General features: G+C 38.7%; 6 protein-coding genes across 8 annotated transcripts; 4 read left to right on the top strand and 2 right to left on the bottom strand.

Annotated features, from left to right (window-relative positions):
• Positions 1-9,158: 9,158 nt before the first annotated feature.
• On the top strand, positions 9,159-27,015 carry LOC134533792 (elongation factor 1-beta'-like). Its single transcript, XM_063371451.1, has 4 exons — positions 9,159-9,416; positions 12,377-12,620; positions 21,681-21,870; positions 26,775-27,015. Exons 1-4 carry the CDS (start codon positions 9,337-9,339, stop codon positions 26,927-26,929), a joined length of 669 nt encoding a protein of 222 aa, XP_063227521.1. The 5' UTR covers positions 9,159-9,336; the 3' UTR covers positions 26,930-27,015.
• Positions 27,016-44,580: 17,565 nt separating this feature from the next.
• Positions 44,581-57,731, bottom strand: LOC134533791 (pre-mRNA-splicing factor RBM22). The gene is made up of 6 exons (XM_063371450.1): positions 57,634-57,731; positions 53,887-53,940; positions 51,298-51,561; positions 48,801-49,030; positions 45,738-45,881; positions 44,581-45,350 (listed from the first exon to the last, which is right to left on the bottom strand). The coding sequence occupies exons 1-6, from the start codon at positions 57,685-57,687 to the stop codon at positions 44,756-44,758; spliced, it is 1,341 nt and encodes a 446-aa protein (XP_063227520.1). The 5' UTR covers positions 57,688-57,731; the 3' UTR covers positions 44,581-44,755.
• A 22,207-nt stretch (positions 57,732-79,938) lies between these two features.
• LOC134534436 (urokinase-type plasminogen activator-like) lies at positions 79,939-126,571 on the top strand. 2 transcript variants are annotated; one of them, XM_063372903.1, is made up of 7 exons: positions 79,939-80,401; positions 111,431-111,562; positions 113,653-113,828; positions 115,392-115,614; positions 119,382-119,543; positions 122,636-122,836; positions 125,913-126,571. In XM_063372903.1, the coding sequence occupies exons 1-7, from the start codon at positions 80,317-80,319 to the stop codon at positions 126,041-126,043; spliced, it is 1,110 nt and encodes a 369-aa protein (XP_063228973.1). In that variant the 5' UTR covers positions 79,939-80,316; the 3' UTR covers positions 126,044-126,571. The 2 variants fall into 2 exon arrangements, with proteins under 2 accessions (XP_063228973.1, XP_063228972.1); XM_063372902.1 differs by having other exon boundaries at positions 111,428-111,562.
• A 12,536-nt stretch (positions 126,572-139,107) lies between these two features.
• LOC134533790 (NADH-ubiquinone oxidoreductase 75 kDa subunit, mitochondrial) lies at positions 139,108-182,679 on the top strand. Of its 2 annotated transcripts, none has more exons than XM_063371448.1 (14): positions 139,108-139,213; positions 144,009-144,157; positions 147,290-147,397; positions 148,535-148,758; positions 158,396-158,537; positions 159,501-159,722; positions 161,367-161,576; positions 164,317-164,446; positions 165,894-166,045; positions 166,924-167,109; positions 167,811-168,003; positions 169,169-169,344; positions 176,239-176,373; positions 182,210-182,679. In XM_063371448.1, exons 2-14 carry the CDS (start codon positions 144,014-144,016, stop codon positions 182,357-182,359), a joined length of 2,172 nt encoding a protein of 723 aa, XP_063227518.1. In that variant the 5' UTR covers positions 139,108-139,213; positions 144,009-144,013; the 3' UTR covers positions 182,360-182,679. The 2 variants fall into 2 exon arrangements, with proteins under 2 accessions (XP_063227518.1, XP_063227519.1); XM_063371449.1 differs by lacking the exon at positions 139,108-139,213 and adding an exon at positions 142,209-142,303.
• Positions 182,680-193,581: 10,902 nt separating this feature from the next.
• LOC134533789 (uncharacterized) lies at positions 193,582-829,384 on the bottom strand. The gene is made up of 12 exons (XM_063371447.1): positions 829,031-829,384; positions 814,949-814,994; positions 222,670-222,771; positions 218,833-218,961; positions 217,748-217,898; positions 214,608-214,783; positions 208,998-209,256; positions 204,782-205,505; positions 202,105-204,148; positions 200,690-200,840; positions 199,417-199,507; positions 193,582-196,141 (listed from the first exon to the last, which is right to left on the bottom strand). The coding sequence occupies exons 1-12, from the start codon at positions 829,085-829,087 to the stop codon at positions 195,992-195,994; spliced, it is 4,080 nt and encodes a 1,359-aa protein (XP_063227517.1). The 5' UTR covers positions 829,088-829,384; the 3' UTR covers positions 193,582-195,991.
• A 95,848-nt stretch (positions 829,385-925,232) lies between these two features.
• Positions 925,233-980,452, top strand: LOC134534528 (serine/arginine repetitive matrix protein 1-like). The gene is made up of 5 exons (XM_063373011.1): positions 925,233-925,349; positions 927,788-927,834; positions 948,743-948,936; positions 949,033-950,530; positions 980,284-980,452. Exons 1-5 carry the CDS (start codon positions 925,233-925,235, stop codon positions 980,450-980,452), a joined length of 2,025 nt encoding a protein of 674 aa, XP_063229081.1.
• The last annotated feature ends 4,307 nt before the right edge of the window (positions 980,453-984,759 follow it).

The raw sequence follows: 984,759 nt of genomic DNA, 5'->3' as shown, positions 1-984,759 counted from the left end.
AATGTTTTGACCGTGAAAATTTCATTATAGTGGATTTAGAAATGTTGAGGACAAGTTTATTTTTTTGGAACCATTTATTGAGTTCACTTATCACTGTATTTGTTATGTTTATAAAATCTGTTTTTTCAGTTCCTGATATTATTACACTTGTATCATCAGCAAACATAGTTGTTTCACCTTTAATTAATCTTACTGTTTGTGGAAGGTCATTGATAAATAATATAAATAATATTGGCCCCAATATCGAGCCTTGAGGTACACCAATGGTTACTGGATTTTTTTGCGAAATGTATTCTATTAATCTTCCATTGTTATTTCTATGAGTAATTGCTGTAACTTGATAACGGTTATGTAAATATGATTGAAATATTTTAAGTGGTACTCCTCTTACCCCATATGATTCTAATTTTGTAATTAACAACTTATGATCTACACAATCAAAAGCCTTAGAGAGATCAGCAAAAATACCTAAGACATGGTTTTGTTTATCGAAAGAGTCAACTACTTTGTTACCCTTGTGTTTATTTATGTTTTGGGCTGGCATTCTTCTAGTGAATACAGCTCAATGGAGGAAGCTGATAAATTTCTTGTTCAGCTTATCCAAAATGTTCCCTGCCTGTACGATAAGTACAACAAAGATTTAAAAAATAATCATGACTTATTCCTTAAATTTCATTTTTTGACGTTGGTGATGGCCGGCGTCCTTGCGTTTCTTTTATAAACGACTGTGAATTTCTTGCGGTTGTCGCGTCCTGCGTTCTTGCGTTTCTACGTTCTTGCGTTTACTATAAACCCGGCCTAAGGCTTTGTTTTTTTCTTCTTATTTTCACACAATTCCTTTTCAGATAATGTATTTCCTCGCAAAAGCATCGTTTACACTTTTTATAAAACAATTGATTATGACATTAAAATATTTGTTTTACGATGAATGTGAGAGAACCTGGAATAAAGAAAACAAAAAAGCAAAAGTCATGCACATGTAAATTGTATGGAATATCTAGCATATCAGTGGTTATAATAAGGTATGATCGGGGAAAATAAACTTCTTGCTACCTATTTAGGTACAGCTGGATAAAATTTTACAAGCATATTCGTCTCTTGTATATTATTTGCCTTTTTCATTTACAATGAAAGTGAATCTTGTAAAACTGGTTCTAGCTCTGGTACGTACCATTGTAATAATGCATTTATATAAATATTATTTTAAAGTAACGAGGTATTAATACATATTTAATATTTATGGTAGCTTATTAAGATGGTGCAATTGTAAGTTCTAATTTAAGGATTATATTGTTTATTTACATTGTGTCAAATGCTATGTACTTCTACATATTTATGTCATACTGAAATTATGTATTTTTTCATCTCCCTTTAATTTTCAATATTATATAATGTCCTGACGCCGCCGTCAGTGCTCCCTCTGAGAGCACAGGCCGTTATGTGTCCTCAACACCTGATCAGTGCCGCGCCCCGAACGCGCCCATGCGCGCAACGTAGTGCAGTGCCCCGAACGGCGTGACGTCAGTCACGGCCTCCTACGTGTGCAAAGCGCCCGGCCGGGTGTGGCACTGCGCAAGGGTATTGTTTCTCATGCATTTTATAATATAAACAAAAACTAAGAAATCTAAACCATTCAATAATTAATGTTAATTAAATGATCATATGTTAAAAGGGTATAATTCACAAAACTGGCCGAAGTCATCTTCCCGCGCTCCGCAGTTTTCCCGCGGAATTTCCCCCCTCCCTGGCCCCGGCGGCCAGGGAGGTTAGTCAGTCGCCATCCAGCACTCGCCCGGGCCGGCAGCCCACGCACGGGGAGCCTTCAATTTTCGCGCCAACACCATAAAACTGCAATAGGTAAATATAGTCCAAACGTTTTATATCAGCTCCCCGGTCGGCCCAAATCGGCCGTTAGCAACCACGCGCGGTCTTTTAATAATATGTGTATCCCCTCAGGGATTTTTATAGTTTACGTAAGCAATTAGGTGACCTGTCGTGGCACCTGCGCCTCACGCTTTAACGTCCCACCACGGGACATAGTTCTTTGCCCACGCAGGGCGGCACTGCGCCGAACGCGACCAGAACTTTCGGACGAGTATTCACCTGGGACGTGCCACGGCCACGTGTGTGATATCGCTCCAGATTCCACCGTGTCCGTGCCCAGCTTAACGTGGCCCAGCCACCCCGCGGACTATCCGCGCATGCCTATTCTCCTGTGCGGGACTAATCGCAGTAATTCAGTGTAACGTGTTTTAATAAGTAAATCATTCTCCTGTGCGGACTAACCACAGTAATCTAGTGTCATGTATTTCCTTAATTAATTTGCGGGACCGATCGTCCACACACGTCACGCCACATCCGTGTACTCTCGCAGAGACCCTAGCAGGTTCAGGTGCGCGGAGCTTAGGTCGACGGTGAAGCGGCCAGTCACGTGAACGTGTGACCTGTAGAGTGTGCTACGTAATAAATCACCAAAAGAACTCGTGTGTTTCATTAATAAGGCGTCCTGGGAGGCCATAACAGCCCGGGGAGTCCTTTGTCGCCGCATCCCTGCCTACCGCCACGAGGCCAGGAACCCCCCATTGAGATTCAAAATTAACCTACCAGCTTAAATTTACGTAAATTCAGTTTAGGCAACGGGGACAGCGTCAGTCCATGTTATTTAATTTCATAATATCGTGTTCAAATCTCTGTTAACTGTACATATAATTATTATATACGTATTATACACTATATGAACGACTGTACTCATTATATTGCACATATTCATAAAAAAACTTTTAACCAATAGGCTGTTGAACGATAGAAAATCAATATTATTTAGTGGCTAAAAAATTTGGATAATTTAATTAATTCATTAGATAATTCCCTAAATGAACGATGATTAGCAATAGAATGCTTTGAAAATTTTTACTTAAATTTTCCTTGAAAATATGCTGTTCATTGTTAACTATTTTTTACATCGAAAGCAACTAACTTTTCAGCAAATAAATTTACATCTGCATGGCCGCAAAGAATACGAGGGTCAACACATTTTTTTTTCAAAAGAATCTGTTGATTAGTCTAGGTGCAATGACGAGTTGAATTTAATACATTTTATGCTTGGAATGCATGGCCGTGGGTGCTGTTATCACGCCGAGCCGCTAGGTAGCAGCACTGACGCTCTTCGCCCGCGCGGCTGTGCTATTAGTATAGAGCTGTCCTGTATTCTCCCTCTACAGTATTTGCTTGCACAAATACAATATTTACATGAAACATTTACATGCACTAGGTTTGTTTGACTCGAGGTCTCCTTTTGACCTGTCAAGTGTCAACTCTCGGGGCGCCCTTTTCCGGAAGATGGTCGTTCTTCTCGCGGGGGCAAGTTGCGCTCAGGTCACTCAGGTCATGCTCTCGATGCTCCACCTCTCGAGGAAGAGTTGCGAAGGCAAGTCGTCTGATGGTGGTTTTGGCATGACTTTGACGATGGAGTCAATATGTTATCAAGCTACATTTGGTGATGACAGTAATATTTTAATAGATGGCGACATTGAAGCAGAAAAAACATTTCAATATAACTTATGTGCCGTGTATTAAGTATTTAGGCACGTTTTATTTAAAAATTTTGTAATCTAAAATATTTTGGAAATATTATTTTTTTTTCTCTCATCTTATTTTCTTTACGGCCAGGCCCTCAGCCTCTGTTCTCAGAGGCGAGCTGATTTTCTTTCCCAGCCTCATGCTAGGCTAGCATTCTGGCTAATATTTCCCCCGCCTTCAGTCACGCCTCAAGCCTGTAATATCATTTCTCTTCGTGACCCTAACTGCAAAGGCAAGCCTGTAGCTTGCAGGCGACCAGTTCGCAGAGACGAGCTGAGATTCGCCTTTTTCATCACGTCGTAGTGTTATATTCGCCCCTCTGTAGCCACGACGGGGCGTAGTTTCCCATCAGCGTTGCATTTTACCCCCACCTCCCCCCCTTCTCAGTTCCAAGTAAGACCAATGACCGGTCGTAACACCCTGGACACCGGTGACCGTTTCCAAGGTCTCTTCGCAAAACGAGTGCGCCAAAACTGATCACAAGCGCTTCCTAGCGCCCAAGTCGCGAACTTCTCCGCTTGCCTACCCTCTAGGGCGCCAGAGAGCAGCACCTGCTTTGCCTTGAGTTATATGGACGCCCGGCGCGAGTCGATTCTTTTTAACTCAGCCGCCTCCGACAGAGTTCTCTACGGTCGCCCAGTGTGGCCAACTTCAAGACTCCTGCTAGAGTTTTTTCTCCGCCCGCGTTCGGGCAAGTTCGGTATTTTTCGGCGGGCCAGACACCCCCCCCTTTCACCTGTTAGATCCGGGGGGCACTTTTTAATTACGAGACGCCATTTACCGCGAGACAGATCAACTCGCGTCGCGGCTGCAGACAGTCCTCCATCGAGTATCGGCGAATCGGGTAGATTTCATCCGACCGTTAACGAATATGTAGTCGCCTTGTATAAGGGATGCTATCCCTCAAGTCCATTTTAGTAGATTAGTCTGTCTGCATAGTTTAGTTATTTGCCTTAGAAATTTTTCTCTTTGAAATTTATTATTATGAAGAAATCATCCGCGTCCTGCCGCGCAATTCGCGAGCTCCCGAGCCTGGCTGACTCCACGACTGCAGCGTGCTGGGCAACTCCCCTGTTTTGGTGAGTGATAATTCGCGAACCCTCCTTTTTCCCTTTAAATTTTTTTTCCGGGCATTTTCTGCCCCATAGACTGCCTGTATACCAGTTCTAATCAGTTTTGATTTGGACTGTTGCAGACAGGGTTCGATGACCGGGAGAGATTGATGCTCTCATCTCGTGTCCTCCCCCCCCTTCCCTGTTCCGTAGGAAGAAACATTAGAAGAAACTTTTCTACCACCCGAAGTGATTGTTTGAAGACCCCGGGGTGGTAATGTAATTTCAACATTTCCCCTTTACCTAGCGACGAACTATCTCAGCCGGATGACCAACCCACCAGCGACCAGTGTTTTTCTCAAGAAAATGTAAAACGAATAGAACTAATTATCAATGTGTAATCATCGGATCCATCCACTCATAATGCAAATGTTTATATTTCAAACTAAGAATGTAAATTAGTTTAAGTAAGCGCTGGCCAGCCCCAATTTCGTGTTCCTTTTGTTAATCTTGGAAAATTGCTAAATCTTTTGTATGTATGTTAAAATAATTGAAACATGATATTCATCAGGGCAAATAAAACAGGGAAACTATAGATCAAGTTAATCGTGTAGTTTTTATTTTATTGATTATAACGATCCCCCAACTTCCCCTTTGCTTGTTACAGGAAGTTCCTAAATTGTGTTTGTTCCCACCTCGTGTCGCCTCTGGTAAATCATTTCATTAAACGTATTTTTTTTCCCAGCTTGTTTCCAAGGCTCTTATAATTAATTCCAAATAATTCTATTTTGAGGCACGAGGGGTGTTACAACTTGGTAGCAGAGCGTGGTTACCTTGGTCTATAGGCATACCTGAAAAATATAAGCATACCTAAACTAAAATTAAAAGTACAAAAAATTTTTTTTAATTAATTTTTGATAATAATAATTTTGTAATAATATTGTAAACTGATCGCTGGTACACCCCCTAGTTATAATGAGTTAAATTTTTAAAATTTATATTGAGTTTTAAATTCCCGTGCGGACTTAGGTAGCGCGTAGCGCGCAAGACGTCTTCCAGCCAGCCAGCTGACATTCCCCCCCCCCCCCCCGATCGCGCGTCCATGGACGTGACAGGCACAAGGTCACAGACACCCCTCCCCCCCTTTTTCTCCTCGCCCGACGGCCGAGGGCAGTGGCGTCTGTTGACAGCTGTAATCTTGCCACGCGTGCGTGATAGCACGTCGCCTACCAACCCCCCCCCCCCTTGTTCACGCTGGTCCCAGAGGTCGCTTACCTCTGAGAGCGACGCCGACAGGCGTGCCAACTCATTCGTCTGCCGGCAGAAATAGTTAACTTTCTGTATTCTGGGCACACTTATTTGGCGTCCTTTATTTAACAATCACAATATTTGAAATCGTTTCCTAGTACAGGTTAGCTTATGCATACCGCAGGCAGTTTAAAGTCAAAAAGCAATATTTATATTTTTTACCTTCATCAAGCTCTCTCATAATTTGTAGTCCAATATATGGTAAATCAATAGCAGCTTCATCTTCAGATGAATCTTCATTTCCAAACAAATTTCTCACGATGTCTGCTATATTTTCCGCCATCATTGTTTTACAACAAATAGCGTTTTCTTCGTGTATTAAAAGTTACCGACTCTTTTTGCCCTCAGGTCAACTTGCTCCCAACTCTTTCAACTCCCGGGGAGCACAAGAGACCTCGAGTCAAAAAAACCTACTGTCGCGCTTAACAACTTAACGTAAGCATGCGCAGACACACGGCTTATTTTCTTATGTGTAAAATGCACGCCATAATGAAGTGAATCCGCAATGCATTAATGAACAACGTTATGTACGTAGGATCATAGAATAAAGAATGTTATGTACCTAGCTCGGCCATAACCTAGAATTCGTTTTCACCGTACTCCCTATGGGAGTAAAGCCCGATCGCCACCCCGAAAGTAGCAACCTCCACTGGCTGAACGCACCCTTTCAAGTGCAAAAATACTGTGACATGCCAATAGCATATCCCTGTGTTTTGTGTGACCACCCCATAAAGTCAATCCTCAAATATTCACATGAACATTCAGTTATTTAATAGTGCCAAATTATTCCCCCAAAAAAATATGTGATAACATGAACATCTATGTGTCTTAAATAATGTCTAAGTGTACTATTTTTTAATGTACCTGTTAATTCTGTTTGCGGCCATGGGCCTTTATTAAATACCTAGTGTCACTCAAGTTACCTACCAATTTATAATTTAATTATGTTTCTACAAACGAATTAAATATAAAATCACCAAACAATATTGAATTAGTTAATTCACAGCTACACAACTTGGGACTCGAACACAAGAACCCGGGCGACGGCACCATGTCCAGAGTCTAAGGACAGCGTAATTGAGGTACGCAGTTTTCCGGCTTCCACAACCAAGTAATCGTTATCGTCGAAGACTCTTAGTAACGTGTGTTGAGTTCTTACTCGTTAATTTACGTCTCTTAACTTTCTTCGTATGTAAATGTGTAACTTGTAACGTGCAATCTAACCGAGTAATAACTGATTAATAAGTGACTGTAACGTGTATGTTTCCATCTTACCGGGTCTACGTACTTTTCGGGACTTTAATATTTGCCACAAGTTAGATTGCAAATAACATTAGAACATTCATTTGTATGTGCCGTTTTCCATGTTAACGTAAATGCCTGCATAAGCTGTTGCAGCACAGTAGCTCCGCGACTATCCACCGCATCTTTCATGTTGATAATCGGCCACTGTATAAGTCCGTGCATACCACTTTGCAACCTATCCTGGTCGCGCGCACCGTTTACGCATTGAGACTCGCGTGCCGCAGCGGTCAGACAACAGACGTGGCCAGTACTGGGACCAATGAGTGTAACGGTTCTGAATAAAGTGCAGTGTCATGTCAACCAGTTTATTATTTATTTATAAGGCGTCCTGGGTGGCCTGAACAGCCCGGGTAGGTTTCGAACTACGACGTGCTCCTGCCTGCAGCCACAAGGCCGAACCCCCGTTAAAACCCCTGAGATCACTTTTCAAACTAATAACTACTTAAAAAACTTAGACAGGCAGCGGGAGTGGCGTCAAGCGTGATCCTAAATTCTATTCTACACTTACGTGAGGTTGTAGCTGGCAGGCGTATGCGCGGTGATCTTAACGAAAACGAGTTGGCTGGAGTCGGCCAGTGCCGTAAATTGCGTGATCCACAAAATACGCGCAGCACGGAATTAAAAAGGTTTGTTTATTAAATCAAGTGCGGAGTGAACGATCGGTGGAACAAAATTGAAGGCTGCTCGCGGACACATGTCTTGACCCGGCATGTAGTGGTTGGAGACTGCCAAACATGGCCGCCTCGCAAGGTAGGGAAACTTTCATCTGCTTTGTGTGTCGGCGCCAAAACTTATATCAACTTAATTTGCTCTATTATAAGCTAAAATAATGTTCCAGGTGCTCATTTAAAGGGTAGCACCTGGTAATTGGGTGCTTAAATCTTAACAACTGTTTTATAGTATTTAATTATTTGAATTGTGGCATCAAGTTGGCGACTAAATTTATTAACATATTGGCTCACTGTGAACTGTTTTAGTTGGATTTCTCCTAATCTGACTCGATCATTGTCACGGGCACTTTAATTAAGGCCAGTGCCGCGATGACTGGTAATGAGGTCAATTTACACATTCACAAATGATTTGCTGAAACAAAAACATTGCATAACATTTATTTTCACCACAAAGTATACACACAAATATAATACGAGTTGGAGCCAATTTAAACTATAGACTAAAAAAGTTGTGTTCTAAATTGAGTGACAAGAATTTTTTAATTACTAAAAAAACATATGAATTGGTAAACATTTTCGTAAATATTTGTATTGTAGTATTTTTACCCACAAGAAATAAAGTTGTCATTTGCATTACACAATAATATTTTTCCCTGCTTAAAACGTCCTCCCTACCCCCATGAAAGTCATAGAATTTTCTGTTTCTCGGGCGTAATTTTATAGTTCATTGTTTTTATTACTTATATATTCATACATATTACTTCCACATAGATCAAATAGACACACAGATAAATAACAGAGAATGTTTTATTTTCTATGTGACATACAGCTTACGTCAAAGGTATTTTTCCTTTTTAAATCTCATATCGTGATCAAATATCTGCATGTTTATGTTACACCCATTCCTTACCCGGGACTCTAACCCGGGACTCCTTGTACTTAAAGCCGGTGAGCATCCAAGTACACTATGGAGGTCGGTGAGAAAATTGTGTTTTAAACAGTAAACGAAAGATTATAATGGAGAAACAACATACTTTCATGAGAAACTCTGTTTTTCTCATTGTGATTGGCCTTCTACTAGTTAAGTCAACACTAAAAACGTGTCCACACTTCCATAGAGATTTTTCGTCCGTCTGATTGTTCATTCCGATAGACCCTATAGTAGTTTCAATAATAGACATTTATCTCACTGTCGGAATGAAACTTGTGGATTATTCCGTTAGTGGCCCCAATTGCGACCGCTACACGCTACATGGCTTTCGCGGTGAACGGTGGCTGTCGCCGCGACAAAAATATTCCCCTTCTCCAAGCAGACGTTTCTACATTTTAATTCTTTGCTTGTTTGCTTTCTTTCCGCCATAGCATTTGCTTGTGTGCGGTAGATATCAGCTGTCAGCTAAGATAAAATATTGAAATTCACCATGGCTATTGATGATCTTAAAACTGAAGCAGGCGTAAAATCCCTGGATACTTATCTTGCCGACCGTAGTTTTGTGTCTGGGTAAGTAGTTAATGCATTTGACGTGGAAAGTTTTGAACACGTGTTCGATTTATAACCCTAATATTTTTTTTTTTTATATTTATCTAAAGCTTTAAGTGTATATATCGTAAATTTTCATTGGTTCAGTTTATTAAAAGAATTGCCTAGAATGATCATGTACATCAATCTTGTCATTTAAAAGGAAAAACCTGGGTGGGGGGAGGAAGGTCAGCACGGATAAGCGAAAATCACGGATAATCGAAATGAAATGTATTTAGGTTATACAATACAGTCAAAATTTCGTAAGAAATATATGTAAAAGTATTACTGACACTAATTTGTTATTTTTAAAAATATTATGTAGAATTAAATTAGTTGTATTGAGACAGAAGACACAGTTTCAATGAAAAACATGAATTATATTCACAATTTTATTTGCACAGGTACGTTGCAATTTACTTCTTTATTGTCCGTTCCCCAATGAATTATATTTTGTGGGCTTAATTTCTCCTTTCCACCCAAAAAATTTAGTTTTTAATAGATAACCCAATTAACCAAATGCCCACGAATAATCTAGATTTTACTGTAGTACCATAAATAGATTTCAACCGAAACATACTTGGGTTTTTTATAATAATTTTAAAGTAGTTTTTAGTTTATTTATTGGAATAAAGTTATTAAGGCCCAGGCATAGCTGTTGGTGATACGGCTTTTGATTGACGAAGGTGCCTGTTACAACTGCAGACCTGCAGCTGATGAGTTGGGCTGGGGAGGGCAGATCTGTGCTGATGAGTTGGGATCATTTTAATTCGGTCATAATGCTGACAACCTGCAATAGACATCTTGTTCGCAATTGGCAGTTATGAATGACTGAACCAGGGTAGTGGTATGTGTGCATTTGCCGTAACAGGCAGGAAGTCCTGTATTTTTGTTAATTTACTGTTGTGTGTCACGAAGGTAAATATGTAGTTGGGCGGTATTTGCGAAAAAAAATGTTAAAAATCCGAAAATACTTTTTTACTATGCTCTTTAATTCCTCTTTTCATTAAACCCGGCGGAGATAAGAAATTCCAAATACTTAGGAGATATTGCCGTTCTCATTTTGCAATGCAAACCTGTGCAATCATTCGTCCGCAGAAAATTTTTTTATTTTGCCGTGTGTTCGTGAATGCCTAATTAATTAAAATGGTCAATTAGGTCAGGTCAGTTACATTATAAATACTTTCAAACTAAGCGGACATTAAAAATAATATGAATTAATTTTAATGGTTGTTTAGTTTTAAAGTATAAACTGACCTGACCTAACAAACCGGGACAAAATATTAACAGTAGGAATTCACGTATTTTTTTTTTTACTTATTACTTGCGCAACAAAATTCAAATAACAAATAAAACATTAAAATTTGAAACGTTAAAAACTCACCTTAAGTTAGAGTCGGGTACAATTCCTTTGCCATTAGTAGAAAATGATTTAGTCGTTCACCTACCTCACGAAAAAAATAAAAAAATCCTACTCGTAAACAAGAAACAATGGTGAATGCCGCATGAATGCACAGGTATTGTGATGAAAATTAAAAATTTCGATATCTCCTAAAGAATTTGGAATTTCTTATCTCCGCCGGGTTTAATGAAAAGAGGAAGATAAAGAGCATAGAATAAAAGTATTTTTGGAATTTAAAATTTGTTTTTAACAAATATTGCCCAACTTTGAAAATTAAAAAATTTGATATCTCCTAAAGTATTTGAAATTTCTTATCTCCACCCGGTTTAATGAAAAGAGATAGGGTAAATATGTATTGTACGGATTAGCGCCAAAAAAAATCGTACAAATATGAAATAACTTTCATTATATGCTATCTTACGTCCTCTTTTCAGAACCGCCTGCGGAGATAAAAAATTCCAATTACTTTAGGAGATATCAAATTTTTTAATCTTCATTTTTTGGCGATTTTTTTAAAAAAAAATTTTTAAAAATCCGAAAATGCCTCCGATTACACCCGAACAATTCACCTTCGGCCAACCTCGGGTTTATTTATTAATATTTATATTTCTCTGTTTATTTTAATGTAGCTATACTAACCTAACTAACCATCCAAAGGGTTTTAAAGTGTTTTAATGTAGCTAACCTATCCGACCACTTTTAATATTTCAATTCATTTTTCCTGCGCAAAAATAAATAAATCCCGAGGTTGGCCGAAGGTGAATATTCGGGTGTAATCGGGAATGGCAGAACTTTATGTGGATCTTAGGACTCTCACGTGAACGAATACATCATGTAAAAAGAAACTTACGTGAGTTTATTCTGTTCAATATATTTTGTATTTAACTAACAATCATTATTCTTTGTAATATCACCAGTATTTGTTATGTTCAAGATCTTTCGACATACTAAATTAAAACAGCAATCATCACAGGATCAAGGGATAAACTTGGATAAGTGATACGGAACTTTTACCATTTAGTATTTTGAAACATTGGCCAAACAAAAATATCAAAATACAAACATGTTAGGTCTTGTGAAAATATGTTATTTGTATTCAACAAACGATCATAATCGTTATAGTGCAAGTTTTTGTTGTGTCCAGGATCTTTCTATGTAGTAAGATAAAAATATAAGTATTATGTACCATAGGATCGTACCATGAGGGTCGAAGGGTATATTTATTGGAACTTTTATTGTTAAGCTAAATTATTCTTTTGCTTCTCTACATTTGTAATGGAGCAGTCATAATGTATGTTTACTTTTATTTTTTTTCCTGTGATTGTCGTGTTTGTAGTTGGTTTTTATCAGGTTTTTAGGACTGTATATTGAATATTTATTGACCAATGTTATCAACAGACATTCATCAATGATTCGCAGATAGAGATAGTACATTGCCATCTCTCCTGGAGGATATTACATGCCTTGTTGTGCTACAGTTATGCTACGCTAGAAATGCTGTGCCTCAGTGCAGTAGTGGTGACAGTTTGGGGCGGTCCAGCTTCCAGGCGAGCCAGGCAGACGTGGGTGTGTTCGAGGCGCTGGCCAAGCCCCCGTCGAAGGACACGCCCCACGCGCTGCGGTGGTACAACCACATCAAGTCGTACGGCGGTGAGCGCGGGAAGCTGCCCGGGGAGAAGAAGGTGCCCGACCTGTTCAGCGTGGCTGCAGTGGGGAACGGCAGTGCCCCGGCCGCCAAGCAGGAAGAGGACGACGACGTGGACCTGTTCGGCTCGGACGAAGAGGTGAGCTTCGAGCCTGCGGCCCTGTTTCCCCTGGTGGTGGTGTTGTGCGCGCATAGGATTATGAGAATACTCTCTCTAATAGTCTGATATCTGGTGTGTTTTGTTGAACTAAGGTAGCAAATTAAGACTTTCGACAGATGTGCCAAGTCAAAAAGTTAATAGTTTTTTTAAGTTACATTTTTTACGCACATCAAGGGTGAACTTTTAAGTATGCAACAAAATGTGTGCATACCATGCGATATAAATTTAACAACATGAGGTCCAATGCCTATGTGCATTTTGTCCCATTGTGTTCAAATGCGAGATATACCATCTAGCATGTAAAGAAAGTCCTCAACTTGCAAACAAATTCGGATTTAACGTACGTTTGTAAACATGTCCGCATCGTAGTTAATACATGCACAATTTATCTGTTAACACATGTTACCAACTAATCTAAATAAGTATTTCGAGTATTAAAGATTAATTTAGTTGACTTCCTTTTGAGGTTATAAATAGTACATAAAATGTGTTTTGGTTTGTAATTTTTTTTAAAGTGGGTAGTAAATATGACTCACAAACATAAAAAGAAGTGGGTGGAAATGGGATCATCAGTAAAAATTGCTGGATAAAGTAAATTATATAAAGAACGTTAGAAATTATAATGCAATCTGAAAGTGTAAAAACACATGTAGCCATCAGACATGTGTATAGTTTGTCATTCAACAGTATGCTCCATTGTGAAGGACAAGGATGGAAGGTAATATTGTAATGTCGAGGCTTTCTGTAAATTAAATATGTAATAATATTCAGAAAATACTGTTTTCGAAGACTAAAGACTTTTCCTTATTTACCCTGAAAACAGCATTTCTAAATTCCCACTGATTTAGTGTTCGGAAAAGTTTTTCTTCTTTAGAAATTAATTATTTAATTTACGAAAAAGCAGCGATGTAAGAATTTTACCGGACAAAAAAAATGTTAAAATTAATGAACAATGACAACATGTCTGCTGCTCCGCGACGCGAAAACTATAGGCAAGGACCTATCTCATGGTAATGCTTTACATTATAACCATATTGCTACAAAATGTAACTAAAAAGAATTATTATTTTTCATACAGGATTTCATACCTGCCAACTTTTACGGATTGTCCGTAAAATTTACGGATAGAGGCGTTGTTTTACGGAGCCCTGATTTTTTTTTTTACGGATTTCGAAACTTTTTAATAAATTTAGAAATTCGATGAACGGGTAATTTCGAGTTTGTAACGACGAGGCTATGTATGAGAGTTGAGAGAGACAACAAGCGTTGACGTAGATGCCAAACAAAGAAGTATCTTTGTTCTTGACATTGTCGTTCTCATTGGCTCTTTCTAACGAATCAAAAATTAAGTTACTGGTCCGTTTGGAAAACAAACGCCACTCAGGCTCTAGTTTCCAAACATGGTGGAACGTAGGAAGCTGTAAGAAATGGTGTAGAAGTATTGCGAAAAGTTTTAATTGTTCTGTTCTTTTATATTTCCTGTATACCTTACACCAATACGAAAATGGACGAGTAATTAAATATATTTTACTAGTTTCGCAGTGTTTTCCATCATATACATTTTTATGTTAATAAGTAGCCTGTGTTTCTTTGAAGACTTTTGTTCTTAATTTTTGTGTGTCTTTTTATGAGTGTTTTTAACGTGTTTTAAAGATGAGCAAACTAAAGAAGTACTTCCAAACATACAAGGATTCTTACAGTGAGGAATTTCCGTGTATACAAAGATCACAGAAGGGTGAAAAATTTGTGTTCTGTTTAGTGTGTGTGATTTTAATATAGCGCATGGTGGTAAACATGACGTAAGCACACACGTTAACTGTCCCAAACACGTTGGGAATGTGAAGAGTCGGGAAGAGAACAAGAAAATTAGCAGTTTTTTCAACACTAAAAACACAAATTCGGACGTTACGAAAGCGGAATGCCTTTTTGTTTCCTTTTTAGTGGAGCATAACATCCCACTCAGTGCTGCAGATCATGCTGGTGGATTGTTCAAAAATATGTTCACAGACTCAAATATTGCAATTCACGTGTGCCCGCATGAAAACAACTTGTATTTTGAATGAAATGGCAAGTAATACATTGTCTGAAGTTGTGCATCTACAGACAGGGCCTTTCTCTGTTGCAACAGACGGGAGTAACGACACAAACAAAAAATTGTACCCTATTGTTGTCACATTTTATGACAGCAAACAGGGTAAAATTGTGAGTACAGTTCTCTCCATACCTAACCTGGAAGGCGATTCTACAGGGCGGAATATAGGTCAGTTAATCTTGTCGCAGCTAGAATCGAATGGAGTACCACTGAATCATTGTGTAGCATTTTGTGCCGATAATGCACCTGTGATGGTTGGGAAGAAGAATGGTGTTGCTGCATTTTTAAAAGAAAGGCATGAGGAAATAGTGGTTATTGGCTGTGCATGTCATTTATTAAACTTGGCAGCAGAAAAGGCAGCTTCAAGTTTGCCAGTGAATGTGGATGAAATATTAGTAGACATTTTTTATTATATGGAAAAAATTGCTAAACGAAAAGAACGACTAGCTAGATTTCAAGATCTTCACTGCAATACATCGAAAAGGTACTGAAACATGTTGTAACACGGTGGTTATCTCTCGCAAGAAGTTTGACAAGACTTGTTAGTCAGTGGGAACCATTACTCAGTTTTTTCAAAGAAGAAATGTTGGTAACACAGAAACCATCCCAGTCTGTGAGTATGACATCATACAAAATCCCATTAAGTGTAAAGAAAAAAAGTAGTTCTAGCACAGAAAAAGGAAACCAGATACAAGGGAAAAGAGAATTAGCTCCTGAATCTGCTTCTAGCAGCAAGAAAATTGCACTGACTGATAAGAAGTTTGACAAGCCAGTTCTTAAAAACCAGAATTCTTGTGCAAATAGGGAAGAAAAATTGTTTCTGTTTCTGTCTTTGAATTTGAACAAAGCTTTTTTGCCTTTCTACTTCATGTTATGCCATATTTTCAGAAAGTAAATGTAATTATTCAAGCAGCATCGCCAAATATACATATTTTAAGAGAACTGTTAATGAATTTGCTGAGAGACATTCTTGTACATTTCGTTAAACCTAGTGTACTGAAGGGCAGTCCATTACTTGAAGTACAGTACCATTTACTACATAACCAAAAAGATGATGAGTTAATGATAGGAAGTCACACAACAATTTTAATAAATGTGCTCCTAAGCAAAGAGAAACATGTGTTCTACAGCTCAGTAAGGAAATATTTCATTACTGCATGTGATTACATGATTAATAAGTTTCCTTTTAAGAGTGAAGTTATAAAACATGCAGAAGTGGCACGATTAAAGGGAATTGAAAATGCACAATTTTCCTCAGTGTGTTACTTTGTGAAATTGTTCCCCATTATCTTGCCTGTGAAAAAAGAGGAAACTATTGATTTGGCAATAGATGAACTCCATAAACAATTTGCAAATGTGCAGATTGATATTTCGGCTGTTGTGGATAAAGATGTGTCGATTGATGTGAAATGGGCAGAGTTATCACATACACAAGGAGTTGAAGGGGTTTGTAAATATGACAGAATATCAAGGGTAATGCTGTCCATTTTAAGTATACCACACAGCAATGCGGAATGCGAACATATCTTTAGCTTGGTAAAAAAAAAAAAAAAACAGAACAGAATTTAGATCATCTATGTCGAGAGAAACACTCCAGTCAATCTGTTCTCAAATGCAAGAGGTCTGGACCGTGTTATCAACAAAACTTCAGCAGTGTTTTCCTGCAAGCAGCAAAGAAGGCCACTTCATCATCATTACAAATGAAGCAGAACACTACAGATTAATTTTTTTTTCCACATAAAATTCATAAATCATTCATCCGTCAGTCCAACATTTTTTTTTTTTTTTAAGGTAAGACCACCTTCGTGTTTGGTTTATTGTTCTCAGTGTAAGTTTTTGTGTAGTTGTTAACATTGTTGTGCTAAACTGCTAATTTTTAAAAAAAATATATTGCATACAGCAGCACTAGAAATATATACTTTAGAGTATTTCTGCATAAGATTTTGTAAGTCGAATATAAGGTTATGGGAAAGTCGAGAAATTGATATTGGTTACCAGTACTTAGTAATTGCCGCACGTGATTTATGCCAAATTTTATAAATTCTAAAATTTTTACTGATGGGAGTTTCAAAAAGTTGGCAGGTATGGGATTTGTTTATACTTTTTTTTTTAACTAGCAAATTCTTAGGGGTAACATGTTTAAATGCTCGGTGGGCTCATAATTATGGTTTGGTGTGTGGATTAGTTAAATAATAATTCGTAAAAAATAATTTACCTTGTGTAACTAAAGCGTGAAAAGCATCAAATATTTAGTTAACTCGGCTAAAGAATACTCAAAATACTATTTAACAATACTGATTTAAACAAATAATTAAAATATTATTACATGCGTGCTAGGAGGCAAGGCTGCGACGCGTGCCAAGTACCTGAGCGGGCCTTCTAGCGAGTCTTGCTGCTGCCCCGCACGGGCTCTGACGTCACGGATACCACGCGTGCCCGGCCGGATTGCAAGGGTCTGGCTAACCATCCCCCTCCGCTCCCCGCGCACGTACCACTTCGGATTACTGTCACAGACACTGGGAATTCTGTGGGTTTCCCGAGGCCGCCACATGGCTTGTACGAATAAACACAGCCTTTCTGGACTTTTCGGACATTGGGTCGGCCCGGGATGACGCGACATGTCACAGCCGCTCTCGTCCCTTCCAGAAGGACGCCAAGGGGATATAAGCGACAACGCCGGCCTCCGCGGGAGTTCCGAGGGTTCAGAGAGTTTAGTGAGTGAAGGCAAATGTGACATCTGCAAAGAGGGTGAGAGAGCCCCTGGAGAGCGGTGCAAAGAGGAGTGACTGGACCGGGAGAGTGCCTAGTTCCAGTGAGGAGTGCGAACTGTTGAACTTGACAGACATTGAGTGACTTGCGAATAAACATTTTTTTTTTTTAGTGCAAGTGGGGATCAGACATTTTGAAGTACAGTTATTTATTAGTTTTGTTTACATTAGTAATTAATAAATCTCAATTGGGCTATCCCTTATGAACTCTGTTCCCCCACATTATACTCATAACAATATGTACTTTTAGGAACACCATTTTGATGCGAATGTGGCCCGTGGTGCGGTGCTCAACAATGAGCTCAAACTCCATTGCTCTCTGCCCAAATACTCCCTAACTAGATGCCAACAAGTTATGTGGTGTCAGGCGCTGGCTGGGCCCTACCACTGCGACCCACCTATCCGTGCAGCATTGTAGGGTTCAACCTGAGCTTGCACGCCACCACGTGGAACCCGCTCAAGGGAACAGAGTCTTACAAGTTCTCTGCACCGTCCGCAACCTATTCACCGTCCTTTGAACGACAGAAATAGTTTTACAACATTGTTTCACGAAAACATTGCATTAAAATTCTGCCTTGAAATTTTACTCTCATCTCACCCAAAGAAGTTTCACTTAAAAAATTTCCTTGCCCCGTTCAGTGATTCGGGGCTAAGTGAACAGATGGTTTGAATATTTAAGCACCTCATAGAAGAGGGAGCCACCAATACTCCACAGTTCGAAGCAAGCAAAGGTTGGTTCGACCTTGTTTTCACAATATTAAACTGACCGGTGAATGTGCTAGCACTTATAATGATGCTGCACAAGAGTTTGTTAAAACTTTTTCCAACATTGTTGAAGGTGGAGAATATTCTCATCAAATTTTCAATGTTGACGAGAAAGAATTTAATTATTTTGGGGGAGAGTGTCTGGACGGGCCGACCTGGCAAGGGAAGAGAAAGTTGCACCAGGACATAAGGCAGCTAAGGATAGGCTCACGCTTCTTCTTGGTGGCAATGCAGCTGGAGACGTCAAACTCAAACCATTATTAGTCTACCATTCAGAAAACTCGATGGCATTCAAGGGTAAAGGTACGAGAAAGCTGCCGATTCTAAAGCTTGGAGTCACTGAATCACTTTTTTAGGACTGGTTTACTCACTACTATGTCCTGTCGGTTAATAAGTATTGTGCCTTTGAAAATATAACATTAAAAGCATTGCTTATTTTAGACAATGCTCCTAGACACGCCCATGCACTGCAAAATGTGTGTCCAGAAATAAAAGTGGTTTGTTTTTGCCGCTAAATACAAGTTGATTTCAGCCTATTGATCAAACTGTGATTGCAACCTTCAAACAAGATTACATGAAGGAGACAATCAATCAAAGCTATCAATGTGACTGAAGAGGATATACCTAGCTTGAAAGAATTCTGGAAAGGGAACATCATCTGGAATGCAATTACATAATAATTATGCAGAAGCTTGGGCTGAAGTCAAGCCATCGGTAATGAATGGTTGTTGGTCAAAGCTGTGTCCTTATTTGGGGCCCAGGTTTTGAGGAGACACCAGAAATTGCCATGGAAGAGGTCATTCAGATAATGAACCATCTAGATCTGGAAGTCACCACTGAAGATGTGAATTAATTAACTGCATCACATGCTGAACCAATGACAAAAGAAGAGCTGATAGCAATGCAAAAGAAAAATTTGCGTGGAACCAGTCGACACCACAGAAAAAGTTCCAACAAAAACGCTGACGACACAAAATTGAATGAATCTTTAACCTATCTTCAGAATTGTATTAACATCTTGGAAGAAAGTGATCCAAATGAAGAAAGAAGTCCCAAAGTTTGTAGAGCTGTTGTAACAGACACACATTGCTACAGACTTTTGTTGGAAGAAGAGAAAAAAAAAACCTAGTGTTCAACTTTAACTTAAACATTTTTGTTTCGTAAGCTGATAACAAAGTTTTTAGGGAAAATGATTCTCTTTGATTGTACTGGATTTTGTAAAATTTTTGTTCTTGCTGAAAAAAGAACCGCTCTAATTAAATGTAATTATACTACATATTAGACTTGCATAAACATTTCCTGGAACACAATATATATGAAAGTAGAAGACTGCCTGTAATTTTCACCAAGTGGAAAAAAATTATTTTCATACAATTTAAAAAACAGATTCTGATAAACAGATTACGATATGTATTTTTAATATTAATCTAATAGATATATCTTAATAGTGCCTATTTATTTTATTTTTGAAACCAATGAACACAGTTTTTGCAATAAAGGTTTTTTTCCCCAGGTTTACTTATAATGTTTTAAGCTGAAAAAATTGTGTTGGAATATAAATAAATAAACTTTGCTAGTTATCTTTATAATTCAGTGAGTTCTACATATCTCTTGGTAAAATTATCGCATCGTGGCTTTTCCATAAATATAATAATGAAATTCCGAAAATACTTTTTTTAAACACTAAACAAAGTTCCTATATGGTAGATTGGGTTACAATTTGGTGGATGGTATAGCTAGAGTAAAAATACTCTAAAATATTTTAATGGTTTCGTAGGAATTACCAATTTAAGATGAAGCTATCCTGACCTAACCAACCATTCACACAATTTTACAGTATTTTTAATGTACCTAACCTAATCAACCGTCAACAATTCTATAAAGTATTTTAAATGTAGCTCGCCAATCCTCTAATTTATCCGTCACTGAAGTCCATGAAAGACGAAATGGAAATGTTTTATGGACGTTTTTATACTATGATATGTGCTGCGAAGTGCTTGTGCGAGCTGCGAACTTTGGTGACCTTGATAGACTTATGAACTGTTTGGGCCTCGGGATGAACTGGTGTAAACTGGTTGCTACACTGTGTGGTAATTCCTAAGCAACCATTAAAAATATTGTAGAGTATTTTCAATGGAGCTATACTAACCAAACCAACCATCCACAATGCTTTGAAGTATTTTTAATGTTGTTAACCTACCTAATTGACAATTGTTACGATTTGACTAAAGTTCTCCAAAACATACATACACAGACCACACGGGAAAACAGCAAATTGCGGTGCTGGTGTTAATGCACAGGTATTGTAATGTGAGGTATAAACTGTGATTTTCAGAAACCAGTAGGTATTATCAACACTGTTTTCTGGTTCAATTAAAGATCATCTGTAGTACTTTAAAACACTGTTTTCAGAATTTTATTACTTTATTTACAGAAAAATCATGACGTAAGAATATTACCCATGCTTTAGTTTTTTTTTCTAAATAAAGATTGCAATCCAAAGGTCTTGCACATTATGTTAACTCTGGCTTGCGATTCGTAATAATAAATGCCCATTTATGTATTTGGAATTATCTTTTGTTGTAATTGTTTACTGTAGGGGAGTTACTCTAAAGAAAAGTTAAAACTGTTGAACTGAACTTAAGAGACTCTCAGACTCTGTGGTCATGTTTGAAAAAGTCATACTGCTTGCCACTGTTTTGAAGTTAGCCACAGCGAACTATCTTTTACTAAAATTGTGAACTACCTAATAAAGTGTTATCCAGTATTTGGTTAACCTGGATACATTGTATGTATTCATGAGCCACACCTTTCCTAGAGCACACACTTTTATACGTGTCTGTCTTGTACTAACAATACTTTTGCAGTTCACTGCAAAGTGTAGTGGTAATGATACATAACATAAATATAGCAGAAGCAGCACACCGGACAGGAAATACTTGCAATATAAATAAAATTATGGAAAAAAATTTACATGGTTGGTTGCTATTTCTATGCAATTTTGTTTACGTTTAGCATACAATCATGACTAGCCAGGATCAGAAATTGAAGATTTCAAGTCAGTTTTGGGTCAAGTGTTTTAAAGGAACGGAACCCGGAACCAAATATTCCGGGTACCGCGCAGGCATAATTTTTTCCCTCCAAAACAGAGTTAATTTAATATTTTATGTTTGTTACATGACAGTGTCGACGTATGGGAATAATTTTTCAATACATAGCAAGCTGTTGTAAAGTGGAAAGAAGGGCTTCATGAAAGTGGGAAGGTATTTTAAACTTCACTCAAACAGAGATGTTAACCTGTGTTAGCCGTCGTTTGGATAACTGACCTCACTAGTGTAGATAATGAAGTATTATTACAATGATGCAGTGTGATAAATTATGATTTGTAATGATGTTTGATAATTTTAATTTTAGGATGAGGAGGCAGCTAAAATCAGAGAGGAAAGGTTAAAGGCGTACTCTGAGAAGAAATCCAAGAAGCCAGCGCTGATAGCCAAGTCGAGCATCGTCCTGGACGTGAAGCCCTGGGATGATGAGACTGACATGAAGGAGATGGAGACTAAAGTCAGGACTATACAGATGGATGGCTTGCTGTGGGGAGCGTGTAAGTACAGTCTCACGCTGTATTGTGTCCATTCCAAGGTGGCGGCATTGTTGCAGAAAATACACTATTCATGCCAAGTTGGCAAATTTTTCACATTATATGCAGCTAATATGTTTTTTTTTTTGCACAGCTGGCTGTCAGTTATGGACAAACAATGGAAATATGTATACATACTAGGGATGGGTCGGTACTGGTTCTCGGTTCCTACGGTTCTCAGCATTTTAACTGGCACCGAGAACCGCAGCTAAAATGTCGGTGCCAGTACCGGTACCGGCAGTATAGCAAAACCCTTTACGAAAATAGTCCTTCACTACAACTTAACTGCAGCATGAAATGGCTCAACTCACGTTCAATTCACATATGAACTATTTTTTTGGACTTCTGTGGAATAATATTAATCTCTAACTATAAAATAAATTACACGTGAAAATATTTAATGTTCTCGTCACATCTGTAAACAAAGTACGTTACAATCAAAACATAACAGTTGAAGGTGCCATAGATGTCTGTAGTTCATAGATGTGTGCAACTCTATAAAGTGCCTCAGCAGAGATGTGAGAACAGAAAGACGCGATGTTTTTTTCAATTGGTTTTTAAAAATGGGTAGTTAATTGAGTCGTTGACACGTAAGTAAGGGTGACTGATGTATAAAGAACAATTAAAAGTGCAAAATTACACAGAATATTTGTTTAATATAATTAATAATGATTGATTTAAAATTTTCCGTGATAATTTTCGGCATTCTAAAATTTTATGCTTTTTGTGCAATGCTTTAGAGTGTAAGTTCACTGCATCTGCAGCCATATAGCGTAATGGCTAGTAACTTTCTCTTTTAGGTAAACGGGATTGCTTTGAAGGGGAAGTTTTTTTTTTTTTAGTAAAGTGGTGTATGGATGTGTAGATGTATTTTACTATTGGCTGGTCAAACGAAATGCGTGTTGACACTTCTAAAGTATAATTATTCTGGCCAAATAAAGCAAATTGTGTAAGAAATGGCATCAGAAGTGTGGCAGTAATTTACTGTTGACTGTGCAAACACTGAATTCAATGTAGGCAATAAGTTTGATGGACAATTTAATAGTTTAATTCTTTGAGAGTTCACCATCATTGTATTTACACTAGAGTCCCGTTATAGCGAGGTGTCACGGTTCCGGGTTTGATCCTCGCTATAACCGTGTCCTCGCTATAACCGAATTGGACAAATTTTGGCCCCCAAAAAATAAAAATTAACCGAAAATAGCATAAAAATTGTGTTTAAACCTGTATAATTGGAAAATAACAGGTTATAATAACGAAATCTTAATTTCTGTGAGCAGATGTGTGAATTCTCTTTAAAACGATACCCCATAAGTACGGATGCGATCACCGATTGCGTCAAAATAACCAGAATACCCTACCACGCCACGTAAGTATAGCATCTCAGCCCGCGGCCGACGCAGCCAGGGGGGTGACAGTAGATAGGACAAACTGAATCCTTAAAAATGAGATCATACCATGTTTCACCAACATCGGAAAAAAAAATTACAAGTTTTGATCTCTTTAGTTTGTTACATATCCAGTTATTATAATTATATACGGCCATCTTTGTATTGTCTCGTGGTAATAATGGGATTTGAAAGTAAAAGTATATATTTTTTAAATGTCACTGAAAACTAGATGCTGCGTGGCATTTTGCCGAAAACGAAAATTAGAGCACGTTGGCCTGTCGTTCTCCATATTACCTGCTAGGGCTGCTACTGTAGTTTTTGGAGTTGAAAATTAAAAAAAAAATTAAAAATGGAATGGAAAATCAATATAATAAACAGAAATAAAATTAATTACTAAACGATCATCAGTTTCAATCTGGCTGTATAATTCATTTGGACTTTACTAGTGCAGAAAAATATTATATAAGTATATACACTTGTTATACCTACTACAAGATAGATTGGTGGTCTTGTGGGTAAAGGCGTCATTGCTCAAAACTAACTATTGAGAGTTCGAATCTACCTAAGATTAGAGCTTTTTTTTTCTATTGCGGAAATAGTTTAACGTCCTATTATAAGGACTAACATAAAGCAATTTTACAATATCAGTAGCCTTTATCGAAAAAATATAAAATATGACGACTACAAAGGTGCCAACTATCACACGCTAAACCTTTCTCAGGTTGAATCTGGCTGTCATTTTTTCGTTGTCAAGTTGCAAAGAAATGGTATGATCGCAAGGGTTTTGTTTACAAATTTAAGCAAACGATCATTACTATGGGAGTGGCGCCTCTCCCTTTACTTTATGGACGCAGCATTGTCCTGCTATCTATTGTCGACGCGGGCTGTCTGCTGGCGGCCATGTTGGTTCGGGATGTAACAGGTGGTGCTAGTGTAGCGCGACGATTTAATTCCTTACAAAATAGCAGGAGTGCGGCTGCGGCAACGCACGTACGCCTCAAACGAAATAGTCGCTGGAAAACTATACTTTTTCATTTAAAGAAACCTGTCAACTTTTTTAGAAAATAAATTTGGGATTAAACTCAAACCATCACCACCCCTTTCCCGGACAAATACCCCAACAACTGACCGAAACAAAAGTTACAAGAAAACTGTCCTAGCGATACGTAAATAAATACGGTAGTGCCTACTAGAGGTGTAAAAGTAACGAAAAAATGTGTACCCGTATGTATTCGTTACTATAACAATTAGTACTCGTTACTATCGTTACGTTACTCGTTACTTCTGATACCGCATAATTTGCTGTTATGTTGCAGCAACGAATCCAGTCGTATTGCGTACGCGTACAGTATGACGTCGCGTAAATAATAATAAATAGAATATAAACAATTAATAGTTTTTGTTAACCAAGAAACAATTAAATCTCATTAGAGCGGCTTTTTAATATTATCTCTTTTAAGATAACAACAAAAAAAACGTGAAAATATACGCGATTATAAAAACAAAAACATACATATTTCTAATTTGTAAAAAATACTTTCTTACGTTGTTTCTGTTCCAATATCAAACTTTGTCTACACACGGTACAGATAACTAACGGAAGTTTGATAAAAGAAAGAAAGGACGGGATTCTATTTTTAAAGCCACGCACTTAGGTGGCGACTGCACGGCTGAAGAATGTGACAGGCGTCAACGGCAAGATGTCTAGTGGCGAACGAGAGGGGTGGAGATAAAGCAGACAAATAACAAAAGCGCGCTTCAAGCTCTCGCGCCGTAAATTCCTCAAAAATACCTCGTTATAGCCGTGTTCTCGCTATTACCGTGCTCGCTATAACGAGATTCTACTGTATTTCCATTATTGTAACATTTTCTTTTTATTCCTATGTTTTAAAGGAGGGTGTATGTAGATTTCATAAGGTAATTACTAGATTGATATAGTAAATTTTAGTTTTATTAAGTGTTCTCTATATTATTTTGAATTAATTTTTTTATTAATACATATTACATTTTTAATAGGTTGGTGTGTTTACTGTAGCTTGAAACGGTGCTTTTTTTGTAGCCAAAACAATAAATAGTTTATTACTTAAAACACCTCATAAATAATGTGTGAATAATATTTATTTTATTGTTTAAGTCAGAACCGAGAACCGATTTTTAAGAACCGGTACCGAACCGATAACCGGGAAAAAACAGGAATTGACCCATCACTAATACATACATATATGTATGCATATGTAAACTGTACATGATTAGGCTGCTTGATATTGTTATGAACTGTGGGAAATGTTTGAAAGGAAAGCCCTACTTATTATTAAAATGTATTTTTATTTGCTATATTAAAATTTACATGAATTTCTTGCAAAACTATAATACTCAATTGGCTAAATGCAGGTGCCTCTTGTCCATGGTGTCTACAAACATCTGTCCCCCACTACTCACACATGCACCGTGTCACTAACTCCGCCTCGTTGATGACACTTCAGGCTTCCTCTTCACCCCCAAAGTCGTCGCTCAACACCAGAGCACTCGCCTGCTCGCTGTTATAGCTAACCACAACTCGCTGGTATCACTACGAACAACTCCGGTATCACTACCTCACCTGGACTCTCTCAGACTTGGCCAGGGCTTCAAACACCCTCCCCGAAGCAAACAGAAATATCTGGAAAACATGCAGATTACATTGCATCATGAGGGTGTGGGCTGATTTCTTTTAAAATGTGCCTATTGGCATCATCAGTGAGCCAGTGATGCATGAGCTATATACAAGAGGTTAGGAGCGTGACGCCACGTCGCCTCTTACGCGTGCGCTAGGTGCGAAGGGGTGGTGACCTAACTCGCTGCATACACTTGGGAAGGGAGTGTGTTTTCCTAGAGGGCCGCGACCTGATAGGCCGTATGCTTCGTAGAACTGCCCCGTTTGTCCCGAACAGGTATCACGCTTCTTTCACCTTATTCCATTTTAAACTGTCCAAATATCCCACCTTTAATCGTCCTCTTTACATTCTCTCTTTCCTGTTAAGTTGTTTTGATGCTTAATAGGGGCCTTTCCATGTTGCTCAAAGTTTAGACTATCATGCATGGTGTGTTTTACAGCCAAACATAATCTCCCCCTCTTTCATCACTAGACATTTCATGGTTTCAATCAATTTTTTTTTTTCACAAAGAGAATTTCTTAAGTTTAAAGTTAATATTCTGTACCTATTTTTTTTTATGTCTGTATAACTAACAGATACAGTAAAATTATCTTAAGAAAATTATAAAAAAAATCAGCGCTTATCTTTTAAATATATACAATTAATTATACCCTTTTAAGCAAATGTGTCAAAATTTCTAAGTTCAACTTCTTAACAAGGATTTACTGTGTTGACACCATCTAGGTTTCATTGTAGATACTAATGTTAACATGATACCTTGCCAGCACGCTGATACAGTACAACAGGTGTTAGACAAGTTGTGCATTATGCGGTATTTTTTCAGCCAAACTGGTTCCTGTCGGCTATGGGATAAACAAGCTGCAGATAATGTGCGTGGTTGAAGATGAGAAAGTATCCGTCGACCTCCTCGTTGAAGAAATACAAAACTTTGAAGATTTCGTACAGTCTGTGGACATAGCTGCTTTCAATAAAATTTGAATGAGCAAAATGTGTGTTTATGGTTGTTACTTTTGTGTAAGAATGGTTACTGAAAGGCAATGTAATTAAATAATTTGACTTTTCTACAGGAATTTTTTTAATGCTACATTTATTATTTAGCCAACCAACCCTACTGTCTACACGACCTGGCGACATTGCTAATATGGTTAAGGGGGTGGTTCAGATTAATCACAGATTTCATAGTAACTTAACTGGTGATAAAATATTTTGTATTAAGAGTACATATTTAAATGAAAGGTATTTTACTTTAATATTTCAGTAGTATAACATACTGGAACAGTTCAAAATATTAAATTATTAATCATGGTACTTTTGAGACCCACAAACATATTTTACTAGCTGCCCGACCTGGCTTCGCACGGCTATACTAATGGAAAAAAATTAAGCCACATCTCCCACTTACAGTAATGGCAAATAAAAAAAATTCAGTGAAAATTTATTACAATGCTGTATAATGTACCGGAGAGAAAATGAATAGCACCGATGGTTTCCCGACTCGTGCACGCAACGTACAACTGATGTACCCGTACTTCGCTACGGCAGTTTACAGGCAGATCACTCTTACGCCGCTCATTATACATGCCCCTCCTTGTGGGTACGCCACTGCCGCGCGATTCCCGTTGCCATGGAGACGCAGAAGGCATGAACAATGCAAAATCCTGTTCTCATGCAGACAAAGTACCCACTGTTGCCTGGTTTTAACCACCCATGGGATCTAATTTTCGGAAAATGTCATCCTGCGTAACATAAGGAACATTACTGCGAAGTTTCAAGTCTGTAAAATATATATACTTGAAAAAAAAAAGGGCAATATAAAACAAATTAAACAGAGGAAAAAAAAACAATAGTTTAGGTGTGAGATTTAAAGTGATAAAAAGTATTTAAATACTAATTGAACACTCATGAGGGTAGTGAATGCTTCGTTGTTAATATCACACGGGTGTTTTTTACTTGTATGGGAAAATTAAGAATGATAAGGCATCTAGTGCGTGGCAACAATGTTAATAGGCAATAGGAAATAAACTTTAGCGCCTGTGGCATTGTCAACACACACTTCGTACGTGTACTGCATGTTGTATCTAACCCCCTCCAATGCATTTGATTCTAAATTGGACTTTTAGTAAGGATCCCTAATGTTATTGATAATATAATATAGCCTATACCCTTCCTCGATAAATGTACTATCCAACACTGAAAGAATTTTTCAAATCGGACCAGTGGTTCCTGAGATTAGCGCGTTCATACAAACAAACACTTCAGCTTTATAATATTAGTATAGATTTCTTGTCACTTACTATAGTGCAATTATAATGCAATGTTTTGGAATTAAATTTTTTAAAAATATTTTATACTTAACTTTTTTTAATCATGTAGGAATAGGAAGTGGGCCTTTTACTAAATTCAATTTTTTTTATTAAGTTTTTCCTTAGAAAAATCAGGAGTATCACACCTTGTTGAGAAAAAGGTATATCTAGTAGTTAATTTATATTTCTTTAAGCCTATAAATGTACACCAACAGGGTGTACCTAGCGTGTTGTCAGCAACCATCTCATCTCACGGTGAAGCAGCGCAGACAGCGGGTGGACTATCTCTCGTGTGTTTTTCTTTACTCTGTTGCGATGATGCTAGTACTAGAAATGTTTTAATGGGCCTACTAGATACAGGAAAAAGTACAGCATATTGATGCATTAAAAAGAAAGGTAAATTAATTTCAGCAGTTTATTCAGGCAAATACCTATCTGTTAACTAAACCAAAATTATTTAGAAACTTTATTACTATTTATAATTATGTTGGGCATTATTACTAATAATTCTGAAAATGCAATCTAAATTCATTATGTTAGGAAATGATTTTTTTTTTAAATTCCTGGTTAAATATTTTGATTTATAGTAAAATAAATTCCTCAATCATGATCTTATCTACACATTTTATACATTGACAGGCCTGTGTATTTAAGCATGAAAAAAAAATCTTGCGAGCTTTGCAGTACAAATGGAGAATACTTTCATCATGCAAATGTAACCAAAAAAAGGTAGTTATGTTATTCAATTGCTTGAAGTAGAGCATGGGGCAATTATGAAACTAGAACACAAATATACAACTTAAAAAGAAAATAGTACTCAGAAATTAATCTTAGATATGTTAGTGAAATTCTTACTCAATAGCTGTAAACACTGGTGCAAATTTTATTTCCCAAAAAATATTTTGTAAGGTGGCAATGTTATGTTTTGTAGATTTGGATGCTATTCAATACACAAAATATGCAAATCATTGATATTGACATTTTCAAGTACAAATATGTCAATACTAAAATATATAAATTAAAAATAATACCAAATATAAGTGTACAACTAAAATGTGTGTTTGCTAATCTATAGCTATTTCTCAAGGTTAATTCATCTTAGTGTATATCATATTTAGCTTCAATCTCTAGATGTAGCATGGTTAACACAAAACAGCAGTAACACATTTCCTAACGAATATTAGACATAGCTATATAGCATACCTTGTGAGTTTGTCTTATACCAACGTTCACTGTTGAGGTTGTCATTTATCCTACTAATATTATAAACACGAAAGTAAGTATGGATGTTTGTTACTCTTTCACGTAAAAACTACTGAATGGATTTTAATGGAATTTGGCCTACAGCTAGCTTATAACCTGGATTGACATATATACCCCATATTAATATGAAATTACATCCCTAAGGGAGTGAAAAAGTGATAATTTCATTTTATAACAGAAAAAATCATAGGTCATAGACATACAAATAGTGAGCGAGTGTCATTTCTCATACACATAGTAAGGTCTGGCAAATTAATATTTTTTTTCCTTGGTGAGACCAGTCTGCTTAGTGGAGCTCGCAGTGGCTAGCAAAATGAAGGCACTAATAACAGTTTTGTTCTTAACTTCGTCAATAGATAGAGTTGCCTTGAATTTTAAACGCACCATCGTTTGATGCGTTTGTCATGTCTTTAATTTTCGTTTGTTTGTGCCGTATGCTGTAACGCCCCTCGTGCCTCAAAGTTGAATTATTTTAAATTAATTAAAAAGAGCCTTGGAAACTTGCTGGGTAAGAAAAATAAGAAAATTAAGTAATTGACCAGAGGTGGCACGAGGTGGAGAACAAGATAATTTGGATCTCCCTGACACAAGCAACTTGGGAGGAGTATGGATCTTTTAAGGGAAGAAGGTATATCTTAATAAATTAACACTACACAAGTAGCTTGGTCTATAGGTTCCCTGGTTTATTATTAAGGAATTTTGTGTTCGTATTATTCAAACCTGACAATAAAAATCTTAGTAAATAACAAAGTTAAAGGGGGCGCCCCAGGAGTAATTAAAACAGTACATGTTACACCTTAGCAAAAATTATTACATAGTTAAAATTTAAAAATTGCACCAAATTTGAATGTCCCAACAATTACATCGCTGATTAGTTTTGTTGATTCTACATATTCTTGAGGAAAGCACTGTTCGCTGGTAGGCTATTCATTTGATTTATGTAGTTCGTAGCTAGAAAGTGGGGGGGGGGGGGGGATGTTGATTTCACATTACCACCCGGGTCTTCAACAAATAACGTCGGGTCGCGGAAACCTCTCTTCTAACGTGACCCGCAGTGGAGGTGCAGGACCACGAGCTGGGAGCGATTTCTCTCTCCAGCACTTCGACCCTGTCTGAAACCCAAATCAAATTCAAAACGAATTAGACTTGCTTCCAGACAGTCCTATACCGTCGGCGCAAAAGGCCAACAAACGGGAAAGGGGGGGGGAAAAGAAAAAAAATTACTCACCAACCAGGGTGTAGAGTTCGGAGCTCACTAGGTGTCTCGCGCCGACATCAGGATGCCGCGGACCGAGAAATCAGGATGCGCGGACGAAACCGGAATTTTTAGAATTAAATAAGAAGAAATAAAAATTTAACTACGCATGACTTTTCTAAAAACTACCTCTGCCTGGCTACTGTACAAACGGGATCACATCCCTTAAGCAAACTGACTACATTCTCGTGCACGCGAAAATCACCGTTCCCGCAAAAAGCCTCAGCGCAGAGGACGTAGGTGAGACGAGGTCAGTAGCCGAGGTCAGAGGGCTGAGTCCCCGCAATCGGCCAAAACCCCTAATTAAATCGGGCGGTAAGGCCCCGGGTCAAAGGAGGGGGTAGGTTCGGTTCTAAGCCGAAAATTTCCGAAGGAGTCCGAGGCGGTCGTGGCAACAACACGACATGCGCGCTCTCTACCGGACCGAAACGAAAACAAATAACAATCGACTTCTCCGGGCCGCGAGAGGAAAGCATAGTGCCTTATGGCATCGCGACGCTGCCTTCTAGCGGCGTAAGGGGGAACTACTTGAGGTGGTGAGCAGACTTGCCACCAGGTGTCATGAGGGTAAGCTCTGCACGCTGGCGACCAGGCCCGCGGTTACTTTTTTTTTGCCGCTAGATGTCAGGGATGTGTCTGTCGGACCCGGGAGAAGGTTTTTGCATCAGGTCATCGTCCCGTCCGGTCACTGCTCTTAGCTTAATTTCTCAGAACTAAAGTGAGGAGGAGAGAGAGGGAGGGGGGGGGCAGAAATAGCCACTAAGGTGGGAACGCAGCTCCACTGGAGACTGCTTCGTGACGCGACATGCTTTTCTCAGCAGGCCTCTACAAGGTAGCAGCTTGCAGCCCAGGAGCTGCTCAAAGCAGTTTTGGTCATGCAGGGAATTAAAATTACAAACTCGGGACGTGACTGCAGGCGAGAGAAATTTCAACCGGGCTGACCATGTCCACATTAGACAGCACAATATCAGATTGGCCCCCTGGGAAGGGGCTTCGGTCCACTGGCACAAAGTTTCAATCGGTGGCGTACACCGGCCTAACAAAAAGTAAATCACCCCCATTAACCACCAGATAAATTTAAAAAAATGGAAACCCCAAAAAATTTTAAAATTATAGAATAAATTAAAAAAAGTGACGAAATGCCTAATTTCCGGCACATACTCCCCCGCTTGAATGCGGAGCATATAGGGAAAATAAAACAAACACTTACACTGCTCATTAAAACTAGTACCAGGTTCGCCTGTATCCTACTACTTATATTCTAACACCTTTGAGACGCGTCCGCCTCTCAGGCACAACATATCGATAACCCTTAAACAATATTATTAACTAAGAGCTTATTAACTAAGTGGCCACTTAAAACTAATACAACGTAAAGCTAGCATTCTTATTTCTAGTACCATGGATTTTTAAGACCTCGAGGATTTCTGGCATGCCTAATATTAGAGAGTCCCCTATGTTAGGGCAAATAAATTAAACACATCTACTTTAAGTCAGCCTGTGTTTTCTTTAGATGGGAGATGTGCGCTCTGGTCACGAATTCTCCTGAACTGGGGTCAGCTAGGCTAACCGTCACTGGCGTTAAAAATCGCTGTATTTGAAAAGGACCTCTCCAGCGGTACGCCAGCTTGGCGGAAAACTTATCCACTGCCTTGCTGAGTGGGTGTGCCTTACAAAACACAAAATCGCCTACCCTATAAGGGTTAGGAGATTTGTTTTCGTTGTATTTCTTTTTTCTGCTCTCATGAGCCAGGTTGAGATTTTTACGAGCTCGTCTCCAAATCTCCCTGATGTCTCTCGGATCATCGGGCAATAGGTCATTCAAAGACCAAAGATTTGAAAGAGGGGTATTAGGTCGGTAAGTGAACATGAGTTCGAAAGGAGTACTTTTGTGTCCTTCATGATGTGCATAATTAAAGGCCATTTGCAGCCACACCAAATTCGAATCCCATTTATCCTGCTCCTGCGCATGGTAAGCTATTAGAGCAGACCGGAGATTGCGGTTGAATCTCTCAGCATGCGAGGGCTGTGGATAATAAGGCGAGGTTGTGACGTGCAGAATGCCATGTGAGAAGCACATGTTCTTAAAAATCCTAGCCGTGAACTGGGTTGCATTATCTGACACTACTATAGACGGGACTCCCGACGTCTTGAAGATCTGATTACGTAGCGCAGATACAGTGTTTTCTGCGGTGGCTTTTCGCATGGGGATGAGCCAGACAAATTTTGTGAAGGCGTCAATACACACCAGCAGCATAGTGTTTCCTGTCTTTGAGCGCGGGAAAGGCCCGACAAAGTCGATAAACATCTTTTGCATGGGGCGCTCAGCCACATCTGAAGTTAAATAACCGAAACGAGTGTTCTGCGCTGGCTTACTCAGCGCACAGATTTTGCATAGTTTCACCTGCTCGGTGATGTCCTTGTGCATGCCGTCCCACACGAAATGACGTCGGATACCCTGAATGGTCTTATATATACCGAGGTGTGCGCCCACCGGCGAGGTGTGATAATAATGGAATATCATATTACGTAGATTTTGCGGGAGCACGATTTTGTATGTTTTTGATTGGGGGGTGCGTTTTTGCAACAGCCCCTTAGACATCCTAAAGTATTTTGGCGCCGTTCCTGAACTAAAACGTTTAATAATACTGGAAATGTGTGGGTCAGCTTCCTGCTGGCTCTGTAAATCCTGAAATGCCAACGGAAAGTCTGTCAATAGGGCTTGACATAAGAGTGGTGTTCCTTCGGGCGGAGTCTGAGTTGGGTTTTCGAACATGCGAGACAGTGTGTCCGCTACTATATTCTGTGTGCCCCGAATATGTTGGATTTTGAACTTCAAAGAGGAAATTTTTGCAATCCATCGCCCGAGTTTCCCTAATTGTTTCGGGTGTGCCAAAAGCCAGGCTAATGCCTGATTATCTGTCTCTAACAGGAATTCCCTGTGTTCTATAAATTGGCGGAATTTGTCAATGCCAAATACCACGGCGAGGCATTCTAATTCGTAGATCGAGGAGGCTTTCCTCTCGGCGTGGGTAAGTGTCCGCGACGCAAACGCAATGGGCTGTCTACAGCCTTCGACTTCCTGTGACAGTACTGCGCCTATAGCCACACTGGACGCATCAGTCTGTAAAATGAAAGGTTTGGTGAAGTCTGCCATGCGGAGTACAGGCGGGGAAGAAATCGCCTGTTTCAGGAAATTAAAAGCTTTTTCTTGTTCCGGACCCCATGTGAAAGGTGTGTTTTTCTTACGCAACGTATTTAGTGGTGCTGCGTGCTCAGCGAAATTAGGAATATATTTTGAGTAAAAATTTGCCATACCAATAAAACGTGAAATACCCTTAGGGTTTGTGGGAGGCGGAAAATCACGAATAGCTTGAGTACGTGAAGGATCAATGGTGACTCCCTTGCTAGAAACCAGGTGTCCTAGAAAAGACAGTTCTTGGACTGCAAACTTAACCTTTTTTGTGTTGACAGTTAACCCCGCTTTACGAAATCTACTTAGGACTTCCTCTAAATGTTTGATGTGTTCTTCAAATGTTTCTGAATATACGACGACATCGTCTAGGTAGTTGTACACTGTTTTGAATTTTAGATCTCCTAGTATCTGATCCAGGAGTCGAGTTAGTACTTGGGCTCCCGTGGCAAGTCCGAAAGGTACTACTGTGTATTGGTACAAGTTCCAAGGGACACAGAAGGCTGTGATGGGTTTTGAATCCGCAGTAAGGGGAATTTGGTGGTAGGCAGAATTTAGATCAAACACACTAAAATATTTGGCTTTACTGAACCAATGAAAAGCAGTGTTTAGGTCTGGCAAAGGTATGTTTTGTATGACTATTTTCTCATTAACTTTTCTGTAATCAATTACACATCGTTGTTGATCCTTGCCCTTAGGCACCAGGAAAGCTGGGGAACTGTAGGCGGAGGTCGAGGGTTCGATTACCCCTTTTTCCAAAAGCTCCTGAACATGATTGCGCATCGTCTGCATCTTAGGGCCTAAAAATTGATAAGGGTGAGATCTCACTGGTATTTTATCCGCTAACTCAATTTGGTACTCGACTAATTTTGTGCGACCTAATTTACTAGTCAAGACATCTGGAAAAGTTCTGCATAATTTATCAATGGCGGCCCGCTGCTGTGTATTAAGGTGCTCATGTGAAGTGGTGTTACCCTGATCCAAGATGGCTGCCGTTGGCTCGGCCGGAGCTGAAACTATTTGTTCAGGGGTCCCACAAGGAATAGGATTACCCATGTTGAATTTGAAAACGAAATTCTTCGCCTGAAGATTAATGATTAGACCTGTCTTGGCGATGAAATCAGACCCGTAGATTAGGTCTGTGGCAAGTTGATCAGACACCAAAAATGGAAAATTCCATGAATATAAATCAATCTTCACCTTGATCACAACTGCTAACGTAATATTTAATGGCTGCTCTGAAGCTGTGAAACATTGTAACTTAGTGGTCTCAGTCTTTAGAATTAATTTGCTCTGTTTTAACTTGTTAAATAACTGCCCAGAAATCAGGCTGCGCGCTGATCCTGTATCAATTAGTCCCGATACAGTGTGTTCGCCAATCGTTGTTACTGCATACGGAATTACTGTAGGAATATTGCCAAAAATTTGGTGGCACTTTCTCTTGCCCTTATTTGTAGGATCAACACACGTTTTACATGAATACGTGTGCGTTGAATTACCATTTCCCTTATTTTTGTTATTTCTCCTGCTATTGTGCTTTCTTTGTTGATGTTTGTGACCTCGTTTGTTACTTTTATTCCTGGACTCCTTGTTGTTAGGATTATTGTTTTTGTGTAATGGTGTTTCTTGTGTACCTACTGCTATTATTTGACGCAAGTTGAACTTCCCACTTATAAGAAAAATTTTTAACACTAGAATTTTTCGGTGACCCTAAATAAGGTTGTTCGGGCCACCGCGTTATGCGTTTTTTGGAGTGTCGCCATTTTGTTTGTTGTTTTTGTGGTAACACTGGGCCAGGGAATGCCCGTCTCTTTTACAGAAAGTACAATGTGCATTTTGTTGATATCTCCCTTGTGGCCTTGAAGAGAAAAATGTATTGCCCTGATGTTTCTGTGCTGCATTCTTATGTTGCGAATTACTGCGCTCCGTTCCCGCGCTGCTACCTTGTTGACTAGCGAATGTGGCTTGTTTATTTCGCTGAAAATCAGCGTATTCTATGTTTGTGGCGTGTACGCAAAGTTTGTCAAGCTCAGCATAATTTTGGGGGCGTGCCTGGAACACTGAGCGCGAGCGCTCCGCTGGGTTCAAACCGTTTAGAATCGTACTCACGACCTCTCTCTCGGAAACCTTTAGCCTGAGTACCTGGTTGGCTTCGCGTATGTCAGCCACGTAATTTGGCAAGGCTTCATTACGCTGCTGCAGGCGGTTAAACCACTCCAACCGAATGTTTGTGAGTAGCCTACTCGGTATACAAAAATTTAACACGTCTTCATGAAACTCGTCGAAAGTGAGGTCATTCTCAATACCTGCCATGATCCTCTCACTTAGGGGAGCTTGGGTGTACGGGTAAACAATTTCAAAAATTTGTTTGTCGGGAATACCTCCCTTTTGCCGTAGCTTTAACAAGACTCGAAGGAAATCAATCAGTTTGTGTGCGTCCAGACCCGACGCCTCTGGCAAATCCTTGAGTAACCTTTCTACAGGATGGGTGATTTTTCCGTAGAAACTGTTGCCAGTTTCTGGGGCTGTCGTGCTCCGCAATACTGAGTCGTGGGGCTGAGCCGCGGCTCCTGCCGGCCAAGGTGAAGGCTGGTTTTGTGGCACCGGATGCGACTGAATCTGTTCCCGAGTCGCACCCGAGGGGCTGATTTGTGGTGGAGTGAGCTGGGGCGTAGTGAGTGGCGGCTGCAGAATACCAGCACTCGGAAGTGGGGTGGTTTGCCATGAAGGAAACTGTGGCTGAAATTGAGCATAAGGATTAAAATAGCCCTGAGCGATCGGATACGGGAAAAACATGTTTGGTGGGTATGGTTGCGTCATGTGGTGTGCCATGGTTGGTAATCCCTGTAAAAATGTCACGCTAGTGACGGGGTGGGTTGTCACATGACTCGTTGTAATGTTTGTCGCCGCTGTCGTCGACTGCACAAGCGGCTCTGAATGAGTGGTAGATACGTGTATCGGTTGGTTTGGAAGCGACGTTAGTGGCTGTGAGTCAGGGGCTGCGTCTGGTAATCTGCTCGTTTCCGTCTCCTGTCTGTTAACCGTCGCCCGTACTTCTGATTGTCGCGTGTCGGGTTGCTCTACTCCCAGGGGCAAGCTAGGAGCGTCCCCTTCCGGGAAGGCGGGACAATCGATGCCTAAAGCCTGTGCCCCAGCCACATAATGCTGACTGCGTCGTGTGTCTTCCAAAACGGCTGCTCTCGCCGCCAATTTTGAATGGAAACCTGCCGTCTGTTGCAAACATCGTTCTACCTCTTTTATATAAATTCCATGGAGAAGGTCTGCCGAAAGCTGTTTCAGGTTTTGCAAACGTCGGGTAACATGTTTTAGCCTGACTATATGTCGCTCGACATTGGGTAAATTTTCCTCCACATCTAGATAACTTACGAAAGCCGATATATCATAAAACTTGGCGCAAGCCAGGTTGAATTCTTCAGTTACATCTAAATCCAAATTCGATACACTAGTGGGCACGCCATCATGAAGGGCGGCCCTGAGCCTCTTCCTGAGGACTTGGACATTGCCACTGGAGGGCAAATTGCGTAGCTGTAACTCATAGGTCAGCTCATCTGACAGCAATAACTCCGGCTTAAACATACTGCTCGGACGTAAATTACTGCTAATTAAAACAAAAATTTAACACACATGTACGATTCAAACGTACACCATAAATACTCCTCTCTTAACAACTATCTTAATTTTAAATACCTCCTAAGGCTTCCTATATTAATATAAACTACCAACTAACCCCAATGCGCGGGGAGTAAGTCACACTTTCAAGGTGGGGGGGTATGTGCCCAAACTTATTTGCGTAAAGAGTCGCCGTACTACTCAGACAACTGCGCGAGCTTCCCCTGTCAGTTTGACTTGCCAACCTGTATACTCAACAGGGGGACTGACCTGCCGCTCGCAAGGTCGTCTCCCACGATGGACAAGGAAGAGGGGTGTGCGGGAGGAACAGGGCTGTGTCGTCGCCCTCAGATAACGGGCGTGTCGCTGGCTCAAGCGGGGTGATGGGGGGGGGGGGGGGGGGGGGACGCCAGCTGAGGCGAGAGATAAGACACGTCTCGCTGCCGGCCTGCTAGCGGACCGGACGCCGCGACTTCTTGCGCTGCGCGCAGACTAAGTCCGCACGGGACTTTAAAACTCAATCATAACTTTAAAATAGAAAAGCAATATAACTACCGGGTGTACCAGCGATCAGTTCACAATGTTATTATTACAAAATTGCTATCACAAAAATTAATTAATTTAATTTTTAAATTTTTTTTTTATATTTTATTTTAGGTATGCCTACTTTATTTAGGTATGCCTATAGACCAAACCATGCTCTGCTACCAATTGTAACGCCCCTCGTGCCTCAAAGTTGAATTATTTTAAATTAATTAAAAAGAGCCTTGGAAACTTGCTGGGTAAGAAAAATAAGAAAATTAAGTAATTGACCAGAGGTGGCACAAGGTGGAGAACAAGATAATTTGGATCTCCCTGACACAAGCAACTTGGGAGGAGTATGGATCTTTTAAGGGAAGAAGGTATATCTTAATACATTAACACTACACAAGTAGCTTGGTCTATAGGTTCCCTGGTTTATTATTAAGGAATTTTGTGTTCGTATTATTCAAACCTGACAATAAAAATCTTAGTAAATAACAAAGTTAAAGGGGGCGCCCCAGGAGTAATTAAAACAGTACATGTTACACCTTAGCAAAAATTATTACATAATTAAAATTTAAAAATTGCACCAAATTTGAATGTCCCAACAATTACATCGCTGATTAGTTTTGTTGATTCTACATATTCTTGAGGAAAGCACTGTTCGCTGGTAGGCTATTCATTTGATTTATGTAGTTCGTAGCTAGAAAGTGGGGGGGGATGTTGATTTCACATTACCACCCGGGTCTTCAACAAATAACGTCGGGTCGCGGAAACCTCTCTTCTAACGTGACCCGCAGTGGAGGTGCAGGACCACGAGCTGGGAGCGATTTCTCTCTCCAGCACTTCGACCCTGTCTGAAACCCAAATCAAATTCAAAACGAATTAGACTTGCTTCCAGACAGTCCTATACCGTCGGCGCAAAAGGCCAACAAACGGGAAAGGGGGGGGGAAAAGAAAAAAAATTACTCACCAACCAGGGTGTAGAGTTCGGAGCTCACTAGGTGTCTCGCGCCGACATCAGGATGCCGCGGACCGAGAAATCAGGATGCGCGGACGAAACCGGAATTTTTAGAATTAAATAAGAAGAAATAAAAATTTAACTACGCATGACTTTTCTAAAAACTACCTCTGCCTGGCTACTGTACAAACGGAATCACATCCCTTAAGCAAACTGACTACATTCTCGTGCACGCGAAAATCACCGTTCCCGCAAAAAGCCTCTTAGCGCAGAGGACGTAGGTGAGACGAGGTCAGTAGCCGAGGTCAGAGGGCTGAGTCCCCGCAATCGGCCAAAACCCCTAATTAAATCGGGCGGTAAGGCCCCGGGTCAAAGGAGGGGGTAGGTTCGGTTCTAAGCCGAAAATTTCCGGAGGAGTCCGAGGCGGTCGTGGCAACAACACGACATGCGCGCTCTCTACCGGACCGAAACGAAAACAAATAACAATCGACTTCTCCGGGCCGCGAGAGGAAAGCATAGTGCCTTATGGCATCGCGACGCTGCCTTCTAGCGGCGTAAGGGGGAACTACTTGAGGTGGTGAGCAGACTTGCCACCAGGTGTCATGAGGGTAAGCTCTGCACGCTGGCGACCAGGCCCGCGGTTACTTTTTTTTTGCCGCTAGATGTCAGGGATGTGTCTGTCGGACCCGGGAGAAGGTTTTTGCATCAGGTCATCGTCCCGTCCGGTCACTGCTCTTAGCTTAATTTCTCAGAACTAAAGTGAGGAGGAGAGAGAGGGAGGGGGGGGCAGAAATAGCCACTAAGGTGGGAACGCAGCTCCACTGGAGACTGCTTCGTGACGCGACATGCTTTTCTCAGCAGGCCTCTACAAGGTAGCAGCTTGCAGCCCAGGAGCTGCTCAAAGCAGTTTTGGTCATGCAGGGAATTAAAATTACAAACTCGGGACGTGACTGCAGGCGAGAGAAATTTCAACCGGGCTGACCATGTCCACATTAGACAGCACAATATCAGATTGGCCCCCTGGGAAGGGGCTTCGGTCCACTGGCACAAAGTTTCAATCGGTGGCGTACACCGGCCTAACAAAAAGTAAATCACCCCCATTAACCACCAGATAAATTTAAAAAAATGGAAACCCCAAAAAATTTTAAAATTATAGAATAAATTAAAAAAAGTGACGAAATGCCTAATTTCCGGCACAATGCGTTCCTATACCATTCATCCGATTGCGATGAAATTTTGGTGATTTGTTATGCGCATGCCCATGAAGGTTACTGAGACGGTATAACTATTTTTCAATAGTTGGAGCACGAATCGTGTCAAAAAATGTGTTTATTTCATTTTATATAGCGGCACTTCGTCTGTTTTTGTTGTATAAGTGTGCACGCATGACAATTTATTTAAATATAAAAGAGAGACAGAGAGAGAGTGATATATACATATATATATATATATATATATATATATATATAGTGAGATAGATACAGAGATAAGTTGAGATATAGTGAGGTATAGAGAATGAAATGGGTTAGATAAAGAGATATACCTATAGATGTATAGTGATATATAGAAGATATAGAGATAAAGGGAAGTATATATGTACGTAGATATAAAGAGATAAATAGTGATAGAGAGATACATAGATGTAGATAGAGATAAATATATATAGAGAGATGGATAGATGATTTGTATATGTGGAACTACTTCAAACATATTACAAAACAAAACTGAATGAGGTATTGCAATGCAGGCCGAGCATGAGCTAGATAATGGAATCTTTTCCATATTAGTAATCTCTTATTTTTCAGGTTTTTTCTATACTGCTTTATAAAGTATAAATTACATACAGACCAGGTAAATAACTATAAACTGGCAGAACAACGTCTGTCGGGATCTGAAAGTGATATAAATTAATTTTCACACTTGACATTCAAATTAAGAAGACAATTACTAACTACACCCTGTGTTCAGCCCGGGCAACGCCGGGTATTGCAGCTAGTACAATATAAATACGTACCCTTTTTTGATGTTTTAATGGGACTTTTTAATCAAAAACATAAACAATGAGCAATGTTTTAAACATGAAACAAGTATACAAAGTTGTTTTTTTTTACACCACTGTCTAGTTAAACAGTAACAGAAAAATTGCGTGGACGATTCAAAATACATACAGCACATTTATCGTTTCAAACTTGAAAACAAAATATTTGTATTCATTACGTCACACGCACCAGAAGTGGGAAAAAAAATAAACGTCAACAACCAAGGACTAAAACATCACCAAATCATGGACACTCAATTTAGATGGGCATTAAAAGCAGTTTCAACAGCTTATAAATCAATAGTCGCTATTGATCTAACACCATGTGATACAGTAACAGCTTACTTGCAGTATATATGTACCTACGATGAAGCAAATGTACTAAAAAATGTATACAAATTATTTAAGATTAGCAAAAATTGTTCTTATAATATTGCTGAACTAAAATAAAATTTACTTGGGGAACATTAACAACAAAAAATTGAAAGTTACTTGAGTTTAAATATGTAAATATGAAATCATTCAATCAACAATTTGGAAATACAGTATTAAAAAAAATGTATTTCATAAAATAGGTTGCAATGGATTTCATGGTATTTTGCAGTTCGCGAAAATTTTCTGGATCAACATGCAAAGTAGCAGGTTGAAGAAAATTAGGCGAATAGGAACTGAAATGAAAGTTTGGTTGGTTGGTTAAGTTAAGTTAGATGAGGTGAAGTTAGGTTAACTGCATAATTAAAAAACAATTATTTCATATTTTAATTTTCCATAAGTTATTACACGAAGAGAAATTTTTTTTTTAGTACAATTATATTTTTCATTCTTACTACCGTATTTACTTGCATATAGGTCGCCATCGCATATAGGTCACATCCATAATTTGAGGTCTTGAATTTGGTATTTAAAATTCCCCCCATATAGGTCGCACCGGTAATTTAATAACGCGAACGGCCGGCGCGCCGTGCACGAAAGAGTTAACGGGTACTGTAAAACTCCGCTACTACGAGAGCTGATAATGGCGTGATAAATTGTTGTAACAACAAGTACTCGTAATAACCGAATATGGAAAATTGAAGTCAAGTTAGATTCCTGACTTCTTAAAATGTCTTAATTGTAGACTATAACTCAAAAACAGTGCTTTGTATTGAAAAAATGCACAGAATAAAAGTTGTAGTAAATTTAATTACAAATAAAAAAAGGCCTGTTATGATTTTTTAAATCTACAGCCGTTTTCGTTATGGGTTCTGATAAATACTCACGCTAAGTGAATTCACGTAACGCGAGTTCGGCTATGCTAGCCGGCTGGTGGTTATTTTCGTACTAAACGTGGCGAAGGAACTTGTGTGGATCAGGTAGAAAATATTCGGCTATAAACGAAAGATATAAGAACAATGCTATCCTGAAATGCTGTGACATGTTTTTGGAGTAGATAATCACAGCGACAGAACGACAGGATGCGCTCCCGCCCTTGCCATCAGCGATGTTTATTTTGACAGCTCAAGCAATTATCTTTTCCATGACCCTTCACAGCGTAAAAAAAAAAAAAAAGAAAAAAACACGTTCGGATGCAGATGGAAAAGTAACTATGCAGTAAAATATATATTTACGGCCCTGCTAAATTTTTCTATTCAATAAAATTTGAGGTATTAGTGATTTTTCAGCAGAAACTGCTGTGTGACTAATAAATTGTATCATAATAACTTAAACTTATAAAGTATTTATTAACGGCGAAGGACAGTCGTATAAGCCCATAAAAATATTTATTTGACCGAGAATGGATTATACAACCTGGCTTTTGCCACACGCGGTGTGGGAGGGGAGGAGGATGCTGACAAATTTCTCACGCAGAAGATTGAAATAAGGGAGGGAATGTGTTGAAATGTTAGTTGGAATAGGGGGGAAGGGTGTTTTTACATGGTTTGTGGCTCTGGGAGGGATGAGCCTTGAAGAATTAGCAGGGGATGGGAGAGGTAAGCGTCACGTCACGTATGACGTCAGCCCCCGCTACCGCTAGCCTGGCCGGACGAGTTTCTTACGCTCTCGCAGAAGCTACCACAGTGGCTTTTCGTGCGGGCGGGTAAGATAACATGACAGCTGAGACGGCTTTTCGTGCGAGTGGACGCGCCGAGCTTGGCTAGGCACTGCCGCGTGGACAGTCTAGAGGGGTGGTATCTATTTTTAGCCGTCTTTTGTATGCCTGCCTGCTTACAGTACAGCTCTCGCCAAGATAAACGTGAACACATAGCGCCCAACAAAGTGTAACAGACTTGTTTTTCAGCCGATTTTACTCAAATTTTCGACTTTCTCTGCTCAAATTTTTCACTGTTTCTCAAAAAACGGTTGTATAAACGGAATTGACGCATCAGAGGGGGGTCGCATCGGCGGGATTCTACTGTATTGATAAAAATTCCTCAAAAATTTTAAAAAATTTTTCTTCACATATAGATCGCACTTCATTTTTTCCCCATCACTTTTGGTAAAATTGCCGCGACCTATATGCGAGTAAATACGGTATTCGTATTTGTGAATAATTTGATGTTCAAATTCGTATTCGATTCGAACTAAAAAACCTATATTCGCACAGGCCTAGTTATGGCAAACACGTTTATTTTTCAGTAATATCGGACAATAATTAACAAGCATATTGTGAATCTGCAAAAACAACTAAATATAGGCAAAATCGGCTTCTGCCAATCCGTATTGGCACAGCTCTAGTACCAGTAGTGGATTGTGTTTATCGTTCTCGTTAATTTGCTGAGAACCGGCGTAACCGAGAACCACGACCGATACATCACTAACTCAAAAACATGATTATCATGTCATTGGTGTTTCTTTTTATGGAAGTGAAATATTTTTATGACAAAATTTGAGAAATTTTTATGACCAAGTAAACCAATTTTATTTGTCATACAATTGGGTGTCCAGTGATCGCTTGACTTGCAAATGACCATCCCAGTTCACCGGGCATGTGATGCATACTTTAAATGTCACTAACAACTTCTCTTGTTCCTACACTGGTCCAGTAGAGATGACAAGGCTTGTTTCTCCTTGCCGGTTGATCCCTCCATTGTCACACACAAGGTAACGGAAGCAGAGCGGTGCACACTGCAAATCTTGGGACTGCTGATATTTTACATTGCCGGCCTGAGGAGAGGGTATTTTGATACATCCCATCTTGAAACTCTACACAACAGAGGCCTTCGTAACCACACTTCAAATACTGGCCGCTGAAAAACTTAAGTATCCCATGGTGAAATCAAATACTGACTTCACCCCGGTTATCACTCTGCAATTAAAGGTAACACATTTACATAGAAAAAAATGGGTATGAAAACTGTTTTAGTGTGAGAACAACGTTTTATGAACTACCTGTCTAACAATCTAAAGTGCTTTATCAAATGATAAAAAAAGTGCAACATAAAATGCTAGTAGGAATTTTTACAATAAAATAATCAATTACACAATGAAGGATTCATTCTTTTTTATTTAACACATTCATCAACTTGAAACCTAGGAGAAACAAGTTCTCTTATATTTCCATCATCAAAATACAACCAATCCTCAATTTTTTTCCTTGCTTGTACTTCACGAGTGGCAATAGGACACTATAATGATGAGAAAGAGAGAGCGACGAGATGGCTACAGGTCCTCGCCCGGCCAGGTCTTGCCCTTGGCCGGAGCAGTGCCCAAGCGGGCGGGGTCCTGCGACGGGTAGTGTATCGTGGGCAGCTGCGGCAGGGCGGGCGCCGTGCCGGGCGGGAACAGGGGCTGGGGGGGGCGCAGGGCAGGCCGCAGGTGCGGCGGGAAGAAGAAGGGGGGTGGGCCCGGGGGCCGTATGCCCGGCGGGGGCGGGATGAGCATGGGCGGAGGCATGACGGGCGGCGGGGGGATGGCCACCGGCATGGGAACGGGCGGGGCTTCGTTCTCGCCTCCCAGATTGAAGAAGTTGTTGTGCAGCTCGACAGGTGGCAGGGGCAGGGTCCCGGGAAGGCCGGGCACCGGCTCCAACTCCTCCGCCCCGGAGCCGGCGCCCTCAGCAGTCACCGCAGTGCCCTGCTTGGCCTGGGAGCGCCCCCAGCGGATGGTGAGGCGTCGCCCACCCAGGATCAGCTTGTTGAAGGTGCAGTCGGCCGCCTGCTCCGCCGCGGTGCGGTGCGTGAACTGCACGAAGGCGCACTGCTGGCGCGGCACCAGCGTGATGGAACGGATCTCCCCGTACTGGTAGAAGTGGTCCCTGCAACAGTCCGTCCCCCACCACTCAGCACAGCACAGCACAGCACAGCACAGCTCTCGCCCTCACACTTACCGCCATACGTACACACAGACTTAGTATTCACAGAAAATTTTTAAAAAATTTTGGGAACTTCTAATAAAAGTTAACATTAAAACTCAACAGCTGTTAACTCTTAATCACTATGATTTTGATTAATGATCGAAGTTAATGTATGTATGTTTTGTGGTTGGGGGAAGCAATGCAAATAGCTACCACGAACCGTGGTAACTCCTTCACAAAATCAATGACTGGAGAAAATTTTAGTTACAAAGTAAGCAGAGTAGCTAATATTGATAAGAGAAATGGGACCAGTTGATGTGGCACACAGAAGCAGACCCACGAACCCACCTGAGCTCCTTCTCGCCCAGCTTGTCGCCCAGGTTGCCGACGTACAGGGTGGTGATGGCCTTGTCCTCGGGGGGATCCAGCTTGGGCATGGCGGATGCTCGGCGCATCAGCTTCTCCGCCACGGGGTCGTTGATGCCGTAGTACCTGCGGGGCAGGGCGACACTCACACCTCCAGGTCTACTGCACTTGCTAGGACCCAGCCACTGTCTACATGTTTTAACGACTTTATCACATACAAATTACTGTGGTGCTCTTACTACAAGACTGAAGGTTTGCTTACCAGTCACCAAATGACTGATCTTGTTAGAGATCTCAACTATGTTGGAAACTTGGAAATCTTTTTGCTTTTTCATTTTGTTATGGACATTGATTTAGGTATTACAAGTGTATTTGAAAAAAATTAATTTGAATCGTTTGTATGTGCTAGTTAAAACATACGCCCCTTGAAGTAACGCTGTTCGATATGAACAGTTTTGGAGTAACACCACCTGTAAATTACAGAATGACTTGAAGTAGTGCTGTCATAGATTTCAAGAAGTGTTGTTTTCTTTTACATGGATTTTTATTTCCGTGCACGCAGAAAGGCAACAGCAATTGTGTAGCATTAAATACAATGCAACAAATTGATAATGTGACGAATCAACAAATAACATTCTACAAATTCCTAAGCGGCTATTCGCTTCATTCATTGCATATTTATCTCTTATGACGGCCCTAGTGTTCCGCCAATGTTTACCGTATTGGTTCGAAAATAGGCCGACCTTTTTTTGCCAGTTTTGTCAACCTTGAAAGAGTCTGCCTATAATGCGACACTAGCCAAAATAGTATACATTTCAAGGAGAATCACTTATAGGCATAAAAATGTTATCAGATATACAATTCATTGACCTAAAATTATGCCGTACTTACGTGGAATTAGTAATTTTTCCAACTTAGAAATTTAGTAAACACACTTAACCCCAATAACGTATCATATTTTAAGTTAAGTAGACAGATGTGGTCACTTGTCACACATAGCTTTTAAAAGCTCAGTCTGGTTATTTTTGAACTGTATTTAACAGGCTGCCGTAATTTTATTTGCTTGTAAAATAGGTATTTACAGTAAACAATTAGTAAAAACAGCAATTTTGCCATAAGGTTATTTACCGTAGTAGGCTTTATTTACTCTTCCATCACAGGAAAATCAAAATAGGTAAATGGCACCAGTGTTGGCAACTTGTAGTTGCGACACGAATAAACAAATACCGGTACATACCAACAGTAACAAGAACAATAAAACCTATTTGCACTATTGGCTGTTTTATGGTTGATTCATACACGTTTTACATGAAACCATTTTGGTTTTTTTTACGTCAAAATTAAACGTACCGGTAAATGTTTTTACATCACAATTTCTATTAACTTAGAAAATGTACCCATTGCCGTATAAAATTTTGGCACCACTACAAAAGAATGTGAAGATAAACGGAAACAGAGGCCTATGCCTATGTAAATATGAACACTCAAATATTTTGGTAAGTAAGAATAACACATTTTGTCAGTTCAATAAATACTAACTTAGTTGAAGTGTTACTGTGGTAATATGGTGCTGATAATCATTTTAGTTAGTTAAAATTTATTTTTCCCTGATTTTGAGTGTGCTGTAGAAGGGGTCGGCCTATTTTCGGACCAATATGGTATATCACGCCATTCCATATGTCAGCAGCATCTCTGGAGAGAAAAGCCAGAAGCTTTCAGGGTTAGTTTACCTTGAGTCACTAGGATGCACTATTGGCGAATCATGACACCACACATTCAGTAAACAACAGTGTCAGGAATTATGTTAACAAATTAAATAATCTTTCTAATAATAAAAAAAATTTTAAGTTTAAGATTATTAAAATCTTAATAGAATGGAAATATACATTATATAGTAATAACATTATTGGTATTCTGTTACTCAGAAATGTTATACCCAAGCCCTTTTAAAAAAACATCAAAACAATGCAGTGCGTGAATTTTTTGAATTTAATTTGAAGTTGTTTAAACTCAATTTGAATAAAAAGTATTTGTAACTCATGTAATTGATTGTTAAAAAACAGCTGCATGTCCAAAATGGCTGAAATTTCAAAGACTACATTCCAAAGTATAAACAAACACATTCCCCAATTTTTGTAGACAAGTGTTGCCATCTTCATGTTGAGGTCAGAAACTTTTCAGACAAACCTCGTATACTTGATTAACAGACAAAAACTTATAAACAGGTTTCTTATAAAGTCTGTACCAAAAAGGCTCATTTTATCCTGCCGATGATTAAAAAAAAAATTCTTACTAAGCAAGTGTCTGTTTAACTACAAAATGTTTTATAACTGTAAAAAAATCAGACGTGTCCATAATCAAACATTTATGATAGAGTAATAAAGTCACTATCAGTGGTCAATCAATAGGTCCTAATATTCCCCCAGTTGGTTAACACATGCTAAATAGCTTCTATAGTCTCATTTTCAGACAAATTTTGAATTAGCAAAAATCCAACATTTTAACATGGTAGATGATTGATAGGGACAAGATTATATGGCGAGTGCGATTAAAACCGAAACATCAAAAAACATTTCAATACATCATATAATAACAAAATGCCAGTTAAATAATGAAATACACAGCATTTAATTAAAACTGATTTGAAATCACAAAAAAGTGATTCTTTTAATGCTTGAAATTCAAGGAATGTCATTGCCGTAAGAAGTTTGTACCAAAGTATAAGAGATAACACAAATTAATTTAATTTGTTTGGTTGTGCACTTATAATATCACTTTTAAACTAAAAATGCTCGCAATTTTTGGTCCTGAATGTATCTTTTTTAGACACACGTCTTATTACATATTATAATAATCATAAAAATTCAGAATGTCAATAATACATTATTTTTTTTGGATAAAGTATATCAACGAGAATTAACATAATCTTCTGTTAAAAAAACCAAAGTTGACTAATTATAAAACTATAAAATGTAGTCTCTAGTGATTGACATAATTGACCAGAGAGCAAGCGGTAACGAGGAAACGGCAGCCGGCCACACTCACCTGTCCTTGATGTTCTGGTCGGCGAGCGGGTCGTCGGGGTCGGTGGGCTTCTCGTGCCGGTAGGGGCACTCCTCCCCGCGCTTGCACTCGCCCTTCACCCAGAAGGAGCAGATGTGCGGGCGGTTGCGCTTGTAGTAGGGGCTGGTGCGGGCCAGCTTCATGAGCAGGTCGCTCGCCGCCTGGGACTTGCCCACCGCCCCCGCCGGCGTCGTCGCGTCTATCTTCCCCAGCTGCGGGCAGCACCACACCGCTGCAGTCCGTCTCACGCTCCGATCACAGCACACGAGCACAGTCATTGCCACAGTTACGCTACCTGGCTTCTTAACAAAACCAATTATATTTCACATTTAACAAGTTTGGATTTTTTTGTATACCATTTATTGTTTTAATCTAACAATCCAAGACCTTAAAATAGTGTTTTTTGACATTATTACTAGTTATATAATTGCGAAAGGAAAAATTATCAATTTTAAACACTAGTTATTAATTCACAGGAGAAAAATTCTGTATAAGTCGGCCCTTATTAATACGTAATATGGTCACACAGAAAATTTTTAACACTAAAAAAATAAAATAATTTGATGGCAAAAATGGTTGGAACCAAGATGGCGTCTTTCAGTAATTTTTTTCATAAAAATAAGAAAAGTTTATTGACATATGATGCTCTTGATGAAATACAAAATGAAAATGTATTTTCAAAATTATTATTTTAAATTTTCCTTCTACAAATAATTTTTTGTACACTTTAAAAGTTGTTTTAATATATTATAAAGCCGTGTCTAAAACTTTTGTGCTCTGGGTATATCTGGCAACAGAGCACATAAACAAGGACAATGCTAAAAGCAGAAAATGTGCATTGGTAAGAGAGAGAGAGAGTATATGTCCAATAAAATGAACACTGCATCTAAGGATGAGATATGCTATACAATATAGGGATCACATGAAGTGTTTACCTGCATGATCCCCTTCATCACATTGTGTCCATACCTTTACTACCACACAACTCTGGACCATTCTAGGAATGTCACAAATATAAATAAATAAATAAATAATGATTCTATCCTTTGTCTCTCACATCCAGGAGCCTTATGAATAAAGCTATACTGATCAGACAATGGAATAGTTTAGTGCATCAAGTTGCCACGCACTTTCACCCATAATGACCTGACAGAGGACATGAAAAAAGTTTAAAACAAGACAAACATAATATATTCAATCCTTGTAAACTATAACTGAACATAACACCAAACAGTAATAATTACGGTCTGAATTACAGCCCCCCCCCCCCTCCACCCAAAAAAAAAATCAAATTAATGGTCATGTACAGATAAAGTAGAAAAATAATACTTATTTTTAACACATTACTTAAACTGTCCTCAACAAATGATGACCAAGCTGATTATAAAGTGAAAATTCAAATTTTTATGACTTAAAATCCTAATCCCATTATTGTTGGTTATTTTTAATAGTAAATTCCCTTTATTTGGACCAGTAAGTTCTAGACCACCCCCGTGCCAGACTTGTGATTCTGCTGGATTATCGAACATTGATATACATAGTTTTAACAGGAATACCAAAGAAAATTAAAATTACAGTACAAAAATATTTTTAAAAAAGTTACAATATGCTGCTCTATTACATAAAATAAATATTCAAGAATAATAATATTTAAAATAGTGTCTGATATATTGTTTCACAGTGGTAGGTATAAATGAGTAACTGACGAGATTACACCTATGGTGATTTGCGATAAAACTGAACAAAATACCTAAAGCATGAAATACAACATATAAAAAGGAAATCCAAGTTAATACTCCATAAAGCACTGAAATAATAACTAAAAACATTAATGTGATCAGCAATTTGACAAATTTAACTCAAATTAACAAAAAAAAGTTTTTTTTATACTAAGGTAAATTCATTAAATGCAATTTTATTTAGCATGAATTTTATCCCTAAATGGATTGGAAACAAAAAAATCATTGTATGATCTTTGCATCTCTCATTTTTAAAAGTAACATGTTTTATATTAACGATGTTGGCACATTTTTCCAACACACAAAATTTTGCAGATGTACTTTTATTTTTCTGAGTAGTTCTGTTTTACAAAAGCTGATTAGTAGAGACCTGCAAAATTCGCGGTTTCGATGGCCTTCAGGATAGACTGCACATACCACTGTACACTCGGGGAAAATAAGGCAAGTTCATTGGCTGCCGACTTGTAAGTCATCTCAGCTGGTTTGTCTGTGATTCGATCCTTCTTTGGTTGAGGGTTTATAACTGGTTGAGATTCGTCCAGATGAACAGTAAGCCAATAGCAAAATTATCGACGCAGTATATGTGTTTGAATTCTAGCCTATCACCGAATGAATCCGCAAATTTTGCAGGTGTCTACTGATTATTAATGATTTTACAGTATGAAGAACATCATGTGTCAGCCACTATCTTCACGAATAAAGACAATGAAGAGGATACAAGTGAGGGAGGAACGACGAACCTCCTTGTCCATGTTCTGGATGTAGTACTCCTTGTTGACCTCGGAGCGCGGCAGGTCGTCGCGGATGCGCAGCGCCGCATCTCGCACTTGGATGGGCAGCCCGTACTCCAGGTCCAGCAGACACGTCTGGCACACATTCTTCAGCCGGCTGCACGTCTGGCACACCTCCGTCTTCTTGAAGCGCATGCGCGCCCCGGGGCACCACCGGAACACCGTGAAGGGCCGCGAGCAGATCTTGCACTCCTTGCCGTAGCGCTCCTTTGTCTGCGGCATCCCCACGCCCTGCTCTCAGCTTTCACGTACACCAGTAGCAAGCAAGCCCAGCCAAGCCACGTGTGCGCAGGGGTCGACAATCCTTCCCAAGGCCCGAATTGCATCATTTTGTTTTATTATTTGGGTGTATTAAATGTTCATTTAAATACTCAAATTAACGTGTCAATTTTTCTTTCATAAAAAGTTGTACAAATCCATTAATGTTCACTACTTCAGACTAGGCATTCGTAAATATTCCAAGGCCGAGATTGGATACGCATACTTTCCATGTAAGACAGCCCCTCCCGCCCCTGATCCAAGCAAGTTGTGGAATTCTAATTAAAAATTATCATCCGAATTAACTTGCAATCTTAAAATTTTCCCAACATACCATATGTTTCCGAACATTTCAGGAATACTCCGAAACTTTAATGTAAATTTACGTGATGCAGTTTACCACGTGCTACCTTTACTGGACTGGTGATAGTAACTATCAATGGCAATGTTATTTCTTTAATCTGTGACGTAAGTAGAAGCGTGTTCACGAGGTGAGTACAGCCTCATATGTAAACGTCAAAGCATCGCAGGTCAGCTCTCCGCAGTTCTCATCAGCGATGATGCAGCCAGGGCCTTCGAGAGAAATTAAGGGCCCGGGAGCAAATAGTTTTGTCAGGCTCTCCCCCTATTACTTAATAGTTAATACACAACTTATCAAACCCCTCACTATTAAAAAAATGAAAATACTGCAAACCGTTAAGAGATTATAATGCTTTTATAAATAAGAAAACGCTAAGTCATTTTTAACAGTATGTATTTAAAGAAATTTTGATGCTATTTCTCTCAATAAAACATCATTTTCATATCTTTATACTTTTTAAAAAAAAATATAAAGAAAAAAAAAAATCTTTTTAAAACTTAACAATTTACGTAATACTACACAATTAAAAATACAATATACCTAGTTATCACGGAACAACTTAAAAATTATCAATCATTTAAAATTAGTTTTTCACGCTTTCATATTGGCAAAAAATTTCAGTAATAGATACAAAATTCAATGTCCACGCAAGTCTTGATTCAAAGCAATGATCAGTAAGTCTGTTGACCCATTGTTGATCTCTGGCAAATCTTTATTCTGCTAAGCACATTGAAAGATCTTTTTGCTTGAGCAACGGAAACAGGAAGTATGCAGAATATATGTGCAGTGAAACGCTAACATTCAGAAATAAATTAGTAATATTGAGTTCTGTTAATTTGTTGAGAAATTTTAGAGGCTGCAGAGTATACATGAACTTTTTGTCTAATGAATCTTGAAAACAATAAGAATTTCGAACAAATTATTTGCCTCCTTACTTTGTTTTTTAACTGCGATACATTACAAAAACTCAAAATTAAATAAGTTTGTCTTATCTTTGTTAGCGTTTTCTTGTTTTTGAAGCATTTATTTTCGCTTTTGAGCACCTGATTTACATTGTATTACATAATTTCCTTGGAAAAATTAGCATAACATTGCATTTTATGTGACCTAACATTTTTAAATAAATAGATAAAAAAAAAAGTGGCACATATTGATGTGCTTAACCAACCTGCTCTTATATTTCTAACTTCGAACACAATTAAACTCAATGTATAGGCCTACTTAATATGTCACGTAACAAATACTTTTTAAGCTGCCCTATTTATTATCTACATGTTCAGTAATACAAACCACAGTTTTTTTGCGTGAGATTTCGGATTTTTATACTTACAGGTCATTTATGAGTGTGTGAAAAAGAGAGCAAGACAGTTTAACAGAGAGCAAACAAATGTTAATGAAACAGCATTAAGTAACCAGCCAACTACTGTCTGCAATAATTTGGTGCAGAAAGTATATAAATGAAAGCGTGTTTCAATACTTGTAGAAGTTAAGATGAAAATAATTAAAGGTGTGCTTTTTGAGGTCAAATTTAGTTATCTAGACATACAAAAAAAGTATTCATTATTTTATGAACCAATAGTAATTACTTCATAAACAAAGGCATGTCCAGGTGATGGGGGCAAGGGGGAAAGCTGCCCCTCCCTTTCCCAGTTGGGAAAAAATGAAAACAAGGAGCAAGAAACTGTATTTTGAGATAATGTGTAACTAGTCTTCACAAACTATGCTTAAAAAATATTATTTTGAATAAATTATGTTCTTTTCTGTTAATGTTAGTTTTTGACTAGAACAATTGATGCTCCACTCCCATTTAAGAGAATAAATTTTTAAGAAAAAATCCACCCCTTCCCTAGTCCATTACATTTTGATTTAAATATGCCCTTGTTTCTGAACACTCCTCAGTTTTACTAGACTACACTTACCATGCGAATATACGGGTTGTCTCCCAAGCATGTCTGGCACAAAATGGGAAATTCCTGAAAGTTAAAACAAAAGTTACCAGACAATGTCTTTATAACTATGTACGAAAAACAAAATAAATCCATCAACATTTAAAGGCAAGTAGGTGCCTAAATTTTAAAATAGAGCTGCATGTACAGTAGGTTAAGTCCGCACAGAATACATGATAATGAGATCCAAGTCACAAAAATAATTTTATTCCGGTAAAAAAAATTAACCTTTACGGTTTAGAAACCTCATACAAAGATAAAAACTGAAAGTGAACAAAAATTAAAAACCCCACAAAATGGCACTCAGGAGTAATACCACTTTAACCCCATTACATAGTACTAACTTTCACGTATTACATAATGTGTAGGCATTCAACGTTTTAACCAAGAAACTTTACGGGATTGCAGAGGTTACTTTGTGCACTAAAGGGGGAAAAAAAAGGGTAAGTGGTTGCATCTAGCAATGAGGAATGTTTGCAAAGTTGTCACTGTGAGTAATGCATAATCAACAGCACCTACAGGTATGACCTCTGGCTGAGTCAGACTGATTAATTAGTAATTTTGTAAATTGTGATTTAATAGGCTTCAATTTAAATAGATTCATCATTACTTGTTTCACATGTGTAACAACGCTCCAGTGGTATCAGATTATTAACCATCTCCTGATGGATTAAAAAATTTTCAGTAAAAATTAACGATGATTATAGGAAAAAATAATCTTTAAAATGCTTCAGATCAAGTTACAATTAAAATTAAGGTTCAAAATAAGTAATACCACACAAATGATTTATTGAAAGACTAAAATAATATACAGGGCCTTTGAGAAAAACTAACGGCCTGGGGAAAATAATTTTGTTTGGACCCCTTCCTTAGTGTCACTTTTCAAATACCAAAATTAAAAATAAAATAAAAATTCTTCATTTTTTTAGGAAGGTACTACACTTATAATGTTTGTCCTACTATCAAGGTAAATGCAGGCATAAAAAAAATCTTGAAACACAGTCTGAGATTTTGCTCCCTCTGTAACCATTCACACCTTCGCGATTGCTTGCCCAACCAACATGGTGATTACAAATTTTATACTCTGTAATTTTGTAAGTTTCCTTACAAACAAAATACTAAAATAAATTAATAAGACAAATCTTCACATTCCTCATTGTGGAGTACAGAAATCTATTTCCTCCTGTTTTAATCACAAATCTGCAACACTTCACCTCCTGGAGTGTAAGCTGAGCAAAGTAAACAACAATTGCTCATTACTTAAGATAAGTGATGAAACTACTGCAGCTAGAGAGGAAGATCTTTCATACTTGCTCCAGGAAGTATACCTTGTGGAGCTGATTTTCAATTGAAAACTCAGAGTAATTTGGAAGTTATAATCATATTTTGCAGGATAGTTAATCAAAATCAGTAACACTCAAAACCACCATTTTCATTTTATCAAAACTGCCAAAATCACCTATTTTTTTCTGTATGGAATAGGGTCGCTTGACCAACTCGAAAAAGGCATCTGTAGGTAAGTCGTCACAAGAAATCCATCATCATCCTGCAAAGGGTCACTCTACCTCCAATGCACAATCCAAATCACAATTGAATCAAATGACCCACAAATCACATCATCAACAGTACAATACCTACTAACTAACTAGGAGCTAGTACACCAGCTCACGATACCATAGTGGCAATGCACTTTGTAATCAAACACAGACTGTGTGCAGCACATATTTTGAGTATGTTTCTGAAATTATTTTCAGTTCTTTGAAGAGTGCACTTACATCCTGAATGCACTAACAGGCATACATGATAATAGTGGTGCATCTGTCACTCCACTCATGGGGATCTTCACTTTGGTCTCTAATTTGCTCGAGAATCATATGCTAGCATTTCCTGCAGTTCCCAAATGCAAAGTTAGCATTAGACTTGTGTTGTTTTTTTATTGGGTGTTACTTAACAGGTTACATGCAGTTATTGAAAAAAGAACTACTTGGAAACCAAACAAGTGCTCATAAATTGAGTCATGACGAGGTGTTGGGATCAAATGCACATGAGCGTGATGCATGAGCAATTACGACAATCAAGGAGCCCTGACTTTGTGTAATTTACTACAAAGGCAGGTAAATATTTACTTGGGCAGTATTTCCGAAAAAAAATGTTAAAAATCCGAAAATACCTTTATTTTATGCTCTTCAACTTCCTCTTTTCATTAAAATCGGCGGAGATTAGAAATTCCAAATACTTTAGGAGATATCGAATTTTTAAATTTCTTCATATGTAGTTGAGTGGTATTTGCGATAAAAAATGTTAAAAATCCGAAAATACCTTTATTATATGCTCTTCAAATTCCTCTTTTCATTAAAAGCGGCGGAGATTAGAAATTCCAAGTACTTTAGGAGATATCGAATTTTTAAATTTCAGCACGAAACCAGCGCATTCCTGTGGCGTGCGTGCACCCTTGTTTCTTGTTTACGTACGAGTATCTATTTTTTTTATTGGATAATGATGTCACGTGATTGTTCGTGATAGGCCAGAATTCAAATGAACTAATACGTGATTATTTAGTTCAATTATTGTTTAAAACTGTGTTTAATTACCGCCTCCAACTTAGGTGAGTTTTTAACGTTTCTAATTTTAAAGTCTTACTTGTTATTTTGATATTGTGGCGCAAGTAATAAGTAACAAAAAAATTTACGTGAGTTGTTACTGTACATCCTTTGTTACGGGTTTGTTAGGTAAGGTCAGTTACATTATAAATAATTTAAAACTAAAGAATAATTAAAATTAATTCACATTATTTTTATAATCACCTTAGTTTGAAAGTATTTATAATGTAACTGACCTGACCTAATCGACCATTTTAGTTTACTGTTCACCCTCTGTCCGGGTTTGTTTGGTCAGGTCAGTTACATTATAAATATTTTAAAACTAAACAGCCATTAAAATTAATTCACAAAATAATTTTTAATGTCGGCTTAGTTTGAAAGTATTAATAATGTAACTGACCTGACCTAATCAACCATTTTATTAATTACGCATTCACGATTCACGTATTCACGAACACACGGCAAAATAACAAAAATGGCGCTGCTCGAATGGTTCCACAGGTCTTGTATTGCAAAATTAAAAAATTCCATATCTCCTAAAGTATTTGGAATTTCTTATCTCCGCTGCTTTTAATGAAAAGAGGAAGTTGAAGAGCATATGATAAAGGTATTTTCGGATTTTTAACATTTATTTTCGCAAATACCGCTCAACTACATATGATGAAATTTAAAAATTCGATATCTCCTAAAGTATTTGGAATTTCTTACCTCCGCCACTTTTAATGAAAAGAGGAAGTTGAAGAGCATAAAATAACGGCATTTTCGGTGTTTTTAACATTTTTTTTTCGGAAATACCGCCCAAGTAAATATTTACCCAAAAGCAATATGTTTTTCTAGAAAACCCACATTATCCAAAATTACTTCCAAATGTACGACAGGTCAAAAGTATATAACCTGAGTACTATTTATATTTAAAATACAACTTCAGACCACCAACAAACTACATCCTGTATTTGTTTCAACTGGAAAAAAAAAACTAACTGAATGTGAAATATTATTTAATCATTTGATGTAAGTCAACATTTGAGCTACTTTAAAAAGGTTTGGATGTCAATACGATTTTAAAAGCTAAAGTGTCATTCATCAATACAGGTAAAATATAAAATAAATTGTTACTGACTGCATCTTCCCAATTTTGTCTGTTGTAAGTATTTGTAGTCTTGGAGGTCGCCATTACAAGTACGTCAACTCGTCAACACAAAAGTGTCAAAGATTGTAAGAGAGAAAAAAAACTGATTAAATAAGGGTACAGACTGCACGCACAAGATACGCTATACAAATTTTATCTGTTTAAAATTAAGAGTGAAATATAGAAAATGAAATACGCCGTCTTTATTTCAACAGTTTTTAGGGCATGATAATTTTCTAAATTTTAATTTTCTGAATAAGCTTTGTTAAAGCATAATATATAATTTAACTGAATGAGAATTTGATAGTTACTAGCAAATAGTTTATCTTAGGAAGCCATATTGTGTTTAAATATTAAAAAAATATTAATGTTTACGACAGTAATAATACTGTAAATATACACTATTATATTATACACTATAAAATTATAAACACTTGTTATACATAAAAATTTATCCGGTTGTGGTGTAATTTAGTGAAGGGCTTAATAAATATACAGTGGTTTATAGCGAAATATGTTTTAAATCATACTAGGAACTAGGGAGTTACTGTGTATATATAAAATACGCGACGGGAGTGCGCATTAGGCGGAGTTAAAAGGGCGAAGGTCGGTGGCAAGCACGTGGCAATTAGGTTAGGGATGGGAGGTAAAGTGAAATGTAGGGGGTGTGGGAAAGCGTGGAGAAGGAAGGAGAACGGTGTTCAGTGTGATCGATATGACGAGTGGTATCATGTAGAATGTGGAGGGATCACAGTGGGCTTAGAAAGTCTCAAAGACAAGGAGTGGGAATGTGAACTGTGTAGGGGAAATTATGAGGAGGGGCTAATTGAAGGACAAAAACATTGTCCTGGCAAGGATTTTGAATTAGTGAAGGGGACAGACAGAGGTTCACTAGGGGGAAAGGAGGAAGAAAATATAAAGGGAACGAATGACATGCTTGAAGGAGAGGAGGTAACCATACAGGGGAAGGAGGTAGTGAGTGTAGGAGGAGTGATGAGAGACAACTGGGAGGGTATACAGGAATGGATAAAGGAGCTAATAATTGGAACTATAGTGGAGGGAGGAAAGGGAACACGGCAGGAGTGGAGTACCTGGAAGGGAGACATAGAGAGGGAACTAGTTGGGAGAGAGAAAAACCTGGAAGGGCTAATAAAAGGTACCAAAAGGGAAGTGGACACCATAAGGGCGGGGAGGCAAAACTGGGAGGAGAGAATGGAGGATGAAGTGGTTAGACTAAGACATAAGGTGAAAACTCTGGAGGGGAACATGGGTGACCTCCAGCAGGAAGTGTTAAGGGCAAGAATAGGAGAGAAGCATGAAGCAGGGAAAGCAGACAGGATGCAGGAGGGGCAGGGACTGGAGGTAAATGCAAGAGGTGAAAAAAGGACGGCATTGGGGCAAACTAGGAGTAAGGAGGATGAATTGAGGAAGGAAGTGTGGATGTTAAGGGGGGAACTGGAGGAGGGGAGAAAAGAAATTGACAGACTACGCAAGCAAAACGGGAAGGTTAGGGATCTGGAGGAAGAGGTCAGCAACTTGCGGAAGCAAAAGGTAGCGCTAGAGGGTCAGATACAAAAGTGGAAAGATACAATCGAGGGGGAAGGTAGGGATGACTGGGTAAGCAAAATGGAGGGGACGAAATGCAAGAATGACGGAACCAAAAAGGGAGAAGAGAAATCATGGGCTGAGGTAGCCAGAGAGGACACAGGCAGGCTAAAGGAAGATAAGTCAAATAAAGGGGATGGGAATGAGGGGACTATGGAAGGCAGGGGAATCGGAAGCGTAAAGGTGGCATTATTCGGGGATTCGATGCTCAGATATGTAAACATACCGGGGGCGTATAAGGCAGGGAGGAGTGGTGAGAGGTTGGAGGATGTAAGAGATAGAGTTAAGGCTAGCCAGCTTGACGGAATAAGGAAGGTGATTGTGCATGTGGGCACAAACGACCTTGTTAGAGGGGGAGGACCAGGAAAGTTTGAGGAGGACATGAAGGGAATGCTTTGTGAGTTAAAAAGGAAAGTGAGGGGAGACATCCTGGTGAGTGGAGTGCTGCCTAGGAGGGGTGTGCCTATCCACAAGCTCAGGGCTGCGGAAGCCATCATGCTGAAGCAGTGTCAGGAGTGGGGAGCAAACTACATCAGCGCAAGGAGTCGACTTCAGATGAGACACATGGCAAGGGATCAAATCCATCTGAATAGGGAAGGAGTGGGAATCCTGACGCATGTGATGATATACGGTTTAAGAGCGGGTAACATGGGGCAGGGAAACGGGGTAGGGGGGAGGTCAAGGGTAGGGTGCAGCTAGTAGGAAGGAATGAAGTGAGAAAGGTGGGGGGGGGGAGGGGGGAGGCAGGGGAAATAATCAAGAAGGGATGGAGAGAGGGAGGGAAAGACAAAAGCAGGATGGGGAGGGGAGAGTGCATATTGAAACAGGAGAAGAGGGTAGGAAAAAAAGGGAGAGAGTAAATATAATGGTTGTTAACTGCAGGAGTATCCTAAACAAAGTGGACAAGTTCTGGACAGTGGTTGAGCTCTATGGGGCAGATGTAGTGGTGGCAGTAGAGACATGGTTGGATGAGGATGCTGCAGACAACGAAATAAGGAGAGGGAGTTACGTAGTTTTCAGAAGGGATAGAAACAGGAGAGGGGGTGGGATAATGGTTCTTGTTCGGGGGGAGTTAGATGCAGAAGTAAAGTGGATGGGAGAAAAGGAAGAAATACTTCACTTGGAGATCTCAGGGAAGAAGAGGAAAATGCAGCTGTTTGCGGTGTACAGGCCGCCGGGTGATGGGGGTACAGAGGTGGAGGCGGTACTCGAAAGGCTTGATATGCTGAAGGAGGACAGCATGGTAGTTGTAGCAGGTGACCTCAACCTTCCAGGGGTCAAATGGCAGTGTGGTAAGGAACTGGTGGGGCCACTGGGACAACGGAGGGCAACTAAACTGGTGAACATGGGGTTACAACAGGTGGTGGTAGAGGAAACTAGGATGGGTGGGGGAGCTGGCGGTTCAATATTGGATGTAGTGCTGGTAAGACCCGAGGAGCTAGCCACTCACTCTAAAGTGGTGGATGGGATAAGCGATCACAATATTCCCATTGTGGAGATTTGTCTGGACAAGAAGGTCATCAAAGGCAGCAGCAGGCAAATATGGTTGTATGGGAGGGCAGTACAGACAAGGGTGGAGGAGTTCCTGAAAGAGAGTGACGTCCCTCGGCTTCAGGTCCCCGTTTTCCCGTTGAAATAAATGTCCTGTTATGCCCGTACTGCCCTCGTCGGAGAGGTGTGGGTCCAGGCCAACGTGGCCGGGACCAGGAAAGGCGGGACCTGGAGGGAGAGTGAAGTGATTGCGAGGAATGTTGGTAGGTTGTCGCAAGCAGAACACGGCATTAACGAATTTCACGAGCCGTCTTTTATTAACGCTTATAAAGTCCTGCCGCAGCCTGGCGGAACCGTCGCGGAACAAGTGCCCTACCACGGCGACACGGACTCCCTGATGACGGGGCGGTTCTCAAATACGTTTCGGCGCGAATCGTAAAGTTTATTAATGCTAGGCTGACCCAGTGAGAAAGGGCCCGAAGACGGAACGCTGTACATACGCGGCCCGTTACGTAATGTTCCGTGGACGGCGAAAAGTTCAGAGACTCGTAGCACCACGTTCGCGTTGTAGAAACTGCCCGCTAGACACGTCTCCCGATGACTCGTAAGTTAACAATGCTAAGCTGATTCGCGGTGGCAGCTCAGCTGCCGTGACCGACTGCGGACTGAGCGAACGTTCAATCCCGAGCGCAACGTGCGCGGCTCGCGGAGCAACGAACACGTCTGTCTCCGCTCGAGACCAGGACGCGACTGCCTCTCCCCGCTCGCCCGCGGGCCGGCGCCCGCGGGTGGCGGGGAGGGAGGGGAAAATCGGCCGGCGTGGGAGAGAGCTCCGTCCCGCGGCGCGCCAGGCTGCAATTACATACTACGGCGAAACACTTCAGAAAAAGTTATTGAATTATTTACAAAGACATACACGAGACATTAATTACACAGCGAACTTGCACAATGAATAATAAATAAAATAAGTTAATTACACACATTCAAATCCCTTAATCGTTTACAAATATATACACACTGAAATAAAAGATAAAGTCACATAGAAAAAACACTCGTTGGCATGCTAGGGCGCACGCGGGTGCGTCCCTGGCCGTCGCACACACTGGGGTTCACTGGGGGGGAAAACAGGCCCCCTCAGGCCCGCGTCGGTGGCCAGGTACGGCCTCTGTATCTGGGAGGGTACGACGACTGTCGTCATATGCCCCCCCTCTCCCGAGGCCGTCCTGGCCCCCGACGCCGACCTAGACCGGCAGCCGCGTCCGCGTCCGGCCACTTGTCTGGTCGTCGGAGCTCGTCACGTCATTCCGTCCGGGTCGGGCAAACTGGGGCAGGAGCTGCATCACGCTGCAGCGTAACCCCCCGTCGGTCGTTTGTCTTACATCGCGGGGTTTGCGCTGACTCCCCCACTCGTAGTCCCGGAGGTAGTGGGGGGCCGTCTTCTCACGCGTGGACCGGCGCAACGCCGGTCCCCTCCCCGCGTGAGCGGTCATCCTCGGCTCCCCGGAAGGCAAGTCCAGGACCACCTGCTGGGCCCTGTCGACATCGCCCTCCCCACTGAGGAGCCGGACCGTTACCCCGTCTGTCACGTCCTTGCTCACGTCCGTCCCCGTCACCCGCCGTTCCCAGGAGTGGACGTACCTCCGTCCACGTCTCTGGGTAGGCTCCGGCAACGTCACCACTGGTTCACTCAGGTCGACCAGGTCGCCCTGAGCAGTGTTGTCATGTGTTACGTCCTCGATGAACGGTCCATCAGTGTCGTTGGCGTAGGCGCTGACGTCATCAGGCGGGAGCACCCGGTCCACAAAGCGCTCCAGCTCTGCCATGCTTGCGCCACGCGGACCCCTTCCGCCCCTTCTGACGGGCGTCCGTTCCCCGCCCCCTCTTGCCAGTTGCCAACCACCGTTCCCCTTTTGCTGTCCCCCCGTAGGAGGCTGAGTCGGTGTCGTCGTGGGGGCCCGTCCATGTGTCGTGCCCCAGGTGTCGTCGTCCCTGTCAACGTTCCTGCCAACCCCCCGCAGTGACTTGGGGTGGGCGTGTCCTCGTCGACGTCCCTGATCCGGCTCCGGTGGCGTCACCACGGGGTCACCGAGGTCGACCAGGACTCCTACTGCGACGTTGTCATCGGTCCTGTCCCGTGTGTCGTCGTCCCTGTCAACGTTCCTGCCCACCCCCCGCAGTGACCTGGGGTGGGCGTGTCCTCGTCGACGTCCCTGATCCGGCTCCGGTGGCGTCACCACGGGGTCACCGAGGTCGACCAGGACTCCTACTGCGACGTTGTCATCGGTCCTGTCCCGTGTGTCGTCGTCCCTGTCAACGTTCCTGCCCACCCCCCGCAGTGACCTGGGGTGGGCGTGTTCCCGTCGACGTCCCTGATCCGGCTCCGGTGGCGTCACCACGGGGTCACCGAGGTCGACCAGGACCCCTACTGCGACGTTGTCATCGGTCCTGTCCCGTGTGTCGTCGTCCCTGTCAACGTTCCTGCCCACCCCCCGCAGTGACCTGGGGTGGGCGTGTCCCCGTCGACGTCCCTGATCCGGCTCCGGTGGCGTCACCACGGGGTCATCGAGGTCGACCAGGACTCCTACTGCGACGTTGTCATCGGTCCCGTCCCGTGTGTCGTCGTCCCTGTCAACGTTCCTGCCAACCCCCCGCAGTGACCTGGGGTGGGCGTGTCCCCGTCGACGTCCCAGGTCCGGCTCCGGCGGTACCACCACAGGGGCGCCGAGGTCGGCCAGTACACCTTCGGTGACGTCATCCTCGGCCTCGTCACCGTCCACTGGTCCGCTGTCGTCGTGGTCGTACTCGTCGTGCGGGTCGCCTATCAGTCGAATGTCGTCCCTGTGCACCTTAGTTGTCCGTCCGTCGGCGCGACGCACGAGGTACGAGGTGGTGCCCAGTCTGTCTACGATCTCCTGTGGCCCCGCCCACTTAGGAGCCAGACTGGCGCAAAAGCCCCGCTCGCCAGCCGACAGGTGATGACACTTAACAAACACCTGCTGGCCAGGCTCTAGTCGTGCTGGGGGCTGGTGCGTCTGCGGCGTACGTCTAGTCAGGTAGTCAGCTTGGCGACGTCGGGCGTCTTCGCGCAGATCGTCCGTGGTCATGTTGTGCAAGTCGGGGGTTGCGCGCGCTTCCCCGGGCAGGGCGAGGTTCCGGCCCTGCACCAGTTCAGCGGGGGAATGGCCCGTGACCGCGTTCGTCCGACGGCGCAGGCAAAACAGCAGCGTCGGCAGGTGCAGGTCCCACTTGGTGTGGTCCTCGTCCAACCGGATGCGCAGCTGAGTTTTAATGTCCTGATTCCGCCTTTCGGTCGGATTCGCGCGCGGATGGTAGGTGGGCGTCGTGTGATGCTCCACCCCCCAACCCGCGCAGGACACTCGCCAGCTTCTCCCCGTGAACTGCACCCCGTTGTCCGTCAGCAGGACCGCGGGGTACCCGTATCGCGGGAAGAACTCGCGCTCGAGCAGGGCAATCACGGTGCCGGCCTTCACGTTTGGTACTGCGAACGCCTCCGCCCAGCGGGTGAAGACATCCGTGACCACAACAATGAATCGCCGACCACGGGACGTGCGAGGATACGGCCCCATAATATCCACCGCCACAGTGTGGAAGGGATTCCGGGGCCGTCGTGGGACCTGCTGCTCCTTGCCGTCGGGTCGCCTGGACTTCCGCTCCTGGCAACGCAGGCAGGCCCGCACGTAGCGTCTTACTTCTGCCGCGTCGCCAGGCCAGCGGAACGTCCGTCTGACCTCACGCAGCGTCTGCTCCGCGCCCGGGTGTCCCGCCAGGGGGTGGTCATGCAGGTAGCTCAGGACCCAGCGCCTGGCCTCGGGCGGCACGTGGGTCCGCCACCCGCTCGACCTGTGAGCCCCCCTGGTCTGGAGCACCCCGTTCAGGCTCCGGCAGCCCGGTATCACCCCCTCCCCACACTCTGTCAGTCGGGTCCGGGTGTCGGGGTCCCGGAGTTGCGCCGCGTGGACCCACGCCAGCAGGTCAGTCATAGTCTCGGGTCGCGCGTCAGGTGCAGGAGCAGTGGGGCTTGTCAGCGCGTACAACGCGCACGGTCGCGGCACCGAGTCCTCTACCCCGCGCTCACGCTCAGGGAGGAGCACTTCCTCCCAGCCCTGGTCGTCGTGGAACTCATTCTCAGGGTCCGGATTCCGGGACAACTCGTCGGCCAACTGATTTTCACGTCCAGGAATGTGCTCGACCGTGAACGAGAATTCCTGGATCAGCATGGCCCACCGAGTGAACTTAGACTTCCGGCCCTGAGCGGAGTCCAACCAGCGGAGGCATTGGCTGTCGGTTCTCAGCGTGAATGAGCGGCCCTCGACGTGGTGACGGTACCTCTGTAGGGCCCAGACCACCGCAAGGCACTCTTGCTCATTCACGTGATACTTCCGCTCAGCCTGCCCAAACTTGGCGCTGGCGTACTCGATCACGCGCCTCTCGCCCCGGTCATCCATCTGGTACAACACCGCCCCCATCCCCTCCTGACTCGCATCCGTCTGGATGAAGATGGGGCGGCTGGGCACCAGGCGTGAGAGCGTGTGACAGTTCCTGAACCGGCGCTTCACCTGTCGCAAGGCCTCGTCCGCGGCGGGGGTCCACCGGAACTTAGTCTTCGGCGACAGTAGGTCCGTCATCGGGGCCGTCACCGTGGCGAAGTCGGGGACGAAGGACCGCAGCCAGTTGAGCAGCCCCAGCAGCTTCTGGAGCTGCTTCCTGGTCTTCGGTGCCCCCTTTCCCTCTATTAGCTCCAACTGCTCAGGTCGGGGGCGGCACCCCTCCGCCGTCACTATGTGCCCTAGGAACTCTATTTCCGTGGCCCCAATGTGGCATTTCTTTGGGGCGCACGTCAGTCCGTGTCTGGCCATACGTTCTAGCACCAATGCCAGATGGTGCGCGTGTTCCTCCCACGTCCTGGACCAGATGATAACGTCGTCCAGATAGGCACTGGCGAACTCACCAATGTACCCATCCAGAACACGTACCATCAGGGCCTGGAACGTGGCAGGGGCGTCCATGAGACCAAACGGCATGGCGCAGAACTGGTAACGTCGACCGTCTGGTGCCGTAAATGCCGTCTTAGGGCGGTCCTCCAGACATACCGGCACCTGCCAGTAGCCTGATTTTAAGTCTAGTGTCGTGAAAATAGTGGCGTCCCCCAGTCCTGCCAGTGCGTCTGTGATATTGATCTGCGGGGGCGGGGCGGGAATGGTCAGTTTGTTTATCGCCTTGAAGTTTACGCAAAAGCGTAGACTTCCGTCTTTCTTGGTGGCCAGCACCACCCGTGAGTTATACGGGGAGGTGCTGGGTTCCACTACCCCGTCACGTAACATCTCGTCAATTTGAGTCTGTATGGCCTCCCGTTCCCGGATGCCAAATCCGTATACCTTCTCAAAGGGAGGGCGGTGCGGTACCATCGGTATCCGGTGCTCCGTCACGTTTGTCCGTCGTAGCCGGTCCGCGGCCGCAAATACCTGTGCCTGAGAGGTGAGGACATGGTTGATGACATCGACGTACTCCTCTGGAACACCGTGCTGAAGGTCTTCTAGGCGAATGACTGACTGAGGGGGACTGGGGGGAACCTGGTGCACGCCGTACACCGTCCAGCGCCCCTGGGTGCCGAAGTGCATCCGGCCAGCTCGTACTTCCACGGTGGCGTCGACCTCGTGCAGCCATGGGACCCCCAGAATCAGCCCCTCGCGGAGCTCGGGGACCACCCAGGCCTCGACGTGGCTAACGTGACCAACGATGCTCATTGTTACCTGAGTGATGCCCCCTGCTGCAACGACGGCATCCCTGGTGGCCAGCTGCACCAGCTCCCTCCGCGGTGTCACTGCCTCCGCTCCCACCAGGTGGGCCGCGATGTAGGTTCGGCTGGCGGCGGTGTCCACCAGGGCCAGCATCTCCCGCCCGTTAGCGCGGACAGGAATTCGCAGCAGCTCCGGCTCCTCGGGGCCGACCTGCCCCAGCTGTGCAGTCGTCTGTCCCCCACCGCCCCCGGCCACCTGGCCGTCCGGGCGTGGGGAACTCGCGGCGAGGTCCGCGGCTCGCTCCGGCGCCGACGTGTTGACGTTCCGGTGGTCCACCTCGTCGACGACAGGTCGACGAGGCGGCTGGTCCGGCCCTGGTATAACCGGCCTCAGGGCCGCGGCGGTGGCGCCGGCAGTCAGCTGTCCCTGCACGGAGATGGCCGGCGGGATGCCTGCGCTGATGCTCTGGTTGTCCGCCCCGTCGACGGCGTATCGACGAGGCGGCTGGTCCGGCCCTGGTATACCCGGCCTCAGGGCCGCGGTGGTGGCGCCGGCAGTCAGCTGTCCCTGCCCGGAGATGGTCGGCGGGATGCCTGCGCTGATGCTCTGATTGTCCACCCCGTCGACGGCGTGTCGACGAGGCGGCTGGTCCGGCCCTGGTACACCCGGCCTCAGGGCCGCGGTGGTGGCGCCGGCAGTCAGCTGTCCCTGCCCGGAGATGGCCGGCGGGACGCCTGCGCTGATGCTCTGATTGTCCACCCCGTCGACGGCGTGTCGACGAGGCGGCTGGTCCGGCCCTGGTATAACCGGCCTCAGGGCCGCGGTGGTGGCGCCGGCAGTCAGCTGTCCCTGCACGGAGATGGCCGGCGGGATGCCTACGCTGACGCTCTGGTTGTCCACCCCGTCGACGGCGTGTCGACGAGGCGGCTGGTCCGGCCCTGGTATACCCGGCCTCAGGGCCGCGGTGGTGGCGCCGGCAGTCAGCTGTCCCCGCAGTTGCCTCGGCATGGGGACAGCTGATGAGGAGTAGTCCCGTTGTCCCCTGCTTCCCGGCGGCATACAGGACGTTAGTGCGGTAGGCGCCGGTGGTGGTCGACGTGTTCTGTCAGTTACTGGGACTGCCGGTGGCTGGCGGGCCGGGGAGCGGCACCCAGTTGTCCCTCCGCCCCCGGTCCTGCGTTTCCCGCCTGCGACGTGTTGCCTTCGCGCGCCTCCTCCCACGCGGCTCTGGTGGGGCAGAGGCGATGCCAATGGTACGCGTCCGGGCAAAAACGGCATCGCGGCGGACGTTCGTCCCTCTCTCTCGTATCTGTCCGCTCGTGACGTCCTCCTCCTGTCGCAGCTGGTTCCGGGCGTTCCCTGGTGCCACCGCGGTCTGTTGTCCTGCGCGGTCCCGCGCCGCCGGCGTAGCTCACCACGGTCAAGTCACTGTCCGTGACCTCTGTGACGGTGACCCCTCGCGGCCCCGAGCGAGCACGGGGAGCTCTCGCGCCCCTGAGTGCCGTCCTCCACTGCGACATGTCACGTTCGATCACGCGGGCGAGGGCCACGAACTCCTCCGTGTCACGACCAGCAGCCGTCCTCATGAAGGGGCGAAACTCTGGCAGCAATTGTTCGACAATGGTTGGCAACGCCGCACTCACGTCCCCCCTTGTCCCCAATCGGCGGAACATGCGTAACTTCTCGTAAATGAACTGCTCTGCACTCTCGTCCTCCTCCTGGTTTCGGCAATAAAATGTCCGCAAACACATTGCCCGCGCCTGATCGTTATCAAACCTAGTTTTGACTTGGCGTACAAAATGTCCCCACTCGGTATCAAAACTCCCGGCCATTGACCACCAGTTCCTTGCCTCGCCGCGGAGCTGTCCCGCCACTCGCGGCGTCCACTCCGCCCGTCGCACTTCGTACAGTTTTAGGAGGTGTTCACACTCCCGCAAAAACTCCCGCGGGTCCTCGTTGTCTCTCCCCGCAAACTCTGGCAACTCAAACTGCGTGCTCACGTACCGCACTACCGGCCCATCTGCGTCCGCGTGCCTGTCCCCCTGTTCCCGTTTACTGTCCTCAACTGTGCTGTCCGTGCTGTTTGCGCCCTCGGCCGCGCCGCCGGACCCGCAAACCTCGTTTTTTACGTCCATTTTCGCGGAGTCTCCCTCCTCACACAAGTCCGTTTCGAAACTGATTAGATCGTATCTTTCTTGTCCCGCCTGTTTCCACGCCATCCTGTCCTCCTGTGCTACTGATCCGCGGATCGTGAACACAATCTCCCCCAGTAATACAATACGATCCTCCCCAGCGCGTTATCTTCAGTCCGGGATACCGCTGCACCGCCGTCTTGTATTTCTGTCCCCCACGACGCGCTATCTCTCGCCGAAACGTCTCGTGTTCGCGCCGTTCCCGCGCTGCGTTATCTCCCGCCGGCGCGCCGGCGCGACGTCTCGAATTCGAGCCGCTCCCACGCCGCGCAGCCGCACCTGCTTCCGTTCTGTCCTGCACCTGCGCGCTTGCGTGCGCTTGCGTGCGCTTGCGTGCGCTTGCGTATGCTTACGGCCACACTAGTTGGGCGCCAAATGACGTCCCTCGGCTTCAGGTCCCCGTTTTCCCGTTGAAATAAATGTCCTGTTATGCCCGTACTGCCCTCGTCGGAGAGGTGTGGGTCCAGGCCAACGTGGCCAGGACCAGGAAAGGCGGGACCTGGAGGGAGAGTGAAGTGATTGCGAGGAATGTTGGTAGGTTGTCGCAAGCAGAACACGGCATTAACGAATTTCACGAGCCGTCTTTTATTAACGCTTATAAAGTCCTGCCGCAGCCTGGCGGAACCGTCGCGGAACAAGTGCCCTACCACGGCGACACGGACTCCCTGATGACGGGGCGGTTCTCAAATACGTTTCGGCGCGAATCGTAAAGTTTATTAATGCTAGGCTGACCCAGTGAGAAAGGGCCCGAAGACGGAACGCTGTACATACGCGGCCCGTTACGTAATGTTCCGTGGACGGCGAAAAGTTCAGAGACTCGTAGCACCACGTTCGCGTTGTAGAAACTGCCCGCTAGACACGTCTCCCGATGACTCGTAAGTTAACAATGCTAAGCTGATTCGCGGTGGCAGCTCAGCTGCCGTGACCGACTGCGGACTGAGCGAACGTTCAATCCCGAGCGCAACGTGCGCGGCTCGCGGAGCAACGAACACGTCTGTCTCCGCTCGAGACCAGGACGCGACTGCCTCTCCCCGCTCGCCCGCGGGCCGGCGCCCGCGGGTGGCGGGGAGGGAGGGGAAAATCGGCCGGCGTGGGAGAGAGCTCCGTCCCGCGGCGCGCCAGGCTGCAATTACATACTACGGCGAAACACTTCAGAAAAAGTTATTGAATTATTTACAAAGACATACACGAGACATTAATTACACAGCGAACTTGCACAATGAATAATAAATAAAATAAGTTAATTACACACATTCAAATCCCTTAATCGTTTACAAATATATACACACTGAAATAAAAGATAAAGTCACATAGAAAAAACACTCGTTGGCATGCTAGGGCGCACGCGGGTGCGTCCCTGGCCGTCGCACACACTGGGGTTCACTGGGGGGGAAAACAGGCCCCCTCAGGCCCGCGTCGGTGGCCAGGTACGGCCTCTGTATCTGGGAGGGTACGACGACTGTCGTCAAGAGATTCGACCAATGGAGCATAGGCATCGATGTGCAGGAACTGTGGAAGGATTTCAAAAAGGTGGTGGGAGATGCTCAAGAGCAATACGTACCTAAAAAGAGGATTAATGTGGGGGGGGGGGGGGGGGAACCACCTTATTATGGAAGGGAAATTCGGAAACTCAAGAGGAAGGGTAGACTGTTATATGCGCTGGGGAAAAAGGAAGGAAAGAAGTTTGTAACAGAGGAGCTGAAAGAAATAGGAAAGCAACTAAATAGAGAGATAAAGAAGGCGAAGGAGGCCTATCTCGGGGACCTGATGGTACAGGGGACAAAAGGCAACTGGCAAAAGCTATACGGGTTTGTTAGAAGCACGAAGGGCACAGGGACAGGGGTACCAATTTTGAGGAATCAGGAAGGTGAAATTGCAGCGGGATCCAAGGAAAAGGCAAACTTGTTGGCCATGCAGTACATGTCAGTGTTCGAGAAGGGAAAACAGTGGGAAAGGAAACATGCTGAGCATAGTACAGGGCGACACGAGAAACGGCTTGAGATCAGGAAGGAAGAAATTGAGAAAGTAGTGAAAAGGTTAGACAGCAGGAAAGCCATAGGTAAGGATGGCATAGGGAATGGGATGATAAAGCTGGGGGGGCAAGCCATGGTGAAGTACCTGGAGCTGCTATTCAGTAGATCGATGCAGGAGGGCAAGTTGCCGCAAGAATGGAAGGAGGCGGTGGTGGTACCGATATACAAAAAGGGGGGGTAGCAAAGAGGACCCAGCCAGCTATAGACCTGTTAGTATCACGTCGGCGGTGGGCAAGGTGATGGAGAGGTTAGTGCACAGGCATGTGGTAGGGGAGCTGGATGGTAGAAAGTGGATTGACAGGAGACAGCATGGATTTCGAAGGGGATATTCGTGTGAGACTCAGCTGGCTGGACTGTTGGAGGAGCTGGTGGAGGGGGTAGATAATGGTCTACAGATTGATGCCTGCTTCATCGATTTTGAAAAAGCATTCGATAAAGTTCCTCACGAAAAAATGATGAAAAAAGTGGAGGGAGCTATAAGTGACAGGAGGGTGGTGGGTTGGATTAGTGACTTCATAAGTAACCGGACACAGAGGGTACATGTGGAGGAGGAGTTATCGGAGGAAGGAAGGGTTACATCAGGGGTGCCGCAGGGCAGTGTGCTTGGCCCACTTCTCTTTACCATAATGATGAACGATATCGGAGAGAAGATACAAGGGCATATTAGGCTTTTTGCATACGACTGCGTGGTTTACATGAATGCGGAGAGAAATGGGTTGCAGGAGGATCTGGAAAGGCTGGAAGAATGGGTGGAAAATAATGGTATGAAAATAAATGTGGGAAAGACGAAAGTGGTCAGGTTTACCAGGAAGAGGAAGATTGTCAGGAGGGAATATCGCTGGAGGGGAGACGTGATAAGTGAGGCCGACAGCTATAAATATCTAGGGGTGGTGCTGCAGGGTAACCTGGGGTGGGGGGAGCATGTAGACAAGTTAGTGAAGAAGAGCCGACAGGCCCTGGGCATGCTGGGACGAGTGCTCAGGGGGGAAGCAGCAGCATACGTGACAAGACCTATAAAACTATGGTCCGCCCCATGCTGGAGTATGCCGCAGCAGTGTGGGACCCATACACGGCAGTACTTGAGAGGGAGCTGGAGGGGGTGTAGAGGAGAGCAGCTAGATGGGTGAAGGGCAAGTGGAGGAGAACGGACAGAGAAGGGAAGGGGGAGTGCAGTACCACAGAGATGATGGTAGGAATGAGATGGGTGAGCTTAAAGGATAGAAGACAGAAGGAGAGATTGGTCAAGATGTACCAGGTGCTGAGTGGAGTGGGAGGATGGGGAGAGCTGGGGGGCAAAGTCAAAATGGGAATGCCTAGAAGTAGAAAGGAAAATACTAGGAAGGTTTTCAAAGAGAGGAAGAGAACAGAAAGGGGAAAAAATGCGATGGTCGTGAGGACAGTAGGGGAATGGAATAGGCTGGAGGAGGAGTGTGTGGCGGCTGGGAGTGTGGACCAGTTCAGAAGGAGAGTGAGGGGGAAGTAGGGAGAATGCTTGCCACCGGGCACTTTGTACCCAATTGCAGCTAATTAAATTAAATAGACTAATACGCCGCCTTTCGTTTCCAATAAAACACTATATAACTCTAAATAATTCTAAAGCATTTGGTTACTATCGCTCATCCTTAAGACTCTTTTATTATGTGCTTATTCCCAATAATACTATGGAATACATGATGTGCTGCTTCCCTTCGCAGCGTTCGTAATGTAGCCATTGCCTTCATGCCTTGCTCTGTTTCCATCGCTGCTTGTAAAACAAAGTCATGACACCTTCGCTTATGACTGATTAAAATACCTCGGTATTGTGGCTGCACTCACTCCAAGACTCGTTTCGAGTCTTTTTTTAATGGTTATTCCTGGTGCAGTCATTTGTAAATATGCAACAGATAATTAATGGATTCTATCAGTCATTTCATCTCTGTCTGTGGTTCACCGTACAATTTGTCTAGCCATATTTTCATGCTAGCTACATCCAAGTATCAGCCTTCGAAACTCGTCCCGTGCGACATTATAGTGCCATACAGAGTTCCACCACTCTAGAATCACCTAACAGCTGTTCACCTACATTTAATGCCCAGTCCTCAGTTGGTACATCATACTGTGCTAATTTTCTTGTTACCAAATGAATGAATGAATGAATGCCATATTATAGCAAGAAGAAAGTCTGAAGTATTTGAAACTCAGATAGAATGTTTGTATGTGTGTCAACAACCACTGTGACATTCATAACTGGCTGGTTGCTCATCTCATGGTATGGTGTGCTTGGATTGTTAGTTACCTCGAATAGTAGTCGGGTCAACATAAGGTACCTACTACCTATGTGTAATTGGTTTCGCAGCACGAGCATTTGTCATCATAAGTGATTGAAATGTAATTCCTGTGACATCGGCTGCCATTTTTTTTCTCCCGCACACACGAGTCGCAGTAGAAAACACCTTCCAGATGTGTGAGCCACTCCAACGCTTCCATACACTTATTATGTCGCACATGTCTACACATGCTACACATCGCTGTTTGTTTACCAATCCCATCGCACACTTTGCTGTTACACATATCACCCATTATTGTCTCGTCCCATTGGTTTTCCATCATATTCGTATTATCTCTCACCTTTGTTTCTGTACACTCACACATTGGTGCGTTTAGATGGAAAGACGTAAGTAGATCTGTTGTTCGCTATAGTCGGCATTGTTGACAGATTTCAATGTTCCATAGGTCCATGTTGCATTTGGGCGCATTCCTGAGGATGTCGATCCATAGTGTTTGTGCCATGTGCCGTTGGATTCAGCACCCATTAACGTAATACTGCCCATCACTTCTCATCAAATTCTTGAAATGGATTTTCTGAGTGTGCCACTACAATGACATTAAATTACCAATAAAAATTTCCAACATGGCCACATTGCTTATCCCTCTCTATTGGTATCACGGGGTCCTGCCGGGTTGTGATGTTATCAGTGGCATAGCCAGGATTTGTGTATGGGGGGTGTTAAGAAGTATGGCCCCCCCCGTATTAAAGCGGGTGGTCCGGGGGTCCTCCCCCGGGAAAATTTGGATTTTAAGGTGTAAAATAGTGCTATTTTAGCAGTTTTCAGTACTTAAATTTAAATATTGTAATGGTAAAAATTTTATTAATTTTAATATGAAATTTGTTTGAGTGATGAATAAGAAATTAATTAAAGATTTGTTGCTAAAGGGGGGGGGGGGTTGAACCCCTAACCCCCCCCCTCCTGGCTACACCCCTGGATGTTATGGTGGGTGATATGGTAGAGGGTGCCAACCAGCCTCAAATTGTGAGTCCTGTGGACTAGTTCACAGGCAGAGAGGGAAATTTTTCTGGGATGTGATGTCGCCACATGGCAGACAGGAATGAATTGTGTTTAAATGGAAATACCACAGCTGTTACAGCAAACAGGGGTGCTGATTAACTGCTGAAAGGTCGAATATTTACTGAATCATTACAACACTAATTCTGGTATGATTGTTTTTTTTTTTACTAAGCACAGCACTGTACACTGCGTAACCATTTCATGGCCTCTCATATGTCGGAACCATGGTTTCACATGAAACTTATCGTAGTTACGCTCACATCGCAGTTATTAACAGTTGAAATGTAAAGTTGTGTTTTGAGGGTCTGTTTATCTTAGAACAAATGTTGGTTGTACAGGTGTTTATGACATGTAGTCCTAAATAGTCAATGGTCTTACACGCCCAGCAATGCGGTGATGACATGTACTATGTTCGACTTGTTGGACATTACATTACAATTACATGAAATGCAACGACTGTTTTCACAACAGTACAGGACACATATAAACAAACCCTACAATGCGCGAACACTGAACACTAAAGAACCACTTGATCTGTGGATAATATTTACTTATGAAGCATAATTAACCTGGTAGAACTGGGCCTTAAAATAATGATGGATCGCTTGGACAAACAAGGAGCAGGCCCCGAAAGTCCACGGACCTTGATTGAATGAAAAGAAAACGAGTTCATTGAGGTTGTGAAACTGACAGATGTGGGACTAGCCACGGAGCCGATTGATGATGGTGAACTTATGCAGTGATGGATACAATGGCGAAATGGTGAGAGGCTTCGCGGTGCACGGACACAACTTGTCCTGATGGCAGCCGATGACGGACTGACGAGACTTTGGACCTCCACAGGCCACCATCATGGCCTCGTTCCCGCGGAAATGTGCCATTTGCAAAGAGATACTTCATGCAATCACTCGGGAAATATCGTGCGAATTAATAAGTTGGTTAAATCTTATTACAAACTCATTGAAAACATTGTCTATTAATTACTGATTTCCTGAAATAACAATCAATATACACAACACAACATTGAATCGATTGCCGCGTGACCAGTAATCGACATAACGATTGTGTCGGTCATTTGACTCGTGGCACACATCGAACCATGATGCGCCGAAATCGCGTTCCAGTCGTACACTACACAAACACACACAGGGTTGAAGGAATGGCAATGGGACATAATGGGTTGTGAGAGCTGTGTAAGCACTGACAGTTGTCGTCACCACAGTCGCGTGCAAAAGTAGCGATTTTTTTTTGCGTGCTGTAATCTACCTTCTTACTTCCTTGGATTTTTATTGCATGCTGTTTAAGATCGCTGTAGATTCATGCCACACTAGTTCGGCGCCATTTAACATGTCCATGCCCACTCTGGTGCTTTGATAGCAGTGTGGAGGGATCTCACCTCAGGGTTCAGTTATTGCAATGGTTGGTTCTATCAGAAATAGTTTCAGAAAAAGTTTTTGATAATATTTGTAGTGTTTACAAACAATTTGAACGGATTTGATAGTGTGCCTACTAACGGAGTTATGGAATATTTTGGCATTCAACCCCTGTTTATTCCACCCCTTGCAGTAATGGTAGGTCGTATAAAAATTATTTCAGAAGATAGTTGTGGATAATAATTCGTGGTTTTGCAATAAATTATAACGCATTTGATAGATTTCATGGTACAAAAATTATGAATTTATTTTTAATTCTACCTCTGTTTCTTTCAGCCCCCTGCAGTAATAGCTAATCTTATAAAAAAATTGTTTCAGATAAAAGCGTATATATGTATGTGTATATATATGATAAACTTTTAAGTTGACGATGGTTTTGGGGTCTATGGATAATGAAGCGAAAAACTATGTATATAAAACATTTCCGGAAGTTCCACTATGGTAACGGCTACAATAGGTAGTATTTCTTTGAAATCTACCTAAAATAAAAGAATATTTTCGAACATTCTTGGTTTACAATTTAAAGAATTATGTATTAACGGAGTGGTGTATTGATTACAATGGCAAAATTTATTCTTGGAGTAAATTTCCAAATGTTTAATTACTATGGTAGCAATGTAATCAGTATGGCTGTAAATCAAAATCTTCTGTGTGCTTTACTTTTCTTGTGTATTTTTTGAAACAGGAACTAAGATAATGATTTTCAGCACTCAAACTTTGTGACCATGCATTTAATTTTTGAAACAAAAGATAAAGCATGGCCAAGTGGGTCCGGACTCCTCCCTTCCGGAATTCAAAATTAAAAAAAAAAAATCGACTGAGACGTAATAAGAAAATTACACTAACTTAGCTACATAAGGTTACAGAGAGATCATTTCGGAAGGATTATTGCAATCCTCAGTAAGCTACAATAATATATTTCCTCCCCATTACAGTCCTTTACATTATTCATACACAGAAGCGGCAGGAATCGTTTCCAAGTAGTCTTTTTGCATACGGTTTACAAACGTGTTACTGTAAGCTGCTATATGTATTTATTACAAACTCGATATATGTGTTTTATATATGTAATAAAATTAATAAATATGTTTTATGACTTGTTTTAACGAAATCATTTAACAATATTTACTCAAAAGAAAAGCATTAATAAGATTAAATAATAACCAAAATGTAAATTGGTTCAGTTTTATTTTCTCAAGCAAAATCATTACTTAAAATTATATATGTAACGTAAGAGTTTTGAAAATCTACTATATACATAGAGTTTAGTGTGACAATCAATTATCTTTTAAATATCAATTATAAAGAAAACTTTCTCATAAAAAATGTTAAAATGTTTAGGCCCATTTTACAATGGCACGGAAACGGAGACGGATCAAGTAAACGGAGACGTGTTTCCCGGAACATTTCACTATCGCGTCTCTGCTGCTTCAGTAATGCGCGAAAACGTAAAAATGGCAACCAATAAGATTGCATTTCAAGGTTACGAAATATTAATTAATCAAGAATATATTATGCTTCAAGACCATAGCACGGGGAATTTACATTTATAATAAAAATAAACCATAACGTCAACTTGGAACACTAGATATGCTCGTTTTCAAATTATTTTTTACGTATTTAGAACATATACAAACATTGCTACCGCCGCAGCCAAATACTCGGCTTCTATTGGTTGCACGGAGCAACGTAAACGGAAGAGCTCAGCGCTGCCGAGCTAATCCGTACGCGTCAGTCTCCATCTGCGTGGTATTGTAGAAACTATGTTGCATGTGATCCGTCTCCATTTCCGTGTCAATTTAAAACGGGCTTTATACTGGACCATCCCCTTCACAAAATCCTGGCTACGGCCCTATTGCATGCAAGTGTATGTTAATTTTTTTTTTTTTTAAATATTTTGAATTTTATTTTCCCATATGTTTTAATTCCTTCAACATGGCCTACAATATTGCTGCCAATATGTCTGCTGGTGTTTATTGTGCAGGAAGTAAGTATCACCATTTTGTTTTTAGTGCACCCGTCAGGTATCGACCCAAAAACCTCGAATGCTAATGATATAAGTGCTTTTATATTCTGTTTTTTTTTTTACTTTTCTTGAAAAAATTATTGTATTTTACATTTTATATATTTTTACTCTAATTATTTGAAGTGAAATTTAAGATACTGCCACTAAGATGCAAAAAAGAACAAAAAACATTTTTTGTTAATATTCTGGAATTGTTTGCAATTTTTCAATATTTTAATTTTTAAATGTCTTGATTAAGGCTTCGGTTTTCTAAGCATTTGTGAAGAGAGCTCTAATAACTGCAAGGAGAATGTTAGTCGATCGATGAATATTTTCAATGTTATTTTTTTTTTAATAAATCTTTTCTCAAAGAGGGGAAATTAAAAATTAAAAGAAAAGGAATTTTGAAAAACATTTAAGTCGTGTCTGGTCAAAAAGGGGAGTTTTTTTTAAGGACAATGTCATTGAAATGGAGGCAGTATGACAAGAACCCAAAATGATAGCCAAAATCCTGAAACCTGTATTAGAACACGTGTTACGGTAAATAGCAATATGTCTTTATTACAAACTCGATATATATGTTTAATGTATTTACTAATATTTATATATGTTTCTTTATGACTTGTTTTAAAGAAATCATAAAATAAAATATAAATTGTTTTAGTTTTCTTTTCTCAAGCATAATCATTACTTAAAATAATATTTGTAAATGTTGGAGTCCTATCGTGACATGGATGGTTATAGTGATAAGCACTTATTCAAAACATTACTATCACTGTGAGTGGCCTGGCTAAAATGGTCAAAGACTAAACCTTAATCATATGATTATTTTATGTTTTAGCCTTCGAATAATTAATGATGGTGTAGTTGGTAGTGTGTAATTACAACAAATATTAACATACATCAATAATAGCAGAATATTGGCCAAAATTAAATGCATAAATAAATATTTTCACCTTTAGAAATTATATCATGATATTTATTCTTTAAAAGGGCTAATGATAGAAATTCTTCCAATAGCTTGAAAGGAACGCGCTAGGGAGAAGCCTGAAAACGCCATCATGAAGTAGATATTGTGGAAAAAAAAAGTTTACAACACATCAAAAAAGAATTAGATTTAAACTTTATTGTAACAAAAATAAACATGTTGCCATCCATATGCCATTTTGACTTCAATTATTAACACGTCAACGACTGTACTCACCCACTCCCTAATTTCTTACAACCATAACATTTTCCTTTTTCAATTTCGACAGTCACATTGCATATCGTCGAGTGAATTATTCCTTACGGCATATGACCGTCTGACATCTGACATGTAATCACATTAAGGGTGTGCTAGGAGTTTACTTTCTTATATCGTGTGTTCATATGTTACCATAGTTCTTCTATTTTATTTCTTAACTATAGTTACCTCAGTTGTTTTTTTCTTCCCTTCAATCCACTTTGGTGCATGTTTATGTACAATTATTCACTCGGCTATACTTATTTATTTGTATATTTTTCTTTCATATAATCATAATAGTCGTGTGACTGAAGGAAAACTATTTGATAATTTTTGATAAATTACAAAAAACATTGAGAAAACTGATTTTTATTTACAAACAGAAGCCTAAACAAAATTGCATAACTTATAATTTGAAAAATAACAAACTTTCATACAAACTTCCATTCCCTATTTAACCCCCTTAGGGGATGAAGTTTCAAAAATTATTTCTTAGTGCTCACCTACGTTATATAAGAAACTCCAATTTAAAATTTCATGCTTCTAGACCCACTGGTATTATTAAGTAGGTATATAAAGTAAGTCCATAAAATAATGTCCCAATTTCAATGGTATATTATAATAGTTTAATTTAGACTACTTACAACAAATCATACATAAAATTGAAGGTAAAAAAATCTAGTTTTTCTTACAAATGTTCAATATGTAGGCACGGCACATATACAACCTAAAGTCCAATTCTTCACACACTTTGGTTAACAAGTCCGGAGTAATGGAATCAATAGCCTCTTAATTCTGTGTTTGAACTCTTGGCAAATCTTTAGGTAGCGGCGGAACGTAGACGCGATCATTCATAAAGCCACAAAAAAGAAAAAAAAATCGCATGACGTTACGTTAGGTGAACGTGGAGACCAACGCAGAAACAGCTTTGTCGTCTCGAACATTACGACCAATCCAACGGTCAGGAACTCCGACGTTCAACCACTCTCGTACAGAGAGATGCCAATGAGGAGTGGCTCCGTCCTGTTGCCAGGTTCACCCTCTACTGATTACGTTCAGGAGTCGCCATTTTGCGTAGGTGGCGCTACAAGCGAGAAAACAACGAAGCAGTACTCGCGCATGCGCTTGTCTGAAAACTGTTTGAGTTACTCTTTAGTTGTGGCCTTGAACCAACGGGAAGCCTACAACTCACGTAGTTTCGGTTCCCTGCAAGAATTTCCGAAGATTTCCGACGTTTTGCGTTTTGGTATTAACGCCACTTCAGCCGCTCAATCAGAAGTTTCCAATGAAAACAAGCATGTTGTGACTAACCTAACCTAACCCTTCGATTTTTTTTTTTTTTAAATTTAAATTTTTGAGAGAAATCCGAAGTTGCACGAACGTGGTAGGGAACCGAAACTACGTGAGTTGTAGGCTTCCCTTGTACCAACACACTGCAAACGCCTACAGTTGATGCTATTAGATTTTATTACTGGGGCATTCTTATTGAAATTGGGGAACGACGGGAGTGCGCGCAGACGACGTGACGCGCGGGGTTGCGACACCGGCCGCGACGCAGGCGCACGGGGCTGACGTAACGAGAGGCGTTGCGGCACTGGAGCCCACATGCTGCGTGGCGGCGGGTCACGCCTATCGCGACCCGACACGACGGCCCTGCCATCTATCAGCCCCGGGGGCGATCCATGGACAGGTATGCACCGGTCTAGTCGGCCGCGCGCCCGAGGGGGCCCAACTGCGCACCAGCTCCCTGGTTCGGGGAAACCAGGAGACATGTTTCATCAGCTTCCACGGTGCTCGGGCCCGCGTCGTCTGCAGGCTCAGCCAAAACATTCAGTCATTTCTCACAGTAGGCCGAGCCTTTTCAACAACCACCGCGCTGTGCATCACACAGAGACGAACATTTACATCGGTAAATAAATTCATGTAAGTGTAGTTGTGATGTTGATATTCGCCGTTTTTCAATTTTAATAATTGAACTCAAAATGGGAATGACAAACATCACCCTCCCCCCGTCCCAATTACCCATCTGAATAGCAATTGCTATTTTCCATAAGGAAATATAACTCTAATTCCTTACTGATATGCTGTTAACATTTTTGTTAAACAATACTCATTTCATGATTTTTTTTTTACGATTCTTCCAAGTGAAATCCTTTCATGCTATTCAACCAACTTCAAGCGTTAGTTAGCCTTTATGCAGCTACGGTTTTTCTAGCTAACAAAGAGTTAACTAGAGTCACCCCTACTTTGGAAAATACACCCAATTCATAGACTTATGCCTTCATGGTTTTTACACTATTAAAATGTTTAAAACATAGAAAAACAAATCATCAGAAACGTTTCCGTACATTTACTCACATAGTAAGTAATGTTCTTGTCTTTGCAATGCGCAGTTAGGTTTAAGTTTGAAAGCAATATTGTGAAAAATGGCTGTATCGCACGTAGTGATATTTAACATGTAAAACCGCATCCGGCTCCGTGCACACGAGATTTAAAAGCGCGAGGGCGCTAAGGGCGACACTTGCTCGAGTAAAACACGCCTCTACGCCTCTATGCTTATACGCGTCAGGCACCGAACTTGCGTGCAGTACTAGCGTCGGTCACGTACCTCTATAGGAGTTAAAGAGGCGACCATATCATTTTATGGAGGCGTATTAAAGAAACGTAACTGCGCTACTTAAATGTCTGCGTGCCGAATTACAATGGTTCTTAAACTATTCTGATGTGTAACATTTTAGCTCTCGGTACACGGCATTCACTAGGAGAAATTTCGTGAATGGAAAGGAAGTTGCATGGAACGGGAATGTGTAACTACGATTGTGCCATCTGTGTAGAATGGCGTGAACCAAAGTTCACCAAGCCAAAGGGAAACTCAATAATATTAATTGTTTTAATGTATTTTAACAAAATTGATAGTATTTCAATAATATTCCTTGACGAAAATCAGGTTGAAAGCCGGTTTTTTTTCCAAGTAATTTTCGCTTTTATTGGAGCCGATTCATTATAGATACCAGAGCTCTCCTCTTTGCTGATATAAAAAAAATATATATATACTACCATTAGAACACCACGTGATTTCATATTGATGCAAAAATATATTAATAATGTAACTTGATGGTGCCAAACTAATGGAATGAAACTAAATGTAAATAAGATTAAAGCTATAAACACTTATAAGACTTGCAGAGAAAATGTTTGCAACATGAGAACACAAGAATTTGCTTGTTACCGAGGTTAGATATCACACACATCTCTGGCGATCACTGAAAGACTCCCTCACATTTTTTTATTATTATTCGGACACCTTCGGTAAATGTGGAGTGGTTTGATAAGGGGCGCGTTTATACCTGGCGCTCTGCACGTCTGGCAGCCTGGCCAGGTGGCGACTTTACCTGTTGGCGGAGCAGCACACTTCTCTTGTGCTCAGTTGTAGGGGCGACCTCCGCACGCCGGCTGCCTGGGTTCGATGCCCGTGTGAGGAACCTACTTGCTTGAATAAGCGCGCGGTCACACGGGACTCTGAACTACTTCAAGTAAACATGTACACAGCATGAATATTTTTCGTTCAAGGCCATTTCTAATTAAACATGAACAGGTTGGCAAAGCACAGTATGTCCATAAAAGAATGTCCCATTTATAAATTTTAACAGTATCAACTGCAAGCGTTGTAGAGTGTTGGTGCAAGGTTACAATTAGAGAGTAACTCAAAACAGTTTTAGATAAGCACATGTGCGAGTACAGCTTTGTTGTTTTCTCGCTTGCAGTGCGAAGAATGGCTCTTTCCCCAATTAGTAGAGGGTGAACATGCAAACTATATTTGGCAACATGATGGAGCCCCTCCCCATCGAAATCTCTTTGTCCTAGAGTGGTTCAACGATGAAGATCCTGACTATTGGATTGGTCGTAGTGGTCGAGACGACAGAGCTCTTTTCTGCTGGCCTCCACGTTCACCTGACATAACGCATGCGATTTTTTTTGGGGCTTAATAAAGGATCTTCTCTGCGTTCCGCCGCTACCTACCTGTTAACCAAAGTGTGGAACGAAATTGTACTTAAGGTTGGATGTGTGCCGTATAATTAAAGGTGCCAATACTGTACATTTGTAAGATAACCTAGGTTAGTTTACCTTCAATTTAATGTATCATCTGTTGTAAGGAGTCTAAATTAAACTATTATAATATACCATTGAAACAGGGACATTATTTTATGGACATTTTATTATAGACATTCTGTAGTTTGGAACGACATCTCCTCTACATAAGCCCCAGATTATATGTTGAATGTTGAGAGTATATCCAGTCCATTTTAAAAATAAAAAAAATCCCCGCAAGATAGAGAATGTTCTTGGCAAAAGATCGTGTAATATTTTACTGACTGCAACAAAAAAAATCGCTTTCGGCACAGCTTACAGACGTAGGTAGATTTCAAAGTACCTATTTATTCTGGAATTTTTTTTGGAAACTTCTATAAACTTCTGGAACATTTTAAGAAATTAATTTACATAACGTATTTATGTTCTCTAATATTACAAAATGATCAATGAAATTTTGGTCTGTTTGCCAGCAATGAAAATAGTACAAATATTTTTAACTCAATGTATTCAGCATTGAATAGCTTAGAAAGAATTTCATATTATATGCCAACTAAGATAAACATTTAATTAGTTTGATATTTGAACACTAGTTTTCATTCCTTGCACTAATAACGAGGTCGAATAAAAATTTGCGTTGCACCAAGTTTTAAGATAATATTAAGATGGCTTAAAATAAATTCGAACGAATTTGAAACTAAACAAGTTATGATTATTTTTTTTAGTTTTAACTATTGTTTTGACGGTTATAATTTGTTTCATCAAAAATTATTTCAGCCAAAGTTTTAGATGAAATTGAAATAATTACAAAACAAATTTTAACAGATTTGATATTATATCATCTAAAAAATCATAGCTATTTTTTACTTTCAAACCTTGTTATCTTGCAGGAATGGTTGGTTAGATAAAAATTTCTTTTAACAATACTTTTAGAATATATTTAGAAAGTTAAGCAAAAATAAAAATGGATTCGATAGTGTACAAGGTAAGGACGTTTTATTTATTTATTTTAATCCAACCCCATATTTATTTAACCCCATGTTTGTATTATCAAACATTCTTTCAGACAAAAGTTTTAGATTAAAATTGTAAGATTTAAAAAAAATCTAACGGACCTGATACACTACTTACTAAGGGAGCTATGATTTTTTTGTCAATAATCCTTTCTATTCGACCCATGAAGTCATGGTAGGGAGTATAAAAAATTATTTAATACAAAAGTTGAAGAAAATAATTCAAGGTTTTACAATAAATTAGAACGAATTTTTACATGGTACGGAAATTATGAATTTTTTAAAATTCTACCCTTCTTTTTTCTACCGTCTGCGGCAATGGCTCATATTATCTCTGATTGTTTCAGACAAAAGTTTTAGATAAAAAAGATATTATTTACAAATTTCCGAACGAATTAGATGTGCCTACAAAATCAGTTATGATTATTTTTTGCCCTTCATCCCTCGTTTATTCTAGACCTTGCAGTGGTGGTTGGTTGTATAAAAAATCATCTCAGACGAAAGTTGTAGATAATAATGAAATGATTTAACAGTGTACATGGTACGTAAATTATGAATTTTTTTAAATGTTACCATTCTTTTTCCAACCCTCTGCAACAATGGTTTGTCTTATCAAAAATTGTTGCAGACAAAATTTTTATATAACAATCATATGATTTACAAACCATTTGAAGTGATGTGATAGTGTACATACTAAGGGAGTTATGCTTTTTTTTAAATTCTACCCCTTATTTTTTCAATACCTTGCAGCAATGATTCGTCTAATCAAAAAATTGTTTCAGATAACAGTTTTAGATTAAAATTGTAAAATTAATACATAATTTGTACAAATTTGATGCGCCTACGAAGGGAGTTATGATTGATTTATTTTGTCCTCCAACCCTTGTTTTTTCAACCTCTTGCAATTATGATTGGTCGTATAAAAACATTTTGAGACAAAATATTTTGGTATTACTCCTAAAAGTTATAATACGTTCAAACGGATGTGATATTTTCCATATTATGAAAGTTACAGCGAATTTTCTGTTTTTCAAATAAACCTTCCCCATTATTACCCCTTACGTCTGATATTGCCCATTAACGAACTCGATATAGATTTTCCACTATTATATTTTATATATCAGTTTGGAAGTGATTTGTGAAAAATTGTGACATTTATCGTGTCAACCAAAATTGTGATATATATGTACTTTTGATCTTAGCTGTATTAAGGAATAATGGACATCTGATTTTAACTGTCAGATTGTAACTGTCTGTTCGAACTTTGTGATTCCTGCAGCTTCGGTCGAAACTGTATTATAGTGCTTCGTAATATTATTATCCATGGTGTAATTGGTTATGTACCTACTTGAAATACCAGACACACGGCTATGATTGAAACTAAAAATTGCAATATTTCAGCTCTTAACCTAGAATCTGTACAAAAATCATAATCCGATGACATTTAACTTTAATATATAAATACTAGTTCATGTAATGCTAATATCATCTAATCTAAGTCACCATAAAATGGCTTTACAGCAAGAAAATATATTCATGAATTGTAAATACATATGTAGACGCATCCATTTTTTTTCTGTGTGTTTGATAATTCATATTTTTTTGTCCATCCTTGTGGTTTCTCTATGACCTTGTGAAAACCAGTAATGACGCAAGGGCGTATCCAGTAAGGGCACCGGAGACAGGCGCCCACCTTGAAACACGTCTTAATATAGAAAACACAGGAGCAAAGTACTTCGAAATAATTATGTTGCAGCATTAAAACAGTTTTTTTTACAAAGTGGCTTATGTCAATACATGCAACAAAATAATATAGAACCCAATACCGGACACTAGTGGATAAACATGGAAACCATGGACACTAGCGGTACCTTGCGATATTTGTATAGAACTTTGTTTAGTAAACTGGAAGGGGATTACCAATATTATAGATCTCAATACCGGACTCTCTCCTAAAATCATGGAAACCACTGCGTTCAGCTATCCCTAGTGAAAGTTTTTACGTACTCAGAATTGGAGTTTTTATGGTTATGAATTTCGGTAAATATTTAAACAATTAGAGTATATTTGTGTACACGTATACAAAGAATTATTTTAACGGGTTCCATGTGTATAGTTAATACACCAATAACTGCACAATAAAGAATAATGTGCCATACTTAGGCTTGTTTTCAAATGTTTGCTTTCTCGCAGCGCGTACCACCATGTTAAATCGGCATTTAAATAGTTGAGATATACTGATAATAATCGATCAGATGCACGGAAAGACAAGCAAAAATATGTACTTTTTATACGGTTGTAATAATTACCGAGTTAGAAATAATACGAAATCGTTTTATTCATTCCCAAAAAAAAAAAAATGAAACGTAATTATTTGCTTGTAAACCTATTTCACCCTATATACTTTTCCCTTGAAAAAGTATCAAAGAATTTGAAATGCCTGTTGTTAATTTATTGGAGCTATACACAACGATTTGAAAAGAAAAAAAAAAAACATTTGTGTGAATAACCTCCAGTTGTACAGTAAATGAGGGTGCACCTCTGGATCCGCCACTTCGAATGGGGCACATCCATGAAAATGTTTTAAATTATGTAAAGATAAAAGTATTTTGCTCAGAAAGGATCCGTCCTTACTGCATGGTTGGGTCGACAGGGTTATTGATGGGGCGACTCTCTGGTGTGACGGGCCTCGTGTTTCCTAACTTCACCTACAAACGTGGAAACTGTGCCAGGGGCGGTGTGGCTTGTGGGAGGAGGGGAGGGGGATATTTGCTCGGAACCACGCTTTAGCAACCGGTACGCACCGGTGCACGGGCGACAGATAAGCCAGCCAATCCTGCACGAGTTTTCACTTTCAGCCAGGGTTGTACGCGCTTGTCCGTGGAGTGGGGGGGGGGGGGGGAGAAGCACAACTGTGTCACCGTTGCATTATTCGGGCCGCGGCGATAAGAACAGTGTTTGTAAACATTCCCCTCTTCCCCTTCTCTTCCCCCACAACGAGCCGAGCGCTGGGGGAGATCACGTGTTCTGCTCTGGAGGGTTGTTGCGGGTTGCCAGCCCACTCAGGGGAGCGCGCGTGTCCCCCATTCGACCTTCAATCCTCTGCGGAATTAAATCAAATGTCCTCACCGACATTCTCACGGATTCGAAAAAAAAAATTTCGGGATGTCTCCTCAGTTGAAGACATGCATGACTAAATTCTCAATACGAACATCTCATGCTATTGCTACAGTCTGTCTCATGCTTAGATTGCATTACAAAGGAATTTGAACTCACTGTTGTCATATTCATAAGGTTCTTATTTTGCATTCTATAAATAGAATTATAATAATTTTTAAAATATTTTTCATGATTTTTCTAATACCGTAAAATACTGTCTTTTGACAGTATTTTTAACACGCTTTTATTTGCTTCACTTATAACTATGTAATCAAATCTAGTAAGTCGATTTCAACCTACTTCTAATTGTCGTATCGATTTGAAACTTTGCAAGTATATGTGATCCTTATGACAAGTGTGGGGTGCTTGATATCAGTTGTCTTAAAATTTTTATCACTAATGTCTGTTTGTTATCTTTGAAAGATTTGTGCAATGGGAGTCATGACTTGATGTAGGCTTTTAGACATACGCCATTGCTATGCTCATGTATGTCTGTAGAATAAAACTGCTAGTAGTTTTCTTCTACAGACATACATGATCATAGCAAGGGCGTACATCAAGTCACTAATGTCTATTTGTTAGGATAGGGTTAATTTGAAAATGAAAGACAAGAGCAACTCACGATTTTTTTCATTAAAATTAATTGTTTTGTTTATTACTTGATTCTTATTATTAGCTTATTAAAAAAATTTCATTATACAGAGTTGTAGTTAATTCTGTCACTGTTGAACAAATTTCTTAAAATTAAAGATAATATTTTTTTTACTTTTAAGTTCATACAACAATTAAAGCGTATTTTTTTAATGTTTTAATATAATTTTATTACAGTTGTATACCCTCTGAAAAAATAATATATCAATTCTAAACATTCATTATTACTTCACAGGAGAAACTATTTTGTTGCTGTCGGTCACTATAAATAACACAGCATTCCACTAATTATGTGCTATGATCAAACAGAGCCAAAATTTTTATAATTAAAAAAAATATTATAATGACAGTTTACAACAAGATGTCTTCTTTAAGTTATGTTTTCGTAGAAGTAATAATTTAATTCTATCAGACGATGGTTTTACGAAATACAAAAAGACAATGCATTAAAACAATTCTTATTCCAAATTTTCCTTTAAAAAATTAAGTATATATTACAAGATTTGCATTACATTATAAATTAATGTCAAAACTTTTGGACATCATCGTTGTAATTTTCGTAACCCCCGCCATATTGAATATCCATATTTTTATGCAAGAAAATCAAGAAAAATTTGAAATTAATAAAAAAATAATTAAATTTTAATAAAACATTCCGTCATTTTGAAAACTGTTCACCATCTTGAAATTTCGTAAATATTATCCAAAAATAGGAAATAATTAATTTAATAAAATATGTAATTAATTCAATTTTAATTTTAAAAAAAGGCTCTTACTTATGGAGTACTCGGTTAAAACCCAGTGAGGGCACAAAAATGGCGGCAGATCCTTCCTCCACAGAAGCCACAGCAGACTGACCTCCCACCACTAATGCCACGGTATAGCTCTATTGCTGGTTTACACTGTATGCCATAGAGAAACAAATATGTGTGAGACAGATGAAACTCGCCTTAGTTTATTTAATACTCCTCGTCGCCTCTTCTGAAGGCTTCATGCACGGTGGTGACGGCAGCGTTGCCAGTCCTCGAACGCCCCTCAGCAACAGGAGACTGGCGGCGTACGCACGCAATGGCGTGTGTCAACGAAAATGTTTATAATCTGTAAGGCCATGCGTAAACTCGTGGATTCCAGGTTGCTATTATGGGGTCTGCCACCAACGCGTTTCCGGTTTTAATTTTCGAGACCCAGGCCACGTTGTCGCTTGTGGAAGACGAGGCGTACGTTTCCGACGACCGTTTTGATCCTCTAGGGACACTTCAGTCTTACTTCATGTCTTCGTTCTTCCGTCGTGTCTTCACGTTCAGTATAAGAAGGTTTACATTCTTCCTAGGCCGCAGCACTGCAAGATAATTTATTTGTAAAGACGCGGTATAATTGCTCGTAAGGAAATGACAGACAGATAAATGTTAATGCCTTTTCTTAGTTATCAAATAAAGTGTCAATCAAAGGTATTGATTTGTCATCTATTTTTATTGGGGAATACTGTCACGGCCTTGTTGCGTATGGATATAAAGCTTCAAATAATAGTTTTCACACAATAAATATTTTCCCAGAATGAACAAATTAATTAATATTTTATGACGACTACTATAATGACCAAGAAAGTAGTAAATTCATTAATGCGATTGGAAGTTACATTTCGACACCTCACTTGGTTAGTATGTTTCCAAACGAAAAATAGAGACGCTTTTTCAGAAGAATTTAAGAGATTTCCTGTATTTTGTTTTTACATTTCACGAACTATACTTCAAATTTCCATTACTTATGTATCATGATGATGAGTCCATGAATAATTGGTATTTCCTTCAGTGTATCCAAAATATTTTTTACAAAAATTCGTGAAGAGTTCTGTCTAATTTGTTTCAGTTCAAAATGTGATGCATTATTTAGGCGCTTGGCTACACACATCTTGCACTAGTGTATTGCCGGTTGCAAGTATTAAGGGCGCATCATAGAGTTATCTAAGCTTTCCCACGACCATCAACAATCATATAAGATATATTGTTTTGTAAATTCAGGAATAACTTCACACTGGTGGCTTGGGTAAAAGAAATTTCTGCCAATAAAAGTAAAACAGTATAAACTTTTTTTAAAATTTTTCCTCGTAATACTTTCGTGTCATATTGAAACTTCCTCGCAGTTAAATATTATTACTGTAAGAAGATTCTGCTATATCTGGCAGGATCACTGCTGAAATGTTGTTCCCTTCATTTACTTAAGGTCACAAGAGTTAATCTAATTGAAGTGAAGGACCTCCCAAAACCAGTCGGGTTACCTTTGTAGATAATTATTATAAAGAAATAAAAATACGAAGATCATATCGTGCTTAAGGGCAAAAGTTTCAACCATTTGTATATCATATATATAATACAATTTCACCCATTTAAATGCATTATTATCACAAAACAGTATTTCAAGTCACAATCTCAAAATAATAGTTAGGAACGTAAATTAATTTATTGTAACATTGCCTATTTTGGCAAAAAAAATACATATATTTACTTATTTTGAAATATATATAAATTTAACTATCATACATTTTACTGTACAAAAATACCCTGATACACACTTATATTACCTTCTGCGTTTTATTTCACAAAAGTTAAAAATATTAATACAATTATTAATTACTAATGCTTGTAGAAATAAATTCAATAATTAAAAACAAATAAAATCAAAAAAATAAATTAATGAAATTTAACAAGTATTCAATAATCAAAGAGTTTAAATAATTGTACAAAATTGACGGTAGAAATATTTAAAACTTGAAATACTCGTGAATATTATTTCACTTAAATACCTAACTATTGAAGTTAATGTCTAGCTTTGAATCTCATTTATAAAGGCTACGATAAAGAATTAAATCATGGTTCGTAGACACTGTACGTTGCAAATTAATGACCAAAGGTCATATATTAAGTACCCATCACCACAAACATTTTAATAACCTTATGCCATCCCACGAAGTAGTTTGACATTCAAAGGACGTCATCTCCCTACTTCAAAGTCTTACTTAAAAATTCTGACTGCCAAATGAACCAATGTAATTAAAATTTTGTCAAATAATCCCAGCGTGAATTGCACTTGAACATACTTTTATGCGTATACGCCTAAATTACTCGTTACAGTCAAACATACAATAGATGATACAATGTCACAAAATTTAAATTGACTGTCACTAGATCCAAACCATCGCAGAATTCATGCCATTCCAATTCAGAAATTGTAGCAGAATCTTACAAATATATTTCTTAAAACTAGCCATATGATTTTTTTTAATAACTGGTTGATTATGAACTCTTGTTAAATATTTCTAATTCATAACATCTAAATAATATTACTGGGAATTTTACCAATAAAATTTAATAAGAATATATAATATATTCGTCTTCAGTGATTTTTTATTTGCGTTTCTGGGGTTCCGTCTGAGAGAATAGTTCTTTCTATCATCTGAAAAAAAGTGGAATTTAATCAGTTATAGCTCGGTTGTTCATGCATTTCGATATTTCCCACGTGTTATGCCAGTGCTTAATGCGGAAAAGGTACCTGGAGTACTGCCCAGTTTCTGAAAAATGCCTCAAAATCTAGTTCAGGCTTTCTCCCTTTAGCAACATCGAATGGGTTTGCACTCGTTGTGTAAACCGAATAGAACAGGTATAAAACGAGTTTAGACTTTTGGGCTCCGTGACAAGATATACAGTATTGTAAAGGGGGAAAAAAATTGGTTCCTCCTAGACTTGTATTGTTAAAATTCGAGACCCAAAGAATGAGAAATTAAGGTATTTCCGAGGATTGTGAAACTTGTTTAAATTATTTTATTTATGTTAGTGTTTGTTAATACATTTTTATGGCAATGAAATTCAACTATATGATGAAATAATAGTTTTAAAGTAGACGTGTATTGGAAAAATCCGAGACAAATAATGAAAAATTAAGGTATTCCCGAGGATTGTGCTGAAACTTGTTTAATTTATTATAATTATGTCGAGTGTTTCTAAATATGGTTGTGATAATGAAATTCAAGTACATGATGAAATAATGGTTTTAAAGTAGCTGTAATGTATCAGTTAATTTGTGTAGTTTTTTTACAAGAAAAAAAAATGTATATTGCCTCTTCCGGTACGTATCAGTAACACCGATTGGTCTAGCGAAATTTTCGCGTGTTTGTTGACACCGTAGATGTTGGCAAGCGTGTACTCGTTATTTGACTCGTTGTCTTCACGGAATAACTGGGCACGATAGGATGGCTCATAAGCATGCAACTCCTGATGTCCTGGAACCGACGCTGGCGAATGTGGGGCCGGTAATTAACGCAACGTGCGTGCGCCAACTAACAGCTCGTTGCTCGTACATCTTGAGCAATGCCGCGCGGTTGGAACAGAACCACCGCCTAGTGAGCCCCGTGCGCAGAATGCTGCCGAGACCTCGCGTTGCGGACGGGTCCGCCGTGCGCGCACGCATCTGAAGATCTCAGCGCATCCACGTGTGGCGAGTGATGCAACGTGGCAGTCTACTTACTCGGGCGAACAAGCTTCAGTTTGTAAGTGAGACTGAAATGTGTAAATTTTTTTTTGATCATCAGCTTGCCACCAGTAGCTGACCATCATCGCGAAGGGCAGGGGATAGGGAATGCGTATGTCAAAGAACTGCACCAGAGTTCCTCTTGAGTAGCGGTGGAAAACCACGAAGGTGTAAGTCCATGGAATAAGTGTCTTATCTTAGGTCGAAGTCAGATAGAAATCAGTTGGGAAAACAGACCGTAGCTGCATAAAGGCTAATACTAGTTCGTTTAATATATTTAAAGGAACTCACTAGTAAGAATCGTTAAAACATTGCATAATTAAGTTCTCTCAACTTAAATTAATAACATGTCAAAGATTGCACAAGTCTCCAACGAGAAAACTCATCCTGGTGCAGGTGACCAGCATCGAAAGCACAACCTTCCAAATCCGAGCCAAGAATGCAAGTCGAAGAAGTGAGCTTCATACCATAGAACAAGGAGTGAGATATAGAAGTGCGATTCTTACAAAAAAAATGAAACTATGTTAGGCGCGACATTTGACGCTATCTGTTGGGTGGGCCCACAACTACTAACAAAAAAAACCTCGGGCGGGAGGTTCAAATCCAAAGTGTTAGCTTTATAATGATAATTAAACTACTTTACGACTAATTGCTTAGTAGAAGAGTTTCCAACTGTGCAATAAAAATAGTACTTTAGGAAATATGCTTATTCCACCTTGATTAGTCCAGATATTTAATAATAAAAAGCATGTTCTATATAAATGAGTAGGAGATGCAGATATTTTGTGTTTGCACACCACAAAATATGTGGCTACCAAATTAAAGTAATTAATTTTAAATTGTTTGATTGCATGTTACTAGCTGATGCATTACTTCTCACAATCAATTTAGCTATGCTAGTAATATATCATGAAACTACTATTTAGCTGTGGGCCCTAAAACTAGGTTTCATTCTCGGCAATTGTAGTTTCTCCCCCCATGCTCCAGACAATTTGGTCTATCACTCGGTGCTTGTGAATAAACGAATCATGTTGGGGCTAGGTATCTGCACATAATAGTCTGTTACCCCGACGCAGGAGTACGAACTGCTTAGCAACCACCACAGTCACCTCCACGTGCGTGTGGTTGCCCTTGGACGTGTTCCTGAACTGCCCGTTGGAAGCTAACCGAACATGGAGAAAAAACAGTTTTCGGGAGACAAGAGGTTGTGTTTGTTGAACAGTGGTCGGATTAAATTAGTTTCCATTTAGTACTTTCGATATTCTCCCTGTTGCTTGAGATATTGAATAGTAGACATAAATAAGACCAATTGTATCATAGTAAAGTGGGACGTTATGGCACGTCTTGTAAACGTCACCCCAATCCCAAGTAAGTCTCTGCCACTCATGTAAACTAACCTTGTGAAGCAAAAATTCGCCCTATTTTCTTGAGAACTAGATCCATCTCAGTTTTGATTCTTCTGATAACATGATGAGCTTACTGGATCCTTTCCTACCCAGTCTAGGAAACATGCCCTTTCCACCTTGATGAGTTCAGCAACTTATTCATTGCATTTTTATAAACATGCTTGTTGTTTATCTTTAAGAATAGCTTACCTGGGCTGCTGATCAATGTGCAGAGCTTTAGAAGAACATTCACGATCAAAAATAATGCATGATATATGTATGGAATGTGTTTTCGAAATTTTTTTTTCATAAATAGGTCATATGTCTAAACTGCATAATTTTGATGGTAGAAACGGCAATAACAGATGATTTCAAAATTCATTTTAGGTTTGAAAATGAAATGCACCTAATAGACTTGTTTACACAGTATTTATTTTATATTTATTTTTAGGCCATAAAATGCTGTGTCACACATGAAGGTCACACAGTAGCTTAATGTATGCACGTCTAAAATACTGAAACTGACTTAAAAAAATTCATCCCATTAAGAGGGTAGTTTCCTTAAAACCTTTTCTTCTGTAATTTTGCGTTTTAGTGCATTATTTAAATTAAATTAATTATATAACAATGGGTGAATATTTATTAATTAATTTTAACGCTTAATTTAATGCTTCATAATTAATTTGTTTAAATGCATATATATATAAAAGTTGGCGTGAACTGAGAGCATGTTTCGTGTCATATGATTTTCCGGACGTTGGGAGTATTTAGTCTATAATTGGATGAATGAATTTCTAAAGATTTAGAGTTCCACGACAATGACTTCAGACGAACGGGTAATTCTAGGCTGCCAGGGAAAAAAAATGTAAGAGTGAAGTTTTAATTTGCACTTATTTTGACTATAGGGATTAAAAATTATGACTTAAAATTTTCAATTTAAACCCAACATTTTGTCATGAAAACTGTTTACTGCTGACCACATGAGCAGTCTCTTTCTGTTAGCAGACCGGATGATATAAACGAATTTGGTTTTACCAAATTGTGACCTGCTCTTTTTCCTTAGCATTATATAATTAAAATATGGACATAAAATAGATACACGCTATCATGTTATGCTATCGATAAAATACAAATTTAACCTTAAAGTTGTTTTCTTCAAACCTTTAAATAAACACATATTGACGTGATGGAACCATTTACAAACATTCAGCTCTGGTCATATTATAAATTAAATTCAAATCATCAGAAGTGATGAAGCACCACTTCTGCAATGTTCCGGGCGGAGAAACATGGCGATGACGTCACACATGCCGTCTCCTGACAATTCTTAGCTCCATGGCTATACACGACGAGTATTAAACTACGCAAGCCTAAATAGTTTTCGGGAAACAGGAAAACACTACACCAAAAAAAAAAAAGAAGGTCTCGAGGTTTCGGACTCGCATGGCCTATAAGCCTGACTTGGACATGGCTTGTTTGAAAGGTAAGCCAAGTATCGAAAACCTTGAGAAAGGCTCAATTTCGGGTCCGCGTCAAGGGCGTCGCCAGCCGATGGCCTGGGGGGGGGGGTTTGTGGGAAAAGTATGTCTTTTTTTTGCATTTGGCTACATTTTTTTGAATCTCTAGGGCAGTAGGGGGGGGGGGCAACTGCCCCCCCTACCCCCCCCCCTTCCTGACGACGCCCTTGATCCGCGTTCTATATTTTCAGTGAAAACTTCGGGATAAAATCATAACAAGTGTTTCGTATTAGTATGTAATTTAATGATCTTTAGTTATTTTGTAACAATCACGCGCGTGCGCCTACATTTGTACGATGACGCCCAAGGCGAAACAAATACTGCGCCGACAAACACGTATACATATGTTGTGGGCCCGACCACATCGGTCTCGTGGTTATGAGCGATTCAAACCTGGCGGTATTCTGTGACACAAGAAAGTTGGAGCACGTGTACCCCACGACGGCCACTGGGAGCGGGGGGGGGGAGGGGGGGGGGGGAAGGAGGGTCGCCAATGGCGGGTAACGAGGCCAGCGGGCGCGCGCTATAAGAGGCGGCGGCGGCGCCGGCGGCGGCAGTGCCAGGGTGACGGGTGCGCGTGCTCGCGTCCGGCGACTGCAGAACCTCCCGCGGGCCCCGCCGCCCCCGGCCGCCCCCCGCAGCCGCCCCCCCCGCCAACCGCTGCAGCCAGGAGTCGCGAGGAGCACACGTGAGTAGCGGCGCGTCCTCCCAGTGCGATGCAAGTCCCTCGAGTGCTTCCAACAGTCTCTGCCGCGGGATTTACCTGAACTCTTAGCCATGTTCAGTCTTCTGTGAAAACAAGACACGGGAACAGCGCAGACATTATTAAGTGCTTTCCGTGTACAGACACCACTAGGATGTCTTGAGCGATTTCCAAAATCGCGTGGTTTCTTCAGCAGCTTCCGCACACCGTGTGTGTGTGTTTGTGTGTGCCAAGATAGGCAGGGGCCTTGAAAATGGGTTGGACGCGATGTGGATAGCATCATTTTTATCATTCACGTTCGAAATATCTGTGACGTCGGCGGGACAAGATTCCGGCCAGGAAGTTTTTTCTTACTTTTTACACCGCCGTAGCTGGTGAAAAATTATTGAAATGAGCCTCAGAAATTTTGTTTTCCGATCATGGTAAAACTGTTAAATTGGTAATGTAAAAATTTTCCTTGTAATTTTGAGGTTTGTTTTATTATTTTTTTCTGACTAAATATGTGTATACATTATTAAGTTAGTTTTTTTCCTTCCAAAAAGCTCCATTAAAAAACATCTTGTAGGCATAGATAGATGGCTGTCGTATATGTAGTGGTAATAGCAAAAAATTATATATATATATATATATATATATATATATATATATATCCAGTTGTTGGTTTCTGTTTGCCGCGCGGTTTAAAAAACGTATATACATAAAATTGCAATAATTATCTGTCGTGTCGCATCCTTTGCATCGCTTCTGTCGCGCTTTTGGGATGCCAGCGTGTAGGCTACGTCTCGTAGGGCAGCGAGGTCTTTATATATGGCAGGTAACACACGACAATGACCAGGGGGTACTGAGAGGGGAATAGGTGATGCCCTTCAGTAAGGAGCTATTCGACGGCCCTCTGGATAGATTCGCGATTTGAGGGGGGGGGGGAGGGAGGGGTTACATGGGAATCCGAAATCCAGATTGCCGGGACTGGATACGAGTGCAGCGTATTACCACTGCGATACTTGACTCCACACGCGCTGGGAAGAGTAAGGACCGGTTCATAAACTCATCAAGAGCGCACGAACGCAAGGTGCAAAATATTCAGCAAACCACATTTTAGAGTACCGGTTTATAAACTACGTTTGGCGCAGTAACGAAACGTAAATATTGTTCAATTTCCAAACTTTCTTGTTTTTTGCGTTTCCGAAGGCCATGCTGGAAGAGAAGTGCTCCGAAAACTGTTAAAGACGCGCAGAAGTGTAGCGCATACAAGCCCACGATGTTCTGTGTATTATGTACACAAAGTTTTTCACATGTTTACACTTTCACACAGTGAAAGAAGATTACAGTTGTATCAAATTATTAACAATATATTTTGTTTTCGTGATAAATATGTATTATCAAAGGACCCTGAGGTAGAAATTTTTTTTTGCTGTCTTACAATTTTCAGTCTTGCGACTCGCGTGCTTCATAAACGACTATGATGTTCTTCCATTGGGTGCGTGTTGGGTTGTTGCGAAGTTGCGTTATGAACACAGCCTAAAGCCAGTCGCTCCGCATGACGTCAGGAGCTGATGGTAAAGTCGCGCGGAGCGGATCTGTCCGACCAGAGCTGGCGAACTTGAACTTCCGAGGTCAGGCAGGTCGGACAGCGCCATCTGCATCTGGCGTCATGAACAACATTCACCGAAGAGAAGCACAATGACAAAACAACTGTAAAATCACGTGAAAATAATTATTTCTACACAAACATTTTTATGAAAGGTTTTTATCAATTATGTCATGGGCTCCATTTTGTTGAATTTGTTTGCTGTTAAGTTGTTTTGAAACGGAAAACGAAGTACCCAAAAATGTAAATAAAAATTATGATTTTGTGTAGGCATGAAAATAACAGGTTTTATCCAAATATATGTTGGGATACTCGTCTCTTCACTCGCTGTTCCTTCGACCCTGAACGCGGTACAAGAGGTTGGCCTTGATATAGCGTATCTCCCCTTGGATTGAAGAGTGCATTAAAATGGGCATCTTTCCAATTCACGATTTCTGCCATTAGCGCTATCCTTGTTTCAGTGTGCTCTGTTGCCAGATTTACCCAAAGAGCAAAAACGTTTTAGACACAACTTTGTAGTGGAATAAAAAAGTTTCCAGATGTATCAAAAACACTTTATTTTGCAAAGCAAAATTTCTAACGAGAATTTTGCAATTTATTTTGCGTTGTTTTTCAACATAAGTATCACCAGATATCAATAATTTACCTATATCTGAGTCATAAATTTTAAAGAAACCATATTTTTTTCAATTGTATTCGTCAACAATTTTTGATATCATCAACAATGAAAATTTTCTGCACTTTTTGAGCATAGCCTATAATTTTCTGGATTGCCTTGTTTTAAATAGTGACCGACCACTATAAGAATTTTCTCCTGTGAAATAATAATTTGTGTTTAGCATAGATTTTTTTCCAGAGTGACTTCAACAGTGATGATACTCCTGATAGTAAATAATGAATGATCACAAAAATTAACAAATGGCAAAATTAAAATATATGAAAATTTATTATAGCAGAAAAATAGTCGAAAAAAATAAATTTAGCATGCTGGGTTACATCAGCCTGGCAACAGTGGTCACCACTTACTCTGTAGTGCAAACTAAGCGTGGGACAGACTATAGCACACATCACTTTCGCAGCCTTGTCTTTCTCGACGCCTCTCATCTCGTTTAGTCGCCATTGTTGTCGGGCCGCCTCTCTCTTATGCAAAATTCTGACGTTCTTGACCTCTTTCCGAGCCACTGCGAGTCTTGTCTTCTACGTGTGACATCACAGCACTTTCCACATAGTTAGTTCTAATGATGTTAGCTTCCAAACCACATGCCTCGAAAATTGTGGACCTAACATTGATAAAAGTAGATGTGGAAGGATTGAAGCTACAGTAGCGTGAGGCACTCTTAAAAAAAAATAGACTTAGAAACCACATGTAGATAAGTCAATCTGTTAACATAAAACTTGAAGTTGGCAGATGAATAAAGCTCTGATATTTCTGTTAACATATCAACTTATCAATAGGTATCAGGTTTCTGTGTCCAAATATTTTCTTTTATGAAAAAGCGACTTACGCTTTAACCCCTCCCCAGCACATTTTACACCACCACCCGACCTATTGTATCGGAAACACTCCAAATAAAAAAATTCATTTTTAAAATTTTTGAAAATTAGGGTCATTTACCCCTCAGGTGGGTATAAGGTTGAACCCCGGGCACATTTTCCACCATAACCCAACCTCGGAAACACTGTAAATCGAATATATATATATTTAAAATTGTTGAAATTTAAGGGCCTTAGGTCCCCAACCCCCTTCCCTGGGCACATTTTTCACCACAGCCTGACCTTTTGGATCGGAAAAACTCCAAATATATAAGTATTAATTTTTAAAATTTTCGAAATTTTGGGTCTTTAACCCTACCCCCCCCCCCCCCCACCAGGGACACAGTTGGCTCCGGAGGAAATTACCACTACGCCCTGACCTCATGGATACACAAAAAGCATGGTTATTACCCATAGCTCGAAATGAGTGTTTTTTTTTAAATCGTATTACCACCCACTCCCCCTTAAATCTAAGGGCTTAAGTTATCAAAATATTGTATTGTCAGAGGTTCTTTATATGTATGCAAAATGTCAACACATTCGGATGTCCTAAAGTGGGTAAAAATTGAATGAAAGGTTTTTATTACATAATTCATTCATACATACAGGTCAAGCTAAATAAAAGCGTCGTAAAAACAGGCATATGGCCTTAACTGACCTCATACAAAAATGTCGTATAATAAATAAATAACCAAATAATGTAGGTAACAGCATTAAGTTACTTACTATGAAATCAAGAAAAAAACCTGGCTGTGCTTTATTTTGTTTTCTCGAGTTACCACACTCGCTAAACACAAAGGCGCAGTGAAATCTTAAAGGTTGACTTTGCAGTCATCATCCCCCCATTCCTCTTTCACTAATGAAAAGTCCCGTGTGACTCCCACTAACTATAAGGATTAACATAGACCCTGTTTATTTTGATTTACATATATTTACATAAATTTACAATCAAAAATCCCCCCCCCCCCAAGTTCCACAGCAGTCTGAGCATCATATTCTGTATCTTTATCGTGCTTGTGTGTGAAATAATAATATTTGAGTCGACAAGCTTTAGAATGACCGTGAGCTAGTCGGAACTATCTATTACTCTAATTTTCCGAATTACGTTCAATTACCAATCATCCTGGAATAAGGCTTCCACCATTAGCTGCAGTTGATCGATTTCCGAGTAGCTATTACACTACGTGGTAAAATGAACTTCAAAACAATTTTCATTAATTTATGTTTATTTAAAGCGTTGGGTTTTAACCCGGAAAGTTTTATTCAAGTAGTTTTTTCGAGTTCTCTTTATGGGTGGAGTCACAAAATAGCGAGAAATAGTAATGAATATATACTAATTATATTTTGAATAATACATCAGTCTGAAGGTTAAAAAGATAATAGTGCCAAGTTAGTTTAAAATAGTTGGTAGGTGCCAAGCAATGTGACGAGATTGCTTGCCATCATTGCGAATGTATTTCCACCGCCGCAAAAAGACCGGGTAATATTGTATTAGGCCAGCTTGTATGGCGTAAGGTTGGCGTGCGTGTGTGTTTTCTAAGGAAACAAAATGGCGTTACATTAACACCAGTCGCACACACATTCACCCTCAGATTCATGCATTAGGTAAGCCGCGTAGTGATAATGCAAAGTAGGTGTTGAAAAGATGCTTCATCGCCTGTGTTTGAAGGTAGCTAAGTTCTTCTATTGCCTTGTCGCCTGGTCCAGTTCGGTGTACAAAAACAATCTTGTCTCACTTAAAAAATTTTGTTTGGCCAACGACTTTGTTTTGGTGCAGCAAGTTAAGTATTTCCTTCGCAGCAGAGAAACACTTGTTTGCGTCGAAGAAACCTCTTCCCCAGTGGGAAAGCGGAGTTGTTTGGAATGCGGTGTTTGTAAACACGCCGCTGTTATTTGCACAACGAGTCCTGTCGTGTGTGTTTGGTTTGGGGGGAAGGTGGGAAGGGAGAAGGAATGGTGGGGGGGAAACAGGAATGTCGCCAGGCTCGAGCGGGACCCCGCGACTTTCAAGGAACCCGCTGCGCTCCAGTGAAAGGGCGTCTCTCTCCCGCCTGCTCGGAGAACCTGTTGCGGAGGACTTCCTCCAGTCCGCGATGCACCGGGTGCTCCCCTCCTCACCCCTCAACCCCCCTCCCCCAGGTCACCAGCCAAGCGCGAAGGCATCGTTGTGATCTGCAGACGAGCGGCAAAGCATGGATTTGGGAATCCATAGGAGGCGGGATTCTGCGACGCAGTTGAAGTCACTTTCGACCCCAACATCGCAATTTTTTTCAACACTCACAACTTTCCGGAAATTGTGCTTGATAACGCCTGATGATGGCTCAGCAAGTACGAATCAGGATTTTCGTCGTTAAGACACATTCACTTACATAAAATGCTGTCCTTTGATGAACCTGTTTTCACAGTGCAAACACTACACTCAGACCAATTTTCTGGTGCGGACCATCAGCTGGTCAAAAAAGCTGCTTCGCGCAGTGTCCAGGCAGACCAAAAGAACCAGACAAGAACATTTGGAGACAGGAGAAATGAGAAAATTTAAGGGTGTGCTTTGGAACATCCTGCGGTAAAAAATCATTCCATTACTTCTTTTTGAAGTTATACTTCTTTAGGCGCGTTATGAAAAAATTAGGAGAGTGAAATTTTAAGATGCGCGCGCATCACTGTAACACAAAATTAACAGGTTGAAGCTGCGCGCGCACCATGTAACGACATTTTCAAAGGAAGATGGCGGACCCACGTGTGTGAACATAAACCCACATTAGGGGACATACCAAACGTATTGGTGTGCCAAATAAAACTTTATGATAGTGAAATTACCATGGAATTTCTTTTGGTAAACTAAAATAGTAATTTTATTATTTTATTGTAATTAATTTAATGATGCCAAAGAAGTATAACTTCTCACGCGCGTACATACGTACACGCACCCATTTTTTTTTGCACGCCCGTATGACGAAAAACCCAAATTCAAAGCACACAAGCACACAATGGACATTCACGGCTTCGTATCACGAAGCTGTGCCCTAAAGTAGCTATGAAAAAGCACTAAATTGATCAAGATGATCGCGAGGGTGTTTCCGCTGTGCCACTCCAGTGCCAAAGGTCATGACCAAACCATTTATGTATTTGATCCAGGTCAAGTTTGTCCATTTGCCGCATGCGGGTTTCCAAATGAAGAGCGTAACTGTCATTCGGCATAGGGGAGAAAATAATCACCGATTGTTTCACTGCCACTGTGGACTACAAGAGCGTTTCATGTCTGAAAATTACTCTGAAAACATACGTTTTAACCATTTTCACTAACCTAAATATACAGTTTAAAAACAAGATCCTCAAAACAGATATACTCATCCGCCCTCAACGTATTCTTAAATGCTTTTCGTTAAACAGACACCAATGGGATATCTTGAGCAGTTTTTCAAATCACGTGGTTTCTCCCTGAAGATCTGCGGACCGCACGTATGCCCAGAAAGACGGGGCCCTTAGTGCCGACTCGCACAGTCGGGTAATGCAGTGATAATTAACTTTGCCTCGAGTTACAGGGACTGAGTGACAGGGAAGTTCGAGGAGGGATCGGTCCTCTGGCTGTCCCAGCAGTGACCTGGAGATCAGGACGGGCGGACGGGCGGACGGGCCTCCAGCCTCGGTGTCCGGGTGTCACGTGACACCGGCGCGCCGGGGAGAGTGAAAGCCGCGGGCCACCCGAACCGCGCGGCCCGGAAGGTCCCACCCGGCCGCCGCTTGAGTGGTCTCTCTTCGGGGAAGCGCTCCCGCGGACACCGCCTTGCCCAAGTTTGGGGCCTGGTCGGCGGCTTTCCACCCCTGCCGCTCGAGTGTTCTGCAGACGAGGCGGCGCCGCGCGCGGATTCCCCCCCGTCGGAGGTCAGGCACGGAGAGAGTCGCTCTGGCCTTCCGCTGAGGTTCCTGGTGCACAGCTGCAAGGCAAGAGACAGGCCCCCTACCCATCATCTGGACTGAGGCCGTGCCTTTACCGTCTACGAAGCCCGTTCTACAGTGACACGGAAAACATAGTTTATACAACAGCACGGACCCTGCGGATATTCTCTGGAATGCTGAGATATTACGTTTACGTTGTTCCGTTGTTCCGTTGTTCCGATTACGTGGCTGCGATGGTTCTAAATACTTTAACAATTGTTCCGACTGCAAGAATATTTAGTGTTATATTATTATTTAGAAGGTTTATTCTTATTATATATTTATATAATAAATTCTGCCCGTGCTATAATCTCGAAGCTATTTTTTTTTTCCATTAGTGAAAATAATTTTCGTAACCTTATAATGCAATCTCATGTTTTGCAATTTGTTACGTTTCCGTACATTGAAGAAGCAGCAGACGCGACAGTGAAATGTTCCTGGAGATCCGTCTCCTTTTACGTGCCTTTGTAAAGAGCCTTATGAACAGAGGGGCCTTACCAGAGAGTCTGGGGAGTATGGAATATCCCCCAGAGAAAAAGAATGGGTTCGGTGGCCCTTCCTCGAAAAAAAATGACAAATAAATCATTTAAAGCAGCGTGTTTAAGCCAATCTAGAACTTAATTTTGACGAATCGTGTTACTGATTCATCTCTAAAAAATTTTGATTCAAAAGGTGCGTAGATATTAAAAGAGGTGAGGTTGGACCGCAAACTAAATAAAAAAAATACACGTCTATTTATGACAAAAGTTTAAAATTTTTGCATCTCACGAATAGGCTGACTTTTGGAGGAGTAAATGTGTCATTTTTAAATAAGGGCGACGCGTTAATGTAATCCACGTCTACCAGCCTGCCACATCCGCTCATGGTTTGGGGGGGGGGGGGGGTGGAAGTAACGTACGTTACCGACGACCTGCGTGCTAGCCTCCGGAACGAAAACAACCTGGGCGACACCCAGCACCACGTCCGTAACAACACAACACCGCGTGCACTTTCACCCGTAAGCGTAGTCAATGTCACACTTCACGCGGGGAGGGTGTGTGTGTGTGTGGTGACACGGCATTGTTACTCTTGAGTTGCGTTGTTTTCTTTGACTACTTGTCATTAGTTATTTCCAATTAAATTAAATTACGACAGTTTTATTGTTGGTATCAGGCATCACATTATTTTACAAAGGAAGTTTTCTTTCAATAAATCACTTTGAATATTTGTATCTAAATTAAAATCAGTTTAAAATATATATATTTTTTTTGTATTTGGCCAATATTTTTGCAATATGATGGCAAATATAATTCAGTCTGTAAATACATCCTACAAACAAACCTAACCTTATTGAGCGTATTCTATATTAGTATTAGTAATATTATATTATAATGTTATTAAGAAAAAAAAAGGTTTCCTAATGACGAGATTTGAACAAAATCCCCTGTCATCAAGCGCTTGCGCTACTAAGCCTAATGGGAATTAAGAAGGAAAATATGTATTATAATCAATGTAACGCCAGTTTTCTGACGTATTTTAAAACGTAAAATTATTTTACTATGACTATTTTAGTTTAACAAATATAATCCAGGGTAGTTTCACTACTAAAAAGTTACAGGCTGGGTTTAAAAACTTTCCTGGAAACTCAAGATCACAAGGAGCGCAACACGCAAAAAAAAAAAAAAAATGCAAGAAAACTACGGCAGCTTATAAAACACGCCAAGTTGCTTGACATCGCCAACTCTACAAATCGAAACTCCAAAACTAAGGAAAAAAATGTTATTAATACGGCTTCTTTTCAAAAATATTGTTCCTTTCACTTAAACGCACGACTTTTTTTTAGTACTTGTTTGATTTTAAAAGCGTCATTTGCTAGAAACTGTGCAATAATAAAAATGTGTGAAAAAGTGACGAATGTGTTAAAACGAAAATCGTAGCCTACCATAAACGTAACGGGTGCAGCCTTAAAAAGTTTTCGGAACACTTCACTTCACATAAAAGATGGCGGAAATGCAAGACGAAACGCAAGTGCAGATTGTGTTGCGTGTTTCAGTCTTGCGTAATTTGCAAACGGATGTTTAAAATTTTGTTACAAAACTTTTTGCGTCTTGTGTATCTTGCATGCTTGTGTTTCTTGCGTAGTTTACAGACCCGGCCTAAGAGATGATCGGAGTCCTGCGTAACCTTGCACGTAAACAAGGTCGACCTACAAGCTTTCACCAAACGCATTTTGGCTTTTATAACATAATATTTTTTTTATAGTTTGATATCGAAAGTTGGTTTCGCTTAAGGCAGATATCACGCATTAAAAGATTTTCAAATACAAAGACAGTTACAGAGTATATTGACAGTATTATTACAGTTGTAATTATTCCGAAGAAAAAAAAAGAATGCAATACTTAACGTGTCAATAACTTTTCAGTAGTAACTCTTTATATCAGCCAGTCACTATTTTTTATAGTAAATTTATTTATAACTTCTTTTTTACACATTGAGTACAATTCACTAAATTAAACTGGAAAATTTTGCACTCACAAAAGCAAGGAAGGAAGACCTTCGTACAGGTCAACCAGCGACTGCCCGAAGCTGGGAGTTTCGTACCACGAAGGTTGCTGCAGGGTTGCCAGAGCGCGCGGCTAACTCATCTGCTTCCCGCGCGGAGCTTGAAGGTCACGGCGCTGCGATCGCGAGTCCTCTCAGCCACGCGAGCGATGCTCACTGCACGTGCATGCACATTTGCACTAACGAAAGTGGCTGGTTTCAGCATTCCCTGCCACTTGTTTTCGAACGTCACGTATATATACGTAAATGTACTGACTCTGGCCTACGAGTGACGCACCGAACATCAGCGTTACGGGAAAAACAACACCCTACCTCCCTTCATTATCGTATGATTTCTTAACTCGGGTGATGTAACCGCCGCCCTGTATGCTCGAGTCGATCGTTCATCAATCACCGCCTGTTCGACGGCGATGCTCCACATACATCACTCCTCCGGACCGGTTCCGGGACAGACGTCGACGGCTCTGTGGGGGGAGGGGAGCGCAACAGCACGCAGGCGCGTTGCGTCGTCGCTCGCGCGACGGTGTCACTTTCCCTCGCCGGGCCGCCTCGTCCCACTTGGACCAGAGCGGCCAAGAGCGGCCAGCCGCCATGCGACACCGCGGGGCAGTTCGCGTGACCGCGCAACTTCACGGTCGGAACGAGAAACACCACTCCGTCGCCTCCCTCACCCATATAACCTTTATTTTCAGTGCGATAAACATGCCCTTCCTGAAACAAGTGGCAATATATTTTTTAAAAAATGATTTTACGTACTTATTATGTTAACTGAAAAAAAAATCAACCTTCAATTTTTTTAATATGAAGCTCAGCATGTCCATAAAAGAATGTCCCAGTTATAAAATGTAATAGTATCAACTGTAAGCGCTGTAGAATGTTGGTTCAAGGTCAGAATTAAAGAGTAACTCAAACAGTTTTAGATAAGCGCTTGCGCGAATACTTATTTGTTGTTTTCTCGCTTGCAGAACGAAAGAATGGCTCTTTCCCTAATTAGTAGAGGGTTAACCTGTAAACTTTATTTGGCAACAGGATGGAGCCCCTCCCCATTGGAATCTTTTGTACGAGAGTGGTTGAACGTCGAAGTCCCTGACCGTTGGATTGGTCTTTAACGGTCGAGACGACAAAGCTCTTTATCGCTGACCTCCATGTGCACCTGACATAACGCCATGCGATATTTTTTTTCCTTTGTGGTTTTATAAATGATCGTGTCTACGTTCCGCCGCTACCTAATGATTTGCCGAATTGAGACATAAAATTTAAAAGGCTAATGCTTCCATTACTCCGGACGTGTTAAATAGCGTGGAAAAAATTTAACTTTAATTTGGATATGTGCCGTATAGTTAAAGGTGCACATTTTGAACATTTGTAAAAAAAAATATGTTTCTTTACCTTCAATTTGATGCAAGGGGTGTTGTAAATGGCCTAAATTAAACTGTTATAATATACCATTGAAATAAATTAATCTTTCGTAATCGCGTAGTTCAAAATCATTGGTTGCCGTTTATTAGGGTTCCGTGCATTGGAGAAACGACAGCAATATAGTGAAACGTAAATATCTCGCGGGACCGGATCCGTTTCCGTTTTAACGTCTCCGTTTTATTGTAGAACGATCCTTGGGCTTGCTGAAACTGAGGGCCTCTTGCACCGTCGTGACTTGAGGCAAAGGAGAACTCATTTGATCAACTTCAAGCTGTCGCTTAAGGTGGGCCGCACGCTGAATGTAAATATTGATTTCAGCAGACAAATTTCATGAAATTAGTTTTATGTTTATCGAACATCAGTCAAACTAAAAAAAAAATTGTTTCAACTATGTCATCTTAGAAAGAAGAGGAAGTTATAATTATGTATTGGTGGCTGCGAAGTAAATAAAGGGAAAAAAATACTGTGTTCGTTCTCTTATTCGTGTAGGATTTATGTAATTACAAAGGGATTTATTGCTGATTAGGAGAAATACCATAGTTTTTACTGAATGTCTCAAATCTAGAATAACAATCTCCTCTCGGCATCGTCTTCAAATATAGAAAGAACTAAATACACATCAGCTCTATTTATACTTATGAAAACATTATCAATGATTCCTGCTGGTACTTGAAATTTCAATACAAAATCTGAGGAAAAATATGTTTCATGAAATTACTTGCTATTGTAAAGTTTAAGTTCCATGAAACGCGGTGTGCATATATTTAGATTTTTGCATGAAATGGTTTCATGAAATTAAAGTTTCAGATTTCACTAAATTTGTTTCTTTAAAAAAATATATATGCGCTAGGTTGTGTCGGGACTCGGCAGCCAGTTTATAACGTAATTATGTCATGTAAATTGGAAGTACATAACTAGGCCGTATTATGTCTTTCTTCCTCTCCTTGCAGATTCCGTTTAGTGTGGCACCAGTGAGTGGCGCCTTTTAGGAATCATCACAATCTGTCGTTTATTTTGGTAGTTGTTTCTTGTAATTTCGTTGGTATAAGTTCACCGCCTTGAAATTGTGATTTTTCTAAATATTCTTCTTAATTTAGTTTCAAGTTTTTGTATCGGAAACTTTGTGAAAACCTTTCGAACGTCGTTTAATCAATTTCAGTATTAACTGCACAATGTGAATTTCATTTGATTCCATTTGGTTGAAGAGTGTCTCCAATATCTGCTCTCAGGCCTAAATGAGTCAAACCGGATCTAACGTTCGAAAAACTGGCCTTTTTCGCGTAGTGACCTGTAAATATACAAAAACTGCTTAAAACGGCACATGCGTAAACCCTCAGTTGATATTCCATTAATTTGGAAACCTATCCTATTTTCGTTACACTCCACTTCTTTAAACTGTAATCCCGCTTTATACATAAGACATATTAAAGTCAGAAAGATATTTCAGTGAGCCTTAATCGACCGAGAAAGCTGGCCCAACGACTCCATCGAGAACTTGAGATTTTTTTTTTTTAACCCAACTTATTCTAAAGTGTATTGGTCTAAGGTTAGGGAAGACTCTAAGGCCGGTATTCCAAGACACAAAAAAAAAATGGGTTTAGGTGTTGAATATGCTACACCTGTACCTTAATCGTATTCCTAATGCACCATAGAACAGGGCCAGTCCCTTTTTTTAGGGAATGGATTTTGGTATCCTATCCGTTGACGATCTGTTGCCCAAAATTCCGCGCATGCTCAGAGCTCACTTTTTCGTTGATTTCGTCGAGATTGCGGACACGCGTCTGACCCCATTAACTCGGCCCCATTAACTCGTGAATATTCAATTTCGAGAATATCGAAGGACGTACCAATCGTGTTGGTGTGCCAAATGAAACTTTATAATAGCGAAAATATCCTGGAATACTCTTTGTACACTTTAATGGTCGTAACAAGAAATAATCGCAATCTATAAAGTAATTGAGAAAATTAAAAATATAGCTCCATTTTTTTTGTGGGATGGTGCAGCTATCTCAAGGATTTTTTTCCCGAAAACAAAAATTGTATCGATGGATGCGAAACGTCCGCTAGAATGCGCTGGAACTAGTAGTTTCTAGCTTCGCGCAAGGGCACCGTTTATTAAAACGGTCACCGATCTTGTTTCCTTTGCTGGGATTCGGTTTGGACACGTCACGGAAATACGGTCCGCGAGTTAGGTCACGTTTGTGTTCCAACAAGGCGGTGCTTATTCTCTGCCTCACCCGAACGTCTTGGAATACCAGGGCGCCGGCTGGCGCGCAGGTTGCACACCCCTGGGTCCCAGAGAGGACAGCCGAGACTTGTCACTTTCTCGGTGGCGAGGCGGTGACGACGATGTTTGCCGTGGCCCGCGCCGGCACTCGGCACCCCAGCGCGGGCCCGCCGACCCACATAGCAGTCGCGACTCTCGGCCAACCGTCCTCTTTCGCTCTCAGATGTTTGTCCGCGGCACGTTTGACAATGGAGTTGGAGGGGCGGAACTGGACGGGAAATGGTTATAACCTCAAACATGTTTTAAATCACGTATCTCGAACTTTTCAATCTTAATCTAAATTTTGAAAATTGAAAAAAAAAAAAAATCTCAAAGTTCTGGATGGAATTTTTAAACTCGTCGTGATATTTTTGCATTTATTATTTATTTAATGTATAAATTTAACTACCAATAATATTTGTTACATAATGAAGTAAATTTTGTTACTTTTTTAAAAAAGTTATACAGATAGTAATTTTCATTTTACACATCAAATTCTTTCGCACACGACATTCATATATTTATTTTATTTTAGTTATTTCACTTTTATAATCTCTTTAATCACCGTATTTGCGTTAGCGTTTTTGTTTTCCTACGTCATTTTTGAAATCGAATTGTTGTCTAGATACTCCTTCGAGGATACAAATTGTATAAAATAGCTCATTCCTGTACTAAAATACTAATGGGACTGCATTCAGGTCAGAGATGAGAAAAATTATAATTAAAATACTTAAGAAGTGAATGTTCACTCAAATTAAAGTAACTATAAAAAAATTAACAAAGTCTGTTATAAACACACTACGGCAGGCCTTTTCTTGACAATAGTTTTATATTCGCGCACGCGCCGTCAATCTGCTCGCTACGAAGTTGGAGCAGTCGTTCGACGTTGTCGCTTGTCGAGACTGAGACAAAGTTATTTGAAGTAGATTTGGGCCCACCCTTTATATAGTAGCTTTCATAATATATTACTATCATATCTATATTGATTATGAAAATTAATGCAGAAACTATTATCAGGTACTCGAACCAGTAAAATTTTATTAACTTTATTTTGGTAGCCACATATTTTGTGGTGTGACATACCAGAATTTTTTCATCTCCTTTTAATTTATATAGGACAAGTTTTTTTTATTAAAAAACCACATTAAGTGTTCATCGCACAGTTTAAATCACTGTTACTAAGCATTTAGTCGGCAAGTAGTTAAATTAACATGACAAACTTAATACTTTGTATTTGAACCTCCTGTCAGTTAATTTTTGCTATAGTAGTTACGGGCCCACCCAACACATGTCGCGCAAAACACGGTTTCAGTTTCCACTGTAAGAGTCGCACACATTTGTCTACCTCCATGTTCTATGGTTGCCTCGTGTCTGATCGTGATAGTTTTTGTGGCGTCGTGCAACGTCTGATCCTGCGTGCAGTGCTTTTATGTAAACACATGGAAGTGAACTACTGTAGTGGTGTTGTGCACCATTCTGTGTGCGCCTGGCCTAAAAATGGGCGCACAATTGAGAAGAAGAAAAAAAAAAACATTAACAGCAACAGTAGGTCATGCGCACAAGATTTGACCGCCATGTTTTCGACCCTACTCATTAAAAATAGCACATGGGACGGTCATGTGCACAAAAGGGAAATGAATATATTTTATTTTTGTCACGAACGCATGGCGCAACAACAAATGAGAGTAGAGTAGGAAGCCATTTAGGTAGGACTAGAGAACAATTAATATTTATCAATCATACATCAAGATATTACAATTCTCAGGTGTACTTCCTGCTATTATCTACCTATCAGTCATAGGCAAAAATTTTAAGTAAAAAAATGTGTGGTGGTCAGAGTAGTTAGTTAAAAATGTTACATAATCCTTATTTATATGTTGCAACAACTGTGCTCACAAATTGAATCAGATGTCACGTGATAATCATTTGGTAGTTAATATAGTTGCTTAATGACACTTCCACACAGATGTCGGATACGTCGCGAAAATTCATTTGATTGAAGTTGACAGAAAGATTTCAATCGTGAAACCGACTTCGCACAAGTCGCGTGCACAGTCGAGCGCGTGGCCTGCTGGGAAGCCTACAACTCACGTAGTTTCGGTTCCCTGCAAGAATTTCCGAAGATTTCCGAAGTTTTGCGTTTTGGTATTAACGCCACTTCAGCCGCTAAATCAGAAGTTTCCAATGAAAACAAGCATGTTGTGAGTGACCTAACCAAACCTAACCCTTCGATTTTTTTATTTTTTAAATTTCAATTTTTGAGAGAGATCCGAAGTTGCACGAACGTGGTAGGGAACCGAAACTACGTGAGTTGTAGGCTTCCCGTGGCCTGCTATGCACTCGCTATGCCCGCTGTGAGTGGCGCGAGCTGAGGAGCGTGTCTGTGTCTGTCCAGCAGCCAGCCGCACAGCCGCACAGCCGCACAGCAGCCGCAGCGCCATGAAGGAGTGGGCGGTGATCTCCGTGCTCGTGCTCCAGTCCGTGCACGGGATACTCTGCGGGCCCGCGCACCGCGAGGAGCACAACTCCAGTGAGTGCGACCAGACACGCCAGCGTGCTTGCCGACGGGAAGCCTAACATGTACATCAAGTCCTGTCCCTGCCCGAACACGCCCGAATACTCACCTTCGGCCAACCTCGGGTTTATTTCCTATATATTTATTTATATTTCTCTGTTTATTTTAATGTAGCTATACTAACCTAACTAACCGTCCATAATGTTTAAAATTTGTTTTAATGTAGCTAACCTAACCGACCACTTTTAATATTTGAATTCATTTTTCCTGCGCAAAAATAATACAAATCCCGAAGTTGGCCGAAGGTGAATATTCGGGCTTGTTCGGGCAGGGACAGAACTTGATGTACATCTTAGGTTTCCCGCTTGCCAACACCTCCATTCACCCCGGTCTTTGTCGGAAACACTCTCATCTTCGCAATAAGCATTAGCGGGTTGAGGACCCCGCCCAGTCATTGCTGGCGACGTTCGCTAGTTCTTCTAGCAAGGTATAACCTCTGAATTGCCGCCAACTGGTAATGATAACATTGTATGGCGGAGAAATCAAGATAAAGGTGTAATGAGAGTCCCTTGAGTGCTTTCAAGAACCTTTACCGGGAGTGTCATTCATAAAAATTATCTTGAAAAAAAACGCGTTTTAGCCATTTTCACTCGTCGAAAGGTACCGGAACCCAGAATTACTCATTCACTCTCAGCTTATTCTTAATTATTTTTCTTTTTCGTAAACAGACGCCAATCTGATACATTGAGCAGTTTTAAAATATCAATTTTTTTTTTTACTGAAGCTCTGTACATAGTATATCAGCCCTAGCAGGCGGGGTCCTTAAACCGTAAAAACAAATTTTCAGCATATTAATTGAAGAAAAAAAATTAAGTTGTATCACAAACTGTTTACAATAATTTTAAAATGCAAGTTGGCGAAGCCTTATTTCTCCTGAAGCGGTTGGCACAGAAGTGGCGCAGTCACTGAATCATCCTGGTTGTGCATCGACAACCCGCCTTGACAGCCTTATCTGCCCCGCCCAACTCTTCTCGTCTGGACCTCACCCCTTATCCAACTAGTGACTTCGCTTGCTTTAATAAGTGTTGATTGATCCCCGCATGGCTTAGCCTTAAGTGTCCATGCAGGTTTTACCTGGTCCACAGTAGTGACCTCTCCCGCGAGGTTTAACACTGCATGTTCAAGATACGCAGGCCTTAATCCTGAGACACGCCTAGGTCCTCACCCAGCCTGGACCGTCCTCCATCCACCCGTAGGTCACTTTTTTTCCCGTCCGTCAACGCCTCGCATTTAGAACGTGACCTCATCCGTCCGTCGAAACAATTATCCGAAACCAGTGCTGCCAAACAACAATCCGTGTTTTTTATTTTTCTCTCTCTCAGAGATTCATATCGATGATTGTTTGCAATTTATGTCGTGTTCCTGTGCGTGTTCGATTAAAAAATTCCTTTGAAAATTTCAATGAATTGTTTGGACGTGAGATTTAACAACCATTTGGACGAGAGAGAAAAAAACACACACACGCACCAGCTCCACAGGCCTGCATTCTTGTGACAATTGTTGACTGGTGCAACCAGAAACCGTAGACAAAATTAATCCATCGGTCCGTTGAAAGTTGTCGCTTGCCCAGCTGGGGCGACTGAAATGTTTCCCCTTGGAAGGGCAGCCCTTCAGGATTTTTCTGACAGTGGTTAGTTTGTAAAGCGACTGGAAGGGCAGCCCTTCAAGTATCTTAAAATGTGTCTATTTCCGTAATTTTATAATCCTGAATTGTTGCCCCTTGGAAGGGCAGCCCATCAGGATGTATTTAACAGTATGGTGTTTTTGAAAGGTTGTCTGGATTGTTGCCCCTTGGAAGGGCAGCCCATCAGGATTTTTCTGACAGTGGTGTTTTTGAAAGGTTGTCTGGATTGTTGCCCCTTGGATGGGCAGCCCTTCAGGATTTTTCTGCCAGTGGTTAGTTTGTAAAGTGACCTAACCTAACCTGACCTAACCTGACCTGACCTGACCACTGTCATAAAATCCTGAAGGGGCAACAATTCAGCTCCCCCGCCCAGCTGGTGACAGGAGGGTTGGGGTGGGGACTGACGGCGCACGGCGCGCAGCCCGCAGGTACCGGAGCGGAGGCTTCCCCAAGTTCCCGACGCTGGCGGACGACCTCGGCGAGCCGGCGGCGGCGTGCGGGACCCGCGCCGTGGAGCACCAGCCGCCCCGCGCCGGCGCGCCCGCCCCCAAGGTCGTGGGCGGCGTCGCGGCGCGCTACGGCGCCTACCCCTGGACCGTGAGTGCGCCCTCCCGCACTGGCTGTCCGTCAGACAGTGTGCCCCTCACGTTGTAACTGTTACAACTAATCACACATTAACTTGAAGGTAAACTAGTCTAGTTTTTACTTACAAATGTCCAATATACCGCACACATCCAACCAAGGGCGTCGCCGGGGGGGGGGTAATTGGGGGACAGTTGCCCCCCCTATAGCCCTAGAGATTCAAAAAAATGTAGCCAAATGAAAAAAAAAATTACACAACCTGCCCCCCATCCCCCAGGCCATCGGCTGGCGACGCCCTTGCATCCAACCTAACGTTCTTTTCTTCTTCCCAGAACCTTGATTAACACATCCGGAGCAATGGAAGCAACAGCCCCTTCAAATTCTGTGTCTCAACTCTGGCAAATCGTCGGGTAGCGACGGAACGTATCTACGCACGATCTTTCATAAAGCCCCAAAGGGGGAAAAATAATAATAACATCGCATAGTGTTACGTCATGCGAACGTTCATGGTCAGCTTTTGTCTCGTCAGGACCAATCCATTGGTCATCAGGGACTTCGCAAGTTCATACCATTCTCGGAGCTCCATCCCTGAAATTACAGATTCACCACCCTTGACGTCAGAGGGTTACGTGGACCAATCGGCGATCAGTGTCCGTCAGACACAATTTGGAATATTGCGATTGAGGCGTTTAGTGCTAAAAGGACATGCATGTGCCAGTTATTTATAAGTTATTTAAGTTACTTTGGCACTATGCTCCTGGGTAATTCAAATTGTGCATATTAGAATTTATTTTTGCAGTTATAAAAGTAAAATTTTTAGTAGATTAGGTATGTTTCATAAAAAAAATCTCGCAAAAATTATTATTATTTTCTGTAAGGGTAGTTTCTCTTCACGTCTAAGTGATCGTAACTTAAATGAAAGTTCGGTTGTGTTAGGTTGGTGGCATTTAAAATAATACTCTAAAAACCGCGAATATGTATGATATCTCGCATAATAGTGTTTTTTTTTAAATTCCGACTACGAACGTCGTAATTCAGGTATGTCGGAACCACGGTCATGTAGATAGGTCTGGCAACTTACCTTCATTAGTAGAGCTCGCGGATGTCTTCGAACTAACGGCGCTAGCACCTAGCAGTAGTTCAGCCCATTGTTAACATTGCGTGCAGGGCCGGCGCGTCCATACAGGCGAACCAGGAAACCGCCTAGGGCGCCAAGTAGCTGGGGGCGGCGCAGCACGACACATAACAGCTCATATAATATTTTTAACGATTATTGAAACTAGATGAAACTGGATTTTTGTAACAGTTTGGGATGTTTATATTGATATAAGTAATTATTTAAAATCCACGGTGACCTGTTTATGATTTTTAATAAGTAAAAAAGTAAAAAAAAAAACACAAGCCGGCCTACATTTGATTGTTGACAAAATCTTAGGCTTACGTGATGTATTTTGAGGCAAGGAAAATTTTTTTTGGGGTGTCAGGCCCGGGGGGGGGGGGGGTGGCATTAAGGTTTTTCGCCTAGGGCGCCAATTTACCTTGCACCGGCCCTGATTGCGTGTGATGTGCGGTGCGCAGGCGGAGATCCAGGTGTACCGCGCGGCGAGCCGCCAGCACACGCACCAGTGCGGCGGCGCGCTGATCGGGGCGCGCCTGGTGGTGACGGCGGCGCACTGCGTGCAGGGCGAGTCGCCCGACAGACTGCGCGTGGTGCTGGGCGAGCACCGCCTGGGCGCCTGGGACCCGCACGAGCAGGTCTTCAAGGTCGACAAGGTCGTCTCGCACCCCAGCTTCAGGAAAGGTACCCGCGCGCTTGCCCCCTCACGGGCATCAGTTAGGAGCATTTTTCTGGGGAAGCCTGAGATGCACATAAAGTTCTGCCATTCCCGATTACACCCGAACAATTCACCTTCGGCCAACCTCGGGTTTATTTATTCATGTTTATATTTCTCTTCTGTCTTGGTTTCATAGTTTTTTAGGGGCTGACTGGCGGCGGAGTGAGTGGTCAGTGCAACCACTCACCACCAGGGACGCTTGCGTCCCTGGTCACTAAATCCAGTACCGGACAATTAGCAAAGCGGACCACGAGTCCAAGTGCCCAACCCCCGCATGGTAGACTTTTTTCTACTCTGTCCAACACTTCATCCAGACCATCCTCTGTCTCCTGTAAATTCCTACACGTAATGCATGCCAATTTGCATCCCGCATGAATGTGCTCAGGGTTTTCCCTGTGTCTATGCAGGTTTTACCTGGGCCCACCCTATCTCTAGTTATAGTCTAGATTTAAGAGTGAGGGGAGTTAGTCATGGCGCCAATCGCTGCCATGGCTGGCCAATCCCCTCCTAGCACATGATGCATGCGACCCTCTCCCTGCATGGCTAATCCCAGCATGACTAGGCGTATAGGCTTCGGCCTGAGACGCACCTAGGTCCCTCCCTAACCCGTACCCCTCCAAAAAAACACTTAGTTTTAGTTAGGTTAGGAAAAAAAAATTATATTTCTCTGTTTATTTTAATGTAGTTATACTAACCTAACTAACCGCCCGTTGTGTTTTAAAGTGTTTTAATGTAGCTAACCTAACCGACCACTTTTAATATTTGAATTCATTTTTCCTGCGCAAAAATAAAACAAATCCCGAAGTTGGCCGAAGGTGAATTGTTCGGGTGTAATCGGGAATGGCAGAACTTTATGTGCATCTTAGGTCTCCCAGCTGGATACCAGGGATTCTAGGTTCGGATCCCTGGCGGTTAATTGTTGGAGATTTGTTATGTATCGTCTAATTTGGTCTTTGATAGGTATGGCTAAGACAATAGAAACTGTCAAATTAAACAAACTATATCATATAAAAATCAAAAGGAGAATGTTTGGCTCGTGGTGACGCCAGTTAAAAATGATAGAAACATGTAATAAGAATAATAATGTGGTTAGAGTCAATATCTGATCAGTCAAAGACTCTGGGTTTTATTTTCGTGCGGTTTTTTGTGTTTTCTTTTCACCTTCATACATAATGCGGAAAGCATATTGCATAGTATGCCCTAATAATGTATTGACGATCACCCCATGAAGACCTGGGGATATCGTTTTTTAAAACAATTCTTAAATAGATTTTTATTTCGTTTTTAACGTTTATCCGGAAGTCTGTTTGGTGGGATGGCTCACAAACGAAACACTTAAGCACATATATGCCGTTCGTACTCTGTATATGTGTGTAGAATAACTTACACAGATGTTGGAGCAATGTAGGTCGGCTACTTAGAGCTGTTGTGTAAGAACAGTAGCAATGATTAGAATTATTCGCATTTCTGCTGAATTGAGGTCAATTGAGAGAGTGTGAAACAATTTGTTGTCTATGAACAGTTGATGCATCCTTTACTGATGCAGCCTTCCTGAAACAAAAGGATACGTGACTTTAAAGGCTACAATGTATGATAAACGAGTCGTGAAAGGATTTCCAAAATATTTTGACGCTAACACGAACTGGTGTGTCATCGGCAATCATTAGTTTTCGTTTGAAAAAAATCATAAAAATTTAAATGTTTACTTGTTTTAGTTAATCGTTTGACAGTAGCACATACACATGAAAGGGTATGGACAAAAGTTGTTTGGCTAAACAACGGACTATCGTTATTTTTTACTAAAATATACCTCCACAAAACTTTCAAAAGACCACAAGGATCATTAAAAGGAATTAAGCGACCAGTTATTTCACGAAAGACTGCATAGGTAATACTATAAGGATCCTGGTTGATTTTCGGGAGGCTAATATAATTTAAGATGTACTCTTCACGTATCCTTTAGGCTAAGGTGTCATTTAAGAAGGTATTCTCAAACATTCATTGTTTTGCTGAAGAGCTTTACGGTGTGGTCAGTGGCGGACGCAAGTTGGTGGTTAGGGTGAGATATAAACCAAACCCCTCCCCCCCCCCCTGAAGTCACGAAAAAAAAGCGAGATATCGGTAATTTTGGGATATGCAAGATGAACTGATGCAACACCTGGAATCACAAACCACAAAGGGAGTGAAGCATGTTGAGGATGATAACGTAACTGTTGTTGACGTAAATGTTTTTGAAAACAAAAATAAAATTACTATACACATAGGCCTATGTATGTTCCTCGGAGGCATATGACACTCGACCAATTTTGGGCAAAATGTACTTTTAACCATAAACTAAACCACCGTTTGACGTTCTTCCAAGTGGCGTACAACAAAAAGATTATCCATATGGAAAAAAAAAATTCACATATTATGGAGAGAAAATGGTCGAGTAAATGAGTGAGGTGCTATTTAAAACTCTTTTAAAGTGTAAATATCCCAGGCTTTCGCGGCCATCGTCTGAAGTGGCTTGGCTTCTGTGTTGTAGCCGCGTCCTTGGCGAATATATATCACCGACGGTTTCGGTTTGACGTTGCAGTCGCCATCATTAGGGAGCAGTTACCAACAGCCTTCCTGATGATGGCGAGGCTGAAACGTTGACCCAAAAGTCGGTGTAATCTTCGCCTTCGAAGCGGCTACAACCCAACTGCTCTCGTGTGAGCAGTGTGAGGTAGTGTGAGGTAGTGTGAGGTAGCGTGAGGTAGCGTGAGGTAGCGTGAGGTAGCGTGAGGTAGCGTGAGGTAGCGTGAGGTAGCGTGAGGTAGCGTGAGGTAGCGTGTGGTAGCGTGAGGTAGCGTGAGGTAGCGTGAGGTAGCGTGAGGTAGCGTGAGGTAGCGTGAGGTAGCGTGAGGTAGCGTGAGGTAGCGTGAGGTAGCGTGAGGTAGCGTGAGGTAGCGTGAGGTAGCGTGAGGTAGCGTGAGGTAGCGTGAGGTAGCGTGAGGTAGCGTGAGGTAGCGTGAGGTAGCGTGAGGTAGCGTGACGTAGCGTGACGTAGCGTGAGGTAGCGTGAGGTAGCGTTAGGTAGCGTGAGGTAGCGTGAGGTAGCGTGAGGTAGCGTGAGGTAGCGTGAGGTAGCGTGAGGTAGCGTGAGGTAGCGTGACGTAGCGTGAGGTAGCGTGAGGTAGCGTGAGGTAGCGTGAGGTAGCGTGAGGTAGCGTGAGGTATCGTGAGGTAGCGTGAGGTAGCGTGAGGTAGTGTGACGTAGTGTGAGGTAGCGTGACGTAGCGTGAGGTAGCGTGAGGTAGCGTGAGGTAGCGTGAGGTAGCGTGAGGTAGCGTGAGGTAGCGTGAGGTAGCGTGAGGTAGCGTGAGGTAGCGTGAGGTAGCGTGAGGTAGCGTGAGGTAGCGTGAGGTAGCGTGAGGTAGTGTGAGGTAGTGTGAGGTAGTGTGAGGTAGTGTGAGGTAGCGTGAGGTAGCGTGAGGTAGTGTGAGGTAGTGTGAGGTAGCGTGAGGTAGCGTGAGGTAGTGTGAGGTAGCGTGAGGTAGCGTGATGTAGTGTGAGGTAGCGTGAGGTAGCGTGAGGTAGCGTGAGGTAGCGTGAGGTAGCGTGAGGTAGCGTGAGGTAGTGTGAGGTAGCGTGAGGTAGTGTGACGTAGTGTGAGGTAGTGTGAGGTAGTGTGAGGTAGTGTGAGGTAGCGTGAGGTAGTGTGACGTAGTGTGAGGTAGACGGTGAGGGAGCTGTGGCGTGTCGACAGCGGGCACGTACAGCCACGACATCGCCGTGGCACGGCTGAAGGCTGCCGGCGGCCGCGGCGCGCAGTTCGGGCCCAAGGTGCGCCCCATCTGCCTGCCGGAGCGAGGCGCCGCGGGCCCGGACGGCATGTGGTGCGTCGTCACCGGCTGGGGCGCGCAGAACCGTGAGTGCTGCCTCCGCCCCCACACACTCTAGTGTATTGTTTCTATCTGTTTGGCGTGACAAAGTCTAATAAATCGATGAACTCCGGCTGCACGCACGAAAAAGTGTCCCGTTACGCACATTGTCCCGTTACGCTGTGTCCCGTTACGCTCATTGTACGCTTGCGCCGCATCTATCTCTCTTACACTCCATTGGAACAACCATCGATTTGACTTTTTCGAGGCACATTAAACTTGAAACACTCCCGTTCGTTTCCTACTTTTCCTATCACCGTCCCATCCTTAACAGAATAACACAGATTGGAAGAAGTTAAATAGCAACATTGTATAAAAGTCTCTTCGTTAAAGTAATAAACATATTTGAATTAATGAGTGCAAATAAAAGTAAATTTATCAATTAAATTGAAAATTTCATTTCACTCCTTCTTTGTATCCATACAAAATAATGATAATTCAATAACTATGATTCAATTTTATTCATAGAAGTATGCAATCATTTCATCAATGTTTTGTTATGACGTTGTCACGTTAAAATATCGTCCGTAAACCGACTTTACAGACAACCAATTTTTTTTATCTTACTGTATATTTATTGCACCTGTGAAAGTATTAAATGGTTTCGCTTATTTTGAAATTCGATTAGTAAAATATTTATGAATAATTTGATGTTTGACTTGAAGTTCGATTCGAATTAAAAAAAAAAAAAAAAAAAAAAAAAACAGGAGTGGTTAGGTGCGTTATGTAAAATAAATTCTATATGTTTTTTGCACGTCAAGTTGATATGTGAATGCATAGAAAGCACAGAATTTCGTGGAAGGAAATTGTTGGGAAATAATAATACCACGGTACACACGATCACAGTGTGGGCTGACAACGACGAGACAGTTGTAACAAGAACAGAAACCTTGGACAACACTGCTACAAACAAACGAACCCGGCAATGTTACAAAACAAATATTATGGACACCACAGCCTACTGTTTTGTCTGCGCCGTGAATGTTTTCCCCGACACATACCTTCCATGGGATTTCTATGCATTCAACAATGACACCATCTGATGTAGGCTTGTTTCTACTGTATGTTTTGTGTATTCATCTTTCCTGCCCATACTTGTGGTCTCACTATAGCATACATAAAATAATTGTTCTGTATTGTACGAATCATTCAGAGAGAAAAAAAAGGCGAGGGAGTCTTTCAGTGATGTGTGACATCTAACGTCGGCAACGAGTCTTCAAGGCTTGTAACTCGTGTGAGCGACGTAAACAAGTTGTGCTCATAAGAGCAAACAATGTAATCAAATGTTCCACCCTGTGACTTGTGGAGGGTCATGGAAAAAGCAAGCAGTGATGATTCGATTATTGTTGAGATAGATGAAGACTTTTCGACAACCCAGTCCCTGGAAATATTTTAATACAGCACTTATAAAATTATTGAATGCATTGTTAAAAAAAAAGGTTTTTGTAACGTATTGTAAAAGCAACATGGCAATGCATGACGCTGTTCAAGACTGCTGTTAGCAGAACTAACGATAAACAGCTGTGTCTTCTCTGTCTCTCTATTTCTCCCTCTTTTTTCATTCGTCGTGGAAATGTTTGCGCTTGCTGACGCGCTGCAGTACAGGCGCCAGCTGTAGACCGCACTGAAAGCTTCTCCCTGCTTCCTGTTACACATTTCCGTCGCAGTCGCTAAATGACTCCCACCAGATGCCGTTATGCCGAGAGCTAAGATGATGCACATCAAGACTGTTCAGTATGTCTGGAAGGCTAGAGAGAGAGAGAGACAGATTGTTCCGACCTACGGCCGGAATTCTCACGGTCCCCTCCCACATGTGGGCCCTATCAGGGTAGGGTGGGAGAAAATTTGAATTCGTTTATACATTCCAGAGCAATAAATTTAAACAGGACTGCTAGGGATCACTCCCTCTTGTTTGATAGGGAAGGTATTAGAGCTTCGGCAATGACCAGAGACCAGGGCCTTCAACCCAGCATAGTAACCGCCTCAGCCCCTTCACCGCACTCAGATAACCAGACAGTTGGCTGTGTCCTGAGCCCTAAGACTTCATGAGCACTGCTGGCGCCTACCCCGATCTCCCACAACACACTGGGACCCCTCAAAACACCCAGTGAACCCGTGGTCCGGTGGAGGCCTATCCAACCTCTGCTAGCTGTCCAGGCTAGTACCGGAGCTGTGTCGTTGCTCACAAAGTCGACTCCGCTAGAGAGAGACACTGTTTTCCGGCCCGAAGGTCGGCTCACCCGCCACCTCCCCTCCTATGTCTGCGCCCTCTCAGGGTAGAACAGGAGTCGTCTTACAGATATATTTAATCCAGAGCCCAACATCTGAACTAGACTTGGAAACAGGTCCACTCCACTCTATCCGACTAGGGGACCGCCAACTGCCTACGGCAAGTCAGTGGACAGAGTTTCACAGGAAGTTAGCCTTAGGTTTACGCCACCCGGCAGACACAACCCCAACCAGTACGTACTGACTTCGGAAACTGGTGACCACCAAGGTCTGCCACCAGACAGGCTTCAACCAACAAACTGTGTCACCGAACTGGGAACGCTAGAGAGAGAGAGAGAGAGAGAGAGTGATAGAGAGGTGTTGTGTTTGAGCCGGGAGAGGGGTGGAGGTGTTGTGTTTGAGCCGGGAGAGGGGTGGAGGTGTCTTGTGTGAGCCGGGAGAGGGGTGGAGGTGTTGTGTTTGAGCCGGGAGAGGGGTGGAGGTGTCGTGTGTGAGCCGGGAGAGGGGTGGAGGTGTTGTGTTTGAGCCGGGAGTGGGGTGGAGGTGTCTTGTGTGAGCCGGGAGAGGGGTGGAGGTGTTGTGTTTGAGCCGGGAGAGGGGTGGAGGTGTCGTGTGTGAGCCGGGAGAGGGGTGGAGGTGTTGTGTTTGAGCCGGGAGAGGGGTGGAGGTGTCGTGTGTGAGCCGGGAGAGGGGTTGAGATGTTGTGTTTGAGCCGGGAGAGGGGTTCAGGTGTTGTGTTTGAGCCGGGAGAGGGGTTGAGATGTTGTGTTTGAGCCGGGAGAGGGGTGGAGGTGTCGTGTTTGAGCCGGAAGAGGGGAAGAAGGGCGCTGACTGGCTCGATGCCCGGCAGCCGAGGACGTGCAGACGCAGTCGGAGGAGCTGCACGCGGCGGCGGTGTCGCTGCTGAACCTGGACGTGTGCCGCGACGACGCCGTGTACGGCGGCCGCCGCCAGAGCATCCTGGACAGCATGCTGTGCGCCGGCGTGCTGGAGGGCGGCGTGGACGCGTGCGGCGGCGACTCGGGCGGCCCGCTCGCCTGCGAGATGCGCGGTGCGTGCGCGCTCACTGCACGTACCAATATGGCGGCCGTTTGTTTACACCTACCTGTATTGTCAACCTTTATCATTTCTACTATGAAGATTCGGTTTGATCTTTAAAACATATTAACCAGTGATATTTTTGGATCTAATTGTTTTCCGAACAACTAACTACAGCAGACTAGAGCAGCTGACACGAATATAAACACACGTCCGCCATATTGGTATGTGAAAATCAGAACAAAATGGAGGGGGGGGGGACGGCTTCACATCTGACAGCTAATGCTCCATCTGTATAATTTCTTAATCTCTGCACACCACAGTCTAAAGCTGGGTGAAAAATAGAAAATAATAACAGTAATAGTAAGTCGTGAGCACAAGATTTAACCACCATGTTTTCGAACCTACTTATTCACAAGAGCTCATAGGACGTTCGTGTGCATAGACGGAAAATTAATATAATTTGTTTCTGTTACGGACACGTGGCACAACAACCAATGAGAAAAGCCGTAGGAAGCCGTTTTGGCGGGCTAGAGAACAGTTTATAGTTATATTGTGGCATGAAATTGTGAGATATTACAATGCTCAGTAGAAGTTCCTGCTTTAACAATTAATTACTACTATCTATACATGCTAATATTATAAAGCTGAAGAGTTTGTTCGTTTGTTTTTTATAACGCGCTTATCTCAGGAACCACTGGTCCGATTTGAAAAATTCTTTCAGTGTTGGATACTATATTTATCGAGGAAGGCTATAGGCTATATTATATTATCAATAACATTAGGGATCCTTACTAAAAGTCCAATTTAGAATCAAATGCGTTGTAGGGGGTTAGATACAACATGCAGTACACGTACGAAGTGTGTGTTAACAATGCCGCAGGCGCTAGAAGTTTATTTCCTATTGCCTATTAACATTGTTGCCACGCACTAGATGCCTTATCATTCTTTATTTTCCCATACAAGTAAAAAACACCCGTGTGATATTACAACGAAGCAATCAGTACCCTCATAAGAGTTCAATTAGTATTTAAATACTTTTTATCACTTTAAATAGCAAACCTAAACTATTGTTTTTTTCCTCTCTCTGTGTTTAATTTGCTTTTTATTGCCCTTTTTTCACGTATATATATTTTACAGACTCGAAACTTCACAGTAATGTTCCTTATGTTACGCAGGATGACATTTTCCGAAAATTAGATCCCATGGGTGGTTAAAACCAGGCAACAGTGGGTACTTTGTCTGCATGAGAACAGGATTTGGCATTGTTCATGCCTTCTGCGTCTCCATGGCAACGGGCATCGCGCGGCAGTGGCGTACCCACAAGGAGGGGCATGTATAATGAGCGGCGCAAGAGTGATCTGCCTGTAGACTGCCGTAGCGAAGTACGGGTACATCAGTTGTACGTTGCGTGCACGAGTTGGGAAACCATCGGTGCTATTCATTTTCTCTCCGGTACATTATACAGCATTGTAATAAATTTTCACTGAATTTTTTTATTTACCATTATTGTAAATGGGAGATATGGCTTAATTTTTTTTCATTAGTATAGCCGTGCGAAGCCGGGTCGGGCAGCTAATTACTTATAAACCACTAACAAAAATTGAAATAAAACAATCCCTTTCGGCACAGCCTACATGCGTAGGTATTTTGTATTGAAATATTATGGTAACTTCTATAAACACCTGGAACCTTTTAAGAACTTAATGTAGCCTACATGACATCCTATATGTTCGTCAATATTCAAAAATGTTCGATTTAAAATTTTCTCATATTCCATTCAGCGAAAATATTTTGAATGTTTTTAACTTAATGCATCCAGCATTGAATGTCTTAACGTATTTTATATTGTGCCTACCAAGGTAGTTATGCAATCACATTTAATCTTCAAACACTTCATACCTTGCACTAATACGTGGTCATATAATCTTTTTTTGGACAAAGGTTTAAGGACACATTAAGATGTTTATTAATAAATTCCGATGAAATTGATACTAAGAAATTTTATTTCTTTTGAAATTTAAAACCCTGTTTTGACGGTAATACGTAGTTCGTTTCATCAAAAATTGTTTCAGCCAAAAAGGTTTTAGATAAAGTTTAGGTGTTTTACAATAAATTATAATGGATTCGATAGTACATATTGTTGCGATTTAATAATAATGTGGGGTGAGAACTGGGTTCGTAAGCCCAATTAAGTAAGGGATAGCCCAATTAAGTTTTATTACACAGTTTTATTTTTTACTAATATTTACATCATTAATAAATAATCTTACGTAAAAATGCCTAATTAACAACTACTCGCACTTAAAAGAAAAGTTTATTCCCAAGTCACTCGTGTATGTCAAGTTCCACAGTCCGCACTTCTCACTGGGCCGAACTCACCGCGCAACTCTGTCGCTGATCTCTCGCCGAACTCCGTCCGTTATATCACAAATTTTTTGTTAGGTCCAGGATCTTTCGACGTACCAAATAATTGAAACAAAAAGTGTTCATTTACAACATTATCAATGCATACTGGATCATGCCATCAGGATCAAGGGATAAACTTAGATACGTGATACGGAACTTTTACCTTCTCGTCAATAGCGAGTTCAGTAGAGACAGCAAACGCACAAATACTCAGAACAGGGATTTTGTTGAGGGGATTGGCCGTGGACTGTAGAGAGAAACAGCCCAGCATTTTTCCTGGAGTGATTTAATAGGAAATCGTGAAATTGAAGTAATTATTCGAACCCTGGTCTTCTGGAACGAGAGTCAGTGTCCAAATTCTGCGTCACCTCGCTCCGTATTGAGGCTGAATAATTGATTGAGTCAGTGCGAAGGAACTCGCAGAAACGTCGATATGAATGCACGTATTGACAGGAGCACACATGACCCAGGGGAGTTCAAAATCACTGGAAATCAGTATAAATCTCTGCAACACCATTGGGCTTCTATCAGAAAAAAGGGAAGGTTTTAAGAATTAATTATAATTTGAAGACAAAATCATTTGACTTAAACGAATATTTAATTTTCGATTGAAGTTTCCTTTCACGCAAGCTATTTTATATTTTTAATTTGTTTAGCAATAATTTTATTTTTCTTTCCAGGGAAGTTTATGCTGATGGGGCTGGTCTCCTGGGGGGATGGCTGTGCCAAGAAGAACCGTCCAGGAGTGTACACGAGGATATCCTACTACGTAGACTGGATAAACGAAGTCAGCAAACAGCTGGCAAACTGAATGCAGTGGATACAGTGCTGCGAATGTAGTCAGTGACAACCAAGACTTGGCTGATGTGATATGTTCCCTCCGAAAATTATTTCTAGTCTTAAATTTGTGCCAATGTGACTGTGTAGCACGTAGGTATTTTCGCAATAATCTACATGCACTACTAATCAAAATACAACATATAGTATGACATGTAAATATCTAATCTGCACATTTATAACATGCAAGTCAAATTGTTTTACACTACCGAGTTTTTTTAAATAATATTTACGGTGTGACTGTTGCTGTGAGAATTTAAGTGATTCAATTATTTGTTTCGTACTGACCCAAAAATATTTATTTTTATGTCTTAATTGTATATTTAGGTATATATACTTCTCTAATCAGCGAATTTTAAATAGCTGATAGCACAAATAAGTTACCTATGGGAGTTATACAGTACATGCAAAATTACCTATTTGTACTGTGTTATGTAAGATAAAATATACCAAAGATATAATACTGCAGTTGTAAAATTAAAAAAAATATATGTATATATGCTGTGACTTCAATATGTATAGTGCACTACAGTTTACTGTATCTCATATATGTATATTGCGTTATGTAAAATAAACTTTTTACGTAAAATACTCATTTTGAATCCTTTTAAATAGTTTACTTTCAAAGAGAAAAACTAAGAGGCAAGTGAAAAAAAAACTGTTTTTGCCAGGTACAATAAAATTTGCAAATACTGGATATTAGAGAGCTTTGCATGCCTACTGACTGGAGAAAGAACTTAAGTTCATTATATTAAAATATAACATGTTTGCTCATGGCCACAAGTATTGGCATTATGTCACTGTTTGGTGCCAAAGTAATATGGAGTGTATTTTTTTTAGGTGCTCTCTCTCTCTCTCTCTCTCTCTCTCTCTCTCTCTCTCTCTCTATATATATATATATATATATGGAGAGATGGATAGATTATTTGTATATGTGGAACTACTTCAAACATATTACAAAACAAAACTGAATGAGGCATTGCAATGCAGACCGAGCATTAGCTAGATAATGGAATCTTTTCAATATTAGTAATCTCTTACTTTTCAGCTTTTTTCTATATTGCTTTATAAAGTCTAAATTACATACAGACCAGGTAAATAACTATAAACTGACAGAACAACGTCTGTCGGGATCTGAAAGTGATATAAATTAATTTTCACACTTGACATTCAAATTAAGAAGACAATTACTAACTACACCCTGTGTTCAGCCTGGGCAACGCCGGGTATTGCAGCTAGTTTTTAATAAAGTAAACCTAACCAAATGTGAAAATAGATAATTACCTTTAAAGTATTTTACTTATCGCAATGCCCTAATACCATAATGATTATAAAAATGTCGGTGACTTAATACATAATACATTTTCATATATTTTTAATTTTACGTGTGCGTCACTCTCGTAAGGAATTATTCCAGCGAACAGTCCGCTGCTTGTGGACTGCCTCGCCACTCGCCAAGCAGCAGTAGATTCCCGTGGGCAGAGGTGAAGAGGAAAAAAAAAAGGGTGGAGGGACTTGCAAGATATCAGTGAAGGCGGGTAAATATTTTGAATGATGCAAGGTTATCTGTTACAACACCTGCAACGTCAACTGTGTAAGAAGCCACGTCGCCTACAGCCACTTGAGTAGGCCCACATGTCAGTGTGTTAGTGTCACTAGTAATGTTGATATGTTTATTTAACACATGCGTTCACATTAAAAATTTATTCTATTTTTGAAGTGAAACTTCTTTGGACGCGATGAGAGTAAAAATTTAAGGGCAAATTTTAATACAATTTCGTGAAACATTGTTGTGAAACGTTTCTGGCTCGAAAATAACAGAGCATGAGTAATTGCACAAATATAAAGAGAGCACTGTGCCATATGCGTTGCTGGGCTTGTTTTCGTTCTCTTTGTGCGATAAATCGTCCGCTGAAAAAAAAGAGAGCGATAGATGAACGAAAGAATAAGAGTGATAGTGTGTGCATGCGCTTGTTTCAGAAAATAGATATATGTATCCTATGCAATCAGCCGTGAGTACCTTGAATTTTATATGTGCTACTAGCGCGCTCACGTTCCTCCTTGTTCAACCAGCTGCGTAGAGAGCGCTACCTTTGAATATATATATACTGTATAGAAGTCGCCAGCCCAGGTTAAAATTTCTAATACGGTTTTGAGGTAGTTGGTTAATTCACCGCCGCAATCGCCACCATCTCTAGGGCATCGACTGGTGGTGGTCCCTAGCGGACAAGTGTCGAACTCTTCCAACACCCCTTCCCCCTCCCGTTGAACGAACTTGAGCTGCAGTGAATGATAGCTGGGGGGTGCGGGGAATGACAGCGGGCGACAAAGCTGTGCTCTAACGTGTAAATAACAACTAAGACGATACAGGGCGTTACGGCAGCGCACTGCAGCGGTGAAGTTCCCAAGCTGCTCATCATACGCTTCTGAAAAACGTAGAGTAAATCCTATCCACTCGCGACTTCTATACAGTATATATATTCAAAGGCGCTACTGAGACAGTTCCTGCATTTCCCACATAGATAGTGCTACCTGTTATGAATGTCATATTTCGTTCAGAGTGGCCAAATTGTTTGAAGAAACAGTAGCGCGCACAGATTATTTCTTTATGGGGAGATTATTTCAACAGAGAGTATTTAAACATTGTTAATTAATCATTATTGACTGATCAATAATTATTGATACCCTGAGCAGTTATTTTGAAGTGAGTAATAATTTTGTTAATTCGTATTTATTTGGAAAATTGTCTTATTCCCTTCTCTCTCTGCCGTTTTACCCCTTGCGATATACTTACGAGTCGAGGTTTGAATTGCCAAAGAAGTTTCACTTCTATCACGTGTTCTGCGTTACAGGCGCTCCCCCGAAAAGGAAACTGCTGTATGGACCACTGTCGCCGAGTCACCCGGCACCAGGCCACAAGTGGCCGCTGATTGCGCGCAGAGATCCAGCAGCCACGGGACACGCGGCCATGTGGCGAGGTCGTTGGCTCGGATAATTACCTCGAGGAAACAACTTATTATTTCACCCCAACGACTAAAACTACCAACCAAAAGATTTAGCACGGATGCTTATTATTGTAGGCGGTACCGTTATATTTTGAACTGCAAGGTAGCGAGGCTTAATCTTCCTCAGGAGACTCGGGCTCACATGTAATGTCGAATTCCCCCCCCCCCTTTTTTTCCGTCACTATTTTATTTAATGGTTCTTACTACAAATTTAACTGGATACAGTCCTTGCATTTGTTGTTCTGCCACAAATATTTCCAAACAGATATCCGCCTAGTGTAATGTCATGGGTGGAAAACGAAAGACGCGCAAGTCTTCGTGATTGTCATCAATTGCACGATTTTTTAGAGACATGGTATTACACTAAGAGAATATATGTTGGAAATAAGAATTTGTAGCTCAACAAAAAATGCAAGGGATGTAGCGAATATATGTATATATTTTTTAGATATAACCATGAAAAATATTAATGAAAAAAAAAACGAATAGATCACCTATGCTCATTTTAACGGAAGTCAACTTTTTCTGTTGACCTACCGAATTTTCGCAAGTATCCTAACAGAATCGCCGACGCAGCCTTTCGTGAAAAAAAAAAAAAAAAAAAAGTGTGGCTCGGATCTTTCCATGCATTCGTGGCCTTAGAGGGAGGGGTTTGTGGCGTTATTTGAAGCCCTGTTACACAGTCAAACATTTGTCTTCAATATATCTGACAATAGAGTTGACGGGGTAGCAATGGAGGGGAAATTACTTCCAATTTTCTCCATCAAATAAATTGGAACAGATAATTTCAAATATTTTATTTTTGAAATCATATCACACTATGAAAGTTTATTTTCGGTCTAAGCTATCCAAAACTTTTTAATTGTAATGTTAATTTTGAAATTAATTAATAATCACAGTTCTTGATGGAATTATTGAACTTGTTATGCTATTTGTTCATTTTAAAATTTTTTAACATAATAAAATTTATTTACCGTGATTTTTTAAGTTCTAGCAGTTTAATTTAATTTTATAGATAAAATATTTTCGCTTCCAATATTCATAATAACACTATTTTAGTCATTTTACTTTTTTAACATCTTCAATCGCACATGTGTTCCTCGTCATTTTAAAGAATCATAACGGAAACTGATGTCATTTCCTTTTCCGTGGACTCAGTTTTGATTGACCAATTGCATCCAACATCTCACATATTTTAAAACTCTTCCTATATGTAAAATATTTGTCACGGCTAGTTTCTCGCTGAATGCAGCTTTGAAATTAATTAATCCTTTGGTCGTATAGGGCTATAGGCTGCATAGGTAAATATCACAACTTTAGGTATTTTTCGGATATAGCAATTCTACTGGCGTAGACCAAGCATGGCACAAAAAACTTTTAGCAATTATTTGTTTTAAACACATTCACAATTACGTTATGTGCACTAAAAATATCTCTACTTTCACAAACGATTCATTTGGAAACCAGTTTTCAAGAAAGTTATTGTAACTTTGTACAACAGACTGCTTGGGTTATTTTCGCACATATGAAATGTTTTTCGAGATAATACTGAGTATTTCCTACGAAAATTGGCGCACAATTTTATATTTTAATTGATGTTTCATTCAAGCATTTTTTTCTAAAACATGAAAAAATAATAGAATATTTTAAAAAATAATAATTTATTGTTTTTTATCATGTTTATAATGTGCGTAGTTAATACTGTAAATCTGTTCAGGGAAAAAATTCACAAATAACTTTAACTATTCAGGGACTGGTTAAGAATCCGAACCCAGTATTACTGCGAACACTATTTTTTTTTTTAGTGCTACAGTTGTTTTCGTGCAAATATACAAATTTACAAACATCTATAATTTTACATGAATATTTATGTTACAGGTTTACAGTGTTAATATGTAGGCTATAGTATAAAAAAAAACACGCAAAGCGCAACACCGCTTCGAAACTCTTCCAGTCGTCGCTTGTTGCTGACGCTGGCCCTTCCCTGCATCAACTCCCGCCTCCCGCACACCACGTGACGGGGACGGGAACTGTAAACCGCAGTTGGCGGCTCAGCTCTTTGATGACTCGGCGGTCAGGAAGCAGTAAACGGAACTTGCTCATGAAAGTGTATTAATTTTTCTCATTTTATTGATATATTTTCTCTGTTTCATGGACATGGAAGGTATTTGTATAAATGCAATGGTAATAATTAAAAATGAGTCGTAAAGTTCCACCCGAGAAACTGAAAATTCTACTACTTATATTTTTTAAAAAAATACATGTTTTAAACAGGGAAAAATACTATTGTGCAATGCAAATGACAATTTTATTTCTTGTTGGAAAAAGTACTACAAAAACACAAATATTTAAGAAAATCTTTATAGATTTATGTGTGTTTTTTTAAGTATTAACAATTATTATTCCTTTAAAACACACCTTTTTGAGTCTTAAGTTTCTGCTTAATTAGCTCCAACTCACATCATACTGTTGTGAATACTTTGAGGTGAATATAAATTTTATACAGTGTTTCTTGGTTCAGCAAATCATTTATGAATGTGTTCAAAAGATTTTTATAAGCACAGCATGTTATTACAAATTAATAACTTTTATGGACAATTTCTTGGCAGTTATTTCGGGGAGAAAATTTTTAAATTGTTTAAAATAGGGACTTTTTGGAAACAATTTATGTATTTATAAAAAAATCTTTCAACGCAAATATTTTCTGTCATTATTTATTTAAAATTACTTGTGTGGGTTTTTAACTGTGTATGTTGTTTTGAACGAAGCAGTAATGTTGGATATGTTTGTAAGATAGGAAGGGTTAAAAAGCATAACCTTAATTTCACAATCAATTGTAATTGAGTGAAATTCATATACAAATGGACTCATTTCGATTGCATTTCAATCCCGGAATATGTGTACTCTTTTTACGAATAAATGTACATAGCCAATATAAACCCGCCTATCAGTTATGATCGAATCAAAACATGACACATTTTCCCAATATTTAGTGAGAAAAGGAATTACATTATTCGGAAACTATGTTATAGTTGATGCCAACAGTTGGTGCTCCTCTGTCGCATAGGCCTTTATGCCACATCGACACCCACCCCTTTAGCATGTGCCTACAATGAACACATCGGTGGTGTGAGTTAGTGCAGCGAAGGGAACGACCCCGAGGTCGCTGGGTTGATAGCCACCCGCGCGGTTATCAATGAGTGTTGATGTATTCATCAGTAGTTGTAGTGTATGTACTTATCCACTGGACATTGATACCAAACAATGTTATTTATTAATTTAATCACTAATTGTTAATTGTTAATCAAAGTAACTTCATCACTTGTCTTTCCTACATAAAATAATATTGTTAACTGTACGACTGCGCTGAATCTCCGCCCGAGTCGTTCCTGCGCTCTGTGTACTTCGCGCGGGAAATGTTTCCCTTGCTGGCTCGGAGATTCCGATACCTCTCGAGTCGCCACTCGCTCGGCACAGGAGTCGGGCGCGTCCGCGCACCACAGGGTCTACAACTTCTTGCCATCTCTGACTGTAACCTCCATAGTGTAAGTTTCTTAATCCTTTTGCATCGGTCCCATGATAGGCCCCGCTTTTGGTGCGGTTTGAAGGAACCTGCTGCATAATGTAATTATTTTGTTCTGAACAACACATTTTCGAGTTTTACATTTCCTACCTTTGTAGTTGATGAGCCGTGTTCGCACATCTATCCTCTGGTAGGAGGTACTATTCGTGAACTTTCCAAAATCGCCCACACTGGGCCATCTAAGGATAAACATGTTAACATTCTGCATAATTTTCGAACTAGTTCACTAACCATGTAAATCTGCGGTAGGTCTCATTCATTCATGTGAGAAATGTGCTTGCGGGGCCCTCCACCCATGAAGCCTCTCATGAGAAACATTATCACAATTCCGAGGTGTAACATAAGTGAACTCAACTCATCTTTTCAGGAGATGTGTCAAGCTGCCAACCTCCACGCCTAGCTGCGCCATGCATAAACTCTCTACCAGCTGTGTGTGAAATATTAATGTCTTTGTGTAATGTGTAATGTTCAGGACTCTTTCGTTCATAAAGTGTTTGCAGTGCCCTATGTCACGGATGTAACGTGTCAGTAAGACATCATCTTTGTATCATAACCCGCGGACCTTCACACAACATAACAATTGAACACTCATTATCACTGCAGCACCCCTACTTTAGTCAGTACCATAACACTTGCATATCGTAAGTATGCAAAGACCTGCTCCGGCACTGACACAATACAGTCTGAGTGTTGTGGTAGCACTATGTAAAGTGTTACCACTTTTGTAATAAACAACATCGTTTTGGTGTTACTTTCTTTCCTAGCAATCAATGCTGCATCCAGTTTGTTAGTTATATGTAGTGTTGCGGAGATGCACTACATGCGTGGACATTTACATTAAGTCAATGCAGGATGCCGAGCGCATCTGTCCTATCAATTTGTAGACGAAGGCTAGAGAGCCCATAAATAAACATTCACCGATTAACACTTAACTCTGTGTTGTCACATTAATGTGCCGTCGTCCGGGGTCTCGGGCTCGAGTCCCGGTGTGGCTCCTAGTGGGAAAAGGCGGTTCTTGATCTGTGTTGTCCGGGTGGGCGCCAGACTAGCTCGTTTCTAGTCGTGAATTTGGGGTCGTGGATGTATGTGCCCCTGCGTGGCCCACTAGGGCCGGCGGCGGTGTTGCGTGAGATAATTTTAAATAAGAGACGTGGAGTTGAGGTGGTGGTGTCGTACCTTTTATTCAGAGGAGCGAGTCGTACACAATACAACACTCTACAGAGGTCCCCGGGGGGTTTTTACTTGTTATTCCGTGGCGCCGTATTGTTTGTGTTCCGCGTTACGTGGCCTCGGATGCTGTTATGTCTCAGACGTCTCACTGGGTATGTAGGTAACGTAATTTCGTAACACAAAGGCGGGACACAAAATACACTGAATTAAGGGGGCGCGTACAGGTTACGTGGCACTCGTTACTCGGGTAACGTAAGTTAGCAATACAAAATACGGGATACAAAAATACACTGAATTAAGGGGGTGCGCACAAGTTACGTGGCACTCGTTATTCGGGTAACGTACGTTAGCAATACAAAACACGGGATACAAAATTACACTGGATTAAGGGGGCGCGCACAAGTTACGTGGCACTCGTTACTCGGGTAACGTAAGTTAGCAGTACAAAATACGGGATACAACAATACACTGAATTAAGGGGCGGGCGATTGGAGACGGCCAATCCCGTATGCAAATGTCTCGGCGCGGGTGTTGTGCCCACTGTGGTGAAACACGCACCGCAATTAAGTTTGTCCAAGTTCCCTTGCAGGTTTGTGGTCAGCGCCGTGCGCGTGACCTTAAACAAAGTTCTGTACGTTGCGGGAGACGGCCCGTGCCGTATTCTGAAGAGCAGCCCCACTGACCAAGTGTGGTGCGGGGTGTCCTTAAGTTGATGCGGCCGGATTAGGTCCTGGACCGTAAAAAGGGACCGGGTACTCACGGAGAGGTTAAGTAATAAAAGGGGTTTGGTTAATTAGTGACTATATTTACCGGACGTTACTTTCAATGTAGACAAAGGATGTTGCCTCTCCGTGGGACGTAGGTCCGCCCCGGTCCACGAGCTGCGCTGAACTGCCGAACTGGCATGGCGTCTGAGGGAGGCTCGGCCTCTCTCGCGCCAGGCGTGACCTCATTACGCTAGACTCCAAACGGGTGTGTCTGGAAGAGATTTTATTGTCGCTAAAATCCTAATTTAATGTTTTAGGAGGAATGGGTACGGTTCTTCTCTTGTCTACTCAGGTTTCCGCGGCTTTGTCTTTGATTGCTGTTCGGGTCGCCTGACTCGGGTGGGCCATGGCCAGGGGTGTGTTCCGTTAGCGGGAGCGTATACTGGCGGGTGCAGGTCGGGCTCTGGGGTGGTCGTCGGCCAGACGACGTCAAATGTTACCGTAACAAGAATGTCGCATCGCACTCCGGCCTTCGAAGTAACCAGGCCATGCACTGAGCAGCACATGTAAAAGTGAATCTGTTCAATAAAAACAATCTTACCAGTATGCTAAGCATCTGATTTCGTAACGGACTAGACCACCATTTAGCATAGCATCCCTGGTGACTAAAACAGCTATTGGTTATTCTGTTGAACCAACACTTGCTGCCCGCTGGCCACGTGGCTAAGTTACACCCTGAAAAAGTAGTCTCGAATGTTCTGTGAACTAACACACAGGCATAATTGGTAGTTGGCGTCTACGGCAACCAAAATCAATTCTATCATCATTTCAGCAGCAAAAGGTGGGAGGTCGACAATATTAAATAGAGCACAGGTATTAGTTAGCAGTGATGTCAAAGAACATGCTCCAAAAGTGGTGGATGGTACTGGGATTCGGGCTTCTCATATTACAAAAGCTAGTACCACATGACGTCGTACCGACCGGAGGCCATTAAGCCCTGCCTCGACCCGCCAGTATTGGCTTCCACTTGTGAAACGCACCCCTCGCAAACTCAACCCGGGTCCAACGCGGAGTAGATACGCAAGTACTCCCAGTGTATAAATTTTGTCACGTAACTGTACCTGATGCAAACAACCAATAATAATTCACAGAGTAAGCTCATCAAGCCATCCCCTTAAATTAACACGTGTTAAGAAATGTGCGTCATAGAGCACGAGTGTTAGCCCCCTCTGGGTACAGTGTTTAATGAATGCCCTTAATTCTCATCGCGACCTAGAGCCTTAATTTAAGAAAGAAACAAGGTGCTGAAGCAATATCCAGAACAAACCCACAAACATAAACATAACCAGTGGTTTTTACCAACTAGTCAGTAGTCTTTAAGTTGACTCATCTTTTTAAATAATATTTGTCCAATTTCTTAAACTAAAGCTTTAATCAATATTTAATAATACATCTAATGTCAGCATTAATATCTAAACAAGGGTCATGTACAATTAACAAGTAGGTTTTCAATTACAAGCTGAATAACGGTAATCTCTTTTCTTCACTCGTGGTTTGGCGCGTGGAGGAACTGTTTCCCCCTGCGCGACAACTCCCTCCGGGAGTCCAGATCAGCTTGCGGCCTGGGGTGAATGTGTTCGTGTGTTCATTCCGTGGGGATCCTTCAATTTAGTAACTCACCGATTCTTCACTCTGGTAAATATAGTCATGAACCAAATCCTTTGTAAAGTCAATTCCCCACACGACCCCGGGTTGGTTTTTACGGTGCAGGGCTTAACCTGGCCGTCGTAATTTCTGCCTTAAGGCCACGGGCCACAGGGCCGCCTTAAGGTCAGTCACTTTACGGACCTGGCCGACTCCAGGACAACCAACGAACTCCCCCCTCTAATGGACTGCCATAGGGAGAGACAATCATAATTAATCAAGAGTAGTGTTGTGTAATATCGTGTATCAATTATGTCAAAATTATCAACCAAGAGTATTGTCCTGCAATATCGTGTAAACAAATATGTTCGTTAATAAATACATGTACTTACCAACATTTTCAGTTCCAGTGAGTGTATTACATCTGTAGTTAGGCACCAGCCACCTTATGCTGAACAGGGAGTGTCACCATTGTCTACTAGCAGTTAATACCACCCTTAAGATACAGCCACCGAGTCTAGGGAAGCATGCTGGGGCCGATCGACCCACCTCATTGGTTAGACATACGAGCTAACCTGGCGCCCTCCCGGAAAAAACACACCATAAAGCACCACCAGCTCCTTAGACTCGCCGCGGGACTCGAACCCGAAACCCTGGCCAATGGCATGCATCATTATTATTTTCACCAGCTCAGTTACAATTACTTATAAATACTTATTAATAGTTAATACTTAAACTAGACACATTACTCAACAATACTCTTAATATTCATTATTTTTTTATTAACAACACAGAAAACACTTTTAATCTTGATTTAATACAAGGTTTTCATATACTGGTATACTACATTAGTGATATTAATAACAGCACATTCAGCAATGGCAAAACTACGCCTTGAATAAGTTTTTTTCCAGTGCGAGAACCTTTAAAATTACATACTTTAATTTTGTTCAATTTTGACGCCAACCGCCGGTGCTCCCTCTGGTCCGCAAAGGTCGTTATGCCACAACAACACTTGCTCCTAAGTGCGTCGAACACGCCCGAGCGTGATGACCACGGAGTGTGTGATAGTGCGCCGCGACGAACACCAAAGCGACGTCAGCGCCCGGCCGGGCTTGGCAATGTGCCTAATTAATTATATAATTATTCTGTCTAATTAAAACAACTAAATTAATAACAATTTAAAAGAAGATTCATGTAAGGGAAATTATGTCTAATTGTCTTATAAGCATATATTGTGTAACTTGTCTTTAAGTCCAAAACTGGCTGGGTCGGTTTTCCCGCGTTCCACGTGGTTAGGCGCGAGGACGCAGGGCGGTCTCGCGCTCAGTTACCGTCGGGAGCTCGAAGGGATCGGGCGCTCCGCGAACGTCGGGCCATCAACTTTCGCGCTTCATCTCCATATCAGCAATAGTGTAAGTCTTTTAAAATCCTTTAACTTGCTCGGCGCCGACCCCACCTCAGTCGCACGATATTTCGTGCGACTCGTAACTTATTAATTTTTATCCCGACAGGGAATTTTCTCATATTCTACATAATTCCATGTCCAGTTTAAGGACAGCGTATAGTGCTACGCAGTTTTCGGCTTCGTAGCCAGTTATTTGTTATTACCGTAGGCTCTTTGTAACGAGTGTTGAATGGTACTGACTAACTTTCGCCTTTTAATTTTCACCATTCTAAACTTGTAATTTGTAACGTGTGTTTTAACTGAATAACTTTCAATTCCAAGAAACTTTAGCGTGTACGTCTCCCGCTGGCGTATCTACGTAATTTTAAAGACATTAATATTTCGTCGCAGGCTAGACTGCAAACATTCCTGAACATAGGAATTTCTCTGCGTGTTTACGTGTCAGCCTAAGTTGTTGCAACACCAGTTCCGTGACTATCTGCCAAATCTTTCATAGGGACGAGTGCCCACCGTTTCAGCTTGTCGATATTACTTTGCAACCTATCCGGGTCGCGCGCGCCGTTTACGTTCAGAGATACGCGTGTCACAGCGGTCCGACAACGGACGTGGCCAGTACCGGGACCAATAAATGTATCAATAATGAATAAAGTGCAGTGTCCTGTAACTCGTTTACCAGTCATTTACTAGGCGTCCTTGGTGGCCTGAACAGCCCAGGTAGGTTCCGAACCACGACGCGCTCCTGCCTGCAGCCACGAGGCCGAACCCCCGTTAAAACCCCTGAGATCCTTTCCAATGCTAATATTTAATTAAAAACTTAAACAGGCAGTGGAAGTGGCGTCAATTTAATAAAATAAATCCTTAATTTAACACTGCAGAGCTTATGTCACTTGAGCTGATAGGGTTGCCAGAATAACGTCAACAAAGGTGGCCCACATCAGTTCTTTTTGTATTCGTAAATCGTAAATGGTGTCCAGCCCTACCTGTTTAAATTATTTTCACAAAAAATTTCAGCCACATTGATACAGAGTATCAAGTTTAGAAAACACTTGATATTATACTTATAGAGTAAGGAATCAGGGAATACTGAAATGTACTTGAGTTTTCCTCACCATCGCCTTGTTGTTACGCCCAAAAGATTGCGTAAATGGTGCTTAACTACATATGACGATGGTTAGTAAGTACGAATTAGAATATCCTTCTTAATAAACTTCAATTCCATAAATTCCATCTTTTAAACCTGTTTCCACAATGTAAACATTACATTTCAGTCCAAGTTTTAAGTGTGCAAACAACATGGTGCTGCCCATGAGCTGATAAAAAACTGCTTCACTCCTTATTATTTATTTTTTTGAGTTAGGGATTAACATTTAAGTATATAAACGTGGCCGATGACCCCAGGTAATATTTATCTGCTGATAATAGATAAAGGTTAGCTGTCTACAAAGACAAAATTTCAGTAGTAAAGAAGTACGCCACTAAAACCAAAAGCGCTGACGTAACACTATCTGGTTATAAATTTTATTTTTATTCCTCTCTTCAATATTTGGTTTGGGGATTTCTATGGGTCGTCTGTAATTATCCATAATGTTGGAATGTTGAGTTATTTTTTGCTGCTCTGTTGAATTAAGTATGTAGTTGTAATATTACTTCAATTTTGTAATGATATGCACAAAATAATTCTGTTTTTTATATGGTTCGAAATGCTGTATTTAACTAATTAATATTTGTGTTTTGTGTGTTTTTTTTTTAGGTTAGGGACACAGTTGGCTGTATTAAAACCATACCACATTTTATTAATGTATTTGCCATCTGAATAGCTATTAAATATCGCATAGTTTGGATGTGAGCAAATTAAGCACACAGCTATGACCTTACGACCCCATAAACTTCACTTGTCCTAGTGGTGTACTTCGCAATTCGGACGGTGTTAATTTTTGGTTCATATCTAGTTAAATTTTTAAAATAAAACATTGATATCGGGAATCTTTAAAGCTAATAATAACTTAGGAAATTCCTACATGCAAATAACATATTAAACTACACTTAATTACTTCTGTTTCTATCTTTGCTGCGAAGGTTACGGTCGTTTTGTGTGCAGGTATTGAAACTTTGAAATATACCTTTTAAAATATTATAATTAAAGGGTTTGATCCACAATAACCTACATAATGCCCTTCTGATGTCACTTCCAGGGAGTATAAGTAGATTCAGGTAGTCTATACACATCCTTTCATATGCTAACAACCTTGGTGTATACCTAAGTGTGAACACATTCTTTGAATTCCTTGCTCACTGGCAGTTATTTTTTAAAGGTTACAGAAGTTTTCAGATAATAATAAACACACTGTAATAATATATTATTTTTAATACATGCTTATACTTAAGCTAAATAGTAACATGAAAATATCTATTGTGCTTTAAGACTATAAATTGTTAGGTTGCAGCTTTTTTACCCTGAAATATAGTTTCAAAATTCCTACTTGTTTCTGAAAAATAACTGTTTCTAAGTTACATTTGGTAGCCTGTGCAGTGACTCGGCTGCCACCATACTGTTTACGTGATACTAGCCAGTGATTCAGTTGTTGTAATGTTAGGCTTTATTAGTGTAGCTGAGACTATTTTCCACAAAAGGTATTTCTGATCCTTTTGTCACTGCCCTACTGTTTACTTGATAACAACCGCGGTAATTTTCTTATATCTTGCCATTTTCCATAAGTAAAATAATAAAATTCTGAAAATGGTGTTTTTCAGTACTACAGGCGTTTCTTGTTTTACCCTGAAAACATTGTTTATAATTTCCTATTGGTGTATGAGAAATCACATTTAATTGTTTAATTACATTACAAAGCCTGTGCATTGATGTGGCTGCCGCCATTTTGTGATTTTATTGCGTTGAAAGTCGAATGGTTCTCCATATATAAGAAAGTGTATATTTTGGATTTGGATTTTTTAATGCAGTGGAAGGTAAAAAAAATAAGAGTTCCTATAGTGCATCTAAACCGAAACATCAACCTTTAACAGGGAATTTTTTTTAGCAGTATGGGGGTGCAAAGCACCGACTTGTTACATGTGATAGCACTTAACCTGGCCTAAAAAAAATATGCATTTGATACACATAATGACAATTCCTTTTTTAAATCAGGTTAGGTGCTATTGCACATAAAAAGTTGCTTCATGCTTCCATACTGCTAACAAAAATCCCTGTTACGGGTTGATTGGGTTTGGATGCACAGTAGAGACTCAAGTTTTTTTTTTTTAAATTTTTAGATACTTTCCACCACATCATAAAATTCCTAATCCTTACCCTTGAAATATAAAAAAATTAACACGCCACGTGACCATGTCGATGATGACTTACATTAATTTACTTACTCCCTATCCAAACCTTCCTATAGAAGTTTTCACTTCAAAAACCTGAGAGAACACTATATAATTTTAAAAATATAACTATTATAAATACTTTCACATTTCACACAATAGTCAAAATTCACCTAGGATTGTCCTGGAAAACAAGTACGCTACTAATTTTTTAAGAATGGAAAAAATCCTCTCTAATTTTTTTTTTTAGTCTGCAATAGATACTCATTTATCAGAATAACTATATTATTATGAATTTAGTAGTTGTTTGGGAGTTGAAGATGAAATAATTTGTGTGTAATAGAAAGCTTACCTTAATTTGACAGTTGCTTGTGCTCCCAAATTCATTCGACTCTTTGCGAGTTAAATGTCTTACTTTTAATGCAAGACCAACACAAATACATCCCAAGACATATATTGAAAATATTTTCTCATAATTGTTTACATTGTAACTATTTATTTGGGTAAATCTGTATTGTACGGATTAGCGCCAAAAAAAATCGTACAAATATGAAATAACTTTCATTATATGCTATCTTACGTCCTCTTTTCAGAACCGCCTGCGGAGATTAAAAATTCCAATTACTTTTGGAGATATCGAATTTTTTAATATTCATTTTTCGGCGATTTTTTTTAAAAAAAAATTAAAAATCCGAAAATACCTTTATTCTGTGCTCTTTTACTTCCTCTTTTCATTAAACCCGGCGGAGATCAGAAATTCCAAATACTTTAGGAGATATGGAATTTTTTAATTTTCGTGATGTGCACTGATGCGTCGTTTGAGCGGGAAGCCTACGATTCACACATCCTTCTGGACATACCCGAATACTCACGTTGGCTAGCCTTCTTTTCTTAAAATTAGCAAGAAGTAATTAAAAATACTTTAAAACACTGTGGATGGTTGGTTATATTAGGTAAGTATAGCTACATTAAAAAAACTGTAAAATCATTTTATGGTTGCTTAGCAAATAACTTTTTAATATGTAGCTATCCAGCGCTAGGAAACCGTTTACATGATTTCACAGTATTTTTAATGTAGCTATCCTAACCAAATCAACCATCCACAATGTTTTGAAGTATTTATAATGTAGCTAACATAACCTAATTGACCATTAGTTTTCATGAGTTGCATATTTATTTACAATAAACAAAAAAAAAACCCGAAGATGCACGATCGGGCGTTGGCCTCTCGTCTGTTGAAAGAAGGCTTGCCAACGTGAGTATTCGGGTATGTAAAGAAGGATGAGTGAATCGTAGGCTTCCCGCGTTTCCACCATTGTTGCTTGTTTACAAGTATGATTTTTTTTTTTTTTTTTTCGCGACGTAGTTGAACGACTACATCACGTAAAAAGAAAATTACGTGAGTTCCTACTGTTCATCCTTTTTCCCGGTTTGTTAGGTCAGGTCAGCTACATTATAAATACTTTAAAAGTAAACAACCATTAAAATTAATTTTATTATTTTTAATGTCCGTTCAGTTTCAAAGTATTTATACTGTAGCTGACCTGACCTAATCTACCTTTGTCCCGTTTTGTTAGATCAGGTCAGTTACATTATAAATACTTAAAACTATACAAGTCAAATTAATTAATATTATTTTTAATTTCCGTTTATTTTGAAGTATTTATCATGTAACTAACCTTACCTAATGGAAAATTTCTGTTATTTAGGCATTCACGCACACACGGCAAAATATAAAATGGCGTCTGTTGAATGATTACATAGGGCTTGTATTGCAAAATAAGAACGGCGATATCTCCAAAAGTAATTGGAATTTTTTATCTCCGCAGGCGGTTTTGAAAAGAGGACGTAAAAGAGCATATAATGAAAGTTATTTCATATTTGTACGATTTTTTTTGGCGCTAATCCGTACAATACAGATTTACCTTTATTTGTATTGTTTTTACAAATTGTCATTGCAGATGCTACTTAAACTTAGTTATTCAAACATTGGTAAGTTTTCAGGGGGTTGAAATAATCTCCTTAAAACCAAATTGTTTTCCCCCTCAGGAAGAATTTTTTTTTTTGTTGGTAGTCTTACAAGAAATAGTAGGTAATTATAATATGTGTTTACTTCATCTGTTGTACGAAATTCGCAGATTTATAAACTTAGATTGTAAAATCACCATAAATTGACATATGGGGTTTTGCATCTGCAGCAATGAACCAACATTTATTAATATTAAACCTTGTGTATCTTTTGATAGGCATCGTCGTTGCAAGCCCAGCCTGTAGAAATGCTAACAAAAAAAAAAAGCAGGATTAGCAGAATGAAAGGTAGCCTATACAAGATTCATTTTCATATCTCCTGTTCCAATACCAAATCTTATCATGCACACAGCAATTTTTCTATATTACCTATACCAGGAAACTGTGCAGTGTGATTTAAAACCGTAGGTTGGACAAGCCATTGCAGGTTTACACTAAACATCACAGAGAAAACCTGAAGCATGGTCAAAGAAAGATTAATACACAAACACACAGAAAAAATAAAAAAAATAAACTGATGTCAAGTTTTCAATGCATAGACAGTGTAGATAATTCCGTGGAAGGAATTAGAACAATATCACAGCTCAAACAAACAAACTGGGCTGACAGTGATGAGACAGTTGCAACAAGAACAGTAAATACAGACAAACAATAGCCTTGGTCAACACACTAAAGAACAAAGGAACCCAATAATGATAATCTCTACAACACAACAAGAATACAGTTACGCATAGGCGAACCCAGCGATGAAATTAACATATATTCTGACAACATGACGATGACAGTAGGTACAGACAAACACAGCAGGCTTCCTATGACAAGGAAACTAAGATCTGTTCCCTTCATGAGGTATAAACAGACTGATGAACAGAACTTTCCTCCTGATTCAGTGATAGAGATCGTAATTTTTTTATAGCCACGTTTCAAATGCTGTGCACCGAAAAGTCAAGTTTGAAAAAATGTGTCCGTGGTTACTCCCCCGAAACAAAAATCCTGTTCATATCCCTTTGAACGTGTGTAATCTGTGTAGCTTGTGCAAGGCTCAGGCCGTCCTGTCACGGAGGCAACGGTTCCAGGGATCATGTTGCGAGCGCCTCTGATGCGGGCGGTGAGCCCCGGCCTGTCCGTGCTGAGCAGGGCCGTTGCGACCGGCGGACCCGAGAAGCTGGAAGTGTTCGTGGATGACAAGCGGGTGCTCGTGGACCCTGGCACCACGGTCCTCCAGGTGAGATCTCAAGTTGTCGAGCATCCTGTACGTCATCCCCACCCAGTGCGTCACGTACACCCTTAAGACCGGGAACGCCAGCCGGGGGGTCCTTGCGAATCGCGGAGCAGGAAGTCGTATCGAGCGCACGCAGCAGCCAGTGCTATCAGTGTGTTCCAAACTCGCCTTCCGGCGGCACGCACTTTGGACCTTCCTGATGCCTTACTGTTTTGACAAAATGAGTAGGGGTGTGCAAGCATTCAAAAAATGATTGAAATTAGTAAATAATTTTATATTTGATTCATCATTTCAAATAAGATATATTTTTTCTTATTTTGTGTTACCAATTTACCAAGTGATACACATTCACAAAAAAATTTAAATGAAAGAAGCTAACTTAACATAAATGAAGCTAAGAAGATCTAGTGAGAAATATGAATATTTTTCTGCAACACTTTTTTTATTTATATATAATAAATAATCTGTGATAACAGTCAAAAATTATTAAAAATTCAGGTAGGTATATAAAATACAGTTAATTTTTTTTTTTTAAAAGTAAAGTAGGTCATTATTGCAACTGTTTTACTGTGATCTAAAATTTACTTTATTTGATCAATATTTAATATATACCATTCTTATGTATGCACTGTTTCATGTAATGTGTTTTGTATTATATTGTATTTTAATAAGGTACATAAGTTATTTCCAGAACTTGTATTTTAATATTTATGTTAAAATTAATGTATGTGTTTAAATATATACACAAAACACTCACACACATTCTAAATCTCTGAGCACTTGACTCCATTTGGGATGTACAGAACTAAATAAATAAACATTCTTGCTGAACTTCATTAGTTAAAATTTGAAATTCACTTGATGGTAGAAACTCTGCCAAGATGTTTCTGGTAGTTGTCCTTTAGTTTAGGTAGAGATGTTAATGCTGAGAAATCAGTATACAGTTGAACCAGTAGTCATTCGACACATTGAATGCAAGTTTAGTTGCAGCTTCCACCATTACACAAACTTCTTTTCAAAGGTCAATATTTGTGCACTGGTAATTAATAATAAAAAATATGCTGCTTCAGGTCCACGGGTCTCAAAAATCACAAAAATAGGACTTGCCTCAAAAGTTATGAAAAAGTTAGTCCCAAAAAAAAAAATTAATCCTGCTGGAAGTTCAAGAGACTTCAATTCCCAGCAGTCTTTTGCTAACTTGCAGGTTTGTTTTCTTGATGCGTCACTTCATTTTATAGTCATATATTAAATATAAATATTTGGTGACTGCCCGCTTTGATCATACGTAAATTATCTGTTAAAATGTATTAGTGTATGTTTCAAATGCTGCTTTGGAATATAGGGTGGTGATGGTGATTATCTATGTAGAAGTGAATATCATGCACTCTTTCTGGTGATGCACTTTTGATTGGTGAACTGAATATTTTACGTTCAATTGGTGACCGACAAGAGCTGGAAGTGATACAAACCCTTTAAATTTTGTGAAGTTCCTGGGGCTTCTGTAGAGATCTTTGACTGGAAAATCTACCTCTGCATTTCCTTCATCCTAATCAGTAAAGCCTCATGTAAGTGTAATTTTGTAAACTTGCATTCACTGTGTCCAATGAACACTGGTCCCAAATGTGTACTGATTCCATAGCATTACCATCTCTACCTGAGCTAAAAGGAAAGCTACCAGAAGCATCTAACTGCAGTTTTTTATTCTACTCTCATGATTTCCTAGACAGTAGTTTCGGCGGTTAATCCAAGCAAGTGAGCATTATTCTGGTGTTACCTGAGCTTAAGTTCTGATTTTGTACAAATATTTCCTTTAAATGAGGCAAATTTTCATTCCCAAAATAACCACTGGATCAGTGTATATGCGCACTCACAAACTGTCTAATACCAATCAGTCATAAATGACTTCTGCACCGAAATAAGCAAGTGTGCCAAGAGAACTTTTACTTGAAGTTTCTCTTGGCACAGATTTTATTATATTTTGTAGACTCTACATTCATGTTTTTTTTTAAATTCAAATCATATTTTAAATTGAATAGAAAATTAATCACAAATATAATATACTTATAAAATTAAATTGAAACATACAATAAAAATTTTTTTTTACACAAGACGGGTGTACAAGAAAAATTGATGAAAAATACAGTAAAAATGAAAAAGAGGTAAATATATATGGAACCATTATTGAATGGTGTCGAATGCAAGCAAAAAGAAAACCTGGGAATGCATATTTTTAAACAGGAAAATTTTAAGTGACGGAATTGTTTTGTTGATCCGATGTAAAAATGAAGTATTTTATTACCAAGTTTTAATCATAATAATATATTACTTGTTATATATAAAAAGGATGCATCTATAATGTTGCAAAAAGAATCCAAATTTATTAGGTATTTAGATTTATACATTATAATTTTTTTAATTAATTAATTTTTTGTGAATGAGTTTCACTTATCTATTGGTACAGAATAATCAAAATAAATATTTAATTTGAGATGTCGAATCAAATTTCAAATAATTCACGAATATTAAATATTTTGCAAATACTCTCATACCCTTATATGTTGATTGTCTTAGCATGGCATTAAAGTATTTTTCTTGTATTAAATTTTGGACTGTGATTTAAAAAACAAGACTTGTAAGTGTAACATGCTAATTCTTAATTCATCTTGGTGGTTGTACAAGTCAAGATAGCATATTGATGTATTTTATGTGCTTCAGTTGTGAAGGGAGGGGGGGGGGTTATATTTTAAATATAGGCTAATTCAGCATAATTAACAAAAAAGTGTTTAAAATATTTGAGTGTGTTTTAATGGGCCAAGTGCGTCATGGAAGTGTTCCGAACGTGAGTAGGTACAGTTTCCTCAAGCCTAGCATAACAGATGTGCTTCAGCATAGTGGTGTGAGATCTCAATGAAGGCAGTATGTTATTTCGGGTGATGCAAGGTAAGATGTTACAACACTGGGAACTACAAAACACACAGGAAGTGATGCATGTTGAGAATGGTAATGTAACTGTAAACCCCTTGTTGGTGGAAGTTTTTTCAATACAAAAATTATAATTGAACTTTTCATCTCAAATCTCCTCCTGGAAAAAATTTTTCCTGTATCCACCATTGCAGCAGTGTGTGCTGTTGACAGGCTGCAGCCATGGTCGGCGTGGAGATCCCGAGGTTCTGCTACCACGAGCGGCTCTCGGTCGCCGGCAACTGCCGGATGTGCTTGGTGGAGGTCGAGAAGTCTCCGAAGGTGAAGTGGCATTAGACTGGAGCGCACTCTTGTCTCTAAGGGCGTTGTATCTGTCAGTCCAGACAGTCTGGGGAAACCTGGGGAAGACAGGAATTTGTAATTGGACAGAGTGGGAGGGAGTAACTTTGAAAATCCTCATAAAGCAAGTCTTGAGGGCCCTGCCTACCTAAGCACACATGCAGTGTGCAGAGGATATTTTGTGAACCCCTAGTGCCTAGGGTTATTCGTTACTTTACTGAGGGTTTTTTTTCATTACCTTTCGAAAAAATATGATTTAGAAACTACTCGAGATATCCAATTGCAGTCTGTTTACAAAAAAAAGCATTTAAGAATAAGCTAAGGGCGGATGAGTAGTTCTGTTTCTGTATTTTGTTTTTAAACTTTATTTTTAGAAGAGCGAAAATGGAAAATACAGGTGTTTACAGATTAGTTTTCAGTCATGAAACACCCATTATCATATTTTTAATAGCATTCTAGGGACTTGCATTACACTTTTATCTTAATTTCTCTGCCGTAGAATGTCATGGTTACTGCTCAAATCTCATAGTTAACCTATTTCCCCAGCTTTCTCCATAGAGGTGATACCATGCTAGAAGCACCAGCGAACGTTGCACATATCATCCTTCCTCACTAACACAAATACACCTGTGAATAGGCGAGCCTCTTAACTTGTAAATTTTAATCCTTAATAGATACAATGTCTGCTAAATAATTTTATTTAGAACTCTAGCTTCTTAAACAATATCCATGGATGTCCATAAAAAAATTTGGATTATGAGAAAAATAGTTGGATACGTGTTGTATTAAGTGTAAATAAACTAAAAGTTGTACTATAGATGAAGACACAAACATTATAACAATTTAAAGGACCTAAAGAAATGTGTGTTTGTTTGAGTACTTATGTTTCTCTCAAGAGCACTTCCACAGTCATTTTGTTTGCTGGGTGTATGTATTAATAGGTGGAATGGTGAGGTAAGTAGGAACGACATGAGCGAGTGTATGTTTGCTGGGTGTGTGTATTGGTAGGTGGAATGGTGAGGTAAGTAGGAACGACATGAGCGAGTGTGTATGTTTGCTGGGTGTGTGTATTGGTAGGTGGAATGGTAAGTAGGAACGACATCAGCGTGTGTATTTCAGCCGGTGGCGGCCTGCGCCATGCCGGTGATGAAGGGTTGGCGCATAAAAACGGACTCGGAGATGACGCGCAAGGCGAGGGAGGGAGTGATGGAGTTCCTGCTCGTGAACCACCCCCTGGACTGTCCGATCTGCGACCAGGGCGGGGAGTGCGACCTTCAGGACCAGAGCATGGCTTTCGGCAGCGACCGCAGCCGCTTCACCGACATCAACTATTCTGGCAAAAGGTGCGTTTGCTTCTGGACAGCATTCCGTTCAGTGGTGTTAAATACAGACCATTTTTCCTGAATACACAACTTGAAATTAGGTTTCATAAACAACAACCTTGAATGACTTACCTCAGTATCAAGCTCACAATGAATACATATGTACCTGTGGCAATGAGCTGTTGCTATGTTACATTTTTTTTTATTTTAATGCTTTTACACTTAAGTTAATTATTAAATGCCAAAAATAAACTTTTAATACTTGTTTTAAAGTCCTTTTGAATATTTCTTGTACCATATTGTTTTTACTAGTCAGATTAAATTTTTAACCAATAACTCTTAAGTACATTTAAAAAGTAATTAAAAATCATAAGCTTTGTTTATAAAATCAAGTTTGTAAAGTGCACTAAAATATAATAATCCCTACTTTTCACGATAGTGTAATTAATCATTTTTGTAAGTCATCAATTTTAGATTGTGTCCTGTGCTCATGTTCCCTTTGGTGGCAGTTTTTTTAAATTTAACACTGTTATAATTCTTACATTATTTACGTAAATATGTTTCCATGTATGATTTGTTTTGTTTTGTTTATTAATGAGAAAAATTTAATGATTGAACTACTATAGCCACAATTTATTGCGAATTTCTGGGTAGCAAAATAAACTAGACATACATACATCTGCTACGCATTAAGAGTGGTATATACCCCTTTTTAAAACCAGTTATACATGCGTCCACTACTAGCCTATTTTCTCGAGAATTATGATAGCTACAGCTTTCAGATTATTAATCTGACGAGAAAAGTAATGCAGTTTTTCCAATATAGTTTTATATTTTGGAAATCGTGACGCAAAATATATTTAAAAAAATTGTAAAAACAAGAAATTCGTTGACGAATTTCTAGTTATTCGATGAGAAAAATGAAAATTTGAATCTATATTGGAAAAGATTATATTTTTCTGAATAAAATGGTATATTAAAAGTATAAGGTCACAGCATTAAATATCTGTGTATTTGGTTAGGAAAACTGGCTAATTTGGCATTTTTAGTGTCTGCCTTGTGCTGCTCGACGGGAAAGTTGACGCCAAGCTCCGGGAAGACGAGCAGGGTGGGGATGACACTGACACGCCTCAACGTCGCCCGCGGTAGGGGAAGTGCTGATCTGTAACGGTGATAAACCTCCTCCTCCCTTCTTCCTCCTCCCGCTACACAGCAACACCATTTCTCTAAAGGATTCATAGTCCAGGCATTTTATGAGAAAAAGGGGTCGATTTATGGACAAATTGCGAGAAAAGGTTTTACTATATCAAAATTTGCAGACAAATTTGTAGAATAACATATCCAAAATCCACCGAAATCCACTTTATTTTGGTAACGTTTTTCCCGGGATTTGTCCCGGAAAAATGCGGAATAAATTAATAACTGTAAAACGGTGCGTTCTACGAAGAAAGGTATAGACACTAAAATTAAAGAGAGCCAAATTTACCATAACATATCAAAATTTTACAAACATTCATTAATAACTACTGTTTTGTTTTCTGGAATTCGTCACGGAAAAACCTAAAATATTGAAATAAATTGAAAATGGCGCATTTTACAGCATGTTTCAGGACAAAGTTAAAGTAAACAACGATTTTCATAGTATATTGCAAATTCACAAAAATCAACACAAAATAGGTTTTTGGTTTTCCAGAAAATTTCCTGAAAAAAAAAAGGACAAAACGAAAACGTATCGTACGTCAAAGAAATTCGTGACTAAAATTAAAGACTTTTTTGTATTAAATATAATTTCATTTCAACAAAATCTGCTCATATATATAAATATATATTTACATATGTATATAGTTTTTTTTGTGACTCGTCCTGGAAAATCTTTAAAAATTCAATAAAACGAAAACGGAACATCGTATTGAAAAAGTTTCGGTGGGACAAACAGAAGCACACAAGATTTCCTATACCAGATCCTAAATTCACTGAAATCTGGTATATAGATTTTATTTTGTGATCGGCCACGGAAAAAGTATTGAATATGTAGGCAAAATAACAGAAAGCATTGTATCCCATGTAAAATTGTCGGATCCGAACTATATTTAATTTCCATAATATACAAGTATTTTAAAGTCACTTAAATTATATTCCTTTTTCAGTTAGTGATGTGTTAAAACGTTTTTGAAATCTACCAAAAAAAAATCAGACTCATTTCAACTGCTTATTGTTTGAAAGAAAAATTTGACACGTCCATTCTCACAAAACATATCATACAATTAAATTTACACAAGATTTCCAGTGACCTGTATCGAGAAGAAATAGAAAAATATACACACATTGGGATGCACTCTGTAACACACAATACTGAATAAATATGCATTAGGTAACATACATAAGTACTTTAATTTAAAATATAGGTTACCTAAACAAACATCAGCGTGATTTTATATTTCTATTAATGTTAAACTGATCCAAAAATTCGGAAAATAACCTGCATATCAGCTCGAAATGTTATTTAATAGAATCATCCTGTTTAAGAGCGTTATATACCCATTTTTAAAACCAGTTATACATGCGTCCACTACTAGCCTATTTTCTCGAGAATTATGATAGCTACAGCTTCCAGATTATTAATCTGACGAGAAAAGTAATGCAGTTTTTCCAATATAGTTTTATATTTTGGAAATCGTGACGCAAAATATATTTAAAAAAATGGTAAAAACAAGCAATTTGTTGATAATTTTCTAGTTATTCGATGAGAAAAATGAAAATTTGAATCTATATTGGAAAAGATTATATTTTTCTGAACAAAATGGTATATTACAAGTATAAGGTCACAGCATTAAATATCATTGTATTTGGTTAGGAAAACAGGCTAATTTGCATGGATATGTAGGAACACCCTACCTAAAAAGCCGTCACAGTAATTGCAGTCCTCGGGAGGTAATTCGCGCCGGTTTTTACAGGTTGATCCATGACAGTTTCCACAAGCCGAAGAACATGGGATGCCGTGTTTCCTACAACTGCAGTTGGATGCACCGCAACCATCTTCGTTGCAAGTGCACCTGATTACCTTCAAAAGGCATTCCATAACTGTTGGCTTGTCTGTCGAAATTGGCAAATTGTCTCCATCCCCATTCTTCTGGATTCATCTTAATTCCCTTCCATTCTTGTATCTGATAGAAAACCCTTAAGAAATGGAAACGAGCTGAAGCACTAGTTGGAGGTAACTGTTCTGGTTGTACACATTTAGAACTAGTAGCTGCATTCTCACTTAACACTTTACAACGCAAAGTGTCGAAAGTGTCACTTCTTGACCCATTGTACAGGCGTACTACAGCTGTTCTGCCGATTTTACAGTGTCTTCTTTTGACACACTGGGAATGCTATCTGAAAATACTTTCGCAAGTTGCCTGAAGGCACTGTCATTCTGGAGAAGATCCAATATTTTCCCCTTTATACCATAGATGTGTGATGTCGTGTCACATCCCATGAATGCATGACAGAAAAGAATATTACTACAAATTTCATCACCGAGCTTCAGCTTTAGCTCCTTAATGTGATATGTTTTCTTCTGCCTTTGTTCACTTTTTAAACACAAACAGTTATGTGATTGTGAGCCAAAATATTAGAGTAAAAGGACAAGTAAATCTGTGTCTGTTCCTATAACTATTGTCAATTGTTCTTTTGCACATTTAAAGCTTCTTGGACAATGTAAATATCTGCATCACCTGGTGCTTCGACAACAGGACATTTTCTTCGCGTACATGTATTGCTAATAACCTTAAAAATTGTCCTTTATTTCGCTCGTTCAAAAAAAAAACATATCTTTACGGAGTGATAGCTGCATTTCTCCTGTGAATTCAACTACAGGTGATGCATTACCTCTTGCTCTTCTAATATGTGCTGTGTCTTTAGTACTGTGAGTTTTCCCATATCCATCAAATACAGTAGTTGCTAATCCATAATTTTTCAAGATGAAACTCACGTACAGCTGAGCGATCTCGTTGTATGTTGCAGTATGGGACCAAGGTAACTGATGAAGTAAATATCCTCCGTCAATGACATATTTAATTTAATTTTATATATTTTATCGTTTGCAGAGTTATAACACATGGATACATAAAATCACTCAGTACAAGGGAATGGGAATTCAATCGTATAAATAGTAACTACATATACCAGGACAATAGTACATAAATTTTAAGCACATTTTGATAAAGGTCAATTATATAATGCAATTTTGTTGCCCTTAATTTAATTCACGATTTATTTTGAAGTACGGTGCACGGTTTCCGTTTTTTTTTCTTTCGATAAATTTTTTCCGGGACATTTCCTGGAAAACAAAAAAAAAACAATTAAATGTTGATCTGTGTTAAATTCTCATATATTATGAAAAACATTGTTTACTTTATCTTTTTCCTAACCCATTATACTGTAAAGTGCACAATTTTCGATTTATTTCATTTTTAATATTTTTTCCGGGACTAATCCCGGAAAACGAAGCAGAATTTATAAGATGATTTTCTTGAACTTTGGATATGTTATGGAAAAGATAATGTTCTTTAATTTTTGTCTCTACAGGTTTTGTCGTCAGATGCACCGTTTTTGAGTTATTATTTTATTTCGCGTTTTTCCGGAACAAAACCCGGAAAAAAGTTACCAAAAGAAAGTGGATTTCGGTGGATTTTGGATATGTTATTCTACGAATTTTTCTGTGAATTTTGATGTAAAAAAAACTTTTCTTGCAATTTGTCCATGTTTTTTTCATATCTTTCCTGGACTATCATGGCGAGTAGCTTGAAAAGAATCTTCACTCGGTAGCAACCTACATTGTACAAGATTTTTAAGTCTGTTGATTCGTTCAATGGTTCGTTAATGCTGTTTGTGAGCTTTCGCATAATATAAAAAAGACGCAATTATCTGTTAGTCGGTACGCATGAAAAAAAAGCAAGACAAACGAATCGGTAAGTTAGGGCGACTTTATTTAAGTGCGAAACGGAAGAAAAGAAGAGCAACAGCTCTGATGGAGTACCAGAAACAAAGGTAAGATATAGCGATACCGATATTAATTTTTCTTTTATTAATGTAAAAGAACACCGGAGAATTCCAAACCCGGCTAAAAACTATTTTAAGAAACATATGTTACAAATTAGTTTGTACAATGCATTAAATTTTTTAGAAAAATCCGAAGAGTTGAAGAATATGGTGCAGCACAGTAACTGATCCCCAAACGGCTAACTTGACGGCTCATTTTTCTTTACCAAGATAAAGCAACGCAGAGAATGAAAATATGGTTCTGAATCCTGATGAGGAGTAAGTAGCCAGTGCTTTATACTACACAAACTGCGAACTGTATTTAACGATAACATTTAGAATTAGCATTTTATTACGTTCGGAGTCTAATGAAAGGCTTAAATTTTTCATATAAATAATTTTCAGTCCAGTAATTAACTTCTATGGATTTGTTTTAGGAAAATAATATATATACGCCTAGTGTTACGGACAGATTAAAGAAAAGTTAGATACTCGTTATTACTTTTGTATGTAAGTCATTGGAAGTTATTATGGCTTGACGACCATACATACGTCATCGATTATCAATTTCAATTAGTAATTTTAAAAAGTGAACTAATAGGGCATTAATCCAGTCCTAGAAAAGTCCATGTGATGTGAAAAATACTAGTGCTATTATAAAACAAGCCGAAAGATAATTAAATAAATCAGTATGGGCGAAGTTATGAGGGTGGGGGAATAATTGCGAGAATGGAAGGCAAGCTATTGATGACTCACTGTGTTCGGTTCCAAAAGACAGTTTCTTCATCCCCCACCTCATTTCCCTTGTTTGAGCGTGTCTCAGTTTACAAATGCGTTCGACTATCAACAAATTATTGTTACTTGTGGTAGCCGCTTGGCTGGAAAAATGCCAGGAATCCTTACTGCTGTATGTTGTAATATTCAACTGCGTCATTGGGTGATTTTCCATGTTTCCTTATAAAAAATATTGAGTGCGAAAAATTTTCCCCTTGTAGGCTTTCTAGTAAAGGACGATATACAATATGGCTCTCCTGCAAACAAAACATTCAGTAAATATATGATGACATAAATTATTATTGTTCCACGTAGGCATTTCTTGTTTTTGAATGTTACTTGTTTCTATGCAAGTTTGTACGTGCATGCATGTGTATGCCCGTATCTCGTGCTGTACTTACATTCTGGAATTAGACTTGTCATATTAGTGTACAATAAAACTCTCTTACATCATATCCCACACTTACTGATTAGTTTGCGAACAGTGGTAGTGTTTATAGGCAGGATTATAGAATTAACTGAATATGTCACTACCTTTAAAGAGAAATTCATCAACATTTTGAGCGGAACACACAACTATAAAATTGTACTCAAATATTAGAGCCAAAATAGGAAATTTCGTTACTTTTGGAATTTTGATACTCGACATGTCACAAATATATTTTGTTTTAATCTTTGCAGGACAGTCACCAAATCGTACGCCAAACTTCAGCCACCAATCCAACTGCTGGAAACGGAAGCCGGTGTTTTTCATTGGTCCACGGAAGTGTCTGACACCATCATCATAGAAAACAACATCGTTGAAAACTTAATAAAATGACGTATGAAATGAGCAGTATTCAACAGGAAAGAGAGGTATTTAGAACAAACATTTATCGCTGATTTAGAATTTTTGTAATAAAACGTTTGAACCTATTTGAAGCCAACAACAACCTGCTAGAACCTAGTAAGAGCCATAATATACTCTCATGACATACTTAATGTTCCATCAGTACAACATGGCAGGCAGTCCGAAGAAATAGTTATCAAACAGCTAGAAGACCAGGAAAAAATTAATATAAGTAAAGCTGGTCTTTTTATTGACCAAGAACACCCATTTCTTGCCGCAACATCCGATGTCCTTGTTGGCGAAGGCCGTCTCGTAGAAATTAAGTGTCCTGCTTCGGCATATGGAATGGACATAAATGAAGCCATGCGAGAAGGCAAAATAAAGTATTTGAAATATTCTGAAGAAAGTCCTACTGTCATTTCATTTAAAAAAGATCATGAATATTTCTATCAAGTCCAGAATCAGCTTCACATAACCAGAAGGGATATTTGCTAGTTAGGCATCTGTACTTCGAGCCAAAAGAAATTAAAAGTACCTATTGGAAATTTTCAGAGACGACACATTCTGGAAAGAAAAAATGGAGCCAAAACTCGTTTTATTTTACACACTATGCGTTCTTCCGGAATTAGTTGATCCTAGACACACAAGAAATATGGAAATTCGGGATCCACCGCACATAACAGAGGCTATCAGAAGCCATAAGATAAAATGCATGGGAAAACGAAGATAGTCCGAAACAAAACCGAATATTACACCCTGATTACATTAAACGTGAACATTTTTCAAGCTTTTGCAGAACTTTCAAGAAAATGTTGGTCTTGGATAATCATTCAAACTAATTTTTATAGTGACCTGTTTGATTTATCAATCTAAGTCGCCTGCTCACTTAGCTTCATAAACTGTCACCTTTCATACTGGAAATTATTCTTGCTCATTGTTTCCATGAACCTTCATTTTTAGTATGCCAGCACCTACATGTGCATAAGAAAGTATAGGCCGTGTGGTCACGTTCAGTGCCTACCTATAGAATCATTACCGTAATTATTTTGGACATGTAAAAAAATAAAATGTCTTACCTATAATGTAAGTTTTAAAGCTGAGTTAATCTTTCCAGAATGGTTAAATGCTCAAGTGAGCAATGGTGCTTCAAAATTATAGAAGACATTGCTTGTTTAGCTGAATAAATACTGAGGTGGTCGTAACTGTTACTTAGTTTGAAGGAAATAATTCATTTGGCAGCCAATTGAGAAATTTGTAAAATTTGTAAATGAGAAACAAGAGAATTTCCTAAAAAGAGTGTTCGGTATGCATAAACTTCTTGTCTTGTAAGTCCTAACAAAAAGGAGAAACGAAATAAATTTCGTTAAATAATGTATAATAGCGACCATAAAAATATTTTGCTTCAGTGGTAAGCAAAATTAAATTCTGTGTTTTGTTGTTTTAAAAGTGTGTGTGCATTAAATCAAATAGTATAAATGCCTGTCTAGTTAAAAATATAAAGCTTATGTACATTTTTTGTGCGTCACAGGTAAAACCAATTTGTGTGTATTTCTACTAAACTTGTTTAAATAATCTGTTGTCGTTTACTGTATCGGATTTGTAAAATTATTTCTATTTAAGCATTTGTTTCTCTTAAGTACCTCTCTAAAGGCCATCTACATACTTTTAAGATTGTTGGACTTTTCTGCAAACAGTTTTGAAAAAAAATTTGTGATGTAAAAATATTTGTGTTTGAAATGTCTATTATACCGTACAGTTTTTTTTTAATTTGTCTTTCTTGGAAGTAAATCGTGCGCACGTTGGTTTAATTTATAGTGCTCTTTTTAAATTTCTTTGTCTTTTATAACATAATGAACATTGTCTATTGGTGTGAAACAAAATGTATGAATTACATGTGAAATAAATACATGTTTTTTAATGTGTAATTATGTAACGATTTCTTGTATAGTGCCTTTTTCTACCACGTCCAAATAAAATATATGCTACCTGCATGATAACTCATTGCCATGACACAAGTGAAACAATTATAAAGGAGATTTTTCCATCTTATAAAGTCACGAACACTTTTTTTTTTAAATAATACATAAGATGTATGTATTTCGAAACGCTTTTACAACTATCATTGACAGATGCGAGTTATAAAAAATACATAACATCGATTCGGGAAATATATTTAACTTCGGCAAGATTTGTTTGCAGAATAAGGTAAGTTAATGTTTCTTGGAGGATATGTAACGTTTAATATCCACGTGACTTCGAAAATTACGATGTAATGTCACTTTTCCCATTTCATGTAAAAGTTTGTGTTTTTAGCAAAAACAAAGTAATGCATTTTATCTTTTTTTTTTACTTATGAACTACTAAACACGCGTAAAAAATATGCTACCATTACGATAAACATACTTTTCGCGTTATTTGACATTTGAGTTGAATGAAACGTGTGTAGCCACTGTTAGCTCGCGCGGCGCTCCGCTCCTACGGGGAAGGCAGGCAGGCAGGTAGCAATGCTGTCGAGACATCCCGACCCGTACCGCGCCGTCATGAGGAGGGAATGACCACGGAGTGAGGGAGGGTAAACCGAGTCTATCCCCTCCACCGACATCATTTCGCCAGGACGCGCTCCTAGTAGGCCACTCCTCCAAGGCTAAACTCCGCCCAGGCTAGAGGTATTTTGTGCTGCTCGCGCCGGATTCTGAGTAGCCGCTTCCCTATATACCACTCTTAATGATTGAACTTCAGTGCCCTTGACATGACCTTGATGACCTAGAGTCAGTTATAAACAAGGAGAAAATGTTGTTACATAATGGGCCAATTGCATGTAACCAGCTCGTGTCCTTGTTATCGACCTCTGAGCGTTCTAGCTAGTTGCATTTAGCCTGGAGTGTAATTAATTATACAAAATAATTGTGGCTCTAGCCATAGCATTCTGAATAGTGTAAATTTTGTTTGTGTTGGTTGAAAGCATGTTGTGGAGAGCCAATTGGGAATGAGAAAACGTGTGTGTGTGTGTGTGTGTTTTGCGTGCGGCAGAGCGGTGGAGGACAAAGATGTGGGGCCGCTGATCAAGACGGTGATGACGCGATGCATCCACTGCACTCGCTGCATCAGGTTTGCCTCGGAAGTGGCGGGAGTGGACGACCTTGGCACCACGGGGCGTGGCGCTGACATGCAGGTGTGTCGCCTGTCTGTGCGGTGTTAGGCTACAGCGAAACCACCTTTCTAATAATTTCCAATTCGTTTAGTTTATTGGAATTTTGTGCTGAAATACAAGTTATATCATGGAATTAAGTAGCGTCTAACCAAAACTTAGTATAAATCATAAAAAAAAAAGTTTTCTTTTAATGTTTGAGATTCAAGCAATGTCATTTCCGGACAAAAAAAATTGAACCAAAGTGAATGAATCAGAAAAATTAATTTCATTTGGTTTATTGTGCATCTTTTATTGAATCACTTTTAAACCACGAGTGCTTGCTAATTTATTTTTATTGTTTGGAATGTATCTTTTTTAAATTAAAAAGTGTCGAAATGTCTTAGTAGGCTGATTTCTTTAACCCAAATGTGAATGCTTAGTGAAATATATAAGTACAGATTTAAACAATGTTCTATAAATATTACAAAATAATTTACTCAAAAAATTGAAAAATGTTTGAACATAATGACAAACTGTTTTTCAAGCACAAGACAATTTTACTTTATTTGCTGGCTAACTTAAAAAAAAAAACCCTGCGGAATCATGTCATCATCATTGAGTTTTCAAAGATGGTGGTAAAATGATAAATTCAAAATAACCGTAGTATATATAATATAATTCCAGTTATGCTGAAAATAATGTAAATTAGGTAATTGATCACAGTACTTTTTAACATTGATGTATAACATAAAGAAAAGAATGTTACATAATTCCTTCAAAATGTGTCAAAAGCATAATGAATAGCTGTTTTCAATCTAAAATGCCAAAATTAGCATTATTATTAGTATTTTAGCAATTTATATTTTCTTCGGGCCTCTTGTTAATGCTTCATTTGCTAAGCAGGGGAATCAATTAGTGTTGGAGTATTTGTGGTATTGATCTGATGCTTTGTGAGTGTGTTTTGATCCTGTGTGCTGATGTGTGTGTGTGTGTGTGTGTGACCAGGTGGGGACCTACGTGGAGAAGATGTTCCTCTCCGAGCTGTCGGGCAACGTGATAGACCTGTGTCCCGTCGGGGCTCTCACGTCCAAACCGTACGCCTTCACCGCCCGCCCGTGGGAGACGCGCAAGACGGACAGCATCGACGTCCTGGACGCAGTGGGCAGCAACATCGTGGTCACCACTCGCACCGGCGAGGTCCTGCGGATCCTGCCCCGGGTCAACGAGGTACGTGCCGTTATCTTTATCTCCACGTAATGCTAGGCTTTTGGGAATACTGTTTTTTTTGTTTAATTAATATTGTATTTTTAATGAAATATATAATATTTTTTCAAATATAATTTCAACATGCAGTAAAACACTTTTTTCACACTTCATAGGAGTACAAGAAAAAATGATCCAAAATACATTTAAATTAAAAGGAGAACCATACGTTTTGTATTAATCTTGTTATATAAATAAATATAACTATTATTCCTACATTAAATATTAAGGAAAATATATATAAAAATCAGAATGTTTTATATATTATTTACCATTATGGAACCATAATAGAGAGGTGTAAATGTAAAATAAAATAAAAATAAAAGAAACTGGTAATGCAGTTACCTATTTACTCATTTACTTATTTTAAAGGAAGGTAAAGTGATGTGAATGTCTTAGTCATTTGGGACAAGATTATAAATATAGTGAATTACGATGAAAACAAAATAACATTGAAAATGATGTTAAAACACAGCATAATGTATGTCGCTACACCAAATATTGCTGAAATACAAGTTATATCATGGAATTAAGTAGCATTTAACCAAAACTTAATATAAATCATAAAAAAAAAGTTTTCTTTTAATGTTGGAAATTCAAGCAATGTCATTTCCGGACAAAAAATTGAACCAAAGTGAATGAATCAGAAAAATTAATTTAATTTGTTTTATTGTGCATCTCTTATTGAATCACTTTTAAACCACAAGTGCTCGTTAATTTATTTTTATTGTTTGGAATGTATCTGTTTTAAATCAATTTATTACAAATTATTTTATTATAAAAATTAAGAATATAAATTTTGGTTTCTTTTTTGGCGGGGTAAGTAATACAAAACAGTTTAAAAAAAACAATAACACAGAAATCTTCTGTTTTAAAAACAAAATTGGACTAAATATAAAACCATAAAATCTTGTGTCTATTTAATTAGTCATTGTCATATTGAAGAAATAAAGATGCCATCTAATTTTTGTTGTGAATGGAAAATTTGTGGTTAACTGAGTAACGAGAACCTAGATACAATTTTTAAGAATCATAAATGAACCGAGAAAAAAGTAGAACACACAAATCAATAGTAGAAACAATGTGATTTAGCTTCTGATTTAATACTGGTACCTACTTGCCAATTAGTGCATATGAAGTGTGAGCTCAACACTAGTAATAAAAGTGTTGAGTATTGCAGGTTTTAAAGAGGGATTTAAGGGGTCAATTCAGTGGTAGTTATGAGAGGAGTGATAGGAGTGTTCCCCCCTCCCCTTTCTTCCTGTACACATTTGGATCTAAATACTAGTCTAAAAAATGCAAGAGATAAAAAGAAATAATTTACTTCATAACTTTGATGGGTATATTTTTGCAAAATATTCCCATCAAAGTTATGAATATTTTATGGAAAATTACTACAAATAGGAAGAAAAATGCAAAATATTTTTATTAATTAACATCAATAACAAATTTTTATGGATGAGATAAATGAGTTAATATAGCCTGTTAATATCTTATTATTTTTCAAAAATTTAGGATTTTCCATTTAACTGGGACGTATACCTTACCACCCAAAAGCCTCCATCATTCCCTAGATTCCAAACAGGGTGTGCCCCTGTGTATGTTCAGGAGATAAACGAGGAGTGGCTGTCCGACAAGTCGAGGTTTGCGTGCGACGGCCTGAAGCGGCAGCGCCTCGTCACGCCCATGGTGAAGAACAACCGCGGGGAGCTGGTGGCCGTCGACTGGGAGGACGCCCTCGTGACGGTGGCCAAGGTGCTCAAGTCCGTGCCCGGGGACAGCATCGCGGCCGTGGCGGGCGGCCTGGCCGATGCGGAGGTGCGTCAGCTCCCCTCATAGTTGCCCTATGCACGACGAGAAGACTGCGTGCCGGTTCAGAGCCTTCCGCTTGGAGGAGATACCAGCTTGTGCAGATATTCTTTCATCAATTTTCTGAATCATTCAAGTTTAAGGATTGAAATTTTTATTCCTCTATGGCTAGTCTTAATGACAGGTTTGGTAGTTCCAACTAGTTGACACGGTACAGTGCCACTGAATTAACAAAGTATCAAGCTTCCTTAAAAAAGTTGCTCATGTCACTATAAACCTGTGGTTTGTATGTACTTCAATTTTGAGTTTGAGCTGAATACTTAGTCAGTGCTCTAACTTGTCACAGGCTGTTAAACAGGTAAATTTTGAGTTTTTCTAAAAATAATGGTTTTGAAACTTATGTAAAATAATTTTTAATGGTGTAATTAAGTTATTCCCTTTCTGGTTGTCTCCCAACCATGAAAACCAGGAAAACTGGCAAGAATTTAATGTGATGGATAACTGACCAGGAAAATACTGTGAATTTCCAGATAAAACTGGGAATGTTTTGTTAATTCTTTCCTCTTTAAGAAGGTTGCGCCATGTTTTTTTGTTTTTTTTGTTTGACAGTGAACATCTTTGTGAGCTAACACATATTGCTGGAATCGTACTAGCATGTCAGTGTGATTTTTAGGATGCGATAGAACAGAAAAATACGTAGATTCATGCCCGCCCCTTCTACTTAACCATTTTAAGTTCTGCCAGCGATATTTATGACAGTTCAGGCAATTATCTTACCCTGTGGGTTCAAAAAAATAAAGGTTGCTTCAGAGTAAAAAAAAAAATTCGCTCCTTTCACCCAGCGCAGCACACACGGCACGCTGGCTGCCGGCCAACCTCCCCTGTATTCCCCTTCATCATCCTTCTAACTGTTCCACAACAAAGCGATGTTCCACCAAGAACACAGCTGAAAAAAAAAAGACTGCATACAAGCATATACGCCTATGCTAAAATGGGCTGCAGGGAGGTGAATTCCATGTAAGCTAAGAGAAAAAAATAGAGATTCAGACCAGCTATTATTTTTTGTATGACACTTACTTCAAAATATTTTGGCTAAAGGCTCTACAGTAGCCAAATTAGAATTAATTTGAACACAGAGTATCATTTCATCAAGAGCATTAAGGGCCCCTCCTACCTGGGCTTACATATGGTGTGCAGAGATTCAGGAGAAACAACACAATTTGAAAACTACTAGAGATATCTGAGTGTGGTCTGTTTATGAAAAGCATTTAAGAGTTCGCTGAGGAACGATAAGTGGTTTGGTTTCCAGATTAAGTTTTTAAACTGTATTTTTAAGAGAGTTAAAATGGCTAAAAGGAGTGTTTTCAGAGTAATTTTTAGGTATAAAATAACTGGTAAAGATTCTTAAAAGCACTTGAGAGACTTGCATCACACCTTTTTCTTCATTTCTCCGCCATATAATGTTACGGTCACCGCTCAAATTTCATAGTTGTCCTATGCACGATGAGAAGACTGCATGCTAATTCAGAGCCTTGAGCTTAGAGGCAATACGCGCTAGACGCAGCAATGAGCGTCACACTTATCATCCTGCCTCACTGACACAGATACACCCCTGATGAGGTGAGACCCGTAAGAGACTCAGAATACAAAAGAATTTATGTTTCAGGTACAGTATGTAACAGATAAAGGACTACAAAAATTTTTTAATACATTAAATATTCAACAAGAGATTATACAACAGTACGTGTACTTTCCAGGTAGTAAGTTACATTTGACTGTACCTTATGTGATCATAAACTTCCAAGAATTAATGAGTAAGAAAAAAATGTGCAAACAAATACACACTCAGTCAGTGAGGGGTAGACGAAAGCTAATCATTATCCCAAAAAAAAGTTATGGAGAAACACTATAGAGACAAGTCAAGTAGTCGCGCAAAGCGATGCACAAAGGCTGATCATGGCAAAAAATATAAGAGCTTACACAGATCAAATTAACATCCAAATCAAACACACTTTAACCAAAACCATAATTTGGAAGTTGGTGGTGTTCAGAAGAGGAATTAAGACAGGAAGTTAAGAATTATCACAAATTAGACTGTATGGTTTTACTAACACATAACCCAATGTTAACCGCATATATAAATTACATTGTTGCCATGCCACACTTTGACACGCCCACTGCGACACCCAAAGAATTAAAACTTATTAAATTAATTAAATGATGGACTATTAGGGATTACACCCCTTTTAAGCATTTTGGGCACATAGACCCGATGAAAACTCAGGTGAGTGGAGGACGAGTAACAAGGAGTGAACGAGTGAAATGAGAGAAGGTCGGGATGGAGGGAAATGCAAGATCATCGATCAGCCCCAAGGAACCAGAAAAATTTCTTCTAATGTTCATAGCGCCAGTACACTATTATCAACTATATACTTTTTTTTAACTGTGCATGTTAAAGGTACAATTTTTGTTCTAGTGTAATACAACTTGCCATTACTGCAAGTAATGATACAGTTGCACATCTGAAAATTTAAATTATGTTAATGATTACTACCCAATTTGATTCAAACTTAAATACATGTGTAGTTACTCAGACTTGACTCGACTTCAAAAACCTGTAATTGCAGGTTTACTAAAAAAACACCAAAAACTATATGTTGGTGTCGCACAACCTTTTACACACATACATAATCTAATTACATGTTTGAACGTTAATATTGTGTTTAGTTATTTGTTTTTGTGTTTCCAGTCATTGATAGCACTGAAGGATCTAATGAACAGATTAGGTTCAGAAGCTGTTTGCACGGAACAAACGTTTCCTCTTGAGGGATCTGGATCAGATCTGCGTTCAAACTACCTTCTCAACAACAGAATAGCAGGTGAGAATTTAGTCTGAAATTTTAATGAATAATATTAAGTTATATTTCATTAGGCAAGTTATGAAAAAAATGGTGAGAGTTAATTTTTACGGTGTGCGGTGCGCAACAAAATTTTCACAGGATGAAAAAAATAACTACATACAAATAAAAATTATATCTGTGCTTTTAAATCTTATATTTTAGTGATTTATATTGAATATTAGTGATAGAAATTGTGTTTCTAAACTTTTTCAAGTGGATTTATATTTGTGAGGTTATGGTCCCACATTACCTATAATTTATTTGATTTAAAAATTATTACATTACTATTAAAGAAATGATTAAAATTGATAAATTTGAATACATTTCAGCATATTTATTGATTTTAATTATTAATTAAAATTTATTTTGATTTTTTTTACAAAATTGTGATTAATTTTATACATATGTGTATATTAATATTGAATACTGAGAATTTATTAAAATTTTTTATGTGATTGAATTTTATATTTTACCAACCTTGTTTATGATATAACTCCAGCCCTTTTATTATATTATTTCCATCAATTATAAGCATGCAAAGTTAAAGTTATTTTTTATTATACCAAGTAAGTATAACTTCTAATGTGCGTACATATGTATACGCAACAATTTTTTTAAAATTATTATTGGTAATTACAGTGGTATACATTTGATTTTCAATTGTTTAAGAATACTGCAGATCAATTTGCATGTAGGTATGTTAATTTCCAGTTCTTGTAAAGACATGGACAATATATATGTATATATACATAAATTATTATGTATATATAAATCTTGACAGAATCTTCCTTTTATTGCTATCAATAAGAAATTTTCTCAGCTGATAAACAAAACCCTAAAGCAGGTAAAGGAATAATGTGAATCCGGAAAAGTCTTATACGCTTGTGATATAAATTACGGAAATGTATTGAATTATGGGATGTGAGGTGGTACTGTAATCAGCATAAATGTTTGAAATGTTTTATTTGTGTAGTTAGAGACATATTGTATTAGGGATTTTTTCGTTTTCATTTGTATACCTTATTTTATTTGCTACTCATACTTTTTGGCCACGTGAACAGATGCAACGGGAAAATTCTCATTGAAGTAATGCTGTTGCGTCAGAATCAGGAGTAAGGGGTGCATTTTTCTGACATTTAAAATGTAATGATTTGTAACATAAAATTTAAAAATAAATGGTCTTAAAACTTGTCTTTTATTGTAACAAAATTGGTTTAACAATAGCCATCGTCAACAATAAAAATGTGCATTTTGCTTATTAACTTTATGTAAACATAATAATATCATTATTATATGTAGATGCTTCAGTTTTTGAGGTTTTGTAATTTGTAACACAATTCTTTCTCAGAAAGTGTGAGCCTTTGGTGTGTCCTGGATGGTGGATGTTTTGCCAAAGTATGTGGGTGACGCCTGCACGTGCTTGCAGGCGTGGAGGAAGCAGACCTTGTCCTGCTCATCGGGACGAACCCACGTTTCGAGGCTCCTCTGTTCAACTCCCGCATCCGCAAGTCCTACCTGCACAACGAGCTCGACGTGGCTTTGATTGGGCCGCCTGTGGATCTGACGTACGAATACGAGGTGAAGGCCAGTGACACGTGATGAGTGGAATACAGAGTTTCAATTGGAATCACTGAAACTGATTTTTTTTTTTGAGGTTATGTTCCATAAAAGTAGGAATTTGTATTGTTCGATGGATGTGTGGGCTATCATTTCAGTAGGCTTTCAGTAGAGAAAAGCTTATAGGGTGAATTGCAATAAAACTGAAATAACACCAAAAAGTATGTGAAAACACAACATAACATCAAAATGCAAGTTAATACACCATTTACTAATCCGGCACCAATTAAACACTCATGTTGAGATTTTTCAGGAAGAATTCTGGCTCGTGACCTTGGCTGCCAGGTTGCGTTGTTGTCCTGCCTGCTCTTATAGTTTACCCAGAGTTTATCGTTACTGTCTGTTTTCATTTCACTTCATTTGTTTCCGCTCTTCTAGAGTTAACATTTTTCATTTTACTAGAATGTTTTCGTGATGATTTTTGAAGGGATCTGAATCACTGATGTAACGGAATATCTGAGACTTTTTAAACATTTAATATTCATGTGTATTGTTTGGAACAGCTTATTACAAATTGGTATAAATACAATTGCTCCGTATATTAATTTTTCCTTGATATTCCGTTTAAACTAAAATTTCATTCAATAATCCAGCAAAATCGCTGTACTGACATGGTAGTGATCTCAAACTTGCCGAATTAAAACCCTTTCACTGTATTTTGCTTTTTTTTTTTAAAAAGATTTGTTTCATATTTTTTTCAAATTAGTAGGTGGAACTAAATAATGTTACTGTATTATTAACAGATACTGATGTTCGTGGTGTTGAAGCTAGCGTGGATGTGGGTAAGGGCAGCACAGATGCAGGGATAGTGTTATTGACGTGGTGTTGGGACTGTGCAGCACCTAGGGGACAGCGCGGAAGTGCTACGGCAGCTGGCGGCGGGGGACCACGTGTTCGCGCAGCGTCTCGCCGCGGCCAGGCGGCCGCTGGTCGTGCTGGGCTCCGCGCAGCTCAGTCGTCCCGACGGGTCGGCCATACTGGCGCTCGCCCAGCAGGTGGCCCAGTCCCTGGCCCTCAAGAGCGGGGTAGGTATTCCCTGTACTATGGTGCCCAGGTCGAAAGGAAAGTTTGTGTCTTGATGTGATAGATCATTAATTCAAGAAATTTGTAGGAGAAAATCAACACGCATACTGCAATGCCCATTCCAAAATATCAGGTTTTCACCCCGTGAAGAATAAAACCCAGTCACCATGAAGGGAGGTGTGTGGTCTGACCTCCCAACCTCAGTGGCTCCTGTGGATGTGTAGGGTTGACTGATTCTGAAAGATTTATAACTTGCTGTGGTTACAGTTTTTCTTGCTACAGTAAAACTTGTCAATAATAGACAACCATTGGGAAAGGAAAATTATTTTCTATAGCGAAATAAATTGTTATAAGTAACCTTACGTAAAAATAATTTAATATATATGATTTTCATAACACTGTAATGTAAAAAAAAATTACAGTATTTTATTGCATAATCATCATACATTTTATGCTGCAATCAAGTTTGTCAAGTATGGGTGCGATTTTTATACGAGTAAAGTGTTTTGGTTGAGGTTAATTTTGCATGGAAATTACGCCCAATTGCTCAGTGTCGCCATGGTGGAACAAACATGGCACCAAACAGCAATGTAGTTTCACCGCTGTCTTCTTGACCGTGAGCTACCCACGTGACTTACCCCAGCAGCTGAAGTGTGTGTGTGTGAGAGCTGGTGATGGTTGGCTGACCGGGCGCTCGTTTCAGGCCCCGCAGGGCTGGAAGGTGCTGAACGTCCTCCAGAGCGTGGCGTCGCAGGTCGCGGCGCTGGACCTGGGCTACAAGAGCAGCGTGGCGGAGATCAGGGCCAAGCCCCCGAGGGTCCTGTACCTGCTGGGGGCAGACGAGCAGGTCCTCTCGAGGAGCGATCTGGCCCCGGACACCTTCGTCATCTACCAAGGTGCTTCGCTTTGCTTCACTAGTCTTCGTAGTGTCCTGGTGCAGCGGAAAGTCTTTCATTCAATAAATATTCTACGTTCACGGATAATCTGATACCAGGGGTAGGCCCGCGGTGAAACACATGTGACACGTCCAAGGTGAAACTCAAATCACATACATTCATCAACACATACAAATATGAAAGTTAGAAATCCACAGACAAATGGTAATCTCAGTTCAGTTTGTAATATGCTAGTGTGCTGCTTTAAAAACGTGTGGAGTTTTAAGGGTGTTGCTGTCACTGGGTTTGTAATTGATTTAGTCAAGAAAGATATTTTTTCCCATTTATTGCAGTAAAGGATGGTGATATAAAAATATGTATATATTTTTACTTTATTTGTACTACTGTTAAATATTATAGAAAATTATTAGTAAAACAATATTTAACAAAAATAAAAATAGTTAAAGTGATCTTAAAAACTTTTATTTTTATTGTAGATTAAAGATTATATTATTACAACTTGTTTTAAATACCATTTTACTGTGTATTAAATTTTCTTTGCTATTCCCATCAATACTATATTGACAATCAACAATCTGGAAAAATCACTAATCCATAGGGGTGAATCTGGTGAATTGCTGTAAAAATGAAATAACACCGAAAAGCTTACCAGTGCACCATATAACACAGAAATGCAAGTTATACCGTGAATAAAGTAGCATTTAACCAAAACTTTAATTTAAAAAAAAGTTATCTTCTAATGTTAGAAATTCAAGTAATATTGCTATTTATGGACAAAAAAAATTGTACCAATGTGCATGGATAGGTAATTTATTTAATTATTTTTTTATTTTGCATCTCTTATTGAATCTTATTAAACCACAAATGCTCACTAATTTATTTTTATTGTTCTGAATGTATTTGTTTATATCAATCTATTACAAATTATTTTTCCATAGAAATGCAGAATATAAATTTTACCATTATTTTAGTGGATTATCACAAATAAAAATAAAACCGTAGAACCTTGTCTCTGCTAATCGGTCTTTGCCATTAACCTGCATGTACAAAATAAAAAACCTTTTACTCTACTGAACTGCTAATAAACGTATATTAACTACCTATAATGAGACTCCACTGTACTGTATTTAAGAAAAATTTCTGTTCTGGATTGTTTCATCGGCAGGTCACCACGGAGATGCAGGGGCAGCCATGGCAGACGCTGTCCTGCCCGGTGCAGCGTACACGGAGAAGCAGGCATCGTACGTGAACACGGAGGGTCGTGCTCAGCAGACTGTAGTGGCCGTCACTCCTCCGGGACTTGCCCGCGAGGACTGGAAAATCATCCGTGCACTGTCCGAGGTGAGGAGACGCCCACCATCCTTATCTTCGTGCATTGGCGTGCAGTATATTTGTTGATGGTGTTTTAAGTAATGGATGTTAGTAGTTGTTAGTCTCTTGACACCACTGTTCTCTGTACTTTAGAGGTATTATGTATGGCTGTGCCATACTTTCAACACTCAATTCATTGTACAGTTTTAAACATACACTGTGAAATTCTGTATTTACTTTATGTTCCATTATTTAGGTGCTCCTGCAATTTACAAAGTTTTCTTAAGCTACAAAATATTTTACATATAAACTTATAAACCAATGTTAAACATTACAGTAGAACCCCGATTATCCGTGTTAATGAAGGGGACGAGTGAGTCGGATAATTGAAAATCGCGGTTAGCCGAGTCATGCTTGCCTCAAAGGTCATTAGCCCACAGACAGCCATCTGTGGACATTCGGAGATTACATATAAATAACGACCCTAATCTCGGGAACCGTGAGGGGTCGTATCTATTCTCCATTCACTCTTAGCTGAGTTTTGAAATAAAAAACACCGTCGTATCACTGCGCCGCGTCAGCTAGTGATAGGCAGAATTTATCTTGCGTGCCAAGCACTAGTTGCAACACACACAAACTTCAGTACAGTTGGTGCTAATAAAATAACGGAGAAGTAATATAACAGGAAAATGGTGCCGTTACCTTTCACGACACAAAAGGAAACAATGTTTATTTTTTGAATAATCGATAAAATAGCACCGTAACGTAAGAACAATATGATAACGATTTGGTACTCACCTAATCACTATCTGGCAGTGGTGCTATCCCTTCCAGACTTGAATCAGACCTACCACCACTATCTTCGTCACTACTGTCGTCACTGTCACCGAGAGGAATGATTTACTGGCCCCAACAGCGTGACACATTCACAGTGAGGAGTTTAAGTGGAGCGGTTTGCAATTGAAAACAAAGGAATTCGGTACAAACTTTTACAAAAGTTATCTGAAGAACATTATAAAACTAGATGTTTAGAACTTTGAACACATTTTAAGCATTTTAAGGAAAATATGTTAAGTCTTCTACAGTTTTTTTAAAGAAGTCTGTTACTTTTTTCTGTCGCGACTTGTTTATTTTTCGTTTTATGTTTAATCTTACTTTTCTTAATGTAAGAATATCTGAGAACTCACTATCTTCTTCCTGTTCCATAAACTGTAAAAGTGTTTCTGTTGACTCTAACGCAGTTTGCAGATTCACACGTTTTGCTGGAGTCAAATCTTCCCCGTCGCCCTCATCACTTGAACTGACATCGGCGGCCGCGCATGTGTTCGAATTGACAATGTCGTCATCACTTTTAATTTCATACCCAGGAAGCAAGACGTCAGTTTGTAGCCATTTCTCTATGTTTTCTTCATCAACATGAGCAAATTGCTCATTGTTTTTTATAGTCGATTGAAGCGACTCAGCAAAGTTTTCCGTCTCAATGTCTTCTTTTTCAAAACTGTGGAAGTTATCAACTGAACCTTCAATGCCACAATACAACTTCCTCCAAGATCTGACTATGTTTACTTTCGAGACCATTCCCCACGCCTTAACAACAAGATAAATTGCTTCCTTTAAGTTCATTTTTTCCAAAACTGAACCATTGCCTTATCTTCCTCCAGCAGTAAGTTTAAGAGTTCTCGTCGGTAATGCCTCTTTAATGTTACAATAACACCTTGATCCATTGGCTGAATGAGCGCAGTCACATTTGGAGGCAAATAGGATACAAAAATATTCCCATCTGCTGATTTCAACTCGTTTTCATTTGGATGAGATGGTGCATTATCTAAGAAAAGCACTGCTTTGACCGGCAAACCTCTTGACTTCAAAAATTCAGAAACATGTGGTACGAATTTGGAATGGAACCACAGTTTAAAAATTTCTCGAGTCATCCAAGCAGATTTATTGTGATAGTAATCAGCTGGAAAATATTTGATTTCCGTGCCCTTAAATGATCGTGGCTGTTTTGCTTTCCCGACACACACTAATTTTAGTTTATCTTCTCCACTAGCATTAGCACAACACATGATTGTGATTCTCTCTTTACTCGATTTGTGGCCAGGCGCAGACTTTTCTGCTGATGCTGCAAGTGTTTTACTTGGTAAGCACTTCCAGTTCAAACCAGTCTCGTCTCCATTATACACTTGGTCTGGAACTAAGTTGTGTCTGTCAATAATACGCTGGAACTCCTTTTTAAATACGGTTGCCCCTCCCCTTCGGTATCGCCGCTAAGTTTTTCACCTTCCAAGGACAATTCTCTTATTCCATGACGATCTTTAAATCTTGCCAACCAACCTCGCGATGCACTGAATTCTTCTGTCAGGCCTAGTTTTTTTTTTTAAATTTGAGCCTGCTGTGATAAAATTACGCCACTTAGTGGTACACCCTCTGACCTTTTCTGTTGAAACCATTCAAACAAACAAGCGTCCAAGCTGCTAAATGTGGATTCTTTCATCGTCTTTCGTTTATTTAATCCGCTTGAAGTGTCAGCCTGTGAAGCAAACTGAAGGATTTTTTCGCTATTTTTTATGATGTCGCGCACTGTTGTGTTACAGACATCAAACTCAGTCGCAAGTTTTGCAATCGTTTCTCCACTCTGAAATCTTTCTATAATTTTTGTTTTGCTGTCGATTGACAGTACCACTCGCTTTCTTTTCTGTTCATTTGATGACATGATGAAATGTTACGCTCAACACTTCCGCACAACACTACGGTATAATCCGTCAGAATGCAGATCACTGTTACAATTAGGGATGGGACGAATTCACATTTTGGTCGAATCCGAATCCTTGTTCGAATCCTCAGTGTTTGTCATCGAATCTCGAATCCCATCCCACACTAAACTTCACATGTTATTAAAAAAATCACACATTTATTTTAAAAAAATACATAGGCCTATGTATTAAAAAAAAGCACATGTGTATTTATAAAAATTATAAAATAAGTGCATAGTGTATACGCCTGATATAAAATAGAGACAAATAACCTCAAAAACCACACATGTAAGTTTTCATCTGTCTAATTCTCTGTTAAATTAATCCTTCCTATGTTTTCAATAAAATATGTTTGTATAACAGACACTATTTAAAAAAAGTTACGTTTTTTTCTGCAATGTTATATCATTGAAGGTTGGAAATGATCGAGTAGTTATGCTAATTGACAAAATACAGCGTAGTTTATCTATGTTTGCGCTATTTCCGTTACCTTTACAATATAGTTTAGGTATACAATTTTCTACAGCTGGATGAACCTCAGTTCTCTGGTTTTGAACCGAACCATAGCAAAAAAATTTCGAACCGTGCCGAACCGAACCTCATACATAAATAATTGTTTTGAATTAAAATGAACCGACCACCAGCATTTTGGTCTTTAACTGAATGGTGAGAAAGAAAGGTTCTCCAGCCATATGTAAAATTAAAACATTATATAGCTTAGCTTTATTAAAACACTGCAAAACATTTTATAAGTAAAGTTTATACAAAAAATAATGAAGGAAAGAAAACAGTTTAGAGAAATTCATATACTTTTAATTCATAAAGAAGTTCCATCTAAATTTCCAAAAGACTATCTTCCTTTTTCAGTGTACACCAACCTTCATTTAAAAAAATATATTATTTTAAAGATGACGAACATTCAGCATAAGGCCACATAACATATTTTTGTGGTAGACATAACCTAACATTTTTAATAAGTAAAACTTTTTAATAGGACATAAAAAAAAGTCGAATGTGAATTAAGTTACCTATCTACCTACATTACAAAACCCGCTGACTGCAGTTGCTGTTTTCTTGGAAGAATGCTGCTCGTCAGAAGAAACTTAGACATTTTTTGGGGTGGTTCTGGGTCATCTGGATCGTCATTATCTTTTCTCCATTTGGAAAACTTAAACGACGTAAGCCTGCTCATCGCAAATCACCTCAAGAACAATTATATTGTAAACGTAACGTAAGAAGTGTGGTTATAGAAATTTGCGTCGGAAAAAAGAAAACACAAGAAATAATGATGGCTGCCGCGACTACGCTAGTCAACTTAGTACCGAACTGTAAAATTTACTGGACCAGTACTTTTAATAAACAAGATTAAATTAATATTTTCAGTACCTGACTGTTATAACCAAAAAGGCCAAAGAAAATAAATACATCCCAGTAATTTAAAATACGTACCTAATTTACGTAATCATTTTCTACCGCATTTGTCTTGTGTTAACTTGATCACGTTAGTTTTACCGAAATACGAGTGTTCTCGTACATGCGCTTTAGTTTAACGTATGGGGTACGTAATCTTTGGTGATTTATACAACACTTCTCGTACACGCACTATAGTTAAAGGTATAATATACAATACCTTTGGCATTTGTACTATAGTTTATATTACGTAGTACGAGAAATGCATACAAAATTCTCTAAAGTAAACAAAAAACAAAGCGCGCCTATATGAAAAAATGCTATGCGAGTTATGCGACGATTAATAATTTTTATTTTTATTTTGTCTGCGCTTGAAACTGTTGAGGCGACGATTATGCGATAAAAGTCGGAATATTACAAGTAATGGAATTTTGTTGTGTTGTTTTGTGAATGGTCTCAAATGGGGGTTAGAAAATTATAAAAACGTATGTTTTTTTTTAAACCAACGTTCGGTTTTTCGAAAATATTTTAAGAGGTTTCGAACCGAACCGAACGTAAGGGTTCGGTTCGGTTCGAAATTTTCGAACTTCGGCCAGCACTACAATTTTCAATTACTACCTAAAACTCTTAAAAACCCACTTCGAATCCCACCTCGTATCCTACCTCGGATCCTACGAATCCTCGAATCCATAGGATTCGGTATATTCGACGAATCCAAGATTCGAAAATCCCATCCCTAGTTACAATACATAAAATTATCACCACCTTCACGCAACAACGTACACTAATGGACTGTCTCCATGCGCCGGGTAATCTCTGTGGCACGGCGCCGTGCTGCGCGCGGAAGTGTACAGTCCGGTCATGCGGACATGGAATCGCGCACCGGTGTATAATCTATTCACGTAACACGGAACACAAAAATAGTATTTACATACGTATGTATCGACTAGTATTTTTTTTAACTTTCTTTGTATATAAACTTGACTAAGTCAAAAGTACTTTGCCCAACATACATTTTGCAAAGTATTTTAACATTTACATACATATTGAGTCATTGGTTATATGTAACTAAAAAATTGGACTTGATGGACATAAATCGCGGTTAATCCGCGAATCGGATGATCGAGTCGCGGATAATCGGGGTTCTACTGTACTTAAAATTACACTGCTCAGAAAACGTGTATCACCCTACTTAGGTTTCAAAACCTTGGAAATCATTACCATTTAAGAATGCATGTTCTGCAGTACTTCATAACAAGCAAAATTCAGAAAGAAAGTATTTTAATGTCTCTACTGTACATTTTTTCTAATACAGCACCTAGCACTACACTGCTCTTTGCATATCATTACGGGTGATGCATCTTGTATCTTCATATGTCTGATTATCTGTTCAAAGTGTGTGATGTGACATTTGAAAGTGGTTAAAAATTGTCATATTTGCAATGGAGGAAATCATATTTGACCAAAAAATGATGGAAGAAAAGGAAAAAAGTAATACCTAGTTAACTTCTCTCCGGGTTGTTTACAGTTTTCTACTGTCACTGAAACAAAACACATTTATTTATCTGAGAAGTGCATGTCAGCATCACCATCTACAGAGACAAACTGTTATTATGTTTAGTCCTGCAGTACAATCAGCACTGTGTGACAAGTGAAATTAAAGGTTCATAAGTCTTTTAAAATTGACGGCAAGGGTGACAACATGCAGTCTTAAACCTTCCCTTTCCTCATCCTCTTGCGCTAGCCTTCCCAGATGAAAAGATAATTTATTTATTTATTTATTTATTTAAAATGCCAGCTTGAAGTGTCAGAATGTAAACAAAATAGTTCTTTGTGCCAAGACTCCGACTTTTTTTTGTGTCCTTTTCCACTAGGAGCCAGGGATGATCATTCAACTAAAAGTATAACTTTGGAAAAATAATATTGGCTTAGAATACTTTCAAACTTATCTTAAAAATAAACTACCATGATTTAAATAAAGTTGTATAATACTACTACATAATTAACTTTAGGTATTTCCTACTACTTTTGCAGCCCTACATCACTTGTTATAATGGAACTAACAAATTATTTGTTGTTAGGAAACTTTTTTATCAGAGACATGTTAGTAAAGTAGAGTGCTGATAAATGATATTATATAAACACAGCATTTATTAGGACATTATAGTACGTATATCTTTGGTGAGACTGCAAAATATGTGGATGTGAACCTAGAACTGAGATTTGAGAGCTTAGAACTGATCTTTGAGAACCGGAACTGAACTGAGATCCGGGAAGAAAGTGAACCGACACATCACTAAATACTGATCGCAAGTCTTTAGTTGGCATTTGTCTCACAGCATTCGTGTGCTGTGAATTCTCTAACAGACATGTAGGTGCTCATCTACAAAGATTCCAGATTCAACATTGCACATTTCATATAAATGCCACGTACAAACCGTCTGATGTACTATTTATTAATTATTACCATTTTTGATGTGGTAAACATAACTACAAAAAATAGTTTTAACGCATAAACAAAACCAGACGTGATGATGAAGATGATGTTACCGCTGGCCAAAAATAAATGTTGTGGATTCTGATTATTGTTTTTGCTCTGAATATCAAACATGAGTACATAAAATGTATTTCTTTCTTATTGAGGTTATTATGATGACTTTAGTTCAAATAGTTGAATTATATTTTGGTCCATTCATTTTGTTGAATGCTGAATCACAATAACCATAAAAAATGTGTGAAATTGCTATTTTGCATTTTTCAGATTGTTGGCAAAAGTTTGCCGTACGACACGTTGCAAGAGATCAGAGATCGGCTGGCTGAGGTGTCACCAAGTATCACTCGGTACGGAGATGTTGAAGAAGCCAATTACTTCAAGCAAGCTATGGAACTCTCCAAGGTGAGCGATTCAAGTAGTAGGGTATGGATTTGCAGATTTTGATTAATGCTTTTTAAAGAAAGATAATGTAAGGCTTGGATAAATTGTTAGTGTCAGAGTTAACCATTTTCAACAATTTTTATTTTTATTTGTTGAAAAATAGAGAAAATTATTCAATTTTGTAACGGCTATTTCAGATTTTTAATAACAAAAAAGTTTTTTTTTGATAAAAATATTTTTCATTATATTACATTTTCTGCAAGTTATTGCAGATTATACTATTTAAGAGGTCCATGCAAAGTATATGTGCATTAGGTTAACTTGGAAATAATTGTATGTGTAGGATTTGTGGAGTTTGTGGGATTGAGATCAGTAGAATTTCTATTTCCTGACACATTAATATCTATATTTTTGATTTTGCACAAAAACTTAAAATTATTTTGCACAATGAGCCAGGAACATTCAGCATGATTTTAAATAAAAATAAAAGCAGTAACGTCTTATTTTGTGTTTGTTACATTATGAAATGAGCATAAAGGTTGGTGTTGTAATGTTGAGCTGAGCACAAGCTAGTGTACTTACTCAACTCTGTCTCCTTGTGGCGGCAGACAAATTTAAATATGTAGAGATATTTAAACTTCAGTAATGAAGTGCAATATACTTAAATGACTTTGCTAAATCTTTTGCTTTGTCTGAAAACCCTCTTTAAAAAACCTTTTAGCCTTAAGGATCCTTGGAATGTTCATCTTAAATTAGGCCTGTGTGAATTGAGAGCTGTGCTGATACAGATCGGCAGAAGCCGATTTTGCCAATATTTAGTTGAATCTGCGTTTCTGCCAATTCACAATATGCTTGTTAATTTTCGGCCGATCTTACTGAAAAATTAAAGCGTCTGCCATAACCTAAAAATCCACGATGGACCCTTTTCTCTTTTCGTAGTACTACATACTTTGAACTTGCATTATTTCTCAGCTACGTGTGCCAGCTGTGCATATCAAACTTAAACATCCTGTGTTTTAATAAAGTTCTGGAATTTAATATATTGTAAATAAATATATCACCATAACTGTAAAGTTAGATAGGAACATAAACTGATTTATTTAGAGCATGGCTGCTACTACAAACAACGGAAATACGTACCAACTGCATGAACTGCTAAATAAATGTTAGTAATATCAGATGGGGACATATTTAATTAATTTAAGTCAAGTTTTTAGATGGATTTAAAAAAAATAATGCAATAATATAAGGCTTTACATAACATAATTACTTTTATTGATTCTGTACAAAGTAACCACATGAAACACATTTCCGTATAAATGCTTGGTATAATGGATTTTCGTCGCTGCATGCGTTAATGTGGTATTAGAATTTCCATTCTTAAATTGTAAACATGTACAAAGAAAGTCTCACAATCATGCACATTTTAAATTCACTTTTAAACTTTGTATTTTATAAATGGATATATTTCGTAGTTACCTATTATTAAATTGTTTTATATAATTACGTATTAAATAATTAAATTTTTCAGACTCCATTTGTAAATTCATGTGTTATTAAGCAACTACCTAACAGGTCGGCAACAAAGAAATGAAATAAGCTAAAAACACGAGTAAAAAAAAGAGAGGTTATTTTCAGTTTATAAACTGAAAATAAAGAATGTTTTTTGACTGCAGTTGCAGGTATCAGATTTAGAGAAGTTCATGCAAATAAATTATTTCTGTACAACAGAAATTATTTCTGCTGCAAAGTAAATGTGTGTACCGGCTGCTAGTTTTCCATCCGAGAGACTTTTAGCACACATGGAATTTTTTTATGGCACTAAAATACATTCTTTGAAAAATTAAAAATGTTTTCTTAATAAAAATCTAGGAATTCTATAATCAGTGCTAGTTTAGTTAAATGTTTTCTGTAGTTAGCCAATGTATGGCTATGTAAGTTGTGTTGAATAATGTTTAATGACACAACTAGGCAAGCACTCACATGATTTTGTCTCTATATTACTGCATGTTTAAAAAAAGAAATCCCATTTACTTCATCTTATTTTTAATAAATTTTTGCTTACTAACTAAAATCATGTACATGTGCATTGCATGCTTTTCTATTAATGAGACATATTGGGTAATTTAGTAAATTTATAAAAAATGTTTTAACCAAAATATGTTTTCCCCCCATAGGGTTCGGAATTGGTGAATCGTCAACAGTTGAATTGGCACATTGGCATATCGACAAAATTTTAAGAATCGGTACAGCTGTAAATATTAGTTTTTTTTTATTCTAAGCACTATCAAATCAAATGTTTTCAATATTAGCAAAGTCAAATTGATTTGCTAATATTGTTCTTGGTGAAGCTGTATTAAACTTATTTTATAAAATACGGGATTGAAGTCAAAAATATTATTGTTTGATGTTAGGCCATATATTTAATAACATTCAATAAAAATTATAAAATATCCATGCATATTATTAATACACAAAAAAAAAATTTCATTTGTGAATTATAGGCTGCCAAAGTTTTAAATTTTTTCAACAACTGCGAAGCTTCACATCAGACGCAAAGTTTGCATCACAACCGAAGTTTGAAATAAAACGAATAGCAACTTGGCGAAGCCAAGTCGAATATAAAAAAGAGATTCAATTGATTCGCGTATTCGAAGCTTCGCACAGGCCTACCTTAAAAAAAGTAAACCATTTTTGTTGGCCTTCCAAATAGTTCCAAGGATCCTTTCAGAATCGCTAATGCAGCCTTTCCTGAAAGTAAAAGTTACTCACTTTCTTTTGTGTAACCGTGTGTCTTTTGATGGGTTGCTGGTGTTATTTTACAATAGTATAACAATAATTTTTGTTTAGCCAACCAACTGTGCTGTCAGCAAACATATATGTTTATTTGTTACTGTCAAATTACTAACTTGAATTTGAAAAAAAATTACATATGTCGGAAAAGTGTGAGGAAAAATGTGTGAAAATGTAAATGCAACCAATTGACTGCTGAAAAGTTATTTCTTTCTTCAAGATGATGTTTTGGATGCATTCCATTGCTGATTATACTGTATGTCATCTACATATAGAAATCAGGATGTGTGTATGTATTAGGGATGGGTCGGTACCGGTTCTCAGCATTTTAACCGGCCCCGAGAACCGCAGATAAAATGTCGGTACCGGTACTGGCAGTATAGCAAAACCCTTTACGAAAATAGTCCTTCACAACAACTTAACTGCAGCATGAAATGGCTTAACTCACGTTCAATTCACTTATGAATTATTGTTTTGGACTTCTGTGGAATAATAGGTATTCATCTCTAACTATAAAATAAATTACCTGTGAAAATATTTAATGTTCTCTCCACATCTGTAAACAAAGTACGTTATACAATCAGAACATAACAGTTGAAGGTGCCATAGATATAATATAATAGGTGCTTATTCATGGAAGAGCAGCTGTTATATTATATAATTTTAATTTTGTAATGCTTTTAATACTGTTCTTGTACCTGTTTATGTGTTTGTATTTATTTTATTTGTAATTTTTTTTTGACATATTCTATACCATTGTATGGTCTATTGAATGAAATAAAAAATCAAATCAAATGTATGTAGTTCATAGATGTGTGCAACTCTATAACATGCCTCAGCAAAGATGTGAGAACAGAAAGATGCCATGTTTTTATTTCATAGGTAGTTAATTGAGTCGTTGACATGTAAGTAAGGGTGACTGGTTTATAAAGAACAATTAAAAGTGCAAAATTCCACAGAATATTTGTTTATTAGTATTAATGATTGATTTAAAATTTTCCATAATTTTTGGCATTCTAAAATTTTATGCTTTTTGTGCAGTGCTTTGGACTGAGTAAGTTCACTGCATCTGCAGCGATCTAGCGTGATGGATAGTAACTTTCTCTTTTAGGTAAACGGGATTGCTTTGAAGGGGGAAGTTTTTTTTTTTTTTTTTAAAAATGGTGTATGCATGTGTAGATGTATTTTACTATTGGCTGGTCAAACGAAATGCTTGTTGACACTTCTAAAGTATAATTATTCTGGCCAAATAGAGCAAATTGTGTAAGAAATGGCATCAAAAGTGTGGCAGTAATTTACTGTTGACTGTGCAAACAAACTGCATTCAATGTAGGCAATAAATTTGATGGACAATTTATATATTTTAATTCTTTGAAAGTTCACCATCATTCTATTTATTTCCATTATTGTAACTTTTTTTATTCCTATGTTTTAAAGGAGGGTGCATGTAGATTTCTTGAGGTAATTACTAGATTGATATAGTAAATTTTAGTTTTATTAAGTGTTCTCTATATTATTTTGAATTAATTTTTTTATTAATACATATTACATTTTTAATAGGTTGGTGTGTTTACTGTAGCTTGAAACAGTGCTTTTTTTGTAGCCAAAACAATAAATAGTTATTACTTAAAACACCTCATAACTAATGTGTGAATAATATTTATTTTATTGTTTAAGTCAGAACCGAGAACCGAGAACCGAGAACCGATTTTTAAGAACCGGTACCGAACCGAGAACAGGGAAAAAACAGGAATTGACCCATCACTAGTATGTGTATGTGTATGTATGTGTGTGTATGTACGTATGGATGTATGGATGGATGTATTGATGGAGGGCGTGGGATGGGTGGATGGAGAGAGGGAGGGATGGGTGGAGGGAGGGAGGGATGGATGGAGGGATGGAGGGAGGGATGGATGCATGCATGGAGGGAGGGATGGATGGATGCATGGAGGGAGGGATGGATGGATGCATGGAGGGATGGGAGGATGGAGGGATGGATGAATCCATGCATGAATGCATGCATGCATACATGGATGGATGAATGCATGCATGACATAAACTCCAACACCATTTGACCAATCGCCAGGAAAGTTGGCATATGGAGTGTTTTTTCCTGGAAAAGTTGTTTTTTGTAACTCGCCTCTAGATGGCGCTGCAGTGCATCATTTTCTAAACTGTTCAACCGATCGCCATGGGTAAACAGAAAATCATAGGTCATCGATGTACAAATAGCAATTGTACGTATGTCATTTATATATGTCCACCACATAGTGATCTAGTGCTATCCACTTTACTCACGGACAATGTATCACCTTGTATTCAGTTTGGTTAACGCCTGGTACTGTAGCTAGTAACTTATAAGGTTATAAGTATAAGGAACCTCAATAGCATACAATAAAGATAAAAATAAATAGGCAAACATAGAGAAAAAATTCAAAATGGTGATGTAAAAAATTATTACAGTACAGACGTTTCAGGAACTGAGATCTGTTTCCGTTGAGAGGGTGGACGAAAACAGATCTCATTTCCTGAAATGTTACAACCGTAACTGTAATGTTTACAAGTTGTCTTAGGAATTCTATTGTGTTCATCTGCACTGTCATAATTATTTGACTTATTCCTTATACTGAATTTTCTGCGCTATTTTTTTTAATTTTGGCTTGGTTTTGTGTGCGTTTTCATGTTTATATTTATCTTTTTTTTTTGTCCGTTATTGAGGTTTCTTATGACATACAGTATAATCAACAATGGTGTATGTCCAAAACCACATCTTAAATTAGGTAATCTTCCTCATTGCACAAACCATTTGATGAAAGTAATTCTTGGTTGTATTAGCATTGAAAGAATTTTAATTTCTTATCGTTGCTAGTTTTGACTGCAGTCGTTAAATGAAAAAAAAAAATTTTTTATTAAGGCTGCGCCATTGAAAGACAAATCCTTACCATTTGGAAACAGCTCTAGAATTAGTATAAAGCAATGCCGAGAGAAACTAATAAAACTAGCGGTCAATTCAAAATTCTTAATTGGCATATGAGGTAACCAAGTGCGTATGTCCGTGTTGCAGCTGGTAAAGCAGCCAATCAGCAGCAGTCCCTTGGACGTGAAACAGAAGCAGCTCGAGGACTTCTTCATGACGGACACCATCAGCAGAGCCTCCCCCACCATGGCCAAGTGCATACAAGCCGTGCTCAAGCAGAAACAGTCCAAGTACTAGGACTCTTTCCTTTCAGGTTTGGTAACGCTTAGTATTATGTGAACGTGTTCAAATTATTTATTCCGGTCACAAGGTGATACTGCAGAAGATGCGTCGTTCCAATAGCTGTGCGCCTAGTATTACTTTTGTGTGCATCTTGCTAAATTTTTTTTTGTACGTGTGTGGTTTTGAATGTAAATAATGTAAATTATATGTCACGTTTGTAAAGACATTACTTGAAACTAAAGAGAATCATGTATTTTCAAAATTCAATCTTAAGCACACAAGCTGCAATCTTTTTGTATAAATCAGTGGACCTATATTAAATATTATTAAGACCAGATGTTGTAAAATTAATTACCTATATCTGTAATGGTTGAGTTCCTAAAATAAGCCTATTCCAATTTCTGTTTTGATTTTCATAATTTTATACCATTTTGACTGAATTCTGATAGATTATACTCTTTTCGTAGGTCTCTTCAAACTATTACTCATTTATGTACAAAAACCTGTTTGTTGTTTTACAAATAATGTTCAATTTTTCACAATAATATGCAGTTTCCAAAATAGGTTAACTAGTGCCTGTCAGTACTGTTTATGTTCAATTAACTCAAATTATATCTATTTACTTAAAGTAAAAGATTAACACACACAAATGTAACAAGCTATGGTACATAGATTTTATCTACTTCTATACTGTGCATTTGGGTTTAAACGCTTGCAATTATTGTAATGGCCCTTGCAGTCAAAAAATATAGTTTTCGGAAAAACTTCGGTTACCAAACTTTAGCTGTACAGTTTGAAAACATAGTGTGAATTTATTGTAAATTTGAGTTTTGACTCAACTATTCAAATGAAGTGAAATAATTGAAAGCATTACTACCATAAAATAATTCTTATGAAACCATGATCAATGGAAACATTTTCATTCACTTTTTGGAAATATACATTACGAGTGGGGGGAAACCGGGTTTGTAAAGGATAGCCCAATTAGTACAGTTTGTTTTTATTACCGATGTCTACACTATAAGTTTAGTTACTACACTCAAGATCTGTGTCTACAAATTAGTCTTACACTGATCATTGAAACATTAACACTTTCCACGGGAGCTTGGCTCGTTCTTGTCAGATTCTGTCCACTCACTTCTCACGTTCACCTGTGCCATGCCGCAGCGCATATTTTTTTGACGTGACGTCTAATAAATCGATGAACGCCGGCTGCACGCACGAAAAAGTGTCCCACTACGGATGTCCCACTACGGATGTGTTCTGTTTGCTCATTGTACGCATGCGTGGCATCTCTCTTCCACTCGATTGGAACAACCATCGATTTGACTTTTCAATCATATTTTCGTCGTTTGCATTATTAATATTATGTAATTTAACGATTGTCCACCGATTTTAAGCACAATCGGTACGGTTATTTAGAAGTAATGTTAAATATTCAAATATGTTTTAACCAACAATGGTGTTGTACAGTTACACATAATAATTCAAAATATTCCCGGGATCTTTTGCACAATGTTTTAAAAACTATTGTAACACATTATAAATAAGTTTGGTGTATTTGGGATGCGTATTTGTTATAAAATCGTGTTATAAAAACAAAATAATATTATTCCCATACCGTGAGCAAAATTTTTATAAATATTTATATACCATCTGAACAATAATATTTCAAACATGACTTTGTGGTCTGGCAGTCAGCACCGCTAACTTCCAATCCAAGAGTTGTCGGTTCGAATCCCTTCAGCTGCGGAAATTTTTTTTTGCACTTGAAAAATTAAATACGGCACACGCAACATTTCAAAAGTAATAAATATATTTGAATTAATGAATGAATGCAAATAAAAGTAAATTTATTAATTAAACTGTACATTTCATTTCACTCCTTTGTATCGTTACAACATAGTGATAATTCAATAAAAATGCTTCAATGTTATTCATAAAAGTATGCAGAGGTAAATTTATCATACAAAAGATAGAAAAATTAAAAAAAAAATTTTCTTCCTCAAAGAATATAATATTTTTAATGCCCAACTGGTTTGGTTGCAAAAACCTATTACGGCTCAGTCTCAGGCCGAATATGATATTTCCTTTTCTTCTGGATCAATCATTTCATCAATGTTTTGTTATGACGTCACGTTAAACTATTGTCCGTAAACCGACTTTACAGACAACCAATTTTTTTTGCTTACATTTTAAAGTATTTAAGAATCCTAACCTTTTTTGAATATTCGAAATTTGATTAAAATACAATTAATAAACTAACAATAAAATTACGTACTCACTGTTTAAATACAACAAAGAAAAACTGCATGTTTTATTTTTTTCGAACAATTCTGCCATTTGGAACATGTAAAATCTCTGAAATATTAAATTCTTAAGGCGATTGGTGCATGGAAAATATTACGACAAAACTAATTTAACTGTACATACAGTAAGTCCTCTATTTACGTCGTACCGATTTACGTCGTTTCGGATTAACGTCGCTAATGTTTGAGTACTCAATTTCAATTTAAGTTGTCGCCGATTTACAATAACGTCGTTTACAATGACCGTAAATCTTTATTTTAACCAAAAAACCGTATATAATTCGTTTATAATTCTTTGTTTCCTTCGGTAGTTAATTTATGCTATGTAGCGTAAGCTACACGTTCACCGCCTTATCTTATCATACATCATGAGGGATGCTTCCTGCTCTCCGCTGCTCTCCGCGCGGTGATGCAATACTACCAGCCCGCCCGCTCGGCCACCCACGTATCTCGCACGTAGAAGTGTTATCTACTTCCCGCAACGACACAGCATTTTCTCCTACCCCTTTTCGTCCAACTCCTTGGCACTTCAGTAGAGGTGTAAAAGTAACTAAAAAATGTGTACCCGTATGTATTCGTTACTATAACAATTAGTACTCGTTACTTTCGTATCGTTACGCGTTACTTCTGATACCGCATAACATGCTATGTTATGTAACAGCAACGAATCGAGTCGTATTTCGTACGCGTACAGTATGACGTCGCGTAAATAATAATAAATCAAATATAAACAATTAAAAGTATTTGATAATTAACAGCTTTTGTTAACCAAGAAACAATAAAATCTCATTAGAGCAGCTTTATTATAATATCTCTTTTAAGAAAGAACAAAAAAACGTGAAAATACGCGATAACAAAAAACAAAAACATACATATTTATAATTTGTAAAAAATACTTTCTTACGTTGTTTCTGTTCCAATCTCAAACTTTGTCTACACACACAATACCTTTAATAAACAGTAAAAAACTTGGACGACGAATTTCCAAATTATACTTTTCTTAATAAACAAACATCGTTCTTTGTAACGAATAAGCGCGCGCATGCGTAAAACATATGAAAAATGCGAGTAACGAAATGCATTCGTGTGTAACGTTTCGTTACTCGTTACTAGATGCCGCACCTGTTACTCAGTAACGAATACATACGGTTTGCTACAGCTCTACACTTCAGTCGCTATGATATCATTGAGTTGGCCGGAGTTTTAAACGTGCCGTTGTTAACTTTATCGTGATTAAATGCGTTTGTAGTCGGCCTACAGTATCAGCTCACTGCAATTTATGATTTTTTCTTCATAAGATGTCTTCCAAACGACTATATATCTGTTTTTATATTTCAATCAATAAAGGTAATAAAGCAGCTGGTTAAATAACCATTCTATAAAGCTGAGAAGTACTAGTTGGACTTGTTTCCCACGCTGTCGGTTGTCATTTGCTGATAAAATTGCCCGTTGTCACGTCTGTATGCCAGCGCTTCCGGCCGACCTTGGGCCGTGGCCGGCCGGTGGCATGAAACATGGCTCATTTTGCGTCGTTTCTATTTACGTCGCGGTTTTCAGGAACGTAACCCTGACGTAAACCGAGGACTTACTGTATTTATTTTTGATGCTTCTTTTTAAGACATAATATACCTAGGATATTTTTAATAAACTTTTTTTTACTGAGTTATGTCATTTTAAATGCATTTATTTTTATTCCAAGCCAGAATTATTTAGAAAACACATAATTATGTTAAACTTAAGTAAAGTTCAAGAAACGAGTGTACGAATAGGTTTCTGCACCTATAAAAGTAAGAGAAAAAAAATTCATCGCCAAAATTACAGTTTAATATTGACAATTTCCATTGATCACTGCTGGACTACTTCAGGAGCGATTTAAAGAATAAATTTAAATGAAAATGAAAACATAATTGGCAGAACACTATTGAGTTATGTATATATTTTCATATCCTTTTGTTTTTGATACGATCCGACTTAAAACATGCCCTCTGGAGTGACAGTTCTAGTCCTGCGTGTAAAACTCTCGCCGCCGGGAAGAATGTCCCCGCGACGTGGCGCTGAGGGCGGCGCTTGTCGGAACCAGGTAGTCCGGCGGAGCTCCGGCCGGCTGGCCCTGCCTGCGGGAGGGGAGGGGGAAGAATGGGGTGTAGAGGGAGGACGAGAGAGGAGGCCGAGGAAACGAAGGGTCTGTCAAGGTCGCGCTTCATAGTGGAGTCTATCTTCGCTCAAGCAAGGAAATTGTCTCTGTACAGAAAAAATCGTACAGCGAAATTCTTTTTAGCGGTTATGTTTTGACTTGAAGTTGAATATTGTCACGGTGATTATTCTTTGTGGTAGTTGTTTACACATATGAATAAATTTTTACCCTCCAGATTAATATGTTTTGACAGCATAGAACATCAGTTGTGTATTCCGGTTAGTTAGAGTATACTATATGCACACTAGAATGACAGATCTAAATTTAACCAAATAAATAGATTTTATATTTATTAAAATTTATTTAGAACATCAAATCAACACTAGGCACTAGGCTATTCCAGTTATATGAAATAAAAAAAAATTGGAAATGTTAGCTAGCGATGCCAGAATGTCGGGCACACTAATTACAAATGTCTTTTTGTAATATTACATTGCACAGAACACTGAAACCCTAATACTTCAAGTGTTTGTTTACAGTTTTATTATTCTGTGCTACGTTATTTAAATTTATATGTTTAATTTATTTTCGGTTTTGAACTATATTTCTGACATTGTTACAGACGTTTGGGCTTTTCTCTATGTAATTATTAAGTAATTGCGGCTTTTGGAATTACGTTTTTAACGGCCAGAAATTGCCCGAGGTTTCGGCGGAACTTTCAAAAAGTGCCTCGAGCATATTGTTGTAAAAGTTACGCTACTAAAAAGAAGCTTGGTTTTGGCCATTTAGGTGCGTGCAGCTCCGCGTCAGGACGTTCCTGATGCGGGCGTACCATAAGTTATGTTACGTGTGCGGTAATAATAGTACATATGTATAAAAAGGTTATCATCAGACTGCAGATTGTATGTTAAGTTGCGAACGGGAATACGCGATTTTAAAGTTATTAACGTCAGAAGATATCATTAGTCCAGGTATGGCCATATTGTTACATATTACTCTATCACTAACGCTGTACTGACGCCCTGCAACTTTTTAACATTGCCGAATGATATTATGACTTTGTTTATGTTGCTGGGATAAACTAAAACCAGCCGCTATTAAATATTATATTTACTAAATTAATTAGCCTCTCAGTATTATTAATGGCACGATCATATGAACATACAATGCACAACTATCTTAGTGGTCTTGAGTCTATAGGTCTTATGTTTTATCGGACAATTGATTTAATTTATGAGTTAGTGAATTTTTCGAACCGTAAATCCATTTTTTAACTCTACGTGAAACATTTACATTTGCGAAGTCATGTCCATGTACCTGGCAAGGATAGTTAAAAAAAATCTGAGTGATATTTTGGTCAAATGGAATTACTGTATTGAGGGATACGTGTTATTTGTTTATTCGTGTGTAAGTAATAAATCATTCTTAAAATCAGTTAATTATTTTGTCTTCCTATTTCGTATTCTAATTGAGATAAATATCAGATAAGCATGTGTTACTTGTATCACGACATCTAGGTATTATTTATCAGTAATTAATATTTTATTTTATTTTTTTGTTAACTAATGTGCATAGGGCAGTGCACTAGACATCACTACCTGTGTGTAGTGTTGCGTTACACTTTTTAACGCATTAGAGTTCACATAAAATGATAAATCCAAAATTTCGTTTAAAAGTATAAATATCAGCGATCAATTTAATTAATGTCCAGTATAACTCAGTCATTAAAACACTCGGAAATATGTATAGGACCTGTTAACCTAAATATTTGTTAACAGTTAAACTGAACTAAGATGTGTTAAGAGTGGTTTTTTTTTCTCCGTATATTAGAGGTATGGGACATCAAAATACGCATCTGTCGCCCATTGACTTTAAATACAGAATTATAAACTACATATTGTGAAAACATTCTGCAGCAGTTTTTGCTGAACGGAAAAACACGGATGAGAAGACAGACGAAATGTGTTTGGCAAGTGATTTTTCGTCAAATGAAATGGAACAGGGCAGTGCTTATCAGAATGAAAGTACAAAACTACTTTTGTGCAAGGAAATGTATTTTACAAAGACATTTCAAGAGAAATCACCTTTAAATGAAATAGATCTTGCTGACATGGAAGAAATAGACTTAGATGCCAGGCCCCTTTCAAGTGACGAAATTTCTCTTGAAGGGCTGAAATATATTTCTGGCTATATAGCTCACCGTTTCAGAAATAAATATCCGGACCTTGGCACTACGGATTTCAATTCAGAGGACGATAGCTGGATGCATGTACAATCAAAGGGTAACTTAAAATGTCCCACTAATGAATTTTTTGAATTAATAAAGATCGCTGAAATGTGTTTTGATAATGTTCATGGCAACAATTTGTGCAAAAAAGAGCGGATTTTTGAATCACTGACTAAAATTATTTGCGGAACTACTGAAAATAAATATCCAGAAGAAGTTATATACTGTTTTGTCAGGACAAGAACGTGTATGCGTATCAAGTATTTGAACATGAAATATTTTAACGAACAAGACCAAAAATGCAAAGAAAGAAATAATATGAGGAAAACTACTCTCTAAGATTTTTCAGTGTGATAGTGTCCACTTTCCTTCACCATAATATGTATGTTCATAATTTATTTACAATGTTTTTTAACTACTATAGTTAAGAAAAACATTTATTGTGAATATTGCAGCAATTATGTAGGGCTTAAGGTATTTATTGTATTCCAAATATTGAGTATGTCATTTTTATTGCCTTTATTAAAAATAATATATACGTTAACAATTAGGAGTGTGCGAATATTCAAAATTGCAAATATTCGTGCAAATCAAATATTTGATTCGATTCACATTTGAAACCAAATTAGGTATTTGAAAATTTAAAATATTCGAAAGTTTTCGAATGTATTAAAATATTATTTTTATTTGACAAAACGTGTGATACAATAATATGTTGAACCTCGAGAAATCATTTTCCGAGACAAAAAAAACTGTAAGCGGACCTTTACTTACATCAAATTTTAGGTTAGGTAAATGGGCATACTGAGAACAGTTAAAGCCAATGTAGCGTGAAAATTATCATAAATGCTTACGATTTTACTGCAAAATTTACGTGATGTGTAGCATAATTAATTTATTATATCCAGTTGTCCTTAGCACAATATTTGTGCAAGCCATGTTTGTGCCATATAAAAGTGTAAAACTATTTAAAACAATGCCAGCACATCAGATTTCAATAATAACCTTTAAAAACTAATGCACACATCTCTTTGGTCACCATTCTATTAATTTTACTAATACAAATCTCTAGAGAATTTTTTTTAACAATAGAAAAGTAAACACAGCGGCCATCATGGCTACAGCAAAAAAGAAAACGTATCCGTTTGTGGTTATGGCCAGCAGAACGGCCCATGGCCAGAGAATTGTGTTGCTAAAATTGCTCCAGCCCAATCGCTTTTTAAAATACTGAAAATGTTATGAAAATAATTAGATAAAATTAAAAAGACAAGAAAACCAAATTCATTAAAAATTATTTTGCATTTTGCCTTGACACGCTTGATTCCAAAAGTCTCTGAGAACGGAATATTGACCATGCTTACAAGCAGTTGTAATAAACAACTCTTTGATATATTGATTGATAATCGCTTGACTATTTATTGCGGAGAATAAAACTGATACATCGAAGATCTGTTTACTTTCATAAACATATTTTGCCGTTTTTAATTTTCAGAAGAAGAAGTGAAGTTCAGAACGTTGTTTTTCTGCTTCTGGGAACATTGTCACTTCCAAGAGGCAATGCCTGGATCCAGAACATGTAAAGGAATTGGTCTTTTTGCACTGCAATTTACGTAATGTTGATGGCAAGGTGTAGGCTTGGCTTTTGATGAAGACATTTCTATATCACTGATTGAGTTTTATTACTAATCTATTAGAAGAGACATAAAAATGTGCATGTTACTTGAGTAATAAAAATGTATATAAAGCTAAAGAACATTACTCTTTTAAACAACAATTTATAATATGCCAAATTTTGACTAATTATTCAGATTTATACCTAGTACTTAATTAGAAAATATTCGCAAATTATTCGCTATTCGCAAATATTTGCAATTATTTGATTTACATTTGATTTGCATTGAAAAGTCACATTCGCACAGCCCCATTAACAATGTAACAAAATTGCGATATTTTTGTATTGCTATTGCAATTTCGTTTCTTGTAAACATTATTGTAGACTTTTTCATATTGAAATTAAACTTGCTATAGGGTTGTTTGTATTTTAATTTTACAGTTATAAGATTTTTTATATGTTGTTTACTGTTTACAAACATTTGAAAAATATTTCCTTAACCATATTTCCATTTCCATGGCCATTAGCTTTTCGGGTAACTCTTCTACATGGATGATAAGATGGTGCAACATCTAAAACATATCACACCACCTTTACATAACTATTAAACTAAGAGGTGTTTTCTTTACATAATATTAAAGCACAATGTTTCCTTGTGGCATAGGTGATTTAGAATTTCCATTTATCTAGAAAATTGCGCTTTCAGAATGTTTAACACACAGTGTTTCGGAAGGTTTTTGAAGAAAAAAATTGACTACCCGTTTTATTTTTTTGCAGCTGAATTCGGGCATGTGCATGAAATATAATTAATCCGTAGGAAGCGCAATGGTTTAAAGTATTGATCTTGAAGATTTGAAAAGATTTATTGAAATAGTGTGAGAGAACGAGCGAGTTGAGTGAGAAGATGTGCGGGAGTGGCAGAGGTTAGCTCTCAGCCACATGTGCGCAGTTACGGACAAAAAAATAATCCATTCCGCCTCCCCATGGCGAAGGATGAGTGAAAGAGAAACCTGCTAAACCTTCCCCTCCTCCGGGCACGATAGAACCGTATCGGCTGTGTGTTAGAGGGAGAGCGAGATACAAACTTCGAGGTTCTGATGTTACCGCTAGATGGCAGGCCGCAGAGCGACCACCAGCAACACCCTTTCCGTCTGAAGGCCATCTCGCCACTGACGAGCTGGAACTAAGCTCCTGACCTCCCTACATAGTAACGGTCACCCATATAGGCATCTAGACTCTTTAGTGATCATGATACAAAATTCATTGTTTTCGGGCCTGTGACCGTTTTTTACCGTGCACCAATCGCCTTTAAAGGTAGTGCTATCTATGCAGAAAATGCAGGTACTGTCTCAACAGCACACACTACACTGCTGGTTGAACAAGGAGGACTGCAAGTGTACTGGTAGCAAATATAAAATTCAAGACATTATAGTACATCTATTTTCTCGGTTAGTTTTTATTTGGCGGGGATAAGGAGAACAGACACTAGCCCAGCAATTACCGTATTTACTCGCATATAGGTCGCCATCGCAAATAGGTCGCACCCATAATTTGAGGTCTTGAATTTGGTATTTAAGATTTCCCCCATTTAGGTCGCACCGATAATTCATAACCGCGCCGTGCACGGAGAAAGGTCATTGTACCCGATCAGCTGCTGTTACGGCGCGCCTGCTCACTCTTTGTTCACTGAGCTGCGCATGCGTAGTATAACTCACTCAACGCTCCGCCCAGACTCGTGACGTTCCATCAGCAGCCAGCCAATAGATGCGAGCTTAGCGGAAAAAATATAAGCTCCACCTCCCGTGTACCAGTTTTATCCAGTTCTAATACCAGTTTATTGGTATACGCACCAGTTTTCTCGCTGCCGTGACATGTTCAAGTTTACGTTAATCTTGATGTCTTGATACCAATAATTAATTAATTACGATCCCCAGAAATAAATTGTTAGTTTAAAAAATATGCGTCAACTGTACAATACTTCCGAAATTATAAAATACGTATAAAACCGTTACCAAGACTCCGCTCATTTTATCTTGTAAAGTTTGTCTCGTACCAGTATTTCGGCTAAGTTGTGACATAAATACAGTATCAGAAATTAACAATCAGCCACGTTCATACATTCGTGAGTTTACGTTTTTCCCTGGTGCGTTTTAGATTGTCTCCTGCCATAATTACTCGGATTTTACACGCCTAGGCTTAAATTATTACATGTTTAGAAATAAAAGCAACATTTCATGTTATAAAATATGTATATTTTGCGATTTAAAATGTTCATTGCTGACTATAAAAGTTAACGTTTTTCACGATGTTTTTAGTGTTTTTAGGCCTAATAGCTAATCTTATTTACTCTTAAAGTACCCACTGTATTTTCTGGTTGTTTATGGTTGTTACATGACGTAAATAGCGGGATGGATTTGACTTTTGAGTCGTAATTTGCGTGAAAGTTTTGTATTGGACTAAATGGGAACTAAACGGGACCTGAAGAATATAGTGCAAATAACGGGAAAACGTAAATAACGGTAACCTAAATTAGGGGTTTCGCTGTATGTGTACATTGTAAATAAATTTGCCTATACCTATATAAACTTCTTTTTCACATTTTAAAGCAAAATATTGCAAAAAAATTCCTCAAAAATTTAAAAAAAATTTTTTCTTCACATATAGGTCGCACTTCATTTTTTCCCCACCAAATCTGTTAAAATTGCCGCGACCTATATGCGAGTAAATACGGTATATCTCTTGGGTGGCCAAGAACCAATTTTCTGTCATATTCACATCAAAATATTTTCACAACGTTCCACGAAAATGTTGAATTAAAATTTAACCTTGAAATTTAACTTTCATTGTGCTCAAAGAAGTTTTACTTCAAAAATCTTTTAAATGCAGTAAGACAGTTTGTGATCTTTCTTTATCATTGTTCTGCAGTGTCAAGGTGGCTGTAAATAAACAAATTCATTGGCATTATGATTTATTTTGTAGACTGGATAGCAATGGAGAAAAATCTGCATTGGCTTTATCCTCGCAAATATTACACAATTTTCAGTTTCACAAAGAAAAACTTCATGTACATCTTTACAAAGTTTTACATATTTTGCACTTCGAGAGAAACAGCCGACTCTACAAAATGCTGCTTTTAATACTAACATCAATAATAATAATAATGACAGGTAAATGTCAGACTGCTATTATATCATACACACAAGTTCTTGACAGGGAAGGGTATACATTATAATGCAAACAATATATTTTCATATGAGGAACTCTAATTCACTGTAAATTACATGACTAAATGTTATTCTCACACCTCACTATCACTTATTCTTACATGATTATATTGTGTATATTAGTTGCAAATACAACAAAAAAATAATCACCCTTATGCATACAACAAAATCCACCATCAAAACAACGTGACTAGCACAAATATCGGTTATGCAAACCTATCACATATAAATTAAAATACATAGCCACCAGAACAAGAGTAATTTACAATATATTGTTAGAAAATATTTACTATATTCTCAACCCAAGTACACACACATAAATATAATATTGTTCTAAAACTGATACATAGGCAATGTGCACTGAAATTTCCAGAAATTGCAGGGAAAAGTATATCCAAAATTTTAAGAATTTTTACATATACATAATAAGAAATTATTACTACAGTTCTCTAATTACAAAGCAACAAATTTCTACTGTATATAGACAAAAAATATTAATTTATGCCAAATAATTTAACACTTCATGTTCATAAACAGTATAAGCTCTATCAGAGAATGTCTCCATAATTGTGTCTCATTGTGAGCAATCTTTAGTACCTTACTTCATTATACATTACAAAATTCACTAAATCACAAATCCCTATGAAATTGTACCTAATATCACTATCAGTCATTTATACACAATTTCAGAAACAAACACTACCAGATTTATTTTTTAAAAATTTAAATTAAATTACTCTCTTTACCATTCTGATAAAATATACACATTTCTAAAAAAGTTTCCTGTAAAAGATTATGAGCAATTCAAAACTTATTTCATTTACAATAACCTTAAGTTTCATATACATTTAGCAATGTCAGTCTGGTGAACAAAATTCCATTCAGAGGTTCTTTGTTCACTTCAATCAAGTAGGCCTACAAAATATTTCATTTTACATTTTAAAGGATGGATATTTTACCTGCATTGGAATGTCTTTGTTACGTACACATTACAACATTGAAAATTATTTAAGCCACCCAAAGAAAAATTTGTATCTATTTGTTATCTAATATGAAGATGGATATGTTGATTCAAAATGCATTTTTTAGATCCAAAATATCACTTGACCAGTTAAGGTTTTAAATTGTTCCTAAAATATTTTTAGGACAAATAATGACCCTGGCAATTTTGTGTGTTAAGAGAAAAAGATAAACATTTTCTACTACATAAAGGTAATTGCCATATAAAATTTTATTTCACTTTGATGCACTCACTTTAATAATGAATGTAACATTTAAATACAAGATCATGTATTAAAATTTAAAGAGATTTATTTCAGCAGATTTATTATTAATGTATGCTCACATACATTTATCAGGAAAATTTATGACCTATGGCTTGTGAAAATATGGAACAAAATAATTTGTTCCTTTTTTTTTTTACAAGCCCACTCTCATAGAACAGTCCATAAATCAAATTATGTAACTGATAAAAAACATTATTTGGCAAAAGTTTGTATATACTTTTAAACTGTGTTTACGAGTTAGCTCACACATTCATTTCAGGTTACTTTTATATAGGTACTTATTTTTTTGAAGTGAATAAGTTGGATTGAGAAAAGAAGAATAAATAGTGTTTTTCACATAATGTACATAAATAGTTGATCACAATTTCTAATTAGAAAGTATTTCTGCATAAAGTTTTATTTTATTGTTTTGGCAGGGTTCACTGGCAGTGAAATATATATTTTAAAAAGATTTGAAATCCATTTGAAATTTTTTTGATGATGTTGATGCAGTTAGAATTTCAAAAGATTGTATGAAATACAATCCTGTGTATTCTTTATAACTTCTATTACAGTCACTGACACTGAGTAAATTGATGTATTATAGCTGTGCAAGAAAAAAAAAAGCATGGATAACTTGTGCCTGGAAATATTGACATGTTTGGCAAGTTATATTTTCAATGATTGTGTAATGATGAATTATTACAGTTTTGTCTTTTTAAGTTAAAAATTAATTATTTCCAGGGGACCATTGTTCACAGAACATGAACAGTCTGTTATTCGTTGGTTTTTGCTTCTCGTCGAGACGTCTCCAGCAAATGCACATCAGCAGTTTGAGTGGACAGAGAGCGTGGTAATATCGTGGGCGTGAGCCACTCAGTCAGCACCCAGCGGCTGTCCCTCCCTCTCCTGGCCGGGAGAGCCGCTCATGTAGCCGGGTGACGGGGACTCGCACTTCTCCAGTAGCGGGGTTATGTTGGCGTACTGGGACAGACTGCGCAGCTGGCTCGACGCCCGCTCGCCGGTCTGGACAACACAACACTTCCATGCCAAGGAGCGCTTCAGCTTGATGCATCGATACACACTCGGGTATTAGATAACTTCAAACAGCTAAAAAAGATCTGAGAAATCCCACCATGGTGGAATTAGCCAATATCCATAGTGCAGTTGGATGCGTGCCTGCTTTTGGTGTAGGGGGTTCGGGGTTGAGCCCTAGATAAGGCTTGTGTGTATGGAATACCCACCGAGACAAGCAGGGAGTCCGGTGGTCCTTCCCCGAAAAATTATAAACCAAAATGCTGTAAAACACATTTTTAGTCTCTCTGAGTGTGTGTTTGAAATTTGAAATTACATATTATGAAATACCACATCTTATGATTATGTCCTAATATGGGATTAAAGAGAATGCTACTCTAATTTTGCATTTTCAGTGGCCATAAAATGAGATATCCATATTCATAAGTAATTTTAAGCTGTTTGATGAGTGGAATTAGATCCTTCCCTAACTATGCCCTTGGCACACAAGACTAGCCTTGACTTAGAGAATCAAAATAGTATAATTATGATGTATGAGTTATGGAGAATTGCATCAATGCTCTTCCTGAATACCTCCTTAAAGGATCCTTTAACTTGAAAGATCCTCGAAAAGTGAATCTCGAAAGGATCTCAGCCATTTGTATTGGCCTTCCGAGTCACTCACATACTTTCCTTTATCCTTGTGACCTTTGAGTGGTTAGTGGTGCAATCATTTATTAAATGAGTAATGGCAGTCTGTTGCTTAGCCAGTCAATTTGAATGTTTAGCTACTACTGTCTAATTATTAACATAAACATGCAAAAATGGAACAAATTACTGCTGGGAATATATTTATTTTTTCAACACACCAAATTGTGTTAGTGATGACCGAATTTAGATATATACTACTTTCACTGATAGTTTCTTACATTCATAACAGAACTTGAAATTACAGTATCATTTGGTTAAGTTTTAATATGTAAAGGACATTTCCTTACTACAGTCAAACCTCATTATTACAAACCTGAAGGGACCATAATTTTAGCACTTTGTAATAACGAGGGTTTGTATTAACCAAACTATTGGGATATCATGACAAAAAAAATTGATTGAACTTTAAATGCTTACATTTACAACCATAAAGAAAATTATATACACTGTTGGTAGTATAAGCTGGCTTCACTAAATGCATAACAATTGGTAAACACTGAAGAAAACAAACACAATGCAACACTTACAGAATAAATCATAATACAAACTTCAATTTCAGTTTTCATTCTCTCTCCATTGTCTACTTCTTCGATAATTTTAACTTTAACTTGCAATGCAAGGTCGTTGCGTTTACGTTTCGCAGTCATATTACAAAACAACTCATACCCAAAATTGAGGTTAAGACACGTGCGTGAACAATGGAAAATATCCGAACTTTTTTTCCATAGATTGTTTAAACTTCTACGTGTGTACACTTCCGACGACTAATATTAATAAGGTATAGAGTACTTTTCTTTTTCGTTTTCCGTTTACAACATGGCGTCTTTTCTAGTTTAGTTAGTAACATCGCCACTAGAGTTGAACTTTTCATCTTGTTTTTCGACCATTTGCGCTATAGGATACATACCGTATTTACTCGCATATAGATATAGGTCGCCATCGCAGATAGGTCGCACCCATAATTTGAGGTCTTGAATTTGGTATTTAAGATTCCCCCCATATAGGTCGCACCGGTAATTCATTACACATACGCATTGCACCACAGTAAAAAAAATTAAAAAAAAGGGCCGCAAATTGATGGAAATTTACCGTCAATAGCGCGCCGTGCGCGGAGAAAGGTTATTGTACTCGATCAGCTGCTGTTACGGCGCGCCGGCTGGCTCTCTTTGTTCACTGAGCTGCGCATGCGCAGTATAACTCACTCAATGCTCCGCCCAGACTCGTGACCTTCCATTAGCAGCCAGCCAATAGATGCGAGCTTAGCGGAAAAAAATATAAGCTCCACCTCCCGTGTACCAGTTTTGTCCAGTTCTAATACCAGTTTATTGGTATACGCACCAGTTTCGTCGCTGCCGTGACATGTTCAAGTTTACGTCCATCTAGATGTCTTGATACCAATAATTAATTAATTACGATCCCCAGAAATAAATTGTTAGTTTAAAAAATATGCGTCAACTGTACAATACTTCCGAAATTATAAAATACGTATAAAACAGTTACCAAGATTCCGCTCATTTTATCTTGTAAAGTTTGTCTCGTACCAGTATTTCGGCTAAGTTGTGACATAAATACAGTATCAGAAATTAACAATCAGCCACGTTTATACATTCGTGAGTTTACGTTTTTCCCTCGTGCATTTTAGATTGTCTCCTGCTATAATTACTCTGACTTTTACACGCCTAAGCTTAAATTATTACATGTTTAGAAATAAAAACAACTTTTCATGTCATAAAATATGTATATTTTGCGATTTAAAATGTTCATTGCCGACTATAAATGTTACGTTTTTCACGATGTTTTTAGGCCTACTAGCTAATCTTATCTACTCTTAAAGTACCCACGGTATTTTCTGGTTTTTTATGGTTGTTACGTGACATAAATAGCAGGATGGATTCGATTTTTGAGACGTAATTTGCGTGAAAGTATTGTATTGGACTAAATGGGAACTAAACGGGACCTGAAGAATATAGTGCAAATAACGGGAAAACGTAAATAACGGTAACGTAAATAAGGGGTTTCGCTGTGTGTGTAAATTGTAAAATAAATTTGCCTATACCTATATAAACTTCTTTTTCGCATTTTAAAGCAAAATATTGCAAAAAAAAATTTGTCAAAAAATTTTTAAATTTTTTCCTCACATATAGGTCGCACTTCATTTTTTCCCCATCAAATCTGGTAAAATTGCCGCGACCTATATGCGAGTAAATATGGTACATATATCTTTGGAGAAACGTTTGTTTACATGACGGTTATGAAGACGTTATTTATTTTAGACTTCGGCAGTGAAATTTGTATTAACCGTTTACTTATACACGTTAACAGCTACTTGAGGGATCAAAACAACTTCGTAATTCATATTAACCGTATTTCATATTAAAAGTACTGAATAATATAGGAAAGCATACTTTATTTTCTGGGACTGTGAAAGTACTTTGCATAAACGGGAATTTCGTACTAAGCGGATTCGTATTAATGAGGTTTGACTGTACATAGAAACAGCTTGCAATAATCTCCCAGTTAATGAGCTCCCCCCCCCCCCCCCTTTTTTTTTAATGATACAAGAGATTGTTGCATACCTTCACATCAGACTCCAGCACTGATCTGTCTATCAACTGGTACTCCTTCCCTGACCGCGGCCTCAGAGTGGTTGTGGCAGGGCGACCCAACCTGCAAAACACCATTTGCACTTAAGAAACAAATACAAAATGAGAATACTTTTTTTTTTTTTTTTTTTAATTTTTAAAGGACAATAAGAAATGTTAGAAAATACAGTATACTAGATAAGCTGATACTCTTTGGGCATTAATTAGATCACCCCATCATGATTGAAATTAATATACATGAAATGTATTTAAAAAATATTATAATATTAAAATGTAAATTCCTTTTTTTTTTATTTGTTGATGAAATATCTCTTATTTAGAGACTTTCCATTTTAATTTTGCATTTACAGCTAATTAAATCTTGCAGATCATACAAAAGTCAGCTAAAAATACCAGTAGTAGTAAATAACCTAACCTCATTATATTCTTATTTTTATAAAATTATCTCTAGCACCTACCTGAGTTTGAACTTAACACCACCAGATGGCACATTCATTTTTTTTAGTACCACTATCATTTGTTAAACTAGACTTATATGTATACTGATTTGGATGCATCCACAAACTAACATTATAAAAATTTACAAGAAAATCAGTGGTGACCTCTTGGTTGCCATGCTGCAGTGCAAATAAAAAACTATTAGCCTGATGGATTATTTTAAAAATCACATTCACAGAATAGGATGTACGTAACTTAATACAGCTACTTAGCTTATAATTTAATTTAATCCAATTTTCTCAAATTTATTATATTTTTGTTCATATTATATTTTGAACATAAAATTAAGGATACTAACTTTGTATTGATTTTATAAATACTTTTTGTTTTATATTATGCAGTCTTTACAGTAGCCATTATTATTTAGTGTTTTATAATTTATTATTTTCGGATTTTGATTATTTTTAGTTTGATTTTTATTTGAATTATTTGATTGATTTTATACTATTTTTAATAATAATATAATGAGTACATATTGATTAATTTAATGTTATTTTATTCAAAAGTATTTAATAAGAACCGGGCGATGATTTTTTGCTCGTCCGTTTACCAAAAATTTTTATTTGACAGTGCAAAATTCATTTCTGGGCCAACCAAAAAAAAAGGTTGTGGGTGTGACGAGTATTACATGATTAATTCAAATACTTAATATATTTAAATTTTTACCGAGAAGTTCACTTATTTCAAGTATCTGTGGCTGCCAGTTGTAACCGATTGGTACACGGACCAGTGTTCCACACAATGGTACCTGAGGCTGTCGCCAGGCGTGTCGGAAGAGCTGTGCGAGGACAGCGACAGTGTCTCGATGTAGTCAGACATGTCGGAGGTGCCACTGCTGGTGCTGCGAGAGTCGATGTACGGCACTATCACGGCGCCGTCGGCTCCCGGGCTCGCGAAGCCTGTGGGCAGCAAGGCCTCGGGTAGGGATCGCAGGAGTGGTGTCAGAACAACCCAGTGAACGTTAAAGCACTACCATCGGGGGTGGACCCCAACATCATATCTGAGGTAGGTGAGATGGCCATAGGGTTTTGGGTGGGGGGAGTCTAAATTTTTAAAAATAATATCCCTTTTTAAGGGTATTTTAATGTATTTCTCAAATTTTTGATACTCTTTATCAAAAATATGGTTTAATCTTTTTTTTAGACTACTTAAGTTTAAAAAAAATAGCACATAGTTCAATTTTTTATTTTACAGTGCTGCTGTACTAACTTCAAAGATCTGGTGCAGTCTGGAGTAGATTAATTTTTGTTATCTTTCCAGTTTATTTCATTTCTAGGAGTTTTTTTTTTTTGGAGGAAGGCAATATCACCAATAGTCCCTCTCCCATAGGACTGTAACTGAATACTAGTCAGCACATTCAATCATACAGTATCTATTTATACATAATACACATACTATCTATAAAAACCATGAAACAATACTGGAGCAATTATATTGACCACCATTGGTTATCATCCATCTTCACATCTAAATTATTGTGCCATTTTCTATAATTCTTATTATAATTTACAATGAACAGCATTGGAACAAAATTAAAATGTTTTAACTGAAATAAATTATTAAGTAGAGTTACTTAACTTGCATTCAGTAAATTCAGCAATGTAAGCTGCAACTTACAGATTATGTAACGAAATAGTTACATAACAGGGATGTCACATTGATTGCAAGTGTGGACAACATATCTGTTACCTAGCATTAATACTTCTGTGTCTTCACACAGCTGCTCACTTATCTTGTTTTGGTTTTCCAGCATCTTATTTGCACACTAAATTAATACTGTATCATTTCTGCACTAGAGAAATAATTATAATTAGAGGTCATCAGCAAGATAAGCCATTGCCCTATTTGGCCAGGCCAACAGGCCTTCCAGGACGCATATCTGATTTGCAAGGCACACTATCATTTAATTCATTTCAAAAATGCTTAACTGAAAGGATACAGAGAACTGAGATACTTTAATTACTTGGAAATAATATTGCAAGTCATTTGATTACATTACAATTACAACTTTTACTTTCTATGTAATAATAATTTGGGTAGTGCAAATGAATAATAATTTGTAATTTAAAACAAAGCATTTTCAGGAAATGTCATATGGTTGAGTGTAAGAAGAGGCTCTCTTTAACTTGACCATAACAAAATTACTTAAATAAAGTCTGCTACCTTTTGATCCTTTAGTAGGGCATATTGGAACCTCTGCTTCTGCGGAAGAAGACTTTGCGGGGATCTTGATCTTCTGGAACTGGAAGCTGAGCTCTCGCAGAGGGTCTACCGACTTGGATCTCCTCGGGAGAGAGGCATGCAGACAGTTACCTAGGGAGTTAGAGTTCCGCGAGACAGCGTGATAGTGTCTTCTCGCAGACATGGCAGTGGTCAAGGGCAACTCAAACTCTACAAAATCAGCACCCCTGTGCCTGAGGGAATCTGTTGAAACACCAGAGTCATTGGAACTAGACGAATCTCTATTGTTTCCAGACTTGCAAGGAACACTAGATGATCGTCGGATGTGGATTGCAGACTGTGTTTTGAAACCGTGCTGTTGTTGAACGTCTCCATCTACACAGTCACTGCTTAAAGTCCTATCTGTAGCACTCGACACTAGGTCTTCTGGAGGATTAACAACTTCTTGAGGACACGTATCTTCAACAATCAATTTTTTATCCGACTGCTGGACTACAACTGGGTGAATACAGTGGGATTTTTCTACACTCTTTGATTCCGTGATTATTTTGGTATCAGGTTCATCTGAGGTAATGACATGCCCCAAGTCTTGAGAAATGTTATTCGTCTCATGGCTCGAAGCAACACTATCCTCAGTTACACTCGCATTCTCAACATCTTCAAAATCGTCTAGATAACGTGAAGAATCTGCCGAACTAGATCTTTTCCTACTCATCAAATATTCCCTCCTGCTTTCTTCACTGGATTCAAACAGCATTCTTCGCATGTAGGGACTGTTGGCAGAGTGATTCATCATCATCGCCGAACCAGGAATTCTAGGAAACTCTGAATTGCTTCTCTTCCGGCTTCTGTCACCAGATGGCACAGTCAAGCTGGGAGAACTTGCAGATTTTTCTGTTGTCAGGCTTTTAGACATAATCTTAAGCACCTCCGCTTTGTTGCCCGCATTGGTGATTGGCGACATGGGCAGGTACCCAGGGAAGTTTCCACTGTGGGCTTTAGCAGGATCAGCCTCTCTCGCTTTGTCTGCACCAATATTCTTTCCAGGCTCCATCATGAGGTAGTCATCTTGTTTGGTGTTGACGACATCAGCAGCCTGAGATGTGCTACCTTGATTAGCATCAGGTTCGGGAGGCTGTTCGTTGGGGAAGTAGTGGCAGGCATGGCCACATTTGTTGCAGAATTTAACTCCATTACACAGAGTGTATGTTACAGAGCCCTCTACGTCCTCTGCTGTACCTTCTGGCAAATTTTCCAGTTCATTAACATGTTCTTGATCTCTTGGTATAATGCCTGCCCTACTGAGTACATCCCTAGAGTTCTCATAATATTCTAGAGACTGAGCAAATTCTATATTCTCGTAGTTCAGTCCGTAAGTTTCACTGCCCATGTCAGGTGGTATGTTGTCTGCATCGTTCACCCTGGTTTCTGGACACTGATCATCACCACAAGGTGCAACATTAACGTAGTTTGTGGTGTCTACCGACGTCTCGGTTTTCAGTTGCGATTCACAACCAGCACCAGCAGCAAGAGAACAATTCTTTTCATGCTCCAACTGTTGTCTTCGGTTGGTCTTCTTGGACTTGTCTATGGTTGCGTAAATGGCTATCTCCCCCTTGGAGTTCATGACAGGCATCTTGCCCTCTCCGCTCAGCTTGACCTTTTGAATCGGCACTCCGGTGTTCTCCATGCCGTTACCCCGACGGCAGTACGGGATCATCATGAAGTTCTCTGCCCAACACATCACCCTCCGACACGGGCAGTCCGCGGCAGAACTCGTCCTCTCCTCTGCATCGACTATCACCCTGGCAGTGTCTAGCACCATCGTCTTTTTGGAATACTTGACCACACAGCCACATGGTTTCTTCATCATCACTGTGGTGGGCGGAGTGTCGTAGTTTCCATACGGAGAGTTCGCAGCCATGTCGCAACCAGATGCAACCAGACATTCCTTAAGGCTCTTAGGTGTATCGTAATATTCTTCATTCGTCTGCGGCATCATCCTACTCTGTTCTTTGTTGTGATCCTGTAAGGAAAAAAAAAAGCTCGTTGACAAAATGACTTTTCAACTACCTACCATGTTTTAAGACAAAACTGTATCTCCGTTACTTATTTTTTGTGCCAATGTAAACAAAAACAATTTTATGATGTTTCTGAAAGCATGTGAAGTAAAATTAGCTAAGTATTGAACTCATATTCACAGAAAACCCCAAGTATTTTTTTTCCCCGCTCCTGCAATTCTGATTTTGGTATCCCATAGTTCCAAAAATTCTGTGATGGTATGACAAGTCGGACATACTACAATTGATTAAGTTTAGTTACAAAAATTGCACATAAATAAAAAAATCTTCCACATGTATAACGGTGTATTGTACATTTGTTGTGTATTGTTACATTTATTTCCAGGTGTTAACAGTTTCTAAAAACCACTTCTGAAAATTTAAAAATAAAACAATTTTTCAAACCTTAGAATTAATTCATCATTATCATTATTGCACAAGACAGATGTATTCTTTCATCATTTTATAGTATTGTGATTTATTTAATTTTTTCCTTAAAAAAAAAAAAACTTTATTTGAATTGCTTATAATATTTAGTGTGTTTGATAAAATTTAAGACTCAGCTGTAAAAGTGTCTGGGTTGGCAGCAATGAACTCACCCGGCCGAGGACAGCCTTGGGCACGTCGTAGTTCTCGTAGGGGCCGACCCCGAAGCCCGGCTCGGGCAGTGGCTGTGGTGGGGGCGGGCGGTGGCACGCGCACAGGGGCGGCCAGCGGCCGGGCAGGGGCGGCGCCGGGGGCAGCGGCATGGGCGGCTTCTTGGCGCGCTTCTTGGTGGGGGAGTCGTGGGAGAGCGAGGGCGGCTTGGGCGGGCGCGCGGGCGGGCAGCAGCGGCACACCACGGGCAGCGAGGTGGGGTGTGGCCTCGCGCTCTTGGGCGGCACCACGGGCACCACGGGCGGCGCGGGGCGCGGCCGGTCGTACCAGCAGGGCTCGGGCTGCGGCTCCGACTGCCCGCCGCTGCCGTGCGAGGACAGCGACGCGCGGTCGCCGGCGGCCCGGGCCGGGTGGCCGCAGCTCGGCGGCAGGCCCTCCATGGTCCAGGCGGGGCTGAAGGGCGTGTTGGGGGTGTTGGTGTTGGTGGCGGTGGACGAGCGCGACATGGAGGGCGCGCCCAGCTTGCCGATGCAGCTGGCGCAGCGCTCGAGGGAGGCGGGGCCGGGTCGGCGCTCGCAGTCGCCCCAGCCGTGGTCGTGGTGGTAGTGGGCGTCGGCCATGTCGCTCACCGAGGACGTGTCGCCGCAGCCGTAGTTGCTGTCCAGGTCGGTGTGCTGGTGCCCCGACGACTCTGCCGACGACCAGAAGGGCGAGCCGCTGTGCACCCTGCGCACACGGGCACGGCTCCTGGTCACGCGGTGTCAGGGATGTTGCTGTACAGTGCAGTTAGGTGTTTTTCTTTCAAGAAAATGATTTAAAGTCGGTATTACCTATAAGTGGTTCAACATTAAAATATTTCTATATAGCTTTTTTACATAATTTGGTTCCGAAGTATATATTATATACTTCGGAACTGAATCTTTGTTTATGGCTACTTACAAGTCGTCAATCGTCTTCCAAAATATTAAAAATACTCCATACCCCTGGGTGTAGCACCCATAATCCCCCACCACCACCCTTTAAAAAACTATCGTATGGACGCCCTTGCAACGTTCAAAGCATAATTTAATGTCTGTTTTGTTATAGAAATATCCGGGGAATCATAATGGATAGAAGCTTGTTGTTTGATAAATTTATGTATGAATATTTAAGAGAATTCATGCGTAAGAAACTATTATAGGAAAGTAGTTTTCAGCAGAGTTCCTGATGAAAAGAATTCGCTATATGGTCATTGCATTAGATGAGCAATTTTTAATTATTTCAAGTGACCCTAGTTTAATATTAGGGAACCTTAAAATAAAGAAATACATGGTACCACCAAAATTGTGCTTCTGGGTATTTTAACTGATTATTTAATAAAAAAAAATACAAATCAAAATATGAAAATGGGACATATCAACTCAACCATAGATGACATTCTCCAAACTACAAGAAAGCATAAAATTAAAATATGAGAAACAAAACACTTTTTTCTTTTATCAAGGCGACCCAAATTCGAAAATCCCAGTGTGATATTCCAAAAAGAGAAACATGCACTCTTCCGTGGGATGGTGTATCTTCGAGATGTTCGCTGTTTCCTCCACCAAGAGCAGGCCACGTAAGTAGGCAGCTCCAACTCAAAAGTAATAAGCTCCTCCTAATGTTGACTCACATGGGCCGAAGAACTACCGCGCGGGGATTTGATGTAAAAGTCCGGACCGATTACAGTAAAACCATGTTTAATATAAATCACAACACCAAAAGTACATAATGTAGCGAATTCAGATGACTTTAAGCGCAAACAAAATAGGACAGTCCAATCTGGCTGAATCCTGCACTGAAACTGCAGAAAAAGGATTATATTTTCTTATTCGATAGTATGAGCCTAAACCAAGCGCATGCGCGGTCACGTGATCAACCCCCTTGCAAGCGCTCTGCGCATGCGCAGTCACAAGGTTAACCCCCTCCAAGCGCCTGCTTGCCCTGTCCGTAACGGTCACTCAGGCTTCTAGATATAATGTGCCTACTGTAACACTATGTGACGTCTTCAGCGAAGAGTTAAGCGGTTCGAGACTTTGACTGTGCTTTATGGTAAGCCAAAGATCAGCTGTCGGTAAATTTTAGTATTGTGTAGTAAGGGCCCTGGAGGGAACATCTTTCAAGCACTTATGGAAATATGTGACGACTATGCTGCCATCTGTGGCGGATCGATGGAACTAAAGTTCATAGAGAGAACGGGAAACATTATAGTATTAACTTTTCATGAGTTTTATTTTCACTACATTGTAGCGAATTCTAGCGGCAAGTGCGGAAACTACGTGTGATTGGTATTAATAAATGTAGTTGAAAACACAAAATTTTGCATATTTATCACGCTCAGCATTATTTTAAAGAATTCCACGTTTAATTTTTTTGTTAGAGTTTCGCTCGTTTCCAATGTCAGATGTTACACATCACTGGTGAGTATTGAAAAACTACCAGTTACTCAAAGAAGTACCAATGGAACTATTTTAAAACTATCGCTGCAAAAGTAACAAGTGATGTCTTTTTTTTTCTTTTACAAACACTGACAAACACGCAAAGATTTTTATCAACACTTTTGACATAGTAGCAGAAGGATACGTAGATGAGTGGTACTACTTTAAAGTAGGTACTGTGAAATATGAGATGAATTTGTCTTCACGTGTACACAGTATTTTTTTTTGTAAAGGGAACAGAACAATTCTTGACAAATTACAGCTATCTTTAAATTTGTACATTTTTACATGAAAACAACTGCATCATTAACGAATAGTGTTCGCAGTAATACTGGGTTTGGATTCTCACCCGAGCATTTATGCTTTGTGTTGTCCCAGTACCGCCAATGGATATAGTTATTTTTAAACAGTTCCCTGAATAGTTTACCAGTATTCACTGCACACATTAATAAGTGTAATAAAACAAAATAAAGACAATTATTGAATATTCTATTATTTTTTCAGTGTTTTAAAAATATATGCTTGAATGCAAGAACAATTAAAATATAAAATTATGCGCAAAATTTTGTAATAAATACTCTGTATTATCTCGCAAAACGTATTTAATATACGCAAAAATAACCATGGACATGTGTTGAACATAGTTAAAGTATCTTTCATCCAGTATTACAAACCATTTCTTGACAACTGGTTTACAAAGGGCTGGGGCAACTGCAACTACTACTAGAGTCTTTGTCATTTGTGACTGTTATAAACTTGTATAGTATAATTTTAAACTCGTAATCCATTTTTTCTCTGTCTTCAATAGTGTTGATGCAGAATTATTTTTTCTTCTGTTAAGTTCAAACATTTCCATAGGCATTAAGTAATTCATGTGTCACAAGCATAATAAAACAAAATAAAGACAAACTAGTCGACCCGTGTGGAATTTCGCAGTGCGCACCAAATCGTTTTGTGTGGCATTCTATTCTTGAAAAATTTGGGAGAAATGACATTTTGAAGAAGAATAGAAAAAAAGTAAACAGTAATTTCAAAAGTAATTACTTATAAGAAAAGTCTGACATGCCAGAAGTATGGTTAAGTGTTTTTTTTGGTGGAATTTTTTGGTTAGGTTGAAGTATACTGAAACCGTCTCTAACTGCTAAACAATAACAATAATATTGTAACCGAGTTGTTCTCAGTGCAATAGCATGAACAGAAATATGTCTACCAACAGACCATACTGAATTATGAGTTATGTTTGTGATACAAAATATCAACAGTAATTTCAAAAGTACTTATAAGAAAAGTCTGACATGCCTGAATGGTGGAATTTCTTGGTTAAGTTGAAGGATCCTCCAAGATTTCTTTATCCTAAGTTCTGTTTCAATTTAAAAAAGAAATATGTAAACGATGTTTCAAGTGAATATACGATTGGATATAATCGAATCCGATTCTATATCTATATCTATCGAAAAATTGACGCATCCATTAAATAACCTCTTCTTAGATGATTGTAAATCTGAAATTTAAGAGAAGCGGTCAATTTTTAGACAGTGTGTGTCCATTTTTAGTCATTAGGCCAGCACAATAAGCTTTAAAATGAGGTGTAAATCATGGAACTTGATAAAGGAATATGCAAGATCTCGCGGACGGACAGAATAAAACCAGGCTAGAGAAATAATTATAAGATTAGTGAATGTTCTATTATCTTTCCAATGGCTTTTTTCGGCGTATAATGACGTAAGAAAAGGGTAGATCAGACTGGGCAGACTGGGAGTACCTGCACGGGCAGAGCAGGTCCTCGGAGCTGAGGCGGCGCGAGGACTCCAGCATGCTGTCCGTCATGGAGCAGCAGCAGCCCGCCTCCTCGGCGTAGAGGCTGCGCGTGAGGTCTCCGGGCGCCTGGCGCAGGTGCTGCTGCTGTTGCTGCTGCTGCTGCTGCTGCTGCTGCTGCTGCTGCTGCAGCGATTCCGCGCAGCTCAGGTCCGAGATGCGCACCTCCGCGCGCGAGTGCAGCTGCTTGCGCGGGCTGTCCATGGCTGCACGACACCAACAACAACACATCAGCCGCCTTGCGTCTCACCCGCATCTTTTTGCTTCGGGCTCTGGGAAGGAGCGCACGCAGAATGTTTAATCTGTGTGTGTGTTGGGGGGGGGGGGGGGGGGAGGGAATGTTTATATACTAACCCCTCTCACAATCCTGCGTACGCCTTTGGCTCCGGCCAAGTCATTTCAGACAGACATGCCAACATTCAGGATGATTCAGGAAGCTCATTCCTTACATGATTGAGAGCACAGTATGTCATAAATGTGGGTTCTCAATGAAAAATTAGAAAAAAATTACGAATACAATAATAACCAATTCAGTGGTTAATACAATGTCAGACTTAAGCTGGACTCACGATGATACATCAGCCATTCGTCCATCCGTCAACGAGCCGAGCGATTCACAATCATCCGCACGTCCGTCAAATACTTTTTTAATTTTATTTTAATGCTGCCAACAGACCGAAAATCTTAAATGATGGTGAAAATTTATCTTGTATCGATATAGGATTGATGATCATGAAAGTTAAACACTAAATAAATATTTTTTTCGCTCTGATATTTATTAAAATATTTCCAGTTAAAAATATGTTCAAACGTATGTTAATAGCATTTAATAAAATCAACTAAACAAATAACGTTACTTAAAAACCTTACAAGACCGTGAAGGTCGCCGGCTATAGGTATCTTGCTAACATTTTGGAGGTTACCTCATACGTCCGTCCGTCGAAAGTTAAAGCTTGGTGAGGTATTTTTCGGACGGACGGGTGGAATTTTCCGGGCCATCTGATTGGCGGCAGGCCACGTGATTGACGGGCGTACGTACGGACGGACGGACGAGACGGATGATTGAGAGTCCAGCTTTAGTTGTCTACAGTTGAGCATCACAATTGCATACAAACGATGTTAAAACATAATTTGGGGATCAGACAAAAAATCATTGGATAATTAATACCAGATCCTCGCCGGATTGTTTTGTGTTCCGCACTCCCTCCAGATGAGAACACGTCATTTGTCACATTCCGCTCTGAATCGCGATGTTCCTCCGCCCAGTTTCCTACGGGTTGTGCGGTGCTCCCTTGTAAGTGGGACGCAAACGTGGTATACATGAAGACTATCACGGACAGATAATTATGTTTGCAAGGCATGTTGCAGTGGCGTCGCATCGCTGCTTGCTGCTGTGACACACAACCTTTTCTGATTCCCTGATCATTGTGACCAGTGTACTTCCGTCTACCTCCACGCACCTTGTCACACATGTCGCTCACGTGACTGCACATGGTTGTATGCGATTACTGTAGCGGCAAGCTTGGTGGGTGTCTGTGCATTCCTCTGACGAGCAATGTCCTTCATCCGTCCTCATTCACAATAGCCGTATCTCCAACTTGTCGATATTGAACATACGATACACATTATTCTATACGACGTACTTTGGTCAAGATGAGAAATAATCGATAATCGTATCAGCCATTTGAAAGAAACAGAGATTTTTAAAAAAAAAATGCAAAAGCCTGCTGCAAACGACTCTTTCAGTCAAGACTCATAAAACAATACTGTGAGTTTGATTGATATCTCGGCATAAAGACGCTAAATTAGGGATGGATCTTAAAGGTTTGACAGTAATGAGCAATATTATTAGATCATTATAAACTCCAGTAAAACAGAAAGGAGCAGAATTGAAATACTGTGAATTATAAATTTTCAGTTACATGTTGAAGATTCGGGTACATGTTTAATGATACAACCATTACTATATCACATATACAAATTGCTAAATATTTTATAGGAAGTTTAGGTGTAGTTCATTGTTAATTTTTGTAAATGGCATGCAATTAAAATTGTGAAATATTAGTATGGAAAAGTTTTTGCAGTATGTCAAGTGATCTGAGCAGGTGGCGAGGGACACAGAAGAGGAGAAAGAGAGCTAAGAGAGAGAGAGCCATTAACAGGAAAAGAGACAGTAAAGAGGATAGGTTAAGAACTGCACGAGAAGGCTCTAGGCGAAGGGCCCTCCAAGATTACGGCGGAGCCAGACTCGCTGCTCATGAATCATGAGTCACGCCGGAAGCCATGCGCCATCCAAGATTCAGCGCGCACGGCCGCTGAGGACGAAATAAAGGAAACTTTATTTCGAGCACATTAATGTCTGCGACCTTTATTCACGCCCAATAGAAAACTATGCAAATACTTGGTACTGTCAAATTACTTAACTAGGTTACTCAAAAATTCCCTGCTCCCACGGTGAACATTGAACCCACGCTCTTCTTGACTACGAGATGGCTATTTGCTTTGTCATCTTTAGAAACAGAGCTTCAAAGTACTTTCACTATCATTTCTCCACATGTTGAATCCAACCTTGTGAAACTGTTGAATTACCAGACACACAACATTTAAAAATTATTCTAATTAAGCTCTAATATACGTTAACGAAACGGATTCGGTAGCTAACCACTTTGAACTTCTTATTTTTATTGAGATGCGATGTCGAGTACAGTGGCGTAGCCAGGATTTGTGTATGGGGGGTGTTAAGAAGCATGGCACCCCCCTCTGTATTAAAGCGGGGGGTCCGGGGGCCCTCCCCCGGGAAAATTTGGATTTTAAGGTGTCAAATAGTGCTATTTTAGCAGTTTTCGATACTTAAATTTAAATATTGTAATGGTAAAATTTTTATTAATTTTAATATGAAATTTGTTTGAGTGATGAATAAGAAATTAATTAAATATTTGGTGCTAAGGGGGGGGTTTGAACCCCTAAAACCCCCCCCTGGCTACGCCCCTGGTCGAGTAACTTCTTTTCAAAAATTTTCTGTCTGCCGACAATTTATGACCATGGAATCCGAATTAAATTACGTGTGATTTTAGGTCGCGAACTGTTTTTCAAAGTTCAGAAGGTTCTACCTAAGTAAGGATAAAGTTTTGGCATTCATTGTATGTAAATAACTTTATTATGCATTTTTTATCTTGGATTTTTTTTAATTTGGAAATTTATACATTTATATATTTTATTAATTGTTTTCTCGGAGTGCTTTGTATTTATAGTTGCACACACATGGTGTATGGGGTTTGCTCAGGATGCTTCAAAAATCGTATCAACTTGCAAACTTTACTTCTGTTAACATCGACATCCTATGTTCACCCCATCGACTCATCATCATAGACTACTCGTCATAGAATCATCATACTCTCATCATCATAGACTCATCATTCTATACTAATCATCATAGACTCATCATTATATACTCATCAGACTCATCATAGACTCTGAACTGTAGTCGATTTTCACTATAATTTATAGATTCTAACTTAAAAGTAAAAATAAAGGAGGGAATATAGTGATTTATTCCAGTTCGGTTACTCTCTCAAACTGGGGATAAGTTTTACAACTGAATGTAGATCGAGATTAACAGCCTAAAATGTATTAAGATCTCGTGAAAATATTCATTTATTTTTGTAGTATATGCTACAAGTATGTTTCCGCAAAGAGGGGATTAAAAATTTTGGGGGTGCAGAGGAGGGTTTTTGTAAATTTTAGCTAGAATATTTTTTATTTATGTTTTTTGTGTTTTTATGGAAGTTGCGGGTTTATAGTTAAAGATTGTATGCAAATAATTTAATTAAAATTATATGTGTATAAAAACGTTATTGGTTACCTAGGTTATAGGTATTGTGGTTAACCTTGTGTATCTAGTTTTCAAGATGACTAATAATTTGTAATTAAATTCAATTTAAGTTTTAAGTGGTTTTCATGAGCATGGGGAGGGAAATAAAGGCTTACACATGCATTACATGCACGGGCTTCTCTGAATTATCGTCAGAATTCTCCGTATCTTTCTGACTTTTTCATAATTAAATTGAGTTCCAGGCACAAATTTTATTGTGATACATGCTTTTATAGTTGTGTTCTATGCACCTTCTAACGGATGTAGGTCTACCACTTATTTGAACCCCCATGTTTAATAAGTTAATTTAACTTTTTCCAAAGATTTTTTTTGCATAACGCAATCAACGGAACGTATAGTGTGCTAACGTTGTTCATTTAAGGGACCCGTCTAGTCAGGGGTGTATCTGTGTTAGTAAGGTGGGATGATAAGTGCGACGCTCGCTGGTGCTTCTAGCGCGGTATCTCCTAAGGACTGGCGCAGTCTTCTCGCCGTGCTTTGGACAAAAATGAAATTTGAGCGGTAACCACAACTTCAGATGGCAGGGAAATGAAGATAAAGGTGCTTTCAAGAGTCATTACCGGGCATTTTATTTCCAATAATCATTCTGAAAACACGCGTTACAGCGTTTTTCACTCTCCAAAATATACAATTTAAAAACGAAATACGGAAAAAGAACTATACATCCGCCCTTAGCATATTGTTACATGATTTTCGTAAACAGACCCCAGTGGGATACGTTGTGCAGTTTCATAATCGCGTGTGATGTTTCCTGTGAAGCTCTGCAAACCGTATGTGTGCCCGGGTAGGCACCCGAATCTGCATGATCTACACTTCTATTCTGGTCCACGATGGTGACGAATACAACCGGAGTAATTACAATAGCCCGTCGCCTCCTACGTCACGTGACCTGCAGCCAATCAGAGGGCCCGAAAAGTTACATTCGTAGTTCAGTCGCACCAGCTTGGCAAACTCATACTTTCGACATGCGAACGGATGAAATTATAACCTCAAAATGTTTGCAAGGTTTTGCCAGTCAAATCATATAAAGTTAGAATGTTTTTTAAAGTTTCATTAATTGTTTAATTCTTTTTTTAAAATTAAGTTTGAAAACGTTTTAAAAGGGTAATTTTTAAAGCAAAGAAACGCTATATAGTGTCACATAAGTGTATTTAATTACCCACAATAACTCGAGAAATATTTTAATACTTAAAGCTGGACTCACAACGATCCGTCGTCCGCCAGAAAACAGGCCGAGCGATTCACGAAGATCTGAACGTCCCGTCACAATATTTTTCTACTTGGGTGCAGTTTTGACGATCATGTACGATACGAAATTATGAATGATTAAACAAACTTTAAATATTTATTTGAATACAGTTTTTTTCGTGTTACAGTGCATTATTAATAACTTTCATTTGCGTGTCTAAAGACAATTGTTTTTTGTGTCAAATATCAAACTTGAAACGTGTTCATGGGAAAGTTCTAAACACAATACTGAAGCAGCTTAGCTTTGAGGTTATGTTTTCATCCGGCCGTCCGGTGGAAAATCAGGAGTTCGGCAGGCTTGTGACGTACGGACAGATACCTAGCGTGTGGAGCGTGTGGAGCGTGTGGAGCGTGTGGAGCGTGTTGAGTGTAGTTGAGAAGGGAGCAGGTAGGAGGAGGATAGGGGTAAGCTCTCACCGGACGTCTTGCGGACGACGGGCTTGCGGCGCGCGGCCAGCCTGCCCTGCGCCGCCAGCTGGAAGGTGTGCGTGATCTCCTCGCCCTGGTCCGTCACGCACACGTGCAGACCCTCGCCGCGGCCGCAGCGCGAGCCGCCCTCGAAGCAGAACCGACCTTCCACCACGCCGTAGCGCCTGCAACACAGCAGCCCCCATCAGCCCGTCCGTAGGGGCCGGCATTTTCCGCGGAAAAAGATCTGAAATCCTATTAGAATGCAACAATGTATACCCGCACCTGTGGTTTCTTCCTTGTGATTGGCGTCCGTCTGCGAGAGAAATCGTTGCCTTATTCGACTGAGCCATTCAGGACGCGTTTGCTTTCGCATTTAATTACTGTGATTGGTGTAGTTATAATCGATATGTATGTGGCAGAAACTCACCCAATGACGAAACACAAAACGATGCTACAGTGTTTTAACTTACAGCTAGTCTCGAAATCTTTTCGCGATATCTGCATGCCCCTACCCATCCCCCTTCAACCAACAGTCGCTCACCCCCAGCTTACAACCAGGTGGCCCGCGGCTCCTAAAGTGAAACTTCTTTGCTGAGGGAGCTACAATTTTCTAGCGTTACGAAAATTTCCGATCGCAGTCGGGGAATAGTTATGTACGTGGTGGGGGAACCGGTAGAGGAGGAGAGTGCGTCAGCGGCGACGCCATTCCAACGTATGCACCAGCGGTCGAATGGGAAGTCAGCAAGGGAGAAGTACAAATAAGAAGTTATTCTACCAAATATATATTGTTGACACAATAACCGTCGCAATATTTTCACAAATCACTTCCAAGCTGATACATAAAATATAGTATTGGAAAATCTCGGTCGAGTTAGTTAATGGACAATATCCGAACAAAGGAGTAGAAATGGCAAAGGTTTTTGGAAAAACAGATCACTGCAACTCCCATAGTATCGAAAATATCACATATTTTTGAAAGTATTTTAGCTCCTAGGAATAATACCAACATCGTTTGTCTGGATAAGTTTTCGATACGACCAACCATAACTACAAGGGGTTGAAAAAACTAGGGTCGGAGGAAAAAAAAATCATAACTCCCTTCATTGGCACAAGATCGAATTCGTGCAAATGCTGTATTAATATTATAATTTTATCCAAAACTTCTAAAACAAATTTGGCAAGACAAACCATTGCTGCAAGGAATTTTATTTTAAAAAGGGCGGAAATTAAAAAAAAAATCATAAAATCGGTACCTTTAACGCTATTAAATCCATTCCTTTTTATTATAAAACCAAAAAATATTATCTACAACTTTCGTTAGATTTTTTTTATATGACCAACCATTACTGCAAGGGGCGGAAAATATCAGGGGTTGAAATACAAAAACATTCTTAACTCCCTTAATATGTACACTATTAAACCCGTTCGAGTTATTTGTAAACGGTACAAATATTATCCGAAAGCTTGCAAGCTAAAACTAATCCTCTTACAGTTAACAACTCTGCACTTATACATACCTTACCCGGGATTCGAACCCAGAATCTACGGACCCAAGTTGACACTTCAACCCCGGAGGTCAACTAATTGGGTAATTAAAATTAAGAAGAAAGGTCATAAGTGCAAATTTGGTTAATTTTTTTATCTATCTTAAGTTTAAGCACCTTGCTCTATTTTCTATGAAAATCCTTCGTGCCAACACTTCCAGAAGTAGCATATAGAACTTATCAGGGATAAAAGAGCATGGTACATATTTCTTGCATAAATTATGAAAAAAAATATTTCACCAACTTGCACTTACAACCTTTGATGGTTAAAGTATCTAACTAATCATCTGAAACACTAAGAAAAAATGTTGAACATTTTATTGAACATTTATTGTTTTGCTTTGACCTGGATAAGGCTTGCGTGAAAGGGCTCTACAACGTACATTGCCGTCTCGGTGCTCATAAACATGAGTGATGCAGGTATGTTGGGATCGAACCCACGACCCTCGCCACATGAGCGTCGCTACTTAGCGATCAAGGCCACTGGAAACTTAACTTACGACTTACGACAGAACAAAACATATGGTACTTGCTTATTTAGATGAAGCCTTTAGTTAAATATATTTCACAACAAAAAATAGTAGAATTTACAATTCGTCTTATGTAGCGTTAAAATAAATAATTTTGCAACCAGCGAGCTAGAGGAGTGGAGAGGAGCCACGAAAACTCACCTGCTCAAAGAAAACGTCCGCTATGTTTCCCAGTGCGAAAACATTCCGAGTTTTATCCCTCCGGAAATTGAATCTGGATTGTCTTTGAGCGACGTGAGTGATACGACCACTCAGGTCCGCAGTATGGGGCCACTTGCATATTACAGTTTTTTTTACGTATTTATTTTTAGATTAATTTTAAGGTTAAGTATACAAAAACTAGGCGGCCCCCCCCCCAGGATACGAATAATATTGCCACTGTTTTTTTTCTGAACTAAAAACAATAACTGCAAATAATTTATTAGCATCTGTAACAATTTGATCCTTTTTTTTATTTACAAGTTTACAAAAGAAATATCTGATGTCGATCTGTAGAAATTAAATTAAAAAAAAAAAACACTGGTAAAATATTTCACATGCCTTGATGAGCAATTTCCGAAAAAGTGTGATGGTATTCGGGCTTTGATAATGATAATGCTTAATTGATGATAGTAATCCTTTGCCATGTGTCGAAGTGATTGTTAAGATCCTTGAAGCAATTAATAAACTGCTGAGGAGCAATCTGATTTGAGAGTCGGTTTGTGAAGACCTTGGAATGACTCGGATCACCGCGGGCTCTAGAGACTTGCGTCGCTCCCTCCCTCCCTCCCTCCCTCCCTCCCGGGGGGCAGAGATGAAGGAGTACACGTCGTTTTGCCTAAAGTCATTTAGCCTAAAATGTTCTTTAGGCAAAATGACTTTAGGCCAAACAACTTTAGGCAAATAGACTTTTAGGCAAATAGACTTTTAGGCAAAACGACTTTAGGCAAAACGACTTTAGGCGAAACGACTTTAGGCAAAACGACTAGGCGAAACGACTTTAGGCAAATAGACTTTAGGCAAATAGACTTTAGGCAAAAGGAATTTGAGGCGAAAGGAAGGTGGGGAAACACGATTGCGCCCCCAGACGCACCTGAGCTGGCCGATCTCCCAGAAGCCGACGAGTCGGGGCGGCACGCCCACCGTGACGCAGAAGCGCTGGTCGCGCACGTGCAGCCTGGCCGGGCCAGAGGCCAGCTTCGCCCTGGGCGGCGCCGACGACACCTGGATCAGGAACTGCTGGTCTGCAACCACATTACAACACACACATTCCCTTCAACGTTAATTACAGGCGTTATCAGTTCAGAATTTATGGAATGCTGGTTTAAAAGGAGTGATGTTTAGGAGTTTAATTGAAAAAAAAAAAACAATTATACTTTGGAAAAATATTTTAAAATGTTGAATTATCTCGGTAGCAACGAAGTAAGCTCGGATACCATGTGCACAAAGCTTCCATGGATCCTGACGGCTTGATCCTGTGGCATATGATGGTCTCTGTTTTAATTCAGTACGTCGGAAGATCCTGTACTTAAAATATTGTCATATAATAATGAATTATGATAGAAAGTTGAATATAAAATATGTTTTAAATCTAAAATCATAATTCTTTCTTATTTGGCAATTTATTTCATGTGCAAGATTTTCCGACGTGCTGAACTAAAACAGCGAGCATTTTTTTTTTTTTTAATTTTTGTCGCCAGATACATTTATCAATCTATATTTGATACTGCTATAAACATATTTATTTTGTGTGTGTGTGAAAATTGCGCGTGTATTACTTACTATATTATTTTTTTTCATTAACTGATAATATAATCATTTTTGAAATATTTATCCATAAATAATCTGTAACTAGTAGCAGAAGTACTAAAATCCGACATGGCAGGTGAGTCCGAACCTTAATGATGTTTCACTTATTCAAAAATAAAAACTTAACTATGCTGAATTTTACTGGAATTTACCCAGGTAACATTTAATAGCGCAAGCACCTACCATAAGCCGTAAAAGATTCGGAAAGTTTAACTAAACAAAGTTTGCACAGTGCACGCTAAATTGCGCAGGAAAAAAAAATCTATTCAATATACAAAATGAGAATTGAGACGAAAATAAAATCAACGTTACTTTCACTGTGTTACCAGCACGAAACACTTTTTCTGTACCGGAAAGCATGCCGCCTACCTTCCCCCAGGTTGTTGGAGATCTTCACTTGCCACTGGATCAGCCTCTCCCTGCTGTCGAACGCCAGGATGACCGTCACGTCTTGGCAGATTATGGCAATGGTGTTGGACTCCTTGTCCAGCGTGAACCCTGCGACAGTTACTCTGTCGAGTAAGGAACATACGCAGACAATCTACTTGTCTAAACAGCGAACTATTAGACCTCCCTTTTGCGTTCAAAGGTATATGCCTATTATCTTATATCACATTATAAAACTAGTTGATGCACCCGTGCTTCGCTATGGCAGTCGTCAGGCAGAAAGAACTTTCTCGCACTGCTCACCACTAGGGCAAAGATTGTGTGGTGAATTGCGATAAAATCGAAATAACACCGAAAAGCATATAACACAGAATTGCAAGTTAATACACCATGAAGCACTTTAATGACTAATTTAACTGAACAATAAAAAAAAACAATTTTTTATAGTATATCAAATTCGAGCAATGTAACATGTTTAGCATAAATGTTGTACCAATTTGATGTACTAAATAGCTTGATTTTTTTAAACTTGTTCTGATCTTTTAACTGTCATTATTAACTTACTCATTTTTACATTAAGGCATTGGTACATTTTTTTCCAAATACACAATTACTTGCAGATTTAGTTTTATTGTTCAGAATAGTTACATATGCTTATTTCAAATTATTATATCGTAAAAGAGCATCATGTGTCAGTTGCAATAAAACGGGTTTGGTGTATTAAGTATTAGAAACATTAGTGTGTCATATTTGTGTGATAATATGAAATAGTTATGAATAACCAGAGTTCATAAAAACTAAAAACAATGACAGCTAAATTTCATGTTTTAAAAAAGAAATCAGCCTAAAAATCAAACCCTAAAATATTGTCCGCGACAACCGTGTGTTGCGTTCGAGGTGATCTGACAACAGCACTATTGAGAAAAACACGCGGTTTGATAGCCGTCGACAAATAACAAATAAAAATAAACGATTAGGCATAGTATATATGATACTTGCCATTACACACGAACCAATAACACGACAGCTATAAGTTTAAAATTCAACATTAATTCGGAAAAATCACTGCGCGTTAACAGATTAAAAAAATATTTAGTAAATAAAATTAATAAAAATATATTAGTAATATCCAGTCCAACCATTAATCGAAAACAAAAGACCGGCCTGCATTTCAGAGTTAATGGCGTGCCCGCGAATTTCGTAGCACTGGCGTCATAGATGTGTCAAACGCGATAAAATAGAATTTTTTTTATTCGATTCACGATATTTTGATTCCGGCATATTTTTTAACAGTACGAATAGTCAAAGTTACCCGATAAATAATAATTTTTTTCCCATAAACCATGCAATTCCCCCCCCCCCCCAAAAAAAAATTATAGCATATATATTTTATTCTGAATAGTTGTCAACAGCAGAGTTATTCATGATTGCGTAACAAAAGTTTGAAGAAACACTAACTAAAAAAGTTGGTGCAGGATAAGGATATTTTTTAATGCCTATAACACAAAAACTACGTATTTTTTAAATTTTTTATTCGGAATCGTAATTAATTGACACATCAACATTTTCTCGGCTTGATTGTGTTCTGTGAGACCCTATATGTAACTATATTTTCACTAAGTGTTCTGAATTAAGAGGTAAAAAGTCCCGCAAGTGTTTATCTTAATGATTATATTGCGTGAACTTTTACAGCTCTAAAATAACGTTTCAGTACATATTTGTAGAGAAAATTTGTGACCCAAAATCAAATGCAGGAGAGGTATTGGAATACATATGTATAATCATATATCCCTTTATTTATAGTACTAACAAAGAAATTAAATAATGACCTCGGCTTGTGAGACCGAGTCTTAAGGTGGCGTTTCACACGTTATGTTGATTTATTTTCATTTTGTCGTCATTGCTATCAGTTCAGAACTATTTCTGTGAATTTAACACTATATACCTCTCTGCAGTTGTTGCTTTCCCACAAATATTTTCAAGAGATATTTTACTGAGCGCGATATAACTTCTGTAAAACGTCGTGCAAGTAATAATTACGAACACTTGCTTGAGTTTTTACACCTATTAGCATTCATTAATATCTGTTGTAGGAATTATATGAGTGACAGAACGACAAAAGCCAGAGAGGTGTGGTGTAAAATTTGCAAAAATAGCCCTTAAATGTCAAAAGTGATGAGAAAATGAAAAGAAAAAAGTGAGCGAGTCTTTCAGTACTCGTCAGTGATAAGCAAATATCTAACCTCACTAACGAGCAAATTCATGTGTTCTCATGTTGCAGAAACACTTATAATACGAAACTTGGACACGAAATTTAAGACATAATTCTTTAAAATAATGCCGAGCGTGATAAATATACACGTAAACTGTGTTTCCAACTACATTTCTGGACGCGAATCGCACGTACATTCCACAGCACCCGCATCTAGAATTCGCTGCCGGAGCAGCTACGTCGACTATCGAATCATTCGATTTGCAGAGTGAAATTTTAAACTATATCATGAAACGGCTCCGATTGAAGAGAAAAAGACTTGAAAAAAAAATACTAAAACCCCCGGCTTTGAACCTGATTTTCGACAAAGAATTTTATTAAAATACTGCCAGAATTTTTTAAAATTCACTAAACAGTTAATTGTTTAAAGTTTGTGAATTTTGGTTCACGCCATCCAACACACAGACCGTAGCACCGTGGTTACTCATTTCCGTTCCATGCGACTTCCGTCGCATCCAGGAAATGACTCCCACCAAAAGCCGTACACCGAGAGCTATAAAGACTATCAAGGCGGCTGTACACTCGCGGCATAAGTCTCGCCGAGACGTCTCCGCCTCTCGCACACCCAGCGATCCTGCGCCAGGTTTCAGAGAATTCTTCACTCTCATTAAATGTCCTCGATAAGTCGCCACGAGTGATTCTTTTTTTCTTCTTTTTTTTTTCAAATCAGGAACAAAAATTCCGGCTTGCTCACTGATGCGAACCCATGCCTCATATAATTTATTTTCATCCTTATGGAATCTGTGGCTAGGATCCCATAATACGGGCTCCGCTTGATAAGATTTCAAGGAAATTAAATTCTGCCTCATTTGACCGCGACATTATCACAGGGGTATAACAGAGCACTAAGCAGAGACGGGAGCACGAATAGGAATTGAGAGAGTGCTGGGGAGCTCTCGGTCGGGGGAGGCGAGACAGGACGAGACAGGTCGAGACAGGACGAGACAGGACGAGACAGGACGAGACAGGTCGAGACAGGTCGAGACAGGTCGAGACAGGTCGAGACAGGACGAGACAGCTCGAGACAGGTCGAGACAGGTCGAGACAGGTCGAGACAGGTCGAGACAGGACGAGACAGGTCGAGACAGGTCGAGACAGGACGAGACAGGTCGAGACAGGTCGAGACAGGTCGAGACAGGTCGAGACAGGTCGAGACAGGTCGAGACAGGTCGAGACAGGACGAGACAGGTCGAGACAGGTCGAGACAGGTCGAGACAGGACGATACAGGTCGATACAGGTCGAGACAGGTCGAGACAGGTCGAGACAGGTCGAGACAGGACGAGACAGGTCGAGACAGGTCGAGACAGGACGAGACAGGTCGAGACAGGTCGAGACAGGTCGAGACAGGACGAGACAGGTCGAGACAGGTCGAGACAGGTCGAGACAGGTCGAGACAGGTCGAGACAGGACGAGACAGGTCGAGACAGGTCGAGACAGGACGCGACAGGTCGAGACAGGTCGAGACAGGTCGAGACAGGTCGAGAGCGTACAGCCGCCTTCAAAGGTTGCGTGCGAGATGCAGCGACCCCGGCGGAGGGCGACTCACCCGACTCCACGCCCAGGAAGTGCTGCAGCGAGAGGGACGCCTTGGTCTGGCCCTGCTTGTAGCGGTCCTTGCTGTCCCGGTACAGCTGCAGGTGCAGGCAGTCTGCAACAGTCACCGCGCGAGCATTGTCAGCGTCTCTCCGGCACCGTCATTCCTCGTAGAATATCAAACTGGCATTTTAAATTTTATCTATCATTTTACAAAACAAAAGACGAGGAACAATGCGTTTAGTCTTGGGAGTACTTATGGAGTGTGTGGAACAAACACCAGTTCGGTCAACGTAGATACGGTTTATATTTTTTAAGAAGTCCGAGCAATCGTGATAACGTGAAGTTATTACTGTAAAATCATTTTCTGGAAGTGGTTCGTGTCAATATTTTGAAACGCCATTAACTTCTTTGCAGTGCACAGGTAAGATAAAGAGCTAGGAGTTAATAACAGTTGCCGAACGTTGCTTGTGAGCAACGCCACGTGGTTGTCCGGTGTCCGTGAACAGACGTCACGTGTTTTTTTGTAAGAGGCAGTTGGGGAAATGGGTACCGCTGGTGCTACTTTTGAGAATCGTCGAATTCGGAACAAATAACGAGATACAGACATACCATAACCACAAAAGCAACAGATTCTTGGCTGCGACGAATGTTTTGAACGACAAGCAAATAATCAGTAACTGCAAAGTTACACAACAGCAATCAAAAATTTATTTTGAAAAAATACGTGGGAAGTAAAAGCACTGTAATTAAAATCGTGTGACAGCCTTTAAGATGGTGAAATATATAGCTATAAACTATTTTTTGTGTTATAATCGATAGTTGGATTGTAACCACGAATTGATGTAAAACCTTACAAAAAGGGAAAAAAATGTATTAGGAATAATCAAATGTTTCTTCAATGTTTTTGATATTTTAATCTTGTATTAATCAAATTTTAACTAAAAAAATTGGTTGTCTGTAAAGTCGGTTTACGGACGATAGTTTAACGTGACAACGTCATAACAAAATATTGATGAAATGATTGATCCAGAAGAAAATGAAATATCATATTCGGCCTGAGACTGAGCCGTAATAGGTTTTTGCAACCAAACCGGTTGGGCATTAAAAATATTATATTCTTTGAGGAAGAATTTTTTTTTTAATTTTTCTATCTTTTGTATGATAAAATCTACCTTTGCATACTTTTATGAATAACATTGAATCATTTTTATTGAATTATCACTATGTTGTATGGATACAAAGGAGTGAAATGAAATGTACAGTTTAATTAATAAATTTACTTTTATTTGCATTCATTCATTAATTCAAATATATTTATTACTTTTGAAATGTTGCGTGTGCCGTATTTAATTTTTCAAGTGCAAAAAAAAATTTCCGCAGCTGAAGGGATTCGAACCGACAACCCTTGGATTGGAAGTTAGCGGTGCTGACCGCCAGACCACGAAGTCATGTTTGAAATATTCTTGTTTCAGATGCTATATACATATTTATAAAATTTTGCTCACGGTATGGGAATAATATTATTTCGTTTTTATAACACGATTTTATAACAAATACGCATCCCAAATACACCAAACTTATTTATAACGTGTGACAATATTTTTTAAAACATTGTGCAAAAGATCCCGGGTGCAATTTGAATTATTATGTGTAACTGTACACCACAATTTTGGTTCAAAACGTATTTGAATATTCAACATTACTTTTAAATAACCGTACCGATTGTGCTGAAAATCGGTGGACAATCGTTCAATTACATAATATTAATAATTCAAACGACGAAAATATGATTGAAAAGTCAAATCGATGGTTGTTCCAATCGAGTGGAAGAGAGATGCCACGCATGCGTAAAATGAGCAAACAGGACACATCCTTAGTGGGACATCCGTAGTGGGGCACTTTTTCGTGCGTGCAGCCGGAGTTCATCGATTTATTAGACGTTGTCACGTCAAAAATTCTGCATTTGTTTTTTATAGAATTGGACATTATTTTTACATTGGATAAGAGTTTAGCCGCCAAGAAAGCCATGAGTGATTCTGATAAATTAAATATTCTGTTGATCATTCAAGTAGGTAACAAAGTTCACTGCTAGGTTAGTGTAGTCAGTTCCAATTCAGTCACTGAAATATTAGCAAGTTTACGTAGCAGAAAACATGTTAAATTTAGAAAATATTGTGTAGGAGAAAAGCATAGTTCCCGGCATTTCTTGCGTCCAGAAAAAAAATGGAAACATGCTTATCTCACCAAAATAAGGATCACGGACTCACTGAGTAAAAAAAAAAATTTTTTTTTTCATGAAACGCACTTATTGTTCATGTGTTGCGTATGTTATTAATTCGCTGTCAGTCCAAAATAATTGTTTTTCTGTGTTTTGTAAGTGTGAACACAAATATTCCACGTCAAAATTGTAAGAAAAGCATGAAATAGGCGCGAAGGAGCAGTGAGCGTTCATTGTTTCATGTGTCACGCTGTTCCCCTCTAAAGCAATGCTTCTATCATGCGCCCTTCCCAATCCTTTATTTTCATTTTTCACATGAACGCTGGACTATGGAAAACGTCACAACTGGGAGCTTCCTTTCAACTGTTCAGACACTTGGTGCGTGTGTGTCGTGAGGCTGAGAGAGAGATAGAGAGAGAGATAGATAGATAGATAGATAGAGAGATATGCCCCTAAAATGTTGGCTGAAAATGCTGGATTTTCCATGAATAATAAATGTCGCCCAGAACGTTTCTGACATCACGAAACCTCTGATATTCATGACTCTTCTTCTTATGTACAGTTTTGTTTTGTTTGCGTTTTGCGTTGCACGGTGACAAGACTTTCAAAATGGCAGCGGGTTCCGAACCACACGGAGCTCAATTTGGATCATGCCCGGGCGTTGGGATCGAAAAAAAGGACTTACGCCACACGAACCGCCGAGGACTCACTTATGTACATCAGTTTGTGTAAGCAGCATGATACTTGCACAACGATAAGCCTGTAAGAAGTTTCAACATTGGTCTCTATGAGCCTAAAATAAATTTTGCAAGTTTCTTTTGAGTTGATGAACTCTTGAAAACTTTCTTTCGTCTTAATAGTTCTTCAAAATTCCTATGTGGTTGTATTAGTTTTTCCTAGTTAACAAAAAATTATTTGTTAAAATAATGTATTAAAAAGTCTATAATCCACAATTTTCATAAAAAAACACATTTTAACTAAACAGTTTTTTTTTTTACAAACTGATCTTTATTACTACCCGCCAAGAACTTTGGTCTTGTTGACAAGGTCTCTTGGGACGGATGCATTACAATTAAACACAATTCCGGGAAACAGTTGAAAAATAATTCGGCCAAGACAAACGGTAAGAAACTATCCCAAAATTAGCTCGAAGTGATACCGGAATATCGTGGGAAAAGTGAAAAAAGATTGGCAGAATCAAGATGACGAAAGTTTCCTAATATATGGTCTGAGTATGTATTAGGAAATTAATTCAACGAAATTATCTGAAAAATCCAGAAGCAGCTATACACAACATTGGTAACCTGAACTTCAGGTGGTGAGACTATTTACTTAGAATGTATATCTTTTTGACTTTTGCAAGGAAGATCCTTGGAAACTTAGTTGCCAACGATAACACTTTTAGAACTTCAAGGCAGAGCTTTGTATGATTATAAATTTCTACCCCTCTGGTCGGATATTGTACATTAACGAACTCAACCAAGATTACCCACTACTAGATTTTATGTATCAGTTTGGAAGTAATTTGTAAAACATTTACGGCAGTTATCGTATCCACAAAATTGTTTTATATATAGATTGAGTTGACGATGGTTTTGGGGTCTATGGACTATGAATCGAAAAACTATAACATTTTTCGGAAATCGCACCATGGTAACGGCTACAATAGGTAGTATTTCTTTGAAATCTACCTTTAAAAAAAAAAACACGCAAGCGAATTTTTCAGTACTCGCCAGAGATGTGTAACATCTAACCTCGATAACGAGCAGATTAATGTGTTCTCATGTTGCAAATACACTTACGATAAGAAACTCGGACACGAAATTTAACGTAGAGTTATTAAAAAAAATGTCAAGTGTGATAAATATATTCACATATTGTTTTTTCAAATACACTTCTGGAAGCGAATCAGACGCAGTTTCCACTCCCACCGCTAGAATTCACTGCCGCAGCAGCTACGTCGACTATAGAATCATTCGATTTGCAGAGCGAAATTTTAAACTATATAATGAAACGGGACCGATAAAAGCAATAAGACTGGAAGAAATACTATACCCCGACATTGGACCTCATTATCGACAAGGAATCTATACTAATATTATAAAGCTGAAGAGTTTGTTTGTTTGTTTGAACGCGCTAATCTCAGGAACCACTGGTCCGATTTGAAAAAATCTTTCAGTGTTGGATAGTAAATTTATCGAGAAAGGCTATAGGCTATATTATATTATCAATAACATTAGGGATCCTTACTAAAAGTCCAATTTAGAATCAAATGCGTTGGAGGGGGTTAGATACAACATGCAGTACACATACGAAGTGTGTGTGGACAATGCCGCAGGCGCTAGAAGTTTATTTCCTATTGCCTATTAACATTTTTGCCACGCACTAGATGTCTTATCATTCTTAATTTTCCCATACAAGTAAAAAACACCCGTGTGATATTAACAACGAAGCAATCAGTACCATCATAAGAGTTCAATTAGTATTTAAATACTTTTTATCACTTTAAATCGCAAACATAAACTATTGTTTTTTTCCCCTCTCTCTGTGTTAAATTTGTTTTTTTCTTTTACTAGAATTATTTTTATTATTTTTAATTAATTTTCATTTTTCGGACCATAATAATTTTCCTCTCCCGTTACAATTCTGATAAGGACTTTGCGTGTGTGTGTGTGTGTGTGTGTATATATATATACATATATATAAGCGAAATACCACTCACTGACTCACTCATCACGAGATCTCTAAAACTATACACCCGATTGACTTGAAATGTAGTATAGTTACTCATTTTGTGATGTAGACGCTCACTAAGAACGGATTCTGCGGAAATCCGATCCCAAGGGGAGTTTCGGGGGCGTAATATATCAAAATTTCCAGTTTTTGGTAGGAAATCACCATGGCAACGGCTGTTGCTTTGTTGATGCTTAATTCGTCTCTATGGCAACGACTATTTCATTGTTAGTGCAGTCCTCATCACCGTTGAAATTTTGCGGGTACTTTAAATATCAAAAATTGCCCTTTTTTTCAAGTATAACTTATATATTTTACAGACTTGAAACTTCACAGTAAAAAATTAGATCCCATGGGTGGTTAAAACCAGGCAACAGTGGGTACTTTGTCTGCATGAGAACAGGATTTTGCATTGTTCATGCCTTCTGCGTCTCCATGGCAACGGGCACGCGCGGCAGTGGCGTACCCACAAGGAGGGGCATGTATAATGAGCGGCGCAAGAGTGATCTGCCTGTAGACTGCCGTAGCGAAGTACGGATACATCAGTTGTACGTTGCGTGCACGAGTCGGGAAACCATCGGTGCTATTCATTTTCTCTCCGGTACATTATACAGCATTGTAATAAATTTTCACTGAATTTTTTTTTATTTACCATTACTGTAAATGGGAGATGTGGTTTATTTTTTTCCCATTAGTATAGCCGTGCGAAGCCGGGTCGGGCAGCTAGTTTTATTAATATACTGCCTATCTTGTTAAAATGCATAAAACAGTTAATACTATAAAGTTCCTCTTTGGCTTTTTGAACTTTGGTTCGCGCCATCCGCCACAGATGGCACCACCGTGGTTACACAATTACCGTTCCATACGTATTCCGTTCCATTCACGAAAATACTCCTACCAAATGCCGTACACCGAGAGCTAAATTGTTTTCTCAGAAAAAAAAAGTTTTGGTACCTAGGAGGGAAATGTGGGCAGAGTGTCGTTCTCAATTTGACGTCAATATTATTAACATGGCAAAGTTTGCAAACACTCACTCCCTAAATAATTACTCTCATGGTGCCAACTATGCACTCTTTCAGATCAACGACAGCTGCGGAAGAATAGGCCGCGACTGGAGAGTACTGAATTCCGAGTCCGAATCTTTCAGCTGGACTCGGCAGTCATCGCTTATGTCAGAGACATTCCAGATTTACTTCGGTGGTGCATGCATGCAACATTCCTACTGCATAGCATGTTTCCGGGACAGGGGTTTAAATTTGACAGAGGGGAGTATTTTCGTAGATTTATGTTTATATTTACGTTATTATTATTATTTTACTTGTTTAGGCGACTACTCGCTGTGTTTCAAGTTGTAAGATTTCAGTTAAAAGTCCGTGTGCAAACAATGCAAATAAAATCGAGTGTATGTGTATAAAGAAACACGGAACTTTTACTTTTTTTCTCTCGGTTGTGGATATCGCTGTGGTTCGCTGTGGTTCACAAGATGAATAATTTGGTAATTAATTTCAGTTAAAGTGCTACGTAGCTGGTGTGAGAAAAGGGGGGAGGGCGACTTCGTGGTTACTCACAGGAGACCGGCGGGGCCGCCGAGAGAGAGAGAGAGAGAGAGAGAGAGAGAGAGAGAGAGAGAGAGAAAGAGAGAGGGAGAGAGAGAGAGAGAGGGAGAGAGGGACAGGAGCCCGCGGTTCATCACGGCCGCCGCGTGCAAACATTTGCCCGCCAGCGCCGGGGCGAGGCGACCCTTGTTCCCAGCCACTCGCCTAATTGACAGCGATGCGACCAAGTGTACGCTGTGGCCGGTGCCCGTGCCTGCCGCAATTGTACACGTCACAGTTATGCAACTTGTTTATGATTATTTTTCCCCCTTCTTTATCCTTCACCACATTACATTTAAATTGTAGGATCATACTCAACTTTGACAGAACATTTTTCATTCCCGTGTCATAACTGTAATTCAAATCGAAAACTAATCAACAGTCATGTTATATATCAACGGTATTGACTGATATGTTAGCCTACGCCCATACAATTTTCCGTGTTCTATAAGACATAATTTAAACATAAACTTTATCGATATCAATATTTAGTTTTTTAATAATATTTATTTTGTACTAATTTAATTTGTAACTTCTAAACCTGTAACTTAAGGGTTAAACTCGATGAAATATTTGTAAATAAAAAAATAATTAATATGTATTATGAATTTTTACAACGACAAAACTAGAAATTTAATTATTTCAAACGACGTATACCTTAGACTGCTACCCTTAAGTAACTAACTACCTTTGGCTTAATACGTTTTCCAAACTTACCATTACTTTCCTTCATGCCACGGTGTACGGAATCTCAACTGTATCTACTAAGGGCTCGGTATCAGATCCCGAGTTAGTTATTTCAATTTCCATTCGTTAATTTTGTTTTAGGAATTTCACTGTGAAATTTGTTCCAGTAGCTCTATTGCGCTTGCACTGTCGGTACTAGATATTTACTAGAAGTTATTTTTAAGTTATAAAACCTCACGTACGTGAATCTGAAAGTTTTTAGGTGATACTTAGCACACACGCGTTGAGACAGCGTGAGGGCGAACGCAAAGAGCGCTGCAGGAACAGTACTGACGGGAGCTACTGCGCGCCAAGCACAGGCGCACACGGACGAGGCCATTTCGACTTGCGCCGCCCCACCGAACCACACCGACCCTATTTAAACTATTGCATTAATAGTACAATTTATTATAACAAAAAAACTACATAAATATGACTAGGAAATAAATTGAAATATAACAAACATCACTAATAATACAAATATCCGCCTGAGTTGAAGGGTGAAGGGCGAGCGAGAGTCGAGGGCGATAAGCTCGACTTTCACGCGAGTTCCCAACGCGCCCTCGTCCTTGCGGTCGCGGGTGGAACGAAGGCGACGGGAGCTCTCCACGCGGCGACCCCAGTAGGTCCACGCCACGCCACTGTAAGTCGCGGAGATAAGAGCGCACGCCATGTTTGTGCGACGGCGCTGATAAGTTCGCCCCCCCCCCCTTCCTCGCGGAGCAATTACTAATGTCGAGAATAATTGCGAAAACAGCAGCAATTACTCGAGGCGGATGAAGGTTACCCGCACGGGCGCGCGGCACTGCGTGACCGAGCCGTCAGCAATCACGCCGCGCACGCATCAAGGCAACGGCAGTAAATCTGACCCGTGATATGTCGGCGCTAACCATGTTTGCGCTGGGGGATGTGGTGGTTTCGGGGCAGCACACAGTCGTTCCACCGACAAGCTGTAGGTCGAAAATTCGTTTCACCGAGAGTCATTCAACCTACAAGCAATAGACAAGTCATTCAACCTACAAGCAATAGACAAGTCATTCAACCTACAAGCAATAGACAGTCATTCAACCTACAAGCAATAGACAGTCATTTAACCGAAAAGTCATTTAACCGAAAAGTTATTTGATCGACATTCGTTTAACCAACAGTCGTTTGACCGTAAACCCGAACATTTATCTCGCTGGGAAAATGTCTTAACTCTAACGACATGCACTAGACCAAAAAAACATCTTACGGGAAGTAATTCTGCCAAAAAGTCATTTTACCGGAGTCTATTTATGTTTGAACGTGTTTGTCTGTGCTGTCGTAGTCGTGTTATCCATAATACATGTTTAGGTACATCTCTGGATTCATCTGTTTGACATCAGCTGATTTAGGTTTGTTCTCTGCGTGTTTATGTTTTCATTTTTATTTCTTGATTTGCGTTCTTGAAAATTTTCCATGAAAAACAGTGGAAAACTGCAATGTCGTATGTCCAAGAATTCTTTTATCACACTAATATTTTTCTTACAACAATTTCAGCCATGCTTCGCTACGACATTCTACAGACAGAACAAACTCGCACTGCGCAGTCAGTATACACGGGTACCTCACTGCAGCTCCTCACAAAAAAAAAAAAAAACAAGTATGATTTCGAAAATAAAATGGAATCATTAGACCTAAGATAACCTGAAGAAAAATTGGATTCAACCCGTTTTCTAAGGGCCTTAAGTTCGCATTTATTTGACAACTAACACCCAGATGCAATACCCGGCGTTGCCCGGGCAAGGATATAGCATGATCTTAGATTTTTACTGTGGATGGCCGATAGTTTGTTGATAATCAAACAGAGCCAATTTCAGCGGAAATTGTAATCTTTTAATAATTAAGGGGAATGGAAAGGTAAAATATCTTGGGAATGGTGGAATCGAATATCAAGGATAAAATATGAACTACTCATCATATTTCTTTGCGGTTTGTTTTGCCAACTAGATAATTTAATTACAGAGGGTTGTGTGTACAGAAGTGGCCACAATAATGCATAGTTTTTTAGAAAAAAATTAAATAACTTTATGCAGAAATAAGGGGTATTAGCCACAAAATTATAAATTATACCAAAATATAATTTTTGAATGGTGTAATACAATATTATCTAGAGCTCTATAATACAGAATTTTATGTAATTGCTCAACAAGCGTGTCCTTCCTTACCTAAATGTTGCATGGCAGGTTTTAATTGGTTAAAATTCCTTTAAAATTCAGCGATCAAGTGTTTTTCACTTTGATTATAATAGAGTTCTAGATAATATTATATTACACAATATAAAAATTACATTTTGGTATAATTTTTAATTTTGTGGATAATACCCCTTATTTCTGCATAAAGTTATTTAATTTTTTTTCTAAAAAACTATGCATTATTGTGGCCACTGCTGTACACACAACCCTCCGTAATTAAATTATCTAGTTGGCAAAACAAACCGCAAATGAATATGATGAGTAGTTCAGATTTTATCCTTGATCTTCGATTCCAGGATTCCCAAAATATTGTACCTTTCCATTCCCCTTAAGGGCATTTCGTTTTTTTTTTGTATTAAGAGTATTCGCTGTGCGAATACTGTTTTCCCTTTTTTTTTTCTTTGCTTGTTAATATTCTCGTTTCGATTATGTTATTCTGCAGACGTTTAATAAAGAGTCTTGTGCCATTACAGAATTCCAGCGAACACGGATTCCGAAGCAAAATGATAGACTAGTCATTCTTCCGACTGTGGCAGTGCAACGGCATTCCTGGCACATTTGACGAATTCAAAAATTCACTAGAACGCATCCACAATGCAATAGCTGTTACCAATAGACGAATTTATCAACAATGCAATATACGTTATTAGACGAAGAATGCATCAACAATGCAATAGACGCTGCCATGGAGATTATCGGGGAAACGTAATAGAAAATTAAATTTAAAAAAATTAACACTAAAACAAACACGCACAGCCAATTTCACCAAACTATTGGAATCACTGGTAGACCAATGGATATGCATCACCGCAACCACGAGTGGAAGGCGGCAAATGTTTACGGAGAAATGGGAGAATAAAAAAAATTATCTTATTTATGTGTGTATATGTATATATGCATATATACATATAAGCTGAAGTACCCGGCGTTGCCCGGACCAAACCACCCTTGGGAGCTGATTTTTAGGAAAATCTCGGTGTCAGTAGACGGCTATTTAAAATAAGGAACATCACTACCAAGTTCCAAGTCTGATTTACAACATAGGTACTTGAAAACCAAAAATTTTGATATTTAACGCCCCCACAACCCCCTCCCCTTTGCGATATGATTTTCGTAGAATGCGTTCCTAGCAAAATGAATATTCATGCAAAATTTGAAGTCTATATGTCTGATAGTTCCAGAAAATTCACGTCGAGTGTGTGAGTGGTTTTTTGCTTATTTGTATAAATTTATAGATTAATAAATAAAATGAAATGAGTTTCAGAGGGTGAGTCTTGAAAAAAAATACTATAAAATTCCCCCCCCCCCTGGTTGTTCACAGTAACAAGCTCGTTTATCTTCAACTCCGACCAAACGTACACATCTATTTCTTATTCACAGCAGCGCGTGGCCATAAAAATTAATTGTACGCGTCTGCAGGCGCCTTTGTGCATGGAGCGAGGCGCAGAGCGTGCCAAGATCTCCACAAGTTGACCGCCCCTCCGCCAGGGGCGCTGCGGGTCGGCGATGCAAATTGAAAACGCCTTATCAGTGTTGTGGAATTAGCCGGCGGGCTGCTCGTATTAATCAGCCCCCTCGCAGACCTCGAACCCCCACCCCCTAACCCCACGTCTGCCCCTTGCCCCTCCCTAGCTGCACGGCTGACCAATCAGGACCCGCGCCCTGCGGCTAGGCTTCGTCGAGCGGAAAGGGGGACACCGCCGCACCAGCGGTTGCATCCATAGAGTACGTACGGATGTAGAACGATTACTGTAGTCTCCGCATTGCTCCGAACACCATCTTTGGCTTAATATTTGCCATTAGAACAGTGAAAATCAACAGGCTTGGGCGGTACTCCGTGCTGCATTCGTCTACAATCGGTACTTACACACAAGCGTTTATATATATATATATATATATATATATATATATATATATATATATATATATATATATATATATATATATCCTACGTTAAGTAGTAATTTGACGCAAATAATGTTTAAATTCACAGTATTATACTTATAACAAACAGTTACTCCGTTGAATTTTTGACGTATAAACACATTTATGACAGTTTCACTGAAAATTTTGTTGTTCAATTGTTAGGACAAGAATATTTATACTATATTGCTAATAGAATCAACCCACTAGCGTCTCATCGTTAGTGCCTTCTAATAGGCATTTTCTCCTTCATTCCAAACCGCTATTTTCTGCTATTAGCACTGTCTTCGTTGCCGGATATAGAGTACAAACGTTATATATAAGTAGCTACGTTATAGTGTAATAATATTTTTAATGTATCTGAAACATTGAATTTCGCAAAGGAAAATTTGGAATGAGATTTTGGAAATAAATTTTCTTGTATTTCATCAAGATATAATAAGTCTGATATTAAATTTTTACTTCTTATGTTTTCAACGGTTTTCGTCAACAAATTTGTATTTATGTTACTTAATATTAAAATTGGTTGGCTATGTTTGAGAATAGCACATAGTTAAATGGAATTTCTGGTTATTGATAATGGCTGTGGTGTGACCAGCAGCACCACACCCGTAGCCAGTTTAGAGACTCCTGCTGGCGTACGAGCGGCATCCCTGATGGATAGGCAACCCGCGCAGTTAGCAACGGCGGAATGCCAAGGAGTTATGCAACCAGCCACAACAACATCTTCACATGTAAATATTTTTGAATAAGACTTTCTGATTGGTTGTGACGCCATTGCGGCACTGCCGTCCGCGGGCCAGCTGTATAAACAGGGCCGCGGTAGCAACCGACACACGTCACCAACTCCGAGTCAACTGCATGAAAGAAGTGGGACAAGACACCCGAACGAGAGAACACAGAACCAGACTTATCAAAGCGAGGTCTACACGGAAGCGGAAGACGCATCGGGAGATTTATGCAGACGTTACCACGGCTTTCGTGTTCCCCGCCGGAGGAGTCCGGGCACCGTCCGGGCCTTAATCGGCTGTAAGCCCGCCGGACCGAGGTACGGCGGATCGGAGGATCATCCGAGGAGACGAGGTCGATCCAGTGGAGTGGCTCCGAAACACGGCTGGTCGGCTAGCTGCTGGCGAACAGTCTATTCCCAATATAGACACCGAAGTTGGTAGTAGTACGGGAAGTATCCATGAAAGTGAAAGGGTCGGAGGAACGAGAGACGTTAAAAGGATAAAGTACTGTCGTAAGACGTAACGCCAGAGCATGGTGACCGTCAGCGGGCTGCGTAGTGTAGCTGTCTTGACGGGGAAGAAATCGCGGCACAAGACTGAGCGGCGCTCGGAAACGCCCTTTTGACGTCAGAAAGTGCAACGAGGTGCCACAAGCGTTAACTTGGCCTCGGACGACGAGTCCTGCACGAACGCCAGGAGACGGAAGATCCAAGCCCTGTGGCGACAGAGCGGACTTCGGCGGCGAGCACGTGTCACGCAGCGGCTGCACCTGGGGGGAGGCGGCACCAGCTCGCGCCGAAGAGGGACGCCGGCCAACGAGTGGACTGCGCCCGCCCAGCTGCGCTCTGGGGCTGCGGGGACAACTCGCGGCCTCTGGACAACGAACCGCTGAAGTCCCTGCTGACGGTGAACATCGCGGAACATCGCGACACCGGGGGTCCGCTTCACGAGCAGCCACCTCAGCTTGAACCAGGGACGACGACGTCATCAGCGATGGCGTAGCCCCGGGAAGGACTGCTACGGCAGCGCAAGTCACGTGACGACGAGTACCTTCCCGCAAGCACCAGCAGGGTTTTACGTAAACGAGTCCCAGAAGAGAAGTTTAATTTACAGGTGAAAGAAAATAACTGAAAGTATTATTATTCTTCATACTAACAAGCGGGTAACATCTGGTCACAGCAGGTGCAACTTAACTCTGTAATGCAAAATAAGATAGAGACCGCTATAGTTAGTACCGCGCATTATTTACTTTTCCTTCTTTCATATCACATTTCGTTAGTATCCGACTTCGACAGCTGATCAGTTTGAACCTTGGAGGGAATATAAGTCGTCGTAAGGACATTCGAAAATCGCCATCAACGACTTATGTTTCCTGGCAATCCAAATGCTGACATTCACAAATTATATTACTGAAATATGTTATTCGTTTTTTATAACACATGTATGATATTAAGAACTTCATAAAATTTGGCATTAATTCACGTTTATACATCAAAATAATGTTTTTTTACAATCAAAATTAATGTAATTTTTTAACAACCCTGGCTTGCTGAGTAACATTACGGATTTATTTCTTGTAAATAGAATATTTATTGGTTTGTCGATAACCGGTATGTAAAAAAAAAGAGGATAATTTTAATATTTTAAAATTATTTAATTGCTCATGAGAAGGAAAAGTTAAAAAAATATATCACGTGACATGCCTATAGGATATTCATGCCTTTGTTATTGGATAGAACTGTCAGGTCTGCAAGACAATGGCTGTTGTGAGCGGGGAACGAGCAAACTGGCGGAGTAACAGAACAAATGACTGCAAGCGGGAGAGCAGAGGTTCGACCACCATTATTTCATTTCAAATGTCCGTGATTTTTTTTTTAGCATAGGTCACTCCTGAAACAATTTCTCAACTATTTGTTGTCTGTTGTGGTGGTGTCTGTTAGTAATGAGACGTTAAAATAATTAAGAACTAAATTATTGTACGCAGGAAAATAATAATAAAAAAAGTTATATTAGGGTTCCATGGAAGGTGCCATGAGCTACCAAGATAGAAAAATGATATAAATCGAACCACGTAGCACGTGCTGGCAATCCACAAGGTTCCAACACACACACAACACATATACACAGCACAAACAACAACACACACACAGTTGCGGACATCAGGCTCCGCTACCCACGTCGATCCCCATGACGTCACGCCGAAATGTTCTCGCTGATTAGGTCTAGTAGGTCAGGCCGTCGAAGAGGGAAGGGGTGTAGGGAAATGATCGGGCTAGGGGCTTGGAGGGTGAGGCAGACTGCATGTCAGATCAATACTGGATCACAACCCTCCTCCCCCTTCCAGAAACCAAACCGGGGAAAGTAGTCCGATCAGAACGAGGGAAGAGAAGTAAAAAAAAAATCTGGTGATAATCAACGTTTCAATTATGTACCATGTGCCTTCCAGTAGTTCCGCCTTCTTTTTTTTCCGATTTTTTTTCTCCCCCTTTCGTTCTCTTAGTTTGTTTCTTTCCAATATTCCGAGCTTCAACCCATCCCCCATTCTTTGTCATATCAAACCCCTATTTATATTAAGGAAAGCCCAAAGGTTAGCTATATATGAGATGTAAACGCGGTGAGAATGAAGGGGAAATAATAATAAAAAATCTTTTTCCCCGTGGGCAAATTGAGTTGCAGCCAATCTTATCTCCGACCCTTTGTTTCGCCGTGATTTCATCGATTAAGTAAACAAAGCTAGTAATTGACTCCGTCAAAATGAAAAAAAAAGTCTTCGAAAACGGAACGACGTAATGGAGAGAGGGAGAGAGAGACATTGTAGGTATTCAAGCAATGACAATAAATGTACGTAAGTATGTCTTAAGGTGTTTAGATAAGTTCAAATATTAACCAATAGAGAAAAATTGCAAAATATTTTGGTAAATATTATTATTCTTTAATCGTTATTACCATATCGTTTAAGGTTAGAAGTTAAGGGTAGTTAGGAAACAATCACCCATAGCCTAAAGTAAGGGACCATTTGCCTGTAGTGAATTCGAGTAAACACTGACCACTAAAAAAAGGATAGATGGCCCGAGATGTGAACTCAGGCGCTCTTGAATGTAAGTATATAGAAGTGCCCAAAATGTTTTATTTGGAATGCAAAGATTCTCTCCCAAGAGAATTCAGTGGAACTTCAGATAAATCAATAAGCCAAAAACTTACAAAAATATAATATATATATTAATACAATAAGAACTCAAAGGTATTTATACCTTTTTAACAAAAACTGCGCAGTTAATCCATATACATTTCGTATCATTTTAAAGATTATTTTTATTATTGAAATAAAAATAGTTTGAATTAAAATAGTTTATTATTGAATTATTTTTGTGAATGTTTATATTATTATTAAATATTTGATGTTTGTGTATTTGATCAGAGTATCGCGCAAAAACACTAGACCGCTTTTGATGAAACGTTTTGTGTTTAAATACCTATGATTAGAGTTAAAAACTAGTGTATATTTTCTCCCACTAGGATGATGGGACCACATTTTTTTTTACAACCAAATGCAACCAATATAAGGTCTTCCAATACCCACTTCTACCAATACTACTATGTACCAATTATCATAACATAAATTTATTCTACCACAATTAATAACTATTACACAATTGATAATTTATAATACATGTGATAAAGAAAATAATCACCGCGCGATTATCTGCACGGGGGGACACATAAGATAAGTGTTTGATTATATACATTTTTGAAGATATAAAACCTAACGCTTAAACATGTTAGTCACAACATATAAAATATATTTAAAACGAGCAGTTTATTAGTTTTTTAAAAAAATTCTGTGAGATCACAAAATTATTAACTATGCTTGAAACGTAGAAATATTTTTCTTTTCGTCAACGAAACACAATCATTGTTACCAAATCTTAAAACAGTGAAAGTAACAAGCGATGAGTAATCAGCACCGACTGCATTTCACGTTCGCCGAGCGCCACTCGTCCTTGAAACTGCCGCGTTCCCCAGGCGGGAGGCTGGAACCAACATGGCCGGCCGAGGTCGTGGAGGGGGGGGGGGGGCGGGGGAGTAAAGGGTAGGCACCATCCAGGATGAAGGATTCATGATGGACGCCCAGCGCCTTTTCCCGGCATCGCTGACGCAAAAGCGGTTCGCCGTTCAATTATTCACGCTAATTGAAAAACTCCAATCCCGGGACCCACCAGTCCCTGCGCGCCCCTGCTGGAGCGAGAGAGAAACTGAAAACGAGAGGATTGGGTGGTTTGATGGGAAGGGGCCGTGGTTGAAGGAGCTGCTATTGCTCATGTTGCGACCAGCCGCCCGAGTGCCAGCGCTGCTATTCCTGGAAGGGCGCATTATCCACCGCTAACAGCCTCCTATCGCCGGACTGCCCGTCACACGCAAAGGCCAGGCCACAATCAACACAAGCTCTTCACGAGCCCATATTCACACGAGCCCGGTATTCGTACCGAGTAGAGTTCACTCTAGGTTTGACTCTCGCTTAATACTACGTTACTGCTAAAACCGTGATATGTTTCCGGCCATATCAGAAGCTCTGCAGAATAATTTTTTTATAGCTTTACTATGTACGCTCGATTGATTTAAGCTATGGACACGACTGTCCGATTTTCGAAGGAGAAAAATTATTTCTTGCATTCAGGTTCTTTTTTTCCTGTGCTATAACGGATTTTATTCTTAAATTAATAATTTTTTTCCTAATAATTACACACTAAAAATATCAAAATACATTTTACGAAGACTAAAACAACCAAATAAACCAAGGAATTAAGTTAAACTTATGTCCGCTGTGTTGATTGCGTCAGGGTCTTAAGGATAAAAAGAAGGTGGGGAGGGGAAGAGTTTCCGACGTCGGGAAGAAAATAAAACTAACCTGCATACAGCAGGTGCGGGCTATCTGAAACCCTATGGTGACATTTAAATTAATTCTTGAACAAGTACAGCAAATACTAGATTAGGTTGATGTTTTCTGCGTAACCGCTATGAAACTTCAAGCAACTTATAAATAAATATCTTCAAATTTAAAGATTACACCTTGCCCTAATGGAGGGTAGTTACTGAAGTCCAAATTACCGCGCCTTCTGTACTGGAAAGTAAATGATGTTTCTCTCAACCACCCCGAACAAAAGTTCATCCAACCAGCAGCTTTCTGGCGAGTTTCAGCAATAATCCCTGACTTTTTGTTTTCCTCGCTCAATTTTGTGTTCAATCAAATTGCCTTATATCTAAGTTATGAAAATATTTGAAGAGAAGTGGAGCCGTGTACATTGTCCCGGTTATTGCATACGATATTGATTACGCATTTGGGATGAAATTAAACTCTCAAAAAATGTTAATTTTAACGTTTATGAAAGACGAAACCAGGGTAAAGCCTCATTTTGATGTCATAAATTATGAAAGGTAATGAAAATAAATATCATGCAATGAACTTTAATATTAGTGGTGACGGGAAATATGAGCAGAGCTTTTGGAAAATTTTGGAACTAGTACCAGCGACGCCAGGGAATCAACAAAGTCGAGTTGCTCTTAGGACTAGTATCGATACTGTGGCGGGAATTCAGGAAGTGTTATCTTCTTAACGAGATACGCCGGGGATTTCGAATAAATAAAACTTTCCAACAACATGAGGTTGTGTAGTTTTCATCTTTCGTCTAGTCTTAGCCCTGAAAGTTGTAAAAAGCAACTCGGTTATTGAGGTATGTCACCAACGTAAATACTCGTGAAGTGGCCGTTAATTTAGACCAAACAAACAGAAATCCACTAGAAGATGAAAAATTTGAGTATGAAATTTTATTTAAATCAGTTAAGGGAGAGAAAATACTAATATGAAGACACAAACACACACACACACTAGAAAGAACATAAAAGTTTCTTCATAGGTCTTGTTTTACCAGCAGATAATTGGCTAGAAATTTTTTTCTATCACTACGATGAATAGGTATATAAGATAAGCCAATTAATCATGATGCGCACGAGGGTAAAGTAAATAATTTCTAATTATTATTCCCAACGTAGCTAATTAGAACATGCGTATTTGATTTACGCTCACAACATATATAAAAATATTTTTTTAATTGCCCTTCGTGAGACTAACGTCCGCACTGGAAGGCGCGAGAGTTCTACATAACGCATCTGAAACGGAGAACTTGTAGTTTATTCCTCGGTGTATTGATTTTTGAAAGGGGGAGGGGGAAGACACACGCATAGAATGGCCAAGGGCCAGTTTTTAACATATTTTAATTCATTCACCCGCCCGCACACTTGGTCCACAACTGGCTGGCGTGCCAAGGGGCCCGGGTTCGATTCCCGGCCGGGGAGGGACTGGTTGTTGGTGATGTCCCGTTTCATCCGGCGGAAGGCAATGGTAAACCATTGCGGAATCATCCTGCCTCGGCAAGCATAGCAACGTCACAACTGTCATCACCGTGTCGTTGCCTTTGCTATCGACACCCAGTAATGGGTAAAACGAACCATCATTTCATACACCTATGTGTAACATTATCAATATAATTAATAACATTGCTTGACCTTGATTTCATTTAATATGCACCTGTGAAGTAATATTCTTGAAAATAATTTTATAGTTGAATAATATTCGGCACGTCGTTCCAAATTTTTCTGTTTGAGTAAGTAAACGATATTTACTATGCGCTTTAAGTGTTTTTGCGCCTGATTAAATGGTCGCGCGTGTGTCCGTTTCAATAACTTATTAAATAGGCATTAAGGCTATATTTAATTTTGGCTATCTGCCTAGTTAGTTGGAGCAGCCACCTTATTTTCCACATTCAGCCAAATACAACGTTGGAAATATTTAAAGGTATGCTGTCTTCAATTCACGTTTCATCCATATCGTAGGCATGTGTTCTGACAATGAATTATTTACTGAACCAACATCCCTGCGAAATAGCAGGAAAAAAATTATTTTCGCCCTCATTGCATATAACACTGTCTGCCAACATCTCATTTGTTCTTTTTTGACGTGACAACGTCTAGTAAATCGATGAACGCCGGCTGCACGCACGAAAAAGGATGACTCATTGTCCCGGTACGCTTTGTCCCGTTACGCTCATTGTACGCTTGCGCCGCAACTATCTCTCTTCCACTCGATTGGAAAAACCATCGATTCGACTTTTTCGAGGCACATTAAACTTGAAACACTCCCATTCGTTGCCTACTTTTCCTATCATCGTCCTATCCTTAACAGAATAACACAGACTGGAAGAAGTTAAATAGCAAACATGTATAAAAGTTATAGTTTTAAATAATCTGTTCGTTAAAATAATAAACATATTTGAATTAATGAGTCCAAATAAAAGTAAATTTATCAATTAAATTGTAGATTTAATTTCACTCCTTTGTATCCATAAAAATAGTGATAATTCAATAAAAATGATTCAACTTTATTCATAAAAGTATGCAATCATATTCTTCAATGTTTTGTTATGACGTCACGTTAAACTATCGTCCGTAAACCGACTTTACAGACAACCACTTTTTCCCCCCCTTCGAAGCATTAACTTGCTATAATGTACCATATGTACCAACAATTTAAGCACCTGACTGGCGAAGGACGCGGATCACTTGAATAAGTATTCGCGGCGGCGAGAGGTTCGGTTCGACAGAAAACTGCTGTCACCTGTTTGTTGCGCGCATCGTGCGAGTGATGTGCTCGTTCGATCCCTAGTGTAACCCACCGTGCATGCTGCGTGGCTGCGTGGCATTGCCGCCACTGCATGGTCCCGGTGACCGACTCCACACCCAACCTCGCACACGCTATGTAATTAGCACGGAATATCTGGCAAGAGTTCTTCCACGGGCTGCCGGATTAGCGGGCGGATTCGATTACATTCGACTATTCACTGCGGCCGACTGTTTCAAACAAGTAATTTTACACTCAACTACTGTGCCGGAAATTAGGCATTTCGACACGATTTGTTTTAAATTAAATTTTAAACTTTGTAGTCTGGTGTACTCCCCTAAGTTAAACTTTGTGCCAGTAGTCTGAAGCACCTTTCCCAGAGACGTATGTGATATTTTGCAGATCTAATCCTTTGTTGGCAGCTCGCTTAAAATTTCCCTCGCTTACAGGCACGTCCCAGTTCTGTAACGTTACTTCACTTCATGACTAAAACCACCTACAGCAGCTCTGGACGAGCTGTTACCATTTCTCAGAGGCAAGCTGACCATAGCCTTTACTGTCACGAATACGTATTAGGTTCACTCCCCTGGAAGCACGTGATGGACGCTTGTTCCCAGCGTCGTTGCGTTTCCCCCCCCCCCCCCTTCTTGAGTTCTAAGAATTCGCCTAATACCAATGACCGGTCATACACCCCAGCAGACAGCGACCGTCTCCAAGGACGCCTCGCATAAAAATTGTGTGTGCCAAGATGGACCACCCCACGACACCTAGCGGCAAATTCGCGAACCTCCCAGCCAACTTATCCAGTAGGCCGCCAGAGTGTAGCACTAGACTGCGCCCTTTAACCCTTGGTTTAAGCAGACGCCTTGGGCGAGTCGATTCTTTTTATTTCAGACACCTCTCAACAGGTAGCGCTAAAGTCGGCCAGTGCTACCAACTTCGAGACTTCAGTCAGAGTTTTTTTATGACGCCCTCTCGGGGAACTTCGGGACCTTTCGGTCCGGACTCCCAGCCCCCTCCCCTCCACTTTTGATTCAAGATTTACCTTTAATTATGAGACGCGGTTCTCCGCGGAACACTTCGCGCCGCGACTGCAGACGGTCCGTTTGACTATCGGCGAGTCGACGAGACACTGCAAGACTTCCGTCCGGCCGCAACCGACTATGTAGTTGCCTAAATAAGGGATGCTATCCCTATAATCTTTTCAAGTAGTTTAGTCCGTCTGCATAGCACAAAATGTAATAGTTACTTTTCTTTTAATTTTTTTTTGAAATGAAGAAATCAACCGCGCCCAGCCGCGTAATCGCGGGATCCAGTTCCTGGCGGGAGACGCATCAGTAAACAGAAGCCAACTCCCCTGTCTGGTGAGTGACGATTCGCGACTTTCCCCAACCTCCCCTTAACTTTTCCGGGCGTTTTCTGCCCCGTATACTGTCTGTGTACAAGTTCTGATCAGTTTTGATTCGGACTGTTCCAGACAGGGTCCGAGAGCCGGACGCCGACTTTGCATTTTCATCTCCCTTCCTCAACAGCACACAGGCGCCCTGGCATCATGTACCCGCGTGATCTCCGGGAGACGAAGCCCCGACCTCCGGCGCTACTGTATCTTTTGACCCTTTTCTGAACTTTCTTTAAATTACGTCGTCAGATGCAGTTAATTAGATAAACATAATTTCTGGACTTTAAGTTTATCCTGGGATCGTTTAAACATATTTGTATTTTTTTATTGGTTTATGTATTTTTAGGAAATGAAACTTTTAATAATTCCATGTACGGCCGGCCAATAATTTTTTTTCTGGACATACCTGAGAGCTGTTTAAGAATGTAATTAATATTGTACGTTAATATTTTCTTGTATCTGTTATAAGTTTCCTCAGTATGGAGTAATTTTATTTCAGACGGAATCACATCTTGTTTTTGTTCTTTTCTAATAAACTGGTGAAACCTAAAGATCCACACAGCAAGGCAAAGATGTTAATCAGACCGTGGTTTGCTGCTACAAGAATGATAGCAGTTAGCATGGTTTGAACCTTGCTACACTACGTGATAATCAGGCTTATTTTTTTGCACAAACACACATCTCCGACACTAATGCTAGGAAATGTACATGTGCAAATAATAAATGGATATTCGAAAAAAAAATCGGTACAGTTAAAAAGTTTATCACAAGCTCAAGACTGAAGATTTAAAAAATAGTTCTATTTCTATATAGTTGTAGTGTGTTAAAGATTCTAAGACGTAATTAGTAGCATAAGTATATGTAACTAACGTACTGCATGTTTTTATAAGCGCAGCATTATTACACTTAAGAGACAATGAAAGTAAAATATATTTAATCCTGAAAACTAATACTTCTGGAAAAAAAAAATATGTTACGTAAGGCAACGAGATTATCGCTCTGATTAATGCGAATGTTTATATGATGGGTCAAGACGTGAAATCTATCGACATTCTTCTCGCGTTAGTATAATATCGTTTCATGAATTAAACTATTCACCAATAAACCGACGAATGAATGAATTAATTAATTCGAGTTTAACTTCTCTCTGGCACACAGGTAATTGAAGACGAGGAGACGGGTGAATGGTGAGATGGATCAGTGACTCGGTGATACTCTCAACCCCCCCCCCCCCCCAATATTCGGAGAAACCACGCTACACGAAGACTGCACGATCGAACAGGGCATATGCGTCCCTCCCACGCGCATGCGAGAACAGCTGCGGAAGGTTACGTGCAGTGGCAGACGCGGGAGGGGGGGGGGAGGAAATTAAGGGTGCATATACCGCTCCCCCTTAGAAGTTAGGCAACCATTTTGCAAAATATCAGTGACGACAGTACGTTATTTTGGGCGATGCGAAGACGCTTTGACTATGGTTACTTCTGTATGCCCATAGGTCAGTTTTGTGTAAATAGTAATGCAAATTTTTATTTTTAAAAATATAATTGTTTAAATTTGTTTTCTAATTCCCGAACAAAAAAATAAATAAATAAATTCCTGTCGCTGGCCACTGGTCACGTAGGACTATTTGGAGTACGTCGAATAACTAAGACGTATTTTTGTGCGTGCATGTCCAGCGGCAGTCGTAACACATTCTCCCCGGGATCGTCGAGGATTTAAAAAAAAAATTATTGGTTGCCTGTAAAGTTCTGTTTACGGACGATAGTTTAACGTGACAACGTCATAACAAAACATTGATGAAATGATTACATACTTTATGAATAAAAGTGAATCATTTTTATTTTAATAATAAAAGAATAAATACTTGAAATTATACTAGTAATCAGATTTTTAAAATGCAAGAATAATTAACCTTTATTGCCAAAATTGTTGTTGTAATAAGCAACGAAAACCACATTAACTTTTCATTTCACTTTATAAACAGTCGAATGGAAAACAGATAGATGCGGCGCAAGCGTACAATGAGCGTAACGGGACACAGCGTAACGGAACAATGTGCGTAACGGGACACTTTTTCGTGCGTGCAGCCGGCGTTCATTGATTTATTAGACGTTGTCACGTCAAAAAAACAACAAAGAACTAGAGACTAGAACGCAGCGCGCAAGCGAGCAGACCGCTCCTCTCATCCCCCCCCCCCCCCCTTCGCCAAGGGAAGGGGGAACCCCCAAGTGGACTAACACCACGCCATTTCACGAGGATGCGCGCACGAAGACTAAACCACGTATTTTCCCTCCGCACGAACGTCACGGATATTGCAAAAGAAAAAAAAAGCTTGCATGGCTGAGGTGTGTAGGAGGAAGAAGCGAATACGCGCGGAGGAATACAATTTTCCACGAATCTGGCTGGCGTTGGCGGACGGAACAATGGAGTAGCGCGCTCGCAGTTCCTCTGCTTCCCCCACCAGCTCATTCATGGAATATGGTGACCTCGCGCAATGCACACTTCCCTAGGCACATGCAGGTACAGGACAATCGAGAGAAACGAAGGGTCGGGGGGCCAATAATTTTGTCGGGCACCCTCCCTATTATTTGATGCATAAAACTTTCAAACAACACAGTAAAAAAAAAAATCATCCAAAGACTGCAAACTTAAACCGTTGCCATAACTGTAAACGTGATCTCTGCATACCAACTACCTTGCAAAGTTTCCTATAAATTATATCAACAACAGACTTCTAATTTTCGTCACATCAGAGAAAAACAAAGCAATAGAAAAATTAGAACTCAATTCCCCTACCCCCCTTGCCGACCCTCTCAACAGCTCTGACGATTGTCCGAACGTTTATGGAGATACGTTATGAAAACAGAACTGTACAAGTTCAGTTTTATGCGTTACCCTACCAAGGAAACGCAGGAAATTAACTACCTGTTAATAACACGATGGAATTAAAAAAAAAATTCTGTAATATTAGAAGTTGCTAAAAATAATCATCAGCTCGTATCACATCCCTGGCGATACAATTTGTAACAAAACACAGTATGCAATTCTTACTTATAAAAAAACTGTAAGACATGATAAATAAAAATGGAAGAATTAAACACGGAGGGAAAGCCAAGATGCAGATGCTTACGGTCAACAAATAGCTGGGAAATGAGGTGGGGGAGTGGGAAGGAAGATGGAAGATTATTTTCACAACCATGGTCGTTGAACCGGGATTAGTTCCAGAGACGGGTTTAGTCGGGGGAAACTCCGGTCCAAGCGGACAGGAAGTCACGTGGGCGAGCCTTGAGCAAGCAAGCCGGAAGCGCCCCCCCCCCTCCTCAACCCAGATGTACCTCCGCGGATTCCCATCACGCTGTGTACACTTTCGGGGTCCAGAGTAAATGATGAATCAATACCGGGCGCCCCAGCATCCCTTCCTCCCGTCGCCCTCCTCCCGCAATCCCGCGGTCCCTGCTAACCCTCGCACGACCAAAACGCGCCATCATTTTCCGTCGCGCTGCACTTCAAAGCGCAGCCCACATCGGTCCGTGTGAGCTCGACCACGCCCTCCCCTAGTCGCCCCCTTCCCCTCTTTACCCCCCCTCCCCCGCGTGAGTCACCCGTGGTCGCGCTCAAGTTTTACGCCAGCGGCTGTACCCGGCGAGGGCAAATAGACCGTGCCTCGCACGCGGCCATTTGCGAACTGCTTCTCTGAACAGAGTTGTTTCCCTGCTCTCATGCACTTTTTACAATGCTCTAAATAACTATGCTCGATGATAACTTTGAGATTGCATTAACATCACGTATTCACATTACCTAAAAAAAAATATTGAAAAATTAATTTTTAAAATGTCTTTTAGAATCTGTTCCGATTTTAACAATGTATGTGATTACATCTCTAATTGCCTTACTGTCCATGACACGTGATTCTTAATCAATCATAATAAACCTCTGTACATCCGTTACAAACATTGCCATTCTGATAAAGTTATATTAAAGTAAACTTCTTATTTCCCCCATAATTTAAAAACAATATATATTTTTAAGTGTTTCCTTTTTCCTTATTCAGTTAACATGATCAACTACAATGGATATTCCTGGAAGAGCACTTGCTGATGTATGTTTAATTATCTGCGTACGTAGGGAGCAGGTATATGGTCGGTCACAGGCGGGGAAAGCTTTCTCGGAGTTTAGCTGAGAGCCGCAAGAATTTGTGACTCCAAAATTCGAATCAAAATAAGAGGGAAGCTCGAATCTTATACATCATTGCCGAAAGCGACAGACCTACAAATATTTCCATTTCCTTTGATGGTAATTTTTTTTAAATAACTGAATAAATTATTAAGTTTTCGAACCAACTGATATGCTCTTACAAAATTATTCACCAAAATTAATACTGTTAAGGTTTTAGTTACTTAAATAGTGCTAACACTAAAACGGAAATATTAACAAATAATTCCAAACCTGATAAAATTAGCAGAAAAAAGTCCACATTTCCACAGGCAATAACGAAGAAGTGATTCATTTTTTATACCAACACTGAGTGGAAATGTATGAATCACGATGTCAAGATATTCTTTTTTTGACTGATTTGTTTGCGTATATGTCAACATATCCTAGGGAATTTCTTTAAGTAGTGATTACGTGTGAAAGAATGTATTATGTGCAATTACATAAAACGAGGAATTAAACCTTATGTTCGATGTTTTTTATTTTGCCAGAACCCAAAATATTAATTGAAATAATATTTTACACTATCTTTTTATCACTTTGTTGATCTGGAATATAAACAGTTCTAAGATGTTTCCTGAAAAGTAGAAATGTATATCTGACGCAAAACAAACCATTGTGATGTCGTGCCAAAGAAAGTTAACACAACGAAGCCAGCCACACAATGACGCGAGGTTGCAGCACTATCCCATTACAGCTGCAGACATTTTCCACGGCTCGACGTGTTTAGGAGTAGGGGAAGGGGGTTGCGATTAAATGCCTTCCTCCTCTCTTCCCCCGACCAGCCCTCCGGCCTCATCTTCCCTCGTGAAGAGTGCTCCAGGGGCTTCGTGGAGATTTGCCAACTTCAGATGTGCGGTCTGAGTTGGTGCTGTGGGGGGGAGGATAGGGAGGGAGCGGGCGCTGATCGCATCTCGACCAACTGTTCGAGAGGAGGAAGTCGATAGGTCGATAGCTCGTGGTTCAGGAGCCTGCAAACAAAAGGAAGGGGACGTAGGAAAAGAAAAAGAAGACTAAAGGACGAGCTGGCGGAATTACAAGGAGGGAAAGAGACGCTACTTTCTTCCGACCGTCTGAAGAAATAAAAAAAAAAGCCCGCCTGCGCGCACCACAGACTCACGGTAAAGGATGAAAGAAATCATTTCCCGAATTCCGGGGTTGCGCGGGGGCTAGGGAGTCCTGGAGGAACTCGAATTCCACCACGTGATCTATGAAAAGCGTGGCAAACCCCCCCCCCCCCCCATGAGCAGTGTATAGGTTCAGCATTCAACTATTATGGGCGATGAAATACGAGTGTGTTTCAACGTAAAGCTTCCCCCCCCCCTCCCCACACATGATCAGTCAGGACTGTCAGTTTGAACTTATCAGTCGAAACTGCCGTGTGTGAGCAAGAACGGTGGACTGACCAGACAAAACTGATGGCTTCCCATCAAATCTGACTGCGGACTCGAGATCTCTCAGTCCCAACTGCCGTGTGTGGGAACAGCTTCTCTTATTTCCAATCAGTCCATCAGTCCATCAGCTGAGTGTTACCGCAGACATTTTTTTTCTCTATTTGTTTAATTTGCTATTTTCCCTCCCCCTTTTTTTCTAACTAAAGTGCACTGCAATTGGCACATCCAAAGTTTCTTCCATATTCTGCGATGATGGAACGATTCATCCACGCAACAGCAACCACAAAACTGATCGTGTGTTCGGTCCAAACGGTCAGTTAGGACTGAGCAGTCCGAACTGGGAGCTCGACTGATCGTGTGTGGGGCCTTAAGGGTTACTGCTGCGGGAATCCCGAAGTCCAAATGAAATATTCCGCTTGTCGTTCGCTCTGGAAACCATCGCTGCAACTCACTTTGCGAGAGCTTATTTTTATGTGTAACATCTTAACTTTCGGTATATGACATTTGTTAGGAGTAATTTCGTGAATGGCCCGGAAGTCACATGGAACGGAAATGTGTAACCAAGGTGCTTCCATCTGTGGCGGATCGCGCAAACCAAAATTCACAAAGCCAAAGACAAGCGTTTTAGTTTTAACTGTTTAGTGAATTTAAACAAGATAGGTAGTACTTCAATAAAATTCCTTGTCGAATATCAGGTCCAAAGCCAAGGTTTAGTAATTTTTTCAAATCTTTTTCACTTTTATCAGGGGCGTTTCATTATATAGTTAAACATTTCGGCCTGCTAGTAGCTGCTCCGGCAGCGAATTCTAGCGGCGGGTGCGGACACTGCGTGCGATTCGAGTCCAGAAATGCAGTTGGAAAACCTTATTGACAGTATATTTATCATGTTCCACATTATTTTTTAAAAAAAATCTACGTTAATTTTCGTGTCCCGAGTTTCGTATTATGAGTGAATTTGCAACATGAGAACAAATGAATTTGCTCGTTATCGAGGTTAGATGTTTACACATTACTATCGAGCACTGAAGGAGTCGCTCACGTGTATTTTTGTTCTTGCACGAAAGTCGATGTCGATGTATTCGTGGCATGCCCATACAGTCACAACCTCCTCGACGTCCTAGTCCCAGCACGGCGGAGCACAGAAGCGTTACCGGTACACACAATGCGTCGCTTGTTTCCAATGATTGTCTCCATGGAACAGACCTGACTCTTTATTCAGGATGCTTCGCTTTACTTCGAGATAAGGTTATTATGTTATTATTTTTTTTATAATTTCTTGTAATTTTGTATTAAATTTTCTTTTCATATATTCTTACTAAATTAAAAATACCACACGTAGTATAAATATACTATAGTACTCATGATTTCCTGAATATCTAACTGTAATATTGTAAATGGTATGGGAAAAAAAATTAGGTTAACATTTTCACCGCGGTCTTTTTTCCTGAATTAAAGAAGAAAATATCTAAAGCTGATACACTGTCCCTCATCCATGTTTCATTACGATGATATTCTCTCTCTCTCTCTCTATCTATCTATCCATCCCTCCCCCCAACAATTTTCCCTTCCCGACAGGATTTAGAATCCCATTACAACCAGTTGTTTTCTCTTCCAAAACAGAAAAAAAAAATTACTCAAATCTGTTGTGTGATAACGAGTTTCAAATAAAAATGTGCGCTTCGCTTTACGAGCTAACGAGAGCTCTAGCGCTTTACCTTCATCCATACGAACAGGTGATTTCATTCTCACGCCGCTGAGTGATAACATCGTCCCTAATGGCGTGAGCGAGGAAGGAGAAGGAAGTGGGTGGTGGTGGCAGAAAAAGAAGGTGGTGAAACTGCAAATGGAATAAAAAAGAGAAGTTCGAACTGTTAATCACTTACGTACATTTTAAGCGATGTTATCAGAATTTTAGCAAAGTTATTATTGTACATTAATCTGACCATGGGCTAGGACCACGGTGAGGTAGTAGCGACTCGCAGGTCAGGAGTGCTCGCACCTCGACGAGGAGTTCCTGGGTTCGAGTCCCGTCGGAGACTCGTTGCTAAGACCTCCCGTTCCGTCGAGGCTACGCTACCTCATCTCCCGGCATTCACTTCGTAGGTCTGTGCCTCAAGCGAGGTTCTCGTACCGGGTGAGTTTGTTATGCCTCCGACACTAGTTTCCACCCGGGGCAATAACTCATCTTAGCGTCCATTTTTTTTCCAAACCAACCAAACCAAAACCTTTCCCGTCCAACACCTCATATCGCCACCACATATTAATTACACTATTCCAAATATTTTTGATTCAACTCTGCTGGCAAATAAATAGATTTATTTTCAGTCATTTCATTATTAATGAATCTTACATTGGATAGTATGCGTAAAATACCAGTTTATAAATATTTGAAGATATACATGCATATGTATCTTTCAATATTAGTAATTTAGTTCATCTGCCCTCCAACATTTTTTTTTGTTCCAACACTAAGTACGATATTACTATAATAAAATTACTCTGCTAGTTTAGCGACCCCCATCTCCTAAATGCAGCACCCGAGCAAAAGCCCCGTCTGCCCCCCTCTGGTTTCGTTCCTACCCCCTCCCCTTTTAATAAGCTACAGAAATACACGTCTCAACTTACGAGCAGATTCAGAGACTGATGTCAACTGCCACAAAAATGTTATGAATTCCTAACATATCTGTGCCGTGAATTAATGTCGTAACGTATTACATTCATATTAATATTGTGATAGAGACAATCCATTTGCGATCCATAGCGGCCAAAACATGCAAAATCAGAATTTTTTGTTCAAACTCCCTAGTGGCCAATATTTAAAAACGTATTTGTTTTCTAAGTGACCATTAAAAAAAAAAAATTCCTGCTCGAAGCAAGTTCTGAAACACAAGCAGATACAACAACGCTGATACGCTATAAAACGATTCGCTTGAAAAACTTCGCGGGGAGATATTGGAGAAGGAGTTGATGTAGAGAGAGCGGAGAGGAGAAGTGCGAATGCGAAAAGGAAGCAGAATAACGATCGCTTGTAAATATGGAAGGTGTTGGAATACGCAAGATAGAGGAAGTAACAAAAAAAACTTTTTTTCTGGCATCGCGGTTGGAAGAAAATAAAATAAAGGGGGTCGGAGAGTGGGAACGGATAAAAAGAAGGGAGGGGGGAAGTAGGCGAGGGAAAGAAGAAAGTAAAGAAATCGAAAGAGATTAAGTAAGTGTGCGGAGGGTTGCGGGTGAAAATACAGGGACAGGGATTCAGATTGGTGCGAAGGGGGTGTTGGCTAGGGGTGAGGGAGGATTTAAAGAATGTAGGGGGGAGAAGAGAAAGAAATTGAGGTCTAGGGGAAGACTGCAGACGGGGTAACCTGGAGATAAGGCTCAGGGACCAACATACGTTGGGCGCACAGCGAAGGACTTGAAGTAGGGTCCGGATCTTGGTAAGGGGGGAGGGATGCAGAGGGGAGGGGACGAAACATTGTCCCCGCAGCTGCATCCTCCAGTCGCTGCAGGGTGCACAGCAAACATGTGATGAAAAATTCCCCGACTTTTCCAGGACTGGAAAAAATTTTCCCTGACCATTAATGTTCGTTCGTTGCCAAATAATTACCAAAAAGTTCATATTCAAAATCGCTAGTCGTGGGAATATCACATTACACTATTGACACAGGCAAATATCAATTATTTCATCGCACTACTAACGATAGCGCTGAAGTAAACGTCCGTGGTCAAAGTGCTGATATAATAAAAAAGGAAAGAGAAAACTTTTTTTTAACCCTTCACAGAGAAAAAGGTTTGTTTGAATCAAACAAATATTTGTTTATATATGGTGAAACAAAGATTTACTTGGTGGAACAAAATATTTTGTTAGTTTAACCAAACTCGGTAAGTAACAAAAATAATTTGTTACGCCTAACCAAATATACATTTGAGCTGACAAAGTCATTTTGATGGGTTAACAGAATCTTTCCTACTACAAAATATTTGTTTGAATTAACAAAATATATTTATTTCGCCGTATTTTGTTGAGGCAAACAAACCTTTCTCTCAGTATGGATACAGGTTAGAAAGGATCTCTGCTATGACTTTAATTTTTTAGTAATCTCGTTATTAAAAAAAATCCCCGACTACCTACAAATTCCCATACTTCACCCTGTTGCTGAAAATATCGACTTTTCCCTGATTTCCCTGTGTTAGTCACCCTGTGATGGTGGCCAGGGCTGGCTCAGGCAACGGGACACAGTCTGCTTTCGCGCGGCGCTGGGATATGTTACCGGACTCTAGCAGCCGCCACCGCTCCAGATGGAAGAATGGAACAACTATGGATCGACGTGCCGCAGACAGAGAGCCCGGGTTCGAATCCAGGTACGGCCATCCTGAGATCAAATACACTAGAGACTCACACCTTAAGGCTCCAAGACTTGTGTGTGAAAACTTGGTGGTGTTGTCCGATTGGTATTCCCATTGTGAAGAGGGTATCTGTTTAACGCACGCGGTACCAGTATTATGACAACGAAAATAACTTTTCTCTCAAAAAAAACTTTTTTAATCAGTAAACAGATTAACAGGAAGAAATGAACCTACAGTTCTTCAAATTTCTTAAAAATATATTAATCCTATTTGACAACAGATATAATATATAATTTTGAAAATTTTTCTATAAATTTATTTTGTTGTCACGTCTCTTGTGCCCCTTGTCACTCTCTCGCCTGTGGTGTTGGTGTCGCATGTGATGACGAGCTCGTGTAACATACACCTGTTGCCTCGTTATCATGCATTCGTTTTACGTTTCAACAGAAACGACAGTACATCAAAGATTGTTTCTATTCAGTAACAACTGGATATCTGCTATCACAAATATCATAATACTTCGTTCAGCCTCTTGGATATCAGTTTATTATCTTATTTTATAAATATATACAAAATCATTGCATTTGTTCGCGTAATAATTATAAGCGCAAGTTCATTGGAATTATATGTTCTTTTGTAAGACTGACTGTTTTTTAAAATCTTATTTCATTAAATGAACTTAAAAATTTTATTTAAAAAAAAGTATTGATAATTTTCGCGAGCTCAAGACAAAAATCCATACAAATAAATACATAAACTCGTAATCCCAAAGTTGCGAATGGTTAGAATTTATTCAAAACACCAACGTTTGAAATGTAAGAAAGAAAAGCTACGTATCGCTAAATAATCAGTTCTTTTATGTTCCGAATAAATAATTAGCTCGCTCACAGGAGCATAAATAAAATCTTCCCCTAATTGGCTGAATATTTTTTAACCATCAAGGCAATTTAAAAAAATCGTCTGAACTTCTCAACTAATGATCCCGTGTGCTCAGTTTCAAAACGACAACTACGAAAAGCATCCGTTAAAATTAATTCCTAATTCCAAGAATTTCAGCCGTTAATGAACAGACGAACACGAGCACTTTATCCAACGAAATTCGTTGTAGCATTCACGAATTATTACCTTTTATTTTAGAAGGAATGATTTCTTAATAAAAAAAATAGGGTAAATATATTTGTAAGGAAATGAAAAATAGTAAGTATCCTATACATATATATATATATATATACACACACACACTCATCACTGACTTAATGATCGCGTAACGCTGTAAGCTACGAAATTTTTATTGCTCTTTGCTAACCTGTACCTCCTAGCATTTCGGCCGATTCCGTGGCGCAAAGATAATATTTCGACTACATCTTGGTGTTGGGCCCTTTAAGGTCCCTACACACGCCCCGACACGACAGCCAAAACGTCGGGGCAACCGCCGTCGTACACGACGGTTGGATCGCGTGTAGAGTTGTGTCTGTCGGGACCCAACGGTCGGGCGAACCATCCAACCTGCAACCGCCCCACCCCTTTCTCAAGACAGATTGTAACATGTGTATTGTTGCAAGTCAAGTGAAAGTACACATTGAATCAATTAACAGCAAGGAAGATTACTGAATCGCCAGAGACAATGCGCAATTTAGTTTTTCCAAGAGATTCTTCATTAAAAACATTTTTTTGTAAATATTTTTATCATTATATATGTATAAGAAATATTTCTAATTTTCATAATATAAAAATATATTAAAATAATTTGAATTTCTGATAAATATTTCGTGTGTTAGATTCCTTTGCAAAAGCTTTCTGGGTATCCAAGATGCCAAAGTCTGCAGTGACCCGAAAAAAAATCCCAGGAAATATATTAAAGAACCTCGGACGAGGGCTTGCACCAATCATGCACCTAGTTATTTGCAGACATTTTAATTACAACCGGGCGAGATCTCTCAGCTCCACGCGGACACGGGCGTGACGCTAGAGTAGCAGCAGTCTGTGTGAATGGCGACATTGGAACAAGAGCGTGACGCGGATGTTGATTTAACTTCCGAGCACTTTCTTCGCGTTCTTTTTTTTTTCTTTCGCTTCCTCCACGACCCCTGGCTCTCTCCTTCGCGGACCGAAGGGAGTATCGTCGCCGGGGCACGGAGGCAGAGAGAGAGAGAGAGAGAGAGAGAGAGAGAGAGAGGAGGGAAGGCGAAGCAGCGTAACAAATTAGACGGCAGACGTAATGAAACAGCGCAGGGAGGGCGCGGCTCGCAGTTTCATTTCCAGATGAAAGGAGCGACGGGCCGGGACATTGTCGCGAGCAGCGAGGCGCGGAGTGGAGGCAGGGCGTCGCGCCTTCTTCGCCGCTTCTTCCCGATCCCGGGGTCTCCCTTGCAAACACGCTACGTCATCGGGCTGCAGTGCTTGTGTGTGGATGTGTGTCCAGTTACGTGTCGGTAATGACGAATGTGTGTCGAAGTGTGTGTCTACGAGTGTTATTCTTTAGCAATTGTGGAGCCAATTCTTAATTTAAACTGCAATCTATGTAGACGTGCTATTTGCAACGAAAATACTGACTTGTATTAAGTTGACAGAAGTTCGGTGGGAACAATATCTCCTGTGTTGCAGGATCAACCGGAAGTTTGCCGTCGCCCGTATCCAAAAGTTGTTTTGCAAATGTTTTTGCAGATCTCCAAATAAATGCACACGCATATTGGTCGCAGTTTAATTTACTTCAGGTGTCTACAGACAGTCGAATGGTTGTGGCCCTGTGTCAGATCGTCTGCTGGTGTTGATCTTGGAATGGAGGGAAAAGTTTGATGGAAATCATAGCTCCACCCATTGGACGTTGATTCCTTCGGAAATCTCGCAGGGTACTATCAAGTGCTTCAAGTCCTTTCTTAAGGACCATGATACATTCATTACAAATAATGAGTTGGCATGTTTTCAATACAGTTGCCATCACATGTTTTTCCAGTGTTGCAAAGAGGATGTGCAGCTAGATTTAAATTCAATGGCAGCTTGAGAGCAGCATGCATCGTGCATTCTCCATCGAGTAGCGCTGCTGCAATCCCCGGTGATGCCACAGCCAGAGCAATCTCTTGCTTTATTCGAGTTTCTGCGGGTCTCAAATTGAGTAGAAATGTTTTTTTTACTGTGCCTTCTGGTGCATCAAGAAAAAGAAGTCAACCCTTTCTGCCCCCTTACATGCTCCATAATCGAGTCGCACGCGAGTCGTTATCAGCGCTGTTAGTTCGCTAGCCGCCGCGAGCTTCACTAAGTGGACGGGTCTCGCCAACCAACTTGCCAGGTCATACTATATGATCGTGTGGCGGTAGCCGATAGTTTCCATCTCATTATTTTATACATCAATCTTAAAGTAATTTATTCATAACTATGGCAGTTATTGTGTCCGAATATGTGATGCATACACACATTCAAACTTTCGAGTAGACGAAGGAAGGAACATGCAATGGACACCTAGTTAACAATTTCCCGCAAGCCGCACCATGGTAACGACTGCAAAAGGTAGTCTTTCTTAAAAATCTAATCAATAACTACACGCCATTTCAAACGAGATGTTTCGAAGGCCAGCTGTGTTTCAGCAGTCGTGCGGATGCAGATCCGGCTTTTACTAGACCTTCGGGTGCGGCACGCCCTGCAGGGAAAGAATCGCATTTCAAGGTTGGCTTACCTGCAAGGGAGGGAGGGTCTACCGGACGGCGCGGTCCCACAGGACCAGGAGCCAGGCCAGGACCGGACAAGCCCTGCATGCCACGTTGCCTTCGGCCCTGGCAATCTCGTCCTGCCTCTTCGAACCGCATGAGACTTGTTTCGGTCGTCGGCATTTGGGGGTGGACGAGGGGGGAGGAGGAGTTAGGCTGGGACACCCTCACTCATTTCCTCCTACAACTGGACAATGGAACCTTTGAATATATATATATATATATATATATATATATATATATATATATATATATATATACTGTATAGAAGTCGCCAGCCCAGGTTAACATTTCTAATACGGTTTGAGGTAGTTGGTTAATTCACCGCCGCAATCGCCACCATCTCTAGGGCATGGACTTGTGGTGGTCCCTAGCGGACAAGTGTCGAACTCTTCAAACACCCCTTCCCCCTCCCGCTGAACGACCTTGAGCTGCAGTGAATGATTTGTGGGGGGTGGGGGGTGCGGGGAATGACAGCGGGCGACATGACTGCGCTCTAACGTGTAAATAACAACTAAGACAATACAGGGCGTTCGGCAGCGCACTGCAGCGGTGAAGTTCCCAAGCTGCTCATAATACGCTTTTGAAAGACGTAGAGTAAATCCTATCCACTCGCGACTTCTATACAGTATATATATTCAAAGATGGAACAGTCTCCTCGCCTGACATTTGAATGCGATTGCCTGCTCCCTTCTGAGCGTGTACATAACGTGATATGCCCCCCCCCCTCCCCGCAGGGGGGACCGCCGTGGTGTCGAGGATGACGCTCGGTGAACAGGAGGACGTTAGGAAGGCGGCGTAGCCCACCTCGCCATTCTCGCGCATGGAACACGGCGAGGCCTCCCTCGCACTGCGGGCGAGTCCGCGTCTGTGTCTAGTCATGGTATATAATTATTAACATTCTACAAAAAAAATTAATTTAGTCCTGCGAATTATTTAAACCCATAATTAATTATCTATGCATCCACATAAATTACATTATTTTTAAAAACGTTCCACTCACAGTAAAAATAAAATCATGTTCACTTTTCGAGCAAACGTATTTATAACTAATTTTAACATGTCTTAAGACTCAAGTCTCATACACCATATTGTTTTTTGCTCAATTATTTATTACTTGCGCGACATTTTAGTGAATAATTTTGATATTTGTGAAAGAACTACAAATTAGAAAAATGTATGTCAAAATTTACAGAAATAGCCACAAAATAAAATAATGACGAGAAAATTAAAAAAAAAAAATAATTTCGTGTGAGAACGAGCCTTAAGCTTGTGTATTATTGTGATAACTTGTTACCGTATAATGAATGCACACCGTAAATTAGCCAAATGATTAACATAATAAATTATAACTGAATAAATAAATATCGAAATCCACCTGTAGACATTAGGCAAGAACAAACCAGCTATTTTGTCGTTTAAGCCAGCCATTTATGCTGCTACAAGCAATACATATCTAACGTAACCAAAATATTTTTTTTTGTAGCAAAGACCTATTATACTCAAGAAATCTTAATGCTATCTTCACACGTGAAACTGAATTATTTTTAGAGTAAATGTCTCTTTATAGAAATTAGTGAATTTAGTTATAATCTTGGCGAAGCTGCCAAAATCACATTTACTGTGAAAAAAAAAAGCTTGGTGAGTTATATTGGAACCGAAGTAGTTTCTGTTTGATGGAGCAAAGGACGCGGTAAGGGGGAGAGATTAGAAACCAACATACGCCATCTTGGTTTCAACAAGTTTTAGGCCATGATTTTTTTTATAGTTTAATATTGGATACTTTTTATTCGTAAAAACATAGTTTATAATTGAAGGAAAAGCCAGAAGTTGAAATAGAATTGCTGTTAACATATAAATTCCCTGTGAACTCACTGGCGTTTATAATTGAACTAATTTTTGGTAATAACTACAACTGTCAAGAGACGATATTTTATCCCCTCAGAAAATTTCTTAGTGAGAGATATCTGCCTAAACGAAGGCAAATATTCAACTCTAACAAAAAAAAAACTGTTACGGCCTTTAAAACTTAAAACACTATGACATCATACTGTGTATATCGCTCCCCATTAAGCAGGCTTAGGCATCGCCATCTTGCAATTTAGAATACTTTGAAACCACTTGCAATACATCTGCCATTATATTTTTTTTTGACATGGCATAGGACTTATATTTGGCTACTTTTTGAAGTCAACACTTGCGAACTGGTTGTGAATTGTCATGATAGTTGCATGTCGTCCGCTTAGAAATAATTTATTTCCTCGCGGCGCTTACTGACTAGAGCCTGTTAGTAAATAGGCTATGTGGTTGCAACAAGGTACAGAAGGTCCGGGAGATACGATGTTTGCCTTGACATGCCAAAAATAGGGAACTATGGTAAAATGACGGGGGAAAAAAAAAAAATCCAAGATTGCGAGACCCAATCCTGATCAACTTTAAGGCCAGTCGAGGCCACGTGTGCCAGCTATAGAAATAACAAATTCCAAAAAGCCTTGTCATCGAAATTATTACAATGACATTCATTATTTTATTTACGGTTGGGAGGGGGAGGTGAAGTTGTGAAAGTAGGGTTTCAAATGCAATCACGCAACCTGCGTTGCGCGGTCATCTGTCAGCGCACAGAGGGAATAATGAAAAACGTGGCGAGGCAGTGTCGGATCCAGTTCCCGAAAAGGCAGAATAGAGGAGGGGAAAGGGGAGGGGGGGGGGTTCCACTGTGCCAAACTGACCCACGCTGACGTGACAATTAGCGACGACAGGTCGGGGGCTTCCCGGGAACTCCCCTGCACCACCGGGGGGGGGGGGGGGGGGGAGGGGGTTGCACGCACGCCCGGCGCGGAAGAGCGTGGCGGCCGGGCGGGCGATATTTAATTAGCGGCCTGATTGGATTCTGATGTAACCGACGGGCCCCGGCCATTACCGGGCAGTTAGCGGCCCGAAAAGTAGCAAAGGGAGCGGCGGAGGGTGTCGTGGTGTAACATCTGCACCGGGGGTTTCGGTGAAAGGGGTGTGCTGGGGGGGGGGGGGGGCGGAGTGGGCACGACTTGCATCGCTGTATGCTGGGGCGCGAGAGCTTTCAGAGAAGTAGTGAATGCAGTGATGAGCACCCTCCCTTCTTTTGTTCAGTACATCGCGGAACACACGTCGGACCTGAAACAACGCCCACCCAGACATATTATTCACCTGGATCATCCTCTCTTGTCCCGTACTTACGGTGGGGTTTCACACGCATGCTTTTTTGTCGTTAATTTCTATAATTGTGAGGTTAATTATGTAAAATTAAAAATATATCTTTCTAGCATGCGTCGTTGTGCCACGTATATTTTTAATGGATGTTCACCAACTGTAGTAAAATTTCGCGTTCGTTATGACAAATGACGAACACTTGCACGACATTTTAAAACCCATTATGTTACAATTAATATACATCCGTGAAAAAAATACTTGTAACAGACAAAATATACAAGATAGGTGTAGTTTTTAAATTTACAGAAATAGCTCTTTAACTAATAGCAATGACAAGAAAACGAGCTTAGTGAGAAAATGGGCCTGCTTAATGCATGCCATACTGCGTCCCGCATGGCTGAGCCCAGAGTTTTACCTGGGACCAACTTAACAAGTTTTAGTCTGGAATTAAGACCGTGGAATCAATCACTGCCTCGGCTGGCCAATCCCTTATTGAATCACCCGAAGCATGCTTACTTTCCCGCTTGGTTGAAGACCCACATGACAGGGCGTTTAGGCTTAGACTTCAGACAAACTTTGAGTTTTCCCTAACCCTAGCCCCTCCCAACCAAATACACTTAGAATAAGATAGGTTAGGAATAAAATGGCCGTGATGCTTAGGGCGCTACTCTCGTGGGGTCAACGCTTCTATCGCATCTCCCATCACGACTCATGAAAGCCGAGACTGTGTGCATACCTTTGATAATTTGGCAATATCGTCCGCTCGACCATTTCTGCGCATTAAACTGTGACGTAACAACTGACTTTGATGTTGGGATCACTGAACCAAGATGGCCGCCACGTGAATAAAATAAGTTTGTGACCAATCGCGTTCGACACATCTGTGACGTGAGCGCGACAATATTCGCTGGCGCGACTGACTTTCCGATTGAAAGGTTTTTTATATTTCCATCGCGTCACGGGCGCAACGTTACCGGAAAACCACCGACATAATTTTGCTTTCAAATGATGGTCAAACTGGTGCATTGGTAATGCAATAATTATTTGCGAATTAAAAAAAAATGTTTACTGAATTCGTATGTTAAATACTTTAATAAATTCACGTACAATGATTTTTTTCTGAATAAATACTTTGCTTCAACAAACCTGTTTTTAAAACTAATCTATTAAACGCAATTTTGAAACATTTAATAAATACTTGTTGGCTTCTGTGCATCATGCGGTTAAACCCTGGTTGATCACAAGATTTGCTTTAAGCAGATATTAAGGTAACCTAATATCAGCGCCGCTAAATGTCAATACAGCACAATTAAAAAAAATCAAAAAATTAGGGAGCCATTAACAATACCCATTAAATTTCATATTTGAGTTTCATTTTGGAAGTGTATTTTTTTTTAAATAATGTATTCAGATCCTTTTTTTCCCCAGACATTTTAATCGGTTTTTAAGGTAGTAAGAAAATTTCGGTACGCAGTATTGTTAAGTGGTACATGAACGTGCCTATTTTAACGACAGGTTCACGGGATTCACTTCATCTCACCGACGGGAAGCCAGCGCGCAAGTGCAGTGCCTTGCACGTAGAGGCGATAATTTTTTTTCCTAGCCTAAGTTAATTTTAAGTGTGTAGGGGAGGGTCCAGGTTAGGGGAGGACCTAAGTGTGTCTCAGGCCGAAGCCTATACACTCTACCATGCGGGTTTTTAACCATGCAGGACAAGGGCGCGTGCATCGTGTGCTTATTGGGGTTTACTGGCCAGCCATGGCTGCGATTGGCGCCATGACTGACGCCCCATTGGTCGCCTAGCTTAAAGCTAGCTAATGTGACCCAGGTAAAACCTGCATAGACACAGGGAAAACCCTGGGCCGGTTCATGCGGGGATAAAATAACATGCATTACGCAAGCAGGTAACTACTGGACAAGAGGAAGAAGGGTCCAGGTAAGAAGAGTTGGAGGGGCTGAAAAATCAACCTTGGTGGAGTTGGGTGCTTGGGCCTTGCGGCCCGCATTTAAGTTGGGAGCTCCAGGGTTATTATTAGCCAGGGGCGCATGCGCCCCCAGGGGCGGGCGACTTCACGTCAGCCCAGCCACAGCTGCCCAGGCAGCCACAGTTAAGACAGAAGTGGGCAGACGAGCCAGTAAACCGGCTCGAACTGCTGGCTCTCGGAGCGAAAGGCAGCCTGACGTTTCGCCATCTTCATCTTCCTTCTTCAGGTCAACAGCAGTACTTTTCAAGCCAGGGTGGGGGGAGGGAACCAACCTCGCCACCTAAAATCCCCGAGATGGTTAAAGGTCGCGCCGCTCGAGGCTACTGCTGCCACAGCCACAGCAGCCCCAGCTGAAGGTTCCTGATGTCTTCCTTCAGAGTTCCGATGCATTTCAATTCCGTTGCGCGCGCAGCAGTTCACAGCTCCGCAAGTTCCAGCCCGCAGTTCGTCTACACTTCGCATTTTTGCAGCACATCGAGCTCCCCTGCGGTGCCTTCGCCGACGAAGCTGCTTCCTGCCACGCGCCGAGCTGCATTCAGGCTACCTTTCACCCCGACAGCCGTAATAACGACTCCACAGGCCGGCCATTGGTCCGCGGACTGCTATTGGTTATTCGCAGTCACCCCAGCGAGATTGCAACTCTCGGGCTGGGCTCCCGTATCCGCCACCCGCGGGACGCGGTCGGTAGCAGTTGGCGCTGCTAGGCCGCCCCCAGCACGCACACAAAACCAACACGCGCTGCCAGCCTTCGGTTATCCAATAGGTCGCAGGGAACTCCCAGCCAACAGCCCGCGAGAGAGATGCGCACGCCCCGGGAGAAGACCACCGACCGTAGAGGCGAGAAGGCAGTGCAAAGCGCGAGACACTGACGACCTACCAAGGCGCCACGCTGCAACCCGGCTAGCGACCGTGGTCCCCGGGGCAGTATACCTTTCAGGCGCTCCTAGCGATGTGCCTCGACGATTTGCAGGGTACTTGCTCTCGTCCGTGGTAATGACATGCTAGTTGCAATATTATTGAACGCTTTAAGACAAAAACGCGCCTAAATAAGCTGTGACCTTATGAATATTATAGCTTAGCTGGTGATCCACCCGGCTTCACACGGATGCGCTCAACTAATGAGGCGTCATTTACACTTATTAAGTATGTATTCATAAGCATCAAGTTCTCGTTAACTGTCCGGTGTTTACAAATATTATATACATACTAACACGTACTGCCCATAACTAAAGAATTTTATTCAAAATAAAAATGGTTATTATGAGTCACAACTAGAAGATATACATATGATAACGACTTTTCTGTAGGCCCTTTTAAGAACACACAATTCTGTAGCACATTAATTTGATGTATTAGTCATGCATAAGACAGCGTGAGTTATGTGAGCGCCCTAAAAGCGTCCTTTTTAAGACTTTATTACAAAAAATTGAGATTTCACTTCTACATATAAATTTCATATGAATGTTATGAGCACATAAACCTTCCGGGAGAAAATTCTCTAAATGATGAAAACCGCATCAAAATCTGTTTTGTACTATTTGAAGATATTGAAGGTAAAAGTTGTGATACATGACCACAAGGAAGCTGTCCCCGAGGGGCGAAAATATTTAGGATTCCCAGGGGGTTGAACCCCTGGGGGGGGGGGGGGTCCTGTCCTCCCACGGAATAACCTTTATCATTCCCGAATCACAGCTCCGATTTTGCATAAGCAAGCGAGCCCCCACAGTGAAGGGCTTTTAAATTCCATGGGGGGGGGGGGGGGGCGGAGTGCCTGAACCACCCCCCTCTTTTCCACGCAATTCTACAAGGGATTTACGCCCATTATCTCGGCTTTTCTCGCCATGTTGAGAATTTGAATTTTCATGCATTTTTTTATCTACGAATATTTTTTGAGGTGTTCCGCTGTACATTGTGTTTAAAAGCATATAGTTCGACACACATGTTAGTTGTTTTCTTCGATCTACAAAAAGTCAGGCGTACACCCATAATTTAAAAAAAAAAAATTCTGACTAACTGCGTTATGGTCACTCGCTCTAAGTTCAGATTATGGTTCCTCATCTGGCTGGGACACAAAAAAAACCGCTTCTATAATCTAGTTTTAAAAATATTTATTCATAAAAATTTTCAGCATACGACATGTAATTTTCATACATAAAAATGAGAGGGAAAACTGCTGTTCCTGACATCACTTAAATTTTTTCAATGTTAGCACATTTTCATGAAATCCGTAATTTGAGAAGAAAAAAGAAAACAAAATTACCCCTTTTATTGTCTGTAATAAATACATCTTCACAAATTTTATATGAATCAGTATCATCCGTAATATCTGCAAAAAATTATTTCCCTGTGGAATGTGTTTCGTCAGATATTGTTGATTAACAACAAAAAAAAAAAAGCAATTTACCGCATTTCACCTTTTTTCATCCCCTTTAATCAGTCTTTTTAAAACAGACTACGCTTCGAAAATTAATTTTTGGCAGAAATTCCAGTAGCATTTTTACACAAAACCCACTAAGAATTCCATCTAAGCAATATGAAATGTTTGAAAGGAAAACAATATTTCAGATTTGCTTTTTTTTTCTACATCACCTGAATAAAACAAAAAAAGTGATATTATTATTGTGTATACAACCAATATTTTCCTTTAACTTTAGTATAAACTTTCACTTCTGGCCAATCCATTTTGGCCAAGACAAATGCTTTCATTCGTGCCCAATCCCAGCCTGTCTGGAAATTAAAAAAAAAAAAAAAAAATACCACGGGTTTTGTGTAGAGTGGCAAAACTTTTGAAAACATCAATAAATCGGTCTTAGATATATCGCATAAATTATATCGATATCAATAAAATATATGCCTGAAAATATTGATATTTTTCATATATCGGTCTAGTATAATATTCAAACTTTTACCCATGCTTTACTTATTATTAAATTACGATATATGTTATATTAAGTTATTGACATAGGTTATATAAAGTAATACAAATGTAATTACCTAATAAAAGTAACTTTTTCTAGCAAAAGTGATTACAACATAATTTTATTGTTATATACTTCTGAAGATGTCAAGCGTAAAAGAGTATGAATAATTTGATTTTTCCAAAGCCTTCGGGAAACCATTCTATTATTTTTTCTACCAAATTTATTTACAGATAATTTTAATAAAATTGATTTTTACTTGAAAAATACTTTATTTAAATCAGGTACTATTAGAACAGAATATCGCTATATATATTATCGGCACAAAAATATCGATATTTAAAACCTAAAATATCGATGTATTAGACGTATCGATATATCGTTGCCATCCCTAGTTTCGTGGGTTTGAGCTGGTCGCTAAATCGGCTAAGACGGCTACCGGAAGACGGTTTGAGAGAATGACTATGCACGAATTGAACCAAACCGACTCTCAGTACTTACGCCCTCCAAACCAACATTTATAATAATAATAATAACCGCGCAAACATCACGGAGGAGGGCGAGGCTAGAAGCGGAGATTGGAAACTGGTCCCTCTGATGTGGAAACAATCTCGAACTAAGCTCTCGACAATGAACTATGGCCGCGCGCAGTCCGCCGGAAAAAAAGGGGCTGGGGGGTTTACAGGCATCCGGGATTGCCAAACTTCCCCCCGCCCTTCGTCAACCAACCCACCTACTTCCCTACCTGTTTTTTTCCACTTGTTTGGTTCGCCAGATGAAAGAGATGAGGCGCATCTACCACCATCTTTTCCAACCACGAAAATAAAAGAGTCATTTTAATTGAACGCAAATAATTCCCTTGCAGTGACAACCCAGACGATGAATTGGGATCGACTTTCCAGCAGGGAATTGGTAATGGCTCGCCGGGACTTCTTGCGCGCAAAACCGGCGTACGTGCTAGTTTCGTCGAGACGATCACATAGATCACTGACATCCAGACTAAACGCCAGTACTCAAACAAGTGTCATTATATAAAAACTATGGAAAATAATAAGTTTTTTTGATTAAGTCAAGCATAACCATACACACATAAGAGACAGAATAGAAGAAAATCATAATTCTCCTACTAAATCGTGCTAAATTGTGTTTTGATGTTCATGATGAGTATTTATTTATTGATTATTAATGAAAATATATAAAATACTAATTTTTTAGTTTTAATTTTTCTTGTAGCTAATTTACACACTGTAACTTTAAAGACCATACAAGCTCACTACGATCGGAGGGGAAATGGTTAACCCCGTCATGAATCAATGGTAAAACGGAATCCAAATGCTTATTAGATAAGTGGACGCTAAACCCAGTATACCTACTTGAACAAGCCATTACAAGCACATGTATAAAACATAGTTATAAGCTTAAAATGAATAACAATTTTTTTTGTTTATCAATGTATCTTAATCTTGGGAATATTCGGGATCTTTTCGAAACATTTCATATACAAAATTATTTGTGCGTTAGAGTATTACCAAGTAGGCTTATATGTATACTGTGTACATACAAATTTAATTTAATCCAACAATTTTAATACGAGTCCAAAATTATATTCGCTCTGTCTATGGAATTTGGAATCCTAACAAAAGAAAAATCAATTGATATCAATTTTGGGCACTTCATGAGATATATACTGTTGCTATTGACTTCAAAAATTAAGAAAGAAAAAAACAATAATGTTAAAATCTCGAAATACTTAATGCGTCCAATAAGACCGTAATTTTAAACAAAACTTTGAAATGTACGACTAAATCGTTAACTTTAAATACTTAAACATAATGCATGCCGTGGGATGTTCAAAGATATACAGGATGAGTAAATTCTAGCCACTAAACTTCGGGTGCAGGTATATTAAGAAAAAATTATATGAAACTTATAATATGACTAATGGTTAAGTGCTTCTTAATGATGCTATACATTTTAGAATATGATGTCAATAAATTTTATAGATATAATATAGAAATTATCTAATATGTAAAACAAATCGTCTGCATAAGATTTAACTAATCAAGGCTCTACAAACACCGCAAAACCTTTCACTATCGTAAAATGATTTCTTTGAAATAATATTCCTCTTACATTTATGGACGTGGGAAGTTTTTAGGTCGAATTCAGACTCAGCCTGTATTTTCTGGAACCGCAAGCATGAAAATATTAATGGTTGATTCCTAAAGTGTTCAGATAACACTTCGAATTTTCTGCGGTAATTTTTATCAGTTTAAAGGCCTAAATATAGAATTACGTAGAAACAAATACAATAATACGTAGCCGATGAACTGTTCACTGTTAATTCTCGCAAGACAAGATAAATTTGGCAAATATACTGTAATATACCTGTACGCGCTGATGCGTGTTAACGGACCACGGGACGTATTCAGCACCGGACGCGCCAAGTTGAATTTAAACATTAAATATTTTGGCGTTGTACAACCTAGCCAATATTTCATCATGACGACAAAATATTGTCGTAGCCCTGACAAAATAGTTCATTCATTACTGACGAAAACAGTTTCGTGGTCACCTATATCCACAGTGCCTATATTGACGAAATATTTTGTGGCGGCAACAATTTTTTTTTTCCAGGGAATGGCTGAACTAACTAAATAGGCCTAGTTTGTTTCCTGTAAATTTTCTCAAATTTGATAGTTCACTTGTAAAAGAACATATTCTTTTTACTTATACTGACAACCACATGCCGTTGTTAACAAACACTGTTGACGTATAAACATTGACAGAATCGTAAGAAAATCATTGGTACTACTTTCGAGAAATGTCGAATTTCAGGCACGCTACGTGACACGGAACCACAGCAAAGCCCTGCGGCGCATGCACCGCTCTTGCCCGGTGCGCGAAAAACTGCCATCCGAGCAGAGAAATTAATCAGCGGAGAATTGCGGCCTGTTATTGCAATAATATTCATCCGCGTGGGTACCGGTCCCGGTAATGAAAATAACACCGGCCTTGTTTCCGGCCTGGCGGGGACCAATCCGAGCGGAGGTTCCCATAATTAATCACGGCAGCTGGCGGCGTCTTGAGAGATTAGCGCGGGGCGGGTCGTCGACGGCGCGATTCATTCGCGGAATTCCTCATCCCCCCCCCTTTCCATCCCTTCACCCCTTCCTCATCCCTTCACCCCTTCCCCTCTCCGTCATCCTCGCTACCGTCGTGACGCAAGTCTCCGCGCGGAGAGAGCTGAATGTACAGTCCTCGCTGTCAAATTACCACTACACGATATTAATTCATTAGCAAAGGTTGGTACCAGATTTCATAAAATACACGTCGTGTTCAAATAACACAATCCTTCCTGCCCGTACAAATCTTCCACCGGACTTTACTCTTGCCGTGTATTCATCCCACCTGCTCTCCATACTACACCAACTAGTTGTTTGAAAACTTACTGCAACGCGATGATGAATCCTGGACATTTCCAATGCAGAAAAAAAAATGTTTTTTTGCCTTCGCTGGCTTAATTTTTTTTTGTTAATCGGGTTATTTGTTTTGTTAAATGATAATTTCCTTCAATTTTGCGAAATTCTCAATGATTTTTTTTATCTCTTGACTACAGCTGAAATTCGCTTGTTTCCTGTGTTTCATGTTCAATATGTATAAGTACTATACATACATATTTATGCATTTATATAGATTATTCAGTTTTAATTTCCTGCTACACATAAATTCTCTAAAATGGTGCCTGTCCGTAATTCCTTAACAAAATATCAAAACATGCAGAAATGAAAATACTATTCATATTTTTCCCACCCAGCAATGAACAACATTTTCTGGTGAAAAAATTCGGGGTTGGTGGAGGGATGCTTTGCTGTCCATTGTCCCCTTACATTCACTCAAGTTCGCCAATGGAAAATAAATTCCTAGCTCACCAATAAAAGGCTACATCCATCAGGACATTATATTCGTTACCAATAAACTTTTACACCCGATATTTAAATACGTTTTACTATTAATTAAATAATCCGCTAGAAAACGGGTTGTTAGTACAATCACGAATGTTTACCGAGTGTTTCAGAGTACTTTATTACGTCGTGTGCGTCCACGTTCATTACATTATCAAATGACCTCACAGCCGGCGAAACGCTACGTCCAAATGCTGGTATATCAGCTACGACTGCGTTAACTGTTTTAACGTGCTGTATTTGATGGCTACTACTTCCCGTGAGGGCTGCATCACCACCGACATGGGTCCCCTAGATACGCCATTTCAACGCGACTTGGAGGTGTTTGAGGAAGAGCTACAGTGAGAGGCTGAGGATACCCATCCCAGAATCACTGCTAACCCCTCCCCTTCCCAATCCTTTAAAGCCATTCAGTGGTTGACTAACAGATCCCCATCGTAAGAGTATCACGAGGCGCTTAACCAAGTCTACCTCATCTGTGGGACTCCTCAGACAACCCAGAGAGCCGGTGATCTGGCCCAAGTGCATCCAACCTCCACTAACTGTCCAGGCTAGCAGGCTGCTACTTCTGCCACATCTTCTCGGGCAAGGGAGGCCTCGATCGCCGGGAGATGCAACTTTGTCTCGGGGTAGAAAAAATATCTGAGTGCCAGATCCCTAGGAGAGGCCTCAATCACCGGGAGATTAACCTTTTCTCGGGGTATAAACATTTCCATAGTCTCAGACCCCTTGCTGGGTCTACGAATGCCGAAATCTTTCATAAATATGTCTGGTATAAAATTTCAGCACCGGGGCTGTTTCGCCGCTAGCCGCGTCCGCCCATCAACAGGGCGGGATCCCTCTGGACGCTCCAACACAACAGCAACTTTAGTGCTCACCAGTCACTTACAGCTAATTAGTAAAAAAAAAAAAAAAAAGGGTGCTCGTTTACAATTACCCACGAACCAATTACACAGCCGGCCGTTTTAAGGGAAATGAGCGAAATCAATTATTCACAAACACTGCCCGCGAGGGAAATTATCAGATGCGCGCACAGCGACCGTGCTCGCCGAAGCGAATATTTCCTCCTATCGCGCGCCGACTGATTTCGATGGGGGGGAGGAAAAAAACCTCATGGAATGTGACCCGCGGCGTCGAACAATCAAAAAGGACAAGCGCTGTCGCGGGAAATCATAGGGAAGCGGGCATGGAGCTGCCAAACCTCTGACCTCCAATCACCTTCCCCGAGTGTTTTCCGCGCTCCAGCCAGTCTGCGGTCAGCGTTCAGTGGCGTGGATTCACAATACTCACCCGCGTGTGGACACACGCCGGTGTGATGGTTTGTTCCCGTTTAAAAATATATATATATATATATATATATATATATTCGTGGAATCGTGTACAGATAGCGTGTATAGCACTGCGATCACAAGGGATAATTATTACATCTCCAAGCAGTACCAGACAATGCAATCTCGTCCCGTTTGATCCGAAAGGGGGGGGGGAAGAGGAATACAGCGCATTATGATTAATTTAACTGAGTATGTAGGTCACAATGTAGCCTACATTCTAGTCGACAACATTCTTTAAACTATGAAAATAAGGATTATATTTAAAATGACGCCATACTGGCTGACGTAATATCTGCCTTGGTATTACTGGCAAGAGTTCAGTCTGACGGTGTCTTGTGTGGAAGAAGAATCCGTCATCATTTTTAATCGATTGCCCTCGCCGGGTTTTCAACTAAAGACTCCATGATTTTTTTATTAAAATTTAATTAATTAATTTTGTAATGATTTTGAGAATTTTGTTTCATTAAAATCGCATAATAATTATGGATTTTTCAAGATTCCGGCCGTAACGAAAATTGCAACTTTCGTAGTTTGAGTGCTTGGTTCCAAAATGATTAAATTCAAGATGAATTTCGAAGTCAGAGTTCGAGGTCATGGTCAAGGGCAAATTTCAAGTTTAAAGTTCATTTTTATGTTTAAGATCAAATTTTAAGTAAAAGGTCAAAAGGGCATGTCAAAGCTCAAGGTCAAATATTGTCAATGTCAAGGCCTAATATCAAGTTCAATGTTCAAAGTTAAAAGGTCAAGGTAAAAACAAATTTCAGGTCCAAGTTCGAATGTCAAGGTCAAAGGTCGAATTTCGAGTTATATGTCAAAGTTCAAGTTCAAGATGAGTCAAAGGTAAATGTCAATGTCCAGGTTAAATGTGACCCGTAAAATGAATAAAATCTGAGTTAAATAATATTTTTATTTTTTATAATTTTTTCCATTAAGATTTAATTGTATTAATTTTTTTTTTCAAATTTTTTACCATTAAAATAAGATAACATTTGCGGATTTTCAAGATGGCTGCCATAACGAAAATTGCAATATAATAGATTGGGTTTTAAATGGCCGAAAGTTCGAAAATTCAAAATGGTGTATATTCTAATAACCAAGTTGGCGGATGCAAAATGTTGTAAAAAAAAATGGCGGATACAAAATAGCCTCCGGGGTCAATATCAAAGGTTAATGTCAAATGTCAAGGTCAAGGTCGTCAAAATCCAAGATGGCGGCCGTCACCAGTGTCACCACAGTCACTGGCCGTGAAGCCAGTTCAAGGAGCCCCTTTATATCCTACTACTTATGAATTTATAACTGGTTTCTGATAGATTTGTTCTCTATACACAATTTAAAATGAATAGTATTCTAAATAGAACTTTCAACCCCAGAGTCCCTAACTACTTCATGAATTCTAGCTTGAGTCCGTGTCCTGGCAAATTATGGCGTGCCGCTCACCCAGGAGCCAAGAAGTTTTGACTAGTTACGAATTACATTTTATAAAGTTAACAAAATTATATTCGAGTAAGTAATTTTTACAAAAATAAAGCATATTAATCACCCTAGTTCCAGTTGGTTCTACTCTAAATTGAAAAGTTCAAAATGGTTTTTAGTCAAATTCTGACTGAAGGCAAGAAAGTGTCGCACTTAGTCGAAACGTCTTTCAATGAGTTTCTTTAGCTTCAGAAACATTATTCCAGAAAATATAATTCGCAATAAAAAGCTTTTTGATACACAATCAGAAATGCAATTCATCAATTTAAAAATTAACAAAAAAAACAATGTATTTAATTAACCAGGTAATTTTATGGTGATAAAATTATTTCCTATACTATCATAATATATCATACTCTCAATTTTTTTTAAAAAAACCTTAGAGTATTTCAGGATCACAACCCATCTTCTACGGTCCTACCTCGAACGATTAATTGTCGGATCATCATCTGCAACACACACTGCAGCGTAACACGCGGATTCTCAGGGGGTGGGTGGAGGAGGGAATTAATTAGTTGGTGGATTATTCCCACGGCTTCAATGTAGTGTACGGTGCTTCTGAAGACTTCCATGCATCCTGGTATACCTAATAGGAATAATTACGGTACACAATTCAAACTAATGGCACACCTGAAATACTTAAAGGAAAGAAAGGGAACCTCCAGTTCCATGTTAGGAGTTCGGTGAGAACGAAGGTTCCTAACGAAGATAGAAGGCTGAAATCACTAGAGAAGTGATGAATACAGATGATATAGAGATTTAACTCGTTCTCATCGTGTGTCACCATCTGTTCAGCGGCCCTCAACTACTGGGACAATCTGTAGCAATCTCCAGAGAGGAAAATTTTGGTCAGGCTCGGATAGTCACACCATCGACACGTGAAACGTTATCAAATGCCCGCTACAACGGCACAGAGATATTCGACCGAACGTTTTGCTAAAACAAAAGTCACGAAACCACGTTCATATTCCTGGAGAAAATTTTAAATTACCTATACAAAGGATTAAAAAAAATTGCGGCCACTTAAAATGGCATTTTGGCTTACCATTCGTCCTTGCTCATGAAAAGTTTAAAGGTTCACAAAGCTTGCAGGCATACTTCGGGCAGTGACGCCTCACAAGACGGCATTCGGCTATAGGCAGCGAGCTTTATTAAACCGATTGCAGTGCGTATACAGTATTTACGGCACTCGGGACGAAGCCGACCTGATATCGCAAGACGCCGGGAAGAGGCACCCGCATAAAGGCGCGTTAGGCCACAATGGAGGCGGTTTGAAGAGTCCAATCATGGCCCTCGGGGCAAATCCGCCCTTCCGATGGAATTATTTCCAGCTCCTTCGCTCCTCTTCCTCAAAAGAACCCCCTAAGTGTGGTTTGTTGACTTTGGATCGACGCTTCCCTATTTTTTTTTTCCATCCCTTCATTCTCTTTTCCCGTCGATTATCCATTCCCTTGCCTATCGCCCCTTCGCGGCGCCTCAGCCATTTATTTACCGAGCTGGAGCCCTGGACAAATCCAGGGCGAGGGTGTAGCGGGGGTGGAGAGAGGAGGGAGTTGTTGCCGTGATAGACAAGTCACGGTGGACGCAGCTGTTGCCAACTGTTCCCAATACATCTCGCTGGGTGGCGGCCCAGGCCGGCAACCTGATAGTTCTAACGACTCGGGGCTCTCCAGGAGAGAACACAACCACTGCGTAAAAAAAAAAATGAAGCAAAGAAAAACCCTCTCCACTTTTACGGCCAGCCAGAAAAGTGATTTCCCCACTCCCCTCCCCCTTCAACACCTCGTTCCCGCCACCCATCCAATATACAGCGCCGCTCCGCGGGCGTCTCCTAAAAGACGGGGGAAAACCGTCGGCGGCTGTGTACACACGCCATCCGCGGGCGAGACGTGAAACCCCCGCTTGCCGCAGTCATTTGTCGTCCTGGCGGCAAAACAACGGAAGGTAGGTCTAGCTTCTGCTTTCTTCGTGAAACACGAGACACGGCGTCGTGGCTTCCGCGGGGAGAAAAAAAGGACAAAAAAAGAAGTGCGAGGCACGATAAAAAAAAGCGGCAAAGAGGGCTAATATAGAACAAACAACTACATGGGTCAAAATTTCTTGTGGGAAGTTGAAAATCTCTTCGTTTTGAGTATAATATTTCAATTTTTTTTATTACTATTAAAAGAATGTTTAGTCAGATTAAATGACAGCTTCTAGTCATTGGAGATGTTAAGTCAAACCTCGTGTGCGGATTCATTTGAAAAAAAATATATAAAATACTCTAACTTGTGGTCTGATGTGCTTCCTAAGGGTGGTATACAATTTTGAAGTTACAGATAAACCACTTTATTAATGAAAACAGATAAATTATTTAAGATTTGAATACCAAGCGTTTGAATACTTTCTTAGAAAATCACCGCAAAAACTTTTCGCTGTCATAAAACGATTTCTTTGAAATAACTGGGGGAAACAACACTTCAGAAAAATGTATGGAAAATTAAGGTATTATTCCCACAGATTCAATGAAATAATTTTACGACGGCGAAAAGTTTCGCGGTGGTTGTACAATTTTGTTTGATCAAAAAATCTTCATATTAGTTTTTCATCTTAAATACGTTATTATGCGCAAATAAAATTTAGTTCAAGTCTAACTTCTAAGGCTAAGGTAGCAATTAAGCCCTTAATTAATGCGTACATGTATATAAATGTTAGGCAACGTATTTTTTTTTTTTTTCGTGATGAACTTGCAGCTGAAGTTTGTTGGTTGAATTCTGACCCACCATAATGCAGCTTGTATCATACTCGGAATTACAATATTTTCCCGGAAATAGCATTTAAAAATAGTTAATTATTTAATATTGCACCATCCTCGTGAATAAATCCGCATTCATAACAATAAAACCGCGACACCGAAATATTCAATTGAAAAAAGTAATTTGAGTTAAAAAATAAATAAAACTACAAAATCTCGTCTCTATACATTAGGTAGTGAAACTATTAAACATTTCAGTCACACTTTGTCAATTGCTTAGATATACCTAATTTTTATATTTTTATGTTAACTAAACTATTTTGGGATTTTTCGTGGTAGTAATCATATGCTATAATTATAATATTAATGTAGATATAATTATTTCATGATTGATAAAAGTTAAATAAAATTTATTTATTCCGTAACCATAAAGTATGATGTCCACTAGAATGTAGGTACACCTAAATCCACACATTCAAGGTTTGATAAACCCCAATGTATCATTGGTATATAAATTGCCCCTTTCAGTGAACGAATAGACTGAAGGAATTTAAAAAATATATATGTTTGTTCATGCATCGGTATCGATAGCGAGACGAGACGAGACGAGACGACACAGACCAAACATATTGGCGAATGTATCAGGCCCCGGGTATTCTGCAAGGAACCATCCCAGAATTTCGCTTGTAGTAAATTTTGTAAAACAGAATTCAGGATGAGCGGACCCGGGACTCGAACCCGGTTCCTCTTGATTGTGAGTGGAGCACTACACCCCTGCGCCGCCTCGCTCCATTCCCAGGTAATTAGGGATGCGTGAAAACTCAAGAGGCGGCATCATGTCATGATAAAACGTGTATATAAAGGCAATGGTTCTGGAGACCAAAAAAAAAAACTATTTTCGGAACCACACTTTTTTTTAGGAGTAGTGGTTGTCAGTTAACGTTTGCCCGAACCTTTCGAAAACAAGTTTTACGGCACTATGAACTATGTAGGCTACAAAGTAATAAATCCATAGTTTTAAGGTGATTTCCTGATACGCAAACACCCTCGACGTTCTCAAAATGTTTTTATACTAATGAGCATGTTGCATGTAATTGAAAATACGAATGGAATCTAGAAATGCATATGAATGGACAAATATTATTATTTTTGCAAATATAATTTCTAACATTATACAACTGACTTTTAAGGCTTAATAATATAAGTAGTTTCACTTCCTAATGGTATTTTTAGATCCAACTATTTATTTATAAATATTTCGGTGGGTGTCATCAGTTTTATTTTAATGAATACTTCTTATTCTCAAATAAGGTGCAATACTTATAAAATAAAATAATAAACATTTGTTAATTATTTTATTGTAAACAATATTGTCCTTTTTCGTATTTTTTAAAAATAAAATATTGTTTGTACGGATATCCATGCTAAATTATATAGATAAAAAAATTTAATAAATCTGCGTTTATTTGTGCATTTCAAGCACATGCCAGAAAATATTAAGTTAACGTAATGTGATAAAAAATTATTTTCACAATTCACTTTGTACTTAAATTTAAATCATATTTCTTCCAAAACAAAATACATTCGTCGAGTTCGGATGTAAAATAATACAATTTTGGGTGATCTTATAAAAGTTTCATTTCGCTGAATTTCTTGCATTTCTGTGATACGCAACGAACCGACTCCCGAGTTACCATCGCAGTTCACCACGAGACCTTGTCCCTAGTAACGGAAGGAGTCCTGGGCACCAGCGCCCTTGGCAGGTTGTCGGACTCTGCCTGCGAGCTGCGGGAAGGCGGCGTTCAGCCCGTCAGGAGCGGCGCGCGTCCCGTTAAATTGCGCGTTAAGCCGTACTGTGCCGGCAGTAATTAGGTTCATTACGAGCACGAGCAAGGAGGAGGGAGGCCTTCTTTGCTCGCTGCCACGGCTAATTAATGAATGCGAAATTCACCCCCCCACTTCCACCCCTTCTCGACGCGTTCCGCTCCTCAGTTCATCTAAACAGAAAACCGCCTTCCCCCCTTCATCACACGACAAGGCGACCTAACTGCTATGGCTTCGTTAATAATGTTACGCTGAAAAAAAAATTTACAGGATGTTTTAAAAAAAACGTTAATCGGTGATAGAACGCAACTAGAAAAGCACAAGTCACCTTATAATGTTTGGGAATCCAACCGGTGAGGACATATGACCAGTTGCACCATTAGAGTTCAAGCGTGATATACCGTCAGAAACCGGGTGATATACCGTCAGAAACCGGGTGATATACCGTCAGAAACTGGGTGATATATCGGCGGAAACCGGGTGATACACAGTCAGAAACCGGGTGATTTGTGGGACCACAGTTTCCACTATCGTACTTTGAGCGCGGAGCGAAGATCACTGGGAACTGCGATACAAACCCGTCGCTCGGGGCGGTTCACGGACAATGTGGACACTGCGCGAGCAGACATGTCCGGAATTTTTACGGACTCTGTGAAGGTTCATTTGATCACACGTAAATATTACAAAACTTCTGATCAATCATAAGACAAGTTCAAAACTGCTACTTATTTTAATGTGAAATACCCTATTTGGAAGGAATTGATTTTTAAATGCTTTAATAAGGCTTATCATCTCGTCATATGCTTTCTATATCAAATATAGGCTTTTTAAGTCAAAACCCATTTATATTTCAGACGGCTTTGATTTATATTAACTTTTAAACAACAATATGGGTTTTCGGTCGTTATCAAAATTTATTCAGCGACAGCATTAAACATTGGCTAGCCGCGTCACAATCTATTGTAGCGACTCACAGTTCCAGCCCACCAATAGAAATGCACCTAACATTATTTCCGAACTGCTGCTGCCTGTTGGCGTAAATTTGAAATGTTTGAACTTCAGTTCTCGCGAAAGACGATGGTGTTGACGCAACGTTTTGAGGAATGATCTAAAGAACATTTCTGATTCAGTCCAGTCGCCAAGGACGACTTACTAGAGCAGGGGCAAGCTGGGCCCAGGCCCCCCGCGCCGGCCATCTTTTATGATCCTCAAATGTTTAGTTTTTCTGTGAAAAACAAGGACATCAATGGGAAAACGAAATTTTTTTAATTTTATTAGCATCTAATTAAACTTGCTGACCAATACAATTCGATTTCAATTGAGTTTTCACGATTCAATATAATAAAAACCTTTGAAAGACTTTAATGTCTCATATTCTAACGACGCGATTTCATCAAAATTGATCGTTAGCATTAATAAAAATTACCCGAATACAATTTTTCTGGAAAGATCATCACCCTTTCTTGAGATAAATTTCAAAAATGGTACAATTTTAAGTTCCAGTTTGGCTTACAAACAGGTTTTCGAAAGTTTGTATTGAAAATCCACTGGAATGAAGCATCTAGATAGAAAATTTAACTTAAACACAAAGAATCGCACTGAAACGAACACAAAATGAACAATAAAAAAAACGAATTAACGAACGAAGAAGGAATTAGGGCGTAGCGTCTCCTTTACATCGGATACGGCGAGTGACAACGTGTCGATAACGGAGAGTTGAAGGACTGCCAGGGAGAACGATGCAACCCAACTGTTCACGGAAACGTCAGCCTAGGTCCGACCTCCCCCGAGGATCAAACCCGGTGATTGTGCTTTATTGCGTATCCAGTTGTATTTTAAAATAAAATATTAAAATAAGAAAAGGAATTGTTTGTGTGTGTGATGAGAAGCTGTAGATAAACAAAAATATATTTTATTTTGAAAATATGCATCAAACGTTGAGTAACTTTGTTCACAGGTGTAATTGTTCAGTGAAACATATCCAATTGTATTTTGACGTAAAATGTTAAAATAAAGTAAGCAGTTGAGTGTGATTTTAAACTGTGCTATTGTTAAATATATATTTTATTTTGAAAAAAAAAATGAATTATATAACTTTGATATAAACTGGATGCGCAATAGGGAACAATTACCTCGAACTTGGATCACCTCTACGGGAAGCGAGATGCATGACCACCAACCACCGCGGCCCCGACAATCATGGAAATGACTTGAGGACGTTGGGACAATTGTTTGCACACTATTTGAAAAATAACTTAAAACAATAGTGTTCTTATAACAAAAATGTAAACGTTTCTCTACGCACAAAGTAGAAAGTCCTAAACGAGCGATGTTTACTAGCCACTGATGCGTGCGCAGTTTTTAATTAAAATAATGGTCATGTTTCAAATTTCAATAATACTAATTAAGAGTATTAGTATTTCTTAGCAACTGTTTAGCTTCTTTAAAATTAATTAAATAAGATCAAAATTTTTTTTTCACTCCTAAACTAAGTGCAGTCTGAAGAAAAGTTACATTTGAAACGAACTTTTAAAGGTAGTTTTGGTGTAGCTGTTGTAAATAAGTGCACACCATAGGTTTAGGGTATGTTCATTTTTTTACATAGTAAATTAGTAGTAATGAAATATCCTAACAGTTTAATGAAGCACCCAAACTATAAAGAGTAATTCTTGCTAAGACGTGATTATGTTACTGCCAGAAACATTTGTTTTTTGTTTATAATGACCTCCATATTAGGCAGAGAAATTATCTGGTCGTTGCCTGACATCTATCTGGTTTAGTTTGGTTACACTTTCGCAGGCACATACTCCATCCGGGCTCTTCCAATATTTTTGTTATTCCCAAAAAGATTATAATTTTAATGATATTTGTTTTTCCATGATATACGTCTCCATGGTATACATACAGATATGGAGTAATATTTGTTTACTTTTGAAGTGGCGTATTTTAATATTTAAAATGTAAAATGAAAGATTTTTCCTACAGTTAAGATCCTAGATCTTAATCAATTGATCGATCGATCTACCTCCGCTCAAAGCATCTATTGTGAAAATTTTTGTCTGAAACGTTAAAGAAATTATCGAAAAAGCAAATGGAAATAAAATGTATAGAATACCTTTTCGTTAAATAGCAATGGATACATTTGGTAGAAAGTGGGTACCTAGACAAAAACAACTTCATAGTTCAACACAATCGAAACAAAGAAATAACTTATTTGATACTGTAGTAAACTATTAAAGTCACACGATCACTTTATTTATTTATTTTTATTTTGTTGGGCTTTTTTTTGCCGTTAGCGCCACACTGATCTACGCCATAACAGAGAATCTTACCCATAACTCCTTGCACCGAAGTTAGCGTTTCAACCAACTGTGCGTTTATGCTATTTATTGAAATAAATCAATTTCGTGTGCAACCAAATCTCAATAAAAGCTATAATATAAAATAGTGTACAAAAAAAGAATCAACAAGTGAAATACGTTCTCACAAGACAGAAATACAACACAAACTATAAAATCAGGACCAAAAAAACGGTTGAACAATACACACACACACACAAAACTCAGCCAAGTCAAAATGGCTGCACAGCTTCCTACCTACCCTAACATAAAATACTTTTTTTTGTGAGAAAAGTAATAAAACCGCGAATAAATCTTTGGTCCCTTCCCCCATCACCCAGCCACCCCTGCGACTCTAAAGCACACGCGAAAGAGGGGTAAGAGGGTGGGTACAACATCCCACTCTCCCTTCCCTTGTATGCAGTCCCCCCTCTCGCAGGGACGATGGAAGATGGCTCGGTATCCGGTTAAACGTATGGATAATGCGACACGACCCTTCTAGGAAAGGATCGACCCGGTGGCTCTCGAAAATACATTAAGAGCCCCATGTAACCGCCAGCCAAAGAATGTGCACACACTTGGTAGAAAAAAAATATATATATTTGGAAAGAAAAGAAAGACTCTGCTGAAATTTGTCAGTAGTTTCATTACGATCATTATAAAAAAATGACCATCACTACTGTGATAAGTCCTAGGTTATCTTGGGCAGTTCATTCGAGTTTTAACAATTTCGATAAACACAGCAACATGATATGTCACTGATTCATGGGCTTATGGCAGCTGCATTTTTTTAAAATAAATCATAATATAAATTTACGTAGGTTTAAGGTAAATGCTACGCACAAGTTTGCACAATTTACTGTTTTTTTTTTTTACTTATAACTGATTCAAAGCCAAGCCGCTCAGCAAGAAAGGACTTAATTTTCGCCCAGCTTGTTTCCTTCGCCTAATGCCAAAACATCTGTAATTTATAAAAAAAATATAATAATAACTCCCAGAAAAGGCTACACCATGACAACAGGACCACTATTTTTCCTTCCGGGCAATAAAAAATAACTAAATTTTTTCTTCACCAATTATACTACTTCACGTCAGAGTTATAAGCACAATTAGCGATACGCGACCTGAAAACCTATTAAAAAATTCCAGAAATATAATTCGCAAAAGGTAGGTATTACGTTTCGTATTCGAGAGCGGAAATTTCACGACTCCACGGATCTCTTAGTGTTTCCACTCGCACGAGGGCTCTGCAGTTATCAAAATATAACTTTTCCCCATTGTTAATTTTTGGCCCCAATACATTTAGTGATACAACACTATTAACTATATATATTAATAAAAGTCCATATATTATATATATATATATATCAGGACTTGGGAGGCATAAGACAATATCTAACAAAAACCAATTCTTTCAAGAGATCAGTTTAAGCAATTTCAAAAAGTTATTCACTTATTTACTCAAATACCTTTAACCCAAAACATCTCAATTTTAACATATAGCAGATCTTTAGTGTTGTATCCCTTAGAAAGAACGTTTAACGGTGGTTAAATTTGTGGTTAAAAATGCATTTTCCCCAAAAAACTGGACAAAGTGTCTTAGGCTTCCGAGGTACAGATATATAAAATTTTAATACATATTAGATAATACACACGGCTAAATAAAGAGAGCTAAAAGACGAGTGGAACAATAAAAAAAACCTCAAAAATTAAAATCACTGGGGAAAAAAATCAACCTCTTAGCCAAGTGAAGCTGTAATTTTAGAAAATGGTGGCCTGTTTGTGCGTGACGCGATCGTGCAGCACAGGACCTGGAGGAGACAGGAGCTCCGGGACCTCTGCTGGCCGCAGACTGTGCTCGAGGACCGCGCCGAGATGCTGGGCCTCGCCTCGGTGGACACGTCCAGCGAGGACCCGACCAGACGAGGACTGCAGCTCCAGTTCTAGTGGCCCTCCTGCTGCACACGTCCCCGGGCTCCGGCAAGGATAACAAGACGGCGCAGAGGGAAGGGAAGAAAGGAGGAAGGGAGGGTGCACTCAGTCACTCAGTCCAGGGATCGCTATCGACTTCTCGGCTCCCGCAGAAGAGTTCTCTTCGGCGGGGAGAGACAGGACGAGGAAGAGGAGCATAATTGGCACATTCCTCTTCCTTCGGACGGCCGCTCGTCGTCCGGATCAGGGCCCTGCCGATTTCAAAGGAACGCCCTTAATTGTCAGGATGACGTGCCGAAGTTACCCTCGTCAGCCATCCCTGTGATGTCTCCTCCCTTTATCCCTGCCCCCCGCGAGACAACCAACGTCTTCCTCCCCACGGAATCGCGCAAGAAATGGCGCCCGGCAGGAAATGGCGTCATGGTTATTTTCCACCGCCGCCTCCCTCCCTCCAACCATCCATCCTACTGTCACGACAGTACAAGTTCCCTTCCCCCGGATGACAGGCTTCGTCGGCGATTTATGATTTGTCGAATGTGCCCGACACTTCGTCGAATAGTCAGCTCTGGGGATTACAGGCGGTGACAGTGGAACCCTCGCGTTTCACCACGGGCGTATCTGCGGTTAGGTTGACGGGGCTAGTCACAAATCAGTCGGATACCTTTGTCATCGCCTGCCAGGGACGTGACTAGACTAGTTTCCTCTCGGGGCAAGAACTCATCTTGGCGCACCTTTTTTCCTTCTCTTCAAACCGAACAAATCCGATTAACACCTCATATCGCCACCACACATTAATTCCACTATTCCAAACATTTTTTTGATTCAACTTATGGTAAATATTCATTTTTAATACATCGCATGTTGGGTACTACGCGAAAAATACCAGTTTGTAAATATTTTACAATATTCATGTATGCATCTTTCAAAACAAATAATTAAATTCATCTGCCCTGCACAATTTTTTTTTAAATATTTTAACTCTACGATATACAAGTAAGTAAAAATTACTCTGCCAGTTTAGCGACCCCCCCCCCCCCCTCCAGAATGTGGCGCTCGGGACAAGCCCGTCTGCTCCTCCACTCCCCTCTGGTTACGTCCTTGTCGCCTGCGCAACAAGGCTGCGCGCGGTTGAAAGGCACGAGCGAACAGAGCAATGGCAGGAGACTGTCCACTGCCTTCTGGTGTTACTAGTAGCACACTGTCGGCAGAGGAGGCATGTGTATCAAGATTTCATTAGTCTGCAAGTCTACCCCAATAGGCCTCTCCAGCATTAGGCAAGGATGATAATATATTGAAGTATCTGTGAACTTAAAATAAGAAATACATATTCTGTGGGCGGTCTTTAATCCGTCATTATTTCGTTCGACACATTATGTAATCCGGACGTTTGAATTCCCCTTTGAAATTAAAAATATATAGCGTTAAAATAAAGTGAACATATTTCTGCCAGCTAACGACGATTAACTGTACTCTCGCAACTTTCAATCAATTTATATTTAATCAATTCAAAAACTACCGTTTGTAACAGGCCTGGCTTTCCACGCGAGAAGCAGTCCACCGCGCGAGGAACGCTTTCAAAATGCTTTTCCGCACACACGAAGTCGGTCGCGTGCAGATCAGTTTGAATTTATTTCCTATTCCTGAGAAGTTTTCAGTTTGAAATATGTCCAACACAGTTGAGTGGGATAACGTTTCTTAATTATTTTAGCTGTTTAATCGAAGAGGTACGGCAATAACTGCGTTAATGCGGACTAGGGCTCGCCATCTTGCAATTTCAAGCATTTTGATACCGCTTGAAATAAAGCTTACGTGATAATTTTACTTTTTATGTGACATGGCATAGAACTTAGCTTTGGCTATTTGTTGAAGTCAACACTTGTGATCTGGTTTGGTTACAAGATAGTTGCAAATCGCCCGCGTGAAATAATAAGTTATTTCCTCGCGGCGCTTACAGACTTGTGGTCGCAACAAGGCATATAATGTCTGGGAGATACGATTTATGCCTTTACATGTTAAAAAATTGGGATGAATGGTTAAAATTAGAATTACAGCCAAAAAAAAATTAAAAATTCAATATGTCAGGACATAATCCCTTAATGGGAAAGTTTCGAATAGACGGCTGTAAGACGCCGTCATCTAGGACGCGCGAAGTCTACGGCATGGCATGTTACTGAGCATGGTCTATAGGGGATGATACGCGCAGACCTTCGCCCTGGGGCTGTGTTCAGTCTACGGCAGTAAGCTCTTGGCATGTTACTGAGCACATGGTCGATAAGGGGTGATACGCGCAGACCTTCGCCCTGGGGCCGTGTTCAGTCTACGGCAGTAAGCTCTTGGCATGTTACTGAGCATGGTCGATAAGGGGCGATACGCGCAGACCTTCGCCCTGGGGCCGTGTTCAGTCTACGGCAGTAAGCTCTTGGCATGTTACTGAGCATGGTCGATAAGGGGTGATACGCGCAGACCTTCGCCCTGGGGCCGTGTTCAGTCTACGGCAGTAAGCTCTTGGCATGTTACTGAGCATGGTCGATAAGGGGTGATACGCGCAGACCTTCGCCCTGGGGTTGTCTCCACTCCGCCGAGACGCGGGCACGAAGCCGTGGATGAGGGACGAGCGCGGAGCCAGGGCACAAAAGGGCAAGCAAAAGAAAAAGGGGGGGGGGAAAGGGAGAAGGGAGAGGAAGGGGCAAGGCGCATTTCTTTATTGCTGTTTACCCTCCCGCCTCGTCGCTTACTGCTCTTTTGTCTTCACTTTCATTTAGCAGTCTTAGCAGAGGAGGAGTAGGAGAAGGGGGTGGGAAATGGGAGCCTAATGGCGAACACGAGACGAACATCCGCTTTGTCCTCGCCGAGCGAGCGGCGACTCGCGAGAGCAAGAAGTGGGGACTACGGGAACCGGGACTGTGCAAGCAGAGGTCGGGGGGTGGGGGGGAAGCCCCGACAAAAACACTCTCCCTCCGCAAGGAAACACACGCAGCCACGAGCCAGCGCCGTAGTCTCCTACAACTATACGAGCCTCCAGACACACCATTCAACCAGATCCAATAAACACAATTTGAAGTTTGAAAAACTCCATGTTGACCCTAAACGCTGCCGAACTAAATTCCTGTCAAACTCCAGCGAAATACTACAATATTTGTTACAGGAAAAAAAAAAAAGTTTGCAAGTCTTTCAGTACTCGCCAGTGATCGTATCACAAACATAGTTTGTATTAACACAACACTTATTATATTATATTATACTCTACCTACATTATTATTTTACAACGTTTTTGTAACGTATTATGAAAGCCACATGTCACTGCGTCGCGCTGTTCAAGACTGCTGTTAGCGGAACGAACGGTAAACAGCTGTCTCTTCTGTTTCTCTCTCTCTCTTCAAGCGCCGTGGAAATGTTTGCGCTCGCTGACGTGTTGCAGAACAAGCAACAACTGCAGGCCGCGCCGAAAAATTGAATGGCCCGCTCTTCTCCCTAAGTACTTCCTGTTACAGATTTCCGTCGCATTCACGAAATTACTCCCACCAAAATACCGTATTCCGAGAGCTAAAATTTTACACACCAAAGATTTCAACAAATATTTGTTTGACTGTTCAAGGATTAGGAATACCCGCCATATTTTTTTTGTTCACCCCATATTTATAGAATAGATTTACTTCGGTACTTAGCTCTTAAAGAGTTCACCTGAATTAAATAACTATTTCTTCTCTGTGATAAGTCAGAAAACGATTGATTACATTAAAACTGTAACCACTAAAAATGCTAAAATATAGACTAGTTGTAACTTAACTAAGAAGTTAATTTTTTTCCTCCTGACTTTATTCAGCTGTGGTCGAACGATCGTGGATTCAACTCGATTCTTGGTTCGATGTATGTTCCACTGGGAATGTTTTGCACGAACGGAACTTTTCGATTATCGATCTTGGATTAGTACATTTTTGTTTTAAATATTGATTTAGATTAAAAATATGAAAAATGCTTTCACATTAGCCCTTATTTTAATGTTCTGTACACAATTATTTTAAAAATTAATTTCTCAACACTTCTAATGATAGTCTACTGTTAAAATAAATAGTCTCATGTTATGTGAGCGTTATCTTTTTGTGAATTTTTGTCTATCTGTAAAATTAAATTCCTGCATATTTGTAAAAAAGTGACCAACCTTAATATTCTAAAACATATATATGCTATCATAAACAAAAATTGTATTTACTAGTCCGTAGTAAATACTGCGTGTTCCAGGGCCGACAAAAGTTAAATATATGCATTTGTATTTTAACTAATCTATATTTTCTCTTCGTTTTTTATATCACTGACCTAGGAATTTTATTTGATTAGCATGAAATTGTTTTCACGCATAACTTCAACAAGAAATAATAGGAAGTTAAACGAATTTAAATATTTAATTATAAAAAATCAATATTTACACATAACCTCTTACCAAAACTGTAGCTCGTAAGAAAATTTTTAAGATAAACGATAGAGTTTTCTTGAATAAGAATTTTTAGTTACCAGTATATTCAAAATTTATTAAAATAGCGTATAGATGGCACAGACTCTAATAATTGTTAACTATTATATTTGTTTGTGAGAAAACACTTCTTAAATTTTCCATGGAGTCTTGGAGCCACCAAAATCGAGGCTCCAAACATAACCGAAGTTGATCTTAGTTCGAGAGTTGATCTCAAATGGTTCACCAGTTATGTGTGTATATATCACTTCACACCGGTAGATAAAAAAAATAACACAGAAAGTTTCATTTTAAAAATTACTTTAAAAACCTTAAATCTAACTTCATGTCAAGTTTCCAAACTATCTATTAATTGGCTCGCATATTCAAAGTACAGAGTGTCCAAAAAATAATGCCCCAGTTTCAATGGTATATTATAAAAGTTTAAACTGGACTACTTACAACAAATCATACATCAAATTGAAGGTAAACTAAGCTAGTTTATCTTACAAACGTTCAAATATGAGCACCACACGGCACGCATTCAACCTTAAGTCCAGTTCTTCCCACACTTTGGTTAACACGTCCGGATTAATGGAAGAAATAGCCTCTTCAATTCTGTGCCTCGACTCTCGCAAATCATTAGGTTTCGCGGAACGTAAACACAATCCTTTATAAAGCTCAAAGAAAAAAAAATTGCATGGCGTTATGTCAGGTTAACGTGGAGGCCAGCGAAAAATAGCTCTGTCGTCTCGACCATTATGACAAATACAACGGTCGGGGACTTCACCCTGCATTTCGTTTGAAGTTTAATTTTCTAACTGAACTTACATATTTACTATTGGCAAATTTCAGAACCCACGCTTTACGATCAGGAGTCGTGATTTTGCATAGGTGGCGCTGCAAGCGAGAAAACAACAAAGCAGTATTCTCGCATGCGCTTATCTGAAACTGTTTGGGTTACTCTTTAATTTTAACCTTGAACCAAAACTCTACAACGATTACAGCCGATAATATTAAAATTTATAACTGGGACAATCTGTTATGAATATATTGTATACATCGCTGTTATTCGCGATGTTTCCCGGGTGTACTGTCATTAAACAGTCTGGATATAGACGGTATTTCACGCAGGGGGATGGGAAACATGGCGTCTTTTGCCATGAAGTTTTATTACACTGTAAAAAAACTTTTAATCCACAATACGCCGTTTTACTTCGGTTTTAGTTACTAATATTGTTTATACCTTATGTAACCTTAAATGTTCGTCTGGAGTAACACAGAAATTTTGTATTTAATTTTAGTTTTCGAGTTCTTTATATAATAATAGTTTAGTTTGTCAAGTACTGATTTGCCTCAGTACATATGTTAAAATTAAAATAAAAATTGCAACGAATTATTATAACCTAAGCGATCTTCCAACTGCGCATCCCATGAAGCGTGAATCTGTCATGTCTCCAGACCAACGGCGAAAGCGGTGATTAATTACTTTTCCGTTTTTTGGAAGGTGAACCAATTGAAAATATATGCCACCAATAAAGGAAGCACGGATTGACATAATTTCGTTGGCTGGGAGTGGTGCCACCCCGTCATGTAGCGCGTACATTACTCACAGCTTTCACCATTTTTTTTGGAGATTTTAAGACTCACCCTGAACAGACAAATAAACCGTTATTTCGGTGACTACAAAACGCGTTACAGCGCGCGTCCGTATCGTCGCTACTCAATGGTTCGCTCGCGCTTGAAGCGTAGAGATCATCGCCTTCGCTAGAGTGACAAAGAGCGGTGGGAAAATAAAAGGAAACAATCTTACGCCACGATTATTCATTCGACGCGAGAACCAGAAATGTTAGATCCGTCACAACCACGGTAACAATTGCGCGGAGTCAGCGCCGCGGCTCCCGGGGGAGAAATCAATGACGGCGCGCGTCGAACGGCAAATTGGCACGCAGCTTTTCCCACTCACGTGACATGTAAGAGTAAGTGAGTACGATAGTAAGAGAGAGTACGATAGTAAGAAAGAGTATAATAGTAAGAGAGCGTACGATAAAAAGAGAGTATGAGTGAGAGAATAAGAGTAATAGAGGGTAGGAGTAAGAGAGAGAGAGAGAGGAGAGAGTGTGTAAGAGTAAGAGAGAAATTAAGATAGTAAAATACAGTAAGAGAGTAAGAGTACTAGACAGTGAGAGAGGAAGAGATTAAAAGAGAGAGAGTAAGAGTAACAGAGACTAAGAAAGTAAGATAGAGTAGCTAAACAGTAAAAGAGCGTAAAAAAAAAGAGAGAGCTCTGTGGAACTGTGGCAGCTCCGAGGATAAGTTACACGATAAAAAAACTTACATTCTATGAATTTAATATTCACAAAACATATCGTGTGATTATGTACCTCCGAAAATTGCAATTACAGCATCATAATTTAATGCAAACTACTATACGCATAGTACTTTTGTCAGTGCTTTCCTTCTTGTTGGCGCTACCGCGCTAATATATACTTTGAAGTACAGAGAGGATTGAGTAGTCTATCCTAGAGGTAATTGAAACTGCGTATATTTACAGTCCCTACTCATGAGCTTGTTCATTAACAGCCTGGATTTATGCGCAGCAATTTCTGATTATATATAATACGAGAGTATTCTTAGTACTTACTTCCTTTAAATAATGTTGAGGGATTGCATTCACCTTAAGTGGTTTCCTGTAAAGATGTGGTTTTTCGAACACTCCACGGCGGGATTCCGCGGACTCGCTCGTGTTGACCGGGGTGCTCGAAGCTGAAGGCGGCAGCAGCGGCCGCTAATGGCTGATGGATGGACTCGCGGCCCGTATCTGGAGGCTGACGCCATCAATAACGCGGTCGGCGCTCCCGAGAGACCGCCTCGACGCCAAACCGTCAGCGCGTCCACACACGCACACGCGCGCACACTGGCAGAGTTGCATGACCGCCATTACCGCCTCGCGTGCGTCATCCGTCTGTCACGCAGCTCTCGTCGCGAGGCCGGTCATTAGACTGATGGGTATGTATGGACAGTCGCTGGCAGGTGCCCTGTTTGACGCGGGGATGAACTGCAAGTCAGGCAAAGTCGCTTGGTATGGGTCCTTTTTTTCCTCCCCAGGGTTGATGCTCACACGTTTTTAACACATCTGGGCCGTGTCCGAATCAGCCTGAAGTATATACTCGCGCGTAATTGTTTCCGAAAGTGACTCGACGAGGGCTGACCGAACTGGAAGTAAAGCATGTAGATATGCGAGTAAACTAATCTCTGTACTTCCCACGTACTTTCAGATGAAGTAACGACAACTTTGACAGAAAAAGGACTAGTAAAATCTTTTTAACTTTATTGACCACGGTAAATATATTTAAATGAAAGAATTAATATATTATAATTGTATAAATGTTTTAACTATTTCACACATATATAACGAACGATAGTGACTTACGAAACAAAGGAAATAAACTTAAATATACTGCCATAAATTCGCGTGTTTGTAATTGAGTGACAGCTGACAATTATTGCTAGGGTTAAATGTATTTAATGAAAAAATAAAATATATATTACCAACCCGTTTACGTAGCTTATGTCAAATGTAGAGGCCAAAACAAAAGTAACACACGTCCGAACATATTTGGTACACCACAGGGGCAAGTAAGGTACGCGAGGTCAATGTGCTCAACTGTGTACTTGAAGTTCGCCACGGCCCTAATTAATTGTTAACTGTTTAGTTTTAGTATGCCAGTGAATAATGTTTTATTGCATATTAGTATAAGAATATGCTCAAATTGGACCATGTTTAACGTGCTAGGCTTGCTGGTTTCATCCATAAAACCGTACATAGTCACTTACGTAAACATTAGGAGACATACCAAAAGTATTGGTGTGCCAAATGAAACTTTTTGATAGTTAAGACTACCCTGGAATATATTTGGTAAACCAGAATGGCCATTGTAAAAAGTAATCACACGTAATTACCGACATTAAAATTATTATATTACATATTCTCCTTCTGAATTCCCAATAGGTTTAGTAACAGCAGTAGAGTGTGCGCTCAGTAAACTCAAGTGGCGTGGTTCAAATCCCATAATATGTATTTTTTAAATTTTTAATAAAAATATTACAATAATAATGTTGATTTAGCTCAATAAGGTTAACATTGGTTTGTAGGAAGCATTTAAAAACTGATTTCAGCCCTTTAAGCAAAAATAAATATACAAACATCTACTTCAGATTAATATTTTAGTAATGCCATATAAGTATATAACTTTTAACGTATGCGGAACATTTATAGCATAAACTTTTTAGTGAACTTCAACAAGATGGGCAGTATTTTAATAAAATTTCTGGTCGAAAATCAGTTCCAAAGCAGGGGTTTTATCGGAGCAGTTTCTAATCGTTTCTGGTTGTTGCGTGCTGCTAAATTCTATCTGCATTTGATGGCGGCAAGCAACGTTTACAATTCAGTCAGCGAATTATAGCGGCGGACGCAGAAAGTGTATCTGATATTCTCAAAAAGAATTTATGGTATTTGAAAAGTGATTATTTTATTTATTTCTTTATTTGTCTGGCTTAGCATTATTTTAAAGAAAACTATGTTTCGTATTATAAGTTTAATTGCAACATGAACAACACGAGATTACTCGTTACAGTCAGATGTTTACACATCACTGGCGAGTACTAAATAAAACTAGATCACTTTTTTTTTACTTTAGTTTAACATTAAAAGAAATTATTATCGTGACCAAGCCTCAGGGAGCCCACCAAATCAGGAGTGTGTGTTAGTGAGCCGGGATGATATGCGCGACGCACGCTGGTGCTTCTAGAGTGGTGTCGCCCTTAAGCACAAGGCTGTGGACTGGCGCGTAGTCTTCTCGTCGTGCATAGGGCTACTATGAGATATTCTAGAGGTAACCATAACATAATATACAGGGGAAATTAAGGTGAAGGTGTAATTCAAGTCCCTTACGCGCTTTCAATAATCTGTACCGGGTGTTTCGTGACTAAACATTACTCTGAAATCACGTTATTTATCCATTTTAACTCTTAGTTCAAAACGAAATCAGAAAGTAGAACTATTCATCTAACCTTAATTTATACCTAAATGTTTTTTCGCAAAAAGTCATCACTCGATGTCTTGAGCAGTTTTCAATTTTTTTTTTTTCAAATCCTCTGCTCATCGAATGAACCTTCAAAACTCCGCTGTGGTGTTTTATTTGTACGTAATACTAATATTTACATTACTGATTAAATCACCACCACACTTAATGTATGTTCACAAATTACTCGCACTTACAAATGTACGTTCATTAAGAATCAATCAAGTCCGCAGATCTGTCCACATCTGTGAAGCTTCTCGCTGGAGCTGGACTCAACAGCCCCTTACCCAGCACCTGTCCATCACACACGGTCTCGCGCCACTCAGTCGCACTCGCACGGCGCCATCGCTCCGCATTGCGCCGCTCGCCCTCCTCGCCGAACTCGCTCTTTGCTCCACTCGCCTGCTGGAACTCCCGTGGAGGCCCCGGCGTCACCGCTCTTATACCCTTGCCGGTCTTTCTGGAACCGACTGGAGTGGCTGTGAAGTGTCGCGTCATTCCAGGGCCGACCCGACGCTCGAAGCATCCAGAACAACATCGCGTCATCCATGTCACTCCACGCGGTGACACGTGGGAATTCCCAGGAAATTAAAAGATATGAAACAGCGCCGAGAAAGGAATATGCGGGGGAAGGGCCGCTATAATCTCCGAAGGTATGCGCGTGTGACGTCAGTGGCCGTGCGGGGCCGCCAGGAGCCCGGATACCATAGTCCAGTCATTATAGTAAGTTCACCTCGGAATTCGAGATACCCAGCTGTAAGTCTCTAAATACTTGTATATTGACACCCTAAAAGTTGTCTCAAAACCTACATATGGTAGGGTGTACGCAACTATTAAATTTCAAGGTCAAAGGTCACAAAAATCGTTTTTTTGCGCTTTTTTTTGTAAATATCTCATTTGCTATGGTTTTTTTTGCTATTTGTATTTATTATCAATATTGTAGAATACAAAATTCTCTACAAATTTTGTTCAAAAATATTTTTCATACGGTGAACCGTTTTCGAGATAGAGGGCGGAGAGCGCGCGGTCACAGCATTACTTCAGGTCAACCGGTGCCTCCGGTCGAAAACGCGCCATATATAGTTGATGAACTATCGATAAATCAATCTATTATAAATATTTGTCAATTTTATTAACTATTATATTATATTTTATCATTTTTTTCCTAACCTATCCACTTTTTATTCAGTATTAATTTATTTAACAACACTTACCTGCCCATGTAATTGCAGAATTGTTAAAGAAAATATAGGAATTATATTTGAATTTTAACCTAATTAATATTAATAACTTCTTACATTATGAAAAAAAACAAATAAATTATGAATTAATCTTTTTACTAAAAAATATCATTCAAACCATTTATTTTTATTAAAAGTAAAAAAAATGGAATAAAGGGTACAAAAACTACAATTTATAATTTTAATCATCTTCTTCCTCTTCATCGTCGTTTTCCGGCTGCTGGTAAATTTCAAACTGGTCTTCATTATCGTCTTCAACGACATTTGTCTCAAGTTCTTCCATGATTTCGGGGTCAAAAGTTCCATCTTCGTTAATGTCGCTCTGATATGGTAGAGCATTGAGACAAGCTTGCCCATTACATTGGCCACAAGCTAAAGAGCATTGCAAGCCCGCTTTCCTGCATCCGCATCGCGAACCACAACCACTTTTGCAGTTGCAGAAAATTGTATTTAGCAAATCTTCTGGAGCAGGTGGTAAAATTGTCATGATAAGCTCCAGAAAATCGTTTCGCATTGCCCAACCCCATACCTGGGGTTCCAAATCATAGCCTAACCAAGTTTGAACTTAATATACACGTTTGACGTAGTGGAAGGATTTTAAAATTTACAGATTTGAAAGAAGATGAACTTAATTATTTTCTATTTAAAATGTCATTAGTGTAAATGGGAATATAATTATATTATGATTTAAGTTTTTCCCTTAAGAGGCCGTGTCAGTAAATGTTTATTTCCAATATTCTGCTCTAGAAGTTCTCTCTTTTAACAGTGAGATTTAGTGGCTTTTTCAACCGAAGGAACTGTAGCCGCAGCGCGTGATAAAGCTACTATATATACCCTTATCACAGGATTAGTGGGAAGGTTGACAGCTCGAGTTTACTCGACGAAAAATGTATCTGGTTCCTCGACAATCTGAGAGGATGACAATCTGACCGGCGGCTCACTAGGAAATTGCGGATGCAGGGATTCAGAATCAAGAAACCTCACTTATACAACTATGGTATGAGTCGAATCTAAAAATTTTAATACTTTAAACGTATCGGAATACAATTAATCTTCAAACATGTGGTAATTATTCTTTATCTGGATGTAATAGTCCGTGATAAATAATGTTAGTTGACATTAAAAAGTATACGAAATTCATCATGTAACGTTTTAAAAGGATAATAACATAAATGCATATGCTTAGATATTGCATATGCATCACACACAATCTAAATACAATCTCACTTAAGTCAGACTACCTAATTTTTTACAATGCACCATCATACAGTTTAACAGAGGTAGGTGAACCTCTTATCGACGTTGTTTCAAAGAATTTAAATTTACAAATATTATACTATTTATCTTAATACGATATGTAGCCTACCTTTATGAATACGAACTTACAAAAAAATTATTGAATTTATCACATTACACTTTAACATTACACAAGACTAAAACACTAACAAAACTTAATTTTATACATTGCTGTAGCATATTAGAAGACGAAATAACTCACAAGACTAACATTAAGAGGGCTGCATTACAAATTTACTTTACAGAGAAGAAAATATCCTTTCAAGATATTTCATTACCTCATTCATTACATAATACTGCCGTTGATGTGATCGTAGATATAAAGTATTTAAAAAATATATTCCATTATGTTTATGTAAATATTTTGAAAACGTTATTGCTTAAAGATGCTCATTATTTAAATAATAACGAATCTTTTACTTTTATGTACTGAACAAACAAAATACTTATAAGTTAATAAGAATAAGCTTAGTTGAGTAACATCTTCAATTTGTATTGAATTCAATGTACATATCGAAAATCATGTACAATGAATGCAACAGATTGAATTCAATAAATATTTGATCTTGTGAAACGGCCATAATATTGATGTAGATTAGGGACCGGAAAAATTCGCGGTTTCGACGGCCTTCAGGATAGACTGCACATTCCCCTGTACACTCGGGCAAATAATGGCAGTTCATTTGCTGCTGACTTGTTAGTCGTCTCAGCTTGTTTGTCTGTGATTCGATCCTTCTTTGGTTGGTGTTTTATAATTGGTTGAGATTCGTCCAGATGAACAGTAAGCCAATAGCAAAATCATCTAAAAGGTATATGTATTTGACTTCTAGCCTATCGCCGAATGAATCCGCGAATTTTTCCGGTCTCTATTAATTATAGATGCTCACATGCATCGTGAGAGTCCGTATAAAGCCTATTACAATTCTATAAGTATACATTAAAATGCTTTTAAAATATACATGTGTAATATAATTAAAACTTGTTTAAGTAAGATCATCACAAAAAAAATGAAAATCCTTCAACAGTAAGTGATGTTTTATAAGATTTTAACAAAACACACTTACAATAAGAGAATACTAATCATACCACATAATTCAACACAAAATATACATTCCAGTAGGCGCTACGTAAAAACAACTTCTATTTTTATGCTGATAACTCTGCATTGTTTTATATATATCATTATTTCTAACTTTTAATATTCTCTACACATTAACTGAAATTACTTATTTACAGAGTCTTAGCTAATGTTGGTCTGTACCACATACAGTTCGTACGATATCTCTACGCAAAACACATACAGTTCATTATTAGTAATATCAATTATATTTCATGAACATAATGAAATTAGTATAGGCCCTAGGTTGTTCACTGTTAATTGAGTACTTCTGAAGTATTTTCATTGTGAGTTAACATACATACCAAATGCCATTCTTCCATTAAAGTTACAAAGAAGACAACAAGATAATATAAATATGTATGTAGTACCATATTTTAAACCCCTATTAAATGAATAATAACTCAATCTCTATTCTGGACTATTTAGTAATAATTTTTATTAATGTTATTTATAACTTAAATAAAATGACAACTAACAAATTAGTAAAAAAATATAATTACGTGCGATATAGTGTGACATTTGTACTTGGACGGCAAACGAATATAATAAAATGTCTATGACAATGTTAACTTTACTCATTATTATGGAAAGAAACAAAATGGGCAGATAAGCTTATTCTACGCTGACATTTAAAAATGCTCAATTTAAAATGAACATTCCAAGAAAATTTATTTTATATCACCACAAAAAATCAAACTGCGGCGTCATTTTCCCGATGACAAACAAAAAAGTTGTATGGTCGCGAATAATACATTCGTATGGCGTCACATCAGCGGAATATTCCCTTGGCATAAATGTGTGAATTCTGTGGCACTAATGGAGAAGTAAACCTTCGCTCGAACACAAAAACAAATGAACGAACAGCTTTTTTTTTTTGATAAGATGTGTAATCGGAGACCCCTGGGGTGGTTGAAGAGTGTCAGGTCGGTCGCCAGACCAGATAGTAAAAGCTCAGGGGCTGAGGATAGAAAAGGCATATCTCCAAATTATTAAGTATAAATGTTGTCATGTAATAGTTAAAGACTTGATTACACCCAGGTTTATAAACCCATCATGATCATGAAGACACTGATCGGAAGGTAATGTGCAATACATTTCAATGGCGTTTTCAGTTTTTGCTAAATAATTATAAATATAAGCAAAATTTCAATGTATCTGGACAAATCAAAATATTGATAATATTATTTTCATCACAGAAATAATATATGATATGATAAATAAATTTGAAAAAAGCGGTTATGTTAAATGTATTGTATACTTTCAGTAGGCAAAATTTCCGGCCCCTACCTCTTATAGACTTTGAGAAAAACTGCCTTTTAAAATAACATTAATATAGATAGGAGCGCAAATTTGTGACACGGCCTCTTAATTATTTTTTAATTTTAGGAAACGGTTATCAGTATTATTGAATAGATATAGAATTAATGCATGAAGAAAATGATAAAATATAATATAATAGTTAATAAAAATTGACAAATATTTATAATAGATTGATTTATCGATAGTTCATCAACTATATATGGCGCGTTTTCGACCGGAGGCACCGGTTGACCTGAAGTAATGCTGTGACCGCGCGCTCTCCGCCCTCTATCTCGAAAACGGTTCACCGTATGAAAAATATTTTTGAACAAAATTTGTAGAGAATTTTGTATTCTACAATATTGATAATAAATACAAATAGCAAAAAAAACCATAGGAAATGAGATATTTACAAAAAAAAGCGCAAAAAACCGATTTTTGTGACCTTTGACCTTGAAATTTAATAGTTGCGTACACCCTACCATATGTAGGTTTTGAGATAACTTTTAGGGTGTCAATATACAAGTATTTACAGACTTACAGCTGGGTATCTCGAATTCCGAGATTCTTACCTAATTTAAGCTTAAATGACTGGACTACCAGGCGCGCGTCGCGTCCTTAGCCAACTGATTGCATGTATTAACTTGTATTACATGTTTATAAACATTAACATAACATTATATTTTAAGTGGTGCACTGCAATGAAAGGTCTTTCATACTGCATTGTATGGGTCAGCACATTCTTTAATACGGCAATAATCGAGCCCACTGACGTTTAGATGTTTATTTTTTTTTATTTTCAGGTGCTTTATGACTTTGACCTCGGCCGCCAGTCGCATTACTGCGCTTCCGGCGATTTTATTTCGCTCAGAGGTTGTTGTCACAGTAGGATTTCAATTCGGAACCGTGTTTCCTGTTGTTATAACTGGTTATCTTTCACATTTGGTATTCCCGTTAAAGCTATGTTGACAGTCGAAAATTTTAAAATAAAATAAAAGTGAGCGAGTGTTTTAGTTATCGCTAGAGATGTATAACCTCTTAACTCGGTAACGAGTTGAAATTCATGTGTTCTCATGTTGCAAATACGAAAATCGGACACGAAATTTTAGAATTCTTCACAATAACGCCGAACGTGATGAATATACGCAAATTGTGTTTTCAACTACGTACATTTCTTAACGCTAATCACACGGAGTTTGCGCACCCGCCGCTAGAATTCGCTGCCGGAGCAGCTACGTCGACTATCGATTAGCAGACCGAAATTTTAAACTGATACTGTATAATACAAACGACTCCGATAGAAAACGAAAAAGATTTGAAGAAAAAAAAAATACTAAACCCGGCTTTGGAATTGCTTTTGGACAATAAATTTTATTAAATACTTACTGCCCATGATGTTAAAATTCATTAAACAGTTAATACTATAAATATTTTCTCTTTGTATTTGGGAACTTCAGTTCACGCCACAGATGGCAGCACCGTGGTTACACATTTCCTGTTCCACGCGACTTCCGTCGCATTCACGAGATGACTCCCTCCAAATGCCGTACTCCCGAGAGCGAAGATGTTGCACATAAAAAAATCAACATGGCAGGTCTGTGGTCCGGAACGTTCCGGACCAAGGACCTTCCCTCCAACCAGGCACAAATCTGCGCGGGCTGGCTCGGCGGCAGACACCACACACACACACACACACACACACACACACACACAACCAGGCCCGCCGGCCACCACGGGTTGGGGGGGGGGGTCCTCGGCGCCGGATCAGGTAATTAGAGAGGGCGCTCGGCCAGACGGGCGCCAGGACGCCCCCCCACCCCCTCCCAGCCCATAACTCAAGCTCTCGCGCCAAACTGGGAGTGACGGCCCCCAGCCTCCCATCCCGCTAATTTATAAATGTGAAAGTTCGAATGTCAGGACGTTTTGTCACTCAATTACTTCTTTACTGTTGCTTCTACTTGGATCAATTTCGGAACAACAGTAGCCGGGAATATTAGAATTAAAATATGCGGTGCATTACATCCCGTAAAAAACAAAAAAAAAGTTTGTTATGGAAAAAAAACAAACATTAAAATCACCTTACGAAGATAACGCTAGGTGACACGGGCCGTAATAGCATTAAACAATAGAATCAGCTTAATGACTACATTTCGGTCCTATTACTATTCGGTTTAAATTTTACAAATAATAAAAGTTAAGTGATTTATTTTTAATGCCGATATGTGGTGATAACACTGTAGATATTACTTATTTCCATAAAGATTAAGATAGATAAATTGTACATATGTATATAAGTTTTGACTATAAACGTTAATTTCTTATCTTTACCCCGCTGGGATAGCAAGAAGTTACTTCTAGTCAGTCACCAAAACGCGATTAGTATACAAAAATTTAATAAAGTTCTTGACTGGCATTTAGAAACACGATAACATTCGTAGGCCTGCACCATTTATCCGAAATAATATGCAAATGTTATAGAGTGTAAAATCCGAATGTAATGCCCAGAAACACAAGTAATGACCTCCAATAAAGTGGGAGAGACTAAATAAGGAGACACAAGAATATACTGAAGTCATCTTGAACTAAATATTTTTTTCCGCAACACCCAATCTCACAGTTTATCGTTTTCAAATTAATTTCATGCGAAAATATGGGGATTTTACGGAATACTTGAAATTAATCTATAAGCGTAAAGAAGAAAAAATTGTAACCGAGATTAACGTTTTTTTTAAAATCTGTGGTTAATTTTAAGACAACACGGTGTCCACGCCTAACTTCAACAAATGTAAAAATAAGACGATAAAATAAAATAAAATGCAGCACCTCCTTGTAAGAACTCAAGCAAGTGATAAAACTAAAGAAAGATCAAGTCACGCGTAAAGCGTGAAATATTTTCCGAAGGAATTCTTTTCTTTCCCCCCAAGCTTCTTCGAGACGTGAGGGCAGAACTTGGCCGACTGAAACAATGCCCGAACGACTGTGGAACGACTGGGGAAGTGCGGGAAACAGCCCTCCTAGGAGGGCCCATTAGTCCAGAGATGAGCACCACGCGGCGGATTGAGAACTTCACTCATTAAATATTTCTGCATTGATTAGAAGTTTCGGCCCCGAGGCAACTTTCCGCATGCTGAGTTGTTTCGCGGTCCGGGAAACTTCTGAGGGTTGGAGAAACGAGAACTCTGCGGGCAAGTCAGCCGTCTGGTGCTTGCAACAAATAAAAATTTGTAGACGGTCAGTGATTTTTTTTTCCTTCACGCTTCGCGGTACAAGCAGGCCCTAGTTAACAAATTGGCAGGCTAACGATGTAAAAGCTTGAATACAGGACTTTGTAGGTTTCTTTCAGGTATGTCGAAAACTAGTAGCCAATTTCAGAAATCTCGCATCCCTTAACCAGTCTACATCCCTTGTTTCGTAATATGTGTGCAGTTTTTACTAACAAGAAAATCACCAACCCATTTTACTCGGATTCGGATACACGAATATTCCATTTCGATTCATTCATACTAATACAAAACAAAAGCTGCATCCTAATACTAGCCTCATGGATCCCTTAGCTAAGGGATCCACTTAAAGTGCACCGTAATGGACGCGGCCAACTTTGCATTGCTTCCGAATTCTTGCAAGGGATTAATCGGCATCCTTTCATGCACCCACTAAACTCAAAATTTCTAGGGATACTCGGATACACGATGCGTCCCTACATTAATTAGCCTTGGAGCCGTGTTTTATTTTGTTTAAATATAATACTAGGAAGTCCAGCATGCGTTGCAATGCTTTAATTATTTTTTTTGGAATTTGTTTGATGTAGGTACATATATACAAAACATCTCTCCACCCCTCTATTTAATTCTCTCTCTCTATCGCTATCTTGTATAGACCTATATATATATATGTATATATACATATACCTCTATCTCTATATATACTTAAAACCCTCTCTCTACATCTCCCATCATCTCTTTCCTCTATATGCATATATATATTCATCTCAGTCTCTATACCTATATATACATCTCTATTTTATATTTAATTCAATTCAGTCACACTACAAGAACTGCCGCTAAATTATATGAAATACACACATATGTTGAAACGATTTGCGTGCCACCTATTGTAAAATGGTTGTACTATTTCAGAAACCTTCGCGGGAATGCCATAAAAACTCACAAACGTTTCGTCGCAATCGGATGAATGGTACCTATAGGAACGCAAACGGATTAAACAAATGAACATTCATTTTTATAGGTATAATTAGCCTTTATACAGCTATGATTGGTTGTACTATCTAATTGCTAAAAAGACGACTTCAATTTCAGAACAGACACCCAAGCCATAGATTAACACCTCCATGGATACGACTTGCGCGCCATCATTATTATTCGGACCATAGAAAAGAGCAACAGTCATAAAATATTTACTGGTAGTTATCCGAAATGACTCACGCGCCACCTGTTGTACGTTATTTCACCTAGACATTAACCTTTCTCGTTGTGTTTCAAAGGTTAAGTGTGCAAAATTTCATAGAGATTGGATGAACAATGCATTAAAATATTAAATGGCGAAATATCATCAAGAAAGATTCGATTTTGCTGTAAGGGTTGGTGATATCTAAATCTCACCTAGCCGGTGATCTTCCTCGTGTTTCAAAAAGGTCAAGTGAGCAAAGTTTCGTCGCAATCAGATGAATGGTTTAGGAATGCATAAGGGACAAACAAACAAACATTTACACACACGTGCGACGAGGAAGGACTGAGGGACTGAGGGACCGCTGCAGTGACCTCGAACCGAATGGACGCGGGCGAGTGGACCGGTGCTGTCGGCTCGATGGGGACCGTACCATCCACGAGACCATCGGCACCGCAAACTGAAGCAAGCCCATCTGCTCTTATTAGGATTCCTACTGATGGAACAAGACTTGTAGCCTACCGTCCGCGTCAGTCGCCGTTTGGTGAATTACTGAACTTTGATAAGTTGGCATTTTCACTCTTTCAGAATTTGTGGTCAAAAACCTTTTGCTCGTCCGGCCACGTCAATTAATCCATCCAAAGGTATGATTTGGAATAAATGGTAAAATAACAATTTTACCGCAAGCTATCCCTCAAAATACGAATCGTGAACATCTGGTTCAATTTGATATTAACACATTCTTTGAAATACCATCGTGAGGACAGAACTGTGGCCTTGGAAGGTAACAGCAATTAATTATACGCAATATTTTCTGAACTTTAGCGCTCTATTTACGACGCTACTATCTTGATAATTTTACGTGCCGCATCACGAATTTATGAACAACGCCTTACCCCTATTAAGTAATTTGTTCAAGATTAGCGATGCTGGAGAGTGACGTCAATGACTTTTCTGTCCGCCTTAAATTTTGACATTTTGTTTGAGGTCTATGAAACCGACGGCGTTTTGTAAACAATATTATATATTGGTTCAGTTTAATTGCTGTACCTTGATTGTATGATTATCAAACGCTGCAAGACTGATAACATTTTTTATTTACCTTTTTTAGTAATTTTAGTTTTTATATATTTTGGGTTCCAATATTTAAGTTGTAAAGGTTAAAGGAATTCTGCTGGCTGCCTTTTAGTTTAAAGTTAAATTTTAATGTTATATGTTTAGCGTATATTTTAAGAGTAAATTATTTTCAATTACTTATAAAATATTTATACTGTGAGGCCAAAATAATCAGGTTACCGCCTTGCTTCTTGTTAATGACTTTAGTGTTACTTGTAACTGCGTGTTTATCATTAAATAAGTTCATAACTTTATAAAATTCGTGTTTATTTTTGATAGTCACAAGCCCAAATTAATGCTCCCTAACGATGCTCTGACACTGCTAATGTTTTCTTCATGCGTCGTTTTCAGGCATTGGAGTACTTAGTAAATTAATGTATAATTATATATATAATTTTCCACTCCAGCGAGAGCACAACGGACTTGTACACCTTTTCTGGCCAAGTTGGTGGGCTAGTAGGGGTGTGACACCAACTGTGTTTGTTGTAAACAATTTTATGTTGTGTTGTCCGTGTTCGTAAACAAAACATCATGCTTTGCTCTGCAGGTTACAGTTTGTACATTTGTACCAATGGTACTACTACTGAGAACTGGCGAATTAGAGATAAGTTACATGAAACAGACTATATCGGTAGATATTAGCTAAAATTCTCATGTTAAAAAAAAACTAAGATATATTTGAAACATCGCTGCGATAAAATCTAGCAAATTTACTGGGTGTTAGGCCTCACCATCTTGCAATTTCAAATATTATGTATGATCCCCTTTGCAATAAAACTTCCATTTTAAATTGTTTGGTTTGAAATGTGTATAGGGCTTAGCTTTGGCTACTTGTTGAAATCAACTCCTGTAACTGGTGTTATTATCACGATAGTTACAGTCGCTCATGATCAGTCATTCCTCGCAGCGCTAACAACAATTTACCTGTATGGTAAATATGTGGTAGCAACAAGTTGTAGAAGGTCTGGGAGAAATGATTTATGCCTAGACATGCCAAGAAGTTGGGATGGGTATTTAAAAATTAGAATTATGGCAAAAAAAAAAAAACTACATGGCGGGGCTAAATCTTCTAAATGAAACGAACGACTTTCGCGTCTTCCATTGAGATGAGAAACGGCTACACAAATGTTATCGTCCGATTACTCGGCAGAAGGGGGATGAATATTCTACCTTACCGGGGTGATGTTAGAGAGAGATAGAGAGAGAGAGAGAGAGAGAGAGAGAGATAGAGAAAAAATAGGATAAAAAGAGGAGGGGGGAGGAGCAGAGAGCTGCCGTCAGACACAACAATAAAATGTCTGGGCGTCGCTAACAGTCTCCGTTATTCAAAATTAAGACGACAGGCTCCCCCCCCCCCTTTTCCACCGAGAAGTAGTGAGGAGTTGAGAGGTTTCTTGAGACACGTTTTTAGAAAAGGAGGGGGGAAGAAATGGGAGCAGATTCTCCAATGGAAGCTGCAGTACGCGCCAGCGAATATCGGGCAGAGGTCGAGGATAATCCCAGCGTTCAAGCAGTTTCATTTTATTTACAAAAGTTAGTCTATAAAACATCAGGTAAAAATTACTTCGTCAGCAAGTTTTTTTCCGAACCACTTTTGCGACAAGTTTAAATGTCGGTTAATTTTTATTGTTTTTATTTTTTTAAGACTTCCGTTATTTAATGTTAGGTAATATTATTTTCAAACGACTGTATTTACAACCCTCAGGTACGAATTAGAAGTAAAAAGCTATAATCACACAAGTTTTAATATCTCTTAAACAACAAGAATGCGAAAATACATTTAGGTAACAACATATAAGCAGTTTTAATATTTTGTTATAACATTGTCGCTACTGGCAACATATTTCGAATGAGAAAGTAATACACGCCAAAATTATGTAAAATACTATCGATAAGACGATAAAATAAATTAAAAATATCCAATAACATGTCAGAGCCGTGTACCATAAGCGTACTAAGTATGAAAAGTGATAAAATTGTCATTTACTTTCAGAACGTGCTCATTACTAAACGAAATAATAAATTATCACTTTATACATATTTATTTTGTAATTATATATTTATATATTTTTACTTTTGTAGCAATTTACATTAATATGATTACTTATTCATTGATAATTTATTTAAAATATTTATTTTGAGAAATTTACATATTATATATAAGTATAATATTACTATTAATATATCGAAACTATAATATATTACATACTTTACCACAAAAAAATATAATTTATATATTAAAGTCTTATAATAATATATATTTATTTTTATATATTATATATTAAATACATAATAACATAATATTAATTATTTATATAATAAGGTTATATAATATAATTAAAATAACATTAACGCTAAAGGATTTTAGTTCAAAATGTGTTATTTAACCCCAGGCACTGCATTTACACGACCATGAGTTTTTTTGTTGTTAAAAGTGAATGCTCAGGATCTGTTTCCTTTGTAGCTGGGTCGTTCGAAGCGCGATCAAACAGCGCGGGGCTCGGATGTTTGTGGATATTTCGCACATACAAAAGAGTTTAAGGGGGGGGGGGAACAGAGGTTAATAATTAATAATTTATCGACCGGCAGCGGCGCGCGCCGCGCCAAGACGAGCGAAACAAAAACAAAACAAAAAACACACTCGCGCGCGCCAGCGGCGAACCTCGCTGAATGGAAGCCGAACCGGATGAAAGCATGCAAGAGGGGGATCGGCGCCTGGTGGGAAGGGGGGGGGGAAGGTTGTGCAACGTTATTGGCGCCGTGTGCACGCGTTGTTTATCGGCGGGAAGCAGCCCCGGCCACAAAAGGTTCGCACTAATGAGTAATTTGCGCAATCAACACTGCAATGCATCACCGAAAGCAGGAAAAAGGGTGAAAGAGGTTGGAAAATGTTTTTTTTTTTTCACGAAACAGGAGGGGAAGAGTACGGGGGCTGGAATACACGAAGGTTAACATTTAATAAATCTGGCCCGTTAACACGTGAATAACGGAACAGCGAACATGATTTAAACGCTGTATACCCGTCGGAGTAACCTCAGTTCCACAGGACTCCTCGAGTAATCTGGGTAACTTGGAGTAGCGCACACAAGGTGCGAATAATTATAATAAAAGCGAGTCTTTCAGTACTCGCCAGAGATGTGTAACATTTAACCACCGTAACGAATCAATTCATGTGTCCTCGTGTTGCAAATACACTTATAATACGAAACTCGGACACGAAATTTAACGTATAATTCTTTAGAATAATGCCAGGCGTAATAAAAAATACGAACCTTAATTTATTGACGCGAATCACACGTAGTTTCCACACCCACCGCAAGAATTCGCTGCCGGAGCCGCTAACAAGAACTATTGGGACATTCCATTTGCAGACAGAAATGTTTAACTATATAATGAAACGGTTCCGATAAAAGCGAAAAATACCCGGCTTTGAGGTCTGGTTTTCGACAAGGAATTTTATTAAAATACTGCCAATGTTTTTTTTTTTAATTCACTTAACAGATAATACTATAGAGATTCTCTTTGGCTTTGCGAACTTTGGTTCGCGCCATCCACCACAGATGGCAGCACCGTGGTTACACATCGCCGTTCCATGAGAATTCCGTTCCATTCAGAAAATTACTCCTACTAAATACTGTATGCCGAGAGCTAAGATGATAAAAAAATTTACCAACAGAAAATAATAATCCTCCCTTAAAATGAATACGAAGAACCGACCACTGTGACAAGCACTTGCAAGTCCTCGAAAAACCTAAGCACGACGTGGTCAATTCTGGTAGCAGTCATTAGACCGAAAGTCATTTGACCAAAATATCAGACGAACGACTGTCCGCCAAATGACCTTTCGGTTGAGTGACTTTCGGCAATATGCCTCCGGTATAGTCGGTCAACTGCCTGTTGCCAGAGTTACGACTTTTTCCCAGCGAGATAACATTTCGGAATGTCGGTCATTAGTCTGTCCGTATAATTACTGAAGGCAAAATTAATGGCTGTATACTGTCTTCCGGTCAAACGGTTTTAGGACTACTGCTTTGGCATTTATTTCTAGTGTTCAAATAAAACCTATACTCTAAAAAAATAATAAAATAAAACATGTTGAAAAAACTTACGATATAATAAATCTAAATACCCCTTCTTGCGAGTAAAAAAACTGTAGTAAAAGCAATATTAAACAATTTTGTATTTAAATAAAAGTAACTTAATTACCAAGATTATTTATAAAAATAAAATGTCATAGACAATTTGGAACATAATACTATTGAAATACAATAAACCCGATACATACGTGCCGAATGATTTTAGTCACTGTGATAAACACCACCCTAATTACTCGAAGAGATGCCACAAGTAACTTCCATTAAGCAAGATTTCCCTAACAGTTGGAAATCACCGGTTGCTTATTTCCATACTATTCATGAAGGTAAGACGGAAAACAGAAATATAACGTATGATATGTAATTTGTCTCAAATTTAACAGTTCTCGAAATAAGTACCAACGATACCCATTTCTCCAACTGTCACTTGCAAAGCATGACGTGTCACGAACACTGAAAACCACATGCAGTTGTTTACAAACACTTTTGGCAGAACATCAGTAGCAGGAGGATACACACACTAGTAGTAATACATTTAGAACTTTCAAATGAGACACGTTACATGACACACAATATATCCATCTTTAAACAGGGAAGGGAGAATTTTTACCTATAAAAACAGTAGAAACAAGCTGAAACAACAAGCTGATCTTTTATTCCGCAAGTAGTTTAAGTTATCAGTCCCCGGGTCATCATGACGCAATTCTTATGTTGCACCAAGAATATTTAAGAAATTTTTTTATGCGCGTCCCAAAACGACAGGCAATATGCATGAAAGACAGACAACATACACGAACGTCAAACAACATACACGAACGATAGACAAAATATTTGAATGACACGAAAAACACATGAACGATACACAAAATCCTTACCGAGATGGTTCAAACCTGAAATATTAACTCTCTAAAGGAGTTAGTTCCGTATCTAACAACGCTTACATAATATAACTGCTCACTCCATAGGCCATGATTTCGGAACATGCGTAATTTGCTATCATACCCGTAAGAGTTCAAAAACCTTAAATCCTTAAATCACACAATTTCCTAACATACAGAAAAAAGTACGTAAAACAATTTCGTAGCCACGGCGTGAAATTTCCGTCGGTGTAAAGGTGGTTTCCACATATTCCTCCATAAAACTTCTACTGAATCAATTAAGTCGATAGTTCAAATATAAATCACGATTACCATAAAAATGCATTAACTATTAGGTATTTAAAAGAGACATCAAGTAAATAAAATCATAATAGTTTTTACAGGAAGTATCACACATACAAAACTGTTGCACTCTTAACTGAATGTTAAACGTCATACGTAGTTGAATCGTAGTAATTAAAGACTGTGAAATATCTGTTTTTTCTTATTAAAACGTTATATATTGTGCTTTTTGTTAGCACTCCACTTCAAAATTTTAATTGAATCATGCAAAAGGGTAATAAAATAAAACCGCAATAAAGATGCTTTATTCGTGGAGATCTGGGCCCATTAAGAATAATATTAACTCTATTATAATTATGGCACATTAAGTGGCAATAAACTTCTCTTACCAATATTCTAAAAAAAGAATACCACTTTTGATGCAAGAATTAAAAATACTAAAACACATTAAAACTACGTCATGAATTCGAGATTAATCCATTTGAATTTCACAACAAAGATTTTAATGCAAAATCTCAATCAACAGAGTTTTAATATCCAAAAAAAATCCTAAAATTCAGTGCTAAAACTCCCTGTTGGTTTAAAACACCACTAACTCAATTTTTTTTAATAATTAAATTATTCTGCCGAGACTTTCCGCAACGATTTCTGTAGCCCCTGCCGATTTGGCACGTATTTCAGTTCAACTTCGCGTGAAGGGAAAATTTCATTATAAAAATGATATAATTACAACACAGGACCCTACAATTCTATTGCCCCAAACGTGCAGATGTATTTTTTATATTCCTTCAGTTTTAGTTTTTCTTCTTTTGACACCTTGCATCAAATTACGAATAAATGAATAGACAGGTAAAAAAAAACTTACAGTAACAAGATAGCACGTGGGCAGTAAATTAATGATTAGTTTTAGACTATGAAATATTTCTAAAAACAACTATGCATACAGTATACATTTATATTACAATAACAGTGCCTGAACAACATTGTAGTCCCTCAAAAGATCAAGATTAAAACAGGTGTTGGATTTAAAAAATATTTTGATCGGAGGGGAACTATTGTGGACAAAAGATGGATGTAAACATTTAGGATACTTCCATTTCTTAAAATGAATATGTCTAATAGCAACCGTGCATAACTTGTATGAAAATCACAACGTCTACTTTAAATATCAGATTAGGTCAAAGTTTCAAAAATATTACGTATCTAACGATAGAGGGCATTAATTTTTAATGGTTTTGACATTTAAATCTTTCTTTTCATTATTAATTCATATTCCATGCCCAAAGTTTTTATCTTCAGGCGTGACATACATAGGTGGAAATAAAATGTGTTTCTTGCGAGATTTTAATTCGACGAGAGTATATGCCCTTTTGCGCATACAGATGAATTGGACCAACTTCAAAGAGTATTGTATCGTACTCTCCTACAGTTAATTTTTCTAAAGACTGGTCAGAACATTAATAAAGGAAACTTTGAGACATCACGACATTGTTCGAAGCATATGGCTTTTCTCTAACAATAACACATACACACATAAACGGATACGGGCTCTAAGGAATTCTACCACCCAACAAACAAAAATCTGTAGCAAATAAAAAAAATAGTTTATTCCACCGCCATCTGTATTCATTTGCTGTTGTCGGTCATGTTGTATGGAATCTTCGCAGCCACCTTGGTTCAAAAATTCGCTGTTAGGCAGCGTTTCTGTACCTGGATTGGCTTAAGTGAGAATTGGGAGAGTTGAAAAAGCAACAATTCTTAACTTTTGGAATAAACATCTTGAAGGTCAACCAAAACCACCGAAACCTTAAAAATTCAGGGTTTAGGGGGAAAAGAACATTTTATATTAATTTTTGAACTAAATACTAAAAATGAAGTGTTTGACGGCGAAGGTTACATACAAACGGTTGATCCAAATCAGTAAACCCCACGATTCCATGCTTTCAGTACATGCTAGGACTGACATGAAAATTTGCGTCTACATTAATAAAAACCATAAAATAAGAAATAAGTAGGGACATTTTAGTAGAAAAAAAGCTCTTTATAAACGATATAAAATTGTTACATTATGAATTAATTTACCTAATGGAATGGGAGATATATCCCTAAGAATACGCGTAGTTCTGAGCCTGTATTTCGTTTTTAACTGTACTTTTTTTGACAATAAATGTATGCATTCCCCGTTCCAGTTTTTTTTTTTACGTTCCGCATGTTTAAACCTGCCGACTGAGTGGCCAAACTTTCACAAAATAAATAAATACAAACATAGCATTCTTTTTGGATAATTAGCTGGCAAGGTTGCATTTTCGACGTTTTTGTGCAAGTATGGATAAGAAGAATTTTTTTTTTAAACTATGTATTTTTAAGTATTCTAATTATCTCAAATGCATCATAATATAATAATAAATTGATATTTTCTTCCACAGCAGCACAATGTGATCGTCCCGTTAGCGTGGCGTTGTGCGCACTCCCCGTGCGAGCGCGACAAAGGAGGCTGGCGACCGGGCGCTTGGCACACGGCCCGCGGGGCCACGTCAGGGCAGGGGTGGGGCAAGGGGCGTTAACGACCGCAGTATTTTCATATCTGGCAGCGGCCGACCGGAACCCTGCGTCCCGGGGTCGCGGCGACGCGGGAGCGCCCGCGAAAACAAGCACAGCCTCTCTCTCTCTCTCTCTCTCTCTCTCTCTCTCTCTCTCTCTCTCTCTCTCTCTCGTCTGCTCCTCCGGGAGAAGTCACGACACCTGCAGGTCCAGCAGAGACCTTACCTGGGCGCGCGCAACTTCAGAAGAAAACACGTGATTTGAAAACTGCTCAAAACATCCGAGTGGGGTTCGTTTACGAAAAGGCATGTCAGGACACGATGAGTAGCTCTGCTTCTGTTTTTCGTTTTTTAAACTGTATTTTTTTTTCCGGACATTGGAAAGGGCTGAAGCACGTTTTCAGAATATTTTTTTTAGACATTAAGAAGGTATGTCCATTCATTACCAGGTCATTATTTTTTAATTACGTTCTACACGTTAAACTTGCTGACTTTATGGGAGGCTGAACTCTCACGAAAAACACACACACACACACACACACACATATATACATAAATATCATACGTTTTGCATAATTAGATGTAAAAATTGCATTTGGAAGTTTTTGTGCAGAAAGGATAAAGAAAACGAAGAAATATAAAAGTGGAACTTATTACGTTAAAATACAATTTTACTGTCTACGTGTAATACAACTAAATTTCTTTTAAAATATATTTAATTTAATTCAGCCATTTAAAATCATACTAAATCCAAGAATTTTAAAATGCTAGGTAAAATTAAATTTTCTTTTCCTGAAATAAATTTAAGGCATAACTACACAACAGCGACTATAATTACCTTTAAACCCAATAATTGTCAATTATTTATTCAATTTGGTTTTCCTTATCCATATTGCAAAAAAAAGTTAAAAATTCAACTTTGCCATATAATTATGCAAATTGTATGCTGATGTATATTTTTTTCATTTTGTTGAATTTCGGCTACTTAAATGTCTGCAAGTTTAACCGCGTTAAACGTAAATTTACAATAATTAACTATAACTGGAAGCACACCCTTAAACGCCTGGTATAGATTCTTGAAAGCACCCAAGGGCCATGCATTACACCTTTATCTTTATTTCTAGGTTATGGTTACCGCTCAAATCCCGTACTTGTCCTATGCACGACGAGAAGACTGCGCGCCGGTCCACAGACCTGCGCTCAGAGAAGATACCGCGCTGGAAGCACCAGCGAACGACTCACATGTCGCCTCACTAACACAGATGAGTCCTACCTACTTTTGCGAGCCAAACGAATATTATGTGTGTTAAATATTATGTGTATTAAATTGAAGTTTATATTTATAAAATTTCATTCCTCCAATCCCTCATCCTGGAGCAAAACCCTAACATACTAACAAAAAAAAAAGGCAAAAAAAACAGCATTTTAACGGGTTCGTAAATATTTTAGTGGGCTCCCAACCGAGCACTTGTGTTGCGAGTGAGACTTAGAAATTGTGAGTCATGCCAAGGATTAGGGCCTATCCAACGACCCTCATCGGTGATTGCGACCATCAAGAACAACTTATTATTACTTATTTTTTATTTGTTTGAAAAGAAGATATATTTCAACACTTTAAACGTGAAACTGTTAACTGCAACTGTTTTTTTTGAGACATTTAACTTTTTTTTTTTAATTTTGACGTTATGTTTACAGAGTTGGAGGAAAAGGTTAGGGGGTGTATGGGTAATTATGCCATCTAGCCCAGCTGTTCCCAAAATATGTTCCCTGGAACCCTGGGGTTCCGTGGTAGGGTCACAGGGGATCCGTGAGTCAGGACCAATGCCATATAAAACAGGCACAGTTATTGTCAAATAACTTTCACTGAAGGAGTTGGAGTTCCGCCAAAAGAAAAGTAGATCATGGAGTTCCCTGGCCGAAGAAAAAAAAATGGAAACTTCTGCTCTTGATAACAAGATAATATCATTTATAATGACTTACAACGCTAATTGTTGCTAACGTGTTGTTAAAAATCAATGACATTTATGATTCTTCTTAGCGAATTCTTTTTGCGGTATGAAATAAACGTCTCGTCTGTAATAAATAGCTATGGTTTGTTTTGCTAACCAATCGATAGCTAGAGTGACAACTAATCACCTCCAAGCAAGTACCCGACAGTAACAGTAAAGTTCCACTAAAATACCTGTCACACTGTCAATTTTTTGACTGCAACAATATTTGACAATAGAACTGTAGGGCTAATATTGGTTGGAAAATGGGTTCCAACTTTCTTCATAAAACAAATTTGGACAGATAACATCATATGTTTTAAATCATGTCAAACTAACAAGGATTATTTTTAGTCTGACCCATCTCAAACTTTATAATTATAATCTCATTTTGAAATTTAAAAATACATCACAGTAGTAGATTTAATTTTTGAACCTGTTTTGCTAATTTTTCATTTTTCAATTATTTAAACACATACAAATTTAACTCTGGGTAATAATTGTTCAGTGATTTTCTTTTATTTATAGACACATTGTTTGCTTTTTTCACATTTTTTTTCCGCATACGACATTCATATTAAAATAATTTAGTTGTATCGCTTTTAGTGGCTTATATTTTCTTTGCCATTTCAAAGGTTCGTTTTGACGGAAACGTGTGCCATTTCTGTTTTCGCTGGGCACGATTTTGACGGACAGATTGCATCCCAACATATTTCAGAACGCGTCCTTTATGCAAAATATTTTATGTAAACTCAAGTCATCATCTAACTTGTCAAACAAACATGGCTGTGCTAGTGATGTCTTTGGTGACGTCATAACCCCCCAACGCTATTCTGTGCAACATGTCCGGTGGTGGAAGCGCCTTAAGAGGCCCGCCTCGTCAGGGGTGTATGTGTGTTAGTGAGGCGGGATGATAAGTGCGACGCTCGCTCGTGCTTCTAGCGCGGTATCGCCTCAAAGCGCAAGGCTCTGAACTGGCGCGTAGTCTTTTCGTCGTCACAGGATAACTGTGAAATTTGAGCGGTGACCGTAACATTATATGGCTGATAAAAGAAAGTTAAAGGTGTAATGCAAGTCCCTTAAGTGCTTTCAAGAATCTGTACCGGTTGTTTTACGCCTAAAAATTACTCTGAAAACATGCGTTTAAGCCATTTTAACTCTTCTAGAAATACTGTTTAAAAACTTAATCAAAAATCAGCGAACCCTTAAATGCTTTTCGTAATCAGACCCCACTCGGATATCAGGAGTAGTTTTGAAATCGCGTTGTTTTTCCTGAAGCTCTGCACACCGTGTGTGTGTCCGAGTAGGCGGGCCCCTTAAGGGACGGAAGGACGCAGCGCCGGCGCGACCCGCCAATAGCAGACGGGTTTATCGCAGGCACGCGGCGCTCGCACGTCGAATAAACGGGAGCGCGCCCTCCCGGGAGAGCTTAGGAGGGACTGCCGCACAGCGGGGCGGTTAAGTCTCCGGAGGAGAAATTTATCTCGCCAGGTGTCTTATCTTAATCCCCACCCCCGACCCTTAACACCCCCCCACACCCTCCGCCACAACCCTACACCTACTTCGTGGTCCACAACGTCCTTCCTCCGTGGTCGTGCTAAAAAGGAACCCCGCCTGGCGGCGGACGAGATCGAGCGAGTGATGGGACCGTCCTTCCCTGAGGTAGGTCACTCACACTCGACTTTATGACTACCAGAGTTACCGCGCTCTCACTTACCCCTGAGTTCTCCTTGTTTCCCACGTCAAACAACCCCTTCACCACCCCTTATTTTTTTTCGCCGTCTCATCAATCTATCTTGCACGATAACAAACATTTATTAAACTACAAAAACTTATCGAAACACATTTCAACCACACCTTACATGTCAAACTGGCAAAAAAATTTTTTTTCCCCGTACTATTTCCTAGTTTGCACTGCCATATTTCCATCAACACTATGCAACCAACGCTGACAGTCTGTAATATATAAAAACCATGATAATTTAAGGAAATTTGAAACAATACATTACTGATTGTGAACGGAAATCGACATTTATTGATCGTTCTCTTACGAAACAGATGAATTTTGTGATTAAAATATAGACTGTTTTTAAGATTTTAAAGGAACACACTAGTATTGAAAAATTAATACTCCAATTTGGCAACAAACATTTGGTCAACATTTTGGCACATGAAGTTGAAATATTACATTTCCTTACAAGGAAACATTTTACCAAGTCGATGGAGTTAGATTTCGTAACGCACGTTACAAAAAAATTTCGTAATAAGAACCCCCAAAATGTGTTTGAAAATAAAGTATTAATCATTAAGTATTATTATTGCATGACAAAATGGTTTACCAAAATATATCATTAGGACTATATTAAAAAATTGATAATAAAAAATTATATGTCTTCCGCAATTTTGGAGGCTTAATTCTCCATAATCTAATTTGTGGCAAAATAAAATTTTTTACATAATTCTTAACTTTTTTTTTAACCCATCATATACTTTGCAACAGCAAGTCTCACACAAACTAACCGTGCGCATTTGCGATAAATGAACTTTTTATTTTAATATTAACTCTTGTTGTATTATTTGCTTCTGTCCAGATTAGGGAAAGCGGCATTGAATTAATATTGGAACTACAGCTACTATAACGTGTACAGCGGGTTTATTTTCTGCTGGCTGGGGCAATCAATGTTCAGCATCGATTCATGCAACTTAGCTCCCCGTTTGGTTGGTGCCACACACAGCGCCAGTCCTGCTCATCAAAAGTGGGCCATTAGTAAAATGAGATCGTGCTCTGGCTCCACGCGCCTGCCATCAAGTGGCCATGAACGGAGCTGTGCGAGTGTCGGCGACGTCTTGCGTGTCATCGCTCCACGCACCGAAGCCATCCTGCTGGAACGCACTGCTGCGCGCACAACGAACGCATGCGCAGGCGGACGGCCTGACGGAGGGAGGTGTTGAGCCGATCGACACACGGCCCGTGGACCGAAGGTGGCTGCCGCGCCACGAACTCTCAATTTCCCCCGATCTTACGCCACCCCGACCTCCTTTTTTTCACCTCCCACCAACCCACATCCCACACAAACCCAAAAGCGCATCGTCCTCTCACGGCTGCCGGAATTACGATGGCACACCTCCCCCCCTTTACCCCCTCCCCCTTCCTGCAAACCGTACTGCCCGGACGTGCTGTCAATAAATCACCGCGGACAATATTCAAGGGAATCGCTTTTTGGGGCAGAGGGGAAGGCAATGGCCTCCCAAGGTGTCGGTTATTCCACCTCCTCTCCTTCCCTTTTCCACCGTGGTTAAAAAATTAATCGACGTTCGGAAAGTTCGGCAGTAAAGCGTCGCGAGGGTAGGTATTTCCCCCCTTCCCCCCTGGCGTAACGATGTCCGCGCAGTAGCAGTTTCTCACCGGAACCTCCGGGGGACAACTTCCGGTCGACCGCGCGCCGTGAAGCCCGCTCGCCCCCTGGCTCAGGGGTTGAGAAGGGGGGGGGGGGGCGAAGTTACAGCCCTGCAGACCGAAAATGGTGCCCGATCGAAGATGCCGTCGAATACATTCGCTCGAGACGTCAAGAAAACAAGTTTACGGAATACATTTATTTCAGAATGATATCATGCATCGTTAATCCACTCGGCAGAGATTAACGGTATCGAACAGGTGTATTCTGTTGAAGATCAGGTGAGACTTCCGACAGATGTTGCAGGGAAGATTCTTATTTAGACAGCTGAATATTATCGAGATATAAAAAATAATTACTGATACATGATTAGCTAGTATGAAGCTACACGAAGCTGTGTGTTTTTTGCTTGCAACGTCTCAATATTCGGCTGTTAATTTAAAGATGTTTATTGCATTAATAAGTCTTACCTGATAATTTTTGTCGGTTAACCCCAAGCACAAAAAAAAAACACACTTGGGCCGCACTTTCCATGGGGCACCTGCGAATCCTACAGATTAGCGTCTTTGTACCCAACTGTGCGACCATAGCGATTTCTTACGTCTCCCCCACCCCCAATACCGAAATAACGGCCAGGACTACAATGGTTCTATTTTCATCTAAAGACGTCTTCAAATGCGATCCACAGAGCCGGTAATTTCCCGCGGACGAGGGAGGGCGAGGGAGGATGAGGGAGGTCGAGGGAGGGTCGCCAGTCTTCCCGCCGGGCACTCGCGTCCCCAAGTCGATTTGCCATCGAGTATTTTCCGCCTCATTTCGCCCTGCCAAGGTACTGCGATCGATTGATCGATCAATCACTCGTGAATTTCGTAAAACGCTGTAATGGTCGTAGGGGGCCTCACAATATTTCAACCAACATGAAGCCTAACCTAAGCCTGTGAAATAAAAGTAAAACGCATCCTTCCGACCACTGAAAAACAGGTACGTCGCCACCACAAAACATGTCTGTCAATATACCGTATACACCCTACCAACTATTTTGTGCCAACTACTTTAGTCTCCACAAAACCATTTACTCCTGACAGCAAAAAATTGACAATCAGCAACTTAGTGTTTTGATGTTACTACAATATATCATAATTTTTGTTTGTAACTTTTTTGCGTGTATGAAGATAAATACTGTTTTTATCAGTGTAAGTTGCTCACACATTTAGTATTGTCGTGAGGTTTTGAGCTAAAATTTCAAAAATATTATATAGATAAATTGTAATTCCTGTCTTGTAGGTCACAGAACCTACAAAAAAAAAACTAACATTTTTTGGTTAGAAAAGTTGTTTTATTAATTTATAAGTCTTGTTTGTATTGTCATTTTCTATAGTAGATAATGTACATCTCCAAGTTAACATTTTTTAAAAAGATAAATACAAACCACTGCTTAGAAACTAATTATATAATAACACAAAATATGAACATAGACGTCCAACATGTGCACGAAAATTGAAATCTTGCGGGTACTTAGGAGCATATGCGCAGCACCTAGGAGCAAAGAATAAATGTGAATATTGTTACGAGGACTCTAGCGACGATGCTGGCCAGCCAGCCCACACGTATGTCTCTGGGTGAGGCGCGATGCAGGAAGCGCCCATCTGTCCATTACAGCTACACGCCTAATCCGATTAGTAGCGGCGCCTCGCTACCTATTACCCTTTTTTTTATCCAATCCCTCAGAGTTATCCCATTGAGCTCCGTGAATTCTCTGCGGCTCTCGAAGGTTCGGCACGTTCCCAAAGTCTCGTCTGCAAGAAGTCGCGTAACTAGATCGCTACTGTTGTCGGACTTTCGAGTGTTAAGTCGGGGATTCTAATGTCGCGACACTTCGTAGGGCTAAGAGAACATTCCAGGGCAGGACATGTCAGGAATATAAACGGAGAGACTGACCTGCGAAGGCAGTGAAGTGAAGAGGGTGAGTGACTACTTGGTGAGCGAATGTAGACGAGAGACGGGCTTCGTGAGTGGAGTGGTGCGTCGGGGACCGAAGCAGGCCGGACTGTGTTGTGTGCGCGGCGGACAAACGAGTAGTGCGAGGCAGTGTGCTGGGACAGATGTGCGCGGTAAGAGACGAGCAGTAGAGAGAGCCACTGTGGAGCCGAGGTCCAGCGGGGAGAAGAAAATGTGGAACGTTTTGAAGGAGTTATTAATTTGAGGACAAACATTTAAATTGTAATAATTTAACGAATATTAGGTATTAAATAAAACTGATTTAGTTTAATTACCCTATACTTTCCGGGCCTGTTTTTCCACTCTTAAGAATATGTGTAAATATATACATCAGTATCTCGCTGGTTTTAACAGAAGTTAACAGCTTGATGGTGTGTTTCTGGCAATAATTAAAAACTGATTCGAGAAAAGTGATGGTTTGTTCCAAACTCCGGTACGAATATGATTTGTTACGTATGAGTTCGGCGTAATGCGCTGAAGTTTCCGATGTCATGTAATTTTGATTTTCGTTTTTACTAACGCGTGACGAATATTTAAACCTTAACGAATACACGTACTCATTTCAGTGAATTAGAGAAATGCACGAAAGAAAAAAAAAGCTTGAAACGTAGCCGATTACTCTCCGAGTCTACATCTAGATCGATATCTCGACGTTGCACGTCGACATCGTATACAGGGAAGGATATACACACGAACATTTTTAACCCTTTTAATTTTCTTTTAAATATAAGAACAGAAAAGCATTAGAGTAGGCGTATTCGATTTCAAATATAGTCGCGTGAGCAATAATCCACAAAACGTGAATAACAAGCATTCAAGTAGATCATTATCGTTTTAGAATGCCAGCATCGATCACTCGGAGCCGGCATAGAAATCGACATCTCAATGTAGCTTAGAGTCTGTGGCGACCAAGCCATGGTCCGCAGGTTAACTTTTATCCCGCCAAGTCAGGGATGCATCTGTACAAGTGATGCTTTTTAGTCATTCCCATTCCCCTAAAAAACACAGTTTAAGAACAAATTCCGAAACAGAACTACTCATCTTCTGAGCTCAGTGTATTCTCAAATGCTCTTTGTAAACAGACCCCACTCGGATATCGAGCAGTTTTCAAATCACGCTGTTTCTTCTGAAGCTCTGCACATCGTGTGTGTGTGCCCAGGTAGGCGGAGCCCTTATGCAGAGACCCGCAAAATTAATAGGAAGTCACTAAAACATTTATCGGAAAGCTAAAATCTTTAAGGAGATAGCATCTACTGGAAAAATTACAATTCTTAAAATATACTTTTCAACTGCTTTAGACAAGATTTGTGATCTCACCGATGTAATACTTCGTTAACTTACCTTTACTTATTTTCTATCATAAATAAAAATATATCATTAAGTCAAGGGGAAAAAGGAGATGGTGTTTCGTGTTGGTACTAAAGAGACCACCTATAAGATTCCAAAAGGCCCACTATTTTTTTTCATGGAGACATTAATAAATCTTATTAGAATGGCTGTCTGTTAAAAGTAAAAGTGATTCTGCTTAACAATTATTTAACCAAAACAAACCTTCCCTGTATAAAGTATGATACTAGAAGTCTGTCTAATAGCGTAAAATGAACTCGCTAAGGAACAATCGTAAAAATGCCATTTTGAGGTGAAAGCGGTTTAAAAAAATAGTTGAACAATACTTCAGTCAATAATTGGCGCAAAAATACATAAATAAAAATTTTTTGTCATCCATATGGGAAACGAAGGCGAGCGAAGAGTCAACCTTAGTTTAACTTCGACGATTATTAACATGACAAATATTGCATACATCAACCCCCTAAATTCTTACTCCTGTGGGATTTTTTTCCTTCGTAACTGGCTCTTAGCTATAAAAAGATTGGCCACCTCTGCTACAGACAAACAGCTGCTGAAGTTATACGGTATAACTTATACCGTATAATGTTAATAATACCAGTTACATAAAGAATATTCCGTGTATATATATATATATATATATATATATATATGGAAGTAAGTATTTACGATAAACACGTGTGTGTATATATATACACACACACTCACGTGTGTATCGTATATACTTACTGCCGACACGCTTTCACTATGATTTTCCACTGCCCAGTGATGATAAAAAAAATAGTTTAAGTCATTTGTCAAATGACGGTGGTCCAAAAAGTCGTTAGTCCTAATTTCATGGACAAACGAAGGAAATGGACTTTTTGGGGTAAACGATTTTAGAATAAAAGAAAAAAATGCACTTCTTGGGGTAAACAATTTGAGGGCAAACGACAGAGATGCACTTTCATGGAGGGCAAATGATTGTAGGAAAAAAAGACGGTAATGCAGTTTTTGGGACAAACTATTTGAGGCCAAACGACGTGCCCTGCCTCGGAGCTGCTGGGGCCGCAGCCACCCGCCGCTATCGGCACCGGGCCGGCGCGAGACGACGTCTGGCGACTGCCCCATGTGCGGGGAGGGGGGGGGGGGCAGGACGGGCGGAAATTAAGACATAAATACTGCGAGGCCGGACTGGACATGGCGCGATACTTCAGGGCGTGGTCGCCCGAGGGCAAGGCTCTGGCCCTCGCACAGTCGCACACCAACACTGTTACCAACATTACACAACAATCATCCGCGCGCTACATTCACTATGCACTCCCGTGCAACACCCTCAACTATTTCTTCCCACGAACAAGCAACTACTTATGTTTTACAAATAAATAGCTAATCATCTTTGCTAAAGATAATTTTTTTTAAATAATTTACAAATAGTCATATTTATTTTTTTGCTTAACTTTAAGAGTTATAAATATCGGTTTATTTTGTTTAAAAAACTTATATTATTTAATAAGTTCGGAGATATTTTTAAATTACTGTATTTACAACCCTCAGGTACGATTAATTTAGAATATGAAATTTGAAAAAATTCAATCACACAGTTTTAATATCACTTTACATAAAACAAGAATGCGCCCGAAATTTGTTATGATAAGCGTTTTGTGTGAAATTTCAATGTGTGTCATAACTCAAGCGACAGCATTCCACTGTTTATCTTAATTTATTTCTGCAGCTTCACAAGTTTATAGCAACTTACCACCTGGAAGGCACTCTCACATCCATCAATGAGGACGTATACGAACCTGAAAGCAAAATAAACATACTAAGTATAAATAACTTCGAGAGAACTTTAGTTTCTAAAGTTACTACATGTAAATATAATTTGCATGCCAACTAGTATACAAATTTTAAATCTGACATTTTTATGAAAATAGGTTTTTAAATAAAAATTTGTAATTTTTATAGATATTTAGTATATATATTTAAAAGAAAGTACTTTAACCACATAATTATTCTGTTTTTAACATGCCATACAATAAAAAACAAGCACAAGTGACTACGGCTGAAGGCAGATAAATTACCTTCCGTCGAGACAAAGATTGCAGTTACATTCATTGAAAACTTCTAGAGCCAATCTGACGTTTGGTTATAATGTCCGTTATAAAAATATGTACATTAATTAAAGCTCTCATTTGGAAGATTGTCAAAATATTAAAAATAAAATTGTTCAGTATGATTTTAAAATAAATTGTTCTGGAGAAGGTATAAAAAGAAAGATTATTTTATTTAACTAAATGTATTGAGTGCTGAAACGTGCTATTATAATTGCAGCGTTATAAAAATATCTTGCCAGCCAGTTTTCAAAGGAGTGATGTATTTACACTACCTGGAGTCAATCTTTACGCTCTTGGTTCCTAAGTTCCCCAGGGTTAAGCTACAGAAAGATAACCTGTATCAGAAACTTAGGACAGGTACCAGCATGCTGAGAGTTAATACACGATAAAATTGTTGGCAATGTTATCAAGGAATCCACTATTTCACCAAAAAAAATATTGTCTAAATGATTACGAACTTATCGGCAAATTTATTTTTACTCAAGAATACAACACACATGAGAAGTTTTCACTGCTTGGTTTCGGAATGTTCAAGTTGAACTCGTGAGCACGAGTGCAAGTCTCGTCGACAGTTGGGTTCTTGGGGACAAATCAGGATGGCCGGGATGGGATTCGAACTAAAGGTCCTCAGCAGTGCGAGCCCAATGCGTTAACAACTGTGCCGGCTCGCTTTGCAACGCCGGCTGTACGCCATCCAGCCTGCGTGCATCACGTGTGTTCATTCCGCACGTAAATCACAACCAACACAGATCCATTAAAGTTAGCGAGACACTTTAAACACTTAAAAGCTGCCACATGTGCGCAATGAAGATACCGCCACTCGCTACTCATTCTTTGTAATCTGTTCACCACCTCCATCTGATGCCTGAGCGGCTATAAGAGGGGAGTGTCTAACGACCAGCTGAACCTTCTTTCAATCTGATTCGGGGCTTCACACACGCAATAATGGCTTACGAGGGGAGAAAGCCCAGAATGAGTGTTGGAGAGGGGGGAGGAGGGTTGTCACAACAATATATCGATATATCGGAAATATATAGGTATATTTCAGGTTCAAAACATCGATAATTTGTTGGTATATATAATTTAGTGCCTATATTTTTATATCGATATTTTGTTTCGATAATATCAAATTTGTAATAAAAATATCTTTTTAAGTAAAAGAAACAATTTTATGAAAACTATTTGTAACTAAATTTGGCATAGAAAAATATTAAAATGGTGGACGGAAGGCTTCGGAAAGAACAAATTATTTAAATGGAGAGTGGGAGGGGGGAGGGGGGGAAAGAAAATATTGGTGTTCACAGTGGAAATTTCATAGATTAGGAAGCTGAAGCATTGGATTGCATTGACAGGTCGACTGTAGGGTAAAATAAAATACAACTAAGTAATTTTTCAATTTTTTACTATTCAATATTTTCTTTTCTACGTGTTTGTTGGCTTTTTCGCTTATCTCCAGAAGTCTATAAAAATAATAATCCATAAAAAAACTTTCTAATTAAAAAAAAAATTGGAGGGAAAACAACTAAAGGGAAGGTATTTATGATTAATAGAAAGCAGAAAATAAATTAGTTTTATTCACTTGTGCTAGTAAGAACAAAATTTGTATTTGGTAATTTCTTTATATTTGCTTAGATATATCAAGAACTCAAAATAACATATACTTAATTCATTATTTTATAATAAGTAAAGCATGGGTAAAAGGTTGTATATTATAATAGTACGATATATCGAAATTATAGATATTTTCAGGCCGATATTGTATCGGTATCGATGTAATTCAAGTGATGTACCTATTGAAATACCGACATATCGATGTTTTGGAAAGTTTTTTAACTCTAAATAAGAGACATAAACACCCCTGGATACTCATACACATTTCCAGTGCCCGCAGTCAAACCCAGGAATCCCTACTAGCTTCACCGCCTCGACCGAGAACGATAGTGCCAACTTGCGCACGTAATTCGCTGGCAATCTACAAACAAAGCGCTCCAACTAATAGTTGTTACGTTTGCACGGTCGTTTAGAGCATCTGCGTCCGCTAATTTCTCGGCTTAATGTCGCCATGCAGCCACCGAATTACACTTATGTTCTGTCTGCGACCACCAAAGTTCTCGTTGGCTTAAGTCTGCTAAATGTGTGGCATTCATAGCCAACACAGTTTATTTCTAAAGCTATACCGCCAACATAAAATGTGATTTGTATGCAAAGTTATGTGAAGTAATGACCACATAAATTGGTAAAGGAAAAATGCAAGACTTGACTCTTAAGTTGATTTGATGTTGGTAGAACATTCTAGCGTCTATATTTTCTTCCGAAATGATTCAAAACCATCACTGAGGTTAAAAAATTAAGAAGATCCTTATGTCAATGAAATGAGAATGGAAATGATGGAAATACTGGTTAAAGTTACATTAATAACCACTTGAATTCACATACAGTAAAAATAAGTGTTTTTCTGCTAACACGAATTTCATTGGAAAGTCTCGAAAAGCCCAACAATTAGGATAACTTCAATGAACAGAGTTGTCGATTGGTTGCCACACAAGCGATGCAGGCTTTTCGTTTCTCGTCGGGGTCGAATCCGGGGAAATGTGACAAACGTTGCTGGGTGTCACTGTGATTATATTTTAGCAAAATTCCTTCTTCCCTATCAATGCATGACAGTGCTTCACCAACCCTCAGTTTCACCCAAAACCCGTCGCAAACTGCCTTGAAGTCGATGTGACACGAAAATTAAATTTATTAATTCAGTCTTACGTGTTTTTATATGGTGCAGCTTCTGACACTAGTCACTGGCATCTGTTATTGCTTCCATAGAGCGAATTATTGGCGAATACAGTAGTCAGAAACGAGAAACAAGAAATAAAAACTGTCTCGCAAATTGCAGCTCAATAGTCACCATCTGCTTCATCAGCTACCGTTCTGACACAGCACTTCTATAGCTACTGATAGCCAACCAGAGGCGATAATCTGTAGGATTTTCATGGGGGAGCCCGCGGAATTACTTTTATCTCATTACAGTCTCACAGTTATGATTTTGCAATCGCAAGCGCCCTACCCCCCCCCCCCCCCCGAAACAACTAGGGATCTACGCCCATTCATCCAACTAGCCGCTATACTTAGGCGGAAAAGATCAAAATGTTTAAACTTGACCGCAGTGACGCTAGCGAATAAAAGAAGCTGCATCTTTTGCAGTGTAACGTAAACATTCTCTGGCAATATAAGAAGCTTACACAAAATTAACAGAGCAGAGCCGTGTAAATCATACTCAAAGGACCCGCCTACCCGGGCACACATTCGGTGTGTGGAAATTAAAAAAATTAAACGAAATTTAAAAAAAAAACTGCTCAAAATATGCAAATGGAGCTTGTTTACGAAAATATTTAAAATGCGCTGAGGGCGAATGAGTAGTCCTGTGACAGAATTTTTTTTTGTTTTGTTTAGAAGACTGAAGATGACTAAAACACGTGTTTTCAGAAAAATCTTTAGGCATGAAACATCCGATAGATTTTTTTGAAAACACTCGAGGGACTTGCATTGCATCTTTATTTTCAATTCTCCGCCATATAATATTGTGGTTATAGCTTAAATTTCATAGCTGTCCTACGCACGACGAGAAGACTGCGCGCCATTCCACAGCCTTGCGCTTAAGAGGCGTCACCGCGCTAGAAGGACCAGCGAACGTCGCACATATTACCCCGCCTGACTAACACAGACACACCTCTGACTAGGCGGGCCCCTTGAAGTCAGTGCTGAACGTAGTGGCTATGTTGCGAGAGCACCCGCGCATCTAGTCCTCGAACACGCACAATGGCCCCAGCAAATAATCTCCTTAAAAAAGTAGCCGTCAACGAGTCAAGTTGACAGGAAGGTAGTGGGAATGGTAAGTTACTAGCTACAGTCGGCACACTGTAATCCGGCATTCTTCGGTTAAACACATTTTGTAATGCGGTGTCGATGAAGCCGTCGCATTCCCATTTTTTGGTGTATTTTTAACGGTAACGCTTTTTTTTATCTTTTCCCTTACCATAGAGAAGCTAATTACAATTTACGATAACTTTTAAACTATACTACATACTCTGACGGCGAAATCGCTAATCCGATACGGCCGTAGTCCCGAACGTGACGGATTAAGTCGGGGTTGTGTATGTGTTACTGAGGCAGGATGATAAGTGCGACGCTTGGTGGTGCTTCCAGCGCTGTATCGTCTCCAAACGCGCAGTCCTCTCGTAGAACATAGGATATCTGACATTCGAGCGATAACCTTTACATAATTTGGCGGATAAATAACGATAAAGGTTTAATGCTTTCAACAATCTGTACCGGAGTTTCACGTCTAAAAATTATCCTGAAAAACACACGTTTTAGCCCTTTCCACTCTCCTAAAAATACAGTTGTTGGACGAAATACAGCGTATTCTTGCATGCTTTTCGTAAACAGAGCCCACTATGGTAAACGGGAGCAGTTTTAATTTCGCGTGTTTTTTTTTTGTGAAGCTCTGCGCACAGTGTGTGTGCCCGGGTAGTTCACAGACACGGGTCATGGCTACCCATCCCAACATGGTCACCACCATTCGCCCCCAGCAGAGGTGCCCACGTGGAGGCAGAGGATTGCCACTTGGTGCGGAGAGGCTATATACCCTATTCCCATACTTGCACCCATTCCACGAACCTGTTGGATCATGTCTCGGATACTAGAGCCGGCAACAGCTCCACAAGGGACAATCACCTTCCCCGCAGGGTCAGGCCCACTCCCGCCTAAGGTAAACGGGACCAGTTTTCATTTCGCGTGGTTTCTTGAGAAGCACTGCCCGGGTAGTTCACAGACACTGGTCATGGCGCAAGGCTGAACGGGCAAGTGTCGAGGGAGAACTGTGAGTGGTCGCGGGGGTCGGTGGAGGGGGAGGGGGAGGGGGAGGGGGGTAGGTGTGTGTTTCCAGTCGGAGGGGGGGATCAGCTGCGCAGACCAAAGTGATCGCCATCTCAGTAATCGGATTACTCGTCAATGACAGCGGGCGTGCGTCACGCTGCCCGGGGGCTTGGCGGACCGCGAGGGAGCACCAGGGGCGTCGTCGGCGTCGCTTGCACGCGACACCTCCGCGTTCCCGGAGCGACAACCCAGCGGGGAGTGCAGGGAGTAGGGTTACGAAAAAAATATAAACCAACAAATTTAAACTAGAACAGGTGTGTTCTACTGACTCCATATCAACATCAAAACTATCAGAGAACATGTCCACGTCCATTACCAAAACAATTGTCTGCATTTCCCCGTCGCTTCTCGCGAGGTAGATGGCTGAGGCTAGCTCGAGCGCAAATTTAGTGCCTCGTTCGGGGACTCGTTTTGCTACACTGGCTCATTTCTCTCGGCTACTTTTTGCCTCATTCGATACCTACGACACTTCTCTGCATTTTTAATTGCTTCTGCTCGGTAGGTTTTGCTTGTTTTTCTCTTCTTTCCTCCAACATACCTAACCAGTTTTCACCTAAGCATTTTGGCGATTAAAGGCTCCGAAACCAAATTTAGTTACCTGATAGTTATTCCATTCAACTAGCACCACTCAGTGCTCACCTCATGAGCAACTTTAAAGTTTAAATCACGCAAATCGGTCGGTGTTACAGCTCTCACTGACTTAAATTCCAAACTCCCCACCAACGATCATTACGCCATCACTGCAAATGCTAACCGGGTGAGTCAAACGTAACGACCACGAAAAACGTCTGCTCTACTAAGATATAATCATTTAAACTCTGTAGCTTTAATAGTTTAAGAGTTGAATCGTCAGACGAAGTGACACACAACCCGAGATTAAAAACATTCACATTCCTGTCTGAAATTCATGTCAACAAAAATGAGATTATGTTAAAAATATTAAATTATTTGTTTTTGATGAATTAATAAGGCAAGACACATTAAAGAGAACAAAATTTAATAGTAACTAAACGATAAATCACCGCAACATACGATATACTCAAATGAGAGAATTTAAATGTGTATATACAGTTTCGTCAATCGCAATTTCTATGAACACTAACGTGTAACATTTTGCATGCTACCAATCTACCGGCCAAGGTTTTATTGCACTTTCAGCAATGTCATTGGCACAAATGGGGCCTAACAATTAAATTTTAGGTTGATTATAACTGTTATTGCCACACGTTAAAAATTAAGTAATTACATAGTGGTTGCAGACGATGAGACATCACGATTAGGTTCACATTCATACAAATTATATCAAATAACGTTTTGAGCGTCATACGGAAACAGCGTGGAGCCACAAGTCAATTTTAAAACACTGCGAGGTTTAATTATTATTTAATTATTTTAAAAAGTTAAAGGAAGGCAGGAAAGAGTATTTGCTATGATTTAAAATATTTGGACAAGCTTTTGTGTCTGATAACGCCTATAAAAACTACGAGTTATGACGTTGTTGGTGACATTATTTTTTTAATAGTTATTTTAACATCTGTGCAGAGTTGTTTGTCGGTAAGGACGCATTCTGGCTGAAATGCTGTCTGTTGGCGAAAGTAGTGTGTAAAATTTATAAATAATAATACAAATACTACACCCAATATGTAACAAATACATATGAAAACTATGCATATTTTTACTACTTTCTAACTCAAATTTTGTATCGAGTCTGGCAACGTGCAATGTAAGTAAAATGATACACCATTTGAATGATAAATGCAGATATACGTGAATGTATGATGCTTTTGTGGGACCCGCTATTACCTTGTTGAAATTCGCCAGGGACAGAAAAAAATGGTATCCATTACCTTTTTTTCAATAACATTTATTCGATTGAGTTATGTATCACTGCAGTTGATTAAAAACCGGCCGCAACGGTCCTGTGTGAGCCTAATTTATGAACTAATTGGGCCAAGCCAGGCCCGAGCCATGGGTCACAATCACCAACAAAGCCCAGCACAGTGGAACTGAAAACTGAACAGACACGTGCAATACACGGAGAATGCTGTGCTAACAAACACGTCCTTTAAGGCCCGTCTATTAACAGTCCAATACAAAGCAGTAGTTACAGAAGCTGGAGACCAATCTTTTGCTGCTGAACATAAAGTTTTTACTTAAATAAATTTGGAGACAGTGACAGAAATAATTCGTTAGTTGCGGGAAACAGAGGAATTAAATTATCATTAAAGATAATCATACGTAAAGTAACCTTGTCAGTGAAATATTTGATTAACTGACAGTGCCATAATTTATAAACTCAAGAAGTAAACAATTAAATTTTTGTAAAACAATTATAACTGTTACGTATAGGTATATCTACTACATGAAGAAAGCAAAAAAAAAGGATCTCACAACACCAGTTTGTCTATTTTAATTATCCAGAGATTTCGTAAATGATTGACTTCAATTAACTTAGGTTCATATTATGTTCCAGACGTCGATTATGAATTAATTTAAAATATAACACACTATTAAATTCATGAGAAGAACTCTTTTTCATGTTTTGGGCAGCGATCAATAAATAACATCATACAGCCGGAATATCTATAGAAAACTACGATGAGACCAGGATTCTTAAGTATTTCTTTTTACCAGCCATCAAGTACGAAAACCCTCTGAAATACAACGTTCAGTTTTAGAAAAAAACTAAAACACATGAAGGAATACATTTATATCGTATGCTATGAACGCAAACCAATCAATTTGTTTTTTAAACTTAAGGATTCATTTACAGGAATACGTAAAAGTATTACGATGATAAAACAAAATGCTTAATTGCATAATAAAATAAAGCATTTGTTTCAATTTTACATCTGAAGTTTACTAACATACCCTTACATGTTTTGAAAATAAATTAAGACAAATGTTATCGCGTGTGGTTAGTTATTGTGACATTTCGCGTCGTGCGTGTTATTTTCCTGTAGAGCGGAAATCATCGCATGTTCACTGGCAGGTTGTTGCAGGGAACGAAGCGCAAGGGCGCAAGGAAGATGGCCAAGGGTGGTCTCAGCCCACCAGAAGGGTTGAAGGCAACATTCTCCACGCCGAGATTAGCACCCCTTCTTGGCTCCCTGCAAACCCACTCGGGCGCGCGGAAGGAAAGGGGTTAATCCGGGTGTCGGGCGATAAAATACACCCCCAAGTGACCCCCCCCCCCTTTCGCAAAAACCCGTCGACCAGAAAACTCTCCCCCTCCTTCCTCATCCCCAGAAGCCCGGGAGAGCGGTTTTAATTAAGTAGAGTATGTCCAAATGCAGACGGGCCGAGCTGCCTCCCTGGCGCCGGGCTGCGCTCACAGCCGCGTACCGACTGCCTGTGCTCAGCGCGACTCGTTAACAGCCTGTGACGCGCAGATGAGTGTGGTGCCCCCCCCCCCCTCCCACAACAAACACACTAATACCCTTCAACACTTACGAAGGGGAGAAAATATTGTTACACGTGGAAAATTCAGGGTTCGGAAAGATAGCCCGATTAATTAATTGCAGTTTTATTTATTACATAATAAATACACTTATTTAAATTCACAACAACTTAAATGCATTCCCACAAATAAATCACACTTACTTAAGTCCGCTATACACACTATCTCCACTGGAGATCGGCTCGACAGCTCGGTCTCAAACACTCTTTAATTCGCACGGCTCACTCGTCCCCCCGCACACACAACGTCAACCCGGATGGTCCTGTATCCGAGGCTCCGTCTCTCGTCACCCGCTATCGCTCGCCAAAGGGTCGCTCGCTCTCTTCACCTCACTGCCTTCGCAGGCCGCTCCGAGGATTCGCCACCAGCCTGCCAAAACTATGCTAAATCGAAACACTTCTAGATTCTTTCTGTAACCTATTCGTCATGCAAGAAAATAACTTTACCATCAAATCAATTCTGCAAAGTTAAAAATGAGAAATAATTGTTCGCGCATGCCATCTCAAGCCTATAACAGCGACCAAGTATGCTATTACGAAGAGCGGTAATGGTTGCGACGATTTATTTTGGCTTTAGAGTCACACTGTTATGCACTCGGGGGATATCGGCATAAACCCGTTAGAGTGAGCTCATATGCTCCTATACATCTTCGACTCTGATATAAGGGAAGGTGTACTATGGAAAAAAAAATAATGAGAAATAAATTTTGGAGATTTTTTTGTTACGCACCATGCTACCTATAGGCATTTGATACATGCTCTACGGTTATGCTTTTACCCCTTATTAAAGGCACCTGAGCCCTACGTTGGAATTTTCATAACACGGGTGAATTTCTTCAGGGACAAATACCATCTACCGCCTCTGTTACGATATTTTTCCCTATCTAAAACTAGGCATATTTGTTTGGGAAGGGCCTGGGTTAGGGAAGACTCCAAGTGTTTCCCAGGACGCAGCCTTTACACTTAATCATGCTGGGTGTCAGCCATGCAGAAAGGGTAGCATGCATCGTGTGCTTTGTTCGAGGATTGGCTAGCCTTGGCAGTATTCGATGCCATGACTAACTCCCCTATCTTAAACTCTAGAGTTACTACTAGTTAAGTTGGAGCTGAGCAAAACATACATACACAGGGAAAACCCGGGCCTCGCTCTGCCCTAAGGACTTAAATTCTAGCCATGTAACTACAGATATGAGTGTGACAATTACTGAAAACCGTCAACTAAATAAGCTTTATTCACCTTGGCCCAAAATTACAGTCCCCATTCGCTGATTATTTTATCTCCCGATATGCATATTGCGAACTTCCTTTTCAATGCTCTACGGCGGCCAGTGTTAACACGTTCAGGCGAACGCCATTTGTGTGCGGGAAATTGTTGGTTCCGATTGTGCGCTGGCAATAAAACAGAACTCAACAGAATAAACAAGTTAATCCTCTCGTGGGTTACGCGAATTGCCGATGTCACAATGCCTGGGATTTATTAATGCATGACCGCGGCTAGTACCTTAATTAATGACGGGTAAACTCTGCAACAATCAAGCCGATGTTAGCGCCTGACTCCTTTTTGCTACAAATAAATAAAGAACTGTACAAAATTAGAGTTGTTTAAGATTTTTGATATAAATATTTCCAAAATATGTTTACAATTGTTTGCTGTTTAACATTATGCCTACGGTGAAATAGACAAAATTTAAACCATAAAAACCTTCTGTATTGAGTATTATGAATTTTATCACTGGCTTAATATCGAGAAATACCTTTACAAGTCTTTCTCATTTATGCACTGTACAAAATGATACACCAGAACAACAAATCTGCATAGTAATGCTACATTCATAACTATAAAATAATGCTAAAATAAGTCCAGGAAACTATATGAAGGAATGAATGAAAAAATGTCCCTGAACTACATTCAAACGCAAACGAATCGCATGTTGACTGCAACAGATAACTTGAAGTCAAGCAAAAAAAAGAGCAATTATCAAAGAAATAAGTAATAACATTTTAATAGTTTACTTTGGCACCATTAACTTTTTATGCGGCAACTTTCCAGTTCCTTGTAAATAAAATTTTTCTTTTACTGAATGTGGGAAGTCATCAAAACCTACCACAAAAAAAATTCTAAACCAAATGAAGAAATTTTACATCGAGGCGAAATATGCCTACTATATATATATATATATATATATATATATATATATATACATACACACACACACCCACACACACACACACAGATCCGACGGAAAGCAGAAAAAAAGGCGGAGTAGCAACTAAAATCTCAGTCTTCCAAGAAAGGGGCATCATTCTGTAGAAATGCTGGTAAAGTGAACTTATGAACAGTGAACAGAATGACGCCCCTTTCTTGGAAGACAGATTTTAGTTGCTACTCCGCCTTTCCTTCTGCTTTCCGTCGGATCTGTGTTGCCGACTGCTGTTCTATCGAGCATGGAAAACAATTCTTACGGATCCATCGTTCCAAAAAGCCGACGTCACTTCGAAGAACTCAATATTTCTTGGCTTCTTTGTTTTGAAGAAGGGGCAGGGTGGAAAGGGGAGGGGTTAGGGTTGTGTGAAGACGCTTCATTCATGGGCGCTTCTTGGAATAAGAATACCAATTAAATGTAATCGTGGCCGTGGAAAAGTGTATTGGAGCATGACCACAAGATCGGCGATGCAGATAACGATTTTAATAGAGGTTGTAAGCCAATTTATAACATTTATATAAAAAGTAAAGGCGGTCATAATCACGGAGTGTGACGTGAATAGTGTGCAAATAGGAAGTCTTTGAGAACACTAAATTGATTGACGACGCACGGTACATGTCACCCATTTTTCTGATATATTTTGATGTTAAACTGGAGTTGTGAGAAACAGTACCGCAACATGCTAAACGGAAAAAAGTAGTCACATTAGTCATTAATTACAGCCTGGTGTGTGTGCATAAAAATGACTTAAATGGAGCAGCGAAAAATTATCCATGATAAAATTTATAAACAGCATCATTTGACACGCATTATTCATGGTGTTCATTAAAACCTTTCACACACTAAGGAAAACAAGGATTAACAAAACTGAGATAAATAAATAATTTTCATTTGCTTTAACGATTCTACAGTGCAGTTTCGACCAAGCCTGGTTAAAAAAAAAAAAAAAAAAAAATTATATCAAAGGCAGGGAGAAAAAAAAATCTGAACGCTCATCAAGAGAAACCACAGAGTTATTTGAATAGGCCATTCGCGCACTTTCATATTCTTAAAGAATTGCTGTGATTCGTGTGCCAACAATAGAACGTGTGTGAAAGAAACTCAAACAACCACGAAAGATAGGCGATGCTTAAAATTTTTTCACACACAGCTAATCTCGAAATCTTTCCCCGAAACATAGGTGTCACTAGTCGTCAAAATCAATTATGGAATCCTTAACGAACAATAAACTGTATTAAACAAGCCTTGGTAATGAATGACGTTGGTGATAACGTCCAACGTATACTCAATTTAAACATAAAAAACTCTTGAAACGTGCGGAAACTCAGTAGCACTTAATGAGAGCATAGCATCCTCTTATTAAACTTCCAATTATGCCTTTATGCTGGCACGCTGTTTCATTCGCCTTCTCATCTCCACATCTCCAGTAGAAGGAAACACCCCCCCCCCCCAGCATTTCGATTTCTTAACCCCCTCCCCCCCCCTCCTTCTTACTTTCACGTTCACTAAATACGTCCTAGCATCTTTAAAATTTCGAAATTAAATTCCGGCGCGGGGGCGAACTTTCCAAGGCAGTGCAAACAAACTCCCGCCGAGAAGCGAGGGAAATAAACAAAATTAAAACTGAGCGCCAGGGGTCGGATCGCTGCTGACGTGATTCGCACCCCTCTCTGGCCCACCCCCTTCAACAACACACCCTTCCTCCCCCTACCCGCGCTTCCCAACAAGACGCCAACAAGACGTCACGCTGACAGTCTGAAGTCTGGCAAATGAAACGAGGATACGGACGCGAGATGATCTCCCGGGCACGTCACACCGCGTGGAGGTTAGGAAGACGGGATGAGGGTATTCACGAGCAAGCCAGGGTTTGGAACCTTGCGAGGAGACGCTGACCCGGGGTTGTCGTGCGAGGGGGAGGGGGGTTGGGGTGGGTTGAGGTTGGAGGAGAGGGTGAGTCTGCTGGTTCGACAGGGGGAAGATCCCGCGTGAAGAAGGTCTGAGGAGGGTGAGGAACCGGGTTCGCAAAGTGTGCTCCGAGTGTCAGCTTTCAAACAGCTCATTAAAGTTTCAGGGCTGCCTCCGAGGACGGGTTCGCGGGTGCCGGAGTGCCAAAGAGGGGGGAGGGGAAAGGGTCCAGCGCAGCAGCACAAGAGGACGCGGGAGCAGGGAAGATGCAGGAAGACGACTGAGAGCGCGGGAGCGCGGGTAATCGCGCCCGGGAGTGCGCGCTAAGTGGCTGGGAGAGGCGCCCCGGGTTCCGCGGAATAATAAATAAGTCACGCGTGTGAAGGGGTTGCTGGGTCTTGGGGAGGGAAGCGTCGGGGTTGCCGCGGCTTCGGCGAGGAGCGGTGTTCGCCCGCGCTGAGCCGCCGCCCGAGTGGCGTCTCCTCGTGCCAGCAGCCTCGCTGACGCATCGACCAACCTGCGATCGGAATATCTGCAGCCGGCGCACTGGAAACCCTTCACAACTACCGGGCAGGGGGGCAGTAAGGGGAAAAGGGAGACAGACAATTCTTTAAAAGTAACACCACCATTACTTTATCAACTACATAAAAAAACATCGTTAAGAATAATAGCGGTAAATCACTAAAAGTACCGATCGCAAATATACCACAGATCTTTGTGGTGAATTTACTAAAACTAAAATTACGTAGCTGCGTCGAAGGCGAAGATATCACCGACGTTTCGGTCAACATTGCATTCGCCATCATCACGAGTTAATACTTACTGCTGATGCTCCCTGATGATATATTCGCCTCCGACGCGGCTACAACCCAGAAGCCACACAACTCCAGTCAATGCCCACGAAAACCAAAGATCTAAATTTACTTGTTTGAGGCTTATTTATTGGTTTACTAACAAAACTGTTAAACACTTGTTAAGTCTACATCAAACACACACGTGCTTGTTTACCCTGTTTATACTAACAATTAATTATGTGCTGTTGTTAATGGCAATTAACCTTTTTTGTGTTATTAGTGGTTCGCGGGCAGGGAGTTCGGAACAGGGGGGGGGGGGGCAGCAGGGGCGAGTCGCCCCCGTGCTGTTATGCATGGGGGGGGGGGCGAGAGTAGCATTTCGCCCCCCTCCTTTTCCCAGAATAAATGTTTGGTCCTAGTACCTAGTATTTTTCTCAACCAGTAGTTACAAACGTTGCATTGGTGATCATATTGATTAGAAAATCAAATTTATGATTGTCAATATACTGTAAAATGATTGCAAATTCCTAGATGGCATTTTATTTAAATTGTACTACATCTACTGTCAGAGTAGTATTTAATACATACTACGTAATCAAATTCTTGGAATGGTATATTTAATATTTTGGCTCGGAAACTCATTAAATAGCACAATTATGCATCATCTAAAATTCCCAATTTTTCCGGCAACGAACATTTTGAGAATATTAAATACTCATCTATATTATTAGTTACAATTTTTATAATAAGTCCACTATATAACTTAATTTTTGTCTACTTGTGATATTAAACTGTGGCTCTATCATATACCTATTATGGTACTTAACTGATAAACTTTATTGTTGGCTGATTACTAATTCTTCCGTAACTAATATTTTCATTTAATGTTAAGTGATGAATGTCAAATGCTCTTATTTTAGTATTGTTTAATTGTTTTAATACTAAGTTTTTTTATAATTACAAACCATAGATCCGAAGTAATATTTTTTTAAATTACATCTACCTATCTATTTACTAGATTTGTTTTGTTGGTACATTTCATTCTTAATATATTTGGGCAAACTCTTTTCCTTTTTTAATGCATAACAGCGCAGTGCAGTAAATCAAATCGATCGTATGTGGCTGGACTTTTCATCCTCCAATGTTACTCATTGAGGCTAAATTGGACGGGACAATCGATGGAAGACAGCAATCATTATTATCCTAGTCACAAATGAAAGATCCATACAGGTATTATTTTCTACACTGTAATTTCATAACTTAAATTTGTTTTTCAGTTTTGCTCTTCACTTTGGCTGGCTCATTTATTAATTAAATTTTGACTGTAAATCACGCAGCTAGAACTTTTACTAACTCAGGAACAATGCTGATTATTCTTGTAATGTCAGAACACATTAAAAATGTCATAAAACTTTATGACTTAGATATTTTAAATTCCAATACTAAAAATGGTGAATTTCGTAACCGCGAATTACTTATCAGCGACTACTTTACTGAGTCAAACCTCGAATTTCAATATTTCACGCTACTCTTCGAAAAAGAAATTGTCAAACTAAATCACCGAAAAAAAACACTGCTTTTCGAGTATGCCTACTATAACTAACGCACCGTTGACGAAAAACTTTTTAACTTATTTAAAGTTGTCCAATTACATTTCACACACAAAGTTAACTGAAAACCATATTTGTTTTGGGCAACTCTCCAATTCATGAGAATTTTTTTTTCACTTTCCTGGCACCAGTGTGAAAAACTATCTACGACAAGCGAGAAAATTTGGCCTTCCGCGCTCGCACTGATTATCATCGACGACTACGTAGCGAAGTAGTAAATTAGACACATTTACACGTATTTTAAACCCAGAACAGAATTCAATAGTGCTAGATTAAATTCCAGTCACAAACATTGTAGGCGTGAGCTGGGGAAATGGAATTGATAAGGGGCGAGGGAAGGAAAATGGTTGAATTAAGGGGAAGGGGCAAGGATCATTAAGCTCACAATATTTAAAGTGATCGGGAACAGCGCCAAAGACTTGAAATAATGCTGTTGTCTCGGATGTTGTTCCAACTAACTTCACCGCTCGTTTCTTATTCTTCCGTTTCAAAAACCGGAAACAATGTTTGAGGAAAATACCTCAGAATACAACCAACCTAGCCAAAACCAGTTTATATATATATATATATATATATATATATATATATATATATATATATATAAAGTGATTTGAGAGTTCATATCGCGAAATAAATGCCGAAAGGTTTACGTTAACCTGTTTATCATTAAATTTTTGAGGAATAACATAACAAACGTAAAATAAAGCTCGAGATTAAGGCTGTCTTAGATATAAGGTAAGTAATTTTTTTAACAAATAAAATAATAAGCGTCTCATGTACTTTTCAAGGGATTTAACTTAAATTGGTAACTAATATATAGCTTGCTTGTCATTTAAAATAGGTTAATTTTAGTAAGAATGAACGTTTAATGATTTAAAAGTATTATAATTTTATTTAAAAATAATTATTTGCAGCTAAGGAACATAACTGTGAGCAAGTTTTCTTATAATAGAGAGCCAATAAATAAACCAATTCTTGACTTCTACGGTTATTTTAGTACACACTTACTTCCTCTGATGAAGATACGCGTATAAACAAAACAGGAACGGAAACAAATACCTTGAGCAGCAACGTGGCACAGTACGAAAGCAGGCTGTAGTTAAAAAAAACGCATTGAAGTAGGCCACGCAGTAAAACATTTTGGTACACGGAAGTTATTTGATTATACTTGTCACAATATAATTTTTTATTTAAATGCTACAAGGTAAATGATATACACGTAACAAATAACAGTATCTCCGTGTTGTCAAATGTTTAGTTTCAAAAATGCTCCTTCAGATGATGCAATATATAAGTCGATTAAGTGGGGGAATTTGTGGTGTTTTTTTTTAAATTAAATCCTACAGTAAAAAAAATTGTTGAAAATTGAAAAAAGTTAGTACCTACGCACTTGTTTTCATTTTCGAATTAGGTTTTAAGTTATATTAGTTTTTTACTCTAGCTTTTTGGATTTAATAAATAAAAACAATTTACCACCCAATTTCCCTTTGGTTAGGGGGGGGGGGGGAGATGGAATTGGAGGAAACCCATATAATCATAACGAGCTTATATTAAAATTAATTGGAAAATAAAAGTTTTTAAAAATTAAAATATGTCTTCAATGGTTTTTAATTATAAATATTTTTATTAGAAACTATTAAATACATATTTTTCGCATACAGTTGAAAAAATATATTTATTTAGGTATTGTGTTACGGTTCTAATATGCATTTAAAACAAAAGCAATTCCTAAAAAATAAAAATAAGCACACGTTACCCCTATTTTTTTTCCTTGCCTATCTGTATTCCACAGGAACGTATCGTAAAATTTGACAATGAAACTACTCTTAGATTGACAAGGAAACACGAGTGCAAGCAAGTGTCCAAGTCAGAGTCAGAGTGGCAGTGCCCGCCCCCGGGGGAGGGAGCGGCTCGCATGACGGATGTGCCCGGGGGGCGCGGGGGGAGGGAGCGTGCAGTGCGCGATACGGCCGCAGCTGGCCCCGCCGAGATAATGCGCACGCCTGTGGGTCCGCTGCTGCGCGGTCGAGCGCACTCGCTGGGCGAACCCAGAGGACTAGAGGACGAGACAGAGAAAACAGAGAGGGAAATAATGAGCAAATAATATTGAGAAAAGAAATTGAGAAAATGCAAAATAATAAAAAGAGAAAAAAAGACAAAATAAAGTATTGGAAGAAATATAGAAGGAAAAAGAGATAAACGAAAAGAAATGAAAGGGAACAAGAAATAAAAAGATGAGAACACGGAGAAAGAAACAGAACCAGAAGAAATAAAAGAGAGAAAAGAGAAACAGAATGAAGAAAGAGGGAACGAGATAAAGAAAAAAAGATATGAGTATAAACAAAGATATAAAGAGAAAGAAAGAGTATAAACAAAAAATAAAGAGAAAGAGAAGGTTATAAAGAGAGGAAAGGAGAAGAAATGTCTAACTATGTCTATATACATATAGACACACAGGGCCATGCATACTTCGCGAAAAGATTCCAAGACTAAAATAAAGTTAAAAACACTGTAACTTCTGCTGTGTTTATTGATTGGGTGAGTTTATTTCAGGTGCATGTCGATTGTTACCACACCAATCACAGTAATTCGGTGCGGAAGGAAACGCGCCCGAGTGGTCCGGTAACGCTTGTCTCGCAAACGGCCGCAAATCACAAGGAAGAAACCACTGGTGTGGGTATATCGTGTTGCAGTATAGTAGACTTATTTTTTTTTTCCCGCGAAAAATGCCTGCTCCTAGAGAGAGCGAGCGAGTGTGAGCGAGAGAGCGAAAGAGAGCAAAAGTGAGCGAGAGAGAGCCAGAGAGTAAGAGAGAGAGCGAGAGAGAGCGAGAGAGAGCGAGAGGGAGAGAGGGAGAGCGAGAAGCAGCCGCCGACTTGCAATAGGATGCAATTATAAGGCCATGACATCGAGCGTGAAATGCTGCAGTCCTGAGGGACCAACATGGTTCCACAATGCTCCCCCGGAGACGCTCCATTGTTCACGGCTCGTGGCCACACGACCTCGTCACAGCCGACCACGAGGCGGTGCGCTTGTGACATATGACTCACAGGAGGAGTGGGGCCGACCGCCTCGCGCAAAGGGCGTCACGCCCTCGCGACAGAATGACGTGAGAATCAAATGGCCGGAAGGTGAGAGAATGCACGTCACGTATGGAACCTTGGGTGGGGGGGAGGGATGGGGGTGGTGAGGGGGGAGGAAGCGGGACCGAACACCGGACACGGCATTCCTGGTTTCGGTATCTCATGATATCTCCGAGATCAGGCAGATTCTGGGCTCAACCCTCAGTGTAGGCCATTGTCGATCCCTTTCCCAGTGTCCCCGTGCAGTAGTGTTTGTCCGTCTCACAACCTCTTAAACTGTACCCAAAACAAAAAAATGTAAATGTTCGATAGTTAAAAAAAAGCTTAAAACTCAGGAAGTTCTTAACCGATTGCCTAAAATTATGACAACATTACATTCGAATGCGTGCGTGTTTTTATATACCTATGTCACACCTGTGAAAGAAAAAAAATAGATACAAATGTAAATAGGTAAAAACATAGATTACTAATATGTCCATTGTTATAGAATACTTGCTGCCCGACCCGGCTTCCAACTGCTATACAAATGGAAAAAAATTAAGCCACATCTCCCATTTACAGTAATGGTAAATAAAAAAAAATTCAGTGAAAATTTATTACAATGCTGTATAATGTACCGGAGAGAAAATAAATAGCACCGATGGTTTCCCGACTCGTGCACGCAACGTACAACTGATGTACCCGTACTTCGCTACGGCAGTCTACAGGCAGATCACTCTTGCGCCGCTCATTATACATGCCCCTCCTTGTGGGTACGCCACTGCCGCGCGATGCCCGTTGCCATGGAGACGCAGAAGGCATGAACAATGCAAAATCCTGTTCTCATGCAGACAAAGTACCCACTGTTGCCTGGTTTTAACCACCCATGGGATCTAATTTTCGGAAAATGTCAACCTGTGTAACATAAGGAACATTAATGTGAAGTTTTACGTCTGTAAAATATATATACTTGAAATAAAAGGCAATAAAAAAACAAATTAAACACAGAGAGAGGAAAAAAAACAATAGTTTAGGTTTGCGATTTAAAGTGATAAAAAGTATTTAAATACTAATTTAATTTTTATGAGGGTACTGTTTGCTTCGTTGTTAATATCACACTTTTACTTGTATGGGAAAATTAAGAATGATAAGGCATCTAGTGCGTGGCAACAATGTTAATAGGCAATAGGAAATAAACTTCTAGCGCCTGCGGCATTGTCAACACACACTTCGTATGTGTACTGCATGTTGAATCTAACCCCCTCCAACGCATTTGATTCTAAATTGGACTTTTAGTAAGGATCCCTAATGTTATTGATAATAGAATATAGCCTATAGCCTTCCTCGATAAATGTACTATCCAACACTGAAAGAATTTTTCAAATCGGACCAGTGGTTCCTGAGATTAGCGCGTTCAAACAAACAAACTCTTCAGCTTTATAATATTAGTATAGAAGTATAGATATAAATATATATGTATATATAGGAGACAGATTTACGTGGAGACACACACACACATATATATAGACATGTACATAAGAGATAAGACAGAGAATTAGAGATATAATGGTTTGTATTTGTATGTGTGTACCTACTTCAAACAAATTACAAAAAAAAAGAAGAGGAATGGAAACGCATGCCGGGCATTAGCTAGTAAATAATAAAGATCTTATTTAAAGGTTTGTAACAGATAATCATGTTACTGGTTTAGTCATATTCACAGGTGGAGCCTCAGCAACAATGGGCTAGTTACAGTGGTGGATACAGAATTTTTTTCAGGGGCGGTGGATTTGAAAAATCAAATTATAGGCTATTGTGTATTCAAAAAACTTAGGTCAACAACAAGGGGGCTTGGACTGTTACAGTATCAAATTTGTGAGTCAGCTCACTATGCATCATCATAAATAACATACCCCCTCCACTGAAATATCGCAAATTTTTTCATAACTTGGGAAGGGGGGGAGGAGTAAATTACCCCCAATCACCCCCTCATTGCATCCGCCAATGTTAGGTTTACTAATTAATCGTTTGCGGAAATAAAGTCTGTTTGGGTTAAGCAAATTGTCACTAGTTCAACGAGTGATGTTTAAACTGAGTGACTTGAAACTCGCTTACTCGCTCACGCAATAGTTTCTTGCAGGAGGATGAATTTATTTAACCGTGGTGTTGGAGTGGTTTTTTTATTATTTTTAATGACGATTCAAATGTCACCAGGATTTCATCACTCTTATTTCAGACATATTTATCACTGTCTCGTCGATCTATGTGGCAATACAACATAAATATATTACAATACACATTACTATCAAAACACGTATAAACAAACATAAATAACATGCGACTATAAAATGTTTTCCTGTGCGAAGACAGTTAGAACTGTTATAACTTTAACCAAAAGTACGTAAGAAACACAAGTAGTCTCAAAGGAAAAATATTTTGCTTTTGTTTGATCAGACTTTGAAACGATACATATTTATGATCAGCTGAAGGACTATTTATTTTACTGTCCTTTAAATTAAAACGAGTTTTTTTTTTAATTTGCATGCCTTAAGTATAAGTAGTGTTACAAAAATTCAGATATGGATCAACCGAATACGAATTTATAGTTGAAAATACATATCGCTTTCAGTAGTATGAAAATTTTCTGGTATTATATTGTAAATAACATGAGGTAAATATTCCTGTGTTTTCTAGGTTTTTAAGACACCTTTTCTATACCACCAGGTTTTTCCCCCATCTGTTTTCCAGATACTAATTTCTGGGGAACCCTAGTTAAACGTAGATACATTCGAACAAAATAGCACTTCACCTATTTGCTGATACTCCAACGACCAATAATTACACAGAAATGCAATTGAGTAATACGTTAAGTAAACCTGTATTCAATGTTACTCGCATGAGCAAAGCAAAGGATGAGTAAATGTGTTTAGCGTGATTACCTTACGCTTGATTTTTTTTTGTAAATAGCAAATTCGTGGGCCACGCATACAAATATTTCGTGCAGAATTCACCTACCAGCAATGTTGTCACGTGTTCGAAAACGTCTGACTGACTGGTACAACTCCAACAGCGAATTCAGAGATCACACTATAGGTTTCACCCGATCACACTGGAATAAACAAACTTGATAAGCAGTGTAAAACAGTTACAGAAAATACGCAAGGAAGGATAGAATATAAACCTTAGTATAATGGTTGATGGGGGGGGGGGGGTGATATATATCCTCCCTCTCGGATGTTGGAAGGAAATTTTCATAATATCTGTGAAGGCAGTATGTTTTTGGTTTATCAAGAGGAGCTTCTAAAACACCTGCTATTTCAACTGTGTAAGAAGCTGCGTTGTCTGTGGCTACTACTGTAGGTCCATATGGGTAAGTTCTTTTTTAGTACAAGTGTTCAATATGTTTTTTCATATTGCTCCTCTCTGAAAAATTTCCTGTATCCGCCACTGAGTGGTGAGATTTCTCCGATAAAAATTATTCTCATGAACGTTAACACATTTTTTTTAGCACGTGATAAATTAATTTTTTTTCTGTACAAAATTCGAAATGAATTTGGTAGCGATAATCTCCGGTTCATACAAAGATCACAAGTTTTTGAGTACATAACACAAATATGTGATACTTTTTTGGTATGATAGTAGGCTTTATATTGGACAGTGAATATATATATATATTCCTGAAAACATTAGAAAATATTTATTGCTGTGGCCCAGCGCCATTATTTTAGTTTAATTAGACGACACCATCACCACGCATGCTATTTGATTTTCAGAAGAAAAAATGTTGCTTTTTTAAATTGGTAATTAAACCTGCAAAAACAAACAAGAGACCTTTTTCAGTAGCGATGAAAAAAGGCTGCTCTCATCTATAAGCAACTCTGAGTGCGACCAGCATGTAAACACTGTAGAACCAGCAGACACAGCTCACCCAAGGCCCGGTTTGTAAATACACGCTTGTGAGCGTGACACCTCTCGCAGTGCATCCAGTAAAAAACATAAAATCCATAATTAAATTCAATTAACTTTTTCCATGGTACACTCACTACGAGTAATGGACTGTCATCCAAACGCCTTTATTTTTTTCCGCCGCACTTAAAATACCTTTTGTTAGCGCCCCCCCCCCCCCCTCTTTTTTTTCTGATGGCCAAATGGCTCGGTGATGTCCTGTATGTGCTTGGTGTAAGGGGTTAAAGTGAAGGGTGGGGGAGTGAAAAGAAGAGGGAGGAGTAGCACGTGAGTCGGAGGCCACATGACGCCCTAATAGTAGGCGCTATTTAATCCGGCAATCTTCAGTTCGGAACATTTTGTAATCCGGCACAAATCGAGCCTCACAACGTGATATCAGGGTCTTTTTTTTTAGTAAACATGTGTATTTTTTCTTGCCATAACAAAACATTAAATTAAAAAAATATATATCATAGTGTTGTGCATATTAAGTTGTTTAAGTTGGTATTTCTATGAAAACTTTATTGGCGTTTTATAATCCGGCAAAACTCACTAATCACGGCCCTGGTTTCGCACGTGAAATATTAGAGTGTTTTCACAATCTGCTGTAAGGCTGGATTCTCAGAAGGAATAACTAATAAACACGCGTTTCGTAGCTGTAGTTATAGACCTAATATTATGAAAAATGAGTTAATAGGCTATATAAATTATCACGTTAAAATAAAGAAGATTGACAGCATTAATTACGTAAATTTTGAGACTTGACCTCAAACCGACAACCTCGTACGAAACTTCAAGAACCTGATAAATACGCCAGACAGAAGAGCACGTGAACATGCGTCATGCGTTATGGGCTGTAGAGATTTGTTTCCCCCACGTTTAAACTGATCCACTAAAAATAAGTCTCAAGTAAAACCTGCAGCTAAAATAAATCGCCAGGCCATATATATACACACATATACACACATGTACACACATAGACACATATACACTACCGACAATTAAAAGGTTGGCACGCAATTAAAATGATTAAACACGTTCATCTCCTTAAACGCATTATCCCTGAACACCACAGAGTTCTGGCGGTGGTTGACAAAAAATTGCGCGATTTAATTTTGGGGGAACTTTTGACAGGATTCAGGACTTGTTCGCCAACCACAGATGTTGCTCTCGCGTGGAGGAGTTGTCGAATGTCAGCCGGGTCAGGAGGGGGGCGTGGGAAGAACGACTGGTTCACGGAAATCCCGCGGAACCCGTGAATGCAAAAAAAAAAAAAAATCCCCGGAGACATTTGTGAATTGTTGTGCCGGCACCTTTCCCGAGGCACTCGGGGTGATTGGGTCGCGGAGCGCGTCTCGGAAGACGGATTAGGGCGAGAGGAAGAGTCCGTTATAGGAGGGCGGGGGAGGAGAGATGTCGAGAGAGAGAGAGAGAGAGAGAGAGAGAGTGTGTGTGTGTGTGTTAAAAACTAGTGCGGTGCTTCGCTCGGGTGTTTGAATAAGGGCCATAAAACGCAAACCCCCCCCCCCCCCAGACACCCCTGCAAAGCCAGACAGTCGCCAAAGAAGGGAGTGCTTCCAGTGTGCACACAGCGTCATTCCTTATTTTAGTCACGACTCATCTACTTCGTTCTCAACGGTAGTATAAAAAGGTAAACACAAATAGATGCTGCGATGCTGTTTCTAACGCAAATTTAGAGCCACGATGAAATGCCCGAGATGATGTTGAATTAGATAGTATTTAATCTCCATTCAAGAAAGTGACCAGTCATTTAAAGTAAAATATATACATACTTTAACGTTACTTCAATTTTTAATAAGCTAAAACGTTCTTTATACATTTAGTAACAATAAAAAATTGCTGTTTTTAACAGATTTTTAAATTCATAGTATAAACTTTTTTATTTTTGCCCAGTGAAATTGTGTTTGTTAAAGTGTTTTATTTCAGTACCAATTGACCTCAACTTCAACATAAATAAAAGAGATTTGGAGCCACGCATACAAAATACTAACTTGGGGTAAATTTGAAGTAATTTTTTAGAATTTGTGGTAAAACTATTTTAAAATTACATAATAATGCGCCGATTTCAAAGATCATATTTCTTTACCCTGGAACAAAAAATGCCTAAACGCATTTTAACTAAAGGTCACCCTTCTGGTTAAGTCTAGTCGTATATGACATATTTTTGGACAAGTTTTGGATAATATTTATAAGGTATACTATAAATGTTAGGGGATTTGATACTTTGTCTAAGGGAGTCACGCCATTTTTATCCTTAAACCCCCTTTGTTTCCACCCTTTGAGATAATAGTTCGTATTATAAAAATACATTCCAAAAATAATTGGTTGTAATAGTTTCCATATTAAGAGAGTTGTAGTGATTTTTCAGTTTTTTCTTCTTCAAAAAATAGTCCATTTTTAGCCTATTGGTCTGATTTTTCCCATAAGCGAATTAGACCGAGATTTTCTATACACGGCTATATTTCTTATTCTTCAGCAAGTCATTTGTGCAAAAATATGACAGTCATTGTGGCCGAAAATTATATTTATCATATGTGCATTAACATATACAAACAATTATTAGTTTACGATGATTTTTGGGATCTACAGTCCATAAAATGAAAAACCAAGTAGAAATTTCATGGAAGTCACACCATGGTCTGCATAAGGTAGTTTATTCGAAATCCTCAAAGAAGATCCATGAAGACCTCCTGGCATCCAGAACCCGGATTAAAAACCACCCTATTTAGCTCTTGTACATAATTATCTCCTTCCTCGCCTGTCATTAACATGCCCCGAAATCCTTAAATTAAAAAGGTTAAACGAATCAAACCACCCCTTCAGTAATTCCAACCTCATCTGAAAGTAATTTCAACCGAACTACACGCTTGGCTCGGTAAGGCGAAGCCAGAATGGAACTCTAAAGTGCAGTCAACTGAACCTCACAGCGCCTCAAGAGTCTTGGGTGAGCGTGCGCACTAAGGCATCTCACTCGTATTACCTGCACAGGTCGATTACCAAGCCATTCGGAGTCAGTTTTTTTTATCTTTGAAAACCCATAATAACCTAAGAAACAAATGGAGAATAGAAACCAGTAAACAAAATCTTAGATTCATTATGACAAATTATTATTAATTATACGTCCGATATATATTTACGCTCATTACTGACTCAGTGACTCTGTAACGCCATGTATGTATACCTTGGAGACAGGAATATCATGAAGCACAAATATTAGCCTACTTCATAGAGATGTGTATAAAATAAAAAAATGGAAATGTAATAGAAAAAATGTATTTCACAGCTTCATTAGTGAAACATGCCTTAGATACTAAATTAAAGTGTATATTCCATCATATTTCAACGGGCGCCTTAGTTTCCTTACGAATAACTATGCTTATAATTACTAACAAGGTTTATATCTTAGAAAGTTTAGATCTAAATAAAAAAGGTAAAATTTTTTTTCATTTTTTATTTTTATTTTTTTAAATATAAGTTTGCCTCACGGGGAAACTTTTGATATTTTGAATTATGTACTTATTCACTTTCGAAAATCTTTGTTAAGTTCATAATTCTATTTTTAAAAAAAAACATTGATAATTTTTGTCTTTTATTTTTATAATAGATGTTTGTATACCCGAAAGTTTTTTGGAAGATTTGCTTTTCTGAAGTTACGCCCTTTTGATTTTTTTATATTATTTTCTTCTATTGTGCTCACATAATTTTTTTGCCGCTAAAATCATCGGTAAATAGCACAGTGGCAGTTTAGATATAGTTTTTGTCATCTATTTTTTAGCATTATATATATATGTTTGTATATTATATAGGTATCAGAAATAATATCATTTTCACAATATAAAAAAAAATTGAAATTTTAATGAAAATTTCGTGTATATTAATTACACTCATGCCACTTATACTCTAAAAAAAAACCCAGTTTAAAAAGTAAATACGGAAACTTAAAATATTATTTAAATGCCTTTCGCGGACAGACACCATTCACATATCTAGATCAGTTTAAAAAATCGAGTGCGTTCTTCTCCGCTGTTAAAAAAAAATTTCACGTTAAATTTACGAAGAAAGCTGCTTAGAAAATTATCCAGGGATCTCAATGAATTTATCGTTATCTTCGTAAATTTATAGGTATACTAAGTTCACTTCCTTCAAACATGAACCCAACTAGAATAATCTTGGTATACAAGCAAAATATTCAAAAACTCAAATTATTTAATCCAAAAGTGTGCTTACTGTGTTTGAACCGGCAAACAGGACTCGAAAGAAGAATTTGTACGAAGTTCCCGGTAGCTGAAGTCACGAAGAGCTCTTGTATTATCTGAAGGCGAATTGTTCGTTGAGATGTCGGTGGACTCGCTGTAACCTCCGGCAGTGTGAAGCTCTGCACGCCAGAGGCGCTCCAGGAGGGGATGGGGGGGGGGGGCGGCAAGACGGTGACCCCCCCCCCCCCCTCTGGGTGACTGCTCGCGGCGAGGAGGGAGGGCGGTCGGGCGTGAGATGTAAGGCGACACGAGGCTCCGCCAAGTTAGATGGGGCAAGGAGGTTCCTCCTGAGCTCGCGCGCGGCTCGCCCGGTAACGAGTTACGAGTTACGAGTTTCGCGCAAGTTGCAACCGAAAAGAAATTGCCCGCCCCTAGGACTGGATGGAAACCGCGCGGCATTCTGCATGCGCCCTCAGGCAGCGGCTGGGCTGGATCCCAAATGAATACGCGCGAACGGAGCGAAAGATCGCGCGAAATCGCTTGAAAGCTTGCAAACGTCAAACTACAGAGAGAAAAAAAAAAAACGGGAATTACAATCGCCCGTGGCTTTCGCCCGACATCTTAGCGCCCGTCCGCCAGCACGACATCCATCTGTCTGTCCGTCCGTTCGACAAACATCTGTCCGTCAAACATACGTCCGTCCGTCTGACATAGGTCCGTCCGTCCGACATACTTTCGTCTGTCAGGTCATTTAGTTGATTAAGAGTTCGCAAGCACACATTGACGTAAAATTTTTAATCTAGTAAGCAAGTGACATTTAATTAACTACTAATTAATGATAGTACTATTATTTCGAACCCTGTTCCCCAGCACTGCGTGACAGGCAGGATTGCGAGCTGTGAAGTCACACAGTCATCGGCCTCCAGGGCCAGCGATCTGGGAACGCGACGCCACGCTCGGGTTGCGGTAAGAGGCGGCCACAAGCACAGAAAAGAGCCACTGGAGGTGGGGGTAGGGGGGTGGAATGCTGGAGAAATAAGGGGCCCTCTGGATGAAGAGGGGGAGGGGGGGTAAACTGTTGGCAGCAATCCAGTCGGCGCATGGCGGGGAAGATTTGCGACCGGGTCTTCGGGAATAGATTGCGGTGCGGAAAAATCCACGGGAGGGATTCTCTTAGTCGAGTAGGAGAGGGACGGGTGGGTGTGGAGGGTAGTTTGTTATTCCTCGCCACCCCAACCCCCTTCCCCCCCCCCCTCTGCCTAAAACCAAGCCCAGTCTTGAAAGAAAAGAAAATTTTCTTGCGCAAACATCGCTGAAAGCGACGTCCAAATGCCTCGCGCCGCGCCCTTTGTTCTGCCGACAACAAAACCGCAATTGTTCTCTCCTGCGCCTGCGCAGACACGCGCAGTTATTCAAGAAGTTCCGTTCCGTTCCGTGCGGTCCTGCGAATATTTTTTGCTCTATCTATATAAAAAAAATTTTTTTACCACACCAGGCAGCTTTCGTGATTTTTCGAGCCGCGAAAAATCGTTACCTGTTACATTCATAGTTTGTATTATTAAGTTGGTTTTATATTTCACAAACAGTTTTTGGAACTATTCCAGAGGAAAATTTCAATTGAAAAACACAGTGAAGAACTGTTATGTACTGGTGTTTACTGTGATGAAGCCGAATCGCTTTAAAAACTACAATCTGACCAAAATAAAAATATTTACTGAATGAGGACAAGGTGGGTTTGGTTTACAATACGAAGACATTACTTCGAAATACAAATTGTCCACAAAAGAATATTCCAGTTATAAATTTTAATAGTATCTACTGTAGGCGTTGTAGTGTGTTGGTTCAAGGTCACAAAGAGTAACTCGGAACAGTTTTAGATAAGCGCGTGTGAGATTACTGCTTTGTTGTTTTCTCGCTTGCAGCGCCAAAATGGCGACTCCTGAGTAAAGCGTTTTGTGTACTGCAATTTGCCAAGAGTAAATCTGTAATTTCAGTTCAACTTCCTTTAATTTCATAGTTTAATTGTGATCCCTAATGTGGAAAAATACATCCGCCGATGATTTAGCCAATTCGTGACCACAGAGCTCTTTTTCGCTAGCTTCCACGTTCACCTAACATAACGCCATGCGATTTTTTTTCCTTTGGGGCTTTATAAAAGATCGTGTTTACGTTCCGCCACTACCTAATGATTTACCAGAACTGAACTCCGGATGTGTTAAAGTGTAGAAAGTATTGAACTTAAGGTTGGATGTGTGCCGTATAACTAAAGGTGCACATATTGGGCATTTGTTAGAAAAACAAGGTTATTTAACCTTCAATTGTATGTATGATTTGTTGCAAAAAGTCTAGATTTAATGGTTATAACATCTCATTAAAACTTTAACATTCTGTTATTGACATTACGCATATTAAAATTGGGCTTTTCATGCACACCTTTCAATAGGTTTAAAACTTAATAGAAATAATTTCTGTATGTTGCGAAACATTTAATTTTCAAGATGGTGAAAGACGAAGTAAATCATATTTTTAGCCTGAGAACCAACTCTGGTTATATTGATTACCAGACATGATGTAAATTTAAATACGATGTCACTGAATGGCTAATGTAGCGAAGGTGCGCAAAAGGAAAGGGAAGAACAAGCTGGAAAGTAACTTGAAAAGCTGATTGCGAACGAGCGAGCGAGCGCAACAGCGCGGGGCACCAACTCATCACAGAGAGCCTTTCTGAACGAAGAGCCCGCTCGTAAAACACGAGCTCAGCGAAATATTTCATCGCGCGCCACGCTTGATTTATTACACACCGCGAGCACGGACTGGCTTTCAGATGCTAATACTCCTCGGCACACGCGAGGGTGCCTTCAGGTGGGACCGCGGCATCGCTCCTCTTTGATCACGAGACTGACCTGCGCCCGCCGTGAGGAACCACCACGACCTGCCAGTTCCTCGAGGCACCTGCAGGGTTCTTGCAGGGCCTTAAAGGGCCCACGAGGGTGCCTTCAGGTGGGACCGTGGCATCGCTCCTCTTTGATCACGAGACTGACCTGCGCCCGCCGTGAGGAACCACCACGACCTGCCAGTTCCTCGAGGCACCTGCAGGGTTCTTGCAGGGCCTTAAAGGGCCCACGAGGGTGCCTTCAGGTGGGACCGCGGCATCGCTCCTCTTTGATCACGAGACTGACCTGCGCCCGCCGTGAGGAACCACCACGACCTGCCAGTTCCTCGAGGCACCTGCAGGGTTCTTGCAGGGCCTTAAAGGGCCCACGAGGGTGCCTTCAGGTGGGACCGCGGCATCGCTCCTCTTTGATCACGAGACTGACCTGCGCCCGCCGTGAGGAACCACCACGACCTGCCAGTTCCTCGAGGCACCTGCAGGGTTCTTGCAAGGCCTTAAAGGGCCCACGAGGGTGCCTTCAAAATTTCCATTGAATTGTTTCATAAGTACAATGTAAATGAAAATACAGGTAAAACACTGAAACATAATTATAGTAACTTTAAATTATTATTTTTTTCGATATTACTTATAAAAATATTTTTTTTAATGTATAGGAGTAATTTTGTGAATGTAACAGAAGTCGCGTAGAATGGACGGTGCTGCTATCTGTGGCGGATGGTACGAACCCAAGTTCACAAACCCAAAGTGAAAGTTTAAAGTATTTACTGTTTAATGGATTTTAACTGGACGGGCAGTATATTAATACAATTCTTTGTCGAAAATCAAGTCCAAAACCGGGGTTAGGAATTTTTTTTTTCCACGTCTTTTCCGTTTTTATCGGACTCGTTTCATTATATAGTCTAAAATATCGATCTCCCAATCAAATGATTCAGTAGTCGACGTATGTAGGTGCTACGACAGCGAATTCTAGCGGCGGGTAATACGGAAACTACTTGTGATTCGCGTCCCGAATTTCCGTATATGTATCACGCTCGGTATTATTTTTAAAGAATTTCTACGTTTAATTTTGAGTGAGAGTTTTCATATTATAATTGTCTTCGCAACTCGAGGACACGTTGAGTTTTCTCGTTACCGAAGCCGTGTGTTAACACTTCTATGGCGAGTATGAAAGACTCGCTCGCATTTTTTTTTACCACAATAATATTAATTTTTAAGTGAATGACAGTCACGTTTTGGTTGAAAACCGACCTTTGGCCGAATACGACTTGGATAAATAAATAAATAAATTAATTAATTAATTAACCTCGATATCCGGAAGAAGGACGCGGAAACAACTTGCACGGACCAGCAGCAGCGAGCAGCGAGACACACACGAACTAACATTATAAGCGGGGGCGAAGCCGCGCGGGTGGAGGGGAGAGCCAGCAAACAGCACACGCGTGGTCGGGGCGAACTGCGGCGCGCGGCCAATCATGGTTAACTGACGGAGACTGATCGACGACGGCGCATGCGCGCGATATTCTGGTAATCACTCGCGACATCCCACCGGGACGAACACGCGCTCCAAGCGCGTATCGGCGAATCTGCGAGGGAGTGGACGCGCGCCGACAGTTACCTGACTTAGAATCCGTCGCCCTGACACTGGATGTATTAAATAACTGAATGAGCTTCTTTTTTTCTCAGTTATGGGCTGAAATTAAAGAGAGTGAAATGGAAATTGAGTTATCAATTCAGGGTGTCCACACAAATCTGTAAAAAATATTTCCTCAACAGAACCTTGCATACGCCATGGGTGATGGCAAACTGTATCACATCCCCCCCCCCCCACACACACCGGTATGACCATCACTGGGGATTTTCCATGACTTTCCCAGGATTTCAAGTAAATTACTTAACTTTCCTTGACCTTTCCCTGACTCTCCAGAATGTTGAAATCCTGTATTTGTTACTAATTTCATTTCTTATTTGGAATAAATTTTACTGAGTTCCTACAAATATTATACGTTCGTTGCAACAACACTAAAACGCAAATTTTTGTGTTACACTTGGTTACCACTTTAAAACAAAACTAGCAAAATAACTCATCTGTTCACACTACAGCCCGCTTAAAGAAGACGGTCAGTCACCAGTGTTCCACACCTGGCCTACGCCCGTCTGAAAAACAACACGCCCAGAACAGCTCGCTTAGCAGTCAGCCTGCAGGGGCTGCTTCTCGCACGACACGCCTGTTTAACGGGCTGCGCGCCCTTCGTGGGGCTACAGCACGGGCCTGCACGAGGCGTACATCGGGCGAGACTGTGTTCGACTCGTCGTACCCGGTGCGGTGTTGCCAACTTTTTCTCTACAACCAGAACATTCCGAGAGTTCATTGGAGGTCGGGCGTGGAGTCTAGCGTGGAAACAAGATGCCTTTTTAACTTACTAAACATAGGTATAATATTCGTAAAGTACATGATTGTCATATAAAAGTGCTTATGGTTAGAAGGATTTATGTTTCATATTGTCTCTCTTACTTAAAACTCGATTTTTGTTTGTATTTATGATTCATGAATTATGTCAGGTTTTCTAAAACATATCTTGTTTCAATTATGATTAAGCGGTCATAAAAGTCGATGATTTGTTCAAATGTTTAAAGTAAAATTTAAGGTTTGCCAATTTTGTTGGATAAACTGAATACATAAAATAATGTTAACCGAGAGTGACAGGTTTTGTAAATAAAACATTTTGAAAACTATAATTTATGATATACTATGGCAGTTTTATTTATTGGAAAAACTTGAATATATCGCAGTCAAGTTCTACACAAATAAGAGGAAATTTATAGCCTCATTTATCAACTCTAGGACGTTTATGACGTGTTTTTCCATCATCGTCGACTGTTGTCCCGGGAAGGAGAGGTTTCACGATGGAGGGGGAGGGGGAGGGGGAAGTCGGTTGGTGTCAGTGGATTGGGGGCTAGAGGGTTCTCTCGAGTTCTGGTGAAGGCCCTTTGTCGCGAAGAGAAGACACAAATATTACCCAAAACATTTTAGAACCAAAACATATGTTTTTTTTAGGTGATCATAACTCATTACATGTTCTTTGAAAACTATTTTGATGGAGTAGCTTGGCAACAAGTTACAGACATAGGCCATTACAAAGCATTCGACTATTGCAGAATAATTAGACTGACCAAGAAATTGTAAAAGTATAGGTACTTGCATGCATGTATTTTTTTTATAAATACAATACATATTTTTGTTTGGTATATAATGTCTCAATTTAAATAAGGTTATTCTGTATTGCATGCATTTTAAATTTTATAATGCATAAATATTTAATGATGTTCATACATATATCCTTCACTGTAGGTTTAGCTGAGGAAAAATTACAAATTGATCGACAACTACGTCCGTAAATTTGAGAGTGAAGTAATAAGTGTGTTACTGGATGTGCACAGTACAAACATAATTTCTTTTACTCAGAAATGCGAGTCTATTTGATCATCACTACGCCCCTACTCGTCGACTGAACGCTATGGATCGCGTGAGGTGAACTGTTTCGACCACATACATGCTTGCTGCGAAAGAACATGTTTTTTTTCAGGCTGCGGCATACATACCGCGGCATATTCGTTTAGTCCAAGTCATTTACCCGTTACACAATACGACAGCACAAAACCAAAAGTCGTGTTAACACGTGAAAAAAATAGAGGCTGACCTAAACTGTAGGAGAAGTACACACCTTGGCTACTATACTTGTCTCTACGCAACTTTTCTGATTGCCGATCGACACTCAACTTTGGCTGTCGTGAAAATACAGGCCCGTAATAACGAAATTTATAACCAGTCCCGCTTGTTACTTAAATTTGAAAATCTTTTATAGGTTACATTGATCATTCTTGAGGTCAAAGGTACACAAAAAAATGTAACTAATTTTACCGTGGTGATTAATATGGATTAAAAAGTGTTGAAATTAATATTTAATAATATTAAAACAAAATTATGTAAATCTGTGTCACAAGGTAGCTTCGTAGTCGCAAACTAGGTCCTCGTAAATCAAGAATGTATAATTGCTTCTGTAAGTCATGTCACAGCGGGCGCAGGTCTATAACGTCCCGCAGATGGGTTGGTCCGCACGCGATCTCGCCACGGTCGTAAACAGGCCGCATGCATCCGAGGAGCGGGTCGGACGGGCACGGATGAAATTCAACGTTTTCAATCCGGCGCTCCCCCCCCCCCCCCCGAAGTAAAAAAAAATACGGAGAAGGCGGTATTTATTGGCGTGACTCTGGGAGGGTTCACCGAAAATAAATCCTGGAACCGCATACATAAACCTGCTGCTAAAAGACCCCGGAGCTCTCGGGAAGAAGAGTCCTGACTCACTGAAGATGAAACTGTTGGAAATTTACAGTAAATTTGCGTAATTTTCGAAAATTCATAAAAGCGAAACGTTCTTTGTAATTTCAAGTAACTACGCCGCATTTCGACTTCCGAGTCGTGTGTTTCGTTCCAAAAAAAAAAAGCTAACACACACTTGGACATAACAAGATTGTCCTTACTGTAGACTTAAAACAGTTTTATAATATTTGTTATTATACCAATAATATTATATTAACTCACGTTCAGATTAACTGAACTCAGAGGAAGTTAACCGCAAATTTACGAAGGGATGGCGAGTGATCTGGCGTATCGCTTGATTCTACGATTGGCACTTAATGCATGCGCATGACTAAAAAAAAATAGAGAAAACCTCAATAAAAGTAGTATGAAATCACCAGGTAAATCAGTTAAGACTCTCAAGTTAACAGCATGCACAAGCATGTATATGACTATAGAGTCCATTCTATAGATCACTTAATTCCCAGATTTTACCCTTCTCTACCTATACGTTAGTCGAATTCAGATACAGGATGTCTATAAATTACTAGGGACCTAATTTAATAACTTTTTCAGGACATTATAATTAAATTTTCTTTAATCTTTTAATATCACGGGGTGTATACTTATATATAACTTAGTAAATGTAATATTAAACAGATCTAGTAATCGTATGAATGAATAGTTTCTTAAATTAAAAAGCTAAAACATTTCAGAGATAATTTCCGCATGATTTAAGTAGATATTCTCTAACTATTTATATTTTATGTGCGGCAATCTTGTTAGCACCTAAAAAAAATTACGCAATTTAACAAAAGGCCGCTGAAAAAAATTACCTCAAGCACTGTGATTGTTTATTTCAGGACTTAACGTGACATTCCTGACCAGTCCTCCAGTTCCCTTACTTTTCCGTGACTTTCGAGACCTTAGAAATAATGAAGATTCGTGTGATTTGCCCACTATGAATTACAAAGGATAAAAAAAAATTAAGTTACCGAAGCCGTGCTATTAATTTCACTCGAGGCCGGCTGGGAAGTAAATGCGTAACACGTAACTCCGACCAGCACTGCAACAGACTGACACATTATGTTCTTCAATCGCATCACCCTCGGCCGAGTAAGAGGAAATAATTTGGCTTCCGCCCGAAATACTGGTAGGCACCTAAATTATTCAGCGCATTTTATACAGTACGAAAGCCCGCAACGTCTATGAATGGTAAAAATTCAATTTTAAAAAAAAATCTGCTTCACCATGCTAAATTTATGTGACACTAATTGCTTTCTTGAAAATAAAATTACCAGAGAACAAAACCATCTACCAGGACTTAAAATATATATAAATATATGCATGGTGATTTCGCTCTGAAAAGAAGGAATCTCGGCACCAATTAAGAATTTTAAATAAAAAGCGCAACCAACAGCAGTTTTCTTCGCGGCCGTTTTCTTTCTGCACGAACTGATACAACCGCGAGACGAAACCTGGCTCCCGCATCCAACAACAATAAGGGAACGAGGTAATTAGCATATCCTTGGGACGACGACAAAAAACACTTGGGGAAGGGGGTAAAAAATAATTTTAACGTTCCGAGAGTCTAGTTTTCTCGCAATATCTCATTGCGAGACAGTGGGCGGCGCTGAAACACTCTTAGGTCGCCTCGACAAGTTGCCGCCAGATAAATTGCTAAATGTTGAAAAGTTGGCGAGATTAAAATTAAGGGAAAGAAGTTAAATGAGAAAAAAAAAACTGTGAACCTGCTCTGATTGCGAAGTACAAGCAACTAGAAATTCATCCTCTCTCCAACTTTTTTTTTTTCAAACCACTTCTTCGCTTTTCTCCGAACCTTCGTTTGTATCCGTAATTCTTTGAGAAGAGAGAGAAACAGAAAGACGCCATCTTGGTTTCAACACGTTTATATAATTTAATTTTACAAATTTGGTTTCGTAAAATAATAGTATATACTTGTTTACGGGTGTATGTCTCGTTCCATGTCATTATTTTATGTTTACGTTAGACACGGTTAAATTTTCCGACTTTTTGAATAGCTGAACTTTAACAAAATGAAAAAAATAATCGCATACATATGGATAAGGAGACTGAGATGAAATATATAAAACTGAAACTTTTATATTTAAAGTCAATTTTACTGGGTACTATGTTATAGGGCTTAATTATTTTTCAAAAACAATTATTTAATTTTACCTATACACCTGTACTTTTAAAATCCTTATAATATTTATGATTTTAAAATGCTAAATATATTTAAATAACTTTTTTTCTGTTAGAAATGTAAATAAACCATACCATGCAGAAGTCACCGGAATTGCCTTTTAAGCCCAAATATTTGCAATTATTTATTCCATTTGATTCTCCTTATCCATAATGCCAATAAATGTTAAAAATTCAACTTTGCCAGCTATTTATTATACAAGAAGCATGCGATATATATATGTTTTTCTTTTTGTGCAAGTTTAGCCTATCAAAAAGTTCAGTTTTAAGTGTTTAAAATTTAAAAATAATTGATAATTGATTGCCTGAAGTTAATAGTGACCGGCTGCTACAACCAGCTTCCTCTGAGAAAACGTTAGCATTTAGTATTTAACTCATTTCTGGGAAGAGTTTTGCGTCGCAGGAACGGGATGAAGTCTGGACAACGATCGAAGGTACGCCAGTGTTAGAATTTAAAAAACTGTACCACCAAACGGCAGGAAAAGGGTTAGTAAAACCATTTTCGGTTTTGCATAGTTTCCCGCCGTTGCTCCGCAAGCAAGTATCGGGATGTTTACTCACCATTATACCATTACCGACCACTTTATGCCAGTTCACCTGAATTATTATCGGAAGAATAAAGTGAACGATTGAATGAACTGAGTGTTGGTAGCCTCTGCTCAGTTTCTCGTATATTTTATCAAGTTTTTCCTTCAGTTGTATCAGTTCCCCGGATAGGTGATACAAGGTTGTTAACTTTTTCTGTTACCATTTTACGAAGATAGCAGTAAAAAAAAAATGATCATCTCTGGAAAGTAAAAATTTTTAACAGCGTAGATGAAGAGTTAAAAGTAATTGAGCAAGAGGTTAAAAATTTTTACTATCCAGAGATCTTCGTTCTTTCTACTGCTATCTTCATAAATTTACGGACAAAGTTCAATTACTTTGGACGTGAATCCAAAAGAATATTCCTGATATATTAACAAAACATTAAAAAATCTGTCAAGTCATCAGCAAGAACGCTCTTTCTTATCTTGTCCACGTGTGTTGTTTACCTTTGTTTAGAACGAAACACAGGTACAACTCTGAAGTCGAAGAACGGCAGTTACTAAGAAGAACTCTTAGTTTATTCGAGTTAAATTCTTCGTTGAAAAGTCCGTACATCTACTGTAATTTGTAACGGCGTAGAACATCGTACGTGGCAGGGTTTTTTTTAAAATCTACCAACTGTAAGTAGTATTTTCCAAATCCCACAACTCAGGAAGGGATTTGTAATTTTAAATATATGAAAAGAGGCTCTCCCTTTAAAATACAGCCGTCTCGAAATGTCTCACGCAACTGACGGGAATGAACAATCACCTGAACAAACTGTCAGTTGACCTGGAATAACTGAGGTCACCGGGCTCAGGCCAATTATCGGAGGTTTCGCCTGACAGAACTGCGCAGTCAGTGCAGCTGATCGTTCAGACATTACCTACGTCACACATGGTAAACATGACAGGTAAACTGAGCGTGTAGGGGGCACGTAAGTTGGCAGCAGTGGTTTGTCTCCGTCGACAAGGATAGCTAAAATAACAAAATAAATAAATAAAATGCAAAATTTCCTATAAAAGTATATAAGTATTCCCTCTTTCAGTCTGACGCCAACAGCGAGCAGCAACAGTCGTTTACTGTTCCTAGATTGACTTTAAAATGTGTGATCCCGCCAAGTGTGATACGCTTTTTGAATGAGAAAAAAAAGTCCGCCATATCGAAATTTACAGACAGATAATCGGATTCATGGTAATTTGATGAAAATTGTGCAGCATGCTTAATGGCAGGCGAACTGATAATCACGATGAAAAAAATCTCGGGACGACTTTCAGTTGTGATTGACCAACTCAAATCAAGGATCGAGGGAAAAATTTTCACACGATAGACATTTCACTATAGATGGACTGAAAGAGGACGTTAATGACTGGTTCAACAACTTGACGGTACCTGAGAACGCAGAAGGCATAGAAAAGCTGGTGTATATGTTATGACAAATGTTTAAATTTGTCTGGCGACTAAGTAGAAAAAAATAGCTAAAGAATCAAGTACGTTGTACAATAGGTTTTGTTTCGTTATGTTAAAATAAAAATATCTTGGGGAAACAAACTCTTTTATAACTTTTAGTATGATCCTGTAAAAGTTTTTTTTGGATACCTTATGAATTTTCCATTAAATCCAAGTCATGCACAACGAAGAGAGTAAAGTTGTATTTAAAGGTGTAAGTAAACAGAAACACAAACAACGACCGCCAGTTAATGTCGGTCGGAACGGTTACGGAATACTCGACAGCGCTGAACGACCAGAGCGAGGAAAGGCGGAGTTTGTCCGAGCCAAGCCGGAAGCGGAAATGCGGCAACCTGGGAGGGGGGGGGGTGAGACCCCCCGCCGGAGCAATACAATTTTACGATTGTCGAACACCGGCGGCAGAATGGACACCGCGCGTCGACACAGGGCTAGGCTCAACTTGCGGCTAACAACCGTCCCAGGGAACCAGCCATTCCTGTCCGCCGGGTAATGTCTTTACGACATTCTACGAATAAAAGTTCACAAAGGAACATCTTTGGACCCGAAGAAGGGGAAGCATGCATCCCATCGCACACTTCATCAGACTGCAATGACCATGACCATCTTACCGATTCCTACAAAGCCGGCGACAAAAAAGAAAAATGGAGTTTTTTATTTCCCCAGACTGTCATTCGCTTTTAAGTCAATTCCATTCTACAAAGTTAGTTAAAAAATCTGAGAAATTCATGAATGCTCTTTTCTACAGATTGCCGATAATCGTCAAATAATCACACATAATGTTAAAAAAAAAATCTGGTATTCTGTTCGAATATTCATCTAAGAGCAAAACCATTGTGGACCTCTAAATTATTTTTAACCAGACGTGTATCTTTCTTTATCATAATACACGAGAAAAAAATAATAGCTACACAAAAATATAATTCGTAAAAAAATATATAGGACAGCTAGTTAACTGACATGGAGATGAATTCTAAGATAAATATTTATCAATTTTATTGCTATTTACGAAGAACTTAAACCTTTTGGCGGTGAACTTAACATCTGCAATAAACTTCAATTGCAATAAAAATAAAATATTCTACCCATACTGTCACCATTTTTCAGATAAAAATATTAATTTAAATATATAAAGGAGTTATAGGTCATTCAGGCATGATAAACGAAACAGAAAACATGTTAAAGAACGAATAATGTAGAGGGGAAACATTGCATAACATGGAATATGGCTACACGTACAGATAAGAGGACCAAAATATCCGCAGTAACCTTATCAACATGTAAATAAACCTCTTATCCGAATCACGACGCAGCCTTAGCGTACATGTAGGTATTTTATGATAAAATTATTTCAAATTAAAGCACAAAAATCCTGGGAGAAGATTCTATGTTAGGCTTCATGATGTTCATATGAATTCTGTGACATGTAACATGTAATTGGACAGTTGTCAAAAGTACCTAGTAACAGTGTAACCCACTTACCAGCTGGTACTTGCAAAGCGACATAAGAGGGGCTCCACAACGTAGTGGTATATGTTATGAATTTTCAGCCTGGTATTAGCTACATATTTCACCTCTAAAACGTTCAAATTTTTATTTGGTATGGAAAACTAAATATTGTAAAATTCAGATCCTCATAGGATTGTACAAGAACATTAATAATCACATTAAATCGTTCACCAAAACTGGTGACAGATCAACAGCGGCAGAAGGTGCTTCTGGTAACTGTCTTATTCGAGACAAGTCACGTGACATAGACTATGCCATGTGGTACAGTGTTGAGGCTCTTGCGTTTTGTTTACAACACGCCTCTGTTCGAAGAGAACACACAAATTAAGAGGAAAATACTGCAATTTAGGATTTTTTAAGTTTTCATTTGCAAGTCTGAGTTGTTGATCAAAATATAGATTGACAGGGAAAACATTTATACCTTGTTACAGTACGACATTTACAAACAGCTTCTAGCCTGTAACCGATAGAAGCGAAGACCTGAATTTTCAGGATGGTGATCACAAGAGCCTAACTTTACCCATCTGTAGTTATATAATGAATTTCGCCCATTAAAAATACATTCACGGAAGACTTAAGAGTACGGTTGCCCGGCACAGCTAAACTAGTTTAAGGGAATACGTTTAGACAGCCATATTGACTGTCAAGAAAGACCGTGTCAGATTACACGGGAATCGATCGCAATGTTTATGTTTTATATTTCGGTGTTTATTAAGAAGGGTCTTCATACCACACAATCTACACTGTCATTCATTTACACCAAAAAAATAAGTATATATGTTTTTTTTAACTGTTGATTTTTCTACTGCACGACTCGAGTTCGAGCATATTATTAGCTATTGCTTGTTGACGTTAATCCAGCCAATCACAGTCTAGAACTTGCAATACCTGTTTGGTTTGATTGAGAAGATTCCCCGATCGGAAACCGATTAGTTAAGCGGATTGCGATGAAGAAGTTCAAAGTGAGGTGTAGACGTGGTCTCGGGCGCACACCAGAGACTCTGGTTGTTCCGTGGCGAGTTTTCAAGCAAAGTGGCTTCTGGTGGGCCACACAGCGCGTCCACTTACACCATCATCCACAGGTGCGCAATGCCCTGCCCTGCGCCTCTGTCCAGCACTGGCACCGACAGTCACGGCCGTCGAAAGGTATGGTCAGGATTGGAGGGTAGAAGGGGTGGGGGGGATAAATCCCTTGCGCCCGTTGATCACAGGCGATTTTACCCTGATGCCACGAAAATTTACACGTATATTGCCAATATAATTAATTGGAAACCTTAAGAAGTCATGCGGCATGATCAGATTACTTTTTTACATTTGTGGACCTGGTGAAGTTTTACGTTATTTTTTTTTTTTTTAATCGCGAGGTTACAAAAGTTTTTCGTAAGGTAGGTAATGGGGAGGGGTTCCGAAAAAATCGTCTGCCAACAAGGCCCGTATTCTACCTCGACGGCCCTAATACGAACACCCGCACATGACAAGATGCGTGTTCGTGCTTCACCTTCGTGCGGGAAACCGAGACGTTCTTTATCCCGGCGAGCGCTCGTGCAAGGAGGGGGAGGGAGGAGTGAAAGAACTCCCTCCGAGGGTCGCAACGCGGGTGTCGCCGGGCAGGATGATGATGGACGACCTCCGAGGTGATGTACTACAGCTGTCTCTCCGCTGCGGGGGCACTCCGGAGACGGGCGGGTTGACGGGGAGAGACTGGGGCATATCGCGCCGCCTCCCACTCGTGGGGCCATTATGGTTGTTGTTCTCCTGCCCGCGCGGGCATCACGACAAGGGAGGGGAGGGAGAGAACACACAAGACGCTACTCCTTACCGGCGCTAACAAGAAGTTGCGAAAGATGGGATAGGGTCGAAGGGGTTTCTTGCTCCGGGTATATTTTCTTCCTCTTCCACGCTTGCCTAATTTACTGCCTGGTGTTCCGGCACTTTTCCCTTTTTTTTTATTTTCCTCCGGGTGGCGGGGAAGGGGTGAGAGGAACTCTTCAGGGCCGGTGAGTGATGCGGCTCGCCCTCGGCCCACAATGCCCCTCCGCCCGGCAGCGGCGCCGGCGGGCGGCGTCGGTCCCGCGGCGTCGTTTGTCTTCCGCCCATCGCCACTCCTCCAGTTAGGCCCGCCTTCAGCTCCAGGCGCGGTCGGCCAGTAGCGACATACTCCCTCCCCCCGCCGCTAATGACTCCGCTCACAGAGTCCACGACGCTTTTATACGGCGCGAAGACGGCTTTGCTCTTTCACGAACTGATTTGGTCATTTTCACGCCGGGTGAATTGATTAAGTTAAGTGATTACGATTTCCTGCAAACACGTGCAAGATAATTTCACGGCACATTCAAAAACATGCTGTAAGGAGGCCCGCCTAGTCAGCGGTGTATTTGTGTCAGTGCCGACAAGTGCGGCGCTCGCCGGTGTTTCTAGCGCGCTGTCGCCTCTATAAGCTCAAGGCGCGCGCAGTCTTTACATCGTGCATAGGGCAAATGTGCGATGTGAGCCTTTTGGCTGGTTATTGTGGTGTATCAATGATTGGTACCATTAAGCATATACGTCACGTTTGTCCATGGGAAAAGGAAATCGAGTGTCAGGCTCAACCTTACGAGTGTCACCAGTCGCTGGTTCAAGCAATCATACCTAGCACAGCTAAAATTTATGATTACCTGATTGGTTTGTATCGGAGCCCGCTATGATCTTAATTAAGATGGTCGCCTGTCTAGGTCGTAAAAACGGCATGCTAAGCTCTAGGTGTCAACGCACCATTTACTAACCGCTCAAGATTTCTTGAAAGTGTCTGATTACGAATAGCATTTAAGAGCCATTACACTTTCCTATACAAGTTTCGTTTCGTAGTTTTTTCGACTTAAACGTATTTTTTTTTTTTAAACTTTGATAAAGGCGAAATCGGATATTTTCACAGACGTTTTTAGGTATGAAAATTTTTAAATGTAGTATTGTAAAAATTATATGTAAGTGTAAGAAGTTATACCTTCCATAGGGTGGTTTCCTCACCACCACCCCTAGTTTTTCTTTGTCAACCCAGCTCCCACAGGTATCATCAGCCCTTTCCGTCCGTCACCGTCGCTATCGAGAGAATTGAAAAGCTCCGGTCTTCACCACAATCTGTGAAGTGCTTCTGAATGCTTCATTTACAGACATTGTTGTGTGTTATTCTAGATTTCTCATTCTATAATTCCGCTTTGATTTGCCGATGCACTGTGAATTTCTATAAATTAAGCAGAAATGAAGCGCACAGTGTAGGTATTTGCAGACCGCAGATCTAGATGTGATCTAACACGCGATCGCGCGCACATAACACTGTGGGTACGTAACCACATGTTAGGCTGAATAATTACCAACAATGCATCATCAATGCGTCGTTGCTAAAAACATGAAAAAATATAAAACCTCATAAATGTATTATACTACATTAATCTCTTTAAGAACATGTTAATCATTTAAAAAAACTGTATGCCAGTGATACTCTTATTAAAACATATATATATATATATATTACATTCAAAAAACTTTTAATTTAAAGTTTAAGAATTTTACTTTTTTTTTGAGACTGCAGAATGTTTGTCAAGCAACTCATTCTCTTAAATGGAGACCTATCCAATTATGTATGCACATCTTTAAAAAATTTACTAACTGACAAACTTTTTATTTACTTTTATGTCCACAAATCTTTTCAAAAGACGCGCGATACTCCTCAAACTATAATTGGCACTTAGGAAGCAGGGCTTTAATATGGAATAAATCCGAGGGGGAAAAAATGGCACAAAGTCAAGAGCAACTTTGAGAGGTCGCGACGACGTGAATACAGCTGGAATAATTCCGCTCCACACTCTAGTAAATGAACTGGCCTTTCAGTTCCCGGCCGTATCATCCCTGAATTGAAATACTCAGGCAGACTTCTCCAGAAATATTTATGAGCCCAGATACGTCCCTGGGAGGTCGGAGGGCGGCGGAGACAGCAGACCAGGCGATTGTGGGCCGGGGCTCAGGAGAAACGTTAGACAGAAAGAAGAAGAAGAAAAAAGATAAATAAAAATATGGAACGGAGAGGAAGAAATGATGGAAGGAAAAGGGAGTAGAACTATTTGATGAGTAAAGTCAACATGTCTCGGGAGCTGGGGAGATCAAACATCTGGCTGCGGAGGAATCTTAAAACATTGGTCTGCGGGCGCTCCTGGTCGCGCGCGGCCTGCTGGGAAATCACGAGGATGGGGAGGGGGGAGGGGGGAGGAGGAGGGGAGGGGGAGCCAGGTCAGATAAGAGGGATTGACATGACGAGCCAGGAAAATGTTCGGGGGGGGGGGCGGCGGCTTGAGGGGGGAGGGGCAGTTTGGAGAAAGAGCTCGTGGACCGGGAAATTGGTGCTGACGGTCGAGAAGGGGAAAAAAAATGGTCCCAGTGACAGGAAACGAAGGGTAAATTCAGGGCGATAGGCGTCCTACTTGCCAGCGGCAAGTCGAGAAATGGCCTCATTTTTTAACTGATAAAAATGTTCTCTACAAACTTACAGATGCAATGGGAACGCCGGAAGAGGCCCATTGAAAAAGGTTAGCATAAATTACTTTTTTTTACCCTTGGTATATCAGCGGTTCCAGTATTATGAATGGCCGAGCTGCTTTTCACAAATTATTTACTTTAACACATTAGTTAAGTAGCAAGATATATGCGGTTTAATTGTTCTTGGCATTTTTTCTCACTTTTCAAGATTTAAGAGACCAAATTATTACAATTCACAATTTTGTTATTTCTAAGGTTTAAAAGCACAACTTAAAGAGACTTTAAAAAAAAGTCTCACTTTTATAAACTGCTAAAACAAACAAAAAACGTAGGAGTCATAAGCAAGGACCCCAAAATCATACCTGTCTCTAAGCAATCCAAAGCTTATTTTATAGTTATATATAGTATACAAGTATATATACACACACACACACTGAACAAAACGCTTCCCTGACTAGCACATCGTAATATAAAGAACAGCACTGCCGAGTTTCAAGTCTGTAGGAATATGGGTACTTGAAAAACGTGTAATTTTTATTATACGAGTAATTAGTTTCATATATTAATATATGAAATATGAAAGTAAAACAATATGCTGTTTTTAAAATCCTGGAGCTCGCAACATGTTCTCGCACGAAGCTCTTATGATCAACGAATGAAGAAAATATTAAAAAAAAAAAAATTTAAAATACATACTGTAAGAAGATTTACAGTTGATGATGTAGAAAAATGAATATACGCGCCAAATTTGAAGTCTATAGGCCTTATAGTTCCGAAGAATTCGTGATAAGTGAGTCAGTGAGTTGTATTTCGTTTATATATTTATGTATTGTTTTACTTTCATATTTCATATCTTAATTAATTTGACGCATCACTGATTAGGGTGAAACTTCGAAACGCCACGTCGTCATTTTATACAATAATATCAATATCTGCACGTGATCAACGGAATTCTCGGATCCAAATGTGCAGTGAAAACGTTTTTGATCTTTAATCGTCGCGCTTACATGGCGAGGGTCATGGGTTTGAACCCAGAACCCAAGCATAATTCATATTCATGAGCATCCACGTGGTTTGGAGCCCAATTAAATCTATACTTAACCGCGTGACGTAAAACTCTATCAAATAAAAATTTAAGATCACGGAAACTCAAATATTTGGCTGTTACGAGAGATTTTTGGATCTATCATAATTTTTTTTCCATTCAAACAAATTATATTTCATAAAAATTTATTTAGTTCCGGGCACTAAATCTTTCTCTCGGCGCAAGCTCAAAAAAAATGTAAATTATTTACTCTCCGTTAATTAATATCGTATCCGATAAAAGCTGACATGGAGAGACAAATTCCAATAATAACGGATTTAACGAATTTGAAACGGCGATAATTCGTATTGTATTGTCCCGGAAAGCAGTCAATAGGTGTTATTTGCATTTGTCACGTCGCGCTGATTATTTTAAATTCATTTTTCACTGTTATGTGGGGAAAAAATATTAACCAGTTGCGGTTATTCAGAATTGTTTTATATAAATCGTAATTTCGAAATTCCACACGTACACGAGAGTAATTACACCATCCGCAACCATTCAGTAAATTCGTAGAGGAATCCGCATTATATCCTGTCGCAAATGCATTCTATAATTTTGATATACGTCCCTCAGAATTGATGCGAGAGGAAGTATTTGAGGGTGGCAAAATGTGTCAGCGTGTTTATTTTATTTTAAGGCTTACCTTTATTTTACTCAGTAATAGCCTTGCCTACCACTTATCATGCAATTGTTAGTATGAAAATATAATGTTAAAAGAATATTTTGAAAATATGATAAATAAAAACTATTACAACTAATATTAAAAACATTTATACGATTTTCGTACGATACGAAATAAATAAACAAATTACTAGCAAGTAAAATACACATTGGTAACATATATGTCAAACATAATTTTATGTACTGTAGTTACAGTAAAAGAATTACCGTTTGCAGCTAGCTGTCCTATGTTGAGGGAATAGTAAAAATAATTTCTCTGAGAAAGTTTTGTGTATACAACTTTGACAATAGAGGAACGGGACTGTGTAGCTTATGTTCTCTTTACTTGCAAAAGGCATTGGAATTGTCTTCACACGATATGCCCTAGCCTGTAACGCTAGCTTTATCCAGTAATCCTCGATTCTCAGATAAAACGAAACTGGGTTAGCGAATTTACTCAAGAACAAGATGTGATTAAAACCTCCCCTATACTTACCCCACCCCACACTATTTTACAGATGATCATAGCGAGCTTGAAGTGTGTTAGTAAATGACAGATAAATGATTATTTCTTTTCCAGTTTTTAACGATGAATTTTACCTAATCGAGCAGCACTTGTAACAACAAAGCAACACAAGCACTACATAACCCCCTCGACTCCTCCACACAATTGGTTATGTGTTCAAAAATAAGTTCGATCACTGACAGCTGCAACATATCTTTTGTCATCGAATAACGATATGTGATATTTCACTCCTTTAGCAGTATTTTATTTAAAATATACATCACACTGATATAGGATTATTGAGTAATTTATTAATAAACTAGCAACCTGCACCGGCTTCGCACGAATGAGATCTACTAATGTGACGTCATTTAGATTGAATAAGTAAGCAAGCGGACAAAAATTTAGTCGCAAATGGATCGTTAAGCCTGTGCAGATGCAGCGAACGAGTCCCGTGCTCAACCGCACGCACACTGTCTCTACGTGAGCACCAAGAGGGGACGCACCACAACGCCGAAATGCCAAATTTACCACAAGGACGACAGCTAAAAAACTGCTGTGTACCACAACGCCGAAATACACTAACGCCGAAAAATGTCATTGCAGGACTGCCACAAAGGTTAGGTTAGGTTAACTAGGTTAGGTTAGACTAGGTTAGGTTAGATAAGGTTAGGTTAGACTAGGTTAGGTTAGATTAGGTTAGGTTAGACTAGGTTAGGTTAGACTAGGTTAGGATATGATAGGCTAGGTTAAGTTAGGTTAGGTTAGGTTAGGTTATATTACGCTAGGTTAGGTTAGGTTAGGTAAGGTTAGATTTGATTGTGGTATTTCGGCGTTAAGGTACATTTAAGAAACACACACAAATTCATTCAGTTGTTATTTCGGCGTTGTGGTACACAGCAGTTTTCTAGCTGTCGGCGTTGTGGTCAATTTTGACATTCGGCGTTATGGTATTTCGGCGTTGTGGTAACGACCCGCACAAGGCAGTGGCGATCAAGCGGACACATGGGTGGATGTAAGGACGTGACAGAGTGGAAAAGAAAAGAGCAACCATGTTTGGCCGTACCCATGGCCACACGGTGAGTGAAGTTGCTGGATCTGTTGGTGTTTCGCAGCGTTTCAACATGTCTACAAGCAGTGGTGGCCTACATGTGGCCACGGAACACGACGTCAGAAATGTGGTCGCAAAAATATCCTGACATGACAAAGAGACCGGAGACGAGTTTCACGGCTTGTGAATCAAAATCTCTTCCAAAACCGACACGAATTGCTGCATTCAGTGAGAGAAGGTTCGTCCCAACCCTGTTAGCGAGAGAACATTGCGACGGGAACTGCTTGTAATGAACATTTTGAGTCTGTGATGTTTTGGGGGCGTTTTCCGTTATCATGGATTGGGCCCGCTCACTGAGGTGACACTAACATGCACTAGCATGTTTATTTAAATATTCTGGATGATCAGATGTTGCATTTCAGTCAACATCTGCATGATGAGTATCCTATATCCAGATTTTTCAAGGTGACAACAAGCAAGTTCATCGGGCTGGACGCATATGTGACTGGTTTTATGAACACTCCCCCACCCTATTACATCTCGATTGGCCTGCAAAATCACCCGACTTGAACCCCACTGACATCTGTGGGACATGTTGGAACCACGGGTAGAATGCCGACATCAGCACTCCCGCAAGTTGGTGTAATTGCGCGATCAAATCCTCGGCGAGTGGCTTAACCTGGATGCGACGTACCGTACCAGCACAATCTGGCAGACTCACTTCCTAACCGAATCCCGGAGGTTATCTAGTCCAGAGGCGTAAACAAACGGCGTTAAATGATGCTTCTAATGATTTCTCCAGGGGTGACTAATTTTTTGTCCGGTGAGCTTACTTATAAGTACATACTCGTAACTGTCCGGTGTTTTCGATGATTATATACATATTAACGCGTACCTATATCTAAAAAAAAATCTTTGTGAACAATGTTGACAAACATTTCTTTAAGAGACAAAACAAACTAATTAATAACAATTAAAACAATTGACATACCATAAATTATTAACGAAAGAAAAACACCAAAGTGTGCTGGAAGCACAAAACTTAATCTGAAATCTACTTATTTAATTCATGGATAAATAAAAAAAAACACGTAGGATCCGCTGATAGAAGCTAAATTCTACTTATCTACCTAATTTCAATCATAAATTAGGAAGGTATAACAGAAAAACAGAAAATAAATAATTATGTTCCTATTAAATAATCTCGCACTTAAAAGCACGGTTTGATGGCTCACATGTGATCTTGTGTAACGGTCAATTGATCTAAATTAAATGTCTAAGGTAAATAACAAATTGGTTAAGGATTAATACTATGTTTCAGAAAAAGCTTCGCAAACAACTCATTTTAAAAGATAAAAATGGTTACATAATATAGACATATGCTATCGCGGAACTTTCTGTAGACCATTTTAAGACCTACAATAATGTAATACATTAATTTGAAGTGTCAAGTCACGTATAAGTCAGCATAAGCAGCATATACGCCCCAAAAGCGTCGTTTTACGGCTTGATTACCCAACATCGAGCTTCCTCTACTAATCTTTAAATTTTATATGAATGTATTTTGCACATAAACCTTCCGGAAGAAATTCTCTAAATGATTGTGTAAACCGCATAAAAATCCATTGCGTAATTTAGAAAAAGGAAACAGACAGATGCGGTTAGTTACTTTGTTGTATAGTATTTAATAATAAAAAAAATTCACAGGTCATGGAACATTAATGTAGTATAAAGTACTGCTAGTAGAACACTGTATTTGGTTCACATATTTAATTACAAAATTTTTTGCTAGTCTTATTACATTTTAAAATAATGTTGGAGCCAAAATTACCTAAGGCAGAATATTTAATTTTCGGTATATTTTAAATGGTTTTAAGCACTTTAAGGAATTACTCTTCCTTAAAATTGCAAAAATGTGAGTGAAAATCTGTGCGTAACCTTAAACCTTTCCAGAGGAGCGGAAAAAAAATATTAAGTTTTAATCTCGAATGGCCATCAGCATTACGGAGAAGGTAAAGGTCGAGCTACGATGAGACAGGAAACACTGTTGCCACGAGACTAATGCTTGCGGTGGCATTTCGGAAACTGCAGCGCATTAGTGACGTGGCGGTGGCGAGCAACCCTCAGGGAAAGGTTCAATGACGTCACGCGGTATTCAGGTCAGCAACGATGGGCTCTCGATGACATTTCGCCAGTTGGGTTCACGGAGATGGATCAAGCATGAAGAAAAAAAATGAAATATAGGTGTCTGAAGTTATTGCAGTAAATTCTATTCGTGCACATTGTACATATCAAAACTACAAATTTAAACGCAGTATTTAAAGAGCTATCTAAATAAATATGTGAACGTACTAAACATTGCCTATTAATAGAAACACATAAAATAACTCAAAGGACTGCACTTAATTTTTGAATGGCGTAAAGCACTGAATACAACATTAGTTCCGTTCAGTAAAAAAATTTACAAATGGCTGTATTTCTAAGGAAAAAAAAAATTACGTACAGCAATACATTCGCGAATTAAATGGACATAAAATGACACTCGGTAATTAAACGAGACTATTTAAATAAAAGAACTAAGTACTGTGAATACCTACGCCCCATTAAAAATAATAAGGGCATAATGTAGTGCAAATACTTCTCAGATAATTTATACAATTTTGGCACAACGAAAGTAGTGTAGAATAAGGGCTCCTGCGCCAGACTTCAGGCTGGGGGTGCCGGTGCCTGTGCCGGTATTCAGTCTGTGGAGCCCGACGTTACGGCGGCCATCTTGGATGACCTTGACATTTGACATTTACCTTAAACATGTGTCAAAATTCGCCCAAAATGTCCTGTTTTTCTTTTTTGGAAAAATTCCTCTAAAAAATCTCAAAACATTTGAAAAATAAAACAAGTTCTCTATTTCGAGGGAAAAATTCCGATTCGAGGGAAAATTTCCCGTCTTATTCGTCGAAAATTCAAAAATTCGGAATTCGAAAAACCTCAAAAGACCTTTGCCTTATAAGAACACAAATTCCTAAAAATGGCCCTAATTTTATGCAAACTTTGCTATTTTTTGAACTATCTACTGTATTGACTCTATAAATGCAGGTCTCCATATTCTGTCAATTCGTTCGGATTCTCTTATTTTTATATTATCTTCATTAATGCACGATGCTACCTTTTCTATCCTCATTACTTTACACTGCCCGACACAGCATTTTCCCCGATAGTTGTATTGAGAAAAGGAACCTAGAATTCGAATCTGTATATCATACGCATAAGACACTGTGTAACATAAACAATTTTTTTTCACGAGTGCAGTTTAAAGAATTTTAAATAGTACCTTACTTATTTACTCAACCATGTTCTACCCACATACGTGAATATTCGACATATCGTAGGTATTAAGTGCGACATACCACTATAAGTAACGTCAAACGATAGTCAATTATATGGTAAAAATTAAATTTTGCCCGAAAGTGGACATAGTGTCTATCACCGGTTGAAGAGTTAACACATGACAGTTGCGCATGCGCCCGTACATCGCTGCTGAAAAGATACCGCGCAGCTAACGGAACAAGGCTATCGAAATACGACTCCGCCGACTGCTCGCACAGCTCTAATTTGATTCGCTGCTCTTCTTGCAGCAGCGCGGGAAAAGAGGAGGGATTTAAAAAAAACACCGCGTTGCTGAGTTACCGTTAGGGTCGCCCCACGTGCAAGTTTAATTGCAGCATCGCGAGGGGACAGCGCCGTGACGGATTGGACAACTCGCCGTGGAACTTCAAATATGAACGCCGAGAGAAACCGCCATCTTTCCACGGTACAGGGCTTTCCAAAACTACGGTACACTGGCATAAAATAAAAATTAACATGCAAGTTCAACATTCGCTAGTTCTTATTAGACGCTAAAAGCACATTTTAAAAACAAATAAAATTTAAAAAAATAAAATAAAAAATACAGTATGGTTTATTGAATTAGACTTTCAAAGTTGAGCCGCATCACTAGTGGCAGACTGTACCGACGTTTTTATCTGCATTGCAAAATTTATCTTCAGGATTGAGTGGAGATGCGTGTTGCAATGTAGAATCGAAACGTTGGTACAATCTAGTAGTTGGACGCGGCTAAGTTTTGAAAGCCAAGAGAGTTTATCAGACAATAGCCGCGAAGGCCTGCCAAATTCTTGGACTTATGTGTGTCTGTATGTATGTGTGTATATATACACACTAATATATAAACAGAGTAATTTGTTTGTATGCCCGAAGTAAACACTAAAACTAATTAACATGTTTCTAGAATTATTTAACTGTTATAAAGCTACATTAATCCGGATAGACATAGGTTTTATTTTAAATACATACACTAAAAATTAATAAAATACTTCAAGATATCAGTAAACAAATACAACACTTATATGTACAAGGGATTTTGTTAAATAACGTCCGTTGGGTCACTAAAAAATTTAACTCGTGAAAAAAAGGTTTCTATTTAGAGTTTTAGTTAACTACATGGTCTTCATTTTTCCACATAATAGCCATTCAGTTTTAAGCCCTTTTCTGAACGATGCACTAGTTTATTTATCCTCTATGCATAAAGTTCGCCGCTGGGAAAACCTATATATATATTTGTTTTTTTAAACAAGCGCATGCGCCACACACACTACACTGTTTTATTCTTTCGTTCAGCTATCTCTTTCGGTTATATATTTTTTGCTGTGGAAAAATCATCGCTCAAAGAGAAGAACGAAAACGAACCCAGCTACGTATATAGAATAGTGCTATATATACATATACATATATATATCTTTGGCCAAGTACTTTTTACCCTTACTTTTCGTTCAGAAACTTTTCACAACAATATCTCACGAAAACGTTGCATTAAAATTCCGTTTTGAAATTTTACTCTCATCGCCCCCAAAGAAGTTTCACTTCAAATTAGTGATACTATTTTTTTCCGTGCAAATATGTTGAAAAAAAATTATATTACCGACAGTATTATTTAAAAGACAGTTTCACTGTTCATATACACAGCAGTAAAAAAAACGGTTACTTTTGCCTACCATGAGAGCGAAGTAATGGTACACGGCACACAACTCTATGTAAATGATAGCACGAGTGCCACACAGCGATGTCGCGCGTGCCATTGTAACGGCACGCCTGACAAACAACCTCCCCCCCCCCACCGGGCCAGGCGCGCCCTCGGCCAAGCTGCGGAACATGAAATATGAACACCCGAGAGGCGCGCGGCGCTGGGAGAAATGAGATCTCGACCCGCCGTGCGACGGGTTGCCGCCACCGCCAGGGGCTGCCGGGGACAAACGGAATGCATAACACCCAGGCGCCGCCGGGTGCCCTCGTACACAGGGGTGGTCTCGGGGAAGAGGAAGGGGACACGGGGGTGCATGCCTCTGCATTGATTCTCTGTGTGCCTTGTTTTTTTTATCCTTTCGGGACAGAGGCAAGGCGTGGCTTAAAAATACAAACAGCAGCGACCAGCAGCGAAAAAAAAATATTTTTTTACAACAACTGAATTTTCTGAATGCTCATGTTACTTTACGAACGTTTCTTACGATGCTTGAGTTAATTAAGTATTTAAATTAAATTGAACATTACACGCGTAGAACGAAATTTGCGTCAACTTAGCATAGAACAAAGTTTTTCAGTTCTTAAAATTTAATCAATCTAGCAATTAAACAAATGAAATTGCATGTTAAATGAATTTAATAGAAATTACTAATTATGTCTAGTATAAACAAATAACATTATTACTCATTTTGACTTATTTATAGAAGCAAAAAATAATAAAAGGTGTTTCATTTTTAAAAGATTTTTTGGCTTAGTTTCCAGCTTTAATGAGGTCGCTTGTCTGAGCACACGAGCTCTGAAAAAGGCTCTGAAGGCTACACTGGCCCGCGCATCACACACATATTTGTTTAGTATTATCGCTGGGCTCGCCTTGCGTCGCTGTGTTGTCGTCTAGAATATATGTTTTGTATCATTGTTACGTCCATCTGTCGCTCTGTTGTCCAAGATTGTTGTTTGCATTTTTCTTTCTTGTTACTACCGTCTCTGCGTCTGTGCTATGATTTTTTTTTCACCGCTAATTCCTTTCACAGAATTCTCTCTGTTTGTTGATTTTGTGTTTTAACATTTGACATCGGCTGATTTCGGCTAGTTTTCTGTGTTTTTGTGTATATATATTTTTCTTGTTCATTCTTGAGGTTTCTCTATGACATACAGTTAAAACCAGCAATTCCGTATGTCCCTGAAAATCTTTTAAATCGAGCTTCCCCATTGCAAGAATAATTCAAAGAACAAATAATTTACATATTAAAATAATACATTTGTCTTTGTAATTTTTTAATATGAAGTTTAAAATGAAGTAATTATAACAGCACCTGTCGAATACCGAAGACAGCGACCAGCTATAGCCTTTCCCTACATGGTCATAATCCAATTAATGATGGCGCAATTAAAGATGGCGTCAAGAGGTTGCCGGGTCTTCGACCATGAACCATGCTCTCGGACATGCATTTGTTTAGTACTTATTGTGTCAAAGATATTAACTCGTTATGGGACTCTAATATTATGAACGCTGATATATATTTGAATTAATTTTTGAAACTAAAGGTTACAATTCAGTAGTAGTATGTATAGTGTATAACAATTTCAAAATATTTTAGTTGCTTTATATATAACTTCCAACGTGTGTTCACGCGCAATATTTGTTTTTTGTCTGCTCGGGCGTAAACAATAAAAGGGGGGGGGGGAAGATGGAGGGATGTTTTCGCCCCTCCTAAAATCCTAAAATATTTTCGTAGCAAGGTATTAAAAATAATTGTGCCATAGTTATTATGAGATCATAAAGGATACACAACAAGAATGAATTCAAAGTATTCTTAAGGTTTAACATATCAGCTCTCGGTAGACAGCATTTGGTAGGAGTAATATCGTGAATGGAACGGTAGTCACGTGGAACAGAAATGTGTAACCACGGTGCTGCCATATGTGGCGGATGGCGCGAATCAAAGTTTAAAAAGCCAAAGTGAAATTTCATGGTATTAAGTATTTAATGAATTTTAACAAGATGGACATTATTTTAATAATATTCGTGGTCGAAAATAAGTTCCAAGGTTAGAGTTTACTATTTTTTTCAAGACGTTTTCGCCATTAACGTAGTTGAAAATTCCGGTCTGATAATCACATGATCCAACAGTCGACGTAGCTGCTCCGGCAATGTACTCCAGCGGCGGATGCGGAAACTACGTGTGATTCGCGTCATGAAAATGCAGTTGAAAAAAAAATTGGTTATATATTTACCACTACTTTAAAGAATTCTACGTTAAAATTCGGTGTCTTGAGTTTCGAATTATTAAATGTATTTGCAATATGAGAATGCATGAATTTGCTCTTTTACCGAGGTTAGATGTTACACATCTCTGGCGAGTACTGAAGGACTCGCTCACATTCAGGGCCGGCGCGTCCATGCAGGCGAACAAGACAACCGCCCAGGGCGCCAAGTAGCTGGGGGCGGCGCAGCACGACACATAACAGCTCATATTATATGTTTAACGATTATTAAAACAAGATTAAAATGGATTTTTGTAACAGTTTGGAATGTTTATATTGATATAAGTAGTTATTTAAAGTACACGGTGACCTGTTTATGATTTGTAATAAGTAAAAAAAAAACACAAGCCTGCTTACATTTGATTGTTGATAAAATATTAGGCTTACGTGATGTATTTTGAGGCAAGGAAATTTTTTTGGGGGTGTCCGGCTGGGGTGGGGGGGGGGGGGCATTAAGGTTTTTCGCCTAGGGCGCCAATTTACCTTGCACCGGCCCTGCTCACATTACGCATTACATGGATTTTACGACCAAGTACGCATTACATGGATTTTACGACCAAGCGAGCACTTGCTCCAGGACTGCCTCGCGTGTGTGTGACTGACCGAGCTGAGAATGTGGGAGAAGGGGGAGAGCGCGGGTTGCCGGAGGGTCGTCGAGACGACACCCGGGGGTCGCCACACGGAGACAAGGGCTCCGCGCAAGGGATGCTGCGAACTAACCGTCAGGCCGAACCCGCTTATCGCTCGGGCGAAAGGGGTAGGTGCGCGCTGTGGATGAGTTGCGAGCTCACCCTATTTCCCCATCCCTCTTCGTCCCCTTCGGCCGGGGAACAACCCACCCGACAACAAGAGGGGTTTTTCTTTTGTCCCGGAATTGATTACGTCGGCGGCGGAACACGAGTTGGAGGGAAGACCAGCAGCACGGAGAGTATCTCCGAGGAGAGAGAAAAAAAGAGAACACGGGAGGGTGGGGTTGCGTGTCGCACGAGTGGCGTGGCGGGGGCCGGTGATCAATGATTCACAAGATGGACCCGCCACAGGAGCGCTTGTCGAACTGTTCCTCGTGACAGCCGACAACTCCCGCGGTCGCAGTTACTAGTCCGTTACTGTCCCATGGGCGCCGCAAGGATATATATTTGGGGGGGGGGGGACTTCAATTGATTTAGTGTTGAGGAATATCCATCCCCTGGAAGAAAGCGGGGGCCTCCCCCGGGAAAATTTGAGGTTTGAAGGTGCAAAAAGGTTGTTTTTAGGCATTTTTCTTTCCTAAATATTCTAATTATAGTTGGTTGCAATATATAATTTATTTGTTATAAAAAATATTTTCAGAGAAAAAATTTGTAAAAACACCGTTAACATATCTGTATTCGGTATCGGACCTGATTTTGATTTTACACAAAGATCGAATTAAAAAGTGCTCACATTACCACGATTGGCCTAAATGCACCATGCGCAAAAAATGGGTTGTATCACAGAAATAATATTTTTAATACAACTACGAAACTAAATATATTATTGGAGGGGACGAAATTGAAGACTTTTATTATTGGGGGGGACGTGTCCCCCCCGTCCCTCCCGGTTGCGACGCCCATGGCTGTCTCTTCCCTAGTTGAAGTCGTCATCGTCGGCCAGCCAAACCACAACTGCATAAAGCCAATGCCAGAAGTTCGTTTAATGGTTTGAAAGGATCTCGATCTGAAGATGCGTAAAAATGTCATTTATCTCGAAGCGGGTGTTACTAAACAAAGATGTTGACAACAAATCAGCAAGGAATCAGCGTCAAACTTTATTATAATAAAAATAAGGTTCACTATACATATTGGAAATACAGGAGGGGGAAGACTTTCTTATTTGGACTTCAATTATAACCTTATTTTATACAATCATATTTGTTAGCTATACCAAAACATTCGAGTTATTAATTTATTCTTCTAAAAAAGTTAACGTAAAAACATTTTTGTTTTTGCAAATTCGAAATATTACCCTGTTATAAAATGGTATTAGTTCTTAGATATATTCTTTTATTGGCTATCAATTTCCTATTATTTATTAAAAAGGGATGCTTTTTTATAATCAATGATATTTATTTAGAACCTACAAATTAAGATTGTAACCACCAAAAAACATCTGGGAGAGGAATACATAATATTTAATGGCCACAACCGTTTAGCAAGATGTTAGGTCAAATATTTTTCAATAGATAGGTATTTAGTAATAGTTTTAAATTGTGTTTCATCTCGAAGACATAGCCAGTTGTCATGTAACTGAAGAGATAACCAATTTTTATTAAGTATTTTGCTGTATTTTTTTCTTGCATTCACAAAGTTTTACATAAAATATTAATTCAAAATCCGTTGATCAAAATATGTGACTATGAGTATATAAAATAGAACTAAACCCAATATAAGTAACAAAGATTTCACAGGGGCTTAAATTTTACAAGAACTTCAATAACTGAAAAAAACAAAACATTTTACACACATATGCAAAATTTTGTAGTCACTTGTACGAAATCCAACCACCTGGGAACTTCATAATAGAATAAGATCTCATTCATACGCAGAGTAAAAGTAAATGAGATATATATGCAGATGTTAACTAGAATATATTAATCCCCACGAATGCGTTGACAAAGTAACCCAGTAGTTTCCTGATTATGTAACAGTGTGGTAGGAGAGATTCCGTTGAAACAACCTCAGTAGATGTTGGAGGGAATGTGTGGTCTGCAATGGAGTAGTGATTAACACGAGGGTAGGACTAAAATGAGGCACAATTCGTATCCTAATTTATTGTGATTAAATTATCTCATTACGTCATCTACTAACAACGAAAACAGTTTACATATGCACTACTATTGCGAGAATATCCCTGCGTAGAAGACAGTTACCCTTCATGATCAGAAGAGAATAAACAACAATGTGAAATATTACTTACATATTTCGAGGCAAAAAAAATTAAAAAGTACGAAAACATCCATCTAGTCTGAATGAGCAGGAATGGGTAAAGCAATCACACCCACAAAGAATCATCACATTTTTAGCACACATTAGCCAGCATTAATAACAACGTTCAGTAACACTGCACACCACGGGTTTTCTACACGGAGGGGACGAACATAATTTTACTAAAGTTGTTTCTCGCAACTGTGCTACATAGCCGAATAAAATACCGTTATGAGTGTTGAAACACGTCAGTTTGGTGGAGGCTACAAAAGAAAAGTGAATCTCTACTCCGAGGGGCGGATACAGGATTTGTTTCTGAGGGGGAGGGGAGTTCTGAAAATAAATTAAACAAAACTTAAAAATGCGTATTTTTTTTTAAAAAAAACTTACGTTACTATTCACACTAACATAAGTCATATGGGCTTTGTAGTAGACATAGGCGACACTGATTCTCACACAGCTGAAATTGAAGGTGTTTTTAACAGCTTAGCTTGCATCACACAAAATAACATACTGTCTTCACTGATATTTTGTAAATATTTTCATGAATTCGGAGGCGGGGCGGGGGTATATCCTCTCCCATCCCTCTCCCTCCTTCGTCCTTCACTTTACTCCACTTTGCTCGACCTGGACGATCCAAGAACAAGCGGAGAGAGTAATCGACCCGGGAGCCACGTGTCCTTGTCTACGAGCTCCCCTCGCGGTCTGACCTGCAGGGGACAGCTTCCCTTGTTAGCGAGCTGCTCCTGGCGCTATCGCGACGCTGTTGGGACCTGTGTTAGTTCCTCGCACTAACACGGCGCGGGGGGACGCAGGGAGGGGGAAGATGCGTGTGGATGAAATATCGGACGGGGATTGTTCGGAAGGAGGGGTGGTTGGGGAATGAGACCAGCGCCACCCGGAAGTTACCCCGGAAAAACAGGGAGGAAAACCTCGCGGGGCAATCAATCCTGTGGGAACTGGGAGGCGGTTAAGGAGAGCAGGGAGGGGTGGGGTGTGGGTGGGAGAAGTTTCCAGCGGGGACCTGAAAGGAAGAGCTAAGCCCGCGCCACTGCTGCCAACGCACAAACAGGAAGTTTCCCCCTCTGCCTCGCGGAAGACATGCGAGTCTCGGTGACAGAACCTCGCTGAAAGAGATCTCATGCGCACGTATAAAGAAAGCCACGGCGAGGTTTGATTGAAAAATGACCAAAAGTAGGCAAACAAACTACACAACCGAGGGAACGGTTAGCTTGCGAAGATTGATCAATCAATCGTAATGCCTTCCAATGCCACGAGTTTTACAAATACATAAAATTATGATTACAAATGTATCAAAAACAGTTAACTGTATTTTCTAGCACGATAATTGAGCCTAGTTTGAAACCAACTATAGATTGACGCCACACACACAAACACACTCACACACATTAACTCACACTCACACACACACATTTATTTATTACGAAGTGACTCGTTTGGGTAAAGGTTTGTATATTTAATATAATAGTCATGTCTCTTTTGGACCTAAAAAAAAAGTCCGGTCAATTTAAAAGATAACTAGGATATTCTCGATGTTCTTCGTGTACTAAAAAATTGTCAAAATAATTTTGTGGAATCTTCTGGACTGTGAGTTATTATTATAATGTTTATTGTTTAACGCGTTTTTCTCGAGGTATTTACCTAAACTATTGTTACGAACGTCAGCAGAGTTGCGGCCCGCAGGTGCAGCGCTAGCTGACTGACAGGTGGCCACTGCAACATGAGACATGCTGCGCGCACCTGGGTCGCCCTTGCCACCCCCCCCCCTCCTTGCCAACGTTCCCCGCGCGGCGCTGATTGACATCCGAAACTGACAGCTGCGGAGTTACGCGAGCCGCCGACACGTGTTTTCGAGAGATTTCTGCCGTCGTGTCGGCGCGGAATGACGCGACAGGCCCCAGCCGCGCTCGTGAGTTCTAGAAATGGCATCTGTGATATATAAAAGGAGGACGCCGGCCTCAGAGTCAGTCAGAGTTCAGTCGGGAGTTCTCCTGCGACGGAGTTTCCGGGCGATAGAGCGGCGAAGTCCCTGGACGAAGAGTTCAGTTCCGGGCGATAGCGTCGCGGGCGCGGCGGAGTTCCGAGCGAAGTTCCGAGTGAGGCGTCGAGCGGATCCTTGGCGAAGGCAAGTACGTCGGCGGCGGCGAAGTGCGGCGACGGAGTCCCGCGGCGGAGGTCCACGAGGGGTGCTGCGGCGAGAGTTGCGCCAGAGGTGCGGCCCAGCGAGGTGTGCGGTGTGTGAAAACGAGTGACTGGGGAAGCAACATTTTTTAAGTACAACTGATTAATTGGCATTTTTAGATTATTTGCTAGTAATGTAATTAGTGGCAATAAATAAAACTGCGTGTGTAGTAAAATCTATTAATTGGGCTATCATTTACGAACCCGCGGTAAATCGTAACACTATATATACGAAGTCAAAAGATTTAAGAACCAAAACTGTCCATAACGCAGATTTCGAGATTAAATAACTCTCTGAACTAGTATAGCGTGCTGATATAGGTACGTAGGCCTATATGCTATTGTAGCACGATTATTACACACACAGAAACACAAACAAAGCTATTTGAAAGGGATTTTACTACATTAAATGAGACTTTTTTTATAAAATGTGTGTACAATCTTGGACTAGTTAATCCAACACCAAAATAAGAAGATTTAAATAAGACACCTTATTTCATCTCCAATATAAAAGGCTTAAGGAGGTCTAAATTATACGGAAAATTATGAACTGTACTTCAGGAAAAGTCACAAGATTTGTAAATGATTTTATCAAATCAAAATCTTGGATAAAATGAACATATCAAATGTAATACTTAACCCCTCATTGTTAAAAAAATATATATGGACTGGTACCTTATTAAAAAGTTACCAATTAACAAAACAATTTGTTAATGCAAATCTCTTTACCACGAATTTATTAGCTTCACTTGTACGAATGAATAAATTGACTATGTAATAATATCTTCCCATTCAATTTTTACCCACTTTTCGACATCCGAATGTGTGGAAATTTTGCATACATATAAAGAACCACTGACACTACAATATTTTGATAACTTAAGACTTTAGCCATAAAAGGTTTGAGGGGGAGGGGGGTGGTTTGCCAGAGAATGAAAACACCACTAATTTCGAGCTATCGGTAATAACCAGGGATTTTGTGTATTAATGAGTTCGGGGCATTGTGTGATATTTCCCCGGGGTTGACATTTAACATAGTGGTGGGGAGGGGGCGGGTTAATATACATACAATTTCGATAATTTTAAACTCAAGGTTTTTTTTTAATTTGAAATGTTTCCGAACCAAAAGGTTGGGTTATGGTGGACAAAGTGTTAGAGTAAAATAAGGGGAGGCCATGTAATGCCCCTGAATTTCGATAATTTCAAAAAATATATTCTTTTTTATTTTTAGTGTTTCCGAAGTCGTGTTATGGTGAAAAATGTGCCCGGGGTTCGTTAAGGACAATATGGGTACTATATCAGAAATAATCTGGCCACTCTTCCAACGTGATCAAGAGTATGATACGGACTTTCCATCAGACCGTGGTGATTTCGGCACTGATGGTGTACATATAATTGAACCATTAGCCATTCAATTTCCAGCGAAATACACCTGTGCTACTGCTGAAAGGCGAATGTTGCCATTAATAATGTGTTAGGCGTCTACCGTGTTGGGAATCTGCCGTGCCAAAAATGCAAGGCTGCACTGTAGATTATGTAGTTGTTTATTTGGGATCGCGGCTCTTTGCTGCAGAACAGGCTTCCAGATGTTAGTCGCATAAGTCACTGGATGGTCTCCAAGTATAAGAACTTGTTTTCTCTAAGATAAGAATTGTTCCCTGTAAGGTTGACGAATTAGCTGAAATGACTAGATTACGTGAACATCAATGACTAATTTTAAGTTCATTGTAACAAATAAATACTTGGATCACTCATATTTAGTGTATTTAATTTGTTTCAAATACTCATATTCCATATTTTTGTTTTATTTTGAGACTAAAAATAATAAAATAAACTTATAGTTAAAAAACTAAAAAATACCGTTTTTATCATTGAATCACCTAAAAATTAAAAACATTAAATGTAAATTTAAATTTTTGTACAACAGCCAAATAATGCACCATAACTCTGTATTACTAAAAGCGCGGGGTGCTCTCTTCTTTCATTTTCGTAGTGATTTTATCCTAAAATTAGTGATAGAAAATTTAAGACTAATGATATCAAGCATCCCCCGGGCCCCCCTGAAATTAATAAGCCCCTCACTAATGGGGGGGGGGGGAGGGGGGCTGTCTGCACTGTGACTGCGTGACTGTGAAATATGTCTGATCTCAAAACTAATTTTTATGGAAAACTTTCTGTATATTTTAAGGTTTTATTTTCTTATTGCATGCATTTAGGCCACAACATGGACAGTGTATAGCATACGGGCACCGCATACAGATATGACGCGTTGGTTAACCCTGTATTCGAACATTAGTGATAGAAAATCTGTTACAAATCATATTGTTATTACGGATAGAAAATCTTAGACAAATGATTTTTTAGTTAAACAGAGTTGTGGTGCATTATTTGGCTGTTGGACAAAAAACTTAAATTTAAATATTATTTTTTATTTCATTCAACGATAAAAGAGTATTTTAAACTATACTTTTATTGTTGTTGATCTAAATGTAACTCATATGACATGTGCAACACTGCATAAATAACAGCTGAGAGCATTTTAGTAAAAAGCATTTTGTTCACTTGCGATGAAGATGGTTTTGAGTAGGCGATTAAAGTATCTAAAATGACAGTAGTTCATATGTTATAGTTTTTTAATTAATTTCTTTAATGCCTATACCAACAATGCTGATTGTCAGTACTCCGAACGTAATAAACACTTACCTTGAATTAAAATATATTTTTAATTAGTACCCTGAGAGTCATAAACTGACATAAAACACACACATAAACACACATATAATTACAAGATAGGGGTATATAATTTAATACATCAATTTTATTGAGACTCTTAACTTAATACATTTACAAACGTGTGATACTAGCTCACGTTAATTTCATTCTATCTTACAAAATATAATGTTTATCCTCCCCCTCACTACCATTTTTACATGCTTATAACAGTCTGGTCACAATCTCATTATTTTTTTGGTCAAGAATAACGCTCCGCGATTACACACATCTTTCTTTAACATCTTGTGAGTCTTCCCTAAGTTAACTTTTATCTGACAAAGGCCCTCTTCATACATTACTCATCTGGTATGGATCCGCTTAATTAAATGACTTTTCTTTCTGTGGTAAGATTTACAGAAGGCATCTACTTCTCAAAAAATTCCTTTCGCTCAGTTTTAGATTGAAATAACTAAGTCCTCGGGATTTACGATTAAAGTAAAGTGTATCAGATATTTGCTTTATGGAAAATTTCCAAGAAAATGAGCTTTTGCCCAAGGTCCACAGTGCCACAGTCTCTCTCTCTCTTATCTCTCCTTTCTCCATTCCATCTTCATCTTCTTTTTTCTCGCTCGCTCGCTCTCTCTTTCTGGTTCCCTTTCTTAGCACTCCCCAGGGATGGATTAAATATTCGGCAATACGTTCAGCAGAAAACTCAAGAGCTCAAAGACTCGAGACAAGTCAAGAGCAGCCTCAACTTCGCTTGGAATCCATCTATTATAAACACCGAGCCCATTTTCGAGACTTATTGGCGTCAGTCGTGCTAATATAATATTCTCCTCTGTGCCAGAGGTCAAGTTTACGAAAAAGCTAGAACACATTCCGAAGTTATTTGTTTCAAATGTCTGAGGCACCCATATATACGTGGAAACCTATTCTTTAAACCGCTTATATAAAATTTAACTAGGCACCTACTAAACCAGAAAAATAAAATATTTGTAATCACTAAAACCCGTCTGGCTGATTTAAAAATATAGGTAACTTAGAATTTATGAAAACACAAAATCTAAGGATGTAAGATTTTTTGATGTGAAATAATTTTTTAATCTTCGATTTGGTTTAATCTAAGACAACACACAGTATTATTCAAAACCCTAGGCTTATCAAATATAGCCTAATATCAGTGTTTTGAACACCACTTGTACCAATGCAACGGAGTTTTAAACGTTGTTTTACTTTTATTAAATGCAACAACTTTTTGAAACAAATAGTTGAACCCAAACTCAAGGCCGCAGTATTCTCAACAGTTGCCTGCCACGGTTATTAAGGCAACCGTGCTTTCAGAAGTCGCCGGCTGCAGCAGGCAACTGTTAGAGCGGTAAATAAAAGTTTGAGAGAAGTACTCTTCATATTCCTGAGTGCTAGTAGCAAAAAAATTATAGTTATACATATATAAATTTTGAAGGAAAAAAAAACAGCTTTAATCGTTGAACAACCTAAAAATAAAATAATACTTAAATATAAGTTTTTTGTCCAAAAAGCCAAATAATGCACCACAATTCAGTACGACTAAAAACGTAAGTGCTTGAAATCATTTGTCTAAAATTTTCTATCAGTAATAACAATATGATTTGTAACAGATTTTATATCACTAACTTTAGGATATAGTCATTACGTAAATGAAAGAAAAGAGCACCCCACGCTTTTCGTTATACAGAGTTGTGGTGCATTTTTTGGCTCTTGTACAAAAAATTTAAATTTACATTAATTTTTTTTTAATTTTTAGGTTATCCAAACGATTAAAGCGTTTTTTTCCGCTTTTTTAACTATAAGTTTATTTTATTCTTTTTAGTCCCAAAATAAAACAAAAATATTGAATATGAGAAATAGAAACAAATTAAAAATAGTAAATGAGTGATCAAAGTATTTAATGTTACAATGAACTTAAAATTAGTCATAAATGTTCACGTAATATAGTCATTTCAGGTAATGCGTCAACATTACGTGGAATTTTTTCTTGAAATCTTAGAGAAATTAAGTTCTATTTGGAAATTAGAGCAATTAAGGTATATTTGGAGACCATTCAGTGACTTATGCGACTAACATCTGCAAACCTGTCTGGCAGCAAAGAGATGCGATCCCAAATAAACAACTACATAATCTACAATGCAGCCTTGCATGTTATGCACGTAAATGCCCCACACAGTATAAATGGCAACATTCGTCTTTCAGCAGTACCAATTAATCATATGTACAGCATCTGTGTCGAAATGAACACGGACTGATGAAATGTCCGTATCATACACTTGATCACGCCGGAAGAATGGCCAGATATTTTTAGATACAGTACCCATAATACCATTAACGAACTCTGCACATTTTCCACCATAACCCGACCTCGGAAACACTAAATCGAAAGAATTTATACCTGAAATTTTCGAAATTGAAGGCATTACGCCTCCCCCCCCCCCTTTTTTTTTTTCCAAAACACATTTTTCACCATAACCGAACCATTTGGATCGGAAACACTCCAAATAGAAGAAAAAAACCATTTGAGTTTTAATTTTTTTTTAAGTTAGGGTCTTTAACCTTTCCGCTCCCTAGGGTAACATTCGACCCGGGGCCAATACTTACCATGCCTGATCCCATGGATACACAAGAAGCCTGGTTATCACCCATAGCTCGAAATTAGTGGTTTTTTTACCCTCTGAACCACAAATTACCCCCCCTCCTATTTTCCTTAACACTAAGGTCTAAGTTAGCAAAATAGTGTATTGTCAGCGATTTTTTTATATGTATGCAAAATTCGGACGTCGAAAAGTGGGTATAAATATAAAGGAGGGATTTTATGATACATTCAATTCTTACATATGTACAAGTGAAGCTAATAAAAGCGTGGTAATTAAGAACAAACCTTCAGAAAACTTTATTTGGAAGGACACTGTTTTATTTATTGTATTCAAAACACTGTTTTGTTTTACTTTCTAGTTCAGGGTGTCTAAGCTCTTACTTTAGACCATTTCCCCAAGCTTCCCTGTTTTCCCTGTTTTCCTTGTCTAATTCATCAAATTTTCAAGATAAAATACCTATTAACGTACAAATATTTATTGAAACAAATTTCAGTCATACCTAACATGTAAAACGGCCATAAATGTTTTCCCACGTAAAACATAGTTTAAACTTTCATCATTACCATCAATGCTATTTAACCAACGCAAATCTGCCAGCAAAATAAAACTGCTATGTGTATTTCATCAAACTTTTAAATGACACATCTGCGCGTGATTAGGTAAATGAAAATGACAATTTGTCGTGTTGCGAATCACAAAAATTGATATAGAGTTAATTCAGTGATAGGTCTCTTACAAAACAAATAGGTTCTTAACTAGGCCCCTACACATGAATATGTGATTTAAACACTGACTGGTTTTAAAGGAACACAGTAGTATTAATATTTAATACTTCAGTCTGGTTACTAACATTTTGTTAATCTCCCTGTTTTATTTTTTTTGAAGGTTTTAAAGACAACTTTTAAATTCCTTTTTTTCCCCCAGAATCTCCCTGTCTGCGGGAACACTGCTAGTTAGCCTACTTACTTGACTGGATGGTATTGGCGAGAGCAGTTCTTCCTGTAAGTGACTAGTATCTACTTAAAACTAACACTGACTGTCACACAATGCACAGCTTAAACCGGTGGGTCTAGAAGCATGAAAATTTGCCTGGAAGTTCCTTGTATAACGTAGGTGATCGTTAAGATATGATTTTTTGAAAATTTAACTTTTTTAAGGGGGTTAAATATGGGATGGAAGTTTGTCATTTTTGAAGTTATAAATATGTAAGTTGTTATTTAGGCATCTCTTAATGAATTAAAGTCAGTTGTATCAGCGTTTTTGATACTTCATAAAACCCCATCGGGCAAACAAGAAAGCAAATTCAGTGTCGTCCACATACTTCGTCTACTTTGCATCCCAGATTCACGTACAAAGCAAGGGCTTGATCTCTGAACGGACGTTAGAGAGGCACGATAGCGGAGGATATATATATATATGTATATATATATATATATATATATATATATATATATATATATACATATATATATGACCGAGTCACAATTTTATTTGGAGTCCTTTCTCCCGCACCCCTTTACTCTACCCCCCTCCCCCCGGCTGCGGCTTAGATAAATTTGTTTTAGCATCGCCACACTTGCAAAGGAAAAAAAATATTTATTTATATTCACACGAGCTTTCGCGGATGACACAGAAGGACGGTTGAGCAGGGAGGGGGGGGGGAAGGGGAAAAGGGTGAGCCCTGGGGTGTAATATTCACGGATTACCTTAGTTTATCGCAATATGCAAATGGACCGCACGGGAGACAACTGCATACATCCGACGCAGAGAGAGAGAGAACAGCAGCGCGCTACATCATACATAATCGTTAGCGTGCAAAATCTGGGCCAGCGAGACAGCTCGGAACGTGCGGGGAGGCTAACGACCACAGTGTACAGCAGGCATGGAAAAAGGGAAAGGGGGGGGGAAGCGTAACGTTGCGGGATGACAGTAGTCAATCTGATGAAATCAATCACAACAGGCAGAAACATCTATTTGCTCGCAATTCGTTGGGGGAAAGAGGAGGGATGTTGGAGAAGGGGAGGGGGGTAGAAATGGAGCTTCCGGCCGGCGCGCGTAGGGCAGAAAATAAACAGCAAAAATCGCTTCATTGTCTTGCAGTTATCTGAATTTCCGACCCAGAGTTTAGTATTCATGGAAAATATAAATCTTCCATTGATGCGCGTTTTCATCGCACTTCCGGAAACACTACGCAATTTCATTTTTTTTCGCCCTCTCTACCTTCTATATTTTCAATTCTGACGCGGGCCACTGTGTGGGATCCCGGAGGTGCGATACACCCCCCAAACCCCCCGCTCGTTTGTTTCCAAAAAAAAAAAAAAAACTCGCGCTAAAACTGTCAGGTTTACTGACGACATGCTGGTGGGTGGGAAGTATCAGACGAGAAGAAATACGAGCCCCCCAATCGCTGTTCCCTACTTAACCCCTCACCGCGCGCTAGAAGCGGGTCGGGACAAACTGGGCTTTGAACAGGAGTTCCGCCGCTTCGTCAAAGCCACCCCGCAGGGATTTATTACCCTGCGAATGGCTGGCTTCCCTCGCCTGACCCGGCAACAAGCCATCACGTGCTTAAGCGAGACCCCTAAACCACATTAGAAATAACCGTGCTTTATTTCTTTATCGAAATCAAGCCGACCCATCCAGCACATGTTTACGACGCATCCTCCAGACTAACAGGTGTTCGTAACAACACTAGTCTTTTTTAATCTACAACGTGCACTTAATCGTGTCGCTCATTTTATGTCCAACAGTGTGCAAACATTATAGCTTGTCTCATTTTATGTCCCACAGTGTACAAATCAACACGGAAAAAAAAAAGAGTTGATTTCCTCCATTTTTTCTGCTGGAAACAGTTGATGATGATAATGACGACATTTTTGTAAATGAAGATGAATGGTACTTCAACAATGTTTTCACGGGTATAATATGTGTGTTTTAAGAAAGATTATTCGTAAGGAAAAAAAAAAAGATTTCAGTACTTAAAATATAAATATCCTCTACAACTTTGATTTTTGACTGCACATAACTCCGTTCATAAACGCTTATGGGAAAACGTGTGAATATGTTTTTCGTCTATTGGCCTTGAAAGTGATCGCCTGCCAGGCACCGCCACTGTTGTTGCGGAACAGCCTGTATAGCTGCCGCCAGTATCTGCGACGTTGATTCTTCCCTCCTGCCTTTCTGAACAGTTGAAGGCAAAACCCTTATCATCCAGAGTAGAGGCGCCCATTATTTTCGGCCTATCTCCCCGGGCTGTCACGCTTGAACGCTCTATCTGCGGCGGAACGTCTTGTTTATCCAACTCGCCGACCGTGAAATGACTCCTCCTTGTGGTAGCTTAATTGTTTGCACCGCGCGGTGCCTCCATTGCTTTGTTCTCGCGCCCTGGAGGGGAGATGTTTTTAGTACGTTGTTTAGCTTCGTCTCTTCCCCCTCCCCCCTCTTTCCACCAACGTCATCGCCACCAGACCAAGGGTTCTTCGTCTCCCTCTCTCCCAACTTCGAAACGGGTTCAATTGGCAACAACGTCGAGCGCCGGAGGCGCTGTTGCCCAACTTGCAATAAGGCAGCTTCGACAAGCCTGGAAGTGTGATTACCATGCAAATAACGGCAACACAGCTGTCGCATAAGGCATCGTGACTGAAGGATAAACATACTTGAGAGACGTAATTTGCGAACACGTGTATCTAGGGATCTATTTACTTGCAAATATGTAATTCGTTGTCCAGAACAAAATACTACCCATGTGTGGATTTCAATGAATATTATATACTTCGTGTATTTTATATATATTTATAACACAATAGAATTTTCGTCAAAAAAAATCAGACGGAATTTATACGAATTGATTACGAATTGATTACAAATTTTGGTTTAGTTATCTGAAAAGAAAATAATTAAACTTAATAATCTGTAAATTTAATCACCTGAAACCAAAAAGCTGTTGTGAACACAATAATTTAAAATTAAATTTTATAAGAAAAATCAAATTTCTTTAAGCACTAATTATTTCTCTATATAATGAAAATGGTTAGACTAAATCTATCACAAACTCTCATAATCATCATCTTAAACACCTGAGGGAAACTAACGCCCCAACTGAGAGAACTCAACTCATATGTGGCTAAAGCGCTCGTGCGTTAGGTTAACACTTTAAAGCTCAAATAAAACAAAGAAGGAATCGGTAAGTTTCCGCCCTCTAAAAGATGTTTATGGTGGGTGTAAAACTACCCTTAACCTTTTCAGGCTATTCATAAACCAAAGTGCCCAGTTTATATCTCAATGACTCATGGATTAATTAAACTTTGAATGTGTGGGTCATGGTGTAGCCTACATTCTAGTCGACATTATTTAGGGCTATGAAAAAGTTATATTAAGTAGTATGTTATAATATAAATCTTATAATTTAATATGTATTATAATTATAGTTTAAGATCATTACTATATGAAATATTAAAAAAAAAATAGTTCAGTTAAAATACAAAAGAATATCTTAGAAAATGACAAAGTGTGACTTAAATTAATCAGCAAAAACTACTACATTATATTAAAACAAAATATATTAATAATTACAACACAAAAAATAATTAAAACTTATATGGCTTTCGAATTACAAATCAAGCTTTGCGAACAAACGTACAAACTAAACTGAACCCGCACATCTTGGGAACTACGAATGGTAGTTTAAGCTACTCACGAGACACTCCCGCGCGGGACAAGCCCTGAAACTTACCTGGTGACGAACTGGCTGCCACAAGCTGACTGAAAGGGCCCCAAACATGGCGTCGGACTGAGCCGACTTGAACTGAACTCTTACATGACAATGGTCAGCACATCCTCCATGACGTTGTCTAGAATGACCTTCTCAAACTCACCGAATCCAACCTTTAAAAAAAACCTACAACTCGTTCTTCCAGTTCCGCCTAACCTAAATACGACTTACACTGTTTTGCTCCTACTCTATCTCTTAGTTCTACGTCCGACTCACACGGGGCGGAGAAGTCGAACACAAGACTCTTAGCACGTGGGAAACCTGGTGAACGTTGCCTTAGTTCATTCATTACGTCTGTGTTACATTATCATATCATCACTGGTAATATTGAAGGACAGCCACTTTTCGTAAAAATAAATCAGTGTTACTCACTAGCATGTTTTACAATCATTCTCTAAGAGGGCTTTAAGATACTTCAAGTAATTTACCAGTTATTTACCATATTAACGAGCGGTGAAGTTAGGTTACATATTAAAAATACTGTGAAGTTGTGAGAATGGCGGTTTGGTTAGGTTAGCTACATTAAAATAATTTTAATTGGTGTGAAAAGTTGGTTAGGTTAGCCACATTAAAAATACTGTGAAATCGTTTGAACTATTTGGTTGCGAATTAATTTAACCCAACCAACCGACCTAACTATTTTATAGTAATTTTATGTAGCTAACCGACCGTTCAAAAATTTAAACGCATATCTAGTGTAGGTAATTAACCTAACTAACAGTTTGCACGATTTTAAAGTTTTTAAAATGTTATTTGCCTAATCTATTGTTTACACAATTAAAAAGTATTTTTTGAGGTAGTTAAGCTAACCTAACCTAACCAACCATTCTCACGATTTTACGTTATTTGTAATTTACTAATCTTTAAGATGGTTAATTACTGGTTACCTATTTAAATTATTACAGCGCGCTCAAAGATAATGATTTCAAAACATGCCAGGAAGCAAAATAAAGCACGTTGAATTTTTTTTTAATATTATAATTCTTACGGAAAAGAGGCTCTCCCTCAGAATTACCTCATCACTCTTCATCGTCTCTAACGACGGCTCATGTCGAGGCGTGAAGCCCCAGTTCATTTTATTTTGATTTGAACAAAACCTAAACGCGGGGGATGCGTCCTCACATGTCGCAGGCGGAAGCCGTTGGAGATCGGGGAGGCTGCGGACTCGGCCGATGGAAATGAAATTACGCCGTGGCTCTCGCCGCGCCGGCCCGCCGGGAGGAGATAAGACGCCGGTGCACTCAGAGGGGAGAGGAGTTGGGGGGGGGGGGGGGTAGGGGCTTCTCCCCGGCCGCTGAAAGGCACGGGGCTTTCCGAGCGAGTCCGCGCGCAAGTTGGCGACGCTTTGTATGCCGGCCAGGACAGAGGGGGAGGTATCGATGAACCGGGGGGGCTTGTCAAAGCGGAAGGAAGGACCGGAGCACGAAGAGAGGGGGGCGGGACGCGAGAACTGGAGAAAGGAAGGATGAGCCGTGGCCAGAAAGTGGACGGGAAATCGTCCCTGAAGGGCATACAACTGGGGAAGTTGTCGGGAGGAGGGGAGGAGAGCTACACTTTCAAGTCTTCTCACTTTGGGGTAGCGAGCTGGGCTATCGCCTCTGGGGCAAGCGTCGTAGACACAAAAGGACACCCCAAGGAGCCCGACATTCTGGAATTACACTACACCGGGTTCATGTAAACGGCTTATAACATTTTAAAGTTTAAATAAATAGACGCTTTAATGAACTGATGGTAACTAAGTCTGCAGCAAAAAGTTTTTTTTCTTCAAAAAATATAACTACAAATGTTAGTTAAATATTGAATTTAATATAATATATCAGTTTCACAAAATAACTATCGAAAAGTTATGTGCGTGATTAGTAATATTAACATTATTTTCCCAAGGATCGAAGCCCAGGCGTGTGTGCATGTACCTATATCTTGTCTCATCCTTACATTGCAGTGCGCATTTGAATGGGATTTTACTCTCTTACTAATACACAATTTCTGCCATTAGCGCTGTCCTTGTTTCGGTGTGCTCTGTTGCTAGAAACGCGCCATTGAGCAGAAACTATTTCGACACAGACTTTTGTGTGGAGCCACGCGTGACGCAAGTGAAACTTCTTGCTTATTAGGTTTTGATGGAGATGAATTATCTTTTTATTGAACAAAAGAAAATTCTGAATAGTAACGATGCAGGTATGATCTCAAATAAAAAAAAGATAACACTAATAACACTAATAAAAAATACTGATTTACAAAAGTAATTAAATTAATAATACATACATGAAAGAACAAAATTTTCGTTCGAATGTCCCGTGGCAAGGCGCACAACAAAAATCACAAACCCCTGCAGCATGGCGGGGTTCAACCTGAGCCGCACGCCACCACGTGGAGCCCGCTCAAGGCTGCTCTAGCGATCACCGCCCGCGCCAACGGCCCCGGAGTGGGGATAGCGCTACGTCCACCCCGAAGAAACAACCGCGCATACGCAAGTGCGTAAGAGCACGAAGGCGCAAATGCAAGATGTGCAAAAGAGTGCAAAATGTGCAAACGAGTGCAAAATATGCAAAAGAGTGCAAAATGAGCAAACGGGCGTGCAGGTTTGCGCAAAAGTGTGTGCAAGTTTGTGCAAGTGCAGGTTTGTGCAAACGTGTGTGCAGGTTTGTGCAAAAGTGTGTTTAGGTGTCTGCAATGTGGCGTGCGGTCTCCTCTGACGGTTCCCCCACCACGTACCTAGCAACGTCCCCTCAAGCGATCGGAATTTTCGTAACTCTCGAAAATTGTTAGCCCCTCAGTAAAAAATTTCACTAAAAAAAAGTGTATCAGAAACATTTTATTTTTCAAGGAAAATTTAAATGATGGTTTTTGAAATACTTTTTATTGCATATCATTAAGAATTTCTAAAGAGACGTAACTCAAAGCCTCCATCTTGATTTAAATTATTGTGAGAGAGAAAATGAGTACATGATTTTAGGTATATTTAAAAATGATTTATTAAGAATAGCAAATAATTTAATGGAATGACTTGTTATTAATAGTTACCGACTGCTACAAATCGTTTCTTCTGTGAAATAATCATTGTTTTTAGTATTGAATTATTTTTCTTTCACAATGACTACAACTGTCATAATACTGCCGATATACGGTAATTCATGGTCTCAGGATAGTCAACAAACAGTAAAATAGAAATAATAAAATTATTTATAATAATTCGGTGGTAAACATGACACATATTTGGATACATGAAAAATTCGCGGGTTCATTACGTGCTATTCTAAAATTAAAATAATTATAACTTAGTGCTGCTTCTGCCATCGTTCCACTGTTAATCTGGAGGACTGAGGGCCAATTAGAGACCCTCACTCGTAGAAGTGTCGAATCACAGACCACCCAGTCGAGACGACTCACAAGTCAGCAGCCAATGAACAGTTGGCATTTGCCCGAGTGTGTAAAGGATATTGGAGTCTATCCTAAAGGTGATTGAACACGCGAATTTTTCCGGTCTCTACACATATGTAATGTGAAGAAGCCGAGCTGCACCGATCCGGCAACCGACTCCGCACTGCAACCAAGCGCGAGGCGGCCTGCGGATTGGTCGAGGGGACTTGACTGGGCGGGCGGCAGAGGGCCTCGGGGAAGGGCGGGGTAGGCGGGGAAGGGCGGGGAAGGGCGGGGAAGGGCCGAGAGAGCCGGGCACAATGAGCCCTCCAGCTTCCCGACAGGGGCGGAAGCGCTGACGCGTAGGGCCCAAGTGTCGCCGCACTTCTTGCGACGTGTAGGTGCTTTGGAGAGGGGGTAGACGTATGAAGAGTTACTTCAACCCCTTTCCCTTCTTCCCAAGCCCACCAACCATGCACCTTGCACCCTCGACGCCTGAAAAGGAAGGGGGGTGGGGGAGTAAGTATCTGAGGTCTATCCCACAAAACTGAAAGTCTACAAGCACGATGCCTGTGAGTTATAGGCTACAACAGTTTCACGAATGAACTGCGCAAAACGTAGGTGCCTAAACTAAGGATACGTGGCAAATAATAAAACAAAATTAACTAGTGGCTCGGAAATACCCAACCTATTCGGCTGGACAAACGTTAACTGTAATTTTACGACAGCCAATGACGGACTAGTAGTTTTTTAGAGTGTAACAATTGTAGCAATAAAAAAATATATAACTACCGATCGCACTAACTGTACACCGATCGTATATTTTAATTGGACTTTTAATTTAGTTCTATAGCCTGTAGGTTTGTTTGCCTGTAACTTGTTCTTTTGTAGAACCGAGTTGTGGAAGAAACCCTCACGCGGTTTTCTTGGCACCGTCGCGCACTGACGCAAGGCCTGTGCGATGTTCCCACGCAAAATTTACAATTTAAATATCGAAATACAATGTGAAAAAGAAATCCGGGACAAGGTCACGCATTTCGCATGGGTATATTCCGGACGTTGCATCGAATATAACCTCAAAGCAAAAAAAAAAAAAAACTTTTGAATTCTGAAAATAACAACAAATGTTTTGTTACAAATCAGCCGTACTTCGAAGCGAAACAAGTGACAAAAATTCCGCTGAAATCAGCAGAGATCAGTAGCGCAATTGAAAAGACTAGGAAGCTTTACGGAATAGAGAACATGATAAAGGCACAAGTATTTATAAGGTCAGTAAAATAAGATAAAAAATACCAAGGGCTTTACCGAATCCAACCAATTTATTGGCGATTTGAAATAGATCTGCAAGGTAGACATTTTCCTGTTACGACCACCAATCTTCAGTCTATATTAGCCCGAACCTGTATAATTTTGCTTATATAACACGGTCGCTTTGGAAAAATGTCACCTGCATTATGGTGGAACATCATCAGCACAAGTATGACAAACTCGACCATAGTTTTACGATAGCTCCAACTGTGTTCAAATAGTTAAAGCAGCACGTGAATTTATTATATCGCGAAATGAATCCGCGAATTTTTCCGGGCTCCAGTTATACATGCGCAGTGTTTTAAACTTGCAATTCACTGAATTTTAGCAAAGCAATTTGTTGGTCCTATATTATGTAATTTTGATTTTGGTACAATAGTTCACATGATTGAAATAAATATACTTAAGTGCAACAATTTATGCCCATAAAACATGATTTTTGTTTTGGTAAGTTAATTTGTCATTAAATACTCGCAAGGTTCCAAGAATTTTTCCAAAAAAAAAACTGCAGCAGCACGCATTATGTGATTTTTGACGAATAAAGAAGACGAGAACATAGACCCTACGAATGGAGTGACGCTCCCTTATGACTTAAAAAGATTATTTACAAACATTAATATATATATTATATATTCGTAGCGACTTAGCAATAAGTACGTTTCACGTGATTTTAGTGAATAATACATTGCGTTGAAGTAGACGTTTTGCAATTTTGTAAATATTCGACACTTGAATTTTTATTACTTTCATTCCTTCGTTTCGTTATACCTTTCAAAGTTAATTTTTTTTCAACATTTTCAATATTATTAGTATGTGACGGTATGTACAAATTTTAATTTGTAGTTGCAGTGCGGCTCCTTCATAATCCCTAAGTGCTCTTTTTCCAAGGGTTACCAATTTCATTTACGTTTCGCGTGAACCTTTGCTATTATTGGTGCATAATCGTGAGGGCTTTATGTAGGTGAAACGCTAAATTGTGCTGTGTACGGATGTCCCAATCACTAAAATAATTGGTTTGACATATTTAATTCAAGTCACTCCTACAATAAAGAGAAAAGACAATAAAGAGAAAGGAAAAAGTGCTTATGGAGTGCACGAAGATGAACAAACCATAGTTCTGAAACAAGTTGAAGTGGTAGAAACAATTCCAGCGGCTAGTTGCAAATCCAAAATAACTTTTGAAAATTGTATTCTTACGAACAATAATTCCCATAAATTGTTTTTAAAAGAAAAATAGGGTCAATTACTTTATTGCGTGTAATATTAAATAAGATATTCTGGAAAACGTTTTTATTAGAGGCATAAATCACACATATGGTCATCCCACGCCGTTGGATTTTAAGTACCGTCTGAGATCGCATGTACTAGAAAAACATTTATCCACGAATATTGCAATGAATAAAATCACAGATGAGTAACGAGAAGGGAGAAACATGAACTGAATTTGATTCACATAGACAGATAATGCTTTCAAGTAAAAATTTTATGAATGCAGTAAAACTCTCTGAAAATATTATGGAAATTCATAGCGATTTTTTTAAGTTGAGAAACAAAAACCTTCAAGAAAGTTAAAGGCAAAGTTTTAAACAGACGCATAGAATTTCCTTCAGAAGTCATTTAATATTTTGTAAAAAATCGTTAATACTCACGTATTAAAGAAACAAACAAAGAATTGGGCAACCATAACCGCCACGAAGCATCTAATGGAGTTGTGAACCAACTGCAACCACTCTTACAAATCAAATTTGACAATATGTACTCAACTAGTGCAGACGATCTGTAAATTCTTTAGAAATCGCTGTATTTTACATATTTGCACAGCTACATCTTCAGTTGATTTTATTCGTAATTATTGCTCAATTATACGTATTATAACACAGTAAATATAGTTGATTTCCTAATAAATAAACGGTCATTTTTATAAACTTTAAGATACACTCACTTGAATATATTTCATACAGTTTATTTTGGAACGAAAAAAAAATCGCTTTGATGTGACCAATCCGGCCGGATCCGACCGGATTGCAATCCATATAGTGAAGCAAAGTAACGAAATTGCAGAACTGAAGACACTCCAAGATCCTCCCGAGAACCTGCCAGGAGGGGCAGCGGTTAGCAGACTAGTGCATTAAAATGCTATCCCTACTCGTCCCGCCGAACCACCCCCAGGGAAAACACCCCCGTCCCTGTCCCGCACCCCTCGGGCACAAACTAACGACAGCAATGGAACTAAACGGCCATTTCTATGCGCGACGCGGATCGCGGCCCTTGCAAATCATGCGGAGCTCTGGACCAGCCGAAGGGCCGTGCTCCAGTGAATACCTAATGGCGGGGGTTAAGACATCCGGAGGGGCCATCCTGCCCACCTTAGTTCCCCCTCCTTCCTCACGCTCCAAGCGACGGGAGCACCAACTTGCAGTAAGCAAGCTCGGAGGGTTCTCCATCCCTGTGAAGAGCTGACGTGGTGAGTGACGACACAGCTCCGGGCACTAGCCTGGAGAGCTAGGAGAGCTTGGATAGGCCTCCGCCGGACCACGGGTTTCCTGGGTGATTGAGAAGTCCCACGGGACAGACGCCAGCAGTACTGTGATCTTAAGGTCAAGGACACGGTCAACTGATTAGCTGAGTGAACGGTGACGATTGGAAGGAGTGTATCTCCTCCTAGATGTGGGTGAGGCATCATACACGTCCTCTTCTGTTCTGGTTGAGACTGGGACTGGAGGACCTGGGGATGTGCAGCCAACCTGCGATGGACGTTAAGGGCCAGTATGATGGGTTGGTGCTGGCTGGATGTGTGGTCAGCTGAAGGTCCACCGCCCTTACCCACACAGGCACTCGACGTCAAGAAAGTTTGTCTCCAGGGCCCAACTGGTGCCGCCAGCCTCTTAAAAAGCTCTGGACTGTTGGAAAAACAGTTGTTGCCCAGACACGATCACAAAAAAAAGCTCTATGTTGGCAATACCCGTACATCCGTCTAGAAGCTAAACAGGATCTTTTGCAGCCACGTGCAGCAGCTCTGGAACGAGCTGGACCAGGCGACAAGGCATCTTAGTAATATAGGCTGAAGAAACATCTCTGGAACACCTACTCAGCATCCTCCTGTAAGAATGTGTGTGTGTAAATGTATGGGACAATGGTATTAATGTTAAAATATGTTGGAAACTATTATATACTATGTTACACTAAATATTGACAACTACGTTATACTATTTTATACCGTATATTGACAACTATGTTATACTATATATTGGCAACTAATGACTCTTAACATCTAATTACATTTCAGCAGGTGTGTGTACCAATTTAAAGTAAAAATTAGTTTTCCGTTTATCTTTTATCTTTTTTTATTTAGTTTACATTCAAGTTGGTTTTATATCAAGTATTATTATGCTATGCTTTATTATTTTATTTTTAATATGCAATGTTAATGTAGAGAAATATAAAATTTTAATGTGGTTAAGTGTAAGAAAATGCGTATCGCCTTAACTTCACCACCAATAAAGTTGATAAATAAATAATTAATTGAAAAATACATGAAAGTTTTAACCATCAACGAACATGATCAGCACTTTCCAAATTCTTCTAGACGTTTATTTACCTTATATATTTTTTTTAAAAAATCCATATTTTTTTCAATGATCTAACGATATTTTCTCAAAAGTAACAAGAACACTTTAATTATGCCTATAAACAAAAACTGACAAATTTCGTTAAATAGGTATAAACCCCAAATGGATCACACAATAAGACACTTACCAAATGAAGTCATATGTTTCAATTCAATGTGAGGCCATGAAGTGACGTAGACAAATTTAGGCTAGTAATGTAGAGCCATATTTTTTACGTCTTACACAAGACAAGTTAAGGTTATGTTGCAACTAGTCACGAACAATATATTTCCCCGACGATAACAGAATAAGGACACCTTGTGTTTTTTTTCTGTAAAAAATGACTAGTAGTTAACTGCATGTTGAACAACAAGAGATAGCTCCACGACAGGTTTTAACTAATTGCGTGACACAGCGCCTTCGAGAAAAATTAAGAGCCAGGGGACAAATAATATTTCATGCCCTCCTCTTTATTTCCCAATGTAAAACTTTTAAATGCCATTGTTTAAAAACATTGAAAACTGTAAACTTAATCTTCGCGTACCGCATAAATTAGTTGTATGATCTGCAATATTAGCAATAAACTTATAATTTTGGTCCTAACAACTTAAACTCATGTATTAAAAATGAAGTCAAAACCCAGCCAGCCACAGACAACCCCTACCCCCCCCCCTTTTTTTATTCCCCGCCCAACGGGTCGAAAGCAATGTACATAATACTCAGAAATTCATACTATAAGTTTTTTTTTAGTTTAAAAAAAAACGTGAGCAAGTATTTCAGTGCTCGCCAGATGTGCAACATCTAACCTCGGTAACGAGCAAATTCATGTTCTCATGTTGCAAATATTCTTATAATACGAAAATGGGATACGGAATTTAACGTAGATTTATTTTTCAAAAAATAATGCCGAGCGTGATAAATATACGAACATTGTGTTTTCAACTGCATTTCTGGTCGCAAATCACACGTAGTTTCCACATCCGCCGCTAGAATTCGCTGTCAGAGCAGCTGCGTGGACTATAGAATAATTATATTTGCATAGCAAAATTTTAATAAACTATTTAATGAAACTGCTCCGTGAAAATAAAAAATAATACTTGAAAAAATTGCTTAACTCCGGCTCTGGACCTGATTTTCAACAAGGATCAGTTAATACTTTATAGTGTCCCTTTGGCGTTGTGAACTTTGGTAAATCTTTACGGGTTTTTCGCATGCGTGATTTTCACGATTGACAATAAAATTACATATTAATACGAAACACTCGTTATGATTTTATTCCGACGTTTTCAAGGAAAATCTACGGCGCGGACCCAAAAGGCGCCTTTCTTAATTTTTTTTTCAATGTTTGAAAATAGTCTTAAGTGATATTTTACATTAACCTGACTAGTCTACTTATGTTTTACTAAATATAAACGCTAACACCAGAATCCACGTATCGGATAACATGGCTAAAACTACAACGGAAATGAGAAAATCAGAAAAGTTATAAACAATTTTTTAACTTGATTGACTGTAACCACTTATGCCGATAGACAATTTATTTTTAGCTAACCAAGCAAGATGTAAAACATGCATCCTTGCTTTATTCCGAACCCAAACCCGGAAACACTCTCTTTGGTTCCGCCAAGAACATGCGCAACAGAATTACAATTTTTTTTTTTAAAAAAAGGGGAGAGGGTTCTGGAAATACTTTACGCACTATTTGCTTACAAATTCTATAATTTTGTTATTGGAAATTATAAAGGTTTTTTACTATTGCGGCGGGTGGGGGGAGGGGGGGGGGTGATATCTCAAACTACCCCCTTGATATCCGCGGGGATGTCGACTTGCCAACGATTATCTCGTCTGCCATGTGAAAATGGAACGCCAAAATTACACCCTCGACATTAGCCCATAACTTGTACATACACGTGTTCCGACACTTCTCCACGTTGACCGTTCTTCAGGTCTCTGATGAATGGGTTCCCCCAGAGCATTACAACACAGCTAAAAAGTTTCGCCTTTGATTAACGAAGCACTTGTAGTTACTATTTAAGCAGGGGTCTTGATTAATTGACACGACACACTAGTAAAATTTGCGGTTTCACTAATCTTATACATATATTATTTCTTTCTCTAGTCTGTTTTTTTCTGTCAGTCCGCAAGATATTCCTTATTCATTTATCAAATTCCATGATTTACCTCTCATTTTATCATGCCGGCTAATGACAAAAATAGGCCCACGGTCTTAAAATGTACCGTTTCTCTTAAATTTGAGATTTAAAAACATCTAAGAAGCGAGCCTTTAATGTATGCGTCGATTTTTCTATAGATATCGAATAGGGTTCGATAAATATCGAGTCAGATATAAACTTGAATAGTCAGTGTTTACATATTTATTTTTTAAATTGCACTTCCGTCGTAATAAACAGAACTTACGATAAAGAAATATTACAGGATCCTTCAACTTAACCAAATAATTCTACCAAAAAACCACTTAACCAAAACTTCTGGCCCGTAAGACACTTCTAATAAGTACTTTTGAAATTACTGTTGGGATATTTTGTATCACAAACATAACCTCTTACATTAACTTCTCATAGCATCAGCTAGTATTGAAGATACGTACAACCAAAAAATGAACGATAATCACATCATTACTTCTAACATTTTATTTAAAGAGGTTTTGTTAACGCGTATATTGTTGGTATGTTTGAAAATAATACATCTGTAAAAAAAAATGTGCAACAGCTATTTGTACTGATGTGTTCAATTACATGTATTTTTTGTACCAACGCCTGTTTACGTTTTTTCTATTCTTCTTCAAAATGTAATTTCTCCCAAATTTTTAAAGAATGGAATGCCACACAAAACGAATTGGTGCGCACTGCGGAATTCCGCACGGGTCGACTAGTTGTAAATACAAATGGACACGAAAAATCTTACGTTCCTGGAGTTGTCCAGGTTTGTTGTCTGTCTACATTTACTGTTCTTGTACTCTACTTACTCTTACCGTACTGTTCTTGTACTCTACTTACTCTTACCGTACTGTTCTTGTACTCTACTTACTCTTACCGTACTGTTCTTGTTGAAAATTTATCGTCGTTGTTAGCCCACTGTGTTCGTCTATGGTGTAAATTTCTTCACGACTACATTTCTTCCACGGAGTTCTTGTGCTGTCTGATATTTAAAGTTTGAAAATACTTGCCTGTGCTGTCGTCGTTGTGTTGTCCATATAATACCCATTTGGGTTCATCGTCGTGTACAATCAGTTCGAAAACAGCTGATTTAGGCATGTTCTCTGTAGGTTTATATTTTCATTTTTATTTCTCACTTTGCATTCTTTTCTTCATCACAAACATTGCAAAACTGCAATAGCGTATTTCCAAAAAAACTTTTTAAAATCAACATCAGCTGAAAAGAGTGCTTAGCTATTATATATTGACGGATTCGTTATTTGGAAAAAAAAAGTTTCGAAGAAAAATACTACAGGAAATAAAGTAAAATAAAAATACAACACTGATAACCTTCTTAAGTTTACTAGAATTTTTTTCCTTAAAATTTATCCTGTGTCCACTCCCCAACATAGTGTACTTTTAACACGTAATTATGTAAATAAAATTACATTATGTATTGATTCTGGAATCTTAGTTTGTGAAACAACCATTTAAAGGGTTAAAGCGCCATAGTTATTTTTTTTTCATTTCTTGTAATTTATTATATTTATCGACTCTTGGGACCTACATTCGGATTCGAGGGGTACATCGAAATACTCTTCGGGAATTTTAATTCGAGATCCCAATTCTAGAAAATTTGACATCTGACCCATCACTAGTTTAAACACATTCATTTCGCCAATGCTCCGGACGGGAAATGGGGGGGGGGGGGAATGTTTGTTTTCATATCAGCGAGGTTACGCAATTTCCAGTCGCAATGATCTCTGGTTTTCATGGCTACATAAATCAGCGCGGCCGGAAGACCGCCCGGGCGCCTGGGCGGGTTTATCCAAGCCTGTAGTCGAATCACACACTCCGCCGGCAGACCAATTACCGCAAGCCCTGCGTCAAACACTCGTCCTCCTGCGTTCGTTTCGCGCTAATTCGCTGGCCTGCACTGCAAACACCCTCCCCCTCCCACTCCCCCATTCACCCTCAACCGCTGTGCGGCGTCAGCGTCAATCAGCCGGTCGCAGACGGCCGCTGTTGGTTTTACGGATGACGTCACGCGACCAAGCAACACTTGCGCAAGCCGCTTTGTTCCTGAACCCTGCGTTAGCCTTGCTAATATCACCCAGCTCCTTGCCCCCTCCCCCCGCCGCTATTTCACTTGCGTAGAGTATCCAGTTCACTGCGGCGCTGCTTCTATTAAAGGCCCCGCCTGCCTACAGTGCCACGCGAATTGATAACTGCTTGAAATATACGATAATGTACGTTTACAAAAAGCATTTAAGAATAAGCTAAGGGTTGATGCGTATTTATGTTTTCGTATTTGAGGAGTGTGTAAAAGTCTAAAACAAATGTTTTCAGAGTAATTTTTACACATGAAACGCCCCGCACACAATCGACTTGCCTTACACCTATACCTATCTTCATTTATCCGCCACCTAATTTTGTTTACCTTTTAAATTTCATAGATGGACTATGCACGATGAGAAGACTGCGCGCCAGTTCAGAGAGACGATACCGCGCTAGAAGCACCAGCGAGCGTCGCACTTATCATCCCGCCTCTCTAACAAGTACAACCATGATTATGCGGGCTTAAGCGGACTATAAATATTTGCCTACCTACCGCATTTTTTTTCTTCAGGCCCGTTAAGAAAAACTAAGGGTACGGGGGCAAAAAAAATATTTCACGGACCCCCTACCTATTACGTAATGTATAGTTTGTGAAAATCCACAGAATTAAAACAAACTAAAGACGTGACTGAAGAGACAGGCAACAGACAGCAGTGGAAAGCCAGTGTAACAACTGCTACAGGTAAGGACAGCTGCATAGCCAGTCACACGTGTATCAGCGACGCGCGGCGCTTGTTGGCGGATGTGACGTGGCACCGACTCCTAACGCAAGGCTACCGCCGCGAAGTGTTACGTCGTGCGTCGAGAACTAGCACGTAACATTTTATGACGTAGAAATAAATACACGTGTGCCATGGCGGTATATAAGGCTGTGCTGATCACCCAAGTTTCATTTCTTAAAAAAAAAAAAAAAAAAAAATTTAAGATTACTCGTTTTGGCCATTACAACCCTAAAAAAAATCCAAAGATGAAATTCAATATTTATAACTAAATACAGTCTATGCCAAGTTACACGTCTCAAATTTGACAGTTCGATGGTAATACCAATGGTCTTCGTATCCTCGTACTTTCCATAATGTTTGTAAACAACTTCAAGTCGTTGTGTCTGTACGTAAACAAACATCGCATGTCGCTTTGCAAGTGGCAGTTGGGAAAATGGCTGCCACTGGTACTAATTTTGAGTTTGGGACACGTTGCATAGCACAGACTATATTTGTCATTCCAGACTGGACATTTGTACTTAGCAGTTTTAAAACAGAACCTGTTGTGTCCTCAGTCCAGTGCGTCACACTCGTGTGTGGTGGAGTCACACCTAGCTTCCCTGCGTGAATATCTGTGAGCCCAAAGTCGGCACCATCTAGTTCCTAGTACACTGTGATCTTGGATATCCCGTCGCCTTCAAGAAGGCTGTTTCCCAAATCATTTGGCCTCTAAAACATGTCTGCTCATTGGCTTAGCTCCCCGGCCCGGGGGGGGGGGGGAGAGGTCATCACCCATGGAATTAAGAAGCCCCTTACAGAGGGACGTCGCTTGCGCTTGCAAAAGCGTGACTGTGAAGCGGGGGTTGATAAAACGTAAACTTCAAAACTGTATTTTATTAAAAACTTTCGGTATATTTTAAAGTTAACTTGCTTATTGCATGCATATAAGCCACAATATGGGCCAGTATTCAACATACAAGCACCCCATCCAGAGATGACTTGTATCTGTTCAAAACCACGCGCAAAACTGCTTTATCGAGGTCAGATATTTTCACATCACATTTTATATAATGTATTGAGAATCTCAAAAATTCAAAATTTATAGATTTTATCCTGAAATAATTGAGAGAACGAGATCGTGTTGTATCCGGATTAGAATAAATAAAATAAGCCGTTTGTCTGTAGTGTTTTGTCATAAAACTATTTTTTAATTGCTCAAAATTATAAAACATTTTTTCCCAAAACCCTGAAAAACAATAAAGAAATTAATTATATGTATATTTAAGTTATAAACTAATCCAAAAGAAATAAGAAGTTTCACGATAAACATTTGATATGAATGTTTATATATGGTACAGTAAATACTAAGGCTAAAATATAAATTCGCCTTTTTTAGGTTTTAAAAAGCAATTTAAAGATTAGTATATTGTTCAAACTATTTATGAACAGCATTTACGTTATGGATTAACTTGAAATCTCTAGAAAAAAAATTGGTTGTCTGAAAAGTCATAACAAAACATTGATGAAATGATTGCATACTCTTATGAATAAAATTGAATCATCTTTATTGAACTATCACTATTTTGTATGGATACAAAGGAGTGAAATGAAATCTACAATTTAATTGATAAATTTAATTTAATTTGCACTCAATAATTCAAATATGTTTATTACTTTAACGAACAGATTATTTTAACTATAACTTTTATACATGTTTGCTATTTAACTTCTTCCAATCTGTGTTATTGTGTTAAGGGGCCTCCCTAGTAAAAATGTTTAGCGCGGTGGGCCACTGGCCACGTGCTACGGCCAGTGGTTGGGCGGGGCGATATACCTGAGACTGTCGCCTGCGCCGAGGTGGAGGGGGGAGAGGGCGTTTCAGCGAGGGGGGGGCGGAATAATGGGAGGGTTGTCATTGTGTGGAGTCCATTTGCTACTTATACCTGCGTTATCTGCGAACAAGATCGTGGCAAGAAAGATGACTGTTTTTCCCTTTCGCTACATTCAACCAAAAGATAATGTTCTCATATTGCCTTGCTTGCTTCCTGACAGTGTTTATTAACTTGAAACATTAAATTAGTGTTGCGATCCAGTCCATATCCATGAAATGCAAACAATCGTCAATTCTGTTTAAAACAGGTATTTTTATTTTAATTAACGTTCTACATAATTAAGAGATTTACATACATTACAAAAAATGCTGTCACCAACAATCGATGTGTTAGCTTGTGTTTTCAGGGGGGAAAAAATGCAAAAATTATATCATTAAAAAAATTTCCAACATTATACTTTCGAACTGACATTTGTGTGATGAATGGTTTTGCACGAACAGTTATTCTTTCATTCATAAAAGTATTCCGCACCGCGACGAGAAATCACGTCCTACTAATAATTGAGTAATAAAACTGGGAATAAAATGATGAAAATAATATTAATTATTTTTAATCTTAGACACAAATCAACTTTTTAAATCGCAATAACGACAAATAAATTTTTAACTTACTTCCTGAATAAAAAGTGCATGTCAAACTTACTTTTAAATTCTGTAAAGAAAAAAAATGTCAGGAACAAACAAGTGTTCCCACCAACGACACATCGTCAACTTTGTATTCTAGGGTTCACGTCGTATTTAGTTACACTAAATATTACTGCATATTATTATTTTCTGGCTCTTATTACACGTTTAGCATTTTATTTTATTTTTGCATATTTTTTTAATGACTTTAACGTTGCATAATATGATGAATAAGTATACACGAATGAACTGGAATCACGTTTCGAGTTACATACAGACTGTTCACTACGAGCAGTGTTAATTTCTTAGCTGTTGCAACAGCGGCCTACAGGTGGATTCAGACTGCAGGCTTAGTCAGTCACGCTGAATCCACCTGAGTTCAGATTTTATCGAAGACAAGTGCGGGTGGTATGGAAGAACTCAGTGTGCACTGACTGTTGTGCTCAAGGTGTCAGTGAAATGTATAGCTGGAATCACGGGCGAAAATTTGTAGGATTCCCATGAGGCCCACGGGATAACGTGAAGATTTTGCAAATGCAAGCGGGGCCCCCTCAGACGGACTTTTTTATTTCAGGGAGGTTCGGGCCACCCTGAGATTCTCCCCTCCTCCCGGAATCTACGCATGCAGCTGGAATTAATTTTTAGCCAAGTACGTCATTTGGTGCTGTATTTAGGCTGTCAAAGAAGATACGAAATATGGCTGCTTTGATAATTGACGATAACTCCTTTTTATTGTGGAATAGTACTTACCCATCTACAAATAAATCCCTAAATATACCACCACTACTGTTGGGGATTTTCTATACAAACTATCAAAATAATTTTGGTTTCGTCACTGTCACTAGCTATTATTGTATCATACGAAAACATGTATGTTTTGTGAATTAATTTACGGTATTCATCTCTGTCAAAAAATATATATTTTTCGATAATAGAGTGTAAGCAAGGTAGAATACAATGGCTAATTTTAAAATAAAAATGGAATAAAGTATTTTTTGCTTGCAGTAGTTCAAATTTTTGAATTAATTTAGTTGTTTGTTTAAAAAACCCTTCTAAAATCAAAGAAACTACCTACTTCCTTAATAGATAAATAGTGCTTTAAGATCACACGCTTTCATAAATATTTAAACGCCAACATTTAAAATGTAGATTTCACATAATGATAAAATCTTATCTATTTTCATGGTCACGCCTAATGGAAATAATACACAACAATTCGTCATATATGTTTTTTATGCTTTTAATAACTACTCTACACATGAGCAAATTTCAATATACATAAAACTGAGGAACTCTGCATTACATTTTTAATCTGTGTACGACACTAACAGAAATTGAAGCATAAAACAACATTTTAATTTTTTAATTAATAAGTATTTCATCAACGTGAGCTTTGCTTTCATCTCAATGAAGCCACTCTACATAGAGGAAGTGCACATGTATTCAGTCTTAACATTAGACCCTCCGGATCACAGAGTAAACGAATGAATGGAATTCATAACATTACGCAGGGTTTTATGACATATTTTCCCTTCTACTCAATCGCAACATCTCACTTAGCGCGTAAAATGGTTTCAGTAAACATAACATAAAAAATATTCCCCCCATGTACAGTAGAGGAAACTAAAATGTTTGGAACACTGTAAACTAATTGTATTGTCATTTCTGTAGTCGCTCGAAGTGGCAAACTATGTATCTTTGTTCAATAAAACGAAATATTAAAACAAACAAACAATAACATTACGTTCAGACAATTCGTTACGTGAAGTGAATGTAATAAAATACACAAGACAGTTACACACACCATTACCAAAACACAATCCCATAAAAATCAAAATATTACATGTCGACTTAAAATTATTATTATTCACCATGATAATTTCTTGCGGGTAGCCAGTAACAAAGGGACACAATTTTTATTCATTTAATTAACTTTGACAAAACTTGTAAAACCTGGCATGAGCAAAGTAAGCTGATTCACAATTTTATTTTGCGTCAAAATATTAAACATCAACTAGTAATGAATTAAGAGTATGCTTCGCTTGGTAGAACACCGAATATAGTCATCTCCAGGTATTAAACTGAATTTTGAAAGAGGGACTCAAGTTTCTGAAGAAGTTGTTAACTTTCCTGATGATCCATCGACAGTTCGTAAACGGTCTCATCGTCGGGATGTCGAGCTTGGGACCTTTTTCCTCACCATAGTCCCGTGGTCTGTTCTACCATTCGCACAGCTATCCCAACCTATACAAATAGCCGAGTGATACTACTCCCGTTGCTTCTATCATGGAGCTCGCCCGCAGTCGTACTTCCCTATCCAGCCTGCGTAATACACGCGTCCTACCTGCTAGCCGCCAAGAACGCGTCCATTTGTGAAAAAGCCTCACCCGCCAACAATACTAACTCATTAATTATAATATGCAAAACATAAAAACATTACATATGCGATAAAACAAAATTTGCTGCTGTCATAAGCCGAAGAAAAAGAATCAATTTGAAATATAACACAGACAGATAAATCTAAAATGGAGTTATCGATAGTAATGTTTTAATAAACAGAATAATATATGTCGTATTACACTAAATGCGTGTTCTTACTGACAACCGAATTTAAAAATAAATTAAATTACTTTTTTTGTTTTTAAACCATAACCGCATAGAAGAAACAATACTTTTGATACAATTTTTTGCATAACTATACGACAGGACTAAAAGTACATTGTACGTAATAAGTATTTGCTTATAGGAATTAATGCTGCAGAATATACGAATAGATTCAAATGCATAGAATTTAATATATTGTCAAATTTATTTGGAAATATGCATGTAACAAAAGATTGAATTTGAAATGAATTATCTGTTTTTAACTACAAATATAATTTTATCATATCTCACTTTCATTCAAACTTAAGAGTGTCATTTTCAACAACAAAATAGCCACAACTACACTTAAAAATATTTTAACTTGATACTTATATTGTATAACTTTTGATGAAATTAAATGTTAAGAGGTTCATTTAAGTTTGTAAGGAAACATAAATACAACGTTCAAAATAAATAACAAAAATTTTGTGTAGTTAGGAGCTCCGCGTCATGCAAATAAAGGAAAGTTAAACTTTTCAGTATACGGCTGCAATAATTATAGAGGAAAATGTTATTTATTCTTTACTTTTAATTCCCGTTTGGAGAAAATAAATCGAAAAGTACTATACCAAAAGTATAAAGTTGAAGTTCAATATCGCTTGTCAAGTAAGTTCAAGAACAAAATTAAAAAAAAGAAAATTTGTTTTCTTGAATCTACTTTTTTCAGAAAAGTATACATACATACAATATTATTATATTATAAAAATAAATTTTTTTAGTCCTTAAGTATAAATTACTGAAATATTTTTTAGTTAATTAATTTTTTCATGCGAAGAAATATTTAATTGTTAAAATCACGAGAACATAATTTATTATATTTATGTATTCCAAAAGCTTATGTTAAAGATCGACTATATGCTATTCAATTTGCCCAAAATTTTACTGAAATAGGAGAGCATTACAAAAACACAATTTAACTAATGTAGGTATTATAACAATAAGTTATGTTCATAAACTATATTAATGGGAAACAAATATTTATCATTTAATTATATGCAACTATTTTCCTTTGAGGTAAAAATTGAGGTATATTTAATGTAATAAGTAAATCATCTCATAAAATTTACTGAAACTAATATTCTTCATTGTCCGTCATATTATGATTCCAAACAGTTTAAATCAACTGAAACATGAAATAAAATAGTAAGGTTAACCATGAAGTGTGGAAGAAATTAGAGATTACTTTGTAAAATGTTTTAAAAATTTCTCATGAAATATTGTGATTATTATGTTCGTACATAATGTAAAAAAAAATTCAATACATGAAATTCAACACATACTTTGTATTGCAAGTTATTAAACATATATTTTAAAAACACATGTGCGTATCTAAGTCGAATTGTTATGTAATACATGAACATTACCGATACAACTTCCCTTACAAATAACTTTCACCCAAAGATAAGGCCGCGGACAAATTAGGTATACACACTGGTCGCACGAGGAGCTGAAATAAGTAATATAAGAAAGCAGGCCGGAGTAATTCTTTTCAAGCCAAAGCTAAAAGTAATGGATGTTGTTTGTCTAAAGCAGGCAGTGAAATGACATACAAGTTTACAGAATAGCCATATAAGATCTTTGACGCTTCTAATCCCGTCAGTGGACTGTACGCGAAGAACCAACTGCATCATGGCCCGCCGCCAGTTTTATACTTACGTATGAATACACTTGTAAACGTTGGTTTGTATACTTATGTATGTTGCCGACATCGATAGGTATTCTTTGGCAGCTCCATTTGGATTCATTCGAACACGTTTGCGCTAAACACGACATATTTTTACATGAGAGTGACATCGCGCACTGAAAAAAGTTGCAGGTCTGTAACGCAACAGTGATACAAATATTACATAGTTCGAACATTTTCTGGAGCACGACATTCACTTTGGGTAATGCTAAGCTACTTGATAGGTACCCTTTACCCGCTTTAAAAGTGATAACTTAAAAAAAAAGTGTACATGAAAGCAGACTCAGCCATATGTTTATTGCTGTTGTATTTGTCATAAACCTACCCTACGTTCAATACGGCCTGTAAGTAAAACCATGTTTTTTTTACTTGTGTACAAGCTGTGGTTGTAAAGCGAATTTATATTCTTAGTTAACTAACGTCTATATTTGGAATAAGGCTACCTTAATTTTTTTCTAGATTGCTATATTGTTATATATAAGTATTACTTAAACGGAAATATCTGGTAATAAAAATAAATGAAAAAAGCATGAAAGGTTAAGGATTATTTTTTTTCAACAACAAATAATTTATGGTTCAACTGCTTTGTGTACTATATAAAAACATAACAAGCTTTCAAAATTTCAAAATTTCTTTGATTATCCGTTATAGTTATGTTTGGTTTTAACTCATAAATATTTAAGTTGATTGCCAACGTCACGAATGTACAATAATTTATTTCAAACCGCTCCGGGTTGCAGGTAAAGTAACAGGCGTGCAATTTGATCAGAAACGCGTTCTACTTATTCAGGCCCTTTAATTGGGCGTGACGGACCATGTGCCAAATATGTAACAATTATAAGTAGGTGAAGTATAAAAAAATAAAGAACTTGAATGCAAAATAATGCATATAACAAAAATAATTTGCAAGGTTCTTTCGTGGATGTTGTAATGTGTGGGCAATATTTACTTAATTTTGGTTTTTGGATAAATTAATTGTGGTTTAAATTTTTTTAATAATTTTGTATAATTGCTGTAAAAAATTTATTTCCTGCCCTTATTAATTAATTGAGCTGTAGAAATAAGTTTATCTGAAAATTTACGTCATCTTTATTAAACATTGCCACTAATTATACTTTTTAACTTCAAAATGGTTTTTGAATTTTGTAATTAATAACGTACCATCCATAACTACATATGTGAGCGATCGGTCACTGACCTCATCTTCAATCCTCCTCGTGATTCCTGCGCCAGGAGGAACATTTACATAATTCTGACTAGCTTATTTAATATAGAACTTCCCTAGTTTTTATTTTTTTATATATCATCCCATGAACATTTTTAAAACAGTGCAGGCAATCAGATATCTATCTAACCATAAAGCATAGTTAGCATTTAGTTTTCAAAATACGATTTTTCTTTTAATTTAAAATACATTTTATATAAAACCTACATTTTTAAGTATCAAAACTTTTGTAAATAATTAATTTTGTTAATACCAGTATAAAATTTTTCCCCGGCATTGTAAGATGTGTAAAATTATTTTGGAAAACTAAAATAATTTAAAAAAATATTGGGTGGTATAATAATTGTTTCTTGAATTTTTATTAAAAATAAAAGGAAAAACAATGAAGTGTATTTTCATGTTAAAAATTAAATATAAATTTTGTCGAATTAGCTAGCGAGACTGTAAAGCCACCAATAAATAGTTTGTAGGACAACTTTCAATGTGTTGATTGATTAGTTTCAATACTTTATTTCGTAATACATGATCTAGTATGGTAAGCTTTAGGATATTTGTAGTTTAAACAAAAGCAATGTTTTAGAGATACACGAATAGAGTCACAGAGTAAGTCGAGCACATGGTACTGTGGCGAGGCACATTAAAAGCAATTCTGAGAATTTCTTTCGGTCACGGGATTATCTTTTACCGGTGCCGGTTGTGGGTTGTCTCCCTCTCACGCACGCACGCACACACAGGTAGCCTGCCTCCCCTCCGGCCACGTGTTCCTCCACCCGGCTACCTGAGCTGTGTGGCCTGCGAGCTGGCTTCGCCGAGCGGCAGCACGAGACGGTGGAAAACTTTCAGGATTTGCGGAAATTGTGGAAAAGATATCTCGGAATTCAAAGCGATGACTATATGTTTTAAATACATGAATTTCTTCAGAAAAAAATTATCTTTTTTTCTAGACTTGTACTTTTTTTCTGTCATTCTCCTAAGCAGTATAAAATGGCCCCAAAGTTGGACAAGTTGGTGATTTTTTATTTCATATTTTGATAGAAAAAAACAAAAATGTAAAATTATACAGACAATTCGTGTATTATCTTCTCGTGGGTGAAAAATTTTCAGATTCGTAGTGTCGATTAATAAAGTCCCATCATTATTTTAAAAACATAGTGTTCCGCTAACTTCTGATGCTACTAGGGAGGCCCCTTAAGGATACGACGATGATAGGAAAAGTAGGAAACGAATGGGAGTGTTTCAAGTTTAATGTGCCTCGAAAAAGTCAAATCGATGGTTGTTCCAATCGAGTGGAAGAGATAGATGCGGCGCAAGCGTACAATAAGCGTAACGGGACACAGCGTAACGGGACAATGTGCGTAACGGGTCACTTTTTCGTGCGTGCAGCCGGCGTTCATCGATTTATTAGACGTTGTCACGTCAAAAAAATAACAAGTAATTATAGAAGCAAAATAATGTAGGATACCACCCCTTAAGCCTATACGACATGAAAGGCCCTGCGCCAGGGTTGACGGCTCTTCAAAGGAAGTCGTCTAATATTAGATTGAAAATGTTCCGGTGCCGGAGGAAGTGGCGCGGCGGTGTCGTGGTCGCGTCCACCTCACGCCTCGTTCCGGGAAAAAAAGGGCTGGCGCGGGACACCAAAGGCGCGGGGCAGAACAAAGGAAACACACGTCGGCTGGGTTCTCCCCCCTTTCACAAGGCACGCGACCGCACGGGGACTGCGACGGGTGAAATACCGCGAACGACCGGGAAGCCTTCTTTTCACAGACGAGAGAGCCAAAACCCGAAGTTCCCCGAAGTTCATGTTTTTTTTTCCCGTATCTTTAATGTAGCTATCCTAACCAAATCAACCGTCCACAATGTTTTAAAGTATTTATAATGTAGCTAACCTAACCTAATTGACCATTAGTATCCTTTTATCAACACCGCAATATTTATTTACAATGAACAAAAAATCCCGAAGATGCACGATCGGGCGTTTGGCTCTCTCGTCTGTGAAAAGAAGGCTTCCCCGAACGACCCCCCTCCCCCCACCAATCCAAAAAGGTAGATGACGACCGCGTGGATAGTCCAGGCGAGCGCTCACACCTGCAGGTCATGTTCCACCCCGCGGAAATACGCCGAAAGTTCCAAGCTTCGTAGAAGGTAGGATGGATTTTTTTACGAAGCAACGGTATTTGCAAGAATGGGCTGTGTTCCGTAACTCACACAAAAAGGCACGAACGCCGCAGGCCCGCTGATGCGATTGTTCTTCGAAAAGAACAACGGACTGCCTGCCTTGAGGTTCCACACAGGACACTTGACACCCACTGTGTCGGACCTGCAGTAGGTATTCACTCCATTACGTATACTTTTTACATGCTTTATATTAGCTTCACCTGTATGTTTGTCTGTCCGTCTGTAACTCTGTCTGTCTGTCTGTAACTCTTTCGACTAAGAGTGAGTGACTCATCACAGTAAAATGTCCCACCCATTTCATTACGTTCGTTAGCCGAGCGGTCTAAGGCGCGCAACTTCTATGACGTCAGCTTTCGTATTCAGCGATCGTGGGTTCTACTCCCGGCCACGCGTAAAAAAAAAAATGTTTTCTTTTTTTTTTTCCGGTAAATTCTAAGAATATATACATACATCTAACTGTAAATGATTCGGAGAGACTTTACCATTTCTTTGTGACGTTGCAACTCCAAATAGTTATCTCAGATGGTAATAGGTAGTGTCGGTAACTCATTTCCCTATGATAATTATACACAAATATAGTTTAAAAAACTAAAAAAACATGCTTTTAAAGAATATCAAACTAAAAAGTTAAAAATAAATATAGTTTAAAAAACTAAAGAAACATGCTTTTAAAGATTATCAAACTAAAAGTAAAAAATAATTTTAAAATTTAATTTATGACAATAGTATATAAGCAATACTAGTATAAATGAGAAAAAAGCATGGGGCGCTTAATATACAAAAAATATGGCACAAAGCCGCCTCAAGCTTTTTTCTCATTTATACTAGTATTGCTTATATACTATTGTCATAAATTAAATTTTAAAATTATTTTTTACTTTTTAGTTTGATAATCTTTAAAAGCATGTTTCTTTAGTTTTTTAAACTATATTTATTTTTATTTCCTTGAGAGTTACGTGGAAGTGTGTTTGCTGGTTAATATCAGTTCGCTACGCAACTTGCAACTGTAAGTCTGCATACGACGAATTGTTAACTACTAACCTAAACAAAAGTGTGTCATTTCAGCCACACGTTTTGTATTTTAAGAACTCTGTGCACAAGGGCTTATCCAGGGGATCGCGAAGGGGGTTATGCCTTCCCTCCTTTTGAAGTGGGCAAAAATTAAATCAAAAAGCAGGAGGCTTACGTTAGAAAAAATTGTAACTAATCCTCAAACCTTATTTAAAAAAAAGATACATATTATATTTTTCCTCCTGTTATTGTATATTACTGTATGACACCAAGGACTTTTAAAAGAGTTGCATTCCAAAAAATGCCACCCTCCTTTCTGCTTAGAGGTTGATACACCCTTGTCAGTGTCCAGATCTTTTGCAGGTATTCCAGAAAACGTCGATGCAGGAGATTGGCCGGAATTGGAATGGGATCGATTGTTACGGAATACTAAATGTGAAATATGTGGCAAATTCAAAGCTGCAAAATTAATTCCTTACATTTCTATGTTCCACAGACAACCCCCTCCCTCCTATATTACTACAGAATTTGACACTTCCTGCTCATGTTCGTTAGCAGCCCAACAGATCAAACATTACAGACGTTTATAATAAATATGTTTTGTATTGAATTCTTTATAGATGCAGGTATTGTGGATCCAACTCCAAAACGTTACTTAATTCCCTTTATAAAATGCAGTTAGTAGATACTATGCGACTTTAAAAGTCACCGGTGAAAAATTGAAACTTGTGTGTTAGTGAGGCGGGATGATAAGCGCGACGTTCGCTGGTATTTCTAGCGCGGTATAACCTCTAAGCGCAAGGCTCTGAACTGACGCGCAGTCTTCTCGTCGTACACATGATAACTGTGAAATTTGAGGAGCGGTGACCGTAGCATTATATGGCCTAGAAAAGACGATAAAGGTGTAATGCAGGTCCCTTAAGTGCTTTCAAGAATCTGTACTGGTTTTTTTACGCCTAAAAATTACTCTGAAAATTTGCGTTTTAGCCATTTTAACTCTTCTAAAAATACAGTTTAAAAAATTAATCCGAAATCGAAATTACTTTTCGGCCCTCAGCGAACTCTTAAATGCTTTTCGTAAACATACCACACTCGGATCTCTTGAGTAGTTTTGAAATCGCGTTGCTTTTCCTGAAGCTCTGCACACCGTATGTGTGTGTCCGGGTAGACGGAGCCCTTAAGAAATGCTTGTAAACGATTTGGAAACTCTCGAACCGAAAAGATTCGGGATAGCACGAACAGTCGAAAGTCGCGAGTGCATTAACAATTCCTAGGGGCGGGAAACAAACCGATTTGGGAGGGGGGGGGGGAGATTAAAATTCAACACCGCTCCCCGAAACACATTCCCGCCAACTGCGACGGAACATTCGCGTTCCAACATTTAAAAAAAACGCGGCAATAAAACTTTTGGCAATTATATCCGTGACCAAACACTCGTTGACTTCACCAGTACATGAATAATTTATAACTGGATCGCGACGGGCATAGAAAGTGCTGTCGAGCCGAGAAGAGAAGGTTAATGTTTGTTTCTTTGCTTTACTTCGGAGTAAATCAAGCGAAGCGATTAATTTGTGTCTGTTCAGAACGCGTAAACTGCGCAGATAACACAGTGCATAGCTACATGAATCAATACACTAGATTACAACCAGACTTACGACTATCAGTGCCATCATGTTTTCATGGAACAATCTCAGTACCAGGGGCATACCCATCATACCCATCTATCATTCCCACCAACAAGAGGAAAGATTTTGAAAGCAAACTCCGGGCGAAAAAAATCTACGTACGCTTCTGCTACGAACGACAAGGAGTTAACTTTTATTATGCCGACTCTGTCTTGTCCAGTAGCGTCTTCCCGCCAGATTTCCCATAGACGGTTTCAAACAACACACGAATTAAAAATGAAAAAAAAAATTGTCGTTCTGGACGTAGCAATAGCTCTGAAGCATGAATCATCCCCTGCTAAAAATTCATCGTCGGAAAGAATAAAAGCCTGCGATGAAATGGGGGAAGGGACACACAAAAAAAATACACAGTCACACACACACACATTCGTATTCTAATCACCGCAAAAAAAAAAAACGCGTCGGCGGTCTAGGCGGAGATAGGAGAGGAAACAAAGGGGTTGAAGTGATGGGGGAGGGGGGAGGGGTGACAAGCCCCGTCTTCCGCACAAGCCATCCGCTTGTCCGCGGCTCCGGGAAAACAAATAGCTCCAGGTTTGCAATTAGCGGTGCGGGCGGAGACCGCGCTGGGCATTTATATGCATATGAGTGAAATGTTTCGAGGGGGGGGGGAGTGGAGGGAGTGAGATAGGGAGATAGGGAGATAGGGGACAGGGGAAGAGGGTCAAGAGAGCGCTGAATCACACGAGTCGCGCGGTGGGAAGATCGCTAGCACAGGGATACGCGCAAAACACACAACACACATATCCCCTCCCCCCCCATCATCCATTCCACCCTCCTCCACCAGCAGATGTAGTCAGAGGAGGACTTTAGGAATACCTCCAACACTGTTCTCAGGATAAAATGGCTCATTTTAGGCACTTATGTAGTTGTTTTGCAGCCACTTGCAATTGACTAAATCCACAAAGATATTCAAACGTTTTCATGCTGCTCACCCAAACTATTGTTTCTTTTATTTTTAATAGAAGTATCTAATTACAGAACAAAAAGCCATCAGACACGCAAAGCAAAATATATGCTAAGTTGTTCTGCAATAAATGATAAGATAGTGAAGATTTAACGGTTTTTAGTATTGCTATGTAGTTTGCTTTTAAGTTAAAAAGTTTGAACTCCAACTATCATGAATGTTTCATGTATTAAATATCATCTTTAAAGTACGCATTTCACAAATTCGGGCAACAACGTCAATGTTCTAGGTTTTTTACCTATCTTTACATTGGTTTCCCTGTGAAGTATGAATTATCTGTAATGGCGTAGGGGAGACCGGGGTAAGTTGGCGAACGGGGTAAGATGACGAATCGTATGTAACTAATCCAGAAACACAGATAGACGGTTGGCGCACCTGTGACCTTGTGTGTCACCATCTGCACCTACTAGGCAGGTGCAGCGGAATTTTCCAGTCAGTTTGAATGTGGCAGTTTTGAGAGGCAGTCTGTTTCGTGAGCCATTGTTGTAATATTGAAGGTACGTATGTTAAGCTATTACGAGAAAAGAGTCCATTTGTTTTAAATGTTTATATATGTAAAATGAAATGCTGACTTTTGGGAGTATGTTAGTGTATAGATTGTTGAAGAAAATTTGTTCATGTTGTTCGTGATTTTGGTAAAGCAAAAATACGGCTGCTGGGGCAAGATGACGAATTCGTCATCTTGCCCCTGCAATCGTCAACTTGCCATAGGTAATGACAGTGTGAGCATCATTTTGTATTATATGTGTTATTCAAACCAATGATGTACAGATATGACGAACATTTAAGTAAAATAAAAATAATAATGAAATTATAAAATATTATAAATAGTTCCTGTGTTAATAGTCGTAACAATTTTGTTTGATTTTTTGTAGATGCCTAGGCATATTATAAGCGGAAAACGGAAAGGAGGCGTTGGAGTGACGAAGAGATAGATAGAAGAAGCAGAATGAAGAGAAGAAAAATGAAAGAAAAACTAAGAAAACTGAAAAACAAAGCTCTGATCATTCTGTAGCAAAACCATAAAGCCTAAATAGCGTTTCTTGCCCTGCATGTGAAGAAGTTTACGTGGAACCTCCAAATGAAGACTGGATTCAGTGTTCCACATGTTCTGAGTGGTGGCACGAAAACTTTTCCAATTATGAAGTCAAGGAATTATATCAAAGTCGTTCAAATATGTTACAATATATCTTCTTTACATCCTGCACGTTGTTTAGTGTAGGATATCTATAAAACTATTGTTTACTTTGTCCATAAATATATATATTTTGGTTTCGTCATCTTACCCCAATAGGTTCGTCAACTTACCCCACTCCTGGGGCAAGATGACGAATGTGCTAACTAATTGGTTTCTTGTCAATAACTTCGGAACTACACAAAGTAATACAACCTTTTTACATATTTAGGTAGAAATTAGTATGTACTTCGTATTGGTACCAAATTAGATATTATATATGCTTATTTATCTGTTAAAGGCCATTTCAAAGCTTAACATCGTCAACTTGCCCCGGTCTCCCCTACGTCCAATATCATTGCTCACCAAATTTGTGGGTAGTAAATATTCCAATAAACGACCACATGGTTCGCTCCACTTATCATCTTACCAACTTGGTAATTTTTTTTTACCAATTTATTCAAGATAAATAACCGTAAGTCTATGCAATACGCTAAGGTTTGGCGTCTTCGATGGAGCAAGAAACGGGTAATTGAAAAAAAGCCACCAGCTGAGGAGTCAACATAGAGGCCATGTCGGCGATGGCATGCGTTAATGACCATGATGGTGGTTTATTATTGGAGGGGGGGGGGGGGTTGTTTGTGTACGTGAGCACCACGAGAAAAACGACAAGTTTTCCCACTTGCAGAATATTCGGGCTTGGCTTGGATCACCTTGGTGCACTGTATTTTTTTTTGTAAATGGAACGAAAATATTAATGTAAAATTACAGATATTTAAAAATTTGTACGTTTACATGAAAAAAAACTGTGCGCACATTATTAAGCATAATAAAAATAACATAATGCCCAAATTTTGAATATTCGATTATCTTTTCAAATGTTTTAAGAAAAATTATGCTTGAATAAAACACCAATTAAAATATACAATTATGTGCAAAATTTTCGTAGGAAAACAAACTATCAATTGGAAACTGGTGTTTTTGAAGGAATCTTTTGTAAGAGTACAGTATTTTATTTTTTTTTCCCCCAGCGGGACAGGACAGTCGTCCAGCCAATCAGACATCTCTGCCTCGGGCAGGTCAATGGACGGGGATACGCGCACGTGACTGGAAGCTCGTGTCACCGCAAGTTCATTGCCCTGCTCTCGAGACTGCAGGCGCTCGTGAATCAAGTCTCCCGTGGGAACGACTTGTTAACCACAGGGTCAGCTTCAGACTTCGGCGGCGCCGTAGCCAGCAACCTGAAACCTAACGTCTCCTGAATACAGACGTGGGACGGATCTCAACTGAAAAGGTAAACACGTGTACGTCTAGTTTCGCAAAAAAAATATATATATGTATGTATATATATATAATTTTCCGGGATGGGGGGGGGGGGGGAGGCGGGGTCATACCTGCGCTACGTCGAATTTGCATCACAAAGGAACACCGCAGAGGAAGCTCGAACGCGAATGCCATGAATATAAAGGTTCTAGGATACGTGAAACGTGTGTCGAAGCAGAGTCTTTTCATCCCGGCGAAGCCATCGCCGTTCTCGTTCGGAATAACGCGCTGCAAATTTCGTCGATGATATTTCCGCTCCACGGGGGGGAAAAATTTTTTTCTACGAGGAAAGTTTTGGTTAGGAGGCTAACTACTCTTTTTTTTTTTTTTTTTTTTTTTTTCGTAAGCATTTCCACGGTCGATGTAATATTTCTTTTGAGATCACCTGACATTACTTAACACATTATTCACACGATTATTGTGGCCACGCAAAACATATATAGTAGCTTGCCTCTAATAAGCGCGAAAGCGAGTTTTTTCACTCGCCTCGTCGGACTCGTAGTTGCGAGGCACTCCAGCGCTCGCCCGATGACTCATGTCGTGGAGCAGCGAGCTGGAGAAGCGGCGAACACTCTGCCCGTTATTGGCGGTCTTATGAGACCTAAATAAGATCTTGAATCGTGGCCGTAAAACAACGAAGATAGTGGTAAATTTACGAAGATCCCTGGATAATTTTAAACCGGCGTTCTTCGTAAATTTAAGGTGAAAAATTTTTTTTAAGAGTTTACGATGTCCGGTCGCACCCGGACGGGAACTCGAGTTTCTTCCGAATTACGTTGCGCCAACTCACCGTTTAATTTGATACATGTTGCTCTCGCAGACACCCTACTTTGCTGCCATCTCGCGCGACTTAAAATGAAAACTCTTGAGCTGGCGCCTACACGGTGGCGTCTTGTCTCCTCAGGAGATGCATCTCGGATTCCGCGCCGCGTGAAGTATGATCAGTGCTCCCGAGGAGGGGGGGGGTTCCCCCTCCCCCCCCTCCAACCCTGGATAATGGCTCCATCAATCCGTGTTCCGCGCCTCCCTTCGGCCGTGTTACTGCCCGGATGTGCCGGCATTGCCCGCGAGGAGCGCGTCCATCGACGGAGCTTCCCGGCGGCGACGGTGGCGCCTCGGCGTGCACCACAGGAACTAGGGCTTCTCTCGCAGTAGCGTGCTCGTGGTGTAGAAGTAACATTTCGATTACATCCTCTGCAATAACATTTTATAAACTAAACTGAATTCTTATTATTTTATAATTTTAAACATGTACTTTAATAAATCATAAGTAAAATATATATATTTTTTTAATTTTTAATGTTTTGTAAAAAAAAACTCTATCCATAACATTATGATATTTATTCAAACACAAACATAAATTTCAGCACTTTTTTTTTTCCACATCGAACAAACAATTTTCAATCTTGAGTTTTCATTTGAATTTTCCCTCTCTCCCCAACCAAACATTTCTATGCTGAAGGTAAAAATTAAAACCTCTTATATTATTTTTTCGTGAAATATATCACGAATAAAAATTCTTGTGTTCCAGTAAGATATAAAGATTATTAACATGTGCACATACATTAATTTACTCAGAGCTAAATGAAAACCGAATAAACTTAAAAAACAAATTAGGTGTAATTTTTTGTAGTAACCTAGTATTACACTTTAAATTTTAAAACTAATAAAATTATGGTCTGTAAACCTTAAAAGTACCTCCTGGAAACCTAAACTAAAATGTTTGTTTACGGAATGTAACAAAGATCCTTGAAATAAATACATATTTCGAACATGCAATTTTCTTTCAAATGGCTCACTTGGACGAGTTACAGTTAAGGCGAAATATGATTTTTGAAATTTACATGCATAATAATATTTTATAGTACAAAATATTTTGGTGTGGTATTGTTTTTAAGTACAGGCTCAAAGTTGGTATTGACCCCCATTCCCATAATTCCCCCCCCCCCCCCCCCCATGATCACCAGTGTTTAAATAACCGTGTAAGGCGTCTAAGGCAAAGGTCACAGAATTGTTCAATATTCATTTTATTAAACTAGAGAGGAAACGAAAGGGTTCAAACACTTACCATGTACTCATACAGACGTGGCCACCCTCTGATTTTAAGAGCCTCGTAATTAAAGCAATCGTTTCTCAATGGTAAATTACCTACTTCAACTCACAACCACGCATCAAAATCCACGCCTTACCATGACAGTTTTGTTAAAAAAATTCTTTTTTTGAGAAATAACAGGCCAATTTGCAGGCGCTTTACATAAAAATAATACGCGTGCTTTCACACGGAGCCATTACGAAGCCACGCGGCAAATTCCCCGCGAGTGATTGATCACAGCGGGGCTGAAGGGCACACGCTGCCAATAAACCCTTCAGATTCGCATGTCAGTCAAGCAACTTAAACTCCTTTGTCGATAAATTTTATTATGGAAACTTTTAGATGAACACTTTATTTCTGCAGCCACTGTATTACATCGCCCTGTGTTTCAAGAGACGGAAGGCCACAAACACAATTCAATGGCTGGTTGCACCTTTCAATTTTCTTCGACAATCACTTAAAATAATTTAATTATCATAACCAAATTTTAACCAAACCAAACAGTAAAATTCGTGTTCACGCCAAGTATATTAACAAATTTCAACAAATTGACCAATGTCTGGTTAGAACACACAACTTGAAAGTTTTAATAGTTTACAGCTACACCAACAATTTCTCACACTTATTGGTTAATTTTTTTACAAATATTTTAAAATAATTTTGCAAACAAACTTTATTTTTAAGTTATAATCAAAAATTTAAATCACAGAATATATGTATAGTCCAATATATCACAAAGATTTTATGATTATCAAACGGTCTTGCAGTAAACATAAAACGGTTCGCTGGTAACTACAAAAAAAATCCCTACGCATTATTTTAATGATCATAAAACCAATTCTGCAACGGCAACACTTTTAAACGCATAATGTTGCACTACAAAAAATATTTTAGAGCCTTTCAACGCAACTAGAAACGAATTTTACAGTCTGCGGTACAAATGAAAGTATGTGAAAGTATCTCCGCTATCTAAAACATCAATAGTACTTTAATAAATCGGTTCGTTATGTTCAATTATATTAAACAAAATTTATGTATACATAGTTCCAGGGCAATCGTTCCATGGTGGATTCAACCAAATTTCCGTACAAAAAGCCGCAAAGATACTTACCCGTTTTCCCCACGCTGTATATTTTTTTTATAGAACTTCAACGTCTCGGTCGGCAGTGACGTCACTGAAAATACGGGACTCGCCTTCACAAAGCAGAGATGTATTGGCGTAAAGTCTTTGCTTTTGTACATTTTCTCGGAGTGACTTGGCGTCTAACTAGGATGGGCGGACCGAGTTCCAAACCTGGGCACCCCAGAACACGAGTCCAGCGCCTCCCCACTGCACCTAGTGTCCATAGTGACCCAGCCACTTCTGTTTCTTTTTCAGTACCAAGGTAGATTGCAAAACATTTTTTTTTTAAACTTTGCATTTACGAATAACACTGATAACCGAATTATCCAGGGTCTTAGTTAAACTCCAGAGATGTTGCATTTGTAAATTTACAAGTTTTGACGATACTTTGAACACAAACTTAAAAGAAACATACATAAGTATTATTAAAAAAAAATTAAAATTTGTTAAATCCAAATGAAAAAAAAAACAACATTCTGCTCGCTTGACGTGCCTGTTTACGCTGTTTACTACAGAAAATAACTATGAAGTCGAAATATGGCGTAGTTTATTCTAAGATAGTGTAATTTGGAATTACGAAGAAACATTTATTTATTTTAGTTGCTTTTTTTCATTGAGAAATACGAAAATTTGCTGTATTTTCCACGAGTTCCCTGAAAAATCACAACTTTCCTGGGTTTCCATTAAATGGATACCCTGTTTAATTTGATAGTATAATCTGAAAGATTTTTGTCCGACCAAGCGAAGTTGCGCAGCAAAGCAATCCTTTATTAATGATCTAATTGTACCGCCACCTTGGATTTTACAAAAGAATATTAGCCACGGCTTGCAGTACACCTTCCGTGTTACTTGTCTCAGCTCGATCGGGCAATAACACTAAGCCTTTAGCACCTGTTCAAATTAAACTTCCGTTCACTTTTTTGATAATCAGATCGCGTGGAATTAACAGTTATTCAGTCTGTGGCGTGAACATCCGCGTGTAAAATGGTATAGAAGCTCGGGAAGATGAAATTCATGCTATCGAGAAAACAAATTTAGAATCAATAACACAATATGAAGTTATAACAATTTTTGACGTGACGTCTAATAAATCGATGAACGCCGGCTGCAAGCACGAAAAAGTGTCCCATTACGCACACTGTCCCGTTACGCACATTGTTCAGTTACGCTGTGTCCCGTTACGCTCATTGTACGCTTGCGCCGCATCTATCTCTCTTCCACTCGATTGGAACAACCATCGATTTGACTTTTTCGAGGCACATTAAACTTGAAACACTCCCATTCGTTTCCTACTTTTCCTATCATCGTCCTATCCTTAACAGAATAACACAGATTGGAAGAAGTTAAATAGCAAACATGTATAAAAGTTATAGTTAAAATAATCTCTTCGTTAAAGTAATAAACATATTTGAATTAATGAGTGCAAATAAAAGTAAATTTATCAATTAAATTGTAGATTTAATTTCACTCCTTCTTTGTATCCATACAAAATAGTGATAATTAAATAAAAATGATTCATTTTTATTCATAAAAGTATGCAATAATTTCATCAATGTTTTTTTATGACGTTACGTTTAACTATTGTTCTTAAACAGACTTTACAGACAACCAATTTTTTTATTATAATTTAAGAGTTTATTCCCAAAACATTATTACGATAGATCTTTTGCATTTATTGTTTGTTCGCAAACTTGACTTTTCACTTATATTAGACAAAGGATTGAAGAAACAACGAGATGCAAAAAAAAACTACGTGCAGGAACAGCTGTAGAGCTGAAGAAATGACAAGAGAATGAAATGAACAATCGTGGCGCGTGATCTACCCGCCTCTGGACGCGCCCCGGGCCTGGAATGTTCCGCGAACCCGGCGGAGAAGAGCCGTGTGGACCACGTCAAGGGCATTCTCGGCGCCGGTAGGCCGCGCGGGGTCAGAGGTCGCCCCGGCGACTGATGTGGCCGGACCTTCCCCCTGACCCCTCCCCCACTATCTCTCCCCCCCCCCCCCCCCACCCATGCAGGAGCGCAGGCTGTACCAGTCCTTCCAGCCAAGACGCTGGCGTCAGCCCGGGCCGGCCTCGGTGGGAAGGTCTTTCATCCGGCACACGTCGATAATTGTTGCCTGATTATAGAACGTAAATCTTGTTATTAACGGAAATAACCAAATACATTTCAATTTGTTTTTAACTAAGGAATGAAAACAAAAATTAAAAATGACCGATGCGTGTATGTTTTCTTCGAAAATTCATTACGGAAATGTACCCTGTCACCCGCTGTAAGACTGTAGTGAAATGAAAAACCAACAGTAACGATAAACTCCGCGCAAACTGGAGACGCCGGCTGCTTAGGAACCAGATCTACCGGTCAATCCACCCGATCAATATGTAACTTATTTTTGATTTTGTTTCTTGCATACCACTTGACATGCTTTACAGATATGAAATTTTGTATTAAATTAATATCATCATAATATAACCTCACCCCCCCCCCCCCTTCCCCAATTCAATTTCGGTCCAATTTTGAAAAGTTACACGACTCTTCACGTACTTAATTTGTGCTCATTTTTATATATTATTTTGCTAGATTGAAATACACTATTTTTATACATAAATTGTAATAGTTAAGTAGGAGGTTGTCGTTGGTTAAATATTGTTATTGAATACCTTAACTTCCACTTAACTTCGGAGATAATAGATATATTTATACCTAATCATAAAAGCATTCTTACCCTCTTTTCACTAATAGAGTGGATAGTCAAAATTATAATTATTTTTATACATTAAAACTCGCCTATTAGTTTTTGCGTATTACAGGAATAATTAGACCAAAAAACATGCAGATTAAGGAGTGGTTTCATTTTTTTTCTCTACAATTCTGTACAAAATCCTCTTAACCTTTCATAAACAAACCATTAAAGAATAATGTTATGCTTTAAGAAAACGACTGAAAAATATTAATCACCGTCCGGCATTGCAAATGATCGGACGTAGATCTAGCTATACATCATATTGTGTACACGCCGGTTAATTAATAACGAACAACTAAAAGAGTAGTATTTCTTAACGTTTCATTTAAAATGAAATATTTAAAATTCGCGAGGACCCTCGGTGGCTATGACCGGGCTTACACTTGTGCAGGAGGTCTAGGGTTCCGTCCCAAAACCCGGATAAACTCATAATTACTAGCACCGACTGAATACCCAAGTTATCTGGAGCCAGCTATAATACTGTAAACCTGTCGCTTTTAGCAGCCGTGGATAACCGTCCGACTCCAACGCTACACCATTAAGCTTTAATTTGGTTGCACTAAGTTACCTGAGTGAATGTAACGTAAAATTAAGGTTGTTAGTAGTATTTCCTAGCATTTACACGGAGTGATATTATAAACCACGTTAAACTTCAATCGTGAATTCTGTACACAAATTCAAGCCCATTTCCTTCGAAATGAACATGTATTGTCTTAGCAGTGCATCAACTCACTCCTAGTAAGTTAAAAATTAATTCTCGCTGCTACTTAGTATCCAACAGAACTACACTTAAAAACGTAGAACGACACGCTTAAAGTAATATGTTTCCAAAAAAATATGTATATATAATTAATTTTTATGAACTACTGGTAAACGGTCATTTTGTTAGGGTACACTAAATTATTTAAAATGAATCCTTGCTAGTTATTAGTGCGGCTTAAACTAACACAATAGCCTTCTTCAACGAACAGCTCAGGGGAAGGTATACAACCCTCCATACTTGGATGCGTGGCGGGTTAAACCGAGAAACTACACCCTGAGACAGATCATTAAATTTGCAACAGATGGCAAAGACCCCTAGGTCTCGGGTACAGGAGCAACACAGCAATAAGGACCACAACAATACGCACAGCCAGAGCTCCATCATCCCTACGATTAATAGTGGTTTTCTTTCCCGTCGCGTTGGATGAATTGCTTTAGGGACCACCACAATTCTATTCACGCGAAAATCCAAAAGAGTTTCTGCCATAGGTACATATAAAAATAAATAAAGGAATACATAATAAGCCGAATTAATCATAACACATCGTTATGAAATTCCAAACAACTGCAAAGCTGCCAACTTCCCTGTATAAACCATTAGTAATAACTTTTATGTATACAATTGAAACACGCGTAAAACAATACTATAAAGTTTATCCCAAAATACCGACACACACTCCTATGCAGTAAAAAGTTAACCCATGCATTAAATAACTTTTAATATTCGTAGGTTAGCCAAACCCATTATCAAATAAGCTAATAAACTTTTTCGGGTTTATATTTTTTTATTTAAATACTTTACTTATTATTAAATGAGTTACATGAGCAAAATTAATCAAACATAACTTTGTTTTACACACTAATTTGGACGTGTAATTAACTTTATTTGTTTGCTATTAAATTAATAACTCTTAACTCAGAAAGTTGTCATCTAAAAACAGTAATAATCACGGAAAATCGTTAATACTTGGCAACTCTGAAGTAATACGTACGGCAGAACGCACCCTGGAAGGAAGCAAAATATGTATAGTCTACAGGGGCGTCGGATGGGGACGACGGGCAAACACCCACCTCCCCCCTTCCTACTTTGTCAACCCGAATATTTTGAGTAAAAAACCCCGTGAAATTTGATGTAGAAAACATGAAATTTAATTTAAAAATCATTAAATTTTATTGATATTTAAAATTTAAAAGTTGAAATTGCTGTAAAACAAAACTAAAAATGTGATGAAAAACGGTAAATAGGTATAATTGAATTTTTAAAAAAAAATTGTCGTAAAAGCACGGAATTTCTTGCGAGTTATTATTTTGTGGGTCCGTATCGGCATATACAGTCACTACTCCCAGATTCCGACGGCGCCCTTCGGTAGACGCCACGACTGCAGTGGGAGGAGGCGTCGTGTAATGGCCAGGCGTCGCGGCGCGCCGTCTGGCGGCAGAGGGCGTCGTTAGCGGCTGTCTGCCCGGGTGGAGTGGTGTGACGCGCGCGTGAAAGCCACGGTATATATCGAGAGCCGTCAGCTCATGCACACCTAAAGGTATTTTTTTTAGGTTAGATATTTTTTTTGTGTGCACAAGTTAATACAAATATGCCAGAAAAAAATACAATTCCAAAAAAACAATCAATTTTATTTTCTTCTTCAACAATATTATTTTTTATTTTCCAAAACCAAAACAGACTGTGAATTGATTGCAATCAGTCAAAAACATGCACACGTAAAAGAAAACTAAATTTATAAAATGCTCATATATATATGTTATAACGTTAGTATTTATTCATTGTCATAGAAGACAAATTGAAGAATCAAAAAATCCTTTTATACGACAGATTTTTTTTCAAACGTGTATAGGTTGTCTGCTGAGCAATAAGCCACTATTTTTTTAAGCAATTAGTTTTAAAGAAGAGAATATTGGAGATAATGCGATATTCCTAAATAAATCTACTGAAATTCGGAATAAACAACACTGTTTTAACATTACTTTGTATATAGCTGTTCACAAAAATAAAAATAAAGAAATGTTGACAGCATTACGGATGAAAGGTAGATACTTATGTAAACAGGAATTCATGCAAAAATGACTGTTGCAAATGCATTTGTTTTCTAAAATATTTTTTTGTTTGAATATGTACAATTTTGAGCGCTGAGTATAATCTTCCACCAAAACGAGTTTGTAAGACATTCGGTAATGGCTGATGATATTAAAATCGTGGGAGTTATAAAACGAATTTTTTTAATGTTGTCACAAAGGACTTGGTTAATTTTCCAAAACCGATTTTTTTACAACGTAAGATAGTAAAAATTCTGTCTTGACTACAGTAAAATTTTGGGATTTTTATTAGGAACCAAATGTCATCGTAGAAAGTGGAAATCTGAGGATTTCGACTTCCTTTACATATTTCACCAGTTCGCCCCGACGCACAGAATTCGTTACGACGGACGAGGAATCAAAAGCGATGTCGGGAGGAGTTTAACGAGCCAGAAGAACAAGCCCCCCTAGTCGTAAAGGAGAAGTTAAACAGTGGCCAAAGAGATCATTATACCGCTTCCGGGCGCTTCCAAGGACGGACTCGTTTGTTCCGCGTCGAAAAACTCCATTTCGAATCTGCAGCGGACAGCTCGACTCCGTCAACAAAAGCCTCGAAGAGGGAAGGCACAGGAAAAAAAAAAGATTGGGTTGCGGGGGGGGGGGGGATCTTCCCTGTAAGATCTTCTCCCCCTTCCCGTTAAACAGTCCGGTTCCTTTGCTTTCAAACCCCACAAATATACCGCGATAAAGTCGCGCCCACGAGAAAGAGAGGACATAACAAGGGACATGTGCAGATAACAAAGGGGGTTCTTTTATTTAAAATAATTGGTTCGTCAGAGCAGGTCTTATTAAAGTTCGTAGTTGATGTAGATAAGTCGTCACAAAAACTGGAGAACATTTGAAAAAATGGCGGGGGAAAAAATCTTACGTACAGTTCGTATTTAGTTTCAAAAGGACAATGGTTCAATATCATATGATTTAAGACATATAAAAAAGTTTAAAGGCGTTCAAGTCTTAATTTTGTATGAAAGATTTTTAAATTATACTTGTTCACTTCGAATAGAATCGATACCCGTGGATGTAGAACATCACATTTATTGCTCAATGACAATTAAGTTAACAAAAAAAAGCGACAGTAAACTATACCACTCGTGTCTAAGAAAGATCATAGTCCATCCTAGCTTTAGTTAGGGTAAAATATGATTAAAAGTAACACGCTACCAACACATTTAATCCAGGCAGAACTCACGCCAACATAAATTAACATCCATAACTTAATTAATGATAGGTTTATACTGGAGTTAGCAGGGTGGGAAATGATGAAAGCAATTCTTCAAAGGAACAAATGTGCATGTGTGTTTGCACTTCTAGCAACAATGAGATTTGTCACTTTGAATTAAAAAAATAGTAAAATTATTACAATTTAACACAGTGAATGATTTTTAATATTCAAAAGCGCTCTAATTTTAATTTAAAAACTTAAACATTGTACGCAAGATCGCATTACGTGTCCGTGGTAAATCAAGGATGTCATTTTTAATTGTGCATTAATGTCACTGTATTAGCTTAAGCTACATTAAAGTTAGTTAAACGATTTTAAATCAATTTTGTCAGATAATTACGATGACTTTATAAGGTTGCTGAAGCTCTAGTGCTTGCCCTGTGTCGAAATCTTGATTAAAAAACGCAACAACAAAATTATATACATACATATGGACAACGGAGCCGAAGACATAACACATTTTTAATATTTTTATGAGAGAAAGTTTTTAGTTTGTTTTGTTTTTATTTTAAAGTTTATTCACGTAAGTTTGGAATATATTTGCGAAATTTAACACATTATCATCCTCAGTATTCTTTGTTAGACGAAATATATAATTCTCAAGATAATAGTTTGATCTTTTGATTGTGCCGACTCTTAGTACAGAGAAGTAGAAAACACAAAGGAAATAATAGGTTTTTAAAAGTAGGGTGAAGTGGCGAGCTTAGAAGCCATAAACAAACTAAAAGATCTAAGTAAGATTCGCCCGGTGATACAACACGACGTGTTAGAAGAGACTCGCGGACGTATAGTGTGCTCGTCTAGGTGGCTGCCGCCCTTCCAGGACAATGGCCAATCACGAGCCTTGTAGGCGCTCCTCGGGGCCAATTACAGGACCGCTAGCGCCGCTGGGAGAGACTCTACCGGCACGGCGACGCGGCGTCACGACACGCACGCAGCTAGAGACCTGAAAAATTCGCGGGTTCATTTCGTGTTGTGCTAAAATGCAAATAATTGTACCTTAGTGCTGCTTCTGTCATTGGTTCACTATTAATCTGGAGGACTGAGAGCCAATTAAGAGACCCTCACTCATAGAAGTGTCGAATCACAGGCCACCCTGTCGAGACGACTCACAAGTCAGCAGCCAATGAACAGTTGGCATTTGCCCGAGTGTGTAGAGGATATTGGAGTCTATCCTGGAGGTCATTGAACTCGCGAATTTTTCCGGTCTCTACACGCAGCGAACGGGCGAGCAGGCCTCGCCTGGAGTCAGCGCCGTCACGTGGCCGGCCGCCGCTGCGGGGGGAGGGGGAGGGACAGCAACGAGGATTGTCAACTGTTACTGCCCTAGTGTAGCTAGAGAGAGCTTTTCATTAATTTGTTCTGAAACAATTTGTTACTAGGCGAACCATTGCTGCAAAGAGTTGTAAAAAAAATAAGGGGTAGAATTAAAAGAAAAAATAATAACTCCCTTAGTATGAATACTATCAAAAACCGTTAAGATTGTTTGCAAATCTTATCATTTTTACCTAAAATTTTTGTCCAGGGTTTTGAAATAAATAAATGGGTAGACTTAAAAAAGAAATCATTATTTACGTATTATGTACACTGATGCATCCGTTATGTTTTATTGTAATACCTTAAATTATTATATGGAAGCTGTTTAGGGTGGGCGAATGACATTACAATAAACTCAGAGGGACACAAAGGAGAAACATTAAAAAAAAAGGACTTACCTCTCACAAGAGGAAGTAGAAAATGGATCGTATTTGAATAAATAAAAGAAAGGAAGAGGTTTGCTAAAAGCTTACTCTTTTTATTGTTAATTATAATTGTTCGTTATTTTCTTTTGATGGTTTCAAGAATTACCAAATCACACAAATCAAAATAATTGGCCGTCAAAACTTATCGATTACAAATAGATTACTAATTGTACCTCAAAAACAAATTTAACATTCTCCTTTGACCAAACAAAACATGTCATAATAATGTTTTCACAAAAAAAAACTAACATGAATAATTAAACTAGAAAGTTGAAACATATGTTAGCCCAACCAGTGCGGGACTATATAATTATAATGTAGGTAAATATTTTAGGTTGAACAATATCTGACATCGTTGACTGTTCACTGGCGGTGACTAAAAGCGAGAAGAGGTGACGGCTCCGAGGTTAGCCGGCTGGAGAGACGCGTGGAATTCATGTCCATATAAGCAGCCAAAATGTAAATTTAGTTGAATTTGGCGATGTACTGGAGCCGAAGAAAAACTCGAACACGAAGACCATCTCTAGGACCAATTCTTGGACCCCACTGGAACCAAAAACGGGAGGTCTAGTGGTCAAGAATATAAATAAGGGATCGAGAAATCAGGACAAAGTTAAGTAGAGAGCCAACTATGGGCAAAAGGCGTAGAGTTATGGGAAAAATAAAAAATAAGTAAAATAATAAATAAAAATGAAAACATAAACCCACAGAATAAAAACCTAAACAAGTTTGTTTCGTCGTTCTTAGGCAGCTGTGTTCGTCTGTGCTGTTAATTATTATTTTTCATGACTATTCTTTGAACGGAATTCTTGTGCTAAGTTATGTTTGAATGTGTTCGTCTGTGCTGTCATCGTTATGTTGTCCATAAAACCTGTTTTGGTTCATCGCTGTGTTCTATCTGTTTGCCATCAGCTGTTTTAGGCTTGTTTTCGGTGGGTTTACGTTATTTTTATTTCTTATTTTGCATTTATGAATTTTTTTCCACGTCACAATGCAAAACTGAAATTGCGTAAGACTAATTTTTTTTATTAAATCAGATGGATACTCTAATTCATAAGTCATTAGACGCGGTCAGGTACCATTTACGCAATGTTTTAGGCGTGAAAATACGGTGATGTCGAGATAAAAACGAGCGACGTACTACGTCACAGCATGCAGTCTCCCGACAATTCCTACTCCATGGGCCTAGGGCATGCCAGCAACAACTCGCAATGGCATCAGCGTGAGAGCATCTCCAACCCCGTCTTCAGCTCGGCTACACTCGTTTTGATGGGTTATCGCATTTTCACGTCACTCTTAACATTTTTACGGATGTGTAATAAGCACTTCAAAATACTTCTTGCAGTTATTTTTTTTATGGCTCAGGTTATCTTCTATGTGGGGTGTCAGCGCCACATAAACTATTTTTTCTTCTTTCCCTTCATATTAGTATAAAAAGGTTAACTATTAACTTATAAGTCAACTGTTTTGCTTGATTATGTGCAAATAAAAATCTAATTAGTTTCAGGAATAAAATTTTGATTTGGTGAATATTTCATCAATTTATTATGTGAAGTATTCATAAATAAAGGTGCTTGCAAGCATTAATGTGAAACTATTACGAATATATTTGAACTTCAGTTAACGAGTCAGGTACGTAAATAATATCACTAGATTAATCCATTTTCTTAGTTTATCTTTGAGTGATTCAGAATTTAAGTATAAAATAAATATTTCTATCTGCCTTTCAATTACGATATAAGCTTTTTTCTGTGCTTAAAAAAAAGAATCATGTTGTAGATCTCTTGGAAGTTTCACAAAAAAAAACTTTACTAATTATCATTATCACGCCCGTTTGTACATTAAAAATGTCTACAGTTGTCTGTAAAACGTCCGTCAAATATCGAGGATTAAAAATTTAGTTCGATTCACTGCGTTATGGAAACTTGTAGTGAGATGTTAGTTTTCTAAAGTCTTCACATCTGGGTTCCCAACATGGCGAGAAACGTTAAGTCAAATACTGAAAATTAAAAATTTCATTCCATACATTACGTCATGGAAACGTGTAATGAGATGTTATAGTTTTTTTAAGTTTCCACACCTGGATTCCCAACACACCGAGCCTCGCACTCGGCGTGCTGGCAAGGGAGGGTGCAAGCACACTCCCCGGGAAGTTGAGAAGTGGAGAGCCTCATCATTACGGAACACTCTGGATTGTCATCCTGCAGCTGCCTCTTCCGCCGCGACATTTCTTTCATTACGCGCGGCCGCGACAAAACTGAACAGCCTAGCTGCGTCTAGCAAGTCACGCCCGGGAGATGCGCGGGCGCGCCTCATTAGCACCAACCTGCCCCCCCTAAACGTCACATCAATCACCCTCGCGGTGCAGATGACGCACAACGGGCGAGGAGAGGAGGTCAAGCACTTCTGTACAGGCGACTCGTCGACGGCGAACGCAGTCGCACTCTCTCTCTCTCCCCTCTCTCTCTCTCACTCTCACTCACTCTCTCTCTTTCTCTCTCCCCCGTCGCGCTTGTTAACGTAATGAAACGCAGCTCCCGTCGATGCACGCGCGACCCGGCGTCACAAGGCTTGCCAACTTCAAGCCGACGATAACGGAAAACATTCTCCCGCTTTACTCTTCCAGGGCCCAGCAACCGTTGAAAGACAAATTGTGATGGCAGTTTCTGGCATTCAAGGCCTTGGTTAATGAGCATCGTAAATGACTTTACACTAACAATTATTTAGGGACAAAAATACAGAAAATATATATATTTTAATAAATATCAATTAAGTAAAAACGAAACAGAATAAAAATATTTAGTAAAAAAGTCAGACAAATATGCTGATTAGCATCGATTTTTAGATTGGAAAGGAGTAAACAAATAAAATGATTACGTTGAAACTACCATTACACAAAAATTAAGACTTTCACAGTCTGCCACGAGCTTCATTCGTTTTCTTCCTGCTAGTGTGAGGCTCAGCAAAAATATTAACTTGAAGCGGAGGTTCATGAGTTTCTCATGTAATGGTGGCATGTACAGTTCGTTTTCCACCGTTTTGTTTGTCGAACTTCAACTCCAAGCCCCAATAATATGATCCAAGGTCATTCACGCATTTGGCCCAATGCATTTCGTGCAGTGTGTTTCCTTGGACCTCAAAATGGTGCAATATTATCAGGCAAAAAGGTTGGCTTTTAAAGCGGTAACGCAGTCAAAACAGCGACTGGATATGCACACATAAAAGAACCCGCCAGTTTTTTTTTAATCCCAGACCGAGATTATTTCAAACATTAATGCTTTGTTTGTACCACGAACGAATTCTTATACCCTTTCTTTTATCTCGGCATATTCCCGGCAATATTTTGTATAGAGTGCAGATCGCCGACAGAGGGGAAAAAAATAATAACTCAAATGACGTAGTTTCTATGCAATCGCAATTAACCTTCCAATTTCTCATGTGCCTCACGCACGAGATCTCTGGTTTTGAATATTAAAAAAAAAAACCTCCTCTCATAAAAACAACTCGCAAAAAAAAATTACCTCGCTAAAGAATTTTTGCCGGCATGAATCACGAAGCAAAAGGGGGAAACTGCCTTTTTTTTTTCCTCTGGCCTCAAAGCAGATAAAGCCAACAAGAGTTTGAATTCACACCGGCGAACTGTTCTCCGTAGGCGCTCGTCCACCGACTGGGCTATTGTCGCTCGCCGCCGACCGCAAGTCCATTCAAACAACGTCGCTGTTTACAGCAAGTGCTCAGCGAGTTAAACTGAATCCACGGAGACAGCTCGTGTGCGTCACTTGCAAAGAACATTCAGTTACGTTTCTAGACAAGTCACGGTAGTTACCAACTTAAAAAAAAATTGGGTAAATATTTTTATTTAATTTATTTATCTTTATTATTTTATGGAGCGAAGTTATGGCGATGCTGTCTTGTCTTACACTCAACCACATAAATCTTTACATAGATGGTAAATGTAAGTTAAGATTAATATTTTTTTAAAAAAAACTGAAAAGTACAATAAAATACAAAATAAATTAACGAATAACTAGCAAATAAACGATTTAACGGATACGATATTAAAACTAAAATATTAAAGAACGTTTAAAAGTTGACCTAATTATTTAAAATTATTTTGAGAGTCATTTATAAAAGTTAACCAAGACATAAGCCATATTAAAAAAACATATTCACTAAATGAATACTAATGTTTTTTTTGGAAAATGTAAAATGCATAGTTTCAGGGTCCGACATGCTGGCAAAAAGAGCATACGTATATCGGTGCCGCGGGTGTGTATTTTTGTTTGTTTGACGTGTGCTGCTGCTTTCTGGTGTGCGACAAATACTCAACATTTTAAAAAAAAATGTATATATGATGTAATAATGAAGAAATGTAGCTAGTACGAGGCAAATATATTTGTGCCTATTTAAAATTCAAGTATATACTGGATGCCATTTACTCCATAAAAAAAATTATACTTACGTCGTTGTGAAAAGTGTGTCGAAATGGTAACAGACGCACTCGGTAGAGTATAAACAAGTCGTGCGGATAATGTGAAATGATTAAACACGCGTTTATTTCATCGAGAAAATACAATAAGTAAATTTTTTTTCGAGCTTTCGCCATTTTGTAACGACCGTCCACAGAGTGTCGGGGACGTCACTGTTCGTGTTCTGGAAGGGAAACAAGTTACAGTGCTTCTCGAATCAGACTCCTCATCGACGCATGTATTCAAAGACCTGTTTGGTTTAAGTGACAGGAAATCAGAAAATGAAGGAGGGTTGGAGAACGGTAAGTGGGAAATCTTGTTCGCTAGAATAACGAGGGGGAATGAAAATAAACCACGAGCGATCACTGAAGCTGTGATGGGAGAGGTGTCCCCCCCAAGGTATCAAATTGAGAAACTGTTATGTTCATAACAACGCCGTACGCGTGTATTTTACAAACAAACAAACTGTTCGCGTGTAGACAATTTTTAAGTGCTTTAAATTTGAGATTAGTAGTGAGAGACTGTTCATTTTATCTCCGGATTAAACCGCTTTAAATACCGGTCCGTCATTCCTGGTTTCCGTTTCCCCGTTGTTTTACCGAAATAACTCCTGCTGCTGCGATGGGTTACTTGTAGCGTTACGGTCGATTCATGTGATGATGTCTCTGATTTGTGTGTGCTTGCTTTGTGTTTTCCGTTTCTAATGACAAATCATGGCACAAACATCCACAAACCTCGTACTGGCAATGCACAATCATTAAAACCAAAAACACCCGAAATATGGAAATACACAAGCGCCTTCAAAAGACGGCCTTGGAGTAATGAGCTCGGACTCCCGAAGTTTAGCCACGTGTTTTAGCCACGTGTAGTAGACACATACTTTCTCTAGTATACATGATTTTGCAATACAAAATGTCATGTTTACAGCATCCAGGGCCTCAATTTTACGGATCACAGCCTGCAGTTAGTCGTGAGGTCTTGTCCGACAGTCAAACTGTCAGATTTTTTTTACACCCGCAGAGTCCTGCGTAGTTAGATTCGCTTCTGTGTTACTGCGTTTCCGTTTTCTATTTTATGTTTATGTTTCAATTATTTACTGACATCCATTTTAGGCATTTATTAATATTTTCTTCGTCATTATCTGTGTTGTCTGGGAATTTAAAGGACCATTGACGATTCCCATGAGTCTCATTTGGTCCCGTTTTTAATTCGTATATTTTTCCACGTATCTTTATCGCGCTCGGCATTATTTTAAATAATTCTGCGTTACGTATCGTGCCTGAGTTTTGTATTATAAGTTTATTTGCAACATTAGAACATATTAATTAGCTCGTTACCGAGGTTAGATGTTACACATGTATTAGATTAGTGAAAGACTCGCTCAAATTTTTTTATATAACGATTATACGTCTCAAGGTTTCACAGACAAGACTTCAACGGTTTTAGTGGGCTCCGAACAAACTTGACACCGACTCAGTGCTTGTAAACTGGAGTCACGCCGGGTTTCAAGACCCGGTGCGTTTCAATAGCGATACGCATCTGCTACGCACAATGATATATGACCTACTCCTAGCCGAGGAATGCAGCAGCTGTACACGCAATTGCTGCCGCCTCTTAGATCAAACAAGGGGAAGGGGGAAAAGGAGGGAAAGACGTGGTGAAGAGGGGGAGAGGAAGACGGACATGGAAGCAAGCTAAGAGCCCAGTCACGCTGTCAAATGTTTTGTCTTCAACACTAACGTTTGAGGGGGGATATTAGAAGAAAAACGGCTTTCAATTTCTCCATCAAATGAAGTTGGATAGATAACCTCAAAAAAAGGTTTTTAATCCATTCATGCTATCAAAGTTTGTTAGTGGACTGAGTAAGTTCAAGCTTTCCAAAGTTAATCCACCATAGCCCACCATAGTGCTGGATCAAAATTTTTAATTCATGATTTCAATTGTATTTTTCATAACTTTTAAAACATACGTAATTTTAATTCATATAAACATTCAGTGCACGGTAAAATATTTTTTTTTTGCTATGTCTAAAAATTTGAAGATCAAGAGCATGATTTGCTTTTTACAGATTAATTTATTTACTTAAGTTTTAGTTTTTTTTACCTATATAAAATCTTTAATCTCCCATGTGCTCCTTGCCACTATGCGGATTTACTGAGAAATATACGCACACGTCCAACATATTTTAGAACCCGCTTTTTAAAGAAAAACTTTGACGTAAACTAATGTCAGCCAATTTGTCAAAACAAACATGGCTGAGAAAGTGATGCTTTCAGTTTTTTTTTTCATAACCCCGCTGAACTATTTGACGAGCTTCGGTGGAAGGTGTAGCAAGCAGAAGTTTGACAGCCTGTCAGGGCCTCGGGGGATTAGCAGGCGGGGAGTGAGGAGGGAGGGAGCCGCGAACTCGCAGAAGGTACGACGCGAGAGGAACAGACGTCACCGGAGCGCCCGTAACTCGCAATCGTCGCAAAATGATGTCTGCGGGCGGCGTGCCTCAGGCATGATCTACCGCCCGTCCGCCGGGAGCAGGTGGGAGGAGGGTTAAGTCGATATTTGGTACCATGAGGACACGAAAACTGGGTTGGAAGGCAGAGTAAATCTAGTACCAGGAGGCGCGTCCATCTGCAAGAAGAACAATAAAAATACCCACTGCAGTAGTGGTTCAGCAAAATTAAAAAAAAAAAAAACAATACCTTGACTTTTCCCTTACTTGTGGAGGTCTTTCGTGAATTTTATTTTCCGAACACCTGCAATATTTCCACAGAAACTAAACGATATAAAATTTTGCGCTACTTCCTAGGACTACGTTAGTAGTTACAGTGGCGATCCTCTGAGAGGGGCTATCTCTCCCCACCTTCCTAACTCATCAATAACCCCTCCTAGATGTCGAGATAACTGAAGGATATTTACTCCACTTAGCACCTGGCCTTTGAATGCGGTATAAACTTTTATGAGAATATATATTATTTTAGTTTTTTTTTTGTAATTCTGTACTGTATGCAATTAAAAAAAAAACTTAGTAGAACTCTCAAAATCTGATAGAAAATAGTTTTAAAGACTTTTCAAGATGTCATAAATGCCTTAAAATAGCAGTTTAATGAACTATTATATATATAAATTTCAAACTCCCCATTAAATGTGACGGTATTCCATATACTCTAAACTCTTAGGTCTTTCGCCCTCTCCAAAATTCGAGGCAGGGTCCACCAATGCTTAGTCACAACGGATTCTTCGATGTCATGACCAAGTTGTTTACACATTAACACAATTCCCAGAAGCAAAACGTAATGTTTCTTACACCACCATCCAAAGCACTATCAGAGATTACATACATCTTCATCAATACTTGCATAACTCCAACAAACAAATATCAAACTCACATACAATGTGCATGACACAGGTAATGGATTAGCAATACAAAATAAGCCCATGTCTTGCAGTTTCAGTTAAATTTCCTGACCTGACTTATATTTAAATGACTTGATTCCTGATTATTCCTAGCGTTTTCTAATTTTTTTCTTGATGCTGGTCACACGGTGAAGAACAGTTTGGAATTTGGGAACAGTAATTTCAACCCGGATTTCACGGTACTAACAGTTTCCTGCGATCTGTTGAAAGTGTAGCGTTTGGTGCCGCCCGGTTTCAATTACCAAACCACGTGTTGCACGTACTCCCGGCTCGTGCATTTCGTATCGGCGTTTATCTCCCATGCACGTAGAACATAGAATTTAACAGTTCCGCGGTAGGCAATTCAACACCAACAAAATATTTCAACAACTCGTATCAGAAGGAGCTTTTAATTGTAATTATGATCAATTTCGTGACATTTTACAGCTCGTAAACAACGTTTGGTAAAAAAAAAAATCCAGGAGCGAAAAATTTGAGACGAAACCACAAATGCAACAGACAGAACTATAGTAATTAGTAGGGGCATGCAGATTTCGCGAAAATATTTTGAGACTAGCTGAAAGTTAAAACACTGTAGCATCGCCTGTGTTTCGTGATTGGGTGAGTTTCTCCCAGATACATATCGATTGTAACAACACCAATCACAGTAATTCAGTGCGAAAGCAAACGCGTCCTGAGTGGCCCGGTCAAATTAGGCAACGACTTCGCTCGCAGACGGCCGCCAATCGCGAGGAATAAACCACAGGTTCGAGTATACATTGTTGCAGTCTATTAAGCGTTCATATCTTTTCGCGAAAAACGCCTGCCCCTAGTAATTAGTCTACCGGAACCAAAGAGAAAAAAAGTAAAAATGCAATAACCCAAGTAGCTTGTAAGACAGGAGTACCCGGTGGAAATGAACTGCAAGCCACGTCATCTTCAGGAGTCCGCACCTCCCCTGCGCCCCGGGAGACAGATCGCCAAGAAGGGGGAGCAAGGAAGGAGTTCCATTCTCCTCGTATATTATAGATAACGGTTTATTTCAAGTACAGATTACACGCCGTCTTCCTCCCTCGGTCCGCGGAGGGGAGGGGGGGCCGCCTCTTCGAGCCCTCGGCGGGAAACAAGACCAGCGTCGCTGCGGCACGGGCCTAGGGGCGGTTCGACGGTGAAGAACTTGCGGCAGGGCGTCTCCGCGATCTGCATATCTCGCAACCACGTCGGGGGAAAAATAAATATTTATATAATTGCCTCTGTTCCATGAAGTAAGCTGTTGGAAGTCGGGATTGCACTTTTAATGCTAAACTAAATATGTACCATCAGAACTCGTTATGGAATTTCATGTTTTAAAGCACAAAAATACATCTGCCACCGTTTCTCTCCCAGATCATAACTACTCAGCCCAAAACAAAACAAAAAACAAAACCCTAACGCCAAAGGCCACTTGTCTTTCAAAACAAACAACTGAATGACAACACTGTGCGACTCAACAGCCTCCTTAATTTTATTTTTTTGCAACATGTTCCGGTAAGGTGTTGTCTGTTCGCAGAGATGATAAAAAAAAATATCTAAATTTTAAACACAATCCGATTTTCGATCTGAAACTTCTTTACAACTGGCTGGTTAGGTCGATATCAGAGCGTAAGGAAAAAAAAAACGAAAACTGCGACGCTCAAGAGTGGGACGCTCGATGTGGAAAAATGGGAGGAGTGGAGAAAAAAAACTAAAGAAGTCGAGTGTCAGAAAACTGTAAGACGCTTTTGCATATTATTTACTTTATTAAAGCGTATGTATGCATTATATTTCAGCAATAAAAATTACTTGCCAAAAACACAGGTGGCATTTATACCTTGCGTACTTGTGAACTTGAAAACTGTGCACTTGCTCACTCGCATACTTCTGCACTCTTATACTAGCACATATTTTATACACTCGTATACCTCTACACTTGCCTTTACGTTTGTATACCTGCACACACATGTGTTTCATATATGTGTGCTCTACAAATTTCCTCTTCCTCTAGCTGTGAAGTTTCACTTGAAACGCGCGTGGTGACCATTCGCCCATGTTTGTCCTCTCTAAGCGTGCTTCTTTAAAAGACAATCACCATGATCCACACAACCCCAAACAGCACAATTGGTGAGGTTATGATGGCTTTAAAAGAAAAATCAATGAATGGGTTTCACAATACTAACAAAAATATCAACACCAATCCTCTTTCTTGAAAAAAAAAAAAAAAAAAAAAACAAACAAAGGAAACAGGAGTCCGAGATGGTGAAAAATTGTCTCAGAATTTGCACGATTAAACGCGTAAATTATGCCAGCCTTTCTTAGGTCCCAGTCATTTCATTCATACAATAAGATAAACTAGTCGACCCATGCGTAATTCCGCAGTGCGCACCAAATCGTTTTGTGTGGCATTCCATTATTTAAAAATTAGGGAGGAATGATATTTTTAAGAATAGAAAAAAGTAAACGGGTGTTGGTACAAAAGAAGACATGTAATTGAACACATCAGTACAAATAGCTGTTACACATTTTTTTTACAGAACCTCTTTAAATACAATGTTGGAAGTGATGATGTGATCATCGTTCACTTTTTGGTTGTACGTATCTTCAATACTAACTGATACTAAGAGGTTATGTTTGTAGGTTATGTTTGTGATACAAAATATCAACAGTAATTTCAAAAGTACTTACTTATAAGAAAAGTCTGACATGCTAGAAGTTTTGGCTGATTGGTTTTTTGGTGGAATGTTTTGATTAAGTTGAAGGATCGTTTAAGATTTCTCTATCATCAGTTCTGTTTATAATGACGGAAGTGCAATTTAAAAAATAAATATGTAAACGCTTATGTTTAAAATGGATATCCGATTCGATATCTATCGAAAATTCAAAGCATCCATTAAACGATCTTTTCTTAGATGATTTTAAATCTAAAATTTAAGACAAGCGGTATATATTTAGACCGTGGGTCTATTTTTCGTCAGTAGCCGGCACGATAAGCTTTAAAATTAGGGGTAATCATGGAATTTGATCAATTAATAAGGAAGATCTCGCGGGCCGATAGAAAAAACAGACTAGAGAAATAATATAATAGATTCCAAAACAATATACCAACAAAAAAAGCGATCAAGCGCGGAAAGTGAATCAATTCAACCGTTATAGATCAAAACACAAGTGTTCCGCTAAGAGGGCGGTAAATTAATAGGCAAATTTTTTATATTTACTTAACTTGTGGCTTATGATTGCTCCATTGTATTATATATGCATATTTTTTAACGTTTTATTCCTAATTGACAAAACATGTGAGAGTAAAATAACCAAAAATGTAGAAATAAAGTGGTAATCATGGGACACGAAACTGTGAAATACATATATCCACTAGGGCAAGACCTAAAACGTCAGCTACGAAAGTTATCCTTAATGAGAATAATTTCTAAGAATTTTTGTTAGTTTTTGTGTCACAGATGTCATCATTATTAAAATCAAAATCGTTGGTGTGGGATGAAATCAATGTGAATTAGTATTCAAATTTTGCCAAATTCAATGGTGTTTTAATAAACGTGACGTGCTGCTCAACAGGCTCAAAAAATTTTGAAAGACTAAATAAAACAAAATTCATTTGCAGCAACAAAGCTGTATTCAGGTACACAATGCCAGATGAACCATCGCCAAACGAAATTCAATTACGACGAAAGAAAAGATAAATACAGATTTAAAATAAAAATATAGCAATTTCTGATTACAAATCCGGAAATATTTTTTACGTTGTGTTAAAAAAGTCCTAAAAAAATTTATGTAAAAAATGAATACAACGAGAATCTGCGTAGAAGCTTGCGCAGTGAGAATACTATCAAAATTAGCATATTGGTGATTCAGTGAATCTATCCTCTGTGCGATTTTAGCCCAAGTTCTGAATAAAACAAATTCTGTGAAAACTTAAACCGTCGATTGGATTGCGATATTTAAGGGGTAGTGATTGGAATTTAAATACGCTATATTGGTTCCAGCAATTGTTATGCCATTAATATTGTTTTTTTACTATTAGTAATGAAACTTTTCCTTCGTTAAGGCAGGCGTCACATATCGAAGGCCAAAACATAATGTGTAATGACATTATTACAAGAAATAGTCATTCCCAAAATTTAATTATCCATATTTATAATAATCCATAATTATCCATAGTTAATAATTACCCATAATTAATCATCAAAATTACTCCAAATGGGAAACTATTTGTAGCCGCTCACTGAAAGAAAAATTTGTTTATCTCAATAAAATATTTGATTGTATATGGCGAAATAAATATATTATGTTGATTCAAACTAATATTTTGTAGTACGGACGATTTTGTTGACCCAGCAAAATGATTTTGTCAACTCAACTGTATCAACATTTTGTTGGGTTTAACAAATTCCATTTTTACTCAACAAAATCCGTAAGGCCAACAAAATATTTTGTTGCAGTAAGTAAATATTTGTTTCGTCATATATAAACAAATGTTTACACTGTGTAAATACACTTTCTTAAACCTCAATTTATCTTATTACTATTGTGAACGGGGTTAGTGGAGAATATGACTTCATCATTTGCTAGTGACAGAATTATCATTACATTATTTTTATAAAAGTATATTCTAGTATTAAAATTCTCCATTCAACAATTTTGTTAAACACAGCACAAACCAATGACGATGATTGAGAATATGTTCAAAAGTTGATTTTTTATGACTTTATAAATATATCACGTTGATTAAAACTATTACACTCAATTCTCATATATCATTTATTTCCTCAGATTAACACAACAAAATTGGTTGTCTGTAAAGTCGGTTTACGGACGATAGTTTAACATGCGTGACGTCATAACAAAACATTGATGAAATGATTGCATACTTTTATGAATAAAATTGAATCATTTTTATTTTAATAATAAAAGAATAAATACTTGAAATTATATTAGTAATCAGATTTTTAAAATATAATAATTAACCTTTATTGCCGAAATTATTGTTGTAATAAGCAATGAAAACCACATTAACTTTTCACTTCACTTTATAAACAGTCGACGAAACAGTTCAGGTGTAGATGACTTGTAATTAATTTTAAAAACAGGTGTTTATCTATAAAGTTTAAATATAATTATGAACAAGTTTTCATATAAATAAACTGTAATCAAATATCTATCATAAATTATATGAATCACCATAATTTTTTAGTCAATTGTAACATAACCTATTATTACTGCACTCGCCGACAGCGTAACGGAACACAGCGTAACGGAACAATGCGCGTAATGGGACACAGCGTAACGGAACAATGTGCGTAACGGGACACTTTTTCGTGCGTGCAGCCGGCGTTCATCGATTTATTAGACGTTGTCACGTCAAAAACTAAAACAGTTGGTTTCAAACACAAACACTTGTAGACGCGACCTTCTACAAAGCCCCAAAGGAAAAAAAAAATTGCATGGCATTATATCAGGTGAACGTGGAGGCCAGCGAAAAAGAGCTCTGTCGTCTCGACCATTACGGTCAATCCACTGGCCAGGGACATCGACGATAAACCACTCTCGTACAATAAGATTCCTAATAAAGTGTACAGGTTCACCCTCTACTAATTGGGGAAAGACTCATTATTTCGTGCTGCAAGCGAGAAAACAACAAAGCAGTATTCGCGCATGATTTTATGTAAAACTATTAGAGTAACTCTTTACATGTGACCATGAACCAACACTCTTAAACGCTTACAGTTTATACTATCAAATTTTGTAACTAGGACATACTGTATTCTAACCATAAATTTTCATCTACACAATAAATTATATCTGTGTTGATACGGAAGTAAAGCGTTTTAAACAATTACTACAAGGAATAAAATCGTGGCCGCGTTAGTAAACAGAAAAATCATTTACCCGACAGTCATTAGACAGACAAGCACTACACCGAAAGTTATTTAAATTCAGTTGACCAATAGTCATATATGATCGACAGTAGTTTCTTCTACATTTCGGTCAAGTGACTTTCAGTCCACTCATAATGTGCGTTATTTGCCGTTATATTTTTTTGGTGTAAATTTCAGAATTTTTTTTTACGAAATAACATGGTTTGGACAGACAATAGTATTCAGCTCAATACATATTAACACATACTACTGATGATTTTTATTTTCATTATCCACAATGAAATCATAATTAACAACAGCATTAACATTTAAGTACTAAATTTAAAATTTCAGAAACAGGTGAATTATTAACAGCTTCCAGAATTCGCCATGATCCCTCCCAAAGAGAATATATAATATATTTGTTTTGTTTATTTCAAACGAACAAATCCATAATTCGTTCCTCTGAACTTTTTTTTCTTTTCGGCAAAATGAAAAAAAAAACATGACAAGCTTCCAGTGTTTTTTCTCTCCAAAATTAAAAAAAAAAGTAACGCAGGGTAAGACGGGACCTTGTTGGTATGACGATCATCGGAAAACACTCGTCTGCCTGCTGGAGCACAGCCCATCAGTGTAATAACGCACCTCTCTCTCTCTCTCTCTCTCACTCTTTCTTTCTCGCAGCTTTCCTCTTTACTAACGACACGCGGTGTCTCGTTATCCAAGGAGCTAACGACGTGCTCCACTATCAATCAAACCGGCGCCGAGTTCGATTCCTGATAGCAGCTGATTCCCACAAGAGTGGAGTGCGGAGTGTGTGGGCGAAGAGAGAAAAGAGAAAGGTGATCGATATACACTCCCAATTGGAATCAAAACTATGTCAGATATTTCAACTTAAAGTGAAGGGTAAACCTCAAATACAAAATGCGGATAACCGACGCCGAAATCTTCACTAGGAATGGCGATGACCTACATAACGAAGAGTAGGCCTCTCTTTAGCAAAATATTTAAATAAAAACATTTAACTATCGTAAATTATATCCAATGTATAAAAAGTAAACACCTTGAGTTAGAACAAAACATAAGTGACCCCAGATGTAATTTGAAACCAAATGGTGTGTGTCAAACAAAACAGTGCCTTAGAGCAGAGTCCCCAGTAGAAAATAACTCAAAAAATTCAAAACTTACCTCAAACAGTAATTTGTATAATATATTACACGTAAACATCCAGTCAGTAAGAAATAAAACATTGGACTTGGAAACTGTTCTACATACTGACTTAAATCACTACAGTGTAATTTGCCTTACAGAACATTGGTTAAATGATCAAGAGCAGTCATTAAATATTATAGATGGCTACCAAACAGTCTCAATTTTTTGTAGAAAAAATGGCTATGGAGGAAGTTGTATTCTAGTTGATAGTTCAAAAAGCAGTAACTTTCAGGAGTGCACAAACATAAAGAATTTAAGTGTTGAAAATGAAATTGAATGCAGTGCAGTAAAAATAAATACAAATTTATACCATTTTACAATTGTATCAATATATAGGCCACCAAATGGTCAAATAAAACTCTTCTTACAGCAGCTCGAACTAATTTTGACATTGACACTTAAAACCTCTAATGACAAAGTTTTGCTGTGTGGGGACTTAAATGTTGACTATTTAACTAACTCTAAAATTAAACATGAGTTCATTGATATGATGGAAACATTTAATATACAAAATTGTATAAATGGCCCAACTAGAATAACAGAAAATACTGTATCACAAATTGACTACATGCTGACAAATCTAGAGATGTATGATGCCAAAAATATAAATCTAGGATTGTCTGATCATATGGCACAAACTATCACATTACATTTTAAAATGGAAATACGTAAAACCAACATTAGCTATAGACTCTTTAGTGATGAAAATATTTCTCAAATGAACAGTCTCTTATTGAAGGAAAATTGGGAAGATATATATCTCACAAATGACACAAATAAAATATTTAATTCTTTCTTAAACATCTATTGTAGAAACTTTGAAGCAGCTTTCCCTTTGAACCATAAAACACTAAAAAACCCGTATAATTTAAAAAAAGATAAAAATTGGATAACTAAAGGTATTAAAATATCTTGTGCAAAAATTAAAGAACTACACTGAATTTATAAAAAAGGGAACACTACTAAAGATTTTGAAATTTTTTATAAAAATTACAAAATTATATACAAAAAAGTATTGAAACGTGCCAAACAAAACTACAACAATCATAAAATAGAAACTAGTAACAATAAATGTAAAACAATGTGGAAAATTATCGGAAATGCAAATGGGAAAATAATAAAACAACGAACAGACAAAATCTCTTTAAACATAGAAGGAAAAAATGTACATGACTACCAAGCTGCGAATTTCATAAATAATTACTTTATAAACATCTGTAATAATGAGACACCATTAGATACAAAGCTAAATAAAAATTCTACTTTGCAAACGTGCGAACTTCCTCATACCTCCAGTTCATTATTTTTAGCACCGGTTACAAAAATGGAACTCATAAAAGTACTCAAGAGCATAAAAAACAAGCATACACAGGACATATATGGTATATCAAGTTTTATAATGAAAAAATGTTTTGACCCTATAGCACAACATTTTCTTTACTTAATAAATACAGTAATAGCATCTGGAATATTTCCAGACAACATGAAAACAACTAAAGTAATCCCCCTACATAAAAAAGGTGACAAAACAAAAATAGAAAATTATAGGCCAATAAGCATATTACCCTCATTTTCAAAAATAATAGAAAAAATTATTTCAAATAGAATTATACAGTTTTTAAACAAACATAATTTATTATGTGAAGAACAATTTGGATTCCAAAAAAATTAATCCACTACTACAGCGACTTACCACCTTCTTAAACACATCCTAGAGTATCTGGATAAAGGTAGTGAAGTATTTGGCATTTTTTGTGATTTATCAAAAGCATTTGATTCTGTACATCATTGAAATTTAATAAGAAAAATGGAAAATTATGGTATAAGAGGTATTGCCATTAAACTACTCTCATCATACTTAAAAAATCGAAAGCAAAGGGTTCACCTAAAAGAAGGTACTATGGAAGTAACATCATATTGGGATACAATTAAAACTGGAGTTCCACAAGGAAGTATACTTGGGCCGCTACTCTTTCTTCTGTACATAAATGACCTTCCTTCTCAAAAAATAAATGGGAAGATGATACTCTTTGCTGATGATACAAATATTGTTATAACAGCCCCGAATAACACCGAATTAAATGCGTTAGCCGTAAACACTCTAGATAACATGGAATCTTGGTTTAAAGAAAACAGACTAAAACTAAATCTGAATAAAACAAACTTCCTACACTTCAAGAGAAACACAGTGTTCAATCCCACACACACTTCTTACACTTATAACGGTCAACTAATAGAGGGAAAAAATTCAACAAAATTTTTAGGTTTTGAAATAGACACCCACCTAAACTGGCACTCGCATATACACAACACTGTTAAAAGACTAACCCGTGCTTGTTATGGTCTTAGGGTGATTCGAATGTTATTGTCTAAAGACTATGTAAGATCTGCATATTTTGCAAATTTTCATTCCATTATGAGTTACGGCATGGAACTTTGGGGACACACAGCAGAAGGAAACAGAATATTTAAGCTTCAGAAAAAAGCAATTCGACTAATTTCATTTTCGAAACCATCATCATCCTGTAGACAACTATTTCAAGATCTCAAAATTATACCTTTTTACTGTCAATATTTTATCCAGCTAATGATTTTAATGAAAGATAACATACATCTACACAAAACAAATAGTGACATACACCCGTATCAAACAAGAACTACACTCAACCTCAGAATACCATCTCACTCCACCAGCCAATATGCCAAAAACTGTAATTATGTGGGAATCTGCTTATATAATAGTCTACCTCGGCATGTTAAAAATATTAATAATAAAAAATTGTTTGCAATAGAGTTAAAAAAAATAGCTGAAAAACAGTTTTTTTACTCTTTCAAAGATGTAGAAGACTTTATAAAAATAAAAAATAATAGCAAAGATTTTATAGGGTAAATTCAATCCCACTTGTAATTTATGTTAACTTATAAGTAAAATGTAATTGTATATTATTATTTTTTTTTAATGTGAAATTGTATATTTTTGTGTTTTTGTTTTTTGTGAAATTATATATTTTGTGCTTTTGTTTTTTGTGAAATTGTATTTTTTTTTGTGAAACTTTATATGTATATATATATATTTTTTTTTCCTATATGTACTTGACATGTATCATACCCCAGAAATGGGGTCAAAGGATATGAAAATAAATAAATAAATAAATAAATAAAAAATAAACAATAAACGTTTTAAATATAGAATGTCAAGCATTTGCCCAGTTTAAATAATTATTGTCGACACGCTGTTTTTCACTATGATTTTTTTTGCTGTTAACTGATATTAAAAAAAAAAATATTTTGTCTTGAAGACGTTTGTACTAATTTTATGACAAAAGATTTTAGGGCAAACGACGGAAATGCACTTTTAGGACAAGGAAAAAACTATGTTTTCCCCTCCCGTACCGTGAGGGGAATTCACTCGCGGAGATTCTCCGGACGAAGGCGTACAACACATCGCACAAGCTGTTGGCATTCCCGGACCAGACACTGGCTCCTCTCAAGGTCTACGGCTAGACTTCACTGTATGTCCGCGACTGCCGTCCGCCGCGCGCGCCTTGCAACGGGAGAAGAACAGAGTGAATGGTTCTGAAGTCCCAAAATGGAACATGTCCTTTAATAAAGGGAAATATGGTCATCCTTATCGCCAAGTTTTAGTGTTCTGCATTTTCGGTGCAAGATGTTCATAAAATAAATTAAATGTTTGAAAAATACGTGTAAAACTAATGGTGTTTTGGAGGTTGCTTGGCTTTTGGGTTTTGGTCGCTTCGAAGGAGCAGTGTTCACCGACGTTTCTGTTGAAATGCAATCGCCATCTTAAGGCCAGCAACTCCGACTATGGCCGGGAAAGCCTACGATACTTATTATCGCTAAGTTCGTTAACAATTAACTGCTTACCCACTTGGCTTGAAAATATACAATTATATTAGTACATAAGTTATCTTTAAATACCAAATTTTTAAGTACCAAAATTACTACACGTAACAAATTTAACTTGTAATTTTTCATTCTATTTATATACTACATACAAAAAAAACATTAAACATCGTTATTACCTCTGCATTTTCGAACTTTTTATGAATTGATAACACTAACATATGATGTGAATTTAAAAAAAATTCCGCGCGATGTTTAAGTTAAGGGAATGGTTTTTAAAATTATTTTGCATCCTAATCTTGTTTTCCTGATGTATATTCAAGTTGAATCAATAAAATAAATAAATTTGATAATTTATCACTTCAATGTGTGAATTTAATGGTTTTAAGAACTTTTGAAGTAAGGTCATAGGAATGAAATCTTGTGAAAACAGCCTTTGTCACTAAACTCTTGTTTATAAGCTTTATGAAATAAAACATTTTTTATTTTCTGATTTGTGAATCATTGGCTTTAAATTAAACAAATGAAATAACACATAAATTAAAAAAATAAAGATTTAAAATCAAAACTGTATGGCATACGATTACTTGCTCAATGTTTATGTTAAGATTTAATGAATTGGCCTTTAAAATGTCTAAAAACAAAATATTAAAACAATTATTAAGTTGAAATTATCTATAAACAATTACCCGTCCTTATATTAATGCTTATTTAAAATCACGAGCGAAAACATGAATTTATTTAAGTGCTATAATTTAAGTTCGGTCTCATTCGCCATGAAGGTCTATTCATTTGCCCGCTATTACTATCATTTAAAGGGAGTTTCTGTAAGTTTATCACGATGGCTGTCTTGTATTTTACAATTTGTCTTAAATTTTATCAACAGGTTATTGACTAAATAACATAACTGTGGTAAAACGCCACGCCAGTCTCGATAATTATTATCACTTGCGCAACCATTCGAAGTTCGAAGATAAAGTTAAATAAACATCTGGTAAAAATTCTGAAAAAAAAAAAAAAACACATTCGAGAGACCTTTGCTAGTATACTTACAGATAAAATTACTTAGTTAACAGTAATGACAAGAAAATGAAATAAAAAAATGCGCGTGTGAGATCGGTCGTTTTAAGTTGTCCAAGCCGTTTGCCGGCCCACCAAGTCCGTGTCCTCTCGCAACATGCGAGACGTCCCTACACCCAAGTCATCGTTAACATTCGATTCATGAACACATCGATATAAGTCGATTGCAAGATGAATCGACATATGTATCGATAGGCTACGATAGTCGCTCGGGAAAGATCGAATCATTCTATTTTCTCTCCTCTTTTGTGAATCGAGCTCAAGCTTAATTTTACAAAAGGAAACGTTAGGTACAAAAAAAAAAAGAGCACGCGTAACTCAGTAAAAATGATAGAAGTGAAACTTATCGACTCTTAAGTATATCGTAAGATTAAAACGGCAGAAAGAGAGAAAAAACCAATATATATTTATATTTTTTTTTAAATAACAGCACTTTTTCGATTTTATTTCTTTTTCAAGTAATTATTAGAAATTTTATCAGTCCTTTTCGCTTAAGAAAAAATTCACAACAATGTTTCACGAAAACGTTGCGCTAAAATTCGGCCTTGAAATTTTACTCTCATCGCACACAAATACGTTTCACTTCAAAAATATAATTGTTGTCGCAATTAAAAAAAAGAAACTAAAAAATAATAGGTAGGTAGTGTTAAAATATTTTCGGCGACGTCTTGCATAAAATATCGAGAAGGAAGGGCGGTCGACAGGCAACTGAAAACGCGGTCCCTGGACGCAACTCGCGCGAGCACGTTGGCAGCCCTGACGGCGGCCCAGGGGCTGGCGACGTCGATCAGCCGCCTATCGGGGATCACTGCAGCGGGGAGCGGCCCGTGTGCACAGCCCGGTGATCACCGTAATGGCACCTGCGCGTCTATTCTCCGGAGACAATTGGCGCACAACCACCCGTGGAAACACCCTCCCTCCCTCAAACCCTCCTCCGACATACTAATATTTGGCCAGCGAGCCGTCGGCGCTTTCTGACGCGACACGTGGCCGGCGAGCTACGAGTGGCTTTGTCGACGCTACGGGAAGGCACAGTATGCGTAGAACCTGAAAAAAAACCATTGGTGCCTGTACTTATGTACGCACATTACTAGTTATCCTTAATTGACGTTATAAAAATCCAAATTTTTGTTACATACAAATAATATAAATAAAACTATAAAAGGACTACAATGGTGATATAAATACGATTAATAAAATATAAATTCAATATAATTAAAATTTTAAATAAATACTAAATATTCATTAATATAAACACATGTATAAATTATTAAATTTGGTAAAATTATAGATAATATTTTATTAATAATTGGTCGTATCAAAAACTTATTCAGTCAAAAGATTTCGCTATTACTCCTAAGAGTTATAATACGTTCTAACATGTGTTATTTTCTATATTACGGGAGTTACAATTTTTCTGTTTTTCAAAAAAAATGTCTCCATTTCTACCCCTTTAGACGGATATTGTCCATTAAAAACCCGATCAAGATTTTCGACTAGTAGGTTTATGGATCAGTTTGAAAGTGATTTGTGAAAAATTGCGTCAACTATCGTGTCCACAAAAAAGTGTTTATATATAAATACAATTTTGAGTTGACGATGGTTTTGAGGTCTATGAACCATGACCATGAAACGAAAAACTATATAAACATTTTCCGAAATGCGCACTTTGGTAACGACTACAATAGGTAGTACTCCTTTGAAATCTTCCTTAAAAATAGCGAATGCAATATTTAACAAAATATAAACAGATAGGTCGAATATCACGGTATGTGCGATACACAGCGTATCTACGGAATATCGCAAATTGTGATTTTACTATGTATTGACGACCACATTATTTGTAATATTGACATAGCGATATTTGCTCATTTCAGTTTCTTATCAAAGTAGGTTAGATGGATGAGGAGTGTTCTCGATATTTGCAAAGTCTCAAACGATCTTGATGTCGACGAGACGTTTGACCCTATTCATTATTCAATGACTTATTCATTATAGTATTCATTCAATATTAGCGTTAATTATACCATCGATATTCGTATTAACAAAATTTGGTGTGATAAACAAGTTTCTGCTACGCCATTTTCGGTGAAATAAATATTTTAATTGTTAATTTTCGCAATGCCAATTCGGAATGAATTCTGAATAACGTTATTTCCGATACCATCATTTACAATATCGTTAATAACGATACAAATATTAGCAATACAAAGATGTCAATTTCGATTTTTATCTATGTCGTTATGCCTTTTATTTATCACAACAATATAAAAAAAGGAAGATGTTGATTTTTTTTCTCGCCATTACTATAAGCCAAGGGCTAATTGTGTCTTGCATTTGTTGTTTTCACTCACTTGCGCCAATGTATTACACGGAGTAAACATCCGTTGCAAATATTTGTAATATAAAAACAAATGAAAGACTGTTTAAGTTTTAAACAGAAACAGTCTTTAACTAACAGTAAGTGACGATAAATTAAAAAAAAAGAAAGAAATCTAAATGGCGTGTGAAATGCAGCCTTAAAAGAAGTTTGTTAAAATAAAAATTCAGAAAAAAGTATATTTCTTATGAACCACAGCTTTCGGTGTTTGCCACGAGCAGACCGAGAGCAAAGACTGTGTGAATCATTGCTGTTCGTAAACAAGGGGCGGTCCCCTCGGTATCGCCGGACCGGAATGACAAGTACGAGGGATATTAATGAAGATGGGGGGAGGGGGAAATGAGAGAAACCCGAGGGGTGGGAACGGGGGAACAAGTCTGCGCCTAATCCCAAATACGACACCAAAAAAGGGCGCTGTGTGCACATCGGGACACTCCAGCCGCCCTCGGGAAGGAAAAGGGTTGAAAAGACGTGGTCATTAACACACCAGAACCGAGAGAGGTACATTGCCTTCCAAGGATATTATAACGCAAGGCACAGACTTCGTTGAATATTTTACTGAATGTCAGGTTAACATGAGCAGGTTATTCCCACCCCTTTTCGCATTTCGCGTATGTGTTGCTGCATAAATTCACAGCTACACTAGATAGCCCCACACTTTCTCTAGATTATTAGGCTCTTATGAACAGTTACGTTATGAATCCAAATTATAATCTCAATACATGCCTACATCAGAGATAAGTTTTCATTTTAGAGAAAACTTGCTTAAAAATCACTGTTTGAAGACAAAAAATTACATCACAATCATTTCTATGAAAGCACGTTACCAACAAACTGCGACCAGTGAACGAGAAAGTGCACATTTCATGAAACCTGAACACCCACTCCACAGTAAAAACATAACCAAACTAGTTGATAAATGAGAAGATCGTACATGCCGTGCTTGCAAGATAAACGGTGTGGCAAAACTTATTTTGAATACAAAAGTGACAGCGAGTTAATTAGACAACGTTGCGGAACTACACACGATCGTCCCAACGTTACTCCGGAAAGCCACGGGAAACGGAACTGAGGCTGGCCACGGGCCAGGACTCGAACCCGGGTCTTCTGGAGTGCGAGTCAAGTGTCATACCAACGCGCAACCTCTCTTTATTGAACATTTAAAACAAAAATAAAAATTAGTCGCGAAGTATTATTTATTGTCTTAAGATACACAGTAGGTACTGCATATTATTACAGCTTCACTCTTGCGACGTCACGTCTCTTCCCACACGTCGTATCCTCCTGGAGCACCGGCAAACAAACCCCTTCCCCCTCTTTGCACCTCCTATCCGACGACTATTAAGCTGGGTTCCACTCGGAAGGCGCGTTCAAGGGCGAGCAGTGGGCAAACACAGGGGGGACGAGCTGACCCAAACACGATCCCCCCCCCCCCCTCACTACTCCTTCCCGGGCCTACATACACCAGTCTTTTGGGTTCTTCTCATCGCCGTCTCCCGGCGGGTCGCCGCTTTATTGCTGTTTGCACGCCTCCCCTCGCGGGAGCTTATCCCATGCCCCGATGACCACGCGACATGCTCGGCACACTTCACGGTCGGCGCGCTTATGAGGACCGCGATGCGTGGACCTGGCGCACGACATTCGCACCCCCCCCCCCCCTCCTTGGGCCAAAAAACCCAAATTTTCGCTTTACCAAACTTTAGGCCGAGGCCTCAAAAGTAAATTTAAATATGATACTTAGCAGCCCTACTATCCTTTAAAACAAAACTATGCAGACACAGTTTTTTTTTAAATTCAACAGTGGAGGTTAGAGGCAACGGTGTGATGATGGCTGTGATGGTATCGCGGTGACATGCCCAGGACTGCTTCACTAAGCAACTGTTCCGAGTCGACATGCTGCCTCCTCCGACACCACCTTCAGGGTTCCCCGCACTCCCACTTTCAACAGGCTTCCTCGACTCCATGTTTCCCCATGTCACACCCAGCATTTCATTCCTTTTGCATCTGTCCATCAGGCAAGATAACCCATCAGCTCAACTACCAATCATAAACACATTTCAAAAAATCGGTTGTATGTAAAGTCGGTTTACGGACGATAGTTTAACGTGACGACGTCATAACAAAACATTGATGAAATGATTGCATACTTTTATGAATAAAATTGAATCGTTTTTATTGAATTATCACTATTTTGTATGGATACAAAGACGGAGTGAAATGAAATCTACAATTTAATTGATAAATTTACTTTTATTTGCACTCATTAATTAAAATATGTTTATTACTTTAACGAACAGATTATTTTAACTATAACTTTTATACATTTTTGCTATTTAACTTCTTCCAATCTGTGTTATTCTGTTAAGGATAGGACGATGATAGGAAAAGTAGGAAACGAATGGGAGTGTTTCAAGTTTAATGTGCCTCGAAAAAGTCAAATCAATGGTTGTTCCAATCGAGAGGAAGAGAGATAGATGCGGCGCAAGCGTACAATGAGCGTAACGGGACAATGAGCGTAACGGGACAATGGGCGTAACGGGACACTTTTTCGTGCGTGCAGCCGGCGTTCATCGATTTATTAGACGTTGTCACGTCAAAAAGGATGCATAACACGCATACAAAATGTTTTCTTGCACGATACACAGTTTGAACGGTCACAAATCTCATCGACACTATACTTAACCAAAACTGCCAGTTTGAAAAATAATACGAATACATCTGTTATTTCAAGTTTTGAAAATAATGCATTTCTGGTTGAGACTGGGAGAATTCGCAGATTATTTTAGTGATGGGCTAGAATTTAAACAATTTTACCATATGTGCTGTTTTTGTTATGAGAGACCTTCAACCAGGGAAGTACGAAACGTCTCGTAAGTTAGCAGCCGATGAACAATTGACATTTCTCCGACTATGCAGAGGAGTTGAGTACCTATCTTAAAGGTAAATGAAAATGCGAATTTTCTGTCATTAATGATTGATTGTTATCATGGAAAAAATATTTAGATATTTGATTGTGCTTCAAATTAATACACAGTTGTTTGTAAGTTACAAAGTAGCCATGTGTAAATCATCAACAGTAATTTATTAGTAGTAAATTATTAGCAGAACACATAATTTAGATTAAAATACATTCTGTTAAGCTATTAAGATACTAAGTGGTCAGAATAATAACTAATACAATTTTGTAGTAAGATATTGTCAATTTACAAGTGTTTTCCGGATTTTCCAGGTTGCAGAAATTTCCCTGTCTGCGGAGACCCTCTCCCCTCCTACGTTCGGCTCGCTCCATCATCGTTTTCCGACAGAAGTCAGTCGGACATAAGACTGCCAGTAACTGAACTGGAGTTAGGTGAATGTACAGGATGCCCACCATGAACTGAACTCATGTAGGTCTTTTTTTTAGCGTTAATGGTTACATTTTTTTTTCAGCAAAGAAATACATTTTCGTGAACAATTTTTGGTGCACTACAAATTTTTTATATGTAGTTATATTATAAAGCGCGAATGCATGTTTGTTTATAAGGGGTAAACTCGAAAACTGCTGTGCAGTTTTCCAAAACACATTTAGCTGTTATTAAGATTCATTATTCCTAATAGACATTGGCTATGTTTAAATTTAAAGAAGCTGTGGTTCGATAAGATAGGGAAGCAACACAACATAAAGATATAAATACATACGGAGCACAGTGTATGAGATTCGTGACAAATTTTGAACCTAATTGGTTAACGACGAATAACATGCTACACATGCGAAACATACACAGCTATAGTATCCCAATAAAACAATAGTTTTAAATGTTTTGGGAAATAACTTTGCTATATGAATGTAGTGAAATACTAACATTTAATTGAACTAATTTTATTTTTATTTTTCCTTTGATATAGAAAGAAAAGTTTATAAAACCATTAAACACGAAACATTTTACGACTGTCGACTTACAAAAATCACAAGATAAAGAAACAGAAAGAACGTTTTTATGGCTAGTTTACAATCGAGTACTTCAGATTTAGTCTTATCGTTGAAATATGACTACGCATACAAGCGTAATGGTTTATGAGTGTACAATTTAAAACCTTTACACTTGTGCACACATAGTAAAGCCAAAATCTTACTGTTTATTCCTAACATAGGCTTATTTAGTAGCAAACATTTTTCCAAACCGCAAGATTCTCACATTCGCCACTTTTCGGTTATTCTGTTTCCTGTTCACGTTTGCCACAGGTAGCTATTGAGATTACGCAACTGTCAGAAGCAAGCTGAAAAAATGTTACGTGCTAGGAATGCTTTATGGTCGAAGGGTGACAAAGGTTAAACATGCACAGCCCCCCTGGAAGAAGATGGAAAAAAAACAACGTATTTCCGCAGGTAAAAGAGTCGAGAGCTGCCGCCCAGGTATAAAGGGCAATAAGCTTCTAATTACGAGCGCGAATCGAAGTCTCGGGAAGAATCACGGCTTTCGAATCGCGGGTAATTCAAATAACGTGTTTTCTCTGGCGACAGAGACGGTTAATGGACCGACGGCAGCCGGCTCGACGGTCGAAATTGCGCCCATTGTAGTGCGGAATGCTTAGTTTGTAGAGGTGGTGGGGGAGGGGGAGTAAGGGGGGGAAGGGAAGCTCCTTGGCAAACGGGGCGACGGTAAATAATGAGAACTCGCGAGAGGCAGCGAGGGAACGGGAGAAGTGTGAAGAATCGATTGAATGTGAAATTAGTTCCTCCATCCACTTCCGCCTGCCCCCCTCCCCTTCCTCCCTAGAAAAACCAACCCTCCTGCAGTCAGCCCCCGCTGTTCTGTTGTTCGTTTCGCGCGCGCGTGCTCGAATTTCGGGGGTTGTTGGAGAAGGGGTAAGAGGAACCCAAGGGCGGGGGACAGGGAGTAGGGGGGGGGGGGGAAAGGAATAGGGAAATACCTCATCACCTTCACCCCGACCCCGAACAACCCCCAGGGGGTGAGATGCAGCGTGATTAAAAGCTACCCCCGCGGAAGAGAGCCCGGCGCAGCGTCCCAGGGTGACTGCAAACAAAACCCACGACTAGAACAGCTCGACTCTTCCCCCGAGTCCTGCAGGTCTCTCACCCACTTCCCTGCCCAGAACATACTGTAATATGCAATACTGACAGTATTTATTTGTAACATTTCAGTTAGTTCTACTTCCTAGGATAAATAAATATTAGAAGAAAAAAACATTTGAGCAAATCTTTCAGTACTGGCCAGAGATGTCTGAAATCTAACTTACGTAACGAGCAAATCCACGTGTTGTAATGTTGCAAATACACTCATAATACGAAATTTGGTCACGAAATTTAACATAGAATTCTTTAAAATAATGCCGAGCGTGATAAATATATGAAATTTGTGTTTCAAACTGCATTTATGGAAGTGAAATCACAGGTAGTTTCCGCACCCGCCGCTAGAATTCGTTCCCCGAGCACCCGAGCAGCTGAGTCGACTATCGAATCAATCGATTTGCGAAACAGTTCAGATATAAGCGAAAGAAATCTTGAAAAAATATTTAACCGGAGCTTTGAACCTGATTTTAAACAAGGAATTTTATTAAAATTCTTTAAAGTAATTGAAGTCCATTCAACAGTTAATATTACAAAGTTTCCCTTTGGCTTTGTGAACCCTAGTTGGTACCAACCGCCACAGATGGCAGCACCGAGGTTACACATTACCGTTACACGCAACTTCGCATTTTGTTATTTACTACAGTCGCAATAAAACTGATGGAGAAAACAAAGCGGCTCCAAACGTGCAATGGTAAAAATTCTCTCCTTAAATGTACGAAAAACGCTGGTTACAAATCCCCGAAGGATTTTCGTAAATTTACTTTACCTTCTCCAAGTTACGGACACTGAGATCACGTTATCTGTGCATGAATCCAAAATAATATTATTTGGTAAATAAACAATTTTTTTTTTCTTTCAAAAAACTGATTAGTAACACGTCCGCGTGTTAGTTTTATCTTTGTTCGGAACTAAACATGCCACTTTTGAATTAAAAACATAGGCGTAGTTTCTAAGAAGATTACGTTATTTGAAATAACGAATAAACTATTTCGTTTATTTGAGGTTAATTGTTGTTGACTGTAATTTCCAAAGGTGTGCCTGGACCAGGCAAGAACTAGGACGGTAACGCTCTCGTCGGTGCGGGTCGCTGCAGCCGAGGGTATGAGGAGCTGGGACTCGCAGCACCTGGAGGGCGGGTGGAGGGGAGGGGCGGCCCGGGACAAGATGGCGAGCCCCAGCGCCGCGCGGACACGAGTCCTCCGAGGCGAGAAGCCTAAGATGTACATCAAGTTCTGTCCCTGCCCGAACACGCCCGAATATTCACCTTCGGCCAACCTCGGGATTTGTTTTATTTTTGCGCAGGAAAAGTGAATTCAAATATTAAAAGTGGTCGGTTAGGTTAGCTACATTAAAACAATTTAAAACACTATGGACGGTTAGTTAGGTTAGTATAGCTACATTAAAATAAACAGAGAAATAATATAAATATATATCAATAAACCCGAGGTTGGCCGAAGGTGAATATTCGGGCGTGTTCGGGCAGGGACAGAACTTGATGTACATCTTAGGCTTCCCCTCCAAGGCCCTCGAGGCCACATAACAAGGAGGGAGATGTACAAGTGCGACTCTTACAGCGGAAATGAAACCATGTGTCGCGCGGCATGTGACGCTATCTGTTGGGCGGGCCCATAACTACTACCAAAAAAAATAATCGGGATAGAGGTTCTAGCACAAAATTTTATGTAAGTAAAGTTAATTTATATACTCGACGACTAATTACTTAGTAAAGGTAATTTCAACTGTGCGAAGAACACTTAAGGCTGTTTTTTTTTAATTTAAAAAAAACGTCATGTTACGTAGAATTGAGTAGGAAATGCAAACATTTCTGGTTTGCCACACCACAAAATATGTAGCTACCAAAATGGAGTGACTAAATTTTAACTGGTTTGTTTGCCTGATAAATAGCTTATGCATTACTTCTCACAATCAATGTATCTATGTCAGCAATACATTATGAAAGCCACCATCTAGCGGACGGGCCCGAAACTGCTTCAAATAACTAGGTCTCAGTTTCGGCAGTTACAGTGTCTCCCCCATGCTCGAGGCCCTGCTCGCGCCAGCGTATTTCGGCAGCGCACGTGGAGCGTCAGCCAATCAGGGAAGCGCGTGACGTCACCCAAGCCGCGCCTGAGCCCGACGCTACGCACGCGCGCACTGACGTCGGCGTCGGACAGAAGACGAACGCTCGACCCGCGGTTTTAAATAATTTTGTTATAAAACATATAATTAATTATTATGCATTTTAGAAATAGCTTTTACCCGTAGTAAACAATGGCAAGCCTCGAACTAAATAATTGTACCGAGATATTTGTACTGACAAACTTGTTAGAGGAGATTCGCGGTTGCTATGAACACATCTCGCTAAGCTACGGTACCGTTGTTTGCCGCGACTCGTGACCACGACTCAAGTGACGAAATAATTACAAAAATTACTTGCAGACAAATGTTACGGTATCTTTTGCTACTATATAAATACAGGTAGGCTACTAATCAGATTGACACGAAACTTTAAAATAATGCACAGAATATTATCTGAAGCTTCTACAAATGTTCATAGTTCACATTGAGTCCTAGAATTTTAACGTTTCATAGAAGAAGTGGATGTTTCTCTTTTACATGTATCCCTACAACGGTGCGCGTTAGAACATTCAAATATTAGGCTACATTCCCGGCACAGGCAATTCGCCACCACCATTCTGACGTGAAATATTTCCATCTCTTGTTACAGTAATGGGTCCGTCCAACATTCTTGCGTGACAAAATACCGTCAGAGACTAGTAATGCGTCAGCAATGGTTGAGCCCACAACAGAAAAAATCATGCCTTTACTTGTTTGTCGCGCAGTATTTTTTTTTGCCTGTGACGTAATATTACCAACGATGGGCGCACGCACGTGATTTTTTACAAATTCGGTATGATGCCCATGACGAATCCTGCCCCATACAACACTCGGCAACACAAACCTCGATATGACTCACTAGACACTTGAATTCATTGCGTTGTGAGGTAGCTACCACCATGCGATAAACTTATGATTTATTCTATAACCATTATAGTTCTCTGCGCAACAACTGAATTATATAGATTGATAATTAAATTTTATATTAATACAAAATGCTAGTTCTGACGTTTCTCAAAAAATCTACGGCGCGGTCCCGAACAGCGCCTTTCCCTGGCGTTTTTATATTGAACTTCCCGCTTATTCGTAGACTGTGTCATTTTAATTTTAACAAAACTTAAGGGCCCCGCCCATCCGGGAACACGTACAAAGTGCAGGGAGCTTCAGAGAAAAACAACGCGATTTGAAAACTGCTGAAGATATGCAGAAGTGTGTTTACGAAAAGCATTCAAGAACAAGCGTAGGGCGGATGAGTATAAAAGTCCTTCATTTTTAAACTGAATTTTTAGAAGAGTTCCCGAATAATTTTCAAGCATGAAACACTCATTAAGAGATTCTTAAAAGCACTCAAGGGAGTTGAATTACACCTTTATCTTTATTTGTACGTCATATGTTACGGTTACCGCTCAGATCTCAACGACGAGAAGACTGCGCGCCAGTTCAGAGCCTTGCGCTTAGATGCGATACCGCGCTGGAATCACCAGCGAGCGTCGCACTATCATCCCCCCTCTGACTAGGCGGACCCCTTTAGGAGGAAGTATGCGAAACGAATTACTCCATCTTCCTCTCAATCGTTTTTAAGCCATAAAAAATATTTCTACCTATTGATTTTCCGAATTTGGCTTCTTTAAATCACAGTTTTGAGCTTAGTGGAATTTCTGAAGTTAAAATTAACTGGCTATATAGATAGTTTACCCTGTGAAACATTGGTGTTAAGAATTGAATTTTCAGTAATGACAGTAATTGTAATATTTCTGTTAATATATATTATGGTAGGGTGTTAACAAATCTCTTAGTGTAATTTCGCTGCATAAATGAAGCCAACTTTTGAAAATCAAACGATACATAGTTTTTACGGCATAAAAATCCCTGAAATCCGTTCGTATCTTCACCCATTAATTACGCCTCCAATTTTAAGCTGTTCGGATAACTGAAGGGACAGGGATGTGCAACTGACAAAAATGCATACAAGTCTCACGCGCGATTTCAACCAGGAACATCTAGAACCGAAACTGGCGCTACTACTTATCGCTTCGCAGCGCTTCGCAGAAATCGGCAATGGATGTCATTACAGAAGCAACTGCAAAGCATCGAGAATCACGCATATTGCGGGAATAAACAGCCGTGACTTATAGCAAGGATAAAAAAGCGTACGCAGAAATAATTTCATTTGGGAAGAAAGGAGAGGAAAAAAAAGAGGGTGGGGGGAAGTTAGAACCACTTTGACCGCTGTTTGCTTTCAAATTCTTTACTTTTGTTGGTGTGAATGATAGATGTTTTAGTAGTTCGCTGGGTTGGTGAAGGGGGGCGTTTTATTTACACTTATCCCCCCGTCTCTGGCAAGGTTTTATTTCCAAAATATCCCTGAATCAATTTCGAAAAAAAAATTTGAAAAACGCATAAGAATGGCCGGATTAGTACTGGAAATAAAGAACTCCGGAAAAGTGCTCCGTCTGGTCCGGTCGCAGCTCTATCCGGCTTCGCTTCTCGTGACACGGCTGACAAATAAATTAATCAACTTAGCGTGTCAGTTCTCAATGTTCTCCTTCCCTATCCAGGCAGATTCTTAAGCACAAACATTACTAGAACTTGTATAATGTATAGAATTCATAATATTAAAAAGTCAAAAATTATTTTTAATTGTTTAATAGAGCCATAGCTACGTGCTCCGAGCCATTTATCCGAGGAGGAAAAAAAATATATTATGACATACACGTAGCTTACTATTAATATTTTTTACCAAATCCCTTGAGAACATCTTATTGGATAAGTTAATAAATGCGATAAAACAAATCTTCATATTGCTGTAGTATTTTTTTAATAATTAATCAAAGAAAGATTCTAAGTCGCAGATCCTTACAAAAATGTGAGCTATGTGTAATTAAATCATGATAGTATAAATATAAAATTTAATAGAAATATGTTTTTTTTTCACAGAAAATAATAAATATTTTTCTCCAAAATGATTCACCGATATTAAAAGCAACGACAGATGTGTAAGTAACTGAAATACTATAGTCATAAATGTTGATATATGAATCTCACAAAAAACTTAGGAGTTAGTAGGTGAATTATCAAGTTTTTATAAGTTGCGTGTTTTCGAGTTAGTGATTCTACTAAATTGTTTGTGCTCGTTGCTCAACGTAAAACCACAAACTCAAAGTTTATACCTTGATCCTGAGGACACGATCGTGTGTGTATATATATATATATATATATGCACGATCGTGTGTATATATATGTATGCACGATCGTGTGTATATATATATGTATGCACGATCGTGTGTGTATATATATATGTATGCACGATCGTGTATATATATAGATTATGCTTGCTGTTTTAATTTAGTACGTCGTAAGATCCTGGCTAAACAAAATCTTGAATATTACAATACAAACAAATGTGTCAAATTTTTTAGAATTTTTTTATTTAGATCACAATTAATTGATCTATTAATTTTTGACCAAATATCACAATTTACCACAGTATCAATGTGTCTACAATCATGCCATCAGGTAAGTAACTTCAATGTACATATTAATTAGAAATATCGGTCCAACTTTTCTATCCAAATAACCTGTTGACAATTGTTCATGTCCCGTGAACGAAGTGACACGTGGCAGCTTGTTACAAATACGAGTCGTATCTTAAATTAACTGCGGAAAAAAAAGTCCTGTTATTTTTATGCCTAAGAATTTAGTATATTTACATTAATTTGACAGCGTTTCCGTTTCAGTAGAATGTTCCTCTTGTTGGAACTTTTCCATGAGAATGTTCTTACCTAGCGGGGATAACTTGAAATCACGTGCAACGCCGTTCCTTCGGTAAAAGGGACGTGATAACGCGTTTTAAAACGAGCAATCTGAAATTCAGCATCAGGATTACAGCTGCTCCGCTATTAATTGACTCCTCCTAAGCCCCCGGCTGCATTAAACACAGACAACTTGGCATTTCCGCCTGCAAAACGTCTATTTCTATTCCTAATTGTTTCCGCTCCTGGGTACCACTCCACCTTCCCCCTCTCCACCCCCCCCCCTCCTTTTACTTTTCCTAATTACCGCTGCCGGAAGATGAATAGGAAGAGAGGAACGGCGGAGGGAGAGGAGGAATGCCTGATAGAGTTTGCAGGAGCAAGGATGCTGCAGAAGAGAATTATTCGTCGGTTTCCTAATCCCTGGACCACGTGAACCATTATCATTATTCCTCGCAAAGGGGGGAAAAAAATTACCGGATTTGGCCCCGGGCATTTGTAATTTACTGGCCGAGAATTAAAAAAGGGTACAGTAGTTCCGACGCTTTTACTTTCGTCGGATATTAAGTCGTTAAAAAAATAAAATAATAAAAGTTTTTTTTAGTGTGTTCAATGAGTACACGTTGGTACAGCGCAGCCATTCAGGAAAGCCTCACGACTTTAAAAGCCGCTCTTGGCCACGAGGATGTTCAGAACATCGAAGTACCTTAGCGAGAGATGATACTAAAGGAAGATTGCCGAGTCTGGTTACGTGAAATCGAAGGAAAAAAACTATGCAGGTTTATGAAACGGAGCAATAATTTACTTTGCCTCAAGTCACGAATCTGCAAGACGGCCTAAAAATATTACTCAGGAACGTGCGCACCTTTCCCCTACCACGACTCCGGGAGGCGTTGTCTGCTTCGTGACGTCACGCAACATTCATAAGGCAACACAACTCCAGGTTAGGCTCGTTCTACAGTGACACGGAAACGGAGACGGATCACGTGAACGAAGAAGGATCTTACGGAACAGAATTTCTACAATACCATGCAGACGGAGACGACCCATAGGGATTAGCTCGACAATGCTTTACGTTGCTCCGTGCGACAATTAGAAGCCGAGTATCTGACTGCGGTGGTATCCATATTTGTTTATCCTCTAAATATGTTAAAAATGGTCTCAAGTAGCTACAAGAATGTCTAGTGTTCTATAATTATGTTGGAGGTTTATATTCATTAGATATATAAATGATGCCCGTGCTATAATCTCGAAACATTTTTTTTAATTAATTAATATTTCGAAACTTTGAAAAGCACTCACATTGGTTGTCATTTGTTACGTGTCTGTGCATTGTGGAAGCAGTGAAGGCAATAGTGAGATGTTCCGGGAGATACGTCTCCGTTTACGTAATCTGCCTCAGTTTCCGTGCCATCGTACACCGGGCCTAACAGGCTGTCCGGCTACAAGCTCGAATTAATCCGCGTCGTGCGAACAAAATTCCACGCATATCAGTCCTACAGCTGCAATAATAATAATAATACATGGATGTACTATTTATATTCACGTTCTTACCATGTGAAGAAGAACTGGTTAGTAGTGGGTCGTACAAAGTATAAAACTGGAGCTCAACATAAAGAGAGTAAAGTATGATGATGCCCGTGTAAATTTCTAAATATTTCTCTTAAAATCACTTTTTTTGCTCTCAGAAACAATTTTTCTGGCAGCTGCGAATGCTGCACGGACCAACCAGTTTGCCCGCACACCAAGACATACGATCTGAAGTGATCCACCATCTGACGTCTCCACAACTTCGCCGTTACTCTTGTGAAGTGCGCGTCCGTGCACTGGACGCAACTGCGATATGCTTTCTTGAGAGAAAAAAACAAGCTTCACACTCGTCCAGCGACTTCTGCTGCATAAGTAACTGATATATATGTATATGTATATACATACATATACATACATACATATACATACATATACACACATATATACACACACACATATATATGCACACACACATATATATACACACACATATATATACACACACATAAACACACACACACATATAAACACACACACATATATACACACACACATATATACACACACATATATATACACACACACATATATACACACACACATATAAACACACACACATATATACACACACACATATATACACACACATACATACACACACATACATACACACATACATACACACACATACACACCTACATACACACACACCTACACACACACATACATACACACACACATACATACACACACACATATATACATACACACACACCTCCAATATTATAGCATTTATGATTTCATTTGGAATTTTCTCAATAGTAATTACATTAATGCAATCACAAGTTTCCATAGTATACTATTATAATTTTATTTTTCTCAATCCTGAGTAACCCTATTATGGAGAAAATTACAAATTTAATAGTTTAGTAGTGCAGGGTCCGTCATAAACTGATATATCAATTGTTTCCGACAAACTGTATACTGTATTTTCACACTTCTCTGCTACAAAACAAATAAAGAGAAAATAGCCTACGCAATAACCCATAACAACCATACAAGTAAAAAAAAAAAAAAAAAAAAAATCATGTAACCAGAACTTGTCACTTTTCCATCGTTAGTAAAAGGTGACATGTGAAAATAGGTACATTCCAGACACACGGAGTAAATGTACAGTATAATGACTAAGTCTAAATAATTGAAAACTAAGGGCGCGGTTATACGGGAGTCTGAACTACTTCAGGTGAACATGTTCAGCTCTTGAGTGCGGTTACACACAGTCTGAACATGTTTCGTTCGAGGCCATTTCCCATTTAACTTAAACAGGTTGGCAAAGTAGTTCAGATCGACATATCTTCTACATTAGCATCTGATTGGCTGTTTAGAATATAAACAGTCCTATGCATAAATTCAAGATGGGAAGTGTTCCTGGCACTAGTTCGAGTAATATTTTACCGAATGCAACAAAAGAAATCAACAGGTAATTATAATTCTTTTTTAATTGATCCTGACCTTTTTTTTTTAAACTGAGAAAGGTACTCTCGCTCAAAAAATAATAAATAATTAAAAAAAAAAATTCTGTGCATGTTATTTGAATTTCCGATTTGTAAAAAAATATTGAGCAATATGAAAACACATCCCATTTCTGCTGATAATACTGTATAAACAAGTGAGAAAATCCCGCGTTTTCTGGATACAAAATAGAGAAGATCAACAACACAGTCATTCGTTTTAGAGCTGAACACACTTTTCAGCAAGTACCGTGTAACCGTACACTTTCGCGTTTGTAAACGTGTTTACTTAAACATGTTCACCTGAAGTAGTTCAGGGTCCCGTGTAACCGCGCCCTAAGTCATCGACCGAATCATCAATATGTGCTTCCACTCTGCGGCCGGGTCGTCGTAAAATGTCTCCACCTTCTTCTGTCCTTCCACCATTCCTCCTCCTTCTCTCTGTCCCATTATTCTCTTCTCTCCTGCACTCCTTTAACAACCCGCTCTTCCCACATCCTCCTTGTTCTTCCTTTGGCCTTCTGTCTGTGTACTTCCAACTTCATCATTTTCCTAGGCAGCCTCTCTTTTCCCCATTCTCTAGACATGGCCATTCCATCTCATTCTTGCCTTTTCCATGATCTCATTCAATGAAAACTAAAGCAGGAAATACAATAGTACGTTGCGTCCGTCCGTCATTCGTTAGCCGCCGAGCAATCCACAACACTCGGTTCCTACATACCTACTGCCAACTTGGAGAAAACTTATATTTTGGATTATAATTCTTTTGTATAGTTAGATTAGTTTGACAATCATGTAAGCTATTATCTTATAACTCATTAAACTCAATATTTTTTTTTTCACTTTGACATTTATTTCAACATTTCCAGAGTTGCCATGCGTAATTTATTACACTTGTTTGAATCTGACAGTTTATGTTTCAAAACACAATCTTTAAAAATGTTCATAATTAACTTAAAAGCAATTATGTAAGCATCTTACCAAAAAACTAACTTTAAAAACTTTTTAATTTAATAAATATTTGACATGAAAAACCTTGCAGACATTTGGAGGTAATAATATCGAATTTTCGGCTGATAACATTGGCTGCAGATCACGTGATTGACGGACTGATAGACGGATAAAGGCGACGGAATATTGTAATTCCAGCTGATGTCTACATACCTAAAATAAGATCCGGTGGACATCCCCACCGCTAAACAATTTAAATATGGGGGGTCATACATTCGCATGAGACGATGTCCGAGTAACATTCGTGTGCGACCCCAGCCAAGATAAATGACGCCCTATAGATCCAGAGAGTAGTATAAAAAAGGCAGTTATGGGCCAGGCTTGTAACCTGAGTAGCTGAGGAGCCTCCAGCAGGGTCACCATCTTGTTTTGGTCTGCTGGTAGCCGCCATCTTAATTCCGAAGCCAGTGTCACCGATGATTTTTATTTTGTGCAAAATTATTTATAGAAGGGACACCAAAATGTTGAGGTTTGAAAACTTACGCCTTTAACCACTCGGATAACAGGCCAGAGAATAAAGAAGTATCTAAGGAATATATGAAATGCTTTCAAAGTATGTCTTTAAGCCAATGGTAGTAGTGGTGACGTATGGTAGGGAGTACTAAGTTTAAATTTCAAAAATAGTTTCCTAGAGGACGCCATCTTTAGTCCTAACCATTGCTGGTAGAAAACGCCATCTTTAATTCAAGGCATTGCTGCCACAGGGCGCCACATTTAAATTTCGAAAATTGGTTGCCAGAGAGTGCCACCGTTGGCCATCTTTTAATTCCAGCTCAGGTTCCCAGAGGGTCGTAATCCGGACTGTTTGCAGAGAGATCTCCAGGGACCGCCACGCCCGATGGTAATCACGGTACAGGGTCCCGGCGGCGGCCACAGATCGCGAGGGCTGAAAGGGCGGGAGTTACGTCCGGACGTAAAGTACAAGACGCGAGGTCGCGTCAGCGCATCAACGAGCTCTTCCGGGCGGCGGTAACCTCCACCCCCCCTTTTCCCGACGGCGAGGCAAACATCCCCCCCCCCCCCACAGCCCCCGCGCCAACAGCCACGGACGCCTAATGGATTGGAACCTCGCCTGTGAAGGCATCCGGCGCGGCGGTCGATACAAATCGGGGAAACCACGTTTCGGAGGTCACAGACGAAACACGACACTTCTCTCAGTTCGTATTGCGAAGTCTGGTAAGAGAACTCCGTGTGATATCTTTTGCACGGTAATCATATGTTCTGGGATGTTGAATGTTATAGTCTGTACATGTAACTTGTTCAAAATCTGACAATTCTAAAAAAAAAAATTAGCAAACAACAGCGAACCCATGATTTCCTTTAAAAAAAAAGGGGGGGTGGGAGAGATAGAACCACTTTACCTGCTGTTTGCTTCCAAATTATGTACGTATTTTGATAGTAGGAATGATACGTACATATTTTAGATTTTCAGGGGGAGGGGGACGCCCCTGGTAAAAATTACCCACGAATCACTTGTGCCTCTATTGTTCTGTCAACAGTGTTTGTAAACAACTTCGTGTGGCGTTCTTTGCTTTTTAAAACAGGTCAAATGTTAGGGAATTGGTACCACAAATTTATTTTGACAACTATCAAAATTTTTTAGAAAATGTACATGAGTTTTACCTGACTTATAGCGTCTCCAGTCACCTCGCTGACGACGAGACTTTAAAATTGGAAATTAATAAATCCATAAAGCGGTGCCCGCACGAGCGAATGTAACGATGCTGGGGCCAGGCTTGCGCGCGCGGTCAGTACGCGCGAGCAGACGCAGCTGCGAGGCGGCAGGCAGGTGTCCCGTGCCGGCGGGAGAGGGAGGGGGGGCGCTAGGAGGCGCGCGCGACCGGAACATTGGGACCCCCGCCTGCCTGGGCGCGGAGCCTCCCGTTACCGCAGCGGCGTCTGTTTACGAAAAGTATTCAAGAATACGCTGAGCGCGGATTAGTGGTTCTGTTTCCCGATTTCGTATTTTTACAAGGGTGAAAATGGCTACACCGCGTGTTTTCAAAGTTACACACGCGTGTTTTCAAAGTTGACCACGTGCCACTCAATCTACAATCCATATGTCCTTTCTAACGTCGACTCTTATGAATGAAATTTGTCAGGTCCTAAAATGACACACGTAACCACACAAAAATTAACGAGCAATTCTTTAGTAATTTACTTACTGAAATTCTGAACGCTGGAGGCAACTTCAGCATCATGACCGTTACTAAGTCTGGCCTAAAGTGGTTTGCAGACTATTACTAAGATAAGTCCCATCAACGGCATGTTTCTAGGGATAACCCGCAACCAAATTCATAAAATAAAAAAAAAAACAATTGTTATTCGGCGCTTTACGTAACACATCTAAAGATTCTGTTGGGACATAATCTTCGCTCAGATCACCCAAGCCTCAGTCAGGACACTTCGGAACAGCCGCTGTTCGTCCTTCGACAGAAACGCAACTGTATCTGTAGCTTGATTTCGGGAGAGGGACTTTCCTCCAACTCCTCTCCAGCATGCCACGTTACATTTACTACCACCGTGAAATATGCTACCCGTCTGTACTGAGGTGGTGCTGTGGTAAAACGTTTAACTACTATTTGTTGAGGACCAGCTTCCGAAATCAGGTCCTTCCATCCCGATTTCAGTTTTCAATTTATCCCCGAAATCAAATCCAAAAATAAATGCTCTAGCACTGTTCCTTGAAATAGGCTATCGACGATTCATTCCCCAATCACCCTGATTTGTATAGTGTCTCTATCTAATAATTTCACTGTCGACAATATTCAAACACTTAAACAAATATATACACCTATCTGATGAGGAGGCAATGGTGATCACAAATCTAGGAACTATTTACATCCAAAACTCCAGGTATTTTTAAACGATAGATGATTTGTGCACGAGCATCAAGTTTGCCTTACGAAAGCAAAAATGTGACCCTGTGACGACTAAAGTGATACCGCGCTCGTAATATATAAAACTATAAAGGGGGAGAGGAGAATTAAAATTTTTAAAACACTAATAAAACATTTTTGTCATGAATTTAATCCAAGGCCTATATTAGTATGTTTTCAGCATGAATGGGGAGCAATAAAATATTGAAATTCAAGTCCGGCATTCAGAAAAGAGAATGTCTATGGGGAAAAAAAAAAGTAAAGCTACGCCTAACAAGATGGGAGAAGGTTATTCATACAACAGCCTGCAGCCTGCAAACCTATATTCTCCCCTATCTTTCAGCTTCAGTCGGAACACCTCCATCAAAAGGACATCCACTGTGATTTTATTAATTTATTCACAGTGAAATTGCAGGCCTTGGACCGTCATGAAGGCTCGGCTCTCAGGTATATCGCCCACGAGTCGACTCGAATCGCCCGCAGCTGACGGCCCCGTGACCGTCGACCAATCCCACAACCGTTGCCTTTTAGGTGCAAGGTCATTGCACAAGCGCATCCGAAAACAGCTGCCTGGAAACTGCTATCTATACGAAGTTCCCCTTCACGGGAAAAAAATGAAACAGCGGAACCGATTTACTCTCTATAGTTTTCAAACTATGTCTGGTTCACGTTTACCAATATATTTTTTTGGGAAATCTGGTTAATAAATTTTTCACAATCATTCTAAGAACTTTCACGGCAGTGCCTGTACCTCTAAATTCCCAGCTGAATCCTACCCTATCAGCCCTTAGTGCAGCCTTAATTGCTCTTTAATAATAAAAAAATATTGTAATTAGCTTTCACTAATGTAAATTATTAACTTTCATACAAGATTTCTTATGAGTAAATGTATTTTGAATGTGGAATTTTTATAGTATATTCCTTTGTGTTTATTTTTTATTTGTTATTTTATTTTGACTGTATTCACTTTTCAATGTGCTGTGTATAATTAATTGCTTGGAAATACGCGTCCACGCCTCACATTTGATTTAATTTTTCCTTATTTCTTTTTCAATATATGTGTTATGTATTTATTTGTTTTATACTATTTTGATTACAGCCTATTTTTGATTGTGTATGTTGGCCAGGGCTTAATAAATGTATAATTAATAATGCATTAACATGAACTCTGGCCTAGTGACTTTTAAGCCTTCGGCCATCAGTAAAATAGTAACCGCAGTCGAATGAAACATAAAGGTGAACAACTTTTTATGGCGTTGGAATATTTCATTACACTATTAAAAAAATATTATTTTACATGACCATTTTTGTTTCATTCGATTAAAACAATCTCGGTCTCACACGCCACGTAGGAATTTTTCTTCTTGATTGTTTGAGGGCTTCTCCTGTGGATTCATTCCACTATATATTTGGTATTTATTTCATGCTTCGTCTCACCTTTTCGAACAGATATTTAGTAATATCATCTAATAGCGGTGAAAAAGAAAATGGCCATACTTATGAATGTACACGTGACCTATTACAGCTCGATAATATTAGGCTAAGTACAGACCGCGTTGAAACAATATTTTTGACCCAAAAACGAATATCAGATAGCTATAAGAATAAATTTACAGGTAAAAATCGTCAGTGATATCAATTACTGAAAAAGTACACAACTCGACATGTGTGAGACCGAATTCTAAGTGATACATCATGATATGTTCCAGTGGATTCTGTTCTAGAAAAGCAAGCTTCCAGAGATTAGTGCGAATTGTTCCAGTGGATCCTATTCTAGAAAAGCAAGCTTCCAGAGATTAGTGCGAATTGTTCCAGTGGATCCTGTTCTAGAAAAGCAAACTTCCAGAGATAAGTGCGAATTGTTCCAGTGGATCCTATTCTAGAAAAGCAAGCTTCCAGAGATTAGTGCGAATTGTTCCAGTGGATCCTGTTCTAGAAAAAAAGCTTACAGAGATTAGTGCGAATTGTTCCAGTGGATCCTGTTCTAGAAAAGGAAGCTTCCTGAGATTGGTGCGAATTTTTCCAGTGGATCCTGTTCTAGAAAAGGAAGCTTCCTGAGATTGGTGCGAATTGTTCCAGTGGATCCTATTCTAGAAAAGCAAGCTTCCAGAGATTAGTGCGAATTGTTCCAGTAGATCCTGTTCTAGAAAAGCAAGCTTCCAGAGATTAGTGCGAATTGTTCCAGTGGATCCTGTTCTAGAAACGCAAGCTTCCAGAGATTAGTGCGAATTGTTCCAGTGGATCCTATTCTAGAAAAGCAAGCTTCCAGAGATTAGTGCGAATTGTTCCAGTGGATCCTGTTATAGAAAAGCAAGCTTCCAGAGATTAATGCGAATTTTTCCAGTGGATCCTGTTCTAGAAAAGCAAGCTTTCAGAGTGCGAATTGTTCCAGTGGATCCTGTTCTAGAAAAGGAAGCTTCCTGAGATTGGTGCGAATTGTTCCAGTGGATCCTATTCTAGAAAAGCAAGCTTCCAGGGATTAGTGCGAATTGTTCCAGTGGATTCTGTTCTAGAAAAGCAAGCTTCCAGAGATTAATGCGAATTGTTCCAGTGGATCCTATTCTAGAAAAGCAAGAGTGATAGCTTCAAGAGATTAGGGCGAATGCAACAAGTCTTTCTCCGTTGAGTGTCAAGGCACTAAACCAAAGGTCGGCAGACCGCGGCTTCTTCGCAGGATCTTACGGCTCTAAAACTCAATGCGCTGCTACAGGACACAAACATAATCAAATGGCCCAACCACAGCGCATGTTCTCAACCCGCGCGCCCGCACCAACAATCGCAACGCCCGCTACCGCACTCGCCCAGGGGCTTTTTTATTTTTATAAATTATTAAAATAATTTAGGTTGCCTTTTTTTATCAGGAGAGCTCTACTAATGGCTATCAATTATTTTTTACATTTACGTGGTCTTTTTTCCTAAGTATCCTTTAATTTTAAGACTACGTTGAATTTGTGAATAAAATATTTTCATTTATTCTCTTTCTTACTATTGTCTTAAAATTCCATGAAGATGCGCTCTCTAAAAATTGAAGGATCTGTTTACTAGAAAGTTTGCCGAGCCCTGCTCTTGACTATCATCGATAAAGGTCACTAGCTACAGACCAGCCAACGAATCTATCCCGTCAACTAGAAAATAGCCGATGGATACTTAACATAGGGCGGTATTCCTTCAAAGAAATTGGTTGTCTGTTGCTCTTATCCGTGTTCTCAATTTCAAATGGAAAGCATCGCTCGGTCTGTATGTTGTTGTCAACAAGACTTAGTGACATAGTGAGTGTTTTACCGCAGTCCTATTAAATTGAGCGGGTACGTTTATTAATTGAGCGTATTTTTATTACTTTATGAATATTTTGATGTAGTTGATTGGATTATTGTTTGCTGAAGAAAACATGATATGGAACAAAAGAGCTAGTGATAGAGCTAATCGAAATGCTGAAAGCTGCCTCCGCATTGTGGGACAGTAAATGCAAGGAATATCTAGATAAGAAAACTCTCAAAAATGATGACATGCCTAAATATTGCCTCGCAATTAAAACAAATGTCGATGAAATATCCAGGAAAATTAAGTCCCTACGAACTCAATTTAGCGTACGTAATTTGTATGATAAATTTCTTCCATCAAATTAATTTTTTTCTTCAGGAAATTAAATTATGATGTACGGAAAAAAAACTACTCAAATTATTATTCGAACCGTTTTGAAAAACATGTCATGAAAATTTTTTTTGAACTCTTAGTTATTGTTTGACTAAAGTTCTAAGTTCAAAAGTAAATCACACATTAAGTTTTCGCCGTAGCTTGTCGCATTTTCTAGCAAACTGTCTCAGCCGCAATTTTTTTTTTTTTTTTTTTTCGTTTTTGGACGTGGGCAGCTAATGTGACGAAAGCAGCAGTCGTTACTTCCATATTTACTTCAAAACTGAGTTTGGTTTGGATACGAAACTGCTTTTGGTTTTAGACGCACAATACTGTTGAAAACATGTATCCAGGTGCTGGTTTATGTGCCTAACAAATATGTTGGCAGCACCCGACGACGTGTTGCCAACATTATGTTGGCCGGACTGTACTGACCTTCAGGTCTCTCGGACTCACTTCTCGCCTGCGCTTGCTTCAGCAGTTCTTCGGCCGGTGTTGCACAGTGCATTTCTTCCGCTACGGCTACAACTTCCGCGGCATTTTTTTCTTGCTGAATATTCTTACGACTGATCTTTTCCAGAGTGCAAAATGCTGGTCTCCTAAGAATGCACTAAGTACATTTATCAAAATCGAGCATGTGAACAACTGATCTAGAAGAAATCGCCGAATATAAACTGGCATCCACTCCGGTTCATTCCCATGGTGTTAACACCGGCCTCAAGAGGGCCCACCTAGTCAGCGGTGTATTTGTGTTAGCATGAGGCCGGATGATAAGGGCGAAGCTCGTCGGAGCTTCCAGTGCGGTGTCGCCTCTAAGCGCAAGGCTGTGGACTGGCGCGCAGTCTTCGCGTCGTGACTAAGGGCAAGCACATATTAGATTTTTAGTGGGAAACGTGAAATAATATGTTGGCAAAAATTAAAGAATGAAGGTATGGTGAAAGTCCCTCGAGTACTTTCAAGCGTTTCGGCGTTTACATGCCTGTATCACTCTTAAAACACTCGTGTTTGAGCCATTTCCACTCTTCTAAAAACACAGTTTAGAAACGAAATACTGAGACAGAACCACTCGTCTGACCTCAGCGTAACATTAAATGCTTTTCGTAAACAGACCCCATTCGGCTAAGTTGAACAGTTTTCAAATCACGTGGTTTTCCTCTCGATCTCTGCACCGGATAGGCGGGGCCCATAATCCGCGCCGAAGAGGGTGGTTCCTGCAAGCTCGTTGAATAAGTGCGGGAGTGATCTCTCCAATGTCAAGGATGACTTCACCAGGTCGCTCTGCACTGAAAAAAAAACTTTTTATGTCAAAAGATTCCTTTGGAAAACCAGATGCCAACAAATAGTCTGTAATACTACAAGAAATATATTGTAACTTTATTCAACACATCGATATGGTTATTTTGCATTTATGAAAGAGGTTTTTTTTTGTAAATATATTACCGAGTATTTCTTATGAACATTGGCGCATGATTTTGTATTTCAGTCAATTCACTCAAGCAAGATTTGTTTTTTTAAATCTTGGAAAAATATAATCGAATATTCAACCATTTGAACTTGTTGTATCGTGCTTATTGTTTGCGAATTTAACACTGGAAAGCTATTTGGGGAACGGTTTACAAATAACTTGAACTCTCGGAGATGCTGGGACAACACAAAGCATTAATTCCCAGGTAAGAATCCGAACCCAGTATTACTGTGAACACTATTTTGTAGTGATACTGTTGTTTTTATGTAAATATCCCAATTTACAAATATCTTGTCATTTGGCATGAATATTTCTTTTCCTTTACAAAGAAAAAACGATCACGTGTCACTTGGTATACGTGATAAAAGTGAAACTTCCATGGCCATTCAAACCTTGACTCGCAAGTATTTCGCAAGGGTAAAGCGGCATATATATACATACATATAAAATATAATTTTCTGAATCTTCGTTATGTTGCCCTCTGCCCAAATACTCCCTTACTAGATGCCAGCAAGTTAGAGGGCATCAGGCGCAGGCGGGTCCCTACCGCTCGACCCGCCTGTCTCTGCAGCATAGCCACCACGTGGAGCCTGCTGAAGTGAACGAGGCCTGGGAATTCTCTGCACCGTCCAAAACCTATTCGCCTCTAAAACATATTTACAGTGCTTGGGAGCCCAAGTTCCCGCCCATTTGCATAGTAGTCTTTCTACTCTGTCCAACTCTTCTTCCAGAACCATCCTTCTGTTTCCTGTAACCAACCTGCTTGTAATTAATGCATGAAATTTTGCATCCCGCATGTCAGTTTCCAGGGTTTTCCCTGTGTCTATGCGGGTTTTACCTGGGCCCAACGTATCTAGTTTTAACGTAGAATAGTCAGTGAGGGAAGTTAGTCATGGCTAAAACGTTGCCATGGCTGGCCAATCCCCTCCTAGCACATGATGCATGCTCCCTCTCCCACATGGCTTAAACCCTGCATGATTAGAGCGTATAGGCTTCGGCCTGAGACGCACTTAGAGTCTATCCCTAACCCAGACCCCTCCCAAATACACTTAGTTTTAATTTAGGTTAGGAAAAAAAATTGTGCCTGGGAGCGCGGCCAACCTACAGCTCAGTCCGACGACCATCAACGCCACAATCCTCCTCCACACGTTTCAATGGGCGTAGCCCCGCCTGACAGCGCCGCGTGCAACCTCGTGCAGCCCGCTCATTACGTCACGCACTGTTCCGGGTCTGCCCAATCAGCAACCACCCACTCTCCCTCCCTGCCTCCCGCTCAACCCCCGTGGCCATCACAATCCTTACAACACCTGCCTCCACCCTCGCCCTGCCCGGGCTCTATACAAAACTCCAGTGGCAATCAGGCCTCCGACACCACTTTCTTGCCCGCCGCCTGGCCCTCACTAATGACCAATCAATTGCTCCTGGCCAACAATGGGTCGTTTTGAAAACTAAATAGAGGTTCCTCGTTACATTTTTTTTACAGTCCATTGTGCATTGTCAAAACTGTTTCAATACAGCACTCGTATGCTCTTAATAGCCATGCTTCGTGAATAGAACGTTTACGTTGTATACTGCCTTAAGAGTTAGCAGCGTTATTATAAATGTTAAAAAAAAAATTATATCGATGTTTTCGGACAACGCCCTAAAGTACAAACTAAAAAATTACCAAAGAATGACATTATTACTTTCCTATAATATTCTCCATGCAGCGCCTAATCTAAATAACTTTCTCAAATTGCAAATGGTTATGATTTTTCTTTTACTTGTATATCTAATTTTATCGATAAATAAATTGCACCACCACAAGTCGCTGATATAGCTTTGTGACATGTAACCATTTCCAAATCTGACAGTTCTCCAAAGCACTAACCAATTCTCAATGTATCCTTCTCTCACTGTAGTTCTGTCGTATTTGCGAACAACTGCATGTGGTTGTCAAGTGTTTGTAAACAAACATCGTGTGTTGTTTTGCATGGACAGTTGGGAAATTATTTCCACTCCTACCACTTATGAGAAATGTCGAATTAGAGACAAGTAGTAATTCACAGGCCTTATATATAGTTTTATTAAATTTCAACACTGACTGACGGATTCGCAACGCAAAGCTTAAACCGGGCTGTTAGTAATATAGATGTTTTCAACTTTTTTTTTGGTGATAAATATTGTCGCAAACGGTCGGACGAATTCAGGCTCACCTCGCAGTAGGCTGCTGCATATGTGACTTTGAAAACTTCTAACTATTGCAAATATTGAAAGGAAAAAATTCTAGAAATATCATCCACCACCGAAAAAAAAGAGGGTGTACGACACGACCTGCGGGGGGGAAAAATTAAAAATTCCACTCGCCTTTTAAGTTGTGAGAAAGAATTTCAATTTCATCTGGGAGCAGCCTCTCGCAGCGCTCGGCCGCGGTGAAAAGGGCTGAGGAGGAGAAGGAGAGCAGACAGTAATTTCAACATGTCAGGAAGCGAACCCCATCAGCGAAAAGTTTGACGGCTTGCAAAAGAGGGTCTTGGACAAGAAGGGGTGATGGGGGTTAAGAGGGGGGGGTAGTTTAAAAGCTGGCAACTCCTCAGGGGACTGTGCCTGAAATGCTAGCAGGGTTGTAAAGGGGAGTGGGGGATGCACCCCGCTCCAATCTTGGTATGGAACCCCCGCGCGCCATGCGAGTCCGCCTCACTTGGAGCACAAGGCTCTCAGCAGTCCAAGAGGTGAGTTGCAAAGTGCCAAGTGCCAAGTGCCAAGTGCCAAGTGCCAAGATGGAGCCAGCCCTTCCATTTCAACTGAAATAACGCTCGTCGGGGGGATCACATTGTCAGCCAACACCAAGCACAACATTTTAATAGACGAGATAGTGGGTATAGTGATGACCGATATGACAAAATGGTGATGACAGTCATGGTCATATTTTAAGCACACTCTTAATAGCCAAGTGTAAACCAACATTTCATCTTGACATGTATTTTTGAAAATCAAATCATTACCGCACGTTAAGAAAATCTCATTTTTCCCGTACCTCAATTTTTTGTCCTATTTTTTTTTTGCATGTCAACTTCCTCCCACCCCTTAAAAAAAACTGGCGCTCTGGGCAAATGCCCGGTTGGCCCGTTTGTAAATCGGTGCCTGAATTCATTGCATTCGTGTGATGGCCGGCAGAGTAGGACTTCTTTAATGACGAGCCCATTTAAGGTTTACGTATTGATGAATTGTACCAGCATTAACTATAAGTGGGAATCGTATACACTTCTGAGGTAAAACCATCAACAGTGCAGGCAGCAAGAACTGAACCCACGACTTCCCGAAGCGAGCCTGACGAGCTACTGCATAAACAAGCAAGGTCGGTCATGATTCTGCACATTGAAGTGACCTCTAATGAGCGAACAGCGACTGTGTGAAGCCAGAAACCTACAAAATAAACAACGTTAACCTAGCAAGAAGCTGTACTTTCAGAGTAAAAAAAAAATTACTGATTAGTTATAGATTTGTTTGATTAGAGGAAACCACTTCACAACTTAGCATGAATACTGTGATGACCAAAAATTAGATGTTTATCTAAGAGTGTACTAAATTTTTCATGAGTGTTCCTCACCAACCCACAAACATCCTGCTCACAACAGACCACCACATTTAGGAAATAGGAGTGAATTAACTAATCTACTGTTGTAGATTCTCCCCTCCGTTCCAGTTATTAATGCGTCTATTTTCAGACGTCAGCATAGGAAATAGTAGGACTTTCTCCAGAGCTGAGAATAATAAATGTGTATCCTATAGTCTAAAACGGTATAAATAAAATATACGCATTGTGTTAGTTACCCAAATAATCCCTGACAGCTACTTGAATACCCTCTAATAATTATTTATAAATAAAAAAAAATGGGTTTGTATTTGAAGTTATACTTACTTGGCGTAATAGAAAAACAACTTTAGTTTGAATGCAAATTTTTAGTAAAAATAGAACTGGAGGGCTATTATAAATACGGTTGGTAAAGTATAAATTCAATATAATTAAAAAATTAAATAAATACTCAGTATTCAATTTTTAATGTAATTATTGTATAAAATAAATATTTAATACAGTAATATAATCGAGATAAATTTTAATTAATAAATGAAAATCAATAAAAATGCTGAATATCGTTTTAATTTATTATACATTCGGGAACATAAACTCACGCACTTGAAAATTTTTAAACATAATTTCTATCACTAATATTCACAATAAATACATATTTTAATCATATGGACCAGTACTCAATATCAATCACTAATGTATAAGATTTAAAAGCACATATATAATTGTTATTTGTACGTAGCCTTATTTTAATCATTTGAAAATTTCGTTTCATGTTGCGCGTGCATGGTAAAAATACATTCTCATCATATTGTTCCTAACGCGACTAAAGAAATATAACTTCAAAATTGAGATATTTTTTGGCTGAATTCTTAAAATGTTCATAGCGATCTTTCTATTCCAGTGACAGGGCGATAACAGTTTTGAAACTCTACTACAGCGGAAATATTCAATTCATGTGGCAAAGTTTGGATACAAACACTCAATTAAGACCGTTCGGGGAGAAGAGATTTACAGTCTCAATGTGTAATTTATCTATATTAAATACCCTAAACTTGGTCTCTGTAAAAAAAACACTATGAATATTGATATATACACCCAATGCGAAAAAAAATACGTCGGGGTATCATATATTTAAGTTCTTCCGCTGCACGTTTAGCCTTGCTTCAAATAATTTAATCCTTCCTTTTATTTGAAAGAACCATTACAATTTATTTTAAAGATCCTCACAGTTCACTATCAACATAATTAATCAAGTATATTTTCACTTCACAACGGACGTTGATTGGTTTTACTGGTATGCACTTCAATGTATTAATCAAGTGTTCTAACACTAACTTTGTGCAAAATATTGTGAACTCAAAACCACAAGATTCAGCATGTGGCGTTAGGAAATCCGAAGCATGTTGCACAGTTTAACAACATTAAATAATAAAAGCTTTATAAATTTAAAAACTAGTTAGAAAATGCAATACCAAGCAAGCCATGTTCCGCTGATATAAAACATTAATAATAATAATAATAATGGCTAGATTATTTTATTTAGTACTGCAATTTATTTTTCTCGCAATTCGTTTCGTACAGTTGAATTTTTTTTTTGAAAGTCAACGGTATTGAAATATGAAAATAGATGGGTTTCTGTTTTTTTTTTTTTTGTAATAGCATTAAAACGTTAGCGTTCCGGTGGATAATTTCCAAGAGCGTTGGGAATTGACATCGCGGCCCCCCTCACCCCTTTTCACCCCTTACAACGAATCGCTAGTGTTTCAACACTCAATTCCATTTCCTGTTATCCACCGTTTCACGAACCGCGGCCTGGGATTTCATCGTCCGAACGACTGGAAACTGTTAAAGCGGTCATTAAAACCCCCTCCCCCCCCCCCTCCCGCTGACCCCTTCCCCTTCCCTAACCCCCACAGACATCCCCCCCCCCCCTTTTGGGGCGGCAGTGACCGGTCGACGCGAACACGCCGCGAAACTGACGAAAATGTAATCACAAAACGTCCACGTGCAGAACCACAATCTCACCACGGAATGAGGGGGACTTTTTTTTTTTACACTAACTTACAAAGCTAGATGCTACTGTCAGTAAAAATTAGTAACGGGTATATTCAGCTTTTTTTTCAAATCCGAATCTCGAATTCAGTTCTTAAATGAATGCCTCGAATCCGAATTTAGATACCAAAGAGTTCGGTGTCAAATATATTATGAGCAAAAACAAGCAAATTTAAATTTTTAAAGAAAAAAAAATTAACCCATGAATTTTAGATTTTTAAACTACACTTCATGATGCTAGCGGTTTTAATTTAGTACCTCGAAAGACCCTAGACCACGGGTCGGCAACCTGCGGCTCGCGAGCCACATGCGGCTCTTTGGATGTGAAGCTGCGGCTCTTTAGTTCCGAACCAGAAATACTGCATCACCAGGTCATTTATACAGAAAATACTTTTTTATTATAAACCAGTAGTAATACTGTTTTTTTTTTCAACGCTTGTTATATTTTACTAAACAATATGTCATCAAGCAGTTAAATTATCATTTTTAGCTATCCATCCACCCGAGGTTTTCGTTTTACTAGTAATTACGGGCTGTGCTGTTAGTAAGTGTTTAATTGTTTTATTTTTATACTAATATAATAAGTAATTATCTAATAAGACCATATATATTATCTAATTTGTTGTGAAAAAACACTACTTATATATGAATAAATTTTTCTTATGAATAAATAGATTAGTTTTTTTTATCAAAAAACTTTATTTATGCAAGTACTATTTATTGTTGGCAAGACAATGTTTTGTGGCTCTTTAAAAACTTTCAAATTTTGTAAATTGTAATTTTTGGCTCTTCCGACTCAAAAGGTTGCCGACCCCTGCCCTAGACGTAACAAAAACTCGAATATCACTATACAAAAAAATTATGCCAGGTCTTGTCGAAAAATTTTCTTTCGTATTTAACTTACTATCATAATTAATTGTATAGGTATCACAAGTTTTTGCTGTCCAGGATCTTTCGACGTACTAAATTAAAACAACAAGCATGATATAGCACAAGATCAAAATATATAGAAGAAGCATGCCATCAGGATCAAGAGAACTTGGATATGTTATACGAAACTTTTACTCGACTCTTTTCGTTTTGTGTCAAAAATTCTCTGAAGAACTAAAAAACAAAATGTTGTAGTTGGTGGCAAATACGAATATTTATTTGATAACTTATGTGGCTCTTGTCAACCACAAACGTGCTCGGACATGAGTACATTTAAGCAGCAATCTATTCGCAATGGTAAGACCGCCATTATATGACGGACTCGCTTCGTACCACCTAGGTATTACGTGGTGCTAACCAAGGCCGTTGATAGGCTCGCCAAGTCAAGGTGTGAGGCGGGATGGTAAGTGCGACGCTCGCTGGTGCATTCTCTCCTGAGGACTGGCGCGCAGTCTTCTAGTCGTGCATAGAACAGCTATGATATTTGGGCGGTGACCGTAACATAATGTGGCGGAGAAATTAAGAGATAAAGGTGTCGTGCATGTTCCGTAAGTTCTTTCAGGTATCTGTAACGGTTGTTTTATGCCTAAAAATTACTATGAAAACATACCTTTTAGTCATTTAAACTCTTCCGAAAATACAGTTTAAAACCTTAATCAGGAAACAAAACTACTTACTGGTAGGGGCAGGCATTTTTCGCGAATAAATCTGAACGCCTATTAGACTGCAACAAGTTATACTCACACCAGCGGTTTCTTCCTTGTGATTGGCGGACGTCTGCGAGGGAAGTCGTGTCCTTATTTGACCTGAGCCACTCAGGACATGTTTGCTTCCGCAATGACTCACAGTGATTGGTGTTGAAACAATCGATACTGACCTGAAAGAAACTCCCCCAATCACGAGACACAGACGATGCTACAGTGTTTTGACTTTCAGCTAGTCTCGGAATCTTTTCGCCAAATATGCATGCCCCTACTCATCGGCCCTCAGCGAATTCTTGAATGATTTTCGTGAACAGACTCCGCTCGGATGTATTGAGTAGTTTTCAAATCGCGTGGTTTTTTCCGGAAGCTCTGCGCACCGTGTGGGGATCAAAGGAAAAAGCGAGCAAGCAGAAAAAAAACCAGCCGATCGCGACAACTTCCGCTGAGTTCCCCACTTGCAGTCGCCTGGTGAGAGGCGAGTGGACTAACCTCTCGTCCACAGTAGCTTGCCAGGAGGTGCATACCTGGACTCTCTCTTTGCAGACGGCAGTGTCTTGTTTCAGTGAGGAGTATGTGCCGCGTCTGCCTCTGTCACTTTTCACCACCTAATATCCGTTTAAACGTTTGTATTTATATGATTTTCGAATCATTACACACAACATATTTGTACTGCAAGAAAATTGGATGCATAAATCATTCTATCTGTAAGAAATTCGTTAACTCAAAAATCATTTATACGTACACGTAAGGTTTTAATGTGTAATATCATATCTCTCGGCATATGCGGCATTTGGTGGGACATATTAAGTAAATGGAACGGTAGTTGCATGGAACGGAAATGTGTAACAACTGTGCTGCCATCTGTGGCCGATGGCGCGAAACAAATTTCACGAAGCCAAAGAGGAAACTTTTAGTGTTTAGTGAATTGTTTGTTTAAACTGTGTAGTGGATTTTAACAAGATGGGTAGTAATTTAATAAAATTCCTTGTCGAAAATCAGGTCGCTAGCTGAGGTTCAGTATTTTTTCCAAGTCTTTATCGATTTTACCGGAGCTTTTTTCATTATATAGTCGGAGTAGCTGTTCCGGCAGTGAATTCTAGCAGTGGGTGCGGAAAATACGTGTGATTAGAGTCAAGACATTTAGCTGAGAAACAATTTGCGTATATTTATCTCTTGGCATATTTTTTTTTTAAATTTCATGTTAAATTTGGTGTCCCGAGTTTCGTATTAAAAGTGTATTTGGAACATGAAAACACACGAATTCGCTCGTTAGTGAGGATGGATGTTACACATCTCTGGCGAGTTCTCAAAGACTGTCAGGTGTTTTTTTTTTTAAATTTTTTTATTCAGCCTATGGCTTGAGCTGAGTGAAATTCTTTTTTTTTTTGCCGGGAGGACGGCAGACGTGAACGGCGGCAGGGGTGGGGGTGATTCAGGGGTACGGGGAAGGGGTGGAGGGGGCATGGGGTCGGCCCGACGTCGGGAAGGCGTGGGTACTGGCTGCTCCGGGTCCCACGTGTGCGGCGGGATCACAGAGGCGTGCGCGCCAGATTTCACAGCCGCCCTTCCGCTAACCTTCCCCCACCCTTCAAACCCCTTGCCCGCGCTCCAGCATAAAGGTCCCGGCGCTTCTCGGGTTGCCTGGTGGAACTCGCACCGGGGGGTGGAGGGGGAGAAGGGCTTCGCATTTTCAGCACCGACGCCTTCCCCAGTGTCGTAAAACTTTGTTTGGAGTAACCCCCCAGTCACGTGACAAGCACACGGCGCGTGACGGCGGCAGTGTTTACCCGCCCCACGTGCACACATGGACGAGCCGATCACCATCGTTGCAAAACAACGTGCGGGTGAGATATATCACAGCGATACTCTACACAACACCGTAAGAGTACCTACCTGTACGTAAGTCACGTTAAACATAATTATCAGAAGCCACCATACTCGTCGTAGTTGACGGATTTTGATACCGACCTGGTAACAAAACCTGTTATATCGTGAAGAAATAATAACTGAAGACGCCATTTTGTTTTCAACGATTTTAATGCCATGAAGATTTTTTATCGTTTAAACTTGAGTATATTAATTCGTTAAAACAAATATTCCACATTAATATGTTTTATAAAGTCCATAACATGGTGTCAACACTATTAATCAAGTTGTAGTAATTTCCGATGATTAGTTTGATACCAAATGCCTATCGACTTCACAGGCAAAAACTTCTTATATCAGCAAGTTACAAATACCTTCAGGTATTCCATTGACTTATATAAATACAATGGTTTTACGAAGTGAAATTTTGACAATCTTACCACACAAAAATTTTATTCCCTGAAAAGATTGTAATAAAAAATGGCGTCAGTTCCTATATATCCCCCTTAAATGTATTCAAGAGAGAAGAGTGTCAATTTTCAATGTTGCGATGTCGGTATAAAATAGCTGCCCCCGTGACGTAATCATTACGAATTTAAATGCTGCTGACAACTATCCCATATGAAACTTAACTTAAGAAATACACATTAAAAAATACTTCTGTCTCTTGCCAACCAGTATTTATATTATGAACGTTTCAAGCCTTTAAGCTAGGGAACTATAAATATTAATGATGACATCAGGAGGCAGCTATCCTGATGAGGCGACTGAAATGTCGACTGAATGGTTGGGGAACTCTTCAGTTTTGACGCAGCTCAAAACCACCATAGAAAAACATTGAGAGCGAATATTTCAGTATTTGCTAGAGATAGTTAACATCAACCTCTATAAAGAGAAAATTCATGTGATCTAATGTTGCAATAGACTTATAATACGAAACTCTAATACTAAATTTAACGTATAATTCTTAAATATAGGCTAAATATATGGAAAATGCGTTTTAAGCTAAGTTTTTTGATGCGAATCACACGTAGTTTTCACACCCGCCGCTAGGATTCGCTGCCGGAGCAGCTACGAAGTCTATCGAATCATTCAATTTGCAGAGCGAATTTTTAAACTATATAATGAAACGGCTCCGATAATAGCGAAAAAGACTCGAAACAATACTAAACGCTGACTTTGGGCTTGATTTTCGACAGTGAATTTAATTAAAATAATGCCCATCTTGTTAAAATTAATTAAATAGTTAATACTATAAAATTTCCCTTCTGGCTTTGTGAACTTTGGTTCAAGCCATCCGCCACATACGGCAGCACAGCACCGTTGTTATACATTTACGTTCCATGGGACTTCCGTCACATTCACAAAATTACTCCCACCAAATCCCGTATACCGAGAGATAAAGTGTTACACATAAAAAACCTCAGACAAAGGCCGCGAAAGCCAGAGATCCTTATTATTTTTACTAAAGTTTCTAGTGTTAACAAAATGAATTAAATTCTAAAAGCTAACGACTTCACAGAGGGAAACTATTCGTAGCAGCCAGTCGAAATTAACTTCAGGCATTAATTAAACTATGTGTTATGCTTTGACGAAGTCAAATTAAAAAAAATAAAATAAGACACAAAATTGTTACGGCCTGAAAACTGTTGAAACCAAGATGGCGTCTTTTGGAGGCTCATATCTCTCTCCCTTAATAACGAGCTCCCCTGGCTCTGAAGCGCGGGAGATATTAAAACAAGAGCGCGCGTCAGGCCTCATCCGCGCTGGGGTGTCACGTCCTTGAAGAACTGTCGTCTCCTCCCTCACGTTTTGCCGCGGGAAGGGTGGGGGGGAGGGGGTTATCCCTTCGTGACTGAAAATAGGGTCGCGAGAGAGGAGGGGATCGCCTTTAATTAGCGCTGATCCCAGGCTTTGCGCAAATACGTGCAGCGGGGAAGATACAGAGGGCTGCGGCAAGAGGGCTGCAGGGCAGAGGAGAGGCGGGGCGGAGGGGATATAAATAAGAAAGTGGGAATGGAGCAAGAGGAGACAGAAGGTTGGTTCACGATGTAAAACGGGGAGGGCGTTAAACATTGTGACATTGCTGCTCGTGTTCGTGTCGTGCGAGAACATGTCATAATGTGAACACGTGTGAAAAAAAACTACGCAAATAATATTTCTTGAAGAACTTATAGCGCCTTTAGCAAATAGGAAGTTATCAAATATGAACCCAAGAAGTTTTCGAATAACGAAAGTATAGGTTAAGAATGAAACTAAGGATTAGGATTAATAATTGTTACAGATAAACGAAAATAAAAATAACATGCAACTATAAACTTATTCAGTCAACTAACTATATGGGACCAGTAACATAAGATGCAATATTAAGAAAATTAACACACTTCGTTTCAACCCTTTCTCACACACTAATCATTTCCAAACCTAAATCTGACTGTTTATTATTTTAACTGGACTATTTTTTCCAAAAAAATATAATTATAATAATATGACATGTATCAACACTATTATAGTATGAGAAATAACTAGAGTAATATATACTATCACAGGAGTAAAGGATTTTGTCAACTAGCATGTGGAATTTCAAAGTCTGTATTAACTCAATTTATTATTGGGATTCATATCGTACACTACAGTGATCGAATAGACTCGAAGGATTAAGGACAATGCACTCGTTCTCGTGCAGACGTTCTTAACTCAGTGAACTAGTAACGTGAACTAGTGATGTGTCGTTCGTGAACGATTCGTTCAAAACGAACGAATCTATGAGCGAACGAAATCATGAGATTCATTCGCGATGTAAAGAATCGGTTCTTTGAGAGTCGATTCCTTGAAAGCTGAACACGAGTCAAAAGAACGAGACGAGAACCGGCCAAGCGGCCAATCTGATTCTTTCCTTGGATTCGTTCGTGAAATGAATCATGACGTCAGGAGTCAGAGTAATCAGTAATCGCTGCGTGAGTGTGCGTATACACCAGAGCAAACGATACTTGATAAAAGAAAATAGGGTAACATGAAAAGTATCTACACTTGACTATGTCCACGATTAGGTAGTACCAGTTTTGGGTTAATAACTTCACATCGCTTGTACTGGCTTTCTAGAGTGGTGCTAAAACCAAGTTGTTATAACTATCACAAAAAGAAAAATAACGCGTGAAAAAAAAAATTATTTAAGTGTTTTTTTATTTTTGAACAAAAAATAGTAAAACCGACATCTGCTAACAGTCAGTATACAGGTGGACGTCTGGAGTTTCAGCTATCCGAGCCGAGCAGATAATGATAACCAGCCAGGCGCAAAGACGCCAAAGGGTACGCGAGTTATGATTCTTGATAAGAGCCAAATGCCGTAGAAGAACGAAAAGAACGAATATTTGGAACGAATCATTACAAGGAACTGATCCACATGAATCGTTTCGGTAAAAAGAAGCTTTCTGCCCATCACAAGCGTGAACTAACCGTACGGCAGACTGTCGGCTCTATATCGTGTTCTCCTCGTGCGCGACAAGGTCTGAAATGGAATGAAGAAGGGGGAAAGGGGTTCCAGGGAGCGGGGAAGTACCCCTAGATCAAGGGCTTCCCCTGACACACAAGCCGCCCGCAGCGCAGGGAACACCACAGAGAACTAAGGAAGCAGAGGCCCGCATGTCAACAGACGATACACCAGACAACCCGGAACTGTTCCAAGACCGCGGTGGCAAATAATTTTTGATCTGCAACACCTTACCTCTCGGTATACGGCATTTGGTAGGAGTAATTTCCTGAATGAAACGTTAATGTTTAACCACGGTGCTGCCATCTGTGGCGGAAGGCGCGAACCAAAAGTTCACAAAGCCAAAAGGAAACTGTTCAATGAATTTTATCACGATGGGCAGTATTTTAATAAAATTCCTCGTCGAAAATCAGGTCCAGAGCAGAGGTTTCGTTTATTTTTTCACGTATTTTTCTGTTTTATCGGAGCCGTTTCATTTTATAGTTTAAAATTTCTGTCTACGAATGGAAATGATTCGATAGTCGGACGTAGCTGCTCCGGCAGCGAATTCTACCGGCAGGTGCGGATGTGATTCGCGTCCATAAATGCGGATGAAAAATCTATTTTCGTACATTTATCAAGTGCGACATTAATTTTAAAGAATTATACTTTAAATTTCGTGGCCGAGTTTCTTATTCTACGTGTATTTTCAACATGAGAACACACCAATCTGCTCGGTACCGAGGTTACATGTTAAGTATCTCTGATGAGTACTGAAAGACTCGCTCACTTTTCTTAAATTATTTATTCACACTAGTTGATGCACCAAGGCTTCTCTACGGTAGTCTGCAGGCGAAACATTTTCGCTCTGCTCATTACACATGCCCCTCCTCACGGGTACGTCATTGCTGCGCCAAGAAAGAAAAAGAGAAAAAGAAAATGACTCAAATATTGAAATCAACTAATGGAAGAAAAAAAAATCGCTGGAACTAAGATAAACTAGAAGTATAAACCAAAAATTTAGTCTTGACTTCCAAAATTTTCAAAACCTTTAAATTCCCATTAATTTAACTAAACCACCGTGTCAGGATTGTAAAGATGGTAACTGAAAGAACACGAAAGTGAATAAAATAACAAGCAACCACCGTCACCTTTACCTCAACCGCCATCGTTGCAATTTTCGTTACGGCTGCCATCTTTGAAATCTGTATTTTCGAAGATATAAAATCGAGGAAAAGTTTTGAAATTAATAAAATATATCTAATAAAGTTGTAAATAAAAAATTTCCGCTATATTGTACACTAGAACGTTGCATTTTCCGTTTCGGCTGTCATCTTGAAAATAAGTCAATTTTAAGCTAGAATATGGGGAAACAGTGCACTTTTGGGCATTTTGTTTTTAGTAAAAAATAGTATTTAAAAATGTAAAGCTAGGCAACAAGGTTATCACTTAATAATTTAGGTGCCTTAAGAAATTTTGAAGTCTGTTTGAACAACAATTAAATCTACATAATTTCGAGACAGAAAAAATTTTTGAATAGGAGAGATTTGAACTCACCAAATCTTCAGATTTGGGTCACAAATCTATAGCCTAACCCATTCAGCCAATTCTACCTTACATTTGTAGAACGAGAAAACGGTTGTATAACAAATCGCATAAATTGGAATAGGTAGTCAATACATATTTGTAAAAGTATTTAGATTTACTTTAAGAATAATGTAAGTAGTGCATAAAAAGTGAATGAGTGAATATCCAGCTTATAAGTAAATGTTGCCACTACGCTTCCAATAGCAAACACCTGAAATCTTACGATAATCGTCATTTTACGATCGAGAACTTCTTTCCGAGTAACTTAGAATAAATCCCTTGTTAAGTTCTGTAAGTTGAATAGTTAACTTTAAGCTGGAAGAAATTTTAAATCACTGCCGTCATTTCAGTGTTTTTAAAAATGGATCGAAATAAACCGCACTGAAGAAAACAAAAATAATCACGGTGATTAAACGGTTGAATAAATAACCTGTGCAATTATTCTGCAATTAAGTTGCTGATAACTAAAATAAATATTATGGGCATAGTTTCAAGTCAATAATTTTTAATATTTTATTTGCATGCTTATTCCGTAGGAAAGTGGACGAATGAGTTACTCCTGAAACAAAGTTTTAATAACCTATACATATACAGGGTGAGACTGAATCGACCGTCAAACTTCGGCTGCAGGTTCATTACGAAAACACATGTACGACTTACTGGTTGAAGTGCTACCAAAGCCTGGCTTACGATTTAAAGCTGGAGCGGAGCCACTGATTTATTTCCAATAATATGGAAGTATTAAGATGGAGCACTAAGTGTCTGAAAAATACTAACGTTAAACAAAGTTCTACAAACTTCGCAAAAACTTGTGGCTGTTGTAAACTTATTTCACTCAAATAATTAGAGGTAACGCTCTTATTTCCCATAAATGTTTGTGAGAAGAAAGTATAATGTTTTTTTTTTTTTTTTTTTTTAAATTTATGTGTTCTTTGAAAACCCGTCATAGGCGTGAACATAACTAATAATCAGTGAAGCTCTAGCATACTGGGTGTTGAGCGTGTTGCATATCTGCCAGGCGCTGCATTTATTTGTTCTAAACCTGATATTGACATTTATAGAAAACGGTGGGGTTAATGGTAATAACGCAGCTATCTTTCTTTTCGTTTTGTTTAAATGAGCATTAATAATACGCTGAAGACTTCATTTTAAAACATTTACTATTATTTGTAATAATTTCGTTTTATGTGCACCAATATTTTAAAGACTTATCATCAGCCTTGGAAAGTAATTCATACCATATGTTATAAATATGTTTCCAGCTTATTATTTACGTAATGAACCTAAGCCAATGCTTGTCGGTTGAATTCATGCTCACTCACACTATCAGGATTGTAACGAAGTCAATGTTTCTGTGCTGCATCTTGTGTGGGCGTGGCCATGTACAGAGGATATAGTTCGTTGGGCTAATTCCGGCCGTCCGTAGCGTAAGCCACTCAGTATGGCACTTCTGACGGCCGTGACCAGTTTAAATTGAACGAAGTCGCCTATAAGTAGGGACAATTGCTATTAGATTTAAGTGTTTATCATAATATATTTGGAATCGTTCAAGATATCAGAAAAAAATATCTTAAAGAAACCTGGGGTTACTATCCAAAAATTGTTTGAATTTCAGGGCAATAGCATTAGCGGTTTTTTTAGTTAAATCATTACGAACTCACAAATATTTTTAACGTTTGATTTGGTTCAGATTCTAATTTTTTTTAGCGGGGAAAAATATTCTATATGTAATCATTCTAGAATCACAGGCAGCACATATTTCGATTTTATTTTATTTGTATCGGTGTATTAATTTGTCTCACTCCGGTACTGGTGTGCTGTTGCACCTATGCGTGCCTGCTACGCCCGGTACCCAATTCCCGTGTAGTACCAAGATATAAGCTATAGCAAAAACCCTAACGAATGTCGTACCCAACATAAATGTACAAGTAGAGACGTCAGGGCGAAGGAAAGTTGTGTGCTTTCACGGCTGGAAGAGCGGGAATCGGACATGATGAATAAGGAGAGAGGAATAAGGCTCGACGAGGAAGACGACGGTAAACAGCGAGATACGTGAATAATGAAGCATGGACCGTGTGTGTGTGGAGCGGACTAAAGGAGGCTGAATGGGGTAACGACGACGGGAGAATCTGCTCGCGAGGGCGGGAAGGAACAGACCTGGATCCGAGACGGAAGGCTGGACGACAGCGAATGAAAGAGAGATCCTTGACAATCCGGAGCAGCTTATTGGCTTTGACTGCCTCGGTTCAACGTCTAACGTCGGAAAATGTCTTGACAGTCGAAAGTAATATTCAAGAACGAGATGCTTCTTATAGTATGTTTTGTACTACGTCAACAAGGATTTCATTTCTTGCTATAAAAAAAATTTCGTTTCTAGAAATGCATTCAAATGTTTTTGTATGGTAAAGAACGGAAATGGCACACACATAATAAAAATGTAGATAAATGTCGATAAGTTAAGGTAGCCAATATTTTTTCTAGTTTCTTTTATAATTGCATAGGTGGTGGTGACTACAAACGTATCATATCCCATCCAATTGCCTTCGTGATTAATGCAACGGAAAGCCAGTCTAAATGCTCACATCTCAAAACGGCTTAAGGACTTAACTATTGCACAGTCTTCTCGTCATGCATCGATGAGCTATGAGGGGTAACCATAATACAGTTATGTCAATAAAATAATGTCCCAGTTTCAATGGTATATCAAAACAGTTTAATTTCGCTATTTAAACAAATAATACATCAAAATGAAAATAATATACCCTAGTTTTTCTTACAAATGTACAATATGTGAACAGTCATTTATAATCATACATCCAACCTAAAGTTAAATTCTTCCCACACTTTGGTTAACATGTCCGGAATAATGGAAATCTTCAATTTTGTGTCCCAACTCTGGCAAAATATTAGGTATCGGAGGAACAACAAAACAATCTTTTATAAAGCCCCAAAGGAAAAAAATCGCATGGCTTTGTGTCAGGTGAACTTAGAGGCCAGCGAAAAAAAGAGCTTTGTCGACTCAATCACTATGACCAATCCAACGGTCTGGGACTTTGAAGTTCAACCATTTTCGTACAAAGAGATTAGAATGGGGAGGGCTGAAATTACAGATTCACTCTAAACAAATTTCAGAACACAAAACGCTTTGCGCTCAGGAGTCGCCATTTTGCGTAGGTGGCGCTGCAAGCGAGAAAACAACAAAGCAGTACTCGCGCATGTGCTTATCTAAAACGGTTTGAATTACTCTTTAATTGTGACCTTGAACCAAGATTTTACAACTCTTACAGTTGATATTATTAAAATTTATAACTAGGATATTATATAGTTAACAACATGTATTATATGGCGGAAAAATTAATATAAAGGTGTAATGCAAGTCCTTTGAGTGCTTTCAAGTATCTGTCATGATTATTCAAAACTAAATATTATTCATAAAACCCAAATATTAGCCAATTTCATTCTTCTAAAAGGAAGTTTTAAACACGAAATAAGGAAACAGAACTACCCTCAGCGTATTTTTAAATGTTTTTCTTAAAAGACCTACTCAGCTATCTTGAGCAGTTTTCAATCACATGTTTTTTTCTCAAGCTCTACTAACTGTATGTGTGCTCAGGTAGACGGGGGCCTTTAGTATTCATTGTAACGAATTTTATTAACACACAGTTAAAACGAGGTAATTGTTCTCTTAATATTAAACTGTTGGAAAACTACCATAAATCAAATACGTTTAATAGATTTTATCAGTCATGTGACTGATTTGCAGTAGTTAAAAAGGTTTCATTTATATAAGTAGTAGGCAAGATAGATTGCACGCAATACTGAATTTTAAGTAAACTCGGGAAAGATACCGGTAGGGTAAATTATAAGCCAGCATCTCAGCATTTGCCTGTAGTTAATTTCAAGGAACAATGAGAAACTGAGATTGTAATGGCTGCCCATGTTCTCGAACCCGCAGAGTACAATATTTCGCCATTGTTTCACCCCACGCCGATGTTGTCAAAATCACTTCATGAGCATAGGTCCGGGGAAGAGTTCCCCTGAAATTTAACACATTCAGCAAATGGTGATATATGGTGGGGTCTTATCAATTTGTTTTATGCACTTTTTTCAGAAAATAGATTTTTACCTTAATGAAAACTGTATATAAGTAGTATGTGAATGTATGTCCGAGATCTGGGTTCTGGGTGTGGTGCCGGTGCTGGTGTCCGCCATCTTGGATTTGTGACGTCACGGCGGCAAAAATTCCTCAAAATTCCTCAAAAATGCCTCAAAATGACTCGAAATTTCCCGTTTTAAGAAAAAATTTCCCGTTTTCGAGGGAAAAATTCCCGTTTCGAGGGAAAATTTCCCGTTTTATTCCTCAAAAATCCCAACGGCTAGAAATGTCCTGATAGAGGCTTAAGCATCCTTAACTCAAGCCTCAGTTAAGCCTCTATCAGGATGTGACCTTGACCTTTGACCTTGACCCCGGCGGCCATCTTGGATCCGCCATTTTGGATGACGTCATTTCGTTTTCTAGAAAATTCCGGCATTGTGTTATCCGCCATATTGGACGATGACGTCACCGTTGCAATTTTCGTTACGCCCGCCATCTTTAACTTTTTTATTTATTATCCGATTTTAATGAAATTTTTTTTAAAATTTATAAAAAAATTCATTTAATAAAAATTTAATAAAATATTAATAAAAAATTACTTTTTCGACACGGAGTTTGGAGTCCGCGGTTCGAACCCGGTGAGGCCAAAAAAAATTAAAAATGGCGACCGATCCTCCTCCCGTGGTGACTTTTGGCAGACTGACTCCCACCACATTTCTTAAAGCATATATATATCGTCACCTAGTATGACGTCATGTCCGCCATCTTGTCTTCGATGCTGGAAGCCATCATCATCATTGTATCGTCGACGAGAGTGCGCTGACACCATGTTAGTTTAGTTCGTATCCGCTAGAGTGCAGTAATCATTTATTATTACTGTGACACCCGCCATCTTGAAATATGGCCGCCATCTTGAAAATCCGTAATTATTTAGCTAGAAATTCGGGAAAAATTCCAAAATTCATTAAATAAATCACTCATTAACTTACATATTGATTCGATCCGCTCCAGTCCTTGGTTCGATCCCTGAATGATGCAAAACATTTAATTTTATATAAAAAATAATAATTTCAATAAACCATGTACAAATTCTTAAAGAGACTTTAAATCCTCTACTACCATCATCCTATCAGACACAAAGACCACCATATTGGAAATTCGTAATTGTAATGCTAGAGATTCGGGAAAAAGTTCAAAATTCATTAAATAAATTTGTAATCTATATACTGATTGATTAGATCGACTAAGGTCCTTGGTTCGATCCCTGGCCGATACAAAACAACTTTAATTTTAAAAAAGTACCAGAAAAGTGTAAGGTTCGAAAAATAAAACACCTCAAAGTCTTTTACAAACATAATATTTATTACACAATTTCTATCCTACTACAGAATCACTTGCGAAAGCCAACAACAATCTTATAAACATTTAGCCCTGCATAGACGTGCAACGACTACTTCTTAGCTCCAAATGGCTCCCAAAGCTCCAACAGCCTCCAAATGCTTAACACAGCTCCAAATGGCTCCAAATGCTCCAAACGGCTCCAAATGCTCCAAATGTCTCCAGCAGCTCCAAATGCTTGACAGCTCCAAATGCTTCAAAAGGCTCCAAATGCTCCAACAGCTCCAAAAAAAAGGCTCCAAATGCTCCAATAGCCTCCAAATGCTTAACACAGCTCCAAATGGCTCCAAATGCTCCAAACGGCCTCCAAATGCTTGACAGCCTCCAAATGCTTAACACAGCTCTAAATGGCTCCAAATGCTCCAAACGGCCTCCAAATGCTTGACAGCTCCAAATGTCTCCAGCAGCTCCAAATGCTCCAACAGCTCCAAAAAAAGGCTCCAAATGCTCCAACAGCCTCCAAATGCTTAACACAGCTCCAAATGGCTCCAAATGCTTGACAGCTCCAAATGCATAACACAGCTCCAAATGGCTCCAAATGCTCCAAACGGCCTCCAAATGCTTGACAGCTCCAAATGTCTCCAGCAGCTCCAAATGCTCCAACAGCTCCAAAAAAAGGCTGCAAAAGCTCCAACAGCCTCCAAATGCTTAACACAGTTTCAAATGGCTCCAAATGCTCCAAACGGCCTCCAAATGCTTGACAGCTCCAAATGTTTCCAGCAGCTCCAAATGCTCCAAATGCTTGACAGCTCCAAATGCTTCAAAAGGCTCCAAATGCTCCAAATGCTCCAAACGGCCTCCAAATGGCTCGAACAGCTCCAACAGCCTCCAAATGCTTGACAGCTCCAAATGTTTCCAGCAGCTCCAAATGCTCCAAATGGCTCCAACAGCCTCCAAATGCTTAACACAGCTCTAAATGGCTCCAACAGCTCCAAAAGACTCCAAATGCTTCAAAAGGCTCCAATTGCTCCAAGAGCTCCATCTTCAATTGGTTCCAACTGATTCCTATTACTTTTATCGAACTTGGCATGATTACTAACATGTCTTTATCAGTATACATTTTGACTGGCAGTGGTAACGTTTTTTTACACCTTTAAGTTATAAGTTTTATTTAGAAATCAGATTTTGATAAATGATAGCTTCCATCTGGAAAGAAAATATATTTATTTATCTTCAAGTTTATACACATACATTTAATTTAATCCATTATTGTATGTAGCCAGCTTCCCTCAGTTCTTTGAGTATGAAGGATATTTCTTTAATGTTCGAATAGTTTCCTGCACAAAGCGATCCATGTAGTAGTCGTAGCCTGTTAACCAATATGTTAGGATCTTCCCATGAGGTATAATCAATCTCTTCTGCTGCCTTCATCATCCTTGCATGTTTATAATAAATATTATCTCTGGTGTTTATCGTTTTAACACCAACCACAAGGTCACTTTCGTCATCTTGCCAGTGATTATCACAAGCTTGATCAGGATAATTTATTTTATTACGCCGTTTCCATCGTTTTGGTCTCAAACCACCATCACAGTCTTCGCTCTTGCATGCTTTTGGTGCTTCAGTACAGTACTCAATCATGTCAGCCTCAGATGTGTCACCACAATCTTCAATCATGCCAGCTTCTGATGTGTCACCACAGTCTTCAATCATGTCAGCACCACAAACTTGATCAGGATAATTTATTTTATTACGTCGTTTCCATCGTTTTGGTCTCAGACTGCCATCACAGTCTTCGATCTTGCCTGCTTTAGGTGTTTCAGTACAGTACTCAATCATGTCAGCCTCAGATGTGTCACCACAATCTTCAATCATGCCAGCCTCAGATGATTCATCAAAGTCTTCGACCTTGTAAGCTTCAGGTGGTTCTCCATCTTTCACATTTTCATGGAGACGACTAGATATTGGAGTAAATATATTTTCATTTCTAATGTGGTTACAACTTCCTTCGTTTGTTTTAAATTTTAAATTATTATCTTGATCTAGATCAGTAATTTTAGCATTAGCTTTTTCGCCTTCGTTCCTCTTCCGCGATGTTGTAGCCCAGTCTTCGTTATCTTTATTCATCTTAATTGTACAGGTCTTGTAATGTCTATCCAAGTAATATCTTCTACCAAAGGATTTCTGACACTGACTGCAATGAAATGGTTTTTGACAAGGACCCAAATTACACTCGCTTCTCTCATGTCGTTTAGCATTCTTTCTCAAGGTAAACACCTTGCTACAGTATCTACAGTGATGACGTTTTGATACAGCAACAAATCCAGTTTCAGGATTCATATTAGTTATTGAGACTAATGCCAGATGCAAACTAAGAGTTTTAAATTAGATATATTACTTAAATAGAATTTTTTAATTATTTCATCAGCGAGAATTAATTTATCTCATTCAAAGGTACTTGTTGCAAGTAGTTCTGCTTTTCAACAACAGATGTCGCCACATGTTACTTGCAGGTAAATAATATTTAGTTCTTTTATGCGGGATGCGGGATGCTCACTAACGATCGCAAAAGAAGGATGGCTTCGCTAGACTCCAAGGAGAAGGAAGTTCGTCCATCCTGTTAGTGCTTCTTAGATTTCTCAGAGATTATTTGACTGAGTAATGATATTTTTTTTAAATTTATCACCTGATAAAAATATTACAAGTGGTGATTTATTGACAGAATTTCACTAATTAAATGTAACTCTGAATAGAAATGACATGACTCATTAAGTAAAAAATTCTTCATGCAGAGATAGATTTCTCACAAATAATCAGGAGCACTCGGATAAAACCATCAGATGTCTAGCCAGGAATAATCAGAAACACTTGGAGAAAGCCATCAATAAATAATATCAAGAATAATCAGAAGCACTCTGAGAAAACCATAAGATGTCTAGTCAGGTATAATCGGAAGCACACGGAGAAAACCACCATAATATTGTCAATATTATGGTGATTTTCTCCGTGTGCTTCCGATTATTATTGACAATATTATGGTGGTTTTCTCCGTGTGCTTCCGATTATACCTGACTAGACATCTTATGGTTTTCTCAGAGTGCTTCTGATTATTCTTGATATTATTTATTGATGGCTTTCTCCAAGTGTTTCTGATTATTCCTGGCTAGACATCTGATGGTTTTCTCCGAGTGCTCCTGATTATTTGTGAGAAATCTATCTCTGCATGAAGAATTTTTTACTTAATGAGTCATGTCATTTCTATTCAGAGTTACATTTAATTAGTGAAATTCTGTCAATAAATCACCACTTGTAATATTTTTATCAGGTGATAAATTTAAAAAAAATATCATTACTCAGTCAAATAATCTCTGAGAAATCTAAGAAGCACTAACAGGATGGACGAACTTCCTTCTCCTTGGAGTCTAGCGAAGCCATCCTTCTTTTGCGATCGTTAGTGAGCATCCCGCATCCCGCATAAAAGAACTAAATATTATTTACCTGCAAGTAACATGTGGCGACATCTGTTGTTGAAAAGCAGAACTACTTGCAACAAGTACCTTTGAATGAGATAAATTAATTCTCGCTGATGAAATAATTAAAAAATTCTATTTAAGTAATATATCTAATTTAAAACTCTTAGTTTGCATCTGGCATTAGTCTCAATAACTAATATGAATCCTGAAACTGGATTTGTTGCTGTATCAAAACGTCATCACTGTAGATACTGTAGCAAGGTGTTTACCTTGAGAAAGAATGCTAAACGACATGAGAGAAGCGAGTGTAATTTGGGTCCTTGTCAAAAACCATTTCATTGCAGTCAGTGTCAGAAATCCTTTGGTAGAAGATATTACTTGGATAGACATTACAAGACCTGTACAATTAAGATGAATAAAGATAACGAAGACTGGGCTACAACATCGCGGAAGAGGAACGAAGGCGAAAAAGCTAATGCTAAAATTACTGATCTAGATCAAGATAATAATTTAAAATTTAAAACAAACGAAGGAAGTTGTAACCACATTAGAAATGAAAATATATTTACTCCAATATCTAGTCGTCTCCATGAAAATGTGAAAGATGGAGAACCACCTGAAGCTTACAAGGTCGAAGACTTTGATGAATCATCTGAGGCTGGCATGATTGAAGATTGTGGTGACACATCTGAGGCTGACATGATTGAGTACTGTACTGAAACACCTAAAGCAGGCAAGATCGAAGACTGTGATGGCAGTCTGAGACCAAAACGATGGAAACGACGTAATAAAATAAATTATCCTGATCAAGTTTGTGGTGCTGACATGATTGAAGACTGTGGTGACACATCAGAAGCTGGCATGATTGAAGATTGTGGTGACACATCTGAGGCTGACATGATTGAGTACTGTACTGAAGCACCAAAAGCATGCAAGAGCGAAGACTGTGATGGTGGTTTGAGACCAAAACGATGGAAACGGCGTAATAAAATAAATTATCCTGATCAAGCTTGTGATAATCACTGGCAAGATGACGAAAGTGACCTTGTGGTTGGTGTTAAAACGATAAACACCAGAGATAATATTTATTATAAACATGCAAGGATGATGAAGGCAGCAGAAGAGATTGATTATACCTCATGGGAAGATCCTAACATATTGGTTAACAGGCTACGACTACTACATGGATCGCTTTGTGCAGGAAACTATTCGAACATTAAAGAAATATCCTTCATACTCAAAGAACTGAGGGAAGCTGGCTACATACAATAATGGATTAAATTAAATGTATGTGTATAAACTTGAAGATAAATAAATATATTTTCTTTCCAGATGGAAGCTATCATTTATCAAAATCTGATTTCTAAATAAAACTTATAACTTAAAGGTGTAAAAAAACGTTACCACTGCCAGTCAAAATGTATACTGATAAAGACATGTTAGTAATCATGCCAAGTTCGATAAAAGTAATAGGAATCAGTTGGAACCAATTGAAGATGGAGCTCTTGGAGCAATTGGAGCCTTTTGAAGCATTTGGAGTCTTTTGGAGCTGTTGGAGCCATTTAGAGCTGTGTTAAGCATTTGGAGGCTGTTGGAGCCATTTGGAGCATTTGGAGCTGCTGGAAACATTTGGAGCTGTCAAGCATTTGGAGGCTGTTGGAGCTGTTCGAGCCATTTGGAGGCCGTTTGGAGCATTTGGAGCATTTGGAGCCTTTTGAAGCATTTGGAGCTGTCAAGCATTTGGAGCATTTGGAGCTGCTGGAAACATTTGGAGCTGTCAAGCATTTGGAGGCCGTTTGGAGCATTTGGAGCCATTTGGAACTGTGTTAAGCATTTGGAGGCTGTTGGAGCTTTTGGAGCCTTTTTTTGGAGCTGTTGGAGCATTTGGAGCTGCTGGAGACATTTGGAGCTGTCAAGCATTTGGAGGCCGTTTGGAGCATTTGGAGCCATTTGGAGCTGTGTTATGCATTTGGAGCTGTCAAGCATTTGGAGCCATTTGGAGCTGTGTTAAGCATTTGGAGGCTGTTGGAGCATTTGGAGCCTTTTTTTGGAGCTGTTGGAGCATTTGGAGCTGCTGGAGACATTTGGAGCTGTCAAGCATTTGGAGGCCGTTTGGAGCATTTGGAGCCATTTAGAGCTGTGTTAAGCATTTGGAGGCTGTCAAGCATTTGGAGGCCGTTTGGAGCGTTTGGAGCCGTTTGGAGCGTTTGGAGCCATTTGGAGCTGTGTTAAGCATTTGGAGGCTATTGGAGCATTTGGAGCCTTTTTTTGGAGCTGTTGGAGCATTTGGAGCCTTTTGAAGCATTTGGAGCTGTCAAGCATTTGGAGCTGCTGGAGACATTTGGAGCATTTGGAGCCGTTTGGAGCATTTGGAGCCATTTGGAGCTGTGTTAAGCATTTGGAGGCTGTTGGAGCTTTGGGAGCCATTTGGAGCTAAGAAGTAGTCGTTGCACGTCTATGCAGGGCTAAATGTTTATAAGATTGTTGTTGGCTTTCGCAAGTGATTCTGTAGTAGGATAGAAATTGTGTAATAAATATTATGTTTGTAAAAGACTTTGAGGTGTTTTATTTTTCGAACCTTACACTTTTCTGGTACTTTTTTAAAATTAAAGTTGTTTTGTATCGGCCAGGGATCGAACCAAGGACCTTAGTCGATCTAATCAATCAGTATATAGATTACAAATTTATTTAATGAATGTTGAACTTTTTCCCGAATCTCTAGCATTACAATTACGAATTTCCAATATGGTGGTCTTGGTGTCTGATAGGATGATGGTAGTAGAGGATTTAAAGTCTCTTTAAGAATTTTGAACATGGTTTATTGAAATTATTATTTTTTATATAAAATTAAATGTTTTGCATCATTCAGGGATCGAACCAAGGACTGGAGCGGATCGAATCAATATGTAAGTTAATGAGTGATTTATTTAATGAATTTTGGAATTTTTCCCGAATTTCTAGCTAAATAATTACGGATTTTCAAGATGGCGGCCATATTTCAAGATGGCGGGTGTCACAGTAATAATAAATGATTACTGCACTCTAGCGGATACGAACTAAACTAACATGGTGTCAGCGCACTCTCGTCGACGATACAATGATGATGATGGCTTCCAGCATCGAAGACAAGATGGCGGACATGACGTCATACTAGGTGACGATATATATATGCTTTAAGAAAAGTGGTGGGAGTCAGTCTGCCGAAAGTCACCACGGGAGGAGGATCGGTCGCCATTTTTAATTTTTTTTTGGCCTCACCGGGTTCGAACCGCGGACTCCAAACTCCGTGTCGAAAAAGTAATTTTTTATTAATATTTTATTAAATTTTTATTAAATGAATTTTTTTATAAATTTTAAAAAAAATTTCATTAAAATCGGATAATAAATAAAAAAGTTAAAGATGGCGGGCGTAACGAAAATTGCAACGGTGACGTCATCGTCCAATATGGCGGATAACACAATGCCGGAATTTTCTAGAAAACGAAATGACGTCATCCAAAATGGCGGATCCAAGATGGCCGCCGGGGTCAAGGTCAAAGGTCAAGGTCACATCCTGATAGAGGCTTAACTGAGGCTTGAGTTAAGGATGCTTAAGCCTCTATCAGGACATTTCTAGCCGTTGGGATTTTTGAGGAATAAAACGGGAAATTTTCCCTCGAAACGGGAATTTTTCCCTCGAAAACGGGAAATTTTTTCTTAAAACGGGAAATTTTGAGTCATTTTGAGGCATTTTTGAGGAATTTTGAGGAATTTTTGCCGCCGTGACGTCACAAATCCAAGATGGCGGACACCAGCACCGGCACCACACCCAGAACCCAGATCTCGGACATACATTCACATACTACTTATATACGTTAGCAAATAGTTAAAATTCGATTTGTGAAATGATTGCACTTAGAAGTTTTTTATACTACACTCTTTACAGACATTTTAAATTAATTCCCGAAACCATATTCTTTTCTGCTCTATTTATTACTTTTAAAAATCATAAAGTATACCAAGCACGCTGTCCAGATTACTTGTGTCTGTTACTTTCACATGCGAAACCCTTGGGCCGCAGATTATGCCTCCCCCCTTTTCCCCCCCTCTCCTTTCCACCGTATTGCTAAACCTACAGATTTACACCCCTGACCAGCATGATGTACCGTATTGATGTAATGTACATTTTTAAGCGATTCCCATTCGACTGCCACTCCACACATAATGACTGTGGTTTTATTCTCGCTCGCCAATATTGTTTGCGGCCCCCGATCCCTTTAACGACCTATTTATACCTGCAATTAAATTGCCTTCTCTCTGCGCGATTGTCATGTTCTCGCGCTTTCATCAACATGCAAGGGAATTCGCAGGTCAATTTACTGTCATCCGTTAATGCAATTTTTTTGAACCCGATGTGCCTTTTTGGATCCGCCGTAATATCCATCTCTTCACACGCAAGCGTAACTTTATTTCCTCAACAAACTTACTAACGCACTCGTTGGCAAATAAATACATCCACATTATATTACGAAAAGTACTCCAAACTGTTGTACCGACATAGCCATCAAATTTACGGACATTGTAATTTTTATAAATTTGACCAACCATTTAGTAATGGTTCGTTTTCGGGAAAGTGCTTTACGCTCTTAGAGACTCAAAACTCTCATTAAAAGCTTATAAACAACTCTTTTTTCGTTTGGCCAAGCTGTAAAGCTAATTCACCGTATTACATAAAACTAATTTCCAAAAAAAAAAAAAAAAATTATATATATATAAGCCCAAGTAAAATTAGATGTTATAGTTATCATAACCGCTCAGAAACAAAGTTTTCTAATAACGAATACTTAATTTATGATCGTGCTGTCAATACGAACATAAATGTTCAGTTAAAAAACTTTGAAGAGTTCTGCAACAATGTGGTGCACTGGGGCCGATTTGTGAAAACCTTGTGTACCTTAAGTCTGAATCCCACATGCCATGTTGGTTAGTTTATGTTCACTACTATTATTTTACTGTCAATTTCTGCAAATTTATTACGATAACTCTAATGCATTTGTTGTTTGTTTTGCAAATTCCAACATGTAACGCGTCCGGACACGCAACAACGTATCGTAGTGCCACGCCATCCTGTTGTCATATTTGGATGCCATACCGTAACTGCAACATCGTGACACAGTGACGTGGCAGCGTGACATCGCTTGTCGGCTTCCCAACGTCACAGAAAGGGTGAGTTGCGCTGTTGCGTTGCGCATTCTCCTGGCGAGTCCGAACGGGACTGCGTGACAGTGCCTCAGTTTCCAACATGGGGTGGGCTGAAGAACGTACGCTGCAGTTTATCGAAGTTTATCGCAGTAAAGAACTGGTGTGGGACTCAAAACATCCTAGCTATTATAATACATTTTTAAAAAATCTAGGGATGAACTTGTGGGAAATTTTCAAACTACAGCATGAATGCAAAAAAAAAAGTTAATTTTTGTCAACGTTCAGAAGGAAAAAAAAAGAAAAGAATGTTGTCTGTAAAGTCGGTTTACGGACGATAATTTTACGTGATAACGTCATAATAAAACATTGATGAAAAATTGCAAACGTTTTAATTTTAAAATATTATTTACAGTTTTTTTGCAAATTTAATTTAAATAATTTGTTTAAATATAATCACGAACAATTAGTAGCCCACCTTAACCTGTTTGATATTATGAGAGATGATCTCGCACGGTGGTTGGCCGGTTCTTGCACGCTCGGCTCAGGCGGAACGTGACAGTTTTTCGTGCGTGCAGCCGGCGTTCATCGATTTATGAGACGTTATCACGTCAATAAGAAAAAAAATGAAAAATACCTGAGTTACAGGATCAGGTAATTTTATATAATACATAAATAATAATTATCACTAAATATAAATAACTCTACACCTACGTATATCACTCCTGTACACGAACACGTATTCACATGAACTGAATTATGGTGTTGCAAACATCTGTTAAGCGTTGATGTCCCGTTGCACGTACGACGTATGTGTCACAAGGGTATCCTTTTGCGATGCGTACCACGATGTTGAGTTGCGTGTCGGTGTCACGTTACGATCCGTTGTTGCACGTCTGGACCTACCTTCACCAAACATTACCTGCGAGCTGTAAAACGCCACGCAAGATATCACTGTTATGAACACTCGCGTAACTTTTCACAGCTCACGTTCAAGTTCATTATGTCTGCACTACTCTGCTTTGCGTGCGAAGTCCTACGCGAAGGACATAACCGCTCGCACTGAACCGAAAGTAAAACACGGAGGTAGGTATCATAAAAGTATTGAATGTTCGCAACGTACCTTCGTCTAGACGTCGCTGACGAAACAGTGCTTGTAAATATACTACCTTCAGGATTCACACTGCAACACGTACCTGAAACAAAAGTAAAACGTAGTGGTAAGCTTTCCAAAAATCACTAAAGTAATAATTTTATTTTACTTCGGAAAATGGGCTAAATATATCATGTACTTTACACACTCCTACTTTCTAGCTATTTTAAAACTTGAAAGACATATCATAGACATTGTAAAACATACTTCCTTAGATTGTGCAATTATTTTTCTATATTTAACAATCAGAAACTCTGTTTTATGATTTTACAAACTGAAAAAATTACATAAAATACAGAAGAGTAACAATCGCTGCCTAAAATGAAAAGTTACCAGCTTTACAAGTCATTTTCATCCTCTCTTAAAACCTTTTCTAAACTTTAATGGCATGTGAGACATGTGAAATACTACGCATGATAAACTTTCACAAATTATCGTGGTTATTTAATAATAAATGACCTAATGGGTATTGCTATGGTTTTCATTATTTTTGTATTCGTTTCTAAACAGTGCTTTAATTATTTTCTTGCATAGAACATAATGTTTCACAGGTGATATAATAGTCAGCAGTTTGAAACAAACACAAAAATGAACTGTAGCTTGCACCAGGAAAGGTCACGCATTAAAAAAAATTGGCCAATTGTGAGTCAACATTTTATCAAGTACATTTTATTATCAGTTGGATACGCAGAAGTTTTTCAAACAATCTGTATATTTATTTTACAAGTTGCGAAACGAAAGCTTTTAAATACCCACCCCAAAGATATATTTCTACAAAATACGCGTATGATAACTTATAATACCATCACTTTCGTATTTTCCTCAAAGTTTTACCATCGTTATATATTACATCGCTGCTTTGCATGTTACACAATAAAACAAAACGAGGCTGATATTATATATATATATATATATATGAAGCGGTTATTCTTGTTTTATTTAAATCACTATCAATGCGGCAAATTTAAATGCCCAAAATGAACGAATATGTTTTGAACAGTAAGTGAAGTAGAATTTCCACGTTCCGCTCGGTCGCAAATAAGTCAATGTACCTTACTTCTAGCACTGTGGTCATGGGTTTGAATCCGCCTGAGTCATTCGTGTTTTCAGAGTTCAAAAGTTTGTATTCCCTTCTCTTCTTGGCCTCCCCTAATAAAATACATATATGTAATTAATTTTTTACTTAAATTTCCAACTGGATATAATTTTATTTGCTTATTTTATGAAGCAACTACTGATATTAGTATCTGCATTGATGTTAGTGCCTTAGAGCTTTCAGTTTTTAATCATGAGCTACTTCTGAAGGAGGGGGGGGGGGGGGGAAATAACATTCACCATATTCGACCTCAACACATTATTATATATTGAACCACAAAATTACAGACAGTTTGTGTAACACATATTAAATATCAAGCCATGCGTTTTCAAATGTTGAGAATTAATTGCTCGTTACGTTCGCATCGCGACAAACAGTCGCACAAAGCGGTAATGCGCTCGTCAAAGTTTTAATATGTCAGTGAATTGAAAACGCCCACGGTAGAAAGTTTTTTTGTAATTGCGCGTGTGTTTGGTTAAGACTAGAACATAAACCGGATCACATGAATGCGTAATAATATTTAGTAACAAACGTAAATTTAATTCCACCTGTAAATGACACGCCTGAATGAGTATGATATAGAGTTATGTCACATCCTGATGTATCCTTTTCATCCCGCCCGCAGTATACGCCTAGGTTTTTAATATTTTTACAACTAATGAGTTCTCATCTAAGAAAATTTCCAGTCTAAGTGATAATAACACCTTTCTGAAATCAAATTGTTCACCACTCTTCCTTAAAACGTAAATAAGTGTTGATTAAAAATTAAAATAGCGCTAAGAATGGTATATGCATATAGTCCTGAGAAACTATTAGTTACAAATGTCTGAGGTGCGGAAGTTAAATTTCAGTATGGTATACACATACGACAGACACCTTCGCTCACTTATCTGTGCTACTGTACAGCCGTGATCACCATGCCTACACGCGCATGTATGGTGGCTAAAACAAATAGGTTATTGTTCCACTTCAACTGAAATTGATATGAAAATGAACACATTTCAAAGCGACGTGGAACCCATTTATTACCATTTTGTACGATTTTGAAATGAACCCTAAAACTAGAGTGCAATAAAGGACGACTACAGTACTTGTGCAATTAAGTTATCGCAGCCGTTGTCCTATTTGTGGCCCTGTACACGCGTTCACGGAAATTCGGGTGTATCTCAGTATTTATTATTTATATTCAGACTTCACTTCCAGCCTTCCGACGTAACTACAGCGACACAGGTAGCAGCTTTCTGTTTACTCTAGAGCGCAGACCTGTTCCAAGACCTCTTACAATTCTTGAAAAACAATTTTTTTAGACAATTATTCGTATTACTGCAACAATTTTATTTTTGAAGACACTAACTGTAATTTTTGTAAAGTGAGACTATAAATTAATATATCAAATTCTGTAATTTTGTAACCTAATCTCGTGAGTTTCTCTCGACGGCGTCGGGCGCGGGCTGGGACCGCTCAAGCTCAGAGATGTGCCGGACGTCGCTCCTTGGCAAGGGGGAGGGGGGACACTCATGCATATTCACAGTAGTTCACTTTCGCCGCGTGCTCGCGACCCACAAACAAATGAAAACCACCAATTTATTCATGATTTTTTTTAAAAGACCGGCGAGATTGGAGCCTACCACCTGGTAATGACTCTGGCCGCAGTTGGATATTACGATTTGGGGTGTGGTGGGAGGGGGGAGGGGTGAAATAACAACCATTCTTCGTCATCACTACAAATAACAAAATTTACTTTTCACTAAAATAATAATACGCACGGTATCAGCTGGGTTGCAGATACTTTTCTGTAATTATTATTGTGGCGTGCTTGGCAACCACTCGAAAATAAATTACTTACCTACTTTTTAGTTTGACTAAAGGCGTTCCATATTTTGCGATTTCGCACGAGACTGACTTCGGCCGTGTGCCTTCTCGTTTTTTTTTTTTTCGAATGCGGAAATAAAATTTCGGCTGCAAAATGTAAAGATATGATGGTTGGTGGATTCAAAAACACCACTAGTTAACTATATTTTTATCGTGCAAATAATACTACACGACACAGTGATTAACATTGACGTGGTTACTGAATGTTAACTAATTTCAATACTACAAAACTGAATGTCTATACCAAGATTGCTTGCAAAAAAAGATGGCTTTTAACATATTAAATAAATGCTTTATGTATCGAAGTTGAATACCATTTTCAACTATTTCCAACTATCCCAATAACAAATAAAAATCATTCACAGGAAAAACTCTTACAATTTTTTAACGAAGTTTAATTTCTGCGAGAGTAGGCTCCATAATCTATCTCGAAAAAAAAAAAAAAGCTTTTTTACATAGATTAAACGCTAATTTTACCGACACCCGATTTTTCAACTAATGTTTTCAGATATCAATTCAATTCATAGAATCCACACAAGTAGTGTGTGATTGCCGAGGTCGAGCAGAGTTCGGGATAAGATGCGATATGAAAGTCAAGAGACCACCATCTTGGATAGTGACGTCACGGCCGCCATATTGAATTACCTTGACTATCCTACGACCTTGACACCGGCCGCCATGTTGGATCCCGCCATTTTTGTTTTCTAGAACATTACGCTGTCTTGGAATTTGCCATATTGTGTTCTAGAACTTTACCCCATATTCGATTTCCCCATATTGTTTTCTAGAAATTTCCGCAATTTTGAATTGTTAAGTCCGTCATATTTAAAATCCATAATTACCAACCAAAAAAATTCAGAAAAATTAAAATTTCTAAAAAATAATTTGATAATAATTTTAATAAAAAACGAACTTACCATCATGGCCTTAAATGTGTTGGGTTCGATCCCAGAAAGAGTAATTAAATATATTTTAATTACTCCTCCATGTGGAATAGCAGCATATTGACCCCCACCACTAATGCCAAGAAATATATTATTTCCGCCATTATGTCATTATGCCATCTTTGATCCACCCTATTGGATCCCTTCTTGTTTTCGTATGCTAGAGTATGTTGCCTGTCACATTACCAGTTTATTAATAACCAGTTTATTAATTACCCGCTAGAACGTAATAACCTCAATCAACAAACTATTGTAGCATCAACATCTTCGCAGTTATGTTGAAAATTTGTAAATATCAACCAAAAAATCGGTAAAGAATACATAAATTAACAATTAATTTGTTTATGTCTTGAATGATAAATCGATTCCAGTCCATCGTTCTATTCCAGGCATATAGATTTAATTAAATTGACAAATTAAAAAAACACTGCTATACTTCTGACACAAGTAAACAAAGTCTACTTTTGCGTGTCTTCCCATGGAAAATTACCCTTGAATTAAGCCGTGTTTCTCGCACGCGATGTAATAGGAAACAAGCATGGAATTGGCTCTTGCTTCGCTAGAAGGCACCACATCTGCATTGTCATTAAATGGAAAGTACTCCAGACCTTCCACTGATCGTAAAATCGTAGCTAAACGCTGATACTTTGGACCATTTGTTTCCTCCGACATCAAGATCATTCAAGATGGCGACTGGGGTCAAAGTCAAGGGTCAAAGTCGAGGTAATCCAAGATGGCAGGCATGACATCACAATCCAAGATGGCAGTAGGTCATTGATCTGTACCTCGCAACTTATTCTGCACCAAACTCGGCTATTACACACTACTCACGCATTCCTATGTTGTAAATATTGAATATAGTCGTTCGCCTTTAAAAGAGTAGAAACAGCCGTTGTAGGCTCCGTTTTCTATTTTCATTTAGTTACTTCCATCAAATGTTCTTTTAAAGTCGTACTTCATTTACTATTCCAAAAGCCTCGTTTTGAAAGTCCCCTTTCCCCCTTTTCGCAATATTCTCAACCGCCATCGTTACAAATCCTCTTACTCAAACGAAACTTTTAATGAACCTTCAACATCCATAAAAGCTTCCAAACGAGAGTAAAAAAAAAGAAGAGGAACCCCGTGTATGGGGAAAAAGAAGGGTGACGAGGGGACGCACGTTAATTTCGCGAGCCGCGGCAAGACAAACTGACGCAGGTAGCCAGCCTCAATGGAGAACGCGGCACCCGCCCCTCCCGTGCCTGTTCCTCCGAGGCTCGACAAACGAAACTAATTTGTAAAGCCTACTGTCCGCTCTCTCGAGGGCATGTGTAGTGAGGCCAGGTTCCCAGGCGCTTGGACTCCACCACACCATCGGTTACACTCTCGGCGAGTCTGCACCGTGTGTTTTCTCGACGTGAACGTCCTCAAGGAGCGATTACACAGGCAGCATTACTTGTCCTAGTAGCTTTCCTGTTTACTCCACCAGTATAATCGATCCTGTCACTAGCCCTAATTGCTATCTCGTAGAATAAACGGAATAGCAACTAAGGGGCGGGGGGGGGGGGTGAGAAAAGTCGCACTACTACCACCCTCGTTTCGACATTTGGGAAAGTAACTGGCAGAGGAATAAAGCTAGTAGTTGGAAGAGTCGAGTAGGGTAGCACAAGTGGATAGTAGCTCGCCCACTCTCCTTCCCCCACCCCTGTATTTTTCGCTATAGGTACTGCTCACCAGCCTGCGAACTTTACGTGCGCGAACGGTGAGGTCTGGTAGAGGAAAGCTGGCGAGCTAGTTCATAAACAATGGTGCTCAGTTTACTCAAGATCAAGTAGTCAAACGAGTAGAAACTATTGAATTATAGAATTGTAACGCGAAAATGAATTTTAGTAAAGCATTAAAAATATACATTACATTGTACAAGGGCATGAGACAGGCAGCATATAAGGATATTATTTTATCTTTTCTATGCTCTTCTAAAGATTCCCATACCTCTTGCAACAACATTTTTGCACAATTATTTTCCAAAATATTCTTAAGAGCACAAAGAAGAACATGATTGTGGATTGTATGCTGGAAGCCACTTCTGGACTGAACCATTACATTTTGGAATTTTGTGTGTGGGCAGCTGCTCTACCACGTTCAGCATAGTAGAGTAGTCAGGAGAGCTCACATGCCCTAGTTGCTAGTCCGTGTACTCTGTGTAATCGATCCATTTATAGCCAGTAGGGCAATGGCCAGTTGCACCAGTCTGTTTTCGATCCGATATTTGAGAATATACACGTATGTATTCTAATACTAATAATTCAGTTCATCTGCGTGCCAATTTTTTTGTGTTCTATCGCTACGATAGTCAAATAAATATCTGCAGTAAAAATTACTTTGCCATTTTAGCGCCTCCTCTCCCCTCCCCCAAAAGCTGTGCCTGAGGTACAAGCCCCGTCCGTATGCCCCCCCCCCCCCTTTCTCGTGGTTGCATTCCTGGTGGGCTGTGAAGATTTAAAGTTTTACAATCGATTGTGAGGCGGCGAGAAAATGGTTGATGTGGCGGCCACAAGCTAGCAGCATATGTGTTGGCTGCTTCATCTCCGTTACGTTTAAATAACGATTGTAAAAAATACTGGAATTTAAATTTTTATTAAAAAACGAAACAGTCTAATATATGAGTACGTTTTGTTTCAAAAATTTATTTATAATGGAAATAATTCAGGCAGAATAAAGAGCCTTAATTAAACATCAAACTAAAAAACGCACATTTTAAAGACATAAAATATAAGTATGTCTCTCAAGAAGTGGTTGCTACACTAGAAAAAGGACCAGCGATAGCATCTGGATAGCATCCGGAATTTTTCAACTAATTTTAAAATATTTACGACTGAGAAAAATAACAACCTCATAACGTTGGTAAAATTTCCGGGCATGTCTGCCGGCACTGTTTGGATCCGAGATCATCTTTATGAACTGCCAGAACTGTCGGTTCATGAAAGACGGGAAATTTTTGATTTTTAACGTCCCCGCAACCCCCCTTGGGAGCTGATTTTCGTATAATCGTTTCTTAGCGGATGTCTCTAAGTAGCAAAAGGAATATGCATGCCAAATTTAAACTCTGTATGATTTATTGTTGAGGAAAATTCGTGATAAGTCGGTCAGTGAGTGGTGTTTCACTTCATAGAAACTTTACATCTTTTCACACATGCAGGTATGAAATTTCAAAAACTTCTTCCTTTGTGCACTCCTAGGGTCAATCCTCCAAATTTGAAAACTCAGATCCACTGGTTTAGGCTATGCGTTGTCTGTCAGTTGGTGTTAAAATTTTATTAAGTAAATTGTTACAATTCAACTCTAATGGTGCAACTGACTAAGTTGAGGCGATGACAATTTCAGAGAATCATTACTAGCAACTGAATTTTCAGGTTCAGATAAATGTTAAAAAATAACTTACACATAAATTTATATTTTATTATACTAAAGCTATACTAATCACTAATTAATTTATATTTTAGCTAACACGTTACTTGTTTTAAAAATCAGATGGCAACAGCAACAGTAGCACCGCTAGTGAGCTGACGTGGAACTACAAGCAGTCCGTGATGTCACTCCTACCACACGTGTTTGCCACGCACTTCCACGACTTGGTGAAAAGAGACAAACACATATATAAAGCTAAACGAACGACAAGTAACATGTTGAATATACTGAATTACGCACTATTCTATAGAACCGACTTTTATGAATTTATAGAACAGTCATCGCTCTCATATATAAAATAACATGGTAATTCAACCCTGCAAAGAAACTACAGTTCCGTAAGGAAGAGTCATTAAATCCCTTTTACATACTATCTTACCACGAAACGGGTCGCAACAGCTACCGTGTGGGGGAAAATGTTTCATTTAGATATGTAGCCTCTGCCATGTTTAAAATTTCAAGAAACATTTCAGTTTGCATTATTATTATATTTTATAATAAGGTATACAAATCTAAAATATTTCGTTTTTGATTTCTAGTTTTCTGTGAATATACAGTAAGTATCAATATTTTCATTCCTATAAGGATAATTATAAACGGAGCTGGGCGCTTTAGAATAGTTTTTGATGAAACGACATGTAGCCTACAATAGATAGTAAATTATATAAATAAGCTTTTGCATTTTTAATAAATTGATATGGAAAAGCTAACCTTATCACAGATTTTGGCGTATCATAAATGACCTCGGCTGACTAACCTAGCCTAGGCTGACCCATACTAATCTATGAGCTACATTCATGCGAACAGACTCATGATTCAACGAACACAAAATTGAAATACTAATTATTGATGATGATATTAAGAAAAGATTGACATTAATAATTATTTTTAACACAATTTATAGCTACTTGACAAAGTAATGTTGGTATGAAATTTAAAACATTACTATAAACATGTGGAATGCAATTTTTATGCCATATTAATAATTGTATACAAGTTTGTGTTATTACTACGCGAGAAAATTCTTCATTTGCAGACGATTTCTAATTCAAGTCGAAAATGGTATTCTTTGTGGATAAAATATTATGTCTGAAGCGATGTTGGAGACAACAGAGATTGGTAAAGAATGTGAGTGCTATCTCAAGTCTCCGCTACAATCTAACCCACGGCCAATCACCTTCCCTCGGCAAGCATAAGCCACGCGAAGGCGGCGAGTGTGTGCGGCGTCGGACGCTCGACCCAACAAATTAACCCCGATTACGTCGACGTGACACGGCGAGGTGGGAGTTCGGGGCGGTGTGGTTAGGACGAGAGGTGAAGGGGAGGAATGTGCTGAGCCATTCGACACCGCCTGCCCTCCCCTCTCGTGGCTGATCCTCCACCAGGCGCACCGTCGTCGCGGCGAAGGGTCGGGCAGTTCGACACCGGAACGAGGTCGTCCTCCCGAAAGCCCCTCGTGAGGTCGCGGCAGGCAAGGTGTGCACACCCCGAACTGCCGGGTCGGCAGGACCTCGGCCCAACGGCGGCGCTATCGAGCACACGAGGCAAGCGCGGCCATAACACGGGTCGAGCACACGGGATAAGCACCCAGGGCAAGTCAAGTCAACTCTCCCGTCTTCTGTGCTATCCCAATTCACGGCAAGGCAACCAACTGTCCACGCGCAGAATTTCAAAACGGGATGTTTTCGCTACTGAAGTGGCTCCCAGCATGCAATGCGCAAATCCAGTTCGTCGTCATCCTCTAATAAAATGTTTGATAAATTACACACAAAGATTGTTACAATAGATACGAGAATATTTAGAAAAGCATATAATGAAGAAAATAATACTCTTATAAGCTGCCTGTTCCATGTCCAGGCTTCTGTAATGCATATTTTAAATTGTACACATTTCTTAGGTTGTTTTCTATCTAAATAATATGTAGGCCTACTGTCTACATGAGATATATACTTAATATGTATATAATATATTCTCATCGCACTAAAAGATGCTTTTTCAAAACGTGCCAGACAACACCGGCTAAACAGCTACTCTAGGATACGAACCAGGCACCTGTCCGAAGGTCCGTGCCTCGCGGCACAGTTTCCCACGTTGACTATTGCAACGAATTTTGCGCAACATTTGTTGGCCATCGGGGAGTTTATTTCCCATGGCCATGCTCTTTGACGAGAGGGGGGCTGTATTTGCCTATAGTAATTACGTTTCGCAACGTTGCCCTCTCTCGTTTTGTTTGATGCGGCCATTCTGTCGGAGCGGCGTCAACTTTTACCCGCGTCATAAACCCCCCTCTCCCCCTCTTTTTCATAATCCTCAGCGCAGTGCAGAATGACAGGCGCGCGAGTAATCATGCTGCGGGTCGTGTTTGCAAATGATCGGTTGCTAGGCGCGACCGGCGGCATCGCACCTGTCCACGTCACTCGGCTCGGGAAGAGCGGAGACAAATGATAGCGGAGACAAAAAAACACGGGTCATTTCTGTGGTCGAGTGCGTCACATTCGAGAGGCAGGAACTCTCCGCAGTCATGATGTCTGATGTCAGTTATTTGTGCAACATTTTTGAAGTGGAGCTGCTTTACAGCCGGTCTAGACGGTGACGTCATTGAAGGATAACGAAAATGCAACGCTCAGAGGGCAACGAAAAGTGCAAAGATTAGGATAAAGCATTCGATGCCACGTTTTTATTATATCATATTCTATTATTTATACACCTGCATACTTGCGCCATCGCTTACTTGCGCCATTTCGTAGTTGGGCCATTGAATAGGAATTTTTGCGCATGTTTACTTGTATATTCGCAGACTTGCACACATTATTATACTTCTGTCTGTTAAGTTGAACTATGAACTCTCTTGGCGGCCACGTACCCATGTTTTCCCCCTTAGCCTAAAGTCTTCCGACAAGGGGACTCGGTGGCTGTGTGGTCGGATCATTCGCCCCCCCCCCCACCAGAGGCGAGGTCAAGTCCGGAGTGGGAAACGTGACGTACGTTACCGTGAACCAGTAGGGTTTACTTAGAGTACTCTTTTTTCCCCCCTCTCCCATTCATAACATTGATGTTCCATTCTCATTTCATCCCCCCTCAAACCCCACCGCAACCGACTGAATCCATGAATGGATAATTAATGGTTAAGGGCCCCGCCTACCCGGCCACACACACGGTGCGCAGAGCTTCAGGAAAAACAACGCGATTTCAAAACTACTCAAGATACCCGAGTGGTGTATGTTTACGAAAAGCATTCAAGAATTAGCTGAGGGCCGAAAAGTACTTTTGATGTAGGATTAAAATTTAAACTGTATTTTTAGACAAGTTAAAATGGCTGTAAGGCGTGTTTTCAGAGTAAATTTTTAGGCGTGAAACAGCCCGTACAGATTCTTGAAAGCACTCAAGGGACTTGCATCACACCCATTTCTCCGCAAAATAATGTTACTGTCAACGTTCAAATTTCAAAGTTTTCCTATAAACGACGAAAAGACTGCGCGCCAGTTCAGAGCTTTGCGCTTAGAGGCTATACCGCGCTAAAGTACCAACGAGCGTCGCGTTCATCACCCCGCTTCACTAACACACACACACACACCTGAGCAGACGCCTACCCCGGGCACACATACTGTGTGCAGGGCTTCAGGAAAAACTACGCGGATATTCCGAGTGTTTTCTGTGTACGAAAATCATTTAAGAATACGCCGAGAGCGGATGAGTAGTTCAGTTTCTGTATTTCGTTTGTTAACTGTGTTTTCAGAATCATTTTTAGGCAAAAAAACTTGGTACGGATTCTTAAAACCCTCAAAGGACTTGTATTACACTTTTATCTTCGTTTCTCCACCATATAATGTTATGGTTACCACTCAAATGTTGCCTGACGAGGAGACTGCACGCCAGTCCACAGCCGTGCGCTTAGAGGCTATACCAAGCTATAAACACCAGCGAGCGTCGCACTTATCATCTAAATATACCCATGACTAGGCAGGCCCCTAAACATCTCGTCGACAGCGAGGCCATTGGAGTCGGAAGCGCAAGGAGATCGGGGGATGCTGGAGAAGAAACCGATCTTGGCCTGCAATAGAAATGTATCCCAGCAGTTGCTTCGATTCACTTCGGGGTACATACCTCGAACTTGCTGGTCTACTACAATGTTTTATCAAGAGATATTCACTCAGTTTAATATCATAGGTGTAAAAAGTCGTGCAAGTGATGATAATTATTACAAAGACTTGTTCTCCTATTTACACCCATGATATTACACTAAGTAAATATCTGTTGAAAATATTTGTGGCAGAACGACAAATTCAAGGGAGGTAGAGAGTTCACATTTTAGAAATCACCCTTAAATGATATTAACAATGAAAAAAAAAACAAAAAAAAAACAACAACATAGTGTGTGAGATCTTTCCTTAGAAAGGCTATATGAATTTTCTACTCTGTATTGGTAGGGCGATTAAACAAGTGAAATAAGAGTCAACGGTTAAAGCTATAGTGCTGGAACACCTAGGTGGTTTCACAGCTAGTTGTCATAATACGTATTGTGCCATGTTTGTTCTCTGAAGTTCACGAATCGAAGACGGGTAGGCGAGGTTGATGTGTCGCGCAGTTTTTGCTGACTGAATATATATTTTTAATGGAAGACTGCTAGCCACGTGGTCACCAAAGTCGTTGATGATCCGATTGGAATGGGTGGAAGTCGGGAGGAGGCCGCTCGAGTTCGGACGATATCGGCACGTGGTCAGGTTCCTTCCCCCAACCCCCCCCCCCCCACCACGCAGAACTCGTCTTCACACAATACTCGCGGCTATAAATACCCGTGACACTCGTGGCCCGCGAGTATTTTGGATCGTCCTTCTTTTGACCCGGTGCCAGCGAGCAGCTCGCCTCTTGATCCGCCGTTGATCGTCTGCGCGGGTGCTGCGGAGTCTTCGGAAGCAGAGGGCGAGGAAGGAGGTGGAAGGGGTGGATGGAAGAGTGCTGGGGAAAAAAAAATACAACATATTCACTAAATTTAACCGGAAAACTCTCGGCCAGAAGGCACGTTATTCATTGGTTCATCCGGTTGATAAAGCCGAGCCGAGCGTATTTTTACTCTGCGACCTAACCGGCGCGTGGATGCTCTTGAAATACGACGACTCTTGAAATGCCGTGGGTGGTAGCATACGCTGAGCATCACCCAGGCCCTTTTCGATCTGCCTTCCGGTCTCCTCACGATCCCAAAAAGTTCCTTTTTTTTTAAATGTTGTTTTGCGGTACTTCCGGGCAATTTTGTATTAGCCACGGTCTTCAACTACGCCCTTGCAGCGTTACTCCTTGCAAACATTGGAGATCCATAATACTGACTTGGAATATACATGGTGCAAACGTTTTATGACGTGGCTTTTATTTAAGTGGGAGATACAATAACAGGAAGACGCCATGTTGGTTTGAAAATATTTTTGTGCCATAATTAATTGTATCCTTTCTGACGTCACAAGCCATGCACTCTAGACGTTCTAGCACGCACGTGGACACCGCTACGCCGCGTGCGTGTGTTCGCTCGGCAGTGCTTAGCGCGAGTCATCGCAGTGCTCGCCGCTGCACTTTATCAATCCTGTACCCTATGTCCGGACTCCCAACTTCACTTAGCGCGGGCCATCGCACATCGCGCACAAGTTCACCAAAGCATGTTTACGTCTTTCCACAGCAAACACCGCCGCATAATGCCAGCGAAGTTCCCTAGCAAAGTTCTGCCTGCATACCAAAAATAACTGAGTGTATTTAAGCTCACAAATACACTTAACATAAAAACTATACAAAAGTAAACTACAAAAATTACTAAAATTTAAAATGCTTTAATCATTTTAAAAAAGGTAAATTAAAAAAGTATTTTTTCTTATTCAGGCCAGGGGACTGGCCACATAATATATACGAAATTTACAATTCAATTTCTCTTAATATTGTGCAAATGAAAATTATATCATATTATATATATGGAATAATAAATATTTTTTGACCAAAAATTATACATATCATCTGCTCTATTAACCTATAATTTTCGCAGCACGAAATTAGGTCACCACAAAAGGAAAACTATTATATAAAAATTCATAAAGCCGTAACTGCCAAAAAAGCAAATCTGCCCGATAAAACTTTCGGGCATATAACATGAAAAACCAAAATAAGTCCTAAGAACGGTTTTTTTTAATGAAATTATAAACTTCAATGATACCTATTATATTAAAAAAATATATATATTTTTTCGAAAGGGCATACGTTCTAGATTCAAAATATCATCAAAAGATACCCAGTGACGCAAACTCAGACATCCAAAAAGGGAAAAAAATTTCACCGTTCAGTTGTTGCGATATATGCCTTTTTTTTTTAGTAATTATAAGCATAGTTATTCGTAAGGAGCCACTTTAATATTTAAGGAGTGTTCCATTTATGTAGCTGCATTTCAAAAGTTACTATGTTGATTTCACGTCCATTTTCTATTTTATACACATCTCTATGGAGTAGGCTAATATTTGTGCTTCATGGTACGCTTTTCTACCAAGGTATACATACATCATTGGCGTTACACAGTCGAGTGAGTCAGTCATGCGCGTAACTATATATAGGATTTTATATGAATATTTACGAAAATAAAAAAATACAGTGCACTAGAGGATTGCACGAGACCCAACATGTTTGCAAAAAAAAAAAACCATGAAAGTATTTACGAGAGAAAGAAAGAAGATCCTTCAGAACCGCCGGCGAGCGGAGATGCAGCCAGCACTGCTGCCTAATGGTTTAATGATTTCCAAGAAGCGAGCCCGCACCGCGCCGGCCGGCAGATAAACAAGTCGTCAGCAGCGCCGATAAAGCGGCTAACGACATGGCGCTGTGCTCATTGGAGTGGGGGAGGGGAAAAGGAGAGTAGCAGGAAGGTCAGAAACACAGCGTTATCAGCTACGCGCCCACCAGCGAAAAGCCGGCCCGGCCATACGGTCGAAAATAAATACATAGTGCTACCGCGCCACTCACACACCTTAACCCTTTCAGTCCTACTTTGTCATCTCCTAAGATACAATTTTAATTTATTTTATTCTAGCTAAACTATTTTTTTATATTTTATGCAGAAATATTCTTAAGCTCTAATAATAATAATACACATTAATATATAATTTTAAATAACTTAACTTAATTTCTTTTTCATAGCCTTTAAGAATGATATCGACTAGAATGTAGACCACACCATGACCCACATATTCAAAGTTTAATTAATCCATGTATCATTGAGATATAAATTGTCCACTTCTGTTGACGAATAGTCTGAAAGGGTTAACGACTAGATTTACGAGAGAGCGAGAGAGAGAAAAAGAGAAAGAGAGCGAGAGAGAGAAAGAGAGCGAGAGAGAAAGAGAGCGAGAGAGTGATAGAGTGAGAGAGAGTGATAGAGTGAGAGAGAGTGATAGAGTGAGAGAGCGAGAGAGAGTGAGAGTGAGAGAGAGCTAGAGAGAGAGTGAGAGAGCATGTGTGCAACTGGAAAAAAAAAGGTCGTACACCGAAAACCTGAATACGAGTATTTTCAATCACAACAATAAGTTATAAAAATACATGCACACTTTTGAAATTTGGTTGCACCTATTATTAAATCAGATAAACACAAAATATTGAATTTTCACATAAAATATTTTGCACTTTTGAGTGACTATACAACTATTATTAGCGAAAAATGTCGTAAATAAATCAGTGTTATAGGATAACTTTGATACAGTAATAAACTGAAAAACTTTAAATTTTATATATATATATATATATATATATATATAAAAAATCGAGACCTCTGTCGCTTCTCCCTTAGTAAGCATACGTTTCTGGCTTGAGGACTACATGTTTCCTTCTTCCACTCACGCCTCGCAGCAAAAAAAAAATGCAATTTCTGCTCGCACATTCAGCGCGTTCTGCGGGAAACAATTACGTCAGATTTAAAAATTCATTAGCACACTTTTTACACCTGCGCGGCAATTATTCTGGGGCAACGTTGCAGCGATGGGGTTTTGATTAAATTTTATGTGACCAGCAATACTTGAGTATTCGCAGCGGAGGAGGCTATGACCAATTCATTCATTGAATGAGAAAGGCTAGATATTACCCTAGTAACCGTGTGTATAAATTATTATTCATACATTCCAGAGAAAGAATGTGATTTGGTCTGGCGTGTTTATAATCAGAGAGTAGTTTCTTCGTTGCAGTATACAACATTCTGCTGTTGTACGATAGCTCACGCTAACAAAAACCGCAACTCTCAAGACACATTTAAATTGTTTTAGCCATCAGCTTATCGGTATCTATCCACCACTACATTAAAGTGTGGTCTCACAAGTCATGTTATTTTTTTTGTGTCATTACTTTTAGTGAAAGGCTTGTTATCTAAATTTAAAATACTACCTTTCTTGATTTTTTGTTGTTACAAATATTTTAAACAGATACTTACTACGTATGGTATAATTGATGTAAAAAAGTCGTGGAAGTGATAACACTTACAAACACATGGGAGGATTTTTACACCCAGGTTTTACACTTAGTAAATCTCTGTTGAATAATTTGTGACAGAACAAGAAACGCAAGAGGTATAGTATTAAATTCGCTGAAATAGCCTTAGCTAATAACAATGACGAAAAAAAAATCTAAGGCCGGTTTGCTTGAAAATTCGACAAAATTTAAAAAAGAAATAAAAAGAAATTGATCAGACTTCTTTCAAAGCATCTTACTGCTGTAGATTTTGTTATTTTCAGGCCTTGATGACAAATGTCTACCTTTCAAATTGGCTCCACAAAAAAACAAATCCGCAGTTACTTTTACGGAGCGAGTATTGGTAGTCTAATACTCAAGATATTCTTACTTACGGTGGTCGACTGGATAAGTCGCCAAACGGCGGGCAGACCATTTTTGGCGCGCCATTTACAAACCGCTCCAGACTTATTACAAGTGTGATTACGAATAGAATTTAAGGGCCATTGCACTTGTCTACAAGTTTCGTTCCACGGTTTCATCTGTAACAAACTAGTTAAATTTAACGATTTTTTTTACAGTTTAAACAACATTGAAAGCGTGCTTTTTAGTTTTTAAAATATAATCTTATTAGAAGTCACCACACGCCACTCTCTTATAATTATGTTCTATACCACCCTAACGTATGTACCACTAATTTTTAAACATCCCGTATTTAGACAAATTGTCAAATGAATTTTTTTATAACATGCTCTAAATCTAAAGGTTTAAACGTTTCACGTCCGAGGTATGCAATCGGCGGGTCACAAAAACGGAAAGCCTAAGATGTCCATCAAGTTCCGTCCCTGCCTGATTACACCCGAACAATTCACCTTCGACCAACCTCGGGTTTATTTATTTATATATATATATATATATATATATATATATATTTATATTTCTCTGTTTATTTTAATGTAGCTATACTAACCTAACTAACCGTCCATAGTGTTTTAAAGTGTTTTAATGTAGCTAACCTAACCGACCACTTTTAATATTTGAATTCATTTTTTCCTGCGCAAAAATAAAAAAAAAATCCCGAAGTTGTGCCGAAGGTGAATTGTTCGGGTGTAATCGGGAATGGCAGAACTTGATGTGCATCTTAGGTCTCCCCACAAAAACCACCCTGCCGCGCCAAAGATGTGCACAACGCAAATGTGTTCGGTGCGTGTTTACACGGACGAAACCCTCAACCTCAAGTCTCCGGCGGTGCTGGCAGCCAGCTGTGGAGGAGCGCAGATGCGCCCCGGCTGCAGTCAGACACGCGCAGGATGGCTCGTCTCTCTCCGGCGAGTGGCTACAGCCGAGACAGTCCTGTTGGGAACACTTCCCCGCGATACCACAAAAAAAAAATTGGTTGTCTGTAAAGTCGGTTTACGGACGATAGTTTAACGTGAAAACGTCATAAAAACCATTGATCATATTAATGCATACTTTTATGAATAAAATTGAATCATTTTTATTGAATTATCACTTTTTTTTATGGATACAAAGAAGTAGTGAAATGAAATCTACAATTTAATTGATCAATTTACTTCTTATTTGCACTCATTAATCTAATATATAAAATTCTCGTGTCACAGTTTTCGTTGCCATACTCCTCCGAAACGGCTTGACCGATTTTGATGAAATTTTTTGTGCTTATCCGGTATCTATGAGAATCGGCCAACATCTATTTTTCATCCCCCTAAATGTTAGGGGTAGTCCACCCCTAATTTAATTTTTTTATTTTTTAGACAAAATTTTTAATTTCTATTTTTGGTAGGAAATCACCATGGCAACGGCTGTTGCTTTGTTGATGCTTCATTCGTTTCTATGGCAACGACTATTTCATTGATAGTGCAGTCCTCATCACCGTTGAAATTTTGCGGGTACTTTAAATATCAAAAACCACTTAACCGATTATAATAAAATTCGCACACCATGTGCAGTTCGATCCAACTTGAGAGATAGGATAGTTTTTATTTCGATTAATGGTGCTAATCTGATAATTTTAGAGTTTTCTAATGTGATGTATGTATGAGTTGGCAGAAAATCACCACGGCAACGGCTGTAGCATTGTGAATGCTTCATTCGTCTCCATGGCAACGACTATTTCATTGTTAGTGTAGTCCTCATCACTCATTAAATACAGACCACCAATTATTCAAATTAAGAAGACAATTACTAACTACATCTGATTTCTAAAAAGGTCCAGTGAACTCTTTACCAAGTCAACCGATTTCGATGAAAATTGGCATTTATGTGTAATTGTTTCCAACTTGAGAGATAGGGTAGTTTTTATTTCGATTAATAGTCTTAATAATTTATAATTAATAATAAACTGATTATCAATGTTGATTGGTGTTTAAGCCCGGGAAACAGTGGGTACTTCGTCTCCATGACAACGTTACGTGCTCGAGAGTCGGGAAACCATCGGTGCTATTCGTTTTTTCTTCGGTACATTACAAAGCATTGTATTAAGTTTTTGTCAAAATTAATTAATTTTCATTTTATTTCATTTATTATAACTGTAAATAGGAGATTTGGTCTCATTTCCCCCCCCCCCCCCCCCATAAATACAACCGTGCGAAGCCGGGTCGGGCAGCTAGTTGAAATATATATTTATTACTTCAACGAAGAGATTATTTTAACTATAACTTTTATACATGTTTGCTATTTAACTTCTTCCAATCTGTGTTATTCTGTTAAGGATAGGAGGATGATAGGAAAAGTAGGAAACGAATGGGAGTGTTTCAAGTTTAATGTGCCTCGAAAAAGTCAAATCGATGGTTGTTCCAATCGAGTGGAAGATAGATAGATGCGGCGCAAGCGTACAATTAGCATAACGGGACACAGCGTAACGGGACAATGTGCGTAACGGGACAATTTTTCGTGCGTGCAGCCGGCGTTCATCGATTTATTAGACGTTGTCACGTCAAAAACTTCCACTTTCAATCCTGTGTTCAACGGTTTTCGCCGTAGGACCAAACACAACCAATATCTTCATGTTCTGTTCTTTGAATGATTACTGCGATGGCGGAGATCGATTTTAATGATTATTTCGGACATACGCCAGGGCTAAGTTTGCACTGTTAGAGGAAGACCGAAGAATACACATAACAAACAGAAAACCAGCTGCCTATACAATTACATACATTTTAAATGTTTCATTACATCGGCTGATGCTCGTTTCTGTGTGTTTGTCATTCATCTTTAATTATTGTCCGTTCGAGTTATCTCTATTGTCTTTCAGTGCAAACTATCAACGACGTATGTCCAAAGTAACGGTTTAGATAAATTATCATATTCGTTCAAAATCGTAGCTAAGACATTATTTTGATGTCAATACAATACTAGCTATACTTCACAATATCTATACAAGTTGACTTTTTTTTTTAAATCTAGATCAGGTGTTCCCAGAGTTTTAGCAACTGCATACCATTTGGCATTTTCAGAAACGTTGGTGTACCACTAGGTACTAGAACTACTTAATCTTTTAGTTTTAGATATTAATATATAAACTATTGTTTTTTTTAATTTAAGAAAAAATAAAATGTATTGAATAATGAAAGTTTTATTTATAAAACATAAATTGAAAACAAACAATTATAGACATTAATTCAAATCGACCAACATCACAAAAAAAAAAACAATTTCAAACAATTATTTCAAATAGAGTTCAAAACATTAAGATTCATTAAAATCACGTTATTTTAGTGGAAAATCTGTTGCTGTTTGTCAATTATCAAGCTATCAATATCAGGGTCAATGGAACTTATCTTGACAGCATTTGATTGCCTACATATGAGGGCGATGAGACATCGCGGAGGTAAGCGGCGATGTTGAGCGCCGAGCTCTAACTCTGTGCTCGTCATATGGATCGCACGACGGGTTCGGATCGTACCACTGACTCACTACACTGGTGTGATACCCAGATGATTGACACATGAGTACGCAATACTTCCATGTTCGGTTAAGGAAATTGTATACTAGGTTTTTATGGCCATTCAATTTAACATAATATCACTTCTTAAATGTTTTCAGAACGCTGAAAAGTTAATTTTTTTTTGCATGCGTATACTTTATTTAAATTCCAGGCAAAAATAATAAAACATTTTGTCCAATAATCGCACAAAATACTATACACTAGAGAGAAAAAAAAACTGTTCTGTCTTCTTAGTTGCTCGCCGGATTTACAAATCGAGCAGTGCTACTACCATTTCCATGGTATCAAAGGAAGGCTACGCATTCCGACGAAGGTGACGTCACTACACGCACGAGGGGGGGGGGGGAGGGGGTTGAAAATAACCGCTTCCTGTTCGCCGCACGTCGACGAGTTGTGTTCCCAGGTGGCCAGGACTCGGCGCGAGCGACGCGCGATAATACCGGCGCGACCATCTGTCGCGACACGTTCCCCCTTTTCACCCCTCTTGCGACGCCCCTGAAAGACAGCCGCCCCATTTACAACACTTTCCCTCCACCCCAACCCAATCCCTTCGCTTCTTCCGGTTATAGTGTCGAGTTTCCGCGCCACCCCTGGCGAACTCCCTGCGCCCTGCTTCAGTTCTACCTGCACGACACCGCGAGACACCCCAAGAACTTACGTGGCACTCTCCTGGGCCATATACGAGCTCATCAGGTGACAAACACCGCGCATACTAACAGATGAACTGAAGCACTCCTCTGGTTCTCCCGGAGACGAGCGAACTCCCTCGAGAGACAACTCGCACAGAACGACGTAGACCCACCTTCGGAAACAGCCCGCGGTTTGATGGGTAACACCTTTGAATATATATACTGTATAGAAGTCGTCAGCCCAGGTTAAAATTTCTAATACGGTTTGAGGTTGTTGGTTAATTCACCGCCGCAATCGCCACCATCTCTAGGGCATCGACTTGTGGTGGTCCCTAGCGGACAAGTGTCGAACTCTTCAAACACCCCTTCCCCCTCCCACTGAACGACCTTGGGCTGCCGTGAATGATGGGTGGGGGGTGCGGGGAATGACAGCGGGCGACAGGGCTGCGCTCTAACGTGTAAATAACAACTAAGACGATACAGGGCGTTACGGCAGCGCACTGCAGCGGTGAAGTTCCCAAGCTGCTCTCATACGCTTCTGAAAAAAGTAGAGTAAATCCTATCCACTCGCGACTTCTATACAGTATATATATTCAAAGGTAACACTAGGAAACCATCTGACCGAATCCACGTGCCACTCCGGAGAGAAGGTGAAATGCGGCAGCAGCCAGTGACGTGAAAACGTGACACCCGCTTCGATCACGCACACGGTTTTTTTGAAGTCCAGCCGGGTGCCAGACAAAAATGTTAACTTCGCAGGCCTCTAGCAATCAGCATCGAGCATTGAAACATTATATACCAGCTGAAACATTACATTCAAAAACTGATTTAAAACCAATGATTTAATCGCAAATCTCAAATTTGCAAACAGTAATATGAAAGGATATTTACAGATCGTCAGGGATGTGCAACATCTAACCTCGGTAACGAGCAAATACATGTGTTATGTTGCAAACACACATAATACGAAACTCGGACACGAAATTTAACGTAGAGTTATTTAAAATAATGCCGTGCGTGATAGATATATACGAAAATTTAGTTTGCAACTACATTTAAAAGCGAGTCATGCGTAGTTTCCGCACCCGCCGCTAGAATTCGTTGCCCGAGCGGTAACATCGATTATTGAAGCATTTCATTAGGAGATAAAAAAAACTTAAATTATATAATGAAACGGCTCCAATAGAAACGAAAAACCCTTGAAAAAAATACTAAACGTTAGCTTTGGACCTGATTTTCGAAAAGTAATTTTATTAGAATAGTTACCATCTTGTTATTATTCTTCACACAGTTAAAACTATAAAGTTTCCCTTTGGATTTGTGAACTTTGTTTCGCGCCATCCTCTACAGATGGCATCACCGTGGTTACTAATTTCCGTTCCATGCGACTTTCGTTCCATTCACAAAATTACTCGTACCAAATGCCGTATCCCGAGAGCTAAGATGTTACACAACACATACAAGTATCACAAATTCCGGAAAACACTTATTTTATCGTACGTGGGTTGGATTTAACCATGCTGAAATAGGGAAAAAACATTTTTTTCCTACTCAATGCACCGTCCGTAAAGGCGTTGACTAGTTATTCTTACTAAGATTATAAATGCGCAAGTGTGTTTGTTGGTTTGTCCTTTCACGCAGCAACAGATCGACATGATTTTTGGTATAGGGACAGTTTATGGGACGGAGAGTGACATACGCTACTGTTTATCCCGGAAAAATGCACGGTTCATGTGGGTTGATTTGGAGCGTAATTACGTAATAGATAAAATATCGGTCGTGGGTTAGTGCGCCTGCAAACAGTAGAATTCGGAGACCTTACAAAGCAGTACTTTAATGTCAGGGGTATACGTTTTACCCTCTTAATAAGATAATTTTTTAATTGATAATATCTCAAACTATTGGCGCGCCTGCAAAAAAAATAATTTGGGGACCTTACAAACAAGTCCGTGATGCGGATAGACGATGCCTAGTTCTGTCAGGGGCAAGTGTTAAACCTGATTTTTTTTCAATCTTAAATATAAAAAATTAATATGTTCATTAGTTTTTTTTCCTTTTTCAATGAGTTCGCGCATTTTTCACCCAAATTAGTTTAAACTTTGCACACTTGACTTTCGAAAAACGAAGGTCCCTTCTTAAAACACGACTTCAAAACTACTTAACGAAATTTTGTTCACTTTGCATTTTAAAAAGGGGTAAAATTATCGTCTATAATTTATTTCTAAAAAGAGGCGGATCATTTTATACATTAAATAAAGAGAACACTTCCATCACCTTTTCTCACCCCCTGAAACAGACAATTTTACTTTCTGATGAAATTTAGCAAACCCTCTTCAAGTATTTTAGAAAAAAAGGGAATGATGATGAACCACCCACATCCCCCGTTCCCACACTTTAAGGCAGAAATTTGGTTCTTCCTGACGAAAATTTGTACATGACTTTCAAAATAAGAAGAAAACTTTTCAACTACAAGAGATTTCGTTTTTTATCCCTTAAATAATAATGTTGGTACATGTAAATAAAATTGCGCACAATTAATGTTAAAAACAAGAGAAAATTTACTGCTTATCTGATTTCAAAATAGCCACCCATCTCTTCCTGACCATAATAGGTTTCAGAAACAAATTCGTTCCCCTTTCCCATCCCTTAACAGTATATTCGTATTTCTCAATGAAATTTTGCACACTTTGCGTTTGTCCGGCTAAAAAAAATTCTCCTATTCCCCTGTCCAAACTATATTTCGATAAACCACCCCTAATTCTCCTTACTACTTCTAAAGCAGTGTTATGGGATATATTTTTACAAACTCGACGTTCAAGTTGAGGAAAAATTAAATGTCTATATTTAATTAAATTTACCCCCATAAAATTATCTATATGAGATTTCAATAAACCATCCCCATATACCTTACCTACCACTTAAAGTATAGTAATGGTACAACTTGATAGCACCATGCATCTACTGTCTACATCAGAATTTCATAAGAAAAAATGTATTAGATTCATGATAGTTCTCAAAATTACTTCACCCCCTCCCCCCCACTTTTAAAGAGAATCATTTACACAATGATGAAATTTTTCTCACTTGATGTTAAAAATGAAAATTCAATTACTGTTAAACCTATCCTTCCTAGCTACATGAAGTTTATAAGTAACTACCCCCATTTCACTTTAATACCATTTAAAGGAGATTTTTGGCCCTTCTAGTTGTAACTTTGCACAACTTGAAGGTCAAACTAAAAAGACAATTACTGTCTAAGTCCGATTTAAAAAAATCCTCTTCACCCCGTGTTCAGCCCAAACAACGCCGGGTATTTCAGCTAGTATTTATATAGTCACTCTACTTTGAACAAAATACTCGAACTACTACACGTTACTTATAAAGAAAGGCGTTAGAGAACACTATGTGTATGTGTACCTACATACATGTATGCACTTACACATTTATAGCTTTCGCATGTGTGCGTGCTTTACAAACCTTGCTTCCGTTGAATCTAGCCTAACTAAATTATATACTGGAAAAATTTAACAACATTATGCCGAAATATTATTTATTGATGAAAATGATTTAAAATCTATCGTATTTTATTTTAGTAAGCCTAAGGGAACACAAAAAATATTAATCACAGTGTTAATATTCGTTAATTCCGCGCTTGAACGGCAGAGACCTAAGACATTAAAAATAAAACCCAGACCTAAGCCATTAAAAATAAAACCCATGGTGTGTAGTAAAATAAACTTTTTCAGACAGAAAATGTGCTGCTCCAGATTTTTTTACAGCCGAAACAGCAACAATCAAGGACAAAAAAGTGCTGTATAGTCATAACATTCTACTCATAGTAAATTATCCCAAATAGAGTATTTCGCTTACTATTACTGCGGAAGGGCACTTAAAATTGTTTTAACATATTTATACGAACAATTATTTGAACCTAGAGAAAGATACGTGAATTTTGTTAGTCAAATGATTCAATAAATTCCACTTAAATATATGGTCATATTATACGTCAGGATATATTTAGCTTGGAGAAAGGTGCAATTTACTTTACAAGATTATCATGCCGTTCAAAAACATTTATTTATATATTAAAAATATTAAAAAAGTTGTCTCCGCACAAAACAATCACTTGTCACAGAGATAATGCACAATAAACAGATCGTTCGAACCTGGAATTGATATATATTTCTAAAGAATTATGTTTATAGATCAAACCTAGCCATGATATTAATTAAATTTCTGTAGCGGGCAAAGGAGATATAATTTTCGAAGAATCAAAACTCAATAGCTATTACCTGTTCTCCTGCCTGTCTCCACCTCGTTCACGTCAGACGGGATGGCTACAAACCACGCTGCATTGCGACTGCGCATGCGCGGCGACAGCCCGCACGCACAACCCGCCAGGCCCAGGCAGTTAATAAAAATTCCACGAGATGGCAGACGTGAAGAATGTACAGCTGCCTGCTTGGATAATAAACGTTCCCGCGGCTATTCTTGGGGGAATATGAAAATACGCGCTGCGCAAAGGGAATAACAAATGTTTGAAACGAGAAAAGGCCATGTAAAAAGGGGGAAGGCTGCAAAAATTCAAAGAGATGTTATTAAAACAACGAACAAGCTGCGTAGTTTCCACGGTGAGCAGAAATTGAAACATTAGAATCAAGTCTTTGCAAGCGTATTATAGTTATTATAATGTCTCAAGCCCGACCCTATTATTTTTTCTTCTTCTCAATTTGCTCCTTTTACCGGGCCTCCAAAACAAACCTCTCACTTAGGCCTGTCTACAATGACACACGTAAACGGAGACGGATCTCGTGGAATGGACTGTGGAAAGCATGCGTACACGGACCGTACGGATTATTTCGGCTTCGTGTGACCAATAGAAGCGGTGTATTTGGCCGCGATGGCAGCTATGTTTGCTTACGTTTTAAATACTTTAAATATTGTTAAAAGTACAAGTATAAGAAATATTCTCCCATCATTATGTGATTTTTTTATTATGTGTGGAAATTACTACCGTATTATCTCGTTTCTCAAAATTTTCAATTAGATTAAATCTTCGTAACCATGAAATTCAGTCTCATTGGTTACCATTTGTTAGGTCTCTGTGCACTGTGAAAGCGGCAGACGGACAGTGAAACGTAAATATCTGGAATTTCCGCGATCCGCTTAGGTTTTAACGCTTCCGCGCCATTGTGGAACAAGCCTTAGGCGGCGAAGGCGGAGTCCACAACGCGACTACATTATTTGTGCAGCGAGATCTTGCGGAAGGAATAAATACCTACGGGGCGCACACAAAACCAGCTACGAAGGCTCGGTCGATCATATTATACTTATTGTTTTGTTAGCCGCGTGCCGGGATAGGGGGAAAAAATCATCTCTTTCCACATCGCACGTCTGCTGAATCGCAGCCCGAGGACAGGAGCGGTCCAACACGACAGAGGATGAGGGTCCGCGATTGGGGAGTGAAAAGGGGGGGGGGAAAGCAGGGACGAATTGGGGTGTTCCCTTTTTTTTTATTACTCCTCGTCCCGAGAGAGGGACGCCGAAGTGACGAGGAGGAAACGACGACAACCCCTTTTGTCGGCCATCAAGGTGGGCGTCCATTGTGTCGAAGGACGGCTTTGGAATCCCGCGACAAGGATCAACACGGCTACGCTCCGAGGCCCTCATTGGATTATCCGTGTGTGTCCGGGGTAGGAGAAAGGGCGGGTGAGAAACTAGCAGGAGGAAGAGAATTACAAATAGAATGAAGAAGGTGTTTGCATCACGCCGGGGAGAGTTTTCACCATCCCTAGCAGCCCAGAGAACACGTCTAACCATCCAAAACGGCGCAGGGAAAAAGAAAAAGGATTAACCCGCAAAAGTTCATCCGCGTATTTTACCAACCTGGCACCATACCATCGCGCACTCTAAGTTAAACAAACTGCCGAATAAAAATAGTTTTAAAAAAATGATTGCGGCTTACGGATTGTGTGAGGCGTGCGTGAGATATGTAGACAAACACGTTAGCAAATATTTTTTAAATAAAATGCTTTTCCACGGCATGTACTATTCAGGGTTCGTGATGTAACACACAAACGAGCTTCATGGGAGCATACCTCGCATACCTTTGGGGATTAGGGCGGCCAGGCCTCGCCACCCCTCCTCGGCGCTGAGGGGCCTGGGAATCCCGCGGGACAGAGGCAACCGCGTGGAGGGGGCGTGAGTGGCGCGCCGCTGGTCTGGACACGTCACAACCTCTCCAGTCGGTTCCAGAAAGACTGCCCACGGGTATAAAAGCGGCGACGCCGGCCTACGCGGGAGTTCCAACAGGCGAGCTGAGTGACGTGCGAGTGCAACGGGCGGCGCAGACGCGGAGCGACGGGACCGCGCGAGTGCGACCGAGTGGCGCGAGACTGTGTGTGTGGACAGGCGCGTGGTAAGGGGCGGACCACTGTGGAGCCTAGCTCCAGCGAGGAGTGTTAACTGTGGACTGGACAGATACTTAGTGATTTGTGAACAGACATGAAGGGTAGTAATTTAAATAGTAATGTAAACATTAGTAGCAAATAAAACTGTATAAAATTAATTGGGCTATCCTTAGGAACCCTTTTCCCCCCACTTGTAACACTATGAAGCCCGGAAGTAAATTATGGAACCTTCCTGCTCCACTGGAGAATCGAACCCACTAACTCCCACATTTTCACCTCGATTAATTTCGGATATTAATACTTATAATTGGTATTATTGGTAATAAAAGTGCAATTTCGATGTCAAAAATTAGAAAAATAAATTCAATTAAAAATAATTTAAAATTATAATGGGATTCGAGGAAATGACTAGGGTCTAATCCTAATTCAATAATGTTAACTTTTGTCTCGGTCTATAATATATTATTTGATAAAGTTACATTAATTATTATAATATTTGCAATAAATAGTGCTGTTATTTCTACAATAATTGTTTAATTTATTATTTACTCTGATTTTTTTTTAAATTTTGCCACAGGGCGAAATACCTCGTGGGTTTGAGTGTTAAGGTATTCATGGTCACGCATCGATTATTAGTAATTAGCAAACTCAACTGATCGTTTGGTACTATGTAGCAGTAAATGTTTTCATGTGCAGAACGTTTGCAGCCACTCTTTTATGGTAAGTAGCTTAAGAGACGATGTTTTAGCTGTAGGTACGTATCACAACATGTAGCTAACCCTGATATAAACAAATCACACAAAAAATAACGTGTTGATACACTGTTAGAAACAGAACTGAACTCAAAAGAAGAATTCATCGTAATTTATAATAACAGAATCTTCGTAGAAACTCCGCCGTATTTAGACTCCCATGTTGTGTGTTTCATTCTAAATAAAAGTACAACAAATGGACAAAAGAAGAGCGTTCTTACTGTAGACTTAACAAGTTTAATAATGTTTTGTTATTTACCAAAATTATTCTTTTCGTTTAATATTAAAAGTAATAACTCAGTGTCCGTAAGTTTACGAAGATCCCTTGACAATTTGTACCAGCGTCCTTCGTAAATTTTAAGTAATTTTTTTACACTGTACTTAACTCCCGCATCGTCATCTATCCCGAGTGTTTTTACAAGCATAGTTTAATTAATTCCGTCGTTGTCACACCTCGGGCCGACACGATGGATGTGAGGGCGGGTCTCACCCGTGTCTCATAAATCCGGCCAATTAGCGTCGAGGGAATCCCTCAAGCCTTATCGGAGGTCCGTTATCGCTGCAGCGCTCATTGCCCTCTACCCTCATCGGGGATGTCAGGTACTGTGGAGCGAGGCGCGGCTGCGGCTGGGCGTCAGTGCTGCCAACTATCGTGCTGGCGCCGAACCACACAAATAACTTCGATCACGGTACTTTTAAAAGTTTTCGAAAAAATAAATATATACCACAGAGGGAATAGTTTCAATTCAAAATATAAACACAGAGTTAGAAATCACATAAATTCACGGACTTTCCAACGAAGAATTTAACTCGAATAAACGAAGAGTTCTAAGTAATTTCAAATTACTGTATCTTCCAAGGAAATTGCAGTGTATTTCAACTGTCCAATAGGTAGCCAAATTAATGGAACACAGATTTATTTGTATACTAATATTCGCATCATTATAAGTTACAATCACGCTTTCATTAAGTCCACGATTTACTCCCCCCACTGGAGCTCGGCTCGACAGTGGATCTCTCTACTGCTCGTCTCTTGCCGCTGACCTCTGTCCCAACAGACTGCCTCGCACTGCCCATTAGTCCGCCGCGCACACAACACAGTCCCGGACACTCCGGCCCCCGACGCACCAATCTTCGCACAACCAGCCCGTCGCTCGTCGCCCGCTATCGCTCACCAAGGGAGGTCTCACTCACCCTCTTCACTTCACTGTCCTCGCAGGTCGACCTCGCCGATTACATGCCCGTCATATCCCGTTATGTGATAAGTCTCGCAGTCCTCCTAATTGCTAAGTGTCGCTTCGTAAAGGTTGAATCAAAATCAGGAGCCTCGAGAACAATGGCGTCCTACTTAAAATGTCCCGAACATTTAACTGTGGGGGAGAGGGAGTGAGAGAGAGAGAGAGAGAGAGAGGCGAGCGCTGATACATCACCATGAAGCGGTGTGACGAGCGCTTCCTGAGCATGGAGGTTTCCCCGGGATCTCCGCTGGCCGGTGCGACGGGGCCGCTTCATGTGGGAATATACTGTGGCCAATGAACACTGAACGATAACATACTCCACGTATGAAAACTAGTGTTGTCAATAGACGAAAATACACATTATGTTCCGTTTTTTGAAATATTCCTCAGGCGGGCCGCACTGAACCACGTCGCAGGCCCCGCCAGTTCGTCGTTCCCGAGCTAGACCTATTCTTCCGCAAACACCCTTCCTCGGCGAGTCTCCGCGTCATCCTCGCGCGCAGGAGGATCTCGGAGGAGAACGGGAAGGAAGTTCGTTGACGACTGCCGACATCGCGTGTCGATAACGTCTAATTCCCTTCTCCGACAGTCTTCACGACAACCCCCCTCCCCCCCTCTACCTTCAGCCCTGCTCCTAGCGAACCCGGAGCACCGCTCCGACCACAATCCCCGCCAACAGCTCTTCATTCTGGCGGCCCGCGCCCGCCCGGGGAAGCCCGTCGCTCCTCCAATTTGTCAAATTGACCTTGGAAATTCCCGACGCCAGCCGGGGGGGAAATGGCGTCCCTCAAACTCGCCTCCCGCGCCTCTCCCATCACCCCTACCCTCTTCCATCTCACCTGGCTAAGCCTCCCTTCGCAGCCCCTTACGCGCTCGACGCGAGACAGAAGACCCTCATTAATTTACGTCGTGATGAGAACCCACAACCCCCACCCCCACCCCCCAATTACTCCTCTCACAACCGCCAAACACCCCATCCCCTCTTTTCCTCTGTCTCTTTCTCGTCCTTAAATCAGCCACCGAGAGAACCTTGCAAGCGAACATCTGAGAAAATCGTTAATGTGACGGGCTGACAAGAAGTTTTGATTCAACTCTCAAACTTTTAAAAAAATGTGTCTAGAAAGACACTCGAAACATTATGGATACCTTCTCCAAAAATAATTGCAGGTTCTGAAAGACGTGTATTTTCATGGGGAGTGTAAAATCCTGGTCTCTGCAAAGAGTAACTGTAAAATTATTACTCTCTAGTTTTAAGGCGATGGCCCAAGCATAAGCATTTTATGTAACATTGTTTACTACAGTTTAAAATTTATTTAGCAGTTGTAACTAATTAAATAGACTTTAAAATAAAAGGCTAATGGATGAAGATATCAAAAACAAGTCAGAAAAAAGTTTTATGTGTACAACCAATTGAAAATTATAATACATACTAACAGAAGGCAGTAAAAACAAAATATGTAAAACAAGCATTTTAAACTGAAGAAAACATGTTAAAAAAATTAAAGTTTTAACATTTGTTACCGAAACTGATAAAAATTAATTATGATAATAGTTGAAGCAGAGATAAGATATATATTTATCATCAACCACGCCAGATATAGTGTGGGAATGGTTCATTAATCATAATTATCAGTTTAATGTTATTCTCTTAATTCAGAAAACGAAAGTTACCTGTGTAACATAATATTAAGTCCTTTTTTTTTTTACTTAAAACTGCTAAATATTTTTTCAACTCAGCATTTCAATCTCTGGGCCACCAAATCGTGAAGAAACACTTATCACTTGACTGTCTGAAAGTTTCTATACACTCAGGACGATTTCTCTCTATGAGCGTGCTCGGAATTCAAATCATTTTACTTAGCATTTACGTGAAAAATGTTCAAGTTTAGCATCGTTATTAACAAAACAGTTACCATTTTCATTTCATTGCTATCAAATCATATTTTTAACAATTTAGCAGCACAGCCAAAAGTATAAAGTGTATATTCATGATCAATACTTTCCAAGTTAAAAGTTTATGTTGCTAGTTACGTCAATAGTTCATGACCACTAAAATTTCTGTTAGAGAAATACATGCAGGCCTAAGTAGATATAAACCTGTCAAAATTTTTGAAACTATAAATAAATTTTACACCAAGAAACGCTATGCATATTTGCTTTGTATGGATAAAATATTGCAACTAATACTTTAAAATTTAATATATATATATATATATGTATGTATGTATGTATGTTTTAAATTTGTTACACAAAAGAGTTTCTGCGATAGCTGTAAAAATCCGAATGTTTTTGATGGTAATGACAGACGATCACACTACATTGGGGCTTATTCACTATTTGTTTAAAGTTACCTACCTCGTAAGTTAAAGTCAGCAGCTTAAGTTTTAAGTGATATACTAGTAATAAACTAACATTAAATTACAAATTTTGCATCTCATGTTTGACAAAAGTCGTTCGTATTACTCTGAATAGAAAGAAATTATTAGCAAGAAATTGCAAAATACACTTAACACCTAAAAATTTATGAACTGTAAGAAACATTTTGAATTCATGCATAAATATTACAGGTTTTCCTCATAACTTAGTGACCTGCGATGGTTGACATACAGTGTGTGGAAATGAAAGTAGTTTTAATAGAGCTAAAAAAATATATATATTAAAAAAAATTATCAACGAACCTGGAACACGAAATGTGTCCGAAAAAATAGAAAACAATGTGTGAATTATTTATAGCTACCCGAATATATAATATTTTAAACCCTTGTATGTTTTCATTCAAACGTCACATACGTGACTAGTAGGCCACTGTGCTGTGTTGCCAAGTCTCCTCCCTCCCCCTCCTTAAAGGTGGACAACCTGCACAGCACGCTTCCTCCCGCGGCCAGCAGGGGGGACGCACCGTTACGTCGGCCGGCGGCGGCAATTACGCAACTTCTTCAGTTAGCTAGACCCGCGCCGCGATAATTGCCTTCGTTAGAAGAGCGACCGTACAGGAGGGGGGAGCGGCTAGTCGCGGCAAGACCGCAGGAAACCTACGTTTTACTTCACTGGAACCAGATCATTCCCCGGAACTTATCCGAAGTACGGCGATCGCCAATGCAACTTTGCGTTACGAACTTAAAAACAAAAAAAAAAAAAACCTTTAGCTGAACCTACAGACATAGGTAGATTTAAAGTACCCATTTCTTCTGGAAGTATTTTGTAAACTTCTATAAAATTCTGGAAAATTTTAAAAACCTAAAGTACATAACATATGTTCATATATTCCAATATTTTCATATACTCCAATATTACAAAAAGATCGATTAAATATTTGCTACTTTTCCGTGCAGCGAAAATATTAAGACTATTTTCAACTCGAGGATCTACCACAGAATAACTTAGAAAGAATTTCATAATATATGCCGAACAAGGTAATTATATTATTTTAAACTTCAAACACTATTTTACATACCTTGCACTAATAACGTGGTCGTGCGTGTAAAAATTTGCTTTGCACCCAAGTTTAAGATATTAAGATTGTTTAAAATAAATTCGAAGGAATGTAATACAAAGAAATTGAGCAATTTTTTTTAAATTTTAACCCCTTTTGTTTCAGCCAAAGTTTTCGATGAAGTTTAGGATTTATAAAATAAACTATAACGGATTTTAAGGTAAATACATTTTTAAAAAAGTTTTTTTTTTACTTTCAAATCTTATTTCCACCCCTTGCAGTACCTAATAGTTGTATGGGAGTTACAGCGATTTTTCTGTTTTTAAAAAAACCTTCCCCATGTCTACCCCTTTGGCAGGAAAATGCCCATTAACAAACTCGGCCGAGATTTTCCACTACTAGATTGTGTGTATCAGTTTAGAAGTGATTGTGAAAAACTGCGACAGTTATCGTGTCCACAAAATTGTCATATATATATATATATATATATATATATATATATATATATAATATATAAAATTCTCGTGTCACAGTTTTCGTTGCCATACTCCTCCGAAACGGCTTGACCGATTTTGATGAACTTTTTTGTGCTTATCCGGTATCTATGAGAATCGGCCAACATCTATTTTTCATCCCCCTAAATGTTAGGGTTAGTCCACCCCTAAATTTTTTTTTATTTCCAGTTTTTGGTAGGAAATGACCATGGCAACGGCTGTTGCTTTGTTGATGCTTCATTCGTCTCTATGGCAACGGCTATTTCATTGTTAGTGCAGTCCTCATCACCGTTGAAATTTTGCAAGTACTTTAAATATCAAAAATTGCCCTTTTTTTTCAAGTATATATATTTTACAGACTTGAAACTTCACAGTAATGTTCCTTATGTTACGCAGGATGACATTTTCTGAAAATTAGATACCATAGCATAGGTGGTTAAAACCGGTCAACAGTGGGTACTTTGTCTGCATGAGAACAGGATTTTGCATTTTTGATACCTTCTGCGTCTCCATGGCAACGGGCATCACGTGGCAGTGGCGTACACACAAGGAGGGGCATGTATAATGAGCGGCGCAAGAGTGATCTGCCTGTAGACTGCCGTAGCGAAGTACGGGTACATCAGTTGTACGTTGCGTGCACGAGTCGGGAAACCATCGGTGCTATTCATTTTCTCTCCGGTACATTATACAGCATTGTAATAAATTTTCACTGAATTTTTTTTATTTACCATTACTGTAAATGGGAGATGTGGTTTATTTTTTTCACCATTAGTATAGCCGTGCGAAGCTGGGTCGGGCAGCTAGTATATATATATATATATATATATATATATATATATATATATATATATATAAAAACTCAGTTGACGATGGTTTTGGGATCTATGAACCATGAAACGAAAAATTAAAAACAAATTTTCCAATCGTCGCACCATGGTAATGGCTAGTGAAATCTGCCTAAAAAAAATTATCTGAAGATTCATGCCTTTTCACGACTTTAGAGCATTTTAAATGTCGCTAACTGCTAAACAAAACTATCATTCAAGTCAAAATCGCTTGGACGAGAAAAAAAAACCGTTCAAATATTTGCATGAATTATAATACTTTAAAAACAATTTTAAGTAACTGACATAAACCAGTCAAACCTTTTTACAAGAATGTAGATTATTCGGGCTTCTGACTCGGGGTCAATGAAAAGTTTGTTACACTAAGGCCCGTAGCCGTGTAGCGACCGCGCCATGACTTAGCAGGAATGTCAGATTACGTTCCGATTAGTTACTGAATTAAAGAAATTGAATCGACGCAAACATTTCGATGCATCAGCTGACTCGTTTTATTTATGTAGATTTTTATTTGTATGCGATCATCAACACAAGATTAAATGAAATATAAATATATGGTGGAGTAAACTTTAAATCATACATTTTTTAATTCTTTCTATTTTGTTTGTGGGATGTTAATTTAACCTATGTATTGAATCAGATTAATCAAATCCAATGTTTTCGATTATAGTTCCGATTGGAAGTGGCTAGCTTCGATCTGAACGAATCCAACAGAAAAAAATCGAGGAATAAAATTTGATGTCTTGAATCTGACGACTCAAAACAAAGGTTTCTTTTAGGATCTGCTTTTTTTTCCCGATGGGAATCTATTAAAATGTGTCTAAAGAATAAAAGCGACCAAGTAAGCCGGAGCAAGGGTAAAACATCGGACCGGCATTCTGGAGTACAACAGGGTACAGAATCCCGGTTACCCGGTATCGCTCCAGGCAAATGCAGGTCATGGGCGATTCCTTCTCTTGAACTGTGTAGCTACGGGTATGCGATATCTAGCGACCTCGGTGGCAACGAGGCAAAGCCCACATAACAAGCATCGACCTTCATCGTTACCTAGCACGGTAATATTATCACATGTATTTTATTTAATTGGACGTATCCCATTGCCCCATTTTACAAGCGCGAGCGGGGCCACACAGTGAGAGGCTTCTTAATTCCATGGAGGGGGGGGGAGGCGGACCCCTCTTCGATAAATTTGAGAAATTGTCGCAAATAGCCTGGTGCAAATAACTTAAGAAAACATCGAACGGTTATCTGAAACGTCAGTTAAAGGGCTCAAATTTGGCAAACGTCTTGTGGTGGAACCGGGAAGGTAGTATCGTCATCGAGCCGGAGTTACGCCCGGGGTTTCCCCGGAGCTCGTCCAAGCACCGTCGTTAACCGCCCCCGTCTGTCGTCGCCAACCGCCGCCGCGGGGAAGGATCGATGCGGCCGAAGAAGCGGCGCTGCCAGAACAAGAGCGCGTCACCCGCGCGTCTGACGCCACGTTCCCTGGCTGCTGGGCCTTGAGAAGGACTCTCACACGCCACGGCGACTTTTTGACGTGACGTCTAATAAATCTATGAACGCCGGCTGCACGCACGAAAAAGGATGACTCATTGTCCCGTTACGCACATTGTCCCGTTACGCACATCGTCCCGTTACGCACATTGTCCCGTTACGCTCATTGTGCGCTTGCGCCGCATCTATCTCTCTTCCACTCGATTGGAACAACCATCGATTTGACTTTTTCGAGGCACATTAAACTTGAAACACTCCCATTCGTTTCCTACTTTTCCTATCATCGTCCTATCCTTAACAGAATAACACAGATTGGAAGAAGTTAAATAGCAAACACGTATAAACGTTATAGTTAAAATAATCTCTTCGTTAAGGGCGTATGTCCTGTTCCAGGTCATGATTTTAGATTTATATTAATCACTGATCAACTTTTAGACATTTTCAATCGTTTAACTTTCATGAAATGAAAAATATATATAGTTGCATACTTTTCGCATAATTAGCTGCCAAAGTTACATTTTTAACCTTTTTGGGTTGTACAAATAAGGAGAATTTAATTTATTGCAGAACTGAAACTTTTTAGGATTAACTGCTATGCCACTGGCTACTTCAAGAAATGGTTTGCATTTCTTTCAGAAAATATTAATTAATTTTACCTGACATTTCAAAATTCTCAAAATTTGTATGATCTTGACAGCCAAGAAACATGAAATGAGTTTTTGTGATAGAAATGCAAACCATTTCTTGAAGTAGCCATTGGCATTGCAGTTAATCCTAAAAAGTTTCAGTTCTGCAATAAATTAAATTATCGTTATTTGTACAACCCAAAAAGGTTAAAAATGTAACTTTGGCAGCTAATTATGCAAAAAGTATGCAACTATATATATTTTTCATTTCGTGAAAGTTAAACGATTGAAAATGTCTAAAAGTTGATCAGTGATTAATATAAATCTAAAATCATGACCTGGAACGGGTCATACACCCTTAAAGTAATAAACATATTTGAATTTATGAGAGCAAATAAAAGTAAATTTATCAATTAAATTGTAGATTTCATTTCACTCCTTTGTATCCATACAAAATAGTGATAATTCAATAAAAATTATTCAATTTTTTTTCATAAAAGTATGCAATCATTTCATTATGTTTTTTTATGACGTCACGTTAAACTATCGTCCGTAAACCGACTTTACAGACAACCAATTTTTTTTACATTCTTGTCATAACTGTAAATTTAACCCAATACCTCTCTTGCATTTCTTGTTCGGTTACAATTTTTTTCAACGGATATTTACCAAGTGTGATATAATGGATGTCAAAAGTGGCACAAGTGATAATTAACAACACTTGCATGGCTTTTTACACACACCATTACACTTGGTAAATATGTATTTAAAATATTTTTGGCAGAACAACAAATGCAAGAGAGGTATGGGTTTAATATTAACGACGAGAAAATGAAACAAAAATCAACATGGCGTATGAAACCCTGCCTTACAGACTCTCAATGACCTAACCGCGTCACGTGTCACCCGTCCGTCCGTTTAACAGCCGACAGATTCACTACACTTGCGGGCCCCCGCTTTCCAAAAGGGGCGGCGGTACCCATCCCCACCCACTAGGGCAGAGTCTTTTCATCACAATGGTGGAACTTCACTGATTTGCAAATAAAATTAAATACCTTTATGCCAATTTATTTTGACGCTATCCTTCGGCGTATGAGCAGCAGTTTTTTAAACATTTTACTAAACTTAAGGCAGAACGTCGAAGGGAAATTGCGGTCATCCAAACAAAAAAAAAACTCTCAGCATAGTTTCACAAAAACTTTAATTAATTGCTTAGGTTTCATCAAACATACAACTCGTTTTACAAAGGGGCTGAGCTGGTGTAATTGTATATAGCTACATATACTTAACAAAACTATATCCCAAAAAAATAATATACTACTCTTATAAAAATACCTTTTTCTTACGACTATTTATCTTACGCGCGTAAGGAATAACTACTACTAAAAAGCTTAATTACTATACAATTTTCTCTTAAAAATTGCAAAACGGCTGATTAATATAAGGACACCTTCTTCTACCAGTAACTAAAATGTTGTGCAAAACCAAAGTTTAATGTCACGCGCGTCTCTTGTTTATACACTTAAAATGCAGTTTGCAAAACCTACGATCGTGATACGAATTAAAAATTTATATACGCCATTTCCGCCAAGCGACATTTTAAGTTGTTCGACTTTTGCGAAGACATAAGAGTACTTCACGCCGGTATCAGTACTTTTCGCGACGTGCCAAAACGTTTATCACCACGATGCAAACTAAAAGTTGGATGGCTTAAAAGTCTTCAGCGGGGGCCAGACCTAACAAGTCGTCGCAACTCAGTTTGGACGCACGCCGCGGACCTCCGCCCAGTGTTCCACGGCAGCTCGCACGGCACACGACGAGGGCGCCACAGTCGTCACTGAGACCTTTGAATATAATATACTGTATAGAAGTCGCGAGTGGATAGGATTTACTCTACGTTTTTCAGAAGCGTATGATGAGCAGCTTGGGAACTTCACCGCTGCAGTGCGCTGCCGTAACGCCCTGTATCGTCTTAGGTTGTTATTTACACGTTAGAGCGCAGCACTGTCGCCCACTGTCATTCCCCGCACCCCTCATCCATCATTCACTGCAGCTCAAGGTCGTTCAACAGGAGGGGGAAGGGGTGTCTGAAGAGTTGGACACTTGTCCGCTAGGGACCACCACAAGTCGATGGTGGCGATTGCGGCGGTGAATTAACCAACTACCTCAAAACCGTATTAGAATTTTTAACCTGGGCTGGCGACTTCTATACAGTATATATATTCAAAGCTGAGACAGCTGACGCCCCGCCCACCCCCAGGGCCCCGCTGCACTCTCGCGCGCATCTCGTAGCGAACAGCTGATTCGAAGTGACGCCAGTGGCACACACTAGCGCTGCACCTCGGAACTCTGTCAAAACCAGTTCGAGGTAAACATAAATTTGAAACGAAAAAAAAAAAAATCACGCTCCACTGTTTAAAACTAAGAAAAATACATGTTAAGAAAAATTAACAATTAAAAGCTCAGGATTACCAACTTTATAAAAAATTATCCTAACTTTAAAAGTAAAAACCGAATCAAACCAAAATTTAAACAGAAAACTTATGTAAAAACTTATAATAAATCTTTAAATAAAAATAAATTAAACTCAAGGTAAAATTATGCTCTTTAATATTTGTAAAAAAACAAAATTAAGAATCAGTGTGCACTGGTGCCCAGGGTGACAAATTACACAGTGCCCATTTTACAGCCAGGCCCGAATGTTTCGTTGCATGGTCACGAGGCAGCTCTTGCCAAATCGACAAGGAACGGAGGATGTTGCTGAGGAGGGGGGGGGGGGCGTCGAATTAGCAGAGGCCTACACTTTATGGTTAGTAAGAAAGCGATGGTTTGGCGAAGGGGGAAAAAAAAAACAAAAGCAGCTAAGTGCCGAGAAGTCTGAATATTTTGCAATTCCACCAGCCGAACTAGGTGTTGGGGGGGGGGGGGGGGAAGCGCCTTGCGTTTTCCCTTCCAGGGTAAACATTATGCGAACGATCCTAATAGATTATCGTCATAAGGGGTGGGAGGATAAGCAAGGGAGAGATAAAAAATAAAGGAATTTACTCCCATTTTCGGGATTTTTTTTCCTCTCTTGCTCTTTTCTCTCAGCCAGCGCCATCTCCGAGCCATTAGCCCCGCGCGCAATTCCTCGAGGTCGGTTCTCGGCGGATTGGCACGCGGCCAAGTGAGAGTGAGTGAGAGAGAGAGAGACTACACCGTGGCGTTGCGGGGCGAGAGCCAAGATTTCGTGTGCGCCGCCTTCTTCCTCATGGTCCATGGCAATCCGCAGAATCTTTTGCTGCTCGTAAATATACACCTTCCACCCTTACCCTCCCTTATTTTTTTTCCCCTTTCTTCCCCAGTTGGGGGTTGGAGCATGGAGGGAATGAAAGTTTTCACTTTCGAGTTACGGAAAAGAAAAGAGAATGAATCGCCGGCGGTCGACAGAAGGGTGGCGGGGGGAGAGAGGGATAGAAAGAGGTTTGTGGAAGAGGCACAAGAGAAGGTCAAAAAGTAGAACTGTAACGGATTCAGCCAACATTAGACCGCAGAAATATGAGGCGTGACGCGCCTGGACCAAGCTGGTTAATTCATCATGCGAGTTCTCGTCACACTCCGACACACTTCCTGGGAAGGGCGGGGAAACACAACTTCGCTCTCCTCGCTCGCCATTGGATGAATGAATCCTTGAGGGAACAGGTCTTAAATTTTTTTTTGTTCCTGGCTCGGGAAAACCTCATTCCTGAAAATCAATACAACACACAGAATAAATTCCACAATTTTTTTCAATCTTTTTTTATCAACAAAATATGAGAGAATATTTTTAAATCTTAAGTTTTTTTTGTAATCAAGAAGACTAGCTATATAAATAAACGAATACATCTTCAAAATAATCAGTACCTGATTCCACTGCCAATAAATACCAGCCGAGAGTAAGGGTATTGTTTATTATTAGCAAATAATCCCATCTACAAAACATGGGAAATATTAAAGGCAAAATCTCAGCAGTGTATTCAAAAGCCCTACGTTTTGCCCTGAAACGGGAATCCCGCAGATGCCGCGCCACAACGAAACCCAACAACTTTATTGGGTTCTGTTTCTGCCGAGATTCCAAGTCCCGGGCTTGTGGCCTCGCTGGAGAACTTTCTGCGGTTACTCTCTGTACAGAGGCAGAGGCGCACAGCTCTAGCCAAAGACCTATCTTTCCTAGCAGCAACACGAGCACAATCCGTTGTGATTGTGCTTCAGCGCAATCCTCAACACTGCGTACATGTTAAAACTAAACAATGCTTGGCATGCACTCATGTGAACAACAATCGCAAGAGCAGTGGTTCCTTGTCTTGTCTTTAAGCCATCAATTAAAAACAAAAAGACAAAGTTTATAAAAGTTCAATTTTACTTGGTTATTTTAAAAAAACTTATGAGATAAAAAACTTACAGTACGCGCATTAGAAATTATACTTCCTTAGCGTGATAAAAAACTAACTTTAAGTTTGCATGAAAATAATGAATAGAAATAAAATAGTAAAATGACTGGAGTGATATTACAAACACACTTGGTAAAGTATAAATTCAATAAAAATAAAGATTTTAAATTAATAATCAGATTTTAAATTAATACTCAGTATTAAATATTAATATAAACAGGTATAAAATAATCTATTTAATTTAGTAAAATACACGAAAATTTGTTTTTAATTAATTATGAAAATCATTGTTTTAAATATTTATTCGAATTTATTAATTCAAATATTACATAATAATGTAATAATTCATAACGAAAATAAATTATTCACACGAGAACATAACCTCACTAACAAATTAACCTCAAATGAAATTTTTTTTTATAAACATAATGTCTATCACTAATTTTCAAAAATAAATATTTTTCAATTATATGGACCATACTAAAAATCAATCATTAAAGTATACGATTTAAAAGCAAATATATAATTTTTATTTGTATGTGGCCTTTTTTTCATTCTGTCAATTTTTGTTTCATGCTACGCGCGCATCGTAAAATTTCTCTCTCGTTTTCCTAACACACCAAAAGATGTATAACTTCAAAAATATTTTTATCCATTGATACAATTAATTGTATCTCAAATTAAAAAAAAACACAGCATGGAGAATGTCTTATCACACACAATGATCTACCCTAGTAGTGAATCTGAGACGGAACATCCGAATGTAACATGCGTGTACATTCGACTCCTGCGACCCAACGACAATATGTAGCGTCGCTATGTAAATGGGTCTGGATTAATACCTTTAATCGCCGGTTATACCAACGTTATAAAGAGCGTAACTTCAAGCATAGAACAGTTAACACTTAAATTAACGACGGTTCTCAAATCGAAAAAAAGTCTCAGTTCTCAGATTTTGGGCTTTTTTTTCTTAATAAGTTTTATAATACTCACTCTGCATTGCGTTATTAGGTACTGTGACTACAAAATTTCCAAAAATATATTATTCTGACTGTTAACGAAATTCTGAATAACCCAACTATTGCTAACATTTCAAAATAAAATCAAACATTGTATACTTTTGGAAAAATATTTCTTTGCAGTCTTACGCAGCAAATATTAAATCAAATAACTTAAACTAATTATTAATGGAAAAAGAAATAGTTTTTTGAAAACATGTAAAGTTATTTTCAAAAACGTTTATTTAAGCAAGATTTAGAAATTAATAATTGCATTTTTTTTTTTTAGTTCTGGGACATTCTTTAGTGTCGCAAGTGCGTGCATTCGCATTAAAAATACCACGCGCCATTGTTGCTGGTACACAGTCGCGCGATTTCTTATCGCTCGTGTGTGCCTAGCCTCAGTGCCACATACAAACACTTTCTTCCGATAAGAATAAAACAAAGTTTTATGGCCCTTAGTACAGATACATATCCTACCAACCAATCCTTACAAAGTTAAACTGGTGAAGCGAAACCTGGAAAGATTGATTTATTTACATATTTTAAAATATTTTTGTTTCACTAGAACGCTCTTGATGAATGTTAAATGACTTATTTTGCTCTGGTTTCATTAAAAAATGACATAATATTTTTTTACATACAAAATTAATTATCTGAAATAACATTTTCTACACGCCATTAAAATCACAAATTATAATTGTAATGAAAATGATTGTGTAAATAAGCCAGTTTTCAACCAAACGTGATTCTATACTATGTAGATATTACACTCAAAAACGTTGGTTCTCCATCACGAAACCAGAGTCAAAATTCCTTAAAAGATTGCTAATAATTTTATTTTTAAAATTATCATTGACAAATATCAATATAAACAAAATTTCAAATAAGTCTCATTTCATAAAAAAAATTCAGGCTATCAGCCCTAGAGAGTATATTTTTTTTTTACTAACAGTTTTAACTACATTGTAGTTATACATCTCATTTAACGGAAGGTTTCCTTTCAAACACACATGTTTAAAATATTTTTATATACCAAAGTGGTAAGTCCTCTGATACAGCGTTTTATAGATATAACAATTATTAGTTTGTGTGTATATTTGGTCCTTTATCTATGGCAGGTTATTCAAAATAATTTCTTTGCAAAATTTGTTAAATGAATTTTAATTTTTTAGGGTTATTACTCCATCACTTGGTAGGATAAAATTTTTTTAACTTATGTAAGCTGTTTATAACCTCTTGTATTCAAAATGTAATAGTCTGTGTTTGACTTAATTGTCATTTTCTCATGTAATGTGTCATTTTATTTGTAGTGCCTGCCAGGCAAGGTTTGAAAAGACTGTTTGTCTAGCATTTTAATAAATTAATTAATGAAATGAACATGTTATACCTGTAATTGTAATTACAATATTTTCTCTTGCTATATGAATTATTATACCTCGAAAAATAATAGGGATAAAATATATGAGAATCAAAATTATTTAAATTCTTCCCCTGAAGAATTGTAGCATGGTAATATGATAGTATACATACTTTTGTTTCTTGTTACAACTGTTATGATTTTCGTTTGAGTTTGACGACCTTTAATACAGGCGTATAAATACACGTATTTGTTGAAAACCCGCTCTAGGACGATCTGTGCTTGGATTAATAAATGAATTTTAAAAAAAATTATTTAATGAGTATTTATTTAATATTCAAAGTAATTATTGATAACTATTTTACGAGAGTTATGAGTAGAGACCCGAAAAATTCGCAGGTCCATTTCGTGTTATGCTAAAATTCAAATAATTATACCTTAGTGCTGCTTCTGTCATTTGTTCACTGTTAATTTGGAGGACTGAGGGCCAATTAGAGACCCTCACTCATAGAAGTGTCGAATCACAGGCCACCCAGTCGAGACGACTCACAAGTCAGCAGCCAATAAACAGTTGGCATTTGCCCGAGTGTGTAGAGGATATTGGAGTCTATCCTGGAGGTCACTGAACCCGTGGAATTTTCCGGGTCTCTAGTAGTTATGAGTTAACCAACCACAGTTACTAAAAACGACGCGTGGCAAGAGAGCAGTGACACACATTCCCGTTATCAACAAGTCAGTTGTCGAGGGGGGGGGGAGGACATTCCGATAAAAAAACAGCCACCGCTTATCTCTATAGATACGCTTCATTCCTTCTTGGCTTCACGCGCATACATTAGTATTTACAAGAAATATTCGTAGATAAGAAGGTCAGAGGACAAGAAAATATCTTCCCGAAGTCGTCTTTGGAAAAAAAAAGTGTTTGCATTCCAGTTGAGGGTAAAGTCAGGGATTACGTTTTATTACATTTATTCCAAGCATGCGTAACTATCATGTGGCACATGACAACTAAAATAAGCCTTTTGCTCGCAACATAACTCAAATAATAACAGTTATATTCACCGGATAGGATGTACAGTTTCACTAACAGAGAGGTCAGGACGAAGAGCCGGTATTACAGTATATTCGTGGAAGAAATTGTTCGTGAAATTGCCTTTTTTTAAATGAGTTTCCATCAATAATGTGAACATTCAACCATCTTGCATAAAAAAAATCACGCTTGTTTTTTTTTACATTAAATGAATGATTAACCCTTTTTTGGAGAAGTTTGAAATTTTGAGAAACAATTAGTGAAATAAAAATAAATATACATTTTTGGCTACATTTAACGCATTTAGATGACTGTTTAAAATTAACAGAAGGCTTAGAACAACATGGAAGTTGGGTGTGAGCCATTAATGTAATAGTGTTTTTCGCCACGATACTCACCACTATAGGGGGAAAAATTAACAAGACAAAAACAGTCAAATACTATCACATACAGCTATGAACATTACATCGCTATCAAATACTGCCATAGACTGATTCATGCAGAAACAGTTTAAACTTTTTCTGACAAAATGTCACAAGTTTATAAACGATTTCATATTAAGAGTGTACAGCTATTAATTTTTTTTTAAATACAAGATGGATTTTATAAGCATTCTAGCGTTTGCCTTACGTGGTCTCGGGAAACATCGGGACACGTCGTTAAACATCGGGAAACCGACCTAGGCCCAACTTAGTATAGCTTTAAGCTAGATATAGGATAGCGAAGAAAAGTCATGGCGCCAACTACTGCCATGGCACATGATGCATGCAACCCTCTACCTCCGTGGCTAATCCCTAGCATGACTAGGAGTATAGAAGCTTAGGCCTTAGACGCATTGAAGTCAGGTCCCTCCCTAACCCGAAACACTCCTACGAATACACTTAGTTTTTGTAGTTAGGTTAGGAAAATAAAATTATTGGCCGGACACGGGATACCACCCCGGGACCTCTGTAATGCCGGTTCAGTGTCTTAGCACAGCGCCGCCTCGCTAAGAAATGGCTTAAGTACATATACGTACATTTTTGTTTGTTTGTGATGTTCGCCAAGTATTAGTTTGAATTTTATCATGGTTTCTGTAAAGGTTAAATAATGAAAACTGAGTGTTATATATATATATACACACACACACACACACACACACATTTTTCCATCCTAAAAACGGAATTTAATTTAAAGCAAGCAGATTTCAAAGGTGGTATTAATTATTTTTAGGACTTGTTTTCTCCAGACCGTTCGAGTTCTGTCCCACGACATGCCAGCGCACAAGCGGGCACCGCCAACAAGACCGCAGACTGCTTCTCTGCTGCGGCGGCGCTACCCAAGGAAGACCCCCCCGCGACGCTTCGACGGCACCCGCGAATTTCAATAACCCCCGAAACGAGGCGACGGTGGAAGGCATGAGCAAATAAAAGAAAAATCACGTCGTCGCGCGAACAAGTTAAGTCCTTCCGCGCCGGGGCAGGAGTGGAGGGGGGAAGGAGCGCGCGCGAGCGGAACATGAAACGCGGACTAATTAGGGCAAGTCCCGGTTAGTCAGAAGAAGCAGTAATTTGGTTGGCCGTAGGACGTGCCAAATTGCACATCCCCCCCCCCCCCTCCTCCTTGCCCAACACACACACCCCAATCGTTCCTTTTGGTCTTTTAAGAGTGAGCAAGAGATAAATTGGGATGGGGATGGGAGGTACCGGTCGCGGGTAGAAGGGGGTGCACGAAAAGGGATGGACGCCGAACAAGAAGGGGAAAGGAAAGGGTGAAGAGGATCGCAGGATTGCCCTTGCCAGTAGTAGCGATACCCGAGGATTTCGCTTGCACGTTCTCTGCAAGGGTCTTACATTGATGAGGTGGTGGTTGTGGTGGTTGTGGTTGGGGTGGTGTTAAAATTGGAGGGAGAGAACCAGAAACTAGGGGTCGCAGGGGTAGAGAGGGGTCAAAATAATAACCTTACGTGCCCTCGTGAGGGCAGGAAATTTGTGCCGGGGAATAGGGGGACTTGTGTGGGGGGGGGGGGGAGTTTGGACGAAGAGCGGGAGAAAAAGAGAGATGTGCGTGCAATGTTCACTCCAACTGGCAGAGAGAGTGGAAAGAACGACGGGTGAAACGAAATGGTACCGTAGAATCATACATTATGTTATTTCACACACGGATGAGGCTCTCAAACACAAGAGGCGGGTGGCTCCGTGGCAATGAATTACTATTCAAGACCTTAAAGTGTATTACAGTTCGCGAACATCCGTTCCTGATTACCGAAACTGAATAATATTCGCATATATTCACCCTTTGCGTAGGGCAAATGCACTGGAGCACCCGCTTCAAAGAAACCGTGCACATACACATACACACATGACTACTGAGTACGATCATACCACGAGTGAGTGATTTTTTTCCGAGCTGTAAATGTTCGCAAGCAAAATCAAACGTGATCTTGTTGCAAATCTCACTAAGTCAGACTGGAGGCAAAGCGGTGTTGGCCACACTGGCGAATAACATATTCATTGATGGCCACGCCCCAAGGACCATGGAAAACTACGTAGTCCCTGGAAAATGTCATAGTTCAAATTAAATGCTAACATCTTTTTTTTTTTTAAATCTGGAAACTTTAACTCACAAAATAAATGTATACCCCATAGAACTGTGTGGACAGTGGCATGTGACAGAAACTAGTAATTTTCTTAGTAATTTTCTTAATCAAAATTAATTGAGAAATAACTTATTTTGTCACAGGCATGTGAATACTAGTTCGATCGAAATAAAAATAAAACCGTAAATGTAAAGAGGCAAAAGTTTCCTCACCTGAAGTTTACTCCACGACTATAGACTAGCTACATGATCGGACCAAATATCAAGCCCCGAAAGACGTAAACTGATGTTACGTACTTTTCATGACATTAAATGTTTAAATAGCCACACAACTGCTTCAGCAACTACTTTTAACATTCTGAGCATTTGAAATAATTGTACATACATGAGTGTGGATTCCGGTCATGCCGGAATGTAACCGGAACCACGCACTTTCGAGATGTCAGAACAAAAAGCACACATTCGTGACATGGGCTTTAATCCAGAATAAACTTGCCGCGGATTCGAAAAAGAATTTGAGATTAGGTTTAACGCCACCCAACGGGCTCCGAACCAAGGAAATATGGACAGCGGCGAACATCTCCGGTCCTCAATAGAAGAGCGAAGCCCTAGCGTGCACGACGTCCGAGAAGGCTCAGTTTCACTGATGCGGTGCTTAAAAAAAAAAAAAAAGCGCAGACGAGAGCAGAGTAAAATAAATTCTCTGTGAATGTGCTAGAAGTATTATATATATATATATATATATATATATAAAATTAAAAGTGTTCTGGGGAGATTTCCCCCCCCCTTAAGGTGGGGACTCACTCGCCATGTTGATTACTACTAGCCAAGGGCAACACCAGAGGGGGGGAGGGGGGAAGTTGCCCCCCCTCCTAGAGCCCTAGAGATTCAAAAAATTTAACCAAATGCAAAAAAAAAATACATACTAATACAACTTCCCCCCCCCCCTAGGCCATCGGCTGACAACGCCCTTGCTACTAGCTAAGGGCTATTTCTGTACATTTAACGCAACAACTAATTTACATTTCTTGTTCTGGTACAAGGCGCACCAAGTGATAGCAACTAAAAACACTTGCGCGCCTTGCTACACCCATTCATTGTATGACACTTAGGAAAAAGCTGTGATAAATATTAGTAAAAGAAATCAACACGGCCAGTGTGACCCCGCCTAAAAAAGAGAGTTTTTAAATCATTCGTCATGAAGATATCAACACACACATCGCGATAGAAAATTTAAGATCCTTCTCTCTGTTTTTTTGAAATATCTAAATATATATTTTGTACAATCTTAACGTCATTTATGATTAATTTAAAACACTTAGTTTAAAGAAGACAACACAATCACAGAAGACTCATATACAACATAACTCGGGTCAAATTCTTTATGCACCGCACATACATTTAAGGGGGAGGGGGGATAGACCGTTACCAACCTCTCCAAAAACACCCGCAAGAATCATTTCAGGAGTGGACCAGCAAGGACTCACCACGTGTCACGTGCCACGGACCGCGTGCGTGCTTTCGTCGCGTGCACGTGTCTGCGTGCGAAGGATGGAAGGGGGGAAAAGAAGAAGAAAACTGCGCTCTCTTGACGAACATTTTAAACTTTTCTATGGTGTGTAATTACTGCTGAAAATTACTGTACATGGGGTATTCCCATTGGCGTAGCTGTGTTCATAAAGTTGAGGGGGACAAATAATGATTTTGATGTCATGAAAACCCATTCCCCTCCACCGGAAAATTTTGATTTTAAAAGTGCATTAAGCAGTTTTTCTATCGAACCATTGGATACATCGATGTTAAAATTATTATTGTTTCCTTAAGATAAAATTTGAGAGTGAAGAAATTACAAATAAAGTTGGGCAGAATAATACTATAAAATAAAAATATCACGGTCTAGAAAGTTGGGGGGGACAGTCCCCTCCACCCAAAAAGTTCAGAGGGACACGTCCCCCCCTGTCCCCCCCCGGTTCCTTAGCCCTGGGTATTCCAACGATCGGTCCTGGGTGGCCGTAAACGCTAGAGAGTGGCGACGATCTTGGGTTCGAGCTAGGGTTCAGAACCGGGAATTCCCGGTACTTTTGATACAGTAAACGAACCGGGATTTTAAAATCGATTCCCGATTTTTTTTCCGGTACATTCGGGAATCGACATCAACAACTAATCCTATTCTTTATAGATGTTTATTCTAACTTTTCTCCTCTTGATACAAACCTCGAGGGGTACGCAAAAAAAAATTTTCTTTGCCAAGTTCTTCGTTCTGTATAATATTATTAACCACTACTTTCTTTTAAATTCTTTTAAATTTGGTTTAAGGGCTTAGTTCCATTATACATATAATTTATATTTTATAAATAGATTATATGGCTATATATGATTAAATGCGATTATTGTATATATATATATATCAACAACATATATTTGCTCATATAAATTTATGTTAATCAAATCCATTTTAGTGCCGGTCCACATATAATCCATTTTAAACAACACATTTGTACTTACTCCGGTGATTCGATTACCATGCATTGGAAGAACCACCTAGAGAACTATTCTGGATGTTATGTTTATCATTATATAGGATCTCTTCTTATTTCTTTCTGCTGTATTGGGTACTTCCTTGTATCCTGAACAGATTCGTAATCTAAAAAAAATTACAGGAACTTGTGGGCAATCCAGCTTTTCCTCTCAAATATTTTATCCACATCATAAATGCAATTTTTTTTTGTCCCTTCTATCATCAGGTTGACATCGACAGCATAAAATTTCGTTTTCGTTACTTTCATTGGATACTCTCTGGCGAGACGATGGCTTGCGGGCGGGTGAGGGGGGTAAGGCGCCCCAGTCGCCAGTCTGTGTCCGGACTGCTACATATGTGTGCTGCTGCCTGGGCTTGTGACGCCAGTATTCTTTCAACAAACGATATATTTTTTTAAATGTTTGTTATGAAAAGACTAAAAGTTATTATATGTTAGTAATTCTGTGATTTTTCATGGTGAAAACGATTACTTGTTTAATTTCCCCCCCCCCCCCCAACAAAAGATAAAGATTGAGAGTAAGGCTCAGAATAAAATGATTTTTCACGTTGGTAGATACTTTTGGCAATAAAAAAATTGTAACAAAAAAGTTTTTTATTACTTTTGGTCACTAAAACTTGTTTAATCGTTCAGAACTAACTATCACTACTTCAATCACCGACTGCTAAACAATTAATAAAAGAAAATATCTACTTAGTACCGAAAATATCGGGAATTCTCGGTTCCGTTGAAAACTAGTACCGAAATTCCCGGTTCTGAAATTCTGTTAAGGTTCCGAATACCCTTGTTTCTAGCCGAACAACCCGGCATTACTCAAGTTTATGAACACAGAGTTGGTACCCGTGTGGCTCAAAGCCACGATAGTAAAAAAACCTATAAATCAAACAAAAAATCCAATGATTGTTTTTTTTTGTAATATTGTAATATTTACAGAATATTTTCATACCACTGGTAATGGCTCCACAGTTTCATTATTAGGTCTGCAAGGCTCGGTCTTACACGCCGTGTTAATATTTTTATTTTAATGGTCATGACTAGAGACCTGCAAAATTCGCGGATTCATTTCGTGATATGCTACAATTCAAATAATTATACCTTAGCGCTGCTTTTGCAATTGGTTCACTGTTAATCTGGAGTAATGAGGGCCAATTAGAGACCCTCACTCATGGAAGTGTCGAATCACAGGCCACCCAGTCGAGACGACTCACAAGTCAGCAGCCAATGAACAGATGGCATTTGCCCGTGTGTGTAGAGTGTAGTAGAGTCTATCCTGGAGGTTATTGAATCCGCGAATTTTGCAGGTCTCTAGTCATGACATTATAAGGTTGTTTATAAAATTTTAACTCGATACTACCGATGCATAAGTCGTTTTGCCACAAATACTTTCAACATAATATTTTACACCCACGATATTCACTTAGGAGAATATATTATATTCTCTTAAGTGAAATATCGTGGGTGTAAAATTTCGCGCAGGTGATAATTACGAAGACATGCGCGCAACTTTTTTACCCCCAAGTTTGACAAATATTAGTTTCAGAACAACAAATGCAACAATAAGTTTCAGAACAGTCCTTAAATAAAAGTAATGACAAGGAAATGAAGAAATCAAAACAATGCTAACACTTGTTAGTTTTTTACTCCATTTGCTTATTTTCTAAGTTGTTGGAAAACACCAGAGGAATATCTTCACATAGTTATAAGAGTAAGGACCCGGGGGAGGGGGGGGGGTGTTTGCGAGAACATTAGTAAGTTCTCATCTAGCGCACGTGTTTGTACGAAATTCTTTGACGCCCACGCCAAATACCGAGAGAAGTTTGAAGAAGGTTGGCAAACAAGAGCATATGTTTTAAACGCCGGTATCAATTTCACGTTCCCAGTGTTAATTGCTCGCACTGCTCATGTGTGTCTTGTTCGTTGATGAGCACTGCAGCAATTTGAGCCCACGCGATGTTCTTCGTTGAAGTACATAACCTGGGTGATGAGTGCGACAATCACTCAATGCAACTGAAGTATCTTGCTAGAGAACAGTGGAAACGCCAAGTTAAAATTTTTAATCGCTTTGCGTTAAATGTTGCAATAAGTAATCTACAAATTCGAGACAAGACTCAACTGAAGTAACAATAGCGTTCGAATTTCAAAATACACGGCCGATATAGGTTCCTGGCGCTCGAAGTAAACCGCTAACATAAATTCTGCAGACTAACATCGCAAATCCGGCAGTCCCGCACGTGATGCAAAAACCGTGGGAATATTCAATAATGCAACTAAGAGGCAAAAAAAAGTGCATTCATTACATGTATGTATGTAAACCATTCGCAGTCACTAAAGTTAAACGTTTGATAAAATTTCATCTTGAACATAAAATAGTTGTGCTTGTAGGTATAATCAGCTCTTTTCAAACTACAAACAGTTTTTTTTTTCCAGAAGATTTTATATTTAATATTTACACAGCTGTTTAAATCAAATATATATTCAAGAGCAAATTAAAAATGTTCACAATGTGATTACAAAAATCAGATCTGAAATACGTTGAGATTTAAATCAGAATGCTCGGTGGCCATGATAGCCACGGAGCGACGCTCGTGTGTGGCAACAACTACCAAGCGGTTCGGAACTAGCTATAGTGTTGGAGAGCCCGTCTCCTTAAGAAAACCACTATTAAACTAATGTTTGTGTTCGGTTGCCGCTAGCAACCGTATACGATATGCAGCCCAGCGGAGAGGTGTAGGAGTATTTGGCTATAAGCGCCCAGCCTACCTGGGCGCACATACGGTGTACAGAGCTTCAGAAAAAAAAACTTTTTGAAAACTGTATGAAAAATCCGAGGGCGGTTGATTAGTTCTGTTTAAGTATTTCGTTTTTTTTATTATATATGGCTATGACAAGAGTTTTCAGAATGATTTGTAGGCATGAAACATCAAGTACGTACGCACGACGAGAAGACTGCGGGCCAGACCACATACCGCGCTAGAAGCACCAGCCAAGAGTAGCACTTTATCATCCCGCCTTACCACTTTAGGGTTAGCGGGTTTTTTCCTACATTATTTTGCTTCAAATATTTCGTGAATTTGCATTAAATTTTATTTAAAATAATGATTCAACAATACTGAATTGTTTATAAAAGGTTTTTTTTCTACAAATATTTATTTAAAGTTTTTCATGTACTTAAAGGCAAATTGTTATGCCAGTCCTAGTGTGCACTGAAAGCATGAAACATGTAGTAGCCTATACAGTGTTGGATTACCCGTTCGTATGTACCGTTCGTCTTGAAACAGTTTGTTTTTAGTATATTATTAAGTCAAAAATATTGGGTTTTCCCAAACTGTAGATACAGGAGTTTTCCAGAGTTTTCAGAACAATTAAATTGTATTTATTTAAGAATTCGCAAATTTTTTAAAGGTCTCAATATAGGCCTATTATAGCGTTCTTGTGAATAAGTCGCTTAAATTAGTATTTTGAATTTATTTTAACAAGCATAATACTCATTTTATCACGATATATGCCGTATTGTAAAAAATAACATACTAAATCGGCCTTGGTAAACGAAACACTACCTCAATATTGAAAACAATAAATAAAGGTCTCAAAAAAATCACGCAAATTTTTAACAAGATAGTCACATCAATAGGTTACTATTGACAACAGTCAAGTGGTAAACACAAGAATGTCGTTATGCGACATCTTAAAAAAGTAACTTTTCCAACTGTTGTGTTTACGAGGTAACAACTTTTCGCTTGTAAAAATAAAATGTGTATGTTCGCTATGCTGCATATTCCAAACTATTGCATATTTTCTAACATTTTATCAGAGAACATTTCCCCCTATATGTGTAGTGTATTTTAAGCTAGGCCTATTTCCCACCCTCGTAGGCTAGGTTTACTACCTGTTGTTTCGCATATCGCCACAAATTAAATAAAATTTTAAGTTTCGCCAGAATCCATTGTATGGTAGTATGGTAAAAAAAACTTTGAAAGAATGTTTCACGTACAGTTCAACATTTTGTGTGTTCATCTTGATTTAAATTAAACGACGGATGTGAAGTGTCTGTGATGTTTGCTAAGAAGAAACTCTAGATAACACAAAAATAAATAAACTTGAGCAACGAAACGTAATTAATACTAACACAATAAAGTTACAATAATTTAAACTATAATTTGTTTAACTTATATTCAGGCATTTCATTATCTACACCTACTTTTTTTTATGGCTCTGCATGATGCTAAATAACAATTTTATCCTAATATTCGCCCCGTACGTCTGTTAGGGTGCAAAATAATGTTCAAAAAACATGCAAGGCTCATAAAATTACTAATAACGTATCTCACTATAATATTCTTTAAGAAATATCTCTTGTTTTAAAAGGTTTCTACAAGAAGGGGGGGGGGGGGAAGTTTCGTTACGTACGTTTTGTATCATCCAAGTCGAAAAAGATAAATGGGTGACTAAAATAACCCGATGATGTTTAAGCAGATCGTCTATTAATTTCTCACGTCAAGTATTAAGAGGTTTCCGATGTTCTTTCTGTTATATTAATGTCGGAAGTAACTACAGACCATTGAAAACAAAATAAATTTGGCAACACAATTAACAATATGGGTAAACAATCTCGTCATATTAGAAAATTACTATTTTCTACAGTTTGTTAAGAATGCTTAATATTTATTTATTTATTTATTATTTCTGATCTGATACGTGACAAGTAAAATAGTGTGGCAAAAAATTATAAAACTTAATTTGCACTGAAAATCAGTATGCATATATATGTATATATAAGCATATACATCTATAAAAAAAGTCAATTCTTTTAAATACTGGACATAAACGTGGAAAAAGTACAATTCGATAAAGCATCGTGTTAAAGGTTATGAATGTCCATAGTCTATTTTTACTTCGGTATGTTTCTATTAGCTGGAAAAAGAAAGCAGTTACACAACAAACAAACAAAAAAATTTGATGTCTGTAAAAAAGTAGGTTTACGGACGATAGTTTAACGTGACGTCATAACAAAACATTGATGAAATGATTGCATACTTTATGAATAGAACTGAATCATTTTTATTTTAATAATAAAAGAATACATACTTGAAATTATACTAGTAATCAGATTTTTTAAATGCAAGAATAATTAAATTTTATTGCCGAAATTGTTGTTGTTATAAACAATGAAAACCACATTAACTTTTCACTTCAGTTTATAAACAGTCGAGTGGAAGAGAAATAGATGCGGCGCAAGCGTACAATGAACGTAACGGGACACATCGTAACGGAATAATGTGCGTAACGGGACACTTTTTCGTGCGTGCAGCAGGCGTTCATCGATTTATTAGACGTTGTCACGTCAAAATGATATAAACCTTTGGATATTATGTAATTCCGAGGCGTGTTTGACGCGGCGCCGTAGCGCTGTAACGGTGGGATCCATGCTCGCATTTCCACGCGGCCGTCATAGCCGTCACGCGGCGGGTAAAATGACCATGCTGAACTTCATGGTCATGTCAGCTATTTCCGGTTTCTGGCAATTACTATCATCCCCGGTTTACACACAAGCTCATTCATTCCTTCGTTTGTGCAAGGGTTCAAAATGCGTTTCGTGCAAAACAGACTTGTTTTCGTCTATAGCTGGCTGACACATCAGTACGTCAACAATGACATTATTATCTTAGGACGTATGGCATGTGCATACATTGCTACATATTGGCCAGCTTCCTAGAAGTTCTGTAATGTTCCTTCCCGGTCGAATAATTCCAAATACAACCAATTAAATATATGTTGGGAATAATATACCTACTATAGTAGGTAGTATATACATACCATCTCAATACCACAGTGACGTAATAAATTTACTAAGTATAGCTTCGGATATCTGCCAATTGGTCGTTCTGCCAGTGGTGATATCTGCCTGGCACACCCACCAGTAATCACGTTCATACAACATAACACGTGTAAAACATATGCGATCAAGATCACGCCAAATACTAGACTTTAAAAAATAACACTCTTTATTTACTGTACAGAAACTAGCAAACAAATCCATTCATATTTTAATATATGTACTTTTACAAAACATTTAATGTTAAAAATTATGAAATAAGATTCAGGATTGCTATTTGTTAATTACTTTACAAAAAGGTTTAACTTCCTGTTATAGGAGCCAGATTTACTGTACGAAACCGCTGGTACACACAACGTTTCAGGAGTGTCATTTATTTTCTCAGTTAACGTAATAAATAAATAGTATGACGTAATTACGTAACTGGGTGACAAAATCAGTAATAACTATGATAAACCCGTAAAGCTCAGCAGCATGCATTCTGCCCAGACACAAGATGAAAACTAAGTGCATGAGTATTTATGGTCGGGAACATTACTGTCGGCGAAACGTGCAGTGAAATCAACGCTAGCCACGCCGGTACGTGGGCTGCAGACAGTCACGAAACGGGGCCAATGCAGTTAATGTTCTGAAAGCCTCTTGCCTCGCGGACAGCGTCTGTCGCAAGAAGCAGGCCAGCTGTGCTCACGGGAGTTTACGAGTTACGGAGGGTTTACGATTGAAACCTTTAAGAATTATTAAATCAACCTGTTCCGACGATCAGCACACTGCGATTTTCCAGTTTATGATTGAATTAGCGGTCGTTAAGAGGCCGTGTCACAAATTTGCGCTCCTATCTATATCAATGTTATTTTAAAAGGCAGTTTTTCTCAAAGTCTATAAGAGGTAGGGGCCAGAAATTTTGCCTACTGAAAGTATACAATACATTTAACATAACGGCTTTTTTCAAATTTAGTTATCATATCATATATTATTTCTGTGATGAAAAAAATATAATCAATATTTTGATTTGTCCAGATACAGTGGAATTTTGCTTATATTTATAATTATTTAGCAAAAACTGAAAAAGCCATTGAAATGTATTGTACATTACCTTCCGATCAGTGTCTTCATGATCATGATGGGTTTAAAAACCTGGTTGTAATCAAGTCTTTAACTATTTCATGACAACATTTATACTTAATAATTTGGAGATAGGCCTTTTCTATCCTAAGCCCCTGAGCTTTCACTATCTGGTCTGGCGACCGACCTGACACTCTTCAACCACCACAAGGGTCTCCGATTGCACATCCGATAAAAAAAAAGCTGTTCGTTCATTTGTTTTTGTGTCACAGACTTCACACATTTATGCCAAGGGAATATTCCGCTGATGTGACGCCATACGAATGTATTATTCGCGACCATACAACTTTTTTGTTTGTCATCGGGAAGAAATGTTCATTTTGAATTGAGCATTTTTAAATGTCAGCGTAGAATATGCTTATCTGCCCATTTTGTTTCTTTCCATAATAATGAGTAAAGTTAACATTGTCATAGACATTTTATTATATTCGTTTGCCGTCCAAGTAAAACTGTCACTATATCGCACGTAATTATATATTTTACTAATTTGTTAGTTGTCATTTTATTTAAGTTACAAATAACAGTAATCAAAAACTATTACTTAATAGTCCAGAAAAGAGATTGAGTTATTATTCATTTAATAGGGGTTTAAAATATGGTACTACATACATATTATATATATTATACATATTATATATATTATACATATATTATCTTGTTGTCTTCTTTGTAACTTTACTGGAAGAATGGCATTTGGTATGTATGTTAACTCACAATGAAAATACTTCAGAAGTACTCAACAGTGAACAACCTAGGCCCTATACTAATTTCATTATGTTCATGGAAATATAATTAAAATTACAAATAATGAACTGTATGTGTTTCACGTAGAGATATCGTACGAACTGTATGTGGTACAGACCAACATTTGCTAAGGCTCTGAAAATACTTAATTTCAGTTAAAGTGTGGAGAATATTAAAAGTTAGAAATAATGATATATATAAAACAATGCAAATTTATCAGCATAAAAATAGAAGTTATTTTTACGTAGCGCCTATTGGAATGAATATTTTGTGTTGAATTATGTGGCATGATTAATATTCTCTTATGGTATGTGTGTTTTGTTAAAATCTTATAAAACATAACTTACTGTTGAAGGATTTTTATTTTTTTTGTTATGATATTATTTAAACAAGTTTTAATTATATTACACATGTCTATTTTAAAATCATTTTAATGTATACTTATAGAATTGTAATAGGCTTTATAAGGACTCTCAAAATGCATGTGAGTATCTATAATTATCTTCATCACCATTATGGCCGTTTCACAAGATCAAATATTTATTGAATTCAATCAGTTGCATTCATTGTACATGATTTTCAATTTGTACATTGAATTCAATACAAATTGAAGATGTTATTCAACTAAGCTTATTAACTTATAAGTATTTTGTTTGTCCAGTACATAAAAGTAAAAGATTCTTTATTATTTAAATAATGAGCATCTATAAGCAATAACGTTTTCTAAATATTTACATAAACATAATGAAATCTAATTTTTCAATACTTTATATCTACGATCACATCAACGGCAGTATTATGTAATCAATGAGGTAATGAAATATCTTTAAAAGATATTTTCTCCTCTGTAAAGTAAATTTGTGATACAGCCCTCTTAATGTTAGTCTAGTGAGTTATTTCGTCTTCTAATATGCTACAACAATATATAAAACTAAGTTTTGTTAGTGTTTTAGTCTTTTGTAATGTTAAAGTGTAATGTAATCAATTCATTTTTTTTGTAAATTCTTATTCATAAAGATACATATCATAATAAGATAAATAGTAATATTTGTAAATTTAGATTCTTTGAAACAACATCGATAAGAGGTTCTCCTACCTCTGTTAAACTGTATGATGGTGCATTGTAAAAAAATTAGGTAGTCTGACTTAAGTGAGATTGTATTTAGATTGTGTGTAATGCATATGCAATATCTAAGCATAAGAATTTATGTTATTATCCTTTTAAAACGTTACACTATGAATTTCGTATATTTTTTAATGTCAACTACCATTATTTTTCACGGAATATTACATCCAGATAAAGAATGATTACCACATGTTTGAAGATTAATTGTATTCCGATACATTTAAAGTATTAAAATTTTTAGATACGACTCATACTACAGTTGTAAATGTGAGTTTTCTTGATTCTGAATCCCTGCATCCGCAATTTCCTAGTGAGCCGCCGGTCAGATTGTCATCCTCTCAGATTGTCGAGGAACCAGATACATTTTTCGTCGAGTAATCTGGCGGTATAGTAGCTTTATCACGCGCTGCGGTTACAGTTACTTCGGTTGAATAAGCCACTAAATCTCACTGTTAAAAGAGAGAACTTCTAGACCAGAATATTGGAAATAAAAATTTACTGACACGGCCTCTTAATTCCTGCCAATGGATTCAACATGTTCGACAATCAGCACACTGCGATTTTACAGTTTATGATTGAATTAGCGGTCGTTAATTCCTGCCAATGGATACAGGCGGGACTACAGCCATGTTTATATTTGTAGGTATCGTCTGAATTTTGACGCGCATTTCAGTAAGGAATCGTTGCCGATAATTTCTTTAATGCAGTATTTTTTTATCCATGGCGACATCGGGATTGTGCCTACTTGGAATTCATAGGGCCGGTAATTTTTCGCGAAAAGATTTTCAGACGAGCCATGTGTTAAAAAAAATTGTAGCATTGTCTGTGTTTCGTGGGTGGCTGGGTATATTTCAGGCACATGACTACTGTCAGAACACCAGTCACATCCAACCAGTGCGGAAGCAAACGCGTCCTCAATGGCTCGGACAAACAGGGCAATGGCTTCTCTTGCAGACGGTCGCCAATTACAACGGAACAACCGCTAGCGCAGGCCGATCAGATTTTTTTTTTTTTCGCGAAAAATACACGCCTCTAACCAAAGATCGAACCTTAAAAGTGGATCATTTACCCTCGTAACCTAGAATTCATACAAAAATAAGCATTAAAAATATTTAACCTTAATATAAACGCTATTTCAAGTTATTCTAATATCTATTCCGAGCAAACATAAAATGACAGTACAATTAAAAAAATGAATTTATGAATTATAAATACATTTTTATAGAACCTTATAACAAAAATTAACAAGAAACATACGAAAAATGCTATTCCGAAAATCAAATAAAAAATATTCCTATAATTTTTTTTTAATTTTTCGTGCAATTTTCTTCTATTTTGATTGTTTCTTGACGTGATGGTCCTATTCCTTTTCGTACTATATCATAACCTGCTTTCCTCAATGAAACATTATTTCGTGTCAACAACACAATCTACTGTGCTGATTTGTGCTTCCCGTGAATCTTAAGTGAGAAATATACAATACAACCATTTCTGTTAATTCTCAAGTCAACAGCTGCTGTGCACACGACCCGTCACGACACCCACATGACAATCGTAAACCACTACATTTGTACACAGGTAAGTCTTATCTCAAGCACACGAATAATTCTCAACTCTTAATTTTGAATCGGTGAGCACACCTTCAGCCGACATCTTGGTCCAGACGCGCACTCGCAGCCACGGAGCAGGGAAACTGTCGGGGGACGGCGCGCCGCCGCGTGGCTGAAGACTATTCTTACGGCTGAGCGCGCACAGGATCAGACAAGACACGGCGCCAGTGGCGTAGCCAGGATTTGTGTATGGGGGGTGTTAAGAAGCATGCCCCCCCCCCCCCCCCCGGGGAAAATTTGGATTTTTAAGGTGTAAAATAGTGCTATTTTAGCAGTTTTCGGTACTTAAATTTAAATATTGTAATGGTATAAATTTTATTAATTTTAATATGAAATTTGTTTGAGTGATGAATAAGAAATTTTAATAAATTTTTGGTGCTAAGGGGAGGGGGGGGGGGTTTGCACGGCGCGACACCACATCATCTTCTCACGACAGCTTAACACCGTATTTTCGAAACATTATTTCTTCACACATCCTTGAAATTAAATAGTTCTCGCGATACTCCTTCAAAAAATGGTCACAGAAAACATGTCTTCCCTGAACCAAACATACTAGTCGACCTGCATCCAGCTCGATACTTGCGCGGAAAACTGGATTAAAAAACTTTTCACGTGAATATTTGCTCACATTAAATTAACAGTAGAGATAAAACAGTCTTTAACTAGTCGGCTACAAACTCTTTGTTGGCAATTTTTCTTTACTATCGCGCACGCGCAAGAACACTGCAAGCCGTCGGACAAGTCTGCTCGTTGGTGCAGTCGTCCGATGTAATGCTGTCTGTCGCCTCGTGTCTGGTCGCGGCAGTTTCGTGGCGTCGCGCCGCGTCTGATGCTGCGTTCAGCCCCGTGTATTCACACACACGCATACAGAATGTCTCGTCGTGTAGTGTCGTGTCTCATTCCGTGTGCGCCCGTCACCATGACGCAACACCCTGAACATTCCATAGCTGGCAATTTTGGGGTATCGCTGGAGTTGTACCAATTTGAGATAATTCCAAAAAAATATTTAGGAAAGAAATTGAACACAATAAAAAAACAAGGTGTTTAAAATATAGGATTCATAACTAAACATTTTACTAAAAATTAAAAATAAAAATGGTTACGAATCATAAAATATTTCAAAAAAGGTTTTGTTGTGAATTAAATACGTTATACACCGGTCAGTTATCGTGTCAATTTCTTTCGTAAAAAATGTTCTACATCTTTGCCACCCACCGGTAGGTTACACTTAGCTTCTCAGTAGGTCTATTCTAAAACATCCTGAAACATTTGCGGGTTTCTCATGAGAAACCAATGTGTTAAAGAAGATATTTTCAACACCGATTCCCATCCACGCACAGGTACTGCTACCAAACTCTCTTACTATCAGTGAGAGACCAAGGGCTATCCTACCACCATAACCGCGAAAGGAGGGCAGTGAATAGTTGTCGAGAAAAGTGAGTGTTTACGAACACACACTTGACTTTTATATATGTATTTTGATAAGAATTCTAGTCGTTTAACACAGTCACTTCCATAATACACAGTCGTTTAAAGCTGCTGCCACAGTGCAAACACTATAGAGCATCCCACTCTTAGATTGCAGTGTGGAAGTAAATGGGCGCATTCTCTCTCTCTCTAACACACGCCGATTGCCGTTAGCACTGTCCTTGTTTCTTCGTGCGTTGTTGCCAAATATCAAACGAAATTTAAAATTTTAATTTTTAGACCAAGCTTTTTTTCATATTGTATAGAATCAAAATACGCATCAGGCAATGCTTATTTTGAATACTTAACAATATTTTAAGTGTCCGAAAAAATTAAAAAAACATAACTTATTCGCTGCGAACTGTTTTGAATTATTCCGATATGTTTCACATCAAAAAAAGAAAACCTACATGTGTATTTCATTCAGATTTTTTTTATTAGTAAATTAATGCCTTAGGACGCCACCGAACAAATGTTAAGACAAAAACTGTACAGGTTACACTTAAATAATTTTTTTAATATATTGAAATGCATTTTCTCACAAACTGAAACATCAAAAAGTTGACTCGCGGAAAAATTTTTTTCTATTAAAGATAGATGGGGGACGAAAGCGAGAAAAATGTTCACAATGAATTGAATTAGTTTTTAAAAGCAGCGCCATCTCAATTGCTTCTATAGTTTCCGTGGAAATAGCTGTTAAAGATGTGTCTTATCAGTACAAGAGCGCGCGCTGTCGTCGTAAGAGGAAACAGGGTCGTGTGTTTAGATAAGTGGGGTTCTGTCCTACAAGCAATTTCAAATACATGGCTTCCTTAGTACATAATATTTAAAATGTATGAAATAAATACGAAGGAATTCAATAGCGATCATGGTACAAAATTTTGAATTACTTTTCTATCCTTCTCAACACCAAGCATCTTATTAAACATTGTTTTAGACAAAGTTTTGGAAAATAACTATGATATTATTACAAACAATTTAAACAGATTTGATAAGGTGTCTACTAAGGCAGTTACGTTTTTTTGTCCGGTGAAAATTTTTTTCGAACCCATGCAGTTATGGCTGGTCGTATCAAAAATGTATTTAGAAAACATTTGTCGGCATTAGGTAATCCGAGTTATCATACGTTAAAACGGATTCGATATTATTCATATTATGGGAGTTGTTGCGATTTTCCTGTTTTTCAAAAAATCTTCCCCATTTCGAACCAATTGTTCGGATATTTCCCATAACTTACTCGACCGAGAATTTCCATTACTGTATTTTATTTATCATTTTGGACATGACTTGTCCAAAAATACGGCATTTATCGGGCCCATGAAAATGTGATATATATATATATATATATATATATATATATATATATGGGATTTTTAGAACAGAAAAGCAAACTATAAGAAATTTTCGTCTACAATAGGTAGTTTTTATTTGAAATTTACATAAAAGTGGTATTATTACAATTTTATATGTGTAATAGTATAAAATATTATAAATTACGATATGATTTCTTAAAATGCTTCTTGTTCGATCCAAATTACATAGACACGCATCTCCTGAAATTCGTAATGTGTTAGAGATTTGGCAACAGCGCGCGCCATAAGCCGTGTACTGCAATCTAAGAGTGGGACGGGCTATACACTTGGGCCAACGATTTGGTGTACCGCAAACATGCCGCACACCATCGGCCGGACTAAAGGCCTCGCTGCTTTACCTCAGCTAGAAGCGGAATGAGGGTGCACCACGCAATTTTCATTCGTCGATGGTCGATGAACATATTCTCTGCCGCGACAAAACGTCTATGTTAGAGCTTCAGCAGATTTCATCGTAAAGGATTCTGGGTTTGAATACAAGTTAAGACATGTGTGTGTGTGTGTCTGTGTTCAATTTTCTCCAGCCGATCCAATGCGATTTTAAGTTTAACGTAAACTTATGACTAAAGTGTATTGTGTTCGGTTCAAGACGCGGGCTGTACCGAAAATATGTAGAAATAATTTCTGACTGTGGCTTAATTTCAGTCTGTGGCTTAATTTCAGTCTGTGGCTTAATTTCAGTCTGTGGCTTAATTTCAGTCTGTGGAATAATTTCTATCTGTGGTATTAACATGAGGGGAAAGCTGATGAAAAAATTTATTTATCTGTTAATTTTTTTTTTACTTTGTAATCATAACCGGTAGACTAGTAACTCTGCTTACATAAGATTAGAGTATGAGAATTAAGGACGAAACACTAAAATCAGTGGCGGACATGTGGAGTGGGGTGAATATATATAATATATACCTATCCCCCCCAACCCAAAGTTATGGAAAAAAATTGCAACTAATAAGTGAAGACACCTGCAATTTCAACTGTGTGAGGATCCGCATCGCCTACGGTTGCTTCTGTAGGCCCGTGTGTCAGTGTGCTAGTGTCGATAGTAATTAAGGTTTTTTTAAATAAATTTGTTAAAATTTTATTTATTTTTTTTTCTATTTTTTCAACCCCCTTCCTAAAAAAAACCTGTCACCGCCCCTACAAAAAATAAATTTTGCTGAATCACTAATGAGGACCCCAACTGAACGGTATTCACTGTTAAGACTTCTTCTCCCTATTCCTATTCTGTCAAGAGAGAAGCACAGCTTGCGAACCGCCGCAGACGAGCAGAATCTGCGCGAGAATTCTCAGGTCCGCACGAATATTTATACTTCTCCTAAAAGTTGAAATGACTTTAGACTCCCCTTTCTTTAAAAAAATAAAGGGACGTTGCTTGGAATGTAATGGGGTTTCTTTGAATACTAGACCGCCACTCGGAAGCGAGGGATGAGGAAAAAAAGTAAGTAATTCCCCTTGAAAACACATTTTAAGGAACACTAAGGCGAAGGGCTTGCAGCGAAAATAAAGAGTCCTCGCAAAGCAACTACCGAAGGGCTTGGGAATGAATGCAACTCCGACCTTGCGGCCCAAGGCGACTCGCTTTTCCGTTGGCAAAACGCACTGGGCGAAGGAAACTTAATATATATACATATATATAGAATTTTCCTAGCGTAAGTGAACTTTTGGCGTATTTCCGTGGGGAGGGGGGGGGGGGTTAATTACTCGGAATAAATCGCTCGCGGCCGGCGTTTTAACTGGATGCTAGAGGGGAGCAAGGATTTTGCAACGAAGGACCAGCGAGAAAAATCAAGTATTTCATGTTATGTTTTAATTTTAAATTAGTATACCATGTGACGAGAAACAATCGTAATAGAATTATTCTAAATAGGTCCTGAAAAGTTTAACCGTCCAAGTGTTCACAAGCAGGATAATGTGGCGAACGTTTCCGTCAGCCGAGTGTGTTTTGACGCGGATAAATCGGGATGCAAGTTTGAGAATTGGAGTGCAACAGAAAAATGATGGATTTTAAAAACGACATAAAATATAAAGCGTGCTAGTATACTCGAATTGCTCATGCACAGAATGAGTCTGAATTCGACCGAAAACTTCGTCTGCAAGTTCATGGCGACAAAATAAGTTGAAAACCTGTATGCGCCTTGGCTTGCGCAAGGCTTGGAGCTGAAAAACAATGCTGTTTCCAATGCTGTAGTCGATGCTGCCTTAAATCAAGGGTCCATTTAATTTCAAGGCTGCATGTACTGATAAATTAGCCATTAAAATATATATTTAAATTTACAACGGTATCACCATACGAGGTGAAGTAAAAGTAAGGACTTTTTTTTCATCCCAATAAGTTCTCGCCGGACGCATAACTTTTTTTTTTTGCACATGTTGCTTCACTACCCCGCGCGAACCAATAAGCGTCCTCGGCTAGTATTTAAGTATTAAATAAGCATGTATTTGCACCAGGGACAGCTCTAGGGCAGGGCAACAACCCCGGGACCCAGCGCCGTCCCTCTTATGGCCATAGCGCCTCCGATTTAAAATGTTTTTTTCATTGAATTGTAAGGAACCAGCATTGAAATGAGCTCCGCGGGTAAACCGCCTTACCGCGAGCCAACCTTTAGCTTCCATTTAATATACGCTATTGAAGCTGGAATCTCTGTTCCTGGTTTGCACCAGACTTGCCGCACTTGGATACTCAAATGTTCTCGGAGCCAGCACAGTTATTAACATTTTTCACAGTAGGTACATAATGAAAGCTCCTGTTGCGATGCTCTTCGCTTGTTGTAGATCCCTATTCAATACATAATGTAAACGTAATTTATAAGGATTTTAATACTAAACTCAAAATTTAAGATCAATTAGCAAAACATCGTCGAAATTTAAGTTCAAGGTTGCTTTTAAAAATTGCAATAAAGATTTTTCTTTTTAATACTCCGGGGATGCTAAGATCTCCCCCTCCTTTAACCCACGCGGTAAGGCCCTTCTCCAAAATATTAGGGTCCCCGAAAATGTAATTTAACCATAGCCACGTAAAGTCTAGGGCAGCTACTTATTCGTACCACTACCAGTGTTGCCAACTTACAGGCACACCATCAGTAATTACATGTATGCATACAAAAAACACACACTGAAAACAAACTTGATAAAGTTCAAGCCAAGTACTAGACTCAACAAAATAATTAACCTTCACTGCTATACAGAAAAGAGATAAACAATATATTAAAGAGTTTAGAACATAACACATGTTTGCATACAACTTAATATTTTAAAAATCTGTTTCACAAGTTTAAGGATTTATATTAACTTGAGTTACTTTACAAAAGGTTTTACTTTTTATTACAGGAGCTACCTGAGCTAGCGATTTTTATCGTACGATAATTCATAACGTGGTTTTTATGTTTCTCTGCTTCCGTAATAAAATAAAAAACACGCCGTGGTTTCGTAACTGGACTTCTGAATCAGTAACAATTACGGATAATCCGCAATAACTGGCAGCACTGCACTAATCCCCTTTCACAGAGCACGCGTCTATTTCGGCGTGTTCGGGCAACTCTTGGCTGCTGTTTGTTCCGCGCGAACACAATATTCCGAATTCAACCTGCATTGCGTCTCCCGTGACGTTGCCGTGCCAACTCCAGAACCACAGCGGGAATTTTTTTTTTCATTTTCCCTTCCCTCCCCCCCCCCCCTTTCTCCTAGAGCTTTCCTGTTCCATCTGAGAATAAAGGCCGCATCAGCTGATCGATGCGGCAACCAATCACAACACGCGAAAGTTTACGCTTCGCTGGGCGCAGAAACCGGTCGAACGGATTCCGACATCCAGGAGCGCAGATTGCGAGTCGGCCTCGATCAGAAATGGCGTCTGCGATCAAAAAAAAAAAAAAAAAAAAAAAAAAAAAAAAAAAAAAACAAAGCCTTCAATGTGCCAGATTTTTTTTTTTTTTCACCCAGAGAAAAGCAGCGAGAGTGCGTCAACACACAATTCTGGTTAGATTCACCTGATTGTGGATTAGTTTCGTAGCACATTTCAACCTCTGTTCAATTTGCTGAGGCTGCCATGTGAGAATAACACAATTTGTACCAAAAATATATATTTTCCTGCTTATCTAGATAATAATACCTATCAGCTATCAGAATAGTGTAGTTTTAGCACTGAAAAAAAAAATACCCATAGTCCAAATATAAGGAAATTAATCCTGAGAGTTCGGCTGATAGATATTTTTTTAATTATGCGGCACAACACAAGATATGCATATTTTTGTTGTATGTCTTTCAAAAAAATAATTTTTCTGCATTATTATAGCCTACTAGTATATAGTACTCTTTCCCCGCTTTTTTTTCTTGCATATACATCGAAAATATTTAGGGCGCATTTCAAAACATTTGAACATATTAATCCGCTCTAAAATTTAATGGCAACTCCTGAAGTGGTATACAATATATGATTTAAAAACAAATATAGCATTAAAAAATATAAGCTACCTATGTTTTAACATATGTAAGCCCTACTGCAGTATCCTACAGTGTTTTCGAGTTGTCAGTAAAACACTAAAGGCATGGATTTTTTTTTCTTAACTTAACGCTCAAAAAAAATAAAATAATAATGCCTTCCGCCGCTGTCCGTGCAAGAAGATGACGCAGTTTGTTTACCATGGGGACTGAAGAGGTCACGTCTCGGAAGCCCTCCGCGACGCGAAGGCGACATCTGTGGGGACAGCACGGCATGGCGGGAAAGTCGGCCCATCGATTGACTTCCCCCCCCCCCCAATTGGGGGCCCCTGACCCCGGATGTGGGGCTCCCTCGTGCGCTCATTCCGCACGACGGGCCCCGCGTTCGTCACGACCCGCGCGCTACCGTCTCATTATGATAATGACGGCGCTGAAGGGTGCGTCGGGAGGGCGAAGGGGTGGGGGTGGGGGTGGGGGTGGGGTGGGCAAATTGCTTTGCGATACGCTGGGACACTCGGCGGACGGTCCCAAGTCGCGATGCAACTTGCCTTCCCGTTTCGGCTGCACCAACCTGTGTGACGAATTTCTGGCCGGATGGAATTTTTTTTTTAACAGACCTGTACGCAAAACGCGGTCACTTCGTTTATTGATGTAAGTCGATTTTTTTTGAGAGGCTTAACGGATAGTAGCCTACATAATTTTTATTTTTATTTTTTTTTCTACATGATTTTAAATAAGTATACATACACATTTATTTGTTAAAAAATATATTTTTTTTTCTATTAAAGAAGTCCATATAAACCTGAGTTATTCGGATTTATTGATATACCTATTCGTGATACATTATAAATGAATAAATTTAAGAAGAAGGGTACATACGAATTGTTAAACCAAAAATGTATATCAGATAATTTAAGGCTTCCATCACATTCTAGGACTGACGAAAAAATTTGCGTTTAGTTTCGCAAAATAAAAAAAAATTAAGGACTTGGTAGAAAAAAAAAAGAATTTTATCAACAATCAATTACATGTGATTATATTTAGAAATTAGTTAAAATCGGGTGCGAAAACACGAATGGTTATAAGCACTCCCGTTAAGGTAAACGAGAGTCCTCACAGATGGAAGTGGGTTCCGAACCATCCGGTTCCGACTCTGCGCTGATTCGTCCGAGTCACGCCGGAGGTTGGGATCGAACCCGCGTCCATCGCCAGCAGAGAGACGCGCTAGGGCTGAGCGCACACAGAACCAGACAAGCCGCGACGCGACCACACACGATGCCTCACAAAAACTCAACACCGCATTTACGTTACACATTCCTTCCCAAATTCTTGTCGTGAGACTCCTTCAGATATGGAGTACAGTAATTCAGTACCAATATGGAAAACAATGCAGCATTGATGGAAGTGTATAATTTTATTCACAAGGATTTGTGAAAATGTCAGTATAACAAGGAAAAAAAGGTTTCCTAGTTAAATACTTATTAAATAACAACGTTAAAGCATTATTATAATATTAAGTGGGTCTTAATGGTCTTGTTTTGTTCTTAATAGCATTAGGCTATATTTATACTGAAAGCTACTAAATTGTGTTCTAGCATTATTATTTCACTATATAAGTTGTAAAAATTCAGATGTCAATTAACAGTAGTTATCTCAAAAGAAAATAATCATTAAATGATGCTGGCAACGAAAATATACCAACAAACAACAAAACTCGTGTTTTGATGAAGTAGAAAAAAATATATATTTTTTTGGCCATCGTGACTGTAAATGGAATTTCGAGACGGACAGGGTTTATGAGAACGAAGAAACGTAACACGCTGACATTTAGGCGATAACAGAGTCGGCTTATCGCGCGACCTTTAGCACGCGATACTTCGCGGAAATCGCGCTACGAGGAACTGACGCAACGCACGGTACAGCGACAAAGCTTAGTCGAATCATTGAATATATATAACTTATAGAAGTCGCGAGGGGATAGGATTTATTATTCCAATTTTCGGATCCAAAACTGTGGTAGTTGTTAGCTCCGCCGCTAGACAGCTCTTCTTTCCACAAGAGGGTACTCGTAGTTACCAGCTTCCATGCCAGAGCGCTGTAGCGTCGCTTTTTCAAGGTCATGCGCGTAATTCTCTGTCTCACTCTATCGAGAGGCGGTGCCTTTTGTTGAAATCCGAGCGCTTAGATACGGGCGGGCGCAACTGAATTGGAGGAGTAATGCCACCGAAAAAAAAAAAGGTGCGGTTAAAAGATGCCAACATCAAAATTTAAGTTTTAATTATGAGAAAACTACAGAAATTTCTTAAACGTAATAACGTAAAAAAAAATACTGACATTCGTAGTTCAGAATTTATAAAATGTTGTGTTAACGGAGTGGCGCATTGAGTAAAATGGCAAAACATAATTTGGAATAATTCTTGACAACGTTGAATGATTTTGGTAGCTATGAAACAACTATGGCTGCGATGACTTTTCAAACGCGTGCACGTAATCTTATTAGTAACTGAAACTAATGGTATGATGTTATACTTTGTGGCTATGCAGTTTATATTTTTTTTTAACATAAGATGAAGCATTTTTACATAATGTTTTGGTTGTTTCGTAATTCAAAATAAATAATCTTAAACGTTATATGGTGAATATTCCCAGTAACGAATGACCACTAAAAAAATCAATTTTGCCAACATAGATCTGAAAAGTTAACGATTTACTATGTTAAGTTGTTTATAAATAACGCAAATTTCCCGGATCTCCAAAGAAAATAAGAGTTTTTGTTATAGCATTGAGTTGCCACTCTTTATATTCCTTGCTTTGAGGTTAGATACACAAGTTATGCTCGTAAAAACGATGCGCAAGTATTTTGAATACAAATATATTTTCTTTTAATAACCGAAAGGTAAATATTATTTCCATGAAATATAATACAGTTATTTAAACACAGACAACATATAAGAGCTATTTTTTGTTTATTATTCCATCTGGCGTGATAAATATTATATTTTAAAAACAGTTTGTGGATTTTTAATATAAAATAAATATTTATTTATGACATCAATTTAAGTTGTTCAAAAAATTCACTTTGGTATGAATTCAACCAAATTCATGTTATTCAGGGCAGAAAATTAGAAACTACCAAAAAAGATTATCTACATTGCTGTTTTGTGTAAATCTGTGCACGGACTTAGTAAGTGATATATTTATAATTCCTCATTTTAGCAACCCATTTTAACACAAGAGAAAAAGGATTTTATACTAAAAATTATTATGTTAAACCATTAATTAGCAGGAAACATGTATGAATAATCTATTTAAATTTGCATTTATTGAACAGTGAATATTATTTTGCAATAATAAATATATTTTATCATCGTATATTACGGGTGAAAAGTTTGTATTTCCATCTAATCAGAAGAATTATGACACAGTTAATTAAATTGCTTTACAAGTTTTTATTCACATGAAAATCATTAAAAATTGGTTGGGAAGTTATATAAATATATAAAACAAATCATTATACATACAATTTTATTATCTTAGTGGATTTAAATTAATGGTGTCCCAGTGACTACTGCGAAGAAAAAAATATTGCGAAAGGTTTCCTCCTAATTGAAATTTGTCAAAAAAATCTATCTCTCATTTTTGGTGACATTTCTGACAAGTGGTACGATGAAATTTGAGACTGGCAAATGAATGTTGTGAAGCAATAAACAAAATATCACATTCGTGAACTACAAATGTATAGTTTTTATTTTATAGTAAAAGTATATCTAATAACCCGTGGCTTTGCTCACGTAATTTCCGGGTATTGCTGATATTCTACCATTTTAAGAAAAGTATGTATTAAATTCCAAAGATTTTTGAAGAATTATACACAAAGAACTGTCAAGTATAGAACATATTTAATAAATAAAAATATTTTTACTACTTATTTTTAATTGGTTTAGCGTAAGCCTATTTTAACTTTTATTTAAAATTAAGTACCTACCTTATTTTCTATCTCCCGGTTTAGTGACTTTGAGAATGTATTTTTCCTTGATGAAATCTTAACTCTTTTCCATCTGACGAAAAAGCCAATTAAAATATAAAATTAGACTCGCGCACTTATTGTATGTTAAGACTGCCATCGTTTTAAATTACTGTAATTTTTTTAGTTATAGTCATGCTTAGGATAATAACATAATATGCCTTATTACGCATAAATTTCAGTATTCATGAAACCAATACATTTTTATTTTAAATGTAGAGCAGTTACCAAATTTCTTATCTCGCATATTGATTTTTTGGTATGGCTAGTATTACTTAAACTAAATTTTTGAATTTTCACTGATGTACTCTTTTCCCTTTTCTATGTGATTGAGAAAATATAGCAATATACGTAAACCAATTAAACCAAAATCATCCTGAATTTTTATTACCGAAAAAAGTTAAATACAAAAAATTTTAATATGCGTATTTTATTATTGAATTTATATATATCTTGCCAATACTGATTTAGTAGGTTCCATTTTTTTTTATTTTTTAAAATAATATCTACCCCTTTTACTACTTAATAGATAACGTTGAATAAGAGAAGGTTGTTTAAGGTATGTTGATTTTCCTTGCCAATATCTAAAAGTAAATTTGTACAAACGCGAAATACAGTTTAAATAAGTATTTTACTTTTAAAATAAAACCATATTTTGAACGGAACACTGACTATTGGCCCAATACAAAGTTTTAATAGCTAATTTTCACTTCACTCGGGTACAGAATCCCATCATTCAGTGATTTCCGTGGCTAGCTTCTTTTGGGATTTCATCATTCTCAAACGACGGTAAAGGAAGCTCCTCTTCAAGGTCGCCTAACGATGCTGATAAGACCTGCCGGGTAATTTGAATCGTTGGTCTTGGATTTTCGAAGGGTGGTGAGTGGGGAGGGGGGATTGGGGGGTGAAGGATGATGTCACGACTGGGCTGGTTAACCAAGTTCAGCCAAATACCACCAGGGGCGTATACGGCCGATACCCAGCGATGAAAGCGATCGCAGCGGCGGAGCTTGGAACTACAACAATTCTTCTGAGAAACCGGACAGAAAATTTAACCTGGGCTCGCGACTTCTATACATTATATATATTCAATGGTCGAATGTTATCGCACTAAAAAAATCTAAGTGTAAATGCAATGCTTCCAAAGGTTTCACTATCAGGAATAGATCGTTTCAGACCAGATATAATGTCCAAAATAAAATGTAACTACGAATCTCTACACATTTATTGAACAAGCTAACCATTTTTCTTCTGAAATGCCATTTTATGGATGACCGCTTCTGTTACGTCCATATCATCAGAAAAGTTACTGAGTTTAGATTGGCTCGCAACACAATTACTGGATCATACAAGAATACGTATCTCGTCAACACACTGGTGTGACAGTGTAATGATAATCAATTTATTACGAGGGTCAGAAAAAGTAAAGAACGCGTTTTGACCTGAGGATCCGCGCAGCTAGCTAGCTAGCTAGCTCTCTCTCTCTCTCTCTCTCTCTCTCTCTCTCTCTCTCTCTCTCTCTCTCTCTCTCTCTCTCTCTCTCTCCCCCCTCCACCAAGGGGCCGAAGGCATCCTGGAACTGCAAAATCCTTCGCGCCAATATGACGCTAACAGCTAGTCGCAACAGTCGTTTACTGTTCATAGTGTGACTTTGAAATAAATGACAAAAATAAATATCCCGATGATTGTGAGGTTCGTAGCGTAATACGCTTTTTGAATGCGAAAAAAGAAGTCCGCCCTATCGACATTAACAGACAGATAACCGAGGTTTATGGTAATGTGATGACAAATTGGTGCATCGTGTTTGATGGCGGCCAACGAATCTTCATGATAAAGAACGCGGGTGCCGATCTTAAGTTGTGACTGACGAACTCATCAAAGATCGAGGGAAAACTTTCATCACGATAGAAGTTTCATTATAGATGGACTTGGTTCATTATTTTCAGAAATTTCAAGCACAGTTCAACAAGTTGGCGGTAACTGAGTATGCCGAGAGCATAGAAAACCTTGTGATACGCTATGAGAAAAAATTTGCTTGGCGACTACGTGGAAAAATAGATAAGGTATTATATGTGTTGTAAAATAAGTTTTGTTTAACTATCTTAAATAAAAATATCTAAAAAAAACAAAAGTTCTTTATTTTTAGGATGGCCCTCGTATATTTAAGGATATGTACAATGTTTTCAGTTAATCAGCTTTAAACAAGAATTAAATTAAAATATGTTCTATTTTCCAGGGAAAAAAACCTAGAGCAACAAACAACATTTGCTTTTGTGTCAAATATTGTACAGAAGAAACATTCTGTCCCTTCACTGACTTATGAAGCTGAAAAGTAGAAGTTGGAGAAATGAAGGTGTCAGACATGGAGTGATGTTGAAAGCGACACCGTGAAAGTGTTCAGTATTAAATGGTACAGTGAGAGGCATGGATAGGAGAAACCAGCGAAGTAGCAACCGGGGAAGAAATACATGTGAAAAACTGAGACCCCAGGGAGCGAAAGGCAGAAAGAAAATCATAGAAATTAGTCGAAATCATGATTCCATTTGAAATAATACTGTACCGCAATTGGCCGTCTTATGCAGGTAAAAAAAAGAAATCTCATTCGGCACAGTCTACAGGCATAGGTATAGTTCGAAGTACCTGTTTCTTCTGGAAATATTTTGGACCCTTCTATAAACTTATGGAACTTAATGTACATAAAATATTTATGTCCTCTAATATTACAGAATTTTTGATTAAATATTTTCTCATTTTCCATGCAGCAAAAATTTTTGACTATTTTTAACTATGTATCCACCATGGAATAACTTAGAAAGAATTTCATATTATATGCCAAATAAGGTAATTATTTGTTTTAACTTTAAAACACTATATTACATCCCTTCCACTAATAACGTGGTCGTGCAAAAGTTTGCTTTGCACCAAGGTTTAAGGTAATATGAAGATGGTTTGAAATAAATTCGAATGAATTTGATACTAAGACACTTTTATTTATTTATTTTTTTTTTATTTGAAACCTGGTTTTTAAGGTAGTAATTCGGGGTTTTCTTCATTTTCAGTGCGAGTGTTACTTGTTTGCCTCTATGACAGGTATACGTATTTTGAATGTGGTATTCAATTTTTACATTCTGAACTAACGGCCAGCAATTTCATCAAAAATTGGTACAGCCAAAGTTTTAGATGAATTTAAGGATTCATTCTATAAATTATAACGGATTTGATAGTAAATCTTATAAAAAAGTAATGATCACTTTTTCCTTTCAAACTTTGTTATTTCCACTCCTTGCAGTAATGGTTGGTTGGATAAAAATTTATTTAAACAATAGTTTTAGTCAGTATTTAGAAAGATAAACAAAAATAAGAGAGGATTCGGTAGTTTACAAGGTTGGGAAGTTTTATTTATTATCTAATCCAACCCCAGGTTTTTTCAACCCCTTGCAATAATGGTTTGTTTTATCAAAAAATGTTACTCAAAAAGTTGTAGATAGAAATTATAAGATCTACAATCAACTTGAACAGATTTGATAGTGTGCCTAATCAGGGAGTTAGAATTATTGCACTAATAGGAAGCTACATTATACCTGAGTACTATAGGCTATTTTTTTATTCTGATAAATATGCGTTTTCCGTAAGAAGTCACAATAACTGTAATCGAGTCAGAAAAAACAATCCGCCCTATGCTCTGTACGTACTGCGATCTGAAGAGTTGGGAGGGAGAGAGTTCGTCCGCCCACGCGACGCGAACACCCCGAGTGCAGTTTAGAGGGGTGGGCAGGACGCGGCCGACCTCGAAGCGTGGCCAATCGGACGGCCATATGCGGGTTGTTCCCCCCCGCCCTTCCACCTTTTATCAAACATACTGAGCCCTTTGTCTCTCCGCGGAACCCGTACATGCACCAACTGCCGCTGGGGCGAAAATTGGCGGCCCCCTCGACCCCCCGCGACATCGCCGCGGACCCCGACGACGGGTGCGGAAGAGGAGGAGGCGGGTGGAAGGTGTGGTGGAAGGGACCGCTGCCATTGTTTCCCGCAGCGGGCGTCACATCTGCGCACCCCGGGCAACTATCGCCCGCCTCATTACCTCCGCGCAGCCTCGCCGCGGACAGCCCCTGGGGTCGCCGGTGCTGGACGACACCGCGCATCCGGGCCCGATCCATCACCGCAGCCATCACTCCATCCACTCCATTCACTTCGCGTGCAGCACGAGAGCAACCTCCCTGCCTCCGTCGCGACTGGGGGAACTTCGCAGTACCTACTCCTTCAACGATACCCACCCCGTGGTGGTTCATTTATCCCCCGATCGAGGACTCGCTACAACAACCCACGGGTACATTTAACATACCAAAGCTTTCTAAAATCAGCAGCTATCTCATTGGCTCTCGCTTAATGCTCAAGGAAACTGCTTTATATGAGATACGACGTTTATCATTCCACACAAAAGCAAACTGGAACAGAACAATCGTTTAATTCGGCGGTTACGGCACATTGGCCGACTGGCTAGAAACACGCCAAGGCTCCAAGGTCGATAACCTGAACGGGTAAGGAATATATATTTCAAAATTAAAACACCTGCTCACACGGGACAGTTAACGAAAAACTTACAATACTTCGGAACGCACATTCATTCAATTTAGCCAGATAGGTACTGACAAGACGACATTGTTTCGTGAGACTTCATAGCCAACTTCAGTCAACAGTGACTCAGTATTTATGGAATGAATACTGTACTAGTATAGAATGCAGTAGAATATTGTATTAGTATGTAGTTAACCTAATGTTTGGTTATGTCTTCAAAGTAGTGTTTCGTTTCGTTTGTCGTTAAACAGAAAAGATATGATATTTACTGTGAATGAATAAATTAATAGCCTATACTACTTATAGATAATTATTCTACAATATGTTTCTTTGAACATACCTAATTATGAAATTAACCCTACATTTTTCTTTATTATCCATGCTGGAATCACAATAGTGCAACGTACGCGACGCGATGAACGCGATAGGCGCGACGGACGCGACGCGAATAAAATAATTTTCCAACTAATCACGTTACGTCTACGCTACAAAATTAGGGGGCGCGACAGACTTTTCGCAGGCGTGGGGTAACTGAAATGCATGTAACAATGGTTTTAGAAAGATGCATTGATACTTATATTCGTATTGTATGTAAAGTTTTGTTAACCAAATGAAAATAACTTTAAGACTGAATTATAACTCTTCAGATGATATTTCAATCATGTGCCATTTATTATTCAGGTCGAAATTGCTATCAAATCGATTTTACTGCAATTTTGGTTAACTTGCAAAAAACTTTTACAAGAGATGAAATTGAATAATACTGGTTAGTAAGGTTAGTAAGGTGTGTCCAAATAAGATTATGTTCTTCGAATGAACTTTAAATTGGGATTAAGCTTATTTCCCCCAAACATATCGTTTAAAAAGTTATAGACATTGATGTCTGTCGTATGTGTGTGGCATATTTTAATGCAAGAAATATATTTTAATGTATAATCGTTTATTTTTGTTTGTCACTCGGGTAAAAACATATTGTTCAAAAAGCAATATTCGCGCCCAAATGTGATCCCATTATATATACTTAATGTGCCTAAATACTACCAGAACACATTCACCCACACTTAATTTGCCTCATTACTACCAAAACACATTCACCATCAACACACAGCTTCACCATCATCGACATACAATTTGACAGCATTAACATTTATCGACTGTAAATATTATGGGATAATAATTCGATAAAATTATAACTTAACAAAGAATCAGTACCTACATATACATTATTTTTATACAGAGTGAATGTTTTCTTAATCGTATCATAGATAAAATCATTTTAACAATTATTAACATCAAATAATAATTAATAATAATGTAAGCTGGCTATGTTTGCTTCATATGTACTAAAATATTATTAATATCCGCATCCGTGCAGGGAAAATTATGGAAGCCACTTTCTCATATAAAAGGAAGATATTATAATCACCCATATTATCAACAGGAACAAAGACAAAGAAATAAAAATCCACGAAGTGTCCGGCAATCACATAACCATCGATAGAAACAATGTTTAAGAGAATGATGTTATATTACGATAAGCGCCTTCGGAATTCTTCCTAGTGATTAGTTGAAGTTTTTTTTCTTTCTTCATCGCAGTTTTCCTTATGGCGTCCCTATCTCACGCAGGCACATCACGCCAATGCTCCGTCGCAGCACTTTTCAGCTGACATTTCAACAGGAAGTATATGGGGCCACGTTCATTAGGGTTGACTCAGTTTAATTACATTTATTTGAATCGTTGAGAAAAAGAGAAATGAAGGTAGATTGATAGAAAAACAAAATGTGTAAAATCAAACCTCGGTAAAGAACAAATTCGTGTGTTCTCAAGTTGCAAATGCACTTGCCTCAAATAAGAAACTCAGACACGAATTTTTAACGTAGAATTCTTTTAAATAATGCCAAGCTAGATAAATATACGCAAATTGTTTTTTTAACTACATTTCTGGACGCGAATCACACGTAGTTACCGCATCCGCCGCTAGAATTCGACGCCGCGCCGGAGCAGCTACGTCGACTATTGAATCATTCGAACTGCAGAGCAAAAGGTTAAATTATATAATAAAACTGCTTCAATAAGAGCGAAAAAGACTTAAAAAAAAATACTAAACCCCAGCTTTGGACCCAATTTTCGATAAGATATTTTATAAAAAAATACTGCCCATCTTGTTAAAATAAATCAAACAGTTAATACTATAAACATCTTTTTGTCTTAATGAACTTTGGTTTGCGCCACCCGCCACAGATGGCAGCACCATGGTTGTTACACATTTCCGTTCCATAACTTCCATTGCATTAACGAAATCACTCCCACCCAATGCCGTATACAGAGAGCTATGATGTTAGACATCAATAACAAGCGCACACAAATAGGATAATTAACTTTCTGATTTTATTGCGATACACTGCTCTACATCTTAAATTGACGAGCATAGATTCTAAAAAAAAAAAAAATAATAATCTTTACCAATGACTAAAAAAAGAAGTTTATTCTTTAATTTCATCACAGGCGCGTGTGAATGTGAACCTGAAGTGCCGGTTATCTCTTGTTAAATCTTTTTGAGCGGCGTCCTCAAAATACTTTTTTTTCCTCTCCTTCTTCGAAGAAGCATTGTGTAAGTAATAGCCTCTCGACACGGCAAATAAGGACGCGGTGAAATTGATTAGGTTAGAATGGAGGAGGTAGGAGTCTATGCCAAATCCCCCCCGCGACGGACAAGGCAGAAGAGCAAGCACGGGGGAGGGGAAACGGGAGTGAAGGAGGACGAGGAGCAGGGAGATAGCAGAGGCCGGAGATGATGAAAGAATCTCGAATAATGACTGCGGCCGATGGAAAGAGACGTGACCCGTAAGTGGAGTGGTGGGGAGTAGAGTGGGGAGGTAGGGACTAGAATCGACTGCGGAGACATGTTCAGGATGAGGGAGAAAGAAGCAGCGATTTTGCTGATGTGTCCCTGAACAGAAAAGGGTATCTTCAAATTCAACCCACTTATATCTATGAACAAGCTGAATAAAAACTTTACTTTTCTGATGCAAGCGATTGCATTAGGGTTTTTTTAGGGGAAGTAATTTTACCGCGAAACAGTCCAACTATCACTAGATTACCAAATGATTTAAGTTTTTTATAATTACATTTATAGAAATTACAGTAAACTTAGAAGTTTTTTAACGGATAATGCATCTAAAACTAAAATAATGTTTTTCGTAGTTCCAATTAACTCGACCTTCGCAGAGTAGAAAACTACGCCGGATTTCGAAATCAAAGCACTGTGATGTTATAAATAATGTAAACATACATGTAGATAATGTGTGTTTTTAACCTCAGACCCAAATAAAGATGTGTAATAAGTTTAACGTATCTTAGTATCTGTCTGTGGCATCGTATTTTCGAAAAGAACCGATTTTGATAAAGTATTTTTTCTGAAAGGTGACTTGATCGACTGTGTTCTTAGCTATGATTCAAGAAAATCTGTCCAGCCGTTTGAAGATCAGCTCTTTTCTAGTTGATGAAGGGATGTAAGCAACTTCCACACGTCTGATCGATTTGAAATTTGGTATCCTGTTACTTCAACGATTTTGCAAGAATATGGTAACCTAGACCTGATGCAGTATGGTACAGACTACAAAAACAAAACATAAATGTAAAATACGATCATGGTTTTTAATGCATTTTAATTACTAATTGTGGCTTCAAGTGAGAATTGCAAAGTCAGGGGTAGTTAACAATTTTAATTTTAAGTTTTAAAAAGGTTTCGTTTATACTCCAAAACGATGATTGTGAGCTTATGCCCTAAGTACATTCAGCATCCGTATAAGATATCTGTTAAAGTAACGAGGATTTCTAGAAAAATTTTACCTCGTTTTCCTCCAGTAACTTATAGTATTATTTTTGGCGGCTCTTCGCAACACAAGTCATTGAAATATTCAAAATAATTTTACCAAATAATGACGTATATATAGATTTTAGTATTGTGTGTGTAAGTGTAACTATTGTTTCACGTGAGGGCTTAAATGATTCATGTGTCAAGAATCACTGACTGATTAAGTTTAAGGTAGTCAATTCCCATAAGATATAAAAAAAGTTAAGATTTGTTTTATGATTAATCGTCCACGCATTCATACACTTTAGTTGTTCATTTAACAGCATGGTTGTTTAACTTTTTAGTAGAGACCGTAGCAGGGCGAACGCCCTTGCGGTGCTCAACGACACCGTCACCATTAAGGCCTTTGCTTTCCTTGATGTCAGGCCCTTGCCAGTTTGTGACTTCTCTAAACTATTGCTTTCGCTAAAATTGTATTTGTTTTGTTTACAGATCTGATTCCGTAATAGAGGCAAGCCTTAACTGAAGCCTGAAATTCTAGTTGCAAATAGTTGCGATCATGTTTTACTGGATTGGAAATTGTACAATAGATTGTGTGTTATCGCACGTATGCAATCACTGTTGCTCTTTAGCCTAAATTGTCTTGGGTCCTACTTTAAACGGAAAGGTAACAGGGGGTAAGGCACTTGGACTCGTGGTATTTTGTGAGGGAAGTCTACAACTCACGTAGTTTCGGTTCCCTGCAAGAATTTACGAATATTTACGAAGTTTTGCGTTTTGGTATCAACGCCACTTCAGCCGCTAAATCATAAGTTTCCAATAAAAACAAGCATGTTGTGACTGACCTGACCTAACCTAACCTAACCTAACCTAACCTAACCTAACCTAACCCTTCGATTTCTGACGTGACGTCTAATAAATCGATGAACGCCGGCTGCACGCACGAAAAAGTGTCCCACTACGGATGTCCCACTACGGATGTGTACTGTTTGCTAATTGTACGCATGCGTGGCATCTCTCTTCATGCTCATTGTACGCATGCGTGGAATCTCTATTCCACTCGATTGGAATAACAATCAATTTGACTTTTCAATCATATTTTCGTCGTTTGAATTATTAAGATTATGTAATTTAACGATCGTCCACCGATTTTCAGCACAAACGGTAGGGTTATTTAAAAGTAATGTTGAAAATTCAAATACGTTTTGAACCAACAATAGTGTTTTACAGTTACACATAATAATTCAAATTACACCCAGGATCTTATGCACAACGTTTTAAAAAATATTGTAACAAATTATAAATAAGTTTGGTGTATTTGGGATGCATATTTGTTATCAAATCGTGTTATAAAAACTAAATTATATTACTCCCCTATCGTGAACAAAATTTTTATAAATATATATAACATCTGAAACTACATTTCTTTAAATATGGCCTCGTGGGCTTGCGGTTAGCGTAGCTAACTCTTAAATCAAAGGTTGTCGGTTTGAATCTCAGCAGCTCCGAAAGTTCTTGTATTTGTAAAAATAAAAACTGCGCACGCAACATTTCAAAAGTAATAAATATATTTGAATTAATGAATGCAAATAAAAGTAAATTTATTAATTAAAATGCACATTTCATTTCACTCCTTTGTATCCATACAAAACAGTGATAATTCAATAAAAATGATTAAATTTTATTCATAAAAGTATGCAGAGGTAGATTTTATTATAGAAAAGATAGAAACATTAAAAAAAAATTCTTCCTCAAATAATATAATATTTTTAATGCCTAACTGGTTTGGTTGCAAAAACCTGATTACGGCTCAGTCTCAGGCCGTATATAATATTTCCTTTTCTTCTGGATCAATCATTTCATTAATGTTTTGTTATGACGTTGTCACGTTAAACTATCGTCCGTAAACCGACTTTATAGACAACCAATTTTTTTTTAAATTTCAATTTTTGAGAGAAATCCGAAGTTGCACGAACGTGGTAGGGAACCGAAACTACGTGAGTTGTAGGCTTCCCATTTTGTGACCAGGGACGCCAGCGCCCCTGGTGGAGAGTGTCTACTCTGGCCACTCACCGCGCCGCCAGCCAGCACATATTCCAACCATGTCACCATAGTACAAGAAAACAGTAGGTAGAACACGATGATTTTCTTCAGGCGTAAACCGAATGAAGACCCAGCCATCGGATGGGTCATTCCCCAGTCAGTTTGGCCTGAAAGGCCGATCGGAAGGCCTAACTGTGCGTGTTAAGGGTGGGCGTCACTGATCACCATCAGGAGTGGCCAAGCACTGTCTCCGCCAAGGTTTCGGTTTGTGGCAACACGGCGCTGGCGAGGTAGAAAATGACTTGCAACTACACCATAGAGTGCCATCTCATTAAAATCACCAACTCCGGTGGCTGCAGGGGAAACCTGTCAATGGCCCACGCGGACGGGAAACGCTCGACGGAAAAATGTCGGGAATTTGCACATCCGCCGCCGACGCCGCGTTATTCCGTCCCCGGCAAGTTTTCAATTAACGCAACTCTTTGCGCGGAGGGACAGCCCCGGGGAATCCTTAATTGCGCGTCTCCTTCCGCCGGCGGAAGAAACTGTAAAGAAGCGGGATGTGCCGGGAGGGTGAGGAGGGGGAGGAGGAGACGGTGCAAATTAGCATTACCCACGGACCAGAAGTTCCGAACGAACGCGAAAGCAGCGGGCAGCGGGGGAGCGGTCGGTAGGGAAGGGGGGAAAAAAAAGATGCGTCGGGAAAACTTCCGCTCGACGGGAGACGCTGAAATGAAAGATCTCGCCTGCGATGAAGCAAGCCTCTTCCCCGGGCCCCCGCGAAGAGTAATTTGCCGAGGGAGAAGGTCCGATTATAAAAAAACTCGACGTTCGCGGCGTCGGGACAAAGACCCTCGACGACGAGCCGGGAATTAACAATAAAGATGGGGCAGAGGACCGAGGTCTTGTAGAAAGCTTTGTCGTTGGTCGCTGAGGGTCGGTTGGGTTTAAGGGTGAAAAGGGAGGGTGGAAAATGGGGTAAATGCCTTTCCGTTCCAAATAAAAGCCTTATTCCGACATCAGAATTCAGTGTTCCGTTACCAGCTATGTAAACATGCACACGAAATATGTTCAAGTAGATAAAATTTCCACACATTTCAGTCCTTTCCAATTATTTATTTCGTTACAATTAATGCATTTTATTATTGAAATTCGTTTCTATTAAAGTACACTTATTTCGTTATAAATGGGTTCTTTTGATTTGTTTAATGTTTTTTACTTCATTTTATTTATTTACGTAACACACGTTTTTAAAGATTCCGTTAATACTCTTCGCGAACTCATCTGAGAATATTTCGATGATTTGTAACCAGCTTCCTTCATGGATTTAAAGCAAAAAAAAAAAAAATACATAGGCTGTGTCGAGACACAGCCGCAAGTTTTGATGTGAGACATCTTAGCTCCCAGTACACGGCATTTGGTATGAGTAGGAGTAAGTTTCGTGAATGTGACGTGTGACCACGGCGCTGCAATCTGTGGCGGATGGCGCGGAGCACCAAAGTTCACAAACCCAAGTGGAAACTTTGAATTATTGACTGTTTAGTGAATTTTAACAAGATGGGCATCATCTCAATCAAATTCCTTATCGAAAATCAGGTCCACAGCCGAGGATTATAATTTTTTCAATTATTTTTCGCTTATTGAAGTAGTTTCATTACGTAGTTTTAAAATGTGTTCTCTTAATGAAATGCTTCAACAGTCGACGAAGCCGTTCTGGAAACGATGTCTAGAGTTGGGTCTGAAACTACGTGTGGTTCACGTCAAGAAATGTAGTTGAAAACACAATTTGCGAATCTTCTATCTATATAAAAATGAAACCCGTTTTCCTTGGTCACGGCATCACGCGTGAACGGCTGGACCGATTTCACTAATTTTTTTTTGTTGTGTTTGCTATGGTCAGGAGAAGGTTCTTATGAAAGAAAAATTTAAGAAAATTGTGCGGAAAACTAGAAAATTTAAGAATAATGAATTCCTATTTCCCTTGGTCACGCCATCACGCGTAAATGACTGAACCGATTTCACTAATTCTTTTTTTGTTGTGTTTGTTATTGTCACGAGAAGGTTCTTATGAAAGAAAAAATTTAACGGAAAATTAGAAAATTTAAGAATACTGAACCACCATATATAAAATTATTTCCAAACTAACCCAACACTTTGTACAATATACATATTTTTAAAGTAACCTTATGACGTTTGACATAGAATTGACAGAATGTTTGCTGCAAATATCTTCAAAGAGGATGTAAAGAAACTGTATCGTTTAGGAAATATTTATCAACATTAACGTTTTACTACATATTGTACCGGTACATTCGGTACAGAGCTGCTGGCGCAGGCTATTCTGGCTGTGTACATTCTGCCTAGGCCATTGTCATGCCATAATTCGTTATTACTGTGTTGCAGTTTAAAAATAGAAAAACAAATCAATACATTATGTAAACATTTTCTATGTTTGTTTTTGTGTGATATACTTGCTTATAAAGAAGAATACAACCGTTTTCTTTAATTTACAGTTGAATTTTCATTTTTGAACTTTTTTAATGTAAATTTATGTCGTTTGACATATAATTGTTTTAAAGACTAAGAAGATTTTTGTTTGCTAATAAGTGTTTGTTAATCATGGTAAGTTCACAGCTTCATATTGATTTTTAGAACTTTTTGGTGACTACACAATACTATAATTTGGTATGCATGGTTATACAGAAAATGTATGAGAGCTTTTTATTTTCAGTTGGATTTTCGTTTTTAACAATGCCACCAACCAGACGTACAAGCTTAGGCAGCAGAACTCGAAATACGGCAAGTCAAAGAAATATACGAGCAAATCAAAGTGATGAGCAACGCGAAGCGCGAAATGAACTTGAACGGAATCGATATCAAGATAGGAATGTTGTGTTTAATCCCCACAGAGCTGCATTCAGTTATAATGTGGCAATTGATTACAGTTCAGAGCAAATTGTTGCTATTGGACTAATGAATATTGTGTGTCCACATTGCAAGGCATTGAAATTTAAAAATGAAGCCCCTGGATTGTGTTGCGCCAGCGGCCAAGTCAAATTCACGCCATTTGTACCGCCACCTAAGATACCTAAGATAGGTCAGCTATACAAAATAAAGTAGTGCATCATTGCTACGCTAAGGCGGTACGAAGTTCGCCGGGTCAGCTAGTATATATATAAAATTAAATGTCAATCCACGTTTCGTATTATAAATTTATTTGCGACATAAGAAGAAACAAAAATGTTCGTTACAGAGGTTAAATGTTACACATCTCTGGCGAGTGCTGAGAGAATCGCTCATTTTTTACGTGACATCGTCTAATAAATCGATGAACGCCGTCTGCACGCACGAAAAAGTGTCCCGTTACGCTGTGTCCCGTTACGCTCATTGTACGCTTGCGCCGCATCTATCTTTCTTCCACTCGACTGTTTATAAAGTGAAGTGAAAAGTTAATGTGGTTTTCATTGTTTATTACAACAACAATTTCGGCAATAAAAGTTAATTATTCTTGCATTTTAAAAATCTGATTACTAGTATAATTTGAAGTATTTATTCTTTCATTATTAAAATTAAAATGATTCAATTTTATTCATAAAGTATGCAATCCTTTCATCAATGTTTTGCTATGACTTTGTCTCGTTAAACTATCGTCCGTAAACCGACTTTACAGACAACCAATTTTTTTTAACGTGAATACATCGTGTTAATGGGAAGTTAAAAAAAGTCGTTTCAATTTAAATGTGCAATCGTGATAGGCCGGGCGACGTCCGCCATCATAGCTTTTTTTTTTTCCTGCAGTGTCTGACCTTGCGGCACATCATCACAAGCTGTTCTTTTTTCTAATATACATAAACAGTTGATTCGAACTACTGTCTTTTTTTTTTTACTTCATATTTAGTTACACGACGCATTCACGTTAAAAACTGGCATACCGATTTATATGACGTATTCAAATCAAAAAACGTATCAGTACGACGACCGACGCAGCTCGCCTTTACAGGGTCGGGCGCGCTAATGCTTCGAAGATAACTACAGAGAGTCCTCTCTCTCTTATCCGAGCACGACACGAAATAACATTCACATTATTGATACTATAGAGTCGGTAGTTCCATTGAAAACTGCAGAAAGCACTTCTAAGATTGTGCCAACAGGGGCTTCAAGTCTTGACGTTTACGTGCCCAGCTAGCCGAAAAAAAAAAAAAAATTATTTTTTAGAGTATAACACCAGAAGTGCAATGTTAATTAAATCTTGGTTAACCATGGTAGTTATAGTTCGTAAAAATATATTTGTTTATTGTTATTATTCATGCTTGTTTATTGAGATTGAAATAAAATATATAGGCTTTTAGGTGCTTGACACACACTAGATGAAAACAGGCCCTTCTGGCAAACTGTATGAACACGCGTATATAAATAAAATCAATAATTTAATGGATCAGTGAGGAAACGTACTGCCGGGGATAACCTAAACGAGAATCGAACCCGGGTCACCTATACGTCACTCGAGTGACGTTACAACCCGACCAAAGCGGCCCCGCCAGTTTGTTTGGTTTTCAAACAAATAAGAACGAACGTCACAATATCTGCTTGTTTTCCGTACGTGCATAGTTGTTATACACTACCACTCCGTGGATTATTTTATTCCAAGAGATTAGCCTTTAAATTAACGTTGGCATCATTGACTACAGACACGACTACAGGGGAAGCCTTAATTTCACAGACGAGAGAGCCACACCCGAAGTTCCCCGAAGTTCATGCTCGCTTTTTTTCCCGTTCTATCTCATTGATTAAACCGGTATGGCATTAAACTTTGCGTTCGATTAGGATAGGTTAGCTCCATTATAAATACTTTTAAACATTGTGGATGGTTGGTTATATTAGGTAAGTATAGCTACATTAAAAATACTGTAAAATCATTTTATGGTCGCTTAGCAAATAACTTTTTAATATGTAGCTATCCAGGGCTAGGAAACCGTTTACATGATTTCACAGTATCTTTAATGTAGATATCCTAACCAAATCAACCGTCTACAATGTTTTAAAGTATTTATAATGTAGCTAACCTAACCTTTTACAATGAACAAAAAAAAAAAAAAAACGTAGATGCACGATCGGGAGTTTGGCTCTCTCGTCTATGAAAAGAAGGCTTCCCCGACTACCGACCGATTCACGCATTCAGAACACGAGGCTAACACTGCCTTTCAATCTGCACTGTTAAAACAAGACATAGTAAACACTGACACAGGCATTTCTTTACGAATAATATTGTTACCAGAGGGTAATACAGGTCCGGAAGGTATATCCCAAAATAACTAATTAGAATTTATTAGTTAGTATTTAAACATTTTCCTGAATTATAGAAATCTTAATTACTGTCCACAAAATTGATCTCGGTTTTAAGTCCACTATTTACTCTATCCGTTGGAGCTCAGCTCGACAGTGGCTCTCCCTTACCGCACACCTCTAACCCAACACACTGCTTCGCACTACTCACTCGCCGCAACACATTTCCAGATGCTTCGACATTCGTACACGAAGCCCGTCGCTCGTCGTCCGATATCGCGTGACAAAAGGTACGATCGCCCTCTTCGCTTCACTGCAGGTCGCAGGTCGACCTCGCCTTTCCCTTAAGGAAAGGTCTCGTAGCGTTCCTTCAAGTTCCCCTAAGAAAATGTATCGTAGCGTTACCTCAGGTTTCCCTAAGTAAAGGTCTCGTAGCACATTCCCACAGGTGCCCCTAAGGAAAGGTCTCTTAGCGTTCCCTTATGTTCCCCTAATGTCTCTCAGTGTTTCGAAGTGTTGAGCTGTCAATGGACCTAACTTCACACTGAAAGCTGCAAACGCATACATTATTTTGGCATGTGGAATGGTAATAACCACTTGAGGTCACTTAGATGTATCACAAATACACTTTATTATAATTGTTTTATTTTCATTTTGGTGTCACTCCCTCTTTTCAATCTCACTTTCCTCCTCCTCCATGATCTTCGGGTGAGTTTGCCCGTCAAAGAGATTGGAACAACCCTACACAACTCGGTAATACTTGCTCTGGGGACATTCAGAAACCTCCAGACTGCCGGCGGCCTGAACTGGGGGGAGAAGGGGGAGTGATTGTCAGAACGTGACCCGCTAATGGAAGAACCTTCTAGTTGTAAGGGGAGGGACGCGCCCTACCTGTGTCGCGCCCGCTCCAGGATGAGTGAGTTGGGGGTTTTCCCTGGGAATCCCACCAGGCCGGCGCGACGGTCTGCATGGCCGGCCCTCGTCTCTAGCAACCTCGTAACAATACTTCAACTAATCGATAAAAGTTATTGAATTTAAAACATTAATTATATACATAACATTTTTAATTCACCAGTAATACAACATTAAAAACTAAACTAATGGAACGTTGGACACACAAAGCGGTACGAGCTTTCATAACCTCGACAACGACACACTATTCGACAATTCTGTTGGAAAATCAGCAGTTTTGACTACGACTAAAAAAAAAAAAAGTCCACTACGCAGCTTGGGCACACGTATCCATAATTTTTCTACGGTTTATATCCCGAAAAATAGTCAGCTATTCTTTAGCATGACGTTTTGGAACAAGTCACGTCGTTGTCCAAGTCAGCAGCTCCAAAACCATCGTTCTTCCGCAGGCTCAGAGCCGCGCGTCGGGAGAACGAAGCGAAGAACAGTTTGCGATCTTGGACTGGTGTGCCAAACATGACGACAAGGCATCCAACCATTAAACCTGACGCTTATCTTTGCCAACTCCCCCCCCCCCCCCCGCCAATTCCCACAATTGCAAACCTGCATTCTGATTCAAATAAGTACGAACAGTTATTATAAACACATCACCACTAAAATATGTTTGTTTATAAAATATGGCTTTTTTTCTCATCATCATGGTAGGCCTAGTAACTGATTGCGCGTATAATTTTCCATTCTGAACATTAAGTCCCACCCTCCCCTGCCTGCTCAACCAATGTTCAGCTGCCTACGGCCGTGATTCTCCAACCCCTTCGTTCTTAGTACACCATTCCATTAGCGGGCGGGCGGGCGGGCGAAGCCTCGGCTTGCGTCCTCTGTAGGAGTCCCGCGGCGTCGTGGAGCGAGCCGCGCCGAGGGGGCGTGTTTTTAATAACGCTGCGACAGGGTGTTCGCGGGGGGCAAGAGGGGCTCCTCCATCCATCTTGTCGCGTCATCACCTGAGCGGGCCGCGACAACAGCGGCCCGGCGCTCTCCCCGCCAGGACGGCAACATAACAAAAACAAATTAAAATAAAAAAATTATCTTGCTACAGTCGGCCAAATTTCAAGTAGTACATTCGAACAACTTCGTCAGGAAGCGACGAAGACGAGACCTTCGTCGATAGAGACCTGGAGAGTGTACCGGAATGCATACCGTCACATGGGCGAAATGGGGTTGAAGTGATTTACAAGAATATATTTTTGATAGACCTGTTTCTGGGGGTCTGAAGGTTATGGAATTCCTCCCCCCTCCCCAAATATTGTTAAAAATATGATGCCTGTAAACTCATTTTTAGACCATCTGGTAATCCTTCGGTGTTTTTTTTTTTTAAACTTAAAATTATTAGATAAAATTGTTCGCTTATGAAAGGTAGATTCGTAAATTGTGTAGCACTCATGATTTCATGTCCTTATACGTGTTTAAAGATACGGCTGTTCTCATTTCGCATAGTCAATGGCCAAAAATTAGGACACACTTGAGTCATTTTAAGCCGGTTAATGAGTTCGTTATTTTTTAAAAAACATTGCGGTACTAGAGGGGGGGGGTGCCATGTCACCACCCTGTCCCTCCCTGTCTGTGACTTTGTATCGTTACACTCTTGAACCCGCGTTCTCATTGTACAACGAGTAGTTTGGACACGCCCAGAAGACTGAGAAACCAATATCAAACAATCTAAAATTACCTAGTAACGTGAAATCCGGCCGGAAGGTAATCTGTAGCATTAGCATTAGCATTAGCATTAGCATTAGCATTAGCATTAGCATTAGCATTAGCATTAGCAGCAGCAGCAGCCAACTGACAAGAGACACTTACTTATTTGTGTGCAGCTGTTATGTTCCCGGTACCAGAAGAAAATAACGATAATTTTACTTATATGGCGACCGGAAAACATTTGGCGGATTCACTCCTAAACTGGCTGTAAATAAAAAAAAATAGCTTTGTGCTGATCCCAACTAGTACACAGTTCATCTGTAGGACTGGACCAAAGCGAAATCCGCACCCAGAGAAATCAGAGCTACCTCAGTTAAAGCGTCTCACTCGTCAGAAGCAAACGAATACGTGAAATTTGCCAGATTATGCATAAAGGTCTTTGATGGAACCTTTTAATTAGATATTGGAATCTTTTTCATGTAATACTTCTAAATAACAAATATTTGATTATATTATAAGTGAACCTGTTGTATCGTATATCGCCTCGTGTAACTATAAACATTGAGGTTTTAAAGTCTAGGTAGTAAAATATAAATGAGTCGTGCACAGTTAAAATATATTATTTATTGTGTATGATGTAGCTAGTCAGATTTTAAGCTAATAATTGCTATTAGTAGGGGAATCGGTTTTGTAAGGATAGCTCAATTAATTTTATACAGGTTTATTTGCTACTAATATTTACACTGCTATGTAAATCACCAAATTTAATGTATGTTAACAAATCACTTACTATCTGCCCAGCCCACAGTTCGCACCACTCACTGGAGCTAGGGTCGACAGTGGTTCGCTCCTTGCCTCACGCCGGTCCGCACACACAGTCTCGCGCCACTCGGTCGCACTCTCACTGTCCCGTCGCTCCAAGTCGCGCTGCTCACCGAACTCGCACATCACTCAACTCGCCTGTTGGATCTCCCGCGGAGGCCGGCGTCGCCGCTTTTATACCCGTTAGACGTTCTTCTGGAACGAACTGGAGTGTTTGTGACGTGTCGCTCGAAGCATACAGAATATCGGCGCTTATTCACGCCACTCCATGCGGCGGCCTCAGTAAGCCCACGGGATTCCCAGGCCACTCAGGGATATACGCCAGCGCCGAGGAAGGATGGAGCGGCGGGCAGGGGGGATGGCGAGGTCGGGCCGCTCTAATCCCGGAGGTATGCGCGCGTGACGTCAGTGACCGCCCTACAGGCGCCCGGGTACCTGGTTGTCGTTACAACCATTCGTAACAATATGTATAGACAGAATACGTTTAGACTGTGGGATGATCTGAAATCTAGATTTTTATTTTGAAAGTTTAAAATAAGCTAACATAAACAGTTTAACTATAAAAAAAATTCAAAAGCATACCGTAAGATATTTGAGGCCATTTCACAAACATGTGTATAACTATATTTGGAAATATGACTTAAAAACTGTCAAAATGTTGAAAAAAAAATATTTTCCCTTCTCTTACTATTATAATTTAATAATCGTATTTCGAATTAGTATTCGAGAATATTTTCATTAGAATTCGATTTGGACTATAAAAATTATATTCACACAGGTCTACTATAGATAAATTTCGTACAATTTTTCAGTTCATAATGATTGTCCAACTCTTCCTGCCATTTAGAACGGACACACTAGACACTACCCGAGATGGGTGAGTTATAGTGGAAGGAACCACAAATAATCAGAAGGCAATTTTTCTGTAGATATCTTCGATGTTCATACAAACTTAGAACACTATTTCTTCAACCTCAAGATGGCTACTACCTACAAGCCTAGTAAATGCATTAAAATTTTCCGGTAATCTTTCTTTTGTTTTTGTACTATTGCTCAACAAACACATTTTAGTGGACAAGTGGACAAAGGTGAAAAAAAACTTTTTAAATGACGTCAATATGCTATTAATGACCAAATATTTTTTTATTGCGTGTTCAATTAGTTTTATTTTCAGGGGGAAAACTGTTCGGGAATAACAAAATAATCATGCCTACGTTTGCAGTTGGATTCCTTAAATTACCTACATAATGGCCAGTCCTTGGAATCATTTAATTTTACCCCACACATTTTCTAGTACGCTGTTTGATTTTTGAAATTGTTCGGTTTGTAGCGAACTAAGAAGGCCTATGAAAATTGGCAGAAGAAACACCATTGTCAGAAGGGGAAAAAAAGGCTTTCAAAAGTGCTCAGTTCGCCGTGAACAGAACACAGAACAATGAAGTCATCAAAAAACTGTTCCCGAGGTGGGTTAATTAGGTGTAAGAGGAAGGAAATTAATAAACTTGCGGGAAAATTCCCAGTCTCCTAACGTCCAGCGCAAAAATAAAGTATTATAAAAAAGACCGGGAGATAATGAGCTTCTGTCTGCGATTATGAGCTCGGAGTTTTTTTAAAGTTATTAAATGGGCGTGGCACGACGTAGCCAAGGAAACTGCTGGATCGCTCACTCTTAGCCGAGACCCCCGGAGAACGGTGAAGGATGAGGGTGGGGGAGGGAAAGGGGCGGAAGAGAAGTAGGGGGTGTAGAAGTGAAGGAGGGGAAAGAGAGAGAGGGAAAGACAAAGTCTCGTGAGTGCTAAAACGAGGCGTTTCACGGTAATTGGGTACAATGTATCAGACAAGACGCGGGCCCCATCCCTCCTTGCACACTCCCTAACCATGACCCGAGATCCGTTACTGCACTCATGCACTTCGTGCGCACACACTGGTGTTCCGTAACTCGAGCAATGGCATGCATTTACTACCGGCTAACCTCGTACATCACACCAGGCCCTGCCGCATTCGAGCAGTCGCGTCTGTCTGATGTGTCTGGCCGAGTTGTTTGATACGTTTACTGTAACAGCTCCAAATTCACTTTGTCCGATGCATCTGGTTCACATCGTAAACATAAAATAAGCATTGTAGATTATTATACACATTTATCCTGGCTTTACTTGAAAGATTTATAGAAAACGGAGTACAACTGAAATGTGTAATAATGTATTTGGATAGACTTCTTGTAAATTTTAGTTAAGAGTTTAACATGTATTATGACCAAACCTGTCATATTCATGCCTACTCACATCTACAAATTTTATTTACATTTTCGGACACGTGGGTTACAGTTTCAAAGCAACTTAACGGGAAAAAAAATGGTGCTCAATACCAAATAATAAAAATCCTAAATTAAAATTGTTTGTTAGGAAATTATCATTTTTGCATTATCTTTTACTTTGTCAACGTCATTCTCAGATGCAGATGGCGCTCTCCGACCTGTCTGACCTCGGAAGTTCAAGTTAGCCAGCTCTGGTCTGACAGATCCGCCCCAGGCGACTGCGACTGTACTATCTACACCTGAACCAATGCCGTATGCGTTTCTGCACAATCAGCTCTGCATCGGGTATAGACGCGACTGCGCTAACTTGGTAGGCCGTTTATCCACACACGTGGTCTGGAGCACGAGCCAATCACGCGCTGACGTCACGATACGCTAACTTATGGAGGTGAACGAGGCGCTTTTTATGTGAGCGAGTTGATAAATAGCGGGAAACGGCAGTGTTCCATTTTGGGTTGAGCTGGGGAGAGGGTGGGGAGAGAGGGGCGAGAAGGGAGAGAGCGAGAGAGAAAGGGAGAGGAGAAAACAGAGCTGCTACTCTGCCGAAGAACCGAGGCACACTAATCATAGCGTACGCCGTCTCTGGCCATCAACTCGAGGTATGGTTGGGAATTCGCACGGTTGTGGAGGTGGTAGGTGGGGAGGGGGCAGAGTAAAGAGGTGTGTGTGTGTGTGTGTGTGTGTGATTACGACTGCGATCCGCAGGCGCCACGGCGCTCTCTAGCGGGCGTCGCGGGGAGTTACACGCAGAGGGCTGAAACTGAGCAGGCGCCCCTGGGCAAGCTAGCTGCATTAGCGCAATCCTCCCACCCCTCCTTCCTTAAAACATTGCCGCGGCGCTGGGTTCATGCGGGGCCATTACGCACGCACCGCTACGGCACCCTTCCCCTGAGCAATCCCCCTCGCCGTGCTTGCCACGGCAGTCTGCATACAAATGTCTCATTCCACCTCTATCTTCCGAACCCTTCCTTTTGCAGAAACGTTCCGCCCGTTATCTCTTCTTCAGGGACGAGATGAAATACCGAGGCGCAGCACGCCGCCCCGCAAGCAGCGGCACAGTACCTGCCGCGCGGCGCACCTGGGGCACCGCGCGCAGCCGGGCACGGAGAATGCGACAACCTCCGACAACCTGCGACAACCTGCGACAACCCCCGACAACCTCCAACAACCTGCGACAACCTTCGACAACCTGCGACAACCCCCGACAACCTCCGACAACCCCCGACAACCTGCGACAACCCCCGAAAACCTCCAACAACCTGCGAACAACCTGCGACTCGCGTGAGAAATATGTGGTCGGGAGAAGGATTTTAATTTACACTGGCAACATACGGAACACACACTGAACTCAATTAAGAGCTTTCGACAAAAAACAAACATACTACCGAAAATTCAATATTGCCTTTTTGGCCCACCCTGTGGTGATATCTGATATGCATACTTAGAACCATCCATTTGTTTAAGCAAAAATAACCATTGCCCTTAGTATTGGTAAATCTTATTGTTTATATGTTGTCTATACTACGCATGTTGTCAACCCGATTCTTTAACACTTACCTATCTTGTTTGGTTGGATTTAAAATTATTTCCTGTATCAATAATATATTAATAAAGAAATATTATTTTAATTTCACACGCTAGAACAATTTGTTTTGTCAGAAGCAATACTTTAGTCTAGAACCAAAACAGGTTTTAAGCCTAATTTTATAACTATATTTGCATATTAATGAAAATCAAACATCAAAGAGGAGTAAAAAGTGTTATTTATATTAAAGTATGAGTCTTACATCATTTAGGTACCTATGAGAAAAGGAAAAAAAAATTCCTCCTGAAAGTTTTTATTTTCGTACTATGGTTGTTTTTTTGCCAAAAAGCTTTTCAATTTTAAATCGGCGATCAATCTACAGAGATCACCGGACACACAGCACAGCTGAAGCTGTTTCCACTGGGCTTTCAAACCCGAGTTTTCAAATCTTATCCCCCCCCCCCCCCACTATTCAGGAACTGCTCTCAGCTCAGCAGGGATACGTGCCCCGAATGCGAGCCCGCCTTGCACGCGCAACTCGAACCCCAACTGCTGCATCTCGCACACGGAGGCAGCGGGCGGCAATCCTCGGCCTGGGGCAATCCGCGGGCTCGCGGTTCGACGCCGAGACTCGCCACTGCAGCCGCAGTTGGGCTTAAAACTATCTTGGCTCTGGCCTAAAGTATTGTTTCTGCCGAAAAATATTCTTATAGTGTGCAAAAACTAAATAATTTTATTTATTGATAAATTATTGATGCAGGAAATCATTTTAAAATCAAGTAAACAACATAAGTAGTATAGGAATGTATTTTCTGGGACAGGCTCCAGGGTGAGCTGACAGAGGTGCCGACCACCATCTTGGATTATGACGTCACAGCGGCCATCTTGGATGACCGTGACCTTGATCTTTGACCTTCACGGTCATCCAAGATGGCCGCAGTGACGTCATAATCCAAGATGGTGGTCGGCACCTCTGTCACCTCACCCTGGAGCCTGTCCCAGAAAATACATTCCTATAGGTACTACTAACATAGATGTGTGTTAAACAGGTTGATAACATGCATAGGATAGAGAACATATGAACAAAAATACAAAAAACATTTTACGAATACTACGGACATTGGTTATTTTTGCTTAAAATACTGTTGACAATGGTTTTTTAGTTGAAAATTTTTGAAAAATGATCGTATTGGCTGAACGCAGCATATTATAGAGCCTCAAATCGTACAGACATGATGGACCGAAAAAAAAAAACTTAATTTTTTGGGACTATGTTTGTTTTTGCCAAAAGCTCTTCAATTCAGTTCCAAGTGTGTTCGTATGTGAATGCAACACAGTTCGCAGCACGCCCTTTCGCGATGTTGTCTAGTCTATACACAATCACTAACGGGGATTAGGCCTCGCCATCTTGCAATTTCAAATATTGTGATACCGCTTGCGATAAACCTTCCGTGTTTTTTTTTGTTTGACAAGACCTAGGCCTTAGCTTTGGCTTCACGTTGAAGTCAACACTTGTGAAACGGTGTGATTATCATGACAGCTGTACTCGCACACGAAAGATATTAAGTAATTTCCTCGCGGCACTTACAGACTAGAGCCTGTTAGCAAATAAGTGCTTGCCAAAAGTTATAGACAGTCTTAGATATATAATTTGTGCCTTGAATTGTCAAAAAATTATAATACATAGTTAATTAAATAACAAAACAATATAAAAATCAAATATTGTGGGGCCCAATCCCCCTATAAGGGGGTAGAAAAAGCTGGTTTAAGACTCCATGACAATATGATTCCCAAAAGAAAATTGACTTTAGGAAAACTTTTTTTTTATTTCGAAGAAATCCGATTGGTATGGGAGGGTCACTTTAAAAGTGAAGATTGTTTTGACCTGAGAAGCCACTCAGTTCTCCCTCTACCGCCACCCCCGCGTCAGGACTTTCCCATTTCTTCGCGCTAACAGCGACCCGCCACGGTCGCTTACAGTGTTTATAGCGTGACTTTGAAATGTGCGACAAAATCAAATATCCCGCGAATTGTGAGGTTCGTAGCGTAATACGCTTTTTGAATGCGAAACAAAGCCCGCCCTATCGACATTTACAGACAAGACAATCAAGGTTGATGGTAATGTGTAGAGACCTGAAAAATTCGCGGATTCAGTGACCTCCAGGATAGACTCTTCTACTCTCTACACAGTCGGGCAAATTCCACCTGTTCATTGGCTGCTGACTTGTGAGTCGTCTCGACTGAGTGTCTGTGATTCGACACTTCTTTGAGCAAGGGTCTCTAATTGGCCCTCATTACTCCAGATTAACAGTGAACCAGTGGTAGAAGCAGCACTAAGGTATAATTATTTGAATTGTAGCATATCACGAAATGAATCTGCGAATTTTGCAGGTCTCTAGTAATGTGATGTCAAAAGCTTTGGTTAAATTGGTGCATCTTGTTTAATAGCAGGCAACGAGGAAGTGAAAAGGGAGAATGACCCCTCGGTGAGCGGAAGGTATACGACGAGCTAGGGGCTTCGTGTGCGGAGACTGGTGCATCGGGGGCCGGAGTGTCCGGGACGGTGTTGTGTGCGCGGCGGACGTGTGGGTAGTGCGAGGCAGTGTGCTGGGACAGATGTCAGCGGTAAGAGACGAGAGAGATCCACTGTCGAGCAGAGCTCCAGTGGGTTCTCCACCTTATGAAGGAGCGATGAATTTGTAAATGGACAATTTAATTGTTTTCACTTAATAGCGTAAATATTAGGTAATAAAAAAACAGTATTTAATTAATTGTGCTATAATTTTCCAACCTGTTTTCTCACTCGTAACAGTATAACTACTATAATATCGTATATAAAAATTCACCATTTAAATTTTATAGCCATAAAACATTATCTTGAATAGAATGTATGGTACCTTGAATCACACATTCAAGATTTGCTAAAATTAATGTTTTATAGAGATATAAATTTTCCACTTGAGAGGACAAATGGACTCAAAAGATAAACTATATTATTTCTGTAATGTGTCAGGTTATGTTTTGACGTGACAACGTCTAATAAATCGATGAACGCCGGCTGCACGCACGAAAAAGGATGACTCATTGTCCCGTTACGCACATTGTCCCAATACGCTTTGTCCCGTTACGCTAATTGTACGCTTGCGCCGCATCTATCTCTCTTCCTCTCGATTGAAACAACCATCTATTTGACTTTTTCGAGGCACATTACACTTGAAAACACTCCCATTCATTTCCTACTTTTCCTATCATCGTCCTATCCTTAACAGAATAACACAGATTGGAAGAAGTTAAATAGCAAACATGTATAAAAGTTAGAGTTCAAATAATCTCTTCGTTAAAGTAATAAACATATTTGAATTAATGAGTGCATTAAAAGTAAATTGATCAGTTAAATTGTAGATTTCATTTCACTCCTCCTTTGTATCCATACAAAATAGTGATAATTCAATAAAAATGATTCAATTTTATTCATAAAAGTATGCAATAATTTCATCAATGTTTTGTTATGACGTCACGTTAAACTATCGTCCGTAAACCGACTTTACAGAGAACCAATTTTTTTTAATATTAAAAAGAGGTAATCCCGGGGCTGAAGTCAAATGAAGTTGACGAGGAGGAGAGAAGGATTTGCAGATACGAACGGCTGCCACGATGAGGAAGGTGGAAAAGCGTCGAGGATTTAGGGTCGTGTCGGGGGTTTTAAAAAGGTGAAGGAAAGGGCTCCTGAAACAATGGGGCCAGGGCCCGAAGGCTTACTCGCCCCAGGCAACACCCGCTGGCTCACCGAGGCGTGGAAGGAGGGGAGGAGAGAGAGAGAGGAGCGAGGTGGAAGCTTCTGAAGAGCCTGCCGGCTTCTGCCCGCGGCTCCGCAAATCCCCGCGGCCAATCGCTTTACTTCCATGCGCGCGAGGCGCAGTGCCTGCCCCTCTCCGCCCTCACAACACAGGGGCAGAACTGCGCCCGACGACCCCTGGAGGAACAAGATGCCGAGGAGAACAGTTGACCCTCCAACAGGACTCCTCCACATTTCCACGCCTCTTAAGTCATTTTTCTCGGACAAAAACGTATATAATATCTAGCCTAGTAGTACAAAGAAAGTTTGAGTTTGTTTGTAACGAGTATTCCTCGAATATTCCTCCAATATTCTTCCATCTACCAATATTCTACCATCATTATACATGGCAATAAAATTTTTGAACGTTATTCTAGCACGTAATGATGAATTTAAATATTTATTAACCACCACATTAAGTTACATAGATAAAATGCTATTGACGTGATAACGTCTAATAAATCGATGAACGCCGGCTGCACGCACGAAAAAGCATGACTCATTGTCACGTTCCGCCTGAGCCGAGCGTGCAAGCGAGAGCGCGGAACAAGCGATAGAGAGGCACGATCGGCCTAAGCGTTCGGCTTGTGACGCATCTAACTGTAAATAATATTTGAAAATTAAAAATTTTTCATCTATGTTTTTCTTATGACGTTATCACGTAAAATTATCGTCCATAAACAGACTTTACAGACAACCCCCTTTTTTTATGTTACTTCTCCAGTTAATGTCAATAATTTTAACAAAACCCTTGACAAAACAAAAGTTACAATGATAAGCACCGGAGCGGGGGAGCTGAATTGTTGCCCCTTGGAAGGGCAGCCCATCAGGATTTTTCTGGCAGTAGTGTTTTTGAAAGTTTGTCTGAATTTATTGTGCCCCTTGGATGGGCAGCCCTTCAGGATTTTTCTGACAGTGGTTAGTTTGTAAAGCGACTGGAAGGGCAGCCCTTCCAGTATCTTAAAATGTGTCTATTTCCGTAATTTTATAATCCTGAATTGTTGCCCCTTGGAAGGGCAGCCCATCAGGATTTTTCTGACAGTGGCATTTCAGTCGCCCCACCGGAGCGGAGCCTGGGAAACTGCCCGGCTCGCCCTGCCTGGGGCCGCCCCTACTCCGCCGACAGGGTGACAATGCACAAGCAGTTCACGATCAGACACTCTCAAGGAGTCCCGCACCTTACGACTAGATCCGGGCCGAGAGGATTAATTGGCGGGATGGAGGATGAAATGTCCAAGACCCCTTGAAATTTAAACTCGGTTTCAGCATTTCCGGTAAAGAAAAAAAAATACGTGAGCGAATATTTCAGCATTTGCCAAAGATGTGTAATATCCAACCTCCGTAACGACAAATTTCACGTGTTCTCATGTTGCAAATTTAATTATAATTCGAAACTCCGACACGACATTTAAAGTAGAATTCTTTAAAATAATGCTGAGCGTGATAAATATTTACGCAAATTGTGTTTTCAACTACTACATTTCTTGAAGCGAATCAAAGGTAGACTCCGCACCCGCCGCTAGAATTAATTGCCGAAGCTTCTATGCCGACTTTTGATTCATTTGATTCGTGTACCGAAATATTAAACTATTTAATAAAACGGCTTCGATAAAAGGAAAAAAAAGACTAACAAATATTTAACCTCTGGTTTGAACTTGATTTTCGACAAGGAATTTTATTAAAATACTACCCGTCTTGTTAAAATTCACCAAAATGTTAATACTATAAAGTTTCCCTTTGGCTTTTTGAACTTTGATTCGCGCCATCCGCTACAGATGGCAACTCCGTAGTTACACATTTCCGTTCCATACGACTTCCGTTCCATTCAAGAAATTACTCCTACCAAATGCCGTATCAATCGAGAGAGCCAAGATGTTACACATCAATAAAGCGTCCAAAAGTTGGCATTCATCACTTATTTTATTTACACAGAGCGTTTCAAAATTCGTGGTGCATACGTAAGGGGATGACAGTACGGAACTATATAAAAACAAATGACCCTCAAAGTGTGAAGCGCTTGAGAGCGCCTCTCAATGCGCCGTAGCAAAGCTACCCGCATTCGACAAGTCCCGGGTCGGATGTAGCAGCTCTTGAACGAAAGAAATTCGAGAAAACACGTTTAGCATTCAAGACAAATTCAGTACTTCTGGAAGCCCGGTGAATATAAAGTAGAGTATCAGGCTTCACCTTTACAATAATTTTAAATTGAATTGAATTTACAGTATTTCTACCAGAGATAAAACTAATTACGGCTTAGAAAAAAACATACACTAGAGGTGTGAAATAAATTTACATTAAAAATATTACAATGTAGATTTTAACTTTTTTATGATTCGGCTAAATTATTTTAAAGAAACATACATACTTTCGATTTTTATTATTGAAATTATGGTGAACGTGTTCAAAACTTATGAGAAAAAATGTTACTAAATAATAATTTGGATCTGAGTCCTTCGAAATCAGGTTATAAAAGATTAAGGTCTATATGCGGTATATTAGCACAATTAGGTCTACTAATAAGCAGGATTAAACGTATAAAGTTTCATTGCCTGAATCTAATTTAATAACTTCATATTTCTAAAACTGAAGTGAAACAATATTTTTATTTTTTAATTTTGCTCTCGGCCATGTGATACCCTTAAAACAAATGTGCTTGAACTCTCAGTAAGCTATAGCTGAAAACAAACTCAAAGTATCTCAAAAATTTACAGTACGATAATTGAATTGTAGTGTGTGTGTGTGTGTGTGTGTGTGTGTGTGTGTGTAATATATATATATATACTTATTGCTACTTATACTTACAATGTACTCAGAGTTGGGAACTCGAAAACTGGACGTATTGGCGCTTACCTGAAACAAATGATAGAAACTAATTATGTACAATTTTTGATAAACAATTCACTTTAAAATGAAAATTTATTTGTCACACAAATATGTTATGTAAAATAGTGTAAGCTACTGTATTACTGGGTTGAGTCGTGAGTCTCCATACAATTTTTCTGCTTGGTGACCAATTACGTAGAACGTACGTTCAATGAAACGCACAGAACACAGCTAACAACACCGTAGCAAAACTTATCGAGATATTCAAAGGGGCAGGTTCCGTCACCGATGGAAGCAGATCTGGATGAAATTATCACAACACTGTCATGTGTCTGAAAGACACTGTCACGTGTTTGTCAAAATTGGTTAGAGCGACTGTCATATGTCAATATGAAAAGGAGACATGTGGAACGTATTTTGTAAGTTGTATGAATAAAATAAATATTTATCACTGCTTTCACCATCTGCAAGGAGAGTTATTACTCATCCTGTATTTGTGTTTTACTCAATACAGTTATGTACAGCTCGAAACCCTTGCGCACAAAGAACCATTGTTCACAAGCCATCGTGTCTTGGGTGTAGATACCTCAATGAAAGAAAAAATATAATTAATGAGTGGGCGTAATTGCTTCAGTGCTGATTTGTTTCTAAAACAAAGTTTAAAGAAGTCATAAACAAAAAAAAGTAATACTCTTGAGGTTTGTTAGAATCTGTAAGGTGAAACAGAGTGAGTTGGTGCCAATTACGTTTTAATCACAAAAGTTGCAATTTTATACGCAACTCGCTAATTTCATTCCTATTCTATATGAGAAATTCCTTACAGCTAAAATATATAAATTATACATGTTTTCAAAAGCAGTGCTTTGCGTCATTTCTTCTTGGTGGCTTAGGTAATATGACGCAATAAGTGGGATAAATAACACACATTAATGAGTACATAAAACGCGTTTTTTTTTTGTGTTTACAATCCGAAAAAATTAAGTTGTTTATATTTTTCTATAAAATAATATAGTTCATGAAGATCTAGAGCAATTTAAATAGTTACCTACTTAAATAAAAATATTTAGGCCTGTAATAAGCTCATTTTCATAGAGTAGTTTATGAAAATAAACAATATTATCGGTTCGTTAAGTTTTTATCACTATAAACGATATTTTGACCATATTGTAACACTCGTTTACTTTCGTATCTTTAGAGTTTTCTTCCTTACTTCATTTCTATCACAACATTTGCAGTTCCTCTTGATGACCTTATGTGTATCGTGCAACCAAACTTTCCGAACTTACATCACTCAATCCAGTCCGTCATATTAGTGACAAGATTCTATATGACGTTTTGTGTAATCCAAAAGCTGATCACCAGCTTAACTTTTGTTCGTCACAGCTATAAAAAAGTGTGTTTTCCAATTTTCTGTTATGTCTCATCTCATTTTTATCTTTTTGATGAGCTCCATGCCTTTTCACTGGACTGATTAAAAAAAAAAATTGTTTTGCTGTATTCTCTGATGATAGGCAAGTGTGGGGGCTATTCTCCGTTCACTCTTACCTGAGTTTTGGAATAAACAAAGCCTCTTGTAAACAAACATTTTCATTGGTTGCCGGCCGCCGCGCACATTATTCGTGCGCAAGAAATAGTCCTTGGTTACGTACCATTTGTAAGTATTTTTACACTGCCTTTTTTATAACAATTGTTGTTATATAGCATACAGCGTTTCACCATTAATATCCAATACAGTTTAATGTGTCAGAAAGTATTTACTTACAATTATGTTAGCAGACGCCGTGTGTACGGTATACAGTCGATGCCCGGCGCAACAGTTCTATTTCGGATTCGCGCGCGCACGGTTTGTTATGGCTGACGCCGGACCGAGTTTTGTAAAGCACAGAACGGGAAAGCCTTTGAAAAGTGCAGAGAAAACTATTGTGTTGAATGTTTTTTAAATATTTTCAGACAAATATCCGGATTGTTGTGTGAACGATATCGCGAGTTTAACTGCGGAATTTACGGGTGTTTCGAAGAGCAGTGTGCTTCGTGCAAGGAAAGAATTACAGGACACTGGGACATTAACATCTCCCGGGAAGAAAAGGAAACGTGAGTATCCTGTTATAAAAACTTGTGATGATTTTGTGAAGACGGCTATTAGTCGTAAAGTGCAAAGTTCTTTTCTTCGCAAATGAACCACCTACGCTGAACAAAGTGCTACGGTGCTTCCTGTTATATTACTTCTACGTTATTTTACTAGCACCGACTGTACTGAAGTGTGTGTGTTGCATCTAGTGCTTGGCGCGCAAGATGAATAATTCAGCCTATCACTTGCCGACGCGGCGCAGTGATACGACGGTGTTTGTTTATTTCAAAACTCAGCTAAGAGTAAACGGAGAATAGAAGCACATCCGATACTGATAAGGAATCATTATGCTCCACATAAATCTACAGTATGTGGTAGCTACTGCAGAGATAGCTGATAATTGTTCCTTGAAACACCATCTATAAAAATGGTCTGATATAATTTTTTTTTGTAAAATGATTAGAAAAAAGTTATATCGACAAATAGATTGTTTTCTCAAATTTTTATGTATTTTCGCTTATAACTTTTTTAATTATCGTTCTACGACTAAATGTTACTGGAAAAAAGTTGTACATAATTTTATTTGCAACAAAAAATGTAATCTTGTTTGTGAGACTTCCAAGATGGCGGACGTAGGACAAGGGTTGCAACCCCACAAACTTGGATTTAACTTTACAATACCCCCCTCCCCTTCATAAATAAAAAAATAAAATTGCTACCTCTGACAAACACACGCTAAGCCCAAAAAAATGTAACATTTCAATGGACTAAAAGTCTACATTTATGCATCTCAAAGTCTACATGTATGCATCTCAGTTGCGATTCCTGGACAAAATATTTGAAGAAAGAGAAACAGAGGACTCTTTCTGACAAATTATTGATGGTAATGGTGGTGTGTGTTGCGGATGTAACTGTTGTAAATGATAATAATCCTAAATGGTTCTGTTCTAAGCATACTACGTGCTGCTGCAACACCTAAAAAACCTGCACCTTTCAAAAAACCTGCATAAAAAATACGGAAAATGGATGCTGTTGAAATAGAAATTGTTGCAGCCCTGAAGGAAACACCAAATCGGCAACTTTAATATTGTATAGAGGATTACTCCCTTCTCTTGAAGATTTCAATGAATTTGACAAACTTAATTTTCAAATGGAGGTGCTGAAAGTCGTTAAGAAAATCAGGCTGCGGAAGTATCCTAATCCTTAGGTAAACATCTGATACACTATACTTATGACTCTCCATGTATTATTCCACCGACGCCCTCGTAATCTGGTAGTCCACGGATGGTCCCTAATACCAGCCAAATCCACAGCCCATTGTCTCGGCCTACCAGAAGCGGCTGTTCAATTCTACGAGGACGCACACAACCTTGACCTGACCTGTCTCCACAGTTCTTCTTCCAATGAGAGATCATAATATGCGTTTTAAAATTTGTAAAACATAATTTACCTTCACATTTCCTTGAAAATGCGAGGTAAAACTATTAATTATTTGTAAACATATGTATTTCAATTATTTTTATTAAAATATGGATTTAAAAAGGCTTCTTAAAAAATTGTGTTGATTGTGTTGTCTTACCTCAAAGTTAAGGCCAACATCTGAATCGGTTGAATATATTCCCTCATGAATGTAACTTGGCGTTGAAGACGGTCCTTTGGCTTCACGTGTAATTCATCAAATGATTTCGTTGACATACTGAAGTAATACAAAAATTTATCGTCATGCTCTCTCAGCTTCGGGAAAATGGTGTAGAATGTTCCATATTCCTGCCTTAAAGTGATGAGAGGGTGCTCCCAATGAATTCTAGTATTCCTCCTCCGTTTTTTTGTTAAATTTTTCTATAGAGAAACAACATGGAAACAGCTTGCCTTCTCTCCGTAATCACTACTGAGTGTACGAATGAGAACAAAACCTAATATGATCCGTATGAGAACCGTTTATGTGTGAAAAGGTTTCATTCGTTTACGGTTGCATCCGAAAACGAACCGAACCGAACCGAACCGAACCGAACCGAACCGAACCGAACCGAACCGAACCGAATGGAACCAAATATGTGTGGAACATGCCTAATAAGTACTGCAATGTTGGGATACAACCGTAACCTAACTCGCAGATCATTTTTCAGAACGTGTCCAAACCGAATCCCAGTAAGATAACAGATCGGCAGCCGTTTTAATAAACTGCTTGAGGCTAGAAACAGTTGCACATCGCCGAACGAGCACAATATACTTTGTTTGCATTCACATGAGAATAATGGAAAGCAAAAAAAAAAATGTATATATAGTGTCAGGTATAAACCTTGTTAAGACCTTTTTTAATTCTTATCAACATTTGATAATAGAATTTTTGTAACAGAGAAATATTTAATGGCACAGAGGATACAAAATGAGTTATTTATACTTACACATTCAAACATAAATACTATCACTTCTACTGTGTTTGTTTTATTTATAAATTAAGTAAATCTAATGGCCATATGCTAAACTTCATGAAATAACCAACGGACCGAGCTTTGAATTAAAAGTTGTATAGCAATTAATCAAACAAATAACAATATATAATATGTTTTACAAGAATAATATAGTTATTTATGTGATAATACATTTTTTTTTTTAATTATTTCTCCGGTGCCGAATTTTTTTACTGCTATCCCTATTTTAACTTCTGTTTGCCTTGCACTTTACTATTATGTTACAGAGACATGACAGTAATAAAGTAGAAATATCGGGTGTTCAAGTCTATTGTTATAATTTATTGAGTATTTTTAATGTAATCATTTCTTGTTATGGGAGTTCAAACGTATTTCCAGGGGAGTTCAAACGTATTTCCAGGACAGTTCCGCTATCACAAAGTTTCATTTGACACACCGTTACGCTTGGTGAATTTATACGAGTCAATGGCGCCCGACGCGGATCCGCCACCTGGGCGCAGTCACCGAAGAAGTGAGCTCTACGCATGCGCAGCAATTTTGGCGACAGATAGGTCACATATAAGGTCACCGAAATCCGTTCCCAAAAATCAAGATACTGGCCGTAATATATGTGATGGTTTGGGAGCGATAGTGTGCACTGGGAATACGGCTAAAGTACAGGTGTGGCATATTCAAAACCTAAACCCTTATTTCTGCGAGTTGGAATGTCGGCCTTGGGGTCGGGACAACCTCTGAGGTCCGGTAACGGGGAGGGTTTCCGCACACATCGTTCACGCTGCGGTCGTCGGAACAAGGGCGGGCGGTTAAAAAAAAATCCCTCCCCGGCTCGGCGCGGCGGTAATTTATCGCTCAAGTTCCGAGGGGAGCTGAGTAAGCAGAGCTCACTTGGCGTCAAGAGGCAGGAGAGAGCTGGCGGAGTGGTGGGGGGGAAGCCAGGCGCCCGCGAAGCGTTTCAAACGGCGTCACGGTAGAGGTGGTTCGACCGCCTGAATTTTGCAACAAGGGAGGGAGGGTTGGGGTGGGAGTATGTTGGAGGACGAGCGGGGGGAGGGGCGACTTCTTCCCCAGAGGTCGCCCGCACGGGAAAATTGCGTGCAGGGCCGTGTAAGGCCCTAGCTTTCGGGTCTGCAGGCCCCGGCGAATAAATACCTCCAGCCGTCGGGGGCAAAGGGGTTTGGCGGGCGGGAGAAGGAAAAGGACGGTGTACTGAAGGGAGGGAGAGAAATATTGACAAATGTAATTTGGGGAGAGCTTGACCAGAGGCCCCTCGTCGGCTTTCAAAGCGAACACGAGGGTCGGCAAGTCGGGGCGGGGAAGGGAGGGAGGGTCTCTCCCCCCCCCCCCCAACCCTACACCAACCCCTTGCGGCCAGGGAACCAGGGCAGAACAAAGTTTTAGCGCCGAGAGCCAGACCAGCTCTCGATTCCCTTTGTCACGTGACAATGATGGCGGTAATGAACGTGTCTCGTTACGCGCGCGCTTTCGGTGCAGTCGCCTCGTTACCTCCCTCTCCCCCTCCCCCTCATCAAGGGCGTCGCGGCCCGGCGGGCCTACAAAAGACGCCCGACGTCCAGCCTCCCCCGAGACCCGTAGGGCAAGGGCTTACAAGCTTCCCCCCTCCCCACCCCCGGCTACTTGCCAGCGCGCGCCCTTAGCAGAGCAAGGTTTGTTAAGTTTTCATCACAGGGGGAAAAGCCATCAACACGGTGTCGGGGAATGGCTACGGCTCTTGGCCTCGCCGATCACAAAGCACGAGACACGGCGACTCAGTCCGCTCTGCCGGCGATCATGCACTTCGGGTGGTTTATATTCAACTGCACCTGCATACCGCACAGTACTATGTCTGAACTGCTTTGGTTTGATGGAGAGTGAATATATGTTTTTATAAGTTTTTTTTTTGTTTGTCACAGCATAGTTTTTTTTGAAACAGTAAGGCTGGGTTTGAAAATTTAAAAAAAAAAAAAAAGAGTGTGTACATGGTAGGCCATGCACACGACATTTGCGAAATCTGTCCACAATTGGAATATTGCTGTTAATTTTAACCAATGAAATATCTTTATGCAATCGATATCTGTTGGTACTGTCAGAAAAAAATATCTATATTTACTATGAAATGATTATTCCGTGATAGCTGATCAGCATTTAGTGAACACAGTTTTTCAACATATGAATTAATTGGGCTTATGAAAAAAAATTAGTTAATAACAATATGTTTTTAATTTATATTTATTGATAGAGTTTTTTTTCTAAGTAATTGAATTACTTTATTTTTAAAACAGAAATTACCAGAGCATTGCAATGTCTCGACATTTATTTCCCACACTATGATTGATAAATGTAAACAGATCTGAAGTGCCGCCAAATTGAACCCTACTCTTCTCTATTGACTGTTGCGGCTTGCACCCGTAACAGAAGTAAATTATATTTATTTTACTTATGTGCTCACCATCTTCCTATGCGCTGTTGTGCATCAGTAGGTTCTAAAACATGGCGGTCAAATCTATTAAGTAACATATAATAGTGTCTTGTATAAAATTAAAAAAAAAAAAAAATAGTGACTATCAATAGTGAAAGAACAAATTGCCGCACAGGTAAGTTTAAAAAAAATAGAATTGTAGGTTCTAATTTTGTGGTTTAAATTACAATTTCCGTGAGTTTACTTTTTTTTTTAATTTTTTTACTACGTAATTCAGATTATGAACACGCTCAAAGCAACCGTGTCCCCCCCCCCCCCCCCCCTTTTCCCTTTTCCACACACCCGCAGGAATACGGCGTTCGCTTCCCGAGATGGTCATTTAGCGCGCGGGGGAACAAAAGCTTTACAGAGCAGTGAAAACTCAGCCTTACAACCTTTTATCTTTTTTTTTATGAGCCCGCGTTTGTATTCGCGACAATGACTCCGACCTGAATACCCTTGCTGATGGGTCGAGGGGGGAGGGAGGGGTATCAGGTGATACAGAAGAGAAGGTGTGGCAAAAAGAATTTTTATGGAGAGGGGAGGGAAGGAAGAGACAGCCGGTGAAAAAAAAAAAAGTCCCGTTGCGCCTCGGAGGCGCGCGCGATCATTTTCACGCCCGCGACCCCATAACGCGCGATTAAACCCTTTGCGGCCGGGTGCCCGAGGGCGCAAAGCCGCGTGCAGGCGCGAGATTCCGGGGCAGATACGGGCAGCAGGAACAGGTGAGGGTGGTGTTTCCGTGGCTCGGGACAGACTATGACCAGGGTTCCTCAGTGAAAACCTGGCGTTGTCACGTCAGTCCGACACATTAGCAGACGTCACGGGAGTGGATTCCTGATTGGCCCGGGGGGGGGGGGGACAAGAAACCGCTCACAGAATAGGGTCTGCCTACACTTGCACAATCGCGACTTTGAAACGGTGTCTGATAAACGTAAACGTCAAAAGACCATGTTTTATGGAAAACGTTCTGCATTTTTTTTTTTATTTTTAAGTTTTCAGCTTATTGCATGTATTTAGGCCAACATATGGGCAGTATACAACACAGTATCCAGATATGACATGTCGGTTAACAAACTCCCCCCCCCCCCCACCACCCGCGAAACCAAAAGATTTGCGTTCCTGGCAGACGGTATGTTCAGTATGAACCATGGAGGTATTAGTATAATGTTACTACTTCCTACCTCCACGGTATGGACAATGTATCTGTTTAATACATAATATAATGTACTGCTATGAATATAATTACGTAATCCCAATCATCTGTACATCGTTAAAGCAATTAAAACTACGTAATTATCACTCTAGTGCCAAAGTAAACAGCTTCAATTTCAACTGCACAGATTCTTTTGCCCGTTCTGTGTCGACGAATTCACAACAGTTAAAATATTCCTTCACAGATTTTAGAATCGTGACTGTTAGAATATGCCTCGTGGGATAAGAAAACAATGAAAATTCAAAAGTAAGTATGCAAGGCTTTTCCTTTCCTGTGCCATTATTTGGCCAGTGTACCACTATTCCTGGGACGCTGACGACCAAACATCCCTGGAGTAACTTAATGTGTCACTGTGAGCCGGCGAGCATGTGTAGGTGGCGAAAGGTAATTCAAGAATAACAGAAGATGTGAAAGGAAAGGGGCGAATGAACGGTTGGAGTTCGGAATTTTTAAATTTAAATTTCAACGTTTATTCAATTCGTGTCATAATGTGGATTACTTGCTGGGCATAAAAGTCGTTCTCGTTGTCTTCCAGCGGCTGGTGGGTTCAATGCGGATGGAATAATTACTCACCTGAGCCGCAAAACGTGCATTGCGATTACAAACAAAGATATCACTGGGTCAAACATATGCGTGACAGAACCGAAATCGTTAATATTTCAACCAATGTAAATTTATTTTTGATGCTTAAAAAAAACCGAAAAGCATCAACGGATGTAAACACCGTGGTAAATCACTCCCTCCATTTATAAAATGAATACTGCTCCCCTTTCAAAACTGTGCACATTGTTGGGCGCAAGAACTGGGGTCATGCCATGATCACGCGCCAACTACCCCACAGCCGTAATCGAACTGTCTGATGGAATGTGGAGGCCATTGCGCAGCAATGCACACTAACTAAGCCCCCATCCCCAGCCTACACCCTTCCTTGGGCCACACGATGAATCATAATACACGGTTTCGTAACATTTGTAGCAGGGTTGAAGTACTAACCATAATATGACAAAGCATTTCCCCATACGTATTAATCATAAACATGTATAAAAATAAAACTTCTTATACCTTACGAAACATCTGCAATTTTTTTTTAAATATTTGTAACGTTAAAATAATTGTTCGCTTTCAAATTTAACAACGAAGTCAAAACGTTTAACATAAATATTTTTATTTTGAAGACGTACTTCCACTTTTGTCTGGCCATTAAAAACCAATTTATCAACTCGAAATAAAATGATTAAAAAACATGTATGTTTCACTATATTAACAACGTGTAGTCACACTAAATATCAGCGACAAGCATAAAAAAAGAGGTATTTTTGATGAAACATATTTTTATTACATGATTTAATTTTATATGACGATAGTAAAACACCAAGCTGTACAAGAAAAGGGTGACCTCAGAACCTGTACGCGGGGTGTAAAAACGTGCTCCTCTCCAACAGCCCGGGACTTGGGCCTTCACCACGGGCTACAAGGCATCCTGTGAAAGGTACAATTAACCCCCCCCCCCCCCCAAACACCCACGTAAGCCCCGCCTGGGCGCGCACACCGACGAACCACGACAGCGCCGCGGGGCGCCGGACGCGAAAATCACTGCCACCGCGCGATTAACCCGTCACACGCGAATTTCCAAACCGAACACACGAGAATAAGGGAATAGGGAGGGAGGGGAGGGGGGTTGCCGTGCCCACCTACCCATGTTTACTTCGCCGCTTGAATCATCGCCGAAACGCCCGGGCTATTCACGGGCTTATAATGCGCCGCACTAATCCTTCCACCGCTCCAATCAATGATACGCCCTCCTCCCCAACCCCCTCCCGCCAACAAAACCTGTTTCAAAGCTCCGCTTCCCCGTACACAACACCCGACACGCCAAGTTTTGATCGGTCGACACGGCGCCTCCCTTCGGAACAACGTCCGCACGATGCACACAGGCTGTGTCCGAATACACAGGGATGCGTCCATAGCGCACACGCCCCTACATCCCTTTAGCAAATGCACCCCCGCTGTAAAGGACGCATTTATAAGCGATGGATGGTATCCGAATACTTTTGCTGCTAGCGCCACCTGTTGACAGTTGGTCGTACTAATGTGCACGTAGCTATTTTGAGTCGTGATATCCACGAATGTTCAGCAAGACGTAAATAACAAAGACCAACTTTAATGTAAAGTGAATGTTATAAATGTTAGCTATAAAATTTTTTTTATAACGTATGGAAAAAAATACTTATAATTAGGGAATTTTTATCAACGTACTTATTTGTCTCTATTTGAGTTATCACCTACTCTTATTCCGTTTAAAACAAATCCTATGCCAAAAATCTCAAGGAACATATAGACAAACAAAATAAAATACTATTCCGAAGCTAATGGATGTAGGGGTGCATCAGTAGAGGCGAGTATTGCATGCTTAGAATTATCGATTTTTAGTGTACGCACGTAGGGATGCATCGGCATCCCTTGTGAGTGTTTGGAAGCAACGCAAAGATGGCCGCGTCCAGTACGATACACTTTTAGTGGAACCCTTTGCTGAGGGATCCACTATGCCAGTATTCGGATGTAGCCACAGTTTTGTGTCACGTTAACTCGTCCCAAATTTTGACAGTTCTCGACAACAGCATCATCGCACTGCGTATCCTCCTGCCACCGTTGTTCTGTCAACAGTGATCGTAAAGAACTCTTATGTTTTTTGTCGGTGTTCGTACACAAACACCTCATGCTTCTCTGAAAGTGACCGTTGGGAAGCAGGCGCCACTGGTACTTCTTTTTTTCAAAAGTGTCCAATTGGAGACAAGTTATCAGAACTGACGAGAATAACTAAGAGCCCGGGGGCAAATAATTCGGTCCCGCCCCTAATCTACAACTTTAAAAACCCCACAAATTAAAAAATATTAAAGATGGCATCCATTGCATAACTTGTAAATTTTCCAAATAAGTATATTATTTATTAACTTATTAACTCACGCATTAAAAAATCTCAAAACTTAATCGGGCTCTTTTTGGTGCCCAGACCCAGAGTTATAGATCAACACCCCCCCCCCCCCCCTTCAACTATTGACGATCCAGGAAATTAGACATCGAACAGTCTATTACTACGGAACACCGACGGACCTGCTGGCTCTGGAAAAGGTCCCAGATACATAGACTGTCTGTAATACTGAGAAATGCCTGTAACATTAATAACATTAACTAGTGAGAAAAGAGTGATCATGGCGAAAGGGTTAAAGAGGAAAAAATTGATAGACGTGATCGAGTATATGCCACTTTGGCACGTTTTCCCTTCTATTTTTATATAAATTTAAGTTCGTATGAAATAAACAATAAATGTTTCTTTTAGCTAACACCGCATATGATGTAACTATCCTCAATAAACTCACAATCCATTCATGACGATACGAAAAAAACACTTCTCTTCAAAAACATTTTTTTTGCAGAGTAAACATATTAATTTTAACACATGTAATATCACCCCCAGGATGATAACTTACTATTTACTATACCTAAGAAAAGTTGATCAATACTTTTTTCCTTTAATTTGAAAGTAAATGAAAAATATTCATTTAATGAATTTCAAAAACACCTTCCCGTAAGATCCCTTTCTGAATTCTGTTTGTATCCCGGAGTCACTCCAGCCAAATTCCGGAAAAGTTCCTTACCATAATCCGATGCCGATTCCTTCTCCAAAATCTCCGAACTGAGTTTAGTTTTTTCCTTCACTGTCAGAGAGAAGTTAAGCTAAATAGATTTAGCATAGAAGAAAAATCCTGCACACTTAAGCCCGTCTTGCTATTTTGTAACTGTTAATTATATCATATGGTACCTATTCCATTACAAAATACTTAAAAAGCATTATTTTATACTTAATTTCGTAACGATTCATAAGGTCAAGGTAGAATATTTCGTAAATTGTTAAATTTTAGACCAGAATACTCTCCCGCCAATTATTATTTTTCAAATATCACATCTATTAAATGGTCCCATATAAATCCTTGAGTTCTTAATTTTAAAAATGAAATAATTTATAATCACATTTTTAAAGAAATAAAGAAAAAAAATATTCGTGACTCGGATGGATTGAGTTCTAAATCTATCTATCTTTGAGGCAGTTTTGAGAAACATTACAAACACACTCTACAGTTTAACATAGTGTGGCATAGCTGGTGCTAGCCACTGTTTGTGCACTTTGTGCGCTCGATCGCGCCTCGTGGGTTGAGGTAGTTCTTCCTGCAGGCGTTCAAGCGCAGGAGGTTCTGGTGGTTGTTGCGCTGGGCCGCCACTCAGGTAGCGCCAGTGGTCGAAGGCGGTTCTTTGAGCGGGTGTAGTTGGTGCTCTGGTTGTGCAAATCTTCGTAATTATCATCACTTGCACGACGTTTTACATCCATAATATTACACTAAGTGAATATCTGTTGATGATAATATGACAAAATAGCCAATGCAAGGGTGGCATCGAGATAAAATTTTAGTATTAGTCTTTGACAAAAATTATGGAAAAAAAAGTGAAATTTACATAACGTGCTTTAAATACGAATGTAAAAGAAAAAAAAGAACTATAATAACACCATATTAAATTCCTTAACAATATATATGTTTTAATAATGTAATAGTAATAATTCATTTAATTAATTTATACGGCACAGATTGCGTTAACGGAGTCGGGTCGCTTTGACCATTTCGTATACGAAAAAAAAGGTTTGTGGTTGTAACTTCTAACAGTGCCCGGATCGCCACTGGCAGGACGTCTGGTATATCTTCGGCTTGCATCGAGTCCTCAGCGGCGGCACGAGGCTGCCCTTCTCGGAGAACTTAGCGACGGAAGTTCCTTCCCCCTTCTTGCACTCGAGCGCGGAGTGGAATACGAGAAGTACATATCCTGCGGCCGATCGTCGAGTTGGGTTTGGGGTAGGGGGTGGGTGGTGGGGGTGGGATGGTGGTGGTTATAGGCTGCTAAGGCAAGTCGTCGGCGGAGCAGTTCGCAATCCTCTTAGAGCGGCGTCGGGAACATATTGGTGGGCCCCGGCAGGTCCGCGAGGCAAACAGGGGCGAGAGAGCCGTCGAGGATTACCTACCAGCAAGCCGAACCTTCTCTCTCTCTTTCTCTCTCTCTCTATTCGGAAAGGCTGTAGCGAACATGGCGCGCGAATCGCTATTTTACAACTCCACCGCAGCACACTTCCACCGTCTCCTTACCTACTTTATCCACTCCTGCTCCTCTCTTCCTTCCAACCCCCCGCCAGCCTTCGCGCGCATTTGAACCTGCCGCGCTCCCTGTTGCTCCAGGACATTAGAGCGCGATGCTGTTTAACTTCGGCGACCTCGAGCCAGCCAACATTGCCGGTGCGCGACTGATTGAAAACTTCGGTCGCCCCTGCTAACGAGCACACCCAAGCCCCGCTGTGAAAACAAGGGACAATGTGATTTGTATGAACTGTGTGTTTTTAGAAGAATAAATATTGTTTCCACTTTCCAGAATATTATGTAAAAAAAAAAAATACCACCAAGCATTAAAATATAATAACTTTTAAGTTCTTGATTTATCTGCAACGAAAAAAAAAACTAAATATCAAATCAGCAGAATTAAAAAAAAAAAATAAAAATTGGTGAAATTTTGACGAATTTTCAGCACGATATAATCTTGTTCACCAGTACTCTACCTACCCAGATTACACTCTGAAAACCGCAAGAATTAAAACAAATGGATAGCGTTCGGGCAATTCATACTAAATATTTTATAACTTAATATGATTCGGTTGTGGCAGTAATCTTAATATTTTGATACATTTTAAATAAAAATGTATTGTAATTTTTGGAGCGGATTTTCGACGAGTTGAAATGCAGACAAAATTCTCAGCGTCGCGCATTTTTACACCAGACAAAGAGTTTAAGTTCATAAATCTAGTTGCAAAGCCATCTTGAGAGCCTTAATAGCGAAGAAACTTTCCCCACAGAACACAATCCCGAACGTCTTTTTCTATTATATTGTTCCACAACATTACACGCAAGAAATATGACAATGGCTGTTCTTGAAAAATAGCTCTCCGTTTCTCACACTCGGGCGACTTTTCTCTACAGACGACGACGTTGGCAAAGGAGCAGAAAAAAAATATCTACCCAGAAATAACAACTGTAGAATCGTTTTTTTTTCCCTTCAAAAAGTTGGCAGTTGTTCGGGAGATACAGTTGAAGCTCTTTGGTCTCTCACCGGTAATACGCGAGGAAACAAAAATTGATAGTGCGTTGCGAAAAAATAAAAAAAAAGTTGAGGGTTTGGTGGTCTATGGCAGGCCACTGATTATTCATTCCGGGAGGCCCCTAGTTCGAATACCAGCCAATCATGATTTCGCTTCTCTATCGTTTCCCTGAATCACTCCTGGCAAATGATGGGATGGTGCATTTCTATTTATCATGGGTCTGATTTGTGTCGCTTTGTATTCCGTTCTCTAATGAACTCGCTGTAAAAACGACAAGCCTAATCGAAGAAAAAAAACTTTTAATTTAATTTTGATGGGTTTTTAACGAGATAAATGAGCGGTTAGTGTAAAAAAGGTTATCCGAAATAGAGGGGAAAGGAAGCGTGTAATATACAGAAAAACAAGTTAAATAAGGTACTGCTATAACTGTGCTGCCTACTTTCCGTTCAGTCAGTTCTCTTTTCACTTCATTCAATCGCACTTTTTCTATCATATTTCATTTGGGAAGGGTGACTAATTTTAACAGTGGTAGGAAATTAACAGGAAAAATAGTTACTTTTAAGATAAGACTAAGAGTAAATAACAACATATAATACATATTAATACATCATACATTTTGTTACGGCTCCATTAGCATCTCATAAACTTCTATCGTCTCTAATGACACCTATGTCAATATGACGAGCTCAGTCGCAATCATTTCATAAGCTATGTTGAATTTCAGGGTTTGCACTAACTGCAGATTTTTAATTAAGTATTTCGTAAGAAGCCTATTAGTATTTGTCACCCAGCCGTGAAAACCCAGAAAATTAATTTCTAGTGAATGATCACGATGCAAGTAATCATTAATAAAAAAACAAATACGTCTTATTTTTTTCTAAAAACATGAAAAATGTTAGATTCCTACGTTCTTCGGAAGAATAACTTTTTATTCATTTACGAACGATATAAAATTAAAAGAGTTTTAAAGCCAATAACACATACAAACTCACTCGTTCGTTGCTGCTAAACGAAAGAGTGCTATATGTATTTATGTACAAAAATCTCGTAATTTTTTCAAGGATTTTGACAAGGGCTGGTATCATGCTAGACCCCAAATAATAATAATTACAATACATATTTTATATGGACGTTTTTACTACTGCACAAGTTGAAATAAACATTGCTTCCTAATGACTTAAAAAAAATTGTTTGCATTATTATATAGTTTAAAGTTTATAAAATAAAATTTATGATGTAATGTTTTACTCCGCATAAGCTCGCAGATGTAGTCAATTTGGTTTTTTCCTTGATGATTATCACAAATATTGCTATATATTACGAAATAAAAACTATGTCAAAATGAATAAAATTAAGCAATACCTATATCCATTTGGAAGAACGTAGCTACATTACCGTAAAATAATTTTTATAATTGGTCCAGTGGTTTAGACCAACATACAAACCCACACCATAACTTTATAATATTAATATACATGACAATTTTTGATACTACTCACTTAAAGGGGCATTACCCTAAGTTAATTTGCTTCTAATATCCTATGTTTTAGACAAAAAATTTAATATGCTCATTAAATCCATATTTAATTGTTTATAAAAGATTTTTTCCCTCACAAAAATTAATATTTAATATTTTAATGAACTTTAAGGGTAATTTTTATGTTACTTCTTACATGTAGGGGAGACCGGGGATGGTTGTAACACGAGGTAGGTTGTAACAGACGACATAGTTCGTTCAGGTCTCAACAGAGCACAGATGTCTCTACATCAACCGACGTGCCTGTTCATGAGTCAGTTTATATGTGACTGTCAACGCCCTACGCCGGAGAATACGTTCGCCACATCAAATTATTTGCTTTTTTTAAAGGTAAGTGAATTACATCCTTCATCGAACTTACGTTCCTGTCTCTTGTGTAATGCAGCAATGATGATGTTTAAAATACGTTGTCGGATAACGTAATTGTGCTTTACAAATACCTGGCTCTATCTTCCAAATGTTTTGAAAAGTTCTGTTCACACAGGGTTTTTTCGGTAATGGTGTCATGTGGGGCAGGTTGTAACAATGAATTATCTTTGTTACAACCTGCCCCGGCCCTCTGGTGTAACAATGCAACACACATGATGTTTTTTCGTTGTTTAAAGTTAATTTTAATACATTGTAGTGAGTATTTTTTTCAAACAGCATATTGTAAATAAATGTGTGGGAATAAATCAGTTATATTCTATGTCTAAAATGTTTGAATGATTTTTTTTCTATTTGTAAATGAGAAATCCCAAGAGGAAAACTGATCGCGGCAAGGCCACGATTGAAACACTTACACAGGCTGCCCAAGCTAATGTGTCTTTGTTGCCTAATCCAGAGATGAACATTTCAGTTGACGGGTATTCTAGGCCAACGGCCACTTCACCTAGGTCTACTTCAGTTATTGTTTCTTCTTTGCCGTCAACACCAGTAAATCAGTCTACATAATCTGGTTCTGAAGTGATAACATCAAAACGTAAATTTTCTCCTGAAATAGTGCTACCATTTCCTAAATCGGGAACAAGGGAAACAACAAGGAATAGGATTGAGCGTAAGAGTGCTGTGTTAACAGATACTCCTGAGAAGAAAGCTATCGAAAATTAATACAAGAAAAGAAAAATTTCCAAGAACGAACACATAAAAAAGAAGAAGAAAGTTACTGCAAGAGCACACTTGAAAAAAATAATAACGAAGGATATTCATATAACTTCATCTGAAGAGGAAGATTATGACGAAGCTTGTTTGTGTTTAGTCTGCATAGAACCATTTTCAAAAAGCAAACCTGGGGAGGAGTGGGTACACTGTTTGGACTGCAAGCAATGGTCTCATTTTCAATGTGCGAAGAAGTCCAAGCGGTATATATGTCTCAACTGCATGTTAGATGGAATATCCGAGTAAGAAGTGCCTAGTAAAATTTTTGCAGAAGCATTATTATTTAATTTCTTTTTTTTTTGTTTTCATTGTAATATTTTATTTAGCTATATTTGTATTTTCTTTGATTTATTTAAAATGAATCCCATGAGTTTATAATTGAAATATACTTAGTATATTATTAATATATATGCATCAGACAGAGAAAGTGTTTATCTGACGAACTATGTAAATATTAAAATTCTGTTTTATAGGGTAGGCCTATATTTGAAATGTTTTTGTTAAATACGGATTTTTTAAATGTATTTTAAGCAAATATTTCCTTGATGTGTGTTTTGAACATTATCCTTTTGTTTAGATACTATCCATGTTACTTTTCATGTAGTCTACAGCCTTTATTGATTAAAATTTATTGTCTTAATGTGTTGTTACAACCAACCCCAAGTACTGTTACAATCAACCCCGCCGTGGGGATGGTTGTAACATTCTGCCTCCACATAGTTTTCACAAATTTTTGTAAGTTGTATCACTTAAGATACTTTTTTATCTGATATCAATCGTAAATAACATTACCGGCTTTCTATTTCAATGACATGTTTGACTAAAACTCAAAAAGCTTTGTAGTTATTTGTCATAAAAGTTGAAATGTTACAACCATCCCCGGTCTCCCCTACAGAAAAAATGAAATTATGTGGTGAACAGCTTTTGATAAATCCGTCCTATGTAGCATTAGTCTTATGATTAATTTTTTAATACATCATACATTAAATGATAAAAATTAGTTTTTTTTAAAAACAAACTATAGAAACGTTAAGTTTTTCAGGGCTTTTGGTAAAACCTAATTTTCATTGTTTAATGAATGATATACTAAAAAAAATAAGACTAGCGTTACATAAGTCATGCTTTCATTACGTGCTTGGAATGACATAAAATTTTGCCTTTAAGGTTATAAGAAAAGTTTACTCAATGACTTATATAGTTGGAAAAAAGCCTTTTGTAAGCAATTGAAAGTGTTCATATTTTGAAATTTTTTAAAAAAATAATGTGACAAAAAAAAAAGAAACGTTAGCAGCAAAATAACTTGCAATGCCACCCCGCCAACTCCCCCGATACGTGGCCAGTAACGTCGAGCGCGCGCCCCCCGGGGAGGGGGGGGGGCAGACAGGCAGCCGCAGGTCGCACCGGGCAGCAGGGGCTGTCGCAATAAAGTGGCCGGACGGCGACCATCAATAATTCAGGCGCCTTCGCGCAGCTCAAGGGGCCGACCCGCCTAGCACGACTCGAACAACCACCGTCTCGGCGCCGAGCAAGCCTCGAACAGTAGTCCCGTCTCGACGCCGAGCAAGCCCCGAACAGTCCCGTCTCGGCGCCGAGCAAGCCCCGAACAGTCCCGTCTCGGCGCCGAACAAGCCTCGAACAGCCCCGTCTCGGCGCCGAGCAAGCCCCGAACAGTCCCGTCTCGGCGCCGAGCAAGCCCCGAACAGTCCCGTCTCGGCGCCGAACAAGCCTCGAACAGCCCCGTCTCGGCGCCGAGCAAGCCCCGAACAGTCCCGTCTCGGCGCCGAGCAAGCCCCGAACAGTCCCGTCTCGGCGCCGAACAAGCCTCGAACAGCCCCGTCTCGGCGCCGAGCAAGCCCCGAACAGTCCCGTCTCGGCGCCGAGCAAGCCCCGAACAGTCCCGTCTCGGCGCCGAACAAGCCTCGAACAGCCCCGTCTCGGCGCCGAGCAAGCCCCGAACAGTCCCGTCTCGGCGCCGAGCAAGCCCCGAACAGTCCCGTCTCGGCGCCGAGCAAGCCCCGAACAGCCCCGTCTCGGCGCCGAGCAAGCCTCGAACAGCCCCGTCTCGGCGCCGAGCAAGCCTCGAACAGCCCCGTCTCGGCGCCGAGCAAGCCCCGAACAGTCCCGTCTCGGCGCCGAGCAAGCCCCGAACAGTCCCGACTCGGCGCCGAGCAAGCCCCGAACAGTCCCGTCTCGGCGCCGAGCAAGCCTCGAACAGTCCCGTCCCGGCGACACGCGGCCGAGACCTGGCTGAAGGTCGAACTGTGCCAGCGCTGGACCGCCTTACGAATAACGGAGGCTCACACACAACACATTTAAACATTCAGCACGCCGATTCGTGCCTCATAAACTTCCCCCATCGATTTCCTTCCATTTACAACATCTTAAGAGATTCGGTACATACTACATAAAACACAAGCATAAGCATCAAGTAAAATCACAGCCATTGTATATACTCGGAATGAATCTCGATTCAAACAACAAACTTCAGCTGCCGACACAGTACGATAAAATAAGTTGAAAGAAAATATATTTATACAAATTTAAACTTAAATACACACGCACACACGTACACTCGCGCTTTATAGTCTGAAGTGCTAGCCAAGGCTGGAAAACGCCCTTGAAATTAAACCTAAACCTAGTTCGTTCCAAATATCATGGATACACTGTGGCCGGCTTGCATAGTCTAGACTTGAGGCAAAGTAAAGTATTTCTCCGTTAGATTAACCTGCGAAGTTTTTTTGCTTAGATTTTACTTATCTGACTCTGCAAGCGGCCGTAATGCGTCGGATCATTGAGCTTGCAGCTTAAGAGATCGTTGACCGCGAGGAGGCGAACACCTACAAAAAAAATTGCTTGTCTGTAAAGTCGGTTTACGAACGATACCTTAACGTGACAACGTCATAACAAAACATTGATGAAATGATTGCATACTGTTATGAATAAAATTGAATCATTTTTATTGAATTATCACTATTTTGTATGGATACAAAGAAGGAGTGAAAAGATCTACAACAATTGAATTGCACTCATTAATTCAAATATGTTTATTACTTTAACGAAGAGATTATTTTAACTATAACTTTTATACATGTTTGCTACTTAACTTCTTCCAATCTGTGTTATTCTGTTAAGGATAGGACGATGATAGGAAAAGTAGGAAACGGAATGGGAGTGTTTCAAGTTTAATGTGCCTCGAAAAAGTCAAATCGATGGTTGTTCCAATCGAGTGGAAGAGAGATAGATGCGGCGCAAGCGTACAATGAGCGTAACGGGACAATGTGCGTAACGGGACACTTTTTTAGTGCGTGCAGCCGGCGTTCATCGATTTAATAGACGTTGACACGTCAAAAACATAATGCAATAAGGGAAGTTGGGAAATTAATCCGGCCGCGTCCATTTCTTTCTGCGGGGGAACTCGATCGTAACCCGCCTGGAAACCTGCGGAGCGCGAGAACAAACCCGAGACCGGAGACCAGGCGCCTTCTCGTTAGCCCGCCGTCGCGCTCGTCAGCGGAGCAAGAGCAGCATTCCGCGGGACCGCGGCGAGATGGATGTCGACGCCTCGCCTCGTCCGCGGCGACGGGCTTTGTCTGCTCCTCTCTCGAGCTGGCGGAGCAGCGAAGAGACGGAACAGGGTGGAAACCCTTCCCCTCCCCATATCCACCCCTCCACCCTTCCCGAGGGAACGAGGCAGCGAGAACCGCACGCAGGGCCAAAGGGGGAGAAAAGCCCCAGAACAGAATGGCGGAAAGGAAGCAGCGCAGGGGTCGGTTTAGCGGGAAGTGGATGTAGAGAAAGAGGCGGGAGGGCAAGAGAAAGGTAAATATATTGCACGGAAACACGAGCACAGAGGAGGACCGTCGAGATAAGAATTCCGGGACACAGAGGACGCGAGCGGCGGTAAACCCCCCACCCCCTCCCCGCACCATCCCCCTCCACAAAAAACCTTACACAAAACTCGCTGTCCTGTTCGCATCGCGTGCTCGCAACCACACCACCTTAACTCCACTCCCCCCTCTTCCCCGAACTTTACCGAAACCACGAGCCCTTTATACACTTTTTTTTTTAGTACGGACATAAAACACAAAAATTAACTGCGGAATTAAAACGCCACAAGCCGACCCCTTTCAAAAAGTAGTGAGGGGGGGGGGGGGAAAGGGGGTAAAACACGTTGGCTCTGGAATGACGTCAGGGAAAGGAATCCATTTCGAGATCAGCGTCCAGACGGCAGACGGACGCCGACACAAAAAAAAAAGGACGTAGCGCGGGGCGGCGCCGGAATGCGAGTGAACGAGAGTCGCGATAAAAAAAATCGCTGAGTATACGTCAAGTTCCCGAACTGCGTTTGCTTTTGCAAATTACCATGGCCAAGTTGCTCGTAAAAATTAAGTTACGTTCTACTTCTATCATTGTACCATGGTCAAGTTGCTCGTAAAAATGAAGTTACGTTCTACTTCTATCATTGTACCATGGTCAAGTTGCTCGTAAAAATGAAGTTACGTTCTACTTCTATCATTGTACCATGGTCAAGTTGCTCGTAAAAATGAAGTTACGTTCTACTTCTTTCAGTGAGTAGTTTGAAAGTTTAACAAAATGAATGTTTTTTTTTATTCCAACATGCAGTTTGTATATTTTGGTGATCAAAAGTGAACCATTTCCACGAATATAGAAATAGTCTTATCTCATGAACGAGTACTTTTTTTCGACCGGTTCGTGTGAGGCATTAAGCTGTCATTAGACACAAATTATCCTATGAGATAAATTACTTAATTTTTCCAGAGAACGAAGAGAACTAACTTTGAAATTATTTTTCTTCTCAGAAACGATATAATACTATTTAGCTGTGAAATTAAAACATCGGTAAAGCTACCTGTCAGTACACTCCGTGTGGTCCATTATTACGCCAACAAGATATTGACGCTTTGAAAAAGAAAGTATATTGGTCACACAAAAAAAAAACAATTTGGCCAATAGAGAAACCGCAAAATATTTTGTGGTGAAAGTAAAATTATTTTATAGGCTCAAAAATTTATTAGCAACGACACAATTTTGTTTTCACTAATTAGCCACTGCGTAAACGCTACAATTTATTTTATCACAATGGCTGGTAGGGTATGTCAGTTACAAAATGTTTTTTTTTCTCAGTGTAGTGTTATTTGCTGACTGCAAAATATCACGCAAATGATCAAAATATTTTTAAAAATCCGTGACTTTTCACAGCAAATAGATAATACTAAGTACATTTTTGGTAACAAAACTTGTAACGAAACAAAAAATGAAAATATAACTGGCATGATAAAATTACAGGAATAACACTGAAACAACAGTAACGAAGGAAAAAACAAACATAATAATAATAACCGAGCCTTAAGAGATTTATCATAAGAAATTTTTTCTGCTCTGCCTTTACGGTAGTCTTCGTGGAAGGGAGGAAGGTTAAGAATATCAGTGGGCAGCAAGACAGGAGGATTAGGAAGGTTTCGACAGTCTTAAAGACTACGGTAAAATGTAAAGATTCCTCTCCTCTTCTTTTATATTCCGTGAACCAGAATGTAGTTTTCAGAAAAAATGAGTTACATTGAATATATACATATACATATATAAATAAATAAACACACCCACATGGATGTTGGTATGTATGACGTAGATAAACTCGGACACCTTTGACCGGTCGCCACGAAAGTTGGCATATCAAAGTGTTTTTTTCATGGAAAAAATTTTATAAGTACTATTCATTTTTTGTAACTCACCGCTAGATGGCGCTGCAGCGCATTCTACTTCTGAACCTTTGAACCGATCGCCACGGGAAGCCTTCTTTTCACAGACGAGAGAGCCAAACGCCCGATCGTTAGGGACCGGAAAAATTCGCGGATTCGACGACCTCTAGGATAGCCTCCATTATCCTCTGCATTTCTCAAGTAAACACGCGTGTTCATTGGGTACTAAATTGTGAGGCGTCTACACTGGGTAGCTTGTGATTCGACGCTTCTTTGGTCGATAGTTTCTCATTGGCCCAGAGAGCTCCAGTTAAACTGCGAGCCAATAGCAGAACCAGCAGAATTGTGCACATGTTTGAATTTCAGCCTATCACGAAATGAATCCGCGAATTTTTCAGGTCTCTACCGATCGTGCATCTTCGGTTTTTTTTGGTTCATTGTAAATAAATATGGCTGTGTTGATAGGAGGATACTAATGGTCAATTAGGTTAGGTTAGCTACATTATCAATACATTAAAACATTGTGGACGGTTGATTTGGTTAGGATAACTACATTAAAGATACGGGAAAAAACATGAACTTCGGGGAACTTCGGGTTTTGGCTCTCTCGTCTGTGAAAAGAAGGCTTCCCGATCGCCACGGGTAAACAGAAAAACATAAGTTATAGACATACAAACAGTAATTGTGTGTGTAATTTCTCTATGTCCACCACACTGTTATATAGCGCTATCCATTTTGCTTTAGCTCGCGGACGATATATCACCCTGTTTTCAGCCCGGACAACGCCGGGTACTGCAGCTAGTACATATATATTTGTCAATTCGCTACCGCTAATCAATAATGTCGCAAGGTGGCTATCGAAATAGGTAATAAAATATCTCAGAATAGCGTCATGCCATAACTGCTCTACTGCCTAAACACATTATTATATAGTAGTCTACATATAATTTATATTTTAGTTCATATTTCTCATTTATGTAAAAATCTTTATGTCCGTCTTGCAAAACTGCCGAATCGCTGTAGATATTGAACTTTCACGATTGAGGACAAAAATTTGTCAATCTATTTGAGCTCTATTATAAAATGTTGTCTTCTTTTATCATTTTTTCTTTCCCATCTTTTCCATTTTTTTCTCTTCCATCAAATTATGTATATTCAATGCATTTGCAAACCCTCTGTAGTAGAAACAGGAAGAAATATGCTCTTGCAGATATACTTTATAATGGCCTACACAGTTTTCAAAGTCAAAACTTCAAATAAATTGATACAAATACTATTTTATTGTATCTCATCATCGATAGAGTCTACATGCCTTTACTTTTACGTTATGCAACTCTTCCAGCTTTTTTATAGCTTCTTTTCCGTGGTCTCTACCCCATATCAAAGCATATGTGTCAAACTCACCATGAAGTAAGAGTATAAAACAATTTCTGGCACGATGTGTGTACCTTACGTCTGCACACAGTGCCGAAATTTAAAGCTGTCAATATTTGCCTACGTGTCAGCTTCCATGGGCTACTGGGCTACTGGGCTACTGTCTGTAAGACTGTTCCACTTTGCAAGCCTTCGCGCTCTTTTAATGTTGTTGGTAATGATTTAAGTAATGTTTGTTTCTACAGCTCAAAATCGTCGCTAGTCAAATTTGTTTCCCGAAATTGAGGGCTACAGTCATTTTCTGCAGGAAGCTTGGAGGACTTGCAACAAAAAGATCATTTGCGCACGTACATTTTGGGCCTGCTCTTGCTTTTCAAAGATATCTTACTTTCATTTTTTTGTGCAATTGCCTGGAATGCATTTTTACATTTTTCTGTGCAGTTTGTAAAGTGGCGTTTTTGTGTTTTATGCCACTACAGTGGCATGGCTTCTGACAAGATAGCTTCTTTGTAGGAATAAAATAACACTCTTCCCTCTCACAAATTTAACAATATTGTTGTTAAATTTTTGTCGACTTATTTAATAGTCTTCTTGAATTTTTATAAATGCAATGTGTCTCAACTTCCTCGACCATGGACACAATTTCACTATTTATTAAGTCTGGTATCAAATATTTTTCCTTTTTTCTTGTGTAGAAAATATGTTTGGCTCCGAGAATGATCCCCAAAAATACGGGTGGAGCATTCAAAGCATCTGCTTTGAAGTTGTGCAACTGCTCGTATTCACTTAATGTTTTCTTGGCTTTTCCAGAGCCGAGCTGAGGAGATTATCGACGTTCGCATCCTCACAATATTGGCAGCTAACTTTTCCCGAAACGTTATGAGACCTAATTTTCCATTTGGTTTTGGTTTCCTTCAACCACACGATATCTGCATTATATATAGCCTACTCAAGATACCCATTAATTTTGTTCGGTGATTTTATTACTAATCTCTAACAAATATCCAGCGAATTCTAAACACATCTATGTTCATTCGGCAGTCGGTCAAATTACTCGCTCGTTGACAGCACCTTAAAAATAATTTTAACGAACGGGTTTTCAAAGGATAAAATAGATTATGTAGCCTTCTTAGGCTTACAAATCCACAAGCCGTTGGATATGTTAGAAACCCACTCGCATTACATTACATTAATCTATCAACACTTAATCAGTAAGATTGCTAGAAATATTTTATTTTTCAATTTCGAGAAACTGGCAATACTTTTTTTATGAGGATAATTGATTACGCACGTACAAGCTTGAAAACCAATTTGGTCGCACTTTAACGTCAGAGAAAGGTAAGGAACTTCGAAAGTCTTAAGTTCGGCCATTCGGTTATGGTACTTTCGGCCACTAGAATTTTTTTTCTCTTCAAGAATGAGGAATTTACCGTCTCGGGTTCAGGGTTGTCCTTCGCTTCACACAGCATAAGGCAGGGACAAACAACCGCTGGCATCATCCCGACCATAGGACGTTCGTACTAAATCTATTTCCTCTATGCACACTGCGTATTACCTACTACGAAACGCGTTATAATTAACTGGTGTCATGTGCCTCGTAGTTGGTATACAAGCGTCGAACTGAACAAACGTAATATAAAACTTTAAACACCTACAGCAAACACAGCCTTTCAAAGAGTCCACTTCAGCTGCCACCAATAAATTTTCAACATCTCAGCAAGATGTTAAAACATGAAAGTACTTAACCTGCTGCGCTGTCCTGAAAGCGTAGGCTGTCAAGCGATCTCGGCAGGGATCCTTTCCAAAGGATTCTTTTTTTAAATGTTTTAAAAAGATTTTCCGTCGACCTCCGATTCCAAGGGAGAGATGGTGGTATATAAAAAAAATAAACATGTGCTTCCCGAGTGCTAGCGCGCAGGCGAGATAAGGCGACGAACCGCCTCTCTCCCCATGGCAACATTTTTCATTTCCGCAAGATAAATGGTCCCTCGCGAAAATGCTCGCTCAAGAATCTCTCTCCTCTGCCACGTTAGATTCTAGGTAGTTATTACACCGGCCACCTTGCCGAAGTCTCGTCTCGATGCGGGTGGTTTGCTCGTGGCTTCCCCCCCCCCCCCCTAATAACTACCCCATTATTCCCTTTTTCACAATGGCATTTCTCTATTAGTTAGTTTTGAGAAGGAGCCATTCGTTTGAAAAAAAAATGTAGGGGGGGGGGGAGGAGGAGGACGAGATAGAAACCGTACCTTTTTTTTTAAAGTGGAAATTCTTTGTTGAGGGGGTAACAATTTTCGAACATTACGAAAATTCCGATCGCAGGAGGGAAAATAGTTATTTAAGTTGGGGGTGGGAAGAGGAGGGGAATAGTTAGGTACGTGGGAAACGATAGAGGAGACGGCAGGGAAAGGTAGAAATGACGCAGCGCTCTTGCGCACTTCCGCACTTCCGCACTTCCGCACTTCCGCAATTTCATTTACGCGGTTGTTTCTTGGGGGTGGACGTAGCGCTATCCCCACTCCGGGGCCGTTGGCGCGGTCGGTGATCGCTGGAGCAGCCTTGAGCGGGCTCCACGTGGCGGTGTGCGGCTCAGGTTGAACCCCGCCATGCTGCAGGGATAGTAGGGACCCGCCTGCGCCTGACGACACCCCGACTGTAGGGAGTATTTGAGCAGAGGGCATCACAACGGGGTTTGTGATTATTGTTGTGCGCCGTGCCACGGGACATTATACGATAGAAAATATTATTTAATGTATATTAATTTAATTACTTGTGTAAATTAGTATTGTTAAACAGTGTTATGCGAGTATGGTTTTAGTTGTGTAACTGAATATTCCTGCTGGTATAATGCTTTTCACGCTTTATTTTGACATTGGTAATATATATTTGTCACGAATTATTATTTGACTAACTAAATCACACACTGTGTTATAGTTACAAGCCCACGTGTGTAAATATGTTAAGTTCAACAAAAAATCGTGAATATTTCTCGATCGGCGTGTAGCTGTGGGCGACTGTGGCTCAACAAAGTAGCATTGCGCTAGGTCTTATTCGCATGCCATGTTGTCACTTCACATGCCAGATACCTACCTCAGACTAAATAAGTCCATTTGGACAATTATTTAAGCTGCATAAACTGCCTAAATATCGGCAAGCTTTAAGCTTAAAAATTATTTAAAATGAAATTTTGTTTTAAATGTAGGCCTACAATAAAAAAAATTAGTACTTTTCTAATTCAAAATATCTACAATTTATTTATTCACATGGAAAAGTTTTACTACTTTTGAGATCAACACGCGTCATTATTGTCAATTATTATTTCTTGGTCTATTAAAAAAATATTAGTTATTTATCTCTATCTATAACTAATAAGCAACAAGTTGCACTTCTGTAGCGCGTCGACTCCACGCAAACAATTTTTGTTATTGTAATTGGAACAAATATATTCATTTAAAATTACAGATATTTGTACATTTACATGAAAAATGTATCACTACAAAATTGTGTTCGCAGTAAAACTGGGTTCGGATTCTTACCTGGGGCATTTATGGTTTTATATTGTCCCAATACTTAATAGTTAAAAAGTTATTTGTAAACCGTTCCCTGAATAGTTCTTCATAACTAACTATGCACATTCATAAGCATTCGTTAACATTTGACTAGACATGCTGTGGTAAAAACAAATTTCCGAGAGAAGGAAGAAAAAAAAGAAAAAGCGGAGTGGAATCACGGAAGGTATAAACGCGTGCAAGTGGTGGTAGACAGCCGCCATTTGAAGTCTCCACAACTTGTCGACCCCACGGCCCCGGCGGGTGGAGCGAAGGGTGTAGGGCAAACACTCTCCCACGGCTATCGGTAGGCACGTGACAGCCCGTGCTGCGCGATCAAAGCCCGCCGCTGTGTTTGATGTTCGATACACTCTGCCCCATCGTTTTAGGAGCTCGTCAGCCTCAAGTCCCCCTTTTTTTTTATTTTTCAAAAACTACATACAACGTTTCATCTATCGAACAAGGGTAAGAAGGGAACAAATCCACCACAGAGTCAACTCCAGAGAAGATTTTTTTTTTAACCATGTTACTTAACAAAGTACCTAGATAAAACTGTTTGTGATTTCCGTACCACACGTTAGGAAACACAAAATGTTGTTGCTCACTGGACAAGTACTTGCGGATGTAACAGGCTTTAAGCTCGTAAACGGGATACAGAATATGTACTCCTGCTCCAAATGAAACGAAAAAAGCCAACACCCAGAAGTTTTTTGAATAAACCACGGCGGTATTTTTTTATTTATTTGATGAATCATAGCAAAATGAGCTTTGGATAAATTACTTTTAAACTTCTTTACAATGTGTGACGATTATGTTGCGCATTTAAAAAGGAAAAAATGGCGGTGATGGATTTGAAATGCATACGAAAGCTTTAACTTTTACAATGATCAGTAAAATTAAAACATGGCAAAAACTAAATTGGTTATATTGAGTTACGTTTATAACAATTAATTCTTGGATAACCATCTAAAGTGCTAAAACTTAAGACTCTGCTTCGCTTACCATGCTGAATGTTTAGTTTTTTGCTACTTACGAATTTACATTAAGCTTTATGTTAAGAAATGAGATTACTAATATTTTTTGCTCGTGATATCCAACTTTAAAAACACAGGAAACTAATAAAGTGTTACTTGTGGTAATACAGGTCCGGAAAGTATGGCCCAAATCAATTAATTAGAATTAGGCTATATTTATAGAATATAAATTTAAATACTTCCTAAATTACAACAAACTGAATGACTGACCACAAACTAATCACACTTTAAAAAGTTCACAATTACTATTATTTCCCCCAACTGAAGTTGGGTTCGACAGGGACTCTCTCTACTGTTCGTTCTTGTCACGCACCTCTGTCTCAACACACTGCGGTGCACTTCACACTCGCCAACACCATCCCAAATGCAAACGATGCCAGTTTCTCGTCGCCCGCTATCGCTCGCCACGGGACTCACTTCCACTCTTCACTAGCCTTTTGTATTGCTCAGAGGACTAGTCATTAGCCTCTCGCTCTCTCTCTCTCTCTCTCTCTCTCTCTCTCTCCGCAGGTCGGCCCCGCCTTGTTCTGCCGGCGTTACCCATGGAAAGGTCTCGTAGTCCTCTGAAGTGTCACGTCATCAACGTCATCCGACTTAGCACTGGAAACTTTCAAGATACACCACTCTACGCGACGGTTCTCTCTCAGAAGAACATGCAGAACCCTCCAGAGAGACAATAAGTCGCCAGAAAGAGGCCCGCTGACGGCTATGTATACTCCTTGTAATAGTAGTTTATTTCAGGTCCACGCCTGCTCATACGGCACACGATCACAGCCTTTCAGTGCGGAAGCAAACGCGCCAAATAAGGCAATGGATCCTCTTGCAGATGGCCGCTAATTACATGGAGAAATATCACTGGCTTGGGCGTACCTCATTGCAGTTCATTAAAGGTTCGGATTTTTTTTTTTTTTGCAAAAAATACCTGCCCTCTACCTGAAGTAGGTAGAATAATAGCGACTGGAGGATAACCTCTCCATCATTGGTACTACGTTTGAAAACTGTCACATTTTGAGACAAGTTGCGTGATACAGACTATACCCAGTACTCTTCGTAAATCCACGGTGAAAGTTTTACGGTGCGGTGGTACATCATCGTGGACTACCACAGGTCTTTATTTTCTGTCGACCGCTTCCTGGGGATTTGTGCAGTGACCTCTGCGGTGTGACGACCCCTCCCGCCTGTCCAGTTGAGCTCGCGGCAAGGCAGGGTAGACCCCGGGGCAACCTGCCTTTCCTTTCCTCCCTTCCCCCCCCTCTCCAGACCCACAGCGCCACGGGCTCTTTCCACTTGCGACCATCTGGAAGCGACGGTCGACGGCAGAGTCCTCGTCCGTCCCAGGCGGCCAGATACGAATTTCATGAGTTAGCTGCAATAACAGCACGGTTGAGTGTGCGGAAGAGAAAAATGGTGGGGGGGGAGGGGTCTTTTTTTTTTTTGGCCGAGAACTGGAGAAGAGGAATGACCGAGGAAGGAAGAGGGGATTCGTAGCAAGTGAGCCGTGGTGCCTTGTCGCTGTATTACCCCATTCCGCCTTTTCTTTCACTGTCAACCAACTTTCTTCGCATTGCGTGAGTCAACCCACACTTCTGCCACTCAAAGCCGACAACTGACACGCAGCAAGGGAGGTTTTCTCGCCGCCCCGAAAAACAAACACCTCCAAACCTCCCACAAGTGTTTAACGTCGCAAAACCGAGGAGACTGCAAATATTTGAAAGAAACTCAAAAAGGTAAATTTATTCGAAATAAAAACCATCGTACATGTACTTACACAGAAATCATCCCCTCGAGTCTACACAGCGGTCTATGGATCTGTATCCCCTTCTCCCTTGCGATCACATTTCTTGCGGACAGTGGCGTATCCAAGGAGAGGAGCCTGATGTGTTTATGGCACCCTACCCCCGTCACCATACTTCCCAATACGTTCCTTACTGCAACGTACATTCCGTCGTTGTTACTCACTGGAAGTTCATTTTCTGGGTTGCACCCACAGCTGTGTAACACATACAAAATTGCGTCTCTAATAACATTTTCTTTCACATCTTAGGAAAACTATGAAAACTAAAATTTTAAAAAATCAAACTTGTGATTGAAGCCAAGATTAAGTGTTTACTCTCACATGTCAAGTAAGTAACTATTTTTTAAAGGGCTACTGATGTATATCCATCACTATGGTTGTATTGTACTTTACGTTTTGTCTTGAATTTTGCTAACATGTATTTCCTGAGTGTTAGCATTGAATATATATAATTTATAGAAGTCGCGAGCCCAGGTTAAATTTTCTGTCCGGTTTCTCAGAAGAATTGTTGTAGTTCCAAGCTCCGCCGCTGCGATCGCTTTCATCGCTGGGTATCGGCCGTATACGCCCCTGGTGGTATTTGGCAGAACTTGGTTAACCAGCCCAGTCGTGACATCATCCTTCACCACCCCCCCCCCCCCCAGCCCCCCTCCGAAAATCCAAGACCAACGATTCAAATTACCCGGCAGGTCTTATCAGCATCGTTAGGCGACATTGAAGAGGAGCTTCCTTTACCGTCGTTTGAGAATGATGAAATCCCAAAAGAAGCTAGCCACGGAAATCACTGAATGATGGGATTCTGTACCCGAGTGAAGTGAAAATTAGCTATTAAAACTTTGTATTGGGCCAATAGTCAGTGTTCCGTTCAAAATGTGGTTTTATTTTAAAAGTAAAATACTTATTTAAACTATATTTCGCGTTTGTACAAATTTACTTTTAGATATTGGCAAGGAAAATCAACATACCTTAAACAACCTTCTTTTATTCAACGTTATCTATTAAGTAGTAAAAGGGGTAGATATTATTTTAAAAAATAAAACAAATGGAACCCACTAAATCAGTATTGGCAAGATATATATAAATTCAATAATAAAATACGCATATTAAATTTTATTGTATTTAACTTTTTTCGTTAATAAAAATTCAGGATGATTTTGGTTTAATTGGTTTACGTATATTGCTATATTTTCTAAATCACATAGAAAAGGGAAAAGAGTACATCAGTGAAAATTCAAAAATTTAGTTTAAGTAATACTAGCCATACCAAAAAATCAATATGCGAGATAAAAAATTTGGTAACCGCTCTACATTTCAAATAAAAAATGCATTGGTTTCATGAATACTGAAATATATGCGTAATAAGGCATATTATGTTATTATCCTAAGCATGACTATAACTAAAAAAATTACAGTAATTTAAAACGATGGCAGTCTTAACATACAATAAGTGCGCGAGTCTTAGTTTATATTTTAATTGGCTTCTTCGTCAGATGGAAAAGAGTTAAGATTTCATCAAGGAAAAATATATTATCAAAGTCACTAAACCGGGAGATAGAAGATAAGGTAGGTACTTCATTTTAAATAAAAGTTAAAATAGGCTTACGCTAAACCAATTAAAAATAAGTCGTAAAAATATTTTTATTTATTAAATATGTTCTATACTTGACAGTTCTTTGTGTATAATTCTTCAAAAATCTTTGGAATTTAATACATACTTTTCTTAAAATGGTAGAATATCAGCAATACCCGGAAATTACGTGAGCAAAGCCACGGGTTATTAGATACACTTTTACTATAAAATAAAAACAACTATACATTTGTAGTTCACGAATGTGATATTTTGTTTATTGCTTCACAACATTCATTTGCCAGTCTCAAATTTCATCGTACCACTTGTCAGAAATGTCACCAAAAATGAGAGATAGATTTTTTTTGACGAATTTCAATTACGAGGAAACCTTTCGCAAGATTTTTTTCTTCGCAGTAGTCACTGGGACACCATTAATTTAAATCCACTAAGATAATAAAATTGTATGTATAATGATTTGTTTTTGTATATTTATATAACTTCCCAACCAATTTTTAATGATTTTCATGTGAATAAAAACTTGTAAAGCAATTTAATTAACTGTGTCATAATTCTTCTGATTAGATGGAAATACAAACTTTTCATCCGTAATATACGATGATAAAATATATTTATTATTGCAAAATAGTATTCACTGTTCAAATGCAAATTTAAATAGATTATTCATACATGTTTCCTGCTAATTAATGGTTTAACATAATAATTTTTAGTATAAAATCCTTTTTCTCTTGTGTTAAAATGGGTTGCTAAAATGAGGAATTATAAATATATCACTTACTAAGTCCGTGCACAGATTTACACAAAACAGCAATGTGGATAATCTTTTTTGGTAGTTTATAATTTTCTGCCCTGAATAACATGAATTTGGTTGAATTCATACCAAAGTGAATTTTTTTGAACAACTTAAATTGATGTCATTAATAAATATTTATTTTATATTAAAAATCTACAAACTGTTTTTAAAATATAATATTTATCACGCCAGATGGAATAATAAATAAAAATAGCTCTTATATGTAGTCTATGTTTAAATAATTGTATTATATTTCATGGAAATAATATTTACCTTTCGGTTATTAAAAGAAAATATATTTGTATTCAAAATACTTGCGCATCGTTTTTACGAGCATAACTTGTGTATCTAACCTCAAAGCAAGGAATATAAAGAGTGGCAACTCAATGCTATAACAAAAACTCTTATTTTCTTTGGAGATCCGGGAAATGTGCGTTATTTATAAGCAACTTAACATAGTAAATCGTTAACTTTTCAGATCTATGTTGGCAAAATTGATTCGTTTAGTGGTCATTCCTTACTGGGAATATTCACCATATAACGTTTAAGATTATTTATTTTGAATTACGAAACAACCAAAACATTATGTAAAAATGCTTCATCTTATGTTAAAAGAAAATATAAACTGCATAGCCACAAAGTATGACATCATACCATTAGTTTCAGTTACTAATAACATTACGTGCACGCGTTTGAACAGTCATCGCAGCCATAGTTGTTTCATAGCTACCAAAATCATTCAACGTTGTCAAGAATTATTCCAAATTATGTTTTGCCATTTTACTCAATGCGCCACTCCGTTAACACAACATTTTATAAATTCTGAACTACGAATACAACTACCACAGTTTTGGATCCGAAAATTGGAATAATAAATCCTATCCCCTCGCGACTTCTATAAGTTATATATATTCAATGGTGTTAGGTAATGATGGTAAAAACGTGAGCTAGTCTTTCAGTACTAGTCAGTGATAAGCAAATATCTAACCTCGGTAACGAGCAAATGCATGTGTTCTCATGTTGCAAATACACTTATAATACGAAACTCAAAGACACAAAATTTTACGTAGAATTCTTTAATATAATGCCGAGCGTGATAAACATATTCGCAAATTGTGTTTCCGACTACATTACTTGACGCAAATAACGTATGATTTCCACACCTATTGACTATCGAATAGATACATTTGCATAGCAAAATTTTAAACTACATAATTAAACGGCTCCAATAAAAGCGAAAAAAGACTTGAAATTTTTTTTAGCTAAACCCCGGCTCTGAACCCGATTTCTGACAAGGAATTTCCTTAAAATACTTGTTAAAACTCACTGAATAGTTAATACTGTAAGTTTTTCTTTGGCAGCTCTGAAGTTACACATTTCCGTACCATGCGACACCGTTTCATTTGCGAAATGAATCACTGCAACCAGATGGCCGTACACCGGGCGCTAAGACGTCACACAGCAGAAGTCGCGCAATGCCTGGCGGCAACCAGACAAACAAAAGCCAAGTCCACAGGAACAGCACTTAAAACATCAGTTACGACGGTAAAACGGCGCGCAAGGGGGCGGGGCTATTAATCGCGCGGGCTTCAGGGCCGGCGAGATGAATGCGAGCGCGGCGTCCGACTGAATACATCACATCCATAACCGAAAGAGCAGTCGCCTCGCTTCGCGCAGGAAGCCGGACCGGCATTGTTCGCGGCGCAAATAAATTACTCTAGTCCCCCGGAAACGCCGCCCTTGACGCGCGCGTGACGCGAACGCCCACGCTCCCTCCCCCCCCCCCCCCCCCCACCTACAACCACCACTCAACTGCTTCCATCGCGCTGAGTTATCCCCGCCCGCGTTTATGGCCTGTGAATCCGACGGCAATAACTGGATCTATCCAATATGTCCGATCCTTAATGGCCGGCATGCAGTTCACAATTTCGAACCTCGATCGTTGTTTCAATGTTTTAAATGCCACAGAAGACATGTGATTCAGTCAATGAATCTGAAATTAAAATATTTAACGATTTTTTTTTTAATTTTATTAGGGCTTAACGTATTATCAACAGCAAGGGCATTCATTACACAAGATAATATTTTTGTCATGTTTATTTGCCTCAAATTTGACAGTTGTCAAAAGTAGTACCGATGTAAAACTCTATGCGAATCCTATTTCCACTGTTGTTCTGTCAACAGTGTTTCTAAAAAAAGTATCATAGTTAGATGGCACGACTATAACGATAGAGGTTGAAACTGTACTTGTCCTTCCAAAACAAGAACAGTAACGTCCTCGACACTCTGTGGACTGTCTTAAACAATTGGCAAAAATTAGAAAAATATCTACTTGTAACTAGCGCAGAAAACCAACTCGACCCAAACACCGCCCACTATCCAAGTGCCGGGCTTATTAACAATATTAGCAGAGATATTAAAAGCAGAATTACATGTGAACGCAACGTGTTCACCAAACAAGACCTTAAGTAATAAAATTACTGAAAGAATTATAAGTACTAAAATAATTTACACAGTAAAGTAACATACCTTATATCTGTTTAGAAAGTTTACAAAACATTGACAAACGGCCTGAGCAGTTTCTTGGCTATAGAAATACTTTGTATGCAAAATTATGCCACGCATACTATTATAACAATTATTGGCCATACAAAAGTTCACTACTGCAGTCTATAAAGTTTGTATTGGGAGGCGAGCTGTTTATACTCAACATTACTACAGTTCCTAAAAAAGAAGTCTCGCATTAATTTGTAGAAAGCAACCACGCAGATATTTGTCCGGACGAGTGTCTTCAGCACAAACAGTGACGCGCACTATGGCACAGTTAAATGGAAGCGGTTGCCCGTACACCACGGCGTAACGCCTTTTGCCACGTCTTTAAGCAGAAACTTGTTTTGAACATTTTTGCATCTATACTTAATACGTGAATGGAAGAAATCGTCGACATGACGAATCAAAAAAGGGCCTGATGATGTAGGCATCTAAACTTATCACTGACGGTATTCGGCTAAGCTATTGCAAAACCCATTGCCAGTGATTTCAAGGCAGCCTGCTACAAAATAAGTGCTATCTCTAAAGCAGGCGAGAACCAAAAAAAAAATTACGTCTCTGTCAAAACCACACATAGCGATATCAAAGTTAAATTCACTCGCAATGCACTAGCTGGGAAAAAAGTAGCAATCCAGTATTGGGTCTTACTGGCCAAAGCTTTCTAGATGTTCTTTTTAACTTGTTTCACGTTGCTAGGGTTCCGCGGTGCTGTACAGTGCACCGCCCGCTAAGTGGCCATCCTTACGAGCCGCCAGGCCACACCATGCGTCCGCTATGCGCCGCAGCCAGTCTATCTCTCTATCTCTCTATTTCTCCATCTCTCCATCTCTCCATCTCTCCATCTCTCCATCTCTCCATCTCTCCATCTCTCCATCTCTCCATCTCTCCATCTCTCCATCTCTCCATCTCTCCATCTCTCCATCTCTCCATCTCTCCATCTCTCCATCTCTCCATCTCTCCATCTCTCTATTTCTCTTTCTCTTTCTCTCTCTCTCTCTCTCTCTCTCTCTCTCTCTCTCTCTCGTGTCACGTCTCACTCAGTCCGCACCGGCCGACCACAAGCAACACTTGTCACGCGTGACGTCACTCGCCTCGACGCTCGCGCTCCCAAGCGGCAGTTGCACGAAACAACGAACTCGCACACGTTAAATATATAACTTAAACGTAAGGTAAAAATAAACTAATATATTAACTAATGGATTTAAATAAAATTTCAGAAAACAAACATATTACAAAAACTGCAATAAAGAAAGAGTTAACGGGGGAATAAACTTGCGTGTGAACTTAACAGCCAAAAATAAATAGCACCAAAAATGGCCGCATGGCCACAACGTCAAATAAATTAATAAAGGCTTCTAGAATGGCATCATCCCAGAGTTTAACTGGAATGATTCAACTGAAAATCCGAAATTTAGATGATGATTTGACCGAGATCAGTGGCAGTGAAGGATTCAGTTGCGGCCTTCTTACAAAGCGATTCGTATTGCAGTCCACTTGAAATCGTTCTGGGTATTGTAAATTAACTAGTCACATTGGTGGCTGGGATCGCGACCCAGCAATAAAAACCAACATGGTGACGTTTGCTCGGAAACAACGAAAGGAACGTGGACTGCAACGCAGAGTCCATCCGACTCCACACGAGGATTCCACCAGATATGCTAACTCCGGCAACATAGTTACGAGCAAAGTCAATCCAGGGAGAATGAGTCGTTCTTCGGCACATTGATCTTAAAAGTAGCCGCGCGGAAAGACATGTTTTAATATTACTTCACGCGTTGACGAAATTTCTTTAATGCGAGTCAATTGAACTAGAAATCAGAATGAACGTTTCTGTGGTCCAATTTGATGGCGCCAAAGAAATCTGCAGCATGCAAAAAAATAACACGAGAGTGAGTATTTCAGTGTTCGTCAGAGATGTGTAACACCTATCCTCGGTGAAGAGCAAATTCACGTGTTCTAATGTTGCAAATACTCTCATAATACGAAACTCGGTCACGAAATTTAATGTAAAATTCTTTAAAATAACGCAGAGCCTGACAAATATGTACGTATTTTGGTTTTCAGATAAATTTCTGGACGTGAATCACGCGTATTTTCCACGCTTGCCGCTAGAATTCGTTGCCGGAGCAGCTATGTCGACTTTTGAATCATTTGATTGGGAGACCAAAATTTTAATCTATATAATGTTTAGACCTGATTTTCAACAAGGATATTTTTTTTAAAAAATACTGCCTATCTTCTTAACATTCTTTAAAGCGTTAACACAATAATGTTTTCCCTTTGGCTTTGTGAACTTTGGTTCGCGCCATTCGCCACAGATGGCAGCACCGTGGTTACACATTTCCGTTCCTCGACTTTAATCACGGTCACGAAATCACTCCTACCAGATGCCGTATACCGAGAGCTAAAATGTCGCACATCCAAAATAAAGGTGCTCGCAAGACCCGAGTCGGTGAAGATGAGAACTGGCGCCAAGAGGGGGAAACCGTGCCAAAATGCGATGTGGTAAGCAAATGCAATGCCAAGGAGACCACGCGCCAATGCCAGAGCCCGGCCAAATCCAAGTGCTGAAAGCGAAGAAACGGCAGGGTTAAAAATCATCCACGCGTGCATGGACGACGAAAACACAACTTCTTGTAATTACATAAAATTTGGCGTAAGTCTTATCGACATCCGGGTCATTACAAACTAAAGATTGGGAATTTCTATCTGGGCACAATGTAAAACCAGTTTTCATCGCATATATATTTACCAGTGTGTTACTAGTATTTACAAGTGTGAATGTTGCAACACCACCTCAAGCGCAAGATCTTCACAAATCAAATTCAGCATTTCGTATTCCACAAAAAAAAAAAAAAAAAAACCGCTCCCAGCTTAATACGAAGGAAAATAAATTGAATTCCCATCCCCCTGCTGAAAAAGACCTTGCGGTCACAGAATATTATATTTGAGATCCCTCCTTTAAGATCTATTGATCCAAAAGGTATCAGTTACGTGGGTTGATTGCATTCTACCAGCTATACCTATACATTACCCAGGATGCGCAAGGTCTACGTTCCCAACATGGTTTGATCGAGTGATCACTTGTTCAATGTCTACATTGATGCCATAAAATTTAAAAAAAAAAAAAAAAACAGATGTCTTAGTGTAACAGTCAACTCGAAAAAAAAAATTGGATGTAGCAGTGACATGGACACGGCCGTGTTTTGTACGTGAATACGTGTACGTAGCAGGTAATATTTTCTATACAATTTATAAAATAAACTATATTTTATTTTAACACCCTATATATTCACTGCAACTATTTTACACTAATGTTTTATATATGCAATCGATATATTTTGACGAGATCTGACCATTGAAACCCAAACGAACGTCGTAGCTTCTCCGAGACAAAAGTTATACTAAATGGAAATCTCGAAACGCAGCAAAATGACCTCAAAATGGTGGCGCTTCCCCCTCCACCGCGCGCGATGCGTCACAGTCCTCACTTAGCGTAACGAATTATTTGATCCTTTAGCTAACCAGTGGTGTAATTAAATTTTGTATGGAGATGATAGACAATTAGCTGCAACACCAAACTGTATCCCCCGATTTTGTTATCATTCGTTTTTTGAATTGCCTCCCAGTATGGAAGCAATTTTAAAGACGTATTCACGTCAGAAAAGAAGTCCGGAGACTGCAGTGCTCGATTTTTTCCATTTTAAATCTACACACGAATTCGTGTTTCCCTTACAGAAAATCTAACGCTCTTTCGGTTTTATTGTAGCCTAAGTATATATGCAATTATTATAGTTTTGATACAGCATAGTATGAAAAGTCTGATGAACTCAAAATGTGAAATTTTTCCTGAACGATAGGGTTTAACATCTTTCTAAGTATTTTTTTTGCTTTTGTAATGTACAACTGATTCCCAGAGTTCAGCAAACTGTATATGCAATGCATGGTCACCTTTGGATCACCTTGAATATATATATTTGCAGTAGAACTATTTGGCATTCAAAGCCACTGCTCGTGAAAAAAAAACGTACCCTACAGGAAAATTACAATTTCAAATTTTTATACAGCATTTAAAAAAATAACTACAGGAGTCTGCTGCAATAATCTTCTTTTGTTTACCTCAGATGACTGACTAACTATTAACCAAAGTCAGCTTGGACGACCTTGAACCTGAATGTCATGTTCTGTTCTATGGAATTGTTTTGTTATTTTTAAAATTACAATTTTGAATTAATGTAATATTTACATGCGCCCATCCTGTACAATATCTTAGACTTTTTAAAAATTTAATAAACTAATTACGTCATATAATATTGGGTTCTTGGTACACTGCACAAGTAAAATTTCTACGCATACCAGAGCTGTTTCCGAAACATTCCAAGCAAAGCCCAAAGAAACCTCTCAAGTAAGAACCACGCTTAGTTATTTACGTTTCGTACTATTTTATTAGTAGGTCATCAATTGCAATGTAAATGTTAGTTACGTAAAACTGTTTCCTTGGTTTGTTTATTTGTTTATTTTTATCTCTAACAAAAATTTGTAACGTACCTGCATTCACACGTTTTCTCAGAATAATTTTTCTCTGATTAAATTTGTAAATATATGTTAACAGATAGGTAGTATTTTACTTCAAACTTATTCATTGGTTCGTTCTGACAATATGTTAAGTAGCTACTAACTTTGGTTGGTACTTAGCTACACCAAAACCAACGTGGCACTGCGAGGATTCAGATCGGAGCGAACTACTAAGTTCGAATTTTTCTTATGAAAAACTAACAAAAAAACAATCAGTTAAGCGTTTCTTGCCGGACGGCACTGAACGAAAGCTCTGCGCGCCATCGCCGGTGCTTGAATGTTTGCCTCCCTCCCCTTCTCCGCAATGCACACACAAACACACACACGCCTAAAACACTCCGTCCAGCGGCTCTAATGACCGGAGTTGGTATTCCGGACCGCACGAGTGGCGCGGGCTGGTTGTGTTTCTCTCCGGGGTCGCTACTGGCCTTCCCCCCTCCCCCCGCAAAGTCCGCGGCGAAGGTGGCCAACAGCTAGAACAAGGCCTCCACTCGCCGCGAGGCTGTTGCATATTGAAGGAGACCGCGCGCGGCCTGCTAACATTGCTCATTTACAACCAGCGCCGTTCCCACGGACAACCCCCCCCCCCCCCCCTCATCACCTTCACCGTACCCCCTTCCAACCCTTTACCCCTTCCCTTTCCCACACGCACCACTCCCGCGCCTCCTACCCCCCCTTGGAACTCGGCACAATTTAGCGCCAATTAGCGGAGCGCGGCCAATAATCACGGCCGTCGCGTCCAGCGTTCAGCGAACTGCTTTCAAGGTCGTTCGACGACGGTTAAGTATTTATTGCCTGTCTGGAGTACACATGCGGTGTGCAGAGCTTCAGGGGAAAAAAATATATATATGTGAGCGAGTCTTTCAGTAATTGCCATGTGTAAATTCATGTGTTCTCATGTTGCAAATAAACTTGTGGCATGCGTTTACTTGCGTTATTGCGTTTCTTGCGTAGTTTTTAAACCCCCGGCCCTAGAAAAACCACATGGAAAAGCGTTGCTGTTCAATGCCGAGCGTGATAAATATTCGTTTTTCAAGTAGGTACGTACTTTCTCCACCCGCCACTAGAATTCGCTGCCTGTATCGTAAACGTTGATTGCCACCGTCATGCGTAGATGGCAGCACGAAACAGAAGAATATTTTAAACAATTACAAACTGCTCCTAGAAAGGCGAAAAAGACTTTAAAAACATCTTAAATCCCGACTTTTTATCTGATGTTCGTCAATAAATATTATTAAAATACTGCCCGTGTTGTTAGCATTCACAAACAGTTAATCTACAAAGTTTCTGCATATGTTAGATGACTATAAATTATATCAAAACATTAAAGTATAGTTGTACTATTATAAAGTTTTATTTTTAATACCTATGCGAATAAATGGACATCCATTTCCATATAAACGAAATTCATTTTATTTTAAGTAAAAATAAAGGATATTATAGGTCTGACTAGTATTTAATAATCAATATAGTGGACAGAGTTCTGCATTTAATAATATTATATCAATAAAATGTATTCATATATATGTTTAAAGAAAAGTTTTTATAATTCAGTAATGTGTCATAAAGAAAAAAATATATATATATTTTTTTTCCAGTTACGAGGTTTGAACCACGTCAAAAATCATGCCGAGCTTATCAACACATTTCAATTTCAATTAAAAAGTCTTTATTTCATCACATTAGGTACATTACCTACATTGGGAAAGTGGCACTACAGCACACAGTGCTCTTTTGTTACTCAAAACTTTTATTATTTTAGTTCTTTTAATGATTTATATGAAAAATTTAAGTTATATTTGTACAACGCCAAATGTAAGTATAGCTTCTAACGCGCGTACATAAGAACGTTTTTATTATTGAATTATATGCCTTCGTTAAACGATTGTCAAAAACAATACCTGGCTTTTTATTTATATTATTATGATTGTGTTTTAGAAAAATGAATAATAAAAGATGATTAATTTATTGAGTAAGCTATTTCTAGCAGCCAATTACGATTAACTTCAGGCATTCCATTAATTTATACACTATGATTTAACAAGAAAAAATGTGTAAATCAAAGTACAGAAATAATTATAACCCGATAACGGTTGAAAACATAACAAAAAAAAATATTTTGATATTATTCTTAATAAGTTAGCCAAACGGTAGGTATCTGATAAAAAATTTAAAAAAAATTCCAACAAATTATCTAAGCTAGTTATTTATGATGGCCAATGACTATCAATCAAACCTGTTTAAATGAAACTCAAAAATTTTATTTGGGCCGGTGGCCTAAGTGACGCGCTTTACATGACTTCAACTAACAGGAAGCTAGTGAGTGGGTTCTGTTCCCTGCAGGAGCAGAAAAATTTTAACTACTTCCGTCTAGTTGCCATTTACCACGAACGTTTAGTCGAAGACGTTCAAAAGCCTTCATAAATAAGAAAATTTTAATTCCCAAAAAATTGCATTATAAATGCTCAATATCAACCATTTTATACATTTTTGTTTTTATATATGTACATATAATATTAAAAAGAACTAATGATTCACTCGCAAACAGCCGTACGAATATTGTAGTTTATGTTTCCGAATAATGTCCGAAAAATATATCCAGTCACTAACATCTTGCGAACTCCTTCTATTTTCACTCATACATCTGTTTCAAGCATATGTCACTTCTCATCTGGCGATTTTGTACCCAACGAAATTGTCTGTTATCAATCAAACTTATAAAGTCTCTACTAGAGGAAAAAAAAAACCTTGGCGTTCTCCAACTTTTATTCCCAAGACTTACGTTACTTGGCAGGATGACAATCACGCGAACTGTTTTTCAACGAAGTTGTCCACGAAGTTCCCCATTTAATTTTTTTACGACTTACAGATCTTAATTTGCGGGCATCCTTTCAAAAGGAACAATTTGCGAACGATAACACTTCACAGGGATCTAATTTTTGTGCACACAAAAGGCTTCAGCCGCTGCCACTTTCTAGACTGTCGACATGAAATTAATTAGCTTGCAGGAATTGTACACTTAAACAAACACCGTTAACGATTCGTTTGATTCCAAATAAAAACAGAAGAGCTGAAAATAAAAAAAAATAAAATCCGGAAACAAAAAAAACTGAAATAAAGGCGAGCGTGGAAATCTAGATCAAGGAATTCCTAAATTTTGCCTCTCGACGCGGTAATAAAAAAAAGCTATCAAATAAAAAGAAAGAGCCTTTTGACACTAATTAAACAGGCGAAACCGAAATCTCCAATACAATTGATTTCAATTCACGCTTACTGATCCCTAGAACGAATGCAAAAACAGTAGGAAACTAGTACCAGTCAAAAACCGATAATTCACAAAAATGTAGAGCGGTATTCAGTACTTTTTTTCGACAACAAAACATGTACAGTATGTTTTTTTACACGAACTTATGTTAATGATACAATTTCTTTTTTTTTACAAAAATAATTAAAAGCAGTTTTAAATTAGCAAGATCGTTTTCGGAGAACCTACATTAGATTGCTACGAAGTCAATAGAACTATTGTTTTGTTTTGCGGTATTTATACGGGGAAAAAAAGTACACATAGACCCCACAACTGATAGCAAACAGTTTGTTTGGAATAACGACACAAATATTTCGGGAGGTGATTTACGTGAAATTCAAGAGAGTATATTTCAGTCACTCACAGCCTAGCTCACTTCACAAAGGAGACTATCGCCCTAAAAACTAATTTTGGAAACGTATATGTAATGTATAATAAAAAAATGTATATTTTTAATCAAACCACGAGTAGTTATTCACCCTACTGACACTTATTTAATAATACATCTCTTCATTAAAATAATAGTGGGGTTGCATTCTCTTATTGCATATAACCTTTTTTACCTTCCATTGTTATGGATAATTGATGCAGTTTAATTGAAATTTACTAGAAAAAATGTGCTCTTCTTGTTGAAACTGCTTATATGATGTGCCGTTTCTACGAACCACACATGCAGATGTTTCAGCGGCAATGATACAGCCCCTGAAAATTGGGCAATATTGGACAATAATACAGTTTCTAAAATACATTTTTAAGTGCAGATGTCACTCTTAGGAATTGAAATGGACTAGTCTCAGCAAGGAAATTCGTTACTGAACGAATTCCATCCACTATTTCTTGGATTTTCGGTTGAGCCGTGTCGTAGAAGTGAATATGTGCCAAACGTTTCGGCACGCCTTGTCTCAAGCCATCTTCAAGTGCGGTGAACAACTCAAAGACCCGGGTGTCCTGACACAGTTGGTATTCATATAGGGTCACCCAGAGCTAGTCTGTGATTGGACCATGTAGGCGGACATGGTAGAAAGAGTATCATCAAGGACGCGTCTGCTCAGCGGGTGTTTGATTCATCCAATAGCCGGGTATCAGCAACAATCTTCTCCCCATAAAGACACACAAATCTTGATCGTAGGCATGATCTGGCCACTAAAACCCGCATTCAAGATAATAATTGTTTTGACCGAACAACCATTTTAAACAACATACGAAAAATCTTAATTTAAAAAAAAAATTAAGAACGTGACCGAAACGAATCCCTCGGATGCCAACATGAATGCGGTGGTATACGTCTTACAAGGGGTTGAATTCGACGATAATTTAATATGCTGCAGACGTTGCAAAGAGGGGGGAAGGAGGAGGGGTGTAGAAAAAAAAAGAGCGACGGGGGTCCGCAAGAGTGTGAAGCCGTGTTCGCAGCGACTCGCCCCGCCCCTGAGGGACCCGCCCGTCCGCCCGTCCGCCCGTCCGCCCGCCAGTTAGGCCGGCCGCACACCGGATACGGCGCGGCACGGCACGGCGCGGCGTTTTGCCGTAAGGCGCCGCATGCGATGTGGTTTGTATTGCTATCAATGGAGGTGCCGCACACTGCATCGTGCACGGCATGGCGCGGCGAGGCGGCGCCGCAAGGCGCCTTGTACTGCCTTGTCAAGTTTCGTCTTTCGGGCAAGAGGCTTGATGCAAAGCGTTCTGCGCATGCGCGAGAATCGTAGTTGAGAGGCAGTGGTAGTGGCGTGTAGCAGTTGTTTGTCTGTCAAACGAAAATGGCAAGCCAGGAGGATGATGTTGATGCAGTTACTAGTGTTGATGTTGACAGGTTGTTGTTTTATGTACAAAACAACCCACCAATTTACAATACATCGTTAAAGGAACACCATAATGTGGACGTCATCTCAAAAATTTGGAACGACATTGGCAAAGAGCTGAGTGTACCAGGTAAATGTTGTTATACGCCTGTCTTTAGTACTATCTGTTGTGCGAGTATTTTAATAGTAAGATAGTTCAACAACGAAATAAGCTAAGAATTTTCCCTGTAAGTTTTAAGCTAGGCCTAATATTAGCACTTGTTATTGTTGCATAGGCCAAAAATGGCTACAAGAAACTTCTGTCTGTCTGTCTGTCTGTCTGTCTCTTTGTCCTACGATAACGGCTAAACGCGTTGACCGATTTTTATATTTTGTTGCATGTATGTTCCTTATACCTAAGCGGATCGATGTAGATATAAGACTTTTACTTTCTCTCGTCCGTTTTAAGATAGCGGCCAGTTTTATGACGTCACTACAAGAAAACATCACCTTAAAATCACTGAAACAATTAAAAATAACCCACTTCCCGATATCGTAGAAACTTGAAATTTGAAATGTGGGTTCTCCTCTATATTTGGACTGGAAAAAAAAAATCACAAAATTGAACATTTTTATAGTGCGGGCTGTTATATGGGGCTGAAAATACCCTTGCATCCTTAAGATTACATGTTAATTTTGATACTACTGTGAGTTTTAGGTTCCTCAATAAATAAAGCGGCAAAATTTTACCAAACTGAGCGCTCACACTTGTAAACCCTAACACTTATTTACGACATAAAACAATATCTTTTTTTAGTGACCCTAGTTTTCAAAAAACCAATATGGCGGCAAAAAAAAACAATATTTGTTGTTTGTTGACCGATTTTGATGAAACTATGTTTCACGCTGTATTTTTGGTCGCTAAAACGAATATGATGTAATTTCTTTTGAAATTTCAAAATTCAATCTGCCAAAATCCAAAATAACGGCCGAAAATCGATTGTGGCTACCGAAATTCAAAATTTAAGTATGTTTATTGACCGATATTGATGAAACTTACTGCATATTGTAAGACATTAAGAATAAAATAACAGCAACATTAATTCATTCAGAAATAGTCATACTTTATTTAACACATCTTCTATACATAATACAGTCAATAACAAATCATGTTGTTTATACAAAAGCCATTTGGTCTTGCCATGGTACTGAACCTTCAGTGTTGAAGTATTCTTTAAAGTTCTCTCTGATGTTGTAAGCAGCTTTAGCTGCTCTTGCCCTCGAAGTCTCTTGTTTATTGTCACACTCAACTTCAATGTTCATCATTTCGTCATACACCTGACTCATAGTACCCTCTTTTACTCTAATTACATTGTGGAGAACGCAACACGCTAACACAATGATTTTTGTCTTATCTGGATGAGTTAACATAGCCAATTCGAAAACACGAAATTTCTTCGCCATCATACCGAAAGCACATTCAACAATTCTACGTGCTCTAGATTGTCTATAGTTGTATATCCTTCGTTCTCGTGTCAAAGAATTCTTGTTGAAGGGGGTCATCATGTGTCTGCTGAGGGCATAGGCTTCATCCGCAACAAAGACATAGGGAAAATCAGTTGTCTTTGTCTTAAATAAAGTTTTGGGCTTTGGTAAGTTCAGTTTTTTATCGTTAAACAAACGACCAAATGTTGAAGAATTAAATACACCTCCATCACTGTGTTTTCCAGCTTCTCCAACATCGACTGCTACAAATTTACCTTCCGCGTCAACAATAGCTTGTAGAATAATAGAGTGGTATGATTTGTAATTAAAGAATAATGAGCCACTATTCCATGGGGCTTCAATGCGTACGTGCTTGCCATCAATAGCACCGCAACAATTTGGAAAATTCCATAGCTCTTCAAACCTCACTGATATTTCCTTCCACTTCTCTGGTGATGGATCAGTCATTAGGAACATTGGAGACATTACGGACCAAATGGCAGTACATGTTTCTGCTACAATCTTTCCTGCAGTAGTAGCGCCAACTCGATGGTTGAAATGCATATACTGGAACCGATCACCGGTTGCAAGAAATCTGTAAAAAAGGACAAGATAATAGAGTTGCTTACAATTTTTCCCACAATTAAATATTACAAATAATATTGTTAAGATGTGGAATTGATTTGTTTCAGTATGGAAAATAAGTTTACCACTTTTATTTTATTTAGTGCTCTTTCGTAACTTCTGGTTTCTTTTTAGGTAACACATGCAAGAAAAAGTGGACCAATCTACGTGGCTCATACGTTAGATACGTAAAGGAGTTGAAAAAGACACCCAGTGGTTCCAAGCAACAAAAGAAAAAGTGGCACTTATTTGATGCTATGAGCTTCCTCCAACCTTGGATTGGTACTACGCGGAAAATGACAGGTAGTTTAGATGACTTTTTGCAAAATAACACCGATGTGACCCAAGACATATTAAACGAATCACAAGAACAGGGAGAGGTTGAAGACGATCCTCAACCACTTATTGAAAAGCAAAACAACTTTAACCCCTCAAAAAAACAAAGAAGAACTACAGCAGATATAGTGGCTGCACCAATGGTGGAATACCTAAAAACTGTCACAGAAAAACGTAAAGCTGGAGAGGAAAATTCTGATAGTGCAATGTTAACATTTTTTAAAAGTTTAGTGTCCGAAGCCGAAACGCTTTCTCCAAAAAGACAACGCCTCTTCAAATCATCGGTCATGGCAAAATTGCATAGCCTGTTGGAGGATCAAGATAGTGAGCAGAGTCGCTACACTCCGTCCCCTGCTTCAGTGGCTTCGTCCTCAAGCTCAACGTTGAACCATCAGTTCTTTCCTCTGATTAACCAGTTGCATGGCGTAAACTATAATGATGGTACAACTCACGGTGAACAATATCATCAATTTCCATGATTGACCACAAATATTTTGTATTGTTTTCTCAATAAAAATAGCATTTGTAACGTTTGAAACCTGGCATTTTACTACCCGAGGTTGTCACAGGTTATTTTATACATTTTAAGTAATTATTTGTTTTTTAGGGGATACTACATGAACGAATTATAGTTAACAAATTGAATAATGTGCAGTTAATAAAAATAATCTTACCTTAATGTGATCAGTAGTCGTTCTTCTGGAGTTATGCTCAGCCTATAGTTGGTGTTTTGTTTTTGGATGGATGGAGAAATTAATCCAAGAATGAAATCAAACGTTGCCGGTTTCATACGACAATAATTATAAAACTTTTCCGGATCTGCTCTTAGCTCAGCAATAAACAGTTTTATGTTACGTCTTTCATTGATAGGATGCACCCAGATTTGTCTCTTGGGGGAATCATCTATTGACTTTAGGAAGTACCACAACGCTATTACAGTCGCCTCTTCTTCTTCTGCGTTCATTTTCACGTGTCACAGACTGAAAACTGATTTCACGAAATATGTATCAATCTATCAAACACACAAGTTCACTTGTCTGAATTCTTCAATCCACTGAGCGTCTGCTCAAATTGCTTTCCCGCGCCGTGCCGCGCCGCGTGCTGCTCTTAACCATCGGGCGCGGCGCGGCAAGGCAAAACGTCTCGCCGCGCCGTGCCGTGCCGCGCCGTATCCGGTGTGCGGCCGGCCTTACGCGTCTGATCCGCGGGTCCAGCAGCCTCCCGGACACTCCAGCAGCCTCCCGGACACTCCAGCGCCGGCGTGACGGACGCGGTCTCGCTCGCTCCTCGACGAACATTGCTTCTCAAGTCTTCCGCCTGGTGCGTGGAGGGCAGGTGCTCCTGCGTTCGTCAGAGGCAAATCAAACAGCATCGAACCACATAAAATATTAGTCCTATCAATTATATTCCTAAGTTAAATAATTATCTCATAAACAAGGGGGGGGGGGACGTGAGCGAGTCTTTCAGAACTCGTCAGAGATGTGTAACATCTAACCTCGGTAACGAGCAAATTCACGTGTTCTCATGTTGCAAATACACTTATAATACGGAACTCGCACACGAAATTTAACGTAGACTTAATTAAAACAAGTACGTAAGTGAGCACGCCACTGCCCTTCCTCGAGAGTACGCTACTGTCCTTTCTTGCGAGTACGCCGTGCCATGATTCATGACTTTAATGCTCCGAATAAAAATTAAAAAAACTAATTCTGCATGCAAATAATTAATAGAAATAAAATTATATAAAGAACTGGGGTAATGTTATAAATACGGTTGGTAAAGTCTACATTTAATCGAATTAGAATTTTAAATGAAATAAACAATTATAATATTAGGATAAATACACGTACAAAAATAATTATTAAATTTAGTTAAATAATCGAGATAAATTTTAATTATTAATGAAAATCAATAAACTCATTGCAATGTAATAAGTTTTAAATTGTAATGCAAATAAATAATACTTAAAGGAACATAACCTCATTTATAAAACACAATTTTAACACAATTTATATCACCAATATTCACAATAAATAAATGATTTAAATTAAATGGACCAGTATTCAATATATTTCACTAAAATAGGTATTCGATTTAAAAGCACACTAATTTTTATTTGTACGTAGCCTTTTTGATATCTTATCAATTATTCGTTGCATGCTGCACGCGCATCGTATAAATTCAATGTCATTATTTTTTCATAACGCGCCCAAAGAAGAATACTTTAAAATAATTTAGTAATTTGAATTTAATATTTAATTCCTTGTGTAATATTAGTTAGTTGTAAGGCGCTTAAGTTACCCGTGGAAAAATAATGAATATTAAAAAACTAATTTAATATACACGAAATATTTATTAAAAATTCAATTTATTTTAATATATTTTATATATTGCAAGCGCAATAATTATCTCTGGTGATTCAATAATCTTCGTTGCCAAACACGTAATCATTCACACACAATAATACAAATCAACTAACACACATAATCATGCATTTAAGATACTCAACTTACCGATGATGTGCAGGAAAATGGTTTACCCAACACCAATATAAGTCAAAATATTATCTTTGCACCACGGACTCGGCAGCAATGCTAGGTCGAATGATTTAGCAAAAAGCAATAAAAATGATGTAGCCTACTGCGTTACGCGATCATTATTAAGTCAGTGATGAGCGTAACTATATATAGGATGTACAGTGAATTCTGGATCCCACCACCGAACGTGCCTGCAGGTTTCTCACGGAAAATAAATTGGAACATATATACTACCTATTTTTTAAAGTGCTTTCCAATCCTGGTGTGCGTTTTTGAAGTCGGGGCTCATTGCGATATATAGAGAAATTATTCAAGATAAAACACTAAGTGTCCGGATAGTGTACGAGTGAACAAAGTTCTACGGCCACCACCAAACTTGTCGCTATGTGAAATTATTCCTAATTGGGACAGCTGGCGGTGCTTCATGCGCGCATGCGCGGGTGGAGGTATGCTGCGCTTCTTTTAACAATTTCGTCCACATGCTTCGTGTGGCTTCGTCAACATGATCCAGGTGTAGTAAACGCCAAAACGTGACGCGCATAAAAATCAAGCAGACATCTCATAACCATTCCTCCAAACCAAAAAGAACAAACACCAAATCGTTTCAAGTTACCAATTACCGAAACCAATTAACGTCTGACACAGTCCCGCTCGTAAAACCAATATCTACTGGAAGGTATAGCAGGTTTGGCAAAACATGATCTTGAAATTACATAGACAGCTTGAATTTTCTTTTAAAATAAACAGGAAAAAAGGTTCGTGGTGGAATTCAGATGTGCAAACAATCTATTATCCTCGGAATTAAAATGTGTTGCAAAAATTAATTCAACGTTTTAAATATTTTAACATAAAAGTACTCTTGTGTAATTTTTCAATTAAATAATTTTTATAATTGATTAACGCATTTAAATTTTTCTGCGTGATCTTACAGCATAGACAAACACCAACTACAAATAAAGTAGGTGAAGGTAGATTTAAAAGTAGAGTTTTATGTAACACCGTTGGAACGCCCAAATAATGGGCTCTGAACCATTTTAACACTAACTCTACTCATAAATATGAGTCAGGCCTTGGGGTTGGGATATAACCCCACGACCTCACCTCACAAAAGAAAATGAAACCATTTCAATAAAATAAGAACAAAACTATCTTAACTATCTCGTACGCATGTCGAGAAGAATAATTAATTTTTTTTTAAATATTCAAACAGTTTTTTTTGGAGTCACAGGTCAAGCTGGAGGTTCCTTAAGGCTCAGTCTCGCACGCCGAGTTCATTTCATTTTCTTGACATTTCTATTAAGATACTATCCGATGAATTACTTCCTAAAACTCTCCAGCAAATTAACATCAAGTCTCAAATTTCCTCAACAGATAATAAATTACTTTATACTATCTAATAGCGGTAATAAGCCACGAAAGTATTCATAAATGTCTTAACAGGAAAATAACGTTTAGCAAATACTATATGATGAAAAAATTCTTGATCCAACAACAAAATCAGGAGAATGTTGGAAATAAATTAACAGGAAAATGCCCTAATTAATAGTACATAATCACAATTAAATAAAAAAACAATCCCTGAGTGTGAGACCTAGCCTTAAGGCAGTATAGTTTTGAATTTTCCCCACGATTTAAGGTTAATTGAACATATAAAAATTTTAACTATCAATAATTAATATTTTTGATGGTTTGTAAATAGTTTATTAAACTCAGTAAGGTTTTTCATAGTTCGAAAAATCTTCAAAATCCTGGCATTCTATAATCATGTATCTATTGTTTGTACGTAGACTGTCATAAAAAGCCTCAGATTTAGGATATCACTCATAAGTTTCTAAGATATGGTTAAAGGTATTATGCCATTCATCCTATAATTAAAATTTCACGACAAGGCTACACGTAAAAGGTTAGTTCAAAACAGTAGACCATGCTGTTACAAGCTATCTGTTCACGCAGGATTTAAATATACATAAACTTTTGAAGTTCTCAAAAAAGCAATTTTCGACTTGATAAATCAATTTCAAACATGTAATTTATTAAACGACCCCCACTTAAATCTATGTGCTAAACCGTGTAGTGCAAAGAACTAAAAATCAATGAAACAACAACAGTGTTCGGGGAAAACGGTCGCGCAAAAAGCGAAACGCCCAATACGTTGCCAGGAGGAGTGGGAGAATGCAAGAGGAACAGAAAGGGGAGAGGGGGGGGGGGAGACAGGAGATAATGAATGGGGCCGTTACAGGAAGCTGAACGACTGCTGGGATCGTGTTCCTTTTGTCACCCGAGCCACGTCTCCTCCGCGCATGCGCGTAACACGAGCCCCTAACCCCCCTCCCTTCACCCACTCCACCGGTGGGCCGGGCAGGATTGTTACATGTACCATAGTCGTGGTACTGTGTGCCATTATTTAGCATTGTGTACAGTGACCGACACTGGTACCATAAATAAGTACCACTATTTCACTAGTGAGAAAATAAACAGAACTCCAACACTTGCAAACCATGAGTGTGGTAAACGTTACAAATGCACATGTGCGCGATAACACAGAAGTTGTTTCATCCATCAGACTAACTGCATATACAGACCGAGACATTTCGCTCGGTGTGAAGACGTTTGTTCACATGCCGTGGGTGCATCATACTTCGAGTTTACCAAGGAATCATTATGCACCCGAAGCATACGGCGAGATGTCGGCCGGTCTAGGGTAACAATGCACTATAATTGAAGTTATACTTCTAATGCGACTTCCAACAAGGTTGCGTTAAACGTTTAACGCTACCATGGAGAATAACGCTACGATGGAGAATTATTTGCATGCAATTAAAAACTATTTTTTAATGATGCCAAAGAAGTATAACTTCTCACACGCACCCATTTTATTTCTAAGAACTTTGTTATTTGGTAAAAAGCACCGAGCCCTCTAGAAATGTGTTGGAAGGTGGCCTGAGTAACTTATTATCAACCGCTTGCCCTGTTGAGTCGCGTTGCAAGATGATTTTAAATCCCAAGTTAAAAAATAAGTTAAGTTTAAAATTATGTTTATCCATTCCTTCCTTCTATGGTTACAGTGTTGACAGATAGCCGAGTGCGCGGTGAGAGTAGTCACCCACCACAGGAGAATAAAATAATGCGTACCTTTAAGAAAATGCTCCCCCATTTTGTTTTGTTAACCCAACCCTCTCAGTATTAGCCCAGCCGGCCAGTAGTCCAGTCATTTTAGGCAATTTAAACCCCAATCTACGGAAAAATTCCTAGTGAGCTGAATTTTTTTATACACCTTTATTACGGCGTTGTAATGATGATGTGAAAAATCGGCATTGATATCTTGCCGGCTAAAAAAGTTATAAAGGTCAAAAGGTCACGAAAATCAGTTTTTCGCAAATATCTCGCGACCTATTGCTCGGAGGTGAATAGAGGTCATTATAATTGTTTGTCGTGAAATTATCACAAAAATTGACTCTTGCATTTTTCTGTAAAATTAACCGTTCTCGGACCTTTATAACGTTTTTAGCCGGCACGATATCAATGTCGATTTTTCACACCTTCATTACAACGCCGTAATATAAGTGTACCTATACAAAAATTAAGCTCACTAGGAATTTTTCCGCAGATAAAACCTAAAATGACTGGACTACAGGGGCACCCATGGGCAAGGATACGGCATACGCCGTATACGCGAATCGGGAAAGGTGTTAGAGCTTCAGCTATGACCAGAGGTTGAGGCAACCCATCCCAGCATAGTAACCACCTCGGCCCCCCGCAACGCTCAGCTAACCAGACAGTTGGCTGTGTCCTTAGTCCTTAGACCTCATCAGCACTGCTGGTGCCTACCCCCATCCACCGCATCACACAGGGACCCAGGGCCGGTGCAAGGTAAATTGGCGCCCTAGGCGAAAAACCTTAATGCCCCCCCCCCCCCCACAAGGCCGGACACCACAAAGAAAAATTTTCCTTGCCTCAAAATACATCACGTAAGCCTAGATTTTGTCAACAATCAAATGTAAGCAGGCTTGTGTTTATTTTTATTAAATTTTACTTATTACAATTCATAAACAGGTCACCGTGGACTTTAAATAATTACTTATGTCAATTTAAACATTTCAAACTGTTACAAAAATCCATTTTCATCTATTTTCAATAATCGTTAAACATATTATATCAGCTGTTATGTGTCGTGCTGCGCCGCCCCCAGCTACTTGGCGCCCTAGGCGGTTGCCTAGTTCGCCTTTATGGACGCGCCGACCCTGTTCAGTCACCCAGTGGACCCGTGGTCCGGTGGAGGTCTATCCAAAACTCTCCTAGCTGTCCAGACTAGTATCTGGAACTTAGCTGTGCCAAGGAGCTGGAGGGCCTCGGAGTTGCCTCATACAGCATCAGGCAGCGAATGCTTTGTGCCTCCAGTTCCTCCCTTCTTCTCGCTTGTCACGTGACACAGTGACGTAACAGGGCGGTACCCAGTTGTCCGTTGCAAGTACGGAACAAACTCTACAACATTAAATATTATTTATTTAATAATTAACCTTTAAAAACAATTTTTTAACTATCGAAAAAATATTTGTTGCCTTTAACTAAAACTTGTAGTTATAAGAGCAAGTTACGCCTATGTAGGCCAATATATTTACTGTTAAGGTAATTAAATATTAAGAAAATGTAAGGTCTTTAAAAACAGTACACATAATCACGTACATGGTAATGAATATGATTTTATTTCGTATTTAAAAATAACACTTTTTGGTTAACAATAAACGAACGTGTATATGTAAGTGCTATGTTGGATTCCGACGAGCTATGCCTTCCGAAATTTTAAACGAGTCATAAAATTGTATAAATAGCTCGTATAAAGAGGTATGAAAAGGTGGAGTTTCAAAGTTTCCAACTGGTATCGTGTTGCGTGCGTAACAGCTTTTTAAATAGTTCGTTTTTTTTGTTTGTTTTTTTCTCCGCAGGGTAAATTAGATGTTTAAAACTGTTACGTACCTTCCTTAATTTTATCTCACGCCTTTTCATGCCAAAGTGTTATCTCGGCAAAGAATTAGGGTACAAAGCTACGAATAATATAATAATTGCTGTATTAAAAGTACGTAAACTATCTAGGTGTGGTCCGTAGAGCGGGAAAAAAAACTCGTATTCAAAATTTAATTTTTAGTTCAAGTAACAAAAAGGTCTCAAACACATTTTGGTTTTAATTCAGAAAATGGTTTTCAGTAAAATATACAACGAAGAATTTCCACTCCTCCCCCCACTACGGTTTTTTAAGCAGATGAAGTGTCATTATTCCCAAAGGTATGTACAGGAGGTGGCCACGTCTGCATGATTAAAAGGTAACCGCGTGAAGGCTTTTTTTTTTTCAGCTCATGATTTGCGCCATGTTGTTAGACGACCAAACTATTAGTTTGAAGTAGAGTGTTTGCATTGCCACAGTTTCAAATGACTGTATTTTATAGAAGGGACTGTGTTCAACGCCGGAGATTCTAATTCACACTTACTGACCCATCATCAGACGTTGTTAAGCATCATTTCTGCCATGGAGTTACGAATTGCCAGGAGACGGCATGATGTGATGTAGTTGAAGTCACTTTTTAAGCCATATTATCCCACACAAAACATTGCTTAAATGGTGCTTCACCACATCTGATGGTGCTAAGTAAAAAAATTGAATATCCGCCGCTAAAAACAGTTACTTTCATAAAACTGTTTCTAAATTGCAAACACTAAACTTCAGCCAATGTTTTGGGCGTCTAACCAATATGGCACAACAATTAGCTGAAGGGGAAAAAACGGCTTCACATACTTACCACGCAGTCATGGTAATCGTGGCCATCCATTGATTTTTCGAGTGACATGTCGATGCCGAGGTGAAAAATAATAATCATTTGACGTCCAACTACGTCAGAGCATTTCAAATCAAGGTTTAGATACGCGTTTGTTCGAACTCTGTGCTGGTTGCCGCTGGCTTCTCGTGACCCGGCCAATCTCCCTGCCCTTCCCTCTCCCCCTTCCTACGACCAGCATGCCTCGCAGGTCACGTGCAGCCGCGTGCCTCAGATCTGCGCGACAGGACAGACGCGGTCGCGCGTGGACTGCGGTAACGCGTAGTCGCGAAGGGAGGAGGGAAGGAGGGAAGGAGGAGGATGAGAGGAGGGAGGGAGGGAATGGGAAACGAGAGAACGTCACGAAGTCACGTAGCTCATGACGCGGGCGGCGGCTTCAGGTGGCGGGCGCGTTGACGTTCGTGCAAGAGCCGACCGGCTCCGGGATTGTTACCAACCGTATGTATTCCGACAATGGAAACGTGCAGCGTGTTAGCTCTCGGTGTACGGCATTTGATAGGAATAATTTCGCGAAAGAAACGGAAAATGCGTAACCACGGTGCTTCCAACTGTAGCTGATGGCGTGATCCAAAGTTCACAAAGCCAAAGGGAAAAACACACATTATAAATATAAAACTGTTTAAATGAATTTTAACAAAATAGTGAGTATTTTAGTAAAATTCCTTGTCGCAAATCAGGCCTAAAGCCGGATTTGGTATTTTTTTTCAAGACTTTTTGTCTTCATCGGATCCGTTTCAGTATATAGTTTAAAATTTCTGTCTGCTAATCAAATGATTCAATAGTCGACGTAGCTGCTCCGGCAACTAATTCTAGCGGCGGGCGTGGAAAATACGCGTGATTCGCGTCCATAAATGCAGTTGAAAACATAATTTTCGTATATATTTAGCACGCTCGGCATTATTTTCAAAGAATTGTACGTTAAATTTAGTGTCCGATTTTTGTATTGTAGGTTTATTGGCAACATGAAAAACATGAGAGAACATGAATTAGCTCGTAACGGAGGTTAGAATTTACACATCTCTTGCGAGTACTGACAGACTAGCTAACTTTTTTTAAATGAAACTTATTTACACTGGTAAAGTAAGTCGAGGCGATGCCGTCAAAGCGTAACGGTAAGTGCGTAACGTAAAATCATAGGTGACGAAACCGTATGCAAAACAGTATCAAATTACCACATGGCAGCAGCTTCGCGGAGCAAGAGAGGCATTGAAAAATAAATAAAGACTGTGATTCGACTCGGTTCTTGGACACTACAGCATGAAAAAATTTTAAAAAGGTTTTTTGACGAGGAATTAAAAAAAAAATTCGCAAATAGTTGCATTCAGTAAAAGTAGTTACCATTACATTTATCTTAATATTGATATTTTTGTTTAATATTATCCCGCATGGATCGCAGTGCAATTGTTCGCCATGACATTTCACAGAAATCAACACACGAGCACAACCTATATAGATTACGAGAGACGGAAGTGTTTTTTGACTTATTGATAATAAGACTCTAAATGAGCACTTCGACATATAATTAAGCAAATGATTAATATTTTAAAAAAACTTTTGATTTAAGCTCGATTCTCGTCAACTGAGACACGGAAGAAGAAAAAAAGGCTTGGCCATTCCAAATTCGATCAGACGAGGAATTCAATTAAAATACTCTCACACTTGGAAAAATTCGATAAACGTTTGTCGTGAACAAGTTTCGCTCGCCGTGGTAAACGTGATTGCCGCGTCCGTTCACTTGTTGAAGCACAGTTGGGCAAACAATAGTCGACATACTGTAAAAAAAAATTAATAACTTAAGAATATTACGTTGTGCGCCGATGTAAATACAAACACGCATCCTATAGACACCAAACTTTAAAGGAAAGCGTATAAGTTTCGCATTTAACGCGCGTAGCGGCCATCCACTCACATGTTTTTTTTTAAATGTATTTTAATTTTAGCCGACAACGATGTTATTAGAATGACATGAAAACACAGGTCAGGAAATTTGAATCAGCCAGTCTCCTTGATCCTGTACATGTACCTTGACCTTGATCAAGGAAACACCAGTTTTTTCCTAGTGATTTCGGCAAACTATACATTTTGTTTTTAATTGGAAACGATATTTGTATTTCTAATAATGATTTGTCACCATCCTATAGACGATTACAAAACATTCATCCGCGCTTAAAAACCCAGCTTAGGCAAAGAAGCAAACGGAGTTGGAAAGGAAATACAAAAATAACAACCCTTCCCGAAACCCAAGGCTACTTTTAATTACATGTTTTTTTTTTTCTTTCGTTCGTCACACAGCTATTAATGAGACCACCTCTTTTTTCTCCCCTTACCAGTGGGGTAGGTCCTGATTTTGGCATTGCTGGTTTTGCAAAAGGTATTTTTCGAGATAAAATTTTTAATGACTACCCTCCGTATTTTTATCCTTCTCAAAAAAAAATACCACCGACAACTTCGTGAACACGCGCTCACTAGAAAACATTTGAAAAAAAAAAATAATTCGCAACTTCTACCTATGTGTATTTTAATTAATCACTCGCCGAAGAAGGTTGGTATCAGATTCGCTAAGAGTTGCATGATGGTTACCGTTTTATCACAACGTTTGCGACTGTATATTCAAGCAAACTTACGTGCGAACTCAGCCTAGCTAAAGACAAAAGTTTGTGACTACAAACATAATATGAAAATAAAATATAAATGATTTATTTAATATAAAATATGATATAATCTATAATATACTATATAATATTTATTATAAAATGTATTATGCGTCAGTGTTTTTTTACTACTAGAGTCTAGAGGCAGAACTCTCTCGCGCTGCTCATTATAAACACCCTTACTCAAGGGTACGTCACTGCCGCCCAACGGACAAAAAAAAATTGAAAATCAACTCATTAAACAAACAAAAAATCGATAAACCAAGAAACCCGAAAGAAATATTGCATCCGAAAGTTCTCTAGCTTCAATACCCGGCTTTGCCTGGATGAGATGTATTATGATCTTCCGCAGCAAAATGATCGGTGAGCTAACCTTCAGTTCGAGGCAGTGAAAAACGGTATTCTTGGCACACTTGACGGATTCAAGAATTCGCTAGGAGGCATCAACAATGTAATAGCCGGTGCTAGGAGAAGAATGCATCAACAACGCGATAGCCGTTTCCATGGAGACTAAGGTAGCAATAAACGATGCAACAGCCATTGACATTGAGATTATCGGAAAATATTGATAAACAAAAATTAAAACAAAGTCACACAGACACAATTTCAAACAAACCCTTTTAGAATCGAAGGTATGCATACCACCACAATCGCGGGTGGAAAGCAGAAGAGTGGTTGTGGAGAAAACCAAGAATTAACAAAAATTCATTTTCCCATATATATATATATATATATATATATATATATATATATATATATATATATATATATATATATATATATAAGTAAAATAATAGTATTACTGCAATTGTTTTCGGACGTCAGCGGGAAATAAAAAATACACAAAAAAGAGTGCGTTTACACGTATTCCTCACTTAGCACAAATTGTGAGAATTCATGTGTTAATTTTACTGCCCCAGTCTTGAATAGCACGTATGCATGTTTCAGTTTGCACGAAATCGCCACAGAAAAAAAAAGTCGGGCATGATGCCACGAAGTCAGCTTCAACTCTGTAAGCAACAGATGTACCGTGGCATACAGTTACTATTATGAATTTGGTAGGGGGAGGGGGGGGAGATGCACGCTCAGGTCTGACTAAGCTATCGACTGTTGTACAAACATCAGCTACGGCAAGTTCAGTTGCGGCTATTGAGTGTGAAGGACCAAATGTTTTTACGTCCGCATGTTTGAGCGGGGCCGTACCGTTGTCGCCAAGATGAACTTCAGTCTAGCCAGTGGCAGGGAACTACTCGAGAGCGTAATGCATAGTGTTCAAGTATTTGAGACGAAACTAGAAGTACTGTGGCGTGCAGGATGTCATGAAGGCCACACTTGTAATGTTGGCACTTTAGTTTGAAGAAATATACTGTGCGCACAACCGTACGTATCTTAACTATCAAAGGTTTATATAAGTCTGATGCTGTTGGTTGTACTAGCGGGATTATATTTGGCATTAGCTACCGGAACAGAAATTAATAGATGATTCACATAGGTAAAGGTTGTTAAATGGTGAAAAGAAAAAAAAATCACGGACTTACTGGATTGGTGTATTAACAAGTGGTGATACACAAAAAAAACACAAACTTTTTGAAGTACATAACCACCTATATCCCGTTACGCGGTGTCGTATTTGTCATACGAAGGATGCAATTGTAGGCTTTTAAAAATAAATGGTGTGACGTATTTATTGTCGAGTGTTTTTCTACGCAAATTGGCAACACTGCTCCAACTTGACGGATCGAATGTGAACATTACCCCCTCCCTCTTTATCACGCGCAACAAAAAAAGGCCACAAGAACCAGTCCCAGCAAGAGCACAACAGGTGGCAACTGTAACAAAGAAAACATCGGGTCGTTAACCGCGCCTTTTGCACTCGCCTCAAGTCTCGCATCCCTGAGCTGCACTGTACTTTGGAAACCAGTCGCCGAGATATAGTTTGTAATACTACAAGAAAGATATTGTAACTTTGTACAACACATTGCTACGGTTATTTTTTTGCATTTATTAAATACGTTTTCCGAGATGATACTGAGTGTTTCCAACTAAAATTGGCGCATGATTTTATATTTTTGGTTGATGTTTCATTCAAGCATACAATTTTTTTTAATCATGGAAAGGATAATCGAATATTCAAAATTTTGGACTATTTTGTTGTATCGTGCTTATTATGTGAGCAGTTAATACTGGAAAGCTATTCAGGAAACGGTTTACAAATAAATTCTTATTGGAGGTACTGGGACAAATTATCAAAGCATAAATACCTACCCGGGTAAGAATAAGAGCCCAGTATAAATGCGAACAATATTTTGTATTGATACGGATTTTTTCATGTAAATGTACTAATTCACAATTATGTGTAAGTTTACATGAATATTTCTGTTCCATGTAAAAAAAAAACACTGTGTGGATAAACAGGCGTCTTTCGAGGAAAAAAAACGCTTCATCATGGCCATGTTTGTTTATTTCCAAACACCGCACCGTGTGTGTTGGTGTGTGTGTGTGTGTGTGTGTTTGTGTGTACAGCGGGATTGAGGATGTAATAAAAGCATGACAGGAAAATATATGCCTTGTCTTTAGCACGCTATGAATTTTTTTTAACACTGTTTCACCTAAGTGCGCCTTGACACGAAAGTGTGAATGCGTACATACATATTTATATACGTATATTTAAACATAATTGCACTTTTATATATACACACACAATCCTATGTACGATCACTCACTCACATGTTCAAATTATTATTGACTTTGAAAAGAGCTAGCAACTTAAATTTTTTTTAGCCTAAAACAGATTACCTATAACCGATAGAAAAATTACAAAATATGTATTTATTTTAAAACTTTTTAACAATGAAAAGTATATAAAAAATGGCGACGAAATTTTCTTAAAAGACGGCCCTGACCTTTTATGAGAGGGTCAACTCTGAACAATCAAAACATGCGTTGCATCAGCGTATCGGATTTGGCGAGGTCTATAATTTGGTGCTATAGGTTTTTGTAGTTTCTCTATATGTCGTAACTTTGAGCTTACAAACCATATTGACTCTAAAGTAATAAACCAAACAAATAAAAGTCACGATCAATTATCAAAATTAATTATCCGAAATTGACTCAATTTTATTACCACCAAAAATAGCATGATGTTGAGAAACCATCCTTAAAGCAAAGCTACATTAACCATATAACGGATATTTTCACTGCTCTCAATGCGCGTTATTTGATAGATGTGAAACTTCAAAAACATCTTCAGAAACATTGCAATATCAAATGAAGATAAATACGTGGGTGCTCAGTGTACTGCGATTATAAACTTATAAAACAGATTCAGTGTCTCTAAAACTGGATGTTTCAATTACATCAATATCTTCATCAGTGAATAAAATATATTGTAACGTATAGCGCTTGAATCCAAGTCATACTCGATCAAATATTTTTAGCAAAAATAAATTTCCAGATTTTCCTAAGTAATTTTTTAGTTCGCAAATGGCAAAATTAGTATTCAGTGTTCTTCCGTTGCTATTGTATAAGTACTTTATCTTTTCAAATTGTCGACAAATATAGAAAATAATCAGTGATAGTTGACAAGAGTAACCAGATTGCATTTTGTGTAAACATACGTCGATATGATGTACAATGATAGTCAGGGGCATGTATTTTTCGCGAAAAGGTTCCAATACTAGCTGAGGGTTGGTAAACTGTCGCTTCATCTGTGTTTCGTGGTTGAGCGAGTTTCTTCTTTCAGGTAAATGTTTACCAATGGCAGAACCAGGATTTTTTTTTGTTAGAAGGAAGGAGGGTGTATTTTGAAAATAAATAGAAACAAATTTAGAATTTAACCACGTGTATTTAAAAAAAACAACTAACATATGGGCCTATAGCAGTAGCCGTGTGAGACGTGGATTCTCACATAGTAACATACTGTCTTCAATGATATTTTGCAAATTTTTTCATAACTTCGGGTGGGGATATCCCTTCTATGCCACCTCCCCTCACGGAAACCTACGGTGTTTACTATTAGTACACGAAACACAGGCTCTATTCAGCAGGGAAGCAAGGCAACTGCTTCTCTTGCAGACAAGTCACCAAAAACAGAGAAGGCACACGTGTGCCCTATGAGAATGGACATCACTAAGTTCACGAGTGTCTCTCAGACGGGCGGCGCGGGAAGCCTTCTTTTCACAGACGAGAGAGCCAATAACCCAAAGTTCCCCGAAGTTCATGTTTTTTCTTCCGTATCTTTAATGTAGCTATCCTAACCAAATCAACCGTCCATAATGTTTTAAAGTATTTATAATGAAGCTAACCTAACCTAATTGAACATTAGTATCCTTTTATCAACACCGCCATATTTATTTACAATGAACCAAAAAAAACAGAAGATGCACGATCGGGTGTTTGGCTCTCTCGTCTGTGAAAAGAAGGCTTCCCGGACGGCGCGGCCTGCGACCGTGCGAGCAGGACGTTGGACCACGGACTTGCGGAAGCGGCAACACCGCGCGACACACGGCAGGTGTCCACACTCGGGGGCTGGCACGCGGTTCGACCGGTGAGTGGCATCGTGTTTGCTTCGTGCCACGTACGCGACGTCAAACGGCTCTTGCCTGTCTGTTTGTGTTCGTGTCGGCGGTGAAGCTGGCTGATGATGCACCCGATAGCACTGAGCGCGCGCACACACACGGCGGATGCGGGATCCCTGCCGCCAGACACTGGAGATCACAAGCAGAGATGCTCATTTTCCCCTCCTGCAAGGCTGCCGTTACGTATCAAGGGGCCCGCCTCGTCAGGGGTGTATTTGTGTGAGTGCGACGCTCGCTGCTGCCTAGGACAACTATCATATTTGACTGGTGACCATTACATTATATTGCGACGAAATGAAGACAAAGGTGTAATACAATCACTTTGAGTGCTTTCAAGAATCTGTACCGGGTGTTTCACGCCTAAACATAATTCTGAAAACACGCGTTATAGTCATTTTCACTCGAACGAAAATTCGTTTTGAAACGAAATACAGAAACAGAACTATTAATCCGCCACCTCCGTATTCTTAAATGCTTTTCGTAAACAGACACCACTCTGATATCTTGAACAGTTTTTTTTCTTGAGCAGTTTTTTTTAATATGAAGATCAGAATGATTTTCCAGAGTTGAGACAGAATTGAAGAGGCTGTTGCTTCCATTACGTGTTAACCAAAGTGTGGGAAGAATCGAACTTTTGGTTGGATGTGTGCCGTATGACTTAAGGTGCACATATTTAACATCTGTAAGAAAAAAATAGGTTATTTTACCTTCAGTTTGATGTATGATTTGTTGTAAATAGTCTAAATTAAACTGTTACATTACCACTGAAACTGGGACATTCTCTTATGAACATCCTGTACTTTGACATAAAGAAACCTCAATAACGGACTGTTCTTGCTGCAACTGTGTCTTCATTGTCAGCCCTCTGTGTTCGTCTGTGTTGTAATACTCTTGCCGGCTAATTCCTTCCACGAGATTCTCTATGCGGCGGTTTTTGCCTTCAACTTTCGACATCGGCTGATTTTGCCACTTGTTTTCTGAGTGTTTGTGTATTCATTTTGTTTTTGTCCGCTAATTAAGTTTCTCTATGCCATACTGAGTAACCAGCAATGCCGTTATGCACAAAAAAAAATATTTAATCAATCTTCTCCATTGCAAAGGAATAATTCAAAGAAAGTATCGGGGATTTTCACTTCGCATCTTGCGCTCACGGTCGACATACCGTCTTCCTTGCTGTATGTGTCCGTTGGACAGTAACGCTAGGTTCACAAATGAAGGGGGAAAAAATAAAGTAACATAAACAGGCTGTTCGCACAAGATTTGACCGCCGTGTTTTCGAACCTACTGATTCACAACAGCGCCAAGACGTTGGACCCATAGCAGAGAACAATTGATATATTTTAGTACTGTTACTGACTTATGGTGCAACAGCCAACAAGAGTAGAGTAATATGTCATTTTGGCGGGACTTTAGAACTGTTTTATCATACTGTGGCAAGAAATATTCGAGATATTAAATTTCTAACGTCAGAATTATTAAATTTGTTTAATGACCCGAACTATTTTTTTTTTAAAACTGTGTTCAAAAACTACTAGTCAGATATCACGGGATTCTCACTCCGTAGGTGGTAAATATAGTTATTTATTTACTAACAAATGTCAGATACATGCATCGCGAAATTTCACTGGCTGAAACAGTTAGAGTTCAATTAACTGTGAACCTATTTCGCAGAGGTAGCGTGCAAAGTCATGTACATAGCCTGCTAGGTCCCTATGGGCAGGGGAATGGAGAAGGGTGAAGGGTTGAAGGGAGGGGGGGGCAAAAGGCGCGGGAAAGCGCCCCGCGCGGTCAGGTGCTGCGAGTGGCGACATCTGGCATCGGTCCCCCCTGCCCCTCCCGCTACTAGCGACCAAATGGGGTGTGGGAGGGAGTGTGGGGGGGGGGGGTGGATGGCTGAGGGCTGTGACGGCGCGGGGGCACAGCTGTGCGCACAGACATTCACTCACCGCGGAGCAGGACGGGAGGAGGGGGCCCTCAAGTGGAGGGGGGGTTCGGTTCCCCGCGGCGACGCGCTGATGAATGGACCCCCGCCGAGACGCACGCACAGGCGTCGAGAGCGCGTCGTGGCGACTAACTACACAGAAAAGCCCTGTGTGTGATTTCCCACCGCCCGAACCTCACATCGTGACACGCCGAAAATATTTCAAGCCACGTTCGTACGCATGTATAACTGGACGAGAACTAATTTTTATCGTTGCGAGTTTAATCACCCGGCATTTGCTACAAAATGTATCAGCTGTACGTTAAGTCACGTCCTAACCTACAATGTTCGATCTGCTTTTTTTTTTCTCTCACTCAAATTCGAAAATAGGACCATACTGGTAAACATTTATAAGCCTTGCTCAGATCCGTAAACACAGAAGAATTAATTTTTCGTAGACCAGAAGGCAATTAGTCACGCAAAAGTTTAAATAAGGAATATTCGTCAAGACCACCCTCTAACAGCAAATTGTGTGTGATGTGCACCAGGCGACACAATTTGTCATTTTAATTCTTATAAAGCGTAATTCATATACGCATATAATTTTTGTGGCTCGTGTGTTTGATCGGGAAGTTCTGCTGTGAGTGTCTCAAGTTTTATTTTGTCGCAAATGAATCAATTTAAACCTCATAAAATTTTTTAGATCTTCTTCACCTCTGGTTTTCCTCATTCTTGGAAGAAATACTCCTGCATCATCGTCCTCATTATCAGGAGGCCGTGGCTTACGCCAGTCTACACGGAGTAATTTTCCCGCTCGTCATTTTGCTTGAGCAGCAGCAGAACACCGTTCGTAATTACCACGAGCGTTTAATGTTTACGATCGACGTCGGCAAAGCCTTTTGCGCAAGACTCGAAACTTTAATAATCCAGCCCTCCCTCCGGGGGAAACCCGCTGACGAGATGCCCCGCTCCTTCCCCGCCGTCACTGCTGCCAACCTGCGAAGGAGAAGTCTGGCTGCGAATCACCTGCAGACGGACCCCTCGCCCGGTGACTGGCTGGTTTGCTGATCGCCTTGGACGAAGCTAACGGATCACCATTTCAATGTCACGCAAGTCGTTTGAACACGAAAACCGTAACGACAGCTTTACTTGTGGTTGACAATGTTATCAACAGCAATTTTTGGTCTTGAGGTACAAATATTTGTAATAACTTTCTTTGAAATACTACAGCTCAACGTATAGAGTGAAAAACCCAATAGTCTTTTTTTTATAGTTCTGCATATTTCTTTTAATATTCTGGCGAAACAAAAGTTTGTACAGGACTTTTAAACATACGCGACGGTAAATAATGTGGAGTGATTAAGACCTAATTATTTATCCCAATACAAACATTACCAGATTTACAAAAGATAATTATATGAATATTTTAGTTCAAATTATAAATGTATACAAATTTGGTTATGTTTAACATTGCGTTGATAATTTGTTTGCAGTTTCTAAAATTTACAGGTAAAAAGGAAGAAAGGAAAGTTGAGAGAAAAAGAAAATGACGACGAGGTATGAATGAATGAATGAATGAATTGAAGCTTTATTTCTCGTCGACATCGAGGTCATTAAAGACGACGAGGGGTGATGAAATGAGAACGGAGTGGGAAAACCGGGAGCATCGCGAGAAAACCCACCAGCTCACGGCCACGTACACCGCGTCTCCGGGATTGGGCGCGCCGCCGGAGAGTCGAACACGGATGGCTTTAGTGGGAGGCGAGGCGGATAAAAACAACAGCCGGACGCAGGTTGTAAATACTCGGTAAGTATTCCCTACGTACGTTAGTTAATAACACTATGAAATGAAACGAACTCGTTTCCGTCAGCGATAAGAAGAGGTCCTCCTTGCCCGTCGGAGTTTTCAGGGCCAGGCGTACTCCGACAAAAGGCGCGCCGTTTACTTCATCATCATCATCATATTATTATTATTATTCTCGCCTCCTCCACGCCCACTTCGCAAATACGAACATGGCCTCTTTCACCCGCAATGTTAGATTTGTTAGTTTCTTGCTGGTTCCAGATCTACAGTCTGTTCGGAAATCGCGGAGCGAAGAATTTTAAAGGGTGGCAAGGAACACCCAAAGCAAGCAAATTTTTTACTAAATGACATGTCCGTCCAAAAGCGCAACCTTGAAAAGTTAAAGGCTCGTACAGTAGCGCGCAAATTTGAATTCAGGGAACTACTCAACCGGTTGAGAAAACGCGCGATCCCAGCGCAATGACTTGAAACGTTCCGAGTGAGTCAAGCGGACTAACCAACCTCGCATGTGGCCTGCTCTTCCCGCGGGGAGTTTTGAAAGTCACGGCGCTGCGATCGCGCGTCCTCTGAGCCAACGGAGAGCTGCCCTGATGCGCGCGAAATTTAAATTTTGTGCGCCACTGTTCGTACCTGTAACATTACCGAGTTTCGTCTCCGGACAGGCATTTTTTGATTTATATATATATATATATATACTTATATATAGCTTGTTTTGGCATTCGCTGCCACCTATTAAATGTTTTTTTTTTCCCCGAAATTTGCAAAACACTCTGTCGGCCATATGCAGAAATGTTTCGGAAATGGGACGAAGTAAGGCACTGGGTCTACTGGCCACGTGTGGGAACACTTGGACACGAACATCTGGCTAATCACCGCGACTCAATTCGTCAAACAAGTTTTTTTTTGTTAAGATAACATGCTTGATATCGTTTACAAATAGTTTTAAAAGCCTACAAAGTTATCAACGCAACAGTGTATGCAATATTAATTAAACAACAGAACATACAGCCTACATAAACATTATAAAAAAGTTATAAAAATTCTCCATGTTAATGTGTGGAAGTAATAATAAATGACGAATGGTAAAAACAGTTCCTATTAATCCATTAATTTTCTCCTTCATTTGTTGAGAAAAAAATTTTAATTGATTGAAAATTTAGTACATTGCCACGCCCAAATTTTTGTTACTTTCTCATTCGTTACACAGATGTAGAACTTCCATTAAGGCAAATGAAGAAAATTAAAAATGACCTTTACGAACAGTAGATAACTGAAAGTAGCTTACCAACACCGTTGAAACACAGGAAAAAAAAGTCTGAACTTTTACATAATATTCCTTTGGAAACCAGTTGCCAAGAAATAGTTTGTAATACTACAAGAAAGATACTGTAACTTTTTACAACACACGGCTATCGTTATTTTCATATATGAAATACTTTTTTTCGAGATAATACTGAGAAGTTCTTACGAAAATTGGCGCATAATTATATATATTAATTGACGGTTATTAAATCATAATTGTTTATAAACCATGAAAAACATAATGTAATAATCAATATGACTATTTTGGTTTTATTATTCTTGTTAATGTTTGCAGTTAATACTGGAAAGCTATTCAGGGAACGGTTACAGTGAAAACTAATTTGTAGCGATAAGGTTGTTTTCATGTAAACGTGCGAATTGGCAAATATCTGCGATTTCACGTGAACATTTCTGTTCCATTTACAAAAAAAAAAAAAAAAGTGCAGAAGAACAGTACCAGAAGGCCAGCCTACTACATAGTTTGGATAACAGTAGTGCAGAAGAACAGTACCAGAAGGCCAGCCTACTACATAGTTTGGATAACAGTAGTGCAGAAGAACAGTACCAGAAGGCCAGCCTACTACATAGTTTGGATAACAGTAGTGTAGAAGAACAGTACCAGAAGGCCAGCCTACTACATAGTTTGGATAACAGTAGTGCAGAAGAACAGTACCAGAAGGCCAGCCTACTACATAGTTTGGATAACAGTAGTGCAGAAGAACAGTACCAGAAGGCCAGCCTACTACATAGTTTGGATAACAGTAGTGCAGAAGAACAGTACCAGAAGGCCAGCCTACTACATAGTTTGGATAACAGTAGTGCAGAAGAACAGTACCAGAAGGCCAGCCTACTACATAGTTTGGATAACAGTAGTGCAGAAGAACAGTACCAGAAGGCCAGCCTACTACATAGTTTGGATAACAGTAGTGCAGAAGAACAGTACCAGAAGGCCAGCCTACTACATAGTTTGGATAACAGTAGTGCAGAAGAACAGTACCAGAAGGCCAGCCTACTACATAGTTAGGATAACAGTAGTGCAGAAGACAAAGAACAGTACCAGAAGGCCAGCCTACTACATAGTTTGGATAACAGTAGTGCAGAAGAACAGTACCAGAAGGCCAGCCTACTACATAGTTTGGATAACAGTAGTGCAGAAGAACAGTACCATAAGGCCAGCCTACTACATAGTTTGGATAACAGTAGTGTAGAAGAACAGTACCAGAAGGCCAGCCTACTACATAGTTTGGATAACAGTAGTGCAGAAGAACAGTACCAGAAGGCCAGCCTACTACATAGTTTAGATAACAGTAGTGCAGAAGAACAGTACCAGAAGGCCAGCCTACTACATAGTTTGGATAACAGTAGTGCAGAAGAACAGTACCAGAAGGCCAGCCTACTACATAGTTTGGATAACAGTAGTGCAGAAGAACAGTAGTGCAGAAGAACAGTACCAGAAGGCCAGCCTACTACATAGTTTGGATAACAGTAGTGCAGAAGAACAGTACCAGAAGGCCAGCCTACTACATAGTTAGGATAACAGTAGTGCAGAAGACAAAGAACAGTACCAGAAGGCCAGCCTACTACATAGTTTGGATAACAGTAGTGCAGAAGAACAGTACCAGAAGGCCAGCCTACTACATAGTTTGGATAACAGTAGTGCAGAAGAACAGTACCAGAAGGCCAGCCTACTACATAGTTTGGATAACAGTAGTGCAGAAGAACAGTACCAGAAGGCCAGCCTACTACATAGTTTGGATAACAGTAGTGCAGAAGAACAGTACCAGAAGGCCAGCCTACTACATAGTTTGGATAACAGTAGTGCAGAAGAACAGTACCAGAAGGCCAGCCTACTACATAGTTTGGATAACAGTAGTGCAGAAGAACAGTACCAGAAGGCCAGCCTACTACATAGTTTGGATAACAGTAGTGCAGAAGAACAGTACCAGAAGGCCAGCCTACTACATAGTTAGGATAACAGTAGTGCAGAAGACAAAGAACAGTACCAGAAGGCCAGCCTACTACATAGTTTCGATAACAGTAGTGCAGAAGAACAGTACCAGAAGGCCAGCCTACTACATAGTTTGGATAACAGTAGTGCAGAAGAACAGTACCAGAAGGCCAGCCTACTACATAGTTTGGATAACAGTAGTGCAGAAGAACAGTACCAGAAGGCCAGCCTACTACATAGTTTGGATAACAGTAGTGCAGAAGAACAGTACCAGAAGGCCAGCCTACTACATAGTTAGGATAACAGTAGTGCAGAAGACAAAGAACAGTACCAGAAGGCCAGCCTACTACATAGTTTGGATAACAGTAGTGCAGAAGAACAGTACCAGAAGGCCAGCCTACTACATAGTTTGGATAACAGTAGTGCAGAAGAACAGTACCAGAAGGCCAGCCTACTACATTGTTAGGATAACAGTAGTGCAGAAGACAAAGAACAGTACCAGAAGGCCAGCCTACTACATAGTTTGGATAACAGTAGTGCAGAAGAACAGTACCAGAAGGCCAGCCTACTACATAGTTTGGATAACAGTAGTGCAGAAGAACAGTACCAGAAGGCCAGCCTACTACATAGTTTGGATAACAGTAGTGCAGAAGAACAGTACCAGAAGGCCAGCCTACTACATAGTTAGGATAACAGTAGTGCAGAAGACAAAGAACAGTACCAGAAGGCCAGCCTACTACATAGTTTGGATAACAGTAGTGTAGAAGAACAGTACCAGAAGGCCAGCCTACTACATAGTTTGGATAACAGTAGTGTAGAAGAACAGTACCAGAAGGCCAGCCTACTACATAGTTTGGATAACAGTAGTGCAGAAGAACAGTACCAGAAGGCCAGCCTCCTACATAGTTTGGATAACAGTAGTGCAGAAGAACAGTACCAGAAGGCCAGCCTACTACATAGTTTGGATAACAGTAGTGCAGAAGAACAGTACCAGAAGGCCAGCCTACTACATAGTTTGGATAACAGTAGTGCAGAAGAACAGTACCAGAAGGCCAGCCTACTACATAGTTTGGATAACAGTAGTGCAGAAGAACAGTACCAGAAGGCCAGCCTACTACATAGTTTGGATAACTGTAGTGCAGAAGAACAGTACCAGAAGGCCAGCCTACTACATAGTTTGGATAACAGTAGTGCAGAAGAACAGTACCAGAAGGCCAGCCTACTACATAGTTTGGATAACAGTAGTGCAGAAGAACAGTACCAGAAGGCCAGCCTACTACATAGTTTGGATAACAGTAGTGCAGAAGAACAGTACCAGAAGGCCAGCCTACTACATAGTTTGGATAACAGTAGTGCAGAAGAACAGTACCAGAAGGCCAGCCTACTACATAGTTAGGATAACAGTAGTGCAGAAGACAAAGAACAGTACCAGAAGGCCAGCCTACTACATAGTTTGGATAACAGTAGTGCAGAAGAACAGTACCAGAAGGCCAGCCTACTACATAGTTTGGATAACAGTAGTGCAGAAGAACAGTACCAGAAGGCCAGCCTACTACATAGTTTGGATAACAGTAGTGTAGAAGAACAGTACCAGAAGGCCAGCCTACTACATAGTTTGGATAACAGTAGTGCAGAAGAACAGTACCAGAAGGCCAGCCTACTACATAGTTTGGATAACAGTAGTGCAGAAGAACAGTACCAGAAGGCCAGCCTACTACATAGTTTGGATAACAGTAGTGCAGAAGAACAGTACCAGAAGGCCAGCCTACTACATAGTTTGGATAACAGTAGTGCAGAAGAACAGTACCAGAAGGCCCGCCTACTACATAGTTTGGATAACAGTAGTGCAGAAGAACAGTACCAGAAGGCCAGCCTACTACATAGTTTGGATAACAGTAGTGCAGAAGAACAGTACCAGAAGGCCAGCCTACTACATAGTTTGGATAACAGTAGTGCAGAAGAACAGTACCAGAAGGCCAGCCTACTACATAGTTAGGATAACAGTAGTGCAGAAGACAAAGAACAGTACCAGAAGGCCAGCCTACTACATAGTTTGGATAACAGTAGTGCAGAAGAACAGTACCAGAAGGCCAGCCTACTACATAGTTTGGATAACAGTAGTGCAGAAGAACAGTACCAGAAGGCCAGCCTACTACATAGTTTGGATAACAGTAGTGTAGAAGAACAGTACCAGAAGGCCAGCCTACTACATAGTTTGGATAACAGTAGTGCAGAAGAACAGTACCAGAAGGCCAGCCTACTACATAGTTTGGATAACAGTAGTGCAGAAGAACAGTACCAGAAGGCCAGCCTACTACATAGTTTGGATAACAGTAGTGCAGAAGAACAGTACCAGAAGGCCAGCCTACTACATAGTTTGGATAACAGTAGTGCAGAAGAACAGTACCAGAAGGCCAGCCTACTACATAGTTTGGATAACAGTAGTGCAGAAGAACAGTACCAGAAGGCCAGCCTACTACATAGTTTGGATAACAGTAGTGCAGAAGAACAGTACCAGAAGGCCAGCCTACTACATAGTTTGGATAACAGTAGTGCAGAAGAACAGTACCAGAAGGCCAGCCTACTACATAGTTAGGATAACAGTAGTGCAGAAGACAAAGAACAGTACCAGAAGGCCAGCCTACTACATAGTTTGGATAACAGTAGTGCAGAAGAACAGTACCAGAAGGCCAGCCTACTACATAGTTTGGATAACAGTAGTGCAGAAGAACAGTACCAGAAGGCCAGCCTACTGCATAGTTTGGATAACAGTAGTGCAGAAGAACAGTACCAGAAGGCCAGCCTACTACATAGTTTGGATAACAGTAGTGCAGAAGAACAGTACCAGAAGGCCAGCCTACTACATAGTTAGGATAACAGTAGTGCAGAAGACAAAGAACAGTACCAGAAGGCCAGCCTACTACATAGTTTGGATAACAGTAGTGCAGAAGAACAGTACCAGAAGGCCAGCCTACTACATAGTTTGGATAACAGTAGTGCAGAAGAACAGTACCAGAAGGCCAGCCTACTACATAGTTAGGATAACAGTAGTGCAGAAGACAAAGAACAGTACCAGAAGGCCAGCCTACTACATAGTTTGGATAACAGTAGTGCAGAAGAACAGTACCAGAAGGCCAGCCTACTACATAGTTTGGATAACAGTAGTGCAGAAGAACAGTACCAGAAGGCCAGCCTACTACATAGTTTGGATAACAGTAGTGTAGAAGAACAGTACCAGAAGGCCAGCCTACTACATAGTTTGGATAACAGTAGTGCAGAAGAACAGTACCAGAAGGCCAGCCTACTACATAGTTTGGATAACAGTAGTGCAGAAGAACAGTACCAGAAGGCCAGCCTACTACATAGTTTGGATAACAGTAGTGCAGAAGAACAGTACCAGAAGGCCAGCCTACTACATAGTTTGGATAACAGTAGTGCAGAAGAACAGTACCAGAAGGCCCGCCTACTACATAGTTTGGATAACAGTAGTGCAGAAGAACAGTACCAGAAGGCCAGCCTACTACATAGTTTGGATAACAGTAGTGCAGAAGAACAGTACCAGAAGGCCAGCCTACTACATAGTTTGGATAACAGTAGTGCAGAAGAACAGTACCAGAAGGCCAGCCTACTACATAGTTAGGATAACAGTAGTGCAGAAGACAAAGAACAGTACCAGAAGGCCAGCCTACTACATAGTTTGGATAACAGTAGTGCAGAAGAACAGTACCAGAAGGCCAGCCTACTACATAGTTTGGATAACAGTAGTGCAGAAGAACAGTACCAGAAGGCCAGCCTACTACATAGTTTGGATAACAGTAGTGCAGAAGAACAGTAGTGCAGAAGAACAGTACCAGAAGGCCAGCCTACTACATAGTTTGGATAACAGTAGTGCAGAAGAACAGTACCAGAAGGCCAGCCTACTACATAGTTAGGATAACAGTAGTGCAGAAGAACAGTACCAGAAGGCCAGCCTACTACATAGTTTGGATAACAGTAGTGCAGAAGAACAGTACCAGAAGGCCAGCCTACTAGTTTGGATAACCGTCTGGGCGGAGACAAGTTGAGGCGGTTGCCTCGGGACTCCCGGGCCAGAGATGCGCACGGGGTCCGGCCTGCCCCCCCCCCCCCTTCTCCTACGCGGGTCCCTCCCCCGGGACTGTGGACAGTCACCCGGGAGGGAGCTCATCAATAATACGTCGATGCACCGTCGGCTGGGGATTGATACTCGGGGCCATTAGAGGCCACTGCCCGCCCTAACACACACACACATGGTCTGCACAGCTCCAGAAAAAAAAAATAAAGCACGAGATTTGAAAACCGCTCGTCATATCCGAGCGGTGTCTTTTAACGAAAAGCGTTAGGGCGGATGAGTAATATCTATTCCCGGATCTCGTTTTCAAACCGTATTTTTTTATTATTATCATCTAAATTATTTGCTAAATTTTTTTATCATAAACGAAGTATTAAAGAAGTTATGCGCTATTTAGCATTCCAAAACGCTTGTTCCGACCAGTTGTAAATAAAACACTTTAAGTAAATGAAATTTTCGGACAGTGAATTTTAATTTAAAAGTCGTGTATTTTATAACCCAGTACGAAATTGCAATGAATTTGCATTACAGTGGACAATAGTATAATACATTATACTCACTTTTGAAATTCTATGACTTTTATGAAAACACAACTGCATCTGACAAATGAATTAATCGTCTTCGCTGATTCCACATCATCAAGATCTGTCTGACGTGGGTTTAAAACTTCTCTTCCTCGACTGTCTAACACGCGTGCTTTCAGAATAATTTTTATACATACAAAACCCAGTGCAGATTATTGAAAGCCCCAAAGGACTTGCATTACACCCTTATCTCCATTTATCCTCCTTTTTGATGTTGTGGTAACCGCTCAAAACCCCGTAGTTGGCCTGTCCACGGCTTGCGCTCAGGGGCGATTAGAAAGCTCCTGTTATTCAACCCCGACGACCCTCGCTCTTCCGGGGAGGCGACTCTCGCTCTTCCGGGGAGGCGACTTCCGAGACGCAGTCGGTAGTAGAAGCGGCGACTTCCGTAGGTTGTCCCCTAGTTTTAACCGCGGGAAAGGCGTGGTTGTATACAGGTTAGGTGATTTTATTTCACGTATTATCGACAGCGCGTGTCATTAAGAGATGGACGCATGTATTATTGCTAGTTACTGTCCGGACCAAACGTTGTGATAGCTGGGAGCGCGGGGGTGAAGAGGCAAGGCGGTGGAGGGGCAGGCGATGCGCGCGCAGGTCGGTACGTGTATCGTTCAGCATGAAAACATTGCTAGGTGACCAACTCGCAGTGCGTGTTACGAGCCGTACGGAAATGGACGAACGTGGACGTGGACGCTGCCGACGGCCTCATAAAGTTATTCATAGTCGAGAAAGAGACATTATTGCTAAAGTAGTGAGCAATGACTTCAATGCCTTAAGAGGGAGGTTATCAATACATTGTTTATTTATACTATACCTTTATATTTTTGTTTGAAATTGTATTTGTTCTGTAGACATTCATACTTACTATTTTGCTATTGTGAATGATATTGTATCTTTCATAATTTTGTATAGTGGCATTTTATAGTCTAATTTTGCATTTTGCAGTATTATGCATTGAACCAAAACCGGCGACCAGGTCAGTTTGATTTTTAAATTCCTGAGATTTATGTTTTATTGTTTCATGTAATTTAAAGAGTTAATTACCCGTACAGGGTGATTTTATTTAATTTTCTTTCTACAGCATGCGACACTTTTACCAAGAGAGTATTATATTTTCATGTAATTGATTTCTTTAAAGTTATACTTGTGACGAGGTATAATAAAAATACGTTTTTTTCCCCTGCAGTAAACTTCATTTGCTAAATTTATTTGCGCGTAACATATTTATTTCATTACACATTCCTTGATACCGACTCAGATCTATATTTAACCTTGTTTTTCAGCTAACAACATTTGGAGAGAGATGGTTATTGGATAAAATATCTGTCGAGGTGAAATTCAGACTACTGGTAACGTGTGCATTGCATTCATATGGGTTGATTACATTGTCGTTTTTGGGTTGCTAATATCAGTCACACCATCGGTTTTACATTTATCGTTATATAGTAAAAAAAAATTATATGGGCCTAAGGTGTCATGATAAGGACAAGTGAAACCCAAAGCGTTGTGGCCTGGGGAGCAATGACAAAGCGATACACGCAAATGTTTTTGTAACAGAGACAACACGTCCTAGCCGTGCCGGGCCGTGCCGAATGTGCGCCGCGTGTGACCGGGCCGTGCCGACATTACGCGCCTACAGCACTAGGGAGTCCAGCTACCACAACGTTTGGTCCGAACAGTACACACACAGACTTTTACCCGGAGGGAATGCGGGGAAACCGACATCGTGATGGCCAGACCGAAGTTCCTATCCAGTGTCAACCTTCCCCGCCAATGAAATATCAACATTGTTAAAAACAAGGGGGGTGGGGGCCATGTAAATACGAGACGTGCTGACATTATATATATACTTAGGTGTGTGTGCGTGTGTATGTGTGTGATTGGTTCCCATTTCATCTAAATTTGTAAAGAATTTTTTTTTTCATTTTAACTTCAAAAGAGGAAAAAAAATAATAATAGTGGAGGATAGGGAAAAATTCGCCAGTTGAAACTATTCAAGTCATAAAGTTTCATTACTTCTATCTACGTGTGATAAGAGTCGCAAATTGGTAATTTTAGGTACGATTGAATTAAAAGATTCAAAGAGTGCTACACGATAGATTACTCAGTACCTACGCAGGGGAAAAAATGTGAGCGAGAATATTTAGTATTAACCAGAGATGTCATATAAAACGCAGTGTTGTTAAGTAACGAATTACAAGTAATCGGATTACTTGTAACGATTACTTTTCAAGTAATTTATACTTGTAACGAGTTACATTTAAAAAATGTAATGCGTACTTGTAATCGGAATACATAACATTAATTGTAATCGATACATTAAGGTAATCGATACTTTATATTTACTTGCCGTTACTTTTATTCTCGGAATGTATAATGAATACAATTAAGAACAAGAAGAACATACATTTTTGTATTAGTAAAGTTTATAATTTTATGCTTGTAGTGCTACGATCGTATGCACAATATCTATGATCAAAAATGACAAAGCACAGAAGTGGCTTGTCAGGTTCTAGATACGTTTGCCTTCTTGTCTTCACTTAGTTTACTTTTGTTGTGTTCAATACTCGCAAACGGGTAGCCTACGATGTACATTCTTTATTGCACAGACCCGAACAAGCCCGAATATCTACCTTCGGCCAACGTCGGCATTAAAATGATTTGACAGTATTTTTAATGTAGCTATACTAACCTAACATAACCAACCATCCACAATTTTGTAAAGTAATAAACAAAAAAAACCGACGAAGTTGGCCGAAGGTAGATATTCGGGCTTGTTCGGGTCTGTGCAATACAGAATGTTCATCATAGGCTCTTCCTCGCAAACGCATCGCAATCATGGATGGTATAGGTAACCGAAGTGATACTGCGACAAATTCAAATGCTGGAACAGTCGTTATTATGTAGATAGAATTTTTCCTTTTAGTTACCTTGATAAATATTTTGTATTATCTGGGAAGCAGAGGAAAGAGAAGTGTAAGTTATGTTTGGGAAATAAAATACTCAGATCAGCATGGAGCACTGCTTCAAATTTAAGGAAACACATCACAATAAGCAAACTATATAATGAATTTTATTAATGATATGTATTAACACTGTTTTTTACAACATTTACTGACATTAGCTACTGTATTTCCACGATTGTAATTGTTTTGTAAGGTCAATTCCAAAATTTAAAGAGTGTTACTTTTATTACAGGTAGCTACTTGTATGAAGTATTTTGATGTTATTCAAGAAAGTTTGTTCTCAAATATTATTCATTTAATTAAAGATAATAAATCTAATCATTACATGACATCACTTTTTAAACAAAACATATATGTATGTATATTAATGTAACAGTGTGTAAAATAATTGAATCGTAAGTCAGTTTTAAAATGGCAGCGGAGAGTAATTGTAATTGTAACTTTACTGATTACTTCTATGTAAAGTAATTTGTACTTGTAATTAGTTACATTGTCACCACAGTAATTGTAATTGAGCCCAATTACTTTTTCCGAGAACTTTTAACAACACTGTATTATAAGCTAGGTAAAGAGCAAATTCATGTGTTCTGAAGTTGCAAAATTTGCAATGATTACACATGAAAAAGTGTACTTATAAAACATATGTCTTTGGAAACCAGCTGCCAAAAAATATGTTGTTTTAAAAAATATATTGTGGTTATTTTTTCAATTTATTAAATACGTTTTTGGAAATAATACCGAATATTTCTGGTCGCAATTACGAAAAATGGCCCATAATTGTAATTTTTTAAACCATATAAAAATATAACTGTGTATTCAACAACTGGAATTTGATGATTTTTTCTACGCTTAATTACGCGCGTAGTTAATACTTATTCAGGGAACAATTCACAGATAACATTAAATAATATACGTACTTTTACAAGCCAAAACATAAATGCCAAGTATCACTGCGAACCATTTTTTTTTGTAGCTGAACAGTTGCTTTCATGTAAATGTAATAACTTAAAAATATATATATATATAATGTTACAGGATTATTTCAGTTCAGTTTACAGAACGGGGTAAACCAGCAAATCGTAGAAGCGTAGCGCCATTCGTAACAGTTGTCCAACGATTTTACTCATTCATGTTGGATAGGAAAACTTAAGGTACTGAAATTTCAACGAGAACCTACGAAAAACGCTATCGAAGTCGTATTAAGTATAAAAAAAGTATTTTCCTCGTAGCGGAGGGCCTGTTCTCGCAACGGGAAAGGACACACAAGCGATAACGAGGCGGTAAAGTGATTGCTAAACACATCGCGGTTTACACGCGCGCGCGTGGTTATCCCCAGCCACAATCCCGCACAGCCATCCCGGATTCTACCCCTCCCCCTTTTCCACCTCCCCTCCTCTTCCCCTCCTCTAAACTCCGCGCAAAGCCAACGCTTCTCTTCCGAGCGGAACAAGCTCGCTCGTTGCCACTTTCTAATTGCCGCAAATCGCAGCTTACGCGCGCTTGCAACTGTCGCTCTTTCTCTCTCTTTCGCTCTGCGTGTTCCTCTCCTCCTCTTCTCCTCTCCTCCTCTTCCCCTCTCCCCCCAAACTGTAATGATCATCCGAACCAACCCGCTCGGTGTTAATGAACGCAGCGAATTTACAGAGAACCTGACTTTCCTCTCAAATAAATAAATACATAGGCCTAAATAAATATATATATTTTTTTCATACCTAGCCTCTCTTAAGTGAATATGAAGGTGCGCAAATCCCCCGTTTTCTCCCCTCCACAACTCCTACAGGTAACACTACTATGAATGACTGCAAAAAGTGGTCGGTACTTCAAATCTAAGGCCACGACACCGAATCCGCTTGGAAATATGTACTTTTACGTCCGAATTTAAAAAAAAAAATTAGCCAAAAATCCGTAAAAATTTTCAGTTTTTGCGAAAAAATATTTTGAAAAAATTTTCCCTATTTTTAGGGGGAAATTCCCGTTTTAGGGAAAATTTACCGTTTTATTCCTTAAAAATTTTAAAAATTTAAAATTCGAAAAACCTCAAAAAAAACTTTTGCCTTAGAAAGGACCAAAAGTCCGCAAATCGGCTTAAAGTCTACCCCATAAGCCGCCAAGGTCACGTACTTGACCTTGACCATAAACTTGCAATTCTTTAACGTTTGACCAAAAATTCCAAAAAAAAAATTTTATATATATAAAACTTTACTTCAAAATGTATTTATTTATCCAAGTTACAGTTCGTTCAACCGCCAATTTTCATCAAATATGTGCATTATATACTTAAAATGTTTATTAAAACTTATTGTGTTAAATATATGAAAAAATTAAAATTAATATATTTACATAAACTGGTTAAAATGCATTTAACTAATACTGAACAATTAACGTAACATTCATAAAAATAATTTTTGTTTGGTTATTTTGGTTTCTTCAAGTAAACTTCTTGATAAACTTAAATTTGTAAGTGGTTCTACAATAGCTGGCTTAGTGCGTAAAGGTTTTCTTGTATACCAACCATTTGTGTGCTGGGACTCGAAAATTGTTCTTTGTGCCTGATTAAATAATCGCGGTAGTGTTTCAATGTCAACTCACTGAATAGGTATTCAGGCTCTTTATGAATTTTAACTCTAGTTACCTGCCTACTTAGTTGGAGCCTTGGATCAGTCTTCTGTTTTCCAATTCTCGTCATTAGAACGTTGCAAATATTTTGTGACTCGCAGTGTAAAGTTTTTATTTTATTTCTATACTGGCTATATGTTTCTATTAACAAAGCCTGCCAAAATATTTAAAGGAAATAGGACAATTTTTTCCATAGATTTTGATTTTAGGTTTGTTTGATGGCAAAATATGTTGAAAATTTTGCAGATTTTTATCAAGTTAAATAGTATTCTGTTTACACTGTCCCCTAACTATTCAGCGACCAGAATATAATTGTTTTTCTAGAGCAATAAGTGAGGTGGCTTCTAGAACTGACTCGGTTATTTACTAATGGGGAGGTTGAATGACTATCAATGTTGGGGAATTTGCTGTGATTGACATTTTGTTTTGTTGCGCCACATGAAAAGTATCTTAATACCTTCATTAATTTTCTCAACTTAGATACTAAGTCATTTGGTTGGAAAAACCTAAGTTGTGGGTTAACTGTATACTGATGACACTTCAGGTATTCTAGTTGCAGTGGTAAGTCCTGCACAAAAAAAAAATACAATTTTCAGAAATCCAGTTGTAGTATAGGCCCTACTACATGGAAGATTTATTTTTCTCAATTTATTACCTTCCTGTTTATATTATTAGTATATTTCCTTATTAGTACCACACCCTCGCTTTTTTTGGTTCAAGCAAAGAACAGGATTTTTTTTTTAAAACGCATAACTTGTTTGTAAAACGACGAATTATGAAATTAAATGATTATCTTGCTCTATTTTTTTTATCAGGAAGGAATATTTTTATATGAAAATTAAATAAGGCCTCTAAAAGTATTTGCATTTTCATTGTATTCAACATTCAAACTAGATAACTGCCAGGACAATTTTGATGGATCACGTAATTGTATTCAAACCTTTGGCTGGTGTCACAATGTGTGCTTCTTCTGCTGCTGCGACTACAACTCCCGCAGTGTTTAACTGCTAAACATTCTTTCAGTCGCTTTTCATAGCCTGCAAAACGTAATTTTTTTTTAAAAAAATGCATCATGAAAAATTATTAAAATAGGTCATGTCTAGTGGCAGACACATGTTTGTGTAGTGGGGGGAAGGGGATTCTTTAAAAAAAAAGTTTATTAAAAAAGCTTACATTACTATTGACACTAACACACCGACACATGAGCGTACAACAGTAGCCGTGGGTTACGTGGATTCTCACACAATAATCTACTGTCTTCGATGATTTTTTTTTCTGCAAATTTGTTCATAACTTTAGAGGGGAGGAGATAGGTATATCCCCTCGTGTCCGTCCCTGATGTAAGCAACTGATATAGAAGAAATAAATAACCTAGTAGAAACATGCAACCGCTCCGGCGACACCAACCTTTCCCCCGTGCGATCTTGACGTGAGGCGTCATCCTCGCGAATTTATATTCGCGCGGTTCTCGCCCGCGTATTTTGTTCCCGCGCGCTGATGGGTTTTCTTCCAGTCGGCGGAATGATTTGTTGTGTCAGCTGCACGGGGGCCGGGTGCGGGGGGAGGGGAGAGGGGGGAGGGGCGCTACTCTCGCCACGGGTGACGGCCGACGGCCCGGGAGCGAGAGAGATGGACGTATTCCTGGCGCGGCAGTTGACCTGCCGGCGGACAGGTCACCGCTGACGTCCAGTGTCCAGTGCTCGCGGGGAGTAGTCGCCACTGCAGTCGGGGCCGGCGTCCGTCCATTCTTCACCCTCCTGCTCGCCCCCCTCCTCCCTCAACCCAACCACCGCGCTCCTGACGGCCCTACAACCCCGGCACTCGTGTGAGGATTTAATTTAGGCCGGCCCTACCACCCCCTTTCCGCACCCTCCAATCCTCCTCCGCTGTCCACCGCAGGGGTCGCCGACGGACATTTACTGCCCGGCTGTCGGCAGAGTAACGACCCTCCCACGCACGCACGCACGCAGGCACGCACACGCACGCACAAACTGAATTACAACAACTCGAGACGTCCAACCGAGCGGACAAGCAGCTGGGTTCCCTCTCCCTCCCTCTCTCTCTTTTTTTGGTCTGCTGTCGATTCCATTGCGATGCGACACAATGGAACATTAATTGAAAAGATACTAGATAAGGCGACAAGATCTCAAATCTTACTTCCCCGGGCAAATGTAGGCATAAAGAACGAACATTATTAATTTGTTTTTTGACGAATAAGATATTTCTAGCGTCTGTTTATTTTATTTTTCTAAATATAGAAACACGTTTTCATAAAATCATGCAATTGGATTTGTTAAAACATTAAGTGGTCAATGATCTCGGCACATTTTGAAAATAGTAATAGTCCATTACATATAGGCCTGGTTCGTTATTCACTGCAACTCTCGAACGCTTGAAGTTTACTTCAAGATGTCGCGAATAACACGAAGAAATCTAACTCGCAACAGCTCGACCTACGCTAGGTTATTCGCAACTCACTGTAATTATTTTGGTACATGGGACATAAATATTAATTTAAAATTACAGTTATTTGTACATTTACATGAAAACAACTATATTACTACAAAATAGTTAATTCAGTAATCCTGGGTTTGGAATCTAATCCAAGCTTTTATGCTTTGTGCTATCCCAGTACCTACATTTAGCTAAAGTTATTTGTAAACAGTTCGTTCCCTGAATAGCTTTCAAGTATTAACTGCGCACATTATTAACAAGTATAGTAATACACAATTAAGTCCAATATAATAAAATATTCTATTCCATGGCTTTAAGAAATTATTCTTGAATGAAACATCAAATATAAAATTATGCACTAATTTTCTTAATAAATACTCAGTTTTATATCGAAAATACGTAATTCGTATACGCAAAAATAACCATAGCCATGTGCTGTGCAAAGTTACAATATCTTTTTGTATTACATACTATTTCTTGGGAACTTGTTTCCAAATGAATATTTGTAAAAGCACAGCAGTTTTTTTCTTTGCGTGCAATGCTTCCAGAAATCAATAACACCGCACATATGACAAAATATGCATATTTAGTTTTCTTTTTTTTGACTGAGGGGTATGGTCGTCAAGGACAGAATGCATTCAGCGCCGAGTCAAAAACCAAGCCAGTCCGCTACGACAGAGAGCAATGAATACGTGCTACTAGACATGACAATTTTCATTTTTGAAGTGAATCGCTCTACAGCCGATAGGGTAAGTTGAGGGGATAAGCCATTAGTACTAAAATAAATACAGGTGAAAAGACAAACTGAGTCTTAAAAATGTAGACTACTATTAATTTTAAAAAAAACAACATATCTGAACATGAATATAAATTATATGCAACGTATTTTGGCTGTCATAAACCCATTATTACATTCTAAGATTCAACTAGTGAATAAAGATCTATTTAAAAATAACAATTTTTTTTTTTTTTAAATATCTGTGTGCCCTACAAATTTCCTACCCTGCTGTCGAAGCTTCTATACAGATAGTCAAATCGCGAACTTTACATGAATAAAAGCAATTCGGGTTTAACGTTTCGACGACATCAAGGTCCTTCCTTAAACACGATGAAGGGTGAAGTGACGCGAACTGACGTGCGAAGGAATGCAGAAAAAAGGGAGGGGGAGAGTATGCAGCACCCTGAGAAGAAATAAAAATATAGTATTGACTCCACCAGGAACTGAACCCAGAGCGCCTTAGTTACCCCGAAAATTATGAGAGATAGCCCTTGTTTTAACAAACATTTCATAAACGTTTCTGTGAGAATTATTTGATAATTTTCTAGGTACAAAACTGTTGATAATAAGTGACTTTCATGTTGTTAAATCATTAAAAAAGCTACTCAAATATTTATTACTATAAACTAACATACTTACTGTCTCGGCGCTACAACAAGCAACAAGTGCGGGTTTGATCTCCTTACCTGTGGGAAAAACAAAGAGAGGAACATTATTAGAAATGTTAACAGATTAAGTCATACAATTATTTATCCAAGCAAAGTCGGAGGGTAAGAAACAAACATAATTGTAAATCATAATCTAAAAAAATGACCATACTTACTACGCGGTTGCTTATTGCTTAACGATTCACAATTTAGGTAACTTAACATGGAGTACTAGTAACCCAACAGTGGCAAACTCTGTTCACAGTGAATAAATTTCTGGCAGGATAAGATGTTCGTAAACATTTTATACACCAAACTGTCAATTTACAATACATAGTCAAAAAAGGATCGATAAGTAACAAAAATGTATAGCATGGACTGTTGGCAGTCCCATATAGTGATAAGTAACAGGTGTTATTCCATAAAAAAAAACTCGTGGTAGAGCTACATTCAAGTTTACTTTTCACTGGTTAAAAAATATCAAGGGGATTTTCGTAATATATGTATATATGTGTATATATATAAGCAGGTAAGTCAATCTGTAAAATTCTTAAAAAGGTGGGGTTTTTTTTTTGGGGGGGGGGGGGATTTTGAAAGTGGGAGGGAGGCCTAACCTGAGAGTTTTGCGCGTGGAGTTAAAAGACACAAGTCATCTCTGGATAGGGTTCTGATATGGTCTGTACTTCCCATATTTTGGCCTATATGGACGCAATAAGCAGAAAACATAAAAATATAAAGTTTTCCATGAAATATAGTTTTGACGTTTACGTTTATCAACCTCGCTTCACAGTCACGTTTTTACAAGCGCAAGAGGGACCCTTCAGTGAGAGGCTTCTTAAAACCAGCGGGAGCCCAAAACCCCTGCCCCCCTCCCCCCAGTTCAGGCCTATCTACAAAAAAAGTTCCCCCACAAGCCTGTTTTCAACGAAGCACAAGAACTCGAAGTAGGAATCAATTTTTTTTTTATTTACGAAGGCTATCCTATTTATGGAACTATGGTGAATTATTTGGGTTGTTTTGTATTCTTTGTTTAGAAGTCCGTAAATGTATCTGATATTTGTAACAACGTACAAAACGAGCAGCTGATACGAAGTCCCCACGACATGTACAGTGTAACACGTAATTTTAAGTGCAATCAATATTTTGCTTCATGGGAAATAAATCTTCAGGGGCAGGTAGCTTACAACAGGTAGACCGATTCTGAGAAGACGCCCCCTAAAAAAAGAGTTTTTTTTAAGTATCTACCCATTACCTCAATCTATTTAAAGATAAGAAGAGAACATCATAAAAGAAAGCGTCAGCCAAAATTTGTTACTTCTAGTATTTCTTTTATATATTTAAAAAATAATTTTTCTACAATTTTAGGCGGTTTTAGTCTTGTACAAATCAGTACCAGAGGAAAATGTTGATTGTATATCTTGCTTTAAAAAAAAAAACCTTTCTGGTGGGGGGAACTAGAAAAATGTACTAGAGTCTCGAGTATCAAAGCTCAGAAAATCACGAGGGTGATATTGTTTGAAGTAACAGTTTTTCAGAATATTAGTAACGGTGGTGCCTTCTGAAGAAACGAAGGTGAAATTACCTTAATAATTCATTATTTAAATACCATCGGCATTCGTAAGTACCCGTATGGCTATGTGTAAGACAACTAAACTTTTTTTCCCGTTGCAAAATCCTGTAAAAATTCAAATATTAAAAAAAAGGGGGTCAAGTAATCTATATTTCACTACATACTCGTGATATTCGTAAAGAGAGAAAGAGGACAAATTTAAAAACAGCGACTGCAAAACCATTACATCGGTTATGTTTGATAGGTATTTCAAAAAAACTTTGGAAACATATTCCAATGAAGTTTTACCTCGATTAAAAATTAAATGGAATAAGTATAATTTTTTTATAAAAGCAATTGTTTTATATTTGATATATTTCCCGCAAAGATTAATGTTACATCGACCTTTGATCGTCGGGAACCTGTATGTAGTTGATACATGAGTCTGTCGAATCGTGCTGCGGTTTCCTGGTTTCCATTCAAACGCATTAATCTTTCCACTTAAAGAGTACGTCTAACGGAGGATGTTTTCCTGTACTGTGCATATTTTCAAGGGGAACTACTTGAAATCTTTCTCAACATTCTCGAGCTCGTGGCGAAGAATATTCTGCACGCTACAAAGAGTAAGTTATGGTTAGAGCAAGCTTTTTTTTTTTCCTTCAGCAAGGCGGCACAGAGCCTTCGGCATTCTTTGGAATAAAAAAAAAATCTCATGTCTGTGGATCGTTTATGATTCAAAGCGTCGCTGGAACCGAACGTAAACCAGTTTCAGCCCTCCCTGAGCGGGTGGACTCGCCTACGAGGTTAAGATGTTAAGAGGGTTGGAACCAGAACGAAGGCGTGTCCCCTTCCCCCCTTCCCCCCTTCCCCCGGGCAGACCTTCCTCTCCCCCCTCCCGGCACCTTATTCTCTTTTGCAGAGGCGGCTTTGTAGTTGGTTCCAAGGAAGAAACCGCCAAACGAACGGATGTGTGACCGGAATAATTACCCCGGGGCAAAGACGCGCGCAGACTTCAAAAGCAGTCGCAGAAATTTCGTCAAAGACAAAAACCAGCGCAGGAAAAGGGATGAGAAATGAGGAGGAAGGGGGGGGGGAGGACCTTTAGCAGTCGGGCGGACGCGAGTACAGGCTGTTTCGGAATCAAGAAGGAAACATGTCACTGCGGACTGAAACATTAACGAAATTGCAAATGTTTATTTAAGATTCGTCTTAATAACGGTATAGAACGTGCATGAAATGTCATTGTTTTCCTGAGAGCTGCTGTACTGAAAATAAATAGGTTGTAAAAAAGGCCGATTCCAAAATTTAAAAAAAAAACATGCAGTACCAATGTGTTTTTCGGATAGTAAAACCAGGAACATTCCCGAAGCCGCACACTTTTGATTACACTGTTTGAATAGCTTACTTAACTCCCCTTCATAACATTTGATATTTGAAATACAATATTTACTGCAAATAGGTAAGATAACAACACTGTAAAAATGCAAGGAGGGGGGAGAGAACAATTCATTAGCGTTAGAAAGTACAGCTTTTTGTAACACAGATCGGAAGGTGCTACAATTTACCCGACGTTGCAGAGAAAAATGTTAATACAAAACACACAAAGCTAAAAACCAAAGATGTTATTAATTTCACACTGAAAAATTTTACTTCTTTACAAGATTTAACATTACAAATATTCATATAATAGTTTCTCTAACGAATTAAACGTAAATGTATAACAAAATATTTTTGTTAACTATTTTATATGTAAAATAGCTTCACACTGCGTCTTCGCTAGCGCAAATGATGCTGGTATTGTTACATTGTTCTACAGTAAATGATGCTGGTATTGTTACATTGTTCAAATAATTATTATTTTTGGTCTATATAAGATTTCATTTCACAACAAAACCAGACAGGGGTAGTATTTATTACGTGGTTGTATGCGCTTATTCACTTTAAACGTAGATTAACTAAACTTGTCAATCTTTCATTTCCCGCTTTACTGCATTCGGAGATAAATTTAACCTTGACAAAATCAACAATATCTATATTACACAACACAAATTAAATTTGACTAAGTCGTTGAAACAAATTTTTTTTTTTTATATAAGTAACAATGCCAAATTGTTCCACTTTTCCGATTCAGTATATTTGGGGATATGAATTAACCTTTTCAACCCCTTTAGCGGTGGAATTCGATACATTAAAAAAATTTAATAAGCAACATTTACGCAGGGCCAATATTTATTATGTCCATCAAGTTTTTACCTTCCGCTTCAGTATATTTGAAGAGGATATTTTTCTTTATTATACTAAATCCAAAACACTTTTCATTCCCCTAGCAGAGAAATTAACAAAAAAAAAATAAAAAAAGTTTTATGAATATTATTTAAGTCAAAAATTTTACCTCCCGTTTTAAAAGAAACAATTTTTTTTTTGTAAAATCAATTTAAACCCCTTTCATTCCGAAAGTATGAAATAACAGAAAATTAATGAGTTTATATTTATTCACATTTTTTTTTATTCACACCAAATTTTTTTACTCCCACTTGATTAAATTTAAAGACTTTTTATTTTTAAATCATGAAACTAAACTTAACTTTTCACATCCTTGGGAATTTCATGACGAAATTACTAGTTTTATTTGAAACTAGATGAAGTACCCGTCGTTGCCCGGGCTAAACACTAAACACCCCTTGGGAGATAATTTTCGGGAAACCCCGTTCTCAGTTGATGGCTATGTTATATAATGAACGTCACTGGCTAGTTTCAAGTCTATAGTACACAACTTGAAGAACGGGAAATGATATAATGTTTGAAAACGTGAAACGCACCTACAACCCGCCTTGGTGGCTGATTTTTTTTGTGGAAAATCCCGTTCTCAATTATGGCCGAGGCCGAGTTTCAATGTCTGTAGGACATATTCTTGAAATACGGGAGGTTTTTATATTTAAAGTCCCCGAACACTCCTTTCGTAGCTGATTTATATCTGAAAGTAAATAAAGTATTAAAAAGTATTTATCGTCGCCAGAAGACGCAAAAGGCATCCACAATGCAAAAGCCGTTGGCATCATGAAGAAAGCACCAACAATTAAAAATAGATTTGAAAAAAAGGAAAAATTTTGGATCTTTAGCGCCCCTGCAACCCCCAATGTGATCTGATTTTCGTAATAAAATTTTCAAATCTCAAGGTCCGCCAGTTTAGGCTGTGCCTTGTCAGTCAGTGTTAAGAATTGTTTTAAGTAGATAATTTCATGCACATCCGCCACTTCTCGTCTACCCTGGTTGTCATAAAAAAACTTTCAAGAATGGACTACAAAGATACGGGGAAAAATATAAACATACGGAGAAAAATCCACTATCAGCCAATGTTAAATGTTACATGCCTAGACAGCACAGTGGAAGGAAATTAGTGGGAAAAAAATTACATCACAGACCAACCAAGACGAAACAAAGACAAAGACAGTTGCAAAAAAAAACCAAAACAGTAAATACAGAAAAACAACAACCTTGAACATCACAGCAACACACAGACGAACCCAAAGATGAAACCAAACAGATAATCTGGAGAACACAACGATAACCGCACGGATGAGCACAGAACCTACACATATTAGTGTTTAGACAAAGACCTTACAAATTAAAAACTTTTCATTTAAATCCGATCTGGAGTTATCGCGTGTTGCAATGTACAGCCCGATTACCCGGAAAGATTTTACTATTGGTAAGCCTTCATATTAACTGTCTGAATTTTTAAAAATAAATACTTTGTATTTAATTTAATAAAATATTAGTTTGACACCCAAGTAGTTCTATAATTAAAATTAATTATAAAAATAAATACTGACAGCAAAAGCTTGAAATAACACACACACGCATACACGTGCGTGCGTGCGTATATGAAACACATGCTTAATGTCAAACCATTAATTGATGGAAATATTTAAACATTTTCTTCTAATCCCTTTCAACATACAAACTTTTTTTTTTTCAAATTCACAACACTAAAACGTAGTAAAATCGTTAATTCACCATTATATAATGACCCATGCATTTTTAACGCCTTAACGTGTCGAAAGTAAAAAAAAAAAACCTCCATTAAAATTATTTATAAATTACGCAAAATGCAAAAATGCAATGCAAGAATCAGCCAACTTACAACTTCTACCTTTTATATTCTTCACGTTAAGTAATGCGAAAAAATTTTAATATGCAGTCGTAAAATGCACAGAAGGCTACGATTTTGTTTCTATCGAAAAGCATACCGTTTTCACTTATCGAACTATTGCATTGTGAAAGCAAAATGACGCATTTATATCAAATTATTAATAATTTGACTTGTTTTCGTGAAAATAAAAATCGATTAGAAAGAAAACCAAAAAATATTTTGCTACAGTTTTAAAGTTTAAAGTTGTAAAGTTGGTGACGTTTTGCGACTTACTGTGTTTGATAAACACAGTTTTGCGGTTTGTTGCGTGTTGCGTCTTTTAAGCTCTTGCGTTTCTTGCAAGTTTTAATGTCACGGGTAGTGCTAGAAGAAGTAAAACTAGGTTTAACCTGGTTAACTTTAACCAACGACCTTGGATAATGCAAAGTCCGAATAATCACTCAAATATATTTGAATCTGGCTATTACCCGTGTACATCTAGGACTACCCAACGCTTGCTTGGTGATGTTAGATGTTGCGTCATTTTTTAGTACATTAGGTTAGGTTAGTTAAAGTATCAATGAAATAAAGTTATCAATTATTTGTTTCTTCTTACATTGTCTAGTCAGTGTTGGGTAGACCTAGGTGTACACATGAAAACACCGAATTCAAATTTATTTCAGTTATAATTCGAACTTCACTCAACAAGCTTATAAAGCTAAGTTAACACGGGTAAACATTCATTTACTTCTTCTAGAATTACCCGTAACATATACACCGAGTAGCAGTCAGTAGACCGGAAGTCATTTGACCGAAATGTCGGTCTAGTGCCCGTCTGTAGGGTTCCTGTCGGTCAGGTGCCCTAGTTATAAATATTTAGGTTTTCGGTCTTTAGTAGGTAGGGACGTACGCAAAGAAGAGGGTGAGGGATGAGGGGAAGTAAGTTCTATCCCCTCCACTGCGTACGCTCCTGCAGGTCAGTGACTTCGGCAGAATTATTTTCGGTCTAGTGCCTGTCGGTCAAACGACCTTCAGCCCACTGCAGTGCCACCAATGATCCGGGGCGACCGGGCGGACGCAGCGCGACAACTGCGCCAACTGCGTCAGCACGAGCGCCAATATTTGCCGGCGCGCCCCGGCCTCAAATATTTGAGATGTCCGCGACGTCGCGCGCGCAAACAGACCAGTTTGAAAAAAAAAAAAAAAAAAGCCACTCTTTCGGTCCGGCGCGGCGGGAGAACGGACCGACGCGAAGAGAGACTGCGGCGTAGACACAGGAAGAGAAGAAGAGAGAAGAGGATGATGGAGGGGGAGGGGGATCGCCCGCCCGTATTGACATTTGGCAACACCGCGGGGACCAGGCATACGGGCTGCCGTCGCGCTCTCGTTACGGCCGGTCAGCATGCCCGCAGGAAAGACAACTTCGCGGAGTCCCGTTACTCACACGAGCGCGCACGACCGCGAATATCGTTCCGTTACTCTACTCGAGAGCGAATCCCGTGGGAATGGAGCAAGGTGTGGTAGCTAACTTTTGACATCCCTTTCCGTAGATTTCAAAGAAACACTATCTAGTGTAGACGTTACCATGGTGCGACTTCCGGAAAAAATTTATATAGTTTTTCGTTTCATGGTCCAAACACCCCAAAACCATAGTCAACTCAAAAGTTACCATGTATGTGTGTATGTATATATATATAAATATGTATATATACATATATGTATATATAAATATATGTATATATATAAATATGTATATAAAATTTTCAATTTTGTGGACACGATAACTGTCGCAATTTTTCAGAAATTACATCCAAATTCATACCTAAAATCTAGTAATGGAAAATCTATGTAGAGTTCGTTAATGGCCAATATCCGAACACAAGGGTAGAATCGGAGAAGGTTTTTGAAAAAAAACAAAAAAAAAAACAGAAAAATATTAACTCTCATAATATGGAAAATATCACATCCGTTTGATAGTATTATAACTTGTAGAAGTAATACCAAAATATTTTGTCTGACTAAGTTTATGATAAGACCAACCATAACTGCAAGGGGTAAAAAAAACAAGAGTTGAAGTGAAAAAAAAATCATTCCCTTCGTACGTACAAAATATAATTCGAGCTGATTAAATATTAATATTATAATTTTTATCTAAAAAATTTGTCTGAAACAATTTTTGATAAGATAAGGCATTATTGCAATGGGTTGAAAAACTTGGGGTTGGAATGAGAAAATAATTATAACCTCCCAGAATTTTTTACCCAAACATTACTGCAAGGGGGGAAATAACAAGGTTTCAAAGAAAAAAAATAAACATTACTTTTTTAATAGATATACTATCATATCCGTCATAATTTATTGTATGGATCCTACACTTCATCTAAAGCTTTGGCTGAAACAATTTTTGATAAACCGAATTATTACCGTAAAAAAATTCAAAACTTTACTTAATATCAATTTCGTTTGAATTTATTTTAAACCATCTTATTATCTTAAAACTTGGGGCAATTCAATTTTTTATGCGACGTTTTTAGTGCAAGGGGTGAAAAAAAGTGCTTGAAGGTAAAAAAATAAAATATTTCGTAATATTTTCGCTGCGTGGAAAATGAAAAAATACTTAATCTTTCATTTTTTTTATATCGGAGAACCTAAATAGGTTATGTACATTAAGTTCTTAAAAATTTCCAAATGTTTATAGAAATTTCCAAAATATTTTCAGAATAAACTGGTACCTCAAATCTATCTACACCTGCCAAGGCTGTACCGAATGGGATTTTTTTTACCGAACTATAAAAAAAGTTAGAAACAATTTATTAATAGTTTGGTTGTTGGTAGTTAAAAAAATATATTTTATTATTTAATTCTGTTCTACTCATGGCACCACGGACCCTCTATCTCTATAAAAATAGGTTTGGTTCTGGAAAATTTTCTCCTTCCCCCTTTCCAATACGTTTTGAGCAGTAAACCCCACCTGACTTCATTCATTTGTTTTTATAGTTTAAGAAATAGCTACAGAATAAATGAGTTTTTTTGTAGGTTTATTTTTAAAAATCAAATGATTTACTGTTTTTTTCAAATTGTATTATTTACTTATTGTAGTAGCAACATTTACTTTTTTCTTTATCATTTTAGGAATTCTGTACTTGTTATGTATACAATCGCTACACACCTCCAACCCATTTCATTTTATTATGAGCCAACAGCACATATGAATATGGTATGAACCTGGTCAATAATACGTAAGTATATTTACACTTTAGGTACTGTTGAGAAAACATAGGAACATAAAACTAACTTATAAGGCCTATTAACTACAAAACACCACAATCTTGATATCTTAAAACAAAGATCTGGGTGCCAGGTTTGCATACTTAGCATTTTAAAATAAAACTAATGCAAAAATTGTTGTAATTAAAAACAATGTTAAAGAGGTAAATAGAATTTTGTTGCAATTATACAATGAGTTGAAGTAGGCCCTAATAGAATTACAACATGTTTAATTGAAAATCTTTCACGCAATAATCAGCTGTATAAAAGCACTCATGAAGAGTACACTTGGACTTTATATCGCTATGCTAACATAAACATCGCCAGACGTCCGCCCCGCATGACGTCTCGAGCTTCGAACCGAGCAGAACGACATAGCGCCCGCATTCTCCAAGCCCTTGCTCCAGCTACCGAACTCTTGGTGCAACCCCTTCGCCCCTACAACCCCTTTCTTACTTTCGCACATTAACATGGATAAAAATATTCCATAAAAAAACGTCGAGTAAAACCTTCAAGAACAGTGTCGGAGGAGTAGCTGGTGACAGGTCAAAACTAAACTCTTCTTGCCCACAAAAAAATACGATAGACGGGTAAATATTAATTCATACTCCTGTCTAAAGCAGGAGTGTCTTTATCTCTGCCTAAAACCCGGGCAACGCTGGGTACTTCTGCTAAAACGAATGTATTTTTTTTTAAATGTTTTCAGTGCTGAGACTGAAACCGTTCTGGCGTTAATTTGTAGAGACGAAGGTCGAAACGGAACCGAGCCATGATGCACGGCGAAATCCGGCCGCGTGTCACGACAATCAGTGGCGTAGCCAGTATTTGTGTATGGGGGGTGTTAAGAAGCATGCCCCCCCCCCCCCCCCCGTATTAAAGCGGGGGTCCGGGGGTCCTCCCCCGGGAAAATTTGGATTTTAAGTTGTAAAATAGTGCTATTTTAGCAGTTATCGGTACTTAAATTTAAATATTGTAATGGTAAAAATGTTATTAATTTAATATGAAATTTGTTTGAGTGATGAATAAGAAATTAATTAAAGATTTGGTGCTAAGGGGGGGGGGTTGAACCCCCCCCCCCCCTGGATACGCCACTGACGACAATGTTGGAAAATGGCGGACACCCGTACGGGGACCGCGCTAGAACAAACGTCCAGGCAGCGTCTTGAAGGCTGGGAATACCGACGTAAGCTGATATAAAAGGATATCTTCCAAAGAAAGGCATAGACAACCACGGGAGGATCCACAAAGCACAAGCTTAGACTTGGGGGGAGGGGACACACTATTAAGTAACTAAGTGAATCGACAATTCGTATATTATTTAACGTTACAATCTAAACCACTTTTCGTTTTTTTTTAAACATTTTATGAGGTTTTGGTTTAAGTATTTAAAACATTTACACATAATTTTACAAAACATCATATTTGGGACGGGAAGATATTTCCTTTACTCCTAACCCCACCCCCTTCGATCTGTCTTTGTAGACAATATATAAGGGCACGTAAGACATCGCAAGAATCTAAGTGAGGCATTATTATGGCCTAGAAAAGAATGGTTTTATTACTAGGAATGAGTAAAATTTTTCTAACCGTGGTTAAGCATTGAAATAGGCCAGTCTGGCGTAAACGGAATTGGCGAGTTAATCGCGGCTCTAATAATGGGATCACCGGTTAGCCAATTACAAACACCTGTAAAAACATCTGTCCGACATGCGACCCGGCGAGAAGGTTTAGTGTGGCAGCAGCCAATGAAAACATGACGTTCGTGTATTTCATTTTGGCACCAGAAAATCAAGCGAACTTTGCAGGGCTCTGCTGATAAAAGTATTTTGCGTAGGGATACCAACACTGGCCCACGATTTCACAACAGAACTGCCCATTTCAAATAATGTGAATAAAAAAATTGCCATAAGAGTTTTTTTTAATAAATGATACTCCAATGAACACACTTGTTATTAAAATTAGCGTATGACAAGTGTCTGTTCAAAAGAGGTGTTAAGAAAAAGTAGTCTGAAACAGCCATTGTTTTAAAGAACTATGTTGAATACAAGGTGCTTTGCTGTTTTTTTTATCGTTAATATAACAAATAACTTTAAAAAATAATTAAAATATGAACAGCATCTGCAGATTTGAGTTACCTACATATTTATCCTCTGCATAGTTCAAAAAATGGCAAATTTAAATCTGCAAAATTTTTGACATAACACCACCATGTTCATGAGCCCTTAAAGGTAAAATAGTAACAAATGTAATGTAACAAATTTAAATGCTCTAGTAACCAATCTCGGACAAATTATGTTCTACGATGTTTTATTATCTAAACGAAACACAGCTGTGCTCGCCTCTACACATGCTTTAGACAGTTCTATTGGCGAAAAAATCTGTTTCAGTGTTGTGTCTCAGTCATCAGTCAACATCCACCGAGGTCTTCGTTATAAAAATGCCACAACAATTAAACAACGCAAAATTACGTGTAACGTAAACCCTAGGTCCATAATTTCTAGCGTAACGCCATTTATGCGAGCATTTTTTTTTGTTTACGGGACTGCAAACCCCCACAAAAATAATATTTTAGAGTCGGCAAGTCGCGGGGCGCGGCGCAGGACAAAAGACGCGCGCGTGAATAAGGGCCCAGGAGTTACAGCAGTTTCCTCTCGCGTCCGCGCGGCTAGAGGGAGGGGGGGGGGGGGTGCGGTTGTCGCCGGAGGGGGGGGGGGAGGTCCTTGTAAACCCGGCGTGGCGCTCTGCTCGTGTAACAATGCACTGGCGGTGTTCCACCGCGCCGACAATGAGCTTCACGCGGAAGAGGAACGAACATAAAGGGGGGGGGGGGGCGAAGGAGGAGGGGGGAAAACGACACAGGGTAACAAGAGGCAGGTGGAACTTGTTGAGTGGGGTGTACGTCTCCCCATCCACTCCTACCAACCTTTGGACTAGCCATGTCCCTCAGACAGCGGTGGCCCATTATGACACCGGAACCAGGAACCCTGTTTCCGGCGTCGTCAGTCCCTGGAGCTCTCTCCTCCTCCTCCTTCCTTTCCTCATTCGCTCTTTTTTTTTCCTTTTCCCTCCACGGGCACAATCGCTTGGTTTATGACGCAATAAGAGAACATCGTAAAGATAGCATCGAAAGATCTTTTTTTCCCCCCTTCTCCAACCACCTACACCCCAGTATACACGGCGGGTAAAAAAAAAAAAAAAAAAAAAAAAAAAGAACGAAATGCTTTTCGATTTAGGGGGATTTTTTTTCCTTTTTCTCTGACTAAATGTCCAATCGTGGAAAGAGGGGGGAAGAGGATATCGATTTACCGAAATCGAATCTACGGTTGAGATGGATAAATGATAATAGAACTATTTCTAACCTGCCAAATAGATTTAATACTACATATGTAACATATTTTCTGTGGTAGGAGTACCAGTGGCCAAATAAAATTTAAATATAGTAGTTTATTTTTGACTCAGTTAAGCTCTGCTTGTGTTTGGAGCATATTTTTTTTTTATCGTTCTTGGTTATCTGAAAAATACAATTCAGGGTGTTCAGCAAAACCCATTAAAAAACAACACCTATTACCTGACTTCATCAAGTCTTTTATAAAACATTAAATATTTCCATCACACTTCGCCAATACAAATTTTAGCGCTACTACTGATGTCACGGCGTACTTAGTATTCTACTACGTCATGAAAAATTGTTTTAAAAAGTAACCAAAAACCTGGAACTTATGTTCACAGTGAGACAACGTAACAAATAATTTAGCCTCATGCGTCAAATATATACAACCCTGCTCGAAAATACTTGACATACCATTCAAGGGCGTAGTCAGGCAGGGACCATGCCCCGTTCTGAAGAATCTCATCAACCAGCTTAAAATAACGAATATTTGGCTCCATTCATGGCCATTGAATATTTTTTTAATAGTAAATAGACTAATCTTTGAACACGTATTAGAACACAATCATAAGCAGTAGTATGTAGTATAAGGATCTACCCTTCATAAGTTTTAAGTTTTATTCAAAAATTTCACATTTGGAAGAAAAAAAAACATTAGAAGTTCATCAGATAGGCAAAAATGCGTTTTAGATGATAAATTTTGAAAACATTTCTGCGGGAGGAACACCGGACCAACCACTTTTCTGCAAACCGAAAATGGGACGGAGGATGATGGAGTGGGGGGGGGGGGGGGGGGAAATTCCATGCAACTCCCCTCAGACCCACAAAACAGGCCTATCAACAATTTTTTCTTGTTATAGCTTCATTTTGCCCCCCCCCCCCCTTTTCACCCACAAATACTGGCTACGCTCATGACCCCATTGCATTGCAACATAGCGAAGACTGAACCCACATAACCAATGATAAGCCCTGGCAACCCGGGTTTTTCTTGTTTGACCTGATGCTGGGAAACCGGCAAATGACCCTCAATTCCGCGTGTCCATCGCTGACCCCGTTCAGAAGTCAAATTTACACTGCAAAATAGATACTCATAAATTTGCGCCATAAGTCTGGGTTGGGAGAGGAAAGGAAGAGGAAGCCGTACGTATAGTAAGTTACTAATGAAATAGTCTGGTATAATTTAATTTGCTCACTGTCTTTTGGATGCATTTTATAACCGATTCAAGAAAATATAGCATCATTCGTCAAAAGAGAGAAATAAATAAAAATAAATGTAACAATTTAAGTTCTAAAAAAAATATTATAACAACGGTGAAGTCATAATTAATATACGAACCATATATGCATTTTTATATATTATTTTGTACCAAAAATTATTATAGTCAAAAATTAGGTTAATGAAATTTGACAAGTAATATTTGGCATATCGAAAACTTAGAAAAAAATACAAATTATGTTTTTTTTATGTATAAGTAAATTTATTACTTCTGTAATCTTGCATGAAAAACAAACGAATCCTCTTAAAAAAATTCATTGTATAGTTGTGCATGGCAAAGTGCGACCGCAAAGATTTAGACGAGGAAACAATCTTTGATTCATGAAATGTTGACTACCACTGCGCTAAGCTACCCTCGCGACCGACTAGCGAGAATCCAACTGAGGCACGCAAGAGGTTCGGGAAAGCTCTTCCAATTATAAAATGTAATTTAATTTTTACTCACACGCTGCATGGCCGTGAGACCAACATGAACCTCAGAACGCGCAAGCTGGTGCGAATTTTTACTGCGGAAACACTTCCTAATCGTCCAACCTCCAATACCTCTGGTGCGAATGAGCTTCATATGTTAAGTCATGAAATTTTTTTCTGGTTTAGTACGAAACAACACTGAGTAAACAGTGTTAAGGCCACCACAAAACCCTTTCAGTGAATCTTTAAATTTTATCGCTAGTCACTTCTTCAGTCTCATTTCATTCAACACTATTCAATACGCGACCTCTACGCGCGCGAATAGAAAAATTCACAAATTATAAAAGATGGAAAGTTATTGTTTTTTAATATTCACATTAAATCTTTCCTGTAAACGATAATTTTATGGTCTTACGTTTTAAAAATAGTGCGTTTATTTGCATATTTACACAGACAGTACATTCAATATAAGGTTGAGTTCATCAAAATATTCTAAATCGTGTCAGATATCACAGTAAAAAACACACACACACATAAATATATAATGTTGGAGTTACTATATAAAAATTGATTCAACTTACAATTTTTTGTCAGACAAAAATATATTTAATGCCAAGTTTGGTTTAGGTATCCATTTCATTAACAGGGCAATAAATTATTAACATGTAATAGTTTAAAACCCACATACAAACACTATCTTACTTATTTACCAGCAGCCTAGCCACTCAAGCAGCAGCCTAGCTACTGAAGAAAGTATGGCACACTCCACATTAAAATCCATAACTACTGCTGGAAGCACTGTATTCGCCGCCAGTAGGACCTGTGGCATCTCAAACTGGCCAGGACAGCTTGGCCAGATGGAGTTGTGGGCTTTCTCCCAGTCAATTTATCCTTCGACGAATTCCAGCGAATCGATAATGTTAGGTCGTTCGCCCCCTCCCCCCTTCCCCGCACTTTCCAATACCTGACTGCCACTATAGAAAACTTCTTTCGTCTGCAAACGCTCCCCCTCTTCCCCTTTTCCTGCACTCACAAGTTGTAAACCAATTGTATAAACTTTGTTTGTTCCACGTAGTAACTTTCACCCCTGTGGGAAGGTGGCGAGAATTGAAGAATCGATGTGCAAACGTAATATTCCACGCTTCTTGAAACACGCTGGTTCCAATACGTCACACTGCACTGCGACCGAAAATCCAAAAAACTGAGTGAAACTAGCTTAATTTTTTTTTAACTTCCATAGCAATTCCGTTCAAACAAATCTTTAAAATTAGATATAAGTCGGCCAAATAAAAAAAAAATCACAAGTTTAATGGGATGTTGGTACCTCATGCCACTATATCGAGTGTAGAGATGCATGTATGTATATATATGTATGTGTATAAATAAACTGCTACTGTGGACCAAATGCTTATTAATTATTGCAATGAATGTTTATTCGTCATTTTTTTTACGGATCTAAGTATTGGCTAACATTTGAAATTCAAAAATAAATATGATTCTAAAAATTAATTGTATTAATACCCACGAGAATTATTGTTCAATTTGTTTTTCAACAGATTACATATTTTACGTAATAAATAAATGAAATATATATTATCAATAGCACTAATTACGCGCGTAATTACTGCTACCGCTCAAAAGTGGAAAAGCAGGAACTGGTCCTTTGCTCCAACGCATTGATCCAGAAGCACAAATTTTCTTTGATACTTTTCGATGCGGCTGCAATTAAACAGGAATTATCGCCGACTGAAGGGAAACAGAGCCAGCGAGCATCACGCATTACGACTTTTCCACGGTGCTAGCCTCAAGGGAATGGGAGACTGTTTCACAGTTCGTCAGCCACGTGGCTCCATTTGTTACGTGCATTTTTAAGTGCCAGTTATTTGTGATTTGCTATAGGACATTTTTGAATACAATTGCTTATTATTAATGTAAATATGAGTAATTAATAAAACTGTGAAAAAAACTTGGTAATTGGGCTATCAAGTTCTCTACACATTATAGATAGTAACAATACATTTATCTATTCATCTATTTCATAGAACAAATGCACAGAGATCTTTAGAATTGTTGCTACCGAAAATGTTATTCTGTCTGAAAAATAAAAAATAAAAAATATATTATCAAATAAAATAATGTCCAATCTTTTGGATGGATAATAATTTAACTGATGAAGAGATTTCTTTAATTTTTAAGAAAAATTTTATGTACTGTGTAACAAAATTCTTTTTTTTTCCTTTTTTATATATAGATTTGATCTGAAACAAAATTATACTTTATCTTGTAATTAATTTTTTTTACGTTAAGCTTCATAAAAACTAATGTAAGATTTCTTTACGTGACTAGATGCACTCACACGCAAGCTTGCTTTTGCGAGTGCTAAATTTTCCTGTTCAATTTAGTTAATTATTGTAGTCAAAGTGTAAAAAAAATATCATTTACAGAACTGACCATTTAAAAAAAAAACAGCAATGACGATAAAATGAAATAACCAATACGGCGCGTGGAACAGTGGCTTGATGGGATAGTGCAGTTGAGCAACAGTAAAAATTCAATCCCAAACCGATGCATATCCATTCATCCGCACTTTCTGGGCGAGAGAAACGTCACACGGTATTATTTACAGGCTATCGTTGCCACGATCGTGTTATTTTTTTTTATTTTCATTCCACGAACGCCAACGTACGAGCGAAAAGTCGCACGGACGTGTCGAGTCCGCCAAGGCGGCAACTTTCCGCGGCGCCGGCGATATTTCACAGTCCGAGGGGGGAATTCGCCGACTCGTAAAGACGACCGACCGGCCGTTTGCACTTTCATGGCCGATAACTTTCGAAAATCGAGGCGATGGGAAGTTATGTCTAGGAACTAACTCCCCATCTCTCCCCTTCCATTCCAATCTTAGCAGAAAACGTGGCCGTTTTTTGTCGGGATGTCTGATGTCCTAGGGGTGACGAACTGTCAGGACACGGCTTGCTGTGACGCAATCGAAGTCACTTTAAATACCTTCATCATCATCATCATACTGAAACATCCAAAACAACACTGCGGGTTTTTTTTATACAAATTTGACAACAATAGGTATTCACTAAATTAAACAAAAAATTTAGCACTCACAAAAGCAAGCTTGTGTGAAAGTGCATCTAGTTTAGGAGTATTACAGTAAATCGTAATGGATTTGATAGTACATTTATGTATTATAAAAAGAGATAACTTTTTTTTCTACCCTCGTTTCCACCTCTTGCAGTAATTATTTTTTTTACATATAACTTACTTCAGATAAAAGTTTTCAACAGTATTTTAAAAAGATAAACAAAAATAAACGTTATTCCGATAGCGTACATGGTAGGAATGTTATATTTATTTTCTTATTTAAAACCCAGTTTTTTTCAACCCCTTGCAGTAATGGTTCGTCTAATCACAAATTGTTTCAGACAAAAGTTTAATAAAAATTTTAAGATTTACAAAATATTAGAACGAATTTGATAGTGCGCCTACGAAGTGAGTTATGAAATTTTTTTTTTGTCATTCAACCCCTGATTTTTTCTACCCCTTGCAGTAGTGGTTGGTAGTATAAAAAATTATTTCAAACGAAAGTTGTAGCTAATTTTAAGTTTTGACAATAAAAGAGAACGGATTTAACAGTGTACATGGTACGTAAATTATGATTTTTCTTTGAAATTCTACCCGTATATATTTTTTTATCCCCATACAACATAGGTTCGTCTTATCAAAAATTGTTTCCGACAAAAGTTTCCGATAAAAATTATAAGATTACTACATAATTCGATGTTGCGCCTACAAAGGAAGTTATGATTTTTTTTTTGTTCTGCAATCCTTGTTTTTAAAACCACTTGCAGTCATGCATGATCGTATAAAAAACTTTTTCCGACTAAAGATTTTGGTATTACTCCTACAAGTTATAATATGTTCAAAAGGATGTGATATTTTTCATATTATGGGAGTTACAGCGATTTTTCTCTTTTTAGAACCTTCCTTATTTTTACCCATTAATGAACTCGACCTAGATTTTCCACAAATTAGATTTTATGAATCAGTTTGGAAGATATTTGTGAAAAATACGGTAGTTATCGTGTTCCGTGTTCACAAAATTGTATATATATATATATATATATATATATATATATATATATATATATATACTTATATATATATATCACAGATAGACACACAAACATATAAACTTTTGAGTTGACGATTGTTTTAGGGTCTATGGACCGTGAAACAAAAATCTATATTACATTTTTTTCGAAAGTCGCGAAAAAAAAATACAAGGCAATTAAATATGATAATTTGTAAAATAAAATTAACTTGCCCTTATATAATCATATCGCTTAAACGGATGTGTTTTTAAGTTCAAAATCGATGTTTCAGTCTCGTAAAATAGTTTTTTAGTTGTTTGGTCTTGTGTGATTTTTGTATTTCGATTGTTTGGAATTTGCATTACTGTACTGTTTTTTCTAAAGGGAACGATGAGTGCCTTATATTATATCAATTAATATTTTACGTCTATTTTAATTAAAGGAGGTAACTTGACGTCCTTAAAAAATACAGGTGCATGGCAGCCAAGAGCGCTGGAAAAGGAACTTCACTAATAAGAGGGTTAGAAAATTTTTAGGGCTCACAAATATTAGTAACACATGCAATAATGCGCTATAAATATATTTTTATTCGTTATTGCCCATATCTTCATAATAACTGAATATGAATACACAAGTATATTCACAAATTAATTGAATTTAATATTATTTTTAAAAAGAATCACGTACGGCCCTATTAAACATCTATGTCTGAGCTCAAATTAAAAAAAAAAATATTTCAATATTTTATTTTTATTTTGCAAATGAGTGCAGAGGAGTCTGTTTTTCTTGACCGTGAACGATGGTGGTTGTTTACAACGTAACGAAACAATGCAGCAGTGTGAGAGTCGCTTCAGTAGCGCTTGTCCGAGTGAGTGGAGCGCTCAATATTCGGAGATGTGCTGCGGTGTGCGGGGTGTGCGGGGTGTGCGGGGTGTGCGCGTGTGTGCCCTTTCCTGAGCGATGCACTTTTCGTCACGCATTGATAAAGTAGTCGCCTCAACTCTACCGCATTCTACCGTACTGTTCTGCATGTACTGTTCTGTACTGCATTATCATTAGATTCCCGGAAATTTCGCGGATTCCTCTGGCCTCAGGATAGAATTCAAAGTTATAGGTGTGCTCGACCCATGTTTACTTTCCCATTGGTTGATTTCTTAGCGAGAACATTTTTATCCTTGTTATTTAGCACTACCTGATTCGCTTTCTTCTCTCCTAGCTGGACATCGTTGGCTCACGTTCGTAGAGGGGCGTGTCCAGATAACTGCGGTCCAATCATGAACACAGTGTGACAGTGTGGAGGTTTGCATTCTAGCTTGCGAATAAATGAATGCGCGAAAATTCCGTGGCTCTAATTATCTTCTGTACTGCATTCTAATGTACTGCATGCTACTGAACTACTTTCTACTGCACTGCATTGTATTGTATTGTACTGTACTACATTTTACTGTAGTGTATTTTTTTGTACTGTACTGTACTGCACTGCACTGTGGTGAGGTCGAACGATGACCTTGGCCGGTGGTGCCCGGGTATGGACTCGTCTCCCAGACGAGGCAAGGGGAAACACGGCCAGCATGGGAAATGTGCTTTTCACTCTGGCCATTTTGAAACAGGAAGAAAACTGCCGGCATAGAAAACTATCTGCAGGTAATTCTACCAGCTTTTATTTGTTATACACTCAGTGTGCAGCAGTTTTCGCTCCCAGAGTTATAAGGAAGTAGTGTCTAGAATACGTCTGTGGGTAGCGCTAGCAACCCCAGTAGTTACCCAGTAGTTATGCTGACTAGATGTGGCTGAAACTCAAGAAATGGAATCAACAGATCGCTTACGGCAAGAAACAAATGTTTTCGTAAACGTAACGTATAATAAGAAGCACTGGAAGCTTGTAAATATTGTGTATAATATTAATTGGATTGCATATTTTTATTAAGGTAAATTGTACGCCCCCCTCCCCCCCTAACAATCCAAACTGACGGCAGCAGGTTGCTGCTGCCGGTAGCCAGTTGCAGGGCGCGTCGCGACCTGGCGAGTCACGCCCCGCAGTGTTGCCACACTTCCTCTAGCTAATGAAGTATTGAACTGAATTCGGAAATGGCCTGATTTAGCTGCGGCAGGTTTGTCCCACAAAATGTAAATGGGTGAGTTTCTATACACATTATTTTTCAAATGTCACCTGCCGATGAATATACGCCTATACACATATATTATGATATATAAACATTGATGTGTACGATAAGCACGACACTTGCTTGTTAGAGGCGGATATTTCCACCCCTTATTTATGAAAAATAATTAAAAGTATCAGTGAAGGTAGTGTGTGTTATTTTCGCTGAAGAGAGGTGAGCACCAACTCCCGTTATTTCATCTGTGCGCGATGCCGTGTCACCTACGGCTAGTACGTCGGTATGTTAAGTGTCAATGTATTTTAAGTTATTTTTAAATACGCAAATTCGAATTTTAAAAATGTATTCTACTTTTTTATAAAAAAAAATCCTGCAGGCCTATCCGCAACTCGTGCTCATCCTTCATTCAAATTGCAACTTAAAGAATTATCGGTATTGTAAAGTTTTGTATCAAACAGTTGGTTCGATATTCCAATATCGTATCTCGTTTGTGAAAATTCACAAAAAGTGAATTTTCAATAATAAAACACAAAAAAAAAAAGGTAACTGTTCCAGCTTTTGATAGTGCGAGAAAAAAAAAATTTTAACTCCTTTATTTACTTCGTGAATATGCCGCGATATGGCAACACTGCGCTGCGTCGCGCGGGATCCAGCGCCACAGGATATCCGGTGGCGGCGGCAGGTGCAGCCTGTAGGCCCTGCTTGCCGCCTCTCTACACGTGCAGAGTCCACAGTCGAGAAGGCTACCTGCCCCAGAGGTGGACGCAACATATTAGTGAAGACGGTATGCTATTTTGGGGCGATGACTACAGTGTACACAGAGAAAAAGATTTGTTTGAATCAAATATTTGTTTATATATGGGGAAACAAATATTTACTTGGTGGAACAAAATATTTCGTTAGTTTAATCAATCTCGGTAAGTAGGTAACAAAAATTTTTTTTACACCTAACCAAATATACATTTGAGTTGACAAAATCATTTTGTTGGGTGAACAGAATCTTTCCTACTACAAAATATTTGTTTGAATTAACAAAATATATTTATTTCGCCATATATAAACAAATATTTTCTTGAGGCAAACAAACCTTTCTCTCAGTGTATTCCGGGTAAATTTTGAACGTGTCATTTACGTCTTCCCTTGTTCCATCTGTTGACATGCCAGAACCAAATCATTGGCGTACCTATACGTGAATTTTATTCGACGAAGGTTTTTTTTTAAAGTTACAGTCACTGTGGTTATCATTTGGTTAAAAAAAAAAAAGTAGCTGTAACCGGCTAATTTTAGAAATTGGCTTCATATCCATCACAAAGCGATAATTATTTTTAGAAGAAAAAAAATTGTTGACAGCAAACCAGAAAGGAATTAGCGTTAAACTTCATTATAACAAAAAAAAAGTTGTGCTCTGGAGGTGGGGGAAAAGGAGGGAGGGGGCGGACAAGACTGCACACACAGTAGCTGCTAGCGTCTTGAAGCGGCCGAGTGATCCGTGAATTTCCTCCCGGCCCGGAGGTGAGGGGCATTCATTGACGCGAGCGCTGCGACAAGGGTGTGATAGCGACAAGGGCGATAGTGGTAATAGTTTTCCCACGGGGCGTAGCGGGAAGCGCGCCTCGCTGCCCCACAGTGGACTATTCAGGCCGCGCGCGACGTCTGTGTGCCGTCAGGTCGCGCGTGTGTGCACGCCTGCAGGCTTCCCTCCCACACCGCGGGCTGCCGTCCGCAACTAGCGAACACACACCACTCGGAAACCCACAGAGCTATTCCTGGTGCAAGTTAAGAGACAGGAAATTTCCTGGTTTCATTCCGCGATGGTCGAGAATCCAAAATGTATAAAAATTTTTTCTGCCGTATTGATCACACCACAGTTTGTCTGAAAGTCTCCGAAGCCAATGAATGACCCTCGACGAAAGAAGTATCGAAATCACAAGCTTTCCGACAAATGAGCAGGTTTTTATTTTAGAATGTCTAAAACTAAATATTTAAAATACCTGTTGTGTTTTACTGTAGTGCATCGTACTGAATTTTAAATAATAGCAGAGATGCAGCAGTGATAACACAATTTATCTAAATTCACGAGTTTTTTTCCCCTGGTAAAAGGTTTAAAATAATAGATGAAAACGTACACGCATACATTTACGCAGAGGCTAATTATTTTCACCATTAGAACTGTAGAAGAAATATGAAACAAATGGTGAATCCGTTCGTTTGTTTATTGTTGGTATTTCAGCAAATTCGTGTTCTCTCCCCCCCCCCCCCCTCAATTTTCGAAAATATAATTAATGCCGAAACGCGGGCTACTATGATTGTAATAACAGCTGCATAGTCCGTGAAATTTGAGTTCAATAAAATGATATATCTTAAAGAGCAAAAAAATAAAAAAAATAAAACAAACGTTAAATATGTATGAGCTGCAAATTGAGACGATATGTCGAAGGAAAATGTAATTATGAAAATCAGTTTGTAAGTTTAAAAAAAAGTGAAATTACGAGGACAATGTCATGGCACTTACAAATATTTAATTTTTCTTTAAAGGCAGTTTACTCTTTCAGATTTAATAATGGTGCATGTGGAGGGAAGCCAGTTAAAAGCGGAGCACGGTCGCAGCTTTCCACGGGATTCGAACCCGTTCGACCCGCGCGAACGCGACCCTGTAAGCCGTCGACGTGGTTGTTTTGACAGCTGACGTCTGGGATCCTGCAGGCCGCGCCACGGGACTGCACCCACCGGCTCCGAGTAACTACGGATAAAAGAGCGCCTGTGGACTCCCTATGTTTGGCTTGTCTGCGCTTCCACGCCTGCGGGATTATCTCTTCCTGCTTCCCCCACCTCCTGACTCCAGCACACAACGTAAACGACTCCTCTGCCAGCCCAACTTAAACGTCCCTCAAATAACACTTTTAAATCTCTGCTCTGAATGGGCGGCGACTGGCGGGGGAAATTAGCTCGGCAGGTTGACGCCCGGGTAAATGTGCTTCCACCCCTCTGTTGGGTTGGCCAGACTGCTGGGTCAGGTGCGGGGGGGAGCGCTATGTTTGATCGTCACGGCCGCGATGGAGGAAAGAGCCTTTATGCGATGAAGAGAAAAAAAAAGGGGGGGGGGATAATATACAGCTGCGTGTCATGGTTTTAAGCATGTTGGTTGAACCGCGTATTCGGGAATGTTTGTCGAGTTGATGGCGTGCCACAAAATCGATCGAGCCGTGGATATATAGCCTATATATTTTTTGCTGATTGTGTAAACTGTAATTTTTTTGTACATGGAAAATAAATATTAATGTAAAATTGCAGAGATTTGTATATTTGTAAATTTGCATGAAAAAAAAATCACTGCCAAAAATGGTTCGCAGTAATACTGGGTTCGGGTTCTTACCCGGGTATTTATGCTTTGTGTTGTCCCAGTAGCTCCCTCCAATGGTTAAAGTCATTCGTAAAACGGTTTCATGAATAGCATTCCAATATTAACTGCGCACGTTAATAAGCATAATATGTATATTAAAGTCCAATTATTAAATATTCGATAATCTTTTCCATATTAAAAAAAGCTCTAATGAAACATCAAATAAAATATAAAAGTGTTACGATTTATCTCGAAAACGTATTTTTATGTGGAAAAAAACTATAGCCACGTGTTGTAGATATTTACAATACATAACTCGTTTAGTTAAAAACTTTTTCTTGGCAAACTGGTTTCCAAAGGAACCTTGCGGAAAATTCCAGAATTTCCTTTTCTGTGTGTAAAGCTTGCGTCGAGTTAGATGAAAAAAAAGTAAACCGAATTGAGTGGCTATCAATCCAAAACTTGTAAACGTATTTTTTTTTTTAAACTTCCTTTTACTGATCCGCCGCCAGTCCGACTAGGTTTCTAGCAGACTATGAACAAGATAATTAATTCCCGTTCACGAGCAGTGCTTTATTTTATGTTTTCGATTAAAAATAAAGTGTTTCGATAAACCGGAATCGTCGATGTTTCTCCTCATCTTATCCGTAAAGCGTTTCTACAACTGTTTCCACGGCTTATTTAATGATTCTAAAGAAAACTTATTTGAAGCTACTCCCTCGTCAGTATTCAGAATCAGAATTCCAAACGAAGGAGCTCCTGCTTCTAAGGGCTGCGCGGAGGGCCATAAACCGAGTATATAAAGTGCAAACAATGGGAACATTCCTATCTGTGGTAACACATCACTGTTCCTTTATCTGTTTTTTTTTTTTGTCCAGACTTTGTTGTTTTAGGACAGCACCACCACGACACCAAAATTCAGGAATAACCTGTATATACTACAGCGTTTGCAATTTATATGTTTCCGGAATTAAGTTGGTTATGCAGTATGTGCTAGATTAACGAAACATCTGGAAAGAAAAAAAGTATTTACAATAATAATAGCATATGAAAAAAACCAAAAATATTTTTTTTTTTATGTGAATAGGCTACAGCGCCCATTTTTAAGTGTTAAAAAGCACAATTCGCAAGTTTGTTGTTCCTGTTGTAAAATAACACCTACTTCAGAACACTGATGAAAACCAGGCAGTTTTGAGTTTTTTTTAAAGTGAAGTTTAATATATATATAATTATCTAAAACTGCTTTCGCGAAGAAACTAACGATTATTAACGCGTGAGAGTAAAGCTTGGTTGGCCTAACCATATACCATAGACCTTAAACCGTCCTTAAAAGATTTTTAAATTTAAAACTAGGTGAAATAAAACAATATAATTTAATTCCTTGTCCTGTATCATGTTAGGCCAGCTAAATTTATGAACACAGTGGCGATAAATTGCAACAAAATACGCTACAAATAGACCGCCGGACAGATCTTTACTAACAACTAAAGACCCGGAACCTGCGACCTGCAAGCTAGACGCGATGTTGCTGTGCTTTGTCAAGTCCTAATCACTTGGGGCAGGCACTTTTCGCGAAAAAAATCTGAACGTCCGCTAGAAGGGAAACCTAAAATGTACATCAAGCTCTGTCCCTGCCCGAATATTCACCTTCGGCCAAACTCGGGATTTGTTTTATTTTTGCGCAGGAAAAATGAATTCAAATATTAAAAGTGGTCGGTTAGGTTACGGTTAGTTAGGTTAGTACAGCTACATTAAAATAAACAGAGAAATATAAATATATATAAATAAACCCGAGGTTGGCCTAAGGTGAATATTCGGGCGTGTTCGGGCAGGGACAGAACTTGATGTACATCTTAGGCTTCCCCCGCTAGACAGCAATATGTTACGCCTGCGCCAGCCAGTGTTTTCTTCCTTTCTAACTAGCGGTCGTCTGCATGAGCAGACATAACCTAAATTGACTGAGCTTCTGCAGTGGATTACTGCGATTGGTTTTCTAACAGTATCGATTGAGATACTGAGAGGAGATTTCTGTCTTGAAGAGACTTGAACGTGATTACACCATTCAGTTGCTGTTGGCTTGTTATTGGCTTTAACTACCTTGGCAGCGTATCAGAACAACTGTGGACCAATTTAATATAGTGCAAAAACATTAAAGTGTTTGCAGTTCAACTTATCGTTACATGAACCCGCAACATTTCCGGTCTCTACTAACTAAACATGCAAAAAGTGTGCACAATAACCTACCGATAAGATGTAGGTATCACGGCAATTATATTTTAGAAAAAAAAACTTTTAAATTAACCGATAGCAAACATTCACTTTGATATTAAAATATAAAAAAGTTTATCTCACCTGCTCAGGAGTCAGCGCCGAGTTGCTTGTTCGTTATAATTCTAGTCGACAGTATAACACAAAGTTGATTGTTGCTTGTACCCTGGAGGTAACAATTTTGAGTGTTTTTATAACCTGTTACAAAATAAATTTATGGATATAAATTCGTACAGTTTGGTTCTCTTAAATGTAACATTTTTGACAGCCCCGTTTATGTAAGACTTCCTTTTCATAGTGTGTGCCTTTCTGCTGTGTGTTAAAGAAATCATGGCTGTATGCTGAAAATATTGTTCGTATGTTAAATTTACATGGAACGTTTGGAAGCAATTATTGAGCCGATCACTATTTTAATTTGTATAAAACCAAACTAACTGCTTTCGTAAGCAAAAAAAAAACCGTTGCTCTTGTAATAAGTCAAGACATACTAAATTTATTAGCTAGCTGCCATTATAATTGCGTGTAGGGTATATCATACTTTTCGAAAGTTGTTGATTTTAATAATTTTCAGGTTAGCGTGAATTCACTGTAATTAAGTCAAAGTGCCGAACAATTCTTTGTTGGTGTCTGTGATTATCTTAAATCTATACTACTCTTCAAAAAATGGTATCGTATCCACCAGTGCATGCATAATATGAACGATTTCAAGATTTGTGGTTTTGTTTAAGTTAGTTTTGTGTTACAATAATGTGTCATTTCATTTACTGTTTGCAGTAAACTTTTGATCGCATAATTAGACAAAAAATTAAGTGAAGTATAAAGATTTTTTTTACCAATGCCCACTGGGTTCGTCTGTGCTGTGATATTGATCTAATTCCTTCAAAGGAATTTTCTGTGCTGTCCATACATTATTTATCGTTATAGAGATCGGCTGATTCCAGCTTGATTTTCTGTGTTTGTGTTTGCGTATTCATTTGTTTTGTCAGTTATTCGCGTTTTCTCTATTGAAAGCAGTGTTAACTATCAATGGTGTATGTCGAAAATTATGTTTTAAATAAGGTTGTATAATGTTTTTGCCCCGTGTTTTTTTTTTACAACAGTTAAGATTGGAGAATAATAGTTTTTGATAAAGTTAGCTCACCCGTGTCGTCTTAACGAAAACCTCAATACATAATTATTCGATTTCGCAACGCGATCGTGGCAACAGTGGAACGCAGGCTCGCTTGTTTCTGACGCAGCGCCCAAGCGAACGTTTTAGCGTTCTCTTGGTATTGCATTGCCGGATCCACCCAAGTTTTGTTAATTACGTCCAGCACAATTTAGGAAGCTCGGTCAAAAAATAAAAATACCCACTCCTCCCCATGTGACCTCACCACGGGTTTCGGCCTCGTTCGGAATATCGCAAATATCGGAATGATCGGGGGGGGGGGGGAAGGATGGGGAGGTTATTAGCCCGCGGCTGAATATGAAAACCGCGTAGCAAGATATTTCATATAATTGTAATTAGCTTGCGCTGGTAACTTGTCAGCCGCGGAATTAATTAAACTGCGGAGCGCCTGCGGCCACTGTGCGTCAACTGGAACTGTTAGTGTAGTGTAACTATGTATTTATTACCGCCACGAAGCAGCGCGGCTCTCAAGAAAAGTTCCGCCCACTACCCCCACAAGTTGGGCCACTGAAATGAGTCGCTGTGTTACGGCGCTGTGTGGCGAACACGTGTCGTGGGCATGTAAGTAGAGGCGAACACGTGTCGTGGGCATGTAAGTAGAGGCGAACAAGTGTCGTGGGCATGTAAGTAGATGCGAACAAGTGTCGTGGGCACGCGAGTAGAGGCGAACAAGTATCGTGGGCACGCGAGTAGAGGCGAACAAGCGTCGTGGGCACGTGAGTAGATGCGAACAAGTGTCGTGGGCACGCGAGTAGAGGCGAACAAGTATCGTGGGCACGCGAGTAGAGGCGAACAAGTATCGTGGGCACGCGAGTAGAGGCGAACAAGCGTCGTGGGCACGCGAGTAGAGGCGAACAAGTGTCGTGGGCACGTGAGTAGATGCGAACAAGTGTCGTGGGCACGCGAGTAGAGGCGAACAAGTATCGTGGGCACGCGAGTATAGGCGAACAAGCGTCGTGGGCACGCGAGTAGAGGCGAACAAGTGTCGTGGGCACGCGAGTAGAGGCGAACAAGTGTCGTGGGCACGCGAGTAGAGGCGAACAAGTATCGTGGGCACGCGAGTAGAGGCGAACAAGCGTCGTGGGCACGCGAGTAGAGGCGAACAAGTGTCGTGGGCACGCGAGTAGAGGCGAACAAGTATCGTGGGCACGCGAGTAGAGGCGAACAAGCGTCGTGGGCACGCGAGTAGAGGCGAACAAGTGTCGTGGGCACGCGAGTAGAGGCGAACAAGTATCGTGGGCACGCGAGTAGAGGCGAACAAGCGTCGTGGGCACGCGAGTAGAGGCGAACAAGTGTCGTGGGCACGCGAGTAGAGGCGAACAAGTATCGTGGGCACGCGAGTAGAGGCGAACAAGCGTCGTGGGCACGCGAGTAGAGGCGAACAAGTATCGTGGGCACGCGAGTAGAGGCGAACAAGCGTCGTGGGCACGCGAGTAGAGGCGAACAAGTGTCGTGGGCACGCGAGTAGAGGCGAACAAGTATCGTGGGCACGCGAGTAGAGGCGAACAAGCGTCGTGGGCACGTGAGTAGCTCTAAACCGCGAACCTCAGAGATGACTGGTGGCCCTGCTGTTAGCAGTGTCGCGGCGGTGGAAACGCGTCGCTTCGCAGCTTGCCGGAGGAAGGCGACCGTGAGTTGTCGAGAGGTCAGGTTTCAAAAGAAAAGTTTAGGTGGTTGAACCTTGCCGCATTTCGTGCCAAGGACGTCACGCCAGGTGGCACCCAATTCCTCCTCCCCGGCTCGCCGCGTCGAGACGAGAGGGGAAGGGTAAACAACAATACAGTGCTGTTCAGCATCCAGCCAAGAAGATCAGGGTTCGACACCCGGCGGCGGGGTAGAATCTGTATTCTTCGCGAGTGGGAAATGTGGCGGACGTTACCGTGTGCCGGTGGATATTTTTGGTGCAGTCTAGCCCCTCCCCACCACCCACCTTAACACTTATTCTGTAAATGCTCCGTTATGATTCTGGAATTTTCATGCTCAAAATTTTTATTTTAGAACATTTCCTGCACGCATTTCATAATTGTTTTTGTTAGTTATATGCTAAATATAATAATAGAATAAGATCAACAAGAATTCATTAGATTGTGTTTGACTTATTGTAAAATCTTATGTGTTTACAAAGATGTGCAACTTCCAAAGTTTCTTTTTTTTTGTTGAGATATTTCTTCCTAAATATGAAGAATAAGCACCAGATAAAGATAAACACCACTGAGCATGGGTCGGAGCTTTACAATCTACTTGTGAAACTTCTCGAGAACACTGTATAGGTTAAATGATGATTTGTATGCATACACCTAACTGGGTTCAGGAGGCCTACTGAAAGAAACACATTCCAGTGCCGATAAACACAAAAAACTAGCATTTTTTTAATATCAAGTCGAAAACAAGTTTTTCAGATGTGTTTTAAAGCTGCTACACTTCAACCTTCGATTTCCTACAGTTTATATGAGTTAGTGATGATCGCTGGTTTACCAAATATTATCACTGATTTTTCACTAAATTCTAATACATTAAGCGCAGATTCCCAATGAACTCCACTTATTTACAAGCCATTCACAGCTCACAGTAAATGTCATTTATTTACCTTTCCAATTCCCCCCCCCCCATCACCAAATTTAGATGTGACATGTGTTGTGAGGAAACAGATTTAAGCAATTTGATCGTATGACTACTTACTGGAAGACTGCTTCAAGCACAATCCTAGATAGTGCAGTAAATTACCGAACGTATTAATGAAAGACGCACCTGCTTCGTCCTTCCAAATACCTGAATTTTCTTTGGATTCCAGCTTTCGGGCACTGTATTCAGTTGTTAGCAGTTACGTGGAAGGAACAAGAGCGTTTGCCGCGGAATCAAGCGATAACATTCCGGTGGGTTGATGTTTATAGTAGTGTTCAAAATCAATGCTCGTAAATTTACGATGAATAGTTTCTAACCGGTGTTTATCGTTACATTAAACAAATCGTCTCGACATCGATGCAACTCTATTGCAAGATGGCTCGATGGAAATGAAGATGCATGTTACGTTCGCTAGAGCAAGTACGAATCATTTATGTTCTCTCTTTTTGGGTCCCGTGAGTGATCTTAACTTCATGCTGGAAACGTTACGCACAGGAAAAAAATCCGTTTGATGTCCTACTTAAGAAATTGAGATAAATTTTCTTCATAGTTTCGATAACTTCGTAATGTTTTAATACATTTCAACATAGCGATGTTGCGCCAAATCTGACAAACGCGAAAATGACGATCGATTAGTAACGCTCAAATTTTATGGTAACGATAAACTAAAATTACCCCTTGATGATTATTGTAATCTTACAGGGGAAAATGTTTAGGTAAAGCGTGTACATTGAAATAAATTACAATAAACCAACGGATAAGAGTAATTCGCCTAAAATAAACGAAGTTGTTATAGTTTGCAGTTTCAGATAACGCTAGCTTCGTATAAACTTCAACAGCATTTTGACAGGGTAAAAATAAGGTAAAAAAATCCTTGTGAAAGAAATAACTGTTTTTGTAAACCAAGATTATTTTTGTGGGTTCATGTTTAAAGTTAAGTAGCTGTAAATTTGCGAAGATACATTTATGAATATCCCTGAAAAAATCTGCATTTAACTATCGCTCTTCGTAAATTCAAGGTGAGCAATTGTAATAGTGTAGTTTCCCGGAACGCGGTACGGACTTCGTACTGAACTCTACAGGCCATGACGGAACAGAAAGGTCCAGCCCGATGGCAGGGGTCGCCTCCGGAGCTCGTGACCTCTCGGCGAGCCGATAACGGGCGAGAGCGGAGTTCCTCGTGTCCGTGAACGGGTCATCGCTCGCCCTCTGTCCAGCCGAAGGTGACTCGTGTCCGTGAACGGGTCATCACTCTCCCTCCGTCTAGCCGACGGTGACTCGTGTACGTGAACGGGTCATCGCTCTCCTTGCGTTCCGCCGACGGTGACCCGTGTCCGTGAACGGGTCATCTCTCTTCCTACGTCCCGCCGAAAGTGACTCGTGTCTCTCGGGCCGCTTCAATTGCACTGTCGGCTGAACAGTCTCGCGCATAGGCACAACGCGGCGACCATGATAGGCCAGGCACTGCTGAAAACACAACTTTCAAATGTCTGGAGGTTTCCATGAAGCTTCCGTTAGAATTGTCTTAAAACAACTAAAACAACTAAAACGTTTATGTGCATGTATTATGTATACCACGTTTTACGAACACTGATATATAAAATTAGTAACTCTACCAAGAGGGAAGAATGGGAATGATTTTAAAAACTAAACTGGAAAATAACTATAACTCCCTGGATAAGACATGTATTACCCGTTTACCGTTAAACTCCTTATAGTAGTATCAAACACTTTCATTTTAGAAATATTTTGATAACACCAAACCAATAGTCTAAAAATGAAAGAAAAAAGGCCGAAAGACTAATAAAAAACAAACTTGTTTCTTAGACACAATACCTTCAAAGGTATTGTTATTCTTGTAAATATTATTTTCAGTTGAAACCTCTACCCTTTCATATTTAATTTCGGAAAACATGAACTTTGATTTAGTTTAGAAAATATTATTACGGCATTTTTACGTTCATCATGAGGCCCGTTCTACAATGGCACGGAAACGGAGACGGATCACATAAACGGAAACTGATCTCCCAGAACATTTCACTATCGCGTCTCCTGCTACCACAATGCACGGAAAAGTAACAAAATGAAACCAATGAGATTGCATTGAAAGGTTACGAAACATTAATTTAATTTAAAAGAAATTATGCTTCGAGACCATGACACGAACTACAAGGTAATAATAGAACGCTAGATATCCTTTTCCTTGAAAGAATTTGTAACGTATTTAGAACATAAACAAACATGGCTACCCCCCGCAGACAAGAAATCGGCCTCTATTGGTCGCACGGAGCAACGTAAGCGGAATAGCTCAGCGCTGCCAAGCTAATCCGTACGGATCCGTCTCCGCCTGCGTGCGATTGTAGAAACTCTCTTCCGTGAGATGTTTCAGTGTAATTGTAGAACGGGCCTTACAGCCAGGGGGGTGGCCACACCTGCATTATTCCACGGTGCGTGAATTCCTTCGGCTAATTGTTGTGCCATATTGTTTATACGCCCAAAAAATTGGCTGAAGTGTAGTGTTTGCAGCGTGGAAACAGTTTTAAAATGATTGTTTTTAACGACGGAGATTCTAATCCGTACTTACTAATCATCACTAGTCTGGGTCGGGCACAGTTTCCGCAACATCTTGGGCAGAACCATGTGGCAATGGCGAAGTGTTAAAAAGTGACTTCACCTACGCCACAGAAAGCCGTCTGCTGACAATTCCCAACTTCGAGCTTACAGCTATAGACGTATGTTAACACAGCTGCTCCCAAAACTTCCTCCCTCCCCCCCCCCCCTTCCTTACACGCAACATGCGAGGGCAATCGACGGGTGGCAGGTGACTGACTGACTGACTGCGCAGTTCTGAACGCACCCGGCAGGTGGGTTGGACGGAAAAAAACACGCGACGTCAGCTTGACGTAAGGGAACCGGTTCACTGGCCTCGCGAGCAACGAAATGGCCGCGTGACTCCCTCGCAAACAAAGGTCGTTCAATGACTGTTCCTCCGAGACGACCAGCTTCGACCGAAAACTGTCGTCCACGCGCGCCATTCGAAGGCGACGGTTCGGAAAAGGTTAAAAAAAAAAAAAAAACCTTTCGCCACAGCCTACAGGAGTAGGTAGATTTCGAAGTTCATATTTCTTATGGAAACATTTTGGAAACTTCTATAAAATTCTGAAACATTTAAAGAACGTAATGTACACACATATATATGTTCTCCAATATTACAAAATGAGCGATTAAATATATTTCCCAATTCTTCATGCAGAGAAAATATCACGAATATTTTTAACTCAATTGATTAACTTAGAACGAATCTGATATCATATGCCAACAAAGGTAATTATTTAATTTTTTTGACCTTCAAACACTATTTTTCATTCCTTGCACTAATAACGAGGTCGTATAAAAATTTTCTTTGCACCAAGGTTTGAGATAATATTAAGATAGTTTAAAATAAATTCAAACGAAATTGATACTAAGAAAGTTTCGATTTTTTTTTAAATTTTAACCCATGTTTTTACGGTAATAATTTGTTTCATCAAATAATGTTTCAGTCAAAGTGTTGGATGAAGTACAGGATTCATACAATAAATTGTAACGGATATGATAGTATATTTATTTAAAAAAAGTAATGATTATATTTACTTTACCCCTCGCAGTAATTGTTAGGCAAACAAGTGTTTTAGTCATTATTTAGACAGTTAAACAAAACAAAAAAGAATTAATTCGATAGTGTTCCGGGTAGGAAAGTTTAAATTTATTTTCTCGTTCCAACAACAGGTTTTTTTTCAATCGCCCGCCGGTGCTATTAAGTCTTTTTTTTTTTTACTTTTTGTTTGGCTCCTAAGGGTCGTAGCGTGATGTTAAATATCCTATAACCTTCCTCTAGAATTGGGCTATCAAATGAAAAAAGAATTTTATATATATATATATATATATATATATATATATATATATATATATATATATATATATATATATATATACTAGCTGCAGTACCCGGCTTTGCCCGGGCTGAACACCGGGTGATATATTGTCCGCGAGTTACAGCAAAATGGATAGTGGTGGACATTAAGAAAAGACACACAATTACTGTTTGTGTATCTGTGACCTATGGTTATCTGTTTACCCATGGCGATCGGTTGAAAGGTTTAGAAGTTGATGCGCTACAGCGCCATCTAGCGGCGAGTTACAAAAAAAATGGTTAGCATAAATACCTTCTCTATGATAAAAACACTTCGATGTGCCAACTTTCATGGCGATCGGTCAAACGGTGTGAGATATATATATTATTATATTTCGAAATTTTGGGGCTTTCACTTTTGAGGAGGTAGGGGTGGGGGGGGGGGGGGGTTGGATGTTCAGGACCTCGTGTGGTTTGGAACACTCCATCTCGAAAGGATATTTGAAGTTCCTGAAATTGTCGAAATTTTGGGGCTTTGTTCCCAGAGGGGGACGGGGGGTTCGAGGACCCTGAATGGCTCGAAAACCCTTAAAATCGAAAGAGATAGATTTTTAAAAATTTTTAAACTTTCGAAATTTTGGGGCTTTAAACACCTGGGGGGGGGGGGGGGTTATGTTGAGGACCCCGAATGGCTCGGAAACACTCCAAATCGAAAGAGATATAAAGGAATATAAGAATGTAGGCATTTACTGTACTCCTATCTACCATAATAACAATATTGACAAATCGAAAGCTTATTACCTACCTATGAATAATTATCTAAATAAATTAATAAATAACTGTATGTTTAAGAATTTACGTACATACATAATATTAAACTTCAAACTATACACACCAAAAAAAACTAAGGATGTTTGTGAAACGTTTTTTTATTTGTCATAATGTTTAAAACATTTGTAGGATTTGTTTATATGTAAAACTATGGTGGCAATATTCCGCTTATCCAAAGGAGTATAGGAATCAATAGAGATATCACTCCCTGTACACACCACAAATCTTTGAATTAAGTTAAAAAAAAAAAAAAAGTCCAAAATGAAACAAAAAGTATAAACAACCACTAATTAGACAAAAAAATTATACAACTGGAATGAAAATGTTAACATCCGCCTGAAATTTAATAGAAGTAGGTAGGTAAGAATCTTTATATATATATTTCTTGTGTGCGTGTGTATGTCACTGAACTCCTCCTAGACGGCTAGACCGATTTTGATGAAATTTTGTGTGTGAGTTCACGGGGATTCGAGGATGGTTTAGATTCATAATTGGATATTTTATCTCGATTCTGAGTTAAGAAAAACTAAAAAAAAAACACGCTTTAAAAGCAAAAATTGCAACGCATTATTAAAAGCCATTAAGTTTTGCTATTGTAAGGAACTAAGTAGAGAGTAAGAAAAAAATAAAGATCCTGACAGTTTATAGCGTCGCCATATTTGTTTCAATTTTCAATACTCTTTTTGTATATTACAATTTAAATTGCAGAAAAAAAATCATGTTTCATAGCCACACAAATAGTGAGGATGGTTTAGATTCACAATTGGATATTTTATCTCGATTCTGAATTAATTAAAACTAAAAAAAACACGCTTTAAAAGCAAAAATTGCAACGCATTATTAGAAGCCATTAAGTTTTGCTATTGTAAGGAACTAAGTAGAGAGTAAGAAAAAAATAAAGATCCTGACAGTTTATAGTGTCGCCATATTTGTTTCAATTTTCAATACCCTTTTTGTATATTACAATTTAAATTCCAGAAAAAAATCATGTTTCATAGCCACACAAATAGTGAGTGTGTGTCATTTCTCTATGTCCACGAGGTCTCGCCACATCAATTTTCTCCTTGGAGCGAACCCGTCCGCTTAATTAAATAAACAGCTTTTATCGTTGAATGATTTCATGATTTATTTAATGAAAATATGCTCTCATAAAAAAATTAGTTAGATAGACATTCAATAGGTGTCTTTCTCTCACACTCTCTCTCTCTCTGAAATGTATTTAGCTTGCTCGCGGGCCAGTAATGCAGACAATCTTTACATTCTAGCTCGAGACGGAAAAAACAGTAAATGTGGTTTACAAAGACATTTTATGAAGTGTCTTCCCGTCATTAAATTTGAAAGTAGAAACATATTTACTCAAAATTTAGGTAGTAACATATTTTTATTGCAAAGACTGAAATAGAGGTGAGAAAAATTATCATTTGTGAACATAAGAAAACTACTACAACTGTATCAACTGTTATGTTATAATGTTTAAATTTCTAAATGGTGCAAGATAATACAAAATTCCATGCGGAAAAAGTCGTGGGCAGCAGATACGTATAGTTATAGGTGTGGGGCTATGCATGCTGATTTTTCATATACTGCATGGATGCGAACATGTAAGAATAATCTATCTATCTTACTATAATAAAACAGTATTTTTTCTGTCTGTCTGTTTGTACGCGATTTTGATGAAATTTTGTGTGTGAGTTCACGGGGATTCGAGGATGGTTTAGATTCACAATTGGATATTTTATCTCGATTCTGAGTTAAGAAAAACTAAAAATACACGCTTTAAAAGCAAAAAAATTAAGCATTGTTGATAATTAGCCTCCATGGCAACGGGCTTTTGCATTGTTGTTGCCTTCTGCGTAACCATGGGAAAGGTTTTAGGTAACGGCAGTGGCGTGCCCAAGAGGAGGGGTATGTATAATGAGAAGATACAAAATGTCCAGCGTAGAAATACTTACCGCCATATCCATATCTCACAAAAAGTACATTTGGGCAGGACAATGTCTGTCGGGTCCGCTAGAAAGATATATAGAGAGATAGAGATATAAATAGAAAGATAGAGAGAGTTATAGATATATACATAGAGAGATAGAGAATTAGAGAGATAAAGAGAGATGCTTAGTGTACGTTTAAAAAATTACAAAAAAAAATTGATTGAGGCATTGCAATGCATGCCGGGCATTATCTAGTATATATATAAGAAATTAAATGAAATTAAAACATACATAAATAAAATTATCTCACACTCAACCAAACATAATGTTTAATATGAAATAAAGGATGATGGCAATTACACGTAACTATTCTAATTAATAAAAAAAAATCAACTTTTCTGGAATAAAAAAAATTCAAATTTTTCAACAATATATTACATAATTGATAAATATTTCTGGTCTTCGGTCTCAGCAGCCCTAAGACTCTTGACGCTCAGCAGATAAATTATAAACATTAAACCAAACTCCTTGCAAATAAGTAGGTACTGTAAAAAAAATAACAATATTGACAAATAGAAAATATTAGTAGGCCCTAGCAACCTATGAATAAATGTCGAAGAAATTTATAAGTTTAAGAATTTATGTAGGGTACCTACATAATATTAACCTTGAAACTATCCACACAATAAAAACCTAAGAATGTTAGAGAAATTAATTTTTTTTATTTGTCATAATACCTAAAATACGCGTGTTTCCAAAATGAAACAAAGTATAAATAATGACCAATTTGACCAAAAAAAAAATTGTACAACTCGAATGACATTGAAAACATACACGTGAAAATTAAAAGAATTATGAGTGCCCTAGGTAGGGAGAAGAAATATATATATAGTAGAAATTAAATAAAAAAAAATGGGTGCGTGTATTTAGGTACGCGCATGAGAAGTTATACTTCTTTGGCATCATTAAAAATAGTTTTTAATTGCATGCAAAAATATTGCGTGGAGTCCCTCCACGTGGAAGAAGTGAAACTTCGTAATGTGGAAATGAAAACAGGAAGGGGTAGAAATTGATTTTTAGTGAAATCATATTGTATCAAATCAAACTAAAAAAAATAAAGGAAATAAATTTGTAACGATTCATAGATTGGTCTTCAGAGAGAGAGAGACACCTATTGAATGTCTACAAAACTAACTTTTTTATGAGAGCAGATTTTCATGAAATAAATCATGAAATCATTCAACGATAAAAGCTGTTTATTTAATTAAGCGGACGGGTTCGCCCCAAGGAGAAAATTGACGCGGCGAGACCTCGTGGACATAGAGAAATGACACACACTCACTATTTATGTGTCTATGAAACATAATTTTTTTCTGCAATTTAAATTGTAATATAAAAAAAACGGTATTGAAAATTGAAACAAATATGGCGACACTACAAACTATCAAGATCTTTATTTTTTTCTTTCTCTCTACTTAGTTCCTTACAATAGCAAAACGTAACGTAATGGCTTGAAAGCTATTGCTCGGCAGACATAGAGGAATGACACTAACAGTTTGTACCTATATCTATGACACACATTACATAAAATTAAGATATATTTTTTTAACCCGTTTAAAATTTAGTTTTTTTTAGACAAAAGATAGCCTATGACCATCCCCAGGATATAATCTATCTCATTGCCAAATTTCATTACGATCCGTTCAGCCGTTCAGCCAGGAAAAGGTAACAAACAGACAGACAGACAGACAGAGTTACTTTCGCATTTATAATATTAGTAAGGATGCAAGTATGCGAGCACTAAATTATTCTACTGCTCATATGTGCAAGTGTAAGCAAGTGAATGTGTGAAAGCGTGAACGTAAGCAAATATGCAAGTGTGCAAGTGTCCAATTATGCTGCGTCATTTCAACCACTCCCCAGACCCACTACGTAACTACCCAGTACCTAACCTAACTATTCCCCTCCCGCGATCTGAATTTTTAGTAACGCTTCGAAAATTGTAGCTTTCACTTAAAAAAAAAAAAAAAAAACGTAGATATCCCTCGGTGCGGTCACGTCCTCGGCATTCTTATAGCCGTTTTGGCGTCTCCCGCGGAAATCACCGCGGCGAAGACGAGGGGAGATTGTGCGTGGCCAATGCCGCAGCTCTCGGCGACGCCGTCCCACGCCCTCCAGGGAACGCCCTTCGCCCTCGGGGTCCCCAGACCCACACTGGCGAGACTCCGAGCTTCCACTGCGTCAGTCCTCGGCTCTTGTCGGGCAGCCGTTCACTATTACACAGGCGCATTGTGGGTTCCAAGAAATGAATATAGTAACTCAAATACCGGCTTGTGGGCGAGTGCTAAACATGTACTCCTGTGTCTACGTGCAGCATTATTACAAAACCACACAAAAAAATCATATTTCTTCAATTTAAATACTGAAAGTTTTAAATTACGATTTACTGATAAAAAGTAGATTCAAAATATATTATATATTAAGTTACGATTAAAATAATAAAATCTATATAAGACGCAACAGCGTACCTACATTGAGGTAAAAAATGAAAAAAAAAATAATAATTTCATTTAATGCAGTTTTTTGGACACACGCCATTGCAGTAAACGATCAAAGAACGTACCTATGAAAAATCATACATTTACAATATTTGCAAATAGTAGTGGGGGAAAAATCTCTCAACGCTTTGGTAGGTCATAACCAAAGATTTCGTTCTCGGACGCAAGCTGACTTACCTACATTTAAAAGATTTACGGCTGGAAAACTTAAAGTGTTTGGGTGTGCAAGGTCATTATGAAAATATGTTTGTATTTATGAGGTGATCATAACGAGCTATATATATATCTTTGGTAAATTTTGACTCATGCTAAAAAAAAAACGGCGTCGTTCATTCAATTCACTGAAAGTACAGGTTAACAAATATAAGGATAAAACAGTTCGAGTCTTGCGACGATAGTTATGGCTACTGCAACAAATCAAACTAAAACATAATATATACAACATTTGAATGCCATCAATGTTAAGTAACGTTACTTATATATTTATATAATAGTCATTTAAGTCTTTACATTTCAAAATATCTTGGAGCGTTCACACTGTGCGATATCTCTTACACGTGTAAGAGTTTTTAATTTGGTTGTATATACCTACTATTTATATCTCCCGCATCGCAACTTCTGCAATCCCCCGCACAGCCGTCACACGTTGACCACGCAAAACGAGTCCACTTGAAAGGTTAAGTGACGGAAATTGCTCTATTGAGATCGGTGAAAGTCTGCTCGACTGTTCCAGAGTCTTGGTTTCCACATGATATCGCCAGTGACTTTCATTGGCGCTTTCAACACAGTTGAAGAACTCTTACAAAGCACCCCGACCACAGGAGCCGATTAAGAACCCCGCCTACCCGGGCACACACACGATGTGCAGATCTTTAGAAAAATAAACACACGATTTGAAAACTGATCAAGATATCCGAGTGGGGTCTGTTTACAAAAACAAAATAAGAATACGCCGACGGCAGGTGAGCTGTTTTGTTTCCCTATTTCGTTTTTAACATGCTTTAATCAGCTTCACTTGTAATTATGTAATCAAATCATGTAGGCGATTTGAACTTCCAATTGTCGTATCGATTTGAAACTTTGCTAGTATATGTAATACCGATGACAATACAATAATTTCATGATTTTGACCCGAAGAGAGAAAGTGGGAAGGGGGGCTCAGGGGCATAAAACCACTACTTTCGTGCTTTTAGTATATCCATGAGTCTTGGGGTATGGTGGAAAATTTGCCTGAACTGGTCTTCACCAGGTTTCTCTACACGCTCGGCCCACGATAGAAGCCGATCATCTCAAAATTAACCAAGACAGACGATCGTATTAGGAATGATAATATACAAGAATGAATTATCGCATACTATTAATCTTCACTTGTACCTTGACTCCTATAATGAAATTATCGCTCATTCCAATGGTAAAGGTTTGTATGGATCACCGTGCACAAAACACCGAGTGTTGGCAGATCAAGCAGTAGTCTGTTTAAGTAGCACAATTAAACCCTTGATACAAGGTAAATTAATGTCAATCCGGTAGGCTCTAATAATAGAATTTCCGATCAGCCGAAAAACATTAGTATCTATTAAAGTTGAGAATCAGAAAATTTTAGCAAAACAAACTGTGATAATCTCTCCTCAAAATATAACGTAAAAAATTTGTGAAATGGACTTATCTTAATTTATGCAGCAGCGGACTCAGAAGGTTTAGGGGGGGGGGGGGAGGAAGTTATGTGACGGGAATTTGGGTAAATATTGGCAAAATATAAGTGATGACAGTGTGTTATTTTGGGTAATGCAAGGTGAGCGTCAGAGTGTTAGTGTCAATAGTAATGCAAGTTTTTAAATACTCATTAAAATCTATTTTTCTTCCTATTTTTTACCCTACCAAAAAAATATTTGTATCCACCACTGACATTTAAGAGTAGGTATGCATTATATCGGATAGGTAATTAATATTTTGAGTGGCATAGCGTACAAGATTTGTTTGGCAAATACCGCACCTGAAAGTGGCTGATACCAGATTACAATCCACCTCCCTGTAGCATCAGCCCTTTACCTTGCGAGGAAGATTCTTTCCTTAGCGGCATTATGAGCTCTTCTTAAAAACACCATAAAGAATGTCTTTCTTCGAGCCGCTCGAGTCCACCTTTACACTTACCGTCCGCGCCACAGGATTTTTTTCTTATCTTATGCAAAGAAAAGGAGTGCTACGGCAAACAGAGAGAGAATTTTTTTTCCCCTTTTCAAGAAGATTCCGAGAGTCATTACCTCACTTTTTACGACATAATTTACGAAAAGGAGAGGCCTGTGTTTGCGAAAGGAAAGAACTCGCAAGCTGCCAACGGTGTTGTGCCTAATCTCTCGTGAACTTCAAAAAAAGGTTTCCAAGGGACGAAGTTCCCTGAGTAATAACAGAGGTCGTAAGAAATTTAAGAAATTTGACCAAGAAGAAACACACACTCGTAAATTGCCGAAGACGTTTGTTCCTTTCAGAAAATAACACACGTAGTGTGAGATGCAGATGATCTCATGCCATTTACAGGAAGCGAAAATTGTAAGCAGTGGAGTTTAAAGAGCTAAAAAAAATTTGCTTTGGAAATTAAGATTCAATTTTTAGCACTATATATTTTTTAAAAAAAAACTACAAAAACTTACTTTGTAGCTACGCAATTTTTAAAAAAATATATATATTGGTCTGCTAAAGCAACTGTGGCTGTCTGAAATTCTTTTTGAGTCTATTATAATTTTTTTTATGAAGAATATGAAAGTTATTGGGGAAAAGAAATTTCCAGTACAATAAAAGGTAATTGTTTTACCCTGGGCTTTCTTTATCACCGTTAGAACTCGCAAAATGGACGGCTTCGGGCGGCATGTAACAGAACCACAGAATCCGAAGGAAGTTTGTACAATTAAAAGCAGGCGAAACTTAAACGCGGTTGGGTGTTTTTTTTTTTTTTTTTTACTTGCGGGTGACTTTAGGCGCCTCCCTCAGATCCGGCGAAAACTTTAATGAGTAACCGACTTTGATGTTATCTGCGCCGATAATCATGCAAGCATCTTCCACGCCGAAATTAAGTAATTAGTGGGTGATGGTAAGGGGGGGGGGGGAAGTGCGCGGAAGCGTTGTCTCGTGCAGATTTTCGGTATGTATCGATTATCGAAGTTGCTGTTCCGCGGGCGGCCACAGGGATTTGCCGGGGTTGATCGAGTGAGTCTTTTTGGGGAGGGGGGGAGGGGGGGGAGTGGTAGAGGGGATGGTGGGGGGGGGGGGGGTGATATCTGACAGGGGAGGGAGACTGCGCGAGACGCAAGCTCAACTGTTGCGAATAGTTGTGTGCCCCTCCCTCCTACAAATCATCCCCAACCGAACATCAACTATAACGGTGGGGTGAGCTGTGGCTTACGAGAATGTGAGAACAGCCCACAGCCATTATCAACCATTATTAACACTGCGACGAACATCCTGACGCCGAACTGAAACAGTTATTTATTTTTAATTGTTATTTCGCCACAATAACTAGAAAAAAAATACTTATGCACACTTTGGCATGAATATAACTTTAAAGTCAATATCAAATTTTAAGTATACACCCCAATAAATAAATAAATAAATAAAGCGTCAATAAGGACAACTGCTTGACGTTATACTCAAAGACTCAAAATACGATTTGACTATTCAATTCGACACACAGCAAGATATTAAATAGCGTCGTATTCTTTTTCCGTTGAAATGCAGAAACATCCAGCGCGGACTATTGAAAAATGTTTAAAATCAATCAGCAAACAGCACGAATTTCATATTTCTGCTGCTGCAAAAAAAAATAAAAAATAAAGAGTAAACATGTGCTGCATTACGTTGTTACGTTGTAACACAAATGTTGTTTTTCTCAGGACCTGTTTTCAAAATATTCAAAATAAACTTTTCGCTACGACTTTTTTTCTTGTAGGAAACTAAATGTTTACCAGCCTGTGATGATCCCCGCTGGCACTGTCAGGATACACAGTCTAACAAATCATCCAGTCTTACGACTCGAACTTACTGCGGCGAGGTTGCGTTACTTTTTAACACCCCCAGTTCCCGCGGCGAGATTTATGGATTGCTTCACTCCGCTGAAAGAATTGTAACCGGTGGTGTTTACTTGGATACTTTCCAGATCCAGACAACGGACAGTATCGTGGGGGGTTGAAAGGAAATAATTTGATTTACGAGCAGAAATTCGCACCGCTGCACAGAATGAACCTCACTTCTTGAGTTCGAGTTATACACAGGAAAGATGTGTGGAGTCAAGGATGTTCAGTCAAATAAAGATTCGGGATAAGTTTAAACAAATTCTAATAATCGCCCAATTTCTGGTAAGCACTATAAATATATATTTAAACCACGACGAATTAATGTATACATGATTTCCCAGAACTCAAAGTAAAGATAGGTCAATTAATTATATATCTGGAAAAAAAATTAAATTTAAATAAGTCTCGTAATTCTTTGGTTAAAGGCTTTTTTTAATTTTAAAACCCACGCCCTTCACGAAATTATTAGATACTGTGACTACACATTTTGTTACGCAAACATGAATAACCCTACAATTGATAAAAAAAATTAAACATGCTATAATAACGGGAAAAAATCTTAGCACGACTTATGTTACAAAAACTTTTAATCAGGTAACAGTATATTCATACTGTGGAGGAAAAAAAATACATTGCTAAATAAGCAACTTGTTATTATAAATTTTGGCTTGCAATGTTTCTGTATAAAAAAAACTATTTTTGAAGTTTTATATAGCAATAACATCTAAGAACATCTTCAGCTCACTCGTAAAATTCAACTTAACTGTTTTGTAAAGTGTGTTTTTGACAGTGAAAAATTGTTTGCTCTTTAAATATCATCCTCAGATGTCATATCATCCTCAGATGTCAATCAATTTTCACTAAAATATTGTTCAAGGTGTTACAAGAACAAACCACGGAGTTTTCCTCGCACAATACGTGACGGTGAAACACTGTTAATGAGGTAGACTAGAAACACGACGATCCACGAACCAGCTGCGGCAAAACGCGTTGAGTTACGGTTTCGTTCATTCCAGTACAGTTTGCGTTTACCTGTCGTCGGTGCACTAATCACGTCGTTGCCACGTGGCCGCAGAACACATCACGTCAAAACAAACGAGCATGCCACTGCGCAGCCAAGGGGAGAACGCAACCCTCACTATCCGCGATAATCTCCTGTTTGTTCTCCACGCGTGTACCACGAAAACAACCCACTTGACTATGCGGACTAATTCGGTTGAATTCAATATCGCTCCAAAAATATTTTTTTAAAACCAAGTTTGTAAAAAAAAAGCCCAATAGGGATTATTAAAAAAAAACAACTAACAATGGAAGCATTCATTTGCAATGATTCGGCGGTATTCTATACCCTGCCAAATAAAATATGTCTTTGTAGAAATCAATATTGTAAATGACCAGCGGTACACTTTTCAGTAAAACAAATATACAAAAGTAAAAGTTTCCTAAATGACGAAAGAAATTGTAAATATTAGTTATTAAAATCTCACTCGTTCGACAATGAGAACTTTTTTTTTGTCGGTTGGAAACGAACTGCGCAGTCCACAGCTAATTAACAGTCGGAATTAATGAGACGGCATCCGGTAACACGGGTTTCCCTATCCCTCGTTTTACATTGCTAATTTTTACACAACTGCAACACAGGACGTCCAATGCCACGGGCCTGCGAACAACGATTACAGGGAAGCTAATTTGGGTGCTGGCAGTACTACGCGAAAAAAAATGTGACTGCGCAAAACTGACATTTTTTCTGAACAAAACAAATTAGGATAACGTTTGACAAGGCTTCGTACATTACGCAATCAGTTACTGCATGTTCGAGGTCTCCAAGTGTGGGGAGGGGATAATAAAGGCGACATTTTCACGAGAATTAGAGGACTTCTCGTCTCTACACCAATACATCGACGTGAAGTAAGGTCGGAAACGGGCCTCTACTGGACTTGTAACAGTCATTTCATGACAACATTGAAGAAAATAATTCTGCATGTCTCTATATACTATGTCATTGAATAAACTGCAGCTGAATATTCACACATTAAATAAATTTAATCTACTTCAATGATAAAACAAAACACATCAGAAGTGGAACAGGAAACTATAAAAAATGATGTTCATATCCAAAAACCATCACCATTCTCAAATAGTGAGCAGTTATTTTTAAATGAAACGTGTTATAAAATACTTTTCACATAATTCAGCAGCAAGATTCACAAGCCCCCTTTAACTCAGCATTTCGATTAGAAAGTTAAGATTTTCTGTTGTTTGCGAACTAGGTAATACGCCAATTTTATAAATCGTCAAAATTGGTTGGACACGTGGTACTTCAGGGCACATTGCTACCAAATATAAAATACGTGCTGAATACGATACTTACGATTTCCGTCTTCCTGCTAGCACATTTAACACATCGTTGACCACTTAAATAACAGTGTCGAAGACGTTTGAACATTGATAATGAAAGTGCCAACCATTTTACAGGAGCTGTAGAGAATCAGTGCGACAGCGCTCTATATTGTGTTGCAGTTAGTAAACCTGCGAGTAGCCATGTGAGATGTGCTCTCGTGTTGCAAATAAATTAAATACTTACAATACGGAACTCGGATGAGAAATTTCACGTAGAATTCCTTAAAATAATTCCGAGCGTGATAAACATACGCAGATAGTGTTTTCAACTACATTTCTGGATGTGAATCTCACACCCGCTCCTAGAATTTGCTGTAGAAGCAACTACTAAAAATTATCGAATAATTTGGTTAGCAGAACGAAATATTAAACTATATAATGAAACAGCTACAATTGAGAGCGAAAAAAAAAAAACACTGTAAGAACTACTATACCCCGGTTTTTGATCTTAATTTCAATGGTGAATTTTATTGAAATACTGTCTATTTTGATAAAACTAATCAAACAGTTTATCTTTGGCTTTGTGAACTTTGGTTCGCGCCATCCGCCACAGATGGCAGCACCGTGGTTGCTACTCGTCTTCCGTCGCATTCACCAAATTACTCCCGCTGAATGCCGTATTATATACCTACCCTGAGAGCCGAGATGCAACACACCAGAAGTACGTGGTGGAAAGATAGGTACATGTATAGTTCAGCGGCGAAGAGGCAATTCTCCCAGCGGCCGAAGGTTCATCTCCGTCATCTCCCGACGGCCCCATCAGAGCGTCGCAGACACTAGAGCAGGATGCCGAAGTGTTACGAGTAAGGCGGGAGTAAGGGTGGTAAGGACGAGGAGGGAAAGGAACTCCCCTGAGAGGCAGATATCAAAGGGCACCCACCCCCTCCTCGCTTACCAAAACCAAGCATTAGCGCGCCGCGGTCACTTCAAACAGCTGGGGCGACGTCCGGGGCAAGAGGGTTCGCCCGATCGTTCGAAGCCCCGTCCCTCGCGCAGACTGCGTAGGTGGCCTCATCTAACCCCCCCTCTCTCTCTCTCTCTCTCTCTCTCCCCCCCCCCCCCCCCACCTTCAACACTTGTTCCATCAGCCTCGTGCAGTGTCCAGCACGCACGCACTCACGGCATAAACACGCAATGTCTGGTTCTGTTGCTGGGCATAACGCACGGCTTTTTTTTACCGACTTCTCCGAACCGCTTGTGGCTGGGATAACGAACGAACACCTTTGTTTCGATTGGAGCTCTCCTCCCAAACGAACAATGTTTATACATAAAAAATATATAGAACCTAGTAAAAAAATGTTAAGATTGTGCAGAATAACCGAAGGAAACTTCACTCATCCAACTGCTGATTCGAGTGATTCGTAAAAAAAAATAAAAGTTATTAATTTAAGATTTACACGGAGAAAAACAATTAGAACTTTTTTCCACCTTTTTTTTCTTTGATATTCTGAAAATAATTTCATTTTTTTTTCTATTTACGTCAAAGACTTAAATAATCCACACCAATAAATGCCAATGTAAATTCGTATCTATAAATTGTGATGGTTAAATTTAAAATACTATAAGTTAAACATACATTTTTTTTCAGCGTGATTTCTTTCAAATTCGTATCACTGTTTGGCAAACTTTTCTTAAGAAATACAGGAAATTTATAGAAACGACGATGTGAGCAGGTTAGGAGTCCTACCAAAAAGCAGTACAGTTTTTTTACACGTTCAAACGGAAAATTTAACTGCTCAGAGTCGTTCAAAAATCCTCCTCTGCAGACTGCTTCACGTAAATATACATCTGATAAGTTTCCATATGATCAATAAAAATTTACCTCTCAATAAGTTGATACTATCTGTTACAAATTATTTATTTATGATCGTGAAAAAAAACACAGTAAAAACCAACTATGTATATTTGATTTTGTTAGTTACAGCCTTAATGAATGTACTGAGACAAATGCACGAAAAATAAAATAAAATTCTATTGTAGAAACATCTGGGACCTCACACCTCACAAAATGCTAACGTCTACATCTGATATTTAAAATAGGAAAATGCAATAAAACATAAGCTGTTGGCTTTCTTTTTACTTCTGGTAGTTTTGAAAGTCAAAACACGTACGGAACGGATCATCAAAATTCACAGTACTGGCACATTCCCCAGCTGAGATGCCCGCCGCTGTCTGTCGGAGAAGAGTTAAATGTGTTAGTAATTTTTACTGCCCGCACTTCCGCAACACGGTGTTGGGGAGAGTGGATCTGGGGGGGGGGGGGAGGTAGCGGAGAGTAACTTCCGAAAGAGCTGGGCCTGCCCGCCAGCCTCTTCAGTCCATTTGCATGAATAACGAACGAATAAAAATTAACGGGAGTGTCTATTAGCGCTCGTTCTTAACGCACTTGGGATTCTAGCACGGCGCCACCTCTCCTTCGGCGTCGCGGAGTGAAATTAACGTCGCCATTTTTTTTTTTTTTTTTCAAAATTTTATTTAATATATTTTCCGGAAGTATGGCCAGTGGACAGTCCACGCGCGAATGCGGTAGGCGACTGGAGAGGAACATAGGTACGAGTTAGGAACGGTGAGAAAGAGTTAATTTAGTTGCCGGCACGACTTCATACACTGTAAAAAAAATGTAATTTTTACAAGTAAAATCCCTGGAAACACATTTGCCAACGGTATCAATTGCCAACTGTACAAAGCTCTGTTTTGCAGTTTTACAATTGACTTCGTTGGCAACTGGGTTTCCAGAGATTTTCCTTGCAAAAGTACAACAAATTTAACGGTGTATTACTCACTTGTTCGAAACTCTTGGAAGTAAAAAAATAAAACAGACGCAGCCTATATCGTTGCAGGATCGATCAGTAAAGTACGTTTACAGTAGCACAAAAGAGGCAAGATGTTCCTTAAATTCGTAGACAATGAAAATATTGTGAAGAAACATACAATTGACGAACAAGGGGTATTTTAAGGCACTCGCGTGCCAAGTATAACAGGAAAAACCTTTATTATGGCATAAAATTATATTGGCAGTTTAGCTAATTATGTCACAATCCAGTGCAGTGCAAATGTTTTTCATATGAACTATAAACTGCAGGCAAACCTCTCCCTCATTAGATACATAGGATAATGCTGTAATATTAAGAATATTTCTACTTTTTATACTAACAGAAGCCGAACGCTGCATATAAGGGGCATATAATAAAACAAATCTTCCACACCCAAGTTAAACATAATAAATAATTTTTTCTCTCTCAGATATCGGCCACTAACTAATCTGACACTACAAACAACACAGCATATAACCAAAGGAATTTTAGTTTTGGACCGCACGATACCAGACTATGTTAGGTTACATAATAACACGGGCCTAAAATCTAGGTCTACATGATACACACGAATTCTAAAATAAATATTGTGTATTAATACATCTTGTCATGATAGTCATGAAAACTGTAAGAATTGTAAAAAGTGGTTTTTAGATACAAAATGATCCGTTCGTTAATTTTGCCCAGCTAAGTGTGTCAGATTAGTATATTTTAACTATCACAATAACCCTCTTTGGCTCCTGAAATAGCATGCATTTACATAAACGTCCATATGTTAAAATACACACAAATATTGTTATTTTAAAGTGGTGGATATTAATACAAATATTATGTCTGCACCATATTTGACTTACTAGTTACTATTAAGAGCTAACTATTCTATTTAAACTCACATGGACATAAAAATAAAGAAAATTATTTTCTATTTTACACATTTATATGTTTACGAGATCACCCGAAACATTCTCTCTCAAAACGTTACACATTATTTAATCTTTACGTAACCTAAATATAAGTTTCAATACATATAACAGATACGTGTGAAACAGTAGATGTTTAATGAACGTGAATTAAATGAATAAATACAAAAACCCGTAAGTGTAACAATAACTGAAATGCACCATTATTTATTCTTGGATACTACGTGTTAAGAGTCTAATTAGGCAGATCTAGAAACAATTATTTAACGAGTCACTTCATTAACCAATTATACTTCAGCTTCAAATGTGAAAGGCCCTTTGATGTTGGTGTAAACATAACACGTAATAATTTTAGGATAATTATTCATTTCCTACATCAAAACCGACAATATTCGGAAAATTGTTCTATGGTAAAATTAGTTTTGAAACATCATCATCTTAGACCCTTAAAGTATTACATTTTTATTTTTGTATCTATTTCCATATAATTACTTCTGATAGAAGGATTAAGATATAAAAATGTAACTAAAAATATGTGATTACATTATCACTTTCAATAGTGTTTCTACGCTGAAAAAAAAGGCGACTAACGCAAAACTCTCAGTTTCAGGTAATGAAACGATTCGCAAGTATACTTAAGGCTGCAGAATATTTGTAATGATTACTTTGGCCGAGCAGTCAAAAACAAGGTACAGTGCCAGTCTTTCCCGATTTCCTTTCCAAGGCTTCCCCTCTGCGCGCTGCATATGTGCTGCAAGAGCGTTAGCCCGTTTTAGCCACGAAAACTCGCTAGCAAGGGACGATGCGGAGGTTTATGCAAGGCTGGAAGAGGAAGGGGGAACAAGACTGCCGGAACCCGGAATTGAATTAAGTGCCCGGAGCCGCGGGGACGTCGCGCGCTCCGGGGACGGTTGTTAGCATGCGGCGCTGTGCAGGGGCGCGGACAATGGCGGCCGTGACGTCACAATACAGCAGCTGGGGCCCTAGGGAACTTCCTGCCTCTGTCGCGCGGGTTCGTTCCTCCGCCGCAGCACCAGCGCTGCCTTCCGACGGTCGAGGGCATTGCAACTGTCCAGTCCGAGCTAAGCCTGCGAGAAACGCAGAGGATGAAGCACCGCCAACGAGGAATACAGAGAATGAAGCATCGCCAGCGAGGAATACATAGAATGAAGCATCGCCAGCGAGGAATACATAGAATGAAGCATCGCCAGCGAGGAATACATAGAATGAAGCATCGCCAGCGAGGAATACATAGAATGAAGCACCGCCAACGAGGAATACAGAGGATGAAGCACCGCCAGCTAAGAATACATAGAATGAAGCACCGCCAGCGAGGAATACATAGAATGAAGCATCGCCAGCGAGGAATACATAGAATGAATCACCGCCAACGAGGAATACAGAGGATGAAGCACCGCCAGTGAAGAATACATAGAATGAAGCATCGCCAACGAGGAATACAGAGGATGACGCACCGCCAACGAGGAATACAGATGATGATTCACCATCAAAGAGGAATACATGGGAAGACGCACTGCCAACGAGGAATACAGGGGAAGACGCACTGTCAACGAGGAATACAGGGGAAGACGCACTGCCAACGAGGAATACAGAGCATGAAGCACTGCCAACGAGGAATACAGAGGCTGAAGCACAGCTAACGAGAAATGCAGAGGATGAAGTACCACCAACGAGGAATACAGATGCAATACGTGAGGCAATTACTATCTGACTAATATCCTTATTGGACCCTAGCAGCCACTTCCCGTTTGGTTTAACTACTGGAGGGTTAATTTCACGGTGTGGTAACTCCACATTGGCGCAATATAAATAGGCACAATCAAAAATGATTTTTAAAAACATTGTAAGAACAATTATTTCCTTTCAAAAAAAGCATATTTTCTGAACAAAGGGGTAGCATGAGCATAAAGTGTAGCGCCGGTACATTGTAAATGTGATTTAGATTAACATGATCATTTACTATACTGGGACCAGAACTGGTAGTCTAAATACAAAATCGTAATTTTTTTAGGCAATCCTCCATTATCTGTTTTTTTTTTTAATAGTGTTCTCGCTTGAACAGCATTCTTCGGAGAACAATTACAAGGTAGTGCTGAAAAAATCTACATATTTAAATTTGCATATTTGGTTTTGTGTTAAACGCTACATCATTTAAAGTGACAGCTATTTATTTACAGAAGCAAAAATTACTTATGGTAAATTAAGACAAAATTATGTTATGGCAAGACTGCGCACGTATATAAAGTGCGGTTTTTGCCTGTTTATATTTAGTTGATAGAGCCCAGCACTCTTAAAATAATGTTAATTTGGCTTGATGTGCATTGTTGAGCCATGCAAGTGTGAAATAGCTCTCACGCACCAAGTTGGTTAGGTCTTGTTCTAATCAAAACTATTAACTAAGAGATTTCCCTATGTATCTAACACATGTAGCGCTCTTGCAGTGCATGCTTTGTCGTACGCTTCTCACCAGATAACAAACAAACGTTAATTTACCGATACTAGAGAGTACCTATTAGGTTACATAAATATGTGTTGAGGAAATTCGAGACGAAAAATAAAATGCAAGAGCGGTATCGTGGTAAATTTACAGGGAAATACCTTAAACAATAAAACGAAAATAAAATATTCAAGTAGGTGCGTGAGACAGACCAAGTGTTAAGATAGTGCAAACCTCACGGCTACATCCATAGTACGGTCCAAATGCATTAAATTAAAGTAGGGCAAATAGTAGGCCCACAGTAAGCCAGTATTTTGGACACATTAACTAGAGGAAGTTGTAAATAGATAAGCAGTTCCTGACCCAAATAATCATTCCACGTTCTATGATGATAAGCTATAGAGAACGACGGTGATTAAGTATTACCAGCCCAATGCATCTTAATTCAAAATATTTTTTTTTTCAGTTCATATTGCTTACGACTGAAGAGGTTTGGCCATGTATTAATTTTCAAAATACCTTTAAATGAAATTTAGTTTATTTATTTAATATGTGTGTTGTTTATTCGAAAATTTTATGCATACTTTTCATTTCAAACTAAGCCAAATATTTCACAGATGAAAATAATGGAATCGTTACCAACTCTAGGCATTATTCTGAATTATGTGCTTTGGCTTTAATCATTAATCATAAATAGGCCTAACTGCCAAGAGCAAAAAGTGATAATTCTTTGTTTACCAACATATAAGACATAAAAAAAGTGTTGTTTTAATTTTTCTTGAGCCATTTTAGAAAACACATTAAAACTTTAAAAGGTGATTTTTCAGCCAAATTCGTTTTCAAAACTTGACAAATCCAGCCGATGGGTGAGAAATATTTTCCGTTTGGAAGTGGAATTACATTTTTATCTAGTGCTGAAATTATTATAAAAAATAAAGGTAAAGCCAACATGAGCACAAAGAAAAACAATGAGGAACAAACATTTGTCAAATGGTTTGATTTGTTGTTTTTCTAATGTGGTTGTGGAGAATCCCGAAAAAAGTGCAGAACTTAAATGTAGAAAGTTTAATTTTTTACTTAGCTTCATTATACTTACAAGATATTTCCCAATGCTATTTTTAAGTATTTACCGTGGGGCAATTTTGTCAATTCGTTTGGCCATGACCGAAAAATTATTAGCAATACGAGTCGACATATTAATTTGGGTTTATAATTTACGCAAGAATGCCACAAGGGCCAGACGCAAAAAGTCACAGTAAAACAAGTTTTCAAATACCCGTTTATAAATAACGGAAGACGCAAACACGCAACACAAGTATTGCCCGATGTTCAACTTCCTGCGATTCGGCTTAAAGTAAAGTGTTTCGAAAAATGTTATGGATGGAGACGTAATGTATATAAAATGCTAAGGTTTTTTTTTTTATCAAACGCATCAAGTTTTCATTTAATAAATATCGCAAAGTGAAAAAACAAAGAACAATTACGATAAAATAATTAAAATTTTCACATGTTTTCATGAAAAGTAAATATAATTAAAATATGCCCTAAGAATAATTTTTTCTACAGTTTTGGAAGTTTCAAGTTGTAGTGTTGGCGATAGTCTTGTAACTTACGTGTTTAGTAAACTACAGTAATTTACTTGCATTATTTTAAGGCATGCACACCGAGCCACGCAGTGAAACATGTTTTATTTTTTTAACTCCTAGTTTTAAGCTGTTTTACCTTTCTTCTTCTCTAGTTTTAGGTGCTGTCTGACAGCGGAGTGAGTGGTCAGTGACGTCACTCACGTCCCTGGTCACACAATCCATCCCTGGATAAAATATGAAGCGAACCACGACTCTAAGTTCCCCAACCCCAACTCTTTGCATGGTAGACTCTTTTATACTCTCTTCCCCAGACCATCTTCTGTCTGCTGTATTCTCCTACGCAATAAATGAATGCCCTTGCACCTCGCATGACTATGCCCAGGGTTTCCCCTGTGTCTATGCAGGTTTTACCTGCCCAACCTGTCTAGTTACAATCTAGAACTCTAGAGATAAGAGTGAGGGGAGTTAGTTATAAAATCAATTGGCTGTCATGGCTGGCCAATCCCGTTCTAATACACGATGCATGCGACCATCTCCCTGCATGGCTAATCCCAGCATGACTAGGCGTATAAGCTTCGGTCCCTCCCTTACCCCGAATCACTCACAAATATACTTAGCTTTCAGTTAGGTTAGAAAGAAAAACAAGTGAGGCATCTTTCAGTACTCGTCAGATGTGCAACATCTTACCTTAGTAACAAGCAATTTCATATCTTCTCATGTTGCAAACACACTTATAAAACGAAGCTCTGACACGAAATTTAAGGTAGAATTTTTTAAAATATTGTCGAGCGTGATAAATATAATCAAACTGTGTTTTCAATTACATTTCCGGACGCGAATCGCACCTAGTTTCCGCACCCGCCGCTAGAATTCGTTCGTGGAGAAACCCCGGCTTTGGAACTAATTTTCGATATGGTATTTTAATTAAATTCCACTCTTCTTGTTAAAATCCATTAAAAAGTTAATACTCTAAAGTTTACATTTGGATTTGTGAACTCTGGTTCGCGCCATCGGCCAACAGATGGCAGCACCGTGTTGTTAGACATTGCCGTTCTTTGACTTCGTGAAATAACTCCCTACAAAATGCCGTACAACAAGAGCCAAGATGTTACACATGACAGTTGCACGAGCCGCATGTTGCGTTCCTGGAGGGAGTTCACAAAGCGCCTCTCCACCGGGGCTAGTTACGTCACAGCCTCGCAATGCCGCGAGGCCGACTGCCTCGCCGGCCCGCCCCAGGCGCGGCGACTCGCGATGACGCCACGAGCTCCGAATACTCCCCGCGCGACCGCGCGCTGCGTTCCAGGTGTGTGTCTCCGTGCACGCAAGCCTGCTCTGTGCGCGCTTCTACAGCGCGAGCTGAACACATCGCTCCCGACACCCTTCCATCTCCAGGCACACGAAGATAACCACAGTTCGAGCGAGAATCCATCAGACGAACTTCCGCTGCCGATCCATCACGGCGCTTTTCCAAGACTCAAAAAATAAAAGTTTACGTGTTGAACACATGCTACATTTGTACCCTAACCATGTTCCAAGTTTCACAAAACCGTTCCCAAATGCTTAGATAGGACACGGCCAGTTAACTTTTTTTTTTTTTTTTTATTTTTTTTTTTTTTAGGGAACGGAATTTGGCGTCCTATTCGTCGTGACATATCTGTTTCCCAAACTTCCGATAATGCGCAGAGCTAACCTTTTTCTGCGATTTCCTACAGTTGACGAATGAAACTTTAGGGTAGCGAAACTATCCTGGAATAAATTTTGTACACTTTAATGGTCATAGTAAGAAATTATCGCAACTTGAAAAGTACTTGAGAAAATTATAAATACGGTTCGATTTTTGTGCGATGGTGCTGCTATCTCGAGAATTTTTTTTGCCGTAAAAATGGTATTGATGGATGCAAAACGTCCAATAGAATGCGGTGGAATCAGTTACTAGCCTCGCGCAGGGAACAGTTTTATTACAACGGTTGTTGCTCTTTTGTTTCCTTACTGGGATTCATTTTGGACAAGTTCTGCAAATACGGACCACAAGTTAGGTTACGGTTGTATCCCAACAAGGCAATGCTTATTCGCTACCTCACCCGAACTTTTTAGAATAGTCTAAACTGCTTCCCAAGTCTAGTATTACTTATAGTACACCTTTCAGATTTATTGCACATTTTTTTAAGTTGTAACACTATTTATTTGGATTATATTTCTTTGAAGTTCGTAGATTTCGTAAAATCATTTCATTGAATTAATATGGAGTTACAAAGAAGATGAAGTTTGAACTTAAGATTGATATTAAATTCGAATCAATATCTGCGAGCAATTGAGTTTATTTTTATTTTTAGGGCTTCCATAAAATATCCGCCACGACACGTGTTTACCTTAACATTTATTAAATTAATTACTGAATAAGCTTTGATTCCAAAACACAAGATAAAGTATTCTGGCTCACTGCAAAATAAATAATTATTTACATGGACACACAGTTATACGGACGTTTGTCAGGCAGTATAGAAGATAATATGTTCGCAACATGTCTAATGCAAACGTGAGCCATGCCAGACTATTATAATAACTCGTCACGTCTTTTTGTTCTCGGGTGTCCGGTATGTAATATCCATCTTTGCATACAGTTATTTAAAACTTTACCCGGAGTGCTCATTCTAAAGCTACACAACGCCCTCATTAGCATCTATCGAGGACAATTATCGTTACTGGTGTTTTTTCTCTAGGCAAAAACACAACACTGGCGTTCCTCGCAGCAATTCCTCGTGTACTTTTTTGCTAGCAGGTCGACCGCAAAAAGGTGCAAATGGCGCCGCTCCTATCTTATCGGCAAAGCCGGCACGCCATCGCAACCTGCTCGTTTCGCGTTTTGAAAGTAACTGGTTGCGCGAGGCACTATCGCGAGGTTGCTCGTCGCAAGAGTCGAGGGCTGTCCAAGTCAGAAAGGTGCAAAGCCGGGAAACCGTCGTTTCCACGTAACCCGTAACACTTAAACCATTTACTTGTACGTTAACTATTTATTTCGAGAATTGCACAACGATGCTCTGTGTCAGCAGTAAAAACTTCTGTAAGAGTGAAAACAATTGTCACTGCAATAGCTAAGAACTTTATTAAAATTTCGTTTCATGTTTGACAAGTATATTTGAATTATGCTTCAACTCTAAACTATGGCGAGCGTGAGTTATTTGAACACTTAAGTCAAGGAAATGGCCGTAACTAGTGAATTAGTGAATTATAAAACCATTTTTTTTATCACTGCATAAAAGTACACGTGAAACAATTTGCTTAGTTTAATGTCTGAAACACAGAGACAATTTAATTTCTGTCGTGTAGTCAAAATGATTACAATTGTAATAAGAAATTTCCACGTGTGACGAAAAAAAAATCTAGCATTAGATATGTTTGAAAGTGGAATATTTACGAATTTTAATTTAGGTTACTTACAATTTAAGCTCTAAAATGGCACTTTCGAAAATTTCTACTGCATACACACTCTTTTAACGTTACATATTTAAATCAATGGTTGAAAAGTAACATAAATTTCATCATATTTTCATAACAGAGATCACTAACTTCGGAGGGATAAAATAAACTAAAACGATAACGTGTTTGGTCCATGGTAAATAAAAAAAATATGTGAGCGAATCTTTCAGTACACACCAGTGATGTGTAAACGTCAAACGTTGGTAACGCGCATTTCATGTGTTTTCGTGTTGCAAATACCTAAACTTATAATATACGAAACTCTGACAAAAAATTTAATATAATATTTTTTTTTAAATAATGCAGAGCGTCAAAAATATATTGATAAATAAAATATTCGCTTTTCAAATAACAAAATTACTGGACGCGAATAACACAAGTATTTTCGGCGCCCGCCACTATAATTCTTGCCTGAATCGTGCCGCCACCACCACGCGCAGATAGCAGCACGAAGCCACAGGAAATTCAAACTATTAAAAATTACTCCAATAAAAACGAAAAAAAAAAAAAAAAACATTGAAAAATCATAATCCCCTGGTTTCTACGTGATTTTCATGATTTTCAACAAATAATTTGATCAAAATACTGTCCATCCTGTTAAAATTCACTGTACAATTAATACTATAAAGTTTCCGCACACGTTAGAAGTTCTACTTCCATATTGCTAGTAAAATATTAACCTAAAACATTTTTAAACACACATATAACATTTAGGTATGTGTATGTATATTTGTTTTTGGTTAAACGACTAAAATCAGTCAGCAAATACTTCCCACAGACAAACCTTAACCTTACTGAGCTAATTCAATAATATTATATTACATTATGTTATTAAAAAGGTTTTTCCAATGACGAGATTTGAACCACATTTCTTTAGGTCAACAAGTGCGCACTACCGCTGTGCTACTAAGCATAATTGTAATTAAGAAGGAGAGTATTATAATCATTGCAATGCCGGATTTCTTACGTATTTTAGATCTTATTACATTCAACTGGGACTATTTTAGTTTCTTAACTATATTCCAGGACAGTTTAATTTGGCACACCAATAGGTTTGGTATATCCCCTAATATTAAAGAAAGTGACTATATAGGGGTTTCCCAAGTGACTATATAGGGGTTTATGTTGCTACACGTGGGTTCGCCATCTTGTTCACACATTTACGTTCATCGACATCAGCTCCATCTCCACGAAATTACTCATACTAAATGCCGTATACCGAAAGCTAAGACGTACAGAAAATTTAAAAAAAAATCGAACAACAAACAATCGTATTCGTGTAAGCGCAAATAAAGTCAGCGGGGTAGTAAAAGAAGCGATCGTTTCGCGAGAGGAAACTTTGTCGCCACATTGAACGTGGGAGAGACGAAACTGATCGACCTGGCGCTCCTTCCCCGTGTCTTCCGAAAACTGTGTCGAGCACGCTCGGATTGCGTTAGCGGCTTTCCGGGCAAGTTTCCGTTCAAAGGCGCAATTCCGAGCAGCGGCACACGACGAAAGCCCATCGGGAGGGGAGGGGAGGGAGGGGGGAACACGCAGCCACCTGCGACCCACCGCAGAGGAGGAGGACTACGACGGGGGAGGAGCCAGTTGCGCCTTCTGGCGCGAGAGGGCATTGACGAGCCCAACTTCCACACTAATTGCCGCGCGCAGGCCCGGATATTAATAAACCCATTACACGACCCCTCTGTACCCGCCCTCGCCTAACCACACGAACTGCAACCCACAGTGCTACAGTCTGCCTCGCGCTCAGATTTGCTCTACAGGGTAAACGGCACCCTCTGTAGCCACATTCACACTACTCGCCTGGTTAAACTTTTAGAGTCTTTATTTTGTTAACATCGTTGACCGTCAGTAAATAATTTTAATATATTTCTAATTTTACCATTTGTTGTTTTTTCTAAGACCATAAAATAGTATCTATCAACAGTATATAGCTGCCACGATGAAAAAAAATTCAATTCTAAAAACCAATTATTATATCATAGGAATAACTAATTGTAGCAGCATGTCGCTATTAAAATACGATACCCCTTTAATTATGTGCTACAGTCAAACAGAGCCAACATTTTTAATATTAAGTGATATAACAAATTTGTAAACAAAAATATTTTAACCCAAGATGGTGGCTTTAATTATGTCTCCTCAGAAATAAAAAAATAATAATGCTCTTGATGAAATACAACAGAAAAATGTGTTTTCAAAATTCTTATTACAAAATTGTACTTTACACAATATAATTGTTTCAGATACATATTAAAATGTTTTCTATAATTTTCAAAGTTGTGTCTAAAACGATTATACTTTTTGGAGTATATGTGGCAACAGAGCGCACCGAAAAAATGGACAGCGCTAAGGGCACAAATCGTGCACTCGAAAGAGAAAGTAAATATACCCATCTAAATGCGCACTGCAGTCTAAGCATCAGTCATGCCATAGTCACCATTAGGGCGACCAGAGCTAGTTTCGCCCACCGCCATAAAGCTACGGTCACACAGGGCGCTATGCTCGTTATGCTCGTTATGTTCGCTATGCCGGCGACGTCGCCAGGTGTTTGGTTCTCAGCTATTTTTCTAAAACGTCGCTGACTTCGCGCATGCGCAGATAAACAAAAGACCCGTTTTGGCGGGGAATTGTGTTGTACTTCTGTGTTTGCTATAAATTAATATCATGACGATGAAAAAGTTCATTTAGAAGTACGAAAATATCCATGTTTATGGAATAAATCGATAGAAGAATATAGAAAGAAATCTATGCGAGATAATGCCTGGGATTTGATTTCATAGGAGGTCACTATGAAAATAATAATTATTGGTATGAATTCCCATTGTTCTTAATTTTACTTTTATTTTCTTGACGATTAATCGATAAAGAATTACATCATCGCGAAATCATTGTTTACTGGCATCAAGCAAATAGTCAATCGTTCTTATGCAAAAATTATTTCCCTGTAATTTAGTTTTTTCTTCACAATTTTATTCTTGATGAGAAATAAAATGCTTTCAAACTTGTATTTATTCTGAATAATCCATAAATTTCGCTTGGTTCCCACGCACCTGCTTAATCAAATGATGAAATTTTCCAAATTATATTTTTTTAATTGACTTCATGAAAACCATTTCTTTTTTTTTTACGATTACGTACTGCGAGAGCCAGCAGAAGAATATTATCATCGTCGGAATCATCATTCGAATCCCACGGCATGCGTCTCTCCGACACCGCGAGCTAGACTATCCTGTCTGGCCACCTGGCGCGGCGAACATAGCGTAGCTTTCTGTGTCCTATCTCTGGAGAGATCGCGACATTACTGGGTCCTCTGTTGTGTTCAGCGACAGCTGATTTCATATCAAAGAAGAGAGTCGGGTGTTTAAATAACTTGCAACAAAAACTGTCAGTACAGAAGAGAAAAAAACAACAAACCCTTGTACAACACAGCGGAGCAGAGACGAACAAAACGATGATACTGTATCTTTCTCGTAGCAAGGAGGTGTAGTTAGAACATCGAAAAACTAATGCTCTTGTTTTAAATATGTTATTTTTATTATTGTTCACGAACTCTCCTTCCCCGTGAAATACCCCCTACCCCCTACCCCCTACCCCCCCCCCCCCCCCCCCGTTTTCCGTTTTAGAGTTGAACACGTTAGACCTTGGCACTGTGAATTATTGTACGTTCATTTAAAATAATCTGATTTTTTTTAAAATCCCTTTGTGGTTTCATGTGGCAGAACATCAGCCAAATGAGCCCCAAAACCAAAAGTTCCATCTCGAAGCTAACCAGCGTTTTCAACCCCACGGTCAGTAAAACGGGGCCTGGCAAGCACCGGCGAAAATAAAGCAAATTTGAAGGTATTGATGAGGATGGTGATTGAGGAAGGGAGGGAGGGTCATTTCAACCCTCTCACCACCGCCTCTCAATTTCGCCCTCGGGCAAGTACATCATAAACACTGCATGCCACGCACGAACAGCTAACACGCACGCGTGCATACGCACACACACAAACACACACACACACACGCTGGTCAGGGAATCAATTCATGGTCCGATATTCGCAGCGCGCAAAGCACACAGAAAGTCCTCTTTCCTCCACGCCCAATTACGCGGTCAATTTTTTTTTATTCCGTCCGCTGTGCAGCGCTAGTGTACACGTCATGAGTGAGATGGCGGCCGAGCCTGAGCGAGGGCAAAAACCAAAAGAGACTAAAATAAATAAATTAAATAAACCCACTTTCCAAGTATGTTTGGCTTGTGTAGACGCAAGTAATCGTTAAGGCCGAAACCAGCACGCGCAAAAAATGCCCAGTTACCTCTAAGATAATGGCAGTGAGCGGGCGTGCAGACCTTTTGGGCAGGTATTCCAAGACGTAAAAATGGACGTAGTTATGCAAAAAGGAACCAACCCACATGAAACCTATTCTGAGTATTTTGAAGTTAAAGTTAATTATAAATTGTAATTGTCGTATTGATAACATAATGTGGGTATAATTTTAATGGTCTAGTATAAATACTGATATAATAATAGCAACGACGGTACGATAAACCTAGTACTATTTAAATTTTATTTTCAAATAAAATATAACAAAATAGTGGGTTGGTTCCTTTTTGCATAACTACGTCCAAATAAGAGTTTAGGTGTTGAATATGCTACACCTGTACGCTAACCGTATTCCAATAAGGGCCAGTCCCTTATTTTTGGGGAACGGATGTTGGTGTCCTGTAGGCTACGTTGCAGATATGTTGCCCAAATTCCACGCATGAGTTACATTCACCTTTTTCGTTGATTTCGTCGATTTCGTCGAAATGGCGGACTCGCGTCTGGCGGTATTAACTCGTATATAGTCATTTTATGTGATCGAAGGATGTAACAAGCGTTGTGGTGAAACTGTATAATAGCGAAACTATCTTGGAATACATTTTATACACTTACATGGTTACAACAACAAATAATAGCCACTCAAGAGTATTTCAGAAAATTAGAAAAAGGTTCTATTTTTGTGCGATGGTGCTACTATCTCAAGTATTTCTGCAGTACCAAATGTATCGATGATTGCAAAACGTCCACGAGAATGCGTTGAATTCAGTTTCGATCCTCGCGTAGGGCACCGTTTATTAAAACGTTTGCCGATTTTTCCTTAATGGGATTTGGTTTGGACACGTTCTGGAATACGGCCCGCGAGTTGGGTTACGGTTGTATCCCAAACAGGCAGTGCTTATTTGCTACCTTACCCGAAGGTCTTTGAATACCGGCCTTAGTCACACTGAATCCAACTTAGAGACTCTTTTTCCTGGTAACAAAGTTCCTATTTAGCCAGTCTCATCCATCTAGACTCTTTATCAGTCCTTCAAGGAGGATTCATCGATACACTTTTGCGAGTTCATCTTCGAGACTAATTGCAAGTGGCGACCTTAACATTATTAACCTTATTTTCCATCCATTACAACAAAAAAGGTTCAACATAAATTCAGACACACCAAAATTAAGGCAATCTAATTCATGCTTCGATATTTGTTACGTTATTTATATACGATCTGTATTGCCTGATTCATTAGAGGTTCATTCGAAACTTTTCAACAAACACTTTTTATTCAATTTTTCAATACCAGTAAAATACAAAATGTAGATTTTACGAGTCTTGTTTACCTAATTCATCCTACAAAACGGCGTTCAAAAAATTGTCACTTCTCTTCACACGCATACTTGCATACTTGCGTACTTCCAATTTTGGTTCGGAATAGGGCCTTGTGGAGTCACTTTTGACGGGGGACAAGAAAAAATAATTGTGTGTACTGCAGGAGAACTCTGATAGAGCCGCAGCAAGGGCGAGAACATCTGGAAGGAGGGAGGGAGAGAGAGAGGGAGGGAGGAAGGCCTAAAGCCACCACCCCCTACCCCTTCTCGCACACACACACTTCTTGCACCGCGACTCATTTGCATCGGAGAAGGCCGGGAGTGAATGTTGTTGAAGGGTGGAGAAGGGGCAGGCGAAGGGAGGGGAGACACGGAGAGGCCCTAACGACTGCGGCGGGTCGCCATAATGAAGCGTATTTCGGGCTCGTCGCCGTAACTTTATTACCGCTGGGACCGCCGCGGGGCGTCGTGGACCTCCGGGGGGAGTGGAGGGGGTAATAACGAGACTCGGCCGCAAATCACAGCCGCAGAGACCACGGAACAGGTGAGTGCACGTTGGGGGGGGGGGGGGGGAGTAGCCCCTTTGAAGCGACGCGAGTCTCCTATTGGTTCGCCAACATCCTGGAAGCAGGACCCAGCGTCTAATTAGCCAAGACGTGCGTTCTGAGAGGTCCTGCAATTTTATTTTTTTTTAACTAGCAACGGCTTGATCGGTGTCTCTCCATTGTGGTAGCGTTTTAACTAATCAAAATAACGTCATCGATATATTTGCCATGGATAATCGAACATATAAGTAGAGCCATGGGCGTAGATGCCGGATGACCAGGGAAACCAGCCCACTCTTCCCTGGGAATCATACAGATTTTTGCCCATGAGTAGAACCACGATGATCGCGGATTCCTTGTATAGCAAAGAAGCACATCTGCACATCTGCTCCACGTTGATCATTTCTTCGGAAATTTAAGGCGCAGGATTTTTTTTTTGAACACCGTGGGCGAGTGGGCGCGGTATGCAAACGGCCCACAAAGAAGCCCTGCGGCGCGCAAGAAGCGGCGATAAGCAACACGTCCGGGGCTGCCGTTGGGCGCGGGGCTGAGGGTTGCAAACACCACGAGGACGACCGCGCGGCAAAACAAACCCTCCGCGTGCCGGCGATCGGGGCCCATTGTTCCCTCCCCTCCCACCATCACACCCACCCACCGAACAGATGTTCTTGCGGTCGGGCGCCCGTCCTGAGCACGCCTTGCACAGAAGGAAGCGCAGAGGTCGCCCCCGGCTGTTGCCGCGACTCTGTCCGCTCCGGCGCGGTCGAAGAAACAGGTTCTCCGGAGCGACGAGGGCGCAAGTGCAGTGGTACCACCCCCAGGCGCGCGAGCAGACGTGTCGCGCAGCCCTTCCGTCGCAGGGCTAGTCGTACTGAACTTACATGCAGTTATATACGTCAAGTTCTCTGAGAAAAGAAGAGTGGAAACAAACAATTTTTTTAATAGAACCAACACAACGAAGTAAAAAATTGGGCGTTTTAATTACAAACATTGCATTGAATATTATTCGTCATTATGAATAAAACCCCGATTAATTTAAATACAAAATTAGTTTCCCTACAATTTTTTTTTGCATATATCAAAATTTGAGATAGTCACACATGTAATCATTAACGTAATTTTTTTTCTGAAAAATACTTCATATTTATCACAAGAAAACAGGCATCGAGTACTGCACAATTTTTTTTAATTAATCTATTTAAAATGTTGGCTTTCTTGGTGTACGGTATTATCTAACAAAGTTTTTTTTTAACCAAAATAACTAAAATTAGAAATAAACAAATTCGAGACAGCGGTTTATTTACTTGATAAATTGTTTCAGTATCCCTAAAAAAAAAACACCATATTATTCAAGTCATACATACATTGTGTAAGTAAACAACCTCGGCATATTGATTTACAAACCGAGACAGCTACTGGATGTAATGGAGAATAAAACCTCAGTAAGAGATTTGTTTAAAATTTAGTTGAAATCTCACTTTTCAAAAACATATTTTACGCATTGACACACTGCGGCGACTTCTGACTGCCGTGAATGTTGTTAGAAGACTACGTATCGCACATAAACATATCAGCATCATACTTATCATCTATTGAATTAATATTGTTGGGTGGGAAAACAGGTCCGGAATAATAGCACAATTAATTAAATGCAGTTATACTTATTAGTCTATATTTCCACTATTGATTAAGTCATAATTATTTGACTGTCCACAAAGTAATCTCACTTTAGATAAGTCCACTATTCCCTCTCTCTACTGTTTTGTCTCTTACCTCGTACTACTCACTCCGCACTTCACAATCCCCGATGCACCGACCTCCGCACACGAAGTCCCTCTCGTCACCCCGTTATCACTCGCCAAAGGGGTCACTCACCCACTTCCCTCCACTGCCCTCACAGGTCAAACTTCTCGTTTAAATACCCTTCAGCCCCGCTCCAGGAAGGTCTCCTAGCCCTTCCTAGTGTCGCGTCAGCGAAGCTGCGAGAACAATGGCGTCCTAGTTACGCCACTTCACGCTACCTGCATCGCGCCTCTCCCGCAGGATGGCGCGCGGGCCGGCCGGCCAGTCAGGTCGCTAGTGTCCTCGTAACAATATCTTTCCTTAAATTAAAGCCATGGGCGTCGCAAGGATATATTTTTTGGGGGGGACTTCAGTTGATTTAGTTGTTTGAGGAATATCCATCCCCTGGAAAAATAAGCGGGGTTTGAAGGTGCAAAAAGGTGGTATTTAGGAATTTTTCTTTTCTAAATATTCTAATTATAGTTGGTTGCATATATAATTTATTTTTTATAAAAAATATCTTCAGAGAACAAATTTGTAAAAACACAGTTAACATATCTGCTGGTGCTATATCCACACAAAATCATTAATTTAAACAACAGGAGAAACTGCGAAACTGCGAAACTAAATATATTATTGGAGGGGACGAAATTGAAGACTTATTATTGGGGGGGACGTGTCCCCCTTGTCCCCCCGGTTGCGACGCCCATGATTAAAGCAACTCTGTTCAGCAATTAGTTAGCAAAACAAACCATTGATGCAAAAATATATAATACTAAAAATTTGTATACTAGCTTGAAAGAAACTTTCTAGGAATAATCGTAAAGAAGGAAACCATCGAGTATTGTTTAACAAAACACATTATCTAGGAATGGACTTCAATTTTCATTAAAACCAATAATGTTTTGCTATCCAGATGGGAAAGAGGTGTGGGTTTTCATTTTTACTTTCATTATTAACATAACAAAAATTTCGCACAACTCTCTATTTCATTATCTTCACGAACTGAGGTAATTTGGCAATGTGATAAATAAAAATGGGGCGCTGGAGCAATAAAATCTGAATGTAGGGCCTACATGTCAACCCAAATGATTAAAACTATAATTTTTAGTTTCATTAACAAAACTGTATTAAAATCCTGACATTTAGCGGTCGTAATACACGGAGCAAATATATTATATTGAAAAGCCAATGTAACCCATTTTCTCTTAACGTTTTTTTCTTTAGCTATGCTCATGGTTATTAAATACAATAATTGTTCATCTGCTACCACCAAAGGTTTGAGTGTTGGATTTTGTAACAGGCTGTACGTCGGACGTGTTAATGTTTACAGTAGAGGGACAGCTGTGCAGTCACACGTCACGGCCCGAGCTATCATTCTCCGCCCCTCTTGACAAGCCGTTTTCCCATCACCTTGACAACGGATGATAAGCTGGCGAGTGTTGGAACACCTGTTCAAACTAGTCGTTCCACTGCGAGGTCGCGAAGCTTATTAAGATGCTGGTATTGTAATTCACACATCTACGTGCTAGGTTCGAGAGCACAATAAAAATAAAACCCTAGGATACTGCCCTGATGATGGCGAATGCAATGTCGACCGAAACTGGTGAAACCTTTGCCATCGACGAGGCTAAAAAAAAAACACCCACTAGCCAAGAAACTTCAGACAATGGCCGCTTAAGTCTAGGGTTCTATATGAACAAACTCTAGTATTTATGCTACAACAATATACGACTCATTTCGCATACACTACCTTCCGTAACAAGATTGTAACCTTTTAGTTAATACACGCACGTGTACCTATACACTGCCGTAAAGTATTGCCAAACATGTGAGTAAAAAAAAAGATGTTATGAAAGGTGTTAGTTAACAATCTTAACCCTTGTTTATCACTACATTAGTTTTTTTAGTTGCGTATTTGGATGGTGTTATGCAAAAATGAGTTAACCAACAAAAGGAAAAAAAGTTATTGAAATAATTGTGTAGGTAAAATGACAATTTTAATTGAGCTAAATTTGTTTAACCAACATTCCTTGCTACTATGCCATCTTGCGACCAAACATTCAACGCACTGTCACAATACCGGTTATTGTGTGTTCAACTTTGAGCTCAATTTACTCAGTTGAAAATGTTTGTGCGTTGAACCATTTTTACATAACCGTCCATTTATCGTGGAAAAAAAAATAGAAAAATTGCGAACATTGTGATATTTTCGAACCACAAAATTGAGTTACGTAGTCATTAACAGTAAAATTTTTGTATTTTGTGCCACGCCTGTTCTCGCTGGTGTAGAGGTAAAGCGCAACAGGGTTTTTATCTTCGTGGTTGTCGAGTTCGGATCTCACCTCGGGTCACTGGAGTGATTTGGACGAGTTTGTGAACCGTCTGTCGCCCGCTTGGCTCGTCGGCACAAAGCGGGGACGTAACGGTTTTCTTAAAAAAAAAGAAAAAGTGAAAAATACTACCCTTTTAAGAGGCACTACCTTTCCCGCGTTGTGCCAAGATTTTGCAACAGAACGCAAATATTAAACACACAAAAATTTTACGTAATTTAAGATACGACGTCGTGGCAACTGTCGAATGAAATCGGCAAGCACTGAATAACGGTTGTATGTAGTCAAGTAGCGAAAAATGACAACTACTTTGTAATATTCACATTTAATATATTTTTTTCCAAACCGTGAACTAAAGAATTCATGTCCGGTAGGAAATCTTTATAAAAAAATTATTTTACATGTTTGTTATATTTTTTTTTCTTTCAATTTTTACTATTATGATTGTCAAATTAACTATTTTAAAAATAAAACTATAAAATTAAGCTATAAAAAGTATAAAACCACAAAAAAATCATCTGATTAGTTAAAAATACAAAATATATTTATTTCTTTTTCTAATAAATCTATTTTATATAGAAAAATATTTTTAACCAAACAGATGGATTTTATTATGTTTTTCATGGTTTCATTCGTAATTATTTAAATAATCCCGTTTTACTTATCAAGTAGACGCTTGTGAGAGACTTCTGCACATGCAAATTTTTTTTATTGTTTTCGCGTATAATGGTGACAATGGGAAAACAAAAAAAAATGTTACCAAATGTTTCATTTTCATAACGACAATCTCGGTGTCGATGAGAACATGATAAAGGTGTAAACGATTGTTCATCATGGCGCTTTAGACATCTAGTCACTTCACTCCCAAATTCTATTTTTAAACACGATTCGCAGCGCTAAAAAAAAATATTCACATCATCTTGGTTTCAAACTTATCTTAATTTCAGTCTCCTTCCCTCTTAGTGCTGGGACGTAACTCGTGTAATAGTCAGGGTCGCCGAGAGGGGAATAATGAGTGGGCTCGGAAGGGGGGGGGGGGGGGGCAAAGAAGCAAAATCCGCGGGGCCCAGGCACCATTTGAACTAGGTTGAGTTTTCGAGATTTTTATTTTATTATTTTAATGCAAAAGTTTACTCTGAGAGCAGGACAAAAATTACAATTATATTACTAAAATAATTCATCGGAAAACTTTTAACAGAAGGAAAAAAAACTGCACATTTACAAAAGATTCATTCGGAAACCAGTTGTCAATAAATAGTTTGATACAGTACAAGAAAGATATTTCAACTTTGTACAACACATGACTATGGTTATTTTTGCATATATGAAATTTTTTTATCGAGATAATACCGAGTAATTTTTTACGAATTATAGAATTATATAAATAATATATATATAACTAATTATATTTAAATATATTTTTCTTTCAAGCAAAATTTATTTTAAAAAACCAAGGAAAAGATAAACAGATATTTAACAACTGGACTTTATTTTGTTTTGTTATGCGTATTAATGTGCGCAATCAGAACTGGAAAGCTGTTCTCAAAACAGTTTACAAATTACTTAACTATTGGAGGTACCGGGACAACACAAAGCATAAATGCCCGGGTAAGAATTCGAACCCTTATAATAATGCGAACAATATGTTGTAATGATAAAGTTGTTTTCATGTAAATGTACAAATTTACAAGAATATTTAAGTTGATATGAGTATTTGTTAAATTTACAACAAAAAAAATTATGTCATTGTACAAGCTATACAACACGCAGTTTAACATTCGCAGGTATGGCCACAAAATCTTTTAAAGTCGTTAAATAATATTTTTTTTTAATTCTGAGTGTTTTAAAAATATTACTTTAAGTAATGGTAAAAAAAAGGGGGGGGGGGGGGGTCGTGGTCGGCAGTGTAATGCGTGACGCGTGAAACCGTGAGAGACGGGAGACCTAGAATGCACATTACGTTCTGCCATTCCCGATTACACCCGAACAATTCACCTTCGGCCAACTTCGGGATATTTGTTTTATTTTTGCGCAGGAAAAATTAATTCAAATATTAAAAGTGGTCGGTTAGGTTAGCTTACATTAAAAACACTTTGAAACACTATGGACGGTTTGTTAGGTTAGTATAGCTACGTAAAAATAAACAGAGAAATATAAGTATATATAAATAAACCCGAGGTTGGCCGAAGGTGAATTGTTCGGGTGTAATCGGGCAGGGACAGAACTTGATGGACATCTTAGGCTTCCCGGGAGAGGCGGGCTTGGCTGTGGTTGCTGTGGTTGCTGTGTTGGGTGGGGGGGAAGGGGGGGGGGGGTAATTTCGCAAGCAGTCGAGAAACGGGCGGTCGCCTGGCTTCCTGTTCGCGAGCCAGGCGGCTTGAGGCGGGGTCCAGCGGGAAGCCTTAAGATTCACACCATTCCATTCCAAGGCCGCCGTTTGCGCAAGTCCGGGTTTTTTGTTCTCTCTCTCTCTCTTTCTCTATTTACAAAAAAAAAAAAAAGTCCAGGATTTGAACTTCAAATTCCATTTATTGAATACTTGGTTAATAGTTTTACGATTTTTAGTTAAAATTGGCTAGGAAACTCATATTTATTTATAATTAAAAAGAAAAATTCTGTGTAAATTAAAAAAAAATTGGGATATCATGAGAATGGTCGGCTACGTTAGGTTAACTACATTAAAAATTGTTTAAAAGAGTGGACAGTTTGTTAGGTTAGGATTTCTACATTAAAGATACTGCCAAATAATTTTAACGGTTGGTTAGGAACTACCAATTTCAGATGTAGCAACTTAACGTAACCAATTGCCCTTTTTATTTTATAGTATTTTCACTGTAGCTAACTTAAACTAATCAACCGTCCATACTGTTTTAAACTGTTTTTAATGTAACCTGGGAATTCTATAATTTCTCTCTGTATATTATTCGCGTGTTTTTACCATAAAGTATGTGTTACCATGCACCAGAAAGTGCCGTAACCACGATTTTGTGGAGGAGGGGGTCAAGTGTAAAAATTAACACATTTTAGTACCTTTTTTTTACTGATATTTAATTTAAAAGAAAATTGTCACATTAAAATCTGCGAAACAATAAAATTTTAGAAGTCCGGCGTTTATACACTTAAATTTTAACAATTGATTATGACAGAAAAAAACAGAACTAAAAATTTGTTATTTTGATTTTTATTTAATTAATGTCAATACTTTTATTTAATTGTTAGATGTTTTCGTTAAAAAAAGTCAAATACATATTTATTAATGTTAAGTAATGCACGAAACACATGTCAAGTTTGTACTAAATACATGCTTACATATCTAACACGTGTGCAAACTGACTTCTTGCAAACACATAATCCATGCCGTTTCAGTGTATGAGCCATGTTGTGCTAGACGTGGGAGGAAATTCATTTATTGCAGCCCACTATAAGAGTTACAATAAACCTCACAAATTAAGCTCTCTGCAAGCTAATCCATAGCTGAGTTGCTGTTATTTGCTTATTCTGTCTTCACAAGTTTTTGACGTGACAACGTCTAATAAATCGATGAACGCCGGCTGCACGCATGAAAAAGTGTCCCGTTACGCACATTGTTCCGTTACGCTGTGTCCCGTTTGGCTCATTGTACGCTTGCATCTATCTCTCTTCCACTCGACTTTTTATAAAGTGAAGTGAAAAGTTAATGTGGTTTTCATTGCTTATTACAACAACAATTTCGGCAATAAAGGTTAATTATTCTTGCATTTTAAAAATCTGATTACAAGTATAATTTCAAGTATTTATTCTTTTATTATTAAAATAAAAATGATTCAATTTTATTCATAAAAGTATGCAATCATTTCATCAATGTTTTTTTATGACGTTGTCACGTTAAACTATCGTTCGTAAACCGACTTTACAGACAACCAATTTTTTTTTTAATTTATGAAAAAGGGAGGCGGCCCCTGCACGAGCAGCGGCGAGCTCGGGAACTGTTCGAGCCGCGGACTGGACTGGTGTGAATCTCAGGCTTCCAAGGAGCGGATCCCCAAGGACACGGCCGGCAACCTTTGCGGCGTGAAAGCGATCCCCGGCCGGGTCCTGCAGCGAGCGCATCGTGAGATCGTGAGCGCATGTCTTATTTTAGGTGCCTAGTGCGAATCATCGCTCTATACCGCTTAAGGTGGGGTCTCACAAGCCACGTTCATAAATGTTTTTTTTTTCAATTTCTCATCATTACTAACAATTTTAACGGCTACTTCTGTAAATTTAAACAACGCCGCTCTTACATTTGCTTTTCCGCTGCAAGTATGTTCAAATTATATTTACGAAGTGCCTGATGACGGGAACAGATGCCAGTTCCCGAAACGTTGCAACTGTTTTGTCGTAGGAGACCTTCTGTGTTCGTCTGTGCTTATGTCGTAGTGTTGTCCATAACACCTGTGTAAGTTCATCGTTGGGTTTATCTTTTTGACATCAGCTGATTTAGTCTTGTTCTATAAAGGTTTATGTTTTAATTTTTAATTGTTGATTCAAAACTGCAATGGCGTATGTCCATGAAATTGTATTAAATCAAAATTCCCCATTGCGTGAACCACTTAAAGAACGTATAATGGATGTAAAACTTCGCGCTAGTGTTAGAAAATGTTATCACTTGCGTGACTGTTTGCTGCAATTATATAACACAAAATAAATATCTCTTGAAAATATTTATGGCACAACAACCAATGATTGTGAGGTTTAGTGATGAAATTACAAAAATAGGTTTTATATATTAGGAAAACTAATAAATTTATTTAAAAAAAACACATGAAGTGTACGACCCAACCTTCTGGCTGGTTCCCACACGCCAAGATTTTTAATTTCGTTTTATTGTCATCACCCTCTTGAATTTGTTCTTCGGTCACAACACATTTCCCCACCAGATATTTACTGAACGTTATTTTCTGGCTACAATGGGTCAAGCAAGTATCGTAAGTATTAACACTTGCGTGTCGTTCTAACACTATACTTCTATATTTATTAAATATATTTTGAGAAAATTTGAAACAAAACATAAAATGCAAGAAAACTAACATAATATTTTTGTATAGGAAAATATCTATAAAAAAATAGCATTCACAATAAAATGACATGACCAACATGGCTTGTGAGATCACACCTTAAAGCGTAATGTGTATTAACGATGTACATTGTTTTTTTTTTTTTTGTAAATGGAACCGAAATATTCATGTTTAATTTACTGATATTTGTAAATTTTTACAGGTACATGAAAATAACTGTATCACTACAAAATAGTGTTCGCAGTAATTTTGTGTTCGGATTCTTAACCGGGCATTTATGCATTGTGATGTTCCAGTACCTCCGATAGTTCAAGATGTTTGTAAACTGACCCTTGAATAGCTTTCAAGTATTAAATGTGCACATTAATAAGTATAATAAATCAAAATAAAATTTAATTATTGAATATTCGATTATATTTTCCATGGTTTAAAAAATTCCTGGTTAAATGAAACATAAATTAAAATACAAAATAATGTGCCAAATGTCGTAAGAATTACTTAGTATTATCTAGAAAAATATACTTCATATACGCAAAAATTACCATAGCCGGTTTTTTTTACAAGGTTACAATATATTTCTTGTAGTATTACAAACTACTTCTTGGCAACTGGTTTCTAATGGATCTTTTGTAAAAGTACAGAATTTTTTTCTGTAATTAACAAATGACTTAAGTAGTAGTATATTTGAAAACAAATTCAGCCTGTGAAATTAAACATTAATAAGTTTTTGCTCCCCTCTACAATATAAAAATGCATTTAAGGTAATACAGGCACACAAACGTTGTTTCAACCGTATGAGTTTAAACCCCTCCGAGGGTTAAAAAGTTGTTTCCTTACGTCCTAAACACAATTTTGCCATCGTCCCGCTATCTTATCACGAAGATAAGAATTGTTTACAGTCGATAGTGCCACGATATCGATTCTTGGACACAGCACGACTCTGTATCACACTGACAAAAGCTAAACGAATAATCGGAGTGCATTCAGGTCACTGCGGAAAGAGAATCGAAACGAATTAATCCCTTGAAAAAAATCAGAAAGTAGTTTTAAATATTTTTTACGAACATACGATGGTTTCTCTGTATGGCATTAAAAAACCTCAATAACGGAAAATAATAAGTTGTTTCAAGAATGGGTAAAAACCAAAATCTTTTCAATCCCAAGACTGATGTTTATTTGTCGGCCGATCAGTCTGTCCAACACGATCTGCCCTACCAAGCGGAAGTTGCTGCTTCTGACCTGACTTTCTAGTTTGAAATACCGACCGCAATGTTCCCACGCTCTCACTTTTGCCAATTCCCCCCGGGTTTTACCTCTTTCCCTTGTCCCAACTAAAATTATATATCCCACAAGGTAACCACATACTTTACAATACACATTATTATCAAAACACATTTCGTCATCATTAATAACAATCTGATTTAACTATATAAATTTTTCCTTCACAATACACAGTTTCCACTTTCATCACTTACATCAGCATTTCGTAACCAACACTGCCAGTTCTAAAAATAAAACAAATTATATTTACCTACACAAAAAACCATTTTATGTCCTTTCACCAAAAGATTCTTTTGGAAACCAGTTGTCAAGAAATAGTTTGAAATACTTCAAGAAAGATATTGAACCTTCTACAACACATGTATATGGTTATTTTTGCATTAATATAATATATTTTTCGAGATAATACTAAGATTTCTGACGAAATTTTTATATTTTAATTGAGGTTTCATTCAGGCATATATTTTTAAACCATGGAAAAGATAATCGAATATCCAAAAAATGGGACTTTATTTTATTTTATTCAGATTATTAATGTGCGCAAAAAATACTGAAAAGCTAAACAGGGAACGGTTTACAAATATTTTTAACTATTGAAGGTACTGGAAAAACACAAAACATAAATGCCCGGGTAAGAATCCGAACCAAGTATTACTGCGAATACTATTTTGTACTGGCACAGTTGTTTTATGAAAATGTACCAATTTGAAAATATCTGTAATTTGATAAAAATATTTCTGTTCCATTTGCAAAAAGAAAGTGTACTTTTAATTATTCTTGCAATGGGAAAGATTAATTCTTATTTTTTTTGCACAAACAATAGTTTGTTTACATTTTGTCAAGAATGGACAAAAATATGAATACACAAGCGCACAGAAAACAAGCCGAAAGCATTCTATGTCAAAAGCTAATATTATAGACAAAATAGAGAAGCACTTTGAAGTAGTAAGTCGGAAAAACGATAGGAATTTGCTGATTTTGGCTTGTTTTCTGTGTGTTTGTCGTTTGTGTATTCATCTCTTTGACCGTCCTTGAAGTTTTTTTTTATGAGACAGATAGTAAGCCAGCAACGGCGTAAGTTAAAAAAAAATCGTTTTAAATCGTCGACAGCGATGTTTGGCCAGACTTTGAAACGATACATTGCTTGTGATCAACCAAAAAAGACTGTATATATTTGATTGTACTGCATACAGTTGTTTGTATGTCTTACGTTCGATCAAAGTTAGTAAAACTCAGATACGAATTATTAAGGCACACTAATAAATGATTAAAACACATACCAGTTTTGAGAGATTAAGAAATCATAGTATGAAAAATTACTGAGAATGTTTTGTAACTATATGATTTCGGGAATTTTCCCGAGTTTGCCGAGTTTTCAAAACACGTTTCTCAATCCCTGGAGTGTTCCCCCGTTTCCCAGATTTTCCCCTGTCGACAAAAAACCTACCGATCGCTTCCTCCTAGTTAGTACCGGCAGCACGTCGACACGCGCCCATGTGCGAAGATTGGCAATAGCCGCGACGAAGAAGATAGCGAGCCAACATCGCGATGGAAGAGCCTACGTTTCACCGACCTGCGATCAGTCCCTGACACATTCAGATTCGCCGCTCGCTAGTGCAAATTCACGGTCGGAATAAAAAAAAATCAATTTTGAATTATTTCAAGTTTTCACGGTTTTATAATATTTTTAATGTCGCTGACCTAACATGACCAAATTTTTTCCTTTAGTTACCATCACCTAAAATAATGAAAATCTATCTTCCCAGTAAAAAAAAAAAGTGAGCGAGTATTTTAGTGCTCGCCAGTGTTGTGTTACATCTAACCTCGGAAATGAGCAAATTCACGTGTTCTCATGTTGAATATACTCTTATAATACGAAACTCGGACACGAAATTAAATGTAGAATTCTTTAAAATAGTGCCAATCGTGATAAATAAGTACGCAAATTGTGTTCTCAACTACATTTCTTGACGCGAATCACACTTAGATTTAGTTACGTCAACTATCGAATTATTGAATTTGCAGAGCTCCGACAAAAGCGAAAAAGACTTGAAAACAAAATACTAAACCCTGGCTTTGGCCTGATTTTTGTCAAGGAATTTTATTAAAATATTGCTCATCTTGATAAAAAAAATCCATTAAACAGTTAACACTATAACGTTTCCCTTTGGCTTTGTGAACTCTTGATTCGCGCCATCCACCACATATGGCAGCACCATTGTTGCACATTTCCTTTTTCCAAGCGACTTCCGTTCCACTAAACGCCGTAAACAGAGAGCTAAGATGTTAACATAAAAAATAAAATAAAATAAAACGAAATCTTACTAGAATTTCTTTATGTGAAAACACCTAACCTACATCACTATGTTAATACACACAAACACATCATATATACCTATATATTAAATTTAAAAGATGCATGCACACGGAATATTCGAATGTCTGACTCGGAGCCTGTGAGACTCAGGTCTACCCGCTAGGCGAGGCGGGAGAGCAAAGAAGGTAAAATTTTGCGGGTCTCCGAAAGCTGGCGCCTGCTTTCTTCTGACGAACGGGAGACCCATCAGCCCCTCCCTCCCGTCGGCAAGCAGACTTGGCATGGTTGGCATGGTTGGCATGGTTGGCATGGTTGGCATGGTTGGCATGGTGGGTTTGGTTGGCGGCCGAGACTTTGCGACAAGAAGGTGTGGCCTCGCACGCAGCGATGCGTGAAGCCGCTGTTCGTCCAGATGACGGCCCGCACCATGTTCGCAAGACAAGCAAAAAAAAAAGTTTGCATTGCGAAAATAAAATTTAAATGAATGTAATTTATTTACTAGCTTAAGTGCCTGGCGTTGCCCAGGCGAAACACATAATAATATAAGGAGCACCACTACCTAGTTTCAAGTAAGTTAGGACACACACTTGAAAAACGGTAAATTTCGATTTCAATGTCCCATTGATCGCACAATCTCGGAGTATCAAGGGTCCGTATGAAGCAAAACCAAGACGCCAATCTTCAGATTCATTTTGTGGGAAGCCAATTACAATGATGACAAAATACAATTAGTATTTTTTATTATGTAACTCACGTCACTCACGGGATACAATTCCCCCCCTTTAAAAAAAGAAAAGAAAAAAACAATTTTGTTTAGTTCTTTTCGAAAATTTAAGCCAGTCTCTCTTCCACGTAGAGTTTCACACCAAAATATAACATAAGGAATATAAAGTAGGAAAAGATAAGAAAACACGAAAATACAGATAATTATCGAAATAACAAAGTATTTGAATCACCGAACATCATTAACTTACTACAAGAAGATACACATATTCACTAGCTAAAATTCTCAAAACATGTGTTCAACCAAAAACAAAATAAGCTAAAACGCATCCTTACACCAAACTTATAAAACTAACCAAAAAACGTACGACAAATTGCTTCAGATTTAACTCACTCTCCTCTTCAGGCTGCTCTCATTTACAGCGTTTACCTGTTCCAGTTTCCTTTGAAAACAATATTTACGCAAATGCTCTTTTTCGACGAAAAATGCCAACGTACGGTTTTCAACCCCTTTCCATACAGTCAGCTACTACATTCCCCTGTAACCCAATCTGGGAAGGATATTTTTGTGAACAAATTTGTGAACCGTGTCAAGGCATACCTTGCATTGATACATTTTTTCCATTCTAGAAAAGGTGGCAACCCCGACACTAAGTTCACCTTCATTAACTCCAATCGGAATTTTTGAGCCAAAATGTAAACACAACCATCCCTAATACTGTATTTTGTAGAAAAATTTCCGTGCTTTCTTCCGCTTTTTGAAATCTAAGGAAGTGTTTCTGAATGAAACACTGCCTAAGGCGTCGCAGACACAGGTTTGCCCACGGAGGTAAAAATACATCTACATCTGAGGAGATACAGCTACCACCTACATCGATGCAAAATTACACCTTTTTTTTTACAGTGCTAAATTAACCCAGTGTAATTCTGGAATAATTGGCGACACTGGACGATGCCTTTTGCAACCTCACGTTTAATCTCTGAGTGTGTTTTTATGACAGAGACTGTGTTTAACGACAGATATTCTTATTATTACTTATTAACCAACATCAGGCTTGGTTAAGTAAATTTCCACAATGTTCTGGATGTTGCAATATGGCGATGGCAAAGTAAAATGTGACTTCAAATTATGTCACAGCATGCCACCCATATCGTAACTCCAGGCGGTTTGAAACACTGGCTTTGTGGGATTGGAGAACGTTCTAAAATATTGTAGTCACCTTAATGTATTCTGCAGCAATATAAAATTCTTCAAATCGCTAGAACATTAAACGTTAACATGTTTCCTCAAAACTTCAACACCATAAATTAATTTATTTACAATTATTAAAGATTAAAGCTTTTTTTTTTAACTTTTAGAAATTATAACCAGGAAAATATAAGACTAAGCACAGATATTGTTAAACGAACAGGCGTAGGTAGGCATCAGTTTATGCATTTTTAATATAAAAAAATATTGGGGAAGATTTGAGAATTTTTCGATATTTCAAAAGATAATTCCTGGAGTTACATTCTAATGTTTCAAATATAGATACATACATATATGTAAATCAGAAAGAGAGTAGTTGATGCAACGGGTTTACAGAGATTGAAAAAACCTTCCTGCTTGGACGTAGTATGTGTACAACGGTCTTGCTAAAGAAAACATATGAAACACGTAAAAAAAATAAAGTCTCCATTGTAAATCATCGACAAAACGCAGTAATAAACGAAAAAAAAATCCTCTTGCGGGGGTCCGCAGCGAAACGAAATAGCCCGAAAATTACGATTTGAAAGCGATGGATTTACGCGTAGGAAGCAATCGACATCTGCAACGAATGCTGGGCGATATTCTTTTATTTATTTTTTTTTCCAGGCAGGAGAGGAAAAAAAAAATCTATCGACTGGTATTTGCATTCAAACTGTGCGCAGTTGCCATTTGCGGACTGCTGACGTCACACGTGCGGTGTAGCGGACGGCATGGGGGGAGGGGGGGGGGGGACGAACGGTCGAAGAAAATTGTCGACGTGAAATACGCCGTCCACCAAGGCACCCTCTCCCCCTTCCCAACGCCCTTCCGGTCCAGTGATGCCTCTTCCGATCTCCGCGGCGTTTTTACGGACGACTGGACCGCATCTTCGGATACCTTCCGCTCCGAGCACGGAAAGTTATAACACGTCGACCGATACACCCGCGGGCTCTCGCCGTCGTGTTGCGCTGGCCGGCGACTGCGAAAATCTGATATCCTACAGTTCATAGGGATGGAAGTCACAACCACAACCCGAACAGTTCGCAAGTTTACCAAACTAAAAAGTTAGGTTAGGTTGGGTGAGTGTAATGAATATTTTTTTTTTTCCCAGCAGGGTAGATTAGGTTAGGTGGTTATCGTAACAAAAATGAAAGGTTCGTTAGGTCAGGTTACGGTTGTTAAAAAAAACACTACGACCGTAAAATATATGAATCCTTGCAATGTATTTTTCATTAGCGATCGTTCAACTTCGGAGAACTTCGGAACTGTTCGGGTGTGGCTCTCATCCCTGTGAACTGTAGGCTTCCCTCGAAAATGTAAGGGCGCTTTCCAAAATAATCCAGCACTCACGCTCGGGGAATTCATGTTTCGGTACTAGTGTTTTATTGACGAAACTAGTGTGGGTCCTCAAGCTGAATGAAATACAGACCGTCCGAAGAAGAATTGTCAGGAACACAACATCACGATCATTTTTCATGAACTTCTACATTGTGAAAGTAAGAACAATCTCAGCTCAGCACTACCCATCCGAGATTCGGAAAATTAAATTTTTGACTTTGGAAAACCCGACTTGACTGCGAATCCACCCTTTGGATCATCAATTAGTAGGGCATGCATGAATTCTTCGCATAAAGATTTTCAGACCAGCCGTGCGTTAAAACTGTGTTTAAGTGGTTGGCTGGGTTTATTTAAGGTACCTGTATACTGTCAGCACGGCAATCATAGCTATCCATACCGAAAGCAAACGCGTCCTGAATTGCCCTGCCAAATACGGCAATGACTTATTTTGCAGACAGCCGCCGATTACAAGAAAACCATCACCAGCGCAGGCATACATTTTTGAAATCTTATGAGCAATCAGATATTTTCGCGAAAAATACATGACCCTAAATATTAGTACAATAGAGATGGCAAAATTTTACTGTTAGGCTTCAATACGCTTTGTTGTGTGTTTGCAATATTTTAGTTAGGGACCGAAAAAATTCAATGACCTCCAATATGGACAACAAAGCTATACGTATAGGCTACTCTGGAAAATTTCACCCACTTATTGGGTGCTTTCCTGTGAGAACGATCCAACATAGCAGCCCGTGATTCTTCCAGACGAGTTGCGATCCAATAGCAGAATGAAAACTGAGTTTTAACTATTTGTATTTTAGCCTATCGCGAAATGAATCCGCGAAATTATCCTATCTCAAGTTTTAATACCTTACTGCTTCTGTCCGGTGGAAGAAGCTTATATGGTTCTTGAACGGACCAGTGAAAACGCAGTTGTTGCACTGCAGAATATTGTCGAAATAACTACGCCCTATCAAAATATTTCTTCCGGCCATTATAGTATGAAGATGTTACTGCTTTTTTTTTGTAGACAATCCTGAAACTACAATACTTTCACCATGAAAAAAAAATCATTTTGAAAACAGTATTATTCATGAAATGTCATAATATGCATAAAAAACTTATTTTAGAGCAAAAATAAATTGCCATTACTAATGAAAAATGAGTAGAGAGAAAGTACTATTCCGGTCGATGCAAACTCCATTAACAAGCCAATGGCGTGTTTAATGAAGTTTATTTGCAAAAGACAAAAGTAAAAAAGAAATCGTACGAATCTTTTAATTGTGTATGTTGGAGTGCACGCTGATTAAATCACAATACCTTTGTTAACACCTCGGAAATTGGGGGGATTGTATTCTGGTCGTTTGTGCTCCAAATGATGTGACAGTATCGTAACAGTCACAAATGGGGCAAATATTAGAACGTTGTAGCAGCAGACGAACAATCATATTTATTTACTGATCCCACATATGGGTTAAAAATTTCTGTATTAAATAATATATATGATTTTGGCACCAGAATTTGTAGTAAATACGCAGAATTATAACGTTTGATAAAATAAAACAATTTTCAGTAACTTATATTAATGTAATCCTTATGAAAATTAGATACATTCTCTTTTTATAATCACTACCCGTTTCCATTAAACAAATTAAATCTCTTTATATTTTTATTTTCACTATTAAAACACTTTCCTTGGATTAAAAATTATAAGACAAACATTGTAGGCCTACCTACACAAATCTTTCCAAATAAAACAAGCATTATACTTATTTTCAAACAAACTGTGTGTTTTCACAGCAATGTAAATAATTCATTACATAAAGAATACATGAAAAATATCCTGACACACTGATATGATTTTAACTAATTTTTCCTGTAAAATAAAAAATGTTTAGAACTGAAAGCTTTTAAAAGTAAATGATAATGCTAACATTTTAAAAAAATGTACACAACATTAACTGTCGCAACAGCCTAATCGCCGATATATAAAAAGACGTTAACAGTTTAACACGAAGAGTGACAAACTATTGATAATATCACTTTTAAGTATCCTAAAATTCAGAAACGTCTGTAAAATAAATTAATAAATCTCATAGAGATTGCTGGCAAAGACTCCGGTGAGCAGTTTCCCTTTACTAGGCACGTTTTTTTAAAAGCTTGCTTTCCGGTTTTGAAGTACATGTTGTACAATTGCTGCTCCTTCATAAAAGATTGTAAAACTTTACTTAAAACTTGCCTCCAGACATCGTTTGGTACTGGCCAAGTCAGAACTATCGATTGTTTTTGTTTAGTGAAGCTAGCAGTATATTTAAAAAAAAATTAAGGGTCGAATGATTTCATAAAACATATACAGAATGAGTCTGAATTAGACCGACTAATTTTGGTTAGATAGAGTAAGATGAAAACATCTATACTACTCATGATCTAAAACGCGTCCCAAAGCTGGAATATGTTTTTTTTTTAATTTGGGGCTGAACTTTTTTTTAAATAATATAGAAAGTATTTAAGATATCACACTGAACGTCCAGATTCTGTTTAACTGAATGAAGTTATACAACTCCGCCAATTTTTTCGCAGTAGCAATATTATTTCATAAAAATAATCGTGGGTTACTCCTCTATTTTTCACTTTTTTTTTTTTTGCATGTTACTACCCCAATTATTTCATGAAATAATTTTGCTACTGCGACAAAATTGGCGGGGTTGTATAACTTCAATTAAACATAATCTAGACGCTCAGTGTTAAATATTTTCGCTATTATTTGCAATATAAATGTGTTCAGCCCCAACTTCAAAGACGATTATCAGGCTTGAGAAGCACTTTAGACCATAAGTCTAAACTTTCAACTTATTTTTTCATGTTGAACCTGCGACCGAGATTTGTCAGTCGATTTCAGACTTATGCAGTATAGCATATAAAACGTTATCTAAAGACACAGGTTTAAGATCACTTGCAAAGCGCCTATTATCAACTTTCGTGTTGTGGCTATATATTCCGGCTGTTACGTATATACGACGGCCTACATAGTAATTTTTAATTACTTGTTTCTTACAACTGATGAACATAATTCCCTCTGCACTAAACATGTTTTTACTATCTGCCGGTGTATTAAAAATAACGTTTCTAGTATTATGCACATTCTTCAGTGATTAAAAATGGCCAAAAAAATTAAAAATATTGGGATGGTTCCTTATCATATGTCACATACGATTTCGTCCCTAAATTCCTTATACTACGATGATGAGTGAATACTCCTCTCATGAATTATCCTCGCATCTTGCAATTATATGCCTCATAAGTATGCATACTTACTCAAACATGCATATTGAGCTGATTTTTATGAAACTAATGTCCAACACCAGAGTTGAGCAAGAGACCGAGTCATATTTTATTTCACTAAAACAAATACTTCAGCTCTATCGAGCCCATTCCACTTCAATATCCATCGGGGCGCACGCGACCGACCGTGTCGCGTGACCGACCGTAGCCGAGAAACTTCGTCTCGAGGCAGGGGTGCCAACTCACGCCGAGGGAAACTTCATCACGCAGAGTGAGAGGTGGAGCGCCGCATTGTTCGTCGAGATTAATCGAGGATAGTCACCCTCCCCCTTCCCCATAACCCTCCTTCAACCCTCTCGTCGCGACTAAGACGTGCCCCCCTTTCAACCAACCCCCCACCCTCACTTGCCACAATGGACCGAGCCGTTCGGATTGATGTCTCGCGGAGACAATCGAAACTGCGATTGCGACGTGGCGATAAATCCCGCCGCGACAACTTCGCCAACCCCTTACCCGCGGACCCTCTTGCCCCAAAACCCGGCCGCCCCGCGCGGCGGTTCGCGGTCCATTATTCAAATCGGGATCGGGTGCACCGCCCCCCCGCGGCCAACGAGTTCTCCAAGAGCTCGACCCGGCAGGGGGAGGGGGGGGGGGTCGGAGACGAGGAAGACTGTTTCTGCTCGAGCCGCTAATTGATTCGTAATGGGCCGGCGGGCCAGCTGAAGCGTGGCCCTCGGCCACATTTCACCCCTCCTCCCCTCCACCCAGACGGCCGACCCCATAGAAACCTTCCCCCCTCCACCGGTAAGCGGACTCGCTCGAAGACCGGTCCGACAAAAGCTGTTCGCTCCCGTGCCGCGGCAAGCCCGAACACTGCCTGTCACTGCACTATTCATGCGGGTTAATTTAATCACGATCATGCGAGTCCATAAACCTTTTTTTGAACCACCTTGAGTAAAGGATTACAGTGACCTAAAATAAAAATTGGGAGGTGAACCTACTTTAAATAAACATTCACAGGTGCTACGGCTGGGGGATCGAGAATGTCACCGACATAGGGAAGAGGTGTTGACTCCTGCATAAGGCTCGATAGCACACGCATTACTATTACTTAATGGATTTTCCTGCTAATCACGATGTCATGCATTTTTTTCCTGGGTTAAAATTGTTTTCTTTATTAAATTATTTTTTGGAGTAATAAGATCAAGCAAATGATCAGATTAAAAAAAAACCCTGAGTGACTATTTCTGTAAGGTAGTACTAAAAAGTATTTCCTGATGAAATTTAAGACAAAAATATAGGACCGCTCTCGTGATAAATTTACAGATTAAACCTTAGACAAAAATAAGTATTTCGAGAAAACAAATCAACCATCAGAGCGTGTAGTATTTGCGACGAAAACTGAAATGTTAGCAGTGAACCAGTAGTATCTTACTGGCGCCGACGAAGGCTGCATAGCACGTCAAAGTCGTGTGCTGAAAAAATTAACCGCTCCTCGAAGGAGGGGGTCGTAATATACAAAACGCATCTTGATAGTAGTATTGCAACCAAATACATGATCCATCTTGAGGGTAGTAATGCTGGCGAATACATCGATCTTGAGGATAGTTATTTTGGCGAATACACCGATCGAAATTAGAAGGAAGTAATACAAGAGAATAAATCGCATTTCGGAAGCAGTGACAGAAGGAGAATAAATCGCGTCTCAAATGCAAGGCAAAATTCATAGCTTCTTGAAATATGTTACAGCCGGGAGTGCTTCGAGTTGAAGATGTCTACGAGAGAGTTATATCGCTCTTTTCCATCACGACTTTTGTCGTTGAGTCTGTAATGCGCTGTACGAGACTCGTTCAAGGTTTGACGAAGTAGTAAAAAGGCTTTCACTTTTGTGTTCGTGCTGTGTTGGTCGTGATGTTGAAAGTAGGTTACCAATCACCAAGAGGATGAATAATTCTTGTTTAGGTTTTTAATAGATAAATTGGATAACCTGAAAAGGAAATAACGATGCAGTAGCTTAAGGCAACAGAAATGAATATTTCGTAAACTTTTAAAATAAAGAAAAATCTGTGCTAAATAAAATGTAAGACTAGGTGTTTGTTATAAAATTTCAAGATATAACATATGTAGGTACTAGTCAGCTTCACTCTCTAAATTAATAACTTTTTCTATGTAAACTTTGATATGGCATGTGATGCGAATTTAAGTAAAAGAAAAATCGTCTTTATACACTTATGAACGAAGTAGAGCGAATTTAATGTTGCCTCCAAAAATACCAGTGGATAAATTACTGCATAAAGTTCATATAAATGTAGAACAGATAGCTACATACTTTTTGGTCTTTACCTACGTGTTCAAAATGAATTGGCTTTGGGAGATAACTGCTAGCACAATTAGATTCAAAGTCGATTGTATCACCCGAAGCCGTTCATTGCCATTATAACAGTTTAGTAATATAAAGCCGAGCACACCTATCACATCAAACAGTGTTCACAGAAAATAAAAAAAGCAAAATCACGTGTATGATGTATGTTGTGTGATGTGGTTCGGAATCACAAAGAAAGCATTAAAAAACCGGGAAATGTTTTTTCCTTTTCGGCAGTACTTTCCGATTGAAGCCATTACTTTCTCATAAAGTTTTAAAATATACTTATATGTAAGTCAGAAACATCAAAAAAGTAGAGAATTAAAAGGGTTGCTAAATGACTGAAGGATTGAATGGATTTGTTAGAAATGCATTGCCTATGAGACTGCCAGATGAACTAAATAAAACATAAGCAATTTGGCATCATGGATTATGCAAAAAAAAAAGCTGTTTCGTTTTATATATATACATGAAAACATACAGCTTACTTTAAACATCTACCCGCGCATGTAAAACCGAGTCGAAAGGGATGTTTAGTTGAATTGGCAACGTGTGATGTCTTTCCTTTTACTTTTTTTTTCAGCAGATGTATGTCTGTACTTAATTTAGAGTAATTTTTATGATGTTTGCAATGTTTAAATAAGCTCTTAAGTTTGTTTTCCAGCATATAATAATTTTATTAATTCTTTGTTTTGTTAATTGATTGTTTTGAATAACTATTTCAATGGTAGGTAGGTAATTTTTAGTTGTGGTTGAGTGTAAGAGAAGGTGTATTGCTAGCTACAAAATCATCAAATAAAATAAATGTACAATACCTTACTTCTGGTTTTAGCTGATCAAGGAGTCGCAAAAAAAAAGACTTAGCTCCGCCTCTACAGAACAGAACAGAACACGGGAGCATTGATAGAAATGATAGAAATTCTGACTGTCAAAAGGGATTTCAGAAAAAAGAAACTCTGAGCATCACGTCTTAAAATGCAAAATGCCCAATAAAACCAACAAAAAAAAATCCTTCCTCCCTCCTAGAAGTTGCAAAAACAAATAACTGAACACATGTCCTACATCTGATACAACAACATACTACTAATCCAAGCAGCAACGCCTCGGCATAGACAAAAAAGAAACTGAGCAAGAATTCACTGGCTCGTATGCACTATAAACAATAGCGCGATGTTTGCAACTTATTTCTGGGGGACACTATAGGAGGTCGCGCATCTTTGAGGTTGTTAACCCTGGTTTCAGTATTTTCACCCGGTCCCGTTACTCTAAACCCCAGGGGGATGGTCAACTTGCTAGACCTTCTCCTCAACCCCCATTCCCAATCCCCCTTACACTCTACGGGTCTACCAACATCCTCTCCCAAAACAGAGGCGGCGGGTGACCGACTCTTCTGTTTCCAAGCGCACAACGAATGGTCGTAAATCTCCTCGAAAGCCGAGAAGGACTGGAAAAGAAAAACAAACCCTTTCCGATCCTCAAGGACGCTTCTAGAGCAAGCACACCCTGTCCTTTCAACATCCCGAGTAACATCGTAGCGTGTCTTCAACTTTTATAAAATATTGGTTGACTTTCGTCTTCTTTTATGACTTCATAAATATATTTATCAAGTGCCTATCCTCCGATTGCCCAGGGTGGCGGAAGGCAGCTACGCCCTTTATTTTTTTACAGCAAAATTTTATCAGAGCAATTATCGCTGGATAATAACATAAATGCATACGCACAGGTACATACAAACCCACAAACATGCATGCATATCTGACCAGCTCATAGTTTCTGCTACCGTGCTACTCTTTGAAGTTATGATCCGAAAAATTCCGTCTACACACAAAAAAAAATCCTGCTAAACGTATGTTGGCTCAGTAATATCAACGCTATATAATTTCTCCAGTGCCCCCACTTGAAACCCTCGCAGCCGATGAAAATGCTAAAAAGGGAGAAATCAGGGCAATAGGATAGGGGAGGAGAGTTCAAGGTTTTTATTTATTTATTTATATACAAAATACTGAACCCTGGAACCGTTATCCTATTGTCCGTCAAGTACTCTCCATTCCCAGTGCCACCCAAACCAGTCTACAGCTGGAGGTTAAAAAAAAATAAATAAATTCCAGCTGGAGGGGAAAAAAAGCAAAGCGAACACAGAACTGCTGCTGGATATATACGTCTGCATACACACATAGGCCGGTACCTTGGAATTCTCCAAGTGCCAGTCGAGGGTGACACCAGAAGAAATGTAGTCACCAAAAGCATTTGCCGTACAATATTTAGCCTACGTTAAATCGCGAAAAAACAAAGATTCATACCATCTAGGTCTCAAAGGTCAAAAATAAATTAATGCACATGAAACAAAACCAAAGTGTTAAAAAAATTCAACCCTCTGAATGTTTGTTTCACAAACTAAGTTTCTGAAATCAATACATAATGTAATATTATTTATATCCTTGCATGTGAAATTACAATATCTTGGGGAAAGGAAACAGGATATGCATGAATAAGAAAAAAATGACATAGTAAACTTCAGAGGTTATCATAGTGGAAATTTTAAAATTTCACCTTTTTTCTTTTAATATTTTTTCTTAGAATATTTGTCCTCGATCATCGAATCTTTCGAATAATAAAGATTTGATGGTATTTGATGATTTGAGGATTTGACTGATTCACTACTAGCTAAAACCCAACTTCTGCAAAATCACTAAGTTCATGCTTATTTTACTATGTGGACGTATAAAAATCATGATGTTAAAAATATAAAAAATATAAATAAAAAAAACGTTAAAACATTGAAAACTGTACGTCGGTAAGACTCGGTTTAATAAACCGAAGTTAAAGCTGAAAACGTTTTTTGTTTGTTTATGTTGTTAAGAATTCTGAGCACGCACAGGTGCTGCCATTGTGGACAATCATTTTAAACGCACTCTTGCCGCCAGCTAAAATATCACCAGCCCTGCTTCATGCATAAAAAAAATTGACGGTGGGGTGAGTGGTGGGATTGGGAGTTGTAAAGAGTGGTTGGGGGGGAGGGGGAGGAAATGGGGATAAGCGGGCGACAGAAGGGAGCTAAATTTCAAATTTACATAATACATAAACTGCCATTTAAATAACAAAAAAAAAAAAACGCACGAAATGCTAGCAGTCTTTCAGCTTTGTGGAGGATCCGACGAGGACGAAAGTGTAGAACAAACAAGAGGCTCGTACTAAATTTGTTTCGTAATCGTGTTGACACACGGGAAGTTAAACACAGTTGGGCTGTAAGAAAGGTTCTCTATTATCTACACCGCTCTCGTTGCAGCATGATCACTTTATTACCACCCCTTAGTGTTCGTATAAAAGAGTACAACAAAGGATCTTTTTACGCGCATCCCAACTTTCCCGTTTTATAATTAAATTAATAAAAAAAATTGTAAAAACGTTTAAAGATGGGGTTTCGTCAAATGTTTTAATAGAGGGGGAGTAAAAATCAATGAGGAATGCAGCTGTAACTTATTTGTCATTAATTAATTACATAATTTAATATCTACTTAATGATTATGTGTTTATCGCACTTAAAAGCTTCATATACTTTTAAACTTTTTTTATTACAAGTTTTTTTAAGAAATTAAAAAAATGTGTATGTTTTAAGTGAATAAAATGCGCAACTCAATACTATAGTATCTATAACAAAATTAATTACAGCATTTCAAGTAGATTTAAAATAAACACGTAAATATTGCAGTCTTGCCATAGTGTGACTTCCGAATAATGTATACTTTGTTTTTAGTTTCAGTGTCTCTATAACAATATTTACACAAAGTTTATACTTACATAAATATACATTATATGTATATATTAATATTTATGGACTTAATAAATGTTGTCAAATAACTTGCAGAATGATACAAAAAATATAGCGATGGGAAATCTCGCACACACGGACCAAGGAGTTAGAAATAGGAAAATGTGTTTATACTGCATACTCGCAACTACCGTTAATATAAAATAACTGCATCCACTATGTTTATATGCTACTTCTCAAGAGTAGTACAAGTTAATTTTGTTCGAAAGGTTGTTTTAACACTGCTAGATGCATTGAACAGAAAACATTAAAATTTTGGCAACATGGAATATGCTAAAATAATATATCGGTCCTTTTGGGAAATCCAAGTACCTATGTAAAGGTTGATTTGTACAATAAGTTATCAAAATATTACAGAATTCTACAGGAAATTCACTAAATGTTAATAAATATATATAAGGTATATTTCAGGGTTACGAAGTTAATGCACTTTATTTATAGTTGTAAATTTTTAACTTAATTTGCATTCCATTCAAACGTAGTTCATTTTGTTACAAGTTTTTTTTCTAGAGATGTATAAAATGATAAAAAAAAATTGTTTCAAATGGGAAAAAATAGGTATAACTGCATTACGAACAAGACGTTTAAGATCCATTGGAGTATCGGTCAAATTGTTATTGGTTCCACGCAGCTATAACCTGAGTCTTGGCCTAGAAGGAGAATGGCATTATGCGAACATGATTGCAAAGTACTGACTTAGTTAAATTTTCTGTTTTAAATTCTCTTCCAAACGCTTCTGAGGCGGTGAAAGTAATATATAAACACTTGTGTGTGTAAACAATTTGTCACGGAGTTCACCCGAGGTATAATTTGAAGATAAGTTCGGACACACAACGTACCATAAATTTCTCCAGGGAGGTAATCCTGTCCAAAGAAGACGGCATGGCACGTTTACTGTGCCGCAAAATTGGTACCTTACGCTCACTAGCTAACATAAAACCTGCGTAAACATCCGAGTGCACCGTAAAAACATTCAATAGGTGGCAGAATACCATCGAGTAACTATTCTCCACTAAACATATCGTGTGTAAAAGGCCTATTAAGTGTTCATTCATAGCTAAAACATGCTTTAAATCTTGATCTCAGGCTTTAGCGGCCAAAGCATCAAATACTTATTTTGTTTTTGGGGTGAGACCACGTCCGTGGTAATGATGATCCCGACGTTCTGGCATTCATTTTTTGCAGCCATCTTCAGGGGCGATAAAGAACTGAAGGCCTTGTATCCTGGCAGAATAGTAATATTAACAGACGAGCTGGTCCCTGTGTGCAGCCATGATTAGAGGAAAGCTTGGCGAATCAGGATGAGTTGCTCAGTTCATCCAGTGGCCTGGAATCAGCAACTATTTTCCCTCTATGCAAAGACGTCGGGTAAACTCATGAGCCAAGAAGTAGTAAGTTCATGCTTAATTACGACCTCAAAATTTAATACCTGTAGAAAGCCATAAACAGCGTCGCTTGGATTAAATCCAATTAATATTTTAATTATTCATTAATATCATATTTTTTTACAAGTTAAAAAAAAATAATTTAAAGGTTTTAAGTCATTCCTTCAGTATAACTAATCATGCATAAAAAGCAAAAAATAAATCTTTAAATTAATTGGCGGTTTTTTTAATATTCAGAACTAAGCAAATCTAATAAAAAGGTATTTTTTTTAACTTTAACTAATGGCTGAATCATTCAAAATAAATGTATGTCCCGAATTTCTTAAGTGATTTTGATCAAGGAGATGGTAGCACAACTTGCGGTCAAACATTCTAGCGCGATTACTTAACAACTAATTAATACATTTTTAAGTTAAATCATGCATGTTTCCGTTAAAACCTTACAATCGTACGTTATCATGTTTCGTTTTAGTGGCTCGACTGTATGTAGCAATTAAAAAAAAAGTTGTAGAATTTTACCACACACAGAAACCCGCTGAATAACTTTGCAAAGGGATTAAGATTAAAAGAAGCTCCAAGCTAATGGACTACTGAATTGAGGCTGGTAAATTACAAGCGTTGAAATAACCTGCAAAACCGTCGACTGACCACTTACCACAAATAAATATGATGCTGTAGAGTCACACACCCAAATAATATGCGATCGTGTATCTTAGTTTGTTTTTTATGTTAAAGAATTAAAACGTTGGGTAAAAATTCGTACAACCGTAAATGAAGAATCAAACTAAAAAAAAAAAACAAAAACAGATAAGATTTCCACACGTCTGGGCAATAGTTACAAAATTAAAAGTTTGGTTGGGTTATGTAATAAATATTTTAAAGAAACATTTAAAAGTTAATTAATATTCATAATGCTTTTTTTAAATTCCTTCCGCGTGGTGGCGGCGGCGAAATTCGGTTGTGTTCGGAAATGATCGGGCAACATCTTAATTTCAGCGGAGTATTAGGCTGGTTCGCACAGTCGTTACTCGAGGCAAATTAAAGTATTTCTCAGTTTTTAAACCTGCAGAGATTTTGCTTAGATTTCACTTACCTGACCCAGCAAGCGGCCGGTGTCTCAATACAGTTGATCCGGATCGTTTGCCAGTTTCTACTCGGTGAGTTCTAGATCAGTTGCTTTAATGTTAAAATTTGATAAATTTACTTACTGTAATATCAAGAGACCTGCATTGTACACTTTAAAAAAGCTTTCGAAAAAATATTCAGTAAAAAAAAAATTGTCCGCGAGTCTTTCAGTGCTTCTCAGAGATGTGTAACATCTAATCTTGATGACGGTAAAATTCATGTGTTCTTGATTTGCAAATACACTACCAATACGAAACTCAAGACAAAAAATTTAACATAAAATCATTAAAAATAATGCTTGTCGCAAATCCTAGTTATTTTCCGCACCCGCCGCTAGGAATTCGATTTGCAGAGCTAAATGTTTAACTATATAACGAAACCGCTCCGATAAAAACGAAAAAAAAAAAAACTTCAAAAAACTACTCAACCTCTGCTCTGGACCTGAATTTTATTAAAATTCATTGAACAGTTAATGCTATAAAGTTTTCCTTTGGCTTTGTGAATTTTGGTATTCGCCATCCGCCACAGATGGCAGCACCCTGGTTCCATGCGGCTCCCGTTGCGTTCGCGAAGTTACTGCTACCGAATGCTGTATACCGAGAGTCAAGACGTTACACGTCAAATATGCCGCGGAAGTCCACACAGCAGCGACAGGCACGCAAACTGTGACTCTAGCCTGAGGCTTCCCGATGCTGCAAAGGGGTCGGTAGGTACCCAAGAGAAATAAATATAGTTTAAAAAACTAAAGAAACATGCTTTTAAAGATTATCAAACTAAAAAGTAAAAAATAATTTTAAAATTTAATTTATGACAATAGTATATAAGCTATACTAGTATAAATGAGAAAAAAGCTTGAGGCGCTTTGTGCCATATTTTTTGTATATTAAGCGCCCCATGCTTTTTTCTCATTTATAATAGTATTGCTTATATACTATTGTCATAAATTAAATTTTAAAATTATTTTTTACTTTTTAGGTTGATAATCTTTAAAAGCATGTTTCTTTAGTTTTTTAAACTATATTTATTTTTAACTTTTTAGTTTGATATTCTTTAAAAGCATGTTTTTTTAGTTTTTTAAACTAAATGTATCATTAGCATAGGGAAATGAGTTACCGACACTACCTATTACCATATGAGATAACTATTTGGAGTTGCAACGTCACAAAGAAATGGTAAAGTCTCTCCGAATCATTTACAGTTAGATGTATGGATATAATCTTAGAATTTACCGGCAAAAAAAGAACTTTTTTTTTTCGGCGTGGCCGGGAGTAGAACCCACGATCGCTGAATCCGAAAGCTGACGTCACAGAAGTCGCGCGCCTTAGACCGCTCGGCTAACGAACGTAATGAAATAGGTGGGACATTTTACAGTGATGAGCCACTCACTCTTAGTCGAAAGAGTTACAGACGGACAGACAAACAAACATTCAGGTGAAGCTAATATAAAGCATGTAAAAAGACCGGCGATTGACGCAAGTAATAGGCGCGACGCGCACTGCGTCTGTCGCAGGCTCCAAGCGGACGCTTGCACGTTTCCGGTCAACTTCCCCCCCGAGCGGAAGTGACCTTAGCGGGCACAGCATTAGACGATATCTAGCGCGTACGGTCCCAATTATCAAAGGATTTGAGGGAAGGTGAGATATGCAAGCAGGCACACTAAACATTGTATTGCTAATGGAGCTTATTTATTACAGTGAATTGAGTACTGTGTGCTAGTTTGAGCTAAGCAAAACATATCGAGATGACAGATAATTAATACCCATAACTATTTGAAAAAAATATATATATCGTTAGATCGTTTTCTTCAAAGAACTTAATGATTTAACCTTGTACTAACTCTCCCGGACAATAGGAACATAAGCTATTCAGAGTTTATCTTTAAACAGCTAAAATGACTGTACCAAAAATGAAGCTACGTTCTCTCTCCACCCCGTTCTATGTTGGGGAGGTAGCACGAAAAAGATATTACGGGCTTACGCATCGTTATGCACCGGGAGTATAAGAAACCCTTACCTTGACTTACTTGTTCTTCGTAATTTACATTTCTAGCTATTTTCTGGGAGTTCTTTGCCAGATAATAGAAAAGCTGTTCTCTCAAACGGAAGTGGGGAGTTTTTTCCCTTTTCCTATTTTCCTTATTTATTTTCTCTCGTAGAAAAAATTTGGTAATTTGTTAAATAATGGAGTTTACTTAAAAAAATTTCAGTTGGCAGTAACAACATTGAAACTTAAACCAACAAAAAATAACGTAGTTCTTATTTTAACGTCTCCAGTCATTTTATTAAACAAGCAAAGTGTAGTTCCCAACTTTTTGGAACATGCTACAAAAAAATGAGGCGTAGTAATGTGGCAACCTTGTGCCTGTGACACTGCAGTCAGCCAGCCGAGCGACCCCCGGGACGAGGAGTCTCTATAGTCTCACGCTGAGATTGCAGAACATGGCTGATGGCACGCGCTGTTGCCAGATCTCTAAAACTTTAAGAAGCAGTTCAGGGTGATGTACTTCTTTCCAATTCTGAGTTTCGTTAAAGCATTTTAAGACTCCATTGCAGTAACTTATACCGTTTAACGTGACATGTATTTATTCGGATTAAGTACTGTATTTAACTAAATAAACGATAATGTTCATAACAAATATCCAACAGACGAACAGAGTGAGATTAAATGCCTATGTATGGAAATTAACTTTGCGGATTATTAAAGCGAAACTTCTTTAAAGCCGGCAGGAGTAACTACAAGCAATTACGTCATCAGAGTACAAAATAAAAATGCGTAACGAAAAAAAGTAACGCTCAGGGTGATAAAGTAGAAAATATGACAATTATAGGCCTCTTAGCAGGGTTTTCTGCGCCGCGTTGGTTACAATTATGAACATATAAGGTGTACTTTATATGGTATCAAATAATTTTAAGGAAAATAAAACAAGATGTCAGAAATAGTGCTCGATGGCGTGATTGCATTACAGAACACTTGCATATCTGGGCACTTTGATACTTGCACATATCCTTATAGACTCGCATATCTGTACACTCGCCCGTACTCTTGTATTCTTTAAATCACTTGCTTCAGCATAATTTCATTTCTTGGGGAAAAGAGGGATGGAACCTATTTTTTCCGATGTTTTCTTTCAAATGATTTACATTTGTTGGTGGGAATGACAGATGTTTTAGGATTTGGGAGGTTAGGATATAACCCCCAAATTCCTCCAATTACCCCCCCCCCCTCCACACCCTTTCCCAAGCGTACGCCCTTGCACACTTGTGCAAGTGTTTGAAATATTTGTTTACCATATACAATTCCTTTTTCTCTCAAATTGTGAAGTTTCAGTTCTAAAGTGGGATAGCCTACAGTTCACAGGGATAAAAACAGCAAACACAACCCGAAAAGTTGCGACTTTTACCGAGGTAAAAGGTTAGGTTAGGTTCATTCAGTGTAATAAATAATAGTTCTTAATGCGATGCTTTTTTTTTTCATAAGTGATCGGTAAACTTCGGAAAACATCGGAACTATTCGGCTGAAAAAAAAAATATTTGGAACACCTAATTACCGTGATCACTCCGCGGCTTACCCAATCTACTGCTTGAATCTGTGTGTGAATTTGTAACTGATCCTAATGTAATACTAATTAATCATCTTGTTTTGGCAACGCCGGGATTTTTTAAGTGTTAATTACTTTCCAGCATGCATACATATGTCTACGCTTAATTTTCAGTTGCCCGTAACTTAGCTTTTTGGTTTGATTTTGTAACGGTTACCTCTTATCTTTGAACAATTAGTTGAAGTTTATTTCTGCTTTCTATATTATTATGTATTTTATCATAAGTTATATAAAATGTGGATGAGTGTAAGAAAAGACGTATCGGTTTAATTTGGCCACCAATGAATAATATGACAATAAATATATAAATAAATAAATAAATAAATAAATAAATAAATCCCTGTGAACTGAAGGCGTCATTGTAAAGCACGTGACGACCACGCACTCATTGTTTGAATTTGTTATTCCGGTGGGAAATTCACTGAAGTTCGACAATCCAGGCAGGAATCGCTGATCCGGCGGAACCGCGAAGATGCAGGGGTCGCTGAAAGGCTCGCGTGGTCTAACGACTCCAAGCGCAACCTCTCCCCCCGCGGGGGAATAAAAATATATTTTCTTCATTTCCGGGCCCCCTGGGGGCTCACGTATCGTTCGCGCGACTCGAAGGGGACGTCTGGAGCCCGAAGTGGAGGAAAGTGGCCGGAGGGAGGCCTCCCCTGGACGGGGCTAATTTCCGGCCCGCCCCCAACCTGCGCCAAACAGCTCGAAGACGTCTCGCTCATTTGTATTACGGTACATATTTATGAGCATGCGGAAGGAAACCTCTGGGATTGAATTTGTTTTTTTTTTTCGGGGAAGGGAGGGGGGGGGGAGGGTGGCGGTGAACATGCGACTACTTTGCAAAAATTTACTTATATCCGCCAATGAATTTCCTTTTTTACTATTATTTAATGGTGTTGTATAGGAAAAACCGTATTTTTTTGCGAAGATAAAATAAAAGTAGCATGGCCTGTGTGTCGTGATAGGTCGAGCCTCTCTCTCAAGTACGTGTCTACGGTCAGCACACCGATCACTGTAATTCAGCGCGGAAGCAAATGCGTCCTTCAACGGCCCGATCGAATAAGGCAAAAGCTTCTCATGCTGACGGCCGCCATTCACAAGGAGTCTAATAGACGTTCTGATTTTTTTTTTTCGCGAAAAATTTTATGCATCTATGTCTTAGAGCAAGACATGCCATTACACCAAATGTACTTAGCTAACCATTGGGCCTTGTGTAATATTTAAGAACAATGGTTGTATACTTTGAATATATATATATTATATATTTGAATCATCACATCAAGTTGACTCGGTAGCCTTCCAACGACAGAAAATATCGACAGCAGCTACGTTAGCTCGGGTAGGCAATGAAAGATAACCGTTTTATCTCTGAATCAGAAATCGTTTAACAGTTTAAAGATAATGAATAAAATAAAGACATATTTGCGGACCTTTACTGGAGAGACCGGAAAAATTTCTCAGGTTCATTTCGTGATAAGGTAAAATTAAAATACTTACACCATTGTGTACTGTTGTGCTGGGTCTGGTACTGGCTCACAGTTCACGCGAAGTACTGTGGACCAGTGAGAAACCCCAGGCCAAAGAAATGATGTCGGATCGGAGACTAGCCTGTGTGACATTTCACAGGTCACCAACCAATGAAAAGGTGACATTTGCCCATGAATGCAGAGTATTGTGGAGTCTATACTGGAGGTCACTGAACAAGCGGAATTTTTCCGATCCTTAACTTACTAATTTTTCATTAATTACATAACAAAGTTAGATAACAGCGAAGTCCGTCATGCCACTTGTCTGAAATTTTGACAGTTCTTATTACCAGTGGCCCAAGTATCCTTCCGCAGCTGTGGTTGTCAACAGTGTGACCAACTAACTTTACGTGGTTGCCAAGTATTCGTATTCAAACATAATGCGATGCATTGCCAGTGACTTCTGAGAAACGGGTATCACTGGTAACCGTGGATATTTTTGAGAGATGTTACCCGAGACAGACTATACGTCTGACAACCCAGGGCGCGTGGCAATAAAGAACCGGTAACTGATGGAGGCAGGGGCTTGACCTTCCCCCATCCCCTCCCCGAAGTTTCCTTCGGTCGGAGGAGCAGCAGGAGAAGAGGGGGGGGGGGGAAGAATGGATGCGCTGTCCGCGCGGTAATGGATTCCGCGAGGCGGGTCCCGGCCGCCGGCACTCCGCGGACACGATGCCACGGCTGAAGGTCATCGCCCCACTGGTTCCGCTCAGCTCTCGCTGGCATCGCAGCGGTGCGGTGGACAAGACGAGAATTAATAAATCATTTTTCTAGCCAATCACGCTCGTGAAACATGTGATGTCGGCGCGACAAAATTCGCGAACTGTCCGACGAGGGACAGAATTTTGTTTCTCGATTAAGGTTATGGCGCATTGGTAATACTAACATTATGCGAGTGCACGTATAAAGTTTAGTTTGCCAAAATTCAGTTGTGAAAATATTTTAATAAGTTCACGTGGTGATTTTTATCGCATAAATAAGCATAATAAACCAAATTAAGTAAAAATATTTAATATCTTATATTTTCAATGGATTAAAAAATAAGCTTGGTTGAAACATCAGTTAAAATACTAAATAAAGTGCCAATTTTCGTAATGAATAGTTAGTATTATCTCGATAAACGTACTTCAAATATGCAAGAATAACCAATAGCCATATATTGCCCAAGTTACAACATATTCCTTGTAGTATTGCAAACTATTTCTTGGGAACTCGTTTCCAAAGAAATAAAAAAAAATTCTGCGTAATAAACAATAACTTTACAACTTTAATACGTATTTGCAGTCTTGATTTTTACCAACAGGTTAAAGTGTAGCACTACAAGAGAGGGGGAAAAACTATTAAACACAAATGACACCACACGTGTATAATAATTAGTCAAGTCCACGAATATTTCCCTCAACAAGTGCCTAAAACTACATCCTATGCCATGTCCAGCCGTAACATGTAATATAATGAGGCAGTACCTCAAGTTGTGGCATGACATGGGGAAAAACCAAAATGGTGAGACCTAGTCTTCCTGAAAACGTTAACTGTCCGCCGAACTTCTGTGTCAACTCTCGTACGCACAATCGCTATATTCTGGTGGGAAGACTTGTCGCTTCGAGGAGCAACGAACCCTGGCCGACTGGAGCAAGCAGCGAAGTATCGGATAAACGAGCGATACCTATCAAAATAAACAACCCTACACTTATATTCTTATATAAAAAATTTACAAGTGCTAGCTTTCATGGAAACGGCCGTACCAAATCACGTTTTAATTTACACAATAGCTGTTTTGGAGAGCTACAATGGATCTTCCGAGGTCCGAACCGTGAGAAAAATATTATAAGTATATTTAGAGTATACATAAACGAAACAATATATTTTTTTTAAAGAAGTGTGTATAACATGAATACATATAGATCTTATAACAACATACATTACACCACATATAGGCCTATTTCAATATGTTAATTTTCAATGAAACTTGTAAAAAAACCTGTTAATTTTAAATGCAGTTATAAACATTTTTTATGCACATGACTGAGCTTGGTCATACTGACATTAAACAATAAAATGTGATACTACCGTACTTTTTTTCAACTATGTTACAATGATTAATTACTATACTTAATTTTTAAAAAAAATCCCAGGCTAAATTCTGTTTACTATTGTGCTTCTGCGGCGTCAGAACTCGAAACCAGGCAGATAAATTACACAGAGCGTAAGAAACATTTGCACAATCGTTTCATCAAAATGAGTGATAAAAAAAAAGTACGGAGTGAGAACTGAGAACTGGAGAGAAGGCTTTGGGACGACGTGCAACAAAAATTTCATTTACGCAGAGTTAATGAAGTGTTGGGTGAGTGATTTACAACATCGCGGAACGTGGAATAGATGGAAGTCTCGGGACGCACAGCTAGGAATCTGGCGACATCAAAAGGAGAAATTTATTCCCTCCCCCCCCCCCTCCCTCCCGCGGAACCGCCCACGTCGATCAGAAACGCGGCGACGTCTCGCTTCCGCCATTCGTGCCGCGGCTATAAATAGCCGGGAGACGAGGCATACCCGCGCACAGCCTCTTCGCTTCCTCCACAGCCGCGAGCGCAGAGCGAGGTTATTGCGCGACAGCCAACACAACAACAACCACAACAAATACCACAACAAGGATGAACTAAGACGCAGATCATGGGGAAAATACTTATTTAAACCATAAGATACCTATAGGTGAGTGTTAAATTTTCTGGTAACCTATTAACCAGATAAAGCAGGTTATTTTTTCATCAGATCATGGTCTGCGCCGGACGTCCAAAATATTGGCCGACGTGTGGCGTTTGAATTGTGAAAACAGAAACACTTCAGTTTCAAGGATCTAACCTATATGACGCAAGTCATGAACCGACTAAAATTAAGACTTTATCCAGTTACCCCCCCCCCCCCCCACCCCCAAAACGTATGAAAACACGTAGATCATAATAGAAGAACTATTACACATGCATTTTCTCATTACTGAAGTAGATGTTACACATCGCTGGTGAGAACTGGAAGACTAGATCACATTTTGTTTTTTAGTTACGATGTTGTGATTATTATAAAAATAAAATTTGGTTATGATTTGGTATAAAAAATTTCAGACACAGGCCTATCTGCATTAAAACAAAAATCGCCCCATTGGGACTTAGGCTTGTCTAGCTCCGAGTTACAAGAAAAATTCCGACTGGCACACGGTATGTACTGCTGTACGAGCTGTCACTGTCGACAACACAACAAGGAACGAACACGATGTTTCTAAAATACACGTCAAAACTGTGGGTGCACGTGCAGTAGGTGTAGAGGAGGCAGCGACGTCAATACGCGCGGTGTGTGTATCCTGCATACGACCGTCGACATAGCATTCCAGCTACCGTGTGTCTCTAAAACTGGTTTACAGTATGCATTTCAACGGGCATTTTACACACACACACTTTCCAACTCACGATTTCTACCGATACCACTGTTCTTTATTTCAGGGTGTTATCTTTCCAGATACAAACCATAGAGCTAAAAAGAATTAGACACTACTTTATAATGCAATTAACATTACTTAAAATTGTATCTGAACCGTTGTTTTATGTTGAGAAAAAATTTGAATCGTAATTTTGTCAATATTTTTAGATGTATTTTGATCGAGAGTATCAACCGTTTTTATTAAATTCTGTACGTTTTAAGAAGACATACGCCATCTTGGTTTCAACCGTTTTTGTTAACAATTTTTTTTTAAAAAATCATTTAATATTAAAAATGTTTGTTCTGCTTGGGCATAGCACATAATTTAACGGGATGCGTTATTAATAGTTCCCGACTGCTGCAAAATCGTTTCTCCTGTGAAACAATAATTGTTCTTTAGCATTTAATTACTTTCAGAATGGCTAAATCTTCAATAATGATTTTAATATACACCATTTTATGGTCTTTAGAAATATAAAATTCAGTAAAATTAAAACTAATTACTATTAATGGTGGTGTACAAAATAATTATTTACTATTAACAATAATCGCGGGTTGTATAAATCTGGTAAAACTAAGTGCTATTACTCTGTGCTGAAAACTTAGTGAGACACTGTATACAAGGGATCCAGTGTTATCTACTTACCCATGGTAACGGCTTTAGTGATAAACAAAATAATTACCGGAACCATATTCATTGCTTCCTCTACATGAACTGCTTATACATACGCCTACAGTTTTACGTGCTTATTTTGGACTGTTACAGTATAGGAAAGCATTTAGTGGAAAAGAGAAAAAAAAAGAGTGAGTCTTTCAGTAACGGCCAGATATGTGAAACTTTGGTTCGCGCCATCCGCCACAGATGGCAGCACCGTGGTTACTCATTTCCGTTCCCTGCGACTTCCGTTCCATTCACGAAATTACTCCTAACAACTGCAGTATACCATGAGTTACGACGTTAAACATCAAAAACACTTGGAATGAACCAGCGGGGAATAAATCACAGCAATAGCCAGTCCCTGTTCTTTCAACATTCATGGCAACCGAGAGCCCATCCGAGGAGTGGATAGTCGACCTCAACTTATTTCAAAACATTTTAGAAATCGACATACGACAGCCTTTGCTTCCAGCAAAGGCACGAGATTAATCTGAACACAGCCGGCGCTACGCCAGTTCCAAAAGGCCACGCGCATCAGGACAAGCAGTCAAGGGTGTATGTGTCAGCGAGGCGGGATGGTGTGTGCGACGTTCGCTGGTGTCGCCTCTGCATATGCCAACTATGAGATATGACATATGAGCGGTAACCATACCGTTATAAAGCCGAGAAATGAATATATTAGTGCAATGCATAGCTCTGGAGTGCTTTCAAGAACATCTATCGGAATTTTCATGCCTAAAATTCTGAAAACACGCGTTTTTAACTATTCTCACTTTCCTAAAATAAGGAAACAAAATCACTAATTTACCCTGATCGAATTCTTAAAAAAAAAAATCTTATCGTAAACAAAACACCGCTCGTATAGCTTGAGCAGCATTTAAATCGCGTGGTATTATCTGAAGAACTGCACACCGTATTGTTATGACCACTGACAGGACCGCGACACGCGCCAGGTTCGGAGCTGGCTGGCGGCCCTGCACTGCCTCTGGCGTCATGCGCTATGTCACGTGCCGTCCACTGGCGTAAGGCATGCCACGCGTGCATGGCCGGATTACGAGATTCCTCGCTACCCCCCTCACTCCTCCGCTCCCAGCGCATCGTCCTTCCTCGGGCTATTATCACGTTTCTGGGAATTCCGGGCTAACAGAACCCGCCGCGCAGTGGCACGAATAAACACCACCTTTCTTGATGTTTCGGGCGTCGGGTCGGCCCAGTATGACGCGACTCGTCACAGCTGCTCTCGTCGGTTCGAGAAGGGCGCCACAAGTACTTAAGCAGCGACGCTGGCCTCCGCGGGAGTTCCGAGCGAGTTGAGCGAGTTGAGCGAGTTGAGCGAGTTGAGCGAGTTCTGGGAGTTCGGAGAGTTCCGCGAGTGAAGGGAAGTGCGACATCGGCGAAAAGGGCGAGAGACCCCTTCGAGAGTGGCGCGACGCGGAGCGACGGGATCGAGAGAGTGAGTCTGTGTGTGTGGACAGGTGCGTGGTAAGGGGCGAACCACTGTTGAGCCTAGCTCCAGTAGGGAGTGCGAACTGTGGAACTTGACAATGAGTGACATGCGAATAAACATTTTTAAGTGCCAGTGACTGGTGATCGGACATTTTTAAGTACAATTATTTATAAGTAATGTAAATATTAGTAATCAAAACTGTAATAACATTTTAATTGGGCTTTCCCTTACGAGCCCAGTCTCCCTACATATACTCTTAACAGTATAAATGCCCAGATAGGCCGGGATAATCCATGTTTGAATAAAAGTTTTTTTTTGTTTAAACTATATTTTATAAAGATTAATTTATCGGCATTACAAAGCATAGTTTAATCAAACGTAAAATTTCCAATCTTATTTCAGTTTTATTTTTTGAAACTGTATTATTTCACGCGGGCGATCGCATACAACGTAAATTGTGGCTTCAAACAAGTGTACCTGTGATTTGTCGAGCCAAAAAAAAATAATAATAATAATTTTGAATTGTAATTCAAGATAGCGAGGTACGATCCCCCTTAACGAGTTCTCGACTGAAGTAAAATGAAGCGGATCGTTGAAGCGCTGGAAAGACGTGGACTGCAATGCAGCAGCGAGTGTCCGAGTGCAGCGGCGCATGACGGCGTGTAGTGGACCTTCAAGCCCCGAGGACATCGCCCCAGACTGCACCCTGCCCCCCACTCCCTACCCAAGGTCCTCGCTATTCCCTACGAACTACCAGCGCCGACAGCGCGCAGTGGGGCAAATTGAAGATTTTGTTCGACAAAACATCTGTCCTCGGATAATGAATTTATTATAAGCCTATCACTAAAAGAGCAAATAAAAAAACAGAATCAGAATTCAATATGCATAATTTTTTTTAAATTTAATGATTATATGTGTCGATTATAGGAGTAATAAAGAGTTAGAATTTAAGTATAACTCTGTTTAGTTAAAAAAAATTAACATTTATGTTAAGAACAAATACATTCGCTGTCATTACATATTCTTAAGTCATCAAATAATTTTATACCAATCTCCATCATAAACATCACAACCACTATCACCACCATCAACACCACCACCACCATCACTACCACCACCGCCATTATCAATACCATCCATCATCACCATCACCACAGTTATCATAACAATCATCACCATCACCACTGCCACTTAAAACAGAAAAGTTGTAGACAGAAGGAGTTTCAAGACAGGAAAGAAAAATTGGCTTCATCCTTTTGTGGTTTCTTGGCAAGAGAGCTCTAATCGATATTACGGGGATACCAGCAGAGAAGTTGAGAACTCCAGTTGAAGCAGAAGTTATAGTTTCTTAAGTTTTCCTTATTTTGCTGCACCCACAGCTATTCTCAAAATCATTCGTTGGGTAAAGTGTGTAGGTAAAAAAATATACATTGTATACATTGAGGTATGTTTTTTTAACTCTTCATCTTTATAGGCCGTCCATTCTAAAGAGATTAAATACAATTTGAAGTTCTGTTTTTACTTATCGGCTCAAACACACAGTGGGGTTTAAATTTTTATATATTAATTCAAGTCATATAATATACATATATATATATATAAATAGCCTATATATACAAATAGTGCATTTCAAATGTGTAAACGATCCTATTTTTTATTTCAATTGTTTTAATATGTTCTTTATGTAAGACACACTTTGCTAAGGCATTTATCTCTTCTTCCTATGACTTTTTGACAGTTTCACTACCAAATAAAAATTCTTTCAGAACTTTAATTTTCGGTATTGTGAGCGATGCAGCATTTCCAATATTTCTGCACATTTGGCCAACCAGCTTTTCATGAATGAAATTCAAAGAAATTGGCGCTTTTTAAAGAACTCGCGTAGTAGTCCGGGCGATACATATAGCATGCGATTTACAAAATTAAAACAAAAGAAAAAAGGCACGAAAGCAATTCGTTGAGATGTAAGAAAAGGATTTTAAAAATACATCTTAAATAATTAATACAAAAGAACAATTCATTTCATGACTTTGAAAATGTTAAATAGAACCAACAACTATAAAGGTTTTTAAATGTTAAAGACTTTTATTTGAAGTGTTTGATTCACGACAGACGCTTATACGCGGCAACAGAATGCAATGGCAACGCTGTGCAAAAATTCACTTCACCCAATTTAACATGAGTGCTTTTGGCTGCCGCAGGTTTCTCTATCCGCAAAGTTTTGTCCAGCTACTTGTTAGAAGCAGTAATAAATTATTCTTCGGTTCTGTTGTGTTATTCCCCTTTTTTTCCCTAACACCCAAACATATTCTCGTGACGGAACGCCGGGTAACTTTATTCTTGCCGCTCGTGCTAAGTTTATTTTCAACATGATCACACATATGTAAGTGTCGAAGACTCCAGACATCGCTTTTCTTCGCCTCGGGAAGATTGTATCATCTCACATTTAACGACCGACAGTACAGATACATGTTTTTGTGAGATAAATCAGCCGTTGTCAAAAACAGTTCAATGGATGACAGAAGATATGAGCAGTTTCACCATCGTATTTGTTATAATCTAAGATACCAATATTATGATAGTAAAAATAACATTTTCTCTTACCAAAACCTTGTTTTATTGCCTTACAACTATATATATATATGCCTATATAGCCTATATATAATTGGATGTTGGTATGTATGTACGGCGTTGATAAACTCCGACCGCCATGAAAGTTGGCACATCGAAGTGTTTTTATTCATGGTTTTTAAACTATCCATTTTTTTGTAACTCGCCGTTAGTTGGCTATGCAGAGCCTAAACTTCTAAACCGTTCAACCGATCGCCATGGGTAAACAGAAAATCATAGGTCATATAGCCTACATACAAACAGCAATTGTGTGTAATTTCTCTATGTCCAGCACACTGTCATATAGCACTATTCATTTTGCTTTAGCTCGCGGACAGTATATCACCCTATGTTCAGCCGGGCAACACCGGGTACTGCTGCTAGTACTATATATAATTACTATTAATTTGGTACAACAATTTGTCTAAATCCTTGTTTTCAGCCCCAGTCTATGAATCTGATCTAAAACCCGTTATTTTTTGTGGGAACATAAAATTCTTCGGACGCTGATAAGATGAGCGTGTCTTGCATGATAGCTTTATTTTTTAGGGGCTTATAATTATGTGACTTGCTCAGTTGTGGCTTGTTAAATGTAAAAAAAAAGTGCTTAAAATATTCCATTAGAAGTGAGAAAATATTTGTCGTCAGATGATAAAAAAACACATTATTTAGTATTTGACTTATAAAATATAAGTGTAGTGTCACTCCATGTCACTGGGTTGTTGGTCACACACTCGCCTTGGTGATAGCGAGGAGCTGTACGGTATTGGTTTGTTACGCCAAACGTGGAATGCTGATTAACATGTGCCGATTCTTGTGCGTGACCAACATTGGTTTACGGTGTGTGAACTTACCTATACTAATTCACAGACACTGTTTCGTTTAAATTTATAGATGTAAAGTGGCAATTTCATGCATAACTTAACTATTTAAAAGTACTAGTAATTAAAATAAATGAAAAAGTGTAAATGCTCGTTCGTTCAAAACCTTAATTCTCAGAAATTTCTTCACAGATCCTGTATCCGCTCGTGATCATATGTGCAAAAATAATCATAGCATGTGTATTGTGCAAAGTTACAATATCCGCATTTCTTGGTAACTGGTTTCTAAAGGAATGTTTTGTATAAGTACAGATTTTTTTTGACGTGACAACGTCTAATAAATCGATGAACACCGGCTGTACGCACGAAAAAGGATGACTCATTGTCCCGTTACGCACATTATCCTGTTACGTTTTGTCCCGTTACGTTCATTGTACGCTTGCGTCGCATCTATCTCTCTTCCACTCGATTGGAACAACCATCGATTGGACTTTTTCGAGGCACATTAAACTTGAAACACTCCCATTCGTTTCCTACTTTTCCTATCATCGTCCCATCCTTAACAGAATAACACAGATTGGAAGAAGTTAAATAGCAAACATGTATAAAAGTTATCGTTAAAATAATCTGTTCGTTAAAGTAATAAACATATTTGAATTGAGTGCAAATAAAAGTAAATTTATCAATCAAATTGTAGATTTCATTTCACTCCTTTGTATTCATACAAAATAGTGATAATTCAATAAAAATGATTCAATTTTATTCATAAAAGAATTTAATCATTTCATCAATGTTTTGCTATGACGTTGTCACGTTAAACTATCGTCCGTAAACCGACTTTACAGACAACCAATTTTTTTTGTGCAGACGCACGGCCATCCAACACCTCGGCCACGCGGGCAAACACCAACCAGAGAGGTCGTCCCGAAGACAGGTAATGTTCCGCTTGAAGTGCGACACACGTGTGAACAACAGGAACTTTCCACTTTCCACGGCACTTTACAGTCGCGCTGGCCTAACAAGAAGCAACAAGATTGTTTTTGGTTTTTTTTTTTAGGATGGTGGAGGGAGGTGAGCATACATTAACACTTTCGGTTGTTTTTTTTTCCACGCATTTATTATACACTTAGAAATGAAAACAACTTTAAACACGTAAAGAAAACAAAATACCACCTAAGGGAGAAATATCTGGGGTAGATTCTGAAGCGCGGTATTCAAAATTATGCATGCCTGTGAACAAGGTTTTTACAATGGCACTAGAGTCACTTTTGCATCCCCATGCAAAACACATAAAATAGATGTACGCAGGCGTTACTGTTCCGCCATAAAAAAAAACACTATTTAGAAACTTCCCCACAATTATATAAAAGGGAAATATTAATGGTATTTACCATTCAAAGATCACAAAAAAGGTTACGTTAAGTTAGTTAAGATTAAAGACCACGATACAGTTTATCTCTCAAGCGGCAGTAAACAATTTATGAAAACAACTTTATGCGAGCCTTCTACTCTTCCTCAGTGCGATTACTCGCCTTCGGTTTGCTTCGCGTATCCAAGCGAGCCTGTTGTCGGGTCACCAAGGAACAGGCACCGCTCCTAGCCGACTCGTCGGCCGTCGTCCACCTCTGCGGAACGGAGCCCAGCGAGCGAGTGGTGGTTCGTGGCGAGTCCTGGCATGAGAATGCTGTCTCTCAGGGACGCCACTCGCTCCGCGGTGGCGGATGGTAGATCGCGATTGGATCACAACCCGCCGACGTCGCCGGGCCGCTCCAATCGTCCGGGAAGTTCTCCTGGTCTCTGGTCCGGATTCGCAACCACTCGTGCAGCGAGTAGTGACTCGTCGGTCACGGCGCTTCCCAGCGCTCGTCCAGCGAGCGAACTGGTCACGGGACTTGAGACTCAAAACCCATGCTCGAGCCGTGACGTCGATGATGGCACTTAACGTCGACTGCACGTGTTACTCGTGGGACGGGAACTCAAACCAAATGCCCACAGGCACCCCGTCCGTCTGATACGTTTCCTCGTCACGCCGATCAGGGTCGCAACGCCACCCTCGGTGGCACTGGGGCTGGTCTTCGACCGGGTTCGGACGCCGTCGCAAGTCGGCACCCCTCGTGACGTTGACTCCTGGCATGGTAGACTCTTTTCTACTCTGTCCAACACTTCATCCAGACCATCCTCTGTCTCCTGTAAATTCCTACACGTATTGCATGCCAATTTGCATCCCGCATGAATGTGCCCAGGGTTTTCCCTGTGTCTATGCAGGTTTTACCTGGGCCCAACCTATATCTAGTTATAGTCTAGATTTAAGAGTGAGGGGAGTTAGTCATGGCGCCAATCGCTGCCATGGCTGGCCAATCCCCTCCTAGCACATTATGCATGCGACCCTCTCCCTGCATGGCTAATACCAGCATGACTAGGCGTATAGGCTTCGGCCTGAGACGCACCTAGGTCCCTCCCTAACCCGGACCCCTCCAAAATACACTTAGTTTTAGTTAGGTTAGGAAAAAAAATCGTACTGACGAGCAGGCAGTTTGCTTCGCAGCCTTATATACTGGTCTGTGTGTAACGGTCGGAATGAATGTGAATATTCTAACCAAGCCCAGCTTTTAAGTGTAAAGCTCACTGAACTAGGGTCAACTTTATTGCGTCATACCCGCTCCCGCGTCACGTTCAGCGACTTAAAAAAGAGTCGGGTAACTCGCGCGTCGACTCGGGAAGAGACGCAACGGGCGTGCGCACTGTTACACGCTGTTGCCGTCATTACGAAACAACGCCGCTGGTAATGACGGAACTACTTTCTCTCACTTCTGACGAAGATTCTCCTAGCTGGACGGGTACCGATTAGCAGGTTGAATTTCACTACATAACGCTAACACGGTCCGTACCTATTTACAATAATAAAAATTAATGAGTTTTTAAGGAACGCCTTTAAGAAATTTAATGGCGTCAAGCAAATAAAGAAATATATATTTTTAAATAATCTCAAAATTCACAATAAATTACTGATATTTATTACTTTCTATACAAAGATTTAACTTATGAAAATCCTTTGATTCATCATTTACAAAAGAATTGCAAACAAAGATTATTTTAGACGCTTAAAATACAGCACTGTGAAATACTCGCCAATTAAATTTTTAACAGGTTACTGGCCGACAAAGAGTCCGAAACAATATAACAAAAATATCCACGCAACGCAATTAGTTGTACGGGAATAAAAAAAGTATTTTTTAGAGAAATTTTAAGGAAATAAATGAGGTTTACGACACCTGGCGTAGAATTCAGCAATAAATTCCATTAGTGGTGATAAAATTTAGTTACTGATAAATTTTAAGAAGGGGGGGGGGATATTTCTATTCGAATCTACCTCAAAAACTACTGCTTCCTTGGCAAATTATTTCAATAGTCTTGTTTTCAGGCTACTGTCAGAAAATGTTTGAAAATTTGCCATACTCAACGTAGGAGCGTAACAACAAATTATGAATCGTATGAAATCCATCCGTGAAATGAAATGAATTAAATTTATGATAATTGCCAACAGTTTTCTCCCAAGTAATTCACTGCTTAAATAAATAAGCAAAAGAAAATCGCTGAACGCGGTCAATTTAACTTCACGTACTGCTACTACAGCATGTCGGTGACGCGAACTCACAAGATTTTACCCATGCACACAGGCCGCTGCGCGTCGCCAGTATGGCGCAACACGTCACGAGCATGTCGGTGATAAGTTTTGCCCCTACCAAAAATCGCTCAACGCGACTAAAGAAGTTTTCACTTCAAAAAAATTTACTCGATATTTTTTTTCTTTGATATGCGGTGGCGTTAAATTACACTGTACGAACGATACGGGTAAGAAGAAAAATTGGGAGATCCAAACTCACGAGAATATATTCGTGGATTCGACGAGTTGTTTTGATTCGCGCCCCGGGCGATGGTGTCCCGCGCCGTCAAGGCAACGTAGGTGTGTCCCACGCGGCATGGGAGTCCGAGTCTGCTCCCGCTCATTAGCGACTGCAAAGCTCGTCAATGTTCCCGCGGAGTCCGGCGATTACTTCCCGCTAATGACGATCGATAGCATTCGTCGGAGCCTTCCTGGGCGGGCCGCCTGCCCCGGCGGAGACAACGTATAACTCACCCACGCCCGAGTCAGACGCTTGAATATTCCGCGTTATTTTTTTTTTACAGCCGATAGAGTTATATTTAAATCACGGGGTAACGGAAATGAGTACGTAACGGAGTTAGCGTGAGTAACGAACGTGCCGAATATTGCTCGATGAGGCGGGGTTAAAAAGAAAATATTTTGATTACACATGGCAATAGCAGCGCATTATTTCGTAGTTCTTTCCAATACTTTTGTAAACGTTAACATACCTACTTTCGCATATTTCTGACAACAATTTGGCTGGTGACTCTGCGACTTGAACTTACACGAACATGCACATTTCGCAAAGGACTGTTTATACTATCAACACTCAACAGCCAATCAGAGGCTTCTGCAGAAGAGATGGCGTTCTGAACTACGTACTTTAAAAAACCTGTTCAGGTAGAATACGAAATGGCCACGTAGGAAAACATGTTCAGCCTGTGTGAACATGTTTACCAGAAGTAGTTCAGAGTCCCGTGTAAGCGCGCCATTTAACTATGTTGAGCCCACGTGACACCTGAACAGACACGTGAGCGGTGGAATTTGCACACATTAAGTGTAGGAGAATAAAGGAGACAGGATGGTCTGGATGAAGAGCTGGTCAGGGCAGAAAAGAGTCTACCATGCAATGGTTGGGCTCTTGGACGCTTGGGCCGCTTTCGTATTTTTATCCATTTCTGGATTTTGGTAACCAGGGAAAAACTCTGTGCTTTTCTCTCCGACTGCGAAATTGCATGAGCAAGCGGCGAACTCAGGAAATGCTCGGCACTGACCGTCTCGTCAGTGAGACGTACAAGTCCAAGACGGATCTCTGCGGATAACTCGTGAGTGAGATGGCTTAACTTTGTTCGTTAGAGATCCTGCAGGCTCAAAGCGGGTCAATCGAGGCGGAAACGCGATGTTCGAATATGAATGGTTCGAAGTTTCGCTTCTCGACTGAGCTAACAGCGCTGAACATATACCGTGAACGCAAACACATTACGCCACACAAGCTGTTTTGTTAGCAAGCGTTTCTTTCAAACCGGATGTGACGCAAAGCGCCAATACGATAATTCCTTTCACTTGCATTAGATGCGCAAGTTGTTTTACTGAAAGGCACAGAGACAAAGTCAATAAATGCCTGACGGTTGTCGGATAAATGGCGTAGAAGAATGGTGATATATTCCTCGAAGAAAATGACGTGGTGATGAAAGTATTAATAACAAAACGAAACATGTTTTATAGAAAAAAAAACAGTTTTCAGTAACAAAAACTCATTAAGACATGTTTGAACGCCACAACAAAGATATTGAAAGCAAGTTGTTTTTAAAGTGACATGTATACCTCTTATGCAAAAATACTATTATTAAAAAAACTAACATTATTATTGACACACAATGACATATGGGTCTACATAATTAACCGTACAGCCTTTACCAATAGCTTGCAATTTCTTTTTGCAACTATATATATATACATACACCACCACAACCACAACCACCACCACCACCACCACCACCACCTTTGGCGTCTGTCACTGAGGTAGACGGATGGTACGTAATTGAAATGTTTCATCGACACCCTACAGTGGAAAAACTATATGTAACCAGAGATTTCCATCGACACCCTACGGCGGACGCATCCAGTGTGTTTCATTGCCGCCCTACGGCGGATGCATGAAACGTAACCAGAGAGTTCCATAGACACCCTACAATTGACGCACGATATGTAACCAGAGAGTACCGTCGACATCCTACAGTGGACGAATGATACGTGCACAGTGTGTTCCATCGACGCCCTACGGTGGACGTGCGATGCGCAGCCATGACGGCACGGAGATGCAGATACCACGTCGCAGAACCGAGGCGACACAACTCTCGCAGTTGCCACCCCCTCGCGACGAAATCACGGCGGCGGGGGGAGGGGGGGGGGAGTAGGGAGCAGATAGGGGAGGAGCTGACGGCTTCATTTGACATCATAATATCGGAGAGGGGATGCCTATCGCTTCATTGGCATTCCTGGTGCGGCCGACGAGCTATTCAATTATGTGCTACATGCGCCGCTGGCACAAGCAGTCGGTATGCATGGCGCACGCACGGGTGAGGAGACGGAAGGGGGATTCGAGCTGTGACGTGAACAGGAGGAGGGTGGGGGGGGACGAACATACCCGCTCGATAACCCGGCCAACACCCTCCCTCGACCACCCATGGCCAGCCGGCCCGTCGAAACACGCACACTCTTTATCGGCGGGAATTCGCTTTGCATTTCCCAGCCCCGCCCCCTACGGCGGGACATCGGTCGACCATCGCGCGCTCGGGTCTCGCCGTCGACTCCCGTCCGGCGCGGGCGGAGGCCCCTAGCAGCAGTTGCAGAAGAAGCTACTTCAAACCAGGCACTTGTCCGGCAACAGTCCCTCGGGCCGGAAGGCTCGACACTGACTACAACAGGCGGTGCCAGAGTCTTTGTGGACCCACCACATCCCTTTGTTTCTGGTGCTCAACCATGGGTCTGAAGTTCGGTGTAGGTACTAATTGTTTGGGTAAGAATGCAACCAGGGAATCTAGGCGTATCCGAAGGGGAAAAAATAAAATAAAACAAGAAGCAAGGCCCTATAGTTAGAGGGAATTTGTTACCTAAATTACCTATACAATTTTTTTAGTAAATATTTTTACTTTTTTTTCATGAAAGGTGTTTAATTCCGAAAAATTAACTCCCTATTTTTTTTTTTGAGCTCTAAACGCTCTAGATACAAAACAACACACAACGGCCAAGAGTTTTCCGAGTATAAATAAAAACAAAATGTAGGCTAGTCAAGTAGCGCCAACTGCGTCATGGCAACAAGGCACGGCTCGGTAGTAACACAAGCCACGATCTAAACAGGACGCTCTCCCGTGCGTTTAGCACGCACTCACGTCATTGTGTGTCTCTGGAGTCGACGCCGCGCAACTGTGATCCTCACGGTTGTAAGAGTGGAAGAAGAGATGAAAAGGGGGGAGGGATACCCGGGTAATTGGCACTTCAGCCGAAGCTATACAAACACTCCGTCGACTCTGAAGATGACGCACTTCAGCAGTGTTTTTTAAATCACGCCTCGCGCGCAATGAAAAAAAAAAAAGGAGGGGAATAGAGGGGGACAAACAGACGACACGCGAGCGACAGACGACGACTGTTGCTGAAAAGAAGGAAAAAAAAGAGCTAGCGCAACTCTTCCCCGTCGTCGATTAAGTTTATTAACTGCTACAGACAATTTTGCTGTGCATACAATACACCCTGCTGGAACCCCCATTGCACTGCAGTGTAATGCTTTGGCATCAGGGTTGTCCAAGTTAAAATAAACTAAGTTAAGATTAACATTTTCAAAAGTTGAAAGGCGTGTTTTACGAGATTATAAATATACTTATAAAATAATTATACTAACACTAAAAATGCTTGAGTTAAAACCCTGTACATATGAAATTATATAAAAAAAACTATTGGAAATGTCTATGTACATTATTGAGAGCTCATAAATACAGTTTTAAAACTTTTGTTTCTCTGTTTGTTCCAGCATCAATCGAAAACTACTGTACCAGGCGGATTTCGATTTTTTTTATTAGAAAGATTTTTGGCTAACTTAAAAATGAGACTATATATACTTATATCTCAAAAATAATCAAGCATAAGAAAATATACTGGGTATTAATAATAAACATAAAAGATCTACCAAACACAATTTTACCATTTTGCGAAATTCAACCCTTACGAGATGAAAAAAGTAGGAAAATATCAGAATGTAATAAAGAATAATTTCATATCTTGGATACCAATAATAAACACACAAAAACTAAAAACTATATGTTCTGCAATTTTGCGAAATTCAAACCAAATAGTGGGTATGTTTTGGAAACGAAAAATTAACATTTCCGATTCAATAAGTACTAGAAGTGAAAAACTAAGAATAAACTAGCTTCTTAGAGTTACGTATAGCATTTTTTCATTTATTGAATTTCGTCTTTTAAGAGAATGAAAAGCGGGAAATTGTTTATTTATTTTTAAAAAATCGTGTCTCCAAATCTTATTAAATAAGACGTAAATTTTGATAAAATAAATAATAAACTGTAAAATATTTTTTACCTTGCCAGATTCCGTCCTTAAGGGTCATAAAGGTTTTAAGTTTGGTTTATAGAAAAAATTCATATTTCCGACTTTACTATACCTAAGGGTAAAATGAAGAATGAACAACGAGCATAGAGAATTACGAATTGCATTTTTTTTTTTAATTTTCAGTATTTCGACATTTAAGGGGTTGAAAAGGAGTTGGTTTATTTTTACCATAAAAATCTCCTATCACCATAGTAAATAGAGCTTGATGGAAGAAACTCAGCATGAATAATTACGAGAGGTTACTTCTACAATTTTTCATTATTCGACCCCAAAGGCAGTGAAACCTGATTACTTTTTTTATAATAATAAATCATTTATCCAAACACATTAAGATGGAGGTAATAACTGAGCAAGAATAACGTATGTAATATGATTTAATAGCAATTATTTTTTACCTTTAGCAAATTTTCTATATTAGACGGCAAAAGGGGTGATAAGGTGATATTTTTTCTGTTATAAAAGTCGTACCTCTGAAGCTAATCAAGGGGGATGTAAGTTTTGCGGTATGATTTATAACCATGCATAATCTACACTCATTTTTACTACTTGCAGTAGTTATACTTCTTAATAGGTGAAATATTGTAAATATGGTTTTAACATTAAGAAATAATGTTTTATGATTTAATCAAACTTAATCTAAGAGGTTGGCATAACTAAGAATCAACTAGTACGTTCGATAATAAATTTGATGTCTGTACTGTAAATTGCAAATAAAGATGCGATTGTATAAAAAAATCTAAAATAATGAAGGTATTTATAATCAGATGAAATAATGTAATTAATCCATGCATAGCTTTAACCATAATAAATAAAAGTGTTTAGTGTAACTATAGCATAAACTTTATTCAAATTAATTAGGCATGTGTTTAACAATATTTTTAAAATGTCCGAGTCATGAAATGAAAAAGAGGTAAGTGTGATTTCATCAAGGTAAAATATATCATTGAACACACTATAACATAAGTTATAAAATCATATACTTAATCTGTACTAAAAATTAAAAATGGCCTACGCATAGCCACTTTAAAAAATATAATTCTTGGACGTTTATGTTATAAGTTGAATCTTTTATGCGACTGACCATTTAATGAGTCTATTTCTTCATTAAAAATGTTAGGAATAAATCACAACTTTTTTCTTTCAATGTTTAGATATCAGCAATAACCTGACATTACACGAGCGAAATCACGCGTTATTATGTTATACGCTAGTCTTAACATGTATGTGACTTCATTATTGAACAATCATGTCAGGTCATTTTGATAAGACTTTTTGGCTGTGTGTCCAACCTTAGTTCACTTTAGATCTCTCCTTGTGCATAGTAGGAATGTAGCGATTAAAAAAAGAACAAGTTTGCCGGCGGATGACGTTAGTCACAGAAATATCATAGAAACCGGTACACCGACCATAGATAACCCTTAGCATTAATACTGGGATATAAATTTCTGCGTTAAAAGAAATAACGTTCTACGTAATGCGGACTTGTTCAAGGCTATTAAACTGTGAAGAGAATTTCTACAAAAAATCAGTTCATCAAAGCTGTTAAGAAATCAATAAAATTTTCTCTCGCATTAAAGAACACATCCTGCTAATAAATTTGATAATTTTTGAGGCCTAAAAGCAATGAAACGTTAAGAAAGCAGAACCATAAATGATTAAACTTTGTAATTACGTGTTTTTGCTCATGACTCATATTGGATTATAAAAACAACCACATATAATGGTTTGGCTATAGTTGAATTAAATGAGTTTTTATTCAATGATATTAAGTACCACTAGGTAGAAATTGTATATCAACCCCAGCATGAACTGAGGCATGTAATCATGTTTACAATTTAAAATTAACCGTCTGTATGTGTGGCATGTCTTAAAACTCTTTTCTATTAATATATCACTAAAATATCAAAAAAATTAGTTTCTAAACACCTAATAAGACTCAGGTCTCCTGAAATTAAGATAGGTTTATGAATGGTATCATAAAAGTAAAAGTTTTAACGACAAAGGCTTCATATAAACTGTTAATTTTAAACTGTAAATTACTTGATTTCATGCCCCAGTTCATGCCATGGTGCCTATGGTTAAGACATCATTTATTAGAGTCTTCCAATAATTGTATTATTTCAATACAAACCATAGTTAAAAAATTTTAAATGCGAAAATAGTCTCTCTCCCCCTACCTTCCTCCCTCCCTCTCATCCTCGATCTTTCACTCATCCTCCCTCCCTCCCTTTCACTCATCCTCCCTCCCTCCCTTTCACTCATCCTCCCTCCCTCCCTTTCACTCATCCTCCCTCCCTCCCTTTCAATCATCCTCCCTCCCTCCCTCCCTTTCACTCATCCTCCCTCCCACCCTTTCACTCATTCTCCCTCCCTCCATTTCACTCATCCTCCCTCCCTCCCTCCCTTTCACTCATCCTCCCTCCCTCCCTCCCTTTCACTCATCCTCCCTCCCTCCCTTTCACACATCCTCCCTCCCTACATACCTCCCTTTCTCACATCCTCCCTCCCTACCTCCCTTTCTCTCATCCTCTCTCGTCCTCCCTCCCTCTCTTTCTCTCGTCCTCCCACCCTCTCTTTCTCTCGTCCTCCCACCCTCTCTTTCTCTCGTCCTCCCTCTCTCTCATACTTCCTCTGATCTCGTCCTACCCTCTCTCGTTCTTTCTCTCACACTCGTCCTCCCTCCCTCTCTCTCTCTCTTCTCACTCAGCCGAAAAGTAATAAAAGCGATCTTGTTGACGGATAGACAAAACCGCACAGAGATCACATCGCCGCAAAGCGAGCAGGACCGAGCAGCGGAGCGCTATCTCGGCGGAGACCGAGAAAGAGAGAGACAGGGACACAACTTGGGTGTTGTTGTGGCGGGGTGAGGGGCAGGTTTGTAGGGAGCCTCGCTGCCACACGGACGCACGGAGGCGGTCGTGCAATAAGTCAGGTGCATAATAAGCATTAGGGGACGCGCCAGAGCCTTCAACCCCAAACCGGATTATAAAACCATAACTCGGGGCTAATTTACGACTAATTACGTGCATCGTAGCTTTCTCGGTGCCTTGCCTACCCCCTCTTCGGCCACTTCCTAACGACCCCCTGGCTCGGCGCGCCGCACATTGTTGCCTCTTCGGGTCGTCGCTCGTCGGGCAGCTTCGGGTCCTTCCGCCGAGCGAGGGACAACCAACCACATATGGAGCGGTGGGGGGAAATGGTTGAGGAGTATATGAGTGACATTTATCATTTTTTTTTTAAGAAAAATTTCCATTTGCTTGATATGCACTACAGAGCTGTGAAAAATGTGTTAATGTATACATTTGTTTAAAAATGAAGCTAGTTTCTAGAAAAAAATAACGTAAAAATGTTTTTTTTCAAAACCAATCCATTTTGACTCACCTGTCCACGAATTTTAATTTTTTTTCTTTATAATAGTGGGGAAATTTGGCGGTGAACGGTTTTACTTATATATTGTTACTTTAAAAAACCAGCGAAATTTTTTTTAATATATTAAAAGGTGGGCGGCGTATCTCGAGCAGTCTGGCTGTTAGAAATTACTGTAAATTCGCAGAATTTTCAAACAAGGAACTAACTTCTTCGTAATTTCAAGTAATCGAACCTTCTTTGAAACTATACGACGTATTTTGATTTCAGAGTTGTGCTTTTTCGTTCTAAACAAATATAAACAAGAAGACAAAAGAAGATTGAACGTAAAATTTTTTTTAAAAGGTTTGTTAATATACCAAGAATATTTTTTTGGATTCATGTTAAAAGAAAGTGATCTCAGTGTCCGTAAACTTACGAAGATCCCTGGATAATTTGTAACAAGCTTTCTCCGTAAATAGAAAGTGAATTTTTTTTAACAGCGTGCAGTGTTTTAACTTTCAGCTAGTCTCAAAATCATTTCGCGAAAAAAAAAAAAAAACATGCCCCTGACCTATTGTGTGTCGAAACGAAGCGAACAGCGACCGCGCGCTGCGGATAGACAGTCCCGTGGCTTACGCCCTCGCATCACAATACAAACGAGATCCGAACAGGCACGCAGATTCGGTTTCACCGTGAACAGATACCCCCAGGGGGGACAGATACAGCTAGGGGCTCAACAGACGCAGGAACATCCAGAACCCCGGAGAGAGGGGGTAAAAAAAAACAAAGCTCCCTCCTCATATTTAAATAATACTGTATAATGCGCTCCGCATGTGTTCCACTGTGTCTGACGTCCCTCTCACAAGAACGACAGCTCGCGGGTAACCACATCGGCAACACTGTGTACGATGGTCCACTGTCGTGCGAGAAATTCGACCGACGATTTTCGGGATAGTTTCCGACTTAGCTCGGTTGTTTTTTGCGGGGAAACATCATACACGAGCCGTTACACGAAATATCCTTAACCTTAACCATTGATTTGAAAAAGTAAAGAAATGTTTAATATTAAACTTATTTTAAAACTTTTACTGACTGAATAGTAAAGAAGAATTCAGAGGAAATTTGTACTGAAGATAACGAATTTCATTAGATAGACAGTAGAAATATAAATATGTCTAGTTCTACTGGATAGACTGTACGCACCAATTACTACACTGATTGGAATCGCAGTATAAGTTAAAGAAATGTTTAAATATGCCTTATATTTGTGTTGTTACAACAAGACTATCTCGGCCTTTTGAGACTCGGTCTCATATGCCTTGTGATAACACGCATTTATTAGCTTCACTTGTAATTATGTAATCAAATCTTGGAATTATATTTTAACCTATTTCTAATTTCATGACTGTAGAGAGATTGAGGGAGTCATAGGGGCAAAGAACCACTACTTTCTAGCTATGGACAATAACCATACTTTTTGTGTATAAATGAGGCCGGGAAATGGTGGGAAATTTGTCCAACCTTGGGATAGGGGTAAAAAACACAAAATTTCGAAAAAATTCAAAAAATTGATTTTCTTTCGATTTGGAGTGTTTCCGAATCATTCGGCGATCTCAATCACCACTACTTCCTTCCCCTTTTGGTTAAGTAATTTGCCTCCGATTTTTTTTAAAGTCGGGAAAATTTAAGTACGTTGATTTTAACGTGCTCCCGAGGCCTTCGAGCACCCACGGACCCCTCTTGGGGGGGGGGGGGGGAAGGGGGCGAGAGGGTCAATTGCCACAGAAATTTTCGGGAATCTTTCGAGTAATTGAAAAAAAAATTCAAAATGAAATAAAAAGTAAAGAATAAAATCTCATTAAAAAAGCTTTTACAATTTTTTTTGTATGAACTGAATAATAAAAAATATATATTTTAAATTAAAGTAATTTGTCCAACAGCGATAGAATGAACTACAGCGTAATATTTTTAATAAGAATCTAGTAACAAACAAAACAATCAATTTTAATGAAAAAAGCGTAGGTACTGTGCTTGAGATCAGTTGTCATAAATTTTATATTCTTAATGGCTATTATGAAAATGAAAGAAGAGAGCAACCCACGCTTGAGTTGTCTTAAAATTAATATCACTAATGACTATTCGTTAGCATAGTTATTATGAAAATGAAAGAGAAAACCACACTCTTTGTTTCAATTAAATTATATTGTTATGTTTCTTACCTGATTCTATTTTTAATATTATTAAATATATTATGTTATACCGAGTTGTTCATTTTATCGCTGTTGAACAAATTACTTAGAATTAATTATATTTACCTTTTAGTGAAAAAAACAATAAATAATTTATTTTTATTTTTAAAAATATAATTTAGTTTTTAATAATGACCGTGTTACGTTTTTTGAATGATTCTCGCAATGGGGAAATTTCTTAAAATTAATTTGCTATACTCCATAGCTAGTTCACACTGGTTGTCTTATAGTTCATGGATCCCCGAGCTGTCTAGGCATGTCACATATTCGATATCAGCTGATACTGGCTTGTTCATCATCTTCGTAGTTCATTCCTTAGCAATGAATTCATATCCATAAAATTATTTCAAATACGTGGACTTGTTGCTTTGCTACGGTTCCAGAGTAGGCACAAATACACTACTTATAAAGCCAAGGACATTTGAAAGATTTCAAGTGCCAAAATTGTGTTCTCGAGGTTCAGTAAATTAAAGAAAAAAATGTGAAAATAATAAGTTAAAGCACAAACATATGTCCAAATACTATCAGCCAGTATTTTTTTTTCAAGACGAGATTGACCTTATAAAACAGATGTGAATACACCGATTTGTGAACACACATCGATATCTCGTCTGATTTCTTACTACAGAGACGTGCCTCAAGACAGAAACTTAGATTGGATATAGTATTTATTAACCGTACAGGACCAAAATTCACTTTATAAAACAAAAAAAAAGGACAAATTTTAAAAAAACCAAGCCCGGTAAGAGATTTTCCAAGGAGAAATTTAAAATTCAAGGTTGCAATTCCCTCTTTGAAAGGATTCAAGGACACGGGGTTAGCGAACATCAAGTGGGGAATGATACATTCATCTCGCCAAGCGGGATGCTGGCTTGCTCGCGGAACTGCAGCGCTGGGTGGGGGGGGGGGAAGGGGGGGGAAGGGGGGGAAGGGGGGGAAGGGGGGAAGGGGGGGAAGGGGTGGGAAGGGGACTGGGAAGGGGGGGGGGGGTTGTCGGTCCGGCCTTGGCGGCCGAAGCCACCTGGTAATCTGCCTCCGAGCGGTGTCTGACGGCTGTGACCGCCGTAGCGGAGGTCGGACCGGAGACGTCTCGTACGGGGCTCGCAGCTCGCGATCACAAACAAAGACATCAGCCCTCGATGTGCGGCATTCGGCGAACCCACGTGCAGCAACACCAACCCGCGCGTACCGAATTACTGAACATTAGGGTACGTACCGAACGTATCGGTGTGCTAAACCAAACCTTTATGATGACAAAAAAAAAACTTTGTTTGGTAAACTAAAATGTTCGAAGTAAAAAAGTAGGTATCTCAAGTATTAAAGCACATAAGAAAGACAAAGATTACGTAATACTTTAAAAATGTCCTAAATGTGTTACCTATTTTAATGAAAGCAACATTTTAAAATTAATTGATAAGAAATATGTATGACTTATTTCTCCCACTTAAGTCACGAAGCTCTGTAATGCGCTGTAAAGCAAAATTTGCATCTTCTTGAAGCTTTAGTTTGATAAAATACGCAAATGTCTCTTAGGATTTTTTTTAAAAATTGATTAACAAAGATTTTTTTTAGAGTTTATTTATAGGACAACTATAAATTCCATCTTTAACATGAAATGGCGGAGAAATGAAGGTAAGGATGCGATGCAAGTCTTCCGTTGTGTGCTTTATGTGCCGGGCGTTTTATGAACGAAAAAAAAAATTACAATTTAAGAACGAAACATGGAAACAGAGCTTATCACGAGCCCTCAGCTTATCCTTAAGTTGTTTCAGCAAACAGACCCCACTCTGGTATGTTCGAGCGGTTTTTAAATCACGTGTATTCTCGTGGGGCTGTGCACACAGTGGTGTGCGCACAGGGTCCGCTCGAAGGACGAACCAAGCGAAGTGCGTCCGCGCAGAAGAGGGGGAGGGTGTCGGAGCCCGCGGGAACGACCACGGCTGTGTTCCGAAATAGGTCGCGGTCGCACTCACACTCGGTGACTGCTCCTTACTGCTAGGGACAACACTATACGGTGGATTGCGGTAAAACTGAAATATCACCGAAACACAATGATGTATCGCAATTCACCTACGATCATGAAATCATTCAGCATTTTTTTTTTGGCAAAACTCAACTTGAAATCACTTATATTTAAATGTTAATATATTAAATTCATTTCACATAATTATGTGAAGTTTTCAATTTTTATTTTCTTTCGCTTTTGACGAGCAGTTGCATTATAAAGTTTAAAAAATTCGCTCTGCAAATCGAATGATTTGATACAGTCGACGTAGCTGCTACGGCAACGAATTCTAGCGGCGGGTGCGGAAACTAAGTGTGATTCGCGTCAAGAAATGTAGTTGAAAACAGTTGCGTGTATTCATCAAGCTCGGCACTGTTTTTTTAAAAAATTCTACTTTAAATCTCGTGTCTGACTTTTGTATTGTAAGTACATTAACAACGTGAAAACACGTGGATTTGCTCGTTACTGAGGTACTGGCGAGAACTGAAAGACTAGCTCAGATTTTTAAAGGTTGATTTCAGTTTTATAGCGTTTTTGTTTGTGCTATATAAGAACTGAACACAACCGTGTAACAGCTTACTGGTTTTCAATGTCATTACTGTATAGATACTTCACTTTGGAATTCCTATTAATATATATATACCTATATATATGAGCGTTTGATTATCCAAAAAAAAATCGCTAATCCGATACGGGTGTGGAAAAAAATTTTTTTTTTCAATACAATTGTTTAAACAGATGCCCTTAATTTTTTTCCCCCGCAGAGATGGAATGTTTGGAGGCTGATGGACCGATTAGCACCATAGACCGATTCATTTAAAGACAACGACTCCCAGCGCCACCTGGGATTATCTGATCTCGGCAACGTGATTGCCACCAACGCATTTAGGGCCGGATCACAGTTATACTACCCCCCTTCACCCCCACCACCTCTCCGCAAATACCAGGCAGTACCCTGCTCGCAGGTCACCACGATACCGCCGGGCACGGTATCTAATAAAAAATGTATCGATACTGTAACTCACGAGTAGTTTCCACTAGTTAAATTATGGTAGGGAAAAGTATCAATACGTTCTGGCATCGATCGATACTTTTTTTTGGATACTAAGTTTTTTTTTCACTTTTGACTCATTCATAACATAACCCGTTCTTTTGAGATCTGGAATCAGAGGAAAAAAAAGTAGGTACATAAATCGCTACGCTGAATCAAAAAATTTTAATGCGAGCGTAAATATTTTCGCTTTTTACATTCGCTCACTAAATTGTTGTAAATGTATAAAAAGGCAATGTACCTTTATGTAAATTACCCGCATAGACAGATGTTAAAGGTCAAACTAATACTAAAATACATAAAAAAAGACAATTTTTATATACGATTATATAGTATTATTCGATACCTGCGAATAGTGACTTTACGCGTAACAGCACCGACACCAAAAAAATATCGGCATTTAAAGAAAACTACAACACGAAACAATAAATGTATATCCGCAAATAAATGGAACTATTTCAAAAAGCACTGTCATGGAAAAGAAACTACCGGATACCTAACAGCATGGATATTCTCTGCCGTGTCCCCACGTGTCGCGCTTCAAACAACAGCGCATCAACCGCGGCCGGCAGATAAGGCGCGGCGCGCGCGCGCGTGTGATACGGGCCAGTATCAATCATCGGTGTACTCGCGCGCGTGCCGCTAATCGGTCCCGCAAGCAGTCACGCCCGCCGCGCCGATTCTGCGTGAAAACGGTCGAATCGCGATCGTTTCCCCTTCCCCCCACCGCAGACACAGCTGGATGCAACACACGGGTCGTTCGAGGAACTCAGCCGGGAATATTTCGGGAGGTGGATCCATTACGGACATTGAAGGGTAGGCGGAAAAAAAAATCTGTTACGACATAAACAATTATAAGTAACAATGATTGTATTTGCAAAATGTTTTAGTCAGACACTTTCATAAAAAATTTATTATGATCTGCACTTCTTGACTTCTAGACACAGAAAACGTTCTGTTTGCTATGGTTGTCACTAACACCAGATTTCAGTAACCAAACTTCCAACCTTTTTCTTCCATTATCCCACGATATGCAAGCAACATACTGCCCTAGTTCACAATATAAGTTTCATAAATGTATTTGTACAAAATACCAAGAGAAAAAATTGGAATCGACTTTACTAACCGGGTTTAACGATATTACAAGTCTTTATGTTTTATAACAATTTAAGGAAGGTGATGGCATACTCGTATTGCATGCCTGTGTCCAATTTTAAGTGTACTTCGATGCCGTCTTAGTGTGAACTAACGAATACAAACGCTCCTCTTGTTACGACGTGTTAGGATGCACCGTTTAAGGGCACAAATGCAAAACGTTTCGGCGGCAATGACACAATGCCTGGAAAGTAGGCCTTACTTTATGTATGCAGACGTAACTACACACTTCGTTTGGTCATTATTTGCGATAAAACGGCACCGAATACTCATAACATCGGAAGAGAGAAATTCTATATGCATTAAAATGATGACTGACATTTACATCAGGGGGTACGGGTATTATTGATGTTTTTTAAACGGGGTGAACGATTCCTTGGTATTAAACACTTTTCTCAGAATTGTAGTTTTATTTCAAATAGTTAAAAAAATCTTACAATTATATAATTTATAAATCAGATTTTCAAGGTAAATTAGACTGTAAGTGTTACCGCCAATTATTTCAATAAAATAATATTACTACAGCGACAAAATTCGCGGTGGTTGTAAAACTTTGTTCAATTAAACATAAACTAGATTCTCAGTGTTCTATCTGAAATACTTTATTATTTACAATATATAAAAATGTTAGCACTTAACTTCAAAGACGTATTAAAATCCACAGGAAGCACATTAGACCATAATTCGTACTGAAGTTTTCAACTTATTTTGTCGTGATGAAACTGCAGCCGAAGTTTCGTAGGTCTTCTCAAGACTGATCTTGAATAGATCTAACATTTTACTGCGTACGTGCGCAGGCCTTTACTTCAGGATGTTTTATTTAGTAAAACATAGCTTTATTACAGTTTAAAATTATACTGAGGAGCAAAGTAGCACGTGTTAGGCATGTCGCTTTTAACGCAAGCGCGTGACTGGTCGGTAACTTGCGCATTGTGTAAAGAAACAAATACAGTATTGTATGTGATATGGGGGCATTTATCTTTAATATTTAAAAATCAAGCTTAAAATTATAGATTCTCCGCTTTAAGTACCACGGAGGCACGTTTACCGACGAGAAGACTGCTCGCCAGTCCGGTGCCTGGTGCGTAGAGGCGAAGAGGCGTGTGATGCGCGAGCTGGTTTCGCCCTTAGCGCCCACGCGCGCCATCGGTGACGGAACTGCTACCTCGGAGAACATCAGAGGCCAGGCAAGCTTGCTGCTCGCGCGTCGCTCACTCTCTCTCCAGGAAGAGTCACGCGCACCAACACCACAAAAAAAACAATTGAAAGAAAAACACCAACGTACCTGCCACAGGCGACAGCTTCCTCATGACGCACCATCGCGACTTCCACTACAAAAACAACCAAGTTCCATGTCAGTGCACAAGTTCCACTTCACGCTACTGATGAGAAGGTTTCAGTTAAGGTTATGAAATACCTGTTACTGCTTGTATGCATGAATGTGCTGAGAGAGAGGATAAGAAAAGGTTTGCATTGCTCATGAATGACGAGAATGTAAAAAAACAATAACACAACGACTAGACAGGATTTGGCGGGGTTTGTTGTGCTGGCTAGATATTTTCACTGAGACATTAATGTAAATAAAAATTGCAAACAGTTTTTCATAAAATAAGGGCCTCGAACCCCAAAAATAAACAAATTAGAAAAATTAGCTTAAAAATTATTTAAATCAAATTAGAAAAACTTATATAAAAACCAAATCTTAGAAGAAAGAAATATATATCAATGATTTTCTTTTACAACTGCATAATATAATATTAAAATAAGTTAACATTAGCTGAAATTTGTAATGTATTTTTCGTTCTAAGATTTCTATACCATAAAGTTTTTCTTATGCGATTTTAATAGGGTTAGGTACAGCTTTTTTTGTTAATTTGTTTTGTTTTCAAGCCCTCATTTTATGGAAAACTGTTTGAATTTTTTTTTCAACTATACACTTTGTCTATTTAAGTATGTTCATGTCTCTGCAATGATAACATTCAGTTGGCAACACAAACCTCATCGAGTTCTGTTAAGTCATTCAGACTCTATTATTGTTTATATATTCTCGTCACTCATGCATGACGCGACTTTTCCTATCCTGTTAAGGCTAGGTCTTACACGTCAAGTTGATTATTTAATTTGCTTGTTATTACCATTACCGGCAAAGTTATTCCGCTATCGCTCTTGCATTTGTTGTTCCGCCACAAATTCTCTCACCAGATATTTACTAAACACTAAACTTTTAACCTTTATAAGATTATATTTAGTAAATAACAGTTTGAGAAGATTAGAGCCGAAATATAAAATGCAGGGGGGCTACCGTGATAAATTTTTTGTAGGAAAAGCTCACACAAGATGATACTGACAAGGGAAAAAAAACGTGTGCGTGGAGTTCACGGGCGACAAATGTGAAACTACTTTTAATATATTATTATTAGGTACTATAGGAAACACAATTCTTTTTCGTTGAGGTCACAGAGCAAAAAAAATATATATATAGGCAAGTATGCGAGCGCTAATTTATGCTATTGTGCAAGCATGAAAGTTGCAAGTATGCTGCGTCATTTCTACCTCTCCGGTTTCCCCCACCAGGTACCTAACTATTCCCCTCCTGTCCCGGTTTCCTCCCAACGTACGTAACTATTCCCCTCCTAACACCAGTTCCCCCACCACGTACCGAACTATTCCCCTCATGCGATCGAAATTTTCGCAACGCTAGAAAATTATAGCTCCCTCAGCAAAGAGGTTTCACTTGAAAAACATTAAGTGTGAGACCTGGCCTCAAGAAAAATGTTTCCAAAACAATAGTGGCCTGGTACTAAATCAAATCAAACTGTTGTAGCATTACATTCAGCCAATCCGGAGGTTCAGCTCGAACCATCGCCGGTTGGACCTTCTTACCGCTTTAGCCTAAATTATTTAAGTCACAGCCCAAAAATTACGGTATAGTTAAAGACACACTTGTGAGGACTTTAGATAGGAAGGTTTTTAAAACTATATTAAAACATTTCAAAAATCCCATTAAATGACGTATAACCCCCATTGGCACATTTTCGGAATAAAATACCTTACGTGGATATAATTTCCCTGTACAACATACTTTAATTTATTAAAATCTGAATTATGTTAAGAGTTTAAACTGGCTTAAGGACACTAATAATAGTCATTAAGTTAACACGGTTACCGGTTCTTTTGAAATTTCAGCTGCAGTTGATTTGTCACACACACGACTATTATCAGAAGTAATTATTTTAATTTATTTTTTATCTAACACTAGAAATACCTAATAACGTAATTCTATTTCTGTCGGTACAAAAGAAACTCGCGAGATGATTCGGTATGGCCGGATAAAGTTTGGTATTTTATTTCATTTTATGTGGCGTAATATACCAAGGATATAAATATATTTATGGTGAAAGGGATCACACCACCTTAAACGCTACATAACACCTTCACACCTACCTAGTATCTACTCCCGCAGAATTTTAGAAAACAATGACTGTATTACACAATCTAATCTAGGGACTCGACACGATAAATTATTATCTTTTATTTATTTCGCCACATGTCCTACAGAGTATGTTTCTATTTTGGAACTATACAATTCTATGATGTAAAATAATAAACTAACTTTTCTTGAGTGAAGATTTAATTTATTAGCAATATGTGAATGAGATCTGACGAACGCATACTGCACATTTAACACTTACATATACATTCACAATACTTCTGAAATTAATTTTACGTGGATAGGTAAACGAGTCTCGGTGAAGGAAGTATCTATCGTCAATTTAATTTTTATTTTGCCCTCACCAGGTTCAAACCGAGGACTTCATTATGTAAGTCCGTTTGTAAATTAATATTTTATAAAATGTTATTGATTTTTATAAATTTGTTTTCTATAAAAATCTGATGATAAATTTTCACGATGGCGGCCTTAACGAAAATTGCAACCATGTTGTTAAATAGTATTTAATTAATTCTTTTATAAACTTTAAAAAATTTCCCTCATTTCGCTAGCATAAAAAATACGGATTTTCAAGATTGTGGTCGTAACGAAAATTCGCCTCTTGCTGGAGCCCGCAGACAACACCGCACATCCTCCGCACGCCTTGGCGAGCACATTACTGTTACGTCCTAGTTGAAAGGGATTCTGTGGAGAAGGGAGGGGGGTGGCGGTCCGGGCGCGGCGCTGCAAGTTTCGCACGCGCGCAGATAGGGTAATGGGGTGGACGGGAAGGGAAGTTTCCAGTCTCTCTCCCCCTCCTGCTCCCTAAGGCTCTCTTGCGTGTCGCAAGCGTTCTCGGAAAAGGAAACAGCGCTGGGTGAAGTAGCTGCAACGGTTATTTGGACTGCCCCACTTGGCGGGGCTAAGGGCCAACGCAGACAGCAACATAAAAAAAAAAAATTATTTGAGCTGATTCAAGGGGGGAAACAAAAAATTATGTACATCCATTAGCAGCACGAGTTAACTGAGGGGGGGGGGGAAGGGGGGGAATAATTATCCACTTGCATAAAGGTCCGTGGACTCTGATAATGAGAAAATTATTTCTGAACCTCTGATAAATTACAACTTTTTTGAACACACACATCATCGTCCAGTTCAGTGCGTTTTTGAGGCTGCACACATACCATAAAATGAGGGAAATGAGAGCGATTAGTTTCTATAAAGTACACAACTCCTACGTTTACTTGGTATTTGACACAATGCTGCACTATTGTGACAAGCACATCAGGCATGACGTGAGGAGGAATACATTTTCATGCTCGTACTGAACCAACTTCCATTCATAATGGGGCTCTTGACTACCCAGAATTATATTGAAGTGCTCTTAGAGGCTGTAATCCCATTCGCTCAATTTATTGGTGAACCGTTCATGTTGATGCAGAATAATGCACGCCCGCATACCGCCAAGAATAGTCACCGATTACTTGGAGCACGTGGGAATTACAGTTCTGGACATGCCTGCACGTCTCCGACATGAATCCGATAGCGCATGTGCGGGATAATTTACGGAGACGTGTTAAACAACGTAATCCCCTCCTAGTGACATATCAGGTTCAAAATGCTCTTCGTGAAGAATGAGATACCGTGCCTGACAGGGTTAGGGCCATTCGCCGTGTAACATGGGGTAATGCCCAGGAACCTGACAAAAAAAAAAGAATTGTCAGTTTAAAAAAATGCTAATTTCTTATTTTTACTCTTTGTAATTTATTTATACAGAAATTTTATAAAAATTATTTATTTGTGATAATCTTTCATTAAATATCCTATAAAAAAAACTAATTCTTACCAAAAATTTAAAAAAAAAAACAATCTTATTTCCAAGAATTATGCGGTAAATTTAGTTTGTTAAATTTGTTCATTTGTCGAGTGTATAAGCTCGTATCTACCTCAATAAGTCAGCGTATATTCTTGGGAAGAACACGAATATTTCCTTCGGTTGTACGTAAATTGCTATTCTGCTGATGCAGCTCACGATTTGGGTTCCTTTTTCCGCCCCCATTCTTACGTGTTTTTTTTTTAATGGTCAGTAAATATTTACCGAAAATAATCAGTGGGTAACGTGATCAGGGAATAGACCAGTAAAAATAATAATACCGCCCATTGTAAGAGTCTTCGTTAAAAAATAAATAAAACCGAACACCTAAAAGAATCGGATAAAACGAAAGCCCGAGCGTTACACAATAAAAATAAAATTGCAGTGGCCTTGGTTTTCGCACGCTTGAGGAAGCGGACAAAAAAAAAACACTTCGAAGCCTTGGGATGGAGTCGAGGCTCACTTCCAAGGCCAGCGAGCCAGAGGTAACAAAAAAGGAGACTAAATCAACTGCGCATTTTAAGACCTAACAAGAAACCAAGATTTTTATATCGTTTATGCAATTCCAATGGTACAATATTCAATCTACGAGACCACGTGGACATTACGGTGAAAACTACCACTAAATACCCGGTTTTTAACTTTAAATCGTGTGTCCAGAAATTTACGGCGCGCGGGTCGTTTCTAGGAACGCCATATACTAACTAAAGTATAATCACTTTTAACCACTAAATAAATTGAGTTCATAAAAAAAGATACACTATTGCTACGTTTGCTTATATATGAAAGGTGTGATGTTACTTATACAAAGGCAGAAATGGCCTTGCCGATGCAGTCCGATCGCTTTAACATGCCGCGTGCTCAAGGCAGCCCGCAATTATTCAGTTTCACCATGACCACTGGTAGCCAGTGGCGTATGCAAAGATGGGGAGGGGGTTGTTATGGGAGATATTTCCCTCCTGAAGGTATGTAAAAAATATGTCACATTTGATGAATGCAAGGTGACAGGCACGTAGCCAGGGGGATGACCCCTCCCTTCCATGATTAAAAAAAAAAGCACAGACAATATGTATAATTCAATCATAAATTATCTACTTATAGATAAGTCTGTAAACATTATTAAAATACTAAGTGGGCTATAATATTGTATTTCGTCCCTATTATATCCCGGCATGCTTCCCTACAGAAGTGACAGGAATTGTTTTCCAAGTGTGTACTTTATATTTAAATCAGGTTATTTAAACCACGTGTTACTGTAAGCATGTCTTTCATACAAACTTAATATGCATGTTTCATGTGTTTAATAATATTAGTATGTACACATATGACTTGTTTTAAAGAAATCATTAAATAATTGACTTAAGAACAAAGTATAAAAAAACTTAAACTTAAATATTAATTATTTAATTTTTTCAAGCAAAATTATAACTTAAATTTGTACTTTTGAAGGTACTAAAAGTTGCTATTCCCTGAGATTTTATTTAAGTGTAAAATAAAAATATTCTTTTAAAATTAAGTTTTATTTCTACAGAATTTTTTATAAAAATTGTTCCCTGAGATTTTATTTAAGTTTAAATCAAGGTTTTTTAATAAAAATTATTCCCTGAGATTTATTTAAGTGTAAAATAAAAATTAAGTTTTAGAGAAAAAAAATATATAATATAATGGTTGTATTGGACAGTCTCCTTCACAAAACCCTGGCCACGGCCTTGAAAATGAGCTGTTACAACAATGAATATCACAAACCACAAATGCAGCGATGCATGTAGAAAATGATAATGTAATGTTTTAAACTCCTTTTTGTTGGCGTTAAGCTCTTTGAATACAAAAATTCTTATCTTTTTCTTTTTTTAATGCCCTCCCGAAATACATTTCTGTATCCGTCAATGTCGATAGCCAACATTTATCGACAAAAATCACCCACCTCTATTTATCACTAATTCCAAGTTACTTTAGTTAATGACAGATGAGAGCTGTGATTGTACTTACGTCAGGCTCAGTCCTGTAATTATGTTATATCACAAATTAAAGTGGCATGATATCAAGGATGAAAGAAGGAGGGTGTTTGTTGTCGATATAACGAAGACCATACAAGATAAATCTGGTCCGTTAGCATGTTCATGTTGTTTTGTTTTTTTAACCTGGCCCTAGCTATCTAAATGTTGGCTAACTCTTGTCAGAGTGAAGCAGAGGACACGCGAGTACCCAGAACACATGGAATGTTGAAGTGGTCGGACAGGACCACCAAGGCCAGCGATAGCGTTGCGCAAGGTACGACCCATAAACTGTTTATTTTAACCTTTAAGGCTATTGGTCAACTGAAGTGGGCAATTTTTTTTTAGATACATGTATTAATCAAACATTGAAAGTGTAGGGTCATGGTGTAGCCTATAGTCTAGTGCTATGAGCACTAGTGCCATGAGAAAAAAAAATTTTAATTAAGTTATATGTATAATAAGTTAATTAATATAATAGAGCTTAATATGATAACTGCATGAAAATTAAGTAAAATAATGTATAAAATGTTATCTTATTCGACAAATATGATAAAGGTTTTTTTTTTTTTTTTTAAAAACTGGTTGCCATAACCATACAGAGTGTCTACAAATTCCTGGTGAACCTATTTAGGACGTTTTAAAAAAAATTTTAATAAACTTTTCTCACTTTTTTTTTTACGTCACATGGTATATTTATGTACACAATTCGAAACCAATATAAAATTAGCAGGAACGCATCGTTTTTATGTCTAAAAACTAGAATCATTAAAGAGATAATTCCCCCGTGATTAAAGTGGACTGAAATCCAATATTTATATTAAATACGCTAGAATTAACTTAAGTGAGGGGCCAAGAAACAAAATTCTAGCATGCAAAATGCTGCTTGAAATCAAAGTCTCATGACTTTCAGCAACGTTAGTGTTTATTTTGGGAATTTTTTGTTACTTTCTGACAGGCACATTTTCGTTAGCTTTTCATGACCTGTAGACAATCATACATAACATACACTTTTAAACTACATCTAAAAAATTATTGTATTTCACAAACATTTACAAAAACTTCTCAAAAAAACATTCCGCAATATGGAATTCAAGACCGTTTAAAAAAATGAATTACCAAAATTCTACTGACATAGAAAGAACAGATAGGTATCTGCCGATAATGAAAAATCACAAGAAATAATTACGTGCACAATTGATTTGTTGCCATTGTATTAGTGTGTATTTATTAAACATTACTACTCCAATGTCTTTGTGCATTTCTGCCGATAAATATCAATACGAGAAATCCTAAAGTTAAAGTGTTTAATTGGTTAAAATGTATCTGTAGGATATGTACAAAATGCGTAGAGCAATGTAATAGTATTGTTAACCTAGGCATGTGAAAATAATACAAATAATTGCTTATTCTACGTAATACCTCAAATTTACATGTCTGGAACATTCCTATAAATAAATTAAAATGAACCTGTGCAAACAAAAACAAAACATATAATGGTCGCAACAAATTCTATTCCTATACGTAAGTATGCGAGCGATGTAGGCCTGGATGAAATTCAGTTGCGTGAGAGGTAATAATTACAGCGTATTAAAATTAAATATATTTACGTCTAACTTTTGTGAGCGAATTATTTTTTTAAAGACGACGGTTCGTGCGGGAACAGTACTACTTGCACACACCGACCCCGTGCACACGCCTAAGATTGGGATCGAACCCGAGCCCTTGCTAAAAAAGTGTGAAGGCCGCAGTGATCACAGTCACCCTTCTTACCCTCTTCGTAAAACCCAGTAGACCACGTTCCCATTAATTTACGTCTTAAAACGACCACGTGTTTGCTATACCAGCTCTTTTTTTCTTTTCAGCGCACTCAATATTTAACAAAAAAAAAATTAAAAACACCCTCCTGATCGTTTAACCATCATATTTGATCTGTCACATTTTAGCTCTCGGTACACGGTTTTGGTAGGAAGTAGTAGTTTCGTGAATGGAACGGAAGTCACATGGAATGGAAATATGTAACCACGGTGCTGCCATCTGTAACGGATGGCGCGAACCAAAGTTGAAAACACCAAAGTTGAAAACACCAAAGGGAAACTTTACAGTATTAAGTGTTTAGTGAATATCAACAAGATGGTAAGTATTTAATAAAATTTCTCGTTTAAGATTCGGCCCAAAGCCGGGTTTTGTAATTTTACCACGCTTTTATTTGCTTAACTTGTATGTATTAATGAATGGACTATGTAATAAAATCTTTCCATTCAATTTTTACTCATGTTTCGACGTCCAAATGTGTTGAAATTTTGCATACATATAAAGGACGTTTGACAATACAATATTTTTATAACTTAAGACGTTAGTGTTAAGGGGTAGTGGGATATCAGAGGGTCAAAAAACCACTTATTTCCATGAGGTCGGGGCATGGTGGGAATTTTCCCCGTGGTCGACATTTACCCACTGACCCAAAATTTCGAAAATGGTATAAGTCAATGCTTTTTCGATTTGGAGTGTTTCCTATCCAAAAGGTTGGTTTATGGTGGCAAATTTGCCCAGGGTTTGTTAATGGCAATATGGATCTTAAATTATTTGGCCACTCTTCAAGTCTATGATACGGACATTCCATCAGTCCATGTTGATTCGGCACAGATGGTGCACATATAATTAAACCAATAGCCATTCAGTTTCCAGCGAAATATAGCTATGGTTCTGCTGAAAGGCGAATGTTGCCATGAATACTGAGTCGGGCATCTACCGTGCATGAAATGCAAGGCTGCACTGTAGATTATAGGTATAGTTATTTATTTGGGATCGCGTATCTTTGTTGGCGGACAGACTTATGTAGCTCTTAGTCGTGTAAAATCACTCGAAAGTAACTTCACTGCTCTAAGATAACAAGAAAGGTTCCATGTAATGTTGACTCACTAGCCTAAATGACTAGATACGTGAATATTAATGAATAATTTTAAATTCTAACAGCCAAATAATGCACACCAATTCTGTATAACTAAAAGCGTGGGGTGCTTTCTTCTTTTATCTTTCATTTTCGTAATAACTGTATATCCTAAAATTTAAGACAAATGATATCAAGCAACCCCTTGGCATAGAACCGGAAGGGGGGGGGGGGCAGGGGCCCGGGCTCCCCTGGAATTAAGAAGCCCCTCTCTAAGGGGGCCTGCCTGCACTTGTAAAAGCGTAACTGTGAAACGTGTTTGATGTCGAAACTATGTCTTATGGAAAACGTTATGTATATTTTAAAGTTTTATTTTTATTGCATGCATGTAGACCACCAACATGTGGGCAGTATACAGCATACGGGCACCGCATCTAGTTATGACGCATCTAGTTATGACGTGTCGGTTAAACCCACGTGCAAAATACTCGGGCTGCCCCCCCCCCCCTGTAAATGTCCGCGGGCCCCACTTGCGACTCTTACATATTTGCGCCCCTGAAGCACCCCATTACTAATTTTAAGTTCATTATTGTTATCAATTTCATATATTCATTTTCGTAAAGACTGTATCCTAAAAGTTTTGGTATTGATTATATCCTAAAATTAGTGACAGAAAATCCATTACAAATCATATTGTTATTACTGATAGAAAAAATGGATATCACATTACTCCCCCCCCCCCCCAAAATAAAATAAACATGGTTACACTGGTGCATCAGTAAAATTATTCGTATATATATTTTTTTTAACGTTTGATTGAATTTATCTATAAAAAATCCTCTAAATGTTTTCACGCTGAGTGATTTTTTATTTCGAATGAAAGTTAAATATGGATTAAACCTAGGCCTACTTCTCTCGAAACATGTCGATCAAAATAGTGTACACGTGGATTACCGCCTTACGTGCTGTGTTTATGTAAAGGCATGAAATATTTTATGTACTATCGGTTTTTATTTGTCAGTACATGTTTTTTTTTCCCTTTCCGCCTTGAAATCATAAAAATGCCGTGTGAAGATTTCCGTCGCAGTACCTTTGCCTTGTGTATTTAAAGCGTACAAAACAAAAACCGCAGCGTACGCGCCATTGAAGCGAACAGCAGCTACCGCGTATTGCCAAATAATAAGAGGGTCAATTTCACAAAACGATACGATGTATTAATGATGACTATTAATCGGGGTGAGCGGGGGGAGAGTTGTCACGTATACGAATGAAAGACGAGACGGTCGAGGTTAAAGTAATGATTGTTATATTAGTATCAATGGAAGATAAAATAAAATATATGGTCGTGTGAAGAACATTAGAGAAATAAAATAAATAATGCTTAAATGTTAGACATATGATATGTGGTATAATTACGAGTAAATATTATCTTCTGGTGCGTTAAAAAAAGTTTGTTAAAGTTTCAGTTTTCATATAACGAGTCTCATGTTGGTAATGTGTAGAGAATGAATGTGTGGTTTGATTTTAGAAGTGACGAAGTAAGTTACGGATCATGTTTCGCGATATTGAGTGGATTTAGTTGTAAAATTGCGAGTTTAATTGGCGTGATTTTCATACATACAAGTGTAATATAAATTGAAAATGATTACCGCCATAAATTCATGAAAGGTAAGAGGCTTCTTTGTATAGTTTTTAAATATTTTAGTGATTGGAAGTAGTATTTTACGTGCATTTCGTTTGCTGTGTTAGGTGAGAGGTGTGTGTGTTTCAATGCGACATTAGCTGAAATATTTTTTTTTTGGTCGTCAACAAGGCAGTACTAAATAATTACGACCTGTACAAGCTTACGGTACTAGCATGCAATATATATAGGTGTGTGTGTGTATATATATATATATATATATATATATATATATATATAGTGCGGAGTAGTGCGTATTGACGGGGAAGATTTAAATGCTTGTTTTACACAATTTTTGTTTTCGAGGAAATTGCATTATGGCACGCCAAATAATATAACTTCGGTTTCGTGTTGAAATACTAGAATAGGTAGGACTAGTATTCTTTAAGGTAATAGGAATGTTTAAATAATAAATAAAATCATACCACTTTTATATTTTATTAATTCAGTTTGAACTATGTTCAAAATGAATTAATAATTATACAAGTGGTATCATGAAATATACGAAATCGGGCGGGATTGTCTTATTATATAATACGATACAGTGGACAATATAATCGGTATCGTGTTCTATAGTAAAATTGGTAGGACTATAGTATACGTAACTATACTCGTTACGCTTCGGTCATATCTTAATATAAAAATCAAATTATGCAAAAATGATATCGCAAAATGGACTAAACCGGGCAGTATTGTAGTTTAGAATACAATACCGTAGGTAATATACGTTCGGTACGTATTCTAAAATAAAACCGAATTGCCTTCGCAGCCTGTCGTAAAAAGGACACGTCAGTTGTATTCTGAAATGCATCGTTGGATATTTGCAGTGCGTGTGTTGGTTGTTTTAAAACAACCGATTAACGCTTTTATTCTGTTTACATTAATGATCACGTTTTCTTGAACAAGTTCACATTAAAACTGGCCTGAAATCAGATCGTGAGAATTGGGCACAAAAGTCGCATTACTGTCGAGAATGTAGGTGCATGCTATTTTCATTCATAATTTCACTTTGTGTTAACTTCAGAATATTGTGTATTTTTTTTTTCAATTAATTATTCCTTACACGCAGCCTGGGAATGAACGGACGATGACGGGAACAGACTTTAAAGAGCTTTGTTGTTTTGTTGGCGCCAGATTAGTAGTGTTTGTTGCTGTTTCCGAATAGGCCTACTAACAAAATCGTTTAACCTAAAAGGTCCTCTGAAAAGTTGATCTTAAATATGTCCGCCATTCGCGTTGACTTTTAGAAAAGTAGCAAGGATACTTGCATAAGTTCCATTAGGCAGGGCAAAGGAAGACAAAATCTTCTGAGCCCCAACCTAGGAGAGTTTGTGTTTCGAGATTTTTTAATGCTTGGGTTTACCCTGATAAGACAAATATACAAGTCCAATGTTAATGGAATTCACTGGAAACCTTTCAAGTGTTGCGGGGTACTTTCAGGTCATGTTTAGAGGGTAGGAGTCTAGAACCCAAAACCATAACAATATTAATGACGTCACCAACATGGCGGCGCTCACGTCATTACCACCCAAACATTCTCACGGGACAAGCACGGGAATATAGGATTTTTGGGTGGGAAATATTAGAATGTTTTTTTTTTGCACAAAATACATTTCGGGTATCATATTATGTACTATAGCTGGCAATTTTTAAGGATTGGAACTGTATCTAAGATTAAAAGAAAACTGACATTCAGCAAAATTCGCTTTGGAAAGCTTCTTCCAGCTAGTCGGAATCAGCTTGAGAAAAAAAAATCATGTGCTCGAGAGCTTTATATTTAACTTCAAATAACTGGTTAAAAAATAAATGAAAACTCTAAGAACTAATTTTTATACATACATGACATTTTTAAAGATACAATTGCCAAATCCTTCAAAAAAATTAAGATCCTTTAATTCAAGTGCAGTAAATAATGAATCAAGAGAGATTTATTTTCTAGCATCTATTGAATATTTTGTGTAGGCCATACTATTGCACATGTATATTTAACGTCATCTTATAGAATGTAGATACCATGACCTCAAATTAAACAAACGGACGCGAAGTATCATAAAAATTATTTACAGGCGAATCATGCATGTATTTTGATATCCCTTTTTATGTAGTAGGTAGTTATAAGTAAAAAGCACTCGCGTCCTTGAAAATGGCTGTAATTTTTACCCCTTTGTGCACAAATTACCACATAGGTCCTCGAATTGACTTGCCATTACCTACAGTTCATTAGCTTTTTAAGACAAAGTGACAACATCGGTTAAGGAAATTAGGCTTTGATGTTGCAAGTCTTTTTACTCGTTGTAGAAGACTTTATAAAAATAAAAAATAATAGCAAAGATTTTATAGGGTAAATTCAATCCCACTTGCAATGTATGTTAACTTATAAGTAAAATGTAATTGTATATTATTATTATTATTATTTTTTTTGTGAAATTGTATATTTTTGTGTTTTTGTTTTTTGTGAAATTATATATTTTGTGCTTTTGTTTTTTGTGAAATTGTATATTTTGTTGTTTTTTTTTTTTGTGAAACTTTATATGTATATATATATATTTTATTTTTCCTATATGTACTTGACATGTATCATACCCCAGAAATGGGGTCAAAGGATATGAAAATAAATAAATAAATAAATAAATAAAAATACTAGCAGTATTGTACTCCGAACGCTATGCTGCAACGCGCAGCTATCCAAAGCTTCAATTTTTTTGTTTAATTTTTATTTTAAAAAAATGTGATTAATATTGTTTGTACTAGCCACGTACAAACGATGCGATGGAAAGAATGGACGTTTTGTTTACCACGTCCTTATATAAATAATTTCTTAATGTCAGATCTTAACGTAAAATTTTTTTTATACCTACATATAATAAACGTAAGGACATAAACTTTGATATGCGTAAACATTTCATAAAACGCAGCTGTACCTACTTTGCAGCGTTGTGCTCTGTTCGTTACGTTTCGTTAGCGAAAAAAAACCGAAGTTACTTTTCAACATATCTTCAAAGCTACCTACTAACGAGAGATTTAAAACATAAATAAAAATTACGTTTTTTTTTTAACATCCTTTGCCTTAGAGGACGATGTAGGATGTTAAAGAAATTCCTTAGTTACTTTGCGAACATTATAACAGATGTTTGCAAAATAATGATTGCCAAATAACAAATTGGCTGCGACAAATCAAGTAGACTATACACGTCAATGACTATTTTAACGCATGTGCCAATGGAGATTTTTTGAACATTACACACAGTTGAACCAGTTATATCTCGTTAACTTTTTACTCTCAATCGCATAAAAATACGCTTGTAAATTCCAAACCTCATTGAGTAAACTTTATAAAAAATGTAATTCGATTTAAACCAACTAACCAACTTATGATAATCACACTGAATGTAAATACATTTGTTGCATCAAATAAAGAAACTTATTTACTTTACAAGTGGCCAAATCCACAAAACTGCTGTAAAAAAAAAAAAAAAGGAAAACACCAAAACATAGTTACCTTTTTGCCATCCCTGAATTTCACTGTTCCTTCGATGACAGTGTTGTTATCCACCATGTCGATGAAACTTGCTACACCTTTTTAAGTATCATAAAACACTTTAAAACACCGCCTAGTTTCAATAGGTCGCAACAAACACCATGTTAAAAGCACACACAAAATAACACTGGCTGAATTTTTTTTTTTTTTCGAACGCACGCACGAAACCTAATCGCGAAACGCAAGTTGGGAGAGGGGGTAAGGGAGGGAAATTAAACCCCAGCAAGACTGTAGCGTATCACATTTCACAACGTAACACAACGCCAGCTTGCGCGCGACTGTCGGATGTTCGCTGTCCGGCGCGGGACGCGTGTGTTCCTGCGCAGTCGGACGAAACCAGCCGGCATTCATATCTCCCCTCTCCTTTCAGCAAGCCAGGCGCGCGCCAGCACCATCTAGCGTCGGCCGGAAGAACTCGATAGTGACGACTGCACCGGCAGGGTTTTCCCCCCACGAATAAAACTCGGTTCACAATTATATACCTATGTTTAATGTACAAGAGCGTACGCAGAATTTCTTTTCACGAAACAAAAAAAGGGGATTGGTGGAGGGGGGGGGGGGGCTAATATCCATCATTAATCCCCCCCCCCTTTTTTTTCTGTTCAGGGCCGTACAAATGTTCATACGACCGTGCATGACTCCTGTATGAAATTATTTTCTGTATTGCTGTTTTACTAAAAGTTAATTTAACGTAAAAGTAAAAAAAAAATGATAGACTGTATTTTGGACTACTGCCGTCAGGGGTTTGTTCCTGGAATTCCCATTGCACTGAAAGGGAATGTTTTGTATGAAATAATTAAAATATTATTAAAAATTGATGTTGGTTTATTTTTTGACGTGAATTCGGTGAACGTCTTACTTGACGGTCGGTCAGGTGGTCATGCCAGAAAATTTCCGACACAAAACATTATTTGTTAGTTATATGCTGCAAACTAAATCCATCAGCCTTTCTTATATTGCCTTACGGATATATATTTTTTGAGAGTTGGCGGCTGACAAAAATATTGCGACTCCAAACAGTGACAAACTCGGCCCATCGTGTAAAACCACTGGCTCAACTGATTCCACATATACATCAGAATCATCAGAGAGAATATCCACGTCCATTATCCAACAATTTCCTGCATGCTCCGTCGCTTCTCGCGAGGTAGATTGCTTAGGCTCGCTCGAACGCAAATTTCGCGTCTCGTTTGCGGGCTGGTATTGCCCCACTGGCTCATTTCTCTCGGCTACTTCTTCCCTTATTCGATACCTACGAAACTTCTCTGCATTTATAATTGTTTCTGCTTGGTACAAGCAACTGAAGTCTACTCCATCGTTTACTTCAGTTTTATTTAGTTTCATTTAATTTAGTCAGATGGCTTCTTGGCATAATTTTTTTTCTGTAACCAGCACTCACCAGTAATCACACATTACAAGGCACACCATAAACAACGGTAAATTTGTGTGTAATCGTTTTGGATAAGCATCTTAAACTTGACTTTACAACCGATGTCGCTAAAGTACATTGTCAAAATTTATTTTGGCATTGTTTCTAGACATGAAATCGAAGTTTTAATAGTAATTCATGAGTTTTAATGAAAATTAACGTATTTTTTTATCATTATTTTTTTATTTTATAATAATTTACTTTAGTTCGCATTGTTTAATGTAATAAAAAGGCACTTCATAAAATTATTTCATATAAATAAAGAGCTTATGCGTAATGTAAATGCCATTTTGTGTTAAATTAACATAATTTTTTTAAGAAGTTTCGCTCAGCTGGTTGCCTACATCAACGACAGTCAATGACGTCATCGCGGTCAGATAGGAGTAATTATTTCTGTAAATTATTTTATGTACTTTCGGCCATCTGAGATCTCTAGTTATAAAAGAGGTTTATGATCTCAAATATTCTAAAATATTTGAGAATTTATAGCTTTGGATACGAGGTTTTTTTTTTTTTTTTTTTTTTTGGGTGTTATGTAAAAGTCTGTGATTTGAATTAACCAGCAACGGCGTGGAATTCCAACTTAAGGACTTAAATTTGTCCATTAAAGCAGTCAGACCCGTGGTAACTGTTCCTATTGAAAGGAGAAGGTGATTCGGAGATTTTGGAACCTTTTGAGCATTCTTCAAACCGAATCAACGAAAAAAAGTATGACATCAGTTTGAAAGGTTCCTTTCCTAAACGAATTTGTTGAAACCACTTATTTTCCTATCATTCACGACTGTCTGTCGTGATAAAATAACTAGGATAACGAACGATTGAAAGTAGTTTAGCACTTTAATTGTGAGTTGTTAATTTAATAGTAATTTTTTTTAATATAATGTATGCTCCTTAAATAGTCATGATGAGCCATTTTTACACAGCATATAGTTTATTTATCAACACACAATTCATTAACTGTACTTACCTACGATTTTCATACAAGTAATTAATTTCACAAAACATTTCAGAGTTAATTTATAAAATAAATCTTGCCGAAATTAAGAAAAAAAATTATTTTCTGAGAAATAAATTAAGCCATAACTGAGCGTATCTTTGATGCTTTAGTGAACTAAGTGATCCTAGGGATTTTAGGAGCTTAAGTGCAGCTAGTCGAAGTACATTAAAAATTTTATTGCGAATTTAAACATTAGTAAGACATTCCTTTGTCATTTATCTCCGAGGTTTGAAGCTAATTTTTCAGAAAGAATAAACTACTTTCTTAGTAGGCATGATATAACAAACTATTGAGGAGATGGCATAGACACCAAAATACGCTAAATGTTCCAACAGTTTTATCAGTAACAATGTTTTAACTTTAAAACTTTATTATTTTCTTCCGTTAAAGCAGATATCACAATGACGGGCCCACCTAGTCAAGGGTGTATTTGTGTTACTGATGAGGAATGATAACGTCAACGCTCACCGTTACTTCTAGCACAGTATCGCCACTAAGCGCAAGCTCTGAACTAGCGCGCAGTCTTCTCGTCGTGCATAGGGTAGATATGATATTTGAGAGGTAACCACAACATTATGTGTAGGAGAAATGAAGATAATGTCATATTGCAAGTCCATTGAGTTCTTATAAGTACTAGATGTATCATGCCTGAAAATTATTGCGAAAACATACGTTTTAGCCATTTTCACTCTCCTAAAATTACAGTTTAAAATAAAAATACGGAACCACGACTACTCGTACGCCCTCAACATATTCTAAAATGTTTTTCGTAAACATAAACCACTCGGATATATTGAGCATACTTAAATCGCTTGGATTTTTCTGAGCTCTGCACACTGTATGTGCGCGCAAGAAGCAAGGACCATATCATAGTGTGATGGACAGAATTATTAGAATTGGATTCCTTCCAAAATATGAGTTCAATACTAAACGTTAGTGTCTTCACAAGGGGTGACAATTTGCAGTTACTAAGTGATTGTTTCATTGTTTCTAATAGTGCCTGCACTCAAACGCCAGTAGTCTAGTTTAGACCAACGTGAAATAGACAGAAAAAATCTAACACTTGCAAATATTTTCACGTTGCACGGTTATGCGCATAGAGGTTAAAAGGAACTGAGACCTCATTCTGGCCTCAGAATCACTTTGCGAACAACGCGGCACTCGTAAGTTAACATGAGTTATATCAGAGGTCAAACGAACCCACTACCCGAAACATAAGTGTGGGCCCTTAACGATAATGACTACATAGCCTAGGACAGTGTAACAGTGTAAGTCACTGCACATTATTATAAAATCACACTTAAACACGTAAACTATAGTAAATTAATAATTTGTACGTGTTGTCTGCTTTGAGTGATAGCAGGTTATCAATCAAATATTTCTGCTTTCGAGAAATTCACTCTGTTTTTAATTTTAGAGTGCGTTTTTTTTTCTACGGTTGTGCTTCATAAAACTTTTACTCAGCTGCTGATTTTACTGCCCGAAAAAAAAAAATAAAAAAAATACGAAGGCAAATTGATGGATGAAAAATGCGACTGGACAATGAATGGCCTTGTTGTGGACGAAAATACAATTAGCTATCAAAACTCCTAACTCTCGATATTTGCCGTTTTATCGCTTCAATTAATGAAACGAGTGAATATGAAATTCCTCCCGCTTTGCTGGCGAACCCATGAAAATATTCAGGAGCAGGGATGCGAGAAAAAAGCATACTTTAGCGAAGCAGTACTCAGGTAGGCAGAGTTTCGTATGCAGGGTTTACTAAATATTTATCTGAAATTTTATTTGCACAAGTCCCACGAAGAAAGTGCTAATTCGTCTAATTCGTCACTGAACATAATTGTGTAAAGCCTGCTTTCATTAATTTGTCCTTAACCAAATAAATTTAAACAATTTTTTTTTCTTCAGATAATCGAGTTTTTGGAACTATTTTTTAACTCAGCCTAGTAATAATCACGGTATCAGAACTGTGTACTTAACTATTGCAGCAAGTACCAGATTAAGAACGAAAGCGTTTAGGTTGAGAGATTAAAGTTACTTGAATTGCGGATATTCATCATTTTGTAATATCTTCACAATTAAATGATACTATAAAAATATATACGAATGTTTATCAAATGTTTTTGCACTGTTTAAATTGCATACTTTAACTTAGAACCAAAATATTTGTTTAGTATTAACAGTGCCAATGTAGCCGCAATGATTCGGGAAAATAGCTCTGTAAATTTCACAAAAATATTAACTTATAAGATAATAGCCCTTACAATCTAGTTCTGTCTTTTAAACGCATATCAAATCAAGAGTTGATGTAAAAATTATTATAAACCCTTTTTTTAACCATTCCAGAATTTACAATATTTAAGTTTGAGACGAGTTGAAAATGTTGACAAATAAATAAACAAGAGCTGTTTAGAAATTGTTTATTTCCAGAGATCCTTTCTTCAAAATAATTTTTAAAAACCAATGCTCATAAACGCCAAAAAATTTTGTGTCCAATGTATAAATTGTTTAGAACCTTAACCCAAAGAAGTTGGAAGATAGCAAAGGTAAGTTTTTTTTTATCACGCCGTATGAAAAGTGCTATTTATGGTGTAATTACCCTGAAATTTCTTATATTATGTTTGATTTTAATTAGACTATTAATTGCCATCATTATTATGTATGCATGTTTATGACAATATCGTAGTTTTGCATCACAGATGACATGTTTATTTCATAATGTAGTGAAAGAAAATTATTAAAAAAATATATCCCTAGTAGAGCTCCCGGAAATGTCAACCTACTGTAATCACAAAGCCACTGAAAATGCGACAAACAATTACAGGCTCTAACAGTAAAATATTTTGCCTATCGGAACATGACATTGGTTACAAACTTTGCGTGAAAAACTTGTTTTGGAGTGTTGTTTTTTTGTAAATTATATATTTTTAATATGTGTGTTTTTACTAGTAGAAAACATTTCAATTTAATTGATCACATGGAACAATTCTTTAGAGTAATGCATTATTTATTTCGATCCAAAATCTTACAATTAGTATAAATATAGTATTTATAATAGAAAATGTTACGAGTGGGCAAAACAGGCGCGGAAATGATTGCCTAGTTAATTAATTGCAGTTCTTTATTATTTAATATTAACCCTGTTAGTTAGATTACAACAATTAAAAAACATGTTCTCAAATATATCATACTTTTGTAAGTCCCCGCTGGAGCTCGGCTCGACAACTGCTCTTCCTACCGTTTGTCTCTTAAGACGGACCTCGGTCCCAACACACTGCCTCGCACTGCTCACTCGTCCTCGAGCACGCGACACCGTCCCACACGTTCCGGTCCCCAACGCTCAAATCTTCGCACGCGAATCCCACCTCTCGTCGCCCGCTATCGCTCGCCAAGGGGTCACTCACCCTCTTCACTTCACCGCAGCTCGCAGGTCGGCTTCCTATTTAAATACCTGTCAAGTCCCACCCTGTAAAGGTCTCTTAGAGCTTCGAAGTGGCGCATCGTCAAAGTCGACTTAACATTCGAAGCTGCGAGAACAATGGCGTCCTAGTTACGCCACTTCAAGCGACGGGGCTTTGGGGACCTGCCGAACTCTCGAGAGAGGAGAGGTTCCAATGCTACTTGGGAAGGCGCTGGGAGAGGGTAAAGCGGTCGTGGTTGGTTGACAGAAAGTTGGTGCGCTAATGGAGGGTCGTTGCACCTGCGCTGTGCCCGCAGGAGGGGGGTTCCTAGGGATTCCGCGGGGTAGCCCACTGAGCTGGCAGGCAGGCCTCGTCTTCAGCAGCCGCGTAACAGTGATATATTATGATGTGAAACATACCACCCAGGTCTACCAACTAAACAAAAATATCAGTAATGAGTAAATTTATAAATCATTAAAAATCTAAAAATACTTTTATGGCTACCAAACAAATTTAATTTTAGCATAATTTTGCAAAATTAACTACACTGTCTAGTGGAAACTTTATGAAACAGCACAGTTGTCTAGTATCTTGACTTGAGTCGTGACCGCAAACTTTGCACCACACAACATTAAGTGGAATTAGGCCCCGCCATCTTTGATTTTTCCATCTTTTTGCTATTATTCTATTGTTGAACTGTTTATTCCAAATGTCAAGACATTAAACATATCTCTCAGACCTTCCATACCTTGTTGCAACCACATATTTACTAACTTACTATAAGTGCCACGAGGAAATAACTTATTATTTCAAGCGAGCGACCAAAAATATCGTAATAATCACACCAGATCACAAGCGTTAACTTCAACAAGTATCCAAAGGCAATTCCTATGCCACGTCGAACTAAAAAATTTAGCACTGAAGCTTTATTGCAAGAAGTAACAAAATATTTGTAATTTCAAGGGTGAGGCTTAATATTTGCTTCGCTTTTTCCAAAAGAAAGGTTCACATTAAATAACAAGAAATTAACAGCATATTTTGATATAATTTCGTCGAAGATATATTTTTGACGTGACAACGTCTAATAAATCGATAAACGCCGGCTGCACGCACGAAAAAGTGTCCCGTTACGCACATTGTCCCGTTATGCACATTGTACGCTTGCGCCACATCTATCTCTCTTTCACTCGATTGGAACAACCATCGATTTGACTTTTTTGAGGCACATTAAACTTGAAACACTCCCATTAGTTTCCTAATTTTTCTATCATCATCCTATACTTAACAGAATAACACAGATTGGAAGAAGTTAAATAGCAAACATGTATAAAAGTTATAGTTAAAATAATCTCTTCGTTAAAGTAATAAACATATTCGAATTAATGAGTGCAAACAAAAGTAAAATTATCAATTAAATTGTAGATTTCATTTCACTCCTTCTTTGTATCCATTGAAAATAGTGATAATTCAATAAAAATGATTCAGTTTTATTCATAAAAGTATGCAATCATTTCATCAATGTTTTGTTATGACGTCACGTTAAACTATCGTCCGTAAACAGAATTTACAGACAACTAACTTTCTTCGAGATATCTAAACCATTACTTAGATTATTTTGCTTTATCGACACTTAGGTAAAGAAAGTGATTTAATTAAAAAACATGAAAACTTTTAAACAGGTTAATACATATTTATGCTAATTGAACATCCAAACATTGATAGGAATTTACAAGTTGTCTCACCATTTAACATTCAATCTTCTTATAGGAATTTAACAAACTTTAACGTTGAATTAACCGTTATACAAACACGAGGAACACTTATCATTATCCTGCAAACACCCAACCACCTACCTCTCTCCTCCCCATGACCTAAACAAGCCCGTATTTAAATTCGCTCCAAAAGCCAACACTCCCCTCTTCCGGCGCCGAGAACAGTCTATATGCTCCCACCTTCGGGGAGCGACGTAAAGCTTCCCTTAGCCGCCACCCGGCGCTAGTGGAACTTTCTAGAGTCGACACTACACGACGCATCGTGTTTTCCCTCTCGTGCACTTAGGCCCGAATTCAGAGTTGACCTTCGAAAGCACATCCAACTCTCATTCATCTGGCAGACTCTCCACCTCTCATACTTCAAAAACGCCTTTCGAATGATTGCCAGCTGAAAGCTTGTTCCCATCCACTTTCAGTGAAGATCTGGCAACATGGCACAAACATTTTCTTAGATCAAGTACTTGGAGTGTGTGTGGAAAAGCGCTCTATTTCATTTCGATTGTCTTTTGTTTGCTCTCCCGCTGAAAATAATATTTTGTTTGGATTGGACACGAGGTTAGGGTTACCAGACACTGATAATAAAAAAGGACGACATTCATCTCGCAAAAGGAGGACATTTCACTAAAAAGGAGGACAATATATATATTTTTAAAAGAACCATGAATTAATTACAATGGAGTACGATATTTTACAATGTTTTGGCATTTAATACAGTTTCAGTATAAAGAATCAAACAAACTACGCATATACAGCATATTAAAAACACGAGCTTCTGCATGTGCTGCTACCTGTCAAGCTGTCATAGTACTACTTACTAGTGGGATGACTCTGCGGACAGCGCGCGCTTTGCCCAGAGTGTAACTGCAGGAATTATCTCACTTTATAAAAAAGCCGGACATTTTGGAGCATTAAGGAAAATCCGGCCGGACGCAAAAAAATACATAAAAAGGAGGACATGTCCTCCTTTTGCCAGACGTCTGGTAACCCTACACGAGGTTGATAAATTTTCTTAAGATGGATAAGTTGCCTAAAATTATAGAGTTTTCTCCAGATGAAAAAGCGATTTTTTTTGATCTCGTGAGAAAGCACAAAACCGTAATAGAAAAAAAAAAAACATGCACTTTCTTACAGAGAAAAAAAAAATTGTGTTTCAAACTCTTGATCCCGACAAAAATCAAACGGGTCTGCTAAATTTCTTATATACCTTCGCGGAACTGGATTTTTATTTTTAAGATCATCAAAAAATTCAAAAACCTCGTCAATGTGATTTGGAAATTCATCCAAATCTTCTGCCATCGCTACAAAACACGTGTCTGATGCACACTTTGCGTGCGAAACGATTTCTTTAAAAACGCATATTTAATTTAATTCCAAAACATATTTTACATATCTGCCATATGACAAAAATGTTTTAAACAATTACAAACATACATGAACACGTTTTTATGTGGGAATTATATATTAAAACCATCAACTGCTCCGCCGATTTTCAACTGAACAGGCATTCGAATGAGCTTCAGACCACATTCACTTTCAAGTGGTTGGCTCTCCTTATCCAGCAGTCAACCAACCACTGAAAAACGTCTCTGCCGAGCAGCTTCAATGGAAAAGCCTTTCGGTGTGTGGATAACCGTCGAAAGAGCTCTCTGAATTCGGCCCTTAGTCTGCGGCCATCCGTCAGCTGAGTTACTCGTAGTTTTGAAATGCAGCCGTTGCCAAAACTTCGTGACGACAACGAATACAAGGCAGGAAGAATAAGTCCGGGCAGGTAGAAAATGTGATGATAGTCACACTTGCAGTTTTATAAATCAGCAATTATAAGAGCAGCCGAGAGTCTTATTTCATCAATCAAGAAATTGATACATAAAACCTCTTGTACTGATATTTTTATTTTTATTTTACAATATTTTCACATCTCGTTGACAGTGTCATGAAAGACCAACATACGCCATTGAAGTAAGGAAATCTGAGCAAGGAATCGGCCATGGTTTGTTGCAAGGAACCATCAGAGCACATGGCTGGAATGGTGTCGGGAAACCATACAGAAACCGTATCAGGATGGTCGGACCGTGATTAGAACTCGAGTCCTTCAGCATTCTTTTCAAACTTTATACATTGAACCTAGGTTTTAATATATTTTTATTAAATAAATTTTAAAATATCTCTGGCTATTTGTTAGTTTCTAATTACAAACAAGCCAACCATCTCCCTGTAATTACTTAGATTTGATAAGTTGGACAAATATATGTTTCAGTTTGACAAATTATGAATTGCTATGGGAAAATGGGAGTACCCCGAGAAAACCCGTAGGCCGCGGCGGGTTCGAACCCAGAGTTTCGCAAGCGTAAAACGTGGCGGACGTTTACGTGGTCTGTGGGTTGCTAGGGGTACAGACGTTCACGCACAAGTTCATGCACTCGTTGCTCCACACTCCATCTCATCTCTACTCGCGCATTCTCCAGACTGGACGGAACTACATACAGGTCTGTCCCTCGGCCAGGGCAGCCGGCACCTGTGAGTGTCAGCCCCAATCCACACACGTAGACCCTGCCTCAGGCGGGAAACTACAGGCAGGTCGATTACAATTTTTTTTTTATTTCACTGTCTGTGTGACAGGAGCTGTGAAGCGATTAGCATAATAAAAATTTACACTGCAGTACGAGGTACTCGAACCCAGCACCACTGGCGCCGAAAGATGGCCCGCATCCGACTGCGCTACGGAGCTTCGACAACCCACTCTGTGAATGGAACGTGTACGTCTGACTATGCTTAATCAAAATTAATTGGGTTTGTAGTTAAATCGTTTTTTAAAATATAATTTATAATGCTTAGAATAAAATTTGAAGTCAGCGTAGGTACCACAAATGTGAACGGTGGAGGAATACATCCATATCAAACTTATGAAGAAAAAAAAGCGAGATTTCAGAGAAGGCAGTATTTTATTTTGGTTGATGCAAGGTAAGCAATTTTAACACCTGGAACTACAAACTACACAGTAAGTATGCAATTTGAGAATAAAAATTTAAGTCCAAACGTTTTGATGTGAATTATTTTTTTTTAAATACATGAATTTTAATTTTTGATGTGTAACATCTTAGCTGCCGGTGTACGATAATTGGTTGCAGTAATTTAGTGAATGCGACGGACGTAAAGGACAATGGTAACAGACGGTACTGCTATCTATGGTGGATGATATAGGCTAAAACAAATTTCACAAAGCCAAAGGTTAACTTTCATTATTAACGGTTTAACGAATTTTAACAATATTACAGTATTTTTATACAATTCCTTTCGAAATTCAGGTTCATGGTCTGAGTTTAGTATTTTTTTCTAGTCTTTTTCGCTTTATTGGAGTCGTTTTATTATTTAGTTTAAAATTTTCACTCTGCAAAATGGAATGATCCTATATTCGACGTGGATGCAACGGCAACGAATTCCAGTGGAGTGTGTGAAAACCACGCTGTATTCGCGTTCAGAAAAAAATTCGAAAACGCAATATGCGTATATTTATCACACTGGGCCATATTTGAAAGAATTGTAAGTTAAATTTCGTGTCAGAGTTAAGTGCATTTGCAACAAGAGAACATGTGAATTTGCTCGTTACCGAGTTTAAATGTTACATATCACTGGCGAATACCTACCCTCCCCCACCGCCCAACTAAAAAAAAATTCTTGTATCATCCACTGACAAGTGTGGCGCCGAACGCGAACGCGAATCGCGCGAGATGCCCCAAGGTGCTCGCCTCTTGCTCGAAAAGGAAACTTGACAGACTTCCCCCCTCCCTCTCGACAACGTTTCACCTACCCCCTTCCTTCCCCCCACCGCCTCCCGTGGCGGGAGTTGACACGTCGGCCACCAGGCGGCTTCCCCTCCGTCGATCCGCGCTGGCCATCGATCAGCCCCCTATCGCCCGCTATTAGCCCGGCGCGGCGCGTCTGCGACCTTTCCCTCGCGCGCAACAGCGGGCCAAGCGACACTGCCGCCAGACGATCGCGCGGAGCTCGGGGTGCCGCTGCGGTCATTCACGATGACATTTCCGAGAGCGTGCCTTGATTACGAATAACATTTTAGGTGCCCTCCACCCCGGGACCACCTGGCGGGACACACACAGGTGTGCACAGCTTCAGGAAAAAAAATAACACATGGATTAAAAGGAGTTTCTTTGGCTTCTGGGTCGTAGCCGCGTCGAAGGCGAATATATCGCCGACGTTACGGTCGAAGTTGGAGTCGCCACCATCAGGGAGCAGAAGCCAGGCAACTCCAGATAATGGCCGCGAAAGCCTGCGATCTTTATTAACTTCTATAAAAAAAAATGGGTCTAGATGTCATAGTTGTATCTGTTTACGAAAAATAAATTACGAATACGCTGACGGTGGATGCTAAGTTCTGTTTCAATATTTCAATTTTAAATGTTATTTTCAGAAGAGTGAAAATGGCTAAAACTGGTGTTTTCGGAATATATGAATCAGGAATTTGCAAAAGGTACCAAGTCCACTTTTTGAGAAATTTCATGTTATACGAGATTCCGAATCTCCAAAGTGTTCTCTTTGCTGTCAGCAAGAAAAGGAACCAAGTCCTGTATAAGAAATACGATAAACGGACTAGTAAATATATGCGGAACTTGCAAAAGGTACCAAGTCCTGGACTCGGTACCTTTTGTTGAAGATATCAATCTCTGGACTTGGTATATTTTTTATTTCTAAGTACCACCAGATTGTGTACAAATCTGATGTGAAAGGTGTTGTTGAAGTATATGAACAGCTACAGCGGTTGGTTATTCATACCTTTCATCTCCAGCTCCCAGGACAGTTGAGACACATTGTAATGCCTACAAACAAAGCTTACAGAAATGTAACTGTACCAATTAAAAAAAAAAACTTGAAGACATTCACTAGTGTTTAGGTACATTGCAGTTCATGATGAAGCTCTCACATTCTACGACAATATACTACATTGGCCTGCCACAGACTAACAGACATGCCCATGTATGCCACAACTGCATTATTTTGATTATGACTTACGTTATTGTTTTTGAAGGATCTGTTTTCATATCGTTTGAAGTTATTTCAATAGCATGTACTAAGGTTCCACTAATCTATACCAATGACACTATGCATTCTCAGATGTGTAAATTTAATACTTCTTTATGGGTAAATGGTATCAGGCGGTGTTGTTGTAAAATATGTTTTTGTGTATCATATTATTAATTTTTGCATTATAATATTCCAACACTGTACTATTATCTAACCAAAACATTAGTTTTATGTGCCATTGTTTGAATGAATGATACTTCATTTGCAAAAAGTACCAAGTCCACTGACTTTATTGATTTTTAAAATATTTCAGACAAACGTGTATATATGTGAATTACGTTTAAAATCATCACACATCCACTATACTTTCAATTGATCCATTACTGATAACCTGTTTCATTACCAGGTCGACAATAATATGTTTTCTGTTGTTTCCCAACAATCTACTTACTTGGACTTGGTACCTTTTGCAAATTCGTGATTCATATATTTTTTTGAATGAAACTCTAAGTTCCGGAAAGACGGCCAACGGATATAAAAGCGGGGACGCTGGCCTCCGCGGGAGTTCTGACAGGCGAGTTGAGTGAAGTGCGAGTTCGGCGGAGTGACGGGACCGTGCGAGAGTGCGACTGAGTGGCGCGAGTCTGTGTGTGAGGACAGGCGCGAGGTAAGGGGCGAACCACTGTCGAGCCTAGCTCCAGTGGGGAGTGGGAACTGTCGACTAGACAGATGGTTAGTGATTTGTTAAGAGATATTAATTGTGATTACTTAATTAGTAATGTAAATATTAGCAGTTAATGAAACTGTATAAAATAAATTGGGCTATCCTTGCGAACCCTTTTCCCCATTTGTACCAATATTAAATTTTACTTTACGAAGAACATAACATTTTATTCGCAATAAGGTATTACTTGTTTCACCTCAAAACAAACGTTTGTTTGTATTCAACAACTTTTTTTTTCAGTGATGTGTCTAACAAAATTAACAATTATGATTTGAGCTCTCGCTTAACAAATTTCGTTGTGATTTGATTTTTAAGAAAACATTCAGTGTCCAGATTTGACTTTCTTAAATTTAATCGAAATAGGTTTTTATGGTCTGAAGTGAATTCCCCCCCCCCCCCCCCCCAATCCTAACATGTTTGGATGTGTCTCTTACTGTGTCGCTAGTTGCTGCTTTAGCGATGCCGAAGCCTGCAGTATTGGCATTCGGCCGCGCACCCAAGAAAAAAGTGTCAAAGTGATGAAAAAAAAAAGGGTTCCTATATCAACAACGTATATGACGTCATCGGAAGACCGCCATTGCCGCGAGCAACCAGAAGTTCGTAGTAGAAAGTTCTAGGCTGCTCAAGACCAGTATATATGGGTAGTCATGGCATCAGTTGCTGCCAAGGCTGGCCAATCCCCTCCTACTAGCACACGATGCATGCGACCCTCTCCCTGCATGGCTAATCCCAGCATGACTAGACGTATAGGTTTCGGCCTGAGACGCACCTAGGTGCCTCCCTAACCCGGACCCCTCCCAAATACACTTAGTTTTTAGTTAGTTTAGGCAGAGGTGCCCACCCCCATAAACACTATGACTCACCCCCCCCCCCCAACCTAATGATGCGACCCCCCCCCCCCGAAATTTTTTATGCCATTTTCTCAATGATTTACTCAATGATTTTATAATTTTATACTTTTTTAGTATTATATTTTATCACATTTTGCATTAATTAAAACTGATTTTCTAATAATAATAATTTTGGTCATATCAGGTAATATTTCCATCCTGAACCGACAGATGCCAAACATTCCTTTTGTTGAGGAAAGTGCGGGGTTGCCAATTTGATTTACAAGATCCCTTTCAATTATCAAAGCACCAGAAACGTATTTTCATATTAGAAGCTATAATTATGTAAATAATATATACATTTTTCTCGTCTTTTAACCCCCCCCCCCCCTGAAATTTTAATGACGCAGTCTGCGTCGTTACCCCCCCTTGTGGACACCCCTGGTTTAGGAAAAAAACCGAGTGCAGTCGCCCGTCGGAAGAAGATCGTGCGCATGCCGCCCCGACGCTCCGACTCGCCATGTGACGTCATGCTGCCCGCCGTCGCTAGAACTTCGGAAATTGGCACGACCGTCACAATCTAAGTTAAGTTGGTTTATTTGATTTATGTTTGTTATCGAGAGTTTAATGCTGTTCAATTTATTGAATAATATTGTGTTTGTGGCTCAACGCAAATCTTCTATTTGCTTATGAGTCATCACCAATCTCACCCAGTTGTCGGGATAAGCAACAAGGCTTACAAGCACTAGCTCTTTACTTAGAATGCAAGCTACAAAATCTGCATTAACTCCGAACGTACGCTTGCATAAAAAAATTTATATCACGTATTAACTTAACTTTTTTGATACACCTATAATTATTCATAGCGTATTAACGTTTTATAGGATTAAATAGTTTTGACACAATATTATGATTACAACTACTGTACTTACCGTTCGTTGGTAGTTGAACACCTTCAATCTTTCTCTGAGCGCCTGTTGGTCAATGCAGTTCTTCTCCTTCCTATTGGCAGCTGTAAACAAGCTCAATCTTGTTCTTGAACATGTCTAGCTTCCGCAACACAACACCAGGACGACAAAAAAAAAAAAAAAAAACCGCGTTGCGTGTGAAAACCTAAACATCAGCCATTGTAATTTTTCCGTGATCTTATGAACATGGCAACTTCAGAAACTGTATAATCACAGCTCAGTGCAATCCAGCACAAATGCGTGTAAGCTAAACATCCACAAATTAATGGCAGCTGCTAAATGGAACAAATATCTCATGCTCATTAAGACACCAAAAAAGTAAAAAAACAAAAAAAAACATGCAGCGATAGTGTTGTGGACATATAACTCGCATCCCACACGAATCGCAGTGGAGTAAACCCTATATTCGTCCTTGTAGCGAAAAGCGGAAAAGTGGAGGACTTGACCAGATCATTGATCCAGACACACACGCCCAAATACAAAAAAAAAAAAAGATGCAAAATAATGTATGTGAGCGAGTCTTTTAGTACTCGCCAGATATATGTGTAGCATCTAACCTCGGTAACGACCAAATTCATGTGCTCTCGTGTTGCAAATAAACTTATAATATGTAACTGGGACACGGAATTTGACGCAGAATTTACTAAAAATATTTCTGGACGTGATAAATATACGAAAATGTGTTTTCAACTACATTTCTAAACACGAATCGCACTTAGTTTCCGCACCCGTTGCTAGAATTCGCTGCCGGATCAGCTACGTCGACTATCGATTCATTCCATTGGCAGAGCGAAATTTTAAACTAGACAATGAAACGGTTCCGATAACAGTGAAAAATCATTTAGAAAAATGCCATTTTCTGTCACTAACATTCACAATAAATAAATATTTTAATGACATGAACCACTATTCAATATCAGTGATTAAAGTATACAATTTAAAAGACATATATATAATTTTTATTTGTACTTACATGTTTTTTTTTTTTTTCAGCCTGTGAAAATTTCAGTTCATGCTGCGCGCGCATCAGAAAAATTCACTCACATAATTTTTTTTCTTCATAACGTGCCTGAAGAAGTATAACTCCAAAAATCATAAAATGTACAAGAGTGGTATATCAATGAGCCTGGCTCGGGGCCAATGAGAAGTAGTTAGACCCCCCCCCCCTTCCCCGCTTGCCAGGAGCGCGCGTGTTACTGCGAGCGCAGTCGAAGGGATACGAGAGCCACACAGCACCTGCCCTTCCTCCGCGCGGGTCGCCACTTCCTTCTCGCGTGTTGGACTTCCGGCGGGCAGGCCGGAGTTCACTAATGACGCCCGCCCGTCCTCCTCTTTGCTCGGCGCCGAGTTCACAGCCGTCGCTCCAGGGGAGGGGCTTGCTCGTTGGAACACAGGCCGCACCTCCTCCCACTCCCCGCTCCCCGCCTCCCGCAGTGGACCCTGGGCTACCAACCACCTCACAGGGAAGATTAACACTCCCTTGTCCCAAAAATATAAAAATAAAAATTCCCTCAGAGCCAGGTTTATTCATCCCGTACCTACACTCCTTTTTCACTAAACGAAGGCCATATAAAAAAAAAAATGTTTGCATCAATCTTTATCCGTTATGTGATAAATCTGCGTATTTCAAGTTGGTAACCAATTTTGGCTACAGTATATATATATATATATATATATATATATATATATATATATATATATATATATATACACACACACACTTTTTATTTGCATAGTACAAATGTCGAAATTTTTATGCATTTCAGCAGAGTATATGGAGTCGTGGTCGAGAAACGATTGATAAGACACATTTGTTTCCAATGTTGCGAAATCACTGTTTCTATAGCCTCTGGAAGCATCTCTGGATATTTCAAAATTTATAGTGACCAAATTGACATCTTGTGTGACTTTCAACAAGGGTCAGTAGCTCAAGGAACAAGGTGTAAAGACAGCTGTCAACACCCGGATGTCCATCAATAAAACGGCAGTAGTTCCAACAGTGTCATACAAAAAGCGTAAGTTTCATTCGGACCCAAGCACACAGAAAAAAAAATTGGTGGTCTGTAAAGTCGGTTTACGGACGATAGTTTAACGTGACGTCATTACAAAACATTGATGAAAGGATTGCATACTTTTATGAATAAAATTGAATCATTTTTATTTTAATAATAAAAGAATAAATACTTGAAATTATACTAGTAATCAGAATTTTAAAATGCAAGAATAATTAACCTTTATTGCCGAAATTGTTGTTGTAATAAGCAATGAAAACCACATTAACTTTTCACTTCACTTTATAAACAGTCGACGAAACAGTTCACGTGTGCAGATGTAAATTGTGTGCTGCCGCTGTCTTTCTTCTCCTCGGACGCATAGGCCAATCGAGTGGAAGGAGATAGATGCGACGCAAGTGTACAATGAGCGTAACGGGACACAGCGTAACGGAACAATGAGCGTAACGGGACACAGCGTAACGGAAAAATGTGCGTAACGGGATACTTTTTCGTGCGTGCATCCGGCGTTCATCGATTTATTAAACGTTGTCACGTCAAAAATTGTCTGTTCTTTAATATAAGATTCTTTTGCAAACCAGTTGACTAGGAATAATTTATAACATTTCAAGAAAGAAAATGTAACTTCATACATCACACTGCTTTGGTTATTTTTACATATATGAAATAGGTAATTCGGGATAATAATGGGTATTTCTTACGAAAACCAAGACATAATTAATATATTATAATTGATTTTTTTCAAGCATATATTTTTTAAACCATGATAAAACAATTCAGTATGAAATTATTTAAATTTATTTTGGTTTTATTATGCTAATTAACGCGCGCAGTCAGGGCCGCTGAGAGAATTTGTGGGCCCCTGGGCAGCTGGGGTAGTAGGCCCCCTTCCTTTTTTTTTTTTTTTCATACCACTACTACGTAGGCCTATACCATAAATATATATGGTATCGTAAAATTGCATCGTTCATTTGAACATACATAACGATTTCCTTGTTACGCAAAAAAAAAGAGAGCATTTGCATGTATTATCTCAGTGCACTTTTACATTGTTAATCCCATAAAAATACAAATAATAATTAATTTTGATGTATATATTGCTAAAAAAAAAAAAAAAAAATCTTCAATGGTAATCAGAAATTGCATTATTATATGAGTGTTTAAAATACATAAGTATAATAAATTTTTCTGAATGTAAATATTATTAAAATAATGTAAAGTAATAATCAATTTTATTACTTCGAAAACATCAAACACACTGAATCACGTTGATTACATTGAAAAATTTGTAATACATATTAATTATTTATAAAGTTCCAGGGACGTTGGAACGTTTTCATTAGATGGGGGGGGGGGGGGGCGAACAGAGGTCACACTTACCTCAGTCATATAGTGGGGTGGTCGGGGGGCCCTCCCCCGGAAAAATTTGGAATTTTAGATGCAAAATTGTGCTATTTAATGAGATTCCGAACCAAAATATTAAATATACCATTCCAAGAATTTGATGACGTAGTATGTATTAAATACCACTCTGACTGTAGATGTAGTACAATTTAAATAAAATACCATATAGGAATTTGCAATCATTTTACAGTATATTGACAATCATAAATTTGATTTTCTAATCAATGTGATCACCAATGCAACGTTTGTAACTACTGGTTGAGAAAAATACTACTAGGACCAAACATTTATTCTGGGAAAAGGAGGGGGGCGAAATGCTACTCTCGCCCCCCCCCCCCATGCATAACAGCACGGGGGCGACTCGCCCCTCGCCCCTGCTGCCCCCCCCTGTTCCGACGTCCCTGTAACGATCCCATTTCTGCTACTACTAAAGTATTTTGGCGTGAACTGAATGTTAAAAGTACCTACTGCTCGGTTAGGTTATTGGTTAATCACTGTAGTTTTAGGAACACACAAAACAATTATATATATATGTGTGTGTATATATATATACATATATATATATACATATATATATATATATATATATATATATATATATATATATATATAGTACAAGATGTTTTAATAGCAGGGGGAAAATGTTTTTCCAGCCATTTATTTTCCACTTCCCAGCCGGGCGCCCGGGCCCCTAAGGCTACCGGGCCCCTGGGCATTTGCCCCTTTTGCCCCCCCCCCCCTCTCGGCGGCCCTGCGCGCAGTTAACACTGGAAGGTTATTCAGGGCACTGTTTACAAATACAATAAATGCCCGGGTAAAAAATCCAAACCCAGTGCTACTACGAACACTATTTTGTAGTGATACAGTTGTTTTTCATGTATAAATTTCGTAAAAAATACTGAGTAATATCTCGTAAAACGTATTACAAACATGCAAAAATAACCATAGCAGAAAGTTATCTTTCTTGCAGTGTTATAGACTATTTCCTGGCAAATCGTTTCCAAAAGGAATCTTTTGTAAAAATAAAAAAAAAACAGAAAATGTTAGTAGTATAGGATAGCCGGTCCGGAAACAGGCTTCATGCTGTGGCGCTTGAGCCGTGGTGTAGTCTTGGATTGTGACGTCACGGCGGCCATCTTGGATTACCGTGACCTTGACCATTGACCTTCAAAAAGTGTCAAAATTTTCGAAAATTTTCGAAAATTTACCCAAAATTCCTCAAAAATCGCCAAAATTGCCATTTTTTGGATAAAAAAAAATACCGCCAAAAATCTCAAAAATTTTGTTAATTCAACAATTAGGATTTTGAGTTCTTTCTAAGGCAAAATACTTTAGAGGTTTTTCGAAATCCTAATTTTTGAATTAACAAAATTTTTGAGATTTTTTGGCGGATTTTTTTTTTTTTTAATGGAAATTTTGGCGAATTTTGTGGAATTTTGGGTAGATTTTGGAAAATTTTGGAAAATTTTGACAAGTTTTGAAGGTCAATGGTCAAGGTCAAGGTCAATGGTCAAGGTCACTGTCATCCAAGATGGCCGCCGTGACGTCAAAATCCAAGACGAATCCACGGCTCCAGCGCCGCAGCAAGAAGCCTGTTTCCGGACCGGCTATCCTATACTACTAATGTTTTTTTCCCCCCCCCGTGTAAGAATACTTCCGGGTGCACACACTCGAACGTTGCCTTTCTAACCCGACGAATAAGCACAGCAACAGTTGCGTGACGAGTTCCCGAGAGCTGACGAGCAAAGCAACGTGACTCCAGGCGGGAAAGCCCCGCCACAAAGCGACCGCCCGCAGCTGTCCCAGGCGGCGACCGCGAGCCGACCGCATGACGTACCTGAGGCAGGGTCCGTCGTTCCTGCGACACGTTGTCCCCGGCGCTGTGACGGCGACACAGACGGCGGTCGCGCTGCGAGTTCCATCACCTCCCTTCACGAATGGCTAGGGGCAGGCATTTTTCGCGAAAAAAATCTCTAGTCCTATTAGACTGCAACAAGGTATACCCGCACCAGTTGTTTCTTCCTTGTGATTGGCGGCCGTCTGAGAGAGAAGTCGTTGCCTTGTTTGACCGAGCCAATCAGGACGCGCTTGCTTCCGCACTGCATTAGGGCCCTGGCACACGAGCGTCTCGGTCGCGCGACTGAGACGCGCGACTGCAGTCGAGCGTCCAAGCGACCGAGTAGAGCGACTCAGCCGCGCGACCGAGACGCTCGTGTGCCAGGTTCACGCGACACACTCTTCACTGTGAATATGGACACCGACGAAGAAACAGTTCTTGGCATTGTCCTAAGGCGTCGTTGCCGTCGGCGCCGGCGTCGTCGCAGGCAACGTGTACTATGGATGCACCCAATAACTGCAGACCGCTTAGCAAGGGGCCAGTTTTATACGATTATGAGTGAGCTAAAAGAAGACAATTCGAAATATTTTAACTATTTCAGAATGTCTCGGAGTACTTTCTCGGATCTTCTGGATGTACTGAAAATTCACATTGAAAAAGTTGACACAAGTATGAGAAGAAGTATCCCTGCTGAAGAGAGACTTGCAATTACATTAAGGTGGGTACACTTGTATAAGCAGACAAATAGTTCATTTCATAGTTGTACAAGGAACACATGAGTGAAATGTGTTTGGCTACGGCTGAAATTATAATTTAATTAGACAGTTACATGTATTTTAAGGGTATAGTTGAAGCATTTATTATCATATTATTAAAAAAAAACATTTTCTGAACATACCCCAAATAAGTAACATTTATTATTACGTGACACGATATTGTCTCAAAGATCCAACACATAAATGTTTATCGTTTTGCACACGAAAATAAATTCTTTCATAAATTTAGAAGAAAATTGTTAGATAACATATTTATTTGTTATTCACTGAAACTGCTCTTTCCATGAAGGTCACATGTCTTATAATTTATTAGGTATCAGTTAAAATAGTCTTCACAAATACTTGACGTATCAGACTGGAGAGATACTGATGAGGAAGCTGCTGGTGACATTGGTGATAAGGCGTGGCATTGCAGCGGCTGCTGGGGTTGACTCATTAACTGCGATGTTTCTGAAGTTGAATGAGACCCGTAGTTGTAAGACTGACTGATGGTGGGTGTAAATTGTTGGTTGCGTACTCCAGAGGTACTTGTATTACTACTAGGGTATGGAAGCGAAACAAATGATGGACCTGTGATCACTGATGGAGAAGAATGAGGGTAGACAGAAGTCTGAGAAGGACATCGATGACCAGAAATTGACACCTGATTGTACCTTCTTAAGGTGTTTAAAAAGTCGCTTTGAACTTCAAGTTTCATATCGTCTGGCAGACGTTTGAAGTACGGCAAAAGACTCAACAAGAAATGCCTGTCACTGTCTTCTTCTTCTCTACCTGCATGTCGTTTTTCCATATTTCTTCTAAGCGACTGAAGTAGCTCAAGTTCTTCTGTTTCTGGTGACGGTTTTTTTCTTTTAAGAGAAGTAGGTGCCGTAGATGTAGCTGCTGCGGGTGTGGCTTGCGTGTGCAAGTCTGGAGATTCTTCTGTTGTAGGTTTGGTGTCGCATACTGGCAATAGGAAAGTTAACTGCTGGAAATATATATATTGTTTCCTGCCATCTGCTGCAGAACCTGATTTACAATTCCTCTGTTTAGCCAGTTCTCTTCTGAAACAGTCACGTAGATTCTTCCATTTCCGTTGCAGATCTGCAGCTGAAAAAAAAAAAAAAACAATAATGTAAGGTGCATATTTTTAGTGTGTGTGTTTTTTTTTTTTTTTTTTTGCAGGTACCTTGCTACAGGATGTTCGTTCACAGAATTGCATTACACATTCCGTTGTGGAATTTCCACATGTCGCAAGATTGTTATTGAAGTGTGTGAAACAATATGGCGGCTTTTACATGAAGCATGTTTCCCGCAGTTAATGCAAGAGGACTGGCTGAAGATTGCTGACGGTTTTGGAACACGTGCAAATTTCCCAAACTGTTTAGGAGCAATAGATGGCAAGCATGTAAGGCTTATTCAACCTGCTAAAAGTGGGTCAACCTATTTTTCCTACAAGAAATATTTTTCCATGGTGTTGTTAGCATTATGCGACTCTAATTATAGGTTTTTATTTGTTGATGTTGGTTCTTATGGAAAATCATCAGACTCAGCAATATATAAAAACAGTGAGCTGTTTCAGAAGATGAAGGATAATACGTTGAACATCCCAAGTGATAGGCCAATAGTTGAAAATGGAGAGCCACTTCCCTTTACCTTCGTAGGTGACGAAGCATTTGCTCTTTCAACTCACATGCAGAGGCCTTATGGTGGGAAAAATCTTACTCAAAAAAAGAAAATATTTAACTACAGGCTGTCACGAGCCAGACGTTACATCGAATGCACTTTCGGCATACTTACAAATAAGTGGCGTATCTTTCACAGGCCATTGGACGTGAAAATTGAAAACGCAGAAACTATAGTGAAAGCATGTTGTATTTTACACAATTTTGTTAGAGAAAGGGATGGTGTTGAATTTGACAGCACTCTGAACGTCGTGGGACTAGATGAAGGGGAGCCGCTTACACGACCAGGAAATACACGATCAGCTTTAACAATCCGAGAAAAGTTTTCCGATTACTTTTCTAGTGAACAAGGGTCAGTGCCATGGCAATATTTTTTGCTTTGAAGAGTGAACAATACTAGTGAAATTTAACTTTTATAGAGGTGTCACATTCAACAACGTAATAGTTATAACCGTATAACCGTTACATTGGACAGTAGCCATGGTGAATTTTGTGGCATAAACAAAATATAGAGAAAACAAAATTTCCGTATGCGAAAATGTGTTCACTTTGGAATTATGTTAGTTGTTACGCTACTTTTAATTATATTGTTACGTGCAAGCCCAGTCGCAGTGGGGACGGAGCGATGCTCTTCTCGGAAACAGATTAGCGCCGCGCGTGCCTTATCTTTATCTTGATGACACGCGGCCTGCCTGCCCCCCCTTCACCCTCGCCCTGCCTGCGCTAATGACCTGGCTGCACCTGGTCGGTCAATGGAACGGTTCTTGAATGTTCTCCGACATCGTCGCCGGCCCCAGCACGTAATCCTGGACGTCCCTAGTTGCGCAATGTCAAAGAGCATCTCGAAGGTTCTAAATGTAAGGCCGACCTCTATATCAGCAGGGGGCGGTTGCATCAGAGCAGATAATTGTGTGGCGCGTCTGGCGCAGTGTGGAGAGGCGAAGACCTGTGCGACGAGGCGGCGAAGACCGGGCGACTTCTGGGAAGAGAGTGTATAACATCGGCGAAGCCAGCAAGTGCCCTGTGTGACATCGGCGGACACTTTACGGCGATCTGTGGCTGCGGTAAGACTGTGACGGACTGAGAGAGACTTTCTTTATTTCGAGCCTATATCAAGCCAGGATAACTTGTAAATAAAACTGTAAATAGTAGCACCAATAAAAATAGTGATAATTAATTAAAAAAAGGGGCTATCCTTTCGAACCCTATCGTTCCCACGTTCGTAACAATATTATATCGTATTTTACTTGTATTTCTATGTTTATCGTAAACATTAGACATAAGCGTAAGTTACAATGAATTCCGCGTAGAAGCAAAATACTGCAATGTAATTTGAAAACAAACCCTTCCATTAATAGCTAATTTATTTACATTGGCAATGACTCACATGCACGCACAGTGGTTTTGTATTTTATGAGGGAAGAATAACACGAACTGTTAAAATTTCACACCTGTTTGTTGTTAAGAGATATATTAACTATACAATATTTCACATGTGTTGTAATTATTGCCAATATCAGGTGGTTCGTGGTAATATGAATACTTAAACGGACGTTTGAAGAGAACACCCGATACGAAAATGCAGCGGGCACATCCAAACAGTTTCGACAATAATGTAAATATTTTGAACAGTAATCTTCACGATTGTAAATCATTTAAAAACGTAGTAACGTTTCTATAAAGGAATAATGAAAAAAAATATTATATTCGTTTTATAAGTTTTATAAAATTATTGCAATACTCTGTCTAGTAAATAGGCTTCACGTAGAACAATTATGTTTATAATACATTTGAAACAAATAAAGTGAATGCAGGGCTGCACGAAATATTCAGATCACCACTAACCACTTATATTTATAAATTACACTTACCTGCTTTATTTTTATGGACGCTATCCATGGCTTTGAAGTTCTCAACGAACATATCGCACACCTCTTCCCATGCCTTTCCCTTTTTGCATTTGTTAGCATACTCATCACATCTGGAATCCCAAATAGCTGGCCTTGATTCTATTTCGATTATAAAACGGTCACAATCGAACGCCATCTTCCTCGCCAGCACATACAACCAGATACTGACCGACAGTCGCTCGGACGCGCGGCTAAAAGTCGCCCGTGTGCAAGGCTCCCGCACGACTGGTCGCCGCGATCTGTCGCGGGGATTCGCGTCTGCTGGCGACAGACGCGCGATGGAGACGCGCTCAGTCGCCCGTGTGCCAGGTTCTCACCCACGCCCATGCTATCTTATGGCAAGCGATTTCCCGGCGACCGAGTCGCGCGTCTCAGTCGCGCGACTCGGTCGCTCGTGTGTCAGGGCCCTTTACTGTGATTGATGTTGTTACAATCGACACGAACGTGAAAGAAACTCACCCCATCACGAAACACAGACAATCGTACAGTGTTTAAACTTTCAACTAGTCTCGGAATCTTTTCGCGAAATATGCATGCCCCTACGAATGGTATTCTCGAGACACAAGTGCTAATGGACAGGTCGCAAGTTGCAACTTATTAACTTACAAAATATATACCTAGTCTTAAAAATATATATAAGATTACCACGTTATTTAGGAAAAAAGAAATTGTTCACGACTAATTAGGTTGATATCGACATACTAACATCAACTTATTTTTGCCCCCCATCCGTCTCCTAAGTATTCCAGAAATTCTTTTAAATCGCAGAAAGATGAGTTAAAAGTAGGTTTTAAAATCATTTTTATAAAATGGAACTATATTTCAAACTAAACATTAGGGTTTTTGTTCTCTTAATCATATTTTTTTTAGAAAAAAAATTTTTCTTCAAAATATGTTTGTTTCAAAGGATATTTAGGGTCGTATACAAGTGAATGGTCATCAGCATTTACAGTATGTGTTAAAGGACACCACGTTGGCCAGCGATGCGTTCCGCCGCACTCGTGTGAACTTCTCGCTCTGCGTTGCACACGCTACGGTCGAATGTTGCCATCGCGCGCGCTTCACACTGGTGCGTTTTAGCGCACCATCAGAACTCCAAATGTATTGCGACTCCTCGACCACTCCGTGGAGTCAGTCAGTAGTCAGCTTCTTATTTTATTCAACCACGTAAACACTCATTTTGTATTGAAACATTTAATTCCGAAACTAGAGAGGCAAACACGAACACTTACAGCTTACTTCCTGATGATTTTAGGATGATTATAAACATTTAACTTACTCATATTCACACATTTTGTAGTTGAAATATTTTTGTTTTAAATTTGTTATAATTAATCTTTTGTTTAATGTTTTATATCACTCAGTTTATATTTCCCGTTAAGTACTACACACAAAAAACCATCATTATTGTTTTAGAAATACATCGCCAAATAGCACCCATTTTTCTTGTATTTATCATATTAAAATATTGCTGCCTCTAGGTTGAAGCACTGAATAAATAGCCTGTCTGGCGGATATACAGTCGAATAGCTAATTTTCGTAGATCGCAATACATGTTTCTAAGCATCCAGTGGATAAATTTGATTCAGAATTATATTCAGCTATGGCAAAATATGCCCCAAAAATTGTTATTTTGAACACAATAAACTTCGTCCGCCCAATTTTCAAACAAAGATGTGTGTTCTGAACGCCGTCACGCAATGTCAATCTGGCAACAGAGCGCTTCTTTTGGCCTGTGCCGCAAAGGTAGAGTGAGATGCGCTGTGGAAATACGAAAATTAAAAAGTACAATATTGAATATTATGTATACATACATAAAAAAAAATTATGACTCTTCATTATAAATGACAGAGAAACAAAAGAAATATAAAAAAATTAATAACTATATTTATCTAATATTAATTTGTTATAAATTTAAAGAAAAATTGTTTTTCAGGTAAAACTAACAAATGCGAGACATTAATAGTATATATAAATTAAGAAATTATTTTTTTGCGAATGAAAAATTATATGGGAACCTACCAACCGATCACTAAATCAAAAATTGATAAGATTTTTTAAAATAAGTAGTTGCTTCAATATTTCGATCGCAACATACTAAGTTTTTCAGATAAGCATATGACATGTACATTAAATAAATATACTTGTGTATTCTCTTCTCCAAACTGATAATTGGAACATTAAGTTTGGTTTCTTTGGCGCTCCGTAAATAGCGGATTAATTTTTCGACGGCGGCCAGGGGTGAAACTTTGCTGGTGAAAGTAGCCCAGTGACGTCATCTTACATTACATTTTTTAACACTGGGGAGAAACATATTTACAAGTGTGCTAAAGCTCGAACCCGCCTCCAAACGCGTGTTTGTAATTAACTATAGTTTAACGATGTTATTTTATTTGCCTTGACATTTTTTAAGTTGTGTGGTTCTACCTTGTGTATTTCTAAGCTATGCCAGTTCTTGGTCATGTGTTTCTCAGTTATTATTGTTCTTAATTGAGTTGTTTAAAACTTTTAAAGTTTCTAAGTAATGGTGGTTTTAGCTTGTGTGTTTTTAAGTTGAAAAAAGTTTTAACTTATTGAAAATCTAAGTTAGGACGGTTTTAAGTCGTGGCTTTCTAAGTCATTTGAAAATCCTCATCGCTGCGTGTTTATTAGGATCTCAAGGTCACACTTGTGAGAAGCATTGGTGGCAACGATCTTACTACCAAGAGCTCCTGTATAAGTAGAGTAAATAACGTGTAGAACAATTAACAAAAAGTAAGTGTTTACACGTCCAGTTTCGTTTGAATACCACTTAGAGCAAATTACGTCGCACGCTAATGGACGAGGGCCTAAGGGGCCTGTCTACCCGGGCACACATACGTTGCGTACAGCTACAGAAGAAATAACTTAATTTGAAAACTGCTCAAGACACCCGAGTGGCGTCTTTTTACGAAGAGCACTTAATAATGCGCCGAGGGCGCTTGGGTAGTTGTTTTTCCGTGTTTGGTTTTTAAACTGTATTTTCAGCAGAGTCGAAACGGCTGAAACGTGAGTTTTCAGAATACTGTTCAGACACGAAACTCCCGGTAAAGATTCTTCAAAGCACTCAACGGCATTACATTACACCTTTAGCTTCATTTATCCGCTATCAAATGAGATCGTTACCGCTCATATCTCATAGTTGCCCTACGCACGACGAGAACACTGCATGCCTTGCGCTTAGAGGCGATACCGCGCTATAATCACCAGGGAGTGTCGCTCTCATCATCCCGCCTCAAAGATACAGTCTCAAGACTACAATGGAATAAAAAAAAATACTTATTTTACATATTGGATGTTCATGAACTGGGGTTCGAACCCCAGGCATCTCGTCACTTGCCATCAAGCTCGTCCAACCTGAAACTGGAAAGGACATGATTTTTATATTTTTTTATTTAGATTTTTGAACATTCACAACTAAAAGAGATATTAGGGTCGCTAGTGATTTAATAAGCAAGAAGTTTCACTTCTGTCGCACGTGGACTCCACGCACACTTTTTTTTACTTGCGCTTAACATCTCGTCAACTATGACGGTAATTTGGGACTGAAACAATCAACGAGGCAAGTCACGTGACCCGGGACAGGGATTGGCCACGGCCTATGGAAAGTAACCATCCCAGCACTTGCCTGCGGTGACTTTAGGGAAACCGCGGAGAAACAAAATCACAATGGCTGAACATGGATTCGAAGCCAGGGCCTCTGTAGCGCGTGTCCATCGTCTTGCATCCGCGTCAACTCGCTCCATCTCAAGATTACACTGGGCTCCGACTCTCTGCCCATAACCAGCAGTTAACATCAACCGATGAAGTTCTAGAGGGCGGTACGTGCTGTGTCGTGAAACGGCGAGAAACAAGACTGGACGTGGATGAATTTAGAAGAAAAAATTTTTTTTTTTATCAAACATCTTCCAACGTATGCACAGCCAATCTGAGAACACTCTGGTACATTCAAATTTGTTTCGCTGTACATCGTCGAGGTGAGCAGACACTCACTTACCGACCAGGTGCTCATGAGCTTGAGGGTTTTGGTGGGTGGATGGGGGGGGGGGGGGGGCACTCTCGGCGGGGTGTTGCAGAGCTGAGCACCACAGACCGGCTACTTGCTGTCTCGCGCGGTAACTCGCGCACCGAGTACATGGTATTGGCTGCGAATAAGAGACTTCTTCTTTATTTTTAATCCTCACTGTATCCTCGCCGACCGCACTTGGCCGGCTCGCGGAAGCAGCCACTTACGTAATTAGAAACCCTCCCTCGCTCGCTGCAGTCCTTCCGGCGGGGAACGGAGGGGTGGCCGACGAAGCGTCTGGACGCCAACTCGCCAGGGCATTGCAGAGGGACGGAGGGGGGTTGTTTCAGGGGGATGACCAGCCCTCGGCCACCCCTTCCCAGCCGTCGTGTCAATTACCTGGACTACACGGTTCCACCCTCGCCCCTCGCATGTATGCGACCGCGCGCTGCCACTAAAGGGAATAGGCGGGCGACCCGCGGACAAGCTGTTGAGGGGCCGCCTCATGGTGGCCTTAATTTATTCCCCGGCTCGCTTATGGCAACGCCACACTCCCTTCCCGGCCTGACAAATACACGGGCTTCGTTCGTCTGACAGAAGACGCAGCATATCCGAAAGCTTGGAGAACCATGAAACCACCGTCGAATAAGGTCAAGGTGTTGCCTTTAAATTTAATTTATTTTTTAATGTGATGGTCACGATGCCAAATCCCCTGACATGGCTGGCCAAATCACCGAGCAAGGCACACGATGCGTGTGACCCATTCCTTGCGCGTCTACTCCTCAGAATGACAAGTGACATAGGCTTCTGCCCGAGAACACTTTAGTCCCTCCCTAACCTGGCCCCTTCTAAAATTAAACTTTAGCTAATTCCTGTTATACAGAAAATGCTAACCTGGACAAGTATAAGTTGGCCCTGTTCAAGAATAAATTCAACTTTCCAGAGGCTTTCAGATATCTTGCACCACATGTGCTTCCTGTTCCACTTCACAGTCGTAAATCACTTACCATCTAGTGTGCATAAATTCTCTACGCCCTTATAATACGCCTCAAACGCATGCAGTATGCCATTATACAAATAATTACTCTGAATTTTACTATTCAAAAAAAAATTGTACTTAACTGACGATGCCTTTGGAAACCAGTTGCCAAAAATATTATTTAATAGTACAAGAAAGATATTCATGGCAATGGTTTTTTATTATATATATGAAATAAGTTTTTAGAGGTAACACTTAGTATTTCTTACGAAAATTGGAACATAATTTTACATTTAATCGATATTTAATTCTAGCATATTTTTTTAAACATGGAAAAGACATTCAATAATTAAAATAAATTTAGTTTTATTAATATTAATAATGTGCGCAGTTAATACTGGAAAGGTATTCGGGGAAAGGTTTACAAACACCTTTAATTATTGGAGGTACTGGGACGGTACAAAGCTTACTTTCCCGGGTAAGAATCCGAACCCAATGTTACTGCGAACACTATTTTGTAGTGCTAATGTTGTTTTCATGTAAATACACAAATTTACAAATATATGTTATTTTACATGAATATTTCTGTTCCGTTGATAAAAAAAATTACTAAGGAAGATAAAGCCACCAATTTTTTTATTAGTAAAGATTTTCGGGCGTGATACTTATTGTCGAATCATTTTTAAAAATGGCTGTTATAAGCCTTTTTTGAATGCAGTTTAAATTCGATAGTAAAATTTCTCAAAAATTCTCAATAGAAAACATTAATTATATGTTTACATATTTTACTTGTTAATCAGATACTATCTATGTTGAACATCCTTCACACTATCGCTAGTTAGACTCACACTACACATCTCGTACCACGCTACACCTTCCCTTTAGTCCATTTGTAAATTGTGCTACTTTCATTTTTTATAGTTTAACGTATGGAAAACGAGACTATAGAAGATAAATAAATGTAATAATCAAATAAGCCGCGTAAACACAGAATACAGACTATCTGCAAGTGACTGCGGTGCAATTTGTCGTGTAATACATATTAAATGAGAACACTTGGGCTGGATTTTTTTTTTTTTTTAAAAATAGCAGATAACTTGAGGCATATATTTGACTACAGTAACCACCACAAAAAGAAATAATATCTGTGAGAATGGCCCTAAAGAATCATGTAATAATCATGCAATGAATCAAAGATAGTTCAAGGGCTTACGATGAGAAATTTATCACGACCGCTTTCATATATTTTATGCTTGGTCACACATTTTATCACCAGATGCAAATTTTACGTTATTTGCGAGCTTTAAATGTCACAAGTTATCATAGTTACTAACTCTGGCATGAATGAATTTAACGGACGCAAGCTAACACAATATGTAGTGAAAAGGCGTACTTGTTACCAAAAATATATTTAAATAAAGCTATAGTGATAAATTTACAAGGATAATTATAATTAGTGACAATAATGACAATAAAAGGAAAGAAGCCCCATGGCACGTAAGATGGAGCCTTAAAGTCAGTCCGGAGGGACAGGCGTTTGCAAAGGTAGCAAAGTCTGTGTCACGCAACATGTCTTCATTTTGTCATTTCTGAACAGCAGTGCCAATGGTCTACGTGTTTTTCTTTTAAAACAAATTAAAGTTTTCATCGATGTTTGTATAGGATCATGGGAAATGGGTACCACTGGTACTACTTTTGAATACTGTCCAATTTGAGATAAGTAAGACAAGTTACATGGCACAGGTTATATACGACGGCCATTAAAGTATCAAACGGATACAGAGTTTTTAATGATTTATGAAAATAAAAACAAAAAAGCCTTATTTTTGTACATGTTCATTCAAAAGAAATACTTTTTTTTCCATCGGATAGGAAGCTTTTTGATCCCTTCATGAAATAAAATAAGATGGTTGCCCAGTACTCAATTGCGCACGTACTGGTCGACCGCAGCGTCGTCTTCTACATTTTCCCCTCCTAACGGCTCATTCAGTGGACCAAGTCACATGGCGACAAGTCTGAACTGTGTGGTGTGTGTTCACGAGGTCAACGGACGGTGTTCCGCTACATCGCGACCATTTCGAAACTTCCGGGCCCAATCGAACACATGGGTTCTACTCAGAGTAACACCATTGAACTTGTCTTGAGACTCTTCACAATAAATTGGACTCGATTTCGCACCTTTATTTGAGAAGGAAACGAATAACAACGTTGTTGAGCAACTGATGTTGGTGCTGTCACAGCGACACTGACACGGACGTGACGTGAGCACCTTGTGATGCCTTGTCCCGTCACCATTCTCCCACCACTGCGCTGCTTTCACCTCGCTACTCGAATCAAATGAACCAAAATCCCGTTTATATTTGAATAACCCTCGTAGCCGGGACCTTGTTGAGCCAGGGTTTAAACTAATAAAAAAAATTGGTTGTCTGTAAAGTCGGTTTACGGACGATAGTTTAACGTGACGTCATAACAAAACATTGATGAAATGATTGCATACTTTTATGAATAAAATTGAATCATTTTTATTGAATTATCATTATTTTGTATGGATACAAAGAAGGAGTGAAATGATATCTACAATTTAATTGATAAATTTACTTTTATTTGCACTCATTAATTCAAATATGTTTATTACTTTAACGAAGAGATTATTTTAACTATAACTTTTATACATGTTTGCTATTTAACTTCTTCCAATCTGTGTTATTTTTTTAAGGATAGGACGATGATAGGAAAAGTAGGAAACGAATGGGAGTGTTTCAAGTTTAATGTGCCTCGAAAAAGTCAAATCGATGGTTGTTCCAATCGAGTGGAAGAGAGATAGATGCGGCGCAAGCGTACAATTAGTGTAACGGGATTTAGCGTAACGGGACAATGTGCGTAATGGGAAACCTTTTCGTGCGTGCACCCGGCGTTCATCGATTTATTAGACGTTCTCACGTCAAAAATGAAGCGCATGCACACCTTCCAGGTGTTTCCCTTCCACAGTCGAGAATTTTTAACGCCCGCCTGATAATCGTGGTGATGGGTTTAGGTGTTTGGGTCCACAGCCGTGCTTCCCGCTAAGAGTTTCCCAGCTGACGAGAGCGCGAACTATTCCCTCCCTTTCTCTTCCTTCCCCCACCCCCCTGCCCAGTCACGCACGATCTTGACGAGATCCCGTGCCAAGGAGCAAACAACATAATCCGAGGTTCACGATCTCTTCAGCAAACGTTTGCGTCGCTCATTTCCTCCTATTGACATTTGTGTTATCGGTATTTACAAACTACAGTAGCTTAGGAAAGATGAAAACACGAAAAAAATGTGTTCTTTTTGGTTAGGTTAACAAAACAACCTTGACAGGCTGTTGCATTGGTGTTTAAGTTGAACCTGGTGTCTGCAAGTATGTGTCTCGTAAAATAATTGACTACGAGGCTAAAGAAAAATCGGTTATAGCATTACAACGCACCTAAAAAACCCTTTGATTTTTGGAGTTAACAATAAAGGTAGGCCTACTTTATTACGAATGGTTATTAAATTAAGTTATTTTTGGGGATTTAAAAAAATGTATATTTGCAAGCAGAAAGGTACGTAGAGTTGCATTTCTGTGGAAGGGGAGAGCGTAATTGAAACCTCCTTGCCTGCTGTTTCCTTTTTTTTTTAAATTTAGGTTTTCGGGGGGGGGGGGGGAATATATTCTCCTTCTCATTGCTTGTAAGCGAGAGTAAATATAAAATGAAGTACTTTGTAATGAGATTCACTATATTAAGAAATTAGAAAGCAAGTGTAGAAAATCAAAATATGCAATTACTTATAATATTATTATTTATCTTAAAACTGTAGAATTTTGGACTTGACTAGTTATTTATCAACAACCGTATCAATTTCTTCATAAAATGAATCAGAAGTTGTACCTTAGACATGCTTCCAATACCTTAAAGCTCAAGCGTAGCCCAGACCACAGCCGCGAAATTCTCTCTTCATCACATTATCATTTTGAATATGACACGAGAACTATCGGTACCTCGCACAGACGCTGACTGACGCCATGGTCGCCATTCTCTTCTGAGAAATCAAGAATGTCCATATGACGTAATTTCCTCCCAATTACAAAAACACACAAAAAAATACCAGCCAATACTGGCGCATGGCAACAAGTCTAGAGTTATTTTTCTCAAGCTCAAGCAACTTCTGTCTCTCTCTAATTCCTAAGTGCCTGACTTTCAAACAAAGAACCACGGCAAAAAAAAAAAAAAAAAAAAAATACGAAAGAAAATTACGCGAACACACATAAAACTTAACCAACCAATAAAAATGAGGTAAAAAGAACTTTAAACGACCTTTTTCAATTAAAGTAAGCAAATAATCATAAATACCTGCAAGACATGAAATAATTTAAATTATGATAATTTCAAAACGCTGCAAATGCACAAATAACTTTCAAAAGAATAAACAGCTTCTATTTAAATGACATAAAAAAAACGTAACCATATTACTGAATATGATCAGAAAATATAATAATAAATCGTTTTAAAAACTCATATAGACAGCTCGGAGGTCATCAGTCTATGTTGCTACAAGATAAATATATTTGCATGACAGAAGAATAATTTATAGCACCAATTAATAACATTAGTAATAGGTTAAAAACAGTTTTTTTTCTTTATATTTTAGGATCAGGGCACATAGGTGGCCGTGTCCACTAAGGTCCATATGGCGAGGTAGGGAAGACAGTTCAATTAAAAACTTCAGCTTGACTCACATATTTGTATCGGGAACCAGCTGAAATATTTAGGTTCTCGTCAGCTTAAATCTGCAGGTTCTCAAGCATGTGCTTCGAAATAAATAATTTGGGTACCTTACCCTTTTCAATAAACACAATTATTAATTTACACATTGTGCCAAATGGGTAACGGCTTGAAGAGAAGCTGGAAATAAATTCAATTATATCAATGAACTCACTGGTATATAAGTCTTTTTGAGACGCCCCAAAGGGTACTAATCAAAAAACGATATTTAAAAATGTTAATGACCGTATCACAACCAATACGGCCGGAAGATAGTTCGTGGCAGAAGACGGATTTATTTGTGTTAAAGTGTGTGGAGTTCATCGTGGTGCCAAAAAATGACCCAATTGTGCAGTTCTCTTATGTTTTTTTTTAAAATGGAACGGAAATATTCATGTAAAATTACAGATATTCGTAGATTTGTACATTTACGCTAAAACAACCGTATCACTACAAAATAGTGTTCGCAGTAATGCTCGGTTCGGATTATTATCCGGGCAGTTATGCTTTGGTTGTCCCAGTAATTACAATAGTTACAGTTATTTGTAAACCGTTCCCTGAATAGTTTTTCAGTATTAACTGTGCACATTAATAATAATAATAAAACAAAATAAAGTCAAATTATTGAATATCCGATTATCTTTACCATAGTTTAAATAATTATTCTTGAATGAAACATCATTTAAAATATCAAATAATATGCCTATTTTCGTAAGAAATACTTAGTATTATTTCGAGAAACGCATTTCATAAATGTAAAAATAACCATAGCCAAGTGTTTTACAAAGTTACAGTTTTTTTGTAGTATTAAAAACTATTTTTTGTCAACCGGTTTCCAAAGCAATCTCTTGTAAAAGTACAGACAATTTTTTTTCTGTTTAAGAAAGGCCACAAAAATAACAAGTAGTACGATTTAAGATGAACACGACAGCGTTCAAGACAGCGGTGAACAATCTACGTTAGTGTAAATGAGAGCAATCGCCGAATCATTAAAAGTTGTGATCGTGTACAGAAACGTTTTTTTTTTGGTCCAGAGTCGTTACAACTGAATGATGTTGAGGACCACTGTTTCCGAAGAAACAGAAGAACCCATCTTTCAACTTGGAATCGAAATGAACCAGCGCGACTGACAGTCTGCCGAACGCCTGCTGCGAGAGAGAACTTCCTGCCCTGAGGGACAAAAATAAACTTTTGCTGACAGTCACAAAATAAGTATCGACAGAAGTGAATTGGGGAAGAAAAAAAAGTGACGGGGGCTGTCGCAGACTTATTTTTCCCGGAAGAACTTGTTTCAGCTGACAGTTTGTCTTATGCTGGATAATCTTCTGTTTAATGTGAGATATTAACCTCATTAGGAGACTTAAAATTTTATTTCTAAGAACTTGAAGAATCAGCATTAATAAATTTATAAAATAAATAGCAACAAACTGCGCTGACAATTTTAATGCTTTATATTAGAAACAAAAAAAAGATTGAATTGATGACTAATAAATTAACTGATATTAGCTTATTCACTAGTATTTTAATAGTGCAAATTCAGCCTCCATATGGTTGTGCTTGCAAAACTCGAAAAGCAGTCGATCGATTGTCTTGAAATTTTGACACAACGTTGAATTTAAATACGCGAGTGTTTTTATAGTAAAATTTAAAATAAAATAAAAATCAGGAAATTTTCCGGGAAGTCCCTCATTTTCAAGGTAAGAAGCATGCATTTTGAGTCTGAGCGTTTTTGAAAAAGTATATATATATACGATTTTAATAGAATTTGTATACGTTTTATTCACATTCTTCTAACATGTAGTTTAGATCCTAATTTTCTGTAGAAGGTCTATCGAGAAAGGAGTTTAGACTCTCGACGGAATGAATACATTCTTCTTGGAATGCGCGCGCGAAAAAACAAGAAAAAAAAATTACTTTTACCGCCGTATTTTGTTTTCTCTTGCCATAACATGAGTTTTACAAGTTTTCTCACAATAAGTCATTGGAAGCATTAGACGATGCATTGAAAGACTTGAGAAGTATTCAGGTTCAATTTAGTGTAGCATTGGTGTTACTATCCGAAGACTTCAGTCAAACGCTTCCAGTTATAACTCACTCAACACCGGTTGATTGAATGAATGCTTTCTTGAAATATTCAACTTTTTGGAGCACAGCCAAGCAACAAATATGAGATTTCAGCTTTAAACCGATCCAACAGCTGACATATCTTCAAGACAATTACATACTTGATTACGGTAACGGCACTTTTCCAGAAACAGGAAAAATCACCTTCCCATCTAATTTTTACAATATCGAGAATTCAAAAGAAAAATTAGTAGACAAGGTTTTCTAAAGCATAGACACAAATTATAGAAATATAGTCTTTCAAGCGGCTAAAAATGTTGCGTATACGATATGAACAACAACATTCTGAACTGAATCGCAGGTGAAACAGTAACATACAAATCCAATGACTCCGTGATAAACATAAGTGAAGTAGTGAATTTTCCAACGGAACTTCTTAATTCACTCGATGTTACCGGATTACCGTCACACATTATGAATTTGAAAATTATATTGCCGATTATATTAGTCCGAAACGTAAATCAAACAAGTTATGCAATGAGCCAATGACACACAATTAGTATTTTAGAAAATGGTTAACAATCTAATTGAAGCAACAATTCATATTGGAATTCATAAAGGTAAAGTACTACTTCCACGAATACCACTAATTCCGACCGACATAGCGTTCGAGTCCAAACGGCTTCCTTCAGTTTCCAGTATGCATTGCGTTCGCTATGACTATCAATACTGCCCAAGGACAATCTTTGCGAGTGTGCGGTTTGAATTTAGTAAACGAATGCTTCTCTCAGGACAATTATACATCGCCTGCTCAAGAGTCAGTAAACCATCCGATCTTTATGTTTATGCAGAAAACAGACAATCAAAAAATGTAGTCCATCCACTAGCTTTAAAATAAAAAATAAAAATATTTTAAGTGAAGAAAATTTTTTTCTTCCTTTCATTCCAGAGCATAGCCGCATCAACGCAAAGCAGTGTACTAAATTGAATTATGTGTTTACATGGTGAATCTTTGTTCGCTAGAATACTTTGATTCACTTTCCTATTCATTTCATATTAGACTAGGCCACAGCAAAGCGTGGCCGGGTTTAGTTAATGTTACAATAAAACACTGCTTTATCTCTGAGGGACGCTCAGTGAGTATAGAGATATGTTTAGCCAAATAAACAATGTATTTTTATATATATTTTTTAATTTTCACTGCTACGATTTAAGGCGTGTTAAGTGAGTCAGCTACATATTTTTAAATTATCCAATACTTACCTGTAATCTGATTGGAAGTGGTTGGTGTCCTCTCATGTATACGACTTACTTCCTTACCTGAAAAAAAAGAATTATAAATGCTTTAAAATCACTCAAATATCTGATGTTGAAATGACAGACAAAGTTTATGACATAAAATACATTTGTTTGTATAGTGACAACTAGGTATTACATAGTAGTTTTAGCAAAACATTTTGATTATCCCTAGGTTTTATCGATGGCGTGTAAAGTATGATTACTAATTAGATTTAGAAAATACGAAATTTGTTAAGGGGAAACACATGGAAAATTTAAAAAAAAAAAAAAACCTACGGGATTTAATCTATTCTTAAGGGAAGAACACCTCTGTGAAAGTGTTACCAGGCAAAACAAAAATAGAAGGAACTCTAAATATTAAAAAAAAGAAAAATAATATGTCCATATTCAGTTTTAATAAACGGAATTAGTCTAGTGCTTTATAAGTAATGACAATAACTTTTCAAAACAAAATCATTTTTAACATTTACTGCATATTTTTGAATTGTAAATTTTTAATTACAGTACACAGAAATGTTCGTTTCGGATACATAAAGTCTCACATCGTGGACCTAAACTCCGAAAATAAAAATGTTTTAAGGAGGTAGACAGGACTCATGCATAGATTTCGTGTGCCTATAACCATTTCGAAGTAAAGATTTTGCATATCACAATCATTTTCATGCATCGTAAGTCTAGCGACGTTGAAAGTTTAGCGTAGTTTAATTTTTGACGTAATAACGTCTTATAAATCGATGAACGCCGGCTGCACGCACGAAAAAGCATGACTAATTGTCACGTTCCGCTGCGTGGAGCACAGTGCGCATGCGCGGATAGCGTCGGCGACGGCGGCGGCCACGGAACGAGCATAACGTTCGGGGACTTTTCGAGTAGGGCTGTCTTCGGTCGACGCGCCAGTTCTGCTCTGTTCCTCGTCGAGGGAGGAGCGTTGGCGGTCTGTGGAGTGGGGTGTTGTGTTCGTCTCGCCGGTCGTAACCTTTCTTGTTTATAATTTTTATTACGTGATAACGTCTTATAAATCGATGAACGCCCGCTGCACGTACGAAAAAGCATGACTCATTGTAACGTTCCGCCTGAGCCGAGCGTGCAAGCGAGAGCGCGGAACAAGCGATAGAGAGGCACGATCGGCCTAAGCGTTCGGCTTGTGACGCATATAGGTATCTCTCTTCCACTCACGTTATCACGTGAAATTATCGTCCGTAAAACCGACTTTACAGACAAACAACCCCCACCTTTTTTTTTTTTTTTAATTTTTCACTGAGCGACGTTGTTTTTATTACTTCTAAGGCTCGCTTATTCGTTAGGCACGCAACGCTACGCGGGAACGCTGCGTAAAGAATTGGAAACAACAAACTTCTTGACGATTCAGAAAAGCGCAGATTTCAATCGCACTAACGGGAAGACCCGGTCGGATGTCGATCATCGCACTGACGGTACCCGCAGAGATCGAACGGAAGGTGAAAAACCACTCCAGCGCTGATCCATCGCGTGCGAGAGAATATTTACCGCCTTCTTGGACCCCCCTAGGGAGCTGGAGGCTGTCGCCGGGGTCGCCAGGATATCTCTGCTCGTCGCGTGACGGATGAGGCGGCCGTCCCGAAGAAGGACGAAGGGAAAAAAGGCATCAGCGCAACCGGAGGAGCCGGGCCACTCATAACTTTTCAGTTACGGCAGACGGCGAACCCGAAGACCAACACACACGCAAAAAAAATTCCTCTCTATACAATGAATTTTTTTTGTCCCTTCACGCGTTGTCATCATTTCGCGCCTGCTACGCGCGACGGAGAGTATATAAATTACGTCCCGTTAGAGGCGCGCAAAAAAAAAAAAATCGACGACTGATGCTTCGAAGCAGCGTGGCTGGGTGCAGCTGCTGTTTGCTAATGGAGGATGATTTATCAGCGTTGTTGCAACTGCGCGTGGGCGCTGACGCGGGAACGTGCTTGTAATCGCTCATCGCAGCTGTCATTACTTGCCAACTGTCAACTCTAGACACACACACAACGCGCAACGAACAACAAACAAGCTAGGATTTTTTTTTTTTAAGTTGTGCCAGTTATGAGCTGGGCCATGTAATTTTTTTTCGCGAAATAATCAGATCGCTCATTATACTGCAGTAAGGTGTGCCCGCGCTAGAGATTGTTCCCTTGTAACTGGAGGCCGTCTGCGAGAGAAGCCATTGCCCTGTTTGTCCGGGCCATTCAGGACGTGTTTCCTTCCGTACTGGATGGATGTGATTGGTGTGCTGACATTAGGCTATTCGTGAAACTGAAACAAACCCAGTCAACCACGAAGCTACGAAGTTTTAACACAAGGCTGGTCTGGAAATATTTTCGCGAAAAGAACATGCATGACCCTAGTTATATGTTATGTGGTTCTAACTTGTGATAATTTTAAGTTATGTGTTTATAACTTATGATAGTTCTAAGTAGATGTATGTTTTAGCGTTTTGTGTCTCTAAGTAAACTTTTTAAAAACTTATAATTGTTCCTAATTATCTATGTTTAAGTTATGAAGTTTATTTGTATAAATTTTATTAATTTATGGTGTTTCTACAAGTTACGTGTTTCTAAATAATGCAAGTAATAAGTTGCTTTAGTTTTGGGTTACGATTTTCCTAAGTTAAAAAGTTACTACTTTATGTGTTTTTTGTTTTATGTTTTTTAGTTATCATAGTTCTTAGTTATGATATAATTAGTAAAGATCTTTTTAAGTTGTGAATTTTCAACTTTTGATAGTTTTAAATTGTTTGTTCCAAGGTTAAGATCGTTCTAAATTATAAAATTTATATTTTATGTGTAATTTTTGAGAGTTCTACTTATGACTGTTTTATTTTATGTGTATTTTTTGAGAGTTATAATTAAGACTGTTCTAAGTTCTAAGTTGGGTTCACATCGGAGCGTGTCAATAATTGGAGACGGAGCACGACGTGGAGCCTACCTCCCAGGGTTTATTCCACAGAGAGTTGTCTACCTCCGAGGTGATCCCGTTCCACTTATACCGTCGTCTGTAACTTCGTTACCCAGTGCGAACGACCCAAGGCTGCTAGCAGAAAATATACATATGTACTTCCTCTTTCTCACATCCTTTTTCAATGTTTGCTAAATTAATTATACTACCAGACATTTTTTGAACAACCCAGTCACTAGAACATAGGAAATACTTTACTCATCGAAAGCTGAGTTCAACCTTCGTCTTGAAATGTTATTTTTCAATATTTCTTTGTATTAAGACGTCCAGATTAAAAATGTTTTTATTGGATTAGACTTTTGAAATATATTGAATAATATTAGTCTGTAATAAAACCATGAAATTATTTGTCGAGAGTAGTAGAAAAGAAGTACGTTATATTCACCCGCACTTTAATACAATTTTTAATTACTCTTAATCTACGAGTTCTCAATATGTTAATGTGTTTATGGATAATAATGTTCTTGTGTGTCTTAACGCGAGTACATCCCTGCAATAAGTGTGTTCTTGCTAACTGAAATTAATCTAATATAACAATGATTAATTTTTTATATAAACGCTGTTTTAACTAGTATATAAATTACGATATAATACAATTTATTTTTAGTTTCTACAAAATTTTTAAAACTTATTTAAATGAAAACTAAAATTGAGACGTGTTTATAGAATTTTTTTTATATTCAGTAGGATGAAAATATATCTAAAAGAAACATGATACAGAAATTTTCTTTAAAATTTGTAAAAGGAAAAAAATGTCAATAATTTTTTTATATGTACTAGTTATTTATTTTTTATGTTGCGATTTCCGGAAATTTGTTATATATTATTTCTTTTCATGGACTGTAGACCCCAAAACTCTCGTCAGCTTAAAATAATATTTATATATATATATTTATAACATTTTGATGGATACGATAACTGCCGTAATTTTTCACAAATCAATTCCAAACTGTAACATAAAATAAAGGAGGGTAAAATTTCGGTCAAGTTGGTTAATGGGAAATATATGATCAAATGGGTAAAAATGGGGACAATTAAAAAAAAAACAGAAAATTGCTATATATCCTATAGTATGGTGAATATCTAATCCGTTTGATCGTTACATAACCTTAGGTGTAATACCAAAACCATTGTCTAACTACATTTTTGATATGATTAACCATAAGAGTAAGGTGTGGAGAGAACAAGAGTTGGAGAACAAAAACATTCACATCTACCTTCGTAGGCACACTATCAAAATTGTTTGAAATGTTTGTAAATCTTATAATTTTTATCTAAAACTTTTATCAAAAACAATTTTTGATAAGACGAGCTGCTGCAAGGGGTTGAAAAACACAGGTGTAGAATTAAAAAAATTAATAATTTACATACTTTGTACACTAATAAATGCGTTTTAATTTATTGTAAAACCATCAATATTTATCTATAACTTTTGTCTGAAGTACGTTTTTTATGCGACCTACCATAACTGCAAGGGGTGGAATAAACTGGTGTTTTATGATAAAAAATTCATATTTCCCTTAGTAGGCACACTATAAAATCAGTTCAAATTGATTGTAAATACTACAAATATTATCTAAACTTTTGTTTGTATCAATTTCTGATATATCCAACCTTGGAAAACAATGGATAAAGAAATGTTAAAATACAAATATAATCATAACTCAGTAGGCTAACCATCAAATCCGTTAAAATTGTTTGTAAATCTTATAATTTTTATCTAAAACTTTTGTCTGATACAATTTTGGATAATACAAGGGGTTAAAAAAAAACCTGGTTTTGAAATAAGAAAATAATTTAAAACTTCCCTACCGTGTACACTATCGAATCCATTATAACTTGTAACTTTCTAAACGTTCTCTAAAACTTTTGTTAAAATAAATTTTATGTAACAAACCATTACTGCATCGGGTGGAGATAAAAAGGGTCGAAAGTAAAAAAATAATTTTTTAAAAGCTTTACTGTCAAATTCGGTACAATTTTTTCTATAAATCCTAAACTTTAACTTAAACCTTTGAGTCAAACAATTTTTGATTAAACTAATTACTGCCGTGAAAACAAGAATTTAAATTATAAAAACAATTCAAAACTTATTTAGTATCAAATTCGTCCTAGTTTATTTTAAACCAACTTAATCTTATCTTAAACCTTGGTGCAAATCAAATTTTGATACGACCACGTTATTAGAGCATGGGATGAAAAATTGTTTTAGACGATCAAAAAACCTTATTTGTCATGATATGAAATTCCTTTTAAGTTGTTCAATGTTGGATTTATCGAGTTAAAAATATTCATATTTTCGCTGCATGGAAAATGGGAAAATGTTAAATCGAATATTTTGTAATATCGGAGAACATTATAAGGTCTATAAGGTTTTAGATGTTTCCAAAATATTTCCATAAGAAATAGGTACTTCAAGATCTACCTACACCTGTAGGCTGTGTCGAGAGGGATTTTTTTATGTACTTAGGCATGATTGCAAATTAAAAGAATGTCAACATTTAAAATAAGACTATCATCAAAAATTAAGCCCTTCTTTTAATGAATTAAAGCTATTCAGGCAAAGTGTCTTAAATTTCTTAAAGATTTATGCACATAGTTATGGAATACTCATGTTTCGTTTAAACTTAGGTGAACTGTTACGTCTAACTGATAATAATTAAAGTGTTAAATGTTACTAAGGTGTGACAAAATGTGTGTTCACTTCCGTGCCGACTTCATAGTGAAAAGATATTTTAGCTTTGATCATTTCAAGTTTCAACACGAGGCTGTTTCCAATTAGGCCTACATACTGGAAGGATACTTGAGAATAAAATGACTTTGAAAAATGCACATTAAAGAATGCTAGACATTTTGTCGATATTCCGAGCATATTCAACAATCCTCACAGATTCGCTGACGCAGATTGTCGAGAAAGAACTAGTCGCTCGCATCCTTTCAAACACCCTTGTGACCTTCCTGGGCGTTGTGGTGCTCATTTAAGGGTGTATGTCTCGGTACATGACATTATTTTATTTTTACGTTTAACACTGTTAAATGTTTAGACTTTTCGGTGGCCGAACTTCAACGAAATGGAAATAATATATATTTAGTGTGCATACGTTTCGCTTAATTACCTGGAAAATATGAATTTTTAATATTTTGGTGAAGTATGGATAAGCAGAACCAAATGGAACAAATAAGTGAACATTAAGAAATGCTGATGACTACCGAAAAATTAATTTAGTTATTTTAAATCATACAAATTCTGAGGATTTTAAAAGGCCAGGTAAAATTAAATATATTTTTCTAAAATAAATTTAACCAGATCACATATAGGCAGTAAAATTTACTTTAAACCTAAACAATTCCAGTCTTTTATTCTATTTAATTCTTTAAAAAAATTAAAATTGAAACTTTGCCAGCTATTTATGCAAAACGTATGAGATACAAAAGTTTTTTTTTTCATTTTGTAAAAGTTTAGCCACTCAAAAAGTCTGGAAATAATGACCTGGAACAGGACAGACACAATTAAGAACATATTAAGGAGAAAACTGGAAGCTATTTGCCATCCAAAGCTACCTCTACAACTCCACTGTCAAATGTGTCGGAGTCCAGATAGGGGACGCACCACAACGCCGAAATACCACAATGCCGAAATACCACAACGCCGAACGTACAATAACGCCGAAAACCATAACGCCGAATGCCAAATTGACTACAACGCCGACAGCTAGAAAACTGCTGTGTACCACAACGCCGAATCACCACAACGCAGAAATACATTAACGCCGAAAAATGTCATTGCAGGACTGCCAAGAAGGTTAGGTTAGGTATGGTTAGGTTAGGTTAGACTAGGTTAGGATAGACTAGGTTAGTTTAGACTAGGTTAGGTTAGACTAGGTTAAGTTAGGTTAGGTTATATTGCGCTAGGTTAGGTTAGGTTAGGTTAGGTAAGGTTAGGTTTGATTGTGGTATTTCGGCGTTAAGGTACATTTAAGAATCACACACAAATTCATTCAGTTGTTATTTCGGTGTTGTGGTACACAGCAGTTTTCTAGCTGTCGGCGTTGTGGTCAATTTTGACATTCGGCGTTGTGGTCAATTTTGACATTCGACGTTATGGTACAAAGCAGTTTTCTAGCCTTCGGCGTTGCGGTCAATTTGGCATTCGGCGTTATGGCATTCGGCGTTATTGTACGTTCGGCGTTATTGCACGTTCGGCGTTGTGGTATTTCGGCGTTGTGGTAACGACCCAGTCAGATACTGGACACCGTGTCAGTTTGTGTGGACGATTACGTGTAGCGGGGACGAGGGGAGGCGGCGAGCCGCGGACGACACAACGCAGGAACGTGGCCAGTTCGCAAGCAGGCGGCGCGGACTCGCGGGCCGCCATCGTCCGTCAACGCCTCGCGCTACGCTCATCGCGCGGATGCACGGGAACTGAGGGAGGACCGCAACAGCGAGCCGGTTAAAAGCTTCCATAAATTCGCCGACTGATTGCCCGCCCGCCCGCCCGCCCGCCCGGCGCACGCAAACACTCTGGCTTGCGTTATTGGGGAGTGTCCTTCGCTGTTGCCAGGACACGGACTCTCTGTTTCTATAGTATTCCTTTCGTTGGGCAGACGAGCAGTTAGTTAGCTTCCCTCTCCCCCGCACCCGCATTCCGATTTAAGGCGCGTGTCACTCGTTTAGTTTTATTATTATTTTATACACGTAATTATAGCTATACAAGTAGTACAATTAATATTATTTAAGAGCCATTACTGTAACTTTACCACAATTGCTGTTTGGGATTAGTTGTTTAGTCTCAAATTTGGTCACCACATATTTTCTAAACTTTATTTAGAGTTGTAAAACTTTATTTAAGTGATAATAAATATTAAATAATTGCATGAATTTTCTACCGGTATAAGATAATAAAAAAAATGTTGAAAAAAGTTGTGACGAAAAACAAAATGCATGAGAAATATGATACATTAAAATAAATACCGTAGGCTACATGGTTTAAAATTACAGTAATGGCAAGAAAACTAAATCAGCAACATTACTGCGTATATTAATGGTTGGCTTTGTTATTTAACGTTTGGGTTTTGATACTTTATATTGTTTAAAAATGAGTGATTTGGTTGTTTATTTCTGTAAACTATTTACCTTTCGATAATTTATTTTTATTTATTACCAATTTAAACATTTTTAGAAAAAAAAGAAGAGGTCGTCTACTCGTACAAACATAACATAATTTAAATTATAACGTATCTCGGAATTATTTATCTTAATATAATTTAATTTATCGTTCAAAAATTTTAAAGTTTTAGAAAAAAGTATAGGTTTAATTATTGTACAATTATAAAATAATTTAAGTTTTAACTTATCTCGACAAAATCTTAAGAGACAAGCGAAAGGTATAACTTTGGTAGAATTTTTTTTTATGCTAGAATCGTAAATATGTCGAGAATGACATGAAGGAATTTTTTTTCATGTATGAACATTACATGGAATTGATGCGAATTTTTTTTCCATGATCGTGATTTAGTGGTATTTGTAGAACCCATAGCAATGTTATCTTTAATTTTAAACTAAAATTATTTTCCAGCAACTAATTTTTTCCTATTTATAGACAACTGTTTTTAGTATACCTCACTTTTAACCGTCTTTTTGTGACTATTATAGCAGTTGCTGTAGTTTATTTTGATTAAGTTTTTCATGTTTAAAATTACCAGTTAAAACCCTATTAACAAATAAATATTTTTATTATAACTTTAGTGCGTTTTATTTAAAGGGGAAGATTTCCTATGTTACAGTGTACCGTAACACAATATATTTTATATGTTACTGCTAATATTACTCTAATATAACTTGACCATCTTAGACTTGAGAGCAATGATTAAACAAGAATATTAACAGTATCACATTGATCAGCAAAACTATGTGTGTTGTAATAGTTAATATTACTATAGTTATTTGAGGGGAAAAGGAACATATATGTTCAAATAATAATAAAAAAACCTTTATCATGAAATCATTTTTACTTATGTTCTTGTTGAAAACATACAATAAATTACATTGTTTTAGTAATAATGAACATACACATAATTTACTTTAAAAGTGTATGACTAAAGAACACTTTTAAACGCATTATGTAAGTTGCTTTCAAATTAATAAATTTACAATATAACATTCACACACGATACCTAAAACAATAATTATTTTATGGCAGAACGACTAATTTATTATATAAAATGCCGGATATTAAATTAAAAATTAAAAATAGAAATCGTTAATTCAATTTAGGTCAGTTTAAAAGCGTTAGAAAATAACAACACACTGTTAATAGTTTACTGATATTTTTAAGTAATGGGGTTCGCTTCGGCTAGCTGTGGCTGTGATAGTCACAAGAAACATTCAATAGGACCACTGAGTGTGTGTAAGAACAAAAAATTACATATAATGTTCAGTTTCAAAATTTGTTGTTTCACTCATAAATTATACGTGTCAGGTAAGTCTTATTGCTGATAGTACCGTTTTAATAGTGTTTTATAATCGCGAGAAACTCATACTCAAGCAATATTGTTTATTTAATTAGTGCAACGAATGTGGATAAGTGAGGCGAAATGTACAGAAGAACAGTGTACTCACGAAAATTGCCGTTCACTTTACAGTATCACAGATAATCACAATGTTTTATATATAAAACACTTAACAAATTTACTTAAAACACTTCGCTATTGTTGCTAATAGTAAAAATCCTAATTTGCACATAAAATTCAGTGGATTAAACACCATATAATACCGTCGCACTACTCCATATTGGGTGCTCAAACATTCTTTTTCAATAATTTAAATGTTCTTAAATTAAGAAAATGCTACTTCCTGATTGGCTGGAAAGCCGTGAGATTAAATGTTTTCCCAAATCAATATAACAATAGAAACTGTCAACAAAGATGGGATAAATGTAAAATATCACAGAATTAAAAATAAAACCATAATTAAAGTGTTACATTACATAATATAAAACTATTTCAGTTTACAAATATCGTGAACAATAGTCCTGAGACGGTATACAACTGTAACATTACTCGCGGGCCGTATTCTAAAACGTGTCCAAACCGAATCCCAGAAAGGAAAGAAGTCTGCAACTTTTTAAACAAATAGTGTTATGCGCGATGCTATAAACTGATTTTAACGCTTTCTAGCGGTTTTTTTGCAACTATTGCTACAATTGTTTCTGCAAAAATTATAGTAACAGCACAATTGCACAAAAACAGAACCGCCTTTTAAACTTTCTCAGGTACATTTAAGTTGCGATTATCTCTTTGTCAGGACCATTAAAGTTTACAAAATGTATTCCAAGATAGCTTCGCTACCATAAAGTTAGATTTTTCACGCCAACACGCTTGGTACGTCCCCCGATAATCACAAGAATGACTATATACGAGTTGATTTCGCCAGAAGCGGATCCACCGCATCTGGACGAAATAAACGAAAACGTGAGCTCTGCGCATGCGCGGAATTCGGAAAACAGATCTGCAACGGATAGGACACCAAAATCCGTTCCCTAAAAATAAGGGACTGGTCGTGTGCTGTCGCGCACTAGGAATACGGTTAGAGTACAGGTATAGCATATTCAACACAAAAACCTTATTTTTGTGACTTGGAATACCGGCCTTAACTCATTCAAGCGCTAGCAAAGCCGGCGACGTCTACGCCGTCAGAGCTCAGCATTTATTTCTTAACTGTCGCCTCAGGCGAACGCCCTTATTTGTCTCATCAGGCAGCTTCCAAAGCAAGCAGAGGCCATCATCGTCAAGAGTTCCTCGCATTCTCGGACGAGAATTCATTTGCGGAATGAGCGAGTTCCAAAATCGACGCCTTCCTCTTTGTCATCAGAGGGAGCTCGCGGTCCCGCCAGCTCGCGCGAACGGAAGCACAAAGGGATCGCGAAGCGTGGAAAGACTTCCTCTCGCGAAAGTGCTCCCGAAGAAACTGTCGGAGAAACTAACGAAGGGGAAAACACAACAGCTGTCGCAGTCACAGGAGCGTCTTTAATTAGCACACAAACATCAAATGAAGTTCGGCCGAAGTAAACTCCTCCACCTCCCATTCCCACTTTTTTTTCTCAAGGTTCTTTGACGACCTTTTCTCTCATTTCTGCGCCTTTCTTATCCCGCCTCTCACGAAAGATTTAACATCAACATTAGGGATAAAGAATTCGCAAGTGTATAAATATATATCTCTTTTTTTATTAAGAAAGTAAATTTTTTATCCTTTTGGTAAAAGAGCTACGCGTTTCCCAGAGTGAATTGTGTGAACACTTACCGCTGTTCGCTCCATCCCGTGTCTATTAACGGAAGATAACTCCCGAGAATAAGACGAACCGGAGAGAGAGAGAGACCGAAAGAGGAAGGGTCGCAAAAAAAAGAAAGGAGACGGGCGATGGGGGAGGCTGGAATAAGATCTCCCAACTCACCCGTGAAGACGTACAGCACCACGCCGCCTGGTCGGTGGTTCTTTGTCTGCGAGCCTCTCTCTCTCTCTCTCTCTCTCTCTCTCTCTCTCTCTGAGCGCGAGCGCATGTATATATGTATGCACGCAGCTCTATCTCTCTCTTATTAATGGCTGGAACTTCAGAAGCAGGCGGGCCGAGGCCAGGGGGTCCCTGTGTTTTTGTTTCCGAGCGACATTCTCTGCTGGCTGCGCTGTGTAAATAATAGATGAGGCGAGCGCGTCTCTCTCCAAACCTACCCCCTCCAACAAACCCGGCCCCCCTTTTCTGGACGCGCGCGCGTATGTGCGCGCGCGTGTGTTGGTGTGCCCCGGCCTGGCTTTGACAAAACCGTCCGGTCTCTCCCTCCTCCCCCCCCCCCCCAACCGGGCTGGCTTTTCGGCGAGCCCCCGACGACCCCACCCGACGAGGGGGGGGTCGCGGCGAAAAGCTCTCGGATGGTCCGATAAAACTCGCGACTTCCGACGCTCCCCGTCGGACGCGCGGAGATTCCGAAATCGCCCCCCCCCCCCCTTCCCGCACCCACTAGTCAAGCTTCCCACGCAGCAGCCACCGCCGGACGGATTTGGAGGGTTTAACGTGTGGGTTCTCGTCCGAGCTTTGCAAATATATACCTCACTCCCTCCCCCCTTCCCCAGACCCCCTCTCGGCCCTCCCCCTAGACCAGACCATCTGGAGACGGCGCGGCGCGGCAAAAGAGGCCTGCGTTTAAACCAACCACAGACCAAGGCCGTGCCAGAAGCGCCTGAAGTGTGCACTTATACGTACTTGTTGTCCCGGGGGTCTGTCCGGACAGGAGTTGAGCTGAGGCATGCAGGCACGCAAGTGAACGAATCTTCGTGCTTCTCGTGCACTTCCAGGTAAAGAAACGTCACCAATTTTGAAAAACGTTTATATTTTATTTAATATTTTAGTAATTAAAAAATAATAATTTTCACGTTTATGATCTACCAGGATAAACATATGCAAAGAGAAATCATGCTTATATCAATTGTAACAGACGAAGCGAAGGTAGAGACTAGAGAATTGTTTCCTAAATTTATGAGTTATTGAGTGTGTGGGAAAATTTACGATTATCTGTTAAACATTTTTTGCTGATTTTTTATTTATTTATTCAAAAACTTTAACAATGGCTCATACCATTTATTGAGAGCAACATTTATATAAGTCCTAACTGCTGTTTTACACCACAAGAGCAAAAGTACAAATCCGTGTCCTTGAAATAGGTCACTGCTTAAATATGGGCATAGGTCGGGCGCCCAAGCTGCGCGGTAGAAACATTTTGTGTCCAACATAGAACAATTTTTTTTTTGGCAATATGAATGTTAAATTCGTGTGTCATGGCTGGTGCAGGTGTGGAGATTATGCAATATAGTGTCGCTTTGTTTTTGCCATGTTTCAAACAATATAGTTAGAGTTTGGTATTTTAATACTGGTAAATAATTTTGCGTTCAGTTACTATTTTCAGTTTGTTAATTGTAACAAATAGTTTGTAAAGTATATTTAAAAAATCAGATTTTGACAGTTACAAGAATGTTGTGAAATCGTAAGCCAATGTTAGCCTCGAGAGTAAGACAAAATGCGGAAGACATGATTGTGTCTTTATTTTATCTTTAAATCATGGTAAAATTTAGCACCACAGGAAGAGCAATAATTTATCCAGGGGCACGTATCCATGATTACATGGTAAACGGGAGAAGCAGTTTTTTTTTTCAGTTCATGGCCAGGCCATGTTTATTAGACGCGCAAAACTTTGAGTGAAGTGCTGAGTTTGTATTTTGGGAACAGTTTTAAATGAATGTATCATTTGGACGTGACTGTGATCATGGAAAAATATTGTAATTCATTATTACAAACCATCATCAGACGTAGTCAAGCACTATTTAAGCTATTATTTTGTGGGTTGCAATATAGCGATAGCGAGGTAAAATAAATGACTTCAATCTCGTCATAGCATACCGTCTCCTAACAATTTACAACTCTATGATTTTTAGCAAGGTTTTTTTCCCCTTCCGAAACTGAAATGTTTTTTCGTGTGCATTAACTTTGCTCCCGCTTTACTGATTAAAATGAAATTTCTCATCGAAAAGTTCGATTTCCGTATTTGAGTTTTTTATACATGATCTACTTACTTAAATTTGGTATTCAAACACCTCGCCTAAATGACACATTTCCCAATAAAACTGCATAAGTTCAAACACACTCCTAGAAATCACAGTAGATTTACGAACTTTTCGACGAAGAATTAACTAGAGATAAAGGAAGATTTTTTTCGTAATTTCAGATTTTTCTATCGTCGTAAAAACTATGCCGTATTTCGACTTCCGAGTTCTCTTTATGTGGTAAGAACACACGTAGAAGAAATAAGAGTGTTTTTGTAGGAGTCTTTGAAAGTTATTGATTGTTTTGGATTCATGTTCAAAGTAAGTAAACATAGCGCTCGTATTTTAACAAAGATACCCGCACAGTTACGAAGATTCCTGGATAAATTGTAACCTGCGTTTTTTTAACAGCGCAGAGACGAGCTGCAGACGGAGGTAAGAAGGTTTTAACGCACGTGCCACAGGGTAGCAGACCACGACGTAAACTGATGGAATCCTAATAAATCGCAATCTGCGACGTTCTCAAGGCGTGCTTTCTCGTGTCGTTAGCGTGCCCCGGAAGTGATTATCTGACTAGCGTGGGCGCATGTATCAAGCGGTGCTCCACCGACATAACGTGGAGTCTTGACTACCCCCTCCCCAACCCCTGAACACCCGTCTCACAGACTGCCTGGCAGTTAATTTGATCCAGATGGCGCGACTCAGACGTGGAACTGTGGTCGAAGCCCTCCTTCTCTCCGCGGCTGTTGCTTCGCCAGTGGGCGGGTTAGCGAAGTGCCGTGAAGGGCGGGAATCCGATACTCACCCCTCGTTTTTTGCTGATCTTCCCTGTCTCTCCGAAGGAGGAAAAATAATTGTGGAAGGCATTTCATTATTGCTATTTTTTTTTTCACGGCAGGCGTGTATTAACTTTTTCCACGTGTGCGTTGTGATTAAGGAAAATATAAGGTACCTTTAAAATATTAAAACTCAGATTGATGGATATGCAAATGGTTTGAAATCACTGTACACTTCAGTCGGTTCCAAAACCAATTATCACCGATGCGTTTCTTATGAATTGTGAATCTCTCTCTCTTTCTCTCTCTTTGCTGTGTAAACATCTTAGCTTTCGGTTTACGTCATGTGGTAGCATGATTTTGCTTCTATATGTTCGAGAATTATAATATTTTAGAATGAAATTTTGTTTTAACAATAGGCTCCTGTCCTGTCCTGTACTCTAGTTACTACCTCATCAGCTATTGCAACACATAACTAATTAAGAATGTTGGCGTAGGTATTGTAAGGTACCATCTAAAAATTTAACTGGAGAGATTTTTGGAAAATATCGAAAAAAACAAAACAAAAAAAAACCAACAATAAAGAATGTTTCAACTTGTGTTCAAATCTAGATGTGTCTTGATATTTTTTTAATGTGTGACTCGTTGGTAGTTTCAATCACCAAGGAGCCGAACTTAAGGTCGCGTTTCACATGCTATGGTTATTTTTTCTCGTTATTATTACTATTAGTGAAGGGATATTCCTGTACATTTACAACTAAAACCTTCTTGAATTTATTGTTCTGTCACTAATATTTTCAACAGTTATTCATCAAGTGTAATATAATTAGTGTAAAATTGTGCTAGTGGTCATACTATTATTGTCACTTTTAAATTTTTTTACACCCATTGTATAAAGCTTTGGAAATATACGTTGAAAATATTAGACACGGAACAAAAAAAAATATTACGAGAAGTATGGTAAATAATATACAGAAACTTATAGTAAAGATGAGAAAATGAAAGAAAAAAAAAGGTTTGTTAAACCTATACTAACTGTATTTTGACAGTTTTCCTTCGACAGATACTTTAAGTATGACTTATCTGTGACTATTTTGATGATAAAATTGCGCATCTTCACCGGGACTCGGACCCCACGACTCCTGGCCCTGAAAGGCGGAGTGCCTCCCACCGCGCTACGGAGATCAATCAGCATGCAAAACGCCACCGCGCTCGGACATGAGAAAGTAGTTAAATAAAGACTTGATCAAATACTACAACCCGTATTGGTACCTGATTTTCGACAAGGAAATTTTTATTGAAATACTGCCCATATTTTTAAAATTCATTAAAGAGCTAATACTATAGAGTTTCTCTTTTGCGTTTTTGAACTTTTGGTTCACGCCATCCACCACGGATGGGTTTTTCACAAATACCTTATTAAATGAGCATAGAATACAGAGGCCGAGGCCATTAAAATAATATATAATAAAATAACAATGATAAGAGATGTGGAGCACCCACATACAGCAATACCAAACATAACAGTCTCTTCTTGCCAAGTGAGAACGAGAATCAGTAACAGGATGAAGCGAAACAAGCAAAGAACACACTATATGTAGACATAAACGGATGGTAGCACCGTGGTCACACATTTTTTTTTTGTCCAGTCACGTAATTACTCCTGCCAACGCCGTACACCTCTAGCTAAGAAGTTACACATCACGCATGCACGTGGCTCTCGGTCGGGCCGGCGACCCTGGACGCCACGTGATCGGAACATGCAGATCGACGTGGGACCGCCAGGAAATGTCGGCTGGGAGCCGCTGCGGCAGAGCACAGCCCGCCTGACCTCCTGACCCGCGCTAATAGACCGCCGAGTGGGAAGGTGGGCCGACCGTGGGCCCCGAGTCCGGCCTGGTATGCCGAGAGCGGAGAGAGAGAGAGAAAGAGAGAGAGAGAGAGAGAAAGAGAGAGAGAGAGAGAGAGAAAGAGAGAGAGAGAGAGAGAGAAAGAGAGAGAGAGAGAGAGGAGTGGGAAGGGGGAAACTAGACTCAGAAACGTCCCTGAAGATACACTGGAAGGTTTTCCATGGGGACGCACCACAACGCCGAACATACAATAACGCCGAATGCCAAATTGACTACAAAGCCGACAGCTAGAAAACTGCTGTGTACCACAACGCCGAAATACATTAACGCCGAAAAATGTCATTGCAGGACTGCCGCAAAGGTTAGGTTAGGTAAGGCGAGGTTAGGTTAGGCTAGGTTAGGCTAGCCTAGGTTAGGTACACAAATTCATTCAGTTGTTTTTCATTTTGCTCCTGTGCTCCCCCCCCCTCCCCGCAGCAACATTTTTCGGCGTTTCTGTATTTCAGCGTTGTGGTACACAGCAGTTTTCTAGCTGTCGGCGTTGCGGTCAATTTGGCATTCGGCGTTATGGTATTCGGCGTTATTGTACGTTCGGCGTTGTGGTATTTCGGCGTTGTGGTAACGACTAGTTTTCCACGTGCGTCCCGTCATCATCACGGATTAGAGACACGCATTTTGTTCGACAAGAAAACGTCACAGTGATACGGTCGGACTTTCTTGTGTGACAAAATATGCCGTCAGATTTGAATCGTTAATAACTGCGAGACTAACGATTGCTCGAGGAGCCCACAACGGATAGACCATGTCTGTACGTGTTTGTCGAGCAGTTTTTTCCTGTGACGTCATCGTAAATGTGTAGGAGCATGCGCGTGATTGTTACGAATTATCTTTGTGTAAAGTTATGAAATTGGTGAAGTGTGGAAATGCGTTTAGCTAGGACATTGATTCGGGTGCCATTCGGACCCCAATTGAGACAATATTAAATATTCAGCGGAATATAAGTGAAACCCGACTATTCTGTGCAACCACTGTATTAAATAGATTGATAAACAAATTACCTATTAGTACGAAACATTTAAGGTTTTATCCCGACGTTTTCACGAAAAATCCATGGCGCGGACCTGAACTACACACATTTTTCTCTATTTCCCCTCACCCGCGAAAAAGAGTTCGAGATTATAGCTGTGTCATAAAACATTGTTGCGTTGTCTGTGTTTCGTTATCGGTTGTATTGCACTCGGGCACAATGCGTACTGAAGGCACAGAATCATAGCCATTCAGTGCGAAAGCAAACGCGTCTTGAATGGCATGATAAAATAGGGCGATACCTTACTCTCGCAGACGGCCACCAATCATAAGGAAGAAACCGATGGCTCAGACATACCTTATTGCAGTCTAATGAAAGTTAAGATCTTGCCTAGGAGCAGGTATTTATCGCGAAATAATTTCGAGACTATCTGAGAGTTAAAGCATTAGAGCATAGTCTGTGTTTTGTGATTGAGTTTCTTTCAGGTGCACTGAATCACAGCCATTCAGTGATGTTGAAAACGCGTCCTGAAAGGTATGGTAAAATAAGGCAATGACTTCTGCAGATGGTCACCAATCTCAAGGAAGAAACAGCTGGCGCGGGCATACTTAAGTGCTGCCTAGTGAGCTCTATACATTTACGGCCCAATACATGCCCCTATTTTGGTTGACAGACTTGTGTCTATCAATCAGAATGGTTAGTACCTTTGGTGGATGCCGCAATAGTATACGCTGTTAATATATATGTATATATATATATAATTTTTCAATATAAGTTGATGATTATAGTGTATCGTGACTGCGGCAAACTAGGCGAGTTGAGACTGCAGTAATTATTCATTGCCATCCCGCAATAGAGAGGTGAAGGAACAACACAAAACTCAGTCCTGAAACCTGGAAGGAAAATTCTATAGCTTAAATAAATATCCCCGTTCCCACATTGGAATCGATACCAGAACCTTTGGATCACCAGCCAAAATTTTAGCCATTTACTATGTTTATTTATATATAATTTTTGGCTCCTTAGTTATTTTTTTACCAAGATGAGGTGAATACCCTGTCGCATTTTTTAAGGGTTAATTGACTTATTTTTTTATTTCTTTGACTAGTGACATGCTTTTTTTCGTATTTCGATATTACAAATTTTCGTCGATGTGTAAACCTGGATTTGAACCCACAACCCCTCACACAACTAAACCCTGCATCCAACTAAACCAAAAGTTGACATTGCTAAGCCAAACGCTAGGTGTCCATGGTTATGCACAGACATTTAGGGCGACGGGACATCGGAGTTGATAGTGAGCGCCGAAAATCTTAAAAATTGACTCGGTGCACGCCACATTTGAGTCACCTCCGTGGCTGGCACCAACTCCAATCCCCTCCAAGTGATTGCGATGTGTTAGCCACCAAGGTCCCATGGGAAAGGTTTCATTTAAATGTGGAAAATTTCCCACGAGTTTCACACTGACCTAAAACATATATACGAGAGATACCATGGGCTCTTACGAAATATACTCACAGTTCGTAATTTTTTGGTACGTCCATACACAATCCAGTAAACATCAAACCAATTTTTTTTATAGTGCAACATTACATTCGATACGAAAGTCAGTCATCGGCGTATATTAATCATATACCAGACATGGTAGCATCTACTCACATGAAACACATATATTCATTATTTGTACACACGTTTTCTCATTAATTTGCAAAAATATCTACGATAAATTAGGTGACATATTCCTGGTAAAATTTGGCTTATTTTCCAGCATTTCATAAGAACACACTGCATCCTTGCTTGAAAACATTCAATAATCACCCGTTTAGTGTTTTAAACGCTCAACGTTAGAGCTTATAGCCTATGCCAAATAATTCATTTATTTGATTACTATACCCATATAGACAAACGTGCAGCAAAATCACACAGCACAACAATTCCATGACTGATTTTTAAGTTTTAATGTGTTCGTCTGTTCTGTCGTCGTTGTTTTGTCCATAATACCTGTTTAGGTTCATCGTTGGGTTTATCTGTTTGACATCAGCCGATTTAGGATTGTTCTCTGTGGGTTTTAGTTTTCAATTTTTCATTCTTATTTTGCATTCATGATTTTTTTTCCCATAACAAACAGTGCAAAATTCCAATGGCGTATGTCCAAGAAATTGTATTAAATCAAAAATTTCCCATTTGCTCGAATCATTTAAAGAACGTGTTTTGTTATTCAATGTTTAGACATACGTGTCGGTGCGTCGCAAGCCAACGGAGGGCCGGTGCGCAGAAGGCGGCGCCGATTCCCACGGACGCGCCGGCGCTTGTTTACGGACGCCCGTCGCCCCGGGGCGCCGGCGAACACACGGGCGCGTCGGCGATGAAGGCCGCGGCTGTTCCGGGCTCCTGACTGGCTCCCCCCTCCACTCCACTCCCTCCCACTGTTAGCTGGGCCCGGACACACCGCCGTAGTGCATCCTGTTGTTGTTGTAGCATGTTACACTAATAAAATGTTCGAAATAATACGTTAATATTTTTGATGCGTAACATCTTAGCTCTCGGTATACGGAATTTGGTGGGAGTAACTCCGTGAGTGGAACGGAAGTCACATGGAACGGATGTGACCAGCTCCGCAATGACCAAAAGACTTAAGAGCCGTTAACGGCAGTTCCCCCTAGAAAATGTGTTTTAATTGCTTAATTTCGTTAAATATTTTTATTGCTTATTTTGAAATTTAAAGTAATTTTAACTAATTTGTAGTTAATTTTTTTTTGGCAGGTAAGCGCCGATAGAAACAACTGTCTAGTTATTTTAAGGTAAAGTTGGCATCGTGGTTCTTATCACGTTTAAATTTTTAATGCATTTTTAGCTAAAATTGTTTTAAGGTATCGTGTTAATTTTAGTGTAACATATATTTTACGCGAGACCTAAAATGCGTGGACAAGTATCAACTATAAACGTTTTACGAACTTACGCACCAATAAAAACTGTTTTTGAACGTCTCAGCCGCCAGGTGTGGTAGTAGAATTGGCGGTGGGTTGGTGGGGGGGGGGGGGTTTAGAGTGACGTAGTGACGATTACGACGAGGCATTCGCGTACTTGTGTGTGTTCGCCGGCCACAAGGGCGCCAGCCGCAATTGGGCCGGGCTGTACAGAACAGTACTAACGTAGCTGGAATCGTCGGCATTCTGTAACAGATGTACTGATGCTGCTTCCATTTCACTTCCTCTCATTCCTGTCGTTTGCAGCTTATAAACTGAATAATGAGGAACAGAACTTGACTGCGACGATACGAAAGACACGGAAGCACTTTCGACAGCCTGACTTTGACTCCGCAACGGGAATAAACACCTGTGCCGCGAAGGAGAGAAACACGACGATTATCACTGTTTTCTTCGCTGGAACTTCCGGGTCGAGAGGCCATTTCCCCCTGGGCGCCTGGCACACACCGGCCTGGTAAATCAATATGTGGATAAGGGCGTAAACAATTTCCACTGGCTTGCAGCTCGCCCGGGAACACGGCAAGTAGAGGGATAAAATTTTGATAAGCGCCTGTCATGCCGGCAAGCTGAAACGATTTTGTCTGTTAACGTCTCTATGACTCTGGTTGTCTATGGAAGTTGAGAACTACGCTACAGCTTACAATCAAACCTCAAGATTATTTTTAAAAAAAATTGGAAGCTTACGTTAACATTTTTGAGGGATTTTAGTGTAATGATTGAAGAAGATGTGCGAAAGGCGTGGAAAAAAAATAGGTTTCATGTTTTCGTGTCTGCGTTAGCGAGAAAACTGGACAAATCAACAGGCTCTTTAATCACAGCCGCTGCAGTAATACGCGTTCAAATCTGTTATAAAATAAGACACACAAACCGGGAAAAGCATTACGTATGCGCAATGGAATATCTTGGATTGTTGTTGGTGCTCGTATGCAGCGGGGATTTGGTTCATACTAATTATTTGCAAAAAATCGTCGGGTCTGAAAAAGGGGGGAAAAATTTCTCTTTGCAGCCTGAGTTGCTTATTATTTCAATTTTTAGTATAATACTAACTACGATATTATTATTAAAGACACTGAATAATGATTAACACGTTGAATCCAATGCAAATATTTATTATATTATCACATATTGTTTTATTAAGTAATCCTTAGTTATAGTTTTATGTTATTCGTAATCCTACTAATATTATAAACGCGAAAGTTTGTGAGTATGGATGGATGGATGTTTGTTACTCTTTCACGTAAAAACTACTGAATAAATTTGAATGAAATTCTGCCTACAGCTAGCTTATAACCTGGATTAACACATAGACCCCATATTAATATGAAATTCCATCCTTAAGGGAGTTAATAAGTGATAATTTCATTTTATAATAGAAAAAAAAATTGGTTGTCTGTAAAGTCGGTTTACGGACGATAGTTTAACGTGACAACGTCAAAACAAAACATTGATGAAATGATTGATCCAGAAGAAAAGGAAATATCATATTCGGCCTGAGACTGAGCCGTAATAGGTTCTTGCAACCAAACCATTTAGGCATTAAAAATATTATTTTCTTTGAGGAAGATTTTTTTTTTTAATTTTTCTATCTTTTGCATGATAAAATCTACCTCTGCATACTTTTATGAATACAATTGAATCATTTTTTAATGAATTATCACTATTTTGTATGGATACAAAGGAGTGAAATTAAATGTGCAATTGAATTAATAAATTTACTTTTATTTGCATTCATTAATTCAAATATATTTATTAATTTTTAAATGTTGCGTGCGACGTATTTATTTTTACAAGTACAAAAAAAAATTTGCAGCTGCCGGGTTTTGAACCAACACCGTTTGGTCTTACGAGTTTGGTACGCTAACCACACGCCCACGAGGTCATACTAGAGTAATGTAGTTTTGGATGTTATATAGCAAAATAAAGGCGCTAATAACAGTTTTGTTCTTAACTTCGTCAATAGATAGAGTTGCCTTGAATTTTAAACGCACCATCGTTTGATGCGTTTGTCATGTCTTTAATTTTCATTTGTTTGTGCCGTATGCGTTCCTATACCATTCATCCGATTGCGATGCAATTTTGGTGATTTGTTATGCGCATGCCCATGAAGGTTACTGAGACGGACGATATAACTATTTTTCAATAGTTGGAACAAGAATCGTGTCAAAAATGTGTTTATTTCATTTTATATAGCGGCACTTCGTCTGTTTTTGTTGTATAAGCGCGCACGCATGACACAATTTATTTAAATATAAAAGAGAGACAGATAGAGTGATATATATATATAGATAGAGTGAAATAGATACGGAGAGATAAGTTGAGATAGAGCGAGGTATAGAGAATGAAATGGGTTAGATAAAGAGATATAACTATAGATGTATAGAGCTATATAGAGACTTATATATAGAAGATATAGAGATAGTGGGAAGTATACATGTAGATATAAAGAGATAAATAAAAATAGAGAGATACATAGATGTAGATAGAGATAAATATATATAGATAGATGGATAGATGATTTGTATAAGTGGAACTACTTCAATCATATTACAAAACAAAACTGAATGAGGCATTGCAATGCAGGCCGAGCATTAGCTAGATAATGGAATCTTTTCAATATTACTAATCTATTATTTTTCAGCTTTTTCTATATTCCTTTATAAAGTCTATATTACATACAGACCAGGTAAATAACTATAAACTGGCAGTACAACGTCTGTCGGGATCTGAAAGTGATATAAATTAATTTTCACACTTCGCATTCAAATTAAGAGGACAATTACTAACTACATCTGATTTCGAAAAAGGTCCCCTTTACCCTGTGTTCAGCCCGGGCAACGCCGGGTATTGCAGCTAATTTTTTATATTTTTCTGTAGTGTTTGCGGTTGGTGTGTATTTTTAACGTGCCAGCCTGTTTAGGACTAAGTCGGTTGGCCGGCACTAGATAAACAAATAAAAAATCAAAGCTTTTAATAAATATTTTTATATAAATAATTTAAATTCATTACTGTTAAAAAATAACGAGTTCTCAGAGAAGATTTAATATGTTTATTACTGAAATACAGGTTAAAATTATTTACAGTATTGCTGAGCGATTCTGACTGAGCATAAAACAAATTTACGGAGTACATACTCTATGCCTCGTTTGTTCCAATACACCTTCTGTTACTCACACATCTAAGGACCAGTTAACTCCGTCAACGAACTAGTTAATTAATGTATTGTTAAAGATTATTGTGTTTCACGAGTGTTTTTATAATTTAAATAGTGACTTTGCACATTTTCATCCCATTGTTGACTTTGTTGTTGTGCGTCAGCAGGATTTCAAGACTTTGATCTGCACGGAACTCTAGCCAATCATTGGCTGGCATTTCAATTTTAACGACTTTTGAATAACTATCCAAATTCGTTGTTGTTCTTCTAATAACGGTGGCCTGGGCGTAAGTGATGCTTAAGTGAAGAACTAAACGTATCATGAGGTTATAGCTAAATTTAAAGTACAGGTTCATTTATACCAATTATATAAGTAAATAGTGCATAGTGATAGTGCAGGACAGTATTTAAAGAAATATCATGCCTAGAGGTGAATTAATATAAGTACATTTTCACAGTTTGTGCACATCTACACAAAGACATATTCCCAGTTTACTTTCAGGGCATATTGATTTTTAAAGTTACAGAAGCAATTGCAAACGCCTAAAATTGAGCTAACTAACGTGTAAATTGGAACTCAATATAACCCTTTAGTAAGAAAATTTTTCAATAAGCTGAATCCAACGTTGAAATATCACGTACAAACTGTAATTGACTCTCAGTCCTGGTAGTTTTGAGTGAAATAGTTTCTTTGCGTACTGACTTTAACGGACAAGCCGTTCCGAACCTCAAAACTCCATTTTTTTTGAAAATATATAAACATATCGTGTGATCTCAATGATAGTTATGGATAGATACGTAGTAATAAACTGTTGTGCTGTATATGTGCCCATCATCAATCCTGCTAATTATCAAGAGAGGAAGGAGTCAAAGCCATAAATACCCTTATGTTTTGAATTTCATAAGATACATAAATAGTGCTTGTTATTTTCAGAACAGTACCTTTTTAAGAGATAGAATTTATTTTACAATGTACAGTGTTATTAGTGTATTTCGTGTTTAACTGTACCAAAAGTGCAGTGTTTAACACTATAAATTTTTTTGAATGGAATTTGGTTTTCAATACATTTCAACACTAATGGCATTATATGTTCCTTATTGCATTTTAAATGGAATAAGCCTGATATAATAAAATATATCACACTTTATTTTTTGTAAGAGTGAATATTCTACAAACTTATTATTTTAATAATTGAATTCAAATATAACACTTAACTCAGAGTTGTTGTATTAGATAACTGAAGAGCTGGTATACCGACTACTAGTTGTGGAAAAGGAAATGTACATAATAGTCATAATATACATAGTAGAACAAGTCCACTAAGACTATATTATTTTATATAATTATTAAAGTACACCACAGCTCATTCAACTAAATATATAAATAACTTCGAGAGTTCAGTTGTCGGCTACGGGTGAGTTGAAGAGATGACGCAATCTTCGGAAGTTATTCACAAAGCTACTATTCTCAACGCGATTATAAGGGTGTGGGAAGGATTTCACGCCCACTGGAAAATGAATTATGTAATTGGCTGATGTGGTTTTCTCGCCAGTTCCATCTGCGGAGCAGAAAATGAAATCCATGCCCGGACGGGCGGAAGACGTGACATCGACTGGATTGATTGCTTCCCAAAGTGAATGGGAGACCATTTTTATTTTGGCGGTGTTACAATGGGGAAAAAATTGAATTGGAAAGGATGCGTCACGCTGTCGTTCCGCGTAGCAAGCGCACAAAATTTAATAAAAATCTACGTCTTTGAGGTATTATTAACGTAATTTCAATTGTATTGTTGATTTGTTTCTTCTTTATTGACACTGATAGATTATAATATTGATACAACTGCTTTTGAGTTGTTTAAATATAACATCGAAAAACTACACATTCAATAAGACGTGCCGACAGATTAAAACAAACACAGAAAGAAAGATTCGCAACAATGTGACAAGAAAGAATATAATTTGTACCAGTGAAATACTTGCTCAAGGAAGGTTTCTATTGGAGGGGAGTGGTGTTTAAACAGATTCATCTCGAACTAAAAAAAGTATAATAGATTAATTTAACAGAATAAAACAAAAACCTGATCATTAACTTTTGAATAAAAATCGGGATGAATTAGATAAAATTGATTCATTAGTTACATAAATGATAGGCTTAAAATTTTTTGAGTATAAGAAATAGAAAACAATAATAGTTAGTCTAGCACATCCTTGAAACACTTTTCCTATTATTGAATCCGGTGCATGTGTCAAGCATGGATAAATATTTGTATGTCGTTGCTCTATAGTCGTGGTTAATTTAAAAAAAGTCCTGTAAGCCTTTCCCTTTACTTTCTTTCATGTCTAGTTTTATTTCCCTTCATTGTCTAGTCTCACCTTATCTATAAATCTACTCGCAAGACATTGAAGAGGTATGCATTCTTCTCGTGGTCGGCTCTCCACTATGGCATTTTCAGTGGCGTCCCTATAATTTTAAGGTGTTTGAATAAATATTATATTCATATAAAACTTTCCAGAACTAATAAATTCAGTGGAATTTATCATAGGCGTACCCAGATTTTTTCGCCGGGGGGGGGGGGGGGGGGGGGGTGACGGCTAAGATTTTTAAGAAAAACTCCCCAGACGGTAAAAATGAATGGTCTTGAATGAATGTCTATGGTCTTTTATATATACTATGGTAAAAATGAATTTTTACTATAGTATATATAAAAGACCATATGTAGACATTTCATCAGGAAATTTTCTTTTTCCCTATATTTTATTCTACAATGTGACCTATAAAACAACAAATAGCATTACTTATTAATCAAAAATAAAATAAACTATCAAAACTAAAAATTCCGTGGACCGGGAACTTGGGGAACATGTTTGATATTTTAGTTAGGTTAGTTTCAACGCAGGCCTTGACTGACCTAGTTGAATTACTAAAAAAACCATAAAGTATAATAAAACTTCACTTAGTAGAAAAATCTTCTTAACCTTGGATTTCATTCTAATGATTTTTTTTTATTTCTTGAGTAAATAAATAGAATAGCAGCGAATTTAATTTTTCCAAACTGGGCTATTATTGGTTTGTATTTTATACGCAATTTTATTTCAAATGACGTACATTTACATTACAATATTTTAATAGATACCCAACATTAATAAATAAAAATATTACATATAATAAGTATTACTATTACTACTGTTGCCAAAATAATTTATTAATTACCCTAACGGATCTAAGTAAGCACTTTAAAATCTATCTATAACAAGTTGACGTTGGCTAGATAATACAGTTGATATATAATTTGATTGTAAGGATGTTAACAACTAAAGTTGAAGTGCAGTAAAACAGAATTAAATAATAAGTTTTGGACCTAACCTCTCTTTCATGCGCCACAATTTAGAAATAATTATAGCGGAGGTGAGCCAAATATAGGCTCTGGACTGTATCATCATATAAATATGTATTAATATGTTAAATATGTATGTTCGAATATGTACTTACAATCACAAGGCCAACATTTTTAACCTGTCGCTCGTAAAAGTTTAAAAAAAATGTGTGCGTTCCACTTGCCGACCTAGCGATGACTGATTTACAGAATATAAACACTAAACGCATTTAGCTTCACGCCGCGTCGCACTCAATGTGGTCCTTTTCATCTAAGGCGGGAAACTCAAGTTTCAGTTTTCCAATGTTTGTAGCCATCATTCAGAATTACGCATCTCGCGATATTCCAACGTTATTCTTCATGTTGTACGCACAGTATTTAAATGAATGCACCTGACTTTATACAACGATCAAAAAACTTTTTTTTTTCGTGTTTGATTAGTTCTATGGAGTTATCTACGAAATTAAGTTCGCAGTGTTGCAATCGCTACTGTTACCCAATGCCCAATACTGTTAAGCAAACCTAAAACATAATCGAATTTGAGTTGTACTGATTATTCCATAGACCAATCACCACGTTTTCGAGATTTGAAACTGACCAATCACGAACCAAACACTGCGATTCGACTTTGTTTATGTTTGTTTACCAATTGGGCTGCTCGGAGACGTTATCTCGCTCGTTGCTCGGTGCGAAACTTCAGACAATGAGCTTCGAATGACGTGAGCATTCACAATTTTCTTGACTTTATTTCGTGTGGGGTTTGAACACCCAAAACACCCCCTTCCCGGGTAGGCCAATGGAATTTTTCAAAAAACCGTCAAGTTCATATAAACTAACTCATGATTGAGCACGTTTAAAGGTTTTCAATAATATACCACTGTTTTTTCCCCAGTAGTTATTACAGTTTCATGTTTAGATTGTAAAGTTGTGTTGCATTGGTCTTTGCTTCTTTCAAGATTTTCAACAGCAATTTTTAATACGATTATATAAAAAATGAAAGAAGTAATTAATTTTTACCCAACTAATAATGCTATTTAGGAGGAGAAAAATGTGTGCGCACAGACCACACGCGACATAAATGAAACTTCTTGCTTATTAGGTATGGGCAGAAACAGATTACATACTGACTTTTCACACAGTTGAAAGTTTGTAACAGCTGACCTTACATATCCGAAATAACATACTGCATTCACTGATGGTTTACAAATTTATTTCCTAATTTGTATGTGAAAATGAGAAGTAGTCTACAAAGTTAGATATAGAAATCTGTTAGTGTCTGTTCTGCAGTTAATCAACTGGTTAGCAATAGATAGAAAAAAAAATCGTAGATTTAAATGCTTTATATTTAGGCTTTACAAGGCTTTACATTAACAAGGCTTTACAAATGCTATACATTTTTTTAATAGTTTGTAAAAACTCGCTAGAAGAGTCTTAAAAAAACCACTATGTAGTGAATATTGATAAACAAATATAATACCAATACATCTGCAAGGAATCAACGTTAAACTTCATTCAAACAAAATATTGTTAGTAGTGTACAATAGCCGATACGGGCCAAATGTATTTCTTATGGGCCTGTGGCTTGGTGGCTTACTCAGTTGTGGCTTACCAATCGGAAAGATTCGGTTATGTTCGGGCTTGTCCGCCGCTCGTTGACTATGATTAGACCTCGACGGCCATTTTTGAAGACTCCATATCCGCTATCTTGTAATTCTCAAATTCTCAAATTTTATTTAGCTAGAATTCGGAAGAGATTACAAAAATTATCAGAAAATTCACATATTAAAATAATTATTGATTCGATTGAATACTTTCTTAGGTTCGATCCCTACTCGATTCAAAAATTGTAATTTCAAGTAAAAAAATTTATTTAATAAAATATGGTGAAAAAATCCTAAAAGCCACAACTGAGTAAGCCACAAAGCCACAGGTCCTTAACGGCTATTATACACTACTTATGTTTGCTGATAGCAATGGTTTTTTGGGGGGAGAGGAGGGGTTGTTCTATTTTTGACTTCACGTATTAACATGGCAAAAATTGAACACATCAACTCCTTCACTTCTTACCACCATGTGAAATTTGTGTTACTTCCAGTGCTGAGTGGACTGCATAAACGTGCGCTTGGTCAGACTATGTCACGTGTTCACATTGTCACCTATCCTGGTCACACGTGGTTTTGTCAGAAGTTTTCATTTAGAAGTTTTTTAATTGGCTTCTAGTCGTTCGGGTGGGTTTCAAACATTCTAGTGATCCAACGGCACGATTCGTTCGAGTGTAGACACAGTTGCATTTAAAAAAGCAGGTTTTTTTTCTGGTTACAAGTTCATTATCCTTCAAGTAGAAGGCAGCGTTGAAGGTTCTACTCTTTAAAAAAAAACTCGGGCTTTGACGGGATGTGGGAAAACCAGAAGCAAACTTTCATGTTGGCCTCAAGGGCTCCTCGTTAAGTTAATAAGTGCGACGCTCGCTGATGTTTCTAGCGCGGTATCACCTCTAAGTGCAAGTATGTGGTGTGCGAAGGGCAAATATGAAATATGATATTTCAGCGGTAACCATAACAATGTATAGCGGTGTAATGCAAGTACTTCCAATGCATTCATGAGTGTGCACTGGGAGTTTCATGCACTAAATGTATTTCTGAAAACATGCGTCTTATCCTTTTTCACCCCTTCTAAAAATTACAGGTTAAATACGACAACCGGAAACAGGACTACGCATCAACACTCAGCGCATTCTTAAATGCTTTTCGTTAACAGGCCCCACTAAGCTATCTTGAGCAATTTTAAATTCAATTTTTTTTTTTAACCTGCAGTTCCTCACAGCGTGTAGAGTGCGTGTGCGTGCGTTCAGGCAGTGCGGCCCACGCACTTTTCCGTCGGAGTGTACTCTCTCCGTGCACGTGGTGAGGTGTTTGTTGGATGAGAAAGGTGGGAGAGGAGGGGAGAGGGAGCACGGAAGTGGAAGGAAGGCCCGTCGCAGCCACGAAGCGCTAACAGTTCTCACCTCTACCCCCCCCCCCCCCTTCCGCTGCCTATTCCAGGAACCCCTTCACCGAGCCGCGTAGATGGAAGCTGTCACTCCATCTCCGTCGGAATAAGAGACAACGTCCCCTTGCGGCGTGGCCGCCCGGGTGACAATCAAGCGGGAGGGGGGGGGGGGAAGGGGACGAGCGGTTATCCCCCGACCAACTTTCCAACACACAATTCCCCCAGAAACCCATTCCCAAATACACGCAACCCTCGCCCCACAGACATACACCGTGCTCTCGAAAACTGGTGTCTTAGGGGCCCCGCCTAACTGTACACACACACACACACACACATACACACACACATGTTGTGCAGAAGCTGCTGAAGAAACCACGCGATTTTGAAAACCGCTCAAGACATCCGAATGGGGTCTGTTCACGAAAGATACTGCAAAGATACAGTAAGATACTGTAATGAATAGTCCATGATTGCTGACTTCATACTAACAGTCATAAAATATACTTGTTTGTTAATGTCACAAAAGGTGTAACAGCTATGAAACCGAAATTAATATCAAGTAATTATACCTATGCATGTAAGAGACACACAAAATAATAACGTCATAGAAAATACACACTGTTAGTCTTTCTAATTCAGTTTCGAAGAATTTTTTTTTTTTTTTTAATTTAGTGTAGGTTTAAATCTCTCAACACAATTAGTTTTTCTTCGCACGAGATGGAGATTTATTGTTCTTTAAGAATTGGAATTTGACTATAAGTATCACCTAACTTTTGATATTTGTTTATACAAAATAGTATTTCGCCTAACTTTTGATATTTGTTTATACAAAATAGTATTTAACTGTTTCGATCTACTAGTTTTCGTGAAACACCAAGGTTAGACCCGATAGTAAACAAAATCTTTAATTATTTTTATGTTCCCTTTTTCGAACACATCCTTTCTTTACACGAACATTTTTACCTTGTTTACAACGGAGAATACGATGCTGATTTAGAAAGTCCGGCATAGTTACAGAGAAGATCCGCACTAACTTGGAACTGCGAGGAGATATTTAGTATGTCTGGGCTGCTTTATTCGTTGAAATATTCCGCCAATCTTCTGAGATTTCCTAATAGTGTGCGTACACGGAAACTCCAACTCCAACTCCATCTCCTCATCCAACAATCTGTGTCTCTCTCCTCAGGTTATTTCGCACCGGCGCGCCACCAAATCCTTGCCGTCCCAAGAAAACCTACCCCCTTCTCCGGTGTTTTTTTCCATCTTCTTCGTTTTCTCTCCCCTCGGTCTCCCGCCCGAGATCTCTTGGCCCGTTACTGGCACATCTCTTCGCCCCAGACGCGAGCCGGAAGTTTACAACTTCATCCTCCGGACGTATTAAGACGCCCTTGGCCTTATCGGCCGGTGTCAATGACGGCGCCGAGTTACCCCCCCCCCCCCCTGCTGCCACAGGAAGGGACGAACTTCGCAAGCCGACACGTCGACGACGCATCAAGCTTCTGGCGCGCGGTGGCCGACAATCCCAACAGTCTGGCGGCGAACGCTTCGACGAGTAACCTGCGGCAGGAAAGACATCAGTTGGGGGAAAAAAATCAAGACCTCCAGAGCAAGAACGTAATCCATTTTGGAGTTGGTGATACTTGCTTCACTGCCTACATGACCTTTTTTTTTTATAACGACACAAGATTGAAAATTGAAGAACGAACGAATGAAGGTCGAATTTCATGTTGAAATCAAATAAATTCAAAAATCTGGTCGCGCCTTACGGATTCAAACACGAGAATTCATAAAGTAGGAGTTCGTAATGGAACTGGTCTCAAGCAGCGCTTGCAGTGAACTTGAAAGGGCGTTTTTAGTTCTATACTTAAGTATCTATACCAATAAAGTTTAAATGTCACTAACTTAAAGAAGGGGTGGATAGCAATTAAATGCAAGGAAAATGATTGAAAAAAATTTCAAAATTATTAACATTTAAAAAACATAATAAGCTATTTCATGTCACCCTTATATAGAAGGTTGTATAGTGAATCCGACTATAATCATACCTCATCGTAGTTTATGTTCAGCAAATATACACAGGTTAGAAGGGTGAATTAATTTTTTTTAGGATTAGTGCTTTGAATGCAATTCTTTTGGCTTCACCCAGAGTCTAAAAATTTTAACTCAAGCCGATGGTAACCTCACTATTTCTACTTATGATTGATCAATTCCAAACATCGCTTCCTCTTTCAGGGTTTCTCACTTTAGGTTAAATTTTCACAGAGTCTTTTATGACTTTCTTTACAGCTTCTACATTAAATTTCTAATTATATTTTTGTAAACAATTTTTAATAATGATTGTATTAATTTAACTAACTTCTCAAAGTTAATTAATAATTGCTGAATTTTAAGTGTAAACCAGTTTTTAATATATCACAAATGAGTTTATAAGTATTTAGTTAATAATCATAAACGTGTAAAATTTTTAAACAAATAAAAGTTATCTTACTGTAATGGCAGAAATTTTTTGGGGAAAAGTTACAAACAAGAGAATAAAAGAAAAGAGAGAAAGAGAGAGATTCACAGCTGAAGTTGTGTCTTTGAACGTGTCATAAACAGATAAACGCTAAGCTGTAAGAAAAGTAGAATTGTTCGGGTGTGGTACTCCCTCAATTTTAAAATAATTATCAATAAATAAAAAAATCTAATATTTTGATAAAATACGTCTCACATTGATATAATATTCTCAGAGGAAACAGTTAATGAAGAGTAAAACAACAAACCACAAAAAAAATTCAAATACCAAATTTCCAAGAAAAACTTAGTGCACTTATGAAGAACAAAATATAGTTAGTATACTTTTATAAGGAAGGATAGTAACTATAAGTTTAGAGCAAATCTATATGAAATTCATTTAGTCATAAAATGAGAAAACTTAGCTCAACGTTCCTTTAAAACAATTGCAAATTGGCTTGAGGGTAGGACGAAGCAATGATTTAAGAGCTTAAATATTACGGCCAAGATCTCCAATCTTTCAAAAGAAGAAAAATATCATTTGAAAAACACTTCGTGTTGGACGATGAAAACTTACATAACAATAATTCAAAGAACAGGAAGAAGGAGTGAAATTAAAACAAAACAATTACTTTATTACTACTTTGATATAGGTACCAATTTATAAATAAATAATTCTGCAGTAACTATTGTTATAGGCTTTTATATTCCACGCAAAGTTAAGAATTCAACGTCTGACCATTTAAAATTTATTTTACGAACAAAACGTATTTTTGATTTTTGACGTCTAGCGGAGACTTAGAAACTCACACAATGTCAGTGATTTTCATCAGTTGCATACGAAGGTTATTTAAAAAATCTTAATATAAAAAAATTAATTACTGGTAATATCATGATACTATGATATTACCAAGCACCCTCAGTTTATACCATGTGTAAAATCGGTTGTGGGCTTTATTTAAAGTAGATTTTTTAAAGTTCTAATATTATTAATTAATATCTTTAGGAAATTATGGTAGATTAAAATTAAGATTGAATTTATTAGAAAGTTTGTAGAATTTTTTCAACTTTGTAGACAGTGTTTTCATTCCTCAATAAATAATTATAGAAATAAAAACAATATTTCAAAATGTATGCAATTCGATGGGACGAGGAGGCATTAAACTAAGGACTAAGTAAATTGTAGCCTGGCAAATGTTTTACAAATTCTTTGCAAGCAATAAGAAGCAACGTGCCAAAAATGGATTTGGCCTGATTATGCCATGGACACACTCCAGTTAGTGTTCGAATGGATTAAACAGCAGCGGCGATGATCGCTTTTTAAGGGGATTGGTGCAGGACAAAAAACAGTCATTCGTCAGAATTTGTTGGAAATGAGCTTAAGTGTTTTATAAATGCTTGTTTATTACTATTGTACGGCCAGCCAGCACGTATATAAGCTAGCGGGTGAGATTTGGCAAGCTAGTGGCGAGAGAGCTTCTGTGAGGGGAGGTTGTCGAATGTTGCAGCTCTGAGGCCTGCCATCTAGCGGGAATCTTTCGAAGGTCTTCCACAATATCGCCTTTCTCTCTCTCTCTCTCTCTCTCTCTCTCTCTCTCTCTCCAACACGGACACCCAACCAGCTCTTATCTTCGCTTCCCATCTCGCACTATCCTTCTTTCTCGGATCAGGTAGCCGCCCTTCCTCGCGTAGACTTTCGTGTTACTCCAGGAAACCAAGACAACCTGTGAAAAATTTGTCCAAAGCTGAATTTTTATACTGTGGTAGAGTTGACTATGCTTAATAACATACCGAAAGTTTACCGCTGAAGACCTTGTGCGTTATCACCGAAAATTTGCATTTAAGTCCTAGGTGACAGCAACTTGCATCAGTCCATTAAAATGCTACCCATTTATACAGTTTTTAATTTTGACTGTCCGTAAACTTACCAAAATAATCTAGAAACTGTAATACGCCCATTAATGTTAGAAAAAATTTAAATTTTTAATATTTAAGATATGATATAAAGCGATTAATTCACGACATATATTTATTTTATCTTTGCCACCCAGATAAAAATACGATTTACACCGATTTGAAGAGCCCAATAAGAAAAAATATCTAAATAAATGTTTTTAATTATACTTTTAGCTTTAAGATAGTATATTTATAAAGAGTCTAGCATAATTAGTTGCCTCATTAAAGCTGCCCGAGCGTTGCAGTGTACTGCGGCCGTACTGATCTTTCACGGCCGGCGGGCTTTGAAACGCTGCGTACTGCGACACTCAATAAACTTGGTCTTATTTAGGAATTACTTAAAATATATTTAATGCATATGATAGGGTGTATTCATGTTACATCTATTGAGATATACATATTCTTTTTTCTTATATGAATGATTTTTGATACAATAAAATTAACAATAAACAATTTCTGCTTGGAACTTGTAAATCAAAATTCTAGAGGACCTCTGGTTTTATATAAGTGTGTTCGTATTTTGTTACAAAAATTTTATTAATCAAAAATATTTTAATACCAAAAAATATAATTATTTTTTATTTCTAATACATTATATTATTTTAGATCAGAACTGTGCAAAATTTTAATGTAGCCTTTATTATAAAATATATATATTTAATTATATGAAATTAGTTTACTACATAACAATTGAAGAAAACGATACACCGTAAATGTGCTTATTGAGTTTTGTCACTTTTATAACATAATTCGTATGATAATATTATTTTTTTTTCAGAAAATAAATAAAACATAAGTTGTGTTGTAAAATGTATTGATAGAATTACATATCTAGCTAAATCACTGTGCTAAATAATAACAGAGAATAACCATTCAATTATACGCCGAGCTATACCATTCAATGGCTATACCAAACACGTTCTCTTATCTACTGAAAATGAGTACGTTGACCTTCATATCAGTTTCCCGCGAAATCCCGTCTCCCCTTCGTAAACAGCAGACAGCTGTGGCTGGGTGGGAACGAGCTGCAAAAAGTTTGGAAAACTGTCGCAAGGTGTCACTACTGTCCAGCGCGCTCCATAATTCCTCGTATCCGAGCTTGCACGCTGCTCAAATTTCTACAGCTACATTTTTACTTTAGGTCCAACTGCAATAAGCTAAAGATTAAAATAAAGTCAATCATTCAGCCGACATATATGTAGGCGTTTGAATTACAAATGAAAACGCGAATGTTATTAAATTCGCAAATGAATATCACGTAATTTCGTAGCAGCTTATTTATTAAAATTCAAATTGTAAATACGTTAAATTAATAATGATTACAGATAAAATAATGGCCACAGTCATATCTCCCGTGTCTGGAAATTTATCTGCGAATGTTTTACCACTGAATTCTTTATAGTTTTTTTAATAAAGCTCGAATTTAAAAAAATTCCCGAAAATCAGCAATAACTTAATTAAAATAAAAAAATAAAAAAATAAATTTTACACCAGAATGGTTCAAATCTTCTCTAGCAGCTGAATCATTAACAAATATATTGTTTTTTTTAATACGATGCTGGTGCACCAATCCCCTTAACGCAAGGTCACGAACCACGGACCTCGTGAAGGTGTCTTGCCTGGAGTTCGGTCTTTGACGTGGATGCATTACCTCACCCCCCCCCCACCCCCTCTACCGGGGGAAAAAGGCCCGCAGGCGTCGCGAGAGAGGGCACAGCGCGCGAGGGAAGCGAACAAATGAGGCTCTGATAAAAATGACAGCTCGTAAAACAAAACACAAGCTGATATAAAATTCAGGGACAAAAGAGCCACCCTCCTGGGAGTATAGGGGCCGTGAGAAACAACTTACAAAATGGATGGCGGTGGGAAGAGAGGGGGAACTGATGCATGCGTATACGGGCTGAGGCAAAAGTCACTAAGGGGTTATAATTGTGAATAACATTTTTACATTTAACATTAGTTTCCATTAATTATCACGAATTGTATTACGCACATAAGTGTAAACATTCTCCCATCCTTGGACTTATAGTCTGTGAAAAATAAATGGCAACTAATGATACTACAAAACGTTATTCACAGTTATAATCCGTTCTTAACTTTTGGCCCATTCTGTATAGCATAAAAAATTTTCTGTAGTCCGAAAACACTAGAGTGACGTTGGTGGGCATTTAGGTACGGTAACACAAACCGCACGAGTGTTTTAAAAGAAATATCTGGATGACCAAGCTTCACTCGAAAAAAAAAACATTGCTGTGTCCCTAAACAATTTTACAAGTATGTATAGTTGCATTTAAAATTTACACTATTTTGCTAACTGGAACACTTAAATTTCATACGATATTCATATATCTGTCGTGTGATATTTATTCCTTTTTATATGCATGTATATATGATATAAATATACTTATTATGTTTTTGTTTATATATTTACATATTTTAATACTGAAAATATCTCTTGAAAACTATTTTTCCTAGCTAGATGGATTCCTCGCACCCGGAAAAAGCTATTTATGAAATTAAAACGAAACCTTTAGAGACGCTTCAGAGAACGCCAGTACATTCAGGAATCGCTCGTTTAAAAGTGGTTGTGCTTGACAAAAATGAACGTAGGTGACGATACAGCAGGGAATTAAAGATACAAAATTTTATTTGTGTAAAATTTGGCAGAATTTTAAAATCCTCAAAGATACGTATTTTTCAATCATACGAGTTAGTCACGTGGTATGTTTTGAGCACCAGTCACTCAAAACAACGAGCAAGGAACGGAGCACGCTGACGCAGTGACCTCGCATGCTGGCAGGTTTCCGCCGAAATCGCTGGCAGGCAAATGCGGGGTAGCTCCTCTCCTCAGGGCACTGCAGGTTGCTTTTTAAATGCTCCTGATTTGTGTCGTTGTGCGTTGGCTTTCCTAACGACCGGGTTGCGGTGACCACATGTAAATATTCTTTCTATCCACCCTTTAAAAAAATAATATTTTCGCTTAAAAATATTCTAGTAAACTTTATTTAATACAGCATTACTCACGAGATAGAAGTAAAAAATTTAAATAACGGAGATTCGACAATAAATAATAATATGGTACGTAATGCCATTTTCTTAGGAAAGAATCTATGTAAATACTTAATCCGTAATTTATTAATTTAAGTAAACATATTTTTTGATTAGGAAATATTTTGACTAAAGTATAAATTACGTTTTAATGGGAGGGGCAACATAAAATAAATCAGAATAAATTTTTTTATTCCTGATATATTCTCAAATGTTTCTGTAGAACGGCATTGCAATATTTCAAGTAGTTCGCAGGTAGTTTACTGTTTTAATGGTCGGCTAGGTTAGCTACATTAAGAATAATGTAAATTATTGTAAATTCGGGTGAACATCTGCTACGTTAATTACCTATTACGTATTCACTTTGATACGTTTTATTTCAGTAGTATATTTAAACAATCGAGAATACAGTAAGGTCCCGAAAACTCGGCACTCGATAACTCGGCACTCGATAACCCGGCAGTCCGGATATCCCAGCAGTCCGGATAACCCGGCAATCAGCAAAACCCTACAGTCCGGATATCCCGGCAATCCAGATAACTCGGCAGTCCGGATAACTCGGACACTACCTTGCAGGGCGGAAAAACCCCGCGCGCAGACTCGTTCAAGGTCCCGTATTCCTTTGTCTCGCCCTACACTCCCACTCCTTCACCACGTGTCTGCCGTCGGCGCGCGCTCAGCCGTGCAGTCTGCCTGCAGCCTTTGCCAGGGTCGGTCGACTTATTCCTCGCGTTGCGTGACTCGATGTGTGTGTGTGCGTACTGCATTGTTCAGAGCTGTTGCACAGTTTGTGGGTGCTGGGCAGTACCATGCGATTGCATCTTCCGTTGTCTGTGGAGCAAAAGTTGCAGGCATAAAAGAGACAGGATAAGGGAGAAAGTGCCAGTGCAGTGGCTAAGGACTGGGGAGTCGGCAAAAGTACGACTGGAGACTGGAAGGAAGAAGCGGACGGAAATCGAGTCATGGTGTGTTAAGAGAATGTGAACAGTAACATTAAAAGAAATGAAATAGTATGGCGGAAAGTGACTTTAATGGAGTTAAATGAAACACTTTACATTTGCTTTCGCCAAACAAAAGAGTTAAGAGCACGCCAATTAGTGGGCCAATCTTGCAAGCGAAGGCCTTGCAATTTTATAAAGAATTTATATAAAAAAAAAATCCAAAATTCGTCGCGACCACTGGCTGGCTTTATAGCTGGAAGAAACGCTATGGAGTCCGGCAGCTTAGTATTTGTAGGGAAAAACTTTCTGGGGATACGGAGGGTACGTCTCACTTTAAGGAAAACTTTCAGAAATTTATCGAAGTTGAAAGTTTGACCGGAGAGCACTTGTACAATTGAGCTGAAACAGGGTTAAATTATAAACTGTTATGGTATTCGTAAAATTAAGAACTACTGAATAACTCACCTTCTCAACGACTTACAATCGCTCAAAAATCCACATTTCAAACAACATGCTAACGTCTTGTACCAACTGTTCAACATAGCGGAATTCTTATCCTTCTATTAACATGAAAAAATATTTCTGTACCAAGTAATGAAATAATACAATCATAACAGCTGATTTACAGAATGATTAGAAAAAAAATCAAAAAGTAAAATACTCTATATATATATAATAAGAATTTTGGGATGCGCCCTTATCTTTGATAATTATAAAAAAAATTTTTGTAAATGAAGGCATGAACATAATATTTAATTAAGATCAGCTTTTTTTTCTTTTACCAAAGATTTCATCTTATGTATCGACACAGTCAGAGTTTATTACGCAGCGTTAGTATGTAATTTTCTTCACCGCTGAAAAATATCCATGTGATGTAGAACATTCAAAATGGTATCTCAAAAATATTGTTAAATCGGAAAATTTGGTGATGTTCTGGTATGAAGGTATTGTCAAATTATTCATAGTCTTAATATTTACAGTTCATATTTTCAACCAGTTATCAGTGTAAATGGTGTTTAGAAACAAACCCTTTAAGTCATTTAAGACTTCTATTTGTAAAATATTATTATATTTTAAAATCAATGTCTAGTGTAAGCCCAGATAGCTGATGGGGCCGACCTCCGTAGCGTAGTCGGATGTACACTGACTTACAGTGCGAGGGGTTCTGGTTTCGAGTCCCAGGTAAGGCATGGGTGTAAATCTGTGTTTACAATTGTCACTAATTTGTCGAAGTAAATGAAACGGTAACACGAATTTTTCAAAATATAAGAAATAATAAGTAAAAAAAAGGGGGGGGGGTATGTTTGGCTGGCTTGTGATGAAAATCACGGGCCAGCTAAACATTTTAAAAAAATTAAAAAAAAATTAAAAAAAAGCTAGTAGAGCACGAGACTCTTAATCTCAAGGTTGTGGGTTCGAGCCCCACGTTGGGACCGTTAAAAACAAGTGAAAAACTTTTAGTCACTATGACTAACAAAACTAAATTAACAATTGCCATATCAAAAACTATTGTGGAAATTTCTGATGTCCAAGACAAGAAACGTAATAATATGTTATCTGCCATTAATTGCATACTAAAATGTGAAAAATAATATTTTACAATTGGTACATTTAAATGAAAATACCATAAATATAATACTTTTATTTCCCTGCAGAAAGGCAAAATATCTATTTTTGCATTCTATCTTTTTACTACTATTTTTAAATGTAAATTTTGTTTTGCAAATTGCAAAGAACGTTATCAACTATACACCGAATAATTTAAAATAGTGGATTAAGACGTAAATAAATATTAGATTAATAACACGTAATAAAAGGGAGGAATTTAACATAATTAGTAAATAATAATATATACTATAGAATAATTGTATTAGTTAAAACGCTGAAATTAAAATACAATAACAATTATATACACTATAAGAAAATTAATATTTTTTTTCTGTGTTATTGGTATGCGTGGAACCATTTAAGGGCCCCGCTTACCTGGACACACATACGATGTGCAAAGCTTCAGGAATAGCAACGCGATTTGAAAACTACTCAATGTAACTGAGTGGGATCTGTTTACAAAAAACACTTAAGAATTCCTTTGAGGGCCGATAAGTATGTAGTTTTTTTTCCGGATTAAGTTTTTGAATTGTGTTTTTATAAGAGTAAAAACTGCTAAAAGGCGTGTTTACAGAGTAATTTTCAGGCACGAAAAAATAGTACAGATTATTGAAAGCACTAAAGGAACTTGCATTGCACGCCATATAATTTTATAGTTACCGCTCAAATAGCATATTTGCCTTATGCACGACGAGAAGACTGCGCGCCAGTCCACAGCCTTGCGCTTAGAGGCGACACCGCGCTGGAATCACCAGCGAGCGTCGCGCCTATCACAGCGTGACTAGGCGGGCCCCTAAACAATCCCCGCCAATTGGTTGGCCAGGGCGCTGACCATTCATGTCAGTTCACGTTCCTTGGCAAACTTTATTTGGAGCAAGAAGTCGCTTGGCATCTGGGTTGTAGCCGCGTCCAAGGCGTACATGCCACCGACGTTTCGGTCGACATTGCAGTCGCCATCATCAGGGTATAGAGTTACCTACTGAGGTTATAACTAGAGACCGGAAAAATTCGCGGATTCATTTCGCGATACGCTAAAATTCAAATACATATACCTTTAAGCTGCTTATGTTATTGGTTCACTGTTCATCTGGAAACCTCTGGGCCAATGGGAAACACTCAACCAAAGAAGTATCTTATCACAGGCAAACTAGTTGAGACGACTGCACCACACCTTACCTCCCTTCATAAATTTTTGAGGTTATGAACAGAGGCAGGCGGGTGCTGAAAGCTCGTGGACCAAGGCTCATGAAGTGTTTCGATGTGCGGAGGGGTTAGTTAGAGTATCAACAGGGCTGACTGGTCATGCACACTCACAAACTATAAGAGTATGATTCAATGATTAAATAAAAAAGGGACAATTTCAGATAAATAATTTATTTTTTATGTAAATTATTTTTTTAATAACAACACTCTGACCATTATATTAATATCACTAGTATTTTAAATTATTTCTTACATGATACTGATTTTATTATGTTTAAGTTTTATCTTATTTGGGGCCCCAGGAGAGAGAGAAAAAAAAATAAAAAAATTATTTACCATATTAGATGAATTTCTTACAAAACATATTTCTTTTTTTTTTTTGATTATCAAAAATATCTTTAGTCCATGTTACATTATTTCGTTGCTTGTAAATTATATATATTAAATAAGACGTTACATTGGTTCAAAAAAAATTCTTTAAGATAGAAGAGAAGACAAAGTTTGACGAGAAGTCCGATGAGGTTAAGTCCACGAAATTTTCACATTATGTAGAGTTGATAAAAAAGGTTAGTAGTTCATGCCAAAAATAATGAAATAGTCGTCGGCTTTCCTGAATTAGGTGCGGTCACATCATTTTGCTTCCGGGCTGCCGGGGACAGGCCCCCAACACCACAGCACAAGTTGGTTCAAGTGTACCGCATGGCCGGTATCGTGGATTACCGCATGGCCGGTATCGTGGAACCGCTAATTAACATAAAAATAACAAAGAATATTAACACGCCCGGTGTTACAAACATTTCCCTACGTTCTTGAGAAATAAGACAACAAAACTTACCACTTAGTGCGGTTGTAGATGCTTAATGCATCTTGAAAACTTTAAATCACACAAGAACGAATTTTTTGAGTTACTACATCATGGCGTCAAAGTGCTGGAAAAGACCGTTTGTGGTCTGTAAGTGCAAGACGAAGAAGGACATTGAACATGGCACTCGTAGAGAGTACTTTTTTTTTAAAATAACAACATATCGATTATTAATGGAGCATTAATTCTATTACAAAAGGATTGACTTATAATTTCTTAAATATACCTTCACATATTTACCATAATAATTAAATTGTAAACACATTATTCATAATAGATTAAAAAAAATTACATTGACACAATAAAAAAAAACTTGATGTTCAAACATTTAAATTACACATAATTAAAATTATTACAACTTCATTCAAAATTAACCTTTAAATCTTTAAATGACATATTACCATTAACAAATACCAATATAAAACACTGAAAACGTGTGGAAACCAGTTCGCCCAAAAAAAAGAAAAAAAATAATTATAAATAAATAAATTGAGCAAGTGCCACCAACATTACAACGGCACACGACTCACAAGTCAGCAGCCAATGAACAGGCGTTATTCTCCCGAGTATACTGAGGACTTTGTAGTCTATCCTGAAGGTCATCGAAAACGCGAATTTTTCCAGTCCCTAGTTATAACAAGTTCTTCTGCCTTTAATTCTCTCGCCTGGGAGGGGTGTTTCCTTATTGGCTGCAGCTGTGGACCAATCACAGCCTTCGTTTCGTCTAGTTAGCATGTTGGCTACTTCAGACAATGGGTGCGAAAGCCCTCGACGTAAAGATGACGCAGAGTGTAAAAAAACAGGGTGGGGGCTTAAAGACAGAGCGGGACGCGGGAACTAACTTTTCATTTATTTATTACAGTTGCGACGCGGCCGCCCGCGCCGCTTTGAGCGCGCGAGACGACATGACGACATTTTGTTTCGAGCGTCGTTGCTGTTTTGTTTGAGAGCACATCCCAGTGTTGTTTCCGTCGGAGAGCAGCGAGATGTGTTTCCGTAGTAACTGGTAAATGATAAAATCCGGGGGAATTTAATACGGCGCATGACTATTCCTTTTTTTGTTTTCGTTTTGATACACTTGTAGAAAGACTTCAAAAGAAGGCCGAGAAAAAAAGAATATTAAAAACCGTGTGTGTGTGTGTTTGTGTGTGAGCAGACGGCTGTGTGGCCATGGCGAGTAAATAATGCAACACATCGTTGAAAAAAAGAAACAACTCCCGACTCCATATTTCGAATTAAAACACTGGACAAAAAAAACTTGTTTCATTTGTTAAATGAAAAAACAAATTGCATGCATGAGATATAGGGTATAAATAGAATTTTTAATGCAATTCATGGACGTCAAAGTTTGCTTGGAGAAGGTACTTCCAGTGCGGCATTCAATGGTAAAGTGAATGCCAGCATAGAGTACGAACACAAATTTTTAAACATCACACTTGATAATGCCTTTGACCACTTCAATGGAAAATTCTGTGAACTTAAAAGAAGATATACTGTGGCATTTTACAAAAATCTGGCGTCGTTTTACTTTCTAAAATACGGCAAACGCCATTCGCCAGAAAATGCAAGTATTGGATGTGGAACAATTGCCGGATAATTACTACAGAATTAAGAAAAAGTCTTGCTGATAAGTATATATGGATTCTTTTAAAGGGATAAATTATTTTAAAATGAGTAACAACTTAACTGTTTTATTTCCTTGTCTGAGCCATGATTACGGTCTAACCACAGTAAAATATGTTTTTGCAAAAAAATTACATTGGCGATTATCGTTGGCTCAAAATTAAAATAAATCAGTAAATTACTCGCTGCTCATAATTTACCATGCAATAAAGAAACATTTGTTACGCAAACAGAAGTATAAAGTATGAGCTCCTTCCTGCTACTGGGTTTCCGGAGGGGAACTGAGAAGCCGGGGACCGCCATGTTGGATTGTGACGTCATAATTAAAAATGTCGGAAAGTTATGGAAAGCGAAATGGTGGGCGGGGTTGCAATAATTCAAAACGGCGAAAGGTTCTACCGTAACGAAAAGTGCAACGTACGGGAGTAGGGCGCATGTATCCAAGATAGCGTAAAACCAAATAGCGGATTGCAAACCGGTGGCCGGGATCATGGTCAACGTCAAAGGTCATCCAGTATGGTCGCCGTGACGTCATAATCCAATATGGTGGATATCGGCTCCAAATATCCTCTCCGGAAACCCAGGTTCCCCTATTATTTACTACTGTAAACAAATTCGTTTCTGGTTGGAATTCAATATATTGAATGATGCCTAAAAAGCCTAAATGGTATTACAACTGATCTCATGACACTGGTTTGGAAGCACAGGACTGTTGGTATAAGAAAAATGGATGTAATACCTATAAATATATATATAACTGTAACTACTTTTTTGTTTCAAACTGCACAGATTTTCCTTGAGAGAAATTTATACGAGCACCGTGTTAGTAAGATGAGTGGTTTGGCAAATTACGATGGTCTTCAAAAGTGCGTACACATGGTTGCCTCCCTATTCGGCAATAATATTATCATTACGTGATTAATTTTCCCTATTAATTTTTAGTTTTTTTTATTGCTTATGAGGCTAATCAAGACAGCTTGAACAGTAAATTAATATAAACTTTCATTTACAAAGTAAAATTATTTCGAATTCAAAGCATCACGTACCTACCAAGGGATTTATCATATAAATCAATTATTCGTATCTGTACTGTATTTGTGTAGATTAGGTAAGCAACTAACTTGATAAACTTAAAGCATTGCCATGATGGTCGATTAAACCAATAAAAGTACTGCAGATAAAATACGGTTAACGTATTAAACAGTTCAATTTGTAGTTGCGGTATGATTATATTTGTACGCTGAAAGTGTTTTTATGTTATGTAGTTTATCATAGTACCGATATTCACAGAGGCTTGAAGCGACAGAAGTGTTAAATTAGGTCAGGCACGAGTTGAGCTAGCAGGGTGATGCATGGTGAAACAGGATGTCGCAGAATGACGCAGGATGGTGCAGGGTGCCGCAGTGAGAAGCAGGGTGAAATAGGGTGATGCAGCCTGAATCAGGTAGGGTGACGCAGGGTGACTCAGGGTGATGCAGTATGACGTCGTAGGGTGACGAAGAGTGACGCAGGGAGAAACAGGGAAACGCAGGGTGAATCAGGGTAACGCAGGGTGAAGCAGAGTGACGCAGGATGACGCAGGGTGAAGCAGTGTGACGTCGCAGGGTGAAGCATGATGATGTAGGGTGACGCCGCAGCATGACGCAGGGTGAAGCAAGATAACGTAGGGTGAAGCAGGGTGACGTAGGGTAACACAGGGTGAAGTAGCGTAATGTAGCTTGACGCAAGCTTGACACAGGGTGCCGTAGGGAATCAGCAACTGTACGCAGTAGAACGAAAGTTGAGGCGGCAGTTCCATCGCCACTGTGTTTCTGTGTTCGTCCCAAAGGTAGAATTTTCTAATGAAAAATATAAGAATTATTATAGAAACCCGTGAAGAGTTTTCTGAACTGAGACACGCCGGCATGTTGGAATCGAACCCGTGACTCTCGCCTCACGGAAAAACACCGATGAAATACTGAAACATACCGATCAACCTACTGAAGTTATTAAATTCAATTCAAAACTCGAGAATAAACAGTACAGAACTGAAATTCTTTAAAAGCTTCCTCCGGGTGGTGAAGTGGCGCAACTAGTAGAATACCTTTTATGATGTACGATACCAAACAGAAGATTGGTAGATGTTCGTTGCATGAAATTACTTGGTTATTTGGAGTACGGTTAAAGAATTCGAACTATGATTCTGCGTAACTTCTGTCTCGGTCATGATTAGCTGCGGGGATCCACTTGGAGTTCTGTATTCAAGGCAAGACGACGTGAACGAGCGGGCACTTACGTGTCAACGCAACGTAGTCTGGCCCCTCGCCCCTCAGCCAGCACCCCTGTGCGACGAGTTGTTGGCGTCGTGGACGTAGAGACCGGACTGCCTGCGCGCACGGCCCTAGAGTCCTGCAGCCAGCAGACGCCCGTGGCCCAGGGGAGGGTGAGCAAGGACGCGTTATAAGAGTGAATTACTGCAGCGGATAATTTACTGTTTCAATTAGGACCACTTACGACGCGAGCGAGTAATAGCAGCTTATGCCATCAGCTGTAAATCTCGCCGGTTCGCAGCCGTCTTCTTGCCGCGCCGTGCCATCCGGAGTTGAGCGCACGGGGATGGTTGATTAATTCTCGTTGCATGAACGAAGTGCAAGGCTAAAAAAAAGAGAGGGATAGAGAAGGGTGTATGTCCCTTTGAAAAGTTCAATTTGGAGTTGTTGCCGCTCCCCCCTTCGAGGGAGCCGGCGACGGAGGGTCGCAAGCCCAGGGTGCAGTAATTCTTACGGCGACAGATTCATTTCGCTGAAACACTCGTAGGACACACGAAAAACACTTTGGAATTAAGTGCTTTTAAAAAATAAAAAATTTACCGCCTGTAAATGTTTTTGTAATTTAAAAGTCCTTCTATGCCTTGTACACCCAGTAGGGCGCCGGGATATGGCTTTAAATGTTAAATACTATTTGGCACGATGCAAATATTTTTCACATTTGTGCACTGGATTAAAATAAAAAGTAAATTTAATTTTTTTGAAAAAAAGAACCCACGACGGATTTAAACGTTGTAATCGAAAAAGATTAAATAATATTTTTGAAAAACCCCTGACTAAAAGGAAATTAGTAACGAAAGATAAAAATAAACGTTCTTTTGTCGTGAAGTCAGTCATATAAACAACTAATTATGACTTTTCTTAGTGCTTCCTACCTTTATACATATACCTATTTGTTACTCGTAGAGATAGACACAACATTAATATCAAATAGGTACTACACCTATTATTATAATGACAAATGCAAGGAAATCCGTTGGTGCTGTCATTGCCATCTTTGTTCCTAATTTTAATGAAAATGTAGCAGTATAGAAAATATATTATGTGTCTCGTAGATGTGCAGCAATTTATATCAATTAACAGACTACACCAATTTACGTAACAAACGCAATTTCAATTAATCACAAACTCATAAAACTTTAAAATTTTAGTTCATTTAGAGGCAGGGAACGGCAGCCCGAACGGATATCCTAGCAATATCGGTAACGAGGAAGCTGAGCTGTTACCAGTGGCAAGAGCGAGTCAGCGGAGAGGTGATTGGTAGAGACCTGCAAAATTCGCGGTTTCGATGGCCTTCAGGATAGACTGCACGTACCCCTGTACACTCGGGCAAATAACGCAAGTTCATTGGCTGCCGACTTGTAAGTCGTCTCAGCTGGTTTGTCTGTGATTCGATCCTTCTTTGGTTGAGGGTTTATAACTGGTTGAGATTCGTCCAGATGAGCAGTAAGCCAATAGCAAAATTATCTAAGAGGTATATGTGTTTGAATTCAAGCCTATCACCGGATGAATCCGCGAACTTTGCAGGTCTCTAGTGATTGGCCCGCAGACAGGGAGAGTGTTGAGTCCTCGGAGGGCCGGCTACCACAGCCCGGAGATGGGCTGGAGGAAGAAGACACTTGTTCGGCGGTCTACTAATCCAAACTAGTTCGCTTTCAAATTATAATCTTGTTTCTTCAAGATGCAATCCCTAAGTAGGGTGTGCTTGAATATTTTATATCTTAATAACGTGTATATAAATATCATGCACAGATTAAAACACGAACATTAAACAGCTCGGGTGCATTGCAGCGGTCGTCATGAGTTGTAGATGGTTCTGTATATTCTTATTATTTCTTAACTTTTTATGTTGTCATTGAAATTAATAATCACCAGTCTCTTCTATGTCATGGTTCAACTATTGATATATGCCTTCATGTCTGGCGTCTCCCTTCATATTTTACCTATATAGACTTAACACCTAAGTATTGTACTACTGGCTAACAAACAATTCGATTACGTCAAAGTGAGAAGAACCGTCAGGAAAACTCGGGCAGAAACACTGAAGGGAGGGGTAAAGTCATCGTTGGTCAGTAAAGAAACATGACAGGTTTCAGGGCGTGAGTTCACGACGCTTTCGGCATGGCATAGCATAGCGTAGTTTCTGTCGGTGCCAGCTTCGCCGTACACCCGCGTCCCTGATTGGCCAGGGCAGAGATGCCCTGTATCTTGCGCGAACGGATAGTAGACAACAATTAAGGTAGTTAAGATAATTTCATATTCAAGTTCGAGCACGGTGTCGGCGAGCGAATGTCTGCGCGCTAGCTCGGCGCTCCACGGCTGTATGGGCGGGAGGGGTAGGAGGGAGAAGGGTGAAGGGTGCCTTCATGCTCTTGTAGTCGAACATCCGAGCGCAGGTACAATTTTGCAGGGTGACATATTTCATGTAATCAAAAAAATCTCTTAATCAGTTTTCAACTGAAAATAAACGTGACTTCCTGAACTTTTATAAAATCGTTGACCTTTGTATGTGGCTCATCATTAAAGGTAGAATTTTCATCGTAACCAATAAAAAAACATCAAATGTATAATCAATGTATTGAAAAACACATGAGTCTGTTCTACTAACTCTAATTCCTAATGAAATAAACGATCCCCAAGAAGTTTATGAAGATAAATTACTTGACAAATATTATAAATTACTTAAAATTTTGATAGTTATATTTTTTTCTTCAATAAGTAAGAAAACAGAGGTAAAATAACTGCCACCTCAATTATTTGTCACTCTTGAAGCATTTACAATCAGTCAACTCGGGAGGAGCAATATGCCACCTACACCAACTTCCCTGCTACGCAAGTTGTCTACATCGCAGGGGAGTTACAGATATGGTATCACCTAACTGTGCAGGGGCGTTATTTACACTAACGCCCCAGGCGCTGACTGGTTTTAATCTGTTCCCCCAAGCACCGCACGAAATACGGCGTGACCTTTCCCCCTCCACTTCTGTCCTTTCCTTTTTTTCCCCGCCCTTATTTTTTTTAGGTCCTTGTCGCGCGTAGGCTATTAACAGAAATTTCATTCCAACCCTTCCCTCCCTTTGCCAAGCTCCGACCTACTGGGGAAGACAAGAAATTGCCTGCAGAGCACTCGGTCCTCATTCGCCGTCGGTGGACACACTGCCCCTTGGTCACCCCTCCCCACCCCCCTTCGCGACCCCGGCCACCCCTGGTGGGTCGTAGTAAATCTCTGCAATGGCCCGGGCGAGTGGAGGCCCCGCTCCAGGGGTGTAAAAACCTCAATCCCAGGAGCACCTGCGTCGCTGCTGGCCGTGGTGGAAGAACCTGGAAGGGGTGAGATGAGGATCCTAGCATAAGCGCGTCGCTTAACCGCGTCATCACACACGCCCGCGTAGCGATAAAAACCAACCCCTTCTCCATTTCCTCGCCGGATTCTCAGCCTAGGCAATAAGACACCCACATTAAAATTTCATCTCGCCACGTGCCATAACTGTCTCGGAAATAACTTTTTTTTACGGCGTTTCTCGGGTTAAGCGCGTGATTTACCACGCGTTTGTAAAATTTGAGTAATTTGTGTGATTTATTTTGAGCAGTTTCAGTCTCATACGTATGAATTTTCTTTACAACTTGGAAGCGAGCCAAAACTGTGGGCTTATTTTATTTAACAATGGACATGTTTCACCTGACATCCTTGTAGTAACACCACACAAAAATACGCGCCCAAATGCGCTTATCCATTTAAATTACAACGTGAATATTTTTTATAGAAATATTTCGAAAACTAGCGATGGGATGGAGTTGGATTGTAAATACAACCGTAAAATACACACATATCAAAGGCAAATATTAAATTTCAATAATGAGATCCAAATGTTTCTTTATTTATCCAGAGTATTGTTACTTTCTTTAATTTATTTAGCAAAGGTTCCATACAGTTCCTGATACCTTTAATATAATTTATTTTTATTCTTTAACTTTTATAGAAACTAACTTATAATTGATTATCTGATAATTAGCAGTCTCACATTGAATATATTTGATAACTTAATTTTTTATATTTATGAAATAAATATTTTTCTCTTTGTTTTCATTGCTATCTTTAAGCCAATGGTCTTCAGCCATCAAATTATTTCGGTATTGGAGAATAAAGATAATTTTATTATTTTAGAACATGATCTTTCTCAATTATTAATTAACATATTACTGAAGCCATTTTGGGTGAATTAAAAGCTTATGAACGACTTGCGGAGAATTAATTAAATACTGACTCAAGTGTTTGACCTTTCTGCCTCTAAACTATTATTACTACTACCGGTAGTAAATATAAACTCTTTAACAACTTTATGGCAACAAATATTTGCAAGTGCGTGCTATAATTATTGGTGGTGCACAAACACGCATGTTTTATTGCCAGGTAGATAAAAATTGTTAAGAGAAAAAAGAATTTTGAAATAAAACAGGTGATGTAATTTTAAATACCTACTGGTCAAATATCAATTTACAACTGTCTACACTCTTTGTGCAGGCCAAAACATACGTATGAATGACGCACAAAATGTGTTGTTCCCTTTCTGTTTAATACATTAAATTAAAATTTATATCAAGTCATCAACAGTCTGACATTTTTAAACCAGAGATTTTTAAGGGTTTGACAAAATTAAGCATATAATGCACCGGATATAGGATAGGTACATGAAAATAGCAAGAGTCTGTAATAATGTCTTAATTCCATTGGAATTCCGTTGGAATCAATTACAACACAGAACTTTATATTATTCCCCTGATTCGTTAAAAGAGTTCGCTTCGGCCAACTTAAGACAATGGTAAGCAAAGAGGCAAAGAAAACCAAGAGCACTGAGTCAGAGAATCACTACAGTTCAGAATTCAAATTTGCCATTAAATTAGTTCACTTGCGGTATAAAATTTTATATATTTAACTCGGCTTTAAGTTACATTTGGAATGTACTGTAGTTATGTTCAGTTGAACAATAGTTTTTAAATAACGCTGTCGGCATCCATTAACGGTCCAAATTTTGAGCTGGTAGTGTATGTGTGTAATGGAGACTGACTGTGATAAACTGTATTCGCACAACTCACTCCTAAACAGAGCGCTTTCTGAGTACTTAAAACCTTAAAGTTAGCATCAGTACGCACCTAGATGCTACTAAATCCAGCTAACACTTTCGGATTTAGTTCCGAGCTCACTTAAGTGTCATCTTGTCATGGACCACAATCGTAGACGAAGAATTTTCAGTTCTCTAGTTCGAAAATTATTTAAGTTGAAGAGGCACTTCCTGATTGGCTGGACTGCCGCTGGCCAACGTCTTTAAGCACAAAAATCACACAAAAAAGCCGTCAAAAATACAGTAAAAGTGCGGAATGTACCTGTTTGTGCAAAATAATTACACTGAAAGTATTATAGTTTCTAAAAAAGAAATAACATAAGTCCGTTGGCAGGGTCAATGGTCCTTAGAGGGGTTAGATTATTGAAATTGTACTGGACCAATCTGAGAAAAAGTCGATGAGTTGAGTATCTGACATAAGTTTATAGACCCAATGTTGCTTAACAGGGCAAATGTTGTTAAAATCATCAGATATCAACAATAAAAGTGAAATAAACACATCTGTGTGCCACACGAGGTTATAAGCTAGGCCGGGATGTAGATGTGTCAAGTGTGGAAGAAGGGGAATAGAATTGATGTAGGTGAAAGGAGAAAGAATACTTAAGGGAAAGCTGATTTTGGTTTAATCAACACTAAAATATTTGTGCGTGTAAGCGTTGAATAAACAATTTATAGATTACTTTAAAAAGTATCTGTTTCTGAAAATAATCATATGAAAAAATTACTAAATTAAAAGTAATCGTATTGAATCTACGAACTTTCATGAGTTACAGTGGATTTGCAAAGACTGGAGAATATTTTGTATAAATAGTCATAAAAGTTTCAAAATGTTTCTTAAGTGGTAAACAATTTCGAATCGAACTTCTTATTCTGTTATTACATTACCGAAATACTTTTTTTTACAAGGAAAATATCATTTTTGAAAGGTATGTATTGATAGAACATTTTTTTACATTGAAAATAAAATATTTAATGCTATAAATTGAACTGACAGTAGTTTACCTACTGACGTCAACGTTTGACGCTAAATGATGTAAGAAAATTAATAAAAATGACATACCGATGATAGGGCGAGCTGGCCACGTCTTGCCACCGAGATCACCCGACTTGGCATTCCTCGACTTCTTTTTCTTGGGAACACGCGTTGCCAGACTCAGACGAAGACAAACGTCTTCAGACTCGTCTAAGGCTTCTGAAGCGATTCGTGAAACTTCTGGAATATTCGGGCAAGTTCGGTGCCTCGACGTGGCCACGACTGTGAAGGCGTTGTCGGTGGCAGCTCTGAGCATACTTTTTGAATAAATGTCTTCAGGGCCAAATTCACTTGTTTTTTTTTTTTTTTTTTTTTTCGCGTACAGCTGCAGCCAGCTGAACGCCCTGTGGTGCCGGAATGTTGCTTCAGTGGATGTACCATTACAGACGTGACGAATTGGCTCTTGTTGACCAGGTTGAACAGGTCCGAAGGTCGCACCATGGAATGATGCAGACTTGAGACGTAGCACCTATGACCTTACTACTGAATAAGCTTCTGTGTTCACTGGATAGGCTGTAGCGCTAAAAAGAGGACATGTGCCGATAGGGGGATGTCCATCATTCCTTGTTGAGACGCGTGGAAGAGCGCAACAAGTCCAATGGATATCGCTTCGGATAATTTTGGAAACAGGAATTTACAAATTAGTTTGTACGATGTTTTAATGTACGTGACATGATAAACACTTGCTTTGAACACATACATTTATTACGAGGGACGTTCTTAACATAAGTATCGTCATTTTCATTTCGCAGGAAAGCTTTTTTATAAACAGAAAAATTCAATGGAATAACAAATAACAATTCAAAATCCAAAATTTTGCGATCGATATGGATACATTTGTCGTACGTACCGTGATATAAATTTTCACGGAACCCTCAAGATAAAATTCATTGGCCAGCGCTTTAGGGAAGTTCTTCACAGCCTGTTGCACATTTTCTTCTGAAACACTAGTCCTACACGCTCATTCATAGCGCACGATATCACGCACTTTCTTTTGTGACCACTTTTCCAGCACACGGTTTTCTGCCCTACTGTTTTGCACTCTATTGAGCTGGGCGCACGACAACAAAGGCAATGGATATATCGGTGTATACTTTCAAAAATTGCCCTTAAATAAAAATGAAAACGAAAAATTGAAGAAAAAAAGTCAAAATGGCGTGTGCGATTAAGCATCAGAAACAACCACGCTGATAATATCAGGATGATGGTATGCTTTGTCATACAAATAACTTTGATAAATAATTAAAAAATATAATATTAGAAGAAAATGGTCAAATCAAAGATAATGGGGTATGATCTCTCTTAAATAATCTCCATGCGAAACAATACAGTATGAATTACTGGTCTCGTCCATCCATGATGAATAATTAAATTTACTATGGTAGAAGTGGTTTATCCGTAGTGGAGTTAATCGAAGTTAAATTTATCAATTTTTTTTTTAAACTTCTGTTTTACTTAGGTTATTTTAAAAGTGATTTTTTATTTATTTTTACCTCCGATTGACCCCGCCACCGATTTACACCAAATTCCCTATGTTCTGTAAAAAGGGAAACTTGAAAAATTAATTGAAAAATTGGTGTACATTTGCATCGCCTGACAACGTATTATGTCCCGGCGGTCATTTGATTTCATTCTTTTTTTTTTTACATAAAAAACCACAAAGCTTTGGGGAGGTTTGGCAGCTTCTATATAACAGCATTTCACAGAAAAAAATTTTCCTTTACTTATCCCAGCGCCAAAGCACCAACATAAAAGTTAAACATGTGTACAAATGACCTTTTCAGGTCTCTAGACGCCCCACATAAATATTCTCGCGTGAACAACCCTCCCTCAGTATTCACCAAAATATCCGCAATGAATATTCAAGAACATTCTGTACGCTCCTTGCTCTCTCTCCTCGCTCTCTCTCTCTCTCTCTCTCTCTCTCTCTCTCTCTCTCTCTCTCTCTCTTAGGGGCGGCTCCAGGGCCCCGCGCCAGCGATTTTCATTTTTTTTCTTTTTTTCTCCCCAGTTTTTTGTGAAAAATATTAATTGGGAAAATTAATAATTATATTGTTATTGGCATGTTATTTCAAGTTCTGGTCAATACCCTTACGTTTTCAATGAGTTTTTAGAAAAAAATTTCAAAATCTGTAATGACGCGATGACGAAATCAACCAGAGTAACTTTTCTCAGCAAAATAAAATCAAAATTTCGTAGGATAAATTAAAAAAAACAAAACAATAATCTAAATTTCAATTCCAGGTTGGCTTTAAAGTATCTTTTCAAAGATTTTTTGTTTTAATTTCCCTAGATAGGTTTATAACATATCCCTACTCCCTCAGCCATCGCGGTAAGTACCCTCTCAAAGATATGAGGGCCACGCAAAGCCTAAGGGTCCAGCTGTTCTCTCTCTCTCTCTCTCTCACACACACACACGAGAGTTAGAGCCGCGGTCCCCAGGTTGCGCACCCCTGTTCACCCCCGCCCTCCCTCCAACGCATCGTCCGCCGGTCTCAATTAGTAGTTTATCACCGGAAGTAAAGTCTCGGAAACACTGGACCCCCACTGCGTCCGGCGCTTGGAGAATGAAAGACTAGGGATGACCAGCACACACAGACGGTCATGAAAAAAAAGCTGTATCTAGGAAACAAGGAAGAGGGTGGCGGAGAAGAGAGAGAGATAACATTCACACGTTCCTTCTGCTCCCAGGTCCTTCTATTACTTTCCTTATCTCTCAGATTACTATTACTTCAGCTCCCTGCGTCCTCATTTTTCCCCCTCGACTCCTGTTCCACACGCTTTTCTCGTTCGCACGCTGTTTCGAAGTCACTTACAGAGGACGCACCAATCCAGCCCCTTTTTTTTTCTTCCGTCCAATCAGCGAACGAGTAGCGGAGGACAGCAGTGGCTTTGCGTAGTTTGAACATAGAAGGGTGGGTGTTCGGGGCGGTGATGTTTACAAGAATAAATGAACCTAATTTTTTTGCACTGTAGTCACAAATGCGACACACGTCCGTGCCTTTATCTGAGATTTGAACCCGGAAACCCTATTCGCGGGAGTTCGTGGACACTTCGTACCACTGCGTCACGAGGATGTGTATGCTGGAATTGGCAGATTACGTTTAAAAAGATGATCAATTTTTTATGTAAAAATTTTTGTGTTTCTTGCTTTTTTTTAGTGTTTCGCATCCAATAAATTTCACGAAATTCGCAATGTTGGCGTTAACTTTACAACAAAAATATGTGCACGCTAATTACTTGTTTTGAACCTATAAATGAGAGGCAGCTATCAATATGAATACTATGAATAAACTGAAGTTATCCAAGCTTAAAATATTATGAATATTTAAATTAAAAGTATAGGTTACAACATTATTTTTATTTGCTTTTTAAGGCATCTGAGAGATGCTTTTAATAAAATAGCACGTACATTTAAAATAGAACTTCTTAAAAATATTTTAAAATGTATAATATTAACAGTTTAGGAGAGTTTTTTATGTGTTAAACATATGAAGCGAACCCTCAATAATTACAAATTACTTATTACCTTTTGACCTACACTAACACGATATTGCTGTTTATATATGAACATTGACTTGCCTTTTTTTAAAGAACGATTTGAGAATGAGTTTGAAATATGACAGGAATAAATTAAATAAGTTTAAAATTTTCTTTAAGAATCACAAAAATGATGGGTTTACATGACACAAAACAAATATTTGTTTGGGAGAAATGGCCCGAGAAATGCAAAATTCACTTCCCTTTTTTTCTGGTGACAGGTTAAATTCTACACACTTGTACACAAACAAGTCAATCTATTTTGTTCATTGTTTGCTACAACATTTGACCTCGTGGTTAGATTGCAAATGGTTTGACGATATGAATTACGGTATCTTTATATTGGTTTATTGATGTGTAACATCTTAGTTCTCGGTGGACGGCATTTATTAGAAGTAATTTCGTGAATGGAACAGAAGTCGCATGGTACGGAAACGTGTGAACACGGTACTGCCATCTGTGGCGGATTGCACAAACCAAAGTTCACAAAGCCAAAGGAAATCATTATAATATTAAGTGTTTAAAGAATTTAACAAGATAAACAGTATTTTAATAAAATTCATTGTCGAAAGTGTCAAAAATCGGGGTTTAATAATTGTTAAGACTTTATCGCTTTTATTGGGGCAGTTTTATTGTATAGTTTAGTATTTTGCTCTGCAAATCGAAAGATTCGGTAGTTGACGTAGCTGCTACGGTAAATAACTTTAGTGGCGGCTGCGGAAACTAAGTGTGATTCGCGTCAAGAAATGTAGTTAAAAACAAAATTTCCGTATTGTATATTAATCACGCTAGGCATTATTTGAAAAGATTCGTTTCCGAGTTCCATATTATAAGTTTATTTGCAACATAGGAACACATTATTTTGTTAGTTACCGAGGTTAGATGTTATACATTTCTGGCGAGTACTGAAAACTAGCTTAAGTGTTTTTTTTTGTCCGCGCATAAAACTACCCGTGACCTCATGATATTTGAATCATTCTTGCAAAAGTGAAGAGTGAACTAAACATAATTTTTTGGGACATATGCAATTGCATGATTACAATTTATGTTACAGAGAAAAAAATAAAGAACGGCCAAAGAGATGAATACACAAACACACAGAAAACAAGCCAAAATCATCCGATGTCAAAAGTTTCCGTCTGTGATGTAGTTTTGTTGTTCTGAACATCTTTGTAGTCTCGTACAAGTGTTTTGTCTTTAGAAGCGTACTGTGTTCATCCGTGCTCTCATAGTTGTGATGTCCAGAATGTCTGTCTGGTCTCATCGCTGGGGTCGCCTGTGCGTCTCTGTGTTGTCGTTGTGTTGTTCAGATTATCTGATAAATATTATCGTCGGGTTCGTCTGTCTTGTCTCTGTATTGTCCAAGGTCATTTTTGTCCGTATTTAATGTTGTAGCAACTGTGTCGTCGTTTTCAGCCGACTGTGTTCATCTGTGCTGTGATATATTCTCTGGAATGTATATGAATTTAACTGTTGACATCGACTGATTTTGGCTTCTTTGCTCTCTGCTTGAGTTCTCATCTCTTTGACCGTTCTTGAGTTTTGTCCATGGCATACGGTGTACACCAGCAAATACAAAAAAAAAAGTTCGGCTAGTATTTCAGTACTCACCAGTGATGTGTACCGTCTATCCTAGGCTGCAATAAAATTAACGTGTTCTCATGTTGCAAATACACTTATAATACGAAACTCGAAAACAAAATTTAACGTATAATTGTTGAAAATAATGCCGAGCGCGATAAATATAGGAAATTTGTGTTTTCAGCTAAATTTATCGACGCGAATCACACGTAGTTTACGCACACGCCACTAGAATTCTGTTGTCGGAGCAGCCACGTCGACTATCGAATCATTCCATTTGCAGACCGAAATTTTTAACTATAAAATGATACGGCTCCAATAAAAAAAAAGGTTGTCTGTAAAGTCGGTTTACGGACGATATTTTAACGTGACGTCATAACAAAACATTGATGAAATGATTGCATACTTTTATGAATAAAATTGAATCATTTCTATTGAATTATCACCATTTTGTATGGATACAAAGAATGAGTGAAATGAAATCTACAATTTAATTGATGAATTTACTTTTACTTGCACTCATTAATTCAATTATGTTTATTAATTTAACGAAGAGATTATTTTAACTATAACTTTTATACATGTTTGCTATTTAACTTCTTCCAATCTGTGTTATTCTGTTAAGGATACGACGATGATAGGAAAAGTAGGAAACGAATGGGAGTGTTTTAAGTTTAATGTGCCTCGAAAAAGTCAAATCGATGGTTGTTCCAATCGAGTGGAAGAGAGATAGATGCGGCGCAAGCGTACAATGAGCGTAACGGGACACAGCGTAACGGGACACTTTTTCGTGCGTGCAGCCGGCGTTCATCGATTTATTAGACGTTGTCACATCAAAAACTTGATAAAATACTAGTTCCCCGGATTTTGATCCAGATTTGCACAGGAAATTTTTATTGAATTACTGGCCAACTTTTCAAAATTGATTTAAACGTTAATACTTCAAAGATTTCCGTTGACATTGTGAACTTTGTTTCACGCCACTCGCCACAGATGGTAGCATTGCGACTTCAGTTCCATTCAAGAAATTCCGTATACCGAGAGATAAGATGTTTACGCATCGAAACGGTTCAGATAGGTTTCCAAACAACAAGGCGTGTCTGGCCGGTATGCAGCGGCGGGACAGGAACGGACGCACGACTGCCGAACGCGACGCAAGCCTTCCAGCCCGGGTGGTTTGGGACGCGCTCTAATTAACGGAATGACCACTGGAGGGGCGACGGAGCCGGCATGCATGGCGGCATACATTATGCATCGAATCAGCCCCCGCATCCCCGCCGAACCCCTGGACTGGACGCTCCGTGATTACAAGTGGGCGACCCCGAGCGACACCAGCGCATTCTTCATGCCCTTGCTCTTTGTCCGCGTGCGCCATATTGTAACGTCGAGGTAGACCACGGAGGCACTGGTCTGGGTGAGTGTCTGTTCTGAAGTTGAAGTCAACTGGTTAGCAATTGGATAGCACAAAACAATTTAATTTTAGCTTTTTAAATTTGTTTGATAGATTGAAAATAACTCGCTAGGAAGAATCGTTAAGATGCCATCACGAAGAGAATATTGCTAAACAAACATAATGCCAAGACATCTGCAAAAAATTAGAGTTAAACTACATTATAACCAAGATTGCTGATTGATAAGTAGGGGTGTGGGAGGGGAGGTGGTGTCACTCTCTTTTGACTTTAAGTATTAATACGGCAAAGATTGTACAAACCAACCCCTATACTTCTTACCACCATTAGGTAGACATACCACTGTGCATTGAAGAGGAGAGACAGATTAAAACGTTTTTAGGCCATAAAACTTGTTATCCTTTAATATTAAATAATTGGTTTTGTTAAAGCATAGCTCGTAATTAAATGGAGTGCCTTAGGTAAATAGTGACTGCCTGCTACAATTATTTTTCACTTTGATGTAATTGGCATATAGTATTAAATTCATTTATGGGAATGACTACAAACGTAACTATATTGTCAACTTTAAACTTTCCAAAGTAATTACACTGTTCTAACTGATATGGCATCTTTCGGTACCTCTATCTCCCCCCTTAGCAAATTTTTGGCTGCTACTTCCTCTGGCTTATTTGTAAACAGAACTGTGTAAACACGTGCTTGTACTAGCGGTGGAGAAAAACAAGAGAAATAATCAATATTCCGATTCCTCGAGGAGAAAATAACTCCTTTCATAAAATCTGATGTACATTATCGTTTTGCTGTTGTTTCATTAAATTTGATATAGTTATTATTTGTACAAAAATTAAATTGTTCATTATAAAATATCTGTACAATGCATATATTAATGTAAAAATAATATTACAGGTAAATGCCATTTACTAATCTATGATTCTAATAAATGTTTTACAGTTTTTATCTGTTTGTTTTTTGGTAAAATTATTTTGCTAAGCTGTTGGCTTACGCCTACAATAAGTTTTTATTTTATCATAACTTCAAATCAAATAAAGCTGGTGATTATAAATAGAGTATGACTATAAACATACAAAAAATAATTTCAAGGATTTCCCGAAATGGGAAAAAAGGGTTAATATTTGTTTATTAAATAAACCTTTATACCTCTGATACTACTAAAACTGGAGGTAAGAAATTTTACTTAAATAATATTCATACAAAATTACTATAAATGTTTCCAGTTATTTTTCAAAAATATACCGCTTAAGGAGTGAAAGGTGGTTGGATATATTTTTTTATTAAATACAAGTGATATTTCTTAGATTACAAAATCCGCATTAAAGAATACATTAATATAATACTTAACATCTTAGAAAGAAACTAGCTTTTGTCTTCTAAATTTTTTGAAATTTCACTACAAAGAAGGTTAACCAGTGGCAAGATTGTTTTAGTAAAAACTCATACCTTCAAAAGTATTTAAAGCTGAACGTAAGAACCTGGGAACGAGTAGTATACATAACCTGTATTTTAACTACTGATTGCAACTTGCTATTTTAACGTATGTATACTCAGTTGACATGATTCTTTAATATTATGACATAAAAAATGCTGATTTGTTTTGAAGGTTATGTATTTTCTTAGGTGAGATATCTCCCTTGGAAATATTCAGAATAAAAGTGTTTGAAATTAAATTGCAGCTAAGTATTGCCGTTGCAAAGTAAATTTAGAGACTAAGAAACACAACCGTTTATTTCGAACATGTTACTTATAAGGCCGGGTTTATAAAGTACGCAATAAACTCAATAAACGCAAGAAGCCAAAATTTAAACATCTAAGTTTTCAAATACTGGTTTATAAATTATGCAAGGCGCAAAAACGTAACACAAGCATCAGACAACTTTTATCTCTTTGCGTTTCAGCTTGCGATTTCGCTTTCTATGTTTGAAGAGAGGTGTTACGAAAACTTTTAAAGACGCAGACGCATAGAAATCTTCGGGTTTCTTATTATTTAATGAATAGAGTCTTTTTTTTAGAAAACCATCTCACATTGAAAGCAAATTTAGCTTTTAAATCAGATTATTAAAAATAAATACACAGGTTTTTGGTGGAAATAAGCCTGTTGAAGATAATTTTTTCAACTGTTTTACAATTTAAAATTGTAGGGAATTTTCAGTGCCAAGCGACGTGGTGTTTTATAAACTGCCGTATTTTTCTTGCGTTTGTTGCGTGTTGCGCTCCTTGTGCTCTTGCCTAACACGAAATAACTGTAAGCAAGTAGAGAAAATACGCGAACGTGAGATAGGCTGACAGTAACGGTTTATCGCTGCTATTTTGTTTCACCTCCGAAGAACCCGCCCTAGTGCGTGCTCCGGTGTGGTTCGCATTTGGAGCGGCGCCGTAGTTCGCGTCGCGACCACCAGATGCCAGCCGCATGCAGGCGCGCGACAGGCGAGTGCCAAACGAACCGTGTACGCCACGATGAATGTGGAAAACAAGAGCAGGACAGGGAACATTTGAAAAATTTCATTTTCGGTGAATGAAAGCATTGTCTCTTAAAAATTCCTTCATTACAATTTAAAAAAAAAACTGTGTTATCCGCCGTTGATGGATTAGATTTCGGTCGTGTCAAATATTTTTCTAATGCAATGATGAGCTTAATTTTTTTGTTTATTTTATTTTCTTACATTATTATTATTATTATTATTATTATTATTATTATTATTATTATTATTATTATTATTATTATTATTATTATTATTATTATGTCCGTTATCAAGTACATAGCAAAATTATATTGGCATTCCGTAATAATTAAAGTTTTTTGAACATTAATTTTTAACTTGGTTTCCTTTAAATCGTTTTTTTTCGTAAACCTAAAAAAAAAAAGCACGAATTACTAAAAGTCATTTTTTAATTGAAACACTGATATGTTACTGCAACATTACAGAAATCTTTCAGAAAATTGCATGCGCTATTAGAGAATTATGTTATAACTCAAGAAAAAGTGAAAAAAAAAATAATTAGTTTATAAGTTAATGGCAAACACTTAGGCAAGAAATTAATTTTCTGAAGATGAATATATACTTTATATCCCCATGTCCCTCAATTGTCCTTGCGGCACTCAGGCCGTTGAGGGGTGGAAAGATGAGCAGAATTCACAACACAATGCCTTACCCCCTCTCTAGATCAGCGAGGGAGGTAGGTTTTCATTCGCCCCTTGGTCACCCTTCCCCCCTTCTACGCATGGAACCGGTATTTACGGACTGCACCCCTCCCCCTCGTCCTTCCTGTAAGTTGTTATCTCACAGGCGACCGGGAGGGAAAATCCTTCCGTCTGGCCTAGGCTCAGAAGCCTCGCATTTCAGACATGTAATTTGTCACGGCCACTATCGGTAACACACCGCGCCAGTCAGAAGGTGTCGTCTGCGTGCCATCTGCTTTGATATTAGTTTGTATAGACCTAGTAACACAGGATTTTGCCCTGGTTTTATAGCTGGTTTGTTTTTATATCTCAGCGCTATGGATAAGCGTATCAGTATAAATAGTTTTCCAATAACAAATTGGGAAATAATAATAAAAAATTAAAAAAAGATAAAATTAATCTTATTTTCAGTAATTATGGTGTTTATAAGATCTTGTTTGGCTAGCCTTGCGCTGCATTCCTACTACAGACATTACAATCTGTAAGTGCGAGGTTTACTTTTACCAGTGCCAAACAGCAAATCGACACATAAACACACTGCATTTCTTGAAAACACTGTACCGTTGTCATGTAATTTTCATAACAAGTCAAATTCGGCCATTAAAAATACTTGAAGTAAACTACGCAGGCAAGATTTAAATATTATCTTTTTGACAATTTTCACAATTTTGTTTTCTTTTCATATACTAAATAGGATAAAAACTAAAGGATCATCCTTAGATAATAAATGTTTAAATTTTATTTTAAAATACCATAATCCCACACCGTTTACTTCCTGAGATACGCACATACGCATACAAGCTGAGTCTCACTAAAAAAAACTACGTCCCCAGTCCTCTTGAATAGATGTATGGGAACGTTTTCAGTTTTCTGTATAATCAGTTTTAAGACAGTAATTTACAATAAAAGAATGTAAACATCAATGTAAGTTAGTCTCCAAATGAAAAAAGTTGTCCGATTATGTGTAAAATGTCAAAGAACCATATTCTAAACTCATCCGCTTAAATGTCATGCTGTAAACAAGGGAGCATGAAAATGTTCTGTATTTCATGAAGTAAATAAAGCGGGAGTACAAATTCGATTCTAATATATATATATATATATATATATATATATATATATATATATACACACACACACACACACACTATCTGACCCGGCAAACGTTGTTTTGCCATAGAAATTATTTCTAGGGAATTTCTAGTGTAGAAAAAAAATTACTTATTGTAGGTGTGTAAAGAGCGATGTGAACGATGAGGGAATATAAAAATAAACAAAACACCAAAAATTAATTTTTATAATTTATTTTAATTTATTATTTAAAATTATATATATCATTAATGAAATACGATAGTAAAAATAACAATCAATGGCATTGGCAGCAATGAGCCCATTTTATGATACTTGGCCTCTGATTTTGAATGTAAAATTGTATTGTTGACCATTTGCATTAGTATTTCGAACTATTTCTATTGCTCCAAACGATGTCATTTGAAAGCATAAACTGAATGTTTGAACTGACTTCAGGAACACGTTAGAATCTGGATCCGTGCCGATAAGTAAACCGTTCAATGGTGTGTTTCAATTTCAGGTAGTTGCACCTTTCCTGACGCGCAACACATCCCGGCTGGCTCATTTTTGAATTTCAGAGCATGACAATGCGGGCATTCCTTGTCCATAGAACCAATTACCGCTTTTGAATGAGCATAATATTCAATATCGGGCTCATACTGGAATGCTGGACGCAGGAATGAATCAGATGTAAATGCTCGATGTACCTGTTGGCGTTGTTGGTCATTTGTTCTGCGTCTATTAACTGTGAAACGGCGTGATTGTCGTTGTTCTAATCTTCTTTATTCATTGCGTTCAGCTCGAGTATCTTCTGATAGTTCTTGACGCAATTGCGCCATGCTCACACGCGCATCAGTATTTTGTTGCTGGATTTCTTCTTCGGTTCTTTTATCTCGTCTATTTCGCATGCTTCTAGATCTACTTGTATCACGGCTCAAATTAGCCCATTTGCGTTGTTTTGTTGGCATTGTTCACTGTACAAAACACACATAAATAAAACTAATTGAATTACTTAATGAAGAAAAACATTATAGTAATAATTTAATCTTTGATTGTACACACATAGATATACATATACATGTAAATATTAGACTGTTTTACGAAAGGGAAAAATGTTACTTTTCTTAATTATATCGAAAATATATTGTTAGAAATGGTGAAAAAGAAAACATGTGGAAATTACAATGAATAAAAAAAAATTTACCCAATCATAATAAAAATCTAACTTTCACATAATTTTTTTTGACCATTTCCAACAATATATTTTCGATATAAATAAAAATTTTTTTTTATAATAAGTGTATAAGAATAATTTATACTTACAACACAAAAGCCGTTGTTGGCGGGAGCTCGTGACACGTGTTCAGTACTTTTGAGGTTATGTAAATCACTTAATTAACTAATGGTGCGAAATACACTCAAAATTAATAATTTGATTAATTATTAATAAAATAGGAATAAATAATTACAGTCAATCAAATTAATAATAATTTTACTTGAGAATAAATTAATATGAGAGTTACACTGAGATAGTAAAATTATAATTGTAAACGTTACTACTACGCTTGATGCATAAACATTAATAATGGCCGAAAATTGTTGAGGGAGTGAGAGAAGGCTTATTGTGTGAGAGAAACAGGAGACCGGCTTCGGTCTCATCCCTACTCCGTGCTGTTTACGGGGTGAGAAGTGACACGGGTAGACCCCTGGCGGGGAAGGTTGATCCAGTGTTAATTGATCAGCTATCGACCGGGGTTGAAAAATATAAAATTCTATTAAAAATTAGTGGTAGGTGATGGAAGTGTGAAAATTTATGGTTGTATGTATTTTTTATGGCACATTATAAAAAAATTAAAAATTGTCCAAAAAATTAAAAAAAAATGTTAGGGGTTGACAACTATTATCACTTAGGGGTATGAAAAATAGATAGTAGCCGATTCTCAGACCTACTGAATATGCATACAAAATTTAATAAAAATCGGTTAAGCCGTTTCGGAGGAGTATTGTAACTAACACTGTGACACGAGAATTTTATATATTATATATATATATATGCACATCTACATATATATATACACACACACACACACAAACACAAATATAAAGAAATAAAATCGTACAGATTTTGTACTTACTACACCAGAAAGTGAACTATAGTTGTTTCTGTAAGATCTCTTCCCCCGGCAGCAACAGCTACAACTGTGAGTAATGGAATGCCATCATGTTCTATGTGACCATGTTTCTTGGCCTCTTCAATTTCTTCCTTCACAGCTGTTTTCATTTCAGCTTGCGCAGCCATCGCCCAATGTTCCTCCAAATTGTCATGATAATTTTTAAATGTGTTAGGTGCCATTCATGGGATATTCATTTCTTCTAGCTGAGACTGTCCTCCGTCAGTACTTATTGATGCTGACATAGCAGCAGTGTTTACATCCATGGATGTAGAGCTCCGTTTTATAATCGTCCAAACGGTGGATTTCAAATCGCACATTTGGCATTTCAGTACTCTTCCCGAATTCAGGCCTTCTCTTTTCTCAGAAATGGGAATCATATTTTTCAATGAACAATGATAGGGAATGTGATCATCTAAGTCTTTTAACAGTTGGAAAAGGAAGCCGATATCAACAATACGTCTACCTTTAAAGGAATATGCACTTTTCTATGCACTCGTATTAACATCATTGATGTTTCTGGAAAAAAACAAAGGTCACTATAAACGGGCAATGGTAAATGCGTACTGCGAAGTGCAATAGAAAATAGTTTATTTATATGGTTGCTATTAAATACCTAAAAAAAAAAAAAAAATTAAATAGTACGCTGGTACAATTTGTAAATCTTCATATACTTCACAAGTTTAAGGACAGTTTAACTTAACTGAAACCGGAATAGTTTTTTTCCTATGCGTAAAACGGCTTAGTTCCAGTAAAATAATATTTAGATCCTAAGGCAAGTGTACAATGGAAAATAAAGTGGTAAGGACTATGAGAGGCTGTTCAAATATACAACTTTTGTAAGGAATTTCTTGAATTCTAAATTGTGTGTGTCTACCAAAGTATGCACAACACAGTGCAACTAGTTTCCTCTCGTCAATACGAATACAAGGCAGTTTATAACAGTCAGCGAGTACGTTTAATTTCAGGGACATATATAGAGTCCGGTATGGTCAATTTTCATATGTTGATTTCAAAAGACCTAAACTTACCGTGAACAGCCTACACTGTAAAACATTACATACAGTAAAAAATGTTTTATACTTTTTAAAAAAAAAATCGAAACTAGCTGGCAAGAATTTTATGGTAAAAATACACATCATTTATAATAAATTTTACAAGTAATTTGTGTTTGCTCTACCAGTATCACATATCTTGTCGAATTGTCGAGTGAAAATAATTTTTTTTAAATATTTGGCTATAATTTATTTGTAAATTCGCAAAAATCTATATGTGTAATTTTATACATTTTTTAAGTAGCTAATAATACCGTCATAGATAAGTGTAAATTATCTAATTTATGTAATTACCTTAGTTTTTACTATGGTACTTCTGTTAAAATAAATAATAATTTAAGAAATTAAAAAACACGCTTTGATAGAAAAAACAGACTAAAAAGTACAAATAAATAGTTTAAAAAACTACAAATACACGCTTAAATAGAAAACCAAACTAAAATAAAAAGTATAAAATAATTTTTAATAAATTTAAATTAATAATAGTGTGACTAACCAAAAACATTATTTAATTGTAAAAATGCGTGGGGTGCTTTTTAAGATATTTCCATAATGACTCTATACTCTTGTCAATAAAATATAACAATTGACATCAAGCACCCCACGTTTTTTACAATAATTTTTTTTTGTTTATCACACTATTCATAAATTAAATTTATTGAAAATTATTTTCTACCTTTTAGTTTGGTTTTCTATTAAAGCTTGTTTTTTTAGTTTTTTAACTATTTATTTTTTAATTTTTAGTCTGGTTTTCTATCAAAGCGTGTTTTTTTTTTAGTTTTCAAAATATTATTTATTTTTTACTTTTTAGTTTGGTTTTCTATTAAAGCGTGTTTTTTTAGTTTTTTAAACTATTATTTATTTTTACTTTTTAGATCAATTTATCATTAATGTGTGGTTTTTAATTTTAAAAGATAATTTATTAAGCTCCCTCTGGAAACTTTATTTCATACGAGTACATGATGCAAGACACTACCGTGTATAAAAAATCTCTAATCCTGAGGATTCTGATCAGGATAATGGGACAAACTTGTACCATTGAATATATATAACTTATATATTCAATGCTTGTACTTTGTATAGAATGAAACTCGGTGGTGCTTTGTCGTCTCGAGCTAAACAGGGTCCGCTCCCGCGCCGACGAAGCTAAAACAATAAAACAAATACCAAATATTGTAATAGGATAATATGGGAAACAGACAAAAGAAATGCGAGACATGTTTTTCAGCGAACCTGGCGGCGTGGACTGAACCTACGCTTTGGAAACGGCGGTAAAAGGCATTGAAGTGTGTTTGGTGTGATAAGATTATGGTTCTATTTGCGAATAAATGAACTCATTATTATGTGAACAGTAATTCAGAATGGCCGGAAATATTTGTGCGGTGTTTGGCTGCAAAAATTACAACGTATATATAGTTAAGACACTTACTGTAGTTTCATGCAAATATATATATATTTATTTCAGAATAATGCACTTTTACAAATAATTTAGACTTGTGTATACATTTACAATATTTTTCAACTGTGAAATTGTTTTTTTTTTATGTTTTCTATTGATATAGTAAATGATGTTAACAAGACATTTTGTATTTTTACAATGACTATCTTCATATGGATAATTTTAATAATAAATATATGTCTGCTTGGAGAGCGATCAATGCCGAGATAAAAAATTAAAACAAAAATAAAGATACACCTATATCAGTTAAATGCTTTGCAAATGTTTGTGAAAATGCTAGGCCCCAATGATCATGGTGTTGATTTGGATAATGTTTTACAACTGTTAAGTCACAAACAAAAAAATGGTACATCAATTTTTAAATGTATTGAAATAACAGTAAGTGATGTAAACAATGTTTTCTTTAGTTTAAGTAATTCTCGTTCTGAGGATTATTATGGTTCTAATTAAATTATTAGGCAATTGCATGATGTATGACTAGTTCCTGTCACTTTCTTAATTAATTGGTTGTTTCAGGAAGGAGATTATCCAAGTTGTTTAAAGATATCTTTAAATTCTATAGGATGGAACATGGAATTAATGTTATTATCTTCTTATTTAAATGGATGCAAATCTTCAAAATAAAAGATAAAACATTAGGCATATTGGGCCTTAAAAAGATAGAGTACCACAAGGATTAGTCCTTGGACCATTGTTTTTTTAATCTTCTTTAATGACTTACCTGATTATGTACAAAATGGGAAATGTATTTTATATGTTGTTTACACTACCTTTATAAATAATGATAAATATCCATATTTTTTTACATCTCACAATTTTACAAGCTTCTGATAAGTTTCATTACTGAGTTAAGATAAATAAGTTAGTTGTTAAACATGATAAAACAATATTTTTTTTTCTTTAAAAACTTAACAATTAAATACTGTAAATTTTTTTGGTATTTATCTTGAGAGTAATTTAAATTGGAATTCTTACACAAATGTCCTAACAAACGTCTTTCGAAGGTAACCTATTTACTAAGAAAATTAAAATATTATACAAATCAACAACTAGTAATTAATTCCTACTACGCTTCATTTCATACTCATCTCCTTTATGGAATTAGAGTATGGAGTAATTCAGCTGGAGCGTATGGCTTTTTCTATGGCAGTAAAAAGTAATCAAAAGTATGGTAGGAATTTCTGACAGAATGATGTAGAGAGCATTTCATAAATCTTAAGATACTCATGTCGTTACCTTGTATATTGTTTTTTAAAAGTAATTTAGCGACATATCTTAAGAAAAAGTGTGCATGATCACAATACTAGAAATAAGAGATTTAATTTATGTTAATTGCAGACTATTATCCAAGACTCAGATGAATTTAAATAACATAGGTGTAAAATTGTTGTAACAGGTTACAGTTAAGTATCTTTTAATAAGTTAAGATGATCTTTGGTACTGTGGTTTAAAACTTATGCATTGTATTCATTGGAAGAATGTAACAATTAAAATTTTAGTGACCTTATGTTTTTCTAAGTTATAATAATGTAATATTTTATTTGTATATATAAATGTTTCATGTACTTATATTGTAATGTGTTGACAATTTCTATTATACTTAACGAGTTTAATGACATTAAAGTTTATGTTTATGTTGCAACCTTAAGATGAAGTATCCAATTCATATAGTGGTTGAATGAATGAAGCTAGAAATGTGTCGAATTACATAAAATTGAAACCAGCCAAGAAGAATGCTAATACATACATCTGAAATGTGTTGATTCTTTATATCATTGTGAAGAAAATTTTTTAATTTTGTGTCACACCTGCCGGTAAAATTGTTTGGTTGCTGTAGGTACGTCGAATTTTAAGTTACAGCTAAAAAAAATTTGTAAGAATTAAATTTTTAAACTATCAAGTGTATTCTGTAATATTTCTAGAAGCAGATATTACAAATATTATGAATAATGCACTTAAAGGATTATGTTATGTAGTTACTTCTGCATTTTGAAAGTATGTAATTATGAAAAGGTTTGGTATAATTCTGTTATATTGAAATGTGTTTCATTAAAGTACAACAACTGTATTTCAATTTTTGATATTCAATTTGATGTACTGTGTATTCATCCTGTAAAACCAATCTTAAAAAATATCTGATAACAAGAGATTATGACCTAATATATCTTGATGACTAGTAATCCACAATTGAAAAAAAAAATTTTATAGCACAAATAAATATATAAAATTTGTGTGTGGAGGTTGTATTTTTATTTCTACAATCCCAACTTGCATGCTATTAGTGTTCCTATGGATATGAAGTTCTACATAAATGCTGACTAACCTCGCCCTCTTTAACATGCTCAACTAGTTTGAATCAAGTTAATTGTTGCATGATGACACAGTATTTTTCGTATTGAAAATGTTATTTATTATAAAGAAATTAATTTTGTTCCATATTGTAACTGGAATGCACATTTCATATATACCAGTGGAAGTAAGTAAATTAAAAAAAATTTCAGTACAGCTATTACATATGAGTGTCTGCATAACTAATATTGAAGGAATTCCCAAAATATTAAATGGAAGAAACCTGATATAACATGACATACATATTTATATACTAGACAAAGTCTAGTATTTACATGTCCACCAAGAATTTATTTCCTGTATATCAACTTTACTATATTATGTAGTGTGTGTAAATAGAAATACTTCCAACGGAGATGCAATGGTTGAGTGATAACACTCGCTTCCCAAGGTGACTGGGAATTGATTCCCAGCACAGATATTTAACTAATTGGAAACATGGTGGACGTTTGCATTGCCTGGGGGTTTTACCGGGGCACTCCCATTTTATTCACCATTCTTCAGTCTGGTGGGAACAACAGGTCTATCATTTGGGTACTTACACCTTGTCTCTTGCATGGAAACTAATATCGATTTATATTTTCATTTCCTAACATGAAAAGTACTGCCGTAAAATTAATATATGCTTATAATTCGGTATAAAATTTTGTAATTATTGTAAAGTGAGCCATTTCCCTTGTATACTGGCAAGCTATGCAGAGATCACCTTCAAATTAACTGAACTCAACCTAACCTAACAATATTAAAAACAGCAGTTCCAGAATAACACTGCTTTGATGGAGAATAAAACTTATCCGCTACAGCATCCATAGTGAACAAAAATGTGGCATGCCTTAGACTACTCTGGAATTAAGAAGGTTCTTGCTAATATACTACTGGTAGTAATTTATCTATTGCTAGACCATTTTTAATGTTAATAATAACAGTGTGTTAACACTTGCAGCTAGGTTTTGTCATAATTACACGTATCCTATACCATAAGTCTGTTTTGTTAAATAGGGTGTCAACATTTTTTGCCAATGACTATTGATGCTCAAAAGTCACTTCATATTTAACTATACAATTATGTATACAAAACTATAATAGTTATCAAAACTAATATTCTTTATTAATGTCTAGATCTTTCTTAAACAAACATGCAATGCTACACTTATAACCCCAGACCAAAAAACATAACCTAACTCGGTGGTGACAACATAAGAACTTTTAATGATTTTAGTTTCTATGCACTTCTATAGCCTCCCGCTGTCTCCTTCTAATAATTCTCCCAATTTCAATATCATACTATCATTAAGTCTTCTAAACCTAATAAATAAATAAATAAATATATATATATATATGTATGTTTTCGGTTTAATTAAGGATTTTTATTTAAAATGCAGTCACATTTTCAGGTGAGAAGTTAATTTCATACATACAATTTACTTCCGTTACTAAAACTAGTTCTTGTTTCCTTAAAAATAAAACAGCTGGAAAACCAATTAGATACTACCTACTACTTGTTCAGTTATTTTGATAGATTATATTTTGCACATAATTACATATCTATCTTTGACACATACCTTTAAATAAAGCCTGAGAACAGTTCTGTATGAATAATAGCCTTTAAATTTGTTTGAATTTCTAGTTTTGGTAAAAACAGCACTTAATTGTGTAAACATGTTGCCTTTAATATGCACGTAAAATTGAATTACGCGGGGCTTTCTTCAGTCCACGCCGCTAGAATGCGCTGCAGTCTGGTGTCTCGCGCTTCGCCAATGCTAATTGGCCTGAGTTTCCCATATTATCCTATTACAATATTTGCAAATACCTGGAACGCGGGAAAGACAACATCCGCCCGACCGACCACTTCGTGCATCTTCGTGTATTGTCGGAAGCAAAAAGAAAAAGAGGGTCGCAGGGTCGGTGGTCGTCTCTCGGGGCGTGCGCATCTCTCTCGCGGGCTGTTGGCTGGGAGTTCCCTGCGACCTATTGGGTATACCGAAGGCTGGCAGTTCGTGTGGGGTTTGTGTGCGTGCTGGGGGCGGCCTAGCAGCGCCAACTGCTACCGACCGCGTCCCGCGGGTGGCGGATACGGGAGCCCAGCTCGAGAGTTGCAATCTCGCTGGGGTGGCTGTGAATAACCAATAGCAGTCCGCGGACCAATGGCCGGCCTGCGGAGTCGTTATTACGGCTGTCGGGGTGAAAGGTAGCCTGAATGCAGCTCGGCGCGTGGCAGGAAGCAGCTTCGTCGGCGAAGGCCCGCAGGGGAGCTCGATGTGCTGCAAAAATGCGAAGTGTAGACGAACTGCGGGCTGGAACTTGCGGAGCTGTGAACTGCTGCGCGCGCAACGGAATTGAAATGCATCGGAACTCTGAAGGAAGACATCAGGAACCTTCAGCTGGGGCTGCTGTAGGTGTGGCAGCAGTAGCCTCGAGCGGCGCGACCTTCAACCGTCTCGGGGATTTTGGGTGGCGAGGTTGGTTCCCTCCCCCCACCCTGGCTTGAAAAGTACTGCTGTTGACCTGAAGAAGGAAGATGAAGATGGCGCAACGTCAGGCTGCCTTTCGCACCGAGAGCCAGCAGTTCGAGCCGGTTTACTGGCTCGTCTGCCCGCTTCTGTCTTAACTGTGGCTGCCTGGGCAGCTGTGGCTGGGCTGACGTGAAGTCGCCCGCCCCTGGGGGCGCATGCGCCCCTGGCTAATAATAACCCAGGAGCTCCCAACTTAAATGCGGGCCGCAAGGCCCAAGCACCCAACTCCACCAAGGTTGATTTTTCAGCCCCTCCAACTCTTCTTACCTGGACCCTTCTTCCTCTTGTCCAGTAGTTACCTGCTTGCTTAATGCATGTTAATTGATCCCCGCATGAACCGGCCCAGGGTTTTCCCTGTGTCTATGCAGGTTTTACCTGGGCCACACTTAGCTAGCTTTTAAGCTAGGCGACCAATGGGGCGTCAGTCATGGCGCCAATTGCAGCCATGGCTGGCCAATAAACCCCAATAAGCACATGATGCACGCGCCCTTGTCCTGCATGGTTAAAAACCCGCATGGTAGAGTGTATAGGCTTCGGCCTGAGACACACTTAGGTCCTCCCCTAACCTGGACCCTCCCCTACACACTTAGAATTAACTTAGGCTAGGAAAAAAAAAAAAAAAAAAAAATTAGGGTCGCAGGTGGAGTTCGCTTCGAGCCTTGGCCGAGGACGGACGCATCAAGCGGAGCTGCGAGATTCCAGGAACAGCCTGTTTACTCGCACACAGGCCAGGTGGTATTCCCAGGTTTTTCTTGGAAGTGTAAGCGTGCAAAACAACCCGGGTTGTAGCTAACCCTACAGCCTAGCCACAACCCGGCTTAATACCGGGTGCGTGGTCAGTGGGTGTTAGTACGTTGTAGGGTGTAACTAGCGACATGACTGAACAGTTAAGCGACGAGCAGGTGATGCAGGAGTGCATCGATGTGCCCCTGCCGAGCGACGACGAAACTGAAATGTCTAGTGACGACGGCTTTACAACAGTCGTCTCAAAAAAACAAAAAACGGGAGGAAAGGACGAAAGACTGCGCCCCCCACTGACGAACCCCGCGATCGCCAGGCAGCAGGCCGAGCGACTTCGCAAGCAGCCCGTCAGAAGGGCAAACAACTCGGCCAGTCAAACGGCCGCCAACACATCCGCAGGTTCGAGCCCTGCCCCGCCAAACCCTGCCCCTCAGGCAAAGAAAATGCAGGTGAAACCCCTGTATGTATTCGTGGATTCTGGACACAGCTACCCGGCCATTAAAAGAGTGCTGGATGCAGCACTGCAGGAGCGCTGCTCGTGCGTCAGTCGCGGCCATGACCAGCTCATGATTCACACTGCCACTGTGGAGGAGTACCACAGGGCAGTGCGTGCACTGGAGCAGGCCGGAGTGCAACACTCCGTGCTGCTGCAACGGGACGAGATCCCGAACAAGTTTGTGTTTTGTCGAGTGCATAGCAGCACCGACAAACAATTCATTCAGGCCGAGTTCGCCGCAATGGGTCTTCCAGTGCAGAACTTCTGGTTTCTGTACAACAGGCAGACAAGGCAGCCTATAAATAAGTTAGTCGTAGAGCTCCCGAAGGCCGTAAATCCAGAAAGGATTTACGACCTGAAGTCATTCGGAGGCCTCAGCATTCGTGTTGAGGACTATCGACACCCCAAAGGCCCCCTCCAATGTGGCAACTGTCAGAGGTTTGGCCACCCAGCAAAAGGCTGCAGAGCCTCCCCTGTGTGCCGATGGTGCAGCCAAGGGCACAAAACCGAGGTTTGCCCCCAGGGAGGTGACAGGACGAAGGCAAAGTGCGCGCGATGTGAAGGCCCGCATTGCGCCAATTACAGAGGCTGCATGGCCTACAAGAGGGAGAACTGGCGTCACCTCCCGCAACAGGAGCGGAAAGACAGAGAGCTGCAGTCCAAACGCGCAGTGCGTGAAAACAAGCGAGCAGCTGCCGCAGCTCAAGTCCGCCCGCCCCCACAACAAGCCGGCCCCTCAGGCTACTGCCCCCAGCCCCCAAGGCAGCCGTGGCGAGCCCCGAGCTACCCCGCACCCCCGCAATGGCAGAGCCCTAATCCATATTCAGTGTTAAGCGATAGGCATGAACTGGAGTATCCTGTCTTGGCAAACCCACCCAGGCCTAGAGGCCAGCCCCTGCCCCAGAGGCCCCCGAAGAAACACCATTCGGGGCACAAAAACGGTAAAGGCCGGGTGCAAGGTCAGGTGACGGATCATCCAGGTACTAAGGCGCCACCCAACTCCACCCCTCCCCCCAGTGATTCCAAGAAAGTCGCGCCTGGCAAACAAGCCAGCCCGGTGCAGACTGACTCACCAACAGAATTGCCAACTGCTTCACCGCAGCTAAAACCCTTGGAGAATCCAGCGATGGGCGCGAGTGACTTTCTGAAGCTCGTAGGCCAATCGGATGCCATTGCACAGGACCCTAACCTTGCACACGTCCTGGAACCAATGTGCATTTTAATGGCTATTTGGTGTAATCCGTCCAAGTCAATAGAGGACAAAATAAAAGCCACCACGGGCTTCGTGACAGCATTAGCGGCCAGCTTTAATGCCGCACACCCTTAATTTAGGTTCTGCCATTAATACAAACCCCCGTAGACAGTAGATTAAGTACCATCCTTTACTGGAATGCACGAGGAATTAGAAATAAAATAATCGAATTTACCGATCATTTAATTAAACATAATATTAGAATCGCGGCGATAAACGAAACACACTTAATTCCAACAGATCGTCTAACTATCTTAAATTACACTATTTATAGGCGCGACCGCGATACCAGAAGTGGAGGGGTTGCCCTACTAATCCACAGAAGTATACAACATAGTGAATTTCATTTACCTGAATTTAATAAATTAGAAGCTGTGGCAATTACTTTTAAAGTCAATAAACAACAAATAGTGCTTATTTCGATGTATGCACCACCGGGCAGGTCACTAACTAAAAACGAGCTGGACATCTTATATGGCTCAGCTCCCACATTCCTAGCAGTCGGCGATATTAATGCCAAGCATAAAGACTGGAACTGTCGGAGCAATACAGCCAATGGCCTACTGCTGCAAAGACACGAGTCTAACAAAAATTATCAAGTGCATGCTCCCTCAGAGCCCACTCACGATAGCGGAGTACTAAGGCACAACCCCGATATTTTAGATATTGCATTAAATAAGAGAGTTCAAACGGGATTCGAACTCAGAGTCTTTCACGAAATGTCGTCTGACCACTTTCCAGTACATCTACTATTCGATGACGTGGACACTGACATCAGTCCTCCGAGAAAAATTAAAGACTACAAGAAAGCCGACTGGAGAGGCTTTCAGACGTATTTAGTAGATAATTTGCCTGCAGCCGATGCTGCCAACTTCGAAACGAAAGATAACATCGAATCAGCAGTCACTGAACTTACAGTTAAAATTCAAACTGCAATTAACTCGTGCATCCCAGAAAAGGTGGTTAGATTTAAGCAAGATGTACTGCCGGTGTATATTAGGGATTTAATTTCTCAGAAAAATAGATTAAGGCGCGAATATACTCGACGTAGGCAGCGCGACATTAAAGCGAGAATTAATGAATTACAGAAAATAATTTCCGATGAAATAACTCTGGAGGAGCAGCCAATGGGAGACGAAAGTCTCTCAGCTACAGGTGCAAGATGGTAGCACCTGGAGTATGACAAAGCGATTCCTTCATAAGATAGATAAAATACCTCCGCTACAAACTCGCACTGGGTTCGCTTTTACACCGACAGACAAGGCACAAGCCTTCGCGAATACCCTTGAATTAGCCTTTCAACCTAATATCGAACCCTGTGACCCGCAATTTAATGCCGGAATATACAGAGACCTTACAATTAAACTTAATCAGCCTTTAACTTCAAAACCTTACTTAACTCAATCTCAGGAAGTTAAACAGGCTATCAGGCGTATGAAACCACGTAAGGCACCGGGAAACGATGGCATTCAGGCAGTAGTCCTTAAGAAACTGCCCGACGAAATTTTAGAATACCTAGCTCAATTAATAAATGGAATACTTAAACTACAGTATTTTCCATTGCAGTGGAAAGAAGCGAATGTGATAGTATTTCATAAATCCGGAAAAGATAAGACACTGCCCCAAAATTATAGGCCTATTAGTCTGCTGAGTACATTGTCAAAAGTAGCCGAATGCATAATTCTGCAACAATTTGGTTTTCGCAGCGCGCATTCAACAACGCATCAACTGGTCCGTATGACAGAACATATAATAACTGCGTTCAATCAGAATAGCTATAATCTCGCAGCGTTTTTGGACATAGAAAAAGCCTTTGATAGAGTACTTCATGAAGGCTTAATTTATAAATTATATAAAACTGGCTTCCCCGATTGTTTTATTAAATTACTGGCCTCGTATTTAGAAAATCGATCGTTTAGAGTCACGACAGAAGGAGCACAGTCCGATTTAAAAATAATTAAAGCAGGAGTCCCACAAGGCAGCATTTTGGGGCCGGTTTTATTCAATATTTATATCCATGATATGCCTAAGCCCGCACACCGATCAGTTCAGTTTGGCTGCTATGCGGACGATACGGTGTTGTTTAGCAGATCTAGTATTCTAGAACTCGCAGCAGACAGATTGCAAACCGCGTTAAATTCAATAGAACAGTGGTGCACAAAATGGCGAATTAAGGTAAACCCTACTAAATCAGAAGCTATAGTTTTTACGCGTAAACATCTCCCGCCACTCGAAGATAGACCACGACTAACACTTTTCAATGAGCAAATTCCCCACAAAAATGTTGTTAAATATTTAGGCGTGCACATGGATAGGAAACTACTATGGCGCGATCACATAGAGGCGAAAAGAAAAACAGCTTTCACTAGGCTCATGGCCCTCTACCCCGTCATGAGCAGACGTTTAGGTAGCTCTGTTAAAAACGGAATAATAATTTATAACGCACTAATAAAACCAATAATCACGTATGCAGCGCCGGTGTGGGCAACAGCAGCGGAATCTCACTTAATCAAGCTACAGAGAATTCAGAATAAGAGTATTCGTATTGCGACAGATGCGCCTGTGTATTGCCCCGTAAGGGCTATGCACAGAGAGCTCAAACTCGAACTTTTAAAACATTATTATTTTCGAACTGCGCAAAAATTCTATGATAAATGTGCCATAAGCAGAAACCCATATATTTCATCACTGGGCGAACAAGATCCAGAGTTGCATGGAAAATATAAAATGCCAAATTCAATCTTGGCTCACAGACCTCCGTAGTGTGCTGTGGCTGGCTGAGCGATCGGCCAATTAGTCTCCCGCGAGTTGAAACTTAAATTATAGACATTAATGAATAATTAGCTAATTCAAAATGGTCCGAAGCACGCAGGTGTAGGTTCGGCTCCCGGGAGTTCACTGCCTGTGCTGTTAGGGCTGACTCCCTATGTCCGATGGGCATGGCCCGCCTGGCAGGCTTCACCTCCAGTGCCGTTGTGTTTCTGAAAGACATGGGATTTTGAATTGCAAGCTTGCAACAAATACCAAAATGCGAATAGGTCTTGACTTAATTCACCTGTAACTTTATACACCGACAGTTCCTCTATATTTAACTAGTAGTATAGTAGTAGATATTAGAGATTTGTAAATTAGTAATAAGTCCTAGATACTAAGTAATAGTCATAAAAATATATATTTCGAAATTAGTAATTTAAAAAACAAAAAAAAATTAAAATAAAAAAATAAAAAAATAATATTTATAGTTATTATTGTAGTTTTATCTTAAGCACTGCACGTCCATCCATGAGTTGGGTGTTTGCATATTTCGTAACTAAATGCCTAGTTTGTAAGTCATTTATCTGTTTTCTGTCTTAGTTTCTTAGTTTTTTTAGGTGCTGACTGGCGGCGGAGTGAGTGGTCAGTGCAACCACTCACCACCAGGGGCGCTTGCGTCCCTGGTCACTAAATACAGTACTGGAAAATTAGTAAAGCGGACCACGAGTCCAAGTGCCCAACCCCCGCATGGTAGACTCTTTTCTACTCTGTCCAACTCTTCATCCAGACCATCCTCTGTCTCCTGTAAATTCCTACACGTAATGCATGCCAATTTGCATCCCGCATGAATGTGCCCAGGGTTTTCCCTGTGTCTATGCAGGTTTTACCTGGGCCCACCCTATCTCTAGTTATAGTCTAGATTTAAGAGTGAGGGGAGTTAGTCATGGCGCCAATCGCTGCCATGGCTGGCCAATCCCCTCCTAGCACATGATGCATGCGACCCTCTCCCTGCATGGCTAATCCCAGCATGACTAGGCGTATAGGCTTCGGCCTGAGACGCACCTAGGTCCCTCCCTAACCCGGACCCCTCCAAAATACACTTAGTTTTAGTTAGGTTATGAAAAAAAAAAGGGTCGCAGGTAAGTTGTGGCCACAAAGGGTGGTACCCCACCCCCTAAACCACCCTTGCGAAAGTCCAAGCTCTCGCTCTGCCGGAGCGCGGAGGGGAAGGATATTGCCGGTGGTGGAGGAACAGATCTCAGGGTCGCGCATTCTTCAGGCAAACGCCGGAACAAAATATAAATATTTGAAATACTGTTTATAAGCAAACCATCTATCGAATGTACACAAATGTATATATATTCAATATCGTCGTAAAATTTCCTATAGCTGTATTGTAAAATAAAACCGATTTTTGATAATTAAAAAATGAACAAATATAATATTTTTTAAAACTTATTAAAAACAGTTAAGCCGCTAACTTTTACTATGCAGCCAATGTCAACCATGTCTACTTGCTGTAGATAATTAATTTTATGCTTTCTGATGTTTCTAAGCTGTGCTAAGAGTGCAGCAAAATGAACACTTTTTCCCATTGCATTTCTGCTATGAGACCGAGCCTTAAGCTTCCGACTCGTGCACAAGACCAAACCAACAGTAATATTTTTTTGAGTAACTATTGTTTGGATGCAACATTAAAAAGCCTGTTTAAAATTTAGTGGAATTTTTTATGTGTAAACGTTTTGCTCTCGATATACGGCATTTGGGTAAGAAAAATTTCGTGAAAATGGAACGGAAGTCGATGAACAGGAAAAATAACACAAAGATGGCGGACCCACGTGTAGCATGATAAACCCTTTTACAGTCACTTTCATAAACATTAGGGGACATACCATCGAATTGGTGGGTGTGCGCCAAATGAAAGTTTATGGTAGTGAAAAACCCCCGGAATACATTTGGTAAACTTAAATAGTCCCGGTAAAAAGTAATATTAAAATTTAAAAAACCTCATAAAAATGGCATTACAATTGTTGTAGTACATATTCTCCTTGAAATGTATCAACGGGTTCGGTAGCGTAGTGGTAGAGCGTCCACTTGTAAACCTCAAGTGACGGGGGTTGAAGTATAGCTACATGAATGTTTTTCTTTTTTAATAACATATTATAATATAAAATTATATTGTTGAATGAAGTTAAAATTGGTTTGAGGTAATTATTTACAGATTTATTTCAGTAGTTTAAGCAAAAAAAAAACAACATATGCTCTGTTTTATAATATGTGTTGTAAAATTTTTCAGGTTACTTCTCAATAATGCCACAGAAGTATAACCTCTAACGCATGCGTAAACTTTATAGTTTTAAATGTTTAGTGAAATTCAACACGATGGTCTGTATTTTAATAAAATTCCTTGTCGAAAATCAGCTCCAAAGACGGGGTTTAGTGTTTTTTCACGTCTTTTATCGGAGCCATGCTGCTATCTGTGCATGATGATGGCAAGCAACGTTTACGATTCAGGTAGTGAATTATAGTGGCGGACGCAGAAAGTAATTGTGTGATTCGCTTATAGACAAATTGGTATGTAATTTAAAAGTGAATATTTTATTGTTCAGTAGGTACGTTTATCACGCTCGGCATTATTTTAAAGAATTCTCCTTTAACTTTCGTGTCCATGTTTGAAATATAAGTTTGCTGGCAATATGAACGAGATGTGACAACACATAAATTTGCTCGTTACCGAGGTTACATGTTTACATATCACTGGCGAGTACTGAATGTCTCGCTCACATTTTTTATGTGCTACAAGCTTGTAAAAAGGAAGCGTAAATTTTTGTCGTGGGCACGTGAGTACCATTAAACGCACCTTTTTCGGTAAAATTCATTTTTAACCCCCGACGCAAAAAAGTGGTGTCATAAGTTTGAAGCCTGCCTGTCTGTCTGTAGCATCGTAGCTCCCATACTAAAAGGCCGATTTAGTTAGTTTTTTTATTTGAAGCCTGTTTTAATAAGGATAAAACCTTAGCTATGTTTGATGAAAATGTTTTCCGTTTAAAGATCAGCAGCTATTTTAACATTTTGGCGGTTGTTAGCATGGAGGTAGAAATGCTATCTCTATGTCTCTTAACACACATAGTAATAAAAAAGTTGTATAGTTATTACTATGCGTTGTAATGCTCCATGGAAATTAATGTATTATAATACAAACGTAATATTTTCTACGTTAACGTTAATATATTACAACTAAATGAAGACTTAATAATCCAGGGGTCCCTAACTACCTTATTATTAACATCAGCCATGTATGCGTGATTGCATAGCAAGATGATAAAGCCTTTTTTTCTTTAGTTAATTGTCGCGCCATATTGGCTAGACGCCCAAAACATTGGCTGAATTTTATTGTTTACACTGTGGAAATGGAAATTCTGATTTATACGTAATAAACATCATCACTCGTTATAAAGCACCATTTGCACAATGTTTTGGGCGATAATGAGGTTTAAAAGTGACTTCAACTACATCACAGCATGCTGTCTCCCAACATTTCCTAACTCCACCCAATTCACATTTGGAAATAATATTTAGAATAGTTACTTATGTAAAACAGCAAAAAAAAAATTTAAATGATTTTTCTTGAATGATATTACTCTTATGAACTAATCTAGGCTGCAATCGGCAAATGCAAATGCAATGTTAAATTCAGTAAAGCATAACCTTACAAAATATTTCAGTCAAGTTACCAAACATACTGTATACACATATAATGGTACATTATATTTTATATTACGTGTTACAAGAATACAGATGACTATAATTTCATAATAATGATTATTCAAGATTAAAGCACACAAAGATAAATAGCAACGAGTTTGAAATGGACCAAAGAGGAAACTAATTAAAACATTGGGAAGCCAGCAGTGATGACAATGGCTAGCGACAGAGTGCTCTGGTTGTTACAGAGCGAGGTCACGTGTCGTAACGGACGATGCATGGCGAAAAAAAAATGGGCGCCAATGTGTGCTTAATGACGCAGACATCGGGACTCGAGCGGGCGTAAGTTCTCTTCTACCTCCTCCCACTTCTGCACACACCCTATTTCCCTCATCCCCCCTTGCACCAACACAAAGTCCCTGTGATTTTGATGTGTGCGTTATGCTGCGCGCATTAATATTTCACGTAACACTTTTGAGCGTGTTCGTAACATGCACCGAGCAGAGAAGGGGAGGGATGCAAGGGCAGTACATCTGGAAATAAGGAAGGGGGTTGGGACCCACTGTTAGAGGTTTCTGCCCACTGCAGCCCCGAGCCCAGGGTCGACATTGTCCAGAGCAGCCCCAAGGCCAGGGTCGACACAGTCCAGAGCAGCCCTGAGCTTAGGGTCGACACTGTCCAGAGCAGCCCTGAGCCCAGGGTCAACATTGTCCAGAGCAGCCCTGAGCCCAGGGTCGACATTGTCCAGAGCAGCCCCAAGGCCAGGGTTGACACAGTCCAGAGCAGCCCTGAGCCCAGAGTCGACTGTCCAGAGCAGCCCTGAGCCCAGGGTCAACATTGTCCAGAGCAGCCCTGAGCCCAGGGTCGACATTGTCCAGAGCAGCCCAAGGCCAGGGTTGACACAGTCCAAAACAGCCCTGAGCCCAGGGTCGACACTGTCCAGAGCAGCCCTGAGCCCAGGGTCAACATTGTCCAGAGCAGCCCTGAGCCCAGGGTCGACATTGTCCAGAGCAGCCCCAAGGCCAGGGTTGACACAGTCCAGAGCAGCCCTGAGCCCAGGGTCGACACTGTCCAGAGCAGTCTCGAGCCCAGGGTCGACATTGTCCAGAGCAGCCCCAAGGCCAGGGTTGACACAGTCCAGAGCAGCCCTGAGCCTAGGGTCGACACTGTCCAGAGCAGCCCTGAGCCCAGGGTCAACATTGTCCAGAGCAGCCCCAAGGCCAGGGTTGACACAGTCCAGAGCAGCCCTGAGCCTAGGGTCGACACTGTCCAGAGCAGCCCTGAGCCCAGGGTCGACACTGTCCAGAGCAGTCTCGAGCCCAGGGTCGACATTGTCCAGAGCAGCCCCAAGGCCAGGGTTGACACAGTCCAGAGTAGCCCTGAGCCTAGGGTCGACACTGTCCAGAGCAGCCCTGAGCCCAGGGTCAACATTGTCCAGAGCAGCCCTGAGCCTAGGGTCGACACTGTCCAGAGCAGCCCTGAGCCCAGGGTCGACATTGTCCAGAGCAGCCCCAAGGCCAGGGTTGACACTGTCCAGAGCAGCCCTGAGCCCAGGGTCGACACTGTCCAGAGCAGTCTCGAGCCCAGGGTCGACATTGTCCAGAGCAGCCCCAAGGCCAGGGTTGACACAGTCCAGAGCAGCCCTGAGCCCAGGGTCGACATTGTCCAGAGCAGCCCCAAGGCCAGGGTTGACACTGTCCAGAGCAGTCCTGAGCCCAGGGTCGACACTGTCCAGAGCAGTCTCGAGCCCAGGGTCGACATTGTCCAGAGCAGTCCGAAGGCCAGGGTTGACACAGTCCAGAGCAGCCCTGAGCCTAGGGTCGACACTGTCCAGAGCAGCCCTGAGCCCAGGGTCAACATTGTCCAGAGCAGCCCTGAGCCCAGGGTCGACATTGTCCAGAGCAGCCCCAAGGCCAGGGTTGACACAGTCCAGAGCAGCCCTGAGCCTAGGGTCGACATTGTCCAGAGCAGCCCTGATCCCAGGGTCAACATTGTCCAGAGAAGCCCCAAGGCCAGGGTTGACACAGTCCAGAGCAGCCCTGAGCCCAGGATCGACACTGTCCAGAGCAGCCCTGAGCCCAGGTTTAACATTGTCCAGAGCAGCCCCAAGGCCAGGGTTGACACAGTCCAGAGCAGCCCTGAGCCCAGGATCGACACTGTCCAGAGCAGCCCTGAGCCCAGGGTCAACATTGTCCAGAGCAGCCCCAAGGCCATGGTTGACACAGTCCAGAGCAGCCCTGAGCCTAGGGTCGACACTGTCCAGAGCAGCCCTGAGCCCAGGGTCGACATTGTCCAGAGCAGCCCTGAGCCCAGGGTCGACATTGTCCAGAGCAGCCCTGAGCCCAGGGTCAACATTGTCCAGAGCAGTCTCGAGCCGTCTCGCCAATCCAAAAAACACGTAATAGCCCAGTTATGAACGGAATCTCTCGCTGCGTCTCACTAGCTTTAATTGACGATGATGTAATTATCCAGGGATCTTCGTTAATTTATTGCTATCCACATTATCTTACGGACACTTGAGTCAACATACTTTGATAACGAATCTGGAAGAATATTCTTGGTATAGTAGTAAAACATTCGAAAACTGGTTAAGTCTTCATTAAGAATTCCTTTTTGTCCCCTTATGTGTCTAACCTTTATTTATAACGAAATTTACAACGGGGAAGTCAAAATATGCGTAGTTCTACGAAGATTCAGTTATTTTGAAATTATTAAGAACTCTTCGATTATTAGAGTTAAATTCTTAGTCGAAAGTCCGTAAATTTACTATAATTTCAAACAGTGTATTTGTTGCGCTGTTTCGGATTCCGTATGCCCCTTTTTTTAGATAATTCATCGTACCTTTTTTTTCATAAAGATTTTTTATCTTATAGCGTGTTAGTGAATGTTTTTATCAATATAATTTTTTTTTAGTGTGGCATGTAAGACGGAAAAAAAATAGAAACGTGCTCGGTATGTGCCATTGTAGTGGGACACTAGTGACACACATTACTATTTAGTTTTCTTTTACTTCCTACTGCCACCTCTGTAGATTGGATAGTTTACTTATAGACTGATGACTGACCATTTAAAATTAATTAAAATTACTATAAAGTTCTTGCACACGTTATAATTTATACTTCTATGGCAACTCTAAAATATTAACCTGAGACATTTTAAAACTCAAATAATAACTTTAAGCATATGTTAGTATATTTGCTTTTACTTAAATGACTTAAATAAGTATGTAAATACTTCCTGCAAACAAACTTTAACCTAGGTGAACTGACTAAACATTAATATATAGTACAATTGTTCATAATGTAATTACAAACTTTAAAAAATATTATATCAGGGACGAAGTTTCACAGATGTTTCTTCAGGTTATCAGGCACGCGTAATACCAACACCCCACCAAGACTATTAGAAGTTAGTATGGAGAATATGTACTCTTATCATTGTAATGCCAACTTTCTTTCATTTTTTAAAACTTGGGAATAACCTTTTTATGAAGTAGGCACCAATTTAAAATAAAAATAGTTGAAATCAATAAAACATCAAAATAAGCGTTACTGTTAAAAAAACATCATTTAAATACTGCCTATAGAATGCGGACTCCTGTTGTTAAATGGCATCTCTAGCGTGCATAGAGTGACGTAGTTCATAGAAATGTACTCCCTGAAAGTTCATACACATTAAGAAATAAAAATATTTACCAACATAATGTTGTGTTTCAATGTACATAAACAGTTTTAATTTTACCGCTGTGGCTCGTTTTGTCACAGAATATATAAATACAAAATTATTAAATAGTTGAAACAGGTTTATTGTACAGTAGGTCACAGAGTAGCACTACGAAATGATTTTTTGCGCCCTTCATGTATAATGAGCAATGCGAGTGTTCTACCGGTTTACTTCTGAGATAAAGTTTAAATATATATATATATATATATATATATATATATATATATACTAGATAATGCCCGGCATGCGTTGCAATGCCTCAATCAATTTTTTTTTGTAATTTTTTAAACGTATACTAAGCATCTCTCTTAATCTCTCTAATTCTCTATCCCTCTATGTATATCTCTATAACTCTCTCTATCTTTCTATTTATATCTCTATCTCTCTATATATCTTTCTAGCGGACCCGACAGACATTGTCCTGCCCAAATGTACTTTTTGTGAGATATGGATATGGCGGTAAGTATTTCTACGCTGGACATTTTGTATCTTCTCATTATACATACCCCTCCTCTTGGGCACGCCACTGCCGTTACCAAAAACCTTTCCCATGGTTACGCAGAAGGCAACAACAATGCAAAAGCCCGTTGCCATGGAGGCTAATTTTCAACAATGCTTAGTTTTTTTTGCTTTTAAAGCGTGTATTTTTAGTTTTTCTTAACTCAGAATCGAGATAAAATATCCAATTGTGAATCTAAACCATCCTCGAATCCCCGTGAACTCACACACAAAATTTCATCAAAATCGCGTACAAACAGACAGACAGAAAAAGTAGTTTTATTATAGTAAGATAGATAGATTATTCTTACATGTTCGCATCCATGCAGTATATGAAAAATCAGCATGCATAGCCCCACACCTATAACTATACGTATCTGCTGCCCACGACTTTTTCCGCGTGGAATTTTGTATTATCTTGCACCATTTAGAAATTTAAACATTATAACATAACAGTTGATACAGTTGTAGTAGTTTTCTTATGTTCACAAATGATAATTTTTCTCACCTCTATTTCAGTCTTTGCAATAAAAATATGTTACTACCTAAATTTTGAGTAAAAGTGTTTCTACTTTCAAATGTAATGACGGGAAGACACTTCATAAAATGTCTTTGTAGACCACATTTACTGTTTTTTCCGTCTCGAGCTAGAATGTAAAGATTGTCTGCATTACTGACCCGCGAGCAAGCTACATACATTTCAGAGTGAGAGAGAGAGTGAAAGAAAGACACCTATTGAATGTCTATCCAACTAACTTTTTTATGAGAGCATATTTTCATTAAATAAATCATGAAATCATTCAACGATAAAAGCTGTTTATTTAATTAAGCGGACGGGTTCGCTCCAAGGAGAAAATTGACGCGGCGAGACCTCGTGGACATAGAGAAATGACACACACTCACTATTTGTGTGGCTATGAAACATGATTTTTTTCTGCAATTTAAATTGTAATATACAAAAAGGGTATTGAAAATTGAAACAAATATGGCGACACTGCAAACAGTCAGGATCTTTATTTTTTTCTTACTCTCTACTTAGTTCCTTACAATAGCAAAACTTAATGGCTTCTAATAATGCGTTGCAATTTTTGCTTTTAAAGCGTGTTTTTTTAGTTTTTATTAACTCAGAATCGAGATAAAATATCCAATTGTGAATCTAAACCATCCTCACTATTTGTGTGGCTATGAAACATGATTTTTTTTCTGCAATTTAAATTGTAATATACAAAAAGGGTACTGAAAATTGAAACAAATATGGCGACGCTATAAACTGTCAGGATCTTTATTTTTTTCTTACTCTCTACTTAGTTCCTTACAATAGCAAAACTTAATGGCTTCTAATAATGCGTTGCAATTTTTGCTTTTAAAGCGTGTTTTTTTTTTTAGTTTTTCTTAACTCAGAATCGAGATAAAATATCCAATTGTGAATCTAAACCATCCTCGAATCCCCGTGAACTCACACACAAAATTTCATCAAAATCGGTCCAGCCGTCTAGGAGGAGTTCAGTGACATACACACGCACACAAGAAATATATATATAAAGATATATATATATATATATATCACACAAACATTTAATACATTCCCAACTTCAAATATATAGCTTGCCAAAATGTATAAAATTAGTACTTGCCAATAATTCTACCAAAGAGAGACATTGCAGCAGCTTGTTATGTAGGCTATCTCACTAAACTTTTTTTTATAAAAGGGTCTTAAATTTTAAGAAAATTTTACTCTAATTAGTGGGGGGTATATATTGTAATGGTTTTGTGGAAAACCTTTATTCATTTCATCAAGTTTTAGTTATTTTAGAGATACGAGAGTCCCTCGTTTTACTTCCGGCAACTCCTTGAAAGAAACAACCATGTGATATTTAAAAAAAAAATCTTACATATTTTTACACAGAATTTAACTTTTTAGAATATCTTGTGCACAAAACCATTGTCTCAAAATTTTTCCTCATAACCTATTTTTACGTAGCATTATTTGCCGCCGTTTATTCATCCCTAAAAATTTATCTTCTTTATAAACTAAATTTATGATTGATTATTTATAATAGACAAACAATTCCATTATGTACACAACAGTAACAACTAATTTAAAAGTCTCATTTAGAATGCATTATATATATTTAAGAGATAACCAGTAAAAATGTAAACGCAACAATAAATATTATGAATTGTGATACTCTTAAATTTGAATTTATTTCGAGTTCTGATTTAGATGCTTTTACAATTAGTTTTTGTTATTCTTTACGTTTCTGAAAAAAACTATACCATACATACTATTAGGTAAGCAAAATTGTTTTTCTTAGTCAATTGGGAAGTACTTCTAAATACGTAGCTTTTTTTACTGTCACATTATAAAATCTATTCAATTACTTGATAATGAAAGTACATGCCGCAATGACTGGTTTATGAAAACCAAGAATATGAATTCAACAAACAAACTACAGGTTTAGCGATCAATGTGTTAATCTTATAGAGTGCTACAGTGCAGATCGATAATGAGTACACAATCGATTTCAGCAAGCCAGAATTTAGTATTACCGACGCAGCCGTACCCTACAGACTATTTCAAGAAGAACTCTTACTAGCAACATGGTAAGTTATTAATTATTCTGGTGCTTGGTCATTCATATACCTTAAAAACACAAGAAAACTACTTCGTAATTTATTAATAAGTTAATTGTATGAAATAAATGAAATTCTTTTTGGAATTCTTTTTTGCAAGCTAATGGCTTACTGTGTAATTACAGGCAACTTACACAGATTACAGACATGCTCGCACGCAAAATTTTTTTTATATTAAGCTTAAAAACGTGTCATATTTTTAATGAAGAAATTCCTGATCAAATATATTGTTTGTAGTACTGAATGATTGATGTGGTGTAATTTGTTGGTTTTATTGAGCTTGGTTTAATTACCCACAAACATATATTTTAGTATGGTCGTCATAACCGCTACGGACATGACATTGTTCATATTGCAGAATCAATATGATCTTCAACATAATTCCACTATATTAAAATATAGGTATTTTGAATCATCGCATAAACAATTTACCAGGATAGAGTATTTGATATTTGAATTGTAGAAATAAATATTTAGCCTAAAATATCTCACAGTTAAATGACCCTTAAATAACAGAATGGTTACGTAGGCCTATAGCTCAGTTGATAAAGTTTTTTGTGCCCATAGACCAACATGATGAGGCTTCGATCTCTTTAAACATTGAGTCTGAACATATGTCGACTGACTCATAATTTAAGCACTTTGAGTTGGTAGGCAGTTGGTTTGATGATTAAATAATCTTTGGTGTTTTCGTTGTATTAGGTACATTTATACTTACAACTATGTGTATGTAAAACTATGTGGATGTAAAACTATGTGGATTTAAAGCTATGTGGATGTAAAGCTATGTGGATGTAAAGCTATGTGGATGTAAAGCTATGTGGATGTAAAGCTATGTGGATGTAAAACTATGTGTATGTAAATCTATGTGGATGTAAAGCTATGTGGATGTAAAGCTTTATTTTAGAACGTGTTCCGTTTCACATGCGGACAACACACTTTCAGTTTAGACCCTCACGCATAGCTGACCGAACCGTAGAGCGAGAGTAGCCTACAAAATGTAATGAATTATCTCTCTCTCGAAATATGCCTGTTTGCACCATTATTCACTTAGATCAGCGTTCTAATGATATTAGACCAAGAATGATTGAGATATAATTCCTCATAACGTGGCACCAACACATGTTGGGACTACACGATCTTCGCTCGAGTGTAGCGAAGTTCACAATTTCTAGTCAGCTGCAAGAGGTGGCAAGAACGTATAATTAATGTTACGTGGATTTATAATTTTGGGCTGGAATAATTTTAAACTTACAGTTTGTTACAAGACAATCAAACAGTTGATAAGGTTGCCACGCGGTCACTGTTGATTTTTAATAACTTAAAAAAAATACAAACCCGTATTTAAAACTATTACAAACAAAATTATTATAAATATAAATAGGCTTGGTTATATTTTTTCAACATAAAAGTACTCCTGCAAAAATAAACATCCCTGATAAAAATTAAACTAAAATAACGAGTATTTTAAACACTTAAAATGTTGGTATTTCACGTGAAAAGTGGTAGCAACACTAGGATAGGAGAATTTTTCTTACATTAATACATGATCTAAGATGTTATTAATCACTCGCTAATATAAAAATTTAAATTGACTATTAACCAGCATAATGTCCATACAATTTCTGCACATGGCTGCTCGCGCTATATACAGCCAAGATCATTATTATGAACCTTCATTTAGGCTCATCCCAAGGTTCCTAAATTCGTTTGGCGCTCAAAACACAATGGTGAAACAGAAAATGTGGATGAACTACGACAAAACCAGTTTATGAAACGAGTTGACACTCGAAATCTTATTGGCCGCCACAGTATACTTTTACAGCTTGTTGTTTTTTTTGGAGCTCTGCTGCTAAGTCATGAATTTGAAAAAAAAAAACCTATTATTTAAACTATGTTTGAAAAAAGGATTGTTTGTTACAAATGGCACAATAGTTTTATAAATGTATATTTATACAACACATGAACTCGTATAAATACTCGTATCTCTAACTCAAGTAAGATCTTGAAGTTTGTACAGATAATTAAGCTCGGTGCAATAATTTTGATAATTTTCACTGCAATTAAAAATAATTTCCTAAGAATAAGGTTTTAAGTTTACTCTGTTTCATCTGATCTTCACTATACATATTTTTAAACAATATTGAGACGTAAATTCTAGTGTAATAAATTTTAATTATTTTCTGTTTGCAGATTCCGTTACAGACATCAACTGGAACTGATTTTGGTAACGGTAGCCAGCCACTTGTAAACACGAAAAAGTTGTTTGGCCATGAGACTTGTTACCTATCAGTTTCTCGAGTACGTATTAAAACATTCGTGTCAATGAAAATATCCAAAAATTGTAACTGTTTATTCTATCATTATCATATTTACAGTATTAATGAATAACATATTGGAGTTTTTGAAACTTGGTGACTATGCTTTTGAATTCATCATTTTTTAATGTGGTGGTCATATATAGTCTGACCGCTTTGTAGGCATGCAACAAAACAAAGAATAAAGGCGGAATATAAATCAAATTCTTATTGAGATTGATGGATTTCTCATGATACAACTACATGATTGCTACAAGAAGTGGCAGAAACAATTGTTCATGTTAATATGGTTGATGGCAGCGGCATTTTGTGTTCTGAACATTTCCTACATGTACGCCTTTTTGAGGAGTATTCTGTTTTTCTCGTTACTTAATTCATAGTTGGTTATGTTGTATAAACAATGTCAGTCAACTACGTACATTGGTTTCTATTGATAATACAGAGATTTAAAATTAAAAATTTTATGCTATCCTCTGAAGTCACAGAATTCTTTCCAATAATTTTTCGAGGGAAATTCAAGTTGCATGCCTGCTAAATAACAATTTTTTTTCCTCCAAAACTGTAAATAATAATTCTAGTAGTTGATTCGCCTCAAATAACTGGACTGTTGCACGTTTAGTATCACTTTCTGGTAAAATTTGCGATGTCATTGACGTTATAAATGCTTCGTATTGTGTTCAGGCACTGTCTATTAAAGGATGAAGTTTTGTGAACATCACAGTTTTTTGTGTTCTACAGTTTGGCACATGGTTCTACAGCATCAAAACCATAGAATCGGGTCTTTAAAGTTTGTTAATTTTATTCTCTCTGCTGTGGCTAACGCTGTCCAGGCTGTAGCAATAATCGCGTCGTGCAGTGCCACCAGCAAAGAGATGGGGTACACCAGGGTCATCATCCAGAAGTCCTATGCATTTATGAACATGTTACTTATCATCAGGAAATACTATAAATATGCAAACATAAAGAAACATTTATATAAAGTACTGAAAAAAATAGCACTGTATTTTTAAATAGCAAATCAAATTGTGCAGTGTTTGACTGAAGATACTGCTTGAGCCAAAGTATTGCTTATAGTCTATTTTAGTCTGAAATGAAACCTTACATCCTGGTTGTCTAAATTTTATTATTATGAACAAACTATCTTTAAATCTAGTGTCGAAAATGTGTCACAAATTTCTGTTTCAAAGAATAATGCCCTTTCACATCAATCTTTAGTAATGTTATTTTTTCTTTTTTGAGTTCTTGTAATTTTGTCTTCCCAAATATCGTTTCTGATACAAGCGTACGTCTCAAATACAAATTAATTATGATTTTATGATAATTAAATGTCATGCACCTCACGTTTAAGTTGATGACCAGAAACAAACTCGTTCCCATTAATCTTCATTCATAGGCTCGTTAGTTGGTGAGTCCACAAAAATATTAAAGCATTTTCGGGTTCAAATGTATATTGTCAAACATAGAGTAACTGGTATCTTGTTGCCAGACATTAATTTTCAACCAATAAATTTATCGTACCTACTAACTGTTTTGTATCTTCACTAGAAATGTAATGGGGACCGACATAAAACTCCACATATTTCCTGATATTCAAACCCAGAACATAATGCTCCTGAGGCAGCGTCTATATGACCTCAGCCGTCAGCCTTGCAGGTCCGACTATAGTTGCGGGCGATAATTGATGTAATATCGTAAAATAAACGAAACATGCTAGGTCATTCTATCTTCCAGAACTTCCCTTTAATAAACCAGTCCTATGCATTTATGAACATGTTACTTATCATCAGGAAATACTATAAATCCGCAAACACAAGGAAACATTTATATCAAGAAGTAATTATTATAATTAAATTTAAAAAAATATAGTTAAAAGTCAAATATTCAAAGGTTATTGTTATTAGTAGTGTGTAAATGTTCCTCCGGCGCCAGGCGTCAGGCGGTGGAGCCAGGAGCCGAGCCACCATCTTGGATTGTGACGTCACGGCGGCCATCTTGGACTCAAAAATTCCTCAAAATTCCCCAAAAATGACTCAAAATGACTCAAAAATTCCTGTTTTGAGGAAAAATTTCTCGTTTTCTTCCACAAAAATTCGAAAATTAGGATTTCGAAAACCTCAAAAGTCGTTTTGCATTAGAAACCACGAAATTCCTAAAAATGGCTTAAGCATCCATGTCTACAGCCTCCGATAAGCCATTTATAGGAATAAGGATACCATGACCGCCATCTAGGATTATGACGTCACCGTTGCAATTTCCGTTACGGTCGCCATCTTGAAAATCTGTAATTTTTATGTTAGAAAATCGGGAAAAATTTTAAAAATCATAAAAAAAATATTTAATCGAATTGATTAATAAACATTTAATAAAATATTACTTAAAAACCACTGTTGCACTTATCTTTATGGTCGCCATCTTGGATTATATAAATGTTGCATGTTTCGATACATCCTGCCTTCTTGGTTGAGTACGATGCCATCCTTACACTTTACGTTACGACAGCCATATTGGATCCTATTAATGTTGCAATTATCGTTATGGTCGCCATCTTTAAAATCTTTATTTATTATCCGATTTTAATGAAACAATTCCAAAATTCATCAACAAATTAACTTATTAGAATTCTGATTGATTAGATCGATTTCCGTCCTTGGTTAGAAACTGCTAAGAGCAAATAAAACATCAGATCCTTCCTTCACAGAAGCTACCTACAGACTGACCTACCACCAATACAAAGGTATATATCGTCAGTTGGTATGATGTCAGTGGCGAGGCGTGAGGTTTACATGAGGGGAAGCAATAACTCCGTTCACACCAAAACATGATGAGGTTGGGGGGGGGGGGGGTTGGGGGCCCTCCGCCGGGAAAATATGGATTTCAAGGTACAAAATGGTGCTATTTAAGTAGTTTTCTTAACTGAACATTGACTATTCCACAGGTAGAAAAATTGACATTTTTTTTAAATACATTATTTTTGAAAAATAATGATTGACTTACATTATTCTGATAGTAAAATACCTACTCTACATTACTTATATACTAAGTGGGAGTGTAGTATCATCGTACGCCCACAAATCCCCCACGCACTGCCAGCCAACAGCCCGCGGGAGAGATGCGCGCGCCCCGAGAGACGACCGCCGACTGAAACGCGACATCGCCACCTGCCCTGCCGAACTGTGGCGGACATAGCCGAAGCAGTCGGCGGAAAAATTCCACAGTCTGCTTCGGCCATGTTCGCTCCAGTTCGGCAAGAAAGACCTTCGTAGCTTCTACCGCGTATTTTTCCAGCCAATCCCCTCCTTGAACCTTTGTACCATGCCACCCCCCTTCCGAAAGTAAACTACTGCGGCAGCTTTCCTGCTGAAAGCGGTCCTACCAGCGCTTCTAAACCTAGCAACGCTTCTAAAACAGCATGTTTTTGTGTCAACGAGTTCTTTTTTTATAGCGCACAGCACACAGTATTGGGTCCCAAGAAGATAGTGTAAAAAATACATACACCTAACTGTTCGAGCCAAAGTAAAATACTATTCTGAATAAAATATTTATTTAAAAAATACAATGTCTGGAAACTGCCTGGGCAAGCACTGCTTGCCTTGCTTGCCCTGACGAGACGCCACTGTATGATGTCAAGTCAGCCATCCTGTCTTCATCCACTGGATACCGTCATATTGTTTTCGTCTGCTAGAGTGTGCTGGTGACATGTTAGTATAATTTTCTGTTCACCATACCTTTAACCTCGACTGTTGGCATTGAACTTTGTCATTGACCTTGAACTTTGACCTTGAAATTGAACTTTGACCTTGAATTGAACTTTGACCTTGAAATTGAAATTTGATCGTTGACATTGATATTTGACCTTGACCTTTGACTTTGACCTTGACGACCATCATGTATCCGACATTTTATGTTCAGTACATACTACTATGAGCTACCGCCTGCTAGTGGTCATTGCCACCATTTTGTTTTCGTCTGCTGGAGGACACCATCTTGTATGTGTAATCGTCTTACCATCATGCTAGTTTTATTCTAACCTGCTACAGTGCATTAATCATTTATTATTACTGAGGTGCCCGCCATCTTGAAATTTCACCACCATCTTTAAATTCTGTAATTATTAAGCTAGAAATGCGGGAGAAATTCCAAAATTCACCGAAAAAATCAATTATTAATTTACAAATTGATTAGATCATTTCCTGTCCTTGGTTAGATTCTTGACCGGTGACAGTTGTAAGTAAATATTAAATAAATTTTAGATTCTGTTTTCCATTACCTTTCGCGGAGTTTATTAAGCATTCACTTTACGAAAAACAACTCAAGTCAATATACCTGACCAACGAATTAAATACAGTGCCGATTAGCCTAACATGTAAGTCTAATTTTTCTATAACCTGAATAACCTATAAGCCATTCATGTACAAAGCCATCCATACATATATGGGAGAGCAGGGTAAAGTGGCCAGGGTGGGCAAAGTGGCCATCGGCTGTTACTCCGCTGGTGAGTGCTGAAGTCTTGTGGCGAGGATGTGAAACATTTTTAAGAGATGTCATTAGTGTTCTGAGAGCACCCGGCCTGTTTGCAGGGAAAGTTACTTGATTTATTAAGGTTTTACGGTTTTTATTATTTCTGATGTAAGTTAAGTGATAATTACTGTTGGTCATGTGTAAATGCTTAGTAATGACATAATTATTTAATATAGCCTAGCGAAAAGAGCAAGTTTTATACTTTAAAACCACATATTAATAACTGTAGAAGATGTCGTAGGTTTTTTTCCCCGCTAGTTTTTCTGAAATGACGTCTCAGAGGGAAAAGTGGCCAGGTGGCTGGCCACTTTGCCTGACTACATGACCATTTTACCCGACCGTATGTTAACTTTGCCAGAACTGTATACTTAGCTCTATTTATGTATGCCTAAATGATAAAAGAAACTATTGAACCTCTTAATCCTTTTGATCTGCACTATAAATGTTTAACGTGTATGGAAATGTGTGTATGTTGTTTTCGTGTACTCAGTTCCAAGTAAGTAAGCTGCTAGGAGAAGCATTTTTACGAGTAGCTTTGCCAGCTACAGCTATTAATGGATTTCGGAAATGTGGTATTGTTCCGCTGGACCCTAACATATTTTCCGACTCAGATTTTTTCGCTTCAGAACACATGGATATTCCATTAGCCAATGTTAATCCTGTAAAAGTTGGTAGTAACGATGATGCAATGTCTGATGGCGGTGAATAAATAGCTCAAGGAAAAGATGTAACAGTGGGTGGTGTAGTTGATACAGCTGCTGGTAGTGAAGGTACGATGACTGACGGTGAATGTACAGTTGCTGATGGTGACAATACAGCTGATGTTGGTGAAGGTACAGCTGCTGGAGGTGAATACAAAGTTTATGGCGGTGAAGATACAATTACTGGAGGTGAAGATGTAGAAGCTGGCTGTGAAGATGGATCAACTAAGAGTGGAAAGTCCAAAAACATTAGCAAATGTCTATATAAGAGTCCAGTGACGGGTTCTGAACCAAGCACATCATTTGCAATATCTCCAAGAGATATATTACCTTTGCTAAAATCCAACATCACCAAACGCAAAACTAACCGTAAGAAAGGTAAAGCAGCGATTCTTACTTCGAGTCCATACAAGAGAGAACTTTTGGAGGAGAAGTCTATTAGGGAAGGCCAAAATAACAAAAAGAGAACCAAAACAAGCAAAAAAAGTCAAAACAAAACATTTACAAATCTCAAACCCCCCCAAAAATAGAATTGAAATTATGAAAAAACCTGCCAAAAGTAGGCGAAGCCTTTTCAACGAAGAGGACGAAGGTGAGAGCGATGACGCTGACTGCTTATATTGTGAAGAAGCATATTCAAACTCAAAAACAAATGAAGTGTAGTTTAGGTGTTCCGGATGTCACCGCTGGGCTCACGAAGAGTGTGGTTGCTGCGAAGAGAAAAATTGTGACTTTTTATGTGAAGGCTGTAGATGCTAAACTGTTAAAGTTATGTTTGATAGGTTAGGTTTTAATTTTTAATTGGTTCTTGTTTAAGTAAAGTCAAGACATTTTATTTGAAGACACATAAAACTTTAGCACTGTTTGTTAACATAGTGTAAATGCAATTGATTTTTTTAATGATGTTTTGTTGGGATTTTAGTTCGTAATTTTATTTTATTTAGATAATGTTGAAACAATTTTTTTTAAGTCTATCTCCTGAACTTGCTAACAAATTGTATACACACACCTTGGTTTTATATTTATTATAATGAGTTGTGTTAATGTTTTACCCGACATATGTGGGCAAAGTGGCCATTTGGTACAATTAATTTTAAAATTTAATAAAAAAAATAATAGTTTGCATGACATAAAAAACTTAATATTTTTTTGATTGTACGAAAACTATATTAAATGAAGGGTTATTTTATATTTCAATTTTGATTACATTATAAAATTTATGTATCGTTTTATCTTAGGATGGTCACTTTACACATACCAAGTGTCTCCGGACCATGAGACCAGCTCATAAACAATATCAGACGTATAGGCTAGTCATTTCTGGACCGCATGACCTTCTTCGTCGTTAGTTAATTATATTCAATCAGACTATCGTGACATTTTTATACATAGTAATGGACCAAGTGACCTTGAAAATTTTTTTAGTAACACCAAGAGGTTTTTAACTAGTAAATATTCAGTCACTACATATTTTACTACGCGCAATCAATAAAAAGGAAGCACATTCTACAAAACGAAAGCTCATTTAACGAAAAGGAGGTACATTCTAACGTACATTCAACTCGGTAGGATGCGATCGTCAATGTTAAGTTAGGATATAATGTCTCCATCAGTCTATGAATCTATCAGTTTGTAGTTCCATAAGTCATTGGATCCAATATTCATTTGCTCCAATAGTCATTGGATCCATCAGTCATTGGCTCCAATATTCATTGGCTCCAATAGTCATTGGCTTCATCAGTCATTGGCTCCAATATTCAAAGGCTACAATAGTCATTGGCTCCATCAGTCATTGACTCCAACAGTCTTTTGACTCCAAAAGTCATTGGCTCCTACAGTCATTGGCTCCAACTGCCTTTGTTTAAACAGCGCCAATGATATTTGGCTAGAATGCTAAGAGTCTAAGAGACTATGAGGCTACAAGGCTACAAGTATAAAAGGATCTAGACTGCATGGCTAAAAGACCGTGTGGCTAAGAAACTACATGTCTATGAAGTTACAAGGATACAAGTCTAATCGGCTCCAAATGCTCCCAAGCTCAAATGCTCCAAATGCTCCAAATGCTCCAACAGCTCCAAATGCTCCAAGAGGCTCCAAATGCTCCAACAGCTCCAAAAAAGGCTCAAATACTCCAAAATGCTCCAACTGCTCCAAAATTCTCCAAATGCTCCAAAAGGCTCCAAATGCTCCAACAGCTCGAACCGCTCTAAATGCTCCATCAGCTCGAACCGCTCAAAATGCTCCATCTTCATTTGGCTCCAACTGATTTCAATTACTTTTTATTGAACTTGACATGCTTATTTGCATGTCTTTATTAGTATACATTTTGGCTGGCAGTGGTGTCTTTTTTACACCTTTAAGTTATAAGTTTTATTTAGAAATAAGATTTCGAGAAATGGTAGATACCATCTTGAAAACAAATATCAAATTTTCTTCAAGTTTATACACTTACATTTAATTTAAGCCATTATTGTATGTTGCCAGCTTCCCTCAGTTTTTTGAGTATGAAGGATATTTCTTTGATGTTCGAATATTTTCCTGCACAAAGCGAACCATGTAGTAGTCTTAGCCTGTCAACCAATATGTTAGGATCTTCCCATGAGGTATAATCAATCTCTTCTGCCACCATCTTCCTTGCACATTTATAATAAATATTAATATCTCTGATGTCTTCCGTTTTATCGTCAACCACAAGGTCACTTTCGTCATCGAGCCAGTGATTATCACAAGCTTGATCAGGATAATTTATTTTATTATGTCGTTTCCATCATTTTGGTCTCAAGCCACCATCACAGTCTTCGATCTTGCCTGCTTTAGCTGCTTCAGCACAGTCTTCGGTCACGCTACAAGCTTCAGAGTCACTGTAGCAATCACCGTAGAAGGCATCGTCTTCACCCAGATTACCGTAAGAATTCGATATCGTTGATGTCGAAGTGTCTTCATCGTCTCCATACTTACTTTTTAGGAGTCAATCATTTTTACAAAGTATGGTGGATCTACTGAATATCGGCTTGAATGTATTCTCACTTTTCACGGTGTTGTTACTTCCATTAGTTTCAGTCTTCACGAAGCCTTCAGCATCCTTCAATTTATGTTCTTCGTCACGATCGGGTGAGCTAATACCATCACGCTCAGGACAATGAAAATTATTGTCGTAATGCAGATAACTCTTCTTTAGTCTAGTGGATCCATCGATGTCCTCTATGCCGTAAGTAGGCTTGGATTTACATGTTCTACCATGTCTTTATAAGCTGTCAATTCTTTGTTAACGTCATAATATATTAATAACCACTTAGCCAAAATTGTTTACAGAATAACAGACATAGTAATTCCATGCCTCAAACACCGCATCGCTTCGACGATGGTCCAGAACACAAAAATTATATCTGCCTCTCAGACACTGCCACAGTCGCCTCGGCGGACCTTGTGAGGTCACCAGTAACTTTCACCTGCCGGAGGGCACACGGAAATAAGTATTGTTAGTACACACACGCAGCGTCCTCCGAACACAAGAAGCTTCCAGCTGTAATGCTGGATAAAATAATATATTAAAATATACAAAACAACAAGAATGCCTTGCAAACTATCAGATATTCCACCCATGCCTTTAAACCATATATCGTGAACGACGAAGCCCGACAACGACTTTCAAGTGACAAGGAGTAAAGAAAAAAAAATATTTACATGAAAGTAAACATGTATCCAAGTACATGTGGTGTACGAATACTCTTTGCCTACCAGACACAAAACTATGTACTACCTACTAGTGCTAACCTTTTATTTCCAGACATATAAAATAACAAATTATAACTATATAAAATATCTTTACATTAAAATAAAAAATAAATATAGTGTCAGGAGAATACTAAAAATAATTAGTGAATTAACTGAAGAATTTACACAAGCAAAACTGTATTCCTTGAATTTTACCCCCACATAGACATGTGCTTATATTCGTTAATATTACCATGATATTGTTATTAGTAATAGAAAAACATAAATAACAAGATGTATCATCGACAACCTGAAAAAACCAAACAACCCCTACAGACATATAGAAATATGCAACCTACATCGAAACGACCACAAGATGCCCAACCCAAGACGCAAACCCAGACACTTCATAAAACCACAGAGATAGCCAGGATGAATTGCATCCCATATACAACCATGTACCTTTCCAGATGCTGTACTAAAAATACACATCTATGCAAATAAGAACAGGTGTAACCGCCATAACTGAAAATATATATACAAGAGAAACAATACATTAATACCACCGAAAATATCACAGCCTCAAAAAAAATATATATAAGAAACACAAATCAGGAGAGTGAACTAAAAGAGCAATTTCAAAAGTCTAAACTGAACAGAAATTAGGGTAAATATTTAAGTATATTGTGTGCGTAGAGTCTCAGCAGACAACACCTGGATGACGCTCTCCTCTGTGATGTTAAAGATGGCGGCGTGAGTATGTGGCGCTCCCTGGGAGTTTGTTTTAGACATAGCAGTATGGCAGCATTTGTTTTAGCATATTTGGGGTGGGGTTTTTATAAACATAGCAGTATGGTGGCATTGGTTTTAAGCATACACGGAGTGGTTTTTTTAAACAAAGCTAGTATGGCGGTGTTTGTTTTAAGCATACTCGAGGTGGTTTTTTTACATAGCTAGTATGACTACGTTTGTTTTAAGCATACTTTATCTTTTGAGATTTAGACATAACTAGTATGGCGGCATTTGTTTTAAGCATACTTTATCTTTGGAGAACGTAAGCATATATTCCTTATTTATTTCTCTACTCCTCAACTGGTCTCGTGGTCTGGTTGGTAAGGTGTCTGCTTTCGAACCTCGATGCTCGATGTTCTTGCATCCCCTGGATCAAACCCCAGCCACCCAGCATTTTTTGTACACAACTCCTGCCTTCGAAGTGACAGTGGCGCGCTCTGGCAACGAACGGTGGAACTAAGGTGATGAATGTCAATAACAATGGCGGCCTCCAGCAGACACTGTTTGGTTGTCAGGGTTACGTAATCAATATTTAGACATTTCCAGGCCGACAAGATGGCGGCCCCCAGCAGACGGTGTCTCCTGGGGGCCACCATCTTTGATTACGCAATGTTTACATTTGTCCCAGAACTCCTTCGTTCCTCCTACTGGTATATATAAATTTATTGAGTACTTGAAACATTGTTATTATATTAATTACATAAAAAACACAAATGCACAAATTTGATAACTATTCTGTTTCAGACACAAATGCAGAAGTCGACTGCAGCTGGTTTTCTCAACGCCATCCATCCACTTCTAAAACTAAAAAGATTATTTGGTCTTGAGACATTTAATTTTTTAGCATCTCAGGAATCTGACCATGAAGTAATTTTTGTTAAACTTTCCAAAATTTCAGCTATTTATACCGGAATCATCACAGTTATGATTCCATTGAGTCAAATGATATGGTTCTATTGGTTTTCTTTTGAAATTGTTAAAAGTTTCACAATTCTAACATCTGGATTCATTGGTTGGAGTTTTGCAGTTATAACTAGCTTAACTGGACTTGTGGGAATGCACCTGAACATTTTCCGAAGACTGAATTTGAAGAGAAAATTAATTGATATCGACAAGGATCTTCTGAGTCGACCACTTGAATGTTACAAGGAATGGCAAAATAAATTAAAATTTATACCGCTAGCATATGTTTTCCTCGCTGTTATAGTTATTCATGATATTTTTGAAGATTTGTGGAACATATATATATTAAAAGCAGTGTTTACAGTCGGGCTCTACATAGCTCAGGCCGTTGTTTTAACAATGACTATTAATTATACAAACTGGGTGCTTGTGATTAAACATAGAATAAAAATGTGTAATGTTTACCTTATTGGTAAAGAATCAGACCCAATGCAGTCTAACGGAACAAACAGGCTTTTTACAAGGAGTACACAACGAATCAAAGCATTCAATTCACATATAAATAGAAATATTCATAGAAATGTAACTGCTCTAGCATCGATTTATGACGAACTGTGTGATGTCATGCACCTTTTTAACTCTACTTATGGCTCTCAGGCACTGCTGATAATTTTGATGTCTTTTATAAATACTACGTTTTTTGTGTTTTTTGGTTTTCATCAATGGCTCGCTCCGTCAAACACCTGGGTTGATTTTTCAGATTATCTAACTTCAAACTTAACAGCGTTTATGTATGTCACCCAGGCTGTAGCAATCATCGCGTCATGCAGTGCCGCTAGCAAGGAGGCGAGGAACACTAAAGTCATCATCCAGAAGACCTTAATTCAGAGAAAGGCAGGCGAAGCCACGGAGAAGGAACTCAAAGGCCTTTACGACTACATCTGCTGCAGGGATCTCACTTTCAGCTGCGCAGGGTTCTTCACGCTGGACTACCCTCTAATAGCCTCCATGGCCGGGTGTGTAGCTTCCTATATCGTCATACTGCTTCAGTTTTACGCTTCAGAAAAACGCCATTAGTTCTAGTCCTAAAGAAATTATTAGAGTTTACATGTACATAAATGTTTTTTTCTCTCTGAGTGTATATTTTCAGTAAGTGTTTTCTGTGCACTCTTATAAAACATAATTGTTATATTAAATAATATAAATAAAAATATTTTTTCCTGAAAAGCAGAGTTTGAAGCCTATTTCTTCAACTAGCATTTATTTTGATGTTAATGTACAAAGATTTTCACATAACTCTGCAGAAAAGACTGTCCAAGCCCCAAAACTGTTACGATAATCTTGATTTCCTGTTGTAACGCCAAAGAAGTTAAGAATGCCATAGTGACACAACCGAATTCCATAATTCGTTCAACGAACAGAGACCACCAAGTGGGACAAGCGGGAAGTTACTGAATACGTCCCATATAATTATTATTTTGTGTTAGAATTATTGTTAAAAAGTATAAATGTGTTGCCCAAACCTGGCACCGATATTTGCAATGATAGAGGTTCTGGATTATTTTTAAAAATTTCAATGAAATTTAATTTTAATTATTTATTTCATTTCATTAGTTAAAATTAATTTAAATTGATACTGCTAATTTTTCTGTTCCGTTCTGAATCATTTTTGAAAATAAAAAAAATTTCAACAAAATGTAATTTTAGTTATTAATTTTATTTCATTAGTTAAAACAGATTTAAATTAATGGTACTAATTTTTTTCGGTTTCCTAGGTTTTGGTTATTTTAATGTCTTTGCCATGTGTTTTGTCTTTAAATAAATTTATGTTTGCGTTATCCTACGTTCATTATTGTGACTGTCTCTGTACTTCATGTATGAGATTGTCTTTGTACTTTATGTGATAGTTTAAGTGCCTGACTATTAAAGGCTATGACTGTTGGCAGGCACTCAAATAATATATAAATATTTAAAATAAGTAAATATACACATAATGGATTAAAATATATTTTTTTCTGAGCACCAGGAATCAGTTTTTGCGTTTTACTAAGGAATTAGGCGGAACGGACTTTCAGAAAGTGCTGCTGTTTACCGAGAGCTTTGTCATCCGATTTTTCCCGACGGAGTGAGGAAGCTACCATGATTATTGCCCCTATATTTTATCCCTATAAGGCACGGAACTCCCGGTACGGATTACTGAAAGCCCTCCGTTTACTTTCATTGCACCTTTAATTTCATTACCCGCTATAAACGTAATGGTCATTACTAGGGACCGGAAAAATTCGCTGGTTCAATGACCTGCAGGATGAACTCCATAGTTCTACGTACACTCGGTCAAATATCACCCACTCATTGGCTGCTGTCTTGTGAGACGTCCCAACGTAGCAGCCTGTGATTCGATAAAGCTTTGGTTGAGTTTTTCTCATTGTCCCAGCGTCATCCAGGTGAGTTGTGAGCCAATAGCAGAGGCAGCACTGAGGTATAACTATTTGTATTTTAGCCTATCGCGAAATGAATACGCGAATTTTTCCGGTCTCTAGTCATTACTAGAGCCACGGAATTTTCGCGCATTCATTTAGTCGCAAGCTAGAATGCAAACCTCCACACTGTCGCACTGTGTTCATGATTGGACCGCAGTTATTTGGACACGCCCGTCTACGACCGTGAGCCAATGATGCCCAGCTAGGAGAGAAGTAAGCGAATCAGGTAGTGCCAAATAACAAGGATAAAAATGTTCTCGCTAAGAAATCAACCAATGGGAAAGTAAACATGGGTCGAGCACACCTATAACTTTGAAATCTATCCTGAGGCCAGAGGAATCCGCGAAATTTCCGGGTCTCTAGTCATTACTCAAACATCATAGCTGTCCTATGCACGACGAGAAGACTGCGCGCCAGTCCTCAGAATACACCATGCTAGAAGCACCAGCGAGCGTCTCACTTATCGTCCCGCCTCACTGACACAGATACAGTACAGCCCTGACAGGGCCGTCGAAGCCCACGGCGCGTAACGTTCCCTTGCCTGACGGTTGTCTCGGGATGCGCCATTAGAAACAGAGCACTCAAACGTTTTAATTTTTTTTACGTGAATACGCCTTATAAATCGGGATGCCATTTCTAAAAGTACAGTTTTACGAAAATTGGGATAAATTTTGAAACTTTATAAATTATAAACCTGGTTTAATATTTCATTAGGAGTAATAGGCACGTCCTCAAACGTTTGATTACTGGCGATTCATCTACTTTGCGAGCAGATATTGTACCTACGCGTTAACAAATATGAATAAATTTTTTTTATCTATTTTTGCAAAAAAAAAAAAAAGAAGGAAATTATCCAAACAACGTTTGAAAATTTTCAAAAACGTTTATGAAATAATTATGAGACGAAATTACGAATAATATTGCGAAAATATTACAATGTCGAGGCATATGATGAAACCATTCAATGAGAATTGCAAGATATGATAAGAAAGAACAGCTTATGACCATGTGCCGAACACCAAACTTCCCTTTTAAACGATGAAATCACGTAAAAAAAACTTACGGTCGAGTCCCGTTACAGTCTATGCAATTTTTTTTGGGTACGACGGTGTTGGGAAAGGAAATCGAGGCGGCCATTCCAGATTAGAATTATTTGTAACTGAGACACAAAGTAAGCATATTTCGGAAGTGATCTTGTTTACACGCGATAGGGTAATTTGAGGCTGTGGCTCACCAGAGCGTAACTACATTACAACACTCAGGAGTGGGGGTGATTGATTGTTGTGTAGTGGAAGGGGGAAAGGGGAATAACGAATAAAGTAGTCAGGCGCCAATAAGATTCTTTGCCGGGTTTCCGTCGCCATGTTTGTTTCGATTGTGAACATCCGGTTTACACATCCATTGTGTACTTTACTGTCTAGTTTTATCGTTCAAGAGAATTATTGAATATATATATTTTTTATTTTCAAGTGGAATATTTTGTTTTATTTTACAAGTGGACTATTTGAAGTGTGAAGGCACCCTTCTAACGAAATTGGTGGTCATCAACCATTTAAATTTTACTGCGGATGAAATACGTGGAGTAAATTCGACAGGAAGTGAAATATGTGTGGTCAAAGGAAGCGTCAAGGCCGACCCCAGATGCAGAGTTGCCACATTTCTACACCTACGACTATCACTGACACATAATATGTGGCGTGTCGCATATAACGTGCGAGTACCATTCTTAATTAATTGGGCTTACTCAACGAAGAACTTAAATAGTTCATGTAACATTAACCACATTTTAACCAAATTTAAAGAACGAGTTGTGTAGTGAGTTAACGTATGAAAATCATAAAACAACCACAGTGCGCTGCATGCTAAATACTGTTTAGTTCTGCGTACGTATGGTTGCGAGCCATTTGTTTCACTTTCCTTTTAAAAGTGCTATGAAATTGTTATAGTTATGAATTGTACTGCACTAATTGGAGAGTAAAATAGTGAAATACTCTTGTTTTTTCGCTTTATGAGCTCTGGAAATGGGCAAAAAAACTTGTAGTTTGTACCATTTCCTGGTTTAACTTGGGTTTGTGATGGTGCTGTTTAATCAGCAGCTTATCATCACATAGTAGGTTCTTTCCGCAAGGACGGAAATTAAATCTACCCATAACGAAATGTACATACAACAGTACTTCACTACTAACAGAAAAACAAAGAAAATATATCATTGGGACTGTCACTGGCTAACACTTGTTAACATTTGTTCATTTATATTATAGATCAAGTAAGAGAAAAGATAAAATAAAATATAAAATTAAAGAATCTATCATATGAATTTATAATATCCACTACCTGAAACATTTCTTTAATATAATGTACCAAATTTACACCTGACTAGTGTTTTTTTAATGCCTTATATTTTAAGGAAGTTTCTTATAAACTGAATTTTTTTTTTGCTTTTGATTATAAATTCAGATGTTTTATACAGTGTTTTTATAAATAACAATAGTAGGTAACTAAGATTTTTGAAATTACTAAATACTTGTTTATGGCAATAAATTAGATGATAATAAAGTTTTTATTAAAAAATAATAGAATCTAAGAATCATAAATGTATTTGTGTGAAAACAGTATGGATCTTTTGCTTTCCCACAAGTTATCGCTTTCAAAAAAATTATGTAAACTTATTATAATTTTAAATAGATATATTGATTTGACATATTAATGCTTAAAGTTGGAGAATAATTGAAATGACTTTTCAAGAAGTGCTTAAATTGTTATTATTTGTTTTACTAACTTTCCATATACTTTGAGAAATGAGAATTCGACTAAATTTATTGTGTTGACTAACAATTTGTACTATCCAAACAAGAAAAATGATAAAGCGTTTAAATACAAACATTTGTAATCTTTCATGCGGGATTTATAATAAGCACCCAGATTTTTGTGACAATACAAATATGGTAACAAGTCATTGTAAAATTATGGTGTATTTGTGCTTAAATAGAGTGCTTGTTGGGAAAATTATATTTATAATTAAAGTGTTTTTAAATGAGAAAAAGTGTAGTTACTTAATATAATAAATTTTAAAAAGAACAATAACATCATAGTATGTTTTATAGAATCAAGTGTCATTTTCACATTAAAAATTATTGCATGTTTTACAGGGACACCATTGGGGCACAATTGCCAAACGTTTTTGTTGTAATTCGACAAGTTATATGCTGTAAATGTTTTAACATACCTACTGCTTTGTGACATACAAATGTTTGCTTTAACTAGATGTTTTTCATAATTTGTGTGATTAAACTACTTACATTAAAAAAAAACGGTATGTTACATATTTCACAAGAATGCTCTATCCGTTTTATTTTAGTATTTTCAAAGCAAATGTTTGACAATTAATTCCCAAAGAAAATATATTGTTTCTGTTTTCTACTTCACCAAAATATGTTATGTGATTTTAGATTGATCGAAATTGATTTCGTGTATGTGCCTTATTATTATTTTTTTTAATTTTATCACTATAGTTCGTGATTATAATAGTTACGATAATGTTTATTTGTTAAATTTACAGTTTTGAAAGAAAATTTCTGCTGAACTGATAAAGAAGTTTATGCAATTGATAGCTAAATTAATGTATTTATAACAGTCTCTATATAAATTTAGATCAGGCAGAAAATTATATGTTTGCATGATGCATATTATATATTTACTTATATTGAGTAATAAATTACAGCTAATCCGTTGTGTTAAAATTGTTTGTTCCTTTAATTTTAAGTAATTATTTTGTGTAAATGTTACTCCTCCTAAACTTCAAAACTTCTAGGAACTCTGGGGTAAAGTGCTACATAGTTGTAAATAACTCAAGCGAAATTTTACTTTAGATTTGTTTTTCTTGCGATATCGTTGGCTGAACACGTCCTTTTTATTAATAGTTAAAGTTTATACTCAAAAGAAAATATGTAATGAAGAATGTTAAAGAAATAGTAAATAAAAATAAATGTGTTACAATGACATGTAAAATTTTTGTTACTGTGTTATTTTCCTTGTTCGTAAAACAATAGTCATAATATATTTCCTGTTAGTTTATTGTGACTTACAAATAATTTAAATTGGTGCATTAATATGGTGATACATGGTAATCACCTCAACCTCTGCTTATCAAGGCAATCGACATATAGGGAGCCACTAAATTCTAGTTATTATTTGACAGCAGGCTGGGCTGCAAAAACGTGTGCATTTAAAAGATTTTTACTACTGGATAAATGATGTTTGTTTCACTCTAAAGAACTAGGTACCAACAACAATTGCTTAACTATCAAGTAATTAATGTGCATTTAAGATATAAGGACCAATGTGGCAGTGATGGTATTGAATCTTTTTTACCCATTACTGGCTTTCGTGAGCACCAAAAACGTTACAATAATATTATAGAATGTGGTAGCAGTCAATCAAAATTATACCCCAACGTGATGTACACCAATATTATGAACTTAAGTGTGGCACCAGGATATATCTGGAAATTTGAAGATCTCTGTGAGATAAATAAACAGTGAATTCAAAAGTCCATCATTTATTTCAATCATTGTCTGTACTAAACACATGAATACGATCATTTTCATTTTGAAATAGAAACCCTACCTTTTGGTAAGGCCGGTTCCAAATAGTCACAAACACTCACCTCAAGCACCAACTCTATTACCAACTCACAAGGTAAACACTTGTTTGTCCAGATGGGGCCTTACCTGGATATTAAATTAAAAACATCAGAGGAAATAACCTAGATGCTGAAAACTTTTAGAAGGTGGCAGAACATTAACAAAACAAAACAGGTAAGTTTGGAAAACACTATTAATATTATTCAATGTAATAAACACACACAGAAAAATACAAACACACACATATATTTAGGGAAGACTTTCCATAAACAAAATACAAAATAAAAATTGAATCCACATTAAATTTCCAGGTACAATGAAGTTTTGTTTTATCACAGCAAATTTATCTCAGTTACCTTTATAAAAAAACGTTTTGAGGTTAAAGTGATAATGATTCAAAACTTAGAAAATTAACACAATTTAAATTTACATATTACATGTGATTTAAAGGTTTTGAGGAGATAAGTCATTTTCAATACTCTGAAACAAACATGGCAACCAAAACTATCAGTTTTGGCACAGGAGGTGCAGAAGGTTTAAACAAGAACAGAAAACAGCCAAACTAACATTATGAGCACCATAAACACAAACTAACTTCTTTAACTTTACCAAGTGCATCATACACAAAACAAATCCAAGAAAAGACGTCAGATACATTAGCGAATTTTACATATATCGTTGCACAACACTATAAATCAGGCTTAGAATATTCACAAAACTTATACTTAGCTCTCCAATGACTCCATACTCTCGTCCCCCCCCCCTTCACACACTCTCTCTCTCTCTGATGTCATTGATTCATGGTGATGTCTTCTTGATGGTCCTTGCTGCTCCATATATATTGAACTACATAAAACCCATAATATTTATACCCTAAATTTTTCCCCCTCCCTTCTTTTACCACTCAACTTCTCTGGGATAAAACAGAAAGTCTGGAATGGTAACAGAAAGTTCTTGAAGGTTCTCCACTGTAGTACAAACAATCGATACACAGGCAAGTCTTCCGGTTTGTATTCTTCTTGCTAAGAACTCGGTTGGTACCCCTGAGTTTGAAGATGTTTTGGCAGGAACCTCTACTTAGTCTGTGGTTTTTGCTTGAAGTTTACAGTCTTTTACAGCACACAGCAGTAGCCTATTTATGATTAGTGATGTTACAGGATATGATGATTCCACATGTTAAACATGTAAGGTTACAAAATTTTCTTATACCCTTATATGTTTTCAAAGTAAAATGCTAAAACGAAACGTCTCGTGACAAAACACACGGTCACATTGGGTTCTTTAAAATTTGTTATTATAAACTTTTTTCTTTTGAAATAGTTTCTCGAACACCAAGTGTCACAATTTCTATAGTCCTGAATATTGAAAACACATTGCAGCTGACTTATAAAAGTTAATAGTATTTTCAGTACTTCCGAGCAATTAAACGGTTTCAAATTTTATTTTTGACGCAGCCATCCGTCCCAGATTTGAGGAAATTAAATTTTTTATCGTTTGATGCAACTGATTTAATTTCAGTGCTCATTTTTCTCTTAAGTATTTCCGTTTATTTATTAATTTTGAGATTCGTCTCGTCAACAAAGAGATCATTAAAGACATATTAAAAAATAACGCCGTGCATCAATGAATCGTCTAAATGAGCATTTACGTACTGGGATTCAAACCCAGATACTCTGGATTTTGGTGTTTCCTGTTTACGTTGACTGTTTATTTAATAGGTTTCCCAAAAGCGGGATGGAATCTTCACACAGTCCTCTGCCGACTAATTCCACAGCATTTTTTCCTGGAATTTTTTGTTGTACATGTTCGTCTTTAGTATCATAACTGTTGACAAGTCGCAAAGCTTAAAAAAAACTCTGAATACAAAAACGAAAACTGCTAAAAATTGACAAATTTCCTACAAAAGTAGAGAAATATACTTCTTCTTATTAGTTTTTACCAAAAAACTCAAAGCATTTTTGTGTACGTCTTTTATTGTAATTATGTTGGCTGGGCACGTAATAATAATTGGTAATATAAGTTTATAAGCGCATACGTATTAAAATAAATTAAACAGCTAATTAGTGCAAATAAATGTTGGGTAAATCATGTTACATTTTAAGGCTGTTTAAATATTTATCTTCTCATTTTTATAGACAAAACCCGTGAATAAATTGTTTATAATTTTTGTGTTGAGTGCGTGTAGTTAGTCAACTAATACATCCATTAAAATATTTAATTTTTGCAATATCAAAATGGTTTTATTCCGAGCCATTTAAAAAAATCTGGTAATATTTTTCATTCAAACTCTCTCTCAAATAATTTATATTATGAAGTAAACATCTTGAAACGTTTTATATTAGATTTTTACCAGATATTCTAATTACAGTAGTTATGCCCGACTTGGAGGCGAAATAATAACAAAACATGGCAGTCCTGAACCCACGAGAAAAATTTTTTCCCAAGTAAAAAATGAAGCCTCAGCCATCAATAGAACTTACAGATTTTAGGGTTACAAGAGAATTTTAATATTTGAAATGTATAAAGTCTGGATTTAATTAGTTGACTTTAAAATACGTGGATTACCCTGGCGGTTTTTGAAAGCGTTATAAAATGAGAATTTAAATTAAACTTAGGTAAGTAATTTGGAAATAGTACAATGGAATTATTATATTTCTGCGTGCTGCCATATATATATTGTTTATGATGAGAATGCATTCCGAAGGCGTGCAATGCATGGGACGGGTCAGTACTGCCAACCTGACCGGCAGGGTTTCTGCCAAGGTCACTTGGAGCTACGACCTCCTGGCTGAAGGAGCTCTGTCTCAAGGAAGAGCCGAGCAATCCATTACTAACACCCTACTGTCTCGTTCGATTGGCGCGACGCTTTCTCTCCCCCACCCTCTCCTTCCCTTAAAGAAAAAAAAAGTAGTCCTGGCCCCCCCGTAATGATGATTGATTTGCGTGCGAGAACAATTAAGACGTGTCGGGGAGTTTAACGACTCGCTCTTCCGACCCCTCGTTTTTCACCCCTCCTGTTCCCACTGTTCCCACCCCCTTATCGTCCGTGATGTTGCTAAAACAACCCCCTTTAGAACTTCCTGACAACCTTTATACGCTCACAGTTCGAGCTGACGCGTTGAGTGAGTCATTTTATTAAAGCAATTGAGATCTTTGACCTTTACGTCGCATTTAGCTGTAACCTTTACGCCAGCATTGCCCGGAAAGAAATCAAATGTATCATCGTTACAGTAAGGGCGTTGGGTACCTTTCATGTGTTTAAAAAAAAATTGTTTAAAATTCATGTTATCGTGCAGATATTGGGAGTCATGATATTTGCATGGGATAAAACGTTTGCCGGTAGCAAAATTTTTGCATAGTTAGCTGTCAAAGCTATTTTTTTTTCTTTTGTGTGGTATAAACCTTTTAGAGCGTAAAACGCATTTTAAAATATATTGTATTTAATTTTTTTATTTTAGAGTATTATATTAATCATCATCAAAATGCGTCAATGCTAACCTTCAATTGATATTTATTATAACACTTACCCCTCTTGTATATACTATTAATAAAACTGTTTGCGGTAAAACGTTTGTAGACTGAATGAAATTATGAAAAAAGTATTGGAAATGGCTATTTACACGATTTAGAACTCAAAACTATCATTTATATTTTTTCTCCTGTTTGTTGGTTTGTCTGTTTGTTTATTTGTTCCAGCATCTATTGAAAAATACTAAACGGATTTTGATGAAATATTTTTCATCAGCTATCTCTTTGACTAAAATATATATTAGGTTATAAAATAATTACATTATTATATCCCTAAAGAGGTGAAAACGGGGTAAATATAGTTTTAAGATAATTAATTATATATCAGAGTCTAATCAAGCATAAAAAGAGATATTGGGTACCAATAATAAACACACTAATACTACCAACCACAATTTTGCTATTTTGTAAAATTCAACCCATTAAGGGGTGAAAAAGGGGAAAATTGAGTTTTAAAATAAGTAATTATATCGCCTAATCTAATCAAGAATAAGAACACATATTAGGAACCAGTAGTAATCATACGAATACTTCAAACCACAACGAAACCATTTTGGAAATACGAATACTACCCACCCTATGTATACAATTTTGTGAAATTAAATCCGTAAAGGGTGAAAAAAGGTTGCAGGTTGTTTTAAGAATAATTATTTCTGTGTATCTAATGAAGCGCAAAAAATATTTTGGGTACTGATAATAATCCTTCGAAAGTTACCAACCACATTTTCACAATTTAGCGTAATTCCACTTATAAGTGTTGAAAAAGGGTTTGAATATGGTTATAAAATGAATAAATAAACATATATATATGAATCTCATCAAGCATAAGAAAATATATTGGGTACCTACCAATAATAAACATAAGAAAACTTCCATACAAAATTTTACAATTTTGTGAAATTCAATCCATAAAGGGAATAAAAGAGGTAAGTATGGTCTTAAAACAAAAAATGAACACTTGCGATTGTGAAGAAACTCAGGTTATAAAATTAAGAAATAACAAATTGAGTGTAGAGTTACGTATTGGATTGTTTTCATTTATCGAAATTCGTCTCCGTGATGTGGTATGTCATCAAATGTGCAGTTACTAATGGAGTCTGGTATGACAAAGCAACACCTTCTCCCAAACAAGACCAAGGAAGGGTAAACTGTATTTTTTTTGTAATTGATACAGAAATATTCATGTAAAATTACATGGGCTTCAAAATTTGACATTGTACATTGTACTGTGCCACTAATAAATAGTGTTCGGAGTAATACGGGATTCAGATTCTTTACCGAGAATTCACGCTTTGTGTGGTCCAAGTACCTCCAATAATTAAAAAAAAAATTTGTTAACCGTTCCCTGAATAGCTTTCCAGTATTAACTGCACACATTAATAAGAATGATACAACAAAACAAAGTTGAATATTCGATTATCTTTTCCATGGTTTAAAAAATTAGTCTTGAATGAAACCTCAAATAAAATATAAAATTGTCGTCAGAAAAACTCAGTACTATCTCGAAAAAAAAATATTTTAGGTATGAAAAAAATTCCCGTAGCCATGTGTTGTATAAATTTACTATATATTTCTTATAGTATTATCGCCTAACTGGTTTCTAAAAGGAATCCTAAGTTAAAGTGCAGAATATTTTTTTCCCCTGTGTGCCGACGGCCTGGTGGTCTGGCCTGGCAGCGAGCTCACACTCGCGCACTCGCTCCCGTCGAGGTCGTCCCGCGAGTCCGCGCACTCGTCGCCCGAGTGCCTCGGTGGCGCCCTCCCCTCTCCTCAACGTCCGGGCTCCTCGCTCGACCCTCGTCTGCGCCCAGCGCTCCTGGCGGCTGTTTCCGTCGACAGCCCGTGATGCCTGGCGAACCGCGAGCCAGGCAAATGTTGCTGCCCAGTTGTTTCCAGCAAATAACCCAAATCCATATATAAAAAAAATATACCTGAACAATTCACGTTCATTATAAAAAAAATATTACTAAAAAAATCATTTAAAGTTAGCATGGACAAAAAAAACTGGATTGGGTGACACGACTGAAAATTTATGGTACATAAACATGGACGCTTTACCCACCTCTCCCTGAAAAAGCAACAAACCTAGATTGGCTATTAAATTTGCGGGGTATAAATGTGTTGGCATGGTGCCTTAGTTAATTCAAGTAAAACTAGCAATAAAATATGTTACCAAAACAATAACGGTGGGATTCCAAACCCGTTTACAGTTAGGGATTTACTTTCATGTCCCTTTTACTTTCACATAGGTACGTTAAGTAGTAAAATTTAACGGAGTAATTATTTTACTGGATTCTTAAATATAAAATTTTTGATACTTATGGCAGACCAATAACCCGAGACTGAATAATGTTCATAAATCACATTTAAAGGCATTTTATAATAAGCACCAGACGTAAATTCTATCAGTTGTCTTTGAGTTTTAAGGTTTCTTAACTTAAACTGAAGTTTTGGGGTGTGTTGATGTGTGTATGAAGTAAGATTAAGGGTGTCAGTAAAGTGTTGGTTATTTTAACTAGGCACGCTTTAGTAAGTGTATGTTGTTTATATTTTTGCGATTTTTTCTTCTGAGTTAATAAATCCATTATATTTGGGAACATCTGGAATAGTCGAGTTTAGGGCCATATTTAAGTCGAGCAAATTCACGTCCCAGTTCCTATGGTCTTGTTGGTGAAATATCGTGGGCATTTTCTTGACATTATTGTCTATACGCTTCACAAGATTCGCGCGGGGGCAATACGGAATCGCGTTCACAAGTTTTATTCCCCGCTCAAAACACATAACTTTTCATGACCATGCTATTAAATTCATTGCGTTATCAGAAAATAAAATTCTGAGTCCTCTGAAAAACTTCCACTCCCTCACAACTTGATATACGTTTAACTGAGTAACTTCCATATAACCAAATGACGTAAAAAAAATGTGGCGGAACACACCACCAGTGTCAGAGACACAAAATTTTCCCCCATGGCCCAGTTAGGAGCCGTACAGCAAACCCATCTACTTTACTGTTTCACATCTACTTAACCATGTAATAATTTCAGCAGCTAACAAATGTCTACATGTCTAAGTTAATGGCTGGCCAAAAACAATCCTGACATATGTGGGTATTTTCGGACATCACAAAATAATGCTGGTGACTCATAGAGAGACTCTGAATAATTAATGATACCCTGATCGTTAAGGTCATGTAGCATTTACTTGGATTGTTCTTGGGTAACGGTGTGAAACCTAGGTCATGACGGATGGAACAGGTTTTGGTTCTTGGTCCTATGGAATGGGAGGACAGTCTTATTATGCCATTACCCAGTGTTCGAAGACGGACCGTCAGTGGTTTTCTAACAACGGGTGTGTTTATAAATCTCTGCGTGTCCCTTAGGCCGGTGTTCCGGATACAACTTTACTCTTATCGTGTTCCTAGTGCACGATAGGACACGGCCAAGCTCTTATTTTAAGTGAACGGATGTTGGTGTCCTATCCGTTGCAGATCTCTTGCCCAAATTTCGCGCATGCGCAGAGCTCACATTTTCTTTGATTTCGTCCAGACGGTGGACCCACGTCTGGCGCCATTAACTCGTAAATAGTCACTTTAGTGATCGTCCGGGGACGTACCAAGCGTGTTGGTGTGACAAATCTAACTTCATGATTGCGTTACTATCCTGGAATAAATTTTGTACACTTTAACGGTCATGAAAAGAGATAATAGCAATTTGAAAAGCACTCGAGCAAATTACAAAGGCGGTTCTATTTTTGTGCGATGGTGCTGCTATATCTATTGTATCAGCTTAAATGCTTTGAAGCCAGATTCTAGCCTCGCGCCGGGCACCGCTTATTAAAAAGGATGCCTATTTGTTTCCTTACTGGGATTGGGTTTGGGCATGTTCTGGAATACGGCCCGCGATTTAGGTTACGGTTGTATTTCAACAAGGCAGTATTTTCGTTACCTTGCCCGAACGTCTTGGAATACCCCCCTTAGTGTCATGAACAGGGGGAATTTGGAGTAGGGGGTAAGAGGGGCACCCTTAATGCCGAAGCCCCGGCGCCGTGATTGCCAGACACTGTGCGCCGAAAGGGCGACCCCCCCATCATCGCTAATCGACGTCCGATGTCTCACGCTGCCACTCAGGAGGGACCCCCCCTCTCTCCACAACAGGCTCCCGCGCCGTCACGAGCTGATGCATTATTAAACGCGGTCGCCGGTTTAGACGTGACCCCGGCGCCTAATGATCCCTGCGCGCCGCCGCACGATTGGCCCGCGGTCCTGTGGTGGGCGGGGCGGGCCTGTTCCAATATTTATCCAGCGCGGCGGCCGTAGAGAGGACCCGCCGGTCGAGCGGTGAAGGGGGGGGGGGGTGTGTGTGTTTGTGCCGGCGAGGCGGGATGACGAGTGCGTCTGGCGCGGCGTCTCCCGTGGACCGGCACGCAAACCTCACGTCTTCCGACCAGTAACCATGGCATTACGTGACGGAGAACTGAACATAGAAGGCGTACAGAGTGCTTCCAAGGATCTGCACTGGATGTTTGAGGCCTAAAATCTGTTTATAAAAAACACGCTTTGTAACAATTTTCACTCTTCTAAATACGGAAAAAAGAACTACCCATACGCCCTCAGCGTATTTTTAAAAGCTCTTAGTTAACTGAAACCCATTCTGGCAGCAAGCGCTATGAATTTTACTAGTTCGATGGTTTTCTTCATATATATTATTATACCGTTACCCAAGATATTGTACTTTTATCATGTAACTATACAAATAAAATTAGATTATGTATTGGTTGTAGATATGTATTCCATTAATAAAACATTTCAGAGGGTTAAATTTTTTCAACACCATAGATCATATATTTTTTTCTTCTTATACATTGTTTTATTTTGGAACTTTCGATACCATATTCGAATTCGAATGGTATTTTAAAAGTACTAATAGGGATTGGAATTTGAGAAAACTGGAATTTGAACACATCTCTAGTCAAAATTTTAACATCATATTTATCATTTCACGGTATATTTGACCACCTGGCTAGCCATCACAGCCCTAATAACACTCGAGAAATTGTAAATGTTGCACGCCTTTTTACTTTTTTCGAAATTCGCTCGATTGTTGGCTATGGTTGGAGATTCATCGCGGAAATATTTTGTAATAAGCTAGTCGACAATCTTCTGCAATCTTCTTAAAACCTTTATTGATGGAATCAAAACTTATACACGTCGTAGCTATTTAAGGGCCCCGCCTACCCCGGGCACATAAACGTTGTGCAGAGCTTCAGGAACAGCAACGCGATTTAAAAATTACTTTTGAAATCCGGGTGGTGTTTGTTTAAAAAAATAATAATTTAAGTATACACTGAGGGCGGATGAATGATTCTCTTTCCGTATTTTTAAAGAATGAAAATGGCTAAATCTATTGTTTTCAATAATTATTAAGTTTGAAAAATTCGGTCCAGATTCTTGAAAGCACCCAAGGTACCTACATGTATTACATCTTTATCTACATTTCTCTACCATATGCTATAATGGTTACCACTTAAATCTTTTAGTTGACCTATGTACGACTCCACACCAGTCCACAGCCTTGCACTTAGAGGAGATATCGTGCTAGAAGCACCAGTCAACGTCGACCTTATCATCACACTTCACTAACACAAATACATTCATGACTAGGTGGTTTTCTTAAGGGCGATTTAAGATCGTTCCGTATTATAGTCAGTGTTTCCTTATTGACTGAGTTAGTTGCGGAACGAGTTTCTTTACTAATGACTGGAATTATTATAATTGGTTTAATATTTTTAATTGATAATTAATTTAAAAATATGCTATGGTTTCAGTTTCATTTTTTGTTTATTTTGATGTCTTTTCAATGTGCTTGTCTTTATGATAATTTATGTTTGTGTTGTCGTTTGTTATTGTGACCGTCTCTGTATTTTATGTATGTGATTTTATCTGTACTTTATGTAATATTTGTTAAGTATCTGCCTGTTAAAAGTTATGAATGTTGGCATTCAATAAAATAATTAATAAATAAATTCGTTCTAGCGCGTGTCAGAAAAACAATGATCCAATCAACAATACGCATAAACGCACAATTTTTTCAAGGCAAAGTAGTGATAAAAATATACCGCGTAATGAGAGTTCCTATAACGACGAAGCAGCAAGAC

Source organism: Bacillus rossius, chromosome 7 (genome assembly GCF_032445375.1).
Source record: "Bacillus rossius redtenbacheri isolate Brsri chromosome 7, Brsri_v3, whole genome shotgun sequence".
Taxonomy (NCBI): domain Eukaryota; kingdom Metazoa; phylum Arthropoda; class Insecta; order Phasmatodea; family Bacillidae; genus Bacillus; species Bacillus rossius.
The sequence above is the reverse complement of the archived record's forward strand: the minus strand, read 5'-3'. Positions and strand labels throughout refer to the sequence as shown.

Coding starts and splice junctions, on each gene's coding strand:
- LOC134533790 (XM_063371448.1), top strand. CDS start 144,014: ATGTTGCGAGCGCCTCTGATGCGGGCGGTGAGCCCCGGCCTGTCCGTG. Junction 147,398..148,534: donor AGGTCGAGAAGTCTCCGAAG/GTGAAGTGGCAT, acceptor TGTGTATTTCAG/CCGGTGGCGGCCTGCGCCAT. Junction 176,374..182,209: donor AAGCTATGGAACTCTCCAAG/GTGAGCGATTCA, acceptor TCCGTGTTGCAG/CTGGTAAAGCAGCCAATCAG.
- LOC134534436 (XM_063372902.1), top strand. CDS start 80,317: ATGCTGCGTGGCGGCGGGTCACGCCTATCGCGACCCGACACGACGGCC. Junction 80,402..111,427: donor CGGGGGCGATCCATGGACAG/GTATGCACCGGT, acceptor GTGTCTGTCCAG/CAGCCAGCCGCACAGCCGCA. Junction 111,563..113,652: donor CCGCGAGGAGCACAACTCCA/GTGAGTGCGACC, acceptor CACGGCGCGCAG/CCCGCAGGTACCGGAGCGGA.
- LOC134533792 (XM_063371451.1), top strand. CDS start 9,337: ATGGCTATTGATGATCTTAAAACTGAAGCAGGCGTAAAATCCCTGGAT. Junction 12,621..21,680: donor TGTTCGGCTCGGACGAAGAG/GTGAGCTTCGAG, acceptor TTTTAATTTTAG/GATGAGGAGGCAGCTAAAAT. Junction 21,871..26,774: donor TGGCTTGCTGTGGGGAGCGT/GTAAGTACAGTC, acceptor GTATTTTTTCAG/CCAAACTGGTTCCTGTCGGC.
- LOC134533789 (XM_063371447.1), bottom strand. CDS start 829,087: ATGGTGGATAACAACACTGTCATCGAAGGAACAGTGAAATTCAGGGAT. Junction 217,899..218,832: donor CTCCAACAACCTGGGGGAAG/GTAGGCGGCATG, acceptor ATGTGGTTGCAG/ACCAGCAGTTCCTGATCCAG. Junction 205,506..208,997: donor GACCTGCTCTGCCCGTGCAG/GTACTCCCAGTC, acceptor CCGTGTGCGCAG/GGTGCACAGCGGCTCGCCCT.
- LOC134533791 (XM_063371450.1), bottom strand. CDS start 57,687: ATGGCGACCTCCAAGACTACAAATACTTACAACAGACAAAATTGGGAA. Junction 49,031..51,297: donor TCCAGAACATGGACAAGGAG/GTTCGTCGTTCC, acceptor TGCTGCCCGCAG/CTGGGGAAGATAGACGCGAC. Junction 45,351..45,737: donor CTGGGCGAGAAGGAGCTCAG/GTGGGTTCGTGG, acceptor GGACTGTTGCAG/GGACCACTTCTACCAGTACG.
- LOC134534528 (XM_063373011.1), top strand. CDS start 925,233: ATGCATCGAATCAGCCCCCGCATCCCCGCCGAACCCCTGGACTGGACG. Junction 925,350..927,787: donor TGCCCTTGCTCTTTGTCCGC/GTGCGCCATATT, acceptor GCGGCGCCGTAG/TTCGCGTCGCGACCACCAGA. Junction 927,835..948,742: donor CGCATGCAGGCGCGCGACAG/GCGAGTGCCAAA, acceptor TGCCCACTGCAG/CCCCGAGCCCAGGGTCGACA.